Source organism: Stegodyphus dumicola, chromosome 11 (assembly GCF_044657685.1).
Source record: "Stegodyphus dumicola isolate Sdum_Otavi_A_Nest chromosome 11, ASM4465768v1".
NCBI classification, from domain to species: domain Eukaryota; kingdom Metazoa; phylum Arthropoda; class Arachnida; order Araneae; family Eresidae; genus Stegodyphus; species Stegodyphus dumicola.
This window is the reverse complement of record NC_140778.1, coordinates 4,808,332-5,961,764: the sequence shown is the minus strand read 5'-3', so window position 1 is coordinate 5,961,764 and position 1,153,433 is coordinate 4,808,332. Positions and strand designations below refer to the sequence as shown.

At 33.5% G+C, this 1,153,433-nt stretch overlaps 4 protein-coding genes, 3 long non-coding RNA genes and 2 pseudogenes across 8 annotated transcripts; 5 read left to right on the top strand and 4 right to left on the bottom strand.

Moving 5' to 3' along the window:
- Positions 1-198,647: 198,647 nt before the first annotated feature.
- Positions 198,648-199,973, top strand: LOC118201956 (uncharacterized). The gene is made up of 3 exons (XM_085826398.1): positions 198,648-198,766; positions 198,869-198,997; positions 199,103-199,973. The coding sequence occupies exons 1-3, from the start codon at positions 198,734-198,736 to the stop codon at positions 199,784-199,786; spliced, it is 846 nt and encodes a 281-aa protein (XP_085682524.1). The 5' UTR covers positions 198,648-198,733; the 3' UTR covers positions 199,787-199,973.
- Positions 199,974-282,459: 82,486 nt separating this feature from the next.
- LOC146993769 (uncharacterized) lies at positions 282,460-283,329 on the top strand (annotated as a pseudogene).
- A 1,714-nt stretch (positions 283,330-285,043) lies between these two features.
- On the bottom strand, positions 285,044-287,085 carry LOC146993768 (uncharacterized protein F54H12.2-like). The gene is made up of 2 exons (XM_085826515.1): positions 286,474-287,085; positions 285,044-285,166 (listed from the first exon to the last, which is right to left on the bottom strand). The coding sequence occupies exons 1-2, from the start codon at positions 287,083-287,085 to the stop codon at positions 285,044-285,046; spliced, it is 735 nt and encodes a 244-aa protein (XP_085682641.1).
- A 3,229-nt stretch (positions 287,086-290,314) lies between these two features.
- On the bottom strand, positions 290,315-292,724 carry LOC146993767 (uncharacterized). The gene is made up of 2 exons (XM_085826397.1): positions 291,273-292,724; positions 290,315-291,178 (listed from the first exon to the last, which is right to left on the bottom strand). Exons 1-2 carry the CDS (start codon positions 291,444-291,446, stop codon positions 290,342-290,344), a joined length of 1,011 nt encoding a protein of 336 aa, XP_085682523.1. The 5' UTR covers positions 291,447-292,724; the 3' UTR covers positions 290,315-290,341.
- Positions 292,725-443,768: 151,044 nt separating this feature from the next.
- On the top strand, positions 443,769-447,214 carry LOC146993766 (uncharacterized). Its single transcript, XR_015043889.1, has 2 exons — positions 443,769-444,792; positions 446,990-447,214. It is a non-coding gene; the product is annotated as an uncharacterized LOC146993766 (long non-coding RNA).
- A 10,242-nt stretch (positions 447,215-457,456) lies between these two features.
- LOC146993765 (uncharacterized) lies at positions 457,457-465,079 on the bottom strand. Its single transcript, XM_085826528.1, has 2 exons — positions 462,398-465,079; positions 457,457-458,727 (listed from the first exon to the last, which is right to left on the bottom strand). The coding sequence occupies exons 1-2, from the start codon at positions 462,527-462,529 to the stop codon at positions 458,503-458,505; spliced, it is 357 nt and encodes a 118-aa protein (XP_085682654.1). The 5' UTR covers positions 462,530-465,079; the 3' UTR covers positions 457,457-458,502.
- Positions 465,080-527,753: 62,674 nt separating this feature from the next.
- LOC146993764 (uncharacterized) lies at positions 527,754-827,355 on the bottom strand (annotated as a pseudogene). The gene is made up of 4 exons (XR_015043887.1): positions 824,680-827,355; positions 797,279-797,496; positions 795,535-795,850; positions 527,754-527,974 (listed from the first exon to the last, which is right to left on the bottom strand). The product of XR_015043887.1 is annotated as an uncharacterized LOC146993764 (transcript).
- LOC146993762 (uncharacterized) lies at positions 793,128-1,033,638 on the top strand. Its single transcript, XR_015043888.1, has 2 exons — positions 793,128-793,265; positions 1,033,581-1,033,638. It is a non-coding gene; the product is annotated as an uncharacterized LOC146993762 (long non-coding RNA).
- On the top strand, positions 1,001,329-1,006,623 carry LOC146993763 (uncharacterized). The gene is made up of 4 exons (XR_015043886.1): positions 1,001,329-1,001,439; positions 1,002,501-1,002,610; positions 1,004,242-1,004,284; positions 1,006,399-1,006,623. It is a non-coding gene; the product is annotated as an uncharacterized LOC146993763 (long non-coding RNA).
- Positions 1,033,639-1,153,433: the final 119,795 nt, after the last annotated feature.

Below are 1,153,433 nucleotides of genomic sequence, written 5' to 3'. Positions count from 1 at the left end.
TTAATCAAGAATTCGTTAAAGGTTTACAAAATATGAAATCGATAATAAACCAAATTCCAAATTTCAAATTTGGGCTTTCCCATGCCCATATTCGCTGTAGAATACGTCATTTCAAATTCGATGGCTCTATGTACCGTTGTTTTACCGCAATTCGAGAAATATACATACATTTATGCAGTTTTTACATTATTTAATTTCTTCAAATATAATGCAGGACTCTAACATTTAGTGGCAACAGTTGGAAAAGGGAAACGAACATTTATAGTGAACCAACGCAAAATCGCAAAACGAAAACAATAGTCCTTCAGGGGCAAAGCCCCTTTGGACTAAAGAAAAAAAAAAAAAACTATAAGGGGAATCAATTAAAATTCATGGACTATTTTTTTAATCTACCATCTATGTCACGTTATACAAATTTAACTGAAAAACTTTCGTAAATACGATATAAAGCTTTGTATTAAAAATAGCAAGAAATGCAAATTATAAGCTTATTAACAGAAATAAATAGATATAAACTTGCAAATGCATAATACAGAATACATAAATATCAAGAAAAACGTATTAAATGAAAACCTGTAACTATCAAATGTTAAGAATTAAATTATAATTAAAAATAGGTATGCCACACCACTCAATGATCAATAAACCTAAAACACAATGAAAATAAGCAAATACCTTTTAGAGCTGAAATAGAAGTAATCGAAAATTTTAAATATTCAAAATGTAGTCCAAACTTATTTTGAAACTATGCAATTGTATAATTTTAGATAACACAAAAAATTCAAACATCCGAAAATATTTTACCATCGCTGCTTGAGAGAATGCTTGCAAAATGGATATCCTGATGTTTTCTATCCTTAGGTGTAGTCACAGGATTGTAAAGTGTATCCACGTAAACTGGAGAGCGAAACGAATCGAAAACAGTGAGTCAATATCGAGCTAGGACGCGACCTTCCTGTACACCTCTGGACATGTTTATCTCAATGACAGAACAAAGCCGTTACGCACATCACATGAAAATGTTGTGACCGCAGTTTCTATGTCTCACATTTAAAGAAATTCAAAAATGAAGGTAGGTATGTTTCGCGCATGATGGAAAAACAACGGTACCTGGAACCATAAATGTCTAATGATGTAGTCTTCCATTCGAACATGGACATCGAGAAATCCGAACTTTGAATTTCGAATTCTTTTTATCTCTTTCCTATTTTGTGAAATTTAACGAACTGTTGAACTGAGCAAACTCAGGACTATCAAAGCGAGTAGTGGCAACACTGTAATTAATAAAGCATTTTATCTCCAACGCGTGAGAGTGTCTATCGGAAAAAAACCCATCTTAATAACAAAACTGAATATTTATTTGATGAAATGAGAAAAGACTGAAAAGAAGAAAAAAAAATGCATGCCAACATTAAACACTGCCCCGAAAATTCTAACTGCTATGCCGCTTTTAATTTTTTTTTTCTAATTTTGCTACTGTATTGCGTATGGCGTAAATGCAAAGAAAATAATGCTTAATAGTAAAGCTAAAATGATAACAAGTAAATGGGTTAGTGGGAGTGAGTATAACAGCGGTTCGGTATACTTCGAGCTCAGTGACAGCGCAGAAAACCTTAACAAACCCTTATGGGGGACCACTAAAATCTGAAATCTTTCAGGTATATTTTTAATTAATTAGTTTTTTACAAGATAAGTGGTTATAACGAGCGTCATGTGCAATAAATTGTTACTGTCCAAGTTTTTACATTGTTGAGATGCCTGTGCAAGGTTTTGGAATACTTTGTGAATTATGCCTACAATCTACTCAAACTAAAAAGACTCATAACCTGAAATTCAGATTAATATTGTATCTTATGGTCTGACATAGTAACCCATGACTTGAGTTAACATCACAACCTGAATGAACCCCAAATCAAAAATAATCTGAAATTAGAGTTTAAATTCGCAAACAGTTAACTCCTAAACATTTTAAAAATTATAAAAACTCTTAACAGGTGTTTAATTACACGTGCCTTTTCATTGATTTACATGTACTATATGGTGCCTTTCGCCGACAGCTCGCTTTCTAGTTGTCGCTCATAGAATTGCGTAGTTAAAACGTAGCCAATCAATTAATAATTTAATATTTATTTTTAATTGAACTGTGTTATCGAATTATTATTCGAGGTTTATGTCTCAATATTTAATTATTCTGTGTTCACGGTTACATTTGCACAAACTGAGAGTAAATGGACTTAATAAAAAAGGTATTAAAAATGAAACTTCTCGTTCAGCTTTGTCGCCATTTGATTAACGGCCAATAAGGCATGCAAATCCTTTCATATACACTGGTGTGCAAAAATTAAGGACGAGACGGTTTTTTCAATATAACTTTGTACAAAAGCTTTCCAAATCAACACATTTAATACCGTAAGATCCCCAATACGTAAGGACATGAGTAATGTAAGCAACACTTACTAAAAGAGAAATCAGAGGGATAAAAAGAAGCTTTATTGAAAAAGTAGCATGGAACGCAATGCGACTGAAGGCCGAAACATCCCTGTGATGGGTGTCCAGCAAGAAACATCCGGTCTTTAATAGCGATATGATCTCCCCTGACTGCTAGGCAGGTTTAACAGCGTCTGCCCATGCTGAGAATGAGGGTGTCAATGAGTTGTTGAGGCATTGCTGCCCATTCATCTTTCAGCGCCAATCAAAGCTCCGGAATCGTTACTGGTGGTAAGGTACGAGCTGCCAAGCGTCTGCCTAGAAAATCCCATACATGCTCGATGGGATTGAGATCCGGAGATCGTGCCGGACAATCCATACGTGCAATATCCTCACTCTCTAAGAGCTGTTCGGCAACTGCTGTGCGATGACATGGTGCATTGTCGTCCATGAAAAGGAACTGCGACCCATAGCGCCTCTAAAAAGACGCACATATGGAAGAAAAATCTCGTTACAATAACGGGTCCCGTTGACTGAACCTGGGTCGAAGATGTGAAGGTCTGTATGACTACCAAGCATGATGCCTCCCCAAACGAGAACACCGCCACCTCCATACCTGTCCCTTTCAATGATGTTCGAGGGATGATTGCGGCTTCCCCGCTCTCTCCAGATGAGTATGCGATGAGAATCCCTACTCAGACTGAATCTGCTTTCATCTGTAAAGTGTACTCATCCCCATTCATTGTCTCTCCAATTCCGGCGTTCCCGGCACCACAGAGAACGCTTACTCCGATGGGCAGGCGTTAGAGGTACACACCGTACAGGGCGTCGTGCAAACAGACCACCACCGTGCAGTCTTCTGGCCACGGTAAAACGCGATATCGGTCGTCCTGTCGCCTGTGTCGTGTGTCTAGCGATTTCTCCCGCTGCCTGCCGCCTGTTTCCTCTGGCCTGTAAGGCAATATACCGGTCATCTGCGGGTGTGGTTCCTCTTGGACGACCACTACTAAACCCCCGGATAGCTGCTCTGTAGTTTGAAATTGTCTCCAAAGTCGTGAAATGATGCTGTGAGCAATTCCGAACTCTGCAGCCACACTTGTCACCCTGCGGCCTCCCTCCAACTTCCCAATGACTCGACCTCGGGTAAAAGCATCCAGATGTCGTCTAACAGATTGATTATTCGCCCTTTCTCGCTGAGGCAGATAGATCTCGTAGAGATCTCGTAGAGCCATTTCTCGCTCCAACTTCCCAATGACTCGACCTCGGGTAAAAGCATCCAGATGTCGTCTAACAGATTGATTATTCGCCATTTCTCGCTGAGGCAGCAACTCGGTGTGATTTTAACTGCTATACGGCGTGCAATCTCTTTGCCAGAAATACTGATCTTACACCGACAACATGCTTTATACTACTCAGAGACTCTCCCATTACGTCTACCTGCATATCTGCGCATGTGCTACCGTGCATCACTTTACTCAACCTCCTGATTGGTCTTTCTGTCCGCTCTGCCTCTTCGTTCAGCTAATATGCTAATTTTTCGACCGATTCGATTTAATTTTTTTAATTTAATTTTTCGTCCTTAATTTTTGCACACTAGTGTAGTTGCCTTTTTTTTGTTGAGTAAAGCTAATTCTGTTCGGACTAATGGTCGTAGTCCAGTAGATCTAACTGAGATAAGCCTTTCATATTTCCAAAAATTTAACGCTATGGGTCAGAGTCACATTGTATAAAGAAAGATATTCGAGTGTGTAAAAATAGCTGTCATAATAGATCGTCATTCACAATTAAATGTCTTCGACAATTGAAGGTCTTTACCAAATCCTTACATTGTTACATTTAATATGCTAGTTAAGTTATCCAGCACTCATTTATTGCTATCCAAAAATTGGCTTTTCGAGAAAGATTTGAAGTTACATTCACATTCCACGATATTTGAAGTCATTTACTTTATATTCTTATTAATGTTTTATGCTCACATAAAAACCGGTGGGAATTCAATCGTCCAAATTTAAAAAGCTTTATATGAAATTTAATAAATAAAGGAAAAAGGGAGAAATATTTTAATATTAATGGTAATTAGTTGCAGGTAACTCGAAATAAACTCGAAATTTCACAATTGAAGAACAAAATTAAAAATCGGCAATCTAGAAATTTCTCTTTTTTGACATCAAATACATTTTACGAACAGTTTAAATTTAACATTTTGCGCTATTATCGGAATTCGCAGGAGTATGAAATGAGAAAGGTCCGCACTGATAATACCTTATCATGGATAGCTCAATTCCCTCTAGAAAAGTTGGTTTGGTTTGGTTTGGTTTATTGAGATTACGGCAAAGCCCACTAGGGCTATCTGCCTAAGGGGAGGGGTGCCTTCGTGGAGGACTTTCTAAGGAAAACTGGCTCGTATACACGTTACACATGGGGAAAACCACTAGAAAAGATGAAAGTTTAAATCGCAGGACAGTAGAAGTCATATATTAAAGATCCTGGACTGTTGAAATTGCGATAATAGCATTCGTTTATTTAAAATGTTTAGTGCTTAAAGGACTAACGTTTTTAATTTAATCTTCGAACAATTCGAATGGCCAGAAAAACGCTAGTGTTCGACTTTTCGAATTCATGAATCTTTTCCAAGATCGAAGGATTCCATTCACCTGTTACAATTAACTAAACGTTCTCTTTAGCGACGACAGCTATAACATCTTTTCTTATAGGATGTTATGGATCGTTATAAAAATCATATCCTGCAACTATATCTATCCTAATATCGTATCATTTTGCATCAAATATACAGAAATTTCGCCTCAAATATACAGATCAAATACAAATATTTGTGAGCTTAAATTTCTTCCACACCTCAAACAGAAGATTGAAGACTAATATTTCTAAATGTATGAAAAAGTAAGATGACAGAAGTCATTCAAATATATCACTTTTGTTAAACTAATAAAAGTAGTATTTACCGTATACTATTCAACAAATCCTTCAAATTATTTTAGTTATTGCAGCTACACATGTGTTTAAAAGTTTTCGAACTGTTGCCTATGCGGACTGAGTTGCTTCTGTTAACAGCGGTTTGACTTTGGAAACATTATGAACAATACTCATCGTTTCCCAGTATTCGTCCGGAGTCTTTCTATACACATGTCCATAAATTAAGGATAATTCGGAGTCACGCGGAAATCCAACTCTAAAATAAATATATCACTTGTAAAATCACTACACACATCTTCAAGAATCATATGCAAATTTCAGGAAGTAACCAGATGACACCGATGGTACGTCAATATGGTGTCCGCCGATAACATCGCAGCAAAAACAACGCGGACGAAAACGTCCCGAAGAAAACAACAAACGTCGAAAACGCGTGCGAAAACGTCGTGCTACAAAACATCGTCACAATGACGAGAGTGTAAGAGAGTGATATATAAGGAATACAGGCAAAGAGGTAAAATTGTTCGGAGGCGCTTTGTAAGCATTTCAGTGCAATATCCGAATAGTTATGACACAAAGGACGCATTTGGATGATTTTTTACGAGGTAGAATTATCGGCTGGCTGGAATGTGGGCGTACCCAACTGGAAGTATTACACGAACTTGGAATTGCGCAGAGTGTCATCACCAGGCTTTGGCAACGATTCCAAGATGATACTAATGTGAGCAGAAGTTACAACACAGATCGCCCCAGAGTTACAATGCCGAATGAGGACCGGTATTGGGCTGTTACTGCCAAAAGAAACAGGCGGAGCACAGCTTCAGACCTGTCTCGCCAGCTCTCTTCAGCCACTGGTACGACAATTTCGAGGCAGACCGTGTACAGACGCTTAGGGCAGATTGGTCTATATGCTCGTAGACCTGTTAGATGCGCATCATTTACTGCAACTCACTGTCGCCTGCGGTTAGCCTGGAGCAGAGAGCATCCATTGTGGACACCGCAACAGTGGGCTTGTGTGATGTTTTCCGACGAGTCCAGGTTTAGCTTGCAGTCTGATTCTCGCAGGACTTTCATATGGAGAGCTCCAGGTACCCGTTACCGTCAAGGAAATATCATTGAACGACACCGTTACGGTGGTGCAGGAGTGCTCGTTTGGGGTGCAATTATTCTGGGTTCCAGAACTGACCTGCATGTTCAAATTGGAACCATGGCAAGCCAAATCTAGCGGGACGTCATTCTGGAACAACATGTACGTTTGTTTCGGGGCACCATGAGCACACAATTTCTGTTTATGGATGACAACGCCCGTCAAACATCGTAAGCGAATGCCTTCAATCGCAGGATATCAACCGTATGAACTGGCCAGCATTCTCACCGGACTTGTATCCAGTAGAGCACGTGTGGCACATGCTTTGCCGACAAGTTGCAGCCCGTGAACCTCCTCCTACATGTCTACCAGAACTTCGGGGAGCATTGCTTTTTGAGTGGTGTAATCCCCTAAGATCAAATCGATAATTTGATACTCAGCATGCCTAGGCGTTGTACGGACTGTATTGCATCGTCTGGGAGACATACAATGTATTAACAATCATACTAACCATGTAATATTGGTTTTTTGCAAATAGTGGTTTTTCTTTTTTTTTGTAATTTGCTTCAGGAAGAAAAAAATCGCTATTTTTTATAAGAATATCAAACGTATAGCATCTTTTTTGCTCTTTACATTTTGTTTAATAAATAAGCGTTACAAATAAGTTAAATTTGGTTTGCTTCTAACTCTTCCCTTGCCTGATTTTGCGTTATCCTTAGTTTTTGGACATGAGTGTATATAGAAGTAGGGATTGACAGTTTTTTTCCTTTTTGACAGATAATGTTGCTGATTTTGCTCTTAGAATGCTTAATGCTATTTGACGTTGGTTTTACTCAGCGTTTATTAATTATTTAATTAATTAATAAGACGAATTGTTCTCCTCCGTTACTCTCGAAAAAAGTATGTTTTAATTCACAATTTGCATACGTACGCATTTGAAAGAGAATAAATTTAAAATTAGAAGACGATATTTCTTATCTGAAGTAATAAGCAAATACAAAAATCTTTTATTTATAAATATTTTGCTTTTTCACAATGTCTATTGAAATCGCTTTAAAAATGTGTAAACTCCCTCTGTAAAGTGGATCACGCAAAATGCCTTTCAACTGTTATAGCCGGTTTCCGCTAAAACAAACGCAAAATGTAGGAGCCAGGCAATGAATTTAATTTCCGATCATTTAAACAAAAATATACTGTTACTTATTTTTTACAATTTGAGACGAACGGCCTGTAGAAATGCGAAGATTGCTTTGAGGTAGACGGCATTCTCGCTAAATTGATGAGATATCGCCAAGATAGCCTATTGTTTGCGCGACTAAATTTTGCATAGATGCTTGGCGAGAAATCGCACGACATTTTCTCCCGATCTCTGGAGAACATTCACTGGCCACACGAGCCACAATGATTATATAACTGTAACTGTTATACGTGACTGTAACAGTAGATTATTCCCGAGAATTTTCAGAACTGAAAAAAACTGTAAATTTATCGCCGGCTGAGGGAAAACTAGTGTATAAATTCGGAGACAGCATCAGTTCTCAGTTTGAGTTCAGACAATTTAGCGCAGAGATGAATTAGGATTATTGATAGTTCTCGGTGCGAGCTTTGCTTTTACCCGGGCTTTGCGGTTGGTGTGTTAGACATTCTTAGTAGTGTGAAGTATAAAATACTGATTGTGCTCTGCGGACTGAGAAGAGCTTCATGAGTGCTTTTGTGAAAGGTTCGAGAATTTTTTTTTCTTTTGGTACGCGAAAGCAAGTGTTATCAAGCTACCTTGGGTTCTCAGTGTATTGAATCCGTTACGAACTCGTACATTCGAAACAGCTTTTGGTGTCAGATGTGCAATTGAATGGCAAGGGAAAGAGTGGTGGGTAGCAACTTAAGACAACGATTGTCAGTTTTTGTAGTTCAACCTAAAACAGAAATTACTGCCGTAATGGAAAATAAATTCGAAGCTGTGGAAGGCAGAACAGAAATAGTTGAAAATAGAGTTGGAAACAACAAACTAAGAGTTTCTCCATTCCAACTACAGGCCTTGAGAAAGCGTTTCCGCTGTCAAAAAATAAATCTGACAAACAGTTTCTGCTGTTAAACAACAAATGGAAAAATTGAGTTTATGCTCTTGAACAACAAATCGATTAGAGAGTTTCTATTTGCACAGGCAATGAATTTGACAGCTTAAAAATATCCATAGCCGAAGCAAGAAACGATTTTGGGGCTTTTAAATGCCTATCTATGTCTTTTCGTGCTTCTCTGAAGCTATCCCCACATGATGTGTAAACCTCCTGTTAAGTACAGGTAACTCAGTTCTCTGTAGTTACGAACGCAAGTGGATGGGATTCTGGAGTTAAGGCCTACCATGTCATTGCTTCTCGGAGAACACACTCAACGGATATCCTTCAAGGTCTCCCAGAAAATAAAAGGCTACACTTCCAAATTCAATCATGCTCGATGGAGCAGCGCTTTGACGAAGAGTGTGTAAAAGACTGTAACAGGCTTCAGTTAAAATAGACACCAGTATGAAAGCTTCCAATAGCTCGCCACAAATATTGAGAGGTTGTCTCATCTCTCCTTTACGAACAGCCCAACAGAAACAGAAGAAATCAATTCTTTGGTGTTGACATCCGCTTTCTTCAGATATGGAACGCCCTGCGAATAGCAGATCTGAAGCATCTAAAATTCTTCTTTTATATGCCATTTTCTTCGTGACATTATTTATTGATTTAGCATTATATTTAGCGTATGTATTCATTCAAACTATTGTTACAGTTCTGAAAATGTAAAATATTGTGTTAAATGTACATACTTTACAATTTTAATATATTTTAGATTTTTTTAATAGCACTGCTGACTAGTTTTGAAGAAATTAAAACCTTTTATTTTAAGAAATTCAAAACTAGTAGCTATGACGTTGGTAACTTAAAACTAATAATGTATGATTTTTCGTCACACGCGCATTCCAAAATGGTAGCCTTGAAAGGAAACGCATCTTCAGTGGATAAGTTGTATGATTGCAGAGCGTCATCTAACATCTAATTCTTCAGGTAATATCCTTCCAAACCTGCGCTATAGCTTTATAGTTACTAGTACTTTAGACATATCGTTCGTTCGCTCCCGTTATGCCTCGAATGTTGCAAAATTAAAATGTATTACCCTCAGTAAAAATACTGAAGTTAATTTCCAAAACGAAACAAATACAAGGTTGGAAGAAGCGAAGAATTGCCCATTGTTTTGCCCAACCTTTCGAAATTGCCAACTCGGCTAGCTCTCGCATCTCGTCTCCTGGAGTGGCAATCCCTCCAAAAGACGCTATGTAAAAGCGGGACATTTAGTATGGTGAAAACGTAAAATAAATTCAAAAAAGCAGTTGAAAAAAATTTAAAATCTGATAACCGTTTTATAAGCATAGTAAGTTTTAGGACTTAAAATCGTTACACATCAGCGAAAGATTAATATACATTAATTTAAAAAAAGGCTGTCCCCAAAAATCCCTTCATTTATTTTTCAGTTAAGATGAGTACGCCCCAAGAACATCAAAGTCATCATCATCAGCAAGAAGAGTTAAAATATTCTTCTTCGGGGATTGTAACGCGTAAAGGGGCGGGAGTAAATATTTGAAATGTCAAGCATGGAAACTTTAAATAAATCGTTCTCAATCAAGTGGTACTGTCCTTTCCTCCACATAAATTCATACAGATATTCATATAGACATACAGATATTCAATTACTAAACTTTCCAAGAAACTCTTCGACCATACACACCACGTGCTATTAGTATGCGCACCTGCAAAACAGGTACGAAATATTTCGTCTTCCAGACTATTACAGGCAGCCCAAAAGTCGGGAATGATTGTGGCCCCTGGCAACACGCATTCAGTGATTACATCAAGCAAGCAGGAATTTTCAGGATGGCGGATAAAAATCCTGCTCTACTTATTAAAAATGTCCCAAATGAAATTGATAATAAAGCTGTATTAACTGTTCTCTTTGATTAAAATCCTGACATTTTCAAGATGGCGGATGATTCAAGATGGCGTATAAAGAGCTTGACACGTTTTACACGTCTCTTGAAAAACATTATGATACTATCAACTCTGCACTTGCATCTAAATGTAATATGAACAGTGAGCTGCGTGAACATGCTTTGGGTGAGTTAAAATCTCTTAGAATTAAAAATTTTGAAAGATTACAATCTGCTAATTATCGCGAAGCTTGTGTGACAAGTTTGAAAACCTCTGTTATGAGACCTTCTTATGCTGAGGTGGTATCGCCATTTAGGGGAGAAAATGTAAAGAAACAGTCAAATGACTGTAATTTGCTTGTTTCGGCAGCTGCTGGATTGGAAAACTTTACATCCCTTAATGTTAAAAAACTTTTGAAGGAAAAAATTAATCCTACAGAAAAGACATTAGGTATAAAAAATATTAGGACGATTTCTAATGACAGAATTTTAGTGCAATGCTCTTCCTTGACTGATCGTGATAAACTAAAATATGAAATCAACAACAAACCTGATCTAATTTCTTTTCTTCCAAGACAGGAAAATCCTGCTCTACTTATTAAAAATGTGCCAAATGAAATCGATAATAAAGATTTATTATATCTTCTCTTTGATCAAAATCCTGACATTTTTTATGGTAATGAATGTATTAATAACATGAAATTCTGTTTTACTCTTAAAAAAATTCCAAAACTCAAAGCATATCGTTGTCGAAATGAAACCCGATGGATACAGAAAATGCCTATCTTTGGGGTATTTGCATTTTGAGTGGTCGGCTTGTGAAGTAAAAAGTTTAACATAATAAATAGATGCTTTAAATGCCTTGGGTATAATCACAAAAGAGCTAACTCCAGAAATTCTGTTGCTTGCTTCAAATGTGGAAAAGAACATAAAAGTGAGCACTCCCAAACTCAAGAAACCCAAGCTTGTGTAAATTGCATTCGTTATAATAGCAAAATCAAGGATGTTGGCAAGAAAGTTGATGTCAATCATAAGCCTTTCTCCGAAAATTGTCCTTCTCACATTTTTATCATTAATAGAATTATTTCTCAAATTAATTATGGCTAACTTTCCCATTTCTGTTCTTAAAATTATTCAACTTAATCTTAGCTTCAAAAAATTGTAATAGATTGATTTGGGCTATGGATGCGAACAGCAAATCTGAAAATTCGGCATAGTCCAGTTTCAGATTCTCGAGGTGTTAAACTTTGTGAATTTTTAAGTATGAATAATTTGTTCGTTATAAACGAAGACTGTGGTCCTACTTTCTGTAGTACTCAAGGGTCAAGGCACATTGACATTACGGTTGTGGGATCTGATCTTCTTGCAGATATTTAGCGTTGGTGTCGATCAGATTATGAATCTCTTTCTGATCATTGTACGATTGAGTTTGAACTATCTGTAACTTCTAATAACACTCTCTATGACACAAAAAACAGCAAGATTGTCTTCAGTGTAAAGAACGCTAACTGGAATATTTTTTACATTACATGTAAGCAATCGATTGATAAGTTGTCGCAGTTTATTGAATGCTGTACGGATAACCATGCATTAAACTCTCGACTGGAAAATTTTGTCTTAATTCTCTATAACGCATACAAGGCTTCCATGCCTCTAAAAAAGTCAAGAGTTCATAAGGTACCTTGGTGGACTACTGAAATCGAATGTATGAGAAAGCACGTTAACGCTGCTAGACGTAGGTTTCAACGAAATCGCAACCCTACTCTTAGAGAGTTATATAAGCAAAAGAGTGTTATATAAATAAAACTATCTTCCCTTAGAAATAGTTACAGCTTAAAGCTCCAGGATGCAAAGATTAAGTCTTGGAGAAAATTCCTGATGAGTATAAATGAAAGGAATGTTTGGAAAAAAATACATACGAATGGTATAAAGAAAAATTGTATGAATTTATGAGGAATTTATCTCCCATCTGGTAATCGTACAAAGTCTCTTGAAGAAACTGCTAATGAGGTTCTTAATAGAAGCTTTCTGACGGACCTTTTTAGCAGGGATAATTCGTTTCATAGAATGATTAGGGCTGAAGCTTCATTAAATTATGTTGCTAATTCAGATCTTCCATTTACTATATCAGAAATTAATAGTGTTATAGAAAACCTTAAATGCAATAACGCTCCTGGTCTTGATTCTGTTTCAAACGAAATTTTGAAGCAAGTCCATAGAATGTTTCCAAATTTATTCTCCAAAATCTTCAATGCTTGTCTGAAGCTTGGTTCATTTCCTGGTTGCTCGAAAACAGCGAATGTCGTTTTAATCCCTAAAAATAGTGGTCTTCGTATCCCGCATTTAGATAAATTGAGATGCATTAGTCTTCTTCCCAGCTTGGGAAAATGCCTAGAAAATCTGTTTGTTAATATAATTAACTGGTTCTTGCGTAATAAAAACTGCTAAACAAAGCACAGTTTGGTTTTACCCCTCATACGAGTTGTGAAGATGCTCTTTTGTACTTAAAAGACATAGTGGTCGAAGGTAAGAAGAGAAATTTACACACAGTTTTAGTGTTCCTTGCTATCAAAGGTGCTTTCGACCACGCCTGGTGGCCTGGGATACTTGTTTTTTTAAGGAAAGCTGGTATTCCGTGTAATATTTTCCGCCTTATTAAAGATTTTATGCATGAAAAATCTGCATTGCTCTCCCTTGGCCACGTTTCTTCCTCCCGCATATTGGAAAGAGGTTGCCTTCAAGGCTCGGTTTCCGGACCTTTATTGTGGAATTTAATTATGAATGATCTCCTCAATAGACTCTCACATTTTCCCGAATTGTAAAACAATTGCTTTTGCTGATGCTCTACTAATTTGCTTACAAGAGAAGTGTCCCATTACTCTCTTTAATATTATTTCCAATTGTTCCAGAGAACAGAAATTGGAATTCAATCAATAAATCTAAAATTATGATATTTAAAAGAAAGCATGTCAGCTATACAAACCAACAACTGTACTTGGATAATACCTTACTCGGAACGGTGAATGAAATTAAATATTTAGGTGCTATTCTTGACCATGAGTTTTGCTGGAAAATCATATTATGTATTTATCCAAAAAGTGTGAAAATATACTTAGAGGACTTAATTGTGTTTCTTGCAATACTTTTGGTGTAAAATCTAATGTTATTGATATGATTAAAAGCAGGATATTGTCCCCTTTATTTGTTATGCACCTAGAGTATGGGGAACAGCTTTAGAAAAGAAGATAAATTTCCGTATGGTTCGTAGAATTCAAAGAAGAATTTTACGAAGAGTTGTGCGTGGCTACAGAACAATTAGCTATGAAACCTGTCTCGCAATTTCAGGATTTTCTCCGATTGACCTTCATGTTTTAAATAACAAAAAGTTTAAAGATACCGTCATAAAATTTAAGTTCGATACCAAGGTGTTGCTTGAAGATCTTCCTCATCCGGCCAAACGTTTGCCAATTCAAACTATCATTTATGACAATTTTGTTGATGATAACTTCCCTGTTGTGTGTTATACAGATGGCAGTAAAATCAATAATCGAGTTGGATTAGCTTATGTCGTTTTCCATCATGGTTCTGAACTGGAATACAAACTCTTTAAAACTCCCAATGAATGCAGTATTTTCCAAGCCGAATTTCTGTGCATTAGTGAGTCAATTAAGTGGATATCTAATAACTGTTTGCTAAGTGCTAAATTTCTTATTCGCACTGATTCTCTTTCATCCTTATATTATCTTAGGAATATCTTATCATATAATAAATTAATTGTCACTTCCCATGCCCTTCTTAAAGACCATAATAATAAAGGTCTTGATGTTATCTTTTCTCATTATGTGGCCACACTGGCAATCTAGGAAATGAAAGGGCTGATTGGTTGGCAAAACAAACTACACATCTTCAAGTAATTACTCCAATGATACTTCCCAAGTCATTTTACAAGAACAAAAATAGGGATGATACAATACTCAGGTGGAATGAACTATACAGGAATTCTACTACTGCCTCTTTGACTAAACTATTTTTTCCTTCCATTCCTCACACACTGAATAATAAACACACTTTTTTTTGCAATTTTGAAGTTACTCAATTTCTAACTGGACATGGTAAATTCAATTCATATCTGAAGACATTTAGATTACCTAGTATAGACTTGTATTCATGCAGTTTGGGGGAGTGCAAAATTTCAAACATTTGTTGTTCTATTGTTCAAAGCTCAAGGAAGGACGAAAGGAACTCATTTCTAGGTTAAACTCTGTGAATATTACATTTCCTCCTCCTATTCACGTATCTGTCCAACATAAAATGGCTTTCTCTTCTTTCTGTAAATTTATCTCTTACGTGTGATCTGTGAATTAGTAGTAAGTTTATTTTATTTTGTGTTGTGTTGTTGTATTTGTTTGTTTTTTTACTTACCTCTGTAAGCCTTGTTCTATGTGGTGCACAAAGATTTAAAATTTTCAATTATTTTTTTTTTTGATTCGGAGTTCATGATACATATGTTAATTCACTTTAGCAAGTGTAGAAAGGAAAAGGTTATTTCAAGTATTAGCTTAGATAAATACTAAATATGAAATAAGAGGTGTCACATTCGTAAGTATTGTTACATGTGAATTCAAATTAATTTTAGGAATTATTGGAGATAATTTCTATGAAAAGAAAACAAGGTGCGCAGAATATATTTCTGTAATTTAAATTTCAATAAATAAACGTAAAGTAATACGGATAAAATGGCGCATATTTCAAAGTATCATAATGCTTTGAAATTTAATAAAATATAATTAAAACATCGTTTTAAGTTCGCACAGCCTTAAGGCACGCCCCATTCTGTAAGGACTTTTCCACTAGTAAAAGCATAAAACTAATTTCTAGCTAATGAATTGTGAATTCACCCACCCGCGAAAATCTCAAATAACAAATCACCATTGGTCTCCAAAGAAACATAGATGTGACTTCAAAGTGTGTTTCTCCTGAAAAACAGATAAATAATGTCCGAAATAGCCGAAAAGCAACAAATCTTGAAATACTAATACTTTAAAAGAGCAAAGAAAATGCTTAATTAGTAAATTAAAGTTAGAATTTGCGAGTAAATAAGAAATTAAACACATTTGTGTCTCAATGTTAACACCGCCTGCATAAAGTATGGTCCAAATAGAAATTGGCATCATGTCATGTAACTTTTATGATGTACTCTCCGTTTCTCCTGTTAATACTCAGTCAGCAAACAAACGCTCACGTAGTTAGCTTAATGTTAGTAAGATATGCCAGGCACCTACTCAAAATTATGATTGAAAAAATTTGCTTAAAAAGAATAACTTATCATCTTGATTACAAGTTTAACTTACTTTGGAACGACTTATCTTCTGACTTGCCGCCTGCTTAGAAATTTTTCGTTCCTAGGACGCGGTGTACCAAATAGTGCACCTTTTAACTAAATAAAAATAAAGTGAGTGACCAAGGGCTAAATTAATTACTGGAAATTAAGTAGTAGATACCAGATGTGAAATTTACTATCCAGAACCGATCCCTTAAAAATTCCTCCGCAAGAGCTGTCTCGAGTTAGATGCTACTAAGGGCGCTGAAGGTAGAGAAATGCTTGAGCTGGGCGTCGCAGGAAGAGGCTTTGCCTTAATCACATAAACATGATCTTTCTGATATACTGGTGGAAGAGTCCTTACAAAATGGGGCGTGGCTTAAGGGTGTGCGAGCCCTGTAATTTTGGTTAGAAAAATTTTCTCAAAATGAATGTTACATTTGTGCAAAGTAAAATTTGAAAACGAATTACCAAGTTGTGATCATTTTAATTGCAAATAGAGCAATTTTAATTCATATATAATTTTTCTGCTATGAGTCGACTAAACTGCATCGAAAGTCTTTTATGACTCCAAATACTTAAAATGTAGCAACTAATTTGAATTTTCGACCTACATTTAGCAACTAATTTAGGACAACATTTTTTACCTAAATTTAGCAAATAATTTAGGACAAAATTTGCCACCTAAATATAGCAACTAATTTGGAACGGAGGGAGTATAATATAAAGTCCGCAGATTTAATAATCCGAAAACAAAAATGCTATCAGATCAAGCATTTAAAAATACGCTTTACATTTTAAGCGTTAATTAAATGGTCTCGAAATTATTCAAAAAATGCGTTAACATCCTTTGTAAACGCTATTTCTCTGTATTCTCTTATATTTTTGGAGGAAAATTAATATATGTGATCTTCTTTCTACAGAAAAGCAAGAATTTTCAAAGTTAGGGGCTGGAGGAAACTGATACAAATAATCAAAATAATAGGGAATTCCAAAAAGGGGACAGCAGTAGGCATCACGGAACAGCACCATATCACTTCTGTTCGTATTTAAGTGAATTTATATGGCATCGAGTTCCTAAAGAAGATAACTCATTATTTATTATTTTATATACTCCATCAGGAATATTCGTCCACACGAATGTTTTGCGTACGTTTTAATGAATATCCTTGTCGAATAATCTCAGATCTCGAGTTCAGATGTTTGTTCAGATTTTAGAATGTTTATAGTCCATATTCCCATTATAATCTGGTTATTATCTAACAAACTCTAAAGCTGCCTCTCATTACCTAACTAGATAGACAGCAGCCTATTCCTTCAATTCTTCCACAAAACAACGCGACATCGTACAAATATTGGTTTTTCTATTTAAATTAAAATCATTTCTATTATTAAATACACAAAAAATTAGGTCCTCACTCTAAATGAGAGAAAAGAATTTATTTATAATAAAGTATCATTTCTACTGCAATCATATTTGACATTTGTTTGCAAATAATTATATCACAAAACGAGATGAAAAAACTGGTTGTTAGCAATTTGGTAATGCTTTGTATTATTTGTTATAGATGTTTATGTTTCATTCTAAATTCCATTTTGCCTTTGCGAATCAAAACTTGTTTGAAAAATTCGATTTTAGAATTTTCATCCAAAAGCGATAATGCATATCTTTACTTAAAAACTTCGAGAATAAATTTTTCCCAAATTTGCATTTACCATACCTTGTAAGCTTGCTTCTGTTTTGTTAAATGTTAGTAATTAAAATAGATATCCCGTCAAATATGTACATATATATATAGAGAGAGAGAGAGAGAGTAGAAGAAGAAAAAAATATAGTATCCTAGAAAAAATTTTTAAATGGATTTAAAAAATAAAACATAACGAACTATTTTAGAACTAAGTAAAATGGAAAGGAAATGTTAGAATACATTAAAAAATTTTATAAATATTTTTAACCAAAATGCGAAGTAATTATTTATATTTCAATGTAAATAATTATTTACATTATTTCAGATTGACTCATTAAGGGGGAATAATTTAAAATATTATAATTCGACAAATAAGTTTTCTGACTATACGTTTCGTTCCACTTGACTTTTTCAGTGCCAACAAATTCAAAAATCAATATAAATACTAAAATTAAAATATAATATAATAATAATAATAGTAATATAATACCACTAATAAAAATAATAATATAATACTACTACTACCAATAAAAATATTATATACATATATAGAGAGAAAGAGATAGAGAGGAAGAAATAGATAACTAAAATAGATAGATACATAATATATAAATGCAGAGTTAATCTCGAAGATATGTGAAAGTACAATTACCATGCACATGGATTCAGAACATTTTACATTTTAAGATTGAAAGTGCGAACATCCAGCAATCAGCTAAAAGCCTGGCTGCCTCAATTAACCGGAAATTTTTAGAATTTAAAACGCTCTTTCCTCTTTGGTAAACTAAGCAAATTAGAAACTCGGAATTATTTGTAAAGGATGTATCCCAGGTAAAACTACGCGTAGTAAAAATGTTGCAAAATGGTTGTACACTTCGGATGAGGTGGTGATAGCTTTTATATCGCTCATTTCCTTCAATCATAACTTCGTTCCTAAACTAAGCAAGAAATATTTTTTAATCTACCAGGATATGTACTTTATTCTGGAACACAAAATATAACATTCTGCAGATCCAAAAATTAAATTTAATTCAAGGATTTTCACATTATGCGAGTGATTGCGAGGGTTCTGATAAGTGAGTCTTTCAAAGGTACCTAGAAAAGCGCTTTTTGTCTGTGGAGGAAAAGCGCATTTTGTCTGTGTTAAATTTTTGTATGCAAACTTTCTATGGATAATTTGTATGGATTGGATGTAGAAGTTACAAAATAAAAGTTTCAGATAGAGGGATCACCTGTCTTGTGGTGACATCAAATAAATTTAAATAGAAATAATGAAGATTCCATTAGTGCTTCATTCCGCAGTGGTAATTAACACTTGTTCGAAAAAAAAACTCTTCCCTCCTTGTTTTCGTAACAATATATTAAACATGCGCTAAGTAATCTCTTTTACCTTGATTCCGGTCGAAATATAAAAGTAATATAAACAAAATAGTGTCTTTCTAATTTAAAAGGTATTCTTTTTTTCAGTGCTCTCTTAAATTTTTATAAAAATTGAACTTGTGCTCTAAATTATACTGCTAAAAAATGTGGGTGAATTTTTTATTTATTCCTGTTAATTATGATACCGATTAATCGTCCTTTTGAGTCTTATTAAACTTGAATCCGGGTAACTCTGATTTTGGCTAATCTTGGGGACTTTGTTTCGTTAACCAGAAATCTAATGTATTGAATTTCTGAAATGTGTTCTAACTAATCAGAAATATAGTAACATGGAATATTGTTATGTATATTTATTAAGAGTTTGTTCACTGAGTTTTGAGTGTTTGTCCTGAGATGATGAGAGTTTGTCATGAGATTCTATACATATAGAAATAACTATATGTAAATGCAACCCAAACATCAGATGTAGGTACTATTGGCATTCATTATTAGTATAGTATCACTATTTGCCCGCAAAAGAATAAAAATTAAAAAATCTGATGTGTGTACCACATGACTTCCTTGTACAGAATATTACATTATACCCATTTTTTTCTTGCATTTCATTTAAACTGATTGGATTGAATTAAACCTACTTCGTCGATAGCACATAAACCAAAATAGAATAAATGCGCTCTTTAAAATTCACTATATTCGTTTACCATAGCGACACTCTGGCGCTAGGTTCACTTAACAGCCTTCTACTTCGTCCATATTATAACTCAGAATGCACAAAATAAAACGATGTACAAAGGAATATAAGCGAACAAAACAAAAAAGAAACAATTTTTCACAGACGATTCAGTATTTCTCATTCTATTATTTCAGTTCTCATTTCGCGACAAAGCAAAAATACATTAAAACTTAAAATGTCTGTCTTGAAAATTATGAAGTAAATCTTAAAAACTTATTTCCTCGAATAAATTCCAGAATGAATTAAGCATGATATAATTCCCAATAAATAAACAAGGCGTTATCTTTGTTATTGCGAAGCTTACTTTCTCTAGATTGGCAAAAAATTCTGTTGTTTCAAAGGTAAACAAGCAATGGCCGCCATGGAAAAAACTATTAGGCTTAGCGGCACTTAAGCAACTTTTAAATTGTTGATAATTCTAAAACTATTACAGACAGATTTACTAAATACAAAAAAACCTTAACTGGAAGATAAGAACAACATAATTCAATCATTTTTAAAGCAAAAAAATGCACAATTTACAAACATATAAGAATAAAGAGACTGAGATCACTGAGCCGAGTAACAGAGTTGATATATATATATATATATATATATATATATATATACTTTCGGTGCGGCCGATTGCAACCAAAATACGAGGTGCACATCTACATGTTATAGCAGTCCTATACACAAAATTGTAACGTTCTGAGACTACTGGTTTTTGAGTTATGCCAGGTACGTACGTACGTACACACAGACACCACGAAAAATTCTCTTCAGAATTCTGTTGTTTCAAAGGTAAACAAGTTTTACAATTAAAAGGTAAACAAGTTTTAAAGTAGTTTTACAATTTTTTTGGGGAAAAAAAGTCTTTTATCCGGTCCATACCTACAGATATCACGCAAAACATCGTTAAATTGCATTCGATAGCGGTGAAAATGGATATTTGCGTTGAAATATAATGCCTGAAACTTTTCGCGATTGCAGTATTTCCTTTTTACTTTCTTATAAGGAAATAAAAACAAAGCTTATACGCATTTATCATTCTTTTGATGGCAAAACCTTTGCCGAGAATAACGCAATAAGTACGATAAACGTTCTTGTAGACTTTTTGAAGATATATTTCAGCTTTCATTAATCCGTATTAAAGTGAAATATGTAAGCAAAGAGGAAAATTTAACCCTTACGGGAAGCCGGGGATTTACTTAGAGATGCAAACCCATTTTCGGCTCAATGTGTAATACAGTTCTCGAAATAATAAACATTAATAATGTACACTTATTGCTATGATTTATACTTTTCAGATTCTCAAACATCTTGAGGATTGACTAGATTGCCTCATTTAACATGCAAAGACCATAAATGCTGAAAGCCTATCTCTATCCTTCTTCTGTCTGCATAAATATCAAGAAATGGTATTTAATTGATTAGCAAACTTATTTCCTGGTGGGAAATTTTATGTTGAAATTAATTACATTAAAATTAAGTAATACTGCTTTAAAACCAACATCTGGGCAAAAATTTTTTTTGAATTTATTGTCTGACTTGGTGGCAAGTATATACCCACAGTATACAAAGCATAGCACAGCATAACATTTTGGAGCGAAAACCTTCTGCTCGAAGTTACTCCACGACCTATTTATTCTTATAATGGTACTGAATATTATCCACATATCATCTCCAGTGATAAGTTATTTTAAAAACAGAGCTTTTTGATTACTGTTGAGCAGAGTATAAAATGCCGAAATTCTAGCAAGCCTATTCTGTTCTTTTAAAGCATAAGATACCCCCATCACACATCGTTGATATTGTCATGCTATCATCTTCATGGACCTTCTAAGAAATAGACTAACCGAAACGGGTTTTCTTCCTTGTCTGAGGCGTTGCCGGCTGTCACCTTCATCACATCCGAAGGAGTAGGGACGACTTGCAGAAATTTAACATTGGTTGCCTATTGCAGCGTGTATAATTGCCAAGAAAAAGCTGGTTGTAGCGCCTCATTTCACAAATTAGTATTTCTCCATATTTTTATTTTTGAAATTGAGATTGATTTTTTAAAAATTTAGCATATTTATCAAGCATAATTAATGTTCCAAATAATTATAAAGCTATTGCATGCTTTGAGGACTGGATATTTTTTTAGGCTTTTCCTATGCTGTAAGGAAATTTGTAACTACTTCTTTTTAGACAATAATATTTTAAATCTGAACTAATAGAAAACTTCAGTCAAGCAATTTTCTCTTGCAATTTTTATGCTTTTTATTGGTGTAAATAAGTAAAAAATACTAAAATATTTAAAAACGAATTTTTGAAAGTTTTGTTTAAAATTCGAAATTGTGCTGCTTTTTTAAAATTATAGATGAGTATTATAGCACAATTTCTATAAAGGAATTTTATTTCAATTATATTTCATAATACATCATAGTGATAAAGACTTTTGACTTCTTAAAAAATTTTATGCATTTAATTCTAATATTAAAATTGTATTTAACCGTAATAATTAATTTTGCTTGTATTTTATAGTGATAATTTTTAAAATTTATTTTGAGTTCTGTATAAGATTTTTTTTTATTTACTGTTAATTTAATTTATTAGCCCAAAGGAAGGTAGCCTAGAAAGGCTGTTAGTTTCGAAGCGGCATTTTGCACTGTTTTACTATAAATGTCCGTGTTTCCTTTGTTACCAAATATTATCGCCCTGTATTATATGTAAAGAAATTAAATAATGAAGAATCTGCATGAATACATGTATGTTTCTTGCACTGTGACAAAAACGACAGTATCTAGAGCCATCAAATTATGAATAATGTAATCCTCCATCCGAATGTAGGCATCTGGACGGCCGAATTTCGAATTTATTTTAATCTATTCCATATTTTGTAAAACTTTAACGAATTTTCGATTAACAAACTCAAACAGTTCAGAGCGAGCACTGTAGGGAAAATAACAGTTTTATCTACAATGCGGAAATTCTAATGGTATGCTGTTTTCAAATGTATGTGGTTTACGAGCGAAGAACATGATATTCATTAAATATAGGTAACACACAAAACTTTAAAAAAAGAGTGCTTCTAGATTTTATTTTATATTTTTTTTCCTTCATTACGCTCAAAACATTTTATGCTCCTAATTTTATGAATTATTAAAATAACTAATCCACTTTAATGTTAATAATTTAATGATCATATAATCAAATAAATATGATAGTTTTGTAATGTCATCATAGTTTAGAAAATCACTGCCTGAAAATGTTCAATAAAATTTTTAAAAAAAATATCAGATCTTGTTTAATTGTACATTATTTATTTCAAAGCATCGCGTACTATCAACGTTATTTAACTGTACTTTATTTTTACGCAAAATTAAGTTCATAAATTTTGCGCTTAGAGTTTTTATCGTTTTACCAAAGTAAAGATGTTTGTACAAGAATTACATGTGAAAAAAAAAAAAAAAAATACGCGAAATGCAGTAAAAAGTGCTTTAATGAGATACATTAAATCCTATTTGGAAAACACTGTGGCTTTCATAATCTCATCTTTATACAATGTATCACATTTAATAATTAAAAAGAGTTATGTGATACAAATGCCATAGGTTTCAGTATTAAAGTAAACCAGATCGTCCCTACTCTTTCTTGCCGACATGCCGGTCACGCGCGCCCCGCCCACTGGTTTAGTCTATATCTTATAAGGTCCATGTTGTCCCATCGATGACATGAAGACGACCAATACCATCTGCTGACATGCATGACCAAATCATAACACTAACTGGGTTATTCACATTTGCTTGAATGCAGTCAGGATGTAGCTCTTCTCCTATTCTACGTCTTACATATTTTTGCCCATGACTACCGAATAACGATATCTTAGTTTCATCCCTGACTGGACACTTTTGGAAATTTTTATGTTTTTGAACTTTGTATGCATATAGAAAACGTTACGTTTCACAAAATGCAAACTTGTATATATCATTTTTAAGAGAATTTATTCCTGAATTCAATACTAAACACAAAATTCAATTATTTGCAATGCAAAAAAAAGTTAAACAATAATTGTTATCGATATACATTAGATAGTGATGATTGCAGTGAGTTATCAGTACTTAGTAGGGTACCCTTTATTTTTGATTACAGCTTCACATCGACGTTTCATTGAGCCAAATAGAGTTTTAAGCTCTTTTTTCGTTATTACATGATACCAGGAAACAATTATAGCCTCAATTAGTTTCCTTTTATTTGATGGGCGCCTCATTCGGACAAGAGTTTTCAAACTGTGCCACAAATTTTCGATAGGATTGAGGTCAGGACTATTTTCTGGCCATGGCAACAATTTAATGCTCTTTGTACGAAGCCACTCTTTTGATATTTTGGCCGTGTGGCAAGGAGCAGAATCCTGCTGAAAAATAAATGAAGCATTGTTGGGAAAGAGATCTCTGATGGAAGGTAGAAGTTTTGGTTCTGAATAGTGTCAATGTAATTTCTGGCATTCAGTCCCATCGATGACATGAAGGCGACCAATACCATCTGCTGACATGCATGACCAAATCATAACACTAACTGGGTTCTTCACAGTTGCTTGAATGCAGTCAGGATGTAGCTCTTCTTCTATTCTACGTCTTACATATTTTCGCCCATCACTACCGAATAACGATATCTTAGTTTCATCACTCCATATAACTTGTGACCACTGATCATCTGTCCAATTAATGTGTTCCTTTGCTCACTGTAGTCTTTGTTTTCGTTGCTGAAAATTAAGATAAGGCTTTTTTCGTGGAATTCTACATCTCAGTCTAACATCTGTTAATCTTCTCCTGATTGTTCTTGAACTGACAGAAACACCAGCATCATTCAGATCACTTCTGATGGCTGCTGATGACATTTTTCTATCTTGGAGGAATAATCTTTTTATTATTCTGTCATCAATAGATGTGGTGCACCTTTTTCGGCCTTTTCCTTCTTTGTTTTTTATTGAATTTGTCTCCTGATATCGTAAACAAAACTTTCAGACTCCAGATGTAGTCACTGAACCACCCACCTGTCTTTCAATTTCAGCATAGGAAAGCCCACTTTCTGGTAACACAATAATATTACATCTCTTTCTAGGACAGGTCTAGATTGGACAATCTACTCTTTTATTTGATGTCATTGCTTCTTGACTAAATATTAAAATTTTTTACAAAAATTCCTACTTGTAATTGCAGTGTATAAGAATCAGGTTCTCCTTCTACAGAACAAAGCCAAATAATGAATTGTTTCAAGTGTAAACATGATATCAGCTTCTACTGGCAGTTACTAACATTTGATTGGTTCTCAGAACAAGAACAGTGATTGGCCAGGAAAGCTACACATTACAAACCACTTCATAACTGCGTTTTTTATTTATATTAAAGTACATATAACTTTTTTGTATTGCAAATAATTGAATTTTGTGTTTTGTATTGAATTCAGTAATACATTCTCTTTAAAATTATATATACAAGTTTGCATTTTGCGAAACGTAACATTTTCTATAAGCATACAAAGTTCAAAAACATAAAAATTTCTAAAAGTGTCCACAATTTTGGCCACCACTGTATTATTTTGTTATTAGTTACAATTAAAAATGTTCATGAAGACAATCAAAGGTATAAATTATTGACTTCTATAATAAGCTGTTCATGCCACCATACTTTTGATAAAAATTCTGTAACATTTAATTGATCACGCCTCTCTCTGAAAATACTTAGATTAAAGTTTATAGCACTAAACTGGTGCATTATGTTTAATTTAGAAGTAAAATACTGTTTAAGGTTTTATTTCATTCATAACTGAATTCTATTCTCAAAAACTACATTATTCACTCTTCCTATATTGAAAACGTTGCTGATATGAAATTCCGGACGTTGGAAAATCTCCGAAGAGAAATCGGAGGAATCTGCAGAAGGAGGAGCACCAAGCAGGGAGAAGCAAAGCGAGACATCCTGAAAAGTCAACGTAATGTTGTGCCATCTATCAAAGATAGATTTAACTAGATCAGTCGTGCAACTAGATAATATTATGTATTGTGTTTTGAAAGTCGCGATGTGTAATTTTCAATATAATATGTTATATTTTTTCATGTTTTTCTCATAAAATGTAACTTTCTCAATATCTGTTAAAAATATATAAATTTTCATTTCACTTTTTATTAACTTTAACTTTTTTTTCCTCTTTCATGCCTTCTTTTTCTCGTTTCTGTTGTAGCTACATGGTAATAGGGAAATGTTTGGTGTCCATTTTCCTGAATGCATTTATGAAGTTCTAGCCTAAAAAGGCAATTTTATTGGAGGAGACCAGTTATATATTAATTAAAATGGTCACTCTATTTCTGTTAGGCCCAGCAGCGGTCTAGCGGTCAAGTCACTGAACACTGGCAGTTCGGTCCAAATTTCGAATCCTGCGAACAGACAGGCTGCATGGGAGTTTTTCTCCTGTGTAACATGTATACGAGCCAGTTTTCCTTAGAGAGTCCTCCATGAAGGTATCCCTTCCATTAGGGAGATAGCCCTCTGGCTTTGCCGTAATTATATAAACCAAACCTACTTCTGGTCGCAAGCCACGAGGTACGAATTCCCGTGCTGGAGTACTATCCCATATAAATAAATATGCGATGCCTAACCTGTAATTGTAGTAATCTGTAAGAAATATTCGATGCCTAATCTGTAATTGTATAGGGTGTAAATAGCATTTTAGATAAAAAAGTAGTTCCAGTGTGGCGAGGAGTAGGGCGAATCACTCTACTTCCTGACAGTGAAAGGTATTTTCATTAGTGGGAGGAGCGAAACGACTTTGTACGGGAATGAATGCAGCGTGATGTGCTGAGCAAAGTAGTAATGAAATGTGAAAGTATTAGAAAATTTAAAACCATTGGGAAGAGCGAGACTCATTGTCGGCTTAATGTCATGTCGGCGAAGTGTCCTGTTGGCTAAGTGTCCCTGTCGGCTAAATGTCTTGTCGGCTAACTGGTGTCGGTTAAGTGTCCCGTCGGCTAAGTGTCCGCGACAGAGAAGGATCGTCAGCAAGTGTTCCTATCAAAAACTGAAATTTCTATATTCGATAAAGTATTATGCATTGTTGCACAGAATAAATATATAAAATTCATCCAATCATTAAATTTACTCGTAAACAATAGGAATATTCTACTTCGGTAAATTAAAGTTATTAATATTGTAATTTTGTGGAACATTTGGCACATTAACAACATTCAATGAATCTAACAAGTTTGGATACTAAGGTTTCAAAAAAAAAAAAAAAAAAAAAAAAATACTTCGATGCAAACTCTTCAGTTTCTCACTGCTCCTCTGGCATCAGATTAACAAAATCTGAATAAATCTTTTCCGAGTCCTCATTTAATTTTTAGTATCAGAATTAAGAGTATTTTGATGCCTTGTGAAGGCCGCTTTTGGTTTCCCATGCAGTTTAATTACAGCAGTTTGATCCATAATAAGTAACTGAAATATCCAAATTCAAAATGAAAACAATAAATATATATATATATAACTTTTCAACCATCAAATTTAGATTAAGACACAATAACACGCTGAACAAATACTAATTCAGAAGTCAAACAACACAAATCAGCGTTATATTTTCAAATTTTCACAGGACTAGTTAACTAGAACAGAAAGATTTTTTTGAATGTAAAATGCCTCTAGAAAATCCAGTTCTCTAATGGAAGATGTTTTTTGAATAATTTTGGCAGCAGAAGATTTGAAAGTGTGATTTTCGGACCAACAATGTTGAGCAACGGAAGACTTCTGTGTTTCCTTTTTTTCTAACATATGTTTCATATTCCTTGACGCGAAATTTTATGGCTCTCTTAGTTTGGCCAATGTAAATTGAACCACACTGGCAAGGAATCCTATAAATACCCCAGGAATACATATCCGGAATGGAGTCCTTGAGTATGGAACTCGGAAATTGTATTGATGGGAGAATAAGACGCGAAAGTTAAATTTCTGCAAAATATATGCAACTTTATAGCTAATTGATGGAAAGTTTGGAATGACAACAGAATTCTTATAATCTCCTAAAACAAGAGTGTGCCTTTTGGTGTGTTGAGATGAGAATTTTTTAACTGCTGGATTAATAACGTTAGGTGAAAAGCCCCTGTGAATAGCTGTTGCTTTTAAATAATTTAGTTCTTCATCAAAGGATAGTTTGAAGGAGCAAACTTGAAGAGCACGCATAACATAGAAATAAAATGGAGCTAACTTTTGTTTTGTCGGATGACTTGATTTAAAGTGTGGTGGAAGGCAACCCGATGGTCTACAGTAAGCCGTAGTACTAATGTTGGATGTGTTACGTGTTCCGAGTATTCTAGTATTCATGGGTATTCTAGTTTTAGCTTTCAGGATTTTCATCAACTGAAAATGATGCGAAGGAATTGTAACATAATTTTTCTATTGTTATGTCGCGAATTTCATTTATTAATATGTGTTTTAAGTTATCATTCTAATATTTTTTTTATTTGTATTCATGTGTATTTTAATCCGGAAAAAAAGTATTCTTAAGCTCTTAAGATTTTGTTTAACTCGTTATTCTTGAGTAGGAATTGTAACAAAGGCGAGAGACGGTTGCGAGGAAACACATCTGGTTTATTCGGTTATAGCCTTTTTACTGACAGTGGAGGCAGTAGGGTGTGTGTTGTCGCCTTTTAGCTAATGTGTGTGAAGCGGAAATCGTCTTCCAGTCGCTTTGTTAAGGTTGCAGTTTTACTTACTTCAAGACAGTGGGGGGTGTAGCAGGTAATTGGATTCTCGTAAAGCTTAGTTTCGCTTGTTAGTTGGGGGGCCCATTTTTTTCTCGCGTTGTGAGTACAGATGTTTTTCGGACTGCATTGTCAGATTTTTCTGGTGTTTGATTCGTCATGAGTGTGTCATTTTCTCAATTTAGATAACATAAAATTCCGGGATTGGTAAGATTTAATTTTATGATTTTTGAAAGCCTATGAACTCACAGAGGCGGAGAAAGCGAGATTTCCTGGGTGCTTGCACCAGGCTAGAAATTATTCGGATTCTGATTTTTGAAGAATAAAGAAAAGAAAAAAAAGTGGGGGGTTGACCCTTCGGGTCTTGCTCTCGCAAGCCGCGTGAACCAGTGAGCAGCGGGTATGATTTTCTCTCGGGTTTTAGCTGGCGAGAATTTGCGTTGGCATAAGGCGTAGAGCTCAGCATAGAATTCCGATTCTCTTGTTCCAAGAATTGAAATGCGGATTCTCGTTGTGATCCGGATGCCGTGTTCCTGTTTTCCCGACTTTGACTTCCTAATTAGATTCTGTTCTAAATGTGCTCTGCGTTATTAGTGGGTATCGATGCTTCCAGAATGAAAGAGACTCGTGTAGGATCCGTCTAAGGTGTGCGATGCTGTTTATTCTGCCTGTGTCAGCTGCGTCGATTTTTCATCCTTCCGTGCTCTGGAATTTATTTATTGTAAGGACAGCTTCAGTGGTGTTTCAACCAAGTCATCTTAAAAATTCGCAAGAAATGTGTATCTCCATTAACGAGGATTTTGTGAATAAAGGACAGCAGGAATAATGTGGTGCTCGGGTAAACTTTGGACGCTGGACGATCTGTGGAGCTGTGAAATCACCTTATTAATCAGTATACGAAGGTATTCCCGATTATTGAAAGTTTGCGGTATGGACTTCACCCCCTGAGTGATTTTTTTTATTTGTTTTACTTTAATAATTATCTTAATACTCAAGCAAGAGTCGTCATTTTAATGTTTATTGAAATATGAGCAATTACTCAAATTAATTAATCGATGTGGAAATTATCAGCGTTATTAAAGTGAATTACCATGATAAATACTTAAAGTTAGAATATGAAATGGGAGAAATACTAGTGTTACACTTATGATACAGTAGAATTTGATAATGTTAATCTTAATTAATGTAAGCTGTAATTTGGTGTAGTATTATGTGTTATTTTGCTTAGAAAAATATGTGGTAGGATTACTGATCAGTTATCCAATATTTAATTATATAATATAGTCAAGAATTTAATAAATGTGTGTTTAAAATTTAATTGCATTTGTGTATTTATGTTGTGTATAATTTACTAATTTAATTTCATGTCCCTCCATTTTTTTGAGCCGGGAGGCTTTTAAGAAACATGGAGTTTAATTGAATTTGGGGTTACTGATTTTTCCTTTGCATAGGTTACTCACAACGCGAACCTAAAAGTTAAATTGTACTACCACTATACGAATGTTTATAAGAATTTCGATGTTCATATGAATGATTTGAATTTTACTTAGTTTTGGTCCGGCACCATGAGTTAATTTCACTGTTTAAAAAAATATATTAAAACAAATTTTCATATATAACAATGGTATTCTTATGTAGTGGTAATTTGGTATTTTAAATACCTTTTTAAAACATTGAACTTAACCTTTTGGTGCCGTGACTTATCGAACCACATAACACTATAAAGAGGGAACCGTGCTGAACGCTAATTTTCCCTACGGACAGTGCAGTATTGAAGAAACGCCGCGCTTGGGAAACATTTACTGTATTAACAACACAGAATCAGTTCAGAAAGAATTTTTTTTTTTTTTTTACTTTTAAAGACGGCGTGTCCACCAGTCGCCGAGTGGGACAAGAGTTTGAGTGAGTCCAGGCTAAAGGGCTCTCTGTGTGATCTTAGTTTTTGTTTTGAGTTATATTTTTGTTTCATGCACAACAGGAAGACGAATCAGATAGTCTCAGAAAGGCCTTCCCGAAGGCAACCTTCCCCGAAACGATAGTGTAACAAAACTATGTAGGAGTAACACGTGCCGGCTGTTGCTAATATTTACGAGAGAAATGTTGCAAAGAATTCGTAAGTTTTAACTTGAAAAAAAAAAACGCATCAATTATAACACAGCTTTTTCTTTCTTCAGTGAATACAATGTTTCAGAAAGCGAAGTTATTATTTTTTGAAATATGGTGCATCACCTTCATTGGATAAAGGTTTCAAAAATACTGGTGTTGAAAGTCATGTTGAGAAGTAAATTTTGTATAATTATTTACGGACGCTTCGAGCAAAATCGCCTGCAAGTTAAATACAGCAAATCCTGTTAGAAATCTCATTTTATATTTTCAGAAAATAAATAATAATCTATACTGTTATTTTACTGGGTTGAATGATAAATCATTCCGTTTAGCGTTATATAAATTCCAGAATAAAACATAACACGGTATCTGGCCTAACTTCATTTTTCTTAAAGGTTCCAACTCACAAATTGCTTATTGTTTGTCAATTGAAAAACCGTGCTGCTCTAAGCATACTTCCTTTGGGAAAATGTGTAGGTTTATAGGTTTTTGTTCCAGTTTCCGTCAACTTTAAATTAACTGAACTGTCATCACTCATGTTCCAAATCAAAATTCCGAAATATAGCAGGAATGCATTTTTAAGCTAAAAGCAGTCTAAAGACCACCTAGCTAGAAAGCGAATTTTCCAGCCAGACGCTTTATAAAGACAACCTAGTTACAAAGCAAATAATGAGCTAACCTACATTCCATAACCACCGCTTTGCTTCAAAAATACAAAGCAGTTTCATTTAAAAACATTCAGTAATTATTTTACAGATCATGTTGACAGAAGTAATTTTAAATTATTTATATCACAAGGGGTTACGAAAAAACTGGTGGCCAGCAATTTCTTGGATTATATTTGATTGTACAATTTTTTTCTTATTCGAATAAAAACTTCTGTCGAAAAATTCAATTTCACATTCTTCACCTACGGTAAAACCGTATAAATCAATTAAATCAATGCCAGGATCATTCGGAGCTGGTGCGTCGAACAAGAATGTGTTTAGGCTCCTCTCTTCTGTATCTTTTCACTTATGGCATTTCCCAAAGTTTTTTTTTTTTTTTTTTTTTTTTTTTTTTTTTTTTTTTTTGCTATCATTGCTTATCACTGCCGGGTAACAACAGTCTCCCATTGCGTTATTTACTATACAGTCACCCAGGGCCATTGTTACATTTGAGAGAATGAAAGTGTTTTCTTTCTTGGTGAAAACTGATAAAGTGTTTATAGTTATTTTTGAAAACTGAAACATAAAACTTCCAGAGTTTGGGATCTTGTCCTGGTCTGGTGTAACAGCTCCTACCGGAGGTTAATACCAAACTCGAGAAAATAGATTTAAAAATGGATAAGGGCGTGCAGCCTGAGTACATGATGGACACCGAGCCAGTTTATGAGACTCAACTATTCACAATTTGTAATGAGACAATAGTTGAACGATCAACTAGAATAAGTAGAACTAAACAAAAAGGATTATTTTAACACAAGAGACTGTATTTAGTGTTGATTGTTTAATTCAGCTAAAAAAGAATACTGAACCCTCCTTTGTGGAGTTTTTAAAAGTGCAAGAGGCAGAAGAAAAACATTTTCACTGAAAGGGTTAAAAAGAAAAGAAAAGAGCATGTTTTGGTATTATATCCGAATAAAGAGAATATTTTTCTGGAAAAAAAAAAAAAAAGTTGTGGGTGTAATATACCTACTAAACTCAAAACTGGAGTCACGAATATGCGGAAAAAAACCAGAGAGGGTATACTGTTTGAATGCATGCATCAAATGCATGCGAAGACTTAAAGGGGAAGAAATAAGGATAAATCTTTTATTAATATATGAAATTTAATCAACGTTACCTGCTGAAAAAAGATATAAAATTATTTCTTATAGTCTTGATGCAGAGATGATTCTTGGTGACATTGAAGATGCTATCCAAGGCAAAATGAAGAATTTTGTGATGATAGTTTAAAACTTTTCTATAAAAATTTCTAAAAAGGTTAAAAATAGTAAATTACGTTGCTTTGCTGAAATGAAGCCAGAAAAGTATAAAAACGTTCTTGAAACTAAAAAATTGAATTTGAAATGGTTAAAAGAATATCTTGAAGAATATGGATAAAAGAATTTCTTAACGTGATAAGATGTTTTAATGCCAACAATATGGACATTTTCATCAGAAATGTACCAATTAAATTTGATTTGCTCAATATGCAAGACCAGAACATAAACAACGGGATTGTAGGAATGATTTTGAATGCACCAATTGTAAAAATGCTGGTGTTAAATATAAGCTGGATCTTAGCATAAAACTCTAAAGTCTTGACAAGACATATGTCTGCTTTAAACGATAGATAGACTTCTTAATCGGAAAAACAGATTATGGATCTTAGTATGAGGAAAATGTTTTAGAAAGAAAAATGCTTTAAAAGACTGAAAAAGTTGCGTAAAATAATTTTGTTAAATGTGAATGTAATTTGTTTTCTTTTAGAAATTTATCAAACGCGTTAAAAATAATTTATAAAATTTACTATTTGTTATTAAGAAAGTTATACTTTTTATACTATTTGTTATTATATTTGTGCGTTTTGAAAGAGATAAGGTATTGTTTTGTAAAGCGTCAGCAGCTTTGTCATCAAAGCTTTTCAAAAGCGTGGAAGCTTTCTGTCACTGTATCCACCGAAAGCGTTAAACAGTTTTCTTTACCCCCCTACACCTGCGGAGAATCATCCAGATGAACTCATTAGTGTCGGCTCTCAAAGTATCAGTCACTGTCAGAACTTTGCCCTTCAGGAGTTTCCAAGAAGTAGAATGCTTCGAAAGCCATCTGACCTTGTAACAGTAACTGTTCGCTTTATGCTATGGATTTTGTTATGAAATGAAAATTTTGAGGAAACTTGAAAATCAAGACTTTAAAAGAAAAAAAATATAAATGTTTAAATTTTTTTTCCGTTCATAAACCTCCATTTTTATGTATGTGTGCGTGCGTGTTTATATATATATATTTAAATTTTATGGAAATCAACGTGCATACTGCAGTAATATCGAAATATTTTTGTGTTTCTAAGACCCTGCACTTTAGTTATTGAATTTATTTCTCATATACGATTGCTTGCTAGGATAAAGGAATACTTTCTCACTAAAACAATATGATTTTCGATAGTTCCCAAGATAGTTTACTTTTTTAAATAAAGTAAAATATCTTGTTAACTTGGAAAATTTCTTATTTTATTTGCAACTTCGGGTATTTTTGATGCAGAGTTTATTTGAAGCTACGGATATAAATAATATTTCACAATTTACTTGATATAATAACAGAACTAATTAACTAACTTAATTTTATTAAACATGAAATAAAAGACTTGTTTATTTGCTAATCCATAATTACAGACGTCTAAGTTTTTGTCACGCAATTTTCCGCTTTTGTGTATAGCCATGAATAAGGAAAGCCGCGAGTTTATTTATTGTGCCATAATGATATTGTTTTCTTTAAACTCTAAGAAAATATCAGTATATTTTACTATTCCGCTACTTATTTTCTTTTTTTTTTGGGGGGGGGGGCTAAGAGCAAATAAACAGGTGCTCTTAGAAATTCCTGCGATGAAAAATTATAAGAGCATTAATGAAAAAAGGCATCGGATTTTGACAGATTGATTCTTATGGTTTTATTAATCTCTATAACTTTAATTCTTTCTCTTTCTATATATATAGAAAGAATTAAACACAGATATTAGTCTAATGCTCCTAATGCTTACTTTTTTTTCTTATTTTATTTAATTTGACTATGGCAAAGCACTCGAAGGTTACCTGCCTAAGGGTAGGGATGTCTTCGTGGAGGAATTTCTGAGGGATACTGTCTCATATACATGTTGCAAATGAAAAAAAAAAAAAAAAAGAAAGAAAAAAAAAAAGAAAACGCCTACGCAGTGAGCTCGTTCCCCGAAACTCGAATTCTCAGCCGAATTATCAGTGTCAGAGACTTCGACACTTCGATTGTTCGTTCGCTGATGGGCCAGCGCTCTTGATGCGCCTTATTGAACTTATCGGTATTACTTTCAGTGTAGTTACCTAATGCAGAAACATAAACTTTTATAAATATTTATATTTATAATTTGGTTTTCGATATAATGAACTAAGATTTCCCAGAATTCTATACATTCTTAAATTTCATTTTTCAGTATAATAATATGCAGTTATTTTCAAAGGGTATAAATGGTGAAAGTTTTGAAATATGAAAAGAAAACAACTACGTTTGCGCTCAAAAAATGCAAATGATAACGAATTTTAAAATAAAATTGTGTAGACATGATCATGATTAGATTCTTCTTTCAGTTAGGTTTTTCTCAAGAATATTTATGTGTTCAAGAATATACATGCTCAAAGTGCGAATATTAGAAATTATATAAAACATGCACTGAAGTAGAAGTAGTCTTTGTAACAGAAATTCAACTAATTTCAACGAATACCCGGGATGATATGATCACAATCTATCTGAATATTTAAGAAAGTCTTGGCAACAGGTTTGCTTCCTATAGGCTCATATTTATTTATTATTACGTACATATGTGATCATATTTTTTTATACAGAGTTTGTTTTCCCCATATAGGGTTTGCAACAAAAAAATTAAAGATTTTAATTTCCGTAAAGCAAAATACAAAACAGACATTCTAAGGCGAAACTAAAGTGTAAAAGCCTTTTTATTCACCAAAATGCACAATATATTTCTACTTCAACTAAAAGAAGCAAAATTAAGTTTTGTTCACACGGCTGGCTGGCTCAGTTAGAAATAAATATATAATATTTTTTCCTTCTTTCCTCTAAAAAACTAAAATTCAACAAGACACTTTTTTTTTTTACAAAACCGAACGCGTAATTTATTCATTTTCAATAAAAATAGTTTATTCTATTTGGATATTGCAGAACACAAGAGAGCTACTTATTGCAAACATACCAGGATTGCCATAGTGAAAGGCTTTCTAAGGCAAAATGACTTTTCACAAAACACCTCTAATGCAGTCATCCCATTCACCTATGTTTGAACCTAAATCAAACTATCGGCAAGTGTTTTATCATTCCGCTATCAGCAAGGTTCAACTAGACAAAACCAATTCAAAAATTTTATTCGCATACAGTACTAAACTCGACAACCGCAATAAGAGAATTCTAGTCTTACTATATTTCTTGTGTTCTGTAGTTAGCTAATTTTAATGCAATTAGCAGGTAATATCGATATTGGAAAAATTTTAATGTAAACTGCACTTTAGAATTTTCTTTTGCATCGTTCTAAATTTTACAGTGTGAGCCAAGTTATACGAACAGATAATAGTTATATATGACTAGGGCGTACTGACTCTCCTGGATAGCTGAAAAGAAGTCTTTTTCATCAAAAGTGCCATATATAATACGTAGAATGACAATGCACATTGCCTTTCATTTTTATCGTCCCTCCCCTAATTTTCAACGCATGTCCTATTCTTTCTTCTAGTCGTTTTACATTACCGCTTCTTTTCAGCAAGCACCCTATTTGAAAATACTTGATCTGTTTTTAGAAATAGAGGCTAAACTTTTCTCAGTATCGTAAGAGAAAGACGTTCAATCGAATTTAAGTACGAATTTCTGTGAGTACAATTTTGTAGGAAAATCTGCAGAATCTGCAGAATGCTTCAATTTTATAATAAATATGTGCATAATATATACAAAATTTAAGAACGGATTTTATAATTATATATATATATATATATATATATAAAACCCTAAATGGGAGCTAGGATAGATGGGCTACCTAGTCTCAAAACGGTATTTTACAGCGGATTCTATAAACGGCGAAGAACTTTTAAATTGTTTCCACCAAATATTATCGTTCTGTATTATATTTAAAGAAATTAAATAATTAAGAATCTTCATGAATATATGTCTTGCATTATTAAAAATACAGTACCTAGAGCCATCAAATTAAGAATAACGTAATCCTCCACTCGAATATGCACATTGAAAACTGGAATTTTTAAGTTCGAATTTGCTTAATTATCTCTTTCATATTTTGTAAAACTTTGACGAATCTTTGATTAGGAAACTAACAGTTTCAAAGCGAGCAGTGGTAACACTGTAATGAATAAAATGTTTTTATCTCCAGCGTGCGAGACTGTTTATCGGAAATTCTAAATATATTTTATGATACTGCTGTTGAATTGGAATTTATGTGCTTTAATTGTGAAGTACATGGTATTTAATAAATAAAAGTAACACATAAAGCGTCAAAAGAAGTCTTTTGGGCGTAATATAAAATCTGAAAGCTTCTGGATTTTATTTTAATGTTTATAATTTTATAATTCCTTTTTAAAATCCAAATGAGTGTTAGTACAGAAGGGCTATTAGTTTCGAAACGGCATTTTGCGTCGAATCACTTTAAATGCCAGAATCACTTTTCAAACTGTTGCCACCAAATATTATCGCCCTGTATTTATTTAAAGAAACTAAATAATGAGGATCTACATGAACGTATGTATGTTTTTCGCATTGCGGATAAATAACGTTACCTAGAGTCATCACATTTTGGATCACATAGTCCTCCACCCGAACAACAGACACTTGGAAGCCCGAATTTAGAATTTGGAATATGTTTTTATTATCTATTTCATATTCTGTAAAACTTACCGGATTTTTGATTAAAAAACTCAACAGTTTCAAAGCGAGCAATGGCAACACTGTAAGGAATAAAACATTTTTGTCTACAGCCTGCGAGCCTGTATATCGGAAATTCTAATGATATGCTGTTTATAAATATTTTTAGCTCAAAGTGGCGTTAACCCAAATGCTCTCGAAACATGGATGTGTCTGTAAATGAAAAAAAAAATTCCCGTTTGGACCTAATATAAAATCTGTTTTCATTTTTTATTTATTGTTTTGGGTACTGAACCCAGTTTTACATAACTTTTCAACCAAATATTTTGCGCAGGCATTATTTTCTTATTTTTTATAAAACATTTAAAAAAGTATTTAAAAAAATGGATCTTATATCAACAAGTTAAAGAAAGTGTGTAACTGTCATAAGAAAAACTGAAGCAAGGAAGATAAAAAGTTTCGCATATCGTATTTTTAAACTAATCTAATTAGCTTATTATAAGAAGAAGACTTATTATTTTTTTCGATGATAATAATAAAAAATAATGGGAATAAAGATGCCTCCAGATTTCTTTATATAGAGTAATATTAAAATTAATTTCATAATTGTTAATTTCAATAAAACAGAATTCTATTTGCATGAGGTTTGCATATTTCATAAAAAGCATGTGCATATTTGTATCCTATAAAATAATTTGTTAGAATTCTACAGGGTATTTAAAGAGGCTCCAGACTTGCTTGTTTGGGCTTGCTTGTCATTTCATAAAATAACAAGGAAATATTTTTATCACATACAACAATGCCTTTAATACGACAATTCCCAAATGCACATGATATATATATATATATATATATATATATATATTCTCTTTTTCGAGCTTTTATAAAAGGAGAGTTATATAAACCATTTAGTAGGAATGAAACTTTTTTACAGCTCTCACCTGCTATTATGATGATGCATTATAATGTTGTGCTGCCGTTATTTACTTTCTTATACAACTGAATGAATTTTAAAATATTTATTCAATTCTTGAATTTATTTCAGAGCTCTAAAATTATTTATTGGAGAAAGCAATAGTTCGTTTTGAGAACGAAAAATTATATCTCAAATGATTTTATCATTTCTATTTTAGAATAATGCCTATTTATCCGGGAACATCTTAAAAAGAGACAAGCGGTTATGATTTTAATGTAAGAAATTTTCTGAATAAAATTATGCTTTCAGTTATGGACTATTTCGTCTACGAATGCATGAGAGACTTGTGAAATTTAAGTGTCTGCAAAGCGATTGTGCGAACAAAGTGCCATTGAATATGTTGTTCCTTACCTTGCTAAAGAAAATTTAGAGTAATAAGACGGTTCCTAGCACTTATAAAAGATGCTGAAACGATCGAAAACCGCGTTTAAAAACTTAAAAATGCAACTTCTGTGTAGTTAGTGCTTGAAAGTAATATTTGAAATCTCTCCTGCAAAATTTTGATTAAAAATATATATCAGTTAATTTGCGTCAGACGAGTATGGATTTCTTATTTTAATAGCACACTGAAAAACATATTATTCATTGTCATATATATTTCTTTTGCAGAACGAAAAGAAATTTGCTTCATACATTTATAATAAAATCAGTCAAAAAACTGTCGCTGTGCTGAAGACTATTTTATTTATTTATTTATTTGAAATTAGAACCATGGTTCTGCCCAGAACATGAAAAAATTGTTCAGTCGTGCAAAGTTTTTGAATCTTTCTGAAGCATGTGCACATTACAACTATCAGGAATCTACTACCAAAATGCACTTTAATTAACGATAATTTCACATTGATTTAGTGAATACTGTATCTTTTTGTTACTCTATAATATCAAGAATACATTTTTAGAACTGGGAAAGAAAATTATATTTGGAATTGAAAGAAAATATGAATTTTACAAATTTGTTATGTATTAATCGCTATTATTTTCAAGCTTAAGTTTTGCTTAATATTTCAATTTTGATCTGTAATTGAAATTCTAAAATTTCTTTGCTTTAGTTGTTTAAAATTGGTTGTAAGTTTAAACTTAACTTTTGTAAACTTTAAATTTAGGTTTGGTTGCTTTAAAAGATTTCTTGAGTTGAAGGTGATTGATTTTAATTTGAGTTTAGGGACTTAAGAATTTTGGTTTTTGTATCTTGTTGTTTTGACCCTTAAGGTTGTTTAACTTTTAACTTTAATTATCGTAAAGCCTTGTTGCTGCACTTTTGGTGTGTTAAATTTTTCTTAACTTATGGTAACTTAATTTTTATCCCTCTTTCCATTAAAGTTAATCGAATTCATATTTTCTGACTAGCGGTAGGTAAATCAATAGTAATTGTAATTCAATCTGGGTTATGACTGTTTTTACTTTGAATGCTGCTGAAGAAACAATTTATACAGTGCTGACATTTTTTTATGAATTGTATTGTTGTGTAATTAGTAGTTTAATTTTTAATTTTCCAAAGTCATTTGTGTTCACTTGGTTCTGAAAATTTTCACACCCCAACCGTCGGCTTGGAATTAATTCTCGGAAACCCTTATCAGAAGATTACTGCACCCCGAAAATTCTTTCGCCCAAACGAAAAACCATATGTGCGGGTGACATGTTGCATGTATACACACACCATCTGGAATTTCCCGAAAAGAGGACCCTGTTTTGCTGGACAGGCGAGCAGGGAAAGGTTCCACAGCGTATTTCGAGGAGGGGGAAATAATCGTTGGGTAGGAAGCTCTACATGGTCGACTTGGACCTCGATGCGAGGCTAGATTATCCCCCCTTGTTTTCGTTTGCGGAGATTGTTGACACATTGGTGTGGCCTTGTAGGCCGAATGATTGAACTGCGCTAACTGGCTCTTCTGGTAGTCGGGAAACCCCTTCCCGTGAAGATGTCTCTGTTTGGGATGCTGGACTTGGCTTCCTGCTGATCACCTTCTACGCCAAATTTTCAAAAAACGCGCCAGCTATTAAAGTGGATGCGCAGTGTCTCGAGAGAGGAGAGGAGGAAAACATTTTCGATTACACGCTTTCTTTCTGACGGAGCCAAGGAGACTTTCTCGAAGAAAAGGAATGAGAGATGACTTCTAAGATGCAGAGCAGAGACCAGCAGTCGGGAGTTCCAGGCGAGCTGAACGATTCGACTACCTACACAGAAGGAAGGTATATTGAATGAAGAATTCCTGAGTTTAACTGATTTCAGTATGGCCGGTGTTTCGGGGAAGACCGGAGTCCTACCTGTTGGAAGCGGCTGTGGGGTGGAAAGCCTGGCCTCCGAAGGGGTTGCACATTATTAATTCTCATATTGTTTTTTTTTTTTTTTTTTTTTTTTTTTTTTCTTTTACAGAAGTATCTACCCAACGTTAAATGTTTATTACCTGCATTCGTGACAGTGTCCATCTGAGTTTTTCGCCTGTATCAAATACCCAAAATTTTGTATGATGCCTTCCAAACGGGAAAGGTGAATTGTTAAATTTGTAAAGAAGGTATGTAAACTTCAGTTGTTTCTTCAGATATAAGGCTGACCGGTCCCCGCTATTTTTAAAATGTAACTATATTCATAATATTTCTCCTTAATAAACGTTAGATTGATTTCACCTACTTAGCCTTGTAATTATTTTAATTATTTGCACTGGACCATAGCTTTGAACGGGTTATTGCCCGACATTATGTCACACAACGCAACTTCCTGAAATTTAGAATTGTTTATTTTTTTTATGTTACACTATGATAACTACTCAACTCATATGTTATGTGATTGATACAATATTGGTTGAAATGTTTTTGTTATGTTACCCATATATATACATTTACCTACCACATAATCTGGTATGAACACTGATAATAGTAATTACACAGAAATGATGTTCAGTAGTAAATAATACATATGTAATTATATTATGTGATATTGGTATAACAAATTTTTCGTATTTTACAAAATATTTAAGAATTAATAAAACAATACTGAAATAAAATCTGAAAAGATATTAAAACACAAAGTAAATGGTAACAAATGACCCAGATATAAAATAATTTTCCTTTTTTATAATACTTATTTCATCAATTCTTGTTTATTTGTCCCCAAATTGATTTCTTTCTCAATGTATTTTTGCTCCGAAAGTGAATACCAAATCGTACGACTGGTATCATTGAAAGTGACAAGAATATTATTACCACATTTGTATTAATTACGGAAATATGAGCCAGTTCCGCTTAAAAAGTTCTCAGTTGACGCTTTACTGCTCTTAGGCACAGAGCCAAGAGTATTAATTACGAGATTAACATCACTGGCAATGTAAATCACAATAGAAAGCATTGTTACTGATGCCTATTGAAATATATAATATTATGATAATTATCTCAAAAAGTGATACGCCCACCAACGGCCAAGCAGTAAAATTGATGAACACGGGTAGTTCGGTTCGAATTCCAGCGAACGGGCTGGCTGCATGTACGTTTTCGTGATTTTTCCATTGTGTAACATGTATACAAGCCATTTTCTCTTAGACAGTTCTCCATGAAGGCCTCCCTCCTTTGGCAGATAGCCTTCGAGCGCTTTTCAAGTAAACCAAACCAAAGAGAAATATTTCAAACGAAGCATAGATATTAAATTTTAAAAAATTCTATTTTGTTCTTAGGCTGTGAAATTATTTGAGTGAACGTGAAGGAAGGATGCCATAAAAACTGCACATAAATTGTTAATAAGATGTGAAAACTGATTTCAAGAAATACATGCATATAACTGGCCTTTTTAGTAAAAGAATCATGAGTATTAACTAATGAATTTAAAAATAAAGGGTAATCAGTACCTAATTTAACATAGCTCATCAGTCCTTAGTCATAAATAACGTCCACTAGTCACTGAACACTAGTAGTTTGATCTGGAATTGAGATTTCCCACTTGTAACGTGAATACGAGCCAGTTTCCTAAAAACGTATTCCAAGAAGGCACCCCGTCCAATACAGGGACAGCCCTCCTTTGTTTTAATTAACCGTAGTCGTAAATAACAAATTATTTTTTCATCCCCCAAAGTCCTCCATGAATGTTAAAGTTGTCTATCTTTAGCATCTAATTGTGTCATTTCATATCTTGATATAGACAAATAATCGGAAAATCTTATTTCGTTTTTCGAAATTTTTTGAATCACCCAGATCACCATCATATTTTTCCACCTTCGTAAAATGCCTGCGACGATTTTATAAAAAGATATTTACATGTCTTTTCTACTAACAACTATTTTTCATAATTATTTACTCTTACCTGCTGAGAATTTTATGTCCCAACCGTTTCGAAATTTGGAAATAAACATCTTCATAACAGTAAAATATTCGTAGTCAAATATCATCCGGACCCTTTTATTCGATAACACTTTCAGTAAAACGGAAATAATTTGCTTAGGGTAAAAAATGCATCATACGATTTAATGTACTTTCACTACTTTGTTTTATCAACGCCAAAAGGAGATCTAATCAAATACGATATTATTTGCGAATGATTTTCATATCATGCCAAGGAAGTTTCTCAGAAGTTCGTTTTAAACGAGAAATCAGAAGAGTAAAACGAATTTTTCTTTAAGGAAACGCACCTTTTCCTCATATTTCAATAATAAAATGTCCATACTTCACATTCGCACAACTAAATGAATTTCGATACAAACATATAAATGACACATTAGTTTGAAACGGAATTTCAAGATTTGAACTCTTTCAAAAATCTTATTTTTATTTCAGAACAATTATTCAAAATATATATTGAAGTAACTTTTTGTGAACTGTTATAATAATTTTAAAAAATACAGTATTTTCAATCAATGTGCACAGTTAAACAAAAATTATATCAAATGTCTCTTTTTCTACAATCATTGTTAGATACCTGTTTAAGTATTTATTCTATGCTAAAAGAAATTATTTGTAAATTAGGTGATGCCGACTTCTTTAAAAATTATTCATGGGTTCCGTGCAAATTACATTTACTTTTGCAGAAAAAATTTTGCTTCGCAAATTTTTCACATACATAAAGGTTTGCGTTGAAGGCTTTCCAGTATTTTCCAGTTTCGGCACGAAAATCGCCCTCAGGTCGGAGGCTGGATTTGATGTTTTCATTTATGACCCTCCCACTGTAACATCTTTCTCTAACGATCGCTCTTTCCCCACTACCAATTACGCACGACAGGAGGTCGGAGGGAACGACGGTGTAGAATATTCCGTCGTCAGCGATTTCAAGACGGAAAATGTAAGGCAGAAAAAAATCGTCTGAAACGCTTTCGGATTCATCAAAAGCTGGCAAAATAATCCGTGTGAGACGATTTGGAAAGCCATCTTTCAATACGTAAAAATCAGTTCGTAACGCTGAGAGGGTTAATCATACTTAGCATTAAAGCGTCTCTATTAAATCCTCTATGGATATACCATTTGGGGATGAACCAGGGAATTTTGAAAATTTCTCTAAGAGCTTTGTTTTGCAAAACTTGTATTTGTTGAATGTGAGTTTTGGTAGCATGACCTCAGACTAGGCTAGCATAAAATGGAGCAGATCGAAGAACATATTTATACAAGATCTGTTTATTAGGATATGCCATGTAATTCTTTCTTCCAATTAATCATCATTGCATATTTCGTTCTTCATGTGTAGTGGACTGTGAGGAGACTCGTGATTACCATATTTACTCCAATAACTTCAGAGTCAGAATGTTGCAAGAATCTCTTTATTGGCCTTCAAACATCAAGTTGGCTGAGGAACGGCGAAGAACACGGCAAACCTCTAGCTTCAGAAATGTAACTAAGAAAGAACCTCTGCTTTTGAAAGAACCGCTGTGAGAGAAATATACGGGTTTAGCTACGTTTATTTCAAATTTACTCTGTGTATACTAGAAAGCCGATATGAACAACATTTAAATGAATCTTTGATTCCTTTAATTCAATTGGAGAGACGTCGCTGCTTAACATTCTGGATGGATGATTTAAAGAGAATAATTTTATTTAACCAATCTAAACTAGTTTATGATTTTGTAACTGTAAGAACAGCAACACAGACTTTCTTGACATTTTATTGGAAATTTTGGTTGCGGAAAAACTAATGCATTACTGTCTGGTTGGACTGAAGCTCTTCCAATTCTAAGGAATTCTGAAGATGTTCCCGCGATGTTCGGGTTCTAATTTTACTCTTAATATGGTTCATTATTGAAAATATTTATTCACAGGTATACGCACTGCCAAAAACTGATCACAATGTATAACGCATGAATGAGCAATGACACGTAAATTTGTCTCGGTTAACATGATTTATATAATTCAAAAGTAGACACGTCATTAACGTTTCATTGAGCTGAATGTCAGACAATAACTCCGCGTATTCTGTTTGGAAATTTGATGGCAGTGTCGACTGCGTCAAAAAATTAAAAAAAAATTACTTTCTTTTAAAAAAATATTAAAATTTATTTTCATATTCTTGTCAAATCAGAACTCCATAAAGTTACTAAACTAAGTAAAACTCCGTGTCTTTCTCCATGTTTAGGATGATGGTTTTCCAATTCAGCACGCATTTTATGTCACTCCAGTTCGAAGGGTCTAGAAGCCGGTCCTTCCTTGCTGAATGCGAGCCTTGAATCATTATAACAACGGTTAACTAAAGCCTGGGAGCGGTGTCTTAATACTTGTAATTATCTGGTGCTTCGCTCCGTCTCGAACTGATACTGGTTTTGATATGCGCTGTGGAAACCTCTGCTTTAATCCACCATTGCTAATTTTGTTGTTCAGTCGTTCAGTTGATTTATTGTTCCGTCCACAATTGCAATAACTCTGTTTTAATTATTTTGCGAATGCGACTTCGAAAGACGTGATGATCCAAGATCCACAGATTAACAAGATAACGTCATAAGTAGTTAACGATGGCGTTCGAAATGTGGAGTGAGTACTAGAGGGTCCATATTTGTTTTGTTGGAGAGCTGTAGATTCAAATGACTTGCCAGATAGGCTTCCCGTCTGAAGACTCTATTAGATCAACTATGGTTTAAATTCTCTCAGCTGGTCTCTCCTGATTTCCGATTGTTTATACGTGAAAGCAGTGCAAGATTTACATATAACCTACACAAGCTATAGCTTAGAGCCCCCGCTTTCTCGGGGGTACTCGAAAAACGTTCTAGGTATACAAAAATCATACGTATTTTGTACTGACATATCTGAACTTATAAAGGGCCCCCTATCTCAAATACCATATCAAGTCTAAATCCGGCCCCGCGTGCAAGGGGCTTTCCTTGTCTCAGAATCTGTTATGATAGAAACAAAAGTCCTTATTACAACCCTGTGAGGTATTTCGAAGGGTTGTGGCTGAAAGGTTTCCTGTTGCGACCCAAGAGCGATTATGATGTCTCTTAACCGATGCCTTTAGGTCAATAACCTGTTTGGTCAAGCCGACTATTTTTGTTCCAATGATGTATGTAACAAAATTTCGATTACGAATATTATTTACAGTCCACAAGGATTAAACAAGAAATTTCTCACCCATTTCGTAGGAAGCGAAGGACGTAATAGCAAATAATGCGAGTAGCTGGCTATGTTGCAAGTCACTTGAGGGCGGCAGTTAGGGTTTGGACCGAGATACAAAACGGAACTAAGAATAACTTGGTCCTGGACAAGAATACTTCTAATAAACTACGTGAAGAAAAACATCCGTTTAAAAGATGATGATGTATAATCTTCGTGTAGATAATCTTGAGCAGGACTTTGTTATTATCATTTTCACAGGGTCATCCATTGTAGAAACGGCGGTTGTTTTCAGTTTTACATATTTTTATAATCAGATCAGTTGCTTGAGGTTCTTGCGTGAGGTTGCGTGAGGCAGATCAGTTGCGTGAGGTTACGTGAGGCAACATCATAAAACACAATTCGTTAACAATTCAATAATTTTAACAATTAACTATTGCTTTTGTTATTACAGAAACTGGATAGCATGCTCGTCTCAGAGCGTTCTCTCATCCCGAACACAATTTGCGATGGCGAAAACAGACAAGTTCCGTATAGTGTTGGGGAAAGAGGGAACGTTTCCCATCCCCTTTTTATTTAGCAATCAGTAGACGATTTGGATGTTGCTTAATCGGTGCATGATCTCTCGTATCCAATTTATGCTGAGCTAAACTACGTCCGAAAATGAGCGGGAACAAACACCTTTGAATTCTTAAATGAGACGTTCGGCAACCCTCCTCCTTTCATCATTTAGTTGAGCAATCTACAGCAATTCCAGTATTAAGGTATACGAAGACACAGACACTGGACAACTATTGGGTCGTTTAATACGAGTACGTATCACTAGTACATCACGTTGTCACGTGCTTCAGCCATTTCAGCTTTCCTTGTGACTTTCGCTTTTTCACTGACTTTGACTGGAATTCTCACCGGGATAACTGTCTACGATAAGCAGACCAGTGATTAGGCGACTAATTTGGGACTAGGATTTCGTAGTCTAATATTTATGAGTAACCACACAAACTCGCATGCAATCAGCCCGTTCGCCTGGAATCTAATCCAGGGAGGAACAACCTGCATTCTGTGATTTTACCGCTCGGCCACTAGTGCACTTGAACTATTATTGAGCCGAAAGTCGTCTAGAGAGTGTGAAAATAGGAGAGGTTTCAACGTACTCCTTGAATGAAGTAACAAAGTGCTTGGTTGCTCAGCAACCAGCTATTTTCCTTTGGAAATTTTGCAGAAACGTGAAAAAACGTAAACTCCAGCAAAGAAACTATATTTGATTATGGATACTTACTGCGAACAAGATACTACAAACACTGAATTATCTTACAGCTACAGTAAAAGTTCTTACGATAACTAGAATATAAATTTATTACAGTATGAATTTAAGCAACTATTTTATTCATCATTTCATTTCACATCATTTCAGCTGCAAAAACTGCAAGAGAAAGTTTAAAAAAAGAAGTCAAATGGAATTACTATGCAGGAAATCTCACAAATACGAAATTTCTGTTTTTGAACAAAAGCATCATATACTCGTTCATTGTTTTCGATCAATATTACTATTTATCTCAACTAAATTTTAAGAAAATCTGTGATAATATACTATTTTTTAAACAAATGAACGCAACTTCTAAAATTTAGTTTTTCAGATTTCTTGAAGATATTCATCTGACGTGGAAACAGTTTTCGATTCGAGAGTGACACGGATTTTATTAAATCATATTTGCAGTTTACCTTTTTTATGAAACAAATTACAACCAATTCGTTGCTCATTAGTTTTTTCGTATACTCTTACGATACATTCATTTAAAAATTACTATTTTCTTCGAAACTTATTTGTTCAACTTTTTCAAACGAAACTGCTCAGCCTATTTAAAACAGAGCGGGATAGCTTTGGAGTAAATTGTAGCTTTCGTGCTTGAGTAGGCCCATCAGCTGTTCAGCGGTAGGTCTGCGTAACAGTGGTAGATCGCTCTGAGGTTCGAATATCGCGAACGGGCTGGTGGAATGGGCGATTCCGTGGTTTATCTGTAACCTGTATATGCGCTAGTTTCCGTTAGAATGTCTTTCACGGAGCCATCCCTCCTGTTAGGTAGATAGCCCTCGTGGCTTTGATGTATACATAAACCAAATTGTTTCTCCCGTTTGCTATTCATTGCAAAAGCATTCACAAACGTAATTCAGGAATTTGGTATAGAGGATATGTGATGATGATTCAACACTTAATGTAAAATTGACCGAATTTTAAAGAAATTCTATCCTTATCTATTGATATTATATAGACTATATCTATATAGAAGTCCTTATCTATTGATTTATCCCCAAGAATATGTGTATCCTCATTCCTCCAATGAAACAAAATTAGCTGTTAAAAGATTTTAAAATTAAAAAAAAAAAAAAAAAAAAAAAAAAAAAAGGAAAATGGACTTAGGTTTAAAAGGCTGAATTATGTTTCATTCTGCATCTTTTTTCTAAAGCCACTGAAGATGATTTTTATCAGTTAAAATATTTCAATAACGGTAAAGGTTTTCTGCTCAATTTTCAAATGTTAAAATGCATGGTAAGTCCAATGCGTTAAATATAAATATGGATATTTCAGCACATTTTGTGTATTTTTATCTTCAAGAAGATCCGTCCTATTTCATATTGCGATCCGACCAGGATCAAACTACCGGTGTTCAGAAGTTTTATCCTCGGCTGCTGGTGCGTCCGCCACTTTAAGCCAAAACGACCTAACATTTAACTATCCACGGGGCTCCAATAATACGCGAAGCTGCATATTTACACCTGCAAATAATCAAAGAAACAGAAACTTCTCATACTCGGATACTCGCTTGATTGCAGGCCTTCTGCAGCTGTAGACAGAATAACTCAAAATTATAGTTTAGTGAAATTTATATAAAAGAATTATTATATTATATAAAATTATAATATAAATTTTATATTATATAGTTAAATTATATACGTAAACATATATGATAAGTGAATAGTTGTCACATGTAAAATGTAAAATTGTTTTATGGTCTTCCGAAACTCAGTGCTTCTTTGCCTTCATTTTTAAACCTAAGTTTGCAACTGGAAATTAACAAAAGTTTTTGTTTATTTAAAAGCTGAAGGTCTCCTTAATTTTATACGTATTTCGGCATTTGTATAAGTGCATGTGTGTGCGAGTCATTATTTTTTCGAAGAACTCGAGTCGGAGTAGAACGGTTACTTGGATTGTTTCCGATTGTTAGAAGGAGGATTTATTCATTTGCTCACAAATAAAACTTACGTATTCTTTTTGGAAAGGAATGCTTAGTTTTCTTCGCCAACAAGTGAACTGATGCTCCTTCCGTAAGACTTCGCTCGCAGGTAATCGAAGCTCTCTTTCTACTTAGACTCCAGTTCTTCGAGAAAGTAATGGCTCGCACATTATGCACTTACACAATATCCAAATGCGTATAAAAAAAATCCAAAGCAATTAGTTTTCGAAAAGGACATTCGAGCTTAACATCCACCAAGACAAATTCTATTTGATGAAGAAAAATGCTAAATAGACGAAGTGAAACATTCTAAGTGTAATTTTTTTTTATGCTCGTTCAAAACTCAGAATTTATGTGCCTTCATTTCAAACCTAAGTTTCCAGCTGGAAATGAATGAATATCTTTCGTCATTTGAAAAGCTCAAGGACTCCATACTCTTATACAAATTTGCCCATTTGTAGAAATCTTATTATTTCTTCGTCAACACTGGACAGATCCACTTTTCGTAAGACTTCACTAGCAGGCATTCGAAATTATCGTTCATCTTAGACTCAAGTTCTTCGAGAAAGTAATGGCTCGCACAGTATGCACTTACACAAATATCCATATGTGTATAAGATTAAGGATTTCATTTAAGAACTCAGTATAAATTTGTGATCCAAAGTTAAGTAAAGTTTGATAGTTAACTTTCAGACTGTTGAGAAGAAAAATGTTGGAATATATTATCTCCGTAAATTTGAGAAATATAAGTTTTAAATATATCTTTAAACATAAAATACAAGGTAGCATATATAATGGGAATCAAAAAATAGTGAGAAATATCTGAAGTTTGTGAATTTACGTGTTTACCCCAAAAACCATTGCTGTATATTCAAGGGTATAACGTGCACCTATAATTTCAAAATATATTTTTAGTTTTTAATTATATTCGCCGTATGACACCCATTCTTTTATTTACGAAAAAACACGAAAGATACGTGTGCGATGCTCTTATCTTTTGAAGTATTCATTCGAAATTTTTTCCTAGGCATTTGGAAGACTGATAAACTGAATTCACAAGAAATAAGGAGAACAATACGTGAGTAGGGGGGGAATACTTGACGATGAAAAAATAATTCTGCAAAGAGGATGGGTTGTATTCAATGAAAGTTAGTACAAGTGTGTTATTCGAAGTGTTTCCACACAAAAGGAGGCATAATTTGGAATAAGAATGCACTTCCGACCCGAATGAATTCGCGAAATCGCGAATCAAATGTTTTCTCTTTATGTGGTTATTAAGCTGTGATTTTGATGCGAACATCGATGACTTTAGTAAATTATTTCTTTTAGTAGAAATAATGTTCATCGATGTCATAATAAGGCTTATTAACTGAATGGAAAACGTATTCACTTGCCCCGTAAGATTGCTTCGACGGCCTCTACGTTCAGATCACTGGATTAGTGTTTTTTCCGTATTATGATATACACTCATGTCCATAAATTAAGGATAATTAGGAGTCACGCGGAAATCGAACAACTCTAAATAGTATATAACCTGTAAAATCACTACACACATCTTCAAGAATCATATGCAAATTTCAGGAAGTAACCAGATGACACCGATGGTACGTCACAATGACGAGAGTGTAAGAGAGTGATATATAACGAATACAGGCAAAGAAGTAAAATTGTTCGCAGGCACTTTATAAGCATTTCAGTGCAATAACCGAATAGTTGTGACACAAAGGACGCATTTGGATGATTTTTTACGTGGTAGAATTATCGGCCTTCTGGAATTTGGGTGTACCCAACTGGAAGTATCAGACGAACTTGAAATCGCCCAGAGTGTCATCTCCAGGTTTTGGTAACGATTCCAATATGATGGTAGTGTGAGTAGACGTTACAGCACAGGTCGCCCCAGAGTTACAACGCCGAATGAGGACCGGTATTTGGCAGTTACTGCCAAAAGAAACAGGCGGAGCACAGCCTCAGATCTGTCTCGTCAGCTTTCTTCAGCCACTGGTACGACAATTTCAAGGCAGACCGTGTACAGACGCTTAGGGCGATTCGTCTATATGCTCGTAGACCTGTCAGATGCGTTCCACTTACTGCAACTCACTGTCGCCTGCGGTTAGCCTGGAGTAGAGAGCATGCATTGTGGACACCGCAACAGTGGGCTTTTGTAATTTTTTCCGACGAGTCCAGGTTTAGCTTGCAGTCTGATTCTCGCCAGACTTTCATAAGAGAGCTCCAGGTACCCGTTATCATCAAGAAAACATCATTGAACGACACCGTTACGGTGGTGCAGGAGTGCTCGTTTGGGGTGGAATTATTCTGGGTTCCAGAACTCACCTGCATGCTCAAATTGGAACCATGACAAGCCAAATCTATCGGGACGTCATTCTGAAACAACATGTACTTTTGTTTCGGGGCGCCATGTGCGCACAATTTGTGTTTATGGATGAGAACACCCGTCCTCACCGTGCAAACATCGTAAGCGAATGCCTTCAATCGGAGGATATCACCCGTATGGACTGGCCAGCATTCTCACCGGACTTGAATCCAGTAGAGCACGTGTGGGACATGCTTGGCCGACGAGTTGCAGCCCGTCAACATCCTCCTACATGTCTACCGGAACTTCGGAGAGCATTGCTTTTTGAGTGGTGTAATATCCCCAAAGATCAGATCGAGAATTTAATACTTAACATGCCTAGGCGTTGTACGGACTTTATTGCATCATCTGGGAGACATACAATGTATTGACAATCATACTAATCATGTAATATTGGTTTTTTGTAAATAGGGTGTTTTTGCAATTTGCTCCAGGGAGAAAAAATCGCTAATTTTTTTAATAATATGAAACATATAGCATCTTTTTTTTTTTTCTCTTTACCTTTTGTTTAATAAATAAGCTTTACAAATAAGTTAAATTTGTTTTGCTTCTAACTCTTTCTTTGCCTGATTTTGCATTTTCCTTAATTTATGGACATGAGTGTAGAAATCCTTAACAGAGTTTAAGTCTAATAAGAGAGAAATGTACCGCATTTGACTGCGTTTTTTATAGTTTCCTTTATATAAGAAATCGCGTGAGAAGGGGGTACCGCACAACTTCGACAGCAGCCCTGAAATATTAACTGGTATTCCTTCTCTCGACCTAACTGCGGAGCGAGAAGCAATATATCCCTGTGTATTACGACTGAAAACATATCACTCTATGAAATGGTCACATTTCAGCTTTGGACAATGAGGCAAAAATTTCAGATTATCTTTGCCATCCCTCCTATATTTGCTCTATATCGCAATTTACACAGATGTTTCGCGTACTGAAACAGGCACACGCTGTGGTCTGTGTTTCATGTCAAGTAATATCGTAAAATACACTTGGAAAAGAAGATTAAGTAATCATAATTCAATATTTCAAGCTGAATTGTCGGTAATAAAGAAAGCTATTCAACTCTTCTATAGATTCGATACACAAGCCCATGTATGGAGTGATTCTCTATCTAGTTTGGAAGCAATTGGTGGTATAAATTCCAGAAATCCTTTAATCATAGAAATTCAAAAATTACTTCTGAAGAAAATGTCAGAATTTCGTCCACGATTATACTGGGTTCCAGCACATACGGGCGTAGTTGGCAATAAGCTTGCAGACGAACTTGCCAAGCAAAGCAGCAACCGGTACGAACTTGCCGGAACATCCCTTGTCCTTGCCAAGTTTCTTTCTTGAAAGGATTACTTATAAGCACTTAATGAATCACTGGCAGTTCAGATGGAATATTGCAACAACGGGAAGACGGACTTTCCGTTTTTGTCCCCATGTCTCTACTAAGATGCTTACATTTTCCTCTATATTGACAACCTTTCTTTCAGCCTAGAGACCTTTCATAACATATCTTCATCGATTGGGGATTACAGAGCTGGACACTTATGAATATGGCCAGCAAAAGAACTCCAGATCTTTATGCCTTTTTCTGTTGTCTTACGAAACCTTTTCACTTGACCAAGCCATCTGATTAATATTGGGAACAATGGAATTTCACACCTATTAAAAACTAAGGGAGCTCTCCCTGAACTGACTAAAATATTTCAATTCTCTAAAGAAAGATATTTACAAACATCAAATAGCTAAGTACTCATTCAATAGCGATATTCATACCCATTGACTAGCTAAGTAATAGTTATATAAACATTTTTTTTATTTTTTATACATACATTTATTCATTTTTTATTTATATTTTACATTTATTTATTTACATATATCTATTCATTTTATTAATATTATTTTCTTAATTTATTTGGTTTTTATTTTTATGTCTCCCTTAATTTATTTTATTTTTATTTTTCTCTGTTGTTTAAAAAATTAAGTATTTATAAAATTTAATCAGCAACTTTGTTTTTATTTTGTTGAGTACCAACTTCTAATTCTGAATTATTGTATTTAGCATATCAATGCAAGTTGTCTTTGCTTTTGAAAAACTGTATACGCACTCTCTGATTTTGTTAAAAAATATGTACAGACCTACCCTGGTGGTGGCGACTGCTGCTCTGCGCGCACTATTCTGTTTGGTATACACCTTAGGTCAGAAGCCTGCACAGAAGTGATAAATAAATAAATAAATAAATAAGTAACAAAGTATATATACTGTATCGCAGATAGGGAAAATGTAAGTGAATCTCTTTTTTATTCGATTGATTCGATGAGCTGTCACTGCGTAATACAAATGATGGCTGATGACAAAAAATAACTTTAAAATATATTTAAGCGAAAGATAATTATTTTCGCATTTTGTGCATAAACTTTCATTGTAAATGTTGGTTGTAATTACAATAAATCATAAAGATACTATTCGACCTTAAATTTAAGAAACTATTACTTTAATGTCTGGTTCTAGTGAAGTGGCTGAAACTCTCCGGGATTTCTCAAGACGTTTATCCGATGTCCTGGGTCTAATTTTATTCTTAGCTTGCTTCACTATTGAAAATATTCGCTCACAAACATACGTACTGCCAAATAATAACGCGTTACTATACAGTGAGGCATTTTTATCTCTTCCTAGGGCTTATTTAAAAAATCCAGCAAACGGACGTCATCAATGCTTCTTTGAACTGAATATGTGATAGCAAATCCGTGCATTCTTTTCGAAGATTTGTTGAAGCAAACCTATATCGATTGCACGTAGAGTAAAAAAAATATAAAAATTTTGATTTCTTTTCCAAGAACCTTGAAATTCCTTTTCTTAATCTTCTACTAAATAAAAAAGAAAGGCTACGTATGTCTTACCATTTTTCATATTATGTTTGTCAAACGTGTTGAAATGCGTAATTATATGTGTTTATTTGGGCTTGCTTTATCTGACCATTCAGAGAGCGTATTTTTTAATCCATTTCGGAGCGCTAAAGATCCATTCTCGTAAACGCTAGCCATAAGTCACGATCGAATTATAAAGTACGTCATCGGAGATGAGTTTTAGTATTTATTTTCCGCTTTGCACTCTGTTCTTGGGTCTCATTCATACTTGCTTTGGTCCGCCCTTTGGATGCTCGTGTTTTGATTCTTCGTTGTTAACGCTGTTTTTGTGTGGGAACCTATACACCTCTTATCGCACCATGACTTTACCATGTCCATGTCACGATCGAAGAGCAGTTGAAATAGGAAAGAGCTGGTAATATCGTAGGCCATTGCGATAGGCCTGTAAGAGCAGAGCTAACGTCGCTGCTTTCTAGAAACTATCAGCGAAAGGTTATTAAGAAGATTTGATTAATCCTCTCTACCATGCTGTCTGACTGTGGATGTTAAGGTATCATTTGTGTTTTGTCGATGTCGAATACCTTGCAGAGTTGTTTAATTACAGCTGATGCAAAATGTCCTCCTTGAACGAAATGTAGCTGAAGAGACACTCCGAATTCGGAAATTCAATGCTGTATCATTTATCCATGGAAAACAAACCCTAAGATACGCTTCAGGCCACTTGGTGAAGTTGTTATTGAGAAATGGGATCTGCTGCAATCGGAGCAGTTCGTGCATGAGGTTACAGGATGTCAAAAGCGATGCGTTCAAATTTACATTGTAACGTTGCAGCTTCCCTAGGTTTTGGTCCTATCTGACCGGCACAGGCATCGAATGATCAGCACCACTAAGATAAACTATACTGAAATTCTATGAAATGATAATTCTTATTCTGTTAAGAGTTATCACGTCATGTCTAGATACTATGAAATATTAATTCTTTACTCTGTTAAGAATCAGCATTTCATAGTACGAAACAAACATGAATCCTAAGAGTTACAGGTTTAAATCTAAAGACAATTGGACTGATTCTAAACGGCCAGTGAATACATTTTCCATTGAGTTAACTAGCATTATAATGACATTAATTTTTATCGCAAGAATTTGGAGATATTTCAACAGTTAAATGGTTTTGATTCCAGTTTTACATTAGTTTGATTTCCATTAAAAAGGAACATGGGTGACAGCTCTGAAAATTTACAAACTGTGATACAAATCTTATTCAAAGATTTGAAAATACAGATTTTAATATTTATATGACTTTCTATTACAAACGTTATTAGAATATTTTATTTTCTTAATTTTGTTTTACTTTTGCTGGAGCTTGTATAACGATGACTAAAGTTTGAGGAACATCTGGCATTAAATTAGTTCGCACATTGGTTACAGATATGTAGTTTATGAAATTTAAGGAAAACAAATCTTCAATCAAAATGCAGATCAATTTTTTTCACAGTCTGAGTCAATTTTTCGTAGCTAGTTGAGATACGTAAAATTTGTCAGATCTAATTCTCTCATAATTTCCATTCATTGTCTGTCACATATGTCAGATTATTATTAAAATATACAAATTGAGACTTAGCCGTTCAGAAAATCTGACAAAACCTTCATTTCTGTTTCTAAAAGAATGTGTGGTATTCTCGGAGATTGCTGTTGATCAGTATTAGCATGTATGCTTGATAAAGGTTTGACAAAAATTTGTGATAACCCTTTAATAGCACTTAAAGAAATGAATAATATTTATACAGGTTGGCCTGTCAAATGCTCTGAAAATGTTGTTTCTCAAATTAAAAAAAAAAATTATCAATTTCTTCATGAAATGCGTCAGAGATGGCAATGGGTTCCGATTCGGTGATGCAATGAATTATATTTACAGCCTCTGTTTGCTTTTATTATGGAAGTAACTCTATAAGCAATTCTTTACTTACTAGTTTTTTCATATGCATTTGTTATACATGTATTTTAAAAACGCAGAGATTTTCAAAAGTCGAGACACTTCAGCGGTTTTTTTTTCTTAAATAAAACCGCGACGCCTGTTTTGGCAGAGCGGTGGCTGTGAAATAAATTGTACATTTCTTCTTTCACTGTTTGATTTGTTTCTAAATTGTTTCCTTCGTGTGGTTTTTACCGCAAAAACGTTCAAGTAGCTAATTCAGAAATGAGATTCAACTCTTTATGTCAAATTGACGGAAATTTAAGGAAAATTCAAAAACCATTTTCTAAAGATGCTGAACATAATGCTGAATGTACATTCTTCAAGTGAAACAAAATTTGAAGTTTGAAGATTTAAAAATTTTTCAAAAATTATTTATGTATGCTTTGAAAAGCAGAATTATGTTTTCTTTAGGAGCGATTTTCAAGACCACCACAGGAAGGGTCTGTCACTTAAAATTTTAAATAAAAGTACAAGCTTTCTGCTATAACCCTTCAAATGTTAAAGCGTATGTGTTAAACATTTATATAGGTTTCTCGAAATTTCTAGATTTTTTAAATTTTACGAATGTCCATCTTATTCCTTTTTTTATTTGACCTGGATTAATTTACCAATTTTCGGCAATTTCACCCCTCACCTGATTTTAGCTCCACCACTATAAACGAAAAGAACATAACATTTAATTTTCCACGCATTACAATAATTCACTAAGCTTCATATTTATCCCGGCAAGTTAATCGAAGAGTAACATCTCAAAATTTGATTCTTGCTTGAATACAGGCATTCAGTAGGTGTAGCACAGAGTCTATCTGTTTGACGCTTTAGTCCAGAAAAGTCCAAACGTTTAATTTCCCTGTGCCACATTAGAAGAAGAGGAGATGTCCTGGACTAAACAATTAATTTCAAATATCAGTGGCAACACATGACAACCCAAATAAGCAAATCACGTAATTGCAGACTTTTATTTAAGAATTCTCGCACTTGCTTAGATTTGACTACTGAATGTTTTTCTAAATTTTACCTCTAAGAGATAATTTACGGGTTTGGCTGCGTTATTTAAAATTTTCTCAGTGTGTAATTTATAGTGAAGGAATTAGTAGAATTGTACGCGGGTTGAGAAAAAGTTATTCGTTTGATGGAGGCTTAGTTTTGGTAATTTCGATATCCCTAATTTTAGAGAGAGAGAAGAAATGTAATGTCATCTATTTCTATGCGATCCCATTATCAAAATATGCATGTACTTCAGAAAGTGTATTTATCTTCAAAAAATGGTTAACCAAAGTGAAAAGGGGTACTGTTTGTAATTTGGTGGGACGGAACTGTTGAATCAGAAACATCTCCATTAAGTCTTAAAATGAATGAAAAATTAACGATTGTATTTTCTGATGTATCTTATATGAAAAATATGTTTAATAATTATAAATGTGAGTACAAGGAAGTGATTTCATGCAGACAATCACATTTTACCTTAAGTCGTGTAAAATCAATGAAAACTCAAAAAAGCTGTCATTTCTGATGTGAAAATGCTGTCATTTCTGATGTGAAAATGCTGTCATTTCTGATGTGAAAATATTGCAAATATGCTTATTAATTACAAACGTGAGTGCGAAGAAAATGAAATGTTACTGATACATTACCTTTATGATACATGCAGGTGAAAGGATAATACACATTTTCAACCATTTTGATTAATAGCAATTATAGCTGATGCAAGGATTTATTAAAGAGAAGCAATGACAAAAACACAACATTTTGTGATGTAAAAAAGACATAGGGTTGATCAAATGAAAATATGAAACGTCGTAACAATAAAACCTTTTGAAATTTGAATATGCCGTTTTGGCAAAACGTAGTGAATGCAGTATCCGACATGGTTGTGCGCATGCATATGTGCCCGCACATGACACCAGAGTGAAATAGGCAGTAGTGTGTTCTGTCCAATTGATGCGGCAGTACGTGTGATGTCATCTTGGTGTTCTCAATGCAAAATTCGACGACTAAAGGGCAGCGAGATATTACCATATTTCTGTGGAAGACGTTAAACCGACGGATATTCATCGACAGATGATGACCGGAGCAGAATAGACAATCTAGTTTTCGTTGGCTTGTCTAATTTAGAAAAAAAAATAAATAAAGATCGAGAACCTGTCATGAATGCGAGCAAAAACTAAACAAAGACAACAGGTCATCAAACTCAGGTTACACCTAATTTCTAAACCCACCGATTGACTGATGTGGTTAGGTTATTTAATTACGGCAAAGCCTCGAGGGCTATCTGCCTAAGAGGAGGAATGCCATCGTGGAGGACCTTCTAAGGGGAACTGGCTCGTATACACGTTACACATGGGGAAAACCACGGAAACACCCATGCAGCCAGCCCATTCGCGGCATTCGAACCTCGAACGAAGTTTTTTAAAAACGTTAGATAATATCTGGAGTTGAAATGTCTGGAATATAGAAGGATGCTAAGCACTGCTCTGACTCCCATAAGAATAATTTTTATTTACATTGTTTCATATCGAATTTCACAAACAGAAAAAACAGCCTTTTTTATATTTCATGGTGACTTAATGTTGCCGCTCCACTTCAACTTAACTGTATCAAAACCTAGATGTTGAAGCAATAAATGAATGTGATTGAAGCGAAGCTACATCAGCAGTATTTCTCTATATGAAATTATTAATATTATAGATACTAATAAAGCAAATTTTATGCCGCTGTTTTCATCAACACTCACTGCGTTTGATATTTTATTATAATTTTTTTAATTTTCTCTTGCATTTAATAATTTAAATCATGCCTTAGTATATATATATCTTTACAGTTGTATTGCTTTTATTCCTGTGATTGCACGTTTTTATAATTAATGTACTGTAGCCCACCACAAATCCTATAGGGTAATTTAAGTAAAGTTTTCATCATGATTTGCAGGTCGATACTCAACAACGCAAACCGGAGACGGCAACACAGATAATTGCTGGAAGTAGGCCATCCTCACCAAACGCACTATAATACAACCTCTGTCCCAAATCAGTTGCGACATTTGAATACTTTTGTACTGTTTATTGATCCTGATTATGATGTCCCTAGAACATTTTTAAGCAATTTCAAGGTTCTACGTAATCAATCAACAACATTTAAGCATTCCCTTCTTAAATCAGTAGCAAATTAGTGTAAAAAATCTAAGGTTCGCACATCCTTTAAGCCGCGCCCCATTTCGTAAGGACGTTTCCACCAGTAATCACACTACCTAATGAATTGTGAATTCAATGACCTTATTGCGCCCAGAGAGAGAGAGAGAAAGAACGGAGGACGTGAGCACTATCCCCTTATCAAAGGTTAATTAAAATAGCACCACGTCCACTACTAGCTATAGCTTCCCTTCAAAATACAAAATGCCACCTGAAAGGTATTCAACGTGCACGACAAGCCATACAAAGTAACATGTTACAGAGTTACAGATTAATATTCAAGATACATTACTGGTACATTACTGATGCAAATATGATAGATGCAGAATTGATAAAAGGCTGATATAATACTGATATTAACACTGATTAATACTGCTACAGATTACTACTACTGATTAATACTGATTCATTGATATAACACTGAATATTATTACTGATTAAATGAGAAAGATTTTGCACATGTCGTTAAATAAATTCACGAAATAATACGTTACAGAGACTCAAAATATTGCGAATTAAAATATCACAGATCAATGTTCTACTTTTACATTACTTGTACTATTGTACTATCTATAGCACCTTTATTTGTACTATCTATAGCAACCCTTCAAAATACAAAATGCCACCTGAAAGGTAATCAACGTGCACGACAAGACATACAAAATAACATGTTACAGCGTTACAGATTAATATTCAAGATACATTACTTGTATATTACTGATGCAAATATGACTATCGCGCCCAGAAGCTGACTTTAGACTACCCCAAATTAATTTTGCTTTCATTGCTTTTAACGTTCCCTAATGTCCGCTAGGCACTTTTTGATCATAGCCTATACCGTTAGGACCATTTTAAGATGTTAGTTGTCATATCCTGAACATTTGGGCATTAGGTGCCCTTAACTCAAGATTTATGCATCGGTATCTACTGCGAATGCGATGACATCCTGCTGTATAAGTGTATTCATTATTACCAGTGTATACTGCTGGAAATTTATGTATTTTACAGACTTGTTATTTAATGTGATAGAAGAAATTTATGTCTTACCCGGCCTGTAATGATGTGTGACCCCCCTTTTACCCCTCACTGCTTGCTGTTCGGAGATTCACGCTCACGAACACATGACTATCAAGCGGCCTCGGGCCTAACTTTCATGGAGTCGGAAAACGTTGTACCATCTGTGCCATATAAAGGGAAAACTGGAACTGGTCTTTATTGTGTATACGCGCCAGTTTCCCTTAGAAAGTCCTCAACGAAGGCATCCCTTTCCTTAGGCAGACAGCCCTCAGAGCTTTGCCGTAATCACAAAAACATAGTCTTTGTAATATGCTAGCGGTAGATTCCTTAAGAAATGGGGCGTCGCTTAACAGCGTGCAAAAGCTATAAATTAGCGTCATAAAAGTTTCCTAAAATAAGCGCAGCAGTTGTGGAAAGTAGAAATTGAGAATGAAAATGCCAAGTTAAGATAAATTTAATCACAAATAAAACAATTTTCATTAATATTTAAGGAATTTCTTGTTCATGATATAGTTTCGGGACGAAATCCAAGTTTCGCGGAAGAAGAGTTTGACGACGAAGTTTTTGCTTAAGAGAGATAAACTATTTTGTACGAGTTGACGTCATAATGTTTTCCTAAATGTAGCTACCAATTTGGGGCGGCGAGAGTATTAAATTACTATATATAGAAAACCGTTCTTGCATACCAGTTTTCTCGTCAACATATACGGTATTACGATTTAGCTACTTTTGACCGAAAACGACATGTTGCTTTCTACGAAGCATTTTCTTTTTAATGAAATTGCATTGCCCGTTCTACGAAGCGTTTTTTTTTAATGAAACTGCATTGCCCGTTAGGCGCAAAGCGGTGGTTTTATAACCAAAGATGACGCAGTTGGGAGATTTTTCTGCATTTTTATTAGCTGTATATATTGCAGCAACATACTTCCGACCTTTTGTTGCAAAATATAGTGCCGACAATTCTTCATTCAGTCTAAAGCTTGCGAATTCATTAGAATACTCAAAAAGCCTGATGTAGAGAAATATTTCACAAAGGTATGCGTAAACCAGAGTGCTTTCCTAAGAAAAAATAGCAATGTCAACATTTTGGCAGTTTTTCGCAAAGTGTTCTTTTTCTGGAAGAGATTGCACTAAGATCTAATTTTTATTGATTCCATTGACGGGAATCTGTTAGGCTAATGAGCACCTAACCGATTGAAAGGTTCTATCGATGGCGAAATGAAAGACACTAGCTGCTATAACTGCTAATTAATTTTAAATTCTCGATTTCGACTAAGAGATTTTTCTCCCTTGTTTTTTGATGCAAAAATATTACACTGTATACATTTGAAATCATGGGGTGAACATAAAGCTGAAAAATATCTAAAAGAGGGAGACAGGATTAATTGTGCAAGATTCCTTGGGAGATGTGTTGTATATGGCGTATGTCGGTTTCTTGATTTTCTCGTTAACAGTAGTTTACAAATGAAACTGCTATTAAATTTCTTCAAGAGCGCTTTATTGTTTCAAAATTCAGTATCTCCATGCAGTCACTTATTTCAAAATTTAACAAAGCTGAATTTCTTGTACAAAATTTCAAGCGGCACAGCTAGCGCTAATTGTGTATAAAATTGATGTAATTTTGTTCCGGGAAGAAAATTGCTTACAGTAAACAAAGTAGTAATATTACATTTTTCAGGTTGTTTGGGGTGGCATCTCTTTGGATGGACGCACAGACCTCCATGTCTTTCCAAGCGGAACCGTGAATGCTCAGATTTATAGAGATAACATCCTTGATATTATGTGCGCCCGTATGCCGGGGCAATAGGTGATGCTTTCCTGTTACAGGACGACAACGCAAGACCACGCAGGGCTCGCATCGTAGATGATTATATTCAACAGGAAACAATTGTACGCATGGAATGGTAAGCTCGATCCCCGGACTTGAATCCTATCGACCACGTTTGGGATGCTTTAGGGAGACGTCTAGCTGCTCTCAATCCGCCCTTTCAGACCTTTGTCGCGCTTTCAACTTCTTTGCAAGAGCGATGGCTCTCGCTTCTTATGGAACTGATAGACCGCATAATTGAAAGCATCACACATCGCTGTATGTGTTTTGCTTCTAGAGGCGCTCATATTCCATAGTGAAGGTACTTTTCCTACAGCAAACTGACGCTTTCGATTTGTTCATTTTATACATGTGTTAATTTCTATACTACCATATTTGTCTGGTAATTTCATTTTATGTTATTTGATACGCTACTTTATGTTGTATATTGTGGGTAAGTTTCATTAAATTCTACATGTAACTTTTTCAGTAATCGTGATGTTTGTGATTTTTCCTTAATATATGATAACCAGTGTATGTTTGCCAAAAAGTAGTGTTTCGTGCCTCTACTGTTCTGTACCATCAGCTGGACAAAGTGCAAACCGGAAGGGAAACTAATTTACAAAGAATCTTCGATTGAGTTGAGTAAACCTGATTACAAAGCTGAACCATCTGTGAAAACTCCACATAACGACTAACAGTCTTCATGGGTGCCCCATTCATGTGGGCAAGGTCGAGCGGTAGCAATGCTTTCAATGCGCCTGGTTAATTTTATTATCAACTAGCCGCTACGCGGCCAGTCTCCGTCTAGCCTTTAACTATACCAGATAAACGATAAAAAGCGAACACCAAGCATTAAATTAAAAAACTGCACAGTTTTACTCTGCAGAACAACTTTATCAAGGAAAAAAAATCAATAAATATGTATTATGTATAAAACGAAATTACAATGAAATAAGCAATGCCCCTTAATACAAATATTAATTATCCTAATAAATAAATTAGTCAACTTCCCGATGCAAAATCTTAAGAATTTAAAGGGTATAAAAGAACTTCGGAACTTGTTTCCTAAAACAAATCATGCAAAACTTTTCAATATCTTAAAAACAGTGAAATAAGCAATAAATAACATGAAAGAAACACAAAAAAAAAACAAAAAATTATGAAAAGAAAAGTGTAATCTATATATATGTAAAGAAGAAAGTCAGTTTGTTCGCTAATAACTCAGTCACTGCTATAGCTATCTTTACCAAACTTTCTACAATTCTGTTCTGGGTTCTGGAAAAGGTCGACGTCCGCTTTTTTCCAAAGAAAAGGAGTTAAAATCAGATATATTCATTAAAAACCTGAAAAAACGGTAATTTTTGCCTTCATTTTTCCGAGCGACAACAGTCTCGCAAGCTGGTGATGGAAAATCTGCTTTATTTCGGAAGTTGTTGCCACTGTTCGCTCTCATATCCTAGACCTGATAACAAAAAGTTTTTAAAATTACGATGAAATTAAATGCCATTAAAAACGAACATCAGTAACGCCTCTGGAATTCTACAAGCTGTGACATAAATCTTATTCAAAGATCTGAACCTACAGATTTGATTATTATTATGCATTGGGATTAAAATTTTTGTTAGAATATTTTATTTTCATAATTATGTTTTACTTTTATTGGAGCTTGTATAATGTATATAGTCTCAGGGAACTTTAAGCATTAAATCGGTGCGCATATTGATTACAGAGATATAGTCAAAAGAACTAAATTTAAAAAGACAATGTAACAAAATGCAGATAAGTGTTTCCACAGTCTGCATCCATTTTGCGCACCTCGTTGAGCCACGTAAATTAAGTCATACTTGCAGAGATTAATACTAAAATATTAAAACTGAAACTTGGAAGTAGAAGAACTCTCATAAATGCTTTGTTTCTGTTTGTAATGAAATTTATGACATTTTCGTTCGTTACGTCGGAAAACGTCGGGAATTTCCAATGTTAAGCGCCAGTCTGTGACAGCTCGTGTGGTGACTGTTTCAAACTTGATTAATCCGAGGATAGCCATGACTCGCAGGCGATCAGAAGACATTTCTTGTAACACATTAAGCGTGATATGTATTTTGTCGTTTTGGGCAGTGCTATGTTAAGAATGTCCGACTGCTCTAGCCTGTCTGGTCGAAAAGTAAATTCATTAGGAAAATGTATAACTACCGGATGGCTAAGGATGCAGTCGAAGAATTTTTCCATTTGCATTACTTCCCCGGCAATTGCAAGGTACACGTTTGGCTTTTACCAGCGAGTATAGTCGGTGTATCCATAGGTAAAAAGGAGCCCAACACGCGTTCACTGAGTCTAATTTCGGGGGGGGGGGGAAGAGTTATAAAACCGATTGAAAGTTATATTACCTTAAGTAGGTACATTGATACACAGTAATCCGTAGCTATTATCCCTGCATTCCTTCATTAAGCAATATTGAGAGTTAAGCGTGTAATAACTGTGTGTGTAAGAAGTTGAATTATGTTTTTTTTTTTTTTTAATTTAAAAATAATATCATTAATGCATTCTAAATTTCAACGGTTGCTGTTTGCCTTTCTTCATTGTTTTTACTTCCTTGTAAAGGAAGTACTCTAACCGCAAAAACATTCGGGTATCGTACTTCAACAAAAATATCAATTTCCGCCACCCTCGAAACCATTTTGCCATATAATAGATGGAGAATTACTTAGCATTCCTTTAGTTAGCATAGAGGTTCTGAAGACTGAAGAATCCTAAAGCAAACATTTGTGCCGTGTAAATCCATAGCCAATGAGTCAGTTCACGTCAATCAGAGTAATTGAGAACTACTGAAAACACAACAAAACTGTGTTTTAAAATTTTAAATTTTTCAAAACAATTTTGAATCATTTTTAAATACAATTTTCAAAGTAAACTTATCGGCTGCGAGTTAATACCAGAACAAATGAAATACACAAGAATATTTTATATGGTTTTTGTGCGCATAAATATTGGGAACTGAGAAACTGACTGACTGCAAGATTACTTATGTTAAACAAAAATTCTTCTGTTGACTTTTCACAAACACCATTCACTGAAGTACTGGAAGAAACTTGCTCTTATAACTGATACCAGTCACATAATTGATAATAACATATCTTACCAATCAACTGGTACCAATCAAAATTCCAATGTGCTAATCGGGTTTAAAGTTTTAGGTTTTTCCTAATTTCTATTTTTACTTCTTTGAAATTATCAATATTTTTAAAAACATTTAAATGATGAGCCGCAAACGCTGAATTCTGTAAATTTTTTATTTCATTTTACGTAATATTGACTTGTATAGACTAATATGGTCTTTGCTTGTGCTTTGCATCGAAATGTATACGTATTATACAGATCAATGCAAATGCATAAGAACGTTTCGAAGTATAGAAGATATTCCTCGTTGAAATCGTCTCGGTTAAGTAGACAGTCTGAAAATGTGAATGTCTTCCATTTTCAGACATACAAATATAAATTTTCAAACAGTTTAGAAAATTATCGAGCAGTTTTGAATTGAACATGATTAGTTATTCACATAAAGTACTTAAGCCATTGTGCAAAAGCGGAGAGATTCCAAATGAACGTCAAAATAACCCAACAAAGTATTAAAGCAGGGCCGCCCAGTCGATATAGTGGTCAGGGAAGCTGACTGCGACGCCGAAGGGCCTGGGTTCGAATCCCGGAGAAGGCATGGTTGTAGCAGTCTGTCCCTTCAGGGGAAAGGCGATGATGGCCCACTTATTAGGTGCCTTCATAATAAAGAAACCACCATAACCGGCCTTGTACAGATTAATGGACTGAGTTACATTTATAATTGTTCCCGATTAGAAAACACCCATGCAGCCAGCCTGTTCGCGGGATTCACACCTCGGCCCGAACTACCAGTGTTCAGCGACGTTACCGCTCGGCCGCTGGTGGGCAAACGTGGGCGAAGCGCCACAGAAATATGAAGACCCCCATACTTAACTGCAGCAGTGGCTGTTCAAGGCTGGCCGTCAACATAAACGGACGTGGTATTTACGCCTTTGAACTAGATTGAAATAAAGTGCGTTTTCAGTGTCCAGATAAACCAAGCCCAAATAAATACATGCAATTAGAATTTATATTTCAATACGCTATACAAACATAAAATGAGAAAAAATACGCAGCCTTACATTTTCATTTGATATATGTATATTAAAATTCAAGATTTTCGGAAATGGTACCAAAGTTATTGTATTTTTGCATCTCCTTAATCAGATCAAACGTCATTGCTTATATTCATAAACTTAACATCATTGTTTTTATCAGAAAAGCATTAAAGCAGAGGCGTCAAATACCCTTACGAAATCGAGTATGAATGAGAAACAAGAAGCGAGAGGGAAGTCCCATAGAAATATTAAGACACGGCTCCGATGGTATACTTTACTTTGCCATTGGGATTCAAGCCCGGCCCATAGACAGACGGGCTATTTGACACCCCTCCTGGGTTGAAATAAAATGTTTTTTGAATGCTGAGATAAAACAAGAGTACATAAATGCATACAATTATATTTACACCTCAACAAGCTAGAAAAAGGCAACTCTAAAAAAGTAAAAACAAGAGGCGGTCATAATTTTTGGCTTGATAAACGAATATGAAAATTCAAGTTTTTCGGAAGCGAAATCAAAATTTTTGCATTTTCGTGACTCTTTTTACATTCCATATAGATATTGCCAACAAGTTTTCAGATAGCATACAAAGCAATTTCTCTCTGACACGCAGTTTTCATTATTTTGCCATCAGTTTGTCATTTTGACATGTTGACGTCATTTTGTCGGAATTTTATAAATCATGCCTACCGAGAGATACCATGCATGGTCATGCGTTGTTTATTGTTATCATTATGTGGTAGAACGTACATTGTGAACAAATATCTTCAATACTCGGCTCCGTGAGCTCCATTGTTTTATCATTATATGTTAGTAAATTCCTTCATTTTTTGTTTTAAAATGATTGAGTTATGTTGTTCTTATCTTCTGGATAATGTACTTATTCCTTTAGTTAATCTGCATGCAATGGTTGTAGAATTATCGACAATTTATAAGTTGTTTAATATCTGCTAAACTTAATTTGTTAACCATAGCAGCCATATTTTTTTACATTTGAAACTTAGCAGAATAGTGAATTAAGTAATTTTCTGCCCTTTTGGTCTCTTTTCCCGCATAGTGTAAAAAATAAACTTTCACATTTGTGCACCAAAAAATTTCCGTTCTTGCTCTCTGGCCGAATTGCATGTTTTTGCCTAGAAACTCTAATTTTAATTGGAAAAATCGTTTTCTAAATTATTTTAACACTTTATTTGGTGTTTAATATTTGTCTAAAATTTTCAGATTTCAAATGAAGGTATTTTGAGGGTTTTATGTATTTTTGCCTCTTTGCCTCTCAAGAATTGAATTAATTGAATGAGAAACATATATCTAATGAAATTCGAAGAAATTAAATGAATTGCAGCACAAAACACGTATAATTGAATATTCCCTACAAGGTACTGTACACATCAGATATTTTTTATTATTTGTTATATAAATATTCCTCTTCGTGATTTATTGGAGTACGTGGAAAATTAAAGTTTTTTTTTTTTTTTTTTTTTTTTTTTTTTTTGTTACAGTAGGGGACTTACCGGCAGCCAAAGGTTCTAAATGTTTGAACCAGTTCGAATCAACAAAGGATGTAGGATGGATTTTCGTGAAGACAAAAAAGGAAGAAAATTTGCTGAGAAAACTAGATTAATACATAACACCCTTAAAGTACATTTTAACATTTGAGAGTTTAGCAAAAAAAAAAAAAAAAAAAAAAAAAAACCTTTACAGTAATTGAAATACTTCAACTGTTATAACTTTCCGGTGAGGCTATTGAACTATGCTTCTGAGTGAAACATTATTCAACTTTTTAAATCCTAAGTTTTCAAAAATTTTTAAATCTTCAAACTGTTCACTTTTTTTCTTTATAAAAATGTGCATTTATGTATATTCTCGAAAATGCATCCAATATATAATGGTTTTAGAATTTCTTCTAAACTCTGTCAATTTTACATCAAGTCCTGAATCAGCCTCGCACACGCTGTGAACCAAACTCACTAAGTACTTTCTTAAAAGCTTTTGCAGTGAACAAGAAAGGAAAGAAAACTACAACTACATAACCGACCGCTCTGCGTTATACAGACAGCGCAGTTTAGTTTAACAAACAATCATCATATACTCTTTTTTGCTACCGTAAATTATATATAGAGGGATAGATTACGAAAAAACTACTGATTAATAAAATTCTTATTAATTTTTTCAAAATAAACATAATTTTAAATCGGAAAAATTATTTTAAAAATCCATGGCGGATACATTTGAAACATATTTTCATGTCAGATGATTTTTATGACGAAATCTTAAACTCTTTGAAACTTGAAGAACTAATTTTCCGAAGATTTGACTGTCCAGCTATATCTTCCAGCCAAACGCACCTTACAGTCCAACTTTGATTGTAAGGTGCATTCGTTTGTTTAAATGTTTGTGAAGGATTACTGCAGATTTTCTTAAAAAGTGATAAATGCTAATATTGATCGATAGCAATGAACAAGAATTTCATGCATTTTTTTAAAAACTGAAACGAAGGATTTGTTAGATTTGCTGCTGGACCAAATCTCAGATTTATTGTTATTATATTAATTCTAAAAGTCTGGTATAATTTGCGTGTCTTAACTATGTACTGAAAATTGGTTCTGACTGTGAAAACATTCATCTGCATTTTGTTACAAGATTTTTTTCCCAAATTTAATTTTATATGCACTGATTTAATGCTGAAAGTACCTTGAGATATCGATTACCATTAGCTGCAATAAAAGTAAAATGCAAATATGAAAATAAATTTTTTTAGTAACGATTTTAGTGCCAAGTCACGTAAATAATCAAGTCTACTTTCAAATCTTTGAATAAGAATTGTATCACTGTTTGCAAATATTCAGACGCGTTACTTATGTTCGTTTTTAATGGTAATCATAGATATGTAAAATTAAACTAACAGCCATTAAAATCTTAAACTTTCCCCAAATTCTGGCTATACAAATTAATTCAATAATAATGCTAGTTAACGGAAAGAAAAATGTATTCGCTGACCGCGTAAGTTTGCTTCGACGGAGTCTTGTTTCAGAGCACTGACTGATAGGATTATGGTTTTGTTCGTAGTGTAGAGTTAAAACGGTAAAATCGTGAATATGGTTTCTACTGCCAGAAATATGTCTGATGGTGTGCCCCAAGGATCCATTCTTTCTCCTTATTTATATAACATGTATACACATGATATCTAAATGATCCACAGATGACAATTGCTATTTTCGCTGAAGGCACGTGAATTATGACCAAGCGTCTAAAATTACAACAGTATTACTTCAACTACAGTATTACCTAAATCTTCTGGGAAACTGGTTCACGCTCTGAAGGGTTGCAGTAAATACTCAAACATACAAAGCAATTACTTTTAGAAAAGGTTACTCAAACTTTATTCCACCTCCCTTTAGGCAGATAGCCCTTGTGTGCTTTGCCCATGGACCTTATAAGAGATAGACTAACCCAGTGGGCAGGGCGCACGTCACCGACATGTCCACAAGAAAGAGTAGGGAAGGTCTGGTTTACTTTAACATTGAAACCTATGGCGTTTGTGTCACATAACTGTTTTTAATTATTAAACGTGATACTTTGTATAGTGATGAGATTATAAAAGTCACAGTTTTTTTTCAAATAGGATTTGATATATCTTATTAAAGCACTTTTTACTGCATTTCGCGCATTTTTTTCACGCGTAATTCTTTTACAAACATCTTTACTTTGGTAAAATGGTAAAAGCTCTAAGCACAAAATTTATGAACTTAATTTTGCGTTATTATAACTTAATTTAATTTATGAATTTAACTTAATATTTTGAAAATTGTAAGAGAAAATTGCTTGTTTGAAATTTTCTATTAGTTCAGGTTTAAAATATTATTTTCTAAAAGAATTAGTTACAAATTTCCTTACAGCGTAGGAAAAGCTAAAAAAAATATCCAGCCCTGAAAGCATGCAATAGCTTTATAGTTAATAGAAACCCTAATTATGCTTGATAAATATGCTAAATTTTTAAAAATCAATCTCAGTTTCAAAAATAAAAATATGGAGAAATTCTAATTTGTGAAATGAGGCGCTACAAGCAGCTTTTTCTCGATAATTATACACGCTGCACTAGGCAAACACTGTTAAATTTCTGCAAGTCGTCCCTACTCCTCCGGATGTAATCAAGGTGACAGCCGGGAACGCGACAGACGATGGAGAAATCCCATTTGGTTGGTCTACTTCTTATAAGGTCCATGGCTTTGCCATAATTGAGTAATCCAATCCAATCCTTTACATCTAATTTTTTTAAATTCTTTCCTATATTTCAAACATTCTGTATATCAATTATGAGAAGTTACTTGAATCACAACTTTTAGGAATTTTAAATTAGGTTTCAGTATACAGCAATAAGATCTATTTTGGATCCCTTTCGTCGTTATTTGTTCTTTCGCAATTTGTGCAATTACTGAGATTCCTACTTTTGTTTAGATGTGTTTCTTGGGAAGAGAATCTTCCTACGCTAGTCAAAAGGTAAAATAATGTAGTTAGACTGGGTAGAAAGTTAGAAAACATCCCATATTTAGGATTATTAAAAGCTATCATGACAGATACCAAAATCTCACGGATAATTTTCTGAGAGACATATAAATATTTATTTAAAACAAAAGATCTCCATTCATCATAAAGATCTAAATTGTTTTCAGAAACAAGGAGAGGAAACTGTGTTCCTAAATGAAAATTGAGGATGTCGATTCGATGCGATCATGTACCGCTCCTGAATAAAGATCACTAAGACACGAGCCACTTTCGCTGTCAGTTAGAGAAAATATCTTTTTGATTTGTATCCTAAATTCAACAAGACATTTTCAACCATCGTTGTTAAACCTTTATTCACTGACACCAGGTTGTGCTAATTTTGAGAAAGCCGTATAATGGTCTCCTACATATGTTTAGTCAACTTTTTATGATTTGTTTTATTACTTGTATCAATTTGAGCTGTCCTGTATGGACTAATGACTTTAATCTTTTACAAACAAACTAAAAATAGATTTATCTTACTCATGGAAGATCAGGATTACGATACATTTTTTCTCTAACACATATACTAGAAATTGTAGCATTACTTAATTTCTACGGCATTATAGTATTACTAAAGATTCTTCTACAATCCATTTTGTGCACTTTCGACTGCTACTATAAATAAAGGAATTTACGCATCCCACTCTGAAATAATAGTTTTTATTGCATTCCCACGCAATGTGCACCACCGACTGAGGTATAAAACAGTTAAACACTGATAGCTCGAAATGCGCTCTACTACAGGCGAAATAGCTGACCGCATGGGCGTTTTCATGGATTTACATACATAATATGGTTACGCAGCATGACTGCGAGTCAATACGAAATAGAGATACTAGCCACATGTAATATGAATACGAACAAGTTCTCTTAGCAAGCCCTTCTCGAAGGCATTCCTACTCTTAGGCAGGTAGCATTAGGGGGAGTTACCATTCTGAATCTTAAACCAAGCCAGCCCTCGAGATAGTTAAGGTCTTTGTGATAATTTTCGGATTTTATGCTTAGCAGGATTTATAACACCTTGATCGCTTTATGATTTACTACTCTGTGGAAATTAATGATATAATATATCTTTTATAAATATTTCTAAATATGGTGGTAGTACTTTCACTGAATGATTAGTATACAATGCGATGGAAGGCAAACATATCCATATTAAATCTGAGAGTACATCCTCTTTTTAGCAATAAGTGGTCACGTTCTTAGTACCCAACACGTTAGGTCAATTATCCCTTCCAAAGCGAACAAGATTATTTATCGGTATGGTTTTTCCTATGAGATAAAATGGTTTTTCCTATACTTTACAGCTTGATAAAGCGCTTCTGAAGTAGCATTTTGGACGTAAACAGTGTCAAATAGCAAATCTATAACATCACATTTTTTAATATTAAAGAAGGTAATATAAACAACTAGTCCTTCTGGTACTGATATAGCTTATATGTAACTTCTTATATGTAACTGATATAGCTTTTGTAACTTCAAGAAAGTTGTTTCTGCATACGTTAGAAATGCATATTTTCCATTGTGGGCTATGCCATCATGTATAAGATAAAACACTTTAATGAAAACATGTGAACTTCTTTTGCAATATTGCAACCCTGTAATGCAATTTTATGTGCTTCTATAATAAGATGCCCTGCCTAAATGGAATAAAATGCATAGAAGGAATTTCAGTAGTTTTTTAATTCAGTTACTTAAAGTTCCTGTTACTTCTTTCTCTTTCGTGGTTGTCTTTGTAAAGAAAGTCACTAATGTTTATATTTCTCTTAACAATATTTCCACGTTTCCACTTTACATTAGTATCATTGATTTATTGGCATTTTTTAAATTTCACTTTGCAGCAATTATAGTAAGAGGTATCTTTTTTATTACTGTCCTTTTCAAATGATCATTTTACCCCATTCCCTCTAAACATTCATACCTAAAAATGTGAGATTATTTTACACATCTTTTATAAACCTTTTCTCTCTGGCGAACTAGATTCACTAATTGAGAACTAGTTAGTATTTATTATATTTAAAAATATTCTTTAAAATAAAATGAAGCGCTATTCCATTAACATAGAATATAAATACAGAATGTTTTAAATTAATTTTATTACTGCATATAGCTCACGCATAATTCTAAAAAGTCGCTCTTTTAATTTTTCAAGCTTCCGTTTCTGCTGAGTGTACTCGTATTTTCAAGCGCCAAAGGTGCTCTTGTTCTGAGCTGATAAAATTAAGCTTTGCGTAATAGACAAGTAATGCTGTATTATCTGCGTATTCGTATAGAAGTCACATAAACTAATGCAATAATCCCATGGGCAGCTGCGGAAAACTGTGCGCTAAATGCCGCTTACCGTCTGCTCAATATGCTATGCATATAGCATGTTAGTAGCTAACGTATACCATATAAATCTTTCAAAAAATACCATTTTTATTAGTAATACAAGCACTTGAAAAACCCTATATTGTAAACAGTACTGCTAGAATGTAAATTAAGAAAATTTTAAACTTTTATTAAATGTATTAATGTGTATTGCCTGTAGAGAAATTAAAATAAATTTTGATTTAAAAATTGCCTATAAAACACAAAGGAGCTATGTTTATGAAAAAAACTTATGAATCCTTTTATCAATATTTAAAACTAAATCTAAGTCGAATAACCAAGGATTGGAGCTCTGATGTGAGCTTAAAACATTTCATGAACTTTGGAAATTGACCAATAAATTACATTTAATGATGTTATCACTTCGCATCCTGTCAAAAAAGAGATATAGTAGAACATCAAGCGATTGCATTTCTGAAGTGAATCAGCAAAATATTATCCTAATCATTTGATAGCATATAAGTTAAGGCAGAACCTTAAAGATTGATATAAAAATATGAAAACTGAATACATCTGCCGCCTAATCAGTAGGAAATTATCCAATTCTTCATCGGGGAGGAGTATGTTTTGCCTTTAGATAGATGGTGCTATCTTCGCGCGCCTGAAAAAAATGGTGTAAGTTAACCTTATAGCCACACCATGTGTATTGACGCTTCTCTTGCAGTGTCAAAAGAGAGCAAATCTTGTAGTACCATTGTTCAAATGCATCAATCTTCTGTCCGTATAATACTGTGTTGTGTTTGTCGTCGTAATAAATATTACATGCAAATCTTGGGAACTACTTGAAATTTTATCAATACAGTAACACCTGCACACTTTGAGGCAGACACACTCTCAATATTCTTGTTTTAGTCTAATTTTAAATTTTAGCTTTTATATATATATTATTTAAAGTAAAGTAAAACGAACAAACGATAAAAGACCTAAGTGGTCAAAAACTTTGCGCATTGTGCTGCAAAATTTAGAAAAAGGTTAAAAGAAAAATCCTAGTTCGTACGCTAAAAAGCCGCTGAAATACTGTGGTTCCGTGAAAACATTAACATAAGCAAAACAAGTTGCAATGAAATGTGTTACAAGAGAAAAAAATACAACATTTGAATATTTACAAGTAAAAATCAGTACTAATAGTAAGCAATATGCTAATCTAATTAAGATAAATTTAAAACATTAGTAAAAGTACTAACAAATTATTTGAGCAAAAATATAAAAACTAAGAAGTGGTAAATGGAAGATTAGCCTAATTCGAATCTCAATATGGCTCCTCAGGGAAAATTATTTTTAATGAATTTCGAATCAAGCTAACTCCATATCGCGTTTCGCCGAAACAGACAATTGAAACTGTACGCAAAGTACGCAAAAAATGTTTTAATTAAATAAGTAAACTTTGTCAATATCTTTAGTCTCAATTCTTCCAATTTCCCTAATTATATATATATATATATATATATATGTGTGTGTGTGTGTGTGTGTGTGTGAATTTAACAAAGAATCTTTATTCGTAAAAAGCAAATTTAAAGATAATTATAAATTAAATTAAAATTATAAAATTTTAATTGTTAATAACGAAGGATTAATTATTGCTGTGAAGTAATCTACAATATCATTTAAATTCTGAGAACATATGCAAATAAGTGCAGGTATCAAAATCCATGAAAAAAAATTTTTTTGGAATAATGTATTAATACATTTAATTTTTTCTGTTTCAGCTTGGATGATTTCAGGTTAAAATCGAATATATCGAAACAAGCTTTGATTCGAAGAAACAGTGGATTTTGAAATCAAAATAATACAATGTAATACTTCATATGAATAAATGCTAAATTACTAATCACCACTATTTCGTTCTATTCTCTTGGTATAAAAATTTGGAGAAGCTTGGAACAACTGTAACGCTTTTTTCTCATTTTCATTTTTTATTAAATAACACTGCGTTGCGTCTACGAGGCAAAGCGGTGATTGTATGACATGTGTTCGAAATATTTAGTACTGTTTTCAGGGCGTATTGAAACTTAAAATTTTTTTTATTGAAGTGAATTTAAAAGAAAGTTCGTTTAGATAACTCTCTAATATTATAAATATTTCGCCCATTAAAAATAGAAATTGCACACCTATTTATATAGTATATTTGGCAGTCTCTAACATTTTGGGTTGATGTAGCTCATGTTAATTGAACAACACGGTTAAATCAATAATAACAAAGACTTGATAAATTAGAAGTAGTGAATGCTAAAACAAAATTTTTAATAATGGAATTTTAATGTCATTTAATTAAAACTAAAATGCATCTTTGACATGGTCTTTATCATTCTTACCTTGCAACGGAGGAGGAATTCTCTTTTCAATTAATTTTCTCTAACAGTAATGATAGTAATAATCCTTAATAAATTTAATATGCCATTTACATTCGTGTTCAATTAAATTTCGTTTGTTTTAGGTAAACTAACGTAAAACATTAATTTTAAACAGATCTTGTAATATCTTATGGGTCGATAGGTTAGGTTTTGGAAACGTAAATAAATACAAAAAGAAAACTTGACAAAACTTCTAAACAGCAATGATTTTATGGTCTTAAGGCTTTATAAATGACGATTTCATTTATAAGCCATATCTTTAAATTCATAAAATTTTATTTTATGAATTCAGAACGGCATTTAGTAAGAATGATCTGTGTTATGAGATTAAAAAGTTACTCCTAAGATTTTCAGGAAGCATTAATTTATAATTAATGATTGATATATTAAATGTGCTTATTTTATGAGTTAGTAGCAAACCCCATTGCTTATTAAAATAAAATGCCTTTACATTTTATTTACAATAGAATATCTCATATTATAAAAATTCCATTAAGAGCATAGCCTGAATTTCTACAAAAACTAAATTTGCACTCTTTTTATTTAAAATAATACATATGTCAAGTTATTGTTGCATCTACTTTCATTTCTAAGCTCTGCCTACAGATGTCATGTTGAAAAAGGACAATAAGTAAAGTTGATATATATATCAGAAGTTTTTTTTACATCAGTGACAAAACAATAACCATCGTTCAAGTAACGGGCAATTCAACTGTTCTTTTAAAAACAGGAAACATAGCTAACCGGTAGAAACGAAAGAGAACAAATTTGTTGAAAATGAAGACTGTGCAGAAGTTTCGACGTTCCGGATCTCCGGTTTCGTACAGCATAGATTGCAAAAACGTTAAATTATTATTTTAATGTACTTGCCAGTATATATGTAAAGCAATATTTGGTGATAGCCTTTGGTTTATAGGATGATCTAATATGTACACGCGTTTTTACAACTTCACTGCAGTCTGATTGATCGCCACATGCCAATCAGCCTATTAATCCATAAAATCTTTCTTATCCTATTTTTGCTTTAGTGTTTTAGATATGTTGAAAAAATACAAAATCCTCCCCAAATTATAAAATACAAAGAAATCAAAGCTAAATAGAAAATAAAATTTTGTTGTTTCTCTATCCGTAAACTTCCTCGATCCAATGCAGCTCTGTCTAGTGTGCACGAAAATAACTAGTTATGCATTTTCCCTATTTCTGCTCACTAATTAGATATTTCTCTGATGTGGAGGTACATGATTTTGAACCATAGGCATTCCGTAAATTTATATCATTGGCAATGGCAGGAGGAGATAGGACATGCTAAAATTCCCTGACTGAGGTGCTAAAATTCCCTGACCGGCCGTTTAGCTGGCAAAGAGTGCAAATAAACTTCACAAAATGTATGACGAATGCAGGAAAATCGATATGGCTATCGTAGATGTTGTTGAGGGAATTTAACTTGCTATTCGATGTGACTTCGTTTAATAATATTTCGTTATTTAAAATCAATCCTTAAATTTTCTAATTTCCTTCTCTCTGATAAACGAAGGCTAGGATTCAAATTTTAATACTAATAATTAAAACAGGGAAAATGCAATTTGGAATTAAGCAAAAGCCATGGAAACAACTATACGCATAAATGAAAGATGTGCGTGTTTAAATAAATTTAAATAAAATGTACTGAATTAGAAATAGTTTATGAAATGCATCCTTTTAATTCGATGCAGTCTTAGACCTTTTTAACGTCATCCCTAGTTCGGTTGTCTAAGTTCGTCGTGTGTAAGTCAACAGTGGTAGCACATTTCTTTTGAAATGATAGCACTTTTCTATTCCACCGTTCCTGTAAAGGATATTAGAAGTTCCTAAAGAGTAAATAATTCAATTCCTTCACTTTTCTGAGGTTTCCCGCTTGTTGTAGAATATCAGTTGGTCTTTATGTTTAGACACGTCTCAAAAAGTCGTATATAATCAAGGAACCTGACAAACTTTAGTGCGATTTGCTGAAACGTTAGTGCAGTTAGAGTTAGTTAGATTTAGTGAAACTTTAGTGCGAAGGCTTAGTCTGAAAGAGGAAAAATTAATTGTTTCTGTTTGCTGACTCAACACAAAACTACTAAAACTTATGAACCCTAAACTAATATTTCTAATTAAACTAACATCTAATGAAAACATTTAGATTCCCTGTCATACTTGAGGCAACTGACATTATGATATGGTTAGAATGAGAAATGAACAAAAAGGAAAGGTCAGTTGATTTAATTGACAAAGTTCTAGCGAAATGTTTAGATAAGGACAAAATTTGACGCATCTTCATGATGAAATTCTAAAACTGTGAAAAGGTGAAGACATAGGTAAGGGAATTAAAAAAACAACAAGAATACAAAGATAATATGATTACGTTTAAAATTCGTGCGAATAGAATCATGAAAAACAAAAGAAAGAGAAAATTCGAGAAATTGGCAGAACGTATGTTCTAGAAACAAAACTTTAACTACAGAATACAATAAAACGTCCTCGCTTGCAGTTACCTAATTATAATGGCAATGTGTAAAGATGTAAAGAATAGAGGAGTCACTTTCTTCAACAAATGAAAGACATTCAGAAAAGGGAGATGTGTTTCCATATGGTACATTACCTTCACTGGATAAAGGTTTCGGCATTACTTGTTATTGAAAGACAAGTTGAGAGGTAAATTTCGTGTACTTATTTATGGATGTTTGTAGCTTTATTTCCAACGTTAGTCTCGAGAGTATGAATTCTCTTGATGACTCTTGGCATTATTATTCGTGATTTCAATAATAATGAGTATTTGCTAATTTAAATGACGAAATTTGCCTGCAAATTAAATATAGCAAATCCTATTAGAAATCCCACTTTATATTTGGGGGAAAATAAGTGATAATCTCTACTGCCATTTACCTGGCTTGATTTATAAATCATTCTGTTTAGCGTTGAGCTTTATATAGATTCCTGAATGAAACGTAACTCGGTTTTATATCTGGTCTAACTACATGTTTCGTTAAAGCATCCAACACTCTCAAATTGCTAATTGTATGTCAATTGAAAAAGCGTGCTGGTTACAGCATTTGTTTTCGGAAAAAAGTCCAGGTTAACCTTTTTTATTTTTGTTAGAATTTCAGTTAAATTCAAATTAATTCTATTGTTTTAAATCAAAGTTCCAAACCATAACGCAAATACATTTAGCAGCCAGAAGCATTCTCAAGACAACTTAGCTACAAAGCAAATAATAATATAATCTATGTTCCAAAAACCACCGCTTTTCTTGAAAGAGACAAAGCAGTTTTATTAAAAAAAGAGGAGAGAAAGTTTTTTGTCAAATAATCGGTAACGAACAAAGGTTTCATTTCTTTATAGCACAAGACGATACGGAGAAACTGGTGGTTAACAAACTCTTTGGAATCAGTTTCATTGTAAAACTCTATCACTTCTGCTATTGTAGTGGATAATGAATTGGAGAAAATCTTTCAACCTTACCCGCCTGAGAAAAACTCCCAAGAAGAAGAAGTTAATTTTACTATTGACAGTATTAACAATTATCCTATAACAAATTTCATTCCCTTTACTTCACCAAGAGAAGTAAGAGAAACTATTCACAAACTCAAGCCTAGGAAAGCCAAAAGCTATGATAAAATTAGCAATGAAGCACTTAAAGCCCTTTCTAGACGTTGTATTACTAACATAGTCAATATTTTTAATGCCTGCATCCGAAATAATTATTTCCCTCAGCAAAGAAACACTCAATAATTGTCAATAGCTTAAAACCAAAGAAAGATCCTAAACTCGTCACTTCCTACAGACCTATCAGTCTTTTACCTTCATTAGGAAAGGTATTTGAGAAAATCCTCTGCTCAAGGCTGACTAACCATCTCGAAAGACTCAATTTAATAGATGAACTGCAATTCGACTTCCACAATGGACACTGCACGGCTCATCAAATTCACAGTTTGGTGGAATTTGTTTCGCAAGCCTTTACTAAGAAAAACGGGGTGGCTGCATGCTATCTCAACTTCGAAAAGGCCTTACAACTTCGATAGAGTGTGGCATGCAGGCCTCCTGCATAAATTGAATAATTTTATGCTTCCAAACAGTTTCGTAAAACTCATTAGTTCCTATCTGAAAAACAGGACTTTTCAAGTTCGCTGAGGTGACGCCTTACTTGCCACAAAAACAATTCATAGCGGGGTCCCGCAAGGTTCCTTTCTTTCCCCCCCCGGCTCTATAATTTTTATATCAATGATTTCCCTCACCCATTCAACGCGAAAATACTCAAATACGCTCACGACACTGTAGTACTGACTGAAACCAGAAATCCCCAGCTCGCTCTAAGTAATTTACCAATTCATCTCAATATGATCAATCACTGGTGCAAGACTTGGAAAATTAAGCTCAACGCCTCTAAATGTGGTATTGTGCTCTATCGGAGATAGAAAACAAGATTAAGAGTCAACACTGATATCTACTTAGATAGAACTCTAATCCCTGTAGCTAATTCCTATAAATATTTAGGTGTTTACATAGATAAGTCTCTCAACTTCAAAGATCATATTTCTTACATCTTAAACACAGCAAATGCAGCCTACATGGCAATTTATCCTATTATCGGCAAAAAATCAAAGCTCAGTCTAAACAAAAATGCTTTACATATCTCTAATTCGACCGATCATGCTATATGCAATGCCGGCCTGGGCAATCGCCAAAAAAACTGAAGGCAAAAAACTCGATATACTTCAAAATAAAATTCTACGTAGCATTGTGAACGCACCTTGGTACGTGAGAAACTCTATACTTCAAAACGACCTGGATATTCCATATGTGCATAACTTTATACTCATGACAGCTCACAACTTCTTCGAAAAGATGAAGCATAGTCAGTATAACGCAATTAAACAAATGTTGGATTATGATCCAAGCATTGAATACACTGTCAAACGCCCAAGGACAATTCATCACATTTCGTCATGGTGGTAATTTGTAAATTTTAATTTTAAAATTTACTTGAACTCTGAAATTGGACTCTATTCTATTATTTGTGTTGCATCTTATACCTATGAACTTGTGTTAATCAAGAAACTTTTTTTATTCAAGATTTTTATGTTACTATTTCACTTTTTAATTATTTTGTATTAATTTTTACTTTATCGTATGATTCTATGAACTTTTGACGGCCTATCTAGCTACTCTATACTTCTGAAGGACTTTGAACTCTTATGCCATTCACAGCTTCAATCTGTCTTCGTGCCATTTTCATGATGTCTCACTACTGCTTATCCTGCACTCTTACTAGCTTTATTGTACTCACCATCTGCATTTGACATATAACTCACTGCACCTGCCTGCATGCTTCAATTTAATGCCATTCCTTATCAATGCACAATTTTTATGATGAACGCCTACTTTCGTAAGTATTAAGATATGCCTGCTCACGCAGCTGAAGTTTCTCGCCCACGGGTGTTGGTATTTCCCTAGTACCATTTATTTGGAAATATCTTTGCCTAGTGCACTTTAATGCGATCTACTGGCGAAAAATCTTTAGTAGTTAATGACCAGAAAAAAGTAAGTCATAAGAAATTGCCCTATGCGTTACATGTATACGTCAACTGGAAAATCTTCATTTCTGGACTTTTACATATGTCAGGACCACAAGGGGATTCATTCAGGAATCCAGAAAAAGCGGAACTAGTGATTTTCCCGCTGCTAATGGCAGAATAAACAATCACAGTATGAATCCTTTATACTAGGCCAACAGCGTAAAATCTCCCAGCCGCAATTTTAGGGGATATGAGAAATTCCCTAAGAAGAAAAATGGAAAAAACTCATCGGCAGCAGAGTTATCGAAATAAATCACGTGTACAAACCCTGTCTGTTGGACCCTACTCTGACGTGATAAATGAAGCCAAACAAGTCTTTGGAGATCTTGCGGAACAAGTTTCTTTAATTGAAAGTGCTGCTTTTTATATCACACAACAAGTCACACGGGTTATATAACCAAATCGAGAGAACATTACTTTAATAAAAATAATAATGGGAAGCAACTTCTCTCTCAGAGCTGCTATAAAATTCATGAATGCCTTGAACATTAGAATTGTTCAAGGTAAACTTCCAGAATATAATGACTTTTTAGTTTCACACCATATTAATATTGGTATGCTTACCGAAACGCATGCTACGCCTAACATGAGTTTAGATCAAAATCAAATCTTTTCGCACCACAATCAGGCACTGACTACATAGAGTCTTGGTCCCGTCGATCTTAAATGTGCCTATGGCCAATCGCGATGGTTAACAAAATAAAACGGCTTGAAAACACCCCACCAAAATGCGAATAAGCCAAACCTGCTATAGCACGCTTTCTGTTCAATGAGTTTAAGTATTCCAGATTTTAGAACTTACAGATGCGATCGACTAAGTCATAGTGGTGGAGGAGTAGCTATCTATGTCAAGAATACCCTCCAATCCTGTTTAATTAATGACTGCAGAAGCAACGGGTAAGAACTCGTCACAGTTTCTGTGCTACTACCCTAGTATAGTGTTTATTTCACGTCAGTTTACAATCCTCCTCAGCATCCCTTACAGGAAAATATACTGAGAAATATTCTAAAGCTTGACAGACCTGTGATATTGGCGGGCGATTTCAACGCCAAGAACAAGGCATGGCTCTTCAGTAAATCAAACCCAAATGGTGATGAACTCTTCGAATTCGACTATCCAATTTACTTCTATGCATCTACCTGCCTGATCAGCCGAAATAAGAGGATATATTAGATCTGATTATTACTATCAGCCCCATTCCTGTTTACATAGAAGTAGTTCACGACCTAAATTCAGAACATGTACCTGTTGTAGCGACGTTAGGCACCAATAAGCTCTTGAACGCTGAACAACGAAAATCACAGACTGAAAAATGTTTACCAGTTGTTTTCCCATCCACCCTCCCAGCAGTTGCAGTCTCAAGACTACACAAGATATTGATTTTGCTGTAAATCAGTTTACCCACGCTGTTAACCTGTCACCTGAAATGCGATTTCAAATTTGTAGTTGCGTTATGTTAATATGCTAAGTATACTCTAATGAGGGGGTTCCCGGCCCTATGTCCGCGGGCACCATGGCTCCCTCCAATCGTATAACGTGTGCCCGCCGCTGTGCGATTACAATAAAAATGTTATAGGTTTCAATAAAGTTCTATGTGGAAGTTTTTTTTATTTTCAATGGAATACAAACTGCGTCCAACACAGATACCAGCACAAAGCGAAATGCGACCATCACTTTTTAACGTGCAACTCTATGGATTTCAACTCTATCCAACTATAAATTCATCATGAAAAGTAAATGCTGCTCGCCGTCCAATAGATGTTCTAGAATGTGCTCTTAGGTTCGAAAATGTGGGAACCCCTGCTGTAATGGATGCGTTCTAAGATATGTTGGTGTATAGTGGGAAATTTTATCTCTGTTACTTAATTCCACGTTGCATCTTAAAAAGTCCTCAGGCTTGAAAGTTCTTTGAATTAAATCATCCACGGTTATTACAATCTGTCGTGAAAAGAAAAATCGACGAACTTTGCCTGTGCAATCATTACGGCATTACGTAGAAATAATTCTTGCATTTTCCGGCAGCTCAAATAATACCCGAGTGGGGTTACCGCACCTACCAAATCTGAACGTACCTTTCGGCTGAACAGTCCTATTAAATAATTAATTACACTTGAGTTCCTTGTCCCCGTAATGTAAAGATAGCATTGAATGGCGGAAATACCCTCATTTGCGGTCAGGTCATAAATTTAAAATCCCTTTTTTCAGGGGGAGAGCTGACAAGGAGCGGACAATCTCGCTAGGGATCTTTAGAAAATGCGGGGTTTGTTTAAACATCTAACTTCTCTACTTTCAGTTTTATACACAGGAAAATACAAATTGAATTCTTCGAATGAATGCAATTTTGTACAATGAAAATGTATTACTTGACGATAAACTGTAAGATAAACAACATCCTTTTTTAAAGCCATAGGTGTAGAAAGACAGATATTTGTTAAACGAATGAATTTTTAGTAAATATTGAGTTTTTCATTTCGAATGCTATGTTCCATGTATGCGAAGTAGCTGAGTATGTGAGATAATAGTCATAACAGAATGGCTTTCAACCCTTTCACGGCTAAGGACTGTTTCTCAATTACATTGTGGTCGCTGCTTTTTGGTTAATTTTGTAATGGCATATAAACAATAATTGTTTTTATTTGAGACTTATGAATAAAATAACGCAAACTAGACTGCAGAAAATTCCTAAGAATGAAGTTAAATAATACTGAAAAATACATTATTGATGCACTTTTGTGTTTTATATGTAGTAGTATTAACTACTACTATAATCCTTAAACGGAATCCTTAAATTATATATATCTATGTATAGGTATATATAACTGGAAACAAATATAGATAAGGTATAAAATATCTTTATTATACAATGTTCATTACCATACGTATATTTACGTAATATCAATATAAATAGTTAGTTAAGTTTCGTACATATATAATTTATTTTTATATTTTGTATTTTTTGTATTAGATTCAGTATTGTATACGTATCTGAAGTTTAATTTGTTCTCTTTTTGGGTTACGACTTTAAGTGAGAAAGAATTGTTAGGGCCTTCATAGGGATTACATCATATACAATCAGTTAGGATCCGACTTTTCCTTTCTTTTAATCATTATATATATTGAAATACTACTTAATGAGTATACATAAAATATAGCAGTTTTTAAGCTACTTATTTATATATCTATTGTTTGGTCTGGTTTGTTTGATTATAGCAAAGCATTCGACGGTTATTTGCTTAAGGGTAAGGGTGCCTCGTGGAGAACTTTCTAAGTAAAACTGACTCTTATGCACTTTACACGTGGGGAAAACCTCGAAAACGCCAATACAGCCATCCCCGTCGATCCGTATTCGAACCCCGGATCGATCTGCCAGAGTTCAACGACTTTACAGCTCAGCCGTTAGTGAGCCACACAAACACACACACACACACACATCCACACATATACATTAAATAGTATTTACATGTCGTTTATAAAGTATAATTGAGTGCAATTTAATCATAAAGAGTTAGAAAATATTCTACGGAATTACTTCACTTCGTAGACTTTTTGTTAAGCTTCACCATATTTCTTAAAGAGAATCTCAATGCTAGTTTCATTTCCAAGCTGTTTATGTACCTTATTTTTCATGCTCTGAATTATATTTAGAAAATTATTTCACTTGGTTATAGCTGAAAATGCAGTTTTTTTTATTGAAGAATTTAAGGGTAAGAAGAGAATTATGCCTTTTCTAATTAATTATTCTTGAAGCATTTAAATTTTTTTAAAAAAAGCGCACATTAATACGAATCACTGAACTAAAGTGGTCGATACAGGACAGATTAATTAGCTACTAAATTTTGATTTTCGTTGAGTAAAAAGGAATTCATCTGCATTCTATAAGAAAGCAGATATTCAAAAAATGTTTTTTTCCTATTCTCGCAGTCATAATATTTTTCTTAAATATTCAGCTAATTCATATTCAAATATTCCAATCCATTACAATAAGTAATAAATCGATACAGTAAATAAATAATTAAAATCAATTAAATGAAATTTTAATTGATTTTAATTGCCATTTTCCCTCTGATAAACACCTCTTTAGAGTTCAATAGCTGTCGATCAGCTTTTGTTGGGGGTTCATTTTTCTTTATGGTATGCTTACGTTATATATGTATGTATTATGCATTCCTCATACTTGTCAATTGCAGCTTTTAATATCTTTTGGAAAAAAATCAATATGAGAATCCAGAAAATGATTCTTAGCGACGCTAAAACTATTATTACTAGGCACTCTCATGTCACAGTGTTTGAAAACAAATCCCATTGTTTAAAGGTAGATTCTATGCTCATATTTTAGTCTAAAATTAAAAGCTGCGAGTCAAAATTAAGGGGGTTGCTCTTAGAAAGCCTCAATTAGAAGTAGTTACAGGAAATGTTAATCAATATTTATAATCTTAAGGTATGTAAATATGAGCCCATTTTCCTTAGAAAATTCTCCATGAAATCATGCCTAGCCAACCCTCATATGTTTTGCCATATTCAACACAAAATCATTCTTAAGATGATTAATTAATTAATTTTATGTTAGATGATACGAAGCTTTTCAAAAACTAGGATGCTGTCCGTAAACAATTAGTATTAATAAGCGCTGTTCAACTGGAATTGGGTTGGATTATTTGTTTATAGCAGTGCTTTCCAGCCGACTTACATGTAACTGTTGTGTTTAAATATTGCTCAGAGGGGGGTGGAAGGAAATTCCTGAACGAAAACAATGTAATAATGAAATGTTAATAAACAAATAAATATAACTTTTCGTATCTTATGTAATTTGTCTCCATTCTGATACCATATCAGAAATAAATGATGTGCATCATTTATTTCTGATATACTGATACTGAATGAGACCTAAAAACACTTTTTTTTAAATATATCCCCCCTTATGATCCCTGACACAGCCGTTTACTTTCCCCTTCCGTAATTAACGTCAGTCTCCTGCTCTCGACCGCATTTGCCAAGCCACCGAATGGCGACTCTATGCTTTGATGCATATTCTGGTGTACAGCAGCAAATAATCCTACTCCTGCCAGGTCATTTCATAAATCCCCCGTGGGGCCTCGCTTTTGAAGACTCACCTCATCTGAATTACCGTAGAAATGAGATGAGAAGGGATAGAAAACAATAAGACGCGTTTCCATGGTAGTCTCACTCGCGGGTGAGAAAATGTGATGAACTGCCTGAGCGTCCAATCAGAAGCTTCAGTACAGTCACATGATTAGAGAATAGGAGTAGAAAACAATGAAAAGTTATTTAAAATATACACAACATTAGTCTTGTCACATTTCCAGATTGTCACATTTCTTGATATTTTGTTGGTTATTCTGGCATGCAGCGGGAGATTACCATTTCACTCTATTTCTTCATCTTCTTTCGTGGTATTTATTTCCACCTTTTTACACTGGTTAGGCAGATCCGTTTTTACTAAGTGAAGTATGATTGCCTTCAAGATAATAACATTCAATATTCCTATAAAATTCTTTTTAATGTAATCTTGAAACATTGTATATATTTCCTAAAAGTGCGAAAATGCTGACAGTCACTGAAACGTTACCCTGCCTTTTAGTATATTTATATTTACTTGTTGAAATATGTTTTTTAGGAAATTTATTCACTGAAATATACATAATTCCATGAAACAGTTATAGAAATTTCGTTACAGTTTACATCAAACTGAGTTTACGAGGATACACTCTGTTAGGATACATGCACTTTACGAAATGAGACAGAGAGAAAAAAGCTAATTGAATTGAAATATATGGATTTATTATTTACAGTAATACGTCTTTTCTGTTAGGGAGAAATAAAGCACTGCTTGAAAGTGTAATAATTATAAACACATCCTTTAAGCATGAAAGCTGTAAATGACATATTTAATTGAAATAGTGAAATGTAATCTTTAGTAAGCATAATAGAAAGCGAAGGTAAAATAATATTATCCCATAAACATACAGATTTACACAAAAAGTTATCTACAACAATATGCGTAATCCATCGCTCTTGTGTATCACATAAACACGGAAATAATATTTTTCCGTGACAAAGGTTAGTTTCCTTTCAATGCGTATAAATGCTTATAATTCGGATGGGCAAAGATAGAACCGTATTGCGGTCTAGTGGCGCAATGCCATTTTTCTACTCTGCAGTTTCACCTCGTTCTTTACACTTCGCGGATCCAATGCATTTGGAATTTTCTTTAAATAGTTAAGCCAACGATAATATCAATTTAAAATGCATTTTAAGGGCTTTAAACATAACTAAAGCCCTAAAAATGCATAAACTTTACTAAATGCTTTACTTTAAGAATTATGCTTACGAAAGATTACTGGAATTTTGCACAAAACGACTTTCTTGAAGATTTAAACCAGCTTCCATGTTTCAGCCCTAATATTCAGTTTCTGCTCACTGAAGATAATTTGTTTTACATCATCAGGGCCCGGGAAGTTGTAATATATGGAGATAGCGTCTCTGCTATAAGTCTTCGAGGAGAGTGAAGTCGGGGTAGCTAATTTCCCTTCGCATAAGACCCTAGATGCGTTGTTTTTATTGTAAAATTGCGGCTACAATTTTAAGATTAGTGTGTTCACATTTTTTATGACTCATTGAATTTCGCATAATATTCGAGACATATTGCGCACAGTGTAGTGCAGGTCTAGACGGACTTATAAACGCTTTGCTAAAGAGTGATTTCAAAAAGACTTTTCGCAAAATATAAATGTGGAGATTAGGTTTAGCAAAATTACTATCTGTTTTCACATTAAAAACGATAAAAAACTTTTTTAGCCAAAACAGGTTGTTTGTCTCGAATAAAGATTTCGCGTCGGTTGACTATCAGCGGCATATCAATTTTCATATACATCTATACATTCATTTACATTTCATTGTTATTGTTGTTAAAGTTTTTTATTGTCTTATTGTTGTTGATAGATTTTTGATGAAATCGCATCATTTTGAAAAGTTTCATTCTTTTAGAAATATGAGTTTGGCAACAATTTTTCATCCTATTTTTATGTCACTGTTTTTAAGAGATTGGCGTATTTCAATGTCATTTTTAGATATATATAATACATTTTTATTGATTATTTTTTGGTAAAGTTGTTCTGTAGAGTAAAATTCTGCGCGGAATTTTATGTTTTTTGAGTTGCTTTCATGTTATTTTTTGCTTATTTCACTGTTTTTAAGATATTGAAAAATTTTGCATGATTTTTTTTCTTCAACGGAAAGTTGGTAATTTTTTATTAGGATAATTAATATTTGTATTAAGTGATATAGCTTATTTCATTGTAATTTTTTTTCTTAAAAATATAAGATAAAATATCATTAATTATAATTCGCTTTTCAGAATATTTTGTTTTTTGTATTCTTTTATGTTATTTATTTCTCATTTCACTGTTTTTAAGATATTTAACTGTTTTGAGTGATTTTTTTAGGACCCAAAGCTCTTAACCTCCTTTATACCATTTGAGTTCTTAAGATTTTGCAAAGGGAAGTTGGTTAATTTATTTATTAGGATAATTAATATTTGTATTAAGGGATATTGCTTATTTCATTATAATTTTGTTATCCGCAATTTTTTTTTTTTGTTAAGTTGTTCTGCAGAGTAAAATTCTACGCAGTTTTTAAATTTAACGTTTGGTGTTTCCTTCAGCCATTTTTCAGGTACATTTAAAAGCCAGACGAAGGCTAGCAGCGAAGCTGCTACTATTTAAATAAATTAAATGATCAAGTATTGATCATTTAAATAAATCAAATGATCAAGTACTGTATATTTTTATGTATGTCCGTCGCAATGCAAAAATCGACGTACCTGGAACTTTCAAATTTTAAATAACGTGGTCTCCATCTAAACATGTTCAGCCTAAAGGCCAACATTTGAATTTCGAAGTTGTTACCCCAACAGGGGGATGGTCAGAATGGGTTATTCGTCTCGAAACAAGATTTTCTGTCGTTCACTATAAACAGGGAGTCACTTTTCAAATTGTTGCCACCAAATATTATCGACCTGTATTATTTTTAGACAAATTAAATAATGGAATAATCTGCAGGCATGTATGTATGTATATTCCTCGCATTGGGAGAAAACGATGGTACTTAGGAACGTCCAGTCTTGAATAACGTATTCCTCGACATGTGCACCTGGAAGCACAATTATTGAATTTCTTAATTTATATTTCATATTTTGTGAAACTTTACTAAATTTCTGATTAAGAAACTGAACGATTTGAAAGCGAGCAATTTTAAGAGTGTACGGAATAAATCATTTTTTTCTTCAGCGCGTGACATAGCAAAAAAATCGGAAATTCTAAAGATATTTCGTTTTTAATATATTTTGTAATTTTGCTCCCGGCTTAAATTTTATATGGCCTAAGGGCGAAAGATATGATATTTAATTAATAATTTTAATAAAAAAGTTCCAATAATAAAAGGAAAAAGAAAACATTTTTCAGGCCACTTTAGTGTGAATACTAGACATTGATATGTTGAACTGAGGAAAGACTAGAGAAAATAGAAAAATGCTATGCAGACACATAACATTTCAACAGGAATTCTAAACATATCTGCTGCTAAACTTTCTAAAATTTCCCTGTTGAGTTTTATGGGTCATAAGGAAGAAAGAAATATGCTTAATAATAACGCTTAAATGATATAAAGCCATTGCTTATTTTTCATGTCTCTTGCTTGAAAAACGTCCTACTGTACAAGTAAAACAACAAAATGGTAGGCTGCGAGCTCAGGGATAGCGTAAAAAACCTTTAACAGACCCTTTTGCGCAACCGTTAAAATCTGAACCCATTCAGACTTTTGTCATGTCGCGAATTTATTATTAATATGTGTTTCAAGTTATTATTATTCTAATAGGAATATGTTATGTCGCGAATTTCAATTTTTAATATGTGTTTTAAGTTATTATTATTCTAATATTTTTATTTGTATTCATGTGTATTTTAATCTGGAAAAAAGTATTCTTAAGCTCTTAAGGTTTCATTTAACTCATTATTCTTGAGTAGGAATTGTAACAAAGGCGAGAGACGGTTGCGAGGACACACATCTGGTTTATGGCATTTCCAACAATGAAGGTAGTAGGGTATGTATTGTCGCCTTTTAGCTAATGCGTGTGAAACGGAAATCGTTTTTCCTGTCGCTTCGGCAGTTTTCTTACTTTAAGACAGTGGGGGTGGCTGGTAATTGGATTCTCGTAAAAGCTTAGTTTCACTTGTTAGTTGGGCGGTCTATTTTTTTCTCACGTTGTGAGTGCAGATGTTTTTCGGATTGCATTGTCAGATTTTCTGGTGTTTGATTCGTCATGGGTGTGTCATTTTCTCAATTTAAATAACATAAAATTCCGGGATTGGTAAGATTTAATTTTATGATTTTTTTGAAAGCCTATGAACTCACAGTGTCGGAGAAACCGAGATTTCCTGGAACCAGGCTAGAGATCATTCTTCTGTTTCCTGATTCTTTCAAGCTAAGAGGAAGAAGAGGAGTGGGGGCTTGACCCTTTGTGGGTCTTGCTCTCGCGGGCGCCGGCTATTGCGTCGGATTTGGAGACATTTGAGTTGCGAAGATGTAAGGCAGTAAAAGAAAAAGTTCGGTGCGGCTTTGCCTCCTGCGGGGGCTTGCGACTCGGTTGAGGCGAGGTTTCTCGCCGCTTTCCTGCTGATGAGAATTTGTTCGCACGGAGAAAGTGCTCTACGCACAATTTGATTTTACCGTTTCATCGTGTATTTAGTGATCCTTGAATTGTCATGTTAGAAGCTTTCTAGTTAGAACTGTTCGTCATAGACAGGAGAGATTGGTTACAACTAAAAAGCTTGTGCCAAAAGTGCTCTACCCAAAATTTAGTTTCGCCGCTTCATCGTGTATTTTGGAGAACTTGAATAGTCCTGTTTGAGACATTCCAGTTGAAGAAATTTGTCATGAGATACAGATTTGTTCCAGAAGAAGGTATCATGCTCCCTTGTTCCTGAGATCAATGGACGCTTCTGAAAGTGTTTTGACAGAAAAAGATTGGACACTAAAGATCTTTTCTTTCGGAAATTGTCTCTCACTTATTGGACATATTTAAGGCGGTTCCTGAATCAATGGATGCTTCTGAAAGTGTTTTGAAAAAGAAAAATTGTTTTAGCTCATTTCCAAGTGGATTGTACACTTAAGATTCTTCAATCCAGAAAAACTGTCTTCCATCTGTGAGTGATTTTTAAATTCGTCTATTTCTCTATCTTTTCAAATTACTTAAACGAAAATTATTTATTTTATATATGTAAACTACTAAATGATTAGAATATTTTGAATAATGACTAATTAATTTAAAGTCTGTATAGGAAGGTTTAAAGATTTGTTTTACCGGCTTAATTAGTGAACGTCAAAAATAGTAAACTTACAAATTAATATTAGTATGTTAATTTTGGAATGAGATATGTGTTATTTTGCTTAGAAAAATGTGTATTATTGATCAGTTATCCATCATTTAATTATATAATATATTCAAGAATTTAATAAATGTGTGTTTAAAATTTAATTGTATTTGTGTATTTATGTTGTGTATATTATGTTGTGGTCTGTCATGTCCCTCCATTTGTTTGAGCCGGGAGGCTTTTAAGAAACATGGAGTTTAATTGAATTTGGAGTTATTGATTTTCCCTTTACATAGGTTACTCACAACGCAAACCTAAAAAGTTAAATTGTACTACCAGTATACGATTGATTGATAGATGTGATATATGATTGATTGATAGATTTACTATACGAATATTTATAAGAATGTCTAAATGATATATGAATATTATAAATTAGATTTTGAATGGGAATTATTTGATATTTGATTATTTTTTTTAGTTAGTTTTATCCGGCACCATGATTCCAAGTTTAAAGTTAAAAGTATTAAAAAACATAAAAATTTTCAGATATAACGTTGGTGCCGTGACCAAGATAATTTTTTTTATATATATAACACTTTTCTTTGGTTTTTTATTATTAGTCGAAAGGGATTTGAGTCCCGAAGGACTATTACTTTCGTTTGTCATTTTGCGTCGGACTCCTATAAATGATGGTTCACTTTTCACACTGTTGGCGCAAAATGTTAGAGTCCTGCATTATATTTGAAGAAATTAAATAATGAAAAATCTGGAAAAATGCATGCATATTTCTCGCCTTGTGATAAAACAACGGTACATAGAGCCATCCAATTTTGAATAACATAATGCTACTGCGAATATGGGCGTCTGAAATTCCAAATTTGAAATTTGGAATTTGTTTTATTACCGATTTCATATTTTGTAAAACTTTAACGAATTTTTGAGTAACAAACTCAACGATTTAAACGCGAGCAATGGCAACACTCTACGGGGGAAAAAAACCTTTTTATCTCCAGTGCGTCGACTGTATATCGGAAATTCTAAAGCTATACCCATTTTAAAATTATTTTGCGACACTGCTATTGAACGAAATTTTATGGTTTAAATGCAAAGAACGTGATATTTAATAAATAAAGATAACACATAAAACGTTAAAAAAACGCCCCTTTGGACGTAATTTAAAATCTGAAACATTTCAGATTTTTTTATTTCATATTTTGTAAATATATGTAAATTTTTGAATAACTTACTCAACGATTTGAAAGAAAGCAGTTGCAACACTCTTCGAAATAAAACACATTTATCTCCAACGCGCGATGCTCTTGCCATTCGGAAACATGTAAGCTATTAATTTTTCAATTTTAATTAACAAGCTCAGCTCTAAGAAAGCAATGAATTACCGTGGCAGGAAATAAAATAGTTTTACTTTCCACTCGCCAGCGTGTTATTATTCAAGGAAGGTTAAGATAATTTCAAATTTAATCTGGAAGGTTTTTGAATAATATACTAAGCGATTTTAAAGCAATAAACACATTCTTTAGAATATTATTTTTCTATTTTTAATGTGTTTTATTTGGGTAAATACTTATAAAATCATGAGAAAACATTAATCATAAGAAATATTCAATATTTTTATGAAATTACAGGGTTATTACAGAGTAGTAGAGTTCTGCTTAATAGCAGCAAATTAATATTGCTAATTTAACATGATTAGTAATGAGTTAAAAATAAACGTATCTAAAATATAGTAGAACCAAAGGAAAGAAAACTTCTTTATTTTCCCTTTCCTAATATTAATGAATGAATTTCGGAAGTAATAATACTTTATCAAATTTAAGTGTTAATTGTGATCTGTAATGTTATATGAATTATCAATTTCTTCAGGTTCTGGATGGTTAAAATTTTTTGTTTGGCAAATAGCATATTATGAACAGCAATACATTAAACGTTTTGTTCGAAAATTTAAGCTAGTAATTACGAATCAAAATGTACTTTTAGGACAAGAAGATTCAGTATTTGAATTCGAAACTTAAGGTCTTATTCACTATAGAGAAGTAATTAGTTTTATATCGCGGTGCCAAGCAATTCAACTTTATACTATCAAACCAGATAGTAGTTCAGATTATAGTCTAGGTGATGTGGTATGTTAGCTGAAACCGTTTAGGAATTTTTTTTTCTTAAATAATAATTTTTTTACAAGGTAGGTTGTTGTAACGAGCGTCATGTGTAATAAATTTTTATTGTCCATGATTTTATACTGTTGGTCTGAATCTGCAAGGTTTCGGAGTGTTATATCAACTACTCCTATCCTACACGCACAAACTGAAAGACTCGTAACTTGAAATTCGTACTAAGATTGTAATTTATAATCTGACATAATTAACTCATAACTAAGCATGAATGATAACATATCAATAACATTCTGAATATAGAATTTAAATTCTCAAAGAGGAATAAACTTCTAAATATTTTTAAATTATAAAAACCCTTAACTAATGTTAGTTTCATGCTTCTTGTTATTAATTTACATGTACTGTTTGTTGCCCGTCTTCGGCACACACTTTCGAGTTGTCGCACAACTTGAATTCCCTTAAAAAGTCAGTCGCATTTTATCCACCACTATTTTACAACTAGCCAATAATTGGCTTTCCGAGAAACGTTAATCGAATCAAATCATTATACACCGTGACCAATTTCTTTTCAAGTCAAGTCGTTCGTTCTCAATTTTGGTGTCTACTACGTAGCGTATTAACCAATATTTTTTCAGCCTCGGCCAATAACGTTTATATAAAAAAAAATAAAGAGGTGCGTAAGCACCGCGCCTGCGGGCGAAAGAAAACATAGGTGGCAAAGTGAGGCATTAAATAAAGTAAGGTAGCATCTTAAATTTTCTTCAGCATGTAAAATTTGCTGAGTAGATAAGGTTGCAGATCAAGTAGGTGCATGGAGCTTACATTGCGTACTGAGTTGAACGGCAGTAATAAGCAGAGATACATAGGAGTAGTTTCAATTCTTTTTTTTTCTTTTATCCAATTTCATTTGGCATAAAATGCTTTATATTAATATTTTGTGCTAACATAAAAACTGGTCGAAATAAAAGACTTTCAAATTTAAAGAATCTGAAGAAAATTTAAAATAAAAAAAGGGAAATATTTTAATCACTATTAATAGTTATTGTTGAAGTTAACATTTAAAGCTATTTTTAAAATATCAGAGAGCTGTCTATAAAATTATCTACATTTTTTAAAATCATAAACTCGCCATTTAAGAGCTAAAGCATAAAATTAGAAATCCGAATTCTAGAAATTTCTTTTTCAAAACCATTTCACATCAAATATATTTTATAAACAGTTTAACATTTCGCCCGATTATCTGAAATCGCAGGTGTATGGAACGAGAAAAGTCAACTCTGCTATCCCCTAATCATGGATAATTCAGCTGCGTCTAAAAAAGTTGAATGTTTTATATTCATCACCGCAGAAGTCATGTATTGAAGATCCAGGTCGTTTGAAATTGTGGCAATAGCAGTCTCTTATTTAAAATGATTAGAGTTTAAGCGATTAATGTTTTTATTGTAGTTTAGGCTTCGAACGATTCGAATGGTTAACAAAATGCGATTATTCAACATATCTTGAATCTTTCCCAAGATTCGAGTATTCAATTAACTCTTTACAATTAAATAAACATTTCGTTTATCGATCGCACCTATAGCATCTTCATAGAATTTTATGGATCGTTATATTGAGCATCCCGTGCAACTCTATCTAGCTGCTTTCGCGTAAGATCGTATCATTTTGCTCATGGTTGCGTCCGATATTCTTAGACAAACCGCACACAAAATATTTGTGCACTTAAATTCACTCCACACCTCAAACGGGAGTTTAAGACTAAAATTTCCGAACGCATAAAAAACTTACATGATATAAAAATCATTCGAATATCACACTTTTGTTAAACTAATAAAACAAGTCTCTGCCGTTTACCATTTGACACATCCTAGTATATTATTTTAGTTATCGCAGCTACACACGTATTTAAAGGCTTTGTGTCTGATGTCTAAATTGACTGTGTTTCTTCTGTTAACTACGATTTAACTTTAGAAGCATTAGGAGCAATCGGCATCTTTTCCGAGTATTCGGTTGGAGTATTCTTTCACGTAAAAGTAATGATTAACGGTTTTCCTCTTTTCGATTAATAATGTTGCTTGTTTTGCTCTTAGAATGTTTCATTTCTTTTCTTTAGACACTGTGTCATGGTATAGCTTTGCATATTAGGCATTCCTTTTTTTATACAATATTACTGTAATATTTAATTTATTATTTTACCATGTTTTTACACAACGTTTTTAAATTATGGAAAAGGAATTGCGAAAGCGCAAAAAAGTGTCTTTCAGTCCACAACTTGTTTACATGGGTATTTTGAAAGACGAATAAATTTTAACGTAGCAGACGATATTTCTTATTTGAAATAATAAGCTGATTCCAAACACGATTATTCATAAATATTTGCTTTTTGGCAGTCTTTAACGAAGTCGTTTTAAAAATGCGTAAAGCCCCACTCTACGGTGGATCAAGTAAAATCGCTTTCGACACGTTTCAGTCCCAAAGAACATGAACTTCTCTCCTGACAATACCGGCATTTTCCTTTTCCTATTGAATTTGATAAAATGATACCAAATATCGCTCGAGATTCTTCTGTTCTGTAGTGCCCACATTTTGTTCTGCAACCTCGAAAAATACATTAGCAGGAAAAATTTATATTCATATATCTACACTTATTCTAAACAAGATTAAAGACAAATTCATTAAAGACAAATTAAAAAATTAGACATTTTTATGCAAACGTTTTTAAGATATACACGAGTTTACATATTTGCGTTGTTTGAAATTTGCCATCTTTTTTTGAGCGATAATAACACCAAATGTGGTTTATGGATTTTGTTACGTTAAATGGCCACAGCTATTTTTAACTTTAAATTTCAAACAAATTTTTACAGAGAATTAATTATATGATGCGTAATAAATATTTATTAATACCGTATAAAAAGCTATTTTTTTAAATTATAGATGATATTATTAAAATTTTAAACTTTTTAACTTTTTTTAAAAATTTCTTTATTTTTTCTCTTTTTTTAAAAAAAAAAATATTTTGTAAGAGTAAATTTTTACCTTCGCCGTGTTATCGTCTGCTACTTTACTTTAAATTTAATTGTCTTTGGGTCGTGTCCCAGCTTTAAAAAACATATATATAAACATAAATGTTTACATTAATCCTCTTAGAAAGAATGTTTTAAGTAGTAATTTTCTCTCGTATTGTAGATATGAAAAACATCTTCTTTAATATAGAAATTTTTATGCTTAAAAACTCTAAATAATATGATTAAGATTTTTTGCACCCGATATAAGAATTGGGCCACTAGGTGGGTACAGGATAAGCATTGCTGGAGTGGTTTATTTCTTTCTCATTTAGCAAAAATATTTTAATTGAAATATTTATCCTTTGGATTTTGCTTGGAATTTTATTTATATTTAAAATGTCTATAAGCTGTCTTCAGCTCAAACGCATTTAATGCAACTGATATTTTAAAGAATTTGACAAGAATACAAAATTTATGGAAGTGTAACAATCTAAAAATCTTAATTTTCTTGTGTCAGCACTGAAAACAAATGTAGAAGAAAAGAAGGAAATTTTGGTGGCGGGGAGCAAAAATTTAAAGGGTTATCTACTTCAAGTGTTCAAAGAGAAAGCACTTGGATTTGTACACTAGCAAATAGCTACAATTGGATTTGTTAAGATACATTAACACGCCGAACAAATATTAATTTAGAAGTCAAACAACAAAAATCAGCATTATATTTTAAAATTTTCACAGGATTGGATTCGATGTTTTTACCGAACCATCATCCTCAGCTGCAAAAGCGCAAATGAACGAGATGAGATATAGTGATAAGATATAATAATTAATAGATTTTGTGTTAACGGGAAAGACAAAAACGATATCATTGCAAATTAAAGTGAAGAGCGGCTGGTTTTCGACTATATGGTTATATAAATTTAAATTACTTCATAGAACATCATATAGTATCATAAAAGGAGCATTCCATTATTTCTCAGTCGAATTATTTATAGATTCCCGAATTTATCCAGTGACGTATATAGATATCATCTTAAATGTTTTCGCTCTTGATGAAACCAGTCTTCGTTTCCTCTCACGCTTTCAAAATGCTTATCCTGCAAAGACTGATAAAGGCTCTGACCGAATACTGATGAAATGGATTGATTTTGATTATTAAGTTACGGAAAAGCCGGGTTGTCTGCCTTAAAGGAGGGATGCATTTGTGAAGAACTTTCTAAGCAAAACCAGGTCGTATACATGTTAGACATGAGAAAAACCACGTAAACGCCCATGCAATCAGTCCGTTCGCCGAAATTCGAACACCGGAGCGAACTACCAGTATTCAGCGACTTTGCCGCTCTGCCGTTTGTGGGCCCTTTTGAAATGGAAGGCGATAAAGTTATTTAAAATGAATGTCAGAAATACCAAGATGTTTCTGAAAGTTGGATGCTTTTTCATATACTTTCATATACTTACCTGAAAAAAAAAAAAAAAAGAGCAAGCCATTAAGTAGAACAAAAATAAATTTGCGCATAAAATTTAGTATTTTTTTTATTTAAATTGTTTTAATTTTATGATATTTGATTCTTGCGATTTCAAAAATAAAATATTTGACTAAAATATGAATAGCATTTTAAGAAACCAAATGTAGGATAAAATTGTGTAAAGCAATGTCGGATATATATCTCTCTTATTTATATATCTTTTTCGAACGGAACATTGAAAGGCGTGTTAACTGTGCTTTACTGTATTTTCACTTTTAATATATGCAGTTTTCAAACGCATCGTAATCTGAGTCACAAAGTATTCTTCCGAAAGAAACGCAACTCAAATAAAAAAAAATTAAATTCTAGAAAATTTATATTAATAAATATATTGAAAATTCTCAGTTCGAACTAATTAATCGAAAACTTTAAAACAAATATCTGATGAGAGTATGCAAATCAAACAATTAAAATAAAAGTCTAAAAATTTAAAAGTTACCTAAAATAATAACTATGACTAATAAATATAGTAAAAAAAAAACTATTTGAAAAAAGTAAACGATGCGCCTTTTATTTAAACTACACAGTTTGAATTAATAAATAGAAAATTTTAAAACAGTTGTTTAAAAGAAACTATACAACATAAATAATTAAAATGAAATTCGGAAAAGAAAAAAAAATGTTTAAAATAATAACATAAAAAATTATTATAAAGAACATTATTTGAAAGAACGTCGTGTCTGTTTTTTCCTCTCACGCACAATGCAAAAATGAAAAGGAAAATAGGTGGCCATCAAACTGAAAAAAAGCGCCATTATAAATTTTTGAACTCCTCTGTAAATTTCACACCACATTTTACAATATTTAATATTCAGGCATAATTTTTGAGTCGTAGAATTGAAATATGAAAAAAATTGGTATGCTTTTTAAGAAAAATCCAATTTTGTGACACAATACTATGTTAGAATAGCGCTATATACACTGGTGTGCAAAAATTAAGGACGAGACGGTTTTTTCAATATAACTTTGTACAAAAGCTTTCCAAATCAACACATTTAATATCGTAAGATCCCCAATACGTAAGGACATGAGTAATGTAAGTAACACTTACTAAAAGAGAAATCAGAGGGTTAAAAAGAAGCTTTATTGAAAAAGTAGCATTGCGCTACCACAATGCGACTGAAGGCCGAAACATCCCTGTGATGGGTGTCCAGCAAGAAACATCTGGTCTTTAATAGGGGATATGATCTCTCCTGACTGCTAGGCAGGTTTCACAGCGTCTGCCCATGCTGAGAATGAGGGTGTCAATGAGTTGTTGAGGCATTGCTGCCCATTCGTCTTGCAGCGCCAATCGAAGCTCCGGAATCGTTACTGGTGGTAAGGTACGAGCTGCCAAGCGTCTGCCTAGAAAATCCCATACCTGCTCGATGGGATTGAGATCCGGAGATCGTGCCGGCCAATCCATACGTTCAATATTCTATTTCTAAGAGCTGTTCGGCAGCTCCTGTGCGATGACATGGTGCATTGTCGTCCATGAAAAGGAACTGCGGACCCATAGCGCCTCTAAAAAAACGCACATATGGTAGAAGAATCTCGTTGCAATAACGGGTCCCGTTGACTGAACCTGCGTCGAAGATGTGAAGGTCTGTATGACTACCAAGCATGATGCCTCCCAAACTCCATACCTGTCCCTTTCAATGATATTCGAGGGATGATTGCGGCTTCCCCGCTCTCTCCAGATGAGTATGCGATGAGAATCGCTACTCAGACTGAATCTGCTCTCATCTGTAAAGGGTACTCGTCCCCATTCATTGTCTCTCCAATTCCGGTGTTCCCGGCACCACAGAGAACGCCTTCTCCGATGGGCAGGCGTTAGAGGTACACACCGTACAGGGCGTCGTGCAAACAGACCACCACCGTGCAATCTTCTGGCTACGGTAAAACGCGATATCGGTCGTCCAGTCGCCTGTGTCGTGTGTCTAGCGATTTCTCCCGCTGTCTGCCGCCTGTTTCTTCTGGCCTGTAAGGCAATATACCGGTCATCTGCGGGTGTGGTTCCTCGTGGACGACCACTACTAAACCCCCGGATAGCTGTTCCTGTAGTTTGAAATTGTCTCCAAAGTCGTGAAACGATGCTGTGAGCAATTCCGAACTCTGCAGCCACACTTTTCACACTGCGGCCTTCCTCCAACTTCCCAATGATTCGACCTCGGGTAAAAGCATCCAGATGTCGTCTAATAGATTGATTATTCGCCATTTCTCGCTGAAGCAGCAACTCGGTGTAATTTTACCTGCTATACGGCGTGCAATCTCTTTGCCAGAAATGCTGATCTTACACCGACAACATGCTTTATACTACTCAAACACTCCCCCATTACGTCTACCTGCATATCTGCGCATGTGCTACCGTACATCACCTTACATAATCTCCTGATTGGTCTTTCTGTTCGCTCTGCCTCTTCGTTCAGCTGATATGCTAATTTTTCGACTTCGTCCTTAATTTTTGCACACCAGTGTATAAATCTAATATATATCCTAAGTCACGCTTTCGAGACATGAAAAATGCAATTTGAATTTTGTCAATTGGCCCAGTAGAACGGGAGATATAGGACTGCCCCTCTCCATTTTTTTTTTTTTTTTTTTTTTTTTTTTTTTTTTTTTTTTCAGTGTACATTTGCTTTGAAACGCAACGTGCTAAAATGGATTAAACTAGGAATGAAATAGTCTTCTAGTTAATAATAATAATAGAAAGAGAAAAGAGCTAATTCACTAGAATACGGTTTTATTAACTCTTAGTTACTAAAGGAAGAGTCACTATGCGAGATTCATTTTCAAAATAAGTTTGCTTGATTTAAACTCTAAACTTGAAGTCACCCCAACACTTGAAACTTGCATACCATTACCATTGGCAATCATTTACCTTTTTAGTTTTGGATTAGCCATTAGACATTTAGTTTATGATTAGCCTACCAATTAAAAGTGAAGTGACTCATATAGCGATCAATTCTGAAAGGCGACAAGCAAAAATTCAAACCTAGTCTTCAGTGACTGAAAGTCATATTGGTACCACCGTTAATATGGTTCGCATTATATTTGCAAATATTGATCTTTATTTTTAATTTTCAGAAATTTTGCTGCCCTGCATTGATCATGTTCCCAATGACAAAATACCTATATATATACATCTTGATATCTAGAATAAAAACCATGTGTATAAGAATCAATATTTTTCTTTGCATAGCTTTCTAAAATTAGAGCCCACCAAAGGTTGAACGGTAAAGACGCTGAACACTGGTAGTTCGGTCCGAGGTTCAAATTCCGCGAAACGTCTGGCTGCATGCGCGTTTTCGTGGTTTTCTCCATGTCTAACGTGTATGAGCCAGTTTCCTTAGAACGTCCTCCACGAAAACATAATTACAGCGTGGAATTAAAACATTTCATCTATTTTCGTCATGCACATTAACTAAAGGCATAAACATCTTAAACGGAACTTTGCTTTAAAAGTTACGAACAACATAATTTATCACTTTTAAAGCAAAAAATGCACAATTTATCAACATATAACAATACAAAAACTGAGCTCGCGCAGACGGGTAAACAGAGTAAATATATATATGTACATATTTATATTAATATACTTACTGTTAGGTGGCCGCAGCCACGACGTGCGGGTCCGTGGGCTGAAGTCCTATCCCAGTCTATAGAAAGTAAGAAAAACATAACATAAACATAACATTGGGGAAATGGTACAAGGTAGGGGCCAAAAAAGTCCATAAAAACATTGAGCTTAAGATGTAGAATCATCGAAGTAGTTGTACTTCAGTTGGCGATCAGTGGTGCGGATGTTGTCAGTGCCCAATTGAAAGAAGACCCAGTGCACTCGGCAGTCGTTTAGGTGGTCAAATATATATATATATGCTTTTGGTGCGGCCGATTGCATCCAAAAAGAGAGATGATTAACTACATATTATAACATCTCATATAACTACTCTCCATCACATGTCACGTGTGGAAAAACACTATTCCGAGAAAGCTTAGGATTTCAGAGTATATTATAGATATAAATTACGGGTAAATATGTTACATAAAATAATGTATGAGAGTAAAGAAGGGAGATCATAGATTTGAAATGAAAAATTAGAGGTACGCGAGAGAGAGAATATTGGGAACCGCTGGTGTATCGGTGTTTAAATTTCAGCCATACAAAATCCCTGCAATGCAAAAGCTGAAGCCTCAAGCCATGTATAGATGTTGCTTGCAGTTATTTGGAAAGATTAGAGCCCTGCTGACAATGATGGTTTTGATATGAGCTGTGGTAGGAGGAGGCATATTTTGCATTAGAGTGATCAGTGAGTACTCTGAAATCTCGCAAATGGGAAACTAGAAGTCCCAAAATTATGCGTAAGCGGCCTACATTACCTGTACGTGACTACGTGCTGTGTTGTGCTGCGCTAAATTTATTTTTATCCACTTTACCTTTTAGTACTCTTCCAGTCCTGAAAAGGTTGTGTAGAATTCTGTGGTTGGAAAGGAGAATAAAATTATGCTTAGAGTTATTAAAATAAGAAGTAATTACTTGAATATTCTTCAAATTTATCCAAGCAATAGAATAAATCATAGATCTCTGAATTAGTACCATTGGGAGGCCATTGTATGGCTTTATAAAATTCCTCACTATATGCCAGTGAAATCAGGTTTGAAAACCGTCATTTAAAACAGCTTGTTTAGCTCAGGATGCAAACAGTAAAGAATAGGCGTTTTGGTAATTTTCCCATGCGTTACGTGGATACGAGCCAGTTTCTCTTAAAACGTCCTCAACGAGGACATGACTTCGCTAAGCATAGGCCAACTTAGCATTATCATAGACTAGAAAGCATAGGCCAGCACTTAAAGACTCTGGCAGTAAAGAAATTTGCCAACTTAGAGAGCAATGGCCAGCTTTACCGTTATCGAATGAACCATGCCACACCACGGAATAAGCAAGATGTTCATGCAGGTTTTCAGAATTTAAGCTTATCATTATTTATAAAATCTTGAACGTTTTAAGTTTTCTAGTATACAGAAAATAATGATACATATATTTTATAAGTAGTTCTAGATATATTCCGTTTATTATTATTTATTAAAATAAGCATTTACCTCTGTTAACATTAAAGTAGTATGGCTCTGATAACCTTTAACAGCTGGAAATAAATGTAAAGAGAGCTTACAGATGTTGCACACAGCAACAACCAGGAAATGTGTATTATCAGTTTCTCACTCTCGGTTAAATTGATTATTTAGACACAGCCGTTTTGGTAACAGACATCGATTAGCAGAAGACTGATATTTAAAACGCTGTGATCCAATATTGTAACTTTTACGAAGAAATTACTCTCTAAATTTTGTCTACCAGTTTATTCCAACAGAGTTGTGCTATAAAGATTTTAAATACAGTTTATTTTCACATGTGTGTTCTTCACAGCTTATTTTTTTTAATAAACCGCGTTACCAATTTTAGGTTGAGCGGTGCGTTTGGAAAATGGTTTAAATATCAGTGTTTTTTCGTCTTTAGTGTTATAGCCACGTTTTTCAGCATGTCGCCGCAAAACGGTTCCAGTAATATGTTGCAAGCAAGAAAGATTGGGACGAGAATCCACCATTTGTCCCTTTCGCGGCAGCTTAGTCGTAAATGTTTCGATAGCTGTGTCCATTCACTAGGAGACCCGGACACAGGAGAATTCTACTCATCGTAGCTTTAAGAACATTTTACGAAATTCCAAGGAATGTGTTATTTCGCTGTATTCCGTTAACCATTGGAGAGAAATTATTTTGTAATGGATTATGTAAAATTTAATTTTAGCCCACAATGCAAGTTTGCAAACTTGATTTTTTTCCTCCCTACGAAACAGTTTGTTCAAGAGAAAATATAATTTGTTACATCGATTCTCACAGGTTTGCGTTATAAGAACTTCTTTTAGTTTGTTCCTTGCGTCCAAATATCATTACTAATTTATACAACATGCTCTTTACACCACCTATGAACTCGGTGTCCAAAGAAGGTTATTATATATTTTAAATAATAATGATGTTAAATATCAGTTCAGATTATGGATCCATGATATTGTCTTTTAGCTGTAAGATGGACCAAACCAACACAATTTCCTAAAACGCCCATTGTAAATATTTGATATTCGTGAATTGTTCATGAGGAAATGCTGTTGTAAATTTACCTTCTTCTTTATAAATGGAGAATGAGCGTTGTCTAAGTGTATATAACAATATTCAATGTTACGTTTTTAATATTCCTTAGAATATCTAACATTCCAAAAATTCATACAGAATAAATTCCCGAAATCACAACAGATTTCAAAACAAAAAAGAACAATGTTTTTCTTTATATTGTTCCAGGATTTCAACTGCGGTCAATGAGCAAAAGGTGATGGATAGGCCTCGAATATTTTGAAGATTCAAAATTGCGTTTAATAAATGATATAAAAACACTTAAAAATTGCAGGTTACCTGCAAATAAATTACACACACACACAACAAAAACAAAAACAAAAAAAAAAAAAAAAAAAAAAAAAAAAAAAAAAAAACAGTTCAAATCATTAAGATTGCGTTGTTATCAGCTATAACTGCTGTCATTAAACTCATTTCATAATTTTGGCATTTCTCTTAGAAATTTGGCTTCTTTCTTCCAATTTGTAATAATAATTTTTCCTTCAAAAAATGCTAATCTTCAAATAGAAGAGAAAATTTCCAACCTGAAATTTGACCAATTTTTCACAGCAAATAATATAATAAAGTTGCCAACGATACGAAAGACAGTACAGTAAAAACCGTTTTCGCTTACCCAATAGTTTGAATATATGTTAAACCACAAAAGATTATTAAGCAAAAACGTTCATATTCCTTATATATACCACAATATAAACCACAATATGTTAAACCACAAAAGAATATTAAGCAAAAACGTTCATATTCCTTTACATTTCTGGTATTTTGTATAAGCGCTTAAAATATTTTAAATTATTATCAGTATTGCTAGAGTAGACAACTTCATGAACCAGAATTTCACATTAAATTTTTACTGTAATTACAAGACATAAAAGCAATATCATGATTTAATATTAAAATCTACCAAATAACTCTACATAAGGTAATATCTGTGTAAAAAAAGAAAACCTCGAATCTAAATCAGAAACAATGGAGACTTTATTTGGGGGAGGGAACAAATGGTAGCTCTGCCTCTAAAACCTTCCTGTGTCTTCATATTAGTCGACGATGGCGATAGATCACGGGTAATATTTTCGGAAACCGAAAATCGTATATATATATATATATATATACTACATTAAAATGATGGCTGTCTTGCTTCTGGTACCTAGTACAAGAGAGTATAAACCAGGTTGATAAAAATATGCCTTGAGGCCACTTGTATAACTAGAAAAAATATAGGTATTGCAAAGAAATAAAAATAATAATTATTATTATTATTGCTCCGGACTAATTTGCAATATCATTTAAATTCTAATAGCATATGTAAATTAACCTGGCGGAAGGCGCATTAAGAAAAGTTATTTGAGCGGGCGCGTGGGGTATCACATACCCCAGTATTTAAAATACGATAAAAAAAAGTTGTATTTAGTTTTAAACCAGTTTTGTTATTTATTATACGTGAATAAACCTTGGGCTACAAAACATTAATTTCCAGACAGCCCACCAGCGGCCGAGCGGTAAAGTCGCTGAACACTGGTTGTTCGGTCCGAGGTTCGAATCCCGCGAACGGGCTGGCTGCATGGGTGTTTTCGTGGTTTTCCCCATGTGTAACGTGTATACGAGCCAGTTTCCCTTAGAAAGTCCTCCACGAAGGCATCCCTCCTCTTAGGCAGATAGCCCTCGAGGCTTTGCCATTACCAATCACACACCACTCACACACACATTAATTTCCTGTGTTAAGCTTATAGAGTTAAAATAAAAATGAATGAGAATAATAACAAAAAAAATTATACCTCTTTTTTTCCTCCATCTTTGATACACAATACTTATTTTGTCTGTTTTCACTTTGAACAAAATACATTATATGTTCTTGGCACAGAAACATTTCACAATTTGAACATCGAACATTTCTATCCTTAGCTCAGGGACATTCATCACATTTTTTATATTTAGTTATTTCGAATTTCATCGATTCATTTGAATTATTCGTAGAAACTTCTCCTCTTCTTTTGCACGCGGTACGTAAATTTCTCGCTAACGTATTAATCGCTGATCTTTGTTCAATACAATTTTTAATTAGGTATAATGCTAAGTCCTTCAAAAACAGACGTCTGCTTCTATATCTGGTTGGTGTATTAACAGTTGAAAGCAATATGATTCGAGTATTTATTGCAGCAATATTCAGTGGAAAAAAAAAAAAAAAAAAAAAAAAAACACATTGGCCATCTCCTTGATATTCTGGCAACTGAATACCTTATTGCCATTTCATCTACCGTATCCACTGCTCCCTTAGTCATATTATAAAAACGTACCTTTTTCTTTTCTCCAGTAGTATCGTATACCATCATCGTTATGTAATGTTGAAAGCATAAGAACAGCTTTTCCTTTTTTGGGAGCATAAGAAATTAATGTTTTATCTTTTTCAAAACCACAACGTGTAGAAAATATTTCCCTTTCCTTAGAAGTAACAAAAGTAGGAGGAATTTCCCTTTTATTTTCCGCATTGTTCGTACTATTGTCAGCTTTTCTTTTAGAAGATCCGCAGCTAGTGGGTAACTGGTATACCAGTTATCTGTAGTAATATTTCTGCCAGATTTATACAGTAGTTGAATTAATCTTTTCACAACGTCATATGCACTAGTACTGACCTTGAAAGGACCATCTGGCTGTGTACCGCAGTATATTTCCATATTTTTAGAAGTATAAAAATTTCTTGAGTTACCAGTGCAAAAATTTTGATTCCGTATTTTGCTGGTTTGTTCGGCATATATTCCCGAAACCCACATCGGCTCCGAAAGGGTTCGAGTTTCTCGTCAATAGTGACATACTCACCTATATTATAGGAATCTTTGCAATTTGAAATAAATTTTTCAAAGAAATCTCTAATTGCGGCTAATGTATCAAAGTGTTTTCTCTGAGGCCTGTCTAGCAATTTATCGAAACGCATGCAACGTAAAAAAAATAAAAATCGCTTATAGGGCATTGTTGTGTGAAACATTTCAATACTTGTGCCGTCAGTAGTCCTTTGCGTTGAGATGCAAACTTGTGAAACTTGTGAGACGACTTGTGAAAACCACATAAATATAAAAGTCCTATAGCTGCTTTCGACCACGTCCGTAGCTTTCGCATCTCTTTCACGTTTATAATTTAAAACTACCTCAGAAATATATAAATTCGTACATTCTATAATCATTGACAATATGCTATTATCAATAAGAATATTCCAACTACTAAAGGGATCAGTAACATTTCTGGCTTCTCGTATAGATCTTGGAAGATGAGTCATAATATTATGCGAACGAACTCTTACATTTTGTCTAAATTTCTTTTTTCTCCACACCGTTTTTCCATTTTTCCAATAAAATTATCATCACTTTTAGCATCATCCAGTTCATAATATTCTGTATCTGTATTATGTTCGCTAAATATTTCACAGTCAGTATCACCTTCAATTTCCGAAATGCAATCTTCATCACTTTCAACTGTTTCTAATAAATCTCGCAGCCGTTGCATCTCCAATTTATAGGGACTCATTCTTTTTGTCACAATGCACTAAAGAATCTTTAAAACTATAATTTTAGCTACTTTAAAATCCCTTGCGAGTAGAAATATTCATTGTTATACTCTAGAATTTAATTTCTGAAATAAATATTCCGTCAGAAAAACACTTATGTGGACAGGCGCGTGGGGAGTGTCATACCCCAGTTCCAACAAATATCAATAAATCTTTTTCTGAAACACAGATGCAACAGTAAACCGGCTCAGAAGGTCATACACTACTAGAAATTCAGATACTGAAAAGGGCACAAAATTTCGGTTTCACAAGTGGGGAATATTCCACTGTTTTGTAGGGGTGGGGAATAATACACCTCACGCGTCCTCCCGCGGGTTAAATCACTACCAAATTAGTTTAAAAACTCCAGGGTTCGGACACCCTTAAGGCACACCTCATTTTGTAAGGACTCTTCTATCATTAATTGCGTAAAACTATCTTCTAGCTAATGAATTGTGAATTCAGTGATCTGTCTCGTGTATTCGAGCCACTAAACATAGAAAGCCCTCCAAGACGGCATTCATCACCTTAGTCAGACAGCCCTCCAGGTTTTACCTTAATCACATAGACATGATCTTTCAGATTTACTGGCGGTAGAGTCCTTACAAAATGGGGCGTGGCTTCTAGAAGCGCGCCAACTCTGTGAATTTGCTTCGAAAAAATAGTATAACACATACCACCATTCGAAGTTCTAAATATTGATGGGAGATATTTCAAAACGCAAAAATTTGAAATTACTGCTGCGATAATAAAGAAAAGCTGAGAGCGAGCAACAAAATATTTCATAACCACCGCTTTCCCTTAAAGTGTCAAAGTAGTTTTTTTTTAAATATTTAAGCATGGCTGACTTAGATACGCGAGGTACGTTTATTGAAAATCTTTATATCACAGTTCTGCAAGAGGAAACTGGTAGACAGAGATTCCACAAAATGTTTTTCATGATAAGCATAATAGTGGATCGTTTTAAGATGCAGCCGCCATGTCAACCCAACCGGAAGTGAAAAATTGGTTTCAGATAAAACTATAAATCTGCCAGTTGTTGCAGTGTTACATTCACATCGTTTAGAAGTTTGTTATAAATTATCACAGATGTATGTTAAAGTTATCAGAGCTAAATGCTTAATATCATAAGTAGTAATCTTTTCTCGGACATCGAATGTATCTCTACTTTCCAGGATCCACTGTTTAGATCTAGCGTCGAAAACAACTTGCTTCCAGAAAAGAGTGTCCAGAATATCGTCAATTCTAGGAAAAGAGTAGCTGTCTTTTTTCGCAACGTCATTCAACTGGATTTAATCAACGCAAAATCTTCAACTGTCTTTCTTTCTGACAACGCCCATTGGGAGATGCCCATGGACGTTACTGATAACATCGCTTTCTTCCATATCTTTTAGAAATTATTCTACCTCTTCCTGTTTAGAAATCGTTAGACGTTTTGGATGTTGCTGAATTGGTAGATGTAACCCGGTATCAATTCTATGCTATGTCAAACTGGCTCGACCCACGTCAGAAGATGGGCGGCAGAAAAAATAACTTGAATTTCTTAACTGATATGTTTGGCAGCATTCCTCTCTTCATCGTCTAATTGAGTGAGCATTTTGCAATAAATCTGATTAATGCTTTGTGTGGAGACGGATTATGGGGTGTTACGGTTTCGCTTAGTACTGGTCACTGGAGTACATGCTGCAACAATTTAATTCTTAATAACTCACGCCTTGTCAGTTACATTGGCAACTCTCACCCGGACAACAGGCCTCGATAGGTCGACGAGTGCTATGGTTAGCAGTACTCCTTTCGGGCTGTTACAGTTCTTGTAATATGCTATGATGGCGTAGCGGAAATTTCTCTTTTCGGTTATGGATCCATGAAGTAAAAATTTTGTTCTTGCTGGTATTGTGATATCGTGTTGCGCTATGATTTTCCGATCAGATTTAACTCCTTCAGCATTCCTTCCGAACATGGCTATGTCCTCAGAAGCAGAATACAATTCGTTACTTTTAAAGACTTAGAAAAAAATTGTTTTTTTAGATGAAATAATAATTAATAAAAGAATCTGATGCCGCATCATGTTTAAAATGGTATCTTGCAAGAATTGTCAACGTGCACAACGGTAAGGACAATATTATCAGTGGTGTTACGATATAAAGTTAAAACACAATAGCAATAAAATACATACAACTTACAGCTTTAACCTTTGTGAAATTCCGTGTAATATAAATATTACACGGATTTTCTCATAGATTTTCTATACATATATTATATGTATAGAAAGTAGTTTTCTATACATACAATATATGTATAGTTCGTTTTTATATGAATTGAAAGCATATGATTTTGTAAAATTGTTATAACTTTGGAATTTCAATTGTTTTAATATCATTTATATGTTCAAATTAGCTGTCGTTTATTCGTGATCATCATCAAAGTACCAGGTTGTTGACGCTCTTCCCTGCGTGATCTCTTTCGTTCGTTCCCACCAGCAGCCGAGAGGTAAAGTCGCTGAACACTAGTAGTAGCGAACGGGCTAATTGTAAGAGCGTTTTCGTGCTTTTCCCCATCTGTAATGTGTTTCCGAGTAAGTTTCTCTTAGATATTCCTCCACGAAGACATCAATCTTCTTAGACAGACGGCTCTCGAATGCTTTGTCATAATTAAATAAATGAGATCAATCCATGCGTAGGCTGGTAGGCCGTCAGTCTGTCTCTTCGTACGAAAATGTCTATAAACATTTCAGTATATGAAATGTTACTAAATATTTTAGAAAATTTAATTAATGTATTTAATAAATTAAAAAACAGTATGTTTAAATTATTTAAAAACATTTTCGTCTTTTTATAGCCCATTAAAAATTTCCTTTTAATTTTGAACTGAAGGTCAGACACAAATAACCAAACTTAAAATACGTTAATTATAAAAATGTGGATTATAAATTACTCCTAAAGACGTACTGTTACCTAACCACTACCTGTTCTAAGATTAATGTCACTGTAATAGTAAGTTGCAGAATTATTTGATAATATTTATTTTTTTAACGAATAGTGGATGGCGCACAATTTGAAAATGCTTTAATTATTCTGTTATTATTCTTATATGCACTAATGTTTTTCAATTTAATTTTAAATTTCTTAAATCAAAGTTATATTTCAGAAATAAAACTGGTTTTTATTCCAATGCTGGCCTTTGTTTGATACTACAGTACAAAGGCTATAGAACCAAGGCGCTACAGGTTCTAAAGACCCAATATTTCAGACCTTGTGGTAGAGTTGTGACATTTATAATTTTAGTTTTTTAAACAGTCAGCTTCAAGTTAATTTCCTTATTTTATGTTTTGTTTCATAATGTACTCGCTCAGTCCAGACGTTTACGCATACCAGCTAGGTTAAGATTAGGTTGTAATTGAAACTGACGTTCTGAATCAAATTCTGTGCAACTTCTTGTCTGAAAAGATGCTCATTAGAACAGAAGCTTGAATACCTTCAGCCGCGTTCATTAAGTGTAGAAAGCTATATGTGATTTCCAGTTTGAACTGATAGAGTTGTAAATTTATGCAGTTGAACCCATGCTTGAAAAAGCTTCATTTTATCGCACAGAAGAAGTAGCAGAATATGCAAGTATTTCAAGAGCATTCTGAAATTAAGAGAAAAGCTATCGCCTGTAAAACAGCTTTTACTGCTGACATATATTGTGGGCAAGGAAGTGTCGTTGATGTTAACCCCTATTTCAAGCTTTTATTTAGCTAAACTCTTGGTGTCTGTCGTTATGGTCCAAAACTGCATCCATTTTTTTATTTTATTTTTATTTTTGATAAACTATCGCGTTTAATTTTTTCTGTTGAAACTGTTTTTCCGCGCAAATTTTCGTTTACCGGACAAGGGAAAAATTTCAGAAACTATTACTGTTTGCACCAACAGATACAGCTGAACAAATCTTTTAAATAAATTTTCCTTAGATTTTCCACCATTGAGTTCATAAATGGATCTATAAGTTTTAAATAAGAGCACATTTTATAAAAAGGTTACATTATTATTATTATTATTATTATTATTATTATTATTATTGCTTTGAAATCGATGGCTGAATGAAGTTTTTTTATATGAAAGAATAAAATGCAAGTTTTTAAAACTGGATTTTGTCCATTGCCTAATTTTTAATGAACAGTTGATTTTTTTGAATTATAGGAATTTCTAAAAACTTTAATAATAATCTATAATATTTTAGCGCTATTAAATTTTAAAGGTGATGAGCGTTTCGTTGGGTTTCTTTTTATTCTTTTGTTATCATGAAAGACAGAAGATATTCTTTACAAAGACTGCTGAATCTTTCTGTCGAAGTCATAGATAGCTCGAGAGAAAGGATTGTATCCTCACCGGACACACTTTCTAAATCATTTTGCAAGACTTGAAAGAAAATGAGATAAATTATATTACTAAAATCTATTTTAAATTTTGAAAAGGATTTTTCTTTTGCATTTAATCATAAAATAGAATCTTAAATATATAAATATGTTTATTTTTTATGCAAATATATATGTTTGTAAAAATTGGGATATTTATAGTTGATGGGGGATTTAGCATTCTTATAAACTTTGTAATAACAGATTTAGATGAACTACTTTTTTTAAGTCTCTCTGCAGTTGAAATCACAAAGGTAAGTAGTTAAATATATTTTTCATTCCCCAATAAGTAATTTTACTAGTAAATTAACGATACTCATATACTAAAGGTAAAAGATTGCTTAAATTTTGTATGGAAATGGAAAAAAAATTAGATATTTTAAAAAATTAGTATACATACAAAATTCTTAAAACTGAAAAATGTTGCATTTGAAATAATTCATAAATGAAGAGTAAATATTTTCACAGTTGTTGAATATAAGTCACTGTATTTTTATAAATATCCATTCCCCCCGGGGGCGAAGTAGAAAACTCTCAGCGAAGCTACTGGCTAGGATCAGTACTTAGGCAGTCTCGGCCATGGAGGTACACAAATTACGAACCTAATGGTGCTCGAGACAACGGAAAGGTCACTTATTGACCAGCACGTGGATTTGGCACATCCTAGAAAAGATGGCTCTAGTAGCCCGTGGGTAGCGCCCCGGGCTTGGTGGGTAATGTTCCTCTATGACAGGCTACCCGGGCGACTGGCATGTAGCAAATCATAGACAACGATTGGTGTCGCATAAGTTATGTGTGCGCCTCTCCAAGGTCCGAGGGCAGGGATTGAACCGTGACCTTCGAGAAACAAGGCCGTCCAGCTCTCATGGACCTTATAAAAAATAGGCCAACCCAAATGGCTTTTCTCCCTCTTCTGACGCATTACCGGCTGTCACCTTGATCACACATGGAGGAGTAGGGACGACTTGCAGAAACTTACAATGATTGGCTATTGCAGTGTGTATAATTGTCAAGAAAAAAATGGTTGTAGCGCCTCATTTCACAAATTATAATTTTTAGATATTTTCATTTTTGAAACTGAGATTGATTTTTAAAAATTTAGCATATTCATCAAGCATAATTAACGATCCAAATAATTATAAAGCTGTTGCATGTTTTCAGGCCTGGCTATGATTTTAGCTTTTCGTATGCTGTAAGGAAATTTGTAACTACTTCTTTTAGAAAATATTTTAAATCTGAACTAATAGAAAATTTCAAACAAAGAATTTTCTCTTATAATTTTTATGCTTTTTATTGGTGTAAATAAGCAAAAAATACTAAAATACATAAAAATGAATTTTTTAAAGTTTTTGCTTAAAATTCTAAGTTGTGCTGCTATTTATGATTACAGGTGAATATTATAGCATAGTTTTTATAAAGGAGTTTTTTTCAATTATATTTCACAGTACATCATAGTGATAAACACTTTTAGCACCTTAATAATTTTTATACATTTATTCTAATGTAAAAACTGTAAACTGTAATAATTGATTGTGCTAATATTTTATACTGATTCATTTTTTAATTTAATTCTAGTCCTGCATAAGATTTTTTTATTTAACTGTAAGTTTAATTTATTAGCCCAAAGGGGCGGTAGTCGCGAAAGGCTATTAGTTTCGAAACGGCATTTTGCTCTGTTTTATTATAAACGTGCATTTCACTTTGCAAATTGTTGCCACCAAATATTATCTTGTATTATATTTAAAGAAATTTAATAACAAATAATCTGCATGAAAACATGTATGTTTCTCGCATCGTGAAAAAACAACGGTATCCAGCCATCAAATTTTGAAAAACGTAATCCTCCACCCGAACAGCCGAATTTCGAATTTGTTTTAATCCATTTCATATTTTGTAAAACTTTAATGAATTGTTGATTAAGAAACTCAACGAGTTCAAAGCGAGCAATGGCAACACTGTGCGGAAAATAAAATTTTTATCTCCAGCGCGGAAATTCTAAAGATATGCTGTTTCAAGTATTTTGTGATACTGCTGTTGAAGTGAATTGTGTGTTCTTTACGTGCGAAGAACATGATATTCAGTAAATAGAGGTAACACACAAAGCGTTAAAAAACGTCCCTTTGAGCATAACATAAAATCTGAGTGCTTCCAGATTTTATTTATTTATTTATTTTCATTACACTGAGAAAAGTTTATGCTCCGAATTTTATGAATTATTAAAACAAATAATCATCATATGATGTAATTAATTAATAATCATATGATCAAATAAATGATCGTCTTGTAATGTTATAATAATTTTATAAACCACTGCCTGAAAATGCTCATAAAAATTAAAAATATATGTATCAGATCTTGAATAATTTTGCTTTATTTGTTTCAAAGCTTCATGTACTATCAATCTTATTTAATATTATGTTATTTGTACGCAAAATTAAGTTCATAAATTTTGTACCTACAGTTTTTACCGTTTTACCAAAGCAAAGATGTTTGTACACGAATTATGCGTGAAAAAAATACGCGAAATGCAGTAAAAAGTGTTTTAATGAGATATATTAAATCCTATTTCGAAAAAATTGTGGCTTTCATAATCTCATCACTATACAACGTATCACATTTAATAATTAGAATCAGTTATGTGATACAAACGTCATAGGTTTCAGTGTTAAAAGTAAACCAGATCGTCCCTACTCTTTCTTGCCGACGTGTCGGTGACTCGCGCCCCTCCCACTGGGTCAGTCTATCTCTTATAAGGTCCGAACGTACTGACGTCACTCAAAAACGTAGTCAAAATGGATTCGAGAATTGTCGAAACGTAGATTACTGTTAAAGAATGAGACCTAAATTTTTTTACTCTTACAAAGCTCTCTTTATGAAGTAAAAATGCCGAGGAAGCGAAGCTAATGAATCAACAAAATCTTACCCTTATTAGTTATGCTCAAACTGTAATTCGACATCAGTATATAAGTGTACGATTTGCGTTTGACAAGATGACTACAAGCTGAATCCTGCATCACTAAACCAATTCCGATTATATTGTATGCTGTGTATTAGGGAAAAATATAAGGAGATCAATATAAGAGAACAATTTTCTTATAAAGGTTTGGATATAAAAAAATGTATGGAATGCCTGATCTACAGGTTTAATTTTGTAATACAATTTAATGCAAATTACATCTAAAACAATTATATTTGGTAAAATTTCTCCGAATCCTTTTAAACCAGGTACGAAAAGGAGAGGATTATTTCAAGAATGAAATATTGAACCCTCCCCCCAAACGTTTCTTCAGAAAAATTAACAGATTAATACTCAGGGACGCACAAGCCATGTATTGGAAACTCTCCTAAAATTAACATTTACGCATTTTTAGTGCAGGTTTCAAAAGAGTCGAATGCTAGAAGAGTGCGAAGTTTCGAGCTTCCGAATTTCGAATCTTTAAGATTTGAGAATTTGAATATCCTGCCACAATTAATTAAAATTTTGCTATATCGACTACTCTCATAATATTCTCATGTTTTTCTCCTCACGTTAAGGGTTTGTGTATTTGGAGTGAATAACGACGACACTTGATGAAGTATCAAAACACGATTTATTAGCCAGTATTATTCAAGGTAGCTCCAAAAGCTAGTTTACAGTCGTCTAAGAACTACTATAAACACGCTAAAACAATCAGCGACACAGCTTCCAGCTTATCAGGCTATAACGGCAGAGACAGGATCACTGCAAAGCACAAAAGTACAGCTCCCGACCCTGCTAGGTCGTTCCCGAAACTTTAGGTACTCTCGAGAGTTTCCACGTTACGATTCGCGATTGCCTCCACGATACACTACAGTACATCTCCCAACTCGATTCGGTCGTTTCCGGACCTCAACGTACTCTAAGATAAAACTCGACGATGCACTAACTCGCGATACACTAAAAGACTTTCTCGGTGCACTCGACGACCAATTTGGCTCTAGACTACGAGACACGAGCTCACTGACTCGACTAGGCACTGACTGATTGGCTCTCCGCGAAACAATAGGATTTATATAGATTTTGGGCTGCTTTGGAGAACATTCTTGGCGAAACCGGTAAGAATTCGTTCAATCAGGTTCGCCATCCGTCCATGGTATACCACCAATTTTGTTGCGAAATGTCACTAAATGGGCGATTTCTCGCGAAATGTGGCAAGACTGTCTTTCCTTGCCATTTTCCGGAAACCCTAAACCTGCTTTGCGGGGAAGCTATCTTACCGCGGCTGGACATTTTCTAACCATATCCTTTTCCTCAGGAATGCTAAGGATCATTATCATAAGGAGTATTCTGTTTTTTTTCCCTTGTACTTGTTTTTCTTACTCTAAACGAATGCCAGTTAATTTTACTGCACTTATTGACTTGCTTTTTCATACACTATAGCCCTTTCTTATTTGCGACGTCGGATCATTTTATGATTCTCTTGGCCCCCTTTGCGCCAACTCAATGCTACTCCCTTCCAGGTTCTATTTATCCTGACTGCATTCATGTTATGTGCCTTTATGGTAACAGGTGACAGGTGACAGAAGGGGGGACGCCTAGTCTTTAACAGTGGTAAACAGTCATATGTCCCACGCCTTTCCCTGTATAGAAACAGCAACATTATTCAAATTAATAAAAGTATTTACACTGCAAACAATCGCTAATGAGTCATTGTGTTACATTGCAGTTTAGGATACATGAGCATGTCATAAATAGTCAAGTGTATGACATAAAGGGGGAGGGTTTAAAAAGTTTAATACGAAAACAACACATTAAACACATGAGGCGCAATTAGATATCAATACCCCTCACTCGATACATAACCTTTAAACATATTGCAAATGCGTGATAGTGTTGCATATTGGGAATACTAAGGTATCTAGAGATTCTATACTTACTACTGGGTATACGGACAGTGAACAAAAGCTTAGTAAGAGCATGATGCTTGATAAAATACAGGACAAAATACATGCAATACATTGATACAATACATGAGACATGAAATACAATGATAAAATACATGAAACATGATGTAACTTTAGAAATAGTATACAACACTAAAACTGTGATATACAGAGCAGAATGCGTATAAAAAGGTATTAACAGAATATGAAACAGAAGATGGTGCATTAAAGATTTAACTACAATGAATATATACGCATTGCGCAGATATTATTGCAAAGATAATTTCAGTATTATAGAATATGTGCTGTTCGTACAAATTACAAAAAAAAAATGTTATAACGAATACAGATACATTGTTACATGTGCAAGTACTAGTATTACATATTACGAGTTCAGATAATATATTAGGGGATATGCAAAGCAGAAGACATATATACGCATTGCAATCAAGATTACGCTAACAATATATACACATTACAATCAAGATTACGCTAACAATATATATACATTACAATTATATTTCGCTTACAGTGTATGCACATTACGCAATATAAACACATTACAATTATAAATACGCTTAATGCAACGGATGCAGATAATACATATTACAAATATTAATACGCTTGATGCGAACAGAAGATTGTTGAATGTTACATTATATATGTGTTACAAGAATAATAGATGAAAACTTTAGAAATATCTGGAAACACGCATAGCGTGGAACATACTCATGCCGGAGATGCAGAGCAGAATACATGAATATCAGTGTTAACACAACATATAGTTCGATTTTGCAGGTACAAGTGCAAATATTACATATTGCGAATTCAGAAAATACATTGTGGGTTTAATTAATACATACCTTTATGCTAACAGGTTCAGGTTCAGGTGGAAATGTAGTGGGACACCCAATGTTTACTATAAGTAATGTAGGTATAGTCCCACTACACTTCGGTTTATTTTTAAAGTTAATATTAAAAAAAAAATACATAGTATAATATAACACATAATATAACAGTATAAATAGTATATCGCTATTTTGATTGATATCATATCTATTAGATATAATTATAAAAGTTATAATAGGTATAATAATAGTAGGCTAACAGTCATAATTTATAACAGTTCATAATAGTTCCTTGAGATAAAGTTTATTTTATGAATCTGTATCCTCTTCCTCTTCTTTTTCCTTTTTTTTACTATATCAGTATTATTGCAAGGGTTTGTTTTTAAGATAATTGATAAGAAATGTTTTAGATGAATTGCAGCTTCAAAAATGAGTTTTGACATTAATTACTTTAGAGCTCACATAAATTTTTGCCTATTGAAGATAGATATTTCATTGTATTTTCTATTTTATTTTTTAAATGTTTGTTGGTAATTGCAAAACGAAGGAAGGCATTGATATTTGAATTAGGCAATTAAATATGAGTTGACTTTGTTAAGGGACATTGAGTAATATAATGGATTAGATCACCTTTATTTCCACATACACATTGCTCAGAGTTTGAAATGTTGAATCTGAAGAAGTATGTGAGAAACGGCCCATGTCCAGTTAAAAAGCGGTTTATATAACAATTGACCATTGTACATGTATCATTTACATGAGGTGCTATTTGATGTAATTGTCTTCCTATATTTATTGTTGTCCATTCTTCTTCCCACATTTGGAGCCTGATTTTACATAGATAGTTCTTGAGGTATGATTTCGGCCAGGAGATTATGCTAACATGTGTCATTCATGCTAATATGTGTCATTCATGCGGACACGTCGCGCTCTGCGCGATAGGGTTCGATTCGCTTCGAAAAGCATTATCCATTACAAAATTGCTTTGGCATACTACTGCGAACTTCGCCGCACTTTAAAATTACGAAATCTTAGTGAAACGTTTTTTTCATTCAGTTGCATTCTGCACACTTTTTATGGGCAAGAAGGATTTGTCAGCTGACATGTGGTTTTCTTCCTCACCCACACATAGCCAAACCCCCTGTTACGTTTCATGTTGTAAATTCTTATACTCTATATATTCCTTTGTAGTCTGTTGCCTGGATTGGACAACGTCACCTGGAAGTTGTCGCTAATGTCATATTTGGTAACACTCCTCTTCCCCCCCACCTACGCCGATTTTCCACCAATATTTTAGACGATACCAGACGCGGGACGACTCTAGCTCCTACTTAGGCAATGCGCCTCATATCTTCTTATCACCATCCAAGATTTCCTTCTACGCACAAATTTCATGTACATTGCGAAAAAAAAATCTTAAGTCCAAAGCGGCGCTTTTTTAACTTCTTTGTGTGTTACCTTTACTTTTTAAATATAATGTCCTTCGCACTTAAACCATAAAATTAAGCTCAACAGCAATGTCGCATAACTATTTTAACATGAGCATATCTTTAGAATTTTAAATGCACAGTTCTGCGCGCTGTAAATAAAATGGTCTTTTATTCCCCCCCCCCGTAGAATGTTGCCATTGCTCTCTTTTAAATCGTTGAGTTTGTTAATCAAAAATTCGTTAAAGTATTACAAAATAGGAAATCGATAATAAAAAAAATTCTAAAATTCAAATTTGTTCTTTCAAATGCCCATATTCGCAGGAGGGATTACGTTATTCAAAATTGGATGGCTCTGGGTATGTTGTTGTATAACAATGTGGGAAACATACTTACATTTACGCAGATTGTTCCTTATTTAATATTTTCAAATAAAATGCAGGACGCTAACATTTGGTGGCAACAATTTTAAAAGTGATACGCCGCTTATAGTGATTCGACGCAAAATCGCAAAAGGAAAACAATAGTCAATCAGGGACAAAGGCCCCTCTGGAATAAAAATGAGACAGTTCTATACCTCCCGTTCTACTGGACCGATGGACGAAGTTCAACTTACGTTTTACATGTCTGAAAAGCGCGACTTAGGATACATATTAGATTTATATATAGAATCATTCTAACATAGGCATTTTGACACAAAATTGGGATTTTTCTGAAATTACATGCCAGTTATTTTCCATATGTCGATTCTACGACTCAAACTTTGGCAAACTGCCAAATTTTGTAAAAATCGCACGAGTCCGAGTAATGCGGGACATTTCTTCAACTGGATAAAGGGTTGGAAAACACTTAATGTCGAAATCTAAATTTTGTGTAAATATTTTTGCCTGGTGTATTGATAATCTTAGTCTAGAGAATTTTAATTCAATTGGGGGGGAAGATTCCTGCCATTATCAATCATCATTTCAATAGTAATTGGCAGTTGTTAATTAAACTGCTGAAATTTGCAGGCACAGTATTCAGAGAAAGTTAAAGCAGAAATCCGAATTTATATTTGAAAAAAATGAATAATAATAATATCTATTAGCATTTAAAAGCGCACTTTCATATATCATTCTATTTAACATTTTATTTTAAATTAATTCCTGAATGAATCGTGACTCGGTTTTGTATCCAACTGAATTCTTTTTTTTTTTCCTATAAAAAATAACTATTCAGACTTTTGAATATTGTTACAATTTCAAATTAACTGAATAGTCTTCACGGACGTGGCCACATTCAGCAGCCAACATTAAACAAAACCTAGGTACAGGGCAAAGTACGATCGAACGTTTTTGAAAAGCCACTGCTCTGCCTCTAAGAAGCAACGCAGTTTCTTCTAAAGAAACGAAAATGTATACAGTTAACAATTCTTTTAAAACTTTTATACCACAAATCGAGAGAAAAAAGTGGTGGTCAGCTGTTTCTTATACTAACCCATTATCCATTACATAAAAAATGTTTCATTTTGAAATCCATTTCTTCTTTGCGGATTAAGGCTTGCATTGAAAGTGGTGTAAGCTCTTTTGTTTTTCGTTGTATACATACATACAAAGTTTGCAGGGCATGGATTTTAATTACTAATGTTTAACGAAATATTAGTAATTAAAATTCATGCCCTGGAAATTTTGTATGTATATATATAATTTAAAGTTAGAGGAAAAGAAGGAAAAACAACATAGTAATCCAAAAAGCATTTTAATTGGACTTTAACAATGCAAGATAACGAACTGTTAAATTTTAGAATGAAGTAAAATGTAAATGAATTTTACATTTTACTTTAAAGTGCATTGAAATATTTTATAATATATTTTAAACTGAAATGAGAAATAATTACTTATATTTTAATGCAAATATTTATTTATATTATTTAAAATTTACTCAAGGTGTAATAATTTAAAACATTAAAATTCGTACAAATAGGTTTTTTGACCACACGTTTCGTTCCACTTCAGTCTATTATTGTCAACAAATTCAAAAATAGTTATAAACACTAACTAAAATCAAAACATAACAATAAAATATACACAAATACAGAGACTAAGACATAGAGAGATAGGTAATTAAATAGACAGATACACATACCAAAATTTTGACATTAATCTAGAACAAATATAAAAGTAAGTACAAGTACAACTAAAAAAAGCCATGCAAGAACAGTTAAATTTAAAGATTAAAAATCCGAATGTCCAGCACTCAGCTAAAAGGCTAACTAGCTCAAACAACCGGAAAATTTTAGAATTTTAAATCCTCTTTCCCCTATGGAAAACTAAGCAAATAAGAGACTTGGAAGTCCTTGTAAATGATGTATCCCAAGTAAAACTAGGCGTAGTAAAAGTGCCACAAAACGGTCGCACACTTTTTGGATAAGGTGGTCGTGAAAATCGCCAATCTTCTCTAATAATAACTTCGTTCCTAAAGTAAACGATAAATATTTTTCTATTCTATCACAACAGGTACTTTATCTGAAATGCGAAATACAACATTCTATGCATACCAAAATTAAATTTAATTCTCAGTTTTTCATATTTTGGACATGTTTGATATTAATGCATTGGAGTTTTTTCCTGATTTCAGAAAATACGTACTTACCTTTCGGATAACTGCTCTCTGCAAGCCCGTGGCCGTCATTCGACCAGTAAAAAACATCTGCGAACAACACCAGTGATTTTGAGGATATGAGAAGTGAATCCTTTAAAAAAAGCATAATAAAAGAGCTTTTTGTGCGGGGGATGTAAATATTAAATTTGATAAGTTTTCGACTGGATGTAGCAGTTACGAACGAACACCGTGACATCAAATAACATTAAATATGTACTATAGCGCTATCATAATGTTTCATTCGGTAGAGGTAATTAACACATGTGCTCAAGAAAACACACCACTCAACAGAAATACGTTTTGTAACTAATTAATTAGACATACTTTATATTAATGCATTTGAGCTTTTGCCTGATTTCAGAAAATAAGTACTTACCTTTCAGATAACTGCTCTTTGCAAGCCCGTGGCCGTCATTCGACAAGTAAAAACATTTGTTAACAACACCAGCGAATTTGAGAATCTGAGAAGTGGGTGCTTTAAATAGAGCCTAGAAAATACCTTTTTGTGGGCGGTATGTGAATGTTAAATCAGTTAAGTTTTTTTTTTTTAATTGAATGTAGTAGTTATGAAATAAAAGTCTCAAACACTGTAATCTCCTCTGGTGTGGCAACATCAAATAACATTAAATATGTTCTATAGCGCATTCAATATGTTTCATTCGGTAGTAGTAATTAACACATGTTCTCAAGAAAAAACACTACTCAACAGAAATACGTTTTGTAACTAATTAATTACAAGGAAAATATTTACAACAATAGGTAAAACTTCCAAATTATATTTTATATAATATATATATGTGATTTGGTCATGTTGGTGTGTCCTCAATGTTAAATTTATTATCTCCTCAGTATTATTGGCCAGGAATTGGTCAAAATGTTAGGAAATATGTAAACATTCTGTTTAATGTCAGTTTAATAAGAAAAGTAAACAAACGAAATTTGGTCTTATGCAAGCATTACCATCTGTTAGTGAACCTTTTCAAATATTATCTATTGATACTGTTGGTGAACTAAATTATAATAATTATATTAAAACATATATTCACATAATTATTGATCATGCTACTACGGTATATCTGGACTTTTGCTTCTAAGTGTGTGACTACTGATGCTTGTATAAAGTGTTTAAAGCAAATTTTCCAAATTCAAATACGAGAGAAAATTTTAAGTGATAGGAATCTGATATTACAACCTCAAAATTTAATCACTTTTTAAGGAATCATAATGTGAAACAATTATTAACTACTACTAATAGACCCCAAACTAACGGTAAAATATCTGGGGGAATCCATGAAAGACTTAATATTACGTCCCAGTATTTTACTTTCTCGGCCCACGGAGAAAATATTCTACATTGATGTTCATTTTTATATTTCTTTTTCTGGAAGATAACTGCTTCAGAATTTTTACATTATTTTTTTTTTCTTTTAATGAGCCAGGTCTCCAGTATATGTGTATGCTCTTGTAGTGACTGCCTGACTGAACGCAAAGTCGCATTTTGTTCTAGGATCGGCGTATTATCTGTTTGCATGTCTCGAGTAGTATTAAGTAATTGCGGGATATCCTTTGTATAAAATGAAAAGAGGACAGAGCAAACTTTGTGAAACCACCGCAAGGATTTTCCAGGGTTTGGAATATGTATTGTTATAGCGAAAGACACACATTCTTTCCTAAAAATAGGAATAAATTATGTGAGTGATGTAGTCAGGGATCCCCGGAGTAATTAAGTTTTAATCGCACGTATTTAAAGCAATACACAATGAAAGCCCTGTCGTCATACACAAGCAAAGCCTTGTAACCATGGACAATCAAACCAAGACATAGTACCTAGCCATTGAGTTAGTTCAGGATTTTTTGTCGTGGGGACAACGTGATTTTTACCATTTCTTCCAAAGGTGGTTTCTTCTTTTAATAAACTCTTTTGTGGCAGATTTTTAAATCCTTTTTTTTTTTTTTTTTTTTTTTTTTTAACTTCCTTGCTATTTTCGATGAGTGCAGAATGTAACTAATTATTGAATTCTTTACTCGAATCTTCTAATTCGTTACCTGTATTTATTTGCTGGATAGTAACTGTGTGAATGTAGCCGAAGTATTTTATCGAACACCATCTAGTGGCGACGAGAACAACTTACAGACAGTCGACAGCCTGATGCAATGAGGATAAGTTCTCTATTATTATATTTACGTAATTCTAACTTCAATTTTAAATAGGAATTCTAAACCTTAAGTGTTCCGTTTTAGTGTACGTTCTATTCTGATGAATAATTTCTTTGTAAGTGTTAATATGCTCTGTGAGTAAATACTTTTAGAGCTAGCCGGAATTTGAGGAACTATTACAAGAGAAGAAAAATGCTTAAAGATATAAACGCATATACACCCCCTTTCGTTTTCGTGACAAATAAGTCATATCTCTACATCTACCAATTCGTGAAGCTAATTCTTTCCTCTTAAATAAATTCAAATTCCACTCGTAAAGCATTTCTGTTTAGAAATTTGCTTTAAATAAATAATCATAAATAGTCATATAGAAAAATAGCCATAGCTTCCGAATGATAAACTCGTATTAAGTTTAAATTTATTATTCTCAAGCTCTGTTTCATAATAATATATAAGATATCTGATAGCAATGGCGTCTCCCAGACCTGACCTTCAGTATAAACGCCCATTTCCCCTATTTGTGGAGCATTCAAGTAATACGGAACAAAAATTCTTTCAGTAGTGTGAGTCAAATTTAAAACTAATTTTTCAAAACCACACTGTGTGGCCATAATGCCCATATAATTTAAAATCAATATTTCCTGTTCTTAGACGAAATTTATCATAATAAAACAAATAGTTTGGAGAGAAGGGGCACAGCGGCCAGGATACAAACAACCTCACTAGAGATCGTCCTGAAACATCTCGTGAGCATTAGTAACCAAACTCTCTGCATTGCGTTCAATATTGTTACGTTTTTTTTTCTCTTCTGACACCAGTTGTTACGTTATTTTCTTCCTTCACGTTCGTACGGGGTTCGTGTAGATTTTAAGTGAATAACGACGACACTTTATGAAGTATCGAAACACACTTTAATTGCCAGTATTGTCAAGACAGCTCCAAAACACGTTTTATAGTCGTCGAAGATCTACTTTCTGATCGATTTTCTACTTTCTGATCGATTCGTCGAGATCCACACGCTGACACGATCAGCGATACAGCGTTCAGGTTATCAGGCTATCACGGTGGAGAGAGCTTCCAGCAAAGCAGCCGACTCTGCTTTCCGGAGTACAGCTCCCGACTTCGCTTGGTCGTTCTCTGAACTCCACGTACTCTCGAGACTCTCCACGCTACAACTTGCGATGCATTCGACGACACACAGAACACAGCTCTTGACTCTTCGGTTCAGTCTTTCCTGGAGCTCAACACGCTCTCTCGACGATGCACTAACCGTGATACGCTAATAGACTCCTTCAGTAGATTCGACGACCCAATCGGCACTCGCTGCCCGGCTGTCAACTCGATCGACTCCGCAGGGATTGACTCGCTAGACGAGGCACACACAATCTCGATGAGAGACACACTTCCTCTCGATGAAGCACACTTGCTGACTGCAGACCAGCACGGTTTATATGGCTTTCGGCTTGTGTTCGGGAACATTCTGGACTAAACCGTTAAGAATTCGTTCTAGAAGATTCTCCAACCGTCCATGGTATATCGCCAATTTTGTCGCGAAATGTCGCCAAATGGGCGATTTCTCGCCAAATGTGGCAACCCTGCCTTCCCTTGCCATTTTAAGGCAACCTTAAAACTGCTTTGCGGGGAAACCATCTCACCGCGCCTGTACATTTCGTAACAATATAATACGGAGTCTAACCACCTCTTGCGCCAGTCAAACACATGCGCAAATGCCATACATGATTCGAGGAATCACAACAGCCTCGTAGACTGACCTTACTGTAGCATTTTTCGTCGAGAGAATTTCACTGGGAAAGTTTCTTCTCTAATAATTTAAGATATATTCTGGTTTTTTATCAAAACATATGAAAATGTGAAATGAAATTTAACTTACCATCCATAATCACACCAAGATACTATTTAAATTATTTTCTAGGTTTTATTCTCTGATTCTTATATTTCAAATTTTTTTCTCGTGTCTGCTTTCCTGAATGGAGAAAGAACACAACATTTGTCTTCTGAATATCAAACTTTAATCCTTCATTTTTCCCCCAATCTTCTACTTCCAGAACTAATTCATTAAAATAACCTTCGAGTATTTCCAAAGATTTACCCTTTATAAGCAATGTCAAGCCATAAGCATAGGCTACCAAACGTGTATTTTCACGAAAATGTCTTTTCAATAAATCATTTGTAATGAGGTTCCAGTACAGAAGAGCAATAAAAGACTCCCGAGGGCAACCCTAGCCAGAATAAATAATTATACATTGACCATCTTCATTTTCATACACAATCTTCCTTTTATTAAAATAATCTATAATAATGTTTAAAATAATCCTTGGGACCTTCAATTCAAGTAAATGTCAGGGACTGACGGCCAACGAATCGAGTCAAATATTCCAATCACATTAAAAGAGATGGCCATCACATGATCAATATTTTTATTATCTCTCATAAAATTAATAACATAATGTAATACGTCGTCTGCGGTCCGCCCAAAATAAAACTCTTATTGATTAGAAGACATAAATTTCTTCTTTTTCACATAATATTTCAAGCAATTTGCAATCAATTTGTCCAGCACCTTTCCCAATACCTTTAAAAGACATATTAGCCTATGGTGATTTCCTATATGTTTTATCACCAATCCTCGAATTCCATATCACAGATTTGCCCACCAGCGGCCGAGCGGTAAAGTCGCTGAAAACTGGTAGTTCGGTCTGAGGTTCGAATCCCGCGAACGGGCTGGCTACATGGGCGTTTTCGTGGTTTTCCCCATGTGTAACGTTTATACGAGCCAGTTTCCCTTAGAAAGTCCTCCACGAAGGCATCCCTCCCCTTAGGCAGATAGCCCTAGTGTGCTTTGCCGTAATTAAATACACCACACCATATCACAGATTATGTTCCTACTGCATTAATATAAATATTAACAAGACATAGCGCACAATAAAAATTAAGCTTTATTTAGGAACATCGCGCATACTCCCCGACAGTCGGCCTGTTTCGCTCTGCTCGCTACTCGTAAGGATCTTCTCCTCTAGGGTTGCCACACTTATCGGAGGGTGCAAGGCGCACTCCTTATCGCCATCACCACAGAGTTTCCCCCCAGTTCCTTTGGATGCTATTCAAAGGAACGACATCAGGTTATGAAATTATCTCAGAGGATCCGTACTGTCGGGTATTTTTCTCATGATTACAAAATTAGAATATAAAATTAGAAAAGATCAAAATGCAGTTCAATATATAGCAAGGTAATGACACATATAATGATTTGAAACTCTATGGTGATGGCGATAATGAGCGCGCCTTGCGCCGTGGGTTCGTACCCCACTCCTGACACCATTATGGTGATTTCCTATATGTTTTACCACCAATTCTCGAATTCCATATCACAGATTATGTTCCTACTGCATTGATATAAATATTAACAAATATTAACAAGACATAGCGCACAATAAAAATTAAGCTTTATTTAGGAACATCGCGCATACTCCCCGACCGTCGGCCTGTTTCGCATGCTCGCTACTCGTAAGAAACTTCTCCTCTAGGGTTGCCACACTTATCGGAGGGCGCAAGGCGCGCTCCTTATCGCCATCACCACAAGCCTCACATTATCATTACTTTTAGGTATGCGAAATGGTTTCGCAATCTTCCAAACCTCAGGAAAGAGACCATGTACCAAACATTTGTTGTATAAATGGCGGAAAAAGCTAGGATCAAACTCAAATAGCATCTTGACTATGCCCGCATGTCTACCACCCAAACCAGTGGAGCTTCTTGTTTCTTCTTGAAACTGTGTAATAGCCATCCGAGCCTCATTCAGCGAAAATTTCTTATCATCCTCATCACATTCATTTATTTTTCCAAGATGAAACCAAAATTATTCCGTATAAGATTACAATTTTCCAAGAGCTTATCTAAAATTTCTCTTTTCACATCCTCTATATTTTCTTGTCGATTACCATCAGGCCTTCTTCACCCTTATCAGCCTGTATTATATTTAAAGGTTTTATGTATACATAATCAGGCCTTTATCATCCTGTGTTATTGGGTTGAAACATAAGTATTAGCCGCTTATGCTGTATTTAAAATTACGCGGTAAAAATAAAATATATTGGCATAATGTTTTCTGTTATTCGAAATAGAATCTTTCCTCTATAAGATGACGTATTTGATTTTTTTGACGGAGCTAAATTTTGTTATTTTTCAGATCATTAAAATGGAGAGTCAAGTCGACAAAACTAAGCATTTTCACCTTCTTCTCTTTGCTTTTAATCGAGGCGCCAGTGCTGCAAAAGTTACGCGAGAGATTTCTGAAGTGTATGTAGGAGGTGCAATGCCTGAATGAACTGCAAGAAATTGGTTTTGAAAATTAAAAAATGGAAATTTCGACCTCGAAGTCGCTGCTCGTTCCGGAAGACCCAATCAGTTTGATGAAGAGCATTTGAATCAACTGCTGCACGAAGACTCGCATCAAACCGCTCGAGAATTAGCCAAACGGTTGGGTTGTAGACAAAGGAATATAGTTCGACATCTTGGGTCTATGGGAAAAGCTCGAAACCTCGGATATTATTGAAAAATTTATTGTTTACTGTTTTGTTAAAATAAAATTTTTTTAATTAAGACAACGGTTATTGCCTTTGTTTCAACCCGATATATTTAAAGAAATAAAATAATGAAGATCTGCATGAATGTATGCATGCTTCTCGCATTATAGAAAGCGAACGAACGGTACCTAGAGCCATTGAATTTCGAAAAACGTAGTTCTTCAACCGAACATGGACTCCTGCAAATCCGAATTTAGAATTTCGAATTACTGTTTCATATTTTGTAAACTTTTAACGAATTTTTGATTAACAAACTCAAGAATATTAAAGCGAGTAGTGGGAACACTGTACGGAATAAAGCATTAACGCTATATGGAATAGTTTTATGTAATATAAAATATAATAAAGCATTTTTAACTCCATCTCGCGAGACTGCTTAACAATATGTAAAGATATGCCTTTATTAAATTTTCTGTGATTTTGCTGTTGAATGGAATTTTATGCCCGAACGTGACATTTAATAAACACATAAGCTGTCAATAATAAAAAGACAAAACAAATTTTATAAAGCCATCTTTGTAAGAAAACTTAACATCGATGAGATGAACTGAGAAAAGATTGAAAGAAGTGGGGAAATGCATGCAAACATTTAACGCTTGCTTAGTATTTCTGGATGCACACTCCATTTCTGCTTTAAATTTTTCTTCATTTTGCTGTTGATTCTGTATGGCGGAAGTGCGAAGAAATTATAACTAATAATATAGTTAAAAGGACCCGAAACAATGGGTTAGTAGGAGTAAGAGTTAAGATGGACTAGTAGATTGCCAGCTCAGCGATAACGTTAAAAAGAACCTTAACAAACCCTTTTGAGTGACAGTATATTTTTTTTATTAAATAATCAATTTTTTTACAAGACACGTCGATATAACGAGCGTCATATGTAATAAATTTCTATCATCCAAGATTTTACTATATTTGTTTGCCTGACTTTGCAAGGTTTCGGAATGTTATGTCAACTATTCCTACACTATACTTCACAACTTAAACGCCTCATAACCTGAAATTCATATTAACATTGTAACTTATGATCTGACATAATAACTGATATCTTGAGATAACATCACAACCTGAATGATAACAAATGATAATAATCTGAAATTAGATTTTAAATCCTCGAGAGGAATTAACTCCTAAACGTTCTAAAAAAATATATAAGATCTCTTAACAAATTTTTACTTTCATGTTTCTTGTTATTAATTTACATGTATTATTTGTTGCCCTTCATCGGCAACATGGTTTCCAGTTGTCGTCCATAGAATTCGGTAGTTCACTTTGTAATTAAGTTTTACTAACGTTCACTTTATTTTAAAACTTTGCTATTCTCTGTTATTTTCCATTTCCGGCCATAATAAACGCGAACAGATTTGGTTTTGTAAACTGAGCTTGCAAACTGTTAAGTATTTAATTTGTGGCTTTTAGATTAATTTTTTGTTAATTCTTAAATACTGTATAGATTCCTTTCTAGTCTGTTGCCTGGATTGGACACCGTCACCTGGAAGTTGACGCTAATGTCACATTTGGTAACTCTCATCTTCCACGCCGCCTACGCGGATTTTCTAACAATGATACAAATGATTCTACACGCGTGACGACTCTAGCTGCTACTCAGGCAATGCGCCTCTTATCTTCTGATTCAAGACTACGGATAAATTTCATGTACACAGGGAAAAAAAATCTGAAAGTTTTCAGATTTTAAATTACGTCTAAAGGGGCTCTTTTTAAATCTTTCTTTTCGTTACCGTTACTTATTAAATATAATGTCTTTCGTACTTAAAATATAAAATTCAGTTCAACAGGAATGTCCCAAAATAATTTTAAAATGAGCATATCTTTAGAATTTTCGATACATAGTTGTGCGCGCTGGAGATAAAAAGGTTCCCCATCCCCGTAGATTGTTGCCATTGCTCGCTTTTAAATCGTTGAGTTTGTTAATCAAAAATTCGTTCAAGTTTTACAAAATATGAAAGCGGTAATAAAACATATTACAGAATTCAAATTTGGGCTTTTAGATGCCTATATTCGCAGGAGGGATTACGTTATTCAGAATTGGATGGCTCTAGGTACCGTTGTTGTGTAACAATGTGGGAAAACATGCATAAATTTATGCAAACTGTTCATTATTTAATTTCTTCAAGTAAAGACTACAGGGACTCTAACATTTGTTGGCAACAATTTGAAAAGTGATACCCCGTTTATAGTGGATTCGACGCAAAATCGGAAAAGGAAAGCAATGGTCAGTCAGGGACAAAGCCCCTTTGGACTAAAAATCAGACAGTTCTATACCTCCCGTTCTACTGGACCGATGGACGAAGTTCAACTTACGTTTTACATGCCTGGAAAGCGCGAGTTAGAATATATATTAGATTTATATATAGATTTATTCTAACATAGGTATTGTTACACAAAATCGGGATTTTTCTGAAATGATATGCCAAATGATTTCCATATTTCGATTCTTCGACTCAAGTTATAAAATCGTGTAAAAATTGCACGAGTACGAGTGGTGTGAGACATTACTTATACTGGATAGAGGTTTCCAGAACAGGTAATGTTAAAAGTGTTGTCGAGATCTAAATTTTATATAAATATTTATGTCTGGTGTACTGCTAATCTTAGTATAGAGAACTTTAATCCTATTGGGGGAGGAGATTCTTCGCATTATCCCTCACGAATCAATAATAATTGGCAGCTGTTAATTAAACTGCCGAAATTCGCCGGCACAGTATTCAGAGAAAGTTAAAGCAGAAATCCGAATTTATACTTGGAAAAAATGAATAATAATAATATCTACTGGCATTTAAAAGGGCACTTTCATCAATCATTCTATTTAGCATTTAACTTTAAATAAATTCCTGACTGAATCGTAAGCCAGTTTTGTATCCAACCTAATTAATTTTTTTAAGAGGTCTAGACTACGATTTTTGAATTTTTTTACAATTTCAAATTAACTGAATTGCCATGATGAACATTACAAATTAAAGTTCTGAAATCTCTTGCGGAGACATTCACCAGTCAGCATCATTCTAAACAAAACCTAGGTACAGAGCAAAGAACGATCTACCTTTTTTTAAAGAGCACAGTTTCTTTTAAATATACAGCTAGGAAAACTAGAAGTTAATAATTACTTATGACTTACGTTTTTCTGGTCATTAGCTACTAAAGAGTTTTCGCCAGTAGATCGCATTAAAGTGCACTAGGCAAAGATATTTTCAAATAAATGGTACTAGGAAAGTGCCAACACCCGTGGGCTAAGAAAATTCAGCTGCGTGAGCAGGCATATCTTAATACTTACGAAAGTAAGCGTTCATTGTAAAAAATGTGGAGTGATAATCAATGGCATTAAATTGAAGCATGCAGGCAGGTGCAGTGTATTGTATGGCAAATGCAGATGGTGAGTGCAATATAGCTAGTAAGAGTGTAGGATAAGCAGTAGTGAGACATCATGAAAATGGCGCGAAGACAGTTTGAAGCTGTGAATGGCATAAGAGTTCAAAGTCTTTCAGAAGTATGCAGTAGCTAGATAGGGCGTAAAAACGTTCAAACTTTCGTAGAATCATACGATAAAGTAAAAATTCATACAAAATAATTAAAAAAGGAAATAGTAACATAAAAATTTTGCATAAAAAAACTTTCTTGATTAACATAAGATGCAACACAAATAATAGAATAGAGTCCAATTTCAGAGTTCAAGTAAATTTTTAAAATTAAAAATTACAAGTTACCACCATGATGAATTGTCCTTGGGCGTTTGACAGTGTATTCAATAGTTGGATCACAATCCAGCATTTGTTTAATTGCGTTATACTGACTATGCTTCATCTTCTCGAGGAAGCTGTGAGCTGTCATGAGTATAAAGTTATGCACATATGGAATATCCAGGTCGTTTTGAAGTATAGAGTTTCTCACGTACCAAGGTGCGTTCACAATGCTACGTAGAATTTTATTTTGAAGTATATCGAGTTTTTTGCCTTCAGTTTTTTTGGCGATTGCCCAGGCCGGCATTGCATATAGCATGATCGGTCGAATTAGAGATATGTAAAGCATTTTTGTTTAGACTGAGCTTTGATTTTTTGCCGATAATAGGATAAATTGCCATGTAGGCTGCATTTGCTGTGTTTAAGATGTAAGAAATATGATCTTTGAAGTTGAGAGACTTATCTATGTAAACACCTAAATATTTATAGGAATTAGCTACAGGGATTAGAGTTCTATCTAAGTAGATATCAGTGTTGACTCTTAATCTTGTTTTCTATCTCCGATAGAGCACAATACCACATTTAGAGGCGTTGAGCTTAATTTTCCAAGTCTTGCACCAGTGATTGATCATATTGAGATGAATTGGTAAATTACTTAGAGCGAGCTGGGGATTTCTGGTTTCAGTCAGTACTACAGTGTCGTGAGCGTATTTGAGTATTTTCGCGTTGAATGGGTGAGGGAAATCATTGATATAAAAATTATAGAGCCGGGGGGGAAAGAAAGGAACCTTGCGGGACCCCGCTATGAATTGTTTTTGTGGCAAGTAAGGCGTCACCTCAGCGAACTTGAAAAGTCCTGTTTTTCAGATAGGAACTAATGAGTTTTACGAAACTGTTTGGAAGCATAAAATTATTCAATTTATGCAGGAGGCCTGCATGCCACACTCTATCGAAGTTGTAAGGCCTTTTCGAAGTTGAGATAGCATGCAGCCACCCCGTTTTTCTTAGTAAAGGCTTGCGAAACAAATTCCACCAAACTGTGAATTTGATGAGCCGTGCAGTGTCCATTGTGGAAGTCGAATTGCAGTTCATCTATTAAATTGAGTCTTTCGAGATGGTTAGTCAGCCTTGAGCAGAGGATTTTCTCAAATACCTTTCCTAATGAAGGTAAAAGACTGATAGGTCTGTCATTTTTTACAATGAACACTTACGAAAGTAAGCGTTCATTGTAAAAAATGTGGAGTGATAATCAATGGCATTAAATTGAAGCATGCAGGCAGGTGCAGTGTATTGTATGGCAAATGCAGATGGTGAGTGCAATATAGCTAGTAAGAGTGTAGGATAAGCAGTAGTGAGACATCATGAAAATGGCGCGAAGACAGTTTGAAGCTGTGAATGGCATAAGAGTTCAAAGTCTTTCAGAAGTATGCAGTAGCTAGATAGGGCGTAAAAACGTTCAAACTTTCGTAGAATCATACGATAAAGTAAAAATTCATACAAAATAATTAAAAAAGGAAATAGTAACATAAAAATTTTGCATAAAAAAACTTTCTTGATTAACATAAGATGCAACACAAATAATAGAATAGAGTCCAATTTCAGAGTTCAAGTAAATTTTTAAAATTAAAAATTACAAGTTACCACCATGATGAATTGTCCTTGGGCGTTTGACAGTGTATTCAATAGTTGGATCACAATCCAGCATTTGTTTAATTGCGTTATACTGACTATGCTTCATCTTCTCGAGGAAGCTGTGAGCTGTCATGAGTATAAAGTTGTGCACATATGGAATATCCAGGTCGTTATGAATTATAGAGTTTCTCACGTACCAATGCGCATTCACAATGCTACGTAGAATTTTATTTTGAAGTACATCCAGTTTTTTGCTCTCAGTTTTAACGACGATTGTCTAGGCCGTTACTGCATATAGCACGATCGGTCGAATTAAAAGAATTCTTTTAAAACTTTTATACCGCAAATTGGGCGAAAAACGTGGTGGTTCTTAATGCTAACCCATCATCTATTAGACACTTATATTTTAATTTGAAATAATTTTTTCGTCCCGAATCAAAGCTTGCATTGAAAGCGGTGTTACCTTTTTTGTCTTTCCTTATATACATACTTAAAAAATTTGCAGGTTTTAAGTGCCCTGGAAATTTTGTATGTATGTATATATATATAATTTATATATAGCTAGCAAGCTAATGTTCCCGGAATCATAACATACACATGTGATGATTTAAGGAGAAGAAAACACCAGAACTTCTAACAGCTGTCGATAACAGTCACCGCTGAGGAGACAGTAATGGTTTAGTGTAAAAACTATGATGACGCAGTTAGCGCACTTGAGCTTGAACAATTTCCAGTCTTCAAGCTCAATTTCCAGGCGTATAAAATCATCTCAGTAGATATTTATCCAATCAAAATGAAATCCGATATATTTCTATGATTATCTGTACCTCTGTACCATAAAGAAATATGATATATTTCGATGTACATTTGTTTTTAACAAGAAATAACGTAGGTAGTTGAAAAGGAAAGCTGCGTCAGGATGAGAGCAGCACTAAGGGAAAGAAAGGAATGGAATAATGACGTAGTTTGTTGTGCCAAGACTACCAAGTCTGTGTGGAGACAAGCTATGATTGGTTAATTTGAGGTTCTTTCATAACATAGAATGATCGGGAATTTGGGAGAACAGATGAATTTAGGCAGAGAGCATCAAATCGAGAATCGTTAATTTTGAGGTCACAATTATTTTTAAAGCAGCTGTTGCATTTTCTTATATCTCATATACATATAATTTCATTTATATATCCTTTATTAAATTAAGTTTTTAATCTTAACAGCGATAGCGCAGGATTTTACATTTAAGTACTTTTAAAATAAAATTTTGAAACTCCTTAACTTAAAACATTTTCTCCTTGTATTTTTTACAATGTATTACATGTAGGCAACGTTTGAGTATGCAAGCCAGCCAATACAATCGCACTGCATGTAAATTACACGATACACTCATTTGGAAAATAATCGAAGCACCAAGAAGGTGCTTGTTTTAATGAAATTGAATATATGTATAGCTCATACACAGATAATAAAATGATAAAAAAATTACGTGTTCAAAGCTCACAATCACCCACTGAGTGTTCAAATTAGTAGTTGGTCAAACCGCCCCTAGCGGCAATGCATGCTTGAATTCGTCGAGGCAAGGAGTAGTAGAGGTTCCTAATGTCATCCTGTGACAAATTCTGCCAGGCAATCGCAAGTTGTCGCTCCAGATCTGCGATATTTTGTGCTGTCGGAATCTGGCAGCCTACCATGTTCCAGACATGCTCGATTGGTGAAAGGCCTGGTGACCTTGCTGGCAAAGGAAGAGCATCAACCGCACGGAGACTGTAGAGATATGCGAGCGGTATGTGGCCTGGCATTCTCTTGCTGGTAAAGGGTCTCAGGATGACGTGCCACGAAGGGTAATGCTACCGGCCGCAGGATGGCATCAACATATCGTTGAGCTGTTAAAGATGTACGCAGGATGACTAAAGATGACCTGCTCTCATAATAAATATCGCCCCACATCATCACATCAGGAGTTATGGCTGTATGCTTTTGTAAAACAAATGCTGATTGGGACCATTGGCCTCGTCCTTTCCAGAAAAAACACGGTGGTAATCTGCTTCAAGAGTGAAGCGGGATTCATAGCTGAACACTATAGGGTGTCGAAGGCAGCCGTGACAATCGGCTAAGACACCACAGACGACTCCGCCGATGTTGTGGGATCAAAGGAAAACGTCTTAAAGGCCTTTCGGTCTTCGGCCTCATCTTTCGGAAACTCAACTCAGCTTTTTAAAGATGTGTTTTATGGAAAATACGGAATACATCTGAAGATTACGAAATACTTGGATGCTTATGTGTTTTATTGTTAGTATAAATTTAGGTATTTTGCATAATGAAACTCGAAAGGCATACGAAACGAACGTGCGCCAAGATATATATTGGCGAGAGAAAGTAAAGTTCGTGAGCAATGCAGTATATTTGATTTTCACCCTAGCTACTTGTACCTGGCCAAAGGTCTAATCCAGTAGTACTTTCTCTTTTCAGGTACGGTGTTAAAGTATGTTCCTCTTGTTCTTTTTTCTTATTGCCTAAAATAGGTAAGCCTGATGATATTTAGTACTGATGATGATTCTATGTAAGTAATCTCCTTTTCGATACTTCAGTGTTTTTAATGTCTGTGAAGATTATTACTTTTTGTTATGCTTAAGTTAAGCAAAATTATAATATTTTATTAAATAAAGATTTCGAAGTTAACTTTTTGACTTATGATTCTGTAATTCTGTGCTTGAGGAAACGTACTCATTACGCCTTCAGTGCTAATGCACAACCAGCATTTATACAGACATTCTACTGCATTAGAAAGTACTTTCCTGTTCTATCAATTTTTTTCACAATGGGCCTTGTGAGAAAAATTCCTTGGTGAAGCGGTCGAAACGCGAACGTGAATGCAAGAAATTTGAGACACTTTGTCTCAGTAAGAGTTCGATGTCCAGAGAAATCATGAAGTAAACCGCAAGTGGGGTGCCATCTGCCGGTCAGGGTTTCTTGCAATAGCTGTTGAACTGTATTTTCAGAAAGAAATCACATCGAGGCGGAGCCAGAAGCGAGCGGGAGCCAGTCAGGAGTAGGAGGGCGGAGTTAGAATAAGTTGCTTTATTAAACCTCTTTTTTATTATTGATGTAGCTGAATATGAATACTCAATATGTGGGCCACGTACGGCCTTCTAAAATAGTCATCTTCTATTTTCTCAGAATTCAGTAAATCCGCGAAGTCTGCGGTTAAGTTTTGCTCCGCTTTTCTGTAAAAACTTTCATTTAACTTATTGAGATGATCTTGAATGTATTCTTTTTTCAGCTGGTTGTGGACGTTCTTATTTCTGAGAAAGTAAGGCCTCGTTCAGACGAGAGCGTAAAGGGCATAAGTTATTAAAGCCGAGCTCTGTTGCCAAGGAAACCAGTCTCTGCTACGTCACAGAATCACAGGGCTCGTGGCATAGGGTTCAAAGTTTTCAACTTTACGCCGAGTTTGGGATAAGCGTCGACCAATCAGCGCGAAGCTAAAACGAAGCGGCTTTCTTTAGACGATTTCGCTGTCACATTAAAGGTGATATTTTTTTAATATGGAGCACACCGTATCCGAATGAGTTGTAATCGTATCCGAAGGAAATAATGATTTGTAATCTTATCCGAACAAAATAATGAGTTGATCTCGCAAGAAATCTACGATTATGACATGCTTTTTTTAATGAGTTTTTCAATTTATATTGAAAAATATGGATGAAACTCGTAAAACGAAAGTTAAGCTCAGGATTATGCACGCTGTGTATGATCCTGTAGATGATTGATCCCATTCAATATTTTTCATTTTATTATGAAAATTCATTAAAATTTCCGTAAGGAAGCTGAGCATTTCTTCCGTAAATGAAACGTTTTGAGAAATGGAGTTTTTTTTTTTTTTTTTTTTTTTTTTTTTTTTTTTTTTTTTTAATATGAGGCATTATCTCCATTCGATTAAGGTTTGGAGAATACTTGATATTGAAAGTGATGTTTAGGGGTAAATTTTGCCCAATTATTTATGCAAGCGTCCAGCTTTATTTGCAGGGATAGTCTAGAAATTTTAAATCCTATCACAAATTCTTGACATTATCACTGATCGTCGGCAGTTTTGATTAATAACAATAACATAAAAATGGGGAATTTTTTATTAAAAAGCCGAGATTTCCCTAGAACGTACACATAGAAAACGCTACTAGAAGTCCGAATTTATGTTTGGGAAAAACGAATAGTAATCTCTACTGCTATTTAAAAGGTTTGATTTATACATTACTCCATTTAGCGTTCAGCTTTAAATAAAATCCTGAAATTGGAAAACTTGCTAGTTTAAGCATATTTTTGATTTTGAATCCTACAGAAACTGTCTTCTCTCACCATTATTTTTCAAAAAACAAAAGTCTCGCAATATATCGCAAATGCATTTGGCAGCTAACAACATTTCTAAAGACATCTTAACTACAATGCAATCAAAAACTTAATTATATGTTCCAAGACCACCGCTTTGCTCAAAGAAGCAATGCAGTTTTATTCAATAGAGAACAAACACCAAAGACAACGTTCATGTTTCTAAAAATTTCCAAAATTTTATACGTCGAAAAGAGAAGAAAAAACTGGTGGATAGCAATTTTTGTAATAATTCATATTAAACAAAGATTATGAATGGGACAAGGAAGGATTCGTAGATCTAATGCCGTCGCTGATACTTAGATGACAGCAGTTAGCCGACGACTATCCAATAATTATTTCAACTTACTATCAGTTACCACGTTTCTGCTGATTCCCCATAATTTTTAATATTCAAGTAATTTTATCACCTATGAGTAAATTTTTTTCAATTTTTCAATGAGCTTTAATTCTTGAGTAATTTAACATAAATTATGGCTTTTCATGTATATCGTCCAAATTGAAAAAAACGTTGAACTTACTCGTCAAGGAAAAGGAATAAAGAAATTTTTAAAAAAATAGCTAGTTACAGTCGGTCACTAAATTACATTTTTATTTTGAATCTGCAATAATTACCCGTATTTTTTCTTCATTCACTACTTCATTCAGTCGATGCATTAGGTTCCTCCTACTAACACACTTCGCTCTATGGTGTTCTGCTGTTCGTAACTTCTGTAATAGAGCGACGCTGCAGTCCACTATTTTTAAGCTAAGGGTGAGCAATTTGGATCATCTCTGTGAGATTAAGTATCTTGGAATTAAATACTCGGTTCCGTAACATCATTTTTATTTACCACGCCTACCGCCTAAAACGTTAGAAAAATTAAAGTTTAGAAAAATAAACTGTTGTATAATGTTAATTTAGAAGAAAAATAACATTTAAAAGTTGTTTTTTTTTCTATTCAGAAATTAACTAATTTTTGCAAAATCTAAATTTCAATCTTTGTATCTTGAAAAAGGTACTGACATCCAACTCGAGCTGGACTTAGTTTTAATTTCAAACTCCACCCACGAAACATCTTGCGTCGGGGTGTGCGCGAGAATTTTGAGTATTATTTATGCGTACCTCCAGTAGAGCGGTGTCATGGTGCACCAGGGTACCTGGGCCGAAGCCCCTACCCGTTGTATATCATGTTTGAAAGTTTCGAATTATGATAAAAAATAACGTCTTTTGGGGATTTAAATTTTTTTTTAATAAAATTTTTCTTTTCTTTTTTTTTTTTTTTTTTTTTTTTCTTTTTTTTAATTTTATTTTTTATTTTTATTGGATCCTTTGAGAGCCTTTAAAGGGTATAGAGATTTTTTATCGCTGTAGAGATTTTTTTATCATCACTACAGCGAATTCTTTGGGATTTCCTTCTCGCAGCATTGCGGTGTTTGAGGAGACTGGCGAGTTCCTTACTTCCTTTAACCTTTCTGGGGGCAATTTCTTGCTTTGCATCCTTGTGAGCAGAGATAATTTTTTCTGTGATCACCTGGGAAAAAAGTATCAATTTTATTCCCCGATTATATCGTGGGTAATGTGCAGTGAATTTTGTAGAGAGCTTTGACAAATTTTTGCCAGTCCGTGCGAAAGGCTCTGGTGTCTACTGATGTCAAGAATCATTTTAACCAGATTGTGATCCGAAGAGAGTTCGTCAAGCACGGAAATATCCAGTGGAACACTGGTATTTCCTAGTCAATAATTCTCATAATAAGTCAATAATTCCCGTAGACCCAGAGTTATACTGTGTTGAGTATTTATGCGTCGGGGCGTTTTGTTGAGTATTTTGCCGCCGAGAATTTTGTGTATTATTTATGGAAATTCCACGGTGGTAAAAATATACTATGATTGTGTCTTAATATAATATTGTGTATTACGATTTGCAAGTCTTGATATGCAGTTTTCAATATACTCAGTTATATTAATTGTTTTCTATTTTATCAATATGCGTCAAAAATTATAAATATTCATGCATTATGACAGCAAAAAATATATACTGAAAATAAATAAAGTTGAATCTTTGCAACAGAAAATTGAAAACTTAAAATTGATAGTACAAGCATGATTTTGAGCTAATTTCTTTTGTAATGTGTGATAAATATGTGATAAAAAATAAGAATGTAATGCCCAAAATGACAAACATAAGAATGACAAATTGACAAAAACATGAATGCTATTTCTTCGTTTATTATTTATTTATGTAATCGTTGGTTAACCAATGAATAATTTGTTACTAAATGACTTAAATATTTCAGAGACATAAGTCTAATTTATTCATATATGTTCTTTACTTTTATTTACCTAATTAAGGATATTTGATTTTGATCCATTTAACAATTCTTCATTTTGCGGGTAAGAATAAGTTTATTGTTAAGCAACAATAAGTTTGTCGGAAACAATAAGTTGCCATTACTTATATTTGAGCATTTGCAACAATATTTAAATTTCAGCTAAATCCAGAATGTTCTATGCAATTGATTTTTTTTAGTCAAGCTCGAACTTATTAGCCGAAGGGGTGTTAGCCCGGAAGGCCTGTTAGTTTCAAAACGGTATTTTGTGCCAAATCACTATAAATATCTTATTACTTTTCAAATTATTGACACCAAATATTATCGCCCTTTATTATATTTAAGGAAATTAATTAATGAAGAATTTGCATTAATATATGTACGTTTCTCAGATTGGGAAAAAACAACAATACCTAGAGACATCAAATTCTGAATAATGCAGTCTTCCACCTGAATACGGGCAACTAGAAGCCCACATGTTGAATTTCAAATTTGTTTTATTATCTCGTTCACATTTTTTAAACTTTAAGGAATTTTTTATTAAGAAACTCAACGATTACAAGCAGTGGCAACAACTGCGCGGAATAAAATATTCCTATCTCTAGAGCGCGAGACTGCCTATCACAAACTGTGAAGATATGCTGTTTTCAATTATTCTTAGCTCTAATGCTCCTGAAACGTGTATGCATGTGCAAATGAAAAAACGCTCCTTTGGGCGTAATATAAAATCTAAAAGATTTTAGACATTTTTCTTCCTTTTTTTGAAAAGATAAAAGCGAATGGCTTATTAGTGAGTACAACCTCACGAATTATCTCATCGCGTTTCCCTTTTCGAGTTACGGATCAGTAACTGAGGTTTGTGAATCCGACGTCTTCGCGGCATTACAGAACTTAAAACCAGTCGACCCGAAATACCTTTTGAGAGTTTACTGAAGGTTAGAACGTTTGCAAGACCTTTTAAGTCCATCTCAGTTCCTACTAATTTTCAGTTTTTTAAAGTTTAAGCTTCCACCTTACGTTTTAAGCAAACATTTATCAGGTAACATAAAAATAATGAATACAAAAGTAAAAATATCTCTCTTTTCTTCTTGCATTCCCAAAATCATTATTCGAATATGCATTTATTAGTCTTAAAATCTCTAAAACACATGTCTGCGATGATTTTAGGGGCTTTATATTTTACCACGATATTTTGGACGCCAATGTAGTTTAAAGGGACGCATATGTAGTTTAAAGAAGCATTAAAATTGTCCGCCGGGCATTTTAAACCCTTATCATAAAATTTACTGTTTAATCTATGGAGATAGGACCCACCAGCGACCGAGCGTTAAAAGCCGCTGAAGACCGGTAGTTCGGTCCGGGTTTCGACTCCCGGCGAACAGTGGCAACAACTGCATGGGCGTTTTCGTGGTTTTCCCCATGTGTAACGTGGATACGAACGAGTTTCCCTTAAACAGACCTCCACGGGGCATCCCTCCCTTTCCGTGTAGTGCCTAAGGGCGGAGTACGTAATAAGCAAAAAATCTATGGAACTACTTATGAATGTATTCTGCCTTCAAATTATCGTGCAGTGATTTGTTTCTAATACAGAAATGTGCGTCTGGAAAGGGGCGCAAGGTTTTATTTTGTACAACTTGTAATTTGTGCGGGTCATTATTCTTTGCCGTAGCCAAAACTGGCTAGGCGTAACACATGATAAGTCGCAAAATGGAAAGATAAATTTGTCGCTTCCTGCGTAAGTCTAATTTAGAACACCTACGAATTAGAAGATTGAGTTGCTGCTAACACCTTTAGTTTTGTTATACATAGTTGATATGGGTGTTCCAGGTTAGCCTGTGATTGAGATAAAACGCCTAGATATTTGACCTTGTCAACTGTGAGTACCCTCTGGCCGAATAGATACAGTGACTGAATAACAACTTTTAATTCATTTCCTGCGTACGATTAGCAGTTGAGACTTATCAGCATTGATAGAAATCCTTCAATTGGAGCACCATTCTTCAGTATCAAGTAAATCCGAAAACAAAAAGTTGAAACTGAAGGTTTCGTAATGTCGGTTTTTGCCAAATCGTTCAAAATATGGAGTGCGTGCACCGGTGTCTGAATGTATGAAAGAGTATTTAAGAATTGATTAAGATGTTACAAAAACAATTATGTAACATTATTTTGTTGAATCGTAATTATATGTATATTCGGATATCTCTTTTAAGCAGCACCATTTTAAATTATTTCAGTAAGCATTGCTACTGGATTGTCAGTTATCTGAAAAGTAATGCATTCGTTTACCTCACGGTACATTCCATCGTATAACCACTAGTAACGTAGAAACTAATTTCTAGCTTCCCTATATACTAAAACGTGTTCCGCGTTGGTCTTAAACATGGTCTTATGAATTTAAGTAGATGTTTCAGCGATAATGGGAAGTTTATTGCATGTGACTAAGTATTTCCAATTCTTTCTCCGAATTTCAAATTCAACTGTTCTTTTTAGTTCTTTTATGGAAAAGAATTTTTTTGCTTTTAGAATTTATATACATCAGCACAGTGAGAGAAGCCAGTGGAGTTTATTCTCTGCACTGATTTTTTTTCTGCTTCAGGATTATTAACTGTTTTGCTGTAATTATTTCCTTAAAATCGACGTTTCTTTAGGGATTGCATTCCATATGAAATTCAGGTAGAGAATTGGTTTTCTTGTAATCAATTTACAGTTCCTTTTTTTACGAAATGCAGAATCCCAAATTTTAATCCGAAATTTGCTACCTATATAGAGCTTTGTGCTTTAGTAGAGATAAAAATGGATACACAAAATTAAGTTAAAAATTCAAACAGAGACAAAAAATAACTATGTTCGATATACACAAATACAGTAGCTCATGTCTAAACTTTGCGTTAGAAAATTTAAATCTGTTAGGAGATGTGCAGCATAAGGACATAATTCTTTCTCCTCTTGTTGAATTTCTAATTGAAACAAGCTAAAATTCTTGAGATGGTTACATGCATTAGCTTTTTTTCAAAAATTTGTATTTTGTAGAAATTGCAATCTTTCAGTGCGCACTTAGGAATGCGAGAAATCGCAAAGTTTCTAATTCAGCGACCTCGAGGTATCGGGTACGTTCGACCTCGAGGTATCGAGCTTATAGTTCAACGTAATGAAGTCATTCAGCGGGCGTCTTTATTCTAAACACCTTTCTAGTGACAAATTTTTGCTGACTTACTATTTTTAGAAATGAGCCAAAAATAAACATAATTATAAAACTGTAGAGCCAACAAAAAGAAAACTTCTCTATTTTCAAGATCCAAATTCTAACTAAAAATTGTCCGAAGTACTTAAATGCTAATTTAACTTCTTTGATCTCTAATGCTATAATATGTACAATCATTTTCCTAAATTTTGGGACGGTTTAAATATTTTGATCTACAACTTATTATAAACAGTAATACATTAAGAATTTTCTTAGAATACTTAAGTTAGTTATTGCGAATTAAAATCTACTTGAAAGACATAAGATTTATTTATTTAAAGACTCATGATATGGGCATTACATGATTAAAATGATCTCTTATTTGGAGCATTCAACAAGGTTCAATATTTGATTCGAACCTTAATCACTTGTTCACTCTGAAGAAATAATAGTTTCTTCTCGTGGTGCCAAACATTTTCTAGCTGCTCGACATCATATTATCAAAACAGATATATGGATTTTAGCTTCGTAATACTGCATGTTAGACAGATCATGGACCAAAACGCCACCGTTCCCCTTGGAATGGTATGGACAAAAAGCGTATTATTACTTCTAATAAGATTAAATATTACTGATAAGGGACTCTTCTAAGTCTTGTTACTAATAAGTCTTACTTTTGTTTCCTTCTAAGAGTCTTATTTCTAATAAGACACTTGTATTATGACTGGTACAAGAAGTTTACCTCTGTATTACTGGCTATCGCAGTGCTGTCCGCCGAGACTACAGGCTATTCCCCATTCCAGATGGCCGTGGCTTTTGGTTGACTTGTGAACTGGTCTCCGTCCATATGTGCCTTCCATCTGAGGACTACATTCAAGGCATCCGGGCACGGTTTGAAGTGATGCACAATTTTGCACGACAGCGCGTAAACCAAGCTAAGAAGATGAAAACCCGATACGAACAGAAAGCTACAGGACATCGATTCAACCATGGTGATAAGGTGTAGTCATAGAATCCGATTCGACCCAAAGGGCTTTCTAATAAAATAGAGTCACCTTGGGAACGGTCATTAAACAGACCTAAACAGGCTGAACGACGATGTAGTTATGATCCGTAAGCCATCAAATTCTAAGCTTTAAGTCTTTCATTACGACAGGCTAGATCCTGACCAGCCATACCATATATTCTCCGTGGCGTATATAATGCACATAGAAACATAAGTCTATGGTCCTGTTTGTATATCAGTTTCTAAATTTATGCTTTTATGTATTGGTTTAGTATTTGATTGGTTTTGCGTTTATTGCTGAAATTATTGCTTTAGTACTGCACTGATATTTCCTTAGTAATAAGAATAACCTCTCCAGGTTTGGACTGCCCGGGACATTCAATTTTAGCGAAGGGTGCAGCGTTACGAATTTCGCACTTATATGAATAATTTTAGTGAAATTATAAGTGAAATTTTTGTATTTTTTCTGTATTTTTGTTGCCAAATTTGAAGAGAAGTCGCCGAAAGTCGCAAAACTTGGAAACCATTTGGCAACATTTTGGTCGGGTCCCTGTATAACTGTAATGGGTATTGTAATTAAAAATTAGTTATTTGTATATATAAAGAAAATTGTCTGTCTGTGTGTTTGTTCATGATTAACTCAGTCCCTACTATAGCTGTCGTCACCAAACTTTCTACCATTCTTTTCCGGGTTCTGAAAACTAGCTAAAATCAAAGATATTTTTTAAAATACCTGAAAAGCGCTAATTTTTGCGCTCTAATTTTTCGATTGGTAAGAGTCTCGCGCTTTGAAGATAAAAGTGCTTTGTTTCGAAAAGTGTTGCTACTGCTCGCTTTCAAATCGTAGGGTCTGTTAATTGAAAATTTATAAGTTTTATGAAATCTATATACCACGAATAGTTATACAGTTCATATAGTATATATAGTTTTACGAAATCTATTTATCTATATCTATCTACATATATAATTGAAATAGAAATTGAAAAGCTAACAAGTAAAGTGTGGTAAGACCTATTTGGCCTTAAAAATTTTGCGTAAAATGCTGCAAAAATATGAAAGAATAGGAAGAAATATTGTAGTGAGCTCGCTAAAAAGTTACCAGGAGCTGTGGCTCCAAGAAATAGTTCAACGCAGTATTTTTTAAAATATTAACATGGAAGTAATTATCTCTATGTGATTGATCTGAGCCAGTGAATTTAAAGTAAAGAGGGACTGCTAGTCTGCTTTACAGTGTTTTTGGAAGGAAGACTAACCTATCGTGAAAGTGGAACTGTAAACAATATCCGGTAACTCAATAGCTAAAGCTTAAAACAGTTGAAATCAAAATTCATCTAAAACTTATAGAAACTTTTAGCGCTGGCAGCTGCTAAAAAGAAATAAAATTGAAATAGAAATCGAAAAGCTAATAAGTAAAGTGTGGTAAGACAAGGTCTTAAAAATTTTGCGCAAAATGCTGCAAAAATATGAAAGAATAGGAAGAAATATTGTTTTGAGCTCGCTAAAACGTTACCAGGAGCTGTGGGTCCAAGAAATAGTTCGACGCAGTATTTTTTAAAATATTAACATGGAAGTAATTATCTCTATGTGATTGATATGAGCCAGTAAATTGAAAGTAAAGAGGGAGCTAGCCTGCTTTACAGTGTTTTTTGGAAGGAAGACTAACCTATCGTGAAAGTAGAACTGTAAACAGTATCCGGTAACTCAATAGCTAAAGCTTAAAAAAGTTGAAATCAAAATTCATCTAAAACTTATAGAAACTTTTAGCGCTGGCAGCTGCTAAAAAGAAATAAAATTGAAATAGAAATTGAAAAGCTAATAAGTAAAGTGTGGTAAGACCTATTTGGTCTTAAAAATTTTGCGCAAAATGCTGCAAAAATATGAAAGAATAGGAAGAAATATTGTTTTGAGCTCGCTAAAACTTTACCAGGAGCTGTGGCTCCAAGAAATAGTTCGACGCAGTATTTTTTAAAATATTAACATGGAAGTAATTATCTCTATGTGATTGATATGAGCCAGTAAATTGAAAGTAAAGAGGGAGCTAGCCTGCTTTACAGTGTTTTTTGGAAGGAAGACTAACCTATCGTGAAAGTAGAACTGTAAACAGTATCCGGTAACTCAATAGCTAAAGCTTAAAAAAGTTGAAATCAAAATTCATCTAAAACTTACAGAAACTTTTTGCGCTGGTAGTTGCTAAAAAGAAATAAAATTGAAATAGAAATTGAAAAGCTAAGAAGTAAAGTGTGGTAAGACCTATTCATCGCATCAGACTGAAACATGCATGACTATGAATCGTATTTTTTCTTGCATCGTTATTAGAGAAGCATCACAGCGGTACCGTTCTTCCTGTTGTTAGATACATTACTCTCAAACTAATTTAACTGGCATCGGATACTTCCGCTAGTTACTGTTTGTAGAGTGAACCTAAACAAGTGGGTAGAACTTTAGGAGGTGATAGAAGGCAGCTATACAAGCAATATTCGTCATGGAATGTACGATCAAAACGCAAGCGGTGAGAAGTTAAAATGTAGATTTCCACTGTTACATTTAAAGATTTAACACAAGAATGAGAGGAGATTCTTCAGAAAACATTTTAACAGGAATGTGACTGACGAACATTCTCAAAGAAATTTCTCAAAAGACATTCCGCCAGATAGAATGCAGGCATCACACCTGCGGGATAAGGACTGAAGCATATTTGCGAAGACACCATTTCTCAAGTATACCCGGCAACAACGGCGGTCTTGGCGACTAGATCCGTATTGGTTTCAATGAGGCATTGGTAGATAATGCTTTTCGTATGGCCCTACAGGAAAAAGTGCAGACACAAGAGATCCGGTGCACTTGGTGGCCAAGCTATGGGACCACTTCGACCAATCCATGGCCCTGGAAATTTCGCGATTTCTTATAACCAGTCATCCTCTCGGCAATGCATGGTAGAAAAGGTCGTTGGGTGCGAGAACAGACCCTTTTCATACCATTTACAATGTCACCTCGCGGCCACCCGTTTGCATTCCGATTATGCATTTTATGATGAATGTGGGAAATCATAACGTCCAATGCTGAATGAGAATTGCCCGTTATGACGTCATCAGTATAGCATCACCCAGCGCAGTAAGAATCGTCCCAGACAGCGCTGAGACCTGGTCGAAAGTGGAGGGTAGACGTGAGCAGACGGCTCACACGTCTTCAAGAGTTTATGAACTTAGATTGAGCTTTTGATGTTATGCCTTTAGGTGTAAAAAAACTGTTGGTGCATCATTATGTTAATCCTGCATACCGTTAACTTCATCTTTATATACTTTTCTTAATTACTTTTATTTCTTCCTATTAAATAAACCATTTAAATATTACTTCGTGCTCTCATGCTGTGAATTAAGTCAAATTCTACAAAAAAATAATGGCGCCCAACGTGGGGCCTCGAATTCCAAAATGTGCGAGTAGTAGAACTGTCCTTTGAACTACTGAGTGAAAGTTATTCGATTTATTGGATTACTCGTATAAAGTGTGGATTACCCAATTGACGACGATCATCTGTCGGGTGAGTACAAAACTTTCTTTCCAATATGAAGTTAGTAGAAATTCCAGAATTGGAAGCAGCTTTAAAGAACAGTAAAAGTTCTGAAATCAAAAGTTTGCATAAGCTTATTTTTAATACTGATGAAGATCGAAATAACCGGAAAAGATTACGTGAATTTTCTGGCTTTATATTTAAACCAGATTCTGAAGAATTTAATAAGAAAATAGATGCAGTGCAGAATAGTTTTACTTTGAATGAGTTAATTAAAATTTGCAATGTACTGTGTATAAATTCAGAAGGTTCAAAAACGGAAGTCGTAACCCGAATTGTCTCTTTCCTATGTGATTTATCTGTATTATTTGAAAATATCTTGCATGAAGAAATTAGTGATATTGAAGATGAAACTATTAATAAAATTTCTGAAGTAATGCTTGATGATAATCAAAGAGACAATCCTGGTTTTAATGAGTCTCAAGTAAATAACAGTAGGCAGCTTCCAATTCAAGATCATTTTAAACCTCATCTTAGTTTTTCTGATATTGAAAGTATTGTTAATTCTTTTTCTGGTAATGCCTATGAAAATGTTGATAAATGGATTGATGAATTTGAAGATGTTATAAATTCTTTGAAATTGAGTGATTTGCATAAATTAGTTTTTGCTAAAAGATCATTAAAAGGTAAAGCGAAACTATTTATTCAGAGTGAACCTAAAGTTAATGATTGGTGTAAGTTAAAAAATCTTTTGAAATCTGAATATGGTAAAGCTTTTAATTCTGCTGAGTTGCATGAAATGTTATGTAAACGTAAATTAATGCCTAATGAATCTTTAGATGAGTATTTTTTGAAAATGAAAGAAATGTGTTCGCGAGGTAACATTGAAGATGCTTCGTTAATTAAATATGTTATTGATGGTATTCCCGATTCTGTAGTGAGGAAAACTATACTATATGGTTGCGAAACGATAACTGAATTTAAACAAAGGCTTAAAATTTATGATAAAATGAGATCGGACAATGATAAGTTTAAAAATCCGAAACCGAAAGTAGACACTCAAGTTAAAGATAGAAGTAAGCTTTCGTCATCAAACCGAAATCAATATAACGTTAATAAGGTCAAATGTTTTAATTGCCAGGAATTTGGGCATTATTCAAAGCATTGTGTAAACAAATCAAAGGGTGTAAAATGTATAAAATGTAAGAAGTTCGGGCATTATTCAACAAACTGTCCAGAGCAGACCCCCGAGACACATCAAGCAGCTTTATTACAACGAATTTCCGACAAGGATAGAATTATGAAGACTGTAGAAATAAATAATCATTTAATTAATAGTTTAGTTGACACTGGTTCAGATGTAACGATATGCAGCGTAGAGTTACACAAGCAGATTGGTTCTCCTAATTTAAATTGTAGCGATATCACATTAAACAGAATTGAATCAAAGCAAACGTACCCCATCGGCTTTTTTATTTCTGATATTTCAATTGATAGTTTTTCACTGCGTACGAAAATTTATGTTGTTAAGTCATTATGTAATCAAATTGTATTAGGTTTGGATGTATTGAATCAGTTTAACTTCTCTTTTACCGAGAATGGCCTTCAAATAATTTCTCATCGGAATAAAAGTAATGTAAACTTGATAACTGCTGAGTCATCTCGAAATTCTAACGTTCGTTGCGTTATGGGAAATTTGAATATTGCTGTCTCATTGAAGAATGCTTATGATCCTTCGCGATCGTCTGGCGTCTCTGTTAATGTAAACAAAAGTCCCGAAAGCGGAAGTAGCTCGACGTTTAATTACCTTTCACATCTGGTGAATGCTATTTCTGTCAACGAGATTGATTTATCGCATATTTCGAATGTAGAACATAAAAAAAGACTGTGTAATTTAATTAATTCGTACCAGCCTCGGAAAAATAGACAATCTGACTTCAAGATGCAAATAAATTTATGCGATGATATTCCTGTCTGTCAAAATAGAAGATACATGTCTTTTGCGGAACAAAAAGTTGTTGACGATCAAATTAAGGAATGGTTGAAAGAGGGCATAATAAAGCCTAGCAATTCTAATTATTCGGCGCCTATTGTTTTGTGAAACAAGCGTAATAATTCGAAACGTTTATGTATAGATTATCGGAAATTAAATAAGAAGATTATTAAAGATAAATTTACACTGCCTTTAATTCCGGAAGTACTTGATCGCTTAGAACAGTCAAAAGTCTTCACGACACTAGATTTGAAAAATGGCTTTTTCCATTTAGACATAGATGAAAATTGCACCAAATATACCGCATTTGTAACACATAATGGTATCTACGAATTTCTTAAAGCTCCTTTTGGTTTACGTATTAGTCCAAATGTTTTTCAAAGATATATTTATTCAGTATTTCGTGACTTGTTAAATGAAGGTGTACTAATTATTTATATGGATGATATAGTTATACCGGCTAATGATGAAGTTGAGTGTTTAGACAAATTAGAAATAGTATTCAAAACTGCTTCGGAGTATGGGTTACAAATAAATTTCAAAAAGTGCCAATTCTTAAAACGTAAAATTGAATTTTTGGGACATGTAATTGAAAACGGAACTATTCGACCATCGCCTTCCAAAACTGTTGCTGTTCGAAACTTTCCACAACCGCGTAACTGTAAACAACTACAAAGCTTTTTAGGACTAACGGGATATTTTCGTAAATTCATTCCTCAGTATGCTAAAATAGCTAAACCTCTTAGCGACTTGCTTAGAAAAGGTATTGGTTTTAAGTTCGATTCCGAACAACAGGAAGCTTTTTGCAGATTAAAAGAAATTCTCTCTCAGGCACCTGTTGTACACATATTTAGGCAAGGATATTCATTAGAACTTCATACTGATGCTAGTAGTCAAGGCTTTGGTGCGGTATTACTCCAATTGTCTAATGATGGTAATTATCACCCAATCCAGTATATGAGTAAGAAGACTTCACCGCAGCAAGAGAAACTCTGCAGTTACGAATTAGAAGCCCTTGCAGTATTAGAAGCTCTGAAGAAATTTCGAAACTATTTGTTAGGGATTAAATTCAAAATTGTAACTGATTGTAATGCTTTTCAGAAAACTTTAGATAAGAAAGATTTAACTCCTAAAATTGCGAGATGGGCAATGTTTATTGAACGATTACGAAATTGTACATCGTTCAGGAAGCCAAATGAAACATGCTGATGCTCTAAGTAGAAATGCTCTAATTTTAACATCATACACATCCGATGTAACTGAGAAGATTCGGTTAGCACAACAACAGAATGAAAATGAACATGTGAAACTGATCAAGAATTTAGTTGAGAAGGGAGAAGAAAATGGATTCTTCGTGAGAAATGATATTTTGTACAAATTTGAAAATGGTAAAGATCTTCTAGTAGTGCCAGAATCCTTACAGAATGAAATCATACAGAAGGTACATAAAAAAGGTCACTTTGCTGTAGATAAAACTGTGAATGCTGTAGAGCAAGAATTCTATATTCCCAGACTGAAATGCAAAGTTGAAAAAGTAATTGCTAACTGTATAGAATGTATACTGTACAACAAGAAGCAAGGAAAAGCAGAAAGATTTCTTCATCCTGTACCAAAAGAAAACGTTCCCCTGAGTACGTATCATATCGACTTTATTGGACCTCTTCCATCAACGAAAAAGAGATACCAACACATTCTGACTGTTGTCGACGCTTTTACGAAATTTACTTGGTTCTATCCAGTGAAATCACCAACTACGCAAGAAGTTATTTCAAAATTGAAGCAACAACAGACTGTATTTGGAAATCCAGCCAGAATCATTTCAAATCGAGGTAGTGCCTTTACATCGAAAGAATTTTCAGCGTATTGTACTGAAGAAGGAATAGAACATGTCAAAATTACTACCGGTATTCCAAGAGGTAACGGACAAATAGAGCGAATTTATAGAATTTTGATTCCTGTTTTGTCAAAATTATCACATGAAGATTCAACGAAATGGTTTAAGTATGTTCCAGATGTTCAGAGAATAATCAACAGTACAACTACAAGAAGTACGAAATATTCACCGTTTGAGCTTCTCATAGGCACGAAAATGAAGAACAAAGAAGATTTGAGAATTAGTGAGATATTGAATGAAGAATATCTAAAACAATTGATACAAGAACGTGATAAAATGAGAGAAGATGCTAAAAACAATATTTTGAAGATTCAAGAAGAGAATCGAAAACACTTAAACAAGAAACGTAAGAAACCGAAACTATACAAGATTGGTGACTTAGTAGCCATTCAGAGAACTCAATATGGGACTGGTTTGAAACTACGACCTAAGTTTCATGGACCGTATAAAATCATAGCTGTAAGATTAAATGACAGATATGAAGTCGAGAAAGTAGGATGCCATGAAGGACCAAATTTGACATCTACTGCGGCTGATCATATGAAGCCATGGTCAAATTGATTTGATGTGTGTATCAGCTCAAAGCCTAAGGACCTGATACTCTTTTTTTTCTTTTTTCTTTTTTTTTTTTTTTTTTTTATTCTCTTTGCAGGTACATGATAGTGATGTCCATTCAACAGACATCGAGGACGATGCCTCTTCAGGCTGGCCGAAGCTGTGGGAAATCATAACGTCCAATGCTGAATGAGAATTGCCCGTTATGACGTCATCAGTATAGCATCACCCAGCGCAGTAAGAATCGTCACAGACAGTGCTGAGACCTGGTCGAGAGTGGAGGGTAGACGTGAGCAGACGGCTCACACGTCTTCAAGAGTTTATGAACTTAGATTGAGCTTTTGATGTTATGCCTTTAGGTGTAAAAAAACTGTTGGTGCATCATTATGTTAATCCTGCATACCGTTAACTTCATCTTTATATACTTTTCTTAATTACTTTTATTTCTTCCTATTAAATAAACCATTTAAATATTACTTCGTGCTCTCATGCTGTGAATTAAGTCAAATTCTACATGAATATTGCTCGTACAGCTGCCTTCTATTACCCCCTAACGTTTTCTCCACTTGCTCAGAATCACTCCATATATCTAACTGTATCCGGTTCTCATATGCCCTCCAGTAATTTCGAGAAGTAAGAGAGATTTCTTGGCTGCCGGGGGAGATGGAACATCGTTAATTTCTGAGTAGTTGCTGTTCTTATTTCAGATCTGAACTATGAGTATTTGAGATGCCGGAGGGACTTTCGCCTTCCAGATGCACTTCACCATTACGTTGTGATTAACATTCTTAGTAGGTTGAAGTGTAATTACTGATTGTAATCCGTGATAATGCGAGCAAGCGTACGAGTGTTTTTGGGAAACGGTTCCTACACTGTGAAGTGTTTCGTTTGAAAAAATAAATTTTATCAAACTATTATCAATTAGTTTTGCATTTAATTTATTGCAAACTCGGACGTAACAGTATTTTTATACACACAAGAAAAGCTGAAAACTAAATAAGTCCACATCAAATATGGAGCTAAATAAAAAAAAAATTCGCATATTGAATTCTTAGTATTAATATTTCAATTAAACATATATTGCAATTGTATAAACAGTAGATAGTTAGTATTCTTGATAATATTGATACAAATATTTTGAATTAGAACACGTAAAAAAAGTTCATTATATTGTTGCGTGCGTGCGGGTTCGTAATAGATTGAAAGCACGAGTTCGATAAAAAGTTAATAAATATTTTTTCTTATCACAAGAAATATAACAAAACGCTGGAGTTTTCGCCAAAGATATTCGTACAATATCAGGAAATAGTTATATTTTAAATTACTAAAACGTTAAGTAGAACGCAATCCAAAACGCATAAAAAGCTAATCCGATCTAAAAAATTACCGCAGCTAAGTAAACCACAAATGAGCTGAGATGTCTTTTCCGGCTTTTTAAACAGACACGAGAAAGTTTTGGTAATTTCTGTTTTCTCGAGGTTTCTAGAAAGCAAAAGGGTAGAATTACGAGATATACGTATATTTATTAAATGTTAAATGTGCGTGCTCTTGTAGTTTTATTTTTTCGTTGTAGCTTTCTCTTAAAATAAGTCTCGTGTTGCATCGCAAGGAAATATAAACCAATTTTAATGATAATTCTATTAAAAATAGCTAACTAAATACAAAATCCGTAACAATATTGAAATGTTTTAAAAACTTTTAACAAATATCGGATTTAAATAGAAGTTTGGCAAAGGAATTGTGAACAAAAATATGAAAAAAAATTTCCTACCTCCGGTCCTCACATTTACATGAAATTTTCAAAACATCCTATTTGCTTTCATCTTAACAGTCATTTTTTTTTTTTTTTTTTTTTTTTTTTTTTTTTTTTTTTGACAAAACGATCCTCTCTGAACGTTTTTCTTCGTGCTGATTTTGTCCATTATCACTCTAACATGCTACATCCCAGGATCATATTCCAAATTATATCTGTTTTGCTAATATAGAATAGCTGTCAAGTGTTTGGCACCGCAATGTAAAACTAGTTATAGCGAACAAATGATAAATTAATTCAAATATTGGACGAATAACGAATTCGTTAATCATTCGAATATTGAATGAATAACAAATTCAAATATTGAACCTTGTTGAATGATCCAAATTAATGACCTATTTTAACTATACAAATGTATATATTTAAAAAAAAAAACAAATGTTATGCCTTAAAAGTAGATTTTACTTCATAATTGCTCAAATATTCCAAGACAACTGCTGATGTCTTGCTGTTCATAATGTGTAATAGGTCAAAAAAATTTAAACCATTCCTAAATTCAAGAAATTGATTGTGCATGTAACGTTACAGAGAAGCTAAATGAACACTTAGATCAATTTAGCTAGTGTTACTTCAGACATTCTTTTATTAATATTGGAATAATAATATATGATTATAATAATATTAATTATTAATATTGGAATTAGGACATTTTCTTTTTGTTGGTTTTTGGTATTTTTGTAATTATGTTTATGTTTAATTCATTACTCAAATATAAAATTCGTAATATTATTTTGTCACTATTAGATAAACTGAAACACATTGGCTTAACATATCGAATTTTATCACAGTTATTTAAATGTTCTGTTAAAAAATAGAGCTGTCTCTTTCTTTATCAAATGAAATGCTCTCAGAAAGAGGAGTTATTATTTTTTTTCCATATGGTACATTGCTTTCACGGGGTAAAGGTTTCGACAATACATGGTATTAAAAGTGATGTTGAGAGGTAAATTTTGTGTAATTATTTATGGATGCTTCTAGCTTTATTTGCAACGCTAGTCTCGAGGGTGGGAATTCTGTTGATGAATATTCGCATTATTAATCATGATTTTAATACTAATTAGTATGAACTAATTAAAATGCCAAAATTTTCCTTTAAAATAAATATAGCAAATCCTATTAGAAATCCCACTATTTGGGGAAAACAAATAATAATCTCTAATGTTATTTACCTGGATTGATTGATAACTCATTTCGTTTAGTGTTATTTCATTCGTTCTGAATGAAACGTACCTCGTTTTATATCTGGCATACCTGTATTTTTCGTTAAAGCTTCCAAAACTCTCAAATTGTTAATTGTATGTCAATTCAGAAACCATTCTGGTTTAAGCATTTCTTTTTGGAAAAAAAAATGTCTAGGTTTGCTTTTGTTTTCATTTTCGTTAATTTTAAATGAATTGAATTGACGTCAATCACGCTGCATATCAATTACCAAAACATAACGGGAATATATCTTGCAAACAAAAGTATTCTAAACACAATCTAACAACGAAACAAACAACAAGCTAATCTATGTTCCGTAACCATCGCTTTTCTTCAAACAGACAAAGCAGTTTTATTAAATAAATAAACTAGAACGTGAGCAGTTTCGTAAAAAGAAGCAAGTTTCAATCTTTTATACCAAAAGAGGGTACGAAGAAACTGGTGGCAATTAATTGGCTTACATTTATTTATACAATTTTTTATTTATCGGAATCAAAATTATTGGCGAAAACTTCAATTTCACATTATCCATCCAAAATAAAAACGCATAACTTCAAAAATAATTTTGCTCAGTTTTTCATTCACCAAACGGCCCACAAGCGGCCGAGCGGTAAAGTCGCTGAACACTGGTAGTTCGATCCGAGGTTCGAATCCCGCGAACGGGCTGGCTGCATGGGCTTTTTCGTGGTTTTCCCCATGTATAACGTGTATACGAGCCAGTTTCCCTTAGAAAGTACTCCACGTAGGCATCCCTCCTCTTAGGCAGATAGCCCTAGTGTGCTTTTCCATAATTAAATACACACCAAACACACCAAATAGTAAGTCAGTTTGGGTATTTTCTATCTTAGATGTCGCAAAAATTGGTTGCGGATTTAACATTTTAAATGTTCCTCTCATAGACATTTTAATACTTGTATTTTTTACATAGAGTGTCATCTTTAGTTTTACAGATATTCATCTGTTCACTAATTACGATTAAGTTTTACAGCCAGAACATATGATACCTGATTACATTAAGTGGTATTTAAGACAGAAACTTACTTACTGGTACTTAACACAGTTGCTAGAAAAAATTGTAAATAGTAAAAGACAGGGTACAAAATCAGAATCTGTTTCTTCAATATAACTTATTGACTTACTATAAGTTGTTTAATGCTTGAAATATTTATGATTAGATAATATCTTTTACATCACCGACATCTAATAGTGATATGATATACTTTAAGTATAAATATACAGTAAAACTTCTTTATAACTTTCCATAATTTTGTACAATTTTGATATTTAATGGAGGTGGTTACTTCACAAGGCATGATTCTCAGTGATAATTAATATCAATGTTTGTATCATCAGAATACTTGACATAGTGACTTAAAGAGGTATAGTTGCTGAGGAAGACTTTTTTGTACTTCAAACAATGGTTTCCATACACTGGTGTGCAGAAATTAAGGACGAGACGGTTTTTTCAATATAACTTTGTACAAAAGCTTTCCAAATCAACACATTTAATACCGTAAGATCCCCAATACGTAAGGACATGAGTAATGTAAGCAACACTTACTAAAAGAGAAATCAGAGGGATAAAAAGAAGCTTTATTGAAAAAGTAGCATGGAGCGCAATGCGACTGAAGGACGAAACATCCCTGTGATGGGTGTCCAGCAAGAAACATCCAGTCTTTAATAGGCGATATGATCTCTCCTGACTGCTAGGCAGGTTTCACAGCGTCTGCCCATGCTGAGAATGAGGGTGTCAATGAGTTGTTGAGGCATTGCTGCCCATTCGTCTTGCAGCGCCAATCGAAGCTTCGGAATCGTTACTAGTGGTAAGGTACGAGCTGCCAAGCGTCTGCCTAGAAAATCCCATACATGCTCGATGGGATTGAGATCCGGAGATCGTGCCGGCCAATCCATACGTTCAATATCCTCACTTTCTAAGAGCTGTTCGGCAACTATTGTGCGATGACATGGTGCATTGTCGTCCATGAAAAGGAACTGCGAACCATTAGCGCCTCTAAAAAGACGCACATATGGAAGAAGAATCTCGTTACAATAACGGGTCACGTTGACTGAACCTGCGTCTAAGATGTGAAGGTCTGTACGACTACCAAGCATGATGCCTCCCGAAACGAGAACACCGCCACCTCCATACCTGTCCCTTTCAATGATGTTCGAGGGATGAGTGCGGCTTCCCCGCTCTCTCCAGATGAGTATGTGATGAGAATCGCTACTCCGACTGAATCTGCTCTCATCTGTAAAGAGTACTCGTCCCCATTCATTGTCTCTCCAATTCCGGTGTCCTTGGCACCACAGAGAACGCCTTCTCCGATGGGCAGGCGTTAGAGGTACACACCGTACAGGGCGTCGTGCAAACAGACCACCACCGTGCAGTCTTCTGGCCACGGTAAAACGCGATATCGGTCGTCCAGTCGCCAGTTTCGTGTGTCTAGCGATTTCTACCGCTGTCTGCCGCCTCTTTCTTCTGGCCTGTAAGGCAATATACCGGTCATCTGCGGGTGTGGTTCCTCGTGGACGACCACTACTAAAACCCCGGATAGCTGTTCCTGTAGTTTGAAATTGTCTCCAGAGTCGTGAAACGATGCTGGGAGCAATTCCGAACTCTGCAGCGACACTTGTCACACTGCGGCCTTCCTCCAACTTCCCAATGATTCGACCTCGGGTAAAAGCATCCAGATGTCGTCTAACAGATTGATTATTCGCCATTTCTCGCTGAGGCAGCAACTCGGTGTGATTTTAACGGCTATACGGCGCGCAATCTCTTTGCCAGAAATACTGATCTTACACCGACAACATGCTTTATACTACTCAGACACTCCCCATTACGTCTACCTGCATATATGCGCATGTGCTACCGTACATCACCTTACTTAATCTCCTGATTGGTCTTTCTGTTCACTCTGCCTCTTCGTTCAGCTGATATGCTAATTTTTCGACTTGGTCCTTAATTTTTGCACACCAGTGTATTTTAAAAAGTATATTTTTCTGACACTGTTATTTAAAAAGTTTAACTCCTTCTACTCTAAATAAAAATGTGATATTTTTATGCTTTAGAGTCATTTATTTAGTTGTAACTTACAGGAAGATATCTTAAATGCCTAAAATGATTTAATTTATGAAAAAAACAGCAGTTAGAGTATATTGAAGGGTGGCCCTTTTATTATCAAGGGAGCGCAAGTTTGTGCAATTCTCTGATGTTTTTTTTAAATGAAAATAGGTCGATGTGTACATGGATAAAGTCAAGAGAGTGCGGGATGCCAAGTTTGTACAATTCGCTGATTTTTTTAAAGTGAAAATAGGTCGATGTGTACATGGCTACCGAGTATGTGAAATCTCTTGTCTTTGTGTAGCGGTGGTTTTTGGCACACAAATCGTCGCTACACAAGTAAAAATAATATGGTCAAATATTTGCACAAACTCGGTATCCATGTATCGCCAATTTTTGCCAAGGGGCACCCGTAAATACGCTTTTATCAAAACAGGCTTTAAGGCATACTATCAATTACATTTTAAATTCCGGTTATTTGTCAACACTAGTTCAAATACTCTAAGCATATGTTTGCATAAGTTACACAACTTTTGCATTAGCAAAATTTATAACTTAGCAAATATGAACTATGAAAACAATATCTGAGTTTATACCTTGACCCTTGGATTTATTAAATCTATGACACTTTTAACGCCAAAAAAATTCAATGACCAAAAATATGCGATGATTTATTTAATCTGGTTTTAAAATGGGTTATTTTAAGTTTGGCTATATCAACAATTTATATTACTCAGTATTGTTGGATAGTGAATTTGTAATTCCTTTTCATTCTTGAAATATAATCACATGACAGAATTGGAATAAAAATTTTAGGTTTTTCAGATGAACTCATAGATTGAACTAATTAGTAAAATTTTATCAAGTAGTTCTGAACACTACAACCAACGATTAATTAAAACCAATTGCAATTGAAATTGATACTCTTTGTCGAAAAGGAGCGGTAGAACGTATTTTAAACATTCAGCAATAAATAGTTTTCTGAACACATTTTTTAACGTAATGGCAGTTTCAAACATAATAAAGAGAACAACATTCATTCTAATGAGGATAATTTTGAAAATAATTCACATTAAAATATATCTCAAAGAGATTTTTAAATGAAAAGATGACATAAAAGAATTATTCTCGAAAAATACATGTGATCTCAGATATAGAAGAAATTTGGCATTGAGCTGAATATTGAAATTAATATATGCAACTGACGTATCATTACTTAAATTTCCATGATTTGACATTGAATGCTATAACTATTAAATATTAGCAAATGCATTTTATAATGAACTTTGCACCAAATTTAAAATACAAAATTTATAGTAAATTTTTATGTAAATTTACATTATAAGTACTAGAATGAATGTTGTATCATTTTACTAATATTTTACTTTTCATCAAGCATAAAGAAAAAAATAGAATTTTTTTCTCTAATGTTCCTAGTATGCTACATCACAGTTAAAAATATGCCAATATCATCGCATTTCGATTATTGCCTTTTGTAAATGCTGGTTATAATGTAACTTAATAGATGCTTTATAAGTTGGTAAAGACTGTCCTAAATTAAAACTATCTTAACACAAAAAATAATATACATTGAATACTTTTTTTACAAATATGTAATTGGTATACGACTATATAATCTTTTAACGCGAAACGTATCGCATGTATTAATGTATAATGAATGTATAATGAAATAATATTCCATTTTTAATTTATGTTATTTTCAGGAATTTTTTAAATATATTACATTTATTTTTTTCTTTTTCGTCGAGATTAATAATAACATACATAGTGTAATAATGCTCTGAAAATATTCTAACGCAGTTCCCGCTGGGATTAATGATAAGATGTATGGAATAATAATGTTGCATCTGTCCACAAAATGAAAAATATGAATATTCTAACGCGATATGTTTTAAAAGATACATAAATATTTAACATGAGAAATTATTAGACTATAGATAGAACATTAATATTAAACTTATTTGTTTTGAAACTAACACATTAACAAATTTGTTTCTGTTTCGAAATATGAGCACTATAACTGCATACACCTGCAGATATAATGAAGAAAAAATGTTGTTATTTTACTAAATGGAACACAAGCTCTGTCATTTGAAATCTATCTAATAATAATTCAACACAGATTTATTTAGGAGTATTAGAATTATAAGCTAAACATTAAAAGAATTTAATTATATATAGTGTAAAGAACATAACAAATACATTACATAAAATTAATAAAATACACGTCAAACACTGATTTCGAACTTGCCTTGACAGTATGACACGATAGCAAAAATAATGACTAGCATGGCGACTATCATTCATCTCTCCCGCTAAAACACTTTTTTCAGCTTTGTCCTGATTGGTTCTTTTCTCTCAGCTGTTCTAAGCCACGCGATCACACGCTACGGACAAAATCAAAGCAAAACTTCTTGAAAACTTTCTGTAGAGTTTACAGCTTGGTTCGATTCTGTGTACTTTACAGGTATTTCCTTCGTAATGGCTCGCATTTCTGTAACTATACAAAACTTTTGTCGTTAAACTTCGAGGTTTTTTTCCTACAGTGCAGTCTTACAGAGATTAATATAAAAGTAATAAAATTCAGACTTGGTTATGCAGGAAATCTCGCAAGTATATCGCTTCTATTTCTAAACAAATGCATGATATTCTCGTTCATTGCTATCCATCCATCCATGAATGTATTGCCGAGAAATCGCGGTAATCTCGCGATTTATCCAGCTGAATGATACATTTGCCGCAAGTGTGCTTAACATAATACTATCCAGACCGGTGGCAAACGCTATCTAAAATGTAGAGAAAATGGGTGCGATATGCGTCAAGCACCCATCTGTATTCATCACTCTTAACTGTAAGAGTAAACCTCTCATAACACGTTACTAACTTTAAAAAAAAATGTATGCTGCGTATAGCGATTTTACTGTCAAATACTTAGTAAATTTAGACATTCAAATTTAAAAAAAATTCAAATTTATATATGAAATGGATCTGTCACGGAAACAGTTTTCCATTTGATGACGCAGTGGATTTTCAAAATTGTTTGCAGTTCAAGATTCTACTTTTGATAAAATTGTAACTAATTTCTTACACACTTGTCTTTTCACATACTCCTGCACTATATGTAGTTTAAAATCACGGAAAAGCTACATAACTCCTTCTGTCTTTTTTATCTTTTTAAAGGAAACTGCTTTGTATACAATAGACAGTGCGGTGAATACGTAGCAAGTAGTTAATTCTTCATCTTTTCTTCTTTTTCTACTCGCTGCTGTGATGTCGATTTGATAGGGGGTTACTTAAATGGATTTAGGTCGTACAGAAATACATGACACAAATGCTGTCGCAGAGCGGAATACGATTTATTAACGAAAAACTGGTATTACATTAGTTAGAAATAATCACCGCCCATGCCAATGCACTTCTGCCCTCTGGCTGGGAAGTACCTAAAGGGCTTTAGTAAACCAATCTGTTAGGTGTCCGCGCATCACATATGGACAGTTGCATGCAATTTGGAAGAAGATTGAACATGTTGGTCATTGAATACGTCTTTCATGTTGTCAAGCAAACCGTAGTCTGATGTCCACCCACTTTGCACGCACTTTTGTCATCCCCAAGTCACCATGCACAATTGCCTGGAATGTTCCTTGTGACTCTTTCTGCATATTGTTGAACGTTTTGCCATGATCAAATAGGACACAGTTGCTGCTGTATGCGATGTTGACGGTCGTCCCGCGCTTACACTTTCGACTGCGGTATCCACTCCACTGCTGAATTTGAATCACCGACCAACGGGATACGTTACGTTTTGTTCCCGCACACGTACACCATGTGACGATGGATCATACTACCCGATATCCCTTCCTTCCATAGGAACCAAGCATTGGACACAATGCTGAACGTGATAATAATTTTCCATCATTACTGTGCAAGCTGTCAATGACGACGGCGAAAGGGACGGGAGCCGACTTATACCGTTCGCTTGCAGCAATCTCCATCTATCCATTCTGAGTAGCTCACGCCTCCTTGTATCTATTTCACTTGTTTTCCCTGCGCATAGTGTAATAGTTTTGTTGTGGGAGCCGTTGTGTCCATCATGTCTGTACGATACAAGTATAATTCTAGTTAAATATATTTTAAAGGGACTAACTATTCAATTCATAAATCGACATCAAAAGAAGAGTTTCGTAAACAAAAATGCCTTTACTTTAAATTCGAACAAACCAATCGCTAACATCGACGGGCGAAGACTACTTCAGCATTGCACTAAGTACCTCATTACACCCACTTGCTTTCCAGCTGCTTGCCATGCATAATGCTCTTCCACCATCTCAGCACTTTACTTCAGTTACAATTCATAGACTACTTCACGAACCATATTACTATCGGCAAGCTCCTAGGCGGAGGCGACTCAGGTAGAGTTCGGAGGATGTCGCTTATATTATTCCACTGACTTCAATGCTATCTGCGTTGTTACTACCGGCTCCTGATCAGTGATGTCTTCACGAAATGTTACTCGACTGCTGCTTATGATATAAACTCTCTTCAAAATACTATAAACTTCCTTCCTCGACTTCATTGTTTTCATGTCATCATCTGATGGAAAATCGTACAACTAGCTGTATTAGATTAGGTGTAGTGACTCGCTACTCGCAACTCAACACAAATCCAGTCGAAAAATATCGTACTGAATACCAAATTCTCTTACGCAAATTCTCTCTCTTAAATCAACGCATTTCAGAATTAAAGAACAGTTAGCTGTAGGTAAATTAATATGCAGTTAACGTAATGGAGAAGGAAATATTGTTATATAAAACACCTTACCCATTCTTAAATGGCAGAATTAAGCTGAGGGTTTAGCTATGTTTATTTTTAAGTATTTTAAGTATTTTTAAGTATTTTAAGTATTACTATTAAGTGCATTAATTGCTAACCTTTAAGTCTTTGCAGGTTTGCTTTACCTGCGTGTTAAATCTTATCATTCTCAATTGTATAATCAGGTATATACTGCACATGTATTTCTTCGGTCGCGGACACTTAGCCGACATGGATAATTAACCTACATAGATACTTAGCCGACAGAACATTTAACCGACACGGACATTTAGCCGACAGGCCATTTAGCCCACAGTGTCCAGTAGTTACATGTCCTGACGGCTAACTTTCTGTCGTGTGTCAGCCAAATAATGTCCTTGTCGGCTAAATGTCCTGTTGGCTAACTTTCCGTGTCGGCTAAATGTTCTGTCGGCTAAGTGTCCTTGTTGGCTGAAAGTTCTGTCCGCTAACTGGTGTCGGTTAAGTGTCCTATCAGCTAAGTGACACGGACCCTACTTCTTGCTATGATAAACTAACGTTTAGTACGCGGCTTCTTCTCAGTAATATAATGGGTGATTACAGTGCGTTCTAAGCAAATTATCGCTTTATTTAGATAAAGAGAGAAACGTAAGAAGAATGTAAAAGCCCCTTTTTATTAAGAACTCAATATATTTGCAGAAAAATCACTTCTTCTGCTTACGAAACAATGGCGTAAAATTTCAAGTTAAAACTAAGCTAAACTTTAAGTTATTCTAAAGGCTACATAGCAATGACTAGCCCACAAGTTGGTTTAAACCTATATGGGCACGACAGACGCTAATGGCAAAAATACAGCAACTCTGATGAAGACAGCTAATGACAAATTTAAATTAGTAACATGGCCTTCAGCGGGCAGAACACGCTGTCACTAAACAGCCTAAAACTTTCCTATAAATACACTTTCTCACTACCTCACTGAATAGGAGTCAGGTAAAATTTACATTCTGTCAGAAAAACGAAATGGATAACACACAGGGAAGATGCGCAACATAAAAGAACTGAGTTTAAATTTCTACAATGCTCTGATCTTATCAAACATTGTGACATGAAGAATGATAAAACACCTCTAAATAGAGGAGTTACAGAATCATCTGAACAGTTATCACAAACCATCTGAACGCGGGAAATTCCATTCTGCTCGTCCGAAACTCAGTTTTTTTTTTTTTTTTTGGCATTCGTTTTGAACAGAAGGTTGCAGCTGGAAATAAATTAATCCTTTTCGCTATTTAAAAAGCTCAAGGATTTATATTAATGACGATATGCATCGAAGAAATTTGCGCCTGCGTGACAGAAAACCGGAGACGTGTTCTTTCCCTGGTTGTTTCCTGTCAAGAAATATCGTCCAGTCACCAGGACACCATCCAGGCAGACGCAGCGCCGCTGTCCCATCCGTGCTTTATACGTAACGCAGGACGAAAGAAACGTTCAGTCAATAAAAATTACGATGTCACTTTTGCAACCGGGCACGACACCGGTCGCAACACTTAGGTCATCATGATCATCTGCTCAGTCTGTCAGTCAGCAGAGGACAGCATGGTGCCAAATGACCCAAGAAAATCCTCATACCTAGCCTTGTTGCGACCCCACTAACAAAGAACAGACAATATAATATCATATGATTCCTGCCGCGCCTGAACTATCCCCGAATAAATGGAAGATTTTGTCTTTTAAAGACTGATTATGCACCCCCGTGACCGAAACTGCCGAAGTACAGATCCTGCCCCAGAAACTTCAATGGCTTTCTCACTACGAACCGCAGTGGGGATATCAGCGTGACAACTTTACGCCTGTAACTTGCAAATAGAGTGCTTAATTTTTACTTCTCGATAAGAGAAATTTAAGAATTCACACGCAGTTAATCGAAGTAAACGTTCTTCTTAGACTCTAGACTTCTTAGAATTTTTTTGGACTTCTACAAATATCTAAATACGTATATTATTATGGATTTAACCTTATAATTAAGCTTAATTTCTGTGATTCAAAAGTAAGGGAAATTTTGAATTTAAGGAATTAAGGGAAATTTAAAGTTTCCACTTTCGGGTAGAAAAATTTTGATATACATTATCTTCATAAATTTTATTAAAATAATTGTTAGTTTATTTAAATATAAAATCTAAGACAACATGTATAATGGAAATTAAAAAATAATGAGACATATATCGTAAATTTGTAATTTTATTTCGTAGCCGCGGAAACAATTTTATTCGTGAATTCTCTTAAATTTTCCTAAAATTTGCGAAATACGCCGAGGAATGAATTTCTCAATAAAATTGCTTCAAAGTGCGTTTTTGAGATTCATCGTAGGTAAAATTGTTGTCTTATCTATTATATTATCTTCAAAGACGACGTATTTTAAAGATTAATTTAGAGTGAGAAAGAGCTAGAACTGTAGCTAAAATTGCTACTTCCTCGTTCAAACCGAAATTGATAATCAACCTAATAAACAATTGTGTCAAATTATTCTTCATTTCTTTCTCGATTATCTCAATTTAAACTCAGATCCATAGAATATTATTTATACACTTAGCAGTTCTAACTACTTTCGTTTTTTAACCTTTCTTTTAGAAACTCTTTGCAGCTGAGATAAAGTGAAAAGAAATGGATGAAACAGTAACTAAAATAAACGCTTGAATTCCTGCTGCAAAAAAGTTCTTATTTTAATAATCATCTTAAGATAATTCACTGTAACCGGAACAATATTTTGGTAATGAAGTATGCATGTTCGCAGTAAATTTCATATCACAAAGATATTCTTAGCTAGATTTTATTTTTTTCAGTTTCTACAAAATTTTTAAGGGTGCTTACTCATTCATATACAGGCTCGGGCAGTATGATTAAACCTATCAGTCATTTAGAGGTCTTACAACGGAAGAAATTATGGAAAGAGCGCCGGAAGGGGTGAATCACACTCGCGATAAAGAGGAAATTCAGCTCCATGTTTGCTAAAGAATACCTAAGAGGATGGATCTAAAGGTCACCCAGCCCTTGATTTACTTCTCTGTCTATAAGTCATATCCTCGATAGTAGTTCGCGTCACCTGTGGCCGAGCGTTAAAATTGCTGAGCACTGGTAGTCCCCAGCTATACTCGATTCCAGACGCACGGGCTGTCTGAGGGGACGATTTCTCTATGTGTATCGTCTATACGAGGCAGTTTCCTTTAAAAGGTCCTCTACGAAGGCATTCTTCCTCTTAGTCATATGAACTTATTTCTTTGAGGTAAACAACTAAACGAAACCACACTAAAGGACATCAGTTTAAGTGTCTCTATGGCGCATAGGAACTATACACTTAACAAAGAACCATGCCTTTTACAGGATTAGATCACGAATTCAAACCGTTGGCAACCGACTACAACGACAACCCTAACTTCATACCAGAAATGAGCTCAAAAGAAATATTTTAAAGATATTTTGAGGTCCAGGAAGTAAAATAAATATATAGATTATAGATAATAAATATAGAGATTATTGATGGCCCTAGATTATGCTTACAGAACGATTTGAAAATGTTCGGAGTGACTTGGCCAGTGAACTTATCTGTTTTCGTGAAGTCCAGACTGTTGTTCTCTGCTTTTGTTCGCTTTATTTATGCATGTAATTTTTAATGTTTATTTATACATGTAACCTTTAATGTTCTAGTTAACTTACTTCTGTAAGCCCCGTGTTGTACATATGTGGTGCACGGTGAGTCTGTATGTTCTCAAAGGAAAAAATTTATATATATATATAGATTATCCCTGGAGTCACAGTATAATCATAATGGGAGAATGATATATTTTCATTATAATCCTGACCAACATTTGAAATTATCCTTAAGAGTTTTGGTCTGATTTCGGTCCATTAGATACATACTTTGAATCTTACTTTATTTGATAGTAAACTTAATAATCATACTTAGAACATGCTTCTAAATATATCGGATGACGGGACAGCTAATGGGCGATTGTACAAGTACAGCTGCTGAATTTTTTAAACTCAGGTAATTGACCAGGGTAATAATTTGCAAAGATTTGTTGATTTCTTGTATTCAGCAAGTCGTGAATATTCTAAACGTGATATGTAATTCTAAAAGAACTATTTATCAAAACGTCGCAATTTAAAAATTCACTACAAAGAGTTTTCAAGTACAAATGTTCATTAAAAGCTAACTGAGATATTAATATTTTAATGAAATTGCATATTTACATGTATATCAAATGAAAAATGTAATAAGAAACAAGAAAATAAATTTGGTTCAGTTCTAAAAATATGCTAATGTTTCAAATTGGAATAAACTCTATTTAAAAATATCAGCTAAGCGACTGAAAGCTCTCAAAAAGCCATTTAATACGTCTGAAGTGCATAATTTGTGCAAGGGCGAATTGTAAAGCATATTTAACAATTACCACAATGGCTGGCTTGTTTACTTGTACGCTGCTATCAAATATTTTTCTGGCACATTTCAAGGTTTGTACATGCAACAACAAGAACTTGGCATCCAGAAGTTATTCTCCTATGCTGTCAATGGCAAAGAATGTATAAAAGAATATAATTTTGTTCAAGCTTTTTTGCAGATTTCACTTTATCTTCCAAGAAAAAAAACTTGAAAGGGTACCTAACAGGATTAATGGTTTTGATAATTCCATGAAAATTGAAGAAATATTCAACTAACGCCCTCCAATGGTCCTAATCTTTCACATTTGTTTTTTAAACTTTTATTACAGCTTGTATACTGATGATTGAAATCGCTATATATGAGACAAAATCTTCTAATGAAATATAGATCAATATTTTTGCAATAGATTCAATTATCCCTACCTAGTTTAGTCAGGTAAATTATGCTAGACTCATAGAGTTTAATATCAAATCATTGACACACTCTCGTCCATTGGTGATACTGTGATACTGCTGTTTATATTTGGGGTTTCTATTGCCTGAAAATTACTTCTCCAACATTCAAAGTAGAGATTCCTTACGCGATGAAAAAGTGCTGTTTATTCCTCTGAAAGGAAAACATGATGATAAAGCGTTCATTGGTATCGATCAATATTAGCATTATTTATCTTTAATAATTTTTTAAGAAAGTCTGTGATTACCCTTTACGTACTTTTAAAAAAATAAATGCTGCTTGCTTATACAAGTTGGACTCTCAAATACTTCGGAAATTTAGTTCTTCATGTTGCAAAAAATTTCAAATTTCTTCATTACATGCATCTGGCATGGAATAATGTTTCAATTCGATAAAGCCACAGACTTTTAAATTGTATTTAGTTTGAGATTATACATATTAGGAAAATAACTGATAGCCAGTTTGTTGCTTACCAGTTTTTCGTATAATCATGTGCTACACAAGTTATAAAATTACAAACCAGCAATACTAATACGAGTGTCAAATACATTTGTTTAAATCAAACTACTTTGCCTGTTTTATGCAGAGCGGTGGCTTTGAATTGAATTGTAGTGCTTTTATTTTTCCTGTTTGTTTTGTGCTTGAATGGTTTTGTTCAGTTTGCTGTTCACGACAAGACCTTTCAGGAGAGCGTGTGTGACAATGACTCTAAACTTCTAAAACACTTCTGAAAACATTGTCTAGAGGTGCATTCTCAAGCATATGCGTAAATTAAAATTTTACAAGTGAAATAAAATTAACAGTTTGAAGATCTCGGAAATTTTGAAAAAGTAATTTAGGCTTTAAAAACCGAGATTATGTTTCATTCCGCAGCGATTTTCAAAATCCCGACAGGAAGTGTTTGACATTTAAAGTTTTAAATAATAGTAAAGGCTTTCTGCTAAATTTTCAAATGTTAAAACGTATTGTAAATCTAACGTGTTTAGCACTAATAGGGATTTGATAGCAATTTTGTTTATTTTTTAACTTCCCGAAGATCCGCCCCATCTCATTTTGTGATTCGACAGGCATCAAACTACCTGTTTTCACAAGTACAACACCTCGGCTGCTGGTTGGGAACCCACTATAAGCAAAAAAGATTTAACATTTAATTTACCAGGAGTTGCAATAGTACACGAAGCTGCACATTAATTCTAGCAAATAACCAAAAAAACAAAAACTTCTGATAGTCAAGCATTCAACAGCTGTAGCATAGATCTTTACTTTTTGTTGCATTAACGTAAACGAGTCCAAAATTTTAGCTACTCTGGGCCCCACAGAAAGCAGATGCGATATTTTGAGACACACAAATCGTCTATTATCAGTGGCAACTCGTGATCTCCAAGTAAGCAAATCACATAATTGCATAGATTTCATTGAAAATTCTCGGATTTCTCACGTTTGACTCTTAAAAGAAATTTTTTAATTTCACCTGTAATAGAGAATTTTACGGGTTTGACTGCGTTATTTAAAATTTGCTCAGTTTGCACTACATTTATATGTCCATATGTAAGAAGCGCAAATATAACACATATACATGGAGCATTTAAGTGAATCAATGATTTACTTGATTTATTTGACGTGCTCTCACAGCCTAACGATAGCGGATGACAAAAAAAAAAAAAAAAAAAAAAAAAAAAAAAAAAGAATAAAATAAAATAAAATAAAATATGTTTAAGAAACTCAAAAACTTTATTAGTTTATGCTTGATTGAATATAATGACAACAAATTAGAAATATTCTGATATTTGCTTTTAAACTTTTTACATAAAATTTCATTCTAAATTCTAATTGTAATTACAGTGAATCATTAAATTAATATAGCATTCAAATAGTTACAGTTTCAACGTTAAGCGGCGAGTATTTTTCAAATTTGCTCCGGCTGCCGTCAAGTATGGTGCTACTACGAAAGATGCAGTGAGTTGAATGCTCAAAGTGAGGCCGTAGAATAAGTTAGGCGGTGGAAAGGTTGGTATTGCCAATGCCAATGATTTGCAAGTTTCGGAGTGCCTATGGTTCAAAACCATGTACCTCCACATCAGAATTACTAAAAGTGAGCAGAAATAGGAAAAATTTTGCCTAAGTAATTGACTTGATGCTCAATAGAGGGAGCCACAGGCTCGAGAAAGTTTAGGCATAGGAATAAGAAATTAAAAACTTAAACATCATAATTTTTATAGGTTTTTATAATTTTTTTGTACTTTCATATTTTATACTTTTTTTGGTTTTTTAAATTTTTTAACACAATACAAACACTAAAGCAAAAAGCGGATAGGAAAGAGTTTACGATTAATAGGCTCATTAGCATGTGGCTTGTGTTGGATAGTGCAAATAATGAAAGGGAAAGGTTTGTTGCATTTGAGAAACTAATGTATTGATGTCTGTTTCGATTGAAGTGGTTGCAATTCTCAGGAGGTTCTCAAAGATGTATATCCAATGATCCGTTATCCTCTGAAAGGAAAACGTTCATTGGTATCGATCAATATTAGTATCTATCAAATAAGCATTTATCTTGTTTTTTATAAATGTTTAAGATCTGTGTTCACCCTTTACGTTCTTTTAAACAAATGAAGGCAGCTCATACAAGCGCTCCATCCCTCATTATCAAATAACATTAACCACGCCCTCAGCCATTGAAGCTCTGGCAATTACAGTCACGCCCACACACTCACAACCAATCACTTTTGTCTCCATCTATGTGTCTAGGGGAGCTACAACCACAGAAATCACAAATACCCTAGATACAATTTTTAAACTTAACAATCGAGTAATATTAGGTGGAGACTTCAAAGCAAAACATCAGGCATGGAACTGCAATACTATAACTGCACACGGAAGATCAATACACAGATTTGCTAATTCAGCCAACCTACAAATTGCAGCTCCAAACCACCCAACACACTACAGTCTTGGATTCTCCACTGTTATAGATTTCTTTATCCTAAAAGGAATAAATTGTGCCTATACAGTGGAAACATTTGACGAGCTATCATCGGATCATAACCCTGTGGTCATGAAATTCGATGATAGTCACTGTAGTACACCACAACACCGAGCCTTTACTACAAATTGGCGTAACTACACCAAAGCTCTTAACAACACTCAGTACACACCCATGATAGTACACAATGAGGATGAGTTAGACACGCTAATTGAAACATTTACATCTGACCTCAATACTGCCCTAAATCAAAACAGCAAACCAAGAAAGGAAAAAATCAACACAAATTCAAAACTGAGACAATTAACCAAGCAACGCAATCATGCAAGAAAAACCTGGCAACGAACAAGACATCCTGAAGATAAACAAACTCTCAATAGACTGCATCAGCAGGTCAGGACTCTTTGTAAAGCACATGCACGACACTGCTGGGCTAATTCGCTAGAATCGCTATCCCCAGACGATAACTCGCTCTGGAAAGCAAATTCTAGTTATAATGTAAGCCACAAAAACATTCCGCCCCTTAATGGCCTCTCAGGAATCGCATACACAGATATTGAGAAAGCTGAGTCCCTTGCGGATTACTATGCATCTCAATTTACACTAAACAACATCTCACACCCTCAAACAGAACTCACAGTTTCACAAACCCTTACACATTATTTTACAAATACACCCGCCGACAACACGATTCTAGTCAATCCATCGAATGTTTTTGGCTATATCGAAAAGATGAAGAAGAAAAAAAGCCCAGGGATAGACTGCATCAGTGTCAACATGATTAAAAAAATGGGCACCCTCATGCTCTGCAGACTAATAAAATAATCCAATACATCTTGAAACTTCGTTATTTTCCAAAGGCATGGAAAACTGCAGTTATTTCTCCAATATTGAAAACAGATAAACTAGCCGACCACGTGACTTCATACCGACCAATCAGCCTACTCCCCATCCTAAGCAAAATCACTGAGAAAGAAATCCTGGACAGCATGAACCAATTTATGACCGAAAAAACCTTATTATTCCTGCACAGTATGGATTTAGAAAAGACCATTCAACAACCATGCAACTATACAGAGTCATAGAAACTATTTCCAGCGGCCTGCAAAGCAATATCCAAACACCTGCAGTCTTTTTAGATATAGCCGAAGCATTTGATCGTGTTTGGCTGGAAGGCCTACTATACAAACTTATCACTCTGGGCTTCCCAGAACATATCACTTCCATCATTAAATCCTATCTTTCAGATAGAACATTTGTCGTTCGCATCAACAAAACAAATTCAACTAAAAGATACATCAGAGCGGGCACACCTCAGGGATGCCTCCTCTCGCCAACACTATTTAATATTTATGCGAACGATATTCCACATGCACACAACACTACACTCGCCATGTATGCAGATGATACAGCGATTCTCACTCAAAGTGCTACACTTAGCTCAGCAATATAACAGATACAAGATCATATTCATGCTATTGAGTCCTGGCTGACTGCCTGGAAAATACAGATCAATGTTTCGAAATCAGAAGCCATTCTATTTTCCTGGAAAAGAAATATACCCTACAGCTTTACCATGTTCAATGAAAGAATTCCCTGGGTCAAGCAGACCAAATACCTAGGCGTTATTTTGGATAGGAGACTTACATTTTTACCCCACATCAACCACTTAATTTCAAAGTTTCGAGGCAGTAGACATACACTTGCCCCCCTAATCACTCGAAACAGCGTTTTGGACTTAGATCATAAATTACTCATTTACACGGCCGTATTGCGTCCCATTCTAACTTATGCCTGCCCTGCCTGGGGATATGTCTGCAAAACACATCTTAATAAACTCATTTCACTTGAAAATAACACACTACGAATCATTACAAAGGCACACTGGTATGTTAGGAATGAAGCCATTCACAGAGAACTCAACATCACACAAATCCACGACTTCATGAAAAAACTATCTACAAAATTCTACAAAACTCTACACAAATCAAACAATCCTAGCATACCAGCACTTACATACAACATAAATCTCCCCGCCAACAGAAGGCGACCTAGAGCAATCTTAAGAACTGTGCCTTAGTTAAAAATATATTTAAAATATTAAAATATATATATGTAAGATAAAATTATATGAATCAGAATAACTAAAAACATTAATTCTTCCTCTTTATTCTAAAATCGTAATAACTTCTCTGCATTGCGTCATTTCTAGATCACTCTATGGCCCGCGCAACTCTGATGACGTAATAATTAAGAACTGAAACTGACCTTATAAACCAAAACTTTTCTCTTCACGTACTTCCATCTTTCATAACTACGCACTTCAGCTTTTGCCCTCTACTCTGCTAAGATGTAATTTCGCTGGCTTGCTTTCTATCTTAACAATATATAAAAATGTAAATCTTGTGTGAAAAGGCACGACGAGTGCCAAGTGATTGTGGCCACAAATATCAATTGGAAATAAAAATGGAATTAAAACTGCCTCGACTGCCAATCTTTAAATACTACGCAATCAAAATTCTTCTTCAATATGGGTCTAATCACGCATCTACAGTGTTCCGTCATTTCCTTTGCTTTTATTATGACAATTAAGCCGGTAGGATTCGAAAATCAAAATTCTTCTTCAATATGGGTCTAATCACGCATCTACAGTGTTCCGTCATTTCCTTTGCTTTTATTATGACAATTAAGCCGGTAAGGATAGTTTCCTGCGGCCTGAAACCTCAATGGAAAATTTAATTCAGCTCTTCAAATCATCGTTTTGTGATAAATCCAAGATAATGTGAAAGAAGTGAATCATCAAGTTTGTTTTTTCAGTGTTTAAAAAATAACAGATCATTCTTCTGCTGTGGTGTTTTGCAAGTGCTTCAAAAAAATAATCACGCGTAGTGTTTATAGATTGAAAGTAATCTCTCGATAAATTGAGAAGTTCGAATTCCTAGTGAAAAGGAAATCATCAGTGAATTACCGTTTAGGAATTCAGCATTACAGCGGGTTCAAGGTCGATCTGAGTTAGTGTTTGCAAGTATGTGCGACAGAAAATTATTTGCACTTCCGGTTTTTCAACAGCTCAAAAATTATTCCATTCGTGTGAATCTAGCTTAGGAACTAAATTATTTAATGTGCTTCGGATTCTATAGTTTTCATTTCAACTTTGGTTAAAATTTCTGCAATTTGTTTTGAGAATATCTGAAATTCTTGTTCATTAATTTTTCTAATTTTTCATAATTATGTGTGAGCAAATTAAGTAATTAATTTTAAGCTATTTAAATTATTCATAGGGAAGGATATTAAGATAAGTTTTTATGTTTTTGAAATTTTGTTGAGAATTTTGAATAGGAATTTTATAATTATTCTAAAAATTGAATGGATGTAAAAAATAAGTGAAATTATTACAGATACGTAATATGAAATTATGGTAAATGCGTGTTAAAATTTATGGGTTATTGTGTGTTAAGTATAGTATGATGAGGGTGTACTGGTTCCTTCAACAGAGGCCTGTAATTACCTCTGTGCAGTTGTTCCTTTTACCCTCTTCATGCAAGATAATGTTGGAGGCTCTCATTTTATGAGTGTGTGTAAATTTTTTATTATTATTATTATATTTTTTATTATGGAATGTATTAGTGCAGTTCTCAAAGGCCAGTTACCTTAATGCAAGGAACGGAGGTCTTTTTAAGTAACTGTCTAGGCACCATGGGCCACCAGTGCAGAGAAAACACTGGTTAGCTCAAGAGGACAGCCCTATTGATGGATATGTTTGTTTAGAAGTATTGCGAGGCTTCCAGTTTGGTAAAATCAGGAATTGTAAATGAAAGATGGTAACGGTGAAACCATAAATTCCGAAAATCTTAATCCTATTATTTATGATGTTAAATTATAATTTATCAGTATGGAAATAGGTATCATAAATATTTATGTGCATTACATTTAATTATAAGTAATGATTATGTAAAAGTTTTTGTGATATTCTGTAATAACAAGAACCTTCCCTGAAGAATTATGATTATGTGAATTCTCAAACAAAAAGACTTTTGGACTGAAATGCTGAAAAATTCAATAGGACTCTAAAAATTAAAAATTTATTTAAAAAAATTGATATTTATAAATTATACTTTACAGGACAAAAATTTTATGATTTATGTTTTTTTTTTTTTTTTTTACATTTGCTAGTGCTTTAACTCTTTCTCTTTCAAAAGGCTTCTCTGTCGCTACACCTTTTTCTTTTTGAAGGGGGGAATATGTAAGATAAAATTATATGAATCAGAATAACTAAAAACATTAATTCTTCCTCTTTATTCTAAAATCGTAATAACTTCTCTGCATTGCGTCATTTCTAGATCACTCTATGGCCCGCGCAACTCTGATGACGTAATAATTAAGAACTGAAACTGACCTTGTAAACCAAAACTTTTCTCTTCACGTACTTCCATCTTTCATAACTACGCACTTCAGCTTTTGCCCTCTACTCTGCTAAGATGTAATTTCGCTGGCTTGCTTTCTATCTTAACAATATATAAAAATGTAAATCTTGTGTGAAAAGGCACGTAGAGTGCCAAGTGATTGTGGCCACAAATATCAATTGGAAATAAAAATGGAATTAAAACTGCCTCGACTGCCAATCTTTAAATACTACGCAATCAAAATTCTTCTTCAATATGGGTCTAATCACGCATCTACAGTGTTCCGTCATTTCCTTTGCTTTTATTATGACATATATATATATATATATATATATATATAAAACAAAATATATGTATATGTTATCTATGTATGTATAAATGATTAAATATACCAAAAAAATATGGAAAAAAAAGAAAAAATGATATGAAAAAAAAATGTAAAATACTTAGAAAAAATCTTTGATAAAAAAAGAAAATTTCTCATTTGACTAAGGCACATTATAATATTAAACATACAACACTACCCATCACAAACATAGCCACCAATCAACACTGTTTGCATGTGATAACCCTCATCTCAACGACAAACTTTCTCCTTGAAGAGACGCCATTGGATGCCACACAGCACGTGACCCACCACCAGCTCCCCCAAGTTCCAGCCCGATTACCTCAGTTCCAGCCCAGCTATCACCGAGGAAGGAAGCTCTGCTGCCCACTACTGCACGCTAACCGTAAAAAGCTGCCTCTGCGGACTTATTCTTCGGCTTCTAATTGCAGTCGCTTTTTATCATCCCAAATTTCGATTATGCCATAACATCGACGCTCCTGCACATATAAATTGATTGTCAGATATGCCTGATAAAAATTACCAACATCAACAGTCGAATAAGGAAGAAAACTTCGATAGGGATAGGACCCTTCAGCCCGGGAGCCCTTGAAAAAGAACGACACGTTCACGGATGATACAGGTTGGACTCTCAAATACTACGGAAATTTAGTTTTTCAAGTTCAAAAAAATTTCAGATTTCTTCATTACATGTATCTGACATGGAAACAAGTTTCAATTGGATAAAGCCATGTATTTTTTTAATTAAATTTAGATTGAGATTATTTATATTAAGAAAACAATTGATAGCCAGTATGTTGCTTACCAGTTTTTTTATATCCTGATGTGCTACATAAATTTTAAAACTGAAAATTGGGCGAACCTCCGACCGTGCACGCAATGTGTTCAAATCAAGCTGCTTTGCCTTTATATTCAGAGCTGTGGCTTTAGAGTGTTCTAAGAAATTTGATTTAGAGTGTGTTTGACGGTCATTCTAATTTCTCTAACACTTCCGGACTGGATTATGGATTATTTAATTATGGCAAAGCACACGAGGGCTATCTGTCCAAAGGGCGGGATGCCTTCGTGGAGGACTTTCTAAGGGAAACTGGCTCGTATACACGTTACACATGGGGAAAACCACGAAAACGCCCATGCAGCCAGCCCGTTCGCGGGATTTGAACCTCGGACCGAACTACCAGTGTTCAACGTCCTTTACCGCTCGGCCGCTGGTGGGCCTAGAAGACTTCTGAAAAACTTCTTTAGAGATACATTCTAAATCATTTGTGTAAATGCACATTCTTCAAGTGAAATAAAATTAACAGTTTGAAGATTTAAAAAATTTTTGAAAAAACTTACTAAGGCTTTAAAAAAAAGTTCAATAAATTTTCACTCAGAAGAATATTTCTATAGCCTCACCGGAATGTTTAAAAAATTCAAGTATTTAAAATAGTAAAGGCTTCTTGCTTAACTTTCAAATGTTAAAACGTATTTTAAACGTGTTACGTATTAATCTAGTTTTGTCAGCAAATTTTCTTCTTTTTTCGTCTCAACGAAAATCCATGCTACATCCTTTGTTGATTCGAACTGGATAAAACATTCTAGTGATCAGTAATTTCATCCCTCAGCTGCCAGTGAGTTCCCCACTGTAATAAAATAAAGAACTTTTTATTTTCCACGTAATAAATCACGAAGCTAAAAAATATCTGATGTGTACACCACATGAATTTCTTGTAGGGAATATTCAATTTATACGTATTTTGTGGTGCATTAGTAGTATAAAAATACGGGTTCACCTGCACGCGGTGTGGGCGTGGTCAATGACGTCACAGAGGGCGGGACCAAAGGCAACGTCATAACACTAGGAGGCGTGGTCACGAGTGGAGTTGAGGTGTTTTAAGATTGCTGATTGAGTTGTAGACCTCCTGCTTTTCATTTGAAGTTAGTTTTTTTTAAATTGGCAACAGGAAATATTTTCTGCATCTTAATTTTGATGATATATCAATGCTGCCCTCTATTAATGGAAAAGTGAATTATATGTTTTAGAAATATATTTTTTAAGTCTGGTGTTAAAATGATTCAATGCGCGACTCTGAAAACAATGTAAAAGAAACAAATATAAAAAAAAAAATTCCTTTAATGATAGTTCATCATGTTATGAAAATGTAACTACAAGATAATTTTTTTTTATTACTTAATTTTATTCTGATACTTTTATCCTTTCTAGTTTTTCATGAAACTTTAACTTATTTCTCAGGTTTTCTGTTTCATAATAACATATTCATTTACTGTCATATTTTTTTAATACTTAACGTTTCTAATTTATTTGTAATATTTTATTTAATTTCCACATACTATTTTTTTTTCATACCTTTCAAAAATTTCAGAATACCCTGATTTTTAACTTATACGTTATATTTCACAAACGTTCCCGCTCGTGCTGTTTATTTGTTATATTACTTAATTTTAGATGCAATTTCACACTTTTTTTAACGTTATAATGTTCAATATATTCTGAATTTTAAATTCATTTACTTTTTTTAAACCATTCTAGTATTCTATACACACTTTAACTTAGTGGTATGAAATTGCATTTAAAAAGAAACGTTTATTTTTCATGATCTTAGTTCTTTTACTAAATTTTCTACAGAATTTCTAATTTCTTTCACGTGTTTAACAATATCGTCCTTACATTACCGAATATTTTTTTAAAAAAACTTAAGTCTATAACTGTTAATTGCTTTTCTTACGTTCATGATTTCCCATCTGTGTTTATATTTCTTAATTCTAGCTTAACTTATTTATAATGTTTTTATTTCTGTCTCATCATCCGTAATTCCAACATTTTATCCCTTTTTATTCATTTTAACGATATGGATTGTTTTCATTTACTCCATATTCAAATATTTCCTTGCAATTTTTAAAATACTTGTTTTATTCCTCGATCATAATAGATCATCTACAGGTTTTACTCAGAAATTTCCATTCACAACTTTACAGTTTAATACCATTTATATCTAAATGTATTTCTTTCTCATATAGTTTTATGGTCTTCAAAGTTTCTAACATCATGTTTAGTTTTAAATCCCGATTACCTTTAAGTGTGTTGATAATTTTCATTTCTAATTTTACAACCACGTTCAGTGTTTCATCCACACATACCAAAATATTTCTTACATTTTCTGATATTTAATCTATGTCATATTTCAGTACTTAAAATGAATTTACACTGCTCACACTATTATTTTTTCATGTTTTAGAGACACTAACTATACTAATTTTACTATTTTTCCTGCACTAATTGCATCTATGTCAGCACTCATGATAAACTAGCAATTGTTTTGCATCACATGCATAAAGAAATTCTTAAAACCAACTTTTTCAATATCGTACTCAAATTACTGTTTTCCAGATGGGAATTACCAGTATTCTTTGGTTTTACTCTGTTACATCTTTTTAAATTTTAACATCTTACTTTTAATTCTAACATACATCTTTCGAACAGTTTTTTCTTTTAATGATAGCCTTACCTTATTTGTTCAAATTAATTCTTTCATTCACCTTCTTCACTACCTTTCAGTACCTTCATAATTCACTATGCAAACGCAATGTCTTTCACTGACATTCTGTTTAGTAATACCACAAGTTTCCTTAATTGACAAAAAGCGAATCATTTCTCAGTTCAAAATAGAACTACTATATTTCGCACAAACATTACCTTCATCCATTCAAGACACCCCTTAACCTGTAACTGACGTAGCGATAGGAAAGGAGACTCTTATCATATGCTCTTTCGACATTTGAAGTTTCTAGAACTTCTTTGACAAGTATATCAATACCATCAGAAAATATACTTAACATTTTTACCCAGTTTAAAGGCAACATACTGTTATAAGAATGGTTTTAGTTAAATTTATAAGACAAATAAGCACATTTTGTGCTAAATAGGCATAAACATTTAGATTCAGAATATTTCTTTTTAATCCGATGTAAGACTTGAATTTCATTCATGATACGGATTGTCTCTTGATTTTTTTGTTTACCTTACACTAATAGAAAATTTTTATTTTACAAGTTCAGCTTTTAACGAAATAGAAATAAAAACTACGATACACCTGGTGTTTTTAAGAAAAGGAACTTTGATATAATTCTGGAAATGTAAATGCTTTTAGAGTTTTTTTCTTTCAATAACGTTGATTTTCATTACTTTACTAACTTCAATAATTCTCTTATTAGCTAATATGAATGAAAGAAGATTGTCAAAAATGTGACACAGTATAATTCTTACGAACATACGTACCTTTACCAGCATACAGGTATTACCGATTGAAATGAAGAAAGATACAGATATTTTACTCCAATCTACATTAAATTAAAAAAATATTTAAACTTTCATACATTCCAAAGAATAAACGAAAACTCAATAGATATTGTCATGTTTGTATATATGAGATAAAAGTTTTATGAATGGTATTTAAAGTAATGCTTAGAACTTCATAAAAGCGAACATTCACTATGTTAATACACATATCATCAGTTATTTACATAATTCAATGTAATATTAATCATTACATGTACTATATGCATATATATTTAAAGTTTAATTGTCTTACAATTGAATAATTAACTATTGAGAGAAAGAGGTTCATATCTTACACTATTTAATTCACATGGAACAAATTTTTCCATCAACCACATTGAACCAAGTTTATTAAATTCGCCAAAGCTCTTTTATTTCTGCATTTTCACACTCACGACACATTTTAAATGTAACTATTGATTACCATTTCAAACACCAATTTCATAACTCAGTGTAAAACTACATCATAACTCATTTTTTCCCTACTAACTACAATTTTATATATTCAAGAAGTACATCTAAGACATGATCATTTTCTATGTTCTAGCAAATCGATTCAATTGCGAACATACTATTAAGACTTGCGATTTTAGAAGACTTGCATGTATTAACGATGTCAACGTTTCTTCGTTTTTATAAGATTCACATCAAATCATGTCGCATTCGAATGTGGTGTAAGAGATCACTTTTTCTTTTAAACACTTGCAAACAATGGATGCAATTTATAAGAAGAGAAGTAAAAAAAAAAAAAGGTTCGTGAGATTTTCTTCAAATTCTGTTTTACTTGAAAAAATGTCCGAACTTTCAATACGATGTAAATATTCATATTGTTTTAAATTCTTATGCTCACTAAATATTTTTTATCACGATTTACTCTTAAAAGTAACTTTATAAGTTTTCATATCCTTTTTACATGAAAAGAACTTGTGATTATTCACTACAAAATTCTAAGACGAGAAGCTTCACGACTTTTCAAACTACAAACTTAAATTTCTTAGGACATACACTACATCTGATGTTTCTTTCATGAGATTTCAAATATCTCTTCAGATTACTCGTATTCAAGAAACCTTACAAATATATCACATAAGTTCAGCGAATAATCGCTTCATAAACTCTTAATGCTATTATGCTTTTCAACACGAGTGAATCACTTGAAGCATATACTGCACTGTAAACATACAATACTTACATGAAAAGAACTTGTGATTATTCACTACAAAATTCTAAGACGAGAAGCTTCACGACTTTTCAAACTACAAACTTAAATTTCTTAGGACATACACTACATCTGATGTTTCTTTCATGAGATTTCAAATATCTCTTCAGATTACTCGTATTCAAGAAACCTTACAAATATATCACATAAGTTCAGCGAATAATCGCTTCATAAACTCTTAATGCTATTATGCTTTTCAACACGAGTGAATCACTTGAAGCATATACTGCACTGTAAACATACAATACTTAAAAAAATTGTTATAAAAAATAAAAATACATTCATTTCACCAAGAAGCTTTTCTATTTAAATACATTTATTTATTTCCAAAGAACAAGTTTCTGTATTATACATAAAATATACTTAGAATTTTCTTTCATTAGTTAATATCAAATTAACAACAATATCCATTTACTGATATTTTATATACATGTTTGCTTTAAAATTAAAACTAAAATTTCAATATATTTCTATTAAAAAGAACATAAGGAAAAAAAAAATACTCATAACATCAACCAAAGACAGAAATTTAAATAGAATAGCTGTACTTATATTAGTGCATTTTTATAATCTTCATAACATTTCGATTCAAAAAACCTATTACAAAATAAATGAAACATTTTTTTCTGCCTTAAAGAATCTCTTATATTTTTAAAATTAATACATAAAAATATATCTTCCCCAATATATTTAATTCTATCCTCAACACTTATTATAATGCAATCATGTCTTGTTTGTGAAGGAAGATTTACAATACAACCTTCGCATTTAAATAGTTTTGTAATCACTGAATTTAATTCAGTTTTGATAGAGTTTATGAGTTCTTTAAAAAGTTCATCATCATCACTTACCATATCCGAACAATTGTTTTTACATTTGATTTGCAACGGTAAAATAATTTCAAAAATACTTTTATATAAAGTATTAGATACATCAGGAATAATTTCTTTCAATTTTTTTAAAATGTCACAGTTTACTTTTAGGTATGTAGGTTTTAGTTTAAAAGAATTTTCATCTTGTTTAAAAACTTGTTGAAAAATACACTCACCTTCTTTGTTGAAAACTACCAACTCATTATTGCAAATGATGCTGTCAGTCGTATAGACAAGGTTAAATTCATATATTTTTGAGGAAAATTCTTGCCATGTTGCAGGAGTTATAACAACACCGCGTGTAGTAGGGTATAATATTTTAATTTGTTCCACACATTCACGTAGATGAATGTTCATTCTGTTTTCAAACTGATTTATGGACACAAAATATCCCCAACCAAGAGTCCACTGTGCAATCAACTTCGAACTTTCTTTTTTCTGTTCTCGATTATTCGGCATGAAGATATTTTCAGGAACAGACTTCATATAGTGGGCAAACCAGTCATCCTCTGGAAGTTCATCCTCATTATCTTCCAAGCGTCGTTTTTTAATTTTCGAAATTTTTATGTTTCGGAATGTGATACTAATTCTAGGATCTTTAACGTCAGGTTGAGAGGGTATTCCGTGCATCCAAAATTGATTCGTTGGGGGTTTCATTACAAGGAGAGTTCCATGAGTTAAGTCCACGCTTCAAGATGTGAAATTTCGCCTGGTAAATACCATTTGACGTTTTGCACCTAAACTGATGATAGGTATATCACTTTCAGGTTCGAGACAAGTTTCATTGTCTTTATGCGTTGAAATTTTCGCCACTCCGTCAGGATAATAGTTCAATAAAGCAAAATTATATATTTTGCCAGTTATCGTTTCAACATAATCTTTTACATTTAGAAGAGTTTGAGTCCATGGTTCTGCACAAATGCTCGTTCCAGAGAATTCGTAACTAAGTCCTTCATCACCAAAACCGAGTACTTTTCTTCGTGGAACATACTGAGTCCCATTAATTTCAAAACTAATATTTTTAAAATCATAATTTGATAGTTCATCTAGCAAAATATCAGCTTCATTTCGTGAATAAAATTCTTCGTATAATTCCACATTTAACTCTGTATCACATATATTCCTCATATTCGCTTCTGAATCTAACGACAATTCTGAATGATATAGAAATACGTAGCATTCTTAAATAGCAAAAATTATCTAAAACATACATTAACGAAATGATTTCATCAACACTTATCGTAATACATTCTTGTCATGTCTTGTTTGTGAAGCCAGTCTTTCCGGCGTCATATGTGTAAAAATAATCATGATAGGATAGTGGGAAAGAGTTATACTGTCCTAATGTTGTTATTCTGAACCTCGATATTACATATATGCATAAGGAGAATCTTAAAAGCATCATCCACTTATCATGATAGAGTAATGGAAAATTTCTAAAACTCTGATAATCATACGCGAAAGAATGTATTATCTTAAGGTTGTTGTTGCTATTCCAAATTTGACAGTACATACAGAAGTGAAGGAAGACCCTTGATAAGTGCTGCACGTTGTCATGATAACGTGAATATGATACACGAAGCTGCATAATTATCCTGGTTAATAAGAAAAGAGGGAAAAACTTCTCGGATATTCGCTTAAATATTAGCATTCAGAAGCTATTGCTTACATGTTTTCTGTTTGATTCATTAATGCGTAGGAGTCCAGCCTTTTAGCTTCCCTCGACTACTCTGGCAAAAGATAAAATATTTTGAATCGAAATTTATATCAATAAATTCGATTTCCCGCTGAAATCATCTTAAACTGGAGGCGCATATATTGACTTAAAACACAAAGATGTTTGCCCACGTTTCGCATTTACTACACAATGCAAATTTGCTTCTCTTTCCTTAAATATCAATAATTAAAATATATATCTTACATCTTTTAGATATATATAACAGCTAAAATTTAAAATTACAAGGAAAAGAGAATATAAAAATACTAAGACAAATTTTTAAAAAGAGTTTAAATATAAAACATATGCAACTATTAAATTTTAGAAGTAAGTAAGATGTAAATTGAAATGTTAATAAAATATGTTGACATTTCTTACAAATATTTTAAACTAAATAAAATGTGAATAAATTTAAAATAATAAAAACTAAATAAGCAGTATATGAAAATGCAAATTAATTATTCATTTTAATGCTTAAAATCGACTCGTAAATGGCGACTAATTTACAACATTAAAATTAAAACTAGAGTACTGCCTCATGTTTCGTTCCCTTTGATTTTTTTGTGCAACAACAAATTTTAAAAGAAATATAAAAATAAAAATAATAATATGTTATAAAAATTAATATATATATTGATATTTATATCAATATATATATTAATTTTTATAACATATTGATATAAATAGATAGATATGTAGATGACACTGCAGACGTTAATCTGGAATACATGCAAGCGTGGTTACAAGTGAAAATATTATCCGCATGGAAAGCACCATACATTTTAGGAATTAAACTCCGAATTTCAGGCATTACACTAAAAGGCTAACTACCTCAAACAACAAACAAAATTTTAGAATTTTAAAAGCCTCTTCTTCCTTTGAATAAGTAAGCAAGAAAGAAACTTCGTTAAGCATGTTTCCCAGGTAATGTAAGTAGCAAAGACGTCGCAAAGCAATCCGACGTTCTGCGTTGAGGTGGTGGTAACTTTTATGACGTCTATTTTCTATAATGATAACTTCGTTCCTAAATTAAACAAGAAGTGGTTCTTTTAATCTGCCAAATCGTTTACTTTCCGGATATCCGCTCTATGCAGGCCCATTGCCCGAACGGGCCGGCATCCACCCAGTAAAGTAATGTGTGAATATACTAGTGACTTTTGGCATCTGAGAAGCGAGTCCTTCAAATGAAGCTTAGAAAAAAGCGCGTTTTGTGGGGGATGTAAATATTGGATTTTATATTTTTTTCGATTGAATTCTGTAGTTACGAAACAGTTTCAGGCAGCATTTCTTGTGAGGACGTAAGATAACTTTAAATAGATATTACCGGGTTCTCATAACGCTTCTCTGATTCGGTGCTTTCTGCAGAACGGAAGGTTTATCTGAATCTGGAGTATTTTTATTAGTTGGAGCGAAGATGTAAGAAAAGTGTGATTGAGTGGTTTATGGAGAAAAGTGTGATTGCAAGATCGTCAAAATGCCCAAATTGTGAAACTGGTGTGAAACTACTAGAGCGAAAGAACTGTATAGATGATTTTGAGTGCATGTGGAAAGTTAATCGAGGCGAATGTAAGCATCGAATTACAAGGCCTGTTCGAAAGCACTCATGGTTTGCAAACAGTAAACTGAGCATGTGCGGTGTTTTGCGAGTTACCTATATGTGGTTGGGTAAGTGCAGGAATGATTTTATACAATTGGAATTAGGTATTGCTAAAATACGTGACAGATTGAAAAAAGTTTTTGCAGGGAATTGTGTATGGAGTTATGCTTGAAGGAGAATGATGTTGGCTGGATTGTGAAAATTAGTGAAAATAAATTTGGTAAGGAAAAGTATCATAGAGGGAAAAGATTCGAAGAGAGATGGGTGTTTGGCTTGCTTGAAAGAGAGACGGATAAATGTGTGTTTAGAGTGGTTGAAAGCAGAGGTGCGACTCATTGTTGGAAATTATTAAACAGAATGTTCTGCCTGTATCAACTGTTATATCTGATTGCTGGAAAGCCAACGACTGTCTCGAGTCCGAAGGATATGCTCACCTAAGTCTAACATAATCTCCACAAAAGTCTAACAAAATGCAAACGATAATTTTCGCAGTATGATCAATTTTCCGTACATAGTGGAGTCACGTAAATTATATCAGACTTATTAGACCTTAATATAAAAGTATTAAAATTGGGACATTCGCGTTCATTAATATTGATCAATATTAATATTTAGCTTCGATAAATTTTGAAGAAGATCGGTGATTACCCTTACCTGAACTTTAAACAAATGAATGCAGCTTATACAGGTTGGACTCTCAAATACGTCTGTAATTTAGTTTTCAAAATTTCTTCATGTAATATATTTGATATGGAAACAAGTTTCGTTTCGATAATGCCATAGATTTTTAAAATTATATTTAGAGTTTGAGATTTTACATGATATGAAACAAATTGATAACCCAGTTTATTACCTATTAGTTTTTCGTATATCTGTGTAATTTCTAATTAGCCATAATATAGCTATAATAATAGCTATAAAATTTCTAATTAGCCATCTCCACGCTCGTGAAGCAAGAAAGCACACCTTCGAACTCGTTTCCCTTCTATTTAACTCAGATTACTTCCGCTGACAATTTGAATCCTTTGCGCGTTCTACTAAAATTTACATACTCTGGCATTGGCAATTCCAGGGAAAAGTAAGGCTTGAAAGGAAAGATAGTTTAAACTTAAAATAAATGTTAGTTAAAATAAATATAAACCCTACACCCTTAATGCAAATAATTATTATCCTAATAAAAATTAACCAACTTTCCGTTGAAGAAAAAAAAAATATGCAAAACTTTTCAGTATTTTACAAACAGTGAAATAAGCAAAAATTAACATGAAAACAACTCAAAAAACATAAAATTCCGCGCAGAATTTTACTCTACAGAACAACTTTATCAAAAAAATCAATAAAAATGTATTATATATATATATATATATATATATATACATGACAATGAAATATGCCAATTTCTTAAAAACAGTGACATAAGAAATACGATGAAAAATTGTCGCCAAACCTTTATTTCTAAAAGAATGAAACTATTCAAAATGATGCGATTTCATCAAAAATATATCAGCAACAATAAGACAGGAAAATTGTTGCCAAAATCACATTTTTAAAGATGTGAGATGTGCGAAGTGTACTCGGAAGCTTCATTTAAACATATTTTTAAAAGTACAAAATATTATCAGTTTTCCAAAATTCTTTTTGTAAAAGCAGTCGCAAGGATGAAAGTTTAACGTGTCCAAAAATCAAAGAAAAATAAACTGTACATTTTTAAAAATAAACTTTTTTAGAAAATATCTCGTTGAAAATGTGTTAAGCTCCATTTGTTAAATAAATTCGTATTTAATCGATTTATTGAAACAAGAAATTTATTTTAAGTTCGTAAAATATCTAAGTGCTACCAATTTCTTATTAATGTAAAATCATTTGTTAATATTAAAGAAAAATTTATTTCTTAACTTACTAAGCCAGTTAAATCATAGACCGAAATATGTGTTTTTGCAGATATTCAGAACTTCCGGAACTACAAATACATTCACAGTTACAAAATATGTAAAATATTGTGAAATCTTTTAAATGCTTGGAATATTCGGAAAAATATCTAAATTCAAAGAAATGGTAAAATATGTTTCACGTGCAGATTCTTTGTTATTTATTTGATTATATCACCATTAATAACACTGTTCACCCCCCCCAGAATAAAAAATAAATTTTTATGTACTGAAGTCTTGGTTTGTTTTCCTTGACAAGTCAATCTATCCACACATCTAACCACAAAATCTTAAAAGATCTCCAAATGCTTGCCATAAAAAGTAATGTCCTAATAATGCTAACTATCTGAAACGAAAATGAATTTGCTGGCTTCCTAAGATTGCTTCAATGGCCTCTAAATTCAGACCATTAGCTTTTAATATTCATGTTTTTCTCGTACAGTGAAATGCTAATTTTTAACAGAGCTTCAGCTTATCGGACCGTAGACTGTGTTGGACTGTGTTGTATTATCAGCTCGGAAATCACGTTCATTTTTTTAACCTGAGATAGCACAAACCAAACAGGAGACCAAAATTGCAAACTATGTTCGCTTAAGTTGGGTAAATGTTATTTCAAACTATCTGTAAACACACAACCTAGCCGCTAACATTCCAACTTAGATTAAACTATTGAAAAATTCGTGCCCTTAAGAACTATTTAAATGTAATCACAAAGCAAGTTTAGTGAAAATCAAAATAAAGGTTGACTAAACCATTCTTTTATTTTGTAAGCTAAAAATATAACACAAATCTCAGCATGATTTAGTGTAATAAAAATAGTATGACATGATGATTCTGTTTTCTCTTCTAGTTGAATTTCAAATATTTATAAACACAGAGTTTAATTTCAAAGTTAAATATCTCATAAGTCTACACCACAGTTAAACGCTTACATTTAACTTCCCATTAGCATAGCCACTACCTATTTTTTACTCTCACATGGATTTAGCAGGTACTTCCTTTAAAGAGACCGTGGCGAACACACAACTAGCCAAGCTAAATACCTACTTTTAAGCTTTGCTGCATTGAGTTTAAATTTGAATAAATTTCTGATCTGGGCAAAGATTCTTACATGAAAAGAGAAGAAACTAAAATCTCAGAATCATGGTGTTAGTGTAACGTATGTATAATTATCGCAAAACTTCAAAATATGAAATTCCGAAACGAAGCTCAGAATTTTTAACACCATTTTCGAACCCAGTGTTTCAGCTGGAAAACAATGAATGCTTCTTGTTACTTAAAATTACTTGAAGGACATGAATTAAACGAAATATGACGTGAAAAAATCTGCACGATGAGAGATACTCCTTGAATTCGCTAGGTGAATGCTTAATTTTTATTCTTTAACAATTAAACTCATCTCTCTTCTGCAAGATTTCATTCGCAGACTATCAAAGTAATCGTTCTATTTACACTCGAATTCTTCAAGAAAAACTGACTGTCAAAATATAAACTTATATAAATGCCAAAATGCATATGAGATTAACAGTTCAGTTTTATTTCTGTGATTTAAAATTACGGTGAATGTTGATCACAGTTATGCTTCAGACTGTAGAGTAGAAAAGCTTTGAAATACATTACCGCGGTGAGTTTAATTAATATAAGTTTGAAATCTATTTAAACTGAAAATGTAAGGCAGCATGTATAATATAAATTAAACATAATAAATAATTAAGAAATTCACTTAAAACAGCTGTTTTAAAGTTTGGGAAATACTCCAAAACAATGTCTAGATAAAATTGCTTCAGCGAAAATTTTCGAGATTTTTTCTCGATAAAATTTCTGTCTTTTCTATTGTAATTATCCTATAGTTCAACATATATTATAGATAGCTTTAGAATGAGACGAAGTAAGAGATTTAAATAAAGCAACTCCATTGGTAAAACGCCAAAGATTCGTTCAAAAATAGACTTATAATAAACCTTGCTAAAACATGTATTAAATTATATTTAATTTCGCAGTCCTTTTTCTCAGTTTAATGACACATGATTAGAAAAATGTTAATACTGAAAATATTTCCATCTAATTTTGTTTTTCCCTTTTTTTTTTTTTTTTTTTTTTTTTACTTTTCTTTTAAAATTTTCCTGCATCTGAAGTGAAATGAAATGGATGAGACAACGACTAAAATAATTGCTTAAGTTTGTAAATTTGTACTGCAATAAAGTAGCTGTTCTAATAATTACCTTAAGATTATTTACTGTATCTTGAACAATATTTCGGTGCTTCTAGTGTATTTGTTAGCAGTAGATTCCACGTGAAACAGTTTCTGCACTGGACTGTGTTTTCCTCTTTTTCCAAATTACAAAGGCTTCTTACATCAGCAACCAGGCACCTTGCTACGTTAGCATTTGAAAAATATCATGTAACCTACTGATCTTTTAGTGGTCTCATCACCGAGAACATTGTCGAAGGAGCACCAGAATGAGTGAGTTTTAGACTGCATTTCGCCTTTACGATTCGAAAATAGTATTGTTGACATTGAAGGTAGCATTGTTGTTTCTTGTAGTTAAATTTTAAATATTTATAAACAGAAAGTTTGATTCGAAGTTAAACATCTGATACGCTTACAATATAGATAAACTCTTACGTAAGTTAAACTCTTGGCACTCAAATGGATTAAGTAGACACTACCTTTTAATGAGGCAATGGCCGAACACTAAACTAGCCCAGCTAAACTCGCACTTTTAAAACTTTCTGATCTGATCAGAAATTTTGGAAGGATCAAAGGACCCTCAGAATACCCCAAAATGTAGGTGTTAGTTAAACTTGTCAATAGTTATCACATATTTTCGAAATGTGGATTTCTTTTATGCTCGTCCGAAAACCAGAATTTGTTGGCCTCTATTTATTAATTCAATGCTGAACCTGGAAATGAAGGACTTTTTCTTATTTAAAAGCATCAAGTACAAAAATTAATCACGATATACCTCGAAGAAATTAGTATCTGCATGAGAAAAAGTACGTCTTTGACTTGCAAAATGTAACCCCAACTTTTATCCGTCAACAAATGAACAATCCACCTTCTAACAGTCTTCACTCGCAAACAATAGTATTAATAATAGTTCTACTCAGATTCCAGGTCTTAGAGAAACTAATGGCTTCCCCAATGTATACTTATACAAATGCCTACATATGTATAAAGTTATGGGGTTCACTTAAAAATTGACGTTAATTTTGTGATAAAAATTAATGCAAAAATTGGTCAGAATTAAGGTTCAAACTTTGAAGAAGAAAATCTTTTAAATAGGCTATCTCAGAAAACTTAATGAATCGCTAAGTTTTAAATATGTATTCAAACATAATTTATAAGTCATCCTAAACGAAGAAAATTTAAAAAATAGTTTTGAATATATCTAAAATTTGTGAATCTGCTTCCTAACCGCGAAGAAAACTGAATTCGAGCAAACACAGACGTTCTCCTTAAATTTGCGAAATACTCCGAAGTAATTTCTTCATAAAATTGCCTCGGAGACAATTCTCGAGATTTTTTCTTTACAAAATTGCTGTCTTATGCCTTACAATTATTCTATGGTTTAACATATTTTAAAGAATGTACAGCTAGACCTTTACCTCAACCAACGCGATTTCAAAAATGCTACTGGTATAATTCTTTCTTGTATTTGTTATTCCACAGCAGAAACTCTTTCATGTATTTCCCCAACGTCATCGTATACCGTGTCTATACAATATAAAAGGCATTCAAAGAGGAAAGCACTTGGAGTTTTCTGAGTAATCAAAAGTCGGCTGTGAATTAATAACTACTAATACTAACATTCAATTAACCTGAGTTATCGTATGATACGCGATGTTACCAGTTCCTGCCGGTGATCGGCTCATGATTTTAAAACTTTCATAACATAGAAAATTCAAAAATTGATGCTCCCTGCAGGCTTATATATTTATACATCGGCAGCCGAGAAATCTCTCCAGTACCTTCCATTTCTCGAAATTACTGTAAGTTTTGGTTTGGTTTAGTTTATTTGATTACGGTTAAGGAGACGAGGCATATCTGTCCTAATGGGAGGCATGCCTTCGCGGAGGATACTTTAAGTGAAACTGGCTCATATACATATCGCACACGGAGAAAGCCACGAAAAGGCCCAGTGTTCAGCGATTTTAGCGCTCATATTATTAGAAGGCATATGAGGGCTGGATGCGGTTATATAGCGATCAATTACAGTTATTTCGTTACCATAATAGACCCACCAGCGGCCGAGCGGTAAAGTCGCTGAACACTGGTAGTTCGGTCCGAGTTTCGAATCCCGCGAATGGGCTGGCTGCATGGGCGTTATCGTGGTTTTCCCCATGTGTAACGTGTATACGAGCCAGTTTCCCTTAGAAAGTCCTCCACGAAGGCATCCTACCCTTAGGCAGATAGCCCTCGAGGCTTTGCCATAATCACACACACACACACACACCGTTACCGTAATAATTACAGTTATACAGTGACCGGATCAAAATGTGGCTAAAATGTCGCGAAGTTTTGCGACTTTTGAGATTTCTCGCCAAATCTCGCAGCAAAAATTAGTTGCCAAAATCATCGTCTACCAGGTGATATCTAGACAATTTAGCGACGATTTAGGCTATTTATTAAATTTATATGTAGCATTTTCTCTAATATAGAAAACACACTAAGACAAAATCGGATTTATACTGAAACAACACCACAGTGTTTTTCTATATTTGGATTCTACGACTCAAATTATGCCTAAATATTAAATTTTGTGAAATTTGGTGCGCAATTTACGTGGATATTTCAAAATTTATCTTGGCTCATTTTTTTCTTTGTTTGCGCCAAGAATAATTCACTTGACAAATTTCTTTATTTATAGCAACCTATTTTTCTTTCCGTTATTTTTCATTGTGCACGAACCTGAAAAAGGCCACTTTCCTAACAAAGTGCGTGAACCACATTTGACGTTATTATTGCTTGTAACGAATATGCCAAATTTTAAAATACGTATATCGTAGGTAAGTTTGAATATAATGCAAATTCACGTATATTAGGTAATTTTGAATAAAAAACTCTAATTTTTTGCAGGTGTGCCTAGAAATATATCTACTTTAAGATGATGTTAAAAATGTTACAGGTTATGATAAAAACGATTTTCGAAAAATTTATAAAAAATATTTAAAAATACAAATTTTAAAAGTAATTCATAAAAAAGGGGCGAATGATTCGGAATGAACCTAAATTTTGAAATGTGAAAGGAAGAATCAAATAAGTGTAATAAAAAGGAGATATTAATAAATACATACTAAATTCAATTAACTTAGAGGAGCTAAATTTTGAGAACTAAGTTTTCAAAACTACATGTGCGATCTTTACAAAGCTTAGCAGTTTGCCCTAAGTATCGAAATAAGGAAAAAAATTGGTATGACGTTTCAGAAAAAGTCCGATTTTTGTGTGAACATACCTGTAGTAGAACAATGCCAAATATAAATCTAATACATATCCTAGGTCTCGCTTTCGAAACATAAAAAATGCAAATTGAATTTCGTCAATCGCCCCAGTAGAACGGGAACCAGTAGAACTGCGCCATTTTTTGCGCAGTTTACATATATGCAACCTAATTAATCTAATATTTTTTATGTCTAACTTTAACTATATATAACTTTTTGTACATAATTTTTTTCTTATATAGTTCTTTTTTCTTTTTTTACAACATCTATAAAAGGGCTCCAACATCCGTTCCAGGTGAGGCATTCTAAACTGCAGTTCTTTGTCCAGATGTTAATAGGTGCAATGTTTCGACTATTTACAGAACTAATATTAATTATTTACCTAAACATTAGTTCATAATTAAACATGAATAAAGTTATGGGTTTGCTTGAGGGACTTTTTCTCGTATGCAATCCGGAGACAGTTGATCTTAGAAAGTTCTCCATAAAAACACGTTTATCTTATCCAGATACCTCTCGTCCGTTTTCCAGTTCTCAAATAAATCAAACGAAACGTAACGGAAACAATCCATAGAAATTAGCGATGTGCAATGCATTCCAAAATCACAGCTTTGGGGTAAAGAAACAATTTTTTTTTTTCAAAACCTTTTTCATGGATATCATTCGTTGTCTTAGTGACGCACAACTTCCTTAAGAATACTGACTCGTTACATTCGAGTAATACGCATTTTCATCTGTTGCAATGCTCACGTTTGTGACAAAATAACATTTTCTCCCCTATTTTCCACAGAAGAATCCTTAAAATATATATATAATATGTATATAACACTTCTTAAAACCAAAGTAAACCCTTCAATGTCGAACTTCTCCAAAACCACATGTCAGGCAAACAATATTATTGGTCTGGCTAGAATATAATTTGTCCAGGACAACATGCAGCAAATACATAACGCGTAATTTTCATAATTTTACCTTCGATGTTCTGTTTGAGGATTGTTGATGTCATGTACAAGCAAACAAGTTTTGAGTGCATGAAATTATGTTATATCCAGAAATTTCATATTTGAAACTTTAAATTCTATCTTACTATGAAAAAGACAGACACTTGGTTATGAGAGCAATGGATTAAATGGCAATTTTTTTCGAATTTTCTATTTTGAAAGGGTGACTAAAGATTTTTGCCGAATATTATTTGAATTAGTAATGGCGTCTCTACAGTGAGTTTGCTAAATTAACCAATTATCTCAATACTATCTCTAATGAAATTGTAGATGAAGCCTTTGCATCCTAATTAAATTTCCCATTTTTTTACCTGTGACTAAAATCCTTTATCGCCCAGTTTTTTTTTACTTTAATTAAAAACATGTTTGTAATTTTTAATTTTTATGTTACAACAGAATGCGAATAAAATAACTTCATTAAGAAACTACTTTATTAATCTGCGGGTTCACTTTTGTCGAAGTCGAAATTACAAATTATTTAAAACAGTGGTACTGAGACTACAGGTCGCGACGACATGTGGAATTAAATTTACTTCCATTCGAAAAATAATCGCAAAGTAAATAAAATTCCTGAATGATGTTAACCTAGGGGTATGTAACTAAACGTTGGCTCTCTGACCTTGTGGGCGGCACAAGCGGCCCAGGAAAGAACGAAGATTGGATTGGATTGGATTATTTAATTATGGCAAAGCACACGAGGGCTATCTGCCTAAAGGGAGGGATGCCTTCGTAGAGGACGTTCTAACGGAAACTGGGTGGTATACACGTTACACATGGGGAAAACCACGAAAACGCCCATGCAGTCAGCCCGTTTCCGGGATTCGAACCTCGGACCGAACTACCAGTGTTCAGCGTCTTTACCGCTCGGCCGCTGGTGGGCAGAAAGAGCGAAGAAGCGTAACAGAAATAACAAGAAAACGCTCTCGGTGACGTATGTTACGTTTGCGATGGGGATTCAAGCAAGACCATCTTGATGGGAGATCATCAAGATGGCCTTAATTCAAGGCTGGCCTGCAACATGGACGAAAAATCTATTTGACGCTCCGAACTGGATTGAAATAAAATGCGTGCTGAATGGTGAGATAAAGCCAGCCCAAATAAATTCATGCATTTAAAAAAATTTACATTTCAGATAATAATTCATAATAATGAACACATTAGACAAACTTAATCCTTAAATTTGGAAAAAAAGTAGGCAGCCTTACGTTTCCATCTGATACAAGAATATGAACATAAATTTCAAGGATTTTGGAAAAGAAATATATTTTTGGGCATTTTTGCGTGTCTACAGTCGATATAGATATTACCAAAAAGTTTTCAACAGAATATACAGAGTTGCTACGTTACATTCAGTTCAAAGAAAACTGATGAAGTCTTTTAGTTGGAATTTTATAAATCATGCCTAACGAGAAATAAGTATGCCTCATAGTCATATGTTATTTATCGTCATCATTTTTGGAAGCTAGTATATTTGAAAAAACGTATTTTATATATTAAAGCCTTCTAAAAGTGAAATGACAACCAGAGCATAGGACGAACATCTTGAGAACTCCATAAGAATTGCAAATACTTTAATCAAATCAGATATTCTCAAATTTAAAAGGAAAATTACATTAATTTTATTTCTTACAACGACAAACAAAATTTTCAATTTAATTTTACGTATACAATATAAAATAAAATGTCAAAATAATTACATTAAAATAAATTAATAAAGTTTTAAAATTATTTTAATATAATTTTACGCTATTTTTTGTCAGCGCCCATTTTTAGAGTAAGGCAGTGACGTCTTGCCAGATAAGTCAAGTATTTTACTGATTCACTTAAATTTTCTATATATGTAATTTCTTATATATAGTACACATTTTGCAAATTTTAAATAACGCAGTCGACCCCGTAAATTTACCTTTTATAGAGGAATTAAAAAAATTCTTTCAGCAGTCAAACCTGGACAAATACGAGAATTTTCAATTAAACCTATGCTGATATGTGATTTTCTTATTTCGAAGGACATGAGTAGCTACTGACATTAGAAATTATTTGTATAGCCCAAACTATCTCTTCTTCCAGTGTGGCCCGGGGAACCTGAAACGTCGCACTTCTCTGAATGAAGGCGAGTATTAGTTTATGAGAATTTCTGCCTCTTTAATTATTTGACAGATTAATATGCAGCTTTGTCTATTATTGGAGCACGTGAAAAATTGAGGATTATCTCCGTTTTGCTTCTAGTGGGGGCCCACCATCAGGCAAGGAATGAAATTGCTGAATACTAAAAGTTTGATCAGCTCGGGGAAAAAAGAAAAAAAAAAAAAAAAGAATCAGGCAGATTTTAGTGAAATTAAAAAAAATCTAGAAATTTTCCTGAGGAAACTACACATTAAGTATATGGTTCTTGAGGAAATATATATGCTTTATTATTTGAAAATTTAGCAGAAAGGATTTATGGTTATTTAAAACTTTTATTGATAAATCCTTCTTCTGAAGATTTTTAAAAGCTCTCCTAAATGAAATATAATTCAGCTTTTTAAAGTGTTAATCGATTTTTTAAATATTTCAATATTTTTAATATTTTAAAATCCTGAAACTGCTAATTTCGTAATTTTGTTTTGCTTGAAGTACATGTGCATTTGCACTTTGAGAATGCATTCTTAGAGAATAATTTTTAGAATTTCTTTAAGAATCCCTCGATTTGATAGCAAGAGCAGAAATACTGTTGCACGCGTTCTAAGTCAGATATTTGAACTATCTTCCTGAGAGCTTTTGTGAGAATAGCGAACCGAAGAAACAACTTAAGAACAAAACAAAGCAGTAGATCTAATAGAAGTACATATTATTCCAAAGCCACCTCTCTGCCTCAAATAGGCAAAGCAGTTTCATTAAAGAAAACTATTTATTGCTAAACATTTCGCACCCACCTGTAATTTTAAAATACATAAATCGCAAGAGTATATAAGAAAACTAGTGAGTAACAATTTGCTTGTATTTTTACTATAATAATTTTAAACTGAAACTGTAAATGCATTTTTAAATAACGATGGCATCATCAAATAGAAACCTGTTTCAATGTCAGACGCATTTCATGAAGAGATATCAAATATTTTAATAATTGAAAAAAATTAATTAATTTCCGAAGTATTTGAGACCCAACTACAACTTGTACATTCATTTGTTTAAAAGCTAGTAAAAGGTTATCACATATTTTCTTAAAAAGTAATCAGAGATAACTGCTGATACTGATTAAAAGCAATGAACGACAATATAATAAATTTTTTAGAAACAGAGGTGACATTATTTGTGAGATTTCCTGCCAGACCAATTCTCTGTTTTAATACTTTAATATTAATCGCTACAAGTCTGGCATAATTTACGTGACTCAAACAGACATGAAAAATGGAGTGAACTTGTGAAAAAAATGATCTGCATTTTATTACACGGTTTTCTTTCCTTAAATTTAATTCTTTAAAACAACATGCCTGCATTCAATGTGCGCACCAATTTAAGACTAGTAAAAGACTGCAACTTTAATCAGCATTATACAATCTAACGAAAATTAAAATATTCTTGTGGAAATAAAGTATTCTAAAAACGACTATGATGATAAGTCATATAAATAATCAAACCGGTAGTTTTATACCTTTAAATAAGTTTTATAGCTCTGATTGTAATCAGTAGTAAGGGCAGGTACTCGTGCGGTCAAAGGATGCCGCCATAACGTAATATAACAATGGGTGACGCAACGGGGGCGTGGCCTCCGCCATCTTGGATTTCCCCGGAAGTGACGACACCAGCGCCATCTTGGATCACGTGACAACCGGAAGTGACGTCGCTGGATGGGGTGACGTAGACGGAATGACGTCATGCATCGTTTTGTTTTTGATTCTGTGACAACGATCTTTTCAAAGTTTTAATTTTTGTGGCAATGACACTATTTTTCAAAGTTTTTATTTTTTGTGGCATCGAATATATATTTTTAGGTTTTGTGGCAACGAACTCTTACACCACGTGTTTGGAATGACATCATCAGTTTAGGCGTGCTTTTACAAAATGGCATCGGGAGGATGACATCACCTATTCCTGTTTGGGCATGTTATTTTTCAAAATGGCGTCTGCCTTATTACATTTTTATGTGCTTCCGCTTAGGCGAACGAATACATTTTTCTGTGGACCAATCAGATTCTCTGAATAATGGACCAACCGCCTGTTAGCCAATCAGCCTTCAGATGAAATAAAGAGTTCCTACCTGATATAGAGTTGTCACGAGAAACGTTCAGCATTTCTTTCCCTGCTCTCGCCTTGAGTGTACGCACATTTTTTGCTTGGACGATCCTTGTTATTTTCTTCATCGGACTTTTATCTGTTTCTTCTCCGCTTCGAATATGGATCAGCTAGGAAACAACAACGCTGCAGAGGTAAGTTACTTTTCGAAAACATACTATTTTTTAGAGAGTTAATCTTTTAAAAATTTATTTGTGAAAGTGCAATGTGGGCTTAATTTGCCTTTTATTTTTCAGATGGAAAATCTATTGGAGAAAGAATCCATGCCTTTGAATGATAAAGTGTTGAGCCATGATGTTCCAAGGGAATCAGATAGCTCTTGTGCCAAAAGAAAAGCAGTAGAAACATCCCATTTCGAGAAAAAAGTACGTATTTACAAAAAGCTTATAAACTTTTTTTTTTATGTTACCTCATTTTTATGTATGTTCTTTTATTTGCCAACCGACTTACCATTTTTCTTTACTTTTCAGCGCAAAGGACTCTTTACCGAAGAGGCTATTCCAAAGGAACTCACTCACATGGGAAACAATGTCTTTGTGGGACCCAGCATTTACAAGGGAAAAGTGACTGTGCACATCCGAGAGTATGCCAAATATGGTAAAGCTTACTATCCGACAAGACGAGGAATAAACTTTGAGCAATGGTGTTTGAATGTTCTCGTAACCATCGTGACAGTGGAGGAACCAGACCTGCTGACACTCAATCTGGAGTTACCCAAGAACTTTCTAGTTACATATAAAGATGACCACTTCACTTTGACTCAACTCTGCCCTGGAGGAGAGGAAAAATGTAGCCTCAGCATTACGACTACGCAGTGGGAAGAACTGCTAACAAACTTTAGCCGTATCAGTGACATTGTCACCAACCTCGTTTATCAAAACATGAACTTTTGTGAGGCTTATGAAAGCGTATCCGACGAACCTATTAGTGAGGAAACTCTTCAAGAATCCTTCGATCTTTCTATGGGAAAAGCATGCCTTCAAACTATTCTAAAAACATCGCTTGAAGAGCTCCTTCAGCAGCAAGGAGAACTAAAACATCCCAAGCTCATAGACTGTGAAGAACTCGCTGTTCATAAAACAGAAACTGTGAATTCACTTGCTGTGAGATTACATCCTATAGACATTGCCAGACAATTTTATGGAAATATTTAAGGTGAAGAACCCTATTTAATGTTATTGAAACCTGCTCACTATATCACCAAGGACTTTTTAAAATCTGTATGTTTAACTGATGTATTAAACGAAGTAAGAGAAACTTTTAACAAACTTAGAACAGTATGGTGCCTTTGGTACTGAATATTATGAATATTTGTAAAAATAGATGCTCAATAAAATGTTATTTTATTTTACAATGGCCTCATTCTTTGATTCAGACAATCTTTAAATGAAAAAAAAAGGTATAGTATTGTATTTGTTACATATAGTTTTTATTTAGTACGAACTTATCGATTAGAGAGAATATAAATATGGTTGTTCGTAAACATATATATCATTACTTGTTCAACCTTTAAGTTGTTATGTTCATTTCTTATTCTTTCTTCATTTCATTATTTTTTCCTATTGGTAGTAGGAAGACGAATGGAATACATACAGGTTATGCAGACATAAGGGTAAAAATTTGGAAGTAGAGAAATTCTTCGTATCTAGGCAATTCAGTAGAATGTGCAAATTTTCATCCTATTCGAAGCTTATTTTTGGAATTTCATAGCATATAAAGTGTAAATTTAATAAAAAGAGATATAATGAAAATCAAGTACTCTGCAAAATCTGAACGATAATTATGCAAAACTAGTTATAAGGCAGTTTTTCATAAAAAGTGGTTCCTGCGGAGGAAACATGCCAACAATCTTCTGAAACTCTAAGTGGGCGTTTGATCTTCTCTCTTACGTAGAATTTACAATTCTACTTTACTTTTGTAAGTATTCCATTCGTCTTCCTACTACCAATAGGAAAAAATAGAGTTACGTGAGAGATTTGGAATTCTGACGTTCATATGAAGGTTGACTAAAAAGAGGACAAATCAGACATTCTGTTATAATTGATTAATAATCTGAATAATAAAATTTTAAGAAAACATCAGTTTCATTCACGTGAATAAAATAAAATACATTTTCAAAAAAAAAAAAAAATTCAATCCAGGAAATCTATCACAAGTGTCATCATAGACGATCTACAAATATATTTTTAAGTATTTAAATATTCCATAGGTTGAAGATAAACCAAGAAAGTATCGAGAATTCATAGGCATATACCAACAGCAAAGATAAAATAGTTTCCAATAGCGAAGAGAATAGTTTCCAATAGCAAAGAGAAAACAGTTTCATAATGTCTAAAAGACTACCGAGAGCACACTCTGGAGAGAAAAAAAGATGACATCACAAATACAAAAATTTTACGGAACATAATATTAGTTAAAAATTTTCGTTCGAAATTTTATTTCTGATATAGGAAAATACACATTAAATAATTAAATGTGGGTATTCATGTAAATGTTTGTAAAATACAAATATATAAATTTTTAGGAAACTTTTGCATATTTTTCTATTTTGGTAATAATACTTTTAAGTTAGGAAAATATTCTGTACTGAGCATATGTGTCTACGAAATTCTTTGGAAAAAGCGGAAAGTAAATAATCATTTCGATACTTCCCTAGAAATCAAGTGTTATAGTTGAAAAACGATTTAAAAATTAACCAAGAGCACAACGAAGTACATATATAAATTATTTTGCTAACCGGTTATGAACTTTTAAACAGGATATATCCAGAATCTTCAAAATTAGTAATGAAACGTTCAATTTTACCCTTGAAATTTTACTAAAGAAGTCTCTGTAATAGTAAAATGCTGGTTTCTAGCAACGGAGCTTGTACATCTCCCACAATTTGAGGTTCTACGAGATCGTAGTACACATACATGACAGGAAAAGATACTTTGGGATCGGCTACAAAAGGACTTTGTTCCAATCCTTTGTACACACCCGGCTCGAACCCTAGAAGCTCCGCTAATCCTTCGTGAAGAATGACTTTGCAGTTTTCGTTGGTCTTAATGATCACTTTTTTCGTAACAGGATAACTGAATTCAATCTTATTTTTATGGGAGGGTATTTTCATGGCTTTTAATAAATCTGGTATCGTTTCATAACATCCTGGAGGCACTCTTCTCCCTTCCAGTTTTCCATCTCCTAAATCAAATCCAAATAAATTGTTGTCTTTTCGGACGTTATACCATGTGTGAGGGTAAATAAAGTCCACAAGAGATAACTCCCACTGACTATTTAAATCCATCGGAGTAGGAAGCTGAGTGGTAAATTGCGATATTTTGTTGTCTGGGAAAAAGCGCATGGAGCTGTCGCTGATCAGTGTGATAAAGAAAGACATGTTTCGTTCAAATGACAGATAAGCAGAATGTACGGGCCTTTTATACCCTTCTCACATCCTCTACCCAAGCATTGAAGCTTTCGGAGTACCCCTGAAATTTCACAAAATATTCCACTTTCCCTCGACGTTTCCTCTTTTTCAAAACTTTTTCTACGGGGTAATAACCAGAGTCGGAAACTTTTTGAAGTTCTTGTTTGTAAAACGTTCCTTGTATGACTTCTCCTGCTAAATCTTTCAGTTTGTAGACGACAGGAGTCCTCCGAATAATTTTATAGATTGTAAAAATTTCTCTTGTCCAGTTTTGTTCATATCCTTTCTCGAACAGCATTTTTGCTCGGCTGATGCGCACCGTGTCTCCAATCATTAAATCGGTAGGAACATGTTTTTTTACGGATTTCTGATCGTACAATGTTTTCCAAATTTTTTCTTGATTTTCTAATGTAACCGATGAGGGTTCCGTCTTAATACTTCGATGCAATATATTGTTATAATTGGATATCAATTGATTTATAACATCAATGTATTTTCGTGTATCCATTTCAGTAAAGTATTTCCACATTTTAGTTTTAAGGGTGCGATTAAATCTTTCCACGACAGAAGCTTTGGTTGCATTATGTGTCGTGAAAAAGTGAATGTTTTTCTTTTTCAAAAAATCTTGAACTTGCTTATTGGTGAACTCTTTCCCGGCATCTATTTGCAAAGATTCGGGTGTACGTTCCGAAAATATCTTTTCGAAAGCAGATTTGATAGACACCGATGTTTTATCTTTGAGAGGAATAGCCCAGGCATATTTAGAAAGGATATCTATACAAGTCAGTAAATATTTGTACCCATTATTAAATGAGGCTAACGATTGCATATCTACTAAATCAGATTGAAATTGCTCGTTTAAGCCTCCGACGATGACTCTGTTTCTGGGAAATTTGCGTCGCACGGGTTTGTGTAAAGTATAAGAATCTTTGGTTTGCAACCATTTCTGTATGTCTTTTGTTTTCACAAGACCTTTTAAAGCACGATGTAAAGCAGCAACACCCCCGAAACTCGCGGGGACCTGAGGATCCCGTTGGTTGAACAAGTAATGATATATATGTTTACGAACAACCATATTTATATTCTCTCTAATCGATAAGTTCGTACTAGTCAGTAAATACAAATAAAAATATATGTAAATAAAAACTATATGTAACAAATACAATACTATACCTTTTTTTTTCATTTAAAGATTGTCTGAATCAAAGAATGAGGCCATTGTAAAATAAAATAACATTTTATTGAGCATCTATTTTTACAAATATTCATAATATTCAGTACCAAAGGCACCATACTGTTCTAAGTTTGTTAAAAGTTTCTCTTACTTCGTTTAATACATCAGTTAAACATACAGATTTTAAAAAGTCCTTGGTGATATAGTGAGCAGGTTTCAATAACATTAAATAGGGTTCTTCACCTTAAATATTTCCATAAAATTGTCTGGCAATGTCTATAGGATGTAATCTCACAGCAAGTGAATTCACAGTTTCTGTTTTATGAACAGCGAGTTCTTCACAGTCTATGAGCTTGGGATGTTTTAGTTCTCCTTGCTGCTGAAGGAGCTCTTCAAGCGATGTTTTTAGAATAGTTTGAAGGCATGCTTTTCCCATAGAAAGATCGAAGGATTCTTGAAGAGTTTCCTCACTAATAGGTTCGTCGGATACGCTTTCATAAGCCTCACAAAAGTTCATGTTTTGATAAACGAGGTTGGTGACAATGTCACTGATACGGCTAAAGTTTGTTAGCAGTTCTTCCCACTGCGTAGTCGTAATGCTGAGGCTACATTTTTCCTCTCCTCCAGGGCAGAGTTGAGTCAAAGTGAAGTGGTCATCTTTATATGTAACTAGAAAGTTCTTGGGTAACTCCAGATTGAGTGTCAGCAGGTCTGGTTCCTCCACTGTCATGATGGTTACGAGAACATTCAAACACCATGGCTCAAAGTTTACTCCTCGTCTTGTCGGATAGTAAGCTTTACCATATTTGGCATACTCTCGGATGTGCACAGTCACTTTTCCCTTGTAAATGCTGGGTCCCACAAAGACATTGTTTCCCATGTGAGTGAGTTCCTTTGGAATAGCCTCTTCGGTAAAGAGTCCTTTGCGCTGAAAAGGAAAGGAAAATGGTAAGTCGGTTGGCAAATAAAAGAACATACATAAAAATGAGGTAACATAAAAAAAAAAAAAAAAAAAAAAAAAAAAAAAAAAAAGTTTATAAGCTTTTCGTAAATACGTACTTTTTTCTCGAAATGGGATGTTTCTACTGCTTTTCTTTTAGCACAAGAGCTATCTGATTCCCTTGGAACATCATGGCTCAACACTTTATCATTCAAAGACATGGATTCTTTCTCCAATAGATTTTCCATCTGAAAAATAAAAGGCAAATTAAGCCCACATTGCACTTTCACAAATAAATTTTTAAAAGATTAACACTCTAAAAATAGTATGTTTTCGAAAAGTAACTTACCTCTGCAGCGTTGTTGTTTCCTAGCTGATCCATATTCGAAGCGGAGAAGAAACAGATACAAGTCCGATGAAGAAAATAACAAGGATCGTCCAAGCAAAAAATGTGCGTACACTCAAGGCGAGAGCAGGGAAAGAAATGCTGAACGTTTCTCGTGACAACTCTATATCAGGTAGGAACTCTTTATTTCATCTGAAGGCTGATTGGCTAAGAGGCGGTTGATCCATTATTCAGAGAATCTGATTGGTCCACAGAAAAATGTATTCGTTCGCCTAAGCGGAAGCACATAAAAATGTAATAAGGCAGACGCCATTTTGAAAAATAACATGCCCAAACAGGAATAGGTGATGTCATCCTCCCGATGCCATTTTGTAAAAGCACGCCTAAACTGATGATGTCATTCCAAACACGTGGTGTAAGAGTTCGTTGCCACAAAACCTAAAAATATATATTCGATGCCCCTTCCAGCTACGTCACTTCCGGTTGTCACGTGCTCCAAGATGGCGCTGGTGTCGTCACTTCCGGGGAAATCCAAGATGGCGGAGGCCACGCCCCTGTTACGTCACCCATTGTTCTATTACGTCATTGCGGCATCCTTTGATCGCACGAGTACCTGCGCTTACTACTGTAATCTTATTCAAAGATTTGTAATCTTTGAATAAGGTGTATATTTCCAGGAGCGTTACTCGTGTTCATTTTAATGGTAATCAATGTAATGTGAAATTCGACTCAAATGCATTTAAATTTTAAAATTTCCACAAATTATTGTCATTATCATAATAATGCGAATTAACTGAACGGAAAATGTATTCGCTAGTGGTTAAAATTTCACCAACAGCCTCTAGATTAACACCACTAGCTTTTAGGCTTCGTGTGTTTTCGTCCTATTAAATGCTAAATTTTAAGGAAGTTTCAGTCTAATATGTTGTATTATCAGCTCGGAAATCACATTCTAATTTTTAACCTCAGATAGCAGAAAATGTAAGGGAACCTAATTGCAAACAATGTTCGCTTGAGTTGGGTAAACTTTTTACAGTTCCAAAACACATGTGAAACTTTAAAAACACAAAATAATGGGTTAAAATTCAAAATTAACCTAACCTTTTGAAATATTAGTCAAATTAACAACTACTACATGTAGTCACAAAGTGAGTTTGGTGAAAATCCAAATAAAAAATAATTAAGACATTCCTGTGGTATATAACCGAACGTATAACACAAATCAAAAACAATGACTGGTAATAAAAGTGTTATGAAACGGATGAGGTTGTTTTCGTTTGTACTTAAGGTTCAAATATAGGGTGGCCCAGAAGTCACTTTACATTTTGAAAATTAAATAACTTTTTTTCTATTAATCTATTTCTTTTTCTCTTTTCAGAATTAAAAAATATAATCCTTGGAAATTTTTGGCATTGATAAGTTTACAACAGAACAACGAGTGAAGATAATTGAATTTTAATTTTAATAATTGAATTTTTCTGCTGAGAAATATCGAGACATGCTAACGAATTTTGTTCAACCTCAGTTAGTAAACATGGCAGGGTATTGGTGGCAACAAGATGGAGCAACTGCACATACTGCTAGAGCCACAATGCAGTTGTTAACTGCAATGTTTCAGGATCGGATAATCTCTCTTAAATCCGATTTTGAATGGCCTCCACGTTCTCCTGATTTGACAGCTCCGGACTTTTGGCTTTGGGGATATCTTAAAGACAAAGTGTATGCAAATAAGCCCCGAACTATTCAAGAACTTAAGGCAAACAACCTCAGATTTTAAGAAGTGTCATGGAGAATAGCTTAGAAAGAGCCCGACTTTGTGAAGACGAGAATGGAGGCTATTTAAGAGACATTATCTTTCGTCACTAAGTCACAACTAACTTACACACTCTAAGCTTTGTAATAAAAAAGAATTAATTAAATACACTCATTTAAGAAAAAGTTATTGAATTTTCAAAATGTAAAGTGACTTCTGGGCCACCCGAAAACGCAAAGTTTAACTGAAAGTTTAATATATTACAGCTGGACACTACACTTAACTCTTGCGCAACTTACCAGTAGCAGAGCAGCTATCTTTTTTGGCCCTCAAATGGAACTACCTTTTACTGAGTAAGTGGCGAACACTTCATTACCGAACTAAATTCTAACGTTTGAGCTCTGCCGCACTTAGTTTAAATATTTTAAACTTTCCGATCTGAGGAAAAATCGTTGTGTGATAAAAGAATTGCCTATATCAAAATATAAGTGTTAGTAAAACATATAAATAGTTGTCGCAAATTTCCTAAATGCGAAATTCTTTCATCCGCTTCAAAAACTCAAAAATATTTTAAGTTTTTAATTGCAAGGTTTCAGCTGAAAATAAATGAATGTAAAAAATCTCAAGGACTTAAATGTCACGATATGCTTCGAAGAAATTTTTATCTACATGACAAGAATACCTTTAATTTGCTAAAAGTATGCTTAGCTTTTATTCTTCGACAAATGAACAGGCAACTCGCAGGCAATCGAAGTAAACTTTCTACTTAGACTCCAGTTCTTTGAAAAAGGAATGGATCGCACAATATAGACTAGACAAATGTCTAAGTACGTATAAAATTATGGAGTTCGTTTAACTATTCAACACAATTTCTGTTATCCAAAATTAAAATGGAGGTTGATCAGAGTTAAGGTAAGTAGAGTTTAATTTCTGGTAAAATTTTATCACATTTAAGGCTCAGACTGGAGTAAAAAATTTTGTATTTTTCCAGTCTACTTACAATCGATATTGGTATTTTCAACAAATCTTCGAATAGAATGGACAGATTTGTTATCTTAGATTCAGTTGAAGGAAAAATTTATGTCAGATCTTTGTTGTATTTTATAAATCATGTCTAGGATGAAATAAATATGCCTCACTGCATTGCCAAGCGTTATTCTTCGAAATCACTATTTGGCAGTAGGTATGTGTGTGAGGAAATATTTTCAATAGGGAAGTAAACTAAGAGTAAAATTAAAAATAGAACATCGGATAAATGTCTTGAGAATTCTCTGATAATTTCAACCACTTCACTCGAATCAAACATTAAAGTATTAGTTTCTCAAATTTAAGGTCCAATAGTACCTTAACTTTATGATTTGTGTTAGTCACAACCAAAATTTACAATGAAATTGTATGCATAAAATGTCTAGTAATATGTGAAAATAATTCTCTTTCGCTATCACTATATTCAAAAATCATAAGTTAACAATGTTATTTAATCACTTAAACATGTTTATAATTTTTTCTCATCAGCTATCATCAGTATTACGCAGTGACGGCTCGCCGATTCAAACAAGCAAATGAAAGATTCACTTAAATTTCCTACATCTGCGATATAGTATATTCGCTTCCTTATATAAAGCACACGTTAAGCAAACTAGAAATAAAGCAGTCAAACGCGCACATTTCCCTCTCTTAGAGGAAAAGTTCAAAAATTTCTTTCGTCAGCCGACAAACCTCAGCAGACTGGAGAATTTTCAGTGAAACCTAGTAATAATCTGATTTGCTTATTTCGGAGCTCACGAATTGCCACTGATATTCGAAATTATTTGTGTAACCCGAAATAGATCAACTTTTTCCAGTGAGGTCCTTGGTGGGTAAATGCTTAGACTTCTCTGCTTAAAGCATCAAACAGAAAAGAATCTGTATGATGTAGCTGCTGAATACCTGAATTCAAGGGAGTGACCGAGTATGGTATCTGTCCATTTGATTATAATTTAGGGTAAATATGCAGTTTCATGTACTATTAGAGCAGGTGGGAAATTAAATATTATGTCTTTTGTGCTTATAGAAGCTATCCATCGTGGCAAGGATTCAAGATTGCGACTAATAATTTTGAACGGGAGTCCCCCGGGGAGAATCATCGGACGGTCACCTTCCGAACTTCCACTACATGCACTCCATAGAGAGGACTTTGGGTTCGCCCGAATATTTGCAATGCTCTCATGCCGCAGGTACAATATCCATTAACAAATTTTCAGATATTCTCCGGGATTCGAGCCTGGGCCCTTCGGTAAGGCAGTCAGGGTCGCAACCCCTATCTCGGCTAGAATGTGTAATAATACTATGACAAAGATGAGGCTGTATCTCTTGTAGTTCAATTCCAAATATTTATAGACTTAAAGTTTAGTTTCAAAGTTAACTATATGATGCATCTGCAGTTAAGTGAAACTCTTACGTAGCTTAGCAGTAACACAGCCACTATCTAATGTTGGCCTTCAGATGCATTTTAATGAGGCAGTGGCGAATACTCCACTAGAAGATCTGAATAGCTGTAACAGCATAGACGCCAACGTTTAGAATGGTGCCGGAGTGGAGCGATGTCGATGACAAACTGGCGAAACGTCGTATTCTCAGATGAGTCACGCTTCTGTTTATCTAGTGACAGTCGCCGCATACGTGTGTGTCGTCGACTTGGAGACAGATCTAATCCGACAGTAACTGTGGAGCGACAAATTGGTATAGTGGTTTGGGGCGTTATTGCCTACCATTCCAAGTCACCTCTAGTTCGTATTCAGGGCACTATGACGGCCCAACGATACTTGGATAATGTATTGAGACCGGTGGCAATCCCCTAACTTCAGGGGCTACCTAATGCAATTTTTCAGCAGGATAACGCCCGACCACGCAGTGCTCGCATCTGCCAACATGCTCTGTAAGGTATACAGATGCTTCCCTGGCCATCGTACTCTCCTGACCTATCACCAATGGAACATGTGTGGGATGTGATTGGATGCCGTTTGCAGACTCTGCCCCTGCCTCGTTCAGAAGACGAACTGTGGCAAATGGTTGAATGGGAATGGAGAGCCATCCTTCAGGACACCATCCGCACTGTTATTGACTCTACGCCTAGACGTGTTTCTTCGTGCATCGCTGTCCACGGTGGTCCTACATGCTACTGAGCCGACGCCGTTCTCGCTCTGTATTCTGACTATCATTTTGAATTAAAGATCACTTATTGCTGCCTGCTGTCTCTGTCTGTTTTCCAAATTTTATCACTTTCTGACCACTCCTTCCTGGTGTTGCATTTTCAATCTCGAGCAGTGTATATAAAAATGAATGCAAATTATATAGGTTGGATTGTCAAATACGTCGAAAAATTAGTTCTTCGTATTCCAAAACATTTCTAATTTCTTTTGAAATACTTCTGACGTGCGAATCGATGGTGCCATGAATTTTGAAAACTACATTTAGAATATCAAGTTAAAATATTTATGATAGCAAGTGCAACCAATTGTTACTCACTAGTTTTCTCGTATACGCCTGGGCTTTATGAATTTTAAAACTGCAAAGACAGGCAATCGCACGTAGGCTTGTTTAAGAGTTCTTAAATACAACTGTTTTGCGTACTTCACGCAGAGCGGTAGCATTCGAATAAACTGAAGCTTTGTTATCTTTTTTGCTTTATTTTTTTCATGCTGCTGTTCACTGCAAAATGATTTTTCGTTCATTTCTAAAATTGGTCTTAAAAGTATGTTTCGACGACTACGCACGTGACGTAAAATTCCCAGAATTTTAAAGAAATTCTAAGTTCTTTATGTAAGGACGCATTCATTGATGTTTCATCCAGGAGCGCTTTTCTAAAGCCACACAAGAAGTGTTTATTAATTATAGCATTTAAATAACAGTTTAGGCTTGCTGCTAAACTTTCAAATATGAAAACGTGTTCTAAGCCTAACGTGTTAATTATCAATATATTTTTTCTAGCAAATTTTCTACATTATTTTACCTTCCCGAATATCCGTTCTTTTCCATTTTGTGATTCGACGTGGATCAAACCAGAGTTCAGCAATTTTTGCCTCTGCTGTTGAATAGGTCTCCTATAAGTAAAAAAGTAGTAATATTTAATTTTCCACCTGCTCGAATAACACACGAAGCTGCATATTTACAATGGCAAAAAAATCAAAGAAATATACATACTCAGATACTGGCTTGAATCTAGGCTTCCAACAGTTATATCATGGAGGCTGAGTTTTCGTTGAAGCTTTAATCCAGAGGTGTCTAACCTTTTAGCTTCCTTCTGCCATACACTCAAGAAGACGAAATATTTTTGGCTACTCATATATTTTCCAACAATAGTGGCAACTCATGAGCTTCCAAATAAGCGAATCGTATAATTCTGTAAGTTTCATTCAAAATTCTCGGATTAGCTGTAGTTTGATTTCTGAAAGAGTTTTCCTTATTTAACCTATATGAGAGGAATGTTTGAGTTTGACTACGTTATTTCAAATTTTCTCAAAGTTAATAAGTTTTATATATAAGAAGTGCATATACAGAAAACTTAAGTGAATCTGTGATATACTTGATTCAGATGATGAGTCGTCGCTGCTTAACTCTTAGGTGACTGATGACAAAAAATAACTTAAAAGTATATGTAAATAACTTACAAACTTTACTAATTTATGTTATTTTAATCGAGTGACAGCAACATAGAATTACTTTAAAGTTATATTTCACATTTTATACGTAAAATTTCATTATACATTTTCCTTCTAATTGCATTCGAGCATAAATTTTAGAAACTAATACACTGTAATCTGTTTCGATTAAAGAGGTTACAACACTCAGGGAGTTCTGAAGATGTTCAGGCTATAATTTACCTCACGTTGTATGTTATTTCAGATTACCTTCTTATTTATACATATGTTAGGATAAATTACTTCAGGATTTGGTCTTTGTTTCTCGGCGCACAAACTAACCATTTGCATAGTACCTTACTGGTCCTAGATTCCCTCCACTCAGGTTTTTTCTCCTTCTCGGACCTCGTGACTTATTGGTCACACAGTCTACCTTCCACCTTCGACCTTCCTGATGCTACGGTCCAGACTTATTAACGTCAGGTGCTCACTGAGCAAATTTCATCAAACCTGTAACATCGCGCAATAAGCTACTTGCCAGCACTTTCTTTTCACATTTAAAATATAAAATGGGACATTTTCCTACTGTAAAATATATTTTATTCGTTTGGGTGTATTTGGCTCAAATTACCAGTATTCGTTTATTTAATCACTCCGTTACTGGTAGCATGGAGATTAAGGAAACAGAAATCTTTTACAGTTGATATGAATTCGGACATATGGTTAATAAAGCTGTCTGCATTGTACGAAAAACTCAAGTGTTCTATAAATTTCTAATGTGTGAATTCTAATATGGCTAGTCAATAAAATTAATTTCAAACCTTATTCATATTACTGCGTTCTACGTGTTCGTGGATTTGGAGTAACTGATGATAACATTAACATAAGAATCAAAACACAATTTATTCGCAAATATTACACAGGACAGTTCAAAAGACACTTTTACAGTCGTGGAAAAACTGCGATAAACACGGTGAAACTATCAGCAACACAACCTTCAGGCAATAAAGGTGAAGGTACTTTAGTGCTTCACAGCAAAGCACTAAAGTACAGCTCCAGAATCGGCCGATTACTCTCAATCTAATCTCTGTGCTCAAGACACACTACACTCTCCGCGTACAGGCAGGCCGTATATAGCTTTAACCTACCTTCGAGAATATTCTCCAGAAAATTGCTATGAATACGTTGTAAAATGTTCTCAATTCGTCTATGATATGTCCCCAAATAGCGCCAAATAGACGCTCTGAGGCCAAATCTGTCACCCCGGCCTTTCCCTGCCACTTTCTGGCCACCGTAATCCTGCTTTGCGGGGAAGCTATCTCACCGCCGCTGGACTTTCGCAAAACGATTATAATCGTTACTACAATTATTGTAATATCTGAAATGCATAAATTTTCCCCTTTTTATTTGCAGCTTTCTTTTTTGTTTATATTTAAGTTCTGTAAAATTTTCCTTCTATCTAACCTGTTAATGAGAGCTCTTCGTCCGGCGACGAAAGTTATTACATTCTCGTTGTCATTTGTGCTTCAGGTTCAAAAGGCCCGAATAATGTTGGTGAAAGAAAAACGATTAGGATGTAGCTTATGTAACCCCCGAATAAATCTTAATAACCTAGATTGCAAGATTAAAAATTAATTATAACACGTGAAATAATAAATAAATAAAATTCAACACCAAAGCTAGGTTACGAACTGTGGTCTTTAAGCATGTGAGGTGGGATTGCGTAACTATGACTTTCTGAAAAATTTGCATCATTAATTCCAGTTTTAAGGAAACAGTCGTTTAGTTATGTGTTCCGCTATAGGGTCGATTTTTATATCATCATTTATCAGTTCGTTTTTCTCAGAATTTCCTTCTATACTACCTGAAGTTTGTGGAATTCTGTTTTGAGTGTGAGGGCCAGGTTGCAGAAGCGTACCATAGAGCCAGTTTTATAATGCATAGGTGTATCCTTCACGATTTTTTTAGAATCAGTACAGAAAACGTTCCAATGAGCATAGTTGACTGCCGATAGCACAACCTTCAGTATAATATGAAAATAATGCTCTAACTGAAATGTTAGCATAAATTATATAGGTATGTGACACCTTACGTATTGAGGAATAACAAAAAAAGAAAGAGAAGAAGCAAAAAAAAAGGTTGGGGCATTCTAAGTCACACTATAGATTACTAGAGATATTTTAATCACTATACCAGATAGATGGTGAGAAAAATTGTTATTTAATAAAACGAATAACACATACAAGATGTGTAATTCAATTATTAATTAAGAGAAGCAAGCATACGCCTCTTGCTGAAAGCAGAACTGGGCATATTTGTTCTTTGAGTTTTAATTTAATATACTCATTTTCAGATTGCATGAAAAATTTGAAAACGAATTTTTAGAAAGAAGCTTTGATTCGAAGAAATGCTGGATTTAAATTTAAATATACGCCAACACGAAATACTTAACGAGAATTATTGTCATATTTAAGACGACCAGTTTTTTCTTCCCTTTCTGTAGCTTGGATTACGTAGCAAACAAAATATACGGAATGTACGAATATTTTCTGTAACATAAATGCGCTGCCTCTTTTGACGCAATGCCGCCCGGTCGTTTGAAAACATATATTAAATATTTATTGCTATGTTATCTAGAATTCATTTTGCTAGCACATGCGTTTCCGATGTATTTAGGAACTACACTGGTGGACAAATATAAGACAGAAAACGTTTGACAAAATAGTGGATAAAAATAAATAAGGTATAGATGTAACTTATTGTATTGCAGTAATGTGCACAAAAAAATACAAATGCCATTCATTAGCATGAGTTATGACCAAGAGTCCAGTGTTGTTCAAACTTGAGGATGAAAGATGGAATGCGAATGTCATTCATTAGCATGAGTTCAAACTTGGCAGTGAAAATGTGGCTCGTATGGTGAGTTTTCGCCTCTGAGAGACAGACAGCATGCACAAAGAATAGCCATGCTGTTAACAGGAGATTTGAGGAGTCCCTGCGAATGTCGCACACACTCCTTCACTATAGCAGTTTTTAACTCGTGAATGGTTCTTGGTGGAGGTTAGCGTATTGCAGTAGTCCTCCCAGGAGCATCCAAAGCATGTTCGACAGGATTAAGATCAGGAGATTTGGCTGGCCAATAAATTCGGTGAACATTCTCGCTTTCCAGCTAGTCATCAATCAGCTAGTCATCAATAGGTCAGCCCTATGTGTTCGTGCATTTTTGTCCATAAAAATGGACTCAGGGCCAACAGCTCCCCTAAACTTCATACGGTTCTATGATTTCTGCCTCTACCTCTGAGAATTCACGGAAACACATGGAGCGCTGTGCGGGTATCTTGCATGATTCCTACTCAGACAACCACTTCTCTACCACAATAATGGATGATACCACGTCCCAATTTCCCTTCGTATCAATAATTACGAAGAATCGACTTTTAGACTGAATATCGACTCATTCATGAAGAGAACATTTGCCCTCGAAGCTGTGCCCAATTTTGATGATCCAACAGTTGAAAACATTGTTAAAAGACCTAGAACATTTCACCATAAATCACGCTGGTGGTAGTAAAAGTTTCTTAACAAAATCAATAGAAATTTGTACAGTAAAGCTACTAATTGTATCCATATCATGAAGTTTAGCTTGTTTCAATACGAAACTATACAAGATGATAAAGAAATACGTCCTTATGTTGTACATATCCTAAGAGGTTTAAATTTTCTAACGTTAACTCTACACATGCACTCCTGTATTTGTATGTATAGTTATTTTTCTGTCTCATTTTATATTTCAATCCATTAAGATTTTAGTTTGGTCTCTCAAACTTTTGAGAAAATGTTCTCTCTTCCACTTTTGTCAAATTTTGTCTTTGAAGAATCTCAGTTGATGTATTTTTATCTGAAATGCCTGTTACGAATTCCCCGCGCCATTCGGCTAGTGGGCGCTGTGATGTTCCCCAGTAGCCAAGTGGCAGGCGGATACGTTGTATGTTCCAATAGTTAGTGCAATGCTGGATTCTAAAGGTGTAGTACGTGGAAGGCAGAGATAATGCATAATGTATCTGTATCTTCATCTACTTCAATTTCTTACATATTCTTGTAAATAAATTTTATTATTTTCGAAAGCCTCTTTAATGCACCTTTAGACACACAGCACCATTAGATGCAAAAGTGCCTTCAGGGAAGAATTTTTGTTGCGCCGGACACACTGCGAAATTCGCAATATCATGGCATTAAGATACCGATACCGATGTTCCATATGTTGATTAATCCTGGATAGTAGTACAGCCCCCATAAATCTGCTAAGTGAGGACAGCAGACGTATCGAGCGTATGACTCTGGTGAGCTCTCGCACTTTTTGTGTTTCAGAATTAGTGTGATTTGAGCCAGTTTCCAACTTTCCGGGAAATGCTGCCATCTGAGTCATCAAATTGACAAAATTTGTGAAGAATAGTAGATTTTAACTGGAAATCTCTTGATCATTCTATTGCTTCTAGAGTCATAACCAGGACTCTTGTTGTTCTTCAGCTTTTTAATGTAGGAGCAAACCTCCGACGTCATGACTAGGATCGTGTTGTCAGTATGTGGGCTTGGCATACAATTGTTCTGAAAGTCGGTAATTACCTGTTCTGAAAGTCGGTAATTAATTGTTCTGTAATGGGGTCGTGAATGTTGTTAGTGCGAAACTGAGATTTTAAATGCTGTGGTAAAAGTAATCTTATTTAGCAGTTCCTTAGTGTCCATGATATTGCAGAATGTACGTGTTTGTAGCGTTTTATATATGGAACTATGTAATGTGAATCTGATTTTCTTGCGGAAGTCGATTGATGGGCAAGGGGTCTAGGTATAATGTGAATTTTAGGTTTCGCTGAAAGCAAATTTAAAGAAATTTTCTCTTCTAAAAATCACATGAGTCATTTCTAACGTAGTGTTGTTGTGTAAATCAGTGTGTTATATCCACGAAGCCACAAACATATTCAGTGCATTGATAAATAAGATCCAAGCCCATATTTTGCTGCGAAGTTTTTGTCGATAAGTCTAAGAAGTCGGTCCAACAAGTCTATTCCAGCCATTCCTTCATTATATAATTTTATAATGTAAGGTTGGAGAGCATGAGCCTTTTTTTTCAAGCTCGGACACATCTTTTTGCTTTTCTTAATGGTTCGTGAATGATAAAATTTGATACAATAGTTGCAACAGAATTGTCCCAAAGGCACATATAAACTTCTCCATCGCATCGGTAATCAAATTCTCCATGTGGAAATTTCGACATCCCTTTTGCTGTTCTGCGTTAGCATCTCTTTTTCTCGTACTGTGCAAATTGTCTCAAAGCCTTTGTTAGACAAATCTGTCAGCAGACTGTGCGACGAAAAAAGGTCATCGAAAAATAATTTGTGTTTCTGTGGATTGTCAATAAAAGATAATTGTTCAGAGAAAAAGTTTGATTTAAGCCGTAAAGTTTCATTTTTCGGACTTTTCCAAAGACCTAATATAAACAATGAAGCAGATGTGGTAATTTCTAAGAAAAGAAACAAGGAGATTGGAGCTCAAAACAGGTATTTACAGCTGAAACAAATTACCTCCACCCCTTGGTGAGAGAGGTCATACCCCTTTCCAGGCGTCTGCACCCTACTTTCTACAGAAATTACCATTAGACTCACCATTAGTGCGTGTCAAAAAAGGGCATGCTTACGATAATTGAATAGTACGAAATGTATTTAAAATCTATTAAAGAATAATAATATAAAGAATATTATTATTCTTTAATAGATTTTATAGGGATTATTAATATTTATATATCTATTTATTCTTTAATAGATATTATTATATTTTTAATAGATTTTTATTTATAATCTATAGGGGCCGTATGACTAATTTTGTATATCGTTACATGCCAAGGTCCTCTTTTGGAACATTGCAATTTTATGCAGTCTTCAGGAAATCCATTTGACGGCCAAAATTAGATAGTGGCTGTGCTACTGGTAAGAAACGAATGAGATTAATTCTAGTGTAGACCTATCGGATATTTAACTTTGAATTAAACTTTATAGATATTTGAAATTTAACTAGAAAACAAAATAACCTCATCTTTGGCACACTATATTATGGCCCCCACCCAACCTCGACAGTGGTTAGCAACCCTGACTACAATACCGAATGGCCGGGTTCGAATCCCGAAAAGTCATATATGTTTGTAAATGTATAGTCTATGTGTGGCATGCGGGCCCTCTAAATATCCGAAGAGTCAAAAGTCCTTTCAAGCGGTGTTTGCAGGAAAAGGGGGTGGCTGAGATCTCGAAACTTTCCCCATAGGTGTACTTCAAAATCGGGGGCAGAACTCAAGATAGTAGTACTTTCACATGTATCGGGTCCAAGGTTCTTGCCAACGACAGGCGCAAACTTACTTATTTCCACCAAGGGGGGGTATGATTTTGTGGCCTTGATCTGATTCAGACAAGTGAGATTATTAACAACAACAATTATTTTTATTACAACGAGTCATTGTTTTTAGATTTGTGCTACAGTTTTTGTTATAAAGCATAAGAATGGCTTAATCAACTTTTACTTGGATTTTTACCAAACTTGCTTTGTAATTAGAATTAAATAGTAATTAAGGGTACTATCTCTTCAACATGTGGACAAAATTTTAAATGTTATCCTATAGTTAATTGTTCACATATAGTTCAGCTTTGAAATAACGTTTACATAAATCAAGCGGACATAGTTGGCATATATATGTGATTTCCCAGCTAATGTTACAAAACAAAAGATTCGATGATCTGAAGGTGTGTGTGTGTGTGTATTTAATTATGGCAAAGCACACTAGGGCTATCTGCCTAAGGGGAGGGGATGCCTTCGTGGAGGACTTTCTATGTTAAACTGGCTCGTATACACCTTACACATGGGGAAAACCACGAAAACACCCATGCAGCCAGCCCGTTCGCGGGATTCGAACCTCGGACCGAACTACCAGTGTTCAGCGACTTTACCCGCTCGGCCGCTGGTGGGCCCGATGATCTGAAGAAATTAGCATTTCAAAGAATTAAAAAGAAAAGAACAATAATCTTATAAGCCAGTGGTTTAAAACAAGAAGCCGTCGAAGAAATCTTACGCTGCCAGCGAATGCAATTTTCTTGCAGTTTATTAGTATTATTATGACATTAATTATTATGGTAAGAATTAGGAGAACGTTTATGATTTTTAATGATTATGAACTCAGGTTTCGTTAATTTTATTACAATTAGTAAAATATGAGTAACGTTTCTGAAAGTCTGCAATTGGGATATAAATCTTATTAATAGATATGAAGGTTCCCATGTGATTACTTAAGTGACTTGACATTACAATAGTTAATAAAATATTTTATTTTCATCATTGTGCATTTGCAGCTTGTGCATTCCCTTTCTAAACAAATGCAGGATATTCTGACTCTCTGCTCTCTATAACTATAAGAAATTATCTGTGTTAAGTTCCGAAATTAGTTCTTTAGATTTAAAAAAAATTCAGAATTGCTTATGAAATGCAGTTGACATGGAACAAAGTTTCGATTCAGTGATGCAGTGGATTTTTAAATTTATATTTTTAGTTATAGATTGCAATTATTATCAAAAACATTTAACTATTCGTTACTTACTAGATTTGTCGTATTCTCTTCTGCAGTATATATTTTTAAATTAAAAAGTGTTATGTATTTGAAGACTTTTAAGTTCAATTTTTTTAAATGATACTGCGTTTCCAATTTTAGGCAGGGCGGTGGCTTTGGAATAAATTGCAGTTTTAATGTTTACTCTGTGTGGTTTTGCACTTAAATTTTTTTGCCCGTTTCTGATCACGACGAACGCTTTTAAGAACATCATTGGGAAATTTAATTTAGAGTTGTGCGTGACGATGATTCAACCCTTGATATACATTAAACATAATTTTAAAGAAATTCTAAAATCCTTACCTAGAGTTGCATTCTCAAGAATATGTGTAAAGGCACATTCTTCAAGAAAAACAAATGTAACAGTCTGAATGTTTTTAAAGTTTTCGGCAAACAATTGATTTAGGCTATAGAAAGCTGAATTATACTTCATTAACAAGTGCTTTTCTAAAGCCTAACGGGATAGGTTTATCATTTAAACTATTTAAATAATAGCAAATTCTTTCGGCTAAAATTTCAAATGTTTAAACGTATTTTAAGGCTAACATGTTAAGTATTAATATAGTTCTGTCAGGAAATTTTCTAGAGCTATTTAACTTAAAGTCTTATTTTTTGTGATTTTACGTGGACCAGACTACCATCATTCAGCAATTTTACCCCTCAACTGCTCAAAATTAAATAGTAAAGAAAAGAAGCTCGTCTTTGTTACACTGTGTTTAGTGCAACAAGTTATGATTTTTATCGATAAATAATATTTTATGTTATAAACCACAAGAAAGGCTTAAATAACGTTTTCTTGGATAGTCACCAAATTTTTTTTGAGATAGCATTTAAAACAGTGAAAAGAAATACTTCTTCAACTTGTTCAGATAATTTTGCAGTTTAGGTGCTAAGCGTGGTTACACATAGTTCAACTTTGTAAAACCGTTTACACAACTCAAGTGAACATATTTTGCAAATTATCTTCTCGCGTGGTTTGCGCTATTTCAGGTTAATAAAATGAATGTGATTATCAAGCTGAATATACAGCATAGTAGAGTCCAGGATCTATCAGACTGAAACTCTGTTAAGAATTAGCGCTTCATAATGCGAAAGAAAACACTAAGCCTCTAAACCAGTGATCTGAAACTAAAGGAAGCTCGAAGAAAACTTATGTTGCCATAGAACGTTTCCCATTCAATAAATTAGCATTAATCTGATAGTAATTAATTTGGCAACGATTTGTCGAAATTTTAATCTTTTTGGATTATTTTGATTACCACTAAAACGAACATGAGTAACGTATCTGAAAATCTATAAACGGTGATAGAAATCTTATAGAAAGATTTGAGGATGCAGATGCGATTAATTAAAGGACTTGTTTCGCAATAGTCATTACAATATTTTATTTTCGTATTTATGTTTTACATTTATTTAAGCTTGTAAAATTATGAGTGAAGCCTATGGAAAGTTCTGGCATTAAATCTGTGCGAACATTAATTACACACATGTTAATTAAAATAAACTAAATCAAAAAAGTATTATAACAAAATGTAGGTTAATGTTTTCACTGTGAGAATGAATATCTCGTACCTAGATGAGTCGTGTAAGTTAGGTCAGACTTGTAGAGACTAATATAAAAATATTAAAATTAAGATTTAGTCGCAGTAAACCTCACAAATACTTCTTTTTTAAACAAATGCATGATATTTTTCTTCATTGCTATCGATCAGTATTAGCATTTATCTCTGATAACGTTTTAAGAAAATCCATCATAACGCATTACTGAAATTCAAACAAATGCAGCTTATGCAGACTGGGCTGTCTCTTCAAATTTCAAGATATTAAATTTTGTTATGAAATAGCTCTGGCATTGAAACCAAGTTCAATTTAATAATTCCGTGGGTTTTTAAAATTATAATAACAGTTTGAGGTTGTACTTATTGAGAAAACATTTAACCAATACGTTAATATCCAATTTTCTCGCACAGGTTTGCACTATATTAAAAATCACAAAGCATAACATTATTTAGAAGCATTTTATTGTTTTTTAAAAATGAACCCGTGTTGCCCATTTTAGGCAGATCAGTTGGTTTGGATAATTTACAATTTCTTTAGTTATGTTTTCTTGTACTTAAATTGTTTTTTCAATTTTTATTTTCACTACAAAAGCTTTCAGGAACGTAAGTTACAAACTTTATCAATCTGGTAAACTCCTATAAATATCTAGGCATAACAGTGGATAAAAATCTTTCTTTTAAAGAACAATATACTTTACATCACTGACAAGGCAAATTCGGCTTTCATGACTCTCTACAATGTGACAGAAAGAAAAAGCAGTCAGCAGTTAAAAAGCAATCAGCATCACATTAAATTTCCTATCTTTATTTACGCAGTACCAGCTTGGGCTACAGCAAATAAAAGGGAGAGACAGAACATCAGTGTCGTACAAAATAACATTCTACTAGCAGCTGTAAACGCACTGTCGTGCATCCGAAGTTCTCATAAATTATCACCCCACGACAGGAAGTGTTGTAAAAGGACTAAGATTAATCCACCAGAATTCGTTATAATGGTAAGTACAAGTATCTATATATATATATATATATTTTTGTTTTATTGAAGATTCACTTATTTGTGCTTTATGTTTGTTCTGAGAGAGCAGGATTACATACTTTGCTTTTCCCAGGAAAAAGCAGGGCTGGACATTAATTTTTGAACTTTCGAAAATTATTACGAAACTAAATTGTCTAATTGCACTTTATTGTTGGTCTGCTGAGCTTTACCAGCTAAGATGAAGTGAGACATAAAGTGGTTGATATTTTGACACATAATGTGATTATACTGAGCTTCTGCTGTCTAGGTAGTACTTGCCAGTAACCTAAGATTTTCCAAATGTGAGCGTTGTGGTGAGAAGTCCGTTATTGAGTTCTCGAGCAGAGTGAACATGTATATGAGTAAGGGGGACGTTTAATGTTGTATTGTAATAATTTTGTGGAAACATTTGTGTGGAGCCAAGTTTATAAAAGTATAAATAAACATTACACTGAGAGAACAGATCTAAATTATTATTAGATCTCAGCCAAAATTTCGTTATGTGAAACATCGAAATGGTAACTACAAGGAGTCTTTTACTCATTTGCGCAAGCATTTATCAAACACTTAATGAATCATCAATCAAAAATCATCACACATACTTTAAAGCATATTTCTGAATTAACTTTCCTGAAGCTTTGCCGGTCCTTCTGCTATTATAACGCTCTTTAGAATATTTTCGACTGGATAGTTGCTTATTCCCACAAACGGCCGAGGGATAAAATCGCTGAACACTGGTAGTTCCGTCATGGCTTCGTTTACAGGCGAATGGGCTGGCCGCATGAGCGTTTTTTATCGTAGGTGTGGCGCATAGACGAACAATGTTTCGTTGGAAAGTCCTGCACGAAAGCATCCCTTCCTTAGGCAAATAGCCCTTTTGGATGAGTACTTTACCATACTCATCCAAAAAACAAACAAACCGACAGAATTTCAAGTGCCTCCATAGTACAAAGAGGATTTTAGAGAGCACTTAACGAACATAGACGCCTTCTTCAGGATTCGAACACGAATCTAAAGCTATGGCAAGCGGCTTCCATATTTGCATACCAGAAAACGCCTCGAAAGAAAACATTTTAAAATTCTTTTGACATCCCAAAGAGAAATAAATTTATAGATTATCATTGGCGTTAAGTTATTATCATAATCAGAAGATGACACACGGATTAAAATTTTCCATTTGTTTCTAAATTTCAATTCTACTTCGTGAATTATATAATTCTTTTACAAATGTTTACTTGATCAATAGTAAATGTTGAATACTGAAATGTTTCCGTTCCGTTCATTTTACTTAACATCAGTTTTATAGACTAAAGTGGTCTTGGTTTGTCCATTGTATGAGAATGCGTATGTGTTATATAGTAGATCCATGCGACTCCATTAAGAGTGCTTAAAGTGTAGAAGATGTTTCTCTATAAAATCGGGTTAGTGAAAGACTGTCTGAAAATAATAATTAGCTCAGCCTTGCAAATATAAAGCTATCAAAGTGTTTTAGAAAATTATCGAAGAGTTTTATTAAGTTTGCTATTGAACTTGCTACTGATACTTGGCTTTGGGAACTTATGGAATAATTTAATCGAAAAAGAGTCAAGTTTTCAGGTAAAATATTCGTATGCGTTTCACGAATAATTAACAAATGAGCTTTATGGGCTTTGATGCAAGTTTTCCCTTTTGTACACCATTCTTTACAGCATTAACTCTAGGAACTTTCGGATCGCATGGTTTGCTTTTGCTAATTTGACTGCCAAAGCTATAATAAGAACACAAATTTTAACCCTCTGAGGGTTACGGGTTTAGCCTTGAAATTTCAAAGTTCCTCAAAATGTCATAAATAAGTGATATTTTCTTGATTTTAATTAAAGAATGACTCCTTCATTTTGTACCTTGATTCCTTTCCTTCCAATATACATCCAAACTGAAATCAGATACATTAAAAGTTAGCAGAAATTTTCATGTATAATGCATGTGGAAGGCAACCTTCTGTACGGAATTTTCCGGCCTTAAAGCTGAGAGGGTTAAATAATCTAATGATTTTAAAAAGTCCTTTAATAGAATAATTATAGAACCTTTATTTGTTATTTCTGAGGTGGTTGCTAATCAATAGACGTTTAAGCCCCAAACTTTGATACAGATATTTTTTATCCAGGGTTTCTAGTACAAAACGTAGCACTTCCCTGCAACATAGGATACTTGGACAGAACGCATGATGTTGAGATTAACCCGAGCTAGTACCTAACTGAGAACTATGGAATTAAAAATAAACAACACTATATGGCATCAAAACGTCAAGACTCGGCTAGTCTGTGAGTTGGCGCCCTATGTTGGTAAGCTCCAAATCAATCGATCAATCCGTTTAAGTATTGTTTAATTATGAAGTCAGATTGGTGTCTAGTTATCTACCTTGTACTAGTTTAGCATTTTCCAAGCGACTTGTCCAATTTTTCTGACAGTGTATATAAATGATTAAAAGCATCGATAAAAATTATATTTTGATTAGAAATAAAATCTCATTTCAAAGCTTTGTTGGAGACATTGCTAATTAAATACATGGTAGTGGCTTGCAAAACGAAAGATTCGAAATGCTAAGGTTCTTACAAAGTGAAGTTGCATGAACTTAAAAATAGGCCGCATGACGAACCATAGGCCGATTTCGTGAGAATTGGTGTTTTCCTCTATGACCTTTCCATGCAAGATGTAGACAAATTTAGGCACTTTCTTGGAACATGGAGATCATCCAAAAAAACCAAAAAAAGATAACCAAGGAGATAAGAATAGCTGAGATTTTCACTGCGAATAGAAGACTCAGATTAAACTGAATAACCAATTTTGCACTTGCACAAACCTATGCAGTGTACGTGGATATATTTAGGATGATAAATTATTCAATTTTTAATATTCCTAGTATTTTCCAGCTTTAGCGATTATTAGATTTGATGATACATATTTAATTATTTATATGACTTGACATTCTCTCTCATATTCATTCTCTTAATTATGTTTTACATTTAAAGCAGTTTGTATGAAGATGATTGAAGTCTGTGGGAACTGCCGTCATTAAATCAGTCTGCACATCGATTACAGATTTGTTGTTTAAAAAAATAAGTTTAAAAGGAACAGCCATAGAACAAAATGCAGATGAATTTTTTTAACAATCCAAGTATACGATTATGTCAGTCTCGTAGAGAATAATATAAAAGTAATAAACTGAGACTTAGTCATGCAGGAAATCTCGCAAATACTTAGCCTTTGTTTCTGAACAAATGCATGATATTCTCGTCCGTTGCTGTGCATCCTTCTGTAGATGTATTGAAGGGAAATCGCTGTAATCTTGCGATGTACCGAACTCAGTAATATATTTGCCACAAGGGCGCATAGCATAATAATGTCCAGACCGGTGGCAAACGGGATCTAAAATGGGGGAAAAAGGGTGACTATGCGTCAAGCAGCCATCAGCATTTATCACTGATGATGACTAACTATAAGAGTAAACCTCTCATAACACTTTACTGACTTGGAATAAAGTGACTTGGAACGGTTGGAGGATTTAAAGAAATGGATACAGAGTATAACGATTGCACTGCCAATTACTTCGGAAATTTAGACCTTCAACTTAAAAATAAATTCAAATTTCTGAAATGAATATGAAATGCACGTGTCATGGGAACAGTTTTCGATTCGATGACGCCATGGATTCTCAAAATTAAGTTTGCTTTTTATGATTATACTTATTATGAAAAAAAAAATGTAACTGATTTCTTACCTACTAGTTTTTTCGTACACTCCTCCTTCATATGTAGTTTAAAATTAAGGACAGTAATGAAACCGTTGGCCATATTAGCGTCAATCGTTTTAAACCAAACTGCTTTGCTATCAATAGGGAGAGCGGTGGATTTGTAGCACATTTTGATTTTTCTCTGTCTCTCTTCATTCAGCGTGATCCTACTCACTCTTCTCTGATTAGCGCGGAAGTTGGCTGCCACCTATATGGGCACGACAAGCACTAACGGCAGGAATAACGCAACTCTGAAGCAGTCAGCTGATGCAGAATTTAAGCTAGTAAAGTGGCTTTCAGTGGGCAGAACACGCTGTCACTAAACTTTCTATAACTTTCCTTTGAATCCTTTTTATTCTACCTCCTTAAATACGCGTCAGCTAAAATTTATATTCTGTCAGAAAAAAGGAAAAGAGGAACACACAGAGAAGATGCGTAACATAAAAGTGCTTAATTAAAATATATAAAATGTTTACAGTTTTCCCTTAGTTTATTTAATCCTATTTCTCTAACACTGTGAGATGTAACCATATTTACATCCGCCATATTTAAAAGGGTATCGACATTTATATAGTAAATTGATTCCTTTGATTTCATAGAAAACATTGACTTTTGATTTATGATTGTTTTCAGTTCAGTTTGTTTCTAGAGAATCAGATAATTTCGATTTAGAAACAGCGATTTATATTCAGTATATATTATATTGCATTACCCATGCCACCTCACCTGTAATAACACATTCCAGGAAAATCAAATTTCTTTCAACTTAGGTTATATCTTCCCAGTTGATCCTCCTTGATTTATTTCACGCTGTTACATGCAGTAAAACCAGTTGTTACACTTTCATTAAATGTTTTAAAAGACATCATCTTTCGTTCTATTTCAAAATTGCATCGTTGCTTTGCTACATGTCTTCATCTCATACTGTTATTAATATAAAATAGCCGCAACATAATTTAGACGAATTCAAAAAAATTAAAATTCTCAACCTGGCTAGGCCGTACGCATAAATACAAGAACGTTTCTAACGAAACGTTTAAATATCATCGTGCACGTGAATCTTAAAATGTAGCCAAAGAACGAAGAATGTTTTTATTAAAAGAGAGCGACAGCGAAATGGAAAAATAGCGAGCTAGAAAGATAAAGAAACAGAAGCCGCATTTTGGAATTATGATCATCTTCTGTTTAGATAGCATTTTTGGAAATTTTGGGACTTTCAGAGCCAAACAACGGTTGGAGGATTTTAGTGAATATTTAGTGTTTTAATTTTCATTCGTTTACCAAAGTCATTATTTCAGTTATGAACTCATTAAAATTTTGTTTCTTTGCACGCAAAGGGAAATGTACATAAAGTTCTCTACGCAGTTTTTATCTCTTACTACATTGTTCATCATTGACAGGAGAGGAACGATGTTTGAGGATACCTTCTGGATGCCATTTTTACCCTGTTGCACTTTCAGCCCGTCCATTATAGCATGAAAACTCCCTTGAACAGTCTGCAATAACTCCAGTATTAAGGTCTCCGTTCAAATATTGGGTCGTTTAATACAGGTCCCCGAGTACGTGCTGCAGCCACTTCACCTTTCCTAATGATTTTCGCTTTATCACTGATGCTAGCAATTATCACAGGAAAACTGTCCTCGATAAGTCGACGAGTGCCTAGGAGACTAGTTTGGGACTAGGAGTTTGTAGTTTAATATTCGTCAGTAACTACAAAAACTCGTATGCACTCCGCCCATTCGCCTGGAATCGAACTCAGGGCGGAACAACCTACCGCTCAGCCACTACTGCGCGCAAACTATATTATCGAGACGAAAATGTTCTAGAAAGGATGACAATAGGAGAGGTTTCAACATACTCCTCGAAATAGCGAAGTGCCTGTTTGCTGAGGAAAGGCCCTTTTGAAAGTTTTCAAAACGTGACAAATATAAAGCGCAGAAAAGAATCTCTGTTTGATATGGAATCTGCTGCGAACAATGTATTACAAGCACTGAATTATTTTTACAGTTACAGGGAAAGTTCTTAAGATAATTAAAATAAGATCTTTATTATAGCATGAGTTAAAATACTTATTTATGTCATCATTTCATCCATTTCATTTCACTTCATTTCAGCTGCAAAAACTCTCTAAAAGTAAGTTTAAAAAGTGAAATCAGATGGAAATATTATGCAGGAAATCTCACAAATACGTAAATTCTATTTTTGAACAAAATCATTATATTCTCTTTCATTGCTATCTATCAGTATTGGCATATATCTCTGATAGGTTTTACGAAAATATGTTATAATTTACTAACTTGTAAACAAATGAATGCAGCTTATACGGGTTAGACTATCAAATACTTCTCAAATTCAGTTGCTCAAATTTAAACAGGATATACATTTTGACATGAAAAAATGTTTCGAGTCGACGATGTCACGAATTTTTTTTTAAATTATATTCACAACTTAAGAATATACTTTTTAAAAATAGTTATAACCAATTCGTTACTCACTATTTTTTTCTTATACCCTTGCGCTACATGTGTTTTAAAATTAGAAAGCCCTTTTATTTTTTCTTTAGTATGTCTTTGTGATTTCTTAAATGTATCTGCGTTACCTATCTAAGGCAGAGCGGTGGATTCAGATTAAACTGTAGTTTGCTTGTTTCATTGCGCCGACCGGCAGCTCAGTGGTGAAGTCACTGATAGTTGGTAGTTCAGTCTGAAGCTTAAATTCCGGCATGGGCGCCTTCGTGGTTTTACCCATATGTAACGTGTATATCGGCTAGGTTTCCTTAGAAAGTCCTCCACGAAGGTATTCTTTCCCTTATATAGTCTTTGGGGTTTTGCAGTATAACGAATCAAACAACCGTATTCTACTCTTTTATTTTGTACTTAAATTGTTTTTTCCGTTTGCCATTCACTACAAAAGCATTCATAAACATAATGGATTTAGAGTTTTTCAAATGTCCAGGCGATGTCGTTTGGACGATTCTTTTAGGTTGCGGGCGATCGGATAGATGGAAATGGGGATGTCACAAGCTGATGCTGCTAGATGTCTCTATGTTTCCCGTAGTGCGGTCCGACGATTACGGAATCAACTTTGAATCCGAGGATTCTGTGCTTAGATAAATGATAAGTGATAAGTGACGGAGGACGTGGGCACTGTCCCTTTACCTTAATGGTTAATCAGTACAGCACTACGTCCGCCATTATCCAGAGCTACCAATGGGGTTCGCTGCCGTCCAACTGCCCGGGTCCCAGTGTTTGTTGATATCTGAGAAAAATATAAATACATGGCTATACAGGGACTATTTTAACATGCTACTTTTACAATACGTTACGATACTAATGATTCAATTATAATACATTTAAAAACTAATTTTGCAGCATGCACTATATATTACGATACTGATTTATACAATTCATACATTACCAATTATGAAATTTCAATACATTATAATACTAATTATGCAGTACACACATAGACTTTACAGTGTATGTTACGATGAATAATAGAAACATTACCAATTATACAATTATTATACATTACAATACTAATTACATTACCAATTATACAATTATTATACATTACAATACTAATTGCATTACCAATTATACAATTATTATATATTACAATACTATACATTACAATACTAATTATGCACTGACTTTTATTATTATATTCACGCAAGTAGACAATTGATTGATAGTGTATTCACTTGCAGGTGTCTTTTCAAGCACATAATTACATGAATATAGTCAGTGTTACTAAGCTATTTGACAAAGATCGGTGCCTAACGCAGATAGTTTGTCCATGATTTTTGTTATTTTTTCCACAAGATATTTTTGTTTAATTATAAATTTACAATAGGCTTGTCTGTTAAGCTCTGGTAAATGAACGTGATGCTGCTCTGTGAGTGGGCAGTCTGTGAGATAATGATCCGGGCTGCCTATATTACCACAAACACAATTATCTGTTTCTGTAATTCTGAATCTTTCAAAGTACTGTGGAAACGGGCCATGCCCTGAGACAAATCGGACTAACAGTGAATTCCTTATATTGCGTTAAAGATGCACCTTTGGAATAAAATAAGCTGTCCTTCGTCCTGTATTGCTGATATTCCATTCATTTTGCCATGTGTCAGTTGCTTTCTGCCTGAGTGTTTTTTTGAAGTGTGACATTGGCCAGAGTATATGATACTGCCTTATATTGTGTTCTGTAGGATTTTCAGCCGCTTGCTTTGCTAAAGTATCAGCAAATTCATTCCATGCATGACCTGCGTGCGCTTTGACCCATTTGAGGAAATATTGGCTATTGTAGTTTTCTCTTAGTATCTTTTGTATTGCAGTTACAATGGGAGAAGAGTGATCGGGATTATTGATCGCATGTATCGAGGATAAACTGTCAGTAAATATGATAGCTCTATTATGACGCTGTTCTACTAGGTAAGTTAATGCTTCTTTTATAGCCAACATTTCGCTCTGGAAGACAGTATTATTTTCATGCAAGTGCCCTTGCCAATGTATTTGTATTTCATCGCGAGTCTTACCCTTTACTATGAATGCTACAACATCTGCATACGCATGTATGTTTGCATATTCAGGCCAGGATGTCGCTATGATATCATTGAAGGTAACATTCCACAAATGTGACCCCGCACAGGACCCCTGAGGAGAGCCCATAGTTTGTTGGTTTTCCAATATTTCACTATTATGGACAATGATGAGACGTCTGTCAGAGAGATAGTGTGAAAGCACCTTAAAGATGTTGCTGGGGCAGTTAACTGATCTTAACGCTTCCTTTATTGCTGGCCACCATAGCACATCAAACGCGCTTTTTAAGTCAATGCTGACTAGAGCCGTGTGATAGCCATGGTTACGGTTGTCATAGATGGCCTTTTGTATATCATTTAATGCATGTAACGTAGAGCATCCTGTGCGGAATCCATATTGGCGTGGATGCAGATAATTTCCAGAGTGTAGATGATGGCGAGGCCATTCATGATCAATTTTTCAAAAATTTTCCCCGGGGATGGTAGCAAGCATATAGGGCGATAGGCCGAAGGGTCTTGAGGGTTACGGTTCTTTTTAAGGAATAATACAACTTGTCCAACTTTGAAGGCCTGTGGAAATGTGCCTGTATGTAACAGTTTATTAAATAATTTAACAAAGAATGGCAGGCAAGCGCCCACTGCTATTTTCATTATTGCATAATTAATTCCATCAGGGCCTGGGGGCCTTCTTTTTTGGTAATTGTCTTAGGACTTGTTTTACCTCCATAATGGTAAAGTGGACGTCGGATGGTGTTGGAGGTGTACTGTTGTTAATTCTCATTTGTGTGTGACTAGCTGTATCATCTTCCAGAGAGTCTTGGTATGTAACCGAGTTTAAAATACTCTGAAAAGTAGCAGCTGTATGTTGGTTGGAAAAATCAGGAGATGTAATTAGCTGAAATTGAGTAGGTTTAAAGAGTTTTTCTGTAGCTATCTTATGTGGTATGCCATAGACATCAGTAGACTCCGTACAGAATGTTCTCTAAGACTGCAGTCTCGATTGCACAGTTAGCTTTTTATAGGCCGCTCTTTCTCTCTGAAAAACCACAAGTGTATTTGTTTGAATATTGTTCCTTCTTTCTTGCTTGAGGCGACGACGAAGAGCTCTGCATTTCTTTTTTTTTGAATTTGCAAATCCTGCGTCCACCAACTGATGTTTTGTATTTTCTTAGCGGTGCGTGTCGGCAACTGTTCATCACAGACATTCTTTAAAATTCTCATTAAGTCATTTGTTAAGTCTTCCATTTTTGCCGAATCATGTGCTTGATCCAGTGAAGATTCAAGTAAGGCAATTTTCTCCTTTATGGTCCTTGTAAATGCACGTATTTTATTGTTTGGCAGGTTATAGTGGCGAATGATCATGGTTGTACTTGGGCTATTAATGTCAAAAGTAATGTATTTGTGATCCGAAAGACTTTCAGTTTCTTCCACTTGCCAGTTTTGAATGTTTCGTGCTATGGAGAATGATGAAATAGTCAAATCCGGCCAGCCCTGTGCATGTATGCGATCAAATGTTGGTGGCGCATCAGCAGTATTGTGTAAAACCAGATTGTTGGCAGCAATAAAGTCTTCCATAAGTTGACCTCTGGAGTCCGTCTGTGCATAACCCCATCCTGTATTATGGGCATTGTAATCTCCTGCCAGGAAGATGTTTGAAGTCTTGAATCTTTGCAAAAGATCTTGGGAGTGTTGCAGCGAGGTACTGATATCTGCGGATGTCGGAGAATACTGTGAAAATAATACTGCAGTAAAGTTTTGCAACTGTAATAGTATGGAAACACTATCTCGTTGAGTTGAAATGATGGTAGGTGCCCAGGCCGGATTACAACAAACTATTATCGCACGTGGTGGAGAAGATGGATCAATATTTTGATAAACTGTCCACTTTAATGGGAAGCCTATCGCTTTCCCACTTCGTGTGTAAGGTTCCTGTATAAACAGAAGATCAGCTACTAAGTTGGTAGCAAAGGTTACTAAGTTGGTAGCAAAGTTAACTAAGTGCGTAGTGGCAGATCGGGCATGTTGTAGGTTGATTTGTATACATTTTAAAGGCTGTTCTCTTTGTAAATGCGCGAAATTTATGTGCTGTTGGGATTCTGGACTATTGCTTTCTGTTGTTAGGTGGCTTGGGATGTTACACTCTGGGATGGGGTTAGTATTCTGTATTAAGTCTAAATTTAAATGCTGTTCGTTGGTAGCAGGGAAAGTTTGAATCGTAGACTGGGTGTTGATAATCGAAGTTAGTAACAAATCGTTTATTTGAGTTGCCGCAGTTATTACAGGCTGGCATTTCTGCTTTGCAGTCCTTAACATTGTGTAGTCTTGCGCAGTAGGCGCAGAATGTTTTCTTACTTTGGCACTTATCTTGGAGATGACCGAATTGTTGACACTTAAAGCATCTTTTAATTCCAAGGAATTCTGTAATTGTATGTGCTTGCCAGTCCGTGTAGATTTTTCGAAGTTTGAGTGCTGCTGCAAATCCAGTGGGAGTACACTCGATGATCCATTGCACTCTGTTGGGGCGTCGTTCTTTGAGCCGGAAAAGCGGTTTGTAAAGATTTGCGGAGACTCCTGCAGTAGCACTAAGCTCGGCAATGAGTTCTTCAGGCCTGATCTGCTCAGAGACATTGTGTATGGTGCATCTGGGGCGTCGCTTTTCTCTTCGTTTGACATCAGCTTGTACATCTGCTTTTTGTATATGCTCCAGTAATTTATTTATGTCGTCTTGCGTTTTACAGAAAACTTCTATACCTCCTTGTCGAGCCTGCTGTATTTTACTGACAGTAACAGGAATTTTACTCAGAGGAATCTTCTCCTGAGGTTCACGACGTAACTCTCCTGGGTGTTTATTATACTTAGGCTGAATTATCAGACTTGGCTTACTAGAATTACGTAATACTTCCGCAAAAGTCTGTGGTTGAAAAGGTGGGGGGAGCGAAGGCACTCTTGGTTGCTCGTTGCAACTCTGTTGATCGTGAGCCGGATGTTGTTGTGAATGCGTATGGGCAATCTCACAACACAGGAGGGTTGATGTGTTAACTCCTATTTCAACTTTATCAGCCTTGATTATATTATCAGGGCCTGCGAGAGGTAATTTTTGTAGAGCTGCAAGTGATCCTAGCAGCTGCTCCCTTACATCTGTTGGGAGGAGGTATTTGTTTCCACGATATGTGGTTGAAACTCTTCTTATGTTCTCACAAAGTATGCCCACCTTTTCTTCGTACGCGACGTGTGAATCAAGAAGCACTGAGGGGTCTAATTCACTCTTTTGTAATGCTATGTCACTGTCAGCTGAAAGTACTATAAGTTGTGACATGATATGTTGAGAATGAATTTAATGATGATGCGTAAAGCACTAGAATTAACAGTGCCACTTCCCAGTTAGAACGATGTTAGAGAGAACTGCTTATCAGTAGATTATAACTATAGGAAGTAAATCAATACAGAGACCAGTTCGTTGTGTACTGATTGTCAGTTAGATAGCAGTAGACAGTACTGTCAGACAGTCAGTGCTAAGTACTGATAAAAATGAAAGTTCAGGTTACAGTTAAAAATTACGCTAAATCTCTTTAAGATATAATAACAGATCTAGAGAACAAAGCACACTTCCTTCTACAGTTCACAGTGTGCTTTGTAAAGTACAAAGCACACTGTGAACTGTAGAAGGAAGTTGAATGCGCTAACATTAAATTACAAATAATACAATCATACAATGTTACTGCTCTGTTTAGTAGTGACAGAATGTCTCTATTATCAGAGGGATGTGACAGAATTTAGTATGTGTTAAGGATAACAGCAACTTAATAACTTACTGAATATCAGATAGGATCAGCTAGATAAAACAGTTAGATACACTACTTCTGTAACATTGTAACATGAAATTTCATAATGCACAGTAAATAAAAAAGGTACGACACAGCAATTTAAATACCTAGTCAGTGCCTATTATCATAATTATAATATCAATAGCAATTATCACAATTAAGATCAATTAGTCGTTATCACAAATAAAATATCTAATCAGTCCTTGTAAACAATAAATGAATGGTTCTACAGTATGTCTAATTTACCCATCAAGCAGAGACTGCACGGTAATTGGGTTGTTGCACTTATATAATTATGTACAATCAACACAGTGAGTAATTAAGTTGCAAAAAATATCCCAATTAGCACTTCATATTAACTGTCAGCGCGGAAAGTCTAATTAGCAATTTGGTGTAAACATCAAATTAACATAGCAATCACTTAATTAGCACAGGAATTTGACATTGAAGTTAATTAAACACAGTTAAGGCATCCCATGACATTCAATTTGAACAATAAACAACCAATCAACACTCTTTTAGCCGGGTAGTTAGAGATTGGTACTTAAATAAAGTAATTAATTAACACAATTTGCTGCTTGTCTGGATAATCTAGTAAATTTAATTAGGAAGACCAATCAATTTCCTTTCAGCACGGTGGTTAGAGGCAAACACAATAATTAAGACATCCAATTAACAGTAATGGTATATATCAGTAAATCTAATTAAGATAACCAATCACTGTCCGAATATCGCGGCGATAGGAATAAGGCACAGTTGTGAATTTAATTAAATAGCACTTTAAGAGAAATCCAATTAACACTGTAATTATTCAAACAACTCAGTTAAGGGTAATTTAGTATATCAGAACCAACTGACACATATGGTATTTCGGTAAGAAGTGACAAGAGAGTGCCGATCAAGTAATGGATTAATTAATAACAAAATGCCTACCTTGGCTGCAGTATTTCATTTGTTCTTGATAAAGGCATTAATCCAGATAATTCAGAGGGAAACACACACTTTAACACTATTACACTGTGAAGATTGAAATCATTAGTGAGGAACACTAATTAGAACTGTTGAACGTGGTAGAATCTATTGAAGAACGTTAATCTGAAATCACTAGTGAGGGACGCTATTTAGCACTGGTAGAAACTATTGAAGAACACTAATTGAAATCACTAATGAAGAACTCTAATTGTAATCACTAATGAAGAACTCCAATTGAAATCACTAATGAAGAACTCCAATTGAAATCACTAATGAAGAACTCCATTTGATAAACACTAATTAACACTATTTGAAACTATTGAAGAGCACTGATTGAAGTCACTGTTGAAGAACACTAATTTGTGTACTCATGACACGGGCTTGTAGTAATTAGGAAATTTGGTTAGATGACACAGCTCCAGGTCTAGTGGCGGTATTAGCTGAGAAAAAGACAAGTCCTTAAATTAGCGCAAAAATTCGTAACTCAGGATCTAATGGGCGGAATTTCTTCAAATTTAGAAACTCATGCTTCGCTAAGGTTGAGAGGAACTAAAACGTCGGTACTATAGTTCTAACATGTCTATTTTCAGAGAAAACACTGTTAAAAAAATTCCCCAGTCTCTGTTATGGGCCTTTTGTTAACGGCTGCTAACTACTTCTTTGCGAATGCTGGGGGGGGGGAAGACGAACGTGAGCTCGTTTGAAAGGTCAGAGGTCAAGTTAACGTATTTTCACCACGTGCAAATTCAATTAATCTGCACTAATCAGCACTTCTAATTAACTTAGGACGATGAACTTAGTCTCTAATTACTACTTGCGTTATTCCAAGAATCGAGGACTTGGTACTGGTGACGGCTTCACTAGAAGGCTTAGAAGATGTAGAAATCACACATCGTAGCGCGTAAACTTAGTTAAAATTTTAAAATTCGATAATTAATTAACCAATGGTCCGATCATCAACCAATGGCCACGATCCGATCATCGAATTTTATATCGATGTGCTCCTGAAGACGTCTGCTACTCATTGCAACTGCTTTTGGCTTGATGCGTTGCGTACTTCCGCCAATACTGAGGTAAAGAACGGAACGACGTGGGAGCAACCTTCACACGCGGGTGGTTCCAGACTAACCCTTCTGTGCTTAGAAGACATGTTCCAGGCACACTAAGATTTACACGTTCAGAGACCTTTATTTACCTTCTTCAACCCGAAGGAGGAGCAATTTCACTGGGCCTCAACTCATGTCAGATCAATAAGTGGCTACAGGAACAAGAATCTCATCTACTACAGTACGCAGACGCTTGCACAATGCACATCTGTATGCCAGACGACCAGGGTTTTGTGTGCGCTTGACCCAAGGACTCTTTTCATTTCACAGAAGAGTCGAAGTTCATATTGGAGAGTGACTCAGGTCGTCAGTTGAGCCGGAGGAAACAACGCACCGGATATAACCAGTCTCACATGGTGGACAGACACACTTACAGAGATCATGGAATGATGATTTTACCTGGGATATCTCTAGATGATCACATTGACCTGCACATGTTCCATGGATGAACATTGACTGTGTGAGTTCTCTAAGACAACAACCAAGGAATCTTCGTATTCATACCAGTTCGTATATACAACATGCATGGGGAAAACCACTGAAATCCCCGTGTTTTTCCTCTAATTTCATTAGAGATATTTTCGCATTCAATTAATTCAATTCTTGGAAGGCAAAAATACATGAAAACCTCAAAATACCTTCATTAAAAATTGAAAAATATAGAAAAGTATAAAACACTACATTCAGTTAAAATACTTGAAAAAAAGATTTTTTCTAATTAAAATTAAAATTTCTAGGCAAAAACAAGCAATTCGGCCAGCGACGAGAAAACGCAGAAACTGACTTAATTCACTATCCTGCTAAGTTTCAAATGTAAACAAATATTGCTGCTATGGTAAACAAATTAGGCTTAGCCGCTATTAAACAACTTTTAAATTGTCGATAATTCTAAAAGTATTGCATGCTGATTAACTAAAGGAATAAATACCTTATCCAGACGATAAGAACAACATAACTCAATCAACTTTAAAGTAAAAAAGGCAGAATTTACCAATACATAAAGATAAAAAAAAACTGAGCTCACGGAGCCGAGTATTGAAGATAATTGTTCATAATATACATACTGCCATACAATGAAGACAAGCCTAGCAAAGGACAAATATGCTTCCCTGCATGACCATGCATTGAAGCATATTTATCTCTCGGTAGGCATGATTTATAAAATTCCGACAAAATGAGGCTTCCAAAAAGGCATTTTTTAACATTTTGTGTGTTACCTTTATTTATTAAATACCACAATGCACATCTGTATGTATCTTCCCACTTAAACCATAAAATTCAGTTCAAAAGCAATATCGCAAAATAATTTTAAAATGAGTATATCTTTAGAATATTGGACTCACAGTCCCACGCGCTGGTGATAAAAACATTTTTTTGTACAACGTTGCCATTGCTCGTTTTGAAACCATTGATTTTGTTAATCAAAAATCATTAACGTGTTACAAAACAATAAATGGATAATAAAACAAACTCCAAATTAGGGCTTCCAGACGCCCATATTCGGTGTACGATTACGTTATCACAATGCGAGAAACATACATACATTTATGCAGATTCTTCATTATTTAATTTCTTTAAATATAACACAGGGAGACAATGTTTGGTGGCAGCTATCTGAAAAGTGAGTCGCCGTTTATAGTGAATCGACGCAAAATGATTATATATATAATTATATATATATATTATATATTATATATATAATAATACAAATATATACAGATAACACTTTATCTCATTGCATATATTTCTATAATACTGTATTACAGTTTTTTAATTGGGAAATTAAACAATGGGATTTAATCACGACAGCTTGTTTAACAATTTAAAACCTAACAAGAAATGTATTGCCAGAGGGTGATACTTTCTAGCATCTGCTTAAAATTTATCTGCAATGCGCTAAACCAAATTTAAGCAAAACCATAATTTTCAGAAAGAGGAACACTATTATAAGTAAAAATATTACATAAAAAGCAAGGAAAACGAACAAGGTGCTTGCAAATTAGGAATTTAACACAGAGCTCAAAAGTTGCATACTTGCTCTGTCCTTAAATCTAGCTTATATAATTTAGTGGAGAAATAATAATATACGAATATTGCGTTGACCACTTCTTTATAATAATTTGGTTGATATCTGTATTTCTCAGAATATAATACATCAATATAAAAATATAATAAGTTTTACAAAATATGAAATCGATAATAAAACAAACTCCAAATTTGGACTTCCAGATGCCCATTTCAGAGAAGGAAATTCAAAATTATATGGCTCTAGGTACCGTTTTTTTATCATAATGCCAGAAACTGCATACATTTAAGCAAATTCTTCATTATTTAATCTCTTTAAATATAATTCAGGGCGATAATATTTGGTGGCAACAATTTGAAAATTGAAATAACATTTATAATGAATCAACGCAAACTGCCAAAACGAAAATAATAATCCTTCTGGGCAAACTGTCCCCTTTGTACTAAAAATAATAATAATGCTTATTTTAGTTCGGTAAATTTGGAAAAATATGATCCTGATAGCACTCTTGATGCTTAAATAAACGAATTCGAGAGCAAAAGATTGGACATTAAAAAATATGTTCGGCTATATTATTTTAGAATCATTTTACTGTTTACTCGCCTTTTTCAGTGCCTAACATTTGGAATTGTTTATATACTTCATTTGCTAAATTTGACACAAGAATGTTTTTGAAAATATTTGAATCCTTTGCAACATTTACATTGAAAGAAGAAGGACATAAAAAATTAACCTTTTTTTCCAGTTGTCTTAATTTAATTCAGCATTTTAAATTCCGATTTATCATTTGTCAGCAGGAGTTATAAATTTTTATTTTTAAACAGAAACAGATTATTTATGTGCTTATATTCCACTATTATGCTTTATTGAGATATGTATACATTTCGCACTTCGTTTTACTAAGAAAATGTCCTATGAGGTATTAAGAACGCATGGTAAAATTTTTAGATAACTTTCTTACATTTATTTAGTTTCTCTCAGTTTCTTTTTTATGACCAAATGTGAGTAAAATGCTTTTATTTTGTGAAGAGGTTGGGGATATATATTTCTCTTTCTAAATATATAAAAAGTGTCTATTGAACGAAATTTAAGACATCATTCGATTTTGCCAAGCGTTAAATTAGAGATTGCTCTGCATTGCAACGCTTGGTAAATAAATTATCCTGAAATATATTATCTGAAAAATAAGCAACATCTTTGGGCAATGTTTGACTAAATATCTTCATTCATAGTCAGTATCTTCCTTCCTTGTTTCATAACAATGCAACCAAAATTCATTAGTACTTACTTTCCTAAATTGATTAGTCATATACGTGTTAACACATTCTTATTTTACCTTCATGCAACATTATCTATGCATCACCTTACAAGCAAACAATCAAAGAATGATAGAAAACATCAAATATTTGTGTGAACGTTTTGGTTGGCAGTGTATTATACAAGCAAACACATATTAACTTAATTATACGTAGTTGCAGAAAGTCTGTGGGAGAGAACAATTTTCTTACGATGCATGGTTTATACATTATGGCTGCAAATAATGAGTTTGTCTAATCTTTCAACCTCTACCTTTAAGGCGAATATATACCAACTGGCAAGATCCTTTGTGTAACATAATAGGCGTAAAATTTGATTATGGCAAAGCACGCGTGGAGACTGTCTGCCTTCTTGGAAGAATGTTTAAGGGAAACTACTTAGTATATTCCCTAAAAGAGGACATATCAGCCCATGCCATCCGCCCGTCTGTCTAGAATCGAGCTCAATGTTCAGTATCATTATTGCTCGGTGTTCAGCATCATTATTGCTCGGTGTTCAGCATCATTATTGCTCGGTGTTCAGCATCATTATTGCTCATTAAGCAGTGTTCAGCATCATTATTGTTCGGCTGCTCATAAGTCAGTGCAGCTGGATAACACATCAGCAAGAGAGATTAAAGGGCCGATTTCTATACCTTGATGCAGATGTATTTCTATTGCACATAGCAGTACTTCCTTGTAACCTGACATACTTCTACACTGAAATACTTCTACACTAGGTCTTGCGCAGAGCAATTTCCTAATTAAATACCAAAGAATCAAGGATTATAAATTTCGAAGCACCTGCTACATTAAGGATCGTTTCACTCCACATCAGAAAGGTGAACAGAAAGGGGAAAATAAACAAGAGCTAAAAATGGAAAATTGATTGTGAATTACTTTGTTGTTGGTCTGATGTGCTTTACCACCTCAAATGAAGTCAGAGATAACCGATACTTTGACACGTATGTGATTATACTGAGTTTCTAATGTTTAAGTAGTACTTGCCAGTAACCTCAGATTATTCAACTGTGGGCGTTGTAGTGTGAAGTCACTTAGTGAGTTCTCGAGCCGAGGGAACTTGAATCCGAGTAAAGAGAAGGGAATGCTTAATGTTGTATTGTAATTATTTGTGGAAGCATTGGTGTATAACACAGTTTATAAAGGTATAAACAAAACAATTACATTCAGAGAGCAAATCTAAATTATTACTAGATTTCACCAAAATATTTTCATATGAAAACTCCAAATGGTAACTATAAGGAGTATTTTATTCATTAGTGCAAGCATTTTATTTACTTGTATACTAATGAGGTTCTGATGAAATATCTCCATACCTTTTATTATTTAATTATTGGCACTTGTTGCAAACGTAAATAATCAAGCATCTGAATCAAAAACCCATCTTACATCATCACACACATTCTAAATCAGATTTCTGAATTACCTTCCTGAAAACGTTTGAGGTGAAAAGGAAACTGAAGAAACAAATCAAGAACACATTGAAGCATTAGATAGAAGAAATAGATATTTTATTCCAAAAAGTCACCGCTCTGCCTCAAAGGAGCAAAGCAGTTTGATTAAAATAAATTGCCAAATTGTTAAACATTGTTGATTTTTGAAATTTTCAAATACATGAAGTGCAAAAGTATATGAGAAAACTAGTGAGTAACACATTGGTTATAATATTTTTAATCTAAAACTGTGAATATAATTTTACATATCGAAGGCGTCATCAAATGAAAACCTGTTTCAATCTCAGACGCATTTCATTAAGAAACATAAAGTATTTTTAAAATTTTAAGAACACAGCTTCCGAAGTATTTGACAGCCCCGCCTGTATAAGCTCCATTCATTTGTTTAAAAGTTAGTAAACGGTTTTTGACACCACCTCTGAATACATGAAAAGGACCAATGAGAAATTCTTTACAAAAGCCAACCAATTCGACTTCGTTAACTATGCATAAGTTTTTAATTACAAGATACATCACGAAGACAAAATATTAGACCTCTTCCTGAACACACTGTTATCGATGGCGACCATAATTTTGTTTCGTAAGCACCTCGGTCGGTGGTTGACTATACTTTTTCAAATATCTGATTTCAACTTTGATGATTTTGAAATTCTATGGAATTAATTTCTACATTTGTAACTCTATTGTTTAGATTTCCCTTTTTTTATCGTATAGTATCGTGTTTTAGTATGTATTCTTATGTGATTTTTTTTTTTTTTTTTTTTTTGTGTGTGTGTGTGTATATAGTATCTTGACTGTTTTTCGTATTTGTACTACTTGATCATCGCATAACTTTTGGTTTTTCTTTCCAACTCTCGTCTGGTTTTCAGGTACTTGTATGATTCACTCTTTGGCTTTTGGTCCTTTTAGAGCCAAACTCCTTTTTCTTTCCCTTGTCTCCGATTTCTCCTCCGATATTCACTCCAACTCCAGTGTTCCTTACGTCATGTCGGGCATCACTTCATGAACCGGCAAAGTTGCATCTTGCAATAGCTCGGAAATAATATAGAGTCAAAGTGATAAACGAGAATAGCACACATTTTATTCGAAAGATAGATGAAGTACTTGCCTCCGTTTTAACATTTTAATACTGATCTCCACAACTGACATAACTCTGACATACTTAATGTGACTCAAATAGGTACGGAAAATTCACTCACACAGTGCAAAAAATGATCTGCATTTTCTTGTAAGGTTTATTCCCTTAAATGTTATTTTTTAAAGAACATTTTTGTAATCGGTCGCGGAGACATTCACTTAGCTGACGAGACACTTAACCGACACAAGTTAGCCGACAGGCCATTTAGCCGACGAGGACACTTATCGGACAGAACATTTTGCCGACACGGACAGTTAACCGACAAGACATTAAGCCGACAATGAGTCTCGCTTTTCCAAATTCTTTCAGATTTGTAATACTTTCACATTCCACTACTACTTTCTTAACACGTCATGCTACATTCAATCTTGTATAAAGTCGTTTCGCTCTTCCTACTGATGAAATTTTCTTTCCCTGTCAGGAAGTAGTGATTCGCCCCAATCCTCGCTATAATGGAACTACTTTTTTTTGTAATGCTATTTACCATGGAGGTAGGAAGTAAGATGGAGTGTCTCTAATCTGTTTCCCCCATACACTGCTTTGATGCACTGGCGATCCCGTCTCGGTGACCAAAACATTGGGGCATTTGCCATTAAGTTCAATGGACCGAACTCGGACCGAACTAACAGTGTTCAGCGACTTTACCGCTTGGCCGCTGGTAGGCTCTTTTACTCATCAGTTTTTCCTTACATTATCGCACTACATAAATTTTAAAAACTTGAGATGGACCAATTATGTTTCACCCAAATTTTTAGTAAGAAACCTCAGGAATTTACGAACCCAAGAAAGACCTTCGAAGTGACATACAGTAGCAAAAGCCGTTGAGGCTAAAGGCTACTTCTACAACTGGTGATCTGTAGATATTCACGAAAATGCCCTGTGTTTCGAGTGGTGTTAAATCAAACTGCTTTGCGTATTTTAGTCAGAGCGGTGGCTTTCGCTTAAATTGAATTTCTGCTGTTTTCTCTTATCATGGTCCTGTTCATCGAAAAACTTTTAGGAATTTAATTAGGAAGTTCGATTTAAAATGTGTGTTCAGAATTCAACATTTGAAATAAAATCAAAATAATTTCGAATAAATTATATAATCCTTATCTAGGGATACATTCATTGATGTTTAATTCAGCGTCGCCTTTCTATAGCCCCGAAGGAAAGTTTAAACAATTAAAATATTTAAATAACAGTTTAGGCTTCCTACTAAACTTTCAAATCTTAAGACACATTGTAAGTCTAACGTGGTAAGTTTTAATATATATTTGTTAGCAAAGTTTCGTACATTTTATCACGAAATTCTATCCTATTTCTTTGTGTGATTCGACCTGAATCAAACTATCAGTGTTCGGCAATTTTCAACCTCTGCTGCTGGTGCGTTCGCGTTTATAAGCAAAAAAGACCAAATATTTAATTTTGTACCTACTCTAATAATACAAGAAACTGCATATTTACCCACGCAAGTAATCAAATGGACAGAAACCAGACTCGGACTCCCTTGATACAGACTTGATACCCTTGAACCAGTCTCCCTTGAATACAGACATTCAGCAGCTACAGCGTACAGTTTTTCTGTTTGACGATTTAAACAAAGAAGTTCAAGCATTTAGCCGCCAAGGACCGCACTGGAAAATATATTTCGGATTACACAAATAATTTCGAATATCAGTGGTAACTCGTGGCTCCAAAATAAGCAAATCAGATAATTACGTAGGTTTCATTGAAAATTCTACGGTCTGCTCAGATTTGACAGCTGAAAGAAATTTTTGAACTTCCCCTCTAACATAGAAATGTGCGCGTTTGACTGAGTTATTTTTAGCTTGCTTAACGTGTGCTTTATATAAGAAAGCACATATACTACATCGCTTATATAGAAAATGTAAATGAATCTTTCATTTACATGATTGAAACGGTGAGCCGTCACTGCGTAATACTGATGGCTGATGACAAAAAATAACTTTAAAACATATTCTGAGTGATTAAATAACATTATTAACTTATAATTTTTTAATTTAGTCATAGCGAAAGAGAATTGTTTCACATTTGACTAGGCATAAAATTTCATTGTAAATTTTGGTTGTAATTACAACAAATTATATTATAAAGTTAAGGTACTATTGGACCTTAAATTTGAGAAACTAATACTTGAATATCTGGTTCGAGTGAAGTGGTTGAAATTCTAAGGGACTTCTCAAGACCGTTGTTCCGTTGTTCTAAGTTTTCTCTTAGTGCGTTTCACTATCGAAAATATTTGCTCGTTGCCCGAATACATACTGCCAAATAGTGATGACAAAGAATTACGATGCAGTGAGGCATATTTATCTCTCCCTAGGCATGGTTTATACAATCCAGCAAAGAGCCGTCATCAATACTGCCTTCAACTGTATATCAGATAGTAAATGTACGCATTCTATTCGAAGATTTGTTGAAAAAAACCTATATCGATTGTAAGTAGAGTCAAGAGATATACAAATCTTGATTTCGTTTCCGAAAATCTTAAAATTACTTTTTGTATTCGTCTACTAAATCAAAAAAAAAAAAAAAAAAAAAAAAAAAAAAAAAAAGGCTGAGTATTTTTTCTTATTTTTAGTGTTACGTTTATCAAACGTTTTGATATGTAAATAACTATATGCGTTTGTTTGGCCTTGCTTTATTGAGAGCATTTTTATTCCATTTCGGATCGCCAAAGATGCTGTCTTTCAAGTTAAAGGCCAGAATAAACCCCGAGCGCAATCCCGATTCGAGAATGGGTCTTGATTTTTCCCGTCCTCTTCGCTTAGGTCTCATTCATACTTGCTTTGGTCCGCAAATTGGACACCCTTGTTTTGATTCTTCGATGTTAACGGTGTTTTTGAAGTGGGAGCATATGCACCTCTTATTGGACCATGTCTATATCAGGCGGAAATGGCTTTATTATAAATTCTAGCTGGATCAAATTCTAATATAATCTTTAAAATATGTTGAACTAGAGGATAATGTAACAAATAGAACAATTTTATCGGAAAAAATTTCCAAATTCTTTGAGAAGCAATTTGAAATGCCAGGAGAACACCTAACGTTTCGCGAATTGAATTGTTTTAGCCGCTACCCAGTGCAATAACAAATTTCAGATAACTTAAATTTTAATTTCCGTTACAGAGAGCCTAATGATTCATTTTTAATATATTTAAAGGTTATATTAATTAAGTCTTTCTACTCCTGTCCGAGCCTTACATGTGATCAAGCATTACCTTAACTTTGAATCACATAAATTCAGCTCTACTTACCTTAACTCGGATTAACATTTACTTTAATTTTGGATCACAAAAATTGTTTTTAATAGTTAAACGAACGCCATAATTTTATACTTAGATATTTGTCTAAGTCCATTTTGTGCGACCTATAGCTTTTTCAAAGAACCGGAGTCTAAGTTCAACGTTTACTTTGATTGCCTGCGAGTAAGGCGGATCTGTCTATCTGTTGACGAATAAAAGATGAACATTCTTTCAGAAAAATTAAATGGTGTAAATTTTGTTATGTAAATTAGAATCTCTTCGAAGCATATCGTGCCTGATTTAAGTCCTTGAGCTTTTTTAATAACAAGAAACATTCGTTTATTTCAAGCTGAAACCTTGCGTTGAAAAATGAAAACTAAAACCTACAATATGTTAAACTTTTAGTTAAGCTTTTCTTTTAAATTTTATCTGAAACTTAAATACAAGCGTAAACAACCTCAGCCCTTGACATACGTCTTTTATTACCAATCATCGTTTTTGATTTGTGTTACTTTTTGGTTATAAACCACAGGAATGGCTTAATTTCCATAGTGCTTTTACTACTTAGATTGATATTGTGTCTTTGCAAATGTATGAATTCTGGGAGAACACAAGCATCGACACAGACCAGTCTCTAAACCTACCCGGTCTTCAATTTCTAGAAGCAAAGCTCTTCAAACTGTTCTCTCCCCGTCGGATACTTATCGCTTTTGGAGAATATTCTTTGCAACTGAATCACAAGTAAGGCCCTAATGGGACTCAATTAATAACTGGCAAGAGTAGGGATCACTATCACCTGCTTCAGGCCAGTATACCGACCAAGCGTCAAAGCATCGAATGGCTTAATCATTTTTTATTTGTATTTTTACCGAACTTACATTCTGATTACATTTAGCAGTTGTTAATTTGACTAATATTTCAAAAGGTTAGGATAATTTTGAATTTTAACCCATTATGTTGTGTGTTCACAGTTTCACAGAGTTTTTTTTCACTGTAAAAAGGTTTACCCAACTCAAGCGCATATGGTTTGCAATTAGACTTACATTTTCTGCTATCTAAGGTTAAAAAATAGAATGTGATTTCCGAGCTGATCATACAACTTATTAGACTGAAACTTTCTTAAAAATTAGCATTTCATAGGACGAAAAAACACGAAGACTAAAAGCTAGTGGTTTTAATCTAGAGGACGTTGGTGAAATTTTCACGACCAGCCAACACATTTTCTGTTGCGTTAATTCGCATTATTATGATATTAAATATTATGACAATCATTTGTAGAAATTTTATGATTTTTAATGGTTTTGAGTCCTTTTCCACATTACTTTGATTAATATTAAAAATGAACATGAGTAATGCATCTGGAAATTTATAACTTATTCAAAGGTATAAAGATATGAGACTACAGGTTTGATTATTTAGATGATTGTATTGTCGTTGTAATGTACTTTATTTTCACAATTATATTTTATTTTTCTTTAGCTTCTATAATGATGATTGAAGTTTCAGTGTTTTTTCATTGTTAAATTGGTTCGCACATTGATTACAGACATTTTTGTTTAAAAACATAAAATTTAAGGGGGAAAAAAAACCTTGTAAGAAAATGCAGATCAATTTTTTTCACGCTGTGACTCAATTTTCCATGCCTATTTGAGTCATGTAAATTAAGTCAGACTTGTAGTGATTAGTATTAAAACTAGACTAGGTCAGGTAGGAAATCTCCCAAATACTTCGCCTCTGTTTCTAAAAAGTGTATTATATTATCGTTCATTGCTTTTGATCAATATCAGCATTTATTTCTGATAACATTTCATAAAAATCTGTAATAAACATTTACTAGCTTTTAAACAAATGAATGCAGCTTATACAAGTTGGGTTCTCAAATACTTCCGAAATTTATTAATTATTGTGTTCTTAAAATTATTAAAAATATTTCACATTTCTTCATGAAACGCGTCTGACATGGAAACAGGTTTCCATTCGATGATGCCATCGATATTGAAAGATGTATTTACAGTTTGAGATTATAATTATGATTAAAAATACAACCCATTTGTTACTCACTAGTTTTCTCATATAGTCTTGCGCTTTATACACTTTAAAATTACAGTTGGCTGCATGTACTACTGCACTAAATTATATCTTATTTTAATGAAACTGTTTTACCTATCCGAGGCAGAGTGGTGGCTTTAGAATAGAATGTATACTTATATGTACTGCATTGTTTTGCGCTTAAAATTTTTGTTTTCGTTTGTAATTCCCCGCAAAACATTTCAGAAATGTAGTTCAGACATGTGAAATAGAACGCGTGCGACGTTGGTTCTGCGCTTGATATGAAGTCGAGGGAATTGAAAAGAAATTCTAAAGTTCTTTCTAAGGATGCATTCTCAATATTAAGCGTAAATGCACATACTTAGAGCAAACCAAAATTAAGAAATTAGCAGTTTAAAGTTTTAAAATATTAAAAAATAATTGATTCAGGCCTTAAAAAGCTGAATTATGTTTCATTCAGGAAAGCTTTTCAAAATCTTCACAAGAAATATTTATTAAAGTTTTAAGTAACCGTAAATCCTTTCTACTAAACTTTCAGCAATTTTATTCCTTGGCTGATGATGGGGCCCACACTAGAACCAAATAGAGGTAACCTTCAATTTTCCACTTGCTCCAATAATAGGCAAAGCTACATATTAATCTGGCAAATAATCAAAGACGCAGAAATTCTCATAATCGGGCACTCGCCTTAATACAAGAATTCAGCAGCTATATTATAGAGTTCAGCTTCTCTGGGCCACACTGGAAGAAGAGATATTTTGGGACTACACAAATAATTTTTAACATCAGTAGCTACTCATGACCTCTTAAATAAGCAAATCACATATTAGCATAGATTTAATTGAAAATTCTCGTATTTGTTCAAGTTTGACTATTGAAAGATATCTTTTAAATTCACTTATAAGAGATAAATTTACGGGGTTGATTGCATTTATTCAAATTTGGACAATGTGTACTATATACGAGTATAAGAAATCACATATATAAAATATTTAAGTTATCAGTCAATTACTGGACTTATCTGGCGAGACATAACTGCCTTACTCTAAAGATGGATGATGACAAAAATTAGCTTAAAAATATATTAAAATAATTTAAAAACTTAATTAATTTATGATTCTTTTTATTTAATGAAAGCAACAAAGAATCATTTTGATATTTTATTTTACATTGTATACATAAATTTTAATTGCAACTTTTGTTTTTCCTTGCGAGAAATAAAATTAGTGTAATTTTCCCTTTAAATTTCAAAATATCTAGTTTGAATGAAGTGTTTGCAATCCCTAGAGAATTCTCAAGATGTTCGTCCTACGTTCTGCTTCTGATTTCACTCTTAGTATACTTAACTATTGAAAATATTTTTTGTCAAATATACTAGCTTCCAAATAATGATGACGATAAATAACACATGACTATGAGGGATATTTATTTCTCGGTAGGCCGTGGCAACTGGCTTCCCTATTTCTATGCCAGAAAAAGGCTAAACAAAAAGGCTATCAATTGGAACAAAATATGAGGCAGTACTCTATTTTATTTCGAAATTTAATGTTTTAAATTATTCGCCCTTTAGGAGTCGATTTGAAGCATTAAAAACGAATAATTAATTTGCATTTTCATATAGTGTTTATTTAGTTTTGATTAGTTTAAAATTATTCACTTTTTTATTTAGTTTAAAATATTTGTATGAAATATCAACATATTTTAACATTTCAATTTATATTTTACTTCGTTCCAAAATTTAATAGTTGAATATGTTTTATATTTAAACATTTTAAAATTTTTTCTTCTAATTTTATATTCTTTTTTCCTCTAATTTTAAATTCTAGCTTTTCTATATAGATATAAGATGTAATATATATATATATAATTTAATTATTAGTATTTAATGAAAGAGAAGGAAATTTACATTGTGAGGTAAATGCAAAACTGGGCAAACTTATTCTTTGTGTTTTAAGTCAATATATGCGCTTCCAGTTTGGATGATTTCAGCGGGAAATAGAATTTATCGATATAAGCTTTGATTCAAAGAAGTAATGGAATAAGTCATAAAAATCCAGTCTAATACTTAATATGAATAATTGCTAATTACTGACCACCAGTATTTTATTCCCTTCTTGTGCTATAAAAATTTGGAAAAATCTTTGGAAGCAAGTATTGGACAATTTCAGGTATTCTCTTAAAAAAAATTCCCTTGCCGTTTAATAGGCAAAGAGGTGGTTTTAGGACATGTAATAGAAGTTGTTAATAGAGTTTTCAAACTGTTTTGAAAATTATCAAACTATTTCTTTCCAAGTGGTTTTAAAAGTACGTCTGTTAAGATAAAATATTTAGGTATTAGGTCCTAGGTAGTCGCTTTGTAAGTGGTGTACGACCCGAAGATCTTTACCACTCTACATTGGATTTCTAGAGTGTAAAACATAAGAAAAGTGAATTAAACTGGCGAAAAACACCAGTACATCATAGTGTCCATTCTTTAGCCGGGCCAAAAATGGAGGAGAGTGAGCCGCATTATGGATTTTAACGTCAAACTAATCAAGTCTAATGCTTAATATAATTAATTGCTAAATTATTGGCCACCAATATTTCATTCCGTTTTAAGGTATAAAAATTTGGAACATCTTCGTACTATGGCACAATTGAAGTAGATAAAAATAATAACACACGTGTTAAATTAAACTACTTTGTGTATGTTAGTCAGAGCGGTGGCAGAAAATTGAATTTTTGCTGTTTTATCTTTTTCATGGTACTGTTTGTTCACCGTAAGGTCTTACAGGAATTTAATTAGGAAACTCGATTTAAAGCGTGCGCGTGTTGAGGATCCAACATCTGACGTGAAATTGAAATAATTTTAAAGAAATTCTGTACGCTCTATCTTTTTAATGATGTATCACTCAGGTTAGCTTCTCTGAATCCCCGCAGAAAGGTTTTTGTCAATTAAAATATTTCAATAACAATTCAGATATTCTGCTAAATTTTCAAATCTTAGATTATTAATATAGTGATGTGATTCGATCTAGACCAAACTACCATTGTTCAGCAATTTTAAACCTCTGCTGCTGACGGGTTTGCTTCTATAAGCAAGAAAGACCAAACATTTGATTTTCCACCTGCTCTAATAATGCCACGAAACTGCGTTACCCTAGCAAATAATCAAATGGGCAGAAACCATACTCGGACACTTCCTTGGATAACAGGCATTCAGCAGCTACAGAATACTGACTCTTTTCTGTTTGTTGCTTTAAAGCAGACAAATCCAAGCATTTAGCCACGAAGGAGCGCACTGCAAAAGATGATATATTTCGGGTTACACAAATAATTTCGAATATCAGTTAAAACTCGTCACCTCCGAAATAAGCAACTCAGATAATTACGTAAGTTTCATTGAAAATTTTCCGGTTCTGCTCAGGTTTGGCTACTGAACGAAATTAGTGAACATCCCCTCTAAGAGAGTAACGTGCGCGTTTGACTGCATTATTTCCAGTTTGCAGAAAGTGTGCTTTATATAAGAAACCGCATATACTATACTGCACATATAGAAAATGTAAGTGATTCTCTCATTTACTTGATTCATTCGGCGAGCCGTTACTGCGAAATACTAATGATGGCTGATGACAAAAATAACTATTCTTACTGTACTATAAATAACTATTACTTACATATTTAAGTAATTAAATAATATTATTAACTTATGATTTTCGAATATAGTGACAGCGAAAGAGAATTATTTTCACATTTTACATGACATTTTATGCATAAAATTTCATTGTAACTGTTGGTTGTAATTACAATAAATGATAAAGTTAAGATACTATTCAACCTTGAATTTGAAAAACTAATACTTTAATGTCTGGCTCGAGCGAAATGGTTGAAATTCTCAGGAAGTTCTCAAGATGTTCATCCGATGTTCAGGCTCTAATTTTTTTTATTAGTTTCCTTCACTATTGAAAATATTCGCCCACAAACATATGAACTCTCAAATAGTGATGACCAAAAATAACACGTCACTATGAATCACACGTCTTTCTAGGGCTGATTTATAATATACAGCAAAATGCTTTTTTTTGCTGAAAATGAGATAGCACATCTATGCGTTATATTTGCAGATTTGTTGAAACAAACCTACATCGATTGTAAGAAGAGTCAAAAAATGTAAAAATTTTGATTTATTTTCCAAAAATCTTGAAATTTATTTTTGTATTTTTTTACCAAATCAAAAAAAGAGGCTTCGTATTTCTTCCCAATTTTAGTGTTACGTTTATCAAAAGTGTTGATATGTAAATGAGTATATGTGTTTGTCTGGGCTTGCTTTATTTGGCTATTGAGAATGCATATTTTTTATTCCATATCGAATTTCTAAAGAGCATGTTTCAAGTTAAAGACATGAGTCTTGATATTTCCATTCCGCTTCACTTAGGTCTCATTCATACTTGCTTTGGTCTGCAAATTGGACGCCCTTTTTTTGATTCTTCGTTGTTAACGCTGTTTTTGAAGTGGGAATCTATGCACCTCTTATTGGGCTATGTCCATATGAGGCCGGTATGGCTTTATTTTAAAATGTAGCTGCATCAAATTCTAATATAATCTTTAAAATAGGGTGAACTAGAGAACAATGTAACAAATAAAAGAACCATTTTTACGGAAATAAATTCCAAATTCTCTCCGAAGCAATTTGAAATGTCACGAGAATTCCTAAGGTTTCGCGAATTGAATTTTTTAGCGGCTGATAAGTGAATTAAAGATTTTAGATATAATTTTACTTATTTTTTAATTTCCGTTACACATGGTGCCTAATGATTCATGTTTTAATACATTTATAAGTTATATTAATTAAATTTACATTGTCCGTTTACTCCAGTTTGAGCCTTAAATGTGATAAACATTACATTTACGTTAAATCACAGAAATTAAACTCTACGTACCTTAACTCTGATCAACCTTTACTTTAATTTTGGATAACAAAAATTGTGTTCAATAGTTAAACCACTGCATAATTTTATACATAATTAGACATTTGTATAAGGCCATTTTGTGCGACCATAGCTTTTTCAAAGAATTGGAGTTTAAGTTAAATGTTTTCTTTGATTGCCTGCGAATGAAGTCTATTAGAAGGCGGATCTATCCATTTGTTGACGAATAAAAGCTAAGCATTATTTAAACATCTGAGCCCAAATGCAATCTTTACATAAAACTATGCGTATGAGAAAAATATTTACACCAGTTATATATGTAAATAGAATTCATCACTTTTTATTGCAGTCTATATGAAAAAGATGTTCTATAATAATAACCAATGCAGAATTTTCTTCAAAGTGAACTTTAGTTTCCTCCGGCTAACAGATCGATGCTTTCAGGACATTCCACCCAACGGAAAAAAAATCTACTCCTCCCAGACAGTGTTTTTACGCTATCGTAAAACCTATGAAAGATGGAAGACGATAAGACGTCAGTCTCGTATTTATTGCAAATCCCACTCAATATGCGCTTCTATGTAGTACCGTGTTTTGGCATATAACACACTCTAGCAGGTTTGTGAAATTTTAATATTAAAAATAATATTGCTGTAATATTGTAGTCTAAATGATATTTAGCTTCAAAATGATGTATTATTTGCTGTAATTCAATGACATACGTGTGAAATCAATTACGTTTTTGTATGGATGTCAAAGTATTATGTATAGTAGTTATTGAAGTTTTTTTTTTCTTTTTCTTTATAATAAATAACCATTTTCTGATTTTTATATTGTTATGAAGAACAAAATTTAACAGTAGCAAAAATTTTCCACCTGCAGGCATTTTTTCTTAATTTCGAAATTAATATTATTCTTAAATTCCAGGCAATTTGTTAGAAACTAATTTTTTCGTATTTTCTTAAATCTTATACAATTTAATTTTGCAAGCACTAATAGTTGCATTAACTGTCCAAGAATCCTGTTAAATAAAACTGCGTTGCCTGATTTCGGCACAGCGGTGGATATGGAGAAAATTCCCTTATTTCTATTGTTTAGTTTTGTGCATTAAACTGCTTCTTCGATTTGCACCGCACAAGCTTTCAAGAACGTAGTACAAAAATTATATTTAGAGTGTGTGACGAGTGATGTTAAAATTGACGGAATTCTATAATCCTTACCTAGGGTTGCCTTCTCAAGGATATGCGTAAATACTTATTTTTCAAGTGAAACAAAATTTGGATTTTGAAGACGAAAGCTTTTAAAAAAAAACATTGATTTAGGCTTTATAAACCTGAATTATGTTTCATTCAGTAGCTCTTTTCTAAAGCCCCAACAAGAAGGTCTTTATTAATTAAAGTATTTAAATAAAGGCAAAGGCTTTTCTGTTGAACTTTCAAATATTAAAACGCAATATAATATAGTTTTACCAGCAAACGTTTGAAGAAAAAAATGACGGTGAGTTTAAATACAACACCTAGTGCATTCTGATTGATTGAACATGCAGAGTAGTCAAGTGATGAATAATGACTTAAAAATTGTCCGAGTAATAAGGTTTTTGTATTTTTTGTAAGATAAACTTTCAAAGTTCATGGAAAAGTACCAAAAGTTTAAACACGATGAAGTAGAATTAATGAAAAATGAAAAAAACATAAATTTGTGGGCGGGACGATCCGATCCGAACAAGTATGGCTGGAGTAGCGCGCTGTTCGCTGTTTCCAGCTCATGAGGAGAGCCAGTAGGCACATGACGGTAGGAAGTCTGACGTGGTAGGAGTTAAGAGAATGAGGTGAGGCAGAAGGGGGGCGAGGACGATGCCGCAAGCCTAGGAATTAGGCCAGACAAGAAGACGCGCCGCAGACGGAGCTGTGCAAGGTAAAGCAATAATGAATTTTTAAGATAAGATACTGTGAAAGTATACTACATGACAGAACGAGTTTGTAAGAATACAAACTCTCACAGTGGGCGGGACTTAGCCTTGATCAATGCTATGGTGTCCAATAGAGTCACCTGACGGAAACACATTCTGAGTAACTTGAGCAAAGGATATTTATAGCAAGTTATTTACAACACGATACGATTTCATTAAAACTTGAACTTCTGGGATAAATATTAGCAATTTGTGCTAAAAAATTTAGCAACGTTTTTTAAAACATGTTACGAGTTCTAATTAAACTTGATCTTCTGGGACAGATAATATAATAAAAAACGAAATTTCTTGAGTAAATAGAGTAAATGAGTTTAAACTGAATTCAGATGAGCATATACAAATGCATACATAGATGTTTCACTATTTCCAATTATTATAATAGAAAATTGTCTTAGGACGTTTGAAAGGCTGGTTGATTCGGTGATCGTAATTTCCTAGATATCTTATGACATTGTGCTGATGATTATCACATTTGGAGTGAAAATTTTTAGATAATTTGAGAATTGCTTCGTTGATGGTGTTAATCTTGAAACGTTTTCTTATGACGGTGTTCCTGACGAAACACTAAGAGTCTGACATAATTCATAAGTGAATATTTTGTTAGTTTTGTAATTTGGATCTGTGGGTATTGCCGGTAGCAGCCCAAGCCGGAACTGCATATAGAATTATTGGGCGAACAGATTGCAAATAAATGATTCTTTTAGTAGCATACTGAAGTTGCGATTTTCTCCCTAATAGAGGATAAAGCGCCATAAATGCTTTTTGATCTTTTTCTTTCACGTAGTCTGTATGTTGACGGAAGGTTAATTTCTTATCAACGAAAACTCCTAGATATTTAACATGAAGTTATCTTCTAAAGATGTCGTTATTGATTTTGATATCCTCGAAACTTTCTGTGAGAGTTTTCTTGCTGAAAAGAAAGACCGTTGATTTTTCAGTATTGATTTTTATTTCCCATGTTTTAAACCAGCTTATTAATTTGTCGGTGGATTCTTGCAATTTAATTAAAACCATGTGGGGATTCATAGATTTGCATAGAAGGGCTGTGTCTTCTGCATAACATGCAATGAATGCACAGTCCATAATTGGTAGATCTTTCATAAGGTAATTAAAATGCAAAGGTGAAAGAATTGTTTTTTGCGGTGTGCCACCACTGATTTTTCTGATGTTAGAAAGATGATAATTAATTTTCGTTTGAAAAATTCTAATGTTGAGGAAGTCAGCTATTTTAAGCATAATCTCAGGAGGAATTTTGTGATCAATAAGCATGATAAGGAGGGCATCATACCACACCTTATCGAAAGCTTTCTGAATGTCGAGAAAGAGGCCTGCCACAGTTTCTTTTTTATTGAAGCATTCTCCAATATATTCTATTAGTCTGACAATTTGATGTGCAGTGAAGAAACCGGCTCTGAATCCAAATTGATGCGGTTTGCTGATAGTGTTGCTATTAGTGAGTAAAGAGAGACGATGCAGGATGATTTTTCAAGTATTTTTGCGGTAGCTGGTAATAGACTAATGGGTCTATAGCTGTTTATATCTTGTCCAGGTTTTCCAGGCTTTTTTATGACTATTATAATTCCGTGTTTCCACTTCTCAGGGAAAAGGCACAGGAAAGCATTAATGATGATTTTATCAGCAGTATGCCTTTTTTTTTTTTTTTTTTTTTTTTTTTTTTTTTTTTTTTGGGGGTAGATTTTTCAGTAACTTTATCATATCCGGCTGATTTTCTTAGGTTAAGATTTTGGATAATGTTTGAGATGTCTCTAGGGGAGGTAGGACTATTTGCAGCAAATTGATGTGCTTAAGAAATTCTTTAATGGATTCTTCTGCTTGATGTACGGAATGAAGAGAAGGATTTTATTTAAATCAGCTTTCATAATTATCAGCGAAGACTTCTGTGATGTCTTCATTTTTGAGTATGAGGCTGTTATCTTCCTTTATTGGGTTTATGTTTCTAGTATTGTATTGCAGGGCTTTTGCCAATTTCCATGCAGAATGAGCTGTGTGTGAGAGGCTCAGGACAAATTTTTGCCAGTTCTCATCACGGAAAATCCTTAATGTCAATTTTCAGGTCTCTATGGGCTGCATTATATGAAGATTTATCATTTGGGCTCTGTGTACATTGATAAATTTTTCGTAGTCTATTTTTATGGTTAATTTTCCTACGTATGTAGGCAGGAAGAGGGAATTTTTGTCATTAATTGCAGATTTGGAGTTATCTATGGCAGAGTGGATGTGCACGTTAAAGTTGTGGATGGCAATATTAATTTCTTCTCTACTTCTTAAGGGGGGGGGTTGCAGAGGTGTTTTCTTCAATTAGTTTTCTAAAATTTTCCCAGTTTATTCTTGCATTGAGGGGAGGTAGTCCATGTTTAAGGCCATACATGGTGAAATGCACAGGCAAGTGATCAGAGGACAATTCATTGTTGACGTATAAATAAGGTGTTGGTTGTATATTCATGGTAATGAGTATGTCTAAGACATCAGGAGATCCGTATGTGGTGGTAGGTATTCTTGTAGGCTCACTGGGTGCATGGACAGCAATATTGTGGGGGAGAATGTAGATATTTAGTTGAATTTCATCATTATTGTTGCTGAGCGAGTGCCAGTTGCGGTGTTTACAGTTGCGGTCTCCTGCTATTATTGTAGGATGGTTTAGTTTACGGATTGTTTCTAGATCTTGGACATCAGGAGGAGTGGAGGGAGGTTTGTACACTGAAATGAGAAGAAAGTCGACATTTTTACTTGTGAAGATACAGGCACAGGCCTCAATACTGTTGAAACTGGGTAAAGGATATTCTATGCATTTAAGGTATCTCTTCGTCAGGATAGCTGTGCCGCCTGCTCTATTTGTAGTTCTATTGAAACGAAAACAGTCAAAATTAGCCATTTTAAATGAGTCAGTGGTTCTCAGATGAGTCTCATTTAGCAGTACTATATTGATGCTATGATTGTTGATGTAATCCTTAATTTCTGTAGATTGTCTTTTGAGCCCATTGAAGTTGTAAAACATAAACTTGGCATAGTTGATATGTTTCAAATTGTAATTATTTCTAGTACTCGGTGTACTATACATTGTTGTATTGGGAAAATATCTTTAGGGCTTCTGGAGCCATACTTAGTCGATCCTCCATTGCTTCCGTTTGGTTATATTGTTGATAAATCTTAAATAGGTCGGTTATGAATAGCTGGAATTCTTCTATAGATCTGGGTTTAACATTATTATTGAAAGTAGGGGCTTTGGACTTGGTAAAATTCTTCCTGACAGTGGGCGAAGCATATGATTGATTGTTGGCTTGAGTGTTACTTTTTCCTTATTCCCTTCCCGTGAAGATTTCTCTGTTTGGGTTGCTGTGACTGGCATCATTCTGATCACCTTCTTCGCTATTTTTTTCAAAAGCGCGCCAGCTTTTAAAGTGATTGCGCAGTGGATTGAGGAGGGCAGACACGGAGAAAAGATTTTCTATTACACCTTTTTTTTTTTTTTTTTTTTTTTTTTTTTTTTTTTTTTTGACGGAGACTGAGCCAGAAAAACGGAGAAAAAGAAATTTCATGAGACCCTCAAAGCACAAAAAGATGTCAACTTTACCGTTCACCTTGGAGGGCCGCTGCATCGTAGACGAAACAACGTGAAAATAACCTGCACCGAAGAAAGGCGTACTACATCTATAATTTTTGCCAATTTACGTTTTCAATGATGGCCTGTGGAGGGAAGACTTATGTCCTACCGATTGGAAGCTGCAATGGGAGGGAAGCCTGGCCTCCGAAACAATAGCCTTTGATTATTTTTATAAAGTTACCTTTTCTTCTTCTTACAGATAATTTTCCAATTTTCCCTGAGACCCAATTCTACCAAGTCTTCGTTTCGCCTGCATCAAGTAATCCAAATTTCTATGATTGAATCCATCCGTGAATAGTATACTGTTATATATATTAAAGAAGGTATGTTAACTTTTTCCGTTGTTTTTTCAAATATATAGATGACCGGTCACCACCAATGTAAAATGTAACTTGTAATCTTACTCGTTATCACCTTAAATAAACATTAGTTTGATTTTACTTACCTAGTTTTGTAATTATTTTTAATTAAATTTTTACTCTGGACCTTAGTCATAGAATGGGTTACCTGCAATGTTTTTTTCACAACAGAATCTATATTGTCTGATTATAAATGATGTATGATCACCTTGAGTACTCTTGCTAGAATGTTTTTTTATGTTGTATATATCTACACATTTACCCACTACAATATAGGTATTAACATGATTATTCAATTATACAGTCATAATAGTTGGTAGTAACATTTGTAATATCCTATGTTACATTGTTCAACATTGTTCGATAGTTTAATATCATAACATTTAATTTTCAAAATTACTCTTTGTCTCCATGGTGCAATATGAGAACTGCTGCTTTAATATAAAGGTTTTCAGTGACATTTAATTGAAAATGAAGTTTTTGTACGGTATAGAAGACTTTTTATCTTGTCACTTTTCCTGATTGTTATTGCAAGGTTTATGCTAAGTTTCTAACAGTTAATTTTAGTTAAAGCTACTTTCCTATATTTCTAATTTCAGCTTACAATTTCCTCATATTAATTATTGGGGAAATTGCTTTCCAGCTTCTTCTTGCACAAGTTATGTACTTCTAACGTAATAACGTTTTTTGGAGAACTCTCAGTTTTGTTCTTTATCTAATATTTCTAAACAGAATTTATTATATTTTAAAACAGTTGCATATTTTTAGAAGTGAATACTTTTTTGCTACAACAATTTGCAAAAAATCGCCAATGCTCTATTCTTGCGTAACATTTATAATACCAAAGTGAAAATTTTATTTTTTGAGACAAATTTATTTACTTGTTTTTATTAAATTTTATCTATTTTGCATTTCATATACATGTAAATATGCAATTTTGATGTATGCAAATACATCAACTAGTTTTTAGTAAAATGTTGAATGTGAAAGGTTATTTTGCAGCATTCCGAGAAATTTCAACGACTCACTGAATAAAAAAAAATCAACAAGTCATAAATGCGAATTCCTAACCTGGTCAAGATGCTGACTTTAGGAAAGGATGGAACTTCACTTCTACAAACTCTTCTTATTTGGCGCAGTCTTGCGACATATTTATAAGAATGTTGTAAATAAGTGATTGTAAACCATATTTCAATGCTAACAATTCTACCTTGGATCTTATTGGGTGAAAGCAGTCCAAAACGTTTACGGATAATCTCAAATATTGGTAATGATTATAATGTAATTATATCATACTCCCATCAAGATTATTCTGTAACTTCATGAATAATGTATAAATTTCTTTAGCCTGCTGACATTAAAAGAAATTGAAAATGTTTTCTGTTCAGCCGCTTTCTGACATGTAGGTTCTAAAGCCAGTTGCCACAGCCTTGATTTTAATTTCGAAACCTGAAGAAAGCATAGATGTTCGATAAGTGTATAGGCCCTTTGCGCTAGCAGGTGCTTGAAATTCTGTCATTTGGTTTGATTTTGTTTAGTTGAATACGGCAAAGCACATTAAGTCCATATATGGCCAAGGGTAAGGATGCCTTTGCGGCAGGCGTTCTAAAGGAAACTGTCTCTTATTAACCTTACACATTGTTGAAAGCACCGAAAACGTCAATGCCGCGAGCCCGCTACCCTGGAATCGAATAACCAGCATTCAGCGACTTTATCTTCGACTATATTCTCGGTGATAAGACTAAAACTCTAAATGATCAAAAGCGTCGATCATACTCCTCGAATGCTTAAATAGCAAAGGGCCTAGTTGCTGAGTTAAGCATCCTTCGAAGTTTGCCAGATATGAAAATTAAAATCCAAAGAATACATAAGCTCTTTTTGATATGGCATCTAAGGCGAGTATATGTTTTTCAGCACCGAAATGTTTTCTAGTCAAAGTGTACTTTTTGTAAGATGATTATTAGAATAGACACTATTTTCGAGCAGGAATTAAACAAATATTTTAATCACTCTTTCATTCATTTCATTCCATTTCATGTCAGCTGCCAAAAAATTCTAAAAGAGAGATTAAAATAACGAAGTTATATGGAAATGCTGGATTTATAAACAAATTTTTAAGAATCTACAGTTAAACTGAGATAAGAGACTGCGCAATTAAGGATAATTCGGTATACGTTTTTCATGTTGTTTACGGATCTGAGCATGAACGAGGCATTAGCACTTTACTAAGCGCGTTGCTTTAATTAAATTTTTAGCTTCGTCTCATTCTACTAAACTCTTTAAAATATATTAATTTATAGCATAATGTAATTGATAATATAGCATAATGCAATTGATAATGTAGTTGATAATACAATTTTATCGAGAAAGAATCTCAAAAATTTTCTCTGAAGCAATTTTACCGAGAAAATGCACCGGATTTTTTTTAAACTTTCAGGATAATTCTGAGATTTCGCAAATATAGTTTTTTTTTTTTTTTTTTTTTTTTTTTTTTTTTTTTTGCGTTTAACAAATAAATTAACGATTCCTGATATATTTATCATTACATTTTAATTTCCATTAGACATGCTCTCTCACATTTCAAGTTAAGTCTGAAACTTAACTTGAATCATCCTTTCCCTAAATTTTGAATCGAAGAAATTAAACTTAATAGTTGAATGAACTTCCTAATCTTATACGCATTAAACATTTGCATTAGTTCATATTATGTAAGCCATTATTTTCTCGAATGAAATTCCGTCTAGTTTAGTTTATTTTAATACGGTGAGAAGCAAAATAGGGCTATCTGCCAAAGGGAAGGCACAGCTTCTTGGAGCACTTTCTGAAAAAAAAAAAGACGTTATGAAAACACACACGTTACGAAAACGCCCATGCTGCCAGACCAATCGCCTAGATTCGAGCCCAGGAGAGAACTACCAGTGTTCAGCGATTTAACGGCTCGGCCACTGAAGGTCCTGAAACACTCTTAAGAATTAGCAGTTTATAGTACAAAAAAACAAACACACAGCAACAACAACAACAAACAAACAAACAAACAAAAAAAAAAAACACGGATCCTAAAAGTTAGTTGTTTGAATCTAGAGGTATATAAGCAAACCAGCGAGTACATTTTTCATTCCGTTAATTAGCATTATTACGACGTTAATTTTTATGGCAAGAATTTGCAGCTTTTTTAGATGTTAGTGATTTTGAAGCCAGTTTCACACTGCTATGATTGTCATTAAATTAATTGCTTCTCCAAATCTACAAACTGTGATACAAATTTTATCAAAGATGTGATGATACACATTTACACTCATGTCCATAAATTAACGATAATGCAAAATCAGGTAAAGGAAGAGTTAGAAGCAAAACAAATTTGACTAAGCTTATTTATTAAACAAAAGGTAAAGAGCAAGAAAAGATGCTATATGTTTGATATTATTAAAAAAATTAGCGATTTTTTCTCCCTGGAGCAAATTACAAAAAAAAAAAAAAAAAACCTATTTACAAAAAACCAATATTACATGGTTGTCTAAACCAATAATGCATTGTATGTTAACCAATAGTACACTGTAAGTCTCCCAGACGATGCAATGCAGTCCGTACAACGCCTAGACATGCTGAGTATCAAATTATCGATCTGATTTTACGGGATATTACACCACTCAAGAAGGAATGCTCTCCGAAGTTCCGGTAGACATGTAGGAGGAGGTTGACGGGCTGCAACTCGTCGGCCAAGTATGTCCCTCACGTGCTCTACTGGATTCAAGTCCGGTGAGAATGCTGGCTAGTCCATATGGGTGATATCCTCCGATTGAAGGCATTCGTTTACCATGTTTGCACGGTGAGGACGGACGTTCTCATCCCTAAACACAAATTGTGCGCCCATGGCACCCCGAAACAATCGTACATGTTGTTCGAGAATGGCGTCCCGACAGATTTGGCTTCTCATGGTTTCAATTTGAACATGCAGGTCAGTTCTGGAACCCAGAATAATTCCACCCCAAACGAGCACTCCTGCACCACCGAAAACACAATGATGTTTTCTTGGTGGTAACGGGTACCTGGAGCTCTCCATATGAAAATCCGGCGAGACTCAGACTGCAAGCTAAACCTAGACTCGTCGGAAAACATCACACAAGCCCACTGTTGCGGTATCCACAATGCATGCTCTCTACTCCAGCCTAACCTCAGGCGACAGTGAGTTGCAGTAAGTTTAACGCATCTGACAGGTCTACGAGCATATAGACCAATCTGCTCTAAGCGTCTGTACACGGTCTGCTTTGAAATTGTCCTACCAGTGGCTGAAGAGAGCAGACGAGACAGGTCTGAGGCTGTGCTCCACCTGTTTCTTTTGGCAGTAACTGCCAAATACCGGTCCTCATCCGGCGTTGTATCTCTGGGCGACCACTGCTGTAATGTCTTCTCACATTACCGTCATCTTGGAATCGTTGCCAAAGCCTGGAGATAACACTCTGGGCAATTCCAAGTTCGTCTGATACTTCCAGTTGGGTACGCCCACATTCCAGACGCCGATAATTCTACCACGTAAAAAATCATCTAAATGCGTCCATTGTGTCATAACTATTCGGTTATTGCACTGAAATGCTTATAAAGGCCTGCGAACAATTTTACTTCTTTGCCTGTATTCCTTATATATCACTCTCTTACACTCTCGTCATTGTGACGTACCATCGGTGTCATCTGGTTACTTCTTGAAATTTGTACAGGATTCTTGAAGATGTGTGTAGTGATTTTACAGGTGATATATTTATTTTAAAGTTCGATTTCCGCTTGACACCGAATTATACTTAATTTATGGACATGAGTGTAATTATTTATATGACTTGGCATTACAATAGTTGTTAGAATATTTTATTTTCATAATTATATTTTTACAAGAGTTTGTGGGAAGATGATTGACATCTGTGGGAACTTCCGTCACTAAAATAGCGTGCACATCGATTACAGACTTGTTGCTTAAAAAAGGTTTAAAATGAAAACCATAAAGCAAAACGAATATGTTTTTTAATAGTCTGTATCAAGTTCCGTACCCTGTTAAGCTAACTGTAAAGTACACGTAAATTATACAGTTTTGTAGAGATTAATATAAAAGTAATAAAATTGAGATTTCGTTACGCAGGAAATCCAGCAAATACTTTTTTACTGTTTTCAAACAAATACATGATATTCTCGTTCATTGCTATCCATCCATTCATCCATACATGTATTGCCAGAAAATATCTATAATCTCGCGATGTTTCTGACGCAAGGATACATTTGCCGCAAGGGTGCATAACATGATAATGTCCAGACCTGTGGAAAACGGTATTTATCACTCTTAACTATGAGAGTAAAAATATCATTACATTTTACTAAGATTTAAGCAAATGTATGCAGCATACAACGATTGTATTATGAGATACTTCGAAAATTTAGACATTCAAATTGTAAAAAAAAATTAGATTTCTATATGAAATACATCTGCCACTGAAACAGTTTTTTATTCGGTGACGCTATAGGATTTCAAAATTATGTTTACTATTTAAGATACTACTTGTTATTGAAAACAAATTGTAATTTCTTGCACACTAGTTTTTTCGTATACTCCTCCGCTATGTTTAGTTTGAAATCACGGAGAGATTATGCTAGAAATTTGGTATGACAGTTTGTTTAAAACAAACTGCTTTGCCTATTATAGACAAAGCGGTGGATTCGTAAGAGATAATTAATTTTCTTTTTTCCTGTTTCTGTTCGTTGATGTGATATGGAGGTGATCGGTGATACTTGAAGCGAAAGTATGTAAGTCGCACAGAAATGTCTTTCGCAGAGCGGAATACAATTTAACAAAGAACTGATATTAAATCAGTTAGAAATAATCCCCGTCCATGTCAATACACTTCTGCCATCTGACTGGGAGGTCCCGAAGGGCCTTTGGTAAACCAATCTGTGAAGTGTCAGCACATCACATACGGACAATTGCATGCAATTCGGCAGAAGATAAAACATGTTGGCCATTGACAGCGTCCTTCATGTTGTCAAGCAAGGCGTAGTCCAATCTTCACCCACTTTGCACGCACATTTCTCATTCCCAAATCACCATGCAGAATCGCCTGCAATGTTCCTTGCGCAAGCCCTGACTCTTCTTGCATATTGTGGAACATTTTGCGCCTGTTCGCCATGATCAAATAGGACACACCTGCCACATTTGCTGCTGTATGCGATGTTACTTGTCCTTCCGCGCTGTCACCTGTGGCTGCAGTCTCCACTCCACTGCTGAACTTGGTATCCGACCAACGGGATACGATACGCGTTAAGGGTGCTTTGTTCCCGCACAGTTACACCATGCGACGACGGATCTCACTACCCTATATCCCTTCCTTCCATTGGAATCAGGCTGTCCAAAGTTGATCATGATAATCATCTTCCATTTGTGCCTATTTCACTTGTTTCCCCTTCGCATAGTGCAACAGTTTCGTTGTGAGAGCCGTTGTGTCAATCATTTGTGTACGATGCATGTATAATTATAGTTAAATAGATTTTAAAGGCACTGCCTCTTCAATTCATAAATCGACATCAAAAGATGAGTTCCTCAAAAAAAAAAAATGCCTTTCCTTTCGACGGGCGGAGACTACTTCAGCTTTGTACTACATACCTGATTACACCTATTTGCTTTCCAGCTGCTTGCCATGTATAACGCTTTTCCAAAACCTCAGCACTTTACTTCAGTTACAATTCATCGTTTGCTTTTCGAACCATATTGCTATCGGCAGCTTATAGGCGGAGGCGACTCAGGTAGAGTTCGGATGATGCCGCTTATGTTATTCCACTGACTTCAATGCATTGTTACTACCGGCTCCTAATTACTGACGTCTTCACGAAATACTACTTCACTGCTACTTACGATATGAACTCTCTTCAAAATACTATGAACTTCCCCTCTACCTATTCATTCTTTTCATATCATCATTTGATCGAAAATCGTACAACTATATTAGATTAGGTCTACTGCCCCGGTACCCGCAACTCAACACATATTCAGTCGAAAAATATTGAACTGAATACCAAATTCTGTTACTGAATATTAAATCAACGCATTTCAGAATTAAAGAACAGTTAGCTATAGGTAAATTGATATGCAGTTAACGTAAAGGAGAAGGAAAATATTATTATATAAAACAATTTAGCCATTTTTAAATGGCAGAATTGTGCTGAGGGTTTAGCTATGTTTATTTTTACGTATGCATTAATTGCTTACCTTTGAGCTTTTGCAGGTTTCCTTTACCTGCCTGTTAAATCTTATCATTCTCAATTGTATAATCAAATATATATAGTATATATATATATATATACTTCACCTCTATTTGTTGCTATGATAAACTAATGTTTAGTCCGCAGCTTCTTCTCAGTAATGTAATAGAAGATTACAGTGCGTTCTAAGGAAATTATCGCTATATTTAGATAACGCGAGAAACGTAAGAAGAATGTAAAAGCTCTAAAAGCTCTTTTTATTAAGACCTCAATATATTTGAAGAAAAATCACTTCGTTTGGTCACGAAACAATGGCGTAATGCAAAATAAAGAAATTTCAAGTTAAAACTAGGGTAAACTTTAAGTTCTTCTGAAGGCTACATATTGCTATGATTAGCGCGCAAGTTGGTTGAAACCTACCTGTGTACGACTAATGGCAAGAATACAGCAACTCTGAAGAAGACAGCTAACATAAAATTTAAAGTAGTAACATGGCCTTCAGCGGCCAGAACAGGCTCTCACTAAACAGTCTAAAACTTTCCTATAAATACACTTTTTCTCTACCCCACTAAATACGCATTAGCTAAAATTTACATTCTGTCAGAACAACGGAAATGGAAAACACACAGGAAAGATGCGTATTATAAAAGAAGTGATTAATTAAAATAAATAAAAATGTTTACAGTTTTCATTTAACCTATGGAATCCTATTTCAATAAAATTATTAGATGTAATTCGTCGTATTTAAATGCATATCTACATTTGTATCGTCAATTGATTTCTTTACTTTCATAGAAAACATCGACTCTTGATTTATGATTGTTGTCAGTTCAATTTTTCCTCGAGAATCAAATAATTTCGATTTAAAAACAGCCATTTCGATTCAGAATTATATTGCATTACCCATGGCACCTCACCTGCAATAACACAATCCAGAAAATAAAGTTTCTTTCAACTGCGATTATATCTTTCGAATTGATATATATCCAGCTTGATTCATTTTATGCTATTACACTACGCTATCACATATGAATATGGCGGTTGCGAATGCTCATAAATTTTATACCATTATTGCATAATATAATTTCATACGTAGTATTTACTACTGAACATCATTTCTGTGTAGTTACTATTATCAATGTTCATATCTGGTTATGTGGTAGGTAACTGTATGTATATGGGTTACATAACAGAACATTTCAACCAATATTGTATGAAACACATAACACAGGAGATGAGTAGCTATCATAGTGTAACATAAAAAAAATAATATGCAAACAATTCTAAATTTCAGAATATTGCGTTGTGTATGCTAAACCCTTTCTATGACTAAGGTCGAGTGTAAGGAATTAACTACAATAATTCAAAGGCTAAGAAGGTAAAATCAATCTAACGTTTATTAATGAGCAAATAGTATGAATAATTTACATTTTAACAAGGGTGGCGGCAGGTTAGCCTTAAATCTGAAGAAACAACTGAAAAGACATACCTTCTTTACAAATTTAACAATTACCTTTCCTGTTTGGGAGGCATCAAACAAAATTTTGGGCACTTGATACAGGCGACAACTCAGATGGACACTGTCTCGCAGGTAATAACAATTTTTCGTAGTAGATTACTTCTGTAAAAAAAAAGTGAGAATTAATAATGTGCAACACATTCGAAGGCCAGGCTTTCTACCCCACAGCCGCTTCTAACCGGGAGGACTCTGGTCTTCCCCGATACGTCGGCCATACTGCCTCTTCGGCTTCCTTCTGTGTAGGTTGTTTAATCCTTCATCTTCTCAGGAACCCCTCACTGCTGGTCTCCGCTCTGCATCTTAGAAGTCATCTCTCGTTCCTTTTCTTCGAGAAATCTCCGTGGCTCCTTCAAAAAGAAGAAAAAAAAAAAACGTAATCGAAAATGTTTTCCTCGTCTCCCCATGAAAACACTGCGCATCCACTTTAATAGCCGGCGCATTTTTTGAAAATTTGGCGTAGAATGTGATCAGCAGGAAACCAAGTCCAGCAACCCAAACAGAGAAATCTTCACGGGAAAGGGTTTCCCGACTACCAGAAGAGCCAGTTAGTGCAATTTTTTTCATTCAGCTTCCAAGGCCACACCAAATGTGTCAACAAGCTCCGCAGACGAAAACAAGGGGGGGGATAATCTAGCCACAAGCGCCTAGATATTGGGTTCTCATCTTTCCCAGAGTTCTACACTCTCTTCGCTCGCAGTATGTCATTTCCGGTTGTGGGGAGGGATCTCAAATGATAGAATAGCTAGTGAACGGAAATCCTCGTATTGCAATTTTCGTAGTCGAGTGTTTACAAGCTAATTTGATCAAACATCTCTGATCATTTTAAAACAAAACGGTCCTTTTCAGGACCAAATGATCACTTTAATAAAGGGCCCTTTTCAGAGCCAAATGTTCAATCTGATGAAAAAAATCAAACTAATTCGGATATTTCTACGGATATGATTACATCAAACAAGTTTCCATGCGGACGTGAGAAATTCTTTTTTTCCAAATTTAATTTGAAAAGGCATGTAATAAAATGCCATCCAACGGATGAACACATATTGCAGTCTCTAAATTTAAAAGTATGTGAAACATCCAAACTCAAAATATGTGACTCTAGTTGTAATGGTGATCACATTTCAACTAAGAGACAGTATAAATGTCCTTTGTGTAAAGGGGATTTTGAAAATGAGTTGATAAATGAACACTTTTTACAAGTTCATGATGTAAAACTTGAAACATCAGAATTAAAATTTGAATCCTAAGAACGTTTTCTTGAATGGAAAGATGATTTAGAAAATAAAGTCGAAATTTATAATACATGTATCTGAAAACCAAATGCCACTGGTACAGTTACATATTTTACATGTCACCGTTCAGGGCATTTTCATTCACAGAGTTCTGGAAAGCGACACATAAAGCTACTGGGCAGTAAAAAAAAATTAATGCTTATTGTCCTTCGAAAATAAAATTGGTCAAATCAAAACGAGAGGAATACTGTGCATATTTCCAGAAAACACATGTAGGCCATGAAAATGATATGGGTCATCTTTTCCTTTCAAGTAAGGATAGAACCTTTATTGCATCAAAAATAGCTGCTAAAGTACCATTTGATGCAATTTTGGATGAAATTCACGATTCCATATCTGATTCTGGCCTCGAACGATTGCATCTAATAACGAAAAAAGATCTGCAAAACATTGAATGAAGTTTTGAGTTAGCTTCCAGTGCAGTAAAGCATAGTAATGGTGTTGGTGTATTTAATTATGGCAAAGCACACGAGGGCTATCTGCCTAAGGGATGCCTTTGTGGAGGACTTTCTAAGGGAACTGGCTCGTATACACGTTACACATGGGGAAAACCACGAAAATGCCCATGCAGCCAGCTCATTCGCGGGATTCGAACCTCGGACCGAACTACCAGTGTTCAGCGACTTTACTGCTCGACCGCTGATCGGCTAAAGCATAGTAATGACTATGTGAGGGTTGACATGTGGGTGAATGAAATGCTTAGTTCACAGATTTCATGCGTGTTATATTATAAGGCACAAGGTGTAATATCCCCAACACATACATTCCTTAACGATTAAGATTTTATTCTCATCATAATGACAAATATGATGACAATAATCACAAAGTGAAATGCTAAAAAAAATTTAGTTCAGACTGCATACAGTTAGCTACAAAAGTCTGTGTACAGACTAAATTTTAAATTAAAAAAAGCACTTAAAGCATAGAAAAATGTTTTTTAATCATTGCATATTTTTCTTCTATTAGCTAAAATTGTAAGCTTAAATAAAAAGTAAATAATATCAGTGTAATACTTTTTAAATTTTTTCAAAAAACTCAGAAATTCCATCCAATAAGCCTGCGTACACTTTCAAAAAAAAAAAAAAAAAAAAAAAGTAAAATATAAGTTTTTTACATTACTTCAATACTTTGTAGGATATCCTTTATTCTTCAAAACAGCCTGCAGACGTTTGGGCATTGACTGAACTAGTTTTAAGTGTCATCCGACATAAATTTCGTCCATTCTTTCTGCAATTTACTAGTTAGCTCATTTCGCAATGTAATATTGTGTTTTCGAATTCGTTTCTTCAATTTTGCCCACAAATGTTCGATTGGATTGAGGTCTGGTGACTGTGGAGGAGTACGCAATTGTCTTGGAGTGTGATAGAGGAGATATTTCTTCACAATTTTAGCTCTATGTTTCGGGTCGTTGTCTTGTTGGAAAATAAAGGTATTAGAAAGGTTTAAATTTCGGGCACTGTCTCGCAGATTTTTCTTCAGAATATCCAGATAAACATACTTATCCATGACTTTATCAATAATGTGAAAATTTCCATCTCATTTCGACGACATACACCCCCATACCATTACACCGCCAGCTCCATGTTTGACAGTTGGATTTAAATTTCTCAGATTCAGTTCTGTTCCTGGTTTTCTCCATACAATAGGGTGGCCATTAACTTTAAATATTGTAAATTTACTTTCATTTGACCAAATTACATTGTTATAGAAGTCCTGCGAAGAGTTTAAATATGTTTTGGCAAAAGCAATTCTTTTCTTTCTATTTGTCTCGGAAATGTATGGCTTAGACCTAGGTTTGCGTCCATGATAATCGGCCTTTGGCAGCACTTTTCGTACAGTTTCAGGAGAAATTTCCTTGTTGCTAGTTAAAGAAATGTCTTTTGCAATGCTTGCAGCAGAAAGTTTAGGATTTTGTTTAATTCGTAAAAGAATTTTTCTTTTTTCCCTCTGCGTTAGCTTCTTCGGTCTCCCACATCTTGGTTCAGTGTCACTATCACTATCAGTGTCAAGATAGTTTTGAATAACTCTTTGCCCACTAGAAAATGGTTTTCCAATGGTTTTACCAATATAACGAAGAGTTTTATCTTCATCTCTCAATTTGATAATTAGTTGTCTCGTAACTAAAGGAATTTCTTTATTGGTTGTCATTTTCGTCAAAGAAAATAGAAATAACAACTTCCAATCAACGTGAAATTTGCTTCGGAAGTCAATGACCTTGAAAGTGTAACCTTCTTTGCATTCTCAAGTTTGAAGTTTAAAAGTTAGATAAGAAATACCCCGCCTCCTTCGTGTTGTACGCAAACTTTATTGGCTTTGATTTCTGACCACTTATCTTTTAAAATTTAGTCTGCATAAATTATTAGATATGAAAATATTACAGTTAAATAATTTCAAAGTCCCTTATTGAAACTAAATATTAAAAAAAGAAACTTTAAGAAACTACCCTTTTCGCACCATAAATTTGGATTTGATATTACTTTTCTTGATGTACGCAGACTTTATTGACTAACTGTATGTATAGATGGCACTCATGGCATGAATGCATATGGCTTTGAGCTTATAGTTTTATTAACTGTCAATAATTTAAGAGAAGGATTTGCTTGTGCATTTTTAATTTCGAATCGAAGTGACCAACCAGTTTTGTCTATATTCTTCTCAATAATCAAGCAAAGCATTGGCACATTACAACCAAAAGTTTTCATGTCAGATATGGCTGATTCTTTTTTTAATGTATAGGTTTCAGAGATGGGCACACGTGAAAAACGCCTCTTTTGTGCATGGCATGTTGACCGTGCATGGCGAAAGAATTTAAAAAAAATCAGTGGTAGAGAAAAACAAGCCCAAGAATATCAAGTTCTCCGCACTTCTTTACAAGAATGTGTATACAGAGTTTTAATACTGCAGCACAAGCTGTGTTAAATTACTTGAAAACTGATCCCGATACACTTGATTTTGCTAATTATTTTTTGACACATTATTTAAAAGATGCAACTACTTGGGCTTATTGTCACAGAGTTCATTGTGGACTAAATACAAATATACATATTGAAAGAATGCATCGAACATTAAAGTACATATATTTATTTACATGGAAAATATGTTAAAAGATATGATAAGGCTGTGCATGCAATTATGAAATTTATTAGGGATAAAATGTTTGATAGAATCATTACATCAAATAAAGAAAAATTGACAAGTAAAATTAGAGACTTGAGAAACAGATATAAAACCAGCTTAACACTGTCATCACAAATTATACAAAATGAAAGTGGCTGGATTATTTCATCAGAAAACAATTTAGATTTGTATACCATACAAAAAGTGATCAGTGAGGGTAACTGTGAATTGAAGTGTACTGAATGTAATGTATGCATACACACATATATGTGCACATGTATAGATACTTCAATTAAGTGGAATATGTGTAAGCATATTCATTATTTATGCCAGATGCAGAAAAACAGTCCAGCAGATACAGTTCATGATTTCTGTAATGATCCTTCATTGATAATAGACGACACAAATGATATAGTAATAGTAAATGAATTAATGCAAAGTACATCACAAACTTTGACATTAGCAGAAAGAAAAATAGCACTGCTGAATAAATTTACAAGCTTACTAAACTCAATAACAACACCTAATGAAGTAACTAAAATGGAGAAAAATTATAAATCTGCAATAAATACGAGTATAGCACACTTTGAACCTCCAACTGTAAACATACCAGCTAATAAAAAAATTGTACAGCAAAGAACCTTTAAACAAACAAAAAGAAGAAAAATAATGAAAAATTTAATTCGGACATCTGTACAAAATTTTCCTCTCACAGTTATGATAAATAACAAGACAAATATTCAGGGGCAACATTCTTCTTAAAATTTTCATTGTTTAAAAATTACATTATATTGAAAATTCATTTGATGACCTATGTCTTAGTAAAATTAACTTATATCAATTTTACTATTACTTTACATGTACAGGACTCTGGTATTTTTTTCTCTTTTTTTCTTATATTTTATTTAACTCATATTCAGTAAATTTCCAGCTATATACATTTTAAACAATTTTAGAGATTTTAAATGTTCTCACTCTGCGGGTAACTGTTTACACAATATGAATGAATTAACTACACAAACATCAAGGAAATGAAAAAAAATTCTGTGCCACCATTTGACACTTTTTATCTCAGTCTGATATAGGCATTTTTAAGTGGTCAAATTAATCAACATATCTCATATGATTATTATAGTTTGTGATACCTTACAAATAACCATAAACCTACCCAAAAAATTTCAGAATATTAAACCGAAAGTACAAAATCACAATGGAACAAATGTTCGGAAAACATTTTCGATAGTCCTGTCCCCTAGTAGCAGTATTTCCTACATGCGTGATGGGACAAATTTGTCCCACCTTTTCATTTCAACCATTTTTAATTAATATATATATATATGAATTCAAATAATACTTTTTATCTGCAAGAAAAAAAATATTCATTCTAATACCAAAAGTTGTCCAAATGATTTAAATTGCATAAGAAATTAAAACAAAAAATGCTTCAAAATTAGACCTGCAAAGAATTTTTTCCTACATGATTTCTATGAATTACTAGTGCCACCATCTGTTATATATTTAGGAAACTGAAAGGTATTATTGTATGTATTTTAAACAGAATTTTGCAGCTGTCATCTTGGAGATAAAAACTGATAAAAAAAGCCGTCCCGCTGCCCATCAAAGGGTTAAAGGCTTTATGGACCTATTTTTTTTTACCTTCTTATTTTAAAATTTTGATTTCAATGCTGTGTCCAAGAAATCAAACAGTAGCACAAAAAAAAAAAAAAAAAGGAGTATGTGTGTATTGTAGAAAAAAAGAAATAGGTGGCACTGGATGCATTATTAAAATAGACACAAAAGTACTCAAATAAACATCTCTCTCCAAAGTTGGCAACAAATTTATAATTTTTGGTGGTGGGGGGGGTTGTGATAATTAGAAATTACCTAAAAAAATAAATGGATGAAATGCTCCTTTTCAGGAAGGTTATTGTTGACTAACTTAGCAGCATAAATGCCAGAGTGATGACTAGGTTCTGTCAAAATTTCTTCTCTCAGTTTCATTTGTTCCTTTGCTTTGCCTTTTGTGCTATACTGCCATGCTTAAGAAAGAGCTTTCAATGATAGGGAAGATGAACAATTTTGCGAAAAAATTTGGAATGGACACTTTTATTGATACATAAGCACCAGAAAGTACTTAGTGCTCAAAAATTTTATTTTGTAGCATAGCACAAACATACAGTTAAGAGGAAGTGTAATGCCAATGAAACAACAAAACATTTACTAGTGTTTACAGCTGCATGTCATGTCATAAGTAGTTCATGAATGATTTGAATTGAATGACATTTTGGAAAGTTAAAAGTCCATCTGCGAAAAGATATTTTAAAAGTAATAAATCTATTTTAAGAAGGACATATTGACATACTGCCTACATTTGTGCAGTTTAAGATATCCAAAGTGTGATTTTGACAGCAATTCATTTTCATGAATGAATGCTGTGGTAAAATTCATATGTAACATTGCAACTAAAACCTTACACCCTAGGATATCGAATATATTCCTCCTGATAACAGATGTAGAAAGAAACCAACAGTTTCAGTATATCTAAAGTTTCATCAATAGAATTTATTTCGTCTTAATAGAAGTAAACATGACTATGCCATTCTTTTCCTGAATGATGCAGATATATGAAAAAGGTGAGGCATTTACAGGATTGTTTCTCAAAATAATGTATCTAAAATGCTTCCTGTACACCTTGCCGAAAAGGTTCCTGAATTGTTCACAGACAATTGCAAACTTATTTCTAGTGTAAAAAGGGTGTTTTTAGAATTACCTGCTAGAGCAAAAGTCTTTAGAGAGATTGCAGTTGATATATTGTTGCCTTTAAATCCAGTTTTGAAAAAGTGAGGAATATGGTAGCGTGAATTTGCTATTTTGGCGAGTAGTAGCGTTTTTAAGAGGTGGAGGTAGGGTGATTGCACAGAATGCCAAACACTGAAGTTTTTTTATAGATTTCTTTGTGAAATGTTCTATCTTTATTCAGTTATTTCTGGTTTCAGTGAAGAATGATTAACAGATTTTTACTTTCTGTATGCTTTCGTGGGCAGAAAATACAGTAAAGTTGGCCCTAATGACTAGTATTTTGTCAAAACCTCAGATGCTGTCAATATTTTTTATGTTCTTCAATTAAAATGCTTAGGTGTTATTTAAAAAGGCATCTCTAAATAAGAGTCTCACATTTATAGCTTCATATTTCTCTCAAATACAAGCTTCCCTGGAGAAACAGAATCTAAATTTAGTATCCTCTTTGTATGAATTTGATGTGATGAAAAATGTGTCTCAATATTTACGTTGAAAAAGGTGTAGGTTCAAGCATTGTGAAAACATGTTTGATATCGTTACGAATCCTGTGAATCTCTATGTTTTAAATATGCACCTGTCCCATCAGCAGATGATTGTTTTCCTGCCTCAGGGGCATTTTAACAGATACAACTTGTCAATGGAGAATCTGAAGAAAATGCCTGTGATATTGACACAAGTGAACAATGTGTTACATGGTGATATTCCTTTCTTATGTATCAAGGTAGGGAATCTTTTTTTTTTTTTTTTTTTTTTTTTTCTGTTTGTTTAGGTAATTCTTGACCATGGTATTTATTATTCATTAGCCTATTTTCTCTGGAATTCATGAAAAATACTAATATTTTAATGATATGTAGGAATATGTTTTTATGTACTTTGTTTATCGATATTAAGAAAACTTTATCTTTATCAGTGCTAGTTATAGTACATGAAGTGCGTTAATGAATTCACAACTTAACACAGTTAACATATTCATTTTTCCCAAACTATATTTTAAAGACATTTTTCTTTATCTATTTACCTACCGTTTTCAGCATTTTAGTTTGACACAACTGCCTGTCCTTATTCATAACATACTTAACAATACCACAGATTTTAAATAGCATTTAAATTCCTTAGAACATCATTATAAATAAAACAGAAAAATTATACATTTTGTTATTTTTATGCAGTTTGAAGTCATTTGAATTTAGATTACACCACACCAGTTTGTTAATTTTGGTGACTTTGGGAGTGCATAAAACTTCTCAGTCATCTCACAGAGCCAATAAAATGATAATAATCTTTATTTAACTGAAATCATTTATTGTATGTAACACCTAACATCTTCCGAAAGGTAAATATTAAAAAAAAAAAAAAAATCATTCGAAATATATTATTTCATTATAATGTTACTCATAAAAACTTATCTGCTTAATATTATAGGTAACATTATAACAACAGAAGTAAAAAACACTGCTTCATTAACCATTTAAAAATGTATATTTTGAGGGCACACGATATTTAAGAGCTGTATGGAATAATACCGCTTTGAGAAAGCCGACAACCACGTTAGCTTTGGTTCAACCCCCCCTCCCAACTTATTTACATCTTCTCAAACGGAAGTGACGTCTGGCGAGCAACCGAGAGTGGGGAGCTCTGGGATAGATGAGAACCCAATGTCTAGGCGCTTGTAATCTAGCCTCGCTCGAGGTCCCAGTCGACCATGTAGAGCTTCCTACCCAACGAATATTTCGACCTCCTCAAAATACGCTGTAGAACCTTTCCCTGCTCGCCTGTCCAGCAAAACAGGGTCCTCTTTTCGGGAAACTCCAGATGGTGTATCCATCCAGCACGTCACCCGCACATATGGTTTTTCGTTTTGGGAAAAGAACTTTCGGGGTGCAGTAAATCCTCTGTTAAGAGATTCCGAGAATGAATTCCAAGCTGACGGTAAGGGGTGAACATTTTCAGAACCAAGTTAACACAAAAATGACTTTGGGAAATTAAAAATGAAACTACTAATTACACAACAATATAATTCATAAAAAAAATGTCAGCACTATATAAATTGTTTCTTCAGCAGCAATGAAAGCATACACTCTTATTATCCAGATTAAATTACAAATACATTGGTTTTACCCATTGCTAGTCAGAAAATATGAATTCGATTAACTTTAATAGAGAGAGGGATAAAATTTAAGTTACAAAAGTTAAGAAAAAAGTTTAACACACCAATAGTGCAGCAACAAGGCTTTAAAATAATTAAAGTTAAAAGCTGAACAACCTTAAAGGTCAAAACAACAGGGTACGAAAACCAAAAATATTAAGTCCCTAAACTCAAATTAAAATTAAACAGCTTCAACTCAAGAAAACTTTTAAAGCAACCAAGCCTCAATTTAAAGTTTACAAAAGTTACAGTTTAAACTTACAACCAACTTTAAACAACAAAACAAAAGAGAAATTAAAACTTCAATTACAGATCAAAACTGAAATAAAAGCAAAACTTAAGTTTGAAAATAATAACGATTAATACATAACATAAAAAAACAGAGCTAGGGCGTATGTTCATCTTTCTTTACTTCATGTTCTAAAACAACTACCCAAAACTGTGAACATCATAGAAAATGTTTATCAGCCAATGCAGTAAAACCAGTTGTTACACTTTCATTAAATGCTTAAAAAGACATTATCTTTCATTCTATTCCATAATTGCGTCGTTGCTTTGCTACATATCTTCATCTCACACAATCATTAATATAAAATAACCGCAAGATAATTTTGTCGAATTCAGAAAAATTAAAATCCTCAACCTGGCTTGGTGGTATGCATAAATACAAGAACATTTCTAACAAAACGTTTAAACATTATCCTGTACGTAAATCTTAAAATGTGGCCAAATAAAGAAGAAAGTTTATTTAGTAGAAGAGAATGATGGCGAGTTAGTAAGATAGAGAAACAGAAGCTGCATTTTGGAATTATGATCATCGTCTTTTTCGATGACATTTAGTGGAATATTTAAGAACTAACGCGGCATTTTATGACGCCGCTAAGGAGTGCCAACATATGGACATTTTCAACCTATTTCACTATGAAATTTTACACGAGGACAGGCACCTCCGTCCATATGCCGCTTTTCTACTCAGTGGAAACCAGGATTTTCCAACATAATTTGTGTTTTTAGTATGTAGTACTCTGAAAAACTTATTTGACTTGTAAATAATGATGTTTAGAAATCTTAGCCGGATGATCATGTGACACACACAGCCACGCCCACAAGATATTACTTATATTTTTCCTGTATATACTATTTTACTTTTTGGAATCGTATTTTATTTTCTGCATTTATGACTGCAACACACACCTTTTATGACCTGATTTAGTACTATTTTATGTATAACTATTTAAAACTTCAGATTTACAGCGCTACGATGCTTGGATACCTCATCGCCAACCAGATGTCTTATCGCTCATCACGTGACATTGGTCACACCCCCTGCATCTGCTATCCTGTCTCCACGAGAACTACGTTCGGCATTTCCTTACCTGCAGCGCTCCTAGAAGCACCAAAGTTCGATAGCCGGAACACAACCTGCGATTTCGCAGGTTAATCGCGGCAAATAAAGCAAGTTGGAGTTGGAGTTGGACTGCAATCATTTCTACTCTGATTGTTGCTGAGTGAACGTTACTTTTGACTTTCTGCGAATTTTTTTTTTTTTTTTCGCTATTTCCTTTTTCTACACGATGTCTGCCAAGCGAGTTTATTCTGCATCTAATGTAAGTACATTTTTTGCTTCTACCTTATTTTTAGGTAATCATTTTTAAACACGAAATTTTTTGAATATGTTATTTATTCAAATTTTTAATTGTTAGGTGCTATTTGAGGATTCCGATTGTCCTTTCCGTGATTCGGATGACGATGTAAGTTTATATTATTTTACGCATAACTTTCTAGGGTACAATTTGAATGTATTTTATTTCTATTTGATCGTATTGTACCATTTGAGCTTATTTTATTTTGAATGAATTCACTTTTATTTTGATAGTTATTAGATGAAGTGGATCAAATATTCATGGAAAATCCCCTGATTTTGCCCCTGTACTATCATGTGGGTTCTGGATTCGAGGTAAATATTGAGGTATTTCAGCATTTTTAGATTCTGTTAGAATATTTTTTTTTTTCTTAGTACTAAAAATGAATGTATTTATTTTTTAGACTTCTCTGTCATCAGCTCGTGGTCCTGTGTATATGGCTGGTTCGGATGAACGTTCGGTGTGTATTTTTCTTTTTTGCATGATTAATTAAAATAATGTATTTTGAAAATGTTTGATTATTACCGAAAACTTATCTTTATTTTTACTTTTCAGATTGATGAAGCGATTGTTCTCACTGAAAAATCTCGTCGCCGAAACCACAAGTACCAAGCCGAGGAAATTACTTTCCGGGCCAGTATAGATATGGAACGGTTGCCTCAGCACATACAAGGCGTTCCGATGGTACGGATCTTATACGGTTCTGCATTCAGGCAGAATCTCACAGTCGAAAAGATTCTGGCTGCCGTTATGAAAGTTCTGCAGTCCAAGGATAAAATTGAATTGGATACAGGATTTGCAGTGGATGTGATTACTATTAGACGACCTGTAGGTGCCGGCCGAAATAGGAAAATCATCAATATTTCCGTGGATAGGCTCAGTAAAAGGTCCATTTTGGCTATTCCATACGATGAGGAAGGACTGTGCTGTGCTAAGGCAATTGTTTATGGCTTGGCGCATCTGAATAAGGATATGACTTCCATCAATGCCTTAAGAGATCGACGTAATCCAACACTGATGAATCGTGCAAGGAATTTCATTTAGATGCAAATGTACCCCTAGGTCCTTGCACATTTACTGAAATCGCCATATTTGAGGATCACTTGGATGTCCAAATTGCAGTCTTTTCTTCGGAAAACTTGAACCGAGTAAGTCATTATTTTTATCTCAAGATATTTCTATTTTTAAATGTTCATAATTAACTAGATGATATTTCACATTTATTTAAATTGGTTCTTTTCTATTTATGATAAAATTTATTTTTTGGTACATGAATAATTTTTAAAAATAGTTTTCAACGGACTGAAAATAATTGAACGACTAGGATTATGATTACTTCGTTGTGTTTTCATGTTAAAAACTGAATGCAATGTGAATTTTTAGATTAACTGTATGCAATTCGTTCCGATGTTAAAAAACTTTAAAAAAAATTGGATGTATTTCTCAACTGCTCATTGATAAATTTTATAATTATTTTAAGAAAAATATTTTTCGTTTGTTAAAAAAAGTTAAAAAATTATAGACAAAATTAATAAATTTTTATTTTTAGATTACTTTAAATACTTAAATTAACTTTATACAATGCATGTATGCAATTCGCTTCAACGTTAAAATTACGACGGGTGCAAACTGTTTTCTAAATTGTGAAATTTTTGTGTTTAGTTTTTTTTTGCATGGAGCATATATGTGTTTGCATGTTAAAATATAACTTGTAAAAACACGTGGTGAAATTTTTAGATTAACTTTATATTTTATGCATTTATGCAACTTGGTTAGATGTTAAATAATATAACTTGTAAAAATTTGTAATTTTTGGTTATGCATGCATGTAATTCGTTTCTATGTTAAATGCACAGGGAATTTTTAGATGACTAACATTATGTATGCGATTCGTTTCGATGTTAAAAAATATCTAAAGGGTTTGATTTTTGCCTTACTCTATTTTAGGTGGTCTATAAAGGAAGGGAAAGGGCTCAACGAATTAATTTATGGCTTCACGATGGACATTACGATGTGATCAAATCCCTCAAAGGATTTTTCGGCAGTGATCACTATTGCACGTCCTGTGAGAAGACCTACCAGCGCGTTGAAGAACATCGATGCGCCAACGCCTGTCCCATATGCTTGAGAACCGACTGCTTTCCGGGCGTGCCCCAACGATTTCAGGCTTGCGACCGTCTCTGCCGATCGGATGCCTGTTATGCAGCACACAAAGCTCTGACTGGAAACCAAGAGTTTTCGCTTTGCGATAGAGTAAGTGTTTTGAAAATATATCTTAATGACCAACGTTATTTATCATATAAGTTTCTCAAAATGGTTATTGTCATATCCTTCCTTTTCTTGGGCGTGTAGCTTCTGGATATGTATTTACTTCCTACCGTAGACGTATCGTATTGTGTGCGTTGCATAAAACAGCCATTTTAACGGCACAAAACTTTATTAACACACAAATAAAAATAATAAGTGCAAACGATGAACACACAAGTATCACTTCGTTTCTTGCATCTAAGCTGACATACAACACATTTCCTTCGTTACTTCGCTACTACCTCCTAACTACTCTTCTCTAGTCAGTTTCATGAGAGAGAGACGTTGCAGGCCGTTCGGCTAAACTGCGCATGCGTGGTCATCACGTCATGACACCTCCCCTCGAAAAGATTTGATTGCGTCTTTCAATGACCTGTCAAATCCACATATATAAACATTTCTTGAAACAAAATAAAATAACATCCACGAAATTTTCGAACTTAATTAACTAATTCTTACCATTTTAAATTAAAATTACTTCAACATAAATTCAGTAATCCTATTCATTTAAAAGGATGTAACATTCAATTAACTTTTCAAACTTAAATCCTTCACATAATCATAATCATATAAGCAGTTATCATATAAACGAGACAATACAAATCAATCATTAACATTAAACATAATACTTTAGCAAACCCTAGCTAAATCTTTAAACACATTACCTAACGTTAGGAAATTGTTCGCGGGATACACGGCATGCCAAGATTTCTGCGCTTGGCTGTTCCCCACAGATCACAAGGGCTAAGCACCGCCGTGGCACATAACATGAAAGGGTAAGTTAAAAACACCATAGTTTGCATGCTTTTTAAGTACGACTATTTTTCAATATTATTCATATTTTTTTTACTTACAGGTTCGACGGACAGTTCGTGATGGCCTGGCTCCTGGAGCAAGGCACAGCGCCGGAGGTGATCCCTAACGGGTCTATGATCATGAGTGTAAGGCACCCTAGTCTGAACATTCGGGTCATAGACTCGTTAAATTTTCTACCGATGGCGTTGGCCAAGCTACCGGGATGCTTCGGTCTTGCCGAATTAAAAAAGGGATACTTCCCGCATCTTTTCAACTCCCGAGAAAACCAGAGTTATGTCGGACCGCTGCCTGAGGCCCGGTACTACAGCCCGGACACCATGAGTACTCCAGCCCAAAAGGCATTTCTATCCTGGCACGAAGAACACAAGGGTGATGTGTTTAACTTCCAAGCAGAGATGCTGGCCTATTGCAGGTATATTTTTCCCTCCTTAATTCTTATTTATTTAAGATTTTGTTTTATTCTTATATTTTATATTTCGTATTTTTAATATTTTTTCTTTTAATAGATCGGACGTGGATATTCTTCGTCGCTGTTGCCTGGAGTTTCGAGCCCAGTTTTTTGATGTGGCGGGTGTGGATCCATTCCAGTAAGTTATTTTCTAATTTATTTTATACAATAATGATCATGTTTACAGTTATGTTCTTATAGAATAATCATGCTCATGAAGTTGTTGTTTTTTTTTTCTTTTCAGATACGTGACCATTGCGTCACCCTGTATGGCAACGTATCGGAGTGGCCACATTCAGCCCGACACGATTGCCATGGTGCCCACACACGGCTACATCAAATCCACAAATTACAGCCCTGATTCGATCCGGTGGTTGGAATTTGTTGCTGCTTCGGAAGGCATTGCCATTCAACATGCGTTGAACGGTTCTGGAGAGCACAGAATCGCCGGAATCTCGGTAGACGGTTTCTGCCAAGCAACACAAACTGTCTATCAGTTTCAGGTAAGAAAACATAACCATTCTTTTTCTATGTGATTCTTTTTTAATGATTTTACACTTTTAATGTCAATTTACATGTGGAACCCTATTAATATATTTGTATTATTTTAGGGCTGTTTCTTCCATGGGTGTAGTTTATGCTATGACGGTGATGTCATCCACCCTTTAAAAGGAGTTTCCATGGCAACTTTAAGAGAGCAGACAGAAGAGACCACCCGAAAACTTCGAGCCCAGGGTTTCCACGTCATAGAAATGTGGGAGCATGAGTTTCAAAGAGAGAAGGAGGAAAATCCAGATCTCCAATCTTTCCTGGATCAACACCATCTGAGGGATCAACTCAATCCTCGAGATTCATTTTTTGGAGGAAGGACCAATGCCCTCAGATTGTTCCACGAGGGAGACGCAAAATATGTGGATTTTACTTCACTCTATCCATGGGTTCGTATTTTTTATTATTTTAAATATGTTTACTTAAACTTTTCTAAATTTTCTGTATATTTTTATGATGTGTTTTTTCTGACTTTTTTTGTTTTCATTCACAGGTGAACAAGTATTGCGTCTACCCTGTGGGACATCCAACAATCATCACGGAAAGCTTTGGAGATGTGGAAGATTATTTTGGAATTATCCAATGCCGAGTGATTCCTCGACGGAATCTGTATCTTCCGGTACTGCCCTATCGGTGCCGGAAGAAGCTGATGTTCCCCCTGTGTCGGAATTGCGCCCTTCTTCAACTGCAGACTCCGTGTACCCACACAGACGACGAGCGAGCTCTTGTCGGAACGTGGGTAACGGAGGAAGTCAAACTGACGAAAAAGAAAGTCTACCGCATCACACATGTAAGTACTCAAAGATTATTTTAATCTTTATTTACTTTCAGAGGTTACTTTTAAAAATTTTTTATAACTGACATTTATTTTTTATTTTCTAGATTTACGAAGTGTACCATTTCCAGGCATCGTCTACTTCTCTGTTTCGTTCCTACATTGATCTGTTTCTGAAGATCAAGCAGGAAAGTAGCGGATCGCCTTCGGAGTGTGTGACGGAAGAAGCCAGACTGAAGTACATTCGCCAGTATGAAGAAAGAGAGGGCGTCAAGTTGGAGGGCGAGAAAATATCGAAAAACCCTGGGCCAAGTCGCCAAGTTGGCCCTGAACAGTTTCTGGGGCAGGTAAGATGATTTCTTTTGTACTTAATTTTTATAAATATTTTTAATTCTTTGAGATTTATGATAGCTTTTTTTCACTCAGATGGGGTATGAACGTGAACAAAGCCCAACTGACCTATGTCCACAAGGTGCCAGACTTCAATAAGATGTTGGCGGATTCTACTAAAAAAGTAAGTTTCCTTACCGATTTTATTCATCTGTAAACTCAGTGTGTTTCAAACTGTTAACTTATGACTATTTTGAACTGTTACCTCATGACTCTTCTATTTTTTAGATCAAAGATGTCTTTCTTCCCACGCCTGAGGTGGCTGCCATTTCCTGGGAATCTGCGAAGGAGTTTGTGCCGCAGGATGCCTCTACCAACATTTTCCTAACGACCTTCACAACAGCTTGGGCTCGTCTCAAGCTGTATAGTGAAATGGAGAAGTTGGGTAGAGATGTCCTGTACCACGACACAGACTCCATCATCTATGCCTCGAATGGCCGCAATGATCCCCATTGGGCAACTTCCTGGGGGAATTTACGGATGAACTGGAGGGTGATGTCATCAAAACCGTTGTCTCTGGTAAGGACCTTTAAAAAAATTTTTCTATTTAATATGCACCAAAAATCTTGAAAGTTTTTCTGTTATATCTTTTTCTCACGATGTTTTATTTATTTTTTTTCAGGAGGTCCGAAAAACTATGCGTACCAGACGCCCACTGGGAAAACCTGCTGCAAAGTCAGAGGATTTTCGCTGAACTTTCGCAATTCCCAGTTACTGAACTTTGAAGCCATCAAAAGTCTGGTATGTAGTCTGGACCAAAAGGATGTCATAGCTCTGCACAACCCCTCCAAAATCACCCGTGAACCAAAAAGAAGAAAGGTCATCAATAAACCAGAAACAAGACTATACAAAATTGTGCTCGACAAACGAGTGATACAGAAAGACTTGAGCACCTTACCATTTGGATTTTAAAAGAAAGACTATGAACGATATTATAATGGCTTGTACAAAAAAATGTTTGCATGTAATATATACATTATGATGCATTAGTATCTGTAAATGAAAGTAAAATAAAATAGAAGTTTGAGATGAAATAGTGGTGTTTTTTCTTTTTTCCCTTGGAAAAGATGCCATGAAAGCTAAGTTTTTTTAAAATTTTTTTTAGAAAATAATGGTTATGATTATGTATATATTAGTTTAATCAGGAAAAATGATTTTATATATTAACTTCATCAAAGAAAAACATAACACAAATAATCAGAAATTAACTTTTATTATGAACATTTCATTACAATTTCAGCCATAGTTTCGAAGAGGATTTTCTTTTAGGTCTAGCATACATCGTTTTTACATTCATTAAATGTTTGTTTTTCACAAAGTCTTGAGAAAAGTTGTTCACATTCAGTACATTTTTAAACTGTTCAAAGGCAGTAGGTCTTTCAGTTCTATTTCTCAACAGAAAGTTTATCAGTTGAACAATGTTGGACCCAGAAAACACATGACCGTCCAGAATCAGTTCTTTATTGTGTGTCCAGGAAATCTGATGTTCTTTTAGGAAATCCATTATTTTCTGTGCCGTTCTTTTCTGTTTCACAGGAACAGTCTGCAAAATTTCCTTTTCTACATCTGTCTCAGAAAATTTTTCAGACGGTTGTTTTTCAGACGCATTCACATGAGGAAACATAATATACTTTTGCAGAACCTGGATGTACAATTTGGATTTTTCTTCATCGTCCATTTTCTTTTTTAAGATGTTTTGAATTTGGGTATCTAAATCACTCAAATGTTCATCTTCAAACTGGTGCATACGATCCAGCGGTACCAAGGCAAATTTCTTACTGTGTTCCATGGACAAGAGAGGATAAGACACTGACTGCTGCAGGAATCAGGAAAGATAGAAAACCGTCACCTTTTTGAAGCAAAAGACGTCTTTTCTTAAAAAGAGGTACTTTTTTGTCCGCTAGTTTTCTTAAAGTTCTTTTAAAAGGGGCGAGTCGATTTTTGACGCGTTTGGTAATGGGTACGTTTCCTTTTAGAAGATTTAAAATACACTCACAAACTGATTTGATGAGATGATTCAGACACTTTTTCAGTACAGCTGCTTTTATTCGACTTTTTCCTAATAGTTTTAGATAATCCACATCCTTCAGATGAGACATTCTGATGACAAATGAGCCCTTTTACTTGCACACTTTCTTTTATATAGGTAGCAAATGCAGCCGCTTTGGTTAAAGCACAGCAATTAAATCCTTTTGCATGAATCGAACATGTTAAGGAACTTTTCTTTTTTAAATTCTCTATCTTAGGACAGTCTAGATTTATGATGTCTCTACATAATAAATTTTCTAAAAATAATTTCTTTTCTAATCCTTTCACGTATATGACAGAGTAAATAGATGACAAATATTGCAAAATAATACGAAGATGAGTATAAGGTAAAACACCCTCACTCCAATTCACATGATGACGATTTCTTGTGACCCAAGCAAAACACTTTTGCTTAGATCGTGATAATGTTTTCCAAGGCTGAGGAGGTAAAAATGACCAGCAACTGTGATATCCTTCATGCACGGTGTAAAAAGCTAATTCTTTAACAATGTAACAATGAGGCATCCACTGAAAACCTCCGAAATCGATCACGATGGGAGAAGACATGTTAGCCATTCGACGTCTCAAACTGAAATGAACTATCGGGGCTGGTAGACATAGTATTTATCCCCAGGAAAGATGCCTGTACGAAGGCGAAGCGTTTCACTTGTTTCAGATCGTAAATCAATCAACAAATAGCTAAATGGACTTGAAGTAGCATCCTGAAAAATTTCTTGAAAGGCCTTTATTTTCCGGGGAACATTTGTCTAGCTAAATGCGTAACTTGACTTTTATCTCTAGGATTTTTGTATAGGACAAGGTAATGGGAATTTAAATTAATATTTCTCATCTCCTTGCCTTGGTGAAAAAGATTTTGTGTTATAAAAACGACTGAAAGGTTTCGGTGATGACTTCCTTTTTTAAAAAGTTTGCTTAAGCGAGTATCGCTTGCTAATTCAGACATTAAATCGTCTATGATAATTAAAGCATTTTGAAGAGTCTGCAGGTTAGATGGTAATCCTTCTTCAAAATTTACGTTTTTCATGGAATTAAAAAGAGGTTGATAACTTCCGTAGCAATAAATAATATTGGTCGGCATGGAATGGAACATTTTATGATCTATCAATTTCTTCACAAAAACCGTTTTACCCGAATCGGTAGGTCCGCTCAGAAGACAAGTAGAAGGATGTACGAACTTGGGAAGTTCCATTTTTGGAAATGACAGCATGTTAAGAAAACACTGACTTTTATACTTTACCGAAAATCCTTTTGCATAAGACATTTATTCATTTTGTTTAAATAAGTGTAGAAACAAGAAACACAAGAGACATTTTTACAAATTAAAACAACTTTATTTTTTAAAAATCATGTTTACACCATATTTTTTTTTTGACAAATTGAAATATTTGGAAATCATGATTCTTCCCATCTAAGGGTGATACAATGAGTTCCATACAGAGTCCTTGACAGCGTTTAATAATGAAATAAATACAATAATGTCCACATACATTAGAAGTTAAACTCTGAAGCTAAATCTTGTTCCAGCAAACATGACGATATTTCTTGACAAAGGATGTGATATCTTTTCCATATACAGGGAAAACTTTGAATCGCAGGTATTTTTTCACAAGGAAAAACACCCGCATAATATCTCAAAGAAATAGGATCTCGAGATAAGATTTGATGAATCTGTGTGATGAATTCATCAGTTTCCAAAATCGTACAGAATATTTCGAGCTTTATTGATTTCTATCAAATTTTCAAATTCAGCGTACACTAATAACGATACAGTTTGTTGTAAGGGAGTCCCAAATTTTATTTTTAATCTTAAGTTGCTGTGTCGAACCAGATTTAAATGAGAACCATCACAAAGGTCAGGTGACAGGTCGAAGCGAAATAAGGAATATCCTTTTGAAAATTCTGATCTTGAAAGGTAAAGTCCTCTGTCGTCTGCATTCATAAATAAATTCTGATAAGCTCGTATGAAATGATTTTTGTCAAAATTAGGCTGAAGAGGATTATGAGGTACCGGTTGCCCGTCCACATAAACGCCGATAAAGATCATATTATAATGCTTGAATTCAAAAGGAGACTTTTTATAGTTTCCGTTAAAGGCATCATTATCGACACCTGCCACCACAATACGATTAGGCATTTGACCTATGAAAATATTGTCTTGAATAAAACTCATATTTCCCGTTGGAATGGAATAGGCTTTGCAGAGCCCTCTATTAATGGGATATTTGGCTGTTGATTTTTCTAGGCTTTTGGCATGTCCTAGCACAACACCTGGACTGACTCTCACTTTGCGTACAAACAATGAAGCTTGTTCGAGTAAAACTTTAAAATCACCTTCGCCCAATAAACAAAATTCAGGTTTGCTGCGTTTGAGTTTAATGTTCATATCCACCATATTCAGCAAAAGTCTTTCCTGATGAAACATATCCAAGTGCAATCGGCCAATCATATCGACCGAAGCACTTAGTTTAAACAATTCTACTCGTTGGTTGAATCCTTCATTCGGCTGAGTGTCTTGAATATCAAAAACGTTCATACGTCCTGCTGTATCTTTGAAAAACAATTCTGATGACAGTTGAGACGTTTTCGTATCAAAACCATGATTCAATAATTTTTCTATCATGGCTCTGGCCCACCAGCGGCCGAGCGGTAAAGTCGCTGAACACTGGTAGTTCGGTCCGAGGTTCGAATCCCGCGAACGGGCTGGCTGCATGGGCGTTTTCGTGGTTTTCCCCATGTGTAACGTGTATACGAGCCAGTTTCCCTTAGAAAGTCCTCCACGAAGGCATCCCTCCCCTTAGGCAGATAGCCCTCGAGGCTTTGCCATAATCACACACACCCACAGACACACACACTATCATGGCTCTGTAAGGATACGAGTTATTACTGGTGGAAACGAGTCTTTCATTTAAGCTTATATTCACTTGAGAAAATATAGAATGTAAAAAGAGATTGACAGGTTCCACTTTACTTTCAGCCGTGATTGGCTTGCTATCATTTTTTAAAATTTTCACTTTGACTTAGAGTTGTGTCTGTGATAAGTCTAGGTAGTCGTCTCCGCTTCCAGAAACATTGAACTCGACAGGACGTTCTTCCGATACATTGGCTAATGGATGAAATTCAACCCACTGACCTTTTTCGATAACTGTTTGTGTGGGAGGTAACGAAAATAAATCCAATTCGGATTTTGCGCATTCCGGAGAATCTTTTAACAGAAAAGCCATTATGAGTCAAAAATATCACGTCGTTGCACCTTCCTGGCCTTAGACGAAATGAAGCGTTTGGGAGTTTTGCGCTTCCTTTTAAACCTTCCGTGACCAATCATCTCGTCTGCTTTCTGAACTGCTTTCCTCGCTAATTTTTTGCCAGCTTCTTTAGATCTGGTTTTGAGGGACACTCTAAAATTTTCTCCCGACAATACGTCGTTCGCAATTTGTGTTCCAGTCCGCAAAGCTTCTTTTCCAACTGTTTTGGCTCCACTCATCAAAAAAGGCATAGCACTACGAAACAGCTGTGCAAAAAATCCATCAATACTATAACCTTTTTGTAAAATGGTTCCTTGATAGTAAGGTAATCCATTTCCAGTTTGAGCTAAATAATAATCTTCAAATGTTTTCGTGCAACACGTATAAGGCACCCGCATATTTGATGCTTCTAATCTTGCATACACAATCCAAATGAAATCAATTTGCAAATGAAGGCTTCTTTTATAGAATTTGTCTCAGACGAAAATGCAACACAAGAAATACTTTGCCTCTTTCGAATGGTACTAAATCTCCAGAGTAAAGTCTTATGTCAATATGTATAGTCTGAAAATGTTAACGGATAAGTGGCAAGTAAATGGGCCGGGGGTAATGAGCATTATGATGTCTCCGTCATTTCCTTCTACGGTGACAATTTTTAACAACGGAGCTTGTACATCTCCCACAATTTGAGGCTCTACGAGATCGCAATACACATACATGACAGGAAAAGATACTTTGGGATCGGCTACAAAAGGACTTTGTTCCAATCCTTTGTAAACACCCGGCTCGAACCCTAGAAGCTCAGCTAATCCTTCGTGAAGAATGACTTTGCAGTTTTCGTCGGTCTTAATGGTCACTTTTTTCGTGACAGGATGATAACTGAATTCAATCTTATTTTTATGGGAAGGTATTTTCATGGCTTTTAATAAATCTGGTATCGTTTCATAACATCCTGGAAGCACTCTTCGACCTTCCAATTTTCCATCACCCAAATCAAATCCAAATAAATTATTGTCTATTCGGACGTTATACCATGTGTGAGGGTAAATAAAGTCCACAAGAGATAACTCCCACTGACTATTTAAATTCATCGGAGTAGGAAGCTGAGTGACAAATTGTGATATTTTGTTGTCTGGAAAAAACCGCATGGAGCTGTCGCTGATCAGCGTGATAAAGAAAGACATGTTTCGTTCAAATGACAGATAAGCAGAATGTACAAGCCTTTTATACCCTTCTCACATCATCCACCCAAGAATTGAAGCTTTCGGGGTACCCCTGAAATTTCACAAAATATTTTATTTTCCCGCGACGTTTCTTCTTTTTTAAAACTTTTTTTACGGGATAATAACCAGAGTCCGAAACCTTTTGAAGTTCTTGTTTGTAAAAAGTTCCTTGTATAACTTCTCCTGGTCGATCTTTCAGTTTATAGACGACAGGAGTCCTCCGAATAATTTTATAGATTGTAAAAATTTCTCGTGTCCAGTTTTGTTCGTATCCTTTCTCAAAGAGCATTTTTTTCTCAGCTGATGTGTACCGTATCTCCAATCTTTAAATCTGAAGAAATAGGATTTTGTACTGGTTGCTGATCATACAGCGTTTTCCAAATTTTTTCTTGATTTTGTAATGTAACCGATACAGGTTTTGTCTTAATACTGCGATGCCATGTATGGTTATAACTACATATCAATTTATCAATCACATCAATGTACTTTCGTGTATTCATTTCGGTAAAGTATTTCCACATTTTTGTTTGTAGAGTTCGATTAAATCGTTCTACGACAGAAGCTTTGTTTGTATTACGTGTCGTGAAAAAACGAACGTTTCTCTTTTTCAAAAAATTTTGAACTTGTTTATTGGTAAACTCTTTCCCTGCATCTGTTTGTAATGATTCGGGTGTACGTTCCGAAAATATCTTTTCGAAAGCGGATTGGATGGACACAGATGTTTTATCTTTGAGAGGGATAGCCCAAGCGTATTTGGAAAGAATATCTATACAGGTCAGCAAATATTTATATCCGTCATTAAAAGACGCCAGGGATTGCATATCCACTAAATCAGATTGAAATTGCTCGTTTAAGCCTCCTACGATGACTCTGTTCCTGGGAAACGTGTGGCTCGAAGGCTTGTGCAAAGTATAAGAATCCTTGGTTTGCAACCATTTCTGGATGTCTTTTGTTTTTACGCGACCTTTTAAAGCACGATGCAAAGCAGCAACAGCCCCGAAACTTGCGGGGACCTGTGGATCCCGATAGGTCTGAGACAGAACTGCGTTCATTGCAACAGTTGTTATGATCTAAACGTACACTGATATTCATTTATATATATTTAACTAGAACAGAAAAAAAAATACCATAGTTTCACGTATATAAAGATTTTAGAAAATAGGCCTAAAAAACAAGAGAGAGAAAATGAATGTTACTTAACTTCTCAAAGGTTGAACAAGTAATGATATATATGTTTAAGAACAACCATATTTATATTCTATAAAAACCAATAGGTTTGTATTCAATAGGTATTTTTAAAATTTATGTAAGTGTTCATTACAGATTAATTCTTTTAAATAAGTTCTGAACCTGGAGATAGTCATGAGATCGTTGTAAAATAAAATAACATTTATTGAGCATCCTAATTATTTTACAAATATACATAATATTCAATACCTAAGACACCATTGATAGTACAAAATGTATTTCTTACTTCATCGAGTACATGGTTTAAACACACAGATTTTAAAAAGTCCTTGGTAATGTAGTGAGCAGGTTTCACTAACATTAAATAGGATTCTTCACCCCAAATACTTCCGTAAAATTGTCTGGCGATGTCAACAACATTGAATCTCAGAGCAATGGCATTCACAGTTTCTGTTTTATGAACAAGTTCTTCACAGTCTATGCGCTGGGGATATTTTAGTTCTTCTTGTTGGTTAAGAAGCTCTCCAAGCGACATCTTTAGAATGGTTTGGAGGCGTGCTCTTCCCATAGAAATGTCAAAAGATTGGGGCAGATTTTCCTCCTTAACATGTTCGTCGGATATGCTTTCGAAGGCTTCACAAAAGTTCATGTTTTGATAAACGAGGTTGGTGACAATGTCACTGATACGGCTAAAATTGGTCATCAGTTCTTCCCATTGCGTAGTTGTAATGCTGAGGCTACGTTTTTCATCTCCTTGAGCAGAAAGTTGTTTCAGAGTGAAGTAAGAATCTTTATACGTAACCACAAAATTCTTGGCCAATTCCAGATTTAGTGTCAGCAGGTCTTGTTCCTCCACTGTCATGTTGGTTGCGAGAACATTCAAACACCACGGCTCAAAGTTCACTCCTCGTCTTGTCGGATAGTAAGCTTTACCATATTTGGCATACTCTCGGATGTGCACAGTCCCTTTTCCCTTGTAAATGCTGGGACCCACAAAGACATTGTCTCCCATGTGAGTGAGCTCCTCTGGAATAGCCTCTTCGGTGAAGAGTCCTTTGCGCTGAAAAAAAATTAAATCAGTTAGTATATAATACATAAAAATGGGGTCACATACAATATCAACTTTAATATATAAGCTTTTCGCAAATACGTACTTTTTTCTCGAAATGGGATGTTTCTTCTGCTTTTCTTTTGATACAAGAGCTAGCTGATTCTCTTGGAACATCTTGGGTGCAGTCTTCATGGCTCAACACTTTATCGTTCAAAGGCATAGGTTCTTTCTGAAATAGGTTTTCCATCTGAAAAAAGTAAAGACAAATTAAGCACATATTGCAAATTCAACTATTTTTAAAAATTAAAAAATCTAAAAAATGGTATATTTGAAAAAGTTACTCACCTCTCTGTGGTTTCGTGCCTGATCCATTCGAAGCAGTGAAGAATGATTGTCTAAGCAAAAGCAGGTACGTACACTCAGGGCGACAGGCAGGAAAGAAATGCGGAACGTTGCTCGGGATAACCTTATATCGGGTAGGAACTCTTTATTTCATCTGAACGGTGATTGGTTAAGAAACGGTGAGGTCATATTTCAAAGAATCTGATTGGTTCACAGAAAAGTATCCATACACCTCAGCGGAGGCATACAAAGGTGTGATACGGCAGACGCCATTTTGTAAAACAACATGTCCCAACAAGAAATGGATGATGTCATTCCAAACACGTGTTCAAGAGTTCGTTGCCACAAAACCTAAAAATATATATTCGATGCCACACCATAAAAACGAAACTCAACACGATTACGTCATCCCATCCATCTACGTCACTTCCGGTTATCACGTGATCCAAGATGGCGCTGGTATCGTCACTTCCGGGGGAAAACCAAGATGGCGGAGGCTACGCCCCTCCGTTGCGTCATCCATTGTTCTCTTACGTCACGGCGGCAACCTTTGACCGCACGAGTACCCCGGGTTACTACTCACAGTCCTACATTGCATATTTCGCACTCAAAATACGTTGTTTGCTTTCGAGTTTCCTTGGTTTTAGCGCACACAAGGCATCTTCTCTTACTTTTATTACCTTTTCCGTCAACGTAAATTTTCGGAAACTGTCTTTCAGTTAGACGGAAAGGTGGACTATCCGGTGATTTTGGACAAATTTTTAAGTAAGGTCTCTTAGCCATGGCTGAATATAACCCCAACACATGTACCAAAATTTCTTCAAAAGACACTCAGAAATATTTCATCCTCAAACCCTGTGTAACATCAGGTTTATATTAGAAAACTTCCTGTTTTTCTAAATGGAAAACAGAGTCCACGATGACCGGAAATTGATCAAGGAAAGACCTCCACTGGCGGGATATCCATTACTGATCACGTCAATCTATAATTTCTATATAATTACATTATATGTAAAGTAAACGCGTTATATTCCAAAATATAATGCCTGTGTCATTATATATAATGATCATTCAGGGCATAATATATTAAACCATCTTTCCTGAGAAATGCGAGCAAGACGCATTACGCGTCGAGAAAGCTGGTAGTCTTTCCCCTTCTGTAATAATATTGTAATGTTACTTTTTACTTAACCAAGAAAGCTTATGTTGAGTTTCAAAGTAAATAGGGAAAAAAAAGAAAAAGAAAAGAAAATCCTAACGAAATAAACAAAAACGCCTGTGCCCCTTTAATTCACAGGCGCACCACACTTATAAAGAGCCGTTATTTCCAGTTTGTTTATTTCAATAAATCTCTCAAAACCAGAAGCACAGAACAGAAACTAATGCCAGTACATGAAGGTCAAATGCCGTATGAATCAACCTACGTGAAAACTTTTAAAAATTCAAATAAGTCGTTCCGTTTTAATGTCGCGTATACGCGACGCTGGGCTCGTAGGAACAGAATCGTTGCGTCGCGTATACGGGACGTTGGGCTGGAAGGAGTGGAATCGTTGCGTCGCGTATACGCGACGCTGGTCCTGAACGGGTTAAGATACCCATACTGAACCCCATCGCAAGAAAACACTTCTAAGAATTTAAGCGTTATATCGATGTGCCAAACAATTCCTAGCTGCTGAAATGTATATTACCAAAAAAGATATTAGTTTCGATTATAGCCCCATAATATTGTACATTAGAATGATTCATGGACCAAGTCAGCACCGTAACAACTGATAAAGTGGTGCTTTCCATCATTTTTAGGCTTATAAGCGACAGAATTATGAAAATGTTTTGTATCTCGTGCAGGTTACAGTATGCGCGATCCAATTTCGCTAAATTTTGAAAACATGGGACGCGCAAGACAATGAAATTCAGTCTGTAGGTAGGGCGTAGAAATAAAAGTTGACGTAGCAATAATTTGATGTATTAGTCCTTATGCAAACTAAAAAGCCTGCAAAATTAATTTTTGTAAAATTTCAAGCAAATTTCATAATAGAAGTTTTGTTAATACGATATATTATAACCAGATATAGAAAGAGTAACATCAAAAAATATCTTCTATACTTACTCAATGATCGTCAATAAAGTCAACTCAATGTTTGTCAACAAACGATATGAAACTTCAACTGTCTTTTCCCCATAAGTAATAATCCCATTTTTACCCCTGCGACTATAAACGGAACGGTGCTGACTTAGTCCATGATCATTCTAATGTGCAATATCATGGGGCTATAATCGAAACTAATACCTTTGTTGGTAATATAAAGTTGAGCAGCTAGGAATTGTTTGGCACAGCGATATAACGGATGAAGCTTCGGATGAAATATTAAACCTTGTTGAGTACTGCAACTGAAAGACCTATTTTAATAACGCAAATATCCGCCAAATTAATTTTAAAAGACAAACGCTATGTCCTAAAAGTAATTCGCAATTACTTACTGTATTTGAAGAAAACCATTAATTTGGTTTATCTAATTGCAAGGCAAAATACAACAAAAGTTCAAAGACAGACAATTATAGGAAATGCCCGCAGGACATTACAAACCAAAGTTCCAAAATAGTACATCGCGAACACAAATGACAGCGAAGGACATTCTAAAGAGAATCTATTTATGAAACAATGATCTAACAAAATTTCAAAACCCACCGCTTTGTGTGAAAGAAGCAAAGCAATTTAATTTGAATAGTTCTTCGCAGGAACTAATTTAGAACGTTGCATTTTAAACGTTTTTGAATTGGATGTTATATTTTGGAAATAAGAGTTTCAAAGGAAATGATAACTTTTCTTGTGGTGATTTCAAATAATTTAAACAGATATTACAGCGCTTTTATAATTCATCATTCCGTAGTATTAAATAACACCTGTTCGAAATAACTACTTTGTGACCAATTCATTAGAAGTAAAATATTTGCAATATTAGGTTAATCTTCGAAATTATGTGTTATATAATACACATGGTACCACTGAAATTTGGCAGAAATTTTCTGCCAAATATTTATAAAGGGCGCTGCTTTATCGAGCCGTGTAGTGCTTCTTTGTTTTTCATATAACATTATCAGAAAGTCTGATTTAACTTTGGGGTGATCATGCGAACGAAATAAAGGATGCTGTTAAGTTGTAATATGGTATATGCAAAGTTTCACACACGCACGCACACACGCACACACACACACACACACACAAAAAAAAAAAAAAAAAATAAAAATAAAAATAAAAACCTCGGAAATAAGGCAGTTAAACAAAATAAAAAGAAAAGGTTATTCTAAGAACATTTACATCTTGCTGCGTAGGAATTAGAAAAAAAAAAAAAAAAAAAAAAAAACGTACCGGTAAGTAAAGTACCGATTTCCTTATACGTTTATTATCAATATAACGGATCTATAATGAACTGAAATGTAAACGCAATCAAATACCATTTAGAAATCCAGGGCATTACAGTCGGGTCTTTTATAAAAGATTTAGTCGAGACAGCAATAGGAATAAGAGAAAGGCTCTGAATAAAGTGTAACTGATTTCGAGGGTAGTATGACACGTGACGTTTTTCTTCTGGAACAATAATGAAGATTTTCTCCGAAGCATGTTTTTTGTTTAATTTGAAATTTAATTTTAGAAATAAATTTAAATTTAACATTTCTATTCCATGTGAAGGTTGGTATTGCTCTTTCTTCTTTTCAGAACAAAAAAAACTACTGCCACAAACGCTCAGATTGAAACAGCATTTCAATACAAAAAGAAAAATTTTGCAGAAAAAGAGCATGGTAATGAGAAGTAAAAGCAGATAATAAAAATGCTTTACGAATCGAAAGATTTTTATTCGCATAAATTAATCGTACGTACTAAATTTAACCGTACATAATCTAAAATATACAAATATTTTTAAATCATCCATTCAAACTAAATTACTGAATTCCAAAATTATATTAAATGAGTGCCTATTCATCCTCTATTTCACACTCAGAAAGATCGAAATATAAAAGTAGTATAAAGTAAATTTTCCATTCAGAATATCAAAGGTATTCCTTTTTTGAATCCTAATTGTAGTTACTTAAAAAATTAACTCATCCTCCAGGTTATGCTTATGTAACATAACAGTAAATCGCAGCAGTCAGAAAAAGGTTTTTAACGAAAACGATTTAAAAAAAGAATTAACAGATCAACCATTAGTTCAAGATTCTAAAGATTTCTGCATGGACATAATTTTCCTCTGGTTCAAGAGTAAATTTCTCTACGCTAGATTTGATTAAATTTTGGTATGTAATTCTTTTAAAGTAGTGGTTCTGTTTTAGTTCAATTTGCATTGTTAAATGTTTAAAGCTTATTTTCAGATTTAAATTTTGTCTGTTACTTACAATTTTCAGCTAGCTTCTAAAACAACGCTACATTCTAAAGGAAGTATATTCCCAAACTCGTGGACCTCTATAATTTAAAATTGATACCGAAATTCGAGCTCAATTTTTTTTCCAGCTTTTCCTACGTTAAAGGCAGAAAGTCACCCCTAGGGATATGAAAAATTTTGATTTCTGCCACCCCGATAATAATCACATCCTGGCATGTGGAGGATTAACCCAATGTCCTTGGTTTTATCGTAAAGAAAATACGCAAAAAGTAAAATATTTACTTTGTGTAAACTTTAATTGATTTATGATAGTTTAATATGGATTGAAATGTCTATTTATTTTTTTAATATTTACAGTCATACGTTTCCGTTCTACAGTATAACGTCGCAGATTTTCGAGAACTGATAACGAGTTCTTAAATCTATGATGAAAAATATGCAAAAAATATCTTAAATAACATTATCGATGGACGCGTAGCGGCCAAGAAAGAAGTGAAAACCTCAAATTGGTTGAACAAAAAGCAGCTGAAGGTAGGAAGATGAAAAAAGACTCAGAAGTAGTAAGATTAACGAATAAACGCGAATATGAATTAGAAAACGCAGAGCTTCATTTCGAAGATAACAATAGTATGCGAAAGGTAGTTGTTTCTCAAGAAGTAGATCAGCCTAAATTTGAATTGAGCACATTCTTCCAAAATTTAACCCAAAGAAAGACGCGATAACACTTCATTTGACAATGTTTGAACGTCAAATGAAGTCCGTACTTATACCCAAAACTAATTTGATCCCATAATTAACTAGATTAATAGCAGCTGAGATAAATCAGTTAGTATTGGAGAAATCGAAGAAGTTTCTAAAGATTATGCAAAAGTAAAGGAAATGCTTTAAAGCCATATACGCAGAGCTGACAGGTTTCAACAACTATATTCTCAAAACAGAAGATCTGCAAAAATTACATGGCAGGACTTTGTATTTAAATCGAAATAATATTTTGAAAGATGGGTTAAAGAATTGAATGTCTGCAGTTTCGAGTAACTACAAGGCTTGATCACTGCAAATCAGCTAACACACCATTAAGCAGCTAACACATCTAAGAATACCTTCCGACGTGAAAGAACATTTTGTGCACATTTTATCAGAAATGAATAATTCCTTAGATCTTGCCGAAAAAGTCGACTTTTTCGAAAATGTGAGACATGGCATGAAGAAAAATGCATCACCCATTGAAACCCTAACATACATTAGAAAGAGAATTTAAGCCTCCTAATACTAGATGCTTTAACCAGGTTTAAAAATACAAACTTTCACAATTATAAATCTACTCATTCCAGATAAGAAAGGAAAACTTCTATTTATTGCTATGGTTTTATACAATCAAAGTGCTCTTAGTGTAATAATTTAAAAGAAGGAACTAGAAATGTTGTCAACTCTGGTAAAAGTGTATTCAGTTGAAGCGTCTGATCTACTGCCCAGATCCATTTTTTAACTGTCTGTGGGGAAAGAGTAGTTTTTACATATACAGGAGTATCGAGTTCATTTCAGCAGAAAAATTCTATAAATTACTAAATGATAGAGGATTTACATTTTTAAAAGTATATTACGATGCTACTAAGAGATGGAAAGGAAAGAAATTTCCAGGCATTGATTACGACTATAAATCTTAAAGTTGAAGGCAAAATGATCCGTATGAAATTTATTGCTTTGCCAGAAACAATATTTAACAGGACTCACTTTGAACTGATTTTCTACAACCATCGGGAATACTGCTAAACATGCACAGTGTCGCTTGATATTTTAGTGGAAACCCAGAGAAGCAGTATTCCTTTTAAAAGGTCTATCTGAAACTAAAGTAACTCCAAACATAATAACATATCAGAAAGCAATATCTCTAGAAACAATACAGTCTCCTGACACTCTTATTCCAAAGCCTTCTCTGATTCCATCAAGCTGGAAAACATCTGAATTGAGAATAATAGGATAAATTAAACTCACTGTTAGAAGAGTATGAAACTAGCTTTCAGCCAGGAACAGATCGCACGCCTTACATTGAGCATTACATCAATATGAAAAATATTTTATCTGCTGCCGAACAACCATATAGAATGACACTTGCGAAGAACGATTTGTTATAAAAGGTGCTAGATTCTTTACTAGCTTAATGTATTATTGAGGAATGTAAATCACCTAATTCCAGTTCTGTCGTGTTGGTCCCTAAAGCTAATGGTTCCATCAGACTGTGTACAGATTATTAAGTTAAACTCCAAAGCCAATTTAGATACCTACTCAGAATGGGCGATTGACTAACTGAACCCAAATCAACGAAGTTTATGTCTGCGACTGCAGTAAGGATAGGTTATCGTCAAGTTCATGACGCAGAAAAAGAGAAGACAGCTTTTGTTTGTTCATTTGGTACTTTCAAATTTTTGTGACTTTCATTTCGTTTCTGCAAATCCACCGCAAATTTTCTACGACATATTCATAAATTTAAATCAAGGTTAAAAGTCGTTTTACATTGTCATACCTCGACGATATCATAATGTTTTCAGAAACTGTTGATTGATATATATGAGATTTAAGAAATTGTTTTAAAAACATTCTATAACTGAACTGAATTCTAACGGGAGTAAATGCCATTTTGTTTGCGAAAGAGTAAAGCATCATGGTAAAGTATCGGCTTACAGGAGCAGGTAAAGAAGCAGATTCTTACAAAGTATCTTTCATACAGAAAATTACTAAACCAATATGCATAAAGATGGCTCAGTCGTTTTTCAGAATTGTTCCTGACTCCGAAGATGTGTCCCTGATTTTTCACACCTTTTTAGGCCCCTTAGTGGCATAATAGAGGTGATACGTTCATTGTCCATTGTAAGTCACATCCTGTCTGAACAATTTACATTTGACGGGACTTAATTTTAGATTGTCTTTCTTCAATTTCTGGTGCACCTTCCTAATATTTTAAACCCCCTTCAAAACGTTCCCCAACGATGATCACGTCATCGACGTATAACGGATAGGCTTCGTAAGAAAATCCTGTCAGGACGATCTGCATGAGACTTTCGAATGTTGCCGCCATATTATATAATCCCCCCCCCCGCAAACGGCATCACCTTAAGTTGAAAGTCCATATCCGGTGGTAAATGCTGTCATTTCTCGTTCATTATCACTACCTACTAATAACAACTCTTTAAATCATGCTTCGAAAACCACTTGCTTCCAGAAGAGCGTTAAGAATATCTTAAAATCTAAGAAAAGTGTAGCTGTCTTTCTTCGTGACCTCGTCCAACCAGCGATAATGAACTCAAAATCTAGTCGAACATATCTTTCTTTCGAACCAGGATGATGGGAGAGGCCCAAGGACCTTTTTTTGTTAAAGGCACCCATAACATTGCTTTTACATATCCTTCAGATGTTTTCCTACCTTTCAGTGTTAAGCAATCGGTACACATCTTGAGTTTCTTGAGTCGGTGGATGATCTCCTGTATGAATTCTACGCTGTGTCAAACTGGTTTGGGAGATGTCAGAAGATGAGCAGAAGTTGAAATTCTTGAGAGACATTCTGCAGCATTTATCTCTTCATTCCTTAGTTGTGCGTTCTACAATAACTCTGATGATATGCTCCCTGAAGACACGAATTCTGGAGGGTTAATGTTTAGCTTGATTTTCATTAGTGAAAACTTCCGTTTGCATATATATGCATTACAAATCAAGCGATGATTTTAATGCAAAATTTCGTAATTGAGTGTATTTGTTTTTTAGCAGATGTGTACAAACCTTAATAAATATATGTATTCTCTTAATATATGTATTCTCTAGTCTTTGAATAAGATTTATATCAGACTGTAAGTTAATTAGCTCCATTTATATATTTTAGTGCGTTTTTTATGCCGTTTTGAGTTCACGTTTATTTGAGTGGAACTGAAAATAATATAAACCGGGACTCCAAAAAATGAAATCTTGAAATTTTTGCAATGATTTAAATGCTGTTCGCAAACCGCAGAACATTGTTTTGGGGTCCAAATGCCGCCCTCTGGTCGCCACTTTGAAATCATTGACGTAGAGCACCTACTTCGGAAATTATATCTTATTTTTATTTTTCTTCCAAGCATTGCAATAATGATATTTATTTTACTTATGGATTTAATTCTTTTCCCTAATTATACTTACATCTTATAATTAGTTTACGTTACTGAGAACTGTCTGCGTTACTTTCGAAATCTTCATATTTTGATTTAATTATTACATTCCAATTTTTAATTTTTATTTCTTTACATTTTTATTTTGCTGACATGATTTATACACTAATTTGTTCTCTTATTTTGTGACATTTTCCGTTATTTTATTACATATGAAAAATCTAGACATTTACTTTAGACTATGGTTCAGTTTAGTGTTTAAATTGTATAGAAGCACTCTTTATTTTATAGAGAAACATTACAATGTTTAATGATATTAAAATTAAAATTCAGTTTTTATTTTTTATTTATCTGCGTATTTAGCTAACAGCTTTTCTACGTTTATTTATTTTTTTTACTTTAGTGACATTTTCTGTTATATTATTGTTTCATTTGACAAATGTATTTATTTCGCAATTTATTTCACATTTCTATCGCGTGCTTATTCTGTTTTTTTTTTTTTTTTTTTTTTTTTTTTTTTTTTTTTTTTTTTTGTCATGTAAGAGTTGTATTTAACGCTTTCCGCTTAATACACAAAATTATACAGTTTAAGTATTTAGAAATTAGTTTCTGTCTTTATTGCGTTGCTTATAACATGTAGAATAAAGTTGTTTAGTTCTAACTTATGGCTAACCAGTTACAGCCCCTTAAAAAGATATTATCAGGCATGTAATGTATCAATTTATATTTATAAAATTGTTTTGGTTATCCTTATTTTATTATACACAACTCCGTACAGCATTCCGGTTAATTAGCGAAACAATATTAAAAACCTCTATATTAGTAGTAAGTTAGCTCACGCTTTAAGCACTTTGTTCAATTCATAGATTTTTTTAGCTTATTGCATTTATGAGTAACGTTATGAAATACAGTTAAAATTATTTTTTTACAAACTTTCCGGATGTGCTATATCAAAGCATAAAAAAGGGAACAAAGAAATATTTTTTTAAAAAAATCTGAAATTTTTCAGATTTTAAATTACATCCAAGGAAGCATTTTTCTAACGTTTTGTGTGTTACCTTTATTTATTAAATATCATGTTCTTTGCACTTAAACCATAAAATTCAGTTCAAGAGCAATGTCACAAAATAATTTTAAAATGAGTATATCTTTAGAATTTCCGATACACAGTTCTTCGCGCTGGAAATAAGTTTGAGGAATATCTGACATTAAATCAGTTCGCACATTGACTACAGATATGTTGTTAATGAAATTTAAATTAAAAAAAAAATTCTTAATTTCTTCTTTAAATGCGTCAGACACGAAAATGGGTTTCGATTCCATGACGCAATGGATTTTTAAAATTATATTGACATGCTTAAATTACATTATATATTATTTAAAATAATATTTATACTTATTACGAAAGAAACCATAACCAATTCTTTACTTACCAGTTTTTCCGTAAACTTGTATGCTATATGTACTTTATAATTGGAAAACAGTTCAGATGGTTTCGTTTGTTCCTTTATTTTTTCTTTTTTATAAAATCGCGTTGACTGTTTAGGCAGAGCGGTGGCTATGAAATAAATAGTACTTGTCTGTTCTATTGTTTGTTTTTATTTTTAAGTTGATCCTACCGTTTGCTGTTCACCGGAAAAACGTTTAAGAACGTAATTCAGAAGTGTGATTGAACTGTGGATATACAATTGAATGAAATTTAATGAAAATTCTAAAACCATCTTCTAATGATGCATCTCAACATAGTGTGTGAATGCACATTGTTCACGTGAAGCAAAATTTGCAGTTTGAAGATTTTAATGTTTTTCAAAAACACTTTACTTAGATTTTGAAAAGCTGAATTATGTTTACTTTAGAAGCGATTTTGAAAACCCCCACAGGAAGAGTTTGTCAGTTGAAGTTCTAAATAACAGTACAAGCTTTCTGCTAAACTTTCAGATGTTAAAGCATCTGAAAGTTTTCTCAGGAAATTTTTTACGTTTTTTTAATTTCACGAATGTCCACTTTATTCCTTTTTTTTTTATTCGACCTGGTTCAGACTACCAATGTTCAGCAATTTTACCATTTGCCTGAGGGTAGTTCCCACACTATAAACGAAAAGTACATAACATTTAATTTGCCACGCGCTCCACTAATTCACGAAGCTTCATATTTATCCTGACAAATAATCGAAGAGAAATTTCCCATAATTCGATACTTGCTTGAATACAGTCATTCAGAAGGTGTAGCAGAGAGTCTATCAGTTTGGTGCTTTAATGCAGAAAAGTCCAAACTTTAAGCTTCCCTATATCACACTAGAAGAAGAGGATATATTTTGGAGTACACAATTAATTTCAAATATCAGTGGCAACTCATGATAGACCAAATAAGCAAATTACATTATTGCGTAAGTTTGACTGAAAATTCTAGGACTTGCCTAGGTTTGACTGCTTAAAAAGGTTTTTAATTACCTCCCCAAGAGATAAATTTACGGGTTTGGCTGTATTATTTCAAATTTTCTCAATGTGTAATTTATAGTGAAGGAACTGGTAGGATTGAACCGCGGGTTGAGAAAACGTTGTTCTTGTGAAGGAGAAACCTTTTTGCTAATTTCGATATCATTAATTTTTAGAGAGAGAAGAGATGAAATGTCCCCTATTTCTATGTTATCCCAATATCAAAATGTGTATGTACTTCAGAAAGTGTAATTAACTTCAAAAAACGGTTAATTAAAGTTAAAAGTAGTGCCTTTTTGTAATTTGGTGGGAGAGAACTGTCGTATTAGAAGCGTCATATCTGCATTAAATCTTAAAATGAATGAAACATTAACGACAGTATTTTCTGATGTGTCAAATATGTTTGTTAATTATAAATGTGAGTACAAGGAACCGATTTCATACGGGCAAATCATATTTTGCAAGCTAGTCATGTAAAATCAATGAAAACTATTTTCTGATGTGCCAAATATTAAAATTATGTATATTAATTATAAATGTGGTGACGAAGAAAATGAAATGCTTCTGATACTTTAGCTTTCTCGAAAGTCTTCTTTGACGTTACTCAGAAAAAGGCTGTGATTAGGTTAGGAAAATCATTTGTGATAGATGAAAATGAAAAGGATAACACACAGTTTCAGAAATTTTGATAAATGACAACTATAGCTAATGGCTAATGCAAGGATTTATAAGCAATAACAAAAGCACAGCATTTTGTGATGTTTCAAATGTGAAAAATATATAAGGGGTGTTCAAATGGAAAGGTACGAAACGTCGTAACAACCAAACCGGTAGAAATTTGAATATGCCTCTTTGGCATAACTTAGTGAGACATCTAGGGAAGTGAATGCAGTATCTGACATGGTCGTGCGCATGCGCAAGAGCCCTCACATGACGTCGGAGTGGAGTAGGCAGTTGAGTATTCCGTCCAATTAATGCGGCAGTGCTTGCGATGACATCTTGGCTTTCACAATGCACAATTCGACGACTTAGGAGCAGCAAGATATTATCGGATTTCTCACTGTGAAAAGCATTAAATCGACGGATATTCATCGCCGGATGGTGGTGGGAACAGAGTTGGCACTCCACTTTCTCACTGACCTGTCGGACACACTCAGTATACGGTCACAATCCGGCGATGCAATCGGCCGTCTAGAAGACCGTATATAGTATATATAAGTAATATGATATGATATGAGGGACGCAGCCCGACCCTCCTGCCAGAATTTACGTGGCCCTATGGCTTTTATGCGCGCCGCGCCACCTTTAACAAACAGACATAAAGAACATAATTAAAAAACAAAATTAAAATTAAAATCCCGACTGCAAGCTTATCATAATTAATCTTCTTCCTCATTTTCCTGGCAGATGTTTTCAGTCTTTTAAAATCTTTTAAAATATTATATATATTCAAAATTATATATATTTGAATATATATTCAAAACATCATTTTTCTTAAACTCGTTCCTGATATCAGTAAAATATTTACATGTTTCCACATAATGCTCCGCAGTGCCTGTTTCTTTACAGATATCACAGAGGTCAGACTCTTGTAATTTAAACCTTTTAAAATTGAAAGGAAAACGGCCATGACCTGTAATGATTTGGTTAACGTCAATGCCTCAACAACATAAACTTTTTTTTAAGTTTAAAAAATTTCATATAACCTTTATTTCGATCTGACCTTTCCCAATCCTCCATCCATTTATCATAAATACAATTTTTCATAATAGTCACAGCTTTCCTTGTTGATCCCACTACATCAATATCACGAGAATTAACATCGGTAATTGCCTCCTTGGCCAGTGCGTCCGCCCTCTCATTTCCAAAATGTCTAAAGTGGACCTTCACCCAATTAAACACAATATTTTGATCTTCTCTCAAGTCTTTATATGTTTCTCTAATACCTACTATTAAAGGGTTGTCTTGATTAGGTCGTGATAGAGCTGGAAGAACTGTCAGACTGTCAGAATAAATATGTATATCATATTTCCCTTTAAGAGTCTTCTTAATCCATTTCAGTGAATAAAAAATAACCATAGTTTCCGCTTGATAAACTGAGTTATAAATATTGAGTTTAAATTTATTATTCTCAATCTCTGTTCCATAATAATATATAACATATGCGAAAGCAATGGCGTCTCCCAGACATGACCTTCCTGTATAAATGTCAATTTCTGCTATTTTTGGAGCATCAAATAATACGGAATAAAAATTCTTTCAGCAGGGTGAATCAAATTTTTATATAAGTAATATATAATACTTGCTGTATGTAAGAAAGCGCATACGTAGCGCATATTTAGAAAATTAAAGTGAATCAATGATTTACTTGATTTTTACTTACTTAACGTGTTTCACTACTGAAACTATTTGTTCATAAATATACGAGATACTAAATACTGATGACAGGGAATAACGCATGACCATGGTGTTAGGCATATTTAACTCACGGTAGGCCTGCTTTATACAATTCAAACCAAGAGTCGACATCAATTTTCCCTTGAACTGAATGTCATATAGAACGTCTATTTTTTGTACTTGGAAATTTGTTAACAATATCTATATCGACTATAGATAGAATAGCAAAAATACAAAAATTTGTATATCCTTTCCTTTATGATATCTTTAAAAACCGGAGGCAAGGAGAAGAAAAAAAGAGGGCAGGACCACGCTGGGCGGAGAAAAGCAAGACGTTTTTCATGAAGAGAATCTGTGTAGTGTCGTGCCATCTGTCGGATTGCTGTGCTAATTGTGTCGAACTGCCATCTGTCGATTTACTGAGCGGAATTATTAATACATCACATGATATATTCTCGAGATGTGGAGACTGCAAGCACCGCCCACTCGCTTAGATAAAACCTGTATTATTTTATTTTCTAACTAATATTCGCATTATGTCAATATAGCATAAAATTATTCAGACATTGCCAATTCACAAAACTGAAACTTTACTTAAGTCCTAAATTTTCTTAGGGGCACACGGCGTATGTGGGGCATTGATATAAATGTACAATTAAGTACTTACTATGTGCTGATAAACTCGCATACATTATTAAAATGCATTAACAAAATACTTATTAAATACTTTTGATCTGTAACCGTGCAACGAATAACTCAACAAGAGTAAAATAAGTCACTCCTAAGAGTTTGGTACCAAAGTGAAACAAGTTGCGAGGTATCACTTCTTATACTGTCTTTCTACCCATTCTTCATCGTAAAAGGATTGTGCATTCTGAAGATCATTCTGAAGATCTGAAGCATTCAGGTGATGAAACATTTACAACGGACAAACCGAACTCCTCACGTTTTCACCAGAAATGCGAGTGATTGCAAGAATTTCGTTCCATAGCTTACTATCCCATCATAGCTACAAGAGGAGAATATCTTGTAGTTTTCATTGAATTTAATATAATTTCTTGCTAGGTTTTAGTACTCTAGAGGCAAGTTTTCTGTTTTGAGGTTGGCATCGCACGACACATTTAATTGTACCCCTTCTAAGCTCTGTATTATAATGTCTTATTCAGAAAAATAAAGGAAATTTAGTTTTTAAAAACCTGAAGCAGCATATGCAAATAAAGAAAATTAGTCGGTTAGTAGTCATCATGCCAACGAAGGACTTTCTGTCGATGTCCTTTTTCTTTTTCAGTAGTTCTAGAGCAAGTGGTTGGATTAAAGACGGAATAAACAAATTCAGCGAGTTAACAACAAAATAATAGTGCAGCATTTACGTATAAGCTACACAGTCTTATAGCTTAGAGCACCCACTTTCTTGGGGCACCCAAAAAGTTAAAATATAGTATAAATATCATATGACAGTCTTTAAACGGCCTCATATCTCAAATAGCTTTGTGCCTTATCAATCTGGCTCTGAAAATAATTGTATACACGTTAATTACTGCGCACGAAAGTTTTCCTAGAAGACTTTGTCCCCTTTCGAGAAAAATCTAGCATGTTACCTGGGTATCACCGGTGTTACCTGGGTTAGCACCGGTTACCACCGGTGTCAGAATATTCCACCACAGGCTACGTTACGTGTGAACTCTTATCATAGACGTCGTCAGATTCACTTTCGATTTGGTAGTGCTGGCATGAGGTGTTGCTGTTGATTAAAGAAATTGTTCTTTCTGTCTACGGCGTTGCTTTTCTTGCGATTTTGTGAAGTAAGGGAAAACGACATTGCTCTCACTACTGATGCTGATCCTGAGTTGCTGTCGTCTCTTCTTGATGTTCACGATAAGTATGTTTTTTTTATTCTTTTCGCCATTAGGTTAAAAGTTAGGATTCATGCATATCATGGACAAGGAGGCGATTGAAAACCGTATCAAATCTGTGTGTGATCACAGAAATCTGGAAGTTACCTGCGATAACTTAGAAAAACTTAAGCAACTTATGCTTTCTGCGTTTCATGCTTATCAAAATTCATTTAATCCAAAAAATGCGACTGAAGTTCACTTAGCCCACGTCAATGCTATGGAAAAGGATATACAAATCTTAGAATTATACATTAATGAAATGAAACAAAAAGAAACCCTAAATAATCCAACAGAGGAAACAAATCAATCTGATATTACTGCTAGTCAAAAATCTAGAATCAAAAAGAAAACCACAATAGATAAAGAAGGATACATAACCCCTAGAAAAACTCATAAAAGAACTCTATCAAATTCCGAAATTGAAGAACCAGCTCAAAAAAATAAATTCGAGGAACTAAACCCTGAAGACAATATGGAAGCAGAGGAAGGTGAATTTATTACACCCAACAAAAAAGCAGGACACATTCCCCCTATAGTCTTAGCAGACTTCACGGGGGATTGGGATAAGATGAAAGAAGATTTTGAAGAGCAATTAAATATAAAAAAATATCGTGGAAACCTAAGGGGAGGTACACTGACCATAAGAGTTTATGACTCAGACCACTACCGCACAGTTACTGAATACCTAACTAAACTACTTATTCCTTTTCATACTTATAAACTCAACAGTGAAAAGCCTATCAAGGCAATAATTAAAAAACTTCCAAAAACAGCTAATATGGAACTAATCAAAAACGAAATTGCCCAAGAAGGTATCCCAATTCAAAAAATTCGACAAGTAATTCACACTATTGAAGGAAAGAAAGTTCATCTTCCTGTTTTTATAGCAGAATGTACTAGAAATAAAGAAGGTAAAAGAATATATGATCTAAAGAAACTCAGAGGTCTGGATGTCTTCATCGAGCCTTTTAAAGCTCGCCCTGGACCCGTGCAGTGCCATAAGTGCCAAAGGTACGGGCACACACGGGACAAATGTCACTATAAACCTCGCTGTTTAAAATGTGCAGAGCCTCATGAAACATTCACTTGTAAACAAACAAAAAATGACAACAAACTCCCTGTCTGTGCCCTCTGTGGGCAAAATCACGTTTCTTCCTTCAAAGGTTGCAGTAAACATCCTTATAATGTTCAGAAGCAAATCGAAGAATCTAAAGCTTTCAAAGAAGAAAAGAAAAAAGAACAATTTAAATTTAACAAAAAGGATTTTCCTTCACTCCCTGAGAACAAACCAAAAAATGCATGGAATACTTCCAAGGAAAATGAAAACACTAGTAAAACAGAAGACACAAACTCAAACCCACTTAGCTTTTTTGACTGGATAAAAATCCAATTCACTCAAGTTAAAGAATTCTTTCAGAAATTTAAAACAGCAAAAACAATATTAGACAAACTAGAGGTCGGTATGGCGGCCTTCGAATATTTCTCAAATCTAAACTATGAATTTTAATCAAACTCATAGTCAAATAAATTTTATCTCAGCTACAAATAGCTTCTTAAAGATTTGTTACTATAATGCAAACGGCATCAGATACCAACAAGTGGAAATTTCAAATTTTCTTACTAGACATAACATTGATGTTATGCTAGTAAATGAAACCCATCTCCGCTCTTGCGACAAATTTAAAATACAAGGCTACCGCATCTACAGAAAAGACAGAAGACATAATAGAGGGGGAGGAAACGCAATTCTCATTAAAAACCATATCAAAACAGCCAAATATGATTTAAATCCCGCTTGTACTATAGAAAATGCTGCAGTACTTATCTATAGTGGTTTTAGAGAACCTTTTCTTTTTATCTCCGTATACAATCCCCCCTCCAGCACTCTTGATCTCAATAATCTGAAACTACTTACTGAAAATAACTACCCCACCTTAATAGCAGGTGATTTAAATGCTAAACATTCCTCTTGGAACTGTAGAGTCACAAATAGAAATGGAAAAAATTTAAGCAACTTCATCCACAATAGTAACATCAATCTCATTGCTCCCAATCACCCAACGCACTATACGCACAACGGACTAGGGGATATTTTAGATATAGTTTTGATGAAAAACCTTCCTAATATTCCTAATCTTGATGTTCTCCCAGAACTTTCGTCTGACCATCTCCCTATAGTCTTCAACTTCTATGGATTTTATCCCCCTCTCCCTAAAGCTCATACAAGAGTTAATTGGTATATGGTTACCGAACAGCTAAATTCTGTTAACAGCAGAGCCACACTTCGTTACGACTGCGATATTGAGCTGGAAATCACCAGATTAAACTCCAAAATTCAAAATGCTATCAATAATGCTACCTATACAGTCAAGAATAAAAATCCCTATGACATCCCAGAAGAAATTAAATCCCTTATACAAGAAAGAAATAGACTTAGAAAAAGATGGCATATTACTCACAATCCTACTGAAAAACGTCATATTAATTATTTAAACAGAAAAATAAAAGAAGACATCGCCACCCATCGATCAAATTCGTGGGATAATTTCCTAGAAAACATGGATCTTTACCCAAACTCTGTTTGGAAAGTAGCTAAATCACTCAGAAATCTTTCACCCAATCAAATTCACCCCCTGTATCACATGGGCAAAATTCACCACTCCGAAGACTCCATAGCTGAAATTCATGCAAAAGAATTAGAAAACATTTTTAAACAACATGAAAATAAAAATTCTGATCACGAAAAAGATATTAATTACTCTGTCAATAGCATCCTCAACAGTCCCAGCATTAATTTTTTATGCCTGCATCTCCAAACGAAGTTCAGCAAATTATTAAAAAATTAAAGAAGCGCAAAGCTAAAGGATATGACATGATTTCTAATGAAGCGTTGCAAGCTTTACCTAGAAGATGCATAGTCTTAATTACAAATATTTTTAATGCTTGTATTAGACTCAGCTACTTTCCATCGCAGTGGAAACATTCGATCATTGTTACGATCCCGAAACCAGGAAAAGATCCAAAGCTAGCAAATAATTATAGACCCATCAGTCTTCTGCCAGCGCTTGGAAAAGTTTTCGAACGAGTACTTAGTGCTCGGCTCACCAATCATCTAGAACGCCTTAATCTAATAGACAAGCATCAATTTGGATTCCGCAAAGGCCACAATACCACACATCAAATATTAAATTTAGTTGAATTTATTGCCCAAGAATTTACAAAAAAGAACGGAGTAGCGGCATGCTTCCTCGATTTCGAAAAAGCTTTCGATCGAGTGTGGCATGCTGGCTTACTTCATAAGCTATCTAACTTCCTTTTACCAAACAGCTTTATTAAGCTTATGCATTCTTATTTTAAACATCGTAATTTTCAAGTGCGCTGTGGTGAAGCAATCTCTTCAAAAAAAGTGATTTACAGTGGAGTAGCTCAAGGTAGTGTTTTAGGACCGAAGCTTTTTACAATATTCATAAATGATATGCCTCTACCTTTTCATTCTAATATACTCAAATATGCCGACGACATAGTCATCCTCACCAGTTCACGAAGTCCAAATAATGCTTTAGAGAAACTTCAGCTCCAAGTCAACATTATTAACAAATTTTGTCAAGACTGGAAATTCAAACTAAATACTGATAAATGCTGCGTAGTTCTCTTTCGCAGATACAGAAAAAATATCCCAGTGAATATAAATATCCGACTCAATAACCAAGATATTCCTGTTGCCAACTCCTATAAATATTTAGGTGTCTATATTGACAAAACCCTAAATTTCAAAGATCATATTCAATATGTTACAAATAAGGCTAACGCTGCTTTCATTGCTCTCTACTCATTAATTGGAAGAAACTCTAAGTTAAGCCTCCGTACCAAGAAAAATATCTACATCTCACTTATTCGACCAATAATCCTCTATGCAGTTCCAGCCTGGGCTACTGCCCGAAAAATAGACAGACAAAAATTAAATGTACTCCAAAACAAAATCTTACGTAGCATAGTGAACGCACCCTGGTTCGTGCGAAATTCTCAAATTCACAAAGACCTGGATATCAATCCAATTCACGACCAAATCCTAATTTCTGCACACAAATTCTTTGAAGATATGAGAAATTCTCCCTATGAAGCTATTAAATCGCTTACAGACTATGACCCTACTATTGAGAACGTAGTGAAAAGACCTCGAACGATCCACCACAATTCCAAGTGGTGGTAGTGTATATAATGTATAAAAAAAAAAAAAAAAAAATTACTATTCCTTTGCAGTTACTATTCAAGAAAGATGAACTTTGCAAAATTAGGACTTTATTTTTCATCGATGAATTCTTCGTTTTACTACTTATTTAACCAAGATGTTTACTTTTTATTTTTAATATTTCGTATCGTGTGTTTTAAAATCAAAGTTCGTGGTAACACCAAGTGCTTACTCTCACTCATTTGCCCTAGTGAGCTACATGACCTCATTTTCACCTTTTACAGTTTCCTATTCATTTAATGATTATATCGCAAGTTTAGAAGATTTTCAAGTGTTTCAAAAGACATAAGACTCTTAAATTCACAAATAGATGTTGCTTTTACTATGTTCGAACTTTATTTATTGCCAAAAACTACAAAAACTTCATTTTTCGAACTCTGACTCCTCGACCAATCTAAATGCCGGACGCTGATCACGTGCTCCTGCTCTTCTTGACTCACGCAGAAGCTTAGAATTTCATTTCGCTTCTCGCCACCATTTACGTATATAATCACCCATGCTATGCCATGATCATGGAGGTAGGAAAGGGAGGAGGGGCCATTCCGCGCTAGAAGTGAAGCACTGCTTTGAAGCTTGGGTCACCAGAAGGGGTGTTTTTTGTTTACATTCAGAAGCTCGCTTGACAAAATTCTGATAGTATTTCGACACACGACAGTTCCATAGAAATCGAAAAAGGGACACTCTCGCATGAAAGAAACATTCATAGTGTGATGGATAATAGCAATTTGTATAGTTTAATGACATTTACGCAAAAATCACATCTTGGTTATTTTTCGATAACTAACAACAGCGATTTTGATTATGAATTTGTTTTATAAAATTCTAAGCTGTTGCACTACAAAAATATAGATTTTAAGAAAATTGCTAAACGAGATCTGCCAAAATTTATTTTCTAGAAGATTTGAAAAGTTTGAAACTTGATGGCTAAATGTAAATATAAAATTATGTATGTTAAAATATTTGTAATTAGGCACATAGGTCAGATTAAGTTTTTATTAAATAGAGTAACGCATGCAAGGGCTATCTGCCTAAAGAGAGAGATGCCATCGTGGAGGAATTTTGAAGAAAATCTGACCTTTGAGTGGGTATTAAAAATAATACTTATAATTTTCATTCAAATTATATTCATATATATTTTTTATGTAAAACTTTCGGGTGTATGCTAAATTAGTGTAAATTACTTTACACGAAAAATATAGTGAATGCACAGAAATTAAAGATTTGCACATGCCGTAAATGATAAATAGGAAATATGTATGGGTATTTATGCATGTGCTTGCAAAAAACTTAAATATTCATTAAATTATTTATAAATGTATTTGAAATGAAGAATTTATTCACTTATAAACAACTGTGAAAGTACTGTGAAGAAATCTAATGATTAAATGTATCTAATTTATAATGATTATAAATGTTATCTAAATATATAATAACCTTAATATTGAATTGTAAACGTAAATTGAAATCCTGTTGACAAATACGTTATAAAACTATTTAAGCAAGAATTGTTCGTATTGGAAAGCAATCTGTTAAAAGGTATTGTAAAGCAAATGCTATGAGATGCGCACTTAAGAACGTAATAAAGAGTTTTGGAATATGTATTGTTTAAATAAAGGGTAAAAAAAAATTAAAAAAAAAATCTGATAAGTATAATTAAAAGAATTATTCCCTTTACATTTTATAATAACTTAGTTACAAGTTTTAAATAATATTAAAAAAAAAAAAAAAAACTTATTTTATTCCCTTTCAGAAATGTTCAGAGAAAGTCAAATACTATTTAATACCTATTTAATTATTAGGAATTAAGTATTTCGCTAATTCCTAATAATTCTCTAATTTAAAATGAACCGAATAGAGCATTAATTATAAATTGACTTACATTTTTTGATTTAAAAGAAGCCAAAAAATCATGTCATATTTAAGAAAGTATTTTAGGAAGAAGCTCTATAAATAGAAAAGAAATAATGCATAATTTTAATATTAATAATACAATAAACTTTGATCTTAATTTTTGTACCTTAACCGAATAAAATCAAATTACCGTAATTTTTTTTTCTAATTTAATTAACGAAAACTTGTGAAAATATTTCATTCAAATTATACCATTCTGAGAAAACTGTCCTGTGAAAAGTATAGCATTTAATTCCGTTCAGAATGATATGTTGTTTAAAAATATGTTGTTTTCCCATACTTAGGACTCTGAAGTGTTGTAGAAAAAGAAAATATATACATTTATATGTATATTTGCAACGTAATTACAAAATATTTACACCCGAACGCGTCAAATCCCATAGAACTCAATGGTAAATGACCCAATGTTTTGGTCACCACGTAGGGATCGCCGGTGCTTCAGAGCAGGGTACGGAGAAACTTGTTTAGGGCGACTCCTTCTTACTTCCTACCTCCATGGCCATGATATGCAACTTAGCAAAACTTATTTTATGAGTTCTCTCATTTATTGATCTCGCCTTCGGGCGCGGTGTATTTTAAATACACCTCTTAAATTTTTAACTTTATGGCCTATGGTAAAATGATAATATACTGGTAAGAGCTCCTAGTAGCTGAAGCCAGCAGTAAAGATATGATCCAAGATCCAAGATCATAGACGTTTAGGAGGAAATATTCAATTTTAAATTTGCTGTTAATATTAAATTTTAAATTAAGCAAGACACATACTTTGCCTCAAATCTGGAATGTTGTTCCTGAAGAAAACGTCCTTCGTCCTTAGTACTCTCGAAATTCACTGCGCTTTATTCACAGCTTTCTCCTCCTTGAAAATGCTGTTTTGTCTACACCTTTTTTAAAAAAAGCGCGATTAAATGCCCTGGATTTTTAATTAATATCTGATTGTGTTAACATTTTAATTCATTACAGACGGGTGATATCGATAATAAATATATAAAATGATTGATAGTGTTCCTTATTAGGTTTCTTCGTAATTCCCATACAGCAAAATATAAATTTTCTTACAATTAACTTTTTGTTTAGTTAAAGCCTTTATTTCCAAGATTTTGTTTTATTTCAAAGCTTTGCATATACACTATTGCATAACATTAAACGGCTCGAAAACCTAGCGGTCTCTACAAACATATAGGGAATATTTCTGTCTAACCTGAGTGTTACTAGATGTTTTATATAATAGTTTCGAAGGTTAACCTAATGTTGCAAACATTTTGTCTGGAAAGAATAGGTTACAAAGAATGTTTTTGTTAGGAATGATTTGTTTTCTTCCAAATATCTGCTAATTAAGACTACGGAATGAAGCGTAATGAAAACCTGGCAATATCTATTTTAAAGATATTTTATGTCACCACAAGAAATGCTGCCTGAAACTGTTTCGTAACTACATAATCCAATGGAAAGAATATAAAACCCAATATTTATATCCCTCATAAAACGCGCTTTTACTTAGGCTTCATTTGAAGGACTTGCTTCTTTAGATCCCAAAGATCACTCGTATGTTCACACATTCTTTTACTGGTCGGATGTCGGCCCATTCCGGGAAATGGCGTGCTTTAAACGGATATCCGAATAGTAACCTTTCTTGGCGGATTAAAAAACCCATTTCTTGTTTAATTTAGAAACGCAGTTATTGTAGGAAATGATGCCATAAGATTTTTTGTAATAATAATAATAATAATAATCTATCCTGGGATTACTTTGCAACGTCTTTACTACGCCTTATGTTACCTGGAAAACATGCTTAACGATGTCTCTTCTTTGCTTACTTATCTGAAAAGAAAAGAGGTTTTAAAATTTGAAAATTTTGCTGTTGTTTGAGGTAGTTAGCCTTTTAGTTTAATGCTTGATATTCTGACTTTATTTCTAGAATTTTTAGTGCTTCCATGTGCATAATATTATCACGTGTAACTATTCTTGCACGTATTCCAGGTTAACGCCTGCATTGTCGTCTGTATATCTATTTATCTATTTATATGTATATATTTTTAGTTTAATAATTTATTATTAATATTATTATTATTATATTTATTTTATAATTTGTTGGTGTTCAAAAAATCAAGTGGAACCAAAAGTGAGGCAATACTCTATTTTTGTTCGAATTTTAATATTTTAAATTATTCGCCCTTTACGAGTCGTTGGAAACATTAAAAATGAATAATTAATTCATTTTCATATGGTGTTTATTTAGTTTTGATTAGTTTAAAACTATTTTTTATTTAGATTAAAATATTTGGAAGAAATGTCAACATATTTTAACATTTCAATTTATATTTTACTTCGTTCTAAAAACTTAACAGTTGAATATGTTTTATATTTAAAATTTTTAAATTTTTTTCCTGTAATTTTACATTTTTTTTCCCTCTAATTTTAAATTTTAGCTTTCCTATATAGCTATAAGATGTAATATATCTATATATAATTTAATTATTAGTATTTAACGAAAGAGAAGCAAATTTACATTGTGGGGTAAATGCAAAACTGGGTAAACTTATTCTTTCTGTTTAAAGTCAATTGAGCGGGAAATAGAATTTATCGATATAAGCTTTGATTCAAAGAAGTAATGGAATAAATCAAAAACTCCAGTCTAATACTTAATATGAATAATTACTAATTATTGACCACCAGTATTTTATTCCCTTCTTGTGGTATAAAGCTCTGGAAAAATCATAAGCTAAGGATGCATCATTCTAAAAATTCTGCTTAAATAAAACCGCCTTACCGCTTAACGGGCAAAGCGGTGGTTTTAGAACATGTGGTAGAAGTTGTTGATAGACTTTTCAAGCTATTTTGAAACTTATCAAACATTTTATTTTCAAGTGGTTATAAAAGTGCTTCTGTTAAGCTAATTCTGTAATTATTTCGCCCGCTGCCCGTCATTGTGCACATCGATTACAGATTTGCTTTTTAAAAATTAAGTTTAGAAACAAAACCATAAAATAAAATGCAGATGAATTTTTTAACAGTGTGAATCAATTATTATGTCAATCTTTTAGAGGATAATATAAAAGTAATATACTGAGATATAGTCATGCAGGAAATCCCGCAAATACTTTGTTTCCGAACAAATTCACGATATTCTCGTCCATTGTTGTTCATCCTTCCATGCATGTATTGCCGGGAAATCCATGTAATCTTGCGATGTATCCGGCCCAATGATATATTTGCCGCAAGGCCACATAACATAATAATGTCCAGACCGATGGCAAACTGGATCTAAAATGGGAAACAAAATGTGTGACTATGCGTCAAGCAGCCATCAGCATTTATCACGGATGATGAGTAAGCCTCTCATAACACTAGAGTAACCTCTCATAACACTACTAACTTTTAAAGAAATGAGTGCAACGAATAACGATTGCACTGCCAATTACTTCGAGAATTTAGACTTTCAAATTTAAAAAAATCGAATTTCTATATGAAATGTATCTGTTATGAAAACAGTTTTCGATTCGATGATGGCATGAATTTCCAAAGTTATGTTTACTTTTAAGATTATACTTATTATGAAAAATGTATAACTAATTTCTTTCCTACTGGTTGTTTCGTATTCTCCTCCGCTATATGTACTTTAAAATTATTGATAGCTATGAATGGGGCACCCTGAGCATTCAACTCACTGCATCGCTCGTAGTAGGAACTTACGTGAAGACAGCCGGAACAAAGCAAGCAAATTTGCAAGCTACTCTCGGCTTAACGCTAGAACTAGAATTGGATAACTATGAAAGTTTTGCTATCCTTATGTCAACGTTTTTAAATCGAACTGTTTGCTTAATAATGGGCAGAGCGGTAGATTTGTAGTCAGTTTTTATTTTTCCCTCTAACCACTTTTCTCCTAATTCTACACGGTTTCCTGATGTCAAGGTGATCGGTGAATATATAGTTATAGCGAATATATAATTGTAATTAAATAGTTATTAAGGACACTAATTCTTCAATCCACAAATCGTCATCAAAAGAAAAGTTTCGCAAACAAAAAAGTCTTTGCTTTGAAATCGCATAAACCTATCGCTAACTTTGGCGGGCCGAGACTACTTGAACATTGCTTTGCGTTCTTCATTGCACCCGTTTGCTTTCAAGCCGCCTGCCATATACAATGCTTTACTTCAGTTACAATTCATCGACTGCTTCTCGATCCATATTGCTATCGGGAAGTTTCTAGGCGGAGGCTACTCAGGTAAAGTTCGGATGATGTCGCTGATGTTATTTTACTGACTTCAACGCTATCTACATTGTTACCACCGGCTCCTAATTACTGACGTCTTCATGAAATGTTATTCCACTACTGGTTATTATATGAACTCTTAAATAATAAGAACTTTCACCCTCTGTTTATTCCTTCGTTTCATGTTATCCATCTAATCGAAAATCGTACAACTAACCGTATTACATTGGGTCTACTGCACCGGTACCCGCAACCTCAACACATGTTCAGTTGAAAAATATCATACTGAAAACCAAATTCTGTTACTGAATATTAAATTAACGCATTTCAGAATTAAAGAACAGTTATGTATATGTAGAACTGATATGCAGTTAACGTAAAGGAGAAGGAAAATAGCATTTTATAAAGCAATTTACCCTTTCAAAAATGGCAGAATTATGCTGATTGTTTAGCTACGTTTATTTCAAAGTATACATTAATTGCTTGCCTTTAAGCTTTTTCATGTTTGCTTTACCTGCATATAAAACCTCAACATTCCCAATTGTATAATCAGGTATATATATACTGCGCATGTATTTCTGGCTATGATAAACTAATGTTTATAACGCAGCTCCTTCTCAGTAATGTAATGGAAAATTACAGTACGTTTTAAGCAAATTTATCGCTATATAGATAAAGACGAGAAACCTAGGAAGAATTTATAAGCCTCTTTTGTATTAAGAACTGAATATATCTGAACAAAAGACACTTTTCTTACAAAACAATGGTATAACACAAAATAAAGAAATTTCAAATTTAAACTAAGCTAAATTTTAAGCTAGTCTGAAGGCTACATAGCAATGATTAGCGGACAGTTTGGCTGAAACCTATATGGGCACGACCAGCTTTATTGGCAGGAATAAAGAAACTCCGAAGAAGACAGCTAATGTAGAATTTCAACTAGTAACATGGCTTTCAGCGAGCAGAACATGCTGTTACCAAACAGTCTAAAACTTTCCTTTAAATACTATTTCTTTCTACCCCATGAAATAAGCGTCAGCTAAAATTTACATTCCGTCAGAAAAACGGAAAAGGGAAAACACACGTAACATATGCGGGTAGGTGCTTAACATAAAATAAGTGATTAATTAAAATAAATAAAATAATAACAGTTTTCGCTTTGCCTATGGAATCCTATTTCGATAAAACAATGAGATTTAAAGCGATTTGCATCCGTCATATTTAAACGGGTATCTACATTTGTATGGTCAATTGATTCCTTTGCTTTCATAGAAAATATTAACTCTTGATTTATAATTGTTTTCAGTTCAGTAATTTACGAGAATCTCATAATTTCGATTTCGAAACAGCCACTTCGATTCAGAATTATATTTCATTACCCATGCCCCCTGCAATGTAATAACACGTTCCAGGAAAATCAAGTTTTTTCAATTGTGCCAATTGACATATATCCAGCTTGATTTATTTCAGGTTATAAAATAAGTTCCCAGATATATGAATTTGGCTGCGAATGCTGGTTTAACAAATAGAGTTATAGAATATATATTCAACTTTATAAATTTCATGCTCTAAAACGGCTACCCGAAACTGTCAAAATGACTGAAAATTATTCATCAGCCAGAGCAATTAAACCAGTTGTTACATTTTCATTAAATCTTTAAAATTTCTTTCTAATCCACAGTTGCATCATTGCTTCTTTACATATCTTCATCTCATGCAATTATTCATATAAATTAGCAGCAACATAATTTAGAAGAATTCGAAAAAATTAAAATCCTCAAACTGACCAGGCTGTATGCATAAATCCAAGAGGATTTTTAACGAAATGTTTAAATAGTATCGTACGTGTGACGGTTAAGGTGTGGTCAAACGACGAAGAATGTTTATTTGTTATTTTATTTGTTAGAAGAGAACGATAGCGAACTAGAAAGATAGAGAAGCCGCATTTTGGAATTATGATCATCCTCTTTTCAGATGGTATTTTGGGAAGTTTTGGGATTTTCAGAGGCAAACAAGACAACGTTTGGACGGTTCTATTGAATATTCAGTGCTTTACTTTTCATGCGGTTATTAAAATCATTATTTCAGTTATGAACTCATTAATATTTTGTTTCTTTGAAACCAAAGTGAAATGGGCAAAATATCATTGACGTAGTTTAATTCTCTTTTTGTTTCGCTTGTTATTGAAAGTAGAGTACCGATTTCTGAGGATACCTTCTGGATGCCAGATTTTCCCTGCTGAACATCCGGTCTGTCAAATATAGCATGAAAACATTTCAAGCCAGCCATTGTAGTAACTGGAAAACTTGTTTTTTCAACGGCGGGCACTTGCCTTTCCGACATTAGCAACTCGTAAGGCTGCAATTTGTGGCCATTTTATTATGGAGGCACCTAATAGAAGGCTGATGACACGTTCTATAAGGCGACAGACAGTTAAAATGACTCCCATTCCGGGATTCGAACCAGGGCCTTTTGGTATGGCTGTCGGCTTCCCTAACCACCATACCATCTGAGCAGTGTTTTACAGTATGTGTGTCTCTACAAATTATTTACTTCAAACATATTAAGTGGTATTTTTAGAGCTCTCAGTAGTGTCCCTTTGCTAATATTTTTAAATGGGATTTATTTATTTTTTATTTTTAAATAGAATTATAAATTTCGAAGCACCTTCGTTTCACTCCATATCAGATATTCAAAAAGTGAACAGAAAGGGGAAAATAGACAATAGCTAAAAATGGGAAAACTCAATGTGAATATAGCACTTTATCGTTGATCTGTTGCGCTTTACCAGCTCAGATGAAGTGAGACATAAGTGAGACTTTGACACATATGTAATTATGCTCAGTTTCTGCTGTTTAGGTTGCCAGTAATCTAAGATTGTCCAACTGTGGGCGTTGTGGTAAGAAGTCCCTTATTGAGCCGAGTGAACGCGAATATGAGTAAGGGGGGATGCTTAATGTAGTAACAATTTTGTGGAACATTTGTGGGAAACAAAGGTTATAAGAGTATAAACAAACATTATATTGAGAGAGCAACTCTAAATTATTATTAGGTAAGAAACAAAATTTCTGTATATGAAACGTCGGAATGATAACTATGGGGATTATTTTATTCATTTGTGCAAGCATTTTATTTATTTGTATAGCAACAAATTCTGCCTAAAAATCTCCATGACTTTAATATTTAATTATTGGAAGTTCTTGCAGAATATTTTACTTTCCAGCAAATAATATCTAATCAAAAAATTATCAATCACTCATTTCTAAATCATCCTCACTCACCTTCTAAATCAGATTTCTGAATTACTTCATGAAAGCTCTTACGGCGAAAGCAAACTGAAGAAAAATTTAAGCAAAATCAAAGCAGTAGATATAAAAAAAGAATATTTTATTCCGAAGCTATAGTAGGCAAAGCAGTTTCATTAGAAAAAGTATGGCACCATTCGTCATACTACCAATGCCAATGATTATAAGAAAAGGGAGTGCCTATGGTTTAAAACCATGTACATCCACATCAGAAATCTATCTAAGTAGTGAGCAGAAATAGGAAAATTGCATAATTTCTAATATTTATAAATAAAATGTTTAATTTAAAGTTAAATATCCGATTATACCCTATAGTTAATCTATTCCCTATCTTACCAGCAGCATAACCATTATCTAATTTTGGCCGTCAAATGAATTTAGCAGGAACTGCCTTTACTTAGGCAATGGCGAATACTCCACTAGCCAAGGTAAATTCCTACTTTTAAGCTCTGTCGTACGAAGCTTGTATTTGTATAACATTTTGATCCGAACAAAAACTGTGGCTTGAGCATAGAAGGATAGAACCCGGTAAAATGTACTTTTGTATTGAAAGTTAAAACTATAGTTTGATCGAGCTCGAACCATAAAATTAAATAGGAAAGATCTTAATGAAGATAAAAAGGGTCGAAAACTTCCTGAAAAAGCTATATTAACACTACTTGGCAGGTTATACTTACAATATATTACTAGACCGTCAATCTTGGAACGGCTGCTTTTGTTAGCTGGGTGAGTTTAATTTACGCAGGTAAGAGAAAGAGAAAGGAAAGGCTCCGGAAAGGGTTTGCAACGGGAGAAGTTTTAGATCACGCAATAGCTTTTAGTGGGCACTAGAGATATGCTTGCTGGCTTATGCCTAAACCGTGGAAAGAGTTTCACAAAGTATTTTTATGCTCTGTGTTTTATTGAAAATTTTGTTTAAGGACGGATTAATTTTTAACAATTCATGAAACAGAAATAATATTTCAAGGAGAAATACCTTTTTGAAAAGTAAAATTGTACACTTTACATAGTATGGAAAAGATGAGTTTCGCGCAAAGGCAAAAAATTGGCTTTGCGTGAAAATATGTTTCTCAAATCAACAGGATATTGTATGCTTATTTAAAATTTCCTTAACGCATAACGTTTTGGCGAAATTACATAATCTTGTTTATTCTAAAGAAATCTATTATTTATTAGACCTCTTATTTCGGTAAAATAACTGAGCATTACATGAAGTTAAAATAAGTAACTTTAAAGTTTTTATTTACTTGAGGTTTTGTAGAAAACTGTAACTGTAAATATTTGTATTTACAATATTTACGGTTAATATCATAACAACAAAACATAGTTATTTAACATTTTTTAATTTGGTACACAAAATAAATAATGTATTTTAGTATGATATGTTTTGATGGAGCTTTAAAAGACCTATCTTTATACGAAAAGAGTATTGTATTCAGTTGTGAAAGAAAAATTCAGTGTTAATTTCATTTTGTATAAATGGCAAGTATTATTTCTTTCCAGATCTTCTTTAAATTTAAGGCAGAATTTTTAAAATTAGGTAACCAAAATTAAAAAAAAAAGAGCAGACGATCAATAAAAATAAGAAGAATAAATATTAATTCGTACTAACGGGAAACGTGGCACTCACAAATCTCGAGCCGGAAATGATGCAGCGTCTTTTTCCTCTCTTCCTACTTCATCCCTACTTTCAAGTACCATACCTACAATTTTGGACCCTTCCAGCAAACAAAACCAATCGTCCCGCGTTTGAGCGCTTCCTCAATACATTTAACTTAAAATGAGTTTAACTGCAAAAACCTTAAAATGAATTAACTAAAAGTCATCGAAAAGCCACCGTTATGCCACCGCTAGTATAAAAAGACAGTTTACAGTTTTATTTCTACAATTTTCTACTCAAGATGTAATACGAAGCTAAATATGTTTTGTAAAACGTAACATTAGACATTACTGTATATATGAATACGAATTGGTGGGAAGTAGCTTTTAGATATTGCGTATCCGCCAGTTATCGAGTGCAAAAAGAGATTTAAATGGTGGTAACTGGACGTGATTTTGAATCCAGGCTTACGTGTGTGTTTTACTTATGTGTAACATTCATGCAGCCTAGACGGTTTTAGAAGCCCGTTATTCAGGCACAATTCCCTGTAGGCTGATAGCTCTTGTGTGCTTTACCCTTCTTCAAAAAACCTAATTTAACTTTGAGCACCATACGTCACACGCTTTGAAATTTCAAGGATGATGGTGCACTACATTCTGATTACACATTTTAACATGATAATCATGCCAAACTACTGATTTGCGATCACGTTTCTCCTGACGGAAGAATAAGAATTAATCAGAAGTGAAGTTTCGTACTTCCGCTGACAGCCACGATTATCGTGCGTTCCGCCTGACGAATGTAGGTGCCTCTACAAGTATTTAAAGTAGTTTGATGCCGAATTATGTCCAGGCTGGAAATATGGAAAATGACGAACATTTTGTGGAACCGAAAGAGCGAAAACATTTTCGTCACCACTATTTCAAAACCAGCCAAAAATTGGCTTTGCGCGAAAAGAGGTCTCTATAATCCATTTAATTTGCATTTTGTCCTTAGGTCATAGGTCCTCGCTTGTTCAATAGGTATACGACCCTGAAGTCTTTACTTATCTATAACTGTCCTTAACGGGAATCCTAAAGGTGAAAAAAAAATTCCAAGTATTGGAATAGACCTGTACACTTGAAGTGTTCGATGGGGGGGAAAATCATAAGTATACCAATGTTATTCCTCTAACAGTGATTATTGATATATTATACGTATATTTGTTTTCAAAAGTGTGTACTAAACTAGGAATGAAATATTCTCGCAGTTAATAATAGAAAGAGTAAAGAGCTAATCCACTACAATATGGTTTTATTGACTCTTAGTTGCTAAAGGCAGGAAGAGTCATTATGCGAGATTAATTTTCAAAATAAACCTGTTTGATTTATTCTCTAAAATCGAAGTTACTCCAAACATTTGAAACGTGCATATCACTACAGTTGGCAGTCATTTGCCTTTTTAGTTTTGGATTAATCATCAGTTACCTACCAATTAAAATGCAGTGACTCTTATAGCGATAATTTCTGAAAGGTGAGAAGCATAAATTTAATCACACTCTTCAATGACTGAAAGTCATATTGGTACAACCGCTAATGTGGTTACATTATATTTGCAAGGATATACTCCAACTGCGTCAATTAAAATTTCTTCCTCCTTTGCCTACAGGGTTACAATTTTACTTTTCCAAGCCAATTGCAGCTAAGACGAAAATAAAAGTAAAGAAACAGAATAACATATCACAATCACAAGAACAAGTAGCCGCCCAGACGGTATAGTGGTTAGGAAGACTGACTGCGAAACCAAAGGGCCTGGGTTCGAATCCCGAAGAAGGCATGTTTGTAACTGCCCGTTCCTTCATAGGAGGCGATCATGGCCTACGTATTAGGTGCCTCCATGATAAGCAGACCAGCACATCTGGCCATTAATGGACTGTGTTACAATGTAACTGTTCACATTCTGCTTTTGGGGAAAAAATCACAAGAACAAGTAAATAATATCTAACAAGCAGGCTAATTACATGAATAACAGTAATACATGCGAGAGCTAACAAAGAAAATAAAGGGTATTAGTAAACATACATAATAGCATTACAAACATCTTTCATTAATTGCAATAGTAAAACAAAGAGTATTATAATAATATCATAAATTAAATAACTATAAAGCACACCAATTATATTTTTTATAAATTACATCAATAATATTCGTGGTGTCTGAAGAAACTGGAAAATTTAATATAGTTTATTGGCGGGCAAAAAACTTTTCGGTAGCAAAGTGTGTTAAAGTGGGCTAGAAATATATTTATTTAATTAACGCAATCATGTAAATGTTTGTAGAAATTAATAGTTAAATAAAAAAAACTTAGCAAGAAATCTAGTATAGCAGTGTTACTATGCGTTTGGAACATTGTCGTATAAATTTTAAATAAATTTAAATTATTATGCTGAGAAGAGTTTTCTAAAATTTAATTAGAAGAAAAGAATTAGATAAACAGTACTACAAATTAATATATTCAATCAGTCCTCTCAATAAATAAAAGCTTATTTTTTAATCAAAACTTAAAAATTGGGATGAAAAAGTTTGTGTGTTATACTTGGAAATATCTGAACATATAATTAATTAGAAACGTATAATTAAATAAATAACAAGCTAATTAACAGCAACTATAAGCTTAATTTCATTGAATCTAAAACAATAAAACGATCAGGAGCTCCGCATAACTGAAGTTTTATTGGTATTTTACGTAAATTTTGCATATAAAATAGTTCTACTTAGATTGGTTAAAAATAAAAATATGACTACTTGTCAGAAGGTTTGCATAGTTGCTATAGCTATTAAATGATTATAGAATAAACTTATAAAGTTAAAGTTATAATCTTTATGAATAAACTCATAAAGATTATAGAATAACTCATAAAGTTAAGCTCTACAATGTGAAAAGGATATTCTGGAATAAACATGTTAAGAAAATTAGATGGAGAAAAAATCCTTAATTGAATCATATCCATATAAACTCTATGCTTTTGGAAAAGTTACATATAATTTGCACCGAGGTATCAATCACAGAAACCGAGTTAATCTCCAATCTATTAATAATCAAGTGCTAGAAACATCTTTTATTAACTAGAGTTAGGGGTAAGAATTTATAAAAATTATTATTTAAATATAAACTGGCATAAATACAATACAAAATATATAAATTCTACATGCAACAATATGTTAAAAAGGATTGGATTAAAAGGGAACTGAAAATCCCAAGATATTCTTAGGGTTTCTGTATTTAGTTTGCTATTTTTAATAGAATTATAATTAAAAATATTTCATTTTCCCGTGTAATGCAGCGCGTTTTAAGAGTTTTAAGAGAAAGTTACGCCCAAAAAGTAAAATTGCAGGAGCACGCTCATATATATATATATCGTAAATGTACTCTTATGTTATCCAGAAGAATCGAGAAAATACCAAAATGTTCTCGTGCTTGATTAAAAAGCTTATAAAATTCGGATTAAAACATCTCAGTTTAGTTGTTTACTTAGTTCTCGTTGTTGATTGTAGCGAATTCACGATGAGATCGGATTAGCTTTCTCTGATTTGAATTGTGTTCTATTATACATTTTAGCTGTTTAAATTATAACTCCTGCTAGATATTGTGATATTATACGAATATCTCCAAGGAAATTTGAGCATTTTTGTTATATTTCTTGGGATAAGAATAAATTTTATTAACTTTTTATCGACTTATGCATTCAATCCATTGCGAACCCGTACGCACGCAACACTATGACTATAAGGGAGATTGAAGTGTTTTCTGTTAATTACGAAAATTCTCTAGATGCTCATAATTATCAATTTATTAATTTAATGTGTATTAGAAATTAAATGTAGGACAAAGTACATCAGGTATAGTCACTGGAAAACAGAATAAATATTTAAACGTTTCTAATTTGTTGTTGCATATGGCTTTATTAGAAATATCAACCCAATCATATAAAACAGCCCAAGTATCCCACATGAACAATGGTAAACAATAAAAAAGAACAAACATTTATAAAGCAAGAATCAGAATATATAAACATGGGAACAAAGGTAGTAAGTTAAAAATTTAAACGACAAGGAAAGGAAATCAAGAAATGGAGTCTTTACAAGGAGTTCATAAAAGTTCTGGCATTCCAATATAGTTTACTTATTTCACCATGTTCCTGAGACTCTTCTGGGCATATAAGAAAATGCTCTGCACTCATGATGCCCAAATTGCAAATTCGGCGTACACTAGATTGAAGGATGCCAATTTTATTAAGATGACGTGCCATGCAATCGTGACCTGTTTGCAGTCTGATGTTTGCCACAGCCTCTTTACGGGGTTTTGGACAAAACGTTTTCCATGTGTCTTGAATATTAGCCCAAGATTTGTCTCTTGCTGCCTGGTCAGACTTAACAGTGCCAAAATGTGTTTTTAGAATCGCGGTTAATGCAAATGAGGAAGAGCGGTAGGTTGTCGAAGTTTTACCGATTTCGTTAGAGAGCCAGAGATTCTGACTAGCGCACATTCGCCATTCGCCTATCTCTAAGCTATGACTACTCTCGGCCGTATTTGAGGCCCTTGATAGCTTCGCCAGTTAGTTAATATTTAAGGGCCAACTCCTTAGAATTTGGTTAGCATCGGCTATATCTTTTTAGTTTGATTCCTTTGTACTCGAGTTCAAGCCCAAGTGGAGGCTTTTCTGTACGCTCTAAGACATTCTTATTTTGAGAAATATAGGGTAATTAACCCTTCTTGAGTTTACGTTTCTGTTTCCTGAGCTAAAGCGATTATTCACTTACCAGTTCTCGAGGTTCCACACACATAGCTGTAAGAGAAAAGGTTGGATTTGATTTGATTGGATTACTCAATTATGGCAAAGCACACGAGGGCTATCTGCCTAAAGGGAGGAATGCCTTCGTGGAGAACTTTCTAAGGCAAACTGGATCGTATACACGTTACACATGGGGAAATGCCCATGCAGCCAGCCCGTTTGCGGGATTCGAACCTCGGACCGAACTACCAGTGTTCAGCTTCTTTACCGCTCGGCCGCTATAAAAGCTTGGAATCTGATATATTTATGATACAACAAAATCCAAATGTCGAACTCGTGATAAAGTATCGTTAAAATTTCCTAAACTCGGAAAAAAATCGCTACCAAACTTCTTTCTTTAAACTTTCTAATAATATGCTCCTCTTTCTTCCACTTAATTATGTCAGGAATGTAGATATGATTTTATTCCTTGCAATATATTATCTTCAAAATTCATCCGTAAAATTTCATTGCAGTAAGTTTCTCGGCAAATCCAATGTTTATTTTTATTTTGTAAATTTCTTTTTAACATTTATGATCTTCCTTCAAATACTAGCACTGGGTGGTTATATTTTGTTTAATAAATGCGGGTTTCATGAGTTCACAATTAAATTTTAAGCGCACGTGCATGAAAATACGAAAAGGTAAGTGTGATTTAATATAGAATTGCATTTCTTGCTTATGTAGAACTTTCCCATAGTTAAAAAATTATTTCACCGCAGTTAACATATTGACCAGATTATTAAGCCAATGAACATTTGTCACATAATGTTCTTTGTTTGACAAATGACTCCCAACAACATTTTAAAAAGGGAATGAACAGGAAAAGATTCAGGTTTCCATTAGTACGGAGAATTGGTAAGGGGGTTAAGGTAATAGTGGACGAATTGGGAAAGATTCTGTCAATAGGAGTTACTTATGAGGGGGATGTTGGATAGCAATGGGTGAATCGATAGAATTAATACCACAGGATAAATACAGGAAATCTCCATATAAACTAGGCTAATTTTTAACATTTTATGCATTAACACTGAGTATATTTTTGCTTAACATTCAAAAGCATTAAAAGGAATATCATTTTACTTTTGAAAAGGCTTCCAGTTAGATATTCAAGTAAAAGGGCTTGGTTTGTTTGATTATGGCATACCACTCAAGGGCTACCTCCTTAAAGGAGAGGATGCTGTTGTGGAGGACTTTCTAAGGAAACTGATTCATATACACATTGCTCATAGGGAAAACCCATTAAAACACACATGCAACCAGCCCATTTGCCAAGATTCGAACCTTGGATCGAACTAGCACTGTTCAGTGAGAGCGTTAAACAAATCTGTCACACTCTTGGCTTAGAATCAACCTTAGTCTTGCAAAACAAATCTCCGTGTTTTATATATAATTGCTGACTACACTATTTTTTTGACAGGCATGTGACCCGCGGATCTTTGTGAATTTTTTTATGTGGCCCTCGGACGGGAAAGGTTGAAGACGCCTACTATAAATCAAATATCTTAATTACGTTCACGAAAGCTTTAGTAGTGATCCGCAAACAGTAGATACACTTCATGCGTAAAACGAAATGACAGAAACTAGAAAATCACATTTTTTCCAGAACCACCGCTCTGCCTAAAAATAGCAACCCAATTTCACTTAAAAAATGATTTTGAATCATGTTTTTAATACGTAGGCCTTTGTAATTTTAAAATACATGTAGCTTAGGAGTATGCGAGAAAACCAGTAAGCAACAAATTAGTTATAAGTTTCTTTATAATAATTATAATCTTAAACAGCTATATAATTTTTAAAATCCATAGTCGGGATATACATTTCCCTAGCAAATTTGAAATTTTTTGAAATTTCAAGAGCTATGTTTCCGGATTATTTGACGGTCCAACCTCCATAAGCTGCATTCCTTTATTTAAAGTTTAGCTGCTGGTTATCACAGATTTTCTTGAACGTTGTCGAAGAAAAGGGCTAATATTCACCCATAGCAATGAACGAAAATATCATGCATTTGCTTAGAAACAGAAAAAAAGGATTTGTAGGATTTATTGGATGACTAAGTCTAAATTTCAATAATTTATATTAATTGACTGCAACACTGACACTGACTGTCCAAGTGATTGGACCACGTATGGAAAATTGATTCTAACTTTGAAAAATTAATCTGCATTATTGATACGTTTCTTAAACTTAATTTTTGAAATAAACATGCCTGCAATCGATGTGTTCAATGATTTAATACGGGAAATTGCCTGATACTTCAATCAAAATTATACAAGCTAAAAAATGAAACATAATTATAAAAATATAATATTCTAAGAACGATTGTAATGCCAATATTCATCAACAATCAAAACTGTACGTTCAGATATTTGAATAAAATTGATATCATAATTCGTAAATTTTCAGAAGGGTTACTGATGTTCGTTAAATGGTAATCAATTTGATATAAAACAGAGATCAAAACCGTTAAAATCTTAAATTTTCTCCAAATTCTTGCTATAAAAATTAATGTCATAATAATGCTAATTAAGACGGCAATTAAAACTGAGACTCGGTCAGGTGGGAAATCTCACAAAAATTTTGCCTCTGTTTCTAAAATTGTATTATATTGTTGTTCATTGCTTTTGATCAATATCGGCATTTATCTCTTACAACTTTTCATGAAAAATCTGCAATAACCCTTTACTAGCTTTTAAACAAATGAATGCAGCTTATACAAGTTGTTCACTCAAGTACTTCGCAATTTATTAATTATTGTGTTCTTAAAATTATTAAAACTATTTCACGTTTCTTCATGAAATGCGTCTGAAATGGAAACAGGTTTCCATTCGATGATGGCATAGAAATTTTAAAATGCATTTTCAGTTTTAGATTACAACTATGACAAAAAATATAACCAATTTGTTACTTACTAGTTTTCTCATATAGTCTTGCCCTATATGTCATTTTAAATTACAAATAAAATTCTTCTTTGGTTGTTATTTCCCTCAAAACCTTTCTGAAAGTGAGTTTAGATGTCTTAGAATGTGTGCGACCATGGTTCTGCTCTTGATATAACGAAGAAGGAATTTTAAATAAATTCTAAAAGATTTTTCTAAGGATGCATTCTCAATATTAAGCGTAAATGCACATACTTCAAGCAAAAGAAAATTACGAAATTAGCAGTTTCAAGATTTTAAAATATTTAAAAAATTATTTAGGCTTTATAAAGCTGAATTATGTTTCATTCAGGGGAGCTTTTACAAATCTTCACAAGAAGGATTTATCAATTAAAGTTTTAAAAATAACCGTAAATCCATTCTACAAACTTAAAATAATAAAGTGTATATGCTAATCATTAATATAGTTCTCTCAGGAAAATGTCTAGATTTTTAATTTCACGAAGATCCGCCTGATTCCTTCTTTTGATTCGAGCTGGTTCAAACTCGTAGTAATCAGCAATTTTACTCCTTGGCTGGTGGTGGGTCCCCTCGTTACACAAATGTTGATTGAAAAAATTAAATTGAGGCCCAAATTCTTGTTACGAAATGCGGATCAATTTTTTAACACTCAGAATCAATTTTCCTTGGTCGTGGAGGAAATCTCTCAAATACTTAGTTTCTGTTTCTAACCAAATGAATGGTGTTCTCTTCATTCCTACTTATCAATTTTTATAATTTTTCTCTGATAACGTTATAAGAAAGTCTGTGATAACACTTAACTATTAAAGAAATGAATGCTGCTTATGCAGGTTGAACTCTCAAATGCTACAGAAATTTAGCTCTTCAAATTTGAAAATATTTCAAGTTTCTTCATAACATGGAACCAATTCGATGTTTTGATGTCAAGATTTTTAAACCCTTGCCAGTGTCGCCGGAGTACAGTTTGGGCAACTACTGGGCGCAGTATTTGTGCTGCCCCTAACTGACTTCGGTCACTAGAAAAATTAGTGTTTCTATTTCGTAAAGACAGAATTGAGTTAATAAGCACTTTTAGGATATTCAATTAAGACGTAATTCACTGTTTTCGTAATAGATAGCGCTTTTTATTGGTCCTACTTCTTCACCGATTTCATTTGGGGAAAGACCTCGGCTTATTCAGCTGCTCAGCTAATCACAGACACCTGTTGGGAATGAACGTTTTGCTTTCAGACATTTAATTTCGGCTCTTACTTCGGTTGTTTTTGTGTTAATTTGATACCAAAAAGTTTTCTTTTTTTGCAATATCTGATTCAAACGTCGCTGAGGAATATAGTTTAGCTCCTTCTGGATCGGATGACGATATTTCTACAGACGAACATACGTAAAGTGATGGTGATAGCGATATTTTTTCCTGTAGAAATTGCAAGCCGTTTTTCTAGATAAACTTTCTTCTGTCTCTTCATGGTTTCCGTTCCGGCCAACACAAGAAGGTGCAGTAGTTGATAACTCAAATTTCACACAAGAAACTGAATATAATGAGCAGTTTTTTATAACAGTTTTTGCACTTTATTACCACAGAAACTAATAGATATGCACAACAATGCATTCAAAGCCAAACTGTAAAATCAAAAAGCAGAGCAAAAATGTGGGTTCCAACGAATGAAAACGAAATAAAAATTTATCTTGCCTTGCATATTTTTTTTGAGAATTCTCAAGAAAGCCTCTTTGTTAGTATTTATAAATACAATTTCTTCTATATTAAAATATTTATAGGTTTTAGAACTGAAATTTGCAGTTTAGTGAACAAACAACACTCTATTTTTGTACAAGAATTACTGTACTAAAAACAAATGTTAATATTTGGAGCCACATTTATTTGTTTGTTTTTATCGGACGTTAGCTGTTTCTCATTTCCTATACACGTAAATATACAATTCCATTATAATGTAAATTTATCAGCCAGTTTTTAATAAAAATATATGCTTGAAAATTCGGTGTAGCGGATTTTTATATTGCGACATATCGACGATTTTTTGTTCGAGCATTAGTTTGTTTTTAGAATATTCACGATTTACTGAATAAAAGAAATTTTAAATGCAACTTTTTAACGTGATCAAGCTACTGTACGAAAGTCGACATCATGGAACTTGACTTCTAAGATCTTTTCCTTGTTGCGCAGTCTTCCTATATATCTATACGAATTTTCTAATTATGAAATTGTGAAAGATGCGTTAATGGTAACAATGCTAACTCCGACTCGTATACACCAAAAGCAGTCCCAAACTGTGAAGGATAGTTATAAATGTTGATCATAATTATAACGGAATTATATCATCCTCCCATTATGCTTAACATGTAACTCACGCGATAATCTGTAAATTTATTTAGCTGACTGATGTCAGAAAATTTTATAATATTTTCTGTTGATTCGCCTTTTGTCATAGATATAGGGAAGTCAGTCGAGACAGCCTTGGTTTCATGCTCGAATCCTGAAGAAGGCATGAATGCTCGTTAAGTATATAGACTACTTGCGTCACAGAGGCAACAGAACACTATTGTTTAAATTGGTTTTGTTTAGTTAATTATATCAAAGTGCAGTAGGGATACCTAAGTGAAAGTACGCCTTCGTGGAAGACATTCTAAGGGAATTTGACTCATATACATGTTATTCCTAGGAAAAACCTAGTAAACGCCCATGCAGCCAGGATGTTCGCCTGGAACTAACCCAGGTTGAAACTCCTAGTTTTCAGTGATTATACCGCTCGACCGCTGATGGGCGCTAAATGCTATCGAAGCGAATGTCTTCGAAAGAGGATCCAATGTCCTATCATCGAACATGGGATGAGAGAGCTTTCCACCCTTTCCCTGAAATATTCATCAGCAAAACTGGAGTATAATTTCACCTTTATCGCGATTGAAATTCGCGCAGTCTGGTTTTCCTTTGACAATGTTCTCGGTAATAAGAAAAAGCTGTAGGTTTCCATATATGAAAACTTTATAATATATTGATTCTATTACGATATATTAAAATATATCCTAATAGAAAAGATTGCAAACTTATCGAAAAACGAGTTCAAAAATTCTCTTAGTATTTTTGGGTTTCGCAGATTTCAGAGAATACTTGAGATTTCGCGAATGTAATTTCCTTTCACGGTAAAAAAATTCACAAATTTCAAATATACTTTGCCTTATATTTTACTTTGCATCTTATATTCTGAGTCATACATTATCTTTAAAAACATTTAAAACTTATATTAATTAAACTTACCGGATAATATATTTTAAAGTTTTTCTACTCTAAGTCTGAACATTAACTCTGTTCACCTTTGTCTTTGTTTTGAATCACAGAATTTACTCTTAATTGTTAACTCTCACGCAGACACCAATTTCTTCGAAACATATCGTGACTAATTTCATTTCCTGAGCTTTCCAAGTAACGAAAAATATTCATTTCCATGTGGAATCTGTGGTTCAAAAAGGAAGGCAAAGGAATTCTGTGCTTCGGACAAACATAAAAGAATTTCATATTTAGAGTTTTTATGAATACTATTTATAACTTTCACTAACGCTTGCATTTTGAGGTAGTTCTATCCTTCTTTGCTCGTGCCACAGTTTTGGCACACCTCATATCAGAAAGTTATGCAAATGTATGAATATATTTTATATCAGAAAGTTATATAAACTTAACAACATGAGAAAACATTCTATCTTTATGCCACCCAACCGGAATATCGGCTAGCTGCTTGGTGCGGCATGGGGCACTGTAAATATGCGGCGAGACGAGAGTCCTCTCCAGAAGTTTTTGTAGTGGAAGAAAGATGGGAGACACTCGGACCCCTTTTAAAGGTATGCTACTTTAACATTTTGGCCGGAACTGAAGAAAGCCTGTCAACTGTATGAAACGCAACGTTGTTTGCAAATTAGGCTCCCATGCAGCTCGCGCTATCTCTGGTGAATATAATGAATGGGGTTTCTGAGCTGAGGGTGCAACATAGTAGCCACGATCTTCTAGACTAAACGTCTGCTAAGACTTAGCATATCATAGCAGAAAAAGCACTAATCGTATATTCCAGCGGCCGGAAATTAGAGGTCGGCGAAATCTTACGCAGTCATTGAATACATTTTGGTGTTAAAAAAAATCGAAATCGAGTCAATGGCTAGGCGGCAATTAGTAGCCAACCGCTACTTTAACCGTCTCTGTTGGTAAATTGCCCTAAGGCGTTGGTACTTAAGTTTTTAATTAAGGCGATTTACGCCGCGCCAACTAGGCGAAACTTGTCAAATTTTGTGAAATGTAGGTGGAGTAAGGGAGATGACTGGCAGGAGCCTGTCACGTGGGTGGTCACCAGCTTACGCGTACAATGAGAAATATTGGAAATATTAATAATTATCAAGTTTTGAAACAGGTTATCTAGATTGGAATAATTAAACTAATATCGCGATCTAAATGAAGACAAATGGCACAACTAAGTGCTGCAGATTAGCTAAACAAAATATTCAAACTCATCCTTTCTGTAAAACACAGATTGGACAGTGGTAGTCACGTGGGAGTCACCCTCCCGTGAACTGTCACACAGCCCAATGCATCTTGAAATGCTTGTTAACTAGTTATTACGGAAAGCATTTAGAGAAATTTTAAGATTTTACTGGTTGCAAGTTCAATTTTACATTATTTTCATGATAATTAAAAACGAACAGGAGTAACTTCCTTGAAAATCTACAAACTCGGATATAAATCTTATTCAAAGGTTTGAAGTTACAGATTTGATTGCTTACATAAATTTGTATTGCAATCATTGGTATCATATTTTAATTTCAAAATTATGCTTTTCTTGCAGCTTGAATAAAGAAGATTCAAGTCTCGAAATTTAAAAGATAAAGACTAGTAATCAAATGCAGATCAACGTTTTTTCACAGGCAAGGGAATCAATTTTGCTACCTATTAAGTCATGTAAATTGTACGAGACTTGTAGAGATTAATATAAACATATTGTTGCGTGCGTACGTGTTCGTTACGAAATGAATGCACAAGTCCGATGAAAAATAAACAAAAATTTATTATCATCACAACAAATATGATTAAATGTCCTCAAATAATCGTGCAATATCACAATATATCACAGTAGTTATCTTCTAACTACTCAAACGTTCAAGAGAACTTAATTCAAAACAGCTAAAGAAAGCTAATCCGCGAATTCGCTACAGTCAAGAAGAGCAGTTTTCTAAACAACAACAAACTAAGTAACTACTACGAACTTTTTTATTTATTTATTTCTGATTCACCTCAGGTATACAACTACTTTGAGTTTTGACCTGTTCAATCTGCGCAGCCTATGAAGGCCATTCACGGTTTTTAGTACATTAAGGTGCTACTGCACCTCGCCCGGGGCGTGACATTAGAACAAGGTGCAATCATTCCGTGGGGAAGTCAAGCTGAATATACGAAAATTGGGAAATTAGTACTTGGAAAACAAAATCATCCAGCATTCAAGTCCATGCATGATGCATTCGGTCAGGATAGTAGCGTAAGGTTACTGAGATAGGGTGCGCAGTCCAGCAGGTAATCAGGAGTAGAACCACATCAGTGGGCGTGGTGAGATCACACAATACACAGTCCTTAACACATATTAATTAATTCAGAGTCTCTAGCCTGCTTCCAAGCAAATAGCCAATTTTGGCAGTAACACAGTACTTGGTTAAATAAGGTTATATAGAGCACAAAACACAACTTCATAAGTACACTGTTTACATATTTACATCACCACCGCGCATTATGGTGAATTGACCGAGATCTCTTCACCATGCTGTCCACCGTAGGGTCATAATTACCGAGTTCTCTTAGCGTGTGCACTGGAGAATTATCCATTTTTTCGAAGAAGCTGTGCGCCTCCATGAGGATTTGTTCAGGAATGGGCTTTATTTTCAAGTCTGTATGAATGACGTTATTTCGTACAAACCAGGGCGCGTTAGTGATGGCTCTCAAAATTTTGTTTTGAAGGGCTTCTAGTTTTCTCCTATCCGTCTTATTGGCAATTGCCCACGCTGGGGCGGCGTAGAGCATAACTGGCCTAATCATAGTGAGATAGATCATGCGTTTAGCTTTTAAGCTCAATTTCGATTTCCTACCTATAACAGTATAAAGCGACATGAAAACACCGTTTGCTTTATTTACTTGGTTGGTTACGTGCTCTTTGAAGGTGAGCCTATCATCTAGGGTAACTACTACGAACTGAGAGGTTTTCCTCCTGTTATACAATTTTAAACTCGTGCGCGAGAATTTTCTAGTACTTTCTCGAAATAAATAAAAAAAAAAAAAAAAAAAAAGATATTTATTGTTACATGCACGCGCTCTTGTATTTTCAGTTTTCCGGCTTAGCTTTCTTTTAATATTCGTCACGCGCTGCACTGCGCGGGAAATAAAACCATTTAATTTACAATTCAACTAACATAAGCTATTTAAATACCAAATCCGTAACACTATTATAACTGAGACATGGAGGAAATCTCACAATACTACCTTTCAATTTCTAAACAAATGTATGATATTCTCTTTCACTGCTACCGATGAATATTAGCGACTTTTAAAGAAAATCTGCGAAAACATTAAAGAAATGAATGCAGTCCGTGAAATTACGTCTATTAATAAAAAAAATATATTTCTTCTAACTTGTTACTTACTTATTTTCTCATATACTCTTGCGGTATATGTATTTTAAAATGACGAACACATTGAGATTGAATAAATTTACTTTTCTTTTAAACAAAACTGCTTGCCTCTTTCAGACTTAGTGGTGGCTTTGGAAAATTTGCAATTTTTTTTGTTTTTACTGTTGGGTTTTGTATTTGAATTGCATCTACCTTTTGTTGTTTTCCAGAAATGCAGTTTGAAATTATCCCATTAACGCCCGGTGATCTAATTATGGATCAGTTACTTTTTGCCTGCTCAATGAAAATAGTATCTTTGAATCAGTTGTCATTCTCTGGTTTCATGACGCACGTGGCCACCCCCCAAAGGAGGTGCTTTATAACATTCTTTTCCAGATCAGTCCAGCAGATGACCTCTGAAGTTACCAAGTGATGCTTCAAAGCGCAGCTTTCCATTTTGTATGCAACGGGGGAACGTAAAAGTAAGTTATATACATTTTCAAAACCTCCGTAATTGTCCTACACTATTTAAATTAGAAACATAACTGTTCTTATAATTAATGTTTTAGATTAAACATGCTGATGTATAAATAGATCGCTGGATGTTAATGGTAACTAATACTATTTTTTTTCCTTTTCATTTTTTCCAGAAACTCCAGACGTAAAGGGTTTCACACCGCCGAAGAAGAATTAGAATATATATTTTCTAAGGAGGTTGAGCCGGGTATAATTGCTTTGCCGCCTGATGTGGATGATTTATCTAAAGAAGAGTGCTTTGATGATGGTGAAATGATTATTCCATCGGAAAAAGACTTGTCAGGTAATGAAGAAATTTGTTTACCCGATGAAGGAATAGAGGTAAAAGAACAATGTGAATCAAGAAACATAAATGATTTTAGACCTAATATTATGGAGCATCTTCCATCTACATCTAGCGTCAGTATTGAAAATGAAAATAAAGAACACGTTAGGTTGAAATAATCAAAAAAAAAGTGCTTGAAAAAATTAAAACTGGAGCCAAAAGCTATTTGGACATAAATAACTTAATTTATGCTTTTAACGAAGAAGATAATTTCTCTAGTGAAAACCTTGAGAGCATTTCAAATTTTTTGAAAATTAGAATCTGCATGAAATTTTTTAAGAATTTTTACTTCCCGAATTTTACGAATTTATAATAAATGAAACAAAAAGATATAGGACAGAGGGGAACAATATGCCAGAGTTTCCAGTTACAAATGAAAGGTTTTATTGGTTTCTTGATTTTCTCCGGCTACCTTACTTTATGTAGTTAACGTGATTACTGGTCAAAGGAAGAAGATGTTACGGTACCGATAATAAAAAATGCAGTGCCTCGAAATAAATATTTAGAATTTAAATCTCTAATCCATTTTGCCAACTATAATTATGCATGAATGCAGAAATCAGACAAGACATTTAAAGTAAGAACATTAATCACTGTTTTCAAAAATTTGGAATTTTCGATAAATTTCTGTCTGTTGATGAAATTATGATTAGATATTACGGTCATCATGTTTTTAAAACAATTTCTTAATTCCAACCCCCTACGGTTTCGCTATAAATTTTGGGTCATGCGTGGAGTAGGCTAGTGTTATAATTTTGATTATATTGAGATACGGAGAGTTTTGAGAATACTTCGAACGAACCGCTTGGAACACGAGTGGCGAAAAAAAAGTGCTGCAACCAGTAATTGATCCCAATAGCCTCATCAAATTTTTGACAATATTTTTTAATTCTTATCATCTGCTGTTACATTAGAAACCGCAGGATTCAGAACCACGGGCACAATTAGAAACAACAGAACTACTTCTTGCTCTTTAATGGCTGATAAGACATTAGCAAGAAAAAATCGTGGTACTTATGACTACTGTTTCGACGAAAGGAACGAAATAACTGTAGTTAAATGGAAGGATAACAAGTGTGTAACAGCAGCAACAAACTTTGATTACATAGAGGCTCTAACCTAACTTTCAAGTATGAAAAAGGTTTGAAAGTAAAACCACTAATTTTGTAACCTAGTACTATAGTCCAATATCAAAAAGATATGGGTGGTGTTCATCAGCACGACTGGCTGTCAGAAAAAAAAAATAATTAAAATTGTGGCAAAAATGGTACTGACCAATTTTTACAAGAGTTATTGACATGGCTGTCATAAATACGTATATTCTGTTCAATTTAACAAATTCTGAAAAGAAATCAGAAAATATATCGCGTTTGGTGTACCTCAAGCTGGGAATAAATTTTAAGATAAGCATTGGAAAACTTTTGGGGATGTTATCGAGGTCAAAAGTAATAGAATCTGTACATTTAGATAGAAAAGACTACCTGTTACAGGTAAAAGGTAAAACCAAAGAAGATGCCACTTTAAAAAATGTAAGGAAAGATTTCCTACGTTTTGTACAAAATGCGATGTAACATAATTTGTGAAATGTTCTCCACTATATCATCTTTTAATATTGAAAATTGCTTGTTCTTTCATTACCAGAATGAATATTGTTATTATTGTTATTGTTTCATTACCAGAATTGTTATTGTTGTTATTGTTATTGTTTCATTACCAGAATGAATATTGAATATTGTTATAACGTATTTATGACAGCCATGTCAATACCCAGGAATCTATTTATAGGTCACCTATTATCTGAACTCCTAGTTATGGTAGGCCCACCAGCTGCCGAGCGGTAAAGTCGCTGAACACTGGTAGTCCGAGGTTCGAATCCCGCGAACGGGCTGGCTGCATGGGCGTTTTCGTGGTTTTTCCCATGTGTCACGTGTATACGAGCCAGTTTCCCTTAGAAAGTCCTCCACGAAGGCATCCCTCCCCTTAGGCAGATAGCCCTCGTGAGCTATGCCATAATTAAATACACCACCTAGTTATGGTAAGCGAATAAAACTTCATAATTGCTTTATTTATGGTATACGAAATGTAATTTAAAAATATTTTTCCAAAATTCACATTTTAATGTAATTTGGGGGTTAACGTGTTATAGCCAGTTTCCGTACGAAACAAATTATATACAATTTTTACATCCTAGTTCTTTCGAAACCTGTTGCCGCTACATATAGTTTAAACACCGTTCACAAGGAGGCTTGGCTTTGATTTTTATTGCCTTTTAAAAAACCTGAAAATTTTCCGGTTAATATTTTACTATTATTATTATTATTATTGTAGTTATTAATTTTATTATTATTATTATTTTGATATGTGATTTTGTGTTTGAGTATCCTATGGAATGCTAGTACGAACAGCGTAATTCTTAATACATCACATGAGAGATTCCCTATACGTAGGGACCGCATATCTCGCCCACTCATTTAGTCTATTTCGTTATAACGTTCATGGGTGAGGTTATGAATCATCTTTTACTGATGTATGCAAGTTAACTCTTCAAAAACTACTGTTCAGAATTTAGTATTACTTATTAGGCAAAAATATAGGATTTTTTTTCAAATTAAAATGCACTAGTCTAAAAGTAACTTGTGATTTTATAATTCTAGGTGTTGCTTTTCAATTATTAAAGGAAAATTATCGAGCATACTGGTATAAAACTATACTTCGTTACTGCATTTTTCGTGACCAAAACAGAATGGAAACATTAAATTGCTTACAACCGAGCAGCAAGCGCCCTGCATGAATTACGGACAAAAGGTGGACGCCTTCTCTGGTAAGGGTGACACTTGATGCTTAATCGAGTGGTTATCTAGTAAACCTTCGTATATTAAAAACGCCAGAAAACATATTATTATATATATAATAGTACTGGTAAAGTATTATTATAAATAAAATAGCAACTGATATATGAAACTTTGGGTTTGAATGTGAACTTCACGAAAACGTACATCCTGTATATAATCGCTCGGGCTGTCCAAACCATGGCGAAGTCTCCTGAAATGAGAGCTAATGTGGATGGATATGGCGTTGTAGGGAATCTGCGCACAAATAATGGAAGTCGATGTTAACCCATTTGCTCCAAGAAAATCATTTGTATCTGCTATCGTTGACGTCTGTCACGTTGTTCCCTTATATCGAAACATTTACCGGGTGTTCTACTGACCATACTAAAATTTCCACGGAAGTGTTTGCATTCATGTGAAAGTCGTTTAAAGATAAAAAGTGTTTTTTACGTTATTTCATTTATGTTAAACATAGAAAATGCCGTGGTTCGCAAAACAAATATTTATTATTGAGATATGCAGAGATACACGCAGAGTTAAACGCAAAGAAATACAAGCAAGCAGAGATAAGTACAAGCAGAGTAATACAAGCAGAATAATATAAGCAGAAGCAGCGATAAGCGGTTTCAGATGTCATATATATAACTTTACAACATATCATGGTTTAACAAATCATAAACAAGACACAATAAATAACCAATCAAAAATAACATAAAGAATGGGATTCGTCTTTATATTAATTACGTCTGTTTTTTTCGCGTGGTTTCGTAATTACGCTACTAAATATTACTATCGTTGCCTTCTATAAGACTGTTGCTATAGCTCTAAAGTACAACCTCATCCCATATATACATATGCAGATATATACAGTACAATGTCCGAAATCCGGACGTCCATTATCCGAAATGATCTAAAATCCGGACCTCAAAGCCACAAACATTTTTTTGTATGCTTCATACAGGCGCATTTGATTTTACTTCCATAATAAAACGTGTGGAGATTTTCACTTAAATATTCCGATTCTTAATTTCACTTAGGAACTAAATAAAATAACTCGTTATAGAAAACAATCATGTAAGCATAAATTTGTGAGATTAATAATTTGGCTTCGTTGTTGAGTATCTACTTGGAATACATCTCAAAGCAAACATTCACCTATTTCATATCCCTGACGCCGGCACGGAGAGTCATTATTTATTATATTTTTCTTTCATCGTCGCATGTTTATCAATACATGACAGCTTCAGTAATAACTCATCCAGTGATGTCTAAAGTTTTTTACTTCCTTGTACGAAGTAAAAAGGAAGTATTCTAATCGCAAAAAGTTTCAGGCAACATATTTCAACGAAAATATCCATTTTCACTGCTATCAAATGAAATTTCCCGATGTTTTTGCGTGATATCTGTACGTAAGAACAGAATAAAATACTCTTTTCCTCCAAAAAAATTATAAAACTGGTTTAAAATTAATTCTGAAGAGAATTTTTCGTGGCGTCTATACGAACGTATGTACGTACGTATCTCGCATAACTCAAAAACTAGTAGCCTTAGAACGTGGAAATTTTGTATATAGGTCTGCTATAATATGTAGATGTGCACCTCGTATTTCGGTTGCAATCGGCCGCACCAAACGTATATAAATATATTTATATATATATCCACTCTGTTACCCGGCTCAGTGATCTCAGTTTCTTTATTCGTATATGTTTGTAAATTGTACATTTTTTGCTTTAAAAATGATTGAATTATGTTGTTTTTATCTTCCGGTTAAGGTTTTTATGCCTTTAGTAAATCTTTATGCAATATTTTTAGAATTATCAACAATTTTAAAGTTGTTTTAAGTGCCGCTAAGCCTTTTTTTTTATGGCTACCATTGCTTGTTAACATTTGAAACAGCAGACTAGTGGGTTTGTTGCCAATCTACAGAATCTTAGCTTCGCAACAACAAAGATAACGCCTTCATTTACTATTGCGAATTAAATCATGCTTAATTCTTTCTGGAATGTTTTCGAGGAAATAAGTGTCGTAATTTTTTATACAAATATTTTGAGTTTTTATGTATTTTTGATTTGCTGCGAAGTGAGAACTGAATTAATTGAATGAGAAATACTCAATTGTCTGTGAAAAACTGTTTCTTTTTTGTTTTGTTTGCTTAATTTCTTTTATACATCGTTCTAGCTTTATTATAGTATTTGAATAGAACATGTGGCAACGATTAGATAATTCTTTAAATGATATAATTTTTTTTGCATTCTAATATGAACGAAATATAATATTGTTAAGTGAACCTAGCGCAAGAGTGTCGCTATGGTAAACAAATAGAGTGAATTTTAAAGAATGCATTTATTCTATTGTGGTTCATGCGCTGTCGGCGAAGTAGATATATTCAATCCAATAAGTTTAAATGAAATGCAAGAAAAATGCGTATAATTTATTATTTCGTACAAGGAAGTCATGTGGTGTATACATCAGATTTTTATTATATTAGTAACTGAATAACAAGAGTATGGCAACCTCTTTTGCCAACATTACGGTCGGCGATGATTATAGATTTTTAAATGCTCTAATAAATGTTGACGAAAAAAATTCAACAAAAATTTCTTTTCATATGCTAAAAATAGATTTTGTTAATGAAACTCATGGGCCAAAAGTTTACATTTAGTGCTATTTTAATTAAGAATAACACATATGGTATTCACCATAAACCCAGAAGTGGCGGCAAAATATGTCGGCACCGAATGGCAGAATTTAGGGAAGACGAAATGTTTGGAATTAGAGGAACCACCGAGCGGCAAATTTAAGGGATGAAAAGTTTTTTATGAGTTAAGGAAAGCACCTGAGATCCAGAGTTTAGACGCGGTGAAAATTTAGAACATAAGAAAGCGCTTTGTATCACAATTTAGGACCTGTGGAGACTGCACCAGGCGGTGTCAAGCGCCGGCCCTAGATAAAGTTAGTTTGAAGCATGAGCAAGAAATAAACGTAGGTATAGTAAATAACTAATACAATTCAGGCTTAATTCAGTACGCAGTAGGAGCAAGAGCAAATTTAACGAAACAACTTTGGCTTTCGTCGTCAATCTTGTGATACACAGCCAATAATGTATAACGGACGCTATTGAGCTAGACTAAAATTATCTTTACTGATTCTAAGGCACTTCAGTTTATGTAGCATATTCCGCTGATCCTTAATCTTCTAATTTAATCCAGCTTATTAGTTTTTGCAGTCTGTTATTATTACGGCAATTTTAGAAAAATTAAGCTTGAACTTTCGATTATGTCGAAAAGAGTTTCCAATTCTGGGGCTGCCTGCAACTTACATTGAAGGAAATGCTTAATAAAGTAAACAGATAAATATTAACTTTTTTTTTTTTTTTTTTTTTTTTTTTTGTAAATTTTGATACCCTTTAGATCATAATTTCTCTTTAGTTTATAAATTACGATTTCATATTTTTAATTGTATAATTTCTGCATGCCATCTTACCAAATTTAAATTAATGATCTAATATCCGGAATCGCCAAAGTGACGACAAGTCCGGATTTCGGACTTTGTACTGTATATACAAGATGCAATATATATATATATTAATTATTAATATTTAGTGAAGGAGGCGCAAGCTTACGTTATTTCGTGAATTCAAAACTGGGCAAATTTATTCTTTGAGTTTTAATTCAAGGTTTGCATTTTAAGTTTGAATGAAGATTCTGAAATCGAACTTTTCGAAACAAACTTTGATACGAAGAATTAACTTATCAAATGTAATACTTAATACGAAAAGTTGCTGACCACCAGTTTTTTTGTCCCGTTTTGTGGTATATAACTCTGAAAAATTAGGATATGGATGTCGAGGACTGCAAACGGTGTACTAATTTTTATCTCTCCTATTTATATTATACTGTTTTCTTTATATGGTGTACTTGTACTGTTTTTATACTTACCAGTAGCTTCAATGTTGTTTTACTGCTTATCTTTTTTTCGGCACCAAAATCTTCACACTTCTCTGTCCATGTATTAACACATTCCTTTCCAGGATTATTCACCAGCTCGACTGCTTTCTGGCCTTGTTTATACTAAAAAAAAAAAAAAAAAAAAAATGAGTTCAGGCTCAATTTAAAAAAAAAAAAAAAGGAAAAAATATTAAAAAAAGAAAAAATAATTAAAAAATAATAAAATATTATATAATAATAATAATAAAAAAATAACAAAACAATCTAAAAATTATAAAAAGTTCGATACTCTTTATTTTTGGCTAACTGTATTGTGAATCGAAACGTCTAATATGATCTACAAGGGGTAGTGTCTCTGGCACAAGCACCCTGGTGTCTCAAACGCCGCTCCACTGGAAACATCGAGAACTGCACACGTTTAAATAACTTCGGAAGTTTTTTAAATGAAACTGCGATGTCTGTTTGAGGCAAAACGGTGGTTATGAAACAATAAATTGATGGTTATGGCTACATTATGCTTGCGATGTATTTCGGCTGACTGACGACTGTCCACTTAAATTGAAATTGAAGGAAATTGCAACAAAATTCTAATGTAAGTTTTTTTTTTTTTTTTTTTTTTTTTTTTTAAATACGCTTAAAACAGCACGGTTTTCATTTGGCATACGGTTAGCAAGTGGAGAATTTTGGAAGTCTTTACAGAAACCGAAGTTAGCTTAGATATAAAACAGAGTTACGTTTTATTCAGGAATTAATTTAAACACTAAACGCAATGATTTATCAATCAAGCCTGTTTAAATTTTTCCTAAATATAAATTGGAATTTCTATTTCTATATTTTCATGGCAGGCAAATTTCGGCATTTTAGTTAAAAAATTGCCAATCGTTATTGAAATGGTGATTTCTGGGTCTAATCGTGTAATTCCTTTAGAAATATATTACAAACAGAGCAGAACTCTGTTCTCCGCCAAATATATTATAAATTAAATATTTCAATAAAGAAAAATATAGGAAATAATGAAATAGTTCATAAATATAATTTGGCGGAGATCAATAATATTGCAATTCATGAAGAGTTAAAAAGTGAAAAGCTTCGCACCTTCTGCAGCCACCCGTCCAAAAGGGTTCACATCAAAATGAGGGGCATTCCTAATTCAGAAATAAGATTTTATAATTATAGTTATTGCAGCACTGAAAAAAAATAAGAGGCCATTGGCAATTTGAAATTGCAGTATTGTTCCTGAAACTGAAATATATTTATTGCACCTGTATCGTATCTATTATTTTATTATACTGTATTGTGGCAAATTAACTATTTTTCATGTAATAAGCTCTTTTATTGGCATTGGGTGATTGGGACTTTTCCTTTATGTACCAGCTGAGCAGCGTTCCATACGTTAGACGGTCTTTTTGTAATAAATTTTGTACTATTAATTACATTATCATATTTACCTAAAATATCAGTATAAAAAGTTTTAAGATTTTTTAATCTAAGTTAATATTGGAATATATTCTCAATTTTTTATTGTATTCGATTAGCGGTAGGATCTCGCGCCCAGGCACCCTGGTGTCTACCGTCATTACCCCGGAAATGAACTCCTTCGCGACTTTTCGCAAGTTTTGAATACAGGAATTTTATGAATTAGAGTAGATATTTTTAACATTAGGATGGAAGGTTTCTTTTCAAAACTATACAAATGATTCTGTTTCTGCAATTTGCAGACCTGTAATTTACAGATAGAAACTGTGTTTTTAAGACTAAGCTTTTTTTCGCGTACTCCATCATGGATTCGGCAGACTCTTAACAATATCAAATTAAACATGCAATATCTCTGAAATTCAACAAACAAGAATATTTTGAAAAAAAAAATGTTGGTGCAAACTGGAACAATATTTTGAAAAGTTAATTAATAAATAAATTAAATAATCTGGGTCTTTCCTTGCAAATTTGGGCGAGTGGCTACTACTGCAGGCTATGGTAGTTTGACCAGATTCAAATCCCAGTGAACAGATATTTTGCTTATTCGTTTAGATCTTTTTCTTAGCCAGTTTGGGAACCAGTTTCATTACAAATGCCTGCACGAAATACTTCCCTACACGAAATGGCCAATGTATGCCACAGATAGAGAGCAGAGTGTTTATATTAAGTTTCAATAATCGAATAATCCAAATTATTCATTTTATTTACTGTTTTTCGCAGAAAAATAGAATGTTCTCTTAAAAGAAGGAATTTCATATATTTCACAGCACTTACTGAGCTAAAACAATAAAATAAAAATGTGCAGCTAATTGAATCATGTTCTTTGATTCAAAACATTTATTAAAAACTGAATTTAAACTAATGCAGCAGCATCCATGATAAGTTGAATAAATAAAATCTGGAACGATGTGAACGCTTCCTGAAATACGATTGATCCTCCGCTCGCAATTTTGTAAATTTGAGAAAAGGCGTTTTTCAGTAAAATATTTATTCCTTGTCTGTATACAACCCATGATGTAGCTTTGCACTGAACGGAAATACTACTCTCGGAGCATGCACAGTAACGTTTATAAATGCAATGTGTTGTTACAAAATCACCTTCGTACGTTCAGCTGTCCTATTTTCAAGAACGCATTATCAGCTGATACGAAGTACAATTCGATAACTAATTCCAGGTACTAAAGACTGAAATGGTAATATAAAGTTATCTAGGAGATAGAAAGTATGAACATGTAATGGATGTGATCGTATTGAAGAAAGGTCGGATATAGAGAAAGTATTTGAAGTCTGCCTTCCTCGTGCGTATGCAGCAACAACATTTTACATGTAATCTTTCTGAAAAAACTAAACGTATTCAAACTAATTACTAATTATTTGTTTATTTTCTTCTTAACAGATGTTTTTTTTTTGTAATGATTTTCAAGAATGCTGTACACAATGTACACAAATTTGGGTAGAAATGGCCCAAAGTCGCCACACATGGCAAATATTTGTTGAAATATTTTCTAGTTCATGTATAATTGTAACTGGCATTTTAATTGAATTACTCTAAATGATCCCTACACGATTTTAGTAATTTAGAGTGTAACTACTGATCCTTCTCTGTGATACTGAGAAGAGTTGTATGAGTGTTTTTGGTGAAAATTCTAGAAGTGTAAATTGTTTCTTTGGCGAATATTAAGCTATCATGGTTCTATGTGCATTCAATCTATAACGAACACGTACGCATGCAACAATTTTGTCAGAATTGAGGTTCCATCCGGCGCTTTCTTTTGAGAACAAAAAGCTACATTTTGAAGCTCTATCTGGCTTGTTTGACATGCGGCTTGGCGAGAAGTGTTTAAAAGTCTGTAGCAAGCTATATTTGAAATTTGGTCGACACAGGCCCAGGGAAGCACTGCAGGAGATCACGACGGATGTTGAAAGGCTATTTCATTTCGTCTTTTTTGGCATTCTATCCTTGATCCTCGCGAGTGTAGGTTGCTCATCATGAGCTTTCCGACTACGACGAGTGAATCGAACGACGATGAGAATCTTTGATGGATGTTAGCGCCTCTTTGGAGACGCCTTCTTTCAAGGAAAGCTGTGTGGGCCTACCGCTCGCAGATATTTTGGATAACAACGATGCTGATTACTGGATTAACCCCTTTTATCCCACTGTCCTATTTAAAGGACAGCTGAAAACTAGCATGTAGAAATCAGTATTTGCTTGGTGCGAATATTTTGCCAGCTGAAATATGTAGGGATATGTATTAGCATCTGCTAGCGTGAGATATGTGTCTCTCCCCCTTCTACTTCCTCTGGACATTTTGATTATTCATCGCATTAGTGGGCGTGGTTTGTATCATATCTTTGTGGTTTCAGAATTCGTTTTCAGTTTACTTTGGACACTCGGCTGGCATTTTGTACGTGAATGTACTCTTTCCTTATCATCCTGGTGGTTAATGAAAGCTTTATTGTTATTAGGTGAGCTTTAACGCATTGTTTTTTAACTGTCCTCTAAATAGGACAATGGGACGATAAGTATGCAATTGACGCGTTCCTTCCCTCTTTATAAATACGAGTAAAAAACATTTCTAGTGTTTCACCCCTGCTGATTTATGTCAGTGCAAAGGTTTTGGATGTTAGAGGACGCATTAGAACTATTCAATAGTTTAGATTCAGATGAGAGAGAAGTTGAAATTGCTATGTTACCACCAGGTGCCAGGGAACTAAGTGACGAAGATGAAGGGGATGAGAATGAAGTAAATACTGGTGAGATTATTGTAACCGATGTTCCTGGGTCTCTGTACGTTATAACTAAAGATAGTTTCCAGCCTGAACCGTCCACAAGCTCTAGTGTTTCCACAACAAAGAGTAGAAATAAAGCTAAAAGACACCAATCATTTTGGAGAAAGAATAAGTCCCCACAATATACAAAATGGAAAACACAGGATGAATCAATCGCTAGTGACTTATTCAAGCAGATGGAAACTGCATTGAAAGATAATACTCCGTCAGAGCTTTTGAGCAGTTTTATTCCAGTAAAGTCTACTATCTCATTGTAAAAGAAACTGTGCGATATGCAACAGATGTAAAAAACGAACACGATTTCTTGACCACTGCCAACGAAGTACATGTTTTTATCGGAATTTTACTTCTAACTGCTTATTATTCAAATACTTGCGAACGTGACTGCTGGTCAGGTAAAGAATCTGATGCGAGAAATGATACTCCTCTTGGTACTCGGTTTGTAATGAAACTAATACAGAATATTGTGAATCCTTCAAGCTACACTTTATATTTTGATAATTTTTTTTCTGGCATTTATCTTTTGAAAAGTCTTGGTGAACAGGGTTTTTGAGCTACAGTAACCATACGAGAAAATCGGATAAACCATGAGTTTCCTATAGAAGAATCTAAGTCTATGGGGAAGAAAGAAAGAGGCACGTCTGATTTTGCATTTGACGAGAAATCTGAGATTTTCCTGGTGCGATAGAATAGTAATAGTACTGTCACTATTGCTACAAATGCACTTTAGAATCATTCTGTGATCTGAAGAGGCGAGTGAGAGGGCACAAAGATAAAGTTAACGTAAAGATGCCAAATTTGATTAATTCTTACAACAAACGTATGGGCGATGTGGACCACCACGATTGGTTGGCTGGACTTTATTCCATTAAAATTCGTGGAAAAAAGTGGTACTGGCCACTTTTTATACGTTTGCTGGATATGGCTATGGTAAACGCCTGTATTCACAAAACTCAACAGAAAGGAAGCTCTAAACTTGAAGGAGTTTCGAAGAGCTGTAACAACTGTTTATCTAAAAGAAACTGTGATAAGAAAAAAAGGTAGACCTGGGAACTGGACTGTATCTTCTGATGCAAAAGAAGATATCCGTAAAGATAGTGTTAGTCATTTTTTACTAAAGCGAGAAAAACAGCGTCGTTGTCAAAGAGAGGGCTTCAAAGGAAAACCAAAAACATACTGTAGCAAATGTGACAAAACACATTGTCAGGCTTGCTTTGGACCTTTCCACCAAGATTAGAGTAAAATTCATCTGAAAAGTGAACTATCTTGTAAATAAGGAAGTATTAGTCGAATAAAGTAAAATTCGTACACGAAAATCACTTTTCATCATTGAAGAGAACACTAAAAACATGTAAGTGTTGTTCGTGTAATAGAAAACATTCACAGTGGTTCAAAAGTAGTCATGGATAAGCATCTTTCAATAATTTTATCCATCTGCAATGTTTTGAACATTTCAGCGGTTACTGTTCGAACAGAAAGCGTTATACAGTGCAGAAAGTACTCTTAAATTCCCTCCTTTCACTGTGTTTCTTAATTTTGCTGTTACATTTTTCCAAGCACAGCAGCTGCACCTTTCATTTCAAATCTATTTATCTATTTCATCCCAGTTTCATTTCTGTTTATCGATTACAGATTTTATTTCAGAAAATATATCCTGCGTATCAGTTTTTCCTTTTAGAAGAAGTATTTTTTATTCCTGAATTTCTTCAAAGTTCTCAGCTGCGCCTTGTACGAAAACGAGAAATTGTGCTATGTATAATGATGCCAGTAAGCAAACACTATTGATACAGCTATTTATAATTGCTATTGAGAGAATGCTTCAAAATCTGTTCTTTTTTTTCTTCTTTTTTTGGTCTGAGGTCATAAGTAAGTAGCCACTTTGTTAACATGTTTCGCTACTACGTTAGATGGCCTGGAAATAATTTGAAACAATCGTTGCTTGTCAGGACAAAGAAATCAATCAGATGTATCAGCACGTTTTTAAAGAATTCCCTATCGTTTAACGGTTTTGATCGTATCATGTTGAAAAATATCCTATGCATCATTTTGTTTCCTTTCATAGGAACAATTTCCTATACTTTCTCAATAACATTCGGAATACTGAAATCCAGCTGGCGGATTGTGTACTAAATTTTCTGCTAGGACCGACTTGAGAAGTCCTGCATGCTTACCCCAATCACATGGCCTAGAATAAAAGCCTGCAGTGATATAGGCAAACCTAGAATCCGTTGATACTGTCTCGTTTTCCTTAAATAATACGCCGAAGCAAGGACATACGTACTTGTGCATCCACTTAGACATGTTAATTATTGCTGGATAACTTCTAAGCTTCCGCTCTATTTGGAATTCCAATAAAAGAAGCCTCGAAGGTCGGTCCGAGGGTATCCCACTCAGTTTCCTCTATCATCAACCTCTCGGACCGATTTCGGCTAGCCGTGCATTTTGTGTGCCAAACACTTTCAGAGATTCATGTTTTCGCCTGGACCCGTAATCCGGAAACTTCGCGAGTATATTTGGCAATAATCAGCATTCTAAAGACAGCTTAGCAAATAAACTATGATTTAGTATTCCAAAACCATCGCTTTGCTTCGGAGAAACAATGCAGTTTTATTTTAAAAAGTGGCTAGATGTATGACACTGATGTTTTTATTAAAAAAATGTGGCTAGATGTACGTTGATACACAGGTAGTTATACAGGTGTTCTACTGCATTCGTAGTGCTGCCCTATAAACCGAAAGGAAATCCACAATGGGCATGGTGTTGAAAGGTTCCTGGACGAATCCCATGGAGGGTGCAGGGAGAGGAAGAGAAAAGAAAAAAAAAATATCTCAAGTACGTAACTTGAAAGCTGGCGAGGGAGTAAGTGAAAACGTATAAAAGTCGGCCGAGGTGGTGATTTTCTCGTTTTTGCGTGCTGTCAAGACATTAATGTTTCTCGTCAACAATGAAAGGGTACGAAAGAACTGGTGATTAGCAATTTCGTAGTAATTTATATAGTGAGTAATTGAATTATATTTCATTTTTAAAGCCGTTACTCCTTCAAATCAAAACTTGGTTCGAAACATTCGATGTCAGATTTTTTATTCAAACTCAAAATGTATATCTTGACTTAAAACACAAAGAGTAGATTTGCTGAGCTTTGCCTATACCAAACAGTGCAAGCTTGCTTTTCGTTCATTAAATACTTAAAATTAGAATGTATCTAACATCTTATGTATAAGTTTTAATTTAAAATTAGCAGAAAAATTAATAAAGTCTCCTAGAAAATGTTTTTAAAGGGTTTCAAAAATCAAAACATAATGAATTATTAAATTCCAGAACGCAGTAAAATGTTAATTGAAATACTAAAATATATTGCAATTCTTACGGAACTCAAACTAAGAAAATGCAAATTATTTATTCATGTTATCATGTTTCAAATCGACTCGTCAAGAGGTAGCAATTTAAAACACCGTTATCCGAATAAGTAAGGAGTACTGACCTCACGTTTCGTTCCACGTGAATTTTTAACCGCTAACAAACTTAAAAATAAAAAAACAAATACGAAAATAAAATTATAATGATAATAATATTACAAATTTCTATTGGCAAGATATTTCTTCCATTGAGCAAGCAATACAGCAGAAAATGTAGAAGAAAATGATAAAAACTATATTGTAAGAAATTCAGAGAAAAATAAATTAGAACCGAAAACTGTAAAGTATGAACCCAATAAGTAAGAAACGCAGAAAAAAAATTATTGTAGAATTGATTCTGGTTGAAAGTCAAATCAAAGAAAAAAATTACAGTTAAAAGGATAGTTGCTAGGATATTTACAAAAAAATATTTATAAACTTGAATTTCAAAATATATAAATTGACAAAGCTTTCAGGTATTCAATCTGCGAAAATTGATTCTGGTTCTTACCTTAAATGTTTTTTTCTCTTTATTATATATCTTTGTTGCTGTGCGATATTTGAGCTGTTTTGTTCATTTGGATTGATCTTTCTAATAAAGCCATATGTAACAACACAATAAAGCTTTCAGATATCCTTACTCATACTCCCTAAATTATGGATAAGCTTTCCAATACCCGTTAGTTTAAAGATTAAATTCGATAATTAACTCCAGCTTTTTTAAAATAATAATTCATAAAATTTTTAAGTATGCTATTTTTTCAAGTATTCATATAAAATATCTACCACTGAAAAAGATATCACTATTACTAGGAAGCTTAAAGCTTTTCACCGTAAACTTAAAATTTTAATTACCAATGAAAACAATAAATTTTCTTTCCCTTATACTCTTCTTAAATACCAGGTTCAGAATTATTGCTTATGGAAATAAAAATTATAAAAAGAGCGTTCACTTCTTATTTCCACAAAAAATTAAAAACTTTACTGACTTCATTTTTAACACTATTATTTCAGCTACATTAAAAATTTCATCATTATTTAACTACTGAGCGTCTAAATGTTATGAATCTTAAAATAAAAATTCAGATATTGTCTTGCCTTTAAAACAATTAAATGATGAACTTAAATATGTCATTAACGCTTAAGAAAATCAGAAGTTAGTAGATACTTCGAAAAGTTGTGATAAGTTTTCCTCAAAGATATTCTCGACGAAGGCATCCCTCCTCTTAGGCAGATAACCCTCCTGCATTTTTTATATTCAAATGACCTAAGCTAACCTAACGTATAACATGTATTTCAATAAGAGTTTCATAGCCATAAAATATTAATATACTTTTACTAAGCATATTGATATTTATTAAGGTTAATTACTATGTCGTTAGTTCGAATGGTTTAAAGATGGCATGTGCTGCGAAATAAATTAACAACGCGCAAGGCTGCAGGTTTAATTTTCCATTTATATCCGGCCAGAACAAATGTTAATGTAAACTTAATGAATCCTTTCGTGGTTTTGATTCACCAGTGGCAGAGCCGTGAACTCTGGTAGTTCAACCTGGGTTAAAATGGCAGGAAACGGGCTAGGTGCATCGGCATTTTCACTGAAAGTGATTACTGGTCAGATGAAGATCCCATGGTACAGAGAGTAAAAAAAATATATGACTCGAAATAAATATTTATAAATTAAAGCTGTAATCCATTTTGCCAACCATAATTATCCAGCAATACGAAAATCAGACCGGGCATTCAAAGAAAATTAATCATGCATATTTAATCACAGTTTTCAAAAATTTGGAATTTTCGATAAATTTCTGTCTGTTGATGAAATGATGATTAGATATTACGGTCATCATTTTTTCAATCAGTTTCTTAAAGATAAACCCATACCGTTTGGCTATATATTTGGGTCATGTGTGAAGTAAAAGTTTGGTTTTGGTTTATTAGATTACGGCAAACCACTCGAGGGCTATCTGCCTTAAGGCGACTCATACACCTTAAAACCCATAAGATCTTCGAATATGTTATTGTTGCAAGAATTGGGATAACTAATTTATTTTAAAAGCAATTACTTCAAACTTTTTACAGCTGCCTACATAATATAGCTGCTTTCTGAAATAGTAATGAGAAAGTTTATGTTGCTACAAATACTTTTAATACTTTTATAATTTAATCCGCTTTCGTGACAAAAGTTTTCGTCATGTTTTCACATTGCGCGCACTGTCTAAAACATTCTGTTGCATAATTTAATTCCATATTTAATATGTAGCTTTTATAACATATTAAATATGGAAAAATTGTAAACTATTGTAAACTAAAAGTACTGAGAATTTCATGTTAAATTATTTTATTTGGACTTGAGTTTATAAAATGTATTTAAGGAAAAAAAAAAAAAAAAACCTGTAATGTTTTTGTGCATAACATTTTTTAATAAAAAATATTCATCAGATTTTTGGTTTAGTAAATAGTGCCCATATAAAGAATTCCATCAAATTTCAAGTGTGTACCATTAGCCATTTTTAAAATATTATGCGCGCAACGTGTAAAAATGACGAAACATTTTGTCACAAAGCGGATTTAGTTACAAAAATATATGTGGCAATACAAACTTTCTGGTTACTAGTTTCCAAAGCAGCTATATTATGTTGTCAGCTGTAAAAAGTTGGAAGTATATTCTTTAAAAATAAATAAAATATCTCAATTATTGCAACAGTCATATAATTCGATGATCATAAGAGGTTTAAGGTGTATGAGCCCCCTTAAAGGAGGGATGCCTTCGTGGAGGTCTTTTTATAGGAAACTGGCTCGTATACACGTTACACATGGGGAAAACCACGAAAACATCCATGCAGTCAGCCCGTTCGTGGGATTCGAAACTCGGACCCAACTACCAGTGTTCAGCGACGTTACCACTCGGCCGCTGGTGGGCGTGAATAAAAGGCTATTATTATAATTTTGACTTATATTGCGGTGTGGAGAGTTTTGACAATACTCTTCAAACTTCGAAACAACCACTTCGAACACAAGTGGTGAAGAAAAGGGCTACCACCAGCAATTGATCCTAATAGCTTCATCATATTTTTTGACAATTTTTTAAATTCATATCATATGCTGGTTTAAATAAAAACACAAGATTCAGAACCACAGGCACAATTAGAAACAACAGAACTGCTTTTCGCCCATTAATGCCTGATAAGATATTAGAAAAGAAAAATCGTGAATATTGTATCGAAGAAAGGAACAAAATATAGTTAATGAAAGGATAACTAGTGTGTAACAACAGCAAAAATTTTTGATTACATACAGACTCTAACCCAAGTTTCAGGTCATCGAAAAGGTTTCAAAGAAAAATCCTAAGTTTTGAAATCTATAGCCCAATAAAATAAAAATATAAGTGGTGTCGACCAGCAGGATTAGCTCTTAGAAAAACGAACAATTTAAATCTGAGCTAAAATTGGTAATGGCCAATATTTACAAGAGTTCTTGACATGGCTGTCCTATATCATACGTATATTCGATTCAATTTAACAAATTCTGAAAATAAAAGTATAAAAGATATCTTAAGATATATCGCGGTTGCGATAGATAACAAATTTTAAAAAAAACTTTGGAAGACCATTGGTGATGTCATCTAGACCAAAAGTGATATACTCTGTACGTTTAGATAGAAAAGACCATGCTGCAGGTAAAAGACAAAAATCAAAGAAGATGCCAATTTATAAAATGTAAGGGAAGAAAGCTGCCGAAATCCCAGAAGCTCTTCGGTCGAGACCTTCGTCTGCCTTGTGACCGCCTGTTTAGTCGCCCTACGAATGCGCCTTCATCGCCTGAGGAACACATCCAAGATGCCCAGGCCCGGTTTGAGACCTCTTGTGTTTTGTACAAAATGCGATGTAACATTTTGCGTGAATTTCCTTAATGCAAATACAACTAAGGGAGTTTAGATGAGTAAAATAATATTTTAGTCTTTTAAATATCTTTAGCTGTTTTTAATTTTGCAAAAAAAAAATGCATTTTTTTTAACTGAGTTCGTAATTTTTTAAGTATCAGATCAGAGGGCAGTAATTTGTTCCTTTATTAGCAGAAGTCCCCCTTGATCTATTTATAGATCGCCTGATACACTCTTTTGCAAACAAATCGAAGCACCAAGACGGAAGTGGTTGTTTTTGCTGAAACTGAATATGTGTATAGGTCATACACAGATAATAAAATCATTAAAATACCAAGGTCATAGTACCTGTTCACGCCTCCCAATCACCCACTGATTGCTCAAATTAGTAGTTGGTCGAAACGCCACTGGCGGTAACGCGCGCTTGAATTCGTCCTGACAAAGACTGGTAGAGGTTCCTAATGTACTCCTGCCAGGCATTCATCAGTTGTCTCTCCACATTTGCGATATTTTGTGGTGCCAAAATTTGGCCGCCTACCATATCCCAGACATGCTCGATTGAGATGATATGCGAGCGATATGTGGCCTGGCATTATCTTGTTGAAAAATGGTTCTAGGATGACGTGCCATGAAGGTTAAGGCTCCGGCTTCAGCATTGTATCAAAATATCGTTGAGCTCTTAAAGATGTACGGAGGAGGACTAAAGATGACCTGCTGTCATAAGAAATATCCTCCCACACCATCACACAAGGCTGATTGGGACCGCTGGCCGTGTCCTCTCCAGACACGAACACGGTGGTCATCTGCTTCAAGAGTAAAGCGGGATTCATCGCTGAACACTATACGATGCCAGTCTGATGGCAGCGATGATGCGTCATATCAATCATCATAAATTTGCATCATAACAGAAGAGAACATTATAAGACACTGAAATGAGTGCTTCTCAAAAGTGAATCAACAAATTACATAACGAGTCATCACAATTAATTATCCCTACCATATGGAGACATGTAAATTTAGTCCAACTTACAAAAATTATCATGAAAATATTAAAATGGAATTTTGCCGCCTGCACAATAGAAAAATCTCGTAAATACTTCGCTTTTCTATCTAAAGAAATATATAACATTTATAACATAATCATTGATAGCTGGTAGCTTTAAAATATATAGTATCTGATAACCATGAGAAACTTTGAACAAATCCGAAGACAGCTTACAGGTGTTGCACACAGCAAAAACTGGGTAATTTGTAATTTCAGTGTTACATCAACTTTGACCCTTTCTTCTGGGATTTCTATTTGGACATAGGAATTTTGGTAACAGGCTTCGATTTGTAGAAGCATGCGTCTTAAAATAATGTAATCCAATATGACTATTCTGAAAAGAATATTATTGCATTTTTGTCTACCAGTTTCTTGATATGCAAATGTATTACTAAAAATATTTAGAAACCCACAGCCACGTAAAACAGCGAATTTGTGCAAAAAAAATTTTTTTTTTTTTTTTTTTAAATAACTGGTTTATGTATTTAGGCAAAGCGGTGGATATCGAGTATATTGGATAGGATTGCTTTTGTACTTTAGATTCATAGCTATAATTTTGAGCGTGTTGTTCGCCTCAAAATTTTTCTGCGGTATTTTCGTAGCTTTCATTTACTATTCTTGTGAAATGAATCCATTAGTAGATAGATACGCGTGAAAATTAGATTTTCAATAAAAGTAAATTTTTCTGCTGTTATGTCTGAAATGTTAATGAATTGGTAATTATTAGTATATCCTTCATTTACATTTTGTTACGGTTTTTATATTGAATTAGCTATTTTTAAATTGGGTTAATTAATATTTTTTTGTATCCTCCTGCAATGCAGCACGAGACTTATTTGAAGAGGAAACTACGCCGAAAAATTAAAAATAGAGGAGCAGGCGCATTTAATAAATACATATAACGTAATTATATTCTTTTGCTTTTCGGGAAAAATCGAGTAAATGCTAGAATATGCTCGTGAATATTTAAAAAGCTTATAAAAGCGAGATCAAAACCTCTCAGTTTAGTTTGTTTAGAAAACTCCTGTTGTTTACTGTAGCAATTAGTGGTGAAATCTGATTAGCTTTATCTGTTTAGAATTACGTTCTATTGAACGTTTGAGTAGTTTAAAAGATAACTACTGTGAGAATTTACAATTTTTTACTAATATCTGAGGAAATTTGAGCATTTTGTTTTGTTTGTTTTGATAATAATAAATTTTAATCACTTTTCATCGGACTTGTGTATTCAGTTTTTTACGAAGCCGCACGCACGCAACAATATTATTCTTAAAACAATGCAAATAATCGTTATACACAATGGTGTGCAAAAATTAAGGAGGAAGTCGAAAAATAAGCATATCAGCTGAACGAAGAGGCAGAGCGGGCAGAAAGACCAATCAGGATATTAAGTAAGGTGATGTACGGTAGCACATGCGCAGATATGCAGGTAGACGTTATCGGGGAGTGTCTGAGTAGTATAAAGCATGTTGTCTGTGTAAGATTAGTATTTCTGGCAAAGAGATTGCACGCCGTATAGCAGTTAAAATCACACCGAGTTGCTGCCTCAGCGAGAAATAGCGAATAATCAATCTGTTAGACGACATCTGGATGCTTTTACCCGAGATCCAATCATTCGGAGTTGGAGGAAGGCCGCAGTGCGACAAGTGTGGCTGCAGAGTTCGGAATTGCTCACATCATCGTTTCACGACTTTGGAGACAATTTCAAAATACAGGAACAACTATCCGGGGGTTTAGTAGTGGTCGTCCACGAGGAACCACACCCGCAGATGACCGGTATATTGCCTTACAGGCCAGAAGAAACAGGCGGCAGACAGCGGGAGAAATCGCTAGACACACGACACAGGCGACTGGACGACCGATATCGCGTTTTACCGTGGCCAGAAGATTGCACGGTGGTGGTCTGTTTGCACGACGCCCTGTACGGTGTGTACCTCTAACGCCTGCCCATCGGAGAAGACGTTCTCTGTGGTGCCGGGAACACCGGAATTGGAAAGACAATGAATGGGGACGAGTACTCTTTACAGATGAGAGCTGATTCAGTCTAAGTAGCGATTCTGAGTATACTCATCTGGAGAGAGCGGGGAAGCCGCAATCATCCCTCGAACATCATTGAAAGGGACAGGTATGGAGGTGGCGGTGTTCTCGTTTGGGGAGGCATCATGCTTGGTAGTCGTACAGACCTTCACATCTTCGACGAAGGTTCAGTCAACGGGACCCGTTATTGTAACGAGATTCTTCTTCCATATGTGCGTCTTTTTAGAGGCGCTATGTGTCCGCAGTTCCTTTTCATGGACGACAATGCACCATGTCATCGCACAGTAGCTGCCGAACAGCTCTTCGAGAGTGAGGATATTGAACGTATAGATTGGCCGGCACGATCTCCGGATCTCAATCCCATCGAGCATGTATGGGATTTTCTAGGCAGACGCTTGGCAGCTCGTACCTTACCACCAGTATCGATTCCGGAGCTTCGATTGGCGCTGCAAGACGAATGGGCAGCAATGCCTCAACAACTCATTGACACCCTCATTCTCAGCATGGGCAGACGCTGTGAAACCTGCCTAGCAGTCAGGGGAGATCATATCCCCTATTAAAGACCGGATGTTTCTTGCTGGACACGCATCACAGGGATGTTTCGACCTTCAGTCGCATTGCGATCCATGCTACTTTTTCAATAAAGCTTCTTTTTATCCCTCTGATTTCTCTTTTAGTGAGTGTTGCTTACATTACTCATGTCCTTACGTATTGGGGATCTTAGGGTATTAAATGTGTTGATTTGGAAAGCTTTTGTACAAAGTTATATTGAAAAAACCGTCTCGTCCTTAATTTTTGCACACCAGTGTAGGTTATATCGTTAATTAGGTTGTATCGTCTCAGGAAGGTGAAAAATGTGAAAGGATCTCTCCCGGATTCGGATTCCGGACCTTCCAACTATACGTCCAGCGTGCTTCCGGTTACAGCACAAAGGCATTCAGAAAGGAGGGAGAAAATATCTTATAAACTGCTTCGACTATTTCAGACATAGCCTTGTGAAGAGTGAAAAATGCTTATTGTTATGAGAAGGATAAAATGAAACTATTGGGAAATACTTCACTAAATCAAGGCGAAAGCGTTTCATTCTAAGCTATAAAAGTAGTATTACTTCACTAGCGTAGAAAAAGCATGACTATCCGAAATTCTCGCGAAATGGGGAATGCCAAAAAAATCAAAATTCCCGATAGTTGATTATATTAAAAGTGCAACACTGTTTATTAAGAAAAAAGATTTCTGATTTAAAATTATAACAATTACTCTGATTTGCTATTAGCTTTAACATCAAAAGCTTTAAGTAAAATTTACAACGTACCGTATACGTAACGTAAGGTAAGAGGAAACTATTCCACAATATGAATGTAGGATGCGTGACTCTAAAGACTTTTAAATTAGTGTTATGCGGAATTTATATAATGATTCTCTATTTACTTTGATTTTATTTCCGAATTCCTTGCAGTAATGCTGTGACATACTAAACAAGACTTAAAGAGCTACATGTGCATAATAGTTGCTCTTGCAATAACTTTTACATCTATACGAGATTAACTGCTGTGTTTTCTTGTTAGATTACTATAATAAATAATTTTGAAATACAGTGAATGGCATATTCTAAACTGCGGGTAGTAAACGAAATATCCGAAACTGAAACAGTAAATGGAGTATTCTTAAGCTTATTTATATGATCAGCATCATGAAATTTGCTGTTAGAAGAATTGTTAAGACATGATCAATAATCGAGTTATATCATGAAAGCATAAAACTCCTGATTAAATGCAAGAATTCAATATGCTACTACGCTTAAATCTGCAGAACAGTTTACATTTAGATGTATTTCTTTAAAAAAATCCCCAATCATTTTCTAATGCAGTGGAAAAAACCAGTACCTAAAGCCATTAAATTTTAGATAGCGTAGTTCTCCACCTGAGTATAGGCATTTTGGAAGCCCGAATTTTGAATTTTGAATCTCTTGTATTCTCTATTTCACATTCTGCAAAATTTTAACGAACGTTTTATTAAGAAACTCAACGATGGCAAACCGAACAGTGGCAACACTGAAAAGAAAAAAAAAAAAAAAACATTTTTATCTCAAGCGCCGGACTGTCTATCGGAAATTCTAGTAATGTGTTGTTTTCAAATAATTTTACTTCAAATGGCCGTTAGTGGAAATGCTCTCGAAACGGCTCTCAGAACGTGTATGTGTGTATAAATGAAAAAAAAAAAAAAAAAAACACTTCCCTTTGAGCGCAATATAAAAACTGAAAGCGTTCAGATTTTTTATTATTATTTCATTTATTAAACATGCTATGTTTTCAATTGCTGAATCACAAGAACAGTATGTAAGGAAGATAGTGAAAACAATTAGCACGTCCTCTTTTCTAGGCAGACATTTCTAAATCGTTTCAAGCCTAAATTTACAAGATGGTAGCGAAAAGGTACTTCAAAACTGCTTTCACATGCCATAGAAAAATCGTGTAATTTTTCCATCGATCACGAACGTCGATTAGAAGTCACCCAAATGTATGCATGTATCTTGCATTGCGATGAAACAATGGTACATACAGCCATCAAAGTTTGAATAATGTACATCTTCAACCGAATATGGGAAACTGGAAGCCCTAATTTGGAATGGGGAATTTGTTTTATTATCTATTTCATATTTTGCAAAGCAATGAGTTTTTGATTAAGCAACTCAACGATTTCAATGCGAGCAATGGCAACACTTTACGGGAAAAAAAAGAAACATTTTTAACTCCAGCGCGCGCGACTGTGTATCGGAAATTCTGTAGATATGCTCTTTTAAGTATTTCGTGATATTGCTGTTGAAATGAATTATTGTTTAAGTGCGAAGAACATGATATTGAGCTTTCTTGGGATTAATGTTTTTGATTTCATCTCTGATTTCTCTAGGATTGGTAGGAGGACTGCAGGAGATGTAATTTTGACTACGGAAGCTAATAACACTGTTGATGTCATTTAAGTCGTTGGCGATTACGCAGGTAATTATCTGTAAATTTGACGGCGAAAGCATCTTCAAATACATTAGCGATATCTAATTTTATTATGTTAATTTACATTATAATAACATTATAATGTAAAATAGAGCCGATTTTGTGATTGTCTTGCTTCAGGGTTTAGTAATTTTCCATACCGAATGATCGAGATGGGAGAGACTTTCTACGAAGGAGTTCCAGCTGCGGTTTTTATGCTCCATACAAAGGCGTTAGTTTTTACTATTTAATTGGTTAAATTTAATACTGGGATGTTAAATGCATTGATAAAGTTTACGAATCCAATTCTCCTCTTTTATTTTGTAAATTATGTGCAGTGGGAGTGATACCATATTTCTTTATGGGTGCAATTTGCAGCATTTATTGCACTTCGATTCTTGAGATTCAAGTCAGTGATTGCGTCTTCGATATTAGGATTCGTGTGGAGTGCTGGTTTCGCGGTGATAATACTACTGAGATTTTGTTCGAAAATATTCGACTTTACAAAAGTTTTAGCAAGAGGCTTGTAATGACGCAGTTCATAAAGCGAGGAGGAAGCACTTCTCGGGTCCCCACATCTGGGAATATGTCACGTGATTTAACAATATTAATCGTGTATTGCGGTATTAGCTTTCCATTGTATAGTCAAACACAAAAGGACACACCAAAATAATTATATAACAACAATACTTAGCTTAGTGTGCTAAATTTGGGAAAAAATGATTCTGATAGCATTGGTGATGCTTTAAAAAAGGAATTGGAGAGGAAAAGCTTAGGCATTAAAATATTGGCTGATTATATTGTTTAAGAATTATTTTCCTGTTTATTTAAACCTTTCAGTGGCTAACATTTGCAATCTTTTATATACTTCATTTGATAAATTTGTTACAACTATTTCTGTCGAAAGAATGTTTCTGAAAAAGTTTTTATCGTTTGTAAAACTTACATTGAAAAAATTTAGACAATAAAGTTAACATTATTTTTCCGTTGATTTAATTTAATTCAACATTTTATACTTCGTTTTATCATTTGGAAACATCAGTAATAAATTTTTATTTTTAAACAAAAACCAATTTTTCATGGGATTATTTATACTAATTGTTCTCAGCTATTACAGTGGGATATGTGAACATTTTACATTAGTAAGGTGTTTTTTACTGGTGTATTTAATTATGGCAAAGCACACGAGGGCTATCTGCCTAAAGGGAGGGATGCCTTTCGTGGAGGACTTTCTAAGGGAAACTGGCTCGTATACACGTTACACATGGGGAAAACCACGAAAACGCCCATGCAGCCAGCCCGTTCGCGGGATTCGAACCTCAGACCGAACTACCACTGTTCAGCGTCTTTACCGCTCGGCCGCTGGTGGGCTACATTAGTAAGGAAATGCCCTGTGAATTTATAAGAATGCTTGGCAAATGTTTAGGAAGTAGCTTTCTCACTTTTATTTAGCTTTTTTAAGTTTCCTTCTTGGGCCTAAAAGGGAGCAAAATGCTTTCGTTTCCTGAAGAAATGAGCGAAATAAATGTTTTATTTTAAATACATTCTGTTTATAATGTCCCGGACCCATTTTGATGTTTAATAACTCATACCATAATGAAGATATAAACAAACTTATGGCATTTATTGATGAAATAACTTATGTATTTTCCTTTTCAGGTTTGAATATTTTTAGTTTAGTAAATATTATCTGCGCGTGTGGTTAATTTCAGATAGTTTCATTTTCTAGTCTAAATATCTGTACTTTTCTAAATATCGTCTGCTTATTAATTGCAGTTTTCCCTCTTTCGTTTTTGTCAACTGTTGCAATGTTATGTTTCTAGTACTTTTGTATGTGATGCTTTATTCGACTGGATATTAAGGAGAATGCATACACCACAAGAGAAAGCACAGATTTTATGGTGGTTCATACAAACGAAATCCATAATGCAAACACTGAGAAATTGCAGAAAAATTTACCAAAAAGATCCTCCATCCAAGAGCAGCATCTTGCGGTGGAAAAAGAATTTTCTAGAAACTGGAAGTATGGCAGATAAGAAACGTTCCGGACGTCCTTGCACAAGTGATTTTGATGTTGAGCGTGTCAGAGAGACATTTTTACACACTCCTAGAAGACCTGGGAGATCAGCGGCAAGAGAATTGGATATGCCAATTTCCATGGTGTACAAGGTTATTAAGAAACAATCAAGACTGCGTGCATACAAAGTTCAAATATTTCAAGTTTTGGAACCGGACGATAGGTCTAGGAAGTTGGCCTTTGCAATAGATATGCTAAGGAGGATAGAAGATAATGCTAAATTTCTGAAACGCATAATGTTCTCCGACGAAGCATCCTTTCATCTTTCTGGCATTGTTAATCGCCATAATGTGCGCATATGGGGATCTGAAAACCCCCATGAATACCGTGAGGCACAAAGGGATTCCCCGAAGGTTAATGTGTGGTGTGGACTAATGCACGACCGAGTCATTGGGCCTTTCCTTTTTACAGAAAAGACGGTCTCATTGGTCGTATACTTAGACATGTTGGAAAACTTCGTATTTCCACAACTAGAAGAGCTTCAGCCACATGCCTTTTCGCAACAAGGTGGTGCACCACCTCATTGGGGTACCATCGTTCGTAGTTCTTTGAATGACCATTTTACAGGAAGATGGATTGGGCGAGGTGGTCGAATTCCTTGGCCACCCAGATTGCCTGATAGAACGCCGCTGGACTTTTTCCTTTGGGGATTTGTAAAGGACAACGTTTACAGGAGGAGAGTGTCAAAGTTTGATGACAACATTATAATGAAACACTCAATCGATTTCGAGGGCAGCTAAAGGTCTCTCCTCATCAGGAGAAAGAAATACCTAGAAAGAAGAAAATAAAGGAGAAGTCACAAAAACACGTGGTCCTTATCAGCACTGCACGTGGTTATAACTACATTTTTAATCAGAGTTGCACTGGCCGCCTACTTTTAGTGAGCCAGGCTATCTGATCGAGCATGAAAAATTAGCGAAGTTAAAATAGGGAGCAAGGGGCAAATGCACCTTACGCTCAAAATCTGAACTTCAAATAATGGAAAGCAACCACTGAGCGGATTTTTATACCCTCTGGTAGTACCAAACGCGAGGAGGTAACGCCAGCTATCGGCATAAATAACTGAATTAAGATAGTAGAATTTTAAAGGCATTAGGAAAAACTGGATTGACGTCAATCGTTTTAACTTGTTTCGTACATTTTAAACCTTCATAATTTTGAAAGTACTCTAAACTTGTTCATTATATTTTCCTACCACATACCTAACTTTTATTTAATTTTAGATGCAAATTTAAACTTCTTTCCCAATTTTTAACGTTTTTAGTTTCAAACACACTCTGAATTTTAACTAATTTGCTATATGTTCACACTATGTACAATATTTTCATTTATTTTATAGCTACTTTCATACGTTTAACCTTGGTAATTTCATACATACTCCTAATTTTAACTTAATTCCTATATTTTCTGATCATATACAGAGCCTTTATTGAATTTTAAATGTAATTTTGAACTTATTTCATACATAATCTAAGTTTTATTTTATTTTCACGTTATTTGCATGAATTGTATTTAGTTTTACATGTAATTTTCTAACATGTTGACATTTTTGTTTCCTTTGTACCCTTAATTTTAACACTTTACCGGCCGCTAGCGGTTCAACAGCATACGCACGTCCGACCGGCCGCTCAGCCGCAGATTCTTCATGTTCTAAATAACTGTCAGGACAATCTGATAAATCGTCTAAATAAAACTCTCCAGTACCATTTTTTTGCTCATCGTAAACCGTAATTTGTTTTAAAAACGGTATGAAAATGTGGGAGTTTACGAAGCAACACACTTAACGCAAGTGAACAATGTACCTCAATACTAATAATAAAATGCAGATGATATAGCGAATGGCCAGTGTTTATCGCCATGGCTACCGATTGACAGGTTATTTTTAGGTAGCCCCGAGAAAAAAGCTGATTAATAGGCTATCGGTCGGCAGACGTTGCATAAAAAAAGCCGATTAATAGGCTACCGGTCGGTAATGTGTTAACATATTAACCACAATTTCTGTTTATAAAACATGTTTAATTTACCATTTTCCTTAATTTTACATATTGTTTTACATAAATTTGCATGTTTATATGTCTTAAACAAAGAAATAGTTAAGAATTAAGCATTTTATTTTACAACCGATAACTATTATTCACATCCAATTCGTTGAATAGCCCTTACTTAGTCTATATTTTATAGTACTATTTTAATTTGCTAAGTCTACAATTTATCATTCTGCAGTATTCTCGGCATGACTGATTCTACTATTTTACGTCATTATTAACCTCATTTTAATTTTCAAACTTTAATATTTCTTGCATTATTCTGGTATTTCCTTATATTTTTTAAATCATTTATATCTGAATGCTCTTCAATGTTACGAATGTTAGTTTTTAAGTCTCGATTATTATTAACTTAATTTGATAGATTCTGAATTTTTAGAATGAATGTCTCAACTTTCATTCATAATTTTAGAACCATATTCGCTGTTTCGTGTACTCATACAGAAATCTTTCTTATTATTTTGAATGCTTAATACCAATTTATTCAGTATGTTTTGCTAATTGACTGCATGCTACTAACTACTTTAAATGCACTGACTATGCAAATGTTACTTTATCACTTTCTTCTTGCACTATGTACGGATATTTCTGACTTCTTGCGCAACTTTCATGTGAAATTAACCTTTATTGACGTTACATATACAAAAGAAATTCCTAAGAGGAACATTTCCAGTATCGAATCAGAGATGAATTACCTTTGATTTTACCCATTGGTTATCATTTCATCCCTTGAAATTTTATTTTATTGATATATTTTTATTTCTAGCGCATAATGTTCACACATTTCTCGAACTTAGTTCAGTTCCAATTCAATTACTAGTCAGTACTAGTCAGTTTCATATATATTCTATTTTATAATTTCTTATACTAGGATTTTCTTTCGTGAATGTCAGTTTTCATTAATTTACTTACCGATTTATTTTCTTATGAACGAAATCTTGTGAAACACTGCTATACTTTTACACAACAAATATCATTACCAATATACATACATTTACAGAAAGAACCAAAGAAAGAAAGAGGAAGAGACATTTTACCAAAATCTCCACCTGATTACGAAAAATGTAAGAAGTAACAAATTGGATATAATGTTTTTCGTACGTAAATTGGATAAAATCCGTTGAAGCTCAGCTTCTTCTAAAATGAGAATTTATAAAAAATATTTTTAATTACATTTCATTTATCGTAAATAAATAAAGTAATTATGAAGTTTTATTCACTTACGGTAATTATCAGTTAAGATAATAGGTGATCAATAAAGAGATCTTTGCGCGCATCTCATAATAAAAGAACAAGTACCTGCCCTCTGATTTTTATGTTTAAAAAATTACGAATTTAGTTAACAAAACATGAATCTTCTGCACAATTATAAACAGCTAAAGAACTCTAAAAGGAAGAAATCTCATTTTATTGATCTAAACTTCCTTAGTTACATTTTTATTGTGCAAATTTGCGATATTTAAATATGATATAGCGTAAAACATTTCAAAAAATGTGTTACATGGCATTTTGTACAAAACGTAAGAGGTCTTCCCTTACATTTTGGAAAATGGCATTTTCTTTGGTTTTGCCTTTTACGTATAACCTGGTCTTTTCTATCTAAACATACAGTCTATCACATTTGTTTTCGTTTAGACATCGCCACAGAATATACGTATTTACAACAGCCATGTTAATGACTCTTGTAAATATTGGCCGGTACCATTTTTTGCCACGGATTTGAATTGTTTGTCTTTCTAACAGCCAAGTCATGCTGATTGTCACTACCCACATTTTTGTTATATTGGAGTGTAGTACTAGAATACAAAATTTGGAATTTTCCTTTGATCCCTTTTCGATGCCTGGAAACTCGGGTTAGAGGCTCTAAATAGTCAAAGTGTTTTGCTGTTGTTACGCACTTGCTATCCTCCCATTTAACTTTAGTTATTTCGTTCCTTTCGGCGAAATAGTAGTCATAAGTACCACGATTCTTCTTTCCTAATATCTTATCAGGCATTAAAGCGCAAGAAGCAGTTATGTTGTTTCTAATTGTGCCTATGACTCTGAATCCCTGTTTTTCTAATGCAACCAGAAGATGATAACAATTATAAAAAAATGTCAATAAATGATGAGGCTTTTTGGGATCAATTATTAGTTCTAGCATTTTTTTAGCACTCGTGTTCCAAGGGTTCTTTCTATGTTTGAGGAGTACAAACAAAACTCTCCGCCCCACAATATAAGTCAAAATTATAAGAGTAGCCCACTCCACGCATGGCAAAAAATTTATAGCCAAACCGCATGGGTTTTAAATTAAGAAATTGTTTGAAATCATGATGACCGTGATATCTAATCATCATTTCATCAACACAGAGAAATTTATCGAAAATTCCAAATTTCTAAAAATTGTGATTAATTTCTCATTTTCAATGTCAAGGCTGGTTTTTGCATTGCTGCATAATCATAGATGGCAAAAATGGATTACAGATTTAATTTCCAAATATATATTTCGAGACACTGCATTTTTTACTGCCGGAAGCATGAGATTATCTCTCTTTGACCAGTAATCACGTTCACTACATAAAGTATGGTTACCGGAGACAATAACAAAACCTGTTAAACTCAACTCATCAATCGTAACTGAAAACTCTGGCTTATTTTCCACCTTTCGCATATCTTTCTGTTTCTTTTATTGTAAATTCATAAAATTCGGGAGTTACACATTCTTCAAAAATTTCAAGTGAATTGTTATTTGCTAAAAGATTTGAAATGCTCTCAAGATTTTCACTAGATAAATTATCTTCTTCATCAAAAGCATAAGTAGGATTATTTTCTGTCCAACCTGCTTTTGGCTCCATTTTTAATTTTTTCAACCATTTTCTTTGATAATTTCCAACTATTTTTTTATTTTAATTTGCATTACTCGTGCTAGATGTAGATGTCAGTTGTTCTGTAAAATTAGGTCCATAATCATTTATGCTTTTTAATTCCCATTGTTCTTTTACGTCTATTTCTTCCACGGGTAAACAAATTTCTATATTACCTGACAGATCTTTTACCGGAGCAATCATTTCACCATCATCAAAGCACACTTCGTCAGTTAACTCATCCATATCAGGCAGTAAAGCAATTATATCTGACTCAATCTCCTTAGAAAACTTATATTCTAATGCTTCTTCCGCGGCGTGAAACACTTTACATGTGGAAATTCTAGAAAAAATGAAAAGGGAAAAATATAGTATGAGTTAACCCTAACCTCCAGCTATCTATTTATAGATCAGCATGTTTAAACTAAAAATGTAATTATAAGAACACTTATTTTTCTAATGTAAATAACGTAAAATAATTAAAGAGTCATTGAAAATGTAGAACACATAAGAAAAGTATAACTTTCGTTTAATTTTTTCCCTTTGGATAAGAAATCCAAAGCTGCTCTATGAAGCATCACTTGGCAAACTTCAGACGTTATCTGCTGGAGTGATGTTTCAAAACACAGCCCCTTTGGGACACCTTGCATGTGTAAGAAAATCTGCCGATGACAAGAGGAAGCGATTGAAACGTATTATTCTCAGTGGACGGTCTAAAAGTGGTGTGTGTATTTAATTATGGCAAAGCACACTAGGGCTATCTGCCTAAGGAGAGGGATGCCTTTCGTGGAGGACTTTCTAAGGGAAACTGGCTCGTATACACGTTACACATGGGGAAAACCACGAAAACACCCATGCAGCCAGCCCGTTCGCGGGATTCGAACCTCGGACCGAACTACCAGTGTTCAGCGACATTACCGCTCGGCCGCTGGTGGGCCGGTCTAAAAGTAGCTGATTTATAAATAGATCAATGGGCGGTAACGGTATAATTCCAAACTGCTTCTGCTGTAAACAGCAAGGGGCAGACACAATTTAAATTCAAAACCCAACATTAAAAACAAAATCACCACTCAACCTAAAATAGGCAAGCAGTTTTATGTAATACAATAGTGACAAGACTTTTCGATATGTTTTCTCTTTTGTCATTTTAAAATACATATACTACAGGAGCATACGAAAAAACTAGTAGGTAACAAATCAGATATGAATTTTTAATAATAGGTGTAATCTCAAAGTGCAGCTACAATTATAAAAATTGCATCACCATCGAATCGAGTCCAGTTTTCATGTCAGATGCATTTTATGAAGAAATTCACATTGTTTTGGAATTTGAAGAACTATGTTTCCTAAGTATTTGACACTCGAACCTGTATAAGCTGTATTCATTTGTTCAGTGTTTTCACAGACATTCTTAAAAGGTTATGACATGTAAATGCTAATATTGATCGGTAGCAATGAACGAGAATAGCATACATTTGTTTAGATAGTGAAAGGAAATATTGTGTGATTTCCTGCACTATCAACTCAGTTATAATACTCTTATATTAGTGTCTACAAATCTCACATAATTTAAGTGACTCAACTAGGTATACAAAATTGATTCTGACTTTGAAAAAAAATTGATTTTGGTTACTAGTCTTTGTCCCTTAAATTTTGAAACTTGATTCATCATTATACAAGCTGCAATAAAAGCATAATTATGAAAATAAAATATGCTTGCAGTGATTTCAATGCAAAGTTACATAAATAATCATATCTGTAACTTCAAACTTTTGTATAAGACATATATCCGAGTTTGTAGATTTTCAGACACGTTACTCATGCTCTTTTTAAATAGTCATCAAAATAATGCAAAATTGGACTTGAAAGCAGTAAAATCGTAAAATTTCTCTAAATGCTTGCTGTTATAATTAATGTCATACCAATGCTAATTAACTGAACACAAAACGTATTCGCTGGCCGCGTAAGATTGCTTCGACGACATCTGATTTCAGATCAATGGACAATAGGATTAGTGCTTTTTCTACTATGAAATGCGAAGTCTTAACTGACGTTCAGTCTGAAAGATCATGGCTACTATGTAGCACTATCAGCTCGGAAACCACATTCATTTTGTTAACCTGAGGTAGCGCAAACCGCATGGCAACCTAATTTGCAAACAACCTTGTGTTCCACGTAGGTGGCAGTGCTGCTTTCTTCAGTTCCGCCCAAAATTTTTAAGGAGCACCCATTTGGAACGGGTCCGAGTGTCTCCCACCTCTCTTCCACTACAAAAAACTTCTAGTAAGGACTTTTGTCTCGCCGCATATTTAGAGTGTCCCGTGCTGCACAGGCAGGTAACCGCTATTCCGTTTGGATGGCATAGAAACAGAATGACCGAGGTGAGGCTGTCTTCTCCTGTAGTTAAATTTGTATAACATTCTGATATGAAATATATTTATATGTTTGCATAACTTTCTAATATGATATGTGCCAAAATTATAGCATTACCAAAGAAGGATAGAAGCGTCAAAATGTAAGTGTTAGTGAAAGTTATGAATAGTAATCACAAACTTTCTAAATATGAAATTCCTTTATGCTTGCCCGAAACTCAGAATTCATTTGCCTCCATTTCTTAATCCAAGATTCTAGATGGAAATGAATGTTTTCCGTTAGTTGAAGAGCTCAACGAATGAAATTAGTCACGATAGGTTTCGAAGAAATTGGTATCCGCCATGGAGGCAAGAAAGGAAGGAGTGGCCAAACCGGCATTAGAAGTGAAGCACTGCTCCGAAGCTTTGGTCACCAGATGGGGTGTGTTTTGTTTACATTCAGAAGCTCGCTTGACAACGCTCTGATAGTATTTCGACACACGAGAGTTCCATACAAATCGAAAAACGGGACACTTCCGCATAAAAATTATAAGCTGTTGAACTACAAATGTATAGATTTTAGCAAAAACGTTACGCTTAAAGAATGAAACATACCTCACCATACCTTTAAAATTTTATACATATTTCTGTACCCTTGATAGAGTATTTGCTACTTTTATTTCATGATCCAAACGCCAAAATGTTTTAAATAAAATACTTTTTTGACATCCACATATTATTGTAGCACGTACTTTTTAAAATTAGTGTAAATTACTTTATTCAAAAAACATAGTGAATGCACCGAAATTAAAGATTTCTACATGCCGTAAATGAAAAATATGAAATGTGTATGGCTATTTATGCATGTGTTGCAAAAAGCGTGCATCTGCCTTTAACAAAATAAGTAAATATTTATTAAGTTATTTATAAATGTATTTGAAATGAAGGATTTATTCATTCATAAACAACTGTGAAAGGCTACTGTAAGAAATCTAGATCTATCTAAATTAATAATCATTATAAATATTATCTAAATAAACTTAGTATTGAATTCTAACATAAATTGACATCCTGTTGACAAATACGTTATAAAATTATTTAAGCAAGGATTATTCGTACTCGAAAGCAATCTGTAAAAGATATTGTAAAACAATTTCTTTGAGTTGCGTACTTAAAGTAATAAAGAAGAGTTTTGGAATATGTATTGTTGAAATTAAAGGTAAAATATCCAAGTATAATTAAACGAATTATTCCCGTTACATTTTATAAGAACTCAAGTTGTTTTTAAAAATTACAAGTTTTAAATAATATTTAAAAAAATTCCTTATTTTATTTCCTTTCAGAAATATTCAGATAAAGTTAAGTACTATTTAAAGTATTTCGCTATTAAAATAAAAGGTGCTCTAATTTGAAATGGACCAAATAGAGCATTAATTATAAATTGACTTATATTTTTCGATTTAAAAGATGCCTCAGAAGCTAAAAAATCATGTCATACTTGAGAAAGTATTTTAGGAAGAAGCTCTATAAATAGGAAAGATATAATGCATAATTTTAATATTAATAATACAATAAACTTTGATCTTAATTTTTGTAATCCTTAACCGAACAAAATCGAATTACCTTAAAATTTCTTTCTAATGTAATTAACGAAAACTTGTGAAAATATTTCATTCAAATTAAACCGTTCTGAGCAAACTGTTCTGTGAAATGTATAGCATTTAATTCCGTTCAGAATGAAATGTTGTTTAAAAATGTATTCTTTTCATATACTTAGGACTCTGACGTATTGTAGAAATGGAAAATATATACATTTATATGCATATTTACGACGTAATTACAAAATATTTACATCCGATCGTGGGAAAACCCATTGAACTGAATGGTAAATTACTCAATATTTTGGTCACCAAAGAAGGGATCGCCTGTGCTTCAAAGCAGGGTATGGGGAAAGCAGGGTATGGTTTAGAGCCACTCCATCTAACTTCCTACTCCCATGGTATCTGCGTGAGAGTTACGCAATTAATTTGCAAAATGAATGCTTTATTTTTATTCCTCAACATGTGAAACGATCCCCTTTCTATCCCACTTCCGAAAACAATCGAAGTAGCCTTTCTACTTAGTACTACTAGAACTAATACTATTTAGTTCTTCAAGAACTTTTACCCTCGTACATTGTGGACGTATACAAATGTCAATGTATGAATGATTTTATGGAGTTTATTTAATAATTCAGCGTAAATTCTGTGCTTCAAAACCAGGGTAAAGGTTGAGCACATTTCATAATCAGACTTAGAGTAGATAAAATTTAAAATATATTATCTGGCTAAGGTTAATTAATATAAGTTTTAAATGTACTTAAAGATAACGTATAAAGCAGTATATAGGATGGAAAATAAAGTATGATCAGAAATATATCTGAAATTTGTGAATTTGTTTGATAACCACGAAAGGAAATTACATTCACGAAATCTCAGGGATTCTCTAAAATCTGCAAAATACTCCTTAAATCTAGGAAATACGAAAATACTATAAGAAATTTTTAGATTGATTTTCAATAAAATTGCAGTCTTTTCTATGACGATATATTTTAATATATCTTATAGGGAAGTTCAATATATAGTTCAATATACTTTAAAGTTTTCTTGAAGACGAAACTAGACCTTTTTCACGTTACCGAGAACATTGTTAAAGGAAATTCTCGATAAGGGGGGAAACTCTGCTCTCATTTTGCTGAAGAATATTTCAGGGGACGCATTCAAACTCTCATACCATGTCCTATGATAGAACATGGAATCCTGTTCCAAAGACTTTCGGTTCGATGTCATTTAGAACCAACCAGTGGTCGAGCGATAATATCATTGAAAACTAGCAGTTCGGACCTGGGTTATTTCCAGGCGAACGGGTTGGCTGCATGGGTGTTTACTAGGTTTTTCCCATGTGTAACGTGTACATGAGTCAGATTCCCTTAGAATGTCCTCCGCGAAGGCATACTTTCATTTAGGCAGGTAGCCCTACTGTACTTTGCTATAATAAACTAAACAAAACCAATTCAAACAATAGATGTTCTGGTGCCTCTATGACGTAAATGGACTATATACTTAACGAGCATCCATGCCTTCTTCAGGATTCGAGCACGAAACCAAGGCTGTCTCATCTGACTTCCCTATGTCCATGACAGAAAGCGAATCAACAGAAAATATTAAAAAAATTTTTGACGTTAGTCAGCTAAATAAGTTTATAGTTTATCGCGTGAATTACATGTAAGACATAATGGGAGGATGATGTAATTCAGTTATAATTACGATCAATATTTGTAACTATCCTCCAGAGTTTTGGACTGCTTTTGGTCTACACGAGTCGAAAGTAGCATTGTTAGCATCAAAATATCTTTCACAATCTCATAGTTAGAACATTCGTATAGATATATAGGAAGATTGCGCAACAAATAAAAGATCTTGGAAGTCCAATTCCATGATGTCGACTTTTTTAAAGCCAGTACTTTCATTACGTTAAAAATTTGCAATTAAAATTTCTTGATTTCCTATATTCAATAAATCGTGAATATTCTAAAAATAAACTAACGCTGCAAAAAAAATTGTCGATATATCGCAATATAAAAATCTGCTACGAAGAATTTTGAAGCACATATTTTTATTAAAAACTAACTGATAAATTTATATTGTAATGAAACTGCATATTTACTTATATAGGAAATGAAAATAGCTAACATCCAATAAAAAACAAGCAAATAAATTTCGCTCCAAATATCAACTTTTATTTTTGGTACAATAATTTCTGCCCAAAACTACAGCTTTGTTGTTGAATAAATTGCAATCTATAAGTATTTTAATATAGAAGAAATTCTATAAATCCTAGCGAAGAGGCTTGAGAACTCTCAAGAAAGACACTTGATACGTTTAAAGTACATAATTTGTACAGCCAAAAGCTGCAAAACAAGTTATCCAGTTACTTCAATTCCTGGTTTGTTTACATTGTCACGAAATATTCTCATCAAATATTTGAAGGGCTTAACGTGTAACAGTAAGAACGTGACATCCAAAAGGCATCCTCAGGAACCGTGAACGGCTAGTAGTGTAATAAGAGTATAGAACTGTATACAGGGTAATTTGAACTGTATACAGGACATTTTGGATTTGATAGCTGCATTTAAACTAAAGCCGTAAATATTCACTAACACACTCAAACCATTTTAATGTTTGGCTCTGAAGAGCACAAAGCTTCAAAAATGCCATGGAAAAGATAGTATTCATAACTCCAAAATGTCGGTGCTATATTTTACGTGATTTCGTTCTCTTCTAATAAACGTTCTTCATTGCTTGTACATATTTTCAAAGGCATGTACACGTTAATATTTGAAAGTGTCGATAAAAATATTCTTGAATGCATGCATACGGGATGGGCATTTGGAGGATTTTTATTGGTTAGAATTTCGAAATTTTTATTATATGTTGCGCTACTTTAAATTAATAACTGCATGAGATGAAGAAATAAAGCAAAGCAAAGAATCAGATAAGGACTAAAAAGTAAAGATAATTTCTTGATGCACATTCAATGAATATACAAAAACTGATTTAATTGCACTGCCCTGAAAAACATCTTCTATCAGTTTCGTGCTTTCTTGAATATTTGTTTTAGGGTATGAAAGAAAGCTGAATATATAATAACCGTATTTTCTGAGAACCATTTGAAGTTAAATTTATATCTCCCGATAGTTATTGTGTTATAATTAATTGTAGCAGTCTTAAAATTGCTGAAACCTTTTAGTTTGATCCACGTCGAAGTACAAAAATGAATCCGGCGGATTTTCGGATTTTTTTTGGTGTGCAAATTTCAATGTTTTTGTTATTTTGTGCTGCCGTTAGATATTTTACTCCTTAAATGCAACTAGCGTTTTGTGACACAGTAAACATACTGCTTTATTCCCTGTATTGCCAAAGAAATATTTGTAATATAATTATGAAAATAAAATAGTTAACGAAGATTTTTAATGTCAAGTCCTATAAATAATCAAATCTAGATCTTCAGATCTTGGAAAAAATTTAATATCACAGTTTGCAGAGTTTCAGAAGCTTTGCTGATGTTCGGTTTTAATGATACACAAAATGATCTAAAATTGGACTAAAAAACCATTAAAATCCTAAAATTGTTACAAATCCTTTCTATACTAATTAGTATTATAAATATGCTAATTAACTGAAAGGAAAATGTATTCGCTGGCTGCATAAGTTTTCTTCGACGACCTCTAATTTCGGATCACTGGCTTACAGGATTAGTGTTTTTCGTATTATAGGTTTATTAGATTTGATTATATTATATGTTTCACAGTTCTGTACTTTTTACGTTCAGCCAAAATTTAAATACCTACAGGATAATATATTCTGCCATATATAATTTCAGATTCGCCATGGCATTTTAATATTTTTTTCTAATCTGCGTTAAAAGTAGTAAAAGTAAAGTAACCTAGTGATAATATTAAAATATTGCAAGAAGAGATGAATTATGAACGTATATTAATGTCTTTCTTTTTTAATACATCTAAAACAGATTTCCACTCATAGCAGAAATAAATAAAACAACCAAATATCAGAATTGAATCTATCTAAAAGTACGAAAAATGTCCTTGTATCATAATTTAATTTTCCAGTTGTTTACCTGTGACTTAAGTCCCTTTGTTTCCCAGATTTTTTTTCCTTTTATTAAAGGTAAGTTTGGAATTACATTTGATACGTCACGTCAAACTGCGAATAAAATAACCGCAGGAAAATTAATCAAGTATAATCAGAAAGGACCTCATAAAGACAAAATTTTCTTACTATAACCAAAACTACCATAAACAACTCACTTGACCTTTTTAAATAGTTTTAATTAACAATTAATCTTGACCTTTTTAAATAGTTTTAATTAACTTGACTTTTTTAAATAGTTTTAATTAACACAATGAAGATAAAACAATACAATTAAGGGCGTTATAATTACACATTCAAGTTACAAAGTAAATCTCGGGGAAACAGCATGCTTTGTTCATAACTCCCGTACATCGATTGAAGGCTGGAGTCTCTTGTTTTGGCTGATGTTACTTCCGGCGGCCGCTAGGTGGCGCTCATTGAGCCGCGGGGATACAGACTCCCCTCTGGCTCGTACGATATCTCGGCGAAGACCCAGAAATATGTTGGTTTTGGTCTGCCTCGTCTCCTATACTCTATCACCTGGTTCGTAAGACGTAGATGAACATAATACTTTTTGTGCTTTTTATACTCTTCAAACTTCACTGAATCAGGATGATTCCTTCAGAACGTCATAGAATCAAGATGATTCCCTGCATACTTCATTAAATCGGGATGATTCGTCAACAGCGTAAAATCGGGATGATTCTCTTCAAACTCCATTGAATCAGGATGATTCATTCAAACATTTTTGAATCGGGGTGATTCATCACATAACATAGAATCAGGATAATTATCTTCATACTTTAATAAATCGGGATGATTCATCACACAGCATAGAATCGGAATGATTCATTCCACAGAGCAGAATCAGGATGATTCTCTTTAAACTTTCGGGATGATTCACTCTAAACTTTCTGAATCGGGATGATTCACTTCACACTTCATTGAATCGGGATGATTCATCGCACAGCATAGAATCAGTATGATTCTCTTCATACTTCATGGAATCAGCATGATTCCTTCAAAACTCCATAGAATCAGGATGATTCTCTTCATACTTCATGGAATCAGCATGATTCACTCAAAACTCCATAGAATCAGGATGACTCATTTCAAACCTCATTGAATCGGGATGATTCTTTTTAAACTTCATTGAATCGCAATGATTTATCTCACAACACAGAATCAGGATGACTCTTTTCAATTTTTAATAATTTGTACTCTCCAAGAAGAAATAATATCCATTAATATTATTCATAAAATAAATAAAACAAAACACACAATTCATTCTTTGATAGCAATACAGTTATGAAAATACTAAAAGAATTATGCACACCGGAAACATTTATCAAACTGAATAAAAATAGCATTTTGCCACGTAAACACTTTTCGTTCAGAACCGAAACGAAATTTAACTTTTATTGACTTCCGGTGAAATCGAAATTAATCTTTTTAGAACATAGAATTAAAACACAGGAAATTCAAATAAAAATCAATTATTTTCAAAAAATCAATCAATTATTTTAAACAATATAAGACAATATAAATTCTTAAAGTGCAACCTAGATAAAAAGAAATACCTAGAGCTTACATATACTTTATATATGAGTTTGTTTCGTTTCAACGGCACATTTTATTCTATATTCTTAAAGTATTAACAACGTTATAGTTAGAATTTTATATTGTTTATTAAGTAAAAATCTGTTATCTTTTTTAATTAAATGCTTTAAGTGAAAATATCTTGTCTGTTATCTTCGGGTTAAGATTAAACCATGCAATGTCCAAAATAACCTTCGGGTGAAGATAAAACGATGCATCGTCGTGCAGTTTCCAAATAATCTTCACTGGTGGAAGCAGTATACCTAAAACCTGGAAAAGAGTCGATGTCCTGGAATCTTGAGCATGGTTTTTTCTCAACTGGATAAATCAGTCGGGCCGCATGTTGAGTAGCCAACTATAACCAAAACTACCATAGAGGCTCACTTGGCCTTTTTAAATAGTTTTAATTAACAAAACACAATTAAGATAAAACATTACAATTAAGGGTGTTATAATTACACAGTTAAGTTAGAATGTAACTCTCGGGGAAACAGCATGCTTACCGACTGAAGGTTAGAGTCTTTGTTTTTGGCTGGTGTTTATTCCGGCGGCCGCTAGGTGGCACTCGTTGAGCCGTAGGGTTTCATTACTTAATATAAAGAAAAACATTATTTTAGTAATATTATTTCTTCTAATATAATATTATTACAATAATAATATTTTTCTTTCTCTTATATTATTTCGCTTTTCTATTATATTATTATAATAATATTACGTTCATAATGAAGCAACATTATTACAATATTACGTTACAAGAGGATCATGAACTGTGGGTGAAGGTTAAACTGGGAGAAAAGCATTAAAATGGAATGAAAGTAAGCATACATTTTTAAACTGCGATATGCCGGGTGGTTATTGTCCCGTCCACTGAATTTAGTTAATGCTGCAGGAGTTTTACGTATTTGAACGTAAAAAAGTAATATACATAAATAAATCCGTTTTTTTAAATATGTATATAATTATATTATTATACATTCGAATTCCATTGCAAGAGTATTTCTAGAAATTAACACGTTAGAAATATAATTCAGTTCCGAAAGACCACATAACCTTTTTTTTAATACTTAATAATACCTTCGAACTGCAAATTACTTGAAGAACAAGCTTTTACGCATATTCTTGAGAATGCATCCCTAGATAAGTATTTCAGAATTTCTTTAAAATTCAATTATTTTACAGTCAGTTGTTGAATCATCGTCACACACGCTTTAAATCAAATTGGTGAATTATGTTCCTAAAAGCTTTTGCGGTGAACTGCAAACTGAAGGACCAGTTTACAGGCAAAACAGAACAACAGAAAATCTGTACTAAGATTTTCTCCACACCCATTGGTTTGCCTAAAACAGGCACGGCAGTTTCATTTGAAATGATAAGCAAATAATTTGTACGTGAAACGTAGAGTCTTTAATTTAAAAGTACATATATCGTAACAGTATACGAAAAAATGAGTGTGGAACAAAATGCTTAGAATTTTTCTTATAATAAGTATAAACTCAATTTCTGAATTAATTTTAGCACCTTATATAAACGCATCCGACATGGAAAATATTTTTGACTGTTTGATTTTATTCTTTATATCAATATAAAAGTCAGAAAACGGTTATTTATTAAAAAGAAAAGATTTAAATAAGTACTATATTTGCTACTTTAATAAACACATAAAAAGGTAATGGGTCACAGACATATGCTATTGAATTAAGCAAAATTTTGAAGCTAAATTTAATGTAAACCGATATTATTACAACGGGGTGATTTTGAATAATCAATTTTCATAAATATTTTACAGTATGATAAAAGCCAAAACACGGTACTGCTGACAAGCGTGTATTGCACTCTTTGCAATACGATCGTGTCTTTGTATCCTCTTCGCTCTTTCATCGGACTTACGATAGCATCACTGTCTGGTTGGAGCAGATTTTTTTTTCCGTTGGTGAAATGTTCTGAAAGTGCCTATCTGTTGGCCGCAGCAAACTTACACTAGGACGCCCTGGCAACTGAACATTCGGTTAATTTTTTTCGACAGTTTGTTCGGCAATTAGTATTTTATAGCTCATATCTTTTTTGTACCTGTTGCCTAATTATACATAAAGAAGTAATTCCATAACGCCTGATCTAGGAGATGAAAAAATAACTTTTGGTATTGCTTGCTACCTCGTTTTCTTGCAACCGGGTTGCATGTAAGAAGTTGATCAACATTATCAATACCTCTCATAGGGTTTATGTAGTCATGAACTACTTTTTGGCTTCAATTTCTTTCACTTTTCCACGTTCCAAGCGAGAATGTCACCTTTCTTAATTTTGTTTTTGAAATCAGATGGCAACCCTTCCTAATTGAACGTACTGTGCCGTATTTAACAGTAGGTTTCTTGCACCGGTACATGAGCCAACTGTAGAGATGTATAATAATTGTCGATCATCAGATACTACTCTTTGCCTAGCAGTGGTTGTCATGAGTGACATAACCATTTAACCAGACATACCAAAATGTTCAGAATCACTATCAATCCTTACATCCATTCCTGTATAAATAATGCTGGAAAAAATAATACTGGAATAATAATAATGAAAAAAAAAAAATACTGGAAAAACGTCCCGTGAGACGTTTGACAAGCGCTCTTCAATTAAACATAATCCAACATGTGAAAGCATAAATGAATTCATCTTGAAAAAGTTTTAAAACTTCAAAACCAAACTTTTGAATTATGTTCTTAAATTTTTTGCGGTCAACAGCAATCTGAAAAAACACTGCAAGAGCAGAAACAAAGAGAGCAGAATAAAAAAAAAAACTAAAATTTATTCCAAATCCACCGCTGTGACCGCAGTTTCATTTAATATACAATCAACTGAGAACAATTGTATCAGCTTCTAAGTTAAAACTGTATATAGCGTAACAGTGTGCGAAAAAACTAGTAAGTAACAGATTGGTTCTAATTTTTTTCGTAATAATTATAATCTTAAATTGTAGATATAATTTTGAAAATCATGGCATCATTAAATCTAAATCTGTTTCCATGTCAAATGTATTTCATGGAGGAATTTCAATTTTTGTTTTAAATCTGAAGAGCTAATTTTCCTATGTATTTGACAGTGCAACATGTATAAGCTGCATGCGTTTGTTTAAAAGTCAGTAAACGATTATCACCGATTTTGTTAAAAGGGTATCAGAGTTAAACGCTAATCCTGATCGACAGCAATGAATAAGGATTCCATGCATTTGTTTAGAAACAGAAAAGAAGTATTTGTGAGATTTATTGAAAAGTCAAGTCTCAGTTTTAATAGTTTTATATTAAGAATCTCTACAATTCTGATAAATTTAATAATTTACGTATCTCAACTGGGCACGGGATATTGATTTTGAATGTGAAACATTGATCTGCATTTTCTTATTAGATTGTTTTTCCTTAAATTAAAACTTTTTTATCAGGATTTCTGCAGTCAATGTTGTACGCATTTAATACCGGAAGTTTCCCGAGACTTCAGTCATCATTATACAAGCAGCAATAAAATTAAAACGTAATTATGAAAAAACATATTCTACGAAGATTTTAATACCAAGTCATATAAATAATTAAATCTATGGCTTCAGAGCTTTGAATAAGTGTAACATCACAGTTTGCAGATTTAGAGTTACTCATGTTCGGTTTTAATGGTAAACAAAATGATCTAAAATCGGCCCCAAACAATTAAAATCCTTAAATTATTACTAATTCTTGCTATAATAATTAATATTATAATAATGCTATTTAACTGAAAGGAAAATGTATTCGCTGGGTGCAAAAGTTTTATTCGACGGCTCCTAGATTCGGATCACTGGCTTATAGTGTGTTTCGTACTATAGGTTTACAATGGAAGAAATTATACGCTTTCAGTTCTGTACTTTTTAGGTTCATCCAAAGTTCAAATATCTACGAGGGCAACATATTCTGCCATATAATTTCAGATTCGCCATTTAATTTTATTTTTCATAATTTATGGCATTTTAATATTTTCTTTTTTTAAATCTGCGTTAAAAGCAAACCTAATGATGAAATTAAAATATTGCAAGAAGAGATGCATTATGAACGTATATAAACGTCTTTCTTTTTTTAAAAAATTATTACAGCTAAAACAAATTTTCACTCAGCAGAAATAAATAAAACAACAAAATATTAGAATCGCGTTTCTCTGAAAATACGAAAAAGTCTTTGTATCCTAATTTAATTTCCCAGTTGTTTACCTGTGACCAAAGCCCCTTTGTGGCCCAGATGCTTTTTTCTTTTTCCTTTTATTGAAGGTGAGTTTGGAATTACAATTGATATGTCATGTCAAACTGCGAATAAAATAACCGCATTAAAGGTAATCAACGATAATCAGAAAGAACTTCATAAGGACAAAATATGATAAAATGCACAAAAAAAAAAAAAAAAAAAAAAAAAAAAAAAAAAAAAAAAAAAATCCTTCAATTAGCTCCTTAAAATGATGTTTATTTTAATTCAATGTAACTAGATATACTAATGTAAATATATTGTTTGTATGAAGTACAATGTACAATGAAAGTTTGTATGTATGTTCGAAGTAATTATGTTATTTCAATCTGCCATAATCCAACTTTTGTTAATAGGTTAATTTCTTTGCAATAATTGTATACTATGTCTTTGTAATTGTATATTCAATACGTAAGTCTAATATTAATGTAAAATTACTATGCATCCGATGCGGGCCAACTAAAAGCCCAGCGGGGTACAGTAGTGCGGCGGAGCAACACCTGTAAAAGTCACTGACGAAGTTCTGGTGCTCCGTCCACTTTTCCCTGTCCCTGATACATCCCCCCAGCAAGTCTTCAACTGTGACGAGACAGGGCTTTTCTGGAAAAAGATGCCGAATAGAACTTACATAACGGCAGAGGAGAAGACGATGCCAGGTCACAAACCCATGAAGGATAGATTAACTCTAGCAATTTGCGCCAATGCGAGTGGCGACCGTAAAATCAAACCTCTGCTAGTATACCATTCGGAAAATTCAGAGGCTTTAAGTCATATAATATTTTAAAAGAAAAACTGCCAGTTATGTGGAGGGCAAATCCGAAGGCGTGGGTCACCAGGAAATTCTTTGTGGAGTGGATAAAACTGGTGTTTGGCCCTTCTGTTAAAAAATATCTACAGAAAAACAACCTACCCATGCAAGCCATTCTCTTCCTCGACAATGCCCCTACTCACCCACCAAATCTCGAAGTTGATTTTCCCGAAGAGTTCAAGTTTATAAAAGTTCCTTACCTACCACCCAACACCACTCCAATCCTGCAGCCCATGGATCAGGAGATGATTTCTAATTTTAAGAAGTTGTACACCAAACACATTTTTCGGCGCTGCTTTGAGGTGACGGAGAACACAAACCTTACCCTTCGAGAATTCTGGAAAGACCACTTTAACATCGTGATATGCCTAAGAATTATTGTACAGGCCTGGTTGGGTGTTACAACGAGGACCTTAACCTCTGCATGGATGAAGCTGTGGCCTGAGGCTGTAGCTGAAAGGGCCTTCGAAGGATTGGAACCCAAAGTGTCAGTGCTAGAGGAGCTTGTTTCTCTGAGAAAATCCATGAGTCTGGAGGTGGATGAGAGAGATGTGAACGGACTCGTAGAGGAACAGTCTCAGGAGCTGACAACCGAGGAGTTACACGATCTGCATTTGCAGCAGCATACGGTGGTTCAACGAAAAATTATTTTTGAAGAGGAGCCAGAGATGGAGGAGGTTATCCCTACAAGAGATATAAAACAGATCTTGGGAATGTGGGAGAATGTTGTAGAGTTCGTGGATAAAAATCACCGCGAAAAAGTTGCAACTAGTCGTGCATCGGAGTTGTTCAACGAAACTTGCCTAACTGATTTCCGCAATACCTTGACAGGGAGGAAGATACAAACCTCCTTGGACAGTTTTTCTTAACGATCTGCGGGGGAAAATGAGCATAGCATGACGAAAAAAGCGAAGACCAGTGACAAAAATTAAGCGCTTCCGTAGGCACTTCACTTTTTCTTTTAATTATGTTTTTATAGATCATGTATTAGTTATTTATAAATAAATGTTTCTTCTTGTTTCTGATTCTTATTTAAAAACACTTAACAAACAACTGAGGTCCTGTTTTGGGATCTGGAACGGATTAATGGCATTTCGATTAATTTGAATGTGGAAAATTGCTTTGAGATACGAGCAATTTGACATACGAGCAAGGTTACGAAACGAATTAAACTCGTATGTCGAGGTACCACTGTACTTAATTATATAATTGTTAGCAAGCAGATAGTAATAAATAATTTTAAAAGTCGGCTGCTATCAATATACAAATTATGTTGACTAGTATAATTAATTTAGAATTATGCGCCTACATATAATAAGATGATGTATGTTACTACATATACGTATTAATATATATATATATAAGTCTGTGCATATATATGAAATCATAATTCTATTTAAACCAGTTAACAGTTAGAATTACTGAACAACCATGAAAGATTCCCCAAGAATGAAATATGGTGTAACAATGAAAACTTAGTTTAGAAATTCGATTCTATTTTATATTGTTGTAAAAGTCATTGTAAGAGTGAAAATTCTTCATTCTGCTTAATGCGATTTTTTGCGTTTAATGCGTTGTTTGGAGATTTTTTGATCCCGAATTATATTGATGTGATATATTGATACTGCATTTGTAGACATACGTTTTTTGAGAAACGAGTCAAAGCGATTAATTTTTTGTAAAAATTTGGATTTATCCTTGTTTTATTGACGTGCATCAGCACTGAATTGAAAATGGCTTGTGCTATGCTTCGATGGATGAGAAAGCGTTTGTAAGTAATGAATATTATGAACGTTTCAGCATATTTAAATGAATAGTATTAAAAGTATATATTTACTGATGTCATATATTAATAGTTTATGGTAAATTTTTCATTATAAATCTCATGATAGTTTCATTTCTCATTCTATTGCATTTCTATAGCGGTACATAACTTTTTTGGTTTACATATTGTAGATTGCATCAGTTTTGCCGCGCAATTTATTCCTCGGTATGTTACCTGTAGTGTTATTAGAAATTCCATTATTTTTGTTTTTTTCTGCAATTAGTAGTATCTGTTTAGGACATTTATGTTTTTATTTCAAGATGTATATGAAGTTGGTTATATCAAGTGTTAAATAAACGTTGTTGTTCGGGCAATAGCGTCAGCTTTATCCGGATAGATAAATGCATTTCTTATTTCTTAAATACTCAAGATATAAAGACACACTCGGATAGTAGATTCACTCACTTTACGTTTATTATGGGTTATATATATACATTAAGGGCGTGTTCAAAAAAAAACATTGACGGGTAGACTTGGCGTAATTCGGATTCATACCAAGATTATCCATTTCTCAAGGCAATAATTTTTGTTATTTTTGCTAAACCGTTTACGAAAATACAATTTTCCGAATGCTGAACTCTTATTCATGAAAGGCAGATTTTAAGATATTTGTTTTGCAGTTTGATGCAAAATTCGTATTTTCAAAACACTGATGTATATGTTCTTATTTTAAAACTCTGCCAGTATATAACATTATATAACATTCTTGTGTTATCAACATTTATAGATGTCGCTTGCTGTACAGCCTGCTGAATACATTTTACTTTCTACAATTACATCGTGTTGTTTCGGTATGAACAGGGGCGAAGTATTCATCACTTATATACATTTCAAGATAATTAATTAAATTTTTCTGATTTTGATATCTATAATATATAGACAGGATTACTGATAAAAAATTTAAGAAAATAGTAAATGAAGAAGTAAATAGAAACATTTCGTTCAGGTATTGTGAGATGTCAATATAAACTTCATACATTTTACTAGGGGGCTGTTGCCAAAGCAAACTCTTTACTATATATGTCTACGAGCTCTATGTATACAGTGTGTTGCTCAAAGTAAACTTCCTGCATTGTGAAGAGTACTGTATGTCGTGATGCGTTCATGCGAAGCTTGTTTTCTCGTAAAGCTCTGCCTCTTCGAACCGAAATTTTCCGTAATCTGCAGCGTCTCGAGTTGTTAGAACCTGAGCTGTTATTTCCTGTCGAATCTGACGATGACGCGGATAGTCTTGTATCCTTCGTTTACTTGCGACTTCTTATCTTCATCGCGCATATTCTTTTGACGTTCCGCTTGCCTAATGGGCCTTCGTTTCGCTTCTGCTTACCTTTCCGGAGCACGCAGTGTTTCTTGGTTTTCTGAATGTCTTTTGTGTCTTCTACTAGTTTCTGATACAGTTTGAGCAAGCGAAGTTTCTTGAGTTCCTGCTTGTCTGCTGGAACTCCTATTCGTTTCTTCTTCAGTTTCTTGAATGCGTAACCTTTCTCGTCACTATGCTTGCCTGCTGAGTTTCTAGTTGTATCTTCATTCCTTTTTGAAGCATACAAGTTTTCTTGTACTTGCCTGCTGAGTCTCCTAGTGTTTTTTACTTCATTTTTTATGTAGCTTGCTGTAACATTTGTGCTGTCTTCTTGCGTTCAGATATTTTAGTAAGTTGAAAAAAAAAAAAAATATGTAACTGCAGTAAAGTAACATTGCATCTAAAATACGTTAAATACCTACAGAAGTTTAAACTTCTACTCAGAAAGAAACTATACAATAAAAGAAATTAAATTTTTATATAAAAAAATTAGAATGGCATAAAATGCATAGAAACATTTCATTATGAAGAAAATGTATTCATTCTTTCCAAGCAACCAGCGATTCGTAAATAAATTTTTCTTGCCAAGTCAGGAAATAAAGACCTTTGACACTTCAGGTAATACATTTGAGGTTATGATTTAAATTTATTTTAATATAACACATTTTCAAAATCTCAATAAAAGAATTAACGTAGCGATAGCATATCGTGTCACGTATCTAAAGGTGAAACATAAAAGTTGCCAAAAGCAACTATTCATTTAAAATACTGACATTAACGAAAGATTTTTCGACATACAGTGACGTTATATAGAATCACGTGCTTTTTTCAACTCAGAATATAACCGTAAATAATAACAATAAGTTTCAAGTTTGGCAACACTATTTATTTCATATTTTTTTAACTTAAAAATTTCTCTTAAACAAACTCTACGATTTGAAAGTGAGAAGGGCCAACTTTTTTCCAAATAAAGCATTTTGGTTTCCAGCGCGCTAGACTTCGGCCACTTGGAAAAATGAATGCGAAAAATTAGCGTTTTACAAAATTTTATATAATATCTCGAGTGATAGTTGTATGAAGATAAAAATAGTCGAAAGGTTTTACCAAGAAATTTTGAAGTCCGAGGGTACCTCCTTCCAAACTCAAATTCCCCCACCGGTTCCAAAGGATATGATGTTACGAAGAAAAAAAACAAAGAGGCAAAAACCCGCATATATTTATATTGTTGATTCCTGTTTACAATATTCAATTTTTTTAAAAAACATTAAGCTTCATTTAAATAAAAGGAAATTAACTTCAGACATTTTCCCTAGCTTTCAAGCTTTTAGTGTATTTTTAAATATTCTTTTTGTCACTGTTGCGCAAGTTTTCCGCGGCGTCATTAGGAGCCGTAGGTCGAAATCATTTGAGAATCATTGCTGTAAATAATGATCATATGATAAATTGCAATACATATTCGATTCTTTTGATTAGAATTTGAGTACAATTCTTTATACATCAGCTACTGTGCCCCTTTATGTAATGATAAAGATTATTTTCAATGATTATCCCATGAGAATGATTCTTTACAATGATTATTCGATGACAATGATTATTTGCAACGAATATTAAAAGCTGATGACTATGACTACTTAAATAGAATATGCGATGACAACGATTATTTCCAAAGAATCTTTGATCTTCGTTTGGGAATTGTACTACGGCTTTGTAATTAAACGTTTTAATAGACGTCAAAAAAGGCACTGATCCAGATATTTTACTAGTAACTGCTGCGCATTGTGATCGAAACCGTTATTTAAATCTTCTGAATAAAATTTGGGATAATTCCTTCTACATCAGAAAATAAAGCAATTTGTAACACAAATTTCAACAAAATTACATGCATCGAATAACATAATTACTTAAACGGAAAGATCAGTACAACAAATCGCTCTTTGCAGCTCCGCTTTTGTCCGACACTTGTTTTTTAGCTATCGTATCTACCCATTTGAAGATACCATGTGAAGAATCTTTTTTTTTAGTGTGTAAATTAATTACATGCATGTTATGTATATATATGGAGATATGTTTTCGAATTAGGAAAGCACCAACTTCTTTTAACGGAAACAACCGAGACATTATCTTCAGTGCAATTTAATTTTTCATCTAAATCATTTCTTAATTACAAAAGTTCATATTAATTTTCTTTTCAAAGGAGACTAGTTGTTGCTGGAAACAAATGAAATACCAAACATCATAAATTTATTGAAGTCAACAGCAGAAAGGTGTTAAACAATTAATAGATTACTTCAGTGAAATGTAATTGCATTTAAACGTATTAAATTGTTTTCAGCAGATGTAATAATCAGGAACATAGGAAGATCCGAAGAGATATTGTGCGTTTAATATTTCTTTTGTTTCCGCTAATTCTGTATACATTTGAGTTAACGTGTAAATCTATGTTTTGAACGCCTGGCCCGTTAAGTGAAGAAGTGTGTGGGAAGGCAATTTTTAATCCTGTGCCGAAATCGTGCAAACGATTGATCAGTCATCGGCTCAGCATACGCAGTCATCAGGTTGAGAGCCCAAACATTGCTTAATTGCGCTCGACTGGGAATTTGATCAGCCTGGTCAACGGAAGCACCGTTTAAAAAATTTACATGTTCTTAAATACTTGCTTATTAACTCTTGTAATATGATTAGATACTTATAATGACAGTTCCTTCACTTTCAATAATATATTTCATAAATTGTTGAAGTGTAGACACACACTTCATATTGTAGAAAAACGTTTCTCTGGAATTTATTTATTATATTTATTTAATATATTTATTTAATTTTATATTTAATAAAATAAAAAATATTTCAGCTCAAATAATTATCAACGTATATTTGAAGAAGAAGAAGGAGAAGCAGAAATATACTACAGCAAACAATTACTCGAAGAATTGGATCCCCAATGTTTAAGATTGCAATACGTGTCGGAGACGTAAGTAATTTCGGAAAAAATAATAAAACAAAACATAATGTTTCAGGTCCAGTTTAATTATACATTGAATAATTTTTTGACAAAAACGCTGGTCTGGAAAATAATACGTTTTCAGATTTATAATGCGTAATGTTTTTTTTCATTCCTTCATTACAAAAATAGATTATGAATGTTTAAGTTGGAAAATCACATTGTGAAGAATTCAAATTTATTGTAATACCTTTTGATTATGAGGAAACTTTATTGCATTATCTAATGAAATATCTAAACAGAAAGCTAATATACAAAATACACGTGTTTAAACGGCCAGTTTTCAAAATTTGTGAATGAGAAGTACGTGTCAAATAGTTGATATAATTAGAGTAACAAAGACAAAAAGGACTTTATGTTTATAAATAATATGCATATATATATATGTATGTAAAACAAATTAAGTAAACACTGAAATCCATCCCATACTCTATTCGGAACAAAACTGATATAAATTGTTCTCTTCACCTGTTTCTGTTAGAATATATATTTCCAGATTTACAGAGATTAATGATATTATTTAGCTCGAGTTTTGAGAAAGTACTCATCCAACATAGTAAAAATTTCGAGATTCTAACTTTTTATTTCAATTAATTTTTTAATATGTAATATTAAATAATTTTCAATTAATAACAAATTAAAAAATAAAAATTAATTAATTAAAATATATGTTTATGTATATATATATATACATATATATCCCCATCACGATTTCAGTTAAAGATGATGACTTAACTAAGTGGGAATATAAAATTTCCTGAATCAAATATTTCTCTTACTAAACCACAATATTGTAGAACTATGCACATCTTTTCTATCTCTGTCACCGCTGACACGACGTCGTGCTAATTTCTTCCTATTCCAACAATATGAGAAATATAAATATTCTAGAAATAGGTAAGTTTAGAATTTAAAATGAATTGGGGCCGCAAATGTGAATTGAAATAAATCTGAATATTTTATCTTATTCATCTGCCAAATTTGCTCTGTATTATAGATCAATATGTGCGATCAGAATTCCTAACATTAATTCACACACACACACACACACATATACATATATATCTATATATATACGTTTATCGTATATATGTTACGGTGAAACACCGAAATCTGGAGAATGTCGGCTCTCACCGGTGAATGTCAACATTCACATAGTCGCTTGTTCTATTTCCGAAATATTTTCCAAATACACTTATTTCTGACTTACACCGGTAAATGTCGACATTCACCATCTACTAATGGTGAATCTTGAACACATAAGAATATTATATTTTCTTCTCCGTAATTTGGTCTCGAAAAAACGCATTTGAGACTTAAAATAAGAACTTAAGAAAAGAACTTGAAACACACAGTACATTCAAAATGAGAAAGATATAAAATAATGCACAAATAAATGCAGTTTAGTAAGTTAAAAACTTACTAAATTACGTGATTCAAGTCTTATTTATTGCAACAACTTAAACTATTAGGACACTTTCATTTGCACAAGAGGGCATTTACAACTGCATTTATTTGTGGAACACTTCCTTTTGCAATGAGAGCGTGTACATAGACTCCTCTCTTTTCGACCTACACCTGAGGATATCTGTGATTGTCGACATACACCGGTGAGGGTCCGAATGTACAAGAATGTAATGCAATATTCGATCTTTCACCGACGTATTTGGTGAATGTTGACATTCTCCGGTGAAAGTCGACATTCTCTCCGATTTTTTTCTTTCATGGTAACATATATATATACGATTATATGTATGTATATATATATATAATCGTTTATTGCAATGCATGGTCGGAAACGCTTTCCTGGCGCCATTGTGACGAGAGACAACACAAGAAAAATAGGGTACGAACAGTGTAAAGGTATTTGTTTATTATTCTTAGCGCAGCGGAAAATAAGAAATAAGAACAAAAACAGGGGATCGTCATCAAAGAAAGTATTCGAAAGTTCCTTCGGAAAGTATCCTAAACATGGGTTTGGCAGGGGTAGTCCAGTGCATTTTTCAGCAAGAACACGAGACCTCACTTGTATTATCAGTTCCTCTCGAGGTACGTCAGCACATTAGTGCACGAAACCCCTGTTAGAAGTCCAACAGGAACTTGTGGCACATATCGAGGCAGCTGCTGGGAAAGTCCTGGGGATGCACGCTATTTTCCAGAACATCTTATGTTCGATGTGCGAGAGATGTGATACCTGCATCAGTGTGCAGGTCGTAATTTCGAACACCTTCTTTGAGGTCCATAAGTGTCTAATTTTGTTCCTATTTTTTTATTTCTCTTGTGCTAAGCATAACTGGTGTCCGTTCTTTCTTGAGTTTTGTGTTGTTTGTATCGGCCAGGAAAGTGTTTTCGGCCATGTTTTGCCATTTCATTTTTCGTCGTCGTCGTCTCTCTCATATATGTGCATAATTACTTATGACTCAAGTGTTGCTACTATATGATGAAATTTACAAACACGGTGTTTACAATGCTACATATTCCCATCCGAAAATATCTTCTTTTTTATCCTCTTGCCCTTCAAATAAGAAATATGTGTCCTTCATTGTAAAATCTCCTGGAACACTTTAATTCTTTTTTCGAGGACAATGGAGAAAATATTTCAGTATAGGCAGCTGTCAATATTCAAACATCAAATTTTAAAAGCCATTAAAGTGTAGCCGAAACGCTCAGAAAGGCTTAATTCGCATAAGGATTTAGGAAATACATTTTGAAAGACTTTGCAAATTTTCCTTCAATAAATTTAATGGAACAGGCAAAAGAAATTACAGGGAACAATATATATAGGAGAAAACAGATATTTCTTTTCCTAATTTGTTTGCTTTGTTTGATTTCTTTCTTTCTTCCTGTATAAATAATTAAAACTTTAAGAAAGCAACTGAAGAATGAGAATAAAATTTTCAATTTTAAACAAATGGTGGCAAAAATCCTAGTGCTGCTCTGCTGGAAGACGAAAAAGACCAGCAATATGTTCCGAATTTGGAATAACAAGAGAAAATTTGAAACCTGTGCAGCCAGCGATGCAAAGAGATTGATCTGAGAGAAAGATGATTTAAATAAGGAAACTCGGAGATAATTTAATGATGTGTAAGGTTACCTCTACTGGGATAATAATAAGAAAAGGTTAAAATACAAAATACGTAAGTAAATTATACAAAAATTGAGGAAATTGAAAATAACTGGCATGCGTAAGAAATAGTAATTGATTCAAAAAATAAATGAATCCAAAGTTCTCAAACTTATACTCGTTTAAATACAGGTTTTGCTGATTCAGAAAGAACGTTACGCGTATATCTTCTAAAATGATTTTTCCATCCTTTGTTTGTAGTTGTTTCATTTTTCATTTCAGTTCCATTTTTCCTCCTATTTTGCAATTTTCGCCATTGTTTCCCTCTGTTTTAAGCCACCTGTTTATTATTAGTATTATTATTATTTCAACTTATGTAAAAATTAAGTAAGGAAAAGTAAGGCACTGAAACTTTGCAAATTATTACGCTCTACGTGAGATTCACAGTGGTCGCTTATTGCATACAAATCACACCAAATGCTTTAACTTCTGTGCTTGGCTTTAGGTCAGAACAGCGAAAGCAACAAATTCGCCCTTAATAGAAAAACATTCTGTCAGGCAATAAATCTACGGGGAGATATTTCCCTATGAAACTGAGTCAAAAGTGTTATATAGTATCTAAATACGGAAGTGTTGTACATGTTAAACGTGATCGTCATTGCATTACTTTCACTTTTTTACTACTGAAATAAAGATATACTGATTATTTTGTAGATTGGAAAACCCTCCTTGTGATCATGAAAAGGAGCAAAAACTGGAAAACGAGAAAGAACTAGAAAAGAAGCGAGAACCGGAAAAGATGCAAGAACTGGATAAGAATCAAGAACTGAATAAAAAGGAAGAACAGGAAAAGAAGGAGAAACTGGAAAAGAAGCAAGAACTGAAAAAGAAGAAAAAACTGGAATTTACACAAAAACTAGAAAAGGAGCAAGAACTAAAAAAGAAGCAAAAGCTGGAAAAGATACAAAAACTAGAAAAGAAGCAAGAACCAGAAAAGATACAAAAACTAGAAAAGAAGCAAGAACCAGAAAAGATACAAAAACTAGAAAAGAAGCAAGAACCAGAAAAGATACAAGAATTGGAAAAGAAGCAAGAACTGAAAAAGAAGCAAGAGCAGGAAAAGAAGCAAAAACTGGAAAAGAAGCAAGAACTGAAAATGAAACAAGAGCAGAAAAAGAAGCAAAAACTGGAAAAGAAGGAAGAACTGAAAAACAAACAAAAACTGGAAAAGCAACAGAAACTAGAAAGGAAGCAAGAACTGAAAAAGAAGAAAAAACGGGAAGAGATACAGAAACTAGAAAAGAAAGAAGAACTAAAAATGGAGAAACAACTGAAAGAGATACAAAAACTAGTAAACAAAGAAGAAATGAAAAGGCAGAAGAAACTGGAAAAAATGCAAAAACTAGAAAACAAAGAAGAACTGAAAAAGAAGAAGAACCTGGAAAAAATGCAAAAACTGGAAAAGAAGCAAGAGCCGGAAAAGATGCCAGAACTGGAAAATATAGACGAGTCAGAAAAGACGCAATACCTGGAAAAGAAGCAAAAATCGGAAAAGATTCCTAATCTGAAAAACAATCTGGAACCGGAAAAGAACTGTCAAACCCGAAAAGGAAACCGGATGAACTGCGAAAAGAGCCAGAACTCGACAACGACTGTAGAACGATTGATTTAATGACCAAACGAAGCAAGACCCGGAAAAGAAAAATAGAACAAATAAATCATATACCTGCTTCATTTTACCAAAATTTATTATCAATAACATTTTTATTATCAAGAACTTTATGGTATTCTTAGTATATGGACAGCATTTGATAATATTTTGCTCGGTAAGTGTAACTACTGATATATTATTAGCTAGTAATTAGTCATGCTAACTTTAAGATACCAGTATTATTTTAGCAGCAACTAAGTACACTCTTTCGTAGTTCAGATCTATGTTTTCAGTGCCTTTCATGGCTGCGAGGTCTTCCGGTTTTACCTGGAAAGTCCCAGTTTATTGACTTTTTTAACACATAGCTTTACACATGACAGTATTTTTCAACAATAAATATAGGTTGTGCTACTGGCTTTAAATTGTGCAAATAAATATTGCACGGCTTATATTTCATAATTGAACTCATGAAATTAATTTATACAAATTTCATTCATACACCCACTAGTGATATTCTAAATAATCATTCATTTTAAAATTTGTTTGACCCTGAGCTGTCTTATCCAACTGCAGATATTTATAGAACTTTATATCAAGATTCAAGGAAACATTCAAAAAGGAAAGTTTATCCGCTTTTAATTATGTGTTAATCAGCTTGAGTTGCATTACTAAGATTGTAATTCTAAACAAATTAAAAGCTACTGTAGTATGTACATTAGCTTTTAATTTGCTTTCACCTTGTTTAAATGTAGTTTGACATACCACAGTTTCCGTGTCTACTCAGGATTTTTCCAGTGTAAAAATTCAAGATTACAAATTGAAATGAGCGAAAGAAATAACTTTTAAAATGTGTGTATACATTTCATCAGAATCATAATATAATTAGATAAATAAACTGAATAATATGTTATAAAACGAATTTATATCAATTTCGATTTCTTTCAAAATAGAGATTCCTTCGCACCTCACAAATCTCACAGAATCTCTCGGTTTGTGATTCGTGAGCTTTAGTTTTTTATATTTGGAATTTGGCAGCAATATGATTCAGTGTTACGATACAAATTCTTGCTCACAAATTCGTTATCTAACTAGAAAATGGTATAATTAAAATAAAATAAATATTATTAGATGGAAATGTTGGTTTCCTTTGCGTTTATCTGAATGTTATGTATCGTATATATAAACCTGTTGGAGACGTTTTTTTTCCCACACATGGAATAGAGACACATAGTCACATAATATATAATCTGACTACATTACTCTAGTGTAAGATGAAGCTCTACCAGTTTTGTCTATTACTTAAGACTGCGAAAGATTTGTTAAAGCATTACAGGATCATACTCTGAAGGATCTCGCCGTTCTGTTTCGTTTTCTGCCCTCGAAAACACGTTATCTTAGTACAATAGATTACTTTTGAAGGAATGGATTATTTGTGTTTGTGTATTTAATTATGGCAAAGCACACGAGGGCTATCTGCCTAAGACGAGGGATGCCTTCGTGGAGGACTTTCTAAGGGAAACTGGCTCGTATACACGTTATACATGGGGAAAACCACGAAAACGCCCATGCAGCCAGCCCGTTCGCGGGATTCGAACCTCGGACCGAACTACCAGTGTTCAACGACTTTACCGCTCGGCCAGAATGGATTATTTGAAATCCTTGTAACTACAAGAATTATTCTCTGACATTATTACTCAAAATGTGGTTGAGAGCCTAATCTTTTGCTATGCGCTTTAAGATGTATAAAAACCATTTTGAAATGTTAGGTCTACAAACCCAAACGTAATTTTATCTTATTTTTGTAGTAATCATTAGAGATATATATATACATTCCCATCAATAGATACTGAATGGCTAAATATTCTGTTTACCCAAATCAGTCCTTTTTTTCCTCTCTTCTTTTTCTTAATTTTAAATAATCCGGAAAGTAAAGCTATAGAAAATTTCACTCCTTCATTAGAAATCTGATTTGGAAGTTTGTTTTCCGAGATAAAAATTTGAATTCATTATCTCTTTTCTCAACACAAAGATCCAAAAACGTAACATCAAAATTTTGAAAACATTTGTAAACTAATAGAAGGGAAAAAAACAGAATATAATGGTTCTGCAAGCATATAAATATCCATATCACTAAAGTTTCAACTCTGTTTGTTACCGTATATTCAGGCGTATAAGACGCGCTTTTAAAACAAAATGTAAGATGGAAATTTATGGGTGCGCGCTGTACGCCAGCTATAAAAATACTATGTTTGGAAATATGGAAAAAAAAGTGAGCATACGAAAATTAGATATCTGCGTGTAATTAAGTTCTTTTTATTTAAAAGAAATAACACAGTTTATGTACTTAAAAATTTTCATTATAAAAATTCTGTTTCATTTCACCTTCACATCTGATCCGTACTTCCATAGATCCAAGTTCCTCATATTCGGCTTAAGTTATACCTGCAAGCACATCATCGAATTCTGTTTCATTTTGGAAGTCACTTTTTCTCTGATCCACAGATAAATAATCATCTTCCGTTTCATTCAGATATACCACATATATTAAATGGGTTTAATTTTACTCCATGCTTTTATTATTTACTGACACTCTATTTATGGACTGGCATGACGTATTTGGTCTCCATTTGTAATTGTTTTTTTCACCTTCACGTTTGTTCGAGTATTCCACTAACGTTTAAAATATTCTATCGATGATTTATTGACATATATGTCTAATATCTGAACTAATGGCAATAATCCGCCTGGTGGTGTGGTGTACTTAATTACGGCAAAGCACACGAGGGCTATCTGCTTAAGGGGAGGGATGCCTTCGTGGAGGACTTTCTAAGAGAAACTGACTCGTATACAAGTTACACATGGGAAAACCACGAAAACATCCATGCAGCCAGCCCGTTCGCGGGATTCGAACCTCGGACCGAACTACCAGTGTTCAGCGACTTTACCGCTCGGCCGCTGGTGGGCATAATCCGCCTGGATAAACTGTCATATCTGTATAACTCTCTTTCAACAACATATTTGTGTTATCCGTTTGATGGAGGCTGAACATGTCCCAAAGTATTGAATTTTCTTGATTATCTGAGACAAAAGGAAGCTTTTGCCAAATATTTCTTATCCACAGTTTCAGAACATTTTTCTCCGCCGATCATTTCTCGTGAATACGGGTGAAAACACTTTCGGGAAATTGCACTTCAGCAAACTCTTTCTTTTAAAGATATCGATGGGCTTTTAATTTCTTACGTTCGGCTAAGCAGGAGATCAGTACGGTGAGTTGAGATTTCTCGTTGGCCTATTGTTTCTATGTTAACCTTTATTTTTCTTTCATATCATTGTTTATTTATCTCCTACGGTATCAAAGCTACTGGAATGACATCCATATTTGCAGCCCGTGATAGTAATTAAATTTTTCCATATTTTTAAAAACTCATCAAAGTTTTATCTCTGTATTTCCGAAGCCTTTGAAAAAATTGTGTCTTTTTTCCTCGGAGAACTGAATTATTCCGTGAAGCAAATAGAATACACAAACTCAGTTTGTTTTAGAGTTTTCACTTCCATTTGCACTCATTTTTTCTATTTTGAAGGCAAAGAAACGTACGCTGTTTCTTGTTACAATTAATTCATTCTAGCGATGATGGGGATTTTCTATAATGAACTTTCCAACACTTTCGCCGACGGTAAGCTATTTCATTACTTCTTTATGCAATGCAAATTTATTCTTTGGCGCAACAATCATTGTAAAATTCCATGTTTCTTCCACTCGTGTACGAAGCACTCACGAAAACCAAACTGCATGATTTCCATTTTCTTTCGCAAACTGAATGACTTGGCATTTGAAACTTGCATTGTGCTTGTTTCGCTCGGCGAAAGCCATAACTACTGCTGAAGAAAGCACTGGATGAACTGCACTTCACTAAAATCAAATGTGATATCGTTAAGTCTTTGATGTTCACATCAGAACCACGGCTTCAAATCACTACAGAAAGAGGAAACATATGACTCCTAATTCCGCAAATTCACTCTGGTCGAAAGTGCACTCTTATCCAAATTATGTTCCTTATTTCTCGAAACCCTAGCATAACATTCTCTTCCACATCCACAATGAATACAAATCACCTCCTACCTTGCAGAAATATTTTCCCCACTAATCATTTGTCCTGCGCACCACCTTATCGCTTGCCAACCTGCAACGTTTCCGCAATTCACATATTTGCTATTGTTTCCTAAGGTATGAAATAATCAAGAAGAGCTGTTGCGGGATATGATGTTTTTGGTATTGCCAAACCACCATGTGTATTTTGTTACTTTCTTTATTTACTAAAGACCTGATGCTTTGTAATTAAGCGATATAACAACTTGATTTGTATGCGATCACGTTTTCAGATACAAGATGCTCGAAAAATGTGGTTATGAGTTGTACTTTCTTTTATTCAAATCTCAATCTAGTTATATTTATGAAATTTTCAATAGCAAATGAATGTTTTAAGAAAACAGTTTAAACGTTTTGGGTCAAGATACCTTTCAAAAAAAGTCTAATCCAAGAATTATTTATATGAGAATTTTTTATGTAAAAACAAACGGCGCACATTTTTACGTTTGAAATTTATTGGCATATTCCATGCCAAATTTAGTAAGAGATTTCAGTTTTTAACCAGCTAAAGGAAGTCAAGAACTTCTAGAATAATTTACAAAGTCAAGGAAGAGTTCTGTCTATTGTTAATTGATATTTTCATTTCCAATATAGAACGTTAAGCATTAAATTTTGAAAGAAGTCTCTTAATTTGTTTTTGGCACGCTGTATAATGAGTTTATTTCAAAAAAGCTGGAAATAAAAGTATCAGTTTTCTACATTTTAAATTATAATAAATAATTTACTAATTTGAAATTTAGACAGAAACAAGATTTTACTTCCACAAAATCCATCCTATCCATTTAGACCATCTTCTGTACAAAAATGTGCACAGCATTTTTGGCAATATTCTACTGAATATGCATTTCATCAATCAGTCACTCTATCCACAATATATTCACTCGTTCTTTATTTGCGCAACCGTGGGTATACTCCAATTAATAAACTCTTTTAAGTGACGCAAAGTTTTGTCTTTTCGAATATTAAACGGTTAATATTGCACAAATTACGAAATCTGACTAATTATTCTTCCTCTATTCTTCCTAGTCTTCTGTTTCAGAGATTTTCGTTTTGTTTATAAGAAATAAATCACAAAACAAATTGACTGATGTCCGTCGAAATCAGACCGAGATACTTATCTTCAAAATTATTTTATAACGAGTGAAAACTTTTTCCTCATAAAATTATGAGTGTCGCTGTATTCACACTTAATGCGCTTTCTATTTCATAACGAGCGCAAAATGTTTCCCTGATAAAATTATGAGTGTCGAAAAAACATATGAAGAGCTAGGCTTCGTAATTTTTACAAAACAAATGACTTTAAATTTAAAAGTACCAAAGCGCAAACATTTACGTTTTTCAAAACACTTTTGTACTTGGAAGTCAATGCCTACCACAAACGACCAAGATCCGGTCTGGACTTTTGCAGACAGTGCGCAGAAATTTGTTTCGAGTACCTTTATTGGTTATTTGCGTATGCCATATAACCTTCTCAAATATTCTCATGCTTGTGACTCAGAATTGAATTATCATTTTAACTGATATTTTTATGTGATGTGTAACAATAATTTTTTTCATTTGTCAGGATGAAGATTCAGGCCCCCTTTGCGCACACCGACTGTAATGTGAATAGCCAGTTTACAATAACAAGCTTAATAGTAACCGACCGTCATAGGGAGAGGCCCGAGGCTTAAAGGGACGCGAATCTTTATCAAAGTTGCAACTTGTGTAAATGCAATTTTGACTTTAAATTTCTTTTATTTTCCCTTTCTCATATCACAAATAATTTTCTCTTCATTATTTAACTTTAATAACGTGAAACTTTAATTTAAATTTTTCTTTTCGCCATTTTTACTTTAAAAAGGTTTTAACTTCTTTCATTTTACAAAAGTAATACTTATTTTAAAAACTATAAATATTTCCTTTTGGCTTTTTATTTTAAAAAATTGTTTTTAAATGCTCACTTTATTTATTTTACAGAAATATTATATACTCTTATAAGCTAAATATATTTCTTTTTTGTATTTCCATAATGCCATTTTTTAAAAATATTTTACCCCTTTTTATTAAGGGGTGTTGGAAACCCTATAGCGACAATGTTAAATTGGCCCTTTTTGGATTACCTTTTCTGAAAATCTGCTGTTCTTACAGGCTTGAAGGTTTTTACGTAATTAAAGTACAACTCTCACCTCGCGCCCTTTCAACCACGAGGCAGGTTCGTCTATGCACTCGCCATAGTAGGAAAATAATCTTTATCTTTGAAATTTTATTCTCTAATTTATTACACATAACGGTACAGAATACACAATAAAACACATATCACTAGTATAGTATACATTCAATTATATACATAATATAAGGCGCGTAAAACATGTTTTAAGTAATCTCTTTCCACACGGCATGGCTGCCGGTCCAATCGCTAGAGTACCAAGTCTCGTATTCAACCCACCAGCCTGCCTCGATCGGTTTTTCCGAGGAATATGGAATTCTTTTAATACTGTGTCTTTAATCATAATATAGTTATTTAAATTCATTTCATCGAGAGTCGCGATCAAACTTTTAACTTTTGTTTTTAAACTCTGCAAAATAATTTTTCCTTCTTCAGAAATTTTATAGAGATTAAACATCACTTCAGCATGATGTAAAAAGAACGGACATTCCTCAGCTTTCGATGGTGGGTCAATCATAACTCCTTTCATTATTTTCAAATGTTTCAATAATCGTTTCCCTTGTTGTTAGAATCTGAAACCCCATCATCCTCTGATTCCGATACGCTTCCGTCTTTATCTATTTTTCTACGCTCTATTTCTTTAATTTTTATCTCGCTCTCTCTTTAATTGTGTTTCCCTAAATCCCATCTCTTTTAACCGGTTTTTAGCCGCATCTGCCTCCAACTTACACTTTTCTAGCTGTAGCCCCATTTCCTTTAACTTAATTTAAGTCTGCATGGTTCTTATGACTTCGTCTGATTCTTCTGACATACTATTTCTCCTTTTAAGACCCTTATTAATCTGTGATATTTCCGTTTTACAGCTTTACACATGCAATACAATAATAACACTTGATTTTGCCGGCAAACATACATATTTCATTACTACTGAATACTACCATTATTCACTTAGCATACACTATCATTAGGGAACACAATAATGAATAATAGATTCTCATATTAAACTTTTAACATATATTTAACCATATATTGTTAAACACATAAATACAAAAAGAAATATGCTAATCTCTTAAATTAGCCTGAAAATAAAAGGTTTTGAATACTGCGACATTGCGCCATAACGCATTTATGCATTCCTGTATTGACACACATATTAAACGTATTGTTTCAAATGGTTAAACTAATTTATTTTTAATCAACTTATTAACTTCAGTGATTAAAACATTTTGGTAAAACAAGACAACAAACAAGTCAGTTCGACCTTGCTTAGTAACCTGAGTAAACAATCAAATGCTTCAGAATCACTTCTGATAACATATTTTCGAACTATTTTAACTTTCATTTAACATGCAATATCTCCTATATCTTGATAAAAAAAAAGAACCATAATTTCTCATTTTCATATGAAATATACTTTTTCAGTGTCTACTGGCTGTAACGCCTGACATGCTAATCATGTTATTAACAGACATAAGAACAATTTTAATTTTCTCAGTTAATATGATTAATATATAAATTAAGAAGGACTTACCTTTGATCCCGATAGTGGGAATGTCGAACGAAGAGCACAACTTGACGCTGTAAACTTTAACCATGAGCACACTGCACTGGCACGTAACTTGACATGATTACAACACGGTAATTCACGTTACCCCTGATTTAACTTTTCACGATTTCACTAGGATGATGAACATTGATGATCACATTTTACCACACACTGGCTGTTAACTTTTTAGCACATCACGCTTTCACAAATCTGATGAATTTATTCGCACACATGGCCATAAACGCGCCATTTTCTTTCGTCATAAAAATCTTCTCACATGGTAGATCCATTCTTGAACTATCACCGAATTTCATTTTATAACTTTCAGTAACTTTTTACGACCATATTTATTTATTATTTTCAATATTTAGTGATTTCCTTTTTCACAATCTTATCCTATCGACTGCGTCGATTTGCACCTCGCGCCGTTTCAACTCTTAGGCGAGTTCGTCTGCTTCTCATGCACTCGCCATAATAGGAAAATAATCTCCACCAGCTTTGAAATTTTATCCACTAATTTATTAAACAATACACAATAAAACAAATACCACTACTATACATTTAGCTTAAGTTATCTCTTTGCACACGGCATGACTGCCGGTCCAACCGCAAAAGTAACAAGTCTCGTTTTCTTCCCACCAGCCTGCCTCCACCTTGTTTTCCGGTGTAACTACGTCCCTTCCTTTAACCGTCTTTCGCACCTCGCGGATAAAATGCTCTGGAAACGTCTCTCGCTAAGGGAAGGAACATCACAATACCTAGCTGAATATCCTGAAACGAGCTTTTGAATCATTTTAAATTTTAGAGTTTTTTACAGAATATTTTGTTACGCATAGTAAAATTTAGCACTCATTATAATAAAAAGCTCATTTCGGCAAATATTTGGAAACGTAGTAAATAAGGTATAAAAATTTCAGATCCCTGTGAGCAGTAGTTCTTGAGAACAGGTACTACATCGAGTATAAAAAAATCACGTTCGGAGAAAAACGTGTTTTTATGTAAAAATTCTCAATTATCAAAGCATTCAATGACAAATTAAATCTAGATTTTGTACAGTTCTAATTTTCATAGAGATTAAAGAATGGTATTTTAAGAAAGCCAAAATTTTAGAGAATTTGAAAACGCAAATATCAGAAATCGTCATTTTATGAAAGGTTTTGGGCTTTCAACACCCTTTCAACTATTAATTCTTTAAAGTCCTTTCTCTTTTTTTCTATTCTGGTAAAACTTGATATATAAATTTAATTCTTTGTCTTTTAATTTTTAATTTTATATCTCTTGTCGCATTTTTCTTTAACGATTAACATTTTGCATTTTGCTTATTATTATTACATTAAAATTATGCAAAATGAACAAATATTAAATAATGAGATGCTCAATTAAAAACAAACACAGATTTAATGATAAAAGGGAAATTTATAATGTCATTACAAACAAGATTTCAAGAGGTTCAAGAGGCCGTTGCCTAAAAAAAAGAAAACAATTCGTCGTTTCCGGAAGAAATGAATCTTTAAAAAATATTTTCGTTGTCACAAAAACCAAACTTTTGGAAACATTACGTTATTCAAACTCTTACGTCAATTCCGAGTGTCACGTTATCTAAGATGGCATAGGTTTCGGCTACGTACCCAAGCCTCTGGCATCTCCTGACGGCGGTTGGTTACTACACCTGTACCAACAATAGTGAACTTCCGGTGATATCCTTCTGTCTGTACCTGAATGAAACTGGCTCTTTTTGACAGCACACTAGCGAAACACTAAAAAATTATGATTTAAATAATTTAACTGGTATTTTAAGGACGAGGATTTAGATTAACTGCTGATGATTTTTTATTTAGGTGATCGTGAGTATATGGTTTAGTGATGAAGAGTATGAATAATTTAGTAGGATGATAATAAAACTTTAGGTGATTGGGCTTTGTATTTAGGAGAAGATATTTTATTTTGACGACGACTTCAATGATGATGATGAAAATGATACATAGGATGGTATAGAATGACTGATGTGATTTGGGGGATGATGAATTATCTTATTCTGACGATGATCATGGTGACGCGATATACATGATGGTTAAAATGACGATGTGTATTAAGTGATAATAAATATTTAGATGAATTTGATGGTGACATAGTTTTGACTGATGAAGATTTTATACATGATGTGAGAGTGATTTATATAATAATTTAGAGGAGTTAGGCAAGGAAGACGATGATTAAGTGAGGATGAAGATGATGATGATTTGGTTGATATTGCTTTCTATTTAGATGATCTGGAGGATTATGATTTATCTATCTCGACGATGATAATGGTGATGATGACATATACGATGGTTTAAACCGAAGATATGATTTCGATGATGATGATTATTTAAATGATGGTTTTGAATTATCTGGTTTATTTTATAATTTCTTTCTTGGTTATTCAGATAACAATTTTGATGGTGATTTAGACGGTTGAGGTGATGAAGACGATGATCAAATGAGAATCATATTGTTGATGGTGGTGATTTAGATGATACTGCTTTTTATTTAGTTGACTTGAGCTATGATGATTTATCTTAATTTGGCGATATTTTCAATGACGATGATGATGATAATATATATATGATGGTTTAACATGAAGATGTGTTTTGGGTAGTTATGCTTAGTTATATGTCTTAGATGATGATTTAAATTTAGCAGATGAAGTTGATTGGATTTAGAAAGAAATTTATATAGATGATGATTTCAATGAGTTAGATATTGATTTAGATGAAGGTTAATTCATTTGATAATGATTATTTAAACAATAAGAGGGTCGTCCGAAAAATTACTTTGCCGCAAACCATAAAAAACAATGTCTTATTACCTGGGAAGATCTATTGCAAAAGATACAGCTATATTTCTGCTATTTCTCAGCATAAGAAACATCGGAACTGTACCAATTGTCATAGCGTCGATTACCTATTTCCATTAGAGTGTCATAGAATTCTGTCGCCTGGGAAGGAAGGCAGCCCGTCACAGTTGTCTGCAACATTTCACCTGTAGGAAAGTGTGCCCAGACAAGAACGTTTTCAGGTGCAATAACACGTGGAAGTACTTGACAGCAAGATCGGAGCCATAGGATGGATGGTCAGACATCTCCCAGCGAAACGTCTGCAACATATATTTTGTGGAATTCCCCGTATGCGTCCGATGTTGTCGTAGGACACCACAACACCAGCACTGAGCATCCCAAACCATTTGTTCTGAATGGCTCTTCAGATGTTCTCTAGTAAAGCGCAATAAAGATCAGCTTTCACCGGAGCACCACTTGCCAATACGTCGAAGCAGAATGCCTTTACTATCCCAGAATACCGTGCACATCAATTTCCGTACATAGACTGAGGATCACCGGGCGCATGGATCCCTGTGACGCCAATCAATCGTTAGTTGCTGGTTTCTGTGGTGAAGTGAGCTACCCACATCTCAACACCTGTAACGATTCTGTTAAATTGCATTCAATAAACTGATTTATGTATCTGCTGCCTCTAGTTCTTTATGTTTAAGTTTTGAGTATTCGAAATGGAACTCAAATGCAATCAATCATATATATAGATTATATATCAATTAATATATTTGAATTAAATACATATTTACTTACTGGCCTGAAACTTTCTTAACACGTTGAGCGCGGCGCCGGTCTCTGGGGACCGACAGTGAACTTTCCGTGTGGCCGGCGTCGGTCCCTGGGGACCGGCACGGGAATTTTCGTTTGCCTGGCGTCGTTCCATGGAACCGACAGTATAAGTTAAAAAATAAATATAGTCTCAATGAAATGTGATCAAATTTAGCTTTAATGAAATGTATTGAAACACTCTAAACAAAAATACGGCTTAGCTTTAAGGCTTAGCTCGCTGCCGGCTGAACGGAAAGGACAGCAAATTCGGCGCCGAACTCAACGTGTTAATTGAAAAGCCACCGCTCGCCCTTAAAAACGCAGAGCAGTTTGATTTAAATAACTCTTGATAACAAGATTCTATAACGTTCTTTATACGTTAAAGTACATATAGCACAAGAGTGTGCAAGGAAACTAATAATTAACAAATTTATTTAATATTTTTCATATAATAAGGACAATTTCAAACTGTAAACATAATTCTAAAAATCCATTACATCATCGAATTGAGACCTGTTTCGATGTCAGATATATCTCGTAATGAAATTTGAAATTTTTTGAAATTTAACAACTAATTTTTCGAGGTATTTGACAGTCCAGTCTGTATAAGTTTCATTTATTTTTTTAAATGTTTGTAAAGTGTTATCACAGATTTTCATAAAAAAGGGTGTGAGAGATAAATGATAAAATTGATGGATAGAAATGAAGGGAATATTATGCATTTGTTCAGAAACATAAACGTAGTATTTGTGAGATTTCTTGCACAGTTGTTATAATTGTTTTGTTAAATTCTTTTTTTCAGATTTAATTCTTTTAAATTAATTTCTCAAAGTTTGTCATAATTTATGTGACTCAACTAGGTACGGAAAATTGATTCGGAATGTAAAAACAATATATGTATTCAGTAACGTTATTTTTTGTAAAGTTTAATTTTTTTAATTAACAAGGTCTGTAATCAATGTTTGCACATATTTAATGCACGGAGTTTTAAGTGATTTCACTCATGATCATACAAGCTGCAATAAACACAAAAACACAACTCTGAAAATGAAATATCCTAACAAGGATTGTAAAGCCAAAGGCATATAATTAGTCTCCTCTGTATGCTCAGATCATTCAATATGATTTCTCTCACAGCTTATAGATTTTCAGATGCGTTACTCACGTTCGTTTTTAATGGTAATCAAAATAACGTAAAACTGCAATTAAAAAGATTAAAATTTCGACAAATTGACTAAATGAAAAATATATTCGTTGGTCGCTTAAAATTGCTTCAACGGTACGTAGTTCCAAATTGCAAGACGGGTATTCCACACACGGATAATCGAGAATATAGTATAACATTCTACAGCAAAATAATGCAAATTCCGTGCTTTTTTCATATAATGCATTCATGCTGTCAGATTTATTATGTCTAATCTTATAATATTATTGTAAAATTACTGCCGGTAGAAATCATTCCTTGAAAATGAAGGCCCCTTGCCACCTTCTTGATGCCTAATTTCAAATGGATAATTCAAACGTGGCCAAAGGAGAAATATTAAAATTTTCAAAAATTCGTGTTTACGGTTTTTTTAATACCTAGATTTACCACTGTTAACTAATATTATGATATAATAATATATTAATAATTAGTCAAATGAAATTTATGTGGCTTCGTGTCAACCACTTGGTATTTTTAACGCTGTGTGTGAGCAAAAACAGAATATTGTTTATTTAAGCTATAATAAACATCATACAGTAACATTTAGTTATTGTACATTGTTTTTTATCAGCACTTACGAGCTGAAGTTTCGTCTTATTAAACTATCCATATTGGTGTTTTTCATGCTCCTAAATTGTTTTTGTATATAAATAATGGAAATTACAATTGGGATGATCAGTTCCATAAAACTCTCAGTATTCTGCAATCCTAACCACATGACCAATGGTGCCCCAAACATACAAGAAACAAACAGGTATTTACAAGTAGAAATGATTTCCGAAACGTTTGCTTGAACAAAACTCAAAACAAAATAAAACAAAAGGGTCGAATCAAAATGTTAATGTTTCATAAAAATGTGCAGGATAATTTTAGATGTAAAGCCTCTTTACGTTTCTCTGGCAGACGTACTAGGAAGTTTCATAAATGAAAGTTTTCTCTTTTGGTGAAATAGTGGCTATGACCTATACATCAAACATTCATTGCTGGACAGTACGTATATAATTATAGATAGATAGAGATAAGTAATTAATAGAGTATTTGACTGATGTAAACTCATCATTCAGATCTTTGAAAAGTGTTCCAAATACACTCATGTCCAAAATTATGTTTACATGCATAAATTCACGGATTTCTCAGAGACTATGACTTATAATTTAACGAATTTTCGTGGAATCATACATAACATGATGACACATAAATGCAAAAGAAAAAAAATTGAAGATCACCTCATATGATATAAAATTGTAGCATGAAACAATAAAAATGGTAATAAAGTGTGACAAAGAGAGTTAAGAAAAAAAGGAATGATTCAGAAAAAGAATTAAGTCTTACGAATTTAATATGGAATATGATCTCCCCTGACTTGTACACACATATCACAACGTGTTTTAAGGCTGGATATAACGTTGTTAACCACAGTTTGGGGAATTAATCTCCACTCTTCCAGCAATGCCGTCTTCAGAGCATTTACATCTCTAGGAGGAAGATGTATACGTGCAATTGCTCTTCCATGGTAGTCCCATAAGTTCTCTATCGGGTTAAGGTCAGGAGAATTTGGTGGCCAAGGTATTCGCTTAATGTCTTCACTTTCAAGGAATTCATCAACGAGGTTTTCTCGATGTGGACGGGCATTATCATCCATAAATAAAAAGTCAGGTCCATATGCACCCCTGAAAAGTCTTACATAAGGATCTAAGACCTCATCTCGATATATCTGGCCTGTCACAGATCCGCTGCTGAACACGTGTAGGGGCGTACGTCCATCGATCATTATTCCACCCCATACCATCACACCTCCACTACCAAAACGGTCACATTCCACAATGTTCGAGGGATCATTTCGTGTTCCTGACTCCCTCCAGATGTAAACACGTTTAGAATCACCAGTTAAACTAAACTGCGACTCATCAGTAAAGAGAACATGGGACCATTGATGTTCAGTCCAATTTTAATGTTCTTTACACCAATTAAAGCGATCCCTCTTTTTCTGTGAAGACAGTAAAACACATACCCTTGGCTTTCTGGCATAAAGGCCTTTTTCATTAAGCCTTCTGTATATTGTTTGCCGTGATGCAACAGTTCCAGTAGCGGCTGCAAGCTCTGAACTTAACTGGCGAGCAGTAGCCTTTCTGTTACGACGGGCAGTTAATGCCAGATACCGATCTTCAGAAGCAGTTGTCATTCGTTTCCGACCTTGTCCAGGCCTCCTTACAACACTTCCATCATTTTGAAACTGTTTCCATAGCTTAGAGACTGTCTGTCTTGAAATATTCAGACATGTGGCTGTTTCCATGATTGACTGCCCTGCTTCTAAACGGCCGATAATTCGCCACTTTACAGATTCTTCCAAATGATACTTCAAGCCATAACAAACCGCTTTGAGTCCCTACACACTGAAATCAAACGCTATGTTGCAGAAATTCACTCAAATATTCAATTTGCGCAAAGCGCTTGATTCACCCTTGGATGACGTAACGCCTAGATTTGCATATCACAAACCGTTTGATTACTTTTGATTGGAAAATGCTAATTAGGCTTGGGTTTCACACATTCCCTGCAAATACGGATCACATTGATTTGATATTTCATTGAATATCATCATTTTTGGGTATGTAAAGATAATTTTGGACATGAGTGTAGTAAAAACACGATACCGTATGCTTTTAACACTTCACTTATGATGTATACTATGCCCATATGAGGTACTTCTCTCTGTTAGAGTTAACTAAATCTAGGCTGTTTAAATGTAGCATTTTAAAATTCTTTCCATTTGAATTTAACATGAATAATTTTACTCTGATCTCTCTCTTTCTTTTTTGTTTGTTTATTACTTCTAGAATAATTTTACTCTGATCTCTCTCTTTCTTTTTTGTTTGTTTATTACTTCTAGCCATCTATAATCCAGTTCTATATCTTCTACTTGTGCCTCTGATATTTAATGCAACGACCTTTTGCTTTAGAGTAAATAGTTTTAAAATAATTAAAAATTACATTACTATTTTAAAGATTCTTTTATTAATTTTTCACGGTAAGCATTTTGATATTCGTCAAATGGAACTCGAACCTAAAATTTAACTTCTATTAAATGTTTAATCTATTTCCAGCACTATGCATAAAAATGCCCTTTTTGTTAAAATAACGAAATTCTTTTCCAGATTTACTAAAAATAAATTAAATCGCAAATTGCTGAGTTGACATTTTTCAGCCCTCGGGATGCATTCCATTTAACTATGCAGTAACTCGAATGATTGTTTGCAGTTAACAAAATGTAAAAAGCTGTTTCGGCCAGGTCGAGAAACAAGTGATTTACATCTGGAAGAAACGAGTGTTTAACAATATCTATATACTATAACTAAACTAATTATTGGAAACTTCCACGGAATGCCCTTATGAGATAATTCACTGTATATTAGAAAAGTATAAGAAACAGACGCATATTTTTTTCGAATGAAAAAACAATCGAAAAATTAAATGCTTACTAAAGGAAAAAAATCTGATGTGAACGACACATAACTTCCGTATAAGACCTATTAAATTATACACACTATTTGCTGCTCATCAATTAAATTTATATCTTCGAATTGCTCTTTCTAACTTAAATACCCGATTCCAGAAAGAAAGTTGCTGATTTTGAAATTACGTATACTGCACAACTTTGGTCGTGCGTTTATGAATGTTTTCTAATTTTATTTCTTTATTAGCGGAAGTACCCGATGTCAATTAAGTTAGATTGAAAGCAATGTATCTAACAACAGAGAGAACGATACCGTTGTAATCCTTCTCTAAAGACGATGTAAAAAATACGATTCATAGTCATACATTTTTCTGTCTGATGCGATATGCAACCCCACATAAAAAATTTCGATAGAAAAATATAATTATCTCTTATTGTATCAGAAACAATGCAACTCAGCTCTTAATGATTTTCGTCTTTCTAATCAAATGGTCGTAAAAGCTCAAGTTCCATCCAATATTTCATTTATATTCAATTTTAGTCGATTCGATGTCGCAAAACATTTATCATAAGAGATCAGAAATCAATAACAGGAGCAAACAAACAAACATACAAACAGACATTCTTCTTTATATGTATAGATTATGTAAAACTTGCAAATTTTTTTAACAAACTCTACGATTTGCATGCGAGCAATAGCAACACTTTTCGATATAAAGCATTTTTATCTCCAACGCCCGAGACTGGTATCACTCGGGAAAATGAGAGCGAAAATTAGAGCTTTCAGGGTTTTTAATTATTATTTCGGCTCATGAAAATGGTACAAAGATGGGAATAGTCGAAATTACTTCCCTCGAATTTTAATCGGGAATAATGTATTTAATGTTTGCCAATGCTATTTTTATTTCATCGCTTATATATTTTCGTAATTTAATAAACAATAGGATTTGAAAGAGAGCAATGGTAATAACTTTCGAAATAAAGCAGATTTTCATCTCCAGCTTGCGAGACTATTGCCACTCGGAAAATGAGGAAGAAAATTATCGTTTTTCCGAGTATTTAATTTATATCTCTGATTTTAGCTACTTTTGTTTGGAGAAAAGTGACGTCGACCTATTCCGGGACCCAGAAAAGAATTGTAGAAAGTTTGGTGGTGATAGCTATAGTACTGACCGAATTATGTGAGGACAAAAACACAAACCTTCTTCTTTATATATATAGATAACAAGTATAAAACATTCCCAAATGTAAGTATACGAAAACAATTTGTCAAAAAACAATTTTATTTTAAATTTGACATCGCCAAAACATGAATATTTTTGTGATTTAGAAACATTTCGATAACTGGAAGTATATTACTGCAACCAACGATTGCAAAAATAAAGGTCGTGTAAGGACATTTAAGCCGGATAAAGGATGTTGTTGTACATATACGTGACTATATACATATAAGGTTGGTACAGCTAATCTGCAATATAAAAGGGAGAAGCAAGCCTACTGTTTAGAAAATTTCAATATTCTACGGCTAAACGTTTTTGAGTTATGCTAGATAAGTACACACATATATTATATCTACACACAAGCAGAGGTCACAAAAAATCCATTTGAATTCATTATAAAATACGCTATGAAAAGGAAGAAGTCTTTATTCTGTCCGTATGAGATGTCACACAAAAATCATCCAAATGGATTCAGAAATGGACAAAATGTATATTTCCACTGAAATGTGATACTTGAAATTTTTCGTAATTATAATATTTCCTGTACATTGTAAAAGGTAGTAATAAAAAATTACCTAAATGGAAAATCTTAGAAAGATGAGAATCAGAACCAAAATTTCACAGCTATACTTTAAGAAGTGGTCGTATAAAAAAGTGGTTCGCTGAAAACTTCGTTCAAAAAGTTCAGGCAATAACTAAAAAATTTTCGAATAAATCGTGTCTGAAAACTGTATGTTCCGTCGTTCAAAAGTAGTGGACTGTAAATTCACTTGATGTTCCCTCAGTGTAGAACCAAGAAATCTCAGAGTCATAATGTTTACCGAAACTTCTTTATTTTCTTTCAAACATTAAGTTGGCTGAGGAATGGCTGAAACACGAGGTATTGAGTGTATTTATTATTCTTTCATCTTGCGATCCCTTATCAAAACACAAGCACAACTGGACAGGACCAGATTCTTCGAATCACTTTGAACAGATGATATTTCTGTGTGGAATACTATTTCTAAGCATAAAAGCCGCAACACAAATATTCCATTTCTTAATGGCCCTAACGGAATCGCATACACCGAAACTGGGAAAGATCAATCTCTAGCAGATTACTCCGCATCTCAGTTTTGCATTCGCAACCTATTCCACCCTCAAAGAGAACATGCTGTGTAACTACAATACACATTTCTTTTCAGGAACACAGACAAACAACATCTATGTTGTCATGCCCTCGGAGGTCATTAGATATATCGAAAAGCGAAAAATCGCAGACGACCGGGACGCACTGGCTGCAAGAGCGTTTTCGTGGTTGTCCCAATGTGAAACCTAACTAAGAGCCAGTTCGCTTACAAAGCCTTCTATGGTAGTACAATTTTTTGAGACACGCCGTTAATAACTATAACAATAGCATAGAATAAATATTATTTTGATTTTAGTTGATGTGGGTTACCAGACTGGTAGCGTTGAGTTGTAGTAGGCAAGTTGCCACAGTACTCCCCCTCCAGTGTTAACGACACTTTGCAAATACTTTGGGTTAATGCGAACTAGACGACCCGAGCGTGTTCTTGTCATAGCATCTGATAAGTCGGAAGTCTTGGTTTCTGTCGAAGTCTTGGAACAGTTTGCACTGAAGTCCGTTGGAAATAGATCTGGATCTTGAGACGGAATTTGCGATGGTGAAGACGCATTCGTTCCAGTGGCTTCTGATGTCCGGATAAATGCCGGCTTAAGACGGTCGATACTAACGACGACTTCGTTTTCGTTGACCAAAATTTTAAATGTTTTTCGTTTCGAGCTAGCACTTAATGGGGCCCTGAAAATTGTGGTGTGAGAGAAGCATCACATCTGAGAAAAACATGAGATGAGTATGTAAGTTCTTTATGCACGAACACAGTTTGTTTGCAATGAGCGCTGGCAGGCACCGGTCGCAATTTCGACATGCAGTTTCTAAGCTGATGCCCGAATGTAACAGGATCTACGTTGCAGGTAGGTAGATGGATTGACTGGATGTACGAATTCCACGGCAAACGGAGATTAGTACCATATACCAGTTCGGCGGAAGAGGCATTCAGATCCTCTTTTAACGATGATCGAAGACCTAGAAGTATAGTAGGTAACACATCAGTACACTGTTATGCAATATGGCATCGAATTAATTGTTTTAAGGAGCGATGAAATCTCTCGATAACTCCATTGGAACTTGGATGGTAGGGGCTGGTTCTCACTTAGTAAGTGCCCACATACTTAGTTAGGGACGTGAAGAGTTGGAAGTCGAACTGATGCCCCTGGTCAGTTAAAATCTCCTCCGGAACTCCAAATCGAGAAATCCAAGGTGTTTAAAATGCCTTTGCCACCGTATCAGCTGAAATATCTACCAAAGGAACGGCTTCGGGCCAGCGAGTAAATCGATCAATGCAAGTAATAATAAGGAATATCCCTTAGAAGGCTGCAATGGCCCGACCAAGTCGAGGTGCCCGTGATTGATGCAACATGAGGGCAAATTAAAATTTTTAAGTTGGCTGGTGGTGTGTCTGACAAGTTTAGATTTTTGGCACTCCAAGCACGAACGTGTCCAGTTGGCTATTTTCTTTTGCATGCTAGGCCATACGAAACGTTTCTGTATCAGTTTCCTCAACTGACTAAAAATGGCAAGGCGAAATCCGTAGGGAACATAAGGTCGAAATCTTGAATCCTTAACATCACAATAAACTGATTTTCCAGGTAACAGCTGCATAGGCTGCACGGTGAGATTGGTGGAAGATTAGCTTTTCAAGAGGGTTTGTAGTTCTGAATCTCGGTCTTGTTCATCCGCAAGAGCAGCAACGTTTATTGGCGAAGAAACGGCTAGTTCTTCAATACGAGACAAGGTGTCTGCAATAATATTCTGCGAACCCTCAATATTACGGATATCTGTTGAAAATTGCCCTATGAAGTCTAGGTGTCTCATTTGACGAGGAGAAGCTTTATCCGAACGCTGTTGAAAAGCATAGGTCAAGGGTTTGTGATCTGTGACGATCATGAAAACGCGTCCCTGAAGTAGCATATGTCGAAAAAATTTGACAGCATCATAAATTTCTAATAATTCGTGACCGTAAGTGCTATATCTGGTTTGTGCTGGTGAGAGTTTTAGAAAAATGTGAAAGTGGTCTCCATAATTCTTGATCTTTCTGTTGTAAATGAGAGGACGGATGTCTTAGCAAAGGACGTAACAATGAGTAATGATATTGAAACTGTCGATGTACAAGCCTCCAAGAGAAGATGCATTAATATTATGAAGTGTGACATTGTAGATAAATGATGGACTCAGCGGGAAAAATCTGATAAAAATAATATGTTCATGAAGAGTTTTCTTCCTAAGAAAAATATGAACATTAACAATGCCAATGACTTAAATCGGTTAATTACAGGATATGAGAGATTTCCCTTTTATCTGAAAAGATTCCATGTTCAAGATAATGATTTATGTAAAGTATCTACAAAAGTAGGAGACAATGTCCACTTTATTACAGAATGTATGTTAACCAGATGCATTGATGGAGCGAACATAGATTTCAAAAAAAATTGTTTACTTAAGGCAAGAGGAATAGCCCATAAGATTATGAAGATTATTAATAACAATTAAAGAAGTCATTGGCATTGTGGGATTGTGTGTTTGTATGGTTGTGTGATGTGTGAATACTAATTTCTCTTTATTTTTTGTTTAATTATTAACACACCATTTTGATTAGTTGCGATTGTTTTATGTTTTTTTTCCTTGTTAGTGGTTTTTGTAGTGGCGTAGCCCGTATAGGTTTATAGGGCAAACTTTGTTTTGCAAGGTGGACCGGGCTGCGCCCTAAGATCACTTGGAGGAGAGCTCTCATAACGTTTCCTCAGTGGGCTACGACGTGTATTTCGACCACGTGACCTGGAGCGGTTGCTCTGAAAAGGTTCAGCTTGGATGGCCAGTAACTGAGGAACTATTTGGACAAATGATCAATTTGAGCCTGTAACGCCATAACGCCACAATACCTGGACCAGAAGCTGCACTGCGCGTATTTGCGCTGGAATGGACAGCTTGTGAGTTTTATCAGCGATTTCGGAAAGATTTTTAAGTGGCTCGCTACTAGCCGCTAAAATGGCTTGCATGTTAGATGAGAGTTTATTCATCCATAATGTTTTAAGAATGTTATCCGTTAGGTTACCAGCGGCTAAGTCTGACATTTTGGACAGCAATTCAGAAGGCCACATATCACCCAAATGTAAATCGTGCAACAGCTGCTTGATTTTAACTGTCTCGGATTCCTCATAAACAGAAATTAATTTTTTTAAAGATTTGTGTTTGCCCGTCGTCGGTGGACTCAAAATTATTTCACGAGCTGATTGCAGTACCTCTGATTCTAACGTGGCGATCGCTGTATAAAATGGAGTTTCGTCAGCATTAATGTGACTCAATTTAAACTGTGCACCCAACTGAATGAACCATAACGATGGGTCTCGGCGACAAAAAGGCGGTGGCTTAACTGCCACTTGCCCAATAGTAAAGCAGCACCGTTGTCAATTATATTAGATAAATCAAAGATGCACAATAGTAATATGTATAGAATATGCGCAATATTAATATGTATAGAAATATTGTCTCATTTTTTGTGTCAAACCTCGTATGAGTATTCACCAGTCATAGTTATCTCTCCGTAACCTAAAATTAAATACTAAATACGTATGCTATGACAGTTTGGAAATTCGTGCTCCATATCGTAGGTGTATTTTTGGAATGTTTGCGGATGATTACTACAACCGAAAAACATTACTAATGTCTTAGCTAAGGAGATATCATTTTGATACTATAAGTTGAGCATCATTCTCGCTTAGCTTAGGAGATACATTTGAAGGGACTGTTTGTACTATTTAAGCAGATAGAAAGGGCAATAGCAGGCTGAACACTTATATAGGAAGTTGTGGATCTGCACAGTATTCAGTAATACTTAACTGTTCAATTTTAATATTTAAAATAATTATTTCCCGATGTGTCTATTTATAGCATTAAAATATGAGTAATTAGTATGCTTAACCGAAATGCCATAATTCCAAGCGTTATTATCTTCTTAAATATTTTATTCTCCTCCTTCAAAACTTACGTTGCACTGAAGGTATGTGTGAGGACAATAAAAACAAAAAAATAATAGTCACGTAAAAGCGTAAAACCAGAAGATAAACATCACAGAACTCCTGTCCCATATCGTTGAAACTTATGCTCCTCCCTGTCTGCTCTTTTCAAAATCTTAAAACGCTGTTTATCCTTATATATTTTGTTATTTATTGTTTTTCGAAAAATCATTTTTCTTTAACATTTTATTACTGTTGTCATTTATCAAGTGCGAATTTTATTTTACAGTGGCCACACGCGTTAAAATTCTTGGTTTCGAGATACCGATTTTGTTAATTAAAAAGAAGTTAATTAAACCATTTTTCTCGTTAATTATTTCCATCAAATTTGTTTAACATACAGTTCAAAATGCTTTACTAGTTGCACGAGGTTTTCTTAACGTAATTTACAGTTAAAATATTTTTTTTAATTTCCAAGATACTAAAATTTCTGTATTAAAATAATATATTAAATCTATCTATCTATGTGTACGTATACAAAGAAGGTGAGTTTCGAATTTTTTGAAGTGCAAAGATATGTAGATGCCTGAAAACTAAATTTTACTTTCAGTTTGTTGCGAGTTTTTCTACGTTTTTGCAATCTCCCTCTGAAATTATATTCATTCAGTATTATTCCTTTATTTTCCAGAATAATCTTATTTCTAAATACTTGCTTCTGTCAAATTTTCCCTATTCACCTTTGCATTCGGAGTGAAGACAGCTTTTCTTATTTGTTTTACCCACGATCACAATGGATAGTAACTGAATTTCACTGATATTTTGACTGAAATAAGAAAGAATAAAAAAAATTTTGAAAACTGTAGCATTGAATATAACGAAAGGGGGAACCTGAAAAATGTAATAGTACTACATTGTTTACTGTAAGTAGTTTTCTTCAAGGAACAAAATTACATCAATTTTATACACAATTACCTCTCGCATTGCCACTTGAAATTTGCCATAATAAATTCAGCTTTGTTAAATTTTGAAATGAGTAACTGCATCGAGATACTGAAGTTTGAAACAATAAAGCACTCTTAAAGAAATTTAATAGTAGTTTCATTTGTAAACTACTGTTAACGAGGAAGTCAAAAATACCGACATACGTCATATACAACACATCTCACAAGGAATCTTTCACAATTAATCCAGTCTCGCACTTTTAGATAGTTTTTGTTCAGTTTTATGTTCAATCATGATCATCTTCCACAGTGTCCTTTTCCCTGAAAACCGCTTATGGCATTTAAACACACGTGCATGAGACAAAGTTTCATCTCCATATACCTCGATTTAAATTTGAAATGTTTCCTCTGTGGCTAATTTCTTAAGTTTCACAAGAAACGCGATGTTAATTCTCTGTTCGGTGTTTACATTATACATTTTTCCGACAGATTGCAGTTTCACATGTTCACTTAATGACGCAATTTTTTCCAGACATCTGAATATCTTTATGTTCATCCCATCATCTCAAACCGGTACATTGTAACTGTTTGCATCAATAAACAAGGGACAGAAAGCTCTTATAGTCGAAATGGAGAATTTAAAATTAATCAGCAGTTATAGCAGTTAATGTCTTTCATTCTTTCATTTGGCCATCGACAGAAGCGTTTGTTCGCTGGGTTAGGTGTTCATTAGCCTATTAGATCCCCGTCAATTGAATCAATAAAAATTAGATCTTAGTGCAACATCTTACAGGATCTTAGTGTGCAAAACTGCTAAAATGCTGACATTGCTCTTTTTGCTTAGTTGAAGAAACCCATATGGTTTACGCATACGTTTGTGAACTATTTCTCTAGATCGGGATTTTCGAGTATTCCTATGAGTTCGCACACTTTATACTGAATGGAAAATTGTTGGCACTAAATTTTCCAACAAAAGTTCGAAAGTACCTTGCTAAAACATATACAGTTAATAAAAACGCAGAAAATACTCCCAGCTATGGTATCTTTCATTATAAAACCACCGCTTTGCTTCTAAATAGCAAAGCGGTTTTATTAAAACATTTGATAACAAGATACTTGCTAAGTGTCTTGGCAAAAGTAGCTAAACGTTTATACTGTATAAGTTGAGGAGAAAACCGGTATGCAATAATTATTGTCTACAGACAGTAGTTTAGTAGTTTAATAGTCTCGCCGTCCGAAATTAGTAGCTACAGTTAGGAAAACATTATGATGTCAGATGGAGGCAACTTGTACGAAGTAACCCATCTCTAAGGAAAAACGGCGTCGTCAAACTCTTCTTCCGTGAAACGGCATGTAATCCCGAAACTATGTCATGGGCAAGAAATTCCTTAAATATAAATTAAGATTGTTTTATCTGCGATTATAATTATATAAACGTGGCATTTTCATTCTCAGTTTTTACTTTCAACAACTGTATCACTTCTCTTAGGTCAACTTTTTCGACGCCAATTTACAGCTTTCGCAGTGCCCGAAATTTGTTTTCTTGACCGTGGACCCCGGAGTGTGTTAGCATATGCCCTGAACAAGTGGTCAGCTTGTCGCATTATTCCCACTGTTTAGACCCCAAGCGAACTCGGTACGCATTTTATAGACCCAAGGGATGGAAATCAAGGAATGAAAGGCAGATTGGACCTTGCCTAGCCCGGGAATCCAACCTCCGGACCTGTGGTGCTGCTGCTGCGCTATGCGCTAGCCACTGCGTGACCGGGCCTCATCGACTTCATAGCCTAAGCGTTAAAATGAATTTAATAAGCTATTAATCACCCCATGTAACATACTTTCATAAAGTATCATATCTGAATGTTACTAGTTTTTCAGAAAGCGTTCGATACGTATGGTTCTTATGTTCATCTTTGCAAGGCCTCTCCCTAACTGTGCTGTGAGTGTAAAAAGACTTTATTTGCGATTACAAAACCGATATTAGTTCGGGTATCAGCCTTAGAGCTCAAGAAATGTTCTTATATAATCAATAAATGTGCCTTACACCAGAAATATTTTCATGCAAAAGTGATTCTCATACATTTCCGAAATTAATTTTATACTTAGCTTAGTCGGAAAAAGTTTACGAATCGTTAGAGACTAACAATTTAAATGATTAATCGTATTCTTGCATGACAAATCATGCTTTTTATAATTATATATATTACATACAACGATTCGCTTTGTTAATAAAGGAATTTAACCGTTTCGAATATGAAAGTCAGAAGATTTTCCACCATGCCCATAGTCTATTCACTTCCTCTTGTGATCACACTTATTTGGGCGTCATCTCTTCCTCTTTTTATTACCAAATTTTCTACAATAGCTTTTTTTTTTTTTTTTTGTTATTTTTGCCTTAGTTTCGCATTTTTTTCTTATAAGCTTAAAAGGGACGTTTAGCCCTATTGGGATATCAGTCTCGACGCAGCATTTTGCCTCGAAACACTTCCATGCTCCTTTCAAATATTTCCCACTAAATATTATCGCCCGGTATAATATTTAAAGAAGTTAAAAAATGAAGAACCTGCATGAATTATACGTATGTTTTTCGTACTGAGTAAAAACAATGGAACTTAGAGCCATCCAATTTGATCAGCGTTGTCCGCCATTCGAAAATGGCCACCAGGAGGTCCGAATCTGGAATTTTTGTTTTATTGCCTATTTCATATTTCGTAAAACTTTAACAAATTTTTGATTAACAAACTCAACGACTTCGAAGCGAGCAGGCAACACTGTACGGAATAAAACATTTTTATCTCCGGCGGGAGAGACTGTCTATCGGAAATTCTAAAGATATGCTGTTTTTAAATATTTTGTGATTTTGCTGTTCAATCGAGTTTTATGTGGCTTAAGCGCCAAGAATGTAATACTTAATGAATAAATAAACACACAAAATTTTAATAATAAAAAGATAAATTAAATTGTATAAGGCCATCTTAATAAGGAAATTGGACACTGATATGAGGAACTGAGGAAAGACTGATAAAAAAACAAGAGAAAATTCTCTGCCAGCACGTAGCGCTGCGTCGGGAGTTCTAAACGTACAGGCCTATGTTGCTGTTTAAATGTTTCTAATTTTTTGCTTTTGAATTATAATAGAATAGTATAATTATAATAGAATATAAGTGCGAAAATAATGATGTTTAATAATAAAGCTAAATAAGTTAAAAATAAAGCTAAAAAGAAAAAACTGGTTAGTGATTGTAACAGGAGACTGATGGACTGCGAGCTGAGCGGGAACGACAAGAACCTTAATAAAACCTTTTGGCGACCATTAAAATGTGAATGCTTTCAGACTCATTCCCTTCCCCCCAACTTTTTTTCGTCGTTCTTTATCGTAGCATGTTTGCGTTTCATCTGTACAGAAATGCCTTGAAGCTCTGACAGAAAAGGTGAGATATAGTATTTCTAAATGCTGATTAGGCGAAACGGCGATGAAAAAGTGTCGCTGATACAGTGAACCAAAATGAACTGTTTTTTTTTTTTATTTTGGTTATACGAAGAATTACGCTTCCCATGAGTAGTTATCTCTTTTATTCCCTGTATTTCAGTCCAACAAAAATATTTTATTTTTGAAAGAGAAATAAAAATATGGCTGCTATAACGTTTTAGCATGTCTGTTAGCTGATGATACCCCAATCGAAATTTTCGCTAAAACAGCGAAAGAAACATGTATCGAAATCCGTTTTCCCTAGGATAAATCTACATATGTAAAGTGTTAATAAACTTTAGCCTAAATTAGGAGAATTTGAGTTAAAAATGCAGTGAAATGTTGACAAAAATCTTCCAATTCAGACAAAAAAGGCATGTATGAAAAAACTTTAAATACACCTATTTATTATACGCAAATTTTAAAATATGTATCAGATTTTTCATATATGAAATACTGTGTTTATTAGCGTATTTTTTCCTCTTTTCGTGCTAATTTTTTCGATTGAAACCTGGAAAAAGGAAATATATTGTATTTTCTTCGGCTTCGATGGAAATATAGAATATTTAAAAAGCGCCCATTACACACTAATAATTATAATATACGTATTTGAAACTTATCTATTTCAGTAATAATTCTTTTACCTATACAAAATACTTCACTATTGGCGCGCTTAAATTACATTGCTACCGTTAATTAGGAGTTTATATTGAAGCCACTGTGTTTGGTTTGGTTTATTTAATTATGGCAAAGCGCACTAGAGCTATCTGCCTAAGGGGAGGGATGGCTTCATGGAGGACTCTCTAAGAAAAACTCGCTCGTATACACGTTACACATGGGTAAAACCACGAAACCGCCCATGAAGCCAGCCCGTTTGCGGGATTTGAACCTCAAACCGAACTACCAGCGTTCAGCGACTTTACCGCTCGGCCGCTGGTTGGCTCCATGAAGCCACTGGGAGTAGGTAAGCTAAGGAAGGAAATATGCGTGTCTGTACAGTTACGTATTTTGTGTTTAGATAGATGACTTTAGTGTAATTATATGTGAAATCGTTGTATTTTTCTGTAAAATGTAACGTGGAAATCTAAAGAAGCGAAGCTTTGCCGAAAACCGTAAGATTAGTGGGGGCAAGTCTATTTAACATTGAGAGAATGGGTATCTTGCTAACCTGGCGAGATATCGCCAAGCCGGAGACGGGTTGGACGACATTTCTGTTCCGTCCACGTATACAGTGGATGGACAAAAATATGGAAACACCTTGTGAAATGCATGTTTGAAAAGAAAGATTGACTTTAATGAAATATGTAGGTGGCGCTGGCGTTTTTGACTACTGACGCCACCTACACAACTTCGTAAATGTGCTAAACACTTCAGTTGTTGTCGGAGTACTGTTAAGTGAGGTTGTCATTGCATTATGTCAGAGTTAACAGACTTCGAACGTGGGCAAATTGTTGGAGCACGTATGGTAGGTGCTTCCGTAAGCAAGGTAGCCGAAGTGTTTAGTGTTTCAAGAGGTACTGTATCGAAGATTTATTCCGCATATTTGAAAAGCGGAAAAACATCATTTGCTAAATCACAGCGCGGACGAAAGTGTGTCCTGAGTGATCGTGACAGACGATCATTAAGGGCAATTGGGACGAAAAATAAGAAGACCACAGCTGCAAAAGTTACTGCTGAAATGAATGTTGTGTTACCGAACCCTGTGAGTGCCAAAACAATTAGAAGGGAGCTTCATAAACAGGGAATTGCTGGCCGTGCTGCAATTGAGAAGCCACTCATCAGTGATGCTAATGCCCGTAACAGGAAAAGGTGGTGTTTAAGTCATAAAGCCTGGACTATAGAGCACTGGAAGCGAGTAATATGGTCTGACGAGTCTTCTGTCACATTGTTTCCCACTTCTGGCCAAGTTTACGTCTGGAGAACGCCATCTCAAGCCTATAATACAGACTGCTTGTTGCCAAGAGTGAAACATGGCGGGGGTTCTGTTATGGTTTGGGCAGCCATATCGTGATTCTCTGCTAGCCCCATGATAACTGTGTCAGGGCACATGACTGCCAAGACTTATGTGAACATTTTGGCCGATCAAGTTCATCCCATGGTACAAACTTTGTTTCCCGATGGTGATGGTGTCTTCCAAGACGACAAAGCCCCTGTTCACACAGCTCACATTGTCCAGGACTGGTTTTCTGAGCACGAGGATGAGTTGTCCCATTTCCCCTGGCCACCACAGTCACCAGACCTGAATATTATCGAATCTTTGTGGTCTACATTGGAACGGAAAGTACGTTCTCGTTATCCATCGCCAACATCGTTATCTAAACTTGCCACCGTTTTGCAGGAAGAATGGTATAATATTCCCTTGCCAAACATACAGGAACTGTATTTATCCATTCCGAGAAGACTGCAAGCTGTTTTGGATGCCAACGGGTTTCCTACACCATATTAAGCAAAGAAAACAGTTTTTTAAAGGTGTTTCCATATTTTTGTCCAACCCCTGTAACTGTCATTGGTATTGAGGATGAATAAAGGTAATTAATATAGATATGTGACAGTGACTGTAACCTGCCTCATATGCTCCCCAGCAATTTCGAGAAAGGGAAGTAACCAGATATTTCTCAGTAACCGTAGAAAAACTGTGGTGGCCAAAATTGTGGACACTTTTGGAAATTTTTATGTTTTTGAGCTTTGTATGCTTATAGAAAATGTTACGTTTTGCAAAATGCAAACTTGTGTATATCATTTTAAAGAGAATTTGGTTGATCTTTACATTATGGTAACTTGGCGATTTTTTGGCGAAAATTTGGCGACCAACTCTCGTACAGCAACCCTCTATTTTTTTTTTCCCGCCGCCATTTTGTCTTCATGAAGTAAAGACATGTTTCTTTTCTTTTTATCTACTGAACACTTCTCCCAACAATCTACTAGCCGAATTACACTTATGCTAGAAATTTTATCTAACAAAACTGCTTAATCATGACAAATATTCACTGCAAAATTGGGAAAAAGTGCACAATACCATACTCCTTACGCGTTTTTCAAAATAACACATACACATAAACCATGTACACATCGACGTATTTTCACTTAAAAAAAAATCCCAGAATTGCACAAAAATGTCATTGCGCACTCCTTTGACTTTATCCATGTACACATCGACCTATTTTCACTTAAAAAGTCAAACGAAAATTGACAAAAATCCAATTCTTTTTACTTTAGTAAAAAGTGCCAAATAAATAAGTGGACGATTCTGCACTTTACCCGAAAAAATATATAAAAATACCATTTACCTATATATATTAATAATTTATTATTACACAAGGTTTTTCATATATCATCTCAAAGGAACATAAATTTAATTAAAGCGATGGAATTCAGTGTTTTAGGTGTAAGTTATTTAGATTTCTATTGTAGAAAGAATACTTTAGAAAATGTATACAAATATTATTTTGAACCATAAAAATTCTAAATAGTAAAATTTAAAGTACTGAAAAGGTAGCTATTGTTTTTGACAGTAGATTATATAATATAAAAATACCTCATGCTGAGCATTTTCTGAAATTACAATGCCGAATGAAATTTATATTGTGCAGTATTTAGCAATAATAACTTTTTTTAAACAAATGTAGCTATATTTGTTTAATTGTAATGACAGTAATTTTAACTGCATTTGTATAAGGCTGTACAGAAGATTTATTTATATGGGTTTTCATCCGCAGTGAACAACCGGATTCTCTGTGGAAGTGCTTCCGAAAATAATGTTTAAATATTACTTTATCTTTGAAAGCAATGCTATAACAGTGCCCTTTAACAGTGCTATAACAGTAAGACTCATGATCCGAAAAGCTTTGGTTTTAATTGTCTGGTAAAACATTTCACTTACTTCTGCAAAATTCATACCCACGTAAAAATTACTACACCGAAGTCAATTGATTATACAGCAAAAAACGTTCCTAAAACAATCAACTCCACAATTCGAGAAAATGACAGTTTCCTGTAGCCTGACAAAACTATGAGTGATTTTTTAAGTCCTGTTATTTAATTATTGTCCTGACAAATGTGCCATTATCAGAGGTGGTCATTTAAGAAAATAACCACTATATGAGGTTTCAACTTAATGTAATTTTTTTCAAATAAATAATTAACTTTTTATACTCCCAAGACTAGTACATTTAATATTACATAAATCTTATTCACAAATCTATTTCTATTTCAAAAGCAGCTTATGAAATACACATTTGAAATTTTCTTAATCAAACTAATAGATAATAATGAAAATTAAAGTATGCATAAAAATGTGTTTAACAAAATAGTTGTTTTAACAAAAGAGTTCAAAATATTTAATGTAAAAATGCGATTCTAGTTTTGTACTTGTAAAGAAAATCGACCAAAAAGAAAAAGGCAATGTAAGCTGCTATGATCATCTAAATTTTCACATAATTTTAGTAGTGGAAAAAAGATTCCTTAAGCTTGTATGTCTTGTCTACCCCATTCAATAAGTAATAAACACATTAAATATTTCAATGCTTATTTCATTAATAAAACTCACCTTTTTTGCTCGGGAAATATAATTAGTACATTTTTTAAAACGTAAAAAAACATTCTTTTTGCTCGGCCACATCACATTAGTCGAAAAATTGAAAATTGAATCATGCAAGATCATTTTTAAGTAAGGTATGCTCAAATTTATTAGTACATAATATTCAAATGATAAAGCATCTACATGAACAAGCTTTAAAAAAGTATTTCTAAACTGTAATCAAAAAAATAAATTTTCCAAAATGCAGTTTCAGTAGAATGTAAAAACTATATTTCTGCATCTGCACACTGAACCAAATTATCAAGTTTGAAATTATCACTTTTCAGTCTTTGGGTTTTCATCCGCAGAGAACCCGTTGGCGCTTCGGGAAAGAACACTTTGGCGCCGTTGCAGTTTTACTCGCCAAGCTCGCGGCTCATCGAGGATGAACCCAGCCGTAAGCGTGATATTTTGTAAACGTGGTTTTTAGAGATGTAAATTCAAGTTAGCAGGCAATGGTATTAAAAATTCACAGATAATAAGTATGTAGATATAAAACTAACAGGTTAAACGTGATATACGAAAATAAATTTGTATTAAATTCAAGTTAGCACAGAAAACAATGTATTAAACATAACGGGAAGTAAAAATCCATTTAAAAAATAACAAAAAAAAAAAAAAAAAAAAAAAAAAAAAAAAATCTGAAATGTTTCAGATTTTAAATTACGTCCAAAGGGGCGTTTTTTTAACGTTTTGAGTGTCACCTTTATTTACTAAATATCATGTTCTTTGCACTTAAACCATAAAATTCAGTTCAAGAGCAATATCGCAAAATAATGTTAAATTAAGCATATCTTTAGAATTTCCGATATACACAGTCTCGCGAGCTGGAGATAAAAGTATTTTTTTTTTCTATATAACGTTGCCATTTCTCGCTTTTAAAGCAGTGAGTTTGTAAATCAAAAATTCGTTAAAGTTTTACAAAATATAAAATCTATAATAAAACAAATTCCAAATTTGGGATTTCAGATGCCCATATTCGCAGTAGGATTTCGTCATTCAAAATTCGATGGCTCTATGTACCATTGTTTTATCACAATGCGAGAAATAGACAATCATTTATGCAGATTTTTCATTATTTAATTTCTTCAAATATAATGCAGGACTCTAACATTTTTTGGCAACAGTTTGAAAAGTGAACCGACGTTTATGTGTCCGACGAAAAATCGCAAAACGAAAACAATAGTCCTTCAGGGACAAAGCCCCTTTGGACTAACAATTAGTATTCTTATACTTACGTTTACAATATACTTAAATGTATTTTCTCTAATTCATATAGAATACTAATATTTCTATTACAAGTGTCTTTTTTCACTATTAAGTACTTTGCCTCTTGATTGATGTATTTCGGTAAGAGCCATACCCATGTAATAAATTAATGAATGCATGACCTTTAATACATCCATTTTATATAGTTTTCACTATTTGTTTTTCAAGTTACTTGCATACAGCTTAAAGCATTTTACGTTGAAACAAATACCTATCCTTTTTCATAATATATTTCACAATACAAATAACCTTCAACAGTAATCAAATTTGTCACTAGCATTTTTAATAAAACTAGAACTTTATACATTTTAATATTATTATAGGGGTTGGAAACCTCATGGTTCTGCGTGCGTACAGCTGTTAATAATTAAGAACATAACGTGAACAGCCATGTTACAAATTAGCATTCACCCCTCCCGCCATAATTTCTTCCTTTGATCCCGAATTGACGACCCGAGAACCTGCATCTTTCGACGAAAACTTCTTTAATTATGCGAAAATATTTCTATCTATTCGTTGTTAAAAAATTCAGAAAAAAATAATAATAAATAAGAGAAAAATAATATAAATCTCCAAATGCGAACAACGACAACCTTCGCATAAGCGAACAGAATGAATTAGTTAGGTTACCAGGTTTGAACTATTATCGCCAAAGTTGGCGATGTTTACATTTACCGGGTTCTCTGCGGAAGTGCTTCCCAGTCTTTAAGCACATTGTTTTTCAGGTTAAAAGTAAAGTTTTCAGGTAAAGATGGAAAATCAATTTCACGCACAGAAACTCCATTTCACAACTAGTCAGTTATCAGCAACGTTCTCTCAAACATTTGACACGATTACACGTGCATGGCTTTTAGTGTTATATTCATAGTCAGTGCTGGTATTTTATTATTTATTACTAATTTCTATACAGTAAAACATAGTAAAATTTGTTATACAGTAAATAATATATTGCATTACTACAACCACGAAGTAAATAACACCACCATCGCACAATAATGACTAGAGCTGCGCCATATTGCTTGTTTGGGAAACTTCTGAGAATGGGGAGGGACGGGGAATTTTTTTCCTCACGTCAGCGTTAACAGGGAGAAAAGTTTTGCGATTGTGAATGAACTTGTTCGCGTTAAAGAGATGTTGATTGATACCGTTGTTTATTTGTAATATCAGAAATGTAAGTGCTTATGTCTGTGTATTCAGAGAACCAACTCGTAGCAAAAACCACCTCCCTAAGACGACCGCCTCTGAAAGAGACCAGTATTTCTGAAAACATAAGTATACTTTGGTATTGAATATTCCCTCTGTAAGGCGACCATTCACAAAGAAAATTCTGCGAGTGTGGCTGGTCGCCTTAGAGAGATTCATTCCGTACGTGTAATCTCCCTAAGACGACCACCTATAAAAGATAAACGTTTCTCTGAGAACGTGAGTATATATTGGTATTGAGCATCACCTCTCTAAGGCGACCACTTGCAAAGATGAATTTTTATTTGCGGCTGGTCGCTTTAGAGAGACCTCGTTGTGCGTGTGTATTATGATTACTGTTATTGTTTCCAAAAAAAATTAAATCAAATAAATAAGCATATTTAGTAAAAACCCTCTCTAAAACGACCACCTGCGTTTCCAGGTTACTCTGATGGTTTTAAAGAGATCATATTTTCATTCTGTTAATTTTATTGTTTACAAGAAGTCTATTAACGGCAGATAAAAAAATAGCATAAACCCATATAAACCAACAGAAGATTTATTATTATATTGATACCAGTAAGAAAACCAGTAAAAGTCACTATAAACCTATACAAACCAGTACAAAGTTCTGCCGTTGAATGTTGGTTGTATGGGTCTCAAGTGATACCAGTAAGAAAAACCCACAGAGATCAATAGAAACCAGTAAAAGTCAGTAGAGACCATCAAAAATTCTATAGGTACCAGTAGAAAGTTTTACTGGTTTCTATGGGTTATTTTGAAACCAGTAAGAAAAACCCACAGAGACCAACAGAAGCCACTAAAGTCAATAAAAACCCATAACATCTTATGGGTACCCATAAAATGTTTTACTGGTTTCTATGGGGCATTTTTAGCAGGGTACTCTGTTGTGTTTGTCATCGTAATAAGTATTACACGTAAAGGTTGGGAACTACGTACTTGAAATTTTATCAACACAGTACCCCCTGTAGCCAACCCCTACACTTTGAGGTAGGCCACGCTCTCTCAATATTCTTTCAGGTAAAATCCTAGGAGAGCCCAAACCCGTGGCGACCATGGACCTTATAAGAAATAGACTAACCCAAACGGGTTTTCTCCCTTGTCTCAGGCGTTACAGGCTGTCACCTTCATCACATCCGGAGGAGTAGGGACGACTTCCAGAAATTTACATTGATTGCCTATTGCAGCGTGTATAATTGTCAAGAAAAACCTGGTTGTAGCGCCTCATTTCACAAATTAGAAGTTCTACATGTTTTTATTTTTGAAATTGAGATTGATTTTTAAAAATTTAGCATATTTATTAAGCATAATTAACGTTCCAAATATTTATAAAGCTATTGCATGCTTTGAGGACTAGATATTTTTTTAGCTTTTCCTATGCTGTAAGGAAATTTGTAACTACTTTAGAAAATAATTTTAGAAAATAATATTTTTAATCTCAACTAATAGAAAATTTCAAACAAGCAATTTTCTCCTGCAAATTTTATGCTTTTTATTGTTGTAAATAAGTAAAAAATACTAAAATATTTAAAAACGAATTTTTGAAAGTTTTGTTTAAAATTCTAAATTGTGCTGCTTTTTAAAATTATAGATGAGTATTATAGCACAATTTCTATAAGGGAATTTTATTTCAATTATATTTCATAATACATCATAGTGTTAAACACTTTTGACTCCTTAATAATTTTTATACAGTTAATTCTAATATTAAAATTGTATTTAACCGTAATAATTAATTTTGCTTATATTTTATAATGATTATTTTTTTAAATTTATTTTTAGTTCTGCATAAGATTTTTTTATTTATTGTTAATTTAATTTATTACCCCATGCATGAATACATGTATGTTTCTCGCACTGTGACAAAAACGACACTATCTAGAGCCATCGAATTTTGAATAATGTAATCCTCCACCCGAACATAGGCATCTGGACGGCCGAATTTCGAATTTGTTTTAATCTATTTCACATTTTGTAAAATTTTAACGAATTTTTGATTAACAAACTCAGCGAGTGCAGAGCGAGCAGTGTACGGATATGCTGTTTTCAAATGTATGTGGTTTACGGGCGAAGAACATGATATTTAATAAATATAGGTAACACACAAAACTTTAAAAAAAGAGTGCTTCTAGATTTTATTTTATCTTTTTTTCCCCTTCATTACGCACAGAAAATTTTATGCTCCGAATTTTATGAATTATTAAAATAACTAATCCACTTTAATGTTAGTAATTTAATGATCATACTCGTATAATCAAATAAATAGGATCGTTTTGTAATGTTATAGTTTGGAAAATCACTGCCTGACAATGCTCATTAAATTAAAAAAAAAAAAATATCAGATCTTGTTTAATTTTTCCTTATTTATTTCAAAGCATCGTGTACTATCAATCTCATTTAATTTTACTTTATTTTTAAGCAAAATTAAGCTCATAAATTTTGTGCTTAGAGTTTTTAGCGTTTTACCAAAGTAAAGATGTTTGTACAAGAATTACGCGTGAAAAAAATGCGCGAAATGCGGTAAAAAGTGCTTTAATGAGATATATTAAATCCTATTTGGAAAAAAACTGTGGCTTTCATAATCTTATCACTATTATAACGTATCACATTTAATAATTAAAAAGAGTTATGTGATACAAACGCCATAGGTTTCAGTGTTAAAGTAAACCAGATCGTCCCTACTCTTTCTCGCCGACATGTCGGTGACGCGCGCCCCGCCCACTGGGTTAGTCTATCTCTTATAAGGTCCATGGTGGGGACAAACTGGGAAAGTGCAGAATCACCCACTGCTTCGCGAGTTTCTCAAACTCGCCAACTTGGAAACAAGTTAAAAAATTGCACAAACTCGGTATCCATGTACACATCGACCTATTTTCACTTTAAAAAAATCCCAGAATTACATAAACTTGGCATTTCACACTCCCTTCCTTGACTTTGTCCATGTACACATCGATACGCGCCATATAAGTGGGCGTTCCAAGGGTGTGGGCTCTGCTAGGATCCAACCTTCTTGTATTCTAATTTTAAATTTTAGCTTTTACATATGTGATATGTAAGATGGACGACATATATTTTAATTATCAATATTTAATGAAAGTAAAGCAAGCTTACATTGTTTGGTAAATACAAAACTGCGTAAACGTTTCCTTTAAGTCACTATATGCATTTTGAATTTGGCTGATTTGAGCTTGAAATAGAAATTATCGAAACAATCTTTCATTCAAAAACGTAGTGGATTTAAAATCAAAATAATCCAATACATAAAATGAATAACTACAAATTACTGGTCACCACTATTTTATTCTCGTCTTGTGGTATTAAAATTCGGAAACATGGAGCTGAAAGGCAATTCCTTATTCATTTTTCTCATCTTTTAAATGAAACTGCATTGCCTTTTATAGGCAAAGTGGTGGTTATAGGGCATGTATTAGAATCAGTTAATATTTTATTTTCTTTTTGGGCGAAGTTTGAATCGATCTCGAAATTTTTTTATCGAACTTAAAAGAAAGTTCGTTTAGCTAATGCTTAAATATTATAAATACTTCGCCTTCTGAAAGCAGAAATTGGACACTCATTCATATAGTATACCTGCATATCTCTAATATTTTGTTTTGATGTTCTACAACTAGGTTAAATCAAAAATAACAAATACTACATAAATTAGAAGTAGTGACTCCTAAAACAAAATTCTTAATAATGGAATTTAAATGCCATTGAATTAAAACTAAAATGCATCCTTGACATGGTCTTTCTCAAAGATATGGGGGTTGCTTTAAATCAGCCACATTTGGCTCTTTATCACAAAGTAAATTTATTTAAAGCAAAAAAAAAAAAAAAAAAATTCTCGCCCAGACGGTATAGTGGTTATGAAGCCTGACTGCGATAACGAAGGGTCTGGGTTCGAATCCCGGATAGTATAGATTGATTAATGAACTCTGTTACAATGTAACTGTTTACAATCTGCCATTTGAAAAAAAAATTCTCTTCACCTGTTATTACTGTATTTGGATCTCAGAGGCCCCGCACACAACATCCACACCAGTTTGCTGATTCTTTTAACCGACTTTGCTTGACAGAGTAATTACTAGAAAGATGATATACGAAGACTTATCAATCTAACGCACTGAGATCTTAACCTCAGCTCGGTTTTATAACTACGTTAGGTCAAAGAAAAGTTATGCGCCGTAGAAATGATGTTAAACTCAGGATGAGGCTTTTGCCCATGCGCCTCTCATCAAGTGACTTAAAAGCAAAAATTGCGCGATTTTCAAACATATGAAAGTAAAGAAACTGAGCTCACCGAAGCGAGTAACAGAGTGATATCCACTCTGTATATATAAACGTATATAAATATATGTATATGTATATACATATATTTATATACTTTTAGTGAGGCCGATTACAACCAAAATACGAGGTGCACATCTACATGTTATAGCAGTCCTACATAAAAAATTTCAACGTTCTGAGGCTACTCGTTTTTGAGATATGCGAGATACAGACGTACGCACAGACGCCACGAAAAATTCTCTGTAGAATTTATTTAAAATCAGTTTTATATTTTTTTGGGGGGGAGAAGTGTCCTTTATTCTGTCCTTACGTACAGATGTCACACAAAAACATCGTTAAATTGCATTCGATAGCGGTCAATATGGATATTTTCGTTGAAATATGAGGCCTGAAATTTTTTGCGATTACAATACTTCCTTTGTATTTCGTACAAGGAAGTAAAAACGCTCAAATACAAAGTTCACTTGCACTGAAACTTAATAAAGCACTAGAATATGGTTGAACTTAAAAATATATGCAAATGTATAAAGATTTACTATTAATATATAGCATTGTGCTGAACTGTCTTAGGACTTTTAAACGGATGCGCAATGGTACGATCATACTCCGCTACACAGGTTACATGGCTTGGACATAAAGAGAGTTTGCAATGCTTTCAAAAAAATTACTGTGCGAGGATGTAATGGTGATCTGGGAAAATGTCGAGAACATTAGAAATAATCTGCGTGCGCACAAACCAGGATGAATTTGTAAGATTTCTAAGTAGTGTATTTTGAAACATTGAAGTTTCTTCGAATGGATTTGGGTGCGGTGGCTCAAGCTGTTATAGCATAAAAGAGAATTGGACGAATCGTTGTTTTAAGGTAGCGAGTCCTTTTAACTTTGAGGTTAAACATTGATCTTCGTCCCAAGAGTCTGTATGATGCCATAAGAGCCGTATTAACCTTCTTTAAGGCATAATTAACTTGCTCTTTGAAAGTTAGGTACTTATCTAGGATTACACACAAATATTTCGTAGAATTTACAACTGGGAGAATTTAGTTGCCAGTTTGCATATTAAGGTTTTAACTGGGTGGTTTGTCTTCTACCTTCTATATAAAATTATACTGCATTTACTTGCACTCGATTTGAATTTCCATAAGTGGCACCTGAGAGAGATTATATTTAGGCTAAATTGTAAATTTTCTATTGCATGATTTGGATTAATTGATTTAGTCATAACAACTTGTCGTCGGCATATATTGTAATCTTTCTGATGATATATTGTGGAAAATAATTTATATAGGTGTTAAAAAGAGTAGGCCCTTGAGGAACTCCAGCATATATAATTTTTCTACTTAATTAGTGCGTCTCCCACATGAACTTGGAATGTTCGACAATGCATATATGATTCCATAAATGTAATCATGGTGCGAGGAAGCCTGAAGATTGAAATTTTATATTAGAGTCCTTGATGCCATATTTAGTCAAAGGATTTCTCCATGTCAAGAAAGTAAGCTGTTATCTATTATTTTTAGTGAAAGTCTTCGGAATAGTCTCCATAACATTGACAATTTGTAACGTTGTACAGTGACCATGCCTGAAGCAGAATGGATCGTTATTAATAATATCGTGATATACTGGAAATTCATTGTCTTTGAACAAAAATCCTTTGGAGTATTTTCCCAATGCACGAAGCAAATTGATAAGTGATAACTGACCGGCAGCCTAGAATCTCTTCTGTGTTTTAAAAAGCAACATTCACAGCTTGCTTCCATTGAGCTGGGAAGTAAGCCAAAAATTTAATTTTTTGCAATCAAACCAAAACCAAATCCGAGACCCTTAACGCCGGGATATCGGCAGTTCCAAATTTCGGAAATTTTCGGATTTTTTTGTGATCAATTTAAATTTATACAAATGACACGTAAGCATTGTAAAATAAAAAAGGTTTGGTTTGGTTTATTTAATTATGGCAAAGCACACGAGGGCTATCTGTCTAAGGGGAGGGATGCCTTCGTGGATGACTTTCTAAGGGAAACTGACTCGTATACACACACAAAAAAAAAGAAAAAAAAAAGATTGTTAATGAAATAATGAAGCCTTTTATATCCTTAGAACAAGATATTCGAAAAAGAGGCTAACTATTTATTTGTTTCTTTTAATAAAAATTCTTTCAATGTAATTCGTTTAAACTGCTTTGAATTTTTGGGAGGATAACACATTGACTGATATGATTTCTTGTTTAGTTCAAAATTCTATTGTTTGAGCCCTTAAGCGACAATTCTATAGTTACCATTAACCTAGCAGCCGAAGTCTTCAATTTCAACAACCTTTTTGCCACTTTCTTTACTACCGGTTGCGATATTTTGCTGGACTTAAAAGCGCATTACAACTGTCTAATCTAGAATACTAGAATAATGACTGGGATTTTGCCACTGCAGTAGAAACCTTCTGATAGATCATATTCACTTATTATCACTTTTCAACATTTCTCCTTAAATTCCATTAATTAGGCCATTTATAGCAATATTGCTAAACAATTCCCAGTAATGGATAAGCGTGTCGTCATAACGTCTCCTTTGGTGGACGTAGGCCACGAGCCACGGTTTTCTGGCTGAAGCTTTATACCAAGGACACACTTATAAGAACTCGAGCTTCTAACGAGAACATAGCTTCCCATCAATTTTTAAATTTATAATGCTAAATTTTTTGCCTCTTATATGTTACAGAATAAATACGATCGAGCAGGGCTTAGATATAAAAGTAAGTGCAACGATAATTTGATATCTTAAGTTTATTTCAAAATAAAAAGAGTGCATATTTAGTTTTTGTAAAATGTCAAGCTACATTCTTTATAGAGTTTTTTTAATATGATATATTCTAACCAGTTATAGAAAGAGAACAGCGAATATTGTTGACAGAGTATAAAGTAAGAAATGAATCTTCCACGGTCATTTTTCCTAGAAGCATCTATACACATTTTGTCCTTACAATAATAAAGGGGACGGTGCTGATTTGATCCACGATCAATCTAACGTACAGTATCATGGCGCTATAATCTAAATCAATACTTATTTGATAATATAAAGCTAAATCAGTTTGAAATTAATTGGCACCGCGAAATAAAACTAGTTATTTCGCTGTAATGAACAAGAGCTACAGCTTCGAATTCAAATATTCAACCTTCTTGGATGCCCATATGAAAGACCTATCTAATTCAATTAGGTATATATCTGTATCATGTGTCTTTACAAAACAAATGTTATAGTCTAAAGGTAGCTTTTAATTCCCAAATTCTTATTTGAAGAAAACAGTTGATGTATGACTGTTCATAATATGATGTAGGTCAAAAGTATTTAAACCACCCAAAACTCAAGAAACTGGTTCTTCATTGTAGTGATGTGCACTACTAGGAGTTGTAACAATGTGACAATCTATCTAAATATATATATCTAGAAGTCCTTAATCAATTTACATGTGCTCAATATTTACTGGCTTGAATTGATAGTGGTAGTACATTGCTAATTAAACCCTAGTATCAAGAATAATTAAATATTTTACTTTCCCAATAACCCACATGCATGAGACTTACGGAGACAAATTTCTTTCTCTTAATTCTCTGGATCCAATATATAACACTTATCACACAACACACAAAAACATCAAAATATCATAACTTAGAATACAAAATGTGAGAACCTAAAAATGAAATAGTAGACCGATGCCGAAAACGAGACTATTCGAAGATAAATCACAATCTGGTCTCATCGTTTATATAAGTAGTTGGAATTTTCTCATATTCATTACGTGCAGTGCGTACATCCTTATTATACACTTGCAAGATCTTTTTTTCACTTTACATTTTATTTAACACACTTAAAGCACCACGTGGAGACACACCGCTGATAATACACTTTTTTGAGTCGAACACCTCTTGATAATCTGCTTGAGATGTTTCAGAACCTTATTCACGGCAGCCGGACATATTGATTTTTAAACTAAATATCATCATCTACAGTTTGCAATCTTTTAGCTCTGCTTCTGCAATCTTTTTAAACAAAAGAACGACGACACTCCATTTGCGAATATTCAGGCACGACGAGACTCCATTAGCGAGATATGCAGGGGCAAAGCCCCGCACATCGTGCGGCGTCGCTGATGACCAAGCGAGAGCAGGAAGGACACGGGCGAAGAATGGAAGAAACTGCTATACTGCTGTGTTGTTCTGGGTATCTATTGCCGTGGCAATACTTCCCAGACATTCAAAGTAGAAAGTCCTAAGCAGTGTAAAAACCTGAATATTTTTCCTCTGAGGGGAAGATATGATGAATACGAGAGAATACGGTGCCTCATGTATGTATGCTCAACGCTGACTCAGGAGGGAAAAAAACCAGTCTGACCGGTGCTTATATACACACGTGCAGTTCCGCGATTACGATTAATGTTCCCATGATGACGAACTGATTGGTGTGAGAAATTACTATTATCACATTCATATTATAACATTAAAAATGAAAGAAGATAAATTAGCATTTAGAGGATATAAATTAGTGTTTCTTGGGATATTCTTTTATTAATAATGAAATCGGGAAAATTTTCATTCAAGTTTATGGTTCAGGTTTTTTATAGTTATATTTATTTTTAACTCATTACTAAAAATGTAACATTAGTAATATTAATTTTAGAGTATTAAGTAAACTAAACAACATTTGTTTAATTCATTTTAAATACACATCCATTTTTACCACATTTAATTAAATATTGTGACTAAACATTTGATTCACTTAAAAATAGAGCTGTGTCTTTTTTCACCAAATTGAATGCTTTCAGAAACAAAAGTTATTATTTTTTACCACCTTACATTATATCCATTGCATAAGAATTTGGAGAATGTTTAATATATAAAAGTAAATTCTGCGTAATTTTTATGCATGCTTAATTTTTATGCTGCGTAATTTTTATGCATGCGTAATTTTTATGCATTTTTACGCGTGCTTATTTGCAAAGTAGTGTTGAGGATATTAACCACATTGAAGATATTTGGCATTGTTATTTATTATCTCAATAATGATTGGCACTTGTTAATTAAATGTCCGAATTTGCCTGCAAAGAGTAAGTATGGAAATTTCCATTAGAAACCCCAATTAATAACTGAAAAAATAAATAACAATCTCCAAACTTCATTTTCTTTAAAGATTTCAAGAACTGTCAACCTGCTGATTGTATGTCAATTGATGAAAAGTGCTGGTATCAGCATATTTTTTTAGGAGAAAAATCTACGTTACGGTTTTGGAATTTTGTTCCGGTTTTCTTCAAAGAATTTAACTGAATAGTCGTCAATCACATTACAAATCAATACTCCAAAATATACTGCCAACACCTCTCCAAACAAAACGAATCAAGTGATCTAAAACATTTCCAAAACCACCTCTTTGCCGCAAAGAGAGAACGCAGTTTTATTTAAAGGTTCTTCGATTAGACTTTTGATTCGCTTTCTCTGCAAATTTTCAGCTATTTTGTACTTCAAAATGGGACGAAATAACTGGTGGCTAACAATTTATATTAAGTATTAAATTGAATCGAATCAAAGCTTATTTCGAAAAGTTCGATTTCCAATTTTTTATCAAAACTAAAATGTACATCTGAATAAATTTACCCAGTTTTGTATTCACAGAAGAACGTAAGCTCGATTCTCTTTCATTAAATATTAATAATTGAAATATATTTGTCACATATGATCTTCACGAAATTTGAAAGTTAGAATGTCATGAAGGCACAACCATAACATGGTGCAGAAAAATTTGAACATTTATCACCAAGACATTCATTTTTTTCCCTTTTTCTGCTTGTTTCGTTATATCTTTTCAGATCAGCTGTCTACTTTAACTAGCCGCGAACGTCTCGTCCTGTAGACTGATATTCCGTTTTTTATGACGTCATGCGCAAAGTTGCTCTTTTTACTCCATTTCATTTTTTTTGTATCATCTTTATGTGAATTACGTCTGTTTTTTGCGTGTTTTCGTAATTAAATTGCTAAATATTATTTTTGGAGCCTTGGGTAAAACTACTTGCAGCTCTAAAGTACAACAACATCCCCCTTCATATTTTTATATATGAAATGTAAGATATATATTTTAATTATTAATATGTAACGAATAAGAAGCAAGCTTACACTGTTTCGTGAATTTGAAACTGGGCAAATTTATTTTTTGAGATTTAATTCCAGCTCTGCAATTCCAGTTTGGATGAAAAATTTGACATTGAAACTTTTCGGAAAACTTTCATTCGAAGTAATAACTCATTTTAAATTCAAATAAGACTCAATCTAATACATAATATGAAACGTTGCTGTCCACCACTTTTTTCTACCCTTTTTATGATAAAGAATTCTGAAATGTTTGTTTATCGTTACTGATTCATCGCATTGGTCTTTAAAGAAAGTGTGCTGTGTCTTGAGGCAAAGGTTGAATATGAAACTTGTGTGGATTGGATGTAGTAGATAGTTTTTTTTTTTTTTTTTTTTTTTTTTTTTTACGTAAGGTGTGTTTACAATTTTTTGTAGCTAGGGTGTGTTAGCAATGCATTTCCGAACTTTGATTTGTAATGTGAGCGACGAATATTCACTTAAACTGAAATTCAAAAATCATTAGAGTTTTTTCAAAAGAATATGCTTAAAACAAAAGCACGTCTTTTCAATTGACATACGATTATGAAGTGGAGAGTTTTGGAAGTCTTTACAGAAACTAAAACTAAAACTAAACTTAGGCTAGATATAAAACCCAGTTACGTTTCATTCAGAAATTCATTTAAAGCTAAACGCAATGATTTAATCAGACCTGTTTAGTAACAACAGATATTATTATTTATATTTTCAGTTATAAGTTGGGGTTTCTAATGTAAATTTCTATATTTACAGGCAAATTTCGGCATTTCAGCTGAAAATGCCTATCGTTATTTCTATACCGATTGGCATTAGTTGAAGGAATAAAAGCATAATATAAAGAAATACAAGAAAGTATAATAGCGTAATACAAAGAATCTTCGATAGTATTCAAATTCTTGAGACTAGCTTACAGATAATGTTGGAAGCTTGCATAAATAATAACGCAACATTTAACTTTATATATTAAGTATTCTCCAAACCGTTATCCAATGCAAGTAATGACCAAAATAATATATCTGCATAATATATAGATCTATGCATAATGAAAACTGATCTTTCTTGTGGGCATGCGAGAATGTTAAATATTTGATTACGAAGGTTTAGAGCTTCTTCACTGTAGAGAAATAAATAGTTTTATATCGCAATGGCAAACAATTCCAATCTGCTCAAATTTAGATTATCAAAACAAATATTAATTTAGGTTATAGCCCCTCATATTGCACGTTAGTCTGATCGTGAACCGAATCAGCAGTGTTTCCTTTATAATTGTAGCGACAAAAAATTCGATTATTACTTCTAGGAAAACAGACCCCTGACGATTTATCTCCTAATTTACACTCTGTGAACAAACACTGAGTAAATGCAGAAGACAATATTCGATGTACTTTATCTATAATTGGTTAGAATCTCTTATTTTACAAAAATTCTATTACGAACGTACCCAGGCAGCACGTCTCCAAAAATATACGTATAATTTTGGTGAAATAAGAGTATGGTATTTTTTGCACGTTACTTTTACGAAATTTATACGAATGAAAAAGGCTGAAGTTACTGTTGACTCTTTATCGTTATTTTCCACACGTTATTTTTACGAAAATTAAACGAATCTAAATGTACTAAAAAAACTACCGCCATAATGGTATATTTTATTCGTCACTTTTACGCATATTATACGAATCCAAATGTTCTGAAAGAAACTACTACCTTTATGGTATATTTCATTCGTCACTTTTACGGATATTATACGAAGTCTAAAAAGATTGAAAATGAAGTTTATTAATTCAAAATATTTAGTGCATTTTTGGCATTTCACTTTAATTTCCTTTTCCACGAACATGAAAAAAGGGGCATTCATATATGAGGCTAAAATTTTTCTATAAATTTTAACGTGTGAGCTAAATCTTTACGTGCATTTTTGCAAAAAATTATATTTTCTTAATTTAAAGATCTTCAAAATGACTTATTTATTTTCTTATATCAAATTTGTTATTTTTATTCATATCAACACTTACATTAATTTACAAAATTTAATTTCTTTTATGAAAATCATATTACCCATTTAACTGGAATAAGCTTTATATTAAATTTGTGTACTTACTGAGTTTGGTACAATATTCGACTTATTTTATTTAGCAAATGTGGGCAATTAAATTGGAATAAGACTAGCAAATTTTTCATGTCGAGGAATATAATAATAAATAGAGCAGAAGATGCTTGAAAGTGTTTAACTTCTTGAACAATAGTTTAATGTAGACCAAAGGATCATTAATTATAATCAAAGATATACTAATATTTTTATTTAATAATAATAATAATAACTCTACGAAATTGCAAGCTGAATCCTGATATTTTGCATTATATTTCAGTTCCTTTAATCTTTGTTATAAAAATCACATGAGGCTAACATTTTTTAATTTTGTTTAATGTACTGGAAGAATGATATAGCTATTTTAATAATTTTTATATGAGGGAAAAATAAATAAATAATGTAAATAAATAATGTAAATAAATAATAATATTATATTTTATATTTTTCCTGAAACAGTTAAAGACATTCTTAATATGGAGATCTACAAAATAAGTACAAGGGTCCAGTTAAATGAACTCAAAATTTACATAGTTAATTGTACGCTAACTTATAAAAATTAACCGGATTTACGATTATACACTGAGCATGCGCATACACAGACATTTCTATTTTTCGTAGAAAAATTGAATTATTACCTTAATACAGAGATGCTGTGAATATAAATTTATATAATGCAAAAGTAGGTTTATTTCATATGCTAATTTAGAGGCTTTCTTAATATGTTTAATTATAAAGAAAAAAAAAGCGTTGCAATTCTTGTTCACTGACCAATGGCAAAGCCGACACTTTATACTTCCCGTTGTGGCGGGATACTTGTGAAGTCAGCAATGGTGGTCGAAAAGAATGGTAAATTCGCAAAGAATATTGTTTGTTCGTGGATTGGCGTTTGTGACTGAATCCATCGATGTTACTAATTATTTGAAGAAAGTAAGTGAATATTTTATATTTTCAGTGTTTAATACTAGTACTTTCTTCACCTATATAAAATTTTATAAATAGCATCTGTGTAGGAAATGTGATTTTCCATGTGTTGTTCTTTTGTGTACGTGCCTAATGAATCATTTTCAGGATTTGGTACTGTTAATGACATTGAATACCAAATCAATAAATTGAAAAAATTTTGTACTAGTCTGTTTCTTACTGTTTGTGTCACTCCTGTTTGTATGTGTCTCACCTTTTTATAGTTATATTATTTTTACTCAAACGTTTTAATATTTATCTTAAAGCATACTGTAATTAAGCAGGAAATAGCTTTTAATGGAAAAAGAAAGGCAATATTAACATGACTAATTGTTCAGAAATCTGTTCTGGAAATATTATCTATTTTATGCCAAAAAATAAAGCATGTAACTTTCATTTATTTATGAAATTCAAAATTTTTTATTTGCTTAGTGTTTTCCCTAAAAATAGTTTAATTTCTTATTTTTGAATTTAATTTTATAAATTTGCTTCAATATATAATCTTTAACTCAAAGATATTGTGCTATTAAAACAGGAAATTTTATGCGATAGAAACACAGGTACTTTGTTCCAAATCTTTGTTCATTTTATTTTATATATACTGAATTTTCATATGTACTTGTAATTACTGAAATATATCCTTTCATGAATAATAAGTAAGTCCTAAGTTTTTTCATGAATGCATTTCTTTTTTGTTTGTTTGATTTTGTTGTTTTAAAAGATCTGCCATAGTTAAAGAAAGAAAATAAAGTAAGAATGCTTTACTTTCAGTTTTGAATAAATTTATTACTATTTACTGCAGCTTCAACTTTCTCTAAACGTAATTTTCGAAGTCAAAACTTGATAGTTATGTTGATTATTAGACTTGCATGAAAAAATTAGTATTTGATCTAAAATACCTTAAATTATTTGAATTATATTTTACTAAATCATGTATTTTGATATAACTAGATAGTTAAAAAAATTAAAATTGTAAATGTGCAGAAATGCTTATATAAAACCAAGAAATTGTTTATATTTTTATTGCTTTTTCCCTTGTAAATTAATTATATATATATTACAGTCTGGGGAGTCAGCACCCTGCTGAATTGTAGCAAACGAGACGTCCAATCTACTAGACCATCAAAGACGCAGATTTGGATTTTCTATTTCATAGTTATTGAAATCATAATGGTATGTTTGTTTAAATTAGTACTGTTTATGAATGTGATAAAAATAAATTCTGATAAGCTAAGAAATGATTTATTTTCTATTAATTATGAACTGTAAATAATGTAAACAATTTTCTTCATAGTATTTACTAAAACGTTTTTTAAAAAAAAGGGAGGTAGTCTTATTTATACAATTCTTGCAGAGATACCAAGAAATAAAACATTTCAGGAATTTTCACTCAGTATATCTTGATGTGTAAAATCGTGTTGTTCAATGCCATATTACTTTTTCACAGGAAAGTAATTTTATTGATCTAACATCTGCATAAATCAAACTTTTTTAAGAATGATTACAGTTTCTAAGCTAACTTAAAATTTTCAGATTTAGAAAATGTATGTTTAATTTAGCATTAGTTTTCCATGGAATAGAAAAGGTTTTCAAAATGTTCAGTTGTTAGAGGGAAATAATATAAATGAGATTGTCCTGATACAGTTTCAGCTGGAAATGAAACTGAATTTTCGGATAGTGAAGATTTCATTTAAGAATTCTAATAAAACTGATTAATTTAAATCCTCTGCATTTAAAAATTCTAATAAAACTGATTAATGTAAATCCTATGATTCATGTAGGTATTCTTCTGTTATCAGGACCAGATTCAGAAATGTGTGTTTATATGCATGCATTTTTAAATGTAGGTGCTCGTGTGTGCATGTGTATATTCTTTATGTATGTATGTGTATACTTTACACATATATGCGCATACATGCATATGCACATGCTTACATATCTACAGTGGAACCCCGAGATACGAGTTTAATTCGTTCCAGCATTCAACTGGTATAGCGAATTTCTCGTATCTAGAAACAAGCTTCCCCATTGAAAATAATGGAAATTCAGTTAACCCGTTCCACACCCCAAAAAATATCAACATTTTAATATCAAGTCAATTTTTCCTAATAAATAACACTGGTAAATAATATAACAATAGTTTAACTTTGTTACCAACATTTTAACTCCTTCTCATTAATCCACACCAACAACAGCTTCTCAACATTTAGGAGTACTTTTATGGTGCTTGGAAGAAACGATAATTCCTTTGGCTACATAAGGTTTCTTAATTTCTTCCTGCTTCTTCAGAATAGTATAGATTTTCGATGTTGAAAGGCCGCAAGTCTTCGCCAATTCCGTCACCATGCTTATGTTTATCTACGATTTCTTTCTTGATATCGACGGCCATGGCCTCCTTATTTTTCTTTGCAGCACTATCTGAGGCAACAATCTTCTTGCGAGGCATCTTGAAATAATTATTTTCACGTTAAATGTCAAAATAATTAACTTGCAAGTGCACAAACGCGTATATAAAAGAACACTGAGTGATCTGACGAGGGGATTCCTCGAGTTGAGCCGGATAGGGAAATGGCGCCACCCATACCAACAGCCTGGCTCACTGCTCATTACTCGAATTAATCTCGTATTTTGCTCATACTTTCCTCGTATCTCGAGGTTTCATTGTACATTTCTGAATCCCGTCCTAATAACGGAGGAGTACCTGTGCCAGTATTGCAACAGAGCTAGAATGAATTATTGTGTTAAATATGTGGAAATTGCATGCTTAAAGTACTGTTATTTTCTAAAAATATTATGTATGTCTATTTTTTACAAGAAGAAAAAATAGCTAAAAGCTGTTAATTTACTCGGATTTATTAGTCCAAAGGGGCTTTGTCCCTAAAGAACTATTGTTTTTGTTTTGCATTGGTTCACTATAAATATCTGTTTCACTTTTCAAACTGTTCCTACCAAATGTTAGAGTCCTTAGTGTGGGATTAATACTCTCTATCTTAGTGCCCTCTATAACCTATGTTAGGGTTAACCTGTATAACCTACAAGGATTGCCAGTTTAGGCGAGATATCTAGGTAGTCATCATAATATGTACCTTATTTTTTATTATTTTTAAATTAAATTGAAAGTAATAAACTAGTTTTCAAGAATGGAGTTAAACTAGATTTGCATTCAACTCTGGTTTATTGTATTAATGATGTTTTGCTGTAACAAATATGAATTTTTTGTTTAAGTATAATAATTTAAAATGTTTTTTCTAGAGAATGAAGTACTGCCACTAAGGTAAAGGTGCTAACTTGCAAGGTAATTTTCTATTCTACATTAACTCAATCTTTATGTCCTGTTACAGATATATTGGCAGAAATAATGAAAACCTGACATTCAAAAAGAAAAATAATAATGTTGAATGTAGTATATTAGATGGTTAACTGAGGTTTGGCAACTCATTAATAATCTTACACATATTGAGTACGAATAACTTTGACAATTACCGGTATTTTCAATAGTATAAAATTAAGCAAGAAAGCAGTTTTAGCTTAGCACCGATTTTAAATACAACTCTCTTACCAATGTTGGTTTGACGAAGGTAAAATATAATTGAATTTAATAAGTTGAAAATACTGTCTGTCTTTCCATGAGTTAAAAAATAATTTCAAATAAAATTTCTTTTTTTCAGTTTTTCATGTTATTTGTTTAATGTTATTGTAATCTGATTTATCATATTTAGTCACATATTCCATCCCTCTTTGCACTATAGCATATAATTCAAAGGACTTATCAGTTTCAGCAATATTTTTTTTTACCAGTATACATTTTTACCATAACTCTGTTTCTAAATCATATCCTGAAAAATTAAGGAGTAAAGTACACAAAGAAGGAAAATATGCAAGTAAATAATGGCATTTAGTGTTGTTTATGTGTCTAATATTTGTACTAGATTGTAAAAGTTATATAATTCTATTAGCTTTTTTAAATTATTCTTTTTGAAATTCAGGTGCTTCTTTGCACCCAAATGGTTAAAGCCCTAGTGTGACTTTGGTACTTTGATCTAACTTCTATTCCTAATAAATAATCCAGCTGCATACAGTTTACTCAATTTCTGCCATCAATTCAATTTCTCTTGTGTAAGGTAAACAATATTAGCTTTTTTTAAATATATCTTTTACAACTATTCCATCAGGTAGATTTCTTTAATATTTTGCCTTAATTGAGTCATCCTGCTAATTAAGAATTTATTAAAGTTAATATGTTAAGTTTTTGTGTGTATAATTCATTTTAAGTATGTGCAAGCAAATGCATACATTAACAGTTACGTAGAATTATGTTTTGGGTATCAAATTCAGAAAATTTGGAGCTGTTTTTAGAAGATTTATTAATGATTTATACTATATTAATATTGGTAAAAAAATTCTGTGGCTTTTATATGAGAGTATATATTTTAAAATAGCTGCATGATATGGTAGAGGTAAAAAGCTTCATGTGGATCATAAATTAATATTATGTGGCAATTTTTCATTTATTTAATAAAGAAAATATTCAAGCCACAATTAAAATTTTTCACTGGATTATTTGCATACAAAGTTTGCAGCAAATATTTCCTGCAACAGAAGTGACAATTTTTATTTTGCCAAGACAGGAAATTTAGTTACTGAAAGCAGTAACTCTATTTTGAGATGTTAAATAGGAAGGCAAATTTTTGAATTTAAATTGATTTTTGAAGGAAGACTTATTTAGTCTTACTATCATTCTACGTGGCTCTTAACTTTTTTATGGTATTTATAATTTTATTGTTATTCAGCATTCTGTTTGCTTAGAATGCACATGAATGTAGACTTGAAATATTTTATATTGCAAACTGAGATGCCATTGTTATCATAATTAAAGATTTTTGCTCTGATTTTGGAGGAATTTACTGATAATACTTTTGATTGTGTATTGGTTTCTGGTTTATTGAAATGTGTAAAATAGCCTGTTAATGCATATATGTATGTTAATGACATGTATATGTTTATGAAGTATTCTGTTATATGTATATAGTGTTGTGATTAGTTTTCTGCTTACTCTTTATTTAAGAAAACGTTATCTGTAAGAAAGCGAATATTCTTTACTATATGTAGGAGTAAAATTGAAAAGGCTAATGCAATATAATTAATACAAAATTAAGTTTTTTCTCATGTACTTAAATACAAACATAACCATTAAAGACTTTCTCAACCTTGCAGTTCTAAACAAATCTTAAGTATTTTTCACTTGAAATTATAGGCATTGTGTAAGGTACATAATTGAAGCTTACTGTGTGATAGTGTGAAATTAAATTTTTAATTACTGAAATGTAAATTTTTAATTACTGAAATGTAAATTTTTAATTACTGAAATGTAAATTTTTAAATATGAAATACTCAGTGCATTTTATATGCATCTTTTAATACTTCAACTATATTTAAAAACTGAAAACATCTGAAGTGTGAAATTATTACAAATTTTTCTTTTTCTTGTTTAGGAGCTGTTCTCAAAACATTGGGTGACAAAGAATTCACTTTTACAAAAATCGAGCAGGATATTAAAGACAGCGAACTATAGAACAAATATGGCGAAGCTGCATGAAGTCTATGTTGAATTTTATTATTGAAAAAAATATGCTCTTCAGATTTAATGTTAGTTTTTATTGTTTAACAGTAATTGCAGTTTTTGAATACCTGTAAAATAAACCTAATTCTTAAATTAATTTCATGTGTATTTCTTTTGCAAGTGTTACAGTTCATAATACTTCAAACAACTTGAAATTTTATACTTGTTAATTTATGTGGGATATGTTCATAATAATTTTAAATAACTCATTGTCATCATATGAGCATAATCTAAAATGTACAGCGTTTGACAACAAATTAATAAAAAATTAGCCAACTTCTAATTGCTTTCTTTTGTCCAGTTGCCTCTTTTTAAATCATTTAATACCATAAAGCTATTTGATGAAAAAAATAATTGGTATGTCCACATCAACATATGTTATAGAAAAAGTCACATGAGATAAATATTAAAAAATTCAATATTCCTAAACAAATTAACTTTTTGAAATTTTATCTGGTATATAAGATAAAATAAAGAACATATTTAGGTAATTTTGAATTTACATAATTTTATGAACTTATTTGTGAAATTAACAGTTACCTTGTAAAAGGGAACTTTTTAAAAATACCTCAATAAAGCATTTCTTTTGTAGAGGTGAACTTTTAGTACTGATCTAATATATTTATAAGATTTTAAACTGAAAAAGACAACAATAATAGATTACAATACACTGCAAGATTGACTGATAAATGTAAAATTTTTACATATCATAATTATGTGTGTAATTAAAACAGAAGCTACTCGATTAACTTGCATGCAAATTAATATTTTCTTTAACATGTTTGGGATAAACTGAATTTTAATAAATAAATATGTATATATTTGTGTATTATCTGAAGATATGAATGAAATATTTGTGACATTAAACATTCATCTTCAAGGAAAATAAAGTCAACTTGGTAAACTATTGGAAAAGGTAAGTTTTATACAATTTCCTGGTCTATATTTAACAATTTTAAAATTTAGCACACTCATTCAAATAATCTAAACGTATGTTTTCTTTTGTGCTACATTCGTTTACTGAATTTGTTAATTAACTATATTGTACCTTAGATAGAAATTAACGTAGATATTCCTTGTATTTTACGGTATAAAAACTTATATATTTGATAATAATTGACCTAAATCTTCCCTATGTTTTCTTTGCATATACGAATGACTTTGGTAAAAATTTAGTCCGATGTCTTCTCCTCTTTACTGTGTAAAGTGCACATTTTTGGTAAAAAATTTGCATAAATCTCCAATTACCTATTTACTGCATTTTTCGTAAAATGTGCTTATTTTAATCTCTTATTTTTTATATAAATCTATGCAAAAATGTTCTGCATATTATGATTAAAAGAAAAAATTAATTTAATATCAAATTTTTACATATCCACCTTTTAGGTATGTACAGCAATATGGAATATCTATAACTGGAAAATTTAAATGCAAAAAAATTAATTTCTATTCAAAAATTACATAACACTAAAAGGCTGAAAATCACTTTTAATATTTCATTTAAAAGTGACTACAATATATGCAATAAATTTTGTAAACCTGAGTTCTATGTTTTAAATCAATTAATGCTATCGTTCATTTACATGGCATAAGAAAATGTCCTTCGGAAAAGCAAATAATTTATTTAAAGTGTTATTTAGTAAACAACTGTTTGGTACAGTTGTTTACTAAATTTAAATTTATGAAATGAATTTAGTAAACAAAAATGCAAATGAACGATAGCATTAATTGATTTAAAACACAGAATTGATGTTTACAAAATTTATTGCATATTTTGTAGTCACTTTGAAATGAAATATTAAAAGTAATTTTCAGCCTTTAGGTGTCACATAATTTTTTAATAGAATTTTTTTTTTTTTTTTTTTTTTTTTTTTTTTGCATTTACTAGTGCATTTAAATTTTCCAGTTATATATATTCCATATTGCTGTACATAACTAAAAGGCAGATATGTAAGAATTTGATATAAAAATTATTTTACCTTTTAATCATAGCATACAGAAAGTTTTTGCATAGATTTATATAAAAAATATGAGATTAAAATAAGTACATTTTATGAAAAATGCAGTGAAAAGGTAATTGGAGATTTATGCAAATTTTTTACCAAAAAATGTGCATTTATACACAGTAAAGTGGAGAATACATCGGATTAAATTTTTACCAGTCATTCGCATATGCAAAGAAAACATAGGGAAGATTTAGGTCAATTACTATCAAATATATACGTTTTTGTACCGTAAATTACGGGAAATATATACGTTAATTTCTATCAAATATATACGTTTTTGTACCGTAAAATACGGGGAATATCTACCTTAATTTTTACCTAATATATACGTTTATATACAGTAAAAAATCGGGGAAATTTACGTAAATTTTTACTAAATATATACGCATACGTGAAGCAAAAAATTGAGATTTACGTATATACGATAAATATACGTAAATTTTTACTAAAAATATACGTAAATCCCTGAAATTTACGTATATTATACGTAAAAGTAGCGAATGAACAGTAGTCTCTCGCGTAAATATACCTAAATTTTACGTAAAAGTTACGTATAGTATAACGTAAAAATATACGTAAATATTTAGTAATTGCCACTGGACACTTTTTATGATATTTTTACGTTCAACTTGAACGTTTTTTATACGAAAGGCCATTCGTAAATTGCACGTATTTTTCTCGTGCAATTTACGAATGCATGCTGCCTGGGTATTAATAGCCTAGCTTCCACGGTTTTGAAAGTTGAACAATCTAGAGAAAAAAGGGTTAATTTGAAAGATCTAGTACCGCGTTTTGAACCGAGTAATATAGATATTTCATTATTATTTATGCTATTTGAGAAACAAACTCAAAAAGAGAACGTTAATGAGATTGATTGGGTCTCGCAATTAATTCCTTTATTACCTTACGATGTAGCCCAGTTAATAGTGAAAGAACCAGCGGATAAAGGGGATGATTATCAGCATGTTAAGAAATTACTCATGCAGAGAATCAAGCTTAGTCCTTGGGCACTAAAAACAAAATTTGAAGAACATTCTAGAAAAAACGGAATGTTATGGGTGGATTTAGTGTATGGATTGAGAGTGTATTTAGAGAATTGTTTGGATTCAGTAGAAGTTCAAGATTTTGAAAGTCTTAAGGAACTTATGCTCACTGAGCAAATTAAGCGGCGAGTCCCTCTAGAAATAAGAGAGCACGACTTAGACAATTGGGAAGAATTTAAAACAGCTTCCATTTTAGCAGAGAAATGCGACAAGTATGAGGCTTTGCGAAGAGATACGAAGAAGTTAGAACAGAGAGCGGGATTAAAGAAACCATTTGAGAAAGATAGAGAACGGTATGTAAATTCTAACTGTAGTTATAATCAGAAAAGTAGTGGTCATCAAAGAATTAAATCAGAGGAGCATAGAAAAGTGGAGGCTCCTAAAAAAAGCAAGTTTTCAATCAAGCAGGTTTCCAGAAACAGCGGAAAATAAGGTGTTACCAATGTGGAAAGGACGGACATATTCGACCTAACTGTTTATCGCTAGAAAAGAATAAGGCTAATCTGGTGAATAATCTAGGAACGGAGAGTTTAGGAAAATGTTTTGAGCCGTATTTCAAGAAAGCAGTAATTAATGGGATAGAGAGAGAATATCTGAGAGATACTGGAGCTGGTATAGATCTGTGTAATAGAACTTGGATTAATACTAATGACTTATTAGGGGAAACTGTATGGGTGAAACAGCCTTTGGACACAGAATGTAAATGTTTACCTTTGGCGAAAGTCACCATTGATTTTGGTGTGGTCACCACAAAGGCTTCGGTTACTCCGGTAGAGTTAGATAAAGAGTACTATTTGTTAGGGAATAAAACTGCACAGTTGGTTGAGGAAATTAGGGAACGGCCGGTTCTCTTGAATGCTGTGGAGACTCGTAGTCAGGCACATGCGCGCAGGAGTTTAGAGAGAGCGACTGCAAAAGACTTAGATTCCAGATCGGAAGAAAAGAAAGAGATAGAAAGTGAAAGGGCCGTCAATAATGAGCATTCGGAAGAAAGGAAGTTAACCAGTAATACGGAGGAGAACATTAAAATTCCAGACATCAGTTTAGAGGAAAGGGCTATCCTTGCGGATGTTTCGCCAGCAGCATTCTCGGAAGCACAAGCAACAGAAACTCATGATAATGTTCAACACCAAACAAAATTTATTATATCGCATACTGAAGGAACACAAGATTTTACGATATTCGAAAAACTCACTTCTATCAAGACGTTTACTTCTGAGAAATTGCTTCCAAATAATCTTGCTGTAAAAATGATGTTCAATTATAATGCTGAAACAAATGCATATGCTATATGGCGTTCAAAGTATAGGGAGACATTACCAGCCATTGGCGAGTTTTGTTTGGATGAAGTGACAAATCATAAAGTCAGGAAAAAGAAATTCGGACCTCATCCAAATATAGTTGTAAATGTTGAAGAGTGTCCTATCTCAGTGATTGAGTATTCAAGATCAGATCTGCGGACAGCAGGAACTTTAGCATATGAAGTATATGGAGGAGCCAATCTTTTTGTTCTGTAAACTGTTGTTTGAAAAATGATTTTTGTAGATTTGAATTTGTTTGCATAGTGTGTTTCATTTTCAAAATGGTTAGAATCAAGAATATTCAAATGGTTTAAGTATTAGCATTTTGTTAACTGAAAAGGTACTTTGTGTAGATTCAAAATTTAAATCTTTTTGTTGTATTTTTGCATTTTTGTGATCTAGAAATAAGTGCAGGGTAATGTAACTGGCTTCTCTATTATCACTTAAATGGTTACCACTTGTGTTTTGAAAGCAGTGAAAAGTATTTAGAATTTTTCCTTCCATGGTGAAGAAAAATTCCTTTATGAGGGGAGGAGTTGTGATAAGGTCGCATACATCTACGACGAATGATTTCAAATTGCAAATTCAGAGTGCAATATACGTGAGGAAATCACGGGACTAAATATAATTATTTAATTGTTATTAAAATAATATTAAGTTGTAAAAATATAGCTGTTATTAAAATAATATTAAATTGCTGGCAATGTTAAAAACGCATGATTGATGTATAGAATTTGATTTTTGAAAAAAGATAAGTTTTTTCTCTTCAGAATTGTATGTAGCCATTTTTTTAGCATTCAATAAAATTTTTATGCTGTGTTTTGTTTTCAACTTGATGTCACAACCCAGAGTTTGCATAGCGGTTTCGGCCACTACACCTAAGTATGTCAATTGAAAATACGTGCTTGTTTTAAGCATATTCTTTTAAATAAACTGTAGGTAACGATTTTTGAATTTTGTAATTCCCTCCAATTTCAGTTTAAGTGAATATTCGTCGCTCACATTAGAAATCAAAGTTCCGAAATGCATTGCGAACATCATTGTAAAGGCTACACACAGCCAAAAAAAAAAAAAAAAAAAAAAAAAAAAAAAAAAAAAAAAAAACGATCTAGCATATCCAATCCACAAGAAGTTTCATATTCAACCTTTGCCTCAAGACCCAGCACAGGTTTTCAAAAACCAATGCGATGAATCGGTAACAGCAGACAAACATTTCAAAATTCTTTATCATAAAAAGAGTAGGAAAAAGTGGTGGACAGCAACGCTTCATATTATGTATTACATTGAGTTTTATTTGACTTTAAAATAAGTTACTACTTCGAATGAAAGTTTTCCGAAAAGTTCCAATGTCAAATTTTTCATCCAAACTGAAAATGCAGAGCTGGAATTAAATCTCAAAAGATAAATTTTCCCAGTTTCGAATTCACGAAACAGTGAAAGCTTGCTTCTTATTCGTTAAATATTAATAATTAAAATATATATCTTACATTTCATATAATGAGGGATGTTGTTGTACTTTAGAGCTGCACATACAGTTTTACTCAAGGCTCCAAAAGTAATATTTAGCAATTTAATTGCGAAAACACGCAAAAAAACAGACGTAATTCACTTTTGCGACTTTGTGCATGACATCATAAAAAACGGAATATCATTATAATCATTCCGTATGCTTTTCTTTTTCAGATTCATCGTTTCTTAGGTCTCACGTCTGTCCGATAAGTAGTCACGTGATCTTGAATTTTCTCGCTGGTAATCGCGTTGCCATTCTTAGAGCTAAAAAGAAGCATATCCCCACACGGCTAGTCTACAGCACGAGACGTTCGCGGCTAGTTAAAGTAGAGAGCTGATCTGAAAAGATATAACAAAACAAGCAGAAAAAGGGAAAAAATCAATGTTTTGGTGATAAATGTTCAGTTTTTTCTGCACCATGTTATGGTTGGACCTTCATGACATCCTAACTTTCAAACTTCGTGAAGATCAGATGCGACAAATATATTTCAATTATTAATATTTAATGAAAGAGAATCAAGCGTACGCTCTTCTGTGAATACAAAACTGGGCAAATTTGTTCAGATGTACATTTTAGTTTTGATGAAAAATTTGAAATCGAACTTTTCGAAATAAACTTTGATTCGAAGAAGTAACATATTTCAAAATCAAATGAAATCCGATTTAATACATAATAGCGAGGTAAGTGAATACATTACCAAGCTCAAACCCAAAAAAGCCCCTGGTATGGACTCTATTTCTAATCGTATGATTAAAAATTTACCCACCAATTATCTATTTTTCTTAGTAATGCTTATAAATTTTATGATAGAGCATTGCTATTTTCCTCAAAGCTGGAAACAAGCACTTATTGTGCCTATTCCAAAACCAGGCCAAAGCCTTTCTAATCCTCAAAATTATAGACCTATCAGCCTCCTATCCTCGTTATCTAAGATATACGAGTTTGTGTTACTTAAACGCCTGAATGATTTTCTCCGAAATCACAACGTTCTGATTGATGAACAATTTGGATTTCGAGCAAAACACTGCACCACGCACCAGCTGCTGAGGACAGTGGAGTTCATTCACGAAGGGTTTCGTAACAAAATGCTTACTGGCGCTTTATTTCTTGACATAGCCAAAGCATTTGATAGGACTTGGCATATAGGAATTATTATCAAGCTCATACGACTTGACGTTTCGGCCCATTTAATTCATATTATTAACTCGTACCTCACTAATAGATCTTTTTCTGTACGAGTTAATTCTTCCATTTCGGCACCCCGTCCTATACTAAGCGGCGTCCCCCAAGGGTCACTTTTAGGCCCAATTTTGTTCAACATTTTCATAAATGACATACCAAAATCACCTAGTATAACTCTTGCACTCTATGCAGATGATACGGCCATCCTAGCTCAACACAAACGCCTTGAAAACTTGGTCCAAACCATTCAGAGTTATCTGTCTAGCCTTGAGCACTGGCTCATCACTTGGAAAATCAAAATTAATGTTGCTAAATGTGCTGCTATGATATTCAAACGTAGCCCCCTCCCGTACCCTTCCATTAATTTAAAGTTTTTCGACGATTATGTTCCCTGGTCAAACTCTTACAAGTACCTAGGAGTTGTACTTGATTCAAAATTAACCTGGCTCCTTCACATTGAAAGTGTTTTCAATAAAGCGAAAGGTGCTAGAGCCCAACTTTACCCACTTTTAGCTCGAAAGAGCCAACTGTCAATTAAAAACAAAATTCTTCTCTATACATCAATTATAAGACCTGTCTTCATGTATGCATGTACAATCTGGGGTACTGCTGCAAAAACTCATGTCAAAAAACTTCAATCTTTTCAAAGTAAGACCCTACGTATGGCCCTGAATGCAGCCTGGTACGTCCGTACAGATGTGATTCATTCGGACCTAAATATTAAACCTGTAGATTACCATATTAAAAAGCTTAGTCAAAATTTATTCCTCAAAATTGAACAGATTGATAACCGAGCACTTCAGCGGATTCCAGCATACGATCCTGCTATTCGCAGCTCACAGAAGAGACCGAGAGCCGTGATTGGCCGAGAGTTCGGCATCTACCCTCCATCCAAAAGGGCAAGACACGCCCTCTCCACATCAGTTCCAGCTCCCGCGCCGTGAAGGAAGGACGTCTCTTCAGCGAGCTGCCATATAATTGCTTATTTCATCCTCTGCTACTACTATCAAGATCTTCAAGCGAAGTTATCAATCTGCTTACTTAAGAATCACATCTCCCGCAGATTTCAAATCTGCCTAAGAATATTTTCATCGCGATCTCAATAATTATTTGCACTCTCCAACACAAGCCACATGCCAATGAGCCTATTAATCGTAAAATCTTTCCTATCCACTTTTTGCTTTAGTGTTTGTACTGTGTATAAAAAACCAAAAAAAGTTTAAAATATAAAATACAAAAAAATTTTTAAAAACCTAAAAACTTATAAAAAAATTATGAAACTTAAGTTTTTATTTCTCATCTCTATCCCTAAACTTTCTCGAGCCTGTGGCTCCCTCTAGTGTGCATCAAGTAAATCACTTATGCCAAATTTTTCCTATTTCTGCTCGCTTTTAGTAATTCTGATGTGGAGGTAGATAGATGGTTTTGAATCATAGGAACTCCGAAATTTTTAAATCATTGGCAAAAACAAAGAAGTCCTTTTTCTTCTGCCATCGTTTTATGTAAAACTGCGTTGTCTCCTTTGTGGCAAAGCGGTGGTTTTAGAATATGTTTTAAATCACTGTCCTCTTTCTTGGGAGAGGTTGTGGCAGTATATTTTGCAGTATTGATTTGTTATATGATTAACGACTATTCGGTTAAATTCTTTGAAGAAAACTGGAACAAAATTCCAAAACCGTAACGTAGAATTTTTTTCTTAAAAAATATGATGATACCAGCACTTTTCTTCAAATGACATACAATCAGCAGGTTGACAGTTCTTGAAATCTTTAAAGAAAATGAAGTTAGAGTCGAGACAGCCGAGTTACGTTTTATTCAAGAATTTATTCAAAGCTAAACACTACACGGAATGATTTATCAATCAAGCCTGTTTACTAACAGTAGAGATTATTATTTATTTTTTCAGTTATTAATTGGGGTTTCTAATGGAAATTTCTATATTTACTCTTTGCAGACAAATTTCGACATTTAATTAACAAGTGCCAATCATTATTGAGATAATAAATAACAATGCCAAATATCTTGATCATGGTTAATATCCTCAACACTACTTTGCAAGTAAGCTACAAGCATGCATAAAAATTACGCAGAATTTACTTTTATATATTAAACATTCTCCAAATTTTTATCCAATGGATGTAATGCAAGGTGGTAAAAAATAATAACTTTTGTTTCTGACAATAATAACTTCTGTTTTGTTTTGTTTTGTCACGCATATAAAATATATGTTTGAAATATGGTAAACTAAAACTACTCAATGTCTAAAAGGAAGTAATTAATTAGTTTAGACTCTTTTTACAAAGTTATCAGGGATTTATTTCTATTTAAAACCTCCCACACTACTTCTATAAACTTGTGGCTTTAAGAAAATCTAGATGCGGCTCTCGAACATTCCTGAATTAAAACGTGCGGCCTTTACTGACATGAAGTTTGGCCAACCTTGTTATATATCTATGTTTTCTTCTTGTTGATTAAAACATGTACACTTTATTCTTCATCGATCCTGTAATAGCTAGGCTTACCATAATATTATTTTTTGCTCAAACCAGAAGAATTTTGAGAAAATAGTCGCACAGAAAATAAAACCTAAAATAGCAACTACTAAGAAGAAAGGAAAATAAGGAAAGACTGAAAAGCCTAAATAAAGAAGTTATTAACAAAAAAATAACAATGAGTTAAAATATATTTTTAATAACTCAATATATTATTCATTAGTATTTACCATTAGTGTCCAGTGTTTTTATCACTAGTGTGAACTTTGTTATTTTAACAGTATCGGAAAACGTTCACTGCAATTTAGATGGCTATTAATTTTGAAGATTAGTAAAGGTTTTACTGTTGATACAGCCAGTTTACCTCTTTCTTCAAAAAAATTTTTATGATGCTCATACTTGACAATATTATGAGCATCATAAGAACAACAAATAATTCGGTGAATAATTTCATAAAATATATGTAACCAAAGGAAAGCTTACATAAGGAAAATAAAAGAAAAAACTCTAATGCTAAAACAAATCTAAAAAAATTTTAAGACGTGTGATCTCTCTTCCTAGATGCTAAGTGTTTTTCCTAAGTGTGCATTTAAAATTCTAAATTGGCAAAACTGTTCCTTGTGCTTCACATCTTACCTAACTTAAGAATATGCTGCGAAAGCTGGACTACCAGGGAAGCTCGCGAAGCTTCAAATGCCGCATAAATGGAAATTTCAGATAGTTGGGCATCAAAAATGGTAGCAACTCAAAGGTAAAAAAAAAGGCCAAATAAATGGAAGAAGAAATTTTTGATAAAATTATAAAAAATTCTCCTTGTTTGTTAAAAACTTCAAATTGTAAACACTAATCTAAAATTTATAACATACCGTATTTATAAGTACTGTAAATAGGGAATATTGTGAAATCTTAATGAACGATGGATTGCAGAAGTTTAAATTATTTTTACGCTGATTTTACATAATACTTTTCCAAATACTTTTTATCTATATCCAGATCCTGTACCCTAATCAGGAATGGTAAATGCACTAAAGAAGAGTAATAATATGTCTTTAAACAAACAAGAAGTTAGTACTGAAAATTAAATGAATTACGAGCTATTACCGTTTACTCTTCGTCGCATATCTGCCAGCGTGGTTAAGGGAATTATCTTAATATCAACACTGATGTTTCACACACTTTTAGATATGTTTATTACAAATACTCTGTATAACTCTCCAAATCCCGCCTATTCATATCAGTCAATAGGTGGGGTTTAGAAATTAGTTGTAAAAATTAGGTGCAGCCAGAGTTTGATGACCTGCTGTCTTTGTTTAGTTTTTGCTCGCATTCAAGACACGTTCTCGATCTTTTTATTTTCTAAATTAGACATGTCAACGAGAAATTGGACTGCAAATTCGGCTCCTGCCGCGAATATCCGTCGGTTTAACTTCTTTTACAGTCAGAAATCTAAACATGCTTCGCTACCCCTCAATCGTCGAATTTTTGTATCGTGAAGGCCAAGATGTCATCACACGCACTATGGGCGGAACACTCAACTGCCTTCTTCACTCCGGCGCATGTTATTTTCTGGACAGATTTGGAAAAGAATGTTTCGAAACGCTTTTGGGGATGTGGCCTCATGCGTAAAGAAATGAGCCAATCACAAGATGCGATTAAAAGATAGTATTCTCATGTTCTAATATCTAATCTATAAGTAGATCACCGGGCGTTAAAGGGATAAATTAAAACCGTCTTTGCGGTACGCAGCAAATGGAAGACAGAATTTAAGTAAAAGCAAGAGAACTAAAATTTATTCTAAAGCCACCACTCAGCCTAAAATAGGCGAGCAGTTTTCTTTAATATCACTTGTATTCAATGAATTTTGCTAAAGGGACTCCAACTCCAACCTGCGAAATCGCAGGTTGTGTTCCGGGTATCGAACTTTGATGCTTCTAGGAGCGCTGCAGGTAAGGAAATGCCGAACGTAGTTCTCGTGGAGACAGGATAGCAGATGCAGGGGGTGTGACCAATGTCACGTGATGAGCGATAAGACGTCTGGTTGGCGATGAGGTATCCAGGCATCGTAGCGCTGTAAATCTGAAGTTTTACAATAGTTATACATAAAATAGTACTAAATCAGTTCATGAAAGGTGTGTGTTGCAGTCATAAATGCAGAAAATAAAATACGATTCCAAAAAGTAAAATAGTACATACAGGAAAAATATAACTAATATCTTGTGGGCGTGGCTGTGTGTGTCACATCATCCGGCTAAGATTTCTAAACATCATTATTTACAAGCTAAAGGGATTGCAATTTTAAAATACATATACCGTAAGAGTATGTGAAAAAACCAGCAAGTAATAATTTGGAAACTGTTTTTTAATAATAAGTATCTCAAACTGGAATTACAATTTTAAAAATTTACACTATCCTCAAATCGAGCCCAGTTTTCATGGCAGATTCATTTTACGAAAAGTATTTAAAACAATATTGGAATTTGGAGAAGTACGTTTCCCTAGTATTTTGACAGTCAAACCTATGTATTTAATTGTTTAGAACTAATAAAATGTTCTTACAGATTTTCTAAAAGCGTTATCAGAGGTATTGATCGGTAGCAATGAACAAAATGCTAATATTCATTGGTAGCAATGAACAAGAATGTCACGCATTTTTTTTTAGAAACTGAAACGAAATATTTTTGAGATTTCCTGCGCAACTAATCCTCAGTTTTAATGCTTTGTATTAATCTACGCATGCCTGATATAATTTACGAGACTCAAGTAAAATTGCGAAATCTTGATCTGCATTTTGTTACTACAGATTTTCTCCTAAATTTTGGGACTTGATTCATCATTATACAAGCTGCAATATAGGTAAAGAAAAATTACGAAAGTAAGATATACTAACAATGATTGTAATGCAAAGTCATATGAATGATCAAGTCTGTAACTTCATATCTTTCAATAAGATTTATATCAGAGTTTGTAGACTTTCAGAAAAGTTACTCATTTTCGTTTTTTAATATAATCAAAATGATATAGTTCGACCCCCTCATCCGCGACCATCACCGCAAACACGCATGCGCCATTCGGACCGAATTATTCTCAAAATAGAGTAGAAGGAAGGGAACTTTCTTTCCCTCCAGCATAGCTCTTTCCGGAGAAGAGAAGACATATCACGTTGCAGCAAGTAATACCGTCCCTTTTTGGACGAGTCTATGTGTTTTAGCAGAATGCCAACCAGGGTTGCGCTTGAGACGGTCGAACTATATGAAAGTGGACTTGAAACCAGTAAAATCTTAAAAGTTCTCAAAATTCTTGTTATGATAATTAAATTATAATAAAGCCAATTAACTGAAGGAAAAATGTGAAAATGAAGGTGTTTGCGAATTTTCGCAAACATCTTCATTTCAAGAACAAACGAAAATTCATTTGGCATCGCAAAGAGCGGAAATATATATTTTCAATGAGATTTATATAAAAGTTTTATTACAATCCTCATTCTAGAGCGAAATTTTGCGTTTCATCAGTTACAAAGCTTTGAACTTTCGCAGATTTTAAAGCAATTACTTCTCCTTCTTTTTAAAAAATGAAGAATAAAAAACATTTAATGCGTTGTTTAGTACATTTTTAAATATATATAGAAATATTTGTTTTCACAAGTCTTAAATAAATATGTTGCAGGATAACTCAGGAGGAAAAATACAAGTAGGTTCCTCTTTCGCCTATCACTTTCAAACATAGTTCAAAGCTAAGATGTCATTACGTGAAAACCCCTTGCTTTAAATAACTACATAAATTGCGAAATTCTCTGTCATTTCATAAACGCTATCGCTCCATTTCAAAAACATGCTTTGCGTTTATATTGTGTTTCTTTAATCTAAATAAAAAGTACAAAGTAGTTTAATTATTTTGAACCTTTAAAACTATTTTCGGTGAAATCTACTGTAACATACTGAATTTTTCTTATTTCAGAATTTCATATACGTTTTCTCCGCATTTGATTTCATAATTAATGATTATTACAAATTCAACAATGTGGTTAAAGAAGTCATCTTAATATCGCTCTAAAAGTTTTAATCTATTTTAGATTTCTCTGTTTCAAATGCTCCGCAAATCTTTTAAGAAGTAGGCGGGCCTTAGAAATAAAATAAAAGTAGGGTTTTAGCTAGAGTTTGATATGGCCTTTTCGAAAGTTTGATTTCTCAAAAATTCGAGCTAATTCATAATAAAAATGTTTAAAGTAATTTTGTTCTCTAACTTATTATTGAAGAGCAGTTTAATTCTCTAACTAAAAACTTTCAGTGTAATTTTAATGGCCCGAAACTAATTAATAATATATGTAATGTGAGGAACAGATGCTTCATACTTTTCAACATTTAATTTTATCTTCCATTTAATGAGCCAGGATTCGAGTGCAAGTATATGTTCTTGTAATGATTGTGCCACTGAACTCAGAAACGCATCCACTCCTATACCATTAGGGCTCTATGTAAGTGCACGGTTCTCCACTCGGTCGAACATTTTCAAGTATAAAGCTTGCGGATTTTAGGCTTACTTAAACACTTTAACCGGCAGATTTATTAAATTTTCATTGCTGTCGTGAGCGAGTTAGCGTGCCAAATATATTTATGGATTCATAAATCATGTTTAGTTACAATAATGATTGTGTAACACAATTAAAATGTAAGGCAAGTGATTAAGTGAATTCAGCATTATATTGTTGCGTACCTACGCTTTCGTATTAGATTGAATGGATGCAGGTCCGACGATGGGCTAAGATTTATTTTATCAAAAGAACACTTCGCATTTCGGACATTTCCGCAGAAATATTCGTCTAGGTGTTCACAGTGACACAGGCCACAATCAGTAATGAAAGTTCAAACTAATAAGCACTTTAAACACAACGCAATGCAAAGCGCAGTTAAAGAGCGAAGCTAAACCGGAGGAACTTGGAACACACACTATGCTAACAGATAACAAGAGCCAGGACCGTCCGTCGAGAGATGAAAACCATATAAGAAAAGAAAATAGCAAATGCTGTTTCTTCCTTTATATTTTTTCACCCGGCCGCAGAAATATTTCTAGTACTTTCTGTTTCCCGAAGTTACTGCAAGGCAATATGAAGGTGGAATTATGGTTACAGCGTTTAATTAATCACAATACCTATTACGATGATACCAGGATCTAGTCAAAATATTTGCAAAATGCCGACATCTCGCTACCAAGACACCTATTTACACAATATTAAATAGACTTGCCCCTCTATTCTTAATTTTTCGGCATAGTATGTCTCTCTAGATTTATTATAATATATTGCACAGAAAAATACAACAATTTCACATATTTACACTAAAATCATGTCTTTATATACAAAATTCATAACATTACCACCCTCAATAGGACTGCACGTCCCGGGAAATGCGATCCCTGAACAGGAAGCCCATACTTTCAAATAAGGAAAATCAATGCAATATTTAAAGTATAATTTCAGTAAAAAACATAAATAAATTAAGCACTAAAATCAATAAATGAATGCACAATTTTACACAATTAAAAATAAATAGGACAAGGGTCTTGTACAGTATTTTCATTATATACACTGTGAACACCACGTACTATAGCATAGTAAGAGGCTAGCCTGTCGTAATGAACGACGTTCGGCTTAGAATCCTTATCGGTGACTTACGGATCCCAACTACGACGTCGTTAGGACTGTGTAAGGACCGTCCAAAGGTGATTGTAGTTAGGTCCAAAGGTGATTTACCTTTCTGTCGAATAGGATTCCACAGCATATCTTGTCCCCTTCGATGAATTGATCTCCTGTAGCTCTTGTGTCGTTACGATGCTTTATCTTCTCTGTCGCCATGTTGACTGGGTCTCGTACAAACTTGTGCATCACTTCCAATCTTGCCTGGAAATCTTCGATGTACACATCAGATGATAAAGGCGCTCTCGGAAGGCTACCAAAGACGAGAACACAAGGCACACGAAGGTCAAGACCGAAGACAATCTGAGATGGGGAATAGCCGGCAGTCTCGTGGACAGGACAGCAATAGGCCAATAAAATCAGAGGTAACTTCCTGTCCCACTCCTGCTGGTTTCTGTAACGAACGAGAGGTTATTAGGGACGGTTCGTTTAAAGCTCTCTCCCATGCGGGCCTGACTGGGGGTGTAAATGTGTTGTAACAACTTCTCACATTGTTACGTTGCTGCCTATTTGGCAGATCAAGAGCTGCCATTGATTGTAGAAATTATTTGTGTAGTCCAATACATCTCATCATCTTCGAGTGTGGCCCATATAAAGCTAAATGGTTGGAATCCTCAGCATTAAAGCATCAAAATGAAGAGAGCCGCTATGCTATAGCTGCTGAATGGCTGTATTAAAGCGAGTACCTGAATATGAGAAGTTTTTGCCTTTCGATTATTTGACAGGTAAATAAGCATCCTCGTGTATTATTGAAACACGTCGAAAATTAAATGTTACGCTGTTTTTACTTATAGTGGGGAAAGCAGAAGTAGTTAAGGATTAAATGTGCTGAACGCTAGGAGAGTGATCCAGATCGAATTCAAAAAGAGATAGGGTGAGTATCCGTGAAATTACAAAAAAAAAAAAAAAAAAAAAAAAAAAAAAAAAAACTAGAAAATATACTCAGAAATTTCCATTACCTTCATCTCACAATATCTGCACTCTACCTTCGTCTCTAAACAAATCTTTAAAATATATGGAACTATAGTAATAGATAAGACATCACATTTATCGAGAATCATCCTTTATTTCCGGTTGCAACATCACATTATAAAATGTAGGCAACAAATTCTGAATTCAGGCGAGCATGAAAGAATTTCACATTTAGAAAGTTAGCGGCAACTATTAATACGTTTCCCAATAACACCTATATTTTGAGGTGTTTTATCCTTCTTTGCTCATGCCACATTTTTAGCAGATCAGAAAGCTATACAAATTTTTACTCAGTGCGGCAGAGCGTAAAAACAGAAATTTGGCTCGGGTAGTGGAGTGCTCGCCCCTGCGTCAAGAAAAGGTAGCTCACGGTAAATCCATTTCAGGGACAATATTAGATTGTGGCTGTTCGACTTGTAAGATACGAAAAGTAGTGTAGACCTATCACATATTTAACTTTGAATTAAACTTTGCGTTTATAAATATTTGAAATTTAACTACAAAACAAAACAGCCTCATCTTTGTGATGCTATTTTTTTCTTCCAACCGAGACAGTAGTTAATAACGCTGACTCTGATACCGAATGCTCTGTGCTTGAATCCCGGGAAACGCATGTATATTTGTAAATATATAGTCTCTGTATAGCATGGATACACTCTAAATATGCGGCGAGTCGAATGTCCTTCAAGAGGTAAGTGGTAGGAGAAAAGGGGTGTGAGACTCTCGGATCATTCTCCCCAGCATGTGCTCCCTCAAAATTGGGTGCGGAACTGAGTAAATTCGCAGTGTCACCTGTGTCGGGCCCAAGGATCATGCCAACGACGAGCGCAAGCTTGACTTCTTGCCATCAAGAACGTGTAATTTCGTGGGATTGATCTGATTCAGACAAGCGAGATTATTAAAAACAACTACTTTTATTACAGGAAGTCATCGGTTTAGATTTGTGTTATAGTTTCTATTATAAACCACGAAAAGGGATTAATCGACTTTTATTTGGATTTTTATCCAAATTTGCTTTGTGATTACAACTAATCAGTGATTCAGAGTACTATTTATTCAACAAGGATACAAATACAAAATTTTAAATGTTAGTGTTTGTATGTTGTATACATAATACAAAATTTTGAATTTTAGGGTTAGGTGTTTACATGTAGTACAGCTTTGAAATACGTTTTACATAAATCAAGCGGATATATTTCGCATATGTAATTTTCGAGGTAATGATACAAAACAGCAGAATCCATGATCTCTCAGACTGAAACTCTGATGAATCAGCATTTTATAGAATGAAGAAAACAATAATCCTGTAAACCTGTGGTTTGAAACAAGAAACCGTTGAAGAAACGTTAAGGGGACAGCGAAAGCATTTTTCATGCGATTAAATAGTATTATTATGACATTCATTATTATGGCAAGAATTTTTAGAAATTTTAAGATTTTAATGGTTTTAAGCCATGTTTTATATTGACTTGATTACCATTAAACAAACATGAGTAACGCCTTTTAAAATTTGCAAACTGTGGTATAAATATTTTTCAAAAATTTGAAGGTACAGACTTGATTATTTATGCTAATTTTCATTACAATCGTTAATAGTGTATTTTATTTTCATAATTATGCTTTTGCAGCTTGAGTAATGACGACTGAAGTTTTACTGATCCTCACGCATTAAATTAATGTGTACAAATGATTAGAGATATGATGATTAAAAATATTTAAAAAATCTTGTAACGAAAGTGAGATACATTTTTTCACTCTGAGAATCAATTTTCCGTACCTAGTTGAGTCACGTAATTTATGTGAGACTTGAGGAGATTAATACAAAAAGATTAAAATGGAGACTCTGCTCTGAAGGAATTCTCAGAAATACTTCATTTCTGTTTCTATACAAATGCAGGGTATTCTCGGTGTCTGGTATCTATAAATATAAGCAATTATCTCTGATAGGTTTCTAAGAAAATTTCTGATACGTCATTTTTATTTCACTAATGTTTATACAAATGAATGCAGCTTTCTGGCTGCCAAATATTTATGAAATTTACTTCGTCAGATTTCAAAGTATTTCAGAATTTTTCACGAACTGCATCTGATACAGAAGCAAGTTTCGATTCGATGATGCCATGGATTTTTAAAATTATAGTTTGCGATTACAATTATTACGAAAAATTAAATATCGAAGAAAATTAATCAATTTTTCTTTTACTTCCAAGGTTTTCATTTGCTCTTCCGCTATATATATATTTAAATTACAATATGCTATATATTAAAAAAGTGCAGTCAGAGAATTTTTTTTTAATTAAACTGTGTTGCCCATTTTAGGCAGAGAAGTGGCTTTGATTAAATTGCAGATTTATTGTTTCCTCTGCTTGGTTTTGTACTTAAATTGTTATTTCCATTTTCTGATTATCACCAATGCTTTTAAAAACGTCGTTAAAAATTTTTATTAAGCCTTTTTCGTGACGATGATTCAACACTTTTTTATGAAAAATACAGAATTTTCAAAAAATTCTAAAATCCTTGTCTACGGTTGCATTTCCTAAAAAGTACGTAAAGGCCAATTCACCGAGAGAAACAAAAGTAACAGTTTGAAGGTTTTAAAATTTTTGAAAAGAAATTGATTTGTTCTTTAGAAAGTGAAATTATGTTTCATTCACGGGCGTTTTTCTAAAACCGCACGGTAAGAGTTTATAAATTACAGTATTTAAATAAAAGTATATTCTTTCTGCTAAAATTTCAAATATTGAAAAGTATTTTAAGTGTAGAAGGTTAAGTATTCTCAAACGTCTTTTTGTGCTGTGTTTTTTGGTTCGATTTTTTTTTTCTTTTTTTGTGCGTTATATGAAAATTTCAATCAAATTGGAACATAATTGACGAAGTTATCAATAAAAATGTCATTTTCTTGCAACCGATGCCCCTTCTGAAAGAGATTCAAAATTCCAAATGAAGCTTCAATCCTTTATATCTGGCTACCGAGACATGTACAAGAGTCTAGTCAAGCAGCAGTCGTCGCAAAACCTAATCACCGACTACACGGTAACTTAATAAAATCAACTCCAAACGAGTGCGAGGTAATATCTTCAAGTGACCAAAGAGAATTTGAATCAAGGTCCACGGGCTCCACTGCACCCCTCCTTCTTCCCACATTTCCTTGTTCCAACCATGTTCGCCATTTCCGATGCCCTGTGCTCACATCCATGTGGGTGTCAGCTGCGATTTGACGTAAGGACTAACCCGCCCTTCTCAATCCGATCACCATACCCCTCGTGAAATCGTCTATCTGCTGGAAGTGCCTTCGTTGACGGCGGCCTGGCATTCTTTCCTATCCTAAATCCTATTACTCGTATCTTCCGGAACAAAAGGCCCACCAGCGGCAGAGCGGTAAAGTCGCTGAACACTGGTAGTTCGGTCCGAGGTTCGAATTCCGCGACCGGGCTGGCTGCATGGGCGTTTTCGTGGTTTCCCCCATGTGTAACGTGTATACGAGCCAGTTTACCTTAGAAAGTCCTCCACGAAGGCATCCCTCCCCTTAGGCAGATAGCCCTAGTGTGCTTTGCCATAATTAAATTAAATACATCACCTCCGGGACAAAAATCAACTTTCTTCGATAATTCTGGCAAAAATAACGACACGAATATTGCTCATTCTGCACGTTCCTTCTTTTATATCTTATTTCACGTGCTTCGGAGAGCTGCGCATTTTACGTCATTCGCATAACCATGGACCTTATAAGAAATAGACTAACCCAAATGGGTTTTCCTCCCTCGTCTGAGGCGTTCCCGGCTGTCACCTTGATCACATCTGGAGGAGTAGGGACGACTTGCAGAAATTTAACAGTGGTTGCCTATTGCAGCATGTATAATTGTCAAGAAAAAGCTGCTTGTAGCGCCTCATTTCACAAATTAGAATTTCTCCACATTTTTATTTTTCAAATTGAGACTGATTTTTAAAAATTTAGCATATTATCCAGCATAATTAACATTCCAAATAATTATAAAGCTATTGCATGCTTTCAGGGCTGGATTATTTTTTTAGCTTTTCATATGCTGTAAGGAAATCTGTAGCTACTTCTTTCAGAAAATAATATTTTAAATCTGAACTCATAGAAAATTTCAAAGAAGCAATTTTTATGCTTTATTGGTGTAAATAAGTAAAAAATACTAAAATATTTAAAAACGAATTTTGGGAAGTTTTGTATAAAATTCTAAATTGTGCTACTTTTTTAAAATTATACATGAATATTATAACACAATTTCTATAAAGGAATTTTGTTTCAATTATATTTCATAATACATCTTAGTGATAAACACTTTTGACTCCTTAATAATTTTTATACACTTAATTCTAATATTAAAATTGCATTTAACCATAATAATTTTGCTTGTATTCTATAGTGATTATTTTTTAATTAATTTTTAGTTCTGCGTAAGATTTTTTTTTTTTTATTTACTATTAATTTAATTTATTAGTCCAAAGGGGCGGTAGCCTAGAAAGGCTGTTAGTTTCGAAGCGGCATTTTGCGCTGTTTTACTATAAATGTCCGTGTCTCGTTGCAAATTGTTGTTACCAAATATTATCGCCCTGTATTATATATAAAGAAATTAAATATTGAAGAATCTGCATGAATACATGTACATTTCTCGCACTGTGAAAAACGACAGTATCTAAAGCCATCAAATTTTGAATAATGTAATCCTCCACGCGAACATGGGCATCCACACAAAACGTTAAAAAAAGGTTCCTTTTGGGCGTAATATAAAATCTGAGAGCTTCTATATTTTATTTTACCCTTTTTTTTTCCTTCGTAATGAAGGGAAACTCAGAAAATTTTATGCTCCGAATTTTATAAATTATTAAAATAAATATTCCACTTTATTGTTAATAAGTTAATGATTATGTAATCAAATAAATGATTGTTTTGTAATGTTATTATAGTTTTGAAAATCACTGCCTGAAAATAGTCATTAAATAAAAAAAAAGTTATCAGATCTTGTTTAATTTTACCTTATTTATTTCAAAGCATCACGTATTATCAATCTTATTTAATTTTACTTTATTTGTACGCAAAATTAAGTCCATGAATTTTGTGCCTAGAATTTTTACCGTTTTACCAAAGTAAAGATGTTTGTACAAGAATTACGCGAAATGCAGTAAATATGCGCGAAATGAAGTAAAAAGTGCTTTAATGAGATATATTAAATCCTATTTGAAAAAAACTGTGGCGTTCATAATCTCATCACTATACAACGTATCAACCTTAATACGAGTAATTAAAAAGAGTTATGTAATACAAACGCCATAGGTTTCAGTGTTGAAGTAAACCATATCGTCCCTACTCTTTCTTGCCGACATGTCGGTGACTCGCGCTCCGCCCACTGGGTTAGTCTATATCTTATAAGGTCCATGCGCATAACTCAATGACGTGCGTCTGCTCTAAAATTTTCATAAATTTCTGACCACTCCTTTTTGGTGTTGCATTTTCAGTGTCAAGTAATGTATACTGGTAAAGGCCGTTAATGGTCAATTGCGTCTTACTAAGTGATAAGATATAGACATAGACATAGACATGGTTCGAAAAGCATTCGATGAGAATTGTAACTAAGTGCTGAGTTGGTGGGCAAGCGTTGTACATTGCAGGCGGGTGGAAAGTAAATGGTCGCAAATTGGGAACGAAATGCAAAGTAGTCTCCGCCCATCGGAGTTAGCGTTTGCGTCGCGCGATTTGAATGCAAACGCACTTTTTGTTTTTTTGGAACTCCTCTTTGGATGACGATTTGTGGATTGAAGAGTTTATGCTTTTAAAATCTATTTAACTATAATGATATATTCACCAGTCGCCTGCACATATGATGAGTAAAATTATAAGAGAACAGGAAAAAAGTGAGAAATAGGAATTTTTTTCAAATCCACCGCTCTGCCTATTACAAGTAGAACAGTTTCGTTTAAAGACGTGCAACCAGAACGCCTAAGTTGTATTAATCTTTCGAAATTTTAAGTAATATATAGCACAAGATTATACGAAAAAGCTAGTAAATAAAAAATTAGTTATAACATTTTCATAATACAATGTTAAACAGTAAATATAGTTTTGAAAATCCATCGCGTCATCGAATTTGAATTTTTTTTTTAATTTGAAGGTCTAAATTTTCTGAAGTATTTAACAGTACAATCTTCACGCGCTGCGTTCCTTTGTTTAAAAGATAGTAAAGTGTTACGACAGGTTTACTTATAGTGATAAATTCTGATGCCTGCTTGACCCATTTTTACTATTTTAGATCCGCACGCATGGATGGATAGCAATAAACGAGAATATCAGGCGTATAATTAGAAACAGAAACGAAGTTTTTGTGAGATTTCCTTCATGGCCAAGTTTCAGCTGCATTTTGTTTTATGGTTTTCATTTTAATCTTTTTTTTAAACAAGTCTGTAATCGAGTGCACACCGATTTAATTATGGAAGTTCCCACAGACTTCAATCATCATTGCACAAACTCTGGTAAAAGTAAAATATAATTATGAAAATAAAATATTCTAACAACTATTGCGATGCCAAATCATATAAATAATTAAATCTGTATCATCAAATCTTTGAATAAGATTTGTATCACAGTTTGTAGAATTCCAGAAGCAGATAATTTAATGGCAATCAAAATAGTGGGAAACTGGGTTCAAAATCACTGACATCTTAAAATATCTGCAAATTCTTGCCATAAAAATTAACTTCGTAATAATGCTAATTAACGGAATGAAAACGTATTCGCTGGCCGCGTACGTTTACTTCAATAACTCAAGATTCCAAACAACTAGCTTTTAGGATACGTGTCTTTTTCGTACTATAACATATTTATATATTTCGTACTATAACTATAATATATTTCGTACTTAACAGTGTTTCAGGAGCACTGGTGGCCGAGACATTAAATCGCTTAGCACTGGTAGTTACGACCTGGGTTCGAATCCAGGCTGCATGAACGTTTTCGTAATGTGTATGCTAGCTACTTTTTTTCAGACTTTGCTACACTAAGCCATGCCTTTTCTTAGGCAGACAACCCTATTGTGCTTCTCTCCGTATTAAAATAAACTAAATAAAACTTGACAGAATTTCAGTCTAACAGGCCAGGTACTCTCCTATGTTGTATCAACAGCTTGGAAATCATATCGTGTTTGTTAAGGTGAGATTTCGCAAATCGCACGGTAGTCCAGTTTGTAAACCATGTTTACTTGAGTTGGATAAACTTTAAAACAAAGCTAAACTCTCTTCGGACACTCAACCTAACAGCTCACATTCAAAATTATCTTAACCTGTTGAAGAATTAGTGGTCTTAACCACTATTTAATTGTAATCAAAAAGCAGATTTGATGCAAATCCAAATAGAATATTATTAGGCCGTTCTTGTGGTTCGTAACCGAAAATCATAAACGATGACTTGTTGTAATAAAAACATTATGACAAAGATGAGGCTGTCTTCCCTTCCAGTTATATTTCAAATATTGACAAACACAAAGCTTAATTGAACGTTAAATATCAAAAAGGTCTACACTACTGTTAAACTCTTACGCAGGTTGCTATTGGCACAGGCAGTATCAAATTTTTACACTCAAGACGGATTTTGAAGGACCTACCTTTCTTTTACTGCGGTAGTGGCGAAGACTCTGCTAACCGAGCTGAATTCGAACATTTGAGCCCTAACGCACTGTGCTTGTTTTCCGTAAATTTCTTATCTGAGTATCAATTGTGGGACGAGAAAAGCAGGATAGTACACCTGAAAATATAGGAGTCAGTAAAACTTGTCAAACGTTGTCACAAAATTCCTAAATGTGAAATTCTTTAATTTTGGTCCGACCTGTATTCGATTCTTGGCGAATGGGCTGGCTACATTGTTTTCCGATGTCGTTTTCATAATCTTTAATGTCGTCTAAATCCTTTTCGTAATTTTCCCCATGTCTAATGTGTATGCGAACCAATTTCCTTCAGAAGGTCCTCCACGGAGGCATCCCTACCACTAGGCAGATAGCTCTACTGTGCTTTACCGTATTCATGCGTTCTTCAGAGTTCGAACATGAATCCAAGGCATCCAAGGCAACCAGCGTCCTAACTCCATTCCAGAAAGGACTCAAGAGAAAGCATTTTCAAGTTTTTTTAGCCAAATAAATTTCCTGATTATACCTGGAGTTCCGTTATGTTCATGATTGGATGATAATTATGTTATAATCATGACAAATATTTACAATTATCCGGCAAAGTTTTGGACCGCTTTTGGTCTATAGGATTCGAAGATATACGTCTATAGGTCTATAGCTCCTATAAGTCTAGAGGTCAGTTTTCGTCTATAGGATCCAAGATAGCATTGTTGGCATTAAAGAATCCTTTACAATCAAATTTATTAGAACATTCTTATAAATATATCGCAAGAGATGGTAAAAGTACAGTCCAATGATGCTGAATTTTTCTAATATCAGTAACTTTACCAGGGTAACATACTTTGATACGATTGAACTGTTGTCCTTACGAATTTTCTCTTACATCCACTATGTGTATCCTTTTGTTTTTGCGCTATTTATCAGGACAGAAATTTTCAACCGACATCATCAAAATACTTTATTCTACTGATTTTTAAAACGTACACGAGTAGTTAACATCGTCTTTTGCCATGATTATGCCTTTATATCTCTCGTTTTCATTATTAAAATATGCTTTTCATATTCATGACGCCATCTGGCGGTAGACTACGGAAATTGCTAACAGAACTGTACTGGTTTCCAGCAGTAAGCATTGCGTTTACCGACTCTTATCAGTTCCGTAAAAGAGCCCCAAGTAGGGCTAGACATATGTAAGGATAGCAGCGATGTTTTTGCCATTAGAGGTACATAGGAAAGGAAAGTGACGAGGGTAAAAATTGGAATTTAAAATTTGTTGATATCGTTCATTCAGTAAATGGTGGATATTTTAAACGTAACGTTCTGCAATCTAAACGTGAAATCTTCTTTAATCTACAATAAAAAATTATCAAAACGTCGCAATATAAAAACGCACCACAAAATGTGTTCATTTACAAAATTTGACTACAAACCGCCTGAGATATTTACATTATAATTGAATGGCATATTTTACGTCCATAGAAAATGAGAAATAGATAAAATATGATAAAAAGCAAGTAAACAAATTTGGCTCAAAAAAAATAAATCTTTCATTTTACGACAATAATTGCTACACAAAATTAGAGCGTTATTGACAAAATTGCAACTTTTTGTAGCAAAGAAGGTCTTAAGTAAAACGTATTTAAAACGAGATTTAAAATCACCCTAATAAAATCCTATATTAAATTATTTTTAATTACGCAGTCAATTCCCTCAGTTAACCGGCAAATGTTTAGGAAAGTGTCAATAACCACATTATTTCCATCAAATTTCGTTTTTCTAACCTTCCTTCTAGAAAGTTTCCGCACATGAGATTGTTGTGTAGCGAATTTAATTTAATTTAATTAAGTGATTCATAAAAATCAAAATTTTAATTTGCAATTATTCAAAATTTGAGCTACACAAGTTTGGTTAAATTCTTTTTTTGGCTTATTAATTCTAGTGTAATATATTTTCGCTTTCCGAGTCTACGCGAACTGCGTCTTCAATCTTATACACGCAAACAATGGATTTAGGTGAACCTTTCACGTAATAAAGTCAGTTTTTCATGTCAAAAATTAATTTGATTTCTTAGTATTTAATATCATTAGTTGCAGAAAAATTAGCTCTTTAATTTGACATAACTTTCGTTTTTCTAACTTTAATTGCATTTCAGTTATGAGCTTTAATTAGTAGATTTTTTTTTCGTTTGCATTGGGATTTCTGTTGTGGGGGATGAAATGCCCTTTTCCGGTAGAAGCGAGAAATTATTTTGATCGTTAAGATTTTATATCAGGTGAAATTAATTGGGTTTCATCACTACGCAGTTGGAATAAGTTGTCTGTTAAGTTGCAAAGCCTGATTTTATTTTTTAAATATTTTTACCCGGTTATTTATTCATCTCATAACTCAAAAAATTATAATGTGCAATTAGTAATTAGTATCATTCCGGTTTATTTTCTCATCGCAAAACTCTAAGGTCATAATGTGCAATAAGAAATTAGTAACATTTTGTTTGTAATTAAGTTCATATATGCTTTTTCTGTGTGGAATGCTCTTGCAAAGTGAAAATTGTTAAATATTATTATTTTCTTTCTCTCCCCGGGGAGGGTATGTTATTCTTTCTTACAATGAAACTTATTATGCTTACCTGTATGAATTCAATATAATGTTTGATATTGTAGAATGTTTTGAAGGGAAATTGTGAGTTTATTCTGTTAAAGTATACCTTTTATTTTATTCAATTATTTCTCCCTAACTGACAGAATTTTCTAAAAGTATAAATTGCTTAAGAGTAAAAATAAGTAAGTTTTTCTAGATCAATCAATGGTTAAATTTATTTTGTGTGCTCATAATTTTTACCAGTCTTTTACTCACATTGATTTTAAGGGTTAATCCGGATTAAACACAATGCAAATGTATATTGTATTGATACTGGTTTACTGTTGAAATGAGTACTTTGAGTGTTAGGGTCAATTAGTAGGATACCCTTTTGGAAAATTTAAGGTAAAAGTTCAAAATACTATAACAAGATGAAGTTTAGTGAAATGGATGAAACAGACACTAAAATGATTGCTTGAATTCGCACTGCAACAAAGTTCTAATTCGAGTAATCATCTTAAGAGCCTAACTATAACTGGAACAATGTTTCGGTACTTGTAGTATATTTGTTCGCAGAGGGTTCCATATCAAACAGAAATTTTTCTCTGGACTTTTTTTTTCTTGCATGTTCTGCAAAATTTCAAACCATGCTTACGTCATCAACCAGGCGCTTTGCTAGTTAAGCAATCGAGCAGCGTGACAAAACCTGTCGGTAATTTAGCGGTCTTATGAGCGAGAACATTCTAGAAGGAGCCCCAGAAGAGTCGAATTACGGTAGCGATAAAGGGAAATTTCCTCTCCAGTTTTGCTAAAGAACGTCTCAAGCAATGTATCAAAAAGTCTCCCAAACTCTCTCCTGTTACACCCTCTTTAGAAGACCTCCGGCGCGATAGTATTTCTCGCCCCCAAGCGGTCGATTGGTAAAGTTGCTGAACACTGGTAGTTCTGACCTGGTTTCGATTGCAGGCGAACGGGCTGACCTCTAGGGCGTTTTCGGGTTATTCGCTGAATACGACATGTGTACGATTCAATTTTCCTCAGAACGTTCTCAACGAAAGCAAACCTTGTGTCTTTTGCATACAGGATCCTTATGCTTTACCAAAATCAACTAACCAAACCAAACCGCGAGAAGTTCAAGTGCATCAATGCGGCAAAGAGACTCCACACTTAACGAGCATCCGTGCCTGTTTCAGAATTCGACACGAAAGCAGTGTTGTGACAACCGGCATTCCTATCTCAGTGCCAGTATACGGCTCAAGTGTTTCAAATTTGTTTTGACGTCCGTAAGTAAAATACTTTTATAGATTATCACAGGAGTTGCTTTAAAATCATGATGGGAGCAGGATATAATAATTACATTAAAATCATGACCAGCATTTGAAATTATCCATCAGAGTTTGGACAGCTTAAGGTCTATATGAACCGAAGTTAGTATTGTTGGCATTGAAGCATCCTTTACAATCACTTAATTAGAACATTCGTATACATATATCGGAGGAGTGCGCAACTAACAATAGATCATAGAATTCAAGTTCCATGATGCTGACTTTTCCTAAAGACAGTAACTTAATAAAAATCTCGGTAAAAATTTCGTTTCGAGATTTTGCTGATTTATTTTATTCAACGTCTCATAAATATTCTAAACATGACCTTTTGATCCTAGAAGAATAAATTCTCGAAATGTCGCAATATAAATTTCGACTACAATAAGGTTTCAAGTATAAAATGCTATTAAATAGAGACTGATTGCAATTTAATTACATTGCAATGTAATTGCAAATTTACATGTGTATGAAATGCAAAATAGGTAAAATGAATCCCCAAAATAAAGTTTTCACTTTAATGAATAATTGCCTCACAAACCTAGAGAGCTGGTAACTAATCTGCAACTCGCTGTAGCAAAGACAGAGTTCTAAACTCTATAAATGTTTAAAAATAGAATAAAATCTATTTAGATATATTAGCAAAGGTACATTACTGAGAGCTCTAAAAAAGCACTTAAAACGTTTGAAGTACATGATTTGTACAGACACAAATTGTAAAACAAATTTTTCTAATACAGAAATGGCTGTCTTTTTACACTTAGGTGTCAATTGCAATGAAATGGTTTCATGGCATATTTGAACATCTATACGCGCAAAAGCAAAAAAAAAAAAAAAGTTAGATGCACGTTGTTTAAGAACAGATTAATATTTATAATTGTCGTTAAAAATATTATTGGATGTCTGCATACAACTTTGCTAGTTGGAGAAATTTAATTGTTTCGCATTCTTTTAATATACGTTGCAGCCATTTTAAATTAGTTTGTGGATGAGGTGAAAAAATGAAGCGCAGCAAAGAATCAATTAACAAGAGAAATGTAAGGTAATTTCTTAATAAACGTTGAGTTAATAGTTAATAACTGGTTTAACTGCACTCGCTGATGTACATTTTCTATTATTTTCATATTTGGGTAATTATTTTAGAGCATGATATAAAGCAACGTGTAATAAACACGTGTCATAACTGTATTTGCTGATGAACATTCGCAGTCAAATTCGTATTTCTCGGTAGTTGTATCAGAGTGCGAAATAAAACAGGTTAGATATAAATCAGTTGGGAAGATATAATCGCCCTTGGAAGAAATTGAATTTTTCTGGATTTTTTATATGGCAGGTGAGGTTACACGTTTAATCCAACATAATTCTGAATCCAAATGGCAGTTTTCGAAGTAGGAATTATCAGATTCTCAGACAAAAGGAAGTAACTGAACAGAAATCAGTCCTCAAATCAAGATCCAAAGTTTTTATGAAAACAAAGGAAATTTGTGATCACACAAATATCCACAATTAAATTATCAAATATGCGTAAATATGACTGATGTAAATCTGTTTGCATCTAATAATTTTGTCAAAATAGGATTCCAGAGACTAATTGAAATCTGTAAAGAATTTATTTTAATTAGCCAGTTATTTTATGTTACGTGTCTTTTATGTGAGTTCCCTTCCGTTTTTCCTCCAGAATGTAAATTTTAGCTCGTGCGTATTTAGGTGAGCTAGAAGGATATAGTATTTAAAGGCAGGTTTCAAGATGTTTTAGTCAGAGCGTGTTCCGCCTGCTGAAGACCACGTTACTAGTTGAAATCTGACGTTACTAGTCTGTTTTCAGGTTTGCTTTATTCCTGGCAATAGTACATTTCATGCTTGTATAGGTTTCAGGAGCTAATCATCTTTGGGTTTAGTTTCGCTTATATTTAAAATTCCTTACTGTTGAGCTACGCCATAAATGCTGGACAGTTTTCTAAGCACATGAAGTGCCTTTTGTTCAACTCTATTGAGTTCTTAATAAAAGGGTCCTTTACACTCTTCTTACGTTTTTTATGCTTGTCCAGACTTTGCGATAATTCTCTCCAAAAAAAAAAAAAAAAAAAAAAAAAAAAAAAACTATAATTTCTCCATTACATTACTGCGAAGGAGCTACGTACAAGATATTAGTTTCTCCTAACACGCAAAATACAGAACATAAATATATTAGTACTCCTTTAGTTATGTTGATTATTCATGTAACGTGCCTTGTATTTCACTACCATACTACATCATCTAGGTAGGCAACATGTTATCAAGATAAAAATCGACCGATGCTAGAAAACATCAATTATTTCATTTATAACACACAATCTGTAACCTAAAAATCCAAAAGTTATTTTAGGCAGCATAATATTTAATCTTTGAAGTTATCCATAAGAAGCAATTAAGTGATTTGCAAGTGACCACAGAAATCCTCTAGAGGAGGCATTAGTCCAACCTTTGAAATAAATTATTTCCTGAAGCTCATACCAAAATGTCTATGGCTTGCTAATAGTCACATAGACTAGTGATGCATAAATATACAGAAGCTATTGGAACCGTTTCTGGAATGAAAGGGTTATCAATATATCAAAATATCCAGAATTTACATCTATTCATAGTCCTGCGGAATTACCATGCTTCGGTAACAACCACGGATTCCTCTAAGACCTTCCACGACCGCAAAAGAAACCGCATGTGTGACAGTCCATCTGGCTACACTTTTGAGGTTGCTCTCTTCCTTGCTAATTACCTATGACCTCGTAAACTGAGACAGATTTGCTTTTTTATGCATGGTGTCATCGCATATTATAATAATAGCATTTGCTTAAACTGCCAAAACGCTACACACTTTCCGTTTTCATTTCATAGTTTTAAAACAATACTTTTATCCTATTTAGCGCTGTCAGATGACGTATTCATCAGTCGCGGAAAATTTCAAGATGCACCGTTATGCGATTAGCTCTTCAAATCAACAAACCATCTCTAGATTAAAGAATGCTGTTTCTTTGTAATTGTGGAGAATAATCCAGTTGCGTTAATCACATCGTATGATATTTTCAGTTTTTTTTTCTGCAACGACAGCTGAACTTCGACAAATGAAATTTAACCTGAAGTTTAAGTTTAGAAATTGTACTTCATATGAACTTTTGGTCAGCAGTGGTCATAGATGTGAACAAATACGTACTTAATTATATTTAGCAGAAAACGTCTCTTGGAGAGAACACTTTACTTACAGTGTATGTATTATACACTATGGCTGCAAATAATGAGTTATCTATTCTTTCAACTCATATCTTTAAGATAAATATATACCCACGGTAAGATCAATCAAGTAACATAGTAGGTATGTTATTTGATTACAAGAAACCATATTAAGGGTATTTGCCTAAAGGTGGATGCTCTCTTGGGGGCTTTTTAAAAGAGAAACTAGATCTTACTCCTTACACAGTAGCACACATCATGAAAACGCCCGTGCAGTTAGCCCATCTGCTTAGGAACGGGCTGAGGTTGTAGTACCAGTGTTCATCAACATTACTGCTCTTTCGCTTTATATCCTCATGTAGCTTCATTTTACACAAACACTCTTTCCACACCATCACAAAATAAATTAGGTGATTTATATATGAACTTCAACTGAAATCAACGTTCACATGAAAACTTTGAAAGAGCGATTAAAGGGCCGATTTCATACATCGATGCAGACGTGTTTCTACTGCACACAGCGTTACTTTCCTGTAATTAGAAATAAATTTGGGGCTTTATAGTGTTTTCCTAATTTAATCCCAAAGGACCACGGATTAGAAATTTCAAAGCACCTACTAGATTAAAGATCGTTTACCTGGACATGAGAAATTAGAAAAAGTAAACAGAAAGAACAAAATACACAATAGCTTAAAATGGAAAACTGAATATGAATATAGCAGATTATTCCTGGTGTGTTGCGCTTTACCAGCTCAGATGAAGTGAGGGGAAACTGATAATCTGACACATATGTGACTATACTGAGTTTCTACTTTTTATTGTGTACTTCCGAGTAAACTAAGCTTATGTCAGTGTAGGGCAAGATAAGAAATCTCTTGTTGAGTACTCGAGGCGAGTGAACGAGTGATACGAGAAAGGAGGATAAAGGCTTAATGTCGTATTCTAAGTACTTTTTCAAAAATTGTTTTGTGGAATGAATGTTTATAAGAATATAATCAAACATTACACTGCGAGAGCCACTCTAAATCGTATTAGATGTCAGACAAAATTTCAAAATACAAACTCGAAGATTCGCCGAAATGGTAACTATGAGGTTTATTCCATTCAGATTCACAAGCATTTTATTGAAATGTATACCAACAAGTTCTGACTAAAAACCTGTAATCCTTTAATATTAAATTACTGGTACTTCTTGCAGAATTTCTATAATCAGAAAATAAACAAAATGATAATTCCTCAGAGTGTCTTTGCACTACATCTAAAATAAGGTCATGTTAAAAATCCATCCACAGGTACCGATATCACTGGTTCTCTCAGTTTTGCGATACAGGCTGAATAGCCTATGCATGCCGAACATATTTACTTGCGGTGAAGAAAATCCAGTAATTTGAATTATTTACTGCAAATCAGTGGCGGCTCGTAATAAGCACTGTGGAACTGCAGCACCCCCTATTTCCCCTTATTATTATTTTTAATATTTAATATAGTGTGCCCTTTAGTCTTTAATTCTTTCTTTATACTTTTACAATACATAATTCCTTAAGCTTAATGTCAGTAGCCATCCCCCAGTTTTTGGAAAAGGTACGAAAGTTTTTGTTTGGAACTGCGCGCCTGACAGTTCCAGCAACGTAGTGTTTGGCTGTTCTGCGCATGCATGCGCTCACAGAAAGCTGCACTCGAGCCGGGTAGAGAGGGGAGCATTGTTGCTCTTGCAGTGCCGCCGAAATTCTGGCATGTTATTGAAAACGTGATTTCTTTTTACTCCGCGCGTGTAGTATTCCTCCACAAGGTGGAACTTCATCATACGGACCATAAACAGAGTTCATGAAAATTTGCAACTTTTAAAAATTGCCTTACTGAAATTCAGTCAACATCAAATGTAGATCAAACTACTGCAAAAGCAACAGGAATTTTCAAATATCTAAATGATGATAACTTGAAGTTTTGATTACAGCTTTTTTATCAGATGCCTCATGTTGAAATAATATACAACTAAATGCAATCCAAAGAAATTAGTGTGTTTAAAGTTAATGAATATATAACAAATTTCAAACTGCTATTTTAGAATTAAGAAACTCAAAGTACTGTGAGAATTTTTCAAAGACACTGATGGCAGAAGCTATAGAAATATATGACTTAAAAACTATGTATACTCAATACTATGATCAATACATAGTTATACTCAAAACTACTCAATGCTATGTATTGATATAATGCACAGATATTATTACACTAAACGCTTAGCAGCTGCTAAATTGTTTAACAAGAAATGCTTAATTTTAGGAATGAACATTCTACAGAAGAAATAGTATTGACCACTGAAGCATATCCAATGACTGGCAAAGAAAAGCTTGAAACTGAACTAAAAGTATTCTGTTGTAGGTCTGATATCCATAAATACTGCAAATTAATTGAGCTACTAAAATTTATCTTCGAAAGTAATCTAGATGATGTTCTTAGTGAAATTACGAAGCTGATAAAAATTCTCTTGAGAGTTCCCATGACTACATCAGAGGCAAAACGCTGCTTTTACAACATTGAAAAGAATGAAAACTTTTCTAAGAAGCCCTAGGAATTCGGAGAGACTAAATGCGCTTACATTGCTTTCAATAAAGAAACATTTCCACAGTTGTCATCCAGAGATCAAGGAGAAATTTATTGATCTTTTCGCTCAAATTAAAACAAGAAGAATGGATTTCATTTTTAAATGAATAGACAAAGATTGAACTGTAACAATTTTGGTTCAAGTAATTAAGAAATGTTTAATTTTTTTTCTTGTAATATTTCAGGAAGTTTCAAAATAAAGTTTCTTTTTTATACATGTTTGTTTCCTTTTACACAATTTTAAAACAGAGGTTAATTTTTTTTGGAACAAACATCCTCGTTAATTTTAGCCACGAGCCACCACTGCTGCAAATAAAAGTTGTGTGATTTCGCATTAAAAGGCTAGTAATTGTAACGTGAGCTGGTAAATATTTGTGGCGAAACTATGTGTTTTGTAATATGCAAGCTTAAGAAAGCTAACACTTAAAACAATTAAAGCACAAAATTAATTGTTTCCTTCAAGAACATGTAGCTATCACTTGGTGCGATAGACCCCGGCCAGTGCCTCCCTAGATGTAGGAGGCACTGCCCCGGCAGTTGCTTGCTCGTGTCGCCATCTATTAGCAACAGTGAGAAGTGCTGCGGCGCACGAGTGAAATTCGATCCTGGGTCTGTTTTAATGTGAGTCGAATTCTCTACCACTAGCGCAAAAAGCCTCCCGTGAGCTAGGTTCAAGAATACCAACTCCTTCAAATTTGCAAACATAAGTAAGTTTCCGAGTATAAGTTTTTGTGTCTTTGATTATTACCCAGGATAAATATACAGCTTTGTATATTATTAGAGCGCGCGCAAAATTACATGTTATCATTTTTGCTTACAGTGGGAGACACATCACCAGCGGAGATGTAAAAATATGCTTGACATTGTATCCCTAGATAAGAGTTTTTTTTTTTTTTTTTTTTTTTTTATTACGTCAGTTTTACATGAAGTGTAGAACTATCGTCACTCATTTTGTAAATGAAATTTCTGAAGTAAGTTTTCATAAGCTTTTTCAATGAACAGCAAAAGGAAGAAAAACTAATTTTAAACGTAAAGCCACCGCTCTGGGGCCTAAAATTGGCAGAGCAGTTTGATTTAAAATACTTCAAACTTAATTAAAACTGCTTAACCGGTTTTGTACTTTAAACAAGATATAGCACAGGGGTCTACGAGAAAACTAGTGATTAACAAATTTATTTGATATTTTTCATATAATAAATATAAATTCAAACTGTACACGTAATTCTAAAAATTCATGGCATCATCGAATCGGAATCTGTTTCGATGTCAGGCATATCTCATAACGAATGCTGAAAATTTTTGAAATTTAAGAACTAATTTTCTGAAGTATCTGCATAAGTCTGATAGTCGAATTTGCATAGGTTTAATTTACTCGTTTAAATGTTAGTAAAACATTATCACAAATTTACGTGATTCAGCTAGGTAAGGAAAAATGATTCTGAATTGAAAAATGATCTGTGTTCTGTTACATGATTTTTTTCTTAAACTTAATTTTTTTTTAACTAACCAATCTGTAATCAATGTTTGCACTTATTTAATACCCGAAGTTCCCACTGATTTTACTCATCATTGTACAAGCTGCAATAAATACAAAAACATAATTTTGAAAATAAAAAATCCTAACAACGATTGTAATGCCAAGGCCATATAATTAGTCTCATCTGTAACCTTAAATCTTTCAATATGATTTCTATCGCATATTGTAGATTTTCAGATGAGTTACTCGTGTTCATTTTTACTGGTAATCAAAATAATGAAAAACTGCTCTTGAAAAGATTAAAATTTCTACAAATTAACGGAATGAAAACTATATTCGCTGGTCGCGTAAGATTGCTTCGACAGCCTCTAGATCCAAATTGCAAGACTGGTATTCCGCACATCGAAATAATCGAGAATATAGTATAACATTCTAATGGATAAGAATACAAATTCCATGCTGTTTTCACATAATACATTAATTTTGTTAGATTTATTATGTCTGATCTTATAATATTACTGTAAAATTAATGTCAATACTAATCATTCCTTGAAAAATATGGCCTCTTGCAATATTCTTGATACCTAAAGTCAAATGGATAATTTAAACGTGACCAAAGGAGAAATATTGTCATTTTAGAAAAAAAAAAAAAAAAAAAAAAAAAAAAACTGGTTAACGGGGTTTTTAAATACCTAGGTTCTCCATTGTTAACTAATATTATGATGTAATAACATATTAATAATTAGTCAAATGATGTTTAGGTGGCTTCATATCACGCACACGGTATTTTTAACTCGGCGTTTCAGCAAAAACAGAGTATTGTTTATTCAAGCTATAATAAACAACATACAGTAGCATTTTGTTATCGTATATTGTTTTTCATCACCACTTAGGAGCTGAAGATTTGACTTTTAAATTATCCGCATTGCTTTTTTTTTTTTTTTATGATTTTTGTTGTAGGCACGATTTCCGAAAAGTTTGCTCGAACAAAATTCAAGACAAAATAAAAAATAAATGCATGAATAAAAATTTTAATGTTTCATGAAAATGTGCAAGATGATCTCAGATGTTAAGCTTCTTTTCATACAAATACATACAGAAACAGGTAAGTAAATAATAATGTAATTGATTAATCTAAACTTATAATTCGGATCTTTAAAAGTGTTCAAATAGTAAAAACATGATACCGCATGCTTTTACCACTTTACTTATGACGTATATTATGCACATACGAGGTATTTTTCCTTGATAAACTATACTAGGCTGTTGAAATATAGCATTTTAAAATTCTTTCCATTTTAATTCAAGCATGAATAATTTTACTCCGATCTGTCTCTCTCTCTTTCGTTTTTGTTTGTTAATTACTTCTATCCATCTACATTTAGTTCTATATATCTTCTATTTAAGCATCTGATATTTAACGTAACAACATTTTGCTTTAGAGTGAATAGTTTTAAAATAATTAAAAATTATATTCCGATTTTAAAAATTCCGTTATTAAATTTTCACGGTAAACATTTTGATATTCGTCAAATGGAACGCGAACCTAGAATTTAATTTTTATTAAATCTTCAATCTGTTTCCTCCACTATGCATAAAGAATGCTCTTTCTTTTGAAACTGAGAAAACTGATTTCAGATTTACTAAAAATGAGTCATATTGCAAATTGTTTAGATGACATTTTTGAACTCTAGGAATACTTCCCATTCAACTATTCAGTAACTCGAGGGACTGTTTGTAATTAACAAAATGTAAAAAGCTGTTTGGGCCAGGTCGAGAAACAGGTGTTTTACATCTGGAGGAAATGAGTGATGTTTGACAATGTCTGTATCTAATCTGATTACTGGAAATTTCCAGGAACCCCAAAATCTTCAAAAAATTGTGATTTCGGATTTTTGCATTTTCAAATTCTCTACACTTTTATCTTTGCAAAAATACCATTCTTTAATCTCTATGAAAATTAGAACTGTAAAAAAGTCTAGTTTTAATTTGTGATCCACTGCTTTGATCAATGAGGATTTTTACATAAAAACGCGTTTTTTTTTCAAACTTGTTTTTTTTTTATACTCGATGTACCTTTTCTCAGGAACTACTGCTCAAAGGTATCTAAACATTTCATACTTATTTATTAGTTTCCCTAATATTTATTGAAATGAGCTTTTTGTAATAAACTTAGAAAAAAAATTAATTTTTTTTGTGTGAGGAAAGTGCTAAATTGTACTATGCCTAACAAAATATCCTGTAATTTACTCTAAAACTCAAAATGTTTCAAAAGCTCATTACAGTATAATCAGATAGGTATACTTTAATTACAGAAAAAATTTCAAGCTTGTATCTACAGCAGATTTTGAGAAAAGGTACGTCGAAAATGGCCAATTTAACATTGTCGGTATAGGGATTTTTGATACTCCTTATGAGATAATTCACTATATATTAGAAAAGTGTAACAACAGACGCAGATTTTTTCAAAAGAAAAAATCAAAAAATTAAATGATTACTAAAGGAAAAAATCTAATGCGAACACAACATAACTTCCTCATAAGGCCTATTAAATTATATACACTTTTTGCTGCTATTCATTTAAATTTATTTTTTCGAATTGCTCTTTCTCACTTGGATTCCTAAAAGAAAGTTGCAGATTTTGAAATCACGTATACTGCACAATTTTCGTCGTGCGTTTGTCAATTTTTCTTAATTTTATTTTTTTATTAGCGGAAGTCCCCGATGTCAATTAAGTTAGATTAAGAGTAATGCATCTAATAACAGAGAGAACGATACTGCTATAATCCTTCTGTAATAACGATGCAAAAAATACGATTCATAGTCATACATTTTTCAGTCTGATGCTATATGGAACCCCACATAAAAAAATTTCGATAGAAAAATATATATCTCTCTCCTTGTATCCCCAACAATGTCACTCAGCTTTTAATGATTTTCGTCTTTCTAATGAAATGGTCGTAAAAGCTCAAGTTCCATCCAATATTTCACCTATATTCAACTTGAGTCAATTCGATGTCGCAAAACATTTATCATAATTGATCAGAAATCAATAACGCGAACAAACAAACAGACACACAAACATACATTCTTCTTTATATGTATAGATTATGTAAAACTTGCAAATTTTTTATTACCAAACTCTACGATTTGCATGTGAGCAATAGCAACACTTTTCGATATAAAGCATTTTTATCTCCAACGCCCGAGACTAGTACCACTCCCCGGGAAAATGAGAGCGAAAATTAAAGCTTTCAGGGTTTTTAATTAGTATTTCGGCTGATTAAAGAGGTAAGAAGATAGGAATAGTCGAAATGACTTCCCTCGAATTTTAATCGGGAATAATGCATTTAATGTTTGGCAATGCTATTTTTATTTCATCGTTTATCTATTTTCGTATTTTAATAACAATAGGATTTGAAAGAGAGCAATGGTAACAACTTTCGAAATAAAGCAGATTTTCATCTCCAGCTTGCGAGACTGTTACCACTCGGAAAATGAGGAAGAAAATTATCGTTTTTCCGTGTTTTTAATTGATAGCTCTGATTTTAGCTATTTTTTTTTTTTTTTTTTTTTTTTTTTGGGAGAAAAGTGACGTCGACCTATTCCGGGACGAGTAATGGCAGACCGCACATTGAGTTGAACAGTGTTAAACGAATGTCGCATACTGCGCATGCTCAGAAACAAATTTGGCGTAATTATTATGTTGGCGCGATTTGAAAAGAGGATAAATACGGTATGTGGTAGATGTACCGCCATCTGATTGTAAACAATCCGGCGTTTAAGTCTTCGTAGAGTATATGTGCAACAATACGATCAAGTTTAAATTCGATTGAAGAGTGCAAAAAATGGGTAAAGGAAGTCAGCGTAAATGCAGATGCTCCAGTGGATAGCGCGAGCTTCAAACCAAATGCTATTGCAACATTGCTTTCAGGTATGTATATATTTTCCCATTTCAGTAAATTTCATATGTTATATGTGCAATATGTGATATATTGTATTTTAACACATATACAGTTCATTAACATTTTTTAACATTTCCTAAATTTCTATATAATATAGCATTAAGAAAGATGTTTTAAGAAATAATTTGTTTCCTTACTGTTTTAATTTTTTTGAAAAGAAACATCATTTTCGAGAAACTTCAAGAAGAAAGTTATTAGTATGTACAGCGTAATTTTATTACAGCTAAAACTGATGCAAGGTACTTGAGTCTTTTATCTCAAAATGTGCTGAAATGTTTTGGTTCAAGTTAATATGATATAAAATAATGTAATGAACTCGTAATGTAATGAATTGTGGTATAACTGTAAAGAATTGTTAAAAATAAAATATAATTAGTTCAAATTTACTTAACTCCTTATATTATCAAATATCTATTGAATAGAAAAACCTGTTGAAATATTAAATGTAACAAGTTCCATTTTTAAAAGGCAGATGACTGTACAGCATGTAGGAATTGATGATGATTTTTAAATAATCCTAAAGTAATAGTAAAGTCAACAATAAATTATATTTTGATGTATGTAATTTTCATCAATGATTACATAACATTGCACTTTAATATAAATTATGCTTGGATTGTTTTCATGTGTGCTATATATTATTGCAAATTAGTTCTTCATAAAATTGTATATTTCTGTAGTGATAAGTATGTATGCAATCATGCAAGCTGTAGGAAAACATGTACGTGTACTGCGCATGTACCAGGAAGACAAGATAACAATTATGACTGTCAATCATCATTTGCCTTCTGTATCTGTCAAGCTGATTACACAGACTATATTAGCCAAAGATAAGTTGTAGAAAGTGTGTTTCAGAGTTGAATATATGAATTAAAGTTAGTAGGATAATTATTCTTAACTAAATAATAAAATTTAAATAAAATAAAAATAAAACCCCTTATTTCATTTTTTATAAATTCTCTTATTATTATGATGTGATTTCACAACCATTGACCCTCTCCTATTGTTAAATAATTCATTCAGCACTGAACAACATATTATTTTATTGGTATAAAAATAATATATTTTGTGTGTATGACCAAGTTATGATCTAAGATTTTTCAATACTTGAATCATCCTTTTAAAGATTTTTATAAAATGATTTTTTTTTTTAATTTCAGGCATTGGCACAGTGAATGGCAGCTGAAAAATTTTGACCCTTGTTTCTGGAAGTGAAATGTTAGATGTAAGTAATGATGTCTGAGACCCTTATCACACGGCATTTGTTTCACATGAACAACTTGTTTCGGATATTTTTTCTGCTTGGTTTACTATTGAAAGAAAGACATGCGACGTTTTTCTTCCTTTCTAAAAAAATTGCAAATTGTTCGTTTTCAATCAATCAGCTATCAGCTTGTTTGTAATTGGGAACCAGTTTCCCATGTTAACCCCAAAGTGATCTATGATAATTGGCTGTTGTGACAAAGCAGAAAAATTGTGCCAAACAGTTGTTCTTCCGAAACAAGCTGACGTGTGATAGCATCCTTACTGTTAATAATACTGTGAAGCATTTAATTGTATGCTTTGCTAATGAATATGTACTAGGCAATTGCGGTTATTATGAAAGAGGTGAAATTTCAAATACAATTGTTTCAGTTACAATTATTACAAATATTATTTAATTTTGTAATAATGCTAATTAAAAATATGAATTAAGAAAATGCAAAAATTAGTGTAAAAGCATACTAAATAGTTCAGAGTAAAACTTGTACTTAATTTATAGATCACTCATTCACACATATGATGACTCATACACTGATATAAATTTGGTATGCTTTTATACTGTTTACATGTCTTCTATATTAAGATTTGAATCATCATCTGCCAACAAATTCAGTTAATCAGGCATTGTTGACCTTATTAGTTTCTTGCAGATCTGTGAACTTTGGAAACATTTTTAGATTTAGTGTAATTTTTTTTTTTTTTTTGCTTTTCAGGTTTTCACATAATATCAACTAGAAACATTACCTCTTCATTTTAAAGGTCAAAGAGATAAATTAATAAAAAAAAATTAATTAGTTAATATCATACCTGAAATGTTCTTTTGTTACACAACTATTATTTAAGCCATCTAAATGGGCGCAATATTTTTATAATACTTTTATTTAATTTTCCAGTATATGTTATTGAAGCCATTCAAATCCCACTTGGGCATTTTCAAGCATATTAGTTGTTGAATATTATGTCTGACTGTAAACACACAGGCAAAGTATGTATAATTATTATGTAATTTAACCTATCTTTCCTTCAAATATTTCTTTAAAATTACAGGAGACAGGCATACATTTGAACTTTGATTAACAGACTTAGTGTAGTCGCCATGACAGATAAGAAAACAGATGAATAATAGACCACCCATAATCACCAACATATAATGCAAGGATTTGAGAATAAAGATTGCTTATTAGCATAATAGTGCAATGAATATTAGATATAAAAATTATAGAACTGAAAGTTTTGTCACGTATCATCTTTGCTTATTATTATATATATATTGAAAATAAACAGTTTGCTTCTGCAACAGAATAAATATCGAGTGTCTTGAAATGTTTTGTATACCTGGAGCTTTACAGTTCAGTATATTATACAAAGAGCAGTATATATAATGATAATCAGGTCTGCACAGATATTTTTAATGGAAAATTCTTGTGTATAGATTTAGTTGATATTTCGTATCTTGTGTACAGATTTAGTTGATATTTTGCAAGACATGGCAATATTTCAGACTTTTATTGTAATTACTGTGACAAAACAATCATTAGAAAATTATACACGTATGAAAATTATTAATATGACATTATGTAGCTTATATTAATAATTTTCATACGTGTATATGTAATATTTTGGCAGGCGCAGGAATGACCAAAGCTTAACAATATAACTACATCATTGTATGGCCAGGCATTGTTATGGCTGGATAGAAGGTTGCAAAATGACGACAAAGAAGGATTTAGCTTTTTAGATCCCACATCTTTATTCAATTCTCTCAGCAGATCATTTTGCCTTTAGATGAAATTCTCAAAATTATATATTCAATATTGATTTAAACTAAGTAAGATTAAATTTAGACTTTACGTCATATCTGCTTTAACAAAGGCAAGAACAAGATGGGAGGAGCAGCTGCTAGGTCTTGTAGCAGCGGTAGAAGAAAGCAGTCTGACGAAAAATGGCACGTATTCAGTATGTGTACTAGCGATTATATAACATGCCAGAATGTTCTCGAAAGTACTGGTCTAGGATAAGATCCTGAAACTGCAGTAAGTTAATTATAGGTTGCATGCTCGCGCAGAGCAAAGCCACTGTATTTTCTATATTTTACATGTATATAATACATATTCTTTGTGTCTTGGTGAATACATTCTACCTCGCTGGCAGGTAACAGAAACTGACGATCAAAAGATTGATGAATATTTAATAATTTTGATGAGATTATCTAGGAAAGTAAAATAGTTTAAAACGTATTAAATATGGTTTTCCAGAATGTTTCCTAGCATAGTTTTTAATCTCAGACTAAATGATACACATTATCTGGAAGTTCATATTCTTGTGTCATAAAGTATGCTTTATTGTAATTAGTCTTAGATTGTAAAGTTAAATTTATGAAAATATGATGAGTTAAAAATGTATTGCAGATATTAAACTAGATTTTTATATGCAATTTTGAAATTTTAGAGATCTTGCTTCATGTAATTATTTTTAATGTTTTTATTAAATTCTTAATTAATGCTATTATGCATGCATTAGAAAGTGAAATGAAATAATACTTAGGGATATCATTTGGCTGCATTATGTTGTTTCTCAGTTAAACTATTCTGCATTCAAAAAATTACTCAAGGATTCTCACGAATACCAGCTCAAACAGTTCCAAAGTATTTCTGCAAAATATACATAATTACTTAAGAATTGTATCTTTTTGATAATATTATTTAGCCTTTACAAGTTACTGCCAAAATTATTTTGTAAATCAGAAATCTTCGAGGGGATTAGTATGTCTCGCATAGTTACCCTGGTGCCACACTATAACACTGAAATTGATAGATGTATAATTGAATGTTTAATCAAAAATGTCTAATTCCTCTTTTATGATATTTCAATAATTGATACTACTGAAACAAGAAATATTGGTACATTAACATTTTCTTAATATTCATTGTGTATTTGTTATGATGCATGTATTAATGTCATTACAAGTTAGCATTTGATAATGTTTGTTTCAACAATTTAGGGTTTGATGAAGTGCCACAGAGATTATCGCTTAAAGAATGCGTGCTGGCCAACCACCAACACAAGATAGAGCAATGAAAATGAAGATTTAACTATAAAGGAAAATCTGACTAATATTATTACTCATAACACTTATTTGTTTCGTATTATTGTAAATTTATGCGAGTTTTCCTGTATTCTGTTTATTTTGCAACTTATGTTATTGTAAATTCATGTATGTTTTCATTCTTGCTCTGTCATGCATTTCATACTAATTGTTTGTTGTGCATATTAATTATATGTGTATATTACTTCATTGAATTACTGTATTTGAATTTTAATAAACCTTTTTACCATTCAGTAGTACGTTTCCATAAAACCCTGAACATTCTAAACATCCCATATCACTAATCCTCAATTCTAAATAATACTTGAGTTTACTTAATTCATGTATTAATAGCGAATTTGAAAAATAATACAAGAGTGACATATTTTGAGGTAAAATAAATACTGCTCAATTGGACATTTTAAAATGTTTTTCCTTTTAATAGAGGGACATTTTTTAAGGATTTAATTATTAGTATTTGAATATTGTTTTAATATATGATTAATTAGTATATGAATATACTGTGTGTAATAAATAAGTAAGGCAGTGAATAAATTTTGAACAATAATTTCATATGAAGAAATATGATCTGCCTGGGTTAAAAAATTAATCTTTAAATCCTATTTATGAGATTATATGGCTGGAATCTGTAGCCCAAAAGCAGTTAAAGCAACCCACCTCCAAAAAAGAAGACATTTTAACAAGTTTCTTCCAAAACTTGAAATATTTAAACATTACACGACCCTAAATTTCTAGTGAATTTAAAATATTGATTTCATTCAGTTCAGCTACTAGCCATTATATGAAATTTTCCTATATTATTAAAATGTTCCTCATGATTTTGCAAGGTGAAGACCACAAATGTTCTGCCCTCATAACTAATGATGATATAATCAGGATGAAGTAGACTTCAGCGTAAGGAATATGGAACTATATATTTTGTTCTTTGTTTATTAATTAGCTCACTTTTAAAAAATTCATATCATATAGTAAGTAGTATTCATAATTTTTCTCATTTTCTTAATATTTCATTGAAGTATTTAAATGTTAATTTAATTAGCAATACCTAATAATGTCAAATGCATATATTATTATACAGAATGGGATTTTGACCATAACATTCAGGCAAAGTGATACACATGTTAATTTTTCAACAAGTTTCTGCATTATGCTTTTTACTCTCTACACAATGTTTAATTTTTAATTATTATTTTTTATTATTTGTTGGACCTTAGGTCCTACAAATAATAAAAAATAATAGTAATACCAGAAAGTGTGACTTTCTTATATTATCCAACAGAAGACCTATGTTCACATCTTATATTTTGAATTTACAGTTTTCTTTTGTAGATGACAGACACCATATATTGAAAAGAAATTAACATGCTGCTGGATATATGCATGTGTTTTTCATATTTACAGCTGTTGCATGTGATGTTATGTAATCGGGTAAAAAATGAAAGAATTAAGTTTATTGACACCAAAACAAATGCATACTTCGATATAAAGGCTGCATAAAAATGAAAATGGCTAAATTAAAATAGTGAATTGAGGTTGTAGAGTTCTCATTTATTTTTATTAACCAGCTATTTTATGATAATTAGCTTTTCTTTCTTCCTTTCCACTTTCCTGCCAGGATGCTAATTTTGAGTGTATTCAAATAAGGTGAATTCATTTCGTTACTTTTGATTTACGCCATAAATGCTAGCTGATTCTGTATGAACAAGCTGTGCACTCTGTTAATTTGTCCGAATCTATAAAAGGTTTTTTTTACACCTATTCCAAACCTCTGTTGTAATTTCCAAAACATAACGAGAAGTCGCTTAAGTTTTCCAGAGTTCTCACACAGTATATATTACCAAAGTGGGTGAAACTCGTATAAGGTGTAAGAAAGACCAAAAGGAGATTTATTAAATCAAGAAAAGTAATCGGTGGAAAAGGCATTTAATCTTAATAATGGAAAATCGAATTTTACACCAAATATTCAGACTTTTGTAACTGTTTTATATTTAATTAGCGAGAGTTTAAAATAAAAATTACCTTTATATTCATAACATAGGTTACATTCTGTTAATTTCCCATAAATAAACATAAAGAATACATTGACAAAATCATTGTACTAAGCTATTTTCATTGTACTTCAAATTTAGGTTGTTTTCATGAAATTCTTTTATTAAACATTAACTTATACTTGATAATCAATCTTCAAGTTCGAAAATAAGTTAACTGTAATTGCATTTGTTTTATGATCAAATATTTTAATTTGGCAATTGAGCATTTCTAATGGCATTTCTTTTTCTGTTTGACATCTCTGCTCTGTTAAGGTTATAACCAGTTAAATTGTTACTGTGTCTCTGAAAAATCAACAGCATTCTTAAACATGTGATGTAGCCGTTCCTCAATAGACACAAATGCCGGCTAGCTTTAAAAGGATTTATTAACAGAGCACACAGGAACGGTTACAAACACAAGAAATATATATAAAAATGAAAGATAAACGAAATGGAACATCAAACATTGAGAATAACATAACATAGTAAGCTATCATCATGGCGGCTGGAGGTCGACTGACGTTTTTTCATATCGCCACGAGATGGCGTTTAAATAAAATAGTTCGGTTACAGTTCATGAGTTCATGAGGTGAATAAAATAGTTCAATTACACTTAAATAGGTCTGTTACATCCTCCCCCTCTGACTTCGTAGACGTCTCGGCAAGAAGTCAGGAACTGACATTTGTCTACTTTGTGCAGCGGGCGGAGAATCAGATGGACGGGCTCCAGTTTGACGATGAGTAGATTTTGCGTCACCAGCACCTTGTGCAACAGGTGCAGATTCGGGTGGTATTACACGTTTCGGGCGTCCTCTTTTCTTTAAGGGAGTTACAAGAGCTGTGTTTTGAAACTTATTTCGATCTTGATATGGATTCAAGGCTGAAACATGATACTTGCCGAGAATTTTGTCTGGTTCATGAGGATCGGCAATATCATAAGTGGTTGGAGATCTTGTAGTCACTATCACATAAGGACCATCTCTCTTGGGCATGAATTTAGCAGTTTTCTTCAGTGGACCTTTGCTGATTTGAGCAAACTTTATCTCCAGGAACGAATTTCGGTGTTTCTCTTCGTTTTTTGTCAGCATATCGTTTCTGCTTATCTTGATGCATTTCGACTCTTTCTCGTACCTGTTGTACATTTCTTGCAAAACGTTTCAAATATGGAGTAATTTCGGGAACAAAATTATCGTTCTCAATTAAGGCTTTTATATCATGCTTTACATCATCTAAGGTTCGTAACTCTTGTGCAAATTGAAGAAAAGCAGCAGAATGTCCAGTTGAATCACATTTGGCTGTATTCAAAGCAAACCTTATTAATGGCAGTTTATCCTTCCATGACTGATGGTCGTTACCAACAAGTATTGCTAAACGTGGTTTCAGATCTCTATTCTTCATTTCAACTGGGTTAGATTGTGGCTGATAGACAGGAGTAAGACTTTGATCAATGTTCAAGATATAGCATAGTTGTTGCATAACAGCACTAGTAAACTGGGTACCATTATCACTTATTATTTTCCTGGGTAACCCAAATCGAAGGGAGACTTCCTCCAAAAGAATAGTGGCACATTCTCTGGCCGTGGCTTCCTTTAAAGCAAATAGTTCTGTCCACTTCGTAGCACAGTCCTGCACAATAAAAATCCATTTTTCACCAGACGGTGTTTTAGGAAGGGGACCGAAAAGATCAATTGACAAGGTTTCAAAACGTTGAGCATAGACTGGAATTTGAAGTAAGCCAGATGGCTTTTGATTAGTGGTTTCTCCCCCTACTTTGAAGACAGTGTGATATTTGTTAAGCAATGCATCAGTTGCAAGCCGTTGGGCTGTAGTTAATTGCTGTCCTTCATTTTCTCGTAGTCGGCAGTTGTTTACAACAACTGGGGTTTCTTCCAGTACTTGGGATTGATGAGGTTTCACGAAGCTATATTTTCTTCGAGGTTCATCAGAAAAGTTCCACCTATTTTCAGCAAGATTTAAAACAATTTTAGCTTTTTGAAGACAGTCAGTTCCTAACAGAGTCGAGTTATTTTTGGCATCAAGCAACACAAGGAGCGGAGTTTTGAACTCTCTGCCTTCGAGAAGAATGATTTGTTCGGTGCGAAGTACCTCTTTTTCAGATACCAAACCATCAGCGAAAGATACCTGTAGTGTTGTCTTTTCAAATACTGCATCTTGTTTTTGCAGAATATGATAGAGGGATTCACTTGCAATTGAGTGACTATCACCAGTGTCAGCGAAAGCTGTACCGGAAACACCACCAATACTAATTGGAAATACAGCAGTCCGAGTGGAAGATAAACAGGATCGGATTTGGATAGTGCCAAAATTTGATGAATTTGAAGTCTTTAAGGGGTTACAGTCTGGACATTTAGACTTGATAAAAGCAGTTTTTCCGCACCCATAGCATGTTAAAGGAGGTCGCTTTTCCTCTGTTTGTTGCTGAACACGATTTGAAAAGGTTTTATGAGTTCCCTGTATGTCACTTGTTCGATTTTCTACTTTGTGTTTGGATGGATTAGTCGGTTTGTAAGAATAGTTCCGCCTGCCAGGAAGTTGAGTTTTATAGTTCGTATTTTTAACACGTACAGCTTCATAATCATCCAATTTCTGTACTAATTCAGATGAACTCTTTATTTTTCCCCAAGTATCAATAAAATGCTCCTTAACGTCACTACTGACTCTTCTTTTAAGCTGATCCGTCAGGACCAAGTCTTTCAGTGATTCAAAGTCTGTAACATCGAGACTATGAAGCCACTCTTCGAGATAATTGTTTAATTCGTAAGCAAAATCTTTCCATATGGACCCTGGGTGTTTTAGGTGTGTAGTAAGTTTAATTCGAAATGATTCAGCATTTAATTTGAATCTTTGTAGCAGAATCTTCTTGATGTAAGAATAATCTTCTAATTTGTCTTTTGGTTCTCTTAAAATAATTTGCGAAATGTCTATAGGCAGAAGAGGTAGGAGATGAGTGATGTAATCTATTTGTTTTATATTAACTTTCTCACATTGTCTTTCAAAAATTTGCAGGTAGGTTGCAATGTCAGAAGTTCCTGTAAATTTAGGGATTAGGTGTTGAATATTTGTTCCAATAGCTGCATTTGAAGCAAAGGCGACATAGTTAGGGTTTGAGCGAGCAGCTGCCAGGTTTAATTTTAAACGTTCCAATTCTTATAAAAGTTCTTGTTCTTTTCTTTGACGTGTCTCTAGATCGTTGCTTTCACGTTGTTTTTGTTGTCTAGTTTCGATTAAAGTTTCCAGAAGATTCCTGGTAAAAGCCTCATCATAAGTGTCAGAATTGACAATAAGATCTTTAAGATCTATTACTCGCATAGTGTCGTTTACAGTGAAACCCAGTTCTGCAGCGAGAGTTTTTAAATCCTCTTTTCGTGCTTTGGCAAGGTAAGCCATAATTATATGAGAGGTCAGGGGGGAGGGAAAAGATGAAGTTGAATTTGTTGTTATTTCGATTTTATTCACAATACAGTATTTTAGAATTAATAATTATACCTTTAAGTAAAATGTATTACTTAAAATTAAACAGCATGTATGAATGTAAATAATGTTACTCGTACATTTATATACCACTATTAAACAGTATTTATAAATGTAAACAATAATACTCACAAAGTTTATTATTTCGGAGTTGTAAAAATATCATAAAATGCCCTCATAAATTCAACTTGTATCAAGAAAATAACATATAATAAATTGCTCAAAAACTGTTTACTACTTAGCAAAACATACATAAATGTCTTACCATAAGCTTTTATATTTAAGCTGAATTCTTCGAAATCTTAATCTTAACAAAATATTAAGCTGATTAAGCAACACACACTTAGTAACTCTTTTACTTTATTTAAATAGTCATTCGATTTTATTCATAATTATTTTCTTTCGCTTCAAGAAATATTTTTTAAGACATGCCTTCATTAAATTGAAAACAATTATATTTACCTGAAGTAGTATATTATAATCATTTTCTCAAAATGTTCGTCGAAAGATAAATCAACAAGTACAATATTTTATTTTATGTAGAATAAAACATTTAATAAGTAACAACAGCATTCAAAGGAAATAAAAATAATAAAAGATTTGACGTAAACACATAAATCATCGCTAGTCTAAACATTTCCTCGGGGGCAAAACATCTGCTGCTGTATGTCAGAATCGAAACTAATAAATTCTAATGAACAAACGTCCATGAATATATTCAAACTTTAACATCAAAACATGTATTCAGTGAAACAATATTATTCACAAATTAATTTACTATGCGCATTAACATTTTAAAATAACAAATTACAATTCAAGAAATAACGTTTGGTTAACAGAAAGCCGTTTGCTTTAGTTTAATACTCTTATGTAGTATCAATAAATGAGATTTCAGTAAAGAATTTACATTTGCTTTAAGAAGCAGCTTATAATAAATAATCAGTTTAAAAGAACTTTAAACTCAGAATAAACGATAATGTAAACGAAACTTATCTTTTCCGTTGAAATTGTCCAGTTGATGATTCGATGTGCTAGCAGCACGGTATGATAATTTTAATTACAGAATTCGTTTCCAGAATATTTGACCAGTAGTCCACACCTGAAAAGAAACTGAGCCGATCTCCAGCAACTAAAAGTTAAATTCGGGAGTAAGAGCTTGTTAAAGCCAAACAGAAATTCTAAACATTTTGTTGCGCCATTTTGGATTCAAATTTAGTTGGGCGCCAATGTAATGTAGCCGTTCCTCAATAGACACAAATGCCAGCTAGCTTTAAAAAGATTTATTAACAGAGCACACAGGAACGGTTACAAACAAAAGAAATATATATAAAAATGAAACATAAACGAAATGGAACATCAAACATTGAGAATAACATAACATAGTAAGCTATCATCATGGCGGCTGGAGGTCGACTGACGTTTTTTCATATCGCCACGAGATGGCGTTTAAATAAAATAGTTCGGTTACAGTTCATGAGTTCATGAGGTGAATAAAATAGTTCAATTACACTTAAATAGGTCTGTTACAAACACCATTTTAAAAATATTTCTGTGTGTAGTATTTTATCAATAGAATTTTTCCTAAATAAATACAGAAGTTGTTATGAAAACATTTGAGAGTACATGTCTTGAAAGAGAAACAGTATTCGTAGTGTTTAGTCAATTATGATATATTAACAGCTATCATAATTGCATGTGTGTTGTATGCATTATACATATATATATGCATAAAGACACAATTTTGGCAATAAGTAGAGCTGTTACAAAATAATCATGAAGTCTCATGGAACTTACTCGTCACACATACTGGGGAGGAATCAAATTTATGTACGTATTTGCCACTCTTAAAGAATTTTTGGGGGGAATTACAAATGTACCAATTTCTTATTAATATATAATCATTTGTTAATATTAAAGGAAAAATTTATTTCTTAACTTAACTAAGCCAGCTAAGTCATAGACCGAAATATGTGTTTCTGCAGATATTCAGAACTTCCGGAACTACGAATACATTCACAGTTACAAAATATGTAAAATATATTTCTTTTAAATGCTTGGAATATTCGGAAAAATATCTAAATTCAAAGAAATGGTAAAATACGTTTCACTTGCAGATTGTTATTTATTTGATTATATCACCATTAATAACAATGTTCACCCCCCCAGAATAAAAAAGATATTGTTTATGTACTGAAGTCTTGGTTTGTTTCCCTTGACAAGTCAATTAATCTATCATCAATGACAATAGCTACCTTTTAAATACTTTTAATTTTGGCACTTAAAATGTTTGCATTTCAAAATAATATTTCTATGCAGCTTTTAAATAATTTTTAATGCAACAGAAATCTAAATAACTTCAAATGCTGGCTAAAATTCATTCCAATTATTCATCGCTTTAAATTTGATTTTGGAGAAGATGTAAATAATTATTACGAAATAATGTGAAGCAGTGTTTGCATTCAAAATGTAAGATGTTATACTTATGAAATTCTGCACTTCACTTTGGAACTGTACGAATTTTCGCTCAGAAAAAGACTGAAATTCAGGATATATTAGTTACACTTTTAAGGAATAAAAATAATTCAGAATTTACCATACGTTACATTCGTACATACGCAAAGAAACACGGACATACGTAAAAAATATAGCAAGTGTTTGCAAATAACATTGAAGAAATTTTACAATTCCTTAATGCTGTTTATTTAATTCTTTTAAATAAGAAATAAAAGCGCGAATATACGTTAACAAACTAAGCGGGAAAATTCAGTTTACATTACTGAGAATTACAACATGTAAACAAATTACATCTAAATAACGAATTATTAAGCACAATATATGGTAACAATTATTAAATGCACTGTTAGACAAATTAAAATGAAACATATATTAGAAAAATAAGCAAGTGCAATCGGTATGAACGTTAAAATAACTAATAAATAAAGTTCCACAACATTGCAGTTGTACACATCACTCGACAGCCATGGAGACAGCCATGGAGATCACGAATGAGCTAGCGTAGAGTTGCTTTTAGTCGCCAATATTTCTTCCCGCGCCAAAGGTACACCATCAAGCATGCGCAGTAAGCGAAATTCGCTTAACACTGTTCAACTCAATGTGCGGTCTGCCATTACGCGTCCTGGAGGCTCGCGCCTCTGCCAACTCAACACATCCTAAATATAATAAATCTGGGGGGAAGGGGTTATGACTAACCTCATTTTATTTTTCACTGCCGTTCGCTTGCCTTCCCAAAAGGGATTATTGCACATTTATGCAAGCTCACTTCAAAATGTCTTGCCCGATCGTATACCAACTTCGCGGAATTAATTGAAGCCCTCCTCAGTTCTCTAAGGAGGTAAGAAAGGAGGTTATTTCCTACCTCCATGCAATTCTCCTCGACAACTACAATGGTCAACTTTTCAGTCCCTCACTTTAATGTACAAAGGGTGACACACAAAGAAAAAACTATGAATTACGAACGAATTACTTTCCTTTATACTCATATTATATTTTTATAAGACAGAATGATTAGTGAGAACTTGTTTGTGCTCCACAGGAATTAAAAAATTTTCAAGTTGCAACATTTAGCTGCTATATGTTATTTTTGACAATTATTATATAAAGAAGAAGTTTGGGACTTAAATAGTTAAAGTTTTGCAAAGCGATAATTAATGTTCTAAAATATTATCTCCCAATTCTTGAAATAAAAAGGGGTCAATTATTGTAAAAAAACTAAATAGGAAAAATTTGAAATTAAACTGAGTTATCGTGTTTCTTAAAATTATCATCTATATTTACTGATGTAATTTTAAGAAGTGTAATAACCGAGTTTAATTTGAATTGTCTCCTATTTAGTTTTAACATTACTTGTCCACTTTTAACTTCACTTTGGAGGTAATGTTTAATATATCAGTTTTGACGTATGTAAACCAGATAAATTAATGAACCTACAAGAAATTGTTATATATATCTACTATATATATTAAATCAGCCTATCAATTATCGGATTTAAGAGAAGATACTACAGTACCAATATTAATTTGCATCGCAGTTTAATTTTTTGTTTGTTTTGTTTTGGTAAATATATATGAATTTTCTTAGATCTTAAATTTCAAATTCAACATTTTAGGTAAATAGTTCTAATCTAAATTTAAAATTCTTTTCATTCAAAATTCATTGCAAAATTCGACTTGTTAATCGGTTCTAAATTCATACAAATATTGTTAGTAGACCGACAATATATCTTCAGCACAATTTTTACATTAGTTACATAATTAGCACAATTTTTGGATAACTTCAATGCAAAGCAATTGTTCCGTACCTAATTATAAGCGCTACTGTGGCAGCGTGATGAAGAAAAAGAAAACTATTTAAGTTACCTTGGAAATCGCAGACGACTTTTTATTTATAGATTTTGGTTTCTAACGGTTTGATGGAATAGAGTTAAAAAGTGTCGTGACTTAAACGGTTTTCATTTCCTTGACCGCCCTGCCACGATAACGCTTATAAATTAGGTACGGAACAATTGCATTACATTGAAGTTATCCAAAAATTATGTAAATTATGTAACCGATGTAAACACTGCGATGAAATTCGCTTTATTGCCTATTGCTATATTTTGTGTGAATTTTTAATTACCAAATTCAACGATTCGAAAGCGAACAGTGCGAACACTATACGAAAAAAAAATACCTCTATCGGGAGTGGCAGTCTCTCGAAACTCAACATTTAAAATCACGAAAAAAATCACTTAAAACGTTTTACACTTTTTAAATTGCTCTCACGGTGTGTTTCTCGCATTCAGAAGTAACAACGGTATCAAAGCCATCAAATTCTGAATAACGTAGTACTCCACCCGAATATGAACACCTGAAATCCCGAATCTGGAATCTATTAATATTTATGTTTCATTGTCTATTTCATATTTTGTAAAGATTTAAAGAATTGTTGATTAACAAATTTAACGATTCCAAAGCGAGGAGTGGTAACACTCTTCGCAATGAAATACCTATAGCAGGCCGTGAGTGTCTATCAAAAATTTAATTGGGAAAAATTTTAAATAAATTTTGTATTTTATAAATAAATAATACGAAAAGTTAAACATTAATTTTTACAAGCAAGTCCTTTCAGAGAAATTCATGTAGAATTGGATATTTAGCCAAATTTTTAGTCCAAAGGGGCTTTATACCTGAAGGACTATTGTTTTCGTTTTGCGTTGAAGCCTTTAAAAGGCTGTATCACTTTTCAAATCGTTGCCACCCAATACTAACGCCTTGTATTATATCTGAAGAAATTAAATAATGAAGAATTTGCGTAAATGTATGGATGTTTCTCGCATTGTGATAAAACAACGGAATCTAGAGCTATCAAAATTTGACTTACGTAATCTTCCATAGAATATGGGCACGTGGAAGCCCTAATTTGAATTCGAAATTTGCTTTATTATAGATTTCATATTTTGTAACACTTCGACGAATATTTGATTAAAAGACTCAACGATTTCAAAGCGATAATTGGCAACGTTGTACAGAAAAAAAAAAAACCTTTTTATCTCCAGCGCGCGAGACTGCGTATCGGAAATTCTAAAGATGCGCTCAGTAAAAAATTATTTTGCGATATTGCTCTTGAACTGAATTTTATGGTTTAAGTGCGAAGAACACGATATTCAATAAAGAAAGGTAACACACAAAATGTTAGAAAAACGCTTCTTTGGAAGTAATTTAAAGTCTGGAACCTTTCATATGTTCTTAATTTCTTTAATACAGGGCGATAATTTGGTGACAAGAAATTAGACCAACGCTGAAAATATGGACACTGTGTGTGACACTGTGCGGACACACGGATACTATGCATTTCCTAACTACAAATATGAAAATATTATTAAAAAAAAAAGAAAGCTTTCAGACTTTACATTACACCCAAAGGGGAATTTTTTCAACATTTTGTGTGCTACTTTTATTTATTTCTTAATCAAAAACTCATGAATGCTTTACAAAATGTCAAATGATAAGAAACAAATTGCAAACTTGGTCTTCCAGATGCCGATATTCGGGGGGGGGGGAGACGTATGTAACTGTGATGTCTCTAGTTACCTTTGTTTCATCACAATGCGAGAAACATACATAAAGTTATGCAGATTCCTTATTATTTAATTTCTTTAAATATATATAAAACATGCCTCTAATACTTGGTGGCAACAATTTGAAAAGTGATTCATCGTTTATCGTGAATCAACGCAAAAAGCCAAAACGAAATTAATAGCCCTTCTGCGCATATTGCGCCTTTAGGCTAAAAAAAATAACACACCCTCGTTGAAATAAGAATAGGAATTGAACAACACTTCACTAAAATATACTTTCATTGGATATTATTTACTAATGAGCTAGAATCCATATTACCATAGCCTGATATTCTTTTGAAAAATTACTCGCAAACATAAGAAGAAAATACCTTATGCAATGCATGATTGTACTTAATTCTGTTTTTAACTCCCCGGGATGTCATTTTCGCATCTTCATTAAGATTAGGCTTTTTCGGGCAACGATGAGACCACGGTCTTTCTCATTATCAGCTCGTCCTTGGGGTTCCTCTTGTGGGAATCAGTTCCTAGTTTTACGTGTTATGTGCGTATGGGGTTTTAATTCAAATAGCTTCCGATAGCCAATTTTCCAGGTACAAAAGCATAAAAGCAAAGCATTAAAGAAGAAAATAAAAGCTTTCAGCTTACGAGGAGTTGGACGAATTCAAAAAATAAAACAGTATTAATTGAAAATAGTTTTATTACTACTTAATAACAAAGCTGGGGATTTTTGCTTAGGGCAATGGCTGCCGTAGCTCTTTAAACGTTTTGCGGCAGGAAACACGGAGTTCTTCAGATCATCTTTTAAATGTCCACTCCCTTCTTTATTAGGATTATATTCTTTATTCCCTTCTTTATAAGTTCAAAATCAGATAACAAAATTCAGATAGTTCCTGTGCCTTTTTGAACATTTTGTTTAATTTCTTATAAGTTAATTCTCACAAATTCTCATAAGCGCTTTATCTTACTTTTCATTGTCACTCCTTTCACTGTGATCAGATGATTATCTAGTTCTTCATTTGTCCTTTCTCTGTCTTTGTTTCTCGATTAGTTCTTTGACTTCTACTTCCCCATATCTGAAAATCCTTCGCCGCCAAATGTTTTGTAGGCTTTTATTTTTGCGTCTTTTACCTTATAAATGAATAAACCACGCCAGCCACACATGCAGGAAACCTGTCCACGTGTATTATCGATCTTCGGTCGAACTCACTTAGATCTGTTAATTAAGCTTCTGTGAGATAAGTTACTCTTCAAATTAAGAACGTTTAACACAATGGAATTCAAAGCGCTTCTAAAGGGCCAACCTAATCCGGAGATTTCTGAGTACTGTGATATATTCCCACCTTCAAAGAGAAATTTTGCGACAGAAGATACTTTTTAGGAGACCATTAGAGCAGTATAGCAAGGAAATTTTATACGTAAGTTTGAAGTATATGTAAATGAAAATTATAATTTAAATTAGCAACAGTCCTTAGTTCCTCCTCTCTGTTCTAAAAATCGAAATAAATTTTCTGGACTGCGTCATTTCTAGATACATCCATCTCGTATAGCTAGCGTAACGCTGACGACGTAACTTATTCGGATTCCAAACTTAAAATTTTAAAAACTGAACTTTTTTTATTTTATCTGAATTTTTTTTATATATGTAGAAGTTTTTGTAGTAGATGACCAGCACAGAACATCAAAATTTCAGTCACTGAAGGCTAAAGTTGAATTTTTGCTGGACGCCTTTCAGAATTAGTCGATCTATGAGGCACTGCATTTTTAATTGATAGGTAATTGATGGCTAATCAAAAACTAAAAAGGTATTGCCGATGGTAATGATATGCAAGTTTAAAATGTTTGGAGTGATTTCAAGTTTAGAGTTTAAATCAAGCAGATTTATTTTGAAAATGAATCTCGCATAGTGACGCTTTCTGTCTTTAGCAAATAAAAGTTAATAAAACCACATTCAAGTGAATTAACTGTATTCTCTTCTTATTATTAACTACGAGACTATTCAATTCCTAGTTTAATCGATTCTAGCACGTTACCTTTCAAAACAAATGTATTTATAATGTATCAAAAATCACCGCTACAGGAATAAAATTGCTATATTTATCATTATCCATCTAGGCTTTTCGTCGTCTTAAAAGCATGTATGTAAAGATTTCTCGTAAAGCGAATTTTTGGCTCGCTTTGAAATAGTGGTGGAGAAAAAATTTTCGGTCGTTCTCTGAAGTTCCGCAAAATTTTCGTAGTTTTCGATATCGTACATTTGGAATGAAACATTCTGTCTAACTGCTTTAAACCCCGACAGAGGCAACTACAGTGGATGGACAAAAATGTGGAAACACCTTGTGAAATGCATGTTTGAAAAGAAAGATTGATTTTAATGAAATATGTAGGTGGGGCTGGCGTTTTTGACTACTGACGCCACCTATACAACTTCGTAAATGTGCTAAACAGTTCAGTTGTTGTCGGAGTACTGTTATGCGAGGTTGTCATTGCATTATGTCAGAGTTAACAGACTTCGAACATGGGTAAATTGTTGGAGCACGTATGGTAGATGCTTCCGTAAGCAAGGTGGCCGAGGTGTTTAGTGTTTCAAGAGGTATTGTATCGAAGATTTATTCCGCATATTTGAAAAGCGGTAAAACATCATTTGCTAAATCACAGCGCCGACGAAAGTGTGTCCTGAGTGATCGTGACAGACGATCATTAAGGGCAATTGTGACGAAAAATATGAAGACCACAGCAGCAAAAGTTACTGCTGAAATGAATGTTGTGTTACCGAACCCTGTGAGTACCAAAACAATTAGAAGGGAGCTTCATAAACAGGGAATTGCTGGCCGTGCTGCAATTGAGAAGCCACTCATCAGTGATGCTAATGCCCGTAACAGGAAAAGGTGGTGTTTAAGTCATAAAGCCTGGACTATAGAGCACTGGAAGCGAGTAATATGGTTTGACGAGTCTTCTTTCACATTGTTTCCCATTTCTGACCGAGTTTACGTCTGGAGAACGCCATCTCAAACCTATAATACAGACTGCTTGTTGCCAAGAGTGAAACATGGCGGGGGTTCTGTTATGGTTTGGGCATCCATATCGTGGTTCTCTGCTAGCCCCATGATAACTGTGTCAGGGCACACGACTGCCAAGATTTATGTGAACATTTTGGCCGATCAAGTTCATCCCATGGTACAAACTTTGTTCCCCGATGGTGATGGTGTCTTCCAAGACGACAAAGCCCCTGTTCACACAGCTCACATTGTCCAGGACTGGTTTTCTGAGCAGGAGGATGAGTTGTCCCATCTCCCCTGGCCACCACAGTCACCAGACCTGAATATTATCGAATCTTTGTGGTCTACATTGGAACGGAAAGTGGGTTCTCGTTATCCACCGCCAACATCGTTATCTGAACTTGCCACCGTTTTGCAGGAATAATGGTATAATATTCCCTTGGCAAACATACAGAAACTGTATTTATCCATTCCGAGAAGACTGCAAGCTGTTTCGGATGCCAACGGGTTTCCTACACCAAATTAAGCAAAGAAACATGTTTTTTTAAAGGTGTTTCCATATTTTTGTCCAATCCCTGTACATTCGACAGCCGAAACGCACGATCATCGCGGCTGAAGTTGGAGGGAGAATTCTCAATTCTGACGAATTCTTGTTATTAAGTCACGAGAATTGCATTGCTTGAAAGTGGTTGCGTTGATTATCGTGTTAAAATATGCTCGCAGAATGTAGTGCACCGTCATTCCTGGTATTTCACGCTCCACCAGCGGCCGAGCGGTAAAATATCTGAACGCTGGTATTTCCGACTTGGGTTCGATTCTAGGCGAACAGGCTGGCTGCATGGGCGTTTTAGTGCTTTTCCCCATGTGCAACGTGTATACAAGCATGTTTCCTAAGAACATTATCAACGAAGGTGCCCCTCTTCTTAGGTACATAGGCCTAGTTTGCTTTGCAAAATACTACCAAACCAACCAACCTGTTATTTCAAAGCGTGTGACACATCGTACTCAAAGTTAAATTAGGTTCATTTAACAAAGAAAAGTACAGAAGAGCTCTCAGTCTGCAAGGAATTGTGCGTGAGTGAGGGGCTTCTAAAGCCATCCAGGTCGCATTAATGTTACACAGAAGTAAAACCAACATGTTCGAAATTAAGTCCAGTTACCAGCACTGAGAAGATCTTTAAGCACTCGATAAAATCATAATTTGCCATCAGTTCGTATTCACATGTACAATAATATCTAATGTTACAGTTTACGCATAAAAACATATTTAGCGTCATAAAAATATTAAACTGCTTCCGCTAAAACATATTTAACGTCACATTATATTTTGAGGAGAAAATTGTAGCAAAGAAATTGTTCAACTGCCTGTATTTATACTAAGGTTGTTTTTAAAGAAAACACTCGATTCATTTCATTACAGCATTTATAATATTAGTATTATAATACATTTTTAACCCTCTCAGTGTTACGGCCGAAAAAATCCGTGTAGAAGGTTGCCTTCTATATTCATTACACATGATAATTTCTGCTATCGTTTAATGTATCTGATAGTTTTCTCTATAACCAATGCCATCTCCCAGAGCGCGAGGTCAACATTTCCGGTTCCCAGGGATCACAGTGGCAAGAAACAAGCATGCCTGACTAGTCTTCAAAAATGCTACCCACCAGTAACTATGCCGGCTACCGTGTTCAGCGGAACAGGACGTAACGCCAATCGTCCAGTCTTGGTCACATCTCGCATCTGGGCAAATGAAACCATCAGAATCACGTTTTTATTATCCGGTGCCGAGACTGCTTCCGAGCCAGTATATTAAAGACTGCCAGCTAAATGGGGATAAGATAAAAGTAATCACCAATCTCAATTGAAAGTAGCGAAGAAAGACATATGTTAAAAAACCGAGCGCAAAAAGATTAATAATTTATGTTCTGTTTGCGACTTTCATATTGGTGAGGGATCAAAAGTTGTCAATTTGCCAAGGCATAAAATACTGCAGATTTTTAAATTCTGAGTGTAAAGGTACATTTAGATTATAAATTTAATGATGAAAATTTGAGATTTCCATTTTTCTGGGAATTAAATAGAAAATTGGGTTTAAGAAAATAAGCTCTAAGCATGAGTACTGAGTTGTAAGCCTAATTACTAAGTCAAAATTTCTCTAACGACATAACATATATCAGTTCAATAGAGTACAAAGTTTATTGTTTATTTTATTGAGATTACAGCAAAAGCACACTAGGGCTGCCGGCCTAAGAGAGGGAAACTTTTATGTAGGAATTTCTAAAGTAAACTGTCTCCTATACACGCTGCACTTGAGGGAATACCACTAAAATGACCATGCAGCCATCCCATTTGCCTGGGATCGAAACCAGGTCGATACTACCAGTGTTCAGCGGCTCTACCGCTCGGCCGTTGCTGGGCTGGGATGCTAAGCATTTAAAAACGATTGTAGTATTAAATGAATAAATATGGCATGATTTGTTTAGAGTATCCAGATGATTTGCGATAATCGTATTTTATATATTTAAAACTCATACAGATATATATTTAAAACTCAATCAGAAGTAGAAATATTATGAAGATGTCTACTTCTGAAAGGCACATTCGTTGCTTCATGTATGAAATATTTTTAATTTCTACGTGCTTTTTCATGGTCATTTGGCAAAAGTAAATATAAATAATTTTTTATTTAAATGTATACAGTCGCTTACTGCCGCGGATACTGATTAACGAACTGATTAATGATTTAAAGGCACTTCCTCGCTTCTAGTTATCAATTACATGCTTAATTCCTGAAAACCTATATATATATATATATATATCTTTGAATTTCGGTAATAACGTTTTCACATGCATCACCACGCAAGCAACTGTTATTATTAAGAATTCGTAAATCTGTGAGTTTGTCGCAGCCACAGATAGGAACGGAGTTGCCAAATTTAAAACAAATATTAGTTGTCAGGAGCAGCCACGAGCAGAAACAAATGAGTCGCAATTTGGAATTATATATTGGTGAACGAAAAAGAAATTAGAAATGCTTTAAAATTTTTGAGGGAATAGTTTCGCGTTTTTAAGTTAAATTCAAGATGAAAATTTGGAAATAAAACTAAAATTATTAAAATAAACAAATCATTCGCAATAAAATAAATTTAAATATTTTCATCAAGCTACAACTTGCTTCGTCTCCAAACGAAAGAAAACAAATTGTTATTTTCTGTAATAATAAATCAGAAAAACGCAGTAAATTTGAATATTTTCAAGAACATTGTTAGTGCTGCAAGCGGCATAATTTATGAGCGGTAAAACGCTCAGAATGTGTGAAGCAACGATTACCAAATTCATCAAAGACAAAATTTTTAAAATTCAAAGTAGTAATCGGATAGCAATATTTACAGGCGAAAAAATCGTTAGAAACGAGAAAGCATAAAGCAGAAGAATTTTAGGATCAGCAGAAAACAAACAGTAATATAAAATGCCAGTCGATGGCCTTATGAAAAAATTAAAAAGTATTGCATTCAGTGGTGAAAAGAAAAAATAATATCCGTATAAGAATAAACTGTATTATTATATAAATGACAGAATAATAAAGTTTTACTTACTGGAAACGTGAAAAAACATAAATTCTCAAAATGGATTTTGCTAACACTTGCTACAATAGTGTACGCAAGCAACGCAAAAACTCAACGTGATCACTATAGCTAGTCGCTAATTTTCAAAGTGCGTTCAATAATAACAAAGAATAAATTACCTAGAGCAAAAATCTATGTCTCGAATTACACGTTATCGCCAGTGTTACAGACCACAATGTTGCAGAATCATTTCAAAAGGATTTATTAAAATAATTGCATTCCGAACAATTTAAAAAATATAAAGTAAGTGTAAATAACAATTACCATATTAACCTAAAATTCAAATAACCTAAATTTCATATTTCTACATGAAATGCGTCTGACATGGAAACAGGTTTCCATTCGATGATGGCATCGATATTTAAAAATGTATTTACAGTTTGATATTATATTTATTATAGTAATAAATATGACTAGTTTGTTACTCACTAGTTTACTCACAGTCTTGCGCTTTATGTAATTTAAAATTGAGATGGGAACCCAAATCTTTCCACCACGAAACAATTGGTCAGACTTTCTGAGTTCATCGGCAGTGCATTACATAACAGACAAAATATGGCTTTACTCATGCTAGACGTGGCCAAAGCTTTTGACCGCGTCTGGTCGTACTCAAGCTCCGTTCCCTTGGCTGCACCAAAACTTTAACGTGTCTCATCTACTCATTCCTGAAAGGCAGAAGTTTTCATGTTTCTATTGGAAATGAGATTTCTGAAGTCAAACGAATTCAGGCCGGCGTCACGCAAGGGTCAATTTTAGGTCCGATCTTATATCTCTTCTTTGTGACTGACTTCCCTAAAACAGGCTTTAACTACAATTACTTCATTGGCTGTTATGCAGATGATACGGCGCTTGCTGTAAAATCTATGTGTCCTAATCAAGCTGTCAGGAAACTTCAACAAGTCATGCCGCAAATAGAATTTTGATGTACCAAATGGCGTATTTCAATTAACGCAGATAAATCCAAACTGCTCATTATCCGAAAGAAGAACTCTGCCACTGAAATCAAAGAAAAGATTAAGCTATTTGACACAGAAGTTCCTAGAGTACGCAAGGCGAATTACCTTGGCGTTATTATTAATGATAAATTTTCCTGGAAGGATCACCTGACTCATGTCAGGGGAAAAACACTAGGAGTCATTCAGAGTCTTAACCCACTTATTAACGAGCACTCTAAACTGGACTTAAGAAGAAAACGGCACTTATACATCTCTGTTATACGGCCAATCTTCACGTATGCATCCCCTGCGTGGGCATCAGTTAGAGACAGGGACATATCTAAATTACAAATTACACAGAACAAGTTGCTGCGCACCTTCACAAATGCGCATTATTTCGTATCTAATAGGACTTTACACAAGGATTTGAAAATTGAAACTGTAATAGAGCATCTTCATCGCTTAAACTCCAGCTTTTTCCAGAAAGCAGCTACATGCCCTCACGTGTCAAAATTTCATATATTTGACTACATTCCACTACCGGAAGAAGATCAAGAGTTACGACCGCTGGCAGCCCACCTAGCCAGAGAACTGAACTATCCTACATAAAGTAGAATATTCCTGTATATAGTTGTATATATTGTTTATAGCTTTTATGAATACTTTTCTCATTATTTCACCAAAACTTCTATATGATATCTGATCTTCCAAACTGCACTTTTGTCACTGTAACTCTATATCTGCAAATGTATGCTTTTGAGAGTTTGTATTCCTACAAACTCGTTCTGTCATGTAGTATACTCTTACAGTAACTTATCATAAAAACTCATGATTGCTTTACCTTGCACTGCTCCGTCTGCGGGGCGTCTTCTTGTCTGGCCTAATTCCTAGGCTTGCGGCATCTTGCTCGCTACCCTTTTGCCTCACCTCATTCTCTTAACTCCTACCGTCATGTTCCTCAGACTTCCTACCGTCATGTGCCTACTGGCTCTCCTCATGAGCTGGAAACAGCGCGCTTCGCGCGATACTCCAGCCATACTTGTTCGGATCGGATCCTTTCTACAGCAAGAATTTTCAAAGGTACGCGCTGGTTATGCTGAGACAAATATTTAAAATGATAAAAGACTGTTGAATTCAAAAAAAGGGGACAGCAAAAGGCATCATTTAACAGCGCGATACCACTGAGATTCGTATTTAACTGAATTAAATGGCTACGGGTTCCTAAAGGAGATAACTATTTATTATTTTATATACTCCATCAAGGATATTCGTACACCAGAATGGCTTCTGTCGAATAATCTCAGATCTCGAATTTATTCTTTTAGAATGTTTATATTCCATATTCCAAGTATACTCTGGTTATTATCTAACTCGAAAGCTGTCTATTATTATCTAACTATATAGACTGCAGTCTGTTCCTTCAATTTTCCCTCAAACGAACGTGACATGATACAAATATTCTTTTCTTTACTTAAATTAAAATCACTTTTATCATTCACAACACCGGAAATCAAGTCCTCGTTGTAAATGAAAGAAATGTCAGTATCGGAGTCATGTATTTATAGTTGTCTCTCGTACTTGAACGTAGTAATGGAAGAAAAGGAATGCAAAAATGATCCTATATTTATACGCTTGGGGGAAAATGTAAAAGCTTCTAAAATATATACATTACTGCTGAATGTTTCTCATATGGATATATTTAATCACTGATAGATCTTTACTGTATTTAGTACCGAAACCTTGTTACATTACATGGAAGCTAAACTTTTGTAGTTTTTTTATGTGCGTGTATGCACACGCACGTATATATGTATATACATACATGTGTATGAATAAATTCATGATAAATTCATATCTAAGCTTGAGAGTCGCTACGCCATAGTGACTACCAGATCTCCAACGGAGAGAAGAGACGGATCTTTTCATCGTTTTTAAGTTCATGAGCATCAGAATTATGATCATTTTTCACATCTCTTACAAAGTTACAGAAAATACCCCATCGAATTTCGCCAAATATTCAATACATGGTGCGTGAAACACAGTGCACTGATGGTGGGGTTTACAAATACAAGTAGCTTTAACAATAATCTGGACTATACATTGAATTAATGTCTCTCTTGGTAGTAGAAAGTTGAGCAAACAAATTACTAGCCTATAGTGAACAGGAGCTAAAGCTTCGATTTCAAACTTTGAACTTCCTTGACGCTTCCACACGAAAGACCTATTTTAATTGAGCACGTGTTCATATCGCGAGCCTTTAAAATCAACTGTTATGACCTAAATACTTTGAATTCGTAATTAATTAGTTAAATAATCGAAGAAAGCCTTTAAATTATCGCTGTTCATAATATGTTGTAGGTAAAAAATAATTAACTGCCCCAAAGCTGTAGAAATTGATATTTCATGTACCATTCATTATATATCCAAATTAGCCCTTCGATATTGTAAATTTATGTTACTTCGGACATTCGTTTACTAATATTGGGATCCGGAAAAATATAGAACTTTTTTTTCCATTGGTTCTGTATTTTTTAAGTTATTGATTTTTTTCAATAACTTTTAATTTGTAAACCCCACCATCAGTGCACTGTGTTTCACGCACCATGCATTTGTAAAAATACTAAATTATCAATATTAATTGCCACTATTAAGTTAACTGAACTACGTTGGTTAATTCATTTTTTCTACACACACGTTTTTAGCACAGTTATTTAAATCTTGCAATTGATATTTTGATCTTGTAATTGATAATTTAAAATAAAGCTGAGTCATTTTTCAGCAAATGAGAAATTTTGAGTAAGGGGAGTTATTTTTATTTACTGTATGCCACATTCCATCTACTGGATAAAGGTTTGGAATACTTGATATTGAAAGGGATGCTAAGGCGCACATTGTGAGTAATAATTTATGCACTGCTTTCTGCTTCTAGTTTAACTTGCATGTTATTCAAAGAAGAGCAAGCTGCAGAATTTGAATCTTATTGAAGATTCTTGACATTATCAATCATTATTTCAATCACAATGGGCAAATGTTAATTAAAATGCCGAAATTTGAAGTGATGGACTTTATAATGGGAATGGACTTTATACCGAGCTATTGCGAAAAGCAACTTTGCCGGTTCGTGAATTCAAGCCCTAGGGCGTGGAGACCATCTCTGAAGAGAAAACGGAGTAAAGGAAAAGGAGAGAAGTATGAAAAATGAACAATGCCGAAGAATCTGACACGTTCTTAAAAGTGACGAGAGAAGAGTTTTCCATAAGGATTCTGAGACATTTGATTTGCAATATAGTGACGATAATTCAATTAATTTATAATTGATGGAAATTGTAACAAAAACACTTTAATCTAGACATTTTAGAGCAAAAATATTCTTAAGCCAGTACGGTTTTACTAGTAACAAACAAAAAGCAATTTGATAGTTTGGAAGCTTTAAGGAAAAATGAAGTTAGGCTAGATATAATACCGACTTTTATTCTGGAATTTATGTCTCGCTGTTCCCCTTTGTCTCTTAATCCTCCATTTAGCACTGCCCCACATTCTCTCAGCTGTTTGTGTATGAACTCCTGTATCAGGATCAATAAAATTGTACTTATGATTAACCTTTAACATGTACTATTCTATTTTTTTGCCTTTTCTAAGGCCCACTTGCTGATTACACTGTCTTAAATCACATTTCCGAAACGTGCGTTTACCAAAATAAAGTTTCATATCATGCGAATTGGTACATTTTTTTTTTTTTTTTTTTTTTTTTTTTGGGTAAAATATTTCGCTTTTGAAAAAATAAAAATGCATCTTCTTCTGTTTGGCAAATTCCAAAGACGCATTTTCGTAGCACTAAAAATGGCGTCAAAAATCAGCAAACAAAAAGAGGAATCCAAAAAATCCAAAAGATAACTGCGTGCGAACAACAGGATTCCTCTTTATTGCCGCATCAGCGCAACTTCTGCTGCGGTGGCGTTAATACAAAAGTACCTAATTTTGTTGAGTATTTATTTTTGAAATGTAACAGGTAAAAAAATTCTCGTTCACACAAATAGGTTATGGAAAAGGCAATACAAAATTAATGCCTTTATTTGAAATGACTATAAATTATTTTTTTTTTGGGGGGGGGGTTCACTCAAAAGTTAACAGGTGGGTTATTTTTGAAATCTTCAGTTAGAGTTCGATCGCAGGAAACTCCTGTCAATTGTTCTTTTTCTTTACGAGATAATTTAAACTAGTTAAAAACACTTTGTTTCTTTCCGTAAAACCAGTCGAGAATCCCGAATCCATATAACCTGAATACCTGTAGGAGTTGTGTCTGCGAAACATTTTAAACTTGTTCGGTTATGAGATTATTGAAACTTAAATTTCTTAGTTTACAAATGTGGGTCAGAAAGTTTTGTCGAAAATTTGGCCCCTTTTTTAGACCATTCATTTGCTTAAACTGGTGTTATTAAATTTAAAGCAGTTGTTAAAAACAATGTGCATTGACGTAAAACACAATTTATTTATTGTGAGTATTCATAGCGTTGTTGGAAACAAGAAATTGTGGTAGGTATTGTGAATTTCTTGTAAGAGTAGTATTGTATACAAAATCTCAAAAGAGTACCAGTAAATTCGCTTAATTTCCAGTTATTTATGAGGACACATTTTCTATGTTGGCCAAAAATAATAATAATAATAAAGTAGACTGAGACAATTTCAAAAATATATTATACGCGCTGCGAAGTTTTAGAAGACTGAAATCTTTCATTAAAAATGTAAGTATTGGCACGCCCACCAGTTTAAAAGGGACAGATGTCTGGTGGAGCTACAATAACGCCATATCACCTCGTAAAGAAGTAGATGTTAAAGTATGTTTAGAAGTCTCTATGACAAAAAAAAAAAAAAAAAAATCTATCAAAGTGCATTCACGGAAGAACTCAAAACTCGAATAAAAGTTTTAATAATTGCATCTGTACACGCACACCAAAAACTGATTTTGTGAGGTCATCACATTAAAATTAGGTTTGTTAGATGCGATAATATGTTTTACTGATGTTGTGCAAAGCAGCAATAAAATAAGTGAACGATTATAGGAATACAACAAGGATTTTATCTTTCTTTGGGAAAAATTTTTGAGTTTTTGAGAAAAATGGATTGTGATCGAATTCGTGAGATCCAGCTCACTTATCAAAACCTTTCTGAAAGGGCCAAAAAGAAAAAAATAAATTAATTTAAAAAAAACAATTTGATGTAGAAATGCCAACTCAAGATGATTTGGGGCAGAAAAATATTAAAATGATTTTCTTTAGTAAATTATTAGTGTTTAAATAGATTTTTCTAAGTTTGTTTCAATTCTTTTTTTTTTTTTTTTTTTTTTTACCTGTCGGTAGTCATTTCTTGAAATCTTATTAACCTAGAAGGTTCAAATTTTCCGCAATTGTTTGTTTACCTTAATCATTTCTTTGAAACTATGTAGGATATAAAATTTACGAGCATTAGTATTAGAAATATTAAAAATTTAATACTATAAACATTTCACTAATTTATTTTAAATATTATTTCTTTTTAAGTAAAATATTAAATACTGCTTTTTATTCTTAAATAATGTTTTAACCATCGTGCAACATCGGAAGAAGTTTGTTTTTAAAATTCACTAAATTTAAAATTTCCTCCTTCCTTTTCTTAACATATATTGCTTATATGTATGTATTATTATTATTTCGCAGTATAATTGACGGTGTAGTTGTTAGGGAGCCCACTGCGGCACCAAACGTTTGTAGCTCGAATGCCGGAGAAGCATAATTGTAACTATCTGTCCCTTCACACGAGAAGCAACGATGGCCACCTGTTCGGTGCATGCGGCATAAAATGGGCAACATCCTTGTGTGTGGCCCATGCTGAATAGGCAAGTGCCCGGCATTGGATAAAAATATTATTTTATTATATTATTGTAATTACATTTTTATTTTCATATTTACTTTTATTTTTAAGTTTGTTACCACTTAAAAATTCACGCGGAAAGAAACGTGAGGTCGGTACTGTTTATTTGTTCCAAATATAGTAGTTTAAATTGTTATCTCTTGACGAGTGGATTTGAAGCATAACAATATAAATAGTTTTGAGTTCCTTAAAAAGCGCAATATATTTTAGCATTTCAATTTACATTTTATTTCGTTCTAAAAATAATAAATCATTATATTTTGATTTTTGAATTCTTTGAAAAATATTTTCTAGAATACTATATTAATTTTTCTTCTAATTTTAAATTCAAACTTTTAACTAATATATAAGATGTTAGGTACATTTAAATTTTTAAATATTTAACGAACGAAAAGCAAGCTCACACCGTTTGGTAAAAGCAAAACTTGCAAAATTTACTCTTTGAACTTTACGTCAAGATATGTATTTTCAGTTTGGACGAAAACTTTGAAATAGAATTTTTCCAAACAAGCTTTGATTCCAAGAAGTAAAGGATTTTAAAATGAAATATAATGCCAATACCGATAGTATAAATTATTACAAAATTTATAACCACCGGTTTTTTCGTCCCCTTTCTTGCTCTAAAGTTTTTAAAATTTTTGTTGCTAGTAGTCTCTGAGTTCTAGCACAGCATGTGTATAAATATTTCCATATTGTTGGAAACAACTTACTCGCTTATTCAAGCATGTAAAAGTCAAGTATCATGTTTCGGTAAAGGCCGTTAATGGTCGATTGCTTCTTGCTAAGTGATAAGACATAGACCTTAACAACAATCCTTTAAATTCATTATCGCATTTTTTAAAATAAAACTGCATTGTCTCTTTGAAGCAAAGCGGTGTTATGAACGATTAGATCATAATTTATTTTCTTTCTAATTTGTTTTTAAGATTGTTGCCAAATGTGCTCGCGACGTCCTATTTAGGAGCTTTGATTTGTAATTGGAATTGACGATAAATCACTTAACTTAAAAGTGGCTAATTATTTGTTACTTGAAACTAAAGAAAAACTGCAAATTTTGCAGCATTCTCTCAATAACGGTTGATAATGACAGCGGTTTCAGTAGTATTTGCTTACTGGCATCAAAGAGCACAGCTTCCCGTTTTCGTATGAAACGCAACTGACGATTTTGAAGAAACACAGGAATCAAAATAATCCTTCTACTAAAAGAAAACAACTGATGGACACCATATTTTTTATGAAATAGAAACTGTAATCGATAAATAGAAATTAAACTGGTATAAAACAGATAAACAGATTTGAACCTGACAGTACAGCTGCTATGTTTGGTAAAGAAGTAGCAGTAAAAATTAAGAAATATAGTGAAAGAAGAAAGCTTTCGGAATACCATTTTCAGTATATAACGCTTCGTTTTTGCACAATAACCGCTAAAATGTTCAAAACATTGCAGAGGGATAAAATTATCAAAAGATATATATCCGTGGATACTCCTGAAACACTGGGAATTGTTTTATTACTTGGACGAGTTAAAAAAGCAAAAACAGAGAAATGATTAATATAACGAGGAGAGATGGTAAATTTGAGAAACTTTTATCAAAAGCTTTTTTTATTACTTAAATTAATTTTAGGTACTTCTTAAATTCCTCAAAAGTACTCCTTAAATTAATTTAAGGAGTACTTTTGAGGACACGCACAAAAGGAAATAAAATAAGACCATCGACGAGCTGTAAAACGATGCTTGTAGAACAGATTTCAGATGTGCCATTTCTATAATTTCCAATAACTTAACAATCGAAGTTTTCATTTTAAACAAATCTTTCTTACTTTCTTTACTTTCGGTAGCAATATTTTGCTAGATTTAAAATCATATTAGTTACTTGAATGATGACTGGAATTTTGTTATTCGAGTAGAAAACTGCTATATCATGTCCACTTATTATCCATTTCGCAAAATGTTTTCTTAATCCTATTAGTTACACATTTTTGATATTGTCCCCAAAATACTGCTCTTTATTACCAGTAGTGTATAAGTGAGTCATCATACCTCGTGCCATGGATTTCTAGGCAATAGCTCTATCCCCAAAACACACTCAAGCATCTACAGGAGAAAGAGGGGTGCTTCCCATCATTTTTTAAGCTTAACCCTCCAAGCGGCAAGACCGTATATTATGCGTTCGAAAATAATGGCTCTCATACCGGACACGCGCCATATATGCGTCCAAATATTTGGGCCCTCATAACGGTAAGAGAGCATATATACGAAAACATAATTTGGCACGAAACGGCAAAGCGGCATACAAGCGGCCTGTCTCTGTTGTTAATGTACACTGACAGGTTATAATTTTCCTCTGCGGGAGGTAAATGATAAGAGGAAACTAACTATTCGCTAGGGGCTAATGGGTTTTATCGTTAGGTTGTGAATAACAAACTCGGAATAAGTAGCTCGCTTAAAACCTCCAGCTGTTCCGAGCTTATACCAGCTATAGTAAAATTAAATGCTTATGTACGTAAAGATAATTTTCATTTTCCTGCCCAATTTTTCTCCAAATTGTAGGTACAGTTTGGAAAAATGTAATTGCAATTACAATTAAAATTACAAGCAACGGTAATTGAAACTGCAATAATATTTTGAAATATGCGATTTCAATTACATTGCAATTGTAATTAGATTATGCAATTACTTTACAATTACAATTAGAAAGTAAGTACTTTTTAATCGGAACAATAATGTGCGCAATTGCATTTTAATTCTTAAATCTAGTTTCAATTACAATGCAATGGTAAAAACAGGCATTATATTTATATAATATAATTACAATTATAAATTTCTTGAATGTAATCACAACTACAATAAAATTGTAATTGCAAATACATTATTATTATATTAGCTAATTACAACCTAATTTTAATTGCAATTTCAGTAGGTAATTATAATTATGTAATTAGGAAAGTAATTGTTCCTGATAATTGAAATTACGTAACCTAGTGAAATCATGATCCTAATTGTAACTGTAAGTGAAGTTTGGAATAAGTAGTTATAGTTAAAAGTAGACATTTTTTTAATTACAATTACAATTTACTTAATTTCATTTGCATTACAATTACACTGTATTTGTAAAATCAAGTAATGTAATTACAATTACAGTGTAATTGTAACTCCAGTAAGTAATTACAATTATGTAATTAGGTTAGCAATTGTTTCTGATAAAAGCAGTTACGTATCCCAAGAAAATCATGGTCTTAATTGCAAATGCAGTTGAAAAGTAGAATGCAGTTGAAAAGATAGTAATTGTAATGATATTATGCAATAATTTTGGAATTACAATGTAACAATTTTTAATTACATATACAAATTTCTCAAATGCATTTTAACTATAATCATATTTTAATTGTGAAATCTAATTGGATAACTCTAATTATATAATCTCATAAAAATTACAATGCAATTGTAATTACCTCTTAATTAAAATTACACAGCAAATGATTGTAATTATATAACCCGAAAAGCAACTGCCCCATATAATTTCAGTGACATAGGCTAAGGAAATCGGAATGACATTTGTAAATTATAGCACATATATTCGAAATGCTTCTGCATTTTGGATGATGAGTTGTTAAATAAAAGTTGATGAATTGTTAAATAATAGTTAATGAGTTATTAAATAATACTTGAAAAGTAGTTAAGTAATAGTAAATAATTTACGGACGCATGATGGGCCTATTTGAAATGTCCTGAAAGATATTTTGTTTCAGAAAGTTTAAGTGCATAAAATTGGTTAATTCGTTCCATTTTCTTTTGCTAAAAGTAAAGATGAAGTTATTCCTGTCATCTGTCCTCCCTGCGCAACTTTGCAAAATTTAAAAACAAAGTAAGTGATCAGGGTAAATCTTCTGAAACCTAAGAGAGGTTTAAAGAATAAAGAGGTTTAAGAGGTAAAATAAAGAGGTAAGATGTTTAAAGAATAATAGGTCTAAAGAAGTTTAAGAAATAAAAGAAAAAAAGTCATTTGAGTTAAGTTATAAGAGAACTTAAACATTGGCAAGAGGTAATTAAATATCTCTATACATACATCGATTTCTATTGGTCGATAATCCTCATGAGATTCGTTGTATTCGAACGAAGAACTCCGGATCAACCTATATCGATCTCCAGAGACAAATTTTAGGCTAAGGTCAAAATGGATTAAATAACTTAAAAGCGCAGTACTCATGTGTTAGATATTTCCTGTGTCGAATTAATTTTCTATCCTCCAGTCTATCAGTGATCATGTAGATGAGACATCTGATTACTGGTAATTCAATCGGAACTGGAACTGCATTCAGTGATAGGCATAGAAAAGATCACATTGTCGATACCTTCTTAGAATAACTCCATGCGCAGCTAAATTCCATCCGCTAAAACTCCTGCGCAGCCAAAAACTTCGCCGCTGTGTTATTTCACACAAGCTGAAATTTCACATAGAATGTAAAAGGTGGTTTAACATCTGTCTCTACGAGTAGAGTGTTCTGCCTGTCATTTTTCACTAAGTTTCTGAACACATTTCTAGGTTAGCACAAAATTATTCATGGTTCGGTTTGGTTTAGTTTAGGATGACAAAATATACTAGAGAGTTATGTTATCTGACTAATACGAGAAATGCTATTGGAGAGGACTTTGTAAGGGAAACTAGCTCGTATACACGTAATCAATGGAGAAAACCACGAAACCCCATGCAGCCAACCCGCTCGCCTGAAAATCGAACCCATATCTGCACTGCCAGTGTTCAGCAATCTACTGCTCGGCCGCTGGAGAGACTGAACATTATTTGTGAGATTTGCATGCTGCAGTTAATCCGAGCTCCTTTTTTAAATGCCGCCAGTCATTGGTATTTCAACTCCGCATTAAAATTCATTGTGGTTTCTTCAACAAATAATTTCATTTTTTTCTCATTGAACTAACCATCAATAAGTGAACAATTCATACTTAGGAATAGTTGCTAAAATGTAATTGTGCGAGAGGTATCACTGTTCATTTGATGTTTCTTCTGAAGTAGATAAATAAAAATTTATTGAAGAGGAATTATGTATCCTCTGAAATAAATTTTAAATCTCAGGGTGGAAGAAACATTGGCATACAACAATTTCAGAATACGACGCATGTAATAGGTTGCACGTTCGGGGCAAAGAAGAAATGTCAAGATCGCCAATGGTTGATGTTCCTTTTAGGAACATAAAATTACCTTTCAGAAATTCTCTAACACATGGTTTCTTAAACGTTTTGGTGTGGTGACCCCATAATATTTACGAAAATTTTGTGAGACCCCATAAACATTGCCCAAATCCGGCACACACCTGAATGAAACAGTCAGTTTCTTCACTTGTACTGTAATATAACTACTGAAGATTAGGTCATTAACTTTAATTTTTTATTTTACGACATATAACAGTGTGAAAATCTTAAAGAAGTAACAAGCTTAAAAATATAATACAATAATAAAAAGTAAATTCAATTACTTGGGTCAATTCAAACATTAACAATATGCTTGTGATCGGGGAATACCACAAAATCTTGAATTTCGCCCATGTGACGAAAAGTGTAATTGCTGAGTAAGTCGCCAAAAGCTCTCTATCATAAGCGCTGTACTTACATTGAGAAGGGTAAATTGTCGGGATACAATGTTAAGTAATTTTATTGTAATGAAAGTGCGATTCGATGAGACGACATGAACGATTTGACTGTAAATGCTGCACAAACTTGCATTAAAATTTTCGGTGAAAGAGGATTTTCCCCATGATTCACTGTGAACATAGCCAAACAAACTCGTGTAGATTTCTTCATAATTAGAACTGGCCGAAGAATGTAACGACAGAACAATTTTGGAGGCATTGCAATACGAACGCTGAGACATAGATGCGTAGAAATACTAATTGCGTAGATACTTGATGCTTAGAGAGTCCATCCATTTTTGAAGAAGAAGCAGTCGAGCTGGATTAAATTCCTTTTTTTATTTAAATTATCATTTTGTGGCCACAATTCACTTGGCACTCTACTCGTGCCTATTACAGAACATTTACAATTTTGATATTATTGTTTTAGAAACGAAAATGGCAGCACACACATGATTGCAGAGAGGCGTCTGGCCAAGAGGAAAGCACAAGCAAAATACACGCATCAGTTCAGAGAAAGATGGGGGGGGGGAAGAAAAGATTCAGTTTCTAGTTTCGGTTTACTATTTGGTGATTGGTTAAGAGGCATCTGCATTAAGGATTACGAAAGATCGCATGATTAATTTGAATGACGCAGTTTAGACTTACAGCGCTATTTTTAGGAGAGATAGATGAAGTTCCCAAAAGAAATAAAAAATTATAAGAGGTTATACTGAATTAAATTTAGAAGTTTGCTTTCATATATTTTATGTTACACACACACACACACATATATATATATATAAAGTAGTCTTAAAACGTTAAAGAAAACTTGGACATTCTTGATAAGGTAATTATACATCATTTGCTCAGATTTGTAGTTAACACTCATTTTGCTTTCATCAGGAAATACTTTCATTATCTTTCTCTTGAAGAAGCCGTGGATAAAAGAACTATTTATGCATAAGAAATATTGCCAATTTTTGGTCGGACACAGTGTAAGTCACATTTCAACAGAGTTTGAATCAAATCAACCTTATATAGCCGTAGAAAATAATTTAATCAACATGAGCTACTATTAGTTCATTACAGGTAAAATCTGCATTTTTCCGCAAAAGCGAGCGATCAAAGCTATGGCTTTATTACTCATATATTTAAAGCACAATTTATTACAAATATACATAATTGGATAAAACTGTGTAGAAAAGACAGAAATCACCATTTAAAAAAAGGACTTTTTTTGTTGTTGTTGTCTAACAATAATTATTTTAAAATTATTTTTAAAGGTATCACAAACATTTGTTTTGATATTTGAAAGCAGCTTCTTTTTTCCCAGCAAGAATGTCTGATTAAATTAAACTATAACCCTTTATATTATACCAAAAGCGGAAGTTTTGATCCTAATATACAATGGTTGCCAAAACTGTGGGCACTTTTGGAAATTGTTATGTTTTTGAACTTTGTATGCTTATAGAAAATGTTACGTTTCTCAAAATGCAAACTTGTATATATCATTTTAAAGAGAATTTATTACTGAATTCAATACAAAACACAAAGTTCAATTATTTGCAACACAGTTATGAAGTGGTTTGTAATGTCTAGCTCTCCTGGCCAATCACTGTTCTTGTTCTGAGAAACAATCAAATGTTAGTAACTGCCAGTAGAAACTGACATCATGTTTACACTTGAAACAATTCATTATTTTGCTTTGTTCTGTAGAAGGAGGACTTGTTTCTTCTACACTACAATTACAAGTAGGAAGTTTTGTAAAAAATTTTAATATTTAGTCAAGAAGCAATGACATCAGATAAAAGAGTAGATTGGACACCTCGAAAGAGATGTAATATTATTGTGTTACGAGAAAGTGGTCTTTCCTATGCAGAAATTGCAAGACAGGTGGGTGGTTCAGATATCACATCTGGAGTCCGAAAATTTTGTTTACGATATCAGGAGACAAATTCAATAAAAAACAAAGAAGGAAAAGGCCGAAAAATGTGCACCACATCTATTGATGACAGAAGAATAAAAAGACTGTCTCCAAGATAGAAAAATGTCATCAGCGGCCATCAGAAGTGATCTGAATGATGCTGTTGTTTCTGTCAGTTCAAGAACAATCAGGAGAAGATTAACGGATGTTGGACTGAGAGGTACAATTCCACAAAAAAAGCCTTATCTTAATTTTCAGCAACGAAAAAAAGACTACAGTGGGCAAAGGAACACATTAATTGGACAGATGATCAGTGGTCACAAGTTATACGGAATGATGAAACTAAGATATCGTTATTCGGTAGTGATGGTCGAAAATATGTAAGACGTAGAATAGGAGAAGAGCTACATCCTGACTGCATTCAGGTAACTGTGAAGAACCCAGTTAGTGTTATGATTTGGCCTTCATGTCATCGATGGGACACTGAATGCCACAAAATACATTGACACTATTCTAGAACCAAAACTTCTGCCTTCCATCAGAGATATCTTTTCCAACCAAGGAGGTTAGAACCAACGAGATAATATACTGGTAGAGAGCGTATTGCAACCTTCAACCGGTTCCAACATTAGTGTCACGTGACTGCTGCGTGAATTCCGAAAGTGCGGAAATACTTTACATTGCTTTCTATGGGAAAGACTGCTGCTCTGCTTGATCACATAAAATTTAAGTAAAAATGGTTATTCGCTGCAGCGCCTACGGATGTAAAGAAAGTTTCGTGAAAGGAGGACTTGTAACCTTTCATAGGTAAGTTAAAACTGCATGATTTATTATTTTATTTTCAGTATTTTTGTCATTTTACTATCTCTGTTGAATTGGTTGGAAAGTTTCAGCCATATTGTATAAGAAATTGCCGCCGTATGTGACATTTTCAGCATGTATTATTAGCATCAAAATGTATTAAATACTGTGACACTATTTACTGGAATCACCCTTTACAAATAATTGAATTTTATATGTTTTTTTCGTGTATTCCGTTGAAATAGAAAGCTGCGCCAATTGGCGTTAACCTTTTTTCGCCAAGTCGTACGCGTTTTGATTTCATAAACAATTACTGCTTGCGATAAAAAAGGAAAAACGCTATTATTAGCATTAAATTATTGAGAAAAGATTGTGCGATATGTTTACTTTGTTAAAAAAAAGCTAAAGATCTTGATTCATGCAACATTGAACATAAACAGTTAAACAGCATTATTTCAAAAATCAGATTACTTTTATAAAGCTCAATGCTTTATCATTATTTTCTATAAAATCAATTAAAATAAAAATAATCGGGATTATAATTCTGTCTCATCTACGATGCTGTTAGAAATTTATTGTAATTGAAAAAATGCGATGTGAAAAACTTACCATATTTTAAATAGTATTTTTTTAAAAAAAAGGAGAGTGAGAGAATTTTTAACTGTAATATCGTTTTGATCCTAATAATAAATACTGAGTTGAAGTTTGTTACCATTTGATACATATTCAATATAAAATCATTTTTATAGTTAATAAGATGTATTGATCCCCCCATGACATACACATGAGTGTGGAAATCAGTAATTAAGATTGCATTATTTTGTTCCAGTAATATAATCTCAAGAAAAGAGAGTGCATTAATTTTGTGCCAGTAATATAATCTCAAGAAAAGAAAGGCAATCAATGGCATAAATACACATAATACAATGTGATTTTCTTTTTCTCTTTAGGATGCAATGCATTAAAATTAAACGAGATTTTTTTTTACCTTCTCAAATATTATAACAGTAGTGCAATTAATTTTTTTAACGTTATTCAAAATTAAAGTTTCCATCTCAATTTTTTATTATTTATTTTAGATTTTCTTCTTAAAATTATTTAACCTAAACATCTTAAACAATGGTGCAAATAATTCAAAGCAATTATTAAAAATATAGATAAAATATTCAGGAAAAAAGGGGTTAAGGTATATCTAAATATAATTGTAAAAAATCGAACAACCTAATTCGAGGCCGTTGTCTGCTGACTGCTAGCAGACGGAAATAAAAAGTACTACCTGACATATCAAAAGCGGGCCAAACTGGCGATGAACAGCCTAAGCTATCACTCCCCAAGAGCGCTAAGAGCATTAGTCACGTGGTATATATTGGAGACACCCTAGCAGACGAATTCTCTGTGGGTGAGCCGTCTACCTGTTATATGATGTCGTTGGTTAGAACTCATGGAGATGCCCTGCACGCAGTCCAAGTGAAACCAAAAAAGGAGGAAAGCAAGCCCTTAGTAGTCGTGGCTTAGAAAGATTGACGTGCTCTAACCACACCCAATTTTGTTTCTGGTAGTCGTAAAGGATGGCAGATTTTTCACGTCCTCTTTCCTTCTCTCGCCATTTCATTTCATTCTACATTATGTAATTACTATAATTTCTTCTTTATGTAATCGCATTAATTTCTACATTATGTAATTGCATTCTGTAATTAATGAATGCTAGCATTAAAAGTATTGTGAACACAGAACAGTAACTATGTGCTCAAACTATAATTTGATTATAATTTACTTATTCTAAGTATATATAATTCTCCAATTTTTCATGTTATAAATATTACTTATGTTTCGAAAAAATTTAATTTGAATAAACAATGATAGAAATATGTAAATTTTACGATGTCATTTTAAAATTCGCACAACAAATTTTACTAAAAATCAAATCCAGTTATTATATATTTACTTGAGCACAAATTAAAATGTAGCTAAACACATAAATGGTAAAACCTGCAATGTAATTATGATCAGACATCAAGTAAACTGTTTTCTTTTCCACGGAGTGTTAGCCACTCCCCCTCCCCTTGTTTACTTATCGTTTTGCCATCACATATAAGTTAATTACGAATATCAGTTTTATTATTATTATGAAAAGGTAAATCTGCGGACTATATATGTTTCTTCGTGTACTTTACGCAAAGAAAATACTCAAACTCTTTCTTGAAGACCATTGAAACACACATTTCGATTATTCTACTTGTTTATGCACGTTCTAAAACATTCTTTTACATGCACATGATGTCGAAAATGTAGACATTATTTCGCTGCAACAATTCTGTGCCTTTTAGGCCTTTTACATCTACGCATACAAAATCAGAAAACACACTGAGAACTTGAAACCAGCTGGTGTTTTACCTCACTTCCCTTAGTGAGGTAATCGTTTTCTTGCCCTCACGTGGCGTGGCTTATTTCCTTTCCCCTGGCTTCACTTTCTTCGTACTGCAATAGCAAGGACGCCATCTCCATGTATCTTAACCTCCTTGTTCCAACAATGCTTCGTTTATTTTTCAGCGGGATTCTGCTCCTTGCCACACGGCCAAAATATCGAAAGAGTGGTTTCATACAAAGAGCATTAAATTGTTGTCATGGTCCTGACCTCAATCCTATCGAAAATTTGTGGCACCGTTTGAAAACTCTTATCCTAATGAGGCGCCCATCAAATAAAAGGGAACTAATTGAGGCTATAATTGTTTCCTGGCATCATGTAATAACGAACGAAGAGCTTAAAACCCTTGTCAGCTCAATGATGTCGATGTGAAGCTGTTATCAAAAATAAAGGGTACCCTACTAAGTACTGATAACTCACTGCAATTCATCATTATCTAATGTATATCAATAACTATTATCGTTTAACGTTTTTTGTATTGCAAATAATTGAATTGTGTGTTTTGTATTGAATTCAGTAATAAATTCTCCTTAAAATGATATATATATATAAGTTTGCATTTTGTGAAACGTAACGTTTTCTATAAGCATACAAAGTTCAAAAACATAAAAATTTCCAAGTGTCCACAATTTTGGCCACCACTAAATATTTTAGTACAGTTATATCAAATATTTTTCAAAAAAAAAAAATTATTCCTTACTGCAATTTAATTTTTTTAAATTTTGTTTTAATTTTTAATTCATTATAAATGTGTTATTTTCATAGTAAATGTGTAAACAGATGGAGGCTATAAATAGATTATGTATTTTTCAAATTCTCCCGCAACAAGAAATAAATGTTTTGACATTTAATTTTTATTTTAATTAAATATCTTATTTCCAAGTTTTTTCTCGTTAAGCTGTCCATTTCTGGTGTAGTTTAGGAGCAAAGTTATCAATACGGGAAATGGATATCGTCAATATTATCACAACTTTTTCGCAAAATTTTGGGCCATTCTGCGATATCTTCACTACGCCTTCTGTTACCTGAGATGCATGCTTTACAAAGGTTTACAGGGCTCTCATATTGTGGTGTATTATCAATTGAATGGTATAACATATTTCATCTGACCGTAAAAGTGCACTAATCAACGGCACTAAAAATATAATATGCATAGCAACGAGTGCAAATAATGTCACTATTGAAAATAGTAAATGTGTACAAATGTTCAAGATCAATAACTTTTCTCAGAGTGTTTCAAGATAGAGCAATATGACACCTAATTTTGAGCAAATCTCACACAAGAGCAATTCGTGTATTTATTAGAGTGAACATAGGAAATAAAACAAATCAGTAATTTCAAATAACAAAATTGCATTGTGTTATTGACAGTAGGGCAAAAACCCATTCAATTAATATGGGACAGTGTAAAAATTAATTAAAATTAAAAACAATAGAAAAGGTAAGTAAAACCAATCTTACCTTTATTTAGAGACATCAAAGGTTTACAGTTACATTTCTATGTTTTTATTTTGGGTGGTGGCGGTCATCAAAATTAACATGGTTAGCTGACACGACAAAATAAACAGGCGCATACCTTGTATATTATTTAACATTCAAAATACTCCTCTGACAGTATACAGGTGTTGTTACAAACAAATTCTGCATAGACAGGTCGCTGGATCTGTAACGATAAAAGAAAAACAATAAGAGAAAAAATAGTTAATCACTGGTCACGGGGTGGCGGCTAGGAATTCCGCCATTCTGCAGTTTCCTTCAGGCAGACTTCTGGGCAGCTGGTTCCAGACAGACATTCTTATTTCGGTGAAAAAATTTATCTTCCTTTTAGCAAGGGTTTTCAACGGTGAAAATTTTGCTCTCGCCTCCAAGGTTCTGCTTTCTTCTCTCACTGAGCAGCCATGACATCATTTTTCGCTTTCTTGTTTTCGCTCTCCTCCTCTGTCCCAACAACGCAGCACGTTTTGTACCTGGCGAGATCTTGATATATTTGGCGAAGTCTGATGATGGGAAGAACGCCAATCACGGCAACCCCAAAGGACGAAACATATGAATCTTCAGGAGAAGGATTTCCCCGTCTGCCAGAATTTGACCGACAACGCGGTTCAACAAAACAAACCGCAAGGCCACTCCGCTGTGTCACCCTCCTCTCTGCTGAAGGAAAGGGGGGAAAGCACTAGCCTCGCATCGGGGTGCCTCTCCACTATAGCGGGCAGCCTAATTGACGAAACTTTACCCCACGTAAACAATCTCTCAGCAGAACATTTCTATGCTAGGGATGCCAGGGGAACCAGTGTCCCGATTATGCAAAACCGTCCAGATGGTAAAGAAATCTGCACACATGGTAAGGTACTCAGTACATACGTTACGGAGCTTGGCCAAAAGAATTCGAGGCGCAGCAATACCCTGATAAGGAATTCTGAGAAACAAAGTCTCAGCCGACAACTTTGGATGGGAAAATTACAGAACCAGTGAATAGTTTTCAACACAATAAATGAATATAGTACAGAACAAATTGAACTACTATTTAACAATTAAGTTCATTAAAATGTCAATACCCATTAATAAGTTGTTTCAACCGAAGAAATAAGTTTACTATTTAATCAACTAGATTGAGTCTCATTTACAATTGATTGATCTTTCCACCAGTCAGAAAATATGAATTCGATAAACTTTAATAGAAAGAGAGGTAAAAAAATTAAGTTACCTAAATAAAAATTAGCACACCAAAAGTGCAGCAACAAATGCTTTAAAATAATTAAAGTTAAACAAACTTGAAGGTCAAAACAAACAAGTACAAAAACCAAGTAAACTTAAGTCCCTAAACTCAAATCAAAAAAGTAACTTAAGAAAACTTGTAAAACAACCAAATCTAAATATAAAGTTTACAAAAGTTACAAATTAAATTTACATACAACTTTAAACAAATTAAAGCGAAAAAAAAACTTGAATTACTGATCACGACTGAATAAGCAAATAACTTAAAGCTTGAAAATAATAATAACAATTAATACATAACAATTTGTTTATTTTTTGCAAAGGGAGAAGAGGTTTTAAAATTCTAATGTTTTCCTTTTTTTGGGGTACGTAGCCTTTTAGTTCGGTGCCGGATATTCGAACATCCTGAATTTTAGGATTACTAAAACTTAAAATATTCTGCTTCCACGTACATAATAATTGTACTTACTCTTACATGTAATTCGATGTTAACACCTGTATTTTCGTATGTGTATGTGTCTTTTTATCTATATGTCTCTTTAACTATCTCTCTATCTATATATACATATTAATATTATTTTGTTTTTTATTTTTGTTTTTATTTTTTATTTTTAAATTTGTTGGTGCTCAGAAAGTCAAGTGAAAAGAAACTTGAGGTCAGTACCCCTCATAGTTTCGAATTTTAATGTTTCAAATTATTAATCCTTGATGAGTCTAGTCGAAGCATTAAATCATGAATAATTAATTTGCATATTCAGAGGTTTTAGTTTAAAATATTAAAAATTTCAATATTTTAATTTATATTTTACTTCCTTCAAAAATTTAATAATTCTTATGTTTCATTTTAAATTTAGGCTTAAATTTTTTCTACGATTTTTTTCTTTGTATTTAAATTTTAACTTAGCATATAAGATACATTTTAATTAGAATGATTTAACGAAAGAGAGCTACGAACTGAGAAGCACTCTTTGGTGAATGCAAGAATGAGCGAATTTATTCTTTAAGATATGCGTTTTCAGTTTAAATGAGAAATTTGCCATCAGAATTTTCGAAACAATCTTTCATTCGAAAAAGTAACCGATTTCAAAATCAAATATAATCAAATACTTAATGTGAATTATGCTCAAATTACTTACTTACTTACTTATTAAATAAATTAATGTGAATTATGCTCAAATTACTGCTCACCAGTTTTTCCGTAATCCTTCTAGTATATAAATTGAAAAACGCGGTGGCTTGAAAACATCTGCTAGATCGTTGCGTACTTTACTAGTTTGTGTTTAGAATGCTGTACGGAGCACGCTAATTTGCTAAGGTCTTGCGGGTTGCCTTCGGCTTGAGAAATTTTTGTCAACCACGAACATTTGATGTGTGGGTGACTTGTTGACAGTCTGTACAAATCATGAGGATTCATGCGTTTCGCCGCAACGAACATATCTCCGTTCGTGATGACAATGCATTTGAGCGTGTTGGAGCCCTTGGCAAATAAATTGAAACTTTGATTTGCTGTGTGAGTGACGCCAATTCACTTTATTTAAAATTGATAGAAATTGTAACAAATTTCAAATATTCTAATCTAAACATTTTTAACTAGAAATGCATAAGTTACCGAAATTTCCTAAGCGGAATAAACTTCATTTAAAGCTGTTCATTTTTCGTCTCTTCCGAAAGTTTGTAACCGACTTGCTGAAACATCTTGCATGTATAAGATGTAAAGATATGTATTTTAATTATAAATATTTTACGAAAGAGAAGCAAGCCTACACTGCTTCCTGAATGCATTTTTTTTTTCAACTTTCAGTTCAGATGAAGAATGATAAATCGAATTTTTCGAAACAAGCTTCGAATATGCAATGGAATTTAAAATCAAATATAGTACACTACTTAAAATGAATTGGAGTGGTAACTTATTTTGTAAGCAATCTTAATAATTTTCTACAAAACTTTTAGTATCGCTGTACATACCTTTCCAATAATACTTTGCCTTTACAAACTCTTTTGTCTTTTGAATACCAAAGTGAGGCGCATGAACTGTCTGTAATACATCTTTAATTAATGCCTTAGGAATTAGAATTTTATTCTGGATACTTCTCTCTTTCTTTCTCACAATTACAGGTTTTAATTTTATCATTACTACATCTGTATGACTATCAATGAAATATTGTTCTACACTTTCTTTGTGGTTATCCTGTAATTTTTTTATAATTGATTTTATGTCTGGATCACTTTGCTGTTTACTAATTATGTTTTGAATAGACAAATTATCATTGGTCCTAAATATATTTACATTGTTTACCACTACATCCTCTGAAACTCTTGACAAGTAATCTGCTGGGTTTTTTAAACCAGGAATATGTTCCATCGTGTATTGAAATTCCTGTAAATATAACAACCAGCGTGCTACAATATCTGGCTGTTTGTCAAGAGTAATATGGAAAGTCAGAGGTTTAGCTTCCGTTAATATTATAAATTTTTTCCCATACAGATGTTCGTGAAATTGTTTTACTGATCTGAATATTGCATAAAGTTCTCTCCTAATTGAAGGATATCTAGCCTCAGCAGGTGTTGAAATTTTTGAGTAAAATTGTACTGGGAAAAACTTATCATCATTTTTTTGCATTAATATGCCACAAATGGCTGATCTAGAAGCATCGGTTACTAAATATAAAGGTTTATCATTTTCTATGTTTTTTATTGTGGGTTTTTCTAAAATTAATTCTTGTATTTTATCTAATGCATTTTGGCATCTCTCGTTCCACACGAATGGTATATTCTTTCTTGTTAAATTTACTATTGGCATGACAATCTCTGCATAATTAAAAATTAAGTGTCGAAAATAATTTACCATGCCTATGAATGTTTGAACCTCTTTCACATTTCTTGGCCTAGGAAATTTGGCTACTTTCTGAATATTCTCCTCTGAAGGAGCAAAACCATTCTTATTAACCGAAAAACCTAAATACGTAATCTCTTGTTTACATAACTGCAATTTGGCTGGGTCTAATGTTAAATTAAATTTTTTTAACTTGTCAAACACCTTTTGTAAAATAATTACTAGTTCATTTATACTGTTAGCTGCAACAATTATGTCATCTAGAAAATATTGTAAATTTGGACCCTGCAATTCACCTAAACATTTTGATATTAGAGTATGGAAATAAGCAGATGAATTTTTTGCACCAAAAGGTAACCGAGTTGGTTGAAAATTGCCAAGTTCCGTGCAGAAGGCTAATTTTTCTTTATCTTTCTGATCTAACTTTATTTGAAAAAATGCTGACTTAAGATTTAGCACACAATAATAACTTTTACCTGCTATATTATGCAAAATATCTGAAATCTTAGGTAGACATATTTAATATGATTCAGTTATGCAATTTAGCAATCTATAATCTACTGCCATTCTAAATTTTAATTTGCTAGGATCAGTATTAGGTGGTGCTTTCTTTTTGACAAAAATTACTGGAAAACTGTAACTCGATGTCGATGGCTCTATAATACCTGCTTCTAACAATTTGGCCATCTCCTCTTGGGCATATTTTTTAGCAATGCGAGGAATAGTGTATGGTCTAGTTTGAATAGGAAAGTTATGTAATAAATTAAATTGTGGCATGACAGCATTAGTCTCACCCAGAGTGGTGTAAGATTTTGAAAACACAGCTGAATTTTTCATGAGCATTTCAATCATCTTATTTTTTTGTTCTGCTTCTAAATGACTTAAATCAAAATCATCTGGGCTTAATTCCTCCTTTCTTAATTTTTTTATTTCTTTTAAAGTTATATGGTTAATCTGCAAATTTTGTTGCTCTCTAGGTTTTTCAAATTGTTTTTCTTCGACTTTATATACCTTACCAATCTTTTCACCCTTTCTTAGAATAATTGTGGAATTGGAATTGTTTTCAATTATGGTGAATATATATTGCCTGTCACTTATCTCATGAATTAAATCAGTCATACCTATCTTGCCCACTTTTCGCCTGTCTGGTGAGAACATTATTTGCTTTTCTGTCTGCATATTAATTGGAATGCTTAACTTTACTATCTCTGCTGTATTTGGCGCAATTCTGGTATTCAATACTACTCTTACAATACCCGACTCCTCTGGTCTACTATTCTTGTCTACCTTTTTTGCATTAATATTAGTACAATTTTTTCTTTTGTCCAAAAGATCAAAATACGTGTTATCAATGATTAACTGACTTTTATCTGCATCTATAAGTATCTTATTTTTTGAATGAAATCATACCCTAAAATCATTTGATAATTGTGTTCCAATTATGTTGTGTAACAAAAAATTGGTTGGCAAGCCACTTATTTCCTAAACGAAATTTTAAGTTTACAGCAGATAAATATGGGATAGTAGCATTATTTAGCATATGTATTCTTACAGATCTGCTTAAGTAATGAATCTTTGTATAATTTTTTATTACTTGCAAGGTGTCTGGCTGTATTAAGCTTAAATTTGCACCTGTATCAAGTAATGCTTCTACCACAAAGTCGCCAAATTTGATTTCTATTACTGATAATTCTGTGATACTATTAGTCTGGCAAGAAGCTACCAATTTTTGTTCATTACTTTCTTTAATTTTGTGTCGGAATCTTTCATGTGTATTCGGCCTATTTGAGTTCCTTATTTTCTTACTTTTGTCTTGTTTCCCCCAAATTTTTTTATGGGCACTTGAGTAATACTTTGTGTATCTGGGAGCTCTGCAAGTACCCTTCATTAGTTTAAATAATTTCTACGAGTATTGTATCTTCTGTATTGTGGCCTATTTCTATTACTGTTCTGTAGTCTATTACCTTGCGTGAAAGCATACAGACTATTATATCTATTCCTTCTATTAATAAAGTTACCCCTATAAAAAATTTTTCTGTGGTTGTTTCTAGCCTGTCTATAATATTGAAAATTATTGTTTGAAGGAAAATAAGGACACTGTGTAGTCCAATGATTCTGTTGGCAAATATGACAAGTTTCTCTATTATTACTACTTTGTGTAGCATTATTTTCTAGTCTAGTTACATTGTTTACACTACCATTAGGTAAAATTTCATTAAATTTTTTTGACAAATCCTCAACGGCTCTATTATTTTGCATTTGTTGCATAATTAATGTATTTAATTCAGGTGAAAAATCATGTGTCTGTGAGCTATTACCAGAATCCTCCAATGCTTTTTCTATGTTCTTTGCCTGTTTCACAGCAGTAGCAAAATCAACAGGTCCTAGTTTTTTAACCTCTAGTCTTAAATCTGGTCTGAGAGCTAAGAATTTTGAAAGCATTGCTTTTTGAGTGAGGTTATATACCTCTTCACTCGAACTAGGATAACACCCAAAATATTTTGTGGCATAAGTATTCACTTTTTCCGCTAAGTCCTCGACTGACTGATCTGGGGTCCGTCTAATTGAGTTAAAGTTATATTGAATTGTGTCAAATGACTAAGATTTTGCAAATTTTTTTCTTAGTAATGCTTTTAAATCATCAAATGACATATCTTTACACGATTCATTATCAATTACAAATTTTAATGCTTTACCCCTCAATTGAATTTTTAACACCAAACTTTTTCTGTTCTCATTCCAGTTCTCTAAATTTGCTATTTGGCATAACTGATCTAAAAAAAATGTTATATTTTCGTCATGCTCCCCTGAAAAAGTAGGCAGAGCAGTAGCCAGACTCATGTTCATTACATTAGTTTTCTTAGCCATTCTAAATCAATTTACTATCCTTTAGTACCACTATAAATTACTATTATTATTACTCCTAATATATAGTACGTTCATAAATACACTATTGTAACTTATCGAAATTTTTCACATGGATACAAGTTATTACATACTCATTACCACACAATATGATATACATTCAGGAATAATTTCTTAAATACTGACCAATTTTGAATTGATATTACCATTTTCACATATCTATTTTTTATCATTAAATTATTTCACATTAGCAGAAAACATAGTCATATGGAATTCTATATATATATTTTTTTTTACATATGCAATTTTCAACTTAATCTTTTTTAATGATTCATATCAGATAATCACAAAATTAAAAATTTTATCCAATCATTACTAATATTCACCTATTTGATATCAGACATATTCACAAAATTCAAAATATTTAAGCAATTATCAATAGTATTCACACTGGAATCACATGTGTAGTTATATTTTTAGGCATAAGCATAAAATGGTTCTCTACCTGAAATCAAACAGTTAAAACTTAAACTCATTTTTTTTTTTTTTGTCACGGCCCCATAAAGTGGTGCCTTTATTATTATTATCCTGGTCACGGCACCATAAATGTGGTGTTGCTGGCCGTGATCATATAAAAGTAATTATACTAAGAGTATCAAATGCGAATTAATTCCGCGTAAAAGTTAAACTAAAAAAATTTAGTGGTTAGTACATTGCATGATTTTTAATAATAAGAATCAAATGACTTACCCAATAAGGCATGCATGAATCAGTATCTCTCTTTTAAATATACATTTATTAAATCACAAAAACACACATCTCTTGATTAGCCTAGATAAATCACAAAAACACATTTTTCTTGATTAGCCTATATTCGATATGTTATAAGAAAAAAAAAAAAAAACACATTCATGAATGCCCCTCAGCGTGTCCTACTCGTTAGTACCACGGGACTGTCACAGCATTCATTTTTACGGTATATTGCAATTCCTAATCTAGCTGCATCAAAGGCACATTACTTATCAGCATCTTGCAAGAAGCTTAATTAATATGCAGTGCAATTACTCGTGATAGAAGAGATCAAATTTCTAGCAGATAGGCTTGAAATTGGCGCACATGGTCGTCACTTCGAAACATCCAATTGTCAGGATTATACATGTTGAGTCACAGCACAGGAACAATTTTTACCTCGCAGCCTAATCATTAAAGTTTACCTGATTTCTTATATTCTTCGTACAAGAACATATTTTCTCCTCCATCCTTGAAAATGGACCTCAGATCGAGTACCGTGGACGATGACGAGAGCTGTATGTGTGTGTGTGTGGCCCGAAGGCCAAAACACTCGTTAACACGACGACAGGCAAAAAGAGAGAGACAAAAGCAGTCCTTCCAGTTTTTATCCACTGCGATGCACGTGGCAGGGCGAGATAACGATTTAAGAATCGATACAGCCACCGTGTTCACTGAGAGAATTCTGTGTTCTCACAGTTGGTTAGTGATGTTAGAGATAGTACTGTTTTTCAAAAAGTTAATTTTGGATTATGTAATACTGCTGTCGAAGAATAATGATGTTTAATGCCTTCTTTGCAAATGTTTAGGTTAGGGATGATAAAACCTAACCCTAGTTATTTTTGAGAACACCTGCACTAGACCCCATTCATAGCAATTCATTCCCACTGGTGGTTAAGACTGCAAACCCTGAAATCTGCCGTCGCTTGAAATACTGGCAAGTAGGCTTGCTTCACGGGCATTTTCAGAGTTTTCCTTAGAATCGTTCTATTTGGCTGCCAGAAAACATTTAAATATATTGTTTATTTTTATTTAAATACAGTGATCTTGATTTTACGTTGCTTAATGTGCGGTTTACTAACAGTTTCTTTTGTTGTATTTTATTTAAAAATTAATAGTTATTGTAACCGAATATAATCCATTTATTATAAGCGAAGTTACTAACCATGTTTTGGGCATATTAGCTATTTAAAGTGCAAATGAAATAATTTTGTTTTAAAACTATATATGATAATAATAAAGTTAGAGAACCCCAATGGCATTTCTTTTCTGATTGTCTGTGTAACATACTGGTATAGCTTTCAGAAAAGGAGTACTTTTAGGGCATTGTTTGGAATTGATTTTATGTGATAATTAAAACATAATGAACAAATTTAATTTTCAATTGAAGATTCCTTACACTTTTAAAGCTTTATCTAAAAACTCTTCTTTGATACATGCAAATTACCACACTTCTCTTTAAGACAACTGCCTGAATTTTTAAATTTGATCTATGTTTTCGCCAGCTTAATTTCGGAGTGACATAGAGCTACAGACAATTTTTTACCCAATTATGATGACAATTCTTCAGAAACAAGAATTGTTAATTAAGGCAAAGTATGCAAACACTATGCTCAAAGCTCGATGTTTTTGTTCAGAATATAAGGACAATTTGCAGTTAATTTCAATTATGGTATTCAAAACAATTAATTTTCTCATAGACTTTTCAGAAATTTCTCCTTTTGTGGCTATAATCAATCACACATCATCATTAATTCCAACATACGAAGTGTAGCCAAGGCTGACTTCATTTCCTTTCGTATTTATTAGAATAAAACAAATTAAATTCACAACAGCAACGTAAAGGAATACAACAATACCGGGAAAGGAATATTCAGGCTGTTTACGATATGAACGCCCTATTTCCTGTGCTTTACAGAAAACTCCGTAAAAACTCCTGGAGTTGAGAAAATGTATGTAAGTTAAAATTAATTAAAATTTTCTATATAAGCATATTATTTTTACTACAGCAGGAAACTTTCGTAAATAAATATATTAAATTTATTGAATTACTTTATTTTTGGTATTTTGATATTTAACACTTTCCTTGCAAAACACTATGCAGTAATTTTCGTCATCAGGCAGAAAGACCTAATGCCCGCAAAAGCAAGTTTGCTCTCAGTCGCACGTGGTGATTTCATCGTTGTGCTGCAAGGGTCTAGTGTTTGCTGATCATTGGTATTCGACTTAAAATCCGTTTGATATTTTATTTTAACTGCTTTTATCTCTCTTTGATGCAGAATGGGAAAGCGGAAGAGAGAATGTGAAGAACTTTCAGACATGATTTACTGCGTTAAGAAGAAAAAATCAGAAAATATGGAAAATCTTCTTGTGAAAACGATTTTAACATCCGCTGTCAAACGGCTAAAAAATGATCTTAAGAATATTAGACGAAAAGAAAATAAAAAAATGGTGACAAAGCAGAATATTGCTTGCTTAGATCTCAATGAAACGTGGAGACATTACAAGGGAGTCAGTATTGACATTGGAGAGAAAGACTCATCCTCTGAAGGCACTGCGTTAGATTTGGTTGACGCTTTTAAGAATTTGAAGTTGGTTAGTGATGTTAGAGATAGTAGTGTTTTTCAAAAAGTTAATTTTGGATTATGTAATACTGCTGTCGAAGAATAATGATGTTTAATGCCTTCTTTGCAAATGTTTAGGTTAGGGATGATAAAACCTAACCCTAGTTATTTTTTAGAACACCTGCACTAGACCCCATTCATAGCAATTCATTCCCACAGGTGGTTAAGACTGCAAACCCTGAAATCTGCCCTCGCTTGAAATACTGGCAAGAAGGCTTGCTTCACGGGCATTTTCAGAGTTTTCCTTAGAATCGTTCTATGTGGCTGCCAGAAAACATTTGAATATATTGTTTATTTTTATTTAAATACAGTGATCTTGATTTTATGTTGCTTAATATGCGGTTTACTAACAGTTTCTTTTGTTGTATTTTATTTAAAAATTAATAGTTATTGTAACCGAATATAATCCATTTATTATAAGCGAAGTTACTAACCATGTTTTCGGCATATTAGCTATTTAAAGTGCAAATGAAACAATTTTGTTCTAAAACTGTATATGATAATAATAAATTTAGAAAACCCCAATGGCATTTCTTTTCTGACTGTCTGTGTAACATACTGGTATAGCTTTCAGAAAAGGAGTACTTTTAGGGCATTGTTTGAAATTGATTTTATGTGATAATTAAAACATAATGAACAAATTTAATTTTCAATTGAAGACTCCTTACTCTTTTAAAGCTTTATCTAAAATAACTTCTTTGATACTTGCAAATTACCACACGTCTCTTTAAGACAACTGCCTGAATTTTTAAATTTGATCTATATTTTCGTCAGCTTAATTTGAGTGACATAGAGCTACAGACAATTTTTACCCAATTATGATGACAATTCTTCAGAAACAAGAATTGTTATGTAAGGCAAAGAGTGCAAACACTATGCTCACAGCTCGATGTTTTTGTTCAGAATATAAGGACAATTTGCAGTTAATTTCAATTATGGTATTCAAAACAATTAATTTTCTCATAGACTTTTCAGAAATTTCTCCTTTTGTGGCTATAATCAATCACACATCATCATGAATTCCAACATACGAAGTGTAGCCAAAATCAGAAGGTGATATGTATAAAAAAGCTGTATTGTTAAAGACAGTAAGTTAGGTTAACAGATATTTTATAGTCCTTAGGTCTTTTTTTTTTTTTTTTGAAGCAATTTTTGAAGCGTAAGGCCCATATCACACATCATTTGTCTCACACGAACTACTGTTTCGAACAATTTTTCTGCTTGGTTTACTATTGAAAGATACACGTGCGCCTTTTTCCTTCCTTTCCAAAAAAATTGCAAGTTCTTCTTTTTCAACCAGTGAGCTATCAGCTGCGACTAACTAGTTTCCTCTGTGTTAACACCAAAGTGATCTATGGTTATTCGCTGTTGTGACCAGACAGAAACATTGTTCCAAACAGTTGTTCGTCCGAAACAAACCGACGAGTGCTAGCAACCTAAGAGACCTTAATTTAACAGCCCACACCCACACAAGGCTGACTTCATTTCCTTTCGTATTTATTAGAATAAAACAAATTAAATTCAAACAGCAACATAAAGGAATACAATAATACCGGGAAAGGAATATTCAGGCTGTTTACGATATGAACGCCCTATTCCCTGTGCTTTACAGAAAACTCCGTGAAAACTCCTGGAGTTGAGAAAATGTATGTAAGTTAAAATTAATTAAAATTTTCTATATGCATGTTATTTTTACTACAGCAGGAAACATTCGCAAATAAATATATTAAATTTATTGAATTACTTTATTTTTGGTATTTTGATATTTAACACTCTCCTTGCAAAACACTATGCATTAATTTTCGTCATCAGGCAGAAAAACCTAACGCCTGCAAAAGCAAGTTTGCTCTCAGTCGCACGTGGTGATTTCATGGTTGTGCTGCAAGCGTCCAGTGTTTGCTGATCATTGGTATTCGACTTAAAATCCGTTTGATATTTTATTTTAACTGCTTTTATCCCTCTTTGATGCAGAATGGGAAAGCGGAAGAGAGAATGTGAAGAACTTTCAGACATGATTTACTATGTTAAGAAGAAAAAATCAGAAAATATGGAAAATCTTCTTGTGAAAGCCATTTTAACATCCGCGGTCAAACGGCTAAAAAAGTATCTTAAGAATATTAGACGAAAAGAAAATAAAAAAATGGTGACAAAGCAGAATATTGCTTGCTTAGATCTCAATGAAACATGGAGACATGACAAGGGAGTCAGTATTGACATTGGAGAGAAAGACTCATCCTCTGAAGGCACTGCGTTAGATTTGGTGGACGCTTTTAGGTATTTGAAGTTGGTTAGTGATGTTAGAGATAGTAGTGTTTTTCAAAAAGTTAATTTTGGATTACGTAATACTGCTGTCGAAGAATAATGATGTTTAATGCCTTCTTTGCAAATGTTTATGTTAGGGATGATAAAACCTTACCCTAGCTATTTTTGAGAACACCTGCACTAGACCCCATTTATAGCAATTCATTCCCACAGGTGGTTAAGACTGCAAACCCTGAAATCTGCCCTCGCTTGAAATACTGGCAAGAAGGCTTGCTTCACGGGCATTTTCAATTTTCAGAGTTTTCCTTAGAATCGTTCTATGTGGCTGCCAGAAAACATTTGAATATATTGTTTATTTTTATTTAAATACAGTGATCTTGATTTTATGTTGCTTAATGTGCGGTTTACTAACAGTTTCTTTTGTTGTATTTTATTTAAAAATTAATAGTTATTGTAACCGAATATAATCCATTTATTATAAGCGAAGTTACTAACCATGTTTTCGGCATATTAGCTATTTAAAGTGCAAATGAAACAATTTTGTTTTAAAACTGTATATGATAATAATAAAGTTAGAAAACCCCAATGGCATTTCTTTTCTGATTGTCTGTGTAACATACTGGTATAGCTTTCAGAAAAGGAGTACTTTTAGGGCATTGTTTGAAATTGATTTTATGTGATAATTAAAACATAATGAACAAATTTAATTTTCAATTGAAGACTCCTTACTCTTTTAAAGCTTTATCTAAAATAACTTCTTTGATACTTGCAAATTACCACACGTCTCTTTAAGACAACTGCCTGAATTTTTAACTTTGATCTATGTTTTCGTCAGCTTAATTTGAGTGACATAGAGCTACAGACAATTTTTTACCCAATTATGATGACAATACTTCAGAAACAAGAATTGTTAATTAAGGCAAAGAGTGCAAACGCTATGCTCAAAGCTCGATGTTTTTGTTCAGAATATAAGGACAAATTGCAGTTAATTTCAATTATGGTATTCAAAACAGTTAATTTTATCATAGACTTTTCAGAAATTTCTCCTTTTGTGGCTATAATCAATCACACATCATCATGAAATCCAACATACGAAGTGTAGCCAAAATCAGAAGGTGATATGTATAAAAAAGCTGTATTGTTAAAGACAGTAAGTTAGGTTAACAGATATTTTATAGTCCTTAGGTCTATTTTTTTTTTTTTTTTTTTTTTTATTTTTTTTAAGCAATTTTTGATCCGTAAGGCCCATATCACACATCATTTGTCTCACACGAACTACTGTTTCGAACAATTTTTCTGCTTGGTTTACTATTGAAAGATACACGTGCGCCTTTTTCCTTCCTTTCCAAAAAAATTGCAAGTTCTTCTTTTTGAACCAGTGAGCTATCAGCTGCGACTAACTAGTTTCCTCTGTGTTAACACCAAAGTGATCTATGGTTATTCGCTGTTGTGACCAGACAGAAACATTGTTCCAAACAGTTGTTCGTCCGAAACAAACCGACGAGTGCTAGCAACCTAAGAGACCTTAATTTAACAGCCCACACCCACACAAGGCTGACTTCATTTCCTTTCGTATTTATTAGAATAAAACAAATTAAATTCAAACAGCAACATAAAGGAATACAATAATACCGGGAAAGGAATATTCAGGCTGTTTACGATATGAACGCCCTATTCCCTGTGCTTTACAGAAAACTCCGTGAAAACTCCTGGAGTTGAGAAAATGTATGTAAGTTAAAATTAATTAAAATTTTCTATATGCATGTTATTTTTACTACAGCAGGAAACATTCGCAAATAAATATATTAAATTTATTGAATTACTTTATTTTTGGTATTTTGATATTTAACACTCTCCTTGCAAAACACTATGCAGTAATTTTCGTCATCAGGCAAAAAGACCTAACGCCTGCAAAAGCAAGTTTGCTCTCAGTCGCACGTGGTGATTTCATCGTTGTGCTGCAAGCGTCCAGGGTTTGCTGATCATTAGTATTCGACTTAAAATCCGTTTGATATTTTATTTTAACTGGTTTTATCTCTCTTTACAGCAGAATGGGAAAGCGGAAGAGAGAATGTGAAGAACTTTCAGACATGATTTACTATGTTAAGAAGAAAAAATCAGAAAATATGGAAAATCTTCTTGTGAAAGCCATTTTAACATCCGCGGTCAAACGGCTAAAAAACGATCTTAAGAATATTAGACGAAAAGAAAAGAAAAAAATGGTGACAAAGCAGAATATTGCTTGCTTAGATCTCAATGAAACATGGAGACATGATAAGGGAGTCAGTATTGACATTGGAGAGAAAGACTCATCCTCTGAAGGCACTGAGTTAGATTTGGTGGAAGCTTTTAGGAATTTGAAGTTGGTTAGTGATGTTAGAGATAGTAGTGTTTTTCAAAAAGTTAATTTTGGATTATGTAATACTGCTGTCGAAGAATAATGATGTTTAATGCCTTCTTTGCAAATGTTTAGGTTAGGGATGATAAAACCTAACCCTAGTTATTTTTTAGAACACCTGCACTAGACCCCATTCATAGCAATTCATTCCCACAGGTGGTTAAGACTGCAAACCCTGAAATCTGCCCTCGCTTGAAATAGTCGCAAGAAGGCTTGCTTCACGGGCATTTTCAGAGTTTTCCTTAGAATCGTTCTATGTGGCTGCCAGAAAACATTTGAATATATTGTTTATTTTTATTTAAATACAGTGATCAGTGATCTTGATTTTATGTTGCTTAATGTGCGGTTTACTAACAGTTTCTTTTCTTGTATTTTATTTAAAAATTAATAGTTATTGTAACCGAATATAATCCATTTATTATAAGCGAAGTTACTAACCATGTTTTCGGCATATTAGCTATTTAAAGTGCAAATGAAATAATTTTGTTTTAAAACTGTATATGATAATAATAAAGTTAGAAAACCCCAATGGCATTTCTTTTCTGATTGTCTGTGTAACATACTGGTATAGCTTTCAGAAAAGGAGTACTTTTAGGGCATTGTTTGAAATTGCTTTTATTTGATAATTAAAACATAATGAACAAATTTAATTTTCAATTGAATATTCCTTACTCTTTTAAAGCTATATCTAAAAAAACCTTCTTTCATACTTGCAAATTACCACACGTCTCTTTAAGACAACTGCCTGAATTTTTAAATTTGATCTATATTTTCGTCAGCTTAATTTGAGTTACATAGAGCTACAGACAATTTTTACCCAATTATGATGACAATTCTTCAGAAACAAGAATTGTTATGTAAGGCAAAGTATGCAAACACTATGCTCAAAGCTCGAGGATTTTGTTCAGAATATAAGGACAATTTGCAGTTAATTTCAATTATGGTATTCAAAACAATTAATTTTCTCATAGACTTTTCAGAAATTTCTCCTTTTGTGGCTATAATCAATCACACATCATCATTAATTCCAACATACGAACTGTAGCCAAGGCTGACTTCATTTCCTTTCGTATTTATTAGAATAAAACAAATTAAATTCACAACAGCAACGTAAAGGAATACAACAATACAGGGAAAGGAATCTTCAGGCTGTTTACGATATGAACGCCCTATTCCCTGTGCTTTACAGAAAACTCCGTAAAAACTCCTGGAGTTGAGAAAATGTATGTAAGTTAAAATTAATTAAAATTTTCTATATAAGCATGTTATTTTTACTACAGCAGGAAACTTTCGTAAATAAATATATTAAATTTATTGAATTACTTTATTTTTGGTATTTTGATATTTAACACTCTCCTTGCAAAACACTATGCAGTAATTTTCGTCATCAGGCAGAAAGACCTAATGCCCGCAAAAGCAAGTTTGCTCTCAGTGGCACGTGGTGATTTCATCGTTGTGCTGCAAGGGTCTAGTGTTTGCTGATCATTGGTATTCGACTTAAAATCCGTTTGATATTTTATTTTAACTGCTTTTATCTCTCTTTGATGCAGAATGGGAAAGCGGAAGAGAGAATGTGAAGAACTTTCAGACATGATTTACTATGTTAAGAAGAAAAAATCAGAAAATATGGAAAATCTTCTTGTGAAAGCCATTTTAACATCCGCTGTCAAACGGCTAAAAAATGATCTTAAGAATATTAGACGAAAAGAAAATAAAAAAATGGTGACAAAGCAGAATATTGCTTGCTTAGATCTCAATGAAACGTGGAGACATTACAAGGGAGTCAGTATTGACATTGGAGAGAAAGACTCATCCTCTGAAGGCACTGCGTTAGATTTGGTGGACGCTTTTAAGAATTTGAAGTTGGTTAGTGATGTTAGAGATAGTAGTGTTTTTCAAAAAGTTAATTTTGGATTATGTAATACTGCTGTCGAAGAATAATGATGTTTAATGCCTTCTTTGCAAATGTTTAGGTTAGGGATGATAAAACCTAACCCTAGTTATTTTTGAGAACACCTGCACTAGACCCCATTCATAGCAATTCATTCCCACTGGTGGTTAAGACTGCAAACCTTGAAATCTGCCCTCGCTTGAAATACTGGCAAGTAGGCTTGCTTCACGGGCATTTTCAGAGTTTTCCTTAGAATCGTTCTATGTGGCTGCCAGAAAACATTTGAATATATTGTTTATTTTTATTTAAATACAGTGATCAGTGATCTTGATTTTATGTTGCTTAATGTGCGGTTTACTAACAGTTTCTTTTGTTGTATTTTATTTAAAAATTAATAGTTATTGTAACCGAATATAATCCATTTATTATAAGCGAAGTTACTAACCATGTTTTCGGCATATTAGCTATTTAAAGTGCAAATGAAATAATTTTGTTTTAAAACTGTATATGATAATAATAAAGTTAGAAAACCCCAATGGCATTTCTTTTCTGATTGTCTGTGTAACATACTGGTATAGCTTTCAGAAAAGGAGTACTTTTAGGGCATTGTTTGAAATTGATTTTATGTGATAATTAAAACATAATGAACAAATTTAATTTTCAATTGAAGACTCCTTACTCTTTTAAAGCTTTATCTAAAATAACTTCTTTGATACTTGCAAATTACCACACGTCTCTTTAAGACAACTGCCTGAATTTTTAACTTTGATCTATGTTTTCGTCAGCTTAATTTGAGTGACATAGAGCTACAGACAATTTTTTACCCAATTATGATGACAATTTTTCAGAAACAAGAATTGTTCATTAAGGCAAAGAGTGCAAACGCTATGCTCAAAGCTCGATGTTTTTGTTCAGAATATAAGGACAATTTGCAGTTAATTTCAATTATGGTATTCAAAACAGTTAATTTTATCATAGACTTTTCAGAAATTTCTCCTTTTGTGGCTATAATCAATCACACATCATCATGAAATCCAACATACGAAGTGTAGCCAAAATCAGAAGGTGATATGTATAAAAAAGCTGTATTGTTAAAGACAGTAAGTTAGGTTAACAGATATTTTATAGTCCTTAGGTCTTTTTTTTTTTTTTTTTTTTTTTTATTTTTTTTTAAGCAATTTTTGATCCGTAAGGCCCATATCACACATCATTTGTCTCACACGAACTACTGTTTCGAACAATTTTTCTGCTTGGTTTACTATTGAAAGATACACGTGCGCCTTTTTCCTTCCTTTCCAAAAAAATTGCAAGTTCTTCTTTTTGAACCAGTGAGCTATCAGCTGCGACTAACTAGTTTCCTCTGTGTTAACACCAAAGTGATCTATGGTTATTCGCTGTTGTGACCAGACAGAAACATTGTTCCAAACAGTTGTTCGTCCGAAACAAACCGACGAGTGCTAGCAACCTAAGAGACCTTAATTTAACAACCCACACCCACACAAGGCTGACTTCATTTCCTTTCGTATTTATTAGAATAAAACAAATTAAATTCACAACAGCAACATAAAGGAATACAACAATACCGGGAAAGGAATATTCAGGCTGTTTACGATATGAACGCCCTATTCCCTGTGCTTTACAGAAAACTCCGTAAAAACTCCTGGAGTTGAGAAAATGTATGTAAGTTAAAATTAATTAAAATTTTCTATATAAGCATGTTATTTTTACTACAGCAGGAAACTTTCGTAAATAAGTATATTAAATTTATTGAATTACTTTATTTTTGGTATTTTGATATTTAACACTCTCCTTGCAAAACACTATGCAGTAATTTTCGTCATCAGGCAGAAAGACCTAACGCCTGCAAAAGCAAGTTTGCTCTCAGTCGCACGTGGTGATTTCATCGTTGTGCTGCAAGCGTCCAGGGTTTGCTGATCATTAGTATTCGACTTAAAATCCGTTTGATATTTTATTTTAACTGGTTTTATCTCTCTTTACAGCAGAATGGGAAAGCGGAAGAGAGAATGTGAAGAACTTTCAGACATGATTTACTATGTTAAGAAGAAAAAATCAGAAAATATGGAAAATCTTCTTGTGAAAGCCATTTTAACATCCGCGGTCAAACGGCTAAAAAACGATCTTAAGAATATTAGACGAAAAGAAAAGAAAAAAATGGTGACAAAGCAGAATATTGCTTGCTTAGATCTCAATGAAACATGGAGACATGATAAGGGAGTCAGTATTGACATTGGAGAGAAAGACTCATCCTCTGAAGGCACTGAGTTAGATTTGGTGGAAGCTTTTAGGAATTTGAAGTTGGTTAGTGATGTTAGAGATAGTAGTGTTTTTCAAAAAGTTAATTTTGGATTATGTAATACTGCTGTCGAAGAATAATGATGTTTAATGCCTTCTTTGCAAATGTTTAGGTTAGGGATGATAAAACCTAACCCTAGTTATTTTTTAGAACACCTGCACTAGACCCCATTCATAGCAATTCATTCCCACAGGTGGTTAAGACTGCAAACCCTGAAATCTGCCCTCGCTTGAAATAGTCGCAAGAAGGCTTGCTTCACGGGCATTTTCAGAGTTTTCCTTAGAATCGTTCTATGTGGCTGCCAGAAAACATTTGAATATATTGTTTATTTTTATTTAAATACAGTGATCTTGATTTTATGTTGCTTAATGTGCGGTTTACTAACAGTTTCTTTTCTTGTATTTTATTTAAAAATTAATAGTTATTGTAACCGAATATAATCCATTTATTATAAGCGAAGTTACTAACCATGTTTTCGGCATATTAGCTATTTAAAGTGCAAATGAAATAATTTTGTTTTAAAACTGTATATGATAATAATAAAGTTAGAAAACCCCAATGGCATTTCTTTTCTGATTGTCTGTGTAACATACTGGTATAGCTTTCAGAAAAGGAGTACTTTTAGGGCATTGTTTGAAATTGCTTTTATTTGATAATTAAAACATAATGAACAAATTTAATTTTCAATTGAATATTCCTTACTCTTTTAAAGCTATATCTAAAAAAACTTCTTTCATACTTGCAAATTACCACACGTCTCTTTAAGACAACTGCCTGAATTTTTAAATTTGATCTATATTTTCGTCAGCTTAATTTGAGTGACATAGAGCTACAGACAATTTTTACCCAATTATGATGACAATTCTTCAGAAACAAGAATTGTTATGTAAGGCAAAGTATGCAAACACTATGCTCAAAGCTCGAGGATTTTGTTCAGAATATAAGGACAATTTGCAGTTAATTTCAATTATGGTATTCAAAACAATTAATTTTCTCATAGACTTTTCAGAAATTTCTCCTTTTGTGGCTATAATCAATCACACATCATCATTAATTCCAACATACGAACTGTAGCCAAGGCTGACTTCATTTCCTTTCGTATTTATTAGAATAAAACAAATTAAATTCACAACAGCAACGTAAAGGAATACAACAATACAGGGAAAGGAATCTTCAGGCTGTTTACGATATGAACGCCCTATTCCCTGTGCTTTACAGAAAACTCCGTAAAAACTCCTGGAGTTGAGAAAATGTATGTAAGTTAAAATTAATTAAAATTTTCTATATAAGCATGTTATTTTTACTACAGCAGGAAACTTTCGTAAATAAATATATTAAATTTATTGAATTACTTTATTTTTGGTATTTTGATATTTAACACTCTCCTTGCAAAACACTATGCAGTAATTTTCGTCATCAGGCAGAAAGACCTAATGCCCGCAAAAGCAAGTTTGCTCTCAGTGGCACGTGGTGATTTCATCGTTGTGCTGCAAGGGTCTAGTGTTTGCTGATCATTGGTATTCGACTTAAAATCCGTTTGATATTTTATTTTAACTGCTTTTATCTCTCTTTGATGCAGAATGGGAAAGCGGAAGAGAGAATGTGAAGAACTTTCAGACATGATTTACTATGTTAAGAAGAAAAAATCAGAAAATATGGAAAATCTTCTTGTGAAAGCCATTTTAACATCCGCTGTCAAACGGCTAAAAAATGATCTTAAGAATATTAGACGAAAAGAAAATAAAAAAATGGTGACAAAGCAGAATATTGCTTGCTTAGATCTCAATGAAACGTGGAGACATTACAAGGGAGTCAGTATTGACATTGGAGAGAAAGACTCATCCTCTGAAGGCACTGCGTTAGATTTGGTGGACGCTTTTAAGAATTTGAAGTTGGTTAGTGATGTTAGAGATAGTAGTGTTTTTCAAAAAGTTAATTTTGGATTATGTAATACTGCTGTCGAAGAATAATGATGTTTAATGCCTTCTTTGCAAATGTTTAGGTTAGGGATGATAAAACCTAACCCTAGTTATTTTTGAGAACACCTGCACTAGACCCCATTCATAGCAATTCATTCCCACTGGTGGTTAAGACTGCAAACCTTGAAATCTGCCCTCGCTTGAAATACTGGCAAGTAGGCTTGCTTCACGGGCATTTTCAGAGTTTTCCTTAGAATCGTTCTATGTGGCTGCCAGAAAACATTTGAATATATTGTTTATTTTTATTTAAATACAGTGATCAGTGATCTTGATTTTATGTTGCTTAATGTGCGGTTTACTAACAGTTTCTTTTGTTGTATTTTATTTAAAAATTAATAGTTATTGTAACCGAATATAATCCATTTATTATAAGCGAAGTTACTAACCATGTTTTCGGCATATTAGCTATTTAAAGTGCAAATGAAATAATTTTGTTTTAAAACTGTATATGATAATAATAAAGTTAGAAAACCCCAATGGCATTTCTTTTCTGATTGTCTGTGTAACATACTGGTATAGCTTTCAGAAAAGGAGTACTTTTAGGGCATTGTTTGAAATTGATTTTATGTGATAATTAAAACATAATGAACAAATTTAATTTTCAATTGAAGACTCCTTACTCTTTTAAAGCTTTATCTAAAATAACTTCTTTGATACTTGCAAATTACCACACGTCTCTTTAAGACAACTGCCTGAATTTTTAACTTTGATCTATGTTTTCGTCAGCTTAATTTGAGTGACATAGAGCTACAGACAATTTTTTACCCAATTATGATGACAATTTTTCAGAAACAAGAATTGTTCATTAAGGCAAAGAGTGCAAACGCTATGCTCAAAGCTCGATGTTTTTGTTCAGAATATAAGGACAATTTGCAGTTAATTTCAATTATGGTATTCAAAACAGTTAATTTTATCATAGACTTTTCAGAAATTTCTCCTTTTGTGGCTATAATCAATCACACATCATCATGAAATCCAACATACGAAGTGTAGCCAAAATCAGAAGGTGATATGTATAAAAAAGCTGTATTGTTAAAGACAGTAAGTTAGGTTAACAGATATTTTATAGTCCTTAGGTCTTTTTTTTTTTTTTTTTTTTTTTTATTTTTTTTTAAGCAATTTTTGATCCGTAAGGCCCATATCACACATCATTTGTCTCACACGAACTACTGTTTCGAACAATTTTTCTGCTTGGTTTACTATTGAAAGATACACGTGCGCCTTTTTCCTTCCTTTCCAAAAAAATTGCAAGTTCTTCTTTTTGAACCAGTGAGCTATCAGCTGCGACTAACTAGTTTCCTCTGTGTTAACACCAAAGTGATCTATGGTTATTCGCTGTTGTGACCAGACAGAAACATTGTTCCAAACAGTTGTTCGTCCGAAACAAACCGACGAGTGCTAGCAACCTAAGAGACCTTAATTTAACAACCCACACCCACACAAGGCTGACTTCATTTCCTTTCGTATTTATTAGAATAAAACAAATTAAATTCACAACAGCAACATAAAGGAATACAACAATACCGGGAAAGGAATATTCAGGCTGTTTACGATATGAACGCCCTATTCCCTGTGCTTTACAGAAAACTCCGTAAAAACTCCTGGAGTTGAGAAAATGTATGTAAGTTAAAATTAATTAAAATTTTCTATATAAGCATGTTATTTTTACTACAGCAGGAAACTTTCGTAAATAAGTATATTAAATTTATTGAATTACTTTATTTTTGGTATTTTGATATTTAACACTCTCCTTGCAAAACACTATGCAGTAATTTTCGTCATCAGGCAGAAAGACCTAACGCCTGCAAAAGCAAGTTTGCTCTCAGTCGCACGTGGTGATTTCATCGTTGTGCTGCAAGCGTCCAGGGTTTGCTGATCATTAGTATTCGACTTAAAATCCGTTTGATATTTTATTTTAACTGGTTTTATCTCTCTTTACAGCAGAATGGGAAAGCGGAAGAGAGAATGTGAAGAACTTTCAGACATGATTTACTATGTTAAGAAGAAAAAATCAGAAAATATGGAAAATCTTCTTGTGAAAGCCATTTTAACATCCGCGGTCAAACGGCTAAAAAACGATCTTAAGAATATTAGACGAAAAGAAAAGAAAAAAATGGTGACAAAGCAGAATATTGCTTGCTTAGATCTCAATGAAACATGGAGACATGATAAGGGAGTCAGTATTGACATTGGAGAGAAAGACTCATCCTCTGAAGGCACTGAGTTAGATTTGGTGGAAGCTTTTAGGAATTTGAAGTTGGTTAGTGATGTTAGAGATAGTAGTGTTTTTCAAAAAGTTAATTTTGGATTATGTAATACTGCTGTCGAAGAATAATGATGTTTAATGCCTTCTTTGCAAATGTTTAGGTTAGGGATGATAAAACCTAACCCTAGTTATTTTTTAGAACACCTGCACTAGACCCCATTCATAGCAATTCATTCCCACAGGTGGTTAAGACTGCAAACCCTGAAATCTGCCCTCGCTTGAAATAGTCGCAAGAAGGCTTGCTTCACGGGCATTTTCAGAGTTTTCCTTAGAATCGTTCTATGTGGCTGCCAGAAAACATTTGAATATATTGTTTATTTTTATTTAAATACAGTGATCTTGATTTTATGTTGCTTAATGTGCGGTTTACTAACAGTTTCTTTTCTTGTATTTTATTTAAAAATTAATAGTTATTGTAACCGAATATAATCCATTTATTATAAGCGAAGTTACTAACCATGTTTTCGGCATATTAGCTATTTAAAGTGCAAATGAAATAATTTTGTTTTAAAACTGTATATGATAATAATAAAGTTAGAAAACCCCAATGGCATTTCTTTTCTGATTGTCTGTGTAACATACTGGTATAGCTTTCAGAAAAGGAGTACTTTTAGGGCATTGTTTGAAATTGCTTTTATTTGATAATTAAAACATAATGAACAAATTTAATTTTCAATTGAATATTCCTTACTCTTTTAAAGCTATATCTAAAAAAACTTCTTTCATACTTGCAAATTACCACACGTCTCTTTAAGACAACTGCCTGAATTTTTAAATTTGATCTATATTTTCGTCAGCTTAATTTGAGTGACATAGAGCTACAGACAATTTTTACCCAATTATGATGACAATTCTTCAGAAACAAGAATTGTTATGTAAGGCAAAGTATGCAAACACTATGCTCAAAGCTCGAGGATTTTGTTCAGAATATAAGGACAATTTGCAGTTAATTTCAATTATGGTATTCAAAACAATTAATTTTCTCATAGACTTTTCAGAAATTTCTCCTTTTGTGGCTATAATCAATCACACATCATCATTAATTCCAACATACGAACTGTAGCCAAGGCTGACTTCATTTCCTTTCGTATTTATTAGAATAAAACAAATTAAATTCACAACAGCAACGTAAAGGAATACAACAATACAGGGAAAGGAATCTTCAGGCTGTTTACGATATGAACGCCCTATTCCCTGTGCTTTACAGAAAACTCCGTAAAAACTCCTGGAGTTGAGAAAATGTATGTAAGTTAAAATTAATTAAAATTTTCTATATAAGCATGTTATTTTTACTACAGCAGGAAACTTTCGTAAATAAATATATTAAATTTATTGAATTACTTTATTTTTGGTATTTTGATATTTAACACTCTCCTTGCAAAACACTATGCAGTAATTTTCGTCATCAGGCAGAAAGACCTAATGCCCGCAAAAGCAAGTTTGCTCTCAGTGGCACGTGGTGATTTCATCGTTGTGCTGCAAGGGTCTAGTGTTTGCTGATCATTGGTATTCGACTTAAAATCCGTTTGATATTTTATTTTAACTGCTTTTATCTCTCTTTGATGCAGAATGGGAAAGCGGAAGAGAGAATGTGAAGAACTTTCAGACATGATTTACTATGTTAAGAAGAAAAAATCAGAAAATATGGAAAATCTTCTTGTGAAAGCCATTTTAACATCCGCTGTCAAACGGCTAAAAAATGATCTTAAGAATATTAGACGAAAAGAAAATAAAAAAATGGTGACAAAGCAGAATATTGCTTGCTTAGATCTCAATGAAACGTGGAGACATTACAAGGGAGTCAGTATTGACATTGGAGAGAAAGACTCATCCTCTGAAGGCACTGCGTTAGATTTGGTGGACGCTTTTAAGAATTTGAAGTTGGTTAGTGATGTTAGAGATAGTAGTGTTTTTCAAAAAGTTAATTTTGGATTATGTAATACTGCTGTCGAAGAATAATGATGTTTAATGCCTTCTTTGCAAATGTTTAGGTTAGGGATGATAAAACCTAACCCTAGTTATTTTTGAGAACACCTGCACTAGACCCCATTCATAGCAATTCATTCCCACTGGTGGTTAAGACTGCAAACCTTGAAATCTGCCCTCGCTTGAAATACTGGCAAGTAGGCTTGCTTCACGGGCATTTTCAGAGTTTTCCTTAGAATCGTTCTATGTGGCTGCCAGAAAACATTTGAATATATTGTTTATTTTTATTTAAATACAGTGATCAGTGATCTTGATTTTATGTTGCTTAATGTGCGGTTTACTAACAGTTTCTTTTGTTGTATTTTATTTAAAAATTAATAGTTATTGTAACCGAATATAATCCATTTATTATAAGCGAAGTTACTAACCATGTTTTCGGCATATTAGCTATTTAAAGTGCAAATGAAATAATTTTGTTTTAAAACTGTATATGATAATAATAAAGTTAGAAAACCCCAATGGCATTTCTTTTCTGATTGTCTGTGTAACATACTGGTATAGCTTTCAGAAAAGGAGTACTTTTAGGGCATTGTTTGAAATTGATTTTATGTGATAATTAAAACATAATGAACAAATTTAATTTTCAATTGAAGACTCCTTACTCTTTTAAAGCCTTATCTAAAATAACTTCTTTGATACTTGCAAATTACCACACGTCTCTTTAAGACAACTGCCTGAATTTTTAACTTTGATCTATGTTTTCGTCAGCTTAATTTGAGTGACATAGAGCTACAGACAATTTTTTACCCAATTATGATGACAATTCTTCAGAAACAAGAATTGTTCATTAAGGCAGAGAGTGCAAACGCTATGCTCAAAGCTCGATGTTTTGTTCAGAATATAAGGACAATTTGCAGTTAATTTCAATTATGGTATTCAAAACAGTTAATTTTATCATAGACTTTTCAGAAATTTCTCCTTTTGTGGCTATAATCAATCACACATCATCATGAAATCCAACATACGAAGTGTAGCCAAAATCAGAAGGTGATATGTATAAAAAAGCTGTATTGTTAATGACAGTAAGTTAGGTTAACAGATATTTTGTAGTCCTTAAGTCTTTTTTTTTTTTTTTTTTTTTGAAGCAATTTTTGAAGCGTAAGGCCCATATCACACATCATTTGTCTCACACGAACTACTGTTTCGAACAATTTTTCTGCTTGGTTTACTATTGAAAGATACACGTGCGCCTTTTTCCTTCCTTTCCAAAAAAATTGCAAGTTCTTCTTTATCAACCAGTGAGCTATCAGCTGCGACTAACTAGTTTCCACTGTGTTAACACCAAAGTGATCTATGGTTATTCGCTGTTGTGACCAGACAGAAACATTGTTCCAAACAGTTGTTCGTCCGAAACAAACCGACGAGTGCTAGCAACCTAAGAGACCTTAATTTAACAGCCCACACCCACACAAGGCTGACTTCATTTCCTTTCGTATTTATTAGAATAAAACAAATTAAATTCACAACAGCAACATAAAGGAATACAACAATACCGGGAAAGGAATATTCAGGCTGTTTACGATATGAACGCCCTATTCCCTGTGCGTTACAGAAAACTCCGTAAAAACTCCTGGAGTTGAGAAAATGTATGTAAGTTAAAATTAATTAAAATTTTCTATATAAGCATGTTATTTTTACTACAGCAGGAAACTTTCGTAAATAAATATATTAAATTTATTAAATTACTTTATTTTTGGTATTTTGATATTTAACACTCTCCTTGCAAAACACTATGCAGTAATTTTCGTCATCAGGCAGAAAGACCTAATGCCCGGAAAAGCAAGTTTGCTCTCAGTGGCACGTGGTGATTTCATCGTTGTGCTGCAAGGGTCTAGTGTTTGCTGATCATTGGTATTCGACTTAAAATCCGTTTGATATTTTATTTTAACTGCTTTTATCTCTCTTTGATGCAGAATGGGAAAGCGGAAGAGAGAATGTGAAGAACTTTCAGACATGATTTACTATGTTAAGAAGAAAAAATCAGAAAATATGGAAAATCTTCTTGTGAAAGCCATTTTAACATCCGCTGTCAAACGGCTAAAAAATGATCTTAAGAATATTAGACGAAAAGAAAATAAAAAAATGGTGACAAAGCAGAATATTGCTTGCTTAGATCTCAATGAAACGTGGAGACATTACAAGGGAGTCAGTATTGACATTGGAGAGAAAGACTCATCCTCTGAAGGCACTGCGTTAGATTTGGTGGACGCTTTTAAGAATTTGAAGTTGGTTAGTGATGTTAGAGATAGTAGTGTTTTTCAAAAAGTTAATTTTGGATTATGTAATACTGCTGTCGAAGAATAATGATGTTTAATGCCTTCTTTGCAAATGTTTAGGTTAGGGATGATAAAACCTAACCCTAGTTATTTTTGAGAACACCTGCACTAGACCCCATTCATAGCAATTCATTCCCACTGGTGGTTAAGACTGCAAACCTTGAAATCTGCCCTCGCTTGAAATACTGGCAAGTAGGCTTGCTTCACGGGCATTTTCAGAGTTTTCCTTAGAATCGTTCTATGTGGCTGCCAGAAAACATTTGAATATATTGTTTATTTTTATTTAAATACAGTGATCTTGATTTTATGTTGCTTAATGTGCGGTTTACTAACAGTTTCTTTTGTTGTATTTTATTTAAAAATTAATAGTTATTGTAACCGAATATAATCCATTTATTATAAGCGAAGTTACTAACCATGTTTTCGGCATATTAGCTATTTAAAGTGCAAATGAAATAATTTTGTTTTAAAACTGTATATGATAATAATAAAGTTAGAAAACCCCAATGGCATTTCTTTTCTGATTGTCTGTGTAACATACTGGTATAGCTTTCAGAAAAGGAGTACTTTTAGGGCATTGTTTGAAATTGATTTTATGTGATAATTAAAACATAATGAACAAATTTAATTTTCAATTGAAGACTCCTTACTCTTTTAAAGCTTTATCTAAAATAACTTCTTTGATACTTGCAAATTACCACACGTCTCTTTAAGACAACTGCCTGAATTTTTAACTTTGATCTATGTTTTCGTCAGCTTAATTTGAGTGACATAGAGCTACAGACAATTTTTTACCCAATTATGATGACAATTCTTCAGAAACAAGAATTGTTCATTAAGGCAAAGAGTGCAAACGCTATGCTCAAAGCTCGATGTTTTTGTTCAGAATATAAGGACAATTTGCAGTTAATTTCAATTATGGTATTCAAAACAGTTAATTTTATCATAGACTTTTCAGAAATTTCTCCTTTTGTGGCTATAATCAATCACACATCATCATGAAATCCAACATACGAAGTGTAGCCAAAATCAGAAGGTGATATGTATAAAAAAGCTGTATTGTTAATGACAGTAAGTTAGGTTAACAGATATTTTGTAGTCCTTAAGTCTTTTTTTTTTTTTTTTTTTTTTTTTTGAAGCAATTTTTGAAGCGTAAGGCCCATATCACACATCATTTGTCTCACACGAACTACTGTTTCGAACAATTTTTCTGCTTGGTTTACTATTGAAAGATACACGTGCGCCTTTTTCCTTCCTTTCCAAAAAAATTGCAAGTTCTTCTTTATCAACCAGTGAGCTATCAGCTGCGACTAACTAGTTTCCTCTGTGTTAACACCAAAGTGATCTATGGTTATTCGCTGTTGTGACCAGACAGAAACATTGTTCCAAACAGTTGTTCGTCCGAAACAAACCGACGAGTGCTAGCAACCTAAGAGACCTTAATTTAACAGCCCACACCCACACAAGGTTGACTTCATTTCCTTTCGTATTTATTAGAATAAAACAAATTAAATTCACAACAGCAACATAAAGGAATACAACAATACCGGGAAAGGAATATTCAGGCTGTTTACGATATGAACGCCCTATTCCCTGTGCGTTACAGAAAACTCCGTAAAAACTCCTGGAGTTGAGAAAATGTATGTAAGTTAAAATTAATTAAAATTTTCTATATAAGCATGTTATTTTTACTACAGCAGGAAACTTTCGTAAATAAATATATTAAATTTATTAAATTACTTTATTTTTGGTATTTTGATATTTAACACTCTCCTTGCAAAACACTATGCAGTAATTTTCGTCATCAGGCAGAAAGACCTAATGCCCGGAAAAGCAAGTTTGCTCTCAGTGGCACGTGGTGATTTCATCGTTGTGCTGCAAGGGTCTAGTGTTTGCTGATCATTGGTATTCGACTTAAAATCCGTTTGATATTTTATTTTAACTGCTTTTATCTCTCTTTGATGCAGAATGGGAAAGCGGAAGAGAGAATGTGAAGAACTTTCAGACATGATTTACTATGTTAAGAAGAAAAAATCAGAAAATATGGAAAATCTTCTTGTGAAAGCCATTTTAACATCCGCTGTCAAACGGCTAAAAAATGATCTTAAGAATATTAGACGAAAAGAAAATAAAAAAATGGTGACAAAGCAGAATATTGCTTGCTTAGATCTCAATGAAACGTGGAGACATTACAAGGGAGTCAGTATTGACATTGGAGAGAAAGACTCATCCTCTGAAGGCACTGCGTTAGATTTGGTGGACGCTTTTAAGAATTTGAAGTTGGTTAGTGATGTTAGAGATAGTAGTGTTTTTCAAAAAGTTAATTTTGGATTATGTAATACTGCTGTCGAAGAATAATGATGTTTAATGCCTTCTTTGCAAATGTTTAGGTTAGGGATGATAAAACCTAACCCTAGTTATTTTTGAGAACACCTGCACTAGACCCCATTCATAGCAATTCATTCCCACTGGTGGTTAAGACTGCAAACCTTGAAATCTGCCCTCGCTTGAAATACTGGCAAGTAGGCTTGCTTCACGGGCATTTTCAGAGTTTTCCTTAGAATCGTTCTATGTGGCTGCCAGAAAACATTTGAATATATTGTTTATTTTTATTTAAATACAGTGATCTTGATTTTATGTTGCTTAATGTGCGGTTTACTAACAGTTTCTTTTGTTGTATTTTATTTAAAAATTAATAGTTATTGTAACCGAATATAATCCATTTATTATAAGCGAAGTTACTAACCATGTTTTCGGCATATTAGCTATTTAAAGTGCAAATGAAATAATTTTGTTTTAAAACTGTATATGATAATAATAAAGTTAGAAAACCCCAATGGCATTTCTTTTCTGATTGTCTGTGTAACATACTGGTATAGCTTTCAGAAAAGGAGTACTTTTAGGGCATTGTTTGAAATTGATTTTATGTGATAATTAAAACATAATGAACAAATTTAATTTTCAATTGAAGACTCCTTACTCTTTTAAAGCTTTATCTAAAATAACTTCTTTGATACTTGCAAATTACCACACGTCTCTTTAAGACAACTGCCTGAATTTTTAACTTTGATCTATGTTTTCGTCAGCTTAATTTGAGTGACATAGAGCTACAGACAATTTTTTACCCAATTATGATGACAATTCTTCAGAAACAAGAATTGTTCATTAAGGCAAAGAGTGCAAACGCTATGCTCAAAGCTCGATGTTTTTGTTCAGAATATAAGGACAATTTGCAGTTAATTTCAATTATGGTATTCAAAACAGTTAATTTTATCATAGACTTTTCAGAAATTTCTCCTTTTGTGGCTATAATCAATCACACATCATCATGAAATCCAACATACGAAGTGTAGCCAAAATCAGAAGGTGATATGTATAAAAAAGCTGTATTGTTAATGACAGTAAGTTAGGTTAACAGATATTTTGTAGTCCTTAAGTCTTTTTTTTTTTTTTTTTTTTTTTTTTGAAGCAATTTTTGAAGCGTAAGGCCCATATCACACATCATTTGTCTCACACGAACTACTGTTTCGAACAATTTTTCTGCTTGGTTTACTATTGAAAGATACACGTGCGCCTTTTTCCTTCCTTTCCAAAAAAATTGCAAGTTCTTCTTTATCAACCAGTGAGCTATCAGCTGCGACTAACTAGTTTCCTCTGTGTTAACACCAAAGTGATCTATGGTTATTCGCTGTTGTGACCAGACAGAAACATTGTTCCAAACAGTTGTTCGTCCGAAACAAACCGACGAGTGCTAGCAACCTAAGAGACCTTAATTTAACAGCCCACACCCACACAAGGCTGACTTCATTTCCTTTCGTATTTATTAGAATAAAACAAATTAAATTCACAACAGCAACATAAAGGAATACAACAATACCGGGAAAGGAATATTCAGGCTGTTTACGATATGAACGCCCTATTCCCTGTGCGTTACAGAAAACTCCGTAAAAACTCCTGGAGTTGAGAAAATGTATGTAAGTTAAAATTAATTAAAATTTTCTATATAAGCATGTTATTTTTACTACAGCAGGAAACTTTCGTAAATAAATATATTAAATTTATTAAATTACTTTATTTTTGGTATTTTGATATTTAACACTCTCCTTGCAAAACACTATGCAGTAATTTTCGTCATCAGGCAGAAAGACCTAATGCCCGGAAAAGCAAGTTTGCTCTCAGTGGCACGTGGTGATTTCATCGTTGTGCTGCAAGGGTCTAGTGTTTGCTGATCATTGGTATTCGACTTAAAATCCGTTTGATATTTTATTTTAACTGCTTTTATCTCTCTTTGATGCAGAATGGGAAAGCGGAAGAGAGAATGTGAAGAACTTTCAGACATGATTTACTATGTTAAGAAGAAAAAATCAGAAAATATGGAAAATCTTCTTGTGAAAGCCATTTTAACATCCGCTGTCAAACGGCTAAAAAATGATCTTAAGAATATTAGACGAAAAGAAAATAAAAAAATGGTGACAAAGCAGAATATTGCTTGCTTAGATCTCAATGAAACGTGGAGACATTACAAGGGAGTCAGTATTGACATTGGAGAGAAAGACTCATCCTCTGAAGGCACTGCGTTAGATTTGGTGGACGCTTTTAAGAATTTGAAGTTGGTTAGTGATGTTAGAGATAGTAGTGTTTTTCAAAAAGTTAATTTTGGATTATGTAATACTGCTGTCGAAGAATAATGATGTTTAATGCCTTCTTTGCAAATGTTTAGGTTAGGGATGATAAAACCTAACCCTAGTTATTTTTGAGAACACCTGCACTAGACCCCATTCATAGCAATTCATTCCCACTGGTGGTTAAGACTGCAAACCTTGAAATCTGCCCTCGCTTGAAATACTGGCAAGTAGGCTTGCTTCACGGGCATTTTCAGAGTTTTCCTTAGAATCGTTCTATGTGGCTGCCAGAAAACATTTGAATATATTGTTTATTTTTATTTAAATACAGTGATCTTGATTTTATGTTGCTTAATGTGCGGTTTACTAACAGTTTCTTTTGTTGTATTTTATTTAAAAATTAATAGTTATTGTAACCGAATATAATCCATTTATTATAAGCGAAGTTACTAACCATGTTTTCGGCATATTAGCTATTTAAAGTGCAAATGAAATAATTTTGTTTTAAAACTGTATATGATAATAATAAAGTTAGAAAACCCCAATGGCATTTCTTTTCTGATTGTCTGTGTAACATACTGGTATAGCTTTCAGAAAAGGAGTACTTTTAGGGCATTGTTTGAAATTGATTTTATGTGATAATTAAAACATAATGAACAAATTTAATTTTCAATTGAAGACTCCTTACTCTTTTAAAGCTTTATCTAAAATAACTTCTTTGATACTTGCAAATTACCACACGTCTCTTTAAGACAACTGCCTGAATTTTTAACTTTGATCTATGTTTTCGTCAGCTTAATTTGAGTGACATAGAGCTACAGACAATTTTTTACCCAATTATGATGACAATTCTTCAGAAACAAGAATTGTTCATTAAGGCAAAGAGTGCAAACGCTATGCTCAAAGCTCGATGTTTTTGTTCAGAATATAAGGACAATTTGCAGTTAATTTCAATTATGGTATTCAAAACAGTTAATTTTATCATAGACTTTTCAGAAATTTCTCCTTTTGTGGCTATAATCAATCACACATCATCATGAAATCCAACATACGAAGTGTAGCCAAAATCAGAAGGTGATATGTATAAAAAAGCTGTATTGTTAATGACAGTAAGTTAGGTTAACAGATATTTTGTAGTCCTTAAGTCTTTTTTTTTTTTTTTTTTTTTTGAAGCAATTTTTGAAGCGTAAGGCCCATATCACACATCATTTGTCTCACACGAACTACTGTTTCGAACAATTTTTCTGCTTGGTTTACTATTGAAAGATACACGTGCGCCTTTTTCCTTCCTTTCCAAAAAAATTGCAAGTTCTTCTTTATCAACCAGTGAGCTATCAGCTGCGACTAACTAGTTTCCTCTGTGTTAACACCAAAGTGATCTATGGTTATTCGCTGTTGTGACCAGACAGAAACATTGTTCCAAACAGTTGTTCGTCCGAAACAAACCGACGAGTGCTAGCAACCTAAGAGACCTTAATTTAACAGCCCACACCCACACAAGGCTGACTTCATTTCCTTTCGTATTTATTAGAATAAAACAAATTAAATTCACAACAGCAACATAAAGGAATACAACAATACCGGGAAAGGAATATTCAGGCTGTTTACGATATGAACGCCCTATTCCCTGTGCGTTACAGAAAACTCCGTAAAAACTCCTGGAGTTGAGAAAATGTATGTAAGTTAAAATTAATTAAAATTTTCTATATAAGCATGTTATTTTTACTACAGCAGGAAACTTTCGTAAATAAATATATTAAATTTATTAAATTACTTTATTTTTGGTATTTTGATATTTAACACTCTCCTTGCAAAACACTATGCAGTAATTTTCGTCATCAGGCAGAAAGACCTAATGCCCGGAAAAGCAAGTTTGCTCTCAGTGGCACGTGGTGATTTCATCGTTGTGCTGCAAGGGTCTAGTGTTTGCTGATCATTGGTATTCGACTTAAAATCCGTTTGATATTTTATTTTAACTGCTTTTATCTCTCTTTGATGCAGAATGGGAAAGCGGAAGAGAGAATGTGAAGAACTTTCAGACATGATTTACTATGTTAAGAAAAAAAAATCAGAAAATATGGAAAATCTTCTTGTGAAAGCCATTTTAACATCCGCTGTCAAACGGCTAAAAAATGATCTTAAGAATATTAGACGAAAAGAAAATAAAAAAATGGTGACAAAGCAGAATATTGCTTGCTTAGATCTCAATGAAACGTGGAGACATTACAAGGGAGTCAGTATTGACATTGGAGAGAAAGACTCATCCTCTGAAGGCACTGCCTTAGATTTGGTGGACGCTTTTAAGAATTTGAAGTTGGTTAGTGATGTTAGAGATAGTAGTGTTTTTCAAAAAGTTAATTTTGGATTATGTAATACTGCTGTCGAAGAATAATGATGTTTAATGCCTTCTTTGCAAATGTTTAGGTTAGGGATGATAAAACCTAACCCTAGTTATTTTTGAGAACACCTGCACTAGACCCCATTCATAGCAATTCATTCCCACTGGTGGTTAAGACTGCAAACCTTGAAATCTGCCCTCGCTTGAAATACTGGCAAGTAGGCTTGCTTCACGGGCATTTTCAGAGTTTTCCTTAGAATCGTTCTATGTGGCTGCCAGAAAACATTTGAATATATTGTTTATTTTTATTTAAATACAGTGATCTTGATTTTATGTTGCTTAATGTGCGGTTTACTAACAGTTTCTTTTGTTGTATTTTATTTAAAAATTAATAGTTATTGTAACCGAATATAATCCATTTATTATAAGCGAAGTTACTAACCATGTTTTCGGCATATTAGCTATTTAAAGTGCAAATGAAATAATTTTGTTTTAAAACTGTATATGATAATAATAAAGTTAGAAAACCCCAATGGCATTTCTTTTCTGATTGTCTGTGTAACATACTGGTATAGCTTTCAGAAAAGGAGTACTTTTAGGGCATTGTTTGAAATTGATTTTATGTGATAATTAAAACATAATGAACAAATTTAATTTTCAATTGAAGACTCCTTACTCTTTTAAAGCTTTATCTAAAATAACTTCTTTGATACTTGCAAATTACCACACGTCTCTTTAAGACAACTGCCTGAATTTTTAACTTTGATCTATGTTTTCGTCAGCTTAATTTGAGTGACATAGAGCTACAGACAATTTTTTACCCGATTATGATGACAATTCTTCAGAAACAAGAATTGTTCATTAAGGCAAAGAGTGCAAACGCTATGCTCAAAGCTCGATGTTTTTGTTCAGAATATAAGGACAATTTGCAGTTAATTTCAATTATGGTATTCAAAACAGTTAATTTTATCATAGACTTTTCAGAAATTTCTCCTTTTGTGGCTATAATCAATCACACATCATCATGAAATCCAACATACGAAGTGTAGCCAAAATCAGAAGGTGATATGTATAAAAAAGCTGTATTGTTAATGACAGTAAGTTAGGTTAACAGATATTTTGTAGTCCTTAAGTCTTTTTTTTTTTTTTTTTTTTTTTTTTTTTTGAAGCAATTTTTGAAGCGTAAGGCCCATATCACACATCATTTGTCTCACACGAACTACTGTTTCGAACAATTTTTCTGCTTGGTTTACTATTGAAAGATACACGTGCGCCTTTTTCCTTCCTTTCCAAAAAAATTGCAAGTTCTTCTTTATCAACCAGTGAGCTATCAGCTGCGACTAACTAGTTTCCTCTGTGTTAACACCAAAGTGATCTATGGTTATTCGCTGTTGTGACCAGACAGAAACATTGTTCCAAACAGTTGTTCGTCCGAAACAAACCGACGAGTGCTAGCAACCTAAGAGACCTTAATTTAACAGCCCACACCCACACAAGGCTGACTTCATTTCCTTTCGTATTTATTAGAATAAAACAAATTAAATTCACAACAGCAACATAAAGGAATACAACAATACCGGGAAAGGAATATTCAGGCTGTTTACGATATGAACACCCTATTCCCTGTGCGTTACAGAAAACTTCCGTAAAAACTCCTGGAGTTGAGAAAATGTATGTAAGTTAAAATTAATTAAAATTTTCTATATAAGCATGTTATTTTTACTACAGCAGGAAACTTTCGTAAATAAATATATTAAATTTATTAAATTACTTTATTTTTGGTATTTTGATATTTAACACTCTCCTTGCAAAACACTATGCAGTAATTTTCGTCATCAGGCAGAAAGACCTAATGCCTGCAAAAGCAAGTTTGCTCTCAGTTGCACGTGGTGATTTCATCGTTGTGCTGCAAGGGTCCAAGGTTTGCTGATCATTAGTATTCGACTTAAAATCCGTTTGATATTTTATTTTAACTGGTTTTATCTCTCTTTACAGCAGAATGGGAAAGCGGAAGAGAGAATGTGAAGAACTTTCAGACATGATTTACTATGTTAAGAAGAAAAAATCAGAAAATATGGAAAATCTTCTTGTGAAAGCCATTTTAACATCCGCGGTCAAACGGCTAAAAAATGATCTTAAGAATATTAGACGAAAAGAAAAGAAAAAAATGGTGACAAAGCAGAATATTGCTTGCTTAGATCTCAATGAAACATGGAGACATGATAAGGGAGTCAGTATTGACATTGGAGAGAAAGACTCATCCTCTGAAGGCATTGAGTTAGATTTGTTGGACGCCTTTAGGAATTTGAAGTTGGTTAGTGATGTTAGAGATAGTAGTGTTTTTCAAAAAGTTAATTTTGGATTATGTAATACTGCTGTCGAAGAATAATGATGTTTAATGCCTTCTTTGCAAATGTTTAGGTTAGGGATGATAAAACCTAACCCTACTTATTTTTGAGAACACCTGCACTAGACCCCATTCATAGCAATTCATTCCCACTGGTGGTTAAGACTGCAAACCTTGAAATCTGCCCTCGCTTGAAATACTGGCAAGTAGGCTTGCTTCACGGGCATTTTCAGAGTTTTCCTTAGAATCGTTCTATGTGGCTGCCAGAAAACATTTGAATATATTGTTTATTTTTATTTAAATACAGTGATCTTGATTTTATGTTGCTTAATGTGCGGTTTACTAACAGTTTCTTTTGTTGTATTTTATTTAAAAATTAATAGTTATTGTAACCGAATATAATCCATTTATTATAAGCGAAATTACTAACCATGTTTTCGGCATATTAGCTATTTAAAAAAAAATGAAATAATTTTGTTTTAAAACTGTATATGATAATAATAAAGTTAGAAAACCCCAATGGCATTTCTTTTCTGATTGTCTGTGTAACATACTGGTATAGCTTTCAGAAAAGGAGTACTTTTACGGTATTGTTTGAAATTGATTTTATGTGATAATTAAAACATAATGAACAAATTTAATTTTCAATTGAAGACTCCTTACTCTTTTAAAGCTTTATCTAAAATAACTTCTTTGATACTTGCAAATTACCACACGTCTCTTTAAGACAACTGCCTGAATTTTTAACTTTGATCTATGTTTTCGTCAGCTTAATTTGAGTGACATAGAGCTACAGACAATTTTTTACCCAATTATGATGACAATTCTTCAGAAACAAGAATTATTAATTAAGGCAAAGAGTGCAAACGCTATGCTCAAAGCTCGATGTTTTTCTTCAGAATATAAGGACAATTTGCAGTTAATTTCAATTATGGTATTCAAAACAGTTAATTTTATCATAGACTTTTCAGAAATTTCTCCTTTTGTGGCTATAATCAATCACACATCATCATGAATTCCAACATACGAAGTGTAGCCAAAATCAGAAGGTGATATGTATAAAAAAGCTGTATTGTTAAAGACAGTAAGTTAGGTTAACAGATATTTTATAGTCCTTAGGTCTTTTTTTTTTTTTTTTTTTTTTTTTTTTTTTTTTTAAGCAATTTTTGATCCGTAAGGCCCATATCACACATCATTTGTCTCACACGAACTACTGTTTCGAACAATTTTTCTGCTTGGTTTACTATTGAAAGATACACGTGCGCCTTTTTCCTTCCTTTCCAAAAAAATTGCAAGTTCTTCTTTTTGAACCAGTGAGCTATCAGCTGCGACTAACTAGTTTCCTCTGTGTTAACACCAAAGTGATCTATGGTTATTCGCTGTTGTGACCAGACAGAAACATTGTTCCAAACAGTTGTTCGTCCGAAACAAACCGACGAGTGCTAGCAACCTAAGAGACCTTAATTTAACAGCCCACACCCACACAAGGCTGACTTCATTTCCTTTCGTATTTATTAGAATAAAACAAATTAAATTCACAACAGCAACATAAAGGAATACAACAATACCGGGAAAGGAATATTCAGGCTGTTTACGATATGAACGCCCTATTCCCTGTGCTTTACAGAAAACTCCGTAAAAACTCCTGGAGTTGAGAAAATGTATGTACGTTAAAATTAATTAAAATTTTCTATATAAGCATGTTATTTTTACTACAGCAGGAAACTTTCGTAAATAAATATATTAAATTTATTGAATTACTTTATTTTTGGTATTTTGATATTTAACACTTTCCTTGCAAAACACTATGCAGTAATTTTCGTCATCAGGCAGAAAGACCTAATGCCTGCAAAAGCAAGTTTGCTCTCAGTCGCACGTGGTGATTTCATCGTTGTGCTGCAAGTGTCTAGTGTTTGCTGATCATTGGTATTCGACTTAAAATCCGTTTCATATTTTATTTTAACTGCTTTTATCTCTCTTTGATGCAGAATGGGAAAGCGGAAGAGAGAATGTGAAGAACTTTCAGACATGATTTACTATGTTAAGAAGAAAAAATCAGAAAATATGGAAAATCTTCTTGTGAAAGCCATTTTAACATCCGCGGTCAAACGGCTAAAAAATGATCTTAAGAATATTAGACGAAAAGAAAAGAAAAAAATGGTGACAAAGCAGAATATTGCTTGCTTAGATCTCAATGAAACGTGGAGACATGATAAGGGAGTCAGTATTGACATTGGAGAGAAAGACTCATCCTCTGAAGGCACTGAGTTAGATTTCGTGGACGCCTTTAGGAATTTGAAGTTGGTTAGTGATGTTAGAGATAGTAGTGTTTTTCAAAAAGTTAATTTTGGATTATGTAATACTGCTGTCGAAGAATAATGATGTTTAATGCCTTCTTTGCAAATGTTTAGGTTAGGGATGATAAAACCTAACCCTACTTATTTTTGAGAACACCTGCACTAGACCCCATTCATAGCAATTCATTCCCACAGGTGGTTAAGACTGCAAACTTGAAATCTGCCCTCGCTTGAAATACTGGCAAGTAGGCTTGCTTCACGGGCATTTTCAGAGTTTTCCTTAGAATCGTTCTATGTGGCTGCCAGAAAACATTTGAATATATTGTTTATTTTTATTTAAATACAGTGATCTTGATTTTATGTTGCTTAATGTGCGGTTTACTAACAGTTTCTTTTGTTGTATTTTATTTAAAAATTAATAGTTATTGTAACCGAATATAATCCATTTATTATAAGCGAAGTTACTAACCATGTTTTCGGCATATTAGCTATTTAAAGTGCAAATGAAACAATTTTGTTTTAAAACTGTATATGATAATAATAAAGTTAGAAAACCCCAATGGCATTTCTTTTCTGATTGTCTGTGTAACATACTGGTATAGCTTTCAGAAAAGGAGTACTTTTAGGGCATTGTTTGAAATTGATTTTATGTGATAATTAAAACATAATGAACAAATTTAATTTTCAATTGAAGACTCCTTACTCTTTTAAAGCTTTATCTAAAATAACTTCTTTGATACTTGCAAATTACCACACGTCTCTTTAAGACAACTGCCTGAATTTTTAACTTTGATCTATGTTTTCGTCAGCTTAATTTGAGTGACATAGAGCTACAGACAATTTTTTACCCAATTATGATGACAATTCTTCAGAAACAAGAATTGTTAATTAAGGCAAAGAGTGCAAACGCTATGCTCAAAGCTCGATGTTTTTGTTCAGAATATAAGGACAATTTGCAGTTAATTTCAATTATGGTATTCAAAACAGTTAATTTTATCATAGACTTTTCAGAAATTTCTCCTTTTGTGGCTATAATCAATCACACATCATCATGAATTCCAACATACGAAGTGTAGCCAAAATCAGAAGGTGATATGTATAAAAAATCTGTATTGTTAAAGACAGTAAGTTAGGTTAACAGATATTTTATAGTCCTTAGGTCTTTTTTTTTTTTTTTTTTTTTTTTTTCAAGCAATTTTTGAAGCGTAAGGCCCATATCACACATCATTTGTCTCACACGAACTACTGTTTCGAACAATTTTTCTGCTTGGTTTACTATTGAAAGATACACGTGCGCCTTTTTCCTTCCTTTCCAAAAAAATTGCAAGTTCTTCTTTTTCAACCAGTGAGCTATCAGCTGCGACTAACTAGTTTCCTCTGTGTTAACACCAAAGTGATCTATGGTTATTCGCTGTTGTGACCAGACAGAAACATTGTTCCAAACAGTTGTTCGTCCGAAACAAACCGACGAGTGCTAGCAACCTAAGAGACCTTAATTTAACAGCCCACACCCACACAAGGCTGACTTCATTTCCTTTCGTATTTATTAGAATAAAACAAATTAAATTCACAACAGCAACATAAAGGAATACAACAATACCGGGAAAGGAATATTCAGGCTGTTTACGATATGAACGCCCTATTCCCTGTGCTTTACAGAAAACAACGTAAAAACTCCTGGAGTTGAGAAAATGTATGTAAGTTAAAATTAATTAAAATTTTCTATATAAGCATGTTATTTTTACTACAGCAGGAAACTTTCGTAAATAAATATATTAAATTTATTGAATTACTTTATTTTTGGTATTTTGATATTTAACACTCTCCTTGCAAAACACTATGCAGTAATTTTCGTCATCAGGCAGAAAGACCTAACGCCTGCAAAAGCAAGTTTGCTCTCAGTCGCACGTGGTGATTTCATCGTTGTGCTGCAAGCGTCCAGGGTTTGCTGATCATTGGTATTCGACTTAAAATCCGTTTGATATTTTATTTTAACTGCTTTTATCTCTCTTTGATGCAGAATGGGAAAGCGGAAGAGAGAATGTGAAGAACTTTCAGACATGATTTACTATGTTAAGAAGAAAAATCAGAAAATATGGAAAATCTTCTTGTGAAAGCCATTTTAACATCCGCGGTCAAACGGCTAAAAAAGTATCTTAAGAATATTAGACGAAAAGAAAATAAAAAAATGGTGACAAAGCAGAATATTGCTTGCTTAGATCTCAATGAAACATGGAGACATGACAAGGGAGTCAGTATTGACATTGGAGAGAAAGACTCATCCTCTGAAGGCACTGCGTTAGATTTGGTGGACGCTTTTAGGTATTTGAAGTTGGTTAGTGATGTCAGAGATAGTAGTGTTTTTCAAAAAGTTAATTTTGGATTACGTAATACTGCTGTCGAAGAATAATGATGTTTAATGCCTTCTTTGCAAATGTTTAGGTTAGGGATGATAAAACCTAACCCTAGTTATTTTTGAGAACACCTGCACTAGACCCCATTTATAGCAATTCATTCCCACTGGTGGTTAAGACTGCAAACCTTGAAATCTGCCCTCGCTTGAAATACTGGCAAGTAGGCTTGCTTCACGGGCATTTTCAGAGTTTTCCTTAGAATCGTTCTATGTGGCTGCCAGAAAACATTTGAATATATTGTTTATTTTTATTTAAATACAGTGATCTTGATTTTATGTTGCTTAATGTGCGGTTTACTAACAGTTTCTTTTGTTGTATTTTATTTAAAAATTAATAGTTATTGTAACCGAATATAATCCATTTATTATAAGCGAAGTTACTAACCATGTTTTCGGCATATTAGCTATTTAAAGTGCAAATGAAATAATTTTGTTTTAAAACTGTATATGATAATAATAAAGTTAGAAAACCCCAATGGCATTTCTTTTCTGATTGTCTGTGTAACATACTGGTATAGCTTTCAGAAAAGGAGTACTTTTAGGGCATTGTTTGAAATTGATTTTATGTGATAATTAAAACATAATGAACAAATTTAATTTTCAATTGAAGACTCCTTACTCTTTTAAAGCTATATCTAAAATAACTTCTTTGATACTTGCAAATTACCACACGTCTCTTTAAGACAACTGCCTGAATTTTTAACTTTGATCTATGTTTTCGTCAGCTTAATTTGAGTGACATAGAGCTACAGACAATTTTTTACCCAATTATGATGACAATTCTTCAGAAACAAGAATTGTTCATTAAGGCAAAGAGTGCAAACGCTATGCTCAAAGCTCGATGTTTTTGTTCAGAATATAAGGACAATTTGCAGTTAATTTCAATTATGGTATTCAAAACAGTTAATTTTATCATAGACTTTTCAGAAATTTCTCCTTTTGTGGCTATAATCAATCACACATCATCATGAAATCCAACATACGAAGTGTAGCCAAAATCAGAAGGTGATATGTATAAAAAAGCTGTATTGTTAAAGACAGTAAGTTAGGTTAACAGATATTTTATAGTCCTTAGGTCTTTTTTTTTTTTTTTTTTTTTTTTATTTTTTTTTAAGCAATTTTTGATCCGTAAGGCCCATATCACACATCATTTGTCTCACACGAACTACTGTTTCGAACAATTTTTCTGCTTGGTTTACTATTGAAAGATACACGTGCGCCTTTTTCCTTCCTTTCCAAAAAAATTGCAAGTTCTTCTTTTTGAACCAGTGAGCTATCAGCTGCGACTAACTAGTTTCCTCTGTGTTAACTCCAAAGTGATCTATGGTTATTCGCTGTTGTGACCAGACAGAAACATTGTTCCAAACAGTTGTTCGTCCGAAACAAACCGACGAGTGCTAGCAACCTAAGAGACCTTAATTTAACAGCCCACACCCACACAAGGCTGACTTCATTTCCTTTCGTATTTATTAGAATAAAACAAATTAAATTCACAACAGCAACATAAAGGAATACAACAATACCGGGAAAGGAATATTCAGGCTGTTTACGATATGAACGCCCTATTCCCTGTGCTTTACAGAAAACTCCGTAAAAACTCCTGGAGTTGAGAAAATGTATGTAAGTTAAAATTAATTAAAATTTTCTATATAAGCATGTTATTTTTACTACAGCAGGAAACTTTCGTAAATAAGTATATTAAATTTATTGAATTACTTTATTTTTGGTATTTTGATATTTAACACTCTCCTTGCAAAACACTATGCAGTAATTTTCGTCATCAGGCAGAAAGACCTAACGCCTGCAAAAGCAAGTTTGCTCTCAGTCGCACGTGGTGATTTCATCGTTGTGCTGCAAGCGTCCAGGGTTTGCTGATCATTAGTATTCGACTTAAAATCCGTTTGATATTTTATTTTAACTGGTTTTATCTCTCTTTACAGCAGAATGGGAAAGCGGAAGAGAGAATGTGAAGAACTTTCAGACATGATTTACTATGTTAAGAAGAAAAAATCAGAAAATATGGAAAATCTTCTTGTGAAAGCCATTTTAACATCCGCTGTCAAACGGCTAAAAAATGATCTTAAGAATATTAGACGAAAAGAAAATAAAAAAATGGTGACAAAGCAGAATATTGCTTGCTTAGATCTCAATGAAACGTGGAGACATTACAAGGGAGTCAGTATTGACATTGGAGAGAAAGACTCATCCTCTGAAGGCACTGCGTTAGATTTGGTGGACGCTTTTAAGAATTTGAAGTTGGTTAGTGATGTTAGAGATAGTAGTGTTTTTCAAAAAGTTAATTTTGGATTATGTAATACTGCTGTCGAAGAATAATGATGTTTAATGCCTTCTTTGCAAATGTTTAGGTTAGGGATGATAAAACCTAACCCTAGTTATTTTTGAGAACACCTGCACTAGACCCCATTCATAGCAATTCATTCCCACTGGTGGTTAAGACTGCAAACCTTGAAATCTGCCCTCGCTTGAAATACTGGCAAGTAGGCTTGCTTCACGGGCATTTTCAGAGTTTTCCTTAGAATCGTTCTATGTGGCTGCCAGAAAACATTTGAATATATTGTTTATTTTTATTTAAATACAGTGATCTTGATTTTATGTTGCTTAATGTGCGGTTTACTAACAGTTTCTTTTGTTGTATTTTATTTAAAAATTAATAGTTATTGTAACCGAATATAATCCATTTATTATAAGCGAAGTTACTAACCATGTTTTCGGCATATTAGCTATTTAAAGTGCAAATGAAATAATTTTGTTTTAAAACTGTATATGATAATAATAAAGTTAGAAAACCCCAATGGCATTTCTTTTCTGATTGTCTGTGTAACATACTGGTATAGCTTTCAGAAAAGGAGTACTTTTAGGGCATTGTTTGAAATTGATTTTATGTGATAATTAAAACATAATGAACAAATTTAATTTTCAATTGAAGACTCCTTACTCTTTTAAAGCTTTATCTAAAATAACTTCTTTGATACTTGCAAATTACCACACGTCTCTTTAAGACAACTGCCTGAATTTTTAACTTTGATCTATGTTTTCGTCAGCTTAATTTGAGTGACATAGAGCTACAGACAATTTTTTACCCAATTATGATGACAATTCTTCAGAAACAAGAATTGTTCATTAAGGCAAAGAGTGCAAACGCTATGCTCAAAGCTCGATGTTTTTGTTCAGAATATAAGGACAATTTGCAGTTAATTTCAATTATGGTATTCAAAACAGTTAATTTTATCATAGACTTTTCAGAAATTTCTCCTTTTGTGGCTATAATCAATCACACATCATCATGAAATCCAACATACGAAGTGTAGCCAAAATCAGAAGGTGATATGTATAAAAAAGCTGTATTGTTAAAGACAGTAAGTTAGGTTAACAGATATTTTGTAGTCCTTAAGTCTTTTTTTTTTTTTTTTTTTTTTTTTTTTGAAGCAATTTTTGAAGCGTAAGGCCCATATCACACATCATTTGTCTCACACGAACTACTGTTTCGAACAATTTTTCTGCTTGGTTTACTATTGAAAGATACACGTGCGCCTTTTTCCTTCCTTTCCAAAAAAATTGCAAGTTCTTCTTTATCAACCAGTGAGCTATCAGCTGCGACTAACTAGTTTCCTCTGTGTTAACACCAAAGTGATCTATGGTTATTCGCTGTTGTGACCAGACAGAAACATTGTTCCAAACAGTTGTTCGTCCGAAACAAACCGACGAGTGCTAGCAACCTAAGAGACCTTAATTTAACAGCCCACACCCACACAAGGCTGACTTCATTTCCTTTCGTATTTATTAGAATAAAACAAATTAAATTCACAACAGCAACATAAAGGAATACAACAATACCGGGAAAGGAATATTCAGGCTGTTTACGATATGAACACCCTATTCCCTGTGCGTTACAGAAAACTTCCGTAAAAACTCCTGGAGTTGAGAAAATGTATGTAAGTTAAAATTAATTAAAATTTTCTATATAAGCATGTTATTTTTACTACAGCAGGAAACTTTCGTAAATAAATATATTAAATTTATTAAATTACTTTATTTTTGGTATTTTGATATTTAACACTCTCCTTGCAAAACACTATGCAGTAATTTTCGTCATCAGGCAGAAAGACCTAATGCCTGCAAAAGCAAGTTTGCTCTCAGTTGCACGTGGTGATTTCATCGTTGTGCTGCAAGGGTCCAAGGTTTGCTGATCATTAGTATTCGACTTAAAATCCGTTTGATATTTTATTTTAACTGGTTTTATCTCTCTTTACAGCAGAATGGGAAAGCGGAAGAGAGAATGTGAAGAACTTTCAGACATGATTTACTATGTTAAGAAGAAAAAATCAGAAAATATGGAAAATCTTCTTGTGAAAGCCATTTTAACATCCGCGGTCAAACGGCTAAAAAATGATCTTAAGAATATTAGACGAAAAGAAAAGAAAAAAATGGTGACAAAGCAGAATATTGCTTGCTTAGATCTCAATGAAACATGGAGACATGATAAGGGAGTCAGTATTGACATTGGAGAGAAAGACTCATCCTCTGAAGGCATTGAGTTAGATTTGTTGGACGCCTTTAGGAATTTGAAGTTGGTTAGTGATGTTAGAGATAGTAGTGTTTTTCAAAAAGTTAATTTTGGATTATGTAATACTGCTGTCGAAGAATAATGATGTTTAATGCCTTCTTTGCAAATGTTTAGGTTAGGGATGATAAAACCTAACCCTAGTTATTTTTGAGAACACCTGCACTAGACCCCATTCATAGCAATTCATTCCCACTGGTGGTTAAGACTGCAAACCTTGAAATCTGCCCTCGCTTGAAATACTGGCAAGTAGGCTTGCTTCACGGGCATTTTCAGAGTTTTCCTTAGAATCGTTCTATGTGGCTGCCAGAAAACATTTGAATATATTGTTTATTTTTATTTAAATACAGTGATCTTGATTTTATGTTGCTTAATGTGCGGTTTACTAACAGTTTCTTTTGTTGTATTTTATTTAAAAATTAATAGTTATTGTAACCGAATATAATCCATTTATTATAAGCGAAATTACTAACCATGTTTTCGGCATATTAGCTATTTAAAGTAAAATGAAATAATTTTGTTTTAAAACTGTATATGATAATAATAAAGTTAGAAAACCCCAATGGCATTTCTTTTCTGATTGTCTGTGTAACATACTGGTATAGCTTTCAGAAAAGGAGTACTTTTAGGGTATTGTTTGAAATTGATTTTATGTGATAATTAAAACATAATGAACAAATTTAATTTTCAATTGAAGACTCCTTACTCTTTTAAAGCTTTATCTAAAATAACTTCTTTGATACTTGCAAATTACCACACGTCTCTTTAAGACAACTGCCTGAATTTTTAACTTTGATCTATGTTTTCGTCAGCTTAATTTGAGTGACATAGAGCTACAGACAATTTTTTACCCAATTATGATGACAATTCTTCAGAAACAAGAATTGTTAATTAAGGCAAAGAGTGCAAACGCTATGCTCAAAGCTCGATGTTTTTCTTCAGAATATAAGGACAATTTGCAGTTAATTTCAATTATGGTATTCAAAACAGTTAATTTTATCATAGACTTTTCAGAAATTTCTCCTTTTGTGGCTATAATCAATCACACATCATCATGAATTCCAACATACGAAGTGTAGCCAAAATCAGAAGGTGATATGTATAAAAAAGCTGTATTGTTAAAGACAGTAAGTTAGGTTAACAGATATTTTATAGTCCTTAGGTCTTTTTTTTTTTTTTTTTTTTTTTTTTTTTAAGCAATTTTTGATCCGTAAGGCCCATATCACACATCATTTGTCTCACACGAACTACTGTTTCGAACAATTTTTCTGCTTGGTTTACTATTGAAAGATACACGTGCGCCTTTTTCCTTCCTTTCCAAAAAAATTGCAAGTTCTTCTTTTTGAACCAGTGAGCTATCAGCTGCGACTAACTAGTTTCCTCTGTGTTAACACCAAAGTGATCTATGGTTATTCGCTGTTGTGACCAGACAGAAACATTGTTCCAAACAGTTGTTCGTCCGAAACAAACCGACGAGTGCTAGCAACCTAAGAGACCTTAATTTAACAGCCCACACCCACACAAGGCTGACTTCATTTCCTTTCGTATTTATTAGAATAAAACAAATTAAATTCACAACAGCAACATAAAGGAATACAACAATACCGGGAAAGGAATATTCAGGCTGTTTACGATATGAACGCCCTATTCCCTGTGCTTTACAGAAAACTCCGTAAAAACTCCTGGAGTTGAGAAAATGTATGTACGTTAAAATTAATAAAAATTTTCTATATAAGCATGTTATTTTTACTACAGCAGGAAACTTTCGTAAATAAATATATTAAATTTATTGAATTACTTTATTTTTGGTATTTTGATATTTAACACTTTCCTTGCAAAACACTATGCAGTAATTTTCGTCATCAGGCAGAAAGACCTAATGCCTGCAAAAGCAAGTTTGCTCTCAGTCGCACGTGGTGATTTCATCGTTGTGCTGCAAGTGTCTAGTGTTTGCTGATCATTGGTATTCGACTTAAAATCCGTTTCATATTTTATTTTAACTGCTTTTATCTCTCTTTGATGCAGAATGGGAAAGCGGAAGAGAGAATGTGAAGAACTTTCAGACATGATTTACTATGTTAAGAAGAAAAAATCAGAAAATATGGAAAATCTTCTTGTGAAAGCCATTTTAACATCCGCGGTCAAACGGCTAAAAAATGATCTTAAGAATATTAGACGAAAAGAAAAGAAAAAAATGGTGACAAAGCAGAATATTGCTTGCTTAGATCTCAATGAAACATGGAGACATGATAAGGGAGTCAGTATTGACATTGGAGAGAAAGACTCATCCTCTGAAGGCACTGAGTTAGATTTGGTGGAAGCTTTTAGGAATTTGAAGTTGGTTAGTGATGTTAGAGATAGTAGGGTTTTTCAAAAAGTTAATTTTGGATTATGTAATACTGCTGTCGAAGAATAATGATGTTTAATGCCTTCTTTGCAAATGTTTAGGTTAGGGATGATAAAACCTAACCCTACTTATTTTTGAGAACACCTGCACTAGACCCCATTCATAGCAATTCATTCCCACAGGTGGTTAAGACTGCAAACTTGAAATCTGCCCTCGCTTGAAATACTGGCAAGTAGGCTTGCTTCACGGGCATTTTCAGAGTTTTCCTTAGAATCGTTCTATGTGGCTGCCAGAAAACATTTGAATATATTGTTTATTTTTATTTAAATACAGTGATCTTGATTTTATGTTGCTTAATGTGCGGTTTACTAACAGTTTCTTTTGTTGTATTTTATTTAAAAATTAATAGTTATTGTAACCGAATATAATCCATTTATTATAAGCGAAGTTACTAACCATGTTTTCGGCATATTAGCTATTTAAAGTGCAAATGAAACAAATTTGTTTTAAAACTGTATATGATAATAATAAAGTTAGAAAACCCCAATGGCATTTCTTTTCTGATTGTCTATGTAACATACTGGTATAGCTTTCAGAAAAGGAGTACTTTTAGGGCATTGTTTGAAATTGATTTTATGTGATAATTAAAACATAATGAACAAATTTAATTTTCAATTGAAGACTCCTTACTCTTTTAAAGCTTTATCTAAAATAACTTCTTTGATACTTGCAAATTACCACACGTCTCTTTAAGACAACTGCCTGAATTTTTAACTTTGATCTATGTTTTCGTCAGCTTAATTTGAGTGACATAGAGCTACAGACAATTTTTTACCCAATTATGATGACAATTCTTCAGAAACAAGAATTGTTAATTAAGGCAAAGAGTGCAAACGCTATGCTCAAAGCTCGATGTTTTTCTTCAGAATATAAGGACAATTTGCAGTTAATTTCAATTATGGTATTCAAAACAGTTAATTTTATCATAGACTTTTCAGAAATTTCTCCTTTTGTGGCTATAATCAATCACACATCATCATGAATTCCAACATACGAAGTGTAGCCAAAATCAGAAGGTGATATGTATAAAAAAGCTGTATTGTTAAAGACAGTAAGTTAGGTTAACAGATATTTTATAGTCCTTAGGTCTTTTTTTTTTTTTTTTTTTTTTTTTTTTAAAGCAATTTTTGATCCGTAAGGCCCATATCACACATCATTTGTCTCACACGAACTACTGTTTCGAACAATTTTTCTGCTTGGTTTACTATTGAAAGATTCACGTGCGCCTTTTTCCTTCCTTTCCAAAAAAATTGCAAGTTCTTCTTTTTGAACCAGTGAGCTATCAGCTGCGACTAACTAGTTTCCTCTGTGTTAACACCAAAGTGATCTATGGTTATTCGCTGTTGTGACCAGACAGAAACATTGTTCCAAACAGTTGTTCGTCCGAAACAAACCGACGAGTGCTAGCAACCTAAGAGACCTTAATTTAACAGCCCACACCCACACAAGGCTGACTTCATTTCCTTTCGTATTTATTAGAATAAAACAAATTAAATTCACAACAGCAACATAAAGGAATACAACAATACCGGGAAAGGAATATTCAGGCTGTTTACGATATGAACGCCCTATTCCCTGTGCTTTACAGAAAACTCCGTAAAAACTCCTGGAGTTGAGAAAATGTATGTAAGTTAAAATTAATTAAAATTTTCTATATAAGCATGTTATTTTTACTACAGCAGGAAACTTTCGTAAATAAATATATTAAATTTATTGAATTACTTTATTTTTGGTATTTTGATATTTAACACTCTCCTTGCAAAACACTATGCAGTAATTTTCGTCATCAGGCAGAAAGACCTAACGCCTGCAAAAGCAAGTTTGCTCTCAGTCGCACGTGGTGATTTCATCGTTGTGCTGCAAGCGTCCAGGGTTTGCTGATCATTGGTATTCGACTTAAAATCCGTTTGATATTTTATTTTAACTGCTTTTATCCCTCTTTGATGCAGAAGGGGAAAGCGGAAGAGAGAATGTGAAGAACTCTCAGACATGATTTACTATGTTAAGAAGAAAAAATCATAAAATATGGAAAATCTTCTTGTGAAAGCCATTTTAACATCCGCGGTCAAACGGCTAAAAAATGATCTTAAGAATATTAGACGAAAAGAAAAGAAAAAAATGGTGACAAAGCAGAATATTGCTTGCTTAGATCTCAATGAAACGTGGAGACATGATAAGGGAGTCAGTATTGACATTGGAGAGAAAGACTCATCCTCTGAAGGCACTGAGTTAGATTTCGTGGACGCCTTTAGGAATTTGAAGTTGGTTAGTGATGTTAGAGATAGTAGTGTTTTTCAAAAAGTTAATTTTGGATTATGTAATACTGCTGTCGAAGAATAATGATGTTTAATGCCTTCTTTGCAAATGTTTAGGTTAGGGATGATAAAACCTAACCCTACTTATTTTTGAGAACACCTGCACTAGACCCCATTCATAGCAATTCATTCCCACAGGTGGTTAAGACTGCAAACTTGAAATCTGCCCTCGCTTGAAATACTGGCAAGTAGGCTTGCTTCACGGGCATTTTCAGAGTTTTCCTTAGAATCGTTCTATGTGGCTGCCAGAAAACATTTGAATATATTGTTTATTTTTATTTAAATACAGTGATCTTGATTTTATGTTGCTTAATGTGCGGTTTACTAACAGTTTCTTTTGTTGTATTTTATTTAAAAATTAATAGTTATTGTAACCGAATATAATCCATTTATTATAAGCGAAGTTACTAACCATGTTTTCGGCATATTAGCTATTTAAAGTGCAAATGAAATAATTTTGTTTTAAAACTGTATATGATAATAATAAAGTTAGAAAACCCCAATGGCATTTCTTTTCTGATTGTCTGTGTAACATACTGGTATAGCTTTCAGAAAAGGAGTACTTTTAGGGCATTGTTTGAAATTGATTTTATGTGATAATTAAAACATAATGAACAAATTTAATTTTCAATTGAAGACTCCTTACTCTTTTAAAGCTTTATCTAAAATAACTTCTTTGATACTTGCAAATTACCACACGTCTCTTTAAGACAACTGCCTGAATTTTTAACTTTGATCTATGTTTTCGTCAGCTTAATTTGAGTGACATAGAGCTACAGACAATTTTTTACCCAATTATGATGACAATTCTTCAGAAACAAGAATTGTTCATTAAGGCAAAGAGTGCAAACGCTATGCTCAAAGCTCGATGTTTTTGTTCAGAATATAAGGACAATTTGCAGTTAATTTCAATTATGGTATTCAAAACAGTTAATTTTATCATAGACTTTTCAGAAATTTCTCCTTTTGTGGCTATAATCAATCACACATCATCATGAAATCCAACATACGAAGTGTAGCCAAAATCAGAAGGTGATATGTATAAAAAAGCTGTATTGTTAAAGACAGTAAGTTAGGTTAACAGATATTTTATAGTCCTTAGGTCTTTTTTTTTTTTTTTTTTTTTTTTATTTTTTTTTAAGCAATTTTTGATCCGTAAGGCCCATATCACACATCATTTGTCTCACACGAACTACTGTTTCGAACAATTTTTCTGCTTGGTTTACTATTGAAAGATACACGTGCGCCTTTTTCCTTCCTTTCCAAAAAAATTGCAAGTTCTTCTTTTTGAACCAGTGAGCTATCAGCTGCGACTAACTAGTTTCCTCTGTGTTAACTCCAAAGTGATCTATGGTTATTCGCTGTTGTGACCAGACAGAAACATTGTTCCAAACAGTTGTTCGTCCGAAACAAACCGACGAGTGCTAGCAACCTAAGAGACCTTAATTTAACAGCCCACACCCACACAAGGCTGACTTCATTTCCTTTCGTATTTATTAGAATAAAACAAATTAAATTCACAACAGCAACATAAAGGAATACAACAATACCGGGAAAGGAATATTCAGGCTGTTTACGATATGAACGCCCTATTCCCTGTGCTTTACAGAAAACTCCGTAAAAACTCCTGGAGTTGAGAAAATGTATGTAAGTTAAAATTAATTAAAATTTTCTATATAAGCATGTTATTTTTACTACAGCAGGAAACTTTCGTAAATAAGTATATTAAATTTATTGAATTACTTTATTTTTGGTATTTTGATATTTAACACTCTCCTTGCAAAACACTATGCAGTAATTTTCGTCATCAGGCAGAAAGACCTAACGCCTGCAAAAGCAAGTTTGCTCTCAGTCGCACGTGTTGATTTCATCGTTGTGCTGCAAGCGTCCAGGGTTTGCTGATCATTAGTATTCGACTTAAAATCCGTTTGATATTTTATTTTAACTGGTTTTATCTCTCTTTACAGCAGAATGGGAAAGCGGAAGAGAGAATGTGAAGAACTTTCAGACATGATTTACTATGTTAAGAAGAAAAAATCAGAAAATATGGAAAATCTTCTTGTGAAAGCCATTTTAACATCCGCTGTCAAACGGCTAAAAAATGATCTTAAGAATATTAGACGAAAAGAAAATAAAAAAATGGTGACAAAGCAGAATATTGCTTGCTTAGATCTCAATGAAACGTGGAGACATTACAAGGGAGTCAGTATTGACATTGGAGAGAAAGACTCATCCTCTGAAGGCACTGCGTTAGATTTGGTGGACGCTTTTAAGAATTTGAAGTTGGTTAGTGATGTTAGAGATAGTAGTGTTTTTCAAAAAGTTAATTTTGGATTATGTAATACTGCTGTCGAAGAATAATGATGTTTAATGCCTTCTTTGCAAATGTTTAGGTTAGGGATGATAAAACCTAACCCTAGTTATTTTTGAGAACACCTGCACTAGACCCCATTCATAGCAATTCATTCCCACTGGTGGTTAAGACTGCAAACCTTGAAATCTGCCCTCGCTTGAAATACTGGCAAGTAGGCTTGCTTCACGGGCATTTTCAGAGTTTTCCTTAGAATCGTTCTATGTGGCTGCCAGAAAACATTTGAATATATTGTTTATTTTTATTTAAATACAGTGATCTTGATTTTATGTTGCTTAATGTGCGGTTTACTAACAGTTTCTTTTGTTGTATTTTATTTAAAAATTAATAGTTATTGTAACCGAATATAATCCATTTATTATAAGCGAAGTTACTAACCATGTTTTCGGCATATTAGCTATTTAAAGTGCAAATGAAATAATTTTGTTTTAAAACTGTATATGATAATAATAAAGTTAGAAAACCCCAATGGCATTTCTTTTCTGATTGTCTGTGTAACATACTGGTATAGCTTTCAGAAAAGGAGTACTTTTAGGGCATTGTTTGAAATTGATTTTATGTGATAATTAAAACATAATGAACAAATTTAATTTTCAATTGAAGACTCCTTACTCTTTTAAAGCTTTATCTAAAATAACTTCTTTGATACTTGCAAATTACCACACGTCTCTTTAAGACAACTGCCTGAATTTTTAACTTTGATCTATGTTTTCGTCAGCTTAATTTGAGTGACATAGAGCTACAGACAATTTTTTACCCAATTATGATGACAATTCTTCAGAAACAAGAATTGTTCATTAAGGCAAAGAGTGCAAACGCTATGCTCAAAGCTCGATGTTTTTGTTCAGAATATAAGGACAATTTGCAGTTAATTTCAATTATGGTATTCAAAACAGTTAATTTTATCATAGACTTTTCAGAAATTTCTCCTTTTGTGGCTATAATCAATCACACATCATCATGAAATCCAACATACGAAGTGTAGCCAAAATCAGAAGGTGATATGTATAAAAAAGCTGTATTGTTAAAGACAGTAAGTTAGGTTAACAGATATTTTGTAGTCCTTAAGTCTTTTTTTTTTTTTTTTTTTTTTTTTTGAAGCAATTTTTGAAGCGTAAGGCCCATATCACACATCATTTGTCTCACACGAACTACTGTTTCGAACAATTTTTCTGCTTGGTTTACTATTGAAAGATACACGTGCGCCTTTTTCCTTCCTTTCCAAAAAAATTGCAAGTTCTTCTTTATCAACCAGTGAGCTATCAGCTGCGACTAACTAGTTTCCTCTGTGTTAACACCAAAGTGATCTATGGTTATTCGCTGTTGTGACCAGACAGAAACATTGTTCCAAACAGTTGTTCGTCCGAAACAAACCGACGAGTGCTAGCAACCTAAGAGACCTTAATTTAACAGCCCACACCCACACAAGGCTGACTTCATTTCCTTTCGTATTTATTAGAATAAAACAAATTAAATTCACAACAGCAACATAAAGGAATACAACAATACCGGGAAAGGAATATTCAGGCTGTTTACGATATGAACACCCTATTCCCTGTGCGTTACAGAAAACTTCCGTAAAAACTCCTGGAGTTGAGAAAATGTATGTAAGTTAAAATTAATTAAAATTTTCTATATAAGCATGTTATTTTTACTACAGCAGGAAACTTTCGTAAATAAATATATTAAATTTATTAAATTACTTTATTTTTGGTATTTTGATATTTAACACTCTCCTTGCAAAACACTATGCAGTAATTTTCGTCATCAGGCAGAAAGACCTAATGCCTGCAAAAGCAAGTTTGCTCTCAGTTGCACGTGGTGATTTCATCGTTGTGCTGCAAGGGTCCAAGGTTTGCTGATCATTAGTATTCGACTTAAAATCCGTTTGATATTTTATTTTAACTGGTTTTATCTCTCTTTACAGCAGAATGGGAAAGCGGAAGAGAGAATGTGAAGAACTTTCAGACATGATTTACTATGTTAAGAAGAAAAAATCAGAAAATATGGAAAATCTTCTTGTGAAAGCCATTTTAACATCCGCGGTCAAACGGCTAAAAAATGATCTTAAGAATATTAGACGAAAAGAAAAGAAAAAAATGGTGACAAAGCAGAATATTGCTTGCTTAGATCTCAATGAAACATGGAGACATGATAAGGGAGTCAGTATTGACATTGGAGAGAAAGACTCATCCTCTGAAGGCATTGAGTTAGATTTGTTGGACGCCTTTAGGAATTTGAAGTTGGTTAGTGATGTTAGAGATAGTAGTGTTTTTCAAAAAGTTAATTTTGGATTATGTAATACTGCTGTCGAAGAATAATGATGTTTAATGCCTTCTTTGCAAATGTTTAGGTTAGGGATGATAAAACCTAACCCTAGTTATTTTTGAGAACACCTGCACTAGACCCCATTCATAGCAATTCATTCCCACTGGTGGTTAAGACTGCAAACCTTGAAATCTGCCCTCGCTTGAAATACTGGCAAGTAGGCTTGCTTCACGGGCATTTTCAGAGTTTTCCTTAGAATCGTTCTATGTGGCTGCCAGAAAACATTTGAATATATTGTTTATTTTTATTTAAATACAGTGATCTTGATTTTATGTTGCTTAATGTGCGGTTTACTAACAGTTTCTTTTGTTGTATTTTATTTAAAAATTAATAGTTATTGTAACCGAATATAATCCATTTATTATAAGCGAAGTTACTAACCATGTTTTCGGCATATTAGCTATTTAAAGTGCAAATGAAATAATTTTGTTTTAAAACTGTATATGATAATAATAAAGTTAGAAAACCCCAATGGCATTTCTTTTCTGATTGTCTGTGTAACATACTGGTATAGCTTTCAGAAAAGGAGTACTTTTAGGGCATTGTTTGAAATTGATTTTATGTGATAATTAAAACATAATGAACAAATTTAATTTTCAATTGAAGACTCCTTACTCTTTTAAAGCTTTATCTAAAATAACTTCTTTGATACTTGCAAATTACCACACGTCTCTTTAAGACAACTGCCTGAATTTTTAACTTTGATCTATGTTTTCGTCAGCTTAATTTGAGTGACATAGAGCTACAGACAATTTTTTACCCAATTATGATGACAATTCTTCAGAAACAAGAATTGTTCATTAAGGCAAAGAGTGCAAACGCTATGCTCAAAGCTCGATGTTTTTGTTCAGAATATAAGGACAATTTGCAGTTAATTTCAATTATGGTATTCAAAACAGTTAATTTTATCATAGACTTTTCAGAAATTTCTCCTTTTGTGGCTATCATCATGAAATCCAACATACGTTATCATGATATCACACATCATCATGAAATCCAACATACGAAGTGTAGCCAAAATCAGAAGGTGATATGTATAAAAAAGCTGTATTGTTAAAGACAGTAAGTTAGGTTAACAGATATTTTATAGTCCTTAGGTCTTTTTTTTTTTTTTTTTTTTTTTTTTATTTTTTTTTAAGCAATTTTTGATCCGTAAGGCCCATATCACACATCATTTGTCTCACACGAACTACTGTTTCGAACAATTTTTCTGCTTGGTTTACTATTGAAAGATACACGTGCGCCTTTTTCCTTCCTTTCCAAAAAAATTGCAAGTTCTTCTTTTTGAACCAGTGAGCTATCAGCTGCGACTAACTAGTTTCCTCTGTGTTAACTCCAAAGTGATCTATGGTTATTCGCTGTTGTGACCAGACAGAAACATTGTTCCAAACAGTTGTTCGTCCGAAACAAACCGACGAGTGCTAGCAACCTAAGAGACCTTAATTTAACAGCCCACACCCACACAAGGCTGACTTCATTTCCTTTCGTATTTATTAGAATAAAACAAATTAAATTCACAACAGCAACATAAAGGAATACAACAATACCGGGAAAGGAATATTCAGGCTGTTTACGATATGAACGCCCTATTCCCTGTGCTTTACAGAAAACTCCGTAAAAACTCCTGGAGTTGAGAAAATGTATGTAAGTTAAAATTAATTAAAATTTTCTATATAAGCATGTTATTTTTACTACAGCAGGAAACTTTCGTAAATAAGTATATTAAATTTATTGAATTACTTTATTTTTGGTATTTTGATATTTAACACTCTCCTTGCAAAACACTATGCAGTAATTTTCGTCATCAGGCAGAAAGACCTAACGCCTGCAAAAGCAAGTTTGCTCTCAGTCGCACGTGTTGATTTCATCGTTGTGCTGCAAGCGTCCAGGGTTTGCTGATCATTAGTATTCGACTTAAAATCCGTTTGATATTTTATTTTAACTGGTTTTATCTCTCTTTACAGCAGAATGGGAAAGCGGAAGAGAGAATGTGAAGAACTTTCAGACATGATTTACTATGTTAAGAAGAAAAAATCAGAAAATATGGAAAATCTTCTTGTGAAAGCCATTTTAACATCCGCTGTCAAACGGCTAAAAAATGATCTTAAGAATATTAGACGAAAAGAAAATAAAAAAATGGTGACAAAGCAGAATATTGCTTGCTTAGATCTCAATGAAACGTGGAGACATTACAAGGGAGTCAGTATTGACATTGGAGAGAAAGACTCATCCTCTGAAGGCACTGCGTTAGATTTGGTGGACGCTTTTAAGAATTTGAAGTTGGTTAGTGATGTTAGAGATAGTAGTGTTTTTCAAAAAGTTAATTTTGGATTATGTAATACTGCTGTCGAAGAATAATGATGTTTAATGCCTTCTTTGCAAATGTTTAGGTTAGGGATGATAAAACCTAACCCTAGTTATTTTTGAGAACACCTGCACTAGACCCCATTCATAGCAATTCATTCCCACTGGTGGTTAAGACTGCAAACCTTGAAATCTGCCCTCGCTTGAAATACTGGCAAGTAGGCTTGCTTCACGGGCATTTTCAGAGTTTTCCTTAGAATCGTTCTATGTGGCTGCCAGAAAACATTTGAATATATTGTTTATTTTTATTTAAATACAGTGATCTTGATTTTATGTTGCTTAATGTGCGGTTTACTAACAGTTTCTTTTGTTGTATTTTATTTAAAAATTAATAGTTATTGTAACCGAATATAATCCATTTATTATAAGCGAAGTTACTAACCATGTTTTCGGCATATTAGCTATTTAAAGTGCAAATGAAATAATTTTGTTTTAAAACTGTATATGATAATAATAAAGTTAGAAAACCCCAATGGCATTTCTTTTCTGATTGTCTGTGTAACATACTGGTATAGCTTTCAGAAAAGGAGTACTTTTAGGGCATTGTTTGAAATTGATTTTATGTGATAATTAAAACATAATGAACAAATTTAATTTTCAATTGAAGACTCCTTACTCTTTTAAAGCTTTATCTAAAATAACTTCTTTGATACTTGCAAATTACCACACGTCTCTTTAAGACAACTGCCTGAATTTTTAACTTTGATCTATGTTTTCGTCAGCTTAATTTGAGTGACATAGAGCTACAGACAATTTTTTACCCAATTATGATGACAATTCTTCAGAAACAAGAATTGTTCATTAAGGCAAAGAGTGCAAACGCTATGCTCAAAGCTCGATGTTTTTGTTCAGAATATAAGGACAATTTGCAGTTAATTTCAATTATGGTATTCAAAACAGTTAATTTTATCATAGACTTTTCAGAAATTTCTCCTTTTGTGGCTATAATCAATCACACATCATCATGAAATCCAACATACGAAGTGTAGCCAAAATCAGAAGGTGATATGTATAAAAAAGCTGTATTGTTAAAGACAGTAAGTTAGGTTAACAGATATTTTGTAGTCCTTAAGTCTTTTTTTTTTTTTTTTTTTTTTTTTGAAGCAATTTTTGAAGCGTAAGGCCCATATCACACATCATTTGTCTCACACGAACTACTGTTTCGAACAATTTTTCTGCTTGGTTTACTATTGAAAGATACACGTGCGCCTTTTTCCTTCCTTTCCAAAAAAATTGCAAGTTCTTCTTTATCAACCAGTGAGCTATCAGCTGCGACTAACTAGTTTCCTCTGTGTTAACACCAAAGTGATCTATGGTTATTCGCTGTTGTGACCAGACAGAAACATTGTTCCAAACAGTTGTTCGTCCGAAACAAACCGACGAGTGCTAGCAACCTAAGAGACCTTAATTTAACAGCCCACACCCACACAAGGCTGACTTCATTTCCTTTCGTATTTATTAGAATAAAACAAATTAAATTCACAACAGCAACATAAAGGAATACAACAATACCGGGAAAGGAATATTCAGGCTGTTTACGATATGAACACCCTATTCCCTGTGCGTTACAGAAAACTTCCGTAAAAACTCCTGGAGTTGAGAAAATGTATGTAAGTTAAAATTAATTAAAATTTTCTATATAAGCATGTTATTTTTACTACAGCAGGAAACTTTCGTAAATAAATATATTAAATTTATTAAATTACTTTATTTTTGGTATTTTGATATTTAACACTCTCCTTGCAAAACACTATGCAGTAATTTTCGTCATCAGGCAGAAAGACCTAATGCCTGCAAAAGCAAGTTTGCTCTCAGTTGCACGTGGTGATTTCATCGTTGTGCTGCAAGGGTCCAAGGTTTGCTGATCATTAGTATTCGACTTAAAATCCGTTTGATATTTTATTTTAACTGGTTTTATCTCTCTTTACAGCAGAATGGGAAAGCGGAAGAGAGAATGTGAAGAACTTTCAGACATGATTTACTATGTTAAGAAGAAAAAATCAGAAAATATGGAAAATCTTCTTGTGAAAGCCATTTTAACATCCGCGGTCAAACGGCTAAAAAATGATCTTAAGAATATTAGACGAAAAGAAAAGAAAAAAATGGTGACAAAGCAGAATATTGCTTGCTTAGATCTCAATGAAACATGGAGACATGATAAGGGAGTCAGTATTGACATTGGAGAGAAAGACTCATCCTCTGAAGGCATTGAGTTAGATTTGTTGGACGCCTTTAGGAATTTGAAGTTGGTTAGTGATGTTAGAGATAGTAGTGTTTTTCAAAAAGTTAATTTTGGATTATGTAATACTGCTGTCGAAGAATAATGATGTTTAATGCCTTCTTTGCAAATGTTTAGGTTAGGGATGATAAAACCTAACCCTAGTTATTTTTGAGAACACCTGCACTAGACCCCATTCATAGCAATTCATTCCCACTGGTGGTTAAGACTGCAAACCTTGAAATCTGCCCTCGCTTGAAATACTGGCAAGTAGGCTTGCTTCACGGGCATTTTCAGAGTTTTCCTTAGAATCGTTCTATGTGGCTGCCAGAAAACATTTGAATATATTGTTTATTTTTATTTAAATACAGTGATCTTGATTTTATGTTGCTTAATGTGCGGTTTACTAACAGTTTCTTTTGTTGTATTTTATTTAAAAATTAATAGTTATTGTAACCGAATATAATCCATTTATTATAAGCGAAATTACTAACCATGTTTTCGGCATATTAGCTATTTAAAGTAAAATGAAATAATTTTGTTTTAAAACTGTATATGATAATAATAAAGTTAGAAAACCCCAATGGCATTTCTTTTCTGATTGTCTGTGTAACATACTGGTATAGCTTTCAGAAAAGGAGTACTTTTAGGGTATTGTTTGAAATTGATTTTATGTGATAATTAAAACATAATGAACAAATTTAATTTTCAATTGAAGACTCCTTACTCTTTTAAAGCTTTATCTAAAATAACTTCTTTGATACTTGCAAATTACCACACGTCTCTTTAAGACAACTGCCTGAATTTTTAACTTTGATCTATGTTTTCGTCAGCTTAATTTGAGTGACATAGAGCTACAGACAATTTTTTACCCAATTATGATGACAATTCTTCAGAAACAAGAATTGTTAATTAAGGCAAAGAGTGCAAACGCTATGCTCAAAGCTCGATGTTTTTCTTCAGAATATAAGGACAATTTGCAGTTAATTTCAATTATGGTATTCAAAACAGTTAATTTTATCATAGACTTTTCAGAAATTTCTCCTTTTGTGGCTATAATCAATCACACATCATCATGAATTCCAACATACGAAGTGTAGCCAAAATCAGAAGGTGATATGTATAAAAAAGCTGTATTGTTAAAGACAGTAAGTTAGGTTAACAGATATTTTATAGTCCTTAGGTCTTTTTTTTTTTTTTTTTTTTTTTTTTTTTTTAAGCAATTTTTGATCCGTAAGGCCCATATCACACATCATTTGTCTCACACGAACTACTGTTTCGAACAATTTTTCTGCTTGGTTTACTATTGAAAGATACACGTGCGCCTTTTTCCTTCCTTTCCAAAAAAATTGCAAGTTCTTCTTTTTGAACCAGTGAGCTATCAGCTGCGACTAACTAGTTTCCTCTGTGTTAACACCAAAGTGATCTATGGTTATTCGCTGTTGTGACCAGACAGAAACATTGTTCCAAACAGTTGTTCGTCCGAAACAAACCGACGAGTGCTAGCAACCTAAGAGACCTTAATTTAACAGCCCACACCCACACAAGGCTGACTTCATTTTCTTTCGTATTTATTAGAATAAAACAAATTAAATTCACAACAGCAACATAAAGGAATACAACAATACCGGGAAAGGAATATTCAGGCTGTTTACGATATGAACGCCCTATTCCCTGTGCTTTACAGAAAACTTCGTAAAAACTCCTGGAGTTGAGAAAATGTATGTACGTTAAAATTAATAAAAATTTTCTATATAAGCATGTTATTTTTACTACAGCAGGAAACTTTCGTAAATAAATATATTAAATTTATTGAATTACTTTATTTTTGGTATTTTGATATTTAACACTTTCCTTGCAAAACACTATGCAGTAATTTTCGTCATCAGGCAGAAAGACCTAATGCCTGCAAAAGCAAGTTTGCTCTCAGTCGCACGTGGTGATTTCATCGTTGTGCTGCAAGTGTCTAGTGTTTGCTGATCATTGGTATTCGACTTAAAATCCGTTTCATATTTTATTTTAACTGCTTTTATCTCTCTTTGATGCAGAATGGGAAAGCGGAAGAGAGAATGTGAAGAACTTTCAGACATGATTTACTATGTTAAGAAGAAAAAATCAGAAAATATGGAAAATCTTCTTGTGAAAGCCATTTTAACATCCGCGGTCAAACGGCTAAAAAATGATCTTAAGAATATTAGACGAAAAGAAAAGAAAAAAATGGTGACAAAGCAGAATATTGCTTGCTTAGATCTCAATGAAACGTGGAGACATGATAAGGGAGTCAGTATTGACATTGGAGAGAAAGACTCATCCTCTGAAGGCACTGAGTTAGATTTCGTGGACGCCTTTAGGAATTTGAAGTTGGTTAGTGATGTTAGAGATAGTAGTGTTTTTCAAAAAGTTAATTTTGGATTATGTAATACTGCTGTCGAAGAATAATGATGTTTAATGCCTTCTTTGCAAATGTTTAGGTTAGGGATGATAAAACCTAACCCTACTTATTTTTGAGAACACCTGCACTAGACCCCATTCATAGCAATTCATTCCCACAGGTGGTTAAGACTGCAAACTTGAAATCTGCCCTCGCTTGAAATACTGGCAAGTAGGCTTGCTTCACGGGCATTTTCAGAGTTTTCCTTAGAATCGTTCTATGTGGCTGCCAGAAAACATTTGAATATATTGTTTATTTTTATTTAAATACAGTGATCTTGATTTTATGTTGCTTAATGTGCGGTTTACTAACAGTTTCTTTTGTTGTATTTTATTTAAAAATTAATAGTTATTGTAACCGAATATAATCCATTTATTATAAGCGAAGTTACTAACCATGTTTTCGGCATATTAGCTATTTAAAGTGCAAATGAAACAATTTTGTTTTAAAACTGTATATGATAATAATAAAGTTAGAAAACCCCAATGGCATTTCTTTTCTGATTGTCTGTGTAACATACTGGTATAGCTTTCAGAAAAGGAGTACTTTTAGGGCATTGTTTGAAATTGATTTTATGTGATAATTAAAACATAATGAACAAATTTAATTTTCAATTGAAGACTCCTTACTCTTTTAAAGCTTTATCTAAAATAACTTCTTTGATACTTGCAAATTACCACACGTCTCTTTAAGACAACTGCCTGAATTTTTAACTTTGATCTATGTTTTCGTCAGCTTAATTTGAGTGACATAGAGCTACAGACAATTTTTTACCCAATTATGATGACAATTCTTCAGAAACAAGAATTGTTAATTAAGGCAAAGAGTGCAAACGCTATGCTCAAAGCTCGATGTTTTTGTTCAGAATATGACAATTTGCAGTTAATTTCAATTATGGTATTCAAAACAGTTAATTTTATCATAGACTTTTCAGAAATTTCTCCTTTTGTGGCTATAATCAATCACACATCATCATGAATTCCAACATACGAAGTGTAGCCAAAATCAGAAGGTGATATGTATAAAAAAGCTGTATTGTTAAAGACAGTAAGTTAGGTTAACAGATATTTTATAGTCCTTAGGTCTTTTTTTTTTTTTTTTTTTTTTTTTTTTTTTTTTTTTTTTTTAAAGCAATTTTTGAAGCGTAAGGCCCATATCACACATCATTTGTCTCACACGAACTACTGTTTCGAACAATTTTTCTGCTTGGTTTACTATTGAAAGATACACGTCCGCCTTTTTCCTTCCTTTCCAAAAAAATTGCAAGTTCTTCTTTTTCAACCAGTGAGCTATCAGCTGCGACTAACTAGTTTCCTCTGTGTTAACACCAAAGTGATCTATGGTTATTCGCTGTTGTGACCAGACAGAAACATTGTTCCAAACAGTTGTTCGTCCGAAACAAACCGACGAGTGCTAGCAACCTAAGAGACCTTAATTTAACAGCCCACACCCACACAAGGCTGACTTCATTTCCTTTCGTATTTATTAGAATAAAACAAATTAAATTCACAACAGCAACATAAAGGAATACAACAATACCGGGAAAGGAATATTCAGGCTGTTTACGATATGAACGCCCTATTCCCTGTGCTTTACAGAAAACAACGTAAAAACTCCTGGAGTTGAGAAAATGTATGTAAGTTAAAATTAATTAAAATTTTCTATATAAGCATGTTATATTTACTACAGCAGGAAACTTTCGTAAATAAATATATTAAATTTATTGAATTACTTTATTTTTGGTATTTTGATATTTAACACTCTCCTTGCAAAACACTATGCAGTAATTTTCGTCATCAGGCAGAAAGACCTAACGCCTGCAAAAGCAAGTTTGCTCTCAGTCGCACGTGGTGATTTCATCGTTGTGCTGCAAGCGTCCAGGGTTTGCTGATCATTGGTATTCGACTTAAAATCCGTTTGATATTTTATTTTAACTGCTTTTATCTCTCTTTGATGCAGAATGGGAAAGCGGAAGAGAGAATGTGAAGAACTTTCAGACATGATTTACTATGTTAAGAAGAAAAAATCAGAAAATATGGAAAATCTTCTTGTGAAAGCCATTTTAACATCCGCGGTCAAACGGCTAAAAAATGATCTTAAGAATATTAGACGAAAAGAAAAGAAAAAAATGGTGACAAAGCAGAATATTGCTTGCTTAGATCTCAATGAAACATGGAGACATGATAAGGGAGTCAGTATTGACATTGGAGAGAAAGACTCATCCTCTGAAGGCACTGAGTTAGATTTGGTGGAAGCTTTTAGGAATTTGAAGTTGGTTAGTGATGTTAGAGATAGTAGGGTTTTTCAAAAAGTTAATTTTGGATTATGTAATACTGCTGTCGAAGAATAATGATGTTTAATGCCTTCTTTGCAAATGTTTAGGTTAGGGATGATAAAACCTAACCCTACTTATTTTTGAGAACACCTGCACTAGACCCCATTCATAGCAATTCATTCCCACAGGTGGTTAAGACTGCAAACTTGAAATCTGCCCTCGCTTGAAATACTGGCAAGTAGGCTTGCTTCACGGGCATTTTCAGAGTTTTCCTTAGAATCGTTCTATGTGGCTGCCAGAAAACATTTGAATATATTGTTTATTTTTATTTAAATACAGTGATCTTGATTTTATGTTGCTTAATGTGCGGTTTACTAACAGTTTCTTTTGTTGTATTTTATTTAAAAATTAATAGTTATTGTAACCGAATATAATCCATTTATTATAAGCGAAGTTACTAACCATGTTTTCGGCATATTAGCTATTTAAAGTGCAAATGAAACAAATTTGTTTTAAAACTGTATATGATAATAATAAAGTTAGAAAACCCCAATGGCATTTCTTTTCTGATTGTCTATGTAACATACTGGTATAGCTTTCAGAAAAGGAGTACTTTTAGGGCATTGTTTGAAATTGATTTTATGTGATAATTAAAACATAATGAACAAATTTAATTTTCAATTGAAGACTCCTTACTCTTTTAAAGCTTTATCTAAAATAACTTCTTTGATACTTGCAAATTACCACACGTCTCTTTAAGACAACTGCCTGAATTTTTAACTTTGATCTATGTTTTCGTCAGCTTAATTTGAGTGACATAGAGCTACAGACAATTTTTTACCCAATTATGATGACAATTCTTCAGAAACAAGAATTGTTAATTAAGGCAAAGAGTGCAAACGCTATGCTCAAAGCTCGATGTTTTTCTTCAGAATATAAGGACAATTTGCAGTTAATTTCAATTATGGTATTCAAAACAGTTAATTTTATCATAGACTTTTCAGAAATTTCTCCTTTTGTGGCTATAATCAATCACACATCATCATGAATTCCAACATACGAAGTGTAGCCAAAATCAGAAGGTGATATGTATAAAAAAGCTGTATTGTTAAAGACAGTAAGTTAGGTTAACAGATATTTTATAGTCCTTAGGTCTTTTTTTTTTTTTTTTTTTTTTTTTTTAAAGCAATTTTTGATCCGTAAGGCCCATATCACACATCATTTGTCTCACACGAACTACTGTTTCGAACAATTTTTCTGCTTGGTTTACTATTGAAAGATTCACGTGCGCCTTTTTCCTTCCTTTCCAAAAAAATTGCAAGTTCTTCTTTTTGAACCAGTGAGCTATCAGCTGCGACTAACTAGTTTCCTCTGTGTTAACACCAAAGTGATCTATGGTTATTCGCTGTTGTGACCAGACAGAAACATTGTTCCAAACAGTTGTTCGTCCGAAACAAACCGACGAGTGCTAGCAACCTAAGAGACCTTAATTTAACAGCCCACACCCACACAAGGCTGACTTCATTTCCTTTCGTATTTATTAGAATAAAACAAATTAAATTCACAACAGCAACATAAAGGAATACAACAATACCGGGAAAGGAATATTCAGGCTGTTTACGATATGAACGCCCTATTCCCTGTGCTTTACAGAAAACTCCGTAAAAACTCCTGGAGTTGAGAAAATGTATGTAAGTTAAAATTAATTAAAATTTTCTATATAAGCATGTTATTTTTACTACAGCAGGAAACTTTCGTAAATAAATATATTAAATTTATTGAATTACTTTATTTTTGGTATTTTGATATTTAACACTCTCCTTGCAAAACACTATGCAGTAATTTTCGTCATCAGGCAGAAAGACCTAACGCCTGCAAAAGCAAGTTTGCTCTCAGTCGCACGTGGTGATTTCATCGTTGTGCTGCAAGCGTCCAGGGTTTGCTGATCATTGGTATTCGACTTAAAATCCGTTTGATATTTTATTTTAACTGCTTTTATCCCTCTTTGATGCAGAAGGGGAAAGCGGAAGAGAGAATGTGAAGAACTCTCAGACATGATTTACTATGTTAAGAAGAAAAAATCATAAAATATGGAAAATCTTCTTGTGAAAGCCATTTTAACATCCGCGGTCAAACGGCTAAAAAATGATCTTAAGAATATTAGACGAAAAGAAAAGAAAAAAATGGTGACAAAGCAGAATATTGCTTGCTTAGATCTCAATGAAACGTGGAGACATGATAAGGGAGTCAGTATTGACATTGGAGAGAAAGACTCATCCTCTGAAGGCACTGAGTTAGATTTCGTGGACGCCTTTAGGAATTTGAAGTTGGTTAGTGATGTTAGAGATAGTAGTGTTTTTCAAAAAGTTAATTTTGGATTATGTAATACTGCTGTCGAAGAATAATGATGTTTAATGCCTTCTTTGCAAATGTTTAGGTTAGGGATGATAAAACCTAACCCTACTTATTTTTGAGAACACCTGCACTAGACCCCATTCATAGCAATTCATTCCCACAGGTGGTTAAGACTGCAAACTTGAAATCTGCCCTCGCTTGAAATACTGGCAAGTAGGCTTGCTTCACGGGCATTTTCAGAGTTTTCCTTAGAATCGTTCTATGTGGCTGCCAGAAAACATTTGAATATATTGTTTATTTTTATTTAAATACAGTGATCTTGATTTTATGTTGCTTAATGTGCGGTTTACTAACAGTTTCTTTTGTTGTATTTTATTTAAAAAATAATAGTTATTGTAACCGAATATAATCCATTTATTATAAGCGAAGTTACTAACCATGTTTTCGGCATATTAGCTATTTAAAGTGCAAATGAAACAATTTTGTTTTAAAACTGTATATGATAATAATAAAGTTAGAAAACCCCAATGGCATTTCTTTTCTGATTGTCTATGTAACATACTGGTATAGCTTTCAGAAAAGGAGTACTTTTAGGGCATTGTTTGAAATTGATTTTATGTGATAATTAAAACATAATGAACAAATTTAATTTTCAATTGAAGACTCCTTACTCTTTTAAAGCTTTATCTAAAATAACTTCTTTGATACTTGCAAATTACCACACGTCTCTTTAAGACAACTGCCTGAATTTTTAACTTTGATCTATGTTTTCGTCAGCTTAATTTGAGTGACATAGAGCTACAGACAATTTTTTACCCAATTATGATGACAATTCTTCAGAAACAAGAATTGTTAATTAAGGCAAAGAGTGCAAACGCTATGCTCAAAGCTCGATGTTTTTGTTCAGAATATGACAATTTGCAGTTAATTTCAATTATGGTATTCAAAACAGTTAATTTTATCATAGACTTTTCAGAAATTTCTCCTTTTGTGGCTATAATCAATCACACATCATCATGAATTCCAACATACGAAGTGTAGCCAAAATCAGAAGGTGATATGTATAAAAAAGCTGTATTGTTAAAGACAGTAAGTTAGGTTAACAGATATTTTATAGTCCTTAGGTCTTTTTTTTTTTTTTTTTTTTAAGCAATTTTTGATCCGTAAGGCCCATATCACACATCATTTGTCTCACACGAACTACTGTTTCGAACAATTTTTCTGCTTGGTTTACTATTGAAAGATACACGTGCGCCTTTTTCCTTCCTTTCCAAAAAAATTGCAAGTTCTTCTTTTTGAACCAGTGAGCTATCAGCTGCGACTAACTAGTTTCCTCTGTGTTAACACCAAAGTGATCTATGGTTATTCGCTGTTGTGACCAGACAGAAACATTGTTCCAAACAGTTGTTCGTCCGAAACAAACCGACGAGTGCTAGCAACCTAAGAGACCTTAATTTAACAGCCCACACCCACACAAGGCTGACTTCATTTCCTTTCGTATTTATTAGAATAAAACAAATTAAATTCACAACAGCAACATAAAGGAATACAACAATACCGGGAAAGGAATATTCAGGCTGTTTACGATATGAACGCCCTATTCCCTGTGCTTTACAGAAAACTCCGTAAAAACTCCTGGAGTTGAGAAAATGTATGTACGTTAAAATTAATTAAAATTTTCTATATAAGCATGTTATTTTTACTACAGCAGGAAACTTTCGTAAATAAATATATTAAATTTATTGAATTACTTTATTTTTGGTATTTTGATATTTAACACTTTCCTTGCAAAACACTATGCAGTAATTTTCGTCATCAGGCAGAAAGACCTAATGCCTGCAAAAGCAAGTTTGCTCTCAGTCGCACGTGGTGATTTCATCGTTGTGCTGCAAGTGTCTAGTGTTTGCTGATCATTGGTATTCGACTTAAAATCCGTTTGATATTTTATTTTAACTGCTTTTATCCCTCTTTGATGCAGAAGGGGAAAGCGGAAGAGAGAATGTGAAGAACTCTCAGACATGATTTACTATGTTAAGAAGAAAAAATCATAAAATATGGAAAATCTTCTTTTGAAAGCCATTTTAACATCCGCGGTCAAACGGCTAAAAAATGATTTTAAGAATATTAGACGAAAAGAAAAGAAAAAAATGGTGACAAAGCAGAATATTGCTTGCTTAGATCTCAATGAAACGTGGAGACATGATAAGGGAGTCAGTATTGACATTGGAGAGAAAGACTCATCCTCTGAAGGCACTGAGTTAGATTTCGTGGACGCCTTTAGGAATTTGAAGTTGGTTAGTGATGTTAGAGATAGTAGTGTTTTTCAAAAAGTTAATTTTGGATTATGTAATACTGCTGTCGAAGAATAATGATGTTTAATGCCTTCTTTGCAAATGTTTAGGTTAGGGATGATAAAACCTAACCCTACTTATTTTTGAGAACACCTGCACTAGACCCCATTCATAGCAATTCATTCCCACAGGTGGTTAAGACTGCAAACTTGAAATCTGCCCTCGCTTGAAATACTGGCAAGTAGGCTTGCTTCACGGGCATTTTCAGAGTTTTCCTTAGAATCGTTCTATGTGGCTGCCAGAAAACATTTGAATATATTGTTTATTTTTATTTAAATACAGTGATCTTGATTTTATGTTGCTTAATGTGCGGTTTACTAACAGTTTCTTTTGTTGTATTTTATTTAAAAAATAATAGTTATTGTAACCGAATATAATCCATTTATTATAAGCGAAGTTACTAACCATGTTTTCGGCATATTAGCTATTTAAAGTGCAAATGAAACAATTTTGTTTTAAAACTGTATATGATAATAATAAAGTTAGAAAACCCCAATGGCATTTCTTTTCTGATTGTCTATGTAACATACTGGTATAGCTTTCAGAAAAGGAGTACTTTTAGGGCATTGTTTGAAATTGATTTTATGTGATAATTAAAACATAATGAACAAATTTAATTTTCAATTGAAGACTCCTTACTCTTTTAAAGCTTTATCTAAAATAACTTCTTTGATACTTGCAAATTACCACACGTCTCTTTAAGACAACTGCCTGAATTTTTAACTTTGATCTATGTTTTCGTCAGCTTAATTTGAGTGACATAGAGCTACAGACAATTTTTTACCCAATTATGATGACAATTCTTCAGAAACAAGAATTGTTAATTAAGGCAAAGAGTGCAAACGCTATGCTCAAAGCTCGATGTTTTTGTTCAGAATATAAGGACAATTTGCAGTTAATTTCAATTATGGTATTCAAAACAGTTAATTTTATCATAGACTTTTCAGAAATTTCTCCTTTTGTGGCTATAATCAATCACACATCATCATGAATTCCAACATACGAAGTGTAGCCAAAATCAGAAGGTGATATGTATAAAAAAGCTGTATTGTTAAAGACAGTAAGTTAGGTTAACAGATATTTTATAGTCCTTAGGTCTTTTTTTTTTTTTTTTTTTTTTTTTTCAAGCAATTTTTGAAGCGTAAGGCCCATATCACACATCATTTGTCTCACACGAACTACTGTTTCGAACAATTTTTCTGCTTGGTTTACTATTGAAAGATACACGTGCGCCTTTTTCCTTCCTTTCCAAAAAAATTGCAAGTTCTTCTTTTTGAACCAGTGAGCTATCAGCTGCGACTAACTAGTTTCCTCTGTGTTAACACCAAAGTGATCTATGGTTATTCGCTGTTGTGACCAGACAGAAACATTGTTCCAAACAGTTGTTCGTCCGAAACAAACCGACGAGTGCTAGCAACCTAAGAGACCTTAATTTAACAGCCCACACCCACACAAGGCTGACTTCATTTCCTTTCGTATTTATTAGAATAAAACAAATTAAATTCACAACAGCAACATAAAGGAATACAACAATACCGGGAAAGGAATATTCAGGCTGTTTACGATATGAACGCCCTATTCCCTGTGCTTTACAGAAAACTCCGTAAAAACTCCTGGAGTTGAGAAAATGTATGTAAGTTAAAATTAATTAAAATTTTCTATATAAGCATGTTATTTTTACTACAGCAGGAAACTTTCGTAAATAAATATATTAAATTTATTGAATTACTTTATTTTTGGTATTTTGATATTTAACACTCTCCATGCAAAACACTATGCAGTAATTTTCGTCATCAGGCAGAAAGACCTAACGCCTGCAAAAGCAAGTTTGCTCTCAGTCGCACGTGGTGATTTCATCGTTGTGCTGCAAGCGTCCAGGGTTTGCTGATCATTGGTATTCGACTTAAAATCCGTTTGATATTTTATTTTAACTGCTTTTATCTCTCTTTGATGCAGAATGGGAAAGCGGAAGAGAGAATGTGAAGAACTTTCAGACATGATTTACTATGTTAAGAAGAAAAAATCAGAAAATATGGAAAATCTTCTTGTGAAAGCCATTTTAACATCCGCGGTCAAACGGCTAAAAAATGATCTTAAGAATATTAGACGAAAAGAAAAGAAAAAAATGGTGACAAAGCAGAATATTGCTTGCTTAGATCTCAATGAAACATGGAGACATGATAAGGGAGTCAGTATTGACATTGGAGAGAAAAACTCATCCTCTGAAGGCACTGAGTTAGATTTGGTGGAAGCTTTTAGGAATTTGAAGTTGGTTAGTGATGTTAGAGATAGTAGGGTTTTTCAAAAAGTTAATTTTGGATTATGTAATACTGCTGTCGAAGAATAATGATGTTTAATGCCTTCTTTGCAAATGTTTAGGTTAGGGATGATAAAACCTAACCCTACTTATTTTTGAGAACACCTGCACTAGACCCCATTCATAGCAATTCATTCCCACAGGTGGTTAAGACTGCAAACTTGAAATCTGCCCTCGCTTGAAATACTGGCAAGTAGGCTTGCTTCACGGGCATTTTCAGAGTTTTCCTTAGAATCGTTCTATGTGGCTGCCAGAAAACATTTGAATATATTGTTTATTTTTATTTAAATACAGTGATCTTGATTTTATGTTGCTTAATGTGCGGTTTACTAACAGTTTCTTTTGTTGTATTTTATTTAAAAATTAATAGTTATTGTAACCGAATATAATCCATTTATTATAAGCGAAGTTACTAACCATGTTTTCGGCATATTAGCTATTTAAAGTGCAAATGAAACAATTTTGTTTTAAAACTGTATATGATAATAATAAAGTTAGAAAACCCCAATGGCATTTCTTTTCTGATTGTCTATGTAACATACTGGTATAGCTTTCAGAAAAGGAGTACTTTTAGGGCATTGTTTGAAATTGATTTTATGTGATAATTAAAACATAATGAACAAATTTAATTTTCAATTGAAGACTCCTTACTCTTTTAAAGCTTTATCTAAAATAACTTCTTTGATACTTGCAAATTACCACACGTCTCTTTAAGACAACTGCCTGAATTTTTAACTTTGATCTATGTTTTCGTCAGCTTAATTTGAGTGACATAGAGCTACAGACAATTTTTTACCCAATTATGATGACAATTCTTCAGAAACAAGAATTGTTAATTAAGGCAAAGAGTGCAAACGCTATGCTCAAAGCTCGATGTTTTTCTTCAGAATATAAGGACAATTTGCAGTTAATTTCAATTATGGTATTCAAAACAGTTAATTTTATCATAGACTTTTCAGAAATTTCTCCTTTTGTGGCTATAATCAATCACACATCATCATGAATTCCAACATACGAAGTGTAGCCAAAATCAGAAGGTGATATGTATAAAAAAGCTGTATTGTTAAAGACAGTAAGTTAGGTTAACAGATATTTTATAGTCCTTAGGTCTTTTTCTTTTTTTCTTTTTTTTTTTTTTTAAGCAATTTTTGATTCGTAAGGCCCATATCACACATCATTTGTCTCACACGAACTACTGTTTCGAACAATTTTTCTGCTTGGTTTACTATTGAAAGATACACGTGCGCCTTTTTCCTTCCTTTCCAAAAAAATTGCAAGTTCTTCTTTTTGAACCAGTGAGCTATCAGCTGCGACTAACTAGTTTCCTCTGTGTTAACACCAAAGTGATCTATGGTTATTCGCTGTTGTGACCAGACAGAAACATTGTTCCAAACAGTTGTTCGTCCGAAACAAACGACGAGTGCTAGCAACCTAAGAGACCTTAATTTAACAGCCCACACCCACACAAGGCTGACTTCATTTCCTTTCGTATTTATTAGAATAAAACAAATTAAATTCACAACAGCAACATAAAGAAATACAACAATACCGGGAAAGGAATATTCAGGCTGTTTACGATATGAACGCCCTATTCCCTGTGCTTTACAGAAAACTCCGTAAAAACTCCTGGAGTTGAGAAAATGTATGTAAGTTAAAATTAATTAAAATTTTCTATATAAGCATGTTATTTTTACTACAGCAGGAAACTTTCGTAAATAAATATATTAAATTTATTGAATTACTTTATTTTTCGTATTTTGATATTTAACACTCTCCTTGCAAAACACTATGCAGTAATTTTCGTCATCAGGCAGAAAGACCTAACGCCTGCAAAAGCAAGTTTGCTCTCAGTCGCACGTGGTGATTTCATCGTTCTGCTGCAAGCGTCCAGGGTTTGCTGATTATTGGTATTCGACTTAAAATCCGTTTGATATTTTATTTTAACTGCTTTTATCCCTCCTTGATGCAGAATGGGAAAGCGGAAGAGAGAATGTGAAGAACTTTCAGACATGATTTACTGCGTTAAGAAGAAAAAATCAGAAAATATGGAAAATCTTCTTGTGAAAGCAATTTTAACATCCGCTGTCAAACGGCTAAAAAATGATCTTAAGAATATTAGACGAAAAGAAAATAAAAAAATGGTGACAAAGCAGAATAGTGCTTGCTTAGATCTCAATGAAACGTGGAGACATTACAAGGGAGTCAGTACTGACATTGGAGAGAAAGACTCATCCTCTGAAGGCACTGCGTTAGATTTGGTGGACGCTTTTAAGAATTTGAAGTTGGTTAGTGATGTTAGAGATAGTAGTGTTTTTCAAAAAGTTAATTTTGGATTATGTAATACTGCTGTCGAAGAATAATGATGTTTAATGCCTTCTTTGCAAATGTGTAGGTTAGGGATGATAAAACCTAACCCTAGTTATTTTTTAGAACACCTGCACTAGATCCCATTCATAGCAATTCATTCCCACAGGTGGTTAAGACTGCAAACCCTGAAATCTGCCCTCGCTTGAAATGCTGGCAAGAAGGCTTGCTTCACGGGCATTTTCAGAGTTTTCCTTAGAATCGTTCTATGTGGCTGCCAGAAAACATTTGAATATATTGTTTATTTTTATTTAAATACAGTGATCTTGATTTTATGTTGCTTAATATGCGGTTTACTAACAGTTTCTTTTGTTGTATTTTATTTAAAAATTAATAGTTATTGTAACCGAATATAATCCATTTATTATAAGCGAAGTTACTAACCATGTTTTCGGCATATTAGCTATTTAAAGTGCAAATGAAACAATTTTGTTCTAAAACTGTATATGATAATAATAAAGTTAGAAAACCCCAATGGCATTTCTTTTCTGATTGTCTGTGTAACATACTGGTATAGCTTTCAGAAAAGGAGTACTTTTAGGGCATTGTTTGAAATTGATTTTATGCGATAATTAAAACATAATGAACAAATTTAATTTTCAATTGAAGACTCCTTACTCTTTTAAAGCTTTATCTAAAATAACGTCTTTGATACTTGCAAATTACCACACGTCTCTTTAAGACAACTGCCTGAATTTTTAACTTTGATCTATGTTTTCGTCAGCTTAATTTGAGTAACATAGAGCTACAGACAATTTTTTACCCAATTATGATGACAATTCTTCAGAAACAAGAATTGTTAATTAAGGCAAAGTATGCAAACACTATGCTCAAAGCTCGAGGTTTTTGCCCAGAATATAAGGACAATTTGCAGTTAATTTCAATTATGGTATTCAAAACAATTAATTTTCTCATAGACTTTTCAGAAATTTCTCCTTTTGTGGCTATAATCAATCACACATCATCATTAATTCCAACATACGAACTGTAGCCAAGGCTGACTTCATTTCCTTTCGTATTTATTAGAATAAAACAAATTAAATTCACAACAGCAACGTAAAGGAATACAACAATACAGGGAAAGGAATCTTCAGGCTGTGTACGATATGAACGCCCTATTCCCTGTGCTTTACAGAAAACTCCGTAAAAACTCCTGGAGTTGAGAAAATGTATGTAAGTTAAAATTAATTAAAATTTTCTATATAAGCATGTTATTTTTACTACAGCAGGAAACTTTCGTAAATAAATATATTAAATTTATTGAATTACTTTATTTTTGGTATTTTGATATTTAACACTCTCCTTGCAAAACACTATGCAGTAATTTTCGTCATCAGGCAGAAAGACCTAATGCCCGCAAAAGCAAGTTTGCTCTCAGTCGCACGTGGTGATTTCATCGTTGTGCTGCAAGGGTCTAGTGTTTGCTGCTCATTGGTATTCGACTTAAAATCCGTTTGATATTTTATTTTAACTGCTTTTATCCCTCTTTGATGCAGAAGGGGAAAGCGGAAGAGAGAATGTGAAGAACTCTCAGACATGATTTACTATGTTAAGAAGAAAAAATCAGAAAATATGGAAAATCTTCTTGTGAAAGCCATTTTAACATCCGCGGTCAAACGGCTAAAAAATGATCTTAAGAATATTAGACGAAAAGAAAAGAAAAAAATGGTGACAAAGCAGAATATTGCTTGCTTAGATCTCAATGAAACATGGAGACATGATAAGGGAGTCAGTATTGACATTGGAGAGAAAGACTCATCCTCTGAAGGCACTGAGTTAGATTTGGTGGAAGCTTTTAGGAATTTGAAGTTGGTTAGTGATGTTAGAGATAGTAGGGTTTTTCAAAAAGTTAATTTTGGATTATGTAATACTGCTGTCGAAGAATAATGATGTTTAATGCCTTCTTTGCAAATGTTTAGGTTAGGGATGATAAAACCTAACCCTACTTATTTTTGAGAACACCTGCACTAGACCCCATTCATAGCAATTCATTCCCACAGGTGGTTAAGACTGCAAACTTGAAATCTGCCCTCGCTTGAAATACTGGCAAGTAGGCTTGCTTCACGGGCATTTTCAGAGTTTTCCTTAGAATCGTTCTATGTGGCTGCCAGAAAACATTTGAATATATTGTTTATTTTTATTTAAATACAGTGATCTTGATTTTATGTTGCTTAATGTGCGGTTTACTAACAGTTTCTTTTGTTGTATTTTATTTAAAAAATAATAGTTATTGTAACCGAATATAATCCATTTATTATAAGCGAAGTTACTAACCATGTTTTCGGCATATTAGCTATTTAAAGTGCAAATGAAACAATTTTGTTTTAAAACTGTATATGATAATAATAAAGTTAGAAAACCCCAATGGCATTTCTTTTCTGATTGTCTATGTAACATACTGGTATAGCTTTCAGAAAAGGAGTACTTTTAGGGCATTGTTTGAAATTGATTTTATGCGATAATTAAAACATAATGAACAAATTTAATTTTCAATTGAAGACTCCTTACTCTTTTAAAGCTTTATCTAAAATAACTTCTTTGATACTTGCAAATTACCACACGTCTCTTTAAGACAACTGCCTGAATTTTTAACTTTGATCTATGTTTTCGTCAGCTTAATTTGAGTGACATAGAGCTACAGACAATTTTTTACCCAATTATGATGACAATTCTTCAGAAACAAGAATTGTTAATTAAGGCAAAGAGTGCAAACGCTATGCTCAAAGCTCGATGTTTTTCTTCAGAATATAAGGACAATTTGCAGTTAATTTCAATTATGGTATTCAAAACAGTTAATTTTATCATAGACTTTTCAGAAATTTCTCCTTTTGTGGCTATAATCAATCACACATCATCATGAATTCCAACATACGAAGTGTAGCCAAAATCAGAAGGTGATATGTATAAAAAAGCTGTATTGTTAAAGACAGTAAGTTAGGTTAACAGATATTTTATAGTCCTTAGGTCTTTTTTTTTTTTTTTTTTTTTTTTAAAGCAATTTTTGATCCGTAAGGCCCATATCACACATCATTTGTCTCACACGAACTACTGTTTCGAACAATTTTTCTGCTTGGTTTACTATTGAAAGATTCACGTGCGCCTTTTTCCTTCCTTTCCAAAAAAATTGCAAGTTCTTCTTTTTGAACCAGTGAGCTATCAGCTGCGACTAACTAGTTTCCTCTGTGTTAACACCAAAGTGATCTATGGTTATTCGCTGTTGTGACCAGACAGAAACATTGTTCCAAACAGTTGTTCGTCCGAAACAAACCGACGAGTGCTAGCAACCTAAGAGACCTTAATTTAACAGCCCACACCCACACAAGGCTGACTTCATTTCCTTTCGTATTTATTAGAATAAAACAAATTAAATTCACAACAGCAACATAAAGGAATACAACAATACCGGGAAAGGAATATTCAGGCTGTTTACGATATGAACGCCCTATTCCCTGTGCTTTACAGAAAACTCCGTAAAAACTCCTGGAGTTGAGAAAATGTATGTAAGTTAAAATTAATTAAAATTTTCTATATAAGCATGTTATTTTTACTACAGCAGGAAACTTTCGTAAATAAATATATTAAATTTATTGAATTACTTTATTTTTGGTATTTTGATATTTAACACTCTCCTTGCAAAACACTATGCAGTAATTTTCGTCATCAGGCAGAAAGACCTAACGCCTGCAAAAGCAAGTTTGCTCTCAGTCGCACGTGGTGATTTCATCGTTGTGCTGCAAGCGTCCAGGGTTTGCTGATCATTGGTATTCGACTTAAAATCCGTTTGATATTTTATTTTAACTGCTTTTATCCCTCTTTGATGCAGAAGGGGAAAGCGGAAGAGAGAATGTGAAGAACTCTCAGACATGATTTACTATGTTAAGAAGAAAAAATCATAAAATATGGAAAATCTTCTTGTGAAAGCCATTTTAACATCCGCGGTCAAACGGCTAAAAAATGATCTTAAGAATATTAGACGAAAAGAAAAGAAAAAAATGGTGACAAAGCAGAATATTGCTTGCTTAGATCTCAATGAAACGTGGAGACATGATAAGGGAGTCAGTATTGACATTGGAGAGAAAGACTCATCCTCTGAAGGCACTGAGTTAGATTTCGTGGACGCCTTTAGGAATTTGAAGTTGGTTAGTGATGTTAGAGATAGTAGTGTTTTTCAAAAAGTTAATTTTGGATTATGTAATACTGCTGTCGAAGAATAATGATGTTTAATGCCTTCTTTGCAAATGTTTAGGTTAGGGATGATAAAACCTAACCCTACTTATTTTTGAGAACACCTGCACTAGACCCCATTCATAGCAATTCATTCCCACAGGTGGTTAAGACTGCAAACTTGAAATCTGCCCTCGCTTGAAATACTGGCAAGTAGGCTTGCTTCACGGGCATTTTCAGAGTTTTCCTTAGAATCGTTCTATGTGGCTGCCAGAAAACATTTGAATATATTGTTTATTTTTATTTAAATACAGTGATCTTGATTTTATGTTGCTTAATGTGCGGTTTACTAACAGTTTCTTTTGTTGTATTTTATTTAAAAAATAATAGTTATTGTAACCGAATATAATCCATTTATTATAAGCGAAGTTACTAACCATGTTTTCGGCATATTAGCTATTTAAAGTGCAAATGAAACAATTTTGTTTTAAAACTGTATATGATAATAATAAAGTTAGAAAACCCCAATGGCATTTCTTTTCTGATTGTCTATGTAACATACTGGTATAGCTTTCAGAAAAGGAGTACTTTTAGGGCATTGTTTGAAATTGATTTTATGTGATAATTAAAACATAATGAACAAATTTAATTTTCAATTGAAGACTCCTTACTCTTTTAAAGCTTTATCTAAAATAACTTCTTTGATACTTGCAAATTACCACACGTCTCTTTAAGACAACTGCCTGAATTTTTAACTTTGATCTATGTTTTCGTCAGCTTAATTTGAGTGACATAGAGCTACAGACAATTTTTTACCCAATTATGATGACAATTCTTCAGAAACAAGAATTGTTAATTAAGGCAAAGAGTGCAAACGCTATGCTCAAAGCTCGATGTTTTTGTTCAGAATATGACAATTTGCAGTTAATTTCAATTATGGTATTCAAAACAGTTAATTTTATCATAGACTTTTCAGAAATTTCTCCTTTTGTGGCTATAATCAATCACACATCATCATGAATTCCAACATACGAAGTGTAGCCAAAATCAGAAGGTGATATGTATAAAAAAGCTGTATTGTTAAAGACAGTAAGTTAGGTTAACAGATATTTTATAGTCCTTAGGTCTTTTTTTTTTTTTTTTTTTTAAGCAATTTTTGATCCGTAAGGCCCATATCACACATCATTTGTCTCACACGAACTACTGTTTCGAACAATTTTTCTGCTTGGTTTACTATTGAAAGATACACGTGCGCCTTTTTCCTTCCTTTCCAAAAAAATTGCAAGTTCTTCTTTTTGAACCAGTGAGCTATCAGCTGCGACTAACTAGTTTCCTCTGTGTTAACACCAAAGTGATCTATGGTTATTCGCTGTTGTGACCAGACAGAAACATTGTTCCAAACAGTTGTTCGTCCGAAACAAACCGACGAGTGCTAGCAACCTAAGAGACCTTAATTTAACAGCCCACACCCACACAAGGCTGACTTCATTTCCTTTCGTATTTATTAGAATAAAACAAATTAAATTCACAACAGCAACATAAAGGAATACAACAATACCGGGAAAGGAATATTCAGGCTGTTTACGATATGAACGCCCTATTCCCTGTGCTTTACAGAAAACTCCGTAAAAACTCCTGGAGTTGAGAAAATGTATGTACGTTAAAATTAATTAAAATTTTCTATATAAGCATGTTATTTTTACTACAGCAGGAAACTTTCGTAAATAAATATATTAAATTTATTGAATTACTTTATTTTTGGTATTTTGATATTTAACACTTTCCTTGCAAAACACTATGCAGTAATTTTCGTCATCAGGCAGAAAGACCTAATGCCTGCAAAAGCAAGTTTGCTCTCAGTCGCACGTGGTGATTTCATCGTTGTGCTGCAAGTGTCTAGTGTTTGCTGATCATTGGTATTCGACTTAAAATCCGTTTGATATTTTATTTTAACTGCTTTTATCCCTCTTTGATGCAGAAGGGGAAAGCGGAAGAGAGAATGTGAAGAACTCTCAGACATGATTTACTATGTTAAGAAGAAAAAATCATAAAATATGGAAAATCTTCTTTTGAAAGCCATTTTAACATCCGCGGTCAAACGGCTAAAAAATGATTTTAAGAATATTAGACGAAAAGAAAAGAAAAAAATGGTGACAAAGCAGAATATTGCTTGCTTAGATCTCAATGAAACGTGGAGACATGATAAGGGAGTCAGTATTGACATTGGAGAGAAAGACTCATCCTCTGAAGGCACTGAGTTAGATTTCGTGGACGCCTTTAGGAATTTGAAGTTGGTTAGTGATGTTAGAGATAGTAGTGTTTTTCAAAAAGTTAATTTTGGATTATGTAATACTGCTGTCGAAGAATAATGATGTTTAATCCCTTCTTTGCAAATGTTTAGGTTAGGGATGATAAAACCTAACCCTACTTATTTTTGAGAACACCTGCACTAGACCCCATTCATAGCAATTCATTCCCACAGGTGGTTAAGACTGCAAACTTGAAATCTGCCCTCGCTTGAAATACTGGCAAGTAGGCTTGCTTCACGGGCATTTTCAGAGTTTTCCTTAGAATCGTTCTATGTGGCTGCCAGAAAACATTTGAATATATTGTTTATTTTTATTTAAATACAGTGATCTTGATTTTATGTTGCTTAATGTGCGGTTTACTAACAGTTTCTTTTGTTGTATTTTATTTAAAAAATAATAGTTATTGTAACCGAATATAATCCATTTATTATAAGCGAAGTTACTAACCATGTTTTCGGCATATTAGCTATTTAAAGTGCAAATGAAACAATTTTGTTTTAAAACTGTATATGATAATAATAAAGTTAGAAAACCCCAATGGCATTTCTTTTCTGATTGTCTATGTAACATACTGGTATAGCTTTCAGAAAAGGAGTACTTTTAGGGCATTGTTTGAAATTGATTTTATGTGATAATTAAAACATAATGAACAAATTTAATTTTCAATTGAAGACTCCTTACTCTTTTAAAGCTTTATCTAAAATAACTTCTTTGATACTTGCAAATTACCACACGTCTCTTTAAGACAACTGCCTGAATTTTTAACTTTGATCTATGTTTTCGTCAGCTTAATTTGAGTGACATAGAGCTACAGACAATTTTTTACCCAATTATGATGACAATTCTTCAGAAACAAGAATTGTTAATTAAGGCAAAGAGTGCAAACGCTATGCTCAAAGCTCGATGTTTTTGTTCAGAATATAAGGACAATTTGCAGTTAATTTCAATTATGGTATTCAAAACAGTTAATTTTATCATAGACTTTTCAGAAATTTCTCCTTTTGTGGCTATAATCAATCACACATCATCATGAATTCCAACATACGAAGTGTAGCCAAAATCAGAAGGTGATATGTATAAAAAAGCTGTATTGTTAAAGACAGTAAGTTAGGTTAACAGATATTTTATAGTCCTTAGGTCTTTTTCTTTTTTTCTTTTTTTTTTTTCAAGCAATTTTTGAAGCGTAAGGCCCATATCACACATCATTTGTCTCACACGAACTACTGTTTCGAACAATTTTTCTGCTTGGTTTACTATTGAAAGATACACGTGCGCCTTTTTCCTTCCTTTCCAAAAAAATTGCAAGTTCTTCTTTTTGAACCAGTGAGCTATCAGCTGCGACTAACTAGTTTCCTCTGTGTTAACACCAAAGTGATCTATGGTTATTCGCTGTTGTGACCAGACAGAAACATTGTTCCAAACAGTTGTTCGTCCGAAACAAACCGACGAGTGCTAGCAACCTAAGAGACCTTAATTTAACAGCCCACACCCACACAAGGCTGACTTCATTTCCTTTCGTATTTATTAGAATAAAACAAATTAAATTCACAACAGCAACATAAAGGAATACAACAATACCGGGAAAGGAATATTCAGGCTGTTTACGATATGAACGCCCTATTCCCTGTGCTTTACAGAAAACTCCGTAAAAACTCCTGGAGTTGAGAAAATGTATGTACGTTAAAATTAATTAAAATTTTCTATATAAGCATGTTATTTTTACTACAGCAGGAAACTTTCGTAAATAAATATATTAAATTTATTGAATTACTTTATTTTTGGTATTTTGATATTTAACACTCTCCATGCAAAACACTATGCAGTAATTTTCGTCATCAGGCAGAAAGACCTAACGCCTGCAAAAGCAAGTTTGCTCTCAGTCGCACGTGGTGATTTCATCGTTGTGCTGCAAGCGTCCAGGGTTTGCTGATCATTGGTATTCGACTTAAAATCCGTTTGATATTTTATTTTAACTGCTTTTATCTCTCTTTGATGCAGAATGGGAAAGCGGAAGAGAGAATGTGAAGAACTTTCAGACATGATTTACTATGTTAAGAAGAAAAAATCAGGAAATATGGAAAATCTTCTTGTGAAAGCCATTTTAACATCCGCGGTCAAACGGCTAAAAAATGATCTTAAGAATATTAGACGAAAAGAAAAGAAAAAAATGGTGACAAAGCAGAATATTGCTTGCTTAGATCTCAATGAAACATGGAGACATGATAAGGGAGTCAGTATTGACATTGGAGAGAAAAACTCATCCTCTGAAGGCACTGAGTTAGATTTGGTGGAAGCTTTTAGGAATTTGAAGTTGGTTAGTGATGTTAGAGATAGTAGGGTTTTTCAAAAAGTTAATTTTGGATTATGTAATACTGCTGTCGAAGAATAATGATGTTTAATGCCTTCTTTGCAAATGTTTAGGTTAGGGATGATAAAACCTAACCCTACTTATTTTTGAGAACACCTGCACTAGACCCCATTCATAGCAATTCATTCCCACAGGTGGTTAAGACTGCAAACTTGAAATCTGCCCTCGCTTGAAATACTGGCAAGTAGGCTTGCTTCACGGGCATTTTCAGAGTTTTCCTTAGAATCGTTCTATGTGGCTGCCAGAAAACATTTGAATATATTGTTTATTTTTATTTAAATACAGTGATCTTGATTTTATGTTGCTTAATGTGCGGTTTACTAACAGTTTCTTTTGTTGTATTTTATTTAAAAATTAATAGTTATTGTAACCGAATATAATCCATTTATTATAAGCGAAGTTACTAACCATGTTTTCGGCATATTAGCTATTTAAAGTGCAAATGAAACAATTTTGTTTTAAAACTGTATATGATAATAATAAAGTTAGAAAACCCCAATGGCATTTCTTTTCTGATTGTCTATGTAACATACTGGTATAGCTTTCAGAAAAGGAGTACTTTTAGGGCATTGTTTGAAATTGATTTTATGTGATAATTAAAACATAATGAACAAATTTAATTTTCAATTGAAGACTCCTTACTCTTTTAAAGCTTTATCTAAAATAACTTCTTTGATACTTGCAAATTACCACACGTCTCTTTAAGACAACTGCCTGAATTTTTAACTTTGATCTATGTTTTCGTCAGCTTAATTTGAGTGACATAGAGCTACAGACAATTTTTTACCCAATTATGATGACAATTCTTCAGAAACAAGAATTGTTAATTAAGGCAAAGAGTGCAAACGCTATGCTCAAAGCTCGATGTTTTTCTTCAGAATATAAGGACAATTTGCAGTTAATTTCAATTATGGTATTCAAAACAGTTAATTTTATCATAGACTTTTCAGAAATTTCTCCTTTTGTGGCTATAATCAATCACACATCATCATGAATTCCAACATACGAAGTGTAGCCAAAATCAGAAGGTGATATGTATAAAAAAGCTGTATTGTTAAAGACAGTAAGTTAGGTTAACAGATATTTTATAGTCCTTAGGTCTTTTTCTTTTTTTCTTTTTTTTTTTTTTTAAGCAATTTTTGATTCGTAAGGCCCATATCACACATCATTTGTCTCACACGAACTACTGTTTCGAACAATTTTTCTGCTTGGTTTACTATTGAAAGATACACGTGCGCCTTTTTCCTTCCTTTCCAAAAAAATTGCAAGTTCTTCTTTTTGAACCAGTGAGCTATCAGCTGCGACTAACTAGTTTCCTCTGTGTTAACACCAAAGTGATCTATGGTTATTCGCTGTTGTGACCAGACAGAAACATTGTTCCAAACAGTTGTTCGTCCGAAACAAACGACGAGTGCTAGCAACCTAAGAGACCTTAATTTAACAGCCCACACCCACACAAGGCTGACTTCATTTCCTTTCGTATTTATTAGAATAAAACAAATTAAATTCACAACAGCAACATAAAGAAATACAACAATACCGGGAAAGGAATATTCAGGCTGTTTACGATATGAACGCCCTATTCCCTGTGCTTTACAGAAAACTCCGTAAAAACTCCTGGAGTTGAGAAAATGTATGTAAGTTAAAATTAATTAAAATTTTCTATATAAGCATGTTATTTTTACTACAGCAGGAAACTTTCGTAAATAAATATATTAAATTTATTGAATTACTTTATTTTTCGTATTTTGATATTTAACACTCTCCTTGCAAAACACTATGCAGTAATTTTCGTCATCAGGCAGAAAGACCTAACGCCTGCAAAAGCAAGTTTGCTCTCAGTCGCACGTGGTGATTTCATCGTTCTGCTGCAAGCGTCCAGGGTTTGCTGATTATTGGTATTCGACTTAAAATCCGTTTGATATTTTATTTTAACTGCTTTTATCCCTCCTTGATGCAGAATGGGAAAGCGGAAGAGAGAATGTGAAGAACTTTCAGACATGATTTACTGCGTTAAGAAGAAAAAATCAGAAAATATGGAAAATCTTCTTGTGAAAGCAATTTTAACATCCGCTGTCAAACGGCTAAAAAATGATCTTAAGAATATTAGACGAAAAGAAAATAAAAAAATGGTGACAAAGCAGAATAGTGCTTGCTTAGATCTCAATGAAACGTGGAGACATTACAAGGGAGTCAGTACTGACATTGGAGAGAAAGACTCATCCTCTGAAGGCACTGCGTTAGATTTGGTGGACGCTTTTAAGAATTTGAAGTTGGTTAGTGATGTTAGAGATAGTAGTGTTTTTCAAAAAGTTAATTTTGGATTATGTAATACTGCTGTCGAAGAATAATGATGTTTAATGCCTTCTTTGCAAATGTGTAGGTTAGGGATGATAAAACCTAACCCTAGTTATTTTTTAGAACACCTGCACTAGATCCCATTCATAGCAATTCATTCCCACAGGTGGTTAAGACTGCAAACCCTGAAATCTGCCCTCGCTTGAAATGCTGGCAAGAAGGCTTGCTTCACGGGCATTTTCAGAGTTTTCCTTAGAATCGTTCTATGTGGCTGCCAGAAAACATTTGAATATATTGTTTATTTTTATTTAAATACAGTGATCTTGATTTTATGTTGCTTAATATGCGGTTTACTAACAGTTTCTTTTGTTGTATTTTATTTAAAAATTAATAGTTATTGTAACCGAATATAATCCATTTATTATAAGCGAAGTTACTAACCATGTTTTCGGCATATTAGCTATTTAAAGTGCAAATGAAACAATTTTGTTCTAAAACTGTATATGATAATAATAAAGTTAGAAAACCCCAATGGCATTTCTTTTCTGATTGTCTGTGTAACATACTGGTATAGCTTTCAGAAAAGGAGTACTTTTAGGGCATTGTTTGAAATTGATTTTATGCGATAATTAAAACATAATGAACAAATTTAATTTTCAATTGAAGACTCCTTACTCTTTTAAAGCTTTATCTAAAATAACGTCTTTGATACTTGCAAATTACCACACGTCTCTTTAAGACAACTGCCTGAATTTTTAACTTTGATCTATGTTTTCGTCAGCTTAATTTGAGTAACATAGAGCTACAGACAATTTTTTACCCAATTATGATGACAATTCTTCAGAAACAAGAATTGTTAATTAAGGCAAAGTATGCAAACACTATGCTCAAAGCTCGAGGTTTTTGCCCAGAATATAAGGACAATTTGCAGTTAATTTCAATTATGGTATTCAAAACAATTAATTTTCTCATAGACTTTTCAGAAATTTCTCCTTTTGTGGCTATAATCAATCACACATCATCATTAATTCCAACATACGAACTGTAGCCAAGGCTGACTTCATTTCCTTTCGTATTTATTAGAATAAAACAAATTAAATTCACAACAGCAACGTAAAGGAATACAACAATACAGGGAAAGGAATCTTCAGGCTGTGTACGATATGAACGCCCTATTCCCTGTGCTTTACAGAAAACTCCGTAAAAACTCCTGGAGTTGAGAAAATGTATGTAAGTTAAAATTAATTAAAATTTTCTATATAAGCATGTTATTTTTACTACAGCAGGAAACTTTCGTAAATAAATATATTAAATTTATTGAATTACTTTATTTTTGGTATTTTGATATTTAACACTCTCCTTGCAAAACACTATGCAGTAATTTTCGTCATCAGGCAGAAAGACCTAATGCCCGCAAAAGCAAGTTTGCTCTCAGTCGCACGTGGTGATTTCATCGTTGTGCTGCAAGGGTCTAGTGTTTGCTGCTCATTGGTATTCGACTTAAAATCCGTTTGATATTTTATTTTAACTGCTTTTATCTCTCTTTGATGCAGAATGGGAAAGCGGAAGAGAGAATGTGAAGAACTTTCAGACATGATTTACTATGTTAAGAAGAAAAAATCAGAAAATATGGAAAATCTTCTTGTGAAAGCCATTTTAACATCCGCGGTCAAACGGCTAAAAAATGATCTTAAGAATATTAGACGAAAAGAAAAGAAAAAAATGGTGACAAAGCAGAATAGTGCTTGCTTAGATCTCAATGAAACGTGGAGACATTACAAGGGAGTCAGTATTGACATTGGAGAGAAAGACTCATCCTCTGAAGGCACTGAGTTAGATTTGGTGGAAGCTTTTAGGAATTTGAAGTTGGTTAGTGATGTTAGAGATAGTAGGGTTTTTCAAAAAGTTAATTTTGGATTATGTAATACTGCTGTCGAAGAATAATGATGTTTAATGCCTTCTTTGCAAATGTTTAGGTTAGGGATGATAAAACCTAACCCTACTTATTTTTGAGAACACCTGCACTAGACCCCATTCATAGCAATTCATTCCCACAGGTGGTTAAGACTGCAAACTTGAAATCTGCCCTCGCTTGAAATACTGGCAAGTAGGCTTGCTTCACGGGCATTTTCAGAGTTTTCCTTAGAATCGTTCTATGTGGCTGCCAGAAAACATTTGAATATATTGTTTATTTTTATTTAAATACAGTGATCTTGATTTTATGTTGCTTAATGTGCGGTTTACTAACAGTTTCTTTTGTTGTATTTTATTTAAAAATTAATAGTTATTGTAACCGAATATAATCCATTTATTATAAGCGAAGTTACTAACCATGTTTTCGGCATATTAGCTATTTAAAGTGCAAATGAAACAATTTTGTTTTAAAACTGTATATGATAATAATAAAGTTAGAAAACCCCAATGGCATTTCTTTTCTGATTGTCTATGTAACATACTGGTATAGCTTTCAGAAAAGGAGTACTTTTAGGGCATTGTTTGAAATTGATTTTATGTGATAATTAAAACATAATGAACAAATTTAATTTTCAATTGAAGACTCCTTACTCTTTTAAAGCTTTATCTAAAATAACTTCTTTGATACTTGCAAATTACCACACGTCTCTTTAAGACAACTGCCTGAATTTTTAACTTTGATCTATGTTTTCGTCAGCTTAATTTGAGTGACATAGAGCTACAGACAATTTTTTACCCAATTATGATGACAATTCTTCAGAAACAAGAATTGTTAATTAAGGCAAAGAGTGCAAACGCTATGCTCAAAGCTCGATGTTTTTCTTCAGAATATAAGGACAATTTGCAGTTAATTTCAATTATGGTATTCAAAACAGTTAATTTTATCATAGACTTTTCAGAAATTTCTCCTTTTGTGGCTATAATCAATCACAAATCATCATGAATTCCAACATACGAAGTGTAGCCAAAATCAGAAGGTGATATGTATAAAAAAGCTGTATTGTTAAAGACAGTAAGTTAGGTTAACAGATATTTTATAGTCCTTAGGTCTTTTTCTTTTTTTCTTTTTTTTTTTTTTAAGCAATTTTTGATTCGTAAGGCCCATATCACACATCATTTGTCTCACACGAACTACTGTTTCGAACAATTTTTCTGCTTGGTTTACTATTGAAAGATACACGTGCGCCTTTTTCCTTCCTTTCCAAAAAAATTGCAAGTTCTTCTTTTTGAACCAGTGAGCTATCAGCTGCGACTAACTAGTTTCCTCTGTGTTAACACCAAAGTGATCTATGGTTATTCGCTGTTGTGACCAGACAGAAACATTGTTCCAAACAGTTGTTCGTCCGAAACAAACGACGAGTGCTAGCAACCTAAGAGACCTTAATTTAACAGCCCACACCCACACAAGGCTGACTTCATTTCCTTTCGTATTTATTAGAATAAAACAAATTAAATTCACAACAGCAACATAAAGAAATACAACAATACCGGGAAAGGAATATTCAGGCTGTTTACGATATGAACGCCCTATTCCCTGTGCTTTACAGAAAACTCCGTAAAAACTCCTGGAGTTGAGAAAATGTATGTAAGTTAAAATTAATTAAAATTTTCTATATAAGCATGTTATTTTTACTACAGCAGGAAACTTTCGTAAATAAATATATTAAATTTATTGAATTACTTTATTTTTCGTATTTTGATATTTAACACTCTCCTTGCAAAACACTATGCAGTAATTTTCGTCATCAGGCAGAAAGACCTAACGCCTGCAAAAGCAAGTTTGCTCTCAGTCGCACGTGGTGATTTCATCGTTCTGCTGCAAGCGTCCAGGGTTTGCTGATTATTGATATTCGACTTAAAATCCGTTTGATATTTTATTTTAACTGCTTTTATCCCTCCTTGATGCAGAATGGGAAAGCGGAAGAGAGAATGTGAAGAACTTTCAGACATGATTTACTGCGTTAAGAAGAAAAAATCAGAAAATATGGAAAATCTTCTTGTGAAAGCAATTTTAACATCCGCTGTCAAACGGCTAAAAAATGATCTTAAGAATATTAGACGAAAAGAAAATAAAAAAATGGTGACAAAGCAGAATAGTGCTTGCTTAGATCTCAATGAAACGTGGAGACATTACAAGGGAGTCAGTACTGACATTGGAGAGAAAGACTCATCCTCTGAAGGCACTGCGTTAGATTTGGTGGACGCTTTTAAGAATTTGAAGTTGGTTAGTGATGTTAGAGATAGTAGTGTTTTTCAAAAAGTTAATTTTGGATTATGTAATACTGCTGTCGAAGAATAATGATTTTTAATGCCTTCTTTGCAAATGTGTAGGTTAGGGATGATAAAACCTAACCCTAGTTATTTTTTAGAACACCTGCACTAGATCCCATTCATAGCAATTCATTCCCACAGGTGGTTAAGACTGCAAACCCTGAAATCTGCCCTCGCTTGAAATGCTGGCAAGAAGGCTTGCTTCACGGGCATTTTCAGAGTTTTCCTTAGAATCGTTCTATGTGGCTGCCAGAAAACATTTGAATATATTGTTTATTTTTATTTAAATACAGTGATCTTGATTTTATGTTGCTTAATATGCGGTTTACTAACAGTTTCTTTTGTTGTATTTTATTTAAAAATTAATAGTTATTGTAACCGAATATAATCCATTTATTATAAGCGAAGTTACTAACCATGTTTTCGGCATATTAGCTATTTAAAGTGCAAATGAAACAATTTTGTTCTAAAACTGTATATGATAATAATAAAGTTAGAAAACCCCAATGGCATTTCTTTTCTGATTGTCTGTGTAACATACTGGTATAGCTTTCAGAAAAGGAGTACTTTTAGGGCATTGTTTGAAATTGATTTTATGCGATAATTAAAACATAATGAACAAATTTAATTTTCAATTGAAGACTCCTTACTCTTTTAAAGCTTTATCTAAAATAACGTCTTTGATACTTGCAAATTACCACACGTCTCTTTAAGACAACTGCCTGAATTTTTAACTTTGATCTATGTTTTCGTCAGCTTAATTTGAGTAACATAGAGCCACAGATAATTTTTTACCCAATTATGATGACAATTCTTCAGAAACAAGAATTGTTAATTAAGGCAAAGTATGCAAACACTATGCTCAAAGCTCGAGGTTTTTGCTCAGAATATAAGGACAATTTGCAGTTAATTTCAATTATGGTATTCAAAACAATTAATTTTCTCATAGACTTTTCAGAAATTTCTCCTTTTGTGGCTATAATCAATCACACATCATCATTAATTCCAACATACGAACTGTAGCCAAGGCTGACTTCATTTCCTTTCGTATTTATTAGAATAAAACAAATTAAATTCACAACAGCAACGTAAAGGAATACAACAATACAGGGAAAGGAATCTTCAGGCTGTTTACGATATGAACGCCCTATTCCCTGTGCTTTACAGAAAACTCCGTAAAAACTCCTGGAGTTGAGAAAATGTATGTAAGTTAAAATTAATTAAAATTTTCTATATAAGCATGTTATTTTTACTACAGCAGGAAACTTTCGTAAATAAATATATTAAATTTATTGAATTACTTTATTTTTGGTATTTTGATATTTAACACTCTCCTTGCAAAACACTATGCAGTAATTTTCGTCATCAGGCAGAAAGACCTAATGCCCGCAAAAGCAAGTTTGCTCTCAGTCGCACGTGGTGATTTCATCGTTGTGCTGCAAGGGTCTAGTGTTTGCTGCTCATTGGTATTCGACTTAAAATCCGTTTGATATTTTATTTTAACTGCTTTTATCTCTCTTTGATGCAGAATGGGAAAGCGGAAGAGAGAATGTGAAGAACTTTCAGACATGATTTACTATGTTAAGAAGAAAAAATCAGAAAATATGGAAAATCTTCTTGTGAAAGCCATTTTAACATCCGCGGTCAAACGGCTAAAAAATGATCTTAAGAATATTAGACGAAAAGAAAAGAAAAAAATGGTGACAAAGCAGAATATTGCTTGCTTAGATCTCAATGAAACATGGAGACATGATAAGGGAGTCAGTATTGACATTGGAGAGAAAGACTCATCCTCTGAAGGCACTGAGTTAGATTTGGTGGAAGCTTTTAGGAATTTGAAGTTGGTTAGTGATGTTAGAGATAGTAGGGTTTTTCAAAAAGTTAATTTTGGATTATGTAATACTGCTGTCGAAGAATAATGATGTTTAATGCCTTCTTTGCAAATGTTTAGGTTAGGGATGATAAAACCTAACCCTACTTATTTTTGAGAACACCTGCACTAGACCCCATTCATAGCAATTCATTCCCACAGGTGGTTAAGACTGCAAACTTGAAATCTGCCCTCGCTTGAAATACTGGCAAGTAGGCTTGCTTCACGGGCATTTTCAGAGTTTTCCTTAGAATCGTTCTATGTGGCTGCCAGAAAACATTTGAATATATTGTTTATTTTTATTTAAATACAGTGATCTTGATTTTATGTTGCTTAATGTGCGGTTTACTAACAGTTTCTTTTGTTGTATTTTATTTAAAAATTAATAGTTATTGTAACCGAATATAATCCATTTATTATAAGCGAAGTTACTAACCATGTTTTCGGCATATTAGCTATTTAAAGTGCAAATGAAACAATTTTGTTTTAAAACTGTATATGATAATAATAAAGTTAGAAAACCCCAATGGCATTTCTTTTCTGATTGTCTATGTAACATACTGGTATAGCTTTCAGAAAAGGAGTACTTTTAGGGCATTGTTTGAAATTGATTTTATGTGATAATTAAAACATAATGAACAAATTTAATTTTCAATTGAAGACTCCTTACTCTTTTAAAGCTTTATCTAAAATAACTTCTTTGATACTTGCAAATTACCACACGTCTCTTTAAGACAACTGCCTGAATTTTTAACTTTGATCTATGTTTTCGTCAGCTTAATTTGAGTGACATAGAGCTACAGACAATTTTTTACCCAATTATGATGACAATTCTTCAGAAACAAGAATTGTTAATTAAGGCAAAGAGTGCAAACGCTATGCCCAAAGCTCGATGTTTTTGTTCAGAATATAAGGACAATTTGCAGTTAATTTCAATTATGGTATTCAAAACAGTTAATTTTATCATAGACTTTTCAGAAATTTCTCCTTTTGTGGCTATAATCAATCACACATCATCATGAATTCCAACATACGAAGTGTAGCCAAAATCAGAAGGTGATATGTATAAAAAAGCTGTATTGTTAAAGACAGTAAGTTAGGTTAACAGATATTTTATAGTCCTTAGGTCTTTTTTTTTTTTTTTTTTTTTAAGCAATTTTTGATCCGTAAGGCCCATATCACACATCATTTGTCTCACACGAACTGCTGTTTCGAACAATTTTTCTGCTTGGTTTACTATTGAAAGATACACGTGCGCCTTTTTCCTTCCTTTCCAAAAAAATTGCAAGTTCTTCTTTTTGAACCAGTGAGCTATCAGCTGCGACTAACTAGTTTCCTCTGTGTTAACACCAAAGTGATCTATGGTTATTCGCTGTTGTGACCAGACAGAAACATTGTTCCAAACAGTTGTTCGTCCGAAACAAACCGACGAGTGCTAGCAACCTAAGAGACCTTAATTTAACAGCCCACACCCACACAAGGCTGACTTCATTTCCTTTCGTATTTATTAGAATAAAACAAATTAAATTCACAACAGCAACATAAAGGAATACAACAATACCGGGAAAGGAATCTTCAGGCTGTTTACGATATGAACGCCCTATTCCCTGTGCTTTACAGAAAACTCCGTAAAAACTCCTGGAGTTGAGAAAATGTATGTAAGTTAAAATTAATTAAAATTTTCTATATAAGCATGTTATTTTTACTACAGCAGGAAACTTTCGTAAATAAATATATTAAATTTATTGAATTACTTTATTTTTCGTATTTTGATATTTAACACTCTCCTTGCAAAACACTATGCAGTAATTTTCGTCATCAGGCAGAAAGACCTAACGCCTGCAAAAGCAAGTTTGCTCTCAGTCGCACGTGGTGATTTCATCGTTGTGCTGCAAGCGTCCAGGGTTTGCTGATCATTGGTATTCGACTTAAAATCCGTTTGATATTTTATTTTAACTGCTTTTATCCCTCCTTGATGCAGAATGGGAAAGCGGAAGAGAGAATGTGAAGAACTTTCAGACATGATTTACTGCGTTAAGAAGAAAAAATCAGAAAATATGGAAAATCTTCTTGTGAAAGCGATTTTAACATCCGCTGTCAAACGGCTAAAAAATGATCTTAAGAATATTAGACGAAAAGAAAATAAAAAAATGGTGACAAAGCAGAATAGTGCTTGCTTAGATCTCAATGAAACGTGGATACATTACAAGGGAGTCAGTACTGACATTAGAGAGAAAGACTCATCCTCTGAAGGCACTGCGTTAGATTTGGTGGACGCTTTTAAGAATTTGAAGTTGGTTAGTGATGTTAGAGATAGTAGTGTTTTTCAAAAAGTTAATTTTGGATTATGTAATACTGCTGTCGAAGAATAATGATGTTTAATGCCTTCTTTGCAAATGTATAGGTTAGGGATGATAAAACCTAACCCTACTTATTTTTTAGAACACCTGCACTAGAACCCATTCATAGCAATTCATTCCCACAGGTGGTTAAGACTGCAAACCCTGAAATCTGCCCTCGCTTGAAATACTGGCAAGAAGGCTTGCTTCACGGGCATTTTCAGAGTTTTCCTTAGAATCGTACTATGTGGCTGCCAGAAAACATTTGAATATATTGTTTATTTTTATTTAAATACAGTGATCTTGATTTTATGTTGCTTAATGTGCGGTTTACTAACAGTTTCTTTTGTTGTATTTTATTTAAAAATTAATAGTTATTGTAACCGAATATAATCCATTTATTATAAGCGAAGTTACTAACCATGTTTTCGGCATATTAGCTATTTAAAGTGCAAATGAAACAATTTTGTTCTAAAACTGTATATGATAATAATAAAGTTAGAAAACCCCAATGGCATTTCTTTTCTGATTGTCTGTGTAACATACTGGTATAGCTTTCAGAAAAGGAGTACTTTTAGGGCATTGTTTGAAATTGATTTTATGCGATAATTAAAACATAATGAACAAATTTAATTTTCAATTGAAGACTCCTTACTCTTTTAAAGCTTTATCTAAAATAACGTCTTTGATACTTGCAAATTACCACACGTCTCTTTAAGACAACTGCCTGAATTTTTAACTTTGATCTATGTTTTCGTCAGCTTAATTTGAGTAACATAGAGCCACAGACAATTTTTTACCCAATTATGATGACAATTCTTCAGAAACAAGAATTGTTAATTAAGGCAAAGTATGCAAACACTATGCTCAAAGCTCGAGGTTTTTGCTCAGAATATAAGGACAATTTGCAGTTAATTTCAATTATGGTATTCAAAACAATTAATTTTCTCATAGACTTTTCAGAAATTTCTCCTTTTGTGGCTATAATCAATCACACATCATCATTAATTCCAACATACGAACTGTAGCCAAGGCTGACTTCATTTCCTTTCGTATTTATTAGAATAAAACAAATTAAATTCACAACAGCAACGTAAAGGAATACAACAATACAGGGAAAGGAATCTTCAGGCTGTTTACGATATGAACGCCCTATTCCCTGTGCTTTACAGAAAACTCCGTAAAAACTCCTGGAGTTGAGAAAATGTATGTAAGTTAAAATTAATTAAAATTTTCTATATAAGCATGTTATTTTTACTACAGCAGGAAACTTTCGTAAATAAATATATTAAATTTATTGAATTACTTTATTTTTGGTATTTTGATATTTAACACTCTCCTTGCAAAACACTATGCAGTAATTTTCGTCATCAGGCAGAAAGACCTAATGCCCGCAAAAGCAAGTTTGCTCTCAGTCGCACGTGGTGATTTCATCGTTGTGCTGCAAGGGTCTAGTGTTTGCTGCTCATTGGTATTCGACTTAAAATCCGTTTGATATTTTATTTTAACTGCTTTTATCTCTCTTTGGTGCAGAATGGGAAAGCGGAAGAGAGAATGTGAAGAACTTTCAGACATGATTTACTATGTTAAGAAGAAAAAATCAGAAAATATGGAAAATCTTCTTGTGAAAGCGATTTTAACATCCGCGGTCAAACGGCTAAAAAATGATCTTAAGAATATTAGACGAAAAGAAAAGAAAAAAATGGTGACAAAGCAGAATATTGCTTGCTTAGATCTCAATGAAACATGGAGACATGATAAGGGAGTCAGTATTGAGATTGGAGAGAAAGACTCATCCTCTGAAGGCACTGAGTTAGATTTGGTGGAAGCTTTTAGGAATTTGAAGTTGGTTAGTGATGTTAGAGATAGTAGGGTTTTTCAAAAAGTTAATTTTGGATTATGTAATACTGCTGTCGAAGAATAATGATGTTTAATGCCTTCTTTGCAAATGTTTAGGTTAGGGATGATAAAACCTAACCCTACTTATTTTTGAGAACACCTGCACTAGACCCCATTCATAGCAATTCATTCCCACAGGTGGTTAAGACTGCAAACTTGAAATCTGCCCTCGCTTGAAATACTGGCAAGTAGGCTTGCTTCACGGGCATTTTCAGAGTTTTCCTTAGAATCGTTCTATGTGGCTGCCAGAAAACATTTGAATATATTGTTTATTTTTATTTAAATACAGTGATCTTGATTTTATGTTGCTTAATGTGCGGTTTACTAACAGTTTCTTTTGTTGTATTTTATTTAAAAATTAATAGTTATTGTAACCGAATATAATCCATTTATTATAAGCGAAGTTACTAACCATGTTTTCGGCATATTAGCTATTTAAAGTGCAAATGAAACAATTTTGTTTTAAAACTGTATATGATAATAATAAAGTTAGAAAACCCCAATGGCATTTCTTTTCTGATTGTCTATGTAACATACTGGTATAGCTTTCAGAAAAGGAGTACTTTTAGGGCATTGTTTGAAATTGATTTTATGTGATAATTAAAACATAATGAACAAATTTAATTTTCAATTGAAGACTCCTTACTCTTTTAAAGCTTTATCTAAAATAACTTCTTTGATACTTGCAAATTACCACACGTCTCTTTAAGACAACTGCCTGAATTTTTAACTTTGATCTATGTTTTCGTCAGCTTAATTTGAGTGACATAGAGCTACAGACAATTTTTTACCCAATTATGATGACAATTCTTCAGAAACAAGAATTGTTAATTAAGGCAAAGAGTGCAAACGCTATGCCCAAAGCTCGATGTTTTTGTTCAGAATATAAGGACAATTTGCAGTTAATTTCAATTATGGTATTCAAAACAGTTAATTTTATCATAGACTTTTCAGAAATTTCTCCTTTTGTGGCTATAATCAATCACACATCATCATGAATTCCAACATACGAAGTGTAGCCAAAATCAGAAGGTGATATGTATAAAAAAGCTGTATTGTTAAAGACAGTAAGTTAGGTTAACAGATATTTTATAGTCCTTAGGTTTTTTTTTTTTTTTTTTAAGCAATTTTTGATCCGTAAGGCCCATATCACACATCATTTGTCTCACACGAACTGCTGTTTCGAACAATTTTTCTGCTTGGTTTACTATTGAAAGATACACGTGCGCCTTTTTCCTTCCTTTCCAAAAAAATTGCAAGTTCTTCTTTTTGAACCAGTGAGCTATCAGCTGCGACTAACTAGTTTCCTCTGTGTTAACACCAAAGTGATCTATGGTTATTCGCTGTTGTGACCAGACAGAAACATTGTTCCAAACAGTTGTTCGTCCGAAACAAACCGACGAGTGCTAGCAACCTAAGAGACCTTAATTTAACAGCCCACACCCACACAAGGCTGACTTCATTTCCTTTCGTATTTATTAGAATAAAACAAATTAAATTCACAACAGCAACATAAAGGAATACAACAATACCGGGAAAGGAATATTCAGGCTGTTTACGATATGAACGCCCTATTCCCTGTGCTTTACAGAAAACTCCGTAAAAACTCCTGGAGTTGAGAAAATGTATGTAAGTTAAAATTAATTAAAATTTTCTATATAAGCATGTTATTTTTACTACAGCAGGAAACTTTCGTAAATAAATATATTAAATTTATTGAATTACTTTATTTTTCGTATTTTGATATTTAACACTCTCCTTGCAAAACACTATGCAGTAATTTTCGTCATCAGGCAGAAAGACCTAACGCCTGCAAAAGCAAGTTTGCTCTCAGTCGCACGTGATGATTTCATCGTTGTGCTGCAAGCGTCCAGGGTTTGCTGATCATTGGTATTCGACTTAAAATCCGTTTGATATTTTATTTTAACTGCTTTTATCCCTCCTTGATGCAGAATGGGAAAGCGGAAGAGAGAATGTGAAGAACTTTCAGACATGATTTACTGCGTTAAGAAGAAAAAATCAGAAAATATGGAAAATCTTCTTGTGAAAGCGATTTTAACATCCGCTGTCAAACGGCTAAAAAATGATCTTAAGAATATTAGACGAAAAGAAAATAAAAAAATGGTGACAAAGCAGAATAGTGCTTGCTTAGATCTCAATGAAACGTGGATACATTACAAGGGAGTCAGTACTGACATTGGAGAGAAAGACTCATCCTCTGAAGGCACTGAGTTAGATTTGGTGGAAGCTTTTAGGAATTTGAAGTTGGTTAGTGATGTTAGAGATAGTAGTGTTTTTCAAAAAGTTAATTTTGGATTATGTAATACTGCTGTCGAAGAATAATGATGTTTAATGCCTTCTTTGCAAATGTGTAGGTTAGGGATGATAAAACCTAACCCTACTTATTTTTTAGAACACCTGCACTAGATCCCATTCATAGCAATTCATTCCCACAGGTGGTTAAGACTGCAAACCCTGAAATCTGCCCTCGCTTGAAATACTGGCAAGAAGGCTTGCTTCACGGGCATTTTCAGAGTTTTCCTTAGAATCGTACTATGTGGCTGCCAGAAAACATTTGAATATATTGTTTATTTTTATTTAAATACAGTGATCTTGATTTTATGTTGCTTAATATGCGGTTTACTAACAGTTTCTTTTGTTGTATTTTATTTAAAAATTAATAGTTATTGTAACCGAATATAATCCATTTATTATAAGCGAAGTTACTAACCATGTTTTCGGCATATTAGCTATTTAAAGTGCAAATGAAACAATTTTGTTCTAAAACTGTATATGATAATAATAAAGTTAGAAAACCCCAATGGCATTTCTTTTCTGATTGTCTGTGTAACATACTGGTATAGCTTTCAGAAAAGGAGTACTTTTAGGGCATTGTTTGAAATTGATTTTATGCGATAATTAAAACATAATGAACAAATTTAATTTTCAATTGAAGACTCCTTACTCTTTTAAAGCTTTATCTAAAATAACGTCTTTGATACTTGCAAATTACCACACGTCTCTTTAAGACAACTGCCTGAATTTTTAACTTTGATCTATGTTTTCGTCAGCTTAATTTGAGTAACATAGAGCTACAGACAATTTTTTACCCAATTATGATGACAATTCTTCAGAAACAAGAATTGTTAATTAAGGCAAAGTATGCAAACACTATGCTCAAAGCTCGAGGTTTTTGCTCAGAATATAAGGACAATTTGCAGTTAATTTCAATTATGGTATTCAAAACAATTAATTTTCTCATAGACTTTTCAGAAATTTCTCCTTTTGTGGCTATAATCAATCACACATCATCATTAATTCCAACATACGAACTGTAGCCAAGGCTGACTTCATTTCCTTTCGTATTTATTAGAATAAAACAAATTAAATTCACAACAGCAACGTAAAGGAATACAACAATACCGGGAAAGGAATATTCAGGCTGTTTACGATATGAACGCCCTATTCCCTGTGCTTTACAGAAAACTCCGTAAAAACTCCTGGAGTTGAGAAAATGTATGTAAGTTAAAATTAATTAAAATTTTCTATATAAGCATGTTATTTTTACTACAGCAGGAAACTTTCGTAAATAAATATATTAAATTTATTGAATTACTTTATTTTTGGTATTTTGATATTTAACACTCTCCTTGCAAAACACTATGCAGTAATTTTCGTCATCAGGCAGAAAGACCTAATGCCCGCAAAAGCAAGTTTGCTCTCAGTCGCACGTGGTGATTTCATCGTTGGGCTGCAAGGGTCTAGTGTTTGCTGATCATTGGTATTCGACTTAAAATCCGTTTGATATTTTATTTTAACTGCTTTTATCTCTCTTTGATGCAGAATGGGAAAGCGGAAGAGAGAATGTGAAGAACTTTCAGACATGATTTACTATGTTAAGAAGAAAAAATCAGAAAATATGGAAAATCTTCTTGTGAAAGCCATTTTAACATCCGCGGTCAAACGGCTAAAAAATGATCTTAAGAATATTAGACGAAAAGAAAAGAAAAAAATGGTGACAAAGCAGAATATTGCTTGCTTAGATCTCAATGAAACATGGAGACATGATAAGGGAGTCAGTATTGACATTGGAGAGAAAAACTCATCCTCTGAAGGCACTGAGTTAGATTTGGTGGAAGCTTTTAGGAATTTGAAGTTGGTTAGTGATGTTAGAGATAGTAGGGTTTTTCAAAAAGTTAATTTTGGATTATGTAATACTGCTGTCGAAGAATAATGATGTTTAATGCCTTCTTTGCAAATGTTTAGGTTAGGGATGATAAAACCTAACCCTACTTATTTTTGAGAACACCTGCACTAGACCCCATTCATAGCAATTCATTCCCACAGGTGGTTAAGACTGCAAACCCTGAAATCTGCCCTCGCTTGAAATACTGGCAAGAAGGCTTGCTTCACGGGCATTTTCAGAGTTTTCCTTAGAATCGTACTATGTGGCTGCCAGAAAACATTTGAATATATTGTTTATTTTTATTTAAATACAGTGATCTTGATTTTATGTTGCTTAATGTGCGGTTTACTAACAGTTTCTTTTGTTGTATTTTATTTAAAAATTAATAGTTATTGTAACCGAATATAATCCATTTATTATAAGCGAAGTTACTAACCATGTTTTCGGCATATTAGCTATTTAAAGTGCAAATGAAACAATTTTGTTCTAAAACTGTATATGATAATAATAAAGTTAGAAAACCCCAATGGCATTTCTTTTCTGATTGTCTGTGTAACATACTGGTATAGCTTTCAGAAAAGGAGTACTTTTAGGGCATTGTTTGAAATTGATTTTATGTGATAATTAAAACATAATGAACAAATTTAATTTTCAATTGAAGACTCCTTACTCTTTTAAAGCTTTATCTAAAATAACTTCTTTGATACTTGCAAATTACCACACGTCTCTTTAAGACAACTGCCTGAATTTTTAACTTTGATCTATGTTTTCGTCAGCTTAATTTGAGTGACATAGAGCTACAGACAATTTTTTACCCAATTATGATGACAATTCTTCAGAAACAAGAATTGTTAATTAAGGCAAAGAGTGCAAACGCTATGCTCAAAGCTCGATGTTTTTGTTCAGAATATAAGGACAATTTGCAGTTAATTTCAATTATGGTATTCAAAACAGTTAATTTTATCATAGACTTTTCAGAAATTTCTCCTTTTGTGGCTATAATCAATCACACATCATCATGAATTCCAACATACGAAGTGTAGCCAAAATCAGAAGGTGATATGTATAAAAAAGCTGTATTGTTAAAGACAGTAAGTTAGGTTAACAGATATTTTATAGTCCTTAGGTCTTTTTTTTTTTTTTTTTTTTAAGCAATTTTTGATCCGTAAAGCCCATATCACACATCATTTGTCTCACACGAACTACTGTTTCGAACAATTTTTCTGCTTGGTTTACTATTGAAAGATACACGTGCGCCTTTTTCCTTCCTTTCCAAAAAAATTGCAAGTTCTTCTTTTTGAACCAGTGAGCTATCAGCTGCGACTAACTAGTTTCCTCTGTGTTAACACCAAAGTGATCTATGGTTATTCGCTGTTGTGACCAGACAGAAACATTGTTCCAAACAGTTGTTCGTCCGAAACAAACCGACGAGTGCTAGCAACCTAAGAGACCTTAATTTAACAGCCCAAACCCACACAAGGCTGACTTCATTTCCTTTCGTATTTATTAGAATAAAACAAATTAAATTCACAACAGCAACATAAAGGAATACAACAATACCGGGAAAGGAATATTCAGGCTGTTTACGATATGAACGCCCTATTCCCTGTGCTTTACAGAAAACTCCGTAAAAACTCCTGGAGTTGAGAAAATGTATGTAAGTTAAAATTAATTAAAATTTTCTATATAAGCATGTTATTTTTACTACAGCAGGAAACTTTCGTAAATAAATATATTAAATTTATTGAATTACTTTATTTTTGGTATTTTGATATTTAACACTCTCCTTGCAAAACACTATGCAGTAATTTTCGTCATCAGGCAGAAAGACCTAATGCCCGCAAAAGCAAGTTTGCTCTCAGTCGCACGTGGTGATTTCATCGTTGTGCTGCAAGGGTCTAGTGTTTGCTGATCATTGGTATTCGACTTAAAATCCGTTTGATATTTTATTTTAACTGCTTTTATCTCTCTTTGATGCAGAATGGGAAAGCGGAAGAGAGAATGTGAAGAACTTTCAGACATGATTTACTATGTTAAGAAGAAAAAATCAGAAAATATGGAAAATCTTCTTGTGAAAGCCATTTTAACATCCGCGGTCAAACGGCTAAAAAATGATCTTAAGAATATTAGACGAAAAGAAAAGAAAAAAATGGTGACAAAGCAGAATATTGCTTGCTTAGATCTCAATGAAACATGGAGACATGATAAGGGAGTCAGTATTGACATTGGAGAGAAAAACTCATCCTCTGAAGGCACTGAGTTAGATTTGGTGGAAGCTTTTAGGAATTTGAAGTTGGTTAGTGATGTTAGAGATAGTAGGGTTTTTCAAAAAGTTAATTTTGGATTATGTAATACTGCTGTCGAAGAATAATGATGTTTAATGCCTTCTTTGCAAATGTTTAGGTTAGGGATGATAAAACCTAACCCTACTTATTTTTGAGAACACCTGCACTAGACCCCATTCATAGCAATTCATTCCCACAGGTGGTTAAGACTGCAAACTTGAAATCTGCCCTCGCTTGAAATACTGGCAAGAAGGCTTGCTTCACGGGCATTTTCAGAGTTTTCCTTAGAATCGTACTATGTGGCTGCCAGAAAACATTTGAATATATTGTTTATTTTTATTTAAATACAGTGATCTTGATTTTATGTTGCTTAATATGCGGTTTACTAACAGTTTCTTTTGTTGTATTTTATTTAAAAATTAATAGTTATTGTAACCGAATATAATCCATTTATTATAAGCGAAGTTACTAACCATGTTTTCGGCATATTAGCTATTTAAAGTGCAAATGAAACAATTTTGTTCTAAAACTGTATATGATAATAATAAAGTTAGAAAACCCCAATGGCATTTCTTTTCTGATTGTCTGTGTAACATACTGGTATAGCTTTCAGAAAAGGAGTACTTTTAGGGCATTGTTTGAAATTGATTTTATGCGATAATTAAAACATAATGAACAAATTTAATTTTCAATTGAAGACTCCTTACTCTTTTAAAGCTTTATCTAAAATAACGTCTTTGATACTTGCAAATTACCACACGTCTCTTTAAGACAACTGCCTGAATTTTTAACTTTGATCTATGTTTTCGTCAGCTTAATTTGAGTAACATAGAGCTACAGACAATTTTTTACCCAATTATGATGACAATTCTTCAGAAACAAGAATTGTTAATTAAGGCAAAGTATGCAAACACTATGCTCAAAGCTCGAGGTTTTTGCTCAGAATATAAGGACAATTTGCAGTTAATTTCAATTATGGTATTCAAAACAATTAATTTTCTCATAGACTTTTCAGAAATTTCTCCTTTTGTGGCTATAATCAATCACACATCATCATTAATTCCAACATACGAACTGTAGCCAAGGCTGACTTCATTTCCTTTCGTATTTATTAGAATAAAACAAATTAAATTCACAACAGCAACGTAAAGGAATACAACAATACCGGGAAAGGAATATTCAGGCTGTTTACGATATGAACGCCCTATTCCCTGTGCTTTACAGAAAACTCCGTAAAAACTCCTGGAGTTCAGAAAATGTATGTAAGTTAAAATTAATTAAAATTTTCTATATAAGCATGTTATTTTTACTACAGCAGGAAACTTTCGTAAATAAATATATTAAATTTATTGAATTACTTTATTTTTGGTATTTTGATATTTAACACTCTCCTTGCAAAACACTATGCAGTAATTTTCGTCATCAGGCAGAAAGACCTAATGCCCGCAAAAGCAAGTTTGCTCTCAGTCGCACGTGGTGATTTCATCGTTGTGCTGCAAGGGTCTAGTGTTTGCTGATCATTGGTATTCGACTTAAAATCCGTTTGATATTTTATTTTAACTGCTTTTATCTCTCTTTGATGCAGAATGGGAAAGCGGAAGAGAGAATGTGAAGAACTTTCAGACATGATTTACTATGTTAAGAAGAAAAAATCAGAAAATATGGAAAATCTTCTTGTGAAAGCCATTTTAACATCCGCGGTCAAACGGCTAAAAAATGATCTTAAGAATATTAGACGAAAAGAAAAGAAAAAAATGGTGACAAAGCAGAATATTGCTTGCTTAGATCTCAATGAAACATGGAGACATGATAAGGGAGTCAGTATTGACATTGGAGAGAAAAACTCATCCTCTGAAGGCACTGAGTTAGATTTGGTGGAAGCTTTTAGGAATTTGAAGTTGGTTAGTGATGTTAGAGATAGTAGGGTTTTTCAAAAAGTTAATTTTGGATTATGTAATACTGCTGTCGAAGAATAATGATGTTTAATGCCTTCTTTACAAATGTTTAGGTTAGGGATGATAAAACCTAACCCTACTTATTTTTGAGAACACCTGCACTAGACCCCATTCATAGCAATTCATTCCCACAGGTGGTTAAGACTGCAAACTTGAAATCTGCCCTCGCTTGAAATACTGGCAAGTAGGCTTGCTTCACGGGCATTTTCAGAGTTTTCCTTAGAATCGTTCTATGTGGCTGCCAGAAAACATTTGAATATATTGTTTATTTTTATTTAAATACAGTGATCTTGATTTTATGTTGCTTAATGTGCGGTTTACTAACAGTTTCTTTTGTTGTATTTTATTTAAAAATTAATAGTTATTGTAACCGAATATAATCCATTTATTATAAGCGAAGTTACTAACCATGTTTTCGGCATATTAGCTATTTAAAGTGCAAATGAAACAATTTTGTTTTAAAACTGTATATGATAATAATAAAGTTAGAAAACCCCAATGGCATTTCTTTTCTGATTGTCTATGTAACATACTGGTATAGCTTTCAGAAAAGGAGTACTTTTAGGGCATTGTTTGAAATTGATTTTATGTGATAATTAAAACATAATGAACAAATTTAATTTTCAATTGAAGACTCCTTACTCTTTTAAAGCTTTATCTAAAATAACTTCTTTGATACTTGCAAATTACCACACGTCTCTTTAAGACAACTGCCTGAATTTTTAACTTTGATCTATGTTTTCGTCAGCTTAATTTGAGTGACATAGAGCTACAGACAATTTTTTACCCAATTATGATGACAATTCTTCAGAAACAAGAATTGTTAATTAAGGCAAAGAGTGCAAACGCTATGCTCAAAGCTCGATGTTTTTGTTCAGAATATAAGGACAATTTGCAGTTAATTTCAATTATGGTATTCAAAACAGTTAATTTTATTATAGACTTTTCAGAAATTTCTCCTTTTGTGGCTATAATCAATCACACATCATCATGAATTCCAACATACGAAGTGTAGCCAAAATCAGAAGGTGATATGTATAAAAAAGCTGTATTGTTAAAGACAGTAAGTTAGGTTAACAGATATTTTATATACCTTAAGTCTTTTTTTTTTTTTTTTTTTTTTTTTTTTTTTGAAGCAATTTTTGAAGCGTAAGGCCCATATCACACATCATTTGTCTCACACGAACTACTGTTTCGAACAATTTTTCTGCTTGGTTTACTATTGAAAGATACACGTGCGCCTTTTTCCTTCCTTTCCAAAAAAATTCCAAGTTCTTCTTTTTCAACCAGTGAGCTATCTGCTGCGACTAACTAGTTTCCTCTGTGTTAACACCAAAGTGATCTATGGTTATTCGCTGTTGTGACCAGACAGAAACATTGTTCCAAACAGTTGTTCGTCCGAAACAAACCGACGAGTGCTAGCAACCTAAGAGACCTTAATTTAACAGCCCAAACCCACACAAGGCTGACTTCATTTCCTTTCGTATTTATTAGAATAAAACAAATTAAATTCACAACAGCAACATAAAGGAATACAACAATACCGGGAAAGGAATATTCAGGCTGTTTACGATATGAACGCCCTATTCCCTGTGCTTTACAGAAAACTCCGTAAAAACTCCTGGAGTTGAGAAAATGTATGTAAGTTAAAATTAATTAAAATTTTCTATATAAGCATGTTATTTTTACTACAGCAGGAAACTTTCGTAAATAAATATATTAAATTTATTGAATTACTTTATTTTTGGTATTTTGATATTTAACACTCTCCTTGCAAAACACTATGCAGTAATTTTCGTCATCAGGCAGAAAGACCTAATGCCCGCAAAAGCAAGTTTGCTCTCAGTCGCACGTGGTGATTTCATCGTTGTGCTGCAAGGGTCTAGTGTTTGCTGATCATTGGTATTCGACTTAAAATCCGTTTGATATTTTATTTTAACTGCTTTTATCTCTCTTTGATGCAGAATGGGAAAGCGGAAGAGAGAATGTGAAGAACTTTCAGACATGATTTACTATGTTAAGAAGAAAAAATCAGAAAATATGGAAAATCTTCTTGTGAAAGCCATTTTAACATCCGCGGTCAAACGGCTAAAAAATGATCTTAAGAATATTAGACGAAAAGAAAAGAAAAAAATGGTGACAAAGCAGAATATTGCTTGCTTAGATCTCAATGAAACATGGAGACATGATAAGGGAGTCAGTATTGACATTGGAGAGAAAAACTCATCCTCTGAAGGCACTGAGTTAGATTTGGTGGAAGCTTTTAGGAATTTGAAGTTGGTTAGTGATGTTAGAGATAGTAGGGTTTTTCAAAAAGTTAATTTTGGATTATGTAATACTGCTGTCGAAGAATAATGATGTTTAATGCCTTCTTTGCAAATGTTTAGGTTAGGGATGATAAAACCTAACCCTACTTATTTTTGAGAACACCTGCACTAGACCCCATTCATAGCAATTCATTCCCACAGGTGGTTAAGACTGCAAACTTGAAATCTGCCCTCGCTTGAAATACTGGCAAGTAGGCTTGCTTCACGGGCATTTTCAGAGTTTTCCTTAGAATCGTTCTATGTGGCTGCCAGAAAACATTTGAATATATTGTTTATTTTTATTTAAATACAGTGATCTTGATTTTATGTTGCTTAATGTGCGGTTTACTAACAGTTTCTTTTGTTGTATTTTATTTAAAAATTAATAGTTATTGTAACCGAATATAATCCATTTATTATAAGCGAAGTTACTAACCATGTTTTCGGCATATTAGCTATTTAAAGTGCAAATGAAACAATTTTGTTTTAAAACTGTATATGATAATAATAAAGTTAGAAAACCCCAATGGCATTTCTTTTCTGATTGTCTATGTAACATACTGGTATAGCTTTCAGAAAAGGAGTACTTTTAGGGCATTGTTTGAAATTGATTTTATGTGATAATTAAAACATAATGAACAAATTTAATTTTCAATTGAAGACTCCTTACTCTTTTAAAGCTTTATCTAAAATAACTTCTTTGATACTTGCAAATTACCACACGTCTCTTTAAGACAACTGCCTGAATTTTTAACTTTGATCTATGTTTTCGTCAGCTTAATTTGAGTGACATAGAGCTACAGACAATTTTTTACCCAATTATGATGACAATTCTTCAGAAACAAGAATTGTTAATTAAGGCAAAGAGTGCAAACGCTATGCTCAAAGCTCGATGTTTTTGTTCAGAATATAAGGACAATTTGCAGTTAATTTCAATTATGGTATTCAAAACAGTTAATTTTATCATAGACTTTTCAGAAATTTCTCCTTTTGTGGCTATAATCAATCACACATCATCATGAATTCCAACATACGAAGTGTAGCCAAAATCAGAAGGTGATATGTATAAAAAAGCTGTATTGTTAAAGACAGTAAGTTAGGTTAACAGATATTTTATAGTCCTTAAGTCTTTTTTTTTTTTTTTTTTTTTTTTTTTTGAAGCAATTTTTGAAGCGTAAGGCCCATATCACACATCATTTGTCTCACACGAACTACTGTTTCGAACAATTTTTCTGCTTGGTTTACTATTGAAAGATACACGTGCGCCTTTTTCCTTCCTTTCCAAAAAAATTCCAAGTTCTTCTTTTTCAACCAGTGAGCTATCTGCTGCGACTAACTAGTTTCCTCTGTGTTAACACCAAAGTGATCTATGGTTATTCGCTGTTGTGACCAGACAGAAACATTGTTCCAAACAGTTGTTCGTCCGAAACAAACCGACGAGTGCTAGCAACCTAAGAGACCTTAATTTAACAGCCCAAACCCACACAAGGCTGACTTCATTTCCTTTCGTATTTATTAGAATAAAACAAATTAAATTCACAACAGCAACATAAAGGAATACAACAATACCGGGAAAGGAATATTCAGGCTGTTTACGATATGAACGCCCTATTCCCTGTGCTTTACAGAAAACTCCGTAAAAACTCCTGGAGTTGAGAAAATGTATGTAAGTTAAAATTAATTAAAATTTTCTATATAAGCATGTTATTTTTACTACAGCAGGAAACTTTCGTAAATAAATATATTAAATTTATTGAATTACTTTATTTTTCGTATTTTGATATTTAACAATCTCCTTGCAAAACACTATGCAGTAATTTTCGTCATCAGGCAGAAAGACCTAACGCCTGCAAAAGCAAGTTTGCTCTCAGTCGCACGTGGTGATTTCATCGTTGTGCTGCAAGCGTCCAGGGTTTGCTGATCATTGGTATTCGACTTAAAATCCGTTTGATATTTTATTTTAACTGCTTTTATCCCTCCTTGATGCAGAATGGGAAAGCGGAAGAGAGAATGTGAAGAACTTTCAGACATGATTTACTGCGTTAAGAAGAAAAAATCAGAAAATATGGAAAATCTTCTTGTGAAAGCGATTTTAACATCCGCTGTCAAACGGCTAAAAAATGATCTTAAGAATATTAGACGAAAAGAAAATAAAAAAATGGTGACAAAGCAGAATAGTGCTTGCTTAGATCTCAATGAAACGTGGAGACATTACAAGCGAGTCAGTATTGACATTGGAGAGAAAGACTCATCCTCTGAAGGCACTGCGTTAGATTTGGTGGACGCTTTTAAGAATTTGAAGTTGGTTAGTGATGTTAGAGATAGTAGTGTTTTTCAAAAAGTTAATTTTGGATTATGTAATACTGCTGTCGAAGAATAATGATGTTTAATGCCTTCTTCGCAAATGTTTAGGTTAGGGATGATAAAACCTAACCCTAGTTATTTTTTAGAACACCTGCACTAGATCCCATTCATAGCAATTCATTCCCACAGGTGGTTAAGACAGCAAACCCTGAAATCTGCCCTCGCTTGAAATACTGGCAAGAAGGCTTGCTTCACGGGCATTTTCAGAGTTTTCCTTAGAATCGTTCTATGTGGCTGCCAGAAAACATTTGAATATATTGTTTATTTTTATTTAAATACAGTGATCTTGATTTTATGTTGCTTAATATGCGGTTTACTAACAGTTTCTTTTGTTGTATTTTATTTAAAAATTAATAGTTATTGTAACCGAATATAATCCATTTATTATAAGCGAAGTTACTAACCATGTTTTCGGCATATTAGCTATTTAAAGTGCAAATGAAACAATTTTGTTCTAAAACTGTATATGATAATAATAAAGTTAGAAAACCCCAATGGCATTTCTTTTCTGATTGTCTGTGTAACATACTGGTATAGCTTTCAGAAAAGGAGTACTTTTAGGGCATTGTTTGAAATTGATTTTATGCGATAATTAAAACATAATGAACAAATTTAATTTTCAATTGAAGACTCCTTACTCTTTTAAAGCTTTATCTAAAATAACGTCTTTGATACTTGCAAATTACCACACGTCTCTTTAAGACAACTGCCTGAATTTTTAACTTTGATCTATGTTTTCGTCAGCTTAATTTGAGTAACATAGAGCTACAGACAATTTTTTACCCAATTATGATGACAATTCTTCAGAAACAAGAATTGTTAATTAAGGCAAAGTATGCAAACACTATGCTCAAAGCTCGAGGTTTTTGCTCAGAATATAAGGACAATTTGCAGTTAATTTCAATTATGGTATTCAAAACAATTAATTTTCTCATAGACTTTTCAGAAATTTCTCCTTTTGTGGCTATAATCAATCACACATCATCATTAATTCCAACATACGAACTGTAGCCAAGGCTGACTTCATTTCCTTTCGTATTTATTAGAATAAAACAAATTAAATTCACAACAGCAACGTAAAGGAATACAACAATACAGGGAAAGGAATCTTCAGGCTGTTTACGATATGAACGCCCTATTCCCTGTGCTTTACAGAAAACTCCGTAAAAACTCCTGGAGTTGAGAAAATGTATGTAAGTTAAAATTAATTAAAATTTTCTATATAAGCATGTTATTTTTACTACAGCAGGAAACTTTCGTAAATAAATATATTAAATTTATTGAATTACTTTATTTTTGGTATTTTGATATTTAACACTCTCCTTGCAAAACACTATGCAGTAATTTTCGTCATCAGGCAGAAAGACCTAATGCCCGCAAAAGCAAGTTTGCTCTCAGTCGCACGTGGTGATTTCATCGTTGTGCTGCAAGGGTCTAGTGTTTGCTGATCATTGGTATTCGACTTAAAATCCGTTTGATATTTTATTTTAACTGCTTTTATCTCTCTTTGATGCAGAATGGGAAAGCGGAAGAGAGAATGTGAAGAACTTTCAGACATGATTTACTATGTTAAGAAGAAAAAATCAGAAAATATGGAAAATCTTCTTGTGAAAGCCATTTTAACATCCGCGGTCAAACGGCTAAAAAATGATCTTAAGAATATTAGACGAAAAGAAAAGAAAAAAATGGTGACAAAGCAGAATATTGCTTGCTTAGATCTCAATGAAACATGGAGACATGATAAGGGAGTCACTACTGACATTGGAGAGAAAGACTCATCCTCTGAAGGCACTGAGTTAGATTTGGTGGAAGCTTTTAGGAATTTGAAGTTGGTTAGTGATGTTAGAGATAGGAGTGTTTTTCAAAAAGTTAATTTTGGATTATGTAATACTGCTGTCGAAGAATAATGATATTTAATGCCTTCTTTGCAAATGTTTAGGTTAGGGATGATAAAACCTAACCCTACTTATTTTTGAGAACACCTGCACTAGACCCCATTCATAGCAATTCATTCCCACAGGTGGTTAAGACTGCAAACTTGAAATCTGCCCTCGCTTGAAATACTGGCAAGTAGGCTTGCTTCACGGGCATTTTCAGAGTTTTCCTAAGAATCGTTCTATGTGGCTGCCAGAAAACATTTCAATATATTGTTTATTTTTATTTAAATACAGTGATCTTGATTTTATGTTGCTTAATGTGCGGTTTACTAACAGTTTCTTTTGTTGTATTTTATTTAAAAATTAATAGTTATTGTAACCGAATATAATCCATTTATTATAAGCGAAGTTACTAACCATGTTTTCGGCATATTAGCTATTTAAAGTGCAAATGAAACAATTTTGTTTTAAAACTGTATATGATAATAATAAAGTTAGAAAACCCCAATGGCATTTCTTTTCTGATTGTCTATGTAACATACTGGTATAGCTTTCAGAAAAGGAGTACTTTTAGGGCATTGTTTGAAATTGATTTTATGTGATAATTAAAACATAATGAACAAATTTAATTTTCAATTGAAGACTCCTTACTCTTTTAAAGCTTTATCTAAAATAACTTCTTTGATACTTGCAAATTACCACACGTCTCTTTAAGACAACTGCCTGAATTTTTAACTTTGATCTATGTTTTCGTCAGCTTAATTTGAGTGACATAGAGCTACAGACAATTTTTTACCCAATTATGATGACAATTCTTCAGAAACAAGAATTGTTAATTAAGGCAAAGAGTGCAAACGCTATGCTCAAAGCTCGATGTTTTTGTTCAGAATATAAGGACAATTTGCAGTTAATTTCAATTATGGTATTCAAAACAGTTAATTTTATCATAGACTTTTCAGAAATTTCTCCTTTTGTGGCTATAATCAATCACACATCATCATGAATTCCAACATACGAAGTGTAGCCAAAATCAGAAGGTGATATGTATAAAAAAGCTGTATTGTTAAAGACAGTAAGTTAGGTTAACAGATATTTTATAGTCCTTAAGTCATTTTTTTTTTTTTTGAAGCAATTTTTGAATCGTAAGGCCCATATCACACATCATTTGTCTCACACGAACTACTGTTTCGAACAATTTTTCTGCTTGGTTTACTATTGAAAGATACACGTGCGCCTTTTTCCTTCCTTTCCAAAAAAATTGCAAGTTCTTCTTTTTCAACCAGTGAGCTATCTGCTGCGACTAACTAGTTTCCTCTGTGTTAACACCAAAGTGATCTATGGTTATTCGCTGTTGTGACCAGACAGAAACATTGTTCCAAACAGTTGTTCGTCCGAAACAAACCGACGAGTGCTAGCAACCTAAGAGACCTTAATTTAACAGCCCACACCCACACAAGGCTGACTTCATTTCCTTTCGTATTTATTAGAATAAAACAAATTAAATTCACAACAGCAACACAAAGGAATACAACAATACCGGGAAAGGAATATTCAGGCTGTTTACGATATGAACGCCCTATTCCCTGTGCTTTACAGAAAACTCCGTAAAAACTCCTGGAGTTGAGAAAATGTATGTAAGTTAAAATTAATTAAAATTTTCTATATAAGCATGTTATTTTTACTACAGCAGGAAACTTTCGTAAATAAATATATTAAATTTATTGAATTACTTTATTTTTCGTATTTTGATATTTAACACTCTCCTTGCAAAACACTATGCAGTAATTTTCGTCATCAGGCAGAAAGACATAACGCCTGCAAAAGCAAGTTTGCTCTCAGTCGCACGTGGTGATTTCATCGTTGTGCTGCAAGCGTCCAGGGTTTGCTGATCATTGGTATTCGACTTAAAATCCGTTTGATATTTTATTTTAACTGCTTTTATCCCTCCTTGATGCAGAATGGGAAAGCGGAAGAGAGAATGTGAAGAACTTTCAGACATGATTTACTGCGTTAAGAAGAAAAAATCAGAAAATATGGAAAATCTTCTTGTGAAAGCGATTTTAACATCCGCTGTCAAACGGCTAAAAAATGATCTTAAGAATATTAGACGAAAAGAAAATAAAAAAATGGTGACAAAGCAGAATAGTGCTTGCTTAGATCTCAATGAAACGTGGAGACATTACAAGGGAGTCAGTATTGACATTGGAGAGAAAGACTCATCCTCTGAAGGCACTGCGTTAGATTTGGTGGACGCTTTTAAGAATTTGAAGTTGGTTAGTGATGTTAGAGATAGTAGTGTTTTTCAAAAAGTTAATTTTGGATTATGTAATACTGCTGTCGAAGAATAATGATGTTTAATGCCTTCTTTGCAAATGTTTAGGTTAGGGATGATAAAACCTAACCCTAGTTATTTTTTAGAACACCTGCACTAGATCCCATTCATAGCAATTCATTCCCACAGGTGGTTAAGACTGCAAACCCTGAAATCTGCCCTCGCTTGAAATACTGGCAAGAAGGCTTGCTTCACGGGCATTTTCAGAGTTTTCCTAAGGAATCGTTCTATGTGGCTGCCAGAAAACATTTGAATATATTGTTTATTTTTATTTAAATACAGTGATCTTGATTTTATGTTGCTTAATATGCGGTTTACTAACAGTTTCTTTTGTTGTATTTTATTTAAAAATTAATAGTTATTGTAACCGAATATAATCCATTTATTATAAGCGAAGTTACTAACCATGTTTTCGGCATATTAGCTATTTAAAGTGCAAATGAAACAATTTTGTTCTAAAACTGTATATGATAATAATAAAGTTAGAAAACCCCAATGGCATTTCTTTTCTGATTGTCTGTGTAACATACTGGTATAGCTTTCAGAAAAGGAGTACTTTTAGGGCATTGTTTGAAATTGATTTTATGTGATAATTAAAACATAATGAACAAATTTAATTTTCAATTGAAGACTCCTTACTCTTTTAAAGCTTTATCTAAAATAACTTCTTTGATACTTGCAAATTACCACACGTCTCTTTAAGACAACTGCCTGAATTTTTAACTTTGATCTATGTTTTCGTCAGCTTAATTTGAGTAACATAGAGCTACAGACAATTTTTTACCCAATTATGATGACAATTCTTCAGAAACAAGAATTGTTAATTAAGGCAAAGTATGCAAACACTATGCTCAAAGCTCGAGGTTTTTGTTCAGAATATAAGGACAATTTGCAGTTAATTTCAATTATGGTATTCAAAACAATTAATTTTCTCATAGACTTTTCAGAAATTTCTCCTTTTGTGGCTATAATCAATCACACATCATCATTAATTCCAACATACGAACTGTAGCCAAGGCTGACTTCATTTCCTTTCGTATTTATTAGAATAAAACAAATTAAATTCACAACAGCAACGTAAAGGAATACAACAATACAGGGAAAGGAATCTTCAGGCTGTTTACGATATGAACGCCCTATTCCCTGTGCTTTACAGAAAACTCCGTAAAAACTCCTGGAGTTGAGAAAATGTATGTAAGTTAAAATTAATTAAAATTTTCTATATAAGCATGTTATTTTTACTACAGCAGGAAACTTTCGTAAATAAATATATTAAATTTATTGAATTACTTTTTTTTTGGTATTTTGATATTTAACACTTTCCTTGCAAAACACTATGCAGTAATTTTCGTCATCAGGCAGAAAGACCTAATGCCCGCAAAAGCAAGTTTGCTCTCAGTCGCACGTGGTGATTTCATCGTTGTGCTACAAGGGTCTAGTGTTTGCTGATCATTGGTATTCGACTTAAAATCCGTTTGATATTTTATTTTAACTGCTTTTATCTCTCTTTGATGCAGAATGGGAAAGCGGAAGAGAGAATGTGAAGAACTTTCAGACATGATTTACTATGTTAAGAAGAAAAAATCAGAAAATATGGAAAATCTTCTTGTGAAAGTCATTTTAACATCCGCGGTCAAACGGCTAAAAAATGATCTTAAGAATATTAGACGAAAAGAAAAGAAAAAAATGGTGACAAAGCAGAATATTGCTTGCTTAGATCTCAATGAAACATGGAGACATGATAAGGGAGTCAGTATTGACATTGGAGAGAAAGACTCATCCTCTGAAGGCACTGAGTTAGATTTGGTGGACGCCTTTAGGAATTTGAAGTTGGTTAGTGATGTTAGAGATAGTAGTGTTTTTCAAAAAGTTAATTTTGGATTATGTAATACTGCTGTCGAAGAATAATGATGTTTAATGCCTTCTTTGCAAATGTTTAGGTTAGGGATGATAAAACCTAACCCTAGTTATTTTTTAGAACACCTGCACTAGATCCATTCATAGCAATTCATTCCCACTGGTGGTTAAGACTGCAAACCTTGAAATCTGCCCTCGCTTGAAATACTGGCAAGTAGGCTTGCTTCACGGGCATTTTCAGAGTTTTCCTTAGAATCGTTCTATGTGGCTGCCAGAAAACATTTGAATATATTGTTTATTTTTATTTAAATACAGTGATCTTGATTTTATGTTGCTTAACGTGCGGTTTACTAACAGTTTCTTTTGTTGTATTTTATTTAAAAATTAATAGTTATTGTAACCGAATATAATCCATTTATTATAAGCGAAGTTACCAACCATGTTTTCGGCATATTAGCTATTTAAAGTGCAAATGAAATAATTTTGTTTTAAAACTGTATATGATAATAATAAAGTTAGAAAACCCCAATGGCATTTCTTTTCTGATTGTCTGTGTAACATACTGGTATAGCTTTCAGAAAAGGAGTACTTTTAGGGCATTGTTTGAAATTGATTTTATGTGATAATTAAAACATAATGAACAAATTTAATTTTCAATTGAAGACTCCTTACTCTTTTAAAGCTTTATCTAAAATAACTTCTTTGATACTTGCAAATTACCACACGTCTCTTTAAGACAACTGCCTGAATTTTTAACTTTGATCTATGTTTTCGTCAGCTAAATTTGAGTGACATAGAGCTACAGACAATTTTTTACCCAATTATGATGACAATTCTTCAGAAACAAGAATTGTTAATTAAGGCAAAGAGTGCAAACGCTATGCTCAAAGCTCGATGTTTTTGTTCAGAATATAAGGACAATTTGCAGTTAATTTCAATTTGGGTTTCAAAACAGTTAATTTTATCATAGACTTTTCAGAAATTTCTCCTTTTGTGGCTATAATCAATCACACATCATCATGAAATCCAACATACGAAGTGTAGCCAAAATCAGAAGGTGATATGTATAAAAAAGCTGTATTGTTAAAGACAGTAAGTTAGGTTAACAGATATTTTATAGTCCTTAAGTCTTTTTTTTTTTTTTTTTTTTTTTTTTTTGGAAGCAATTTTTGAATCGTAAGGCCCATATCACACATCATTTGTCTCACACGAACTACTGTTTCGAACAATTTTTCTGCTTGGTTTACTATTGAAAGATACACGTGCGCCTTTTTCCTTCCTTTCCAAAAAAATTGCAAGTTCTTCTTTTTCAACCAGTGAGCTATCAGCTGCGACTAACTAGTTTCCTCTGTGTTAACACCAAAGTGATCTATGGTTATTCGCTGTTGTGACCAGACAGAAACATTGTTCCAAACAGTTGTTCGTCCGAAACAAACCGACGAGTGCTAGCAACCTAAGAGACCTTAATTTAACAGCCCACACCCACACAAGGCTGACTTCATTTCCTTTCGTATTTATTAGAATAAAACAAATTAAATTCAAACAGCAACATAAAGGAATACAACAATACCGGGAAAGGAATATTCAGGCTGTTTACGATATGAACGCCCTATTCCCTGTGCTTTACAGAAAACTCCGTAAAAACTCCTGGAGTTGAGAAAATGTATGTAAGTTAAAATTAATTAAAATTTTCTATATAAGCATGTTATTTTTACTACAGCAGGAAACTTTCGTAAATAAATATATTAAATTTATTGAATTACTTTATTTTTCGTATTTTGATATTTAACACTCTCCTTGCAAAACACTATGCAGTAATTTTCGTCATCAGGCAGAAAGACATAACGCCTGCAAAAGCAAGTTTGCTCTCAGTCGCACGTGGTGATTTCATCGTTGTGCTGCAAGCGTCCAGGGTTTGCTGATCATTGGTATTCGACTTAAAATCCGTTTGATATTTTATTTTAACTGCTTTTATCCCTCCTTGATGCAGAATGGGAAAGCGGAAGAGAGAATGTGAAGAACTTTCAGACATGATTTACTGCGTTAAGAAGAAAAAATCAGAAAATATGGAAAATCTTCTTGTGAAAGCGATTTTAACATCCGCTGTCAAACGGCTAAAAAATGATCTTAAGAATATTAGACGAAAAGAAAATAAAAAAATGGTGACAAAGCAGAATAGTGCTTGCTTAGATCTCAATGAAACGTGGAGACATTACAAGGGAGTCAGTATTGACATTGGAGAGAAAGACTCATCCTCTGAAGGCACTGCGTTAGATTTGGTGGACGCTTTTAAGAATTTGAAGTTGGTTAGTGATGTTAGAGATAGTAGTGTTTTTCAAAAAGTTAATTTTGGATTATGTAATACTGCTGTCGAAGAATAATGATGTTTAATGCCTTCTTTGCAAATGTTTAGGTTAGGGATGATAAAACCTAACCCTAGTTATTTTTTAGAACACCTGCACTAGATCCCATTCATAGCAATTCATTCCCACAGGTGGTTAAGACTGCAAACCCTGAAATCTGCCCTCGCTTGAAATACTGGCAAGAAGGCTTGCTTCACGGGCATTTTCAGAGTTTTCCTTAGAATCGTTCTATGTGGCTGCCAGAAAACATTTGAATATATTGTTTATTTTTATTTAAATACAGTGATCTTGATTTTATGTTGCTTAATATGCGGTTTACTAACAGTTTCTTTTGTTGTATTTTATTTAAAAATTAATAGTTATTGTAACCGAATATAATCCATTTATTATAAGCGAAGTTACTAACCATGTTTTCGGCATATTAGCTATTTAAAGTGCAAATGAAACAATTTTGTTCTAAAACTGTATATGATAATAATAAAGTTAGAAAACCCCAATGGCATTTCTTTTCTGATTGTCTGTGTAACATACTGGTATAGCTTTCAGAAAAGGAGTACTTTTAGGGCATTGTTTGAAATTGATTTTATGTGATAATTAAAACATAATGAACAAATTTAATTTTCAATTGAAGACTCCTTACTCTTTTAAAGCTTTATCTAAAATAACTTCTTTGATACTTGCAAATTACCACACGTCTCTTTAAGACAACTGCCTGAATTTTTAACTTTGATCTATGTTTTCGTCAGCTTAATTTGAGTAACATAGAGCTACAGACAATTTTTTACCCAATTATGATGACAATTCTTCAGAAACAAGAATTGTTAATTAAGGCAAAGTATGCAAACACTATGCTCAAAGCTCGAGGTTTTTGTTCAGAATATAAGGACAATTTGCAGTTAATTTCAATTATGGTATTCAAAACAATTAATTTTCTCATAGACTTTTCAGAAATTTCTCCTTTTGTGGCTATAATCAATCACACATCATCATTAATTCCAACATACGAACTGTAGCCAAGGCTGACTTCATTTCCTTTCGTATTTATTAGAATAAAACAAATTAAATTCACAACAGCAACGTAAAGGAATACAACAATACAGGGAAAGGAATCTTCAGGCTGTTTACGATATGAACGCCCTATTCCCTGTGCTTTACAGAAAACTCCGTAAAAACTCCTGGAGTTGAGAAAATGTATGTAAGTTAAAATTAATTAAAATTTTCTATATAAGCATGTTATTTTTACTACAGCAGGAAACTTTCGTAAATAAATATATTAAATTTATTGAATTACTTTATTTTTGGTATTTTGATATTTAACACTTTCCTTGCAAAACACTATGCAGTAATTTTCGTCATCAGGCAGAAAGACCTAATGCCCGCAAAAGCAAGTTTGCTCTCAGTCGCACGTGGTGATTTCATCGTTGTGCTACAAGGGTCTAGTGTTTGCTGATCATTGGTATTCGACTTAAAATCCGTTTGATATTTTATTTTAACTGCTTTTATCTCTCTTTGATGCAGAATGGGAAAGCGGAAGAGAGAATGTGAAGAACTTTCAGACATGATTTAGTATGTTAAGAAGAAAAAATCAGAAAATATGGAAAATCTTCTTGTGAAAGCCATTTTAACATCCGCGGTCAAACGGCTAAAAAATGATCTTAAGAATATTAGATGAAAAGAAAAGAAAAAAATGGTGACAAAGCAGAATATTGCTTGCTTAGATCTCAATGAAACGTGGAGACATGATAAGGGAGTCAGTATTGACATTGGAGAGAAAGACTCATCCTCTGAAGGCACTGAGTTAGATTTGGTGGACGCCTTTAGGAATTTGAAGTTGGTTAGTGATGTTAGAGATAGTAGTGTTTTTCAAAAAGTTAATTTTGGATTATGTAATACTGCTGTCGAAAAATAATGATGTTTAATGCCTTCTTTGCAAATGTTTAGGTTAGGGATGATAAAACCTAACCCTAGTTATTTTTGAGAACACCTGCACTAGACCCATTCATAGCAATTCATTCCCACTGGTGGTTAAGACTGCAAACCTTGAAATCTGCCCTCGCTTGAAATACTGGCAAGTAGGCTTGCTTCACGGGCATTTTCAGAGTTTTCCTTAGAATCGTTCTATGTGGCTGCCAGAAAACATTTGAATATATTGTTTATTTTTATTTAAATACAGTGATCTTGATTTTATGTTGCTTAATGTGCGGTTTACTAACAGTTTCTTTTGTTGTATTTTATTTAAAAATTAATAGTTATTGTAACCGAATATAATCCATTTATTATAAGCGAAGTTACTAACCATGTTTTCGGCATATTAGCTATTTAAAGTGCAAATGAAATAATTTTGTTTTAAAACTGTATATGATAATAATAAAGTTAGAAAACCCCAATGGCATTTCTTTTCTGATTGTCTGTGTAACATACTGGTATAGCTTTCAGAAAAAGAGTACTTTTAGGGCATTGTTTGAAATTGATTTTATGTGATAATTAAAACATAATGAACAAATTTAATTTTCAATTGAAGACTCCTTACTCTTTTAAAGCTTTATCTAAAATAACTTCTTTGATACTTGCAAATTACCACACGTCTCTTTAAGACAACTGCCTGAATTTTTAACTTTGATCTATGTTTTCGTCAGCTTAATTTGAGTGACATAGAGCTACAGACAATTTTTTACCCAATTATGATGACAATTCTTCAGAAACAAGAATTGTTAATTAAGGCAAAGAGTGCAAACGCTATGCTCAAAGCTCGATGTTTTTGTTCAGAATATAAGGACAATTTGCAGTTAATTTCAATTATGGTATTCAAAACAGTTAATTTTATCATAGACTTTTCAGAAATTTCTCCTTTTGTGGCTATAATCAATCACACATCATCATGAAATCCAACATACGAAGTGTAGCCAAAATCAGAAGGTGATATGTATAAAAAAGCTGTATTGTTAAAGACAGTAAGCTAGGTTAACAGATATTTTATAGTCCTTAAGTCCTTTTTTTTTTTTTTTTTTTTTTTTTTTTTTTTTTTTTTTTGGAAGCAATTTTTGAATCGTAAGGCCCATATCACACATCATTTGTCTCACACGAACTACTGTTTCGAACAATTTTTCTGCTTGGTTTACTATTGAAAGATACACGTGCGCCTTTTTCCTTCCTTTCCAAAAAAATTGCAAGTTCTTCTTTTTCAACCAGTGAGCTATCTGCTGCGACTAACTAGTTTCCTCTGTGTTAACACCAAAGTGATCTATGGTTATTCGCTGTTGTGACCAGACAGAAACATTGTTCCAAACAGTTGTTCGTCCGAAACAAACCGACGAGTGCTAGCAACCTAAGAGACCTTAATTTAACAGCCCACACCCACACAAGGCTGACTTCATTTCCTTTCGTATTTATTAGAATAAAACAAATTAAATTCACAACAGCAACACAAAGGAATACAACAATACCGGGAAAGGAATATTCAGGCTGTTTACGATATGAACGCCCTATTCCCTGTGCTTTACAGAAAACTCCGTAAAAACTCCTGGAGTTGAGAAAATGTATGTAAGTTAAAATTAATTAAAATTTTCTATATAAGCATGTTATTTTTACTACAGCAGGAAACTTTCGTAAATAAATATATTAAATTTATTGAATTACTTTATTTTTCGTATTTTGATATTTAACACTCTCCTTGCAAAACACTATGCAGTAATTTTCGTCATCAGGCAGAAAGACATAACGCCTGCAAAAGCAAGTTTGCTCTCAGTCGCACGTGGTGATTTCATCGTTGTGCTGCAAGCGTCCAGGGTTTGCTGATCATTGGTATTCGACTTAAAATCCGTTTGATATTTTATTTTAACTGCTTTTATCCCTCCTTGATGCAGAATGGGAAAGCGGAAGAGAGAATGTGAAGAACTTTCAGACATGATTTACTGCGTTAAGAAGAAAAAATCAGAAAATATGGAAAATCTTCTTGTGAAAGCGATTTTAACATCCGCTGTCAAACGGCTAAAAAATGATCTTAAGAATATTAGACGAAAAGAAAATAAAAAAATGGTGACAAAGCAGAATAGTGCTTGCTTAGATCTCAATGAAACGTGGAGACATTACAAGGGAGTCAGTATTGACATTGGAGAGAAAGACTCATCCTCTGAAGGCACTGCGTTAGATTTGGTGGACGCTTTTAAGAATTTGAAGTTGGTTAGTGATGTTAGAGATAGTAGTGTTTTTCAAAAAGTTAATTTTGGATTATGTAATACTGCTGTCGAAGAATAATGATGTTTCATGCCTTCTTTGCAAATGTTTAGGTTAGGGATGATAAAACCTAACCCTAGTTATTTTTTAGAACACCTGCACTAGATCCCATTCATAGCAATTCATTCCCACAGGTGGTTAAGACTGCAAACCCTGAAATCTGCCCTCGCTTGAAATACTGGCAAGAAGGCTTGCTTCACGGGCATTTTCAGAGTTTTCCTTAGAATCGTTCTATGTGGCTGCCAGAAAACATTTGAATATATTGTTTATTTTTATTTAAATACAGTGATCTTGATTTTATGTTGCTTAATATGCGGTTTACTAACAGTTTCTTTTGTTGTATTTTATTTAAAAATTAATAGTTATTGTAACCGAATATAATCCATTTATTATAAGCGAAGTTACTAACCATGTTTTCGGCATATTAGCTATTTAAAGTGCAAATGAAACAATTTTGTTCTAAAACTGTATATGATAATAATAAAGTTAGAAAACCCCAATGGCATTTCTTTTCTGATTGTCTGTGTAACATACTGGTATAGCTTTCAGAAAAGGAGTACTTTTAGGGCATTGTTTGAAATTGATTTTATGTGATAATTAAAACATAATGAACAAATTTAATTTTCAATTGAAGACTCCTTACTCTTTTAAAGCTTTATCTAAAATAACTTCTTTGATACTTGCAAATTACCACACGTCTCTTTAAGACAACTGCCTGAATTTTTAACTTTGATCTATGTTTTCGTCAGCTTAATTTGAGTAACATAGAGCTACAGACAATTTTTTACCCAATTATGATGACAATTCTTCAGAAACAAGAATTGTTAATTAAGGCAAAGTATGCAAACACTATGCTCAAAGCTCGAGGTTTTTGTTCAGAATATAAGGACAATTTGCAGTTAATTTCAATTATGGTATTCAAAACAATTAATTTTCTCATAGACTTTTCAGAAATTTCTCCTTTTGTGGCTATAATCAATCACACATCATCATTAATTCCAACATACGAACTGTAGCCAAGGCTGACTTCATTTCCTTTCGTATTTATTAGAATAAAACAAATTAAATTCACAACAGCAACGTAAAGGAATACAACAATACAGGGAAAGGAATCTTCAGGCTGTTTACGATATGAACGCCCTATTCCCTGTGCTTTACAGAAAACTCCGTAAAAACTCCTGGAGTTGAGAAAATGTATGTAAGTTAAAATTAATTAAAATTTTCTATATAAGCATGTTATTTTTACTACAGCAGGAAACTTTCGTAAATAAATATATTAAATTTATTGAATTACTTTATTTTTGGTATTTTGATATTTAACACTTTCCTTGCAAAACACTATGCAGTAATTTTCGTCATCAGGCAGAAAGACCTAATGCCCGCAAAAGCAAGTTTGCTCTCAGTCGCACGTGGTGATTTCATCGTTGTGCTACAAGGGTCTAGTGTTTGCTGATCATTGGTATTCGACTTAAAATCCGTTTGATATTTTATTTTAACTGCTTTTATCTCTCTTTGATGCAGAATGGGAAAGCGGAAGAGAGAATGTGAAGAACTTTCAGACATGATTTAGTATGTTAAGAAGAAAAAATCAGAAAATATGGAAAATCTTCTTGTGAAAGCCATTTTAACATCCGCGGTCAAACGGCTAAAAAATGATCTTAAGAATATTAGATGAAAAGAAAAGAAAAAAATGGTGACAAAGCAGAATATTGCTTGCTTAGATCTCAATGAAACGTGGAGACATGATAAGGGAGTCAGTATTGACATTGGAGAGAAAGACTCATCCTCTGAAGGCACTGAGTTAGATTTGGTGGACGCCTTTAGGAATTTGAAGTTGGTTAGTGATGTTAGAGATAGTAGTGTTTTTCAAAAAGTTAATTTTGGATTATGTAATACTGCTGTCGAAAAATAATGATGTTTAATGCCTTCTTTGCAAATGTTTAGGTTAGGGATGATAAAACCTAACCCTAGTTATTTTTGAGAACACCTGCACTAGACCCATTCATAGCAATTCATTCCCACTGGTGGTTAAGACTGCAAACCTTGAAATCTGCCCTCGCTTGAAATACTGGCAAGTAGGCTTGCTTCACGGGCATTTTCAGAGTTTTCCTTAGAATCGTTCTATGTGGCTGCCAGAAAACATTTGAATATATTGTTTATTTTTATTTAAATACAGTGATCTTGATTTTATGTTGCTTAATGTGCGGTTTACTAACAGTTTCTTTTGTTGTATTTTATTTAAAAATTAATAGTTATTGTAACCGAATATAATCCATTTATTATAAGCGAAGTTACTAACCATGTTTTCGGCATATTAGCTATTTAAAGTGCAAATGAAATAATTTTGTTTTAAAACTGTATATGATAATAATAAAGTTAGAAAACCCCAATGGCATTTCTTTTCTGATTGTCTGTGTAACATACTGGTATAGCTTTCAGAAAAAGAGTACTTTTAGGGCATTGTTTGAAATTGATTTTATGTGATAATTAAAACATAATGAACAAATTTAATTTTCAATTGAAGACTCCTTACTCTTTTAAAGCTTTATCTAAAATAACTTCTTTGATACTTGCAAATTACCACACGTCTCTTTAAGACAACTGCCTGAATTTTTAACTTTGATCTATGTTTTCGTCAGCTTAATTTGAGTGACATAGAGCTACAGACAATTTTTTACCCAATTATGATGACAATTCTTCAGAAACAAGAATTGTTAATTAAGGCAAAGAGTGCAAACGCTATGCTCAAAGCTCGATGTTTTTGTTCAGAATATAAGGACAATTTGCAGTTAATTTCAATTATGGTATTCAAAACAGTTAATTTTATCATAGACTTTTCAGAAATTTCTCCTTTTGTGGCTATAATCAATCACACATCATCATGAAATCCAACATACGAAGTGTAGCCAAAATCAGAAGGTGATATGTATAAAAAAGCTGTATTGTTAAAGACAGTAAGCTAGGTTAACAGATATTTTATAGTCCTTAAGTCCTTTTTTTTTTTTTTTTTTTTTTTTTTGGAAGCAATTTTTGAATCGTAAGGCCCATATCACACATCATTTGTCTCACACGAACTACTGTTTCGAACAATTTTTCTGCTTGGTTTACTATTGAAAGATACACGTGCGCCTTTTTCCTTCCTTTCCAAAAAAATTGCAAGTTCTTCTTTTTCAACCAGTGAGCTATCTGCTGCGACTAACTAGTTTCCTCTGTGTTAACACCAAAGTGATCTATGGTTATTCGCTGTTGTGACCAGACAGAAACATTGTTCCAAACAGTTGTTCGTCCGAAACAAACCGACGAGTGCTAGCAACCTAAGAGACCTTAATTTAACAGCCCACACCCACACAAGGCTGACTTCATTTCCTTTCGTATTTATTAGAATAAAACAAATTAAATTCACAACAGCAACACAAAGGAATACAACAATACCGGGAAAGGAATATTCAGGCTGTTTACGATATGAACGCCCTATTCCCTGTGCTTTACAGAAAACTCCGTAAAAACTCCTGGAGTTGAGAAAATGTATGTAAGTTAAAATTAATTAAAATTTTCTATATAAGCATGTTATTTTTACTACAGCAGGAAACTTTCGTAAATAAATATATTAAATTTATTGAATTACTTTATTTTTCGTATTTTGATATTTAACACTCTCCTTGCAAAACACTATGCAGTAATTTTCGTCATCAGGCAGAAAGACATAACGCCTGCAAAAGCAAGTTTGCTCTCAGTCGCACGTGGTGATTTCATCGTTGTGCTGCAAGCGTCCAGGGTTTGCTGATCATTGGTATTCGACTTAAAATCCGTTTGATATTTTATTTTAACTGCTTTTATCCCTCCTTGATGCAGAATGGGAAAGCGGAAGAGAGAATGTGAAGAACTTTCAGACATGATTTACTGCGTTAAGAAGAAAAAATCAGAAAATATGGAAAATCTTCTTGTGAAAGCGATTTTAACATCCGCTGTCAAACGGCTAAAAAATGATCTTAAGAATATTAGACGAAAAGAAAATAAAAAAATGGTGACAAAGCAGAATAGTGCTTGCTTAGATCTCAATGAAACGTGGAGACATTACAAGGGAGTCAGTATTGACATTGGAGAGAAAGACTCATCCTCTGAAGGCACTGCGTTAGATTTGGTGGACGCTTTTAAGAATTTGAAGTTGGTTAGTGATGTTAGAGATAGTAGTGTTTTTCAAAAAGTTAATTTTGGATTATGTAATACTGCTGTCGAAGAATAATGATGTTTAATGCCTTCTTTGCAAATGTTTAGGTTAGGGATGATAAAACCTAACCCTAGTTATTTTTTAGAACACCTGCACTAGATCCCATTCATAGCAATTCATTCCCACAGGTGGTTAAGACTGCAAACCCTGAAATCTGCCCTCGCTTGAAATACTGGCAAGAAGGCTTGCTTCACGGGCATTTTCAGAGTTTTCCTTAGAATCGTTCTATGTGGCTGCCAGAAAACATTTGAATATATTGTTTATTTTTATTTAAATACAGTGATCTTGATTTTATGTTGCTTAATATGCGGTTTACTAACAGTTTCTTTTGTTGTATTTTATTTAAAAATTAATAGTTATTGTAACCGAATATAATCCATTTATTATAAGCGAAGTTACTAACCATGTTTTCGGCATATTAGCTATTTAAAGTGCAAATGAAACAATTTTGTTCTAAAACTGTATATGATAATAATAAAGTTAGAAAACCCCAATGGCATTTCTTTTCTGATTGTCTGTGTAACATACTGGTATAGCTTTCAGAAAAGGAGTACTTTTAGGGCATTGTTTGAAATTGATTTTATGTGATAATTAAAACATAATGAACAAATTTAATTTTCAATTGAAGACTCCTTACTCTTTTAAAGCTTTATCTAAAATAACTTCTTTGATACTTGCAAATTACCACACGTCTCTTTAAGACAACTGCCTGAATTTTTAACTTTGATCTATGTTTTCGTCAGCTTAATTTGAGTAACATAGAGCTACAGACAATTTTTTACCCAATTATGATGACAATTCTTCAGAAACAAGAATTGTTAATTAAGGCAAAGTATGCAAACACTATGCTCAAAGCTCGAGGTTTTTGTTCAGAATATAAGGACAATTTGCAGTTAATTTCAATTATGGTATTCAAAACAATTAATTTTCTCATAGACTTTTCAGAAATTTCTCCTTTTGTGGCTATAATCAATCACACATCATCATTAATTCCAACATACGAACTGTAGCCAAGGCTGACTTCATTTCCTTTCGTATTTATTAGAATAAAACAAATTAAATTCACAACAGCAACGTAAAGGAATACAACAATACAGGGAAAGGAATCTTCAGGCTGTTTACGATATGAACGCCCTATTCCCTGTGCTTTACAGAAAACTCCGTAAAAACTCCTGGAGTTGAGAAAATGTATGTAAGTTAAAATTAATTAAAATTTTCTATATAAGCATGTTATTTTTACTACAGCAGGAAACTTTCGTAAATAAATATATTAAATTTATTGAATTACTTTATTTTTGGTATTTTGATATTTAACACTTTCCTTGCAAAACACTATGCAGTAATTTTCGTCATCAGGCAGAAAGACCTAATGCCCGCAAAAGCAAGTTTGCTCTCAGTCGCACGTGGTGATTTCATCGTTGTGCTACAAGGGTCTAGTGTTTGCTGATCATTGGTATTCGACTTAAAATCCGTTTGATATTTTATTTTAACTGCTTTTATCTCTCTTTGATGCAGAATGGGAAAGCGGAAGAGAGAATGTGAAGAACTTTCAGACATGATTTAGTATGTTAAGAAGAAAAAATCAGAAAATATGGAAAATCTTCTTGTGAAAGCCATTTTAACATCCGCGGTCAAACGGCTAAAAAATGATCTTAAGAATATTAGACGAAAAGAAAAGAAAAAAATGGTGACAAAGCAGAATATTGCTTGCTTAGATCTCAATGAAACGTGGAGACATGATAAGGGAGTCAGTATTGACATTGGAGAGAAAGACTCATCCTCTGAAGGCACTGAGTTAGATTTGGTGGACGCCTTTAGGAATTTGAAGTTGGTTAGTGATGTTAGAGATAGTAGTGTTTTTCAAAAAGTTAATTTTGGATTATGTAATACTGCTGTCGAAAAATAATGATGTTTAATGCCTTCTTTGCAAATGTTTAGGTTAGGGATGATAAAACCTAACCCTAGTTATTTTTGAGAACACCTGCACTAGACCCATTCATAGCAATTCATTCCCACTGGTGGTTAAGACTGCAAACCTTGAAATCTGCCCTCGCTTGAAATACTGGCAAGTAGGCTTGCTTCACGGGCATTTTCAGAGTTTTCCTTAGAATCGTTCTATGTGGCTGCCAGAAAACATTTGAATATATTGTTTATTTTTATTTAAATACAGTGATCTTGATTTTATGTTGCTTAATATGCGGTTTACTAACAGTTTCTTTTGTTGTATTTTATTTAAAAATTAATAGTTATTGTAACCGAATATAATCCATTTATTATAAGCGAAGTTACTAACCATGTTTTCGGCATATTAGCTATTTAAAGTGCAAATGAAACAATTTTGTTCTAAAACTGTATATGATAATAATAAAGTTAGAAAACCCCAATGGCATTTCTTTTCTGATTGTCTGTGTAACATACTGGTATAGCTTTCAGAAAAGGAGTACTTTTAGGGCATTGTTTGAAATTGATTTTATGTGATAATTAAAACATAATGAACAAATTTAATTTTCAATTGAAGACTCCTTACTCTTTTAAAGCTTTATCTAAAATAACTTCTTTGATACTTGCAAATTACCACACGTCTCTTTAAGACAACTGCCTGAATTTTTAACTTTGATCTATGTTTTCGTCAGCTTAATTTGAGTAACATAGAGCTACAGACAATTTTTTACCCAATTATGATGACAATTCTTCAGAAACAAGAATTGTTAATTAAGGCAAAGTATGCAAACACTATGCTCAAAGCTCGAGGTTTTTGTTCAGAATATAAGGACAATTTGCAGTTAATTTCAATTATGGTATTCAAAACAATTAATTTTCTCATAGACTTTTCAGAAATTTCTCCTTTTGTGGCTATAATCAATCACACATCATCATTAATTCCAACATACGAACTGTAGCCAAGGCTGACTTCATTTCCTTTCGTATTTATTAGAATAAAACAAATTAAATTCACAACAGCAACGTAAAGGAATACAACAATACAGGGAAAGGAATCTTCAGGCTGTTTACGATATGAACGCCCTATTCCCTGTGCTTTACAGAAAACTCCGTAAAAACTCCTGGAGTTGAGAAAATGTATGTAAGTTAAAATTAATTAAAATTTTCTATATAAGCATGTTATTTTTACTACAGCAGGAAACTTTCGTAAATAAATATATTAAATTTATTGAATTACTTTATTTTTGGTATTTTGATATTTAACACTTTCCTTGCAAAACACTATGCAGTAATTTTCGTCATCAGGCAGAAAGACCTAATGCCCGCAAAAGCAAGTTTGCTCTCAGTCGCACGTGGTGATTTCATCGTTGTGCTACAAGGGTCTAGTGTTTGCTGATCATTGGTATTCGACTTAAAATCCGTTTGATATTTTATTTTAACTGCTTTTATCTCTCTTTGATGCAGAATGGGAAAGCGGAAGAGAGAATGTGAAGAACTTTCAGACATGATTTAGTATGTTAAGAAGAAAAAATCAGAAAATATGGAAAATCTTCTTGTGAAAGCCATTTTAACATCCGCGGTCAAACGGCTAAAAAATGATCTTAAGAATATTAGACGAAAAGAAAAGAAAAAAATGGTGACAAAGCAGAATATTGCTTGCTTAGATCTCAATGAAACGTGGAGACATGATAAGGGAGTCAGTATTGACATTGGAGAGAAAGACTGATCCTCTGAAGGCACTGAGTTAGATTTGGTGGACGCCTTTAGGAATTTGAAGTTGGTTAGTGATGTTAGAGATAGTAGTGTTTTTCAAAAAGTTAATTTTGGATTATGTAATACTGCTGTCGAAAAATAATGATGTTTAATGCCTTCTTTGCAAATGTTTAGGTTAGGGATGATAAAACCTAACCCTAGTTATTTTTGAGAACACCTGCACTAGACCCATTCATAGCAATTCATTCCCACTGGTGGTTAAGACTGCAAACCTTGAAATCTGCCCTCGCTTGAAATACTGGCAAGTAGGCTTGCTTCACGGGCATTTTCAGAGTTTTCCTTAGAATCGTTCTATGTGGCTGCCAGAAAACATTTGAATATATTGTTTATTTTTATTTAAATACAGTGATCTTGATTTTATGTTGCTTAATGTGCGGTTTACTAACAGTTTCTTTTGTTGTATTTTATTTAAAAATTAATAGTTATTGTAACCGAATATAATCCATTTATTATAAGCGAAGTTACTAACCATGTTTTCGGCATATTAGCTATTTAAAGTGCAAATGAAATAATTTTGTTTTAAAACTGTATATGATAATAATAAAGTTAGAAAACCCCAATGGCATTTCTTTTCTGATTGTCTGTGTAACATACTGGTATAGCTTTCAGAAAAGGAGTACTTTTAGGGCATTGTTTGAAATTGATTTTATGCGATAATTAAAACATAATGAACAAATTTAATTTTCAATTCAAGACTCCTTACCCTTTTAAAGCTTTATCTAAAATAAGTTCTTTGATACTTGCAAATTACCACACGTCTCTTTAAGACAACTGCCTGAATTTTTAACTTTGATCTATGTTTTCGTCAGCTTAATTTGAGTAACATAGAGCTACAGACAATTTTTTACCCAATTATGATGACAATTCTTCAGAAACAAGAATTGTTAATTAAGGCAAAGTATGCAAACACTATGCTCAAAGCTCGAGGTTTTTGTTCAGAATATAAGGAGAATTTGCAGTTAATTTCAATTATGGTATTCAAAACAATTAATTTTCTCATAGACTTTTCAGAAATTTCTCCTTTTGTGGCTATAATCAATCACACATCATCATTAATTCCAACATACGAACTGTAGCCAAGGCTGACTTCATTTCCTTTCGTATTTATTAGAATAAAACAAATTAAATTCACAACAGCAACGTAAAGGAATACAACAATACAGGGAAAGGAATCTTCAGGCTGTTTACGATATGAACGCCCTATTCCCTGTGCTTTACAGAAAACTCCGTAAAAACTCCTGGAGTTGAGAAAATGTATGTAAGTTAAAATTAATTAAAATTTTCTATATAAGCATGTTATTTTTACTACAGCAGGAAACATTCGCAAATAAATATATTAAATTTATTGAATTACTTTATTTTTGGTATTTTGATATTTAACACTCTCCTTGCAAAACACTATGCAGTAATTTTCGTCATCAGGCAGAAAAAACTAACGCCTGCAAAAGCAAGTTTGCTCTCAGTCGCACGTGGTGATTTCATGGTTGTGCTGCAAGCGTCCAGTGTTTGCTGATCATTGGTATTCGACTTAAAATCCGTTTGATATTTTATTTTAACTGCTTTTATCCCTCTTTGATGCAGAATGGGAAAGCGGAAGAGAGAATGTGAAGAACTTTCAGACATGATTTACTATGTTAAGAAGAAAAAATCAGAAAATATGGAAAATCTTCTTGTGAAAGTCATTTTAACATCCGCGGTCAAACGGCTAAAAAATGATCTTAAGAATATTAGACGAAAAGAAAAGAAAAAAATGGTGACAAAGCAGAATATTGCTTGCTTAGATCTCAATGAAACATGGAGACATGATAAGGGAGTCAGTATTGACATTGGAGAGAAAGACTCATCCTCTGAAGGCACTGAGTTAGATTTGGTGGACGCCTTTAGGAATTTGAAGTTGGTTAGTGATGTTAGAGATAGTAGTGTTTTTCAAAAAGTTAATTTTGGATTATGTAATACTGCTGTCGAAGAATAATGATGTTTAATGCCTTCTTTGCAAATGTTTAGGTTAGGGATGATAAAACCTAACCCTAGTTATTTTTTAGAACACCTGCACTAGATCCATTTATAGCAATTCATTCCCACTGGTGGTTAAGACTGCAAACCTTGAAATCTGCCCTCGCTTGAAATACTGGCAAGTAGGCTTGCTTCACGGGCATTTTCAGAGTTTTCCTTAGAATCGTTCTATGTGGCTGCCAGAAAACATTTGAATATATTGTTTATTTTTATTTAAATACAGTGATCTTGATTTTATGTTGCTTAACGTGCGGTTTACTAACAGTTTCTTTTGTTGTATTTTATTTAAAAATTAATAGTTATTGTAACCGAATATAATCCATTTATTATAAGCGAAGTTACTAACCATGTTTTCGGCATATTAGCTATTTAAAGTGCAAATGAAATAATTTTGTTTTAAAACTGTATATGATAATAATAAAGTTAGAGAACCCCAATGGCATTTCTTTTCTGATTGTCTGTGTAACATACTGGTATAGCTTTCAGAAAAGGAGTACTTTTAGGGCATTGTTTGAAATTTATTTTATGTGATAATTAAAACATAATGAACAAATTTAATTTTCAATTGAAGACTCCTTACTCTTTTAAAGCTTTATCTAAAATAACTTCTTTGATACTTGCAAATTACCACACGTCTCTTTAAGACAACTGCCTGAATTTTTAACTTTGATCTATGTTTTCGTCAGCTAAATTTGAGTGACATAGAGCTACAGACAATTTTTTACCCAATTATGATGACAATTCTTCAGAAACAAGAATTGTTAATTAAGGCAAAGAGTGCAAACGCTATGCTCAAAGCTCGATGTTTTTGTTCAGAATATAAGGACAATTTGCAGTTAATTTCAATTATGGTATTCAAAACAATTACTTTTATCATAGACTTTTCAGAAATTTCTCCTTTTGTGGCTATAAACAATCACACATCATCATGAATTCCAACATACGATCTGTAGCTAAAATCAGAAGGTGATATGTACAAAAAAGCTGTATTGTTAAAGACATTAAGTTAGTTTATATATAGTCTATATCTTATAGTCCTTAGGTTTTTTTTTTTTTTTTTTTAAGCAATTTTTGATCCGTAAGGCCCATATCACACATCATTTGTCTCACACGAACTACTGTTTCGAACAATTTTTCTGCTTGGTTTACTATTGAAAGATACACGTGCGCCTTTTTCCTTCCTTTTCAAAAAAATTGCAAGTTCTTCTTTTTCAACCAGTGAGCTATCAGCTGCGACTAACTAGTTTCCTCTGTGTTAACACCAAAGTGATCTATGGTTATTCGCTGTTGTGACCAGACAGAAACATTGTTCAAAACAGTTGTTCGTCCGAAACAAACCGACGAGTGCTAGCAACCTAAGAGACCTTAATTTAACAGCCCACACCCACACAAGGCTGACTTCATTTCCTTTCGTATTTATTAGAATAAAACAAATTAAATTCACAACAGCAACGTAAAGGAATACAACAATACCAGGAAAGGAATCTTCAGGCTGTTTACGATATGAACGCCCTATTCCCTGTGCTTTACAGATAACTCCGTGAAAACTCCTGGAGTTGTGAAAATGTATGTAAGTTAAAATTAATTAAAATTTTCTATATAAGCATGTTATTTTTACTACAGCAGGAAACTTTCATAAATAAACATATTAAATTTATTGAATTACTTTATTTTTGGTATTTTGATATTTAACACTCTCCTTGCAAAACACTATGCAGTAATTTTCGTCATCAGGCAGAAAGACCTAATGCCTGCAAAAGCAAGTTTGCTCTCAGTCGCACGTGGTGATTTCATCGTTGTGCTGCAAGGGTCCAGTGTTTGCTGATCATTGCTATTCGACTTAAAATCCGTTTGATATTTTATTTTAACTGCTTTATCTCTCTTTGATGCAGAATGGGAAAGCGGAAGACAGAATGTTAAGAACTTTCAGACATGATTTTCTATGTTAAGAAGAAAAAATCAGAAAATATGGAAAATCTTCTTGTGAAAGCCATTTTAACATCCGCGGTCAAACGGCTAAAAAATGATCTTAAGAATATTAGACGAAAAGAAAAGAAAAAAATGGTGACAAAGCAGAATATTGCTTGCTTAGATCTCAATGAAACATGGAGACATGATAAGGGAGTCAGTATTGACATTGGAGAGAAAGACTCATCCTCTGAAGGCACTGAGTTAGATTTGGTGGAAGCTTTTAGGAATTTGAAGTTGGTTAGTGATGTTAGAGATAGTAGTGTTTTTCAAAAAGTTAATTTTGGATTATGTAATACTGCTGTCGAAGAATAATGATGTTTAATGCTTCTTTGCAAATGTTTAGGTTAGGGATGATAAAACCTAACCCTAGTTATTTTTGAGAACACCTGCACTAGACCCCATTCATAGCAATTCATTCCCACAGGTGGTTAAGACTGCAAACCTTGAAATCTGCCCTCGCTTGAAATACTGGCAAGTAGGCTTGCTTCACGGGCATTTTCAGAGTTTTCCTTAGAATTGTTCTATTTGGCTGCCAGAAAACATTTGAATATATTGTTTATTTTTATTTAAATACAGTGATCTTGATTTTATGTTGCTTAATGTGCGGTTTACTAACAGTTTCTTTTGTTGTATTTTATTTAAAAATTAATAGTTATTGTAACCGAATATAATCCATTTATTATAAGCGAAGTTACTAACCATGTTTTCGGCATATTAGCTATTTAAAGTGCAAATGAAATAATTTTGTTTTAAAACTGTATATGATAATAATAAAGTTAGAGAACCCCAATGGCATTTCTTTTCTGATTGTCTGTGTAACATACTGGTATAGCTTTCAGAAAAGGAGTACTTTTAGGGCATTGTTTGAAATTGATTTTATTTGATAATTAAAACATAATGAACAAATTTAATTTTCAACTGAAGACTCCTTACTCTTTTAAAGCTTTATCTAAAATAACTTCTTTGATACTTGCAAATTACCACACGTCTCTTTAAGACAACTGCCTGAATTTTTAACTTTGATCTATGTTTTCGTCAGCTTAATTTGAGTGACATAGAGCTACAGACAATTTTTTACCTAATTATGATGACAATTCTTCAGAAACGAGAATTGTTAATTAAGGCAAAGAGTGCAAACGCTATGCTCAAAGCTCGATGTTTTTGTTCAGAATATAAGGACAATTTGCAGTTAATTTCAATTATGGTATTCAAAACAGTTAATTTTATCATAGACTTTTCAGAAATTTCTCCTTTTGTGGCTATAATCAATCACACATCATCATGAAATCCAACATACGAAGTGTAGCCAAAATCAGAAGGTGATATGTATAAAAAAGCTGTATTGTTAAAGACAGTAAGTTACGTTAACAGATATTTTATAGTCGTTAGGTCTTCTTTTTTTTTTTTTTTTTTTTTTTTTTTTTTTTAAGCAATTTTTTGTTCCGTAAGGCCCATATCACACATCATTTGTCTCACACGAACTACTGTTTCGAACAATTTTTCTGCTTGGTTTACTATTGAAAGATACACGTGCGACTTTTTCCTTCCTTTCCAAAAAATTGCAAGTTGCTCTTTTTCAACCAGTGAGCTATCAGCTACGAGTAACAAGTTTCCTCTGTGTTAACACCAAAGTGATCTATGGTTATTCGCTTTTGTGACCAGATAGAAACATTGTTCCAAACAGTTGCTCGTCCTAAACAAACCGACGAGTGCTAGCAACCTAAGAGACCTTAATTTAACAGCCCACACCCACACAAGGCTGACTTCATTTCCTTTCGTATTTATTAGAATAAAACAAATTAAATTCACAACAGCAACGTAAAGGAATACAACAATACCAGGAAAGGAATCTTCAGGCTGTTTACGATATGAACGCCCTATTCCCTGTGCTTTACAGATAACTCCGTGAAAACTCCTGGAGTTGTGAAAATGTATGTAAGTTAAAATTAATTAAAATTTTCTATATAAGCATGTTATTTTTACTACAGCAGGAAACTTTCATAAATAAACATATTAAATTTATTGAATTACTTTATTTTTGGTATTTTGATATTTAACACTCTCCTTGCAAAACACTATGCAGTAATTTTCGTCATCAGGCAGAAAGACCTAATGCCTGCAAAAGCAAGTTTGCTCTCAGTCGCACGTGGTGATTTCATCGTTGTGCTGCAAGGGTCCAGTGTTTGCTGATCATTGCTATTCGACTTAAAATCCGTTTGATATTTTATTTTAACTGCTTTATCTCTCTTTGATGCAGAATGGGAAAGCGGAAGAGAGAATGTTAAGAACTTTCAGACATAATTTTCTATGTTAAGAAGAAAAAATCAGAAAATATGGAAAATCTTCTTGTGAAAGCCATTTTAACATCCGCGGTCAAACGGCTAAAAAATGATCTTAAGAATATTAGACGAAAAGAAAAGAAAAAAATGGTGACAAAGCAGAATATTGCTTGCTTAGATCTCAATGAAACATGGAGACATGATAAGGGAGTCAGTATTGACATTGGAGAGAAAGACTCATCCTCTGAAGGCACTGAGTTAGATTTGGTGGAAGCTTTTAGGAATTTGAAGTTGGTTAGTGATGTTAGAGATAGTAGTGTTTTTCAAAAAGTTAATTTTGGATTATGTAATACTGCTGTCGAAGAATAATGATGTTTAATGCTTCTTTGCAAATGTTTAGGTTAGGGATGATAAAACCTAACCCTAGTTATTTTTGAGAACACCTGCACTAGACCCCATTCATAGCAATTCATTCCCACAGGTGGTTAAGACTGCAAACCTTGAAATCTGCCCTCGCTTGAAATACTGGCAAGTAGGCTTGCTTCACGGGCATTTTCAGAGTTTTCCTTAGAATCGTTCTATTTGGCTGCCAGAAAACATTTGAATATATTGTTTATTTTTATTTAAATACAGTGATCTTGATTTTATGTTGCTTAATATGCGGTTTACTAACAGTTTCTTTTGTTGTATTTTATTTAAAAATTAATAGTTATTGTAACCGAATATAATCCATTTATTATAAGCGAAGTTACTAACCATGTTTTGGGCATATTAGCTATTTAAACTGCAAATGAATAATTTTGTTTTAAAACTATATATGATAATAATAAAGTTAGAGAACCCCAATGGCATTTCTTTTCTGATTGTCTGTGTAACATACTGGTATAGCTTTCAGAAAAGGAGTACTTTTAGGGCATTGTTTGAAATTGATTTTATTTGATAATTAAAACATAATGAACAAATTTAATTTTCAATTGAATATTCCTTACTCTTTTAAAGCTATATCTAAAAAAACTTCTTTCATACTTGCAAATTACCACACGTCTCCTTAAGACAACTGCCTGAATTTTTAAATTTGATCTATGTTTTCGTCAGCTTAACTTGAGTGACATAGAGCTACAGACAATTTTTTACCCAATTATGATGACAATTCTTCAGAAACAAGAATTGTTAATTAAGGCAAAGTATGCAAACACTATGCTTAAAGCTCGATGTTTTTGTTCAGAATATAAGGACAATTTGCAGTTAATTTCAATTATGGTATTCAAAACAATTAATTTTATCATAGACTTTTCAGAAATTTCTCCTTTTGTGGCTATAAACAATCACACATCATCATGAATTCCAACATACGATCTGCAGCCAAAATCAGAAGGTGATATGTATAAAAAAGCTGTATTGTTAAAGACAGTAAGTTAGTTTATATATAGTCTATATCTGATAGTCCTTAGGTTTTTTTTTTTTCTTTTTTTTTTTTAAGCAATTTTTGATCCGTAAGGCCCATATCACACATCATTTGTCTCACACGAACTACTGTTTCGAACAATTTTTCTGCTTGGTTTACTATTGAAAGATACACGTGCGCCTTTTTCCTTCCTTTCCAAAAAAATTGCAAGTTCTTCTTTTTCAACCAGTGAGCTATCAGCTGCGACTAACTAGTTTCCTCTGTGTTAACACCAAAGTGATCTATGGTTATTCGCTGTTGTGACCAGACAGAAACATTGTTCCAAACAGTTGTTCGTCCGAAACAAACCGACGAGTGCTAGCAACCTAAGAGACCTTAATTTAACAGCCCACACCCACACAAGGCTGACTTCATTTCCTTTAGTATTTATTAGAATAAAACAAATTAAATTCACAACAGCAACGTAAAGGAATACAACAATACCGGGAAAGGAATCTTCAGGCTGTTTACGATATGAACGCCCTATTCCCTGTGCTTTACAGAAAACTCCGTGAAAACTCCTGGAGTTGAGAAAATGTATGTAAGTTAAAATTAATTAAAATTTTCTATATAAGCATGTTATTTTTACTACAGCAGGAAACTTTCGTAAATAAATATATTAAATTTATTGAATTACTTTATTTTTGGTATTTTGATATTTAACACTCTCCTTGCAAAACACTATGCAGTAATTTTCGTCATCAGGCAGAAAGACCTAATGCCTGCAAAAGCAAGTTTGCTCTCAGTCGCACGTGGTGATTTCATCGTTGTGCTGCAAGGGTCCAGTGTTTGCTGATCATTGGTATTCGACTTAAAATCCGTTTGATATTTTATTTTAACTGCTTTTATCTCTCTTTGATGCAGAATGGGAAAGCGGAAGAGAGAATGCGAAGAACTTTCACACATGATTTACTATGTTAAGAAGAAAAAATCAGAAAATATGGAAAATCTTATTGTGAAAGCCATTTTAACATCCGCGATCAAACGGCTAAAAAATGATCTTAAGAATATTAGACGAAAAGAAAAGAAAAAAATGGTGACAAAGCAGAATATTGCTTGCTTAGATCTCAATGAAACGTGGAGACATGATAAGGGAGTCAGTATTGACATTGGAAAGAAAGACTCATCCTCTGAAGGCACTGAGTTAGATTTGGTGGAAGCTTTTAGGAATTTGAAGTTGGTTAGTGATGTTAGAGATAGTAGTGTTTTTCAAAAAGTTAATTTTGGATTATGTAATACTGCTGTCGAAGAATAATGATGTTTAATGCTTCTTTGCAAATGTTTAGGTTAGGGATGATAAAACCTAACCCTAGTTATTTTTGAGAACACCTGCACTAGACCCCATTCATAGCAATTCATTCCCACAGGTGGTTAAGACTGCAAACCCTGAAATCTGCCCTCGCTTGAAGTACTGCAAGTAGGCTTGCTTCACGGGCATTTTCAGAGTTTTCCTTAGAATCGTTCTATTTGGCTGCCAGAAAATATTTGAATATATTGTTTATTTTTATTTAAATACAGTGATCTTGATTTTATGTTGCTTAATGTGCGGTTTACTAACAGTTTCTTTTGTTGTACTTTATTTAAAAATTAATAGTTATTGTAACCGAATATAATCCATTTATTATAAGCGAAGTTACTAACCATGTTTTCGGCATATTAGCTATTTAAAGTGCAAATGAAATAATTTTGTTTTAAAATTATATATGATAATAATAAAGTTAGAGAACCCCAATGGCATTTCTTTTCTGATTGTCTGTGTAACATACTGGTATAGCTTTCAGAAAAGGAGTACTTTTAGGGCATTGTTTGAAATTGATTTTATTTGATAATTAAAACATAATGAACAAATTTAATTTTCAATTGAATATTCCTTACACTTTTAAAGCTATATCTAAAAAAACTTCTTTCATACTTGCAAATTACCACAAGTCTCCTTAAGAGAACTGCCTGAATTTTTAAATTTGATCTATGTTTTCGTCAGCTTAATTTGAGTGACATAGAGCTACAGACAATTTTTTACCCAATTATGATGACAATTCTTCAGAAACAAGAATTGTTAATTAAGGCAAAGTATGCAAACACTATGCTTAAAGCTCGATGTTTTTGTTCAGAATATAAGGACAATTTGCAGTTAATTTCAATTATGGTATTCAAAACAATTAATTTTATCATAGACTTTTCAGAAATTTCTCCTTTTGTGGCTATAAACAATCACACATCATCATGAATTCCAACATACGATCTGCAGCCAAAATCAGAAGGTGATATGTATAAAAAAGCTGTATTGTTAAAGACAGTAAGTTAGGTTAACAGATATTTTATAGTCGTTAGGTCTTTTTTTTTTTTTTTTTTTTTTTTTTTTTAAGCAATTTTTTGTTCCGTAAGGCCCATATCACACATCATTTGTCTCACACGAACTACTGTTTCGAACAATTTTTCTGCTTGGTTTACTATTGAAAGATACACGAGCGCCTTTTTCCTTCCCTTCCAAAAAAATTGCAAGTTGTTCTTTTTCAACCAGTGAGCTATCAGCTGCGACTAACTAGTTTCCTCTGTGTTAACACCAAAGTGATCTATGGTTATTCGCTGTTGTGACCAGACAGAAACATTGTTCCAAACAGTTGTTCGTCCGAAACAAACCGACGAGTGCTAGCAACCTAAGAGACCTTAATTTAACAGCCCACACCCACACAAGGCTGACTTCATTTCCTTTCGTATTTATTAGAATAAAACAAATTAAATTCACAACAGCAACATAAAGGAATACAACAATACCGGGAAAGGAATCTTCAGGCTGTTTACGATATGAACGCCCTATTCCCTGTGCTTTACAGAAAACTCCGTGAAAACTCCTGGAGTTGAGAAACTGTATGTAAGTTAAAATTAATTAAAATTTTCTATATAAGCATGTTATTTTTACTACAGCAGGAAACTTTCATAAATAAACATATTAAATTTATTGAATTACTTTATTTTTGGTATTTTGATATTTAACACTCTCCTTGCAAAACACTATGCAGTAATTTTCGTCATCAGGCAGAAAGACCTAATGCCTGCAAAAGCAAGTTTGCTCTCAGTCGCACGTGGTGATTTCATCGTTGTGCTGCAAGGGTCCAGTGTTTGCTGATCATTGCTATTCGACTTAAAATCCGTTTGATATTTTATTTTAACTGCTTTATCTCTCTTTGATGCAGAATGGGAAAGCGGAAGAGAGAATGTTAAGAACTTTCAGACATAATTTTCTATGTTAAGAAGAAAAAATCAGAAAATATGGAAAATCTTCTTGTGAAAGCCATTTTAACATCCGCGGTCAAACGGCTAAAAAATGATCTTAAGAATATTAGACGAAAAGAAAAGAAAAAAATGGTGACAAAGCAGAATATTGCTTGCTTAGATCTCAATGAAACATGGAGACATGATAAGGGAGTCAGTATTGACATTGGAGAGAAAGACTCATCCTCTGAAGGCACTGAGTTAGATTTGGTGGAAGCTTTTAGGAATTTGAAGTTGGTTAGTGATGTTAGAGATAGTAGTGTTTTTCAAAAAGTTAATTTTGGATTATGTAATACTGCTGTCGAAGAATAATGATGTTTAATGCTTCTTTGCAAATGTTTAGGTTAGGGATGATAAAACCTAACCCTAGTTATTTTTGAGAACACCTGCACTAGACCCCATTCATAGCAATTCATTCCCACAGGTGGTTAAGACTGCAAACCTTGAAATCTGCCCTCGCTTGAAATACTGGCAAGTAGGCTTGCTTCACGGGCATTTTCAGAGTTTTCCTTAGAATCGTTCTATTTGGCTGCCAGAAAACATTTGAATATATTGTTTATTTTTATTTAAATACAGTGATCTTGATTTTATGTTGCTTAATGTGCGGTTTACTAACAGTTTCTTTTGTTGTATTTTATTTAAAAATTAATAGTTATTGTAACCGAATATAATCCATTTATTATAAGCGAAGTTACTAACCATGTTTTGGGCATATTAGCTATTTAAACTGCAAATGAATAATTTTGTTTTAAAACTATATATGATAATAATAAAGTTAGAGAACCCCAATGGCATTTCTTTTCTGATTGTCTGTGTAACATACTGGTATAGCTTTCAGAAAAGGAGTACTTTTAGGGCATTGTTTGAAATTGATTTTATTTGATAATTAAAACATAATGAACAAATTTAATTTTCAATTGAATATTCCTTACTCTTTTAAAGCTATATCTAAAAAAACTTCTTTCATACTTGCAAATTACCACACGTCTCCTTAAGACAACTGCCTGAATTTTTAAATTTGATCTATGTTTTCGTCAGCTTAACTTGAGTGACATAGAGCTACAGACAATTTTTTACCCAATTATGATGACAATTCTTCAGAAACAAGAATTGTTAATTAAGGCAAAGTATGCAAACACTATGCTTAAAGCTCGATGTTTTTGTTCAGAATATAAGGACAATTTGCAGTTAATTTCAATTATGGTATTCAAAACAATTAATTTTATCATAGACTTTTCAGAAATTTCTCCTTTTGTGGCTATAAACAATCACACATCATCATGAATTCCAACATACGATCTGCAGCCAAAATCAGAAGGTGATATGTATAAAAAAGCTGTATTGTTAAAGACAGTAAGTTAGTTTATATATAGTCTATATCTGATAGTCCTTAGGTTTTTTTTTTTTCTTTTTTTTTTTTAAGCAATTTTTGATCCGTAAGGCCCATATCACACATCATTTGTCTCACACGAACTACTGTTTCGAACAATTTTTCTGCTTGGTTTACTATTGAAAGATACACGTGCGCCTTTTTCCTTCCTTTCCAAAAAAATTGCAAGTTCTTCTTTTTCAACCAGTGAGCTATCAGCTGCGACTAACTAGTTTCCTCTGTGTTAACACCAAAGTGATCTATGGTTATTCGCTGTTGTGACCAGACAGAAACATTGTTCCAAACAGTTGTTCGTCCGAAACAAACCGACGAGTGCTAGCAACCTAAGAGACCTTAATTTAACAGCCCACACCCACACAAGGCTGACTTCATTTCCTTTAGTATTTATTAGAATAAAACAAATTAAATTCACAACAGCAACGTAAAGGAATACAACAATACCGGGAAAGGAATCTTCAGGCTGTTTACGATATGAACGCCCTATTCCCTGTGCTTTACAGAAAACTCCGTGAAAACTCCTGGAGTTGAGAAAATGTATGTAAGTTAAAATTAATTAAAATTTTCTATATAAGCATGTTATTTTTACTACAGCAGGAAACTTTCGTAAATAAATATATTAAATTTATTGAATTACTTTATTTTTGGTATTTTGATATTTAACACTCTCCTTGCAAAACACTATGCAGTAATTTTCGTCATCAGGCAGAAAGACCTAATGCCTGCAAAAGCAAGTTTGCTCTCAGTCGCACGTGGTGATTTCATCGTTGTGCTGCAAGGGTCCAGTGTTTGCTGATCATTGGTATTCGACTTAAAATCCGTTTGATATTTTATTTTAACTGCTTTTATCTCTCTTTGATGCAGAATGGGAAAGCGGAAGAGAGAATGCGAAGAACTTTCACACATGATTTACTATGTTAAGAAGAAAAAATCAGAAAATATGGAAAATCTTATTGTGAAAGCCATTTTAACATCCGCGATCAAACGGCTAAAAAATGATCTTAAGAATATTAGACGAAAAGAAAAGAAAAAAATGGTGACAAAGCAGAATATTGCTTGCTTAGATCTCAATGAAACGTGGAGACATGATAAGGGAGTCAGTATTGACATTGGAAAGAAAGACTCATCCTCTGAAGGCACTGAGTTAGATTTGGTGGAAGCTTTTAGGAATTTGAAGTTGGTTAGTGATGTTAGAGATAGTAGTGTTTTTCAAAAAGTTAATTTTGGATTATGTAATACTGCTGTCGAAGAATAATGATGTTTAATGCTTCTTTGCAAATGTTTAGGTTAGGGATGATAAAACCTAACCCTAGTTATTTTTGAGAACACCTGCACTAGACCCCATTCATAGCAATTCATTCCCACAGGTGGTTAAGACTGCAAACCCTGAAATCTGCCCTCGCTTGAAGTACTGCAAGTAGGCTTGCTTCACGGGCATTTTCAGAGTTTTCCTTAGAATCGTTCTATTTGGCTGCCAGAAAATATTTGAATATATTGTTTATTTTTATTTAAATACAGTGATCTTGATTTTATGTTGCTTAATGTGCGGTTTACTAACAGTTTCTTTTGTTGTACTTTATTTAAAAATTAATAGTTATTGTAACCGAATATAATCCATTTATTATAAGCGAAGTTACTAACCATGTTTTCGGCATATTAGCTATTTAAAGTGCAAATGAAATAATTTTGTTTTAAAATTATATATGATAATAATAAAGTTAGAGAACCCCAATGGCATTTCTTTTCTGATTGTCTGTGTAACATACTGGTATAGCTTTCAGAAAAGGAGTACTTTTAGGGCATTGTTTGAAATTGATTTTATTTGATAATTAAAACATAATGAACAAATTTAATTTTCAATTGAATATTCCTTACACTTTTAAAGCTATATCTAAAAAAACTTCTTTCATACTTGCAAATTACCACAAGTCTCCTTAAGAGAACTGCCTGAATTTTTAAATTTGATCTATGTTTTCGTCAGCTTAATTTGAGTGACATAGAGCTACAGACAATTTTTTACCCAATTATGATGACAATTCTTCAGAAACAAGAATTGTTAATTAAGGCAAAGTATGCAAACACTATGCTTAAAGCTCGATGTTTTTGTTCAGAATATAAGGACAATTTGCAGTTAATTTCAATTATGGTATTCAAAACAATTAATTTTATCATAGACTTTTCAGAAATTTCTCCTTTTGTGGCTATAAACAATCACACATCATCATGAATTCCAACATACGATCTGCAGCCAAAATCAGAAGGTGATATGTATAAAAAAGCTGTATTGTTAAAGACAGTAAGTTAGGTTAACAGATATTTTATAGTCGTTAGGTCTTTTTTTTTTTTTTTTTTTTTTTTTTTTTAAGCAATTTTTTGTTCCGTAAGGCCCATATCACACATCATTTGTCTCACACGAACTACTGTTTCGAACAATTTTTCTGCTTGGTTTACTATTGAAAGATACACGAGCGCCTTTTTCCTTCCCTTCCAAAAAAATTGCAAGTTGTTCTTTTTCAACCAGTGAGCTATCAGCTGCGACTAACTAGTTTCCTCTGTGTTAACACCAAAGTGATCTATGGTTATTCGCTGTTGTGACCAGACAGAAACATTGTTCCAAACAGTTGTTCGTCCGAAACAAACCGACGAGTGCTAGCAACCTAAGAGACCTTAATTTAACAGCCCACACCCACACAAGGCTGACTTCATTTCCTTTCGTATTTATTAGAATAAAACAAATTAAATTCACAACAGCAACATAAAGGAATACAACAATACCGGGAAAGGAATCTTCAGGCTGTTTACGATATGAACGCCCTATTCCCTGTGCTTTACAGAAAACTCCGTGAAAACTCCTGGAGTTGAGAAACTGTATGTAAGTTAAAATTAATTAAAATTTTCTATATAAGCATGTTATTTTTACTACAGCAGGAAACTTTCATAAATAAACATATTAAATTTATTGAATTACTTTATTTTTGGTATTTTGATATTTAACACTCTCCTTGCAAAACACTATGCAGTAATTTTCGTCATCAGGCAGAAAGACCTAATGCCTGCAAAAGCAAGTTTGCTCTCAGTCGCACGTGGTGATTTCATCGTTGTGCTGCAAGGGTCCAGTGTTTGCTGATCATTGCTATTCGACTTAAAATCCGTTTGATATTTTATTTTAACTGCTTTATCTCTCTTTGATGCAGAATGGGAAAGCGGAAGAGAGAATGTTAAGAACTTTCAGACATAATTTTCTATGTTAAGAAGAAAAAATCAGAAAATATGGAAAATCTTCTTGTGAAAGCCATTTTAACATCCGCGGTCAAACGGCTAAAAAATGATCTTAAGAATATTAGACGAAAAGAAAAGAAAAAAATGGTGACAAAGCAGAATATTGCTTGCTTAGATCTCAATGAAACATGGAGACATGATAAGGGAGTCAGTATTGACATTGGAGAGAAAGACTCATCCTCTGAAGGCACTGAGTTAGATTTGGTGGAAGCTTTTAGGAATTTGAAGTTGGTTAGTGATGTTAGAGATAGTAGTGTTTTTCAAAAAGTTAATTTTGGATTATGTAATACTGCTGTCGAAGAATAATGATGTTTAATGCTTCTTTGCAAATGTTTAGGTTAGGGATGATAAAACCTAACCCTAGTTATTTTTGAGAACACCTGCACTAGACCCCATTCATAGCAATTCATTCCCACAGGTGGTTAAGACTGCAAACCTTGAAATCTGCCCTCGCTTGAAATACTGGCAAGTAGGCTTGCTTCACGGGCATTTTCAGAGTTTTCCTTAGAATCGTTCTATTTGGCTGCCAGAAAACATTTGAATATATTGTTTATTTTTATTTAAATACAGTGATCTTGATTTTATGTTGCTTAATGTGCGGTTTACTAACAGTTTCTTTTGTTGTATTTTATTTAAAAATTAATAGTTATTGTAACCGAATATAATCCATTTATTATAAGCGAAGTTACTAACCATGTTTTGGGCATATTAGCTATTTAAACTGCAAATGAATAATTTTGTTTTAAAACTATATATGATAATAATAAAGTTAGAGAACCCCAATGGCATTTCTTTTCTGATTGTCTGTGTAACATACTGGTATAGCTTTCAGAAAAGGAGTACTTTTAGGGCATTGTTTGAAATTGATTTTATTTGATAATTAAAACATAATGAACAAATTTAATTTTCAATTGAATATTCCTTACTCTTTTAAAGCTATATCTAAAAAAACTTCTTTCATACTTGCAAATTACCACACGTCTCCTTAAGACAACTGCCTGAATTTTTAAATTTGATCTATGTTTTCGTCAGCTTAACTTGAGTGACATAGAGCTACAGACAATTTTTTACCCAATTATGATGACAATTCTTCAGAAACAAGAATTGTTAATTAAGGCAAAGTATGCAAACACTATGCTTAAAGCTCGATGTTTTTGTTCAGAATATAAGGACAATTTGCAGTTAATTTCAATTATGGTATTCAAAACAATTAATTTTATCATAGACTTTTCAGAAATTTCTCCTTTTGTGGCTATAAACAATCACACATCATCATGAATTCCAACATACGATCTGCAGCCAAAATCAGAAGGTGATATGTATAAAAAAGCTGTATTGTTAAAGACAGTAAGTTAGTTTATATATAGTCTATATCTGATAGTCCTTAGGTTTTTTTTTTCTTTTTTTTTTTTTAAGCAATTTTTCATCCGTAAGGCCCATATCACACATCATTTGTCTCACACGAACTACTGTTTCGAACAATTTTTCTGCTTGGTTTACTATTGAAAGATACACGTGCGCCTTTTTCCTTCCTTTCCAAAAAAATTGCAAGTTCTTCTTTTTCAACCAGTGAGCTATCAGCTGCGACTAACTAGTTTCCTCTGTGTTAACACCAAAGTGATCTATGGTTATTCGCTGTTGTGACCAGACAGAAACATTGTTCCAAACAGTTGTTCGTCCGAAACAAACCGACGAGTGCTAGCAACCTAAGAGACCTTAATTTAACAGCCCACACCCACACAAGGCTGACTTCATTTCCTTTCGTATTTATTAGAATAAAACAAATTAAATTCACAACAGCAACATAAAGGAATACAACAATACCGGGAAAGGAATCTTCAGGCTGTTTACGATATGAACGCCCTATTCCCTGTGCTTTACAGAAAACTCCTGGAGTTGAGAAACTGTATGTAAGTTAAAATTAATTAAAATTTTCTATATAAGCATGTTATTTTTACTACAGCAGGAAACTTTCATAAATAAACATATTAAATTTATTGAATTACTTTATTTTTGGTATTTTGATATTTAACACTCTCCTTGCAAAACACTATGCAGTAATTTTCGTCATCAGGTAGAAAGACCTAATGCCTGCAAAAGCAAGTTTGCTCTCAGTCGCACGTGGTGATTTCATCGTTGTGCTGCAAGGGTCCAGTGTTTGCTGATCATTGGTATTCGACTTAAAATCCGTTTGATATTTTATTTTAACTGCTTTTATCTCTCTTTGATGCAGAATGGGAAAGCGGAAGACAGAATGTGAAGAACTTTCAGACATGGTTTACTATGTTAAGAAGAAAAAATCAGAAAATATGGAAAATCTTCATGTGAAAGCGATTTTAACATCCGCGGTCAAACGGCTAAAAAATGATCTTAAGAATATTAGACGAAAAGAAAAGAAAAAAATGGTGACAAAGTAGAATATTCCTTGCTTAGATCTCAATGAAACATGGAGACATGATAAGGGAGTCAGTATTGACATTGGAGAGAAAGACTCATCCTCTGAAGGCACTGAGTTAGATTTGGTGGAAGCTTTTAGGAATTTGAAGTTGGTTAGTGATGTTAGAGATAGTAGTGTTTTTCAAAAAGTTAATTTTGGATTATGTAATACTGCTGTCGAAGAATAATGATGTTTAATGCTTCTTTGCAAATGTTTAGGTTAGGGATGATAAAACCTAACCCTAGTTATTTTTGAGAACACCTGCACTAGACCCCATTCATAGCAATTCATTCCCACAGGTGGTTAAGACTGCAAACCTTGAAATCTGCCCTCGCTTGAAATACTGGCAAGTAGGCTTGCTTCACGGGCATTTTCAGAGTTTTCCTTAGAATCGTTCTATGTGGCTGCCAGAAAACATTTGAATATATTGTTTATTTTTATTTAAATACAGTGATCTTGATTTTATGTTGCTTAATGTGCGGTTTACTAACAGTTTCTTTTGTTGTATTTTATTTAAAAATTAATAGTTATTGTAACCGAATATAATCCATTTATTATAAGCGAAGTTACTAACCATGTTTTCGGCATATTAGCTATTTAAAGTGCAAATGAAACAATTTTGTTCTAAAACTGTATATGATAATAATAAAGTTAGAAAACCCCAATGGCATTTCTTTTCTGATTGTCTGTGTAACATACTGGTATAGCTTTCAGAAAAGGAGTACTTTTAGGGCATTGTTTGAAATTGATTTTATGTGATAATTAAAACATAATGAACAAATTTAATTTTCAATTGAAGACTCCTTACTCTTTTAAAGCTTTATCTAAAATAACTTCTTTGATACTTGCAAATTACCACACGTCTCTTTAAGACAACTGCCTGAATTTTTAACTTTGATCTATGTTTTCGTCAGCTTAATTTGAGTAACATAGAGCTACAGACAATTTTTTACCCAATTATGATGACAATTCTTCAGAAACAAGAATTGTTAATTAAGGCAAAGTATGCAAACACTATGCTCAAAGCTCGAGGTTTTTGTTCAGAATATAAGGACAATTTGCAGTTAATTTCAATTATGGTATTCAAAACAATTAATTTTATCATAGACTTTTCAGAAATTTCTCCTTTTGTGGCTATAAACAATCACACATCATCATGAATTCCAACATACGATCTGCAGCCAAAATCAGAAGGTGATATGTATAAAAAAGCTGTATTGTTAAAGACAGTAAGTTAGGTTAACAGATATTTTATAGTCGTTAGGTCTTTTTTTTTTTTTTTTTTTTTTGAAGCAATTTTTTGTTCCGTAAGGCCCATATCACACATCATTTGTCTCACACGAACTACTGTTTCGAACAATTTTTCTGCTTGGTTTACTATTGAAAGATACACGAGCGCCTTTTTCCTTCCCTTCCAAAAAAATTGCAAGTTGTTCTTTTTCAACCAGTGAGCTATCAGCTGCGACTAACTAGTTTCCTCTGTGTTAACACCAAAGTGATCTATGGTTATTCGCTGTTGTGACCAGACAGAAACATTGTTCCAAACAGTTGTTCGTCCGAAACAAACCGACGAGTGCTAGCAACCTAAGAGACCTTAATTTAACAGCCCACACCCACACAAGGATGACTTCATTTCCTTTCGTATTTATTAGAATAAAACAAATTAAATTCACAACAGCAACATAAAGGAATACAACAATACCGGGAAAGGAATCTTCAGGCTGTTTACGATATGAACGCCCTATTCCCTGTGCTTTACAGAAAACTCCGTGAAAACTCCTGGAGTTGAGAAACTGTATGTAAGTTAAAATTAATTAAAATTTTCTATATAAGCATGTTATTTTTACTACAGCAGGAAACTTTCATAAATAAACATATTAAATTTATTGAATTACTTTATTTTTGGTATTTTGATATTTAACACTCTCCTTGCAAAACACTATGCAGTAATTTTCGTCATCAGGTAGAAAGACCTAATGCCTGCAAAAGCAAGTTTGCTCTCAGTCGCACGTGGTGATTTCATCGTTGTGCTGCAAGGGTCCAGTGTTTGCTGATCATTGGTATTCGACTTAAAATCCGTTTGATATTTAATTTTAACTGCTTTTATCTCTCTTTGATGCAGAATGGGAAAGAGGAAGACAGAATGTGAAGAACTTTCAGACATGATTTACTATGTTAAGAAGAAAAAATCAGAAAATATGGAAAATCTTATTGTGAAAGCCATTTTAACATCCGCGGTCAAACGGCTAAAAAATGATCTTAAGAATATTAGACGAAAAGAAAAGAAAAAAATGGTGACAAAGCAGAATATTGCTTGCTTAGATCTCAATGAAACGTGGAGACATGATAAGGGAGTCAGTATTGACATTGGAGAGAAAGACTCATCCTCTGAAGGCACTGAGTTAGATTTGGTGGAAGCTTTTAGGAATTTGAAGTTGGTTAGTGATGTTAGAGATAGTAGTGTTTTTCAAAAAGTTAATTTTGGATTATGTAATACTGCTGTCGAAGAATAATGATGTTTAATGCTTCTTTGCAAATGTTTAGGTTAGGGATGATAAAACCTAACCCTAGTTATTTTTGAGAACACCTGCACTAGACCCCATTCATAGCAATTCATTCCCACAGGTGGTTAAGACTGCAAAACCTGAAATCTGCCCTCGCTTGAAATACTGGCAAGTAGGCTTGCTTCACGGGCATTTTCAGAGTTTTCCTTAGAATCGTTCTATGTGGCTGCCAGAAAACATTTGAATATATTGTTTATTTTTATTTAAATACAGTGATCTTGATTTTATGTTGCTTAATGTGCGGTTTACTAACAGTTTCTTTTGTTGTATTTTATTTAAAAATTAATAGTTATTGTAACCGAATATAATCCATTTATTATAAGCGAAGTTACTAACCATGTTTTCGGCATATTAGCTATTTAAAGTGCAAATGAAATAATTTTGTTTTAAAACTGTATATGATAATAATAAAGTTAGAGAACCCCAATGGCATTTCTTTTCTGATTGTCTGTGTAACATACTGGTATAGCTTTCAGAAAAGGAGTACTTTTAGGGCATTGTTTGAAATTGATTTTATTTGATAATTAAAACATAATGAACAAATTTAATTTTCAATTGAATATTCCTTACTCTTTTAAAGCTATATCTAAAAAAACTTCTTTCATACTTGCAAATTACCACACGTCTCTTTAAGACAACTGCCTGAATTTTTAAATTTGATCTATGTTTTCGTCAGCTTAATTTGAGTGACATAGAGCTACAGACAATTTTTTACCCAATTATGATGACAATTCTTCAGAAACAAGAATTGTTAATTAAGGCAAAGTATGCAAACACTATGCTCAAAGCTCGATGTTTTTGTTCAGAATATAAGGACAATTTGCAGTTAATTTCAATTATGGTATTCAAAGCAATTAATTTTACCATAGACTTTTCAGAAATTTCTCCTTTTGTGGCTATAAACAATCACACATCATCATGAATTCCAACATACGATCTGTAGCCAAAATCAGAAGGTTATATGTACAAAAAAGCTTTGTTGTTAAAGACAGTAAGTTAGTTTATATATAGTCTATATCTTATAGTCCTTAGGTTTCTTTTTTTTTTTTTTTCTTTTTAAGCAATTTTTGATCCGTAAGGCCCAGATCACACATCATTTGTCTCACACGAACTACTGTTTCGAACAATTTTTCTGCTTGGTTTACTATTGAAAGATACACGTGCGACTTTTTCCTTCCTTTCCAAAAAAATTGCAAGTTGTTCTTTTTCAACCAGTGAGCTATCAGCTACGAGTAACAAGTTTCCTCTGTGTTAACACTAAAGTGATCTATGGTTATTCGCTTTTGTGACCAGACAGAAACATTGTTCCAAACAGTTGTTCGTCCGAAACAAACCGACGAGTGCTAGCAACCTAAGAGACCTTAATTTAACAGCCCACACCCACACAATGCTGACTTCATTTCCTTTCGTATTTATTAGAATAAAACAAATTAAATTCACAACAGCAACGTAAAGGAATACAACAATACCGGGAAAGGAATCTTCAGGCTGTTTACGATATGAACGCCCTATTCCCTGTGCTTTACAGAAAACTCCGTGAAAACTCCTGGAGTTGAGAAAATGTATGTAAGTTAAAATTAATTAAAATTTTCTATATAAGCATATTATTTTTACTACAGCAGGAAACTTTCGTAAATAAATATATTAAATTTATTGAATTACTTTATTTTTGGTATTTTGATATTTAACACTCTCCTTGCAAAACACTATGCAGTAATTTTCGTCATCAGGCAGAAAGACCTAATGCCTGCAAAAGCAAGTTTGCTCTCAGTCGCACGTGGTGATTTCATCGTTGTGCTGCAAGGTCCAGTGTTTGCTGATCATTGGTATTCGACTTAAAATCCGTTTGATATTTTATTTTAACTGCTTTTATCTCTCTTTGATGCAGAATGGGAAAGCGGAAGAGAGAATGTGAAGAACTTTCAGACATGATTTAGTATGTTAAGAAGAAAAAATCAGAAAATATGGAAAATCTTCTTGTGAAAGCCATTTTAACATCCGCGGTCAAACGGCTAAAAAATGATCTTAAGAATATTAGACGAAAAGAAAAGAAAAAAATGGTGACAAAGTAGAATATTCCTTGCTTAGATCTCAATGAAACATGGAGACATGATAAGGGAGTCAGTATTGACATTGGAGAGAAAGACTCATCCTCTGAAGGCACTGAGTTAGATTTGGTGGAAACTTTTAGGAATTTGAAGTTGGTTAGTGATGTTAGAGATAGTAGTGTTTTTCAAAAAGTTAATTTTGGATTATGTAATACTGCTGTCGAAGAATAATGATGTTTAATGCTTCTTTGCAAATGTTTAGGTTAGGGATGATAAAACCTAACCCTAGTTATTTTTGAGAACACCTGCACTAGACCCCATTCATAGCAATTCATTCCCACAGGTGGTTAAGACTGCAAACCTTGAAATCTGCCCTCGCTTGAAATACTGGCAAGTAGGCTTGCTTCACGGGCATTTTCAGAGTTTTCCTTAGAATCGTTCTATGTGGCTGCCAGAAAACATTTGAATATATTGTTTATTTTTATTTAAATACAGTGATTCTTGATTTTATGTTGCTTAATGTACGGTTTACTAACAGTTTCTTTTGTTGTACTTTATTTAAAAATTAATAGTTATTGTAACCGAATATAATCCATTTATTATAAGCGAAGTTACTAACCATGTTTTCGGCATATTAGCTATTTAAAGTGCAAATGAAATAATTTTGTTTTAAAATTATATATGATAATAATAAAGTTAGAGAACCCCAATGGCATTTCTTTTCTGATTGTCTGTGTAACATACTGGTATAGCTTTCAGAAAAGGAGTACTTTTAGGGCATTGTTTGAAATTGATTTTATTTGATAATTAAAACATAATGAACAAATTTAATTTTCAATTGAATATTCCTTACTCTTTTAAGCTATATCTAAAAAAACTTCTTTCATACTTGCAAATTACCACACGTCTCCTTAAGACAACTGCCTGAATTTTTAAATTTGATCTATGTTTTCGTCAGCTTAATTTGAGTGACATAGAGCTACAGACAATTTTTTACCCAATTATGATGACAATTCTTCAGAAACAAGAATTGTTAATTAAGGCAAAGTATGCAAACACTATGCTTAAAGCTCGATGTTTTTGTTCAGAATATAAGGACAATTTGCAGTTAATTTCAATTATGGTATTCAAAACAATTAATTTTATCATAGACTTTTCAGAAATTTCTCCTTTTGTGGCTATAAACAATCACACATCATCATGAATTCCAACATACGATCTGCAGCCAAAATCAGAAGGTGATATGTATAAAAAAGCTGTATTGTTAAAGACAGTAAGTTAGGTTAACAGATATTTTATAGTCGTTAGGTCTTTTTTTTTTTTTTTTTTTTTTTTTTTTTTTTTAAGCAATTTTTTGTTCCGTAAGGCCCATATCACACATCATTTGTCTCACACGAACTACTGTTTCGAACAATTTTTCTGCTTGGTTTACTATTGAAAGATACACGAGCGCCTTTTTCCTTCCCTTCCAAAAAAATTGCAAGTTGTTCTTTTTCAACCAGTGAGCTATCAGCTGCGACTAACTAGTTTCCTCTGTGTTAACACCAAAGTGATCTATGGTTATTCGCTGTTGTGACCAGACAGAAACATTGTTCCAAACAGTTGTTCGTCCGAAACAAACCGACGAGTGCTAGCAACCTAAGAGACCTTAATTTAACAGCCCACACCCACACAAGGCTGACTTCATTTCCTTTCGTATTTATTAGAATAAAACAAATTAAATTCACAATAGCAACATAAAGGAATACAACAATACCGGGAAAGGAATCTTCAGGCTGTTTACGATATGAACGCCCTATTCCCTGTGCTTTACAGAAAACTCCGTGAAAACTCCTGGAGTTGAGAAACTGTATGTAAGTTAAAATTAATTAAAATTTTCTATATAAGCATGTTATTTTTACTACAGCAGGAAACTTTCATAAATAAACATATTAAATTTATTGAATTACTTTATTTTTGGTATTTTGATATTTAACACTCTCCTTGCAAAACACTATGCAGTAATTTTCGTCATCAGGTAGAAAGACCTAATGCCTGCAAAAGCAAGTTTGCTCTCAGTCGCACGTGGTGATTTCATCGTTGTGCTGCAAGGGTCCAGTGTTTGCTGATCATTGGTATTCGACTTAAAATCCGTTTGATATTTTATTTTAACTGCTTTTATCTCTCTTTGATGCAGAATGGGAAAGCGGAAGACAGAATGTGAAGAACTTTCAGACATGATTTACTATGTTAAGAAGAAAAAATCAGAAAATATGGAAAATCTTCTTGTGAAAGCCATTTTAACATCCGCGGTCAAACGGCTAAAAAATGATCTTAAGAATATTAGACGAAAAGAAAAGAAAAAAATGGTGACAAAGTAGAATATTCCTTGCTTAGATCTCAATGAAACATGGAGACATGATAAGGGAGCCAGTATTGACATTGGAGAGAAAGACTCATCCTCTGAAGGCACTGAGTTAGATTTGGTGGAAGCTTTTAGGAATTTGAAGTTGGTTAGTGATGTTAGAGATAGGAGTGTTTTTCAAAAAGTTAATTTTGGATTATGTAATACTGCTGTCGAAGAATAATGATGTTTAATGCTTCTTTGCAAATGTTTAGGTTAGGGATGATAAAACCTAACCCTAGTTATTTTTGAGAACACCTGCACTAGACCCCATTCATAGCAATTCATTCCCACAGGTGGTTAAGACTGCAAACCCTGAAATCTGCCCTCGCTTGAAGTACTGCAAGTAGGCTTGCTTCACGGGCATTTTCAGAGTTTTCCTTAGAATCGTTCTATTTGGCTGCCAGAAAATATTTGAATATATTGTTTATTTTTATTTAAATACAGTGATCTTGATTTTATGTTGCTTAATGTGCGGTTTACTAACAGTTTCTTTTGTTGTACTTTATTTAAAAATTAATAGTTATTATAACCGAATATAATCCATTTATTATAAGCGAAGTTACTAACCATGTTTTCGGCATATTAGCTATTTAAAGTGCAAATGAAATAATTTTGTTTTAAAATTATATATGATAATAATAAAGTTAGAGAACCCCAATGGCATTTCTTTTCTGATTGTCTGTGTAACATACTGGTATAGCTTTCAGAAAAGGAGTACTTTTAGGGCATTGTTTGAAATTGATTTTATTTGATAATTAAAACATAATGAACAAATTTAATTTTCAATTGAATATTCCTTACACTTTTAAAGCTATATCTAAAAAAACTTCTTTCATACTTGCAAATTACCACAAGTCTCCTTAAGAGAACTGCCTGAATTTTTAAATTTGATCTATGTTTTCGTCAGCTTAATTTGAGTGACATAGAGCTACAGACAATTTTTTACCCAATTATGATGAGAATTCTTCAGAAACAAGAATTGTTAATTAAGGCAAAGTATGCAAACACTATGCTTAAAGCTCGATGTTTTTGTTCAGAATATAAGGACAATTTGCAGTTAATTTCAATTATGGTATTCAAAACAATTAATTTTATCATAGACTTTTCAGAAATTTCTCCTTTTGTGGCTATAAACAATCACACATCATCATGAATTCCAACATACGATCTGCAGCCAAAATCAGAAGGTGATATGTATAAAAAAGCTGTATTGTTAAAGACAGTAAGTTAGGTTAACAGATATTTTATAGTCGTTAGGTCTTTTTTTTTTTTTTTTTTTTTTTTAAGCAATTTTTTGTTCCGTAAGGCCCATATCACACATCATTTGTCTCACACGAACTACTGTTTCGAACAATTTTTCTGCTTGGTTTACTATTGAAAGATACACGAGCGCCTTTTTCCTTCCCTTCCAAAAAAATTGCAAGTTGTTCTTTTTCAACCAGTGAGCTATCAGCTGCGACTAACTAGTTTCCTCTGTGTTAACACCAAAGTGATCTATGGTTATTCGCTGTTGTGACCTGACAGAAACATTGTTCCAAACAGTTGTTCGTCCGAAACAAACCGACGAGTGCTAGCAACCTAAGAGACCTTAATTTAACAGCCCACACCCACACAAGGCTGACTTCATTTCCTTTCGTATTTATTAGAATAAAACAAATTAAATTCACAACAGCAACATAAAGGAATACAACAATACCGGGAAAGGAATCTTCAGGCTGTTTACGATATGAACGCCCTATTCCCTGTGCTTTACAGAAAACTCCGTGAAAACTCCTGGAGTTGAGAAACTGTATGTAAGTTAAAATTAATTAAAATTTTCTATATAAGCATGTTATTTTTACTACAGCAGGAAACTTTCATAAATAAACATATTAAATTTATTGAATTACTTTATTTTTGGTATTTTGATATTTAACACTCTCCTTGCAAAACACTATGCAGTAATTTTCGTCATCAGGTAGAAAGACCTAATGCCTGCAAAAGCAAGTTTGCTCTCAGTCGCACGTGGTGATTTCATCGTTGTGCTGCAAGGGTCCAGTGTTTGCTGATCATTGGTATTCGACTTAAAATCCGTTTGATATTTTATTTTAACTGCTTTTATCTCTCTTTGATGCAGAATGGGAAAGCGGAAGACAGAATGTGAAGAACTTTCAGACATGATTTACTATGTTAAGAAGAAAAAATCAGAAAATATGGAAAATCTTCATGTGAAAGCGATTTTAACATCCGCGGTCAAACGGCTAAAAAATGATCTTAAGAATATTAGACGAAAAGAAAAGAAAAAAATGGTGACAAAGTAGAATATTCCTTGCTTAGATCTCAATGAAACATGGAGACATGATAAGGGAGTCAGTATTGACATTGGAGAGAAAGACTCATCCTCTGAAGGCACTGAGTTAGATTTGGTGGAAGCTTTTAGGAATTTGAAGTTGGTTAGTGATGTTAGAGATAGTAGTGTTTTTCAAAAAGTTAATTTTGGATTATGTAATACTGCTGTCGAAGAATAATGATGTTTAATGCTTCTTTGCAAATGTTTAGGTTAGGGATGATAAAACCTAACCCTAGTTATTTTTGAGAACACCTGCACTAGACCCCATTCATAGCAATTCATTCCCACAGGTGGTTAAGACTGCAAACCTTGAAATCTGCCCTCGCTTGAAATACTGTCAAGTAGGCTTGCTTCACGGGCATTTTCAGAGTTTTCCTTAGAATCGTTCTATGTGGCTGCCAGAAAACATTTGAATATATTGTTTATTTTTATTTAAATACAGTGATTCTTGATTTTATGTTGCTTAATGTGCGGTTTACTAACAGTTTCTTTTGTTGTACTTTATTTAAAAATTAATAGTTATTGTAACCGAATATAATCCATTTATTATAAGCGAAGTTACTAACCATGTTTTCGGCATATTAGCTATTTAAAGTGCAAATGAAATAATTTTGTTTTAAAATTATATATGATAATAATAAAGTTAGAGAACCCCAATGGCATTTCTTTTCTGATTGTCTGTGTAACATACTGGTATAGCTTTCAGAAAAGGAGTACTTTTAGGGCATTGTTTGAAAATGATTTTATTTGATAATTAAAATATAATGAACAAATTTAATTTTCAATTGAATATTCGTTACTCTTTTAAAGCTATATCTAAAAAAACTTCTTTCAAACTTGCAAATTACCACACGTCTCCTTAAGACAACTGCCTGAATTTTTAAATTTGATCTATGTTTTCGTCAGCTTAATTTGAGTGACATAGAGCTACAGACAATTTTTTACCCAATTATGATGACAATTCTTCAGAAACAAGAATTGTTAATTAAGGCAAAGTATGCAAACACTATGCTTAAAGCTCGATGTTTTTGTTCAGAATATAAGGACAATTTGCAGTTAATTTCAATTATGGTATTCAAAACAATTAATTTTATCATAGACTTTTCAGAAATTTCTCCTTTTGTGGCTATAAACAATCACACATCATCATGAATTCCAACATACGATCTGCAGCCAAAATCAGAAGGTGATATGTATAAAAAAGCTGTATTGTTAAAGACAGTAAGTTAGGTTAACAGATATTTTATAGTCGTTAGGTCTTTTTTTTTTTTTTTTTTTTTTTTTTTGAAGCAATTTTTTGTTCCGTAAGGCCCATATCACACATCATTTGTCTCACACGAACTACTGTTTCGAACAATTTTTCTGCTTGGTTTACTACTGAAAGATACACGAGCGCCTTTTTCCTTCCCTTCCAAAAAAATTGCAAGTTGTTCTTTTTCAACCAGTGAGCTATCAGCTGCGACTAACTAGTTTCCTCTGTGTTAACACCAAAGTGATCTATGGTTATTCGCTGTTGTGACCAGACAGAAACATTGTTCCAAACAGTTGTTCGTCCGAAACAAACCGACGAGTGCTAGCAACCTAAGAGACCTTAATTTAACAGCCCACACCCACACAAGGCTGACTTCATTTCCTTTCGTATTTATTAGAATAAAACAAATTAAATTCACAACAGCAACATAAAGGAATACAACAATACCGGGAAAGGAATCTTCAGGCTGTTTACGATATGAACGCCCTATTCCCTGTGCTTTACAGAAAACTCCGTGAAAACTCCTGGAGTTGAGAAACTGTATGTAAGTTAAAATTAATTAAAATTTTCTATATAAGCATGTTATTTTTACTACAGCAGGAAACTTTCATAAATAAACATATTAAATTTATTGAATTACTTTATTTTTGGTATTTTGATATTTAACACTCTCCTTGCAAAACACTATGCAGTAATTTTCGTCATCAGGTAGAAAGCCCTAATGCCTGCAAAAGCAAGTTTGCTCTCAGTCGCACGTGGTGATTTCATCGTTGTGCTGCAAGGGTCCAGTGTTTGCTGATCATTGGTATTCGACTTAAAATCCGTTTGATATTTTATTTTAACTGCTTTTATCTCTCTTTGATGCAGAATGGGAAAGCGGAAGACAGAATGTGAAGAACTTTCAGACATGATTTACTATGTTAAGAAGAAAAAATCAGAAAATATGGAAAATCTTCTTGTGAAAGCCATTTTAACATCCGCGGTCAAACGGCTAAAAAATGATCTTAAGAATATTAGACGAAAAGAAAAGAAAAAAATGGTGACAAAGTAGAATATTCCTTGCTTAGATCTCAATGAAACATGGAGACATGATAAGGGAACCAGTATTGACATTGGAGAGAAAGACTCATCCTCTGAAGGCACTGAGTTAGATTTGGTGGAAGCTTTTAGGAATTTGAAGTTGGTTAGTGATGTTAGAGATAGGAGTGTTTTTCAAAAAGTTAATTTTGGATTATGTAATACTGCTGTCGAAGAATAATGATGTTTAATGCTTCTTTGCAAATGTTTAGGTTAGGGATGATAAAACCTAACCCTAGTTATTTTTGAGAACACCTGCACTAGACCCCATTCATAGCAATTCATTCCCACAGGTGGTTAAGACTGCAAACCCTGAAATCTGCCCTCGCTTGAAGTACTGCAAGTAGGCTTGCTTCACGGGCATTTTCAGAGTTTTCCTTAGAATCGTTCTATTTGGCTGCCAGAAAATATTTGAATATATTGTTTATTTTTATTTAAATACAGTGATCTTGATTTTATGTTGCTTAATGTGCGGTTTACTAACAGTTTCTTTTGTTGTACTTTATTTAAAAATTAATAGTTATTGTAACCGAATATAATCCATTTATTATAAGCGAAGTTACTAACCATGTTTTCGGCATATTAGCTATTTAAAGTGCAAATGAAATAATTTTGTTTTAAAATTATATATGATAATAATAAAGTTAGAGAACCCCAATGGCATTTCTTTTCTGATTGTCTGTGTAACATACTGGTATAGCTTTCAGAAAAGGAGTACTTTTAGGGCATTGTTTGAAATTGATTTTATTTGATAATTAAAACATAATGAACAAATTTAATTTTCAATTGAATATTCCTTACACTTTTAAAGCTATATCTAAAAAAACTTCTTTCATACTTGCAAATTACCACAAGTCTCCTTAAGAGAACTGCCTGAATTTTTAAATTTGATCTATGTTTTCGTCAGCTTAATTTGAGTGACATAGAGCTACAGACAATTTTTTACCCAATTATGATGAGAATTCTTCAGAAACAAGAATTGTTAATTAAGGCAAAGTATGCAAACACTATGCTTAAAGCTCGATGTTTTTGTTCAGAATATAAGGACAATTTGCAGTTAATTTCAATTATGGTATTCAAAACAATTAATTTTATCATAGACTTTTCAGAAATTTCTCCTTTTGTGGCTATAAACAATCACACATCATCATGAATTCCAACATACGATCTGCAGCCAAAATCAGAAGGTGATATGTATAAAAAAGCTGTATTGTTAAAGACAGTAAGTTAGGTTAACAGATATTTTATAGTCGTTAGGTCTTTTTTTTTTTTTTTTTTTTTTTTTAAGCAATTTTTTGTTCCGTAAGGCCCATATCACACATCATTTGTCTCACACGAACTACTGTTTCGAACAATTTTTCTGCTTGGTTTACTATTGAAAGATACACGAGCGCCTTTTTCCTTCCCTTCCAAAAAAATTGCAAGTTGTTCTTTTTCAACCAGTGAGCTATCAGCTGCGACTAACTAGTTTCCTCTGTGTTAACACCAAAGTGATCTATGGTTATTCGCTGTTGTGACCAGACAGAAACATTGTTCCAAACAGTTGTTCGTCCGAAACAAACCGACGAGTGCTAGCAACCTAAGAGACCTTAATTTAACAGCCCACACCCACACAAGGCTGACTTCATTTCCTTTCGTATTTATTAGAATAAAACAAATTAAATTCACAACAGCAACATAAAGGAATACAACAATACCGGGAAAGGAATCTTCAGGCTGTTTACGATATGAACGCCCTATTCCCTGTGCTTTACAGAAAACTCCGTGAAAACTCCTGGAGTTGAGAAACTGTATGTAAGTTAAAATTAATTAAAATTTTCTATATAAGCATGTTATTTTTACTACAGCAGGAAACTTTCATAAATAAACATATTAAATTTATTGAATTACTTTATTTTTGGTATTTTGATATTTAACACTCTCCTTGCAAAACACTATGCAGTAATTTTCGTCATCAGGTAGAAAGACCTAATGCCTGCAAAAGCAAGTTTGCTCTCAGTCGCACGTGGTGATTTCATCGTTGTGCTGCAAGGGTCCAGTGTTTGCTGATCATTGGTATTCGACTTAAAATCCGTTTGATATTTTATTTTAACTGCTTTTATCTCTCTTTGATGCAGAATGGGAAAGCGGAAGACAGAATGTGAAGAACTTTCAGACATGATTTACTATGTTAAGAAGAAAAAATCAGAAAATATGGAAAATCTTCATGTGAAAGCGATTTTAACATCCGCGGTCAAATGGCTAAAAAATGATCTTAAGAATATTAGACGAAAAGAAAAGAAAAAAATGGTGACAAAGTAGAATATTCCTTGCTTAGATCTCAATGAAACATGGAGACATGATAAGGGAGTCAGTATTGACATTGGAGAGAAAGACTCATCCTCTGAAGGCACTGAGTTAGATTTGGTGGAAGCTTTTAGGAATTTGAAGTTGGTTAGTGATGTTAGAGATAGTAGTGTTTTTCAAAAAGTTAATTTTGGATTATGTAATACTGCTGTCGAAGAATAATGATGTTTAATGCTTCTTTGCAAATGTTTAGGTTAGGGATGATAAAACCTAACCCTAGTTATTTTTGAGAACACCTGCACTAGACCCCATTCATAGCAATTCATTCCCACAGGTGGTTAAGACTGCAAACCTTGAAATCTGCCCTCGCTTGAAATACTGGCAAGTAGGCTTGCTTCACGGGCATTTTCAGAGTTTTCCTTAGAATCGTTCTATGTGGCTGCCAGAAAACATTTGAATATATTGTTTATTTTTATTTAAATACAGTGATTCTTGATTTTATGTTGCTTAATGTGCGGTTTACTAACAGTTTCTTTTGTTGTACTTTATTTAAAAATTAATAGTTATTGTAACCGAATATAATCCATTTATTATAAGCGAAGTTACTAACCATGTTTTCGGCATATTAGCTATTTAAAGTGCAAATGAAATAATTTTGTTTTAAAATTATATATGATAATAATAAAGTTAGAGAACCCCAATGGCATTTCTTTTCTGATTGTCTGTGTAACATACTGGTATAGCTTTCAGAAAAGGAGTACTTTTAGGGCATTGTTTGAAAATGATTTTATTTGATAATTAAAATATAATGAACAAATTTAATTTTCAATTGAATATTCGTTACTCTTTTAAAGCTATATCTAAAAAAACTTCTTTCAAACTTGCAAATTACCACACGTCTCCTTAAGACAACTGCCTGAATTTTTAAATTTGATCTATGTTTTCGTCAGCTTAATTTGAGTGACATAGAGCTACAGACAATTTTTTACCCAATTATGATGACAATTCTTCAGAAACAAGAATTGTTAATTAAGGCAAAGTATGCAAACACTATGCTTAAAGCTCGATGTTTTTGTTCAGAATATAAGGACAATTTGCAGTTAATTTCAATTATGGTATTCAAAACAATTAATTTTATCATAGACTTTTCAGAAATTTCTCCTTTTGTGGCTATAAACAATCACACATCATCATGAATTCCAACATACGATCTGCAGCCAAAATCAGAAGGTGATATGTATAAAAAAGCTGTATTGTTAAAGACAGTAAGTTAGGTTAACAGATATTTTATAGTCGTTAGGTCTTTTTTTTTTTTTTTTTTTTTTGAAGCAATTTTTTGTTCCGTAAGGCCCATATCACACATCATTTGTCTCACACGAACTACTGTTTCGAACAATTTTTCTGCTTGGTTTACTATTGAAAGATACACGAGCGCCTTTTTCCTTCCCTTCCAAAAAAATTGCAAGTTGTTCTTTTTCAACCAGTGAGCTATCAGCTGCGACTAACTAGTTTCCTCTGTGTTAACACCAAAGTGATCTATGGTTATTCGCTGTTGTGACCAGACAGAAACATTGTTCCAAACAGTTGTTCGTCCGAAACAAACCGACGAGTGCTAGCAACCTAAGAGACCTTAATTTAACAGCCCACACCCACACAAGGATGACTTCATTTCCTTTCGTATTTATTAGAATAAAACAAATTAAATTCACAACAGCAACATAAAGGAATACAACAATACCGGGAAAGGAATCTTCAGGCTGTTTACGATATGAACGCCCTATTCCCTGTGCTTTACAGAAAACTCCTGGAGTTGAGAAACTGTATGTAAGTTAAAATTAATTAAAATTTTCTATATAAGCATGTTATTTTTACTACAGCAGGAAACTTTCATAAATAAACATATTAAATTTATTGAATTACTTTATTTTTGGTATTTTGATATTTAACACTCTCCTTGCAAAACACTATGCAGTAATTTTCGTCATCAGGTAGAAAGACCTAATGCCTGCAAAAGCAAGTTTGCTCTCAGTCGCACGTGGTGATTTCATCGTTGTGCTGCAAGGGTCCAGTGTTTGCTGATCATTGGTATTCGACTTAAAATCCGTTTGATATTTTATTTTAACTGCTTTTATCTCTCTTTGATGCAGAATGGGAAAGCGGAAGACAGAATGTGAAGAACTTTCAGACATGATTTACTATGTTAAGAAGAAAAAATCAGAAAATATGGAAAATCTTATTGTGAAAGCCATTTTAACATCCGCGGTCAAACGGCTAAAAAATGATCTTAAGAATATTAGACGAAAAGAAAAGAAAAAAATGGTGACAAAGCAGAATATTGCTTGCTTAGATCTCAATGAAACGTGGAGACATGATAAGGGAGTCAGTATTGACATTGGAGAGAAAGACTCATCCTCTGAAGGCACTGAGTTAGATTTGGTGGAAGCTTTTAGGAATTTGAAGTTGGTTAGTGATGTTAGAGATAGTAGTGTTTTTCAAAAAGTTAATTTTGGATTATGTAATACTGCTGTCGAAGAATAATGATGTTTAATGCTTCTTTGCAAATGTTTAGGTTAGGGATGATAAAACCTAACCCTAGTTATTTTTGAGAACACCTGCACTAGACCCCATTCATAGCAATTCATTCCCACAGGTGGTTAAGACTGCAAAACCTGAAATCTGCCCTCGCTTGAAATACTGGCAAGTAGGCTTGCTTCACGGGCATTTTCAGAGTTTTCCTTAGAATCGTTCTATGTGGCTGCCAGAAAACATTTGAATATATTGTTTATTTTTATTTAAATACAGTGATCTTGATTTTATGTTGCTTAATGTGCGGTTTACTAACAGTTTCTTTTGTTGTATTTTATTTAAAAATTAATAGTTATTGTAACCGAATATAATCCATTTATTATAAGCGAAGTTACTAACCATGTTTTCGGCATATTAGCTATTTAAAGTGCAAATGAAATAATTTTGTTTTAAAACTGTATATGATAATAATAAAGTTAGAGAACCCCAATGGCATTTCTTTTCTGATTGTCTGTGTAACATACTGGTATAGCTTTCAGAAAAGGAGTACTTTTAGGGCATTGTTTGAAATTGATTTTATTTGATAATTAAAACATAATGAACAAATTTAATTTTCAATTGAATATTCCTTACTCTTTTAAAGCTATATCTAAAAAAACTTCTTTCATACTTGCAAATTACCACACGTCTCTTTAAGACAACTGCCTGAATTTTTAAATTTGATCTATGTTTTCGTCAGCTTAATTTGAGTGACATAGAGCTACAGACAATTTTTTACCCAATTATGATGACAATTCTTCAGAAACAAGAATTGTTAATTAAGGCAAAGTATGCAAACACTATGCTCAAAGCTCGATGTTTTTGTTCAGAATATAAGGACAATTTGCAGTTAATTTCAATTATGGTATTCAAAGCAATTAATTTTACCATAGACTTTTCAGAAATTTCTCCTTTTGTGGCTATAAACAATCACACATCATCATGAATTCCAACATACGATCTGTAGCCAAAATCAGAAGGTTATATGTACAAAAAAGCTTTGTTGTTAAAGACAGTAAGTTAGTTTATATATAGTCTATATCTTATAGTCCTTAGGTTTCTTTTTTTTTTTTTTCTTTTTAAGCAATTTTTGATCCGTAAGGCCCATATCACACATCATTTGTCTCACACGAACTACTGTTTCGAACAATTTTTCTGCTTGGTTTACTATTGAAAGATACACGTGCGACTTTTTCCTTCCTTTCCAAAAAAATTGCAAGTTGTTCTTTTTCAACCAGTGAGCTATCAGCTACGAGTAACAAGTTTCCTCTGTGTTAACACTAAAGTGATCTATGGTTATTCGCTTTTGTGACCAGACAGAAACATTGTTCCAAACAGTTGTTCGTCCGAAACAAACCGACGAGTGCTAGCAACCTAAGAGACCTTAATTTAACAGCCCACACCCACACAAGGCTGACTTCATTTCCTTTCGTATTTATTAGAATAAAACAAATTAAATTCACAACAGCAACGTAAAGGAATACAACAATACCGGGAAAGGAATCTTCAGGCTGTTTACGATATGAACGCCCTATTCCCTGTGCTTTACAGAAAACTCCGTGAAAACTCCTGGAGTTGAGAAAATGTATGTAAGTTAAAATTAATTAAAATTTTCTATATAAGCATATTATTTTTACTACAGCAGGAAACTTTCGTAAATAAATATATTAAATTTATTGAATTACTTTATTTTTGGTATTTTGATATTTAACACTCTCCTTGCAAAACACTATGCAGTAATTTTCGTCATCAGGCAGAAAGACCTAATGCCTGCAAAAGCAAGTTTGCTCTCAGTCGCACGTGGTGATTTCATCGTTGTGCTGCAAGGTCCAGTGTTTGCTGATCATTGGTATTCGACTTAAAATCCGTTTGATATTTTATTTTAACTGCTTTTATCTCTCTTTGATGCAGAATGGGAAAGCGGAAGAGAGAATGTGAAGAACTTTCAGACATGATTTAGTATGTTAAGAAGAAAAAATCAGAAAATATGGAAAATCTTCTTGTGAAAGCCATTTTAACATCCGCGGTCAAACGGCTAAAAAATGATCTTAAGAATATTAGACGAAAAGAAAAGAAAAAAATGGTGACAAAGTAGAATATTCCTTGCTTAGATCTCAATGAAACATGGAGACATGATAAGGGAGTCAGTATTGACATTGGAGAGAAAGACTCATCCTCTGAAGGCACTGAGTTAGATTTGGTGGAAGCTTTTAGGAATTTGAAGTTGGTTAGTGATGTTAGAGATAGTAGTGTTTTTCAAAAAGTTAATTTTGGATTATGTAATACTGCTGTCGAAGAATAATGATGTTTAATGCTTCTTTGCAAATGTTTAGGTTAGGGATGATAAAACCTAACCCTAGTTATTTTTGAGAACACCTGCACTAGACCCCATTCATAGCAATTCATTCCCACAGGTGGTTAAGACTGCAAACCTTGAAATCTGCCCTCGCTTGAAATACTGGCAAGTAGGCTTGCTTCACGGGCATTTTCAGAGTTTTCCTTAGAATCGTTCTATGTGGCTGCCAGAAAACATTTGAATATATTGTTTATTTTTATTTAAATACAGTGATTCTTGATTTTATGTTGCTTAATGTGCGGTTTACTAACAGTTTCTTTTGTTGTACTTTATTTAAAAATTAATAGTTATTGTAACCGAATATAATCCATTTATTATAAGCGAAGTTACTAACCATGTTTTCGGCATATTAGCTATTTAAAGTGCAAATGAAATAATTTTGTTTTAAAATTATATATGATAATAATAAAGTTAGAGAACCCCAATGGCATTTCTTTTCTGATTGTCTGTGTAACATACTGGTATAGCTTTCAGAAAAGGAGTACTTTTAGGGCATTGTTTGAAATTGATTTTATTTGATAATTAAAACATAATGAACAAATTTAATTTTCAATTGAATATTCCTTACTCTTTTAAGCTATATCTAAAAAAACTTCTTTCATACTTGCAAATTACCACACGTCTCCTTAAGACAACTGCCTGAATTTTTAAATTTGATCTATGTTTTCGTCAGCTTAATTTGAGTGACATAGAGCTACAGACAATTTTTTACCCAATTATGATGACAATTCTTCAGAAACAAGAATTGTTAATTAAGGCAAAGTATGCAAACACTATGCTTAAAGCTCGATGTTTTTGTTCAGAATATAAGGACAATTTGCAGTTAATTTCAATTATGGTATTCAAAACAATTAATTTTATCATAGACTTTGCAGAAATTTCTCCTTTTGTGGCTATAAACAATCACACATCATCATGAATTCCAACATACGATCTGCAGCCAAAATCAGAAGGTGATATGTATAAAAAAGCTGTATTGTTAAAGACAGTAAGTTAGGTTAACAGATATTTTATAGTCGTTAGGTCTTTTTTTTTTTTTTTTTTTTTTTTTTTTTAAGCAATTTTTTGTTCCGTAAGGCCCATATCACACATCATTTGTCTCACACGAACTACTGTTTCGAACAATTTTTCTGCTTGGTTTACTATTGAAAGATACACGAGCGCCTTTTTCCTTCCCTTCCAAAAAAATTGCAAGTTGTTCTTTTTCAACCAGTGAGCTATCAGCTGCGACTAACTAGTTTCCTCTGTGTTAACACCAAAGTGATCTATGGTTATTCGCTGTTGTGACCAGACAGAAACATTGTTCCAAACAGTTGTTCGTCCGAAACAAACCGACGAGTGCTAGCAACCTAAGAGACCTTAATTTAACAGCCCACACCCACACAAGGCTGACTTCATTTCCTTTCGTATTTATTAGAATAAAACAAATTAAATTCACAACAGCAACATAAAGGAATACAACAATACCGGGAAAGGAATCTTCAGGCTGTTTACGATATGAACGCCCTATTCCCTGTGCTTTACAGAAAACTCCGTGAAAACTCCTGGAGTTGAGAAACTGTATGTAAGTTAAAATTAATTAAAATTTTCTATATAAGCATGTTATTTTTACTACAGCAGGAAACTTTCATAAATAAACATATTAAATTTATTGAATTACTTTATTTTTGGTATTTTGATATTTAACACTCTCCTTGCAAAACACTATGCAGTAATTTTCGTCATCAGGTAGAAAGACCTAATGCCTGCAAAAGCAAGTTTGCTCTCAGTCGCACGTGGTGATTTCATCGTTGTGCTGCAAGGGTCCAGTGTTTGCTGATCATTGGTATTCGACTTAAAATCCGTTTGATATTTTATTTTAACTGCTTTTATCTCTCTTTGATGCAGAATGGGAAAGCGGAAGACAGAATGTGAAGAACTTTCAGACATGATTTACTATGTTAAGAAGAAAAAATCAGAAAATATGGAAAATCTTCTTGTGAAAGCCATTTTAACATCCGCGGTCAAACGGCTAAAAAATGATCTTAAGAATATTAGACGAAAAGAAAAGAAAAAAATGGTGACAAAGTAGAATATTCCTTGCTTAGATCTCAATGAAACATGGAGACATGATAAGGGAGCCAGTATTGACATTGGAGAGAAAGACTCATCCTCTGAAGGCACTGAGTTAGATTTGGTGGAAGCTTTTAGGAATTTGAAGTTGGTTAGTGATGTTAGAGATAGGAGTGTTTTTCAAAAAGTTAATTTTGGATTATGTAATACTGCTGTCGAAGAATAATGATGTTTAATGCTTCTTTGCAAATGTTTAGGTTAGGGATGATAAAACCTAACCCTAGTTATTTTTGAGAACACCTGCACTAGACCCCATTCATAGCAATTCATTCCCACAGGTGGTTAAGACTGCAAACCTTGAAATCTGCCCTCGCTTGAAATACTGGCAAGTAGGCTTGCTTCACGGGCATTTTCAGAGTTTTCCTTAGAATCGTTCTATGTGGCTGCCAGAAAACATTTGAATATATTGTTTATTTTTATTTAAATACAGTGATCTTGATTTTATGTTGCTTAATGTGCGGTTTACTAACAGTTTCTTTTGTTGTATTTTATTTTAAAATTAATAGTTATTGTAACCGAATATAATCCATTTATTATAAGCGAAGTTACTAACCATGTTTTCGGCATATTAGCTATTTAAAGTGCAAATGAAACAATTTTGTTTTAAAACTGTATATGATAATAATAAAGTTAGAAAACCCCAATGGCATTTCTTTTCTGATTGTCTGTGTAACATACTGGTATAGCTTTCAGAAAAGGAGTACTTTTAGGGTATTGTTTGAAATTGATTTTATATGATAATTAAAACATAATGAACAAATTTAATTTTCAATTGAAGACTCCTTACTCTTTTAAAGCTATATCTAAAAAAACTTCTTTCATTCTTGCAAATTACCACACGTCTCTTTAAGACAACTGCCTGAATTTTTAAATTTGATCTATGTTTTCGTCAGCTTAATTTGAGTGACATAGAGCTACAGACAATTTTTTACCCAATTATGATGACAATTCTTCAGAAACAAGAATTGTTAATTAAGGCAAAGTATGCAAACACTATGCTCAAAGCTCGATGTTTTTGTTCAGAATATAAGGACAATTTGCAGTTAATTTCAATTATGGTATTCAAAACAATTACTTTTATCACAGACTTTTCAGAAATTTCTCCTTTTGTGGCTATAAACAATCACACATCATCATGAATTCCACCATACGATCTGTAGCCAAAATCAGAAGGTTATATGTACAAAAAAGCTTTATTGTTAAAGACAGTAAGTTAGTTTATATATAGTCTATATCTTATAGTCCTTAGGTTTCTTTTTTTTTTTTTTTTTTTTTTCTTTTTAAGCAATTTTTGATCCGTAAGGCCCATATCACACATCATTTGTCTCACACGAACTACTGTTTCGAACAATTTTTCTGCTTGGTTTACTAAATAAAGATACACGTGCGACTTTTTCCTTCCTTTCCAAAAAAATTGCAAGTTGTTCTTTTTCAACCAGTGAGCTATCAGCTACGAGTAACAAGTTTCCTCTGTGTTAACACCAAAGTGATCTATGGTTATTCGCTTTTGTGACCAGACAGAAACATTGTTCCAAACAGTTGTTCGTCCGAAACAAACCGACGAGTGCTAGCAACCTAAGAGACCTTAATTTAACAGCCCACACCCACACAAGGCTGACTTCATTTCCTTTCGTATTTATTAGAATAAAACAAATTAAATTCACAACAGCAACATAAAGGAATACAACAATACCGGGAAAGGAATCTTCAGGCTGTTTACGATATGAACGCCCTATTCCCTGTGCTTTACAGAAAACTCCGTGAAAACTCCTGGAGTTGAGAAACTGTATGTAAGTTAAAATTAATTAAAATTTTCTATATAAGCATGTTATTTTTACTACAGCAGGAAACTTTCATAAATAAACATATTAAATTTATTGAATTACTTTATTTTTGGTATTTTGATATTTAACACTCTCCTTACAAAACACTATGCAGTAATTTTCGTCATCAGGTAGAAAGACCTAATGCCTGCAAAAGCAAGTTTGCTCTCAGTCGCACGTGGTGATTTCATCGTTGTGCTGCAAGGGTCCAGTGTTTGCTGATCATTGGTATTCGACTTAAAATCCGTTTGATATTTTATTTTAACTGCTTTTATCTCTCTTTGATGCAGAATGGGAAAGCGGAAGAGAGAATGTGAAGAACTTTCAGACATGATTTACTATGTTAAGAAGAAAAAATCAGAAAATATGGAAAATCTTCTTGTGAAAGCGATTTTAACATCCGCGGTCAAACGGCTAAAAAATGATCTTAAGAATATTAGACGAAAAGAAAAGAAAAAAATGGTGACAAAGTAGAATATTCCTTGCTTAGATCTCAATGAAACATGGAGACATGATAAGGGAGTCAGTATTGACATTGGAGAGAAAGACTCATCCTCTGAAGGCACTGAGTTAGATTTGGTGGAAGCTTTTAGGAATTTGAAGTTGGTTAGTGATGTTAGAGATAGGAGTGTTTTTCAAAAAGTTAATTTTGGATTATGTAATACTGCTGTCGAAGAATAATGATGTTTAATGCTTCTTTGCAAATGTTTAGGTTAGGGATGATAAAACCTAACCCTAGTTATTTTTGAGAACACCTGCACTAGACCCCATTCATAGCAATTCATTCCCACAGGTGGTTAAGACTGCAAACCTTGAAATCTGCCCTCGCTTGAAATACTGGCAAGTAGGCTTGCTTCACGGGCATTTTCAGAGTTTTCCTTAGAAACGTTCTATGTGGCTGCCAGAAAACATTTGAATATATTGTTTATTTTTATTTAAATACAGTGATCTTGATTTTATGTTGCTTAATGTGCGGTTTACTAACAGTTTCTTTTGTTGTATTTTATTTAAAAATTAATAGTTATTGTAACCGAATATAATCCATTTATTATAAGCGAAGTTACTAACCATGTTTTCGGCATATTAGCTATTTAAAGTGCAAATGAAATAATTTTGTTTTAAAACTGTATATGATAATAATAAAGTTAGAGAACCCCAATGGCATTTCTTTTCTGATTGTCTGTGTAACATACTGGTATAGCTTTCAGAAAAGGAGTACTTTTAGGGCATTGTTTGAAATTGATTTTATTTGATAATTAAAACATAATGAACAAATTTAATTTTCAATTGAATATTCCTTACTCTTTTAAAGCTATATCTAAAAAAACTTCTTTCATTCTTGCAAATTACCACACGTCTCTTTAAGACAACTGCCTGAATTTTTAAATTTGATCTATGTTTTCGTCAGCTTAATTTGAGTGACATAGAGCTACAGACAATTTTTTACCCAATTATGATGACAATTCTTCAGAAACAAGAATTGTTAATTAAGGCAAAGTATGCAAACACTATGCTCAAAGCTCGATGTTTTTGTTCAGAATATAAGGACAATTTGCAGTTAATTTCAATTATGGTATTCAAAACAATTACTTTTATCATAGACTTTTCAAAAATTTCTCCTTTTGTGGCTATAAACAATCACACATCATCATGAATTCCAACATACGATCTGTAGCCAAAATCAGAAGGTGATATGTACAAAAAAGCTGTATTGTTAAAGACATTAAGTTAGTTTATATATAGTCTATATCTTATAGTCCTTAGGTTTTTTTTTTTTTTTAAGCAATTTTTGATCCGTAAGGCCCATATCACACATCATTTGTCTCACACGAACTACTGTTTCGAACAATTTTTCTGCTTGGTTTACTATTGAAAGATACACGTGCGACTTTTTCCTTCCTTTCCAAAAAAATTGCAAGTTGTTCTTTTTCAACCAGTGAGCTATCAGCTACGAGTAACAAGTTTCCTCTGTGTTAACACCAAAGTGATCTATGGTTATTCGCTTTTGTGACCAGACAGAAACATTGTTCCAAACAGTTGTTCGTCCGAAACAAACCGACGAGTGCTAGCAACCTAAGAGACCTTAATTTAACAGCCCACACCCACACAAGGCTGACTTCATTTCCTTTCGTATTTATTAGAATAAAACAAATTAAATTCACAACAGCAACGTAAAGGAATACAACAATACCGGGAAAGGAATCTTCAGGCTGTTTACGATATGAACGCCCTATTCCCTGTGCTTTACAGAAAACTCCGTGAAAACTCCTGGAGTTGAGAAAATGTATGTAAGTTAAAATTAATTAAAATTTTCTATATAAGCATGTTATTTTTACTACAGCAGGAAACTTTCGTAAATAAATATATTAAATTTATTGAATTACTTTATTTTTGGTATTTTGATATTTAACACTCTCCTTGCAAAACACTATGCAGTAATTTTCGTCATCAGGCAGAAAGACCTAATGCCTGCAAAAGCAAGTTTGCTCTCAGTCGCACGTGGTGATTTCATCGTTGTGCTGCAAGGGTCCAGTGTTTGCTGATCATTGGTATTCGACTTAAAATCCGTTTGATATTTTATTTTAACTGCTTTTATCTCTCTTTGATGCAGAATGGGAAAGCGGAAGAGAGAATGTGAAGAACTTTCAGACATGATTTACTATGTTAAGAAGAAAAAATCAGAAAATATGGAAAATCTTCTTGTGAAAGCGATTTTAACATCCGCGGCCAAACGGCTAAAAAATGATCTTAAGAGTATTAGACGAAAAGAAAAGAAAAAAATGGTGACAAAGTAGAATATTCCTTGCTTAGATCTCAATGAAACATGGAGACATGATAAGGGAGTCAGTATTGACATTGGAGAGAAAGACTCATCCTCTGAACGCACTGAGTTAGATTTGGTGGAAGCTTTTAGGAATTTGAAGTTGGTTAGTGATGTTAGAGATAGGAGTGTTTTTCAAAAAGTTAATTTTGGATTATGTAATACTGCTGTCGAAGAATAATGATGTTTAATGCTTCTTTGCAAATGTTTAGGTTAGGGATGATAAAACCTAACCCTAGTTATTTTTGAGAACACCTGCACTAGACCCCATTCATAGCAATTCATTCCCACAGGTGGTTAAGACTGCAAACCTTGAAATCTGCCCTCGCTTGAAATACTGGCAAGTAGGCTTGCTTCACGGGCATTTTCAGAGTTTTCCTTAGAAACGTTCTATGTGGCTGCCAGAAAACATTTGAATATATTGTTTATTTTTATTTAAATACAGTGATCTTGATTTTATGTTGCTTAATGTGCGGTTTACTAACAGTTTCTTTTGTTGTATTTTATTTAAAAATTAATAGTTATTGTAACCGAATATAATCCATTTATTATAAGCGAAGTTACTAACCATGTTTTCGGCATATTAGCTATTTAAAGTGCAAATGAAATAATTTTGTTTTAAAACTGTATATGATAATAATAAAGTTAGAGAACCCCAATGGCATTTCTTTTCTGATTGTCTGTGTAACATACTGGTATAGCTTTCAGAAAAGGAGTACTTTTAGGGCATTGTTTGAAATTGATTTTATTTGATAATTAAAACATAATGAACAAATTTAATTTTCAATTGAATATTCCTTACTCTTTTAAAGCTATATCTAAAAAAACTTCTTTCATACTTGCAAATTACCACACGTCTCCTTAAGACAACTGCCTGAATTTTTAAATTTGATCTATGTTTTCGTCAGCTTAATTTGAGTGACATAGAGCTACAGACAATTTTTTACCCAATTATGATGACAATTCTTCAGAAACAAGAATTGTTAATTAAGGCAAAGTATGCAAACACTATGCTTAAAGCTCGATGTTTTTGTTCAGAATATAAGGACAATTTGCAGTTAATTTCAATTATGGTATTCAAAACAATTAATTTTATCATAGACTTTTCAGAAATTTCTCCTTTTGTGGCTATAAACAATCACACATCATCATGAATTCCAACATACGATCTGCAGCCAAAATCAGAAGGTTATATGTACAAAAAAGCTTTATTGTTAAAGACAGTAAGTTAGTTTATATATAGTCTATATCTTATAGTCCTTAGGTTTCTTTTTTTTTTTTTTTTTTTTTTTTTCATTTTAAGCAATTTTTGATCCGTAAGGCCCATATCACACATCATTTGTCTCACACGAACTACTGTTTCGAACAATTTTTCTGCTTGGTTTACTAAATAAAGATACACGTGCGACTTTTTCCTTCCTTTCCAAAAAAATTGCAAGTTGTTCTTTTTCAACCAGTGAGCTATCAGCTACGAGTAACAAGTTTCCTCTGTGTTAACACCAAAGTGATCTATGGTTATTCGCTTTTGTGACCAGACAGAAACATTGTTCCAAACAGTTGTTCGTCCGAAACAAACCGACGAGTGCTAGCAACCTAAGAGACCTTAATTTAACAGCCCACACCCACACAAGGCTGACTTCATTTCCTTTCGTATTTATTAGAAAAAAACAAATTAAATTCACAACAGCAACACAAAGGAATACAACAATACCGGGAAAGGAATATTCAGGCTGTTTACGATATGAACGCCCTATTCCCTGTGCTTTACAGAAAACTCCGTAAAAACTCCTGGAGTTGAGAAAATGTATGTAAGTTAAAATTAATTAAAATTTTCTATATAAGCATGTTATTTTTACTACAGCAGGAAACTTTCGTAAATAAATATATTAAATTTATTGAATTACTTTATTTTTGGTATTTTGATATTTAACACTCTCCTTGCAAAACACTATGCAGTAATTTTCGTCATCAGGTAGAAAGACCTAATGCCTGCAAAAGCAAGTTTGCTCTCAGTCGCACGTGGTGATTTCATCGTTGTGCTGCAAGGGTCCAGTGTTTGCTGATCATTGGTATTCGACTTAAAATCCGTTTGATATTTTATTTTAACTGCTTTTATCTCTCTTTGATGCAGAATGGGAAAGCGGAAGAGAGAATGTGAAGAACTTTCAGACATGATTTGCTATGTTAAGAAGAAAAAATCAGAAAATATGGAAAATCTTCTTGTGAAAGCGATTTTAACATCCGCGGTCAAACGGCTAAAAAATGATCTTAAGAATATTAGACGAAAAGAAAAGAAAAAAATGGTGACAAAGTAGAATATTCCTTGCTTAGATCTCAATGAAACATGGAGACATGATAAGGGAGTCAGTATTGACATTGGAGAGAAAGACTCATCCTCTGAAGGCACTGAGTTAGATTTGGTGGAAGCTTTTAGGAATTTGAAGTTGGTTAGTGATGTTAGAGATAGGAGTGTTTTTCAAAAAGTTAATTTTGGATTATGTAATAGTGCTGTCGAAGAATAATGATGTTTAATGCTTCTTTGCAAATGTTTAGGTTAGGGATGATAAAACCTAACCCTAGTTATTTTTGAGAACACCTGCACTAGACCCCATTCATAGCAATTCATTCCCACAGGTGGTTAAGACTGCAAACCTTGAAATCTGCCCTCGCTTGAAATACTGGCAAGTAGGCTTGCTTCACGGGCATTTTCAGAGTTTTCCTTAGAAACGTTCTATGTGGCTGCCAGAAAACATTTGAATATATTGTTTATTTTTATTTAAATACAGTGATCTTGATTTTATGTTGCTTAATGTGCGGTTTACTAACAGTTTCTTTTGTTGTATTTTATTTAAAAATTAATAGTTATTGTAACCGAATATAATCCATTTATTATAAGCGAAGTTACTAACCATGTTTTCGGCATATTAGCTATTTAAAGTGCAAATGAAATAATTTTGTTTTAAAACTGTATATGATAATAATAAAGTTAGAGAACCCCAATGGCATTTCTTTTCTGATTGTCTGTGTAACATACTCGTATAGCTTTCAGAAAAGGAGTACTTTTAGGGCATTGTTTGAAATTGATTTTATTTGATAATTAAAACATAATGAACAAATTTAATTTTCAATTGAATATTCCTTACTCTTTTAAAGCTATATCTAAAAAAACTTCTTTCATTCTTGCAAATTACCACACGTCTCTTTAAGACAACTGCCTGAATTTTTAAATTTGATCTATGTTTTCGTCAGCTTAATTTGAGTGACATAGAGCTACAGACAATTTTTTACCCAATTATGATGACAATTCTTCAGAAACAAGAATTGTTAATTAAGGCAAAGTATGCAAACACTATGCTCAAAGCTCGATGTTTTTGTTCAGAATATAAGGACAATTTGCAGTTAATTTCAATTATGGTATTCAAAACAATTACTTTTATCATAGACTTTTCAAAAATTTCTCCTTTTGTGGCTATAAACAATCACACATCATCATGAATTCCAACATACGATCTGTAGCCAAAATCAGAAGGTGATATGTACAAAAAAGCTGTATTGTTAAAGACATTAAGTTAGTTTATATATAGTCTATATCTTATAGTCCTTAGGTTTTTTTTTTTTTTTTAAGCAATTTTTGATCCGTAAGGCCCATATCACACATCATTTGTCTCACACGAACTACTGTTTCGAACAATTTTTCTGCTTGGTTTACTAAATAAAGATAGACGTGCGACTTTTTCCTTCCTTTCCAAAAAAATTGCAAGTTGTTCTTTTTCAACCAGTGAGCTATCAGCTACGAGTAACAAGTTTCCTCTGTGTTAACACCAAAGTGATCTATGGTTATTCGCTTTTGTGACCAGACAGAAACATTGTTCCAAACAGTTGTTCGTCCGAAACAAACCGACGAGTGCTAGCAACCTAAGAGACCTTAATTTAACAGCCCACACCCACACAAGGCTGACTTCATTTCCTTTCGTATTTATTAGAATAAAACAAATTAAATTCACAACAGCAACGTAAAGGAATACAACAATACCGGGAAAGGAATCTTCAGGCTGTTTACGATATGAACGCCCTATTCCCTGTGCTTTACAGAAAACTCCGTGAAAACTCCTGGAGTTGAGAAACTGTATGTAAGTTAAAATTAATTAAAATTTTCTATATAAGCATGTTATTTTTACTACAGCAGGAAACTTTCATAAATAAACATATTAAATTTATTGAATTACTTTATTTTTGGTATTTTGATATTTAACACTCTCCTTGCAAAACACTATGCAGTAATTTTCGTCATCAGGTAGAAAGACCTAATGCCTGCAAAAGCAAGTTTGCTCTCAGTCGCACGTGGTGATTTCATCGTTGTGCTGCAAGGGTCCAGTGTTTGCTGATCATTGGTATTCGACTTAAAATCCGTTTGATATTTTATTTTAACTGCTTTTATCTCTCTTTGATGCAGAATGGGAAAGCGGAAGAGAGAATGTGAAGAACTTTCAGACATGATTTACTATGTTAAGAAGAAAAAATCAGAAAATATGGAAAATCTTCTTGTGAAAGCGATTTTAACATCCGCGGTCAAACGGCTAAAAAATGATCTTAAGAATATTAGACGAAAAGAAAAGAAAAAAATGGTGACAAAGTAGAATATTCCTTGCTTAGATCTCAATGAAACATGGAGACATGATAAGGGAGTCAGTATTGACATTGGAGAGAAAGACTCATCCTCTGAAGGCACTGAGTTAGATTTGGTGGAAGCTTTTAGGAATTTGAAGTTGGTTAGTGATGTTAGAGATAGGAGTGTTTTTCAAAAAGTTAATTTTGGATTATGTAATACTGCTGTCGAAGAATAATGATGTTTAATGCTTCTTTGCAAATGTTTAGGTTAGGGATGATAAAACCTAACCCTAGTTATTTTTGAGAACACCTGCACTAGACCCCATTCATAGCAATTCATTCCCACAGGTGGTTAAGACTGCAAACCTTGAAATCTGCCCTCGCTTGAAATACTCGCAAGTAGGCTTGCTTCACGGGCATTTTCAGAGTTTTCCTTAGAAACGTTCTATGTGGCTGCAGAAAACATTTGAATATATTGTTTATTTTTATTTAAATACAGTGATCTTGATTTTATGTTGCTTAATGTGCGGTTTACTAACAGTTTCTTTTGTTGTATTTTATTTAAAAATTAATAGTTATTGTAACCGAATATAATCCATTTATTATAAGCGAAGTTACTAACCATGTTTTCGGCATATTAGCTATTTAAAGTGCAAATGAAATAATTTTGTTTTAAAACTGTATATGATAATAATAAAGTTAGAGAACCCCAATGGCATTTCTTTTCTGATTGTCTGTGTAACATACTGGTATAGCTTTCAGAAAAGGAGTACTTTTAGGGCATTGTTTGAAATTGATTTTATTTGATAATTAAAACATAATGAACAAATTTAATTTTCAATTGAATATTCCTTACTCTTTTAAAGCTATATCTAAAAAAACTTCTTTCATTCTTGCAAATTACCACACGTCTCTTTAAGACAACTGCCTGAATTTTTAAATTTGATCTATGTTTTCGTCAGCTTAATTTGAGTGACATAGAGCTACAGACAATTTTTTACCCAATTATGATGACAATTCTTCAGAAACAAGAATTGTTAATTAAGGCAAAGTATGCAAACACTATGCTCAAAGCTCGATGTTTTTGTTCAGAATATAAGGACAATTTGCAGTTAATTTCAATTATGGTATTCAAAACAATTACTTTTATCATAGACTTTTCAAAAATTTCTCCTTTTGTGGCTATAAACAATCACACATCATCATGAATTCCAACATACGATCTGTAGCCAAAATCAGAAGGTGATATGTACAAAAAAGCTGTATTGTTAAAGACATTAAGTTAGTTTATATATAGTCTATATCTTATAGTCCTTAGGTTTTTTTTTTTTTTTTTAAGCAATTTTTGATCCGTAAGGCCCATATCACACATCATTTGTCTCACACGAACTACTGTTTCGAACAATTTTTCTGCTTGGTTTACTATTGAAAGATACACGTGCGACTTTTTCCTTCCTTTCCAAAAAAATTGCAAGTTGTTCTTTTTCAACCAGTGAGCTATCAGCTACGAGTAACAAGTTTCCTCTGTGTTAACACCAAAGTGATCTATGGTTATTCGCTTTTGTGACCAGACAGAAACATTGTTCCAAACAGTTGTTCGTCCGAAACAAACCGACGAGTGCTAGCAACCTAAGAGACCTTAATTTAACAGCCCACACCCACACAAGGCTGACTTCATTTCCTTTCGTATTTATTAGAATAAAACAAATTAAATTCACAACAGCAACGTAAAGGAATACAACAATACCGGGAAAGGAATCTTCAGGCTGTTTACGATATGAACGCCCTATTCCCTGTGCTTTACAGAAAACTCCGTGAAAACTCCTGGAGTTGAGAAAATGTATGTAAGTTAAAATTAATTAAAATTTTCTATATAAGCATGTTATTTTTACTACAGCAGGAAACTTTCGTAAATAAATATATTAAATTTATTGAATTACTTTATTTTTGGTATTTTGATATTTAACACTCTCCTTGCAAAACACTATGCAGTAATTTTCGTCATCAGGCAGAAAGACCTAATGCCTGCAAAAGCAAGTTTGCTCTCAGTCGCACGTGGTGATTTCATCGTTGTGCTGCAAGGGTCCAGTGTTTGCTGATCATTGGTATTCGACTTAAAATCCGTTTGATATTTTATTTTAACTGCTTTTATCTCTCTTTGATGCAGAATGGGAAAGCGGAAGAGAGAATGTGAAGAACTTTCAGACATGATTTACTATGTTAAGAAGAAAAAATCAGAAAATATGGAAAATCTTCTTGTGAAAGCGATTTTAACATCCGCGGCCAAACGGCTAAAAAATGATCTTAAGAGTATTAGACGAAAAGAAAAGAAAAAAATGGTGACAAAGTAGAATATTCCTTGCTTAGATCTCAATGAAACATGGAGACATGATAAGGGAGTCAGTATTGACATTGGAGAGAAAGACTCATCCTCTGAAGGCACTGAGTTAGATTTGGTGGAAGCTTTTAGGAATTTGAAGTTGGTTAGTGATGTTAGAGATAGGAGTGTTTTTCAAAAAGTTAATTTTGGATTATGTAATACTGCTTTCGAAGAATAATGATGTTTAATGCTTCTTTGCAAATGTTTAGGTTAGGGATGATAAAACCTAACCCTAGTTATTTTTGAGAACACCTGCACTAGACCCCATTCATAGCAATTCATTCCCACAGGTGGTTAAGACTGCAAACCTTGAAATCTGCCCTCGCTTGAAATACTGGCAAGTAGGCTTGCTTCACGGGCATTTTCAGAGTTTTCCTTAGAAACGTTCTATGTGGCTGCCAGAAAACATTTGAATATATTGTTTATTTTTATTTAAATACAGTGATCTTGATTTTATGTTGCTTAATGTGCGGTTTACTAACAGTTTCTTTTGTTGTATTTTATTTAAAAATTAATAGTTATTGTAACCGAATATAATCCATTTATTATAAGCGAAGTTACTAACCATGTTTTCGGCATATTAGCTATTTAAAGTGCAAATGAAATAATTTTGTTTTAAAACTGTATATGATAATAATAAAGTTAGAGAACCCCAATGGCATTTCTTTTCTGATTGTCTGTGTAACATACTGGTATAGCTTTCAGAAAAGGAGTACTTTTAGGGCATTGTTTGAAATTGATTTTATTTGATAATTAAAACATAATGAACAAATTTAATATTCAATTGAATATTCCTTACTCTTTTAAAGCTATATCTAAAAAAACTTCTTTCATTCTTGCAAATTACCACACGTCTCTTTAAGACAAGTGCCTGAATTTTTAAATTTGATCTATGTTTTCGTCAGCTTAATTTGAGTGACATAGAGCTACAGACAATTTTTTACCCAATTATGATGACAATTCTTCAGAAACAAGAATTGTTAATTAAGGCAAAGTATGCAAACACTATGCTCAAAGCTCGATGTTTTTGTTCAGAATATAAGGACAATTTGCAGTTAATTTCAATTATGGTATTCAAAACAATTACTTTTATCATAGACTTTTCAGAAATTTCTCCTTTTGTGGCTATAAACAATCACACATCATCATGAATTCCAACATACGATCTGTAGCCAAAATCAGAAGGTTATATGTACAAAAAAGCTTTATTGTTAAAGACAGTAAGTTAGTTTATATATAGTCTATATCTTATAGTCCTTAGGTTTCTTTTTTTTTTTTTTTTTTTCTTTTTAAGCAATTTTTGATCCGTAAGGCCCATATCACACATCATTTGTCTCACACGAACTACTGTTTCGAACAATTTTTCTGCTTGGTTTACTAAATAAAGATACACGTGCGACTTTTTCCTTCCTTTCCAAAAAAATTGCAAGTTGTTCTTTTTCAACCAGTGAGCTATCAGCTACGAGTAACAAGTTTCCTCTGTGTTAACACCAAAGTGATCTATGGTTATTCGCTTTTGTGACCAGACAGAAACATTGTTCCAAACAGTTGTTCGTCCGAAACAAACCGACGAGTGCTAGCAACCTAAGAGACCTTAATTTAACAGCCCACACCCACACAAGGCTGACTTCATTTCCTTTCGTATTTATTAGAATAAAACAAATTAAATTCACAACAGCAACGTAAAGGAATACAACAATACCGGGAAAGGAATCTTCAGGCTGTTTACGATATGAACGCCCTATTCCCTGTGCTTTACAGAAAACTCCGTGAAAACTCCTGGAGTTGAGAAAATGTATGTAAGTTAAAATTAATTAAAATTTTCTATATAAGCATGTTATTTTTACTACAGCAGGAAACTTTCGTAAATAAATATATTAAATTTATTGAATTACTTTATTTTTGGTATTTTGATATTTAACACTCTCCTTGCAAAACACTATGCGGTAATTTTCGTCATCAGGCAGAAAGACCTAATGCCTGCAAAAGCAAATTTGCTCTCAGTCGCACGTGGTGATTTCATCGTTGTGCTGCAAGGGTCCAGTGTTTGCTGATCATTGGTATTCGACTTAAAATCCGTTTGATATTTTATTTTAACTGCTTTTATCTCTCTTTGATGCAGAATGGGAAAGCGGAAGAGAGAATGTGAAGAACTTTCAGACATGATTTACTATGTTAAGAAGAAAAAATCAGAAAATATGGAAAATCTTCTTGTGAAAGCGATTTTAACATCCGCGGTCAAACGGCTAAAAAATGATCTTAAGAATATTAGACGAAAAGAAAAGAAAAAAATGGTGACAAAGTAGAATATTCCTTGCTTAGATCTCAATGAAACATGGAGACATGATAAGGGAGTCAGTATTGACATTGGAGAGAAAGACTCATCCTCTGAAGGCACTGAGTTAGATTTGGTGGAAGCTTTTAGGAATTTGAAGTTGGTTAGTGATGTTAGAGATAGGAGTGTTTTTCAAAAAGTTAATTTTGGATTATGTAATACTGCTGTCGAAGAATAATGATGTTTAATGCTTCTTTGCAAATGTTTAGGTTAGGGATGATAAAACCTAACCCTAGTTATTTTTGAGAACACCTGCACTAGACCCCATTCATAGCAATTCATTCCCACAGGTGGTTAAGACTGCAAACCTTGAAATCTGCCCTCGCTTGAAATACTGGCAAGTAGGCTTGCTTCACAGGCATTTTCAGAGTTTTCCTTAGAAACGTTCTATGTGGCTGCCAGAAAACATTTGAATATATTGTTTATTTTTATTTAAATACAGTGATCTTGATTTTATGTTGCTTAATGTGCGGTTTACTAACAGTTTCTTTTGTTGTATTTTATTTAAAAATTAATAGTTATTGTAACCGAATATAATCCATTTATTATAAGCGAAGTTACTAACCATGTTTTCGGCATATTAGCTATTTAAAGTGCAAATGAAATAATTTTGTTTTAAAACTGTATATGATAATAATAAAGTTAGAGAACCCCAATGGCATTTCTTTTCTGATTGTCTGTGTAACATACTGGTATAGCTTTCAGAAAAGGAGTACTTTTAGGGCATTGTTTGAAATTGATTTTATTTGATAATTAAAACATAATGAACAAATTTAATATTCAATTGAATATTCCTTACTCTTTTAAAGCTATATCTAAAAAAACTTCTTTCATTCTTGCAAATTACCACACGTCTCTTTAAGACAAGTGCCTGAATTTTTAAATTTGATCTATGTTTTCGTCAGCTTAATTTGAGTGACATAGAGCTACAGACAATTTTTTACCCAATTATGATGACAATTCTTCAGAAACAAGAATTGTTAATTAAGGCAAAGTATGCAAACACTATGCTCAAAGCTCGATGTTTTTGTTCAGAATATAAGGACAATTTGCAGTTAATTTCAATTATGGTATTCAAAACAATTACTTTTATCATAGACTTTTCAGAAATTTCTCCTTTTGTGGCTATAAACAATCACACATCATCATGAATTCCAACATACGATCTGTAGCCAAAATCAGAAGGTTATATGTACAAAAAAGCTTTATTGTTAAAGACAGTAAGTTAGTTTATATATAGTCTATATCTTATAGTCCTTAGGTTTCTTTTTTTTTTTTTTTTTTTCAAGCAATTTTTGATCCGTAAGGCCCATATCACACATCATTTGTCTCACACGAACTACTGTTTCGAACAATTTTTCTGCTTGGTTTACTAAATAAAGATACACGTGCGACTTTTTCCTTCCTTTCCAAAAAAATTGCAAGTTGTTCTTTTTCAACCAGTGAGCTATCAGCTACGAGTAACAAGTTTCCTCTGTGTTAACACCAAAGTGATCTATGGTTATTCGCTTTTGTGACCAGACAGAAACATTGTTCCAAACAGTTGTTCGTCCGAAACAAACCGACGAGTGCTAGCAACCTAAGAGACCTTAATTTAACAGCCCACACCCACACAAGGCTGACTTCATTTCCTTTCGTATTTATTAGAATAAAACAAATTAAATTCACAACAGCAACGTAAAGGAATACAACAATACCGGGAAAGGAATCTTCAGGCTGTTTACGATATGAACGCCCTATTCCCTGTGCTTTACAGAAAACTCCGTGAAAACTCCTGGAGTTGAGAAAATGTATGTAAGTTAAAATTAATTAAAATTTTCTATATAAGCATGTTATTTTTACTACAGCAGGAAACTTTCGTAAATAAACATATTAAATTTATTGAATTACTTTATTTTTGGTATTTTGATATTTAACACTCTCCTTGCAAAACACTATGCGGTAATTTTCGTCATCAGGCAGAAAGACCTAATGCCTGCAAAAGCAAATTTGCTCTCAGTCGCACGTGGTGATTTCATCGTTGTGCTGCAAGGGTCCAGTGTTTGCTGATCATTGGTATTCGACTTAAAATCCGTTTGATATTTTATTTTAACTGCTTTTATCTCTCTTTGATGCAGAATGGGAAAGCGGAAGAGAGAATGTGAAGAACTTTCAGACATGATTTACTATGTTAAGAAGAAAAAATCAGAAAATATGGAAAATCTTCTTGTGAAAGCGATTTTAACATCCGCGGTCAAACGGCTAAAAAATGATCTTAAGAATATTAGACGAAAAGAAAAGAAAAAAATGGTGACAAAGTAGAATATTCCTTGCTTAGATCTCAATGAAACATGGAGACATGATAAGGGAGTCAGTATTGACATTGGAGAGAAAGACTCATCCTCTGAAGGCACTGAGTTAGATTTGGTGGAAGCTTTTAGGAATTTGAAGTTGGTTAGTGATGTTAGAGATAGGAGTGTTTTTCAAAAAGTTAATTTTGGATTATGTAATACTGCTGTCGAAGAATAATGATGTTTAATGCTTCTTTGCAAATGTTTAGGTTAGGGATGATAAAACCTAACCCTAGTTATTTTTGAGAACACCTGCACAAGACCCCATTCATAGCAATTCATTCCCACAGGTGGTTAAGACTGCAAACCTTGAAATCTGCCCTCGCTTGAAATACTGGCAAGTAGGCTTGCTTCACAGGCATTTTCAGAGTTTTCCTTAGAAACGTTCTATGTGGCTGCCAGAAAACATTTGAATATATTGTTTATTTTTATTTAAATACAGTGATCTTGATTTTATGTTGCTTAATGTGCGGTTTACTAACAGTTTCTTTTGTTGTATTTTATTTAAAAATTAATAGTTATTGTAACCGAATATAATCCATTTATTATAAGCGAAGTTACTAACCATGTTTTCGGCATATTAGCTATTTAAAGTGCAAATGAAATAATTTTGTTTTAAAACTGTATATGATAATAATAAAGTTAGAGAACCCCAATGGCATTTCTTTTCTGATTGTCTGTGTAACATACTGGTATACCTTTCAGAAAAGGAGTACTTTTAGGGCATTGTTTGAAATTGATTTTATTTGATAATTAAAACATAATGAACAAATTTAATTTTCAATTGAATATTCCTTACTCTTTTAAAGCTATATCTAAAAAAACTTCTTTCATTCTTGCAAATTACCACACGTCTCTTTAAGACAACTGCCTGAATTTTTAAATTTGATCTATGTTTTCGTCAGCTTAATTTGAGTGACATAGAGCTACAGACAATTTTTTACCCAATTATGATGACAATTCTTCAGAAACAAGAATTGTTAATTAAGGCAAAGTATGCAAACACTATGCTCAAAGCTCGATGTTTTTGTTCAGAATATAAGGACAATTTGCAGTTAATTTCAATTATGGTATTCAAAACAATTACTTTTATCATAGACTTTTCAGAAATTTCTCCTTTTGTGGCTATAAACAATCACACATCATCATGAATTCCAACATACGATCTGTAGCCAAAATCAGAAGGTTATATGTACAAAAAAGCTTTATTGTTAAAGACAGTAAGTTAGTTTATATATAGTCTATATCTTATAGTCCTTAGGTTTCTTTTTTTTTTTTTTTTTTTTTCTTTTTAAGCAATTTTTGATCCGTAAGGCCCATATCACACATCATTTGTCTCACACGAACTACTGTTTCGAACAATTTTTCTGCTTGGTTTACTAAATAAAGATACACGTGCGACTTTTTCCTTCCTTTCCAAAAAAATTGCAAGTTGTTCTTTTTCAACCAGTGAGCTATCAGCTACGAGTATCAAGTTTCCTCTGTGTTAACACCAAAGTGATCTATGGTTATTCGCTTTTGTGACCAGACAGAAACATTGTTCCAAACAGTTGTTCGTCCGAAACAAACCGACGAGTGCTAGCAACCTAAGAGACCTTAATTTAACAGCCCACACCCACACAAGGCTGACTTCATTTCCTTTCGTATTTATTAGAATAAAACAAATTAAATTCACAACAGCAACGTAAAGGAATACAACAATACCGGGAAAGGAATCTTCAGGCTGTTTACGATATGAACGCCCTATTCCCTGTGCTTTACAGAAAACTCCGTGAAAACTCCTGGAGTTGAGAAAATGTATGTAAGTTAAAATTAATTAAAATTTTCTATATAAGCATGTTATTTTTACTACAGCAGGAAACTTTCGTAAATAAATATATTAAATTTATTGAATTACTTTATTTTTGGTATTTTGATATTTAACACTCTCCTTGCAAAACACTATGCAGTAATTTTCGTCATCAGGCAGAAAGACCTAATGCCTGCAAAAGCAAGTTTGCTCTCAGTCGCACGTGGTGATTTCATCGTTGTGCTGCAAGGGTCCAGTGTTTGCTGATCATTGGTATTCGACTTAAAATCCGTTTGATATTTTATTTTAACTGCTTTTATCTCTCTTTGATGCAGAATGGGAAAGCGGAAGAGAGAATGTGAAGAACTTTCAGACATGATTTACTATGTTAAGAAGAAAAAATCAGAAAATATGGAAAATCTTCTTGTGAAAGCGATTTTAACATCCGCGGTCAAACGGCTAAAAAATGATCTTAAGAATATTAGACGAAAAGAAAAGAAAAAAATGGTGACAAAGTAGAATATTCCTTGCTTAGATCTCAATGAAACATGGAGACATGATAAGGGAGTCAGTATTGACATTGGAGAGAAAGACTCATCCTCTGAAGGCACTGAGTTAGATTTGGTGGAAGCTTTTAGGAATTTGAAGTTGGTTAGTGATGTTAGAGATAGGAGTGTTTTTCAAAAAGTTAATTTTGGATTATGTAATACTGCTGTCGAAGAATAATGATGTTTAATGCTTCTTTGCAAATGTTTAGGTTAGGGATGATAAAACCTAACCCTAGTTATTTTTGAGAACACCTGCACTAGACCCCATTCATAGCAATTCATTCCCACAGGTGGTTAAGACTGCAAACCTTGAAATCTGCCCTCGCTTGAAATACTGGCAAGTAGGCTTGCTTCACGGGCATTTTCAGAGTTTTCCTTAGAAACGTTCTATGTGGCTGCCAGAAAACATTTGAATATATTGTTTATTTTTATTTAAATACAGTGATCTTGATTTTATGTTGCTTAATGTGCGGTTTACTAACAGTTTCTTTTGTTGTATTTTATTTAAAAATTAATAGTTATTGTAACCGAATATAATCCATTTATTATAAGCGAAGTTACTAACCATGTTTTCGGCATATTAGCTATTTAAAGTGCAAATGAAATAATTTTGTTTTAAAACTGTATATGATAATAATAAAGTTAGAGAACCCCAATGGCATTTCTTTTCTGATTGTCTGTGTAACATACTGGTATAGCTTTCAGAAAAGGAGTACTTTTAGGGCATTGTTTGAAATTGATTTTATTTGATAATTAAAACATAATGAACAAAATTAATTTTCAATTGAAGATTCCTTCTTACTCTTTTAAAGCTTTGTCTAAAATAACTTCTTTGATACTTGCAAATTACCACACGTCTCTTTAAGACAACTGCCTAAATTTTTAAATTTGATCTATGTTTTCGTCAGCTTAATTTGAGTGACATAGAGCTACAGACAATTTTTTACCCAATTATGATGACAATTCTTCAGAAACAAGAATTGTTAATTAAGGCAAAGTATGCAAACACTATGCTCAAAGCTCGATGTTTTTGTTCAGAATATAAGGACAATTTGCAGTTAATTTCAATTATGGTATTCAAAACAATTACTTTTATCATAGACTTTTCAGAAATTTCTCCTTTTGTGGCTATAAACAATCACACATCATCATGAATTCCAACATACGATCTGTAGCCAAAATCAGAAGGTTATATGTACAAAAAAGCTTTATTGTTAAAGACAGTAAGTTAGTTTATATATAGTCTATATCTTATAGTCCTTAGGTTTCTTTTTTTTTTTTTTTCTTTTTAAGCAATTTTTGATCCGTAAGGCCCATATCACACATCATTTGTCTCACACGAACTACTGTTTCGAACAATTTTTCTGCTTGGTTTACTAAATAAAGATACACGTGCGACTTTTTCCTTCCTTTCCAAAAAAATTGCAAGTTGTTCTTTTTCAACCAGTGAGCTATCAGCTACGAGTAACAAGTTTCCTCTGTGTTAACACCAAAGTGATCTATGGTTATTCGCTTTTGTGACCAGACAGAAACATTGTTCCAAACAGTTGTTCGTCCGAAACAAACCGACGAGTGCTAGCAACCTAAGAGACCTTAATTTAACAGCCCACACCCACACAAGGCTGACTTCATTTCCTTTCGTATTTATTAGAATAAAACAAATTAAATTCACAACAGCAACGTAAAGGAATACAACAATACCGGGAAAGGAATCTTCAGGCTGTTTACGATATGAACGCCCTATTCCCTGTGCTTTACAGAAAACTCCGTGAAAACTCCTGGAGTTGAGAAAATGTATGTAAGTTAAAATTAATTAAAATTTTCTATATAAGCATGTTATTTTTACTACAGCAGGAAACTTTCGTAAATAAATATATTAAATTTATTGAATTACTTTATTTTTGGTATTTTGATATTTAACACTCTCCTTGCAAAACACTATGCAGTAATTTTCGTCATCAGGCAGAAAGACCTAATGCCTGCAAAAGCAAGTTTGCTCTCAGTCGCACGTGGTGATTTCATCGTTGTGCTGCAAGGGTCCAGTGTTTGCTGATCATTGGTATTCGACTTAAAATCCGTTTGATATTTTATTTTAACTGCTTTTATCTCTCTTTGATGCAGAATGGGAAAGCGGAAGAGAGAATGTGAAGAACTTTCAGACATGATTTACTATGTTAAGAAGAAAAAATCAGAAAATATGGAAAATCTTCTTGTGAAAGCGATTTTAACATCCGCGGTCAAACGGCTAAAAAATGATCTTAAGAATATTAGACGAAAAGAAAAGAAAAAAATGGTGACAAAGTAGAATATTCCTTGCTTAGATCTCAATGAAACATGGAGACATGATAAGGGAGTCAGTATTGACATTGGAGAGAAAGACTCATCCTCTGAAGGCACTGAGTTAGATTTGGTGGAAGCTTTTAGGAATTTGAAGTTGGTTAGTGATGTTAGAGATAGGAGTGTTTTTCAAAAAGTTAATTTTGGATTATGTAATACTGCTGTCGAAGAATAATGATGTTTAATGCTTCTTTGCAAATGTTTAGGTTAGGGATGATAAAACCTAACCCTAGTTATTTTTGAGAACACCTGCACTAGACCCCATTCATAGCAATTCATTCCCACAGGTGGTTAAGACTGCAAACCTTGAAATCTGCCCTCGCTTGAAATACTGGCAAGTAGGCTTGCTTCACGGGCATTTTCAGAGTTTTCCTTAGAAACGTTCTATGTGGCTGCCAGAAAACATTTGAATATATTGTTTATTTTTATTTAAATACAGTGATCTTGATTTTATGTTGCTTAATGTGCGGTTTACTAACAGTTTCTTTTGTTGTATTTTATTTAAAAATTAATAGTTATTGTAACCGAATATAATCCATTTATTATAAGCGAAGTTACTAACCATGTTTTCGGCATATTAGCTATTTAAAGTGCAAATGAAATAATTTTGTTTTAAAACTGTATATGATAATAATAAAGTTAGAGAACCCCAATGGCATTTCTTTTCTGATTGTCTGTGTAACATACTGGTATAGCTTTCAGAAAAGGATTACTTTTAGGGCATTGTTTGAAATTGATTTTATTTGATAATTAAAACATAATGAACAAATTTAATTTTCAATTGAATATTCCTTACTCTTCTAAAGCTATATCTAAAAAAACTTCTTTCATTCTTGCAAATTACCACACGTCTCTTTAAGACAACTGCCTGAATTTTTAAATTTGATCTATGTTTTCATCAGCTTAATTTGAGTGACATAGAGCTACAGACAATTTTTTACCCAATTATGATGACAATTCTTCAGAAACAAGAATTGTTAATTAAGGCAAAGTATGCAAACACTATGCTCAAAGCTCGATGTTTTTGTTCAGAATATAAGGACAATTTGCAGTTAATTTCAATTATGGTATTCAAAACAATTACTTTTATCATAGACTTTTCAGAAATTTCTCCTTTTGTGGCTATAAACAATCACACATCATCATGAATTCCAACATACGATCTGTAGCTAAAATCAGAAGGTGATATGTACAAAAAAGCTGTATTGTTAAAGACATTAAGTTAGTTTATATATAGTCTATATCTTATAGTCCTTAGGTTTTTTTTTTTTTTTTTTTTAAGCAATTTTTGATCCGTAAGGCCCATATCACACATCATTTGTCTCACACGAACTACTGTTTCGAACAATTTTTCTGCTTGGTTTACTATTGAAAGATACACGTGCGCCTTTTTCCTTCCTTTCCAAAAAAATTGCAAGTTGTTCTTTTTCAACCAGTGAGCTATCAGCTGCGACTAACTAGTTTCCTCTGTGTTAACACCAAAGTGATCTATGGTTATTCGCTGTTGTGACCAGACAGAAACATTGTTCCAAACAGTTGTTCGTCCGAAACAAACCGACGAGTGCTAGCAACCTAAGAGACCTTAATTTAACAGCCCACACCCACACAAGGCTGACTTCATTTCCTTTCGTATTTATTATAATAAAACAAATTAAATTCACAACAGCAACATAAAGGAATACAACAATACCGGGAAAGGAATCTTCAGGCTGTTTACGATATGAACGCCCTATTCCCTGTGCTTTACAGAAAACTCCGTGAAAACTCCTGGAGTTGAGAAACTGTATGTAAGTTAAAATTAATTAAAATTTTCTATATAAGCATGTTATTTTTACTACAGCAGGAAACTTTCATAAATAAACATATTAAATTTATTGAATTACTTTATTTTTGGTATTTTGATATTTAACACTCTCCTTGCAAAACACTATGCAGTAATTTTCGTCATCAGGCAGAAAGACCTAATGCCTGCAAAAGCAAGTTTGCTCTCAGTCGCACGTGGTGATTTCATCGTTGTGCTGCAAGGGTCCAGTGTTTGCTGATCATTGGTATTCGACTTAAAATCCGTTTGATATTTTATTTTAACTGCTTTTATCTCTCTTTGATGCAGAATGGGAAAGCGGAAGAGAGAATGTGAAGAACTTTCAGACATGATTTACTATGTTAAGAAGAAAAAATCAGAAAATATGGAAAATCTTATTGTGAAAGCCATTTTAACATCCGCGGTCAAACGGCTAAAAAATGATCTTAAGAATATTAGACGAAAAGAAAAGAAAAAAATGGTGACAAAGCAGAATATTGCTTGCTTAGATATCAATGAAACGTGGAGACATGATAAGGGAGTCAGTATTGACATTGGAGAGAAAGACTCATCCTCTGAAGGCACTGAGTTAGATTTGGTGGACGCCTTTAGGAATTTGAAGTTGGTTAGTGATGTTAGAGATAGTAGTGTTTTTCAAAAAGTTAATTTTGGATTATGTAATACTGCTGTCGAAGAATAATGATGTTTAATGCCTTCTCTGCAAATGTTTAGGTTAGGGATGATAAAACCTAACCCTAGTTATTTTTGAGAACACCTGCACTAGACCCCATTCATAGCAATTCATTCCCACAGGTGGTTAAGACTGCAAACCTTGAAATCTGCCCTCGCTTGAAATACTGGAAAGTAGGCTTGCTTCACGGGCATTTTCAGAGTTTTCCTTAGAAACGTTCTATGTGGCTGCCAGAAAACATTTGAATATATTGTTTATTTTTATTTAAATACAGTGATCTTGATTTTATGTTGCTTAATGTGCGGTTTACTAACAGTTTCTTTTGTTGTATTTTATTTAAAAATTAATAGTTATTGTAACCGAATATAATCCATTTATTATAAGCGAAGTTACTAACCATGTTTTCGGCATATTAGCTATTTAAAGTGCAAATGAAATAATTTTGTTTTAAAACTGTATATGATAATAATAAAGTTAGAGAACCCCAATGGCATTTCTTTTCTGATTGTCTGTGTAACATACTGGTATAGCTTTCAGAAAAGGAGTACTTTTAGGGCATTGTTTAAAATTGATTTTATTTGATAATTAAAACATAATGAACAAATTTAATTTTCAATTGAATATTCCTTACTCTTTTAAAGCTATATCTAAAAAAACTTCTTTCATACTTGCAAATTACCACACGTCTCTTTAAGACAACTGCCTGAATTTTTAAATTTGATCTATGTTTTCGTCAGCTTAATTTGAGTGACATAGAGCTACAGACAATTTTTTACCCAATTATGATGACAATTCTTCAGAAACAAGAATTGTTAATTAAGGCAAAGTATGCAAACACTATGCTTAAAGCTCGATGTTTTTGTTCAGAATATAAGGACAATTTGCAGTTAATTTCAATTATGGTATTCAAAACAATTACTTTTATCATAGACTTTTCAGAAATTTCTCCTTTTGTGGCTATAAACAATCACACATCATCATGAATTCCAACATACGATCTGTAGCCAAAATCAGAAGGTGATATGTACAAAAAAGCTGTATTCTAAAGACAGTAAGTTAGTTTATATATAGTCTATATCTTATAGTCCTTAGGTTTTTTTTTTTTTTTTTTTTTTTTAAAGCAATTTTTGATCCGTAAGGCCCATATCACACATCATTTGTCTCACACGAACTACTGTTTCGAACAATTTTTCTGCTTGGTTTACTATTGAAAGATACACGTGCGACTTTTTCCTTCCTTTCCAAAAAAATTGCAAGTTGTTCTTTTTCAACCAGTGAGCTATCAGCTACGAGTAACAAGTTTCCTCTGTGTTAACACCAAAGTGATCTATGGTTATTCGCTGTTGTGACCAGACAGAAACATTGTTCCAAACAGTTGTTCGTCCGAAACAAACCGACGAGTGCTAGCAACCTAAGAGACCTTAATTTAACAGCCCACACCCACACAAGGCTGACTTCATTTCCTTTCGTATTTATTAGAATAAAACAAATTAAATTCACAACAGCAACGTAAAGGAATACAACAATACCGGGAAAGGAATCTTCAGGCTGTTTACGATATGAACGCCCTATTCCCTGTGCTTTACAGAAAACTCCGTGAAAACTCCTGGAGTTGAGAAAATGTATGTAAGTTAAAATTAATTAAAATTTTCTATATAAGCATGTTATTTTTACTACAGCAAGAAACTTTCGTAAATAAATATATTAAATTTATTGAATTACTTTATTTTTGGTATTTTGATATTTAACACTCTCCTTGCAAAACACTATGCAGTAATTTTCGTCATCAGGCAGAAAGACCGAATGCCTGCAAAAGCAAGTTTGCTCTCAGTCGCACGTGGTGATTTCATCGTTGCGCTGCAAGGGTCCAGTGTTTGCTGATCATTGGTATTCGACATAAAATCCGTTTGATATTTTATTTTAACTGCTTTGTCTCTCTTTGATGCAGAATGGGAAAGCGGAAGAGAGAATGTTAAGAACTTTCAGACATGATTTTCTATGTTAAGAAGAAAAAATCAGAAAATATGGAAAATCTTATTGTGAAAGCCATTTTAACATCCACGGTCAAAGGCTAAAAAATGATCTTAAGAATATTAGACGAAAAGAAAAGAAAAAAATGGTGACAAAGCAGAATATTGCTTGCTTAGATCTCAATGAAACATGGTGACATGATAAGGGAGTCAGTATTGACATTGGAGAGAAAGACTCATCCTCTGAAGGCACTGAGTTAGATTTGGTGGAAGCTTTTAGGAATTTGAAGTTGGTTAGTGATGTTAGAGATAGTAGTGTTTTTCAAAAAGTTAATTTTGGATTATGTAATACTGCTGTCGAAGAATAATGATGTTTAATGCTTCTTTGCAAATGTTTAGGTTAGGGATGATAAAACCTAACCCTAGTTATTTTTGAGAACACCTGCACTAGACCCCATTCATAGCAATTCATTCCCACAGGTGGTTAAGACTGCAAACCCTGAAATCTGCCCTCGCTTGAAATACTGGCAAGTAGGCTTGCTTCACGGGCATTTTCAGAGTTTTCCTTAGAATTGTTCTATTTGGCTGCCAGAAAACATTTGAATATATTGTTTATTTTTATTTAAATACAGTGATCTTGATTTTATGTTGCTTAATGTGCGATTTACTAACAGTTTCTTTTGTTGTATTTTATTTAAAAATTAATAGTTATTGTAACCGAATATAATCCATTTATTATAAGCGAAGTTACTAACCATGTTTTCGGCATATTAGCTATTTAAAGTGCAAATGAAATAATTTTGTTTTAAACCTGTATATGATAATAATAAAGTTAGAGAACCCCAATGGCATTTCTTTTCTGATTGTCTGTGTAACATACTGGTATAGCTTTCAGAAAAGGATTACTTTTAGGGCATTGTTTGAAATTGATTTTATTTGATAATTAAAACATAATGAACAAATTTAATTTTCAATTGAATATTCCTTACTCTTCTAAAGCTATATCTAAAAAAACTTCTTTCATTCTTGCAAATTACCACACGTCTCTTTAAGACAACTGCCTGAATTTTTAAATTTGATCTATGTTTTCATCAGCTTAATTTGAGTGACATAGAGCTACAGACAATTTTTTACCCAATTATGATGACAATTCTTCAGAAACAAGAATTGTTAATTAAGGCAAAGTATGCAAACACTATGCTCAAAGCTCGATGTTTTTGTTCAGAATATAAGGACAATTTGCAGTTAATTTCAATTATGGTATTCAAAACAATTAATTTTATCATAGACTTTTCAGAAATTTCTCCTTTTGTGGCTATAAACAATCACACATCATCATGAATTCCAACATACGATCTGCAGCCAAAATCAGAAGGTGATATGTATAAAAAAGCTGTATTGTTAAAGACAGTAAGTTAGGTTAACAGATATTTTATAGTCGTTAGGTTTTTTTTTTTTTTTTTTTTGAAGCAATTTTTTCATCCGTAAGGCCCATATCACACATCATTTGTCTCACACGAACTACTGTTTCGAACAATTTTTCTGCTTGGTTTACTATTGAAAGATACACGTGCGCCTTTTTCCTTCCTTTTCAAAAAAATTGCAAGTTGTTCTTTTTCAACCAGTGAGCTATCAGCTGCGACTAACTAGTTTCCTCTGTGTTAACACCAAAGTGATCTATGGTTATTCGCTGTTGTGACCAGACACAAACATTGTTCCAAACAGTTGTTCGTCCGAAACAAACCGACGAGTGCTAGCAACCTAGGAGACCTTAATTTAACAGCCCACACCCACACAAGGCTGACTTCATTTCCTTTCGTATTTATTAGAATAAAACAAATTAAATTCACAACAGCAACATAAAGGAATACAACAATACCGGGAAAGGAATCTTCAGGCTGTTTACGATATGAACGCCCTATTCCCTGTGCTTTACAGAAAACTCCGTGAAAACTCCTGGAGTTGAGAAACTGTATGTAAGTTAAAATTAATTAAAATTTTCTATATAAGCATGTTATTTTTACTACAGCAGGAAACTTTCATAAATAAACATATTAAATTTATTGAATTACTTTATTTTTGGTATTTTGATATTTAACACTCTCCTTGCAAAACACTATGCAGTAATTTTCGTCATCAGGCAGAAAGACCTAATGCCTGCAAAAGCAAGTTTGCTCTCAGTCGCACGTGGTGATTTCATCGTTGCGCTGCAAGGGTCCAGTGTTTGCTGATCATTGGTATTCGACTTAAAATCCGTTTGATATTTTATTTTAACTGCTTTTATCTCTCTTTGATGCAGAATGGGAAAGCGGAAGAGAGAATGTGAAGAACTTTCAGACATGATTTACTATCTTAAGAAGAAAAAATCAGAAAATATGGAAAATCTTCTTGTGAAAGCGATTTTAACATCCGCGGTCAAACGGCTAAAAAATGATCTTAAGAATATTAGACGAAAAGAAAAGAAAAAAATGGTGACAAAGTAGAATATTGCATGCTTAGATCTCAATGAAACATGGAGACATGATAAGGGAGTCAGTATTGACATTGGAGAGAAAGACTCATCCTCTGAAGGCACTGAGTTAGATTTGGTGGACGCCTTTAGGAATTTGAAGTTGGTTAGTGATGTTAGAGATAGTAGTGTTTTTCAAAAAGTTAATTTTGGATTATGTAATACTGCTGTCGAAGAATAATGATGTTTAATGCTTCTTTGCAAATGTTTAGGTTAGGGATGATAAAACCTAACCCTAGTTAATTTTGAGAACACCTGCACTACACCCCATTCATAGCAATTCATTCCCACAGGTGGTTAAGACTGCAAAGCTTGAAATCTGCCCTCGCTTGAAATACTGGAAAGTAGGCTTGCTTCACGGGCATTTTCAGAGTTTTCCTTAGAATCGTTCTATGTGGCTGCCAGAAAACATTTGAATATATTGTTTATTTTTATTTAAATACAGTGATCTTGATTTTATGTTGCTTAATGTGCGGTTTACTAACAGTTTCTTTTGTTGTATTTTATTTAAAAATTAATAGTTATTGTAACCGAATATTATCCATTTATTATAAGCGAAGTTACTAACCATGTTTTCGGCATATTAGTTATTTAAAGTGCAAATGAAATAATTTTGTTTTAAAACTGTATATGATAATAATAAAGTTAGAGAACCCCAATGGCATTTCTTTTCTGATTGTCTGTGTAACATACTGGTATAGCTTTCAGAAAAGGAGTACTTTTAGGGCATTGTTTAAAATTGATTTTATTTGATAATTAAAACATAATGAACAAATTTAATTTTCAATTGAATATTCCTTACTCTTTTAAAGCTATATCTAAAAAAACTTCTTTCATACTTGCAAATTACCACACGTCTCTTTAAGACAACTGCCTGAATTTTTAAATTTGATCTATGTTTTCGTCAGCTTAATTTGAGTGACATAGAGCTACAGACAATTTTTTACCCAATTATGATGACAATTCTTCAGAAACAAGAATTGTTAATTAAGGCAAAGTATGCAAACACTATGCTTAAAGCTCGATGTTTTTGTTCAGAATATAAGGACAATTTGCAGTTAATTTCAATTATGGTATTCAAAACAATTACTTTTATCATAGACTTTTCAGAAATTTCTCCTTTTGTGGCTATAAACAATCACACATCATCATGAATTCCAACATACGATCTGTAGCCAAAATCAGAAGGTGATATGTACAAAAAAGCTGTATTGTTAAAGACAGTAAGTTAGTTTATATATAGTCTATATTTTATAGTCCTTAGGTTTTTTTTTTTTTTTTTTTTAAGCAATTTTTGATCCGTAAGGCCCATATCACACATCATTTGTCTCACACGAACTACTGTTTCGAACAATTTTTCTGCTTGGTTTACTATTGAAAGATACACGTGCGCCTTTTTCCTTCCTTTCCAAAAAAATTGCAAGTTGTTCTTTTTCAACCAGTGAGCTATCAGCTGCGACTAACTAGTTTCCTCTGTGTTAACACCAAAGTGATCTATGGTTATTCGCTGTTGTGACCAGACAGAAACATTGTTCCAAACAGTTGTTCGTCCGAAACAAACCGACGAGTGCTAGCAACCTAAGAGACCTTAATTTAACAGCCCACACCCACACAAGGCTGACTTCATTTCCTTTCGTATTTATTAGAATAAAACAAATTAAATTCACAACAGCAACATAAAGGAATACAACAATACCGGGAAAGGAATCTTCAGGCTGTTTATGATATGAACGCCCTATTTCCTGTGCTTTACAGAAAACTCCGTGAAAACTCCTGGAGTTGAGAAACTGTATGTAAGTTAAAATTAATTAAAATTTTCTATATAAGCATGTTATTTTTACTACAGAAGAAACTTTCATAAATAAACATATTAAATTTATTGAATTACTTTATTTTTGGTATTTTGATATTTAACACTCTCCTTGCAAAACACTATGCAGTAATTTTCGTCATCAGGCAGAAAGACCTAATGCCTGCAAAAGCAAGTTTGCTCTCAGTCGCACGTGGTGATTTCATCGTTGTGCTGCAAGGGTCCAGTGTTTGCTGATCATTGGTATTCGACTTAAAATCCGTTTGATATTTTATTTTAACTGCTTTTATCTCTCTTTGATGCAGAATGGGAAAGCGGAAGAGAGAATGTGAAGAACTTTCAGACATGATTTACTATGTTAAGAAGAAAAAATCAGAAAATATGGAAAATCTTATTGTGAAAGCCATTTTAACATCCACGGTCAAAGGCTAAAAAATGATCTTAAGAATATTAGACGAAAAGAAAAGAAAAAAATGGTGACAAAGCAGAATATTGCTTGCTTAGATCTCAATGAAACATGGTGACATGATAAGGGAGTCAGTATTGACATTGGAGAGAAAGACTCATCCTCTGAAGGCACTGAGTTAGATTTGGTGGAAGCTTTTAGGAATTTGAAGTTGGTTAGTGATGTTAGAGATAGTAGTGTTTTTCAAAAAGTTAATTTTGGATTATGTAATACTGCTGTCGAAGAATAATGATGTTTAATGCTTCTTTGCAAATGTTTAGGTTAGGGATGATAAAACCTAACCCTAGTTATTTTTGAGAACACCTGCACTAGACCCCATTCATAGCAATTCATTCCCACAGGTGGTTAAGACTGCAAACCCTGAAATCTGCCCTCGCTTGAAATACTGGCAAGTAGGCTTGCTTCACGGGCATTTTCAGAGTTTTCCTTAGAATTGTTCTATTTGGCTGCCAGAAAACATTTGAATATATTGTTTATTTTTATTTAAATACAGTGATCTTGATTTTATGTTGCTTAATGTGCGGTTTACTAACAGTTTCTTTTGTTGTATTTTATTTAAAAATTAATAGTTATTGTAACCGAATATAATCCATTTATTATAAGCGAAGTTACTAACCATGTTTTCGGCATATTAGCTATTTAAAGTGCAAATGAAATAATTTTGTTTTAAAACTGTATATGATAATAATAAAGTTAGAGAACCCCAATGGCATTTCTTTTCTGATTGTCTGTGTAACATACTGGTATAGCTTTCAGAAAAGGAGTACTTTTAGGGCATTGTTTGAAATTGATTTTATTTGATAATTAAAACATAATGAACAAATTTAATTTTCAATTGAATATTCCTTACTCTTTTAAAGCTATATCTAAAAAAACTTCTTTCATACTTGCAAATTACCACACGTCTCTTTAAGACAACTGCCTGAATTTTTAAATTTGATCTATGTTTTCGTCAGCTTAATTTGAGTGACATAGAGCTACAGACAATTTTTTACCCAATTATGATGACAATTCTTCAGAAACAAGAATTGTTAATTAAGGCAAAGTATGCAAACAATATGCTTAAAGCTCGATGTTTTTGTTCAGAATATAAGGACAATTTGCAGTTAATTTCAATTATGGTATTCAAAACAATTACTTTTATCATAGACTTTTCAGAAATTTCTCCTTTTGTGGCTATAAACAATCACACATCATCATGAATTCCAACATACGATCTGTAGCCAAAATCAGAAGGTGATATGTACAAAAAAGCTGTATTGTTAAAGACAGTAAGTTAGTTTATATATAGTCTATATCTTATAGTCCTTAGGTTTTTTTTTTTTTTTTTTAAGCAATTTTTGATCCGTAAGGCCCATATCACACATCATTTGTCTCACACGAACTACTGTTTCGAACAATTTTTCTGCTTGGTTTACTATTGAAAGATACACGTGCGACTTTTTCCTTCCTTTCCAAAAAAATTGCAAGTTGTTCTTTTTCAACCAGTGAGCTATCAGCTACGAGTAACAAGTTTCCTCTGTGTTAACACCAAAGTGATCTATGGTTATTCGCTTTTGTGACCAGACAGAAACATTGTTCCAAACAGTTGTTCGTCCGAAACAAACCGACGAGTGCTAGCAACCTAAGAGACCTTAATTTAACAGCCCACACCCACACAAGGCTGACTTCATTTCCTTTCGTATTTATTAGAATAAAACAAATTAAATTCACAACAGCAACGTAAAGGAATACAACAATACCGGGAAAGGAATCTTCAGGCTGTTTACGATATGAACGCCCTATTCCCTGTGCTTTACAGAAAACTCCGTGAAAACTCCTGGAGTTGAGAAAATGTATGTAAGTTAAAATTAATTAAAATTTTCTATATAAGCATGTTATTTTTACTACAGCAGGAAACTTTCGTAAATAAATATATTAAATTTATTGAATTACTTTATTTTTGGTATTTTGATATTTAACACTCTCCTTGCAAAACACTATGCAGTAATTTTCGTCATCAGGCAGAAAGACCTAATGCCTGCAAAAGCAAGTTTGCTCTCAGTCGCACGTGGTGATTTCATCGTTGTGCTGCAAGGGTCCAGTGTTTGCTGATCATTGGTATTCGACATAAAATCCGTTTGATATTTTATTTTAACTGCTTTATCTCTCTTTGATGCAGAATGGGAAAGCGGAAGAGAGAATGTTAAGAACTTTCAGACATGATTTTCTATGTTAAGAAGAAAAAATCAGAAAATATGGAAAATCTTATTGTGAAAGCCATTTTAACATCCACGGTCAAAGGCTAAAAAATGATCTTAAGAATATTAGACGAAAAGAAAAGAAAAAAATGGTGACAAAGCAGAATATTGCTTGCTTAGATCTCAATGAAACGTGGAGACACGATAAGGGAGTCAGTATTGACATTCGAGAGAAAGACTCATCCTGTGAAGGCACTGAGTTAGATTTGTTGGACGCCTTTAGGAATTTGAAGTTGGTTAGTGATGTTAGAGATAGTAGTGTTTTTCAAAAAGTTAATTTTGGATTATGTAATACTGCTGTCGAAGAATAATGATGTTTAATGCCTTCTTTGCAAATGTTTAGGTTAGGGATGATAAAACCTAACCCTAGTTATTTTTGAGAACACCTGCACTAGACCCCATTCATAGCAATTCATTCCCACAGGTGGTTAAGACTGCAAACCTTGAAATCTGCCCTCGCTTGAAATACTGACAAGTAGGCTTGCTTCACGGGCATTTTCAGAGTTTTTTTTAGAATCGTTCTATGTGGCTGCCAGAAAACATTTGAATATATTGTTTATTTTTATTTAAATACAGTGATCTTGATTTTATGTTGCTTAATGTGCGGTTTACTAACAGTTTCTTTTGTTGTATTTTATTTAAAAATTAATAGTTATTGTAACCGAATATAATCCATTTATTATAAGCGAAGTTACTAACCATGTTTTCGGCATATTAGCTATTTAAAGTGCAAATGAAATAATTTTGTTTTAAAACTGTAAATGATAATAATAAAGTTAGAGAACCCCAATGGCATTTCTTTTCTGATTGTCTGTGTAACATACTGGTATAGCTTTCAGAAAAGGAGTACTTTTAGGGCATTGTTTAAAATTGATTTTATTTGATAATTAAAACATAATGAACAAATTTAATTTTCAATTGAATATTCCTTACTCTTTTAAAGCTATATCTAAAAAAACTTCTTTCATACTTGCAAATTACCACACGTCTCTTTAAGACAACTGCCTGAATTTTTAAATTTGATCTATGTTTTCGTCAGCTTAATTTGAGTGACATAGAGCTACAGACAATTTTTTACCCAATTATGATGACAATTCTTCAGAAACAAGAATTGTTAATTAAGGCAAAGTATGCAAACACTATGCTCAAAGCTCGATGTTTTTGTTCAGAATATAAGGACAATTTGCAGTTAATTTCAATTATGGTATTCAAAACAATTACTTTTATCATAGACTTTTCAGAAATTTCTCCTTTTGTGGCTATAAACAATCACACATCATCATGAATTCCAACATACGATCTGTAGCCAAAATCAGAAGGTGATATGTACAAAAAAGCTGTATTGTTAAAGACATTAAGTTAGTTTATATATAGTCTATATCTTATAGTCCTTAGGTTTTTTTTTTTTTTTTTTTTTTTTTTTTAAGCAATTTTTGATCGGTAAGGCCCATATCACACATCATTTGTCGCACACGAACTACTGTTTCGAACAATTTTTCTGCTTGGTTTACTATTGAAAGATACACGTGCGACTTTTTCCTTCCTTTCCAAAAAAATTGCAAGTTGTTCTTTTTCAACCAGTGAGCTATCAGCTACGAGTAACAAGTTTCCTCTGTGTTAACACCAAAGTGATCTATGGTTATTCGCTTTTGTGACCAGACAGAAACATTGTTCCAAACAGTTGTTCGTCCGAAACAAATCGACGAGTGCTAGCAACCTAAGAGACCTTAATTTAACAGCCCACACCCACACAAGGCTGACTTCATTTCCTTTCGTATTTATTAGAATAAAACAAATTAAATTCACAACAGCAACGTAAAGGAATACAACAATACCGGGAAAGGAATCTTCAGGCTGTTTACGATATGAACGCCCTATTCCCTGTGCTTTACAGAAAACTCCGTGAAAACTCCTGGAGTTGAGAAAATGTATGTAAGTTAAAATTAATTAAAATTTTCTATATAAGCATGTTATTTTTACTACAGCAGGAAACTTTCGTAAATAAATATATTAAATTTATTGAATTACTTTATTTTTGGTATTTTGATATTTAACACTCTCCTTGCAAAACACTATGCAGTAATTTTCGTCATCAGGCAGAAAGACCGAATGCCTGCAAAAGCAAGTTTGCTCTCACTCGCACGTGGTGATTTCATCGTTGTGCTGCAAGGGTCCAGCGTTTGCTGATCATTGGTATTCGACTTAAAATCCGTTTGATATTTTATTTTAACTGCTTTTATCTCTCTTTGATGCAGAATGGGAAAGCGGAAGAGAGAATGTGAAGAACTTTCAGACATGATTTACTATGTTAAGAAGAAAAAATCAGAAAATATGGAAAATCTTATTGTGAAAGCCATTTTAACATCCGCGGTCAAACGGCTAAAAAATGATCTTAAGAATATTAGACGAAAAGAAAAGAAAAAAAATGGTGACAAAGCAGAATATTGCTTGCTTAGATCTCAATGAAGCATGGTGACATGATAAGGGAGTCAGTATTGACATTGGAGAGAAAGACTCATCCTCTGAAGGCACTGAGTTAGATTTGGTGGAAGCTTTTAGGAATTTGAAGTTGGTTAGTGATGTTAGAGATAGTAGTGTTTTTCAAAAAGTTAATTTTGGATTATGTAATACTGCTGTCGAAGAATAATGATGTTTAATGCTTCTTTGCAAATGTTTAGGTTAGGGATGATAAAACCTAACCCTAGTTATTTTTGAGAACACCTGCACTAGACCCCATTCATAGCAATTCATTCCCACAGGTGGTTAAGACTGCAAACCCTGAAATCTGCCCTCGCTTGAAATACTGGCAAGTAGGCTTGCTTCACGGGCATTTTCAGAGTTTTCCTTAGAATTGTTCTATTTGGCTGCCAGAAAACATTTGAATATATTGTTTTTTTTTTATTTAAATACAGTGATCTTGATTTTATGTTGCTTAATGTGCGGTTTACTAACAGTTTCTTTTGTTGTATTTTATTTAAAAATTAATAGTTATTGTAACCGAATATAATCCATTTATTATAAGCGAAGTTACTAACCATGTTTTCGGCATATTAGCTATTTAAAGTGCAAATGAAATAATTTTGTTTTAAAACTGTATATGATAATAATAAAGTTAGAGAACCCCAATGGCATTTCTTTTCTGATTGTGTGTGTAACATACTGGTATAGCTTTCAGAAAAGGAGTACTTTTAGGACATTGTTTGAAATTGATTTTATTTGATAATTAAAACATAATGAACAAATTTAATTTTCAATTGAATATTCCTTACTCTTTTAAAGCTATATCTAAAAAAACTTCTTTCATACTTGCAAATTACCACACGTCTCTTTAAGACAACTGCCTGAATTTTTAAATTTGATCTATGTTTTCGTCAGCTTAATTTGAGTGACATAGAGCTACAGACAATTTTTTACCCAATTATGATGACAATTCTTCAGAAACAAGAATTGTTAATTAAGGCAAAGTATGCAAACACTATGCTCAAAGCTCGATGTTTTTGTTCAGAATATAAGGACAATTTGCAGTTAATTTCAATTATGGTATTCAAAACAATTACTTTTATCATAGACTTTTCAGAAATTTCTCCTTTTGTGGCTATAAACAATCACACATCATCATGAATTCCAACATACGATCTGTAGCCAAAATCAGAAGGTGATATGTACAAAAAAGCTGTATTGTTAAAGACAGTAAGTTAGTTTATATATAGTCTATATCTTATAGTCCTTAGGTTTTTTTTTTTTTTTTTTTTTTTTTTTTTTTAAAGCAATTTTTGATCCGTAAGGCCCATATCACACATCATTTGTCTCACACGAACTACTGTTTCGAACAATTTTTCTGCTTGGTTTACTATTGAAAGATACACGTGCGACTTTTTCCTTCCTTTCCAAAAAAATTGCAAGTTGTTCTTTTTCAACCAGTGAGCTATCAGCTACGAGTAACAAGTTTCCTCTGTGTTAACACCAAAGTGATCTATGGTTATTCGCTTTTGTGACCAGACAGAAACATTGTTCCAAACAGTTGTTCGTCCGAAACAAATCGACGAGTGCTAGCAACCTAAGAGACCTTAATTTAACAGCCCACACCCACACAAGGCTGACTTCATTTCCTTTCGTATTTATTAGAATAAAACAAATTAAATTCACAACAGCAACGTAAAGGAATACAACAATACCAGGAAAGGAATCTTCAGGCTGTTTACGATATGAACGCCCTATTCCCTGTGCTTTACAGAAAACTCCTGGAGTTGAGAAAATGTATGTAAGTTAAAATTAATTAAAATTTTCTATATAAGCATGTTATTTTTACTACAGCAGGAAACTTTCGTAAATAAATATATTAAATTTATTGAATTACTTTATTTTTGGTATTTTGATATTTAACACTCTCCTTGCAAAACACTATGCAGTAATTTTCGTCATCAGGCAGAAAGACCGAATGCCTGCAAAAGCAAGTTTGCTCTCAGTCGCACGTGGTGATTTCATCGTTGTGCTGCAAGGGTCCAGCGTTTGCTGATCATTGGTATTCGACTTAAAATCCGTTTGATATTTTATTTTAACTGCTTTTATCTCTCTTTGATGCAGAATGGGAAAGCGGAAGAGAGAATGTGAAGAACTTTCAGACATGATTTACTATGTTAAGAAGAAAAAATCAGAAAATATGGAAAATCTTCTTGTGAAAGCGATTTTAACATCCGCGGTCAAACGGCTAAAAAATGATCTTAAGAATATTAGACGAAAAGAAAAGAAAAAAATGGTGACAAAGTAGAATATTCCTTGCTTAGATCTCAATGAAACATGGAGACATGATAAGGGAGTCAGTATTGACATTGGAGAGAAAGACTCATCCTCTGAAGGCACTGAGTTAGATTTGGTGGAAGCTTTTAGGAATTTGAAGTTGGTTAGTGATGTTAGAGATAGGAGTGTTTTTCAAAAAGTTAATTTTGGATTATGTAATACTGCTGTCGAAGAATAATGATGTTTAATGCTTCTTTGCAAATGTTTAGGTTAGGGATGATAAAACCTAACCCTAGTTATTTTTGAGAACACCTGCACTAGACCCCATTCATAGCAATTCATTCCCACAGGTGGTTAAGACTGCAAACCTTGAAATCTGCCCTCGCTTGAAATACTGGCAAGTAGGCTTGCTTCACGGGCATTTTCAGAGTTTTCCTTAGAAACGTTCTATGTGGCTGCCAGAAAACATTTGAATATATTGTTTATTTTTATTTAAATACAGTGATCTTGATTTTATGTTGCTTAATGTGCGGTTTACTAACAGTTTCTTTTGTTGTATTTTATTTAAAAATTAATAGTTATTGTAACCGAATATAATCCATTTATTATAAGCGAAGTTACTAACCATGTTTTCGGCATATTAGCTATTTAAAGTGCAAATGAAATAATTTTGTTTTAAAACTGTATATGATAATAATAAAGTTAGAGAACCCCAATGGCATTTCTTTTCTGATTGTCTGTGTAACATACTGGTATAGCTTTCAGAAAAGGATTACTTTTAGGGCATTGTTTGAAATTGATTTTATTTGATAATTAAAACATAATGAACAAATTTAATTTTCAATTGAATATTCCTTACTCTTCTAAAGCTATATCTAAAAAAACTTCTTTCATTCTTGCAAATTACCACACGTCTCTTTAAGACAACTGCCTGAATTTTTAAATTTGATCTATGTTTTCGTCAGCTTAATTTGAGTGACATAGAGCTACAGACAATTTTTTACCCAATTATGATGACAATTCTTCAGAAACAAGAATTGTTAATTAAGGCAAAGTATGCAAACACTATGCTTAAAGCTCGATGTTTTTGTTCAGAATATAAGGACAATTTGCAGTTAATTTCAATTATGGTATTCAAAACAATTAATTTTATCATAGACTTTTCAGAAATTTCTCCTTTTGTGGCTATAAACAATCACACATCATCATGAATTCCAACATACGATCTGCAGCCAAAATCAGAAGGTGATATGTATAAAAAAGCTGTATTGTTAAAGACAGTAAGTTAGGTTAACAGATATTTTATAGTCGTTAGGTTTTTTTTTTTTTTTTTTTTAAGCAATTTTTTCATCCGTAAGGCCCATATCACACATCATTTGTCTCACACGAACTACTGTTTCGAACAATTTTTCTGCTTGGTTTACTATTGAAAGATACACGTGCGCCTTTTTCCTTCCTTTCCAAAAAAATTGCAAGTTGTTCTTTTTCAACCAGTGAGCTATCAGCTGCGACTAACTAGTTTCCTCTGTGTTAACACCAAAGTGATCTATGGTTATTCGCTGTTGTGACCAGACAGAAACATTGTTCCAAACAGTTGTTCGTCCGAAACAAACCGACGAGTGCTAGCAACCTAAGAGACCTTAATTTAACAGCCCACACCCACACAAGGCTGACTTCATTTCCTTTCGTATTTATTAGAATAAAACAAATTAAATTCACAACAGCAACATAAAGGAATACAACAATACCGGGAAAGGAATCTTCAGGCTGTTTACGATATGAACGCCCTATTCCCTGTGCTTTACAGAAAACTCCGTGAAAACTCCTGGAGTTGAGAAACTGTATGTAAGTTAAAATTAATTAAAATCTTCTATATAAGCATGTTATTTTTACTACAGCAGGAAACTTTCATAAATAAACATATTAAATTTATTGAATTACTTTATTTTTGGTATTTTGATATTTAACACTCTCCTTGCAAAACACTATGCAGTAATTTTCGTCATCAGGCAGAAAGACCTAATGCCTGCAAAAGCAAGTTTGCTCTCAGTCGCACGTGGTGATTTCATCGTTGTGCTGCAAGGGTCCAGCGTTTGCTGATCATTGGTATTCGACTTAAAATCCGTTTGATATTTTATTTTAACTGCTTTTATCTCTCTTTGATGCAGAATGGGAAAGCGGAAGAGAGAATGTGAAGAACTTTCAGACATGATTTACTATCTTAAGAAGAAAAAATCAGAAAATATGGAAAATCTTCTTGTGAAAGCGATTTTAACATCCGCGGTCAAACGGCTAAAAAATGATCTTAAGAATATTAGACGAAAAGAAAAGAAAAAAATGGTGACAAAGTAGAATATTGCATGCTTAGATCTCAATGAAACATGGAGACATGATAAGGGAGTCAGTATTGACATTGGAGAGAAAGACTCATCCTCTGAAGGCACTGAGTTAGATTTGGTGGAAGCTTTTAGGAATTTAAGTTGGTTAGTGATGTTAGAGATAGTAGTGTATTTCAAAAAGTTAATTTTGGATTATGTAATACTGCTGTCGAAGAATAATGATGTTTAATGCTTCTTTGCAAATGTTTAGGTTAGGGATGATAAAACCTAACCCTAGTTATTTTTGAGAACACCTGCACTAGACCCCATTCATAGCAATTCATTCCCACAGGTGGTTAAGACTGCAAACCTTGAAATCTGCCCTCGCTTGAAATACTGGAAAGTAGGCTTGCTTCACGGGCATTTTCAGAGTTTTCCTTAGAATCCTTCTATGTGGCTGCCAGAAAACATTTGAATATATTGTTTATTTTTATTTAAATACAGTGATCTTGATTTTATGTTGCTTAATGTGCGGTTTACTAACAGTTTCTTTTGTTGTATTTTATTTAAAAATTAATAGTTATTGTAACCGAATATAATCCATTTATTATAAGCGAAGTTACTAACCATGTTTTCGGTATATTAGCTATTTAAAGTGCAAATGAAATAATTTTGTTTTAAAACTGTATATGATAATAATAAAGTTAGAGAACCCCAATGGCATTTCTTTTCTGATTGTCTGTGTAACATACTGGTATAGCTTTCAGAAAAGGAGTACTTTTAGGGCATTGTTTAAAATTGATTTTATTTGATAATTAAAACATAATGAACAAATTTAATTTTCAATTGAATATTCCTTACTCTTTTAAAGCTATATCTAAAAAAACTTCTTTCATACTTGCAAATTACCACACGTCTCTTTAAGACAACTGCCTGAATTTTTAAATTTGATCTATGTTTTCGTCAGCTTAATTTGAGTGACATAGAGCTACAGACAATTTTTTACCCAATTATGATGACAATTCTTCAGAAACAAGAATTGTTAATTAAGGCAAAGTATGCAAACACTATGCTTAAAGCTCGATGTTTTTGTTCAGAATATAAGGACAATTTGCAGTTAATTTCAATTATGGTATTCAAAACAATTACTTTTATCATAGACTTTTCAAAAATTTCTCCTTTTGTGGCTATAAACAATCACACATCATCATGAATTCCAACATACGATCTGTAGCCAAAATCAGAAGGTGATATGTACAAAAAAGCTGTATTGTTAAAGACAGTAAGTTAGTTTATATATAGTCTATATCTTATAGTCCTTAGGTTTCTTTTTTTTTTTTTTTTTTCTTTTTAAGCAATTTTTGATCCGTAAGGCCCATATCACACATCATTTGTCTCACACGAACTACTGTTTCGAACAATTTTTCTGCTTGGTTTACTAAATAAAGATACACGTGCGACTTTTTCCTTCCTTTCCAAAAAAATTGCAAGTTGTTCTTTTTCAACCAGTGAGCTATCAGCTACGAGTATCAAGTTTCCTCTGTGTTAACACCAAAGTGATCTATGGTTATTCGCTTTTGTGACCAGACAGAAACATTGTTCCAAACAGTTGTTCGTCCGAAAGAAACCGACGAGTGCTAGCAACCTTAGAGACCTTAATTTAACAGCCCACACCCACACAAGGCTGACTTCATTTCCTTTCGTATTTATTAGAATAAAACAAATTAAATTCACAACAGCAACGTAAAGGAATACAACAATACCGGGAAAGGAATCTTCAGGCTGTTTACGATATGAACGCCCTATTCCCTGTGCTTTACAGAAAACTCCGTGAAAACTCCTGGAGTTGAGAAAATGTATGTAATTTAAAATTAATTAAAATTTTCTATATAAGCATGTTATTTTTACTACAGCAGGAAACTTTCGTAAATAAATATATTAAATTTATTGAATTACTTTATTTTTGGTATTTTGATATTTAACACTCTCCTTGCAAAACACTATGCAGTAATTTTCGTCATCAGGCAGAAAGACCTAATGCCTGCAAAAGCAAGTTTGCTCTCAGTCGCACGTGGTGATTTCATCGTTGTGCTGCAAGGGTCCAGCGTTTGCTGATCATTGGTATTCGACTTAAAATCCGTTTGATATTTTATTTTAACTGCTTTTATCTCTCTTTGATGCAGAATGGGAAAGCGGAAGAGAGAATGTGAAGAACTTTCAGACATGATTTACTATGTTAAGAAGAAAAAATCAGAAAATATGGAAAATCTTATTGTGAAAGCCATTTTAACATCCGCGGTCAAACGGCTAAAAAATGATCTTAAGAATATTAGACGAAAAGAAAAGAAAAAAATGGTGACAAAGCAGAATATTGCTTGCTTAGATCTCAATGAAACGTGGAGACACGATTAGGGAGTCAGTATTGACATTGGAGAGAAAGACTCATCCTGTGAAGGCACTGAGTTAGATTTGTTGGACGCCTTTAGGAATTTGAAGTTGGTTAGTGATGTTAGAGATAGTAGTGTTTTTCAAAAAGTTAATTTTGGATTATGTAATACTGCTGTCGAAGAATAATGATGTTTAATGCCTTCTTTGCAAATGTTTAGGTTAGGGATGATAAAACCTAACCCTAGTTATTTTTGAGAACACCTGCACTAGACCCCATTCATAGCAATTCATTCCCACAGGTGGTTAAGACTGCAAACCTTGAAATCTGCCCTCGCTTGAAATACTGACAAGTAGGCTTGCTTCACGGGCATTTTCAGAGTTTTTTTTAGAATCGTTCTATGTGGCTGCCAGAAAACATTTGAATATATTGTTTATTTTTATTTAAATACAGTGATCTTGATTTTATGTTGCTTAATGTGCGGTTTACTAACAGTTTCTTTTGTTGTATTTTATTTAAAAATTAATAGTTATTGTAACCGAATATAATCCATTTATTATAAGCGAAGTTACTAACCATGTTTTCGGCATATTAGCTATTTAAAGTGCAAATGAAATAATTTTGTTTTAAAACTGTATATGATAATAATAAAGTTAGAGAACCCCAATGGCATTTCTTTTCTGATTGTCTGTGTAACATTCTGGTATAGCTTTCAGAAAAGGAGTACTTTTAGGGCATTGTTTGAAATTGATTTTATTTGATAATTAAAACATAATGAACAAATTTAATTTTCAATTGAATATTCCTTACTCTTTTAAAGCTATACCTAAAAAAACTTCTTTCATACTTGCAAATTACCACACGTCTCTTCAAGACAACTGCCTGAATTTTTAAATTTGATCTATGTTTTCATCAGCTTAATTTGAGTGACATAGAGCTACAGACAATTTTTTACCCAATTATGATGACAATTCTTCAGAAACAAGAATTGTTAATTAAGGCAAAGTATGCAAACACTATGCTCAAAGCTCGATGTTTTTGTTCAGAATATAAGGACAATTTGCAGTTAATTTGAATTATGGTATTCAAAACAATTACTTTTATCATAGACTTTTCCGAAATTTCTCCTTTTATGGCTATAAACAATCACACATCATCATGAATTCCAACATACGATCCGTAGCCAAAATCAGAAGGTGATATGTACAAAAAAGCTGTATTGTTAAAGACATTAAGTTAGTTTATATATAGTCTATATCTTATAGTCCTTAGGTTTTTTTTTTTTTTTTTTTTTTTTTTTTTTTAAGCAATTTTTGATCCGTAAGGCCCATATCACACATCATTTGTCTCACACGAAGTACTGTTTCGAACAATTTTTCTGCTTGGTTTACTATTGAAAGATACACGTGCGACTTTTTCCTTCCTTTCCAAAAAAATTGCAAGTTGTTCTTTTTCAACCAGTGAGCTATCAGCTACGAGTAACAAGTTTCCTCTGTGTTAACACCAAAGTGATCTATGGTTATTCGCTTTTGTGACCAGACAGAAACATTGTTCCAAACAGTTGTTCGTCCGAAACAAACCGACGAGTGCTAGCAACCTAAGAGACCTTAATTTAACAGCCCACACCCACACAAGGCTGACTTCATTTCCTTTCGTATTTATTAGAATAAAACAAATTAAATTCACAACAGCAACGTAAAGGAATACAACAATACCGGGAAAGGAATCTTCAGGCTGTTTACGATATGAACGCCCTATTCCCTGTGCTTTACAGAAAACTCCGTGAAAACTCCTGGAGTTGAGAAAATGTATGTAAGTTAAAATTAATTAAAATTTTCTATATAAGCATGTTATTTTTACTACAGCAGGAAACTTTCGTAAATAAATATATTAAATTTATTGAATTACTTTATTTTTGGTATTTTGATATTTAACACTCTCCTTGCAAAACACTATGCAGTAATTTTCGTCATCAGGCAGAAAGACCTAATGCCTGCAAAAGCAAGTTTGCTCACAGTCGCACGTGGTGATTTCATCGTTGTGCTGCAAGGGTCCAGCGTTTGCTGATCATTGGTATTCGACTTAAAATCCGTTTGATATTTTATTTTAACTGCTTTTATCTCTCTTTGATGCAGAATGGGAAAGCGGAAGAGAGAATGTGAAGAACTTTCAGACATGATTTACTATGTTAAGAAGAAAAAATCAGAAAATATGGAAAATCTTATTGTGAAAGCCATTTTAACATCCGCGGTCAAACGGCTAAAAAATGATCTTAAGAATATTAGACGAAAAGAAAAGAAAAAAATGGTGACAAAGCAGAATATTGCTTGCTTAGATCTCAATGAAACATGGTGACATGATAAGGGAGTCAGTATTGACATTGGAGAGAAAGACTCATCCTCTGAAGGCACTGAGTTAGATTTGGTGGAAGCTTTTAGGAATTTGAAGTTGGTTAGTGATGTTAGAGATAGTAGTGTTTTTCAAAAAGTTAATTTTGGATTATGTAATACTGCTGTCGAAGAATAATGATGTTTAATGCTTCTTTGCAAATGTTTAGGTTAGGGATGATAAAACCTAACCCTAGTTATTTTTGAGAACACCTGCACTAGACCCCATTCGTAGCAATTCATTCCCACAGGTGGTTAAGACTACAAACCCTGAAATGTGCCCTCGCTTGAAATACTGGCAAGTAGGCTTGCTTTACGGGCATTTTCAGAGTTTTCCTTAGAATTGTTCTATTTGGCTGCCAGAAAACATTTGAATATATTGTTTATTTTTATTTAAATACAGTGATCTTGATTTTATGTTGCTTAATGTGCGGTTTACTAACAGTTTCTTTTGTTGTATTTTATTTAAAAATTAATAGTTATTGTAACCGAATATAATCCATTTATTATAAGCGAAGTTACTAACCATGTTTTGGGCATATTAGCTATTTAAAGTGCAAATGAAATAATTTTGTTTTAAAACTGTATATGATAATAATAAAGTTAGAGAACCCCAATGGCATTTCTTTTCTGATTGTCTGTGTAACATACTGGTATAGCTTTCAGAAAAGGAGTACTTTTAGGGCATTGTTTGAAATTGATTTTATTTGATAATTAAAACATAATGAACAAATTTAATTTTCAATTGAATATTCCTTACTCTTTTTAAGCTATATCTAAAAAAACTTCTTTCATACTTGCAAATTACCACACGTCTCTTTAAGACAACTGCCTGAATTTTTAAATTTGATCTATGTTTTCGTCAGCTTAATTTGAGTGACATAGAGCTACAGACAATTTTTTACCCAATTATGATGACAATTCTTAAGAAACAAGAATTGTTAATTAAGGCAAAGTATGCAAACACTATGCTTAAAGCTCGATGTTTTTGTTCAGAATATAAGGACAATTTGCAGTTAATTTCAATTATGGTATTCAAAACAATTAATTTTATCATAGACTTTTCAGAAATTTCTCCTTTTGTGGCTATAAACAATCACACATCATCATGAATTCCAACATACGATCTGCAGCCAAAATCAGAAGGTGATATGTATAAAAAAGCTGTATTGTTAAAGACAGTAAGTTAGGTTAACAGATATTTTATAGTCGTTAGGTTTTTTTTTTTTTTTTTTTTTTTTTTGAAGCAATTTTTTCATCCGTAAGGCCCATATCACACATCATTTGTCTCACACGAACTACTGTTTCGAACAATTTTTCTGCTTGGTTTACTATTGAAAGATACACCTGCGCCTTTTTCCTTCCTTTCCAAAAAAATTGCAAGTTGTTCTTTTTCAACCAGTGAGCTATCAGCTGCGACTAACTAGTTTCCTCTGTGTTAACACCAAAGTGATCTATGGTTATTCGCTGTTGTGACCAGACAGAAACATTGTTCCAAACAGTTGTTCGTCCGAAACAAACCGACGAGTGCTAGCAACCTAAGAGACCTTAATTTAACAGCCCACACCCACACAAGGCTGACTTCATTTCCTTTCGTATTTATTAGAATAAAACAAATTAAATTCACAACAGCAACATAAAGGAATACAACAATACCGGGAAAGGAATCTTCAGGCTGTTTACGATATGAACGCCCTATTCCCTGTGCTTTACAGAAAACTCAGTGAAAACTCCTGGAGTTGAGAAACTGTATGTAAGTTAAAATTAATTAAAATTTTCTATATAAGCATGTTATTTTTACTACAGCAGGAAACTTTCATAAATAAACATATTAAATTTATTGAATTACTTTATTTTTGGTATTTTGATATTTAACACTCTCCTTGCAAAACACTATGCAGTAATTTTCGTCATCAGGCAGAAAGACCTAATGCCTGCAAAAGCAAGTTTGCTCTCAGTCGCACGTGGTGATTTCATCGTTGTGCTGCAAGGGTCCAGTGTTTGCTGATCATTGGTATTCGACTTAAAATCCGTTTGATATTTTATTTTAACTGCTTTTATCTCTCTTTGATGCAGAATGGGAAAGCGGAAGAGAGAATGTGAAGAACTTTCAGACATGATTTTCTATGTTAAGAAGAAAAAATCAGAAAATATGGAAAATCTTATTGTGAAAGCCATTTTAACATCCACGGTCAAAGGCTAAAAAATGATCTTAAGAATATTAGACGAAAAGAAAAGAAAAAATTGGTGACAAAGCAGAATATTGCTTGCTTAGATATCAATGAAACGTGGAGACATGATAAGGGAGTCAGTATTGACATTGGAGAGAAAGACTCATCCTGTGAAGGCACTGAGTTAGATTTGTTGGACGCCTTTAGGAATTTGAAGTTGGTTAGTGATGTTAGAGATAGTAGTGTTTTTCAAAAAGTTAATTTTGGATTATGTAATACTGCTGTCGAAGAATAATGATGTTTAATGCTTCTTTGCAAATGTTTAGGTTAGGGATGATAAAACCTAACCCTAGTTATTTTTGAGAACACCTGCACTAGACCCCATTCGTAGCAATTCATTCCCACAGGTGGTTAACACTACAAACCCTGAAATGTGCCCTCGCTTGAAATACTGGCAAGTAGGCTTGCTTTACGGGCATTTTCAGAGTTTTCCTTAGAATTGTTCTATTTGGCTGCCAGAAAACATTTGAATATATTGTTTATTTTTATTTAAATACAGTGATCTTGATTTTATGTTGCTTAATGTGCGGTTTACTAACAGTTTCTTTTGTTGTATTTTATTTAAAAATTAATAGTTATTGTAACCGAATATAATCCATTTATTATAAGCGAAGTTACTAACCATGTTTTGGGCATATTAGCTATTTAAAGTGCAAATGAAATAATTTTGTTTTAAAACTGTATATGATAATAATAAAGTTAGAGAACCCCAATGGCATTTCTTTTCTGATTGTCTGTGTAACATACTGGTATAGCTTTCAGAAAAGGAGTACTTTTAGGGCATTGTTTGAAATTGATTTTATTTGATAATTAAAACATAATGAACAAATTTAATTTTCAATTGAATATTCCTTACTCTTTTAAAGGTATATCTAAAAAACTTCTTTCATACTTGCAAATTACCACACGTCTCTTTAAGACAACTGCCTGAATTTTTAAATTTGATCTATGTTTTCATCAGCTTAATTTGAGTGACATAGAGCTACAGACAATTTTTTACCCAATTATGATGACAATTCTTCAGAAACAAGAATTGTTAATTAAGGCAAAGTATGCAAACACTATGCTCAAAGCTCGATGTTTTTGTTCAGAATATAAGGACAATTTGCAGTTAATTTGAATTATGGTATTCAAAACAATTAATTTTATCATAGACTTTTCAGAAATTTCTCCTTTTGTGGCTATAAACAATCACACATCATCATGTATTCCAACATACGATCTGTAGCCAAAATCAGAAGGTGATATGTACAAAAAAGCTGTATTGTTAAAGACAGTAAGTTAGTTTATATATAGTCTATATCTGATAGTCCTTAGGTTTTTTCTTTTTTTTTTTTTTTAAAGCAATTTTTGATCCGTAAGGCCCATATCACACATCATTTGTCTCACACAAACTACTGTTTCGAACAATTTTTCTGCTTGGTTTACTATTGAAAGATACACGTGCGCCTTTTTCCTTCCTTTCCAAAAAAATTGCAAGTTGTTCTTTTTCAACCAGTGAGCTATCAGCTGCGACTAACTAGTTTCCTCTGTGTTAACACCAAAGTGATCTATGGTTATTCGCTGTTGTGACCAGACAGAAACATTGTTCCAAACAGTTGTTCGTCCGAAACAAACCGACGAGTGCTAGCAACCTAAGAGACCTTAATTTAACAGCCCACACCCACACAAGGCTGACTTCATTTCCTTTCGTATTTATTAGAATAAAACAAATTAAATTCACAACAGCAATGTAAAGGAATACAACAATACCGGGAAAGGAATCTTCAGGCTGTTTACGATATGAACGCCCTATTCCCTGTGCTTTACAGAAAACTCCGTGAAAACACCTGGAGTTGAGAAAATGTAAGTTAAAATTAATTAAAATTTTCTATATAAGCATGTTATTTTTACTACAGCAGGAAACTTTCGTAAATAAATATATTAAATTTATTGAATTACTTTATTTTTGGTATTTTGATATTTAACACTCTCCTTGCAAAACACTATGCAGTAATTTTCGTCATCAGGCAGAAAGACCTAATGCCTGCAAAAGCAAGTTTGCTCTCAGTCGCACGTGGTGATTTCATCGTTGTGCTGCAAGGGTCCAGTGTTTGCTGATCATTGGTATTCGACTTAAAATCCGTTTGATATTTTATTTTAACTGCTTTTATCTCTCTTTGATGCAGAATGGGAAAGCGGAAGAGAGAATGTGAAGAACTTTCAGACATGATTTACTATGTTAAGAAGAAAAAATCAGAAAATATGGAAAATCTTATTGTGAAAGCCATTTTAACATCCGCGGTCAAACGGCTAAAAAATGATCTTAAGAATATTAGACGAAAAGAAAAGAAAAAAATGGTGACAAAGCAGAATATTGCTTGCTTAGATCTCAATGAAACATGGTGACATGATAAGGGAGTCAGTATTGACATTGGAGAGAAAGAGTCATCCTCTGAAGGCACTGAGTTAGATTTGGTGGAAGCTTTTAGGAATTTGAAGTTGGTTAGTGATGTTAGAGATAGTAGTGTTTTTCAAAAAGTTAATTTTGGATTATGTAATACTGCTGTCGAAGAATAATGATGTTTAATGCTTCTTTGCAAATGTTTAGGTTAGGGATGATAAAACCTGACCCTAGTTATTTTTGAGAACACCTGCACTAGACCCCATTCATAGCAATTCATTCCCACAGGTGGTTAAGACTGCAAACCCAGAAATCTGGCCTCGCTTGAAATACTGGCAAGTAGGCTTGCTTCACGGGCATTTTCAGAGTTTTCCTTAGAATTGTTCTATTTGGCTGCCAGAAAACATTTGAATATATTGTTTATTTTTATTTAAATACAGTGATCTTGATTTTATGTTGCTTAATGTGCGGTTTACTAACAGTTTCTTTTGTTCTATTTTATTTAAAAATTAATAGTTATTGTAACCGAATATAATCCATTTATTATAATCGAAGTTACTAACCATGTTTTGGGCATATTAGCTATTTAGAGTGCAAATGAAATAATTTTGTTTTAAAACTATATATGATAATAATAAAGTTAGAGAACCCCAATGGCATTTCTTTTCTGATTGTCTGTGTAACATTCTGGTATAGCTTTCAGAAAAGGAGTACTTTTAGGGCATTGTTTGAAATTGATTTTATTTGATAATTAAAACATAATGAACAAATTTAATTTTCAATTGAATATTCCTTACTCTTTTAAAGCTATATCTAAAAAAACTTCTTTCATACTTGCAAATTACCACACGTCTCTTTAAGACAACTGCCTGAATTTTTAAATTTGATCTATGTTTTCGTCAGCTTAATTTGAGTGACATAGAGCTACAGACAATTTTTTACCCAATTATGATGACAATTCTTCAGAAACAAGAATTGTTAATTAAGGCAAAGTATGCAAACACTATGCTCAAAGCTCGATGTTTTTGTTCAGAATATAAGGAGAATTTGCAGTTAATTTGAATTATGGTATTCAAAACAATTAATTTTATCATAGACTTTTCAGAAATTTCTCCTTTTGTCGCTATAAACAATCACACATCATCATGAATTCCAACATACGATCTGTAGCCAAAATCAGAAGGTGATATGTGAAAAAAGCTGTATTGTTAAAGACAGCTTTTTAGTTAAGTTAGTTATAAGTTAGTTTATATATAGTCTATATCTGATAGTCCTTAGGTTTTTTTTTTTTTTTTTTTTTAAGCAATTTTTGATCCGTAAGGCCCATATCACACATCATTTGTCTCACACAAACTACTGTTTCGAACAATTTTTCTGCTTGGTTTACTATTGAAAGATACACGTGCGCCTTTTTCCTTCCTTTCCAAAAAAATTGCAAGTTGTTCTTTTTCAACCAGTGAGCTATCAGCTGCGACTAACTAGTTTCCTCTGTGTTAACACCAAAGTGATCTATGGTTATTCGCTGTTGTGACCAGACAGAAACATTGTTCCAAACAGTTGTTCGTCCGAAACAAACCGACGAGTGCTAGCAACCTAAGAGACCTTAATTTAACAGCCCACACCCACACAAGGCTGACTTCATTTCCTTTCGTATTTATTAGAATAAAACAAATTAAATTCACAACAGCAACGTAAAGGAATACAACAATACCGGGAAAGGAATCTTCAGGCTGTTTACGATATGAACGCCCTATTCCCTGTGCTTTACAGAAAACTCCGTGAAAACTCCTGGAGTTGAGAAAATGTATGTAAGTTAAAATTAATTAAAATTTTCTATATAAGCATGTTATTTTTACTACAGCAGGAAACTTTCGTAAATAAATATATTAAATTTATTGAATTACTTTATTTTTCGTATTTTGATATTTAACACTCTCCTTGCAAAACACTATGCAGTAATTTTCGTCATCAGGCAGAAAGACCTAATGCCTGCAAAAGCAAGTTTGCTCTCAGTCGCACGTGGTGATTTCATCGTTGTGCTGCAAGGGTCCAGTGTTTGCTGATCATTGGTATTCGACTTAAAATCCGTTTGATATTTTATTTTAACTGCTTTTATCTCTCTTTGATGCAGAATGGGAAAGCGGAAGAGAGAATGTGAAGAACTTTCAGACATGATTTACTATGTTAAGAAGAAAAAATCAGAAAATATGGAAAATCTTATTGTGAAAGCCATTTTAACATCCGCGGTCAAACGGCTAAAAAATGATCTTAAGAATATTAGACGAAAAGAAAAGAAAAAAATGGTGACAAAGCAGAATATTGCTTGCTTAGATCTCAATGAAACATGGTGACATGATAAGGGAGTCAGTATTGACATTGGAGAGAAAGAGTCATCCTCTGAAGGCACTGAGTTAGATTTGGTGGAAGCTTTTAGGAATTTGAAGTTGGTTAGTGATGTTAGAGATAGTAGTGTTTTTCAAAAAGTTAATTTTGGATTATGTAATACTGCTGTCGAAGAATAATGATGTTTAATGCTTCTTTGCAAATGTTTAGGTTAGGGATGATAAAACCTAACCCTAGTTATTTTTGAGAACACCTGCACTAGACCCCATTCATAGCAATTCATTCCCACAGGTGGTTAAGACTGCAAACCCTGAAATCTGCCCTCGCTTGAAATACTGGCAAGTAGGCTTGCTTCACGGGCATTTTCAGAGTTTTCCTTAGAATTGTTCTATTTGGCTGCCAGAAAACATTTGAATATATTGTTTATTTTTATTTAAATACAGTGATCTTGATTTTATGTTGCTTAATGTGCGGTTTACTAACAGTTTCTTTTGTTCTATTTTATTTAAAAATTAATAGTTATTGTAACCGAATATAATCCATTTATTATAATCGAAGTTACTAACCATGTTTTGGGCATATTAGCTATTTAGAGTGCAAATGAAATAATTTTGTTTTAAAACTATATATGATAATAATAAAGTTAGAGAACCCCAATGGCATTTCTTTTCTGATTGTCTGTGTAACATACTGGTATAGCTTTCAGAAAAGGAGTACTTTTAGGGCATTGTTTCAAATTGATTTTATTTGATAATTAAAACATAATGAACAAATTTAATTTTCAATTGAATATACCTTACTCTTTTAAAGCTATATCTAAAAAAACTTCTTTCATACTTGCAAATTACCACACGTCTCTTTAAGACAACTGCCTGAATTTTTAACTTTGATCTATGTTTTCGTCAGCTTAATTTGAGTGACATAGAGCTACAGACAATTTTTTACCCAATTATGATGACAATTCTTCAGAAACAAGAATTGTTAATTAAGGCAAAGTATGCAAACACTATGCTCAAAGCTCGATGTTTTTGTTCAGAATATAAGGACAATTTGCAGTTAATTTGAATTATGGTATTCAAAACAATTAATTTTATCATAGACTTTTCAGAAATTTCTCCTTTTGTGGCTATAAACAATCACACATCATCATGAATTCCAACATACGATCTGTAGCCAAAATCAGAAGGTGATATGTGAAAAAAGCTGTATTGTTAAAGACAGTAAGTTAGTTTATATATAGTCTATATCTGATAGTCCTTAGGTTTTTTTTTTTTTTTTTTTTTAAGCAATTTTTGATCTGTAAGGCCCATATCACACATCATTTGTCTCACACAAACTACTGTTTCGAACAATTTTTCTGCTTGGTTTACTATTGAAAGATACACGTGCGCCTTTTTCCTTCCTTTCCAAAAAAATTGCAAGTTGTTCTTTTTCAACCAGTGAGCTATCAGCTGCGACTAACTAGTTTCCTCTGTGTTAACACCAAAGTGATCTATGGTTATTCGCTGTTGTGACCAGACAGAAACATTGTTCCAAACAGTTGTTCGTCCGAAACAAACTGACGAGTGCTAGCAACCTAAGAGACCTTAATTTAACAGCCCACACCCACACAAGGCTGACTTCATTTCCTTTCGTATTTATTAGAATAAAACAAATTAAATTCACAACAGCAACGTAAAGGAATACAACAATACCGGGAAAGGAATCTTCAGGCTGTTTACGATATGAACGCCCTATTCCCTGTGCTTTACAGAAAACTCCGTGAAAACTCCTGGAGTTGAGAAAATGTATGTAAGTTAAAATTAATTAAAATTTTCTATATAAGCATGTTATTTTTACTACAGCAAGAAACTTTCGTAAATAAATATATTAAATTTATTGAATTACTTTATTTTTGGTATTTTGATATTTAACACTCTCCTTGCAAAACACTATGCAGTAATTTTCGTCATCAGGCAGAAAGACCTAATGCCTGCAAAAGCAACTTTGCTCTCAGTCGCACGTGGTGATTTCATCGTTGTGCTGCAAGGGTCCAGTGTTTGCTGATCATTGGTATTCGACTTAAAATCCGTTTGATATTTTATTTTAACTGCTTTTATCTCTCTTTGATGCAGAATGGGAAAGCGGAAGACTGAATGTGAAGAACTTTCAGACATGATTTACTATGTTAAGAAGAAAAAATCAGAAAATATGGAAAATCTTCTTGTGAAAGCCATTTTAACATCCGCGGTCAAACGGCTAAAAAATGATCTTAAGAATATTAGACAAAAAGAAAAGAAAAAAATGGTGACAAAGCAGAACATTGCTTGCTTAGATCTCAATGAAACGTGGAGACATGATAAGGGAGTCAGTATTGACATTGGAGAGAAAGACTCATCCTGTGAAGGCACTGAGTTAGATTTGTTGGACGCCTTTAGGAATTTGAAGTTGGTTAGTGATGTTAGAGATAACAGTGTTTTTCAAAAAGTTAATTTTGGATTATGCAATACTGCTGTCGAAGAATAATGATGTTTAATGCCTTCTTTGCAAATGTTTAGGTTAGGGATGATAAAACCTAACCCTAGTTATTTTTGAGAACACCTGCACTAGACCCCATTCATAGCAATTCATTCCCACAGGTGGTTAAGACTGCAAACCTTGAAATCTGCCCTTGCTTGAAATACTGGCAAGTAGGCTTGTTTCACGGGCATTTTCAGAGTTTTCCTTAGAATCGTTCTATGTGGCTGCCAGAAAACATTTGAATATATTGTTTATTTTTATTTAAATACAGTGATCTTGATTTTATGTTGCTTAATGTGCGGTTTACTAACAGTTTCTTTTGTTTGTTGTATTTTATTTAAAAATTAATAGTTATTGTAACCGAATATAATCCATTTATTATAAGCGAAGTTACTAACCATGTTTTTGGCATATTAGCTATTTAAAGTGCAAATGAAATAATTTTGTTTTAAAACTGTATATGATAATAATAAAGTTAGAGAACCCCAATGGCATTTCTTTTCTGATTGTCTGTGTAACATACTGGTATAGCTTTCAGAAAAGGAGTACTTTTAGGGCATTGTTTGAAATTGATTTTATTTGATAATTAAAACATAATGTACAAATTTAATTTTCAATTGAATATTCCTTACTCTTTTAAAGCTATATCTAAAAAAACTTCTTTCATACTTGCAAATTACCACACGTCTCTTTAAGACAACTGCCTGAATTTTTAAATTTGATCTATGTTTTCGTCAGCTTAATTTGAGTGACATAGAGCTACAGACAATTTTTTACCCAATTATGATGACAATTCTTCAGAAACAAGAATTGTTAATTAAGGCAAAGTATGCAAACACTATGCTCAAAGCTCGATGTTTTTGTTCAGAATATAAGGACAATTTGCAGTTAATTTGAATTATGGTATTCAAAACAATTAATTTTATCATAGACTTTTCAGAAATTTCTCCTTTTGTGGCTATAAACAATCACACATCATTATGAATTCCAACATACGAACTGTAGCCAAAATCAGAAGGCGATATGTATAAAAAAGCTGTATTGTTAAAGACAGTAAGTTAGTTTAACAGATATTTTATAGTCCTTAGGTTTTTTTTTTTTTTTTTTTTTTTTTTTTTTAAGCAATTTTTGATCCGTAAGGCCCATATCACACATCATTTGTCTCACACGAACTACTGTTTCGAACAATTTTTCTGCTTGGTTTACTATTGAAAGATACATGTGCGACTTTTTCCTTCCTTTCCAAAAAAATTGCAAGTTGTTCTTTTTCAACCAGTGAGCTATCAGCTACGAGTAACAAGTTTCCTCTGTGTTAACACCAAAGTGATCTATGGTTATTCGCTTTTGTGACCAGACAGAAACATTGTTCCAAACAGTTGTTCGTCCGAAACAAACCGACAAGTGCTAGCAACCTAAGAGACCTTAATTTAACAGCCCACACCCACACAAGGCTGACTTCATTTCCTTTCGTATTTATTAGAATAAAACAAATTAAATTCACAACAGCAACGTAAAGGAATACAACAATACCGGGAAAGGAATCTTCAGGCTGTTTACGATATGAACGCCCTATTCCCTGTGCTTTACAGAAAACTCCGTGAAAACTCCTGGAGTTGAGAAAATGTATGTAAGTTAAAATTAATTAAAATTTTCTATATAAGCATGTTATTTTTACTACAGCAGGAAACTTTCGTAAATAAATATATTAAATTTATTGAATTACTTTATTTTTGGTATTTTGATATTTAACACTCTCCTTGCAAAACACTATGCAGTAATTTTCGTCATTAGGCAGAAAGACCTAATGCCTGCAAAAGCAAGTTTGTGGTGATTTCATCGTTGTGCTGCAAGGGTCCAGTGTTTGCTGATCATTGGTATTCGACTTAAAATCCGTTTGATATTTTATTTTAACTGCTTTTATCTCTCTTTGATGCAGAATGGGAAAGCGGAAGAGAGAATGTGAAGAACTTTCAGACATGATTTACTATGTTAAGAAGAAAAAATCAGAAAATATGGAAAATCTTATTGTGAAAGCCATTTTAACATCTGCGGTCAAACGGCTAAAAAATGATCTTAAGAATATTAGACGAAAAGAAAAGAAAAAAATGGTGACAAAGCAGAATATTGCTTGCTTAGATCTCAATGAAACGTGGAGACATGATAAGGGAGTCATTATTGACATTGGAGAGAAAGACTCATCCTCTGAAGGCACTGACTTAGATTTGGTGGACGCCTTTAGGAATTTGAAGTTGGTTAGTGATGTTAGAGATAGTAATGTTTTTCAAAAAGTTAATTTTGGATTATGTAATACTGCTGTCGAAGAATAATGATGTTTAATGCCTTCTTTGAAAATGTTTAGGTTAGGGATGATAAAACCTAACCCTAGTTATTTTTGAGAACACCTGCACTAGACCCCATTCATAGCAATTCTTTCGCACAGGTGGTTAAGACTGCAAACAATTGAAATCTGCCCTCGCTTGAAATACTGGCAAGTAGGCTTGCTTCACGGGCATTTTCAGAGTTTTCCTTAGAATCGTTCTATGTGGCTGCCAGAAAACATTTGAATATATTGTTTATTTTTATTTAAATACAGTGATCTTGATTTTATGTTGCTTAATGTGCGGTTTACTAACAGTTTCTTTTGTTGTATTTTATTTAAAAATTAATAGTTATTGTAACCGAATATAATCCATTTATTATAAGCGAAGTTACTAACCATGTTTTGGGCATATTAGCTATTTAAAGTGCAAATGAAATAATTTTGTTTTAAAACTATATATGATAATAATAAAGTTAGAGAACCCAAATGGCTTTTCTTTTCTGATTGTCTGTGTAACATACTGGTATAGCTTTCAGAAAAGGAGTACTTTTAGGGCATTGTTTGAAATTGATTTTATGTGATAATTAAAACATAATGAACAAAATTAATTTTCAATTGAATATTCCTTACTCTTTTAAAGCTATATCTAAAAAAACTTCTTTCATACTTGCAAATTACCACACGTCTCTTTAAGACAACTGCCTGAATTTTTAAATTTGATCTATGTTTTCGTCAGCTTAATTTGAGTGACATAGAGCTACAGACAATTTTTTACCCAATTATGATGACAATTCTTCAGAAACAAGAACTGTTAATTAAGGCAAAGTATGCAAACACTATTCTCAAAGCTCGATGTTTTTGTTCAGAATATAAGGACAATTTGCAGTTAATTTCAATTATGGTATTCAAAACAATTAATTTTATCATAGACATTTCAGAAATTTCTCCTTTTGTGGCTATAATCAATCACATATCATCATGAATTCCAACATACGAACTGTAGCCAAAATCAGAAGGCGATATGTATAAAAAAGCTGTATTGTTAAAGACAGTTAAGTTAGTTTAACAGATATTTTATAGTCCTTAGGTTTTTTTTTTTTTTTTTTTTTTTTTTTAAGCAATTTTTGATCCGTAAGGCCCATATCACACATCATTTGTCTCACACGAACTACTGTTTCGAACAATTTTTCTGCTTGGTTTACTATTGAAAGATACACGTGCGACTTTTTCCTTCCTTTCCAAAAAAATTGCAAGTTGTTCTTTTTCAACCAGTGAGCTATCAGCTACGAGTAACAAGTTTCCTCTGTGTTAACACCAAAGTGATCTATGGTTATTCGCTTTTGTGACCAGACAGAAACATTGTTCCAAACAGTTGTTCGTCCGAAACAAACCGACGAGTGCTAGCAACCTAAGAGACCTTAATTTAACAGCCCACACCCACACAAGGCTGACTTCATTTCCTTTCGTATTTATTAGAATAAAACAAATTAAATTCACAACAGCAACGTAAAGGAATACAACAATACCGGGAAAGGAATCTTCAGGCTGTTTACGATATGAGCGCCCTATTCCCTGTGCTTTACAGAAAACTCCGTGAAAACTCCTGGAGTTGAGAAAATGTATGTAAGTTAAAATTAATTAAAATTTTCTATATAAGCATGTTATTTTTACTACAGCAGGAAACTTTCGTAAAGAAATATATTAAATTTATTGAATTACTTTATTTTTGGTATTTTGATATTTAACACTCTCCTTGCAAAACACTATGCAGTAATTTTCGTCATCAGGCAGAAAGACCTAATGCCTGCAAAAGCAAGTTTGCTCTCAGTCGCACGTGGTGATTTCATCGTTGTGCTGCAAGGGTCCAGTGTTTGCTGATCATTGGTATTCGACTTAAAATCCGTTTGATATTTTATTTTAACTGCTTTTATCTCTCTTTGATGCAGAATGGGAAAGCGGAAGAGAGTATGTAAAGAACTTTCAGACATGATTTACTAAGTTAAGAAGAAAAAATCAGAAAATATGGAAAATCTTATTGTGAAAGCCATTTTAACATCCGTGGTCAAACGGCTAAAAAATGATCTTAAGAATATTAGACGAAAAGAAAAGAAAAAAATGGTGACAAAGCAGAATATTGCTTGCTTAGATCTCAATGAAACGTGAAGACATGATAAGGGAGTCAGTATTGACATTGGAGAGAAAGACTCATCCTGTGAAGGCACTGAGTTAGATTTGTTAGACGCCTTTAGGAATTTGAAGTTGGTTAGTGATGTTAGAGATAGTAGTGTTTTTCAAAAAGTTAATTTTTGATTATGTAATACTGCTGTGGAAGAATAATGATGTTAAATGCCTTCTTTGCAAATGTTTAGGTTAGGGATGATAAAACCTAACCCTAGTTATTTTTGAGAACACCTGCACTAGACCCCATTCATAGCAATTCATTCCCACAGGTGGTTAAGACTGCAAACCTTGAAATCTGCCCTCGCTTGAAATACTGGCAAGTAGGCTTGCTTCACGGGCATTTTCAGAGTTTTCCTTAGAATCGTTCTATGTGGCTGCCAGAAAACATTTGAATATATTGTTTATTTTTATTTAAATACAGTGATCTTGATTTTATGTTGCTTAATGTGCGGTTTACTAACAGTTCCTTTTGTTGTATTTTATTTAAAAATTAATAGTTATTGTAACCGAATATAATCCATTTATTATAAGCGAAGTTACTAACCATGTTTTCGGCATATTAGCTATTTAAAGTGCAAATGAAATAATTTTGTTTTAAAACTGTATATGATAATAATAAAGTTAGAAAACACCAATGGCATTTCTTTTCTGATTGTCTGTGTAACATACTGGTATAGCTTTCAGAAAAGGAGTACTTTTAGGGCATTGTTTGAAATTGATTTTATGTGATAATTAAAACATAATGAACAAATTTAATTTTCAATTGAAGATTCCTTACTCTTTTAAAGCTTTATCTAAAATAACTTCTTTGATACTTGCAAATTACCACACGTCTCTTTAAGACAACTGCTTGAATTTTTAACTTTGATCTATGTTTTCGTCAGCTTAATTTGAGTGACATAGAGCTACAGACAATTTTTTACCCAATTATGATGACAATTCTTCAGAAACAAGAATTGTTAATTAAGGCAAAATATGCAAACACTACGCTCAAAGCTCGATGTTTTTGTTCAGAATATAAGGACAATTTGCAGTTAATTTCAATTATGGTATTCAAAACAATTAATTTTATCATAGACATTTCAGAAATTTCTCCTTTTGTGGCTATAATCAATCACATATCATCATGAATTCCAACATACGAACTGTAGCCAAAATCAGAAGGCGATATGTATAAAAAAGCTGTATTGTTAAAGACAGTTAAGTTAGTTTAACAGATATTTTATAGTCCTTAGGTTTTTTTTTTTTTTTTTTTTTTTTTTTAAAGCAATTTTTGATCCGTAAGGCCCAGATCACACATCATTTGTCTCACACGAACTACTGTTTCGAACAATTTTTCTGCTTGGTTTACTATTGAAAGATACACGTGCGACTTTTTCCTTCCTTTCCAAAAAAATTGCAAGTTGTTCTTTTTCAACCAGTGAGCTATCAGCTACGAGTAACAAGTTTCCTCTGTGTTAACACCAAAGTGATCTATGGTTATTCGCTTTTGTGACCAGACAGAAACATTGTTCCAAACAGTTGTTCGTCCGAAACAAACCGACGAGTGCTAGCAACCTAAGAGACCTTAATTTAACAGCCCACACCCACACAAGGCTGACTTCATTTCCTTTCGTATTTATTAGAATAAAACAAATTAAATTCACAACAGCAACGTAAAGGAATACAACAATACCGGGAAAGGAATCTTCAGGCTGTTTACGATATGAGCGCCCTATTCCCTGTGCTTTACAGAAAACTCCGTGAAAACTCCTGGAGTTGAGAAAATGTATGTAAGTTAAAATTAATTAAAATTTTCTATATAAGCATGTTATTTTTACTACAGCAGGAAACTTTCGTAAAGAAATATATTAAATTTATTGAATTACTTTATTTTTGGTATTTTGATATTTAACACTCTCCTTGCAAAACACTATGCAGTAATTTTCGTCATCAGGCAGAAAGACCTAATGCCTGCAAAAGCAAGTTTGCTCTCAGTCGCAAGTGGTGATTTCATCGTTGTGCTGCAAGGGTCCAGTGTTTGCTGATCATTGGTATTCGACTTAAAATCCGTTTGATATTTTATTTTAACTGCTTTTATCTCTCTTTGATGCAGAATGGGAAAGCGGAAGAGAGTATGTAAAGAACTTTCAGACATGATTTACTAAGTTAAGAAGAAAAAATCAGAAAATATGGAAAATCTTATTGTGAAAGCCATTTTAACATCCGTGGTCAAACGGCTAAAAAATGATCTTAAGAATATTAGACGAAAAGAAAAGAAAAAAATGGTGACAAAGCAGAATATTGCCTGCTTAGATCTCAATGAAACGTGGAGACATGATAAGGGAGTCAGTATTGACATTGGAGAGAAAGACTCATCCTGTGAAGGCACTGACTTAGATTTGTTAGACGCCTTTAGGAATTTGAAGTTGGTTAGTGATGTTAGAGATAGTAGTGTTTTTCAAAAAGTTAATTTTGGATTATGTAATACTGCTGTGGAAGAATAATGATGTTTAATGCCTTCTTTGCAAATGTTTAGGTTAGGGATGATAAAACCTAACCCTAGTTATTTTTGAGAACACCTGCACTAGACCCCATTCATAGCAATTCATTCCCACAGGTGGTTAAGACTGCAAACCTTGAAATCTGCCCTCGCTTGAAATACTGGCAAGTAGGCTTGCTTCACGGACATTTTCAGAGCTTTCCTTAGAATCGTTCTATGTGGCTGCCAGAAAACATTTGAATATATTGTTTATTTTTATTTAAATACAGTGATCTTGATTTTATGTTGCTTAATGTGCGGTTTACTTACAGTTCCTTTTGTTGTATTTTATTTAAAAATTAATAGTTATTGTAACCGAATATAATCCATTTATTATAAGCGAAGTTACTAACCATGTTTTCGGCATATTAGCTATTTAAAGTGCAAATGAAATAATTTTGTTTTAAAACTGTATATGATAATAATAAAGTTAGAAAACACCAATGGCATTTCTTTTCTGATTGTCTGTGTAACATACTGGTATAGCTTTCAGAAAAGGAGTACTTTTAGGGCATTGTTTGAAATTGATTTTATGTGATAATTAAAACATAATGAACAAATTTAATTTTCAATTGAAGATTCCTTACTCTTTTAAAGCTTTATCTAAAATAACTTCTTTGATACTTGCAAATTACCACACGTCTCTTTAAGACAACTGCCTGAATTTTTAACTTTGATCTATGTTTTCGTCAGCTTAATTTGAGTGACATAGAGCTACAGACAATTTTTTACCCAATTATGATGACAATTCTTCAGAAACAAGAATTGTTAATTAAGGCAAAATATGCAAACACTACGCTCAAAGCTCAATGTTTTTGTTCAGAATATAAGGACAATTTGCAGTTAATTTGAATTATGGTATTCAAAACAATTAATTTTATCATAGACTTTTCAGAAATTTCTCCTTTTGTGGCTATAAACAATCACACATCATCATGAATTCCAACATACGATCTGTAGCCAAAATCAGAAGGTCATATATACAAAAAAGCTGTATTGTTAAAGACAGTAAGTTAGTTTATATATAGTCTATATCTGATAGTCCTTAGGTTTTTTTTTTTTTTTTTTTTTTTTTTTTTTTTAAGCAATTTTTGATCCGTAAGGCCCATATCACACATCATTTGTCTCACACGAACTACTGTTTCGAACAATTTTTCTGCTTGGTTTACTATTGAAAGATACACGTGCGACTTTTTCCTTCCTTTCCAAAAAAATTGCAAGTTGTTCTTTTTCAACCAGTGAGCTATCAGCTACGAGTAACAAGTTTACTCTGTGTTAACACCAAAGTGATCTATGGTTATTCGCTTTTGTGACCAGACAGAAACATTGTTCCAAACAGTTGTTCGTCCGAAACAAACCGACGAGTGCTAGCAACCTAAGAGACCTTAATTTAACAGCCCACACCCACACAAGGCTGACTTCATTTCCTTTCGTATTTATTAGAATAAAACAAATTAAATTCACAACAGCAACGTAAAGGAATACAACAATACCGGGAAAGGAATCTTCAGGCTGTTTACGATATGAACGCCCTACTCCCTGTGCTTTACAGAAAACTCCGTGAAAACTCCTGGAGTTGAGAAAATGTATGTAAGTTAAAATTAATTAAAATTTTCTATATAAGCATGTTATTTTTACTACAGCAGGAAACTTTCGTAAATAAATATATTAAATTTATTGAATTACTTTATTTTTGGTATTTTGATATTTAACACTCTCCTTGCAAAACACTATGCAGTAATTTTCGTCATCAGGCAGAAAGACCTAATGTCTGCAAAAGCAAGTTTGCTCTCAGTCGCACGTGGTGATTTCATCGTTGTGCTGCAAGGGTCCAGTGTTTGCTGATCATTGGTATTCGACTTAAAATCCGTTTGATATTTTATTTTAACTGCTTTTATCTCTCTTTGATGCAGAATGGGAAAGCGGAAGAGAGAATGTGAAGAACTTTCAGACATGATTTACTATGTTAAGAAGAAAAAATCAGAAAATATGGAAAATCTTCTTGTGAAAGCCATTTTAACATACGCGGTCAAACGGCTAAAAAATGATCTTAAGAATATTAGACGAAAAGAAAAGAAAAAAATGGTGATAAAGCAGAATATTGCTTGCTTAGATCTCAATGAAACGTGGAGACATGATAAGGGAGTCATTATTGACATTGGAGAGAAAGACTCATCCTCTGAAGGCACTGAGTTAGATTTGGTGGACGCCTTTAGGAATTTGAAGTTAATTAGTGATGTTAGAGATAGTAGTGTTTTTCAAAAAGTTAATTTTGGATTATGTAATACTGCTGTGGAAGAATAATGATGTTTAATGCATTCTTTGCAAATGTTTAGGTCAGGGATGATAAAACCTGACCCTAGTTATTTTTGAGAACACCTGCACTAGAACCCAGTCATAGCAATTCATTCCCACAGGTGGTTAAGACTGCAAACCTTGAAATCTGCCCTCGCTTGAAATACTGGCAAGTAGGCTTGCTTCACGGGCATTTTCAGAGTTTTCCTTAGAATCGTTCTATGTGGCTGCCAGAAAACATTTGAATATATTGTTTATTTTTATTTAAATACAGTGATCTTGATTTTATGTTGCTTAATGTGCGGTTTACTAACAGTTTCTTTTGTTGTATTTTATTTAAAAATTAATAGTTATTGTAACCGAATATAATCCATTTATTATAAGCGAAGTTACTAACCATGTTTTCGGCATATTAGCTATTTAAAGTGCAAATGAAATAATTTTGTTTTAAAACTGTATATGATAATAATAAAGTTAGAGAACCCCAATGGCATTTCTTTTCTGATTGTCTGTGTAACATACTGGTATAGCTTTCAGAAAAGGAGTACTTTTAGGGCATTGTTTGAAATTGATTTTATTTGATAATTAAAACATAATGAACAAATTTAATTTTCAATTGAATATTCCTTACTCTTTTAAAGCTATATCTAAAAAAACTTCTTTCATACTTGCAAATTACCACACGTCTCTTTAAGACAACTGCCTGAATTTTTAAATTTGATCTATGTTTTCGTCAGCTTAATTTGAGTGACATAGAGCTACAGACAATTTTTTACCCAATTATGATGACAATTCTTCAGAAACAAGAATTGTTAATTAAGGCAAAGTATGCAAACAATATGCTCAAAGCTCGATGTTTTTGTTCAGAATATAAGGACAATTTGCAGTTAATTTCAATTATGGTATTCAAAACAATTAATTTTATCATAGACATTTCAGAAATTTCTCCTTTTGTGGCTATAATCAATCACATATCATCATGAATTCCAACATACGAACTGTAGCCAAAATCAGAAGGCGATATGTATAAAAAAGCTGTATTGTTAAAGACAGTAAGTTAGTTTAACAGATATTTTATAGTCCTTAGGTTTTTTTTTTTTTTTTTTTTTTTTTTTTTAAGCAATTTTTGATCTCTAAGGCCCATATCACACATCATTTGTCTCACACGAACTACTGTTTCGAACAATTTTTCTGCTTGGTTTACTATTGAAAGATACACGTGCGACTTTTTCCTTCCTTTCCAAAAAAATTGCAAGTTGTTCTTTTTCAACCAGTGAGCTATCAGCTACGAGTAACAAGTTTCCTCTGTGTTAACACCAAAGTGATCTATGGTTATTCGCTTTTGTGACCAGACAGAAACATTGTTCCAAACAGTTGTTTGTCCGAAACAAACCGACGAGTGCTAGCAACCTAAGAGACCTTAATTTAACAGCCCACACCCACACAAGGCTGACTTCATTTCCTTTCGTATTTATTAGAATAAAACAAATTAAATTCACAACAGCAACGTAAAGGAATACAACAATACCGGGAAAGGAATCTTCAGGCTGTTTACGATATGAACGCCCTACTCCCTGTGCTTTACAGAAAACTCCGTGAAAACTCCTGGAGTTGAGAAAATGTATGTAAGTTAAAATTAATTAAAATTTTCTATATAAGCATGTTATTTTTACTACAGCAGGAAACTTTCGTAAATAAATATATTAAATTTATTGAATTACTTTATTTTTGGTATTTTGATATTTAACACTCTCCTTGCAAAACACTATGCAGTAATTTTCGTCATCAGGCAGAAAGACCTAATGCCTGCAAAAGCAAGTTTGCTCTCAGTCGCACGTGGTGATTTCATCGTTGTGCTGCAAGGGTCCAGTGTTTGCTGATCATTGGTATTCGACTTAAAATCCGTTTGATATTTTATTTTAACTGCTTTTATCTCTCTTTGATGCAGAATGGGAAAGCGGAAGAGAGAATGTGAAGAACTTTCAGACATGATTTACTATGTTAAGAAGAAAAAATCAGAAAATATGGAAAATCTTATTGTGAAAGCCATTTTAACATCCGCGGTCAAACGGCTAAAAAATGATCTTAAGAATATTAGACGAAAAGAAAAGAAAAAAATGGTGACAAAGCAGAATATTGCTTGCTTAGATCTCAATGAAACGTGGAGACATGATAAGGGAGTCATTATTGACATTGGAGAGAAAGACTCATCCTCTGAAGGCACTGACTTAGATTTGGTGGACGCCTTTAGGAATTTGAAGTTGGTTAGTGATGTTAGAGATAGTAATGTTTTTCAAAAAGTTAATTTTGGATTATGTAATACTGCTGTCGAAGAATAATGATGTTTAATGCCTTCTTTGAAAATGTTTAGGTTAGGGATGATAAAACCTAACCCTAGTTATTTTTGAGAACACCTGCACTAGACCCCATTCATAGCAATTCTTTCGCACAGGTGGTTAAGACTGCAAACAATTGAAATCTGCCCTCGCTTGAAATACTGGCAAGTAGGCTTGCTTCACGGGCATTTTCAGAGTTTTCCTTAGAATCGTTCTATGTGGCTGCCAGAAAACATTTGAATATATTGTTTATTTTTATTTAAATACAGTGATCTTGATTTTATGTTGCTTAATGTGCGGTTTACTAACAGTTTCTTTTGTTGTATTTTATTTAAAAATTAATAGTTATTGTAACCGAATATAATCCATTTATTATAAGCGAAGTTACTAACCATGTTTTGGGCATATTAGCTATTTAAAGTGCAAATGAAATAATTTTGTTTTAAAACTATATATGATAATAATAAAGTTAGAGAACCCAAATGGCTTTTCTTTTCTGATTGTCTGTGTAACATACTGGTATAGCTTTCAGAAAAGGAGTACTTTTAGGGCATTGTTTGAAATTGATTTTATGTGATAATTAAAACATAATGAACAAAATTAATTTTCAATTGAATATTCCTTACTCTTTTAAAGCTATATCTAAAAAAACTTCTTTCATACTTGCAAATTACCACACGTCTCTTTAAGACAACTGCCTGAATTTTTAAATTTGATCTATGTTTTCGTCAGCTTAATTTGAGTGACATAGAGCTACAGACAATTTTTTACCCAATTATGATGACAATTCTTCAGAAACAAGAACTGTTAATTAAGGCAAAGTATGCAAACACTATTCTCAAAGCTCGATGTTTTTGTTCAGAATATAAGGACAATTTGCAGTTAATTTCAATTATGGTATTCAAAACAATTAATTTTATCATAGACATTTCAGAAATTTCTCCTTTTGTGGCTATAATCAATCACATATCATCATGAATTCCAACATACGAACTGTAGCCAAAATCAGAAGGCGATATGTATAAAAAAGCTGTATTGTTAAAGACAGTTAAGTTAGTTTAACAGATATTTTATAGTCCTTAGGTTTTTTTTTTTTTTTTTTTTTTTTTTTTTAAGCAATTTTTGATCCGTAAGGCCCATATCACACATCATTTGTCTCACACGAACTACTGTTTCGAACAATTTTTCTGCTTGGTTTACTATTGAAAGATACACGTGCGACTTTTTCCTTCCTTTCCAAAAAAATTGCAAGTTGTTCTTTTTCAACCAGTGAGCTATCAGCTACGAGTAACAAGTTTCCTCTGTGTTAACACCAAAGTGATCTATGGTTATTCGCTTTTGTGACCAGACAGAAACATTGTTCCAAACAGTTGTTCGTCCGAAACAAACCGACGAGTGCTAGCAACCTAAGAGACCTTAATTTAACAGCCCACACCCACACAAGGCTGACTTCATTTCCTTTCGTATTTATTAGAATAAAACAAATTAAATTCACAACAGCAACGTAAAGGAATACAACAATACCGGGAAAGGAATCTTCAGGCTGTTTACGATATGAGCGCCCTATTCCCTGTGCTTTACAGAAAACTCCGTGAAAACTCCTGGAGTTGAGAAAATGTATGTAAGTTAAAATTAATTAAAATTTTCTATATAAGCATGTTATTTTTACTACAGCAGGAAACTTTCGTAAAGAAATATATTAAATTTATTGAATTACTTTATTTTTGGTATTTTGATATTTAACACTCTCCTTGCAAAACACTATGCAGTAATTTTCGTCATCAGGCAGAAAGACCTAATGCCTGCAAAAGCAAGTTTGCTCTCAGTCGCAAGTGGTGATTTCATCGTTGTGCTGCAAGGGTCCAGTGTTTGCTGATCATTGGTATTCGACTTAAAATCCGTTTGATATTTTATTTTAACTGCTTTTATCTCTCTTTGATGCAGAATGGGAAAGCGGAAGAGAGTATGTAAAGAACTTTCAGACATGATTTACTAAGTTAAGAAGAAAAAATCAGAAAATATGGAAAATCTTATTGTGAAAGCCATTTTAACATCCGTGGTCAAACGGCTAAAAAATGATCTTAAGAATATTAGACGAAAAGAAAAGAAAAAAATGGTGACAAAGCAGAATATTGCCTGCTTAGATCTCAATGAAACGTGGAGACATGATAAGGGAGTCAGTATTGACATTGGAGAGAAAGACTCATCCTGTGAAGGCACTGACTTAGATTTGTTAGACGCCTTTAGGAATTTGAAGTTGGTTAGTGATGTTAGAGATAGTAGTGTTTTTCAAAAAGTTAATTTTGGATTATGTAATACTGCTGTGGAAGAATAATGATGTTTAATGCCTTCTTTGCAAATGTTTAGGTTAGGGATGATAAAACCTAACCCTAGTTATTTTTGAGAACACCTGCACTAGACCCCATTCATAGCAATTCATTCCCACAGGTGGTTAAGACTGCAAACCTTGAAATCTGCCCTCGCTTGAAATACTGGCAAGTAGGCTTGCTTCACGGACATTTTCAGAGTTTTCCTTAGAATCGTTCTATGTGGCTGCCAGAAAACATTTGAATATATTGTTTATTTTTATTTAAATACAGTGATCTTGATTTTATGTTGCTTAATGTGCGGTTTACTTACAGTTCCTTTTGTTGTATTTTATTTAAAAATTAATAGTTATTGTAACCGAATATAATCCATTTATTATAAGCGAAGTTACTAACCATGTTTTCGGCATATTAGCTATTTAAAGTGCAAATGAAATAATTTTGTTTTAAAACTGTATATGATAATAATAAAGTTAGAAAACACCAATGGCATTTCTTTTCTGATTGTCTGTGTAACATACTGGTATAGCTTTCAGAAAAGGAGTACTTTTAGGGCATTGTTTGAAATTGATTTTATGTGATAATTAAAACATAATGAACAAATTTAATTTTCAATTGAAGATTCCTTACTCTTTTAAAGCTTTATCTAAAATAACTTCTTTGATACTTGCAAATTACCACACGTCTCTTTAAGACAACTGCCTGAATTTTTAACTTTGATCTATGTTTTCGTCAGCTTAATTTGAGTGACATAGAGCTACAGACAATTTTTTACCCAATTATGATGACAATTCTTCAGAAACAAGAATTGTTAATTAAGGCAAAATATGCAAACACTACGCTCAAAGCTCAATGTTTTTGTTCAGAATATAAGGACAATTTGCAGTTAATTTGAATTATGGTATTCAAAACAATTAATTTTATCATAGACTTTTCAGAAATTTCTCCTTTTGTGGCTATAAACAATCACACATCATCATGAATTCCAACATACGATCTGTAGCCAAAATCAGAAGGTCATATATACAAAAAAGCTGTATTGTTAAAGACAGTAAGTTAGTTTATATATAGTCTATATCTGATAGTCCTTAGGTTTTTTTTTTTTTTTTTTTTTTTTTTTTTTTTAAGCAATTTTTGATCCGTAAGGCCCATATCACACATCATTTGTCTCACACGAACTACTGTTTCGAACAATTTTTCTGCTTGGTTTACTATTGAAAGATACACGTGCGACTTTTTCCTTCCTTTCCAAAAAAATTGCAAGTTGTTCTTTTTCAACCAGTGAGCTATCAGCTACGAGTAACAAGTTTACTCTGTGTTAACACCAAAGTGATCTATGGTTATTCGCTTTTGTGACCAGACAGAAACATTGTTCCAAACAGTTGTTCGTCCGAAACAAACCGACGAGTGCTAGCAACCTAAGAGACCTTAATTTAACAGCCCACACCCACACAAGGCTGACTTCATTTCCTTTCGTATTTATTAGAATAAAACAAATTAAATTCACAACAGCAACGTAAAGGAATACAACAATACCGGGAAAGGAATCTTCAGGCTGTTTACGATATGAACGCCCTACTCCCTGTGCTTTACAGAAAACTCCGTGAAAACTCCTGGAGTTGAGAAAATGTATGTAAGTTAAAATTAATTAAAATTTTCTATATAAGCATGTTATTTTTACTACAGCAGGAAACTTTCGTAAATAAATATATTAAATTTATTGAATTACTTTATTTTTGGTATTTTGATATTTAACACTCTCCTTGCAAAACACTATGCAGTAATTTTCGTCATCAGGCAGAAAGACCTAATGTCTGCAAAAGCAAGTTTGCTCTCAGTCGCACGTGGTGATTTCATCGTTGTGCTGCAAGGGTCCAGTGTTTGCTGATCATTGGTATTCGACTTAAAATCCGTTTGATATTTTATTTTAACTGCTTTTATCTCTCTTTGATGCAGAATGGGAAAGCGGAAGAGAGAATGTGAAGAACTTTCAGACATGATTTACTATGTTAAGAAGAAAAAATCAGAAAATATGGAAAATCTTCTTGTGAAAGCCATTTTAACATACGCGGTCAAACGGCTAAAAAATGATCTTAAGAATATTAGACGAAAAGAAAAGAAAAAAATGGTGATAAAGCAGAATATTGCTTGCTTAGATCTCAATGAAACGTGGAGACATGATAAGGGAGTCATTATTGACATTGGAGAGAAAGACTCATCCTCTGAAGGCACTGAGTTAGATTTGGTGGACGCCTTTAGGAATTTGAAGTTAATTAGTGATGTTAGAGATAGTAGTGTTTTTCAAAAAGTTAATTTTGGATTATGTAATACTGCTGTGGAAGAATAATGATGTTTAATGCATTCTTTGCAAATGTTTAGGTTAGGGATGATAAAACCTGACCCTAGTTATTTTTGAGAACACCTGCACTAGAACCCAGTCATAGCAATTCATTCCCACAGGTGGTTAAGACTGCAAACCTTGAAATCTGCCCTCGCTTGAAATACTGGCAAGTAGGCTTGCTTCACGGGCATTTTCAGAGTTTTCCTTAGAATCGTTCTATGTGGCTGCCAGAAAACATTTGAATATATTGTTTATTTTTATTTAAATACAGTGATCTTGATTTTATGTTGCTTAATGTGCGGTTTACTAACAGTTTCTTTTGTTGTATTTTATTTAAAAATTAATAGTTATTGTAACCGAATATAATCCATTTATTATAAGCGAAGTTACTAACCATGTTTTCGGCATATTAGCTATTTAAAGTGCAAATGAAATAATTTTGTTTTAAAACTGTATATGATAATAATAAAGTTAGAGAACCCCAATGGCATTTCTTTTCTGATTGTCTGTGTAACATACTGGTATAGCTTTCAGAAAAGGAGTACTTTTAGGGCATTGTTTGAAATTGATTTTATTTGATAATTAAAACATAATGAACAAATTTAATTTTCAATTGAATATTCCTTACTCTTTTAAAGCTATATCTAAAAAAACTTCTTTCATACTTGCAAATTACCACACGTCTCTTTAAGACAACTGCCTGAATTTTTAAATTTGATCTATGTTTTCGTCAGCTTAATTTGAGTGACATAGAGCTACAGACAATTTTTTACCCAATTATGATGACAATTCTTCAGAAACAAGAATTGTTAATTAAGGCAAAGTATGCAAACAATATGCTCAAAGCTCGATGTTTTTGTTCAGAATATAAGGACAATTTGCAGTTAATTTCAATTATGGTATTCAAAACAATTAATTTTATCATAGACATTTCAGAAATTTCTCCTTTTGTGGCTATAATCAATCACATATCATCATGAATTCCAACATACGAACTGTAGCCAAAATCAGAAGGCGATATGTATAAAAAAGCTGTATTGTTAAAGACAGTAAGTTAGTTTAACAGATATTTTATAGTCCTTAGGTTTTTTTTTTTTTTTTTTTTTTTTTTTTTAAGCAATTTTTGATCTCTATGGCCCATATCACACATCATTTGTCTCACACGAACTACTGTTTCGAACAATTTTTCTGCTTGGTTTACTATTGAAAGATACACGTGCGACTTTTTCCTTCCTTTCCAAAAAAATTGCAAGTTGTTCTTTTTCAACCAGTGAGCTATCAGCTACGAGTAACAAGTTTCCTCTGTGTTAACACCAAAGTGATCTATGGTTATTCGCTTTTGTGACCAGACAGAAACATTGTTCCAAACAGTTGTTTGTCCGAAACAAACCGACGAGTGCTAGCAACCTAAGAGACCTTAATTTAACAGCCCACACCCACACAAGGCTGACTTCATTTCCTTTCGTATTTATTAGAATAAAACAAATTAAATTCACAACAGCAACGTAAAGGAATACAACAATACCGGGAAAGGAATCTTCAGGCTGTTTACGATATGAACGCCCTACTCCCTGTGCTTTACAGAAAACTCCGTGAAAACTCCTGGAGTTGAGAAAATGTATGTAAGTTAAAATTAATTAAAATTTTCTATATAAGCATGTTATTTTTACTACAGCAGGAAACTTTCGTAAATAAATATATTAAATTTATTGAATTACTTTATTTTTGGTATTTTGATATTTAACACTCTCCTTGCAAAACACTATGCAGTAATTTTCGTCATCAGGCAGAAAGACCTAATGCCTGCAAAAGCAAGTTTGCTCTCAGTCGCACGTGGTGATTTCATCGTTGTGCTGCAAGGGTCCAGTGTTTGCTGATCATTGGTATTCGACTTAAAATCCGTTTGATATTTTATTTTAACTGCTTTTATCTCTCTTTGATGCAGAATGGGAAAGCGGAAGAGAGAATGTGAAGAACTTTCAGACATGATTTACTATGTTAAGAAGAAAAAATCAGAAAATATGGAAAATCTTATTGTGAAAGCCATTTTAACATCCGCGGTCAAACGGCTAAAAAATGATCTTAAGAATATTAGACGAAAAGAAAAGAAAAAAATGGTGACAAAGCAGAATATTGCTTGCTTAGATCTCAATGAAACGTGCAGACGTGATAAGGGAGTCATTATTGACATTGGAGAGAAAGACTCATCCTCTGAAGGCACTGAGTTAGATTTGGTGGACGCCTTTAGGAATTTGAAGTTGGTTAGTGATGTTAGAGATAGTAGTGTTTTTCAAAAAGTTAATTTTGGATTATGTAATACTGCTGTGGAAGAATAATGATGTTTAATGCATTCTTTGCAAATGTTTAGGTTAGGGACGATAAAACCTAACCCTAGTTATTTTTGAGAACACCTGCACTAGACCCCATTCATAGCAATTCATTCCCACAGGTGGTTAAGACTGCAAACCTTGAAATCTGCCCTCGCTTGAAATACTGGCAAGTAGGCTTGCTTCACGGGCATTTTCAGAGTTTTCCTTAGAATCGTTCTATGTGGCTGCCAGAAAACATTTGAATATATTGTTTATTTTTATTTAAATACAGTGATCTTGATTTTATGTTGCTTAATGTGCGGTTTACTAACAGTTTCTTTTGTTGTATTTTATTTAAAAATTAATAGTTATTGTAACCGAATATAATCCATTTATTATAAGCGAAGTTACTAACCATGTTTTCGGCATATTAGCTATTTAAAGTGCAAATGAAATAATTTTGTTTTAAAACTGTATATGATAATAATAAAGTTAGAGAACCCCAATGGCATTTCTTTTCTGATTGTCTGTGTAACATACTGGTATAGCTTTCAGAAAAGGAGTACTTTTAGGGCATTGTTTGAAATTGATTTTATTTGATAATTAAAACATAATGAACAAATTTAATTTTCAATTGAATATTCCTTACTCTTTTAAAGCTATATCTAAAAAAACTTCTTTCATACTTGCAAATTACCACACGTCTCTTTAAGACAACTGCCTGAATTTTTAAATTTGATCTATGTTTTCGTCAGCTTAATTTGAGTGACATAGAGCTACAGACAATTTTTTACCCAATTATGATGACAATTCTTCAGAAACAAGAATTGTTAATTAAGGCAAAGTATGCAAACAATATGCTCAAAGCTCGATGTTTTTGTTCAGAATATAAGGACAATTTGCAGTTAATTTCAATTATGGTATTCAAAACAATTAATTTTATCATAGACATTTCAGAAATTTCTCCTTTTGTGGCTATAATCAATCACATATCATCATGAATTCCAACATACGAACTGTAGCCAAAATCAGAAGGCGATATGTATAAAAAAGCTGTATTGTTAAAGACAGTAAGTTAGTTTAACAGATATTTTATAGTCCTTAGGTTTTTTTTTTTTTTTTTTTTTTTTTTTTTTTTTTTTTTTTAAGCAATTTTTCATCTGTAAGGCCCATATCACACATCATTTGTCTCACACGAACTACTGTTTCGAACAATTTTTCTGCTTGGTTTACTATTGAAAGATACACGTGCGACTTTTTCCTTCCTTTCCAAAAAAATTGCAAGTTGTTCTTTTTCAACCAGTGAGCTATCAGCTACGAGTAACAAGTTTCCTCTGTGTTAACACCAAAGTGATCTATGGTTATTCGCTTTTGTGACCAGACAGAAACATTGTTCCAAACAGTTGTTTGTCCGAAACAAACCGACGAGTGCTAGCAACCTAAGAGACCTTAATTTAACAGCCCACACCCACACAAGGCTGACTTCATTTCCTTTCATATTTATTAGAATAAAACAAATTAAATTCACAACAGCAACGTAAAGGAATACAACAATACCGGGAAAGGAATCTTCAGGCTGTTTACGATATGAACGCCCTACTCCCTGTGCTTTACAGAAAACTCCGTGAAAACTCCTGGAGTTGAGAAAATGTATGTAAGTTAAAATTAATTAAAATTTTCTATATAAGCATGTTATTTTTACTACAGCAGGAAACTTTCGTAAATAAATATATTAAATTTATTGAATTACTTTATTTTTGGTATTTTGATATTTAACACTCTCCTTGCAAAACACTATGCAGTAATTTTCGTCATCAGGCAGAAAGACCTAATGCCTGCAAAAGCAAGTTTGCTCTCAGTCGCACGTGGTGATTTCATCGTTGTGCTGCAAGGGTCCAGTGTTTGCTGATCATTGGTATTCGACTTAAAATCCGTTTGATATTTTATTTTAACTGCTTTTATCTCTCTTTGATGCAGAATGGGAAAGCGGAAGAGAGAATGTGAAGAACTTTCAGACATGATTTACTATGTTAAGAAGAAAAAATCAGAAAATATGGAAAATCTTATTGTGAAAGCCATTTTAACATCCGCGGTCAAACGGCTAAAAAATGATCTTAAGAATATTAGACGAAAAGAAAAGAAAAAAATGGTGACAAAGCAGAATATTGCTTGCTTAGATCTCAATGAAACGTGCAGACGTGATAAGGGAGTCATTATTGACATTGGAGAGAAAGACTCATCCTCTGAAGGCACTGAGTTAGATTTGGTGGACGCCTTTAGGAATTTGAAGTTGGTTAGTGATGTTAGAGATAGTAGTGTTTTTCAAAAAGTTAATTTTGGATTATGTAATACTGCTGTGGAAGAATAATGATGTTTAATGCATTCTTTGCAAATGTTTAGGTTAGGGACGATAAAACCTAACCCTAGTTATTTTTGAGAACACCTGCACTAGACCCCATTCATAGCAATTCATTCCCACAGGTGGTTAAGACTGCAAACCTTGAAATCTGCCCTCGCTTGAAATACTGGCAAGTAGGCTTGCTTCACGGGCATTTTCAGAGTTTTCCTTAGAATCGTTCTATGTGGCTGCCAGAAAACATTTGAATATATTGTTTATTTTTATTTAAATACAGTGATCTTGATTTTATGTTGCTTAATGTGCGGTTTACTAACAGTTTCTTTTGTTGTATTTTATTTAAAAATTAATAGTTATTGTAACCGAATATAATCCATTTATTATAAGCGAAGTTACTAACCATGTTTTCGGCATATTAGCTATTTAAAGTGCAAATGAAATAATTTTGTTTTAAAACTGTATATGATAATAATAAAGTTAGAGAACCCCAATGGCATTTCTTTTCTGATTGTCTGTGTAACATACTGGTATAGCTTTCAGAAAAGGAGTACTTTTAGGGCATTGTTTGAAATTGATTTTATTTGATAATTAAAACATAATGAACAAATTTAATCTTCAATTGAATATTCCTTACTCTTTTAAAGCTATATCTAAAAAAACTTCTTTCATACTTGCAAATTACCACACGTCTCTTTAAGACAACTGCCTGAATTTTTAAATTTGATCTATGTTTTCGTCAGCTTAATTTGAGTGACATAGAGCTAAAGACAATTTTTTACCCAATTATGATGACAATTCTTCAGAAACAAGAATTGTTAATTAAGGCAAAGTATGCAAACTCTATGCTCAAAGCTCGATGTTTTTGTTCAGAATATAAGGACAATTTGCAGTTAATTTCAATTATGGTATTCAAAACAATTAATTTTATCATAGACTTTTCAGAAATTTTTCCTTTTGTGGCTATAAACAATCACACATCATCATGAATTCCAACATACGATCTGTAGCCAAAATCAGAAGGCGATATGTATAAAAAAGCTGTATTGTTAAAGACAGTAAGTTAGTTTAACAGATATTTTATAGTCCTTAGGTTTTTTTTTTTTTTTTTTTTTTTTTTTTTTAAGCAATTTTTGATCTCTAAGGCCCATATCACACATCATTTGTCTCACACGAACTACTGTTTCGAACAATTTTTCTGCTTGGTTTACTATTGAAAGATACACGTGCGACTTTTTCCTTCCTTTCCAAAAAAATTGCAAGTTGTTCTTTTTCAACCAGTGAGCTATCAGCTACGAGTAACAAGTTTCCTCTGTGTTAACACCAAAGTGATCTATGGTTATTCGCTTTTGTGACCAGACAGAAACATTGTTCCAAACAGTTGTTTGTCCGAAACAAACCGACGAGTGCTAGCAACCTAAGAGACCTTAATTTAACAGCCCACACCCACACAAGGCTGACTTCATTTCCTTTCGTATTTATTAGAATAAAACAAATTAAATTCACAACAGCAACGTAAAGGAATACAACAATACCGGGAAAGGAATCTTCAGGCTGTTTACGATATGAACGCCCTACTCCCTGTGCTTTACAGAAAACTCCGTGAAAACTCCTGGAGTTGAGAAAATGTATGTAAGTTAAAATTAATTAAAATTTTCTATATAAGCATGTTATTTTTACTACAGCAGGAAACTTTCGTAAATAAATATATTAAATTTATTGAATTACTTTATTTTTGGTATTTTGATATTTAACACTCTCCTTGCAAAACACTATGCAGTAATTTTCGTCATCAGGCAGAAAGACCTAATGCCTGCAAAAGCAAGTTTGCTCTCAGTCGCACGTGGTGATTTCATCGTTGTGCTGCAAGGGTCCAGTGTTTGCTGATCATTGGTATTCGACTTAAAATCCGTTTGATATTTTATTTTAACTGCTTTTATCTCTCTTTGATGCAGAATGGGAAAGCGGAAGAGAGAATGTGAAGAACTTTCAGACATGATTTACTATGTTAAGAAGAAAAAATCAGAAAATATGGAAAATCTTATTGTGAAAGCCATTTTAACATCCGCGGTCAAACGGCTAAAAAATGATCTTAAGAATATTAGACGAAAAGAAAAGAAAAAAATGGTGACAAAGCAGAATATTGCTTGCTTAGATCTCAATGAAACGTGCAGACGTGATAAGGGAGTCATTATTGACATTGGAGAGAAAGACTCATCCTCTGAAGGCACTGAGTTAGATTTGGTGGACGCCTTTAGGAATTTGAAGTTGGTTAGTGATGTTAGAGATAGTAGTGTTTTTCAAAAAGTTAATTTTGGATTATGTAATACTGCTGTGGAAGAATAATGATGTTTAATGCATTCTTTGCAAATGTTTAGGTTAGGGACGATAAAACCTAACCCTAGTTATTTTTGAGAACACCTGCACTAGACCCCATTCATAGCAATTCATTCCCACAGGTGGTTAAGACTGCAAACCTTGAAATCTGCCCTCGCTTGAAATACTGGCAAGTAGGCTTGCTTCACGGGCATTTTCAGAGTTTTCCTTAGAATCGTTCTATGTGGCTGCCAGAAAACATTTGAATATATTGTTTATTTTTATTTAAATACAGTGATCTTGATTTTATGTTGCTTAATGTGCGGTTTACTAACAGTTTCTTTTGTTGTATTTTATTTAAAAATTAATAGTTATTGTAACCGAATATAATCCATTTATTATAAGCGAAGTTACTAACCATGTTTTCGGCATATTAGCTATTTAAAGTGCAAATGAAATAATTTTGTTTTAAAACTGTATATGATAATAATAAAGTTAGAGAACCCCAATGGCATTTCTTTTCTGATTGTCTGTGTAACATACTGGTATAGCTTTCAGAAAAGGAGTACTTTTAGGGCATTGTTTGAAATTGATTTTATTTGATAATTAAAACATAATGAACAAATTTAATTTTCAATTGAATATTCCTTACTCTTTTAAAGCTATATCTAAAAAAACTTCTTTCATACTTGCAAATTACCACACGTCTCTTTAAGACAACTGCCTGAATTTTTAAATTTGATCTATGTTTTCGTCAGCTTAATTTGAGTGACATAGAGCTACAGACAATTTTTTACCCAATTATGATGACAATTCTTCAGAAACAAGAATTGTTAATTAAGGCAAAGTATGCAAACAATATGCTCAAAGCTCGATGTTTTTGTTCAGAATATAAGGACAATTTGCAGTTAATTTCAATTATGGTATTCAAAACAATTAATTTTATCATAGACATTTCAGAAATTTCTCCTTTTGTGGCTATAATCAATCACATATCATCATGAATTCCAACATACGAACTGTAGCCAAAATCAGAAGGCGATATGTATAAAAAAGCTGTATTGTTAAAGACAGTAAGTTAGTTTAACAGATATTTTATAGTCCTTAGGTTTTTTTTTTTTTTTTTTTTTTTTTTTTTTAAGCAATTTTTCATCTGTAAGGCCCATATCACACATCATTTGTCTCACACGAACTACTGTTTCGAACAATTTTTCTGCTTGGTTTACTATTGAAAGATACACGTGCGACTTTTTCCTTCCTTTCCAAAAAAATTGCAAGTTGTTCTTTTTCAACCAGTGAGCTATCAGCTACGAGTAACAAGTTTCCTCTGTGTTAACACCAAAGTGATCTATGGTTATTCGCTTTTGTGACCAGACAGAAACATTGTTCCAAACAGTTGTTTGTCCGAAACAAACCGACGAGTGCTAGCAACCTAAGAGACCTTAATTTAACAGCCCACACCCACACAAGGCTGACTTCATTTCCTTTCATATTTATTAGAATAAAACAAATTAAATTCACAACAGCAACGTAAAGGAATACAACAATACCGGGAAAGGAATCTTCAGGCTGTTTACGATATGAACGCCCTACTCCCTGTGCTTTACAGAAAACTCCGTGAAAACTCCTGGAGTTGAGAAAATGTATGTAAGTTAAAATTAATTAAAATTTTCTATATAAGCATGTTATTTTTACTACAGCAGGAAACTTTCGTAAATAAATATATTAAATTTATTGAATTACTTTATTTTTGGTATTTTGATATTTAACACTCTCCTTGCAAAACACTATGCAGTAATTTTCGTCATCAGGCAGAAAGACCTAATGCCTGCAAAAGCAAGTTTGCTCTCAGTCGCACGTGGTGATTTCATCGTTGTGCTGCAAGGGTCCAGTGTTTGCTGATCATTGGTATTCGACTTAAAATCCGTTTGATATTTTATTTTAACTGCTTTTATCTCTCTTTGATGCAGAATGGGAAAGCGGAAGAGAGAATGTGAAGAACTTTCAGACATGATTTACTATGTTAAGAAGAAAAAATCAGAAAATATGGAAAATCTTATTGTGAAAGCCATTTTAACATCCGCGGTCAAACGGCTAAAAAATGATCTTAAGAATATTAGACGAAAAGAAAAGAAAAAAATGGTGACAAAGCAGAATATTGCTTGCTTAGATCTCAATGAAACGTGCAGACGTGATAAGGGAGTCATTATTGACATTGGAGAGAAAGACTCATCCTCTGAAGGCACTGAGTTAGATTTGGTGGACGCCTTTAGGAATTTGAAGTTGGTTAGTGATGTTAGAGATAGTAGTGTTTTTCAAAAAGTTAATTTTGGATTATGTAATACTGCTGTGGAAGAATAATGATGTTTAATGCATTCTTTGCAAATGTTTAGGTTAGGGACGATAAAACCTAACCCTAGTTATTTTTGAGAACACCTGCACTAGACCCCATTCATAGCAATTCATTCCCACAGGTGGTTAAGACTGCAAACCTTGAAATCTGCCCTCGCTTGAAATACTGGCAAGTAGGCTTGCTTCACGGGCATTTTCAGAGTTTTCCTTAGAATCGTTCTATGTGGCTGCCAGAAAACATTTGAATATATTGTTTATTTTTATTTAAATACAGTGATCTTGATTTTATGTTGCTTAATGTGCGGTTTACTAACAGTTTCTTTTGTTGTATTTTATTTAAAAATTAATAGTTATTGTAACCGAATATAATCCATTTATTATAAGCGAAGTTACTAACCATGTTTTCGGCATATTAGCTATTTAAAGTGCAAATGAAATAATTTTGTTTTAAAACTGTATATGATAATAATAAAGTTAGAGAACCCCAATGGCATTTCTTTTCTGATTGTCTGTGTAACATACTGGTATAGCTTTCAGAAAAGGAGTACTTTTAGGGCATTGTTTGAAATTGATTTTATTTGATAATTAAAACATAATGAACAAATTTAATCTTCAATTGAATATTCCTTACTCTTTTAAAGCTATATCTAAAAAAACTTCTTTCATACTTGCAAATTACCACACGTCTCTTTAAGACAACTGCCTGAATTTTTAAATTTGATCTATGTTTTCGTCAGCTTAATTTGAGTGACATAGAGCTAAAGACAATTTTTTACCCAATTATGATGACAATTCTTCAGAAACAAGAATTGTTAATTAAGGCAAAGTATGCAAACTCTATGCTCAAAGCTCGATGTTTTTGTTCAGAATATAAGGACAATTTGCAGTTAATTTCAATTATGGTATTCAAAACAATTAATTTTATCATAGACTTTTCAGAAATTTTTCCTTTTGTGGCTATAAACAATCACACATCATCATGAATTCCAACATACGATCTGTAGCCAAAATCAGAAGGCGATATGTATAAAAAAGCTGTATTGTTAAAGACAGTAAGTTAGTTTAACAGATATTTTATAGTCCTTAGGTTTTTTTTTTTTTTTTTTAAGCAATTTTTGATCCGTAAGGCCCATATCACACATCATTTGTCTCACACGAACTACTGTTTCGAACAATTTTTCTGCTTGGTTTACTATTGAAAGATACACGTGCGACTTTTTCCTTCCTTTCCAAAAAAATTGCAAGTTGTTCTTTTTCAACCAGTGAGCTATCAGCTACGAGTAACAAGTTTCCTCTGTGTTAACACCAAAGTGATCTATGGTTATTCGCTTTTGTGACCAGACAGAAACATTGTTCCAAACAGTTGTTCGTCCGAAACAAACCGACGAGTGCTAGCAACCTAAGAGACCTTAATTTAACAGCCCACACCCACACAAGGCTGACTTCATTTCCTTTCGTATTTATTAGAATAAAACAAATTAAATTCACAACAGCAACGTAAAGGAATACAACAATATCGGGAAAGGAATCTTCAGGCTGTTTACGATATGAACGCCCTATTCCCTGTGCTTTACAGAAAACTCCGTGAAAACTCCTGGAGTTGAGAAAATGTATGTAAGTTAAAATTAATTAAAATTTTCTATATAAGCATGTTATTTTTAATACAGCAGGAAACTTTCGTAAATAAATCTATTAAATTTATTGAATTACTTTATTTTTGGTATTTTGATATTTAACACTCTCTTTGCAAAACACTATGCAGTAATTTTCGTCATCAGGCAGAAAGACCTAATGCCTGCAAAAGCAAGTTTGCTCTCAGTCGCACGTGGTGATTTCATCGTTGTGCTGCAAGGGTCCAGCGTTTGCTGATCATTGGTATTCGACTTAAAATCCGTTTGATATTTTATTTTAACTGCTTTTATCTCTCTTTGATGCAGAATGGGAAAGCGGAAGAGAGAATGTGAAGAACTTTCAGACATGATTTACTATGTTAAGAAGAAAAAATCAGAAAATATGGAAAATCTTCTTGTGAAAGCCATTTTAACATCCGCGGTCAAACGGCTAAAAAATGATCTTAAGAATATTAGATGAAAACAAAAGAAAAAAATGGTGACAAAGCAGAACATTGCTTGCTTAGATCTCAATAAAACGTGGAGACATGATAAGGGAGTCAGTATTGACATTGGAGAGAAAGACTCATCCTGTGAAGGCACTGAGTTAGATTTGTTGGACGCCTTTAGGAATTTGAAGTTGGTTAGTGATGTTAGAGATAGTAGTGTTTTTCAAAAAGTTAATTATGGATTATGTAATACTGCTGTCGAAGAATAATGATGTTTAATGCCTTCTTTGAAAATGTTTAGGTTAGGGATGATAAAACCTAACCCTAGTTATTTTTGAGAACACCTGCACTAGACCCCATTCATAGCAATTCTTTCCCACAGGTGGTTAAGACTGCAAACCTTGAAATCTGCCCTCGCTTGAAATACTGGCAAGTAGGCTTGCTTCACGGGCATTTTCAGAGTTTTCCTTAGAATCGTTCTATGTGGCTGCCAGAAAACATTTGAATATATTGTTTATTTTTATTTAAATACAGTGATCTTGATTTTATGTTGCTTAATGTGCGGTTTACTAACAGTTTCTTTTGTTGTATTTTATTTAAAAATTAATAGTTATTGTAACCGAATATAATCCATTTATTATAAGCGAAGTTACAAACCATGTTTTGGGCATATTAGCTATTTAAAGTGCAAATGAAATAATTTTGTTTTAAAACTATATATGATAATAATAAAGTTAGAGAAACCCAATGGCTTTTCTTTTCTGATTGTCTGTGTAACATACTGGTATAGCTTTCAGAAAAGGAGTACTTTTAGGGCATTGTTTGAAATTGATTTTATTTGATAATTAAAACATAATGAACAAATTTAATTTTCAATTGAATATTCCTTACTCTTTTAAAGCTATATCTAAAAAAACTTCTTTCATACTTGCAAATTACCACACGTCTCTTTAAGACAACTGCCTGAATTTTTAAATTTGATCTATGTTTTCGTCAGCTTAATTTGAGTGACATAGAGCTAAAGACAATTTTTTACCCAATTATGATGACAATTCTTCAGAAACAAGAATTGTTAATTAAGGCAAAGTATGCAAACACTATGCTCAAAGCTCGATGTTTTTGTTCAGAATATAAGGACAATTTGCAGTTAATTTCAATTATGGTATTCAAAACAATTAATTTTATCATAGACTTTTCAGAAATTTTTCCTTTTGTGGCTATAAACAATCACACATCATCATGAATTCCAACATACGATCTGTAGCCAAAATCAGAAGGCGATATGTATAAAAAAGCTGTATTGTTAAAGACAGTAAGTTAGTTTAACAGATATTTTATAGTCCTTAGGTTTTTTTCTTTTTTTTTTTTTTTTTTTTTTTTTTTTTAAGCAATTTTTGATCCGTAAGGCCCATATCACACATCATTTGTCTCACACGAACTACTGTTTCGAACAATTTTTCTGCTTGGTTTACTATTGAAAGATACACGTGCGACTTTTTCCTTCCTTTCCAAAAAAATTGCAAGTTGTTCTTTTTCAACCAGTGAGCTATCAGCTACGAGTAACAAGTTTCCTCTGTGTTAAAACCAAAGTGATCTATGGTTATTCGCTTTTGTGACCAGACAGAAACATTGTTCCAAACAGTTGTTCGTCCGAAACAAACCGACGAGTGCTAGCAACCTAAGAGACCTTAATTTAACAGCCCACACCCACACAAGGCTGACTTCATTTCCTTTCGTATTTATTAGAATAAAACAAATTAAATTCACAACAGCAACGTAAAGGAATACAACAATACCGGGAAAGGAATCTTCAGGCTGTTTACGATATGAACGCCCTATTCCCTGTGCTTTACAGAAAACTCCGTGAAAACTCCTGGAGTTGAGAAAATGTATGTAAGTTAAAATTAATTAAAATTTTCTATATAAGCATGTTATTTTTAATACAGCAGGAAACTTTCGTAAATAAATCTATTAAATTTATTGAATTACTTTATTTTTGGTATTTTGATATTTAACACTCTCTTTGCAAAACACTATGCAGTAATTTTCGTCATCAGGCAGAAAGACCTAATGCCTGCAAAAGCAAGTTTGCTCTCAGTCGCACGTGGTGATTTCATCGTTGTGCTGCAAGGGTCCAGCGTTTGCTGATCATTGGTATTCGACTTAAAATCCGTTTGATATTTTATTTTAACTGCTTTTATCTCTCTTTGATGCAGAATGGGAAAGCGGAAGAGAGAATGTGAAGAACTTTCAGACATGATTTACTATGTTAAGAAGAAAAAATCAGAAAATATGGAAAATCTTCTTGTGAAAGCCATTTTAACATCCGCGGTCAAACGGCTAAAAAATGATCTTAAGAATATTAGACGAAAAGAAAAGAAAAAAATGGTGACAAAGCAGAACATTGCTTGCTTAGATCTCAATGAAACGTGGAGACATGATAAGGGAGTCAGTATTGACATTGGAGAGAAAGACTCATCCTGTGAAGGCACTGAGTTAGATTTGTTGGACGCCTTTAGGAATTTGAAGTTGGTTAGTGATGTTAGAGATAGTAGTGTTTTTCAAAAAGTTAATTTTGGATTATGTAATACTGCTGTCGAAGAATAATGATGTTTAATGCCTTCTTTGAAAATGTTTAGGTTAGGGATGATAAAACCTAACCCTAGTTATTTTTGAGAACACCTGCACTAGACCCCATTCATAGCAATTCTTTCCCACAGGTGGTTAAGACTGCAAACCTTGAAATCTGCCCTCGCTTGAAATACTGGCAAGTAGGCTTGCTTCACGGGCATTTTCAGAGTTTTCCTTAGAATCGTTCTATGTGGCTGCCAGAAAACATTTGAATATATTGTTTATTTTTATTTAAATACAGTGATCTTGATTTTATGTTGCTTAATGTGCGGTTTACTAACAGTTTCTTTTGTTGTATTTTATTTAAAAATTAATAGTTATTGTAACCGAATATAATCCATTTATTATAAGCGAAGTTACTAACCATGTTTTGGGCATATTAGCTATTTAAAGTGCAAATGAAATAATTTTGTTTTAAAACTATATATGATAATAATAAAGTTAGAGAAACCCAATGGCTTTTCTTTTCTGATTGTCTGTGTAACATACTGGTATAGCTTTCAGAAAAGGAGTACTTTTAGGGCATTGTTTGAAATTGATTTTATGTGATAATTAAAACATAATGAACAAAATTAATTTTCAATTGAAGATTCCTTCTTATCTTTTAAAGCTTTGTCTAAAATAACTTCTTTGATACTTGCAAATTACCACACGTCTCTTTAAGACAACTGCCTGAATTTTTAAATTTGATCTATGTTTTCGCCAGCTTAATTTCGGAGTGACATAGAGCTACAGACAATTTTTTACCCAATTATGATGACAATTCTTCAGAAACAAGAATAGTTAATTAAGGCAAAATATGCAAACATTATGCTCTAAGCTTGATGTTTTTGTTCAGAATATAAGGACAATTTGCAGTTAATTTCAATTATGGTATTCAAAACAATTAATTTTATCATAGACATTTCAGAAATTTCTCCTTTTGTGGCTATAATCAATCACATATCATCATGAATTCCAACATACGAACTGTAGCCAAAATCAGAAGGCGATATGTATAAAAAAGCTGTATTGTTAAAGACAGTAAGTTAGTTTAACAGATATTTTATAGTCCTTAGGTTTTTTTTTTTTTTTTTTTTTTTTTTTTTTTTAAGCAATTTTTGATCCGTAAGGCCCATATCACACATCATTTGTCTCACACGAACTACTGTTTCGAACAATTTTTCTGCTTGGTTTACTATTGAAAGATACACGTGCGACTTTTTCCTTCCTTTCCAAAAAAATTGCAAGTTGTTCTTTTTCAACCAGTGAGCTATCAGCTACGAGTAACAAGTTTCCTCTGTGTTAACACCAAAGTGATCTATGGTTATTCGCTTTTGTGACCAGACAGAAACATTGTTCCAAACAGTTGTTCGTCCGAAACAAACCGACGAGTGCTAGCAACCTAAGAGACCTTAATTTAACAGCCCACACCCACACAAGGCTGACTTCATTTCCTTTCGTATTTATTAGAATAAAACAAATTAAATTCACAACAGCAACGTAAAGGAATACAACAATACCGGGAAAGGAATCTTCAGGCTGTTTACGATATGAACGCCCTATTCCCTGTGCTTTACAGAAAACTCCGTGAAAACTCCTGGAGTTGAGAAAATGTATGTAAGTTAAAATTAATTAAAATTTTCTATATAAGCATGTTATTTTTACTACAGCAGGAAACTTTCGTAAATAAATATATTAAATTTATTGAATTACTTTATTTTTGGTATTTTGATATTTAACACTCTCCTTGCAAAACACTATGCAGTAATTTTCGTCATCAGGCAGATAGACCTAATGCCTGCAAAAGCAAGTTTGCTCTCAGTCGCACGTGGTGATTTCATCGTTGTGCTGCAAGGGTCCAGTGTTTGCTGATCATTGGTATTCGACTTAAAATCCGTTTGATATTTTATTTTAACTGCTTTTATCTCTCTTTGATGCAGAATGGGAAAGCGGAAGAGAGAATGTGAAGAACTTTCAGACATGATTTACTATGTTAAGAAGAAAAAATCAGAAAATATGGAAAATCTTCTTGTGAAAGCCATTTTAACATCCGCGGTCAAACGGCTAAAAAATGATCTTAAGAATATTAGACGAAAAGAAAAGAAAAAAATGGTGACAAAGCAGAACATTGCTTGCTTAGATCTCAATGAAACGTGGAGACATGATAAGGGAGTCAGTATTGACATTGGAGAGAAAGACTCATCCTGTGAAGGCACTGAGTTAGATTTGTTGGACGCCTTTAGGAATTTGAAGTTGGTTAGTGATGTTAGAGATAGTAGTGTTTTTCAAAAAGTTAATTTTGGATTATGTAATACTGCTGTCGAAGAATAATGATGTTTAATGCCTTCTTTGAAAATGTTTAGGTTAGGGATGATAAAACCTAACCCTAATTATTTTTGAGAACACCTGCACTAGACCCCATTCATAGCAATTCTTTCCCACAGGTGGTTAAGACTGCAAACCTTGAAATCTGCCCTCGCTTGAAATACTGGCAAGTAGGCTTGCTTCACGGGCATTTTCAGAGTTTTCCTTAGAATCGTTCTATGTGGCTGCCAGAAAACATTTGAATATATTGTTTATTTTTATTTAAATACAGTGATCTTGATTTTATGTTGCTTAATGTGCGGTTTACTAACAGTTTCTTTTGTTGTATTTTATTTAAAAATTAATAGTTATTGTAACCGAATATAATCCATTTATTATAAGCGAAGTTACAAACCATGTTTTGGGCATATTAGCTATTTAAAGTGCAAATGAAATAATTTTGTTTTAAAACTATATATGATAATAATAAAGTTAGAGAAACCCAATGGCTTTTCTTTTCTGATTGTCTGTGTAACATACTGGTATAGCTTTCAGAAAAGGAGTACTTTTAGGGCATTGTTTGAAATTGATTTTATTTGATAATTAAAACATAATGAACAAATTTAATTTTCAATTGAATATTCCTTACTCTTTTAAAGCTATATCTAAAAAAACTTCTTTCATACTTGCAAATTACCACACGTCTCTTTAAGACAACTGCCTGAATTTTTAAATTTGATCTATGTTTTCGTCAGCTTAATTTGAGTGACATAGAGCTAAAGACAATTTTTTACCCAATTATGATGACAATTCTTCAGAAACAAGAATTGTTAATTAAGGCAAAGTATGCAAACACTATCCTCAAAGCTCGATGTTTTTGTTCAGAATATAAGGACAATTTGCAGTTAATTTGAATTATGGTATTCAAAACAATTAATTTTATCATAGACTTTTCAGAAATTTCTCCTTTTGTGGCTATAAACAATCACACATCATCATGAATTCCAACATACGATCTGTAGCCAAAATCAGAAGGCGATATGTATAAAAAAGCTGTATTGTTAAAGACAGTAAGTTAGTTTAACAGATATTTTATAGTCCTTAGGTTTTTTTTTTTTTTTTTTTTTTTTTTTTTTTTTAAGCAATTTTTGATCTCTAAGGCCCATATCACACATCATTTGTCTCACACGAACTACTGTTTCGAACAATTTTTCTGCTTGGTTTACTATTGAAAGATACACGTGCACCTTTTTCATTCCTTTCCAAAAAAATTGCAAGTTGTTCTCTTTCAACCAGTGAGCTATCAGCTACGACTAACTAGTTTCCTCTGTGTTAACACCAAAGTGATCTATAGTTATTCGCTGTTGTGACAAGACAGAAACATTGTTCCAAACAGTTGTTCGTCCGAAACAAACCGACGAGTGCTAGCAACCTAAGAGACCTTAATTTAACAGCCCACACCCACACAAGGCTGACTTCATTTCCTTTCGTATTTATTAGAATAAAACAAATTAAATTCACAACAGCAACGTAAAGGAATACAACAATACCGGGAAAGGAATCTTCAGGCTGTTTACGATATGAACGCCCTATTGCCTGTGCTTTACGGAAAACTCCGTGAAAACTCCTGGAGTTGAGAAAATGTATGTAAGTTAAAATTAATTAAAATTTTCTATATAAGCATGTTATTTTTAATACAGCAGGAAACTTTCGTAAATAAATATATTAAATTTATTGAATTACTTTATTTTTGGTATTTTGATATTTAACACTCTCTTTGCAAAACACTATGCAGTAATTTTCGTCATCAGGCAGAAAGACCTAATGCCTGCAAAAGCAAGTTTGCTCTCAGTCGCACGTGGTGATTTCATCGTTGTGCTGCAAGGGTCCAGCGTTTGCTGATCATTGGTATTCGACTTAAAATCCGTTTGATATTTTATTTTAACTGCTTTTATCTCTCTTTGATGCAGAATGGGAAAGCGGAAGAGAGAATGTGAAGAACTTTCAGACATGATTTACTATGTTAAGAAGAAAAAATCAGAAAATATGGAAAATCTTATTGTGAAAGCCATTTTAGCATCCGCGGTCAAACGGCTAAAAAATGATCTTAAGAATATTAGACGAAAAGAAAAGAAAAAAATGGTGACAAAGCAGAATATTGCTTGCTTAGATCTCAATGAAACGTGGAGACATGATAAGGGAGTCATTATTGACATTGGAGAGAAAGACTCATCCTCTGAAGGCACTGAGTTAGATTTGGTGGACGCCTTTAGGAATTTGAAGTTGGTTAGTGATGTTAGAGATAGTAGTGTTTTTCAAAAAGTTAATTTTGGATTATGTAATACTGCTGTCGAAGAATAATGATGTTTAATGCCTTCTTTGCAAATGTTTAGGTTAGGGATGATAAAACCTAACCCTAGTTATTTTTGAGAACACCTGCACTAGACCCCATTCATAGCAATTCATTCCCACAGGTGGTTAAGACTGCAAACCTTGAAATCTGCCCTCGCTTGAAATACTGGCAAGTAGGCTTGCTTCACGGGCATTTTCAGAGTTTTCCTTAGAATCGTTCTATGTCGCTGCCAGAAAACATTTGAATATATTGTTTATTTTTATTTAAATACAGTGATCTTGATTTTATGTTGCTTAATGTGCGGTTTACTAACAGTTTCTTTTGTTGTATTTTATTTAAAAATTAATAGTTATTGTAACCGAATATAATCCATTTATTATAAGCGAAGTTACTAACCATGTTTTCGGCATATTAGCTATTTAAAGTGCAAATGAAATAATTTTGTTTTAAAACTGTATATGATAATAATAAAGTTAGAAAACACCAATGGCATTTCTTTTCTGATTGTCTGTGTAACATACTGGTATACATTTCAGAAAAGGAGTACTTTTAGGGCATTGTTTGAAATTGATTTTATATGATAATTAAAACATAATGAACAAATTTAGTTTTCAATTGAAGATTCCTTACTCTTTTAAAGCTTTATCTAAAATAACTTCTTTGATACTTGCAAATTACCACACGTCTCTTTAAGACAACTGCCTGAATTTTTAACTTTGATCTATGTTTTCGTCAGCTTAATTTGAGTGACAGAGAGCTACAGACAATTTTTTACCGAATTATGATGACAATTCTTCAGAAACAAGAATTGTTAATTAAGGCAAAGTATGCAAACACTATGCTCAAAGCTCGATGTTTTTGTTCAGAATATAAGGACAATTTGCAGTTAATTTGAATTATGGTATTCAAAACAATTAATTTTATCATAGACTTTTCAGAAATTTCTCCTTTTGTGGCTATAAACAATCACACATCATCATGAATTCCAACATACGATCTGTAGCCAAAATCAGAAGGTGATATATACAAAAAAGCTGTATTGTTAAAGACAGTAAGTTAGTTTATATATAGTCTATATCTGATAGTCCTTAGGTTTTTTTTTTTTTTTTTTTTTTTAAGCAATTTTTGATCCGTAAGGCCCATATCACACATCATTTGTCTCACACGAACTACTGTTTCGAACAATTTTTCTGCTTGGTTTACTATTGAAAGATACACGTGCGACTTTTTCCTTCCTTTCCAAAAAAATTGCAAGTTGTTCTTTTTCAACCAGTGAGCTATCAGCTACGAGTAACAAGTTTCCTCTGTGTTAACACCAAAGTGATCTATGGTTATTCGCTTTTGTGACCAGACAGAAACATTGTTCCAAACAGTTGTTCGTCCGAAACAAACCGACGAGTGCTAGCAACCTAAGAGACCTTAATTTAACAGCCCACACCCACACAAGGCTGACTTCATTTCCTTTCGTATTTATTAGAATAAAACAAATTAAATTCACAACAGCAACGTAAAGGAATACAACAATACCGGGAAAGGAATCTTCAGGCTGTTTACGATATGAACGCCCTATTCCCTGTGCTTTACAGAAAACTCCGTGAAAACTCCTGGAGTTGAGAAAATGTATGTAAGTTAAAATTAATTAAAATTTTCTATATAAGCATCTTATTTTTACTACAGCAGGAAACTTTCGTAAATAAATATATTAAATTTATTGAATTACTTTATTTTTGGTATTTTGATATTTAACACTCTCCTTGCAAAACACTATGCAGTAATTTTCGTCATCAGGCAGAAAGACCTAATGCCTGCAAAAGAAAGTTTGCTCTCAGTCGCACGTGGTGATTTCATCGTTGTGCTGCAAGGGTCCAGTGTTTGCTGATCATTGGTATTCGACTTAAAATCCGTTTGATATTTTATTTTAACTGCTTTTATCTCTCTTTGATGCAGAATGGGAAAGCGGAAGAGAGAATGTGAAGAACTTTCAGACATGATTTACTATGTTAAGAAGAAAAAATCAGAAAATATGGAAAATCTTATTGTGAAAGCCATTTTAACATCCGCGGTCAAACGGCTAAAAAATGATCTTAAGAATATTAGACGAAAAGAAAAGAAAAAAATGGTGACAAAGCAGAATATTGCTTGCTTAGATCTCAATGAAACGTGGAGACATGATAAGGGAGTCATTATTGACATTGGAGAGAAAGACTCATCCTCTGAAGGCACTGAGTTAGATTTGGTGGACGCCTTTAGGAATTTGAAGTTGGTTAGTGATGTTAGAGATAGTAGTGTTTTTCAAAAAGTTAATTTTGGATTATGTAATACTGCTGTCGAAGAATAATGATGTTTAATGCCTTCTTTGCAAATGTTTAGGTTAGGGATGATAAAACCTAACCCTAGTTATTTTTGAGAACACCTGCACTAGACCCCATTCATAGCAATTCATTCCCACAGGTGGTTAAGACTGCAAACCTTGAAATCTGCCCTCGCTTGAAATACTGGCAAGTAGGCTTGCTTCACGGGCATTTTCAGAGTTTTCCTTAGAATCGTTCTATGTGGCTGCCAGAAAACATTTGAATATATTGTTTATTTTTATTTAAATACAGTGATCTTGATTTTATGTTGCTTAATGTGCGGTTTACTAACAGTTTCTTTTGTTGTATTTTATTTAAAAATTAATAGTTATTGTAACCGAATATAATCCATTTATTATAAGCGAAGTTACTAACCATGTTTTCGGCATATTAGCTATTTAAAGTGCAAATGAAATAATTTTGTTTTAAAACTGTATATGATAATAATAAAGTTAGAAAACACCAATGGCATTTCTTTTCTGATTGTCTGTGTAACATACTGGTATAGCTTTCAGAAAAGGAGTACTTTTAGGGCATTGTTTGAAATTGATTTTATGTGATAATTAAAACATAATGAACAAATTTAGTTTTCAATTGAAGATTCCTTACTCTTTTAAAGCTTTATCTAAAATAACTTCTTTGATACTTGCAAATTACCACACGTCTCTTTAAGACAACTGCCTGAATTTTTAACTTTGATCTATGTTTTCGTCAGCTTAATTTGAGTGACATAGAGCTACAGACAATTTTTTACCCAATTATGATGACAATTCTTCAGAAACAAGAATTGTTAATTAAGGCAAAGTATGCAAACACTATGCTCAAAGCTCGATGTTTTTGTTCAGAATATAAGGACAATTTGCAGTTAATTTGAATTATGGTATTCAAAACAATTAATTTTATCATAGACTTTTCAGAAATTTCTCCTTTTGTGGCTATAAACAATCACACATCATCATGAATTCCAACATACGATCTGTAGCCAAAATCAGAAGGTGATATATACAAAAAAGCCGTATTGTTAAAGACAGTAAGTTAGTTTATATATAGTCTATATCTGATAGTCCTTAGGTTTTTTTTTTTTTTTTTTTTTTTTTTTTTTTTTAAGCAATTTTTGATCCGTAAGGCCCATATCACACATCATTTGTCTCACACGAACTACTGTTTCGAACAATTTTTCTGCTTGGTTTACTATTGAAAGATACACGTGCGACTTTTTCCTTCCTTTCCAAAAAAATTGCAAGTTGTTCTTTTTCAACCAGTGAGCAATCAGCTACGAGTAACAAGTTTCCTCTGTGTTAACACCAAAGTGATCTATGGTTATTCGCTTTTGTGACCAGACAGAAACATTGTTCCAAACAGTTGTTCGTCCGAAACAAACCGACGAGTGCTAGCAACCTAAGAGACCTTAATTTAACAGCCCACACCCACACAAGGCTGACTTCATTTCCTTTCGTATTTATTAGAATAAAACAAATTAAATTCACAACAGCAACGTAAAGGAATACAACAATACTGGGAAAGGAATCTTCAGGCTGTTTACGATATGAACGCCCAATTCCCTGTCCTTTACAGAAAACTCCGTGAAAAGACCTGGATTTGAGAAAATGTATGTAATTTAAAATTAATTAAAATTTTTATATAAGCATGTTATTTTTACTACAGCAGAAAACATTCGTAAAATAAATATATTAAATTTATTGAATTACTTTATTTTTGGTATTTTGATATTTAACACTCTCCTTGCAAAAGACTGCAGTAATTTTCCTCATCAGGCAGAAAGACCTAACGCCTGCAAAAGCAAGTTTGCTCTCAGTCGCACGTGGTGATTTCATCGTTGTGCTGCAAGGGTCCAGTGTTTGCTGATCATTGGTATACGACTTAAAATCCGTTTGATATTTTATTTTAACTGCTTTTATCTCTGTTTGATGCAGAATGGGAAAGCGGAAGAGAGAATGAGAAGAACTTTCAGACATAATTTACTATGATAAGAAGAAAAAATCAGAAAATATGGAAAATCTTCTTGTGAAAGCCATTTTAACATCCGCGGTCAAACGGCTAAAAAATGATCTTAAGAATATTAGACGAAAAGAAAAGAAAAAAATGGTGACAAAGCAGAATATTGCTTGCTTAGATCTCAATGAAACGTGGAGACATGACAAGGGAGTCAGTATTGACATTGGAGAGAAAGACTCATCCTCTGAAGGCACTGCTTTAGATTTGGTGGACGCTTTTAGGAATTTGAAGTTGGTTAGTGATGTTAGAGATAGTAGAGTTTTTCAAAAAGTTAACTTTTGATTATGTAATTCTGCTGTCGAAGCATAATGATGTTTAATGCCTTCTTTGCAAATGCTTAGGTTAGGGATGATAAAACCTAACCCTAGTTAATTTTGAGAACATCTGCACTAGACCCCATTCCTAGCAATTCATTCCCACAGGTGGTTAAGACTGCAAACCCTGAAATCTGCCCTCGCTTGAAATACTGGCAAGTAGGCTTGCTTCACGGGCATTTTCAGAGTTTTCCTTAGAATCGTTCTATGTCGCTGCCAGAAAACATTTGAATATACTGTTTATTTTTATTTAAATACAGTGATCTTGATTTTATGTTGCTTAATGTGCGGTTTACTAACAGTTTCTTTTGTTGTATTTTATTTAAAAATTAATAGTTATTGTAACCGAATATAATCCATTTATTATAAGCGAAGTTACTAACCATGTTTTCGGCATATTAGCTATTTAAAGTGCAAATGAAATAATTTTGTTTTAAAACTGTATATGATAATAATAAAGTTAGAAAACACCAATGGCATTTCTTTTCTGATTGTCTGTGTAACATACTGGTATAGCTTTCAGAAAAGGAGTACTTTTAGGGCATTGTTTGAAATTGATTTTATGTGATAATTAAAACATAATGAACAAATTTAGTTTTCAATTGAAGATTCCTTACTCTTTTAAAGCTTTATCTAAAATAACTTCTTTGATACTTGCAAATTACCACACGTCTCTTTAAGACAACTGCCTGAATTTTTAACTTTGATCTATGTTTTCGTCAGCTTAATTTGAGTGACATAGAGCTACAGACAATTTTTTACCCAATTATGATGACAATTCTTCAGAAACAAGAATTGTTAATTAAGGCAAAGTATGCAAACACTATGCTCAAAGCTCGATGTTTTTGTTCAGAATATAAGGACAATTTGCAGTTAATTTGAATTATGGTATTCAAAACAATTAATTTTATCATAGACTTTTCACAAATTTCTCCTTTTGTGGCTATAAACAATCACACATCATCATGAATTTCAACATACGATCTGTAGCCAAAATCAGAAGGTGATATATACAAAAAAGCTGTATTGTTAAAGACAGTAAGTTAGTTTATATATAGTCTATATCTGATAGTCCTTAGGTTTTTTTTTTTTTTTTTTTTTTTTTAAGCAATTTTTGATCCGTAAGGCCCATATCACACATCATTTGTCTCACACGAACTACTGTTTCGAACAATTTTTCTGCTTGGTTTACTATTGAAAGATACACGTGCGACTTTTTCCTTCCTTTCCAAAAAAATTGCAAGTTGTTCTTTTTCAACCAGTGAGCTATCAGCTACGAGTAACAAGTTTCCTCTGTGTTAACACCAAAGTGATCTATGGTTATTCGCTTTTGTGACCAGACAGAAACATTGTTCCAAACAGTTGTTCGTCCGAAACAACCCGACGAAGGCTAGCAACCTAAGAGACCTTAATTTAACAGCCCACACCCACACAAGGCTGACTTCATTTCCTTTCGTATTTATTAGAATAAAACAAATTAAATTCACAACAGCAACGTAAAGGAATACAACAATACTGGGAAAGGAATCTTCAGGCTGTTTACGATATGAACGCCCTATTCCCTGTCCTTTACAGAAAACTCCGTGAAAAGTCCTGGATTTGAGAAAATGTATGTAATTTAAAATTAATTAAAATTTTTATATAAGCATGTTATTTTTACTACAGCAGGAAACATTCGTAAAATAAATATATTAAATTTATTGAATTACTTTATTTTTGGTATTTTGATATTTAACACTCTCCTTGCAAAAGACTGCAGTAATTTTCCTCATCAGGCAGAAAGACCTAACGCCTGCAAAAGCAAGTTTGCTCTCAGTCGCACGTGGTGATTTCATCGTTGTGCTGCAAGGGTCCAGTGTTTGCTGATCATTGCTATTCGACTTAAAATCCGTTTGATATTTTATTTTAACTGCTTTTATCTCTGTTTGATGCAGAATGGGAAAGCGGAAGAGAGAATGAGAAGAACTTTCAGACATAATTTACTATGATAAGAAGAAAAAATCAGAAAATATGGAAAATCTTCTTGTGAAAGCCATTTTAGCATCCGCGGTCAAACGGCTAAAAAATGATCTTAAGAATATTAGACGAAAAGAAAAGAAAAAAATGGTGACAAAGCAGAATATTGCTTGCTTAGATCTCAATGAAACGTGGAGACATGACAAGGGAGTCAGTATTGACATTGGAGAGAAAGACTCATCCTCTGAAGGCACTGCTTTAGATTTGGTGGAAGCTTTTAGGAATTTGAAGTTGGTTAGTGATGTTAGAGATAGTAGAGTTTTTCAAAAAGTTAACTTTTGATTATGTAATTCTGCTGTCGAAGCATAATGATGTTTAATGCCTTCTTTGCAAATGCTTAGGTTAGGGATGATAAAACCTAACCCTAGTTATTTTTGAAAAAATCTGCAATAGACCCCATTCCTAGCAATTCATTCCCACAGGTGGTTAAGACTGCAAACCCTGAAATCTGCCCTCGCTTGAAATACTGGCAAGTAGGCTTGCTTCACGGGCATTTACAGAGTTTTCCTTAGAATCGTTCTATGTGGCTGCCAGAAAACATTTGAATATATTGTTTATTTTTATTTAAATACAGTGATCTTGATTTTATGTTGCTTAATGTGCGGTTTACTAACAGTTTCTTTTGTTGTATTTTATTTAAAAATTAATAGTTATTGTAACCGAATATAATCCATTTATTATAAGCGAAGTTACTAACCATGTTTTCGGCATATTAGCTATTTAAAGTGCAAATGAAATAATTTTGTTTTAAAACTATATATGATAATAATAAAGTTAGAGAACCCCAATGGCTCTTCTTTTCTGATTGTCTGTGTAACATACTGGTATAGCTTTCAGAAAAGGAGTACTTTTAGGGCATTGTTTGAAATTGATTTTATGTGATAATTAAAACATAATGAACAAAATTAATTTTCAATTGAAGATTCCTTCTTACTCTTTTAAAGCTTTGTCTAAAATAACTTCTTTGATACTTGCAAATTACCACACGTCTCTTTAAGACAACTGCCTGAATTTTTAAATTTGATCTATGTTTTCACCAGCTTAATTTCGGAGTGACATAGAGCTACAGACAATTTTTTACCCAATTATGATGACAATTCTTCAGAAACAAGAATAGTTAATTAAGGCAAAATATGCAAACATTATGCTCTAAGCTCGATGTTTTTGTTCAGAATATAAGGACAATTTGCAGTTAATTTCAATTATGGTATTCAAAACAATTAATTTTATTATAGACATTTCAGAAATTTCTCCTTTTGTGGCTATAATCAATCACATATCATCATGAATTCCAACATACGAACTGTAGCCAAAATCAGAAGGCGATATGTATAAAAAAGCTGTATTGTTAAAGACAGTAAGTTAGTTTAACAGATATTTTATAGTCCTTAGGTTTTTTTTTTTTGAAGCAATTTTTGATCTGTAAGGCCCATATCACACATCATTTGTCTCACACGAACTACTGTTTCGAACAATTTTTCTGCTTGGTTTACTATTGAAAGATACACGTGCACCTTTTTCCTTTCTTTCCAAAAAAATTGCAAGTTGTTCTCTTTCAACCAGTGAGCTATCAGCTACGACTAACTAGTTTCCTCTGTGTTAACACCAAAGTGATCTATAGTTATTCGCTGTTGTGACAAGACAGAAACATTGTTCCAAACAGTTGTTCGTCCGAAACAAACCGACGAGTGCTAGCAACCTAAGAGACCTTAATTTAACAGCCCACACCCACACAAGGCTGACTTCATTTCCTTTCGTATTTATTAGAATAAAACAAATTAAATTCACAACAGCAACGTAAAGGAATACAACAATACCGGGAAAGGAATCTTCAGGCTGTTTACAATATGAACGCCCTATTCCCTGTGCTTTACAGAAAACTCAGTGAAAACTCCTGGATTTGAGAAAATGTATGTAAGTTAAAATTAATTATAATTTTCTATATAACCATGTTATTTTTACTACAGCAGGAAACTTTCGTAAATAAATATATTAAATTTATTGAATTACTTTATTTTTGTATTTTGATATTTAAAACTCTCCTTGCAAAACACTATGCAGTAATTTTCGTCATCAGGCAGAAAGACCTAACGCCTGCAAAAGCAAGTTTGCTCTCAGTCGCACGTGGTGATTTCATCGTTGTGCTGCAAGCGTCCAGTGTTTGGTGATCATTGGTATTCGACTTAAAATCCGTTTGATATTTTATTTTAACTGCTTTTATCTCTCTTTGATGCAGAATGGGAAAGCGGAAGAGAGAATGTGAAGAAATTTCAGACATGATTTACTGTGTTAAGAAGAAAAAATCAGAAAATATGGAAAATCTTCTTGTGAAAGCGATTTTAACATCCGCGGTCAAACGGCTAAAAAAAGATCTTAAAACTATTAGACGAAAAGGAAAGAAAAAAATGGTGACAAAGCAGAACATTGCTTGCTTAGATCTCAATGAAACGTGGAGACATGACAAGGGAGTCAGTATTGACGTTGAAGAGAAAGACTCATCCTCTGAAGGCACTGCGTTAGATTTGGTGGACGCTTTTAGGAATTTGAAGTTGGTTAGTGATGTTAGAGATAGTAGTGTTTTTCAGAAAGTTAATTTTGGATTATGTAATACTGCTGTCGAATAATAATGATGTTTAATGCCTTCTTTGCAAATGTTTAGGTTAGGGATGATAAAACCTAACCCTAGTTATTTTTGAGATCACCTGCACTAGACCCCATTCATAGCAATTCATTCCCACAGGTGGTTAAGACTGCAAACCCTGAAATCTGCCCTCCCTTGAAATACTGGCAAGTAGGCTTGCTTCACGGGCATTTTCAGAGTTTTCCTTAGAATCGTTCTATGTGGCTGCCAGAAAACATTTGAATATATTGTTTATTTTTATTTAAATACAGTGATCTTGATTTTATGTTGCTTAGAATATTGAACAGTAAAATATATATGTGAAATCTGAAGAAAGACTTTGTTTGGTAAACTAAACACTATTTATGGAATGTTAAGATGAATTTACTGCTTTAATATTTAAATACATTGTATGCAAATACACAGTATAAATTTAGAAACCACATAAAATACATCTTTCAATAGTGATAAGTTAATATATAATTAAACTCACAATAAAACAAACGTTTTTACTAGACTGTTCTTCAAATACTGAACGCTTTGATCACGTAACTTTAAAAGTTTGCCATTCTCACTTTTACTTACACTCATTATACAATGCACTCACATTTATTCTACACACTCACATATTATTGTTAACTGATATACGTAATTATTAATTTAACTAGATTTATTGTATAGGTTTACTTTCAATTACATTTTTAAAAACTGTTAAGCTTTATATAAATGATTAGGTTAAAAATTCGTAAAACAGTAATGAAATAATAAAAAACTTTTATAAAAGAAAATACGTAACATTAGATACTGCACACATAAAATTAAAACTTCGGTGATGCACTTAAACAAAATATATTAAGTAAATTCAGAAATAAGATTAATAATAATAATAATGGCTAATCAATATGAAGATAAACATAATAAGTATACATGTGTTACTAATAATTAAGCAATTAATACTTAAGTTAATTCAACATTAGTAATAGCAAGCGTTTATTTCAATGAACAAAATATAAAGTTACATTTCAATAAATACGAACTTACCAAGTATTTCTTCTCCCCGACAGCATGTGCTAACATTCCAGTCTATGTACACCGCAAAGCAATGGCTTCCCAATTGAGAATCCAAACCTCGAGAACATCTTGTGGGCCTACTAACTTTGAAGTAACACTTGTTTCTACAACCTGTCCATTGGCTTTATAATCTAGGAGGCACTGGCCAAGGGAGAGAGAAGAGCACTGTCGCTCTTGCAGTGCAGAAATTCTGCCGTGTTGTTGGAAATCTGATTTCTTTTTACTCCGCGCATGTAGTATTCCTTCATCATACGGACCATAAACAGAGTTCATGAAAACTTGCAACCTTAAAAAAATTACCTTGCTGAAATTCAATCAACATCAAATGCAGATCAAACTATTGCAAAAGCAACAGGAATTTTAAAATTCTAAATGATGATAATTTGAAGTGATGATTAGAGCTTTTTTATCAGATTATGCCTCATGTTGAAATAATATACAACTAAATGCAATCCAGAGAAATTAGTGTGCTTAAAGTTAATGAATATATAACAAATTTCAAAACTGCTATTTTAGAATTAAGAAACTCAAAGTACTGTGAAATTTTTCAAAGACACTAATGGCAGAAGTTAAGGAAATATGTGACTTTATACTATGTACTGATATAATGCACTAATATTCTTCCACTAAACACTTAGCAGCTGCTAAATTGTTTAACAAGAAATGCTTTGCTAGTTTTAGGAATGAACATCCTGTAGAAGAAATAGTATTGACCACTGAAACATATCCAATGACTGACAAAGAAAAGCTTGAAACTGAGCTAAAAGTATTCTATTGTAGGTCTGATATCCATGAATACTGCAAATTAACTGAGCTGCTGAAATTTATCTTCGAAAACAATCTAGATAATGTTTTTAGTGAAATTACGAAACTGATAAAATTCTCTTGAGAGTTCCCATGGCTACATCAGAGGCAGAACGCTGCTGTTCAACACAAAAAAAAAAACGAAAACTTTTCTAAGAAGCACTAGGAATTCAGGAAGACTAAATGCCCTAGTATTGCTTTCAATAAAGAAAAATTTCCTCAGTTGTGATCGAGAGATCAAGGAGAAAATTATTCATCTTTTCGCGCAAATTAAAATAAGAAGAATGGATTACGATTTTATATGACTAGATAAAGTTTGAACTTGTAAGATTTCATGAAGTTTCAAAATAAATTTTATTTTTATACATGTTATTTTCCTTTTACACAATTTTAAAACAAATGTTAATTTTTTTTTTTTTTTTTTTTTTTTTTTTTTTTTTTTTTAAACAGCACCCCCACTCATTTTAGCTACGAGCCGCCACTGCTGCTTTTCTCAAAAACTGCATACACTGCGTCATTTTTCTTTCAATTTTTAAGTAGTAATATTGATTGAAAGGGGTGGAATCGAAAGTAAATACTATGCTTAAGATGTCTCAGTAAAATCTCAGTGCATTCAGCTCAGTTTCACTGCACAATGTGAAAGAATACTCAAACATGTTCAGCATAAATTTAGATTTGACCTAGCAATATTTTATGACAAGAACAGTAGATGTGTTTATCCTTTTGACTGCATTGATGGAAGTCAGATCTAATGTGAAACAATTCCTGTAAGAAACCAAGTGTAATGTGCAATAATCCCTGTTAGAATTCAAATCTAATGAGAAATAACATTAGATTTGGTTTCTAACTGGAACTTACTAAATTCATAATTCAACGAAATCAAATATATGAACAGGAATTTTAATATTACCCAAGGACTCCTTTGTGCAAGCCTATGTGCAAAGCAGTCTGGCCTTCCGAGTCCACGCTGACAGGATCTAAACATTGCAGTGAGGTCTTCAGAACGTGTATACGAACAAAATTCGATGTATACACGTTCTGAAGACCTCATTGCGATGTGGACTGCTTTAATTTCTTCAATTTCAGCTATATCAATAACGGTGCCCCTTGTAACATGGGCATCCAATGCTAAAAATAAATTTTAAAATATTTAATAAAAATAATTAAATAAAGTTAAAACATTTAAATTAATGTAAAGTTATACAAGTTTCAGTGAAAATTTAAAAAAACATATTCATTGAAAAATGCATTATATAGCAATATGAATCTCTACATGCTTTCTTCTGCATAAAAAATGTGTACAAATTTTCATTACTTATTAGAAAACTTAATAAATGTAATAACCAGTATTCACTGTAAAGGTGAATTATTCATGGAAACAAAAGAGGTAAAAAAAATAATAAATTGAGTCAACATTAAAAAATATACCTTTAATTATAGTCAGCAGTCTAGTAACATTACCTATCAGTCTAGCTCATGTACACCATCATTAAAATTTGAAAATGGAGAAAAGAGTATTTTTTAATAGCGCAGATTGCATTGTAATTAAGTCTCATGTAATCACCTTTTGCTTTCTTAACTTCCCACTGCACCTTGGAAATGTACGATGTTGTGAATAAAAATTGCTTTTTCCTTCAAAAAAGAAAACAGTTTGGAAGGCAGAATTCTTTAAAATGTGCAAAGTTTTTCCTGTATGAGATAAGAATAACTGATAAAATGTATTTCAAAGATAGGTAATGCATAGCATTATTTTTAGTCCAAAGGGGCTTTATCCCTGAAGGACTATTGTTTTCGTTTTGCGATTTTGCGTTGAATCACTATAAATATCCGTTTCACTTTTCAACTGTTGCCACCAAATGTTAAGAGTCGTACATTATATTTGAAGAAATTAAATAATGAAAATCTGCATAAATGTATGTATATTTCTCGCATTGTGATAAAACAATGGTACATAGAGCCATCGAATTTTGAATGATGTAATCCTCCTACGAATATGGGCACGAGGAAGACCAAATTTGAAACTTGTTTTATTATAGATTTCATATTTTGTAAAACTTTAACGAATTTTTGATTAACAAACTCAAGGATTTCAAAGCGAGCAATGGCAACAGTCTACGGGGGGGGGACCTTTTTATCTCCAGTGCACGGAACTGTGTATCGGAAATTCTAAAGATATGCTAATTTTAAAATTATTTTGAGACATTTTTATGGAACTGAATTTTATGGTTTAAGTTCAAAGAATATATGATATTTAATAAATAAAGGTAACACACAAAATGTTAAAAAAACACCCCTTTGGACGTAATTTAAGATCTGAAACCATTCACCATTCAGATTTTTTTTTTTCTTATTCTTTTTTGTTTATTAGGCCAGAAGTTAGAGATTTTGCTTGCTTACCTTTTAGTTATGAGACTGGCTTAATGAATAGAAAAGCTTTTTTGGCTAGTGTATTCGAGACTGGGAAAATTTTCTTCACAAAGCACTTTAACAAGTAGCTTATACCTGAAGTTTTTAGTATAAAATTCTGTTTTCACATGTAACATTATATGTACAGGTGCAGGTAAAAGTAAGCAGAATACCAGGATTTCAAAATGGTAGCACAGGTAGAGTCCCACCGCATTAACAGTGCAGTTACGCCTTGCTTTTGATGCAGAACATTCAGGAGGAAAATCCGAGTATGTCTTATCTCTCCTAGACTAACATGAAGGTAGAAAGTAATAGTTTCACTTACGCATCGCTGAAAACTGAATTGTGAATTCATCGCCAAGCCAAACACACATACATGTTCTTTGGCCAAGCGACGAAGTTTACACTGCTGAAAATATGCCTATTGCGCATGCGTGAAGCATAAACCATGCTAGGGCTGGATGCTACTAGAAGTAAGTCCCCTATAAGAAACAGCGGACAAGTCCGAACTGGTTTTTCCCATACACTGCTACACTACTTTGAAGCAGTGACTCACCCCTCTTCGTGACCAAAACATTCGGTGACTTGCCTTTACAGGGGGGGGGGAATCAATAAGTTTTGACAAGATGGGAAATAAATATTTCGTAATTACGTCGTATATATAAGTATAAATGTGTATATTTTCTTTTTATACAATATTTCAGAGTCCTAAGTATTTGAAAGACTACATTTTTAAACGACATATCATTCTGAAAGGAATTACTTGAAACATTTTGATATTTAGAACATAAAATAAAAATAACAAATACACAATCAAGGATATTGAAAGATGTATACAAATTTACACGCTTATACTCATTAATTATAAGGAAATTGAGTTTTAAACTGTTATAGTTGAGCGATATTTTGGCATTTTAATGCTTCCTTAAGGTATTTATCATTCTTAACACACTGTAGAGTCATTAGTTTATTTTTGAAGCAGGAAACGTAAAAAAAGTGTAATGCCCTCGCCTGGACCTCTCGAATACACGCCAAGTGTGCTACCGTTACACCACAAAGGCATGCTAGAAGGAGGAAGAAAATACCTTATATACTCCCCCTTTTAGAGGGCGACCGTGAATTAGGGGACCCAATCGTCAAATCCTGGTGGTAATGAATAATCTTCCACCACCCTTTTTGTTCAAGCATCACTGCAAAGTAATTAAGTTTTTTTCTTTTTTTTTTTTTTCAGGCAGGAAACATGAAAACGTGCAACAATGCCTTTGCTGGGACTGGGATCTCTCGAATACGCGTCGAGTGTGCTACTGTTACACCACGAAGATATGCTGGATGGATAGCGAAAACACCTTATTACATAACAGAAACGTTTTGCTAAAATATATATTTTTGTAGTCCAGTAGCTTAGAATTTTCTAAAACAAATTCATAATCAAAACCGCTATTGCAAGTTATCAAAAGATAATCAGGATGTGATTTGTGTGAAAATGCCACTAAACTATACAAATTGCTATTACCCATCCAAGCAATGAATGTTTCATTTATGCGGAAATGTCCCCGCTTTTCTGTTTGTGCAGTTTATAAGGTTTTAAGTGATTTCTCCTGAGCGCTTTCCTCCTATGCAGTGGTTAGCACATTCAGCTTGCAAATTAAAACCCGTGGTTCGATTAACGAGTTAAACTCAAATAATTTTTAAATATTTCTACTTCAAAAAGCTTAATATATTGTCTTCAAAGTCTTAGAAGTATCGCAGTTTGTTCAGATAAACTTTTTAAACAATCCATGCATCAAACGTTATCACCTGGTTTGACGAAGATTGATGGTAGCGATAGTAAGCGAGACAAAAATCTGTTATTACCTTACACTAGGATCAATGTACAGTATGCTAGAATTACGAGCTATAAACGAGCTCAATTTATGGTTTTAGTATGACTTGATTTTTATGCTGGAGGATGTTATTACTTTTGTAAAGATCACAGTAAATTTACGATTAAAATTATCTTTCTGATCGATCTCAATGGTATCCTGGCTACCGGAAGCTGAGTCTAAAATCCAGGAAAGCATAGTTGTTTGTGAGTGTCCTTTCCATGGAGGTAAGAAAGGAAGGAGTGGCCAACCGGGCACTAAAACTGAAGCACTGCTTCAAAGCTTCGGTCACCAGATGAGGTGTTCTTTGATTACATTCAGAAGCTCGCTTAACAGTGTTCTGATAGTATTTCGACACACGACAGTTCCATACAAATAGAAAAAGGGACACTTTCACATGAAAGAAACATTCATAGAGTGATAGATAATAGCAATTTGTATAGTTTAGCGACATTTAAGCAAAAATCACATCTTGGTTATTTTTTGATAACTAACAACAGCGATTTTGATTATGAATTTGTTTTATAAAATTCTAAGCTGTTGAACTACAAAAATATAAATTTTAGCAAAAATGTTATGCATAAAGAATGAAAAATAACTTACGGTACCTTTAAAATTATATACGTCTTTCGATACCCTTGCTAGAGTATTCGCTACTTTTATTTTATGTTCCAAACGCCAAAATGTTTTAAATAAAATAAATTTTTTTCACATCCATATATTATTGTAACATGTACCTTTTAAAATTTTTTAGAGGAAAGGCTTTACTGTTCCTCATTTTAATTTTATATATCTGAAAAATAATCCCTTTGGGCTTACACGTTTTATTTATTTGGGTTAATTAAAAATAAAATATAGTGAATGCACAATTAAAGATTTGCACATGCCAGAAATGAGAAATATGAAAGGGTATTTATGCATGTGCTTGCAAAAAACATGTATCTGCCTTTAACAAAATACACAAATCATGATTTAATTATTTATAAATGTATTTGGAATGCAGAATTTATTCATTTATAAACAACTGTGAAGAAATCTAATTATTAAATGTATCTAATTTATAATGATTATAAATATTATCTAAATATATAATAACCTTAATATTGAATTGTAAACATAAATTGAAATCCTGTTGACAAATACGTTATAAAACTATTTAAGCAAGAATTGTTCGTACAGGAAAGCAATCTATTAAAAGACATTGTAAAGCAAATGCTATTGTTATGGAAAATTCTTATGTATTTTTTGTTGTGTATAATTTTTGCGTATTATTTTACTGTGAGTTTGTATTATCATTATTTTTAAATTAATGTATAATATTTAATATTGTTAAACTTTAAGGCAAAGCTCCCTTAAGTTTGGCTGAATATGTGTTACAGTAAAAAGGGGGTTGTATTTCCGTTTCTCACGCGTAGGCTTCTTTGGAGGTTAGAGGTCACTGTCCAACTGCATTTTCCCCTTTTTTCGCGGGGGTTGAAAACACGTGTTTTTCTCGTTCAGAGGCGAATAGTTCTAAGGGGCGGCGATTTTTTTGACAGAGTTATAGGTTGGAAACATTCTTCTGTTGCAGGGGAAAGAAAGGGTCTGTCTTCTTGTAGAAAGTTCTGAATTTCTGAGAATTTCAGTGGCGATTTATGACCTTTCTTCTAGTTGGCGAAAGAGAGTCCAAGTTTCCTTAAGATTGGCTAAATTTTTAATTTTAGTGTTGTTTGAACCAATAGTAATTTTGAGGCGTTTCTTGGTGTGTGTAAACCGAGGTTTCTTAAGCCGTTGCACGGAAAACGAGAGGATCTTTTGGACTGAAAAGAGATTTTTTAGAGAAAAGGATTAGCAGAATTTTTTGGAGCCTTAGCGGATTTGCTACTTTGACAGCAGCCCCTAAGGGGCCGGCCGCGGTCAGTGAGGTGCTGCGATGGAGCGGAGGAAAAACGCGGCAGCTCTTCGGGGGCCGACCGCGGTATACAGTTAAGTTTTTATCTCCAAGATTTCTGGGTACGGAGGGTCCGAGACAGTGTGGGTTGCTCGTCATGTTGACGGCAGCAATTCTTGCGCCCTATTATTTTCAATTTCGTCGCTGAGGTTTCTTTTCCCATTTGTGGAATAGTCTCTCGTTCTAAAGTATCTAAAGTGCTCGTTCGTTCTAAAGTATCTATTTTGCTTTCGAAAAGATGGAAATATGGAAAGTCGTCATCGCCTGAGGTCTGCTTTGGTCTTTTGTCTCCAGTTTCGACCTCCTTCTCTTGTCTTCAGTGGAACTTCCAAAACGGGAAGTTGATTGAGTTAATGTGCTGCTTAACGGAGGAATTTGAAAACTATGAACTATGAAAAGGTTCTGGTTCTGGAAACAACGATGAAGATTTGGCAGTTAATGTTTCAACGATTGGATCTGGGCAGCTCCTTGAGTCTCTCAAAGGTGGTACGCCGATTTCGTGAGTGACTTTATATTTTCATTGGTGTTTTATTTTGATACATACTCTTTTTAAATTTGGAAATGCTTAATACTAAGGCAAGAGTTGTCTTGTTAAGTAGATAAAATTTGAATATATTTTACTATATTTTTTTGCTGAGAAGGTTTTTTTTTATTTAATGTTTAATAGTCAGAAGTTAATTGAATTAATTGGAGGAAGTGAATCTTTGTTTTAATGGTTAAGTGCTATGTTATATATGATTTATTCTAAATTAGTCTTTTTAAATGAATTTAATCTTCTTGAGTTCCTGTTTAAAATGATTAAGAACTGTGACGTGTTTCGCTATGATTTTTGTATTAATGGATTAATGTTAAATATGAGATTGATTTGAAAAAAAAAATATGAATAACTTTAAAAGATTTTTGTAGGGGTAGTCTGGCCAGCTATCTTAAATTATAATGTGTGTGAATTTTCAATAAATGTGTTTATTATTTTTAATATTGTATTTTTTTTTTTTTTTTTTTTTTTTTTTTGTGTGTGTGTGTGTGTGTGTGTGTATTAATTGTGGTCTACTGTAGGTCACCCATGTGATCCTTACGGAAACATGGTTTATCAACCGAACCTGGGTAATTATATTGCAGTAGTAGAAAAATCAGTTTTGTGTTGGTGACTATACGATCCGTTTACTGATTTTAATTTGATTTATTGTGTAGACTTCTTAATTGGGAGATTGTATCTTTCCCCGGTGTTTTGAAGAGTTCTGTGTGGTATTTGAAATGTTAAAGGTTTAGGGCTATCTCTAGATTTTGTACTGAAGTTTATGTGTTTTCAGGTTGGAGATATAAATTAGTTTTCATTTAGTGAGAGATACCATGTTAAAGATTTGAGGAAGTGCATTTTCGAATTTTGTTTTTGTCAAATGATCGTGTTTCTACAAAACACCAGGGAGGATATCTTTCTTTGATGTCTTTTAGATTTAAAAGTTTTGATTATGTATGTACAAAGTTAAGTAGTTAGATTTAGTTTTTTTTTTTTTTTTTTTTTTTTTTTTTTTTTTTGTCACGGTACCAAGAGAAAAGATAGTTAAACGTAAAGAGATAAAAGTTAAGCATAAAAATATTATTTTTTTTGCTACGTAACACTATGAGATGCGCACTTAAGAAAGTAATAAAGAGTTTTGGAATATTTATTGTTGAAATTAATGAGAAAAAAATCTGATAATTAAAAGAATTATTCCCCCTACATTTTATAATAACTCAGTTACAAGTTTTAAATAATTAGAAAAATCCTTATTTTATTCCCTCTCAGAAATGTTCAGAGAAAGTTAAGTACTATTTAAAGTATTTCGCTAATTTTTAATAATTCTCTAATTTAAAATGAACCGAATAGAGCATTAATTATAAATATTTTTTTTATTTAAAAGATGCCTCAGAAGCCAAAAAATCATGTCATATTTAAGAAAGTATTTTAGGAAGAAGCTCTATAAATAGAAAAGAAATAATGCATAATTTTAATATTAATAATACAATAAACTTTGATCTTAATTTTTGTACCTTAACCGAATAAAATCGAATTACCTTAAATTTTTTTTCTAATGTAATTAACGAAAACTTGTGAAAATATTTCATTCAAATTAAACCATTCTGAGAAAAGTATAGCACTTAATTCCATTCAGAATGAAATGTTGTTTAAAAATATGTTGTTTTCATATACTTAGGACTCTGAAGTATTGCAGAAAAAGAAAATATATTCATTTATATGTATATTCACGACGTAATTATAAAATATTTACATCCGATTGCGTCAAAACCCATTGAACTTAATGGTAAATGACCCAATGTTTTAGTCACCACGTAGGGATCGCCGGTGCTTCAGAGCAGGGTATGAGAGAAACCTGTTTAGTGCTACTCCATCTTACTTCCTACCTCCATGATTCAATTGCTTTCAGGCGTCAAAAATCACTTTTTTTTTTCATATAACGAAGTATTAAGCCAAGTTCCATAAAAATCGTGAGAAATTTTAAGAATAAGAAAAAGTCAGGAGAAATATATTGTAAATCATGTTGGCCAGAGAGCGGTCGAAAATCGGGAGTCTCCCGCCTAAATCGGGAGAGTTAGCAACTCTGTAAATAGATTAAAAATGAATCGAATAAGAAAAAGAAGCTGAAATAGAACATTTAAAAAAGACTAATGAATAAGATTTCGAATAACTCTTGAGTTCCATTTAATTAAATGAAATTTAAAAAAAAAAAATTTAATATTTTCCTTTAAGAAATAAAATTACACTGAATTACCTAAACTCATATACAGTCAAGTCTTTAATCCGTACCTCAAAGCTACAAACTTTGTGCGCATGCGTAAACGCATAAAGTATCTACGCATGTGCATAATACCTTTACGCATGCGCATAATACGTTTAGGCATGCGTGTTTAACGTATAATGGACGGTATAAGCTAGGCTAAAATTATCTAATTATCTATTTCAGTTAATGTTGCAGATTGTGTTGTTCTTTAATCTTCTAATTGGATCCGGCTTATTATTTTTTGCAGACTGTTAGAGCAAGTTTATAAAACTAAGCTTAAACTTTCGATTATGTCAAAAAGAATTTCCAATTCTGGAGCTGCCAAAGGATCTACAAAGCGAAAGCATGTTTCGATGTCCATCAAACAAAAAGTGAAATTGCTGCAAAAAATGGATAAAGGCATATCCTTTGTTTCTCTAACCATTCTGAAATCTGTTTATCAATTTCACGCTGCTCTGCGGGGAGGCACGTCGCGGCATGCAATGAACTGGAAGTTGATCTGTCAGCACTATCCTTATCTTCAGGGCAGATGTTTTTATTTTATTCGGCTTATAATTCCTTACTAAATGTAGCATTTTATCTCGATGTACTCTGTCTTTCATATGATTTAAATCAAATTCCTTATCATTATAAATATCACAAATACACATCAAATAGTTTTCTGGTTACAATTTTCTAATTTCGACTATGCGTAAAGTAAGCTTTATGCATGCACACGTTGAAAAAAATTTTTAATAAATATTAAGCTTTTTTTTTTTTTTTTTTGTAAATTTTGATAACCTTTAGATCATACTTGCTTTTTATTTCATAAATTATGGTTTCATATTTTTAATTTTATAATTTCTGCATGCCATCTTACCAAATTTAAATTGATGATCTATAATCCAGAATTGCCGAAGTCCCGATGAGTCCGGATTAAAGACTTTTGACTGTACCCCATTCTATTATTCATTTAAATATGATTTATAATGTAAAATGACATTTTCTCATAATTACACATATAAGATAGGATTATTTTTGGTACTTTAGAAAAGAGTTTCTGAAAATCATTATCCTGCAGCTGATAAGAGACTTTTACATTTTCATTTGTAAAAAATTGACAGATTGCGCCAGTGTGGTTCCATTAATAGTTAAGTACCTTATATTTAACCTAATAAAGTAATATCTTAACCCATAGCCATCACTGATATAGAAAGAGTATCTCCGCAAACTTTTCCAGCAAGTTATTAGTACTAAAAATAGGGAACACTATTTTTAGCTTTAGAATCGCTTCATGTTTCACTCTACAAATTAAGATGCTAGTGCCCATAGTAACATAGAAAATCTCACTATGATGTATATTTTGCTATATTTGTAAGTGCGACATATAAACAAAACACCCCTAACTTTTAAGTCTCATATTAGTCAAGAATCTCATCTCGCATTAACGACCGTTCTACACTACACTTGAAGGAATAGGACAAAAATATTTTTTCTCGTTTACCAATTAGAGTCTAATTAAAAAAAAAATGTAACAGGAAAAAATTATATTTATTCACACCGAAATCTTTCAAACATTTGCTTTACAAAGGTATTAAAGGTATTTGTAAAATCTCTCATTTCATTTTACTATTTCTGCACTGGAGCAATTAAACTCTTTTTAATATATTTCTTACATTTCGAAAGTTTTACAACAGACAAATCAGCTGATGACCAAAATAGGCATTTTTCACTGGAAATATATGTCTGATACACGCATCTTTACAAACAAAACTGGTACATGGTAACATATAGTGCAAAAAATAGTGCTTTTTTTCTTTTCAATGCAAGTCTACCAGCAGCCAAGCAGAAGGAACATAAGTTGGGTAGTCCAATATAAGTTCAGAAATCTTTCATCATGTATCAACTACTATCAACCCTGAAGAAGGTAAAGGTAAAGGTAAAAGAATGGGGGACATCAGCGATGTACCATAGGTCAATTGGTAATGCCTTCCCATACTAACTCCGAGGTAAAAAAAAAGGGGGGGGTAATTGCAAGTTTTATAAGAATTTGCATATACTCAAAAGATCTAGAGTTTGCCTATTATGGTACATCGTGTAATTGCACAGTATGCCCCGCATTCAGTATTTATTAAAAATAATGGTGTAGGGCATATATAGATTACAAAATAGTTGGAATACAATTTGAGATTCACAAGATAAATTAAACATCTGATTTGGTGCAACAAAAATAGGAGATAAACATAATTAATAAACAAATAAACATAATGAGATAATTGTAATTAGTACTGGCAACACAATGTTAAAATGAATTGTTATAATAATTGCTAAAGAGGTGAGTGTCCATGGGTTATTTCAGATATATTGGTTTATTGCAGTTTATAAAGCTCACGAGCGGAGCCATTTTATCCATAATCACAGCATGTAAAAATTCACTAAGTTTAAACTGTATGTGGACTTACACTTGACAGAGATCTAGGCCGTAGGAAGAGAGTCGTTGCATAATTTTCTGAAACTTTAGATATTGATATTTATCTTTAAATAAAAACCTTTGGAATGCCAGGAGGTCAGTTCTTGGGGATTTTATGTCAATATCCTCAGTTAAGGGGCATGAGAAAGTGTAATGATCAGGAGTTCCCTGTTCCCCACATATATAGATATCAGAATTTGTCAAATTTCTTGCGTAGAAATATGTGGGGAAGGGTCCATGTCCTGTTTGTTATAAAGTAATTTAGTGAAGGATTCGAGTTCAGAGATGCGAAGCTTACATTGGGGATCAAGTTATATGTGCGTCTTCCCTGTGGAGCATTGTTCCACATATCTTGCCAAGATTTTGAAGCAAGTTGTTTTAATTGGTACTTGAAATTTGAGCAAGGCCACGGAATGATGATTTCAGTACAATCTTGATTAATAGCTGCTTCTTTGGCTAGTTCATCTGCCTGATCTTTGTCCTTTGATCCATGAAATTTGAATTTTGTCAAGATTAAGACACAATAACACGCTGAATAAATACTAATCCAGAAGACAAACAACAAAAATCAGCGTTATATTTACAAAATTTCCACAGGACTAGTTTCGATGGTTTTACCGAACCACCATCCTCAGCTGCAAAACCGCAAATGAACAAGATAGGAAAAAATGATTAGATAAGATAAGAAAGCCTGGAGAGAAATTAGCTCATCAATTTCGATGCAAGAGAAATGAAATTCGCGAAGTCTGGTTTCTAGACATCTTAATGCACCCTCCACCGGGACATTGGTGAATAATGATTTTACATCAAAAGAAACCATGAGTAAATTTTGATGAGTCTTTTGATGTAAAATCATTATTAATTAATTTCTCTCACTCAACTCTGTTTGAAACAAACACATTTTGTTTTCCAAAATAAATATTACAAGCAAACTGAGGGAAAGCCCCCTCAGTCCCATCCTTGCTGATATCTACATGCATTATTATGAATCAAAATTGTTTGAAACTTTAAACTTCCCGGCATGGTTCCACTACGTAGACGATACTTTTACCCTGTTTGAAGGTAATAAAGATGATTTAAATAAAGTTCTATCAACAATGAATTCTATTGATCCTGCTATTCAGTTCACTTTTGAACTTGAGACTTGCAATTCTCTTCCGTTTCTCGACATTCTGGTCACACGTAACACATCCAACTTCAGTACTACAGTTTACCGTAAACCTTCATCGGTTTGCCTTCCACCACACTTTAAATCATGTCATCCGACTAAACAAAAGTTAGCTTCATTTTATTCCTATGTTTTCCGTGCTCTTCAAGTTTGCTCCTCCAAACTAGCCCTTGATGAAGAACTAAATTATTTAAAAGCAATAGCTATTGACAGGGGCTTTTCACCCAACATTATTAATCAAGCAGTTAAAAAATTCTCATCTCAACACACTAAAAGACACACTCTTGTTTTAGGAGATTATAAAAATTCTGTTGTCATTCCCTTCTTTCTATCAATTAGCTATAAAGTTGCACATATTTTACAGAAATTTAACTTTCGGGTTGTTTATTCTCCCATCAATAAAATTCCAAGTTCCATACTTAAGGACCCCATTCCGGATATGAATTCCTGGGGTATTTATAGGATTCCTTGCCAGTGTGGTTTAATTTACATTGGCCAAACTCAAAGAGCCTTAAAATTTCACGTCAAGGAACATGAGGCATATGTTAGAGAAAAGGAAACACAGAGGTCTTCTGTTGCCCAACATTGTTGGTCCGAAAATCACACTTTCAATTTTTCTGCTGCCAAAATTATTCAAAAAACATCTTCCATTGGAGAACTGGATTTTCTAGAGGCATTTCACATTCATAAAAATCTTTCTGTTCTAGTTAACGATCCTAATTCCAATCCAAATTTGCCTTCGGCCTTTAAAGAAATTATGTTTTAGTTCTGGTTTCACCAACAGATGGCACCACATGCTTATTCTTGTCCAGGCTTTCTTATCTTATCTAATCATTTTTTCCTATCTTGTTCATTTGTGGTTTTGCAGCTGAGGATGGTGGTTCGGTAAAACCATCGAAACTAGTCCTGTGGAAATTTTGTAAATATAATGCTGATTTTTGTTGTTTGTCTTCTGGAAGAGAATTTATGTCGGATATCAATGGAGAGGAAAATAAGGGATTTTTAATAGCTAGAATAGTTGCTTGGGAGTCAGATTTTATGCTAAATTCGTTGAGATTTTTGAGAATGGCTATTTCAATTGCTGCTTTTATAGCTGACAATTACGCTTGGAAAACACTATTATTATTATGAGGATGGCCTTTCCATTTGATGATATTTGAGGGGGTAATTTGAAAAAAGACTGCGGAACCAACTTTTCCTTCAATTTTTTATCCATCAGTATAAGCAATTGGAGATGAATTTTAATTTTCTTCAGACGTGGGGAATATTATTTTGCTGAAGCGAAGCGCTGGATGGATAAGATTGGGGTTAATTTTCTTTTCAGAGTTTGGATGGCCAAAAGGTTTGGTTGTTGAATTCTGCGGCTTGGTTAAGTTGAAGGACTTTCATATAGGTGCATTCAATTTCTGCACTGATTGATATCGGAAGAGTACCAGCTAAAGTATCAAGTGCTATATTTGAAGTTGTGCGATACGCCCGCATAATGCAGAGAGTAAAAGGCCTTTGAATTGAATTTAAACATTTGATCTTTCTCACTGTCATTGGTTGTGCCCAAATTCCGGCTCCATAATTTACCATTTTTGAGATGACTGTTTTTAGAAGAATACATGTTATATGGGCATTTAGGCCACAGTTATATCCATGCATATGTCGTAGGCAGTTAGCTATTGATCTTGTACGAAGTTTAATATTTTGTAGATGAGGAATCCAGGAGAATTTCTTGTCGATTGTTAAACCGAGGTACTTGATTGTATTCACAGATTTGATCTTTTGATTGTCAATTTTTAGAGCTAAAGCTTTAGTTATATTTTGTCCTGGTTTATGGATCACTAAGACTTGGGACTTACTATGTGAAATTTGTAGTTTTTGAATTTTGCAAAGTTGGTTAAATAACTGGAGTGTTTTGTTGCAATTATTCTGTTAAATGTCTCTGGTACGGCCACTTGTATTAAAAGCTACATCATCTGCGAAAGCTACAATTTTTGAGTGATCTGGCCATGGATAGGCAATGATGATGTTGAAGCTGATATTCCAGAGATCTGCACTCATGCAATACCCTTGATGACATTCTCGGACTTGATTACGCACAATTTCAGTGTTGTTGTAAAGAATCATACTTTTCCTGTTTCTGAAGTAATCTTGAATAATTAGAAATAAATTTTGAGGGCACTTAAAGGAACGCAGCGCTTGTAAAACTGCTGGCCACCATAAAGAAGTGAAAGCTGATTTAAAGTCAAGACATATTATTGCAGAATGAAGTTGGTTGATTTTATTGTTTCTGACTTGTTCAAGAGCTGAATTAATTGCATGACTTGTTGAAAGTAGGCTTTGAAATCCAAACTGGTTATTGCTTATTAAGTTTTTGCTGTAAACATGAAATTTTAGACGACCAATAAGACATCTTTCCAAAACTTTTCCCAGGGCCGGGAGAAGATTTATCGGAAGATAAGATTTAGGTTCATCGGAGCTTTTATTCTTCTTATTGAAGAGTATTATATAACCAATTTTCAGGCAATCAGGAAAGGTAGAGAGCTCTGTTGGAAAATATAGCTTATTGTAAACCCTTTACTGCATCATCTCTCCTCCTTGAAATGTTTATTTAGTTTAGTTCTTATTTTAATGTAATATAGTAGTTACTTCTACTTCTTTTTCTTGCTGCCACTGTTTGCATTGAGAACGGACTGTTTCAACCTAATCCAGATGCAAAAACAAAAGTGATGTTACGTCATCTGGAAAGCCGTTTCGTGCCGATAGCTGATTGGTTGCCGTGAGATGACGTCATGCATACTTCTAGGTATAAGTATCTCGCGTCGCTCTGGCTCAGCCCTCCTTTCAGTTCTCCTCCTTCTAGTTCCTGCTTTCCTGGCACTTGAGTGAGCGGTTTCCAGCCCCCTCAGAAGGAAGCATGCAGTCCGGTGAATAAAGTGCCTTGGTTCCGGTTTGCGGGATGGCTGTTCCTGAATAAAGTTCCTTGGTGCCTGTCCGCGGGATGATTGTTCCGGAATGAGTTCCTTGGTTCATATCCATAAGATGATTGTTCCAGAATAAAGTTCCTTGGTTCCAGAGGCTACCATATGAGTGACTACAGCAGTCATCCATGTTCTTCAATAAAGGCGGCATTTAAAATACGTGAACGGCGATTCCTCGTGTGCAACTAATGCAAAAGGAGTTAGGCCGGTTTTGAGTGCTTTCAAGAACTTCATTTAAATTTTTCAGGTGTTTTCTCAACCATTGATTATGGACTTATTGAATGTGTAGCCAGCTTCATTTTTAGGCCGCATAATTACTGTTTAGGACATTTTGTTTGTATAGAATGCCAGTGTTTTTGGAGATCAGGTAAAAATATTATTTGATGAATGATGGTTATATTATATTTCTCCTAAGACTCTGATATTGTTTAAATTTATTTTCTGTGTTTTTATTCTTTATTATATTGTTAATAAATTGGTTAAGTTTGAAACCTTTTTATTGTCTTCAATGTCTGCACAACATATTATCTCAGGGAGCTTTTACTGCTACTATTGCTAAAATGCTTAATTTTTATAAACTTTAAAGTTTGCTTTAGCATCAAGCTCTATACATTGATTGCAAAAACTACAGATTATGTCAGGATGTGCTTGATTGATTAATTTTATAATGTGGTTATCGATGCCATCTGGGCCTGGTGCCTTTTTTAAAGCTAGGTTTTTAATTATTTGCTTTATTTCTTGTTTTGAGAATGGAATATCGTTGTCTGTTTGTGGAATGTCATCGCAGTTACGGATTCTGGTTTGAGTAGGCGAATCTTCAGCTGGATCATCTTTTAGAAAGACAGAGTCAAGAATCTCATTTAGGGTTGAGAGAGTGGCATCCTGAATTTCAGCAGAACTTGAAAGCAAATTTGAGGGAAGTTGGATTTGTGACGGTTTAAATATTTTACTACTGGCGATCTTGTATAAGGTGCCATAAGTTTCTTTATTGTTTGAACAATATTTGTGCCAACTTTTTAATTTAGATTCGAGAATCATCTTTTTGTAGTTTGCATTTTCTTTTTTTAATTTGAGCCAGGCTTGGTGTCTTAATTCATCATCAGTAATCGATTTCATTTTCCGTTTCAATGCTCTCGCCTTATGCTTCTGAGCACGTAACTCTTTAGTCCACCAATGTATATGAAAGTAAGGTTTTGCAGATTGTACTGGAAAGGTATTTTCACATATTTCTTGGATTTTTTTTTTTTTTTTTTTTTTTTTTTTTTTTTTTTATAAAATCTTCTGTAGCTTTATTTAGATCTTTTGTAGCACTTAGTTGAAAGGAAGAAGTCACTGGAAATGCGGATTGTTAAATTTGCTTAATAAAGTTCTTTTCTTTCTTTTTCAGTAATTTTAAAACGTTTCATTAAAACTGATTCTGAGTTCTCTTTGATTTCAAAAGTACTATATTTATGATCTGATTGGTAGTTGTCTTCTTCAATTTTGCGATTTGAAATTGAATTAATTAGGCGATGGGAAGTAACTACAAGATCTGGCCACACTCTCCCATACATTGTTTCGAAAGAAGGTAAATCCGAGGCATGGTTATGAATGACAAGATTATGTGAATTGAAGAATTCCTCAAGGGACCTTCCTCTTGGACTAGTGGAGTTGTAGCCCCAAAGCTGGTTGTGTTAATTGAAGTCTCCACAAATTATGTGTGGACCTCGAAAGGAAAACAAGATGGATTCTAAATCTTGAAGCAAAGGAGAAATATCCTCGGATGGAGATGCATAAATACTTGAAATGAAGTTGAGAGTTGGAACTACAGTCAAAAGTCTTTAATCCGGACTCGTCGGGACTCCGGCGATTCCGGATTATAGATCATCAGTTTAAATCTGGTAAGATGGCATGCAGAAATTATAAAATTAAAAATATGAAACCGTAATTTATGAAATAAAGAGCAATTATGATCTAAAGGGTATCAAAATTTACAAAAAAAGTTTAATTTTTATTTGTTTACTTTATTAAACATTTCTTTCAACGCGCACATGCCTAAAGCATACATTACGCATAGTCGAAATTAGAAAATTGCAACCAGAAAACTATTTGATGTGTATTCGTGATATTTATAATGATGAGGAATTTGATTTAAATCATATCAAAGACGGAGTACATTGAGATGAAATACTACAGGTAGTAACTTAGTAAGGAATTATAAGCGGAATAAAATAAAAACATCTGCTTTGAAGATAAGGATAGTGCTGACAGATCAACTTCCAGTTCATTGCGCCACCGCGACGTTTCTCCCCTTCGAGAGCAGCGTGAAATTGATAAACAGATTCGGAACGGTTAGAGAAACAAAGGATATGCCTTTATCGATTTTTTGCAGCAATTCCACTTTTTGTTTGATGGACATCGAAACATGCTTTCGCTTTGTAGATCCTTTGGCAGCTCCAGAATTGGAAATTCTTTTTGACATAATCGAAAGTTCAAGCTTAGTTTTATAAAATTGCTTTAACAGTCTGCAAAAAATAATAAGCCGGATCCAATCAGAAGATTAAGGAACAACGCAATCTGCAACATTAACTGAAATAGATAATTAGATAATTTTAGCTTAGCTTATACCGTCCGTTATACATTAAACGCGCATGCGTAAACGTATTATGCGCATGCGTAAACGTATATGCACATAATACCTTTGCGCAATTGCGTTTACGCATGCGCCTAAAGTTTGTAGCTTTGAGGTCCGGATTATAGATAATTCCGGATTAAAGACTTTTGACTGTATTAAGACTGATTGTAACTAGGTCTCGTTTGGCTGTAATTAGAATTGGGTGCCAGCTATGATTAAAACTGATGATAGCTGCTCTGGAATGTTGATTAGGGGACTGAGGAGAATATTGAAAGACATTCGAAGATGTTAGAATGCTACTTACTTTCCCTTCGATACAATAGGGTTCTTGGATTAAAACAAAGTGTTTATGGTTATGAGTTAAGAATTCTACTAGATGATCAGAAGTCGCTTTTGCTCTTTGTAAGTTGATTTGAAGAAAACGAATTGAAGAAAATGGCATAGAGTTTTTTTTAGCAAGGTTGGGGGTAGATTATTTTGTACATTACTGTCCACGTTATAGTCTGCAGTTGAAGTGTTGTTCTTTAAATTGCGCTCTTGTATGTTAATTGCAAGTGAAGAATTTTTAGTTATGGATGATGGCAACATGTGAGGTTGTGGCTTTGTCCAGGTACAATAATTTGTTGAGCTGACTCCTGTAAGTCTGACATGTTCTTTCATGAGCACCGTGATCAGTTGGCAACGAAGAACCAGTTACTTGGTTACTTCGCACACAATTTACACAGAGTTTTATGTTTGAGGTACACTCTCTATGCATTGTTTTGCACAGATGGAACAGCAGGGAGGATTTTGACAGCTTCGACTATTATGTCCAAGACCCTGGCAATGAAGGCAACGGGGAAGTGAAATGTAGGGACGGAAGGAAGACGAGTTGAATCCAATGAAGACTCTTGAAGAAGTAAAAAAGTCACTAGAATCAGAAGAAATTTCTACAATCCAATTATTTGTATTTTCAGATCGGTGAACTGGAGAACAAGAAATATCAAGATAATTATTTGATGTAATTTTCAGAGAAGCCAATTTGATATCTTCAGCAGCCGCTGAAGAGGGTACATTAAACACTATGAGTTTGGTACTTTTGGGTTTTGAAGTACGAACAGTTACGGAAGCTTGTAGTTGTGAATTTTCAACGATTGAGTAGTGTAACTGTTCTAAGTCTGCTTTCTTTTCGACACCGATTAAAAGCTCATTAGACTTAGTAGTACGAATATTATTGATATGAATACCCAGTTTTTGTGGATTAAGTGTCGAACTTAGTTGGTGTCTGATATCTTCAGGTGTTCTCTCTGAATCTTTAAATTTCAGGAGTAGAATATGAACTCTGATTTGACTTTTTGGAGTCTGTTTCAAAGAAATGTTTTTGGCGGCAGCAACAGCGTAAGAATTTGGGGTTTGTTCTAGAAACTTTGTTTCGAATAATTGTTTAACTTCATGTTGTTGTTGTTGCAAATGTTCCTTCACTTCAGAAATAACTTTAGTATTTGAACGCTGAAGAGATAGTTGTTCTCTCAGTTCCGAAATTGTACCTTCGTGCTTCGCTAGAGTAAGTTCTTGGTCGCCACTATTTGAAGAAGAGCTGTTAAATGGCCAGAAATATCTTTATGTTCTTGAGTATTAAGTTTTCTAATTTTGCCGATGTTTAGAAGATCTTTAATTTTATCAGTAATTCGTAGAATATCATTCAATCTGGAGGGGGTCAGCATTTTCAGGATTGCTAGTTAATGAATGGGAGATGTTTAACCCGGGAGAAGTCGCGCGGGGCACAGAGTCACCCCATGCATCAAAAATCAACAATCCTAACCGGAAATATTTCATTTTAATGAATCATCCTTTTAGTATCCTCCTGTTTGACACTCCCCTTGGAATGTGTATTGTCATTTTTGCTTGTTTTTCTTTTGTGCGAGAGAAGCAATCGTTTCTTGGAATCCATGAGGGAATGGGGTGACTATTCCAAGAAGTGTTGTTCTTTAAATTCTGCTACGACTTGTGTTCTTTAAATTCCATGCGACTGTTACTGTTTCGAAATTTTTCATTAGTAGAAGTTTAGCTTCGTGCTCTCGTGTGTTGCCGTTGTGGTTCTGTTGGATTATTGGACAGATAATGGTTTACAAATGTAAATTTACCGAACATGAAAAAGAGATGGAACGTTTGAGAACTGTATTACATGAAGTTGAGTCTTCTGAAGGAGAAATTGATCAAGATAGTAAAAATGAATCTGATAAAGAAATATACAGTTCTCACAACAGCGAAAAAGAATTTGAGCAGAATGATGAAGACGACGAAAATCCTGATTTAGTAAAAAGTATTTTTATTAGCAAAAATAAGAGTTTGGCGGAATGGAAAACCAAATCAAAAAGTGAAAAAGGTCTTCTCAAATTATAATAACTCATTTAGCAGGATTAAAAGAAACTGCACGCAATATAAAGAAGCTTCTAGAAAGTTGAGAATTGTTTTTCAATGCTAAAATGATACAATCCATTGTAGAGTGTACAAATATTTATATTGGAAAAATATTACGAGAAGTGATGTGGAAATTGGAGCACTTTTTGGGCTTTTACATCTGTACGGCTTGCATAAATCGTCACATAAAAATACGCAAGATTTGTGGGCTACTGAAAATTGAAACAGGCATTGCAATTTTACGGAACACAATGTCATATAAAAGATTTAAATTTCTTTTCAGGTGTCTACGGTTAGACAATGTGACTAATCGTGAAGCTCGGAAAAAAATTGGACATACTGGCGGCTGCGAGAGAATTTTTTACCGATTTCAATGAAAATTGCCAAAAGATATACCTTATTGGTAAATATGTTACTATCAAAGAAAAATTAGAGAAATTTCGAGGGCGGTGTTCCTTTTGTCAATATATACCCAGCAACCCATCGAAGTATGGAATCAAAATATTTGCCTTAATAGATTCAAGAACTTTCTGCAGCTATAACATGGAGATATACACAAGACAACAGTCTGAAGGTCCCTTTAGATTTGAAAATTCTTCATTTGAAATTACAAAATGCCTGTGCACCCCCCTTTGTTTGGGCAGAAATGTAACAATGGATAATTGGTATATGAGTTATCCTCTAGCAAAAGAACTTTTGTCAAAGAAGTTAACTATTGTAGGAACCCTGAACAGAAACAAGGCTGAAATTCCCACCAGTTCATCCAAACAAAAACTAGGAACGGTTATTTATCTATATTTGGGTTCTAAAAGAACGCAAAAATAGTATCGTATGTGCCTAAAAAATCAAAATGTGTAGTTTTGTTATCTACAATGCATTGCGATGATGCCATTGATAAAAGTGATGATACGAAGAAACCAGAAATAATTTACTTTCATAATGCAACAAAAGGTGGTGTAGATAAAGTTGATGAAATGTTATCGTTATATTCGACATCTCGAAAAATCAACAGATGGCCGATGGTCGTCTTTTACTGTGTTGAACGTCACTGCAATAAATACCCAAGTTGCTTTATTCCCAACATAGACCCCTCCCTTACAATACGGAAATAGTAGAAAATTCCTAAAAAAATTGGCTATATCTCTTATACAGTGCCTTACATAGAGATAACAAAAAATATGTCAATGTTTCCTAAAGTGGTTCACGAAAGCATCGATAATGCGACTTCTAGTTTATCAGAAGAACGCCCAACAAAGAAACCAAAACTCGACAAAGGCCGACGTGCTACGTGTCCAAGATCCAAAGACAATAAAACTACAATTTCTTGCAAAATATGTGATAATTTTTCATGTAAAATTCATTCTTCCTATGTTTGCCAGAAGTGTATGTTAGCTTCTGACTCCTGATTAGGTATATACAGTCAAAAGTCGTTAATCCGGACTCGTCGGGACTTCGGCGATTCCGGATTATAGATCGTCAGTTTAAATCTGGTAAGATCGCATGCAGAAATTACAAAATTAAAAATATGAAACCATAATTTATGAAATAAAGAACAATTATGATCTAAAGGGTATCAAAATTTACAAAAAGAAAAAGCTTAATATTTATTTGTTTAGTTTATTAAACATTTCCTTCAATGTAAATTGCTTCGTTTCATGTGATAATACTTTCTCTTTAATTCAATTAAACAGACATAATTTATTGTTTAGTTACAAAGTTCCGCTGTTCAAGTCCTATAATTGCTGTGTTGAGAATACCGACTAATCTGTCAATCGAAATGTTTTCGTTTTCAATAACCTCTGGGTCACTTTCTTCACTATCGGAAGCGAATTATAATCACGAGGAACTTAATTTAAATCATATCAAAGACCGAGTACATCGAGATGAAATACTACACTTAGTATGGATTTATAAACCAAATAAAATAAAAACACCTGCCCTGAAGATAAGGATAGTGCTGAGAGATCAACTTCCAATCCGCAGCGTGAAATTGATAAACAGATTTCGGATTTCAAAACATACTTTCACTTTGTAGATACAAATTACATATTAGTAAATATATATCGGAAATTCTATTTGACATAATCTTTCTAATCTATCATAATCTAATAATGACGTTTCTGCCCCCACCCCCCTCTGCCGCAGAGCAGCGTGAAATTGATAAACAGAGTTCGGATTTCAAAACATACTTTCGCTTTGTAGTAAATATATATCGGAAATTCTATTTGACATAATCGAAAGTTCAAGCTTACTTTTATAAAATTGGTCTAACAGTCTGCAAAAAATAATAAGCCGGATCAAATTCGAAGATTAAGGAACAACGCAATCTGCAACATTAACTGAATTAGATAACTTTAGCTTAGCGTATAACTCCGTTACACATTAAACGCGCATGCGCACAAACATATTCGCAGCCGTAAGGGTCTTACGAACTCTCATAAACGCCTGTGCGCATGCATAGACGCGACGCATGCGCAGAAAGTTTGTAGCTTTGAGGTCCGGATTATAGATCATTCCGGATTATGGGTGTCCGAATTAACGACTTTTGACTGTACTTATTTTGAATGGATTTTTTTCCTTAAATATTGAAATAAGTTTTTTAAGTAAAGAAGTATAGTTTCTAAATGAAATATTGCAATTATTGTTTATAATCAAATGATTTCTATAAAATATATAACACATTTTACTAATGAAACTGATTAGGGTGACACTCCAACGTCAGTGTTGGGAGCACGCCTTCTGCCAGGTTAATAATGATGGTGAGGAAGACCTATCTATAGAAGCCGTCGATAAGAGTTTACAATTTCATAGAGCACATAAAACAAAAATGACAATAAATCAGAAGCTATTCATAATCAGAGCAGAAAATTTCTAGTACATGAAGTTAACAAAAATAAATAAATAAGTGAATAATAGTGAATAATTGCTTATTAGAATAAATGTTATTACTCACATAAAGTCTGACAAAAATAATTCTAAATTCAGGTGTTATTCAGTTCCAATGTTTCTTAGGAAAAAGAATATATATATAAAGAAAGAAACACAAAATAAATAAAAATAAAGAATTATCTGTTGACAATACTATATTATGTCAAGTCTTAACCAAAGGTTAATTAATTAAATAAATGTGAGTTGTCGGACGTACATTATATTAAGTCATTAAGAGGAATTCTAAACCTTACTCAAGACAGGTATTTCTGCAAGTGAATGTTAAGTAATCAGTATTATACTTAGAAAACAGATACACCAGTATGTAGAAAATTTTCAGAATTATGCAAAACACACAAAACACAATGTGATAGGTTAGGGGAGTATAAATCAGTATGAAAAGACACACTAGTTACATTAACACATGTACATACAATTCTAAATACCAGATAATAATAATAACAATAATTGTAGTGAAAATAAAATAATATTAAAAAAGAATTTTTTAAAAAAAGTATATTCTTTCCTAAAGTCCAAGACTGCAGGAGTTAATAAATATACCGTGAAAAGTGGTTCAGAGTTCTGCTTGCAAGTGAATAAAAATAGTGATTCAAGAATTAATTAATTGAAAGATAAGCACATGGTATCAAACTAATAATGTGATGATCTGTGAAGATGCAGTATTTGAGCCCGTTTCATTCAGTGCTTTTATCCTTTTAGAACTTTGGTTAAAGATTTAAAATACAATTGTTGAAATTGGGCAAACATTCTCCGCCGATGAAACTGAGAAAGTCGTGTGCAATGAAAGGGCGCTGTTCTTCTTAGAGCTGTAACAATAGAGCACGGTCGTGGGCATACAGATACAGTTCAAGGTCGCCTCCCAACTGGTTTCAGGGGCAAGTATGTGGGAAAAAAAAAATATCTCTGTAGAAGATAATGGGGGACGTTAAATTGAGTAATAACACTTACGTTGAGTAATAACACTTGCACGTTAAATGCTCTTGAGTACGATTTCAGCGTTGATAGTCTTGTAAATAAGTTATAATCCAGGAAAAACTTGCATTAATTGAGCTGAATATGACACAATTTTAATGAGCTGTACTTCCTTAATTGCTTGAAATAATAACATCAAATGGCATCCATAGGTATCCTGGGAATGTGAATTAATCAAAAAGTTCAATGGTACTTACGTATTATCGCAACCAGGCCAAAATTTGCATAAATTGCCAAATTTGGCGACCCTACTTACGGCAACACTACGTGTTATACGTAGTTTTGTAAAAAGAACATGTGGAGATTCACAAAATTTTCCTGCATTTTCGTGCAAATTTTTGTAATTTATGAGAAAATAGCAGTGTACATGGATAAAGTCAAGAATATGCGCAACGCCATTTTTGTGCAATTCTGGGATGTTTTTTTAAGTAAAAATAAGTCGACATGTACATGGTTATGGCGAATACGGTTTTCAATTAGTGCTAAAAGCAATAGCCAAAAGATTTCCGCTGAAAAAATAATTCTGCAACTTATTCAAATTCGAAATTGGAAGGGTTTAATTGCTATTTTATATTTTAAAACAAAATAATATAAAAAACTGTATTAAAAATTATCTGTAATTAATAAATGTACATTTTCTTTCTATTCATACTTTTTTACTCAAACTTACAAATAGCGCCAACCTGGTTGCGATAATACGTAAGTACCAGTTCAATTAATTTTATAGACGGCAGCACTATTACACAGGAAGAGTTTTATAAATAACTTTTGATCCTTGGCACTTCGCTTAACCACTTTCACAAACAAAGGAATATCGGCCGCGTTTCACAAGAATAATAAAAACTAAGTATTTGCTGAAATAATGGTCATAGGAACTAAATCTTTGCAGCACTGTGTTCGCGGTATGTTGCTGAAACTTGTGCTATGCAATTGAAATCGACTTTTATTTTTTAAACAACACTTACAACAAAACAAGCGGAAGCACATGAAACTGCAGCCTACACAGCTGCTGGTACAACAACTGATACTAACTCTGAAGGAACAGGAATTTGTTACTAACAAGATGTCTTTAATGCAGAAGCAATTCGGTGTACATGCAAGTTTCTAATCATCTTCTATATGTTAAGGCCTTATGTTCGTTGAAGCGAAAATGTTCCGTATATAGTTAACAGGAAATAAAATTTCTTATAAAAAAACACTGCTTGACTAAAAATGTTTGTTCTTTGGCCAAAAAAAAAAAAAAAGAAGAAGAAGAAGCACTGAAATTTTTTTTTACTAATTTTCCACTTTTTTCTAATTTATCTTTTCCAGGCTTCCCATATTTAGCGATTTAAGCGAACTCAACACAAATTAAAGTGTTACTTCCAATTAGACAACATGCAGGAAAATTTGTAAGAAACGCAGTAACTTTCGAGGACGTTAGATCCGATCCGTAACATATCACTTTCTCATGATCAAATTGGCTGGACCCCTCTTAGTTTAACCCCAAGGGCTGTTTAGAGCTCCTAATGATTCCTGCAATTTAGTACAATATCTCAGTTCTATTTATCAACATGCCTTTGTTCTTAAACTGAAAAAAAGTGCAAAGAAAATGTGCCTACAGTTTGTTTTATTTTTAGATGCTTACTTTGTTGCTTAAAAATAAAGAAAAGCTTATTAACAGGAAAAAAAAAAAAAAAAAAAAAGCAGGTTTAAGAATTCTATAAGAAAAGATGTTTAAAAATGAATAACTATCATTTTAAAATTTTAGTCCATGAATCTATATTATTATGCAGTACAAAGTCTTTAATCCGGACGTCCATAATCCAGAATTGAAAGCTTCCGCATAATACCTTTACGCATGTGCCTTTAATGTATAACGGACGGCATAAGCTAGGCTAAAATTATCTAATTATTTATTTCAGTTAATGTTGCAGATTGCATTGTTCCTTAATCTTCTAATTGGATCCGGCTTATTATTTTTTGCAGACAGTTAGAGCAATTTTATAAAAAGTAAGCTTGAACTTTCGATTAAGTCAAAAAAGGTTTACGATTCTGGAACTCCGAAAGGATATACAAAGCGAAAGCATGTTTTGATGTCCATCAAACAAAAAGTGGAATTGCTGCAAAAAATGGATAAAGGCATGAAGAAAGTGACAGAGAGGTTGGTGGAAAAACAAAACAAAAAAAAAAAAAAATTCGATTGACAAGTTAGTGGGTATTCTCGGCACAGCAATTACAGGACTTGAACAAAGTTCCTTTGTTACTGAACAAGAAATTATGCCTGTTTATAGAACTAAAGAGAAAGTATTAACACATGAAACGAAGCAACTTAAACAACTTACATTGAAAGAAATGTTTAAAAAGTAAACAAATAAATATTAAGCTTTTGTAAATTTTGATACCCTTTAGATCATAATTGCTCTTTATTTCAAAAATTACTGTTTTATATTTTTAATTTTATCATGTCTGCATGCCATCTTACCAGATTTAAATTGATGATCTATAATCCGGAAAAACCCCTAATCCAGAATCGTGAAGTCCCGACAAGTCCAGATTAAAGACTTTGTGCTGTATAATGTATATAAACCAGAAGAAAATAAAAAATATTTTCACATTACCATCCGAGGACAATGGTGATACTTTTTAATATTATTATTGAAATTTTTCTGTTTTGCATTCTAATCAAAGGTACTATTCGGTTTCGATTCTAAAAAATCATCAAACTATTGCTGATGATAATGCTGCCAAAAATAATTGCAGCAACCCTAATAAGTGTGGCAAGAAAGGAATTTAGATGAAAGGCTAATTTCATATAATACTTTTTAATTATTATAATTTATATGAAAAAGGCTAAACATGACTGAATGGAAGCATAAGAGTAAATAACTATATCAAATCATTATTATAATTTATATAAAAATTGCTAAACGTAACTGAATGGATGCCTGCATCGCTATTTCCTACCGACTTATCGCTAAAGCATAATTTCATCTTGTTGGTTGTTCGGACATAATTTTCTATAATGAATGATGCCTTTTCTTTGAAAATATTCTCGGTAAAGTGCAGAATCGCTCACTTGTTTGCCGCTTTTTACAAGGGTAAAAACAATTGAATTTTTGTCAATTTGTTTTACTTTTTAAGTAAAAATAGGTCAATGTGTACATAAATAAAGTCAAGGGTGTGCACAGTGCCATTTTTATGCAGTTCTAGGATTTTTTTTTAACGTGAAAATAGGTCGATGTGCACATGGCTACTGAGTATGTGAAATTCTTAAAAACGCGTCAAGCAGTGGGTGATTCTGCACTTTACCCAAAATTCTGTTACCGACTTTTCATTATGGGCAATTCCCAAATTGTTAAATCCATACGATATCAAAAAAGGATTTAAAAATTAAACTAGTATTTCAATGGCGTCTTAAGAAATATAGAACTATATAAACTTACGCAATCTGAAAGCAGCAAGTACTCTAGATTTGGCGCTTTTGCGCATACATTTTCGCTGCAATTTTTTTACGGCCCTCAAAACGGAATAATACCTAATCAAAAAGTTAAGGTAGAGAAATAAAGCTAATCTTAAAATAATTACAGCAACATTTTTGCTTTTTCTCAATACTTCCATACTTTCCAAAGCACCTAGCTAGTGAGTATGACATTTATTAAATTGTTTATTCTTTTTTTAAATTCATATTTTATTACTTCATTTTATTTTTCAGAGCCAAAATATTTCCAAGTTCCCAAAATGGAAAATAATTTCACCTTATAATATGATAGCAGAAGATAAAAATGAATTAAGTTCTCAAAATAAATATCTATTATGCATAGATTTCTTACCTGCAGAGAAATATTTCCCAATTTCTTCTTATTACAAACTTGGGATTACTCAACTTAGTATGTCCAAGATTTGATTGAAAATATCAGAGATTTCATTTCGCTTTTCTAAAAGTGTTATGGAACACTGCACCGATTTTGTAAATTTTATACATTGACACATTTGATACTGGAGCCAAACAGGCATGGTCTTCAGAATTTGCTCAAGACGAGGAAAAATACCTAATATACTTTTCATGACAGGCACCAAGAATGGCATTGCTATCTGTAATAACACAGTTGTAATTCATAACTGTATGAAATTCAGAAATAGTTAATTTTAACATAAAACACAAATAATTTACAGCATACATATAGGATGATACATTTAGCCACCTTTTAGAATTTCAATTTTTGAAGTTCTTATCCAGACATTATGCAGCAGATATAAACACTGATTATCATGTAAAAGTATGTTGAAAAATATTTCATCTTATGAAAACAAATAAACAGTTTATAACTTATTTTCATCAAATGAGAATTTCTGTTTCTCCAACAGGGTCACCAGTATGCTTTATGCTTTTCAGATTTGCCTATCTAAATTCTCAGAAATTTGCTGCACCTAAATCTGTCAACTGCTGACAAAAATCAAAAGATGACCTCAAATGAGGTTATCGAGCTGCACAGACAAGCATTTTCTACAAAAGTATGTAAAAGTTGTTTCTAACATGTGTTCAAAACACTGGAGGCATTTCTTCGGTGAGGATAAGATATACATTTTCTTCATCGCTCTGCTAAATGGCTTCTTACATATGAACACATAACATTTTTCTCTTATGTTTATATCCATATTTAAATCCTCTTCATGAAAACAAATGAACATTTACGTACCACACCCACAAATTTTCTCTCCAGTGTGAATAAGTATATGAGGTTTCTCTGCTGTGTGAATACACATACGTATGTTTAAATAATTTTTTTGATTAAGTGGATTTCACACATAAAAGTTTTCTCTCCTACGTGAATAAACATATCTTTGTCCAAACTACCCTTTTCATAAAGGCTTTCTTACATATTTCACACATATAAGGTTTCTATCCTGTGTGAATATGCATATGCATGTGCAAATTACCTTTTTAATTAAATGATTTCTTACATATTTAACATATATAAGGTTTCTCTCCAGTGTGAATAAGTATATGCTTGTTTAAATTACCCTTTTGACTAAACATCTTCTTACATACTTCACATATATAAGGTTTTTCTCCAGTGTGAATACGCAGATGAATATTTAATTTACCCTTTTGACTAAACGTCTTTTTGCATACTTCACACAGATAAGGTTTCTCTCCAGTGTGAATACGCATATGTATGTTTAAACAAGATTTTTGATTAAATGATTTCTTGCATACTTCACACATATAAGTTTTCTCTCCTGTGTGAATACGCAAATGTACGTTTAAATGAAATTTCCGATTAAATGACTTCTTGCATACTTCACACATATAAGGTTTCTCTGCTGTGTGAATAAGCATATGCCTGTTTAAAATACTTTTTTGATTAAATGACTTCTTACATACTTCACACATATAAGGTTTCTCACCTGTGTGAATAAGCAGATGCTTATTTAAACTACTTTTGTCACTAAACGCCTTCTTACATGATTTGCACATATAAGATTTCTCACCTGTGTGAATATGCATATGCCGATTTAAATTAGCTTTTTGATAAAATGATTTCTTGCATACTTCACAAACGTGAAGTTTCTCTCCTATGATTTCTTGCATATTTTACACATACTAAGTTTCTTTCTTAGGTGAATGAGTGTATGCATATTTAAATGAACTTCTAGCTTAAATAAATTTAAATGACTTTTTATTGATTTAAATGAAATGATACTTCACACCTTGATGTTTGTTACATAAATCTATAATCTAAGGCACTATAAGCTTGTTACATAAATCAGGATGATGTTTATGCTCTGCAATGATGCAAAATAAGACAGTTAACTGAATTCCACCCCAAACTACTTCTGGATATTACACAATTATTTTCAGTGGCTTGCATAGTTACCTTGATTAAAATATTATGGCATATTGTTAATGAGACTTACCTAATATACTGCATGAGCTTGGCTCTGTTTCCAGGAGCACTTCAGTAAAAACCAATTTGTTAGATTACACAGAAACAAGAGTTCTGGCTCAAAAATATTTACATAATTTGGTGTTAATTTACGCAATTCATCATATATGCTTCATTATTATTATACATAAAGTTTTGATTCTCCTAGATTTCTTAGTGCTTAACAGTTGCTTATAAATGCTAAATAATGATCACAATTCACGTCATTGCGAAGTCCACATTGCTAAGTGTATGACTATAGCGAAACAAAACTTCATTTTAGTTTGCAACACATACAGCTGATTTATTTTTTCATATGTCAGATAGACACACAGAAAAATAAAAACTCCTTCCTCGCTTCGTTCATGTGGAAGTTTGGTACACGGGAAATGTTAAACACCGTTCTGACTCCTATAAGATTCATATTTATTTACATTTTCTGGATACACAATTAATTAAACACACACAATTCCACTCGCTCTTCTTTTTCTACTTAACGGCTTCATGTTGCCACTCTGTCGTGTGCGAAGAGTTTCACACATTAACGCCAAGGCCAACTTATACATAAGGCCTGCCAGCGTATTTCCAAACCCTACCCCACTTTTCGAATTTTTGACGTCACGGAAATATCGACTAGTTTCACCTGGCAAGACGCCTACCCCACTTTTGACTACTACCAAAGAATCTCTAAGGAGACGCAAAATCTTTAGTGAATGGTTATTGTTTATCGCCGTGGTGTATTTGAGGAAAGAGGAGAATAATTCGAAAAATCTGGAAAGTGATACTCAGCAATAAATGTGCTGCATTTCATCGCAAAATTTAGCGACGCCAGTAAAACAAACGAAAGTGTTCGAAAAACTTATCCACCCGAAGCGGTACAGCAATTTAAATAAATAATTAAAAAAAAAAAAAAAAAACGCAGAAAACTTCAGATCAAGGAATAAGAAAGAATTGCAGTGCCTCTATGTGCTTAAAAACTACGAAGTATTCTGCAGACTTTCGTGCCAAAATCAAGGTTGACAAATAGATTAATACATTTTATTATTTCTTTTAGTGTATATATTTCAAAATTATTAAAATAACTTGAACAGTTGTTTAATTGCTTAAAACAGCAATAAGGAACAGCTTTAGTATTGGTCCTTTTGGCGATTTTTTTATTTGGTGACAAACTTCGGTCGCCAAGGTAGACCCGGTTTTGAAGATCGGAAAAAAATGGCGGATTTTCAACAAAACCCGATCTAGACTAAATAACAATCCTAAAAAACAAGCTCTTAATCAGAATAAACAGTGTTTCTCTTGTGGTTGCTTGCTAAGTTCTTTTTATAATAATTTAAATAGCAAAAATCAAAAAGCAAGAATCACTATTTTCCATATATAACATCTTTATTATTCTTTGTAGCCCTCACTAACTCCTTACTGATTTTTATGGCATGACAACCTTCTGAAACTAAACTGAAACTAAAGGTGAAGTGAAAGTAGTAGTCATTGTCTAGTAGAAGTAGTTGTAGTTATTATGAGCAATAATAATTGTTGCCTACATCACTCCCCTACCAGTAACAAAGTTACGTTACTCTGAAAACATGGTGGGAGAGAAGATACAAATATCTATACAAATAACACTGATACAAATATATAAATTGAAATTATGTACACAAAAAAAAAACATAATTAAGTTTTAAATTAATATGAAAGAGTTATAAGTTCAAGAAGAGTCAATAACGTCATTGAAACGAACTGGAAGTTTTACTTGTCTTCCACATCGTGTTAATTTTTTAGGTTGTTCTAGTTGCTGACTTGGCACTGATGTTTGCTTACTTGGCACAGATGTATGATCACTTTTTGAAGTTGGAGACAAAAGTTCATTAGGTTGTAACACATAAGCTGGTTTTAACCTATCCACAGAGATACTAACTTGTTTATTTTTAATTGATAGAAGAAAATATTTCGGGGTCCTTTGCAGTACCAAAAAGGGTCCTTCATATGGGGGCTCCAAAGGTTTTTTTACTCTGTCAACCCGCAGAAACACGTGCGAGCATGTGTACAAATCTTTTGGGATGAAAATCTTTTGTTTACATTTGGATTTGGATTGATAGGGCTTTAAAAGGGCCATCTGATTTCGAAGATTACTTACAAAATTATCATTAGATATTGGCATGTTTGATTCTTCAAAGAATTCGCCAGGTAATTTAATAGTTTTGCCATAAACCATTTCAGCTATTGTATACTTGCAGTCCTCATGTAGAGCAGCTCGCAAACCCATAAGAACTGTTGGTAATGTTTCTGTCCAATGAAGAGAATTATGACATCTAATAGCTGCTTTTAAAGTACGGTGTAGACGTTCAATTTTCCCATTACTCTGAGGATGGTAAGAAGTTGTATGGTTTACTTTTACTCCACACAGCGAAGCCAAATTTCGAAACAGTTCCGAAATGAATGGAGTTCCTCTGTCAGTAATAACACAAGAAGGTACACCAAATCGTGTTATCCAATGTTCATAAAAGGCTCTTGCTATATTTTCTGCTGTGATATTTGATAACGGTACCACTTCCATCCAAGAGGTAAACCGATCAATACACGTCAAACAATAAGTGTATCCATTAGAAGGTGAATAAGGCCCAATTAAATCAATGTGCACAACACTAAATCTTTCGTCTGGGAAATTGAGAATATTCTGATTTTGTATGTTTAGTTACTTTATTTTTCTGACAATCGATACAAGTTTGAGCCCACTGTTTAACATCTTTTTTTATATCCGGCCAAATGAATCTTTTAGTAATCTCTTTTACAGTACTTCGGATTCCAGGGTGAGCTAAACCATGAATTGCATTAAATATTTTCATCCGAAAAGTTTGAGGTATGAATGGTCTGATATTAGTAGAGGTATCGCAATATAAGAGTTTTCCTGATGGTAATTGGTGCTGTTTAATATGCAATGATTTGGAATGTAATTTCAACTGTTGCAGTTCATCATCATTAATTTGTGCATCTGCTATCAGGTCAAAATCAACAACAGGTGAATCGATGTCCTCAATCCTAGATAGGCTGTCTGCAACCACATTGTTTTGACCACTTATATGGCGTAGGTTAGTAGAGAATTGTGAGATATATTGTAACTGTCTGAGTTGTCTGGGAGATGCTTTGTTATGATTCTGCTTAAAAGCAAACGTTAAGGGCTTATGATCCGTATAAATAGTAAAATCGCGGCCTTCAAGTAAATGTTTAAAGTGTTTAACGGATAAATATATACCCAAAAGCTCGCGATCGTAAGCGCTATAATTTTTCTGGGCATCATTAAGCTTTTTTGAAAAAAATGCAATAGGTTTCCATCCATTTGGTTCTTTTTGTTGAATAACTGACCCAATAGCCAAATCGGATGCATCTGTGAGAAGTGCCAGAGGGTAATCCGAATTGGGGTAGGCCATCAACGCTACTTGAGCAATATCTTGTTTACATTTTTCAAAACTTTTTCTGGTTTCATTGGTCCATAGTATTTTACGTCGATCTTTTTTTGTAGATCCTTTCAATAGTTCATGAAGAGGAGCTTGAGTTTCTGCGGCATTTTTAATGTAATTCCGATAGAAATTGATCAGTCCTAAGAAGGAACGAAGTTGGTGTATAGTTTCTGGAAACGGATATTCTGTGATAGCTTTAATTTTTTCAGGTAGAGGTTTTGAACCTTCAGCAGATATTTCATAGCCCAAAAAGTCTATTACAGGTACTCCCAAAACTGATTTGCTAATATTAATTCGGAAACCATATTTATCTAAACGCTGGAAAATTGTTTTAAGATGTAAACGATGTTCTTCCTCGCAAGAAGAGGCAATCAAAACATCATCCAAATATGGAAACACAAAGTCTAGGCCATAAAAAACTTCATTGATGAACCTCTGAAAGGTCGCGGGGGCATTTTTGAGACCAAAACTCATGACATTGAATTGGTAAAGACCAAAAGGTGTGATAATAGCAGTTTTTTCTTTATCTTCATCTGCTACTGGAATGTGAAAATACGCTTTAAAGAGATCAATTTTAGAAAATATAGTTTTATGAGTTAAAATATGTTGAAAATCTTGAATTCGAGGAATGGGATAACGATCAGGTACAGTTAAATCATTCAGTCTTCTGTAATCCCCACATGGGCGGAAAGAACCGTCTTTCTTTGTCACTATGTGTAGGGGACTTGCCCATTCTGAACTGGACGGACTAATGATGTTATTGTCCAGCATATATTTGAATTCTCTTTTAGCTATTTCCAACCGTTTAGAATCTAATGGTCTTGCTTTACAACTTACAGGTTGTCCTTGAGTTATAATGTGATGTTTCACATTATGCTTTACAGTAGAAATAAGAAAATTTGGTTTTGTTATACTAGGATACATAGCAAATAAATCAGAATATTTACAAAAGCTGCCCGTTGTATTTACAGTTTCATGAATAGAGATGGGTGCGATGTCACCATAAACTGCAAGGTTCGTCACACCATCAATTAGCCTTTTATGCTTTATATCAATCAATAAATTGAACTTATTTAAAAAATCTGCACCTAATATGGGTTTACTAATTTTTGCTACAATAAATGGGAATTGAAATTCTCGGCGTAAACCAAGATCAAGAATTAAAACTTCTGTACCAAAAGTATCAATTTCTGTATTATTTGCAGCATATAATTTATAGTCACTAATAAGTTTGTGTTTAGAAGTACGAGGAATAAGGCTTACCTCTGCTCCACTGTCAACCAGAAAATGTAAACCTGTTTTTTTGTCCGTGATAAATAAGCGGAATTTACGGATATTTTCTTTATTTACAGCAGCAGAGTCTGCCGCTAATTCTACTGCTGATTTTCGTTTTCCGAGGAGCTGTTTTTCCATGCACAGGGGGGTTTGCATCTATCAGGAAAACACTTTTCTCGAAAACGAAAGTGAAAATAACAGTACTTGCCATTAGGGTTATAACGGCTCCGAGATTTACTTCGATTATTAGATGATCGACTGCTATTTCTTGAGCGAGAACGAGAATTTCTTGTAACAGCTAGTTTTTCGACTTCATTATCCAAAGCTGCAATTTGTTGTCGTAATTCAGCAATAGCATCTGTTCCTGGAGAAACAATACTGCTGGCACAGTATAGTTCTTGTTTTGGTTGCATTTCGATGATACGATCCGCCATCAGAGCTAGTTTTTCGATATCTTCATCACTAACGATTAAAATATTGCGCACAGTATCTGGCATTTTCTGCAGAAATAGTGTTTTAAGAACTTTATCCGAAATGCCATCGGTAGCAAGATTTCGCATTTTTTGTAAAAGTTGACTAGGTTTACTGTCTCCCAAGTCTATGCCTGTTAGCAGTCTCTGTAAACGTTTATTTTCACTTTCTTTAAAAGTGTTCAAGAGACGTTCTTTAGCAGCAGTATATTTGGTTTTGCTATTGTCACTTATAATATCCCATAAACTTTCTACAAATTTTGCTTCCAATTGCGATACTAAGTAGTTGAATTTAGTTTCCTCGGCAGTTATTCCACAAATAGAAAACTGTGCTTCTACTTGATAAAACCATATCTCTGGCTTTTCAGCCCAAAAGGGAGGTATTTTAACACTTACCCGTGCTATTTCTTCTTTAATCGCGGATTCTTCACTTTCTGACATCTTTATCAATAATTCCGAGGTCACCAAGTATGTGGTTGCTTGCTAAGTTCTTTTTATAATAATTTAAATAGCAAAAATCAAAAAGCAAGAATCACTATTTTCCATATATAACATCTTTATTATTCTTTGTAGCCCTCACTAACTCCTTACTGATTTTTATGGCATGACAACCTTCTGAAACTAAACTGAAACTAAAGGTGAAGTGAAAGTAGTAGTCATTATCTAGTAGAAGTAGTTGTAGTTATTATGAGCAATAATAATTGTTGCCTACACTTTAATTTTTAATATTTCTAGTTCTGCTATGATAAATTCTTGAAACACTACTGTAAATGAATTTGTGACAATTATTATATTATGAGTAATGAAATTTACAAAATGTTAATATTTTTAATTACAAAATATAATGTATTAAACATTAATATTTTAAGTAGTTAGTTCATATTTATATTTTATTATATTAGTACTTAGCTAATATTTTAAATTTACAAAAGGTTAATTTTTATGTTTATGAATAATGAAATTTACAAAAGGTTAATAAATGCATTTCAAACTAGCATATGTTACTTTAGTTTCTTAGATTCTGTTATTAAAAGAAAATAAAAAAATAAAGCAATAATGAAACCTGATTTTGGTCCTGATTTGAACCTATGAATTCATGCAATTACACATCCCTATAGTTCTAATATGAGGTAAATAAGTATTTTTAGACCATGGTAATTTTGATCTCCTTAGCAAAGGAAACACCAAGAGTTTACCTCATGCTACTTAAAATGTGTTTTTTTTTCTCCTTGGGGGGGGGGGTGGAGCTTATAGTAATATGCAGAGTTGACATATGAAAAAATGTCAAGACTCATGTGATGTAATATTAAAAGCACCAGTTTTAACTATCAAAAATTTGGCTTTTTAAAAAATATTTTAAATGTTGTGCTTTCCTAACACAAAAGTAACTTCAAGAAAAACACACAATTTATCCCTCCTGCCATCAAAGCTCTGATACCTATCAAATTCGTTGAAGTTACGTGGACAGAAATGGCGGCATGTTTGAAGCTCAGTATTTAGGGTTACCAAGGTTATCATAATTTTTCCTTTATCGCTCCAAAATGTCTCCAAACAAATTTCTCGCCAAAAAAGGACTAATACTAAAGCTGTGCCTAAAGTTCATTTATAAAGATATACAAGGAACTTCATAATTCTTTGGTGAACAATTGAAATTTACTAAATTACCTAACTTTATAACATTAAACATCTTTGTAACTGTGTTATTATGCTCTGTTTTATAAAAGCTTAACTATTTCTAAAAGCTAACTACTAACTAAAAGCTTAGCTACTTACTATTCATTTGTTATACATTAAAATATTTTCTGATTTACTTACTAAATGCGTAATCAATTATCAGGATTACTAAAGGTATTAAGAATTTCCATACATGCTTGTGCAGTGTGAATGCATGTTTGTGTAATGAGCTTTGATTTTTATGAACGAAAAAGAAATACAATCTCCGAATAAGTACTTTTTTGTTTTCCAGTTCCTGTGTTTAGCTGTAAAAGTAAATTCACTTCAAGTATGTGTCTGTGCAATTTTGACGATGTAAATGCTGAAATGTATGTATAGTAAAAACTCAACATAAAAAAATATTAAGAAAGCTCTTGAAATTTTGGATAGCCGAGCATATAAAAAATGAAATATTGTAATAAGTGAATGGAAGAATAAACTATTAGTCTAAAATCATAAAAACAGTTCATCTTATTTGTATCAACTTGACTATCAAAAGCCAATATTTAATATTATGCACGATTTTGAAAAAAATGTATACTGCTGATCTTTGGAATATGATAACGGGTGATTTTTACAATGGTTGTTATGTGGATCAAGACTGCAAGTTGAGACTTTAAATATGAACAATAGTAATCTGAAAATTTGAAGTAGTAATTTCATATCCAACAATCTCTGCCAAATAACTTCTATGTTTTAAGTAATTAAAAAATATATTTTTAACCACTTATTATTAATTTTATAAAGTACATTCTATAATTTAAATTTTATTTACTTTCATCTATTTTTAATGTTTGCATCTATAAATTTCATACTATGTACTTTTTTAAGATTTCATAGTTGCTAATTAAACTTCCTTTACAATTTATTTAGTTATTCTATACATACATTTATATTTTATGTAAGAAAGGGATTTATGTGCAACAGATATACAGTGAAAATCATTTAACACAAAACTGCGGGGACTGAAATATTTTTTCGAGTTAAAGAATATTGAAAGGGAAAAAAAAAGTATATATTCAACAAAATTAAGCTTGTTAAAGTACATTTTGTTTACATAGATATGTATATATGCATGTATTTAATAAAAACCAATGAAACAAAAACATCCGCAACAACTTAATGGAATTTAATACAAATTTTTCAAGTTTTAAAAAAACAAAACATTTATTGAGTTTTGGGAAAATAATCTGATATTTTTCTTTGCATTGTCTTTTTTAGCATCAAATTGTTTAATGTCAAACATTTTGTTATTCATTTCACCGTTGGAATGTGCCTCTAAATAACTGTCCATACCTTTTATGATATTCCTCATTTCGGATGACGTGGGAACAGGAACTGCATTAATTTTATTTTCATCATCAGAATCTGCATCAATGATATCTTTTTAGCTTTGAACAAATTCCAAAATAACTTTGCCATAATTGGGGCTGTACACACATTATCATAAACTACTGCAACGAATTCTTCCGATAGTACAGTAGGACAATTCATTAATACAGAAATATTCTCAAACATTTCATTAAGTGTTTGAGAAAACAGTGTCAGCTCAGTTTCAATAGCCTACTTCTTCATTTCTTTTGGCGCCGAAGAATCTGATACTTTTGAGAATTGTGTGTAATGAAAATAATTTTCATTTATCCTTGGAGTCGCTGAATTCTATGCAGTGCAACATATGAGCCAAACTCACTAATTTTTACTCACACTGCCATGTACTCATCACTGAATTCCAAAGCTAACTGATGAGAGATGAGATGTTTTTGTGGTGCTTGTAGACGTGGAAGGCGAAAGTACCGTAGATAAACAAAACTGGCTTGTGTCACAGACCATTCCGAGGGTATTTCAAAGCCAAATTAGCCTCTTTTCTACGAAACATGTGAAACCACCTCTCTTTTATTTCACACCCCGCTTAAATCTCGCCAGCGATGCCAGTGTTTTCTGTATTTTGTTCATTTCCAGAAAGGATACCTTTTCGTGTTAAGAGAAACAAAATGCATGGAAATACATAATAGTTTGTCGGGACCATTGCATTATTTCGTGTTAACCGATATTTCGCATTAAACGTATTCCACTGTATACAGATATGTTTGGACTATGTATATACAAATAATTTTTTAAAAGGAAAATTTATAATCCTTCCAAAAATTTTTGTGCATTATGCTGCTAAAAATTGATCAGTAAATATATAAAGAAAGAAATTTAGAACCAATTTTTCAGAAAGAATAAAAATTGAAATTCAAATTTGATAAAATCCTGTTTAGACTAGTAAAATCTTTTTAAATTTGAAGATATTTTTAATGATTTTACTTCCCCCTCCCATTTTTCTTTGCTACTGCTGTTTGATAAGAAATTCTAGTAAAGTTTTGTGTTTAAATTTTGAACTTTCAAAGATTTTCCACTGCAGGATTTTAATTTTTTCTACATTTTTAAGGGTATATTTTCTTTCTTTTTAGATTAGAAAAATATTTTTAAATCGGAAGATATTTTCAATGATTTTCCTTCGCTTTGAGGAGGACTAGAATTTTTTGGCGAACTATTAAGATAAAAAATATATTGAAATGGTTCATCAGCTGATTCTGGATACAGAAAAGCAAGGATTTTGTTTTAGAAGGGGAAATGTAATTAAATTCGACATACCTCCTCTTGACGATATTATGTTAAAGTTGGTTGGATTCCTCACCTTTCTTGTTCTTTTATACTACTTTTTTGGTTTTTGTGATGGTTTATTTTAACATGTTGACTGCCGTGGTGGTCACCGGTGACCTGCACTCGACTTGGCTACAGCACCGTGGGTGCCACTGGCAACGCGACCAATAGTAAAATACATAATTAGAATAAATATTGATACTGATAAATTTTTAAATAGTACCATTGTTACTATAATGGTTTGAAGAATAATAAATAGTAAAAATTTAAATTATAAATCACAAAAATGGTCTGCAGATGTTTGGAGGTCGCTGGTGACCCTCAGCATGAAACACAATTATATACAGTGGATGGACAAAAATATGGAAACACCTTGTGAAATGCATCTTTGAAAAGAAAGATTGATTTTAATGAAATATGTAGGTGGCGCTGGCGTTTTTGACTACTGACGCCACCTATACAACTTCGTAAATGTGCTAAACAGTTCAGTTGTTGTCGGAGTACTGTTATGTGAGGTTGTCATTGCATTATGTCAGCGTTAACAGACTTCGAACGTGGGCAAATTGTTGGAGCACGTATGGTAGGTGCTTCCGTAAGCAAGGTAGCCGAGGTGTTTAGTGTTTCAAGAGGTACTGTATCGAAGATTTATTCCGCATATTTGAAAAGCGGAAAAACATCATCTGCTAAATCACAGCGCGGACGAAAGTGTGTTCTGAGTGATCGTGACAGACGATCATTAAGGGCAATTGTGACGAAAAATAAGAAGACCACAGCTGCAAAAGTTACTGCCAAAATGAATGTTGTGTTACCGAACCCTGTGAGTACCAAAACAATTAGAAGGGAGCTTCATAAACAGGGAATTGCTGGCCGTGCTGCAATTGAGAAGCCACTCATCAGTGATGCTAATGCCCGTAACAGGAAAAGGTGGTGTTTAAGTCATAAAGCCTGGACTATAGAGCAGTAGAAGCGAGTAATATGGTCTGACGAGTCTTCTTTCACATTGTTTCCCACTTCTGGCCGAGTTTACGTCTGGAGAACGCCATCTCAAGCCTATAATACAGACTGCTTGTTGCCAAGAGTGAAACATGGCGGGGGTTCTGTTATGGTTTGGGCAGCCATATCATGGTTCTCTGCTAGCCCCATGATAACTGTGATAACTGTGTCAGGGCACATGACTGCCAAGACTTATGTGAACATTTTGGCCGATCAAGTTCATCCCATGGTACAAACTTTGCTCCCCGATGGTGATGGTGTCTTCCAAGACGACAAAGCCCCTGTTCACACAGCTCACATTGTCCAGGACTGGTTTTCTGAGCAGGAGGATGAGTTGTCCCATCTTCCCTGGCCACCACAGTCACCAGACCTGAATATTATCGAACCTTTGTGGTCTACATTGGAACGGAAAGTGTGTTCTCGTTATCCACTGCCAACATCGTTATCTGAACTTGCCACCGTTTTGCAGGAAGAATGGTATAATATTCCCTTGGCAAACATACGTGAACTGTATTTATCTATTCCGAGAAGACTGCAAGCTGTTTTGGATGCCAACGGGTTTCCTACACCATATTAAGCAAAGAAACATGTTTTTTTAAAGGTGTTTCCATATTTTTGTCCAACCCCTGTAACATTATGTTCTGTAGATAATATTTCGACATAATATATATCGCATAATAAAAATTTCAAGTTGGCGTCATGCGCAAATCACGTAAAATGCACGCGGCAGTCAATGTGTTAATTTTTACATTTTAAATTATTCTTGTTCCACATTTATAGGATTTTATGAAGATCATTTGAACTTCAATTTTTTAGTCTTTGTGAAAAGTTGTTTCTAAATTTCTTTATATACTATATATAAGAACTCCTAGAAAAAACTTATTTATTTATCCCAAATTTTCATTTTGAAACATTTTAGTACATGCTTTTCCTCAATATTTTAAAAGTTGATTTTTTGTTGAATGCAATATGGAATATGGAAAAATTCTATCAAAAAACATAACTCAGAATCAAAACAGGAGATAAATAGAGATAATAATAATGTGGGATATTTGATTCTCTCCCCCTAATAGTCATTTGAAACATTTTAGCGTGTTTTTCCATTCCGCTGAAACAGTAAAAATATAGAAAATTTCCCCCAGAAACATAATTCAGCTGAGAAACAAAACAGGCAAAAAAATGGATTGGCGCCAGGAAACTGATTGGTCTAAAACAGGGCTTCTTAAACTTTTTTCAGTCATGAACCTTTTTTATCATAGATTTTTTTACGACCCCAAAATATTTATGAAAATTTTGTGGGACCCCATAAGCATTGCAAAAATCTGACACACACATGAGTGAAACTGTCAATTTTTTACTTGTATTGTAAGATAGTATTGCAGTTTTAGGTCATTATCTTTAATTTCTCATTTTAAGACATAGAACAATGTGAAAATTTTAATTAATTAACTGACGAAATGACAGCATCACGTGCAAAGCAAGTAAAATGAACATTTATATTATACACAGAATGCGTTGAAACATTTTTGTTTTTCTCTTTGTCTGTATTGTCTTATCTTTATCTATTTTCAGATACATTGTGTAAAATTATTATATTAAGTTTAAGAAATACCAAAACTACTGAAATTTTTTGCGACCCCCTGCTGTAGATGGGGATTGCGATCTACAGTTTAAGAAAGTCTGGTCTAAAATAACATTACAATATTTGATTTTGTTGGAACATTGGATAACTGAGGCCACAGCCAGTGCAGGTATGGAAATTTTGGAATTTACAGAAATATCAAGGAGCAAAATTTTTTGAATTTAGGAGTGGAAAAGTTTTTAGAATTTAGGACCCACAGAGATTACATAGCACAACAAAATGTACCTGCTGAAGCTAGGACTCCAGTGCATGGCTATATTCTTATAAAGAGTTTACACCCGAATGTAAAGATGCATTTTGAGTCATCATCGCTAGGTCACCAGCCTACACAGCATTGTGTGATACATCATTCAGGTAAATAAGAAATAAAATTGACTGCACTTTAGTTAAAAAACCTAACTCATTCCTTGTAAGTACAGTCAAAAGTCGTTAATTCGGTCACCCATAATCCGGACCTCAAAGCTACAAACTTTCTGCGCATGCGTCGCGTTCAAGCATGCGCACAGGCGTTTACGAAAGCATGTAAGACCCTTACGGCTGCGAATATGTTTGTGCGCATGCGCGTTTAAATTGTAACGGAGTTATACGCTAAGCTAAAGTTATCTAATTCAGTTAATGGTGCCGATTGCGTTGTTCCTTAATCTTCGAATTGGATCCGGCTTATTATTTTTTGCAGACTGTTAGAGCAATTTTATAAAAGTAATCTTGAACTTTCGATTATGTCAAATAGAATTTCCGATATATATTTACTACAAAGCAAAAGTATGTTTTGAAATCCGAAATCTGTTTATCAATTTCACGCTGCTCTGCGGCAGAGGGGGGGGCAGAAACGTCATTATTAGATTATGATAGATTAGAAAGATTATGTCAAATAGAATTTCCGATATATATTTACTAATATGTAATTTGTATCTACAAAGCGAAAGTATGTTTTGAGATCCGAAATCTGTTTATCAATTTCACGCGGCGGATTGGAAGTTGATTTGTCAGCACTATCCTTATCTTCAGGGCAGATGTTTTTATTTTATTTGGTTTATAATTCCATACTAAGTGTAGTATTTCATTCTGTCTTTGATATGATTTAAATCAAGTTCCTCGTCATTATAATTCGCTTCCGATAGTGAAGAAAGTGACCCAGAGGTTATTGAAAACGAAAACATTTCGATTGACAAATTAGTCGGTATTCTCAACACAGCAATTATAGGACTTGAACAGCGGAACTTTGTAACTAAACAAGAAATTATGTCTGTTTAATAGAATTAAAGAGAAAGTATTATCACATGAAACGAAGCAACTTACATTGAAGGAAATGTTTAATAAAGTAAACAAATAAATATTGAGCTTTTTCTTTTTGTAAATTTTGATACCCTTTAGATCATAATTGTTCTTTATTTCATAAATTACGGTTTCATATTTTTAATTTTGTAATTTTTGCATGCCATCTTCCTGATTTAAACTGATGATCTATAATCCGGAAAAATCGATAATCCGGAATCGCCGAAGTCCCGACGAGTCCGGATTAACGACTTTTGACTGTATTATGCAAGAGTATTGTAATTGTTGAATAAGAATACAACACTTGCTTTCTGTTCATCTGAAATGGGATAGATATTCTAGCAGTTATTCCAGCAGAAATTTGCAAGAACGGATCATTCTGTATTTAGTTAGATAATCAAAATATACAAGCTATGAACATAAAATATTAAACCGTAATTCACTTTTCACATTGGACAGTCTATGTTTATCAATTTTCACATAAGTCGTACTTTCCCGTAAATTTGAAAATACTCTATTATATGCTGTTCTGTTGAAGACAAGCCTGAAATCATTTTTTTTTTCCAAAATGGAATTGATAACTTGTTTTTTTACAAAATTTTAACCTGGGAGTCATGAACAAATTTGCGGGGGGGGGGGGTCACCAAATTCAAAGAAATTTATTTGACAATAAAAGATATACGGAATTTGAAGAGAATTTCGGATGTTTTTTAACATTTGCCACGAATTTTAAATTGAACATTTCCATATTTTAATTCTGATTTTATTGCTTTCCACTTGATTTATGTGTTATGTTTGATGATTTCCAAACAGCTCGAATCAAATTTCAAAACAACTGCATGTGTGCAGCTAAGATTTAGTTTTTTCGGCTTTAGTAGTGTCTTGCAGGCAATTTGTAATTGTAATACGCATCATTTATAAGCTATGTTTCTTATTTCTAATCAAATTTGTTGTCAAGTAAGCACATAACAATTCCTAAGCATTGGAAAATTCAGTAGTGTCTCAAAGGATAATAAAAACAATTTTGTTCATGATGGTTAAATGGCCCAAAATCTCTTGTAAGAGAAATGGGATGGATGCACCAACATCAAATAAACTTCAAGAAAAACTATTGATGTAAATGCAAACAAAAATGTAACCATTGGCTCTCTTTCTACTTCTAAAAAAAAAAAAAAAAAAAAAAAAAAAATCAAGTAAATATCAAGTAGTTTATTTTATACTGTTTTACATGTTGCATTATCAATGGAAAAAGAATATCCATTGTGTGTTAAATGCAGTGAAAACTTGGCACATGGAAAGCATGAAACCTGCGAAATTAAAAATATATTTAGAAACGGTACTTCTCCCATTTTGCCGTCGCAAACAATAAAGTCGCCAACAACGGTACTACTGATGCCAAACAGAATATCTTCGCTGCCAACGTTTTACGCCTCATATTCAAAACAAATTGCAGCCATTTCTTATCAGATTGTTTCTTTCAATATTGGCATACAACTACATAGAATTTTTACAAGATAATTAAAATTTATGCCCCAAGACCATTTGCAGTAATTAAGACAATTAGACTGCAATCACACCACTCACCCGAAGGCAAAAATATCGAAAAGGCAAAATCAAGTATTAAATTCATCAATTCTAATGAGAATGTAGTAGCGAAGTAAAGCACAGCGGTTTTACATAATTTTCTCAGTAATCTATTTGTACGAATTGAAATAATTCTTGCATTTAAACTTCTATTCCAAATTAAGATTTAACTTGAAATTAATGTAGATAACTACTGAGAGAATTAGATTTTTGTAGCGTAGTTTATGTGAGATGAGATCACGTGGTGTTACGTGATACGAACCGGCGAATCAGGATGTTGAACCATGAAAACATAGTAAATTCTTAATGTCTTTTTACAAATTTATTATCTTTATTTATTGGCTTTTTACAAAATTTTAAAAGATATTAAAATACTATAGTAGTACCGTGTGCCTTCAAAATAAAAAATTCTTAGAACTAACGTTTGTTAACATTTTTTATGTATGTGTATATTGTATGTTGTCGTCAACAAAGTCTGCTTGGCAAGATTTGCGCCAGTGAAACTGAAAAGTACCTCAGAAACTAAACATAAAGATTAAGTAAATAAATCTGAAGAATTTTTTTAAGGAATGAGCTGAGAGCATAAAAAATGAAAATGTATTTTTGAAAAAATATACAACAGTTCCTGAGAAGGATTTACAGGCATCCTTAAAGGTTTCATATTTAATTGCAAAAAATTTAAAATCTCATACAATTGGAGAATCGCTCATTCTTCCTTCAGCAATTAAAATGACATCATTTATGCATGCAGAAAAATATAGTAACGATTTAAAAACAATAGCATTAAAAAAAGATACTGTTTCTCACCAAATTTTTGTCATATCAGACACTATAGAATACAAAATCCAGTCTTTACTATAAAACTTGATGAAACTACCGAAATTACTAAAATGTTTCAATTCATCGTTTATGTGAGATATGTTTTTGAAAACGACGCAGTAGAATATTTTTTATGTTGTAATATTTGGGAAGGAAAAGCAACTGGAGAGAAAATATTTGAAATTATTAACAGACATTTTGAAACAAATAATCTTACCTAGACACACTGTGTCGCAGTTTGTACTAGCGTAAGCTTTTAAAACTAAGCCAATATTTTGGCAAGCAGAATTGAATTAAAAAAAAAAAAAAAATGCTTTTGACAATTTACTAAAGAAAATAATTCAGATTTCTTGTTTAAAACAACATATGATAAAATTGACAGGAGTGTTTTTGAAAAATTTCCAAATAAGGAATTAGGTTGGATCTGTGACCCATTTTGCCTTTGGTATTTTCAATTCCATTGTATCTCTAAATGAAAAAGAACAATTAATTGATATTTTAAGTGACGGAATACTGTGTGTTAAGTCTCTAACTTGCCAAAAATTTTAGTTGATTGGAAACTAATATGCCGATTTAAAAGGAATGAAAGTAAATTATTAAGTTTCTTACATAAAATTGTACAATAAACCTTTAGCTTATATTTAAAACTTCTAAAATGCTTATGTTATATTTTTCTGTTATATAAGTATTGAAAGTGGATTTCTCACTGAAATAGAAATAATTTTGCTATTGAATTAACATGGAGAACTTTTTTATTGAAATATTTTTTCTCTGTGACATTAGTTGCATCTACTACAAAATAAAGATTACAGAACTGTTTTTAAAACATTTTGAATTCGTTGTCATATTGATCTATGAAGCATTAGATTAGTGAGTTTTTATTATATTATTGACAAATATAGTTTTTAAACAATCAAAAAATTTTCAGCAGAGATAATTATTTGTCAAATATGAATGTGTTTTCAAAGAGGAAATAAATAATAAGTGATAAAAAGAAAATTCAGTTAGAACATTCACATCTCTAACAAAGTAATTTGCTTTGATTTAATCTTTATAATACAATTTATTTTAAAATGATAAGGCAAAATCCAATGTGAAAGGTTATGCGAAGATTACGATGTACCTAGAGTATTCAGCATTTCGTATAATCCTATAGCCAGATAATAATAATATTAAAATAAATTTTATCTGAATGAAGTTTTCTTATTACAGAAACAGTAAAATTATGCAATACACTCTCAGACAATATGCTTAATACTGTTTACAAGCGCAAGCCAAAGTTCTGTTTATGTTACTTCTCGCCCTTCAGCGCATGCTCAAGAATTACCATCCAGGCGAAACTAGTCGATTTGTCCATGACGTCAAAAATTCGAAAAGTGGGGTAGGGTTTGGAAATACGCGGCCTGCCAGACTGAACGAAATTCCAATTCCGTGGCTTTCGCGAAATTCATCACTAGGTGGCGCTTGCATTCTGCTACACTTTTGCTATATGTTCTCTATTTGTAATGTGGCTCGTTATTAATAAAAAGTGCATTTTATTAAAACGTGCCGCTGTAACTAAGATTAACATAGGATGGTATATTGTTGCGTGCTAAGTTTTCTTCCTTTAAAAAAATTTTTACGATTGTATTTAAATTATTATTCGCAACATATAACTTTTGGACGGATAGCATTTCAATCAGTTTCGTGTAATACAGATTTAATACAAATACATTATACAAAATTTCTTGAACAAAAGCCATCATCACGTAAAATTTGAAATGTTTAATATTCTTTTGATATGTTTCGTTCCCTCAGCGTGTGTACGTCTGTTCAGCTTCATGTCATTTTTTCGTCTTCCTGAAGTAAAAATATCAGAATTTTTTTATCATACTGGAGATAATCTGTTTTCTGCATAAATGATATTTCAACCTATCATATATATGTATATGTATGAATTTAATGCAATTAAACTTTTAGAATGCATCCACGTATATATTTTCTAAGAAATGCTAATCGCGTTAACTATTTTACGAAATTTATTACTTTTTACTTCTCGTATTTGTTATTTTTGATCCAGAAACATTTGAATGCCGTTTGTACTAGCTTCAAAATTTTAAAGCGCATATCTCATTTTAATTAGTGTGATGTATCAATATGCTGTGCATGAATTCTTGTCTACCTAGATGAGAGTTTTGTGGCTACATTTGAAGTAATAGAGATTCAAGTTGAATCTATGTATATATATACATATATTATATATACATATATTTCTATTAATATATGTAATTAATAGAAGAAAAACTTTTTGTTTTAGGGAATATTTTTATTTAAGGACTTTTTGTTTTAGGGCTTTATTTTTTAAAATATGCTGTCAATGATATTGAAATACTTGGTATTCAACACTAGCAGTCTCAAAATATTATATTCCCTCCGTCCAAAACTAGTTGCTACACTTAGGTTAAGTTTTCTTCCAAATTAGTTGCTTCATTTCAAGTAGGTGGAGTCATAAATAACTTTCGATGCAGTTTAGTAGATCGACATCAGTAAAATTATAGAATGTATTACAAGGAATGTAACGCTGTATACAAGATTTTCATTCTTAGTTTTTACTTTCCACGAATGTAGCACTTATTTTAGGACAATTTTATCAGCGCAAAATTAAAGGGTTCACACGCTCTTAAGCCACATCCCATTTTTTAAGGACTATACCGCCCGTATTTCAGAAAGATTGTGTTTATGTGATTAAGGCAAGACCTCGAAAGCTGTCTGCCTAAGGTGAGCCTTCGTGGAAGAATTTATAAGGTAAACTGGCTCGTATTGAATTTATATTTAATTAGCCTGGAGATTTTAAGCGATTATTGATGGCAGAGTCCTAACAAAATGGGGTGTGGCTTAAGGGTGGGCGAAAGCTGGATTTTTGAACCCAATTTGGTACTGATATAACGGGGAAATGCTTGGTAAGTAAAGTTGTTGCTGATTGATAACGCAGCTCCCTTAAATCTCTGGAAAATGTGCAAACATAATCATAAAGTCTTCAGTATCAATAATCAGTACTCAAATGTTGCAACTAATTTAAGACAGAGGGAGTATATGATTCATTGTGATTAATGTCATGCATGTTATTATTATATGCTGTAGATGATATTCAAATATATTCATCACTAACAGGCTAGATTCATTGTGATTAATGTTATGTATGTCATTATTATATGCTGCCAGTGATATTGAAATACTTGGTATTGTTTTGAATATCTGTACTGTTGCGTTTACTCTTCAGAGCTCTAAATCTGCATTATTTAAAATTTTATTTTTTGATATTTCCTAAAAAAGTATTTTATATTAATTAAAAAATAGAAAAATCTTCAGTACTTAAAACCAAAACTCTTTTAGAAATACTTTTCCTCTTATGTGTTAACAAATTTTAGATAGACTAGAATAGAAGAGAAACACGCTAATGTGACAATCAAAATTGTAAAAACAACCTTGTATTTAGCGTAGGTATAATGAAACACTCAATCGATTTCAAGGGCAGCTAAAGGTCCCTCCTCATCAGGAGGAAGAAATACCTAGAAAGAAGAAAATAAAGGAGTCACAGAAACACGTGGCCCTTATCAGCACTGCACGTGGTTATAACTAGATTTTTAATCAGAGTTGCACTGGCCGCCTACTTTTACTGAGCCAAGCTATCTGATCGAGCATGAAAAATTAGCGAAGTTAAAATAGGGAGCGAGGGAAAATGCACCTTACTCTCAAAATCTGAACTTCAAATAATGGATAGCAACCACAGAACGAATTTTTATACCCTCTGGTAGTACCAAATGCGAGGAGGTAACGCCATCTATTGGCAAAAATGACTGAATTAAGATAGTAGAATTTTAAAGGCATTAGGAAGGACTGGATTGGACTTCAAATCATTAACTAAACCTGCTAAATCTTTGTAAATGTGAAAAGCCTCAAGAAAATCCAATTCACCTATGGAAGAAGCCTTTTGGATAATTTTTGCAGATCCAAAATCAAAATTATGATTAAAAGTCCAACTATGATACGCTATTGAAGACTTGTTAATTTCGCCTTTTCTGACATAAGATTCATGTTCCTTGATACGAAACTTCAACGCTCTTTTCGTTTGGCCGATATATCTTAAACCACATTGACACGATATACTATAAATTCGCCAAGAATTCAAAATAGAAACGCAGTCTTTTAGAATCGAAGAATGAATTTTATTAATAGGGAAGAAACCGACTTGAAAATTGAATTTCTGGAGAATCCGTGCAATTTTATAGCTAAGAGAAGGATAAAATGGAAGCACGACAAGGCCATTAATATTATTTCTAACAGTGGAATGTCTTCTTTGATGGGAATCTGAAAATTTTTTAACGGCTTTATCAACAATCACGGGAGAAAATCCACGGTCAATCGCAACTGCTCTCAAATAATTAAGTTCATTTGTAAGCAAAGATTCAGAGGAACAAACTTTAAGCGCGCGGAATACATAATAGTAAAAGCCATTTTTTGCTTAACGTGGTGGCATGACTTGGCATGGGGTGGTAAACAAACTGCAAAGGGTTTACGGTACACAGTGGTGCTAAAATCAGTTTCATTGCGGATTATAAGAATATCAAGGAAGAGGAGGGAATTCTTGGATTCAATTTCAAGAGTGAATTGGATGGCTGGATCGATTGAATTCATAATAGATAGAATCTCGGATAAATCCTCTTTATAACCGTCAAAAAGTGTGAAAGTGTCGTGAACATACCGAATCCAAAGACGAAAAGATAGTTTATCAAATAATTTCATCTCAAAATAGTGCATATAAATGTCAGCAAGTACTGGACTGAGAGGATTACCCACAGCCAATCCTTCAACTTGACGAAAATATGCATTTTGGAAAACAAAGTGGGTTTGACTTAGAGAAACTTTAGTAAGCGATACCAACTCATTAATTTCAGTATGTGTGAAGTGAAATTCCCGAAGTCTAGTTTCAAGACAATTTAGTGCTCCTTCGACCGGAACATTAGTAAACAGTGATTTGACATCAAATGAAACCATAATGGAACGAAGTGGAGAAATATTTTTAAGTTTATCAATGACTTCAACAGAATTTCTTACAGTGTCAATATTGTTAGCAAGTAGAGGAGAAAATCTGGAAACTAAATATTTGGCCAAAGGATATGAAGCAGTACCTATGTTGGAAACAATTGGTCGAAAAGGAATACCGGTTTTGTGGACTTTTGGAAGAGCATAAAGTCTCGCGCAATTAGTAATAGGAGGAATAAGTGATTTTTTCAACTGAGTTGGCAGAATATGGGAAGATGTAATGGCACGTTTTACTTTCGTGAGGTCCGAAGTTGAAGGATCTTTAGGGATCGAGCAGTATGGGCCTTCATTTATCAGTTTAGAGACTCCAGTAATATAAGTGTGTTTGTCCATAACAACGATCTGTCCGCCCTTATCAGCTTTAGAGATAATGATATTAGTATCAGAATGAATTTCACGCAGGATCTCATTTTCCTTTTTGCTAAGATTCGAACGCAAAGATTTGTTGTTAAAATTAACGTTATGAGTAATTAGGTGGCGGATTGTATCCTTCTGCGTTTCCGAAATTTTGGAGAATTTAAAGGCTATCTCTATAGGGGCTATGATTTGAGGAATTGAAGGTTTAGATGTCTTTGAAAAGTTGAAATTATATTTTAATACTTTTAACTGATCCTACGAAAGATTCCTATTGGAGATACGAGGGCCATCCAGGAAGTAGATTACGTTTCCGTCTGTGTCCGCTAGGGGCGGGGCTAGCGCGGCCATCTTGGGGTCAGAGCGTTGCGCAGCTCAGTCTGCATCTAGCCGTGCTAGTGAGAGGTTCGTGCTGTGCTCCGTTCAGATACTGTGACGGTTTGAAATGTCTGCGTTAATTGAAAATCCCGCGAGCTGCGAGGTGCGCTCAGTAATAAGGTTTCTGACTGCAAAAAACTGTAAACCGATAGAAATCTATCGGCAGCTTCGTGAAGTGTATGGGGACAACATTATCACTGAAGGTGGAGTGCGTCAGTGGGTCATAAGATTTCAAAATGGCCGAACCAATGTTCACGACGAAGATCGAAGTGGGAGACCCAGCATAGTGACCGCCGAACTTCTCGAAAAAGTCGATGCTAAAGTCCGTGAAAATCGAAATTTCACAATAACGGAACTTTCTTTGAGTTTTCCACAAATTTCGCGAAGTTTGTTGCACGAAATCATCAGCGAAAAGCTTGGTTACCACAAGTTTTGTGCAAGATGGAAGGCAAGAAGAGGTAACGAAGTGGTTGAAGGCGCAGGCGGCCGAATTTTTCGACGAAGGAATTTCCAAGCTCGTACATCGCTACGATAAATGCCTTAATTTGTATGGTGACTATGTAGAAAAGTAGTATTTGAGTGTGGCTTTCATCTGTATATAATAAAATTTGTTTCCTATACTTTGTTTATTTTTTTTATTCCAAAACGTAATCTACTTTCTGGATAGCCCTCGTATTAACGATGAGGTTAACGTTTACAGTGGGAAGATCAGCTAGATAGTTGGGACTATCCGACTGGTGTGTGAGTTTAAGGAATTTGGAAATAAGCACATTTTTATGCCGTTGACAAACGGTATCGGTTCTAGACCAGGGTGTATGTTCAAATGAGGAAAACTTTTCAGTGGAATTAGCAATTTTTAAATGGAGGTAATATAATTCAAATTCAATTTTAGATAAACGTTTGCGTGTGTCCCTTATAATGTGACGAAGAAGTGCCAATTTAAATTTATGCAAAATTTTTTAAACGTGAACGGAAGCTTTAAGGCTACATTTCACATGTATAAATTTGGGAATGATATTTTGATGTTTGCATTTAAGTAGAAACTGTAGGTGATTCAAGAATTTCGTACGCTTAAGGCGTAACTTACAAAATCGGTCCCTGTCAGTGGACATATTGTGAAATTTTAGATAATCATTTATTAATTTCTTAACCCCTAGCCTGTCGAGTTATTTTCTACAAATGCCTTTAAAACTGTCACTAATTTTGAACCGAGCTTCCCTTAAAATGTCGGGAAAATAACCCTAAACCTCTGAAAAATGCCAGCTACTGCTATTGTTATTTCTTTTCCCTACCTGAACACTAGATCAAGGTTTCCGACTGTAAGTAAGATGGATTACTACCATAAATATTAGTACCTGTAGATGTGAGTTGTGAAGAAAGTTGCAAATGACTATAATAGCTTTCCGCGAAGACCGTCCGAATGCCGCAGGGTACAGGTGCGAATACTATCTTAAAAGTTTTCTTTCTTAAAAGACTCTTATTTTGAAATAACTTGATTTTAAAATTTACCCGCTTTTCTTTTATTATTATTATTCATGTTTAATCTAAGTTACCTAAATCTCTGGGTCATTGATAATCATCTGAATTTCAATGCAGATTGGTTAAACTGCTATTAATAAAATCCATATTAAAAATATCTGGTGCAATATTCATTCCTTCTACGAAATTTCTGAAACATTTGAAAAGCAATGTTTGTTCCATTGCATTTGATATTATTTCTGATTTTCCATATTTTTGTCATAAATTAGAAATGCATTTACATGCAGATAATAATTATTTTAAATAATTTCTTTTTACTTAAATATTACCTATAATATAAAACACTTAGCATAATATTTGAATAATTACTATGAAAAATATCTGTTTTATTATTTCTGAAAATTTAACTTAACTTGATGTGACTTTTAAACTTGCTTTTAAAGAAACTCTAGTTAAATATTAAGGAGATTTCAAACTTTAAACTTTTAAGGCATATTTAATGCTGAAATTTACTTAGTTTTTAAAACGGATGTTATTTTCTGAAAAGATTTCGCTTTTGAACGAACAATATATACTTAATTATGAGGAAATAATAATGCACCTTTTGCCACACCTATTAGTTCTGAATAGACCACATTTTATAGGTAAAAGAAATTTCTGGAAATTAAATTACCCGCAAAAAAAAAACTACCTATGATTATAGTTAACATTTCACTAAATAGATCGCTACTGGTAGCGTTTTCCGACTGAGATCAGCTCTATGTTGTGTCCTTAGATAAATTTTCAAAGAAACGCGGCTTAGCTTTCTTTTAATATTCGTCACGTGCTGCACTGAGCGAGAAATAAAATCATTTAATTTATAATTGAACTAACATTAGCTTTTTAAATACCAAATTCGTAACACTGCCCCCTTCCCAAGGACTGCACGTCCCGGGCAGTACAATCCCTGGACAGGAAGCCAAACTTACAACTGAGGCATAAATGCAACTGAGGCATAAATGCAACTGAGGCATAAATGCAACTGAGGCATAAACATTACATTACAATATCAAACAACATGAACAATAAATGCAATAACTAACTTAAACAAATCTAATCAAATACACACTTAAAAACAAAAAGGACCATGGTCTTATACTATTTACAATTATTTACATTACGTAGTATGGCCATAGTAATGAGCTAACCTGTCGTAATGAACGACTTTAGGTTTAGAGTTCGAAGACTTACGAATCCGAACCACGACGTCATTCAGCCTTTTTAGGACTGTGTACGGGCCATCCCAAGGTGACTGTAATTTAGGACAAAGTCCTTTCCGTCGAGTCGGATTCCACAACCACACTTTGTGTCCTTCGTGGAATTGATGTTCAGTAGCTCTTGTGTCGTATCGGGTCTTCATCTTCTCCGTCGTCAAGTTGACTCGCTCTCGTGCAAAGTTGTGCATCACTTCAAACCGGGCCTGGAGATCTTGAATATATTCCTCAGGTGATGAAGGAGCATCCGGAGGGCGACCAAACAAGAGATCACAAGGCAGACGAAGGTCACGACCGAAGAGCATCTGTGATGGGGAATAGTCGGTAGTCTCGAGGACAGCACTGCGGTAAGCCAGTAAAAACAGTGGTAATTTCTTGTCCCATTCCTGTTGGTTTCTGGAAACCACTAATGAGAGGTTATTAAGGATGGTTCGATTGAACCTCTCTACCATGCCGTCCGACTAAGGATGTAATGGCGTCGTTTGGGTTTTGTCAATGAAGAGTAGTTTACATAGTTCTTTAATTACTGCCGAGGTAAAATTCCTTTCCTGATCTGAATGTAACTGAAGAGGCACTCCGAACCTGGAAATCCAGTGCTGTATCATCACCTCAGCTACTGTGACAGCCTCTTGATCAGGAATAGAATACGCTTCAGGCCACTTGGTGAAGTAATCAATGACAACGAATATGTATTTGTTGCTATCAGCAGTTCGTGGCAGAGGTCCCAGGATGTCAAAGGCGATACGTTCAAAAGGCGCCCCTACGTTGTAACGTTGCAGCTTACCTCGGCTGCGTCTCCTCGGTGCTTTCCGACCTGCACAGGCATCGCAAGATCGGCACCACTTTTGCACGTCATCCTTTGCATTATTCCAATAAAAGCGCTCACGAACTCTCTGTAAGGTCTTCATTATTGACCTCCCGTAGGGCTGTTATGTAGTTCTTTAAGGACATCAGGAATGCGGGATCTTGGAAGTATCAGCTGCCATCGGAACGTCTTCCCATCATCCGATTCGAATTTCCGGTATAAGACGCCGTTTCGAATGTGAAGTGAATCCCAGAGTGCCCAATACTGTTTGGTTGTAGGACTACAGATAGAAATGTTTTGCCAGGTAGGTTTTCTGGTTGATGACTCCATTAAATCAATTATGGGTTTAATGTCGCGGTCTGTCAGCTGGTCTTTCCTGACTTCATCATCACTCCACGGTTCTCGATCAGCCGATGTTGATGTTGTAATTTGTCTTGCGACCGGAGTCAGCAGCTCGTATTTCGCTTCCACCCTGGAACAATATCGGCAGCTTTCTTGGCAAGGTCTTCTAGACAGGGCGTCGGCGCTTCCGTGTGATGATCCCTTACGATGACGGATAGTGATGTCATATTCTTGGAGTCTCTGTATCCACCTGGCTATTTGACCCTCAGGATTCTTGAAATTTAAAAGCCAAGTCAATGATGCATGATCGGTGCGGAGCAGGAATTTTCTGCCGTATAGATAGTGATGGAACTGTTCTACAGCTTTAACTATGGCGAGCAACTCTTTCCTGGTCACACAATAATTCCTCTCCGGTTTAGACAGGCATTTGCTCCAGTACGCCACTACACGTTCTTGGCGGTCTATTTCTTGGGACAAAACAGCACCGACACTTTCATTGCTCGCGTCGGTGTCTAGAATAAATGGTCGGTCGAGCTGAGGATACGTCAGGATTGGAGCAGATGTTAAAGCCTCCTTTAAGTTGTTAAATGCATCCTCGCATTCTTTTGTCCACAAGAACTTTTGGTTGCTCTCTGTCAGCTTGTGAAGGGGTCTTGCGATGGAAGAAAAGTCCTTCACGAATCTCCTATAGTAGGTGCAAAGCCCTAGGAAGCTTCTCAGCTGATGGACATTTTCGGGACGTTTCCAGGATTTAACCGCTGATACCTTTTCAGGATCCGTGCGCACACCTTCTTGAGATGACATGTCCCAGGTAAGTCACTTTCGGAACAATTTGCATTTAGCGGGACTCAGCTTCAGATTGGCTTCTTTCAGTTTCTGAAGCACCTTCCTAAGATTTTCTAATTGTTCTTCAAAACTCTTTCCGACGATGATGATGTCGTCCAGGTATATCAGGCAGGCTTCGTAGGAAAGGCGTTTCAAAACAGTCTCCATAAGACGTTCGAATGTTGCCGGCGCATTACACAGTCCAAACGGCATTACCTTGAATTGCCAAAGCCCTTGTCCCGTAGTAAATGCCGTCTTTTCTCGGTCTTCAGGCTGTATTTCTATCTACCAATACCCACTCTTTAAATCAAGTGTTGAAATCAAGCTACGAATTTCTTTGAAGTATCGACTTCTTTCGCAACGGCTGAAACCCTAAAAATTTATTATTATCACAACAAAAAGGCTTAAATTTTCTCAAATAATCGTGCAGTATTACAATATCTCACAGTAGTTATCTTCTAACTACTCAAATGTCCAATAGAACGTAATTCAAAACAGCTAAAGAACGCTAATCCGCGAATTCGCTACAATCAACAAGAGCAATTTTCTAAACAACAACAAACTAAGCAACTACTACAAACTGAGATGTTTTCCTCCTTTTATAACATTTTAAAATCACGCACTAGAATTTTCCAGTACTTTCTCGAAATGAAAAAGAGTTATTTATTATTTAATGCACGCGCTCTTGTATTTTCAATTTTCCGGCTTAGCTTTCTTTTAATATTCGTCAAGTGCTGCACTGCGCGAGAAATAAAATCATTTAATTTATAATTGAACTAACATTAGCTTTTTAAATACCAAATTCGTAACAATATTAACAGCTGGTGGTGTAGTTGTATCTGCTTTTCTTTTAACACCTCGTTTAGCCTTTGTTGGTCCTTTTTGGTTCATGACTGCAGTCTGAGGCGTAATACTAGGTATTTGTGGAGGAGGATGAGTTTCATTAGAATGTATAGAGTTCACTTTGGTATTGGTAAGAACTTTATCTACAGAATTGACATTCTTTTTCGCTGCTTCTGTTGCTGCGCTTGCAGCGTAGCTATTTGATGTAAGATTCTGACTGATACCTGTTGAACTAACTGCTGAGGCAGATAATGTTGTAGTAGAGTTCGTACTTCCAGGGACAGTTGTGGGAGACACAGTACTGCTGGATGTAGACATTGGCGATTTCTGTGAGGACTGGACGGCCGGAACTGAATTTGTAGAAGCATCTTTTGCAGATTTTGAGTCCACAGGATTAACACGACTGTCTTTTCCTTTCTTCCCCTTTCCTTTTAAACAGAAGGAGTTGATAAAGGGTATAACGCCAACTAAGGGCATTACAATAATTTCTAAGCTCCGGACCTCTGTCCGTGAAAAGACGGAGAAACTACTGATGGTGTAGGTGAGAGAGAAGCAGCTTCAAGGACGAACCTTAACACAAAGCATCATATGTGAGAAGGCACGAGCAATTTACGGTTATTTGCTAAAGAAGATCCCACACACTTCTACAAACGAGGAATCGGAAGACTCGTTTAAAGCCAGTCGGGGCTGGTTTGACAACTTTAGGAAAAGGACCGGCATTCACTCCGTCGTCAGGCATGGTGAGGCAGCAAGTTCGCATGTGAAGGCAGCTGAGGTTTACATCAAAATGTTTTCCGAAGTGATAGTAGTCAAAGGATACATTCCCCCCAGCAAGTCTTCAACTGTGTCAAATTTTCTGGAAAAGGATGCCGAATAGAACTTACATAACGGCAGAGGAGAAGACGATTCCAGGTCACAAACCCGTGAAGGATAGATTAAATCTAGCAATTTGCGCCAATGCGAGTGGCGACTGTAAAATCAAGCCTCTGCTAGTATACTATTCGGAAAATCCCAGAGGCTTTAAGTCATATAATATTTTAAAAGAAAAACTGCTAGTTATGTGGAGGGCAAGTCCGAAGGCGTGGGTCACCAGGAAATTCTTTGTGGAGTGGATAAACCTGGTGTTCTGCCCTTCGGTTAAAAAATATCTACAGAAAAACAACGTACCCATGCAAACCCTTCTCTTCCTCGACAATGCCCCTACTCACCCACCAAATCTCGAAGATGATTTACTCGAAGAGGGTAAGTTATAAAAGTTCCCTACCTACCACCCAACACCACTCCTATCCTGCAGCCCATGGATCAGCAGGTGATTTCTAAATTTAAGAAGTTGTACACCAAGCACATTTTTCGGTGCTGCTTTGAGGTGACGGAGAACACAAACCTTACCTTTCAAGAGTTCTGGAAAGACCACTTTAACATCGTGATATGCTAAGAATTATTGATTAGGCTTGGCTGGGTGTTACAACGAGGACCTTAACCTCTGCATGGAAGAAGCTGTGGCCAAAGGCTGTAGCTGAAAGGGCCTTCGAAGGATTGGAACCCAAAGTGTCAGTGGTAGAGGAGCTTGTTTCTCTGGGAAAATCCATGAGTCTGGAGGTGGATGAGAGAGATGTGAACGAACTCGTCGAGGAACAGTCTCAGGAGCTGACAACCGAGGAGTTACACGATCTGCATTTGAAGCAGCATACGGTGGTTCAACGAAAAATTAGTTTTGAAGAAGAGCCAGAGATGGAGGAGGTTATCTCTTCAAGAGATATAAAAGAGATCTTGGGAATAGGGGAGAAAGTTGCGGAGTTCGTGGATAAAAATCACCGCGAAAAAGTTGCAACTATTTGTGCATCGGAGTTGTACAACGAAACTTGCCTAACTCATAACCTTGACAGGGAGGAAGAAACAAACCTCCTTGGAGAGTTTTTTTAAACGATCTGCGAGGGCCCACCAGCGGCCGAGCGGTAAAGTCGCTGAACACTGGTAGTTCGGTCCGAGGTTCGAATCCCGCGAACGGGCTGGCTGCATGGGCGTTTTCGTGGTTTTCCCCATGTGTAACGTGTATACGAGCCAGTTTCCCTTAGAAAGTCCTCCACGAAGGCATCCCTCCCCTTAGGCAGATAGCCCTCGAGGCTTTGCCATAATCACACACACACACATTAAACGATCTGCGGGTGAAAATGAGCAGAGCATGACGAAAAACGCGAAGACCAGTGACAAAAATTAAGCGCTTCCGTAGGCAATTCACATTTTCTTTTAATTATGTTTTTATAGAATATGTATTTGTTATTTATAAATAAATGTTTCTTCTTGTTTTCTTTCTTATTTAAAAACAGTTTAAAAAAACAACTGAGGTAATGTTTTGGAAGCTGGAACGGATTAATGGCATTTCGATTAATTTCAATGGGGAAAATTGCTTTGAGATACGAGCAATTTGACATACGAGCAAGGTTACGAAACGAATTAAACTCGTATGTCGAGGTACCACTGTAATTAATTATATAATCGATAGCAAGCAGATAGTAATAAATAATTTTAAATGTCTGCTGCTATCAATATATAAATTATGTTGACTAGTATAATTCATTTAGAATTATGCGCCTGCATATAATAAGATGATGTATGTTACTACAGATACGTATTAATATAAACATATATAAGTCTGTGCATGTATATGAAATCATAATTCTATTTAAGCCAGTTAACAGTTAGAATTACTGAACAACCATGAAAGATTCACCAAGAATGAAATATAGTGTAACAATGAACACTTAGTTTAGAAATTCGATTCTATTTTATATTGTTGTAAAAGTCATTGTAAGAGTGAAAATTCTTCATTCTGCCTTAATGCGATTTTTTGCGTTTAATGCGTTGTTTGGAGATTTTATGATCCCGAATTATATTGATGTGATATATTAATACTGCATTTGTAGATATACGTTTTTTGAGAAACTAGTCAAAGCGATTGAGTTTTTGAAAAATTTGGATTTATCCTTATTTTATTGACGTGCACTAGCATTGAATTGAGAATGGCTTGTGCTATGCTTCGATGGATGAGAAAGCGTTTGTAAGTAATGAATACTATGAAAGTTTCAGCATATTTAAATGAATAGTATTAAAAGTATATATTTACTAAAGTCATATATTAATGGTTTATGGTAAATTTTTCATTATAAATCTCATTATAGTTTTCATTTCTCATTCTATTGCATTTCTATAGCGGTACATAAATTTTTTGGTTTTCATATTGTAGATTGCATCAGTTTTGCCGCGCAATTTATTCCTCGGTATGTTACCTGTAGTGTTGTTAGAAATTCCATTATTTTTGTATTTCTTCTGCAATTGGTAGTATCTGATTAGGAAATTTATGTTTTATTTCAAGATATATATGAAGTTGGTTATATCAAGTGTTAAATAAACGTTGTTATTCGGGCAATAGGTTAGCTTTATCGAGATAGATAAATGCATTTCTTATTTCTTAAATACTCAAGATGTAAAGACACACTCGGATAGTAGATTCACTGACTTTACGTTTTTTAAGGGGTTATATATATACATTAAGGGCGTCTTCAAAAACACCATTGACGGGTAGTCTTGGCGTAATTCGGATTCATACCAAGATTATCCATTTCTCAAGGCAATAATGTTTGTTACTTTTGCTAAACCGTTTACGAAAATACAATTTTCCGAATGCTGAACTCTTATGCATGACAGGCAGATTTTAAGATATTTGTTTTGCAGTTTGATGCAAAATTCGTATTTTTAAAACACTGATGTATATGTTCTTATTTTAAACCTCTGCCACTATATAACATTATATGACATACTTGTGTTATCACTATTTATAGATGTCGCTTGCTGTACAGCCTGCTGAATACATTTTACTTTCTAGCTATCTACAATTACATCGTTTTTTTTTTCGGTATGAACAGGGGCGAAGTATTCATCACTTATATACATTTAAAGATAATTAATCTTCGAACCGAAATTGTCCGTAATTTGCAGCGTCTTTAGATGTTTATGCAGGTTCTTGAGCTCTTCTGGTATTTCCTATCGAATCTGACGATGACGCGGAGAGTGTTGTATCCTTCGTTTACTTGAAACTTCTCTTCATCGCGCATATTCTGTTGACGTTCCACTTGCTTAATGGGCTTCCGTTTCGCTTCTGCTTCCCTTTCCGGAGCACGCAGTGTTTCTTGGTTTTCTGAATGTCTTTTGTGTCTTCTACTAGTTTCTGATACAGGTTGAGCACGCGAAGTTTCTTGAGTTGCTGCTTGTCTGCTGGAACTCCTATTCGTTTCTTCTTCAGTTTCTTGAATGCGTAAGCTTTCTTGTCACTATGCTGTATAAAAATTGTCACGTTTTGATCACGAATTCACGATTCTATTTTTCACGAGTTGGGAGAGCATCAAATTAATCAAGAATATACTAGTATAATCAAGAGTCAATATACCATTTTCACGTAAAGACTCAACTTGAAAATGAGAACTTCCAGTTGAAACACAGAAATATTTAATGAAGAGCTTATGTACATTATTTACATTATTGAAAGCACAATCATACATATATTATAAATTTTCCCATCATAGGGCCAATATTCGTTTATCAAGAACAATTACCGCTATGCGGCCAAGATCAGATCATTTCAAGGCGTCGCCCTCAAGCTTAACTAAAAAAGTATTACATTCCTTCTCTGCCGCCAGTCACGTGACCTAGTCGGCGACAGACGATAAAAAATAAAAGAAAAACTGAATCCATCGGAGGGAAAAGAAATAATTTCAACATGCTTGCCTGCTGAGTTTCTAGTTGTATCTTCATTCATTTTTGAAGTACGCAAGTTTTCTTGTACTTGCCTGCTGAGTCTCCTAGTGTTTTTTACTTCATTTTTTCTGTAGCTCGCTGTAACATTTGTGCTGTCTTCTTGCATTCAGACATTTTAGTAAATTAAAAAAAATTATGTAACTGTAGTAAAGTAACATTGCATCTAAAATACGTTAAATACCTACAGAAGTTTAAACTTCTACTCAGAAAGAAACTATAAAATAAAAGAAATTAAATTTTTAGAAATAAAATTAGAATAGCATAAAATGCATAGAAACATTTCATTATGAAGAAAATGTATTCATTCTTTCCAAGCAAGCAGCGATTGGTAAATAAATTTTTCTTGCCAAGTCAGGAAACAAAGACCTGTGACACTTCAGGTAATACATTTGAGGTTATGATTTAAATTTATTTTAATATAACAAATTTTCAAAATCTCAATAAAAGAATTAACGTAGAGATAGCATATCGTGTCACGTATCTAAAGGTGAAACATAAAAGTTGCCAAAAGCAGCTATCCATTTACAATACTGACATTAACGAAAGATTTTCGACATACAATGACGTTATATGGAATCACGTGCTTTCTGCAACTTCAGAATATAACCGTAAATAATAATAACAATAAGTTTCACGTTTGGCAATACTTTTATTTAATATTTTTTTTTAACTTAAAAATTTCTCTTAAACAAACTGTACGATTTGAAAGTGAGAAGGGCCAACATTTTTCCAAATAAAGCATTTTGATCTCCAGCGCGCTAGACTTCAGCCACTTGGAAAAATGATGGCGAAAAATTAGCGTTTTGAGAAATTTTATATAATATCTCGAGTGATAGTCGTAGGAAGATAACAATAGTCGAAAAGTTTTACCATGAATTTTTGATATCCGAGGGTACTTCCTTCCAAACTCAAATTCCCCCACCCGTTCCGAAGGATATGATGTTACGAAGAAAAAAAACAAAGAGGCAAAAACCCCACATATATTTATATTGTTGATTCCTGTTTACAATATTCAATTTCCTTTAAAAATATTAAGCTTCATTTAAATAAAAGGAAATTAAATACAGACATTTTCCCTAGCTTTCAAGCTTTTATTGTATTTTTAAATATTCTTTTTGTCACTGTTGCGCAAGTTTTCCGCGGCGTCATTAGGAGCCGTAGGTCGAAATCATTTAAGAATCATTGCTGTAAATAATGATCATATGATAAATTGCAATACATATTCGATTCTTTTGATTAGAATTTGAGTACAATTCTTTATAGATCAGCTACTGTGCCCCTTTATGTAATGATAAAGATTATTTTCAATGATTATCCCATGAAAATGATTCTTTACAATGATTATTAGATGACAATGATTATTTGCAACGAATATTAAAAGCTGATGACTATGATTACTTAAATAGAATATGCGATGACAACGATTATTTCCAAAGAATCTTCGATCTTCGTTTGGGAATTGTACTACGGCCTTGTAATTAAACGTTTTAAATGACGTCAAAAAAGGCACTGATCCAGATATTTTACTAGTAACTGCTGCGTATTGTGATCGAAACCGTTATTTAAATCTTCTGAATAAAAATTGGGATAATTCCTTCTACATCAGAGAATAAAGCAATTTGTAACACGAATTTCAACAAAATTACATGCATCGAATAACATAATTACTTAAACGGAAAGATCAGTACAACAAATCTCTCTTTGCAGCTCCGCTTTTGTCCGACACTTGTTTTTCAGCTATCGTATCTACCCATTTGAAGATACCATGTGAAGAATACTTTTTTTAGTGTGTAAATTAATTACATGTATGTTATGTATATATATGGAGATCTTTTTTTTTTTTTTTTTTGAATAAGGAAAGCACCAACTTCTTTTAACGAAAACAACCGAGACATTATCTCCAGTCCAATTTAATTTTTCATCTAAATCAATTCTTAATTACAAAAGTTAATATTAATTTTCTTTGCAAAGGAGACTAGGTGTTGCTGGAAACAAATGAAATACCAAACATCATAAATTTATTGAAGTCAACAGCAGAAAACTGTTAAACAATTAATAGATCACTTCAATGAAATGTAATTGCATTTAAACGTATTAAATTGTTTTCAGCAGATGTAATAATCAGGAACATAGGAAGATCCGAAGAGATATTGTGCGTTTAAATACTTCTTTTGTTTTCGATAATTTTTTATACATTTCAGTTAACGTGTAAATCTGTGTTTTGAACGCATGGCCCGTTAAGTGAAGAAGTCTGTAGGAAGGCAATTTTAATCCTGTGCGGAAATTGTCCAAACGATTGATCAGTCATCGACTCAGCATACGCAGCCATCAGGTTGAGATCCCAAACATTGATTAATTGCGCTCGACTGGAAATTTGATCAGCATGATCAACGGATGCCACCGTTTAAAAAATTTTCTTGTTCTTAAATATATGCTTATTCACTTTTCTAATATGATTAGATACTTATAATCACAGTTCCTTCACTTTCAATAATATATTTCATAAATTGTTGAAGTGCAGACACACACTTCATATTGTAGAAAAAGGTTTCCCTGGAATTTTTGATGCAAATCCTGGTTATTTTTTCTAAGAAGGGAAAGTAAGGAAGAGTGCCATTTATAAAGCTTAGGTTTTGCTAGATTTGCAGGTTTTTCGCGCTCGCATTTTACGTGCTTCATAAGAATCTCTGGAAATAAAATGGGAACTTTCCATGACTTGTTGCCAATCTAATTGGAGAGAAAAATGTATTCTTTATAGGGATACTTGCGAGAGGTAACATTCAAGCAATCTTCTTGTATCTGCCTCGTCCCATCCTGTTTCTTATTTTATTAAAACGTGTTTGGAAATTTTTTCCTCATTGCAAGGTTTGATTTGAGATGATAGATGTCAATCAGACCTTTTAATATGGCATCCTGAGCTGCTGGTGCCAGCAGCTTCATTTCCTATTATACCTGTATATCCTCATAATGGAATTTAGGCTAATAAGACGAATATTCATTTCCATATTTATTGTTTTTTAAAGATTTTGAATAAGTAAAGATATTTTCTTCGTGGAACATAGAGCGTTTAAAAATCTTTGACAATCTGTAAAAATGCTCGCAAACTGTAACTTACAACTTTTGACAAAAAAGTATAAGTAATCATTTATTAAATTAATTAATTCAAACATATGAACATATATATTTAATAAAATAAAAATATTTCAGCGCAAATAATTATCGACGTATATTTGAAGAAGAAGAAGGAGAACCAGAAATATACTACAGCGAACAATTACTAGAAGAATTGGATCCCCAATGTTTAAGATTGGAATACGTGTCGGAGACGTAAGTAATTTCGGAAAAAATAATAAAACAAAGCATAATGTCTGGTAATGGTCTGGAAAATAATACGTTTTCAGATTTATAATGCTTAATGTTTTTTCATTCCTTCATTACAAAAATAGATTATAAATGTTTAAGTTGGAAAATTACATGGTGAAGAATTCAAATTTATTGTAATACCTTTTGATTATGAGGAAATTTTATCGCATTAACTAATGAAATATCTAAACAGAAAGCTAATATACAAAATATACGTGTTTAAACGGCCAGCTTGTAAAATTTGTGAATGAGAAGTAAATGTCAAATAGTTGATATAATTAGAGTAACAAAGACAAAAAAGATTTTATGTTTATAAATAATATGCATATATATATATATATATGTAAAACAAATTAAGTAAACACTTAAATCCATCCCATACTCTATTCGGAACAAATCTAATATAAATTGTTCTCTTCACCTCTTTCTGTTAGACTATATATTTCTAGATTTACAGAGATTTATGATATTATTTAGCTCGAGTTTTGAGAATGTACTCATCAAACATAATAAAATTTTCGAGATTCTAACTTTTCATTGCAATTATTTTTTTAATATATAATATTAAATGATTTTGAATTAATAGCAAATTAAAAAATAAAAATTAATTAATTAAAATATATGTTTATGTAAATATATATATCCCCATCACATGGTTTTTACATAAAGATGATGACTTAGCTAAATGGGAATATAAAATTTGCTGAATCAAATATTTCTCTTACTAAACCACAATATTGTCGAACTATGCACATTTTTTCTACCTCTGTCACCGCTGACACGGCGTCGTGCTACTTTCTTCCTATTCCAACAATATGAGAAATATAAATATTCTAGAAATAGGTAAGATTAGAATTTCAATTGAATTGGGGACGCAAATGTGAATTGAAATATATCTGAATATTTTATCTTATTCATCTGCCAAATTTGCTCTGTATTATAGATCAACATGTGCGATCAGAATTCCTAACATTAATTCACACACACACACACATATACATATATATCTATATATATATATACGTTTATCGTATATATGTTACGGTGAAACACCGAAATCTGGAGAATGTCGACTTTGACAGGTGAATGTCAACATTCACATAGTCGCTTGTTGTATGTCCCAAATATTTTCAAATACTCTTATTTCTGACTTACACCGGTAAATGTCGACATTCATCATCTACTAATGGTATATATATATATATATATATAATCCTTTATTGCAATGCATTGTCGGAAACGCTTTCCTGGCGCCATAGTGTCGAGAGACAACACAAGAAAAATAGGGTACGAACAGTGTAAAGATATTTGTTTATTATTCTTAGCGCGGCGGAAACTAAAAAATAAGAACAAAAACATTGGATCGTCATCAAAGAAAGTATTCGAAAGTTCCTTCGGAAAGTATCCTAAACATGGGTTTCCTAGGGGTAGTCTAGTGCATTATTCAGCAAGATCACGAGCCCTCACTTGCATTATCACTTCCTCTAGGGTACGTCAACACATTAGTGCACGAAACCCCCGTTAGAAGTCCAACAGGAACTTGTGGCACATATCGTGGCAGCTGCTGGGAAAGTCCTGGGGGTGCACGGTATTTTCCAGAACATCTTATGTTCGATGTGCGAGAGATGTGATACCTGCATCAGGGTGCAAGTCGTAATTTCGAAGACCTTCTTTGAGGTCCATAAGTGTCTAATTTTGTTCCTATTTTTTAATTTCTCTTGTGCTAAGCATAACTGGTGTCCGTTCATTCTTGTGTTTTTTGTTGTTTGTACCGGCCAGGAAAGTATTTTTGGCCATGTTTTGCCATTTCATTTTTCCTCGTCGTCGTCTCTCTCATATATGTGCATAATTACTTATGACTCAAGTGTTGCTACTATATCATGAAATTTACAAACATAGTGTTTAAAATGCTACATATTCCCATCCGGAAATATCTTTTTTTTTTCTCTTGCCCTTCAAATAAGAAATGTGTGTCCTTCATTGTAAAATCTCTTGGAACTTTAATTTTTCTTTTTTCGAGGACTATGGAGAAAATATTTCAGTATAGGCAGCTGTCAATATTCAAACATTACATTTTAAAAGTAATTAAATTGTAGCCGAAACGCTCAGAAAGGCTTAATTCGCTTAGGATTTAGGAAATACATTTCGTAAGACTTAGCAAATTTTCCTTCAATAAATTTAATGAACCAGGCAAAAGAAATTACAGGGAACAATAAATATAAGAGAAAACAGATATATCTTTTCGTAATTTGTTTTGCTTTGTTTGATTTCTTTCATTCTTCCTGTATAAATAATTAAAACTTTAAGAATGCAATGAGAATAAAATTTTCAATTGAAAACGAATGGTGGCAAAAATAGTGCTGCTCTGCTGTACCACGAAATAGACCAGAAATATATTCCGAATTTGGAATAACGAGAAAAAATTTGAAACCTGTGCAGCCAGCGATGCAAAGAAATTGATCTGAGAGGAAGATAACTTAAATGAGGAAACTCGGAGATAATTTAATGAGGTGTCAGGTTACCTCTACTGGGATAATAATAAGAAAAGTTTAAAATAGAAAATACGTAAGTAAATTATACAAAAATTGAAGAAATTTAAAATATCTGGCATGCGTAAGAAATAGTAATTGATTCAAAAAAATAAATGACTCCAAAGCTCTCAAACTTATACTCGTTTAAATACAGATTTTGCTGATTCAGAAAGAACGTTACGTGTATACCTTTTAAAATGCTTTGCTGAAACTTTGCAAATTATTACGCTCTACGTGAAATTCATAGTGGTCGCTTATTGCATACAAATCATGCCAAATGCTTTAACTCTTTCGCATCGAGAGACGACCAAATCTGTTTTCAACCAACATCGAAAACGCCCGTGTTTACGAATTTGTCTTGGAATAGTTTTCCTTTCCCCTCTGCGGTTTCATCCATTGTGTCCAGTTTCAACTTAGGGCCGGTTTACACCTGCGAACGTCAATAGCTTTCCGTATTTCTCCTTTATTTGCTTCAAAAGAATGATTGACATGTCTTTTAACAACTCGAAAATCAATGAGCCATACACACTAACGTGGAGGGGAAAGAACTAGGTAGAAAATAAACGAGGCGTTGGGGCGGTTTGCTGTTGCCTGAATGAACGGGCGTTACGGGCAACTTCGATGCGAAAGAGTTAATTTCTCTGCTTGGCTTTAGGTCCTAACAACGAAAACTACAAATTCGGCCTTTGTAGAAAAATATTCTGTCAGGCAATGAATCTACGGGGAGATTTTTCCCTATGAAACTGAGCCAAAAATGTTATATAGTATCTAAATATGGAAGTGTTGTACATGTTAAAAGTGATCGTCGTTGCATTACTTTCACTTTTTTACTACTGAAATAAAGATATACTGATTATTTTGTAGATTGGAAAACACTCCTTGTGATCATGAAAAGGAGCAAAAACTGGAAAACGAGAAAGAACTAGAAAAGAAGCGAGAACAGGAAAAGATGCAAGAACTGAAAAAGAATCAAGAGCTGAATAAAAAGGAAGAACAGGAAAAGAAGGAGAAACTGGAAAAGAAGCAAGAACTGAAAAGCAAGAAAAAACTGGAATTGACACAAAAACGAGAAAAGAAGCAAGAACTGAAAAAGAAGCAAAAGCTGGAAAAGATACAAAAACGAGAAAAGAAGCAAGAACCGGAAAAGATACAAGAATTGGAAAAGATACAAGAATTGGAAAATAAGCAAGAACTGAAAAAGAAGCAAAAACTTGAAAAGAAGCAAGAAAGAACTGGAAAAGATACAAAAACAAGTAAACAAAGAAGAAACTGGAAAAAATGCAAAAACTAAAAAACAAAGAACTGAAAAAGAAGAAGAAACTGGAAAAAATGCAAAAAATAAAAACAAAGAAGAACTGAAAAAGAAGAAGAAACTGGATAAAATGCAAATACAGGAAACGAAGCAAGAGGCGGAAAAGATGCCAGAACTGGAAAATATAGACAAGTCAGAAAAGACGCAATACCTGGAAAAGAAGCAAAAGACGGAAAAGAATCCAAATCTAAAAAACAAGCTGGAACCGGAAAAGAACTGTCAAATCCGAAAAGGAAACCGGATGAACTGCGAAAAGAGCCAGAACTGGATAACGACTGTAGAACGATTGATTTAATGACCAAACGAAGCAAGACCCGGGAAAGAAAAATAGAACAAATAAATCATATACCACTGCAAACATTAAATATCAACGTCAAAAAAGTAAACACCCTTCTTCAAGGGGGCCTTGCAATACACTGTCATAATCCAGAAGATATAGGAAAAAATCAGCTATAACCTCATTGCCAAAACAGTTGCAAAAGATATAGTTAATATAAAATTTCCTGAAGCCAGAATACCAAAATGCACAATTCATAATATTCCAAAAAATTTCAACTCTGATGAACTTATTCAAATTATAGCCCAAGAAACATAATATTTCTGAGCTAAGACCTTTATTTAAACTGAATGATCAAAATAATGCTGTCATCCGCTTTCTCAAAATAAATCTTCAAAGAGCAAAGACCGCCACCGACCAACTAAGTCAGTATCAAGTAGATTATCTGGCAGATTTTATTATAACACAAGAACCTTATTGCATCACTGGCAAAGTAGGAAGAATTCCAAATAACTGGACAATTATTCAACGTCATGCTTCAACTGGTGTTTTATCTCCTCGTACAGTCATATTCATTCCAAACAATAAATGGAATTCTACAATAATGATTAATACTCGAGATATAATCACAATTTCAATCAATACTAATGCATCTCAGCTTCTTATTACTAGTATCAATATATATCTCCGTCAAAAATCCAAATCAAACCTTATCCATACTAAATGACATCTTAGAACAATAATAATAGTCCGCATGTTATTAGTGGAGACTTTAACTCTCAAAGTACTTAATGGGGATACTTACAAACCTCTCACAGAGGAGAAATACTTGAAGAATTTTTAAATGCAAACAATCTCATTCTGCATAATCATTTTACTGATCGACCTACCTTTGATAATACCCACAATAAAGATTGGACTGATCTTCTTATTTCTACAACAGATCTTGATAATAAAATTAACAATAGATCAATACTAGATAAACACCGAATCTGATAACAATAATCTCTTTTGATATAACTGAATATACGTCCTTTACTGCAATTACAAGATTTAAAATCAATAATAACAAAGAAAAGAAATTTCAACAAAAGTTTAATCCAATTTCAAATGACTTTCTAAATTCTATTATTCTGTGTACAACCAAAACAGAACTTAATAATATTACCAAGGAACTTATCAGAAAGTTTCAAGATATCTAAGAACGTACCTTCTTCAAAAGATCATCAATTCCCATTATAAAAATCAACTGGTGACGAAAGAACTCCGCAAATAAACACACAAAACACGAGCATTACGAAGAAAATTCAAATCATCGCAAACTGATGAAGAACGACTCAACCTACTTCAAAAATACAAGAAACGAAAAGCCTCATATAAAAAGCAAATAATATCTGCAAAACGTTAAGCATGGTGCAACTATTGTTCAAACAACCAGGATACGTATGGCTCATTCTACAAAATTGAAACCAACAAAATCTTCCACCCAACGCAACTTACAGTCACTAATACGGGAAATAATAATAAAAATGTTACAAAGATCACTTTAGAAAACATCCTAAATGTTATTCTACCAAACGAAAACATATATGATGATTCAACTGAAAGATTAATTCGTTTTAATCTACTTCCACGAAAATGATATCCCATTTACATCCATGGAACTCAATCGAATTATTAAAAACTCATTAACAAAAGTGCTCCTGGACCAGATAGAATCTGCTATCAAATTATACATAAAACTAATCGTAAGCTAATTCTAGTCTGCAATAAATGTCTTCAACTTGGTATTTTTCAAAACTGCTTAAAAACAGGACAAATCACACTCTTCCTCGAAAAGAAAAAAGCTCCTGATAATCCTAATTCCTATCGGCCAATTAATCTTCTTCAAGCTCTTGGAGAAATTCTTGAACGTTGTATTATAGGAAGACTTGAATACTATTTTCACCATCAAAAATTCATCAAGGAAAATCAGTATGGATTTAGGCAGAAAAAATCTACCATTCATGCAACCAGTGCAGTCCTAAGTCAAATCGATGTTAATAAAATCAATAACCTACACTCCGCAATAATCAGCTTAGATCTTAAATCAGCCTTTGATTCAATATGGCGGCCTTCAATTAAAGAAGCACTTAGAAATATTGAATGTCCTAATAATATCTATCAAATTATCAATAATTTCCTTGATAATCGCCATAGTCTCATTTTATATAATAATACTTTAATCAGAAGAAAACAAGTTCGTGGATGTTCACAAGGCGCATGTATGAGCGCAGAATTATGGAATATTACATTTAAAAAATTATAAAAAGTGCCTGGCTTCCTTTTGCTAAAATTACTGCTTTCGCCGATGATGTCGCATTTCTTATCAGTGGAAGGTCCCTTTAATCCTTCGAAGAAATTGTCAAGAAATAATAGCCATATTCCAGCAAGAATGCAAGAAAATTAAACTTGAAATTTAATCCTCCAAATCTAGAATCATGATAAATCATAAACCCGGATAAAATCTTACTAAGCAACTTTCTGTTAAAATAAATGGCGAAAAAAATCAAGCATACTAAATAAATCAAATACCTAGGAAATTATAATACATGAAAACAACATCTTATCGAATATCTCAAAGAACTTAAAATTCGTACACATCCCATAAGTCAAAATCTTCGACATGTGCATGGCACAAACTGGGGTTTAAATCGCCATATCACCAAATTACTATATCGTACAGTAATAACCAAAATGATTATCTACGGCTCTGCCATCTGGACATTCCCTATAACCACAAGAAAAGAAAAAATTCTTACCTCAACACAACGACAATTCACGCTTAATATTACCAGAGGCTTTCGAACTACCTCCAGTACTGCTCTTAATATCTTAGCTGGAACTATTCCACTCCATGTCGAATCCATTCAGGAAGCAATTTGTTATACAATATATAAACTTTGCCATAATATTACTTATAACAAAACCATATACATCACAGAGGATTACGAAATGTGCCCTGCTCCTTACAATAAACATCTCCTGCTGTATCACACACAAAAATAAAAACAGCAATAAACACTAAAACTAAAAACAATTCAATTGAAGTATTTAATTATAGAATCAAATATTAATACTGACCATCAATCTGCCATCTATGCTATCTCTAACCCAGAAAATCAGTCTTCTATTGCTTATGACATCAATAACCTCTCTAAAAAACACATAATTTAAAAATTCATATATCCATGGATAAGAGGCCATAGTAGAAATGCCGGTAACTTAACATTCGACAAACTTGCAAAGAAGCTGTTCCTAATCAAGAAAGCAATTTTCTATATACGAAATTTCCCAAATCTTATCTTCGACTCCCCATAAAAGAACAAATTACCCAAATATGCCAAGAATAATGTAATAACGCATCTACAGGTCGACGAAATTACTAGTTCTACCCCTATTGCAATACTGACACCAAGAGTACAAAATCCTTTTTAACATGTAATATTACTGGCCATGGGCCATATCGTGTTTATTTTCATCAAAGAAACTTAATAGACACTGACTTCTGTATATGCTTCTAGAAAGGAGACAGTGATCACTATCTTTTCTCATGTCCTCTCAAGAAAACTTTTCATATTCGCGCACCCAGAAATATTGATATATCATTCAAAAGAACGATCAGCAAACTTCAACATCTTCATTTAATATGAAACAAATTCACCAAAACTTAACACAAATGGATTAAATCTATGCAGAGTAACCCCATCTACAACAGACGAAATATAACAAAATATTTCATTTTCACCCTTGTAGAATTTTAAAATAATTATCGATTTTTGTCACAAATACTTATTTGTACTGATCGTAATAAAAAAATCCTTGCAAAATCCATAATAAACAGAATGAAATATAAAAATTGAGTCGTGAGAGTAAACTAGAACTGAAAAGGTGAGTCATGATATTGATTTGATGTGTCATGACAAAAATGAGCTATGAATATTGTATGAGTAATGTAAAATATATGAACTTAAACGAGAAACTTTTTATGATCTATGTAATCATGAACACTTTAGTGACTTATGAACTCTGCCTAATGAATACTGAAAACTATTTGTGATCATGAACTCTAAAATACAATTTTATTCTCTTCTACATGTTATACTTCTATTTTATTAATTTTATAATATGATACATCATGTATTATCCTATATTTTAGCACTTTATTCAAAATTATAATTTTATTATATGATATATTATGTACTATTCTATACTTTATGTATTAAGCTATCTTTTATTTCACATATTTAAAGAAATTTTCTGTATTTGTCATGATATATTCTGTTTTAGCATTTTATACCAAATTTGGAAAATTCAAAATTTTGTTATAATGGCACATTATGTATTATTGTATATATTTTTTTCTATTTTAAAAATTATTCCAAATTTGCATATGATATCTCTACATATAATAAAAGGAAGAGTCTGTCTGTGTGTTGTGTGTGTTTCTTCCGTTTGCGCTGCGCGTAAGCTAATAGACTGTTGCATCAGGTTCTTCTATTTACAATAAAATTAATGTAAAATTCCTTACCTGCTGCATCTTCAGTGTTCTCGACGCCAGGCTTCTAATAATCACGTTTTCCAGTAAGAGTTTCTATTACAATTAGCAGGCCATCTTGTCTTTTAATTATTTATTGGAATAAAAAGCTAATATACACTATTTACAAGGTAGGTGATAATTATTTTAAAACAGTACATTTTTAGTTCTGAGTCTTTACGCTCCTCAGAGCGGTTCCAATCTCGACTGCTTCTCGGAACTTAATTACAGCAAAAGTAAAGGAAGAGATGCCCGCCACCTAGTGGCAAGAATGTGACATCCTCCCACCTTTTGATTTTACCTCGATAAAATGGGAAAATCAAAACAAAATTTATCAATAATCAAACAAAAATTCAAGTACAACTTTCACAAATATGAAAAGTAACTAATGCTCTAAAATTAATACTTACAAAGAAGGATTACACATCTAAACATTTTCTGCATTACATTCATACCATATCCAGATAACATGTTCCAATTGACTACTGTTAGGACAATTAAATTTCTAAAATACTGAAAAGAAACAAAAATTAGTATAGCAATTTAAAAATATGTAACAGGTTTTACAGTTTTATGTCCATATCTAGTTTGATAGTTCATATCACTGTCACACTTATTGGCAGAGTTTTTTCTGTTCATGGTGAAGTCACTAAACAAGTTAGGTCTATCAAGTTCGAGAGGATAAATACGTTTCACAGGTCTTAGGAGTTCACCCGTTGCAGTTTTCACTTTGACAACACGTACTTCGTTGTCTTTCCCAGGATATAGTTCTACAACACGACCTATTGGCCAATCTATTCTCTTCTTGTTGTCGCTGCCGACAAACACCAAGTCATTTTTGTTGATAGTCCGAGTAGATCGTTTACATGGTTTTTGCACTAGGATAGCTAAATATTCATCACGAAATCTTTTGCGAAAATGTTCTCTTAAGTTCTGCAAGAACTTGTATCTTTTTGTCAGATTGATGGTATCCAGGTAGTCTAAGTCTGGTACTCCGACTTCGTGCACATCTTGTAGAAACATTGAAGGAGTTAGTGCCGTAAGATCATTTGGATCTTCTGAAAGGTACGTAAGGGGTCTTGAGTTAATCACTGATTCGATATCACAAAGTATAGTCAACATTTCCTCGTAAGAGACACAGGACTTTCCGAGAACATTTCTCAACATCTTCTTGACTGTTTGTACCAACCTCTCCCACCAACCGCCCCACCATGAAGCAGTTGGGGGATTAAACTTCCACTGTATTCTCATACTAGTTGAATTACATTCTATTTCTTTCCAATCTATCGATCTTAAAAGATTTTCAGTTCCAACGAAATTAGTGCCATTGTCGCTGTAAATAATACCTGGACGACCTCTTCTGGCAATAAATCTCCTTAATCCTAAGATGAACGCATTTGTTGATAAACTTTCTATCAGCTCAAGATGTATCGCGCGATAGACCGCGCAAGTAAAGAGCAAGATCCATGCCTTTTTTCCTTTTCGTAAATAAAGAGGACCGGCTACATCGACTCCGGTCACTTCAAACACCAGAGCATCTCGAACTCGATCTTCAGGAAGAGGTGCTGGAACAGTCTCTATATTCTTTGCGCTATATCTTCTACAGCAAACACACTTCATAAGAACTTTACGTACTGTTTTTCTTCCTCTCAGGACCCAGAATTTCTGTCGAATATTGGCTAGTACGAATTGCACACCAGCGTGGGATAGTCGCAAATGGTAATCTAAAATTAACCTATGAACTAAATCATGATTTGAGGGCAATACAATTGGACAGAGAAAATTTTCTTCTTCTACAGTTTCTATTTCAGGGACCGTGAGTTCTCCTGATTGTTTAGAATCTGGTCTTCTGCAGTTGTTGATAAATCTGCATATCCAAGCAGTTATTCTTAACATTTTATGGTAAGATGAATATTTCTCAAAAAAATGTTCTACCCTTTGCGTATTTAGTGCAGAAATGACTGATTTCCTTTTTTCTGAATTCACTATTTCCATGTCCGGTATTTCCCTTTGTATAGGCCATTCTTCCTGATTTTTCTTCAGCCAGTCGGGGCCCTCCCACCATCTAACTACTAAAAGTTGTTTAGCGGTGCAACCTCTTGATGGGAGGTCAGCTGGATTTTTTGTTCCAGCAATATGTTTCCACGTTTTTGGATCCGTCAGTTTCCTAATCTCCCTGACTATTTTTTCCACAAAGACAGCCCAGAAAATCTCTTCCCTTTGAATCCATGTCAAAACTGTTGTAGAATCCGTCCAAAAATGCGTTTCCATATTTTGCCATTGCAAACCATTTAAAACAGAAGAGCATAGTCTGGCACATATCGTGGCAGCTATCAATTCCAGACGAGGGATCGTAATAGATTTTACGGGAGCTACCCTAGACTTCGATGCTAACAGATGAACTTCAACTCCAGAATTCGTCACAGTTCTCAAGAAAACTGCAGCAGCATACGCATTACTACTGGCATCACAGAATGTGTGAATGCTGCAGAACTTCCTATTGTCCTTGCTGGAATGTATCCAACGTAGGAGGGATATTTCTTTTAAGAGAAAAAGGCTTTTATACCAATTCACAAAATTTTGTTTTGTACTCTCGTCGACTTCAGTATCCCAAGAAATTCCTGTTTTCCACAGGTTCTGCAACAATACTTTAGGATACAAGAGAACAGGACTCACAATTCCCATAGAATCAAATATTTTGTGTTCTACAGCGAGAATTGTTCTCTTCGTTATTATACCCATTTCAAAATCTTCTAGCCAATTCAGATTCAAAGTTAAATTATCTTTCTGAGAGTTCCATAACAGACCCAATACGGGTGAAATAGTTTCATGTTTCAAGTTATCTCCGTTATGTAACCAACCTCGAAGATTAAACTTTCCTTCATACATTATTTCTCGAGATTTTTCGATGAACTGGATCATCTCGGATTCTTTGTCAAAACTGGCAACAACGTTATCTACGTAGAAGCTACGCAAGAATTTAGCTATCATCTCCGTATCATATGAAGAATTTTTCATGTACTTTTGTAGATGGAATTCTATAACAGCTGCCAAAAGGAAAGGACTACTCTTAACCCCAAATACTACCCTAGTATGACGAAATATTTTCGTTTTCCTTTCTTCCACATCATTCCACCAGAAAAACCGAAGCCAGTCTCTATCTTGAGGCCTTACACTGATCTGTAAGAAAGCCTTTTCAATGTCTGCTATAGCAGCAAACTTGCCTTCCCGAAATCTCCACAAAAGAGATGGAATTAGTTCTATCAAATTTGGTCCACACTCCAAACACTGATTTAGAGAAGTAGACGATTGTTTCCTCGCAGACGCATCAAACACCGGTCGAATTGGTGTTGAGCTATTTTCTTTGATCACCGGTCTATGCGGTAAATAATGTCCATAGTCAACCGCAATATTTTCTTTAACTTCTTCGATCACTCCTAAGTTACACCAGTCATTAAAAACTGCATTGTATGAAGAAAATAAATTTTGAGATAAAAGTTTCTGGGTGGTAGATTGTAGACGTTTCAACGCTAAATCCTTGTGGGTGGAGAGTGGTACATGATTCTCCGCCCACGGAAGTGCGACTTCATAACGCCCTTCTTCGTTTAGAGATACAGAATTTTCGAATTGCGATTTTGCTTGCAAATCCCTTTCCTCTCTAGCCTTTTTTGTAACTGGATCTGTTATTCCGATAACATCAAGCCTCCACAGTTCTGACAACGTGGCATCAGAAATATGTAAAGATAACGAAAGCGTGGAAAAGGAATTTTCTATTTCATAATTGTCAGTGTTCGCTTTTCCCATGACTGTCCACCCAAGTCTTGTACTTACAGCAACTAATCTTCCCCAAGGAAGAACTTCGATTTTACCTGTAAATAAATTTGCAGCAACATCTGCCCCTAACAACAAATGAATCTCTTGGGGGTTCTCCTGGAATAATCTGCAATTTCCATTTTCAAAAACATCACTGACGTAAATTCCTCTTCTTCTAAGTTCCCCAATCCAGTGTATATTTTTGATTTTAGGGACCGAAGAACATATTTTTCTTTCATCCAATACATTGATTTCGCAATTATACCGTTTGTCTACGCTACCCAATTTTATTCTATAACGTTTATGTTTTTCCGAAAATTCTATGCCACCGAAAAGTCCGTGGGTTACACTTTGTTCACCTAAGCTTCTTAATTGTAACCTTTCTGCTGCATACCTGCTTATGTATGAGTTTTGACTTCCGGTGTCAATTATCGCTCGAACAAATTGGTTATTCCCTCTTCCATATATGCGAACAATTAAAGTTTGCAAATATACTTCTGAACATCCTGCTTGATTTGAAAGTACTTTATTTTCTATCTGTTCGTCTTTTTTAATTTCCGAAACTTCGACAGAAGGATTTTGTTTATTACACATAATAGTTGCATGTTGTTTTTTACAAATAGAACAAGTTATTTTTGTTCTGCAGTTTTGAGCCAAATGGTGTAATTTTAGGCATTTATAGCAAGCACATTTTCTTTTTAAAATGTCCCTTTTTTCTTGTAATGATAAGAAGGAAACGAAACTACAGTCATGAATCTTGTGGAATTGATTACAGAATACGCAGTTCATATCTTCCTCCCTGCATTCAGATTTTGTAAACAAATCTGTAGCGGTCGGAATCTTTGGTTTATTATGTCTATTTGAGAAACCATATGCGCTTTTCGTTGCAGGGGGGAAAGAAGACTGTCGCCGATCGGATACTTTTTGCTGTTGCGAAACCGTTGACCTCGTGCGTTCACGGGATGAAAGTTCTGCGTGTAAAAATGACATTAAATCTTTTATGTTATAATCTGTGCCAACATTTTGTGTTCTATGAAATTCAAGCGTTAATTCTGAAGGCAATAACTTTAAAATCATCGGACACAGCAAAGCGCTGTAAGATTCCGATACAACATCTAACGCTTCGAGACATCTAATCTGTGTTTGTACTTTATCATACAAATTACGAAATGTTTTTATGTCATTCGCATTTTTTAATGATTCAATATTCAGCAAATTATTCATGTGCGCATTAATAAGAATGTCTCTCCTTCCAAAACGGTCGTGTAAGATTTGAATTGCTGAATCATAATGTTTCGGCGATAACGGAAGTCCTTGAACGCAACTAGCAGCTGTTCCTCTTAAATATGCTTTCAGGTAATTAAATTTGTCTACTTTGTTCAATGATTCGTTATTATGTATTGAGGACTCAAAACTATTCCAAAAAGTAAGCCATTGACTACTGTTCCCATAAAATACGGGAATCGAAAGTTTTGGTAATTTAACATTAGGTGTATCTTTTATATTTTGCTGTGTGTTCGGTGCATTTAAGTCATGATTAAGTTCCTTAATCCGTTTCTTAAGCCTGAATTTCCATAACGTTATCCTCTCGCGATATTGTTCTGTAATTTCGAATTCATTTTCGAATTCATCTACACTCAGAATTGGTTCAACTTCCACATCGGCATTAGATAGCGTTTCGGTTTTAGCATTAAGCTGTTCTAACAATTCTTCGAGCTCATTAATACTACCTTCAGATTTATTTAATTCACTTTCGATTTTCTTAAATAGTTTTGTAACGGCAGTTCTTAAGATACTTCTTTTCTTTTTTAATTTATCTACTTCAGCCATTATCTTTCTTAGATTCAAACATTTACACAAAAAATATACGTCTCATGAAAAACAAATATTTAACTCTTACTTAGAAAACAAAATTATTCTTTTGCTGAATACTTCAAGAACAAGTATTAAAATCTTCAATTTTAATATTCAGCTTTTGAATTCACTTTATTAGAACTTTTCAAAAAACCTGGCGTCCCTGTTCGGGCGCCATAAAAATGTTGCATCAGGTTCTTCTATTTACAATAAAATTAATGTAAAATTCCTTACCTGCTGCATCTTCAGTGTTCTCGACGCCAGGCTTCTAATAATCACGTTTTCCAGTAAGAGTTTCTATTACAATTAGCAGGCCATCTTGTCTTTTAATTATTTATTGGAATAAAAAGCTAATATACACTATTTACAAGGTAGGTGATAATTATTTTAAAACAGTACATTTTTAGTTCTGAGTCTTTACGCTCCTCAAAGCGGTTCCAATCTCGACTGCTTCTCGGAACTTAATTACAGCAAAAGTAAAGGAAGAGATGCCCGCCACCTAGTGGCAAGAATGTGACATAGACACACGGCTACAAATTTTGCTACATAGATGTATCTAGACAAGAGCCAGTGCACCTCGAAGCGATTTTTTCGAAATTCGAATTCGAATTTTTTTTAATTTTATGTTTTGTGACTAAATCGCGTCATTTTGAGACATAATGGGCTATCGGAAAGCGAGATTTTACTCTACACAATCCATTTTCAAATCGTCATGAAACGTAAGCACTTAGATATTTTACAAACTTTAAATAAATTTCTTGTTTCAATAAATCGATTAAATACGAATTTATTTAACAAAGAGAGCTTAATACCTTTTCAACGGGATATTTTCTAAAAACGTTTATTTTTAAAAATGTACTGTTTATTTTTCTTTGATTTTTGGACACGTTAAACTTTCATCCTTGCGACTGCTTTTACAAAAAGAATTTTGGAAAACTGATAATATTTTGTACTTTTAAAAAAATTTTTAAATGAAGCTTCCGAGTACACTTCGCACATCTCACATCTTTAAAAATGTGATTTTGGCAACAATTTTCCTGTCTTTTTGTTGTTGATAGATTTTTGATGAAATCGCATCATTTTGAATAGTTTCATTCTTTTAGAAATATGGGTTTGGCAACAAGTTTTCATCGTATTTCTTATGTCACTGTTTTTAAGAGATTGCCATATTTCGTTGTCATTTATATATATGTAATAATAAAATTCCATAATCAAGAATACACTTAAAATTCTAACTGTATGTATTTTTATTTTTAATGGCGACGTGCTCTTATTTGAAAGTACGCGGAATTAAATCCACAGCCCCGTAGTCAAGTTGTTTTTCCCGCCTTTTCTACACGTACAGTTATAGAATGTTCTCGAAATATTTAAAGCGAACTGGATTGGCTAAGAGGCTGATGTCATTTTTGGAAGCTCCGCCTTTCCAGAGGCTATAAAAAGACTCGCAAAAGGAATATCGGGGCTTTTTGTTAAATGTTACGATGCAGTAAACTTCATACAAAAAGTTATTAGTAATTCTTTTTTATTTACTCCGCATATCTGATTTTTGTAACTGCTATTTCGCCTGAATAATAATAAATGGATCCTGTTTTTTAAACTTATCGTCTGATAATTTAAGCTACGACTACATTTATGATTCTTCAAAAAAAATAATAATAATTTCTTAAAATATGTTCTTACTTGGCTGTTGAGTACACTATTTAATCCTGCTCGTTTGTGTGCTGTTAAAAGAAAACACAGCATAAATGATTGAAATTCTTCACACATATATATATAATACATTTTTATTGATAAAGTTGTTCTGTAGAGTAAAATTCTGCGCGGAATTTTATGTTTTTTGAGTTGTTTTCATGTTATTTTTTGCTTATTTCACTGTTTGTAAGATACTGAAAAGTTTTGCATATTTTTTTTTCTTAAACGCAAAGTTGGTTAATTTTTTATTAGGTTAATAATTATTTGCATTAAGGGATATAGCTTATTTCATTGTAATTTTTTTCTCTTGAAAATATAAGATAAAATATCATTAATTATACTTTGCTTTCCAGAATTTTTTTGTTTTTTGTATTCTTTTGTGTTATTTATTGCTCATTTCACTGTTTTTAAGATTTTGAAATGTTCTGAATGATTTTTTTTAGGAAACAAAGTTCTTAATCTCCTTTATACCATTTGAGTTCTTAAGATTTTGCAAAGAGAAGTTGGTTAATTTATTTATTAGGATAATTAATATTTGTATTAAGGGATATTGCTTATTTCATTGTAATTTTGTTATACGTAATAACTTTTTTATGAAGTTGTTCTGCAGAGTAAAAATCTACGCTGCTTTTAAATTTAACGTTTGGTGTTTCTTTCAGCCATTTTTCCGGTACATTTAAAAGCCAGACGAAGGCTGGCAGCAAAGCTGCTAGTATTCTATACAAGCTTGATGTAAAACCTGTTTTATTAGATTTCCCTCCTTTCCCAACAGCACAAAATTTCGAGATCTGGTCTCATCCGGTGGGCTAATAATTGATTTACCCATTACAATATTACTACTGCCTTCTAATGACCCTTTTTCTAGTTTTCTTCATTTCTTCTATTAACTATTGTTATTTTTTTTTTAATTTTGTCCTCCTCACTTAAAAACTAACTTCTAAATCTCTCTTTAAAGAACTATCAGCAGGTTTATTCTTCTTCTGGCCTTCCGTCCGTGCTCTATTCGGTTAGTGATTGGGAGCTATAGATGTGCAATCTTTAATGAAGCTCCAACACATTTACCTGTACATGTATGTATCTAAATGAAAGTGGCTCGTTTTGATGTTATACTAGCGAAACACCAAAAAAAAAAAAAAAAAAAAAAAAAAAAAAAAAAAAAAAAACCTTGATTTAAATGATGATGATTTAAATAATATAGCTGGTATTTTAAGGATTAGGATTTACACTAACTGCTGATGATATTTTATTTAAGTTATCGTGATTATATGTTATAGTGATGAAGAATATGATTAATTGAGCATGATGGTAATAAATGTTTAGGTGATAGTACTTTGTATTTAGGTTATTTTTTTTTATTTGACGACTTCAATGATGATGGTGTAGATGATATATAGTTTCGTTTGATTAGTATGGGAATGATGATGGGATTTGTGTGATGGTGGTTTATTTTATTCTGACGATGGTGATAGTGATACGATGGTTTAAAATGATGATATGTTTTGTGTGGTGAGGAATATTTAGATGATTTTGATGATGATATAGATTTGACTAATGAGGATTTTATAGCTGATATGATAGTGATTTATAGAATAGTTTAGAGGGTTTCGGCAGTGAAGACGATGGTTAAATGACTATGAAGAAGAAGATGGTTTGGGTTACATTGCTTTCTATTTAGGTGAACTGGAGGATTATAATTTAACTATCTCGACGATGAGGTTAGTGACGATGATATATCCGACGGTTTAAACTGATGATATGTTTTGGATGATGGGGATAATTTAAATGATTTAGATGATGATTTTGATTTATCTGGTGCTAATTTTATAATCTATATTCTGGTGATTTAGATAAAAATTTAGGTGATCATTTACATGGTTGAGATGAGGAAGATACTGATCAAATGAGAATGATGTTCTTGATGATGAAGATTTAGATTATACTGATTTTTTAGTTGATTTGAACGATGATGATTTATCTTAATTTGGCGATGTTTTCAATGATGATGAAATGATATATATATGATGGTTTGAAATGATGATGTCTTTTGGGTAGTTATGATTATTTAGCTGACTTAGATGCTGATTTAAATTTAGCGGATGAATTTGATTGGATTTTGGAGGTTTATATTTAGATGATGATTTCAATGGGTTAGATACTGATTTAGATAATGATTATTTAAACAATACTAGGGTAATCTGAAAAATCAATTTCCCGCACACCATAAAAAAAACAAAGCACTATAACTTTTAAAGACCTACTGCAAAAGATACAGCTATATTTCAGCTGCTTCTCAGTATAACAAGCATCGGAACTGTACCAATTGTTATATCGTCGGTTAAGTATATGCAGTCCAGTCTCATAGAAGTCTGCCGCATGGGAAGGAAGGCAGCCTGTCATAGTTGCCTGCAACATTTCTCTTGTGGTAAAGTGATGCTCGGACAGGAAAGTCTTCAGATGCAAGAACAAGTGAAAATAATGAAAGCAACATGGGAGCTATAGGATGGAGGCTCAGACATCTATGGAATTCGCCGTATGCGTTAGATGTTGTCGGGGTACAACACAATACCAGCACTGATCACGTAGTGAAAACATAAAAATTGAGAAATACCGTAGCCGGGACTCGAACCAGGATCTCTCGAATACGCTCCGAGTATGCTATCGTTACATCACGAAGGCATGCAGAAAGTCAAAATCACGAAAACGCCCTTGCAGCTGGCCCGTTCATTCGCGTGGATTGGAACTAGTACCCAGGGACTTTAACGCTCTATCGCTAGTGGAACCCCTACATGCTGAGCGTATAGAAATAGCTTCTAAAATTGTATATAACAGTGCAAACAAAATTTCAGAGCAGTTTAAATCCGTATGTACTGATGCTACAGGTATTTCCAAATAATTTTCATATTTAATGCAATTTTATAATAGAAATGAATTTGCCTTAATATATATCTTTACAGTTCTATTGCTTTTATTTCCGTGATTGCAAATTATTATAATTAATGTACTGGTGCGCAATATGGTAATCAAACCCAATATGGTAATCTGAGTAAAGCGTTCATCAACATCTGTAGATTCATACCCAACAACACATAGCTGTAAACAGCAACAAAGAGAATTCTGGAAACAGGCATCCACATGCAAACGCAATATACACTCATTGCCATAAAAATTTGCACACCAAGAAGTAACTGTGAGATCGTAACGAGATTTGACATGAACATACATGTCGGGTAGATATGCAAATGCTTAGAAATGCAGCGTGATTGCCAATTGCGTAATGCCACTTGATGGCGTTGAACTTGGTTCTTCTTGGAGTATAAAACAGGTAAGCAGAGATTGTTTGAGTGTCTTCGCAATGATAGAGAAAAATTCCAGAGTGGACCTGAAGAAGAAAAACTTATTTATACTTTAACCTTTAGGCCCATCCTAATTTACGCCTCATCTGCTTGCGCTGTGGTTACGGATAAGAGCATCTGTAAACTCAAAATTTTACAATCTAAATTTCTCCGTCTGGTAATTAATGCACACTATTACGTGCGTAACGACCAGCTGCATTAAGACCTCAAATTGGATGTAAAAATATCTCAATCGAAGAAATGAAGGTTTTTTACGAAAGCCCTTGAGTGCGATACTCTGAGCTATTTCGCTACCTTCCATTATGAACTGTTAGACGAAAATCGAACACTAAGATACTTTGCAGCTCATATGATTGATACAAATTTTCCTACCTAATTTGCGAATATTGAAATGCTATCGTGACCTGTATATAGTGTAAATAAATTTATCTTATCCATCTTAAGTTTCATATTGTATTACTGTTTGTAAAAAAATGCTGTATAATATCCTCAAAACAAATCAGCAGACATTATGAACTCACGAGACACAGGACAGCAAATCAAAACTCTTCCAGACCAATGAGTTGAAACTTCCCCACCCACGTGGCAATGGTCACACACCTTACCAAACCCTCAGCCTCCTTCAACCACGACAGCAGTTAGTCAAGAAATGCCACACCCAGGCTTCGAACGGCACTACTTCAGAGAGACGGGTCACGTTACTCAGGTTCGCACGATAATTCTGGCATATCAGCGGAACTAGGAACTGTTTGAGTGTACTTAATATTTTACTCAGGAAACGCTGAGGTAGACATGCCGTTACGCTGCCATCGAAGCCAATATCAGCAGCTGTCACAGTTCGAGAGGTGGAGAATCATCGGGATGATGGAAGCTGGGTGGTTAGCTCGGCGAGCAGCTCGTCAGGCCGTTCTGATTTTTCTTTGAGGAGGTGTTCGACCCAGTGGACATGCGACATGCGACGGAGGACGTGGGCACCACCCCTCCACCATAGGTTAATTGGTGTAGCACCACGTCCACCTTTATCTAAAACAAACCCTGAAGCCACACAAGGGCCCCACACTGGCGCCCAAACCCAACGCCTAATTCACCCCGGTGGCGGTCCTACTGACCAAAACTGCCCCCGGGAGTTCACTCCATCCTACCGCCCGGCCAGTATTTATTAACTCTTAGAAATAATATAAAGATGGCCTTACAAGGGCTACTCATATGATTACATGCATTTTTTTGGTTTTACATACAGATTTTGCTTTCTGGCACATTATATTGCTTTCTAGTACATTATAATTCTGTTTGTTACATTGTTATTCGATTATTACATATGATTGTCTGTAATTACTAATACATATAGTACAGTCATTGGATTTCTGTTTATTAGTTCGGTTCATTGGTAGTAGTTCATGTGTTATAAGCTTTGAGACATTCATAGTGTCGGCCATCCTCGGGTTCCTGCTAAACTTATTTGCTGCAGTTTATATTCACATCCCTTATTTGCTGCAGTTTTATATTCATATCCTGTTGTGAACGTTTGCTTTTGCACCTGTAATGGTGCTTGCTATCAATAGAAACTTATTTACATATTTACACCATTACATAACTTTCTTTCCACATTGAGGCAACACTTATAATGTTGCTTGCTAGACTGAGGAGGCTTAATTACATATTTGCACTATTTGTGCTGAAATCAATTTGCGACGCACTTGATTAATACTTTTGCATCAATCATATTTACATATTTACATACGCGGAGCATATTACATATTACAAGCGATGCTTATGAAATCTATTTACATATTTACATTCTTGAGTATTCTCTTAAATACTAGATGTATAATCTTTACTGATACCATTGGGTCTTATGATTGCATAAGATTTCTTATATTAAGGATGGCCTATATGCACTATATGCACATTTTCGAGTACATATGTGATAAAGCTGTGTGCCAGTAAATTGGAGTACACTTGAAAACACACTTGATTAACACGCTTGCTTAATAAACACATTTGCACTGAGCATATTTACATGTATATAGCGTTGTACTTTGAGGGTGATGCACTGTACATTGCTTGCTTGCACCACTCTACATTTCTGTTTGCATTGCTTGTTGAAGGTATGACTCATGCACATTATATAGTATTACTCGCGAGCTTATTATATTTATTTACATATTTACTTTCTTAATACTCTCATTGATTCTGGGTCTATAATTTTTACTGCTGACATTAAATCTTATAATTGCATAGGGTATTTTATTTTGAGGATAACATACGCTTTATGTTACGGAGCTCAATTTGGCACAAATACAAATTAAGTTCCGCTAATTTGTCCATTAGCTGCACAATCTTTTTAATTAGGTGCCGTTGCTTAATCAGATATTTACAGAACGGCTGTCTGTTATTATCTGGTAGTCTAATGTGGAGACCCTCAGTCAGCGGGCATGTCTCCAAGTAATGATCTGGCGATCGCGGTCCTCCACATGCGCACTGACTTGTATTGCTGAAACCACGTTTGTAGAAATAGTCAGGAAAGGGACCGTGCCCTGAGATAAACCTTGCGAGCTGCGTGTTTGCTATGTTTCTGTCTGTGTCCACATAACCACAGAAGTAATGGGTCCTCGTCCCTGTGTTGCTCTCGTCCCATTCACATTGCCACTTCCCCATGGCTTTCAATCTCAACGTACGCTTGAAGTAAGAACGCGGCCATGGTATAACTGTCTCTGCTATTGCTGTTTCTGTGGTGGCCTCCTTGGCAAGCTGATCTGCCATTTCATTCCCTTCATGGCTCGCGTGTGCTTTTATCCATTCTAATGTGATCTTAAAATTTGGATTATTTCTAAGGGCCTTTTGTATCTCTTGAATAATTTCAGAGGGATGGTCGGGGTTCCAAATAGCATGTAATGTTGACAAGCTGTCAGTTTTTACTGTGGCCTGCCTGCATCTTATGGAATGTACATAGTGGATTGCTTGCAATATGGCCAAGGCTTCACTTTGGAAAACGCTGTTGTTTTGTCTGAGCCGGCCCTTCCATTTTTCTATGATGATCCCCTGCCTCATGGCGGCGTAGGCACAGCCCACTTTCTCCTCCACTTTCTCCTCTACTCCGTCCGTGTAAGCTGTCAGGCCAAGTGGCTGGTTATTATCCTTAGGCGTCACCGAGACGTATACCCCTCTTCCTTTAGCCGCTGGGTGTACATCCAACGGGTTGCAGCTTTCCTCATACTCCTCAGGGGAGTAAATTTCTTCATCAAATGTGACCATTTTTTTGAGTTGCAAGACTTGCTGTCGTGCCGCCTCCTCCTCAGCACGGATGTGCAGGGGGAGTAAACCTGCCAGCACATTAATTTCTTCGCTTTAAGTGGTGCGATAGGCCCGGGTAATACCAAATGCAAAGGGTCATTGAATGACATTAAGGTGTTTAACCTTTCTCCCTTGCACTGGGTAAGCCCATACTGCAGCAGCATACGTGACTATTCTTTCTACCACTGTGGAATACAGCACCTTTTGTATGTGGGGGTTCAGACCCCATTTATATCCATAGAACATCTTCATTTGTCGAGCTATTGCAGTTGTCCTTATTTTAAGGCTTTGCACGTGGGGGATCCAATTCATTTTTTCGTCAAAAATGACGCCAAGGTATCTGAGTTCTGACACTATCTTTATCCGCTCCCCATTAATTTTTATTGTGGACCTGCGTGATGTCATTTACAGGGCGACGACCTGGTCAGACCAGTCGTCGAGACGACCGTCACATCATACAACATGCACGCGTAGAGCCAACTGCCTCATTGGCCGCTATCCAGACACAGGCAGCTGCTTCAATACGGAATCCTGTGTCTTCCCGAACCATCGCGAAGCTCCTGGTTTGAGGAACATCCAGTATAGTAGCACCCATTACGTGTGCTGCCAGCTACACCCACCCGACGACGTCTCCGCTTGGAGTGATTTCGCGCACAACAGGATTGGACTTTAACGGAATGGAACCAGGTCACCTTCAGCGACGAATCTAGATTCAATTTGACCAGTGATGACAATCGCTTTCGTGTGTGGAGCACTCGTGGTGAACGCCTCAATCCTGGCTCCGCTTTACAGCGACAGATCGTTCCCACAGTTGGTGTGACGGTAAGGGGTGCCGTTGCTTACGATACACGGTCACTCCTAATATTGATCCATGGCACAACGGCAGGCCAGCGGTACGTCCATGACATTCTTCAGCCACATGTGTTGCCACTCATGGCAGGGCACCCAAGAGCCTGTTTTCAACAAGACAATGCTCGGCCACACACAGCACGGATCTCACAAGACTGCCTTCGGCACACTACCACCCTTATCTGGCCTGCTCGATCCCCAGATTTGTCACCAAGCGGGCACATCTGGGATCATTTGGGATGGCGAGTTGGACAGCCTACGAGATTAGCCGAAGTAGAGGCACATTTGCTGCAACTGTGTAACGATATGTCTCAGGACACCGTACGGAACTTGTATGCCACAATGCGCGCTCGTATTGCGTCGTGCATTCGCGCTACAGGTGGTTTAACAGAGTACTAAAACTTCCGTTCATGTGTACTTTTTTCTACAATAAATTATCCTTTTTTCTTTGATTTTCTAATCACTTACTTATATCAAAGTAGTAATTATATATGTAAAATTTGTTTAATTCTGACAACTCTTTCTTGGTACACAAATTTTTATGGCAATGGTTGTATTTTAATATTAACAAAACGAATCCTGTACTTTCGATTAAAAAATATTGCCCGTTTTTTGCATATCAGTTTTCGCGTATACTTTATACGGGATAAAACTTTAGATACTCTTCTTTATTTCGTATCAAGAAATGTTCTATTTCTCATTTTTTGAATGGAACTGCATTGTCTCTTAGAGATGAAGCGGTGGTTTTCTAATGTTATCTGTCACAGCTGGAAAATTTTTCTGCATGTTTATTACTTCTATGCGTTGCAGCAACGTAATTCCGAACGTAGATTGGAAATTTCAGTGCCAACAATTCTGCATTTAATGTATAGTGTGCGATTATATAGGAAAATTCCAAAATTATTTTATAGTAATAATTTTCACAGCAGTATGGCAATCCAGACTTGTTTCTTTAACTAAAAGAACTCAAAGGCAAAAGTTAGCAATTTGAACATTTTATTGTGAAAGGGGTTTTCCTGGAATATAGCTCCAGTTTCTATTTTTTCCATTCACTAGGATCTAACAGGCTAAAAATGAGCACCTAACCCAGGGATGTTTCATATAATTTCTTTAAATATAGTACAGGGCGATAATATCGTGTGTGATCAATATAGTAATACAACGCATATAAGTGCTTCGACAAAAATGCTGTTTCGAGTCTAATGTCCCATCAGGGACAAACGTCCGTTTCTGCTCATTAATAACCAAATGCGAAAGGAATACAAAAAAATAAAAACTATTGTAGAGACGTAAAATGATAAAAAAGAGGAAAAGATGATACTAAAATAAGTGTAATCTCAGAGGAAGTCAGTAGGCTATGGTCGGGGGAGGAGAATCTTAGGACTTTCATATTTGAAACGGTAAAATTCCTTTATTAACCCATTAATCGCCAAAACTACAAGGAATGTTTCTTTTCTCATGAAAATAATAACAAATATCAAATTAAGCATTTATAACATAAATTTACATTGAAAATTAAAAAAAAAAAATGCTCTCACCTGTGGAAAACGCGAGTGTTGCGTTCGCGCAACGTCAGCGGAATAAGACTACGGATGTTTAGTGAGTAGGATTGTACTCGTGTGATGTTTCTTTTGAGTGGAGAGCAGGATTACTTTTTTGCTGTATAACGTTTTATAAAACTACCAAATCACTTTACTTTTAATTAATTTAATATTAAAATATACATTGTATTTCTTTTACAAATACAGATTATTTCAATTGAAAGATTCAAGCATGACAAACTTGATTACAATCATGATGTAAAGCTACATTACATACTTCGCATCTATAAACAGTCTGGCTATGGTACTTTTTACAACAAAGTCTTTTGTTATCAACGGACTTTATGATAAAGTGTCTACCATCTCCATACAATGGTTTTTGAATGCTGAATTTACTAGGTCTTCCTGTTGCTGATCTATTTCTGGCTGATTCTACACTCTGAATAGGAGTTTGCAAAAGGAATAATGCATTCTCGCGTCTGAAATCTAAAAGAGACTTTATATTTTAAGTAGTAAAAAGTGATGATATTTAGTAAGTTTAGATACGGTCTCACCTCATATAATTTATCAATATTGTCAATTTGACTATTGTCAAATACAAATTCTGCTTCATATTCCTGTACTGCAAACGTGATATCGATTCTCGTACAACAGGAACAGAAATGTCCTTATCAAAAGACCAATACATTTTTTCTTGAGCTAAAGAATGATATCCTGTAAGCAATAATATTCCAATAAATCATCTCATATAGGTTTCAGATGCAATAAATTCTGGGCATTTTTTTTCCTCGCTGAGCGTATATATTTGTCTGTTCAACGAGAAGAGAGTAAATGTCTAAACCAAAATGAAAATCGAAAATCTGCGCACTAGTTTTGCCTTGTATTTCGACTTTTATAATTTCTCTTCTACCTCTTTCTTCATGTTGTTCCTGAGACATAACTAACAGTTCCTTTTTTATCCACTTCAAGGTTTCAGTCTTCTGCTTTTTAAACTTTTTAGTATGACTATAACTGCTTTTAGAAGGCTGAAACTTACTTCTTACGTGAATTTCAACTTCCCCAGCAGTATCATTTGGTAAAATATCATTATCATTATTTAAAACATTGCCATTCCTTTCTTCTTCGTCACTAGCCTCTGCAATTTCTGGGGAAACAACAACAATATCAGTTTCATTCTGGTCATTATTAACATTATCATCATTTGTTTTTTAATTAAAAAAATCTTTGAATGGCTTCTTCTAATTTAAGATACCTCGTTCTAGGCATTTTTAAACAACCAGAACATGAACCAGAACATCGAAAGGAATGAGTGAAAAAGGAGATCGACTACCCGTTTCCTGCTGACGTTGCGTCAGCGCAACACTTGTTTTCCTTTCCTTTCCAACTCAAATTTAAACATATGACTGATGTAATGTTCTGATAAACGGTGACCTTGACTAAAAATAGATCACTCATAAAGACGGCGATTCTTTCTTTAAATATTTTCAGCAAAAATACCCGGTCGAAAATTTTGCTTAAATTTTGCTTAAAGCATGAGATTAATTATTATAAACAAAATGATTGTTGAAGGCAAATATTTTTTACAGATATAATCCTCATAATATTCCCTACACAAAATCATCTGCTGGTATAAAATATCTTAGGTAGTTATATTTATATACGCATTTATTTTGAGCGTTGCGTGAACGCAACACCAGCGGTTAATGGGTTAACAAAAATAAATTGTTGTATGTTCCATTCAGTCTGTAAAAGCAGGATTTGTAAACATTGCAAGAATACGATTAATCATTTAAAGTGTCAATTGTTTCAAACAACTAGTAAATGTTTTCCCACAAAGCTAAGCATAAAATTAATTTCGGTAATATAAGAAAACATTTTTGAATGAAAGTGATTCTGAAGCGCATTTGTCAGTTATATTCGAGTATTTCGTAAATTGTATATCTGATATTCGAACTAAAATTGGTTTGGTAATCGCGAATAAATATGTCACTGCGCAGTTAGGGAGGAGCCTTGCAAAAAGTTAGCATCTTTCAGAGACGATATTTTGTCACCATACAGAATCTGAAGTGTAACACAGGATGGCGTCTAATGAGGTTATCTCTAAATTTTTGATTTAAATTTTTCCCTGGTGCTGGTGAAATTGGCTGGTATGTCGAGGGTCATACTCCAAGGAATCCTTTGATACTGCCCGTTGATGATACGTGTTCTCTGCTTGGCAAAAGAAATCGAATTTACCCATTATCGAAGTAGAACAGTCTTCACATTTGTTAATTTTCTTGAAATTATCACAACGAAATTGTTGCTCACTCGCCTGAAGGTCATTGGATTGAGGTAAATTATAGTAATGCAACAGAGAACCGATATTATCCTTAAGAGCGAAAGCGTATGCTTCAATGCCGATACGTTTCAAATTTTCGATGAGCAAGTCAACACGTGCACAATGCGAAGTATCACATTTTGAAACATCCAGAGATAATAATTTATCCAAATAATTATGGTCGAATATCTTATTATTCAGGAATAGCCAAAATGTCAGAAGTGTCACACGAAAAAAAATTAGTAGAAGATTACACATCCAGGGACATAGTATCTGTATACGAAGAGCACAAGGTATCGGCTTACGAACTAGGTCTGGTGCCATTTTAGCTCGTAAAATTCGAAGAATGTCCCAGCGGGAAAATTCAATATCTATGGCCGAAATAATATTCATAGTAATCCAAAAATATCGCAGCAATTAAACACAGCAAAACGATCACTCACAAAAATGCAAAACAGCAAGGATCGCAACAGGCATAAATACCCAGGGGACGGTGGGGAGCTATATAGCGAAATGCGGCATTAATCTTCGAACGCGCACGTGAAAGAAATCTTGAAACCAAGCGTATGCTCTGACCGTCTTATAGGGCCACATAAAAAGCGGTCCTCAACTAAACATAATTCAGCTTTTGAAGGCATAAATCAATTTTTATCCAAAAATATTAAAATCTTCAACACGCTGCAAATCAAACATGTGCTTTACATTTTTATTAGCTTTTGTGGTGGACATAAAACTGTAGAAATAATTTAAGGACAGAACCTAGCACACAAATTAATACAAAAATAGAATTTATTCGTAAGCCACCGCTCTGCCTTAAAAAGACAAAGCAGTTTCATTTAAAACAAAGTGCTTATTTATTGTTATTGGTTGTAGTTCGCAATTTTAATAATGTATGTACCTCAAGAATGTACGAAAAAACCGCTGAGTAAGAAATTGGTAATAATTTTTCTCATAATAATAATAATTTCAAATTTGAAATAAACTTTTAAAAATCCATAGCAATATCGTATCGAAACCTGTTTCCATGTCACATGTATTGCATGAAGAAATGTGAAATTTGAAGAACTAATTTTCCTAAATATTTATTACTCGAATCCGTATAAGTTGCATGCATTTGTTTTAGTAAAGTGTTATGACAGATTTTTTTAAAAGCTGTCGGAGACAAATGATAATATTCCTCGACAGTAATGAACGAGAATACCATGCATTTGTTTAAAAACAGAAACGAAGTATTTGTGAGATTTATTCAACATCCAAGTCTTAATTTTAATAGTTTTATATTATGTTTCTCTACTAGCCAGGTATAGTTTAAGTGTCTGAATTGGGTATCAAAACGTGTGTGTGAAAACACTGATCCGCACTTTGTTACTAGATATTTTTTCCTTAAATTTAGTTTTTTTTATATCAACGTGTCTGTAGTCAATGTGTATATTGTATTAATTCGAGAAGTTCCCTGATTCTTTAAACATGAGTATACAAGCAGCAGTGAAAGTAAAAAATAATTATGAAAACAAAATATTCTATAACGATTTTAATGCCAAGTCATAAATAATCAAATGAATAACTTCAAATTTTTGAATTTGTTTAATATCACAATTTTCAGTTCCGGTTTTGGTGAGAATCGAAATAATATAAATTTGGATTCAAAATCATGAAAATCCTCAGGATTTTCACGATTTTGTTCTTACAAATCCTTGACATGATAAATAGTATCATAATAATGCTAAATAACTGACGAAAAATGCATTTGCTGGCTCTGTAAGATTACTTGGATGGCCTCTAGGTTCAGACCTATAGCTTTTAAGATTAGTGTTTTTGAGCAGAATAAAACATTAATTTTTAACAGAGTTTTGGTCTAATAGATCATGGTATCGATCTATTAGGCTTTGCTGTATTTTCAGCACAAAGACCATATTCATTTTGTTAATCTGTCACAGCTTAAACAGCACGGTAACCTAATCTGCAAACTATGTTCGCTTGAGATGAGTAAACCTTTTTAGAAAGCTAAACTATTTGTGAAAACTGCATCTAACGTCTATCATTCAAATTTACTTTAACTTGTTGACGAATTTCTGGCCTTAAAAGCTATGTAACTGGAATCAGAAAACAAGTTTGATGAAAAAACAAATAACCCACATAGCACAAAAACATGCCTGGGATATCCCGAAGATGTTGCTCGCGGGATATGCGCACATCCTCAGGATATCGCGAAATATCTCTCGAACCTCCTAAACACCTCCTCCAGAGTTCTTAGTGTCACATCCCAGTATATCCTCAGGACATCCTAACTAAGTCCCATCGACAGCGTACGGCATGTTATTAGGATATGAACTCCTACTTACTACATCCTCAGGACATCCCACTCACCTTCTAAACACATCCCATTATATCCTAAAAACATCCTATCTATGTCCCATCAACAGCGTATGGGATGTTGTTAGGATTTAAAGTCCTACTTACTACATCCTCAGGACATCCCGCAATATCCCAGTTTCCTCCTAAACTCATCCTCCCGAGTGCTTAATGTCACATCCCAGTATATCCTTAGGACATCCTATCTAGGTCCCACCGACAGCGTATTTGATGTTATTAGGATATGAACTCCTACTTACTACATCCTCAGGACATCCCACTCACCTCCTAAACACATCCCATTATATCCTAAAAACATCCTATCTATGTCCCATCAACAGCGTATGGGATGTTGTTAGGATTTAAAGTCCTACTTACTACATCCTCAGGACATCCCGCAATATCCCAGTTTCCTCCTAAACTCATCCTCCCGAGTGCTTAATGTCACATCCCAGTATATCCTTTGGACATCCTATCTAGGTCCCACCGACAGTGTATGGGATGTTATCAGGATTTTAAATACTAATTACAATATATATTTGACCTCTTAAATACATACTGTCAACTGCTTAGTGTCACATCCCAGTATATATACAGAGTAAACTTCCAGTGAAAGTATGTGAAGGCGTTGTGATGATCTAAAACCTAATTATTTTACACATATAGTCTCAAATCCTTCTCCTATGGTTACTATCGAAAAATCAGAAATGTTGAAAATATTTATACAACTTATTTTGTTTTCAAATCTGAATTTGTGAATATATTAAAACTGAGCAAGGAAATTAAAATGAATTATTAATACAAAATATTATAACTGAAAATTTTGCTATTATTTTCAAGATATTAAAAATCTTTCGATCATTTTTAAACATCCAATAGCCCTCAAATTGAAGTATTCATAATTAAATTATTTTACAAAATCAGTTTCTAATTTCAGTTAATTGGAATTAAAAATTAAGTAATAAATTAGCCATTTAATAATCTTTACATAAATGAATCATCTTTTTTAAAACATGGAAGGAATTTTTAGTGTTTTGATGAGACTGTTGGGATTGTTAAAAGGAGTAAATTGTATTTTTAAAACTAAATCAATTCCTAGCCACAGCATAAATAAATATGTTTTCGTAACATGAGAATGCTGCAGGCTTCTTTATATATTTAATATTTAATTGTAAAAATTATGTTCTTGACATTATGTTAACAGTTCTTTACATCATTCAAAAGGTAACTCAAGGAGCTCATCTAAAATTTTATCTTTCTGTTCACACAATTAAAAAAAAAAATCTGAAAAGCCTCAGATTTTAGCAGGCACTCAAAAAGGCTCAAAGTTTATAAGTGCATAGATTATCAATACAGATGGGGCAGTGAAAACACCAAAACATTTTATAAGATATTGACACCAGAAAGTTATATATCTTCTATATATTTGAAAAGTGAAGAAATATATCATGTAATTATATAAAAATATTAAATGTTTCTAATTAGATATATCGTGAATTAAATGCATTTTAAATCAATCAGATTAAAAAGTAAAAAAAGTACATTGTTAAGAACCGTGTGTATTACTTTTAAACAGATTGGCTTGTTAATCGACAGTAGAGTAGAGTTTAAAGGTAAATATGTTAAATTTTTCCAAATGGCAAGACTTGAATGAAAAGCGAAACAAATTTACAATTGACGACATGAACACAGAAACACAGAAAAACTCCAAAAGAAGATCTACTGTTCACTATGCAATTAAGGCACTTTATTATGCAATCAACTCTACCAATTATTCATTTTTCTAAGTATATTAAGTTCACTCTTTCTGCTCAATATGTGCTGTGAAAAATTTTCCATAAATTTATTAAATTATTTTATTTCGAGGTGAGCTGTTATCCCAACTTCCAATATCAACGAGAATGTTTACTTCATTTTTTATTCGGTCTCAAAAGAGAAATCAAAATACGCGGATTTATGTACGTGTATTTATGAATCAAAATACATGAGAAATCGCAGTGAGAAAAAGCACTGCTACCTTAATCTGTGATTATATATAACAAATTCAGTGAATTATAGTTAACAAATAGTGAAAATATTTATATTTCTGAAATATTTCATATATAACATTTTCAGTTTCGCATATGTGGCAGTTTGAGATTTTTTTACGTATACCAATTTTTTTAAATGTCTAAAAATTTTTGTATTTTCAAGGAAAGCTTATTCTTTCACCTTTAGTATAAAAGTAATGGTAATTTACCAGATAAAATTACTTAATGGGGAATACAGAAAAATATCTAACCACTTACCTTTGTGACTTCATCTGCAGAGAGACTAAAAATGTAGTTCAGCTAAATCTGTTATAATAAATATTTATAATAATGCTAAATCCTGCAATAAGTATTAATATGACAAATTTTTGTAAACCTATTTATTTGGATGAAAAATAAACACATTCAGAAATTTATGGCACTATATTATGGTTAACAGAGGAAAAACACTTTTCAGAATTCAAAATAGTTTTTATAAATCCAATTTATCACATTTTCATTAAATTCCTGAAAAATAACCTTATATCCATTTAAAAGAGGAATATGTATTCATATGTACATAAAAACTCTAAATACTGGTGATAAACTGGATCCTTGCCATTGGCAAAAATAAATAAAACGCAATTACTACATGTGAATATAATTCATAATTAAATTTAAACAAATGACTATTAGAATGCAAATTAAAGGAAGCTTTTAAAATATTTTAACACATAGTACCTATAAACAGAGTAGCCATTATTTGACTATTCGATTATAGTAAAATAAACATGGGAGATGCCTTTTAAAATTTTTTATGTCAGAAATTAAACTCAACCTACCAGCTGAACCATATGAGCAGTTTTATCAGTCAGCCACTGGTAGGTAACCTAGATAACGAATCAACATATAAAGTTGCCAAAATAAGGAGAGAAACAAAATTATGATAATCACATCTTACCTAATCATAAAATTTAATGTGTACTCAAGTCTAAAAAGAGTGAGAAGGAATTTATTTTGCAACACAAAGTAAAACTGTCTTGCAGGAGCAAAAAAACTTGTCTCATGAGATAGTAAAAAATAATTAACTGCATTTGGTAACATTTATCTGACAACACATAAGTAATTGTTAGCTACGTGCAGAAAATAAAATCTGGTCATGATAAGCAAAATGCAATTTTAAACTTTTGAGTTTAACTGCAGAAATCTACGAAAGACGTATATTTTATGTTGTAGCAGTAGTAAATGAAGATGCGGCTAATCTTTACTGTATGGTACACCTTGTTTTTTGTCTGAAAATATCGCCAAGTGGTATTGGTTGTTCGTGAAATCTGGAATCCCATTGCGACAAATAAGTTTTTCCGTAACCGTAATGTTGATAATGTTGGCGAACATAGCCTTTGGGAAAAAAGTAAGTTTTTGTCAATATAAAGGGGTTATTTCTGGAAATATCGCCAACGTGTTGTGATAAATTTAGTTTTGGACTACATTTTGTAATAGTAACCCTTTTGTACGAACCCGTGTTTTTGGTTCTTACCATTCTTTTCAATTGCTATGTTTGGTTGCACGTAAGTGGTATGGTTTTGTATTTTGAACTTGCTATTATTTTGGTGTGGCTACCATCGTTTGAGTATGTCTGAGGTGAATAACAGACGATGAATTTAATTGAATTGCTTACCTGGAGGATAGAGGAAATGGTGGTGGGAAGCCTAAACGTATGCATGTGAAAAAAAAGGTATGTTAAAAAAATGACGCTTCATTTATTTATTCGTCTCTGTGTGTTAATTTTTCTTAAAAGATTTGTTGTTTAATATTTTTATGTTAGAAAATATGTATTTTTGGTAACTTATTCCTCTCTGTTTTTGTATTTTTGGTTGTCTCTGTGTGTTAAGACAGTGGCGAATTTTTTCTTGTAAACATGATATTTTTAACTTTCTGGTTTTCTTAAAGTGAAAATAGATCAATGTGTACATGTGCAAAGTTAAGGCAGTGCACAATACCTAGTTTGTGCAGTTTTCTTCTTCTTCTTCTTCTTTTTTTTTTTTTTTTTTTTTAATAGGTTGATGTGTACATGGACACCAAGTTTGTGTATGTCTTTGACTTCTTATTTTGGTTTTGTGTAACGGCCATCTTGAAATTGGTGCCGATTCTTCCAGGTGATGATCTTGATATAAAAGAAGAAACGATTCACCAAGGGTTACCGTAGAGTAAATTTTTACCAAAGACGCCATTTCAGTGGTTTAAACACTAGTGGAACAGTATGCAGAGATGAAGATTTGAGTTTTGTTTACACAGCATGATGGTTTAGGCACTCCAGCCGTTACGGTGAACAAGATTGTCTGGATTGTAATAAACATAGCCAAAACAATTATCTATAAATATCAACGTATAAAACTGCAGTAACTAATATATTTCTTATGCTAGTATGTACAGAATCCTTAATCGAAGTGAAAATGAGAAGACTGTGCCTGACTTACGTGATTACAAACTTACTCTGAGCCGTTTTTCTGTGACTCTTTTACTGTATAGAGCTTTATAGAGATTTAGAATTAATCAGTAAAGGCTTGCAACGTAATAACGTCACAAGAGGCTTTTTTCTCGACAAAGCTAAGACTTTCGATCGTGTTTGGCTGGGTGTTCTTATTTACAATTTACACATTTCGGGGCTCCAGGAGTACATTAAACACATAATTAAATTCTGCCTGACAGGTAGACACTTTGTCTTTCGTGTCACAGGAATTCTCTCTACACCTAAACATTTCCTTGCAGGCGTCCCCCAGGGAAGTCTTCGCGGACCTTTACTTTTTAATATATACGTGAACGACATACCCACTCTGAACAACACAAGACTCGCAATGTATGCTGATGACACTGCGATCCTTACACAAAGCCGGCTATACAACGGCTACAAAACCACATAGATGCATTAGAGACTTGGCTCATCAGATGGAAAATTAAGGTTAATGTGGAAAAGACTCAGGCAATCCTGTTAACAAAAAAGGAGAAGTTCAATAAAAACCTACATTTCTACGGAGTGTCAATTCCCTGGTACAGGCAAGTCCGACCAGGCCCGGTCGTTACAAAAACATAATACAAAAATTTCACCCTTTGGTGAAATTTATCGAACTTCTTAGTAGCTGAGTTTAAGGTCATGTACGTGTCATTCACAATCATTTCCGGAATTTATCCCTCCATATTTTCTCAGAAACTGTGTAGCCGGGCTTCCCAGGCCCGAGACGCTCGCTAGCATTGTCATTTAAAAATGTGAAAGATGTCAGGCAGTTGCAAAAATGTCACGCTATTTGATTTATGACGATGAAATGAAAAGATTACAGAAACTATTAGCCGAAATGTTGACTGATGAAGATTCAGTTAATGAAGAAGACGAAGAAATAATTGATGAAGAACAGTTTAGTGATCACCAAACGAATTCTGAAGAGACATTAGATTCAAGCGATGAATCTAGTAATGAATTCAGCATTTCTGTTTCCGTGAATTGATATCTTGTCTAAGATAGCCATCAAATTTGAAAGGTAGAGAGCTGCTCGACACAAGAATATTACAGAAATCAGATCATTTATCTGTCTTCTTTATTTTGGAGAATTTTGTTTTAAAATACAAGGCTTCTCACGTAAATGTTGCGAAGTTTGGGCGACTGACGGGACAGGGCTTGACATTTTTCATCGAACAGTGTCTCATAAACGTTTTTTAATTCTAATGAGATGTTTGGGATTTGATGACCTAAGAGATCGTCCTTCTAGAAGAGAAATGGATAAAATGGCTCCGATAAGAAATGATTTTGAAACGTTCGTTAAAAATGCTGGCGAATACATCACAACTGACGAAAAATTAGAACCTTTTATAAGAAGATGCTCCTTTCTTCAATACAGTCCAAGTAAACCTGCAAAATATGGAATTAAAGTTTTTGCTGTTTTTGATGCAAGGACATTTTGTACTTAAAATCTTGAAATTCATGCAGGAACACAACCCAAACGGTAGTGCAGCTCAGAAAATGGTCTTGATAAAGTAGTCAAGAGGTTTAGAGAGCCTATTTTGAATCCAGGGCGCAACCTTACCGTGTACAACTGGTTTACCAGTTATACCTTGGCAAAGGATCACTTTGAAAAGAAAATTACGCTCGTGGGAACTATCAGAAAAAATAAAAAAGAACTGCCAATATATCTTACTTGTGGCAGAAAAAGAGAAGTTTGATCATCATTATTTGGATTTCAAAGAAATATGACATTAGTTTCCTACACACCAAACAAAAATAAATGCGTTGTTCTATTGTCCACCATGCATAATGACAGAGCCATCGATGTTTCGACTGGAGAAGCAAATAAAAAAAAACAGAAATTATGACTTTTTATGATTTAACAAAGGGTGCTATAGATGTAGTAACCATTTATAGTACTGCTAGAATTAGCAACAGATGACCAATGGCAGTATTCTTCAGTATGTTCAACATTGCAGCTATGAATGCTAGAATATTATTGTTATCTTCGAGGACGCCAGTAGTGCAATATAGAAAACGAAGTTTATTTATCAAAGAATTTGCATTAGAACTTTTCAAGGATCACATTCAAGAAAGCAGCTCGTAGCAAAATTTCCACGCGAATTGAGTGAAAAATTAAATTGCAGATATGGGGAAGACTGGGAAGGACACTCGCCAAAAAAACAGGAGTGTTCCAGGGAAAGGTGCCATATATGTCCTAGCGTAAAGGACCGAACCACAAATTTGCTGCGCTAAGTGAGAGAAAAATGTTTGCGGTAAACACAGCGCGATTTTTTGCAAAAAAATGTGAAATGTAAGCTTTTTTTTTTTTGAAAATATTTCTGTAAAAATATAATATTACATAAATTAGTACTAAATTTCGTTTGCGCACAAAAAGAAATCAGTCTGATTTTTTCTGTTAATGATAAATAATTGCAATCTTAAAAGTGTATTAAAATACAATTTTTTTAGAATTATTAAATTCAAAGTATATTTTTATATTTTATATACTTTTTATTATTTAATTTTTTTTCTTCGATTACACAAACAATTTTATTTTTATTTCGTTAAGAAATAACGCTTCGGGCCTACGGAGCCCGACGCGCGTCCTCGCATAGCTAAAAGCAGCGCGCGTCTTCGCGGGTTAACAGCTTGAAATAGCATTCTTTCTATAGACAACAAGTTACTCATTTAACAAGTCCCTTCTACGTCCAATATTGAGTTATGCTTGCCCTGTTTGGGCTTATTCTAGTAGATCCTTAAGGAAGAAATTGCAAACTGCACAAAACGGAGTTTTGAGACAAATTACTAATGTTTCATGGTAGCTTCGGATTTACAGATTTGCATGCTGAACTGAAAATTGACCACATTGGAACCTTTTACTATCGCCTTGCTAAGAAATTCTATAAAGACATAGAGTTTATTAACAACACTGCAATTAAAATTTATGATTACGACGCAAATGATCAATGTAATATCAAAAGGCCTATGGCCGTTCTTAGTTACACTCTTGATTAAGCTTAACTGCACCATGGCTACCTTATATATAGTATGATTTTGTATTGTATGTAACTGCTTACTTTTAACTTGAGCTCCTTACTTAATTTATTCTATGATTATGATCACATTTTAAATAATGCTGACTGGGTCTTGCATTTACCAAATGTTTGCTTGACAATTTTCATGTGTTCAATTATTATTGTTCCCACTGGCTCGACGGAGTTTGCAGCTTTTCTGGACGGCATTTTCATCACCTAATTTTCAGGCTTATTTGAGCTCGAGTACTCTAAGGAATTAACCCTAATAGTGAGTTTATTTATCACTGAGAGCATTTCATATCTGCATTTCATATACATTGAACAGGAAGCAGGTGTGCACTAATGATGGTCAGAGGTCAGTTTGATGTCCCATATTGTGCACTACTACATATTTGAAATGATAAAATTATTTTATTAACAAAGGCAAATATTGTGTGTAATATATCCAATTTGTACAGAGTAGAATTTGTAAAGTGCAGGACTATGTACAAAGCAGAATGTTTTAAACAGTGTAAGAATACAAGTAATCCTTTAAACTGTCCTGAGTCACAAACCACTAATAAACCTTTTCCCGCTAATCTGATAAAATTAATTTCTAAAATATAGGAAAACTCATACGCATGAAAGTGTTTGTGGAGATGATATTTTTCAATTATATGCTATTTTGTAAAGTATAAGTCTGATACCCGAATTAATATTGGTTTGGTAATCGCGAGTAAATATTTTTACAGTCACGGCGGAGTTAGGGAGGGGCCTCGCAAAATGAATATTAGAATTATGCGTATACTCTTGAGAAATTTCAGACAACATTCAGAGATGATATATTATGAAGGTTTGTCACAAGGGGTGATTAATAGTTATTAAATTCATTTTATCGCTTAGGCTCTGAAGCAGATATTTTAATTTTTTCCGTTTAATTAAGATATTGTTAAAATGTTTGCATATCAGTTTAAACTTGTGTTCATTTCTCATATTAAGCAGTATCATGAATGAATAACTTTATTTACCAGTCGACAATGCAAGTTTTTAATTTTCTGCGTTCTTTTTTCAACGTTTTTATTGGAACGTTTTTATTTGAACGTTTTTATTATGTAAGAAAAGGCTAAAACACTTGTCTGATGCCTACACTTCACTGAAGATTAACATTTATTTGCATTCTTTCCCATCGGGTTTCACAAACAGATAATGAGTCACTGTTCTTTTTAATTTCACGGTGGTTTAATTCTTCTACTCCAACTTAACGTTTATCAAAACTACGTGATGACGCAATAAATCGAATCGATGCGATCGAAGCAACTCTACATCAATAGTATTCCTTTAAAAGAAATCATCAATTATTAAACCTATGATTATATGCCCGGATTTACATCAACATGCTCTCGTTTGATATTTTATTACAAATATTTAATTTTCACTTGCAATTAATAATTAAAATTTTGCCTCAATGTATAGCTTAATGCCTTAATGTTTAACTATCATATGGGAGTGTCTACTCTAGATTATGTATCCTGACGGGTTTCCAACTATCAACCACCTGCCTTTTAAACTGGTAGTTTTCATCTATCACATTTATCTCGCATTTAGTTCTCAATCTTTCGCACTACTTATAAAACTCGGAATTAAAGCATGTTTACTTTCATTATTGGAATTCGAACATTCGTCAGTTGTCTCGTACCATCTTTCAAGCTTGTTATTTAAACTACAATTAAATTCCTGTGTTTACTTCCACCAAGCCTAATCATCCTATAAGCCACGCCTCTCCGCTATGTTGGGTTACCAGCCCGAACATAACTTTGCATTACGCTGTGTCGGCGAAGCGGTTATCGCTTGTAATTTCAATTTTACACCATCGCCTAAGCTGCAGAGGGCAACACAGAGATCTGTGATATAGCTCGACCGACTCATCCGCGACCATGATCGCAAACACGCATGCGCATTTCGGACCGAATTATTCTCAAAATAGGGTGAAAGGATGGGGACTTTCTTTCCCTCCAGCATAGCTTTTTCCGGAGATGAGAAGACCTTTCACGTCGCAGCAAGTAATACCACCCCTTTTGGACGAGTCTATGTGTTCTGGCACAATGCCAACCAGGGTTGCGCTTGAGAGGGTGATCGATTTATAACAGGCATCCTAGATTTATTATTACGTTAACGAAACTAGTAGTCTCTACAAAACATTACTACTTGTTTATTACTCACCAGATTTCTCGTACACTTTTACGTTAGAACAATTCAGCTAGTGTTACGATTTTAATATTACGTGGCCGTATCTTCTCTTTTTTAATCTCAAGTCCGTATCTCAAGTGCGTTGCCTCTTGAGGCGAAGCGGTGGTTATATAAAATGTGGCATTACAGCACTCCTGTCTACATCTCGAAACGGCAGTATACATGTGAAGCGGTTCTATAACTTTCATCCAAGAAGAGGGAAGCTAGAACTCTTGCACATGCGATTTTCCCGTTTATTTTTCCATCGCTAAAGTCTAAATAAACTGTCAGCACTCACGTCTACATCTCAAAACGTCAACATACTAGAGAAGCGGTTTTATAGCTTTCATGTAAGAACAGGGAAGTTAGAATTCGTTCACATGCGATTTTCCCGTTATTTTTCCATCGCTAACGTTTAAAAAATTTTCAATGCTACGACAATTTTCCGAAGAATATACACAGACGTCTTTGCCTTTTCAGGGCCAACTCAACAGCTCTTCTCGAAACAATCGGATACACTAGCCCGTATCGGATTGTTTGTGGAAAGAACCAAACAATGTTTACCCAGCGAAAACGTTTGTACTCGTTTTCGTAAAACATACATACACACAAAGACACTACTTGTGTTTTTTTCTTTTCCCTCTGCTGAAGATTTACTTGAAACATATGATTTAAAGTTTCCAATAATAAATGCTTTTTATGTTTATAACAACTTTTAGATGTTTAATGTAGATGGGATGTATCTGATTTTAAACTGCTGTAACTGTTGATATAATTTTACGGATGTCAATTTACTAAACTGCTTAGAAAGTTATTTATAAGTCCACCGACTTGAAATGTAACAACTAATTTGGGACAAAATTTTCGACCTAAACGTAACAACTAATTTGGGACGGATGGAGTATAATTCAACATTTAGTTTTAATTCCTTTTAAGAAATTTCATGATCACGAATTAAAAAGCTATTCTATTAAAAAATCACTGTTTTCAAAAAGGCTTTTAACGTAATAACATTAAGAATAATAAATAGAAAAACGATTGGGATGAGAAACCAAATCTTCTTTCCAAGAATTTTGAATATAAATATATTAGTTTCAATTAAAATACTTTTAATGTATTTTAAAAGTGTAAAATGAGGTTAAATATTTTGAAATACTTTTGTTTCCTCTAAAATTGCCTTTAGTAAAATCCTACTATTAGCTCACCCTCTCTCTATATCTTGTTCAAATTTCCAATCGTTCATAAAATACTCAAGTTTATCCACACGAGTTCAAATACAATTTTTTAAACTTGTAATGTATGATACTTGATATTAATATGATGATATTAGGTTTTTTTAAATATGTTTTCACATATAAAAAATGTTTAATGTAATTTTTTTTTGTATTTTTAAGTTTTAAAATTTTTTCTTTGTTGACTTAAGTAGAAATTGACTTTTAAAAAATGTTTATAATTTTTGTTTTAATTGATTTAATTTCATTATTTCAGAAGTGATTATTTTCATAATTTTGTTTCATTAAAAACAAAAAAAATTAGACTAAAATCTAATTTTTTAAAAACCTTTTAGCACTCTGATTACTAGCTCAGTTTTTTTTTTTTAATAACTAAACGTCTTAATTAATCAGAATAATAGTCAGTTTCTTTTCTATGTTTTAAATTAAAAACATAAATTAATTAAACTATGGAATTTTTTCTGTTATTAAATAATTCACATCAATTTTATTATAAATGCTTACATTTATTTTTATCCAACTAAAAATTTTCCAGCAATTAGCAATTTATTTTTCAAATAAGTATTTCTTGCATGAAGGCAGTTATGCAAGAGGTTTCCATCAAGAACGTCAGCGTAGTTTTTTGACTCTATTCTTTTTGTCTAAATTAAAAAAAAAGAGTTATGATTAGTGTAATTCTTAGCAAATTTATCTGTGTTTCAAAAATATCCTTCTGAAATTTTTCTTTTCATTAGTTTTTACTATTTATCTTTATTTTTTCTATCTTAAAAAGTGTATGATTGTTAGTTTAATAGTTTAATGAATTTTGTTTGAATCATCATAATAACAGCCTTTCTACGTGAGCCTAGAGCGAAAATACTTCCAATTTACTCATATCTATGTAGGGCGGATGTATACTCAAAATGTGTTGAAAATAGCTATCAATGTGTGTCTGAGTTTGACTGAACTTAAATTAAATAAAAAGTGTTGTTTTGACAAATAAAAAACAATATACAATAAAAAGCCTCATAACTGGGTCTATTTAACCACGCACAAAAACTTATTTATTTTATTTATTTTACTTAAAAGTAAACAGAGACAAACGGGGATTTGTAGATGTAAATTGCCCACCTGCTCTAACTCGCAAACAGAAAAACTGCTTATTACTTCACTTTGCAAATTTCTGAACTTCCAAATGTAAACGAAGACCGTCCGTTTCCGGTGCCTTCTTCACAAAACCTGGCTTATTCTTCCCTACCCATGGGCAAGAATTTTAACTTTCCAACTCCCCAATGAAAATTATAGTATCGCTTCCCTCGTAGACTGCGTTTTGGGATGTAGGCGTTAGAGGTAGGATATTTTTCTGGATGCGTATTAATTCTATATGTTTCTGCAACAGATTTCCAATCTTAGATTAGAAATCTGTGTGCCGACAATTCTCCATTTACTGTAAAGAGTGCGAATTTATAAGAAAATTCCAAAATTCTTTTACAGGAACAATTTTCGCAGCAATATGGGTAAACCAAACTAGTTTCCTCTCCTACAAAATCAAAATTAGCAATCTGAACATTTTATTGTGATATGGTTTTCCGGAAAACTTTGCACTAAGCTTCAATTCTTATTTTCTCCGTTCATTGGGATCTAACACGCTAAAAATGAGGTCCTAACCTGCATTCCGGGATTTGTCTGAGCTGTTGAGTGTAAAGTTGTGCTTGCCCTTCGCTCATCTAGGCAGACCAACTTTCGCAATTTTACATTTGATCTCATCGGAGGTGTAGGTATGTAATCCTACAATGGCTCTCAAGCATTTTCCGATTAATGTTGCTCATGCAAGAAACGTTTTATTGCAATTAAGTGTCAACGAAGAAGGTAGTTTAGTGCATTTACATACCGCACTGAATAATGTTCCTAGTATGTAGAGAAGATTTAGCGATGGCAGGGTCAGTGCTTACGAGCTGTAAGACGTAAAGCTAGACTTCTATACTTCTGGACGCGACGAATTTCTCCATCTTCGGACTGTTCAGAGATCCTGAGGGAAAACTTCTAGTTTGGACTTTTACTTCAGATGCTTCTATTTCTCAATATGGCAGGAAGAATTATGCACCTGAGGCGAAAGAAAAAGAAACTATCTGGGCTTCCCCAAAAAATCTAACCCTGCCTACTTCTACCCAGGAAGGTACTCCAGTGATTTCGAAACCTACAATTCAAAATTGTTAAAACCAGCCTTTCGTGTTTGTGAAAATCAAGTGTGAAAGAACGTGCCCGTAAAAAAAAGAAATTGTTCCTGTGGTAAAGCCTGCCGAAATGAAAAACAATAAAGAAAGATTACCTCCGATCATCTGCCACATACCGCTGGCCATCTGGAAGATTATTAGATGCCTTTCCTCTAACCATAATGTCCATGGCTTTACGTGACGCATCTTAGCAAAATTTACTGTTAGAGCAACGCCTTGAATTTGGCCAATGACAGTCCAGATGAATATCACCGTTAACTCCACTCACATGAATGATGTCACATGAGTTTTGTGTACATTCTGCTGTTGCGCGCTGCGAAGAGCGTTCTTTGAATGTATATTTAGTTTTTCGGAATGAAAGTGTTTATATGTGTATATAAATATATAATGTTTGTTTCAGAATAATTAGGATTACTCTATTGATCCATAACAAAATTATATCCAGTCAGATGGTGAGAATGGGCTATATGTGGTGAAGTGCAGCAACTAATTAACACCGTTTTGTTCGAAAAGATCCTTCCCAAACAGGCTTACTAATGTTTTTCCAGGCAGATTATTGCGTAGACGTTATTGTACGAAATATACACTTATACACACATATATGTAACTATATACTCACGTACACTCACACAATTGAATGTATGCATGTATTTTACAAGTAAACAAAGCACAAATTATAAAACAACTGATTTTCATGTGCGTACAACTATAGTAAGATAATGTAGGTTAATAAAAATTTAAGTAGTACGTAAGCTATTATATCAAATGTAGCAGAAACAAGCAGGACCTTTTTCAGAAGTAAAACGTTTTTGCTTTTCGAAAACACAAGACTGTTGGAGCACTCTTGGAGTTCAGTAGTTCAGTAATTTTCTTAAAAATGTATACCAAATTAAGGTAATTTTTTACCTTGATTTTAATTATTATTTTTCATTTGTCGCCTGGCTGTGGATGAGAGAAACTTAATAATTACAGACAGTATTTTCATGCTTACAAACGTAAATATGCTTTGAAAAATTTATGCTTGAAGCTTACGTATATATTTTTCGTAATATATGTTCGTAATATATGTCACATATATATTTGGTTATATTTTTCGTAATCATTATTTTCACAATAGATTTTTTGAGATACTCGTTCCGCTCATTTTTCTATTAACTTTCCTGTGAAAACTATGATGGCATGCCAATTGTTTTTGAAAATATTGGGATTATCAATATTAGTTTTCTGCATTTTCTTCAATTCCCAGTGATCCGTAATGTTAATTAAAGAAAAAATACAGATTTTTATATTAATTTAATTAAGCTAAAATATTAATATATTATATATAATTATTATAAATTTTTGCTAACACACAATGTATTGTACGTAATAATAATTAATTAATAATGATTTTGTTATTAACCATTATTAATATGCATAATTATAATATTTATAATATTATATTTAATCATAATTGCTAGTAATAAAATTTTCATATATATATATATATTATATGTAAGATATAACAAAATACGATGGCTGCTTTAAGAATAATTGGGGACCTCAAAATTAATAATTCTAGACATGAAGTTCTCGTCCCCTAAATTTATCTGTTCTCCGAAATGCGGGATCTTCCCTGTTACATATCAGTCTAAAATTAACCAATCCCCCAGTTTAGAGTACTTTCTGCATCTACTAGGTATAACCGCTTACAAGTAACTACGTCATGTTCCTTTCCTAACTTCTGCTCTGCCAACACCGCGGCTTACAAAAATGCCTATGTCATACCTTTAAAACCCAGCGTATGTGAAATCATGATAACTGCTTGTGATCAAAAAGTACATTTTTGAGAACATTCCAGCTTATTACGTAACTCGCTTCTATAAATAACGAATTCGCGCCTTTAGTGTCAGAGAGACCACTTTCTCGCTCTGCTGCTAAGACCTGTACTGCTGCTCTTCTGCATTTTTTTGTTCGAGTTATGACGCAGTGAATTTAAAGTTAATCTTATTTAGTAAATCATTATCGAATATGTCGAATTTGGAGAATTTAATCTAGAATAATAATAATCTGCCGTTTGAATGGAATAAAGATATGGAGCTATAAATCCTTCTGTGTCATCATTCTGCTGTATTCCACTCAGTCAAACAAAGCCCGGACTCTGATGCCAAGCTTCGACATTCCTATGTCTATCCGCAAAATCATCCCATATATATATATATATATGGTGTTAGCTGAGTTCGACATTCAACTATTTTTCCCTTGAAAAGCCTGGTTGGAAGTCCAATTGGGTTAATTTACCATTTTCCGCTTTGTAATTTTTATAATTTTGCAATTTATGTTTTAATTATAATTTTTATAATTTTTGCAATTTATGTTTTAATTATTATGTTTTAATTTTGTTTTAACTTGTTCCATCGATCTGTTTTTATATGTATTAACTTTTCACATTTCACAACGATCAGATTAGTTTTTTTTGTGCATTCACATGTTTTGAACATTGATTTTAACAGTTTTATTTCGCGTGTATGCTGTTTTTTCACCTTTCCATGTTAATATTTTAAAAAATACTGCGTTGAACTATCTCATGGAGCCACAGCTCCTGGTAACTTTTTAGCAAGCTCACTACAATATTTCTTCCTATAATTTTATATTTTTGCAGCATTTTGCGCAAAAAATTTTAAAGACCAAATAGGTCTTACGTCACATTACTTGTTAGCTTTTCAATTTCTATTTCGATTATATATATATATATATATATATATGTGTGTGTGTGTGTGTGTGTGTGTGTGTGTGTGTGTGTGATAAAACTTCTTTCATAGTGTGAAAAAAACTACGTTATTATTCTAATAAGATCATTTAGTGAGAGTTGCAAAGGACTGGCGTTGTAGAGGACTTCGCTTTGCCTTGAAGACTTTGTCGCGCAGTTAGAACGATGGATTCATAAACCCGCTAAACTGTAAGGAATTCACAACTAAGGCTTCCAAAAATTTACGCTCAGGAAGCTGCCTAAATAAGTCTTTGCGAATGCCATAATAATTAACACCCTTTGGGGGCTTAGCCATGATAGGGGGTTCTAAGCTGATCCGGTTACTGATGCACGCCTGTGCCTGCTGGAGTATTAATACTGGTAATATTTACATGTACAATTATCAACGACATTTTTACTAGGATTAGGCTTGTCATTAATATTATTCAATACAGCATTATTATCAGTACCAACATCACAAATGTTATGAATCGTAATAGCATTATCATGTACATCAAGATTAGCAAATCTATTTTCTAACGTTTATTGCGACTTAGGTTTAACTAATTTCATACCTTTGGCTATTTTAGCCGGCTTCTAAATATCTATTTTGTTATCAGCATTAGAAACATACTCATTACCATTAACACCATTTTTCGTTTGTTCCTGGCATTTAGAATAAATTAGAGTTCTCTGCTTGACAAAAGAAAATCGCATTTACCCATTATCGAAGAAACAAAGTCTTCAAGCTTCTTTAATTTCTTGAAATGATCCCGGGGAAATTGTTGTTCACAGATCTGAAGTTCATTAATAAATTATAGTAATGCAACTAATAACCGAAAAGATCCTTGACAATGCAAGCGTATTTCTCATTAGGCAGAGAGAAAATTTTCAAATTTTCCATGAGCGAATCAACACGTGCTCAAAAGTATCGAACTTTGAAATAATTCAAACAGAGTAATTTATCCAAAGAAATGTCATCGTATATCTTATTATTCAAATATATCCAAATATCTGGAGTGTCACACACATACAAATTCGTCGAAGATTCCACATCAAGGAAAATATCATGCACATGAGAAGAGCACGAGGGATTGGTCTAAGACGTAAGCTTAACGCCGTTTCCATATACACAATTCCAAGTATTTGTCAACGGGGGAAATTCACAAGCTCGGGCGAAATAATATTCATGGGAATCCAAAAACATCGCAGCATTTAAGCACAGCGAACGAGCACTTACAAAGGCACTCATAGGCGAACGAGCACTTATAGGCTTCGGAGAAATGTGGAGTAGAAAAACTATGAAATATATTATACATTAAAATTTAATTAATTTACGTTTTCAATATGTTTAAACATAAAGTATAATGCAACATGCAAGAAGGAAAATAAAAAATAATGAGCAATATATTTGAAATTTGTTAATTTGTTTTGTAACCGTGGAAAAATATCTTTTATTCGTAAAATTTGAGATATACTCCGAACGAAATTCACCATAAAATTACTTAGAAGAGAATATTCAAGATTATTTCTCGATAAAACTAGTGTCTAGTCCGATAAATTACCCTCTAGTTCAAGATATTTTAACTATTTTTTAAAAGTAAAACGAAGCTAAAATTTAACTAATGGATTAGAAGAATGCTGTTGCATCGTTGAAACCGAGATTGATAATCTACCTTATAAATACTATACAAAATTATTCTTAATTTGGCAATGGATTTCCGAGCCTTAAACGCAAATGTTTAGAAAAGCGTGAATATCCAAAATATTTCTACCTGTAATTTTTTTTAAACCTTTCTTTGTAACACATTATAAATCAAATAAAGTGAAATGAAATAGGTGAAACAGTGATTGAAACTTGCTTAAATCCGTGCTGCAATAAAACTGCTATTCAAGTAATCATTATCTTGAGAATATTCATTGTAACTGGAACAATATTTCGATGCTTGTAATATAATTGTTCTCAGATTCTATTTATTTTGTTTATTTATTTTTTTAATTAGGACGTTTAATTAGGCGAAGCTTGTCTTATGACACAAAGGTGCTGCGTCATATTACATTACACACACAAATATATGAACAAAAAATGCAATAGTAAATCAAGGTTACAAAGGTATAAGACGTCACATTGTGAGACAACAAGGAACTAACAAGTAAATAAGACGACATCATGTAAAAGCAACAGACAAAACTTAATGTTAAACCAGATGTCAAAGCTGTGTACAAACAGTCAAAAGTTGAACTCAAACCACAAATCCAATTCTTTTTTTTTTTTTTTTTTTTTTTCGAATTAATAGCTTTTATGATCTCTCGCAGTCTTAGAACTCTTCCATCATATAAATCTTCCGTAGAAGTGATCCTAAAATCTTGATGGAATGAATAAGTTAGACCACATCCACACAACAGATTCCATATCAGATATCCTTCGCTGAACGTACTTCTTTTTTATGTTTTGAAACATTTCTAAGCATGTTTACCTCAGCAACCAGGCGCTTTGCTACGTAAGCATTCGAGGGGTATGGTCAAACCTATAGTAATTTAGCTGTCTCATCACCGAGAACATTGTAGAATAGTCCCCAGAAGTGACGAATTACACTCGCAATAAAGGGAAAGGTCTCCTCCATTTTTGCTGCAGAACATCTCAAGGGCCTGATCTAGTGTTCTTCCAGCCCAGCTCCTACTATCATCCTCTCTAGAAGAATTTCGAATCTCTAGTCAGTTCGCGCCAATTTTCCTTAGAACATCCTAAACGGATGCATCCTTCTCCTTAGACAGATAGTGTGAGTGGCCTTTGTCATAATCAAATAAACCAAACAAAACCAAATGCTAGAAGTGCCTGCATAGCGCATAGAGACTAAACACTTAACGAGCATGGATGTCTTATTTCGGACTTGGGCTCGAATCCAAGGGTGTGGAAACTGGAATTTTCCTATTTCTCCATGCCAGAAAACGTCTCAGCAGAAATTAGTTTCAAGTTTTTTCAAGTTAGCAGGGGAAATAAATGTATACTACATTATCGCTGAATTTACATTGTAGTTTGGACGGTCGGGTGATTTAATTACTTTAAGATCGTGAAAAGTATTTGAAATTATCAGTTAAAGTTTTGAACTGTTTTTGGTGTACATGAATCGAAAGCAGCATTTTTGACATGGAAGCATCCTTTTAGAACCCTTAGATATATATATCGCAAGACTGCGCAACTAATAAAGATTGTCATAGTCAAGGTCCATGATGCTGACCTTTTCTAAACTCAGTAACTTGACCAGGATAATGCAATTTGGTACTTTTTCTCTATACTAGTTTTGTGCAAGAGATCGGAGTTTGCCTGCTCTTACAACTTCCGCAATAGAATCCCAGGTAGGGTATGAAATACGTAGGGATTGCAGCGATGTTTCCCTGTTAAAGGTAGATAGAAGAAAGTGAGCAAGGTAAAAATTTGCATTAAGCTTTTGTTGATTTTTTTTAATCAAGAAATCGTGAATATTCTAAACTCGATCTTCTAACGATAAAACCACAATTTATCAAAACTTTGCAGTATAAAAGTCCCCTACGACGAATTTTCTAGCATAAAATTTTATTATAAATTAACTGATGTATTTACATTTTTATGAAACTGCATATTTACATTTATATGAAATGAAAAATAGGTAAGATGTAATAATAAACAAGTAAATAACATTTGCTCGAAAAATAAACCTTTGACTTTACTGCAATAATTGCTAAGCAAACATAGAACGTTCGTGAGTGAAGTGCAAATTGTTGTGGCAGAAAACATCCTCAGTTCTAAAATCTATAAATATTTCAAAACAGAATAATTTTTATTTAGAAATATTTCTAAAGGGACATTACAGAGAACTCTAAAAAAAGCACTCAATACATTTGAAGTACATAATTTATACAGACAACGCAGTGTGACGGGACGGCTCCCGTCCTAGCTACATTGCCTTTCGGAATTGAGTACCGCCCCGCACTTCTTACAATCTACCATGTTGCGACCCCACAGAGCAAGGGCAGACAAGGCAGTACCAGTACGGTCCCTGCCGAGCCTTACTCTGTCCCGAGAGCCCTCAGGCCTCCTGTGAAGTCTGATATTATACCCCCGTGGTTGAGACTGCCTAGGTACGGATCCTAAACAGTATTTCCCAGGCATTCGCCTGAGTCAAACCCCGGGGGGAATTTTTACAGACACAAAGTATAAAACAAATTTTTCCAAACACCACAATAATTGGCTTGTTTAATTTAGTTCTCCATTGCAATGAAATGTTTCCATGGCGTATTTGAAGGTCTTAATCTGCAACCGCAAGAACATGGTATCCAAAACGTATCCTCAACAATCGTTCCGCTAACGTCAATGGCAAGCAAATTAATATGAGAGTAAACTACATACAGGACTTTTGTTCCATTTCCCTTTGTCTGCAAAGAAACAACATTTAAATGGGTACCTAACAGTACTTAAGGTTTCGGTAATTGCGTGAAAATTAAACAGCTAAGTGCTCACTAAAATCCTCCAACCGTTTTATTGTTTGGATCTGGAAAGCCAAAATCCTTCAAAACTGGTATGGGGAAGACAGTGATCTCAATTCCAAAATGCTGCTGGTACTTTTTGCATGAATTCGTTTTTTGCATGCATTTGCACGTTAATATTTAAGAGTATTTAAGAGAGTTAATATTTAAAGATATTCTTGGACATATGCGTGGTTCTAGTTAATTGAGGGATTTTAATTGTTTCGATTTGCGTTAATATATGTTGCGGCGGCTTTAAATTAACAACTGCATGAGATGAAGAATTGTAGCAAACCAACGAACAAATTAATGACTAGAAACCAAAGATAATTTCTTTATAATTATTTAATGACTGTGAAATAACTGGCTTACTTGAACTGGCGGATGAATCTTTCTCTATCATTTTGATTAATTTGGAGCTGAACATATGCCATAAATGTATTTCTTGTTGAACATTCGTAGCCAAATCCATATCTCTTAGATGTTACATCAGAGCATGAAATAAATGAAGCTGGCTAAATATCAAATTGCAAGAATGAATCGCCGTTAAAAGAAACTTAATTTTCCTCGTAATTTTCCTTACTGTGAGGTGGCATGGGCAATCCAATATAATTCTGAACCCAAATGGCTGTTTTCAAATGGAAACTATCAGATTCTCGGAAAGAAGAAAACCTGAAGTCGTTCATTAAATCAAGAGTCAATATTTTTTTCTATGAAATCAAAGGAAACGCTTGACGATGCAAATATAGAAACACCCTTGAAACATGTCGGATATCAATCTGCTTACATACTCTAGTAAATTTGTAGACATGGGTTTCTATGACCTAGATGAAAATTTAAATTATTTACTAATATTCTAAGTCGAATACTTTCGAAGAATACTCTAAGTCGGGAATGCATATTTTCTTCCCTAGGTTACGTCCTCCCAGTGGCTTCATTATAAAATTCTGATTAAACAGTAACAATGTAAAATAAGCCTGCCAATAACCAAGTACTTTGCATAGGTAAAGAGATTATTATTCAAATAGATAAGTTATTTGAAATACATAGATAATAATTATCAGTGTGTAATGGGCGCTTTTAAATGTGCCTTATTTATCATCGAAGCCTAACAAATAGAATGTATTTTCCTCTCCCAGTTTTCAATCGAAAAAATTAGCACGAAAAGAGGAAAAAATACGCTAATAAGCACTGAATTTCATATTTGAAAAAAATGATGTATTCAGAATAAATATTTTAAAATACGCGTATAATAAATATATATGCTTATAAATTCTTTCCATGCGTGCCCTTTTGTCTGAATTCGAAGATTTCTGTCCAACATTTCACCGCACTTTCAATTCAAATTTTACGAATTGATGCTAAAGTTTATTAAAACGTTACATATATAGATTTATCCTACGGCAAACGGATTTCTTTACATTTTTCTTCCGCTATTTCAGCGAACATTTCTATTGGGGTATCATAAGCTAACAGAAACGTTTATCAGCCATATTTTTATTTCTGTTTCAACCGTAAAGCATTTTTGTCGGACTGAAATACAGGGAATGAAAATAGAAAAACTATGAATGGGAAAATTAATTCTTCGTATAAAACAAAACAAGGAAAATACGCAGTTTCTTTCGGTCCACTGAATCAGTGAAACGTTTTCATCACTGATTTACCCAATAAATACTTTAGCGCACATTTTCTGTCAAATGTTCTAAAAGCATTTCTCTACGGATGAAATGCAAACATGCTACGATTGAGAATGAGGGGAAAAAAGTTAGGGGGGGGAAGAGAAGTCGGAAAGGTTTCAGGTTTTAATTGACGCTAAAAGGGTCTATTAAGTTTTTGACGCTCTCACTCAGCTCGCAGTCAACCAGTCTGCTGTTACAGTAACTAACCCATTTTTTTTTTCGTTTTAGCTTTATTATTAAACATCATTTTCTTCGCACTTACGCATATTCAACAAGTATGACATTCTCTGCTCTTAACCCACAGAATATTGAACAGCAAAATCACAAAATATTTAAAAACAGCTTATCTATAGAATTTTCGATAGACAGGCTTGCCCGTGGGATATAAAAATGTTTTATTCCGTACTGTGTTGCCACAGCTCGCTTGGACGTCGTTTTCTTAATGAAAAACTCGTTAAAGTTTTACAAAATATGAAATAGACAATAAAACAAATTCCAGATTTGGACCTTATAGGGGCCATGTTCGGGTGGCGGATTATGCTATTCAAAATTGGATGGCTCTAAGTGCTGTTGTTTTTGCACAGTACAAGAGACATACGTACATTCATGCAATCTCTCTATTATTTAACTTCTTTAAATATTACACCGGGAGATAATATTTGGTGGGAATCGAATTGAATCATTTCGTTAGAAACAAATACCAAGCCTTATGGCTGTTCGCTTGTATTAATTTAGGTCGAGCATTTGTAGTGTGCAGAGCGCCGCCAAAATAGTCGGTAAACATTCGAGTCTGGCATCCTAGGATATTTGGTGATCGATGAAGGGTGAGGTAGATGATAGCAAATGAAAATGAATGCAATTACAGCTGTATAGACATTTGAAGTTCTAAATTTAACGTAATAAACACTTTTTAAATAGTAGAAACATTCACAGATATTAGAGTATATGTGTGTTATTTGGTGGGAAAATTCATGCAGACTCTCTATTATTTAGCTTTTTAAAATATTATACCGAGAGCTAATATTTGGTGGTAAAATATTGAGCATGCAAGTATTTTGACGCAAAATGCCCTTTCAAGACTGATATCCCCTTCGGGTTAAACTTCCCTTTTGGACTTATAAGGAAAAAATGTAAAACAAATGCAAAAATAAAACCAAAAAAAAAAAAAAAAAAAAAAAAAAACTGTTGTAGAGAATTTAATAAAAAGAGGAAGAGATGACACCAAAATAAGTGTGATCACAAGAGGAAGTGAGTAGGTTCTGGGCGTGGTGGAAAATCTGACTTTCATATTGGAAACGGTTAAATTCCTTTATTAACAAAATCGTTATATGTAATATATCTAACCATTAAAAGCATGATTTATGAACACTGCAAGGATAGGATTAATTATTTAAACTGGCCCAAGTCAAACGATTCGTAAACGTTTTCCCATTAACCTAAGTATCAAATTAGTTTCGGAAATGTAGGAGAATCACTTTTGCACGAAAATGTTTCTGGTCAAAGGGATATCTTTTTAATCATATAAAATTATTTATTGAGCTCTAATTCTGATACCCGAACTAATATCAATTTCGCAATTGAGAATAAATACTTTTAACACTCATTTTCACAACTTTTACGTTCACAGTTAGGGAGGGGCCTTGCAAAGATGAACATTAGAGAACTATAAGTATCGAGAGCTTTTGGAAAAATTACTAACTTTCAGACATGATACTTTATGACAATTTGATACATGGGGTGATCAATAGTTTGCTAAATTCATTTCCTCGCTTAGGCTATGGAGCCAATATTTTAAGTTTTTTCCGTTTATAATTATATTGTTAAAAATGTTTGCATAGCAGTTTAAATTTGTTTTCATTTCTCACACTAAGCAATATCATGAAGGAGTGAGTTTATTTACAAGTCGACAATGCAGGCTTTTAACTGTCGAGGTTCTTTTTTTAAAGTTTTTCTATGGAAAATTATATTATTCATTATTTTTTTGGAAAATCGTTTGATAATTTTAGTTGAAATTTCTGGAATGTAGAAGGATGCTAAACACTACTCTGACGCCGATAAGATTAACATTTTCTTACATTTTTTATATCGAATTTCACAAAAAGAAAATCAGACATTGTTCTTTTTGATTTCACGGGGGTTTTATGTTGCCAAATCAAATTATGTTTTATCAAATATCAGATGGTTACGCAATAACTCGATGCAATCGAAGCGACACTACATCAGTAGTATTCTTTATATAAAATTATCAATAATATATATAATAATAAGTCAGATTTCTGTGCTGCTATTTGCAACAATAGTCACAGAGTTAATATTATATTATAAATACTTAATTTCTCTTGTAATTAACAATTTGAATTTTGCCTTAATATATATTTTGTTGTCGTGTTGCTTTTATTTTTGTGATTGCACATTTTTGTAATTAATGATCTGGAGTCCACTGCAAATCCTATAGGGTAATTTAGGTGAAGTTTTCATCAAAATCCGCATGTTGATACTGAACAACGCAAACCGGAGATGGCAACACAGGGAATTTCTAGAAACAGAGCATCCATACGAAAACACATTAGAATACAATCTCTGTCCCAAATTAATTGCTAAATTTGCATACTTTTGTACTGTTTATTGGTCCTAATTATGATGTCGTTTGACCATTTTAAAGAAATTTCAAGGTTCTATGTAATCGATCATTAACATTTACTTACGAAGCATTCCATTCTTAAATCAGTACGAAATTAGTTTAAAAAATCCAGGGTTCACGCAATCTTTAAGCTCCGCCCCATTTCGTAAGGATATTTCCAATGTATTCGCACTAATTAATGAATTGTGAATTAATTTAATTATCTTATCGCACCCAGAGGCTTACTCCTGGGTGACCCAAATTTAGGTTTATTTTACGTTCCCTAATGTCCGCTAGGCATATATTTATCTTAGCGTATACTTATCTTAGTGTTACGAATATTTAATGAGGTTAGTTGTCATATCCTAAACATTTGAGAAATAGGTGCTCTTAACTCAAGTTTTATGCGTTGGTCTCTACCTGCTAATGCGATGACATCTCGCTCTATAAGTGTATTCATTATTACCTATATACACTGCTGTAAATATTTATATATTTTACACACTTGTTATTTAATTTGATAGACGAAATTTATATCTTACCTGGCCTGTAATGATTTTCGGCTCCCCTTCTACCCTCACTGCTGCTCTTCGGAGATATAGGTTCACGGACACATGACAGTCAAGTGGCCTTCGGGCCTAATTTTTATGGGAAACCTGGAACTGATATTTATTATGTACGCGAGCGAGTTTCCCTTAGAATGTCCTCGACGAAGGCATCCCTCCCCTTAGGCAGACAGCCCTCGAGGATTTGGCTTAATTACATAAACATAATCTTTGTGACACGCTAGCGAAGAGCTAGCTAGATTCCTAACGAAATGTGGCGTTCCTTTACAGCGTGCAAAATCTGTAAATTCGCGTCGGAAGATTTGTCCTAAAATAGTGTTACACGTGTGGAAAGAAAAAATTGAGAATGAAAATGCCAAGTTAAGATAATTTTAATCGCAAATAAAACTATTTTAATTCATATTTAAGAAGTTTCTTGCTCATGATACAGTTTCTGGATTACGTGCCAAGTTTCGCAGAAGAAGAGTTTTACGACGAAGTTTTACTTAGAGAGATGGGTTATCCTGTATAAATTGCCTATATCTGACATCATAATGTTTTCCTAAATGTAGCTATTAATTTGAGACGGCGAGAGTATTAAATTACTGTTTAAAGAAAAACAAATTATTGCACACTGATTTTCTCCTCAACTTATACGGTATAAAAATGTAGCTACTTTTATACAAAACGTAACTAGGGAGAGCAACTGGTCACATTTTTTAAGGAAACTGCATTGCATGTTAGAGGCAAAGCGGTGGTATTATAATGAAAGATGCGACTGCTGGGAAATGTTTCTGTATTTTTGCTAACTGTATATGTTGCAGCAACATATGACCTTTTATTGAAAAATTTATTAGTGACGATAATTCTACATTTAGTGCAATGTGTGAATTCATAAGGATATTCGAAAAGCCTGATCTAGAGAAATGTTTCACAAACGTATGCGTAAACCAGAAGGATTTCTTCAACTAAGAAAAAATGACAATGTCATTTTAGCAGTTTTTCTCAAAGTCGTTTTCGCCTGGAAAATATTGCACTAAGATCTAATTTTTATTAAATCCATTGACGGGGATCTAATAGGCTAATGAACAGCTATCCCAGTGAACCAACGGTTCTGTCAATGACGAAATGAAAGAACGAAGGACACTAACTGCTACAACTGCTGATTAAAAGGCTCGATTTCGACTAAGAGCTTTTTCTCCCTTGTTTATTGATGCAAAAATATTACAGTGTATAGATTTCAGATGATGGGATAAATATAACTGAAAGAAATTATCTAAATGAAGAAGACTGAATTAATTGTAAAAGATTCCTTGGGAGATGTGTCGTATATGGCGTATGTCGGTATTTTTGACTTCCTTGTTAACAGTAGTTTGCAAATGAAACTACTATTAAGTTTCTTCAAGAGTGCTTTATTGTTTCAAACTTCAGTATCTCGATGCAGTTACTCATTTCAGAATTCAACAAAGTTAAATTTATTATACAAAATTTCAAGTGAGAGCGCAAGCGGTAATTGTGTATAAAATTGATGTAATTTTGTTCCGGGAAGAAAATTGCTTACAGTAAACAAAGTAGTACTATTACATTTTTCAGCTTCCTCCTCTCGTTATATCCAATGCTACAGTTTTAAAACATTATTTTTATTTTTCTCACTTCAGTCAAATTTATCAGTGATACATACGTACACATAGATAGAAAGATTTAAAATATATATTTTTAATACAGAAATCTTAGTATCCTGGAAATTTAAAAATATTTTATCTGTTAATTACGTTAAGAAAAACCTCGTGCAACTAACAAAGCGTTTTGAACTATATGTTTAGCAATTTGATGGAAATAATTAAAGAGAAAAAAAGTTTAATTAACTTCTTTTTAATTAAGAAAATCAGCATCTCGAAACCAAGAGCTTTCACGCGTGTGGTCACTGCAAGATAAAATTCGCAATTGATAAATGACAACAGTAAGAAAATTTTAAAGAAAAACGATTTTTCGAAAAACAATAACTAACAAAATACATAAGGATAAACAACTTTTGAAGATTTTGAAAAGAACAGACAGGGATGAGCATAAGTTTTAACAATAGGATAGGAGTTCTGTGATGTTTGTCTTCTGACTTTATGTTTTTACACGACTAGTAATTCTTTGTTTTTATGATGTGATGACACATACCTTCAGTGCAATGTAAGATTTAAAGGAGGAGAATAAAATATTTAAGAAGCTACAATACTACTAATAATACTTGAAATTATGGCATTCCAGTTAAGCATACTAACTACTGATATTTTAATGCTATCAAAGACACATCGGGGGATAATTATTTAAAATATTAAAATTGAACTATTAACTATTACTGGATTACCATGCAGATCCATAACTTCCTATACAGGTGTTCAGCCTGCTATTGCCCTTTCTATGTGCTTAAATATTACAAATACTCCCTTCAAAAATTGTCTACTTTCAAAATATATTTCCTAATCTAAGAGAAAAATGATGCTCAATTTTTAGTATCAAAATTATATCTTCTAAGCTCAGACATTAGTAATGTTCATCGATTGTAGCAATCATCCGGAAACATCACACAAATACACATACGATATGGCACACGAATTTCCACTCCATTATAGCATACATATTTCGTATTTAATTTTAGGTTACAGAGAGATAACTATTACTGATGAATACCTATACGAGGTACGAAAACTGTGTAGCTTGAAAACAGAGTGGAGTTGGCCACAACTGTTTCGGTGAAGTCATGTCGTATACCTCTTCTATCCGTGCAGCCAGTTTCGACTTAACCGAAAACGTCATTGGGGAGTACTTCGTCAGAGTGAACACGTGAGACTGCATTCTGCTGGAAAAATGTCTAATGTAAACACCGAAAAGCGGATCAACATCAAGTTTCTTGTGAAACTTCAGAAATCAGCCACAGAGGAAACATTAGAAATGTTAACCGAGGCTTATGGAGATGTAACTTTGTTTCATGCATGTTTGAATGGCATAAGTAATTTTCAGCGGAAAGTGACACTGTGGAAGATGATCATGGTTGACATCATGATTGGATGGGTTGGTTCTCAAGTGGTCAGACTGTTAATCAATACATTGAAGTACTAAATGCATGGAGGTAGGAAAGGGAGGAGGGGCCATTCCGCGCTAGAAGTGAAGCACTGCTTTGAAGCTTGGGTCACCAGACGGGGTGTTATTTGTTTACATTCAGAAGCTCGCTTGACAAGATTCTGATAGTATTTCGACACACGACAGTTCCATAGAAATCGAAAAAGGGACACTCTCGCATGAAAGAAACATTCATAGTGTGATGGATAATAGCAATTTGTATAGTTTACTGACATTTACGCAAAAATCACATCTTGGTTATTTTTCGATAACTAACAACAGCGATTTTGATTCTGAATTTGTTTTATAAAATTCTAAGCTGTTGCACTACAAAAATATAGATTTTAAGAAAATTGCTAAAAGAGATCTGCCAAAATTTATTTTCTAGAAGATTTGAAAAGTTTGAAACTTGATGGCTAAATGTAAATATAAAATTATGTATGTTAAAATATTTGTAATTAGGCACATAGGTCAGATTAAGTTTTTATTAAATAGAGTAACGTATGCAAGTTCTATCTGCCTAAAGAGAGAGATGCCACCGTGGAGGAATTTTGAAGAAAAACTGACCTTTGAGTGGGTATTAAAAATAATACTTATAATTTTCATTCAAATTATATTCATATATGTTTCTTATGTAAAACTTTCGGGTGTATGCTAAATTAGTGTAAATTACTTTACACGAAAAATATAGTGAATGCACAGAAATTAAAGATTTGCACATGCCGGAAATGATAAATAGGAAATATGTATGGGTATTTATGCATGTGCTTGCAGAAAGCATGTATCTGCCTTTGACAAAATACTTAAATATTCATTAAATTATTTATAAATGTATTTGAAATGAAGAATTTATTCACTTATAAAGTACTGTGAAGAAATCTAATGATTAAATGTATCTAATTTATAATGATTATAAATATTATCTAAATATATAATAACCTTAATATTGAATTGTAAACATAAATTGAAATCCTGTTGACAAATACGTTATAAAACTATTTAAGCAAGAATTGTTCGCATTGGAAAGCAATCCGTTAAAAGGTATTGTAAAGCAAATGCTATGAGATGCGCACTTAAGAACGTAATAAAGAGTTTTGGAATATGTATTGTTGAAATGAAGGGTACAAAAAAAATCTGATAAGTATAATTATAAGAATTATTCCTTTTACATTATATAATAACTCAGTTACAAGTTTTAAATAATACTTTAAAAAAAAAAAAAAAAAAAAAAAAAAACTTATTTTATTCCCTTTCAGAAATGTTCAGAGAAAGTCAAATACTATTTAATACCTATTTAATTATTATACCAATTATTATTATACCAATTAGCGAAATACTTATTTAAAGTATTTCGCTAATTCCTAATAATTCTCTAATTTAAAATGAACCGAATAGAGCATTAATTATAAATTGACTTACATTTTTCGATTTAAAAGAAGCCAAAAAATCATGTCATATTTAAGAAAGTATTTTAGGAAGAAGCTCTATAAATAGAAAAGAAATAATGCATAATTTTAATATTAATAATGCAATAAACTTTGATCTTAATTTTTGTACCTTAACCGAATAAAATCGAATTACCTTATTTTTTTTTCTAATGTAATTAACGAAAACTTGTGAAAATATTTCATTCAAATTAAACCATTCTGAGAAAACTGTCCTGTGAAAAGTATAGCATTTAATTCCGTTCAGAATGAAATGTTGTTTAAAAATATGTTGTTTTCACATACTTAGGACTCTGAAGTGTTGTAGAAAAGAAAATATATACATTTATATGTATATTTGCGACGTAATTACAAAATATTTACACCCAAACGCGTCAAATCCCATAGAACTCAATGGTAAATGACCCAATGTTTTGGTCACCGCGTACGGATCGCCGGTGCTTCAGAGCAGGGTACGGAGAAACTTGTTTAGGGCGACTCCTTCTTACTTCCTACCTCCATGACTAAATGTCTTCGTGAGAAATTGAGGAACAAAAAGGCCACAATTGTGGAGCGGTGGATGGCTGTTACCGCTCCACAACTGTGGCCAGCATAACGTATGCCCTAACATGGCCCTATCTGTCAAGCAGTTTCTGAACAACAAAAACATTACTGTAATGGAGCCTCCTCCTTTTTCATATGATTGGTGCCACGCAGCTTTTTTTCTTTCCTAAAGTTAAATCTTACTTAAACGGTTACCCTCTTCCAGATCTGTTACCAGCAATGGCAGCACCGAAAGCAGAAGTGTGTGAATGCTTGAAGGGGAAATACGAGGGTAAGTTGAAAAATAAGTTTCCCCTGTCGACTGTGGTCAGAGTTGTGTATGAAAGTCAAAAAATAGAATGAGACATTAAAGATATCGCATACCTTTATTTTTCCACTTAGGTACCAAGTATATTGAGACATTTGTCATATCGCTTGATAAGCTTCAAAAAGCCCTCCAAGAAAATATCAGGGCTTTGCATATGGAAGAAGCGTTGAACGGCTTGTTTCACTTCAGTATTGCTTCCAAAGCGCCTTCCCCCGAGATTGAAAATGCATCAAACATGAATTTTTACTAACATTTAGCTCTCGCAATGAGCAATTATATTTTAGTATACTCATATTGGTCTGCAAGGCACTCAGGTTTGTAAAAAATTATTTTTATATATATGGTAATATATTTGCAAGTGTGTATTTTAATGATACATATTTTCATTCTCTTAACTAAATCATAAACTTATGCAAATAAACCTGATTGCTATCCTAGCTAAATTGTCAATAATTATTGCTATAGATATGCTCATTAGCATAAGCAATTTGAAAATTGCTTACCAATAGCAGTAATGAATTTAAAAATATTAGGCTAAGGATCCAATTCAGTAAATAAAAAAAAATATACTAGAAAATGGTTAAAATTTTATGCCTGAGCTCTCAAATAACTTCCTATAATTTACAATTAATAGCTCAAAATAACTACAGTTAAGGATAAACATAATCATAGTTAATGGTTTAAAGTATTCTCAATCCATGTTGTAATATAGTCCATTGAACGTATTACCAATTTTATTGGTTCAACATTTCCCATTCTTGGTTCAACATATTGCCAATTCATGATTCAACCTATTACCAAACAATGGTTCTGCAAAAGTACCATATAATAGTTCAATCTGTTACCAAATAATTGTTCAGCCAAAGCACCAAATAATGGTTCACTGTTTTACCATCTATTGGTTGCAACGTTTTCAGTACCATAATTTGGTGAAACCTTGAACCAAATCTTTAACAATGAATAGCGAAATACAATATGTATCTTCGATCGGGCACATGAAGGAAATCTCGAATCAGAGCAGATTTTCTGTCAGTCTTAGGCGGGCCACAAAAAAGTCATCCCGGACCGCTATTTGCCTACTAAATACTTTAACTGATAAAACTTTTCGGGGGAGTTCTTCGAAAGCGTTCCTCAGTTAAACATAATTCAGCTTTTAAAATCCCAAATCAACTCTTTTTCGAAAATATTAAAATCTTCATCACGCTATATAAATGAAACTTGTGAATTACGTTTTATAGACGTTTTGATGAGAACCGCAAACTGAAAAAACAATTTAATCACATAACCAAGCAAAAGAACAAAAAATAAATAATAACCTTCTCCAAAGCCACCGCTGTGCTATAACAAGCAACGCAATTTCACTTAAGATGTTCAACAATGAGCGGGATTTTCTTTACTATTTTTCAGTTTTAAAACATGTATATACCGCAGCATTATACGAAAAAACTAGAATGTAACAAATTACAATTTTTTTCATAATAATTATAATCTGAAATTCGAAAGTGTTCTCAAATAAAATAAAAAAGGTTCGAATTATGACGCAGTGAATTTAAAGTTAATCTTATTTAGTAAATCACTATTGAATATGTCATTTTGAAGAATTTAATCTGAAAGATAATCTGCCTTTTGAATGGAATAAAGATATGAAGCTATAAATTCTTCTGTGTCATCATTCTGCTGTATTCCACTCAGTCAAACAACCCCGGACTCTGATGCCAAGCTTCGACATTCTTGTGTCTATCCGCAAAATAACCCCATATATATATGTCATAAAACGTCTTTCATAGTGTGATAAAACTGGTGTTGGTGTATGGTGTTGGTGTATTTAATTATGGCAAAGCACACTAGGGCTATCTGCCTAAGGGGAGGGATGCCTTTCGTGGAGGACTTTCTAAGGGAAACTGGCTCGTATACACGTTACACATGGGGAAAACCATGAAAACGCCCATGCGCCCACCCCGTTCGCGGGATTCGAACCTCGGACCGAACTACCAGTGTTCAGCGACTTTACCGCTCGGCCGCTGGTGGGCGTGATAAAACTGGATTCTTATTATAATAAGATGACTTGGTGAGAGTTGCAAAGGACTGGCGTGGGAGAGGACTGCGCCTTAACTTGAAGACTTTATTGCGCAGTTAGAACGATGGATGCATAAACCCCGCTAAACTGTAAGGAATTCAGAACTAAGGCCACCACAAAAATTTACACTGAGGAAGCTGTCTAGATAAGTCTTTACGAATGGCATAATAATTAACACCCTTTAAGGGCTTAGCCATGATAGGGTGTTTTAGGTTAGTCCGGCTACTGCCACACGCCATTGCATAATAATTAACACCCTCTTGCGGCTTAGCCATGATAGGGTGTTTTAGGCTGATCAGGCTGCTTCCACATGCCATTGCCTGCTGGGGTATTACTACTGGCAATATTTACATTTATTTTCTCAAGGACAATTTTAATAGGACATTAATATTGCTTGCCATTAATATTACTCAATGCAGCATTACTATCAGTACCAACATGATAAATGTTATCAATAGTAATAGCAATATCATGTGTATCAAGATTATAAAATCTATTTTGTAACGTTAATCTCGACTTACGTTTATTTAATTTCATACCTTTGGCAGTTTTAGCCGGCTTCTTAATATCTAATTTATTATCAGCATTAGAAACACACTCATTACCATTAACAAGATGTTTCGTTTGTTCCTGGCATTTAGAATAAATCAGAGTTCTCTGCTTGACAAAAGAAAATTTCACTTACCTATTATCGAAGTAGCATAGTTTTCAAACTTCTTTAATTTCTTGAAATTTTCCCTTCGAAATTGTTGTTGATAAATCTGAAGTTCATTAAAAAATTATAGCAATGCAACTAATAATCGAAAATATCTTTGACAATGCAAGCGTATTTTTCATTCGGGAGAGAGAAAATTCTCAAATTTTCCATGAGCGACTCAAAAAGAATCGAAATTTGAAATAAAAATCGAAAGAGGTTAATTTATCCAAATAAATGTCATCGTATATCTTATTATTCATATATCTGGAGTATCACACACATAAAAATTCGTTGAAGATTCCACATCAAGGAAAATATCATGTTCATGCTAACAGCACGAGAGATCGGTCTAATAATTATTCTTAGCGCCATTTTCATATACACTATTCGAAGTATTTCTCAACTGCGAAAATTCAATATCTCTGGCCGAAATAATATTTATGGTAATCCAAAAACTTTGCAGCACTTAAACACAGCAAACGAGCACTCATAAAAATGCAAAAAGTGCATGTAAAACACCCAGAGATCACTTTCTTCTACAGGGTTATGCGGAGTAACTACTATTTGAGGAAATACATAGCGAAATGCAATGTGTATCTTCGATCGCGCATTTGAAGAAATCTGGAATCAGAGCAGATTTTTCTGACAGTCTTAGGGCGCCACAAATAAAACTACCCGAGCCGCGCTATTTGCCCGCTAAATACATTAACTTATAAGACTTTCCGGGGGAGTTATTGGAAATCGCTCCTCTATTAAACATTACTCAGCTTTTTAAAAAAAGCAGTTCTTTTTGAAAAATATTAAAATCTTCACGATGCTATAAATGAAACTTGTGAATTACGCTTTATAAACGTTTTGATGGAAACAGCAAACTGAAAAAACAATTTAAGCACAGAACCAAACAAAAGAACAACAGAAAAAATAATATTTTTCAAAGCCACCGCTCTGCCTATAACAGGCAACGCAGTTTCATATAAGAAGTTTCCACCTAAGACGCAACTTTTGTATTAAGTTCAATTTTAAAACATTTATATACCGCAGCATTTTACGAAAACACTAGAATGTAACAAATTAATTATATTTTTTTCATAATATTAATAATCTCAAATTCGAAAATGTACTTTTAAAAATCCATGGTATCATCGAAACGAAACCTGCTTCCATATCCATGGACCTTAAGTAATAGACTAACTCAAACAGGTTTTCTCGTCTGACGCGTTGCCGGCTGTCACCTTGATCACATCCGGGGGAGTAGGAACGACTTGCAGAAATTTAACATTGGTTGCCTAATGCAGCGTGTATAATTATCATGAAAAAGCTGTATGTAGCGCCTCATTTCACAAATTAGAATTTCGATATATTTTTATTTTTGAAATTGAGATTGATTTTTAAAACTTTACCATATTTATCAAGCATAATTAACGTTCCAAATAATTATAAAGCTATTGCATGCTTTCAGGGCTGGATATTCCTTTAGCTTTTCCTATGCTGTAAGGAAATTTGTAACTACTTCTTTTAGAAAATAATATTTTAAATCTAAACTAATAGAAAATTTCAAACAAGCAATTTTCTCTTGCAATTTTTATGCTTTTTATTGGTGTAAATAAGCAAAAAGTACTAAAATATTTAAAAACGAATTTTTGAAAGTTTTGTTTAAAATTGTAAATTGTGCTGCTTTTTTAAAATTATAGATGAGTATTATAGCACAATTTCTATAAAGGATTATTATTTCAATTATCTTTCGTAATACATCATAGTGATAAACACTTTTGACGCCTTAAAAATTTTTATACATTTAATTCTAATATTAAAATTGTATTTAACCGTAATAATTAATTTTGCTTGTATTTAATAGTGACTATTTTTTTTAAATTTATTTTTAGTTCTGCATAAGATTTTTTTTTTATTTACTGTTAATTTAATTTATTAACTCAGAGCGGCGGTCGCCTTGAAAGGCTGTTTGTTAGTTTCGAAGCTGCATTTTGCACTGTTTTACTATAAGTGTCCGTGTCTCCTTGCAAATTGTTGTTACCAAATATTATCGCCTTGTATTATATGGAAAGAAATTAAACAATGAAGAAATCTGCATGAATACATGTATGTTTCTTGCACTGTGACAAAAACGACGGTATCTAGAGCCATCAAATTTTGAATAATGTAATTCTCCAACCGAAGATGGGCATCTGGACGGCCAAATTTCGAATTTGTTTTAATCTATTTCATATTTTGTAAAACTTTAACAGATTTTTGATTAACAAACTCAACGAGTTCAGAGCGAGCACTGTACGGAAAATAACAGTTTTATCTCCAGTACGGAAATTCTAAAGATATGCTGTTTTCAAATGTATTTGGTTTACGGGCGAAGAACATGATATTCAATAAATATAGGTAACCCACAAAACTTTAAAAAAAGTTTCCTTTTGGGCGTAATATAAAATTTGAGTGCTTCTAGATTTTATTTTATCTTTTTTTTCCCTTTCATTACGCTTAGAAAATTTTATGCTCCGAATTTTATGAATTATTAAAATAACTAATCCACTTTAATGCTAATAATTTAATGATCCTATAATCAAATAAATATGATCGTTTTGTAATGTTATTATTGTTTGGAATATCACTGCCTGAAAATTTTCATTAACTTTTTAAAAAAATTTATCAGTTCTTGTTTAATTTTACTTATTTATTTCAAAGCATCAAGTACTATCAATCTTATTTAATTTTACTTTATTTTCACTCAAAATTAAGTTCATAAATTTTGTGCTTACAGTTTTTACCGTTTTACCAAAGTAAAGATGTTTGTACAAGAATTACGCGTGAAATGCAGTAAAAAGTGCTTTAATAGACATAATAAATCCTATTTGGAAAAAACTGTGGCTTTCACAATCTCATCACTATACAACGTATCACATTTAATAATTAAAAAGAGTTATGTGATACAAACGCCATAGGTTTCAATGTTAAAGTAAACCAGATCGTCCCTACTCTTTCTTGCCGACATGTCGGTGACGCACGCCCTGCCCACTGGTTATAAGGTGCATGTCCATATCACCTATACTTCATGAAGAAATGTGAAGAACTAATTTTCCCAAGACCTTGATAGTCCAATCTGTATAAGCAGCAGGCATTTGTTTTAGTAATGTCTATTCACAAACGTTTTTAAAGAGCTATCACATATTAACCTTAATTTTGATAGACAGCAATAAACGTGATTACCATGCATTAGTTTAGAAACAGAAAAGATGTGTTTGTGAGACTTATGGCACGACCAAGTCTCAATTTTAATAGTTTTATATTATTATCCTCTATAATTCTGACATACTTGTAATTTACGTGTTTCAACTATATACGGAAACTTGTGTGTTAAAATATTGATCTGCATTTTGTTAGTAGAGCTGTTTTCCTTAAATTTAATACTTTTTAACCAACATGTCTGTAGTCAATGTGTGCGTTGTCAAAATACCTGAAGTTCCCTGATTCTTCAAAAATCAGTATACAAGCAAAAGTAAAAATAAGTAAAACGTAATCATGAAAATAAAATATTCTGCAACGATTTTAATGTCAAGTCATATAAATTATCAAATACATAACTTTCTCAATAATAAATAATCAAATGCATTTCTGAATTTGTTTAATATCACATTTTGTCGGTTTCCAGAGGCGTTACTCATGTTCGGTTTTAATGATAATCAAAATAACCTAAATTTGGACTCAAAACCATTTGATTACTAAAAAATTGTTAAAAATCCTCGCTTTAATATTTAGTATCATAATTATGCTTACTTATTGAACGCAACATGCATTCGCTGGCTTTATGAGATTGCTTGGACGGCCTCTAGGTTCAAACCACTAGCTTATAGAATTAGTCTTCTTAGCGCACTGTCAAATATTGACTTTTAAGAGATTTTTAGTCTAATAGATCATGAACGCTATTATGCTGTATTATCAGCTCAGAAAACACACTCATTTTGTTGATCTGACACAGCGCAAACCTCATGGTGTATTTCTAATGCTGATAATAATTAGATATTAAGAAAACGGCTAAAACAGCCAGAGGTATGAAATTAGTTAAACCTAAATCCCGATTAACGTTACAAAATAGATTTTCTGATCTTAATGTAGGTGATACTGCTATTACTATTGATAACATTTGTGATTTTGGTACCGATAATAATGCTGTAGAATAATATTAATGACAAGCCTAATCCTAGTAAAAATGTCGTTGATAATTTAAATGTAAATATTGCCAGTTGTAATACCCCAGCAGGCACTGGCGTGTGGCAGCAGCCGGATCAGCCTAAAACACCCTATCATGGCTAAGCCCTAAAAGGGTGTTAATTATTATGCCATTTGCAAAGACTTACCTAGACAGATTCCTGACTGTACATTTTTTGGTGGCCTCAGTTGTGAATTCCTTACAGTTAATCGGGTTTATGAATCCATCGTTCTAACTGCGCAATAAAGCCTTCAAGTTAAGGCGCAGTCCTCTCCAATGCCAGTCCTTTGCAACTCTCCAACAAGACATCTTAGCATAATAACGCAGTTTTATCACACTATGAAAGACGTTTTATGACATATATACATGGGTGATTTTGCGGATAGATACAAGAATGTCAAAGCTTGGCATCAGAGTCCGAGCGTTGTTTGGCTGAGGGAAGAGTTTATAGCTTCATATCTTTATTCCATTCAAAAGGCAGATTACCTTTCAGATTAAATGCTCCAAAATTATATATTCAATAGTGATTTAATAAATAAGATTAACTCTAAATTCACGGCGTCCTAATTCGAACCTTTTTTTTTTTTTTTCAGAACATTTTCGAATTTCAGATTATTATGAAATGAATTATAATTAATTTGTTACTTTCTAGTGTTTTCGTATAATGCTGCGGTATATTAATGTTTTAAAATTAAAACAACATATGAAGTACCTAGAGAATGTTGTTAAGCTCTTAAATGAAACTGCATTGCCTGTTATAGGCAGAGCGGTGGCTTTGGAAAAAATTATTATTATTATTATTTTTGTTCTTTTGGTTGGTTACGTGATTAAAATATTTTTTCAGTTTGCTGTTCTCATCAAAACGTTTATAAAGTGTAATTCACAAGTTTCATATATAGCGTGGTGAAGATCTTAATATTTTCGAAAAAGAGTTGATTTGTGCTTTTAAGAGCTTTATTAAGGAACGCTTTCCAAGAACTCCCCTGGAAAGTTTTATCAGTTAAAGTATTTAGTGGTCAAATACCTGCCCGGGAAGACTTTTTTGTGGCCCGCCTAAGACTGTCAGAAAATCTGCTCTGATTCGAGATTTCCTTCATGTGCCCGATCGAAGATACATATTGCATTTCGCTATACACTGTTAAAAATTTGGTTCAAGGTTACACCAAATTATAGTACTGAAAATGTTGCAACTAAAAGCTGGTAAAACATTGAACCATTTTTGGTGCTTTGGCTGAACAATTATTTGGTAACAGGTTGAACTATTATTTCGTACTTTTCGTGAACCATTATTTGGTAATAGGTTGAACCACGACTTGGCAATATGTTCAACCAAGAATGGGAATGTTGAACTATAAATTGGTAATACGTTAAATGGACTATATTACAACATGGATTGGGAATACCTTAAACCATTAACTATGATTATGTTTATCCTTAACTGTAGTTATTTTGAGCTATTAACTGTAAATTATAGGAAGTTATTTGATAGCTCAGGCATAAAAATTTTATATTAGCCATTTTCTGGTATTTTTTAATCAATTACTCTATTGGATTCTTAGCCTGATTTTTTTAAAATTCATTACTGCTATTGGTAAGCAATTTGCAAACTGCTTATGCTAATGAGTATATCTATAGCAACAATTATTGGCAATGTAGGTAGCATATCTGCTTTATTTAATGTTATTGAGAATGAAAATATGTATCATTAAAATACATACTTGCAATATATTACAATATGTATAAAAATAATGTTTTACAAAACTGAATAGTGAATGCCTTACACACCAATATAAGTATACTAAAATATAACTGCTCATTAAAGAGAGTTAAATTTCGATATAAATTCATGTCTGATATACCTTCACTTGTAAATTAAATTGCATTGATTATTATTATTACTTTTGTTGTTTAATTCCACTAAATATACCTTCTATACATTAAGATTTAACACACTCATGAAACATTGTGAAATCATTTCGTGCATGTTTCTTGTCTTATTTTACATCCTCATGTGAAAAATCTGTAAACTAACAGCTTTCTTGTTTAATATTAACATATTACCTGACAGAATTCAAATTATTTATTACAGTTTGTCTTGACAACAATATTTAAACAGTACAACTAAATCATAGACTTTATCTTATACTGATTTGCTATTCCAGTATTTAAATTCACAACAAAAATTGCTTTCTCACAGTAAAATTGAAATTATACGTCGTGTCTAATATGTAATTAACACATATTCAGCTGATTACTATTATAGTACGTAAAGAAAAATTATTCCATGCATAATTTTTATTTTCATTCACATTTCAGGATATTTACCTTTAAAATTTGAAGGTTCTGTAAAAGTGTTTGCCAGGATCGTTAAAATCTACCTTGTCCCCTCCCCATAGGAAAACTAATTTTACTTTAAATGTTTTCATCACTAGCATCTAAACCATAAAGACTTTTTAAAATTTTCATTTATGGCAAATTTTTTATGATATATTAAAATGCATTATGAAGCATGATAAAATATAATATTTATGTAGCTATACAGAAAAGAAAATTTTCCAAAGCTATTCAAATTGTTCAATTTATTCAAAAGCAAATCCCAATTTTCTGCAGAATAAACATATCTCTTGGTATGTAGAAAAGTAAACATTTCATATAAAATAAGTTAGAGAAAAAACATAAGCTTAAAATTAAGATCACAAAGCCTTAATGAAGAACATATTTAAATCCACAGAGACAAATTTTGTGTAACTGGTAAATATGAAAATAATTAAATATTTTATACTGAATGTTTTGCAGACACACATGTAAGCATACTTTAATAAATTATATCACTTATATCCAGTTTATCAAATTTAATTGAACAATATGAAGCTACTCACATAACCTGTTAAAAGATGATGTATGTGCTTTACATATTTTAATCATTAATTTCAGAATTGTACAAGTACATCTGAATAATTAACATACATTATTATACTTCCATAGAAAGAGTCTATACATCAATAACATTTTTCTAACTTTAAATCTTTAACTGTATGAAATAAATAAAATAAACTTACTTGTAAAATAGGTGTGATATTTTCAATTATTTATAATATTAAAAGAAGGCATTTTCCAGGTTCACATTCTGGAGTATTTCAATCAATAAATCTAAGAAAGAACACGTGTATGTAGCAATTATTTTAATACATTTGTAAAAGGTTTTCTGAAAAATTTAGTGGGTTTTAAACAGCATTATGAAACCCAGATATAGAGCTTTTTATTCAACGTTTTCATTGTAGTAGTCTTATAAACATAGTAATCAATTCTAATGATCATTAGAAGAAACACACAAAAACGACACTAGCATCTTTTAGATCCTGTTCGTAGTTCTATTTCAACATGAGTGGGAACCTAAAAAAAGAAGACAGATATATTCATTTTGATCAGATATTTGGATATAGAAAGCCACTTGATTGCTAACTGACTAAGGGTACATGCGCTTTCGTAGGGAAAATGGGTTGCATTAATGTTACACATGCAGGCAGTCCGTTTGCATGGATTCAGACCCAGGTCGAACTACTAGTGTTAAACAGCCTCAACCACAACATTATTGATAGTAACATGTTCATTTTATTTCTAATGAATAACTAGAAATGTAACAAAAACATAATAAAAAAGGAAAATACCTTAAACAATTTTTGTCAAATATTGGGGCTGAATACCAAATATTTTGCTGTATTGGATAATCAGAAAATATCAAAAAAGATTTTAAAAATTATATGCTATATGACATTACATTTAAAAATAAGAATGAGGCAACTTAGAGAAGGTAAAAATAGAGAAGCTATGTTTGGAAAATTTTGCTTGTGTAAAGAAAGAGTTATCATGCTTTTTCTTACAGTAACCCCTTTTAAAAGAAGTTTAGAAGAAGGTTCTCTTCATGGAAACATTTACATTTTCTCTGTAATATAATCTTTGCATTATTAAATCCTTGTGTTCTGCTTTCCAATTATGAAAGAAGTTAATGCATCTACGAATTGTTAATACCAAATTAAAAAATAAACTGAGTGTTCGTTACTCTATCATTAAATATTTTGCCATATTTACCGCTAACAAAATAGCGTAAATAGAAATAACACTTACCTCATATTTTAATTAGTTAGAAATAGTCACTTTTGTTTTTAAACTGTCGAGCTTTCTTTTGTCGAGCTTTAATTAATATCATGTATTATTACTTTAAATACATGATATTAATTAAATTCTTAAAATTACATGCAAAATGTTATTTCTTAAAATCAGAAACCATATTATAAATTCATTTACGTTCCAGCTAAAACTACAAACAAACATAATTTCGCAAGATTATAGGGATTAAATTATCATTATTTTTATCATTTTGGCTATGAAAACTATTACCAGTTTGGAAATATCTTTCTTGATCTTGGAAAATTCAGCAAATTAACACTGTATTTGCAAAAGCACAGATTACGATACAACATCAAGATGATAAGTAAAACAGAAATTTATTCCCAGTTTAGAGAGAAAATGCACAGAATTTCTTAAACTCAAACTTTTTTGGCAATTTGATGCTGAATCAGCACTTTGAACAAAATCTATAAATTTTTGACATTTTTGTAGTATATTGGTGCAGCAATTATAACTGCGCATAACAAACACAACTGTTCAAGTTCAATATATATTATTATATGAAATAAAGGGAAACAAAATGTTTAAATACCAAGTTTGGCCAAATAAGCATGCATTCAAACAGGATAATTTATAACATGGCTAAATAACAAAAATTCAATGTATCTTTACCAAACAATTCTTCTTATAAAAAGGAAAGTTCAAGTAATATTTCAAAATGGCTTTAATCAAACAATTCACCACTGCATCTAGAGTGAAGATCGCTTTTCTTATTTGCTTTACCCACAATCACAATGGATATTAACTAAATTTCGCTGATAGATTTAATTGAAATGAGAAAGAATAAAAATAATTTTTTAAAACCGCAGCATTTCATATAAAGACAGGAGGAAACTGAGAAATGTAAAAGTACATCAATGTTCACTTTGTAAAAAATTTTCTTACCGGAATGAAATTGCATTAATTTTTTACACAATTACTACTCGCTGTGCCACTTGAAATTTCGTAAAACAAATTCAGATTTGAAATATTCTGCAATAATAAATGAACTGAAATACTAAATTGGGAAACAGTAAAGCATTTTTAATGAAATTTAATAATAATTCATCAGTAAATTTGCTGTTAACGAGGATATCCAAAATACGGATATAGGCCACATATGACACATGTCTCAAGGATGCGTTAACAATTAATCCCCTCTCCCTCTTTTAGGAAAATTTAAGCAGCTCTATGTGCATCCCATTGTCTCAATTTTATACAGTATAATTTTTCTGCATTAGTAAGCAGGGAAGAGCAAGCACGGTGTCCAAATGGCAGAGTGAGACTTCAAAATTAAGCAGGATTAGAGCAGTTAAATGTCTTTTCTTCTTTCTTTTCGCCATCGATTGAACAAGTGGTTCATAGCATTAGGTGCTCGTTAGCCTGTTAGTTTCCCATCAATGGAAGGAATAATAACTGGAGCTTAGTTCAATATCTTCATGGAAAAATCGTTTCGAAATTAATAAATTCAACTTGCTCTTTTTTTACTTTTTTTGTTGAAGAAACGGGTCTGGTTTACCCACATTTTTGTGAAAAGTTTCCGTAGATATAAATTTGGAATTTTCTTATAAGTTCGCGTACTCTACAATAAACGAAGAATTGCCGTTGCTCAAATTTCCAATCTAATTTCGGAAGTAAGTTGCTTCACTATATAGAATTAATAAACATGCAGAAAAATGGCTGGCTATGATATTATTACGAAATAGAAGCGTACTTAGTACACATTTTGTGTCAATGCTTTAAGGGCATTTCTGTACGAATGAAACGCACACATGTTGCGACTGAGAATAAGAAGAGAAATGTTAGTGCGGAGAGGGGAGAAGTAGGAACAGTTTCAGATTTTAATGGTCGCTAAAAGGGTTTATTATGGTTCTGACACTCCCGCTGAGATCGCAGGCAACCAGTCGTCTGTTACAGTCACTAACCCATTTTTTATTCTTTTTAGATTTATTATTTTATTTATCATTTTCTTCGCACTTACGCATATATAATTCAACAGCAAAACTACAAAAACGTTAACAGCAGCATAGCGCTGTACGTTTAGAACTACCGATGCAGTTTAAGTTTTGGCATACACTTTTCTCTTTTTTTTTTTTTTTTTTTTTTAATCAATCTTTCCTCATGTTCAATAACGAAGTAAAAAGGAAGTATTGTAATCGCGAAAAGTTTCAGGCAGCATATTTCAACGAAAATATCCATTTTGACTGCTATCGAATGCAGTTTAACGATGTTTTTGCCTGATATCTGTACGTAAGGACAGAATAAAATACTCTTTTCCTTCAAAAAAATTATAAAACTGCTTTAAAATTAATTCTGAAGAGAATTTTTCGTGGCGTCTGTACGAACGTATGTACGTACGTACGTACGTATCTCGCATAACTCAAAAACGAGTAGCCTCAGAACGTTGAAATTTTGTATATAGGACTGCTATAACATTTAGATGTGCACCTCGTATTTTGGTTGCAATCGGCCGCACCAAACGTATATAAATATATTTATATATATATCCACTCTATTACCCGGCTCAGTGATCTCAGTTTCTTTACTCTTATATGTTTGTAAATTGTAAATTTCTTTTCTTTAAAAATGATTGAATTATATTATTTTTATTTTCCGGTTAAGGATTTTAAGCCTTTAGTAAATCTGTGTGCAATATTTTTAGAACTATCAGCAATTTTAGAATTGTTTAATTGCCGCTAAGCCTGTTTTTAATGGCGGCCATTGATGTTTACATTTGAAACAGGAGACTAGTGGATTTGTTGCCAATCTAGAGAAGCTTAGCTTCGCAACAACAAAGATAACGCCTTCATTTATTATTGCCAATTAAATCATGCTTAATTCTTTCTGGAATTTTTTCGAGGAAATAAGTGTTTGAGATTTACTTCGTAATTTTTAATATAGATATTTTGAGTTTTTATGTATTTTTGCCTTCTCGCGAAGTAAGAACTAAATTAATTAAATGAGAAATACTCAATCGTCTGTGAAAAACTGTTTCTTTTTTGTTTTATTTGCTTAATTTCTTTGATATATAGTTCTAGCTTTATTATAGTATTTGAATAGAACATGTGGCAACAATTTGATAATTCTTTAAATGATATACATTTTGTGCATTCTGAGTTATAATATGAAAGAAATATAATACTGTTAAGTAAACCTAGCGCCAGAGTGTCGCCATGGTAAACAAAGTGAATTTTAAAGAATGCATTTATTCTATTGTGGTTTATGCGCTGTCGGCGAATTAGATTTAAATCAATCTAATAAGTTTAAACAAAATGCAAGAAAAAATGCGTATAATTTAATATTCCGTACAAGGAAGTCATGTGGTGTACGCATCAGATTTTTTTTATCAATCTTTCATCATTTCGTCATATCATCAATGTTCAATTTCCTTACTAAGATATCCTTACAAAATCACAAAATATTTGAAAAGCAGCATAGCTTTAGAATTTCCGACAGACAATCTCGCTTGCCGGAGATAACATTTTTTTATTCCAAGAGGTGTTGCACTGCTCGCTTTGAAATCCTTGAGTTTGCTAATCAAAATTTTTTTAAAGTTTTAAAAAATAAAATAGAAACTAAAACTAAGGCGTCCAAAAATTTACAGTTGAGAAGCTGTGTACATAAGTCTTTGCGAATGGCATAACAATTAACACGCTCTGAGGGCTTAGCCATGATAAACATATCTGGGCTTATCCGGCTACTGCTGCACGCCTGTGCCTGCTGATGTATTAATACTGGCAATATTTACATTTACAATTTTCAGCGACATTTTTACTAGGATTAGTTTTGTCATTAATATTAGTCAATACAGCATTATTATCAGTACCAACATGACAAATGTTATCAATAGTAATAGCAGTATCATATACGTAAAGTTCAGCAAGTAATATTTTGTAACTTTAATTGTGCGTTAGGTTTAACTAATTCCATACCTTTGGCTGTTTTAACCGGCTTCTTAATATCTAATTTGTTATCAGCATTAGAAACTCTCTCACTACCATTAATAACATTTTCCGTTTGTTCCTGGCATTTAGAATAAATCAGAGTTCTGTGCTTGACAAAAGAAAATCGCACTTACCCATTATCGAAGTAGCACAGTCTTCAAGCTTCCATAATTTGTTTGAAATTATCCCGATGAAATTGTTGTTCACAGATCTGAAGTTCATTAATAAATTATAGTAATGCAAGAAATAACCCAAAATGTCCTTGAAAGTGCAAGCGTATTTTTTATTAGGGAGAGACAATATTCTCAAATTCTCCATGAGCGAGTCAATACGTGCACAAAAAGTACCGAACTTTCAAAAAAATCGAAAGATATTAATTTATCCAAATAAACGTCATTGTATATCTTATTATTCATATATAGCGAAATATCTGGAGTATCACACACATAAAAATTCGTTGAAGATTCCACATCAAGGAACATATCATGTTCATGCTAAGAGCACGAGGGATCGGTCTAATAAGTATTCTTAGCGCCATTTTCTTATACACTATTCGAAGTATTTCTCAACTGCGGAAATTCACTATCTTTCCCGAAATAATATTCAAGGTAATCCAAATACATCGCAGCACTTGAACACAGCAAACGAGCACTCACAAAATTGCAAAAAGTCACACATAAATGCAAAAAGTGCACACATATTCACTTGTGAAACATCCAGAGATCACTTTCTTCTACAGGGTTATGTGGAGTATCTAACTTTGAGAAATATATAGCGAAATGCAATATGTATCTTCGATCGCGCACTTGGGCCCACCAGCGGCCGAGCGGTAAAGTCGCTGAACACTGGTAGTTCGGTCCGAGGTTCGAATCCCGCGAACGGGCTGGCTGCATGGGTGTTTTCGTGGTTTTTCCCATGTGTAACGTGTATACGAGCCAGTTTCCCTTAGAAAGTCCTTCACGAAGGCACCCCTCCCCTTAGGCAGATAGCCCTAGTGTGCTTTGCCGTAATTAAATACACCACATTAAATACACCAATCGCGCACTTGAAGGAAATCTCGAATCAGAACAGAATTTCTGAGTCTTAGGCAGGCCACAAAAAAATCTTCCTGAGCCGCTATTTGCCTGCTAAATACTTTAACTGATAACACTTTCCGGGGCAGATCTTGGAAATCGCTCAACAGTTAAACATTACTCAGCTTTTAAAAGCACAAATCAGTTCTTTTTAAAAAATATTAAAATCTTAACCCGGCTGTATATGAAACTTGTGAACTACGCTTTTAAAACGTTTTGAGGGGAACAGCAAACTGAAAAAACAAATTTAAGCATAGAATCAAAAAATAGAAAAAACAAAAAAAAAAAAACAAAAAACAAAAAAAAAAAAATTACTCCAAAGCTACCGCTCTGCCTATAACCCACGCAACGCAGTTCCATTTAAGTGTTCAATTGATCATCTCATCGTCGATTATGCCGGGATAGTGCTGTTTTGACGCAATGTTTCCGACTCTTGACACTTTGGCCCGGAGAGCGCATGACGGTAGTTGGCAATGACAAGTGAAAGGAGACATCGGCATGAGAAGAGGGGGTGACTGCAAGTGGTCTAAAATTATTAGACACAGCCTTTTTTAAAAAGCTATCAGATATTAATCTTAATTTTGACCGACAGCAGTAAACGAGAATAGCATGCATTTTGTTTAGAAACAGAAGAGAAGTATTTGTGAGATTTATTAAATACTCAAATCTGAATTTTAATAGTTTTAAATTATTATCCTCTACAAGTCTGACATAATTCGCCTGTTTCAATTAGGTTCGGAAACTTGAGTGTGAAAACATTGATCTGATAGATAAAAGGAAAGACTGAAGATTCAAAACCGTGTGTGTCAAACAGGATAACTGAAATAAAGAACTAAACCAATCCTCAGAATTTCAGTCATTAAAGAAACGGACAACCCAGTAGATGTACTCAGGAAAGGAAAATTAATAAAAGATGTGAAGAGATTGCAAGCCACTCCATGGCTAAATTTAAGAGACTAATGATGGCCTCAAAGTACTTTAAGTGAAGTTAATTCAGAAGACTTAGAAAACTAAAAAGAATACTGCCGAAACATTTTCAAGTAAAATATCCCGTCAGTAGTAGTACAATTTTTTGATGTTGAAATATAAAGTAAATTGTCAATATTGTATCGAAATGCAACCTAGATAAGAAGCTTTACGCATAATAAGGAAAAGTTTTGGAGAAGAAAGAATTTGCCAGAGCAGCTTTAATACTGTCAGAAGCTAGAATGTGGTCAACAGCAAACTCAGACAACAGTTTGAGCACAGAAAAATCAATCGAATTTAAAAAAAAAAAAAAAAAAAAAAAAAAAAAAAAAAAAAAAAAAAAACTGCAAAACTTATTCGAAACCCACCGCTCCGTCTAAAAAAGGGCAATGCGGTTTCATTTAAAAACTGTAACCTTTCTTCCGTATGATGTATATTGTCCCAAATTTAAGATATATATACCGCAAAAGTATACGAGAAAACTAATAAATGACAAATTCGGTTTAATATTATTTGCAATCATTTAAATCTCAAACTCTAAATAAAGTTTTAAAAATCCATTGCATCATCAAGTCGAAACCTGTTTCTATGTCATATGCATTTCCTGAAGAAATTTCAAGAACTAATTTTCCTAAACATTTAATAGTCCAATCTGTATAAGCGCCATGCATTTGTGTTAGTAAAGTGTTATGATAGATTATCTTAAGAAGCTATCAAAGACAAATGATAATATTCATCGACAGTATTGAACGAGAATACCATACATGTGTTTAGAAACAGAAACGAAATATTTGTGAGATTTTTATGAACACACAAGTCTCAATTTTAATAGCTTTATATTATTATTCTCTACTAGTATGGTATAATTTACATGTCTCAACTGGGTAGCAAAATTTGTGTATGAAAATAGTCATCTGCATTTTGTTACTAGATATATTTTCCTTAAATTAAATTTTTTTTGTATCAACATATCTGTAGTCAATGTGTAGATTGATTTAATTCCGGAAGTTTTCTAATTTTTCAAACATCAGTATAAAAGCAGCAACAAAAGTAATACATAATTATGAAAAAAAAATATTCTATAACGATTTTAATACCAAGTCATAAATAATCAAATACATAACTTCAAATCTCTGAATTAGTTTAATATCACAATTTGCAGATTTTCAGAGGCGTTACTCATGTTCGGGTTTAATGAAAATCAAAATAATATAAAATTGGGCTCAAAATTATTAAAATCCTCAAATTGTTACAAATCCTTGTCATAAAAAATAATATCAAAATAATGCTAATTAATTGAACGAAAAATATATTCGCTGGCTGCGTAAGATTGATTGGACGTCCTCTAGGCTCAGACCACTAGTTTATAGGATTAGTGTTTTTTGCGAACAGTGAAACATTAAATTTTAAGAGAGTTGCAGCCTAACAGATCATGGATTCTATATACTGTATCAGTTCGGAAACCAGATTCGGTTTGTTAATCTGACACAGCGCAAATAGCATGAGAGGCTAATCTGCAAACGATGTTGGCTTAAGATGGGTAAACCTCGTTGCAAAAATGAACTATGTGTGATCTCTGAACCTAAGGGGTAACATTCCAAATTAAATTAAACTGTTGACGAATACCTGCCCTTAACAGCTATGTAACTGGAATCAGAAAACAATCTTGATTAAAATACAAATAAAAATTTATTAAGCTATTCTTGTTGTTTATAATAGAACATATAATACAAATTCGTGAACAGTGATTTGTTGTAATCAAAATAGCTGCTTTCGGTGCTTCTTTTGTTGTTTCGATTGTTTGCCCCAATTGGATCAAGCTCACGAAATCCATTGTGGCAACAAGTCAAGTTTGCGCCACAATGACCCGCGGGGAGGCGTGTCCGACAGTCTCACAAGCCTTCGTACCCATTCACCATATACCCATTCCCTTCAATTACGGCAGTCAGCGTTGCTTACCACTGTCCAGTTTGGGTGACATAGAAGTGGGATCACCAAGATGAGTCTCTTTTCTTTTCTAGTTAAATTTTAAAAAATTATGACCACAAAATTTAATTCATAGTTAAACATCTGATAGTTCTACATAACGTTAAACTCTCACATAGCTTACCAGTAGTACAGTCATTTTCTAATTTTGGCCCTCAAATCTAGGTCTACGCTGCAGTTAAACTCTTACGTAGCTTACAAGTATCCTAACCACTATTTAATTTTAGTCCTTAAATGGATTTAGCAGGAGCAAACTTTTAGTGATGTATTAGCAAATATTACACTACCCGAACTGAATTCCTACTTTTAAGGGGACTCGGTACCCCAAAAGTCAATGAAATAACCGATTTTTAAATTTTTTGCTGAAAATGTACCTTAATACACTTACTACACTGAAGAGTAATTTTGAAATAATCTGACGATAATAAATGCTATAAAAAGGTTTTTAAAATTTTGACACCCCTTTAAATGCCACACCCCCTCAGTGTTTATTTATTTATTTATTTATTTTTTTTACTTCTTAATTTTTTGAGTAACTTACTAAAAATCAGTGTAAATGAAGAGGAGTGTAATTAAATATGACTCCAACTATCAAAAAACTCTATTTATGCGTATATACTGATTTATTTAAATACAAATTAAAGTTGGAAAAAATTTTTTTTTTCACCTTTAAACTGGCAAGTTTATATATTTATACTGAGCTCAGCAAATAATTTTATATGTATTATCAGTCAACAAAAATGCTATGTTTATTCACAAGTTGAAATTATCTGTGATTAGATGCGAACAGAAAGAGGTGGTGTAATGAAAATGATCAAATTTCTGACCGTAGCGGTATTGAAATAGTGCTGGAACAAACATTAAACTTTTTAATTAATTAAAATGCACATAAATTAATTTAAAATGGAATTTATATACGAGAACAAATGGCTAAAATAAGAGAAGAAATCAAATAAGCTGCTGAGTGGTTTCAAATAAAATGTTTTATGTCCGTTAAAATTTCAAATTTTGCTTTTTAAAAAATGAATAAAACGACAAATTAATATTATTAATAATGATTATAAGCGTTTTACAAAATATATTATAATTAATTCATGCATTAAAATTGTTTTGAGCGTGTTTTAAAAAACAAAAATAGGTAAAGGAAAATTCTACTTGCATTATGTTATTTTTGCAATATTTCTAGCCAGATAAGGTTTTAAACAAAAGCTTGTAATTTATATTCATATTAATCAATTTAGCAGTACTAAGTTTTATTATAAATATATATATGTATTGAAATTCAGTAATAAAATTTTTAAGAAATGGGAAATGATTTAATGACCGTCCAGACAGTTTACATTCTTTAAACTGCGATTTCTCAGTTTGCAATTTTTTAATATATCCTTTTACTTAAAGTCCTAAAACTTGTTCAGATATGGACCAAATTATTTAATAAATTTACTGCTTATTTAAAATTATATACTAAATAGAATCAAGGACGGGATTTAAAAAATAGTGAAAAGAAAAATTATTGGAAGTAAAAATGTTACTGAAATCATATTTTCTTAAAATTTTTATATAAAAATGTGCTTTTTATTTTTTTTCTCAGAAACTAATTCATTAATTGAAAAATCGATCCGTAAAGTTATTAAAACACTATTATGAATACAATAAAAAAAATTTGAAGCAAAAATATTGAAAATTGGGGAAGAAGAAAAATTTTTAATTGTTGAATTTTTTTTTTAAAAAAATTCAAATTAAACAAAAATTAATATCAAAAATTTTTTTTTCAGCTTAAAACCATTTTGTCTCATAAAACCACTTAATATTATTCATAAAAAGTAGCTGAATGTGTTTAAATAAAAAAAAAATCATTCAAAAGGTACTGAGTCCCCTTAAAACTTTCCGCACGGGCATTAAATGTTTATAACTTGCTGATAAGAGTAAAATTGTGACATGAGCAAAGAAGGATGGAACACCTCAAAATATTAGTTACATTTGGGACGGCAAGTTGGGCAGCCTACGAGATTGGCAATAAATTATCCTTTTTGTTTGATTTTTCTAATCACTTACTTATATTCGTTTCATTCTGACAGCTCTTTCTTGGTACGCAAATTTTTATGGCAATAAGTGTATTTTAATATTAACTAAACGAATCCTGAACTATCTATTAAATACATTGCTCGTTTTTTTGCGTACCAGTTTTCGCGTATACTTTATGAGGTATAAAGCTTTAGACACTAATTTATTCACCTGAAAGATTAAAATGGGGAGATCATATAACACAGGTCAGAAGAAAAATTTTCACTGTTGTAAATAGTCTCATCCCTATATTGGGTAATTATTCTAGCTTAGACCTCAGGAAGAAGAGGCTAGTTTATATCACGGCAATTAGGCCATTGATGACTTATGCGTCGCCGGCCTGGTGCACGGCTACCAAGGAGGATATAAAAAGACTTCAAATCATGCAAAACAAAGTCTTAAGGCTTATCCACCCATGCTCACTTTTTTGTGAGCAATGCTACACTGCACTGTGACTTAAAACTGGACACTCTAGAAGAGCACCTGAATAAGATCAACAGGAAATTCTTCACGAAAGCTCTGAACTGTGACCATATGAGAAATTTTGATATCTTTACCTACGAAATATTGAATGAGGACGCCAAACTGCGCCCCACCTTATCAGGGACCCGAACTTTCCCACCTAGTGCCCACCTGTAAATAATGTACCCAATGTGTTTATTAGCATTCTAAATTTTGTATCTTACTCATTTATTGTACTTCACATTCTACACTCATTTTATGACTCCCACTTAGTCACGCCTTTACCGGGCCGGTTACTTGCTAGTGAGCTCTTGCGTTGCTGGTCTTCCTATTCTTTATCCGTCTTTCTCCTCCTTACTGCGGACATTATGTGAAGATAGTTCTATGTTATTGTGCCCATCCGGCATAAATTTGATTGAGCCAGATAAACTACTGATCTCAGTGGTATTCTGGCTATAAGTTATCAGTCAGTCAGTTTATTCACCTTCAATGTTGAATAACTTTTCATTTTTTTATAGAAACTGCTTTGTCTGTTAGAGGCGAAGCGGTGGTTTTCTGTCATAGCTAGAAAATGTTTCTGCAAGTTTATCTATTCCATGCGTTGCAGCAACATAATCTCGAACGTAAATTGGAAATTTGAGTGTCCACAATCCTCTGTAGTGTAAAGTGGGCGAATGCATAAGAAAATTCTTTTATAGGAATACTTTCAGCAGCAGTATGATAACCCATGATAGTGACTTGTTTTTTGAAATAAAAGATAAAATATAAAAATTAGTATTTGAACATTTTATTGTGAAAAAGTTTTTTTGTGGAAGATATTGCACTAAGCTCCAGTTTTTATTTTTTCAATTCACGGGGATCTAACAGGCTAAAAATGAGTACCTAACCCAGGTCCTAAAACCTGTAGTACGGAATTCTTCTGAGCTGTTGACTGTGAAGTTGCGTTTGCTCCTCACTCATCTAGTCTGACCAACTTTCGCATTTTTACCTTTGATCTCATCGGAGTGGTCGCTTTGTCATCCAGTTATGGCTCCCAAACATTTTCTGATTAATGTTGCTCATGCAATAAAAGTTTTACTGCAATGAAATATTGATGAAAAAGGTGGTTTAATGTATTTACATACCGCACTGAATAATGTTCCTAATATGCAGAGCAGATTTCAGTTTGACAGGGTCAATGCTTCACAAGCTTCCAGTTGCGGCGCTAGACTTCTTTACTTCTGCACGCGACGAATCTCTCCATCTTCCGACTGTTCAGAGATCCTGACGGAAAACTTCCAGTTCGAACGTTTCATTCAGATGCTTATCCTTCCCGAGATGGCAGGAGGAATTATATACCTGAAGTGAAGGAAACCGAAACTGTCTGATCTTCCCCCCAAAAAATCTAACCGAGCCTAATTCTACGCAGGAAGCTACTCCATTGATTTTGAATACTAATAATTCAGAACTGTTAAAACCGGGCTTTCGTGTTTGTAAAAATCAAGTGCCAAACCAGGTCTTCGTAAGAAAGGAAATTTTTCCTGTGGTAAAGACTGCCGAAATGAAAGACAATAAAATCTCCATGATTACACGTAAAGGAGAGAGAATATGTGTTAAAATACTACCATTACTGTGATCAGCGAAAACGTACACAAATTATTAGCATATTCCACATACCATATGACTAAGAAACATCACGTGATGAGCCAAATTTCAAATCTTATTTTTATTTCCATCTGAAGAGTATGTTCCCCGTTCATCATATTAAATTTCGATCGCACTCAGTTGCCACTCCAGTGCTCAAGCAGTTTCAAGAACGTTCAGATGAATTTCTGTGCTTATTTCTACCAATTTCGAAAATCGAATCGAAACCTGTTTCCATGTCACATGTGTTTCACGAAGAAATGAAATTTCAGGAACGAATTTTCGTAAGTATTTAATAGTTCAATTTGCATAAGCTGCACACATTTGTTTAAAAGTTAGTAAATTGTTATCACAGATTTTTTTAGAAAGCTATCAAAGATTAATCTTAATATTGATCGTCAGCAGTGAACGAGAATACCATGCATTTGTTTAGAAACAGGAAAGATGTATTTGGGAGCGTTATTGCACGACCGAGTCTCAATTTTAATAGTTTTATGTTATTGTCCTCTACAATTCAGATATAATTCACGTGTTTAAATTAGGTACGGAAACTTGAGTGTGAAAACATTAATCTGCTTTTTGTTAGTACATATGTTTTCCTTAAAATTAATATTTTTCAACCAATATGTCTGTAGTCAATTTGTACGTTATCTTAAATCCTGAAGTTCCCTGATTCTTCAAACATCAGTATACAATCAGTATTAAAAGTAAAACATAACTATGAAAATAAAGTATTCTACAATGTATTTAATGCCAAGTCATTGAAATAATCAAATGCATATTTTCAAATCTCTGAATTTGTTTAATATAACAGTTTGGCGATTTCCAGGCGCGTTACTCATGTTCGGTTTTAATGATGATCAAAATAACCTAAATTTCGACTCAAAACCATTTGATTCCTGAAAGAGTGTTAAAAATCCTTGCTTTAATATTTAGAATCATAATAATGGTAATTAACTGAACACAAAATGCATTCGCTAGCTGCGTACGATTGCTTGAACGAACGGCTTCTAGGTTCAGTCTATAGAATTAGTGTTCTTTGCGCAAAATAAAATATTGACTTTTAACGGAGTTTTAGTCCAATAGATCATGGACTCTATTATGCTCTATTATCAGCTCAGAAAACACATTCATTTTATTAATCTGACACAGCGCAAACCTCACGAGAACCTAATCTGCAGGAGATGGTTGAACCGTCTTACAGATGAACTCTCTGTGAACACTCAATCCAACGGCTAACATTCAAAATTAACTTGTTGAAGAACTTCTGCTCTTAATAGCAATATAACTCTAACCAGAAAACAATTATGATGAAAATACAAATAAATGTTCATTAAGCCATTCTTCTGGTTTATAACAGAAACTTTTAATACAAATCTCGAACAATGATTTTGTTGTAATCAAAATAGCTGCTTTTGTTACCATTTATGGTTGTCTGAATCAGATCAAGCCACGAAATTCATTGTGGCAAGGAGTAACGTTTGTGACTGTTGTTAGAATACGAGTATATCACAGGTGCTGAATACAGTTACCTTCTGCTTAGACCGCTGTTTTGCGCTTTAGCAAGCGAATAATAGTTCGACTTTGTTTAGTTCCACCGCCAATTTTGAAGGAAAACTGCTCGAGGAGACTTATCCGATGGTCTCCCATTCCTGTTTTCCTGCCTCCAACCTCTCGAGAGTTAATTTGGCTGCCTCATATATAGTGTTCCCCATGTCGCAAAGACACTACCTATTTACAAACATTCACCGCAATTCGTACCCGTGCCCCTCGAAACGGCAGTCCGCGTCGCTAATCATTGTCCCGTTTGAGTGGCAGAGAAATAGGATGACCAAGATGAGTCTGTATTCCCTTGCAGCTAAATTAAAAAAAAATTATAAACACAAATTTTAAATCAAAGTTAAACATCTTATAAGTCTTAATATAGTTAAAACCTTTCGCAGCTTACCAGCAGCGCAACCAATACCTAATTTTGGCTCTCGAATGGATTTAGCAGGGAAAACCTTTTAGTGAGATAATGGCGAACATTACACTAGGCGAGCCAAATTTCTACTTTTATGCTCTGCCACATTGGCATTAATGTTGTATAATTTTCTGATGTGAGAAAAAATTGTTTCATGAGCAAAGAGGGAAAGAACACCTCAATATATAAGCGTTACTGAAATTTTTGAATAATTATTACAACTGTTCGAAATGGAAAATTCTTTTATGCTCGTCCGATGCTCAGAGATCTTTTGCACTCATTTCTCAACCCAACAGGAAATGAATGTGTTTTTTGGTAATTCAGAAGTTTAAGGACTTAAATTAATCACGATATGCTTCGAATAAATTTGAAGTAGAAAAACTTTGAAATATAGTATACTCGTTAAATTTAATTAATTTAAGCTTTAAATATAAAGCAGCATGTATGATGGAAATTAAAAAATAATTTGAAATATATCTGAAGTTTCGTAATTTGTTTTGTAACCGCGGGAAAAAGGACTTCTCTCGAAATCTCAGGAATTCTCTTGACATTTGTGATATACTCTGAAAGAATTCCTCCATAAATTTGCGTCGGAGAGAATTTTCAAGATTATTTCTCGAAAAAACGACTATCTCATTTCCTGCATTAATATTATTTTTTAGAGTGAAACAAAGCTAGAAGTTTAACTTATGAAACGCGTTTGGAAAAACTCTGTTCATCAATAAAACGAGATTGATAGAAAACAAACCTAAGAAATATTACATGAAATTATGCTTGATTTCGCAATCGATTACCTCAGCGTAATTGCAAATAGTAATCAAAGTGTGAATACCCAAAATATTTCACTCTGACTTCTATTAAACCTTTCTCTTAAAACATTTTTCATCCGAAATGAAGTGAAATGAAATAGGTAAATCTGAGATTGAAATAATTGCATAAATTCGTGCTGCAACAAAATTGCTATTGAAGTAACCATCTTGAGAACATTCATTGTAAGCAGAACTATATTCGAATGCTTGTAGTGTATTTGTTCTCAACGGATTCCATATGAGAGAGATATACTTCGCTACATTTTTTTTTTTTTTCATGTTTTACAAAATTTAAAAAGATTCTTACCTCACCAACCAGACGCTTTGCTACTTGAGCATTCGACGGGAATGGTTGAACCTTACTGGTGCTTTAGCTGTCTCATAACCGAGACCAGAAGTCTAAAAGGTTTCAGAATTTAACTGTTGTCCAAGGGGTTAATTAAGGTTTTTCACGCATCCGCGCACCTCGCAGTCCACCATTCTGCTGTCAGAGTCATTCCTACTAACCTATTTTCCGTTTCGTTTAACTTTATTACTAATCATAATTTTCTCCGCACTTACGCCACGTATAATTCAACAGCAAAATTACAAAATTTTATAAAATCAGTGTAGCAGTATACGTCTAGAACTCCCGATGAAACGTTAAGTGTTGGCATACATTTTTCTCAGTTCATTGCCTCAATGTTCAGTTTTCTTACTAAGATGCACTTAAAAGACTTATTTTGTCTTTATATTCTTAACGTTTCGTGAGTTCAATTTATTTATTAAATAACAATTTTCGATAGACTGTCTCACACGAAGGAGATAAAAGTGCTTAATTCCGTACAGTGTTACCACTGGTCGTTTTGAAGTCTTTGAGGTTCTTAATCAAACATTCGATGTCGTTTTACAAAATACGAAACAGAAAATAAAATAAATTTCAAATTCGAGCTCCTGGTGGCCATGTTCGCATGGCGGCCTACGCTATTCAAAATTCGACGGCTCTAGCTGCGGTTGTTTTTTCACAGTGTGAGAAACATACGCAAATTCATGCAGATTATTCATTATTTAACTTCTTTAAATATTATACAGGACGGTAATATTTGGTGGCAACAATTTGAAAAGCGCATGTAAGTTTTTCGGCGCAAAATGCGGTTTTGAGATAAATATCCCATTTTGGAAAAACGTCCTTTTTGGGCTAATAAATGCATAATACGAAAAAATAATAATAATAATAATAATAAAACTGTTGTAGAGAATTTAATCATAAAAAGAGGAAGAGGTAACGTCATTATATGTGTATCATGGACCTTATAAGAAATAGACTAACCCAAATGGGTTCTCTACCCTCGTCTGGCGCGTTCCCGGCTGTCACCTTGATCACTTCCGGCGGAGTAGGGACGACTTGCAGAAATTTAATAGTGGTTGCCTATTGCAGTCAGTATAATTACTTCTCAAGAAAAAGCTGGTTGTAGCGCCTCATTTCACAAATTAGAATTTCTCCATATTTTCATTTTTGAAACTGATATTGATTTTTAAAAATTTAGCATATTTATCAAGCATAATTAGCATTCCAAATAATTATAGAGCTATTGCATGTTTTCTGGGCTGAATATTTTTTTAGCTTTTTTTATGCTGTAAGGAAATTTGTAACTACTTCTTTTAGAAAATAATATTTTAAATCTGAACTAATAGAAAATTTGAAACAAGCAATTTTTATGCCTTTTATTGGTGTAAATAAGTAAAAAATACTATAATATTTAAAAACGAATTTTTTAAAGTTTTGTTTAATATTCTAAATTGTGCTGCTCTTTTTAAATTATAGATGAGTATTACAGCACAATTTCTATAAATAAGCTTTTCCTATAAAGGAATTTTATTTCAATTATATTTCATAATACATCCTAGTGATAAACACATTTGACTCTTTAATTTTTATACATTTAATTCTAATATTAAAATTGTATTTAACCTTAATAATTAATTTTTCTTGTATTTTGCAATGATTATTTTTTAAATTTATTTTTAGTTCTACATAATATTTTTTTTATTTACCGTTAATTTAATTTATTGGCGCGAAGCGGCATTTTGCGCTGTTTCACTTTTTTTGTGTGCATTTGTTTCGCATTTTGTAATTATTATTCCAAAAGCATTGTTTCTACGGAACGGGATATCTGTCTCGAAACCACATTTTGCGTCGAAACACTTACATGCTGAATTCAATTTGTTGACACCAAATATTATCCCCCTGTATAATATTTACAGAAGTTAAATAATGAAGAATCTGCATTAATATATGCATGCTTCTTGCATTGTGGAGCAATAACGACACCTATGGAGATCAAATTTTGAACATTGTTTTCGTGCATCCGAACATGGAACGGCGAATTTGAATTGTAAAACTTTAAGAAATTTTTGATTAACAAACTGATCAATTTCAACGCGAGCAGTGTCAACACTGTATGTAACGAAACATTTTTATCTCCGGCGGGAGAGACTGTCTATCGGAAATTCTAAAGATACGCTGTTTATAATATTTTGTGATTTCGCTATTGAACCGAGTTTTAAGCGCCAAGAATGTGATATATAATAAATACAGTTAACGCAAAAAAAGTTAATAATAAAATCAAAATTAATTTTTTAAGTGCACCTTTGCACCTTAGTAAGAAATCTGAACATTGAGGTAACGAACTGAGAAAAGACTGAAAAAAAACAAAGAGGAATATATGCCAACACTTAACGTTATAACAGGAGGTCGAAGCATATACTGCTTTTATAATTTTTGTAATTTTGCTCTTCAATTATACGTGGCGTAAGTGTAAAGAAATTATGCTTAATAATAAAGTTAAAAAAAGGGTTAGTAGGAATGACTCTAACAGTAGAATAGTGGACTGCGAACTGCGCAGGTGCGTGAAAAACCTTAATAAACCTTTCGGGCGATCGCTTAATTCTGAAAATTTTCAGACTTCTCGCCCCCCTCTATTTTATATTTTAAAATATTTATTCTTTATATAGCTATTTTTTTAAATATGAAATACTGTTAGCTTCTCTTTTTAGATGCTCTTTACACTGATTTGTGTCTAACGTTCTTAGCCGTATGAAGTGTAACTACTGATTGTACGTTGTGATGCTGTGAACAGTTGTAAGATTAGTTTTGTGGAAAGTTTCAGAATTATGAACTGTGCCTTACGGTAAAAATACAATTCATCAAGGTATCATCATGCATTACTTTTGTGCATTCATTTTATTACGAAACTCTGCGCGAGCTGCCAAGCGTCCGCCTAGAAAATCCCATACATGCTGGATGGGATTGAGATCCGGAGATCGTGCCGGCTAATCCAATGCCGTTCAATATCCTCACTCTCTGAGAGCTGGTCGGCAGCTACTGTGCGATGACATGGTGCATTGTCGTCCATGAAAAGGAACTGCGGACCCATAGCGCCTTTAAAAAGACGCACACATGGAAGAAGAATCTCGTTACAATAACGGGTCCCGTTGACTGAACCTGCGTCGAAGATGTGAAGGTCTGTACGACTACCACGCATGATGCCTCCCCAAACGAGAACACCGCACCTCCATACCTGTCCCTCCCAATGATGTTCGAGAGATGATTGCGGCTTCCCCGCTCTCTCCAGATGAGTATGCGATGAGAATCGCTACTCAGACTGAATCTGCTCTTATCTGTAAAGAGTACTCGTCCCCATTCATTATCTCTCCAATTTCGGTGTTCCCAGCACCACAGAGAACGCCTTCTCCGATGGGCAGGCGTTAGAGGTACACACCGTACACGGCGTCGTGCAAACAGACCACCACCGTGCAGTCTTCTGGCCACGGTAAAACGCGATATCGGTTGTCCAGTCGCCTGCGTCGTGTGTCTAGCGATGTCTCCCGCTGTCTGCCGCCTGTTTCTTCTGGCCTGTAAGGCAATACACCGGTCATCTGTGGGTGTGGTTCCTAGTGGACGACCACTACTAAACCCCCGGATAGCTGTTCCTGTAGTTTGAAATTGTCTCCAAAGTCGTGAAACGATGCTGTGAGCAATTCCGAACTCTGCAGCCGCACTTGTCACACTGCGGCCTTCCTCCATCTTCCCAATGATTCGACCTCGGGTAAAAGCATTCAGATGTCTTCTAACAGATTGATTATTCGCCATTTCTCGCTGAGGCAGCTACTCGGTGTGATTTTAACTGTTATACGGCGTGCAATCTCTTTGCCAGAAATACTGATCTTACACCGACAACATGCTTTATACTACTCAGACACTCGCTCATTACGTCTACCTGCATATCTGCGCATGTGCTACCGTACATCACCTTACTTAATCTTAAACATATTTGTTTACATTTGAAACAGCAGAATTGTAGATTTGTTGCCAATCTAGAGAGACTAAGCTTCGCAACACAAAAATAACGCCTTCATTGATTATTGCGAATTAAATCATGCTTAATCCTTTCTGGAATTTTTTCGGGGAAATAAGTGTTTGAGATTTACTTCGTAATTTTTAATGCAGATATTTTAAGTTTTTATGTATTTTTGCCTTGTCGTGGAATGAGAGCTGAATTAATTGAATGAGAAATACTAAATCGTCTGTGAAAAACTGTTTCTTTTCTGTTTTGTTTGCTTAATTTCTTTCATACATCGTTTTAGCTTTATTATAGTATTTGAATAGAACAAGTGGCAACGATAATTCTTCAAATGATATAAATTTTGTGCATTCAGAGTGTCGTTATAGTAAACAAATATTGTGAATTTTAAAGAGTGCATTTATTCTATTGTGGTTTATGCGCTGTCGACGAAGTAGATTTAATTCAATCCAATCAATTTAAATGAAATTCAAGAAAAAAATGCGTACAATGTAATATTCCGTACAAGGAAGTCATGTGGTGTACACATCAGATTTTTTTCATTAATTGTAACGCTAAGTCCTTCAAAAACAGACTTCTGTTCCTTGTTGGTGGATTAGCAGTTGAATGTAATATAATTCAAGCATTTATTAGAGCAACATTCAGTGCAGGAAAGAAAATTACTATTGGCCACCTCCTTGTTATTCTGGCATTTGAATAATTGGCTGACATTTCATCCCCCATACCCACTGCTCCTTTAGTCATATTATTAAAACATATAATTCCTGACGTTTTATTTTCTCCAATAGTATCATCTATAATATTATCGTTATATAATGTTGAAAGCATAAGAACAGTTTTTTTTTAGGAACATCAGGAATTAATGTTTTATCTTTTTCGAAACCAAAACATTGTAGAAAATATTCTTAGTTCCATCTTCAGTTTCCGAAAAGCAATCTTCATCGCTTTCAAATATTTCTAATAAATCTCACGTGCGTTGCATCTCCAGTTCATGGGGAATCATTCTTTTTACCATAATGCAGTTAGAAATCTTTAAGAATTTAATGTCAAGTACTTTAAAGTCACCTGCGAGTAGAGATATTTACTGTTACACTCTAGACTATAAATTTCTTAACTAAATATTCAGTCAGAAAAACACTTACACGCACAGGCGCGTGGGGTGTGTCATACCTCAGTTGTAACAAAATACCGATATATCTTTTTCTAAAACACACAGGCAAAGAAAAAGCGTTTCTGAAAGTCAACCACAACTAGAAACTCAGCTACTGAAAGCAGGACAGACTTTCAGTTTCACAAGTTAGGAATATTCCACTTTTATGTAGGGTTGGGGTATGATATACCCCACGCGCTTTCCTGCGGGTTAGAACTCCACTCTGTTTTCAAGCAACACAGATAGTCTCGTGTTTTTGTGTCACGCCTCATATGAGTATTCATCAGTCATAGTTATTTCTCTGTAACCTACGATTCAATACAAAGTCATTGCTACAACCGACGAACATTACTAATGCTTTAGCTTAGGAGATACTATTTTGAAAGTAGATACATTTTGAAGGGAGTATTTGTACTATTTAAGCAGACAGAAAGGGCAATAGCAGGCTGAACACCCATATAGGACATTATGGATCTGTAAAATATTCAGTTATTTTTAATGTTCAATTTTAATATTTTAAATAATTATCACCCGATGTGTCTATTTGTAGCATTAAAATATGAAAAATTAGTGTGCTTAACCTAAATGCCATAATTCTAAGCGTTATTATCTTTTTAAATAGTTCATTCTTCTGCTATAAAACCTACATTGCACTCAAAGTATGTGTCATCCCATCATAAAAATGAAGAATTACTAGTCATATAAAAGCGTAAAACCAGAAGAAAAACATCACAGAATTCTTGTCCCATCGTTGAAACTCATGCTGCTCCTTGTCTGTTCATTTTAAAATCTTGAAGACGTTTTTTATCCTCATATATTTTGTCAGTTATTGTTCTTCGAAAAACCGTTTTTTTAAACATTTTCTCACTGTTGTTATTTATGATTTGCGAATTTTATTTTGCCGTGACCACACGGGTGAAAGCTCTTAGTTTCGAGATGGCGATTTTCTTAATTAAAAAGAAGTTAATTAAACCTTTTTTTTTTCGTTAATTATTTCCATCAACTTGCTTAACATATAGTTCAAAATGCTTTATTCACGAGATAGATATCACGTTCAAAATGCACGAGGTTTTCTTAACGTAATTTAGAGTTAAAATATTTTTTTAAATTTCCAGTACAGTAATGTTTCTATATTAAAAATGTATATTTTAAATATATCTATCTATGTGTATATAAAGAAGGTGACACTGTCACATGGAACTCGTAGTGCGAGGCAGCTCTGTCCTGGCTGCTTGGCCTCTCAGATTTGCACCGCCCCACACAAAAATCAATCTACAATGTGACGACTCCACAGAGCAAGGGCAGACAAGGCAGTACCCGTACGGTTCCTGCCGAGCCTTACCGTGGCCTTCGAGATTAGATGGCCTGGTCAGCTGCAGAATCACGTGATTTGACGTCACGTAAGGCGTCTGAACTTTCACCCTTCGCACTGCATTGTGTGGACACTGCAAGCGAAGACTTCTTATTACGTTGATTGCGTGCTGTATTTTTTTATTATTCGTGTCTTTTTTATTGCTAAATTTAAGTAATGTTGTTAAGGATATTTTCGTTTTTAAATTGAGATTACTAGTTAACTTATTTGTTAACAAGAATAACGATCGACATCTATGTAGAGCTGTCTTCATCATACCTGCACGATGTTGCGTTCCAGCATGCAAATCCAATTACGATTTCACCAATGAATAAGTATTCAAATTTCAAAAAGATACGGTAAAACGGGATTTATGGATCAAAAAAATTCCAAGGAAAATTTTTATTCCAAGTGATCGCAGCGTTGTGTGTGAAAAACATTTTCGAAAAGATGATATTATTCGCTATGATTATTTACCAACAAACGAAGGTACTTTTATTCAGATGTGCAGAGGGCATCCTAAATTAAATAACGATGCTTACCCATGCAGTTTTTCTGGTTGTCCAAAATACTTATCTGAAAGTCCAACCCCTCAGAGGATGAGCAGGGAGGAAAAAAGAACTAAGATGGAGAAGCATATTTTTAATGAATTTTTGAGAAAGGACAAAATAGCATCATTTGAGGATTTTTCTTCTATGTTACCGAATAAGTTAAATATTTCAGATACTTCAAATATTATTTTACACAAATCTGCTGCTGGTATTTATATTTTATTGCTCAGTTTTCATCCACATCCTAAAATTGAGAAAAGTATCTTTGTATCACTTCATATGGATATAGCAGTTTATCTAGGAGATGAAGTTGTTCCAGTTAAAAGTAAAGAAGAACCAGTAAAGAAGTTGAACAGCATTCTTTACTGGTCAAACTTACCGAGATATATGTACAAAACATTAACATGTTTGATGTTCATGAAACTTGTTTAATGTGTGGAATTCCCTTTTCTAGCAGATTAAAAAAAATAATGAGCACCATTTCAAATATTTGTTTAAACAATTATACTAAAGTTCTTCAAAATAATATGCATACAAAAATCGATGAAAGAAAACTTAAAAAAGTCAAGAATACGTGGTGAAACGATATGAGTATGTAAATGACATTGTTTTATTTTTTAAAAATAGTGTATGATGCAGTTCAAATATATTTTCAATAATGTATCTTTTACATTTAAATTTATTAATCCTTTTGCTGTTTCCTTATTATTTGATAATACTTCATAATTTTTCAAAATAAATTATCAATTGCGATTAATTATTGCTTCAGTATACTAGTACAGCTTGCACAGTATTTGCTAATTAGACAGAAATGATGGTTTGTTCTAAGTATAGTTGTTTTGCGGTTTTCGTTGGCAAATTTATTGATTTTACGCTTTCGCGAAACATTATATGGATGGCTTTTATTTGTAAATATATTATTTATTATGCATCTACATATAAGTAATAATGTAAATATTATTATAATTATTGCTATAGATAACATATAAATATATGAAAATTATTCGTTTTCTGTAATGGTGCAGCAAAATTGTAATTTATTTAATTTAAAAATTGGGGATTTAAATTTTTTCTGTGGCTTTTGAACTGCTATTCATTTTACTAGATAGTAATTTAAATGAATTAAAAATGCATTTGCATAATGTTTGGAAGCTCTGAAATATTTATAGTTTTAAGGGAAAATAATTTTTTATGCCTTTTAATTTGCTAAATTATATTTACTTTTGTTAGTGAATTATTTATATTTCTAAATCTTTTCATTCCTTTCATTCCTCTCCTTCTCAAACTGTAAAGACATTTTTATGTTCATAAATAACAGCCTTTTTATTTACTTATTTCAAAACTTTCTTTTTTGAGTGTATCCTAACAAATTATTACAATACAGTGTCAAAAAAATGCACAAGATAACCTAAAACATGGCATAGAAAATTTCGTTAATATTTCTTAAAAAATAATATTTATTAAGTTATTAATCTTAACTGCAAATGAATATACGACCTTTTATATACGTTTTCCAGTCAAGTCTCTGGAAATTTAATTATTATGCATTATTAAAAACAAAACACTCTAAACATCGAACGAAACGCTCGTATTCAAATCTGAAGCAAAGAAAGTCACGGAAGGATCGGACGCCTTTCGTGACGTCACTCATAGCTAACCAGGCCATGTTATCTCGAAGGCCACGGCCTTACTCTGTCCCGAGAGCCCTCAGGCCTTCTGTGAAGTCTGATTTTATGCCCCCCGTGGTTGAGACCGCCTAGGTACCAGGACTGAAGAGAAGGGCTAGCTCATAGAGCGTTTCCCCCTGAAACAGGCAGTGAGGAGTGATGACGTAGCAATGATGCCACTGAGCGCGGAGATGCAATTGACAACATAGAAATTAACTTTTTAAACTTGAAGAATCAGCGTTTAAAATGAGCTGTGTGGGAAAGATAGCTATATTTTGGAAGAGACAATGTTATTGCAGTATGCATTTTACACTGAACATTACAAAATTTAATAGTACTTACTCAATTTTAAAATAATAGATAAAATGCGCTACTCTTAGCATAAAGTTCCTTTTTTTATTTGCAGAGATTTTTTTTTTCTTTAAATGCCTGTTTGTTTCTAATCATTTCTTTATCTGCATGTTAACTAAGAGAACTGTACTACTCCTAAGATAACTATAATAACAGCTATTTAAAATTAATCGAAAAAACAACCTTAAATTGGCATAGTTTTAAACGTGTATGGTTATATATGGCAAAATTTCTGCTAATCTAAGTTTGAGTTTCAGCCTTATTGTAAATTTTACATTAGCATATTTTTCTCCCGATTCATTATAATAACATATATTTTTTTAAAAAAATAATTTTGTAACTTAGGCTTACATCAATATTTCATTTAAATAAATACATGTAAGATTGTTATCTTAATTTAGACAAAACAACTTTACTCACAGTACCTAAAATAATTATTTAATTTTTCAAAAGTGGGGGTTAAGAGGGCAAGTCTTCTTATGCCAATTACTTTAATATTATACTTTATATATATTTTATCTAGAATGCTAAGCTAGCACAAAATCGAATCAATAATAACAGAGGATACAATAAAAATAACTGTAACAATAACTTAACAGAATTAGTTCTCATTTGAAATATGCTTTACGCTATTAACTTCTAAAATGCAATCTAGAAATATTTCAAATCAAAACATATTATATATACTTACTTTTTGTCTCTCGTTTCCCTTGACCATTAAATAATTTGGTTTTAGTTTGTGACACAATTTAATTCTCTTTAATAATATCAACATTTAAAACAGTTCCATCTTCTAAAACAAATCCTTTATCTAAAAAGTGGTTTCTCAGTAATTTGAGCCCACCAGAGGCCGAGCGGTAAAGTCGCTGAACACTGGTAGTTCGGTCCGACGTTCGAATCCCGCGAACGGGCTGGCTGCATGGGCGTTTTCGTGGTTTTTCCCCATGTGTAACGTGTATGCGAGCCAGTTTCCCTTAGAAAGTCCTCCACGAAGGCATCCCTCCCCTTAGGCAGATAGCCCTAGTGTGCTTTGTCATAATTAAATACACCAACACTCAGTAATTTGAGGCAGTGCGCTAAATCTGCAAAAACCCATATTGTTTTCGTTTGGAATACTGGATTTGGAAAATGAGAACTATTAATCGAAATCTGTAACTCTTTCCACAAAGTAGTAGATCCTCCTAAATCAGACACTATTGTTTTCACTTCTACTCTAGATGATTGAATATATCTTATGAGTGAAAAAAGAAGTTCTTTCTTCATTGGAGTGTTAAAATCGAAAAATATTGGTTGTTTCCACTGCGAAATGAGACCTCTGATTAAAACAAACTGCACTTTTTGAAAAGGACCGATTTTGGTCCAGTTTAGATTCTTAGCAGAGTTTAGAATCTATGTGCATTTCGTCGAAACTGAGAACGCATATTTTTTCTACAGAATTCAAATATTGACATCTTTCCTTCATTACAGCAAGAACATCACTCTAAATTCCTGGACTACATGAAAATTTAGTGCACCATCTCTTTAATGTGCTAGTGGTAGGTAAAAGAATTCCCATTTTTTCTTTCCAAAAATCGTAGCTTTTAGATGACAGAGCTCTTATGACAATGCAACGTGAAATATCTTCATTAGTCCACCGGATTTTTTCCTTCTTTTCTAGCAATGCGTTAATCTGCGTCTTTGTAAAAATATGCTTTAGACGTTTTTCCAAATTCTCCGATGTGTTCTGTTTTTTCCTAAATTTCGCTGTTTGGGATTTTAATTTCTGAATTTCCGATAGAAGTTTCTTTCTAGATGTCGTCCACCTTCTTTGTCGCTGAGCAAACATTCTAAAATCTTTCTTTTCTCTATTTTTCAATATTTTATTACAATTTTCTAAGGATATTATTTTGTTCTTCAAATTATCAATACATTCTTGTTTATCTTTACACTTAGGGCACTCAGGGATATTGTCACATAGGGCATTGTCACTTGTGAGTTTTATTTCAAAATCATTCACATTTGATTTATTATTGTCAGCTTCAATTTCGTTCTCGGCCTCAAAATAAATTTTCTTTGGGCTTAATTCGTGTAGTCTTTCAAAAGCACTCTGCATTAGTTTTTTCAAATGTCTCCGATTTCTTGGTGTTATTTTGTTTACTGCACACGATAAATTTACTTTCGGCACAGCATTGCATTTCAACAGTTTCTTTTACGTCAATCCAAGCAAGCGATTTCTCATGTCATCTTCATAATCACTGCACAGAAAATGTTCGCTGCAAATTCTTGCGTTTTTCACATTAATAGAATCCTGTCTTCGACATTTATGTATCCATTTTTTCGTCAAAAGCAAATTGTCCTTGGGGAAAGCATGAAATACAATATCTCTTGCTTTCGTATTTCTATAAGTGTTACGGCACGTTGCTACAGCACAAGAAGCCATATTACATAAAGGATACTTTAAATATAGAATTTAAAAGGAAAACTGACTAAAACTATATATACACAAATTATTTTAAATATTTGCATTATTAGAAAACAAATATGTATGATTAAAATTAATTTGGGATATGCGATCTCCAGAAAATCGTCTCGCAACTGAATGAAACTACAGTTTTAAAGGCGCGAAATCAGAGCAGGTGCAACAGAGATACGTCAGATTACTTCCGGTTCCCCCCCTCAATGAGACTCGCGTCGGCGAGGAGTCGAACAAAGGAATGACCTAGCCCTTCTAATCCCTGCTAGGTACAGATCCTAACCAGTACGTCACAGGCGTTCGCCTGAGTCCGGCCCTGAGGGGGGAAACTGTTACATATAGACGCACATGCATTTTTAGAGTTTCCAATTTTCGGAAATGCAAAGATATGCAGATGCCTAAAAACTAAATTTTGCTGTTCAATTTGTTGCGAGTTTTTATAACGTCCTTGCAATCTCCATCTGAAGTTACATTCGTTTATAGGAGTATTATTCCTATATTCTCCAGAATAATCTTATTTCGAACTAGTTTATTTCTAAATATTTGCTTCTGTCAAATTTTCCCTATTCACCCTGCATCCATAGCGAAGATACCTTTTCTTGTTTGCTTTATTCACGATCACAATAGATATTAACTGAATTTCACTGATAATTTTGACTGAAATGGGAAATATTTAAAATAATGTTTTAAAACTGTAGCATTGGATATAACGAAAGGAGGAACCTGAAATATGTAATAGTACTACTTTGTTTATTGTAAGCAATTAATTACGAAATTACATCAATTTATATACAATTACCGCTCTCTCTGCCACTTGAAATTTTGCATAATAAAATTAGCTTTGATAAAGTTTGAAATCAGTAACTGCATCGAGATACTGAATTTTGAAACAATAAAGCACACTTGAAGAAAGTTAATTGTAGTTTCATTTGTAAACTACTGTTAACAAGGAAGTCAAAAACCCCATATACAACACATCTCCCAAGGAATCTTTGACAATTAATCCAGTTTCCCTCCTTTAGATAATTTTTTCAGCTTTATGTTCATCCCATCATCTCAAATCTATACAGTGTACTATTTTTGCATCGATAAGCAGTGGAGAAAAAGCTCTTAGTCGAAATGGAGACTTTCTTTCATTTCGCCGTCGACAGAACTGTTGGTTCACTGAGTTAGGTGTTCTTTAGCCTATTAGATCCCCGTCAATGGAATCAATCAAAATTAGCTCTTAGTTCAACGTATTCCAGGCAAAGAAGGCTTTGCGAAACACTGCTAAAATTTTGACGTTGCTATTTTTTCTTATTTGAAGACCACTTTCGTCTATGCATATGTTTGTGAAATATTTCTCTAGATCAGGCTTTTTGAGTATCCCTTTGAATCGGCACACTTCAACATTGAATGGATAATTGTTGGCAATAAATATTCTAACTAAAGGCCGAAAGTATGTCGCTACAACACATACAGTTAATAGTAATGCAGAAAATCCGCCTAATTGTGGCATCTTTCATTATAAAACCACCGTTTTACCTCTAAGAGGCTATGCAGTTTCATTAAAATACAGATAACTTCGAAATTAGTTTTCTTATTTAAAAAAGTAGCTAAATTTTTATACCATGCAAGTTGATGAGAAAACTGGTATGCAATAATTTGTTTTTCTATAAACAGTCGTTTAATAGTCTCACCGTCCAAATTAGTTGCTACATTTAGGAAAACATTATATCAGATGGTGTTAACTTGTAGAAAATAACTCATCTCTCTAAGAAAAAACTTCGTCGTCCAAATCTTTTTCTGCGAAACTTGGCATGTAATCCAGGAACTATACCATGAGCAAGAAATTCCTTAAATATCAATTAAAATTGTTTTATTTCGGATTAAATTTATCTTAACTTGGTATTTTCATTCTCTTCTCTTTCTACTTTCCACAACTGCATCACTTATTTCAGGACAAATTTTCCGACGCGAATTTACGGCTTTAACACGCCGTTAAGCCACGCTCCATTTCGTAAGGACTCTACCCCTAGCGTGTCATAAAGATTATGTTTAGGTGAATAAGGCAAAGCCTCGAGAGATGTCTGCCTAAGGGCAGGAATGCCTTCGTCGAGGACTTTCTAAGGGAAACTGGCTCATATACACAATAAAGATCAGTTGCAAGTTTCCCTTTATGAAGGTGATATCGCAGAGTTGGTACGACGTTTTCTGCTCAATAAATATTAGGCCCGAAAGCGAAGGCCTTTTGACAGTGGTGTTCGTGAGCGTTAGTCTCCGAAAAGCAGCAGAGAGGGATAGATTAGGGGCCGCAGATCATTACAGGCCAGGTAAAACAAAAATTTCGTCTATCAAATTAACTAACAAGTGTGTAAAATACATAAATATATACAGGTAATAATGAATAAACGCTATAGAGTTGGACGTCATCGCATTCGCAGGTAGAGAACGATGCACAAAACTTGACTTAAGTGCTACTAATGCCCAGTTGTTCAGGATATGGCAACTAACCTCTTAAAATGTTCGTAACAGTATAGATTATGATAAAAAAAATTACCGGACATTAAGGAACGTAAAATGCAATGGAAGAAAAATAAATTTGGGGCACCCAGGAGTCAGCTCGCGGGCGCGATATGATCATTGAATTCATAGTTCATTTGATATTGTGATTACTGGTGGAAACCATGGACCTTGAGGAAACGTACTTACAAAATGGGGCGTGGCTTAAGGGTGTGCGAAACATGGATAGTTTAAACTAATTTGGTGCTGATTTAAGGAGGGAATGCTTCGTAAGTAAATTTTGTTGATTGATTACGTAGAACCTTGAAATTTCTTTAAAATGTTCAAACGACATCATAAAGAGGATAAATAAACACTACAAAAGTATTCAAATGTAGCACCTAATTTGGGACAAAGAGAGTATTATAATGCGTTTTCGTATGGATGCCCTGTTTCCAGAAATTCCTTGTGTTGCCGTCTCCGGTTTGCGTTCTTGAGTATCAACATGCAGATCTTGAGGAAAACTTTACTTAAATTACGCTATAGGATTTGGGGTGGACTCCGGAACATTAATGATAAAAATGAGCAATCACAGAAATAAAAACAATACAACTGTAAAAATATGTACTAAGGCAAGATTTGAATTATATTTTCATATATTATATTTCATATATTGTGCACATACTGTATGTAAAGGTTTGTATTATATTTTCTGTTATAAACCCCAAGAACAACTGAATCAACTTTTATTTGTAATGTATTCAAACTTATGGGTGTTATAGGCAAATTAACATTAACTGTTATGGGCCAAAATTCTTCAATATGTTAAGGTTATTTTGAATGTTAAACATTAGTTTCAGTGTTCGCTTATAGTTCATCTTTGTAACAAGTTTTATCTATCACTAAGCGGACATAGTTTCCGAATTAGGTTCTCATGCTATTTCCGCTGCGTCAGATTAACAAAATAAACGTAGTTTCCGAGCTGATAATACAAGCATAGTAGAGCCCATCATTTATTAGATTAAAAATCTCTTAAAAATGTATATTTCATTGTTCCAAAAAAAAAAGCCTATAAACTAGCTGTCTGAACTAGAGGCCGTCCAAGCAAACTTACGCTGCCAGGGAATACATTTTCCATTCACTCAATTAGCATTATTATGATACGAACTATTCTGGCGAGAATGTATAACAATTTTATGATTTTTAACTGTTTTGAGTCCAATTATTTTGATTATCATTAAAATCAAACATGAGTAATGCCTCTAAAAATCTGCAAACTGTGATATTAAACTAATTCAGAAATTTGAATTTGTGGATTTGATTATTTATATAGCTTGGCATTGAAACCGCTGCAGAATATTTTATTAAGCGCCAAGAATGTGATACTAATAAAGTACACACATAAAATTTTAATCAATGAATAACAAAATAACTTTCGTAAGGATATCTCCGTAAGGAAATTCAACATTGATATGACTAACTGAGGAAAGACTATTAAAAAAAGAGAAAAGTGTATGTTAACACTTAGAGCTGCATCGGGAGTTCTAAACATACAGCGCTATGCTGCTGTTAAAATTTTTGTAATTTTGCTGTTGAATTATATATGCGTAAGTGCGAAGATAATGATGTTTAATAATAAAGCTAAAATTTTATTATTTATATGACTTGACTTTAAAAATCGTTGTAGAATATTTTATTTTCATAATTACGTTTTTCTTTTACTGCTGCTTGTATACTGATGGTCTGAAGAATCAGCGAACTTTCGGAATTAAATCAGTGCATACATTGACTACAGACATGTTGATATAAAAAAATTAAATTCAGGGAAAAAATATCTACTAACAAAATGCAAATCAATATTTACACACACATTTTTGCATACCGCAGTTGAGGGACGTAAATTATACGACTTGTAGAGAATAATAATATAAAACTATTAACATATGTAGAGACATTATGTTTATTTCGGAAGAAGAAGAGATGAAAAATATGCAACGCTTTCGCGGGGAATCGAACCGCGAAGCTCTGGAATACGCGCCCAGGGTGCAGACCACCGCACTACGAAGGCATGCCAAGAAGGCGGAAGAAATACCTTATATACACTCCTTTTAAAGGTCGACTGGGGCTTTTCGGGACACAATCGCCAAATTCTGGGCGGGGAGAACCAGTGTACACCACCCTTTTAGTTCGGGCGCCACTTGTAGTGTCATTAGGCATTTTGGAAGCAGGAAAGATGAAAAATCGAACCACGAAAGTCTGGAATACGCGCCCAGCGTGCAGACCACCACACCGGTATTCTCGTTCGGTACCGTCGATGAATATAAGGATTTATCTCTGACAGATTTTTAATCAAATCTGTGATAACCCTTTACTAACATTTAAATAAAGGCATGCATCTTGGACTGTTACACACTTAGGAAATTAAATTTTTCAAATTTCTTCAAAAAATACATGTGAAAAGAAAACAACTTTCGATTCAATGATGCAAAAGACTTTCAAAATTACATTTACAGTTTAGAAATATAACTTGTGCGAAAAAAATTACGACGAATACTTACTAGTTTTTTCGTACAGTCTTGCGTTATATATAAGTTAATTTAGCGGGAGGTAACATCTGTTTTTACATTTTGATTCGCGTCATGGACGCAGAGAGTGATGGTCGCATGAGGTCTGAGCTGTGGAACTACAAAAATGGAAACACGAATTCGGCGCCGCCAGCTGACAATTCTTCTACTTCTATTCCTCTACCTCTTCAGATTCTCACGGATATGGATACGACTACTCCACCCCCTGCATCTCCTACTGCTGTGGAATTATCGAAAAGCGGTACTCAAATATACGCTTTAAAAAACCGGCACACAGATCTTCTTTTTGACATCAACGACTTAAACGTTCAGACACCCCCAACAAGGACCAGATGCTGAAGCAACTTCAAGATGAGGGTGAGAAAATTTTATTTTCCTTACATACGCTGTGTACAAACCTAGGAGTTAACCTCTTCACACTACCTGCCACTGATGAAGAATTCTTTAATGAATGTAAATCTAAAACTACAAATTCCAACGATTCGGCACCTAAAGCTCAAAATTCTCTTAAATCTACCCATTCTGAAAACCAAAATTCTACCAAAGATACACCCAAATCAGACACCAAGAAACGCACACGCCCAACTGACTCTGAAGGGTTTGCTATACCCCCAAACATCTCATTGCCAAAAAAACTCAACCTAATCACACCACTAATGAAAACAATAGTAACTTAACTACATCTAATTCCTTCAATATCATACAGAAAAACTCTGAAAATTCAACACAGCAGCCGGCTGTCACTCAACCACCCAAAGTACAAGCACCACCTCTCATATTTATTAAACCTCGTGCTGATTGGTACTTTCTTCTAAATCAGTTACGACGTCATGCACCAACTGTCCAATCGAAACAAGACATAGATTTCCTTCGTTTAACAACTTCAAATGAAACAGACTTTAGAACAGTCGTAAGATTTCTTACAGACAATAATATTGAATTAAAATCTCACACACTGAAAGCAGACAGACCACTAAAAATTGTAATTAGGGGATTACCCTCAAACACTCCACTCAACGTTGTGCAGACTGCGGTGGAAGTGCTCGGCTTCAAAATCCTTAAAATATCCCAACTGAAACGGTGGAAAACTAAAATGCCAATGCCACTCTTCTATCTTCAAATTTACAATAGCCTGAAAGCAAACGAAATCTACAACATCACTGAGTTATTAGGCACGGAAGTCGCAATGGAGCATTTCAAAGGTCAGAAGGGCCCTTCACAATGCTGGCGCTGTCAAGGGTTCTTTTATTTCCTGAGAAGTCTGCACGCTCCCGAGACGCTGCGTCAGAGGTGCAGGACCACATCAAGCCAAAGACTGCTCAAAGCCCTATGATGAACCTAACAAGTGTACCAACTGCTCCGAAAACCATGCGGCGAACTGGCGTTCCTGTCCAAAATTTCCTGGATTCAAGAACAGACCAACTCCAAAATCGAGCGCCAAGCCCAGTCAGACCGTTGAAAACACTAACAAAATTAATTTCCAAAACAACACTTTATTTTCAACACTGCCGGCTGCACCCACACCCAGTACAAATAATATCCGCCCTGGAGTTTCCTTCTCCGCTGCCCTTACGTGCTGCACCCCAAATTATTCCAAATTTATCGGTCCCACTAGGAGCAAATTCGACTCTAAATTGTACCGAAATCCTTTTGGTAATTATTCAAATTTCTAACCAGCCTGGTATTGACCAGAACAAATTACTCTTAGCGTTTAAAAATACTTTACCTCAGCTCAGAGTGGCTCCATATAGTGCTGATGCTGACAGACAAGCTTCTGATCCTCGTGATGTTTAACATGGTGGCACTTGTGTCTATATTAAAAATATTATACCCCACCGAAGAATTGACACGCCGAGTATGAGCAAACTCGAAGCAACAATTATCAAAATTTTTATTCAAAATTCGCCCCCCCTAGTGTTGATCTCTGCCTATCTCCCACCAGGTGGAAATTTGCCTGTGGAAGATTTTAACAAGCTGCTCAATTTATCAAACAATCTAATCATAGCTGGTGATTTAAATTGTCACCATCAGCATTAGCGTTGTCGCAGATCAAACCCTGCTAGTCGTGGCCTCCTAAAATGGGCTCAGTGCGCCCAAATTAACATTATAGCGCCGGATTCCTCCACTAGATATGATACACGAGGTGCCCCATCATTTATTGATTTGGCACTGTTTCGAAATATTCCTTTTGGCTACAAAGTGACTGTAGAAAATTGTTTATCTTCAGATCACAACCCCGTGATCATTGACCTTAGCTGTACTTTTTTTAATCAAACTTTTCCGGCACTCGTCTCTAAAAATTGGGACAATTTTCGTTTTAAACTTAAAAATAAACTTCTACCCTCCCTTGAAATTAAATCCAGCATGATATAGACACGGTAGTTGATCAGTTAACGACCATCTTAACTGATACTTATAAGGAAGTATCAAATCCAAACCTCAGACCCAATTTTCGTAAATTACCTCAAGAGATTAAGCTCAAAATCAAAAAGAATAAAGTACGGAGACTTTAGCAAATAAATAGAAATCCTGGCTTAAAAATTCAACTTCGTACTCTCCAAAAGGAGATCAAGGCATCATGTGACCAATTCTACCAATCACAATACGCAAATTACATTCAGTCCTTAACGACCAATGATAACAGTCTTTGACGTTCATCTGCCCGCCTACGCAAACATAAATCACACATTCCGTCCTTAGCATCGGACGCTTCCAAAGTCAGAAAAGCTCCAGGGAAAGATCAAATTTCAAACAAGCTTCTGAAAAACCTCCCTAACAACGTAATATGCAAACTCGCAGGCATTTACAACGCTTGCCTTACACACTCATACTTCCTCGTCATCTGGAAAGACGCAAGCATCTTTGTCTTACAAAAACCCAAAAAACCACCCTACAAACTCACAAGCTACAGGCCAATTAGTCTGCTCTCTTCACTTGGGAAGATCTTAGAAAAATTAATCCTAACAAGACTCCAACAGTATCTGGGATTTCTACCGAATGAACAGTATGGTTTCTGGAGAGGACCCTCTACAGTTCACCAGTTGATCAGAATTACAGAATTCATTGGCTCTGCTATCAAAAACAAACTCAGTGTCACCTTCCTCATGCTAGACGTGGCCAAAGCTTTTGACCGCGTTTGGCATGAGGGACTTATTTACAAACTTATATAACAACAAATTCCCCGAGAGTTAATTCTAATCCTAAAATCTTTCCTTGATCACAGAACCTTCTCGGTCAAGTAAGGCGAATACACCTCAAACTCCCACTCCATCCGAGGAGGCATCGCACAAGCCAGTATCCTTGGTCCTGTTCTTTATCTAATTTACGCACATGATTTCCCTAATTTTAAAACAGACCACAACTTCCTTCTTGCCTGTTATGCGGACGAAACGACACTAATCCAAAGATCCAGCCGCCCAAACCAGGTCATCGTCAAACTTCAAGAAAAAAGGTCTACAGTTGAAACATGGGGCACCAAATGGAGAATTAACATAAACCCTGAAAAATCTGAAATCTTACCGATACGAAAGTACAAACATACAGACAGAATCACCAACTCGGTTTCTCTCTTCGGCCAACAAATCCCCATCGTAAATACCTTGGCATTATTTTCAACAGAACCTTCACCTGGTCGAACCACATAAATGAAATCAAGAGAAAAACGTTTGGTATCATCAGAAAACTCTACTGTCTCCTATCAAACTCTTCCGGCCTCACTCTCTCAAGGAAAAAGAAAATCTTCATTTCAATAATTCGGCCCATGCTCACGTACGCTTCACCGGTATGGGCGAATGCCAAAAATTCAGAGATCGAAAAACTACAAATAGTACAAAATAAATTTCTCCGTTAATTACTGGAGCACCCTTCTTCATAAGAAACAAAAACCTACACCACGATCGCATACAAACAGGATTATATCAACAGGCTAAACGCAAATTTCTTTAGAAAATCTACGGCAAAAACCCATGCAAACTTTTCAAACATCCTTGCATACGAAATATTTGAAGAAGATTATTTCAATAGACCATACGCTGCACACATCATTAACATGATCAACACAAACATCTATCCACACTCTTATTCACAGGAAATCACCCTTTCAAACACGAAAAGACTCCATTTCCCACATGCTTTTAAAAGCAGAATACGTAGCCCTGTGGTAAAGCACGTAGCTACTATCTAGGAGGTCCGCGGTTCGATAACTTGTCACAAAGTGTTTTGTGAAACCATCGCAACTTCCTTGCGCACACACTAAAAGGACCTACATAAAAGAAAAAAAAATTATGTCATTAAAAAATCTTTTAACTGCACTAATACACCAAAATAAATTTTTACATCTCTTGCAAATAACCCCGACTCTGTCCGTGACCTTCGAGAAACAAGGCCGTCCAGCTCTCTCGTGACGTCACGATGAGGAGTGCGAAGAAATCTCTCCTGCATTCGAAGCGAGTGAACCCACAGTGCGCTAACTTATCAGAAAAGCTAATTTTATGTTATTCCTATGTAAAATAAATAGGACATTATTAAATAAATGATTACACATTTAAAACATTTAAACATATTAAAACATTTATTATATTTCATGCTTTAAGACTTCAGATATCTGAGCTTATTTTTCTTAATACTTGATAAAATTTTCACCTGGATGATCAATAATTATTTATATTAGTCTCATTTTATTTTCCATAGATTGGATAAACTTTCCAACACTTCATAACGCGAAAATGTCAAACTTTCGAACTGCAAACGAAACATTGCATATTATTTTTCATTCATATGTAAACATGAAAAATATGAATAAAAAAAGAGCATTTTACAAGAACCAACTTTTTCTTACAGACTTTTAATTTTCTTCAGTATGGCCATAAAATGAAAGAACTAGCATTTCCGGTTATTACATTTATTTTTTTAAACAAATTTTAGTGTAGAAGATCTTTTATAATAAACTAAATATTAAAAAGGAATATTTCATCATTTATTTATCGATATAAATATATTAAAATTTATTTTTTAATAATGTCAACATTGTTTTAATCTGCAAATGGTGCTATTGTTATTATTAACATAATTATTAAACTTGCAGTGATCCAGATTCTTACAGAATAAAAACCAAACATCTATTTTTAATCTGTCAGAGAAAATCATTTTACTTTAATTTTGCCGACTGTCCTTATTAAACACTTTTTTAATTGAGATATGAATTCTTACTATTACTCTTTAGCGAAATCTTGATATGTCCACTTTAGAGTTTTTGATCATAATAGTTAATTTCGTATCTCTCTAGATCGAAAGTTGTACCTGCAACTATGTGTGAGTTCTGATTTTTTGGATCACTTATGTGTATCCTTAAGGAATTGTAAAGGGAAAAAATAATAATTCTCTGAAAATTTAATAGACAACATTTTGAAAGGAACACACTGTAGAATTATGTTTTAAATTTTAAAATATGCAAGGCAGTTAGCCGAGTTTCTCACATCTTGTTACCTAAGTGCACGTGGTAGAGCCTATATCAGATCAGGAAAGTGCAATCATGATATAGGATACCGGACGTCCCTTGCAAAAGCACTTCATTCTCCCGGTATATTTAATCTTTTTTAATTGTTTATTCTATTGTATCCATTTAAAACATCATGTACTCTATAGTTTAGTATAGTATATATATTATTGTACTCTATAGTTTAAACGTATGAAGTTTAATTTAAAAAACGTAACAGCGAAATTTTAGGGGGGGGAATTCTAAGCTTTATAAGCAACTGGTGTAACAATATTGTTTTCAAGTTTTGTTTATATATTTTTAAAAATATAATATTAATTACAATTTTCACAATAATTTTGAAAATGTGACAAAAAAGCTTAAAAAAAGGGTAATGTGAAAAACACAAATTTGAATTTTTAAATGAAAAACATCATTACTTTTAAATCTTTAAATCTATAATGACAAGTATTAAAAATAAAACTGAAATAAATTAGATATTACAAATCATTTAATGCTATATGATTAATATATAATCATAATGCACAGCGTTTCAGCAATACATGAAACAAAATTTACTATACATTAAATAATCCTGTAGTATTATGGATTTAATTAATTTATTGTTTACCTTTATATATTACACTAGTTATTTTTACTTTTTTATTATTTTGCACTAGTTTTTCAGTAGAAATCACTTTAGCTTTAAAACCAGACGTATTAAACGTATCGAATATTTAATCTAGTTTTCTTTAAATATCAATAAAATCATTGTAATGAAACCTCACCCTGCTGTTTTTAGTCCGAATGAAGTCCTTCTGTTTTATTGCACGTATCCATTTGCACATCTGCATCAACAGGAAAAGCGAAAATATGTATTGTAATTTGTTTCATCGCGGCACTGAACACATGTAAGACATTATATTGTTTCTGGAACAACACACAAATTGCAAAAAAACTCAAATTTAAAGTGTCCGACTACGAAAAAAGCACGGTATATACCAAGATTTTAAGCCAATAATTGCAGTTCAGACACTTCTCTCGTAGCAATGGCGACTAACAATAACATTTGACCCAACGCTGCCCTCAAACCCAAAGAGGGGTGCACTCTCTGTACTGACGTCACGCGCTCTACGTCACTGAGCTGTAGCGCCTTGTTCTCGAAGGTCACGCTCTGTCACCACATCCATCGCCACCAGATGGCGACACATGCTGAAATCTCGCATTGCTCCTCTCTCTCCCTCTCTAGCATCTTTTCACGGTTTCCTGCTGCAGAATTCCTTTAATTTACCCTTACCGCCAGGTTCCTACGGAACATCTATCGTGCTACTGGGAAGTACTGCCTCAGTGCAGTAGAAACCCAGTATAATTCACTGAGTATCTAAGCATCGGACGCAGTGGTGGCTCACACAGACGCTGAGAAATCCGAATTAATTGCGGATTCTCTTCAAACTCAATTTACACCACATAATGATGGAATTTTTGCGAACAGCGCAAATTCTTTCCCACAAGATGTTGAACATTTTTATCCTCTCCATTCGTGAGAGATGTACAGTACACATCCATGAGCGAGGTAAATGAATACATTACCAAGCTCAAACCCCCAAAAGCACCAGGTATGGACTTTATTTCAAATCGTATGATTAAAAATTTACCCACCAGTTATCTATTTTTCCTAGTAATGCTTATAAATTATATGATACGGAATTCCTGTTTTCCTCAAAGCTGGAAACAAGCACCCATTCTGCCTATTCCAGAACCAGGCCAGAGCCTTTCAAATCCTCAAAATTATAGACCTATCAGCCTCCTATCATCATTATCTAAGATTTACGAATTTGTGTTACTTAAACGCCTGAATGATTTTCTCCGAAATCACAACGTTCTTATTGATGAATAATTTGGATTTCGAGTAAAACACTGCACTACGCACCAGCTGCTGAGGACAGTGGAGTTCATTCATGAAGGGTTTCGTAACATAATGCTTACTGGAGCTTTATTTCTTGGTATAGCCAAAGCATTCTATAGGACTTGGCATATAGGATTATTATCAAGCTCATACGACTTGATTTTCCGGCCCATTTAATTCACATAATTAACTCGCACCTCAGTAATAGATCTTTTTCTGTACGAGTTAATTCTTTCATTTCGGCGCCCCGTCCAATACTTAGTGGCGTCCCGCAAGGATCACTTTTGGTATCAACTTTGTTCAACATTTTCATAAATGACATACCAAAATCACCTAGTATCACTCTTTCACTGTATGCAGATGAAAATATTATATGCCAGATAATATATTGCCAGATAGTATATAGATATACTTTGTTGAATTCTGCAATGAGTAACTGCATCGAGATACTGAAGTTTGAAACAATAAAACACTCTTGAAGAAATTTAATTGTAGTTTCATTTGCAAACTACTGTTAACAAGGAAGTCAAAAATACCGACATACGCCATATACAAGGATTCTCGAAAGGAATCTTTCACAATTAATCCAGTCTCCTTCATTTAGATATTTTTTTTTCAGTTATATGTTTCTCTCATCATCTGAAATCTATACAGTGTAATATTTATGCATCAGTAAACAATGGAGAAAAAGCTCTTAGTCGAAATCGAGCCTTTTAAATTAATCAGCAGTTGTAGCAGTTAGTGTCCTTCGTTCTTTCATTTCGTCATCGACAGGAACTTTTTTTCACTGGGATGGCTGTTGATTAGCCTATTAGATCCCCGTCAATGGAATTAATAAAAATTAGATCTTAGTGCAATGTGTTCCAGGCAAAAACGACTTTGAGAAAAACTTCTAAAATGATGACGTTGACATTTTTTCTTAGTTAAAGAAACCGTTCTGGTTTACGCATACGTTTGTGAAACATTTTTCTAGATCAGGCGTTTCGAGTATCCTTATGAATTCGCACACTTTGCACTAAATTTTCCAACCAAACGTCGTACGTATGTTGCTTTAACGTATACAGTTAATAAAAATGTAGAAAAATTTCCCAGCAGTCGCATCTTTCATTATAAAAACACCGCTTTGCCTCTACGACGGAATGTGGTTTCATTGAAAAACGTTACAAGTTCTCGTACCAATTTATGTATTAGTCAAAAGTAGCTAAATTTTTATACCGTATAAGTTGAGGAGAAAATTGGTGTGCAATAATTTGTTTTTCTTTAAACAGTAATTTAACACTCTCGCCGTCGCAAATTAGTAGCTACATTTAGAAAAACATTATGATGTCAGATATAGGCAATTCGTACAAAATAACGCATCTCTCTAAGTAAAACTTCGTCGTCAAACTCTTCTTCCGCGAAACTTGGCACTTAATCCAGAAACTATATCATGAGCAAGAAACTCCTTAAATATCAATTAAAATAGTTTTATTTGCGATTAAAATTATCTTAACTTGGCATTTTCATTATCAATTTTTTCTTTCCACACCTGTAACACTATTTTAGGACAAATCTTCCGACGCGAATTTACAGCTTTTGCACGCTGTTAAGGCACGCCCCATTTCGTAAAGACACTACCCCTAGCATAGTGCAAAGATTATGTTTACGTGATTAAGCCAAAGCTGTCTGTCTAAGGGGAGGGATGCCTTCGTCGAGGAGTTTCTAAGGAAAACTGGCTAGCATACACAATAAATATCAGTTCCAGGTTTCACTTTATGAAGGTGATATCCGGGAAGTAATGCGATGTTTTCCGGCTACATGAAAATTAGGCCCGAAGGCCACTTGACTGTCATGTGTTCGTGAGTGTGTATCTCTGAAGAGCAAAGCAGTGAGGGGTAGAAGGGGAGCCGAAGATCTTTACAGGCCAGGTAAGATATAAACTTCGTCTGTCAAATTAAATAACAAGTATGTAAAATATATAAATATTTACAGCCCAATAGACAAAATTAAACTGCAAGCCTTCGCGGATGATTTCCTTATAATAGTCTCTGGAGTAAAAGACATAGAACAAAGAACGCAACAGGCAGTCAATAAATTCGTTAAATTGGCAAGCAATCACAATCTACACCTCTCAGCGGACAAGACCAAGCTACTCTTCATTGGACGAAAGAAAAAGATGAAACGAAATCCTTCCGTTAAAATCAATGGTCATCCAATTAAGTGCGAAAGGTCAATAAAATATTTAGGCTTTGTTATAGACAACACACTCTCCTGGATGCCGCATCTGAAAGAACTGAAATTCCGTAGCAGTTACCTCACAAACCACATGCTAAAGACGATGGGTCTTAACTGGGAAACTCCCTCGTCAATAGTAAAAATTTGGTACAAGACGATTCTCGAAAGAATCCTACTATACGGAGTGGCAATTTGGGGAAAGCAACTAAATCAAAACATGAGAGGCCTCCTGAATACAATCATACAACAACACCTACTACTAATCTGCAGAGGCTACAAAACCACATCAATCACTGCCCTCCAAGTATTAGCGGGGACTCCACCCCTAGACCTCATGGTACAAAGGGAAGCTGCGATATCCAGAGTCTTAAGATTACGCCAAAACTGCACATTATGGGCAAAAACGTATATAGCCACTGACTTTGAAAATAGAATATATCATATAATCGGTCACCCTGCCAGCCTCAATATCTCCAAATCGATCAGCTTAACACATATCCCCCCTCTCCATAATGAAAAAGCGATCTACACTGACGGTTCAAAAACACCTAATGGTACTGGCAGCGCTTTTTGCATAGTGCAGGGAGGTAATGTGCTGTTCCTATGGAATAGAAGGCTTGACAGCAATAACACAGTTTTCCAGGCTGAGCTAGTAACTCTAAGAGCCGCAGTCGCTTACTCAAAACTGAACAACCTTGGAAAGCTCAAAATTCTCAGTGACTCAACTTCTAGTCTACATGCCATTCAGAATTATCTGAACAGAAATCGCATCGTACAAGCAATCCAATCAGAGCTACTGGCACTCCCGGAAGAAAATAGGCCGGCTTTGTCATGGGTTCCTGCTCACGTCGGAATTTTCGGCAACGAAGAGGCAGACAAAGGCGCGAAACAAGCAGCAAATAACGTCTACAGAGAGGAGCGGCCGGAAAAATTACCGTACTCTTACCTTAAAAAGATGACGCTAAAGGAACTTATGGTGGTATGGCAGAAATGTTGGACTTCAGAAACCACAGGACGAAGGGTCCATACTTTCTTTCCAAAGGTTTCATTGCTTCAGCGAGGCCTAGCAAATTATTTAACGCAATTCTACTCAGGACATGGCCCTTTTCCGTCCTATCTTAAAAGATTCAATCTTACGAACACGGCCATTTGCTCATGTGGAGAGATTGGAGATGCTAATCACTACCTCTTTAGCTGCACAATGACAACCAGTTTACATATAAAGAAACCACAGGAACAATTTCGTTCGAAATGGGCGGAGCTCCTCCCCCAGAAATTCCCTGATCTTAAAAAAATCAAGGACATAATAAAATTCTATTAAGAACATACCTCTTCCATAGAACTTCAAAGGGAAACCAGTGATTGAGTAGAGTTAGTATTCCTCTAACTTACACAAGCTCATACTCTCATAGAATAAAATAAGTGTCTTATTCAATGATAATCCTGAATTCAAGTAATCCTGAATATCATTTATATCATTTATATTAATGGCTGAAGTATGTTCCAACTATATTGAATTAAATTTAATAGAATTGTAGTTTCAACAACTATGGTATCATTTATATTGTGCTGTATCGTCTCGTATGTGTCTGTATTTCGAAATGTAGGCAGTACGACTACTATGTACAACATCTGAATACTTGCAATAACTTGAATATAAGCACTTGTAGTTAAATTAGGCTTATGATACTGACTAGATCGAGTTTTAGTATTATATTTACTGTTCAATCCCTTAATAAATGTTCATTGAATTCTCATGTATGCATCTTTTTGGCACCTGAAGAATTTGTGCCGAACATAATAGTAAAGTAACTGTACGCACTAATAGAATTATAAATGCAAAGTTGTATAGTCTTGTATATATCTGTACTGAAATAGAGAAGGTGGTATTACTGATCTGTATAGCATTTGAATAAGTTGCAATTACTCTGAGTATTTGTATATTAATGAAGTTGATGTTACTACTAAGTTAGGGTTTTTTATTATTATTATATTTATTTGTGCTGAATATAAATTTAGTAGAATAGCAATTGATTGTACTATAGCATCATAAATACTGTACAGCATAGTCTAATGTATCAGTATTGTAAAAGAGGAAGTAGTATCACTGCTACATACAGTATTTGTAAAAACTGTAATAATTGTAACTAAGTATTTGCAGGATAATGAAGTTAATATTACAATCTAATTAGGGTTGGTACTGAAATTATTATTCATTCCAGTATTCACTGTATCTTGAAGTCTATTGCATGCATCTTGTTTGTAAATGAATAATCTGTGTTGAACATATATTTAATAGAATGGTAACTGTATGTAATATAGCATCATAAAATACTGTGTTGTTTAGTCCTGTATATATTACTGTTTTTAAAAGAAAAGGTAGTATTATTGCTATGTACAGCAATTGTATAGTAGTAATAATTGTATCTAAGTATTTGCAGGTTGATTTTTGTATTATATTCATTGTACGACGTCTTTTGCCAAACAGTCTGCTAATTCATTTCGGAAGAGGCCTTGGTGTGATTTGACCCACATGAGATTAGGTCGAAGAGTAGACGGACATTGTAACAATAAGCGTTGTATATCTCGCACAAGAGAAGTTTTGCTGGTGTAGTCTAAGATAGCCTCTAAGCTGGAAGGTAAGTCAGAATAAATAGCAATCTTTTGATTTGTAATTAGGACCATTTGGTGTGCAAGTTGAAGTGCTTTTCGAATAGCCAAAAGTTAAGCTTGGTAGATCGTGTTAAATTTATACAGTCGTCTGTTCCAGTGAAAGGTCAACTGCTGATTCTTTAGAACACAAAGACCACTGCCACTGCCAGAGGCCATCCGTGAACCATCTGTAAATATATACAAATTTCTGCTTGACTTTGAGGAGTATTTTTAATATGAATTGAATGTCGTAAGTTAAAGTCAGAGGGCTTGCAAATGAAGTTTTCAATGACCCACAATTCAAAATTGTCCGGGTAAAACGTAATGCCCTAGAGATTTTGCTGTGTACGTAGACGTGCAATACTGGCTATAAGTGCCGCTGTCTCTACTTGTAGAGAGAGAGGAAGAATGCCTGCCCATATCTGAAGTGCCGCAGTTGGTGTTGTTCGATAAGCCTTGCTTATCAGAAGAAGATGCGAACTCTGTAAGGAATCTAACTGCCGCTTGGCTCCTTTATTAAGATTCGTGCCCCATGCTGATATTGCATACAATATGATGCGTTGCCTAACTATGTACTTGATACCAAAGTTTAAGAAAATGGGGTGGTACTCCTCATATTGGTCCTGTTACTTTATGCATAGAATTAAGAATGCGCATTACTTTACCCCTTAAATATTTAATGTGGGAAATCCAAGATAGTCGATTATTAATGATAACGCCCAGAAAAGGCAGGTTCTCCACGAAGGTAACAGAATAACCATTCAATTTTAGACTCGGATTACGCAAAAGTCGATGTCGTCTTCGAATTAAAATTGCCTTGGTTTTGATTGGAGAAACAGTAATCTTGTGTCTTCTCGCCCACTTCTGGAAAATATTTAGTCTAATTTGTGCTCTGTTTTCAATATTATGTCTATCGTTAACAATGATTAAGAAGTCATCAGCATTGGCAATAAGCTTTACGTCTGTATGATCCATAAGGTCAGCAAAGAGTGAGTCGACTACAAGCAGCCACAGCAGGGGTACCAAACAGGAGCTCTGCGGGCATCCCTTAGTAACCCTATGGGTTGTAATACCTGCTGTATCTGTGATTTGAACTGCTCTGTCAGAGAGATAGTCCCGAAGTAAGTCAATCAAGTAAACTGGACAATTGAAATTCTTCAGTGCCTGAATAACATCAGGCCACCAAAGTCTATCAAAGGCAGCCTGTATGTCAAGAGAAATGATTAAATTATGATTATTATATTGCCTGTTTGTTTGAATTGTTGTTAGAAGATCGTGTAAGGCGTGTTCTGTAGATTTATTCTTGGTGAAGTTATATTGTTTGTTAGATAGTAGGTTATGTTTAGCGAGGAAGTACTGTAGCCGTGTTAAACTCTTATCACTAAATTATCTTCTGACAAATATCTCTTTCATTCCTTCTGAGGTATTACTGAAACATTTCGTATTATTTCCGATTTTCTGTCTGTATTTTTGTCGTTAATTAAAAATCTTTAAAACTTTCATCATTTTCTTATATTCTTTATTTGCATGCAAATAATAATTATTTTAAATAATTTCTTTTTGCCCTAATTATTACGTAGTTTTAAGAGTAATAAACGGAACATTTGGGTGTTATTTAAGGGTGATAATATTAATATTAAATTTGCATTTTACTTTTTTATATACGTTCAACATATTCAGAAAGGGAATTATAACCTGAAACTGTTTTCAGTGTATCATAAATTTATTGACTCAATTTAAAAATTCTTGCTTTCCTGTCCAATAAACACTAGTAAAATTTATCTGAAATAGGAAAAATGAGACATATTAATAACAAACAAAGCAATTAATTTGGAAGCGAAATTTTCACATTCTAATTTTCGTTATATCTTATCTCGTTCATTTGCGTCTTTCAGATGAGGATGGTGGTTCGGTAAAACCATCGAAACTAGTCCTGTGGAAATTTGAAAATATAACGCTGATTTTTGTTATTTGACTTATTAATATATCGGCGTGTTATTGTATCTTAATTAAACTAAGCAACAATGTTGTTACTCATTAGCTTACAATATAATTTATTCAGTATTGTATTTTTTTAAAGAAAAAGCGTTGCTGTACATTTTGTAAAGTATAAATAAGCATTGCATTTAATAACAGTTATTAGTTATTTAATAATTAATCATAAGAATATGAATAATTAAATATTTTTTCGGAGATATATTATCCGGCGATATTTTTTTTCTAGGGATCCCAGCATACATTTTTGAAGCATTATGCTCTAAATAAATGTCTTGCTTTAACATAGCATTAATTATTGACACCAAATCTCCAACCAAAGGAAATACCTTACTAGGGAGGATATTTAAACAAAAATTGTTATTAGAATAAATATTTTCGTTATTTTTGTTGAAGGTATTCGTGGTTCATTTCTGTTTACTGTTACAACTTCGCTAAATCGAGACGAGCAGATGAATAAAACAGAATTAAAGTTCTTACCTTAATAAAGTGCAATCCAAGCTGCGGAGGTAAGGAACACGATCATTGTATTAGCAAACGCAAAATAACATATTTATTTGGTATATGAAGAAAAAAAATATAGCGATGATTACAAGCGTTGTTTACTGTCCATTGCATAACGCGAGAAGTGAGTCATACAAGGAGAGAATGTTTCTCCTTGTTTTTTGGATCAAGTTCAATCACAGTTAGCGGGGAAGAGGTGGGGTGAATTAACGTCGGAGTGTACAGCTTCATCGCTGTCATTATGAATTGCTCCACAATCTCCCACTCGATGAACTGTTCTGTTCGAAATAAGCCCGATTCCTTTCAATAGAAATTCCAGCTGTTGTCTGGGCAAAGGTTTCGTGAACATGTCTGCATACATCATTTTACTGTTGCAGTGTATTAATTTAACAATCCCTTGATTTTGTAGATCACATACGTAGTGATATTTCACATCGATGTGTTTGGTGTAACTGCTTCCTTTTTCTTTTCTGGAAATATTTATGCATGATATATTGTCCTCGAATACGATGTTAGCTTCCTGTTGAGCGAAACCTAAATCTCTCATCAGTTGTCTAATCCATTGTAGCTCCTGGAATGTTAAGGCTAGAGCGATGTATTCGGCTTCGGTCGAAGATAAGGCGACACAAATTTGTTTCTTGCTTCCCCATGATACCGTACTGTTTCCTATTTGAAATATATATCCGGATGTGGATTTTCTATCAGAGGTATCTCCTGCCCAATCAGCGTCACTGTAAGCTTTGATGACTGGTGCACCATTGGATTTTAGATGTAATTTGTAATTAATTTTCGCTCTCAAATATCGTATGATTTTAATGATACCGTTCCAGTCCGATGTTGATGGATTTTCTACTTTTCTGCTAAGTATTCCAACATAATTTGCTATCAAAATCGTAAAAAACAACCTTATACTTAGCGTAGGTATAATGAAACACTCAATCGATTTCGAGGGCAGCTAAAGGTCCCTCCTCATCAGGAGAAAGAATTACATAGAAAGAAGAAAATAGGAATCACAGAAACACGTGGTGCTTATCAGCACTGCACGCGGTTATAACTAGATTTTTAATCAGAGTTGCACTGGCCGCCTACTTTTACTGAGCCAGGCTGTCTGATCAAGCATAAAGAAATATTAGCGAAGTTAAAATAGGGAGCGAGGGGCAAATGCACATTACGCTCAAAATCTGAACTTCAAATAATGGAAAGCAACCACTGAACGGATTTTTATACCCTCTGGTAGTACCAAGTGCGAGGAGGTAACGCCATCTATCGGCAAAAATAATTGAATTAAGACAGTAGAATTTTAAAGGCATTAGGAAGGACTGGATTGGACTTCAAATCATTAACTAAACTTTCTAAATCTTTGTGAATGTGAAAAGCCTCAAGAAAATCCAATTCGCCTATGGAAGAAGCCTTTTGGATGATTTTTGCAGACCCAAAATCAAAATTATGGTTAAAAGTCCAGCTATGATACGCTATTGAAGACTTGTTAATTTCCCCTTTTTTGACATAAGATTCATGTTCCTTGATACGAAACTTCAACGCTCTTTTTGTTTGGCCAATATATCTTAAACCACACTGACATGATATACTATAAATTCCCCAAGAATTCAAGACAGAAACGCAATCTTTTAGAATCGAAGGGTGAATTTTATTAATAGGGGAGAAACCGACTTGAAAATTGAATTTCTGGAGAATCCGTGCAATTTTATAGCTAACAGAAGGATAAAATGGAAGCACGACAAGGTCATTGATATTATTTCTAACAGTAGAATGTCTTCTTTGATGGGAATCTGAAAATTTTTTGACGGCTTTATCAATAATCACGGGAGAAAATCCACGGTCAATCGCAACTGCTCTCAAATAATTAAGTTCATTGGTAAGCAAAGATTCAGAGGAACAAACTTTTAGCGCGCGGAAAACATAATAGTAAAAAGAAGCCATTTTATGCTTAACAGGGTGGCATGACTTGGCATGGGGTGGTAAACAAACTGCAAAGGGTTTACGGTACACAGTGGTGCTAAGTGCACAGTGGTACACAGTGGTACGGCCAGTGCAACTCTGATTAAAAATCTAGTTATAACCGCGTGCAGTGCTGATAAGCACCACGTGTTTCTGTGATTCCTATTTTCTTCTTTCTATGTAATTCTTTCTCCTGATGAGGAGGGACCTTTAGCTGCCCTCGAAATCGATTGAGTGTTTCATTATACCTACGCTAAGTATAAGGTTGTTTTTTACGATTTTGATTGTCACATTAGCGTGTTTCTCTTCTAGTCTATAATTTGCTATGTCAGGTCTTAATACTGTTGCTAAATATAAAAGTGCTCCCACTGCTTCCTATACTTCCGATTTTCGGGAAAAACGTCATCCTGGTTGTTTTGGTTCTTCGTAAAATTCGTAGTCATGGGTGTATAGCTTAGTTTCTTTGGTGACTCTCCGTCGAATTTTTCGATCATACTCTTAATCTTGTTAGCTTGATGAAGTTTAAAGCTTCCGTCTTTTTCTCTCCGATTTCAATTCCTAGATATGTAGACACTTCTCCAAGATTTCGAATGTCGAAATATTCTTTGAGAATGCGTTCAACTTCTTGAATTGATTCACACTTGTCGCTCGCGACTAATATGTCATAAACGTAAACGATTATGTAAGTTCTTGCGTTTTTTTCGATTAGTGTGAAGGAACATGGATCAGCCTTTCCTTGAACGTATCCTTGTTTGCGCAGGATTTCAGCTATCTTGTGATTCCAGTTTCTGGCTGCCTGTTTTAGTCTGTAGATACTTTTATTCAGTTTACAGACTTTATTTGCTTCTGAAGCAGAGATGTAGCCTTCTGGTTGCTTCATATATATATCTTCTTTCAGATATCCATATAGAAACGCTGTTTTTACATCGAAGTGATTTACGTGCATTTTCGTTTGAGCTGCTATTGCCAAAATAATCCTTATTGTTGTATACTTTACGACTGGTGCGAATGTTTCGTCGTAGTCGTGCCCAAATTTTTGGTAATATCCTTTAGCTACTAAACGAACTTTATATCTGATAATATTTCCTGAAGCGTCGGATTTTGTTTTAAATGTCCATTTGTTTCCAATTGCTTTCTTTCCTTTTGGAAGATCGACTAGTTCCCATGTTTTGTTCCTCTTCAGTGCTTCCATTTCTTCTTTCGTAGCTTTTAACCACAGTTCCTTTTCTTTGGTAGGAAAAGTTTGCAGTTCTTCCCAGTTTTTAGGAACTTTGATTTCTTCATTCTTAGCCATGTATGAGAATCTGTTTGGTGGGATTCCTTTAGTCGTTCTGTGGGATCTTCTCGGTAATGGGGGGATTTCTTCTGTTTCAGTTACTTCCTCTGTAATAGCATTTGCACGTGGTTCTGTCAATTTATTTTTTTTAAAAGCCATTCTATTTCCTCGTGCTGATCATTTAATTGATGAGGCATTTCTTCTTTTTTGTTTTCATCGAATATTACGCTTCTTCTGATCACGACGTTGTTTGCATGTGGCATGTAAATTCTATATCCTTTAGTACGGTTACTATATCCAACAAGAATTCCTTTTTCTGCTCTTTCGTCTAGTTTGCTTCTTTTCTGCTTTGGAACTCGACTATAAGCTGTGCTGCCGAAAACTCTGATATGGCTTAGGTTCGGCTTCTTATTATTCCATAGTTCATACGGTGTTTTTTCAACTGATCTTGATGGTAGCCTGTTTTGTAGATAGGTGGCTGTCATTACGGCTTCACCCCAAAATTCTCTTTTGAGTCCTGAATCGAGTAGCAGGCATCTTGTCATTTCCATCAAGTATCGATTTTTTCTTTCTGCTGTACCGTTCTGTTGCGGTGAATATGCTACGGAGGTTTGATGTTCGCTTCCCTCTTACTTTAGATAGTCTTCAATCTCTTTGCTTGTATATTCTCCTCCATTGTCTGTTCTTAAGACTTTTGGCTTCTTTCCAAATTTTTTCTTCGTCATGGTTACAAATTGTTTTAACTTGGAGATAGCTTCATCTTTTGTAGCTAGCAGATAGATCGGTCTGTATCTCGAATGATCGTCGATGAATGTTATGAAGTATTTCTTTCCTCCTAGTGATGTTGTACAGATTGGCCCACAGATATCTGAGTGTATCAAGTCTAGAACTGATTTCGCTCTATAGTTGTTTAGCTTGGGATACGGCAATTCAGTCATTTTGCCTCTGATACAGCATTCGCATTCTTTTTCCTTTTTGGCTTCTCCGTCAATTCTTATTCCGGTTGCCAGGTCGTCGTTCTTTAGCCTCTTGATTGCTTCATAATTTCTATGTCCTAGCCTTCTATGCCAAAGATCTATACTATTTTCTCTTCTTTCTGCAGTTGCAATTTTGGCTTTTCTTCTTTGCGATTCAACTATGGTGTATAAATTTCCTTCTGCTTTAGCAATTCCTATGGTTTTATTTTTCTTCTTTATTCTGCAAATATCTTCTTCAAATTCAACTGTGAATCCTTTCTTTGTAATTTTTCTTACGGATATCAATCCTTCTTCTAGGTCAGGAACGTGCAGAACATCTACGAGTCTCACTTCTATTTCGTTATCTTCGTCGTCTGTACAGTATAAGTATCTTTCTCCTATACCTTCGGACTTCATCTGCGTGCCGTTAGCAATTGTTATCTGCTCAGTTTTGCTTCTATCCAATTTGGTGAAAAAGTTTATGTTATCGGTCATATGACAAGTAGCACCTGAGTCAACTGACCAGTTTGAGTTTTGAGATTTTCTTTCTCTGGTGACTTCGAACGTGTAATTCTCAGTCTTCTCATGATTCTTATTTTCGTTTTCATCTTCATGTGTATCCTCGTTTACAGCAATTTCGTTTTCTGTTTATTTCCATAATTTCCTTTATTTGTTTGCTTTTCATTCTTGAAAAATGAATTACTTTCGTTTTTATCTTTTTCTTTGTGGTTATTTAAGAATCTGCACTCTTTTTCTAAGTGTCCTATTTTTTTGCAATAATTGCACCTTCGTTGATTTAAATGCTTGAATTTTGTGTTAAAATTCGTTTTGAAGGCAGTTGTTTCTTCTGTTCGCGTGCCTTCTTTTCTTCTCAGGCATTCGTCGATGAGATTCGTTTTTACGTATTCCAGCGTTAGTTCTTCTTCTGGGCGTGCTTCTAAAGCTGTAATGAGATTTTCTTAGCTTTTTGGTAAGCCGCTTAGTAAGAGCGCTGCAATGTGACTGTCCTTTATTTCTTCACCGATTCCTCGCAGTTCGTCTACGATTTCGAGCATTTTGTTGACGTGTTCTTCGAGTTTGTATTCGTTTTCTGCTATACGTATACAGCTTTCTCAGAAGGTAAAGTTTGCTGGAAAGATTCTTTCTTTCATGTATTTTCTTTAATTCATTCCATATTTCTTTGGCTGTCGTTTTATTTCTTATGTTTACGATTTGGTTGTCTTCTACGAGTAAACTAATGGTAGCTTGTGCTTGTTCATCTCGTTTTCTCCATTCGACGTTTATTTCTTTTGGTGTATCATCTGCTATTAAATCCCATAAATTTTCCTTTTTCAGGATCATTTCAAGTTTGTATTTCCATACTTGATAGTTGTTATTGTTTAGTTTCATGATCGAATATTAATTTTCGCAGCTAGTAGCCATTTCTGCTTCTGTATTTCGAATGCGCAGTACGGAACTATGCAGTTTTGTTTCGCTTTTGAAGACAGGCTTGGCTTTTCCTTTTTCGGATTATCCAGCGATAATTTATGGTAAAGTATCTTTTCTGTTTTTTATTCTTAATGGCTTATCTCGATATATTTTATGCGTTTAGTTGAAGTAACATATTTTCAGTCTCATAATCTTTTGTTGAAGGTATTCGTGGTTCATTTCTGTTTACTGTTACAACTTCGCTAAATCGAGACGAGCAGATGAATAAAACAGAATTAAAGTTCTTACCTTAATAAAGTGTAATCCAAGCTTCGGAGGTAAGGAACACGATCATTGTATTAGCAAACGCAAAATAACATATTTATTTGGTATATGAAGAAAAAAAATTTAGCGATGATTACAAGCGTTGTTTACTGTCCATTGCATAACGCGAGAAGTGAGTCATACAAGGAGAGAATGTTTCTCCTTGTTTTTTGGATCAAGTCCAATCACAGTTAGCGGGGGTGAGGTGGGGTGAATTAACGTCGGAGTGTACAGCTTCATCGCTGTCATTATGAATTGCTCCACAATTTTAATACTACTGATAATATACAAACAGTTATTTAAATCCACTATAGTTGAGTGAATAAGATAGCTGGATGTTGATAGTTTGTTGTTGGCAACCGAACAGTTTAGCTGCTTGTGGTCTTTATGATTTTCCCATGCATAACGTGAATTCAAGCCAATTTTAGAAGAAATTACCCACGAAGGAGTTGTCTTAAAACAGATAACCCGTGACTTCTTAAAAACTGTAAAATATAATCTGTGCATATTTTCCGTTATACGATAACACGAACAAAATGATTTCCTATACAAAAACATATGATCAGCGCTGTTTTTGGCCGCCGTTTAATTAAATGCATCCATCTTATTCCTTACAATTAATTTTCCGTCTTCATAGAAAGTTTTTTTTTTTTTTTTTTTTCAGTAAAATGTAGTATTTACAATGTGCCACTTTATTTTGCTCGTTTTTTATGCAAATATCCAAATTCAGATAGATAATGCGTAAGTTCAGAAAGCCAACTAGTCTCCAAGCGGTAAGATAGCTGAGCACCGGTAAATTCTAGCGGCTGCGTAGAAGGTTTAGTAGTTTTTCAGAAGTGCAATTGTGAATTAACAGTTTGTTTCCCTCAAAAAAATCTACCACGAAGACTTCCTTTCCCTTAGGACAAATAGGTCCTGTGTGCTTTACCATAACCCAAAATCTTAAGCGTAAAAACCTTTTATCATAGGCGATGATGACGATAAAATATTTTCTATCTGATGTGTTAAGTTAGCATAATTGTATGTTTCTAACGAAAACTGTTTGGCTCATGTTACCCTATAATGAGAAAAAGAATCAAATTGGTTTTTACCTTAAACAGTATTTTCATAATTAATTATATCACAAATTTTATCAATAGTATTCTTAGTATTAATTGCAGTAATGTATCCATAAATATACACACAATAAAAGCAAAATCAAAAAATTTACCACGGAGTAATATAAAAATGCAACACAAAAGAGGACAGTACTATTTCAAGTTGTGTAGTGTATATACAGAAGACATGTTTTCAGCATTCGTCACCAGAGAAAAACTTTTTATATGAAGCTAATTTTTTCAGATCTTTCACTATGCAAGTAATACAAAAGCAGTATAAGAATTTCTTTTCTTAATATCCAACCGAAGAGCAGAGGGGACATACAATGATTAACATACAATGCTTTATGTGTAGTGCCTGGAATTATTCTCCTTTACATGCAGTTTTTTTATATAGTATGTAAAACAAAATAAACTTTCACCCATTCCGTGATTTTAACAAGGAAGTCAAAAATACTGACATACGCCACATACAACACATCTGCCAAGGAAATTTTCACAATTAATCCAGTCTCCTTCATTTAGATAATTTTCAGTTATATGTTCATCCCATCATCTGAAATCTATACAGTGTAATATTTTTGCATCAATAAACAAGGGAGAAAAAGCTCTTAGTCGAAATCGAGCCTTTTAAATTAATCAGCAGTTGTAGCAGTTAGTGTCCTTCGTTCTTTCATTTCGACATCGACAGAACCGTTGGTTCACTGGCATAGCTGTTCATTAGCCTATTAGATCCCCGTCAATGGAATTAATAAAAATTAGATTTTAGTGCAATGTCTTCAAGGCGAAAAAGACTTTGAGAAAAACTGTTAAAATGCTGACATTGACATTTTTTCTTAGTTGAAGAAAACGTTCTGGTTTACGCATACGTTTGTGAAACATTTCTCTAGATCAGGCTTTTCGAATATCCTTATGAATTCGCACATTTTGCACTAAATGTAGAATTATCGGCACTAAAGTGTCCAGTGTAAGGTCGTAAGTATGTTGCTGCAACATTTACAATTAATAAACATACAGAAAAATTTCCCAGCAGTCGCATCTTTCTTTGTAAAAACCACCCCTTTACCTCTAACACTCAATGCGGTTTCCTTTAAAAATGCTAGTAGTTCTTACATGAATTTACGTTCTGTTCAAAAGTAGCTAAATTTTTATACCGTATAAGTTCAAGATAAAATTGGTATGCAATAATTTGTTTTTCTTTAAACAGTTATTTAATACTCTCGCCGTCTCAAATTAGTAGTTACATTTAGGAAAACATTTTGATGTCAGATATAGGCAAATTATACAAGATAACACATCTCTCTAAGTAAAACTTCGTCGTCAAACTCTTTTTCGCGAAACTTGGCACGTAATCGAGAAAGTATATCATGAGCAAGAAACTCCTTAAATATCAATTAAAATAGTTTTATTTGCAATTAAAATTATTTTAACTTGGCATTTTCATTCTCAATTTTTTCTTTTCACACCTGTAACACCAATTTAGGACAAATCTTCCGACGCGAATTTACAGCTTTTACAGGCTGTTAAGGCACGCCCATTTCGTAAGGACTCTACCCCTAGACTATCCCAGTGGGCGGGGCGCGCGTCACCGACATGTCGGCAAGAAAGGGTAGGGACGATGTGGTGTATTTTAACACTGAAACCTATGGCGTTTGTATCACATAACTCTTTTTAATTATTAAACGTGATACGTTGTATAGTGCTGAGATAATGAAAGACACAGTTTTTTCCAGATAGGATTTAATATATCTCATTAAAGCACATTTTACTGCATTTCGCGCATTTTTTTCACTCGTAATTCTTGTACAAACATCTTTACTTTGGTAAAACGATAAAAACTCTAAGCACAAAATTTATGAACTTAATTTTGCGTAAAAATAAAGTAAATTAAATAAGATTGATAGCACGCGATGCTTTGAAATAAATAAGGTAAAATTAAACAAGATCTGATTTTTTTTTTTTTTTTTAATGTAATGAACATTTTCAGGCAGTGATTTTCCAAACAATAATAACATAACAAAACGATCATATTTATTTGATTATATGATCATTAATTTATTAACATTAAAATGGATTAGTTATTTTAATAATTCATAAAATTTTCTGAGCGTAATGAAGGAAAAAACAAAAAGATAAAATAAAATCTAGAAGCACCCAGATTTTATATTACGCCCAAAAGGAACTTTTTTTTAAAGTTTTTATGTTACCTCTATTTATTGAATATCATGTTCTTGGCCCGTAAACCACATGCATTTGAAAACAGCATATCTTTAGAATTTCCGCACTGGAGATAAAACTGTTATTTTCCATGCAGTGCTCGCTCTGAACTCTTTGAGTTTTTTAATCAAAAATTCGTTAAAGTTTCACAAAATATGAAATAGATTAAAACAAATTCGAAATTCGGCCATCCAGATGCCCATGTTCGGTTGGAGGATTACATTATACAAAATTTGATGGCTCTAGATACTGTCGTTTTTGTCACAGTGCAAGAAACATACATGTATTCATGCAGATTTCTTCATTATTTAATTCCTTTACATATAATACAGGGCGTTAATATTTGGTAACAACAATTTGCAAGGAGACACGGACATTTATAGTAAAACAGCGCAAAATGCCACTTCGAAACTAACAGCCTTTCTACGCTACCGCCCCTTCGGGCTAATAAATTAAATTAACAGTAAATAAAAAAATCTTATTGAGAACAAAAAATAAATTTTAAAAACTAATCACTATAAAATACAAGCAAAATTAATTATTACTGTTAAACACAATTTTAATATTAGAATTAAATGTATAAAAATTTTTAAGGAGTCAAAAGTGTTTATCACTATGATGTATTATTAAATATAATTGAAATAAAATTCCTTTATAGAAATTGTGCTATAATACTCATCTATAATTTTAAAAAAGCAGCACAATTTAGAATTTTAAACAAAACTTTCAAAAATTTGGTTTTAAATATTTTAGTATTTTTCACTTATTTACACCAGTAAAAAGCATAAAAATTGCATATTTCTTTTTCATGAGACGTATATTTTTTGTGTAAGTGTTGGAATCTAAGAAAGATAATGGCAGAAGTAGATAAATTAAAAAAGAAAAGAAATATCTTAAGAACTGCCATTACAAAACTATTTAAGAAAATCGAAAGTGAATTAAATAAATCTGAAGGTAGTATTAATGAGCTCGAAGAATTGTTAGAACAGCTTAATGCTAAAGCCGAAACACTATCTAATGCCGATGTAGAAGTTGAACCAATTCTGAGTGTAGATGAATTCGAAATTACAGAACAATATCTCGAGAAGTTAATGTTATGGGAATTCAGGCTTAAGAAACGGATTAAGGAAATTAATCAGGACTTAAATGCACCGAACACTCAGCAAAATATAAAAGATACACCTAATGTTAACTCTTTCGCATCGAAGTCACCCGTAACGCCCGTTCATTCACGCAACGGCAAACCGCCCCAACGCCTTGTTTATTTTCTACATAGTTCTTTCCCCTCCACGTTAGTGTATGGCTCATTGGTTTCGCGAGTTGTTAAAAGACATGTCAATCATTCTTTTGAAGCAAATAAAGGAGAAATACGGAAAGCTATTGACGTTCGCAGGTACAAACCGGCCCTAAGGTGAAACTGCAGACAATGGATGAAACCGCAGGGGGGGAGGAAAACTATTTCAAGACAAATTCGTAAACACGGGCGTTTTCGATGTTTGTTGAAAACAGATTTGGTCGTCTCTCGATGCGAAAGAGTTAAATTACCAAAACTTTCGATTCCCGTATTTTATGGGAACAGTAGTCAATGGCATACTTTTTGGAATAGTTTTGAGTCCTCAATACATAATAACGAATCATTGAACAAAGTAACAAATTTAATTACCTGAAAGCATATTTAGGAGGAACAGCTGCTAGTTGCGTTCAAGGACTTCCGTTATCGCCGAAACATTATGATTCAACAATTCAAATCTTACACGACCGTTTTGGAAGGAGAGACATTCTTATTAATGCGCACATGAATAATTTGCTGAATGTTGAATCATTAAAAAATGCGAATGACATAAAAACATTTCGTAACTTGTATGATAAAGTACAGACACAGATTAGATGTCTCGAAGCGTTAGATGTTTATCGGAATCTTACAGCGCTTTGCTGTGTCCGATGATTTTGAAGTTATTGCCTTCAGAATTAACGCTTGAATTTCATAGAACACAAAATGTTGACACCGATTATAACATAAAAGATTTAATGTCATTTTTACACGCAGAGCTTTCATCCCGCGAACGCACAGGGTCAACGGTTTCGCAACAGCAAAAAGTATCCGATCGGCGACAGTCTTCTTCCCCCCCCCCTGCAACGAAAAGCGCATATGGTCTCTCAAATAGACATAATAAACCAAAGATTCCGACCGCTACAGATTTGTTTACAAAATCCGAATATGCATTTGGATTTCTCCACTTCTCAACTGTTAGGATCAAATGTAATTCTTAAATGGAATCTAAGTCAGCCTAGTGCTATGAATAGTAATGTTTTCTCTACTTCAGTTTCTCAGTCATTTTGTTACTCTGTAACCAAACATAAATTACCACCTTTTACTGAAAATATCATTAAGCTCACTGCTCGTTCTGAAAATTTTACTACCGATACTGTCTTAACTGAACCTTTAGTAGAACATGCTCAAAGTCAATTTTCCATAGCCAGGTCAGTTAATCAGACTTCTTCATCTAAGAAATTTTATGTCAAAATTGAAAATTTTTCACCGAATACACTACATCTCAATAAAGGAATGAAATTGGCCAGTGCCCAACCTGTGAATGTCATCACACATAACTCTGAACTTGTAAACAATACCACCATAGAAACAGGTGAGGATTTCGAGTCTTGGGGTGCTGAATTTGATCTTACACATTTACCTGAGCAGCAACAACAACATTTATCACACCTTCTCAATCAGTATAGTAACATCTTTGCTGCCTCAGTCATTGAGTTAACAGGGTGTGACACCATCTTGCACAACATCAACTTGCGTGATAATATTCCTGTTAGGCAAAAGCCTTACAAAGTATCTTACCATCTCAGGGATGAATTAGATAGACAGGTGGCAGAGCTGCTTGAAGCCAACATCATTCAAGAAAGTGACAGCCCTTACAGTGCTCCTGTTTTATTTGTTAAGAAAGCGGATAACACCTACCGTTTAGTCACTGACTTCCGCAAGTTGAATGAGAAAACGATAGAAGATAGTTTTCCTCTGCCTTCCATGATTGAGTTGATAGAACAGTTAGGAGATTCGAATTATTTTTCCACGCTTGATTTAACTTCAGGGTTTTTCCAGATGAAAATTCATCCTGATGACACCTTCAAAAGTGGTTTCTCGACTCCTTCTGGGCACTATGAGTGGTTACGAACACCTTTTGGCATGCGAAATGCTCCTAGTTCCTTTCAAAGGTTGATGTCTATAGTTTTGGCCAATCTTTCACCATTAAAAATAGGGATTTACATTGATGATATTGTCATTGCTTCTAAAACTTTTAATGAACATTTGGAAAAATTGAAGTTAGTTTCTGATAGACTAAAACAGCACAATTTAAAACTTAAACCTTCTAAATGTCATTTTCTGAAAGAACAAATTACGTATTTGGGATATAAAGTTACCAAGGGTATTGTACAGCCTGATGATAAAAATTTAAAGACTATTCAGAGTTTTATTGCATCTAAAAATAGGAAAGAAGTTAGGCGATTTTTAGGCCTTATTGGCTTTTACAGAAGGTTCATTCCAAATTTTGCCCAAAAGGCACTTCCTTTAACTCAGCTCACTAAAGATAAAGTTCCATTTTATTGGTCACATGAAGTTCAGCACGCCTTTGATATTCTAAAAGCTGAACTTCTGAATGAACCCATTTTGGCTTTACCTAATTTTTTTAAACCTATTTCCTTGTGTACAGATGCTTCTAATTATGCACTGGGTGCTGTCTTGTGTCAAGAAGATTCTAACGGTTTCCAACATCCAATTTGTTATGCTAGTAGAAAATTAAAAGGTCCTGAAACATGTTATAGTACTGTAGAGAGGGAAATTTTGGCAGTTGTTTGGGCCACAGCACATTTTAGACAATATCTTCTTGGTAAACCATTTACAGTATATTCTGATCAAGCTTCATTATCTCATGTTTTAAAACTTAAAGATCCCACTTCTAGAATTGCACGTTGGATTATGGGTTTATCCCAGTTTGATTATAAGATTGTTCACAAACCAGGTAGATTAAATTTAACAGCAGACTATTTATCTAGAGCAGTAAATGTTACACAGTTAATTCAAACTTCCATTACTCCTGAATTGTTGGAATTATTCAAAAAAGAACAAGCTTCTGATCCTTCTTGCCAACAGATTGTAAATGATCTTAAGAATAATAAGTCTCCTACACCTAATTCTCAGATATTTTTTGTAAAGGAAGATATTTTGTATTGCAAATACAAGAAACCCAAGTCACGTTGGCAGAAACAAGATAGACTACTTGTTCCTAGAATTTTGTAGGAGCATCATGATTCTCCTACTGCTGCACACTCAGGCTATCACAGAACACTTCATAGGATTCAAAAGTCTTTTTTCTGGAAGGGTATGCATAAACAGGTGCACAATTACATTAAGTCCTGTCACTCCTGTATCCAGAGGAGGGGTCATAGACCTGCTCATAAGGCTCCCCTTATGAGAATGCCTATGGCTACCCGTCCCATTGAGCGAATTGCGATGGATATAGTGGGTCCCCTTCCAGTTACTATGGCAGGCAACAGATATATTTTGGTCGTAACTGACTATTTTTCACGATGGCCTGAAGCTTATCCTTTGCAGGACACCACATCCATATGCATAATTGAGAAATTAGAACAATTTATTTCAACTCATGGTATACCTCAACACATTGTTACAGATAAAGGTACTAATTTTATTTCTCAAGCTATAATGGAAGTTTATAAGAAATTGGGGGTTACTAAACATAGTACTACGAGTTATCATCCACAGTCTGATGGTGTAGTAGAAAGATTAAATGCCACTTTAATTAATTCACTTAGCCACTTAGTTTCTCAAACTCAGGAGGATTGGGATAGACATCTGCCTTTTACCTTATTGGCACACAGAACTGGTCGTCATAGTGCACTTCAGGAATGTCCAGCTTTTATTTTATATGGCAGGGATTTGTGCTTACCAATTGATTTATTATTGCAAACCAATTTTAGAACTTATGATGACACAAACAATTATTCTAAAGATTTGGTTTTGAGATTACAAAAGGCTTTTAAATTAGTCAATCAGAATTTAACGGAGGCTGCTGATAAGCAAGAAAATTTACGTGGAAAGATTTCTCATGATAAGGACATAAAAGTGGGAGATTTGGTGTACTTATACACTCCAGTAGTTCAGCCAGGTATGGCTAGAAATCTCTCTAAATTGAATCAGGGACCTTTCAGGGTTATTGAAAAAGTGACTAAAGTCAACTATAAAATCTCTTCAATTACAAATCCTGATCGGATTCAGACGATGCACGTGGACAGACTCACGAAGGTACCAGAGAGAATTACTTTTCCTACACTTCAAAAGGATGACTCAATTTTGACAGATAATGTAAAGAACTCGTCACACGTTTCACCTTACCATCTAAGGCCTAGAGATACACATGGTTTTGTGTCGAAAAAGTGAAATGAAATATTTTGAGAATATAGTGCGTTTTGTATACAATTTTGGTTAAATTATTATTTGTTTCTGGTAATTGTATTCTTGTAGCTAAATTTTATAATCAATTAGTATAGTTGTGTAGTCTTCTTGGCTTATCCTTGGTCGAGTGTTGCATTTGGATTTTACATGTTTTGGCATGTGAGGTTGTGATCAAGTTGTCTTGGCTTGGAACTTTCTAGTCTCAATAGCCTGGTTTTTTTTTTTTTTTGGAGGTTTTGCTGGGCTGGTCTCCGCTTTTCTCCTCTTCTTAAGTTCAAATTTTTTTTTTTCTCTCTCTTCAAATTCCTTAGCCATGGTAGTCGGGATTTGTTTCGGTTACAATTTTTGACTAGATAGTTCTCCAGCCAACACTTCGTGGTGATTGTCTTCTGTTCTTCTTAGTGCAACTCGCTGTAATTTTCTTATGCCAAGAATTTATTAGTAGTTTAGTTTGCGCTGTACAGTCGCGGTGTTTACTCGTATGCCCTCTCGTATTGGTGGGGTGTCAGTTCTTAGGGAAGTGAAATTCTGTGTGTTAGGGAAAATTATGATTTATACGGTACACTTTTCCTTAAGCGTACTTTTGAGTTGGTATTGTCACTTCAATTGGTGATTGCAAGAACTAGTTTGTTTACATTTTGTGTCAAGCGCCGGTAGCTCTTGAATTGTTTTGTTTTGAACACTCGTATACTCAGTGGTGTTTGTTTATTTACATATATTTGTTTTTTACACACTTTTCACTTGATTTGCCTTTGGGGGGTTTCGTGATTTTACATTTTACTTTACACATTTTATTTTAGGGCGTGTCACGTGTTGTTTGACAACACTTTTATTTGTTTTGATGTATGCTTGTTGTGTGCCAGGGACACTTCTTGACCCTCTTACTCGGTTCACGAATGGATTTTTCCTAACCATACAGTTTGGTAGAATTTATATTTGCTAACCATGACTCATGGTAGGATTAATTGTAAATAGGTATAGGTATACTTCTTTGTGATTAACATGTGGTACATCATGTACTCTGATTTTTTGTCACTTCAATTCATCATCCCACATAGCACAAAAACATCCTTGGGATATCCCGAGGATGTTGCTCGCGGGATATGCGCACATCCTCAGGACATCCCGGAATATCCCGCAAACCTCCTCCCCAGTGCTTAATGTCACATCCCGGGATATCCTTAGGACATCCTAAGTCCCATCGACAGCGTGCGGGATGTTATTAGGATATGAACTCCTACTTACTACATCCTCAGGACATCCCACTAACCTCATCCCATCATATCCTAAAAACATCCTATCTATCTCCCATCGACAGAGTATGGGATGTTATTAGGATTTAACGTCCTACTTACTACATCCTCAGGACATCCCGTAATATCCCAGTTTCCTCCTAAACTCATCCTCCTGAGTGTTTAATGTCACATCCCAGTATATCCTTAGGACATCCTATCTAGCTCCCACCGACAGCGTATGGGATGTTATCAGGATTTCAAATTTTTACTAATTACAATAGCACTTTAACCTTTTAAATACATACTCTCCACTGCTTAATACCCAGTATATATGCAAAGAAACTTCCAATGAAAATATGTGAAGGTAATGATCTAAAACCTACTTATTTTACACAGACAGTCTCAAATCCTTCTCCTAGGGTTACTCTGGATAAATCAGAAATGTTGAGAATATTTGACAACTTATTTTGTTTTTAAAACTGAATTTGTGAATATATTAAAACTGAGCAAGGAAATTAAAATGAATTATTAATACAAAATATTATAACAGAAAATTTTGTTTTTATTTTTAAGATATTAAAAATCTTTCGAACATTTTTAAACATCCAATAGCCCCCAAACTGAAGTATTCATAATTAAACTATTTTACAAAATCAGTTTCTAATTTCAGTTAATTTGTATTAAAAATTCAATAATAAAATTAGCCATTTAATAATCTTTACATAAATGAATCATCTTTCTTTAAAACATGTAAAGAAATTTTAGTGTTTTGATGAGACTGTTGGGAAACTGTTAAAAGGAATAAATTGTATTTTTAAAACTAAATCAATTCCTAGCCACAAAATAAACAAATATGTTTTCGTAACATGAAAATGCTGCAGGCTGTTTCATATATTAATATTTAGTTGTAAAAATTATGTTCTTGACATTATGTTAACAATTCTTTACATCATTCAAAAGGTAACTCAAGGAGCTCTTCTAAAATTCTATCTTTCAACTCACACACACAAACACAAAAAAAAAAAAAAAAAAAAAAAAAAAAAAAAAAAAACTGAAAGGCCTCAGATGTTAGCAGTCACTTAAAAGGGCTAAAAAATTTATGAGTGCATAGATTATCAATACAGACGGGGCTGTGGAAATAGCAAAACATTTTATAAGATACTGACACCAGAAAGTTAAATATCTTCTGTATAATTGAAAAGTGAAGAACTATATCATGTAATTATATAAAAATATTAAATGTTTTCAATTAGATATATGATGAATTAAATGCATTTTAAATCAATCAGATTAAAAAGTTAAAAAAAAATACATTGTTAAGAACTGTGTGTATTGCTTTTAAATAGCTTGGCTTGTTAATCGATAAGAGATTAGATTTTAATATGTTAAATTTTGCCAAATGACAAGACTTGAATGAAAAGCGAAGCAAGTTTACGATTGACGATATGAAGTCACATTTTGAGACTAATAGCCCTTTTGGACTAAAAAAAAAAGTTCTGAAAATAATTTGCACTTGTGCTTATGCAAATTTCAGTAAAATGAAATTTACCAGTTGAAATCAGCACCAAATTAAACTTTGTAAATTCTAGCACATGTTAAAGGTTATCTCATCCAGAATTTTATTACTAACCATTCATTTCAGAGCAAAATAACACAGTAATTGCCATTTATATGACAATCAATATCAAAAATTTAAATCTGCATTTTACACAACACAGAAAAACTCTAAAAGAAGATCTACTGTTTACCATGCAATTAAGGCATTTTATTCTGCAATCAGCTCTACCAATTATTAATACTTCTAATTATATTCAGTTTATTCTTTGTTTAATATATGGTGTGTAAAATTTTGCATAAATTTATTAATTCATTTTATTTTGAGGTGAGCTGTTGTTCAACTCTCAATGTCAACGAAAATGTTTAGTTCCTTTTTTATTCGGTCTCAAAAGAGAAATCAAAATACGTGGATTTTTGTACGTGTTATAAATACATGTATTTATGAATCAAAATACATGAGAAATCAGAGTGAGAAAAGCACTACTACCTTAATCTGTGATTATATATAACAAATGCAGTGAATTATAGTTAGCAAATAGTGAAAATATTTATATTTCTGAAATATTTCATATATAATATTTTAAGTTTCACATAGGTGGCAGTTTGAGAATTTTTTACGTATACCAATTTTTTTTTAAATGTTTAAAAATTTTTGTATTTTTAAGGAAAGCTTATTCTTTCACCTTTAGTATATAAGTAATGATGTAACCAATCCTTTAACATAAACTGTTGGACTAACTGTGACAACAAGGCTGCCCTCTGGTGAGTAGCCAGAGAAGTACTTCAGTAAAAGCGAAGGCTCCCACTAGATAGGTTGTACCAGACTGTTGCTCTGTAATTTTTCTTAAAGTTAAATGTAATGTCCGTGTGTAACTTAAACCTGTTAATAAACATCTGTTACACTATACCGGTTTCTTCTATGACCCTATCTAAAATGACCCTTTTACAATGGTAATTTACCAGATAAAATTACTTAATAGGGAATACAGAAAAATAACCACTTACCTTTGTGACTTCATCTGCAGAGAGACTAAAAAAGTAGTTCAGCTAAATCTGTTATAATAAATATTTATAATAATGCTAAATCCTGCAATAAGTATTAATATGACAAATTTTGTAAACCTATTTATTTGGATGAAAAATAAACACTTTCAGAAATTTATGGCACTATATTATGATTAACGGAGGAAAAACACTTTTCAAAATTCAAAATAGTTTTTATTAATCCAATTTATGACATTTTCTTTTAATTCCTGAAAAATAATCTTAGATCCATGTAAAAAAAAATATGTATTCTTATGTATATAAGAACTCTTGATAAACTGGATCTCTGCCATTGCCTTTCACAGTACCTAAAATAAAAAACACTCACAATTACTATATGTGAATATAATTTATAATTAAATTTAAACAAATGACTATTAGAATGCAAATTAAAGGAAGCATTTAAAATATTTTAACATTTAGTACCTATAAACAGAGTAGCAATTATTTGATTATTCGATTATAGTAAAATAAATATTTGGATGCCTTTTAAAATTTTTTATGTCAGAAACTAAACTCAAACCACCAGCTGAACATGTGAGCAGTTTTATCAATCAGCCACTGGTAGGTAACCTGGATACCGAATCAATATATAAAGTTGCCAAGATAAAGAGAGAAACAAAATTATGATAATCACATCTTACCTAATCATAAAACTATTTTAAATTTAAAGTGTAGGCAAGTCCAAAAAGAATGAGAATGAATTTATTTTGTCACACAAAGTAAAGTTATCTTGCAGGAGCAAAAAAAAAAAAAAAAAAAAAAAAAAAAAAACTTGTCTCATGAGATTGGCAAGTAAAAAATAATTAACTGCATCTGGTAACATTTATCTGATAACACATAAGTGATTGTTAACTATGTCTGCACAGATTAGATTTTATTCATTTTAAACTTTTGAATTTAACTGCAGAAATCTACCAAAGAAGTATATATTTTATGTTGTAACAGTAGTAAATGAAGATGTGGCTAATCTTTGCTGTATCCCAGGCAGCACGTCTCCAAAAATATACGTATAATTTTGGTGAAATAAGGGTATGGTATTTTTTGCACGTTACTTTTACGAAATTTATACGAATGAAAAAGGCTGAAGTTACTGTTGACTCTTGATCGTTATTTTCCACACGTTATTTTTACGAAAATTATACGAATCCGAATGTACTGATAAAACTACCGCCATGATGGTATATTTTATTCGTCACTTTTACGCATATTATACGAATCCGAATGTTCTGAAAGAAACTACTGCCTTTATGGTATATTTCATTCGCCACTTTTACGGATATTATACGAAGTCTAAAAAGATTGAAAATGAAGTTTATTAATTCAAAATATTTAGTGTATTTCTGGCATTTCACTTTGTTTTCCTTGTCCACGAACATGAAAAAAGGGGCATTCATATATGAGGCTAAAATTTTTCTATAAATTTTAACATGTGAGCTAAATCTTTACGTGCATTTTTACAAAAAATTATATTTTCTTAATTCAAACATCTTCAAAATAACTTTACTTTCTTATATCAAATTTGTTATTTTTATTCATATCAACACTTACATTAATTTACACAATTTAATTTCTTTTATGAAAATCCTATTACCCATTTAACTGGAATAAGCTGTATATTAAATTTGTGTACTTACTGAGTTTGGTATAATACTCGCCTTATTTTATTTAGCAAATGTGGGCAATTAAATTGGAATAAGACTAGCAAATCTTTCATGTCGAGGAATAGAATAATAAATACAGCAGAAGATGCTCGAAAACGTTTAATTTCTTGAACAATAGTTTAATGTAGACCAAAGGATCATTAATTATAATCAAAGATATACTAATATTTTTATTTAATAATAATAATAATAACTCTACGAAATTGCAAGCTGAATCCTGATATTTTACATATATTTCAGTTCCTTTAATCTTTGTTATAAAAATCATATGAGGCTAATTTTTTTTTATTTTGTTTAATGTACGGAAAAAATGATATAGCGATTTTAGTAATTTTTATATGTGGAAAAAATTAATAAATAATGTAAATAAATCATTATATTATATTTTATATTTTTCATGAGACAGTTAAAGACATTCTTAATATGGAGATCTACAGAATAATTACAAGGGTCCAGTTAAATGAACTCAAAATTTGCATAGTTAATTTTACGCTAACTTTTAAAAATTAACCGGATTTACGATTATACACTGAGCATGCGCATACACAGACATTTCTATTTTTCGTAGGAAAATTTAATTATTACCTTAATACAGAGATGCTGTGAATATAAATTTATATAATGCAAAAGTAGGTTTATTTCATATGCTAATTTAGAGGCTTTCTTAATATGTTTAACTATAAAGAAAAAAAAAAGCGTTGCAATTCTTGTTCACTGACCAATGGCAAAGCAGACACTTTCTACTTCCGGTTGTGGCGGGATATTTGTGAAGTCAGCACTCAGCAATGGCGGTCGAAAAGAATGGTAAAGTCGTAAAGAATACTGTTTGTTCGTGGATTGGCGTTTGTGACTGAATCCATCGAAGTTACTAATTATTTGAAGAAAGTAAGTGAATATTTTATATTTTCAGTGTTTAATACTCGTACTTTCTTCACCTATATAAAATTTTATAAATAACGTCTGTGTAGGAAATGTGATTTTCCACGTGTTGTTCTTTTGTGTACGTGCCTAATGATATTTTCAGGATTTGGTACTGTTAAATTTTGCACTAGTCTGTTTCTTACTGTTTGTGTCACTCCTTTTTGTATGTGTCTCACCTTTTTATAGTTATATTATTTTTACTCAAACGTTTTGATATTTATCTTAAAGCATACTGTAATTAAGCAGGAAATAGCTTTTAATGGAAAAAGAAAGGCAATATTAACATGACTAATTGTTCAGAAATCTGTTATAGAAATGTTATCTACCTTATGCCAAAAAATAAAGCATGTAACTTTCATTTATTTATGAAATTCAAAATTTTTTATTTGCTTAGTGTTTTCCCTAAAAATAATTTAATTTCTTGTTTTTGAATTTAGGTTTATAAATTTGCTTTAATATATAATCTTTAACTCAAAGATATTGTGCTATTAAAAAAGGAAATTTTATGCCATAGAAACACAGGTACTTTGTTCCAAATCTGTGTTCATTTTTTTTTATATACATACTGAATTTTTATGCACTTGTAATTACTGAAATATATCCTTTCATGAATAATAAATAAGTCCTAAGTCCTTTCATGAATGCATTTCTTTTTTGTTTGTTTGATTTTGTTGTTTTAAAAGATCTGCCATAGTTAAAGAAAGAAAATAAAGTAAGAATGCCTTACTTTCAGTTTTGAATAAGTTTATTACTATTTACTGCAGCTTCAAGTTTCTCTAAACATAATTTTCGAAGTCAAAACTTGATAGTTATGTTGATTATTAGACTTGCATGAAAAAATTAGTATTTGATCTAAAATACCTTAAATTATTTGAATTATATTTTACTAAATCAGGTATTTTGATATAACTAGATAGTTAAAAAAATTAAAATTGTAAATGTGCAGAAATGCTTATATAAAACCAAGGAATTGTTTATATTTTTGTTGCTTTTTCCCTTGTAAATTAATTATATATATATTACAGTCTGGGGAGTCAACACCCTGCTGAATTGTAGTAAACGAGACGTCCAATCTACTAGACCATCAAAGATGCAGATTTGGATTTTCTATTTCATAGTTATTGAAATCATAATGGTATGTTTGTTTAAATTAGTACTGTTTATGAATGTGATAAAAATAAATTATGATAAGCTAAGAAATGATTTATTTTCTATTAATTATGAACTGTAAATAATGTAACCAATTTTCTTCATAGTATTTACTAAACATATTTTTTTAAAAAAGGGAGGTAGTCTTATTTATACAATTCTTGCAGAGATACCAAGAAATAAAACATTTCAGGAATTTTCACTCAGTATATCTTGATGTGTAAAATGGTGTTGTTCAATGCCATATTACTTTTTCACAGTAAAGTAATTTTATTGATCTAACATCTGCATAAATCTTTTTAAGAATCTTTTTAACATCTTTTTTAAGAATGATTACAGTTTCTAAGCTAACTTAAAATTTTCAGATTTAAAAAATGTATGTTTAATTTAGCATTAGTTTTCCATGGAATAGAAAGGTTTTCAAAATGTTCAGTTGTTAGAGGGAAATAATATAAATGAGATTGTCCTGATACAGTTTCAGCTGGAAATGAAACTGAATTTTCGGATAGTGAAGATTTCATTTAAGAATTCTAATAAAACTGATTAATGTAAATCCTCTGCATTTAAAAATTCTAATAAAACTGATTAATGTAAATCCTCTGCATTTAAAAATTCTAATAAAACTGATTAATGTAAATCCTCTGCATTTAAGAATTCTAATAAAACTGATTAATGTAAATTCTATGATTCATGTAGGTATTCTTCTGTTATCACGACCAGATTCAGAAATGTGTGTTTATATGCATGCATTTTTAAATGAAGGTGCTCGTGTGTGCATGTGTATATTTTACACATATATGCACATACATGCATATACACATGCTTACATATCTACAGTGGAACCCCGAGATACGAGTTTAATTCGTTCCAGCATTCAACTGGTATAGCGAATTTCTCGTATTTAGAAACAAGCTTCCCCATTGAAAATAATGGAAATTCAGTTAACCCGTTCCACACCCCAAAAAATATCAACATTTTAATATCAAGTCAATTTTCCTAATAAATAACACTGGTAAATAATATAACAATAGTTTAACTTTGTTACCAACATTTTAACTCCTTCTAATTAATCCACACCAACAACAGCTTCTCAACATCTAGGAGTACTTTTATGGTGCTTGGAAGAAACGATAATTCCTTTGGCTACATCAGGTTTCTTAATTTCTTCCTGCTTCTTCAGAATAGTATAGATTTTCAATGTTGAAGGGCCGCAAGTCTTCGCCAATTCCGTCACCATGCTTATGTTTATCTATGATTTCTTTCTTGATATCGACGGCCATGGCCTCCTTATTTTTCTTTGCAGCACTATCTGAGGCAACAATCTTCTTGTGAGGCATCTTGAAATAATTATTTTCACTTTAAATGTCAAAACAATTAACTTACAAGTGCACAAACACGTATATAAAAGAACACTGAGTGATCTGTCGAGGGGTAGTCATCATAATACGTACCTTATTTTTTATTATTTTTAAATTAAATTGAAAGTAATAAACTAGTTTCCAAGAATGGAGTTAAACTAGATTTGCATTCAACTCTGGTTTATTGTGTTAATGATGTTTTGCTGTAACAAATATGAATTTTTTGTTTAAGTATAATAATTTAAAATGGTTTTTCTAGAGAATGAAGTACTGCCACTAAGGTAAAGGTGCTAACTTGCAAGGTAATTTTCTATTCTACATTAACTCAACCTTTATGTCCTGTTACAGATATATTGGCAAAAATAATGAAAACCTGACATTCAAAAAGAAAAATAATAGCGTTGAATGTAGTATATTAGATGGTTAACTGTGGTTTGGCAGCTTATTAATAATCTTACACATATTGAGTACAAATAACTTTGACAATTACCAGTATTTTCAATAGTATAAAATTAGGCAAGAAAGCAGCTTTAGCTTAGCACCGATTTTAAATACAACTCTCTTACCAATATTGGTTTGACGAAGGTAAAATATAATTGAATTTAATAAGTTGGAAATACTGTCTGTCTTTCCATGAGTTAAAAAATAATTTCAAATAAAATTTCTTTTTTCAGTTTTTCATGTTATTTGTTTAATGTTATTGTAATCTGATTTATCATATTTAGTCACATATTCCATCCCTCTGCACTATAGTATATAATTCAAATGACTTATCAGTTTCAACAATATTTTTTTTACCAGTATACATTTTTACCATAACTCTGTTTCTAAATCATATCCTGAAAAATTAAGGAGTAAAGTACACAAAGAAGGAAAATATGCAAGTAAATAATGGCATTTAGTGTTGTTTATGTGTCTAATATTTGTACTAGATTGTAAAAGTTATAAAATTTTATTAGCTTTTTTAAATTATTCTTTTTTTAAATTGAGATGCTTCTTTGCACCCAAATGGTTAAAGCCCTAGTGTGACTTTGGTACTTTGATCTAACTTCTATTCCTAATAAATAATCCAGCTGCATACAGTTTACTCAATTTCTGCCATGTGTAAGGTAAACAATATTAGCTTTTTTTAAGTATATCTTTTACAACTATTCCATCAGGTAGATTTCTTTCATATTTTGCCTTAATTGAGTCATCCTGCTAATTAAAAATTTATTAAAGTTAATATGTTAAGTTTTTGTGTGTATAATTCATTTTAAGTATGTGCAAGCAAATGCATACATTAACAGTTACGTAGAATTATGTTTTGGGTATCAAATTCAGAAATTTTGGGGCTGTTTTAGAAGATTTATAAATGATTTATACTATATTAATATTGGTAAAAAAATTCTGTGGCTTTTATATGAGAGTATATATTTTAAAATAGCTGCAAGATATGGTAGAGGTATAAAGCTTCATGTGGATCATAAATTAATATTACGTGGGAATTTTTCATTTATTTAATAAAGAAAATATTCAAGCCACAATTAAAATTTTTTCACTGGATTATTTGCATTGCAGCAAATATTTCCTGCAACAGAAGTGACAATTTTTATTTTGCCAAGACAGGAAATTTAGTTAGTGTAAGCAGTAACTCTATTTTGAGATGTTAAACAGGAAGGCAAATTTTTGAATTTAAATTGATTTTTGAAGGAAGACTTCATTTAGTCTTGCTATCATTCTACGTGGCTCTTAACTTTTTTATGGTATTTATAATTTTATTGTTATTCGGCTTTCTGTTTGCTTAGAATGCACATGAATGTAGACTTGAAATATTTTATATTGCAAACTGAGATGCCATTGTTATCATAATTAAAGATTTTTGCTCTGATTTTGGAGGAATTTACTGATAATACTTTTGGTTGTGTATTGGTTTCTGGTTTATTGAAATGTGTAAAATAGCCTGTTAATGCATATATGTATGTTAATGACATGTATATGTTTATGAAGTATTCTGTTATATGTATATAGTGTTGTGATTAGTTTTCTGCTTACTCTTTATTTAAGAAAAAGTTATCTGTAAGAAAGCGAATATTCTTTACTATATGTAGGAGTAAAATTGAAAAGGCTAATGCAATATAATTAATACAAAATTAAGTTTTTTCTCATGTACTTAAATACTAAAGACTTTCTCAACCTTGCAGTTCTAAACAAATCTTAAGTATTTTTTACTTGAAATTATAGGCATTGTGTAAGGTATATAATGAAGCTTACTGTGTGATAGTATGAAATAAAATTTTTAATTACTGAAATGTAAATTTTTAAATATGAAATACTCAGTGCATTTTATATGCATCTTTTAATACTTCAACTATATTTAAAAACTGAAAACATCTGAAGTGTGAAATTATTACAAATTTTTCTTTTTCTTGTTTAGGAGCTGTTCTCAAAACATTGGGTGACAAAGAATTCACTTTTACAAAAATCGAGCAGGATATTAAAGACAGCGAACTATAGAACAAATATGGCGAAGCTGCATGAAGTCTATGTGGAATTTTATTATTGAAAAAAATATGCTCTTCAGATTTAATGTTAGTTTTTATTGTTTAACAGTAATTGCAGTTTTCGAATACCTGTAAAATAAACCTAATTCTTAAATTAATTTCATGTGTATTTCTTTTGCAAGTATTACAGTTCATAATACTTCAAACAACTTGAAATTTTATACTTGTTAATTTATGTGGGATACGTTCATAATAATTTTATAATTTAAATAACTCATTGTCATCATATGAGCATAATCTAAAATGCACAGCATTTGACAACAAATTAATAAAAAATTAGCCAACTTCTAATTGCTTTCTTTTGTCCAGTTGCCTCTTTTTAAATCATTTAATACCATAAAGCTATTTGATGAAAAAAAATAATTGGTATGTGCACATCAACATGTACATTTATAATGATGTTATAGAAAAAGTCACATGAGATAAATATTTAAAAACTTAAATATTCCTAAACAAATTAACTTTTTAAAATTTTATCTGGTATATAAGATAAAATAAAGAACATATTTAGGTAATTTTGAATTTGCATAATTTTATGAACTTATTTATGAAATTAACAGTTACATTGTAAAAGGGAACTTTTTAAAAATACCTCAATAAAGCATTTCTCTTGTAGAGGTGAACTTTTAGTACTGATCTAATATATTTATAAGATTTTAAACTGAAAAAGACAACAATAATAGATTACAATACATTGCAAGATTGACTGATAAATGTAAAATTTTTACATATCATAATTATGTGTGTAATTAAAACAGAAGTTACTCGATTAACTTGCATGCAAATTAATATTTTCTTTAACATGTTTGGGATAAACTGAATTTTAATAAATAAATATGTATAGATTTGTGTATTATCTGAAGATATGAATGAAATATTTGTGACATTAAACATTCATCTTCAAGGAAAATAACAAAGTCAACTTGGTAAACTATTGGAAAAGGTAAGTTTTCTACAATTTCCTGGTCTATATTTAACAATTTTAAAATTTAGCACACTCATTCAAATAATCTAAACGTATGATGTTTTCTTTTGTGCTACATTCGTTTACTGAATCTGTTAATTAACTATATTGTACTTTAGATAGAAATTAACGTAGATATTCCCTGTATTTTACTGTACAAAAACTTATATATTTGATAATAATTGACCTAAATCTTCCCTATGTTTTCTTTGCATATACGAATGACTTTGGTAAAAATTTAGTCCGATGTCTTCTCCTCTTTACTGTGTATAAGTGCACATTTTTGGTAAAAAATTTGCATAAATCTCCAATTACCTATTTACTGCATTTTTCGTAAAATGTGCTTATTTTAATCTCTTATTTTTTATATAAATATATGCAAAAATGTTCTGCATATTATGATTAAAAGATAAAATTAATATCAAATTTTTACATATCCACCTTTTAGTTATGTACAGCAATATGGAATATATATAACTGGAAAATTTAAATGCAAAAAATTTAATTTCTATTCAAAAATTACATAACACAAAAGGCTGAAAATCACTTTTAATATTTCATTTCAAAGTGACTACAAAATATGCAATAAATTTTGTAAACCTGAATTCTATGTTTTAAATCAATTAATGCTATCGTTCATTTACATGGCATAAGAAAATGTCCTTCAGAAAAGCAAATAATTTATTTAAAGTGTTATTTAGTAAACAACTGTTTGCTACAGTTTTTTTACTAAATTTAAATTTATGAAATGAATTTAGTAAACAAAATGCAAATGAACGATGGCATTAATTGATTTAAAACACAGAATTGATGTTTACTAAGTTTATTGCATATTTTGATATGAATGAAATATTGACATTTGAATTAAGTTTATTGCATATTTTGATATGAATGAAATATTGACATTTGATTGAAATGAAATATTAAAAGTCATTTTCAGCCTTTAAGTGTTACGTAACTTTTAATAGAAATTTATTTATTTATTTATTTATTTTTTTGCATTTACTAGTGCATTTAAATTTTCCAGTTATATATATTCCATATTGCTGTACATAACTAAAAGGCAGATATGTAAGAATTTGATATAAAAATTATTTTACCTTTTAATCATAGCATAAAGAAAGTTTTTGCATAGATTTATATAAAAAATATGAGATTAAAATAAGTACATTTTATGAAAAATGCAGTGAAAAGGTAATTGGAGATTTATGCAAATTTTTTACCAAAAAATGTGCATTTATACACAGTAAAGTGGAGAATACATCGGATTAAATTTTTGCCAGTCATTCGCATATGCAAAGAAAACATAGGGAAGATTTAGGTCAATTACTATCAAATATATACATTTTTGTACCGTAAATTACGGGAAATATGTACGTTAATTTCTATCAAATATATACGTTTTTGTACCGTAAAATACGGGGAATATCTACCTTAATTTTTACCTAATATATACGTTTATATACAGTAAAAAATCGGGGAAATTTACGTAAATTTTTACTAAATATATACGCATACGTGAAGCAAAAATTTGAGATTTACGTATATGCGATAAATATACGTAAATTTTTACTAAAAATATACGTAAATCCCTGAAATTTACGTATATTATACGTAAAAGTTGCGAATGAACAGTAGTCTCTCGCATAAATATACCTAAATTTTACGTAAAAGTTACGTATAGTATAACGTAAAAATATACGTAAATATTTAGTAATTGCCACTGGACACTTTTTATGATATTTTTACGTTCAACTTGAACGTTTTTTATACGAAAGGCCATTCGTAAATTGCACGTATTTTTCTCGTGCAATTTACGAATGCATGCTGCCTGGGATGGTACACCTTGGTTTCTGTCTGAAAAAAATCACAAACTGGTATTGGTTGTTCATGAAACCTGGAAGCCCATTGTGTCAAATAAGTTTTTTGGTAACCCTAATGTTGATAATGTTAGTGAAAGTATCTTTGGGAGGGAAATTAAGTTTTTGTAAATAAAAAAGGGTTATTTCCGCAAATATTGTCAATGTGTTGTGATAAATTTAGTTTAGGGCTCTTTTCTTGTAATAGTAACTCTTTTGTATAAACCCGGGTTTTTGGTTATTACCATTCTTTTCAATTGCAGTGTTTGGTTTCATGTAAGTGGTATGGTCTTGTATTTTGAACTTGCTATTATTTTGGTGTGGGTACCATCATTTGAGTATGTCTGAGGTGACTAAGAGACGAAAACTTTAATTGAATTGCTTATCTGGAGGATGGAAGAGATGGTGGTGGGAAGCCTAAACGTATGCATTTGAAAAAAAGGTATGTTAAAAAATGACGTTTCATTTATTTATTCGTCTCTGTGTGTTAATTTTTGTTAAAAGATTTGTTGTTTAATGTTTTTATGTTAGGAAATATGTATTTTTTGTAACTTATTCCGCTCTGTTTGTGCCTTTTTGGCTGTCTCTGTGTTTTAAGACAGCGGCGAATTTTTTCTGGTTAACATGATAGTTTTAACTTTCTGATTTTCTTAAAGTGAAAATAGATCGATGTGTACATGGACAAAGTTAAGGCAGTGCACAATGCTTAGTTTGTGCAGTTCTCTGTTTTTTTTTTTTTTTTTTTTTTTTTTTTTTTTTTTAAAAGCTAAAATAGGTCGATCTGTACATGGACACCCAGTTTGTGTACGTCTTTGACTTCTTATTTTGGTTTTGTGTAGCGCCCATCTTGAAATTGGTGCCGATCTTGGTATCAAAAAAGAAACAATTCGCCAAGGGTTACCGTAGAGTAAATTTTTACCAAAGATGTTCTACCATAATCACCATTTCAGTGGTTTAAACACTAGTGGAGCAGTATGAAGATTTGAGTTTTGTTTACACAGCATGATGGTTTAGGCACTCCAGCTGTTACGGTGAACAAGATTATAATAAACATAGCCACAACAACTGTCTATAATTATTGATGTATAACACTGCATGAACTAATAGATTTTTTATGTTAGTATATAGAGAATCCTTAATCAAAGTAAAAATGAGAAGACTGTGCATGCATTTCCTTTAATTGAAACATGGGTTTGACCATACAAATCTCAGTCTTACGGGACATGCCACACTATGCAGATAGACAGTAAATAGTGCTCATGCTGTGTTTGTTTCTTAGAGCTATGAAATAAATATACTTCTACATTTTAATTTTTTCTTTTCTTGTTTCACATTTGGATTACCTATCAAAAAGTAAGGAATTTTGATATTATTACAATATCTGAGTTAAAATAACATTCCAAATAACAATTACTGGACATGTTAAGGTAATGAAAATTATAAATTAGGTTAAAAAGTAACCCTTAATGTGGCATATTTTTGAATTAAACTCTATCGACTTTAAAAACAACAAAACATCCCTTTTTATTAGGGAACTTAATAAATTAATTTTAAATACAGAGCTATGTATAAATTCTTCCCTTTCAATGTTATAATAACTGAAACAAAATTACACTGATACAGTCAAAATTCCTAAATGCAAGTACATAAAATTTACTTTAGCAATTTAAAGAGATGAGACACATTGAACACATGAATAAATTTCTATCAAAGAATAATTTATTAAATTTGGCCCGTTCCATAGTAAACTTTAACCATTAGATTACATTATTACACCATGTCATCAATTTGAAAAGAAAGTCATATGCCAGATCTTGATTGTAAAAGAAATACACAGAATAATATATAGATTATTGAAAAATGATCTATACCAGTGTTTATAGATATGATTAAATGTAACAGAAAATTTACTGTCACAACCACATTTTTAAGTGAAATGTATAATTTTAACATTTTATAATATTTTAAGATATGGCATTAAATGCAAAACTATGTGCATGGACATAAGTTAGTAAATTAAAAAAAATAATAATAATTAAAGAATGAATGTCATGAAAAATTTCAAAACAAGCAGAATTTAATTTAGAAGGCTTTTAGACACTTATGATAAATAAATTTGAGACTTCTTCACTCAAAATTAAATTATAATTAACTAAAACCAGTGTGATTGACCTTCCACAAAATCCTTCAGCTGCGATTTTTTCAAGCTTGAAAACCAAATTCTTCTGGTAATAACAGCTTAACCAGTTGAAATCCCTACAGAGAGTTTGATAACACAATAATAGAATTAATAGAATAGAAAAATTAACACAAAATTATAGAACATCATTTAAACTTAACATTATTACAAATTTTGGTGCTTTCTGACTATCTGCAAAGCTGTGAAAATTGGCAAAATGTTTGGTTAGTTTCTGGTTCATATCTACTGCTCTGTTGTCCACAAGTAGTAATTCAAATAAGCACTTTAATTATAGGATGCACACACACAAAAATATATACATTGGGTCAATATTCACATATTTCTCATCCAACAGAATACTATTCGGAAATAAAGATTAAATATAAAGCATGTAAATACATGTGTGTGGTATGCATATTCATAATTTGCTGTTATTGTGTACATACTCTTGCAGTTTTAGAATAAGTTGAAGCTGTGAGGGCAGATGATCAGAAAGTATCAGAATTTTTCATGTATAAGAAAAAATTGCCCTGACAATAAACAATGACAATAGTATCTCAATTGTTTAGCACTGACATTTACATAGTGCATTAGAAATATATAGTAATATATGTATAATAAAAGATAATTGCATACTATTAAATCATTTTTTTTTAAATGACAAACTTATAACAATTCTTTCACATATAATTAAACAGAATTCTTTCACATGAACATCCAAAATCCATTCTTAACTAAAAAATGAATAATAAAAAAAATGTAAATTTCTTATGAAGCCCATCATTTCCAAAATGTCCATTTCTGAAAGTTCCCAGCCTTTCTCAGTATATTATTAAATTACTAAACTAAGCATCAATGATTGTCATGTTCGCTAATGTGACAATATCTTTCACACTTCTTTGTTACCACAAGTAACAAGAAAGCTTTGATAAATCTTTAACTGATACATGCTACATTTGTCTAAAATTTGTACAAATAATAAAATTAAATGAGCTTTATAATATACTCAAAGAAATAATTTTGCATGAAAATTTGTATGTTATGTAGCAGAATATTGGCCTGATTAATGATTCAGGAAATAATTCAAATTTCAGCTTGTGTTAAAATAAAAACTATAACCCAAAGATAAGCAAATTTCTTATGAACAATGCATATTAACAATATTCAATCACTGGCGATCACACAGTACTGATTGCTTCAATAGACATTACTGTAATTGTGTTATTTAAAAGACTATTTTAATTATTTTCTTAATTAAAACATTAGTCTTTTTCTCTTCCTTTTCCTAATACCAAAAGAAAACCCAGATAAGAAATATAAAAATATCAGTAAAAATAAATTATATTACTGAATGACACTACATTAATTACACTTATGCGTATATTATTTCAAAATAAAAGAAGAGAAGGAGGAGAAATTTTATTATTGGCATTTCTAAAATAATGTAAACATTAATAATTTAGTACAGTTTGTTATTTCAGGCAAAAAGAATTCCCTTTTCTGGATAGCATTTATATTTCCATCTCACCTTCAATAAAACATTAAGAAAAATGCATATAATTTAAACACTAGCTAAACTTTATTTTATTTAACAGACAGATTATGTCAACTCAAACAAACCTATCAGTAAAATTCGGTAGAAATTTATTCTGAATGTTAGACAACTTGCAATATTCAACAAAAATTATCAATACTTTTATTATAATGACAATACTACAGTAACATGGACATAAAATTAAACTGCATATAACTATAAATTAAGCCTTAAATAATAATGGTGCATTGGTTTCTAAAACAATGGGCTGGATGAAAAAATACATGTATTATGGTAGCTATTCATATTCTTCAGCTTTCCTAATATTCTCATGTTCACTTTACACAACTAAAGTATCTAAAATACAATAAAAATGCAAACAATATTTATGAGAAAATGTTAAAAGCAACAAAATCAATGTTAAGCATTTGATTGAATGACCATATTTTGTCTTCCTGCAAGTCGAATCTTAAAATGATAAGCAGTTTGAAAAATGCTTAATCCCTTTATAAAATATTCAAAAAAGATTAAAAAAGGTACTGTTCTGTTATCAGGACCGGGTTCAGAAATGTATTTATGTATGCTTGTATATTTGTAAATGTATGTGTGTGTGTACACATATGCACATACTTACAAACTCAGGTTCATACATTCCCGAATCCGGTCCCGATAACAGAACAGTACCCCCCAAAAAAACTTAAAACTTCCAATTCTCCATATTTTAAAATTGAATTACAAACTAGATTAAGATAATGTTTCAACCATACATATTTTGAACAAAACAATGCAAACTCTTATTTTTATACAATCGTTCAAACTATTTAATATAAATTTATTGCTTCAATAAAATAATAATCTGATCACACATAATATTTTGAAACTGAATGCATAAACTGAACTAAAAAGAGTTCAGTCATAAACATTTGGATAGCAGGACAAATCAGATATTTGAAGACAGCCATTGAGATATACACGTAATTCACGACAGAACGGTAACAATTCATAAAGCTGTGATAGCTAACACATTTAACTGTCAAAATAACATAAATCGAAAAGCAAAAAAGTAAACATACAAGTATTGCAAATCAACTTACCTTTCATGCAACAAAAAATATCCATAGAAAAAGTAAACCTCATGGCACAGCCATCTTGGATTTCGTTTCAAATCAGACGGACGTTTACGGATTTGCGGAAGATTACAAGGAACTAGTAGTTTGCCGGATACAATGTGCAATGACGCGAAAGAATATAGTTCTGCAGAACTTCCTACATTATTCCGTAATAAACAGTACTATGTCATATTTTTTTCTTTATCTCATTAATTAATTAATAGGGAAATAGTTAAGAAATACTGAATTAATTTTCAATGAAATGTAAAATTTTGCATATATGTGACGACCACCTTCTGTCCAATATATTTTTGAGAATATAAACATATTTTGGAATCTGAGAGTATTAGTAAATAAATGTATAGAATATCGCCTCTCAAACGACCACTCCTGAAAGTGACCAATAGTTCTGATATTATAAATAAATATTGATATTAAGCATTATTTCTATAAGACGACCATCTCTATATAAGACCAAAGTTTCTAGAATCTTGGATAGTCATCAGAGAATTATTTTTACTGCGAAATTATCGCACGACTGCAATTCAATATCAATAACACATCGCGCGATTGAAAAACATTTTCTGCCTTCTAATTAGGGGAAAAGAATTTTCCTTATGAGGTATTTCTCACGCTTTCCTAGCCTGCCTTCGTGGTGTAATGGTTCTGCACGCTGGGCCGGTATTTCAGAGGTCCGTGGTTCGATTCCCGGCGAAGGCGGTTGCTAATTTTTCCTCTCTACGGCTTCCCCAAAAAATCCTAATGTCTCTACAGTGGCGCCCGAACTAAAAAGGTGTTGGATGAGGTATATCACACCTAGGATTTAGTGATTGGGTACCCTTAAAAAAAGTCGCTTTTTACAAAGGCTAGTAATATAAGGTATTTCTCCCGCTTTCCTAGCGTGTATTCGTGGTGTAGTGGTTCTGCACACTGGGCCGGTATTCCAGAGGTCCGTCGTTCGATTCCCGGCGAAGGCAGTTGCTAATTTTTCATCTTTCCTGCTTCCAAAAAAATACCTAATGTCTCTATATCCAAATTTAAAAAAAAAATTCGTTTCAGAATTAAAATATATATATATATATGAAATTTTACCTATACTTATAGTAGGCTTAGTAATCTGTAAGTAATCATACACGTAATTTATACATTTTTTATAAAAAAAATATATGTTATTTAGAATTTTGCAAATATTCTAGAAAATGCTAATCCATTGAAAAAAATCTTTTCCATGACTAAATAAATTTTTAAAAACGTCAGAAAAAATAGCAATTAATAACAAATAATAACAAAATAAATTAATAACAAAATAACAAGAATAAATCATCAATCATAGCAATATTTTTAATGTACAGCATTTAGAAACAACTTAGTAAAATACATATGAAAATTAAATAATGTGCAAGTTTCAGATGTGCAATGTCAAAAAATTAAAACTGGTAAATTGAACAAATATCCTCAAAATGTTTGACAACGAAAGTCCTCCGGACAATGCAGAATGAATGTCCTCAGGATGTGAAATTGGTGAAGTCCTCAGGACATCTGAGAATCAACATCTTCAGGACATCCTGTCATGTCCCGGGACATAGCGACTTAAATAAGACATCCTCAGGATGTTAAATTACGATCTCCTCAGGACATCTGAGAACCAACATCCTTAGGACATCCTAAGTATGTCCCGGGATATTACGACTTAAATAGGACATCCTGAGGATGTTTTGTGCCATGGGGGATGTACTCTGATTTTTTCTCTTCGTATTTAGTAACTTATGTAAACCTTTTCCATTGTCTGTGGGTCTTCCCGATCATAGGAGGGATGTTGTGTAGCGAATTTAATTTAATTTAATTAAGTGATTCATAAAAATCAAAATTTTAATTTGTTATTATTCAAAATTTGAGCTACACAAGTTTGGTTATATTTTTTTGGCTTATTAATTCTAGTGTAATATATTTTGGCTTTCCGAGTTTACACGAATTGCGTCTTCAATCTTGTACACGCAAACAATGGATTTAGGTGAACTTTTCACGTAACAAACTCAGTTTTTCATGTCAAAAATTAATTTGATTTCTTAGTATTTAATATTATTAGTTGCAGAAAAATTAGCTCTTTAATTTGACATAACTTTCGTTTTTCTAACTTTAATTGCATTTCAGTTATGAGCTTTAATTAGTAGATTTTTTCCGTTGTGCATTCTGATTTCTGTTATGGGGAAGAAATGCCTTTTCCGGTAGAAAAGTCACTTTTTGCGAGTTTCAGCATTCTTTCGTTGGGACTGCTTGCAGGGTTGTTGAAATTCCAGGTTCCCCTTCCACAAAGCGTGGTTATTTTGGCGAGGGCTTGGCGACATAGAATTTCCGTTGAGGTTTCGAAGTGGTGGATTTGGCGAGTTTGCTAACATGAGGGAAGGCTGTTGTTGCAACTATTTTAACTTTTGGCGAAGAGTGAGTTGTGCCAACTTGGCAGTCCAGCGTGCTCCCTTTTAACGGGTTGTTTTGGGGGACGAACACACTTTATTGACTCTTTTCACTTGCCGTGAAGTAGGAGCTAGCCGGCAGCTGATTTTGCTTCTGGAACCATGATCGAGGTGAAAATTTCTGAAGGGCCATTGTTAGGCCATTGCTTTCCGATATTACCCTAATGATGCTGGCTCCAGTAGCCGTTTCTCGTGGCCCGCGGCCCGAGAAAAATGTTCGGCATCTTTATAAGGTGAATTCCTACTGCAGCGATAATAGCTCTTAAAAATGTATGATCTGAAATAGCTAATTACCTTCAGCATCGATAATAGCTCTTAAAAATGTATGACATGTTGGTGTCTTCTTCAAGATCCCTACAAAGAAAAAAAGGAAAATATTAGTTGATAACTGAGTGCTGTCCTTATCTCCGAAATGTCAAGATTTTTTTCCGACAACAAATTTCTTCAACAGATATCAGTGCGGTTTTTTTTCAAGAAAATTTTAAAGCTTCTAATTAAGGACATTCCATGCCCATAGCATCCAAGAACTTTTCTATCAGACTTTTGGGACTCAAAAAATTTTAAGTTACTATTTCAAGAATTTCCGTGACCATAGCCTACAGGAACTTTTTCTTAACGTCTCTTTTGGTGTGTTAACAATAGCGAGATCTTAATTGCCTCACATAATTTCTACACCAAATGTGATAATCACGAAAATGAAGCTGTACGTAGCATAGGAGATTATGACTATACAGTCATTCAACGCTGCAAAAGACCAAGAACGATACACCATAACGAGTTATGGTGATCGATGTACATAGTCAATTTAATGTTTTTTCTACTTTTCATTGTTTACTCGTATTTATATTTACTTAATTATTGCAAAGCGATATGGACTTTGCGCCCCGGAGGCAGGACTTTGATTTGTCTTATGTGTATAAAACTTCAACGTTTGGTCAGTGCAACTATGTCCGCCCACTACTGTTATATGCCTCAACTATTATGCCCACGCTATTCTGTTGCTCCAAGACACGGAGGAAGGAGGACACTCAGCCGTAGTACCTACGAGGAGAAAGTTATGCCAAAGTTTTTATGCTACAGATGTGTTAAATTTCTTTTACGATGTGAAAGTTATGCTTCAGATGTTAAATCGCTATTTTACCAAAGTTATGCCACTGTTACATACTGCCACATTGGATGTTATTCAACACTTCAAGTGTACAGGTTTATTATAGTACTTGGAATTTTTTTTTCACTTTTAGAATTCCTATTAAGGACAGTTATAGATAGGTAAAGACTTCAGGGTCGTATACCTATTGGATAAGCGAGGACTTAAGACAAGAGTATTGTATCAGGTTAAATTATAAAACATTTATATACAGCAGCATTTTACGAAAACACTATAATGTAACAAATTAATTATATTTTTTTCATAATAATAATAATAATCTCAAATTCGAAAATGTACTTTTAAAAATCTATGGTATCATCGAAACGAAACCTGCTTCCATATCACATATACTTCATGAAGAAATTTGAAGAACTAATTTTCCCAAGTCCTTAATAGTCCAATCTGTATAAGCAGCAGGTATTTGTTTTAGTAAAGTGTTTTCACAAACTTTTTTAAAGAGCTATCACATATTAACCTTAATATTGATGGACAGCAATAAACGTGATTACCATGCATTAGTTTAGAAACAGAAAAGATGTATTTGTGAGAGTTATGGCACGACCAAGTCTCAATTTTAATAGTTTTATACGAGTATTATTATCCTCTACAATTCTGATATAGTTATAATTTACGTGTTTCAGTTAGGTACGGAAACTTGAGTGTGAAAAGATTAATCTGCATTTTGTTAGTAGATATGTTTTCCTTAAATTTAATATTTTTTAACCAACATGTCTGCAGTCAATGTGTGCCTTGTGTTAAATCCTGAAGTTCCCTCTTTCTTCAAAACTTAATCATGAAAATAAAATATTCTGCAACGATTTTAATGTCAAGTCACAAAAAAATACTGTTTTTTAAGAGTTTAGTCTAATAGAGAATGGACATTATTATGCTGTATTATGAGCTCAGAAACCACATTCATTTTGTTTATCTTACTCAGCGCAAACCTCACGGGAACCTAATTTGCAAGAGATGGTTAAACCTTCTTAAAAACCTGAACTATCTGTGAACACACAAAGTAACGGCTAACATTCAAAATTACCTTAATTTGTTGAAGTATTTCTGCTCTTAATAGCAATGTAACTCTAATAAGAAAACAATCTTGATCAAAATAAAAATTAATATCCATTAAACCATTGTTGTGGTTTTTAACAGAATATATAATACAAATCTGAAACAACGAAATTCATTATGTCAAGGAGTCAAATTTGCGCCTGTCGTTAGCGTACAGGTACATTATAGGTACATTGCGCAGAGATTAGCTACGTTGAACGTTAGCATACAGGTACTTTTTAGAGCATAAACATAACAATTCGACTATGCTCAGTTCCGCCGCCACTTTTGAAGAAGAACACCAAGGGGACGTGTCCGAGAGCCTCCTATCTCTATTTCCCTACCACCAATCTCTCGAGAGGACTTTCTGCTGGTCGCATATATGGAGTTCCTCATGCTGGAAAGACACTACTCATTTACAAACATCTATGCCTTCTCAGCACATCGTGGCCCACCAGCGGCCGAGCGGTAAAGACGCTGAACACTGGTAGTTTTGTCCGAGGTTCGAATCCCGCGAACAGGTTGGCTGCATGGGCGTTTTTGTGGTTTTACCCATGTGTAATGTGTATACGAGCCAGTTTCCCTTAGAAAGTCCTCCACGAAGGCATACTTCCCCTTACGCAGATAGCCCTCGTGTGTTTTCCCATAATTAAATAATTCAATGCAATCCCTGCAATTCGTATCCGTGCCCTTGATACCCGTGATACAGCAGTCACCGTCGCTTACCACAGTCACATTTAATGGCATAGAAATAGGACGACCAAATGAGTGTTTTCTGTTGTAGTTCATTTAAAAAATTCATAAACACAAAGTTTATTTCAGTTAAACATCTGATAAGTCTGCACTACAGTTAAACTCTAACGCAGCTTACCAATAGGACAATCTCTACCAAATTTTAGGACTCAAATCTAAGACTACACTCCAGTTAAACGTTAAGAAGCTTACCAGCATCACAACCACTATCTAAATTTAGTTCTCATATGGATTTAGCAGGAGCAATATTTATTTGAGGTAATGACGAACAATACATTAGCCGAGTTTATTCGTAATTAAAAGCTTTGCCGCGCAGGCATTAAATTTGTGACATGAACAAGGAAGGCAAGACACCTCAAAATATAAGTTTTCCTTAAATTTATGAATAATTCTAAAAAATGTTCTAAATGTAAATTTCTCTTATGCTTGTCTTACGCTCACAGATCATTTGCACTCATTTTTGAAACAAAGATTGCAGCTGAAAATGAATGAAACTTTTTCTATGATTAAAAAGCTGAAGGATTTAAATTAAATCACGATATGCTTCGAAGAAATTTGGACTAGAAAAACTTTGAAATATATCATGTCCGTTAATGTAATAAATTTAATTTTTTAATATGTCTAAATGTAACTTATAAAGTAACGCGTATGGTAGAAATTAAGAAAGGAATGTTTTGAAACTGTGATATATTACGAGAGAATTTCTCCATAAAATTGCTCCGCTGAGAATTTTCAAAATTATTTCTCTATAAAACTGCTTTCTCGTCTTGTACATTATCCTCTGCTTCCAAATACTTTAAATATTTCTTCAGAGACGAAGCTAGAACGTTAACTAAGGAAACGCCATTAAAAAAACGCAGTTTCACCGATAAAAACGAGATTGATATCCTACCTAATAAATCATATATCAAGTTATTCTTAATTTCTTAATCGATTTCCTCAGCTTATGCAAATGCTTAGAAAATTGTTATTAACTAAAATATTTCTATTTGACTTTTTATTTTTATTTTTATTTTTATTTATTTATTTATTTATTTATTTTTTACTTTCTTTTAAAGCATTTTCAGCTGAAGTGAAGTCAAATGAAATGAATGAAACAGTGATTGAAATAATTGCTTCAATTTATGCTGCAATGAATTCCTATCCAAGCAGTCATCTTGAGAACATTCAATGTAAACAAAGCTCTGTTTTGATGCTTGTAATATATTTGCTCTCAATAGATTCCATATCAGAGTTTATTGGTTTTTCATGATTTTTAAAATTTCAAAGGATGTTTATTTCAGCAACCGGACACTTTATTGGTCAAGCGTTCGAGGGCTATAGCCAAACCTATGTCTCATTACCGAGAACAGTGGCGATCAAACCCCAGAAGCGGATAATTAAACTTTGGAAATCTTTGAATAAAATAATGTTCATGGTAATCCAAAAATATCGCAGCACTTAAACACAACAAAACGATCACTCACAAAAATGGATAAAGCAGGGATGGCAACTCATATAAAATACGCAAAGAGCACTTTCCTCGACATGGTTACGCGGGGTAATTAGCTCTGGGCAGATATATAGCGAAGTGCCACAGGAATCGTCGATCGCGCAAGTGAAAAAAATCCCGAACTAAAGCGGATATATTTTATTGTATTAGCGGCCTACTCAAAACAAAATCTTCCCGCCCCGCTATTTGCCGACTAAATACTTTAACTAAGAAAACATTCTGGTGGAGCTTTTGGAAGGTGTTCATAGTTCAGCATAATAACATCTTCTTTCAAAAATATTTAAATCTTACCCACGCTCTAAATTAAACTTAATTAACTTAACTCTAAATTAACTTAAGAGAATTACGTTTTTAATAGCTTTTGCAGCGAACAGCAAAGTGAAGATATAGTTTAAGCACAGAACCAATTAGTCGAGGAAAAAAAAAACACAATTTATTCAAAACAACCTGCTCTGCCTAAAATAGACAACGCAGTTTAATTTTAAAATATTCAGATAACTGAACGCAATTGTATATTGGGGAATCAATCAATCAATCAGACAAATTATTGCTGGGATAGCGCGTGAAGCGCGCTGTTTCCAGCTCATGAAGAGTTGCGTATAAGCACACGACTAAAAATTCTGAAGTTGAAGCTGAACTCTTGAAGTGATGAAAAAGAAGGCCTAAAGCATGGCAGGCGTAGAGGGAGGTGTCAGTCATGAGAAGTAGGCGTGTCTACTAACCAGAGCTGGAACGCAGAGTCCGGAGGGCGGTGCTCTCCCCTGAGGCCCGAGTACACTAGAAGTTAAGCAAAGTTAACATTCAATTACAAGTCCACTTACATCATCTGTTCAACCATTCCCAGGACAAGTAATACTTTGTCTTGCGGCGAATCAATTTTCTTACGTTTTTCAACAAATTCAAGGAATTTGACTGCATTCTTCTGAAGGTTTTTATCCATAGCGAAATCCACTTTAGCTGGAGTTCTAGCATCTGAGTGGGAGTCTGATGGCATACTATTTTCTTTCTGTAATGGTTTTTCAGTCAACGGAGACAAATTCATAGACTGCGACTTCCGTGCTGAAATCCTTTTCATCCTGTCAGAGACAACACGAATTTTTGGTTTAAATTCGCAAAACTTCGAAGTAGCAATATGATCTTTTTTACAGTTTGCACAGGTAGGTTCCAATTCTTTGGCTAATTTGCATGTGTAGGTCAGGTGTCCCTGCCCACACTTAAGACATCTTGGCGAATTGTTACAAAACATCTGACCGTGTTCATATCGTTGACATCTGAAGCAAATCATATTGCATAGATAGCAACTGTATCTTCTAAATTTGACTCTAAGGTCCAGCAAAGTTTTCTTTCTGTAAATGTTTCTGCTCACATCATTCCTCTTGAATGAAGCAAAGAAAACAGGTAACTTCATTTCTTGTCCATGAATTTTCTTGGTAAATTGCGTTACTAATCCATCTTTAACTAACTCAGCCTTGATTTCTTCCACAGACGAGTCGTCAGGCAATCCACGAATAACCACTTTAAGCGGTGTATCCTTCTTTGGGCGAAAGGTGCTAAATTGCACTCCATCTTTCATAGCACAGCTAGTGCTCTATCTCTTTGATCAGTTGTATTAAAAATCAGAGTGATTTTATCGTTAGTCAAAACACCAACGTAATCCTTGACACCAAATTTGTTAGTTTGACCTCGCTATTCCCTCCATTTCACATCCGGTTTTGGGCAGAAAATCGGAGGAAGTCGTTCACTTTTATGATCGGTCTTAGCGTTAGACACGAACATAAGATCTTTACCAGCTTTGTCAGAATTATCAGCACAGTCCATAGCCACTGGATCAGAAACTGTAGCGAGAGCTTCAAAACTATTCGACATTACTACTTTGGAAACCTCAGTAGCAGCGGAAATCTTCGTAGGGGGTTTCAACGGTTCTTTAACAGGAGCATCGAAAATCTTAGCAGTCTTTGTAGGCGTTTGCCATTCATCATCTGTAGATTTATTTGATATGAGAAACTGCTTTCTCTTCCTTTCAGCTTGCCTTCGGTGAAATTCAATCACAATCGGATGCTTTTTGGGAAAGTCTCTCATGAAATCTTTATCACAGAATTGATCCAACGAAAGGTTTTCCTTTTCCATAAAGGGCAGGCCTGACTTAACAGGCCTGCCCTTTCGTAATTGTTCTTGCATAACATCCACATTGTTAAGAGCTTCGTATATCTCTTTATTTGCAGGATCATTCAAAGCATGACCAAAATTCTTTAATACAGCATACGACTGGTTGGTTCACAAGGACCGAACGATGTTCATTAGGCATAGCGATAATGCACGAGGCAAAGGACGTACTTCGAGAAATTCACGTAGTTAAAACCGGAGAAGCGTCGGAGATAGACAACCTTCACGTATGAAAGCCACAACTCGAATGAATACTGTATATTGCGTATGTTTATGCAAACGCACTGAATTTTAATATTAAACTAAAACATTTCGTACTCCTTTTAAAAAAATACAGTATAAAGTTACTTATAGAGTACAAAGCCACATTTTTACTAGAAAACAATTAACGTTACTTTTTTCAAATATATATATCACAAGAGTATACAAAAAAACTGGTAACATATTCTTTATAATTTTTTTCATAATAATTATAAACTCTTAACTGCAAATATAATTTTAAAAATCCATGGCAAAATCGAATCGAAACCTGTTCCCATTTCACATTGTGTTTCATGAAGAAATCTGAAACTTGAGAAACAAATTTTCCTAAGTATTTAATAGTTCAATTTGTTAAAGGTGCAAGCATTTGTTGAAAAGTAAGTAAAGTGTTATGACAGATTTTGTTAAAAAGCTATCAGAGATACTAAATCCTAATATTTATCGACAGCAATGAACGAGGATACCATATACCTGTTTAGAAACAGAAACGAAGTATTGAAATTTATTGCGTGATCAAGTGTCACTTTTAATATTTTTTTTTATTATTCTATACAAGTCTGATATAATCTACGTTTCTCAACTGGATACAGAAAACTGGGAGTGAAAAGATTGATCTGCATTTTCTTACTAGATATTTTTTTTCTACAATTAAATTTGTTTTAATCTACATGTCCGTAGTTAATGTGTGCGTTGATTTAATTCCGGAAGTTCCCTGATTCTTCAGACTATCAGTATACAAGCAGTAGTAAAAGAAGAACATAATTATGGAAATAAAATATTCTACAACGATTTTAATGCCAAGTCATAAATAATCAAATGCATAACTTCAAATCTCTGAATTAGTTTAATATGACACTTTGCAGATTTTCAGATTCGTTACTCGTGTTAGGTTTTAATGATAATCAAAATAATCTAAAATTGGACTCAAAATCATTTAATTCCTAAAATTGTTATATATCTTTGCCATAATAATTAGTGTCATAATAATGCGAATTAATGGAAGGGAAAATGTATTCGCCGGCTGAGAAGGACTATTAGGACGACCTGTAAGTTCACAACACTACCTTTTAGTGTTTATTGTGCACAATGAAATATTAATTCTTAATAGTGTTTTAGTCTAATATATCGTGGATCCTACAATGTTGTATTATCAGCTCGGAAAATACAATCATTTTGTTAATCCAACACAGTGTAAACCGCGCAGAAACCTAATCTGCAAAGAATAATCGTTAGAGATGGTTAAACCTTCTTACAAAGCTGAACTATCTGTAAAGAAGCACTTTAACGGCTAACATTCAGAATTACCTTAACCTGTTGAACCAAGCTTTCGGGTTATAACAGAAAACATAAAACAAATCTTGAACATTGATTTGTTGTAATTAAAATAGCTGTTTTTTTACTAATTTCGGTTGTCTGAATCAGATCAAGCCCATGAAATTCATTGTGGCAAGAAATCAAGTTTGCGACAGTAGTTAACATACATGTATATTACAGGTACTGAATAGAGTTACCTTGTGCATAGATCCCGCTGCTTTCGGTCTTAGCATATAGGTAACGGTTCGAATTTGTTAAAATTTGCCACCAGTTTGAAAGAAGAACAGCTCGAGGCGATTTGTCCGATGGTCTCCCATTAATCTTTCTCGGCCTTCAACCTCTCGCAAGAATATTTGGCCGGCTACATACATAGAATGATCCATACCGCAAAGATACTACTCATTTACAAACATCTGTGCCTTCACCGGACACGCACCCGTGCCCTTCGACACGCCAGTCAGCAAATATAATGATGATCATTGTCCCGTTTGAGTGGCAGAGAAATAGGATGACCAATTCGAGTCTTTTTTCTCTGGTAGTTCAAGAGAGATAACGGAGTTTCGGCAAATTAAGGCACAGAGTGAAATTTCGGAAGCCCAAAACCTGTTAATAATGCGAGTAATGTGGGGATCCGTGACAAACGTTGACAAATAGTTATTTTACTTGCTTGGTCTACGGAATAATTGGTAATGCACATGTTGATGGTTACATTGATATTTCTTGTTCTGGTGACGAGAACTGCTTCAGTCTTTTCGACATTAAATTTTATTTTCCATTTGATGAGCTGAAATTCCAGTGTATGTATATATTCTTGTAGCGACTAGCGCACTTGTGCCATTGTGATTGTCGCAGCATTGTGAGTGTTAGGTAAATGTGGGATATCGTTGACTACATGTGATAAAAGGGCAGAGCAGAAAAGCAAACCTTTTGTATATTTTTGGATACTCCCTCAAGGATATTCTTGAGTATAGAATGTGTGTTATTAGAGAAAACGATAAATTATCCGTCATTAAGATAGGAATTAATTATGTTAATGTTGTAATCTGGGAATTCCAGAGTAATTAGTTTGTAGGTAATACCCTGCAGCCACAAGCTGTCAAAGGCTTTCGATATATGGAGAAAGTGTGATCCAGTAGTTTCGGGATTTCTAAGTTTTTATGTAAGAAATTCCGTCAACCTCTAATGATAGAGGGTCGTGGAGGGTTTGTTGCCTTCCGAACCCATGCTGCTGAAGAATGATGTCTTTGTTGTCATCTATGAAGCTGTCAACACGATGGAGTGTAATTGCTTCAGCAGTTTTGCTGAGTGTGGAAAGTAAGCTAATCAGAGGATATAAAGCCGGGATATCTGGGGATTTTCCTGGCTTCGAAATCGGAGTATTGATTACAGTCTTCCAGTTGGTTTTTAAATGTTAAATCTTGATCATAAGACGGATAATTTGGTGAATCTTCGCATCCATTTACTTGATAATCGTATTACTGATGTTCACTTCCATGCCTATCGAATTAATTTCCACCTTTTCGTTGCCCTGCGTTGGCAACATTCTTTTGAGATTTGTCGTTCGTAGAATTCGGTTGCTAAAAGCATAGTTGGCCTGTAACGGTTGTAATTCTTATTTTAAATGCTTATCTGTACTGCTGAATTATTACTAAATGTTTGCGTATGATGTTTTATTATTAAATGTATGCAGTTTGGTTTAAATAGACCAAGAGTCATTGGATTTATTAAGGATATTTAAAATCGAAACTACGTCATCCATTTCGGCGCCATTCTAACACAGGAACGTAAACAATTATTGGAGGCATCGGTGAGATTGTGAATTCGTTAGCAATTCAAGTATAGATAAGTGCTTTTTATTTCGATTTACATCTGAATTTGATTCTTGAAGTTTTATATCTATTTTGTATTGATTTTCATTTTGCAGTTGAATACTTCGATTGCTTATTATGGATCAAGCTACTGTCATTAGATTGCGTAGTAGGTCAAAAGCGGCCTTCACAAAGCTTCAAAATACTATTTCTTCCAATTTATCTAAAAATGAAGTAATTTTGTATCTGGAGGCTTGGAAATGATTTATTCAGATTTTGATAAATTTGATGCCCAATTACCAGAAGAACAGTCAGAAATTGAAGATTTTGAATCGAAGTATTTTAGTTTGAAACTTCAGTATCAAAATTTGTTAGATGTATTGAATGTGGCTAATGTGCCAAATGTTTCAGAAAATTCTAATATTAGTAACTTTAAGTTACCGAAGTTGAATATTCCTATATTTTCGGGTAATTTTAAAGATTTGTTTGTTGCAACAGTGCATAATACTTCATTATCGAATATACAGAAATTTCAGTATTTAATCAGATCACTTGCTGATGAACCAGCTTCTATAATCAAACATATTCCGTTATGAAGAAGCATGGGCAAAATTGCTCGCTAGGTACGATAAAAAGAAACAAATTGTACAATCGTTAATTAAACATTTCTGGATCAAAAATGTATTTCACAGGTTGATAATGTTAATTTACGGCAATTAGCTGACTTTACGGCAAACTCGAAAGTTATGGACACAGAAAACAGCGGAAGAGGATTTTCCTACATCGGAATCATTGTTTGAATTTTTAAATTTAAGGTGTTCTTCTCTCGAAATTATTATAAATTAAGAAGCAGAAGCTAAATCATAAAAATAGTAATGTTAGTTCTAAAACGTTACAGAATTCTAAATTTAGTAATACTAAATGTTCGAAATGTAACGGACTTCACGCTTTATATAAATGCGTTAAATTTAAGAATTTGGATGTTACTGCTAGAAAGAACTTTGTAAGAAAACAAAGATTGCGTTCTTTATGTTTAAATTCACATCTAGTCAAAAACTGTAATTCACAGTTAAAGTGTAATTTGTGTAATTCAAAAACGCATAATAGTTTGTTGCATGAAGATATTAAAGCTAACAACGTACAGCTTTTAACAGCGCCAAATGCAAACGAAAGCACTCCAGAGAGAATTTCGAATGAATCATGCGAGGGTCAAGGTCAGGTAGTTATCAGTAATACGATTAAAAATTGCAACTCTGTGATTTTGCCTACAGTTCTCGCACTCGCCTTTTCGTCCAGTGGCGAAACTATCGAAATTAAATTACTATTGGATTCCGGAAGTGAAAGTTCGTTTATTTCTGAACGAGCTGTTCGAAGATTAGGATTAAAAAGAACGAATGAAAGGTTAATTGGGGAATTGGGGAAGTGCCAGCTTCCAAGACTCGTAGCTCTACTAGTGGTTTAAAGATTAAATCAAGGTTAAATAATGAAATAATTGATGTTAACGCATACATTTTGGATAGGTTAACTTTGCCATTGCCGGAACAAGTTATTAATGTAAAGCATATCGAATACAGTAAATCTATTCCGTTAGCGGATCCGAATTTCGCTCAACCCAGAGAAATTGATTTCATTTTAGGAGCTGATTATTTTTTCTCCGTTTTAAGATGTGGCCAAATATATGGTTCGAAAAGTTTTGGTTGGGTGATTGCTGGGAAGGCCGGAAATAATATGGAAGTCCAAAAAACGGCAAATTCACACTTCATAAAGTTAGAAGATAATATAAATATTGATTACGAACTTAAGCGTTTCTGGGAAATGGAGGATATTGTCGATGTTGGGAAGAAGGAACTTCTGACACCTGAGGAACAATTTTGTGAATCACATTTTCAAAACACTCATTCTGTTAATTCAGATGGGCGATTTGTTGTAAAACTTCCAATTTATATATCGCATTTGAAGTTGGGTGATTCAAAACCGGTAACAATTTCTAGGTTGCGTTCCATGGAACGAAAATTCAAAGATAATCCGGAATTTGAAAAACAGTATAAAGATTTTATACATGAATATGAACAGTTAGGACATATGACTGTGATTAATAATGATTTATCTAACAGATCGGATACAGAAAAGTTTTATCTTCCTCATCATGTGGTCATTAAACCTTCTAGCACAACGACAAAATTAAGAGTAGTTTTTGATGCATCCTGTAAATCTGAAAATGGTATATCATTGAATTCTCTTTTAGGGGTAAGTCCGAAATTACAAAGAAATATTTTTGAGATTTTGATTAATTTTCGATTTCCTAAAATTGTTTTCACAGTCGATGTGGAGAAGATGTATTGTCAGGTGATGGTAGCTCCTGAAGATCAGAATTATCAGTTAATCAGAATTATCAGTTTGGCGATACAATTCCAGAGATGAAATGTGCACGTACAAGCTGAAAACACTTAGGTATGGTCTTTCCTCTGCTTCATTTTTAGCAACTCGATGTCTGATACAGGTGGATTTAGATTCTAAAGAGGAATCAGATGTATCTCGTATATTGCAAGAGGATATGTATATGGACGACTTATTGTCGGGTGCAAATACAGTTGATGATGCAGTATGTGTCTGCAAGAAAATATCTTCAATTTTACATGCACGTGGTTTTGATTTGAGGAAGTGGAATTCAAATTCGGTAGAATTCTTAACTGAATTTAAGGAACATTGTTCAATGAATTCTGATTTCGAGATATCTCCTAATTCGAGTTCGAACGTCTTAGGACTTTTTTGGAATTCAACTACTGATACCTTCAGTTTTAAAGCTACAATGCACATCAACGCACCTATAACAAAGAGACGCATATTGGCAGAATCTGCTCGCATTTTCGATCCTTTAGGTCTCCTATCTCTTTGCACTATATTGATTAAAATATTCCATCAAAAGCTATTATTAGTTAAAGGGGACTGGGATTCAGTTGTTCCCCAGCATATCTCAGATGATTGGTTTAAATTTCAAGAAAGATTCAGCCAAATCAATAATTGTGAAATTCCGAGATGTGTCTAACTTACAACAGACAGTGTTATCCAACTACATAGATTTTCTGATGCATCTTCGCAGGCCTATGCAGCAGCCATTTACTGTCGCCAAAAATGCAATGGTAAGGTTAAGGTTAATTTTTTTTTTATGAAAGACTAAAGTCGCGCCTATAAAGCAAGTATCCATTCCGCGATTAGAACTTTGTGCTGCGTATTTGTTGACCAGATTAATGCGATCTCTTTTGAACATTTTAAAGAAGTTTAATTACGAAATCTATGCGTGGACGGATTCCAAGGTAGTTCTGTCTTGGCCATCCGCTCATCCACGTAAGTGGAAAACTTTTGTGACAAATATAACATCTCAAACCATCAGAATCATTATTTCAAAGATGATTTACAATGTATTAAGGAAGAGAAACCTTTACCCAAGAAGAGCCCTCTACGTTCTCTGTGTCCATTCTTAGGTAAAGATGGTCTCTTACGGGTGGAAGAACGTCTTCGAAATTCATCTTTAGCATTTAACATCAAACATTCTGTCATACTTCCTTCTCGACATAAATTTAGCATATTACTAGTGAAAGAACTTCATATTACTTACTTTCATGCTGGTTCTTCTTTATTATCACACATCATCAGGCAATCTTACTGGATAATTGGAGGGAAGAAACTGATACGCAGTTGTGTCAACCACTGTTTAATATGACATCGATTTAAAGCTGCTTCAAATCCGCAACTGATGGGTGACTTACCTGAACATCGTGTGACTTTGGAAAGACCTTTTTACGCATCTGGTGTGGATTACGCTGGTCCTATTACCATGAAATTTAATAAGGGTAATGGTTCTAAAACAACGAAATGCTACATAGCTCTGTTTGCTTGTCGACTAAAGCTGTGCATATAGATGCAGTCAGTGACCTGACGGCAGACTCGTTTATCGCTGCACTTAGACTTTTCATTTCACTTCGCGGTGCACCACGGCACATTTATAGTGACAACAGTACCGATTTTGTGGGAGCATGCCGAAAACTACAAGTACTAAATCAGATTTGTTCCTCCTTGTATGCAACAGAATCGGTTTCCCGAGAACTGAATAAGTCATCTATTGAATGGCATTTTATACCACGTGCTTAGCCCCACTTCGGAGGAATAAGAGGAGGCCGGCATTCGCTCAGCGAAATTTCATCTGAGAAGAGTATTGAAAGAGACTCTTTTAACCTACAAAGAGTTGTCAACACTACTTACCCAGATCGAGGCTATTTTGAATTCACGTCCACTTACTTACGTGAACGATTCTGATATTGACTCTATTAATGTTTTAACCCCTTCTCATTTTATTACAGGTGATACTTGACTTCCTTTCCAGAGACACATCAGCCTGTTCGCACAAGGAGTTCTAGGTGGGAACTTGCACAGAATCTACGTCGCGGATTTCGAATCTCTGGAAAAAGGAGTACTTGACTTCTCTTCAGCAGAGATCCAAGTGGCAGCACACCAAACCCAACCTGAAGGTCGACACGGTGGTTCTTGTCATTGAAGATGGATTTCCACCTTTAGCGTGGCCTATAGGGCGGATCATCGATGTCCATCTAGGCAAGGACGGCTTAGTTCGCGTAGCTATAGTCAAAACTAAAACTGGCGTCTTCAAAAGACCAATTAATAAACTTTCATCTTTGCCTGTGCATCAGGACTAAACCTGATAGGGTGGGAGTATGTTCACTTCCACGCCTATCGAATTAATTTCCACCTTTTCGTTGCCCTGCGTTGGCAACAAGCTTTTGAGATTTGTCGTTTGTAGAATTCGGTCGCTAAAAGCGTAGCTGGCTTGTAACGGTTGTAATTCTTATTTTAAATGCTTCTCTGTATTGCTTAATTTATTACTAAATGTTTACGTATAATGTTTTATTATTAAATGTATGCCGTTTGGTTTAAATAGACCAAGAGTCACTGAATTTATTAAGGATATTTAAAATCGAAACTACGTCATCCATTTCGGCGCCATTCTAACACAGGAACGTAAACAATTTTTGTGGTAGCCCGTGGGGGAATCCAGTTACGGACCGTGTGATCCAGTTACGGACTTTAGCTGTGATTTTTTCCTTTTTCGATATCCATATATAAGCATTTCCGAGGGCAAGACAATAGGGATGTTGTTTGCGTATGTTCTTTATGTTCTTGGAAAGAATTGTGTATTGCGTAATGACACGGCATTTTCTGTTTGAGGGTGGGATATGTGGTTACATAATTTTCCATCTGCAACATCCTTGCAGTTTTTGGTAAGAGCAGAGTATATTTCACTCTTAAATGTTTCATCATCAAATCATGCCAGACAAACCATCTAAGTTATTCCTGTTATGTATGTGTGAGAAAATGTGTTGGGTGTGGTCTAGAGCTGTGGTATATCCTGCCCAGTTAGTAATAAGGGCTCTCCTGTGTTGCGTACTGTAGCTATTAATGGTGCTCTCTGCCATTGTCAGATTATGATTCGAAGAACGTTCATTCATCCTCTCAATATAAGACTGGTTTGATGTCCTGCGTATTTTGCGATAAATGAGGGGATTAGGGAACTACTAATTAGTGATTTTAATGAGAAACACCGTACCGTACTCACCTTTATTAACTGAATGATCAGTTAGGTTAGCGAGCAAATATCTTTATTAATTAAACCAAAATTACAAATAGATTATAACTTTAGAAATACAATAAGAATAATATAATCGTTATTTGGGTTTAAAATAGAATAATAGAAAATACAACGCGTATTTAATACATAGAACCGTATTTAATACATATACATTATTAGACCTGTATTTAATATATATATACATTATTATACCCGTACTTAATACATATACATTAATAAGTAGAATTCTCGCATTTATTAATGCTCTCAATCTAACTCGAAGCTTTAATATTTTTGACCACCTGCATTCCATGTAACTGTTGTGTATGGCATACACGTTATTGGACTGAGTCATAATTGTTAATTTCATTAGTCATTTCAAGAAAAATTATACATTTTATCAATATGATCACTAGCCGCTTTGAACTAGGCATACAGTTTTTGAATATACTATTTATAATTTAAATTCTACTTTTTTTCTAAAACTTTTATGTAACTCAGTCATACCTTTGAACAAAGAAAAAATTCAGAGATTTGAATTTGACCAGTAAGATCACTAGTACTGAAGGATTGTTACACAATTCACTGCTATTAGTATTACAGTTATTAACCAACCTGGCACTAACACTAGACGAGTCTTGGAGGCTAGCAATGGTGTTTGAAATTTGTGCAGCAGCCTGTATTTTGGCGATTTCCGCGTGAGAGATGCACGGTTTAACAGAGCTAGTGTTTTTTTACTTTTGCTGCGTTAATTGCAGGGGAACAAACACGCCCATGATAAAAAGCAACTTGAAGTTTCCGGCAGTTACCGCACTTGGAATTTTCAATGCTTCCCTTTTGTGAGCAGTCCATTCTTTTGTGTAGTGAAAATAATTTGTCAAGTCGTGTGTCTGAATGATAGAAGTGCATTTCGGTATAAGTTTTGTGTTTGTGAGTGCAGTGGTTTTGAAGTTATTAGTGTTTATGTGATTCGTCCATTGTCTTCGTTAGAGTGTCTACTGTATAGTGAAGCATTATACAAGCAGTGGCGTAGCGACGGGGGGGGGCAAGGGGGTGTATGATGCCCCGGGCGCCGCTCGCAGAGGGGCGCCAAATTGTCTCCAAACAAGATTTTCCGGAAAATTTCAGTTTTTATTTTGATCGATTTTTGGAAAATGTATTTATAAATTAATAATTATTGTAATATAATTAATTATTTTTTTTATTTGTCTGATAAAATGTGTAATAAATGTTTATGCTTGCAGTACATCAATCAAATATCTCCGTATATAAAACGTTCTTTCTGACCACTTTATTCTTCTAAAATAGAGATTTTTTTTTTTTTTTTTTTTTTTTTTTTTTTTTTTTTTTTTTTTTTTTTTTTTTTTTTTACGAAATGCATGTATAGCTCCCGCTTTTTATTTTAAAACGATAACAAACAGTACAGTCTCATATTATAACCCTTCGACCTTGAACTATTATTTATTCGGGGGCTGAAACTATAGCTATAGAAATCTTTGATATGCATTTTACTTTTTAACATCAACTTGACGATTCCATTTTGCGTCTGAAATTGTTATGTGATAACCACGTTCCGCCAAAGTTCCATGCCCGTTTTTCTCACAGCCGCACCGTCGACGGATACTCCACAGCAGCAAATCACGTGGTGTCAGTGGCGTAAATAAGGGTATGCAAGGAATGCCGTCGCATAGGGGCCCGAAGGCTTAGGGGGCCCTTAAATGTCCTGTTGAACTACATTTACATGTTTAAACTTAAAAGACGAATTCTATTACATATATATAGAAGCTTTAATTCATTAACCTTGATGAGTTTGGAATTGGAGTTTCAAAAAAAGAAGATTAATTATTATTTATGTATATTTTTATCTTGTATTTTTTTCCCTTTTGTATAGTTCTCACAATGTAATAAATGACGGTACTTGCAATCTGTGCAGTCGCACCAGGAGGCAGGGTAAGGGACAGAAATAGTTTGGATTTAGAAGTACGATTGGTATTACAGTTAAAGGCGGATTGATTTTTTTTCCTCGGTTTTTTACACTAATAAGCTGGAGGAGGGAATTTCATTCGTAAGTATCAATTGCTAACAGCTAACTCTAGAATATGTGCTTTTCTTTCCTTTCTTAAGGACACAAAATCATTGACGTAAGTTGAGCAGTTGTGCCATGAAAGGACTTTGCCCCACCCACATGTCGAAATGCCGGACAGGAAACGCAAAGAATTTATGACACCACATTTGGAAAGGAGAGATTTCCCGTTCCGCTTAGGGATCTTTGAATGAATCATGGAGGTAAGAAAGGAACCTCCATGGAATGAATTCAAGAGCCGAGAAAAGGGGGAAGTTTTACGACACACGAGCTAAGAACACAAAGTTTCATTCAGATGCTCAAACATTAAGCGGCGAAATATTTCAGTTAATTGTCGAGGTAAATTGCTTTTGTTCATTAAATTTATCGAAATTCATTATTATGAATTAACTGCATTAACTGAACGCATTTATAGTACATTTATAGTTATCATTAATTATGCATTAACTGAAATGCATTTATAGTACAGAGGAAATGTACTTTTTATTTTTCTTCACTTATGGGGAGAGGAAATGGAATGGATAAATATTTTTACTTGAAATAATGAGTAAATCAATATTTATCCAATTTTTCAAAATATTCTCACATTGCAGATAAAATGCCGGTTAGGAATTCTTTAAAATCCCTAATCGAGAATGAAATCTGAAGGCATAGCACTCGTAAACTATATCTTACTTACTAAGCATATTTTAATACTGGAGGATTTAATAGATTTGCTTTAGAAAAGAAAAGAGCTGTGGTGTTTCTTAACCTGTAAAATTACCCATCTACCAAAAATTCACACTTATCTGTAAAAGATAACTCTGAAGACATTAAATTTGTTTCGAAAGTAATATATTAATTTCCCTTCGTTTGAAAAAATACAATAAATTACAATTCATTTTAACAACGTGAAACATTTAAGCGCATAATTCAGTAATGCGCAATAACTTATACGTTATTTTAACGAAATTGAATTATTATATAATAATAAAGCACTCGAGGACTATTTGCCTAAGGGCAAGAACGCCTTTCTAATCATTATTTGAAAGGAAATTTTACAATTTGCTTTGCTTTTGCTTTTAATTTACTTTCCAGAGCACTCAGTACGTGAAACCGTCAATAATAATATAATAATGACAATAAAAATGGCATAACTCAACTAAAAGTAGATACTACTTCGTAAATGTTGATAAATTAATTACCGAAAATATTAAAAATATCAATGGCAGCGTTGTTCTAATAGTTTTAAGTTGCATTTCAACATTTAAAAGAACGCGAATTACATTGCTATCTTCACCACACAAACAAATGGAATATTTCAGAAAAGAATTCGCCCCGTTATTCCAATATTTCAATAATTTCGCAAGTCAAAAAATTTAATTAATACGTTTTAATAGTAAATGATGCGATTTTCACTCATAAAATCCTTTTGTACATTATTATCTTTTATTTCAGCACCACAGCATTACTTTTCTAAGACATAAATAGCTTCCATTAATATATGTTCCCATACATTATATTTATTTTTTATATTTTTGTCATTAATAAATTAATGATAGATAGATAAAAAATTGATACTACTTAATTTATAAACAATGTAAAAACTGGAAATCTGAGGTCGTTAATTTCTGAGACATAAATAGCTTTCCAAGATGCAAATAAAACAGATAACAGTAATCATAAATATTAATGCTCCTAAAATATATCCGCTTTTCCTAACTGATTTTTGCTTTTTGATCCATCTGGGGTACAACAAACCTATTTTCATTAAATGAAGTTTTGCGCATTTCTCTACGAAGTGCGCAAAGCTTGTTTCATACAACTTTATTTTAACTAATTATGAAGAAACATTGTACTTGTTTCCTAAACAAGTATTTATGTGTACTACTTTTAGAAACCACGCCACAGAGTGTGAGCACTCATCCTCAAATATACGTTAGTGTCGATAAGCTTAATTACAAATTATTAAACATTTCTGGGAAATTGAAACTTAGAAGGGAATCGTCTTATTCTGCTATAGTGGGTATCTAAATTTAGATAAATCCTCATACCAATGAGTTTAATTTTAAAATTTCCACTTCGTATTACACAGTCATTTTCAAAGCTCTATGGATACATATCAATAAAATTTGTTTCTACCTGTTTATGATTTCATCGTAAACTTGTGAAGAATTTCCTAAAAATATTCGAATATCCACAATTTTTACTGTCAAAGTATTTAATAATTATGCATTAACTGAAATGCATTTATAGTACAGAGGAAATGTAGAAAGATATTGCAGGTCATGTATTATGTATCTTTGGAATATGACAATAATAATAGTACGATTTAACTGGAAGAAAAAAAAAAAAAAAAAAAAAAGATGTTACAACGTTTTAAAAGGGAAGTGGACATCTTTACAATGAAATCTTGGATGAAAGTTTTACTATGACTCAACTTGGGAAGACACTGGAAATTTATAATGGAGGCGGAGTCCCTTTCTTCGCTACACAGCTGTGTTGAAATGTGAAACGCTACCCCTCAAGTATACTTGTAATTGGCTGATGACTCAGAACAGTAAATTGAACTTAAACTTGCTCTTATTCTAATGCCATTTCTCTAGTCTGTGACGAGAACGAACAGAAGTTTTTCTTTAAAATTAAACGTGATCTCAAATATAATTCTTCATTATAAAGGTAAGTTATTGATTTGTAATATTACACAAACTAAATTCTTATAATTTAAAAATTCAATTCAGCTAAACTTTTAATCGATTTATTTGAAAATCCAAACTTATCACCATTAACAATTCAAATGTCTACTAATATTAATAACGTATTGTTATATTAACATGAAATATTTTGATGATAAATATGGAATATAAATATAATATATGTTTCCATACATTAGGAAACATAATAACAGGCCAAAAATTAAAAACAAAATTGTTTAAACATGTCCTGCGCTATAGCTGTAGAATCGATTAATCAATCAATCGACTCGACAATCGAAAATCAATCGACTTGAATGGAGCTCATCAACATCTAAAAAGCGTTTCTATTAATATGCAAGATATGAGAAACAAGTTTGAAGACATTATGAAATAAGCTGAGTTTATTGAAAATAAATGGGGCATAGAAACTAAATTTGAAAAATAAAATAAAAATAAAGACAAAAATTTGATGAGTTATGTGAGGATAACAGGCTTGAAAATTCCGAAATGTCTTTTAAAGTAACTGTTTTCTATGCTGCTCTTGACATTTTAAATTCTCAGTTAAAGTACAGAATGACTAGAATGACAATAATCGCAATGATGTTTTCATTTTTGGAACCTAAAACACTGTCATCGTTAACAAATACGGAAATTATTAATAATGTTTCAAAACTACAGAAAACATATAAAGAAGACTTTGCTAATGCACTGGAAGCACAACTTTTATTATTTATAAATACCTTCAGAACAGAAATCCAATGATCTTTGATCCAATGATGAGAAATCTTTATGATGAATTTTAGCTACCAATGTTATAATTACACTTATTGGGGGAGGGGGGAATTAGAGAAGAAGAGCAGTACGGGCTGAGGGAAAATTAAAAGGAAACAGGAAAAAAATTTAGCATTCATATTTTTTTATAAAAATCATGTATTCAAGTAGTTTAGTGTACCAAAAGGATTTTTAAAAAGACAGAAAAAATTTTACATATTTTCCACAAAAATTGTATATTCAAACAGTTTTCTTTTTGAAGTTTATGATAAATATGTTTTATATTTAACAAATGTATCATTTACAACATAAAAGTTCTTATTTGTTACTTATATATTATTGCATAAATCATGTTCGTAAGCTGAGTAAATCACAGAGTTCTATATATTAATGTAATATCTTTTCTGTACGTTTATCAATTATATTGTCTGTCAGTTTATAATATAACCAATTATTTATAAGTTTGCTAAATGAAGCGAAAAAACTTAGATGGGTGCAGATTTTATATAAAAATTTAAAACATATAACGAACTTCTTGGATTTTATATAAAAATTTCCGCAAATCTAGGATTTTTTCCTTTTCTTAATGCTATACTTTACGTCGACATGTTTCTTTTTTTTATATAGACTTATTCATTTATTATCAGTATGTATTTCAGTGACAGGAGAGAAAAATCTGTCTCTCGCACTCACACGCACGCACACAAAAAGTCTTAAATAACTGAATTAAAATCATCTGACGTTAAACACCCAGACTGAAGCAAATATGCATTTCACCAGTTGGCCAGGGGAAACTATCTTCCTTTTTATTCTTTCTTCATATTACGTACCTTTCAACTGGTTCCCTAAGAACGTGCTTTTATTTTTTAACAATTAATCCAGATGTGATAAAAATCATGAAAACATAGGCTCCTGGAATAATCGATTTTTTTTTTTAACTTTTCACTTAAAAATTTTTTTTAAAATTTTTTTATGCACATTAAATTTATTGGGATAGGGACCCAGGAAATTTTTTTCCATAGGGGCCCAAGAATTCTAGTTACGCCACTGCGTGGTGTTGCTGTTAGTGTGTTTATGAAACAGACCGAAGAATGCATAGGAATCTTTTCCAAGTCCCGGAATTGTTATTGTTGACTTTCAGTTTAAAAATACAAGTGCTTCAATTCTGTTCGAACGAAGACAGCCACGCTAGGCTTCTTTAGCTAGGCTTATTTAGCTAGGCTTGTAGAGACATTAGGTTAACTGGAAGCAGCAAAGTTGAAAAATATGCAACCGCCTTCGCCGGGAATCAAACCACGGATCTCTGGAATACCGGCCCAGCGTGCTACCGTTACACCACGAAAGCACGCTAGGGAAGTGGGAGAAATACCTTATATACTCCCCTTTTTAAAGGGCGACTAGGGTTTTAGGGGACCTAGTCGCCAAATCCTGGGTGCAGAGAATCATCATCCACAACCCTTTTAGTTCGGGCGCCACTTGTAGAGACATTAGGTTAATAGGAAGCAAAAAAGATGAAAAATATGCAACCGCCTTCGCCGGGAATCGAACCACGGACCTCTGGAATACCGGCCCAGCGTGCTACCGTTACACTACGAAGGCACGCTAGGGAAGTGGAGAAATACCTTATAGGCTTACTCTCATTTACTTTTATTTCTGTCCTAACTACCATCCTTCAAGGGGTAGCGCGGCTTAAATATTATTTTCCAATTAATCTCAATCTCGCTGCTAAAAGTGTCAGCCATGTTTGTTTAGTGAGCGTGACAATAACGATAGCATTATACCCCTTCACTAACTTTTCTTCATTATTATACACTTAGGCATATTTAATTGACTCCTTCTGTATAATTTTACCTTTATATTATGTTATACTCAACAACTCTTTATTAGTATTTGTGCTTGTTTGCAAGTTATCTTTGTAATAGTATAATTAATTGGAATTCTGTTAAAGTAGTTGTATTATTGTTTAACAAATAATTATCATAATGTGAATTTAGTACTTAGCTAAAATTCAGTTTCTGCATCAGTTGAAAGCCTATCTTCAGCCAAACTATCTTATACGCATTATAACGTTTTATTATTATATGCTAGTTGATTATTAAAATTTAAGAACTGTGTATTTATTTTTATGTAGCATATGCAATATATTCTAGTGCTGAAATAGCCTACAAAAGATTTCTGAGTTCAAATACTTTATAACAATGGAAAATCAAAGGGATTATTTATACCAGAGGCTTATAAATCCTTTTAAACACTAATTGACCTAAGCTCCTCAATTTTCTATTTCAAGTCTAGAGCTCCCAAATTTCCGCAGTAGCTAGCTTGTAAGGATTATGTTAATTTTTTTAATAGTTAAATTTTGAGTTAAACTTTCTTTCCTATCGCTTCTAAACTTCAACTTACCACATCCGGCCAGAACATAGTTTTAGAAACACGTCTGAATACTAATGAGGAAGAGCGGTGAGGGAGAGAGATACCAGAGATTCTGCTTAGCACGCGTCCGTCTTTTTGGGCTACTCTCTCTTAAGCTATTGTTACGGCCGTACTTTAGGCCCTCCATAGCTTCGCAGTCAATTAGCGTTAAGGGGCCAGCTCCGTTAGAATCTTGATATCTTCGGCTATATCTCTTTAGTTTAAGATTAGTTTAGTTTAATTCTTAGTCTCTTCAGTTCAAGCCCAAGTGTCCGTTTTATTGTACAACTCCAAGACGGAGTTCTGTTAAATCTTATTTGAATAATAAAGGGTTAGTTACCCTTCCATCTTGTTGTTTCTTGTCATTCGAACTTAAGCGATTATTCGCTAATTAGTTCTTAAAATTCGACACCTTCAACGTTAACTTAGCATTACACAGTGGGGAATCCTATAAACTTTATACAAAAATGCAACTCACATTTCTGTACCACCAGTGCAGGATTTACGTATAAGCTACACAAGCTTTAGGGCCCCTCCAAAAAAATTTAAAATATAGTATAACAGACTTATAAAGGGCCCCAGTTTTCAAATAGCTTAGGGCCTCATCAAGTTTAAATCCAGCCCTGCCTTTCACTAATAGTTGCAGAAATTTTCCATTTTTAATTGTATGTAATTGCCTTTAATGTCTTTTTATGTCTTTAATAACTTCTCTTCCCGCAACTGTCACAAATTATTTTTTATTTAGACTATGTCAATGCCAAGGAAAAAACTTAGCGGTTCTCAGAATCGGAAAAGAAAACTAGAGCAAGAAAAAGAAGCTCAGAACTCCAGAATAAGAATGGAATTATATTTAATAAACAAATCTCAAAAAGAAAAACCAGAGGTTAAGATGGATGAAGAACTGAAATCAGATTCAAACTGTATTTCTATTGCTGCTAAACGTTTATGTGATAACACATCACAACAAATAAAATACACTAAAGATGATGAAGTTGGGGGTCCAAGTACATCAGGAGTCCCAAATGCATGTCCATACTTAATAAGTACAAAAAATGCAACAGAAACACTCACTGCGATTCCGGATGTTCTGGAGTTCAAAGATGTTGCTTATTTAAAATTCTCTAATAATCGTTCCATCGTAATATCGAACCATCTTCGCACCGAAATGATTATTCTGGGATCCCACATATTTCAAAACGAATCCAGTCTAAATGCAATAGCAACATATACTAATCGCCTAATGCCAAAATCTTGGTTTTTTCGACGAATCGGTACTGAAGAAGAAGGAACTGAAATAAACCGATCTTGGTTATTATATTCACCAAAAAATAACGCAGCGTACTGCTTTTGTTGTTTACTGTTTGTTACATCAAACTTCGCTACACAGTCATCTTTCGCAACAGCATCTGGTTTTAATAAATGGAGGAAAAAAGATAAATTGATTAGCCATGAAAGAAGTCAAATTCATCGAAAATCGTTCACAACGTGGAAAGAAGCGGAAAGAAGATTAATTAATAAAACGGGAATCGATGAATCATTAGAAGCAAATATACAGTCTGAAAAAGAACGGTGGCGAAATATATTGCAACGGATATTAGCTTGTATGAAGTATCTGATTATACAAATTCTTCCTCTACGTGGTCATGTTGAAAATCTAGCGCTTCAAGACGGTACAAATGTCGGAAACTTATTATCTTTACTTAAACTTGTAGCTCAGTTTGATCCACTGCTAGCTACTCATCTAAAAAATGTCATAGAAACGCCAAGAACTGTCTCATACCTATCACCACAAATCCAAAATGAATTTATTCATCTTTTGGCATCCATAGTTCGAAATCAACTAATAAGTGACATCAAAAGAAATAAATATTACGGACTTTTATTTGATTCGACTCCTGATATCACTCATAGAGAACAAATGTCGCAAGTCTTTAGGTATGTAGATATTGATTTTACCAACAGAAAGGTTTCCATCAAAGAATCTTTTTTAGGGTTTATTGAAATACATGCTAAAGATGCAGCCTCAATTGAAAATACAATTTTAGAAAAATTAAATTCCGATCAGATTTCATTATCAAATTGTAGATCACAATGTTATGATAATGCTGCCGTGATGTCAGGTCGCATATCTGGCGTTCAACAAAGAATTATGCAAAAAAATAATAAAGCATTATTTGTAAATTGTAATAACCACTCATTAAATTTAGTAGGAGTCACTGCAGCTAAGCAAGATCCAATCGTTATAACATGCTTTGGAATAATTGAAAACATATATCTCTTTTTCTCACGTTCAACATTACGGTGGGAATTATTAAAAAATGCTTTAAAGAAAACTGTTAAACGTGAATCTGAAACACGATGGAGCGCCAAAGCAGAAGCGGTTAGCGTTATTGTTGGAGGACTGGAAGAATTAGTGGAACTATTAGAAAAATTAGCAGAGGATGGTACTACCACAAGTGACATCAGAAGTGAAGCTGAACTTTTATTGCAAAATATACTGAATTTTAGTTTCATAACTTTAGTCCATTTCTGGCATAAAATCCTGAGAAGAATTGATCGTGTGCAGCTTAGGTTACAAGATCCTAAAATGAATTTTAGAGAAGCGTTTCATGATCTTGAGTCTTTAGCGACTGAACTTGCAGAAATTCGAGACGAGATCTGTAAAGATGCAATAGAAAAGGCTAAGTCTCTTTGCGAAAAGTGGGGTATTGATACAACAATACGTGTTAGAAGACGCCGAAGAATGCCCGGAGAATTGTCTAGAGACGTTGGCCTTTCCGCAGAAAGTGAAATTTCTCGCGTTATGAAAAGCGTTCTTGATCGTCTGCAGCAGGAAATAAATAAGCGATTCACACGACTAAGTGATCTTAACTCCAAATTTGGATTTTTACTGGACGTTGAAAAGTTATTAAACAAGGGTAATGTTGATAACGATCTTGAAAAGAATTGTAAAAATTTGGGTGAATTTTACAATACAGATTTTAATGAAACAGAACTCTATGTCGAAATATGTGATTGCAAGATGTTACTCCACAGTAGAAAAGAAATTGAACTTAAAACTCCATTACAGCTTCTTTCCTTTATAATATCGTATGGAGAAGATGTTTTTCCAAACCTGAGAGTCGCTCTACAAATACTCCTTACTATTTCAGTATCAATAGCTAGCTGTGAACGTTCGTTTAGCAAATTAAAATTAATTTTGACACATCTACGATCAACGATGGGACAAGATCGCCTAAGTGACCTAGCATTTTTAAGTGTAGAAAGAGAAAAATTTGAAATGATCGACTTTGATGAAGTAATTGACAAATTTGCTTCATCCAAGGCAAGAAAAATATATGCCTAATAATTAATTGTATCCATTTATTATAATATAATGTTATATTATTATTAATATAGCGACCTTATATATATTAACTTTCAAATTGTTTGAAAATTGTAAGTTTTTTTTTAATTAAATAAGTACGTAAAATAAATAACATCCTTAATTTATTCTAGATGACCGTATGTCCGATTTTTCTACTGACAGACAGATTTCCGAATCCAATTCCAGTCTTGGTTTTTTGACAAGATTCTTTTGTCTCAAATTTAAAGTCTAACCTGAGCCTGTGTTCCTATATATCTCGAGAAACAGTACGGTATTTTATAGACGAGTACTTGCAGCGACTGTTCGTAATATATTATAGAATATTTTAATATTTTAAGTTAGGTACTGTAATCTTTTATTTTTGTCTTATATTTTTATTACGAGTATGTTCTATATATTACAGTACTATATGTTTTTCGGGGGGGCGCCAAAAAGGTATCGTGCCCCGGGCGCCAGTTATGCTAGCTACGCCACTGTATACAAGCGTATGTAATTTTCACATCCATGAAGTTGGTGTATTTCTGTGAAAAATTCCATATCTGTGGATTACCCTGGTCAAACAAGATGGATTCAACTTTCCCAAGGCATTGAGTTGTCTGGTTATATCATCTAAGATTTCCCCTCTGGCTCGTACGACGTCTGACATTCTGTTCACCTCCGACGCCGTGCCTTCGACGGAGGACCTGCCGCCCGCAACCACGTGGTGCCCTTGCTAGTACTAAGATCTAAGGCCGGATTTCTATGTGCAAAAAATTGGTTAAAATTTCAAAAATCTACATCTCAGCCTCTAATACTCGATCTACGAAAGCACAAGGTAGGAATTTAATTTCCTTTCCATCCCTGTACAGCACTGACGTTTAAACTTATTTTTTTCCAATATCATTACTCGGACTTAACACTTCTTCAGCACTTTTTTTTTAAATTTGTCAAAGAACTTTACAACTTAATAACTGAACCAATATTCTGCTTAAAGATCCCAGCTAAAGTGAATTCTTCAAACAGTATATGTTAATTATAAATATGTGTGTTTCTTCCTAATCTTTGCATTTTAAACTGTACTTATAACTGCTTAAATTCAGTGTTTTGACTAGTCGATCTCGAAATTCTTAGTGCTAATTTTGCTTAAATTTTCAAAAATCTGTATCTATGCATATAATTTCACTTGAATCACGATCCGAAGTTACTTTTGTATGTTTTACTGTGGTCTTAATACATATGTATCTCATTTTTGATTTTATGCAATATCTTTTGTTTTGATATATTTGTTTAATAATATTCTAAGTCCCACGACTGTTTGACAACTACCTACCCTGTCAAATTTTTCTGTGTAGCAGCGCAGGGTCGGGCCACATGGCTTGGTTCCTCACGTATAAGAGTTACCAGAGGCTCCTAAATCTTAAACTTTCACCCTAAGCCCCCCCAACTTTATTTTCTTGAGCTGGTCACTCCAAATCTTAATATAAGATCCCCCTTAGCTTCCCTTTCAATATAAAACAACTCTTAAGCCTTAACTTCTAGCAGCTCTCCATTTATAACGTTTTAATTGCCTTTAATTACCCTTAATCTCGTTTTATTTCTCGAATTTCTCACTCCCTAATGTACTAATCTCTTCCAAACCTAATTTTTCGTAATCCCCATTTCCTCCCCTTTCGGAATTCTACTCACTTTCTAGTTTCCAAAATACAAGCCCCCGCCCTCAATTTTTAATATAAATTTTATATTAAAAACTTCTTTCCTACATAACTCTCCTCCTAATTGACCTAGAACCTTAATTCTTTTTTCCTTCTACTCCTCCTCCCTTCTGCTTTCATACTATCTACTTTATTTTCCTCCCCCTACCTTTTATACTTTCCCTTTTTTTTATCGCTTAATTGAATTTTTATTTCTCCTCTAACTTCCAACTTAATCAACTTAGACTCCTAGTTCCACTTGTTTCAAACTCTACACCTAATTAAGATTCTTCCAACACTTTAGTCTAACTTCTTCTGTCAATTTTCTATTTTCCCCTTTTTATTTATTTATTTATTTATTTTTTTAATTAACCTTTTATTTCTCCTCTAACTTCTGTTCTAATCCACTTAGACATATATTTCCTTCAGTTTCTGTCTCAGCCCACCTTAAGGATTCCAACCACATAACTACTTAATACCTCTCTTCAACCTTTATTGCTCTCCCCCTTTTAATTGTCTTTAATTAACATTTTATTTCTCCTCTAGCTCCTCAACTAGCAGTCGTAGCTTCATCGGACCACTTTTTATAACAAACTCACAAACTCTTTGCTGTCCTCTGCCACCATCCCCAACTCTACACTAATTATTTAATTTTTAATTAAATTAATTAGCTCTTTATTCACTTTATTTCCCTTATAATTTTCCACGAATCTTCCTATCAACTACCGCTAACTTATTAACAGACCTAAATCTACCCTGTAGTTCCAACGTTCTTTTCTATCCCTCCCTAACACTCACTTTATTAATTCCGCACATTCTCCCCCTTTTTCTTCACCTAGCAACTAATAACCCGGGTTTTCCATCTTCCTGTTAATTTTCCAAGCCTTTGGTACCTCACAACAACCACTGAGAATAGTAGTGCTATTATTTTAATCGCTATTTAAGCACACCAGTGCTCTACAGCATTTTTCTGTGCAATTATTACTGTTTTACTGTTATTTATATTTTTGAGTGAATTTCTGTGCTAGTGCTATTATTTTAGTACACTAGTGTGTTACAGCATTTTTCCGTGTCACTATTACTGTATTACTGTGATAATATTATTGCGTCAGCTTCTGTGTCTGCACTACTGTAGTCTTTTCAACTGCATCTTCGGACTACCAACTAAAGTACTTTATTTCCTGTGCTCACGCACTTGATAATTACTATGTTTAAGGTATTCTATTGATTAGCATTTGCTAAATTCTCTGTGCTCATAGCACCCTCTACTTTTCTACTACTAAAAGCAGCATATTTTACTACTAAAACAGCATATTTAGCGCAACATTTCATGCAATGACGAACGCAGACACCTCTGCAAATCACAACTTGCTAAATACTGCCTCAGTTCCAGCGTCAGCCTCTCTCACACACGCTGACAAAGTCAATAGCCTCGTCGAAGAAGCAGAGCGAATTAGTACCTGCTGCCGCGGCGGCAGGCACGTTCTACCAACTGATTTAAGAGAGCAAATGCTCCGTACAGTACAAGCCCTCCGAATTTTAGCTCTAAACGGCCCCGTACACCCGGTGTAAATACTAAAATCAACACAATTGCCATAGTACATTCAGCACCTTTCCCAGCACCAACTGCCCTTACTTACGCACAAGTAGAAGCCCATAGCCAAGCAAACACTCCTGATCTATCCCAAAGAGGACATCATCAGCTCTAGGAAGGAGCTAAAAGAAAAATTAAGCCCGGAATTTCCCCTCTCCCAACTGGGAGTAAAGGTCTCCTCTGTAAGATCCATTTCAAAAGAAGGACTAGCGGTTGATTGTCACTCCAAAGAAGATCTCACCAAGCTCGTGAGCTCCCTCCAAAGTAAAAAGGCCTCTGAAATATTTAAGACAAGGTTACCTAGCACAAGACTCCCCAGAGTCGCTCTGCATAGCGTCTCTCCGGACATAACAAAAGAGGACTTAGAGAAAGTCCTAGGCTCCGAATTCCATCTTTCCAAACAACAGTCAAAGGTCCTATATCGCCTAAAGGATAGATCCAATGGCGTCAAATGGGTTATCGAATGCAGCCCAGCGGCCTTCGCACAACTCATGCAGTCTTCAAGAATCTTCATTGGCTGGCGAGCGCATCGGATTGCAGAGTTCTTTAACACAAGACGCTGCTTCCGATGCTAAGAATTCGGCCATACACAACAGGAGTGCAGAAACAAGATGTACTGCGGCTACTGTTCTGGAAGTCACCTCACAAGAGACTGCACAGCAAGAGCCCCCACCTGCATCAACTGTCCAGATTTTAACCATCGTACCAACGGCAGACTGTACAGTGGACACCCAGCCTACGAGACAAAATGTCCTACATATGCCAAATACGTTGAGCGCATCAGGCGCAGCACGACCTACGTCTAACCAGATTAAATTTACGGCAGATTTACGACAGACGTCTACCCAGATTGAATTTGAAGATGAGCCACTGCCTCCAACAAGCACCAGTGCACATCATGGCCCGATTGTTTCCTCTTCAGTTAATGTACCTCCTACACAACAAGTCTCTATCAAATGTGTCCAAATTAACCTCCAAAGGGCGTAGGCTACTACCGCACAAGTCATACAACATGCCATAGATCACAATATAGATTTCTGTCTCATACAAGAGCCCTACACTATGAAAGGTCGAGTAGCTGCACTTCCTTATGCGTGGAAAATCTTTCAATTCTGCAGCACAGGAAGAGACCAAGCCTTACGTGCTGCCATTGTGTGTTGTAATCCCCTCTGGACGCCACAAGTGGTTCATCTGCATCGAGACTATGTAGTCATCCTGGTTATCTTCAATAACTCTCAATTCCTGCTCACTTCACTGTATTCGTCACCACAAGAAGACATTCAAGCCACCCTAGACCTCATAAGCGTGACCAAAAGAACATGCCCCAAACTCCCTCAAATAATATGTGGCGATTTTAACGCCCATAATGTCAACTGGGGCTACTCCACCACGAACCCCAAAGGGCAGCACCTAGAAGACTTTCTTGCAACCAATCATTTGCATCTGCACAATACTCCCAATGCCCCACCAACATTCGATAATTCATATAATATCGGGTGGCCAGACCTTACCATCTCCACGGAAGACATGAGCAATTACTTGCAATTATGGTCAGTTTTAAATGAAGAAAGCTGCTCTGACCACAATTACATCCACTTTGAAATTAATTTGGATACCACTCTCTCAATCATAAGACGGTTTAAACTTCCAGCATGCAAGATCCGTACTCTCTCGCGAGTTTTTGCTAATCGCCTTACTCAGGAAGAACAACGCTTACAGCAATGCAATACCCCAGATGATCTGGAAACCTTCACGGAGCAACTGCTTCATCATTTGCACCATGACTGCCAGCAAATCCTGCCTTTTCGCACAGCGAATAAAATACAGGGCATTTCATTGTGGAACAGGAGCCTTCGCCAAAAGAGGCAACACCTTGACGAAGACAACAGAGGTTCGCACTAACCTTGACGAAGACAACAGAGCTCACACTCTTGCAGCATACAGAAGGGAACGTGCAAATTATAAACGGAGTATTCTGCAAGCAAAAGTATCCAGCTGGAGGGCTTTTTGTACCAGCAACAATAACCCATTTGGTATTTTGCACAAAATCGCAACCCAGAAAGTATTCCAACCGGCTCAAATCCATGCTCTCCCTTCACCACAAAGCGCATCGGACAACCTTGCAGCAGATACTGATCGTGCTCTTCTGGATGCAATTTTTATAGCCGACTGCCCGGAAGATGACACACCAGAGCAGCGAAACATGCGCAATGACGAAAGCGTCCCAGACACCCCTGATGACTATCTTTTTAACAACAGAGAAGTTAAGCAAATCTTTAAACACCTGCCTGTCAAAAAGGCCCCCGGACCATACGGCCTTGATTACGCACTCATTAAAGTGGCTTACAAAGCTCGACCCGGTTTTTTCACCCTTCTTTACAGCAAGCTCTTGCAGGCGGAAATCTTCCCCGCAATCTTCAAAAAGGGACAAGTTGTCCTGTTCCTTAAAAAGAATAAGGACCCGACTAACCCCAGATCTTACCGGCCAATCTGCCTACTCTCATCCTTAGGAAAAATTTATGAGAAGCTGCTGATCAACCGCCTTAGCCACCATTTACATCGCAACCACTACCTGAGTCACCGTCAGTTTGGATTTCGCGCAGGCTTACAACGCACGCACTGCACACCATCCTTGAATGTGTTCAGAACAATAGATCTCTTAAGCTTCATACAGCATTTATTTCAATAGACTTGGAGAGTGCCTTTGACACCCTCTGGTGGCCTGCAATTAAGCAGGCCCTCAGAGATGTCAAATACCCTGCGAACATCTATAAAGTTCTCAACAACTATCTGCACGACCGGACCCTGCTAATCTCCAAAAACAATGGTATCACTACAAAGTCGCAAGTTAGAGGCTGCCCTCAGGGCTCTTGTGCTGGGCCATTGTTATGGAACCTAACATTTAATGCTGTTTTGAACACCACCTGGCCGCTGTACACTACTATAGTGGCTTATGCTGACGACGCAGCTCTCATTGTTCAAGGCCGGACCCGTGACGAACTGGAAAGGCATGATACGGAAGTCTGCAAAATCTTCACCGACCTTTGCCAGAAGCTCAGACTAAATGTGTCCTACGATAAGACATCAGCCCTCATAATTCCCAGACCTGGAGTTAACCCCACCAGACGCCCCTGTATTAAATTAGGTGGAAGAAATATCAAGATCGTGCGCAGCCTCAAGTACCTCGGTCTCACCTGGGACCCGGGATTAACGTGGATACCGCACCTTTAAGAAATCCGGCGCCGCACAACGGCTATAGCCACAAAGACCAGGCAATTTCAAGGTCATAATTGGAACCAGAACGCTCATATTTTGAAGATATTCTATACAACGGTTGCTGAGAGAGTTGCCCTTTACGCTGCTGCCATCTGGGCCCACCCTATGGGGGCAAGAAAAATCATGCAACTTTCTGCCATACAACGACCTTTCACGCTCAACATCTGTAGAGCATACCGGACTACAGCAACGAGTTCTGCATTGATCCTGGCAGGCCTTCTACTCCTACATATCAAGGAACAGGCAGAAGCCGCCTACACTAGGCTAATTCACTTACGACGGGACGCCACCTTGAATGACAGGACTTTCTGTCCGATCACTTTTGAACACCCTGGAGAGGTCCTTCAAACACACCCAGCCCTTAAAGGCAAGGGAGTTCGAGTGACTATTTCTACAGAGCCTCCAGCAAACATGGCTAATGACAACAAAGCCTATATTTTCACTGATGGCTCCAAGTTCGAAAATGGAGTCGGATGCGCTTTTGTGCAATTTGAGAATCACATTACGACTCATGAATGGAAGGGCCACCTAGCTGACTCCAACAGCGTCTTCCAGGCAGAAGCGCTCGCTCTCACAGCAGCAGTTCAGCATATAATAGAAGACACCGGTATTAATAATGCAACCATCTTCTCGGATAGCGCATCTACATTGTACGCCATCCAGAACCATATGCACACGTAACAAATTATTATGAATTTGCAACAGATGTTAAGGCTGAACAGCTCCCGCGAGATTTCAATAAAATGGGTCAAAGCCCACGCAGGCATCCTTGGTAACGAGGCAGCAGACCAGCTTGCGAAGGAGGCAGCTAACAACATTGCAGCGCAAGAGCTGTACGTTCCATCGCCTCCCTCTTACCTCAAACGTCTACTCAAGTGTGAAGCTGCCCGCATATGGCAATCAGAGTGGGACCAAAGTGACACAGGCAGGAGAACTTATATGTTCTTCACAAAAGTGTCCACTGACCGCACTATAGGAATTGCGCCACTGTCACACTACATCTCCGGACATGGCCCTTTCCCTACTTACTTCTGTAGGCACGGAATCTCAACTACAAATGTATGTGTGTGTGGCAACGAAGGCACACCCGACCATTATATCTACCAATGCCCACTTACGTCGCAGCACCACCTGCCTACACCATCCAGCAATGAAGAGGCATTCTACCGCTTCACTATCAAAAATAAGACTACGACAAATAAAATCTGCCGCATTCTGAAGGCAATAACGGCATTAGGGCAAGACCTTTGTCAGCCTACTTAATATGAAGCCCCTCTCTGAGTCTGCAGCATGCATTTGTCAGCAACATGTGTTCTTGCATGTCTTGTCAATGTTCTGTTTTCAACAATTCTTCATGTACTTTTTTTTCAGCAATTCATCATGTACTTTAGTCAGCCAATTGCATCATGTGTATCTATGCTTTACTGTGTGTACAATCAGTGTCACGGATGTCATATCTTCAGCCATCTATCATCAACCATATGCTATTATACGTCTTTGTGTGTACCTTGTACCACGGGTGACATATCTTCAGCTATCAATCATCAGCCATGTGCTATTATGCATCGTTAATATCATTAAGTGTACCATGTTAATGTTTATCTGCATCATTTAATTGTCTGCATTTTGTCTACACGCAAGTTTTGTTTGTGCACTATTGCCGTTTTAGCATCACGTGGTCAATAAGTACACCACAACATGTATATTTGCATGTCTTATCGTGTGCACTATTAACCGCTCAGTGTACTATTAGTATCTTCGCATCATGTATCACCATCATCACATTACATCACGTATATATGAATGGACAATTGTGTGTTACTATCAAGTCACGCGTGCCTTATCATCAACTGTATGCTACTATGAGTCTCATAATTTTTATGTGCACCATATTAATGTTTATTTTCTTCATGTGTCTGCATCATTTAATCGTCTGCATCGTTTATATGTGTACTATTTGTCATCGAGTATATGTTCTGCATATATGTGTGTATTGCATCGTACAGTGTGAACTATTAGCACCATTACGTCAAGTACTCTTTTCACTATGCTGTAACACGTATCTTTGTATGCTCACATGTGTGTACTATTACCTGTTATGTGAATTACTAACTTTATTGCATCATGTACTATTACCATTATATTCCATCCTGTATATCATTGCATCATGTACCTTAGTCCTTACTTTGCATCTTGTATATCTACGCGTTTTCTTGTGCGTACTATTATTATCATGGCTTCATGAACTACTGTCATCACATTGCTTCACGTATATATGCGTGCCTTATTGAGTGTCCTCTCAGTATCACACGCGCTGTTTAAATAATTACGTGCTATTATGCGTCTCATAACATCATCAAGTGTTTCGTTTTTATGTGTCCACATTATTTAATTGTCTGCATCGTGTTTATCTATGTGTGTTCGGTGTTTATTTAGTTACGTGTATTTTAGTGTATCTTAGTGTACCTTTTTGTGTTTTTAGTGCTTTATGTGTTTCTTCATGTTTTTCTTTATATGTTTCCATTTATGTTTTATGTTTATGTCTTATTTTATTCTACCTCTGTAACCATAACCTTCAGTTGTCTCACGTTCTTACAATGTACTACATGTAGTCTAGCCCTTGTATGGCCATGTTAACTTTTAAGATCCTAATAAACTCCCGGGGCGGCCTCATGGGGCTCCAGGGAGTTGTTGCCCCTACACAGTGGAGGACGCGGGGTATATGCCTGTTTACCTATGTTAGACACCAGGCGCCCCCGTCCTCCGTCACCTGTCACCTGTGTGGTAGAGGGCATTTCCCACACCGATGCTGAAAGTAACAATTGTCCGAGGAATGGAGCCATCGTTAGCGCTTGTGCACTGAGGCACTTGGTTATCGGATACATATTTTTCCGCAGATGCGAAGACATGTATGTGATCACTCAGTCCATAAAATTGTACCGAGTTAATATTTCTAATTATTTGAAGCATAAATGCGCATGCTAAGCTTTGTCTTCGTTTCGTTCACTTGGTTGAGCCTGCTGGGAAATCGTTTAAACCTGGCGATGCATCTGTATCAACGATACACTGGTCAGTGGGTGTGTGTGATTATGGCAAAGCCTCGAGGGTTAACTGCCTAAGGGGAGTGATGCCTTCGTGGAAGGTTTTCTAAGGGAAACTGGCTCGTACACACGTTAGACATGGGGAAAACCACGAAAACGCCCATGCGCCCACCCCGTTCGCGGGATTCGAACCTCGGACCGAACTACCAGTGATCAGGGACTTTACTGCTCGGCCCGATACCCTGGTCAGAAAAGTACATAATTTAACAAAGCCGATACGGGTATCCATGCCGGAAAATTCTTCATTCATAAAGTGCAGAAATAATGTTTTCTTTTTCTGTAGCGGTGGCTAATCAGCAACTCACAATCTTTATAGACTCGGTATATTTAGCTCTTAAACTATAATGTTCAACGCCATGTTGTTTTAATAAACACTACGTACGCGTTGATCATTTTAATTATAAAGAAGAATCTTTATGAATTGTCCATTCAGTTTCCGCACAAACGTAACATCACTACTCTCTGCCAGCGTTTTCAAAAATTTCTCATGTGATAGACTGGTAGGGTTAACTAAGATGAAAGGAATATAAGGGGGCGGAATGTTGTTCGATTGTTGCTGCATAATCTGAAACACTGGGATTGCATTATTACTATGATAAATATTTTCATTATTCAAACCATGAAATTAGTTATTATTTTCAATAGACTTAACTATAGTATCTATTTTAAGCTGTTTATCAGTTTATGTTTAAGTAGAGCAATGTCTGCAGTTCAAGTCAAATTACAGGTACCTCTGTTTGCTTCTCAACGTAATTCCTAGAGAAGCTTAACTGTATCCTTCGCAGCTGTATTTTCGTCGGCGAGAGAAAGTCTCTCGACTTGTAAATCAAATTTTTATATACCCTGTATCATATATTCATGTCTATTTTATTCAATTTCTTGAACATTCTTGACCACTCCGTTAACAGTCGAGTTGTTGGGTTTAGTTTCCTTAGTGCCCACATGCGGTTGTCTGGATTGCCATCAGGTCGGAACGGTTCGGCACCGCTACTCATTTTAGCAACCTACTAGCACGGAGACTGAGTACTTAATCTATGTTACATTAAATGCGACAGACGCTTTGAGTCAAAACACAAAAAGGATATCAAAAATATTTGCACGAGACTTTCTCAAAGTAAAAACAACTTGCAAAGATTAGTATAAAAGTATTAACTATGAACGTTTAATCGAAAAGAAAATTTTACTTTGGAACTTTGGGGTGATACTAGGGCACAGCAGGTAATTTTAGCCTGCTCTTGCAAATTCCTTTTCTAATCTCTTTATACTTTACCGTCTTTTTTTCATTGAAGAGTGTTTCCTCTTTAAAAAAAAAGCGACTATGAAGAATTGCAATTACGTTCCCTGTAGGGAACTGTGTGTTCCAAGAAGCAGGGTGTTCTTGCACTAGATGTTAAGATTTGATAGCGCCGGCCGTTAGATGGCATTCCAAGCGTTCAAGCTCTGCAGTTATCCATTGCTTAATTTATACATAAGTATAAATATAACGAAGCTTTCGAAGACGAAGCTTTCGAAAGAACTAAAGAAGAAAACTACATAATCAAACGATCAGGAATGAAATTCTGAAAAACCTACGGGCTTATTCTGACTTTGAAATTAGTATATTACACCATACAGGTTGTTCTTCAAATGTACTGGGAAAAGTTATGGGATACTAAAAAAAATGAAATCTTTATAAATTTGACGTTAAATTATTAAACTTTATTTAAAATTCTATAAGCGTACAATAATAAGAAATGCAGGAAGAATATTGGACCCAGTGTGTTTCTTTCTCCTTTTACTGCCAGTCTGAAACTAATTATCCAAGAATTGTGGAAACGAGGAATTCATTAGAATGAAGATTTACCACAAGAGCTAACGAAAAACTGGAGCAGCTGCTATTCCGAATTACATCAACTGAAAGAATTTTCATTTGCAAGCAAATGCTTTCGATGATTGTGGAGATGATTGGAGATACATTGCATTTATACATATTTTCAGTGCCAACTCTAAAGCTTACGCTGAAGAAGTCTATCTCAGATTTCAAGAAGGAAAGAACATTTGCACTAATTTTGTGATGGCTAAAAGCCGACTTTCTCTGAAGAAACTCTTTAATTCTACCGAAATTAGAATTAATGAATGCAGTGATATCAGGCGGAATTTATGAATACTTAGAAGGTGTATCCAAAGTGAGCAATATATACTTTGATCAGGCTGTTCCATTGCATTCTAATGGATAAAAGGTAAGACTAAAGATTCAATATTATTTGTGACCATTTCTTGACCTTTCTTCTTCAGTAGTAGAACCATTTCTTGATGTTGAAATATATACTTAATTGTCAAGATTGTATCGAATTACAACCTACATAAAAAGCTTCATGCATGAGAAAGAAAATCGGGAAGAAGAAAGAATTTGCCCGAACACCTTTAGAGCTGTCAGAAGCTAAAATATGATGAACAGTAAACTAAAGAAACAATTTAAGCACACAACGAAGCAGTCAAATGTATAAACACTATGCAATTTACTCCAAAGCCACCGCTCTGCCTAAAATAGGCAACGCAGTTTCATTTTAAAACATTCACGTGATTCAAATTTTGCGTAGTTTCGCAAAATTAAAATCTATATACCGAAAGAGTATACAAAAAAAACTTGTAAGTGACAAATTCGGTATAATTTTATTTGCATTCATTATAACCTCAAACTGTAAACACAATTTTAAAGATCCATTGCATCATCGAATCGAAACCTGTCTCTATGCACATGAATTTCATTAAGAAATCTGAAGAACCAATTTTCCTAAATATTTAATAGTCCAATCTGTATAAGTTGCATGCATTTGCTTTAGTAAAGTATTATAACAGATTTTCTTAAAAAGCTATCAGAGACAAATAATAATATTCATCGACAGTAGTGAACGAGAATACTATGCATTTGTTTAGAAAAAGAAACGGAACATTTGTGAGATTTATTGAATATCCAAATCTCAATTTTAACAGTTTTATATTATTATTCTCTACTAGTCTGGTATAATTTACGTGTCTCAACTGGGTGCCGAAAACTGTGTGTTAAAACATTGATTTGCACTTTCTTACTAGATATTTTCTCCTTAAATTGAAATTTCTTATATCAACATGTCTGTAGTCAATGTGCACATTGATTTAATTTCGATAATTCGCTGATTCTTCAGACCCTCAGCATACAAGCAGCAGTGAAAGGAAAACGTAACTATGGAAATAAAATATTTTACGACGATTTTAATGCAGGGTCATATAAATAATCAAATCCATAAATTCAAATCTCTGAATTAGTTTAATATCACAGTTTGCAGGTTTTTAGATGCGTTACTCATGTTCGTTTTTAATGAGAATTAAAATAATATAAAAGTGGACACAAAATCATTACAATTCTGAAATTGTTACAAATTCTTGCCATAATAAATAGAATCATAATAATGCTAATTCATTGAACGGAAAGTGTATTCGCTGGCTGCGTAATATTGATTGGACTGCCTCTAGGTTCAGACTACTAGTTTATAGAATTAGTGTTTTTTGCGAATTATGAAATATTAATTTTTAACACAGTCTAATAGATCATGGACTCTACTATGCTGTATTATCAGTTCGGAAAGTAGATTCATATTTTTAATGTGACACAGAGCAAATAGCATGAGATCCTAATCTGCAAACTAAGTTCGCTTGAGAGGGGTAAACCTTGTTACAAAGATGAACTATGTGTGAACTCTCAACCTAAGGATTAACGTTCAAAATTACCTTAACCCTCTTGACAAATTTCTGCACTTAACACCTATGTAACTGGAATCAGAAAAGAAGTTTGATAAAAATAAAAGTTCATTAAGCTATTCTTGTGGTTTATAACAGAAAATATAATACAGATTCTGAAACAGTGATTTGTTGTAATCAAAATAGCTGCTTTTATTGCTTATTTTGGTTGTCCGTATCGGATCAAGCCTACGAAATTCATTGTGGCAACAAGTCAAGATTGCGCCTGTCGTTAGCATACAGTAACATCACAGGTAACTGAATATAGATACTTTGCACATAGACCAGCTACCTCGGGCGTTAGCATGCAGGTAACTTGGGCAGCATACAGTAGCCCTTCGACTGTTCCCAGTTGCGCTGCCAATTTTGAAGGGGAACACCGCGGGCAGGCGTGTCCGAGGGTCTAACAGCCCTTCGTACACGTTCCCTTCGATACGGCAGTAAGCGTGGCACAGAAGTAGGATGACCAAGATGAGTTACTCTTGTACTTAAATTTTAAAAAAAATTATAAACACAAAATTTAATTCATAGTTTAACATTTGCTAGGTCTATATTACAGTTAAACTCTTACATAGCTTACAAGTAGCACAGTCATTTTCTAATTTCGCCCTCAAATCTAGGTCTACGTTGCAGTTAAAACTCTTACGTAGCTTACAAGTAGCTTAACCACTATTTAATTTTAGTTCTCAAATGGATTTAGCAGGAACAACCTTTTAGTGAGGTTTTAGAGTGATATGTGGTTTGGATGTTTTTATTCTAGGTATTATGATTTGCTAAACCAGGCTGTTAGATGGCACTCCGAGTGTCCTGTCTCTGGAGTTATTCCATAAGTTAATTTCTAGACGAAGAACGAAGATGTTAAGCCGAACAATACCGTATTTGCATGCGCCTAATTATTCTGGCTGTATTGCGCATAAATTTATATGTGTTAATAACGACCGGAATCATCGGATTTCATACTCGGAATTAAATCTGAAGATTTGTAATATAAATAGTTACCGCAAAAATATGATTCAAGAACATACGACATTCCAGAAAAATAGAGTATACGAAAAAAGAATTGCTTGGAAAGAAAAAAAGAGATACGTGAAATTTTCCTGTTAGATAATGCATACACCTGAGAAGAATACATAAAAGCACACGGCGCTAAGAAGTAACTACAGCAAAATTTATTACCATAACTAAATCTTACACCCTCGAATACTAAACTGATTGAAAAACTGTTTTTAGTATTAACAGAGAAAATGCAAAATCAGTTGCCGTAAAATAAAGAAACAGAAGTAGATATGGCAGACGTGAATCAATTAAAAAGGACATAATATCTATTAAAAATTACAAAGAAAAATCTTAATTTGCAAAACACGCATGAACAGATATATAAAGAGTTGCCTCACGTGAAATTAGAGTGCAGGATACTTCGAGGTATTTTAAGTAATCCGAGAATATCCGATATAAATTCAGCTCAAATTAAAATTTCACATTTAGTAAACGAAACATGTCTCAAAATATTTGGACTTAAAAACTATTATTCACGACTATTATTCTATTATTCAACTATTATCCCTAAATGACGTAAAAAGGTTGAAGTACCTATTATTTAACAATATTTAACGAAACTTCCGCAGGAGGTCTATTGGTGATTTCAGAAAATTATAACACGACAAATGAGATATTAAAATTAAACGCTTTGGATAGAAACGAATTACAGCTAGACATCTGTATGGCTAGATTACCCAATCTGAATCCATGCAGATATTCCAAAGCCATAACGTCATTAACAAAAGACCACTTTAGTATCTAAGCACAAGCTTTAGTCAGTCTTGGCATTGATTCTAAACGCATATGGTACACTTTTTTCCCATTTTAATAAGTGGGGTACCAACAGGTAAAGCTTTTGCATTTAACCGATTTTATCATCCCGAAAAAAATAAAAGCAACAGACATGTGAAACATTTTAGAGAAAGAAACTGAATCTAGAAAGTGCACATTTCCTTTAACTGATTTCGATAATATTTATTAAAAAAATACAGATAATTAAATTCGCACTTATTAACAAAATAAAGGAAATTTCGTATCCTATGAAAATTTTTAAAAATGTGAAGAAAGTGCCAATGGCTGCAGCCTTAAATAGGCTTGCTGAAAATTCAAGATTTTCTTTTGTTGTTTTGATAAATTAACGGATCATTTATCGGATCGTCGTAATAAATTTAATTTCGCGCAGAAGAAGGATATTCTTAGAATAAATGTTAGATACTTTAAATGTTTCTTGTGTTATAAAACGTTCCATGCTAAAAAAATATGCAGAATTAAATTTGAATGTAATATATGTTATAAAAGGCAACAACACAGAAAAGGGGTTATACGAAAAAGCTTAGAAGTTTCTTCAATAGCACCTTCACATTTAGTCTTAAAAACATCAGATTTATGTTTAAGTAGAGCAAGGCCTGTTGTGCAAGTCAGGGGTTCTCAACCGGTGGTACACTCGTTGTACGCAAGAGCAAAATAGGTGGTACTGGAACCTCCGTCTCTTATAATTTCTGAGTTCTAACACAGCATGTGCACAATTATTTTCCATATTATTATTGAATTCAACTTCTTTGATTCTTCAAGCCTAAAGAATCAAGAAAAATATATTCGTAAAGGCCGTTACGGGCCAATGCCTCTTCCCAGAGCTAAGACATAGACATAGACCTCCTCATCAGAATTAAATAAAGTGAGCAGAAATAGGAAAAATGCATAAATTAACTTATGCAAGCTAGAGGGAGCCACAGGAGCTCGAGAAAGTTTAGCGGATACAGTTAGATAAAATAAACATTAATAAGATGAAATTTTTAATTTATATAAATCCATGGTATCATCGAATCGAAACTTGATTCCATGTCACATATATTTCATGAAAAAATCTGAAGAACTAATTTTCGTAAGTGCTTAATAGTACAATCTATCTAAGCTGCATGCATCTGTTTTAATAAAGTCTTATAATAAGAGATTTTTTTTAAAAAAAAGCTCTCACGGATTAATCTTATATTGGTCGTCAGTAGTGAACGAGAACACCATGCATTTGTTTAGAAACAGAAAAGATATGTTTGTGAGAGTTATTGCACGACCAAATCTCAATTTTAATAGTTTTATATTGTTATCCTCTACAATTCTGATATAATTTACGTGTTTCAATTAAGTACGGAAACTTGAGTGTGAAAACATTAATCTGCATTTTGTTAGTAGTTATGTTTTCCTTAAAGTTAATATTTTTAACCAACATGTCTGTAGTTAATATGTGCATAACCTGATTCATCAAAGATCAGTATATAGGCATCAGTATATATCATTATATATCAGTAAAGGCAAAACGTAATTATGAAAATAAAATATTCTGCAAGGATTTAAATATCAGGTCATATAAATAATCAAATGCATAAATTAAAATTTCTGAAAATATTTAATATCACAGTCTGCGGATTTCCAGAGGCGTTACTCATGTTCGGTTTTAATGATAATAAAAATAATACAAAATTGGACTCAAAAATTTGATTCCTGCAATTGTTACAAATCCTTGCCATAATATTTAGTAACATAATCACGCTAATTAACGGAACGGAAAATGCATTCGCTGGCTGTGTAAGATTCCTTGGGCGGCCTCGAGGTTCAGAACACTATCTTATGGAATTACCTTTTTTTGCTCACTGTGAAATATTGATTTTTAACAGAGCTTCAGTCTAAAGGATCAAGGACACTATAATGCTGTATTATCAGCTCAGAAAACACATTCATTTTGTTAATATTGCAGAGCGCAAACCTCACGGGAACCTAATCTGCAAGAGATGGTTAAAAGTTGAAGTATCTGTCAACACTCAATCGAACGGCTAACATTGTAAATTACCTTAACTTGTTGAAGCATTCCTGCTCTTAATAGCAATGTGACTCTAATCAGAAAATAAGCTTGATAAAAATACAAATAAACGTTTATTAAAACATTCTTGTGGTTTATAACGGAATATATAATACAAATCTGAAACAATAGTTTCTTGCAATCAAAATTGTTTATTTCGTTATTATTTTTGTTGTGTGATTCAGATCAAGCAAACGAAATACATTATGTCAAGCAGTCAAATTTGCCCCTGTTCCTTAGCAAACAGGTACCTTGAAGAGCATATATGTAACAGTTTGACTATCCTCAGTTCCGCCGCCACATTTGAAGGACAGCACCCCAAGTAAATGTGTCCAAACCCTGCCATCCCTACTGCCCTACCGCCAAACTCTCGAGAGGGTTTTCGGCTGGTCACATATAAAGAGTTCCTCCTGCTGCAAAGACAATACTCATTTACAAATATCTGTACCTGCACTGGAATTCTTATACGTGGCTCGATACTGCAGTCAGTGATACTGCAGTCAGCGTCTCTTACCACTGTCCCCTATGCGTGGCATAGAAATAGGTTGACCAAGATGAGTAGTTAAATTTAAAAAAAATATAAACAAAGTTTCTTTAAGTAAAACATCTGGTAAGTTTACACTACAGTTATACTCTAACACAGCTTACCAATATCACAATCACCCTCTCATTTTGGCCCTGAAATCTAGATCTACAGTCCAGTTAAACTTTTAAGTAGATTACCAGTATCACAAAAACTATCAAAAACTCTGATATGCACCAAGAGAATTTCTCTATAAAATTGCTTCCGTGAAAACTTTCAAAATGATTTCTCGATAAAACTGCTGTGTCATCTTCTACATTATTTTGACCATCTCTTGGTCAAAACAATGTAGAAGACCAAGAGATTTTGGTCAAAATAGTTTAAAGGGTTTTTTTTTTTTTTTTTTTTTTTTTGAATATCAGACGAAGCTAGAACATTAACTAACGAATCGCATTTAGAAAAACGGTGTTTGATCGATAAAAACGAGACTGATAATCTACGTAATCATTTATCAAATTATTCTTAATTTCGCATTCGATTTCCTCAGCTTATGCAAATGTTTAGGAAACTGTGATTAACTAAAATATTTCTATCTGACATTGTTTTTTCAAACCTTTCTTTTAAAGCATTTTTCAGCTGAAATGAAGTGAAATGGAATGGATGAAACAGTGATTGAAATAATTGCTTAAATTCGTGCTGCAATAAGTTCCTATCCAAGTAATCATCTTGAGAAAATTCACAGTAACCGGAAGTTTATTTCTATGCTTGTAATATATTTGTTTTCAACAGATTCCATATCAAACAAACTGGCTTTCATGATTAATAAAATTTCAAAGCATATTTATTTCAGCAACCAGGCACTTTGCTACTCAAGCGTTTGATGGCATGTCGAAACCTATGTCTCGTTACCGAGACTTTGTCGAATAAACCCCAAAAAGGGCAATCTTTGGATAAAATAATGTTCATGGTTATTCAAAAATATCGCAGCACTTAAACACAGCGAGAAGATCACTCACACAAATGCAAAAAGCAGGGTTTGCAACTCATATAAAATACGCAGACAGCCCTTTCCTCGACATGGTTACCCGAAGTAACTAAATCTGGGGAGATATATAGCGAAATGCGACATGAATCGTCGATCGAAAGAAATCTCAAAGCAAAGAGGATTTTCTGACTGCCATAGCGGGCAAAACACACACACAAAAAAATCTTCCCGTGCCGCTATTTGCCCTCTAAATTACTTTAACTAATGAAACTTTCAGGGGGAGCCTTAGGAAGGCGGTTATAAGGTTATAATTAAGCTTCTAAAAGCATAAATAATATCTTTTTTCAAAAATATTAAAATCTTCCTCACGCTATAAAGCAAAATTTAGAATTACGTTTTGAATAGCTATTGCAGAGATCAGCAAACTTAAGAAACAAACTAAGCACATACCACTCGAGTAAAAAAAATCACACCTTATTCCAAAGCCACCGCTTTTGCCTAAAAGAGGGTAAACAGTTTTATTTAATAACATACGTCATACTAATTTCTTTGGTTGTATGTGTCTGCAATTTTAAAACATATATACCGCAAGAATATACGAAAAAACTAGTATGTAATATCTAACTTCAGGCTATAAGACTATGACGGTGAAAACAGCTTCAGTGCAAAGCACTGACGTAGTCTTCACGGATCTCAGTACCTTAGATTTTTTCTTCTGGGACCATCTGAAATCGGTCGTAGGAGGATCGGACGGCACTGATCGTCGTTGCTTCAGTTGATATCGCCAGCACACAGGGCGGGTTTGAATGCGTCCGGAATCCTTCGTCCGTCGATATCGGCTATGCGGCCGCAACAAATAATTTCTATAAATATGTCTAGTCATCTTCTCCATTTTACATTAAACTGTTATGAATTGTAATCCTGCTTTTACGTCAAATAAATATTTTTCTACTTATTATTGGTCCCTTTTGTTCCGTTCGGCATCAAACCCTTCATAAATATTTGTACGATTTTCTCGTACTATACTTTGTTTGTGACCCCTTCTTCTATTGCAGTTTTTCTTTTTCTAGATGACTACTATCACTCTTCTCAATTTCTTGGTCGAATTCGGAAACGCCCTGTATTTGACATATGGGGTATATCATTCAGAAAAACTTTCTGAATGAAATAAATTTCTAAATGCTACTATATGTTTAAAATTAATCAGAACATGCGAATGACTGATAATGATTTTCTCTTAAATTACATAGTTTATAGGCAAAATTCTGTACTGAAATTAATACAATGTTTATTACATAGATTTGGAGATCCTATATATTAAATTTCCAGACAAAATGAAATAAACTGCATTTCACTAACTGATCATGTTCTAGAAATAAAGGAATAAAAATTATTCTTTTTTAAACATTTTTTCCGAAGAAAAGGAAAAGGTATATGAAAGATAATCCATACATTTTCTTGATAATATTATAAAATTACTCGAAATGCTAAAAATTATATTAGAAATTGAAATTTCTTGTAGATATTCGCATTATACTCATTTAATTTTATGTGCTACCTTTCTTTCCAAAAATTGTTCTGTTAATATTCACATGAAAAAGAAATATATATCGTAACATAACGTCCAGAATTTCATGACAATGTAACGAATTTTAATGTATGGCTAATTTCCTCAGTGATGGTATCATGGGTAAAACAATTTTATGACCCCATACATGTTCTAGTAGAGCGCTTATATTTCAATACCCTCAAAAGCCATAATTTTCGTTTGTGGTTTTTTGATAATTGAATTTAATTTTGAAAATTGAAATTTTTGTTTAGCCACAGTACGGTCTCAAAGTTTGGTAAAATTGCACAATAATTTGATGACGTCACAAGTGCGCGCGCACGAGTTAGGTTAAACAACGTTCAGTTCTATGTATAGCTCGACAGTGAGCGGTTGAAGGAGTAATGTACTAATTATTTTTTGGTGTAAAAATAAATCTTTACCAATGTATCTAAATAGAATTTATTTTATTTTGAAATATTTATAGATATTAGAACTGAAGACTTTCTTTGCCATAATAATTTGCATTTTGGAATTGGTTCAAAGCTCAAAAAATACAACTGATGCAGATTCCGATGATGAAAATGAAATGAATAATTTAGCTCTTCTTCGAGCATCATCAGAAATGAGGAGCATTATGAAAAGTAGGCGCAGTTATTTAGACGCGCATTCCAATGGTGAAAGGAATAACAGTTTCGCTGTTCAAAAAATTCGAAATTTTTTTATTAACTTCTTGCAGAGGATTTTTGTTTCATTGAATTTTATTAAATACATGCACACATGCATATCTATGTAACAAAAATCTACTCTAATAAATTTAATTTTGCTAAATATATATTTTCTGCAATATCCTTTTACACGAAAACGTATTTCAGCCCCTTCAGTTTCTTGTTAAACGATTTTGACTGTAATGAGAAATATCATTTTAATTCCCATGATACATGTTGCTTTATGCGCAATGTTTAAAGATATTGAAACTTAAATTTATTAAATTTACACGTATAATGAATTTCAAAGTTCTCTACTTCAGATTTCTTCGAAGCACATCGTGATAAATTTAAGTCCTTGAACTTTTTAAGTATCGAAAACATTCATTCGTATCCAGCTGCAATAATGTGTTAAAAAATCAGTGCTAAAGAAGTATAAAAGGACTTTTCCATTTACAACACGTAAGATAATTGTAGATAAATTTAACTAACACTTATATTTTGAGGTATTTCATTCTTGTTTGCTCATGTCACAACTTTCGAATGCATCAGAAAGTTATACAAATTTAATATCCGTGAGGCAGACGTTAAAAGAAGGAATTTAGTTCGGCTTCCCATACCTCAGTAAAATATTGATTCTGCTAAATCCATTTGAGGACTAAAATTAGATAACGCCTGTGCTACTGGTAAACTGCGTAAGAGTTTAATTATATTAAGACTTATCAGATGTTTATCTTTGAATTAAACTTTGTGTTTATGATTTTTTTTTTTTTTTTTTTTTTTTTTTTTTTTTTGTAGTTACAAGAGAAAAACAGACTCCTCTTTGTCATCCTATTTGTATGCCACCCCACGGGATAGTGGTAAGTCACGATGACTGCCGTAGCGAAGGGCACGGGTACTAGTTCCGGTGAAGGCACAGATGTTTGAGTATTTACGTATTAACGCCACCGAAGCTGCAAATCTACGCCTAAGATTTTTTTGACAAATCATAAATTAAAACACTTTGTCCGATAAATCAAGTTGCTTTTCACAAAATTTAATCGACGTCAACTCCTGGCATCAGCAGTATATGAACAAAATGGATTCTGCTTCCTTGAAACCAGTTGTCATTTCTAAGTTCCACTTGCTGATCACACTGTCTTAAAGTACAACTTCAAAACGTACGTGAACCAAAATAAAGTTTCATATCATGCGAATTGGTACATTTTCGTTTTCGAGGTAAAACACTTCGCTTTTGAAAAAAATAAAATTGCATCCTCTTCTGTGTTTGGCAAATTCCAAAGACGCATTTTCCTAGCACTAAAAACTCGCGTCAAAAATCAGGAAACAACAAGGCAAAAAGGAATTCAAAAGAAAAGTGCGTTCGAAGAATAGGTTTGATCTTTTTTAGCGCATCAGCGCAACTTCTGCTGCGTTAGCGTTAATACGTAAGTACCGTTGTTTGCAAATGAGTAGTATCTCTGCACCATGGGCCACTCTATACATGCGGCCAGCCAAGTATTCTCTCGTCAGGTTGGAGGCAGGGAAAGAGGAATATGACATCATCGGTAGGTCAACTCGAGCATTTCTCCTTCAAAATTGGCGGCGGAACTAAACAAAGTCGAACTATTTTCTGTATGTTAACGCCCAAAGCAGCAGGTCTATGCACATTGTAACTGTATTCCCTACCTGTAATGTACCTGTATGCCAAAAACTGTCGCAAACGTGACTCCTTGTCACAATGAATTTCGTGGGCTTCATGTGATTCAGACAAACAAAATTGGTTACAAAAGCAGCTATTTGGATCACAACAAAATCATTGTTTAACATTTGTATTAAATTTTCTGTTATAAACCAAAAGACTGGCTTAATAAACTTTTATTTTTATTTTCATCAAAGTTGTTCTCTGATTCCAGTTACATGGTAGTTAAGGGCAGAAATTCGTAAACAGGTTAAGGTAATTTCGAATGTTAACCTTTAGGTTCAGTCTTCACGCATAGTTTATTTTTGTAACAAGGTTTACACATTTCAAGCGAAAATAGTTTGCAGATTAGGTTCTCATGCTATTTGCGCTCTCTCAGATAAACAAAATGAATGGGTTTTCCGAACTGATAATGCAGCATAGTAGAGTCCATGATCTATTAGACAAAAACAATGTTAAGAATTAATATTTCATAGTTCACGAAAAACACTAATTCTATAAACTAGTGGTCTGAACCTATAGGCCATCGAAGCAATCGTACGCAACCACCGAACACATTTTCCGTCCAGTCAATTAAGAATTATTATGATATTAATTATTATGAGAAGAATTTGTAACAATTTTAGGATTTTAAGGTTTTGAATCCAATTTTAGGTTATTTTGATTATCATTAAAAAAGAACATGAGTAATGCCTCTGAAGAGCTGCAAATTGTGATGACACAGAGATTTAAAGTTAGTTATTTGATTATTTATATGACTTAAATCGGCATTAAAATCGTTGTAGAACATTTTATTTTCATAATTACGTTTTCCTTTTACGACTGCTTGTATACCGATGGCCTGAAGAAACAGCGAATTTCCAGAATTAAATCAATGAACACATTAACTACGGACATGCTGATTAATACAAATTTAATTGAAGAAAACAATATCTAGTAGGAAATGCAGAACAACCTTTTACGCTCAGTTTTCCGTACCCAGTTGAGGCACTTAAATTATATAAGACTTGTGAATCCACGTAAATTATATCAGACTTGTATAGATCAATAATAAAAAGTTATTAAAATTGAAACTTGATCACGCAATAATTTTTAATACTGCGTTTGACTTTCTTATTTTTGTTCGTTATTCTTGATCAATATTAGGATTTATCTCTGATCAATTTTTAACAAAGTCCGCGATAACACTTTACAAACGTTTAAACAAATGTATGTAGCTTATACAGATTGAACTATTAAATAATTAAGAAAATTCGTTCCTTAAATTTCATTTCTTCATGAAATATATGTGACATGGAAAGAGGTTGCGATTCGATGATGCCATGGATTTTTTAATTTATAATTTGCAGTTTGAGATTATAATTATTATGAGAAAATCTATAAACAATTTCTTAGTTACTAGCTTTTTCGTATAATCTAGCGGTACATAAATATTATAACATTCATTTGCATCAAAATGCGAGAGTGGCAAAGTATGCTTTCTAATGAAACCGCGTTGCCTGTTATAGGCAGAGCGGTGGCTTGAAGATATATTAAATTTTTGGTTCGTCTGCTCGGTTATGTGCTAAAATTGTTGTTTCTGTTTGCTGTCGAAGTCAAAATGTTTTAAAAGCGTAATGCACAAGTTTCATTTACAGCGTGGTGAAGATTTTAATATTTTTTTAGAAAGAACTGATTTGTGGTTTTAAAAGCTGAATTATGTTTAAATGAGGAGCGATTGCCAAGAGCTCTACCAGAAAGTTTTATCAGTTAAAGGTTTATCAGTTTTGGTCCTGTGGCTCTCACCTCTCGAAGCCTTAGCCACCACAATCAATAGATCTCGTCCAATCACATTTATATCTCCCTTTATTCCGAAAATCAAATCAGTAGCAGATGTGTGTTCTGATTTACTCATACTTCTCAACACAAATAATCGAATTATTCTAGATGGAGTTTTTAATATTTGGAATTTGATTTTGGAATTTAATTTAATTTGCATTTGGAAATGCAATTCAATTAATAACTGTGGTATAATAACGTACGAACATGCCGAATGAACCAATATTTTAATTACAGCTGTGCATAAACGAACATATTATAGGGCTCGCAGATCCGCCTTTATTAATTTCTTTCTTTTCTAAAGTATTAACTCTCTGACTTATATTGAGATACTTTCTTAGGATCGTAATTCGGCAGTGGTGGAAATCAGCATTAATAGCTTCAGTACACAACACAAAAGAGCCCTTTTTGCTAACTGCTCAGGATATGCCACAGCCCTAGCATATACCCAATACATTACCCCATATACATGCAAGAAATAAGTTAGATTTTTTGACTAAAGAATTTACGAATGAATTACACTACGCTTTCACCTAAAACAGGAAGGAAGTTGCAGAATAAAAACGATATAAAATTCTTTCTTTAATAGAACGGGCTAAAAATATTATGCTAGAGAAACCCGGCAAAAGTCATGTTGTCCTCAAGAGGAAAGAATCATGAATATATTCAATCATGAGGTCAGTATCCTTATCAATGAACAAGCACAACTGGACCTAATTAGGTACTTAGAACCAGTTTTGATAGATGATAGTTCTGTCTGGAATGCTTTTTCCAGACAATGCTGTTTTTCCAGACAATGCTGGAATGCTGTTTCCAGTATAAAAGCGCAATACAAAATGTTCCACCTCTTAATGGCCCTAACGGGACGGCATTCACCGAAATTGAGGAGAAAGTGTCTCTAGCAGATCACAAAGCATCTCAATTTTGGACTCACAACATATCACAACCTCAAACAGAATGCATTGTGTAATTACTCAATACTCTATTCTTTTCAAAAACACACACAAACAATTTCCCTGTTGCCATGCCCTCGGATGTAAATAGATATATCGAAAATAGAAAAAATCCCAAATGTCCTGGACGGGCTTGCTCCAAGGTCGTTCTCGCGGTTTTCCCGATGTGCAATGAAACATGAAAGCCAGTTCCCCTTAGAAAGCCCTCCAAGAATCTATTCCCTTAGACGGATAACCGCAGGGTGGTTTCCCATAACACACCGAAACATCTTTGGAATATATAAGTATTTATTAGTCATATTTATATCTCCGTACCTATAATTAAATACTAAATATGTACGCTATGAGGGCTTGGTAATTCGTGTGTCATATAGTATGCGTATTCGAGCGATGTTTTCGGATCATTGCTACAACCATCGAACATTTATAATTTCTTAGCTTAGGAGATATCATTTTAAAAGAAGATACTTTCGAAGGCTGTGTTTGCACAATTTCAGCAGATAGAAAGTACTGTAGCAGGCTGAAATCCTGTATAGGAATTTGTGAAGCTGTATAGGGTTCAGTAATCCTTTAATGTTCAATTTTAATATTTTAAATAATTGCAACCCGATGTGTGTAATTGAAGCATTAGAATAATTAGTTAAGCCGAATGCCGTAATTCTAGACGTTATTATCGAATTCATAATTTCAAAATTCTTTTTTCTTTCCTAACCTTTTTCTTACCTTTGCTAGTTAAGATTTTGTGAATTCTATCTTGCCTTAACCAGAAGCTTTAAAGCCGTTGGGCTACCTAAGCGTATTTTCTTAATCAAAAATAAATAAATAAAATAAAATAATATTTTTCTAGGTAAATGTTAACATCAAATTTCTTAATATTTAGTTCAAAATGCTTTATTAGTTGCACAAGGTTTTCCTTAACCTAATTTATAGTTGAAATGTTTTTTTAGATTTATAGAATAACACCATTTGGAATTTAAAAATTTATATTTTAAATAAATAAGTAAATGTATATATAAAGAAGGTGACCCATGTATGTACACAGATGCCCATGCATTTTTACAGCTTCAAATTTTCTGAAACGCAAACCTATGTAGATGTCTCAAAGCTAATTTTGCAGTCGAATTTGGTGGCAAGGTTTTATTTAAAGGTTATCAGTCCGACCCAGCCGTTGACATTACATTCGTTCATAGGCGTGTTATCCCTGTATTTTCTTGAAGTCTCGTTTCAAGTATTTGCTTCTGTCAAATGTTCCCTATTCACAGCTGCATCCAGAGTGAAGATAGCTTTTCTTATTTGTTTACTCACGATTGCGATGCATATTAACCAAATTTCACTGATAGTTTTATTTGAAATCAGAAAGAATATAAATAACGCTTTAAAATCGTAGCATTTGATATAACGACAGGAGGAAATTGAAAAGTGTAATAGTACTACTTTGTTAATTTCTAAGATATTTTCTTCGCGGAAAAGAAATTACATCACTTTTATACAAAATTACTGCTACTTCTGCCATTTGAACTCTATTAAATTCTGCAATGAAGAAATGCACCGGGATCCTGAATTGGGAAACTGTAATCTCCAAGAAATTTAATAAAAGTTTCGTCTTTAAATTCACTGTTTAACTAGGATGTCAAAATTACGGACATGGGCCATATAAAACACATCTCTCGAGGAATCTTTCACAATGAATCCAGTTTCCCTCTTTTAGGTAATTTTATTCAGCGTTATGTTCATCCCATAATCTCAAAATGTACACAGTTTAAATTTTCTCCATCGATAAGCAAGGAAGAACAAGCACGGTGTCAAAATGGCGAAGTGAGACTGGAAAATTTTAAATTCCAAATGCAAGCAGCAATTATTGTTCCGGCGATTTCTAAATGGACTGTAACTCTCAATTAAACTAATTTACAAACTACTTTGTAACATATCTTTATCTTTATTATACTAATTTTTGAGAGACGCTCAGGCTCCCACAATCACTCTCTGCTTCGCCATTGAAGCCAACTCCAAAGTAATTCACATTCTTTTTGTAAACAGTAACGATGACAGCGCCATCTGCCTTCAGAGGGACTTAACACTCCCCCGGATTGAAATTACAAAATTTCAAGAAATTATACAAACATTCTTAACAAAGTTAATATACTTATAAACAACATAATATATTATTACTATAACTACAGCTATTACAATACTATAACAATACAATACATATGCAAAAATATCATTTCAGTTTTCTATCGGAAGAACGGCGGTCTTTGTTATCGCTCTTTTTAATTCTCCTGATTTTGTTTTGATTTTAACCGTTCTTACTTTATTGTCAGATCTATGATAGACTTTAATAACCCGACCTAATATCCATATGCAAATTGGCAGATAATCCTCCTTGACGAGTACCATAGTACCAACAGAAATATTGTCCTTCTCTATCATCCACTTGTTTCTCTGCTGCAGAGTTCCTAAATAGTCATTTGACCATTTCTTCCAAATAATTTGAACTACTTTGTTCTCTGCCACCGGCTTAACCGATTTTCAGTTACGTCTATTATCATTGGCTCCGGAATCGTCTGTATTGATCTCCCTATTAAAAAATGACCTGGGGTCAAAACGTCATAACAATCAAAATCATTAGAAATAGGTGTAAGAGGTCTCGAATTTAGTATTCCTTCTACCTGCTCGATTATGGTTTCTAACTCCTCATATGTAAAACGCAAATTTCCTATCGTTATCTTTAAATGATACTTTACGGACTTTACACCGGCTTCCCATAGCCCTCCGAAATGAGGGGACTAGGGAGGTATAAAGTTCCAGTCTATTCTTTCGGACGTGAAATATGAGGCCAAAGTTTTATCAGGAAAATTAATTACATTGTAAAATTTCTTCAACAGAGAATTTGCTCCTACAAAATTAGGGGCATTATCAGTGAATATATTCGCACATTTGCCACGTCTGGCCATGAAACGCTTAAGAGTGGCAATTAAAGCACTAGAAGTTAAATCTGACAAAGGCTCAAGATGAATAGCTCGTGTCACAAAACATATACATACACAAATGTAAATTTTATTTAGCACGCCCTTTCTCTGATGCTTGTAAGTCACATAAAAGGGACCGCATAGATCCAAACCTGAAACACTGAATGGGGGTGATCTTAAAAACACTAAATGGGTGTAATTAACACTCTCTCGTATGGCAAATTGCCCATAATCTGTGAAGACAAAATCGGTTTGCATTTAAAGCATGTCACACAAAGATGTACTGTTTTTCGCGCCAAATCTCTACCACCTAATGGCCAAAATTTTAAACGTACTGCATTCAATAATCCTTGGGGTCCAACATGCAATAATCTTCTGTGCACAATCGAAAAATAAATCTTACTTAGCTTAGAATTTTTTGGTAGGATTGCAGGATATTTCTGAGAAAATGGTAAAGAAGCTTTTTCAAGACGGCCACCAACGCGAATTATTCCTTTATGATCAATAAAGGGATGTAAATTTTTTAAGTTACCTGTTATGTCCTTTTTACAAAACAGAACCTTCTGCTCATGCTTAATAAGCATTTCCTCAGCTATTCTTACCTCCTCTAGTTGAAGAGGGCCTACCTTTATTGATTCACCTTTCCTGCAATTACAAATAAACCTAAAAATATAAGAAAGAACATTAATTATTCTATAATAATTGTTACTAATATTCAAGAGTTCGTCTAAAACGTTAGAGTTCATGTCAATCAACATAGTTCTTTCAGAAATGTCATTAATGTCACTAGAACTTTTGCTTTCTTGCACAAAGGAGTCCCTTTCATTTGGTGTTAGGTTCTCAACCTCTGGAACTATTGGTTGTAAGCGCTCGTAGGGAAGATGCGGCTCTGTAAAAAATTCTGCACAAGTCCACCACTTAGAATTGTTCACTAGAGAAGAGGCACTAACTCCACGCGTTAGAAGATCGGCTGGATTGTCTTTGGTTGAACAATAAAACCATGAATCTGGATTAGTCAACTTCTGAATCTCGTCGACGCGATTTTGAACGAAAGACTTCCATCTCCTGCTTGATCCTTTGATCCAATACAGTGTAACTTTAGAATCACTCCAAAAAAAGATATTAGATGAACCTTTACGATCTAAAACTTTTTTAACTTCCGTTCCCAATCTTGCACCAATCAGTGCACCCAGCAATTCAAGTCGAGGCAAGGAAACTTTTTTGACAGGTGAAACTCTGCTCTTGGAAGCCAGCAAATTCAAAGAAATTTTTTCTTGATTCTGTACCTTTACGTAAACGGCTGCACCATACAACTTTTGACTTGCGTCAGAAAAAACACGGATCTCTATATTTTCATCACATGAATCCAAAGCAAATCTTGAAACACTAATGTTACTAAGTTCTGAAAGCTCGCTACACCACTGAGACCACTCGTCGTTCAAATCAGAAGGAAGCTCTTCATCCCATGGTAATTTACGTAACCATAGCTTTTGTAGTAAAAGTTTTATTCTAACAGTGAATGGTGTGATGAGTCCAAGAGGATCATATATTTTTCCAGCTGTTTGGAGGATGAAGCGTTTGGTACTTTTCTTTCTCCTCGAAATTTTCGTCAAACAAGAAGTCTCTATACTCAAACTATCTTCCTGAATGTTCCATTGAATTCCTAGTACCTTCAGTATCCTTTCATTTGAGCTTACGGGATGAATATCAAAATTTTCTTCTTCCCATTTTTTAGCTAAATGATAATCATTCGTCACCCATTTGCGTAGATTCATCCCAGCTCCACGCATAATTTTCTTTGCTTCCCTTGAAGTTTTTAAGGCTTCTGATACATCATCTGCTCCTGTAAAAAGATCATCAACATACATGCATGTATCAAGAATTTGAAAGGTATCGGGATACAAATTTCTGTACTTTTGGATATGCAGCTTTATAGTTGCAGCTAACAAAAAAGGACTGGAATTAACACCAAAGAGCACACGCTTAAATCTATACACTTCTAGCTGATCGTCGGTATTCTGCAAAGGTGTATCAATATTCTTAACAAATAAAAATCTAACTGCATCTCGATCTTTTTCAGCTAACACGATCTGTAAAAATGCCTTTTCGATATCTCCTAAGATTGCAACTCTATTAAATCTAAAATATATCAGCAAGTGAAATATATTTTGATTCAGATTAATACCTGGCCACAAACAATCATTCAGGGACAGACTATCTATTTCATGTGAGCTCGCATCAAATACAATACGCATTTTTGCTGTAATGCTTTCTTCTCTATAAACTGCCTGATGCGGCATATAAAAAACTGGCTTGTTTACTGGTTTCGTAGAATCTAATACTCTTTCTATTATCCCTTGATTTAGGTACTCTTCTAAAGTTTCTCTATATTTCAGGTATAATGTATTATCATGCTGCATTTTTCTCATCAGGATTTTTATTCTTTTTTCTGCGACACCAAAATTGTCGCCTAAATGTTCCCAACGTTTCTTCCAAGGCAGACTAACAATATAACGACCATCTTTGAAACTAACAGTTTTGTTGAATATCTCTAATGCTTTATCTTCATCGTAAGAATTGGAATCATCTCTGATACCAATTGGTTCCAAATCAAAAAACTTCTTCATCTGTGCTTCGACACTGTCATAAATTAACCAACAATGCATTAATTGTTTCTCATGTGGTAAATCTTCAATGCTACCGCTTACCAAATACCCAAATGCTGAGTTTTGTAACACTAAATTTGTATTTGGTACATAAATTTGCCCGGATCTTATCAAATCGAAAAATATTTCAGATCCTAAAAGTAACTGAATTTTACCCGGTTTGTGAAAGTCTGGATCAGCTAACGTAACTCCTTGTGGAATCTCAATATTACAGACATCAATTTGTCTAGAAGGCATCAAATGAGTAATTTTCGGAATTACGAAAAACTCTAGTTTACGACTGTATGTGTTTCCTTTATTTAAAATAACCGCACTTATTTTTGACTTCACCGTTGTTGAAATCCCAGATAAACATCCTACTGATAGGTTTACATTTTCTCTCTGCAAATGAAGCTTCTCAGCTAATTCCGATGAACAAAGATGAATCATACTTCCACTGTCAAGCAAAGTTCTGGCTGGAAATATTTCTCCTCCATTTCCCTTAATGTAAACAATCGCTGTCGATAGTAGGACTCTATTAACTGCATTACAATTTTTATTTACATTAGCTGTCATAAAACACTCGTTATCCTTATTTATAAATGGCTTCGCTACTTCCGTAGACGAACTGGCGTCTCACTTTTGATCCGACAGAGAGGCGATTTCGCAACTCTCTCTATTTTGGGAAATCGAAACTTTTTCTCGCTCATAACACAGTAACGAATTGTGCTTTTTTCTGCATAGCCTACAAGAGTAATTTGAAGGGCAATTTCTCACTCCATGATTTCCAAAACAGCAGAAACATAAGTTGTGCTTTTTAACATACTCGACTCTATCCTTTAAGCTGAATTTTTGAAATTTAGGGCATTTAAATAATTTATGTTCCACATTACACAGTTTACAAATTAAAGCACGTTTTTCAGTCACACATGAAACCATTGAAGAAACCTTTGATTGACTTACTGAAGCTTTAGATTTAGACATTACTGGAATTCTAGAAGCGTTTAATGTCCTCGCGTGATCCTTTAGAAATTCTAATAACTCTGTAATTCAGAAGTCCAACAACAAAAATCAGCGTTATACCTACAAAATTTTCACAGGACTAGTTTCGATGGTTTTACCGAACCATCATCTTCAGCTGCAAAACCGCAAATGAACAAGATAGGAAATAATGATTAGATAAGATAAGAAAGCCTGGACAAGAATAAGCAAGTGGCGCCATCTGTTGGCGAAACCAGAACTAAAACATAATTTCTCTAAAAGCCGAAGGCAAATTTGGATTGGAATTAGGATCGTTAACTAGAACAGAAAGATTTTTATGAATGTGAAATGCCTCTAAAAAATCCAGTTCTCCAATGGAAGATGTTTTTTGAATAATTTTGGCAGCAGAAAAATTGAAAGTGTGATTTTCGGACCAACAATGTTGAGCAACAGAAGACTTCTGTGTTTCTTTTTTTCTAACATATGCGTCATGTTCTTTGACGCGAAATTTTAAGGCTCTCTTAGTTTGGCCAATGTAAATTAAACCACACTGGCAAGGAATCCTATAAATACCCCAGGAATTCATATCCGGAATGGGGTCCTTGAGTATAGATGTTGGAATTTTATTGATGGGTGAATAAAAAACCCGAAAGTTAAATTTCTGCAAAATATGTGCAACTTTATAGCTAATTGATGGAAAGAAGGGAATGACAACAGAATTTTTATAATCTCCTAAAATAAGAGTGTGGCTTTTAGTGTGTTCAGATGAGAATTTTTTAACTGCTTGATTAATAATGTTGGGTGAAAAGCCCCTGTCAATAGCTATTGCTTTTAAATAATTTAGTTCTTCATCAAGGGCTAATTTGGAGGAGCAAACTTGAAGAGCACGGAAAACGTAGGAATAAAATGAAGCTAACTATTGTTTAGTCGGATGACATGATTTAAAGTGTGGTGGAAACGGTAAACTGTAGTACTGAAGTTGGATGTGTTACGTGTGACCAGAATGTCGAGAAACGGAAGAGAATTGCAAGTCTCAAGTTCAAAAGTGAACTGAATAGCAGGATCAATAGAATTCATTGTTGAAAGAACTTTATTTAAATCATCTTTATTACCTTCAAACAGGGTAAAAGTATCGTCTACGTAGCGGAACCATGCCGGGAAGTTTAAAGTTTCAAACAATTTTGATTCATAATAATGCATGTAGATATCAGCCAGGATGGGACTGAGGGGGCTTCCCATGGCTAATCCCTCAGTTTGTTTGTAATATTTATTTTGGAAAACAAAATGTGTTTGTTTCAAACAGAGTTGAGTGAGAGAAATTAGCTCCTCAATTTCGATGCAAGAGAAATGAAATTCGCGAAGTCTGGTTTCTAGACATCTTAATGCACCCTCCACTGGGACATTGGTGAATAATGATTTTACATCAAAAGAAACCATGAGTAAATTACTAGGAGAAATGTTTTTAACCTTTTTTACAAACTCTATTGAATTTTTTATGGTGTAAATGTTATTGTCTAATAGAGTGGAAAATCTAGAAACCAAATATTTAGCTAAAGGATACGAGGCAGTACCTAAATTTGATACAATAGGGCGGAAAGGAATACCACTTTTATGAATTTTGGGAAGAGCATATAATCTGGCAAAATTCGCAACAGATGGGATAAGCGAATGTTTTAAGTTGCTTGAAATGATTTGCGAAGATTTGATCGCAGTTTTTATTTTGGATAAGTCCGAAGGTGAAGGATCTTTAGGGATCGGATTATATGGTCCTTCGTTTAAGAGTTTAGTGACACCATCGATGTAAGTGTTCTTATCCATGACGACTATCTGGCCGCCTTTGTCGGCCTTTGAAATGATAATATCCGGGTTAGAATGAATTTTGCGCATTGTAGCTCTTTCTCTCGCAGTTAGATTTGGTTTCAAAGGTTTATTATTGAATTTCACATTATGAGCGATAAGATGCCTAATCATTTCTTTCTGTGAATCTGAAACTTTACTGAACTTGAAAGCTTTTTCGATAGGAGCCAAAATCTTTGGAATCGAGGGTTTACAAGGGTTACATCGAAATTCATTCTAACCCGAATATTATCATTTCAAAGGCCGACAAAGGCGGCCAGATAGTCGTCATGGATAAGAACACTTACATCGATGGTGTCACTAAACTCTTAAACGAAGGACCATATAATCCGATCCCTAAAGATCCTTCGGACTTATCCAAAATAAAAACTGCGATCAAATCTTCGCAAATCATTTCAAGCAACTTAAAACATTCGCTTATCCCATCTGTTGCGAATTTTGCCAGATTATATGCTCTTCCCAAAATTCATAAAAGTGGTATTCCTATCCGCCCTATTGTAACAAATTTAGGTACTGCCTCCTATCCTTTAGCTAAATATTTGGTTTCTAGATTTTCCACTCTATTAGACAATAACATTTACACCATAAAAAATTCAATAGAGTTTGTAAAAAAGGTTAAAAACATTTCTCCTAGTAATTTACTCATGGTTTCTTTTGATGTAAAATCATTATTCACCAATGTCCCAGTGGAGGGTGCATTAAGATGTCTAGAAACCAGACTTCGCGAATTTCATTTCTCTTGCATCGAAATTGAGGAGCTAATTTCTCTCACTCAACTCTGTTTGAAACAAACACATTTTGTTTTCCAAAATAAATATTACAAACAAACTGAGGGATTAGCCATGGGAAGCCCCCTCAGTCCCATCCTGGCTGATATCTACATGCATTATTATGAATCAAAATTGTTTGAAACTTTAAACTTCCCGGCATGGTTCCGCTACGTAGACGATACTTTTAGCCTGTTTGAAGGTAATAAAGATGATTTAAATAAAGTTCTTTCAACAATGAATTCTATTGATCCTGCTATTCAGTTCACTTTTGAACTTGAGACTTGCAATTCTCTTCCGTTTCTCGACATTCTGGTCACACGTAACACATCCAACTTCAGTACTACAGTTTACCGTAAACCTTCATCGGTTTGCCTTCCACCACACTTTAAATCATGTCATCCGACTAAACAAAAGTTAGCTTCATTTTATTCCTATGTTTTCCGTGCTCTTCAAGTTTGCTCCTCCAAATTAGCCCTTGATGAAGAACTAAATTATTTAAAAGCAATAGCTATTGACAGGGGCTTTTCACCCAACATTATTAATCAAGCAGTTAAAAAATTCTCATCTGAACACACTAAAAGCCACACTCTTATTTTAGGAGATTATAAAAATTCTGTTGTCATTCCCTTCTTTCCATCAATTAGCTATAAAGTTGCACATATTTTGCAGAAATTTAACTTTCGGGTTGTTTATTCTCCCATCAATAAAATTCCAACTTCTATACTCAAGGACCCCATTCCGGATATGAATTCGTAAACACACGAAACGTTAATAAAAAAAGGACAAAATAAGTTTTTTAATTGCATCTTAGTAAGAAAAAATGAACATTGAGACGATGAACAGAGAAAAATGTATGCCAACACTTAACGTCGCATCAGGAGTTCTAGGCGTATACTGCTATACTGCTTTTATAATTTTTGTAATTTTGTTGTTGAATTATGCGTGGCGTAAATGCGAAGAAAATTATGCTTAGCAATAAAGTTAAAAGAAACAGAAAATAGGTTAGTAGCAATGACTCTGACGGCAGAATGGTGGACTGCGAGCTGCGCGGATGCGTTGAATTGACTTATTCTATTTTCCGTTGATAGCTATATATCATAATAAAATAACACCACACACATTACAGTTTCAATAAATTTATTTTACATAGCGACTCTCTGGCGCTAGGTTTCACCTTACAGCCTAACATATGAATCGCAACTTCCAATGTACTACAAAATCGAGTTTTTCACAGAAAACATTTCAGTGCCAATTCCGGCGGCGCATGCGCCATTAGCCAAGATTCCGCTCTGGCGCCAAACATTTCTCAGCTAATACAAAACGTGCGTGAAAAAGCTCAATAAATATTTTGGGCTATCGTCAAATTCTGAAACCTTTCAGCCGTTTATTTTTAATTTTTCCATTTTCAAGTGCAGCATGTTTGCGTTTCAAAAAATTTGTGCTTAAGTATATTTAAATGCTCATTACGTAAAACAACTATAAAAAAATTTCGCTGATGCAGCGGACAGAAACAGAAAGCGTTTTTTGTTATTTGGGTTTTAACCCGAATCATGCTTTCTATAAAAACGTTTTGGTTTTATTTCCCAGTATTTGAGTTCAACAAAAATGTTTTATGTTTGAAACAGAAATTTAAAAAAAAAAATTGCTTGCTAAATAAATTATGCGTGTATATACAGTTAACGCATCCCATGTATATACATAGATGGCTTTAGCGTAATTATATGTGAAATTGTATTTGTATTTTTCTGTAAAATATAACATGAAAGACTAAAGAAACGAAGCTTTGTCAAAACAGCGAAAATACAGGGTCAAGCCTATGTAACATGGAGAGAATGTGTATCTCGCTAACCTGGCGAGGTATCACCAAGCTGGACACGGTTTAGGCGACTTTTGCTCGGTCCACGTATGAATTGTCGTTGAATAAATGTAATTAATCCAGATATATAACTGTGATCGTACCCGGCACTAATATGCTCCCCAGCAATTTCTCGGTGGCCGTAGGAAAACTAAATAAGACAGCAGTTTAGGTTTGGCATAGTTCAGCGCGAGTTCGGAGCAATGATGTATTTCCGAGTTAGCTTCGGATTTTAGATGCGCTTTGCACTGCGTTGTTTCTAACTAGGTTTTGTACACAGATGCTCAGAATGTCCGTATTCTTGACAGGGAAGACACTGTATGATGTGTTTCTTTGGAGTATATTTTTCGATTTTCAAGTTCACACTAAACATGTTGTTTAAATGATGAATTTCTTAACCTGCTGATTTTTTCCTTAGTTCAATAAGGGAAATAGGTAATTTTTCAAAGTTATTTTTCTACTTCGCCTGAATTGTTTAACTTTTAGTGCAGGATAGTTTCTTCTTTCTAAATCATTTTTTATGGTTTCCTCTGACATCGGTTTAGGAAGATTTTTTACAATAATCATAAGTGGTTTTTTACTCTCGAGGTGGAATGAATGATAGGGGATATTCTTGTCTTTAAGTATTTCAGTTGCATTTCATAGTCTTTAACGGTCTTCACGTTTACATACAGTGACTGGGTTTCCATTTCAGCTTCGAATTCATCCAAACAAACATTGCTTACAAGTTCACGCCCTGCCATCCAATCTTTTTCTTTCTGAGATAAAACTCTTTCGGCGGGGGGCGATTTCCTCTTCTGTTGCTCCTTCTGCTTCTCGGTTCTGAATATTTTGTAAGGTTTAGAAACGATTTTCTTGCGGTTTTTCCATCGGTTTGGCGGGTGTTGGTGCTTTTGCTGCCTTCTTTGGTGGAATTCACGGTTCCGGTGGTTGAGTCATCTGCTTCTCAGTAGGATTTTCAGGGGCTTTCATCACATATTTTGGTGATATTGGATCATTCTTCTTTATATTTTCAAGGAATGCATTCGTCTCTGCACTTTGATTGCCTGACAAGGCTTTCATAATTGCTTCTACTCCATATTCTTTAATAATCCGCTGTACATTCTTTGACTCGGTAGCATCCATTGTTTTGAGTCATGTTACTTCTCTCGTCTACGCATCTGCTTTCGATTTAGAAGATTTCTTTTTCTTTGGTAATCTTTCATCTTTCTGGAAGCTGTCTCGTCGAGGATTCGGCTGGGATTCTATCGATCTCGTAGATTGTTCGGAATCATATTCATCATCAAAGTCAGAGGATGTCCTGAAAAGCACATTTTCTCGTGCACCCGAAGGTAACACTGCCGGCTTCAAACTCTGAGAAATATTTCTTATTATTTGCCGATTACTTGTACTGCTATCGAAAACTAAACTCTCTGCTGATTGTCAGTTTCTAAGTATAAAGACGCAACACAAATATTCCACATCTTAATAGCACTAACGGGATCGCATACAAAGAAATTGAGAAAAATAAGTCTGTAGCAGCTCATTGCGCATCTGAATTTTACACTCACAACATATCCCCCTCAAACAGAACACCCTCAAACACCCTCAAACAGAACAAGTTGTGTAATTTCTCAATATACAATTCTTTTTCTAGAACACATATGAACAACATCCCAGTTGTTAAGCCCTCGGATGTGATTATATATATCAAAATAATAAAAAATCGCAAAGGTACGAGATGGGTTGACTGTAAGTGAATTTCATGGCTTTTCCGATGTGGAACGTAACTAAGAGCCAGTTCGCTTTACAATGGATCTCAAAATGTCATCTTTTCCCTTACAGAAATAACCACAACGTGTTTTGCATAATCGAACAAATCGAATCGCTCCACAACTGTGGCCTTTTTGTTCCAAATTTGTTCACGAAGACTTTTTAGTAATTCAATGTAGTAGTATTGATTAACAGTCTCACCACTGAGAACCCATTGAATCATGATGTCAATCATGATCTTCTTCCACAGAGTCCCTTCCACCTGAAAACCACTTATGCCATTCACAGACAAAATTTCATTTCCATAAGCCTCGGTTAATAATTGAAATGTTTCCTCTGTGGCTGATTTCTGAAGTTTCACAAGAAACTTGATGTTAATTTGCTGTTCGGTGTTTATATTAGACATTTTTCCGGCGGAATGCAGTCACGTGTTCACTCAAAGACGAAGTACTCCACAATGGTGCCCTTTCGGTTAAGTCAAAAACTGGTTGCATGGATAGAAGGTGTGGTATGACGTCGCCAAAACAGTTGTTGCCAACTCCACTCTGTTTTCAAGCTACTTAGTTAGTCTCGTTTTCTTTTTTTTTGTGTGTGTGCTACGAGGGCGTTGTATTTCGTGTGTAATATGGTATGTGTATTTGTGAGATGTTCCCGGATTATTGCTACAACCGACGAACATTACTAATGTCTTAACTTAGGAGATATCATTTTGATACTAAAAATTGAGCATCATTTTCTCTTAGCTTAGGAGATACTATTTTGAAAGTAGATACTTTTTGAAGAGAGTGTTTGTACTATTTAAGCAGATAGAAAGGGCAATAGCAGGATGAACACCTATATAGGATGTTATGGATCTGTATAGTATTCAGTAATACTTAACTATTCAATGTTAATATTTTAAATAATTATCACCTGATGTGTCTACTTGTAGCATTAAGATATGAATAATTAGTATGGCTTAACAAGAATGTTAAGCCATACTAATTATTCATATCATATGTAATGTGATAAATGTTGCCATTTATCATTTGCGAACTTTATCTTGCTGTAACCACACATGTGAAAGCTCTTGGATTCCAGATGCCGATTTTCTTAATTAAAAAGAAGTTAATTAAACCTTTTTTGGTTAATTATTTCCATCAAATTGCTTAATATATAGTTCAAAATGCTTTATAAGTTGCACGAGGTTTTCTGATCGCAATTTACAGTTAAATACTTTTTTTTTTTTCTAGAAGATTAAAATTTCTGTATTAAAATACATATTTTTAATCTATCTATCTATCTATCTATACATACATATATAAAGAAGGTGACACTCTTACATACAGAAGCACATGCATTTTTAGACTTTCGAATTTTCTGAAATGCAAAGATATGCAGATGCCTGAAAACTAAATTTTGCCGTTCGATTAGTTGCGAGTTTTTTTTTACGTCCTTGCAATCTCCATCTGAAGTTACATTCGTTCATAGTAGTATTATTCCTATATTTTCCGGAATAAGCTTATTTGGAAATATTTTATTTCTAAATATTTGCTTCTGTCAAGTTTTTCCTATTCACCACTGCATCCAGAGTGAAGCTTGTTATTTGTTTTACCCATGATCACAATGGATATTAACTGAATTCCACTGATAATTTTGACTGGATTGAGAAAGAATAAAAATAATGTTGAAAACCGTAGCATTGGATATAATGAAAGGAGGAACCTGAAAAATGTAACATTACGACTTTGTGACTTTACTGCAAGCAGTTCTCTTCCAGGAACAAAATTACATCAATTTTATACACAATTACCGCTCGCTGTGCCACTTGAAATTTTGTATACTAAATTCAGCTTTGCTCAATTCTGAAATGAGTAACTGCATCGAGATACTGAATTTTGAAATAATAAAGCTCGCTTGAAGAAATTTAATAGTAGTTTCATTCGTAAACTACTGATAAAGAGGAAGTCAACAATACCGACATACGCCATATGCAACATATCCATCTTTCACAATTAATCCAGTCTCCTACTTTTAGATAAATTTTTTTCAGCTTTATTTGAGATAATGGTTCACCCCATTATCTCAAATCTATACAGTGTAATTATTTTTCCATCAATGAACAAGGAAGAAAAGCTGTTAGTCTAAAAGGAGGCTTTAAAATTAATCAGCAGTTATAGCAGCTAGTGTCTTTTATTTTGCCATCGATAGGTCCTTTGGTTCCCTGGGTTAGGTGGTCATTAGCCAATTAGATCCCCGTCAGTGGAATCAATAAAAATTAGATCTAAATGCAATGTTTTCCAGTTAAACAAAGACTTTGCGAAAAACTGCTAAAATGTTGACATTGTTATTTTTTCTTAGTTGAAGAAACCGTTCTCGTTTCGCATACGTTTCTGAAATATTTCTCTAGATCATGATTTTCCAGCATTCTTATGAATTCGTACACTTTGCGCTGAATGGAGTATAGTCGGCAGTAAATTTTCCAATAAAAGCTCAGAAACATGTTGCTGCTAAACATATTGTTTATAAACATATAGAAGAAAATCCCCGACCTCGCATAGTTCATTATTAAATCACCGTTTTGCCTCTAACACGCAATGCAGTTTCATTGAAAAACTGTTTCATCTATTTCAGGTTATGTTTTTGCCAAATGTAGCTAAATTTTTATACAACACAAATTGAGAGGAAAACTGGTTTGCAATAATTTGTTTTTCTACCAGTAATTTAATAGTCTCCCCGTCCCAAATTAGTAGCTACATCTAGAAAAACATTATGATGTCAGATGGAGGCAACTCGTACAAAATAACCCATCTCTCTAAGGAAAAACTTTGTAGTCAAACTTTTCTTCCCCGAAACTTGGCATGTAATCCCGAAACTATATTATCAGGGAGATTTTCCTTAAATATCAATTAAAATTGATTTATTTGCGATTAAAGTTATCTTAACTTGACATTTTCACTCTCAATTTTTACTTTCCACAACTGTAGCACTTATTTTAGAACACATTTTCGGCGCGAATTTACAACTACCGCACTCTGTTAAGACACGCCCCATTTAGTAAGGACTCTACCCAAGGACCTTATGAGAAATAGACTAACCCAAACAGGTTTTCTCCCTCGTCTGACGCGTTGTCGTCTGTCACCTTGATAACATTCGGAGGAGTAGGGACGACTTGCAGAAATTTAACATTTGTTGCCTATTGCAGCGTGTATAATTGTCAAGAAAAAGCTGGTTGTAGCGCCTCATTTCACAAATCAGAATTTCTACATATTTTTATTTTTGAAATTGAGATTGATTTTTAAAAATTTAATATATTTATCATGCATAATTAACGCTCCAAATAATTATAAAGCTATTGCGTGCTTTCAGGGCTGGATATTTTTTTAGCTTTTCCTATGCTGTAAGGAAATTTGTAACTACGTCTTTTAGAAAATAATATTTTAAATCTGAACTAATAGAAAATTTCAAATAACCAATTTTCTCCTGCAATTTTTATGCTTTTGATTGCTGTAAATAAGTAAAAAATACTAAAATATTTAAAAACGAATTTTTGAAAGTTTTGTTTAAAATTATAAATTGTGCTGTTTTTTTTTTAAATTATAGATGAGAATTATAACATAATTTCTATAAAGGAATTTTGTTTCAATTATATTTCATAATATATCTAATCATAAACACTTTTGACTCCTTAAACATTTTTATACACTTAATTCTAATATTAAAATTGTATTTAAACATAATAAAGAATTTTACTTGTATTTTATAATGATTATTTTTTTTATTTATTTTTAGTTCTGCAAAGTTTTTTTTTTTTTTTACTGTTAATTTTATTTATTAGCTCAAAGGTGCGGTAGCCTAGAAAGGCTGTTAGTTTCGAAGCGGCATTTTGCGCTGTTTTACTATAAATGTCCGTGTCTCATTGGAAATTGTTGTTACCAAATATTATCGCCCTGCATTATATGTAAAGAAATTAAATAAGGAAGAATCGCATGAATACATGTATGTTTCTCACACTGTGACAAAAAGGATAGTATCTAGAGGCATCAAGTTTTGAATAATGTAATCCTCCACCCGAACGGACGGCCGAATTTCGAATTTATTTTAATCTATTTCATATTTTGTAAAACTTTTACGAATTTTTGATTAACAAACTCAAGGAGTTCAGAGCGAGCACTGTACGGAAAATAACAGTTTTATCTCCAGTGCGGAAATTCTAAAGTAATGCTGTTTTCAAATGCATGTGGTTTACGGGCAAAGAACATGATATTCAATAAATATAGATAACACACAAAACGTTAAAAAAAAAGTTCCTTTAGGGCGTAATGTAAAATCTGAGTGCTTCTAGATTTTATTTTATCTTTTTATTTTCCTTCATTACACTCAGAAAATTTTATGCTCCGAATAAGTTAATGATGACATAATCAAATAAATGATTGTTTTGTAATGTTGTTATAGTTTGGAAAATCACTGCCTCAAAATGGTCATTAAATTACAAAAAAAAAAAAAAAAAAAAAAAAAAAAAAATTAACAGATCTTGTTCAATTTTACCTTATTTATTTCAAAGGATCACGTACTATCAACCTTATTTAATTTTACATTATTTGTACGCAAAATTAAGTTCATAAATTTTGTGCTTAGAGTTTTTACCGTTTTACCAAAGTAAAGATGTTTGTACAAGAATTACGAGTGAAAAATTGCGCAAAATGCAGTAAAATGTGCTTTAATGAGATATATAAAATCCTATTTGGAAAAAATTGTGTCTTTCATAATCTCATCACTATACAACGTATCACATTTAATAATTAAAAACAGTTATGTGATACAAACGCCATAGGTTTCAATGTTAAAGTAAACCAGATCGTCCCTACTGTTTTTCTCGGGCATGTCGGTGACGCGCGCCCCCCCCACTGGGTTAGTCTATCTCTTATAAGGTCCATGCCCCCAAATAAGTGTAAACACAAAGGCGGTGCGTAGGCTATGGGGGTGGTGGAAAATCTTCTGACTTCCATATTTGAAATGGTTAAACTCCTTTATTAACAAAGTGAATGGTTGTATGTAATATATATAATCTATAAAAACCGGATTTGTAAATAGTGAAAGAATACGATTAGTCATTCAAACTGTGAATAGTTTTAAACGACTCTTAAACTTTTTCCCACTAAGTATAAAATTAATTTCGGAAATATGTGAGAAACGTTTTTGAATGAAAATGATTCTGGAAGGGACATTTGTCAGGTATATAGGAATATTTCCTAAATTGTAAGTCTGATATCCCAATTAATATTAGTTTGATAATCTCGAATAACTATTTCTGATTGTCACAGTACAGTTAGGGAGGAGCCTTGCAAAACAATAGCATCTTTGAGAGATGATATTTTATGAGAGTTTGCAACTAATGGAGGATTAATAGTTTAATAATTTTTTTTTTATCGTTTGGACTATGAAGTCGATATTTTAATTCTTTCCGTTTATAATTATGTTATTAATTACATCAGTTTGAATTTATTTTCATTTCTCATATTAAGCAGTGTCATGAATGAACGAATTTATTCACTATTCGACAATGCAAGCATTTAATTTTCTACGTTTTTTTAAAAACGTTTTTATAGGAAATTATGGTATTCATTAAACGTTTTTGGAAAACGTTTGTTAATATCTGTCTGGAATTTAGGAGAATGGTAAGCACTACTCTGACGCCTATAACATTAACGTTTATTTACATTGTTTCATATCGAATTTCACAAACAGATAATGAGTCCTTTTTCTTTTGGATTTCATGGTGACTTAATATTGCCACTCCAATTCAACTTAATTTTATCAAAAACCATATGATGACGCAATAAATCAACGTGATCGAAACAAAACCACATCAGTAGTTTTCCTGTATATGAAATTATCAGTATTATAGATACTAATAAACCAAGTTTTATGCCGCTATTTACATCAACATCCACTACGTTTGATATTTTATTTCAAATTCTTAATCTTTAATAATTAAAATCTTGCCTTAGTATATATATATATATATACTGTTACGAATTTGCTATTTAAAAAGCTAATGTTAGTTCAATTATAAATTAAATGGTTTTATTTCTCGCGCAGTGCAGCGCGTAACGAATATTAAAAGAAAGCTAAGCCGGAAAATTGAAAATACATGAGCGCGTGCATTAAATAAATAAATAGCTCTTTTTGATTTCGAGAAAGTACTGGAAAATTCTAGCGCGTGATTTTAAAATCTTATAAAAGGAGGAAAACATCTCAGTTTGTAGGAGTTGCTTAGTTTGTTGTTGTTTAGAAAACTACTGTTGTTGATTGTAGCGAATTCGCGGATTAGCGTTCTTTAGCTGTTTTGAATTACGTTCTATTGGACATTTGAGTAGTTAAAAGAAAACTACTGTGAGATATTGTAATACTGCGTGATAATTTGAGAAAATTTAAGCATTTTTGTTGTGATAATAATAAATTTTTTGTTCATTTTTCATCGGACTTGTGCATTCATTTCATAACGAACCCGTACGCACGCAACAATTTTTGGTGTCAGGAGTGGGATTTGAATGCCAATAACAAGAGCGATGGAAGAGCAGTTAAGGCAATTGATAACAGCCTTTGCCTCGTTTAAAGAAGAAATGAAAGAAGAGATGAAATCTAGCCAAGGAAAGATGGAAGGGGCCGTCAACTCCGTTAAGGAAGAAATGAAATTGGGCCAGGAATCTGTTAAGGACGAAATGAAAGCCGTTCAAGCTGGTCAAGAAAAGATTGAAGCAGGTCAAGAAGAAATGAAAAGAGAGATTACCTGCATAATAGAAAATAAATTTGAAGCTATGGAGGGCAGAATTGACGCAGTTGAAAATAAAGTTGGACATATTGAAGAAAAAGTTTCTTCCGTAAAAGATCATATTGAAGAAAGAGTTTCTTCGGTGAAAGAAGAAATAGAAGAAAGAGTTTCTTCTGTAAAAGAACATATAGAAGGGAGAGTTTCTGCTGTGGAGGAACGAATTGAAGGAAGAGTTTGTGCCGTCCAACAACAAATTGATGAGAGAGTTTCTGCAGTTGCCAAAGAAATGGATACTTTAAAGAAATTCGTAGCGTCGGCAGGGAGCAGGAGTGATGATTTTAAATTCTTACCAATGCCTGCTCGTCCACCTCTGAAGCTATCCACATATGATGGGAAGACCTCCTGGCAGGTGTATAAGACACAATTTTCTATCGTTTCGGATGCGAATGGATGGGATTCCCAAACTAAGGCCTGTCATCTCGCCGCTTCTCTGAGAGCAGACGCAGCGGATATCCTGCAGACACTTCCAAAAAACCAAAGACTTGACTGCGAAGCTCTATCCGGCGCATTGGAGTTGCGCTTTGGCGAGAAATGTTTAAAGGACTACAGCAGGCTTCAATTAAAATCCCGTCAACAGAAGCCCAACGAATCACTCCAGGAACTCGCCACGGATGTTGAAAGGCTGTCCCACCTCGCATTTACGGAGTGCCCGAGAGAAACGAGGGAAATTCTGTCGCTGCAATATTTCATCGATGGCATCCGGGACCCTGAAATACAGAAAGCTCTGCGAATGGCAGATGTAAAGGATGTAAAAAGCGCTCTGTTGTACGCCGTGAAATTGGAGGCAGCCCAGCAAGCAACTCTTAGGGATCGCTACCCAGTCAGAGCTGTGCGGGTCCACGACCCAGGGACCAATTGATGGCTCGTTTAGATGATTTATCCAGACAAGTCGATGCTTTGATACGGAGTAGCAGTGAGAACAAAGTGGCTGTAAGATGTTGGAGATGTGGTTCTGAAGGTCACCTACGACGGCATTGCAGAACACCCCAGGGCAAGGATAATGAAACGGATGAGTTGACAAGACCAGTGAATGCTTTAAGACGGAATAGTGGTGAAACAAAACCGACCCTAAAGTGCTGGAATTACGGTGTTGAAGGCCACCTACGAAGGAACTGCAGAACTCCCCAGAGCACGGAAAATAAGGCATACGATTTAAACAGACAATTAAATGCCACGGGAAGGAAAAGGACTGACAAGAAACCAAAGTGCTGGAACTGTGGAGCTGAAGGCCACGTACGAAAGAATTGCAGAACACCCCAGGGTACGAAAATTGAGACAATTTCTGAGCAACGACGCAGGAAACAAATTAATGACCATATCAAGGAACGGAGGTTGCCAGATAATGAAAAACCCTGTTTTAAAGCGCTTAAGATCTCTATAGTGAGTGGCAACAATAACGGACTGTCCATCAATGGGAATATCGATGGAGTTCCTTGCAATATGATCATTGACACAGGAGCTAATGTTAGCATCATTAGGAAAGATTTAGCTGAACAGTTTAAAGATAAACTTATTTGGACGCCATCCTGTGTTACCCTTCAGACTGCGTCTGGTGACAAGATCGACATAACTGGGAAGTTAAACGTAAACATCACGTTTGGAAGTGCCGCCTACCATCACACGGCATATGTGTCGGATATTACAGATCCATGCATACTCGGATTGGACTTTTTAAGGAAATACAATTTTTCCTTAGATTTCAAAAACAATAAGCTGCTTTCAGCATCTGATGGCATGACTATCCATCCTGAAAAGGGATCCTCGCCTGGAAATGTCGACGCCTTGTCCGAAAGATCGAGCTCGGGAAGCTGCCGAAATCATACAAGTGTCGAAAAGAAACTCAAGACTACCAGCTATTCTCCATCCCAGAAGCTCTTCGGTCGAGACCTATATTACCTAAAATAGGAAGGCTGGATTAATTGCGAACGCTTTCTTGAGAGATGTGTTTTGTATAGCCTATGCCCGTATTATTGACATCCTCGTTAGCAGTGAATTTACAAATGAATCTTTTATTAAATATTTTGAAGATTTCTTTACTGTTTCCCAATTTAGAATCCCGGCAGAGTTATCCATTGCAGAATTTGACAGAGCTGATCTTATTGTATAAAATTTCAAGTGGCACAGCGAGCACTAATTGTGTATAAAATTGATGTAATTCATTAAATTGATTTTAATTATTATAAAGGAAAGATTTTAATTTGCAAAACGCGCATAAACAACTATATAAACAGATGCCGTGAAATTAAAGTGCACAATAACTCTATGTAATCAAATTCGACAGTATCGGATTGCCACACATACCAAAAATGCAATCCTAATAATTATTATTCCTGAATTTTAAACTGGAAAACTAACGAACGGTAATGTAAAGCTTGTGTTTACCACACACACATGACGCACGAACATTCGGGATGCCAGAAAAAAGAATTGTTAGAAAATTTAAAAAAATGTAGATAAATCAAATTTTACTATTAGACAATAAATACATTTGAGAAGAATATAAAGAGCAGATACAACAACCTTTTTTAAAAAATTAGAAACAGAGCTAAATATTACTTCCTCGAACCTGAACTGATTAAAGAACTGTTTTGGGACTATCAGAGAAAGTGCAAAATTAGTTACACTAAAATAAAGGAGTAGATAGACACGAATCAATTAGAAAAAGAAAAGTATAAAGAATTAAATTATAGAGAAAAGATTTTAATTTGCAAAACGCGCATAAACAGCTATATAATTTGAGGTATCACGTGAAATCGTACAGGATAAATCTATGTATATTAATTCGACAATATCGGGTTTGGATTCTGGTCAGATTCAAATTTCAGTTTTAGTAAGGGAAAAATTTGACGGCGAAACACCCAAGTGACACAATTTTTGGGATCCGTTTAAAACTACTATTCACGATAACGAATTGTTAAATGATGCAGAATAGTTTAATTACTTAAAAACATATTTAACACGTGATGTGGAAACTTCCGTTGGAAGTCTATTATTGATTTAAAAAAATTATAAAAAAGCAGTTGAGTTATTAAAATTGCGGTTTCGGAGGAAATAATAACAGACTAATCCACGAAACACATTCTTAATAAATGTAAGATATTTGGCATTTAAACCATAATGTTCAGCACCATGTTTTTTTGAAGAAACACTAAGTATAGGATGATCACTTTAATTATGAGGAAGAATCTTCATGAATTCTCCATTCAATTCTCCACAAATTAACATCAGTACTCTCTGTCAGCTTTTACAAAACCTCCTCCATGTGATAGACTGCCAGTGTTAACTAAGGTGGAAGGAACAGACGGGGCAGGCTATTGTTCGCCTGCTGATGTACAACCTGAACCTCTGGGGTTGCATTATTATTATAAATATTTTCATTATTCAAAACATGATATTATTTACTACTTTCGATAGATTTAGGTATAGTATGAATTTTAAGCTATGTATCAGTTTAATTTAGCACTATCAGAATCAATTTTCCCCGAGCTGGGTAAGGTTGACTCAGCCTTTCTTCCCAGGAGTGGGTCGATAAAATGAGTACCAAATTCGCTTGGAGACTAAACCAACGAAAGTCCTGCAAAAGCTGACCACTTGTCAGGGGCATAGATTAATTCCCGTTGTAAACCAGAATATGCAACCAAAATATCAAAGCGTAGCGTGTATCTTCACAAAACATATTTCTATTTGTATACAACATCTAATAACATATATAATTAAACATGAATAAATTGCTTTAATGTCTTTGGAGTTATTCCATAACTTAATTTCTTCAAGAAGAAAGAAGATGCAAAGCCTAATATACCGAAGATGAAACGTATTTTACTTGAACATTCCTGCAATTTTTCCGTAACTTAATTTTTACATGAAGAACAAAGATTTTAAGCTTAACTTACCAAAATGCATACCTAATAATTATGCTTGTATTTAAAAAAATATATATTTTAATAACGAGCAGAATCGTTACTTGCATCTGGATTTTAAACTCGAAATCTAGCGAATCTAACGAAATAGTTGCCACAAAATTATGATTCACGAACATCCGGGATTCCAGGAAAATAGAGTATACGAAAAAATAATTGCTTGAAAAGAAAAAAAAAGAGATAAGTTAAATTTTCCTGTTAGATAATGAATACACTTGCGAAGAATATATAGAAGAGCACGGAGCTACGAGCAGCTACAAAAAATTTATTAACAGAACTAAATATTACACCCTCGAACTGATTGAAGAAGTGCTTTGAGGACTATAAGAGAAACCGAAAAATTAGTTACATTAAAATAAAGAAGTGGAAGTCAGACGCGAATCAGTTAGGAAAGGAAAAGAATAAAGATTAAAATTATAGAGAAAAGATTTTAATTTGCAAAACGGTCTCACCTGAAATTCAAGTGCAGGATAATTCTATGTATATTAATTCGACAATATCGGGTTTGAATTCTGGTCAGATTCAAATTTCAGTTTTAGTAATGGAAACATTTGATGTCAAAATACCCAAATTACAAAATTTTTGAGATCCGTTAAAATTACTTTTCACGATATCGAATAGCTAAACGATGCAAAATAGTTTAATAACCTAAAAACATATTTAACAGGTGATGCCGAAATTTTCGGAGAAGTTCTATTATTGATTACACAAGATTATAACAGGGCAACTGAGTTATTGAAAATCGGACTTTCGTAGATAATAATTACAGCCAGACACCTCTATGTCTAAGATTACACAATCTCACACCACGCAAATACTCGAAAGACATCATGTCATTCACAAAATTTTAAGACCTCTTTATTATGATATATAAGCTTTGCCCAGTTTCGTATTGAGACAAATGCGTATGGATACATTCTTCTTCCCATTTTAATTAGGAAGTTATCAGCTGATATAGCCTTAGAATTTAACCGATTGCATGATCCCGAAGAAAATTAAAGCAAAAGACTTGAAACATTTTAAAGAAAGAAACTGAATTTAGAAAATGTGTATTTCTTTTAAATGGATGGAGTTCGATAATTTTTATTAAAGAAATACAGATAAATATTTTCGCGCAATCAAACAAAATAAAGACAAGGTCGTATTACAAGAAAATAAAAAAAAAATCTAAAGAAAGTTGCAACGACTGCAAAATACGTTTACTTCCTTGTTTTTTATAATAAAACAACTACTTACCTGAAAATTCGCTAAGAAGCTACAATCTCGGCATGAATATGTTTTGCTTTTACTGAGATTTGTAGAAGAAATGATACAAATGGAATTATAATTCAGCCGTATTACTGTTGGATGACTTCTAAAAATTTTTATTTTTAGTTCCCTAGGGCTTCACGAGATGAGGAAATATAATGGACTGGTTCTCTCAAGTATGAAACTTTACCTTTCAAGATTTGGATTTTCTCAACGCCTGTGATGTCTGTGCTGTTTCTTCTACTGCCGTGTTTGTCCTCTAGAATTACCACGGGCTGAACTTTTTAACGTCATGTGCCTTGATAGCTTTGTTTGTCACCGAACCAGAAATATCCCGCGATATCGCGGTAATATTTATTTAATTCGGTTCAGATCATAAAGTAACGGATCATTTCTCAGATGACTACAGCAAATCTAATATATCGCAAGAGAAGGATATTCTTAAAAGAAATGGTAATTATTTTAAATGTTTCTTGTGTTATGAAAAGTTCCCTGTTATGTTGAATGCAATATGTGCCATAAAAGACAACAACACAGAGGAGGAGCTACATGAAAATATTTCCAGCTGTAAATGATTCTTTATATGAACAAGTAGATCCCGTTAATAGCTCTGAAAAAGAATTTACGTCATTAATGCCGGAAAAAGAATTTACAAATTGTAAGTAAAGTGTTTTTATAAAAATATTTCTGGCATTTGTTCTTAGCACAAGAATTAAAATGAAAGTACGTTTTTTACTTGACTCAGGAAGTCAAAGAATATTTGTTCGTAGAAATTTATCAAAGAAATTAAATTTGCCTATCTCAAAGAAAAGACAAATTACACACTTTTGGTAAGAATACTGCATTGAATAGTCTAAGATATAGGGTAAAATTGCAGTTATGTAACATCGAAAAACAAACTAAATGTTTGTCTACTCAAGTATTATAGATTTACCTGAAATTTGGGATGCTTTAATAAAAATTCCTAACAAACAACTGAATAAAAAAATCTAACATTTAAATATTAATTTATCTGACTGTGAAAATGATGAATATAATAATCGTAAAATTGGCATACTACTTGGAAGAGATTATTTTTGGGAAATAGTTTCCAGTGAACTAAACGCTTAATTTTTCCATGAATGCTAATAGGTATACTGTTGGGATGACACTGACGTCTAGTCATACATTCATGTTTAAGCCTCAAACTATCATTGATTGGAGTTTTCAACGTTGCTCTTAAGAAAGGGTTTGACGAGGATAAACTATCGTCGTGACAGTTAAAAGCGTTTTGGGTATTAGTAGTCCTAGGTATGCATAATAACTCCTCCTTCCTCTGATGTCCACTTCTTATGAAGAAGCTCTTCGAAATTTCGAATCAAGTTTGACTTTTATAGAAGGCCGTTATGGAGCACAACTTCTTCGGAAACATGATTCTGGTAATTTTGAATACAATTACTATACAATAGAAATACAAAGAAATTAAGGATTGCTTCAATGCTTCTTTCGCATCCACCTGAAGCTGTGCCACTAAACGAATAGTTTCATCCGAGACCAAAACGTAAACACAGATAGCTTAAAATTTATACTAAATTTCGAATTAACAGAATGGCATTTATTTCTGATACTGAGAAGGCATCTCTTCAAATTAGTATAGTATAGACTGATCGTGGTATTGTACGTTTTCTGTAGGAAGACAATTTACCACATAATATATCGTATACTGAATCCAAAATCCTATGAATGACTAGAGTCCTGTTTGGTATTACTTCCAGTATTTTTTCTTTTAGCTGCTGTAATTAAATTCCACTTCAAGCTATTAAGTATCCGGATACTTGGTTCATGTTAAACGAATCGATGCACTTTGACGATTCCTTATCAGGAACTCCGAATGAAGAAGTAGCTTTCGCAAGAACTAAATAAGCAAAGCACATAATCAAACGTGGAGGAAAGTTTCGAAAATAGAGATAATATTTCTGAAAAGTTGTGGGCTTTTTCTGACTTTAGAACTAGTACATTCGGAAATATATTTATTTGATCAAATGTATTAGAATATTACTGCATAGTCAAAAGAACGTTTTGAAATTTGACGTAAGAAACTTATTAAACATTTATTAAATTATGATGATACTAAACGTACAATAATAAGAAAGATTTGAAGAATATTGGATCCAGTGTGTTTTTTATCCTCTTACTGTCAGACTGAGAGTTTCCAAGAACTGGAACAAGGAATTCATTGGATAAAGATTTACCTCAGAATCTAAAGGAAAACTGGAATAGATGCTATTCCAAATTACAACTCCTCAAAGAATTTTCATTTCAAAGAAATGCTTTCGATGAATGGAAGGATGATCGGAGATGCATTGCATTTACCAATATTTTGCAATGCCATGTCCGGGGCTAAGGTGAAGTAGTGTATATCAGATTTCAACAAGGAAAGAACATCTGCACAAGTTTCGTGATGGACAAAATCAGAGTTTCTGCTCTGAACAAACTCATTAATGCTACCGAAATTAGAATTTATGCGTGCAGAGATTGCGGCCAGTGTTGATGATTACCTAAAAGACGTATTCAAAGTGAGCAATATTTTACTTTGATCCGACGCTTCCATTACATTGCAATGGATGAAAGGTACGACGAGTGATTCAAAACCAACGGATAACTGAAATAAATAACGCACCAGTCCTCAGAATTGAAATCGTTGTAAGAAAACGGAAAACACAGTAGAGACTCAGGAGAGAAAAAAAATATTTCAAAATTAATGAAAGATGTTAAGGGGTTGCAAGGTACTATGGCCTCAAGGTAGTTTAAGTGTTGTCAATTCAGAAGACTTGCAAACTGAGAAGAAAACTACAGTGCAAATTTCATGTAATGCCACGTCAGTGGAAGAATCAAGACACGATATTGAAATATATACTAAATTCCCAAAACTTCATAGAATTGCAGCATGAATAAAACACTTTATACATACTGCAAGAGAAGTTGGTGACAAGAAAGGTCTCCTAGCAACTTTAGAACTGTCAGTAGAGTAATTTATTAGTGAAACCTATGCAGCAAAACATTCTGAAGACGAAAGAAGTGAATTGTTTATTTATCAGGCAATAGCAAACGCATTTATCTTCATTGAGTTTAATCTAGAATTATATAAAAACGAGCATAGAACGAATTACATGAACACATACATAGGGAAAAGACTACATTTTTGAAAATGTGAAATAAAAGAAAAACACTTCTGCTTCATTCCTGGAAGAATCAAGTTAGCGGATCTCTTAACGATAGACGCGCAGAATGAGATACTACATTCAGGAATAGCTGACGCAGTGGCTGAACCACGGAGCAAATTTTGGATTCTCAGAGGAAGGCAAAATGCTAAATTCTTAATATAGAATGCTTAATACGAAGGGTTAACAATGCGCAAATACTTAATAAGAAAACGATATAAGGTTCGTCCTGCAGTGCAAGTTAGAGCTGGGCTTCTAGTAGACTGTGTTCAATAATCTCGTTCATTAGATGAGACTGCCATTCATTTCGCTCAACACAGAAGAGATGATAATCGTCATAGCATTTAATTCGTAAAACTGTTCAGTAAATGGAAACCCTATAAAGCGGTGGATGTTTGTGAACGGTTTTAAGAAGTAGGATCTCCTATATTACAAACAGTCTATGTATCGCATACCACTTTTATTTTGGATTTTTTTCATTATGTATGTATGTTTGTATGTATAAAATAATATATATATATATATATAATATGTATGTGTGGGATGGCATCGTTCATTATAATCGGATGACGCGACAAGCTGTGAGAAAACATCTTTTATTTTTCCGATGATAGAAGTCATACGATTCTGCCATTAAGACGATAATGCGACTGAAACATGTTTACATGAAAACGACGGTCGATTCTCTTCATCTGTAAATATCATCTATGTAAATTCATCCTTCTACACATGTAATCATTTTGTAGTTTGTAGCAACTATTCGTGTTTACATTAAATATTCAAGTTATTTGTAAATTCGACTAGTTTATTAGCCCCTAGACAGCCACAAAAGAAGTAAGTTTACAGGCATATTCCTAGATAGTAACTACCGATTCTACATATATATCTGTGTGTATTAATACAAAGTGAAAAGCTGTTCCAAATCTAATTCAAACTATGCACTGAAATCAAATTCATATTCAGCACGGTACGTACGATAAAATAAAATCGCATAATACAAGATAAAGTAAAATCGAGAAGCACAGGGACTAATTGCGTAAAAAGACGCAGGTTTCAAGCTGCATATTTTTTATGACATCAGTACCTGTGTTTTTCGATTTTACTCTATGTTGTGTTGTGAGATTTTATTTTATTTTACGTTCCGTGTTGATTCTGAATTGGATTTAATAGCAATACCATGTGTTAAAAGATATAAGGCATATATAGAAAATATACAAATAAAAAATATTACAATGCATATAAAAATATTTCATACACATACAGATAAATTGCAAAATAAAAGGCAGTTCCAAATCTAATTCTACTATGCCCTGACAGCTGCACCTTTTTATTTAAATTAGTCCCTTTGCTTCTCGGTTTCATTTTATCTTTAATGGCATATTCCGGGTTGATTATGAATTCGATTTAAATACTTCACCTTTATTTTGGAATATATAGGCATATATAGAAAATATTGTTGCGTGCGTACGAGTTCGTAACAGATTGAATGCACAAGTCTGATAGATACTAGGTCAATAAAATTTATTCTTATCAAATGAAATATATCGAGGCGCTGGAATTTTTCCTCAGATATTCGAATAAGTGTTCACAATATCACGCAGTAATAATCAGTTAGTTATACTTCATACTGCTTAACAAAACATTAAAGAGAGCACAATGCACAGTGCATTTAAAGACAAAGCTAATCCAATTTATCACAGTTCATGCAGAACTACAACTCACAACAACAGTAAATAAGATCTTTCTAGTAATTTTTGCTTTTCGAGTTTTCTGGAAAGAAAAAAAAAAAAAAAAAAAAAAAAAAAAGAGTGTGAATTACGATTACAGCTAACATAGTGGTCAATTACATTTATTCAATTTCAATATAAATTACCGCGATTTCCTTTTCTGGCATAGATTTCTCTTAAAATTTGTCTCACGTTGCATTACAAGGGGAAATACTACAATTTTAATTATAATTAAAAAAATTAATAAAAAAATTAATAAAAAATTAATAAAACTAGCTATCTAAATAAAAATTTTTAACACTGCCCCCTTCCCAAGGACTGCATGTCCCGGGCAGTACAATCCATGGACAGAAAGCCATACTTTCAGCTAAAGCATCAATGAAATAATAAATATTACATTACAATAACAAACAACATAAACAAAAATTGCAATAAATAACTTAAAACAAATCAAATACTAAATCAATAAATAAGTTCAAAATTTTACAGATTTAGAAACAAATAGAACCATTTTCTTATGTTATTTACATTATATACACTACGTACTATGGCCTTAGTAAGGAACAAGTATTTCGTAATGAACGACTTTAGGCTTAGAATTTGATGACTTACGGTTTCAAACTACGACGTCGTTCAACCTGTTTAAGACTGTGTAAGGACAATTCCAAGCTAACTGTAGTAGACTTTCCGTCAAGTCGGATTCCACAACTTCACCTTGTGTCTATCCTTAAATCGGTGCCCTGTAGTTTTCGTTTTGTATCGGATCTTCATCTTCTCCTTCGCCAAGTTGACTTGCTCTTGAAAAATTGTGCACACATTACTTCAAACCGATCCTGGAGATCCTAGATGTATTAGATGATCCGGGAGAATGATCAAACAAGAAATCGCAAGGCAGACGAAGGTCTCGATGAAACAGCGTCTGATATTGGGAATAGCAGGTAGTGTCTTTGACAGAATTGCGGTAAGCCAGTCAAAAATAGACGTAACGTCTTGTCTTAGTCCTATTGATTTCTAGAAACCACGAACGAAAGGTTATTAAGGATGGTTCGATTAAACCTCTCTACCATGCCGTCTGACTGAGGATATAAAAGTGTCGTTTGGCTTTTGTCAACACCGAGTAGTTTGCAGAGGTCTCTAATTACAGCGGATGCAAAATTTCTTCCTTGATCGTAATGTGACTGAAAGGGAACTCCGAACCTAGAAATCCATTACTTACCCTACTGTGACAGCTTCTTGATCAGGAATAGGACTCGCTTCAGGCCACTTGGTGAAGTAACGAAGTAATGACAATGAGGATGTATACTTTCAAAAGGTGCTCCTGCATTATAACGTTGCAAATTCCCTTGGCTGCGTTTCTTCGAGCCTTTCCAACCTCGGCACCACTTTTGCACGTCATCCTTTGCATTAATTTAGTAGAAGAACTCACGAACTCTCTGCAAAGCCTTCATTATTCCGAAAAGGCCTCCTGTAAGGATGCTATGCAGTTCTTTAAGTGTATCCTGGATCTTGGAAGTATCAGCTGCCATCGGAAAGCCTTTCCATCATCCGATTCGAATTTCCGGTTCACGACGCCGTTTCGAATGCGGAAAGAGTTCCAAAGAGACCAGTATTGTTTGTCGTCGGACTATAGATCGAAATGTCTTGCCAGGTAGGTTTTCTGTTTCTGTTTGAGGACTCCATTAAATCAATTATGGGTTTAATGTCTCCGTCTTGCAGCTGGTCGTTTCTGACGTCGTCATCACTGCAGGGGTCTCGATCTGTTGATGTTAAAGCGGTAACTTCTTGTATGACCGGTTGCAGCAGTACAGAACCGGGTGCACTCGTGTTTCTCTTCAACCCTTGTACGATATCGGAACATTTCTGTGCAGGGTCTTCCATACAAGGAGTCAGTGTTTCCATGTGAAGATCGCTTTCGATCATTATTAGTTATGACCTTAGAGGCTAAATGAAGTTCGCTGTTTTCAAACTCCAAGGAAAACTATATTTCCTTAGAAAGTTAAATCGCAGTACACAAGAATCTTTAGTATATGCCTCATATGCCTTGTGACAGTAGGCGGCACTTCCCAACGTGATATTTACATTTTATTTACCACCAGTTTTGATTTTATCACCATACTGAAATTGAAGTGTAACACAGAATGGCGTCCAAATGAGGTTATCTCTAAATTTTTGAGTTAAATCTTTCCGTGTGGTGGTGAAATTGCCTCCTATGTCGAGGGTCATATTGCAAGGAACTCCTTTGATACTGCCCATTGATGATAAGCGTTCTCTGTTTGGAAAGAAATCGCATTTAACCATTATCGAAGTAGAACAGTCTTAACGTTTGTTAGATTTCTTGAAATTATCACGGCGAGATTGTTGCTCACACGCCTGAAGTTCATTGGATTGAGGAAAATTATAGTAATGCAACAGAGAACCAATATTATCCTTAAGAGCGCAAGCGTCTGTTTGAATACCGATACGTTTCAAATTTTCGATGAGCAAGTCAACACGTGCACAGTGTGAAGTACCACATTTTGAAACATCCAGAGATAATAATTTATCCAAATAATTATGTTCGAACATCTTATTATTCGGGAATTCGGAAATGTCTGAAGTGTCACAAAAAAAATAGTAGAAGAATACATACCCAGGCACATAGTATCTTCATACTAAGAGCACGAGGTATCGGCCTACATTACCTCGTGTTACGATACCTCGAGAAATTCAATATCTATGACCGAAATAATATTCATGGTAATCCAAAAATATCGCAGCACTTAAACACAGCAAAAAGATCACTTACAAAAATGCAAAACAGCAAGGATCGCAACAGACATAAATACCCAGGGGACGGTGGGGAGCTATATAGCGAAGTGCGGCATGAATCTTCGAACGCGCACGTGAAAGGAATCTCGAAACCAAGCTGATGCCTTGACTGTCTTAACGGGCCACAGAAAAAATCTTCGCGGATCGCCATTTGGCCACTAAATACTTTAACTGATCCCCCATAGCACAAAACATCCTCAGGATGTCCTATTTAAGTCGCAATATCCCGGCCGTGCTAAAAATGCCTTGTAGAAACCCATAAATATTTTTACGGGGAATTGGCCTACGGGTACCCATACAGCTCTGTGGGCACCCGTAGGCCAAATCCCCGTTAAAACCCATAGACAGAAACCCGTACAACTGTACGGGTACCCATAGGCCAAATACCCGTAAAAACTCATAAAAAGAAACCCGTACATTTGTACGGCTACCTGTAGGTCAAATACCCGTAAAAAACCCATAAAAAGAAACCCGTATGGTTGTACGGATACCCATTAGCCAAATACCAGTAAAAACCCATAGAAAGAAACCTGCACGGCTGTACGGGTACCTGTAGGCAAAATACTCGTAAAAAACCTGTAAACAGAAACCCGTACGACTGTACGGATACGAGTAGGCCAAATGTCTGTAGAAACCTGTAGAACTATACTACACATTTATCAAAAATGTTAATTTTTGGAATAGGCATAAATAATGTGCCAATTTGTTTGTGGCTGCAACATATTTGCTGAAAGAAAAGTTGAATTAAATCTACCTCGACTACCAGATTTCTTATTCATTGTGGATTGGAGTTTCAACATCTCTAAGCCACCAAAATTCTTTCTGTTCATTGCGGATTCAGCTGCTTGTATTCGACTACTGAATCTATTACATACATATATATATATATATACATATCATTTCATTTGATGTTTGCGAATCATTACTTTGACTGTATATATATATATTATTGATTTCATTATAAATACAGTCAAAAGTCGTTAATTCGGACACCCACAATCCGGACCTCAAAGCTACAAAGTAAGTGCCGAGTAAATAAGTGTGCGATTCTGCACTTTACCCGAAAAAATATATAAAAATACCATTTACCTATATATATTAATAATTTATTATGACTTAAGGCTTTTCATATATCATCTCAAAGGAACATAAATTTAATTAAAGAGATGCATTATTGGAATAAATTTGAGTCAGTGTTTTAGGTGTAAGTTATTTAGATTTCTATTGTAGAAAGAATACTTTAGAAAACGTATAGAAATATTATTTTGAACCATAAAAATTCTAAATAGTAAAATTTAAAGTACTGAAAAGGTAGCTATTGTTTTTGACAGTAGGTTATATAATATAAAAATACCTCATGCTGAGCATTTTCTGAAATTACAATGCCAAATGAAATTTACATAGTGCAGTATTTAGCAATAATAACTTTTTGTAAACAAATGTAGCTATATTCGTTTAATTGTAATGACAGTAATTTTAGCTGCATTTGTATAAGCCTGTACAGAAGATTTATTTATGAGGGTTTTCATCTGCAGAGAACAACCGGATTCTCCGTGGAAGTGCTTCCGAAAATAATGTTTAAATATTACTCTAACTATATTTGAAAGCAATGCTATAACAGTGCCCTTATAAGACTCATGATCGGAAAAGTTTGGTTTTAATTGTATCGTAAAAACTTTCAATTACTTCTGCAAAATTCATACCCACGTAAAAATTACCACACCGAAGTCAATTGATTATACAGCAAAACGTTCCTAAAACAATCAACTCCACAATTCGAGATAATGCCAGTTTCCTGTAGCCAGACAAAACTATAAGTGATTTTTTAAGTCCTGTTATTTAATTATTGTCCTGACAAGTGTGCCATTATCAGAGGTGGTCATTTAAGAAAATAACCACTATATGAGGTTTCAACTTAATGTAATTTTTTTTCAAATAAATAATTCTCTTTTTATACTCCCAAGACTAGTACATTTAATATTACATAAATCTTATTCACGAATCTATTTCTATTTCAAAAGCAATTTAACACATTTGAAATTTTCTTCATCAAACTAATAATAATGAAAATTAAAGTATGCATAAAAATGGTTATATGTGTTTTAACAAAATAGCACAAAATATTTAATGTAAGAATGTGGTTCTATTCTTATACTTGTGAAGAAAAATAGACGAAAAAGAAAAACCAATGTAAGCTACTATGATCATCTAAATTTTCAAATAATTTTAGTAGTGGAAAAAAGATTCCTTAAGCTTGTATGTCTTGTCTACCTTATTCAATAAGTAATAAACACATTAAATATTTCAATGTTTATTTCATTAATAAAACTTACCTTTTATGCTCGCGAAATATAATTAGTAGATTTTTTAAAACATAAAAAAACATTCTTTTTGCTCGGCCACACCACATTAGTCGAAAAATTGAAAATTGAATCATGCAAGATCATTTTTAAGTAAGGTATGCTCAAATTTATTAGTACATAATATTCAAATGATAAAGCATCTACATGAACAGGCTTTAAAAAAGTATTTCTAAACAGTAATCAAAAAAATAAATTTTCCAAAATACAGTTTCAGTAGAATGCAAAAACTACATTTCTGCATCTGCACACTGAAACAAATTATCAAGCCTGAAATTATCACTTTTCACTCTTTAAGCACATTGTTTTTCAGGATAAAAGTAAAGATCGAAAATCAATTTCACGCTCAGAAAATCCATTTCACAACTAGTCAGTTATTAGCAACGTTCTCTCAAACATTAGACACGATTACACGTGCATGGCTTTAGTGGTATATTCATAGTCAGTGCTGGTATTTTATTATTTATTACTAATTTCTAAACAGTAAAACATAGTAAAATTTGTAATACAGTAAATCCTAGTAAATAATATATTGCATTACTACAACCACGAAGAAAATAACACCACCATCGCACAACAATAACTAGAGCGGCGCCATATTGCTTGTTTGGGAAACTTCTGAGAGTGGGGGAGGGAGGGGGAATTTTTTTTACGTCAGCGTAAAACAGGGAGAAAAGTTTTGCGATTGTGAATGAACTTGTTCGCGTTAAAGTGATGTTGGTTGATACCGGTGTTTATTTGTAATATCAGAAGTGTACGTGCTTATGTGTGTGTATTCAGAGAACCAACTCGTAGCAGAAACCACCTCCCTAAGTCGACCGCCTCTGAAAGAGACCAGTATTTCTGAAAACATAAGTATACTTTTGTACTGAATATTCCCTCTGTAAGGCGACCATTCACAAAGAAAATTCTGCAAGTGTGTTTGGTCGCCTTAGAGAGATTCATTCCGTAGGTGGAATCTCCCTAAGACGACCACCTCTAAAAGATAAACGTATCTCTGAGAACGTGAGTATCTATTGGTAATTGAGCATCAACTCTCTAAGGCGACCACTTGCAAAGATGAATTTTTATTTGCGGCTGGTCGCCTTGGAGAGACCTCGTTGTGTGTGGTGTATATGATTACTGTTATTGTTTTCAAAAAAAATTAAATCAAATAAATAAGCATATTTATTAAAAACCCTCTCTAAAACGACCACCTGCGTTTCCAGGTTACTCTGGTGGTCTTAAAGAGATCATATTTTCATTCTGTTAATTTTATTGTTTACAAGAAGTGTATTAACGTCAGATAAAAAAAATATTATAAACCCATATAAACCAACAGAAGATTTATTATTATATTGATACCAGTAAGAAAACCAGTAAAAGTCAATATAAACCTATACAAACCAGTACAAAGTTCTGCCATTGAATGTTGGTTGTATGGGTGTGAATTGATACCAGTAAGAAAAAACCCACAGAGATCAATAGAAACCAGTAAAAGTCAATAGAGACCATCAAAAATTCTATTGTATTGTACCAGTAAAACTTACAAAAATTCTATTGTAAGTTTTACTGGTGTCTATGGGTCATTTTGAAACCAGTAGAAAAAACCCACAGTTAACAACAGAAACCAGTAAAAGTAAATAAAAACCCATAAAAAGTTTTACTGATTTCTATGAGGCATTTTTAGTAGGGTGTACATTATAAGAATTATCGTAACATTTTTTTTTCAGGCGGGAAATAGTTATTATGTTAAATCTTAGCTTAACGAACGTACCTTTAATATCATTTGATTAAAATAAAGTGTTGCAGAAGTCCAAATATACGTACTACACTTTGAGAACTCCATTAACCCGTAACAGGGGAGGTGAAAAAGTTGAACATAGCAGGGGACGTGCGGTCTCAGAGACCGAGCATTATAATAAATTTTTAAAAATCGTTTAATTAAAATATCATCAGGGTAGTTCACTTAGATGTTCTTTGAACATTTTACTCTGAAAAGAAAATATGTTTTTACACTTTGAAGTGAAATTAAATTAAAAATTAAAAAGTGAAATTTCCCAGAAAATTTCCCCATAGCCTCAAATTTTTCGATGAAAATCATATGCTGCACTAAATTCTATAAAACTAAAAATAAAAATGCATCTATTTTGAATTAACTATTTTATCTATATTAGTTAATATTCAAAGCAAATTTTAACATCAGAAAATTGTATATAGCACAATACAGAAAAATTTTGACATTACCTAAAATATCAGTATCTCACTGATTTTCTGATAGTAAACAATTTAGTTTTCGTCTTCTTTAGCATATTCATTGCATAACTTTTGCGTGCATTCCAAACAAACAGGGTCTTGGCAAGATAAACATAAATATACTGTCTTTCTTTTCCTGCTTGGAGGGCACAGACGACATGTTTTCCTTGATTTTAATTTTGCTTCTTTTGTGCACTGCTCCACATCCTTAGACTCAGCTTCTTTTCCTAAAATCCGCTTTATCGTCAGGCGCAATTCTCGATTTATTCTTGGATTTTGCCCTCTCGTGTGTAGTAGTGGTTGGACTAATTCTCTCGCTAATTCTTTCGAAAATACCATTCTGGTCATAACAGGGTTTTGGTTATAACCTTGTTTCAAAATGTATGCGTTTACTGTACTCATATCTACTAACCAGTAGAAAAGAGCCATAGGCCAACGCGTTGTTCTCCTACTACAGGAATGGACAGAACATTTTTCATCTAAAGCATCAACACCACCTTTGGTTCTGTTATAAAAACCAACTATTTCAGGTTTCTGAGTCTGTTTCTATCGAATGATGCAATGATGACATCAAAACCACTGCTCGCCTTTTTTCGCAGAAATTTTCTTCACAATCATCTTCTTCACTATAATCACTTCCAACTTCGTCTAGAATTTTTTTCAGTTCTTCTGCATAACGTGGATCAGAAGGATAAATGAATCTCCGCGGACCTAACTTCAGAGCCATTCACTACTGCCGAAAATTGTAACACTGAGAGGGAGGTGACGTCTAACAGACCGCTCTAGGAGAATTTCAACAGATACCCTTGCCAAAGCATTCCGATAAAAAGGGACGAGAAAGAAGGTCACGAAACGTGAAGCTAGGGGAAGAATCCATTCACTTGGACAAGGCATGCAATACGGGTGATCTGGGGAAAATGTGGCGCGGTCCGTCAGACCGCACGACCCCTGTTACGGGTTAACATTTTTAATACCACCACTTTACCTGTAACAGGCAATGCAGTTTCATTTAACAGGAGAACCTTCTTAATGAAATTTGTGGTAGTTAGCTAGGATTTTCCAAATTTTTATATCACGGGAAGGCAATAAAATACTGGTGGTCAGTAATTTAGGAATTATTGATATTAAGTATTGGATATAATTATTTTGAGTTTCAAATCCATTACTTCTTTGAATAAAAGCTTGTATCCATAAATTGGATACAAGCTTTTGTATCCATAAATACTAACTATTGTATATAAATACTGTACTATTGTATCCATAAATTGCATTTCCTGCTGAAATTATCCAAACTGGAAGCGCAGAGTTTGACTTGAAATACAAAGAATAAGTTTCCCCAGTTTTGCATTTACCACACAATGTAAGTTTGCTTCTCTTTCGTTAAATATTATTAATTAAAATATATATCTCAGCTCTTTTATATACATATAAAAGCTAAAATTTAAAATTAAAAGGAGAAAAGAATATAAAATGGTAGGAAAAAAATTTAAAAAAAGAACTTAAATATAAAACACATGCAACTTATAAATTTTAGAACGATGTAGAATGTAATCTGAAGTTTTTAAAATATGTTGACATTTCTTACAAATATTTTAAACTAAATAAAAAATGAATAATTTTAAACTAATAAAAACTAAATAAGCATTATATGAAAATGCAAATTAATTATTCCTTTTTAATGCTTTGAGTCGACTCGTAAAAGGCGAAAAATTTAAAACATTAAAATTCGAACTAAAATAGAGTACTATCTCATATTTTGTTCCACTTGATTTCTTGAGCCTCAACAAATATTAAAATAAATATAATATTAATAATAAATTGTACGATATATACATGTAGAAAAATAGATATACAGAGGACAATAGAGGGGTTAACCTAGAATATATGCAAGAGCAGTTACAAGCGAAAATATTATGCACATGGAATCACTATAATTTTTAGGAATTAAAGTCCGAATATCAGGCATGAAACTAAAAGGCTCACTACGTAAAACAACCACAAATTTTAGAATTTTAAAACCTCTTCTCCCTTAGGAAAAGTAAGCAAAGAAGAGACTTCGTTAAGCATGTTTCCCATGTAACAGAAGGCGTAGTAAAGACGTCGCAAGGTAATCCGACGTTTTGCGATAAAATGGCGGTAACTGTTTTGACGCCTATTTTCTGTAATGATAACTTCGTTCCTAAATTAAACAAGGATTGGTTCTTTTAATCTACCAAAAAAATTCAATTTTCGTATACCCGCTCTATGCACGTTCTCGCTCCATAATTACGTTCTACTTACTTTTTCTGCTGCTTGATGTCTGAAGAATAAGCGAACTTCCAGAATTTAATCAATGCACACATTAACTGCGGAAATGCTGATTAAAACAAATTTAATTAAAGAAAAAATATCTAGTAGGAAAATGCAGGTCAGTATTTTCGCGCTCAGTTTTCCATACCCGTTTGAGACATGTAAATTATATCAGACTTGTATAGAATAATAATAAAAATTATTAAAATTGAAACTTGGTAACGCAATAAATTTCAATACTGCGTTTCTGTTTCTAAACAATGTATGGTATTCTTGTTCATTACTGTCGATAAATATTAGGATATATCTCTGATCGCTTTTAAACAAAATCTGTAATAACACTTTACTAACTTTTAAACAAATGTATGCAGCTTATACAGATTGAACTATTAAATACTTAGGAAATTTCGTTCCTCAAATTTCTCTTCTTCATGAAATGCATATGACATGAAAACAGGTTTCCATTCGATTTTGCCATGGATTTTTAAAATTATATTTACAATTTGAGATTACAATTGTTATGAAAAAAATTATATAGAATTTGTTACTTACTAGTTTTTTCGTATACTCTTGCGGGATATATATTTTAAAATTGCAAATTTATATGTTACATTCAATTTATACACGAAATATTATTAAATGAAACTGCGTAGCCTACTTTGGGCAGAGCGGTGGCTTTGGAACAAGTTATGATTTTTTTTACACGACTGACTGCTTCTACGCTTAGATTGTTTCTTCAGTTTGCTGTTCACTGCAAAAGCTATTAGAAACGCAAATCTTAAGTTTGATTTATAGCACGGGGAAGATTTCAGTATTTTTGAAAAAAGGTGTTTTTAGAAGCTGACTTATGAACGGTTTCGAAAAGCTCCACCGGAAAGTTCTATCAGTTAAAGTATTTAGTGGGTAAATAGCAGGACGGGAATTTTTTTTTTTTTTTTTTTGTGTGTGTGTGTGTGTGTGTGTGTGTGTTGCCCGCCAAGACAGTCAGAAAATCCACATTGCTTTGAGATTTCCTAACGTGCACGATCGACGATTCATGTCGCATTTCGCTATATATCGCCATGTATCTCCCCAGAGTTCGTTACTCCTCGTAACCATGTTCAGAAAACGCCTCTCTGGGTAATTTATATGAGTTACGATTCCTGGCCTGGTTTTGGTATTTTTGTGAGTGATCTTTTTGTTGTGTTTAAGTGCTGCGATATTTTTGGTTACCATGAACATTATTTTATCCAAAGATTGCCAAAATCTAATTATCCCCTTCAGGTGTTTATTCGACAATGTTCTCGGTAATGAGGCATACGTTTGGTATACCCCTGGAACGCTAGAATAGCAAAGTACCTGGTTGCTGAGGTAAACATCCTTTGAAATTTTACGCATCATGAACAAACAATAAAGTGTAGTGAAGGATGTCTGTGCAATCTTCTGAGATCAAAAATATATTACAAGCATCGAAATAATCCAGATTACAGTGAATGTTCTCAAGATGATTAACTGGATAGCAACTCGTTGCAGCACGAATTTAAGAATTATTGCAATTACTGTTTCATCCATTTCATTTCACTTCATTTCATCTGAATATGCTTTAAAAGAAAGGTTTAAAAAACAAACTCAGATGGAAATATTTTAGTTAATCGCAGTTTTTTAAACATTTGCATAAACCGAGAATATCGATTGCGAAATTAAGAATAATTTAATATAAGAAGTAGATAGAAAATGACAGTTCAGCGACACGCGGCGTGCGCGCGATGCGCGGTGCCTGGGTGTGGTCAGTGACGTTGGCGGAAGGGAGGTTACGTGATGCTGGGTATCACCGGAAAGGGTGGAGTGGAGTTCGCAGCAGAGGAGGGTTTTAGGATTCTTTATTTAACTGATAAGATGACATCACACTTTGATCAGAGATTATGTTTTCTTGATGTTCGGAAGTTTCTATTAATGAATTTTTAGCTTTTGTACATTTTCTTCGCATTCCAGATATTTTATCACACATATGATGATTATTTCCTAGGTATCCTTAACGGCGCTTATTTTTTAATATGATGATTGAGCCATAAAGTCTTAACTTTAGATGTAATTTTTTTTTATGTTTCCGTATACTTTAAGCCTTATGATTTCCTATAGACTCAGAATTTTACCTTATTTACTTTCCATAATCTTAATTGCATTCCTTGTTTCTATTGTTTATTTCATTTTACCCAGAATTAATTTCATGGCTTTTAACCAATACTCTTAATTCATTTGTTACAATTTACGAGCTTAATTATTCAGATCTGCTTTTCTATTTAGTATATTACTTAATTTTAGATGTAAAATTTAGCTTATTTTACACATTTCAGACGTCATAATATTTAATGTACTCTAATTATTAACTAATTTATTATATTTTCTCACTATATACATGACTTTTATTTGATTTCTTTCATACTTTTTAACCTTCATAATTTCAAATACAGTCTTAATTTTTACACAATTCCTATATTTTCAGATCATATACCTGACTTTTATTCAATTTTAGATGTAAATTCTATTTTCTTTTCTACTTTTTAACGTTTTTAGTTTTCATCATACTCTGAAGTTTTAACTAATTTGCTATTTTCACGCTAAGTACATGACTTTCATTTAATTTGTAACTAATTTCATACGTTTTAACCTTCGTAATTTCAAATGTATTCTTAATTTTAGCTTAATTCCGCTATTTTATGACCATATATATGAGCTTTATTTAATTTTAGATATTATTTTTAACCTGATTCGTACATTTTGACCCTTCATAATTTTGAAAGTACTACAATTTCCTTCGCAATTTGTAACATACTCCTAATTTTCACTTAATTCCTATATTTTCTAAGCATATACAGAGTCTTTATTGAATTCAAATATAAATTTGAACTTAATTCATATATTTTAACTTTCGCAATTTTCAACGTATTCTAAGGTTTAATTTATTTTCACATTATTTGCATGAATTTATTAAATTTTAGATGTAATTTTCTAACATTTTTGTTTCCCTTGTGCCCTTAATTTTTGCGCATTTAACATATTTTCTGTTTATAATACACATTTATTTTACTTATTTTACCATTTCAACTAAATTTACATGTTTAAAAATCTTAAACATACATAGAAGAGATATTTTCAATTAAGCATTTTATTTTATAATCTTTAACTACTATTCATATCCAATTCGTCGAATAACCCTTATTTAGTCTGTATTTTATAGTACTATTTTAATTTGCCAGTTCTACAATTTATCTTTTTATAATAGTCTTACTATAACTGATACTACTATTTTACTTTGTTATTCGTTCATTGGCATTTCTAACCTTTATTATTTTGTGCATGTTCGGATACTTTCATATAATTTTTAACCCCCTTAGTATCTGAACGCATGTTTTTAAACTCTTTGATGCTATCATTGTTTAGTTTTGAGTCCCAATTATCTTTAAGCTAGCTTGATAGATACGGAATTTTTTCAGTGAAGTGCCAAATTTCATGTGTAATTTTAGGACATATTCAATATTTCATGTCCTCATCCAGAAGTCTTTAACAATATTTTTAACATGGAATACCTTTTAGTTCAATATATTTTGCTAATTGCATGCACGGATGCCGTGATATTTTAAATTTTAGGTACCCTGAATATACTATTTTTTTTCTTACTACCCTTTCCTACGCTAGATAATTAAGAATATTTCTTCTTTCATAGGAAGCTCTTGAGAAAAAAACCCTTACTTGTATGACATATCTAATGAAATAACTAAACACTAATACTTTTAGAATTAGTCTTTTACTTTGGAAAACTTACTAAATAATGCTAAATTCACAAGTAGATCGCATAAAATTAATTCAAAGATTTAGGAATGATATTTTCAGTAATGTTTCAGACTGCATAAAAGTTAGCATTCACTATCTTAATACATGTATCATCAGTTATTTACATTAACCAATGTAATATCATCATTCGATACATGCATATATTTTAGTTTACTTTTTGAATTTCAGGTTAATATTCTTACTACACATGAGTAATTAACTGCTCTAAGAAAAGGCTCCGTACCTGACCATATTTAGTTCACATTTAATAACTTTTTCCAGAATCCATCCTGAGCCATTTTCAATAAACTCGTCATAGCTCTTTTTAACTTTTTCGAAAGCTTCAGTAATTGCTCTATGTATATCATATGCTTTAAGTAACTGCCAACAGTGGCTACGGAAATATGGGAAATGTATTCAGCTTCCCCATTTTCACACTCACGACTCATTTTAACAGTAACAACTGCATACGATTTCAGACACCGATATGTTGTAATATTATCACTCAATTTTTTTACAAACTGCGATTTAGTGTACTCGAGAAACACTAGAAATTTAATTACATGAAAAAATAGTCTCCTGTTTGTCATGCTATTTTTCTGCTCATTAATCGTGACAGTGGTTAGCGACGCTGACTGCTGTACCAAATATCTGGGGTTGGAATTCCGAAGAAGGTATGGTTGTTTTTAAATGATTAGTTTCTATTCGCCATGGGGGCACTTTAAATATGCGGCGAGCTGAATGTCCTCTCAAGAGGTTTCTCGTACGAGAAAAAAGGTGGGAGAACCTTGGAACGGGCTCTCCAGGGCGCTCTCATTCAAAATTGGCCGCAGAACAGAGGAAAGTCATATTGCCACCTGTATACTGGCCAAGGTTCTTCCCAACGACAGACCGACAGACGCAATCTTGACTTCTTGCCACAATGGATTTCGTGGGCTTAATCAGATTCAGACAAGCTAGATTATCAACAACATTAGCTATTTTTATCACAACAAGTCATTGTTTCAGACCAGTGTTATATTTTTGGTTATAAACGGCAAGAGAGGCTTAGTGAACTTTTATATGCGCTTTCACTAAACTTGCTCTGCGATTACACTAAACAGTGATCAATGATCAAAGGCACTTATTCTTCAACAGGTTCAGATAATTTTGCATGCGTTGTGTGTTCACATACAGTTCAGTCCTGCAATAACGTTTACACAAATAAAGCGGACATTTTTCGAATATGTGATTTCGAGCTGTTCATACAACATAGCCCAGTCCATGATCTCATAGAGTGAAGCGCTGTTAAGAATTAGCATTTCATAGAACGAAAAAACAATAATCTCATGAGCCAGTGGTCTGAAACCAGAGGCTGTCGAAGAAATCTTTCGCAGCCAGCAAATATAATTGACTTTCGTTTAATTAGTTTTATAATGATATTAAATTTTATAACAAGAACTTAAAGAAATTTTAAGATTTTAATGGTATTGAGGTTTTTAATTAATTTGATTACCATTAAAAAACATGAAAATTTACAAACTATGATGTACATCTTATTCAAAGATCTGAAGATAGAGATTTGATTATTAATGTGACTTGGCATTGCAATCGTTGTTAGAATATTTTATTTTCATAATTATGCTTTACTTTAATTGAAAGTTGTATAATAATGATTGAAGTCTCGGGGATCTTTGGACATTAAACTAGTGCGAACACTTATTACAGAATGCTAATTAATAAAAATTAAATTTAAGTAAAAAAAACTTGCAAAAAAAAATGCAGGTACTTTTTTTTTTTTCCACCAACGGTCAATTTTTCGTACTTAGACGAGTCACGTGAATTCTGTCAGAGTTGTACAGATTAATGCAAAAATATTAAAATTGAAACTTGTTCTTGCAGAAATTTTCGCAAATACTTCGTTTCTGTTTCTAAACAAATGCAGGATATTATCGTTCTCTGCTATCGATAAAGTTTAGCATTGATTTCAGATAACTTTTTAAGAAATATGTACAGTTTGAGGTTCTACTTAGTATGAAAAAATGATATTACCAATTTGATACTTACTAGTTTTTTCGTAAACTATTGCTCTCTATAGGTTTTAAACTTGGGAAAGCGTATGTGCGAATAAAATAGCAGTATTTTTTCATTTAAGGGGCACAGCACCTTTAAGAATTCAAAAAAACAATTTTTGTTTGTTTATTTATTCTGATTCTATTAACATTTCTGAGCACTGTGCAAAATCCGGCATTGAAAAATTCCTATTATGTCTCTAGTTATGACTATTTACGCAAACCCTTATGCAAGAGACAATCTGATAAAAGGGCAGCCATTGCCATTTAAAGGGGCAGACACGCCCACGTGACTGTTTACGTTCCATTTCTGCAGCTGCGAGATATCTCTTTCCTTTCGAATGTTTTCTTTATGATTGCTGCCTCACATTTTTTTTATTTTCCCTCCTCTTTTGAGAAGCAGTAAGGTAACTACTAATCTTTATATCTTCGTTTCCGTTAGCTGTTTGTTTACCTCGTGTTAGAATTACGCATTATCGTTTTCTTTCAATTTTGAAAGTTTGAATTGCCGTTTTCACAAAACAAAACTGCTTTTTTAAAAGCTAAATCAATGCTGTTAATGCTAAAAGGGCGTCTGGTCAAAGACCAAAAAGACGGAAGAGGCATCAATATTATGGAAATCAAGGCTAAATTGCAGAATAGGCTGCATCAGTCGATGCTGTGTTTACTGCTCTTATGCTTGGACACGCCTTTTTATGACTTAATATTGGTTACGCCTCTCCTTAAAAACAAGTTATAAGTATGCTATAGCTTCGTATTAAAGAAAACTTAAATGAAGTTTTAACTGAGTTGAAATGGTAGGTTTATAATGTTCTGCGCGAGATTTTTTTAATTATAAATCTACTTTTGTGTGGTGTGTGGTAGTGTTAGCATTTAACGCAACGAATTATCTCTCACAAATGTATTATTATAATACCAAACGATTGAAAACGATCATTACCAAACGATTGAAAATGTTGAATGCATGAGTTAAAAATTATAACCGTAACTTCTGAAAATACAGAAAAGAATTCTAAAAGAATGTTTTGATTATTGATGAGTGTGTCAAAATCGGTGCTTACTGCAGAATGGATGAGTATCTGAATCTGAATTTTTTTAATCAGTTGGAGCGAAGAGGCAAAAAGAGCGTTACTGAGTGGTGTATGAAGAAAAGTTTGATTGCAATATCGTATAAGTGCCCAATTTGTGGAACAAATATGAAACTAGTAGACGGTTTTGAGTGGTGCGCAATGCCGAGTTTATGCAACTCTGAGATGTTTTTTAAGTGAAAATTGATCGATGTGCACATGGGAAAAGCCAGTGCAGTGCGCGATGCCGAGTTTGTGCAATCTTGGGTTGTTTTTTTTAAGTGAAAATTGATCGATGTGCACATGGGCAAAGCCAGTGTGGTGCGCAATGCCGAGGTCGAGCGCGATGCCGAGTTTGTACAATTCTGGGATGTTTTTTAAAGTGAAAATTGATCGATGTGCACATGGGCAAACCCAATTCTGTGGGCGATGCCGAGTTTATGCAATTCTGGGATTTTTTTTAGGTGAAAATAGGTCGATGTGCACATGGGCAAAGCCAGTGTGGTGCGCAATGCCGAGTTTGTGCAATTCTGGGATTTTTTAAGTGAAAATAGATCGATGTGTACATGGGCAAAGCCAATGTGGAGCGCAATGGCGAAGTTGTGCGCGATGCAGAGTCTGTGCAATTCTGGGATGTTTTTTGAAGTGAAAATAGATCGATATGCACATGGGCAAGCCAATGTGGTGCGCAATGCCGAGGTTGTGGGCGATGCCGAGGTTGTGCAATTCTGGTATGTTTTTTTAAGTGAAAATTGATCGATGTGCACATGGGCAAAGCCGGTGTGGTGAGCAATGCCGAGTTTGTGCAATTCTGGGATTTTTTAAGTGAAAAGAGATCGATGTGTACATGGGCAAAGCCAATGTGGTGCGCAATGCCGAGGTTGTGCGCGATGCCGAGTTTGTGCAATTCTCGGATGTTTTTCGAAGTGAAAATAGATCGATGTGCACATGGGCAAGCCAATGTGATGCGCAATGCCGAGTTTGTGCAATTCTGGGATGCTTTTTAAAGTGAAAATAGATCGATCTGCACATGGGCAAAGCCAATGTGGTGCGCATTGCCGAGTTTGTGCAATTCTGGGATTTTTTTAAGTGAAAATTGATCGATGTGCACATGGGCAAAGCCAATGTTGTGCGCGATGCGAGTTTGTGGAATTCTGGGATGTTTTTTAAAGTGAAAATAGATCAATGTGTACATAGGCAAAGCCAATGTGGTGCGCAATGCCGAGTTTTTGCAATTCTCGGATTTTTTAAGTGAAAATAGATCGATGTGTACATGGACAAAGCCAATGTGGTGCGCAGTGCCGAGGTTGTGCGCATTGCCGAGTTTGTGCAATTCTGGGATGTTTTTTGAAGTGAAAATAGATCGATGTGCACATGGGCAAGCCAATGAGGTGCGCAATGCCAAGGTTGTGCGCGATGCCGAGTTTGTGCAATTCTGGGATGTTTTTTTAAGTGAAAATAGATCGATGTGCACATGGTCAAAGTCAATGTGGTGCGCAATGCCGAGTTTGAGCAATTCTCTGATTTTTCTTTTAAGTGAAAATTTATGGATGAGCACATGGACACCAAGTTTGTGGAATTCTTTGATGTTTTTCGAGCGAATACTGATCGTTGTGTAGAAGAGAAAACGAGGTTGTGTGTGATGCCGAGCAGTAATGTAACTTTATTTATGTGCAATGTTTAATTTGTATTGTTGTTTTAATTGTGAATTATATTTAAGACGTCATTTTATATTTAAATTGTATTTTTAATTTTTTGGCTTTGATATGTTTATAACGCTTTCAGACTTACGACATATATCGATAGCCCGACGATCTACTCAACAGTAGCAAAAGTGTTAACTTTAACTCTTGAAGTAACGTTTACCTCATATTTTAATACGTAATGTTTGCAATCGTAATTGCACTTGATAATATGAGTTCATTGATAATATGTGTGTGTGTGCGTATGTGAAGCATTGCTTAGTGTTCCAAGTTTGTAGTATTTATTTTATTATATTATTTTCTTTCATTCTGAAAAATTAGATTTTTTTATTTATTAATGCGTAGAATTCTAGCATGCTTACACAGAATATGGCGTAATTTAGGAATTTTAGAAACTGATATGAAAGCTGTGTAACGATGTTCATATGCAATAAAAAATATTCTTCTTTTTTTATTAATGTAAAGTTTAAAATTTTTAGAAATAATGAAAATTGTCTAATTATTGGTATGTAAGGAATTATGTCGTTACGTAGCAAGAAGGTAATTTGTAAAAATGATAAAATTGAAATGTTCCACAATATGCATTTAAATTTAAAAAAAATATTTTATTTGTATAAATAAAAAAATTAATAAAAATATTAATAATAAAAAAATAATAATATTTTAATAAAAATCTTTGAAAATATTGAAGCTCTACATGTATTAGAGACTGCGATGTTGTTTATCGTTTTAATAATTGGTAGAATTCGCTCCCTGTATCATGGTAATTTTAAATATAAACAATTTATTATCAGTAACGCCTGAGCTTAAATGTTATAAATGTAAATTAAAAGTAAAGAATTTGATATTAATTTACAATAATAAACAATTTATTATTGTTATTTTTAAGAGAAAATAGAAAGTACACGTAGTGTTATTGCGAGACTACATTGTGACGTCATAAGCTTAGTCCCATCCATTTATAAACGTCACACAGCTCCTCCTACTGAACTGTGTTGATGCAGCCTATTATGCGCTTTTACCGGAAATCAACATACAAAGCGTGAGTGTGTTGACATAGACCTAAACATTTCTGCATCAGCAAGAAAGATCGGTAATGATTCATCTGCATCAGCTGAACTTGTGGATAACATGAATGATAATTTTGATGGTTATGCTATTATCGATAAAAAACTGTTATTTTCAGCATTAGAACAATGTTTATGTTGTTCGATATGCCATAATAAAATACATATAAATTCAGAAATAAATTATGGGCTGACGATAAAAATCAATGTTACATGCAGTTCTTGTGGAATAATTTCCTCTTTCAAAAACTCTAAAATGGTTGGAAAAAACCAGAATGCTTCTGACTTAAATATACGATTTATTCTGGCCATGAGGTGCATTGGCAAAGGACTAGCAGAGTGTAAAACATTTTGTGGACTTATGGACTTACCATCGACTGTCGCACAAAAATGTCATGACAAGATTGTAAGTCATATACATGCAGCTACATAAACTGTTGCAGAAAAAAGTATGAAAATGCAGCTGATGAAGAGGTCCAGTTGACTGGTTCCATGGATCAGACAGTTAGTGGCGATGGTGATCCTGAAAAACTAGGGGCCATTCGTCACGTTTCAGTGTGACGTCTATTATTGGCAGTGAGACAGGCAAGGTTATATACAGATATACTTCTAGTGCGCACTGTAAAGGTTGTAAAACTGCGAAAGATTTTCGTTCAACAGAAAACTATTTAGAATGGAAACGTCTTCACGCGAAAGTGTGTGCAAAAAATCTTTCGAGATCATCTGCCAAGATGGAAGTGAACGGGATGGTTGAAATGTTTTCTCGATCAGAAGAAAAATATGGTGCTCGTTATGTGAACTATATTGGTGATGGTGACTGTAAAACTTATTTAGCACTTTCGAATAATAACACATACAGTGATCCCATTTCTAAAATAGAATGTGTTGGTCATGTTCAAAAAAGAATGGGTACACGTTTAAGAAAATTAAAAAGTGAATTTCGTCGAAAAAAGCTAAGTGACGGAAAAATCTTTGTGGTAAAGGTCGTTTTACCGATGTCTTGATCGACCAACTTACTACGTATTATGGTAATGCAATACGAAAACACTGTAACAACTATCGTGATATGCAGAAAGCAATATGGGCTATATGGTATCATAAACGCTCGAATGATAACGAAGCAATTCACGATTTTTGTCCAGATGGAGCAGATTCTTGGTGTCAATACAAAAAAGCAGCTTTTTTTACTGGTGCACTGAAAAGTATTAAACATAAAAAAATCTGTACCTGTGGCTGTTATGGATGCCATAAAGCCTATTTTTAAAGATTTGTCTCACCCAGACTTGTTAAAAAGGTGTATTAGCGGGCGAACGCAAAATGCGAATGAATCGTTAAATTCATTGATTTGGACATTTTGCGCCAAAACAAAAAATTCTGCAAAAAACATTGTGGAAATTCCAGTAAATTTAGCTGTAGCAAGCTTCAATCATGGAAAATGTGCAATTTTATCTTTGATGAGTGAATTACAATTGACATCCGGTGCTGAAAGCAAAACATTTGCTAAAAAGTCAGATGAACTTCGCTTAAAGTTTGCTAAGCAACGAGCGCTGATTAACAGTTTAGAGGCTCGTATATCTAAGTGAAGGGAGAAAAAGAAACAAGATGAAATGAATAAGCTAAAAGAAGGAGTTGTTTATGCACCTGGAGCCTTTGGATTAATCTTACTAAAATATAAATAAGAAAATTAATATTAAAACTTTGAATTGAGTTTTCTCAAAATGTTAAATTTTAAGATTGCGCGCATAATTGCTTTCAAACTACACTGGTGTGCAAAAATTAAAGATGAAGTCTAAAAATTAGCATATCAGCTGAACGAAGAGGCAGAGCGGACAGAAAGACAATCAGGAGATTAAGTAAGGTGATGTATGGTACCACATGCGCAGTTATGCAGGTAGACGTAATGGGGGAGTGTCTGAGTAGTAAAAAGCATGTTCTCGGTGTAAGATCAGTCTTTCTGGCAAAGAGATTGCACGCCGTATAGCAGTTAAAATCACAGCAAGATGCTGCCTCAGCGAGAAATGGCGAATAATCAATCAGTTAGACGACATCTGGATGCTTTTACCCGAGGTCGAATCATTGGGAAGTTGGAGGAAGGCCGCAGTGGGACAAGTGTGGCTGCAGAGTTCGGAATTGCTCACAGCATCGTTTCACGACTTTGGAGACAATTTCAAACTACAGGAACAGCTATCCGGGGGTTTAGTAGTGGTCGTCCACGAGGAACCACACCTGCAGATGACCGATACATTGCCTTACAGGCCAGAAGAAACAAAGGCAGACAGCGGGAGAAATCGTTAGACACACGACACAGGCAACTGGACGACCGATATCGCGTTTTACCGTGGCCAGAAGACTGCACGGTGGTGGTCTGTTTGCACGACGCCCTGTACGGTGTGTACCTCTAATGTCTGCCCATCAGAGAAGGCGTTCTCTGTGGTGCCGGGAACACCGGAATTGGAGAGACAATGAATGGGGACGAGTACTCTTTACAGATGAGAGCAGATTCAGTCTGAGTAGCGATTCTCATCGCATACTCATCTGGAGAGAGCGGGGAAGCCGCAATCATCCCTCGAACATCATTGAAAGGGACAGGTATGGAGGTGGCGGTGTTCTCGTTTGGGAAGGCATCATGCTTGGTAGTCGTACAGACCTTCACATCTTGGACCCGTTATTGTAACGAGATTCTTCTTCCATATGTGCGTCTTTTTAGAGGCGCTATGGGTCCGCAGTTCCTTTTCATGGACGACAATGCACAATGCAACATGTCATCACAGAGTAGCTGCCGAACAGCTCTTAGAGAGTGAGGATATTGAACGTATGGATTGGCCGGCACGATCTCCGGATCTGAATCCCATCTAGCATGTATGGGATTTTCTAGGCAGACGCTTGGCACCAGTACCTTACCACCAGTAACGATTCCGGAGCTTCGATTGGCGCTGCAAGACGAATGGGCAGCAATGCCTCAACAACTCATTGACACCCTCATTCTCAGCATGGGCAGACGCTGTGAAACCTGCCTAGCAGTCAGGGGAGATCATATCCCCTATTAAAGACCGGATGTTTCTTGCTGAACACCCATCACAGGGATGTTTCGGTCTTCAGTCGCATTGCGCTCCATGCTACTTTTTCAATAAAGCTTCTTTTTATCCCTCTGATTTCTCTTTTAGTAAGTGTTGCTTACATTATTCATGTTCTTACGTATTGGGGATCTTATGGTATTAAATGTGTTGATTTGGAAAGCTTTTGTACAAAGCTATATTGAAAAAAACCGTCTCGTCCTTAATTTTTGCTCACCAGTGTGTATGTGATAAATACATGAAAATTGAATCATATGTGTATCTTAATATCAATAATTATAATATATAATATATAATTATAATCATATGTGTAATCATATGTGTATTATCTACATGTTAAAACCAAAAAATATCATATTTTGATAAAAAAAAATTTAAATTTTTAATTAAAAAGTATCGAAATATTTTGATAATTTTGTATTTTTTAAAATTGTTTTACCATTTTATAAATTTAAGTAGTTTTTTTAATATATTCTGGTTTTAAATTAAAGTTAGATATATTCTAAAAGGATTTTGACCAAAAGTTGTTTTCTGCATACCTTTTTTTAAATTTTATGATGCGCGCCGTACTTATTGATTTTTATATATCTGTTAATCATGAGTATTTTAAATCAATAATTTTTAAATTATTATTGAAGTGAAAGTTTTTATTTTTGAACACAATATTGAAAATGGTGTGTGTTTCACATCTATAAGCAAAAAATAGAAATTATTATGATATTATTTGTGTATCAGAAGGTAGCGTTTAGTCGTGTTTAACGTTATTTCAGTTTAACGCAAAGGTACTGTGCCCCCTTAAAAGCTTTGTGCGCTTTTTCACGAGTATACATTAATGTGCGGTCTGAATGTGAGAGGAATGCAGTAAAAAGTGCTTTAATGAGATATATTAAATCCTATTTGGAAAAAACGGTGTGTTTCATAATGTCATCACTATACAACTTATCAGATTTAATAATTAAAAAGAGTTATGTGATACAAACACCATAGGTTTCAGTGTTAAAGTAAACCAGATCGTCCCTACTCTTTCTTGCCGACATGTCGGTGACGCGCGCCCCGCCCACTGGGTTAGTCTATCTCTTATAAGATCCATGGGCGGTGCAGGATAGCTAAAGTGTAGAAGGGGGTGTGACCAACGTCACGTGAGCACGAGATGACATCTGAATGGTGCAGTTCATTATGTTGTAGCCAACCAGCGGCCGAGCGGTAAAGTCGCTGAACACTGGTAGTTCGGTCCGAGGTTCGAATCCCGCGAACGGGCTGGCTGCATGGGCGTTTTCGTGGTTTTCCCCATGTGTAACGTGTATACGAGCCAGTTCCCCTTAGAAAGTCCTCCACGAAGGTATCCCTCCCCTTAGGCAGATAGCCCTCGAGGCTTTGCCATAATCACACACACACACACACACTCATTATGTTGTAAATACGATACAATACAAAATAAAAGAGAGAATATAAGATAAAATGCAAAATAATAAAACATAAAGTTCTTGATTAGATAATCACTATTTACATATGTACAAGTCTCAGGAAAGCACTATAATCTGGAGAAATTAGTAGCAAGTCATAAGGCACAGACAATGAAGACAATGGACAGACAATGAAGACAGGAGTTGGGAGGTCCCCTCCCAACTCCTGGCTCTGGTGAATGCTGCTTCATTGTCTAGATGCTCACAATCCTTAGCTTTCCTGTAGAAATTCTTATTAGTTTTACGAAGGAAATTGTCCATAATCTCAATTTTGAGGTCCTTGTGTAAAACATCGTTGCGTACAAAGTAATGTGCGTTGGTTATGTGTCTTAAGAAGCGATTTTGAATTACTTGAAGCTTCTTTAAATCAGACGCAGATACAGTGGCCCAGGCTGGTGAAGCATAGGTTATTATTGGTGGTAAGATTGACAGGTAGATAAGTATCGTTTTCTCTAAAGTAAGTTTGGAGAAACGGCCTAGCATGGGATACAGACTTTTTATGACATAGATCGTTTTTTTTGTCTTACATGATTGATATGATTTGTCCAAGTCATTTTACTATTTAAAATCACACCAAAGTATTGTGCTCCATAACAGGAATAGGCTCCTTGAAAAGATTGAGTTGATTTTTGAGTTTCTATTTCTTTTCCTTATGCGGATGATAAGAAGCTGAGATTTAGAGGCATTAATTTGCCTTTTCCAGTTCTTACACCATTCTTCGATGAGCGGGATGTGATCTTGAAGTTCACGGATGGCATGATTCACATTAGCAGAGTTTACTGCTAATGCAGTGTCGTCTGCATAACACGCTAAGATGTAATTATTGCTGTGAAGAACAGTTGGAAAGTCCGTAGCGTAAAACAGGTAAAAAATAGGTCCTAAAACACTTCCTTGTGGAATTCCACTGAGTATTGGGCGCTCGGAGGAGTAGGAACCGTGTACAGTCACTTTGAATTTCCTGCAGGTGATGAAAGATAAGATAATAAGAACAAGTTCTCTTTCAAAATTGAAATCGATAAGTTTGGAGATCAGATCCTCATGCCAGATGCGGTCGAATGCTTTCGCCACGTCTAACATGAGGATAGCAACATTTTGTCACATTGCAGTGCTGACCCTATGAATTCAGTTAGCCTGACAAGCTGTTTTGTAGTTGAAAGCTGAGCTCTGAATCCAAACTGTTCAGGCGGTAGTAAGGTGAGATAGATTTTCATTTTAGCGAGCAGGATCCTTCAGAAAACTTTACTCAGACTCGGAAGAAGGATAATTGGGCGGAAACCATCAGATTGCAGTTGATTTTTCCCCGGTTTGGGAATCATGATAATTTTAGCTATCTTCCATGAGCTTGGGTAATAGGAGTTAGAGATGCATGCATTAAAAATGCTGGTAATTTTAGCAATGACGTTCCTGGGTAGATGCTTGAGGGAGTTATTCGTAATGCCGTCTGATCCCGGGGCTTTCTTGGGGTGAAGTTTTCTGATGATTTCACTCACTTCTGCGGGATTAGTAAGATTTCTAAAATTTCTAACAGTAGAAGCATTAAGCCAATCTTTGATTTTGAGAAGTGTTTCTTTTCCAAAGTCTAGATTTGCAGGCCAAACATTAGGAAGAAATTGAGTTTGGAGATGTGTTGCAAGTAAGTCGGCTTTTTCTTGGTTGGTAGTTGTAATGGAGTTATTATAATGAAGGGGACGGTTGCTTGTATAATTAATCTTCATGCTTTTAATTAATGTCCAGAAGAAGCCGTCTTTTATGTTAAGATTAATTATTTTGTCCGCCCAAAGTTCTTCCTTATACTATTTGATAGCTTTACTGATCTTTTTATTAATTTTATTATAGTCTCTTTTGATTGCCGGGTCCCATGTCACATGATAGGATTTTCGAAGTCTATTTCTCTGTCTCATCATTTCTCTTATAGTTTTAAGCAGACGATAAAGATTTTCGCTAATAGCAATTTTTTCACTAGCTTCATCACAAGTAGCTTGAATATGTGAGGTGAGTCAGTCGACTGCAGAGTCTATTCCACTATCAGTACACACATTATCAAAATGAATAATTCTATTTTTCATAAGATTATCAAATAAGCACCAGTCGGTAATAGTTCTATACTTAGCACTTTTCTGCTTATAAACACCAAGCGTAGCAATAAAAGGCAGGTGATCAGATGTCATCTCGTGCATAACATTAAGTTGTATCGCCATAGTCTTAGTAGTGAGAAGTATATCAAGAATGTCCGATGTTTTAATCCTCTCTGGCCGGTAAGTGTACTCATTCGGTGCATGGATAGCTATCAGATGGTTGAGAATATAGTTGTAAAGTGTTTTACCATTTAAATTACTGCTTCGACAGCTCCATGCAGAATGCTTAGCATTTAGGTCTCCAGCTAAAATCACAGGGGTGTCACTTGGGAGGAGAGTATCCAGTATCGAGCCTTTGATAACTGTTGGGTGGGTTGTAGAATCCACAAAAATGAATTTTACCATAAGAGGGAAGGGTGATGGCTACAGTAACTGCTTCACTGCTATTGTCTTTAAATTCACTGATGAGGCAGGATTGATATGAACGTTTGACATAAATCGCAACACCGCCGCCGCGATGTGTTGTCCTGTTACATTTATACACACGATAGTTCGAAATATGAAGACGGTGACATGCCTGGGCATGCGTTTCTGTGATTATTCCGATGTCAATATCATGTGTTTGTAGAAAATGATTAAGTTCATTAATTCGGTTGTGCGGACCATTAGCGTTCCACACTGCGCATGAGATTGGTGTAAGTGGTCGGAGAAAATTTTCCATTAACAGGAGTTTCCGTTGTACTGTGTTGAATATTAGAAGATTTGAAAGTAGATTTTAGAAGATTAGAAATTTACACATTTGTGGAAGTCCAGTGTCTTTGACTAATTCTACAAACATTTTAAGCTCATTAAGAACTTGCTTTGCCTCTAGGATGGATTCCGGAGCCAGTCCTGAGTTTAAGGCTTGTGCGAAAGATCTATTTGTTACCAATCTGTCAGCGTAGGTTTTAGTATTTGGTTCAGTCTTAGGTTTTATGAATTTTTCACATCCGCGATAATTTGCGGTGTGTCCTACTTGAAGACAGTTGGAGGATTTCAGGGGGGTATCTTTGTCTTTGGTGCCCATATATGTGGGAGTCATCAACGCCCGATGCTGAATTAGAATACCAGCTGACGTCATCAGCATAGCTCAGCGCGAATCATTCCAGACACCACGAGATAGCTTCCAGACGTGGTCGAGAGCGGAGGGTAGATGCGAGCAGACGGCTCGTATGCCTTCAAAAGTTTATGGAGTTTTGATTCTTCTTTTGATGTTTCGCCTTTAGCTGTGATGACTTTAGATGATCATATTATTTAAAACTAGCTGTGTACTAATGTATTCTATCAACGCCGGAGGAACTCTGTGTAAAAGGACTGTCTGTGATTGTGCATCATTACATGAACAATTCAACATTTAATCTTTATTTAGTATATCTTTATTATTCTTATTTCTTATCGTTAAATCTTATCGCTAAAAAGAAAAGAATTAAAAGCAATAAGTACTATACTTGCTACTTTGACATACGCATAATAAAGTAGTAGGTTAGAGACATATGATATTGAATTACAGCAAGCTAAACAAAATTTTGAAGCTAAATTTAATGTAAACCGATATTACTACAACGGTGGGATTTTGAATAATCAAATTTCATAAATCTTTTACAGTATGATAAAGTGCAACACAATGTACTGCTGACAACCGTTGATTGCACTCTTTGGAATAACTCGAGTCTTATGTCGTATCCTCTTCCCTCCTTCATCGGGTTTACGATAACATCACTGTCTGGTTGGAGTAGATTTTTCCCCGTTGGTGAAATGTTCTGAAAGTGTCTATCTGTTAACAGCAACCTTACACTAGGACGCCCTGACAACTGAACATTCGGCTTACTTTTTTCGACCGTTTGTTCGCCAATTGGTGTTCTGTAGTTCATATTATTTTTCGTACCTCCTGCTGAATTTACACAAAAAAAGTAATTCCATAATGCCTGATCTAGGAGAAAAAATAACTTTTGGTAATGCTTGTTACTCCGTTGTCTTGCAACCGGGTTGTCTGTAACATATTGATCAACTTTATCAACATCTCTAATAGGGTTTCTGTAGTTATGAACTACTTTTGGCTTCAATTTCTTTCACTTTTCCACGTTCAAAGCGAAAAAAATCACCTTCCTTAATTTTGTTTTTGAAATCAGATGGCAACTCCTTTCTAATTGAACGTACTGTGCCTTATATATCAGTAGATTTCTTGCACCAGTACGTGAGCCAGCTGTAGAGAAGTATAATAATTGTCGGTCATCAGACCTTTGCCTAGCAGTTGTTGTCATCAGTGACATAACCCTTTAACTAGACATACCAAGATGTCCAAAATGACTATAAAAAGCTTTATGTCCATTCCTGTATAAATAATACTGGAAAAAAAATACCCAGTCTTACTGTCGCATAACATAAATGTCTTGATACCAAAGCGACATCTTTTTAGTGGCTTGTATTGGATCCTCCGCACTCTACCCTTATACAGCATCAGATTTTCATTTACAGTGACATCGCGATCAGGAATGTATAGAAAAAATATATTTCTTTCAGATGTTAAAAAAATCGGCGAAATTTTTTTAACGTTTTGCATTAGGATGTGTCAGTAGAGAAACATCTTCATTGTTCATAAAATGCAGATATTTTTTTTTTATTATCTGAAACCTGACACACGCCTTAATATGACGGAAGAATCGAGTTTCAACACGCTCCCATTTTCGACCGAAGCATCTCTACAGCTGTTTAGAAAGATCTTAATAAAACTTTCTAAAATATTTTAAGGCGAGATAAATTTTTATTTCGGTCTCATTCGATGGAACCCATACTTTTGCTCTGTTTTTTAATTTTAGATTTGGCTTTGACTACATTGTTGTTCATATTTCTTTGGTGATAAAATGCAAGAAATTTTTATCAAAACACAGCTCATAATATTTATTCAGGTATTTGTGCGAAATCTGAGGCATCAAATGTTGCACTTACTTGTGTTGGCGGAAAAGGAAACCTTGGGGGATGACGCGGAATGTTTTCTAAACATAACGGCTTCCGGTTCCTATACGAAGAAATATCAATTTCAGTATCAATTTCACTATTTGTATGCAGAAATATCGGTATCCGATCCCGAAGAACTATATTCTTCACAAGGTTTGAATAAGACATTGCAAAAAAAAAAGAAAACTTTTTTATATCAAATTAACTGAAAAACAACCGAAATAACAACCGAAATTAAATGTGTGAAAGCGAAAATCTCATTCTCAACACGTGTGTGTTTAGCTGAGTAGCTAAAGAAGCCACGCATTCCCTCGACTGAAATCGGTGAAGACGAAGGAATAATAGCACTTAAATAATATAGTAAACTAAGGCTTGAATGACAATAAAATAGTAAACTAAGGCTTAAATGAACGTCCTAAAAGGAATACCAATTCAATTCGAATTATGGAAAAAGAAACACTAATTTTTCTATTACCGGAATTCAGTTTTTGAAGAATTTCGAATTTTTTTTTAAATTTTAAGAACACAAATTTTCAAAGTATTTGAAAGTCCAACGTATATAAGCTGCATTCGTTTGTCTAAATGTTAGTAAGTCGTCATCAAGTCTTTTCCTAAAGTTATTAGAAATAAATGTTAATAGTGATTGGTTCCTACCGATTCATGAGACTATCATATCTTTGTTTAGAAGCAGAAACGAGGTACTTGTGAGATTACCTGCCCGGTCAGGTTTAAAAATTTTGCATTATTCTCCACAAAGCTGACATAATTTATGTGATTTATAAGAAAAACTGATTGAGTTTGAAAAAAATTAAAATGCATTTTGTAATAAGATTTTGTTTTTAAATTTAACTTTTTAACCAACATGTCTGTAATCAATGTGGAGCTGATTTAATGCCGAAACGTCTCTGAACCTTCAATCATCATTATGCAAGCTGCAGTAAAAGTAAAGCCTATTTATAGAAACAATATATTCTAACAACGTTTGTATTGCCACGTCATATGAATAATGAAATGTGTATCTGTAAATCTTTGAGTAATATTTATGTCACAGTTTGTAGATTTTCATAGACTTTAGTCATGTTCGCTTTTAATGGTAATGAAAGTAATGTAAAACTGGGATAAAAATCATTAACAACCTAAAATTTCTCCAAATTTTTTCCATAATAACTAATATCATAATAATGCTAATTACCTGAATAGGAAAGGCATTCGCTGACGGCGGTAGATTGCACTGACGGCTTCAATTTTCGGACCAGTGGTTTATAGGATTAGTGGTTTTCCGTACTATTGGTTTAGATTTTTAGGAATCCAGTGCCTTTAGTTCTGGACTTTTTAAGTTCAGCCAAAATTTAGATACCTCCGAAGTGATATTTTCTGCCATATACTTTCAGATTTCCCATGACTTCTTACATTTTTCAAGCTGCGTTAAAAGTAAACGTAATGATAAAATTAAAATATTCTGTAAGCACATGCATTATGAACATATATTCATGTCTTTCCTTTTTAAAAAACTTTCTTGAAAGCATTGGAAGAGAAAGAAAAGCGGCATTGGTTTATTTTCTTTTCTAGTTTGCATTTACTCTAATGTGATTTGTGCTAAAATCTTGGCTAGTTAATGCTAAAATAGCATATATGGTGTTCATGGTCTCTGATGGCTATTCTTGGGTCAGTAGGAATCTAGAGGATTTAAGATTAATTTCTTCGAGTACTTTGAAAACGGACCGGTGTGAGTCACCATCAATCCGCTCATTTTGTAGTTTATCTTTTCAAGAGCCCCATTATCTCTTTCCCCGTCTAGTTACTTAAATTTGCGGGAAATTCCTCGGCTTTGACAATACTGTCTGCGCCTAAGGATGACACGTTTTTGCTAAAAGTATACACTATTTTAACTTATTTTGAAAACATTACTATTATAGTAAACACGTGCATTATTATCGATTCGCGAGAGTCTGTATATGTGTAGTTCGTGATTGGCTACGGTTCGATTGTAAAATATTCTTGTATTTGCACTGATATTTTCAAAGTCCAAACCCGCTTTGTCGAATAAATTCGCGAAGTCTGTAATCAGGTTTGGCAAGTAATAAAGATACACAACTTATTTTGGTAATAAATTTTGACAGTCGGAAAATCAAATTTCTATCCTGTTTTCTAGGGGGAAAGCATAGTCTATAATTCTGGTCTTCCGGGTAACATAAAGCATAAATAATTGAATCTCGGAAAAAATTAAAACATGAATTTATACATATTTACATTTACCACCATATCGAATTATTTTGTTTTTTTACTAGACTTTCTATCGTGGGATCATTATTTAGCAGTTCTTTGAAAGCACTACGTGGTAAATTACGCTTACTTTCAGAGGAATTATGACCTGAATTAGACATTTGATCATATATTGAATTCATATCCAGAACTGAGTGAATCTGAGGATTTCGGACGTACCGCGGAACGTATGAAGCTGCTCGCAGAATTTTATTTCGTAAGACATTAATTTCCTGCCTCTTGTGGCCCATGCTGATACTGCGTAAAGGTGGGACAAATTAATGTTGCACAGTTTGTGTTTTAACTTTAATACTTAACTTTGCTTTTCCTTCTATTAGATTGTAGGGAGCCATGAAAGCCCGCCTTGTCAGTGATATAAAAGATACGTTCTTTGAAAGAAAGCTGTTTATTCATTATTGTGCTTGAATAGCTAGAGCCTTTTTTTAGGTTATTGAAATTGCGGCAAAGCACACCGGGGCTGTGAACCTAATGACAGGGACGCCCTCAGGTAGGACTTTCTACGGGAAGTTGGTTTGTATACACATTACACATAGGGAAACTACGAAAACGCTCATGCAGCCAGCCCGTTCACCTCGATTCGAATCCAAATCGGAACTACCAGTGTTCGGCGACTTTACCACTCGGTCGCTGGTGCGCTAAATATTTATAGGAGTCCTGCTGTAGAACTTGATGCTTTATCTATTTCAACTTCCATTTGTCCATCGTTTGAATCTTCTACACAAAACACCACAATATTTTGAATTATTCAGGATTAACTTATATGAAAGTCGGAACTGCAAATTATTTAAAACAGTTGTATTCAAACAATATTTGTCGCGACACCGTTTGGAATCTCGAATATTTACAGTAGAATCGCACAGTTAAATAAAAGTCTTAAAAGATCTGAATTGGTGGTACATAATTAAAGGTTGAGCCTCTAATTGTGATCAAAATTTAGGTTCATTCCAAACAAAATTCGCCCTTTTTTATGATTTATTTTTAAATATTTTTTCAAATTTTTCCAAAAAAATTTAATTATAATTTATAAAAATTTTACCGTCATTTTAAAGTAGATGTATTTCTAAGCGTACCTGAAAACAATTACAATTTTTTATTCAAAATTTCCGAAAATATAAGTGAATTTATATACTGCTGGCCACCGTAAATGCAACATCCTGAAGGAAGCATGCAAATAAAATGAAATTTACAACATGCATTAGCGGACGTGAGATATGCAAATGATTAGAATTTCAGCGCAGACGCACATCACGCGCACATGTGGCGCTACTTTAAAACGCTATTTAAGGCTTGGAGTTTTAGACTATTTCAAGTTCGGCAATTGACACTGATTCCGTTGCATAGAAGGAAGACCAAATCTAATTTAGTTCTTGTAGTTTTCGGCATGCTCGCACAAAATTAGTACCGTTATCACTGTAAATGTACCGTGGTGCACCGCTACGTGAAATGAAACGTCTAAGTGCAGCGATAAACGAGTCTGCCGTGAGGTCACTGACTGCTTCTATATGCACAGCTTTAGTCGACAAGCAAACAAACAGAGCTATATAACCGTTCGTTGTTTTAGAACCACGACCCTTATTAAATTTAATGGTAATAGGACCAGCGTAATCCACACCAGATGCAAAAAACGGTCGTTCCAAGGGCGCATGATGTTCAGGTAAGTCACCCATCAATTGCGGAGTTGAAGCAGCTCTAAATCGATGACATATTAAGCAATGGGTGACACAACTGCATATCACTCTCTTCCCTCCAATTATCCAGTAAGATTGCCTAATGAGCTGGGATAATAAAGAAAGACCAGCACGAAGGTAAGTAATATGAAGTTCTTTCACTAGTAATTCACTAAATATATGTTGAGAAGGAAGTATGACAGGATGTTTGATGTTAATTGCTAAAGATGAATTCGAAGACGTCCTCCCACCCGTAAGAGACCATCTTTATCTACACGAATGGATACAGAGAACGTAGTTGGATCTTCTTGGGTAAAGGTTTCTCTTCCTTAATACATTGCAAATCATCTTCGAAATAATAATTCTGAATTCAACGAATAATGAACTTTTCTGCTACTCGAATCTCTAGAAATGTTAGCGGCATAAGAAAACTGGAGTTAATACCACTATGTGAAATGTTCTGAGTAACAAGATGCTTCTTACAATTAGTAATAAATCTTTGGCAATAACCCAGAATACGAACAATTTTACAACGACAAGAATAATGCTCGAACAAATTAGCTAATAAATCATTCAATTCAAGTATATGAGAAATAAAAATAAGATCAGATCTTTGTTCGGCCTTTACTTCAGTACCATCTTCAAATCTTAATTCATATTTAGGCCATTTTTCCTCTTCCTGACGCAACTATGGTGGACCATTCCACCGCAAAGTACAATTTTGTAGGAGTTGAAGTTCAGTACCACGAGAAACATCGTCTACAGGATTTTCTTTAGAGAGAACATGATTCCAGTGTTTAATAAGTATCACTTCTATGATTTGAGATGTTTTGTTTGCAACAAAAGTTTTCCACTTACGTGGATGAGCGGATAGCCAAGACAGAACTACCTTTGAATCCGGCCACGCATAGATTTCAAAATTAAACTTCTTTAAAATGTTCAAAAGAGATCGCATTAACATGGTCAACAAATATGCAGCACAAAGTTCTAATCGAGGAGTGGATACTTGCTTTATAGGCGCAAATTTAGTCTTTGATACCAAAAGATTAACCTTAAACGTACCATTGCATTTTTGGCGACAGCAAATGGCTGCTGCATAGGCCTGCGAAGACGCATCACAGAATCCATGTAGTTGAATAATACTGTCCGTTGTAAGTATGACATTTCTCGGAATTTCACAATTATTGATTTGACTGAATGTCTTTTGAAATTTAAACCAATCATCTGAGATATTCTGGCGAGCAACTGAATCCCAGTCGCCTTTAACTAACCATAGCTTTTGATAGAATATTTTAATCAATATAGTGCAAGGAGATAGGAGACCTAATGGATCATAAATGCGAGCAGATTCTGCCAATATGTGCGTCTTTGTTATAGGTGCGTCGAGTTGCAGTGCAGCTTAAAACTGAAGGTATCAGTAGTTCAATTCCAAAAAGTCCTAAGACTTTCGAATTCGAATTAGGAGATATTTCGAAATCAGAATTCAGTGAATAATGTTCCTTAAATTCAGTTACGAATTCTACAGAATTTGAATTCCATTTCCTCAAATCAAAACCACGTGCATGTAAAATTGCAAATACTTTCTTGCAGACGGATACTGCATCATCAACTCTATTTGCACCCGACAATTAGTCGTCATATACATATCCTCTTGTAATATACGAGATACACTTGATTCCTCTTTTGAATCTAAAGCTACCTGCTCCAGACATCGGGGTGCTAAAAATGAAGCAGAGGAAAGACCATGTGTAACCGTTTTCAACTTGTCTGTGCGTATTTCATGACTGAAATTGTATCGCCAAAGTATCAATTGATAATTCTGATCTTCAGGGGCCACCATCACCTGACGATGCATCTTCTCCACATCGGCTGTGAAAACAACTTTAGGAAATTGGAAACTAATCAAAATCTCAAAAATATCTCTTTGTAATTTCGAACATAACCCTAAAAGAGAATTCATTGACATACAGTTTTCAGATTTACAGGACGCATCAAAAACTATTCTCAATTTTGTCGTTGTGCTAGAAGGTTTAATGACCGCATGATGAGGAAGATAAAACTTTTTCTGTATCCGTTCTGTTAGATAAATCATTATTAATCACAGTCATATGCCCTAACTGTTCATATTCATGTATAAAATCTTTATACTGTTTTTCAAATTCCGAATTATCTTTGAATTTTCGTTCCATGGAACGCAACCTAGATATTGCTGCCGGTTTTGAATCACCCAACTTCAAACGCGATTTATAAAATGGAAATTTTACAACAAATCGCCCATCTGAATTAACAGAATGCGTGTTTTGAAAATGTGATTCTCAAAATTCTTCCTCGGGTGTCAGAAATTCCTTTTTTCTAACATCGACAATATCCTCCATTTCCCAGAAACGCTTAAGTTCGTAATCAATATTTATATTATTTTCTAGCTTTATGAAGTGTGAATTTGCTGTTTTGAGGCCTTCCATATTATTTTCGACCTTTCCAGCAGTCACCCAACCGAAAATTGTATTTTGACCTACCGGCTCATTTTTCGAACCATATATTTGGCCACATCTTAAAACGGAGAAAAAATAATCAGCTCCTAAAATCAAATCAATTTCTTTGGGTTGAGAAAAATTCGGATCCGCTAACGGAATAGATTTAATGTATTCTATATGCTTTACATTAATGACTTGTTCCGGCAATGGCAAAGTTAACCTATCCAAAATGTATGCGTTAACATCAATTATTTCATTATTTAACCTTGATTTAATCTTTAAACCACTAATAGAGCCACGAGTCCTGGAAGCTGGTACTTCGCCAATTCCACGCAAAAGTAACCTTTGATTCGTTCTATTTAACCCTAATCTTCGAACATCTCGTTCAGAAATAAACGAACTTTCACTTCTTGAATCCAGTAATAATTTAATTTCGATAGTTTCGCCGCTGGACGAAAATGCGAGTGCTAGAAAGAACCGTAGGCAAAATCGCCGAGTTGCAATTATGAATCGTATTACTGACAACTACCTGACCTTGACCCCCGCATGATTCATTCGAAATTCTCTCTAGAGTGCTTTCGCTTTCATTAGGCGCTGTTAAAAGCCGTACGTTGTTGCTTTAATATCTTCATGCGACAAACTATTATGCATTTTTGAATTACACAAATTACACTTTAACTGTGAATTACAGGTTTTGATTAGATGTGAATTTAAACATAAAAAACACAATCCTTGTTTTCTTACAAAGGTCTTTCTAGCAGTAACATCCAGATTCTTAAATTTAACACAGTTATATGAAGCATGAAGCCCATTACATTTTGAACATTTAGTATTACTAAATTTAGAATTCTGTAACGTTTTAGAACTAACATTACTATTTTTATGAACGACTTTAGCTTCTGCTTCCCTATTTATGATAATTTCGAGAGAAGAACATCTTAAATTTAAAAATTCAAGAAACGATGATTAAAAAAAATTTAAAAATTCAAAAAATGATTCTAGGAAAATCATCTTCCGCTGTTTTCAGTGCCCATAACTTTCGAGTTTCTGAATCTACCTTTTGAAGCAACATAAATATTAACCATGGATCCCTAGAAGTTGCTTTTTCACCAAGAGCTTTTAAACCTCTGATAACTTCATCGGAAGTATCAGCTAATTGCCGCAAATTAACATTATCAACCTGTGAAATACATTTTTGATCCAGAAATGTCTTAATTAGCGATTTTACGATTCCTTTCTTTTTTATCGTACCTAGCGAGCAATTTTGCCTATGCTTCTTCATAAGAATTATTTGATAACGGAATATGTTTAATTATGGAAGCCGGTTCATCAGCAAGTGTTCCGATTAAATACAGAAATTTCTGTATATTCGATGAAAAAGTATTATGCACTGTTGCAACAAATAAATCTTTAAAAGTCATCCAGTCATTAATGTTACCCGAAAAAATAGGAATATTCAACTTTGGTAACTTAAAGTTACTAATATTAGAATTTTCTGAAACATTTGGCATGTTAGCCACATTCAATAAATCTAACAAATTTTGATACTGAAGTTGCAAGCTAAAATACTTCGATTCAAAATCTTCAATTGTTCTTCTGGTAATTTATCAAAATCTGAATAAATCCCTTCCAAGCGCTCCAGATGCAAAATTACTTCATTTTTGCTTAAATCGGAAGTAATACTATTCTGAAACCTTGTGAAGGCCGCTTTTGCCCTACCACGCAATCTAATTACAGTATAATCCATAATAAGTAATCGAAGTATCAGAGTTCAAAATGAAAATCAATACAAAATATATATAACTTCAAGAACCAAACTCAGATGTAAATCGAAATAAAAAGCACTTATCTGTACTTGAACTGCTGACGAATTCCCAATCTCGTCGGTGCCTCCCAAAATTGTTTACGTTCCTGTGTTAGAATGGCGCCGAAATGGATGATGCAGTTTCGATTTTAAATATCCTTAATAAATTCGACCACTCTCGGTCTATTTAAACCAAACTGAATACATTTAATAATAAAACATTCACACGTAAACATTTAGTAATAATTCAGCAATAAAAATAAAATAAGAATTAAATTAAAATAAGAATTACAATCGTTACAGGTCAGCTACGCTTTTAGCGACCGAATTCTACGAACGACAAATCTCAAAAGCGTGTTGCCAACGCAGGGCAACGAAACGGTGGAAACTAGTTCGATAGGCGTAGGAGTAAACACTATTTCTATGTCATCCAACAGCAATAGCGGCTATGCGGCGAGACGAAAGTCCTCTCCGGAAGTTTTTGGTAGTGGAAGAGAGGTGGGGGCACCCGGATCCCTTCGAAAGGGGTGCTCCTTTAAAACTTTGGCCAAAACTGAAGAAAGTTATACTGCCAACTGTATGGAACGCAACGGTTGTTTGCAAATTAGGTTGCGATGCAGTTTACGCTATCTCGGGTTAACAAAATGAATGCGGTTTTCGATTTGAGGGTGCAACATAGCAGCCACGATCTTCTAGACTAATCGTCTGTTAGGACTTAGCATTCCGTAGTAGAAAAAGCACTAACCCTATATTCCAGTGATCGGAAATTAGGAGCCCGTCGAAGCAAACTTACGCGGTCATTGAATACATTTTGGGTTCCGTTAATCATTTATGATGTTAATTATTACGGCAAGCATTTAGAGAAACTTTAAGACTTTACTGGTTACAAGTCCAATTTTTCATTATTTTGATAATCATTAAAAATGAACATCAGTAACTTCTCTGAAAATCTACAATATCGAATATAAATCATATTCAAAGGTTTGAAGTTACAGATTGGATTGTTTATATAAATTTGTATTGCAATCGGTGCTCGCATACTTTAATTTTTAAATTATGCTTTTATTGCAGCTTGAATAATGAAGACTCAAGTCTCAAAATTTAAGAGAAAAAGACTAGTAATCAAATGCATATCAACGTTTTTTCACAGGCAGGATAAATTTTGCTACCTAGTTCAGTCACGTAAATTGTACGAAACTTGTAGAGATTAATATAAAAATATTATAACAGGAAATCTCACAATACTTTCTTTCATTTTCTAATCAAATGTATGATACTCTCTTTCATTGCTACCGATGAATATTAGCGATTCATAGGTTTTTAAGAAAATCTGCGAACATTAAAGAATGAATGCAGTCTGTGAGATTATACCGATTAATAAAATAATTATATCCAACTTGTTATTTACTAGTTTTTTTGCATACTATTGCGGTATATGTATTTTAAAATTGCAATGATTTATGCAGTGAAGGCATTTGAAACTCTATTTTTCCTTAATAAAACTGCTTGCTTATTTTAAGCTGAGTGGTGGGTTTAGAATAAATTGTATTTCTGTTTTTTTTTTTTTTTACTGTTCGGTTTTGTGTTTAAATTATGACTACTCTTTCCTGTTTACCACAAAAGCAGTTTGAAATTATCCCGTTACCGCCCAGTGATCTATTTACGGATCAGCTAATTTTAGACCGCCCACTGAGAATAATATCTTTTAATCACTTCTTGTCATTGTCTGATTTACTTACACATGTGGCCACACCCCCAAAGGCGGTGTTTTGAAACATTCTTTTTCAGATCAGTTCAGCGGCGCACCAGCGGCCGAGCGGTAAAGTTGCTGAACACTGTTAGTTCGGTCCGAGGTTCGAATCCCGTGAACGGGCTGGCTGCATGGGTGTTTTCGTGGTTTTCCCCATGTGTAACGTGTATACGAGCCAGTTTCCCTTAGAAAGTCCTCCACGAAGGCATTCCCCCCCTTAGGCAGATAGCCCTAGTGTGCTTTGCCATAATTAAATACACCAACACCAGATCAGTTCAGCAAATAACGTCTGAAGTTAGTCAAGTGATGCTTCATAGAGCAGATTTCGGTTTTGTATCCAACGGGAAAAAAAAAAAAAAAAAAACTTTAAAGTAAGTTATGCTTTTCTTTTGTGTTCTACATTTTCAGCACCTCTACGTTATTTAAATTGGGAAAATAACTATTCTTATAACTACATTTTTACCTTAAACTTGCTGATTTATAAATAGATCGATGGATGTTAACGGTAACTAACACTATTTTTTCCCCTTTTCAATTTTTCCATAAATTCCAGACGGAAAGGGTTTCACACTGCCGAAGAAGCATCAGAATATATGTTTTCTAAGCAGATTGAGATATTTGCTCTGCCGTCTGATGTGGATGAGTTAACTGACGAAGTGTGCTTTGATGATGGTGAAATGATTACTCCATCGGTAAAAGATTTGTCAGGTAATGAAGAAATCTGTTTACCCGAGGAATAAATAGAGGCAAACAAACAATGTGAATCAAGAAACATAAATGATTTTGGACCTAATATTACGGATCATCTTCCATCTACATCTAGCGCCAGTAATGCATATAAAAATAAAGAGCAAGTTAGGTTGAAATTATCAAAAAAAGTGCTTGAAAAAATTAAAAATGGAGCCGAAAGCAATTTGAACGAAAAAATAACGCTATTTATGCTTTTAATGAAGAAGGTACTTCTCTAATGAACATCTAGAGAGCATTTCGAATCTTTCAATCTTTCAAAAAATAGAAATCTACTTTAAATTTTTTCAGAACTCTTACTTCCCTAATTTTACGAATTTATAATAAATGAAACAAAAAGATATCCGATAGAGTGGAACAATAGGCCGGAGTTCGAGTTACAAATGATGAGATGAATGGTTTTATTGGGTTTTTGATTTTCACCGGCCTTACTTTATGTAGTTAACGTGAATACCGGTCAAAAAATAAGATCTTATGGTACCGATAGTAAAAAATGCAATGTCTCGAAGTAAATATTTATAAATTAAATCTGTAATCCATTTTCCAAACTATAAATATGCAGCAATGCAAAAATCAGACAGGACATTCAAAGTAACAAAATTAATCACAGTTTTCAAAAATTTGGAATTTTCGAAAAATTTCTGTCTGTTGATGAAATGATGATTGGATAGCATGGTGATCATCTTTTTAAACAAAACTGGTAAAATTTAAACCAGACAAACTTTAACATTTAACAAAAGGAATTTAATTAAACACAAACACTAAATAAAGAAAGTTACATGACAAAACTAATAAGAAGTAACACAAAGAAATATTACTCAAATGAAAATAAAAAGTACATGTTCATTGTCCTCTGCCGAAACTCGAACTAACTAGTTCAGACGTAGGTGTTTTTGAATAGCGTCCGATAAGGTGGCGCTGCAGCACATGAGGCTGTTTGCTAGCGTTCGTTACACTAATAAATTTTTATATTACTTCAAATTGACTCATCAAGGATTAATAATTTAAAACATTTAAATTTCGTACAAATATGTTTTAACAAAGCGCTTCGTTCCCCGCCACTTCTTGAGCGCCAATCATTTCAAAAATAAATATAAATACTAAATTAAACTATAATAAATATAATACAATATTAATACTACGACTAATAATAATAACAATATATACATATAAAGAGAGAGATAAAGAGATAGAGGTAGATAAATATATAACTAATTAGACGAAAATACACAAATGAAAATGCAGGCGTTAATCTAGAACAAATGTAAAAGCAATTACAATTAAAGTACAATTACCATGCACATGGATAATGAATATTTTAAATTTTAAGATTAAAATTCCGAATATCTAGCACTCAACTAAAAGTTTAACTGCCTCAAGCAATAAGAAAATATTAGATTTTTAAAATCTCTTACCCGGTTTGGAAAACTGAACGAGTAAGAAACTTGGAGTTCTTTTTAAGGGATGTATCCCAGGTAAAACTAGGCCTAGTAAAAATGTCGCAAAATGGTCGCACACTTTGGATGAGGTGGTGGAAGCTTTTATATCCCTCATTTCCTGTAATGATAACTTCGTTCCTAAACTTAACAAGAAATATTTTTTTTAAATTTACTAGAACAGCTATTTTATTCTGGAACACGACAAACAACATTCTGTAGATACAAAAAGCTAAATTTAATTCACGGGTTTTCACATTTTAAAAATGCATATGAGATTTTGCTTGATTTCATAAAATCGGTATTTACCTTTCGAATAAGAGCTCTATGCAAGCCCGTGGCCGTCATTCGCCGAGTAAAATAATGTGTAAATATAACAGAGATTTTGAGGGCCCGAGAAGTAATTCCTTCAGATAAAGGCTAGAAAAAGAGCTTTTAGTATGGGGAGATGTAAATTAGATATGTTAAGTTTTTTGATTGGATGTAGTAGTTACGAAATAAAAGTTTCAAAGAGTGTGATCCCCTCTCTTGTGGAGACATAAAATAAAGTTAAATATATGCTATAGGTCTTTTATAACGTTTCATTCGGTAAAAGTAATTAACACATTTTTGGAAGAAAACACACCACTCAACGCAAAACTCCTTTGTAACTAACGAACAAAATATTTTCAACGTTAGGTAAACCTACGAAATTATTTATCATTACTCAAATTAGGCAGAACTTTTTTTCCTATATTTATATAGGCCACTACCTTTCCAAGCCTCTTAATTTATCGCAGTTTCTCAAATAATATTATCAGAAAGTTTGAATTAATGTCTCTAATCATAGAGCAAAAACAAATAAAAAAGTCTGTCTGTATATAATAGTGTATAAGCAAAAGATTCACACAAGAACATTTCTTGGATAAATATATTTTGAAAAAATAAAACGTTAAATGTAAGAGCATTGCAAAGTTTCGGAGTATTTTGTCAACTATTCCTATGCTATACGCACAAACCAGAAAGACTTATAACCTAAAATTCATACTAACATTGCAATTTTTAATCTGACATAATAACTCATAACTTGAGACAACATTACAACCTCATTGATAACAACAAATAAAAAACAATTTCAGATTTCAAATTCTTAAAGGGGAGTTAACTTCTAATTGCTTTAAAGCCATAAAAATTCTTTTAACAAGTCTTCACTTTCATGCTTCCTGTCATTAATTTACATATACTATTTCTGCCCTTCGTCGGTAACAAAATTTCGAGCTGTCGTAGCACTTCAGTTTCTAATCGCCTTTGGCTTGAAAAGTGAGTCACATTTTATACACCACTGTTTTATAATTAGCCACAAATTGGCTTTTCAAGAAACCTTTATCGGACATAAAATAATTAATAACAAACTTTCGCGTGAAAATATTTTATATTAATCTTTCGTCATAACGTAAAAACCGGTGGAAATACAAGTCTTTTCAACTTTAAAGAACTTTGAAGAAAATTTAAAAAGAAAAGGAAAAGAGGGGAAATATTTTAATACAGTTTAATACAGTTATTATTTCAAGTTAACATTTAAAGCTATCTTTTAAAATATCAGAGACCTGTCTATAAAATTACCGATATTTTTTAAAAGGATAAACACGCAATTTCTTTTTCAAAATAATTCCACATTCAGTATATACTATAAACAGTTTAACATTTTTCCGGATGATCTTAAATCGCAGGCGTATGAAAGGAGAAAAATCCACACTGGTAGCCGCTAATCATAAGTCATTCAACTGTGTCTAGAAAAGTTGAAAGTTTAGTTCTCAGCACCGCAGAAGTCATGTATTGAAGATCCAAGTCGCTTGAAATTGCGTTAATAGCAGTCTTTTATTTAAAATGATTAGAGTTTAAGTGATTAATGCTTTTAGTTTAGGTTTCGAACGATTCGAATGGCTAACGAAACTCAGTTGTTTGACTTTTCGAATCTTGAATCTTTCCCAATATTCGAGCATTCAGTTAACTGTTTACCAATAAATAATCATTCGCTTCATCGACTACACCTATAACATCTTTTATTATAGGATGTAATGTACTCGTAGAGCATTCCCTGCAAGTCTATCTGGCTGCTTTCGCGTAAGATGGTACCAGTTTGCTCATTGTTGAGTCAGATATCCTTACATAGATCGAATACAAAATATTTTTGCGCTTAACTTCACTCCGCACATCAAACCGGAGTTTAAGACTAAAAATTGCAAACACACAAAAACTTAGATGATACAAAAATCATTCATATATCACTCTTTTTGTTAAACTAATAAAACCAGTCTATGCCGCTAACTATTCAACAAATCCTAGTATATTATTTTAGTTATCGCAGCTACACATGTATTTAAAGGCTTTGTAACTGATGTCTAAGAGGTCTGTGTTTCTTCTGTTAACTACGATTCCGACTAATCGTTTGGAGTTTTCTTTCCAGTTCCAGTGCAGGAGCTCAGTTTCCCTTCAAAATTGCCTACAGTCAGATAAGTTATGTTTTGTTTTTGTTTTTTTTTCTTTATACATACGTAGAAAATTAAAAATATGTATCCTAGTAGCTTGTCACTAGCGATCAATTGATTGTAATTTGAAATATTCCACAAACACGTGAACTCTACTGATCAGCAGAATAATTTTATTAACTGTTTTTCCCTATCTTAATAACATATGGTAAATGTGTTCCTCTCGATTAGGAATTTATTCACTGTCCATAACTTAATTTTTTCTTAATAGAAATTGAATTATAAGTAGAAAAATGATTGATTAATAATTAGAAAATTGAACTTATAAGTAGAACAAAAATTAAAAAATTGTCAAAGAAATTATTAATTAAGAATAATAGACATGAGCTTTAATAAATTTGTTTTTTAATGGTTAAATTGTATTACGTCTTCTTGGGTACTGTTATTGTCATTTAACTCATCTTTTCCTGGGCGCGGTCTCGGAAATTAGAAGACAACGCAACTTCATAATTACGATCACAAATGTTAAATTGGCTAGAAACTTATTTTTATGCTTACTTTATGTTTTGTTTCTGCTGAATGCCTGATTATCCATACATATCTGAAAAACCACTATATTATCTTTGGGTACTACTCGTCCTGGATTAATTTAATTTGATATTTAATTTTTCTTCGGTCTCACCTGTTAATATTGTTGGACCTAAAATCCGACAATATTACAGTTACAAATTGTCATTTTGAAAACATGATCTTAGCTGTGATTTTAAGAGCAACGATGCGTACACTGGTAGGCGATCGTGTCATAGACATTTCTGAAATGTTCCAACAGTTAATTATTTCAGGAAGCTTCAGTGAAAGAAATTCGTCAGATTGTTGTATTTCTTCTTACTTAAAGAATCATATTAATTCTTCCATTGGATGTGACTGTGCACCTGCATTGAATAACAAATAAAATAGTATTGTCGTGTAATTCTGCAATACGCTAAGGAATTTCAGATCCAGGAGAGGCATAAAAGCCATTGGATCAAGTATTAAATGCGCTACTTGCAGAAGCCAGGTATGAATAGGAAATTCGGAATTTAGCCATAGAGAATTACGTCTAGAAAATTTGATACACTTCAAGCAATAAGTAATCGTAAAACAGAATTTGCATCTTCTCAGGAAAATAATTTGACATGTTGAATTTATAGAACTGAAATACCCAAAGAATGTAATACTGTAGAGTTGGTGTATTCTTTCTGGTATCATACAATGTAGTCTGTATGTAGCAGAAGAGGTAGCGAATACTCGCTATGTCTTTGAAGAAGAGATATTCCAGAAGAAGGCTTAAATAACCATTTTTACTTGAGCTACAATAAAAAGATGCACGCAAATGGCGCTCACAATTCACCACCACTTGTGGCTAAATTAAAGTTAACAGAAAATAAAAATGTAACAAATCACTAACAAATTTAAATGACTAACACCTTCCTTCTTAGCTGAGCTAAACGTTAAATCGGCTGCACACAAAAGTTCGAGCCTAGAAATATCAGTATAAACTGATAAGGTGCCTAACACTGCTTAGCGAGCTAATTTCAAACACGCAGCATAAACTCGGAACTAACTCCGCTATTACTCTTTTAGGAACTCTTGAAACGCAGTTTTAATACTGGTCCTGAAACACGTTTAGCTTAGCATACTGCGTCATTCAAAATTTACACCTGGCAGGAAACTAAATTCAGGAGGAAAAGAAAAACTAAAAATAATTGGTTAGAATACAATAAAGTCCTTATATTACTGTCCCACGTAGCCTAAGCCAATGAGATTCATAAAAGTAATTAGACTGAGGCACAAGTGAGTAACACGTGTCTACAAATGTATTGATAACATTACCTAAAAAAACAGCAGTCGTATTTGCGATAGACATATAAAATTAATAATGAGGCAAAAGATCAGTAAGCAATTGATTTTCACTCAAAAATTTCGGAAAGAAGAGGAGAAAAAATTCGAAAATTGGTGGTTTCAGGGCGCGACCACCGCGCGTCAAAGGGTTAATCATAATATAGTGCCATAAGTTTCTGAATGTATTTATTTTTCATCCAAATAAATAGGTTTACAAAATTTTTCATATTAATAGTTATTGCAGGATACAGCATTATTATAAATATTTATTATAATAGATTTAGCTGAACTACTTTTTTAGTCTCTCTGCAGATGAAGTCACAAAGGTAAGTGGTTAGATATTTTTTCCCATTAAGTAATTTTATCTGTAAGCTTTCCTTGAAAATACAAAAATTGTTCGACATTTAAAAAAATTGGTATACGCAAAAAATTCTCAAACTGCCACATATGCGAAACTGAAAATTTTATATATGGAATATTTCAGAAATATAAATATTTTCACTATTTGTTAACTATAATTCACTGCATTTGTTATATATAATCACATATTAAGGTAGTAGTGCTTTTCTCACTCTGATTTCTCATGTATTTAGATTCATAAATACACGTATTTATAACACGTACATAAATCCACGTATTTTGATTTCTCTTTTGAGACCAAATAAAAATTGAACTAAACATTTTCGTTGACATTGAGAGTTGAATAACACCTCACCTCAAAATAAAATTAATTAATACATTTATGGAAAATTTTACATAGCATATATTAAGCAGACAAAGAGTAAACTGAATATACTTAGAAGTATTAATAATTATAGAGTTGATTGCAGAATAAAATGCCTTAATTCCATGGTAAACAGTAAATCTTCTTTTGGAGTTTTTCTGTGTTGCGTAAAGTGCAGATTTAAATTTTTGATATTGATTGTCACATAAATGGCAATTACTGTGTTATTTTGCTCTGAAATGAATGGTTGGTAATAAAATTCTGGATGAGATAAACTTTAACATGTGCTAGAATTTACAAAGTTTAATTTGGGACTGATTTCAACTGGTAAATTTCGTTTTACTGAATTTTTCATAAACTAATACCAAAACACAAGTGCAAATTATTTGCAGAACTTTTTTTTAATCCAAAAGGGCTATTAGTCTCGAAATGTGACTTCATATCGTCAATCGTAAACTTCTTTCGCTTTTCGTTCAAGTCTTGCCATTTGGCAAAATTTAACATATTTACCTTTATAATCTAATCTCTTATCGATTAACAAGCCAAGCAAGCTATTTAAAAGCAATACACACAGCTCTTAACAATGAATTTTTTACTTTTTAATCTGATTGATTTAAAATGCATTTAATTCATGATATATCTAATTGAAAACATTTAATATTTTTTTAATAATTACATTATATAGTTCTTCACTTTTCAGATATATAGAAGATATTTAACTTTCTGGTGTCAGTATCGTTTTGCTATTTCCACTGCCCCATCTGTATTGATAATCTATGCACTCATAAACTTTCAGCCCTTTTAAGTGACTTCTAAAAATCTGAGGCCTTTCAGAATTTTTTTTTTTTTTTAAATTGTGTGAGCAGAAAGATAGAATTTTAGAAGAGCTCCTTGAGTTACCTTTAAATATTAAATATATAAAAAAGCCTGCAGCATTTTCATGTTACGAAAACATATTTATTTATTCTGTGGCTAGGAATTAATTTAGTTTAAAAATACAATTTATTCCTTTTAATAATTTCCCAACAGTCTCATCAAAACACTAAAATTTCTTTACATGTTTTAAAGAAAGATGATCCATTTATGTAAATTTATTAAATGGCTAATTTTATTATTGAATTTTTAATACAAATTAATTGAAATTAGAAACTGATTTGGTAAAATAGTTTAATTATGAATACTTCAATTTGGGAGCAATTGGATGTTTAAAAATGACCGAAATATTTTAATATCTTAAAAATAAAAGCAAAATTGTCTGTTATAATATTTTGTATTAATAATTCATTTTAATTTTCTTCCTCAGTTTTAATATATTCACAAATTCAGTTTTAAAAACAAAAATGTAGTATAAATATTCTCAACATTTCTGATTTTTCAAGAGTAACCATAGGAGAAGGATTTGAGACTATCTGTGTAAAAAAGGTACGTTTTAGAGCATTATGACACCTTCACATACTTTCAATGGAAGTTTCTGTGTATATATACTGGGTATTAAGCAGTTGAGAGTATGTATTTAAGAGGTTAAAGGGATATTGTAACTAGTATTTCAAATCCTGATAACATCCCATACGCTGTCGGTGGGACCTAGATAGGATGTCCTAAGGATATACTGGGATGTGACATTAAGCACTCAGGAGGATGAGTTTAGGAGGAAACTGGGATATTACGGGATGTCCTGAGGATGTAGTAAGTAGGACTTTAAATCCTAATAACATCCCATACGCTGTCGATGGGACATAGATAGGATGTTCTTAGGATATAATGGGATGTGTTTAGGAGGTTAGTGGGATATCGCGCGATGTCCTGAGGATGTAGTAAGTAGGAGTTCATATCCTAATAACATCCCGTACGCTGTCGATGGGACTTAGTTAGGATGTACTGGGATGTGACATTAAGCACTCGGGAGGAGGTGTTTAGGAGGTTTGCGGGATATTCCAGGATGTCCTGAGGATTTGTGCATATCGCACGAGCAATATCCTCGGGATATCCCAAGGATGTATTTGTGCTATGTGGGTCAGAACTGAGTTTTTCTCTCTCCAACTTCCGCCGATCGCCGGCATTATGGTGGTTTCGGCTATCGAATGTACACAAATAAATTAAGAGAATTTGCATATTTTATCGGATTGTATGAAAAGAACTCAAATGAAGGAAAAACCACTGCTTCTAGATAAAAATACAAATCTTGTATGGCAAATACGTAAGCGTACACGTGTGTGTAGGCGGAGCCACGATAAAAACAGGCGTTATAAGCACGTGGAGGGTAAGAAGAATTGCGTTCGCTAGCACACCTCCGTGAATTTCTTCGTGTTGTCTTGCAACAATCGGTTTAATTCACATTGGAACAGTAAACGTGAGTAACCACAATCGTTTAGATGATTGAATGGCCATCGCAAGTCCAGATATGTAGAGAGTTTAATTTAACGCCCAGCATCATGTGTAACCTATAAAAACTCTTCCAGAATACAGTGGATCCATTGAGAGAAAACCTGGGCAAGATCGTCCAAGAGCCACGACGGCCGGAGAAGATCGCTATTTGTGCATTTTAGCGAGGCATAACAGAGGGGCTACAGCTTCTCAGCTCTCTCTGAACCTGTATACAGCCACATGAACCCTTGTAACAAGAAAGACTGTTTCCAAAAGACTGAATTAGAGAGGGTTGTTTGCCAGAAGATCGGCTGTTTGCTTCCCGCTCCACGTCTAGGGACAGGAGATTCCGATTAGCATGGTTCCGGCAGGATAGTGATTGGAGTTCGGAGCAATGGACGACTTTTCTATTCACCGACGAATGCCGTTTTAGCCTAAACACCGATTCTCGCCGTACTTTTACATGGAGAGAGCTAGGGACCCGCTACCTGCTCTCCAATGTCCGCGAAATCAACAATTGTGGCTGTGGTTGTAATGTTCTGGGAAGGCATCATGTTGCATAGTCGCACACCTCTCCACGTCTTTGACAGAGGCTCTGTGACTAGTGCGAAGTATAGGGATGAGGTCTTGGATTCCTACGTTCGCCTTTTCCGGGGTGCAGTGGCCCCCGAGTTCATCTTACAGGACGATAACACGAGGCCACATAGATCTCTTCAAATAGACGAATTTTTCGAGAGTGAGGATATTCGCAGAATGCATTGGCCAGCCAGGTCTCTAGACCTCAACCCTATACAACATGTCTGGGACGCTCTGGGGAGGGCAATTACAACTAGCAAACACCATCAGAGAACCACCCAGGACCTGAAAACCGTGTTGCTGAACTAGTGGGACAATTTGCCACAGTCACTGATAAACGTCATTATTTCCAGTGTGACATTACGCTGCGAGGCCTGTATGGCTATAACAAAGAGCCATACCCCCTATTAAACCATTTCTTTCGCGTCTTCTGCAAACGCTGTTTCAAATCTTCAGAGTCCCATGAGTGTTACACACGGACATGTGAGTCTATTATAACTGTTGAATGTTTATTTTGTTTGTATTATATCAATCTAGTATGTTCACATCAAATTTTATTAAAATCTGCCCAGTAGTTCTAAAGCTCGTAGATCAACTATGGAGATTCTCTTAATTTATTTCACCAGTGTAGATGCCCTTATAGAGGCTTAAAGTAGTTTCACGAAATGTAAACACAGGCAGACAATATTCGTAGATGATGCAAATTTTCTGGAATTGGAATAACGAAGAAAAACATTTTCGCATTTTGTCCTCCACTATTTCAAAACAAGCGGAAAAATTAGCTTTGCGAGAAAACTTTTGCGAAGGAGCAGTTCTATAAAACATTAGTAGTCGAGAATGAAAATCATAAATATATCAATGTTATTTCTGTAGCGGTGAATATTAATGTATTGTACCTACATTTATTTTGAACTAGAATGGATTAAATTAGGAATGAAATAATCTAATAGTTAATAATAATTATAGAAAGAAAAAAGAGCTAATTCAATAGATCATGGCTTTATTAACTATTAGTTGCTAAAGACAGGAAGTGTCATTATACGATATTCACTTTCAAAATAAATCTGCTTGATTTGAACTCTATGTTGCTCCAAACATTTGAAATTTGCATATCACTAGCACTGGCAACCATTTGACTTTTGGGTTTGGAATAGTCATCAATTATCTATGAATTAAAAATGCAGTGATTCTTGTAGCGACCCATTCTGAAAGGCAACAAGCAAAAATTCAACCTTACCCTTCTGTGACTGGAGGTCATATTGGTACCACCATTTAATGTAGTTAAATTATCTTTGCAAATATTGATCTTTAGTTTTCATTTTAAGCCCTTTTGTTACGTTATAATGGTCATGTTTCCGACGGCAAAAAAAACCTTCTCTATATATCTGTAGCTGAAAAGAAAAAAAAAGTTTTATTTCTCGAAATTTTGAGTTCAAATTCCGAATTAGCCACATCGTCAGCATTACCAAACCATTCGTTACGCAAGCGGCCATTCGAGCCGCACTTGAATTAATCTAGAAATGACGCAGTCCAGAAAATGTATTACTATTTTTAGAATAGAGACGAGGAATTAAGGACTAGCGCTAATTTAAATTATAATTTTGATTTACGTAATTTTCATATCATAATTTTTATTTACACATTTTGTAATCTTACATATAAATTTCCATGCTCCTGTTTTAATGCTTTTGCTAAAACGTCTTTCCTGTCACCAAGCCTTTTTCTCTTTGAAGGAGGGGAATATGTAAAAGTGAGTTCAGAGTACTGAGATAACTCCGGGTTAGTTTCGCTCTTTATATGCGCTTTAGATTGCATTGCGTGAAATTCTTAGTTTCTAAGTGTAACTGCTGATTATAATCTGTGATAATGTAAAAAGTTGTACGACTATTTTTTGTAGAAAGTTCCATACCCACGAAACAATATATTATCAAACAATGTGTGAAACATCGTTGAGTGAGCTTGAGTTTGGATCGTGAGATCAATACGTTCATGAGCTGTGAGTTATATGTTAATGGTGTTTGAACTGTGAGATCATTATATTAATCATGTATGTGTTATATGTTAATCATGCTTGAAATGTGAGGTTAAATAATGATTCTTTGTTCTTGAAAAATGTTTTATGAAACGATTGCCACTTCGAAATAAAAGTTGATTTTTGCAATGTTCAAAATATTTTTTTTAAAACGATTTAACGTTACTTACGTTCATCTATATTACATCAGTGTCACGTCATCATTATTTTATTATTGCGATACACCGAAATTCTTTTCTTAGCATTTATCTGCTGTTGTAACAGAGTATATTTGTGTACATGGTAATCGTACAAGGTGAGACTGAAAAGTAAGGTGACTTATCCCTCCTTTCGAAAATGAGAAGCGATGAACAAAAAGAGCAGCGATTGGACTCCTGTGTCGACTTCATCAATGCAGTAGATAAAGATGACACGTTTTTTACAGTCAATCGTCACAGGACATGAAATGTGGTGTTTCGGGAATGATGCACAAACAAAACGCGCGGTTCCTGATCGCCAAAATCGAGAAATTTCGTTTCCAAAAATCAAAGGTTCAGACAATGTTGATTACCTTTTTCGGCAAAAAGGGAATTATCTATAAATATTTTTTCGCGATTTTTAAGCATCTCAGACATTTAAGCTGCTGTTGCCAAGAAACTTAACCCAGTCTCAAAGAAGGACTTTTTCAAATGTTTCCAGAACTTGTATGAACGTTGTCAGAAGTGTATTGTAGACGGTAGAAACTACTTTGAAAGACATTGATGTATTTATATGTAAATATATAATACAGCTAATTCAGAAGTCAAACAACAAAAATCAGCGTTAATTTTCAAAATTTTCACAGGACTAGTTTCGATGATTTTACCGAACCACCATCCTCAGCTGCAAAAACGCAAAGGTTTGCAGTCATTTGCGGTTTTACAGGTGAGGGTGGCGGTTCGGTAAAACCATCGAAACTAGTCCTGTGAAAATTTTGAAAATTAACGCTGATTTTTGTTGTTTGACTTCTGAATTAGTATTTATTCGGCGTGTTATTGTGTCTCAATATAATACAGCTATTATTACGACATCAGTCACCCTACTTTTCGGTCTCGCCTTGTATATACATACGTATATATAAACTGTATGCATATGTAATAAAAAAAGGACTCTTCAGTATTGAACTTAGCATGTTGAATCCGTATTGAAGAGCTAGAATTTCAGTTGCCTAGAATGCTAATAGGTAATGAATAGGAGACTGGCAGCCGAAGCAGATTTAATCTCCATTTTATTTTCTGTAAACATGCCACAAACAACTTGGGACATTACTTGTGCCTATTTAAAAATGTTTGAATTTTTGATAGATATGCAATAAGAGGAGAGCAGCAGACAGCAAACAAGCTAAGCGGAAGAGTAGAAAGCGAGTGGCTTATATTCAGGATGAAATCTTGATACAAACTAAGTTAGTTTTGGTCCTCAATGCGTTTTCATTAGAGAATTAATACTGCTCTAAAATTATTATTGGCTTTTTGTGTTTTAGTTCCAGTTTCATCATCAGAATTATTTAAGAGTCATATGACATGAATTAGTCTCGAAATGACGCAGCGCAAAGAAAGATTGCAATTTTTAGAATAGAGAAGGTAATATAATTTACTCTGCTAATTGAAATTATAATTTATCTTTTACATATTCTTTATTTTTTTTACCCATATATAACTTTGTTTGATATAAATGTTTTCTAGAATAACATATATGTGCGATACTGCAGAAAACTGTGAATTTCGCCTAACGTTTCAGAAATTCGTTTGCAAATAAATACATTAAATTCATAAACGGAAAATGAATTAAATACATAAAGTGAATAAAATTAAATACATGAAGAAGGTAGAATTAGGTAAAAACACAATGAAACTATACATTTAAAAGCAAAATGAGAACACTTAATTCATAATTGTTATTCATGATTCGATCGTGCTGCATTAACGTGCATTGAGTAGTGCAGATATGTTAACATGTAGCATCACGTGGTTTGAATAGACAAAGAAATACAATTGCTTTAGAGAACTGCATTTGGTTTGGTTTCAGAGAACGTACGTCAAATCTTCGGATTTCTTCAATATTCGGAAGAGGAATTCGGAGACATTTAATAAAATAATGTAAAGAGAAGAAATCGGAAATAAAGCTAAGAACGAAAATTCACAATCGTTTTCAGAAAGAATTCAACTTATTCGTGCTGGGTGTCGTAAAAATAAAGCCTATCATTAACTACAAAACGGGTCTGGAGTAAAGGATTTTGAACATGTGATTCAACACATGACATCAAAAGCCGCCTGCTGGACCAGACAAAATGGGTTTCAAAATTCAGAGCATTTCGGACCATTCCCATCTTACAAGATTTTGAAAGAATATCTGATTGCACTATTTCATAGCTACATTGCAAATGAGTCTTTTTAGTTCAATCTAAAAGGAATCCACTGGATCTTTACACAATGAAATGGTTTAAATTATTTCCAAACATCTTCAACGAAGTTGCAGAAATAAAGTATAAAAGCAATTTCTTGATAATTCTTTGACAGGGAATTTAGAGGAAAAGGTTAGTCATTATACAGATCTTTGAAAAAAGCATCTAAACCCATAAAAATGATCTTCAGTCTCGAGACCTAAATCTTAATTTGCATTAGAAGAGTTATGAAACAGGTAAAACATTTTGAGACTATTGTGTTTCATAGCTCACTCAACATGCATGAGAAGTATGCTTCGCACAGCATTCAAAGAAACCTCTGTTCTCAGTGATCACCGAACCCCTTGGCATTCGCAGGGCAACCACCGTGGGCGAAAGACGTTCAGTCATGAGCTCCGTCCCCAACGATGCTAACCCGACGACGCCGGAAGCAATGGCCGGCACCCCATCTCCTACCGCGATGGACACCACTTCTCCTCATCTATCTTCGATCTCTTCACCTTCTGCCTCTGTTCCGGAGACGATTTCATCTACTCCAGATCCAGATTCCACTCCTGTTCCGGACCCGGATACTTTGTTAATCGAACTCAAGCAACTCTACCAGCTAAAGGCGAGATTTACGGACCTCGAGCAGACCCTGGCGAGAAGCAAGAGAGCAACGCCGCTAAGCAATTTCGACATGAAGCAAGTTCAGCAGGAGTCTCAGGTAGTTTTATCTTCCCTCACTAATCTTGCCAAACGCTTGCAATTGCCACTTTTCAGCATTCCTCCTACAGAGGAGGAATGTATAAGCAAAATACTCTCCGTTGTAAAAAAGAAAAATAGCGATTCCTTGGATAGACCTGTCTATGATCACAGACAAAAATCTAAACCAAATATTTCGGCAACCAACAAAACTAATTCTCCGAAAAAACCTAATTCTAATTCAATCCAAACTTCCGATAAAAAGAGTATCTTAGCCCCAGCTAAACTCCAAACCGAAAAAATAATAAACTCAACA

Bases quoted from the DNA above. Each gene is read 5' to 3' on its own strand.
- LOC118201956 (XM_085826398.1), top strand. From the start codon at position 198,734: ATGGATCAGCTAGGAAACAACAACGCTGCAGAG. The intron at 198,767-198,868 runs GTAAGTTACTTT...TTTATTTTTCAG, and splicing joins GAAACAACAACGCTGCAGAG to ATGGAAAATCTATTGGAGAA. The intron at 198,998-199,102 runs GTACGTATTTAC...TTTACTTTTCAG, and splicing joins CATCCCATTTCGAGAAAAAA to CGCAAAGGACTCTTTACCGA.
- LOC146993768 (XM_085826515.1), bottom strand. From the start codon at position 287,085: ATGATAGAAAAATTATTGAATCATGGTTTTGATACGAAAACGTCTCAA. The intron at 285,167-286,473 runs GTACCTCATAAT...GAAATTTTTCAG, and splicing joins TTTATGTGGACGGGCAACCG to GATGCTACTTCAAGTCCATT.
- LOC146993767 (XM_085826397.1), bottom strand. From the start codon at position 291,446: ATGTGCTTAATTTGTCTTTACTTTTTTCAGATGGAAAACCTATTTCAG. The intron at 291,179-291,272 runs GTACGTATTTGC...ATTTTTTTTCAG, and splicing joins CATCCCATTTCGAGAAAAAA to CGCAAAGGACTCTTCACCGA.
- LOC146993765 (XM_085826528.1), bottom strand. From the start codon at position 462,529: ATGCACAAGTTTGTACGAGACCCAGTCAACATGGCGACAGAGAAGATA. The intron at 458,728-462,397 runs GTAAATCACCTT...GTAAAACTTCAG, and splicing joins GAATCCTATTCGACAGAAAG to ATTTACAGCGCTACGATGCC.